Source organism: Lepus europaeus, chromosome 20 (assembly GCF_033115175.1).
Source record: "Lepus europaeus isolate LE1 chromosome 20, mLepTim1.pri, whole genome shotgun sequence".
In the NCBI taxonomy this organism is placed as follows: domain Eukaryota; kingdom Metazoa; phylum Chordata; class Mammalia; order Lagomorpha; family Leporidae; genus Lepus; species Lepus europaeus.
In genome coordinates this window covers 17,697,791-18,851,223 of record NC_084846.1, presented here as the reverse complement: position 1 = coordinate 18,851,223, position 1,153,433 = coordinate 17,697,791, and the positions used below count along the sequence as shown (strand labels likewise).

Here is a 1,153,433-nt window from a genome sequence, read left to right as displayed (position 1 = left end):
GGCATTAACCTGCTGCACCACAGCGATGGCCCCAGCATTGTAGATTTTGAAGTTCCATGTGAATGTAAGTAATCATTCATTTATTAATTCACAGATATTGTACTCTGCCAAGTACAATTCTAGATATTTGAGATATACAAAAATATAATTTCCCAGCCCTTTTGTGCCCCAAATCAAGAAAAGAGTAAGACTAATCACAACTAAATTTAATATTACATTAAAATGTCAATGTTTCTGTAGACAAAGGGGGGCACAATGAGATTAGAGATTCTGGGGATGAGGCATTAACTGCAAGCGACAATCCAATTTAAAAATGGGTGATAGAGCTAAACAGAAATTTCTCAAAGGAAGACATACAAATGGCCAACAGGTTCATGAAAAATGCTCTGCATCAGGGAAATCGAGTGCTCAACAAAGGCACAATCATTAGGGAAATGAAATTCAAACCACAATGAGCTATCACCTCATTCCAATAAGACTGGATTTTACTCAAAAGACAAAGGCTAATAAGTGTTGGTGAAGACATGGAGAAAAAAGATGCCTTGCATTCTGTCGGTGAACATGTAAATTGATACAGCCATTGTGGGAAAAAAGTATGGAATTTCCTCAAAAACCTGAAAATGGAGCTACCATATGATCCAGTAATTCCATGGTAGAGACATCTGCGCTACATTTGCTACTATTCGCAACAGACACAGAAGCAGGGGAAACACAATCGAAATGACAGTAGCTCACAGCATGGTAGTGGCTGTGAAGTCAGAATTTATATTTTAGAAAAAAAGATTTCTTAAAAACTGGATGTGGCTGTTAAAGGAACAGAAGTGAACTGCACTGGTAAGGCTGGCCCCATGGGCAATGTGGAGTTTGAAGAATTCTTGGAGGAGCAGCTTGGGAAGATGGCGAGCATATGAGGAGCTCATTTTGGAAATGGTGACTTTGCAATACGCAGCAGATTTCCAGGTGGAGAAGTTGATTTGCAATTCAAGGAGTTTGGGAGAGGAGTCTGAGCTGGAGTTAATGTAGCAGTTGTAGGCACGCTGATGATACCTAAAGCCATGAAAATTGTGAAGAACATGGAGACGCAGACAGAGCAGTAAAGAGGACCAATGACCAAAGCTATGGATGGCTTCACACTGAGGTGTTGGGAAGAAATCGAGACATGAGCTTAGTAGATTGAGGAACACAGTAGAGAATTAGGAAGAAAACTAATTAGAGTGATAACCAAGAATTGAGTAAGGAAAAAGAGAAAGTTGTTGTCTTAGTCAACTTAGGTTGCTATAACATCACCAAGAGGTCTGGGTGACTTAGCAACAGATAGCTCTTTCTCCAGGTTCTGAGTGAGTCCACATTTAAGCTGCCTGTGGACAGTGTCCCAGATGAGGGTCTCTTCCTGCCTCTTTATTTCTGTGTCTTCATGGACAGGTGACAGGACAGTCTCTGGTTCCGTTTCCTCTTTCAGGAAGGACATGAATCCTATCACACAGCCCACTCTTACAATCTGATCTAAAACCAGTTACTTTTCAAAGACTCCTCTTTTCCAAATATTCTCATTGGAAGTCTGAGATTCAACACATAGTTGGGACAGGGGCACAAACATCATGTCTACAACGTATTCACACACATTCAAGAGAAGGAAACAATTCCTTAGTTGAATGCTGCTGATTTGTCATGGGAGACGAGCTCTGAGAACTGACTCCTGGAACCCCAGAGTAAGGATGGGGATGCAACCTGCTGGGGTGACACACAGAAAGAATGGGAAAAGGAAAATGAGGACAGTGACTATACACACCTTTGCAAAGAGTTCTGAAGGGAAGTGAAGCCAAGAAGAGGTGGTCAGAAAAAAAAATCTGGAAAAAGTTGTTGTTTTTTCTTTCTTCCTGTTGGTGGAGAAATAAACAGCAACACACCTCTGTGCTTACAGGAAAGATCCAGAGAAGAGGAAATATTTTAGAACATGTGGATAAAAGGGCAATTGATGGAGTAATTTTCTTAAGTAAGGGATCCAGGAGAGGATCCAGCACAAAGATTGCTTCACTTTTCTCTGTAGGAAACCAATTAATTAGCTCCAACTGGGGGAAAAGCATCTCTATTTAAGCAAAAGTAGTTAAAGAATATTGTCTATGACAGTAGAATATAACTGCATGGAAACATGAAGGATCTGTTTGGGTTCTGTGGATTTGCAGTAATAGTAAAACCAGGCAGGGATTTGGTCTAGTGGTTACGATGTCCATTGAGATGCCTGCAACCTGTATCAAAGTACCTAGCTGTGCGCCTCATTCCAGCTTCCTGCTCATGAATACCATGCGAGACAACAGATGATGGTACAAGTAGTTGGATTCCTCCCACAATGTGCACACATAGAGTTACAAGGTTCCAGCTGCAGCGTGGTTCTTCCTGGTCTTTGTGGACATTTGAGAAATGAACCAATTTGAAAAGAACCAACGGATGGGTGCTCTGTCTGTATGTCTGTCTCTCTTTCTGCCTCTCAGATAATTGGAAAAAAAAAAGTAAGTGAAACAAGTCAACAGTGGGCAAATAAATATAATCAACCAACCATATTTCACAATATCAGAGAGGAGCAAGGAAGCTGAGGATATATACAAGGGAGTGTTTATAAACGGTGTTCCTTAGAATTTAAGCAGGATAAGGAGATGAGAGAGGCATCAACAGAGCCAAGGGCAGTTGAAAAGTTAACATGCAGAAATAGAAGTATTAAATTAGTGGAAATGCTCTTGCCTGTATTGGTCAGAGTGTGAATTCCTAGCATAGTCATTTGTATCAGCTCATGTGATTGAATTATGCAATCTACAGAAGGAGGCCTTGATCACTAGAGCTTCCATTTCCAGGTATAATTTACTACAGAAAATTATTATTGATTCACAAACTTATATTCTCAACTTGGTACAAAGCCCAGCTACTAACTTACCTCATTTTTAAGAGTGAGCCACAACAAACTGTTGAAATCGTTACCTAATATATACTAAACTGATCTTCTGTATATAAAGAGAATTGAAAATGAATCATGATGTGATTGGAAGGGAAGAGGGAGGGGGAAAGGGGAGGGTTGTGGGTGGGAGGGAAGTTTTGGGAGGGGGAAGCCGTTGTAACCCATAAGCTGTACTTTGGAAATTTATATTCATTAAATAAAAGTTCAATAAAAAAATAAGAGTGAGCCACAAAACAACTTGAAACATATTTTTCTATTTTAATCTCTTCCACTGATATTTTCCATTTTTAATTTTTTATCACCATTTCTAGGGTTTAATTGTGTCAGCATTTCCAATTTATTTGCATGTGCAGGTCATAAATTGACTTTTCCCAATTCTAAAATTATGTACATATGTGGCCATTATTGATATATGGTCAGACATTATCTGTGTAAGTCAGTGTTACAAACTGCTTCATACAAATAGGATCACCTTGCAAAACAGCTTATAAAAAGCTGCAAATATGCATATGTATCTTTTATTCTTCTCTGCATCTTGGATGCCCGCGGCTCTTTGACTATTTGTTCATTTTTCTGTGAGCAGGTGGGAGGAATCACACTGTTGATGATATTCACATCAATCAATTTTCTGCACATATCCTGTTCTTATGAAGGTCAAGTGAAGAAAAAAAAATCAATAGTTTAACTCAGAGTTTTCCATCATTGGGTATGTGACATAAACACTTGTTAGGCTTGATATTGGGACCCTCTCTCTGACCTCTCTGGAGTAAGGGGAGTGGAGATGTGCCAAGAGACTTCTTTGTTTTTAAAAGATGTTCAGGTGATGCTCATGACAGCCAAGGTCAGAAACCCATTATTTAAGAGATGTGTGTCTCTATCTAGCCCTAGCAAGTTGTGCTTCCTGTAGTAGAGATAATCAGAGGTTGACCAAAGCAAATCACTCTCATGACTTCTCTTATACCTAGAGAAACCACCATTAGTAACATACCTACTCAAAGAATATGGTACACAATGCAAATTATGTTTTCATTAAGGCAACACTAATCATCTGTGATCTCCTGTTATTGGTTAGAAAGGAAAACTGTGATGGATGTAGTGGTTTGTGTGGAGCATACATAATCAGTATTCTGCAATCAGTAGTAGAAATTCTCACTCAAAAATCGCTCCCTGGAGAACACAGCTGCCATGTTACAGTGTAGAATGGAATAGTAGATAACTGCGTGCAACTAAAATCACAATGCCCTGTAAAGAGTCCCTCATTTAAGTTAAAACATGGATAATATAGAATGGAATAGTAGATAACTGCGTGCAACTAAAATCACAACGCCCTGTAAAGAGTCCCTCATTTAAGTTAAAACATGGATAATATTTGATTTTTTGTATCAACGAGTTCAGAATATACAATTTTATTCTATTGAATGAGTTTCAGATTTTCCATCTGAAATATCAACTTACCATTATATGTGTCTGTCTTTCTGTTTGGTTTTTCAAATTTCAGTCAATTTATCATTGATTCTCTTAAATATACATTTTAAAGGCTTTATTTTTATTTACTTGAAAGGCAGAGTTACAGAGAGAGGGTGAGCCAGAGAGGTAGATCTTCCTCCACTGGTTCACTCCTCAAATGACTGCCCAAGGCTGGGCCTGGCTATAGCCAGGAACCTGGAGCTCCATCAGGCTCCATCACAGAGTAGCAGAGTTCCGAGTATTGGGGTCGTCTTCCACTGCCTTCTTGGGTGCATGCAGGGAATGAGATTCAAGCAGAGCATCCAGGACTCCAGCTGACACTGCTGTATGTAATGTGGGTGTCCCAAGCTGTGGCCTCACCTGGTGGACCTTCTCATATACTTTTGATTACTTTATAACCTTGATAATTATTTGGTTAATTTTCAGTCAACATTGTAGAGAGAAATTCTTCTTGCAATAAGAAAATATGCATTTTTAATATCCAATCAAATAGTTAGATCAGAAGAAAATGTAAGAAAAATGATCCCTTTCCATGCAAAAGTGAAACTTCTTTCCTCCCTATTTTGACTATAGATATTTAAAAACATTCCACTGCATGATGATTTTAATCAGTGCCTCTCTTTTTTATTTTTTGGTAAAATATTGTTACATCGAATTTGGCAGTTTGAATTAAAAACCATTATCTAAAACAAGCCTATTCAGAACTGAGAGCAAAAGATAAGATAAATACATCAATAAACAAGACCCTACTGGATTCTCTATCCTCTACAGATTTTTATGCATTTTATGTATTTCTCTGTTAATCCAGCACTCAACTGAATTTCTACATTGGTCATAGTGGTAAACATGAAATGTGGCTATACATAAATTCATATCTAGAATATTCTTTGATAATTTTCTTTATTTAAAAAATCAGATTTATTGGGACAATAATTTAGAAAGTGCAGAATTCATTCCTTTTAGAATTACAATTAGAGTTTTCACAAATATTTAAAGTCATGTAACTAACTTTCAAATAAATAAATAAATCTTAAAAAAAGAAGTCTACTACTTAATTCCCAGACCCCTAAATACTGGCAATGGGAGAGCAACACCATCGGTATTGGTCATTGATCTAGAATGCGCACCACAGCCTAGAAGACATTCTTCCATTTATGCCAGGTGTTGCCATCTAACTGACTCTACAGCTGACTCATTCGACTGCTATTCCATCATTATCACAGGGTGGCAGCTCCAAGTTCATGAGGGACATGCTAAGACAGTGAATTCATGAGCATGGACCACTTGTCAGCCTTTGTTTACTATGAAATGTGTCCTTCTCCAGAAACAGCTTGACCAGAATACTGTGAAAATTTCCACTGTGATGTAGAACAGACTCTCTACAAGTCTAAGGAGTTAGTTTTGGCAAAAGTGTTGTGGTTAAGAAAGAGAAATCTGCATGCATATACAGAAAAAATCTACAACCCAGTCAGAATAAATCAAGGTCCCTTCTATGAGGAATGTGATCCAACATAATGCACCTGCCATCAGGTAGTTGACTGATCCTTCCCCTAGTGAATTATTTCATACTGAATGTTGAGCATTCATCTCTGCTGCTGGTAAATTGGGCAGTTAGCAGTGGCTGTATCTTGGTGAGTGGAAACATATTGTGGGAACCATGTATGGCTTTTGTTCCTGCCACCACGGCCACTTTGTTCATGAGCCCTTTAAATAATGACAAGAGTTACAGAATAAACCATCCTATACATTATAACACTAAGTCCTCCCCTGTTCATACCTTTGTGAACATTCTTATGGGATATATACAAATCTATCTATCTTTCTATCTATCTCTTCATCTTGCTGTCTATTTAAAATATCTATCTAGATATCACCTCCCCAGACTTAGTGGTCACCAACTTTCCAGTTTTGTGTTTTCTAAGTCTGAGCATTCAGTGAAACCATTGGTCACTTCATCTATTTCTTCCTCCAGCCAATGGACAGCCTGGTGCACTGTTCAAAGTTCTGCTGACTGCATGGGCTTGTTTTCCTCGCTGCTCATTGGGACCACCCCACAGGATAATGATTTTTTTGAGCCACTCACATTTGGACAGTACCTGCTGATTGCATAGAACCTGTCTGCTTCAATCCAGCTTATTTCTTATCAGTCAACTAGTCACAGACATTCCTGATGAAGTTCTAGGTACAGACAGAAGAAGAGAATGGAAATGAGCAGGAGAAAGAACCATGGGCACTCAGACCACATACATGTGAACTAGTTCTGCCTTGAGGACCCAGTGAAGTCCAAGTTCAATCATATCACTTCCATTTATTGATGGCATGCTGCTGTGTATACACACATTTATTGTTTGTTAGGTTAGATCACATCCCAGTTTATGACAGGATCCATGACAAGTTTAGAATCATGGTCAAGTATTAAATCTCTTCTAAAGCACAGCATCAAGCCAGACTTTGTATATAAAAAAGACAGCAGTGAGCCACAAAAATATGACATGGCTATTCATTGCATTTGCGATATTATCTTCACTTCCTCTGATGAGCAGGAAGTGGCAACTACTCTATACATGTGGGTCAGAAACTTTTGAGCCAGACGTTTGGAAATAAATCACACAAAATTAAATATTCTTTTCCTTGGATTATTTCTGGAGATTTGGTGGTCTGTGACATGTTAAGATATTTCTTCAAAGATGAAGAATAAATTGCTACATCTGACTTCTCTTACCACTAAGAAAGAAGTACAATGTCACATGAGCATCTACTACAGTTAAATGTATTATTTTAGTACATTTACTAAGTTTATACACAGCTGCAATATTTCTTCAATGGGTCCAGGCTACTACACAAACATCTCACTGAACTCACTGAAAAATGGACTTCAGTCCAAATTCTATTAATCATCTCACCTTCATAAGCCCCTGGTTTGATCAGCAGACCATAGTGAAGTTTTGGTTCTCCAAAAAGTAATGTCAGTTCAGATTCACTAATCAGTGATCCTCTAGAATTCTGAGTACTTCCTATTCTCCAATACATAGTACCTTTGTAAATGGCTACAGCTACCCTTTGGGGAAGGACAAAAGAACAATTATCCATACAAATGTTTGATTACACAGAAGGATATTTATTCAAAGGAACCCATGTAAGGATTCATCTCCATGTAAGGGTTCTGATATCATGAGCTAATTCATGTTTAGAAATTTATTGAGAGGCCATAATTCCGTTTTGATCATTCAGGTAAAATTTGACCCAATGTCCACCCATTAAATCTAGTGTTGTGCATTGTACTAATAAAATGGAATGAAATGGCTGAACCTATATTGCAGTTCTAGGGAACCTGTGGTCAGCTAGCCAATAGCAAATGTCCCTGCCGATCACACTGTACTGAACAATGCTGTCTCTCTGTCTAACATAATAACTGTGATCACCTTTTCTTTGGCCATTAAATGCCACCACAACTTGGCCCTAACAACCAGGATCCTAACTATAATTAGGGATTCTCTTATTTAAAAAAAAGTCTCATTTTTTATATTTATTTATTTATTTGGAAACCAGAATGTAAGGAGCATGAGCAGGGGCTAAAGGTGGCAAACTCAGGCAAACGTAGCAACAGCTGTTTGTTTGGATTCTTCCCAGTGTCTCTTCACCTGGAGAGGACGCTCCCTGTCTTGGGTAGGGAGAACACTTCTCAGAGGAAGATCTTAAGATGTGCTTTAAGGAAAGTTCTCCCTGTATCTGCTGTTTCTCAAAATCCTTCACTTTAAGCTATTAAATATGCCAAGGTATGATTTATTGGAGTACTGTGTCCCAAATCCCATCAACACCATCCTTAAGATTCTATGCATTTGAAATTATATCTGACACATTCAGAGAAGTAGCAGGAATATACATATAGATATTATATATCTAAATTTATCCCTATATATAGCTATCAATTATCTACCGATCTATATATCACTTAAAAAGAAAAGATTTTGTTTTTAGCAAGAATTTGGCCTTGTGCAGGAGCAGGCAATTAGGAAGAAAAGATGGATATGAAGTCAGAAGAGTGTGCACAAGAAAACATGCAGAAACCAGAGCCCGTAAGAAACCAAAATCTATGCCATTTCTCACTGCTGCCAACATTAGCTTAAAGGTGTCTCGCAGAAGACATCAGTGCTATTTTCCACGAAGTGATGTGTACATATGGCCCAGGACCTGAAGAAGTTGCGGGAGGATCTGTGTCAGACTGTCTGCTGTCCCCCACACAGCTGTGTGTAGGCAGAGAGACAGCAGCGCAGGTGAGCACCAGCCCTCATTCCAAGAGAGTAAGAGGTGCAGTGGCTGCTTCACTTCCGCCCTCTGTGGCTCGTGAAAACCTGTCTCTGTGCCCCATCGCAATTAGCAAATGCACATACACATATACACACACAGCATAGGAATCTGAGAAACACGGTTCAGGCTACATAAGTTGACAAATTTGTTTCAGATATTTAAAATATTTCTTCCTTCTTCTCTTCTAATGGGTCATTGTGTCTAGAGGTCAAGGAGCTGCTGTTCATCTCCTAGCAGTTTAAGGTATTGGCTTCCTAGGAGTCAGGCAGTGAAGTCGGTAGGGCTTTAGGTCTTTTTCCAGTAGCGGCTGATTATTTCCTGTAAGACCTGACCTCTCCTCATTCCTTCTTGGGAGCAAATATGGCGATCTCTAGTTTCTGAAGCTTCCAGCTCTTCCATGCTGATACACTATTGAAGAAACATAGTTAAAGGTGAAATCTCCCAACAGAAAATCCCTGCCCATAAAGGTAGTAGATAAATAGAACACTTAGATGGGAGGTGTGTCACAGGCAATCCACTAAGAGACTGCAAGGACAAAAAAGTATCTCATTCTTGAGTATGGACAAGTGGGTACTGTCCCTGATAGATGTCCTCAAGATGACCACACAATTGACTTCTCCTGGTGATTGGGACAGTCATCTATGTCGGTGCATACCTTCTTTCAAAGGAGAATTCAACCTCTCCCATCTTGATGACATGGAGTTGCTTTGCACAGTTTACAACAGAGAGCAAGGCCTGTATGTAATTTAGGCTCCTACTGAAATTTTCCTTGATGTGTGAATTTCAAAAAGATGGCTTCCACGTCCTGAAGAATGACATCTGTAGGTCAACAAGCTGCTAAAGGCGTCTGTGCTTTCCAAATGGCTTAGGTATACAAGAGAGAGAAGAATGTGTTTATAATTATAATTTGCCAAAATAAATGCTCCAAGAGAAAAGAAGGAGAATAATTTTTCTCTTATTCTCAACAGGGAGAATTAAACCTCATTTAAAAATGTTATTTGTCCTTATGTAGCTCACAATTGCCTTTTAGTAACTCGATAAAATGTTACCTGATTTCTCTTTGCCTGTTTGTGTACTGAAACGACCTGTTGCCTCCTGTAGGTCATGTCACTCATATGGCCTTTCATTTGAGTTTAGGTTACACACTGCCATACAGCTTCTTCTCCCTAATAGACTCAAGGAAAGTTATGATTGTTGTAGTTTATCTGGTTGCTTTTCAACTTTTCTTCTTTTTTCATTCTGGGTGGGAATAAAAATTTTCAATTGCTTCTAATTGCTTACAATTCTATAAGAAAATACTCAACTACCTGATTATTCCCATAGTCTGATAACAAACATGTGGGAAATTAAATAAAAACAATAAAACAAAAACACATAGGAATCTATTTAATGAAGTGTGTGTAATATCTCTACAGAGAAAAATATGAACTAATGCTGAAATAAACAAAGGTAAACACAAATAGATTGGCAGTATTCATTGACTGGAAGACTGAAGAGTGTTGAATGATAAATTTCCCTCCATTTGATCTACAGAGACAACACAGCACCACTCAAAACTCTACTTTGTCCTTTAAAATATTATTACAAGATGATACTACAATTTATTTGGAAGTAAAAATTACCTAGAATTCATGAAAGTAATAAGAAAGTTAAACAAATTTGGGGAAAGTATATTTCCTAAACTTCAAGATTTACTAAAAGACTACAGTAACCAATTCAGCATGGTATTAACAAAGAATGCAATAAAAATCAACAAAACAGAACAGAAGTCTGAAACAAACTGATGTATCTCTGTTCATGGGATTCTCTCTCACCAAGGAAGAGGTGATTAAGTGGGACAAGGAAAAGGCTTTTTAACTCATAGTGTGAAAATAGCAAAATACTTACATTGAAATGCAAAACAAAACTTTGACCTTGACTGATACCACAGAGCAAAAATAAATCAATGCATAAAGTATATAAACTGAAGCTATAAAATTGTCAGCAAGCAATGTTATGTGAATCATGTTGAAATCAGTGTGCCCCCTTAAACACTCTGAACTCAAAAACTTCTTGTTTTCCCCACCTCCCCCCATGCTTTAACCATAGAGATCTGATCACGTATTTCATAGGATAATTTTTTTAAGACTTAGAAGTGCAACAACGGAGGATCCTGGGAACAGAGAAAGGAAAAATCTAACTTGTGCAACCAAAAAGACCTGAGCGCAACCAGAACCTGAATGCTCCATTGCCCTTTCAGAAACCAGTTCTGTTTTACCAGGACATCTGGTTTTGCAGCTGATGTTTCTGTAGGTGATCTTTGTGCCTGTTTCCAAACCCAAGCAATCAGAACTTGCCTCCCCAGCCAGCGTCTCCTACCTAACCCATAAAACTTTCCTTAGACCTGATCGTGACATAGGTTTGGATCCTAATGCTGTCTGAGCCAGACTAATAAAACCATTTCTTTCTCTCTCTCTCTCTGATTTAGTTGTTTAAAAGACTGAGTGACAGAAATTGAGAGGAAGAGACAAGAGAAAGTCATCATTACTCCTCAAGTGGCCACAACAGCTGCAGTACAACCGTTCAAAGCCAGGAGCCTGGAATTCCATCTGGTTCTCCCACATGGGTGCATGGGCCAAGGACTTGAACCATCCTCTGGTGCTGCCCCAAGAACATTAGCAGGAAGCTGAATTGGAAATGGAGTGGCCAAGACTCCAACTGGCATTCCTATATCGGATGCTGGATGCCAGCATTGCCGGTGGCAATTTAATCTGTTCCACAGCAACACTGCCCAGGTATTCTCTTTTTAAAAAAACAGACCAGTGTCACCCTTTAGCTTCTCACTCATTGGGAAGGTGACTTGCTTTGTGTGGTTATAACAAAGTTTTGTGCTCAGACTCCCATTCCCTGGTGATTCCACAAAACACTAAACTAGGTACTCAGTGAACGAATTTTATAAAGTCCTGTAAATTTCAAAGTTGTTTGAGAACCAGATAAATAATTTGCAAATGAAATTTTTAAAATTAATCTGTAGAAGATAATTTAAGTGTTAATTAAATAATAATAATAAATAACTAAAATGATTGAAAAGCATTATTTTAGTGTTCTGGATGACTGGCAGGAGTGGAGAGGTGGTGAATAGACACAATGAGAATTTTAAGAGATTGGATTTTCTTCATAATCTTATGAGAAAGAAAATTATCAGAATTCTAGAATATTTACCTGGAGCTAAGTACCCATGAGGATGAACTATAGAAAATTTCCAAGCAACTTAAAAATTATAGAATGCTTATCTAAAATATTGCAATGTCTCCCTGTCAGCTTTTCAAGACATTGTGAAATTGCTTGAATATATATCCTAAATATTTATAGCTAGAATTTTTTAAAAGGCTCAAAAATTATGTTTTAAAATATTGGCTTTCCCAGTAAAAATTGTATTACCAAAGCTATCATGTTGATACTACCTCAAAATAGCACTTTTGAGAGGATCCAGTATTCTCCAAATTAATTGCCATCTTCACACTTAGAGACTACACAGAGAGGAGACATAACAAATCTCAAAAGTGATAGAAAGTCTCCTGAAGAAACTCAAAGTAGGAGAAAAAGAAAAAGTAGGATGTCAAGTACATCCCAAACACAAAAGCAGATGGGATGAAAACACACAACTGATTTGCATAAAAAATGAAAAGGAAGAATCTAATTAAAACTTGACCCTTGAATCCTCACACATTGCATTTATCACAATACCAGTTGCATCACTGTTACTTCTCCCTTCAACAGAAGTTTATGTTTATCATAGCTTTGCAATGATTCAATATTTTAGTTAATTGCATTTACATTTAATTTGATGGCTGAATTTGAGGGTGAGTACACATTTGCACATCACTCTTGGACTTAAGGGGAGAAAGATCTGTGCCAAAGACCTGAGTGGAAAGCTAACTGGTTGAATTAAGCAAATGTATTTGTCAATAAGTTTCTGAAATATCTGTAGAAATAGGCTGCTAACCCAAGTATATATTTATAATTGGGAGTGTGGGCAATGCCTTCAGTATTATCCTGCTTTGGTGACAATACTTCAGTTAGGCAGAGACTGTGTGTTTTCCAAACACAAAAAATTTGCCCAGAGAAAGCTTCTGAAACATGTTTCCCCTACATGGTTATAGAATCATGTGTTAGAGGTTGGTGTTGTGGTACAGTGAGTTAAACCACTGCCCGCAATGCCAGAATACCATATGGGTGCCAGTTGGAGTCCCAGCTGCTCCGCTTCTGTTTGACCTCCCTGCTAACACCCCTGGAAAAGCAGCAGAAGATGGTCCAAGTGATTGGGCCTGCCACCCACTTGGGAGACCCAGAAGAAACTCCTGGCTCCTGAATGCAGCCTGCCCCTGCCCCAGCCATTGCAGCCTTTTGGGGAGTGAACCAGTGGATGGAAGATCTCTATATGTGTCTCCTCCTCTCTCTCTCACTCTGCCATAAATAAATAAATCTATCTTTTTTTTAAAAAAAGTATATGTTCAACTTGTCTAATAATATGTTCAACTTGTAAAGTGTAAAAATAGCCTTATCTTCTGGAAGACTTCTTAAATGTATTTTTTTAAAATATGACAGGTAGAGTTAGACAGTGAGAGAGAGACAGAGAGAAAGGTCTTCCTCCTGTTGGTTCACCCCCATACCCCCAAATGGCTGCTATGGCCAGAGCTACACCTATCCAAAGCCAGGAGCCAAGTGCCTCTTCCCGGTCTCCCATGCCGGTGCAGGCGCCCACGCACTTGGGCCATCCTCCACTGCCCTCCCAGGCCACAGCAGAGAGCTGGACTGGAAGAGGAGTAGCCGGGAATAGAACCAGCGCCCATATGGGATGCCGGTGCCGCAGGTGGAGGATTAGCCAAGTGAGCCATAACGCCAGCATATATATGTTTTTAAATACTACATGAGGGGCAGGCACTGTAGTGTGCCATATGGATGCTGGTTCAATTCCCGGCTGCTCCACTTCTAATTCAGTTCCCTGCTAATGCACCTGGGAAAGCAGCCGAATATGGCCCAAGTTCTTGCACCCTATGTTGGGAGGCCCAGAAGAATCTCCTGGTTCCTGGCTTTGATCTGGCCTTGCCTTGATGATTGTGACCATTTGGGGAGTGAACCCAGCAGATGGAAGATCTCTCTGTGTCTCTCCCTTTCTCTCTGTAGCTCTGCCTTTCAAACAAATAATATAAATCTTAAAAAAAAAATACAACATAAACCTCTATTACACAAAATGAAAGCTTATTATTGAGAATTTAGTCATTATCCAGCAGAGTTGGGTGGGTTTCTTTTAGTTTATAGTTTTGGTTTTGAGCAGAGTTGTACCAAGATCCCTGAAATTTTTCCATAAGAATAAAGGATAGTTCCACACATGGACACTACTGACTTTAGAAAAGGTGTTGTTTTCTGGCCTCAGAATCAGCCCTTAAGGCATTCGGATCTGGCTGAAGAGCCCATGAGAGTATTGTAGGCATGGAAAGCCAAGATACCATGGAAAAGAAAAAAAGAAGAAGACGTAAATGAAAGATCTCTGTGAGTGAGATTCCAGTGGAAAGAACAGGGCCATCAAAGAAGGAGGTACCTTTCTCTGAAGGGAGGAGAGAACTTCCACTTTGACTATGACCCTATCGGAATAAGATCAAAGTCAGCGAACTCTAAAGGCTTCCATAGCCCTGGCAACTCATGACTAGAGCCTAGGGAGATTACTGACGCCATGAACAGGAGTGTCAAATTGTTAAGTCAGCAACAGAAGTCACTGTGTACTTACATCCCATGTGAGATCTGTCCTTAATGTGTTGTCTAATGTGCAGTGATGCTATAACTAGTACTGAAACAGTATTTCTACACTTTGTGTTTCTGCGTGGGTACAAACTGATGAGATCTTTACTAATTATATACTGAATCGATCTTCTGTATATAAAGATGATTGGAAATGAAAAAAAAAAAACCTGGTGTTAAATTGGAAATGGCATAGAAAATTAATTAATTTTAAAAAAAAATATTATGTAGGATCTCTGTCTTTAATGTGCTGTACACTGTTATTTAATGCTATAACTAGTACTCCAACAGTATTTTTTTTCACTTTGTGTTGCTATATGGGGGCAAACTGTTGAAATCGTTACCTAATATATACTAAACTGATCTTCTGTATATAAAGAGAATTGAAAATGAATCATGATGTGATTGGAAGGGGAGAGGGAGCGGGAAAGGGGAGGGTCATGGGTGGGAGGGAAGTTTTGGGAGGGGGAAGCCATTGTAACCCATAAGCTGTACTTTGGAAATTTATATTCATTAAATAAAAGTTTAATTAAAAAAAAATAAAATTATAAACTCATCAAAAAAAAAGAAAAGAAAAGGTGTTGTTTCCTTAGATTCCATGGGAAAGATCCCCCAAATAGGGTTTCTTTTTTTTTTTTTTTTTTTTTTTTTTAATTTTACAGGCAGAGTTAGACAGTGAGAGAGAAAGACAGAAAGAAAGCTCTTCCTTCCGCTGGTTCACCCCCCCAATGGCCACTACAGCCAGCGCGCTGCACCGATCTGAAGCCAGGAGCCAGAGGCTTCCTCCTGGTCTCCACTGCCCTCCCAGGCCACAGCAGAGAACTGGACTGGAAGAGGAGCAACCGGGACTAGAACCCGGCGCCCATATGGGATGCTGGCACCACAGGCGGAGGATTAACCAAGTGAGCCAAGGCGCCGGCCAGAAATAGGGTTTCTTTAGATCAAAAGCAGAACATATGCTTTTAAAATATTCTTGCTTGTTAGTCTCACCTATTTATTGGTAAAGCATTTAATATGTGTCTGGCAGGCAGAAAGCATGCAATACACACTGATGTAATGAATGAATATTATCTACAGTGCTGTAGAAAATGAATTGCCTGTATGAAGGATAAAAGTGAGTGATATTTAAAACACATAGAATATATAAATATGTTTCCAGGTGTGGCTTCAACACAGTAACTTCAAAATGCTTTCATGAAAGAAGCTATTTTTAAAACTTCGTTGATTTCAAAGGTACACACACACACACACACCAACAAAGACCCATTTGCTGATTCACTCCCAAAATGGCTTCAACAACCAGAGCTGTGCCAGGCCAAAGCCAGAACCCTGGAACTCATTCTAAGTCTGTCATCTGTGTGGCAGGGACCCAAGTACCTGAACCATCATCCTCTGCCTCCCAGGGTGTGAATTGAAGGAAGCTGGAATGAGAAAAAGAGCCTGGATTCTAAACTACAGACTAAAATAGGATGTGGGAGTCTAAACTGCTTAACTTAATTTCTCTTGCCCCAGAAATAGTTTATTTTTTGATAATGCAGAATAATCATTTTTAGTTATATTATGTCTCTGAATATGCATTTTATGCCAAGATAATATTGATTCTCAGCCCTTGTTTTAAGAGAAAAAAAATATCCTCCCAAAAACATCCTCAGAGTAAAGTACTTAAATTCATTTCAATATTCAAGCAGTGTTCCTAGCATGTAGGATTTAAAAGAATCAAGGTTTTTTTAATTGTTTGTTTAACAGCTACTTTATACTCTCAAAAGATTTGAAATTCCAGGTAAAGTTCCTATCAACAGGCAATATTATGATTTTCTCCTTATAGGACCAACTTGTTGGAATTGGTGCAAGTGATGTGTGAGACTCCTCCTTGTAGCAACCTAGAATCCAGGAATTATCCATCTTTCTGAGCCCATCTTCACAGTCTCAGGGTCTGACTTCCTGGTCTAGAATTTGTCTAACATACTCATATGTAACACTATCGCTTTGGATGTTGGAGGCATACAAATCGAGTTGCATTCACTCAAATGAAGCATGAAATTTTGCCTTGATTTTGATATATACCTTTAAATAAATCAACAATCTAGTTGGAAGCCATACATTAAGTTTACTCATGATTTATGAGTAGTAAATGATATCTTGATGGTAACACAATTACATCCTGATATTGACAGACACTTGATGAAAAATCATCCCCTAACAATAGAAAAAGAAGATTTTGGCATTCTTAAAAAACAAGAGCCAAGCCTTCCTAAAATGTCAAGAGGCAAGAAAGAAAATATTCTACTAGACTAAGTAAAACAGTAATAATACTTGATGTATTTATTTCAATTTTTCAGGAATAAACCAAAATTCTTTAGCCATAGATTTTAATCAAATGCATAATCAAAAACCACACAGAACTTGATTTATATGGGTTACAGCAAAATAACCTTTTGTCCTTCTTTTAAAAATGGACATGGACTAGCTCACTTATGCTGAACAATTAATAATGAAGAGAAAATCTGGAATGGGTGTTTTGCCTCACATTTTTTAATTTTTGGGCAAAGTGTGTTTTTTTAACTTTTATTTAATAAATATAAATTTCCAAAGTACAACTTTTGGATTATAGCGACTTTTTCCTCCTCATAACCTCCCTCCCACCCGCAACTATCCCATCTACCACACCCTCTTACATCCCATTCTTCATCAAGATTCATTTTCAATTATCTTTATGTACAGAAGATCTACTTAGTATTTACTAAGTAGAGATTTCAACAGTTTGCACCCACACAGACACACAAAGTATAGAGTACTGTTTTAGTAGTAGTTTTACTGTTAATTTACATAGTATACATTAAGGACAGAGGTCTACATGGGGAGTAAGTGCCCAGTGACTCCTGTTGTTGATTTAACAATCGGCACTCTTATTTATGACATCAGTAATCACCTGAGGCTCTTGTTATGAGCTGCAAAGGCTATGGAAGCCCCTTGAGTTCATCAACTCCGATCTAAAATGCCTCAAGTTTTAGAAATTCCACATTGAAATCTTTACTTAGTATATACTGAATTGATCTTCAGTATATAAAGATAATTGAAAATGAAAAAAAAAAACTTGGTTTTAAATTCGACATTGCATAGAAAATGAATCATTTTTTTTAAAAAATATATCATGTAGGATCTCTGTCCTTAATGTGCTCTACATTGTGATTTAATGCTATAACTAGTACTCCAACAGTATTTTTCACTTCGTGTTACTATGTGGGTGCAAACTGTTGAAATCTTTACTTAATATATACTAAACTGATCTTCTGTATAGAAAGAGAATTGAAAATGAATCTTGATGTGAATGGAAGGGGAGAGAGAGCAGGAAAGGGGAGGGTTGCGGGTGGGAGGGAAGTTATAGGAGGGGGAAGCCATTGTAATCCATAAGCTGTACTTTGGAAATTTATATTCATTAAATAAAAGTTTAAAAAAAAGAAAAAAAAAAGAAATTCCACATTGAAAAGCCTGGGTGCAACTCAGGCTTTTCAATCCCATCTTCTTGCCAATTCAGACCCTGAGAGGCTCAAGGAATTGGGTGACTGACACCCATGTGGGAGACCTGGAATGTATTCCCCACTCCTGGATCTAGCCTAGGCCTGGCCCTAGCCGACTTTACCTCATCAGGCATTTGGGGAATGAATCAGCACTTGGGAACTCTGTCTCTCTATTTCTCAAATACATAAATCAAAGGAAGAATATTGAGATATATTTGTGGATTTCGAGGAATGACATCTTACACTGGGATCATGGAAATGGGAGTTAGAAGTGTATGTGAGGGGCCGGGGCTGTGGTGCAGCAGGTAAAGCCACCGCCTTGCGGTGTCAGCATCCCATATGGGCGCCAGTTTGAGTCCCGGCTGCTCCACTTCCAATCCGGCTCTCTGCTGTGGCCTGGGAAAGCAGTAGAAGATGGACCAAGTCCTTGGGTCCCTGTACCAATGTGGGAGACCTGGAAGAAGCTCCTGGCTCCTGGCTTTGGATCGGCACGACTCGGGCCATTGCAGCCAACTGGGGAGTGAACCATCGGATTAAGACGTCTCTCTCTCTCTCTCTCTATCTATCTATCTGCCTCTCCTTCTCTCTCTGTGTAACTCTGACTCTCAATAAATAAATCTTAAAAAAAAAAGAAGTGTGTGTATGAGTTTGTTTGAGGGGATATATAAGATGATTGGATTGTCATATTTTGACCATTCAGCCTGGTGGAATTCGACCATTGCAAGCTAATGAAACAGCAAAGAATGATGTAGATTTTAAAAAGAAAGCGAGTTATCCAAAAAGGAGAAGACATGGTCTAGAAGACAACTTTGTGTGTGTGTATGTATATACAATGTGTGCATCTGTGTGTGTGTGTGTGTTTGCATGAAGAGTTCACAAAGAAAGTTGAAATGGAAATATCTACTGAAGCCTGTGTTAGGAAAGCAATGGAGAAACAGTCATATGTGGGCTTGAATTTGAGAGAGTAATTGAGTTTGGAACCTAATGCATATTGTTTGTTACCAGTCAGAGATTTAGGATGGACTGTTTAGGTCCCTGGAAAAGTTACATCTACAGGTTTTTGTAATAATTCCAGGTAGTCAGAGATGATATGAGTAGTACAAGAGGCTTTAGGAAAGGAACACTGAAAAAATAACCAATAGCATTAGTTCATCTTCCAGCTGTGTATAAGACACTGCACAGGCACCGGGGCTGGTGGTGTGCAGTCTCTGATCTTAGGGAGGCAAATGTCTATTTAGGAAATGGATAAAGAACCAAGAGACAGTGAGGCCAGTGAAGGAGGGGTGAAAGGGATGTTTTGTAAGCACAGAGGCACACGTCTGTGCAGGCTGGGGAGGCTGCAGGGTTTCCCAGAGGAGGGAGCAGAAGGCATCCTCCAGTTTAAGATGGGATTTCCTGTCAAGCAACTTTGTGCATTTTCTATCCAGCTGTGTCAAATTGCCCTTCTGAAACACCTCTAAACAGACAGATTCTAGGAGGCAGCACTGTGGCACAGTGGGTTAAACCACCGCGTGGGATGCGCATATCCCATGCTGCAGTCCCCAGGATCCAGTCCCACCCCCAGTTCCGATCCTGCTTCCTGCAAGGAGAAGTGCCTCCTGGGAGGCAGGCAATGATGGCCCGAGTAGTTTTCACTCCTGCCACCCGCGTGGGAGACCTAGATGGAGCTCCTGGCTCTCGATCAGTTTTAGTTTAAAAAAGAATATTCTAGAAGAGTGATAAGCTTGGTAGTAGGAAGACTAATTAAGAATGTGTAATATCAGCCAAGGGTCATGAACTATGACCCTGTGGCAAAAGAAGTATGAACAGAAATAGAGGAATTGATTCATAACTATGTCTATGCTCCTGTTGTTGCTAATGATGATGAGGAGGAAGAGGATTACATCTAACACTTTTGAATCCCTATATTTGATATGCACTGTGAAAAATCTATTTATGATTTACATCAAGTGATCTTTGTGACAGCCCTATAAACTTAGAGCTATTTTTATCTTCGTTAGAAGGAAGAGGACATCAATACTTAAAAAGTTTAATTAACATCTTCAAAGACCATAATCATACTGAGAACTGGAGATGGATTTATCAAAGGCAACCCAGACTACCCAATTTAGGGCTGCTTTATTAATGCACATATCAGCAGAAGATATTTTGGACTTAAAATATACAGCTGGGTTTTGGGGGATGTGTTGAACAAGATTTTCTCCCACATGCTAATCTAGGTGTTTATGATGTGGTAGTCCTACTTACTGAGATAAAGAATCATATGTACCAGAATACTGAAACTTCTGATCTGTGTTAGTAAAATAGCACAGTCTTATTTATGGTACAATCTACACCCCGGACACCATCCTAGGCTCTAGCCCCCACCACCATTGCTTGAAGCCAGGTGGCCACATGGCCCAACCACCAGTGTCTGCTCCACCCCCATCCTAATGGGATTTGCTGCTACTACTTCCCTGCCCCCCATGCAAAGTTTTTAGAGGACCTGTTCCTGAACACACGTGGCTCTCTCTCTTTCTCCCCATCTCCTAATCTCTCTCCCTCTCTCTGTCTCTCTCTTTCAATCTCTCTCTTGATCTCTCTCTTATGCTCTCTTTCTCTTTTACCCTCTTCGCCCCTTCCACCGGTCTGTTAGGTTTCCCCCAATAAACCTTTTCCCTTACTCCGGTGTTTGGTGTGTTTTGTAGTGGCCTTCCAATCTAACCAAGAAATTTTCTGAAGAAAGACTATGACAAAACTACTCTAGATGTACACAGCTAGCCAGGAAGGGACCAGTATTGCACTGGTGTAAACATTTGGGGGGTGGGGTGGCATTGTGGTACAGCGGGTTAAGTTGTTGCCTGCAATGCTTGCATCCTATATGGGTGCTGGTTTGAATCCTGACTATTCTGCTTCCAATCCAGCTCCCAACTAATGCAGCTGGGAAAGCAGTGGAGGATGGCCCAAGTGCTTGGGCCCCTGCCACCTACTTGGAAGACCCAGACAGAATTTCAGGCTTCTGGTTTCAATCTTGCCCACTCCTGGCTGTTGTGGCCATTTTGAGGAGTACACCAGTGGATGAAACATCTCTCTCCAACCCTTCCTTCCTCTGTATTCTGCCTTTCAAAAAAAAATAAATAAAACAAATCCTTAAAAAAAAGTTTGGGAGGGTCTTCTTATTCCATGTTATCAAGGCCTCATGATCTTTTTCTTATTTTATTGCTTATTTCATGATTTAAAAATAATCTTAAGTAATTTAACTCAACATTTTAACTTATGGGTAACTACACAGTTAACAATAAAATGTTATCACAATCAAAAAATATATCCTTAAAAACATATTCTGAAAACAAGTTTTCACAGTATAATAACTGTAATATCAACCCATTCCACAATTCCACCCTAAAAATGATCCCTTTTTTCCATCTACTTTGAATACACACTCCTGCCCTTTTAATGACACACTGTAATGAGTGTTCCATCTCTGATTCTGACATTTATACTAGCTTTTCATGAGAAATCAGTAGACCTGGCAATTACAGTTCTATCACTTCTTTCATGGACATAACATTTTATACCTAAAAAAAGAAAGAAAACAAATGCTGAGAACAAACACCTCTTGAAAAAATATCTCATGCATATAAAACTTTTCTTGTAACGAATCTCCAAAGTTAGGTCATGTGTAGCTGCTAAATTCATGATCATTTTAAAACAAAAAAGTCAATAGTTACTCAATTAATCTTTCTAGCTCCTTTAAAATACAAGATACTGATAATGAACACTAAAGACTTCCACAGGAAAACACTTTTTTGCCAGTGTGAGTTAAAAAAAAAAAAAAAAAAAAAAAAAAGCAAGGCCAGCGCCGTGGCTCACTAGGTTAATCCTCCGCCTTGCGGCGCCGGCACACCGGGTTCTAGTCCCGGTCGGGGCACCGATCCTGTCCCGGTTGCCCCTCTTCCAGGCCAGCTCTCTGCTGTGGCCCGGGAGTGCAGTGGAGGATGGCCCAAGTGCTTGGGCCCTGCACGCCATGGGAGACCAGGAGAAGCACCTGGCTCCTGACATCAGATCAGCACAGTGCTCCGGCCGCAGCGCACCTACCGTGGCGGCCATTGGAGGGTGAACCAACGGCAAAAGGAAGACCTTTCTCTCTGTCTCTCTCTCACTGTCCACTCTGCCTGTCAAAAAAAAAAAAAAAAAAAAAAAAAAAAAAAAAAAAAAAAAAGCCTTCCTGCAAACTTGGTAATGACATTATTTTGCCAGAGACCGCACGGGGCTAATTACCTGTGGAGAAAAGGAGAATGTCTCATAGCTGGACAGCTACTGAGATACTTCAAAGCACAGCCAGGGAAAGGTGCAACTGAAGTGAGGTCTGAACACATTTGTTTGCAGTTCCCGAATCATCGATTTGTTTATGGAGCTCTTCCAGATCTGTCTGTCTTTCACTGCTCTAGGGGAGTACACCTTAAAGAACTATTGAACACATATTTGTTGAATTCCTAAAGGGATCTCAGAATTAGCAGCCCCCATGAATAATATTTGAATGTCTGCTTCTTAATGAAAAAGCAATTAATGAACTCATTAGTAATGTCTTCTCTAATAATGTTTATGCTGCATTCAACTCCAACAGTTAGTAATTCCCCGTGAACAAACAAAATCACATGTCCTTATTATTGTCATCACTGTCCATCCCATTAACAAGCAATTTAGCTAATTCTAAACACAGAAACAAACAAAAAAGTGATGGGGAATTAGATAATTAAGGAGGGTATTATTTTCGGATGAGATCACAACATTTTTCTCATCTTTTCTCAATGATACTCATAATGTTGATTCTTCTCCATCCCATTTCCTATCAGTATAAGTAAAAAGTAAACTGAAGTTAGAGAATGAACTTCCACAACAGATAATCTTGACTTTTTTTCCTTTTTTTAATTTAGTAAATATAAATTTCCAAAGTACAGTTTATGGATTACAATGGCTTCCCCCCCCCATACTTTCCCTCCCACTTGCACCCCTCCCATCTCCCTCTCCCTCTCCCATTCCATTCACATCAAGATTCATTTTCAATTACCTTTCTATACAGAAGATCGATTTAGTATATATTAAGTAAAGGTTTCATCAGTTTGCACCCATACAGAAACACAAAGTGTAAAATACTGTTTCAGTACTAGTTACAGCATTACTTCACATTGGACATTGAGCAGAGCGCTAAGAAGACAGAGACGGCAACCGTCTCAACCACTCTAGAGTGAAAACAACCCAGTTTAATAGGCACAGGCCTTCGCAGTGGGGGCCGGAGGCAAAAGCTAAACCACATCATGTCAATGTGACCCTGGCTCTCACTGAGTTCATAACCAACTAAGACTAGCGAACAATTAAGCAGATATCTTTAATGTTATTTTTCAATAAGTGCCAAAATCATGCCATACAAAAACAGAGAAGAAAGATGTGTAGCCCAACATCAGGGTTCAAAAAAATATATCTTTAACCCACACACTGTCACATACACTGTCACACAGGGTCATACACATACCACACAGTGGAGGGAGGGAGAGAGAGAGAGAGAGAGAGAGAGAGAAGTTTATTAAAATACAGAGTAAAACTGATATGCTAATGGGTGCATATTTTTTATTTATAAACTTTCTCTCTTTGTAGGTTATTTTATAAAATAGAGAAAAAAGCAACTCTAAAATGTAAAACAAATGACAATCAAAAAATCTATTACATTTTAGGACATACATAAATACAGAACACTGTTCATATTTGTACCTAGTTAGCAGACAAAAAAACACTCTTCACTCCATTAGAGGAGTGATATATATATATATATATATATATATATATATATATATATATACATATATATATATATTATATATGTATTGCAATATAGTAGGAGATTATTACTAGGCAACTGAAAATTTCAAGAATTTCAACTGTTCTTCAAACATATCATCTTATAGTGTAACTCCCCTGGGCTACTATACTTCAGAGTAGATGACTCCAAATTCAGGATTTTGCAGTTTATAGCTGACTATTATATAGAAGCATAGCATCAAATTTGAGGGATATTATAGATTATGATCTCTACTCTAGTTTGATAAGGAAAGTCAGGCCACTTACTGTTATCAGCAAAATGACAATGACCACATCTGTCATACTGACATTTGTTTTCTGCATTTCTTATCATTTTACCACTTAAACAAAGGATTTGAAGGAGATGACTTTTAAAATATCTTATTCTTTTTCTTAGCTATTTTCATCAGAAAGATGATTCACAATATGTCGTCTCTCATGCTGACAATAAAATATCCTTGTGTTGTGTACCATTTGTTCGAAAGCACAATGTTATTTAACATTTTCTCTATCATGAAAGATTTCATCCTTTCGTAGTATATGTAAAGCATTAATTCATAGCATTCAAGTTGCTAGGTCAAAAATACTTGCAAACTTAGCTAGAGTCTATCGATTTGCTTTACAAAAACTTTGCACAGCTGCTAGCCCTGTGGCATAGTGGGTAAAGCCGCTGCCTACAGTACCGGCATCCCATATGGGAGCTGGTTCGAGTCCTGGCTGCTCCACTTCCAGTCCAGCTCTCTGCTGTGGCCTGGGAAAGCAGTGGAAGATGGCCCAGGTCCTTGGGCCCCTGCACCCACATGGGAAACCCAGAAGAAGCACCCGGCTCCAGGCTTCGGATCGGCTCAGCTCTGGCCATTGCAGCTAATTGGAGAGTGAATCAGGTGATGGAAGACCTCTCTCTCTCTCTGCCTCTCCTCTCTCTGTGTAAAATACTAATGGAATTTAATGTGTTAGGATTATTTTATCTCAATATGGAATATTTCCTCATTTTATGGTTTTACATCTTTCATTTTCCTTCTTATACTACTACAGGTATAGCATAAATAAATAAATCTCAAAAAAATTGCACCAATCAACATATCACTTTATCAGGTAGAGTAAACTAAGTTATGTTGCTTTAACAGAAAGTGGTCAGCTTAGAACCAGGTATATTTGTCACTCGTGACAAGTGATTGAAGGTTTTACTCCAGCTAACCTCACTGTAGGATCCAAGCTACCTCCGATTTCACTGTTTTAGAAACCACGGCTCACAAGCCAAATCTGACCCTTTTGTAAAATTTTATTGAATTCCTGGCTTGCTGACCAGTTTGCATGTGGTTGATGTCAGCTTTGAACTAAAACAGCACAGTAAAGAAGCTACCGCGGTGCCCCTAACGCTTGCAACATCTAGAATGACTTGTTCTCTGGCTCCCTGTTGATGCCTGATCTGGGATTTTCCTTTTGATCTATGCAACATATGGAAGGAAACATGGAACATGAGCCATGGTCTGTCCCTTATGGTTTCAGGCCCATGTTGATGTGTCTGATTGTCTTTGCCCTTTCAAGCAAGCATGCGTTCTGTTTACCCTGACTTATTTCTGGTTTAACAATCTCCAGCTAAATCAAGGATGGAAATTTTGGATGACATGTTTCTCCTGAAATACTTCCGTCTTTGTTGTTGTTTTTTACTTAAGCCATTGCCTGCTGCCTCCCAGGACAAGTGGTAGTAAGAAACCAGAGTCAGAAGTGGAGATAGAACTCAAATCCAGGCTCTGGGTATTGGATGCAGGTTTCCCAAACGCTGTTTTAACCGCTAGACCAAACACTTTGCTCTATTGTTTTATTTATTTATTTATTTATTTTTTGATAGGCAGAGTGGACAGTGAGAGAGAAAAACAGAGAGAAAGGTCTTCCTTTACCGTTGGTTCACCATCCAATGGTCGCTGCGGCCAGCACGCTGCGCCCTGTGCCCTGCACTGATCAGAAGCCAGCAGCCAGGTGCTTCTCCTGGTCTCCCATGCGGGTGCAGGGCCCAGGGACTTGGGCCATCCTCCACTGCACTCCCTGGCCACAGCAGAGAGCTGGACTGGAAGAGGGGCAACCGGGACAGAATCCGATGCCCTGACCAGGACTAGAACCCTTTGTGCCAGCGCCGCAGGCGGAGAATTAGCCTATTGAGCCGCGGCGCTGGCCTCTATTGTTTTATAATAGCAGACACCCATATGTAGCAGCCTGAGGCCAGCCTGGCTTTCTCTCCTATTCTCTGACTTCCCCTTCTCTTACTTTTGTGTATGCTTTCCTGAAAAAATATTCCCTTATTTTGAAAACATAGTAGTTTAAGCAGAACATGTCTTGGGGTGAATTATTCTTGGAATACTTGAGTCATGTTTCTCAGTAATGCCATATTCCTTTCAATATACTTATTCAGTCCTCTACTGATTGGAAAAAAAATATTAGTCTATTTTGTTACTTACTATTATTTTTTTATTCCGTGCACTGAGAGGTCCATCTAAGAGTCGCAAACTACCCTGTTATTGGATCTGGTTTGTTCTTCTTGCCTACTATATTCTTGTTCGTTGTCTTGGTCAGTTCTTTGCCCAGCATTGGGTGTTCTCGGTAACTATCCCCGTCCTCTCTCTGTGTCACTGGTGTGTTCCTGCCATTTGTTTCTACGTGTCAGACTACTGTGAGAGCTGCTCTTGGCTCATGATTTTGCTGGAGTCTGCATTCTTTCTGTGCATTCTGTGTTGCATTTTACCTGTGACAATGTTCCCTCCCCCCAGGAAGTCATCCCACAGAAGTAGTTTTTTAGAAAACCTTTATTTAATAAACATAAATTTCCAAAGTACAACTTTTGGACTATAGCGGTTTTTCTCCCCATAACCTCCTTCCCACCCGCATACCATCCCATTTCCTACTCCCTCTCCCATCCCATTCTTCATTAAGATTCATTTCTGATTATCTTTACATACAGAAGATCTACTTAGTATATACTAAGTAAAGATTTCAACAGTTTGCACCCACACAGACACACAAAGTATAGAGTACTGTTTGAGTGGTAGTTTTACCGTTAATTCGCATAATACAACACATTAAGTCAGAGACGTCTTTCCTTTAGCAGTCTGTTCTCCTTAATCTCTCTTCTATGAAAAACAAAATACTAATGGAGCTTAATGTGTTAGGATTATTTCATCTCAATATGGAATATTTCCTCATTTTATGGTTTTCACAGCCTTTATTTTCCTTCTTATACTGCTACAGATATAGCATATTTTGCACCCTTTTCTTTTTTCTAACATGAATAATATTATTAACATTTTTCTAATATAATGAGGTTGAATTCTCCTTAATTCATTCATTGTATTATATAAAGGCTTTTTTTTTGTCCTGGCAACCTAAGCTTTCATTTGAGAGGAATGAATTATGTGTTCTTTCTGCTTCCTAGGAGCTTGAGTAGGGGCATGTGCGAGTGTGAGTGTGTGTGTGTGTGTTGCAAAGGGAAAGATAAGAGTGGATTAGGATCAAAGTTGCTAAATTAGAACCAAGTATTTGGTCTTGGAACTGGCAGCTTTGTCATTGGTCCTGGTGCAAGGTTTACACCTCCTCGTAGGAATATATTCCACTTCTTTTTCAATATTCTTGATCTTTAAAGTGCTTTCCTGAGTTGTATTTGGATCTTTTAGGGTCTGGAACACATAACAGCCCAGATGTCATTTTCCCCTGCTTCCCCCACATCTCTAGGGCTGGATGCCCTTCTTATAGCCATTTAACAAAAAGCAGAAAAAAGAAGAAAACAACTAATGCTCTGTGGCCATAACAGCATTTATTTGTCAGAACACAGAATAGCATTTTCCCTACACTGTCCTTTCTCTGCCTTCCCGGAACACTCAAATAGTCACGTCTTTGGCCTTCCAGTTTGCAAAATGTCATTACTATTTTTCTAAGAACAAATAGCTCTGGATAAAAAAAAAAACATACTGCCTTTCCCATATAATTTTCCTCTGCACAGAAAAACAACATTGCTAACCTTATCGCTGCTTTCTCTCACTGTGAAACATGAGATGTTTTTCTCTGTTGATTCATAAGGCAGCCCAGATCCTTACTACAAATTAAAAGGCACCAAAACATGATTTTGGAATTTTGTGTGGATTTTGGAATAAGGACCATGCTCATCTTATAGTGCACATTTTTGGAATATTTTAATTCTCCTTGAGTATATAAGAACACATGCACACACAGACACACACACAGAGAAAGAGAGAGAAATATTTACATTCTCACATGGAAAAAATACACACACATATATAAGCACACATATAACTATATATTAATATTATGCATAAGATTCCTATTCCTTTTAGGGGACTAGGTTTATTACAGGATTTATTTTTTGGCTTTCCATATCTTTGGTTTATTTTGTTAGTTTTTGAGGTAGGAAATTCCATGATCAGCTAGTTTTTATTCTGTCATTTTACTCAGAATGTTAAAAATCAGTACAAATGTTCTAGTTTTGCCAGCTTTAGACACTTCAAATCAATTTGGAAGAAAATACAACATAAATAACACATGACATTGATATTAGCACTGGGGAACGGAATTTGGCGCAGTAGTTAAAATGCAAGTTAAGATGTCCCTGGGGCTGGCGCTGTGGCCTAGCAGGCAAAGCCTCTGCCTGTGATGCCGGCATCACATATGGGCATGTGTTTGAGTCCCGGCTGCTGCAGTTCCTATCCAGCTCTTTCTGTAACTCTGCCTTTCAAATAAATAAATAAATCTTTTTTAAAAAGATGCCTCTATCCCGTATCTGGAAACCTAGGTTCAAGTCTTAGCTCTGCTCCCAATTCCAGTATCCTCCCAATGTGCAGCATGCCTGGATGGCAGCAGGTGATGGCTCAAGTAATTGTGTCCCTGCCATCTACGTGACAGACCTGGACTGAGTTCTTGTCTCCTGGATTTGGCTTGGTCCAGCCCCAACTGCGGCAGACATTTAAGGGAGTGAACCAGTGAATGAGATCTCCCTCTCTCTCTGTCTTGTGCAGTCTTGTGTGTGTTTCAAATAAAGTAAGTATATAATTTTTAAAGAGAAACATTACCTCTAAATAGCTGGCTCCTCCCTATACAATCTATACCAGTAATTGGAGAATTTGACTTCAGTAATGCTAAATGAAATATGTTGTGTGGAATTAAACAAAGCTTTTTCAAGGGTTTTGTAAATTTTCTTTTCTGATTTGTCTTAAGGCTTGGGATGAAGAGGAAAGCATGTCAGCTGACACGGTGCTATATCAGAACTACAGAGAACTGAAAAGTGACTGGGATCCTCCCTGAGATTGGTTTGCTCATGTGCTATCTTCATCTTCATACTGTGAATTCAGCTGTAGCTGAGGTGCCAGATGCTAATATTTAATTTTAGTGAAAATTAAAATGACAACTACACTGTAGCTTTGCAATAAATATAAAAAGACATGGATTTATATAAATGTTGTAGCTACATCTTACTTCAAAGATCTGAAGACAAAACAAGTAACTTTTTTTCCTGATGCTTTCTTTTTTTTTTTTTAATTTTTTTTTTTTTTTTTTTTTTTTTTTGACAGGCAGAGTGGACAGTGAGAGAGAGAGAGACAGAGAGAAAGGTCTTCCTTTTGCCGTTGGTTCACCCTCCAATGGCCGCCGCGGTAGCGCGCTGCGGCCGGCGCACCGCGCTGTTCCGATGGCAGGAGCCAGGTGCTTATCCTGGTCTCCCATGGGGTGCAGAGCCCAAACACTTGGGCCATCCTCCACTGCACTCCCTGGCCACAGCAGAGAGCTGGCCTGGAAGAGGGGCAACCGGGACAGGATCGGTGCCCCGACCGGGACTAGAACCCGGTGTGCCGGCGCCGCAAGGCGGAGGATTAGCCTGTTGAGCCACGGCGCCGGCCTCCTGATGCTTTCTTAATCTAATAGATCGGTGATCTTACAGTAATAGATTTGAGAGGTTGCAGATCTGCATATAATAGATCTTTTGAAGTCAAGCAAATCACATTTTATATTAGAGGGCAACAATTCTTTAATTTTTGCTTGTCTTTTGACATTCCCCCTTATTGATTTAAATTTTGTATTTCTATTCCATTTGAGATAGCAATCTCAACTAAAAATCTTGTAACAAATTTGTATCCACTTTGAGTAGAAAACTAAACCATTAGCAAGCTGTGTCTTCTGCAGTCTTGTGTGTTCCTGGGTTTCTTCTTTAGGAAGAGAAATCTTGCCCGCGCCGCGGCTCACTAGGCTAATCCTCCGCCTTGCGGCGCCGGCACACCGGGTTCTAGTCCTGGTCAGGGCACCGATCCTGTCCCGGTTGCCCCTCTTCCAGGCCAGCTCTCTGCTGTGGCCAGGGAGTGCAGTGGAGGATGGCCCAAGTGCTTGGGCCCTGCACCCGCATGGGAGACCAGGAGAAGCACCTGGCTCCTGCCACTGGATCAGCGCGGTGCTCCGGCCGCAGTGCGCCTACCGCGGCGGCCATTGGAGGGTGAACCAATGGCAAAAGGAAGTCCTTTCTCTCTGTCTCTCTCTCACTGTCCACTCTGCCTGCAAAAAAAAAAAAAAAGAAAGAAAGAAAAAAAAAAAGGAAGAGAAATCTCGATTGCCATTTAGTAGATGAAGAGGCAGAGATCACAAATTGGTTCATGTAAATGAAGTTAACAAAGCGTATTGGCTGTTGTGCTTTCAGAAACCCTTGAATATTCACCCTAGAAAATATTAAGAAGAAACATGTTTTGATAGATCTCTTTTGTGCCCAAACACAAATAGTACTGCTTTCTATATTTTCCTTAGTGCATTTTTAGTTTTTTTTCATACCAGTAGAGAGAAAAATCATGTTTTCACACACTATTTCTTCTTTATTTTTATTTATCTACATTTTAAAAGAGGAATTTGTCTTAAAATCAAAAGGGAAACTAGTTTAAAACTGGTTCTACAGGAAAACCATACTTAAAGTCATAAAATTAGAGGTGGGCAACTGGCAGAGTGATTAAACATGGCTCTTGGGATATCCACATCCCATATCAGAGTGCCTGGGTTGGAGTTCTGGCTCTGCTTTGGTTCCAGTTTCCTGTTTATGACCATCCTGGGAGGCAGAAGGTAATGGATCAAGTTCTTCGGTTCCTGCTCCCTAGATGTGAGATCTGTGTCGTGCTCTGAGCTCCTGACCGTGGATGTTGAAGGTACATGTGGAATGAACACTGCATGAGGATGTTCTCTGCCTCTGTCTCACTCTTTCTGTGGCTCTGTCTCTCAGTCTCTCAGTTAAAAATTAATTCATAGGGCCAGCGCCGCAGCTCACTAGGCTAATCCTCCACCTGTGGCGCCAGCACTCCAGGTTCTAGTTCCAGTTGGGGCGCCGGTTCTGTCCCGGTTGCTCCTCTCACAGTCTAGCTCTCTGCTGTGGCCCAGGAAGGCAGTGGAGGATGGCCCACGTGCTTGGGCCCTGCACCCGCATGGGAGACCAAGAGGAAGCACCTGGCTCCTGGCTTCGGATTGGCACAGCACGATCCACTTGGGGAGTGAACCAACAGAAAGGAAGACCTTTCTCTCTGTCTCTCTCTCTCATTGTCTAACTCTGCCTATCCAAATAAAAAATTAATTCATTAACATCACGACACTTGTTTTATAAACCTGAGAAATTTCTGTACAAAATAAAGGAACAAAATCATAAATTAATCCCACCTAATATTCTTTCAATGTTACTAGGAATTATGTTTGTCCATTTGTTTATTCATTGCTTCATTTTGAATTGCTACAGTTCATTATCAACAAATCTATTTTATATTCTTACAGTATCTGCCCAGTGATCTGTTAAATCAAACTTAGAAAAAAAAACCTGTGAAATTATGGAGAATTTTTAACTTGCATTTCTTTTCATCAAGTCATTTTATTCAGGGTTTTAGAAATTATTACATTTTAGCCTTTTCAATACCAAAAATGCTTAAGATCAGTTCAAATGGAAATAACGCAAGGGCAGAAATAGTAACTCTACATAGTTTATTCCTCCTTCTGATGATGGCTGTGGACCTATAGACCTATAGTCCTTTATTTTTCCCCCAGAAATGTTTTATCTAAGGTATACAAACTTCATGCATTTTATGATTACAACTTTAGGAACATATTAATTCTTCCCAACTTACTGGCAAACCCTGCTTCCACCTCCTCTCTCCCCTACTCCCATTCTGATTTTTTCTAAGATCTATTTTCAATTAACTTTATACACATAAACTAAGTAAAGAGTTCAACAAATAGTATGAAAAATAATAACTGTTCCTCAACAAAATATACAAGGGCTGTTCAAATCTTTACATCTCAAAGTATCAATTTCAATTATGTAAATTACCTTTAGGTGTTCAATTAATTACCACAGATCATGGAGGATATATGGTATTTGACATTTTGGGACTGGCTTGTTTCACAAAGTATGATGTTTTCCAGTTTCATCCATTTTGTAGCAAATGACAGGATTTCTTTTTTTTTTTTTACTGTTGTGCAGTATTCAATGGTATACATATTTAATGGTATACATATCCATAATATCTTTATCCAGTCTTCAGTTGATGGACATTTGGGTTGATTACATATCTTAGCTACTGTGAATTGAGCTTAAATAAACATTGGGGTACAGATAATTCCATCATATGCTGCTTTCATTTATCTTGGTTACATTCCTAGAAGTGAAATGGCTGATTCATATGGTAGGTCTCTATTCAGATTTCTGAGTTATCTCTATACTGTCTTCCACAGTGGCTGTACCAGTTTACATTCCCACCAACAGTGGATTAGTGTACCTTTTCCCCCACATCCTTGCCAGCATTTGTTGTTTGTTGATCTCTGCATGAAAGCCATTCTAATGAGGGTGTGGTGGAACCTCTTTGTGGTTTTGATTTGCATTCCCTGATGGTTAATGATCCTGAGCATTTTTCATGTCTGTTGGCCATTTTGATCTCCTCTTTTGAAAGTGCCTGTTGAAGTCCTCTGATTTTTTCTTACCTTGGTTGTTTCTTTTTTGTTGTTGTTGAGTTTCTTAAGCTCTTTATATATTCTGCTTATTAATCCTTTATCAGTTGCATAGTTTGCAAGTAATTTCTGCTATTCTGTCAGCTGCCTCTTCACTTTTCTGAGTGTTTCTATTGCAGTGAAGAAGCTTCTCAATTTGATGTGATTCCATTTGTCATTTTTGGCTTTGATTGCCTGTGTTTTTGTGGTCTTTTCCAATAATTCTTTTCCCATGCCAGTGTCTTGCAGTGTTTTCCCAATGTACTCTAGTAATTTGATGGTATTGGATCATAGATTTAGGTCTTTGGTCCTTTCTGAGTGGATTTTTGTGTAAGTTGTAAGGTAGAGGGTCTCGCTTCATACTTCTACTTGTGGGGATCTACTTTTCCCAGCATCATTTGTTCAAGAGACTGTCCTTGCTCCAGGGGGTGAATTTAACTTTTTTATCAAAGTAAATTGCTTGTAGATGCATGGATTTAGTTCAGGAGTTTCTATTCTGTTCCATTGGTCTATCCTTCTACTTTTTTGCCAGTACTAGGCTGGTTTGATTATAACAGCCCTGTATTAAGTCTTGAAATATGATATTATGATGCATCTAGCTTTGTTTTTTGTGTAATATTCCTTTAGCCATTTGGGGTCTCCTGTATTTACATATCAATTTCAGAATCCTTTTTTCTGTATCTAGAAGAATGCCCTCAGTATTTTGATTGGTATCACACTGAATCTGTAAATTGCTTTCAGTAGTATGGGCATTTTGATGATGTTGATTCTTCCAACCTATGAACAAGATTATTCCATTTTCTTTTTGTCTTCTTCTATTTCTTTCTTTAATGTTTTGTAATTCTTGTTATAGGTATCTTTGATATCCTTGTTTAAATTTATTCCAAGATATTTGATTTTTATTTTTGAGCTATTGTGAATGGGATTTATCTTAGATGTTCTTTCTCAGCCATGGCACTATCTCTGTTAAAAGGACTATTGATTTTTGTGAGTTGATTTTATATCCTGCCTCTTTACCAAACTATTTATGAGTTCCAATAGTCTCTTAGTGGAGACTTTTGTATCCTCTATATATACAATCATATCACTTGCAAATAGGGATGTTTTGACTTCCTCCTTCCCAATTTATAGCTCTTTGATTTCTTTTTCTTGCCTAAAGGCTCTGGCTAAAACTTCCAGGATTATATTGAATAGTAATGGTGAAAGTGGGCATCCTTGTCTGGTTCCGGGTCTTAGTGGGAATGCTTCCAACTCTTCCCCATTCAATAGCATGCTGGTTGTGAGTTTGTCATAAAGTACCTTAATTGTGTTGAGGAATGTTCTTCTACACCCAAATTGCGTAGTATTTTCATCATGAAAGGGTGTTGTATTTTATCAAATGCTTTCTCTGCACCTATTAAGACAATCATATGGTTTTTGTTCTTCAGTTTGTTAATGTGATGTATCACATTGATTGATGGTGAACACTGAACCATCCCTGCATACCATGGATAAATCTACTTGATCTGGGTGAATGATCTTTTTGCCAGGTTTTTAGATTTGATTGGCTAGTATTTTATTGAGGGTTTTTGTATCTTTGTCCATCAGAGAAATAGGTTTGTAGTACTGTTTCCCTGTGTATTTTTTCAGGTACAGGAATTAAGTTGATGCTGACTTCATAAAAGGCGTTTGGAGGATTCCCTCCCTTTCAAATTTTTTTTTGACAGGCATAACTAGACAGTGAGAGAAAGAGAGAGACAGAGAGAAAGGTTTTCCTTTTTCCATTGGTACACCCCCCAAGTGGCTGCTATGGCTGGCGCACTGTGCCGATCCAAAGCCAGGTGCTACCTCCTGGTCTCCTATGCAGGTGCAGGGCCCAAGCACTTGGGCCATCCTCCACTGCCCTCCCGGGCCACAGCAGAGAGCTGGACTGGAAGAGGAGCAGCTGGGCAGAATCCAGCATCCCAAATGTGACTAGAATACCTTGAGAAGAATTAGAGTTACTTCTTCTTTAAATGCCTCATAGAATTCAGCACTGAAGCCTTCCAGTCCTGGACTTTTCCTTGTTGAGATAGTCTTCATTATAGATTTAATTTCTGTCTTGGTTATTTGTCTGTTTAGGTTTTCTTTGTGTGTGCCTTCATGACTCAATTTAGATAGATTGTATATGTCCAGGAATCCATCCATTTCTTGTAGGCTTCCCAGTTTGTTGGTAAATAGCTCTTTGTAGTAATTTCTGATGATAATTCTTATTTCAGTGGAATCTGTCATTATATTTCCTTTTTCATTTCTAATTTTATTGATTTGAGTCTTCTCCCTCTCCTTTTTTTTGGTTAGTTAAGCCAATGATATGTCAATTTTGTTTATTTTTTTTAAAAAAATGTTCTACATTTCACTGATCTTTTGTATTTTATGTTTCAATTTTGTTTATTTCTTCTCTAATTTTAATTATTTTTTTCTCTTATTAATTTTGGATTTGGTTTGCTGTTGTTTTTCTAGGCCCTTGAAATGCATTAATAGCTCATTTATTTTGTGCCTTTCCAATTTCTTGATACAGGAACCAATTGCTATAAACTTTCTTCTTCACACTGCTTTTACTGTTTCCTGTAAGTTTTAATATGTTGTATTGTCACCTTCATTCATTTCCAAAAATGTTTTGATTTTTTTTAATTTATTCATTCAGTAGCATCTTATTCAGTCTCCATATGATTGTATATGTTCTAGAGATTCTTGAATAGTTGATTTTCAGCTTCATTCCACTGTGGTCAGAAAAGATGCATGGTGTGATTCAACTTTTTTTTTAATTTGCTAAGACTTGATTTAAGGCCTAGGTCTACCCTATACAAAGTTCCATGAACTGGGGAGGAGAATCTGTTTTCTGCAACTGTTGGAAGAAAAGTTCTGTAGATATCCTTTAGGTCCATTTGGTCTATAGTGTCAATTAACTCTGTTGTTTCCTTGCTGATGTTCTCTCTGGTTAATATGTCCATTGCTGAAAGTATTGAAGTCCTCCATTACTATTGTATTGGAGTCTGTGTCTCCCTTTAGATCCATTAACATTTCGGGTTTTTTTGTTTGTTTGTTTGTTTTGGACAGGCAGAGGAAGACAGTGAGAGAGACAGAGAGAAAGGTCTTCCTTCCATTGCTTCACCCCTCAAATGGCCGCTACAGCCGGCACACTGCGCCGATCCGAAGCCAGGTGCTACCTCCTGGTCTCCCATGCGGGTGCAGGGCCCAAGCACTTGGGCCATCCTCCACTGCCTTCCCAGGCCACAGCAGAGTGCTGGACTGAAAGAGGAGCAACCGGGACAGAATCTGGCACCCCAACCAGGACTAGAACCCATGGTGCCGGTGCTGCAGGCGGAGGATTAGCCTAGTGATCCGTGGCGCCAGCCCCATTAACATTTTTTTTAAATATCCAGGGGCACTCTAAGTGGGTGAATATACATTTATTATAGTCACTTCTTCCTGTTGAATTTATCCCTTAATCATTTTATTTTGCCCTTGTCTCTTTTAACAGTTTTTGTGTCAAAGTATTTTTTGTCTGATATTAAGATGACTACCTCAACTTTTTTTTGTTTTGGTTAATGTGATCATGAAATTTCTTTTTCCATCCTTTCACTTTCAGTCTATGAGTATCTTTTTTGGTGAATGTGTTTCCTGTAGGCAGCAAATAAATGGGTCATTTTTGTAATTCATTCAGCAAGTCTGTATCTTTTAACTGGAGAGTTAATGTCATTTACATTCAAGGTGACTATTGATAAGTAATGACTTGGTCCTGTCATTTTTCCACAAATATTCCTATCATTTACTTTGGATTTCCTTTGTATTTTCACTGAGAGATTTTCTGACTTCACCTTCTTTAGTAGTGATGACCATATTTCTGTATTTCTGTGTGTAACACAAACTTTATCTTCTTTTTTAAGACTGGATGAGTTGTGACCAATTCTTTCAATTTCTGTTTATTAAAGAGGGTCTTTATTTCATGAGAATGAGAGTGTTGCAGGTACAGTATTCTGGGTTGACAGTTTTTTTTGTTGTTGTTGTTCTTTTAAGAGTTAGACTATATCTTGCCGTTCTCTTCTAGCCTGTATGGTTTCTGATGAGAAGTCAGCTATGCGTCTAATCGGAGATCCTCTGAATGCATCTGGAATTTCTCTCATCCACATTTGTAGAATCTTTTCCTTATGTTTTATTGTGGAGAGTTTGATTGCAACGTGTCGTGGTGAAGACCTTTTCTGATCATGTCTATTAGGAGTTCTATGTGCTTCCTGTACTTGAATACCCCTTTCTTTCGTCAAATTAAGGAACTTTTCTGTAATTATTTCACTAAAAACACCTTCTAATCCATTCTTTCCATGCCTTCAGCAACTCCTAAGACCTTTATGTTGGGTCATTTCATAGTATCCCATAAATCTCCAACATTGTTTTTAGTTTTCTAAACCCTTTTTCTCCCTCCTTGTCCTCCTCTTCTTCTCCTCATCCTCCTTCTCCTGCTCCTCCTCCTCCTTCTCCTTCTTCCTCTTCTTCTTGTACTGCCCATAAAATTTCCAGAGATTTGTCTTCTAACTTGGATGATATTCTTTCTTCTGCCTCATTGAGTCTATTGTTAATGCTTTCCACCACATTTCTATTTATTCTATTGAATTCTCCATTTTTAATATTTTATTTATTTCTCTTCAAAAATTCAATTTCATGCATAAAATTTTCATTCATGTCATGTATAGATTTCTTTAATTTGTGGATTTGCTTCTGATTACTTCTAAGTAATCCTATGGTCAATTTTTTGAATTCTGTTTCTGTCATTTCTTCAATCTGTTCACATTCTACTATTGAACTGTTGAGTTCCCCTGGGGGCATCATGTTGTCTTCCTTGTTCTTGTTTCTTGAATTTCTTCATTTATTTTAGAAAATTGTGGAGATACTTTTTTTTTTCTCTTTTCCTTGTGATGGCTTTTATCTTTGGACTGTGCCTCTGTGACTTAGTAGAGTGTCTGCTCTTTCAGTTAATACTCAGAGGTGCATGGTGGGTGTGGCCAGGGAACTGTGTTCAGTGCTACAGGGAGAGAGAAATGTTCAAGATGATACCAATTGGGGTGTGGTAAATCTCTTTTTTGTTAATCAGAGGGGAGTTTTGATCAACTCTTTTGATGTAGTCTCATGCTTATCTCCTCTCCTCCAAGGAGACTGCTGCCTGGGTGTTAGCCCCTATGGGTACAATATTCTTCCACAATGCGCCAAGTACCACACAAAAGATCCATGCAGTCCTTGGTATGGGCGTGTATCTTGCAGCAATTATCTTCACCAGGGAGTTGGAGAGCCCCAAGAATGTGATGCTACCCACAGTGACTGCCTAAACACCCAGCCATACTCTACACCCTCCCATGCAGCCACAGTGTTTTCACAGTCCCAGCATGCAAGGCTCCCACAGTCTTGAACAAACAGCTCCCTGTCAGTTCTCCCAGTCAGACTCAGGCATCCTTTGTTGAAATAGCAGCATAGCTTTGTGGTCATATTTACATTTTTCGCTTAAATTTTACTGAAATAATTTACTTTCTTCATTGAAATGTGCTGCTTTATGCATCTGTATTCCCAGGCTTTTTACAAATCATTGTTTATGTGGACAGATATTTTACTGGGCAGCTCTTCAATAAGTATAAATTACACAAACCAAGGCAATTTATCTTTGACCCTCTGAGAAATTATTCCACTGATCGCATTTCAATGTTGTGATGTTTCTCCTCTGTATATCACATTTATCTACAAGTGGTAAAATCTGGTAAGAGTGTTGTTATCCATGGCTAATTTACCTACTGTGGAAGAGTTCAGCTTCTCAAGAATCCAATGAGTGGGGCTGGAGTTGTAGCCCAGTGGGTCAGACAGCCACCTGTGATGCCAGCATCTCATGTGGGAGATCCGGTTTGAGTCCAGGCTGCTCCACCTCCCATCTGGCTTCCTGCTAGTTCACCTGGGAAAGCAATGAAGATGGCCCAATTACTTGAGTCTTTGCCACCCATGTGGGAGTCTCAGATTGAGTTTTGCAATCCTGACTTTGGCCTGGCCTGGCCTCCTGGCCATTGCCATCACTTTGGGGGTTGAACCAGCATTCAATAGACCGCCATTCTCTGCCATTCAAGTAAATAAGTAAATCTTTGAAAAGCAGAGTTCAGTCATTACACATTGTGCATCATAAATGAAAAGTCTTGAGCGTACTGCCTTTTTTTGGTCTATGTCTGTCTTTCCTCCCCCTTCTGTGTTGTAACTGCTTGAATGTGTTCTGGGATGGGAAGGTTATGAGTATTCCCAAAGCAGTGACACAGACTTCAGCACCGAGGGTGAAACTCGCTCAGAGCCTGTGAGACTAAATATAACCTTTCATACCATTTATGTTCAAAGAAATAAACCCAAGATGTTATCATCTGAAAACTCACATTAGAGTAATCCACTTTCAGATCCAAGAACCATTGCTCTTTGATGGATAACAAATGACGACTTTCCCTAATCCTTGTCTCCCTTGTGGGACAATTACAACACTGCATGTGGAAAACCAGAGCCCTCTCTAAGCTGGCATGTGGCGTCTAAAAATATAAGTCTCCATTTTCAGGGCTTGCACAAATCTGATGATTTTCTTCTCTAGAGTAAAGAAAGGATAATGCCTTCCTGGTGTGTTTTTCAGAGCACAGGATCAACATCACACATGGAATATATTTGTGAAGAGACAGACAGAATTATGTCATGCCCAGAGGGGAAAATAATCAGGTAACAACCCTGCATTTCCTACATTAATCATATTTTTGTGACTGAGAGGAGTAGGAATAGAGTTGGTTACCAGTCTCATGAGAACCTCATTCTCAGGCCCCAGTTTCAATGTGGCAGATCTGCTGACCGATGTGCACATAGGGTCATTGAGAAAGGGAGGGTAATAATGCATAGTAACTCTTCATAGGCCAAAGGCATTGGAAAGGGATGCTATGCTTTTTGTGCTACTTGAAAATTCCTTAACACTCAGGTTCTAAAGACTCTCCCTTGCAAAGCAAATTAAGATGTGTTCTCTTATGACGACTTCATGTTTGTAATGACATTATTAATTCAAGGAAATTATATACAATTTTTATATTATGGAATTTATTCTATCAAAATGCATCTATTAAAGATATTAGGACTTGGGGGAAATGACAATGTGGAATTTTAACAAGAGAATTTGGTTTTAGGGAAGACAGTGTTACTTTATACCTCTTAAAAGATAAGTTAGTAAATATTTTTGGATATAACCTATCATATAACAGTAAATAATGAAGGATTTACCACAAGCCTTGGGATTAAGATTGATTAAGTTAAATAATGAATTTAAATGCATTGTTACATGCATAATCTATATGATATGCTGTTAGCATAATAAAGAGAATATATGTGATGGTTTAGAACCTCTGAAAACTTATATAAAAATGATGACAAGAGTGAAAGGAAAAATTTTATTTCCATAGATAAAATTCAACACTCAGTGATCCAGCACTGCATTATATATTTTCTATATATTTTCCTTGCATTTTCTATTAGTAATGCCATTCAGGCAACTAAACCTTAATGCATAAAATGGTGTGGGTGGGTATACATATTATTAACAACTTAACAGTTGACCTGAAGTTACAATCATTGTGCTAATAAGTTATTAATTCATAGTTGTTAATTTAGAATCATATAAGTGTGCTTGTAATCTACTTGCTAAAACTACAAAGAGTTAGAAAAGCCATGATTGAGTGCAAGAGGTATCTTCCTATAAGGAAATGGCAAATGGGATCCTAAGTGGGATCCCATTGCAAAGCAGTTGTATACCTCTGTCACATGCACAGAGTGAAGGAAGCAAAGCGGAGTAGAATCCACCTTTACTTCTAATTTTTCTGTTTCCTTAGAACTCCAGGTCTACACAAGTGTTGGATGGTTATATACAAAAGAAATTGTCTTGTATGGTTTAAAATTTATGTAACTATAGCATCTTTGTCATGTTAAACCTGTGGTAGTATTTTAATTTTCAAGTCAGGGACTGGTATAGGTATAGCATTATGATGGAATTTTGGCCCAAGAGATGTGAGGAAAAATCAGCAGGAGGATTCCAGAAAAGGTTATTTTTCTTACACATAACAAGTCAAAGCAGAGGAAGAGTAAAGTTCTCTTCTTTATTCTTACACCTGAAATTTTGACAGTTGTTTTTGGAATATGAGCAAAGCCAGAATAAGAGAATTAGTCAACATATGTGTAGGCAGAGAGAAATTATAAAAAGAACATGAGTCATTATGATGTGATTTATCCATTACATGACAAATCATTGTATCTCTGATCTGCTTTTCATATGCAATATTCATTATCTATGTTGCCACATTGTTGTGTTTGGCTCTTATTTGCATGGCAGTGGATGCTTGTCAAATAATATATTGAAGCACTTATATATGGGAGACATTCTTTCTAAGATGAATGTGAGAGCATTGAAAGTCTTCCAATGTCACAAGTATAGAAAATAGAATAGTGCTCATTTAAATTTGTAGGCAAAACTTAAGGATTCACTCAAATTTAGAATAAGAGAGAATCTTAGGTAATTTTTGTCACACATTTTCTTCACACCTAAAAATTTTAGAGTCCTTTGAATGCCAAAAATATTAATTGGTTTACCAAAGATAGTCTAGCTCTCTGTATTTAGAAGAGTTTTAGTTAGCACTATATTAAAAACACTTGTCAGGGCCGGTGCCGTGGCTCACTTGGAAAATCCTCCACCAGGGGCGCCGGCATCCCATATGGGCACGGGGTTCTAGTCCCAGTTGCTCCTCTTCCAGTCCAGCTCTCTGCTGTGGCCCGGGGGTGGAGGGCAGTGGAGGATGGCCCAAGTGCTTGAGCCCCTGCACCCGTATGGGAGACCGGGAGGAAGCACCTGGCTCCTGGCTTTGGATAGCTACAACGCTGGCTGTAGCAGCCATTTGGGGAGTGAACCAACAGAAGGAAGACATTTCTCTCTGTCTCTCTCACTGTCTGTAACTCTACCTGTCAAATAAAATAAATAAATAAATAAATAAAATAAAATAATACTTGTCATGTTTCCTAGTGCAATTTCCATTGCATTATTTTACCCTTTCCCTAGAAACCTAAGAACTAAGTTGAGTATCTGATTTTAATTATTGCCTCAAAAGGCTTGCTATATGGTTGACCCTTCTTTGTAAAACTTGCGACATTTATGAATTTTCCAGGTTAACTAACAGACCAGGCTGAACTCTTGGTGTTGGTGAGTCACTGTCCATGGTGCTACAGTAATGGAAAGAAGAAAATAATTTTCTATGATCAGCTGACCTTGGTTTCTGATAGCAGACAATCATATATGCATAGTATCATCTACATGTGAAATTCATATGGGGATTATGGCCTGTTTTCAAAATAAGAAATTTATTATGTTTTCCTTGAAATTTAGAATCTCAAATTTTCCTATTTTCTCAAGCAATAGATTAGATTGGCATCTTTTCAGTACATTGGATACTATGTGATTTGCAGGGGAAGAGTGAAAATGTAACAGGATAATATAGCAATTACATGATTACTGTTTGCTCGAAGGCCCTCACACTTATTTTAAGCTGGTGCATTCACAGCTTTTTTCTATTTTTTTTTTCTGATATGTATTGGCATCTCAGTGCCATAACTTTACACTGCTTAGAAGAAGTCATAATGAAGAAGCCCTTTTCATCAGAAAAGGGGAGACTCAGCACAGCATCCATCTGACGGTCTTCTCATCAAAGAGAACAGGAAATTCCACACAAGTGCTGAGAACTGTCTGCAAAAAGAAAAAGGAAGCTTTCCCCTATAAAAACGCTGAGTGGCTTCACATCCTTCCTCCTGCCCGATGTTTGTTGGATGGGACTCTTCACTCATCTCCTATGCTCTATTCTAGACAAGTAACTCAAAAGATGGCTTGGGTCTTCAGAATAAAATCATCTGCCTGCTGCCTTCTACCCCTCAATAAGCTGGAATCCCAAGAGCTCTGTGGTGTCAGGGAAGATCATTTCTCTTTGACATTCTCACCTCCAAAAGGGTGCAAGCAGTCCCCTTTGCTTGTTCTTGGCAATTTCTCCTCTCTCTTCCCTTCTTCCATCACATTCCTCTTACCAAACTTATCTGCTTTGGAACTATTGTTGCTAATCTCATCATACTGTTGATTCCTGGTTTTATTCATCAGTCTGGGAAAGTCAGTCCTTTAGTTCTGAGGGGCCTGTTCATTCCTTTTTCTCTCTTCCATCACTAAAACCTGAAAAACTCCCATAGCTTCCTTGGGTCAGTGATCAGTAAAATCTTTTGTATTCTGTCTTGGGTTTTGGGTTTAGTTTCTTATTTTATCTTCCCTTCCCAAGCTCCCCAGTAGCCATTCTCAGTGGTACATATTCTTTCTCCCTTGCCTACAACAGATTCTGGCACTAAGATGAAGTCGTTGTCCTCTTTAATCCTCACCATCACTTCCAGAACATTCTCTGTCTTCCTACTTAGAATCTCATACAGTCATGCTAAAACCCCACCACTGCTCCTGGTGTTGTCATTTACTTACTTCTGTATCAGTGTCCCTCATTCATTTAAGATTTTGGCTCTTGACTAACTGTTGTTCGCACACTATTCCTACAAGATTGTTCTGTGCCATCTCTGATCTCTTTTTCTGTATCTTGTCCTGTACGTCACTACAGCCTGATGGTCATTTCTAGACTCTGTCATTATTAGTAACCCCAGCTCATCCAAAATATCAGTGGCATGCATCCCAGCATAAAAGTATTGCTCCTATCTTTGTAACTTACTCTAAGATTTTTGTTGCTATCAATATTCTCATGAATTCACCGAAATCTCTAATTCATTGATTTAATCACTCTTAGTGGTTAAGTTGATAGTTAAGATGTCTGAATCCCACATCAGAGTACCTGCATTCAAGTCAAAGTTCCAGCCCCTGATTCCAGCTTCCCTCTAATGCAATCTCTTAGAAGCAGTGGTGATGACTCAAGTAGTTGGGTTCTTAACACCCAAGAGGGAAATATGGATTGAGTTTCCAGTTCCTGGCCTTGGTCCTGGCCAGTTATAGCCATTGTAGTTATTTGTGGACTGAAAAAAAGGATGAGAATATTCATTCTATCTAGCTATCTAGCTATCTATCATCTATCTACATGTATCTATCATCTATGTTTGTATATATGTATGTCAAATAAAAATGCAAAAAAATTGAATTTTTAAGCTGTCAAATGATCATACCATATTTTATTTATACATTTATCATCTTCTAAATCAGGAGTCAATAAACTAATATCTAATATTAATAAACTAATATCTAATATTAATTGCTTAATATCACTCTATTGGAAGATAGTCATGGTCATGGTCATTCATTTCCATTCTGTCTCTTGCTATTTTTAATCCCATAATGAAAGAATTCAGTCATTATGCAGAAACCATTTGGGTGACAAATATGACCTGTTTACTCTCTGGTTTTCTAATCACGTTTTTAAATGAGAGCTTCTCATACATGTTCTGATTTCTAATGTATTCTTCCCAATTCTCACTTTCAGAAGATAAGCTTACTTCCCATTTCAAGAAAAATGTAACAATATGAAGAGAAATGCTATGTGCTCATGTCACCATACTTACAGAGCTAAACTTAAGCTCTGAAATGTTACCTTCTGACTTGTTGCCATAGATAGGATCATGGAAATGCAATGGATTTTTACATTTGTTTAGGTCAGTCTTATTCCTTTTCATCCAGATGAATTCATCAACTCATTTCTTTTCCTTGAATCATCATTTCTTGACTTCCCTTTATATTTTACTATTCACATCAGTATATGGATATACTATTATTTTTCTGTCTTAAATAAATTATACTCTTGGTAATATGTGTCTCTCCAGTCCTTCCCTTTGAAAGAAAACTCAAAAAATGTGTTCTACACTTAACAATTTTTTATTTATTTCTTATCATTCTCTTTTTAATGCACTCAGTCCAGCATTTCCTCCCTAACCAGTCCAACAAAGACATCCACACTGCAAACTTCAACAGTAAATTCTCAATTGTTTTCTTATTTTACCAATTAATACTGTTTCACTAATCATGTTTTTACACACCATGTATGCTGGCACAATTCAAACATCGTTCCACCATTGGAGTGGGATTTGGTGTTATGCTTAAGATGCTATTTGGAATGCCCACATAATATATGGAAAGCCTGGGTTCAAGTCACAACTCTACTTCCCATTTTAGCTTTATGCCCATGATATATACTGGAAGGCAGCAAATGATGGCTTCAGTATTTGAGTCCTTTCCACTTACATGGGAGACCAAGACTGATTTCTGGGCTCTGCACTTTGGTCTGGTTCATCCCCAGTTATTGCAGGCTTTTGGAAAGTGAATCAGTGTATGGTCACTTATCTCTCTCTCTCTCTCTCTCTCTCTCTCTCTCTCTCTCTCTCTCTCTTTCTCTCTCTCTCACCTGTCTCTTTCTTTCAACTAAAAATAATAAATAATCTCAAAAAAAAAACAGCCAAAATGAAAAAAAGGACAAAAATGTCTTCCTCTGTAACATATATTCTAGTAACGTGTTACAGCAGGTTGTGAATTCTTTCTGCTTCCACTGGGTTTCCAGTTTAGCACTCTCCCCTTTTGATCTCATTCTCACACCACTTCACTTTGTTTCACAGCTCATTTCTCCATGGCCACTTCAAGTTGCAGCATGACAAAGATTAACAATTGGATTCTTTTTTTCTTTTTAAGACCTGGTCATTAATGTAGGGACCTCATTCATTCTTGTGGCTTTGGATTTGCACCTTTTTTTAACTTTTAAATCTTAACCTGAAGCCTATACCTATCTTAAGAACTTCATATTCCTATACATAGTTGCCATTCAATTTGGGTGACTCATCCCTGTCACATATTGAACACAAATTAAGTGTGTGATGATTGTTAGCTTGATCTTCTCCTGCTGATCTACTGATCTTCTCCTCCAAAACCTCTGTCCCTCAGTTGATGATTTCTCCCTAAACTGATGATTTCTCCATTCCCAGTGAACATTCTCCTCCAATAAGCTACCATCTCTTACCTAACTTACTGCTATGAACTTTCAACTGATCTTCCTGATATTTTAGTCCTGCTCCATCTATTTTCAACACAACAGCTAATATGATCCCCTGTGAAATGTAAATCAGACCACACTACGCCTGTCCTCCAAACCAACAACCCCATTCCTACCATCTCATCTCAGAGTAAGCTGTGAGGCCTTTACAAATACTGAGGAGAAATTGACCTGATGTGATGTGACCTGAAAGAGCACTTCACAACCAGCACTCTTGCAGTTTTGGCTTCTGTAACACTGTTTGCTTGCCTGCTTGCCTCACTTTTTGCAATGCGGTTTTAGCTTCTGTGCACTTGCTTGCCCCTGGTTTCAAAAGTCCCCCGGTCGCAGACGGTTACAAACCAAAAGTCCCCGGTTACAGACCAAATTCCTGGAACTGAACAGTGAACAATTCCCGGAGAGGTAAGATCAAGGACCACAAGTGCATATCACAGTGTGTGTTTTTTTTTTTTTTTTTTGTCTAAGATTACTTCTTCACTTCCTCTTTATTAGACAGCAGCTTTCACCTTTTTTTTAAACTTTTATTTAATGAATATAAATTTCCAATGTACAGCTTATGGATTACAATGGCTTCCCCCTCCCATAACTTCCCTCCCATCCGCAACCCTCCCCTCTCCCGTTCCCTCTCCCCTTCTATCATTCACATCAATTTAATTTTATTTTTTTAATTTTTTTTATTTTTATTTTATTTTATTTTTTTGACAGGCAGAGTGGACAGTGAGAGAGAGAGACAGAGAGAAAGGTCTTCCTTTTGCCGTTGGTTTACCCTCCAATGGCCGCCGTGGCTGGCGTGCTGCGACCGGTGCACCGCGCTGATCCGATGGCAGGAGCCAGGTGCTTATCCTGGTCTTCCATGGGGTGCAGGGCCCAAGGACCTGGGCCATCCTCCACTGCACTCCCTGGCCACAGCAGAGAGCTGGCCTGGAAGAGGGGCAACCGGGACAGGATCGGTGCCCCGACCGGGACAAGAACCCGGTGTGCCAGCGCCACAAGGCGGAGGATTAGCCTAGTGAGCTGCGGCGCCGGCCTCAAGATTCATTTTCAATTCTCTTTATATACAGAAGATCAATTTAGTATATATTAAGTAAAGATTTCAACAGTTTGCACCCACATAGAAACACAAAGTGAAACATACTGTTTGAGTACTAGTTATAGCATTAAATCACAATGTACGGCACATTAAGGACAGAGATCCCACACGAGGAGCAAGTGCACAGTGGCTCCTGTTGTTGACCCAACAAATTGACACTCTAGTTTATGGCGCCAGTAACCATCCTAGGCTGTTGTCATGAGTTGCCAAGGCTATGGAAGCCTTCCAAGTTTGCTGACTCTGATCATATTTAGACAAGGTCATAAAAGACAGGGTGAGGATAGTAACCAATGATCCTAAGAGTGGCATTAACCAGGTCTGAACAACTATACAGCATTAAGTGGGGAAGAGGACCATCAGTACACACAGGTTGGGAGTAGAGCCATTGGTGGTAGAGTAGAGGTTATGATTACGAAGGAATGAGGCCCAAGTGTGCTAGACAGGGTCTAGAACAAAGGACAGAGTCATTATTAGAGGAGCTAAGAAAGATGATGTCTAAGCTACAATTAAGTTTTCTGATTTAGAGGCAAATAGAACCTGATAGAAGGGGCTTGATAATAATCTGTTGGGCTTTAGGCCTTGTAAGTTAAGAGGCCCAGACCTATCTATCTCTTCACATGGGGTATATCCTAAGGGAGGTGTGAACCTCCTAGGGGAAGGCACTCTGTTGACTTTCATTACTTGGCTGGCCTGGGAGGAGAGCTGGCCAGGTAAAGGCAGGGGGCATCTCTAACAAGAAATTTACAGTTCTGCCTGCAATGTTGCTGACCCTACTTGACCATCCCCTCAGCTGCAGTGGTCCCTTTGGAAGTTGGGCTTAGTGAAGGGCTTTTCAGCTTAGAGCCAATAAGATCTGTGGCTCTGACCTGGGCATCCTTCGACTCCAGGGCAGGTCCATTTCCAGTGATCCAACTCTTGGCAGAGCTGCCAGAGCTCTTCACAAGCTGACTTCTGCTGAAGCCCAGGCTTCCCACATTGAAAGCCACTGCAGTGGACTGGCCTGTTGGGTCTCCTTGAGGGCAGATCACTGTACAGATCAGCCATTAATAGGCCTGCCACCCATTGCTTCTGATGCCTGGCTTTCTTTTCCTCCTGGTTTGTGTTAAAGCAGACCAGAGGATGCAAGTCAAGGGAGTGCCCGTTTCCCATCTCTAACCTTCGGTGGCCTGAACTACAAGTCTATAGTCACAGGCATGTTCTGTAGTAGTTTTTCTAAGGTAGACAATGCCCATGAGGAAAATTATATTCTCACTTTAAAACTTTCTTTCCCTTTCGTTTGAAAGGGAGGTTTTTTCTACTTACTGCTTACTTCGCTGATGGCAAAGTAAATCTAGCTATGAGATTATAATTTAAGCTCTTATTTTGGCTATGCTATTACAGGAAAATGTTAGCCATCTCTTTTATAAGGTCTAAAGATTAAATTGTGCGTCCTACAGATTCCTTCATAATAGAATTAGTTTCCTACCTTGAAGAGAATACAAAAATGAAAGAACAAGTTGGGCTTAGAATAGAGAAATGAGGGAGCAAGTCCTAGATCACTTGCTGACATTAGCAATATTACATGAATACTTGGCAAACAGTTTCAACCATTAGATAACAACTTAAGAAAACATTTACCAGAAGGTCCAATGCCTTCTATCAATTTTAAGAATCATGTATTTGGAAACACCTCTTAAATATCTCACATGGTGTAGTTTGTTTCACCAGTAAACTTAATTACAACCATATAAAATGTTTTTAGTTTCTTTCTACCAACAAGTATAAAACATATGATACACAGATTCAGGTCACACAAATTAAAATGTATCTTTGATTGATTTTAGCAGCTTAAATTTATGGACAATCTTATCTATAAGCCAATTAAAATTAAATTCTTAATAAAAATTTCCCATGTGGACATACAATACGTACACACATATAACATAACATAATAGACCAATATAGCAATTTTAATAATAGCTTTTAAAATCTTTAACTCTTTTTGTAGATTACCAATTGGTTTGAATTGCTTTTTGTTTTTAGTAACCTCAGTTAACCATACTTTCTCTCAGTTGGTACTGTTAATACATTATTGGCTTCATGTGTTTACAGAGCCATCCCAAAGTACTGAATACAATAGAAGTGGCTGGAAAAAGTCCATAGGAAGTTATAGGAGGACAGCTAAACACAGAACCAACAACGCTTTAGTTTTATGAGCAGCAAATCCTATATAAGTGTGGATGACAAAAGACTTTAATTTGCCATGTTTAAAATTATAAACTCATCAACCAACAAGAGGCACTTGCTTACTTCACAGTATTTTTGAAAGCACCTGTTTGATTTTACAAGTATTTAACCCTTTAGGCCTCTGAGGCTTTCTCATTAAGATAACTACCATGTCTAGTAACACAAGATCATTAGACTTTTTAATTCTCAAACATTTGTATTAATAGCATTTTCCATTACAGAAACTTAAAATTTAGTACCACGTCACATCTTGACAGTACTTCTAATGTAATCCTAATTGCCTGATTAGTTGGTGTCTCTATAAGATAAGAGACATAGGTGCTTCAATTTTTTCAGTTGGGCCCAAACTGGAAAAACCAAAGTCCAAGATTTACTGGAAAGTTTAGAGTCCAGATTGTTTAAAACTTTGATTTTTTGAATGCCTGTCAAGAATGCCAAGAAGGCTCAAAATCCAAAATATCTGGTTGAAATAAGATTCCTAAAAATCATGATATAACATAGACCAAATTTGATCATTGTTACAAGGTGATTATTTAAATCTTTGAAAATAAGCACATATTTAAATACCCATAGCTCTAAATAAAAATTCAGCTGTTTTTGAGCAATTAGAATTCAGCAGACATCAAGAGAACATAATAGATTACTTTAACACATTGCTTTAACAAAGCATCAGATTTTAATTCTATGTCAAAGAGAAATTGAGCTTCCTGTGATCTTTTGCTGTGAGGTTTCCTTCCTTTACCTTCTTTCATACTGGTGACTGTGTTTCTGTGTTTCTGTGTGTAGCACATCTTTAAGCATCTTTTGCAGGGCAGGACGAGTGGCAACAAATTCTTTCAATTTCTCTTTGCTATGAAAAGTCTTAATTTCACCTTCATTCACAAATAAGAGCTTTGCAGGATATAATATTCTGGGCTGGCAGTTTTTCTCTCTTAGTACCTGGGCTATGTCTTGCCATTCCCTTCTAGCTTATAGGGTTTCTGATGAGAAGTCTGCTGTGAGTCTAATTGGAGACCCTCTAAGAGTAATCTGACGTTTCTCTCTTGCACCTTTTAGAATCTTTTCTTTATGTTTCACTGTGGTGAGTGTGATTACAACATGTCGTGGTGAGGCTCTCTTTTGGTCATGTTTACTAGGGGTTCTATGAGCTTCCTGTACTAGGATGTCTCTGTCCTTCTCCAGACCTGGGAAGTTCTCTGCAAGTATCTCACTAAAAAGGCCTTCTAATCCTTTCTCTCTCTCCATGCCTTCAGGATCTCCTAGAACCCAAGTTTTGGGTTTTTTAATAGTATCCTGTAGATTCCCAACAATATTTTTTAGATTTCTAATTTCCTCTTCTTTTCTTTGGTTTGCCTGTTTCCCTTCCTGTTCTCTGTCTTCTAAGTCTGATATTCTCTCTTTTGCTTCGCCCATTCTGTTTTCAAGGCTCTCTAATGTGTTTGTCATTTGATCTATTGAATTCTTCATTTCATTATGATTTCTCATCATGATAACAGTTTCATGTTCTACTAGTTGTTTCATTTCATTTTGATTCCTCCTTAATATTTCATTTTCACGAGAGAGATTTTCTATCTTGTCCATTAAGGATTTCTGTAGTTCAAGAATTTGTTTTTGAGAACTTCTTAATGTTCTTATCAACTTTTTGAGATCTGCTTCTTGCATTTCTTCTATCTCATCAACTTCATAGTCTTGCATTGGGGTGTCTTTTTCATTTGGGGGCGTCATAGTGTCTTCCTTGTTCTTGTTACCTCGGTTTTTGCGTTTGTTGTTTGGCATGTTGGAGATATTTGGTTTCTTCACTGTGGTGTTTTTTCTTGTTATACTATGACTCTAGATTAAGCAGACTGTCAGCTTTTGATGGAGCCTTAGAGGCTTGGGATGGGTGTGGCCTGAGAGCTCTGTCTGGTTCCTCAGGGTTGAGGGTGTGCCAAAGGTGACACTCCCAGGTTAGGCGTGGTAAATCTCTCTTTCTTTCTTTCTTTCTTTCTCTTTCTTTCTTTCTTTCTTTCTTTCTTTCTTTCTTTCTTTCTTTCTTTCTTTCTTTTCAAAAGGGAAGTAATTCTGCACAGCTGAACAAAATTGGAGGTAGTTAGCTGGCGAATGATATACCCACAGAAGCCAGAGATCAGAAGCTCTTTCCCAAGGACCACACAGGGAATCTGTGCTACCCTCAGCGTGGGCTCAAATTCTCCTTCAGTCTCCCACTGGGTTGTCAAGTTAGATCCTAATCTCCTGTTTTTTCACCCTCCAGAGTCAGTTTTTTCTGCTAGGCTCAGGGCCGGTGCAGACCTGAGGTCACCCTGCTTATGACGTATGTCCAAAATGGCGCCTGCTCTTTGTCTTGCTCGCTTTTGAGAGGTGAGCAGAGAAAGAGAAACTCTTGTCCGTATCGGTCACTTTTTTTTTTCTCTCTCTCTCTCTTCTAGTTAGCCTGGTGAACTTTTCCCCACAGAGTTTCTAGCCTCGTTCCCTCTAGTCTCCTCTTTCTGCTTTCCCGCTGGTGTCTCAGGCTATTGAGGTTCGGCTCACCTCACATTCCAGCGCTGGTGTGTTGAGTCTGCCACTGGTGTCCCAAACTTGGGCTCCCACGCTCTCCACGCATGTCCACTGTGAATCACTAGTTCTGGAGGTGTTTCCTTTGCTGTTTCTTTCCCTACTCTTCCTTGAACCTGCAGTATATCCACTTTTATTAAACTGTCTCTTCCCAGACTACCAGTGTGCTCCCTTCCTATTCCACCATCTTGCCGCCTATCCCAGCAGCTTTCACTTTTAACAGCACCAATGAAATGCTTAGGTTCATAGAAAAGCCAAACGGGGAATAAGAAAGTGCTTACGTATACACCTGTTTGTACTGAATTATATAAGCTTTGTGTAAACTGAGCTGGGGGCTCTCCTTTGCCGTACCACTGTTACTGGGAAGGCGAGGATGGTCCAAGTTCAAACTCACAATAAATGACCCCTGCAATTTTGCTTCAACCTTGGACCGATCCGAAGCCAAGAGCCAGGATCTTCTCCCAGGTCTCCCACGCTGGTGCAGGGGCCCAAGGACTTGGGTCATCTTATACTGCTTTCCCAGGCCATAGCAGAGAGCTGGATGGGAAGTGGAGCAGCTGGGTCTCGAACCGGTGCCCATGTGGGATGCTGATGCTTCAGGCCAGGGTGTTAACCCACTTCACCATAGTGCCGGCATTCGGGTTTCATTTACACAACTTAATATAATAACTAATATTCTTCCCACATTAGAGGTGCAGAAAAGGAGCAGGTAACTTTCCTGAGGCCACTTGGCTTGCGAGTGGAAAAACACATGTTTTTAATGAATATATTATTTAAATATCTAAAATACACAATATTAACTATACTCCTAAAAATAATAATAGAGCTTCCTTTCTCTTCAATGAGTTTTGTTTTGTTATTGTAGCTCTTTAAAGACATATTGAATTATTTTATTTATAAAAATATTTCAAGCATAGGATTGTGGTACGGCAAGTTAAGCCACTGCCTGTGGACTCTGACATACCGTATGGGCATTGGTTCAGGTCCCGGCTGCTTCACTTCCATCCAGCTTTCTGCTAATGTGCCTAGGAAAGCAGTCAAAGATGGCCCAAATGCTTAGGGCCCTGCATCCACATGGGAGGCCCACATGGAGTTCCTGCTCCTGGATTTAGCCTGGCCCAGTGTCAGCTATTGCAACCATTTGAGGAATGACCCAGAGGATTGAAGATCTCTCTCTCCTTCTCTGTCTCTCTTTCCTTCTCTCTTTCTCTCTCTCTCTTTCTTCCCATTTCTCTGTAACTCTAATTTTCAAATAAATAGATAAATCTTAAAAACATTCCCCCCCATTAAGTGATTTTCAATATAGAAGAATCTTTATGCAGCCATATGCAAAATCAGGTAATTCATGCAATTCCACAGAAAAGTAGAATTTCACATTATGCAAATCTACAAAAATCTACAGGATCTAAGCCAGCATTCTTGAATCACACAAACTTTTCAATTTCTGTCTTATCCTGAAGTCCAAATCATTTTTAGCTGTGGCTATGTGTTCTTAGGATTTGAACAATCATGTAAAAGGAAGAAGAGTATAAGAATGGTTACTAATTTTGAAAAGGAAATCAAGTAAACATGAAAATCATAACTAGCTGTGGTCTCAGAGTGGATCCAAGAGAAAATTTATAGTAACATGGGAATTTTCAAGTATCTTTGCATATCATGAACAAAGTGACAACAGCCCAGGCAATTTAGAAATGTCAAATATCTTCACTTAATGGACTTCATTTGAAAATGACAGGTTTACACTGTGGTAATTCAACATGTCTGTTGAGTGAGTTACATTAGTCCATGACAGCATACTTGGCTTGCTGCTTATGTAAATATGATTACCTGCACTACTGCAATTTTGTAATCCTGAAGTGAACATTTTAAAGAAAAATAAATTAACATAAGGAAAAGTGAAAGGAAATTTAAAAACTTAGGAGATATTTTTCATGATAAAAGCAGGAAGACAAGAGGGGAGTTTATAGGAAAGAGATACAAATGGCATACACCTAAGTGAAAGCAGGTATTGTTTTCCTAAAATCCCACCCTCATGGGCTCTGGGAGACAGTTTGCCATGGTTCTCCCAATATTTGCATACTTGGACACATCCTCTTTAGAATAGCCAAATATGTGCCAAATAGATGTTCTGACTACCAGCATGATGACTGACATACAATTTTCCAACCACTATGTGGTTCTGCATCACTTCTTGTGTGGCTGCCTCAGCCTTCTTGCCTCAGTTCCCGGAAGCCACTTTTAAATGAAATAAAATGAAACACTAGGTGGCGCCACCCAGGCAACTTGACTCAACAGTGGAGTAGCCCTAGTACTATTCTATGTAATGAAGAGAGCAGTTTGTCTAAAATCACAAAAGCAAACAAAACACAAATCAAACCATCCTGGCTAAAAATGAAAAGTATGTCATTATTCTCTTGGGACACTGTAGTACTGCACAGAAAATATCTCCTGGGCCTTGTGTCTTTGTTCATTCTCCCTGATGGCAAAATGACCTCTAGATGCAAGACAACATGGGCCCCCACCTGATGCTTCAGTCATTTTCTGTGAGTGACAGCTGCCAATGTCACTGATGTTCCCAGAATCTCCCATAATAATGGCAATTGGCAGAGTCTTCTTCTTGCCTTTTTCTTTGACACTGCCCATGCATCCTGCGGTCCCCAGTCCGCCGAGATTTCTGCAGTCTCCTGTCACTGCAGCCACTGAGTTGCAGCCTGTCTGTAAAATGTCCACTTTACGTGGACCAAGGCAGTGGTGATAAATAGATGAGATCCTGGATTCAGAGGCAGGTATCTAGAGCTTTTTGCCTGTGTCACTGTGTTTGATGTTGCACTTTTCTGGTAATCTCATCACCTCACATGGCTGAGTGTGGTTGCCGTGGAAGTTAACATCAGCAGCATCGGATATACTGACCACTTGCTGTGTTTGGAGTGCTGCCATCTTTACTGTGTAAGACATTGCAATGTCCTGGTTTTCTTCTTACTTCTCTGATTTTTGTCTCAGCTTCCATTTTTCTGATACTATTCCTGATTATGCTTTCTAAGGTGAATATGGAATGTATTTCCTGCATATATAATAATATGTCTATATTCATATATCTTCTCTCACTTTCTGTATGATGTGTCTCCATATGGATAATTCATCTTCTCTATATATGAGGTAATGCATTAGTTATTGAAGTGCTATTGAGGGGACAGCACCGTGGCAGAGTGGGTTAATCCTCCTCCTGCAGCATCAGCATCCTGTATGGGAGCTGGTTCGAGTCCTGGCTGCTCCCTGCTAATGTGCCTGAGAAAGCAGTGGAAGATGGCCCAGGTTCTTGGGCCCCTGCATCCTCGTGAGAGATCCGGAGGAGGCTCCTGGCTCCTGGCTTGGGACTGGCCCAGCTTCAACCATCGCGGCCATTTGGGGAGTGAACCAACAGATGGAAAATCTCTCTCTCTATCTCCCTCTCTCTGCCTCAGCTCTCCCTCTCTGTAATTCTGTGTTTCAAGTAAAATAAATAAATATTTAAATAAGTAAATAAAGCACTATTGAAAAAAGCAATATCTCTAATTATATGCAAATAGACTCATGGCACATTAATAAACATCCTTGAAGATAATTTGTGTTCAGGTAACATATTAAAATGAAAATATATTCAGTAATGTTGAAGATATTTATACTGAAAAGCTAGGATAAGTGTTCTTTTTTTTTTTTTTTTTGACAGGCAGAGTGGACAGTGAGAGAGAGAGCGAGCGAGACAGAGAGAAAGGTCTTCCTTTGCCATTGGTTCACCCTCCAATAGCCGCTGCGGCAGGTGCAACGTGCTGATCCTATAGCAGGAGCCAGGTGCTTCTCCTGGCCTCCCATGAGGTGCAGGGCCCAGGCACTTGGGCCATCCTCCACTGCACTCCCTGGCCACAGCAGAGAGCTAGCCTAAAAGAGGGGCAACCGGGACAGAATCCGGCGCCCCGACCGGGACTAGAACCCAGAGTGCAGGCGCCGCAGGTGGAGGATTAGCCTATTGAGCCACGACGCTGGCCAGGATAAGTGTTTTTTATACTTACTCATATTGTTTATTTCATTTAGTATATGTATACATGTGATATACATAGCTTATGTATATCATAATTTATGTGACTATAGCAAAGAATATTTTTAAAAAGTATAGTGAGTCAATGGATAAAATAATCCATAAAATTTACACATATCACTCACTCTACTCATGTTTATTTAACTTGTTTTTCTATATAGATTTGATTATATTCAGTAGATATGGTTCTGACATTTATGCTGAACTGATAATGGTTTAAGATTTTTACTGTGTGTATCATATGCTAATCATATTTATTGTCTCAAGTGACCAAAATCACCAATTTGGTAATCGTGGTTATTTCGCACTAAATATGTTCATCCATCTGCATTTTTCACAGCTCTCCTATGATATTTTGTATTTTTCTTAAGAGTTATAATTGGAACCATAAATCTGAGTCAAGCCTACCTAATTTACTGCTCAAAATGCTGCATCAATTTTCTTTTGAGACTCTAATGCTGCATAACAAAACATCTGAAACTCAATGGCTTAAAACAATTAGCATGTATTTCTACTCAGCCTGGAACTTGTCGTTTTAAGTAGGGCTCCGTCTTTTTGGCTGGGCTTACTCATAGGGCAGGGCATGGCTCAGCAGTGGGCTGATGCAGACTGAATGGAGAACTCGGTCTGTCCACGGGTGCTGAGTTCAGTAAGCTCCATTTCCTTTGATTGGCTACCCTGAGCACTTGCTTATAGTGATGGTGGAGAAGCCACAGTGCAAGTGAAAGCTTGTGGGTGCTTTGTCAGACTGCTTCTGAAACACTTGCTCAATGTCCTGGAGCCTCTCCCCTTAGATGTCATTCAACGGGTTGGTGTATTCAACAACCCACACAGATGGTTGAAATGTATAATCTGATTGAGAATGATTAGCCCAAATAAGTAATAGCAGAAGATATGGTATAGCAGAAGATGCATCCTGAAACAATGGTGGTGACCACCTTCCTGTCCCCCATGATGTATGTGGGGCCAGCTGAGATCCAGTGGCATTGCAGAGCACGGATGGATGCAGGAGCAAATTTCTACATTGTTGGACGAGACCCTGCTGGCATGCTTCATCCAGAAATGGGGAAGGATCTTTATGAATCAGCTCATGGTGCCAAAGTACTGACCATGGACCCAGGCTTCATCACCTTGGAAGTAGCTCCTGTCTGAGTTGCCACTTATGAGAAAAAGAAGTGGATGGCGAACTATGACTCTGAACACCAGGAAGACTTTCAGTTCATTTCAGGAGCATGGATGTGCAAACTTGCTGGAGAAGGTTTCATGGCTCCCGAGGCTTGGGCTGCACTGATGGAGTACTACAAATTCATGGAAGAAAGCTCAGGTTGGGAACCCAGTCAGTCCACCTCTGACACTTCACTGACTAACTAGAGGGGACTGTTGGCATTTCGTTGTGGTTGTGTCTACCTGGACATGCTTCCTACAAACAGACCATTCTCCTTAACTTGCACCAGTCTTGTTCTGTCTGCTGAGTTCTATTTTGAACTAGCAAAATGCACTGCTGGTGTTAATGTATCTTTTCCACTTATACTTAGTACTTCTATGATACACTTTTAAAATCTTGTCTTTTATAATATATTTATGCTTCTATCTCATGATTTTTTCAAGCTGTTACATTAGTTGCAGCCAGTGATGCACATATTGAATCTTACTTTTCATCCTTTAAAAAGAAAAAAAAATCACTAAACAATAAATGGGGCAAGACCTTGTTTAGGGAATTTTACATCACATCTGTAGCTGTTAGATTTTTTTCCCCACATTGAAAATATAATCTGCTTCCTTCCTTCCAATCAGCTACTGATCTTTCAGCTGTTATAATCTAAAGTATTCTTATGAACTGTGTGAGCTCCAAATGAACTTCTCTATTCACTAAAATTCATTTTTGGTTTCTTAAAAAAAGATAAACAAATAATCTAAAAAATAAAAAAAAAACATTTAGCAGGACCAGGCTCACCACAAAAGCTTTGGGAGAGCAAGGCATGGTCTGACTGTCGGCTGTATGATTTAACCCTCTCATTTGCTTTTGGGACTATTAAAATCAAGCATTACAATTGGTCAAACATCAGTAAAATCCCCTTCCTACATTCCCTCTTTCATAGTGCCACTTGATACTTCCTACTTACTTCATATTTCAGTCCCCCCCCCCCCATTTATACAGATTTCCCAAAGGATATATCTTCATTACATGACTCATTCTGCTCTAATGGACTATTTTAATAGCTTGGTAATAAACTCTGATGAAAGCTGTATCACACAGTCATTTTTGTCTCCAGACTTCTAGTGTCCTTCCAAATAATATAAAAGCATTATTCTCCAGCTCCTTCACAGAACATGTTATCATACTACAAATATCTTGTTATACCACAAATCAGGTTAAAAATACAGAAATAAGGAAAGATATATGAAAACTGACTTGTGACTAGGGGAAAAAAAACATTCCAGGCTTCCACAGACTTTTAAGTTAGCTGACAAAAACACAGACAATTTTTTCTTTTGTTTTTATTTTTTAACACCTTTAATATATTCCTTACCAACTGACTTTTAAAATAATTCCTTATTAAGAAACTTTTAACTCTTATAAAAATAGTGATTAAAAGCACTCCTAGGTATAAAATTAGAACTAATTATCTTATTTTCAAGGTCTGAGGCCCATTTTCAGAAAGTTGGGCCAGAAAACTCTGACATCCTTCAGGCATGTTTCCTGGCTCGATCCAGCATCACCTTTTCTGATCCCAGAGCCAGCGCACAGGGCTTCGAGAGTTGGATGCTGATTGCCAATGTGTTACTAATAAAAGTCCTCGGATTTCTAAACCAGACATATTTGCAAAAGCCATTGCATTTTTTATTTTTCTTCCTGTATCAGTTATTCCTCTCACACTGCTGAGAAGCAAGGCATGACTTCATTCATTGTGATCTGTGCTTTGGTCTGAACAATTCAGGAATATTCATCAAGATTTGCCATTAATCAGTTAAAGATGTTCATAAACAAAGCCAATGAATAATTCATGTAAACTTGCGTGTTTGTGCTCTAATGATGAATAATCATGGTCATGACTTATGAATATGTATCTCTAGATGGCTCTCCTGTGCAATTCACCAGGCCACAGAAACACTTTTCTTTCGCATTCCATCCTGTTCTTTCACTGAAGATGCCCTTGGGACCATGAAGTATCCTTCCTAGAGGGCCGAATACAATAAAAATTTGTGGCTATGATGTCATCTGCAGGCCTTACAAAACACACTAAAAACTCCTACTTGTTTCTATAATCCCAATCTAGCAGATTTTTCTCGAGTAATACTGCCTTTTGCCATACGATCCTACCCAGGACAGAAAAGTTGCTACCTGAAGCCCACTTACCTAGCCGGATGTGAACAAATAAACCAGAGTGAGAAGCGGATCCAGAAGTCACATTTCCCAGAAGACCCCCTTCTCGTCCCATGCCAGGTGCAGAATGGACTACTTTCCTGTGTGCCCTGTGGCTGCTTTCACGTGGGAAGTTTTGCCACAACGTTAGGCTGAGTATTTGCTGGAGCTGCTCCAGCGCAGGGTGGTCATCAGCCGGTCCTTCTCAGGATGTCAAAAATGAACAAGAATTAACAAGCAACACGGAGAGAACTCCTCACGTCCTCCATGGCCAGATGAGGCAACAGAAGCGCAGGTTGGCACACGGCGGTCAAACCAATCGCCCAGTACACATCTGGCAAGGAACGGACTCCAAACTGGGTTTGTACAGTCCCGCCCTGGATACCTCTGGTGCCTGCAGTGTGCCTGGCAAATCGGGATCCCCTACCCCAATAACTACCTGTATTATATACTTCTGCCAAGTGTCCCCAGTAAAACTGGTCTCTGTACCCAGGTGCTCACTGTCTTTTGTCTAATAGGCAAACTACTAAGTCTCCCTACACTGGGGCTGAATGTGATCACTGAAATACTTGGGAAGAAAGAACCTGTGGAAATTAATTTTCAATACCAAGGACCACCTCTGCAGGAAAATGTGGTGAAATTTTATAACATTATTTTCTTCAGAATGTCTTAAATATTACTGGGTCTGTTAGAGATGTGGGAAGCTTAGGATGTTCAGCCAGGGGCTGGATCCTGACCCACTGCTGTGCACACAGTAGGGATTAGGGTGAAATTACAGCAACAAAGCAGACTGCTCCTTCATCCAGGCCTTTTATCCCCTGCACCAGGATGTTCCTAAGTGTAACTGGTTTTTCGGGTGTGTTCAGGCAAATTACTTTGAGACTGTAAATTCCATTGATGTCACACATTGGGTGGTTACATTCCTCAATTTATAAGGAAAGTTAAGGCGTTCTATGAGATCACATTCTATTCATAAGAATTATTCTACTTGAAGGGAGAAAATGAGACTGGAACTATTTTGCTTTTCTTAGAGTTCAGGACTATTTTCACACCCTTTCCAATGTTTATTTCTGGACCAAGCTTTTAGTGAATGGAGAATTTTTTTAAAAAAACATTTCTTGATGGATCCTCCCTGTTGTATGAAAGCATTGGAATTTGAATCACCAATAAATATTCACAGATATGAAGGCTACGCTAGGACTTATTTCTTTTTTTTTCTTTTTCTTTTTTTTTTTCTTTTTTTGACAGGTAGAGATAGACAATGTGAGAGAGAAACAGAGAGAAAGGTCTTCCTTCCATTGGTTCACCCCCCCCCCCCCCCCGAATGTCCACCACGGCCGGAGCTATGCCAATCCGAAGCCAGGAGCCAGAGGCTTCCTCCTGGTCTCCCATGTGCGTGCAGGCCATCCTCCACTGCACTCCCGGGCCACAGCAGAGAGCTGGACTGGAAGAGGAGCAACCAGGACTAGAACCCGGTGCCCATATGGGATGCCTGCACCACAGGCAGAGGATTAACCAAGTGAGCCACGCTGCCAGCCCCAGGACTTATTTCTGATAGCTTCACAAAGAAAAAACAGGCTGCAAATTGGCCATGATAAACATAGCAATATGGCAAGGAAAGGATTTTGAAGCCGTATTAACAGGCTGAATCAGAAATATTGGCCTTTAGAGAAATTTTCAAAACTGTTCAAAGTACTGATATGCACAGCTCCTTTTATTTGTGTGTGTATGTGTGTGTATGTGTGTATTTAACATTTTCAATCCAAAGAAAAGCCAGTTGGTCTTCTAAATGTCTATAATATTTTATGAAAATTGTCTCATTCCTATTCATTAATGCCTAGTATGTGTTTATCTTTAAATAAAATAGTTGTGGATTGAGTGTTTGGTGGAGCAGGTAAGCACTGCTGTTTGGGTTCAAGTACCAGTTCTACTACCCAGCTTCTTGCTAGCACCGTCCTCAGAGGCAATGGTGATGGCTCAAACACTGCACTCTCTGCCACCCACAAGGGCCGACCTGGATTGAGCACCTTGCTCCTGGCTTTGTCCTGATCTAGTCCTGGCTGTGGCAAACATTGAAAATGAACCAGCAGATGGGAAATCTCTCCCTGCCTAGCTTTCTGTCTGTTTGTCTGTCCCTCCCTGTCTCTTTCCCTTTCAGATAAATAAAATAAATATAAATAAAAAATCCAATTCAGCAGCATGAAAACATATCTTTTCTTTTTAGGAAGAATGGCACATTTCAAAATGGTTTGTTTATGTATTTAATTATTTGAAAGGCACCATGATACAGACACAGACACAGATGGAGAGGACTCCATCATCTGCCGGTTCACTCCTCCAATGCAGGCCACAGCCAGGACTGGGCCAGGCTGATGGCAGGAGCTGGAATTTCAATCCTGGTATCTCATATGGGGGCAGCAACTAAGCTACCTGAGCCATCACTTTTGTCTCCTAGGGTGCACATTAGCAAGAAGCTGGAACAGGAGCTGAGTTAGAGTCTCCATTATGGCACATTGGAGTCCCAACTGGTGTCCTAAGTCGCTATACCAAAAGCTCATCCCAGAATTGCTAGGAATTCTAAATAGATGAATTTTTCAAACTTACTTATCTCAGCTTGCTAACCCTTTCGCAAGGTCATATTCATTTTTCATGCGAATCATCCCATTATAAATGTATTATTTTGTAAAGACACTCTTTTATATTTCATCTTTATTCCTAAAAATGTAATTATCATTTTATGATACAATATTTATAATTAAATATGTGTCTTACATGTATTGCTATCTCACTTGTACTTTTATGCCTCTGTTAGACACTTTAAGAAAGAAAAAAATGTACCACAAAGAGGTTTATTTAGTTACTCAAAGACAGTTAATACACACCCAGTTGGGACTAACCACAGATGTAGAATCTGAATTCCTAAGCAATACATATTATTTGTACAAAACCCAAATTTAGACCCTACCTGACCATTGATACAATATGTTTAGGTTTGCTTTAACTTTGTTTTGTTTGCACCAGAACCTCCAAATTAATGACCAAATAATATTGACCAGCAATCTGCAAATTTTAATATAAATCATCCTAGTATTACAGTAGTTATTAAAGATAATTCTTCTTCAATTTCTGAAGTTATTATAACTGTGGGTAAGAATAGTTTAATTCCTTAGAGAAATCTGCTATGGAAATTGTGAGCTTTTTTCCTTAGTGGCCTGGGATGTAAAGTACTAACTTTATAATAATATAAATTAACTTTTGGGGCTGTCACTCTGGCATAGCGCATAAAAACACTGCCTGCAGTGCCAGCATCCCATATGGGCTCTGGTACAAGTCCCGGCTGCTTCACTTTTGATCCAGCTCTCTGCTATGGCCTGGGAAAGCAGTAGAAGATGGCTCAAGTCCTTGGGTCCCTGCACCCATGTGGGAGACCCAGAAGAAGCTCCTGGCTCCTGGCTTAGGCTCTGCGCTCTGACTGTGAACCAGCGGATGGAAGTTTCTCTCTCTCCCTCTCTCCCTCTCTCCCTCTCTGCCTATGCCTATGCCTCTCTGTAACTCTGCCTTTCAAATAAATAAATAAATCTTAAAAATATAATAATATAAATTAACTTTTAATTTGGTAAATCTAGATTCATTGTCATGCTTTATTTCAGATGCCTTTAAATTTATTTAGAATTTTTTTTTTTTAGATTTTTTTATGTATTTCTTTGAGAGGTAGAGAGTTACAAACAGTGAGAGGGAGAGACAGTGTTTAGAATTTTAACCTCTATAATTATTTTTGCATTCTTATTCAATCTTTTTACAGACATTTATATGCATACAGATATTTGTACATACATATACACACAATGAGGTTATTTTAAAAGTTATCAGAAATGAAATTAAAGATAAATTTACTTTGGGGGAAAATATTTTTAAATCCATACTTAGGTGCAGCTTTAAAAAGTTCATGGAAAATGTATTTATGAAAAAACTGCAGGCCGGCGCCGCGGCTCAATAGGCTAATCCTCCGCCTTGCGGCACCGGCACACCGGATTCTAGTCCCGGTCGGGGCACCGGATTCTGTCCCGGTTGCCCCTCTTCCAGGCCAGCTCTCTGCTGAGGCCAGGGAGTGCAGTGGAGGATGGCCCAAGTCCTTGGGCCCTGCACCCCATGGGAGACCAGGATAAACACCTGGCTCCTGCCATCGGATCAGCGCGGTGCGCTGGCCGCAGCACGCCAACGGCGGCGGCCATTGGAGGGTGAACCAACAGCAAAAAGGAAGACCTTTCTCTCTGTCTCTCTCTCTCACTGTCCACTCTGCCTGTCAAAAACTAAAAAAAAAAAAAAAAAAGAAAGAAAGAAAGAAAAAGAAAAAACTGCATGACTTTCGAAGCCTTTTGCACCAAAATAAACTTAACTTTGAATGCATTTTTTCCATGAATTTTTGAAGTATGGTCTAATATATTTATATTTATATTTATATTTACATGCACACACACATATAGGGCAAAATTCTTATTATTAATTGAATATTCTGTGTGAAGATGGATAGAGCCTTTTTTAAAAAGTAAGCTTTACTAAGTTTAGTGATCAATAATGCGGCCAGCGCCGTGGCTTAACAGGCTAATCCTCCGTCTTGTGGCGCCGGCACACTGGGTTCTAGTCCCGGCTGGGGCGCCGGATTCTGTCCCGGTTGCTCCTCTTCCAGGCCAGCTCTCTGCTATGGCCCGGGAAGGCAGTGGAGGATGGCCCAAGTGCTTGGGCCCTGCACCCGCATGGGAGACCAGGAGAAGCACCTGGCTCCTGGCTTCAGATCAGCAAGATGCGCCGGCCGCAGAGGCCATTGGAGGTTGAACCAATGGCAAAAAGGAAGACCTTTCTCTCTGTCTCTCTCTCTCACTATCCACTCTGCCTGTCAAAAATAAATAAATAAATAAAATAAATAATGCATATTGACTAACTCAATTATTTACTTATTTATTTATTTATTTTGGTATCTTCCTCCATAGGTCATTTGTTTTTATGGCTGCCAAAAAGCGAGGGAGCTAATGATTCAAAAGGAGTTTTAAAAAACATCCAGTGATCATGTCTCTGTAAATAAAAAGTCCCAGGTCAGTGGACACCATCACTGATGAGGTAAGAAAAATTGGTTGGTAGAACGGTTCTATTCCGATTGGTCTTCTGGTTCTTTCTTTCTCATGAGGTCTGATATTTTGTGGGCAACTCTTTGTGTTTTCAATATCCTCATCTATCCATTTACTAAATTCCCCAGTCCACTGAATTAAGATTCAGATATCATAGTAGCCCAAGGGAAGAGTTGAAAGATTATATAAATAGAATTATCCATTCTTCAAAAGCATAAAAGCTCTCATTTACACATTAAATAACCCCAGAGCTTTATTACGGGGATGCAATTCTTGAATTCATATCACATGTTCTGCAGTTACGTTTATGCATATTTTCTCTTTATTAAATCAATTTTGTCTTTAAATGAATATATGGTTAGAAAGTCACTAACTAATCATGATCTCAAGTTAAATAGCCTGTATCAGGGTGCACTTTTCCTTTAAAATAGCTTTAATTTCCTTCACACGTGTTGGATGTATTCAGCCAAACAAATTCTTCAAAGTTGAAGAAATGCTAGAGGAGGCAGGGATGAGAATGACAATTTGATTTTTCTCTGAAAAGATCAGTACTAAATCTAGAAGCGTTGCAAAATTCATCTGAAGTTTGCCTGTTCAGATTACTTCAAACTGTAGGTTAGTTTCACAATTGCTTCTTTGCAGAAACCACTTTGTCAAAACTTAGGTAGCTGTTATTTAATAAGCATCAGTATAAACTCAATAGCATAAATCCACCGTGAGAATTATTAAAGCATTCTAGTGTTCTTAAGGAGCAGTTTAGGCGTGTTTGTCAAACTTAACTCATAAAATGTGAATTGTCTTTCTCTCAACGTATATTTGTGAATTTTCATTACATGTGGCCATAAAAATAAAATCAAATTAGTTAAATAGAAATAATTACATGTGCATTGTTATTTCTCAAACTGCCATATTTTCAAATGTTTAAATTTCATTTTAGCATTATTCATTTGGAAACTCACTTTTGAGAATAACTAAAGTTTACTTTTGCTTTATTGTACAACTTGTATTTATTTTCCTTTTTTTCTGAAATGATTTGGATAAAAAGGAGGTATGTGAAAAATACACTTTTGTAAGTCTTTCTGAATGACTGGTGAATAACTGAATTTCGAAGGGATAAAATATATTTTATGAAAATTTTGTGACTTTGGGGGATTATGTGATATTTTTCGTTCCAGGGGAGAGTAGTGATTATCAAATTCTCAAAAGATATTGATCCAGCATTGTGGCACAGTAGGTTAATCCTCTACCTGTGGAGCTGGCATCTCATATGGCCACTGGTTCTAGCCCCTGCTGATCCTCTTCTGATCCAGCTCTCTGCTGTGGCCTGGGAATGGATTAGAAGATGGCCCAAGTCCTTGGGCACCTGCACCTCTGTGGCAGTCCCAGAGGAAAATCCTGGCTCCTAGCTTTGGGTCAGCTCAGCTCCGTCCCTTGAGGCCATTTGGGGTGTGAACCAGCTGATGGAAAACCTTTGTCTATCTCTTCTTCTCATTGCCTGTAACTCTATCTCTCAAATAAAAAAAATCTTAAAAAAAAAAAAAGTTATCGATCCGTGAAAAGTCTGAGAATCCATGATTAACTTTGTGAGACTTTAATGATTTGTACATTGCAAAAAACATTTTATCACCTACTTTGTTCTTTATATTAGCTAACACTTTTGGATAAATGAAAGTAACTAGTAGCAGGAATCACGTTATTTTTAAATTCATTAATCTTTAAATGTTTCACTAGTTAGCTATGATTTTGTCATCTGACTAAAAATCAAGTAGTATTATTTAACAGACATTTCATTAAGACTTTTGTTTATTGGCTAGCGCTGCAGCTCACTAGGCTAATCCTCCGCCTGCGGCGCCGGCACCCTGGGTTCTAGTCCTGGTTGGGGCGCCGGATTCTGTCCCGGTTGCTCCTCTTCCTGTCCAGCTCTCTGCTGTGGTCCGGGAGTGCAGTGGAGGATGGCCCAGGTCCTTGGGCCCTGCACCCACATGGGAGACCAGGAGAGGCACCTGGCTCCTGGCTTCCGATCAGTGTGGTGTGCCAGCCGCGGTGGCCATTGGGGGGTGAATCAACGGAAAAGGAAGACCTTTCTCTCTGCCTCTCTCTCACTGTCTAACTCTGCCTTCAAAAAAAAAAAAAAAAAGGCTTTTTTTTTTTTTTATAACCAGGGACAGGAGGTGATTTCTTTCTTAAGTTTGATTTTTATTAAAATTGTGACCTTTTTCTTCTTTGAACTGTGTGAATAATCATATTCATATGATAACAAAGGATCATAAGGCAAGCACAAAAAGAAATTCGTTAGTGACATATAGTATGTCAGCAAAGGATTAGCTTTCAAACCTTTTTATGCTTCTAATGGTACAAAACAAGATAGCATATAGCCATATTGATCAAGCAAAAATAGAAGAAGGCATAAATATTGAGAAAAGAAAGAATAGGAAGGAGTAAACATTGACACACCATGAAATTTAGCAAGATCCTGGTGCATATCTCTGTGCAAATATATTTGAAATGGATAATTTTCTAGGCTTAACCCAAAAAGAGTCAAGTGGCTTTAACAGCTAATTTTCTAATAAATAATATTAAAAGACCACCCCAGAAGCACCATATTCAAATGTTTTACACAGTAATTCCATCAAACCTTGGAAAACCAAGTACTCAGATTTCTAAAAATCATTCCAAAGTAGTGACAAGGAGGAAAAACTTTCAAATTCCTTTAAGAAACCCAGTAAGGCCGGCGCCACAGCTCACTATGCTAATCCTCCACCTGCGGTGCCAGCACTCCAGGTTCCAGTCCAGGTGGGGCGCCGGATTCTGTCCCCGTTGCTCCTCTTCCAGGTCAGCTCTCTGCTGTGGCCCGGGAGTGCAGTGGAGGATGGCCCAGGTCCTTGGGCCCTGCACCAGCATGGGAGACCCAGAGGAAGCACCTGGCTCCTGGCTTCGGGTTGGCGCAGTGCACCAGCCCTAGCAGCCACTTGGGGGTGAACCAACGGAAAAAGGAAGACCTTTCTCTCTCTCTCTCTCTCTCTCTCTCTCTCTCTCTCACAGTCTAACTCTGCCTGTCAAAAAAAAAAAAAAAAAAAAGTAAAAACTCAATGTTAGGACGTTTCTTCTGTTTCCCTCCAGTTTGTCATCCTCAAGCTTTGTCCCCCTCAAGTCTGTTGCTGGCGCAGTGTTGGGAGAGCGTACACACTGCTATTTGGTGAAGTGGCTTTTTTTTTTTTTTTTCATTCCAGTCATTTGTAAAGTCATTTACTGGCATCAAATTCTACTGAAAGCAGATTTGTGTAGAATGTAATTTCTCCTTCTTGTTTCATTGCTAGTTGATTAGTACTGGGTGGAGGGGTGTAGCTTGGTTTGGGACTTGTTTTCACTGCACATGCTGTGGCTTCATTGTTGACACGGGTTTTAGCACTTATGTGTATTTTTTCAATATACACATCTATTTATATTATAGCAGGATTTTTCTTTATTTATTACTTTTTTCTTTCAATGCTACATTTTTTGATATTCACAGTTCACCATCTTTCAGTGTTCAGGATCTTACATAGCTATTTCTCTGCTTTTATTTTAAAATATTATATGTCATAGTGCCTACTTCATAAACTTTTATGAATATTAAATGAAGTAGAATGAAGAAGCTTCAAAAATAGTATAAAATGTGCACTATCTTTTAATGACATATAGATAGCAAAGTGCATGAAGCATAATAAGCACATGTTTTTTTGTTGTTTCAGGTAAACAAAATACATGTAGATTTCTAAATTCTTGCATGAGATAGTGCATTTTGTTGTGGATGTGAGCTAGATATATCATTCGCAGCCTCAGACCCCATCAGCCTTTGATGATGGTGTTCAGCTACTCGCTCCACTTGCCACTACAGTGCAAATTGACTCCACGTGGCTATGTTGCTTTGCCCAGTCCTCAGATTCTCACACTACTTCCAGAGGAAGCACTGCACTGCACAGCATGGAATTGGTTTTCCCAAGGACTGCTGAAGGAACTCTTAATACAATCTGAAATTCTGGGCTGCCAATTCCCCATGGGGTAAAATGGTTAAATAAATTTGAAGAGTGGAAGACTGGAAATGCAGAAATAACAAACTTCCCACTCCTTGTCCCCCATTTCACTTTTTTGTGAGTATTTGTAGAACATTTCTGTTGAGTTAAGACCCTGTCTCTTGGTGAAACAGTGGTTATTTTTGTAATTCATTCATGCTTTTTGAACTTTCTTGAGTCCTGTTCTAGTGGTATAATTTCCATTGCATGAAGAATTCTGAAACACTCATGTGATCCTGAATTAGTTACTTCATATTAAATATGCAGCTTATGAATGGCAATTCAAACGCATGGTTCCCCAACCACATGGTCAAGTTATCTTCTAGACAAGCCAGTAGCATACTGCAAGATGCTTCCCAAAGGTATATATTGTCTCTCTCATTGTGGATGCATTTTTGCCCCAGTTTCTGTATTGGAGCTTACCTAGCAGGTCTTGCTAGAGACCCCAGTCAGCATCCTTACCCACCAAGGAGAATTCTAGCCTTGTCAGAAGTTGTGAATAATACATAGCTCAATTGGCAGAGAGACAGCCTTTGTGTGGACTTGCAGTAGAACCTGATTTTCCACTGGGAACTACTCACAGCTAGAAGGCTTCCCCAACCTGTGATAAATGAAAGAGAAAAGCATTGTCAAGTGTAATATATGCTAGCTTTAAAATCCAAAAGGCCCAACGGCTCTCTTAACTTCTCAGAGGTAAGAGGCACAAGCTACCAAAACTTGTCCATCCTCTTAGAAGGAATATTCTAGAACACCCCAGAGAATTGATCCAATCTGCCCCCAGATTTCACCATGCAGTGAGCCTTCATTAGAGATAGCTTCCAATATTGTGCTGTCCACTAGCCAGTAAAAAAATTAAAATAAAAGCTCTAATTTTTTTATCTTTGTCAGTTTTGTTTTCATACAAATACTTCCACCATCACTGATTTAAAGCTAATTGTAGAGCATCTTTTAATATGACCTTGGAAAGAGATTTGTGCCCTTGAATCTCAGAAGCTATTATGAGTCAGCTCCAGTAAATACCAACTATACTGTGGCATATAAAACTGTTTAAGGTACATAAGATACATGTATATTCAGATCGTCAGGGTAAACACGGGGTTATTGATGGTAGATCTTATGTGACCTTCTATAGGCCCTACATGAGGGTACTTCAAAATGTGGTAAAATGGAATTAAAAACAATTTTATTGTTGTGCAGACCATGTTTATATCCTTGCATGGGATTTTTCATAATACACAATGTTCTACAAACTTTCTGATGGCACTTAACGTACATTCATTTCAAAATCTGCATCAAAATAAACCTAGCCTTTTTAACAAAAAATGTTCTTTTTATTTATTTAAAAGGCAAAGACAAATAAATATATATATTTATATCTATCTATATCTATATCTATCTATATCTATCTATCTATCTATCTATATATATATATATATATATAGAGAGAGAGAGAGAGAGAGAGAGAGAGAGAGGGAGTCTGACAGAGATCTCTCATATGCCTTAAATAGGCATAATTGGGCCAGGCTGAAGCCAGGAGCCAGGAACTCAATCCGAGTCTCCCATTAGAGCAGTAGGGACACACATACTGGATTCTTCACCTACTGCCCAACAAGCTGTGCACTAGTGGGAAGCTGGAATAAGAACAGAGTCAGGCCTTGAATCCACACCCTCTAAAAAGGAAAGCAGGTGGCCCAAGTGGTTTCTTGGCTGCTGTACCAAATGCCCACTTTAAGCTTATCATTGAATTCCATTTCCTACAAGCATCTTGTAGTATGCATGCTTGTATATGTGTAGCTCATGTTTGATAATGTAGTGAATGCTTTGATATTGCATCAATATTCATTTTAAGTACAAACTTGATCTCTTATACTGAAATAATGGCGCTGTCACTCTCAACAGTGTGTCTAGCTCTGCACTAGACCTGAATGGCTCAAGCTATTGGCCAGAGACAAAAACTCAAAGTCTCCAATCCAGCATACTGGGTTCCTGCTTTCCTGCTGCTTCCTTTATGTGAACCCCTCAGCCACTTTCCCCCAAAACTCAAAGTGACCACTACCCTTTCACATAGATGCTCCCCACCATATTCCTATACTGCTAGCTAGTGAACTTGCTCCTTCTGACTCTGTCCTGTCCCTAGGCAGAGGACTCACCTCCTCAGTCATGAATGACGCCCTCATTGTCCAGGCTCTGTAAGTAAAAATGTGTTAACCTGTTTTCTATTGTGGTTGTGTTGATTTTATACCTTCCATCTGAAGAACTAGGGCCTACCCTGGGCAGGTGTTCCTAAGACACTGGGGGAACACAGCGCTGGGCTCCCAGGACCAGAGTGATCTTCCACCCAGCATGAACCATGCAGAGATCCGACAAGAGCTGCAGGGAGTCTTCCAGCATACACAGTTGCCTTGTCAAGGCCTCCCAGGTTGCAGTAAGCAACTGGACCTTAGGTCATCCACCCGGTGAAGGAAGCCTCTGGGAAGGCACAGTGTAAACATTCATGCCCAGCTCCCTTTGTGCCTGCTGGGGCAGGGATGCTAGCAGCTGTGGCCCTGGAATCCCAACTTCACCAAAGGCTCTCAAAACAGCTGTTCTGTGATAAATCTAGGAAAGTCAATCTCTAAGCAGATCCATTAGGAAAGAGAAGAAATAATCTGAGCTCCATGCTGAGATGATCATGCTGGCCTTGATACATACACAAACTTTCTGGCCTCCCATATGGTCACAAGGAGACAATTTTTGCCAAATGATGTGCAGCATGTGAAATACCAGAGCCTGCTTCTTGCTAGTGCACACCTTGGGGTGGGGTGGGGTGGGGTGGGGCAGGGGGAAGAGTTGATGGCTCAAGTAGCTTGATCCCTGACACCCACAAGAGAGATTCAGATTCATTTCCTTGCTCCTGGCTTCAGCCTACCCTATTTGTTGTTGCTGGCATCTGGGGAAATGAACATGCAGATGCAAACTGTCTTTCTGTCTGTCTGTCATATCTTACAAACAATAAACACTAAAAAAACATAGTGAATAACAGAGGCTATGTTGATCTAAACTAATTCATTCCATATCGGGCTAGTGGATTTCCATAGAGAATACCACTCTGGTAGAACACAATCATACCCTGTGCTCCAGGTGGTTTTACCAAGGGCCAGGTGAACCCAAGGGGATAACCACACTGAATTCATCAGATCTGCTGGTCGGAACACTGTTAATTACTGTGTATTGATACACAAATATGCACACACACCTTCATACACATGGGGCTTCTAAATTTCATAGAAGAATGGAATTAAAATAGCAAATGAATTATCTGAGAGCTTATTGATAACCCCATGTATGTGTTATAAGTAAAAACAAATGCAAGCACAATAAAACTCTGATGTTTATTGTAATTATGAAGGACAATTATTTAGAAAGAATGCTGTGGTTCAAACAAATTTGTGCTACAGATATCTTTGAAATATTATCATAAACAACAACTTTCACATAGTTTTAAATACAACTTTTTCCAAAATATATCAATCTCTTCATTGCTTTGGAAGTACTTAGAAGATAAGTTCTCGGTTTTTAAACCTTTGTCAAGTATGAACTATATAAAAAAAATCATATCTCAAGTGACAAACTCAATGGGATTCACAAAATTTAATCCAAACATGTAACTGGTACCCAAGTCAAGAGAGTGTTACGGGATATCAGCAAACTGCCAGTGTGTCCATTACTTGTGGCCCCCACAGAGGGATAATCACCATTCTTACTTCCAAGAGCATGGGTTAGTTCTGTCTTATCTGTCCTGAATGTAAATGTAAATGAAATCATACAGCAGGTGCACTTCTGTAGCTGCCACTTTTACCTTAACATTTTACTTGAGAGCTGCATCCATGCTGTTGCGTGCAGCTGCAAACCACCCCTTCCTATTATCTCACAGAACTACATTGTAAGAACATTGCATTTTATTCCTTCTGGAGAATCTACAAGTACCAGTAAGGAAGGTGAGTGTTTTTCCCAAATAGACGCTTTACAAACAGTGTCTTGTGTAGAGTGCCTGTTCGCAAATGCTTCTGGTGGGTTTTCTGTCTTCCTTTTCTAAATAAACTTATTTTGGGTGTCAGTTTTTGTCAGATAAACATACTACAAATATTTTCTTCACTCTGCACTGGTTTTTAATGTTATTTTTTGCTATATATTGAGATTGTAATAAAAGACCAATTAAAAGAGAAACACCAAAATAATTGTATATAAATAGGAGTCTTCCAGTTTATCCTATTCATTTTCTTAAAGAGGTTATTTTATCTCTTTTGTATTCAAGAATGAAGACATGATTGTTACTTGTATATAATGGAAAATCATTTTTAGTTGGCTTTTTAACGACTTTTATTTATTTTGAAAAGTGGAAAGATACAGAGGACTGGGGGAGAGAAAAAGGGGAAGGGTTGGGGTAGGGAGAGTTTGTGTGTGTGTGTGTGTGTGTGTCAGAGAGAGAGAGAAGTTCCCCTTCTCTGATTCACTCCCCAAATGATTCCCAGGAGCTTGGATCTGAATCCAGGCCTTTCACATGGGTGACAGGAACCCAACTACTTGAGCCCTCTCCACTGCTCCTCAGGGTGCACATTAGACAGAACCTGGAGCCAGGATCCAGAGTTGGGAGTCAAGTCCAAGCATGCCAATGCGTGGCACAGGCTGTCCTAGCCGGCAGCTTAGCCTCCAGGCCAGACACCCACCAGTGCCCTTTCTATTCCCTGAATTGTCAGACCACTTTTTCTAGGGAAGGCATTGCTGTACAAACCATTTTTTCAAACAGATGTTAAATAGTTCAGAGGCATCCATATTTATCAAACCACTAAATGGGTGACATGGTAGTCATTTATTGTACAACCTAATTTCTAAATGTCAGCATTTTAATCAAGCAATATCATATATAAATTCAGTTGTCCCAGGGACAAGCTAGTTATAAATTGGTTTTCTCCCACCTTTTTGTCAATAGATGAATTGAACATTCTCACTTTTTACAGGTGAATGCAGGCACACATATGTGTGTTTCATGCAAAGCATACGTGCATATGCAGAATTTAAAATAGTGATGTATTTAAGATAAATATGCAAATAATGTCTCAGACATGAAGACTATGGAGGTCCCAAGTATGAGCTGGGCAGCTTTTGTTACTGTGCTTTCCAACTGAAATCATAGGATGTTCGATTTCTTCTCAGGAAAATATATTGCACTTAAGACTTTCAGCTTCTTACATGCATGAACATCTAATTATTTTTCTTTTTTTTTAACTTTTATTTAATAAAGATAAATTTTAAAAGTACAACTTTTGGATCATAGCAACTTTTTCCCCAATAACCTCCCTCCCACCCACAACCATCCCATCTCCCACTCCTTCTCCCATCCCATTCTTCATAAAGATTCATTTTCAATTATCTTTATATACAAAAGATCAATTTAGTATATACTAAGTAAAGATTTCAACAGTTTGCATCCACACAGATACACAAAGTATAAAGTACTGTTTGAATACTAGTTTTACCATTAATTCGCATAGTACAAGAAATTAAGGACAGAGATACTACATAGGAAGTAAGTGCACAATGACTCCCATTGTTGATTTAACAACTGACTCTTATTTATGATGTCAGTAATCACCTGAGGCTCTTGTCATGAGCTGCCAAGGCTATGGAAGACTCTTGAGTTCACAAACTCTGACCTTATTTATTTATTTATTTATTTTATTATTATTATTTTTTGACAGGCAGAGTTAGACAGTGAGAGAGAGAGAGACAAAGGTCTTCCTTTTTCCAATGGTTCAACCCCCAAATGGCCTCTGCAGCAGATGAAGCCAGAAGCCAGGTACTTCTTCCTGGTCTCCCATGCGGGTGCAGGGCCCAAGCACTTGGGCCATCCTCCACTGCCTTCCCGGGCCACAGCAGAGAGCTGGACTGGAAGACGAGCAACGAGGACAGAATCCGATGCCCCAACCGGGACTAGAACCTTGGGTGCCAGCGCCGCAGGTGGAGGATTAGCCAAGTGAGCTGCGGTGCCTGCCACTCTGACCTTATTTAGCAAGGCCATAATCAAAGTTGAAGTTCTCTCCTCCCTTCAGAGAAAGGTACCTTCTTCTTTGATGGTCTGTTCTTTTCACTGGGATCTCACTCACAGAGATCTTTCATTTAGGTGTTTTTTGTTTGTTTGTTTGTTTGTTTGCTTATTTGTTTGTTTTTTCCCACAGTGTCTTGGCTTTCCATTCCTGAGAAACTCTCATGGGCTTTTTAGCATGATCCAAATGCCTTAAGGGCTGATTCCGAGGCTAGAGTGCTATTTAGGGCATCTGCCATTCTGTGAGTCTGCTGTGTATCCTGCTTCCCATGTTTGGTTGTTCTCTCCTTTTTAATTCTATCAGTTATTATTAGCAGATACTAGTCTTGTTTAAGTGATTCTTTTGACACTTAATCAACATCTACCTGTTTTCCTCTTGACAAAATAGTCTGCAAATTGAGGAAAGGGCTAGTTGGGATTGTTGTTATGAGATATGTTAAGGCAATGGTTTTGAAAATTATCCTTTGGGGATAATCACTATTAAACAAAATTATTTGCACATAATCAGCAGTGAAAACAGAACTTAATCAGAAAGTAGTAATATCAGTAATCTGTGGTATTATGACTTTGCAATTTTAAGATTCTTAGTGTCTTTCAAAATAGCCTAAGATTCCTACAGATCTCATTGAAGTAACTGAACAACCTATTTTATTCTTATTTTTAAATGACTAGCAATTAAAGAACAAAAACAAATATTCCTTTTAATTAAATTTCAGCTTCAATTTTCCTTAGCTCTTGACTTGTACATTTTTAATCTAATTAGAAATGTGTTCTCTGATGCATTAGAAACATTTCCCTTGCGTCCTTCAATTTGCCTCGTTGTCTAACATAGCAGTTATTATAAATATGAAACTACAGCTACTATTTGCATTGAAAAAGCTATCCTCTGTGTATGCACATGCTCATAAATATAGATCAGTTAAAGGAGCCACATCAGACACACATTTTTCTTTAAAATTTTAATTCAAAAATATAAAAATCCATCTGGAAACATAATTGCAGAAAATACAACAGCTTATTTTCCATCATTACTCAGGTCACTTGGCTAAATGGAGCCAGCATTAATCAAGAGAAGAGGGAAGGGAAGGAATGGCCTATTGCAAACAGAAACCACAATTAAGTTTTCCTTATTTGTTCCTTTGCTTCAATGAACCTAACTCTTTTTACTGAGTCATAGCTCAACTGTCTGTTTCTAATGATGTTTTCTGTCCCTGCATTAAAAAAAAAATTTACATGTCCAAACTCCATCTCTTAGTATAGTTGTCAGTTTTCTAAATGCTATCAGCTTTAAGTTCCAAAGTCGGTAACCTTCACTCTGTTCTTAAAGCATCAATAATTAAAACTCCCAGTATGCTGCATTCCATAAAACTGTGAGCATGATCTTCTTGGTGGAAGACAGAAATTTGCTGTATAATGAGAACACTTTCAGTCAAACCTCTGATGCAAGCAGAAAACCTGCAGATGCAACTGATTGGCTATGGTTAATTTGTCAAAGAAACCAATGGCACCAGCTTGAAGAGGACGTCACTGTTTATTGGGATACGATGAATAACCATTCCCAAGAATTTTGCAGCACCTCCTCTGAGAACATATTGAGGACAGGGAGGGCACTCACAAATCGTGAAGGCAGACAAATCCACTTTATACATTGCAGAATCTCTGAAATATTTAGATCCGTCAAAGTAACTTCTATAAAGTCATCTCTTGGTTTTAAATCACTTTCCATGATTGCAGACCTCTTACAATAATGTGGAGCAAATCAAGAAATATGAAGTGTGTCGAGCGAATCTAATTTTTTCTCTCATTTTCACTTTGATAAGATAAAGAAAAAACCCTGCAACTGGCCCCAGACACCCTCTCAGAAAACCAAACTTTAGTTTTAGGTGTACAAGACAAGCATTTTTCTCACATATAAAATTCAAGGTCTTGTTTGGTTTAATAGAAAAATTTTTTTTATTTAGAGAATACTTTATTAGTTCTGTAATCAAACCCACGTAGATAAGACCTTACATATTTAATACAGTGCGTTACCCCTGTACAAATGGAAAAAAAAATTAAGTTTAACGTTTCTAGACCAATATGGCTGTTAATTTCTGTACAATGCCAACTCAACACGGTAAACTGGGATACTTTTCTCAAAGTTGACAGCACAGCTAAAGTTTCCAAAAATTCAATTATATATATGTATATATATATATATTTATATAAAAAGACCAGTAATAGCAGTATGTTATGTATCAATAGCAGCAACAGCTTTTCCAGGTTCTGCAGTCATTTGAACAAAATTATAGAGACATCTAGCACACTCCATTAAAAAAAAAGGTAAAAAAACAAAACCCCGAAAACAGCAAAGTTTTGTTACTGTCGTGGTACCTGGAACCACTTTTTTAATTAGCTTCTCAATCATCTGGAAAGAAAACATTCTAGAATAACATCATTAAAAACAGCTCTGATAAAGCACAGTCACTACTACGTATCATGAAGCAGATACAAGATATTTTACATTCACAGAGGTATGATACAGTACTGTCCTACATCTAAATCCTAGAGGATACAATTAAAAGGCATTATTTGAGACTTGATTCTACTTTCCCAGCAGAGTGCCCAAAGGATGGTATGACACAGCTCTGTAAAGAAATGTACCTTCTTTGATGAGATTTCCTTTCATTAGTGGCACAGTTCTAGGTACTCACTGCTCTTCAAGAACATCAGCTAAAAAACCGTTAAACAAAAAAAGGGGGGGGGGGCACTCGTGAAAATTCGATTCATACAAAGATGACGGAGTGGAGGCAAGCAAGATTCAACCTAACTAGTATTTTACCAGATCTGTCACATGTGAATGGTGAGAGCTCCATAGAAGAAAGGAAATGCCAAACAGTGCTTTGAAGCTTTGGACCACAACCAAAACACAGCATCATTTCAAACAGAAGCAGTAACCAAACATTGCTCGCTTGGCAGGTCAAGGATGCTGACATCAATATTAAATCATCTGCTCACTCATTCAGGAAGGGGAGATCAGTTACCACTGTACTTTGATTGTGTTCAACTCAATCACCATGTTACAAAAATAGCAAAGCTGCCATAATAAAAAAATAAGGCTCCTCTATCCAGCACCAGTCATCTTCAGTTCTTCACCTGCAAGCCTATCAATGGCATAACCACATCCAAAGAATATAAGGGGACAAAGAAATCACATCTGACGTTTTAGCTGAGACCACCATTGTTTAGGCAGAGGACATTTGGACACTTGATTAAAATAGGATTATGGATGCCTAAGAACAATTAATTATTGTAGCAGTATAATATTTCTGATTAACACAGGAGAGAATAACACAATTGTTCGGACTCTCACTCCTCCAGACATAAGCAATATTTCTTCACAGTGTTTAAAACTCAAGGACATAGTAAAGTCATGACAAACCACAGGAAATAATCCAGTTATTCTGATGAGGCATAAAAACTCAGCTGTCTGGGCATACTACTTCAATATTCCCTTCCATTGTCACTTTAATGGATAATCCAATTAAATTTTGCATTAATACAGTATATGCCAATAAAACATCCATAAACTCATTCAAAAATATATTTTTGATAAAGCCATCAATACTAAAATTTTTGCCAAATCTTAAACATATTTTGTTGCTTCTTTTTTAGACTTTATTTGCAGAAAAATATTTTCCAAAGTAAATGAAAATAACTTCTCTCAAGCCTACAAAAGTTTGCTACACATACTCAAGTTTTATTTTTACTTGACTTGTACATGTTATGAAAGGACCTGAAAAGTTTTCTTTAAGATAAAACCACTTCCCCTTTCTCTCTGAAAAATCGATAACCTATACAAACTACATTGTGTTCAGGTGCCAGCTCAAAGTTTAGTAGACATAACTTCTGTTGCACAGAGAAAACTGGAAGGTAGGTGTTGATAACTGTTCTTCCCACGCCTGCAGCAAGCAGTAAAGTCCCATGATCCCAGAGATGACCACATGTTGACAGTCATAGCCTTTCCTTCATTCTGAAAGGGGCTCAGTGGCCATGCTGGTTAAGTGGACTCAAGTACAGCCACTCTGGAACACACCAACATAACCAGTGAGACAATGTATATATGCTTATGCACATACCCTAAGGTCTAGTGGTGTCCCCCAGAAATGCGTGTGTTAGAAACTAGGTCCCCAGTGCTGTACTGTTGGGAGCCTGTGAGAGGTTATTGGATTGTGAGGACTCTGTCTTCGTGAGTGGATTAATTGATTAGTGGGCTAGTGGATTCATGAGCGTTATGGGAGCTGCTTTGTTATCAATGCAAGATCTTTCTGGCAGGCTCACTGTCTGCTCACGTGAAGACTTGCACCAAGTTCTGATGCAGGGAGCAGCCCTTGTCAGGTGGTTTTGGATTTCCCAGACTCTACAACCAAGTGATAAGTAAACTTCTATTAGGTACAGATCATCCAGGCTGTGGTACTCCACGATAGCCACAGACACACACACATATTACCTGAATTCATTTGCTGTGGCTAAGGATCTAGAAAATTTAATTATCATTGTTAGAAAATATAAATAATGATATTCAAAGGACATGCTGTAAAGACACACTGGATTCTGGCATTTCCATTCTGCTCGCAGGTCTGTGTACTATTCCTTAATCCCCTATGATTTCAACTGTCAGAGATAACTCTGTTTCACAGATTTTTGTGCACACATGGACTTATTGGGGGACTTTCTATAGGCACTCATAGCACGCAGGTGGCTGGCTTCACACTTTCATGCTGGAGGATTAACTGTCTGTTTCATTTTAGAGCTTCCAATTCGTCATAATAGCCAAATTGTTTCCTCTTGTTTCCATTTATTCTAATGTATGCCTATGTTCATTATAATAAATCATTATGTCAAATATACACAGTAAAAATTTCAATTCTTGATACTTTAAAACTTATATTGGAGGGAAAAATATTAGAACACAAATATCTCTAAACTGGTTGGAAGGTAATTGATTTTGTGCTATGGCTAGTTTCAACATCTGCTTCCATGGCCAAGGAGTACATGATGTGTTAATCCACAAGGCCTTCAAGTATGTTCACTCTACTTATTGTAGGAAAATATCAAGTATCTGTGATCCTCTGGCTTCTCAGAAATCATAGTATTCACTTATTTTTTCTTCACTTTCTCTCCTTGGCTGTGTCCAGTAGTACTGTGTTACCCTCAGCGAAGAGCCTGTGAATTCTACCCAGTTTCTCATAGGGAAACCCCCAAGGCTGATGGCAAGGTGGTGATAAACAGAGTTTCTTGAAATAAACAAGGAAGTTTTAAATGTCAGAAAGGTATGAGATGTAAGAGCAGAAAACGGATGGCAAGAGAAAAATGGGGAAATAATTCAGGTTGTAAAACCTCACAAAGAAGCAAGACCTCATATTCATATAAGCCATCATACCCACCTCAAGAAATTTCATTATAGGTTTATTGCAGATTTCTCTTGCTTTGTGACTTCCACGAATAATTTCAATATTAAAAATTCATATTGAAAATTATACCTGTATTTTTTCTGCTCTTGTAATCTATGAAAGAAAACATTCATTACAGGTAAAATCATATTTATGTTTTCAGATATTGGCTAAAGTTTTAAGTTTCCACAGTTACTTTATTTTTCATGTTTAACATGTATTTTATTTATTTGAAAGATAAAGTGATAGAGAGATCTTGCATCCAGTAGTTCACTCCCCAAATGGCCACAGTAGCTAGATCTGGTACAGGCTGAAGCCAGGACCCCAAGCTCCATCAGGTCTCCCATATGGCACCTAAGTACTGGGCCATCTTCAAGCCCTGCTTTCCCAGGGACATCAGCAGGGAACTGTATCTGAAGCAGAACAGCTAGGACTCCAACTGAGGCACCTTTGAGACGCTGACATTGTAGGAAGCAGCTTAGTTCACTGTGCCACAACGCTGGCCCCAACACAATTATTTCAAATCCACTTTTATAATTGCTTATTTCCCAATGTTCAAAAATTATAGGGTTCCTAATTCACAGAGATTTGTATAGTCTCTGCCCTTAAAATAGTCACACATTTTTTATGGCACTGAGTTTGATAGAACATTTCTTTTCAATTCATTTACATGATCATACTCTTTCCCCAGACATTTTTATACTAAGTTACTGGGCTGGGAGGGTTCTAACTCTCCGGATCACCGACCTCATCTAACACCTTGAGTCCTGATGCTAAGCCAAAATCTCTGTAAGACACAGAGGTTGTCAATCACACATCTGACTGACTTCTTGCAAAGTTGGCTTCCATTGTGGCTTCTGCATCTGTCAAATATATTTGTAAATGTCCTAATGTCAATACGGATTCAGTTAAAAAGCTTCCCACAGGGGGCTTTCCAGTGAATTATCGTTCACAGTTTAATAGTTTTAAGTTCACCTGTTAGTAAGCACCTACAATGGGTACATTGTTCCCTGTAGATAGAACACCAAAGTGTTCTGGCACTTTTACCTGCAATATCACTGCCCATGATATATTGTGGAATATTATTAATTGCTGAATAACTTGTAAGTAAAAGTGCAAACATACAACATTCTCCATATTATTTTTGGAAAAGAATTGACAATATGTTGCACACAGGGTGTAATAAATTTACAACTTGACACATTTCACAAAAATAGATTTGGATCACAGATGTCTGAGAGCCTAGAACCAATTGTTAAATATTTGGTAAATATCAGTGTGATCATCAACTCCAGAACAAATTAAGTTAATAACTTCTCACTGACAAACATTAGCATAAAAGATTTGTTGTTTGAGCAATGTCTTTTTAATTAAACTCTGTTACTTTTCTAAATTGTATTAATGAGAGTTTCAAAGTTCTTTTTATAGTATCAATGTTTTTATTATTTTTTAAAATTTCTACTTATTTTATGCGTTTGCGAGAGATGGAGAGAGAGAGAGAGAGAACTTCTAGAGACAGAAATCGCGTGCTGATTCACTCCCTACATTACCCGAGGCCTCTAGAAGTTCACATCAGCAGGAAGTCGGATTCAGGAGTGCAGTCAAGATTCAAACACTGGCAACTCTGATATGGGATGCAGTATCTTAATTGCTGTTCCAAAAATATACCCCGTTAATGTCTTTATTATTATTAATATGTTTAAAATGTTTAGGCTTCAAAGGCATTTTGCTTTCAAAAGACAAAGAGGGGCCAGTGCTGTGGCAAAGCAGGTAAAGCCACCACCTGCAGTGCCGGCATCCCATGAGGACACTGGCTCAAGTTCTGGCTGCTTCACTTCCGGTCCAGCTCTATGCTGTGGCCTGGAAAAGCAGTAGAGGATGGACCCCAAGTCCTTGGGCCCCTGCACCCACGTGGGAGACCAGGAAGAAGCTCCTGGCTCCTGGCTTCAGATCAGTGCAGCTCCAGCCATTGCGGCCATTTGGGAAGTGAACCATCAGATGGAAGACCCCTCTCTCTCTCTTTCTCTCTCTCTCTGCCTTTCCTTCTCTCTGTGTGTAAATCTGACTTTCAGATAAAATAAATAAACCTTTTAAAAAAAGACAAAGAACACAATTGTTAAGTATAAACATGAAGGGATTTCAAAAAGTTTGTGGGAATATAGAATTAAATGATAAGTTTATTTTAGTGCAAAAAGTTTTGAAACCAAAGTGTAGTTTTTCCATAGTACATGTTTGACATGCATGTTTCAGGATCCCTCATACATTGTTTTTGAAGTGATATTTGCTATATACAGATAAATAAATACAAAGACAAACTTTTTTAATGAAGATATATTTATTTATTTGAAAGTCAGAGTTACAAGAGAGGGTGAGACATAGGGAGAGATACCTTCCATCTACTGGTTCACTCCACAAGTTACTGCATTGGCCAGGGCTGGGCCAAGCTGAAGCCAGAAGCCAGGAGCTTCAACCTGATCTCCCACATGGGTGGCAGAGGCCGAAGTACTTGAGAAATCTTCCACTGCTTTTCCCAGATCATCATCAGGGAGCTGGATTGGAAGTAGAACAGCCAGAACGTGAACTGATGCCCATATCAGCATTGTAGGGGGCGACTTCACCTGCCACACCACAATGTTGGCCCCAAGACCCAACTTTTAATATAACTTTTAATATAATACCTATTATCAACCCCTTTGGATATTTTCATTTATTTCCTGTGCTATATTCTTTGTGTAGTCTAAATATGATTATGTAAAAGAAATATAAACCAATGTTTAACTTATTTATATTTTATTATATGAATGTACTATCAGTATATGTTGTCCACTACAAAAAAAAAATTTGCAAGCTTTCTATTTGCAAATCACGGAGAGCGGTTTTAAAGAGTTTGAAAGAGAAAATATAGCTATTTTAAAAAAATATGTAAAATAGGGCCGGCGCCGCAGCTCACTAGGCTAATCCTCCGCCTTGCGGCGCCGGCACACCGGGTTCTAGTCCCGGTCGGGGCACCGATCCTGTCCCGGTTGCCCCTCTTCCAGTCCAGCTCTCTGCTGTGGCCAGGGAGTGCAGTGGAGGATGGCCCAAGTGCTTGGGCCCTGCACCCCATGGGAGACCAGGAGAAGCACCTGGCTCCTGCCACTGGATCAGCGCAGTGCGCCGGCCGCAGCGTGCCTACCGCGGCGGCCATTGGAGGGTGAACCAACGGCAAAAGGAAGACCTTTCTCTCTGTCTCTCTCTCACTGTCCACTCTGCCTGTCAAAAAAAATATGTAAAATATATTAAAATACCCATACAGTTTTAACATAGCCTTAATTTCCACATTGGTTAAACTGAGATAAGTCATTACACTTGCTTCCTGGGTTCCCATTTGCCAAATCAGCTATGTCCAGCTTTTGGACCACTGTGTAGCCTTGATAATGCCTTGCACTTTTCTGCAATCTATAGATGCCATGGAGCTTTCAGATACATAATCTTGTTTCATTCTTGCTACTTTTTAAAAGAAGACAGGTAGGACATGAAGAGATTTGGGCCTGTGAAGTGATTTAAGATCAATATGAAGTTCTACAGGAACTTGCATTCCAGACGTGGTTACAAGTTCAGGTCTTTTCTAGTGGTGACTTGAGCTCATTCTCAGGAATATGTGATTTGTGCTGAAAATGGCACTGCTGCCTGTAGGTCTGAAGCTAATTCTCTTCTTCATCATCAGAGTTATCTGTGTTTCCCAGGAGAAGGAGCACAGACTTTCTTGGTGCTGTCCAGCAGGTGGACAGACAAGTGGAATCCAAATTCCAGGCTGGACTGTTTTCTTAAACACCATAATAGTGACTGCACACTAAGATTAATGCAAGTGTCAATTTCTGTGGTCTCAGTCAGTGAAATGAAGAATCGTTGAATTAAATGTTTGCTCAAGTCCCTCCCAGCCAGATTATTCTATTTAACAAATTGATGCATCCTCTACTACGCAGCTGAGTGTGGTAGCAAAAAGAAAAAAAAAAAGAAAAGAGTCAACAAGGAATTTTAATTATGGCCCTTTACAGTCAGTTTGCTCTTTATGTTTCACCATGTAAATTCATGTTTAGTGTGTACTTAATAAAAAATAAACTTTCAGTTCAGACGAGAAGTCTCAGTAGGAGAGAAATCATCAGTATCATCCTAACAGCTAAATATGCTGGAGACTATCTTGAAATAGACATCACATTTGTCAAAATTTTAGTCTTGAACTTCCCTAAAATTACTATATACCAAACAATGAAAATGTTAGCAGTTTGTTCACTAAAAACTCAGATGAGTAAATAGTAAACAGCTCACCTGAGCTCTTAGTAAATAAATTGATGGTGTTGAGTTTATCATTTTGCTAAAATCTTGAGATTACAAATTCCTGAGACCCTGCAAAACTTGTCTTTTCAACCTCTTGAATTGCTGACCCTATAAACAATTGTTCCTTTTCAGCATACTCTCACCATGACTTGTCATGTTGAGTTATATCATGTGATAAAACTGACTTAGGAAGGTGCACCATTTTACAGATCTCTTCCAAAGCTTATAAAAAAGCATCTCATATTAAAGATACAGATGGGCATATCTTAAATATTCCTCCCTGCATTATTTCACCAAAGACAAGAAATCCATCAGCATAATTATGCCAGCATCTCATTTATCAGTTGAGGCATTGTGTTAGTATCTCTCTACTAGACATTTAAAAACATTACTGAAAAAACTGCCTAAACTATTTTTCCTGGAAAACACAAGATTTTACTAAGAAGCATATGGGAAACTAGGTGTTTAGAAGAAGGTGTCTTCAGCTTCATTCACAATAGATATATGCTGTCAACAGGGATTAGCTTCCATTCATCTTTGACAGCAACTTGAGACCATCTCCTCCAGGCAGAGTTCCACAGGCAGGTCGTGAGAACGTGTGCATCTTGCCCTCACTGAACGGTTAGACACTATTACAACTTCTATGCCTAAGTTTCCAATGTGTCTCGCTAAGCAACTTTATCTTTGGTTAGATTTCTTGCTTCAAGTGAAGCTAACGTCCAGAAAAGATTGTACACTCTGACAATTTCAAGTTCTTACTCTTTGGAGGTGTATTTCCAATAGATTCGTCACAGATGGGTTTCACATTTCTAGAGACTGTTATTAGCAAGAAACAGGTATAGGAGCTTTGATAACTTTTTCCAGAAATTTCAAAAGCTTAAACTGAAATAATTTTGAACTTTTAAAGATACACTGTAGAATAAAGCAATTAAGTAGTCTTGTAATGTTTTAAAAGGCAAAAATTATAGGATGGGACAGGTTAAAATAGTTAGATGCCTATGTCTCATATCAGAGTACCCGACTTCTACACACAAATCCAGCTCCCTGCCAACACAAACCCCAATCCCTGCCAAGGCAGCAGTGGTGGCCCAACCAATTGGGTTCCTACCACACACCTGGGAGACCTGGGTTTTGTTCTTGGCTTTGTCCTAGCACAGTCCTGGCAGTTATGGTCATTTGCAGGGCTTACCATCAGATGGAATCTTTCTCTTTGTATCTCTATCTTCTTCTCTCTGTGTGTATTAGTCTCTCTCTCTCTCTCTCTCTCTCTCTCTCTCACACACACACACACACACACACACACACACATACACACACAAATAAATAAGAAAAAATACAGGATAAAGGGAAGGAGTAGAGCATGCTTTTCACCACTTGACTGTTTCCCGGGTGTTGGCCTCTCTGGAACTCTAGTCATGGTAACTCTGATGTCTTCCAGTGTAATGGTTTTGTTTTTCTTTTTCTTTTTTTCAGCTTTGCTGATTGTTTTTGACAAGACAGTTGATCTGATGTTAGCCAGTTCCCCACAAAGAAAAGCACACTTTTTTTTGAAATTTAACAAGTTAATCACATGATGATTTCAATATTGCAAGGTGGTAGGAGTTTATGCCACTATCACTGTATAAGTAGTCATTCATTGACTGAAATGTCCTATGTGATGCTTGAGTGTACATCAACAAACCTGCACAATTGAGGAAACTGGTGCAATAATTGCTGAGACTGAGTAATTCATTTCACATGAGTCAAATATATTTCTTATGCAAACAGGGCAGGGGGCAGGCAAACATTATCACATTCTAATTACTTTAAGTTATAGCACTGCTTGCCCAATGACCAGAGCCATGGCAAAGAATGATATTTTATAAACTCACCCATTCTCCCTCCAAGCAGGCTGACTGATGATCAGTCTGGTTGTCAGGGTCTTATTTGGGTCTAGGGTAAAGCAGTCACTGGGACCCGGGCAGAAATCCATGGCCACTTGGCATCAGCCAGGTGCAGAGTTGCTGTGGCCAGTGGATCCATGGAGGCCCCAGTGATGTCCAACCAATCTTGTGGCAGCTGGTGTCATCTGAGCTGTGGACACAAAGCCTAAGTCTGACTTGGCCTTGCAGGTTTACCCGTGTGCTCCTTTGAATATTTCTGTTGTGAAAAACTAGTGCGACTATGAGCTACAAGGACTGGTAAAGGGAGTTGCTGTCGCAGGTGAAGAGGGCAGAATCAGTGAGAGGGTCCAACTCCTGACAAAAGCCTTGGGGACTCCTTGGTCACCCGCAGAGGGGCTGGGTCTCCAGGGTTACACCCTGAATATGAGAGCATCTGTTACAGATGCAGACGGGTCTGCAATAGACCTTCTCAATGAAAAGAGTCAGCCTCAGGAAACTTCATTTCATGCAGTGGGGATCACTGGTCTTAAGGGACAGACATGGTCTCTTAAAAAAGGCATCTAAATCCCTACCATGCCCAATGTTTGAGACCAAGATAACTGTAAGACATTTCAAAAGACTACAGAAAAAATGTCAGAGGAAAACTGAGCATGCATTCCATAGAATGTTAGCTTCAGAAGGCTGCTTGCCCAAGAAGCTGCTGCAAGGAAAAGAAGAGGGCTAAGGGAAAGGTAGAAGGTGCTGGAGAACAGTAAGGGGAGCAGAGTCCCTCCAGGAGCCACTCAGGCCCTCTGTCTGGATCCTCACTGAAGAAGGGACCCAGGAGGGACAACTACAAAGGGTGGCAAACTGACATGAAACCAAGGGGTTCCAGAAGATAGCAACCAAGATTATCAGTCAGCTGGCACTGTGGCACAGTGGGTTAAAGCCCTGGCCTGAAGCGCCGGCATCCCATCCATATGTTCTAGTCCTTGCTGCTCCTCTTCTGATCAAGCTCTCTGCTATGGCCTAAGAAACTCCTGATTCCTGGCTTTCAAATAAATAAAATACTAACAAGTTGTTCACCCCACTGGAGATACCATTTTACATTTCTTCCACCAGTACATGGAGGTTCCATTTCTGCATACTTGTCAACACTTGACATTGTTCTCTTCAAAAAGCTGCTCTTGTAGATTTAAACATAGTCCTAAGAAAGGTTCATGAAAAACACATATTATGAAAAAGCTATACATGAATTAGTCTTTTTACTCCAAAATAAAAGTATCTTTTAATCACATATTCCATGAACTGTTTGAAGTCCCCTCTGATAATAATTTGCATGTGTATTTCTAGTTTGTCAAATGAGTAAACTATGGCTCACCTTTTCACATCTTTATTTGCCATCCCTATGGTGAAATCTAAGTTTCGAAGCTCTGTCCTCTTTTTCATTGCTTCCTTATGAGTGTTGAGAGCTGCTTGCATATCCTACACAGAAGTCCTTTTTTAAGGACTTTCATCTGAAAGTATTTTCTCCATTCTGTGATTTGAGTTTTCAATATCTTCACAGTGCCTTTTACATCAGAGAAGTAAATTTGAAATTATCCTCTCACTGTCTGTATCTGTATTTTTATCAATAATATATACAAGATGGATTCAAACAGTGGAAAATGGAATTAAAGGATAAAAAGTATAAACTTTATTTATCAACACCAGCTACATCAAGTTCAAGAACTTTTGCAAGCAATGATCTCATGCATATAGTCCAACCCTCAGGAACTGAGAGTCCTAGGAATTTAACCATGTCAATGCCATCTCTTTTTCATCAACGGAAGGAAAATGGTCACCCTTTAAAGATGTTTTTAAGAGTGAGAAACAAAAAGAAGTGAGAAGGAGCTGGATCAGGACTGTAAGGCAGCTGCCTAATAACTTCCCATGAAAATTCTGCTGTGAATGTCCTTGTTTCCTGAGGAGAGAGCAGGCGCGTGGTTGTGGCTGAGAAGGACTCCTCTGAAGCTTTTCTGTATGTTCTTCTTCAAGGCTTTGGCTAACACTCTCGAAACACTTTCCCAGGGAGCAGATGACGCTGTTCTTGGAGCCCGTAGTAAGTCAGCAAGCACAGTGCCCTGAGCATCCCCAGTAACTGTTGCCATGCCCTTTGCTCTTGACTCGCTCCCTTTTGCATTGATTGGTTCACTCCCACCTGCTGGTAGCCACTGCTTTGATTTTGGGACCGTGATGAAGAAATGCCTCAGGATCCTCATCCCAGTTGTTTCAAATTTCCACTGAAGGCTCTGCATTGGCCGCAGATGACATGGGTGCCATTGTCTGGGCACCCACTAAGTAGAAAGCTCCTTCTACTTTAAATGTTCAGCTAGAACTGTGTGAGGTAAACCAACAGATGTCTGTGGTGCTGGCTATGATTTCTGTGGTTAATCATTAATCTTCTTCAGTTAAGGTGAAAGCAAGATTAACTTTCTCCTTGCACCTGTGGATGATCTGCTGCTGTGGGCTTCACTGTTACCATTGTCTGTGGCCTTCTTCATGTTTGTTCATTTTACATATTTTAAATTTTAGCTGACATATAAAATTGTACATATAATGGGATACTATATCATAGTTCTCTGTATAATGCGTATTGTCCAATCAATAAATCTATGTATCTCCTAAACATTAAACATTTATTTGTTGAAGGGATAGCCACAGTGGAGCAGCAGGTTGAGCTGCCACTTGGGATGACTGTGTCCCGTGTCAAAGTGCAGTTCAAATTCTGACTACTGCACCTCCTATCCAGTTTAAAGATAATGCACTGTGGGGCATAGCAGCTGATGGTGGAAGCTCTTGAGCTAATGCCACCCACATCAGAGATCTAGGTAGAGTTTTGGGTCACTGGTTTTAGCCTGGCCCAATCCTAGCTGATATAGGCATTTGGGGAGAGGAAATTCTCTCTCACTCACTCTCTCTCTCTCTCTCCCCCCTTCTTCCTTCTTCATTTCAAGTAGATGAAAATAAATAAATATGTGGTTTTTTTTTAAATCAAGACTGCAATTAAAACATTTCCTCAAGGCACAAACATTGAAATTCCTCTCCTCTATCTGTTTTTGTCAAAAATGGATATTTGTTGTCTATTGTCACCATACTGTGCAATACAACACCAAAATTCCTTACTCTTCCACAACTACAACTTAGTTCTTGTTAATCAGATTTTCCCTGTCCCTCCCCACTATTCTCCCAGTCCCCAGTTGTTACAGCCGACTTCTGAGACCAGCTTTTTTAGGTTCCACATGTGAGTGAGGTCACAGGGTGCTTGGCTTATTTTATTTAACACGTTGACCTCTAGTTCCATCCGTGTGCCTGAAGTTGATAACATTTCATCCTTTTTATAGTACTGTTCCTTTGTGTGTACATCCCATAAAATAGTTACCCATTCGTGAGTTGCTTTTTTCCTCCAGGTTGGGGGGGGACTGTCTCTAAACTTTTCATAAAGTATCAGTGCTTTCAGCCTTCTACCACACCAGTTGTGTTGTAAGTTTGGTGTTAGTTCGTGAGCCAGTTTAGCAGAATTCATGTTGCTCTAATGGGGCTCATTTCAAACTGATGTCTGACCCTTCCTAGTGCCTTGAATCATGTTCTGTTTAGGCATCTAATAAAAATATCTGTGAGTTTATTTTGCTTCAAAAATTTTTAAAATTCATGCATAGTGCTCCCATAATACATATTTTATAAATGCTTTGAGAACCCCATGTGCATATAATAGAAATAATACATGATTTATCAGATATAATTCTAACTGTATATTTATATATTATTTATTACATTTGGTCTCACATTTGTGAAATATCTACATTCTGAAAGATTTTTGTAAAGATTTATTTATTTATTTATTTGAGAGGCAGAGTTACAGACAGAAAGAGGGAGGACAGAGATGGCAAAGTCTCCCATCCGCTGATGCTAGCCTAAATGTCCATTCTCAAGTTTCTGTTTTTAAAATTCCCTTAGCTGCCATGGTTCCTTTGGCTTTCAATACAATTTTAGTACTAAATTGCTGCTCTCCTATTGGGAATCTGTTTGGAATGTTACTAAATCTACAGAATGGCTGACTAACCACTGATTATAGAAGCAGGTCTGTGAAATGGGAGTGAGGGAGATGGGGAGGGCAGGGTTTTAGGTTCTTAAAACTGTCTATATAAAATACATGAGATTTATTTCCTTTATATAAATTTAAATTAAAAAAGAGGATAAGGCAACCACGTGGGACAGGATGGGGTTATCTGGTTTGAATAATTGAATAGGGGCCAGAGAACTAAAACCACTACTCAGAGGCATATTTATACATCATAATGCTTAGATTTAGACAAAAATACTACCATTTGTGACAATATAGATGAGCTTGCAAAACACGCTAAGTGAAATAAACCAATCAGTGAAGTGTAACTGCTGTATAATTATTTTTTAAAAGAAAGGATTTATGTATTTATTTGAGAGGCAAAGTTACAGAGAAAAAGAGGGAGATAAATTGAGGATCCATCAACTGGTTCACTCCCTAAATGGCCACAACAGCCAGAGCTGGGCCAATCCAAAGCCAGGAGCCAGGAGCTTCCTGTGGGTCACCCAGGAGGGTGCAGGGACCAAGCATTTAGGCCATCTTCCACTGCTTTCCCAGGCTATCAGCAGGGAGCTGGATCAGAAGTAGAATGCCAGGACTCAAACTGGTATCTATATGGGATGCTGGGGCTGCAGGCAGAGGCTCAACTGACCATGCAACAGTGTGGGCCCCGTGTGTAATTTCTCTTATGTGAGTTCTCTAAAATAGTCAAACTCATAGGAGCGAAGACTGGAATGGTGACTGCCAAGACCTGAGGGGTAAGGAAGGGAGTTGTTCAGCAGCCACGTAATCTCAGCTTCTCAGGATGAGCATGTTCTGGGGATCTGCTGTACAATCAATCCTGTGCCTACATTTAAGAGGGCTGCATTGTGGACTTCAACACATGTTATGGGGGTAGCTCTCTTGTGACATATTCTTACAAAAATGTTTTATAAATATGAAAAGAAACTTGGAAGTGATGGTTAGGTTTATTACCTCGTGTGTGGTGATGGTTTCATGGGTACATGTATACCATGGGTGTACATGTGAAATTGAGCATATTAATATGTTTGGTTTCTGGAAGGAAAGGAGGAGAGAGGAAAGTCGGGACCCCTGAACCATGCCTATTATATATTCAGTATGTCTCCTAGAATTTTAAGGGCTGTCACGTTTCAATTTAGTGTGACCTCCTGTTTTAACTGTCATGTAAGTCCAAAAATTTATTCCCAGGACAACCTGGGCCACAGGTTGCTCTGTGTGCACCTGTGCATCAAAGTTTGCCAATTACTGCACTTCGGCAGATGATAAAGTGAGTTAGGGGCCTACATTGTGCAGGGGCAAAGGCTAATCCATTCCCTTTTATCTCTTTGTTGTATAAACCTTTAGTAAACTGTGAGTTTTCAACTGAGTCAATTTGTGGACTTTTTTCTCAGTTTGGGTTTTTGTTGATTTTCTTTCCCCTGTACCCAAATCTCTTCCTGCCTTTCTCTTACCTGCCCTTCCTCTTCTTGTTGTTTTTCTTTGCCCCTGTGTGATCCATGGTGAAATGGGGTTGGGATCGTCCAGATCTGCCTCATATTTATAGACTTATCCCTGTAAAGAGCCTCAAGCAGTATTGCTGGGACAAATGATCATCATGCAATGGCAGCTTTTTTGGGTTTAAGGGTCTTGGGCTTCAGTCAGGTTTGAATGGCCACTCACTGTGCCATGGTGGTATTTTGCAGGTTTTTCTGAAGGATCAGAGTGTTGGTGGGACAGAAGCAAAGCCAACAGAGTGACCTGGGACAGAGCCAAGGCTTTTGCATTTTCTGCAGTGGCTGCCTCCTTTTCTTCCCCTCCTTCTCTACACATTTCTCAGTGTAGTTTGGATTTCTTTTCTTTTAAAGATTTACTTACTTATTTGAAAGTCAGAGTTACACAGAGAGTAGGAGACACAGAGAGAAAAATCTTCCATCCCCTGATTCGCTCCCCAGATGGCCACAATGGCCAGGGCTTCGCTGAGGAATCGGAAGTTTCTCCTGGGTCTCCCACATGGATGACAGGGGCTCAGACACTTGGGCCACCTGCTGCTGCTTTCCCAGGCCATTAGCAGGGAACTGAATTGGAACACAAACTGGTATCCTTATGGGATGCAACCATTGCAGGTGGTGGCTTTACCCATTACCGGCCCCCGTGGTTTGGATTTCTAACCACACCAAGTCATGGCTCAGAGTTTCTGTCTGATCATTCAGAGTGTAGGGAGCATTTGGGGTGGTTATAGGGGAAAACCCAATTGTTACCGATTTGCTTATTAACAATTCCAAATATTAATAAACCATGTGATCTCTTGCTACATATTCAGAGAAGAATTCTGAATACTGGTATGAATAAACCAGGCAGCATGATAAGTTTTTAAGCTTTTATTTAGTGAGGGAAATGCACAGGAGGGTGAGGACTCTATCTAAAAAGGAAAGGGAAATCTAGATTCAAACCGAGCACACAGGAGCCAGCCACATGGAGGAGCATGCAGTCCAAAAAGCATGGGGCAGGTGCCCCGAAGGCCAGGCACGCCAGAGGCACAGGGCAACAAGAGCCTGCAACAGCAAAAGATGCGAAGGGCCTAAAAGGGGCTGGGCCCACCATATCCTAAGCCTTTAAACTACTTCCAAAGGGGAGTGGTTAATTAACCTGATTGGCAGGTGGGTGCACAGGTGTGGCCAGGTAGGGACATGAGGTCACACAGGAGGTGTGGTGAAGGCGTGGTCTTCCAGCTCACAAATCTGGTCAATTTTATCCTGTATGCGTGCCTATGACACTTCCAATGCCTTGTGAGCAGTGGCACTACCCTCAGCCCAGATACACTGGCCAGGATTTCTGCATTGAGAGAAAAGTAGTTGAGTTTCCTCATCTGGTGTTTTGAAAGAAGTTAGCATTTAATTCTCTTTCTCCTTTTGTTTTACTAGTAGTGCCTGCACAATGGGCTTCACCTGCATGTGCATGCTGGTTCCTTTGACAGTCAGGGCAGGACTCAACAGGAGCCAGAGAAGCAGCAGGGCAAAGGGTTTGCAAAGCCACTGCCTTTGACCAGAGAGAGACAGAGACAGAGATAGAGACAGAGAGAGAGAGAGACTGTTCAGCTGCATAGGTGCCATGCTTCAGTCTCCCTGGAGGGGTGGTCTTTATTTCCACAGACTCCACAAAGGTCCATTCTAGGCCTATCACCCAACCCCTGCCCCATCTCACTCTGCCAATCATTCTAATTGGCTCCTGTGTACCCCACTGGTGCATGATGACATAATAATCCACAGATTATCTGCACTGATAGTCATTGTGTTGTCATTGCCTCCACAAGTGGGAACCTGAATGTTGACCTACCAAACACAGGTTGAATCTGACAATAGGTCAGGCCAGAGTGGAGCCCATCAGCAATAATGGTGATCTTGTGCAGAATGGTTTATGGTGAGAAGACAACCCCCAGAGGCAACTAGATGTGCACAGGCAGAAGTTCAAACCCACCAGCAGTTGTCAATTCTATCCTAGGCAGCCTTCACTGTATCACAAAACAAATGAGCTAGGTGGTTATAGGTGACCAAGTGTTGAAGGCTATGGCTGGGCTGCCCTGTTCATTATGCTGTAGTCACCCACCTGGTGAGGAAGGGGATCCATCCTAGGAGCAACCATACAGAAGACACCTAGCACTGGATAGATGAGGTCAACAGCAGTTTACAAGACATACACGTGCCTGTAAGAGGTGGACACTGCACGCCATATGGGACCATCTAGGACTTGTGTTTGAGAACAGAGTGAGCAAGCAAGGGCTGCAGGGGGCAATTTTTGTCTTATCAAGAAGGTGGGATGGAGGTACTGGTGTAAGGCATCCCATATGAGCACTGGTTCAAGTCCAGTCTGATCCACTTCTGATTCAGCTCCCTGCTAAGGTCCCTGCTAATGTTCCTGCAGAAGATGGTCTGAGTACCTGAGCCTCTGCCACCCATAAGGGAGACCCAGAGGGAGTCCTAGGCTCCAGGCTGGTTGTGTCCATTTGGGGTGTTAACTAGAGGATGGAAGATCTCTCTCTCTCTCTCTCTCTCTCTCTCTCTCTCTCTCTCTCTAACTTTGTCTTCCAAGGAAATAAACAAATCTTTTTTTAAAAAGAAAAAAGAGGTGAGATGGGGGATAGGAGACCTGTATTGAGTTCTAGATTCCTGGCTTTGATCTGGTTCTGCTCCAGCAGTTGTAGGCATTTGGGGAATGATCCAATGAATGGGAGTGTTCTTGCTCTCTTTCTCTCCCTACCTCTCAAATAAGTAAAATAATTAACTAATTAATTAAATAATTAAATTAATATTTAAGAGCAAAAGAAGGTAGAACCGAACCGACCATCTGTTGTTCTCATGGAAGAATGTGGTTTCTTTGGATAGTTTCATGAGCTGTCATGGAAATGAAACTCACCTTTCAGAGATAAATATCAGCGGTGCTGTCTCCTTGCTTAGGGGACCTTATGTAAAGGACAAAATGGGAGAGGAATTTGTAGTTACAAGATCCAAGTTACCAAACATTACTGCAGCACATAACATTTGGCTTTATGGTTAGGCCTTTCATCTCATACCGGTTCTGTTCGGTTTTGCTTGAATAAATTTTGAGGCTCTGTTATTAGGTATATTAACAATCTGATCTAATTTTGCCTCTTTGTGGATCCTTTTATCATGACATTTAAAATTTGTCTGTTGGATAGGGAACTTATATCCAGAATGAACAAAGATGTTTGCAACTCAGCAAGAACACAACATAAAACCACACTGAAAAATGAATAAAGGATTTGAATAGACATTGCTCCAAGAAATCATCAATAAGCAGATGAAAAGATGCTCAACACATTATTCATCAAGCACATGGAAATCAAAACCACAATTAGTTATCAATTCAAACACTCTAGAATGACAATAACCAAGAAGAAAAAATGATGAGTGTTAGTGTGTGCAGAAGTTGAAACCCTGATTGTTTGCTGGGAATATGTACAAGGGCTTGGCAACTTTGGAAAACAATTTGGCAGTTATTTAAAAGGTTAATCATAGAGTTACCATATGGCCAAGCAAATCAATTTCTAGGACATACCCAAGAGAACAGAAAACACATATCTAAACAAGAACAATTATTAATATTATTAATACTGTTATCATTTTGTAATACTAATTATAATATCAGTAATTAGTTATTAATGATAATATACCTCCCAAAAATAAACAACTCCAATTTCTATCAACTGGCAATTGGTTACATAAAAAGTAGTATAGCCATACAATGACATATCATCTGGAAATACAGACATACAAGTACTGATGTATGCTACAATATGCATGGACTCTGAAAACTTTGTACTCAATGTTGAGAAGCCATTCAACACATTGCATACAGGATTCTTCTTCCATGTGATGTCTACAATAGGGGGATCTATTGAGCTAGAAGATATATTAGTGATTACCTTGATTTAGTAAGTTGAAACTACTAGGGGAATGTTAGCTCATGGGTAAGGGATTTCTTTGGAATGATGGATGTGTTCCAAAATCGCCTGCAGTCATGATTGCACCACCCTGTGAGCATATTCAAAATAGTTAAGCACATCTTTTGAAGGGGTAAACTGTATGGTGTATGAGTTATGCCTCAATAAAACTGTTACACTAACCAGGAAAACCATGTATGGAAAACCATACAAAGAAAACTGCAGACTACAGGACCTCACTGGCAATACAAGGAAAACCCTCTGGAATACAACTTTACACTAGACTTCCTGAAGGATAGGAAACAAGGCAGTACTCCTCAATGTATTTTTGTGAAGCCAGGGTAACAATTACACCAAGATCAGTAGATTTTAAAAGAAAGAACAAAGTCAGTCATGTGGGACAAGGGTTTAAGCTGCCACGTGAGATCCCACGTCCCATATCAGAGTGCCTGGTTTGAGTCCTGACTACTCTGTGCCTTTGGTCCAGTTCCCTGCTAGTGCACCTGGGAGGCAATGGACGATGGACCAAACTACTTGGGTTCCTACCATCCACATGGGAGACCTGGATAGAGCTCCTGGATCCTGGCTACTGCCTGGCCCAGCCCTGGCTGCTGCAGGTATTTGAGAAGTGAACCAATGGATGAAAGACTTTTCTATCTCTCTTTCTCTCTCACTGTTTGCCATTTTGCCTTTCAAATAAATAATATAGCTTTTTTTTAAAAAGGGGGTGAATGTTACAAACTGGTCTTTGTCAATAATGAAGGCATTAAAAATCCTTTGAAAAAAAAAAACAAAAAACAAAATAGGGGTCAGTGCTGTGGCCTAGCAGGTAAAGCCGGTATCTGCAGTGGCAGCACTCCATATGGGTTCTGGTTCGAGTCCCGGCTGCTCCACTTCTGATCCAGCTCTCTGCTATGGCCTGAAAAAGCAGTAAAAGATGGCCCAAGTGCTTGGGCCCCTGCACCCACTTGGGAGACCTGGAAGAAGCTCCTGGCTCCTGACTTTGGATTGGATTGGTACAACTTAGGCCATTGCTGCCATCTGGGGAGTGAAACAGCAGATAGAAAACCTCTCTCTCTCTCTCTCTCTCTCTCTCTCTCTCTCTCTCTCTCTGCCTCTCCTTCTCTCTGTGTGTAACTCTTTCTAATAAATAAATAAATGTTTAAAAAACCCAAAATATGTAAAATTCGTACTACATCAAAACCAAGTGGGATGTATTTCAGGATTGCAGGCAACTTTGACAGTCAAAAATTCAAATGCTTCAAATACTATCAAGATTAAAAAGAGAAAAAAAATTATAGCCATATTAATAGATATAAGGATTGGTATTTGGTAAAATTCAGCAACAAAACATGATTTTAAAAAAAACCCTTAAGCTAACTAGGAGAAAAATGACATTCTTAATCTGATGCAGCACATCTACAAATTCCTACAACCAACCTTAACTTACTGGTAACATTTTGAGAACTTTCTTTTCTGCATCAGGAAGCACACAAAAGACGCCTACTCCTGGACCCTTTGTCAATCATTTTTTCTAGAGGTCTTAATTGATTCAACAAATCCAGGAAATAAAATATGTTAGAATAGGAAGTAAGAGGGTAAAATAGGGCACTGTTTGTGGAAAATGTGTGTATATGGAAAATTCAAAAGAATTTACACTCAGTATAACTAATGTGTTAACTCGCCAAGATTTTTAGACAGATGGTCAAAAATTAAATCTTACTGCAGTTCCAAATAACAGCAACTAGTAGAAAATACTTTCAAATGACAGTACTTAAATATATAAAAATAGCAAATATTTGAGAATAAATATAAAAATGCATGGGCAAGAACTATTCCATGAAACCCACAAAAGGCCCTAGAGAGAATTGAAAGTCTAAATAGATGGCAGAATATGCTATGGAGGACTCTGAGAGACTTATAACAACTATAGGATTCCCCCCTACCACTCATAACAAACCTTGAAAGGTTATTTTTGTGGAAATTAACAAGGTTATTCTAAAGCTGACATGGAAATATAAGAACTGTTGCAATGATGGACGCATGAGGTCTTTGGCATGGTTTCTCTTCTTCTGAAGACCCCTTTCATTATGGCAGAACTCCAATTTCCCAGTCCCAGTGGTCTTTGTGAGAATTTCCCAGATCCACATGTCTGGGTTTCGCTTGGAGTCACAATTGTTCTTTTCTGTCTTCCATGAATCCCTCAGTCCTCTTGTTTGCTGAGTCCCTGCAATGTTTTGAGATCAATGGTGCAGATATGTCTATATCACTATTTATTTTTGGCTTTTCAGTAGGTTTTTCAAAAGGAACAGAGGACAATGTGGGCAATTAGTTAATCATCTTAACCTAAACTCTCATTGCTATGAAAGTGTTGTCTGGCGTTGTAACAACTGTTATTCAGTGTAGAATAACAACCAAATTTCTCATGCACAGTTGGTGACCACAAGTCAAAAGAAGAACCAAAGAAGGAGCCAAACACCCTATTTTCTTAAAAAGCTGGTAATATTTCCTGATTTTGGGGAACTTTTATAAGCTTTACACTGGAAGTTTAAGTCTAATGACATTAAGAATTTTGTATTTTATAAAAAGAAATAAGACAAAGTCTTTAGTGAAGTATCTTTCATTTGTGTATGTGTTGACTTAAGTCTGGAATTTATTATAATACAGCCAACTATAAGGGGGTATTTCCTGAACATTATGAAGTACATTTGTGCATTTTTATGAATTGGTTTCTTTCTTAGCTGGTTGCAGAACCTCCATAAAACTGAACGCCTGAAGGGTTTTAATAGCAAATAATTGACTTTCCATTCATTTGTTACTACTATTCCTCATTTCTATTTTATTGGCACTAAATAACCTAAACTTAGAAGCCTGCATTGAGTGTTGCATAAATGGAACATTGACATGTTTTTGCTAAAAGGGAGCACTAGCCAGTTATAATAAAAATACTGGACTGCCTTCCTTGTTAAATATAAACTCTTATATGTCCTCATTTGAACACTCTTTAATGTTCTTGGTTCTGTGGCTCCATTGTCCTCACCTTCATTTAACTGAGTAATCTTTTTGCTAGATCCTTACTTTAGTCTCTTCTCCCTGCATCCTCTGCTGCTGTCCGATCATTTTCCCACAGAGGAACTAGAGAGAGTACAAGGATGAATCTTATCATTTTCCTACTTAAAGGTCTCCCATGCCTACCCAGGATTTCTGCCTTCCTCCCTTTCCCAGTTCTGCCTTCCATGGTTTGCTTTTAAACACTTTCTTTATTAAGATGAGAGTCTAGCCTGTCCAGAGACTGCTTGTGCTGTTTCCTTATGAAACACTTGGTGTGCTTCTGTACAATCAGATTATATGTTTCTTTCTTTTACTCATTCACCAGATTTCTGTTTACTGCTAGCAAGTGCCAGAAACTATAACATTGGTGAACAACCTCAGACATAGTCATTGGCCCCCAAGTAGACAGCAATCCAAGGACAAAAACAAACATAGAGCATATACTCCATTGAGGTTAGATAAGGAAGTTTTCATTAAGCAAAGGAGATCAGCTGAGCTATAGATCAGCAAGATAACAAGGCGTGAACAGCAGCAAAATGAGAACAATCAAGAGTGAAGAGCTGAATTTCATTTCCTGACAAAGGTGCCCCAATAACCCATGTGACATTGAAGTGCCCTTGCAAAGGAGTCTCACTGTAATCTCTCTCTCTCTCTCTCTCTCTCTCAGGGTTGTGTGTGTGCATGTGTGTGGTGTACGTGCGAGAGAGAGGAGGATGGAGAGAGTAATTAAGAGAGAGAGGCAGAAGCAGAGACAGAGAAAGACACAGAGACAGATAAAGAGAGAGAGAGAGATCCCATCTGCTGGTTCACTCCCCAAGTCCCTCCAATGGCTAGAGCTGGCTCAGGCTGAATCAGGGAGCTGGGAACTCAGTCCAGCTCTCAAATGTGGGTGGCAGGATTCAAACCATTTAAACAACAGGTGCTGCCTCCCAGAGTCTGTGTTAACAGGAGGCTGGAATCAGCATCAGAGCCAGGAGCCTCCCCCAGGCACTCTGATGTGAGATGCGGTTGTCCCAACCTGCAGCTTAACCACTAGACCAGATGCCTGCCCAACAGCCCTAAACACCTTCCACTCCTCCCCCGCCTCTCTCTTGATCTCTGTTTCTCAGTTTTCCACATTGTGTTATTCCCATTGTTGACAGTCTTCAGTCTTCTAGGCTAGAATGATGGCTGCTCCAAATTTCAGGAATGCTTTATGCAAATTAACACCTGAAACAGGATCACACTCCTCTTTCCTCCCCCAATACCCAGCACTGATACCAAGTCAAGTCATATGCTTGCACATCCTTGTTGGGTATCGCTGGGTGCTGTGCTTGGTAGCATATCTTGGATCAGGGTTTGCCACCAGAAGGAGTTACATGGGGAAGAACCCTCTTTAAAAAAAATGTTCATTTTATTTGCAATGCAGAGCAATGGGTGGGTTGCAGTAGAGGTGAGGGTTTGGAGGCAGAGATCTTCCATCCACTGGGAGTATCACTCTTCAAATGCCCACAACCACCAGAGAATTCCAGCCTGGTCTCTTATGTCGGTAGCAGGAGCCCAAGTACTAATGCTGTCTTCTGCTGCTTTCCCAGGTACTTTAGCAGGGTGCTGGATGCTGGATCAGAGGCAGAACAGCCAGAGTGGAACTGGCATGCCAATATGGGATGCTCGTGCTGCAAATGCTGCCACACCCCTGCCCCACACACTTGAGTTTTAACAGTATTTGACTTTCGTTTCTTTTTTTTAACTTTTATTTAATAAATATAAATTTCCAAAGTACAGCTTTTGGATTACAGTGGCTTCCCCCCCCGCCATAACTTCCCTCCCACCCGCAACCCTCCCCTCTCCCGCTCCCTCTCCCATTCCGTTTCTTTGAGAGTACTTTACTTTGAAAGATGCTTCAATCTTTGAATATTTAGCAAAACAACATACACAAAGAAACTCTAAGAAACAATTTATAATGTGACTAGCATAAATGTTTCTTAATTTCATGTATGGCTTTCCATAGAGATTTATTATGGCAGAAACCTGAAATTACATCACACATTATAATTCAGAAGCATTTTATAACTACAAGAGAATGAACAACTTTAAGCAAGATTTTTGAGTTTGAAAAACTAAACCTTTTTCTGTACTCACTCATAAGAATTGGTTGCAAAAGGTGTCCATTTACATTGCAAATTGCAATTTTATCCATGAAATCCCTGAACAAATGATACATTCTTCCACATAGAAAGGAGTGTATAAAGTAAGGAAATATTTCATCATTTCAAATAAAATATAACATAGGCTAAAGTACAAATGAAGAAAATAACCAGTTTATAGTGAACTGGATAATTGTAGATAAGTTAGAATGTTATTTTAAGAGTTGCCAAACTACAGGGCTGGCGCCTTGGTTCACTTGGTTAATCCCATGCCTGTGGCGCCGGCATCCCATGTGGGCGCCAGGTTCTAGTCCCGGTTGTTCCTCTTGCAATCCAGCTCTCTGCTGTGGCCCAGGAGGGCAGTGGAGGATGGCCCAAGTGCTTGAGTCCCTGCACCCGCATGGGAGACCAGGAAGAAGCACCTGGCTCCTGGCTTCGGATTGGCGCAGCGACGGCCGTAGAGGCCATTTGGAGAGTAAACCAACGGAAGGAAGACATTTCTCTCTGTGTCTCTCTCTCTCACTGTCTATAACTCTGCCTGTCAAATTAAAAAAAAAAAAAAGAGTTGCCAAACTACAGACATTCCAGAGTAGAAAGTGGTATATTGCTTTAACCTCAAGAACCAAAAGGCTCATTCAAGAGTACAAAGAAAAATAAATCCACAATCCAAAATTAGCTATCAGTAATGTGTTTATCTGAATGTCCGCCGCAACTGCACATAGCCAGTGCATGAGAGTGAATTTTTACAACACAAACTAACTGTACAATTGTTGGATGCCTGGCACTCTTCCAGTAGGCTGTATCAGTGAATGAAGCCTAGTTCCCTGGACTCCTTATGTCCAAGAAGTTTCTAGCAATTACTTATGTTCATGGTTACAATAACATTTCAAAATCATCTCGCAGTGAGTAAGGAGTCTGAGATGGCATCCCTGACAAATTGGCCCTTAACTTGGAGAAGTCATCTCATCTCACAGACTGCCTGGAAACAAGTTACATAAAGAAACCTGACCTCAAATGGTGCTCTGTCTCTCATTATCTGAACTTCCAGACACCTTGGCTATCACAAAAACACTGATTTACTGGATTGCTTAGAGAACTAGAGACTGTCATACAGGGACTCAACAACCGAATGCCTTCCTTCTTTAGACACAATCTGAGAAAAGCTAAACTCCAACTAAAGTATTTTTCACAAATAAAAGATAGCAATATCAAGATGAAAAGAATCTGCGAATGTCAGCCTTCTATGATGTGCCTAGCTCCAAATTTCTGTGAAAATTCTGTTGCCTTCTCTGACACCACTCTAAAACCTAGACACAGAGAAATGAACACACACACACACACACACACTTCTTGGTGTCCGATTCTAAAAAGAGCACTGATTGTCTAATTAGGAGCCATGTATCCCAGTCCCCCATTGCTTTAGTCTCAGATCCACCAACCTAAGAAAAAGAAAGCTAAAGTTTCAGAAAATAGACTTATTGCCTCTTTGGTTAATTGCATGACCTTCATTCCTTCATTTTCTTCCCCAGTCAACTGTAACACAGAATTTCTTTGGAGAGCTCCCTCTTTGTCTCTAATTATCCAATTAATATTCCCTAGTGGATACTATTGCCTAAATGGTAAGCTCCTGTCTTTGACATATTCTCTATTTCTGGGCTTACTGTCTGAAAGTACTCTTTGTATAGCTTGATGATATTCCTTGTACTTCTACTCACTATCATTATTTTACAAAACTCCATTGTCTTCTCTTCCTTAGAACGGTTCTGCCTTATGTGTTCCTGGTGCATGGGATGCAGATGAGCTTATGGTCTTCTTTACCAGTTCCCCAATTTCTGTGTCCTATGCCTCCATAAGGAGTTAAAGTTGAGTCTGGCTTATACGCATGCCATAACAAGTGACCCCACAAAAGACAGAGACAATTGTACAAAATGTAGTGCTTTCAGTACATGGCAACTGTGGAAAACACCCTATGACATTAAACAATGTAAGAATATGTTATGCAGCCGGTACACCGCAATCTAGTCCTGGTCGGGGCACCGGATTCTGTCCCGCTTGCCCTTCTTCCAGGCCAGCTCTCTTCTGTGGCCCGGGAGTGCAGTGGAGGATGGCCCAAGTGCTTGGGCCCTGCACCCCATGGGAGACCAGGAGAAGCACCTGGCTCCTGGCTTCGGATCAGCGCGATGCACCAGCCACGACAGCCATTGGAGGGCGAACCAACGACAAAAAGGAAGACCTTTCTCTCTGTCTCTCTCTCTCACTACCCACTCTGTCAAAAAAAAGAAAAAAAAAAGGAAAAATAGAGTAGCTTATGCTTCCTCCCATTTCCTTTCACAGGTGAGTTTCCCTAATAACTTTTGTAGTCTTAGTTCCATATCAGAATCTACTTCTCAGGGGACCCAGTGATACCAGAATTGGGGTTTGGGATTAGGATCGCTTATTGCCTGGCCAGAAATGAGAATCACATATTAAGTGTGCTGTGGGGCTTGGATATACCCTAACACAAGCTGGCAGTCCCATTGTTTTTACAATTTCACCATGTCATTGTAGTACTGAGTCAGGTTGTTAAAAGATGCAGAGAAACTAATGCGTTCAAGGTCAGTGGAATCTCTTTGTTATTAACCTGCATTGCCCCGAACTGAAAGATACCGAAAAGCTAAAATCTTTGAACAAACAAGTGAAAATGAAGTATGAAAGCCAGACACCCCCATTTTCTGTAGGAAAAGAGAAGAAAACACAAAAGTCACACTGACAATTGAATGGAATTACCAACTTTCCTTTGCATTTGAGTATTCTGGTGAGGCTGATCTATTATACTAGGGTGGTGGTTTCAGTTGGGAGGAACTGAGAATTTGACCGAGGAATCATGGTAGAGAATCTCAAAGATTTCAACTCACAGGATTTCTCTGGACCATTAGAGATTGCAAAGTTTGCCTATCCTTCCCTGGTAAGACCTTGTGATTTCTTTGTGAGAGAAGACACTGCATAGCCCCTGTCAGATGAGGTGACAGGTGCTAACTGTAGTATCTACCCTCCATACTATGATGTCTTCAAGCCCATTCACCAAGGATCAGTAACAGTGAGTCTAAGCCAGGAACAGGCTACATTTCTTTTTTTATTTGTTTTAAGATTTTATTTATTTGTTTGTTTATTTGAGAGGCAGAGTTATAGACAGAGAGAGGGAGAGGCAGAGGGAGAGGTATCTTCCATCTGCTAGTTCACTCTCCAAATGGCCGCAATAGCTGGAGCTGGGCCAATCTGAAGCTGGGAGCCAGGAGCTCTTATGGGTCTCTCATGTGGGTGTGGGGGCCCAAGCACTTGGGCCATCTTCCACTGCTTTCCTAGGCCACAGCAGAGAGCTGGATGGGAAGAGGAGCAGCTGGGAACAGAACCGGCATCCATATGGGATGCCAGCGCCACAGGTAGAGGATTAACCTACTGCGCCACAGCGCCAACCCCAGGCTACGCTTCTTATGGGAGGAAGGAGGCTGGAGGACAAAGGGCTGAAGGAATGCCAGTGGGACAAGATGGGGAGGAACTTGATTGAGGAGATCAGATAAGGAGCACTTATTGACTTGGGACCTCCTTTTGGGATACAGAATTCAGCATCAAATTTGCTGTGAGGGTGGTATGAGAACCCTGTGGAAAGTGATGGCTTTGATGAGCCAAGTTTAAATTCCAGGAGCCTTGGAAGATTTGCATAAATTGATAAAAAGGTTCAGAGAAGTGAGTGTGAGAGAGTGAATATTTTATGTAAAACCAGGTGCTTTACCAAATGATTATATTCCTGGGGAATCCAGACACTCATTCACCAAAACTGTCACCAATATGGTAAGAAGCATGCTAGCATTTATTAAGAAATTCGGTGACACTTCTCCTCTGCTTATCCAGGGTCACAGAAGTGGCTATCACAGGACTTTGTTCATTGAACAGCAATGAGTGTAGTGAGTTCATGATATTACAAAGATCCTGCTGTGATGTTTGAAGGCTAAAGTTGATGTGAGGAACCCAGGTTTTGTAATTATTTAAGATTGGAGTACTGCCTATGGTATCTGATCTCCAGGAAGTTGTGGAGATGAATGTGTTAATGTGATGTCCCTAGAGGTAACACAGATGAGCATTTGGCACGATATTGCTTAATATATATATAAATATATATTTGTTATATATATATATATATATTTATTATATATAGTCAAAATAACCAAGAACAGATGGCCAAGGAAATGCCGTGCTATGACGTCATGACTCCTTGCCAACCTCCTGGATTCAAGCCCTTGTATATGGGCAAACAACCTGAGACTGAAGATCCCTATGAAGAAGGACCCTGCAATATCATGTTGTCATGGCAAACGTATGCTGGAATGCCTCCCTTAGTGTTGTTTTTGAGCACTATCACCACTCTCACCATATGCTGAGTGATTATGCAATACCTAGTCCCAGACCTAGGTACCAAGTATTCAGGGACAGCTTCTCCACTCCAGGGACTCTTCACCAGAAATTTAATCAAATTAGTGATTCTACAGGGAGTTCTTAATACTTAGCTCACTCCACTATTCCTGCTATATTTGAGCTGTTACCAAGAGCTCGAATTTACTGCTACCATGCCCCAGGAGCAACCTCCTGTGTGGTACCACCTGCAGCATTCTCTTATATGGAGCTACTTTTCATTTCCCTGAGTGTCACTGCATTGTGTCTCATAATCAAAATAATATAAAATATCTAGACCTCCCCCAGTGAGAGTTGCAGTGTTTGCTAGGAAAACTGCATGTTGAGGAAAGAAGAGTTGACATTGATGCTTAGAAATCTATAATGTCATTGCCATGGAGGCTTAGGGGGGGTCATATAATAAAGACAGCCTGGCCAAGACTGGGCTTATGGTGGATCTACCATGTGTACAGACTCGATGAGTGGCCTTTTCCACAATTCTGGAATGCATAATTGAATAGCCATATATGAGGCTTGCAGTAACCACTATATCAGTTCCTTAGCCTGTGAGCTGAGTTCTATCAGAATAGTAGAGTTATCTGAGTTATACCTCCATCGTTATACCTTCAGCCTCCATGGGGATATTAGTGCACATATAAAAATGAAGTGGTGATAGTGTCTATCATCTGTCTGCAGTTCATTATTATGTATAGCTCCTATAGAAACTAATAAGATCTTGGCCAGTGCCGTGGCTTAACAGGCTAATCCTCCACCTTGCGGTGCCGGCACACCGGGTTCTAGTCCCGGTCGGGGCACCGGATTTTGTCCCGGTTGCCCCTCTTCCAGGCCAGCTCTCTGCTGTGGCCAGGGAGTGCAGTGGAGGATGGCCCAAGTGCTTGGGCCCTGCACCCGCATGGGAGACCAGGAGAAGCACCTGGCTCCTGCCATCGGATCAGTGCAGTGCGCCGGCCACAACGCGCCAGCTGCGGCGGCCATTGGAGGGTGAACCAACGGCAAAGGAAGACCTTTCTCTCTGTCTCTCTCTCTCACTGTCCACTCTGCCTGTCAAAAAAAAAAAAAAAAAAAAAGAAAGAAAGAAAAGAAACTAGACAGATCTTGAAAATCATGATTAGACTATAAAAGAATCTCCAAAGTAATAGACCTGCATCCATCATGTCCCTATGGTATTTTATTGCTAGAGTTGATTAATGGAGTGTCAGGTGTCTGTTATGTAGGTACTGGTTGGGTGAATGCACTATTTTCTACTCCAGTCAGAAAGTAGGAATGGTTTATAATCACATGGAATACATAATTGCAGCTACTAAGACCCCTTGAGAATGAGGGCTTCTTCCACATTCACATAAGCAGCCAATACTAGCAGAGGTAACAGCTAAGAGTTAAAGGAATTTTGATTGGAAATTGGAAAATGAAGACAAGGACCTGCCAATTTCAGCCATAAATGGGGCGGAGACTACATTTTATCTCCACTGACATCCTCCCTCTAGCAATTGCCTCAATAAGGGATACCCAGTCGGAATCTATGGAAGGACCACCAGTGGTGTATGGGAGGAGACTCGGATGTCACAAGAGAAGGGCTGTGGCAAACATGGAGATGTGGCAATCTGGTCTTTAGGAGGGACTCCCAGCATAGGCACAAGGGAGGTGGTTAATCAACAGTCCTGGTTACTAGCACCTGCAGCACTGCCCCCTCTCTGGAGGCAGTGCACATCCTTCCTTGGATGGCCCCAGTTACTGGCTGAGAAATAGTGTGCTGGGAGGCCTGATCATTTCCATCCAAAATAGGACTTAGGAAAGAGCTAATCTTTCTCCCATGTTTGGGTTGGTCAAAATTACCCAACGTCCTATTCCCCTCATCAGTATTACTCTCCAAGAAACCTTTTGGGCTCCTAACTCTCTCTCAGCATCTGCCTCACCAAGGACATAATGATAATAGCTTTTCATAAAGAATTAAATTCCAGGTAATGTCTGAGAGAGAAAATCAAACTTTGGCGACTTGATGACTTTAACTTGGCTCGGCTGCCAGAACCTAATAACATGTGTGTGCTGAAATATCAAAACTAAGTACATTTGAAATTGTTACTAGTACATTTTTTAAAATGTCTATTTTAAAGACAGAGTGTCAAGGTGGGGGGGGGGAGAAAGAGAGAAGGAGGAGCAAGAGAGAGAGAAAGAGAAAGACTTCCATTTGCTGTTTCACTCCCATAAATGGCAGCAGCAGCCAGATCTAGGCCAGATGGAGGCCAGGAGCACAGATCTCCAATCTGGGTCCCCCACATGAGTGCCAGAGGCCCAAGCATTTGTGCCATCCTCCACGTTTTTTCCAGGTGCACTAGCAGTGATCTGGATTCAAAGTGGACCAGCTGGGATGCTGCATTACAAGTGGTGTCTAAACCCACTGGGCCACATTTTCCGGTTAGCTAACACTTTATAGATACAGAGGAATTCTTACTGCTGGATGATAGAGTGTCACAGTAGCCCTTCTTCTCTGAAAAACTGAAACCTGAAAAAAATACGTGATAGGAAAGACATGTTTTAAATATTTTACTACAGGTCGAGAAATAATGTTGCCTATAGAGGGAGAAAAATAGAGCATGTCTCATCATCACCTTGGTTGCTGCCTGGAGGTACTTCTGAGCCATGGAATATTGAGTACGCTGGATTGAATAGTGTTCCCTCAAGAGTCATGTCTTCCTGGAATCTCGGAATGTCACCTCATTTAGAAACAGGTTCTCTGCAGATGTAGTTAGGTCAAGATGAAATTGCACTGGATCAGAGAAGACATTGATCGAACAGATCGGGTGCCCTCTTGCGAGAAGGGAAGAGTCACACACACAAGGAAGAAGGCATTGTGAAAATGGAGTCCAAAATGAAAGTGACTCCTACTAGTCCAGGAATACCAAGGATTGTTGACAACTACTGGAAGACAGGAAGCAGGTGTTGGGAATACTTTGTTTTCACACTGCAGGCCTCTCAGACTGTGACAGAAAACGTTTCTGTTGCTTTAAGACACCTAGTTTGTCATAATTATTAATGGCAGTGCAAAAAAGCTAACCCAGAGGGAGAACCCCTGCAGAGCATGGCAAGTTTATAAGCAACAATACAGAAAACCCATTCTCTTTCATGATAATGGAGATTCACTATGATAAGCCATGTGCTTTGTCATACAATAAGTTGCAATAAATTAAACAATTAAGGTTCTATCAGAATTTAATCATAAACAACAGAAATATATAGAAAGCATTTCTTGAACATTCAAATATTAAGAAAGAAGTCTAAATCAATCTACAAGGTAATTTTTTAAAATATGCTTAATAATAATGTAAAGAGAATTCAATATTTGCTGGATGCAGAAAAGTGAAAGGAAACATTTACCTCTAAATTATTATATTATATAATATGAAAGATTTGACTCAATGATTACCTTTCTACTTCGAGAACTTAGGAAAATTAAGGCTCAAACCAAGCAAAAGGGAGATGATAAGAACAAAAACAGCAGAAATCACTTAACAAGTCAAAGGAAAAGAGTAAGAAATCAAAGCTGATCTTTCCAGAGGTTAACAAAGTTGACTAACTCTCAACTACAAAAGGCAAAGAAGAAATAGAAAATTGAACTTGCATATGTCAGAAATTGAAAGGGGCATTATCACTGCAAATCTAAAAATAATAGAGGGATAAAACGAAAAATTATAAATAATAGTATGTTAATTAATCAAACAACTTTACCAGAACAAAAATCCACATAAGGCTAGCAGAAGTTATGAGTAGCCCCTTATCTATTGAGGAAAATAAATTCATACATTCCCAGCCTCCCACAAACCAGTCCCAAAAGGACAAATCTCATGTATTGTCCCTGATTTGTAGTAACTAACATACAGAGTACAAAAAATGTAATCCATGTAAGCAAAATTTGATTGCTGCTTATAGCCCTTGTCTCTAGAGGTACAGTGATTTTTCTACTTACAACTTGTTGAGTTCTCTAGCAGAGGGTTAAACTTGTGATTATAAACAAAATTGAACATATGTCATTGCAAAAACTAAAAGAGAAATAAGAAAGGAAGGCGTAGGGAGGGTGGGAAGGTACAGTGGGAAGTATCATTTTGCTCTTAAAACTGTATATATGAAATTCATAAAAAGATATTGCAAAAATTAAAGGAATAAAAAGAAAGAAAAAAAGAAGGAGGAAAAGCAGGTTTGAAAGATGGAGAAAGGGAGGTAGATATGGTTGTCTTCTTAGAGCTGTGTCTGGGAAATACATAAAATCGGTTATCCTTATATTAATAAACATTTTTAAAAATTCTAGAGCCAAATGTGCTCAATCACAAATTCTACAACTCACATAAGGAAAATATGGTATGAATATTGTATAAGTTGATATAGAGAATTAGAGGATAGAGAACACTTTTTAACTCAATTAATGAGGCCAGAATAATCAATAACAGAAATAGCCAAAAATATTGCAAAAAAAGAGAAAAATCAATTTTCCAATATTCCTTACAAAAATATAGGCATGAGTATCTATGAAAAATATTAAGAAGTTTAATTTTATAATATAAATAACATATCATTTTTTTTTTGACAGGCAGAGTGGACAGTGAGAGAGAGAGAGAGAAAGAGAGAAAGGTCTTCCTTTGCCGTTGGTTCACCCTCCAATGGCCGCTGCGGCTGGCGCGCTGCGGCCGGCGCACTGAGCTGATCCGAAGGCAGCAGCCAGGTGCTTATCCTGGTCTCCCATTGGATGCAGGGCCCAAGCACTTGGGCCGTCCTCCACTGCATTCCCTGGCCACAGCAGAGAGCTGGCCTGGAAGAGGGGCAACCGGGACAGAATCCAGCACCTCAACCGGGACTAGAACCCAGAGTGCAGAGGCCGCAGGTAGAGGATTAGCCTATTGAGCCGCGGCGCTGGCCACAAATCATTTCATAATCAAGTGGTTTGTCTTAGGGAGAGCAAAATATGGTTAATATTAGAAACCCAGAAAATTACTCAAATTGATAAAATTTACTGCTTGAACAGAAAAAAAATGAGAAAATTTATGATTATATCAAGAGATGGGAGAAATGTTTTTAAAAATCTATAATTCCCTAGAAACTGTAGAGGAAAGTTCCCCAAGCCTAAAAATGATCATTACAGTTCTCTCTACTTATGCACCTGGTACTTGGGCCACTGCACTCATGTTGGAGACCTAAGAAGCTCCCGGCTTTGGCCTGGCCCAGTCCCAGCCATTGTGACAATTTGGGGGAGTGAACCAGCAGATGGAAGATCTCTTGCTCTCTCTTTCTCTGCCTTTCCCTCTCTCTCTCTGTAGCTCTGACTTTCAAGTAAATAAAATAAATTTTCTAAAAAGAAAAGAAAATTACAATGTTATAGTAGCATCAAACATGGAAAAGTGCTTATGAACAAAGGATATTTCAGACATTACATTGAAAGCAACAACACAAGAATAACGATAAGAATAAAAATTAAACAGTAGCTAAATAAATGGATAGACATATAATTTTCATGGATTGGAAAATCTAACATTAAAAAAACTGTTCTCCCCTAAAGTGATTAATAAATAAATGCAAAAGCAGTCAAAACCACAGCAGACTTTTTTGAAAATATGAATTAGCAAGTTGTATATACATTTCTTATCATAACACAAAGAACTTGGAACAACAAAAACAATCTTTAAAAAGCAGGAGAAAATTAAAGACCACCATGATTTCCAGACTTCCAGGGAGCTACACTAGTTAAGGCAGCATGATGTTGGCATTAAAGCCCAAAGATGAATCAACTGAACAGAGTTAGAGTCCAGAAATAGATCCTCAACTCTTAGTCAGTTGATTGATGCACGGCAATAACAGAATTCTTGGAAGAGACATAAACTCAAACACATGTTACTAGGAAAACGAACTGTTGAAAAAAATAACCCTCAACTCATTTCTCACAAAATCCAAAAGAATAGATCACAGAACCAAATATAAAACCTAAAAAGATATTGCTTGTAAAATAAAATAAAAGCAAACTGTCTTCCATAGCTTGTTTATGCCAACTTTCCTTATAAAAGTCCCAGAAAACAAATCTTGAATTTAAACAATGTATGAAATGCATTTCATTAAAAATTAAATATTCTGACCATTCAGTGAGGAAATGAGTAGGCATGCTTTGGATTGCTTCCCTCTCTCTACTTCCACTGTTTCACAACAAGATTCATTTACTGCTTCTTCTGGTAACTTGAGATATGCACTGCTCTCCGCCCCTCTCATGAACTGCTATTTGATTGGTTGGTTTTTCAAATCAATTTTAGATGACAGTGGCTGGCGCTGTGGCACGCAGCAGGTTAACACCCTGGCCTGAAGCGTCGGCATCACATATGGGCTCCGGTTCGAGACCCGGCTGCTCCACTTCCGATCCCACTCTCCGCTATGGCCTGGGAAAACAGTAGAAGATGGCCCAAGTCCTTGGGCCCCTGCACCTGCATGGGAGACCCGGAAGAAGCTCCTGGCTCCTGGCTTCGGATAGGCACAGCTCTGGCTGTTGCGGCCAACTGGGGAATGAACCATCAGATGGAGGACCTACATTTCTCTCTCTCTCTCTCTCTCTCTCTCTGCCTCTCCTCTCTCTGTGTAACTCTTTCAAATACAAATAAAATAAATCTTTAAAAAAAATTTTAGATGACACGTAGTTCTCTCTTTCCAAAACTACTTGCAGTGATACCAGTAGTCCATTGTAATCTTGGAACAATTACTGTCAGTAAAGGCTCATGTAGTTTAAATTTAAATTAATTTAAATTAATGACTTTTTTAAAGGCACAAGTAATAAATGTAGAATTATGGATGTTATTTAATGTCCTTTATTTTTCAATTTTTGATGTACTATCTTTTGTACAAATTTTGATTTACTTGTCCTCAGATTGTTGATTTATTTTAGTGTGCTTATGTACATTTTAGAATTTAAATATAATTTTGAAAGGAACCAAGAGAAACAAAGGAAGGAGGGGAGAGAGAGAAAAACAAGGAAAGGAGGGAGAGAGGAAGGTTGGAAGGATGGAAGTATCATTATATTATTACAATCATATCTGTGAACTACATGGGATCTATTCTCTTTGTATTAACATAACAATTGATGAGAATCATGTTATAGTAACTATCATGCATTTGTTGTTACCCTTAGCATCCAATGTATTAAGAAATTCCTTAAAAAACACAAAAAAGCTGAAATTAAAAAATTTAAAATCCAATTACATTGGAAGAAAATGCTTAAGCAATGTTTAGAATGGATGGCATGGAAAATAACATTTTATTGTTTATTTGTTTCCTATTTGTTTTTTTAAAAACATTTAATCTCTTTTATTTAGCTGAGAGGCAGATACAGACAGACAGAAAGAGTGGTTCCATCTAACTATCCATCCACTAGTTCACACTCTGAACACCTACAACAGCTGGGTCAGGCTAAGTCAGGAGCCAGAAACCCAATCTGGATCTCCCATGTGGGTTTCAGGAATGGAATTGTGTCAGCCATCACCTGCTGTCTCCGAGGGTCTCCATTAGCAGGAAGAAGGAGTCGGGATTCCAAGATGGGAATTAAACCCAAGTAATCTACTGTGGTTCCTGAACATCTTAACCCTGGCTTCCTGGTTTTAAAGAAGGAAAAACTGCAGTGCTTTATCTAGAAAAGTTTAGAAACCGATAAGAAAAATGTTGATGACGTAACAAATAAAACATAATTGAAAAGGATTGAGAAATGAGAAATAAGGAAAATGTAACTTTCTGGGAAAGGGATCATAGATAGTGACACCACAAGATTCTAAGGAAGGGTGATTAATAAAATTTAAATGATTTGGTCTTGATCACCAAATAATCCTTGAGCTTCAAAATTGTTTATAAAAGTTCTGAATCCTTTTCTTATGAAGAAGCATAAATGAAAATATAATTGCCTCCTGGTGAACATTGAAAATAAAAATATGGAAAATATGACGTAACATAATGATTCAGTTTCCAGGAAATTGTGATTACTCATAGATATTTATAATTTTTTTACTCTAAGTAGATGGTTATATTGCCACTTCATTGAAAAATTTACCTTTACATTCATGTGTTCATTAAAATTTTTTTTTGACAGGCAGAGTGGACAGTGAGCGAGAGAGAGACAGAGAGAAAGGTCTTCCTTTGCCGTTGGTTCACCCCCAAATGGCCGCTGCAGCCGGCGCACTGCGGCCAGTGCACCGCGCTGTTCCGAAAGCAGGAGCCAGGTGCTTCTCCTGGTCTCCCATGCGGGTGCAGGGCCCAAGCACTTGGGCCATCCTCCACTGCACTCCCGGGCCACAGCAGAGAGCTGGCCTGGAAGAGGGGCAACCATCGTTAAACTTTGAGTTGTTTCAGTTTTGATTCATTCTGAAATAGCTACATCTTAGGCATCTGTTCAAAATTGCTAAACCTTATGTTTGCTTTTCAATCAGTTGTGTTTGATCTCTTTCAAACATTTCATTACTTTGGCCATCACCTCTTGATAGATAGTTGTATTCTACAGTAACATGTAAAAGACTGCTCTCTTTTGGAATTTTTTCTTTCCTCCAACTATTTTTCTGGAAGGTCCTTGGGGGCAGATCCTTCTCTCCTACATGTCCCCCTAATTTTTAGTTTTCCCAGAGGTCATCACTCCAAGGCAGGCATTCTTAGTTTGAGGTTCTTTTGTTTCAAAATTGTTCTTGAAATTCAAAGGTGTGTGAGTTTTGAAAAGAAAAACTGACAGTTATAGTTTCATTAAGCTCTAACTTAAGTTTTGAATGTAAGGAAGAAGATACAACATTATTATAAGGCTGCACTTTTTACATTAGTAGAAATTAAGTAGGTTCATTCCACATGATAGTTATTGGAAATAATATCTCACATATAACCATGTCCAGTTGTAAATTCTAGTAGAAACTAGATTTTCCATTGCAGCTTGGTATTCATTAATTGACACAGAAGCAGATGTGAGACTATAACTCAAGCGTGTTTTATAAGTATTTGGATAACAATATTTTAATAAATGATTTTCTCTGTGACTCTATATATTTGATTTTACACATCTACATGATTTGTCAAAAAAGATTTTCATGGGCTCTTCCAGTCTATCAGAGAGATCAATAACACAGGAAATAATCAGAAAGTTAAGTTTTTCCTTTGGCTTGCTCATCACTTGTAAGATTTCATTAGTCATTAAAAGTCAAATTATCCTTAAAACTACTTTAATAAGGACATCTGTCCCGATGGAGACCATCCACAGTCTCAGACGCATGTGAAGTCCAACTCATTGCATTCGGGACCCTCTCTCAGTCCACCATTCCTCCCCTTCCCCATCCTTTCCTTCCAGCTGGAACCTGCATTCCTTGTACTTGGTTATAATGGTGGCATCAAACTAGTTTGGACAAGACACGGCCACTTTCCATCCCTCCAAGTTAATAACAATAAAAAAAACATTCCTCTTGCCAATGTTTATGCCAAGAGCTATTTGTGTTTTGCATCTTAATGTTGTATTTCACAAGCATCCTTCACAAAAAGGAAGTTATTGGGCACTTTGTAAGCTAAAGAATTAACATGGAGAGAAACTTGCTGTTATGAAGTAAAAAAATAAAAATAAAAATTCAAATCCAAACCTGTCTGATTTATTCTGACAAAAGCCTAGGCTCTCTCCATCACATAGGATGTCAATAGAGTGCATCATTGTTTTTCTCACCTTCCTGGGAGATTCAGGAAACAGAATATCTTCTTTTCTTCCTTCCTTCCTTCCTTCCTTCCTTCCTTCCTTCCTTCCTTCCTTCCTTCCTTCCTTCCTTCCTTCCTTCCTTTCTTCCCTCCTCCCTCCCTCCTTTCCTTCCTCCCTTCCTTCCTTCCTTCCTCCCTCCCTTCCTTCCTTCCCATCTCCCTCCCTTCCTTCCCTCCTCCCTCTCTTCCTTCCTTCCCTCCTCCCTCCCTCCCTCCCTCCGTCCCTTTCCTTCCTTCCTTCCTTCCTTCCTTCCTTCCTTCCTTCCTTCCTTCCTTCCTTCCTTTCCTCCTTCTCCCCTCCCTTCATCCCTTCCTTCCTTATTTCCTTATTTTATTCTTTCTTTCTCTATTTTTCAACATTTACTGATCTCATTTTATTCTCTAGAGGGTCTAAGCTCATTATTAGGAGGAAGCACAACGTTGAATGAGACATGACACTTACTCTGAAGAAACATACTTACAGTTCATTTTTTATGCAATTTAAACATCTTCAGGCAAAGTGATTTTCACAAATTGAGAGACATTAAACATTACCTTAACATCTGGATAGTGTAATGATAGCAATTCTAATTATTACCAAAATAAATATAGCCGAAAGCAGCAGTTATCAAGTTTTTTTGCTAGCTAAATTTGCTATGCCATCACATTTTTATTCACAAATGTTTTCTAATCTGAGTTTCTAGCGCTGTCACAGACAAGTGTGCGAAGACTATGATGACAGAGACCATGTATTATTGTCAGTGATAACACTGAGTTTCTCCTCTTTAAAATTTTCTTGGCCGGCGCCGTGGCTCAACAGGCTAATCCTCCGCCTTGCGGCGCGGGCACACCGGGTTCTAGTCCCGGTCGGGGCACCGATCCTGTCCCGGTTGCCCCTCTTCCAGGCCAGCTCTCTGCTGTGGCCAGGGAGTGCAGTGGAGGATGGCCCAAGTGTTTGGGCTCTGCACCCCATGGGAGACCAGGAGAAGCACCTGGCTCCTGCCATCGGAACAGCGCGGTGCGCCGGCCGCAGCGCGCTACCGCGGCGGCCATTAGAGGGTGAACCATCGGCAAAGGAAGACCTTTCTCTCTGTCTCTCTCTCTCTCACTGTCCACTCTGCCTGTCAAAAAAAAAAATTTTTTTCTTACTGTTAGTAAAACAAATAAAAGTAACACATGCATTTGTAGGCCCTTAAGATTTCTATCAAACAAGTTAGATACTTGTTTAGATACTTGAATAGCATTTTTGGAATAACTTTATGAAAATACACAAAATGATGAAGATGGAAATGGGAAGATCACCTAATATCTTATATAAAAATGAATACCACTAATAATCAGATTATAATCTCAGACATATACATCATTTGTATAAATGGAAAAATATATAGATATATACAGATATACAAATGTATATTTTTTCATAAAAATTGGACTACACATGTAATTTTCAAACAAAGAATAATTTTTTTTAAAGAAACACATGCCCTTATTGGCAAATACTATTTGAAAGGAAGAGTGACAGAGAGGGAGAAACAATGAGACAGAGTTCTGGTTCACTTTTCAAATGGGTACAGCAGCTGAGACTGCTCCAGGTCAAACCAGGAGCCAAGAACTCCATCCTGGTCTCCCACATACACAGCAATGGCATACATACTTGAACCATCATCTGCTGCTTTCCCAGATACATTAGTAGGGAGCCGGGTCAGAAACAGGGCACTGCGATATGGAATGCCAGTATTGCAGGCTGTGCCAGAACACCAGCCCCTGGCAAATATGATCCGTTAAGTCCACAGACAAAAGGAGAAAAGCCTGATTCAGAACCTAAGAGTGTTTAACTTCCCAGCTGAGGGAAGAAAACCTGTTGTGATGGTTTATTGGACAGAATTAGGTGTTGTTTGTGATTCACCAACTAACACTCATTACAAAGAAAACATAAGCACAGGGGTGGCCCTCAGCAGCTGGAAGGAAGGAAATCTCTCCTTGTAGAGAGCCTGGCTGTTCTACTTTAGCAGCCGGCTCCATGTCCATTCCAGAAGTCCTTTGTCTTTGAGCCATAACCGTGTTGTTGGGCCTCGCTTGTTACCTGCTTTGCATTTTGATGGACACTGAGTATCATTCTTGGATTTATTTTTTTTGTTTGTGCTAGAGACGCCAACACCTGACACAAACCCATCCTCTCCCTTAACTTCCTCCTCCATTCCCAGCTATAATACTTTATCTTTTGGTTGAGATTGTACAGATGCTCTTCCATTTTCAGTGGCAATGCAGCTCAATGGATTCCTTACAAATTGTACCCATTGTTAGTCAAAAATGCCTGTGATTCATCTGATATATTCCACACCCTATCTTAGCATCACAGCAACCAGCAGAGTGTAGGAGCTGCACTCACTGCCCAGCCTCACCAGTGTCACATCCCATATCCCTAGCCCAGGATATCAATGTTCCAAAACCTGCGGTTTCTATTGAATGTGTATCACTTTTGCACCATTGCAAAGTCAAAACGGTTAAAACAAATCATAGAAAGTCCTTATATCCAAGAAAGACCAATCATTCACACACAAAGAAATCATGCACCCTCTACAAGGTCCTTTCCTAAGTTGTACTTCTACACCAATTGTTGAATATATGCAGCTTTGTAAATTTTAAGGTGGTTTCTTGTTTATTTCACAAATGGGTTCATTAATTTACTAACCACACAAAAGGCTTCAGAAGGCATTAAATTGTTTTACTCCCTATTGAAATATGAAAGGGGTGGTTGAGATGCCACTTGGGATGCCCATGTTCTATGTTGGAGTACCTAGTTCAAGTCCCAGATCCTCCACTTTTCATACAACTTGTTGATGATAGTGCACATCCCAGGAGGCAACAGATGGTGGCCTAAGTGCTTGCTTGGGTCCCTGCCACCTGCATAGCAGACTCAGATGCAGTTCCAGACTCTTGGCTTTGGCGTGGCACAGCCCTGGCTATTGCAGGTCTTTGGAGAGTGAACCAGTGGATGAAATCCATCTCTCTCTCTCTCTCTCTCTCTGGAATGTTTTAAAGCCAGTTGAAATTTAGTAAATAAACAAAAACTTTAAGGAAATTAAAGAAAGGATCTACAGGGTGGCAATTTAACAATTTACTGGATGTTGCAGAAGGGATTAAGGCACAACGGAGCCAGAACCCAGGCGTCTGGTTTCTGAAGCAGGATGTTCCCCATTGCATCAAGACACACACCTTGATCCATAGTGAGAAATGCATAGGAAAATATATGGGGAATTATTGGCTATTGCATTTTAATACATATGAGCTATTAGTGCTATCAAAAATTAATTCAAGCTCCAACAGATCATGGTTAATTTGATTCAGGAAAGACATTTTATTTTATATTTAAAAATTTGTTACAGTCCTTTGCTTTGAGAAAACTCATTAACCAAACCAAAAATAGGAAAATAACTTCTTCAGTGCAATTTAGAACATCTGTAACTAGGTGCAATGTGTTTGTGTGTGTGTACATGTTTGACTTTTAATGGAACCAAGTATAATTATTCCTGCTAGAAAAAGAATAGTTGGTAGGCAATGCGGGTATCTTAAGTTTGATTGACTACTTTTTTATGTAAGGTTCAATTTTTCACCTTGAGCTAAGACAGTGCTTTAGAGACTTATAATTAGGTCAAAACGTGAACAGTTTAAGGATCCTTAATCCAGCAAAATCCCAGTGATTAAGTGTTCTTTGTCATTCTTGGCTATAAAAATAAGCTTAAAATTGTTAATGTTGGGAAAGTCATTCTGATAGGACCATAGCCTCCCTTTTTGGTTCCTTTGCCCAGCTCCTTATGTGTTCCAGGGATTCTGTATTCTTAATCTGGCTACCATTTAAGACCCATTAAGGCCAAGTTATTATCCTCAAATGTGATGGTGATTTATCTGAAATTAGGATCTACTGATTGACAGAATTCATTTTTCTCTTGAGTTCTATTCATCGTAATTGCTGGGTTGAATGGATAAACGTGGTTACAACTGTTCCACATGGCTGCTTAACCTTCAGTGCCTCTGTATCTGGCTTAAAACACATTCTGCCAGCTAAAATCTAGACTTAGGTTTCACGGTAATGGATTCAAAAGCATGGTTTTTGCACCGTGGTTTTGTTTCAAGTTTATAATCCTTACAGAACTGCAGACTACTCAGTCTAGCAGCTGAGGGACCAATCACCAGGTTATTTATTGAATCCAGAGGCCCAAGACATCAATGTGTGTGGCTTTGGAAGCAATTGGCCTTCCAATAATGGAATGAGAACGCTTCAGCAAATCTAGCCCTGAATCACATTGGGAACGTTTTCACTGTGCCAAAGCTCAGATTGCATCAGAGGAGATTCTGATTTAACTGGGCCAAGGTGGGCCTGGGTATTGGTAAACATTAAATTATCCTGAAGTGATTTGCATTTCCAGCCAAGGTTAATGCCCACTGGCACAGCCTTCCTGGTCACAGATGCTGATCAGCTGAGTATAAGGCAAGTTGTGGAGGGATTTCATGAAGGGAGACCCACTTATTTGATAGCAACGCACACAAATGATACAGTAAATCTGCCAATCATGATATCTACAGATGTTAGAAAATGATTGACATTCATTATTTGACTTTGATTACTTTTCTTTGGAAGTGTTTAACCTAAAGCTATGTGTCACTCCAGGTATTTAACCAGGATTTGGTTTGGTTTTCTACAGATAAATAGTAGGCTGGCTTTGGTGGTTTTGGTCTCTAATACTTCACAACACCAAGGAAATAATCAAGAATAGAAACATAATAATATCAACTATCCTATCTGTTCTAAGCATACCCTTGTTCCAAATGAGGTGAACTTGAACATTTGGGGGCACAGTGATAATAGTCTCCCAATATGCATGAGTTTTGTAGCTCAAAGGCAATTTGAGAGATATGATTTGGACACTGAAATGTTGGAATGATTGGCTGATGTCTATGGTTTTGGGAACACTTGCAATTTATACCCTTTCTGTAGAATAAGGAACATAAGTAAGGTGGAGCTTTATATATATTAGATATATGATATATATTTAATATTTTTAATAAATGTGTGTGCCCACACACATTCATATATATTCATATATATAGTGTGTGAACAAAAATAAGCCTTTCACCTAAGTATTTTAGAGAAAAAAAGAAATTCATGTTGGAGTTCTAAAATTTTACTTTACAAACTGAGAACAAAAAATACAGATATGAGGATTGAAGGAAATCAGAAAGTGAAAGAATGTAAAAGACAATAGAAAGTTCATAAGAAAGCATGTGGGAAGTCAATGTGGTAGAATTTCTGAGTTCTCATTAGCAGCGTGTGTGTGTATGTGTATGTGTGTGTGTGTGTGTTTGTGAGAGAGAGAGAAAGAAAGAGAGTTGGAAAGGAAACAGGATGAATTAAGCCAGTTTTCCTAGAGAAGAAAACATTTTATCTAAAATATAACGTTTTCAATGTATGAATGAAACACAATAAAATGATATAATAATATAAAGGGCAGCACACAAGATTTGTTCAGCCTATTTAACACATAGGCATTGTAAAATATACAATTTTGGTCAGGTACATACAATTTCCAAGCAACATAACTGTGTGCTCCTAGAAGAAAGTATTGGCCTATTCAACTTGAGATAATGTTTAGATGAAGCATAAATGCAAAAACCTCTCCTCCCTCCATCTTCCTTTGCTAGTTGCCAAGGAGAGCTGGGGTTTCCTTTGGGTAACATAAAGGAATACCTACATATTCAGTAATACAAAATGCCTTTTAAAGAAACAAAACACTATTGTGATGAGTTGTACCTCCTTGAAATAAAATTCTCCAAAGGTTTGGTGAGTAGTATACCATTTTCATGGAGGAATTTCCATGGAATAGATATGCATATGAACCCATGATTCTGCCTCAATTGTTTTGCTCCTTGAGAAGAAAGCCAGTTCACTGATGAAGGAGGCAGGATGCAAGCTCTATGAGATTTTAATGCCACTGTCCTCCAGAGTGTGGGAAATGGTGTGAAACTGGAGAGAGCCTGTGAAACGGCCACCATCATCCAGTGACGATAGCACTGCCTATTTCCTGACAATAGTAACTACTGGCAGCTGTCACAGATGAGTGTGCATTTGATCACCTTTAGCCAAAAGCTGTAACAGGGAAGTTTCTTTGTCAACATCCTCTATTGTTCAAATCTCAAATGACTATTAAACAAGCTTATCAAAGCAAAGTTTAGAAGTCATATGCGTGCTTCAGTTAAATAAAATGTATGAGAGAAAAACTGCAATTTGCTATTGCAAAACTTACAGAGGTACACACATAAATGAAAATATACACATGTACACATGTGTTCATAAATGTAAACAGCACTGGATCTGCTTCCAAACTTCACTAAGTCCTTGAAACCAAAAAAGAAGAAATGGTCCTTGATTTGCCTTCAGTTTGTTGTAGGGTTGGGGGTCACTTCAGGGGACTCACAGACTGGTCCTAGGGATTCTTAGAAATCCTTTTTCTACCACATACAGCCAGACAACCCGCAAAAGGAAAGGGATGTGATTGGCTGATTTACTTCTAGTGTGTACTGTCCTGCAGTCTAATTAGTGCTGAGATGAGAAAATTGTTTTTCCTGGAGAACAGCTGTGGACGGGGTCTGGCTTAGAATGAGGCCAGGTGCTGTTTCTGGCACAGCCATGTTGGAGCCCAGGCCCATCATTCATCTTTGCTCCTCAACACTCTCACTTGTAACAGACAAGTGCTAATTTTGCCTCTTGGAAGAATTTTGAAAGTCAATATTTTTTAAAAATCCTTTGAAAAATTCTAATGACTTATGCAAATAATTTCCAATCTTTACTACATTTTATCAAGACCACATGGGATATCAAGCATGCAATGCTTTGCATGCCTTGATTTTTTTCTTTTCCAAACAGCCCCACTGAATTGTTTTTTGTGGGTCAAATACTGCAGAACAAACTGTAATCAGCCCTCCATATCCATGATGTCACAATTGTGGATTCAACCAACCACAGATCAAAAATTGTCAGGAAGATAACTGTGTCTGCACCAAATACGTTCAGGAGTTTTCCTTGTCTGAATTCCCTAAACAACATAGTAGCACATCTTTACATAGCATGTATTGCCGGAGACCAGCTCCAGCCAGACCAGGGGCCCCAAGGTGTGAGAGGTGTCAGTGCTGGAAGAAATGAGACACACTCACAGTAAGGCTGATGGCATGGCTCTCTCTCTCTCAAGCACCAGACTTTATTTTTATATCATGTCACACCATGATTCTTTCTTCCTACAATGAAAAGTCTGTTGTCCATTTTTTTTTAAATTAGCATTTCTTTGATTTTCAAGGGCATATTTAGAGCACGGGTTACAATCACAGACCGGTGCGAGATAAAGGGCTGCCCACACAAGCCAAGGCCTGGAGTGCTGCTGAACCATGCAGAAATTGGCTACACAGCTAGAATAGTACCTTCCTAATCTAATCTTTACTAAAAGCCCCAAGTTCAAAGCAGACCCTTTTTAAAATGTATCCCCTCTTTGCAGTTCTTTCTATAATTCTTTAATTTCTTTATTGTACTTATTTAAAGGTTCACTTAGATCTATTCTACAGTTTTAACATCCTAACCATTGTAGTATTTGTAGCATATAGTGAATTAAAGCTTTATTAATATTTATCTTTATTCTAGTGGGAAGTATATACCAGAGAGCCTGTTGCCTTTTAATTCTTTTCCACAAACAGCTCAACCTTACATAAAGCATTAACCCTTACTCCTCCACTAACATTCTGCTTGATAAAAATTCTACAAAGCAATGGACATTTTGAAAGTTATGAGACTAAGTGCTCTTCCCTAAAATTAGGAATACAGCAATCATTAGCAGGACCACCAGGAAGCTCCAGCTTTCTTAAGCAGAATGTAGTTCCCATCAAACCTAAAACCACCAAGAGGACCGCAGCTGTCCTTCTCACTCCTTGCTGAGACACCTTCTGCTGTGACCTTGTCAGCCAGCCAAAGTTGCCTTGGCCTCGCCAATTTATGTTATATTAGGTATGGTAAGGAATGATTTGAAGAGTTTGCAAGGATTGTGTACAAGGTTGTGTGCAAATACTATACCATCTTGTATAAGTTACTTGAGCACCCATGCATTGTGGTGTCTGCAGGGGTCCTGGAATACGAATTCCATGGTACAGAATGGTTGCATTCCAAATTAGTGGCTTAAACCTTTTTTGTTCAATTTTGTGCATTAGGACTTGGAAGGACTTGGAGGGGAGGTGTGTCTCGATTCATGGTGATGTCAGCTGGGGCAGCTGGATCCAAGGATCCACATCCATCTGCTTCTGGAATTGCAAATCTGAGAGCTGGCGACCCTGTGATTCTCTCTCCCCTCATGGCAAAACATCCTGTAGGGTTTCCCCATGTGGTTTTGCCATCTCACAGCATGTTGATCTCAAGGTGGCCACTTGTATCACATGGCAGCTGCTTTCCAAGAGAATGGAGTTGCCAAGCTCTGCTCAGGGCATCTCCTCTGTACTCTGCTGGTCAAAGCAGTCACAGGGAATGGGGAGGTTCAAGAGCGAGAAAAACCAGCCTCCACTTCTTGTTGGGTGAGCTGGTTTTGAATCAGATCTGACCTGCTGTCTCCTAAGGCATACATTTGTTTATTTTGAGGTCCATTGCATGGAGAAAGACCAATGACATCTTAATTGATATACAAACCTGTTTATGCTAAATACAGCTCTTATCTGCTACTTTGTCATCTGGAAATATCCACTCAGTTGATGTTTGCACTCCTATATCATTGACAACTGATCATTGTATAATCACCCTCGGGTGCCAGAAGCGAATGAAATATCACGGTGAAATATTTATATTGTGGCTAGGCTATTCTAAGTTCAAAAATATATAAAGAGTTTTGATGCCTATGGCAACCTAGTGATGAAAATAATTTAAGACATGGGTACCGAAGAAGCAGCTCTCCTCTTTGCATAAAATCAGTGATGCTTGTCATAAGTTTGAAGTGAGGAAACGCATTGTGGTATATGTGGTATGTCCATGTGGCCGATGTAGGCACTTTATTTAGAATGGATTATTACTCAACCACCGCTTCTTTCATCATGTCAAAAAACAGAGCATTTATTTTTCTAAAACTGTCATGAGCTGTCTCTTAGTGCTTACAGTTACAGCAGCCTGGCTTTTACAATGAACTGGATAACCACGGCAGAAATCTTACCATGATCTTCCTCTGGTATTCTGAAGGGATAGTTGTGAAGGGAACATTTGGCGGTTTTTTGCTGAAGTGTCTCCATGGAGAGGCATTTCCTGACTGCCTGATCCAACGTAGCCCCCTCTACTGAGAATCTCTGCATATGTCCCCCTGTGTCCTCCCTCCATGAGCACCACAGCTACAGGGCAGATTTCTTTCTTTCTTTACTGGCACTCACTTCCCTCGGGATTGCAGACTCCATGGAGGCAGAGATCTCTTCTGTCTTGTCAACCACAGCAGCCGTGCAGTGCAGCCTGTCCCATGGCTCTTAAGGATAACTACCTGTGGATGTTCAGGGACTGAATACCCATGCGGACACATTCAGCTGAGGACGCCACAAAGGGTCTAAAATTCCTGCTTGTTGTCTGGATGGGCCTCTACTGGGCAAGTCCATCAGCACTGGTCTTTCCCACACACATGAGCCAGGCATGTGCTTCCCTAGAAGGAAAAAAAAGAGGGGGGGGGGGGAGAGAGGACAAGAGTGAGGGCTTCAATCTGCTTGTTCGGTCTCAATAGCCAGGGCTCAGGTGGCTCTGAAAACAGAACTGGAGATCTCAACCGAAGTCTTCCATGTGGGTGACAGGGACCCATTCCGCTTGCCACCTCCCAGAGTCTGCATTAGTATGAGGTTGGCATCAGGCACCCGAGCCAGGAATTGAATCCAGGTGTGCAGACTTGGGATGCAGGCATCCTCTAAGGGGCATCTTAACTGCTAGGACAATTCCCACCCCTCATGACTTTTACTCTGCGTTCTTGTTCCCAATTGTTATCAGCTGTTTTTCTGGTTATTATTTGCTTATTTTTCATAGAGACCAAGCCTGCCAAGTTTCCTCCAAGGATAACAGCTTCTCACAAACTTCCTGGAGGAGAGCTGACACTGAATAGGTATTTGTAGACAAATGTGTAAATCCAAAGCAAAGGAAAGCATAGACCTCAGTCCTCGGCCATCCCTTTTCCCCTAGAGAACAAATTAACAAGAACAGAAATCAATTTCTTTGGTAGCTGCTGTCACCTTCACTTACCAATGCAGGGCCTTCCTGCTGCAAAAAGCTCTCCTCCATTAATTTGCGGAAAGCTCCAGAGATTTGCCTGTATGCCTGAGAGCCACTCTGGCAGCTACCACATTACCTGCTGTTTTCTCTCCTCTTCTCTAACCCTCTGCCTTATCAATGCTTATCTCCAAGATAGTTGCTCAAAACCTCCTTGTCAAGGTCCCCTAAACTCACAGCCATATAGACTCTTGTTTGCTATCCACCAGTCTCTGCCCACACGCTTGCAACTGCTGCTCACCCTGGAAACATTCGGTGCTTTCAACCAGGATGTGTGGACCCAGTGCACTGAGTAATATCCAGAGAAAAGCACAGGCTTCGACCTGCATTACAGCTCATGGCAGGAAGGACTGCAGAATTTTAGGGAAGAGTTTGCTGATTTCTTGATGCTTTTTCTTAACCCAGAAATGTTTTGTTTAAGGTATACAAACTTCATGTGTCTCATATATACAAATTTAGGATTCTTCCCACCCTACCCTCCCTCTCACCCACACTCCCACCCTTCTTTTTCCTTCCTCTTCTATTCCCATTCTTATTTATTTTACTAAGATCTGTTTTCAATTAACTTTACACATATGAGATTAACTCTATACTAAATGAAGAGCTCAAAAATAGTATGAGAGAAAAAAAAAAAAAAAACAACTGTTCCTAAACAGTTGATACAAGGGCTATTCAAAGTCATTGCATCTCAAATTGTCGATTTCACTTCTTTAGATTACCTTCTAGGTACTCAGTTAGTTACCAGAGATCAGGAAGAACACATGGTATTTGTCCTTTTGGGACAGGCTTATTTCACTAATTATAATGCTTTCCAGTTGCATCCATCTTATTGCAAAAGAAAGGACTTCATTCCTCTTTAACACTGTGTACTATTCCATGGTGTATATATCCCCTAATTCTTTATCCAGTCTCAGATGATGGACATTTTGGTTGATTCCATATCTTAGCTATTGTGAACTTAGCTGCAATAAATATGGAGACCCAGATAAGTCTGTCATACTCTGGTTTTATTTCCTTTGGGTAAGTTCCCAGGAGTGGGATGGCTGGATCATATGGTAAGTCTATATTCAGATTTCTGAGATATCTCCATACTGTCTTCCACAGTGGTTTCACCAGTTTACATTTCCAACAACAATGGAATAGGGTACCTTTTCCCCCACACCCTCGCCAGCCTGTGCTATGTGTTGATTTCTGTATGAAAGCCATTCTAACTGGGGTGAGGTGAAACCTCATGGTGGTTTTGATTTGCATTTCCCTGATGAATAATGATCCTGACCATTTTTTTCAGATGTCTGTTGGCCATTGGATTCACTCTTTTGAAAAATGCCTGTTTAAGTCCTTTGCCCATTTCTTAACTGAGTTGTTCGTTTTGTTGTTGAGTTTCTTGAGCTCTTTACATGTTCTGGATATTAATCCTTTATTAGTTGCATAGTTTGCAAATAATTTCTCCCATTCTGTCCATTCACTTTCCTGAGTGTTTCTTTTACAGTACAGAAGCTTCTCAATTTGATATAATCTCATTTGTCAATTTTGGCTTTGACTGCCTGTGCCTCTGGGGTTTTTTCCAAGAAGTCTTTTCCTATGCCAATGTCTTGCAGGGTTTCCCTAATGTTCTTTAAGAGTTTGAGAGTATCAGGTCATAGATTTGGGTCTTTAATCCATTTTGAGTGGGTTTTTGTATAAGGTGTAAGGTAGGGGGTCTATTTTCATATTCTGCACATGGAGATCCAGATTTCCCAGCAACAATTGTTGAAGAGACTGTCCTTGCTCCAGTGAATGATTTTAGCTCTTTCATCAAACATAAGTTGGTTATAGATGTGTGGATTTATTTCTGAAGTTTCTATTCTGTTTCATTGGTCTATCTGTTTTTGTGCCAGTACTAGGTTGTTTTGATTATAACTACCCTGAAGTATGTCTCAAAGTCTGGTATTGTGGTACCTCTGTCTTTGTTTTTGTTGTATACGATTGCTTTAGCTATTTGAGATCCCCTGTGTTTCCAAATAAATTTTAGCATATTTTATTTTTTAAAAGATATATTTATTTATTTGAAAGTCAGAGTTACACACACACACACACAGAGAGAGAGAGAGAAGGAGAGACAAAGACAGAGAGAGGTTTTTCATCTGCTGGTTCACTCCCCAGATGGACGCAACAGCCGGAGCTGTGCCGATCCGAAGCCAGGAGCCAGGAGCTTCCTCCAGGCCTCCCATGTGGGTCCAGGGGCCCAAGGACCTGGGCCATCTTCTATTGCTTTCCCAGCCCATAGCAGAGAGCTAGTTCGGAAGTTGAGCAGCCAGGCATCTATATGGGATGCCAACACTGCAGGAGGTGGCCTTACCTGCTATGTCACAGTAAGGGCCCCAGCATAGTTTTTTCTGTATCTGAGAAGAATGTCTTTGGTATTTTGATTGGCATCACATTGAATCTGTAAATTGCTTTCAGTAATATGGACATTTTGATGGTGTTGATTCTTCCAATCCATGAACATGGAAGATTTTTTCCTTTGTGCCTTCTATTTCTTTAATGTTTTGTAATTCTCATTACATAGATCTTTGATATACTGTTTAAATTCATGGCCACCTTAGGGTTCAGGCATAAATCTAGGAGGCCCAGAATGAGATATAAAGTCAGCAACTATCTCCTGCCTTTTCTGAATCACTTAGTCCTCTTGAGAACTCTGGCTTTGATGTGATTCCATCTCCCTCCAAGGGGGTCCCCTTGCATTCCCTGCACACATTGAGACACACAAAGGGGAAGTCTCATCCATCTTCCGGGTGGAATGCAATTGAGGATTCTCACCACTCCTGTGAATTTTTGTCTCGATACAAAAACAAACAAGCCTGGCAGCAAGGCAGTCAAACATGTGCAGAGGTCTAATGAGAAGCACTTTGCCACCCAAGCATGGCAAGCCACCTGGCATTGCTTTGTGCAAAGGCATCATAATTGATATAGTTTCCACTGTGCAGAGCCAGTAATGAACCCAGTGCACCGAGATACTTAGAGCAAATCTATCTAATCGCCAGGGATCCCAGCCAGCATCCTCCTCTTTCTCCTTTTCCTCATGCCATCACTGATTGCTCCCAGGAATTCCAAATGCACATAAAATCAAAAACCACTACTGTGAGACTGATGAGGACCACGGTGAGGAGTCTGGTCTTTCCCAGGAAATGTCCTCTTTCAATGTTTGCAGTGGCTACATTGTTTCATGAAAAATAGTTCTGCTCAGATAAATCTTCTGTACTTTGCTGACCAAATGCAAAGCAGGTTGAGTAGCCTGAAGAAGGTCTGACCTGACACTCACTGCCTCCAAGGAGAAGAGGAAAGAGTCAGGGCTGCAGGGTACAGAAATACACAGAGACCCATCAGGAGAGGCCTGTAGTTAAATGCAAGAGCGGGGACAAAGCAGAAATCTTACTCTTAGGAAAATTAGCAGAGCTAGAACAACCCCTGAGAGCCAGTGCTTCAATCAAGAACGGAATCATTAAGGGAAGCACATTTCTCAGGCCCTGTTTGCAAAGAAGGACCAAAGGAGGAAGAATGGAGACGATAAGAAACAAACAAAAATAAATAAATAAATAAATTCAGAAAAAAATGTGTCTATACTGAAAAAAAGAAACAAACAGCATGACTGGGAACCATTTTCATTCGTAGAGAACTCAAAGTTATTATTTTTGAAATAATTAAGCATGTTAACTGTTTAAGACTATACCCACGTAGCAATTAAATTTGCATGCATTGCAACGTCTTTATTGATTTGCATCACGTGCGACAGTGTTGGAGGCTACCACTTTATGTCAATGATGAAGGATTATAGGGAAGTATTTTTCGCACTAGACAAACCAGTATGTTTGGATGTGCAGACACCGGGATCCTTGTAATTAAATCAAGCACCCACCAGGGGGAGCAAGGGAATAAATCTCCAAACCCCATGTCCAGGCCCCTTTCCAACGGAAGGTGCTAGAGATTCCAGAGGGAACTGCTCGGTGGTATTTTTTTTTTCTTTTTTCCCCTAGTGGATTATTTGCAGCCTGCATTTCGCTGTGGGAAGTTTCTTTCAGATTTGTTTGCTCTGGTTTTTCAGCAGTTCCCTTGGTTGTAAATTTATGCTGTGGTGGAGCAGCGAAGCCATATTCCAGCAGGCTCCAGCAAGGATCTATTTTCCTACAGGATTTTTTAAACCTTGCACATTCAGTTACAGCTGAGCCTCTCCCGGTGCTCCCGCCAAGCCTGGGGGACTGGGAGAGGGGGATGAAGTTAGAAGAGGAGGGGGCAACAGTGCATCGGGAAGCTTTTGGAGCCACTTGGTGACTCGGAAAGATGAACCCGGCAGCTAGCAGGTCAGCACAATACACTGTAATTAGCAAATGCAATTAGCATCAGCATGGAAATCCCTCCCCCTCCGCATTCTTCTTCCATTGCCAAGGCAACCTGGCTGCCTCCTTTTTTCCACGTCCTCCACTCCAACAACCCCAGCCTGCCTCCCCTCTTCACGCCCTGAGCTTGCCCTGGGAGTGATTTGGAACAGGTTGCACCTGGATTAACGCAGGTGGGCGGGGGGCGTAGGGAGGGGAGGCAGGGTAAAGAGAAGTGGGCCCAACTAGACTTTGGCCTTGTGGCTGTGCTTTTTTGCTGGTTCCCACTCTTTTCAGGATTTAACTCCTGCCTGCTTGGGAATATAGAATTCCCTCTGTCTGTCTCTTGCTGGCCTGAAAAATGCCTTTCTTTTCACCTCAATCTAGCAGTTTGCAGATGGAGGGATGCTGGCCCAGGCCTGTGCGGATCTCACTTTGGAATGTCCCTGGAGCTGGGTTTTCCTGAGATAAGCAGTGTTTCACCTTCCTTTCCAAGGTCACTAGAACTCAGACATCTTCACATCTGAGCAAGAAGTGGGGTATTGGAGGAAAAAAATGGGCATTTTTTAAAGATTTATTATTTTATTTGTTTGAAAGGCAGAGTTACAGAGAGGCAGAGGGAGAGAGAGAGAGAGAGAATATCTTCCATCCACTGGTTCACTCACCAAATGGCCACAATGGCCAGAGCTGCGCCAGAGCCAGGAGGCAGGAATTTATTCCAGGTCTCCCATGCCCCACCTCATAGGTGAGGGCTGGTTTCAGTCCTGGCTGATTTTTTCCCAATCCAGCTCTCTGATAAAACACCTGGGAAGCAGCAAATAATGGCCCAACTGCTTGGGTCACTGCCACACACATAGGAGAACTGGATAGGATTACTGGCTCCTGGCTTCAACTCCAGTTGTTGAGGTCATCTTGGGAGTGACCCAGCAGATGGAAGACCTCTCCCAATCTCTCTCTCTGTGTCACTTGGTATTTCGAATAAGTAAATAAATAGATATTTAAAAGCATAGGAAACTAACCCCCAAATGACAAGATACTTTTTAAAACAGAGGGATTTTGACCAGTTGGAAAAAATAAATTCCGGGATCTCAATCCAACAGCTCCAATAGTAGGAAAATCCTTGCTAAATAATTCTGCAAGCCAGCCCCCAGAATTCTATGCATTCATTTGTATTAGGATTTAGGATTTTAGGGCTGGAGGAAGGCGAGGAGGCAGCTAGTTAAAGTAGGAAACACTTTATTTTAGGGAGGCAGGATGGGTGGGGAGCTAAGAGACTAGGGATTGAGCCTGCCCAGGCAGAGAGCGGGAGTGGGGTGGAGGTGTAACCTGGCTTCAGGGGCTGGTGCTGTGGTGCAGCAGGTTAAAGCCCTGGCCTGCAGCATCAGTATCCTATACGGATACCTGTTTTAGTAGTCCTAGTCCCCACTGCTCTATTTCTGCTAATTTTCAGCCGTTTGGGCTATTTGGGGAGCGAGCCAGTGGATGAGACACCTCTCTCTCTCTGTCTCTACTTCTCTCTGTAATTCTTTCATAAAAGTAAATTAAAAAAAAAAAAACTGGCTTTTAATTGTTTTTGTTTGAGCAGCAGGTGGAGCCTCTTAAGCTGCTTGTTGGCGAGGTGCAGAGCGCCACCTGGACCCTGATAAGGTGGGTGGGGGATGTGCAGAAAGGTCCTTGGGTGAAGTTTGTAGGGCATCCTCTTAGCAGTTTGGAATGCAGGGCTTTCCCAAGCTAAACACTCACCAGCCCTTGCATTCTCTATCTGCCTCCAGTTCCACTGGGCATAGGGGTTCAGACCCAGTGACCTAATGGGTTTGATCAGGCCTCAGTGACCTAATAGGTTCTAACAATTGGATTTTTCAGAATAACCCTAGGAGGTGAAGATTTTTACCACATTTTGTTTTTCTGATAAGGGAACTGAAGAATAGCAGATAACTTGTTCACAATTACTTAGCAATCAGTATAAACTCACAAGTCCTACTGCTTGTCATGGTCGAACTTACATTGCAATGTGTTTATGACATCCTAGTTGTTGTTTATTCCTTTGAGAGGGGAAAGAGCAAAGGAAAGGTAAGCAGCCTGGTAGCATTAAATCCAATTAACCCCGTGTCGATTTGATGAGTCTTCAGAATAATCTGGTGGCTTTTGGAGGCAGCGAGAAGTGAGTGCATAGCCAAGCTTCACCATTTGGTGGCCTGGCAGGCTGTCACATGATCGATCCAACAATGGCCACCTCAATAGTAACTTGTGGATGCATCTTTGGGTCCTCATCACTCCCCCTACCATCCACCCCTCGCTTGGACCAAGGATATTGTCTTCTGCCACCTTCATGGCAAAGAACTGACCTGGAAACTCATCCAAATAGCATCCCAGTCTCACAGTGTCATTCCTAGAGTGTTGGTGGTTTTAGGAGCATCAGACAGAAGTGGACATGGTAACAACAGAGGCCTAGCTCATTTTTGAAGAACTGGGGAGAGGGGATCCACATGGCAGCCACCCTTTGACTTGTACTCTCTTACTGCATTTGCCACCTGAGCCTTCGCTGTAGTTTTCCACATCAATCACAGACACAGTATAGGCAGGCACTCAGAAAGGCTGAGAGAATATGCAGAACACGCCCCATAGCTGCTCCACCTCCTCACTTCCAAGGCCAACCCATGGCCAACAGCAGTGGTGCAATCACGATGAGCCTCTTACATTTCTCAGCTGTTTTTTTTTTTTTTCCCTCCAGAAGTTGTTTTGTAGAGAAAAAAAAACAATATCAAAGACGGCCCCTTCCATCACATATAGTGGCTTTGCCACTGATGCTTAATGGTTGACCTCTCAGAAACCATTGTCCTCCTTGCAGGGTTCAAATTTGAGAGATAGCAACTATTGGTTCAGGAGGGACCCAGACAACTTCTCTGGCTAGAACACCTGCCTTCAGATACCAAGAACAGGAGACTTCCCTTCAGCTGTGTTCAGGCTACAAGTTGCAAAATAAACACCAGAAAAGAAAACAAAACAAAACAGGCAGTAGTTCTTGTGAGACGGCAAATTTGGCTACCTGTCCTGGTTTCTCTGTGGGTGCCATGGGTTTCGGATGGTTGCCCAAGAACAGTCAGATTGTGGGAGAGGGAAAGTCAAAATATACACTTGACAATTTACCTCTTTGGCTTGAATTTTCAGGAAATATTAACAGGCCTGAAGAGAGAGATCTCAGCACCCAGGAAACAGGAGGCATACAGGAGTAGATAGGGTGGGGAGTGGAGTAAGACTGTTTTACTATCAGAGTGAATGTATTTGGCTTCCCTTAAAAGAAGACTGCAGCTCAAAATATCTCCAACAGTTAAGACAATGCATCATTTCACATTATGAGGAGCTAGGAGACAAGCAGCTCCAGGGATGGATGAGTCAATAGAACGATAGATCCATAGTCAATAGACCAATAATGTTAACTGCAGAAGCAGAAAGTGCTGACACACTTTGTCACCCCCAAAAACATCACAGCCCGTACATCTGTCACAAAGGCAAACGAATAAGAGGAAATCGCCATGAATTTATTTAATCAAGGTTCTGTGGGGCACAGGAGACTACAGAAGATGACACACAGGCCCAGGAACGCTGTCCATTTTTGTGCTGAGATTTGATGAGGTGTGGACAGCCAGATGGACATGTGTTTGGACACAGGAGGAATGACCCAATGTCATAGACCAAAGGGAAACTCAGGAAGGCCTGTCTGTTGGCTTCTTGGTGGGACCTTCCTTCCTTCCAGGGAGGGGCAGGACCCCTTCTGGAATGCTGATCCACTCTCAGACAAAGAAGGCCAGAGAAATTCTTTGTAGCCAAGTTTCATACACAGAGAGGCAGGGGAAGAATTTCTAGGTTTTATGTCTGGTTTTGAGGAAGGGGAGATCAGTTCCAGTTTTGATGACTCACTTTGGGGAAAAGGGAGCTGTAGAGTCTCTATGGCCTTGGTAGACAAAGGGCAGCAGGAGAGGAGGGCAAGAGAGAGACTTTGCTTCTGAGACCCTTCTAATGTCAGTCAGCTCAAAGCCCTCAGAACGCCAAAGCACCCTAGTTTGGGGTGTCAGTTTCTGAGTCCCAGCATAACAAAGGAGAGAGGTTCTCACTCTCATTCCCTTCTGCCATCCTCATAGTGTTGACTCAGCTTTCTTTGGTCTGTGTGCCTTTAGGAACACAACGTGATTCTACAATTCCACATCCTCAAATGATAACGCCCAGTGTTCCAGAAAGGAACAGAGGATGGTGAGTAGGAAGAGCATGCAACTTCCTAGAACACTTAAAACAAAATTCCTGGAGAACCTCCTGAAGTTTGTCTGAGCTGACATGCCTCTCACCTTCCGGCATCTTCTTCCTATACCTGAGAAAGTCACTGGCAAGAGAGCAGCAGTACCTATGTGGGGTTGAAATAATCAAGGTCCACCCTTGGATGAGCCTAGGACAACAGCCACACCTAGGGAACCAAGGAAGAAGTAGGTGAGTATTAGCCAATGCCACTGACACAGGGACCAGTGAGCTTATTCAAGAATCCACCTAGGAAGTTAATTCTATCTGATTTTTCTGCTGTAACTCCAATCTGTTGCCCTTGAACTTCGGATAATGTCTTGACAACCTTGTTGTATTTTTTGCTGTAGACCTTCCAGGACAGGTTGGTGGTCATACCTGTATCCACAAGACATAACTTGAAACCGTCAATGTTCTGACAGCTGTGTTAAGTGAGATTCACAAAGGAAAGAAGAAACTGGGCTTCCAAGTCCCTCTTCCCTTCCTCAAGTGGATTTTTCTGCTCCAGTATTCTCCATTGCTCTTCCAACACATTTTAAATGAAACATCTATAATAGAGTCAGGCATTATTCTGAGTTCTGAGGATTCATCAACAAACAAACAGACACAACCCATGCCCCTGTGCTTGTGTTTATTTAGGATTGGGCGAGGGGGATAAACACTGACAACCAAAATGAGTAAGGAAATCATTTAACACCTTGAAAGATGGTAAGTCCTGTGGGAAATTAGGGAAGGGTGGAGAGGGCAGGAGGAAGTATCATTATGCTCTTAAAACTGTATGTATGAAATACATGAAATCTAGGCTGGCGCCGTGGCTCAACAGGCTAATCCTCCGCCTTGAGGCACCGGCACACCGGGTTCTAGTTCTGGTCGGGGCACCGGATTCTGTCCCGGTTGCCCCTCTTCCAGGTCAGCTCTCGGCTATGGCCCGGGAGTGCAGTGGAGGATGGCCCAAGTGCTTGGGCCCTGCACCCGCATGGGAGACCAGGATAAGCACCTGGATCCTGGCTTCAGATCAGCGCAGTGCACCAGCCGCAGTGCACCGGCCGCAGCGGCCATTGGAGGGTGAACCAACAGCAAAAAAAGGAAGACCTTTCTCTCGTTCTCTCTCTCTCTCACTGTCCACTCTGCCTGTCAAAAAAAAAAAAAAAAAAAAAAAGAAATACATGAAATTTGTTCCCTTTTTATAAATTTAAAAAAAAAATTAGAAAAGACAAGAAGTGAGCACTTTCCTGATGGTAATCAGGAACAACTGAGAAATAACAATTGAGGGAAAAAAAATACCTTGAAAGAGGAGAGAAGAGAGCCATGCAGATATGTTTATGGGAAGAGCAATCTGGGGAGAAGGAGCAAATGCTTGGGCTGGCAATGTGTGGGTACTGAGGCTCTGTGGACAGACCTTGCCTGGACAGCCCACTGCAAATGAAGCCAGGGTGTCTAAGGTCAGTCTTGTAGCCTCATAGCCAGGGAGCCAGCTAGGGTCTCTGAGGTGGATGGGGGGAAGATTTTCTAACACTTGTCTCTGTAAGCAGGGAACTGGGTTTGCCTTCCAGGGCTCACCCTGCTTGCCTCTGATCTTCTGACCCGGGTCATATCACCCCACCTTCCTAGACGTCACTCTGCTTCAGCTGTGCAAGTACAGTGGCTGTGCCAGATCCTGGGAGGTGGATTTCAGAGTCCACCTTCTATACTTTTCTCTGTCTGTTATTTGAGGAGGCAAACAGCTCCCTCTTTCTATGCAGTTGGGAGCAAGCATTAAAAATGTCAAGCGAAAGATTGCCAGAATGACTTTCTTTGAAAATGAGGTCAGCAGCCACTTCAAGATCAGAAATGAAGGGAGAATTATTGTAAAGCCTTGCTGGTCCATGAATTGTAGGAATTTCTAAAGATCTGAATATTGAGCTAAAGAAATATGTATACAAATAAGATAATATCATTGATGTCTTGTTGTAAGTTTGAATGAATTACAATGGCTGTGTCTTCAAGGAAATGTTCTTCCATTGGTCTTTGTAGCCTAATTTTAAGTGAATAAACAAAAAAGTCGTTTAGGACCAAGGTCATTGGTTTTGTTTCAGTAAGTTTCACGAAGAATTAAAGAAAACATCACCCCCAAATAAGTAAATCATTGGCAGATCCCAAGTTTACATTATTCATCAATTTATTTCTAGAATATTCATTTTTAAGATCAGTAAAATCTCTAAATTTGCTGAGCATGAAGGATTTATCTATGGCCAAATCATTTCAAACAGCGGGCTTTTTAAAGCTTTGCTCAAAATATCTCATTATAAATTTATTGGAAACAGAGATTTTTCTATAAACCATTCTCATACATTGGCTTTTTAAAAGCTATTAATTCTTTTGCTCCCTCAGTACACACATAATGAGCCTACCATGTGCTAGGCACACAAAAATAGAAGAAACCAGAGACTTATGTTGTATAAAGACATTTAGCAGTAAAATTCTTACAGTTTTTATTTTCTTTAACTTTTTACTTTAAATTTTTTACAAAACAGAAGTTATGAAGTAGGACAAAGAGTTCCATATACCCCCCACACAGCTTCTCCTATTGTTGGCATCATTTATTGGTATTGTCTATTTGTCACAATCTGTAAACCACATCCAGCTCCCCCTATTATTAACATCTAATATTAGTGTAATACATTTGTCACAATTAATGATTCACACCCAGCTTCCCTAGTTTTTTTCATCCAGACTCCCTGAACCCATTGCAGCCCTCGTAGGAAACACTGTGTTCAGGTTGAGTCCCCTTTTTAATCTCCCACATAAGAGGGAGAACATAAAGTATTTATCTTTCTGTGCCTAACTTATTTCATTTAACATCATGTCCCCCAGCTCCATCTATGTTGCTGCAAATGACTCCTCCCACAGAAATCTCACCACCTCAGTTTCTGTAACCTAGAGGCATTAGCCTGTGGCTTAAATTTTTTTCCACTTTGATTTAATTGTGATAGACACAGACACAGAGAGACAAACAGATAGACAGTCAGAGAGCTCTCGTCTACCAGGTTCAGTTCCCAAATGCCTGCAATGCCCTGGGTTGAGCCAGCCCATAGCTGGGAGTTGGGAACTCAATCCAGTTCTCCCATATGGGTGGCAAAAACTTGCAGCTATCTTGACGGCTTCCCAGAGCTGAAATGGGTCATGGAGCTGGGACTTGCATCCAGATACTTCCAATGTGGCATGTGTGTTTCTCAAGTGTCAGCTTCACCACCAAGCCAAATGTCCCCCTCGTGCACATATGGGGGGACTGCCAAACATTTGTGGAAAGCATAATTAAAAAGCAATGACATTTGTCCATGAGCTCTTGGAAGCCTGCTCATATAAGCATGGTGGTTTGGAATACAGATGTTGGCTTTGGAAGCAACAGCTGTGTCTTTTCCCTTTTCAAGTGCAGACTCGCTGTTTGACTTGTCAAAGTCCAGGTTGCCTGTGTTTGACAGAGCCACTCCCAGTTAGCATAAGATGCTAGGAAAATGGTGTAGCCTACTTGAAACTCTAAAATATATCCAGTGGGGGTTGGTGCTGTGGCCTAGAGCGGAAAGTTGCTACCTGCAGTTCCGGCATCCCCTACGGGTTCCAGTTCAAGTCCCAGCTGCTCCACTTCTGATCCAGCTCTCTGCTATGGCCTGCGAAAGCAGAAAATGGCCCAAGTCCTTGGGCCCCTGCATCCACATGGGAGACAAGGAAGGAACTCCTGGCTCCTGGTTTCAGATTGGCGCAGCTCCAGCCATTCTGGCCAATTGGAGAGTGAGCCAGTGGATAGAAGATACTTCTCTCTCTCTCTCTCTTTCTCTCTCTCTCTCTCTGCATGTCTTTCTCTCTCTATGTGGCTCTGACTTTCAAATAAATAAATAAATCTTTAAAAATAAATACATCCATTGGATTGAAGAATAAAACATTGATATTTAGCTTTAAAAATAATTAAACTTGTTGTCAATCTCTAAAATAAAAACATATACATCAAAGAGAATAAATAAAAAGATAAATAATTAACTTGAAATTATAATCATCACTTAATTTATGAACTGTACCAAATAAAAGCTATCCTAAAAATTCATTAAGTCATTTATATTTTTTAACTTGATATTAGCAAATCAGAATAGCGCACTCAAAACACAGTGTGACAGGAAAGAAAATGTGTTTATTTCTGTTTATCTAAAAAAAGAGTGAGGCTAATTCATTTTAAAATGAGAGTTTCATGCATCCCAAACGGTATACATGGCGTGGGAGAACATTTTTCCAGTTTCTAGTATTATATTACCATTCAGAGACTTCCTGAAGGTGACAAAGATATCCCACAGGAACTATTGACTAACTCACCAGGATGTGTTAGGCTCAATGAGATAATAAAATAAGGTACCCACCAAGTAACTTTAGAATTGCAATAGAGAATGGAAAATGAACAGCCCTAACCCAGAGTATAAGCCTGCAGGTGAGTTAAAACGGTCTTTTGACCTTCCTCAATCAATTCAAGGACTCCAGTGGGCAGAATATAATTAATGGCAATGCCCCTGGTGGAATGAAGCATGGGTTGTGCACTGCATTCATATCGCTCATTGCAAGCAGAGCAAACCATCATTTTTAGCCAACTGTGAGCCTCATATTTCATTCTGAACATCTCTGAGAACTTTTCCAAATTACAGAAAGGTAATTTGTAGGAAATGTTTATTTTAAATATTTTCATGGTAGCATTATATCCCTAACTCACTTTGCATTCTCCATAAAAGGGATAAGAGGACAGCAAAAAAAAAAATACTTCCAATAACAGGAAATAAATCTACTTATGAAAAAGCACATGATTAACCAGTATTTCGTATTATAAAATAAGCTTTTTCATAGTCAGGTTCTGCATTTAAAAATCGTTTCTTACATCCCAATGTGTGCTTGAAACCCTGGTAGACAATCTTTATTGGTCTTGGAACTAAAGCCGGAAATATGCTAATAAGATGAATATGTGGGTGATACCCACATGCTGACTGAAGAAAGAACACACAAACACTGTAGAAGGCTGCTTACCATTTGATCACTATGTAAGTAAGTTAACTAAGTGGCAGGTTTCCTATGTAGACCCAACATATTTGCAGCTCATAAATGGGGCTGTGAAATATGTACCCATAAATAACTCTGAATCTGTTCCCTTCTTCTAGGCACTAGCAAGTGAAGAGTCAATTGAAATAACTTAATTGCAACACTGCATTTGGTGTGCCATTTGTCTCACACAGCTTCCCGCCAATTTTGAGTAAGAAAAGGAGCAAAATGAGAAAAAGTTGTTATGCCATTGACAAAATAATAAGTAGAAACCTAATAAAATATGGTGAAAGAACACAGGCCTCAACAACTCAAGACTGAAACTATTTATCTCCAACACACATAAATTAGTTTAATATTTCAAAAAATAAATAGCGATGATGAGGTGAAAATAGTTGTCAAACCACAGCATAACCACCTACATCAGAAAAGGAGGTAATTATTTTAAGGAAACTTTAATGGTAGAATTAATCATAAAAACTACTTCAAGGTTTTTTTTATCAATTTTTTTATCTTTTATTTAATGAATATAAATTTCCAAAGTATAGCTAATGGATTACAATGGCTTCCCCCCCCCATAACTTCCCTCCCACCCGCAACCCTCCCCTTTCCCACTCTCTCTCCCCTTCCACTCACATCAAGATTCATTTTCAATTCTCTTTATATATAGAAAATCAGTTTAGTATATATTAAGTAAAGATTTCAACAGTTTGCCCTCACATAGCAACACAGAGTGAAAAATACTGTTGGAGTACTAGTTATAGCATTAAATCACAGTGTACAGCACATTAATGACAGAGATCCTACATGATATTTTTTTAAAAAATTGATTAATTTTCTATGTAATTTCCAAATTAACACCAAGTGGTTTTTTTTTTTTCATTTTCAATTATCTTTATATACAGGAGATCGATTCAGTATATACTAAGTAAAGATTTCATCAGTTTGCACCCACACAGAAACACAAAGTGTAAAAATACTGTTTCAGTACTAGCTATAGCATTACTTCACATTGGACAACCCATTAAGGACAGATCCCACATGGGACGTAAGTACACAGTGACTCTTTGAAATATTTATTTTATTTATTTGAAAGGCAGAGCTACAGAGAGGCAGAGGCACTTACAGAGAGAGAGATCTTCCATTCACTGGTTCATTCCCTAAATAGTCACAACAGCCAGGGCTGGACCAGACTGAAACCAGGAGCCAGGAGCTTTCTCCTGGTCTCCTACATGGGCAGGGGGCCCAAGAACTGGGCTAGCAGAAGAGCAGGGAGCTGGATCAGAAGTGGAGCAGCCAGGAGTTGAACAGGTACCCATAAGAGATATTAGTGTCACAAGCTGTAGCTTTACCTACTATGCCACAATGCTGTCCCCTCCCCCCAAGCTTCTTTTCTAGATAAATCTGAAATGAACACTTGACTTTACCTTATTCTCCCAAAGGTCAAGTCAGTAACAAGGGAATAGACTTTTTGTGTCCCAAAATACAAAAGTAGATAAGTTCGTAAGTGCATTGCAGTAGTCATCAAAGGTCATCTTGTTGAACAACACACTAGTTCCCTGCAGTGTCCTTCCCCAATAATTGCTTTCAGCCGAAAGCAGTGATCATGCTGGGTGTTGAAGAGTGGAAGATACAAAGACTCAGCCTTCTTGCCTCAGTTTGGGAAAGCTCTTAAGGACCAGGCCATCTGCTGAGTTCCTCAGCAGCTGAACAGCTAAGTCTTCTTTCAACTGTACCCTTCACCTTCTCCCTTCGCCCAGTCCTCCATCCTCCCTCTCAGGGGTTGCTCTGAAGAGGTCTACAGTAAACCAGATGCACACAAATTTCAATCCCGGTCTCTCTCACAGCACATCCGACCTTAGCATTGACCTCCCCTCTAATTAATTGTAATTTGAAACCACATACACTATTAACAGGAAATTGGAAAAGCTATGCATGTTCTCATTACTTTGCTATCATTTTATTAAAATATTTTGCTTGCTTGTCTCAAAAACCCTAACGATGCTTCCCTCTTTTGCTTGTACCACATCCTTGATGAAATTCAGATCACATCAAGAATACAGGGTACCCATTTTTTTCCCCAGATGATAAAAATCATGATTTAATAAGGGCAGAGAAATTGGAAAGGTCATGGAATCCAGTTTTAGTTATAGTCTTCAAAAGCCAAAAGACTATGAAATTTCTATTCCATCCTCCAAATTAGCATTAGTCACCCTGGTTCAGAGACATCTTATCCTGACACTTCATTCAGATTTATATCCCAGACACTAGGCCACTGTGCAAATTAAATTTAAAAGAAGTAAACCAGGAGTTATATCAGGAACATTGTCAATTTTCTATTAGATGCTACATATATTTAAAAAATCATTAAATATACTAGTAAAAACACTTACTATTATTAATTGACACATGCTATCTACTGTATACCACACTACACATGTTTTGTACAGTTTGTTGAATTATCATGTACTACAAGATGCATATTAGCAGTATTATACAAGGAAAGAGAAGTGACTTTCATGATTATTAGGTAACCAGGCAAGACTCTATGTTTAGTAAGTGGTAGTTTTGAAGCCCACTGACCAATGTCTGCCAGGGACATTCATAAAGTCCGATAATGCCGAGATTACATAGGGAGGACATTTCGCAGGCAAAGTTAGTCAATCTGAGAATGCTATTGAGACTTGGTTTGAGTGATTTTAAGAAGGGCTATGCAAATCAGAGAACCAGTTAAGATGCATGGGTTGAAACAGGAGATATTTGCTGATTGTTATGGGCTCTTAGTAAAAAAATTTTACCTAAGAAAAATTGCTTATGATCATTTTCTTTTGTCTGTGTCCTATAATTGTGATTTATGAGTTAATATCTTTAAAGGACACTAAAGCAGTTTCTTACTTGAATTCAATTCCGTTCTCATGATCTTCCTGGGCCCATTTTACACATTTAAATCTACAGTGCAGGGCCTGGTGCTATGGCACAGTAGCTTAAGCTGCTGCACTGCATCCCATATGGCTGCCAGTTTGAGTCCTGGCTATTCCACTTCTCATCCAGCTCCCTGCTAATGCACGTGGAAAAGCAGCAGAAGATGGCCCAAGTCCTTGGGCCCCTGCACCCATGTGGGAGCCCTGGAAGAAGCCTCTGGTCCCTGGCTTTGACCTTCCCAACCCTGACCATTGCAGCCATTGAACAAGTGAACCAGTGGCTGCTCTCTCTCTCTCTCTCTCTCTCTCTCTCTCTCTCTCTCTCTCTGTCTGCCTCTCCTCTACTCTCTGTAATTCTGCCTTGCAAATAAATAGATAAATCTTTTGAGAAATAACATTATAGTGCTGCCTCTAATATGGACAGAAAATCCAGAAAGTAGATGGATTAAAATATTTTCTTGTACATTTAAACTTTATTTAGGGTAATCTATAATGCTCTTTGGTAAGAGCCTCAGCATCAAATTTCTCTTTAACCAGATAAAATGGTATTTGTGTTTACATATTCAGGATTAGATATTATTGAGCACAATTAGATCTACAGAGCAACAGTAAAAAAAAAAAAGAAGGTGAATTTGCAAGTAGACAACAGAAAGCACTAAGATTTTAAGGATGGATTTGAAAGCCAGAATTAGGAGGTGATTTTTAATATATATAATTTAGGAATCACTAAATTTTTTAAAAAAAAATTTCTTTATTTTCATTTTATTTGAAAGGCAGGCAGAGACAAAAATACAGAGAGAAAAATATTTCATTTTCTGTCAAATACCCACCCCAACCACTGAAAATGGCCCTGGGCTAAGCATAGAACTAGAATAGTCTGACTTATGCCCACTGTTCTTGGTTAACATTATCATGGACAGTGCAAAATGAAAGGGTAGGACCACGAGATGCCACATTTGTTGGGAAGAACCACAAAGCATTTGAGGTTATATTTAGTTTGCTACAGGAACGTGAGACGTTTAGTGAACCTTCCATTCACAGCATCACAGTACACACAAGCAGAATCCATACTGTGCAGAGCAGTAGTTTAAAAAAAAAACAACTAAGGATACTAGAAAGTCTGTACTTACTGAGTTTCACTTATCCTAAAGCACTCTGATACCTTTTGATGAAAATGTAATAACTGACCTCATCCTAGAAGAATGTTTTAAAAATGTTTTTAAAAATGTAGCTTATAGGGGCCGGTGCCGTGATTCACTTGGTTGGTCCTCTGCCTGCGGCGCTGACATCCCATATGGGTACCGAGTTCTAGTCCCGGTTGCTCCTTTTCTAGTCCAGCTCTCTGCTTTGGCCCAGGAAGGCAGTGGGGGATGGCCCATGTGCTTGGGCCCCTGCACCCCCATGGAAGACTTGGGGGGGGGTGCCTGGCTCCTGGCTTCGGATCAGAGTGGTTCCAGCCGTGGCAGCCATTTGGGGGGTGAACCAACGGAGGGAAGACCTTTCTCTCTGTCTCTCCCTTTCACTGTCTAACTCTATCTGTCAAATAAATTTTAAAAAATGTAGCTTATAAACAATCTGGAGTACTCAAATTCATCATTTCATTCTTTTTAAAAAGCTTTAATATTTTGAATGTCAGAGTTAGAGAGTTAGAGAGAGACAGAGAGACAGAGGGAGAGGTCTTCCATCTGCTGGCTCAGGTCCAAATGGCTATGACAGTCAAGGTTGGACCAGACTGAAGCCAGGAGCCCAGAACTCCATATGACTCTCCCATGTTGGTGCAGGGGCCCAAGCACTTGGGTTGTCTCCCACTGCTTTCTCAGAGACATTAACAGGAAGCTGGAGTGGAATCAGAGCAACTGGGATTTGAACAGGTGCACATATGGGATGCTGGTGTCATAAGCAATGGTTTAACCCATTGCACCACAACACTGGCCCCTTCATCAGTTCTTTCTTCTTCTTCTTCTCCTTCTTCTCCTTCTTCTCCTTCTTCTCCTTCTTCTCCTTCTCCTTCTCCTTCTCCTTCTCCTTCTCCTTCTCCTTCTTCTTCTTCTTCTTCTTCTTCTTCTTTAACAGGTAGAGTTCTAGACAGTGAGAGAGAAACAGAGAGAAAGGTCTTCTTTCCGTTGGTTCACCCCCCAAATGGCACTGCATCGATCCGAAGCCAGGAGCCAGGTGCTTCCTCCCAGTCTCCCATGTGGGTGCAGGGACCAAAGCACTTGGGTCATCCTCCGCTGCCCTCCCAGGCCACAGCAGAGAGCTGGACTGGAAGAGGAGCAACCAAGACTAGTACCCGGCACCCCAACTAGGGACTAGAACCCCGTGTGCCGGCGCCACAGGTGGAGGATCAGCCAGTTGATCCACAGCGCCAGCCCCTTCATCAGTTCTACAAATAACCAAATTGATAACAAGACAGTTGGAAAGAGCAGACTTCTGGGATATGTTTAGATAGGACATGAACTCTGATCTTAATTTTTGTAGATCAGATAATGTGTATATGCATACACATAAACACACACATACACACATACTAGGGAGCTAGGGAGCTTCAAAGAGTTCATGAAAAATGTAACTGAAAGACAACAAGAAAGGATGTAAACTTTTTTGTCCTCAACACTAGCTCCATCAGGTTCAAGACATGTTTGTAATTGAAATGGAGCCAGTCGTTTAGTCTAGCAAAAGAAATGAAGGTTCTGCAAATTTTACATCAGTGCAGTCTCTTTTACACTACTAATTGAAGAAAAATAGGTGCCCTTTAGAGTTTTTTTTTTTTTTTTAAGATTACAAAACAAAAATAAGCCAGAAGGAACCAAATCAGTAGTGTGAGGTGGATGCCTAATGATCTCCTATCAAATTCTCACGGAATTATCTTCTTTTGATGAGAAGAATGAGCAAGAGCATTGTCATGGGGAAGATTTCCCAGGGCATTTTTCTGCTGAAGCTTTGACTAATGTTCTCAAAGCACTCTCACGATAAACAGATATCCTTAGTGTTTTACCCTGTGAAAAGTCAACAGACAATAGGCCGGCACCGCAGCTCACTAGGCTAATCTTCCACCTGTGGCGCCAGCACCCTGGGTTCTAGTCCTGGTTGGGGTGCCGGGGTCTGTCTTGGTTGCTCTTCTTCCAGTCCAGCTCTCTCCTGTGGCCCGGGAAGGCAGTGGAGGATGGCCCAAGTGCTTTGGTCCCTGCACCCACATGGGAGACCAAGATAAGCACCTGGCTCCTGGCTTTGGATCGGCACAGCGCGCTGGCTGTAGCGACCATTTGAGGGGTGAACCAATGGAAGGAAGACCTTTATCTCTGTCTCTCTCTCTCTCTCTCACTGTCTAACTCTGCCTGTCAAAAAAAAAAAAAATCAACAGACAAAATACCTTGAGCATCCCAAAAGACTGTTGTCATGACTTTGCTCTTGTCTGGGCCACTCCCACCTCTTGGTAGCAACAACGTTGATTGTGTTTTGTCTTCAGAATTGTATCGATACTCATTTCTTCACACCTTTTCTGATTCCTGGAAGAAATGTTTCAGGATCTCCATCCTGCTTGTTTAATATCTCCATTGAGAGCTCTGCTCTTGTCTGCAGCTGACTTGGGTGCAACAGTTGTGGCTCCCATCAAGCAGAAAGTTTATCATTTCAGCCTAGATTGTGTAAGCTGATCCAGTTGAGATATCCACAGTGTTGGCTAATTTTTCTGCTCTTAATCATCAGTCATCTTCAATCAGAGCCCTAACAAGATTAATGCTTTTCTTGCAAATTGATGTGGCTCCTCTGCCACCGTGAGCTTCATCTTTAAAACTGTCTCATCCCTTCTTAAAATAGATTGTTCATTTATAAAACGATGATTTCTCTGCAGCATTGTCTTCATAAACTTTTCATAAAGTATCAATGATTTCATCATTCTTCCACCCAAGTTTGACCATAAATTTGATGTCTGTCCCTGATTCAATTGTAGCAGAATTTATGATGCTCTGATAGAGGCTGTTTTCAGACTGACATCTTATCCTTCGTAGAGCCCCAAACTAGATCTTATTTAGACATTTTATAAAAGTCAGTATGATTTTGTTTTGATTCCAAAATATTTTGAATTCATGTAGCATTTTCACATATATTTTCCATGAATGTTTTGAAGACCCTACCCCATGATTCCTTGTGTGTGTGTGTGTGTGTGAGTGTGTTTTCATGTGTTTATCACCTCTTATCTATCCCTTTTCCCATTTGAATTTCAATTGGATAATTTATGCAAATCTGAATTTTTGAAAGGAAGTTAAATTCTTTAATGAGTTGTTTTTATTTTATTTTTTAAAATATTTATTTCTTTATTTGAAATGCAGAGTGACAGAGAGAGAGCAGGAGAGATGATGGGGGAGGGGAGAGAGAGCGAGAGTAAGTGTTCAAGAGAGAGGAAGAGAGAGTATGAGATCTTCCGCCCAGATACTTGCAACAAGCAGGATTAAGCCAGACCAAAGCCAGAAACTTCTAACTCCGCCTAAATTTCTTACCTGGGGAGCAGGAACACAAATACTTGGGCCATCATTTGCTGCCCTTCCAGGCACATTAGCAGGAAACTGGAAGGAAAGCATGGGTGCTGGAATTTGAACCTGTACTCTTACGTGAAGTGTGGATGTCCCAAGCGATGGCTTAACCTGCTGCACCTCAATGCCTAGCCTCAGATTTTTTTTAACAGGATGTTTTTTTCCTGTTGAATATTTACTTAAAGATGGTCCCAAGTCCAGAATACCAATATTTATCAATGTGTACATTTAAACAAAATAATATATCTATGGTGACTGATTAAACTAAAAAGTAAATATCATGTGTCTGTTTTCAATCAACAATTCATTAAGCAAGTCTTCAGTTTCAATATCAACATTCTGAAAACCATAAATTAAGAATTGCTGGTTTGTAAACATGTCACCCAGTTAAATTGTCTGTTATAACCTATATAATTAGAATTAAATTATAAGCAGATTTTTTTTTTTAAATTTAAAGGTCACTGTGTATCCCACTTCCCATGTTGGATCTTTCTCTCCCTTTTTGATTCTATCAGTTAGTATTAGCAGATACTTGTCTTGTTTGTGTGATCTCTTTGACTCTTAGAGCTATCAGAGCTATCAATTGTGAGCTGAAATTGATCACTTGGACTAGTGTGATGGCATTGGTACATGCCATCTTGATGGGATTGTGTTGGAATCCCCTGGCACATTTCTAACTCCACCATTTGCGGCCAGTCCGATTGAGCATGTTCCAAATTGTTCATCTCCTCCCTCTCTTTTTCCACTCTTAGATTTAACACGGATCACTTTTCAGTTAAAATTTAAACACCTAAGAATAATTGTGTGTTAATTACTGATAGCTCTGATAGCTCTAAGAGTCAAAGAGATCACACAAACAAGACAAGTATCTGCTAATACTAACTGATAGAATCAAAAAGGGAGAGAAAGATCCAACATGGGAAGTGGGATACACAGCAGACTCATAGGATGGCAGATGTCCTAAACAACACTCTGGCCTCAGAATCAGCCCTCAAGGCATTCAGATCTGGCTGAAGAGCCCATGAGAGTATAGCAGGCATGGAAAGCCAAGATATCATGGAAAAAAAAAAAAAAGACCTAAATGAATGATCTCTGTGAGTGAGATCCCAGTGGAAAGAACGGGGCCATCAAAGAAGGAGGTACCCTTCTCCGAAGGGAGGAGAGAACTTCCACTTTGACTATGACCCTATCGGAATAAGATCAAAGTCAGCGAACTCTAAAGGCTTCCATAGCCCTGGCAACTCATGACTAGAGCCTGGGGAGATTACTGACGCCATGAACAGGAGTGTCAAATTGTTAAATCAGCAACAGGAGTCACTGTGTACTTACACCCCATGTGGGATCTGTCCCTAATGTGTCGTCTAAAGCGAAGTGATGCTATAACTAGTACTGAAACAGTATTTTTATACTTTGCGTTTCTGTGTGGGCACAAACTGATGAGGTCTTTACTAATTATATACTGAAGTGATCTTCTGTATATAAAGAGAATTGGAAATGAAAAAAAAAAAAAAAACAACCTGGTGTTAAAATGGAAATGGCATAGAAAATTAATTAATTTGAAAAAAAAATTATGTAGGATCTCTGTCTTTAATGTGCTGTACATTGCTATTTAATGCTATAATTAGTAATCCAATGGTAGTTTTTTCACTTTATGTTGCTATATGGGCAAAATGTTGAAATCTTTACCTAATATATACTAAACTGATCTTCTGTATACAAAGAGAATTGAAAATGAATCTTTACATGAATGGAAGGGGAAAGGGAGCGGGAAAGGGGAGGGTTGCGGGCGGGAGGGAAGTTATGTGAGGGGGTAGCCATTGTAACCCATAAGCTATACTTTTGAAATTTATATTCATTAAATAAAAGTTTAATAAAAAAAATTTAAAGGTCACTATTTGCTTTAACTTTTATAAATATATGCTCCTACTAATTAGCTTTATTAATTAGACATAAAAATATCACAGAACGAAATAGTCAATTTAAGTAGAATTGAAAACTTTTTCTATCTTCGTAATTATAAAAGGTCCACATACATGTCCATAATATGTATGTACCGCTTCCTACACTATGATCAAACCCCCTGTCTCCTGCATATATGTGTAGCTATTCAACTATCAGAAAAAGATCATGAGGGCCCACGCCGTGGCTCAATAGGCTAATCCTTCGCCTTGCGGCGCCGGCACACCGGGTTCTAGTCCTGGTCGGGGTGCCGGATTCTGTCCCGGTTGCACCTCTTCCAGGCCAGCGCTCTGCTGTGGCCCAGGAGTACAGTGGAGGATGGCCCAACTGCTTGGGCCTTGCACCCCATGGGAGACCAGGAGAAGCACCTGGCTCCTGGCTTCAGATTAGCGAGATGCACCGGCCACGGCGGCCATTGGAGGGTGAACCAACGGCAAAAAAAGGAAGACCTTTCTCTCTGTCTATCTCTCTCTCACTATTCACTCTGCCTGTCAAAAAAAAAAAAAAAGATCATGAGATAAACATTCTCAATAACTTTCCTCAAGTATAGAGAAGTTATGTCTTCGAGACCTTTAAAATAAATCATACATAGTGATTACTTTTTCACATTTTACTAATGGAGTCATTTATCCACAGTACAGATGCTGTTCAAAAGAAAATATAACTTTCTGATAAATAGTCATATCATTTCACCAGCAAATTTTACTGCAGTCTTTGGATACTTGTTAGATGTATTCAACCACTTATTTGCATATCTGTAAATATTTTATCTGTTAGATGTGAAAAAACTGCATGTGCATTGTTATTTCCCTAAAATACACATAATTTTAGTTTTTTAGAATTAATAAGATTTATACACCTCCTTAATTTAAGCAATAACCTTTAATTGACCTACTTTTGTCAGACTATTCTAGAAGAAAATGACAAACAAATCCAATTTCACTTCTGTGGTCCTGAAGCTTAGATTTTATTGGAAGGAGTGGGCAATAGTATTCAAAATAAATAAATATGATGTGATATGGTAATTAGTATCCTGTAAAAATGCATCTCAGAGAACGAGAGATGGAAGGATGGGTAGAGTGGGAGGTACAATCTTTCAGTTCACATGAGCAGTCAAGACCTTACTATGGTGTTTCTGTGGAGTGAACATTTGGCAGATCCTAAATAAATGGAGAAGTGGGCCATGTGGGGCCTGCTGCATCATTCTGTCTCTTCTTCTTGGAATAAATTCCTAAATTGCTTTGTGGCACTAATTAACACCTCATTAGGCACACACATACACACGCACAGCGTCCACAGAATTTTCACACAGTTCATGGAAAATATGTATTATTAAAACAAAGTTGGGATTTGCAAGACTTTTTGCACTAAAATAAACTTGCCTTTTAATTCCATTTGTCCATGAATATTTTGAAGTACACTCGTATTTTATTGTCTGCTCCTTAAATAGAATGTGAGCTTGGGGATGACAGCAGTTAAGCCAGTCTTATTCATCACTGTAAATGTAGAGAGAGTATTATAAATATATCTAGCTTACAGCTGAGGCAGCAAAGGCCCCTTAGCATTCAGATGTCTTAGCCAAAATATCACACAACCTAGTAAGTAGGGTGAGGAGGTGGGAGGAAGAAACTAAACATGTGTTGAGTGTTAATACAAGCCGTATGTCATGGGACACACTTTATGATCCACATGAAGGAGCCTCAAAAATCCATGAAACATACGCATTATCACTGAATTTCATTTTTTATGAACTTTTTGAAGTTACTTCGTGTTATCTGATTCAATCTTCAAAGCAACTGTACAAGTCTGAATAATGGCCCCAAAATATCTACATCCTTGCCCTGAGATCCGTGAATGTCACCGATGTTAGTAAAAGAGATTTTGCAGATGTGTTTTGGACAAGAATCTTGAAGTGTGGAGACCGTCCTGGATGGCCCCAGTGGGCCTGAGATAATCACAGGGGTCTCTGAATACCAGTGAGGAAGCAGAAGTGATGGGAAGAGAGGCATGACTCAGCAAATACAGGTGGCCTCTAGAAGCCAGGAAAGGCAAGGAGGTAGGTGATCGCCCAGTGTCTCCAGAACTACAAAAGAATAAGCTTGTTATATCAGCCATAGGAAATTAATACAACATACCAGCTGCAGAGTGCAGGTCGTTTATTAAATGCCTGTTCCCTGTGCTCTCAAGGCAAGGCTCCAGAGCTTACAACACCAGGCAGAAACTACTTCCATTTTCTGCAGTGTCCAGTGGTTATCTTACAGTGTTTAATGAAAGGTGGCAGGGCAAAACTTTTGAATTTAACACGTGCAACTCTGGATAAGATCAGCTCTAGAGAAGTGTATGGAAATAGAGAATTCATCGGGGTTGTTGAGTTGTTAGCCCAGGAGAGACCAATGGGACATGGAGACTCTTTCCTTTCAAAGGCAAGGTGATCTTAGAGAAGCTCACATAGGCACTGGAGGCACCTTTTTTAGAAAGAAAGAGAGAGAGAGAGAGAGAGAGAGAGAGAGAGAGAGAGGGAGGGAGGGAGGGAGGGAGGAAGAGAGTTCTATTTCACACACAACAATTGACTGTTTATGAGCCCCAGCGCTTCAAAATCTTATCTTGGGGCTTCCCTTCAAAGAGACCACAAGGCAGTGCTACACCAAGTCCTCTGAAGGGTGGAGACATTTGTGCAGGTACAGACATGGGCCTGTTCATTTCTTGAAGTCTTCCTTGGGTGAGTATGGCTTAACCAGACCACTGCTGTCACAAAGCCTGAGGAGAAAGGAAGGAAGAGCTTTGTTCCCTTACCATGGCCAGGGGGAAGGCTGCAGTGTCCAATAGAGGCAGAATAATGTCTCTTTCAAGACTTCCGGATGTGGATGTTTCTAGTGATGGCTTAACCTGCTGCACCACAATGCCTACCCTCAGGTTTTTTTTTTTTTTTTTAAACAAGACAGACTTTTTTCTTGTTGGATACTTACTTAGAGATAGCCCCAAATCCAGAATACTAATATTTATCAGTATCAATATTTAGTGTACCTTAGGAATGAGCAAAGCCCACAAAAGTGGGGGTGCCCAAGGTCTGACACCCAAGGAACAGTCCTGTATGCTGCGCAGCTTCCCACCAGAAGACTTCCCAAATTCAAATGTACGCCCTGAGAAAAGAACCATGCAAAGACAACAAAGGCCCAACTGCAAAAATTAAGGGGAAGAACGTTTTTTCCATCTCTTTCACAAACTACCGTTTCCTTCCTCTGCTTACAAGGAAGCAGGAAAAGAAGACCGAGAGAAAGGTCAAAAGGCTTTCCTCATTTCATGCTTTTGCAGTGTGGGTCAGTCTTGAGATGTGCAAAAGAAAGAACCGTTGAATGGAATTGCAGATTGGAGCTATGATGAGGATGGGAGGAAGCAACTGAATGAATTAGTGAAAGTGGGTCACAATAATGGCAAAGGAAGTGACATGGAAGTTATGAAATGACATGTGCCTTCAGGGAGGTTGAACCGTTGGTGAAAAATAAAGGCATTTCCTGAACACCTTTCATCAAGTTTAGATCCCTAGGTAAACCAATTAACCTCAAAAGACGCACAATGGGAAAGCTGTGTTTGAGACCAACCACCCACACTGTTGTCAAGTTTTCTACCTAATACATCATACTGGGTCTCCAATCTCCATAGAAATCAACTTAACATTAGAATTTAATCTTTCATGTCTTTGACTTTTAGTGAATGCCCTTTTAAAATACATCGTACAATGCCTTGACATTGATAGTCATACATGAATTCTCTTCCTTTCTTAAAAACACAGATTAATTTTAGACTTCTCAGTGGGGTTTTCTTAATTTTTGTTTTCATTTATTTTAATTTCTGGTTTGCCAAACTTGCTGTACTTTGTTCATGCTTGGAAATTTTTTCAATTTTTTTTTCTCTGTAACTCAAGTGGATGAGTGATGGAAAGGTTAAGAAATTAAAAAATGCTTCCAGGAAAGCATGTAGGTTACATTTGAGAACTAGGAACAGTAATTCTGAGGTCTTTAGAGTTTATAAACTAGAATCAGAGGAGAGAAGGAAGAAAATTAGGAAGCATTGTTTTGTTTCAATCTTTTCTTTCAAAATTGAAGGTGTCTTGGATGTGTGCCAATAAAGACTGCCAATTTGAATAACTCAATCTTGGTTATAGGAAATAGATGAAGAACAATAATGAGAAGGAAAACAAAAAGACCTGAGAGCATTTAGAAGATAATTAAATAACAGCATCTGCTAAGACTCAGACAAATTGAAACACAAAACATCAGTAAAGCTGTTACACGGAGCCCTCTCTGGAAACTCACTTCTTTGTTCTGTGCTAGGAATTTGCCATGAACCAGCATTTTGTAGTTTTCCATTTCATACCTTCCATCTTGTTTTCAAAAAAAATTATTTATTTGAAAGTCAGAGTTACAGAGAGAGAGGGAGAGACAGAGAGAGAGAGAGATCTTCCACGCACTGGTTCACTCCCCCAGATGGCCACAACAGCCAGCTCTGAGCCAGGTCAAAGTCAGGAGCCAGGAGCTTCTTCTGGGTGGCAGGGAACTTGACCAGAAGTGGAGCAGGCAGGATTCTAACCAACACCCATATGGGATGCAGGTGGTGACTTTATCCACTGTGCCACAATGTCAGCCCCCAAACCTCCAATCTTTTTTTTTTTTTAAGATTTTTATTTATTTATTTGAAAGTCAGTTACAGGTAGAGGTAGAGACAGAGAGAGAGATCTTCCATCCACTGGTTCACTCCCCAGATGGCCGCAGCAGCCGGAGCTGTGCCGATCTGAAGCCAGGAGCCAGGAGCTTCTTTCAGTTCTCCCATGTGGGTGCAGGGGCCCAAGCACTGGGGCTATTTTCTACTGCTTTTCCAGGCTATAGCAGAGAGCTGGATCAGAAGAAGAGCAGCTGGGTCTTGAACCTGCGCCCATATGGGATGCTGGCACTTCAGGCCAGGGCTTTAACCTGCTGTGCCACAGCGCTAGCCCCATCCAATCATTTGAAAGGCAGAGCTACATAGAGGCAGAGGCAGATAGAGAAAGAGAGAGATCTTCCATCTGCTGGTTCACAACCCAGATGACCGCAACGACTGGAGCTGCACCAATCCGAAGCCAGGAGCCAGGAGCTTCTTCCAGGTCTCCCATGCAGATGCAGGGGCCCAAGGACTTGTGCCATCTTCTACTGCATTCCCAGTCCATAGCAGAGAGCTGGATCAGAAGTGGAGCAGCCAGGACTTGAACTGGCACCCATATGGGCTGCTGACACTGCAGGTGGCAGCTTCACCCACTGTGCACAGCACCGACCTCTGTACTTTCAATCTTATACTATAAAAAATACAAAAGCATTTTAACTGACACACATCAAATTGAAGCCTGAGGACTCCTGTGTCTCTAGTCAGATGTCATAAATATCTGTGTCCACTAGAATCTTTTGAGCCTACCATGCATGTGTTACTGTAGATGCTCACGGTCTTGGCCCTTTCTCTGTTATAAAATGGGCAGGTCAGTTACAGTCACTGATGGTCAAAGTCAGATCTGGATGGCATCTTATTGGTTTTCTAGATCACTCCCCTAGTGACTAATGTCAGTTTTCGATGGTTTGTCATCCAATCACCATGGAACTCCACTTGCTCAGCCCCTCATCTGGCTACTGGCATTGAAGCTTCCAATGCACCCGGCTTCTCAGATAGCACTGGATCTTGGCTCAAAGCCATACACATTCATCGCCCCCACTCCCACTCAAACACAACAAATAAATTCCGTAGGAAAAAACTGCTGTATTTTCTACATCCTCTTCTCCAAACCTAAGCCTATGTTTTCTTCCGCTTTAATTCCCAGGGCTCTAATTATTCATGCATTTGGACATCTTTTGGAACAGAAATTTTGACCTGGGATCTGGGGATTTGTTTTAGGAGAAATACGACAATTGGTAGGAAAATGACACACCAGAGGATTGTATAGTTTGACCCATTTTCCAATCACTCAATGAGCTCATGAGGGTTTCTTCTATTTTGTATCAAATTAAGTGTTCGTACCAGCCTGATAATATAATTTGAACTGCGTTTTCATAATCATTTCTAAATTTGATATGGAAGGATAAAGGTCTTTAATACACTCAAAATGTAGCCGAAATTTTTTTAGACATTTATATATTCCTGTGTAATCTTCTAAGGCCATGCTTCCCAAAGTGTGGTTCTTGTAGTTGTAACTTGGGAGCTATTGACATTGAAATTACTGAGCCTAGGTCTAAGTTCTTGGAATCAGAAATGCTGGTACCAAGAGCCAGCAATCTGTGCTTAAACAAACTTTCCAGGTGGTTACGATGTGTGCCACAGTTTGAAGTCCATGTAGCCAGAGATGCGTGTGTATCGTAGCGAGGGGAGGTTGTCTGTGCTCCATTTGCTTGTTCAAATACCTAAGTCGACTTACCACTGCCATCCTGAGCATGTTCGCATGAAAAGGACAAGAACACACAGTGTATGGGGAATGTTTCATAGGACGGTTACAGTGCTTGGAAAGGAACTCAGCAAAGTCACAGCTCAGTGCAAGAGGGTCTGGAGATTATAACACCACTGGGCAGTGACATGCCCAGATACTACAAAAGAAGGTGGGAAGGATTTTGATGGGCAGCTGGGAGTCTCTGCAACAATTACAGAATTATCTTTGGATGATCCAGTCTGCCAGTGAGCTATTTTTTTTTTATTTGAGATGGGGTGGGGGAGAGAGAGAGAGAGAGGAGAGACTGCAAAGATTGAAGAATGTTCAGCAGTGAAAACTTTGTAGAATTATCAGTGCCCTCTGGAAATTTTATAATTTATAGAATATTTTGTACTGCCTCAACTACAATAATGGAGTCCAAGAAAGAATACAGAATCAAAGAACTATGAATTCGCATGAACCAAATCAAGTCTATAGCTTAACTTGCATAAGGAGCAGTAGGTAAATAAGCTTGTGCACAGCTTAACTTCTGCAAAGTGAGTTGATAGATAAATAACTTCTATAATTGAACAGTTCATTTTAAAATAATTTCAATGTCAACAAATTAAATCCTGCACCTCAACATCACTTCAAAAAGAAAAAAAAAAGAAAACCACTAAAACAAAATAAGAGAAATATTGTCAGACTGAAATTTAGCATAATTGCATTCCATGCTTATGGTATGATATTTTATATTAATGTTGTTTTAAGGTTTATTTATTTATTTGAAAGGTAGGGAGTGGGAGGGAGGGAGAGAGAGGCAGATAGAGAAGGAGAGAAGGGTAATCCCAAGTGTCACAGGACAGGTAGCGGCTGCAGGTGGAGACAGGGAAGGTAGGACTGTGGGTCACAGCGAGGACTTGGTCTCTTATCCTATGGCGATAGAAACTTCTGAAAGGGGTCAAGCGGAGGAAACACACACCCCCTCCTGGTTGTATAAGAAGTGTTCTGGTGGCTGGGTGAAGTGCAGTTTGTGGAGGATGAGTTTAAGCTGGGACAGCAGTTAGCCCAGTATTTTAATCATCCACCTGAAAGATACTGGTGGCTTAGAAAAGAAAGGTAGGTGAAAAGATTACAAGTACTGGCCGGCGCTGTGGCTTAACAGGCTAATCCTCTGCCTTGCGGCGTCGGCACACCAGGTCCTAGTCCCGATTGGGGCGCCGGATTCTATCCCGATTGTCCCTCTTCCAGGCCAGCTCTCTGCTATGGCCCGGGAAGGCAGTGGAGGATGGCCCAAGTCCTTGGGCCCTGGACCTGCATGGGAGACCAGGAGAAGCACCTGGCTCCTGGCTTCGGATCAGCGAGATGCGCTGGCCGCAGCGGCCATTGGAGGGTGAACCAATGGCAAAAAGGAAGACTTTCTCTCTGTCTCTCTCTCTTTCTCACTATCCACTCTGCCCGTAAAAAAAAAAAAAATTATAGATGTATTAGAGATAACTGAATGGAAGAATCTTGAGTTTCATTGGGGAGTTCCAGGCAGCAGTGTATGTTTCACAGTTGTCCTTGCATTGATGAGATTTTCTGAGATCGATTTTATGGGTTGAGATCATCAAGGGACTATGTAAAGTTTAAAAAGTATGTAATAGGCCCAGGGACTGAGCCCTTGGACATCCTGGGTATAATTGTTGATGGAATGAGGAAAATCCAGAGAAAGAGAGTGAAAAGGGGAGCCTGTGCTGTGGTATAGTAGGCTAAGCACCCGCCTGCATGGCTGGCATCCCATGTGGGCACCAGTTCTTGTCCCAGCTGCTCCATTTCAGATCCAGCTCTCTGCTAATGGCTTGGGAAAGCAGTAGAAGATGGCCCAAAGGCTTGGTCCCTGCTTCTGGCTCCTGGCTTCAGATTGGCTGGGCTGTTGTGGCCATTTGGGGAGTGAACCAGTGGATGGATGACCTCTCTCTCTCTCTCTCTCTGTGTGTGTGTGTGTCTGTAACTCTACTTCTCAAATAAATAAAGTCTTTTAAAAAAAGAGAGAGGATTGAAATTAAATAAAATTAAAAACAAAAGGAGAAGAAAGAGAGTGAAAAGAAAAGTCAGTGAGTTAGAGATCCAGAAGACAGCTGTGTCCTTGGAGGCCAAGGAGGATGCTAACAACAGGATCTGACACCAAGAGCTTACAAAAAGAGCATGAGTCTTCACAAGAGGGAAGGTGGAAGTCACTGCCTGTCTTAACACTCACAATTGCACATAAACCCACCCTGCTTCATTTTTATCAGTGCTGTGTGTGCAGTCTCAGTGTATTTCACTTTAGTTTTTCTCTTAAACTTTCATATTTATATTTGATGCTAAATTATTTTCTCATCAAAATATGAACAAACTATTCAATACCTCTTATCTTCCACTAGGATCTATAATATGGTATTGCATTTTGTTTTGGAATATAAAATCTACAGCAGCATGTTAAACATTTCATACTTATGACCCATCATAAAAGGAACAAAGTTATTAGTAAGTGAGATACCACTTACTGGGAGTGTTACTTTAAAATTCGTTTGTCATGTCATGGAATCATAATCACTGATCCATGTCAAAGTTATCTTCATAAATCTCTGGCTGAGTAATGCTTGGAATTAAATTTTATATTTGACTATCCTTACTCTAAGTGAACAATAAATTATACACTAGAATATGACATAATAACATCTAAATTATACCCCAGATAGATAGCCTTGCATTAAAAACCCCTAAACCTTATACCTTGAAATCTAGATACAAAACACTATAATTAACCCAATAGTATGTTTTGTCTTCATAAAATAATACTGATTTTTTATTTCTTCATAGAAATCATACTAGTATCTATTTGCTGAGTTTTTACTAATGAATAATTTGCTTCTGTAGTTCATATGTCAGAACAATGAAGCAGTAAGGTTTTGTGGAATTACACAAATTGTTAATATATTCACATTATTCAAAATATATTCTTACAATTTAAAGTTTGTCACCAACTTTGGATGCCATCCAATAGATCTTTATCATTGCCACACCTGACCTTCACTACCATCATGGTTCATTATTTATGAAGATGTTTTGTATATACACACACATGCACACTTTGCCTATCAGACAAATGTAATTGAAGAGTCTTATTTTCTCCTTCTTTTCTCACAAAAGTCAGCTGCAGATACACAATTCTACACCCTGCTTTTCTTACTTGACAGCGTACAGCACTTATCATTGTGTCTGAACTACTGTTGAACACCTGCTGTTTTTCAGGTGCTATTCCTCTGTCCTTGTAGCATTTACATTCTAACTTGATATAGGTCAGAGCTTCTGGTGCTGCTGATGTTTTTGTTAACTGTTTTTTCAGTACATGGCACTTCATTGGTGTGGTGGTCCATATTTCAGTGACACTTTTACCACTTTGAGCGATTTTCACATTTATAATTTTGACATGGCTTCAAAGATAGCCATGGAATAATATACCCTAAAGTGGAATGAATGGATGAGTGCTTGTATTTACAGCTTTTGTATATTTACCAATCATCCATGGGACACAAGATGTTTCCACATATTACTTATTTACTGCATATTTTTCATGAGAATTGCATACATTTCCTAGGGTGAGATTGTCACATGTCAAACTACACAGACAATCCTACAGAATTGAGTATAAAGTTGGTAATCAGTGTGGTTAGTAATGCTGCAAGATCATGTTATTTGTGAATAAAAGTTTATTTCTTCTTTATCATTCTGGATGTCTATAATTTATTCAGTGTTACACAGCACCAGCAAGAATTGTGAAACAGGGGCCAGCACTGTGGCATAGTGGGTTAAGCAGCCGCTTGCAGTGCCGGCATCCCATACAGCCGCTGTTTCAAGGTTCGGCTGCTCCACTTCCAATCCAGCTCTCTGCTATGGCCTGGAAAAGCAGTACAAGATGGCCCAAGTCCTTGGGCCCCTGCACCTGTGTGGGAGACTCAGAAGAAGCTCCTGGCTCCTGGCTTCGGATCGGCGCAGCTCCAGCCATTGTGGCCATCTGGGAAATGAAACAACAGAAGGAAGACCTTTCCTTCTCAGTGTCTGTAACTCTGCCTCTCAAATAAATAAATAAAATCTTAAAAAAAAAAGAATTGTGAAACAAACTAAATCCAGACCAAAAAGAAAGCAAGAAAGGAAAATTATATATCATATCTAAACAAATCAAATCCAATAACATAAAAATGATCATACATCACAATCAAATGAGTTTTATTCCAGGACTGCAACATTTGTATAGCACTTGAAACCAATGTATTTAATTTGCCATAGTCACTAAACTGGAAGTCATATGATCAACTTAATAGAATCATGCAAAATTTTAAGGAAAATCCAACGTGTGTTACCTACAAAAATCATTAAACCAGATATATGAGGGAAATTTCATAATCTGATCAATTACATTTTTGAAAAACCCACAAAAATTCAAAGTTATTGAATACACAGGAATGCAGTCAATTATAATATTCTCCTACCTTTTAACATCTCTAGAATGCTTAGTACTGTAGGAATTCTCCTTGCTGGTGTTGGGAATTTGTGTCTTCTGTGTTTTTTGCTGATCAGTCTTAGAACATGATTTCAGTTTTATTAATTTTTCCTGATTTGTCGTTAATGTATTTGTACTCTAATTTTTATTATTTTCTCCTTTTTGGGGGGTTTTACTTTGCTCTTTTTATTTTTCTGTTATTTAAAGTTGGAAGTTGAGGTCATTCATAAGCACCTGATGAAAGACATCTTAGGGACATCCCACTAAGAGTTGTATGTTGGATTTTTTCTTCATCTGGGTCAAGAGAAATCTAATTTATTTTTAAAATTCTTTGTTTACTAATGGACTGTATAAATGCATTATATTTTACAAATAGTTGTGTATTTCCCAGAAACGTTCGTGTAATTTGTCTTACTTCATGCAATTGTGCTCAGAGAATAGTCTTTGTATGGCATGGATTTTTTAAAAAGATTTATTTTATTTATTTGAAAGGCAGAGTGGCAGAGAGAGGAGGCAATGCTGTGTTTTTATGGGCAGGGTTGAGAGGTAGAGAGGGGAGGGGCAGACAGAGAAGGAGAGAGGGAAAAAGAGAGATGTTGCACCAGCTGGCTCACTTGTCCAAATGGCCACAACAGCGGAGGCTGGGCCAGGCTGAAGCCAGAAACCTGGAACTCCATTTGGGTCTGTCATGTGGTTGGCAGGGCCCCAAGTACTTGAGGTATCATCAGTTGCCTTCCAGGATGCATTCATAACAAGCTGAGTGTGAAGTGGTGTTGCTGTGACTCAAGTGAGTATTCTAATATGGGGTGCAGTCCCAAGCCATGTTTTAACCCACTGTGCCACGTTGCTCTTCCCTAGTTCAGTAATTTCTTAAAATACTAAGCCTATAAAAGCTATATAATATAGTCATTTTATTCCTAGATATTTGCCTAAGAAAAATAGAAGTGTATGTCCATAAAAATCACTTCTATACACTAAAGTTGGTATCAGTTTTGTTTATAGCACTGAATAATATACTTAACTCAAATATTCATAAATAGGTGAGTGGATACACTGTGGATCAGCCATAGCATGAGATATTATTCAGTAGTTAAAAGGCATGGGCCATCAATACAAGCCACAACCTGACTGAGTCACAGCAAAAATTATCAGTGTTAGAAGTGGAGCAAAAAATAACATATACTAATTGATTCCATTTATATGAAATTCTAAAATGTGTGTGAATGAATGTACAGTTTTAGAGTGCAGATTGCTTCAGGTCAGTAGGGGAAGAGAACCAGATAAAGGGCTAACAAGGGGGAGAAGAAGCTTTGGGGGATGACTCATTATCCTGATTGTGACACTGGTTTCTTGGAGATAGATTTTTGAGAGCACTTCAAAGAGTAAATGGAATTAAAAGAAACGTTTTTATTTTGGTACAAAAAATATTGGACTGTATGAATACAAGAGGCATTCAAAAAGTTCATATTATGAAAAATTGTGCATGGCTTTCAAAAATAATTATATATATCCTCTAAAAATTCATATGTTGACATCCCAACTACCAGCAAGGCAGAATGTGATGAGATTTGGACTTGGTCTCTGAAAGTGTGATTAAGTTCAAATGAGGTCACTGAGGTGGGTCCTGATCCCACATGAGCGATGTCCTTATAAGAGGAAGAGGAAGGGGGAGGACATGGACGTGCACAGAGAGAAACACACAGAAAGAAGGTGATCATCTGCAAGCCACCAAGGGTGACCTTGGCAGAAGCTATCAGTGCTATTACCTTGACCTCAGCCCATCAGTCTCCAGAATTATAAGAAAGTGCTGCTAAGTCATCTCTTCTGTGGTATGTTACTAGGGCAACCCCAACAAACTAATAAACCAACTATCTATCTATCAATCTATCTGCCATCCGTCAAACCTTCTATCCATCTATCATCTATTCATCCTTCTATCATCTATCTTTCTCATTTTTATATATAAAAAGGTAGAGGTATATACTTATGTACTTGCTCAAAAAATGTGGAATTGAGGTCTTTAAACATGTACAGCATATTGCATATCAATGGCATCTCAATCAAGGTATTTATTTCTGTATGATTTATCTATTTATTTGAAAGGAATGTTAGAGAGAGAAAGAGAGAAAGAAAGAGAGAGAGAGAGAGAGAAAATCTTCCATTCACTGTTTCACTCGCCAAATGGTTGTGACAGCCAGGGCTGGGTCAGGTGGAAGCCAGGAGCCAGGAGCTTCTAGCAGGTGTCCCATGTGGGTGGCAGAGGACCAAACAGTTGGTCATCCCCCACTGCTTTCCCAGGTGCATGAGCAGGGAGTTGAATTGCAAGTGGAGCAGCCTGGACAAGAACTGGTACCCATATGGGATTAGGCTTAGCCTGCTGGGCTACAAGGCAGGACCATAAAGGAATTTCTTTCTTCATGTGGTACAATATGTCCAGGAAAAGACCTAGAATTTAGAGAGACTGTCATTGCCATTGATTCAATAGAAGAGAGAGACATTTTAGAATAAGATGCCTGTATTAATTTATTGTCACATTATGTACATATACACATATATCTTAAACAGTCATCAACAGAAAAAAGAGAGTGTAAATACCTCATTTTTAACCTGAGATCTCATTTTAATCCAATATGCTGTTGTTTCTGCTAATTAAAATAGTATGTGCACATATTTCTAGTATATTGTTTTTTAGAAATATTACACTAGCTAATTCTTTTACAGTTGCTTAAGAAGGCATTAATTTGGAAATATGCCATAAATTTTCCTAATCAAATCATCTCAAACTTCAAAACAAATAGAAAAATATGCAGTAATTACATTATCCTTATAATGTAATACAAGAGAAATTGAAAAAATGCAGTAATTACATCATTATAATGTAATTATATGGTGATTACATTATTATTATTATATATAAATTGTATAATTATATATTGTGTATATTATTAAATATTTATTTATTATATATTATTATATAACTATTATGTATTTTATTATATATAATAAAATAATATATAATATATTACATATTATATGTTATATATTATATATTACACATTATATAATATATTATATAATAATATGATATATATTATAATATAGAATGTATTATATATAATTATATAATACATTATATATAATTGTATAATTATACATTATATTATAATATAATATATATTATATTATATAATATATAATGTGTTATATATAATAATATATAATAAAATAATATACAATAAAATATATATTATACATAATATATAATATGCAATATATAATATATTATACAGTATATATAATATACATAATATATGGTCGGCGCCGTGGCTTAACAGGCTAATCCTCCACCTTGTGGCGCCGGCACACCGGGTTCTAGTCCCGGTTGGGGCACCAGATTCTATCCCGATTGCCCCTCTTCCAGGCCAGCTCTCTGCTATGGCCCGGGAAGGCACTGGAGGATGGCCCAAGTGCTTGGGCCCTGCACCCACATGGGAGACCAGGAAAAGCACCTGGCTCCTGGCTTCGGATCAGCAAGATGCGCTGGCCCCAGCGGCCATTGGAGGGTGAACCAACGGCAAAAAGGAAGACCTTTCTCTCTGTCTCTCTCACTATCTACTCTGCCTGTCAAAATAAATAAATAAAAAACATATATATATAATATATAATATACATTATATAACTATATATCTATATAATATATATTTTATTTATTATATATAATATACTATATACTATATAATATAATATATAAAATTTATATTATATGTTTATATTATATATATTATATCTTATACATTATATTGCATCATATTATATTATATTAATATATTAGATAATATATAATATGTATTATATATTAATATGCTATATATACTATATATTATATAATGTAATATATTTTATATAATATAATATATACTATATTATATATAGTATATTTATATAATATATTGTTGTTTATGATATATCATATATAATATTGTATATTATATAATATATCATAATATATTATCTTATATTATATATTTTATATGCAATATATTATATAAAATATTTATATTATATAATATATATTATATATATTATATATTATATATTATATTACATATAATATATAATATATAATAAATATGTGTATATATTATATAATATAATATTATATATTATATATAGCATATATAATATATAATAGAAATATTCTATTATATATTATATATTAATACATTATATACATATATGCATATATATTTTATATACACATATAATATATATTACATATTATATATTATACGATATAATTATATATTTATATAATATATTTTAACATATATAATGTATTACATATTATATGTGATATGTTATATATTATATAATATAAATATTTTATATTATATATTATTTTTATATAATACATTATATATTATACAATATAATTATATGTAAATATACAATTATATTATATAATATACAATATATATTTTATATTGTATATTTTTACAATATTACATATTATTGCAATATCATGCATATCACATGTATTATATAATATATGATATTATGTAGTATTATAATTACTAATTATGATGATTATATTAATTAAATATATTAATTATAGTTATGATATTGATTCTATTAATTGATTATATTGATCACAAATAATTATATCAATTATAAAAATGATATTATTATTGTAATTATATTATAATAATTATATATAAAGGTATATATAATATATAATATTATAATAATTATATATAAAATATAATATATTATATTATATATTATATCTGTATATGTTGTATATGAATAATAGATATTATATTTATATATATTATGTATAATTATATGTGGTTAATTATAATGATTATGTTATATATAGTATATATTATATGTATTGTATATTACAATATATAATTAATTATAATAATTACATTAAGTATAATAATTACATTATTTTTATAATCCTGTTTTTCCTGTGGTATAAAAAATTATAGTGTTAAAATGTATTTATTTATTTATTTTCATTTATTTATATATTTACGGATAAGCACAGAAACAGAGAGAGAGGGAGAGATGGAGACAGAGAGATCTTTCACCATCCGGTTCACTCCCTAAATGGCTGCAATAGACAGGAACTCTATCCTGGGCTCCCACATGGGTGGCAGAAGCACAAACACTTCCAGCTGCCTTTCCAGATTCGTTAGCAGGAATCTGGACCAGAAGCAGAGGAGCTGGGACTCAAACTGGCACTCTGATCTAGGATACCAGCATCACATGGGGGAGCCTAACCTGCTGTGGCACAGTGCCAGCCCACTAACCACAATGCCAGCCCACTAACCACAACGCCGGCCCCTCTAACCACAATGCTGGCCCCTCTAAATTGTCTTTAATGATGCCCTGGCCCAGTTTTTAGTCCCTGGCCAGAAACTGATGAGTCTTCCTCTCTGAAAAGGTGGTTGTGTCCACCCTCCCATTACCCTCCTTTATACCCTGAACCACCATGCACCTGTGGATATCCCTAGGCCAAGTGCCAAAGAGGCACCACATCAAGCCAATCCACAGGCAGCTTGAAGAACTGAGCTAACCCCATCTAGCTATCCAGAGCTACCCTATGAAGCTGACCCCTCAGCTCTCTTTCTCTGCTACCCTGCAATTCTCTACGTGGCCCTGCCTGGCCTTTTCTAGTAGCTGTTAAGTGAAGGGGAAGTCCACCTTTCAACTCTCCCAGTGTCAATGTGCTATATCCTGCCATCAAAAGAGTCCTCACATTTTGACAAACAATGGACACTGTGAGCAGGATGGCCTGGCCATTACCGCTGACTCTCTCGATGACTTCCCAGGAGATTGCCTTTGGGTTACTAATTGGTTCCAGATCAATGTGAGAGCTCCTTGGACAGGCCTCAAGTTTGAGCTTGGGCTTTTTTGTCCACGGCCGTGTCTGCCTGCAGTGTGTGTTTTTTTGTTTTTTTGTTTTTTTTTTTTTGACAGGCAGAGTGGACAATGTGAGAGAGACAGAGAGAAAGGGCTTCCTTTTATTCCGTTGGTTCACCCACCCAATAGCCGCTGTGGCCAGCGCACTGCGTTGATCTGAAGCCAGGAGCCAGGTGCTTCCTCCTGGTCTAGAACCTGGAGTACCGGCGCCACAGGCAGAGGACTAACTTATTGAGCCTTGGCGCTAGCCGGTTGTTGGGTTTTTCCATGCCTCTCTAAGCAGCCTAAATGAGGGCCAATGTTCTCGACTTCGGAGATTACAAGCCCAGGTGGAACCCACCATATGCAACACGAGTGCTTGACTGACTGGGCCACAGTTCCCTGGGTTGGGCATTCTGTTGAGCTTCCCGTCACTGTTTGTGATTGGCAGAGACCAGCTCCAGCAGTTCTCCGGTCTTTGACATTGATGATCATCATAATTTGGGGCTGCTTCCTGTGTTCCAAGCAATCTCTGAGGAGGGAGATGTGAGTTGTGGTCTCCAAGGTAGAGAAATAGCACTCCCACCCCCTTGTCAAAGTTGCTGAGGTCTGGTAGCAGCCTGCCTCCCTTCTCCGCTGTGTGTTGTGTTGACATTATCAGGGAACTTTGCTTCCCCAGACCTTAAGGAATATTGTGGACTAAATTCATGGGGCATCAGAGCCTATGTTTAATCCAAAGAGAGCCTCTGGGGCCAAGAAACAAACATCCCATCTCGACGATGCTCTTTGGAATGTCTGCAAAAGTTCCCAATTCCTTAAGTAGCATGAGACCTCAGCTAGCATGCAGGGGCCTTGCTAAGGAAACGTGCGTGCCCACGTTGAGGGATCTGACACTGCAGACTGTAGGCAGAGGCTGCTGCCGTTCTCAGGAGAGACCCAGTCCTTCAGAGGTGGACTGGGAGCCCTGGCTTGAGCAATGGCTTCCTTGTAGGCAGATCACCAAGTCCCTTCCCCACTCCATCCCTACAGCTACTACCTGGAAGGTCTGACGACAAACTACCAGAGACAGACCCTGAAAACCATGGATTTTGGTAGCTAGAAGCTAATTATGAGATAATTATAAATAAATAAATATATATATATATATATATATATATAATTTACATGAACACAAAATCAGTTATCTATAAATGAACACAATTGGAATCTCAAAATTTCCTAAGACAATTTTTCAGAACATGAAGAGAGCCTTTTTTGCTTCTATTGTTAGGGACAATGACCAAAGAAACCAAATGGCATGAGGTGGCTTTAGGAAGAAAAGCACACAGTTTATTTGCACATGACTAGATTCCTGTCTCAACATCAATTTCGGGGAGCACACTGTTGTGCTCAGAGATTAACAAATCACAGCTGCAAGGTAAAAGAGTTTTACATGCAGGACCGAGAAAATTATAACTTCCAGCCAATTTCAGGAGGCACACAACTATCTTATCTTAGGGATGTTACTAAGCCTTTATGGCAGGTGGGGAACTGGTTTCTAAAGTTGGTGCTGGTTTGCTTAGACCCTGCTGGTCCTTTGATAATAAGCAGGAGAGAGGCTATAACACTACAACCTAGATTCTACATTAACTTTAAAGTGTTGTAAGATGAACCAGTTGACAATACTTCATAGACAGTCTCAAACTACTCAGGATCTTGATAAATGTGAACATGGTGTTTGCTATAACATTAGGAGAATAATTACACATAAAATAGGGAAGAATTTGCTATTACTCCTTTATTTGTAGCTTTTCCTAAACTTTCTATGGTCATAACGTCCACTGTCCTGAGATATTTGGCTTGAGACATACAAGTTCTGATACAATGAGCCATAAATTAAAATTAAATACACATTTTGACATTTACACATGGGCTTGAGGCAATAGGAACCTGTGGAAACAGTTAAGATGGTCCTATTTAAAAACATTCAAACTTATTACAAAAAATATAAATAATAGGGGCCAGCACTGTGGCACAGTAGATTTATCCTCTACCTGTGGAGCCAGCATCCCATATGGGTGCAGATTCTAGTCCTGGCTGCCTCACTTCCAGTCCAGCTCTCTGCTGTGGCCTGGGAAAGCAGTGGAGGATGGCCCAAGCCCTTGGGGCCCTGCACCCACGTGGGAGACCAGGAAGAAGCGCCTGGCTCCTGGCTTTGGTTCGGCACAGCTCCAGCCATTGTGGCCATTTGGAGAGTGAACCAACGGAAGGAAGACCTTTCTCTCTGTCTCTCCCTCTCACTGTCTGTAACTCTACCTCTCAAACAAAATAAATAAAATCTTTTAAACAATATAAATAATAAGGCCAGTGCCGTGGCTCACTTGGCTAATCCTCAGCCTGCGGCGCCTGTACTCCGGGTTCTAGTCCCGGTGGGGCGCCAGATTCTGCCCTGGTTGCTCCTCTACCAGTCCAGCTCTCTGCTGTGGCCCGGGAAGGCAGTGGAGGATGGCCCGAGTGCTTGGGCCCTGCACCTGCATGGAAGACCAGGAGGAAGCACCTGGCTCCTGGCTTTGGATAGGCGCAGCGCGCCAGCCGTAACAGCCATTTGGGGGGTGAACCAACGGAAAAAGGAAGACCTTTCTCTGTCTCTCTCTCACTGCTCTCTCACTGTCTCTCTCTCTCTCTCTCTCTCTATATATATATATATATATATATATATATGAGTGATTATGCCCACTTGTTTTACATTTAACACCCCAATTTCACCCTTTTTTATTTTTGAAAGGCAGAGGTAAAGAGAGAGAGCAACAGAGAGAGAAAAGGAGAGAGAGAGAGAGAGAGAGAGAGAGGGAAACTCTCCCACCTGCTGGTTCACTTCCCAAATGCTCACAATAGCTGTGTCTGGACTAGGTACAAGCTGGTAGCCTGAAACTCAACCCATGAGTGGGAGCAGGCCAGTTAGTTGAGTCAGCTCTGCTGTTTCCCAGGATCTGCAGTGGAGGGAAGCTGGAATCAGAAGGCAGAACAGGGAATCCAACCCAGGCGTTCTGAGGTGAGATGTGGGTGTTTTCACAGCTGGGTTTCATGCCCATTCCTTGTCTGTTCTTAAACCACTGAAAACATTTTAAGAATGTAAAGAATGGTGTTTCAGGCTGGTTTACTTCCAGTTGATGCTGTGGTTCCTTCTATTAAGTTCTCCTTATGCAACAGTCAACATCATTGAAATTACTAGCCTTATCGAAAACCAGCAAAACCTTTGCTGTTTCAGAGCTGATCCATACTTATCTTCGATGGCTTTTTCAATGGTTTCCCAACTGGAATTTGCCTTCAGTTCAAAACATAGGCATCCCTGTGTGGCACCTCCACAGCTCTGTGCACGGTCCCCACCTCGCTGGTCAGCGCAGGTATGTTGTCACCTCATGACCTCCTCCCAGGAGTCTGTGATACAGGCATCAGCAACTCCATCACCCAGCGTCAATTAGTTCTTTTTGCATTTTGGAAGCAACATAATTTTGATTTACAATCTTTCTGATATCTCTCCCTACAAACTAGCCCACTTTAAATGGGACCCCCATCCAACAAAATACCCTTAACGCAGTGCAGATTAAAATGAGCTGTCCCTGCAGGCCCCATTCCTGCGTTATACACGGGGCTATCCAGATCTGGCCTCGTTCGTTTGAGCAGCCTACCCTGGTCTCACCTCAAGTGGCTTCTCACATGACTGTTTCCAGCCAAGGTGCACAGGCGTAGGTACCCAGGGACACTGAGCCCTCTTGTTGGCCTTCACCATTGTAGATATTCTTCTCCTGAGTGAGCAAGAGCCCAGCCATGCCCAGCCCCACTGGGCTACCCCACACACACTTGTGGGAGGCACCACTGGCTTATGACAATGAAGAATGTGGCAAAGCCTTCATCAGGCACCACCACCTGAATTTCCAGGTCCTGATTCATACTGTAGAAAAGTCTTCCTTGTGTGCATCTAGTGGATGGGAACAAAAACTTAACACAGAATCCAACTGAAAGAAATCTATTACATGCACACATGAAAATCAGCAAAAGTGATATGTATGCAATTTTGAAGGAGATAGGAAGACTTTTAAGAAGCATTAGCAGCTGAGAACCCATCAGTGACAACGAACAGTTGAAGCACTGTTCAAGTGTAACCTTGAAGGGTGTTGGGAGACACCTTTGCTCCAGCAAGCTGGAGGGAGACGGGAAAGTCCACGAGACAATGTCTGTCCAAAAGGATGCTCCTTTGTGGTGAAACACATGGACAGAGCTTCCAAAACATGTGAGAGAAATCCATCAATAGGAAGTGGCATGAGAAGTACTCTGGAAATCATTCAAAGACAAAGACGATCGCAAGCAACATGTGAAAACCCATAGAAAACATGTACGTCAATGTCCAAGAGAAGAAGGTAGCTGAACCTACACAACTGTTTCATCTCCAGAATATAGTCTCTCTTTTCATTTATGAGTAAGCATGCTGCTTGTGTCAAAGGGTTTGCAACTAAACAATGTCACATGAGAAACACACCCACTGTGTGTGATCGTGACTGGAGGCAAATGAAGACCAACACAAAGCTACCTCCTGAAAAAAACAAGTTCGGTCTCCCATGTCAGTGCATCTAATTTCTACTAAAAGGAGATAAGAACAAGGCTGATCTTTGCCTAAAAATAGTTATTGAACTATATTGATCTCAAGAGTTGCAGTACTTACCCTCAGCTAAATATCAGATTGTTTTATTTAAAGGACTACAGCCCAATGAATTTAATTATTTCCACTCAGAAGCCCGTTTTCCTATATTAAAATAATTGTCTTAGAAAATACATGACAGGTACTTGCATTCATGCCCTTGGGGACTCACCATAGAGAATTCTATACTCTTTTGTGCCTCCTGGGTTACTGGGCCATCTGGAATGCCCACACATTGCCCATTGGCCTCTGTTACAAGAAATAGACCTTTGGGTCTATATGATAGAAGAAAAAGTGCTGGCCACATACTGGACTCTTCCAAAAATAGGTGCTCTGATGGACTCTGAGCCAGTTCCCTCCAGACCTGGTTGCCCATTGTGCAGGAGCATAACGGTAACACCTGACATCCTCACTCCTGCTCCTGAGACCTCTTTGATACAGGATGAAGCTGAATCTAAGCCATCTGTCATGGTTCATCTGGAGAAGGGATGGCCTCCACTGTCGGACACCACAGGGCTACAGCAGGTCACTCCCTCAGACCCCTTGGGAACACTTTGGGATTAACTGAATGAGCAGAAATGGTAGATCACAGACTGTATAGATAACACTGATAGCCACCATAGAGGATAGAACTTGGCAGAATGTTATTGTTCATCTCTCTATCATGTCCCTGATAAAGACCAGAATTCAAGTGTCAACAGAGTTGGCCAATTTCAGGTCAGGATTGAATAGCTAGTCAGTAAATTTCCCATTATGAATACCATTTTTTTTTTACAAATTTTGGGGTAAATTTTAGAGTATAGAACACCGTGTGCTTAAAATCAAATATATGAAATACATGAAATCTGTTCTTTATATGAATATTTTTTTTTTAAAAAAAGAACCCTGAATCTCTCTCCTCACAGGTAATCAAAATATAAATCAAAATCAAATCACACATGTCTCTGTACTAACGCCAGATATAAGCTTTCAGTAGAATGCTCCTTGTCTCTGAGTTCCACATTTCAGTGATAGTAAAAGCCCACATTTCACTTCTCAGAATGTACTATATCAAGCTCCTGAAAAAGACATTTTAAAAAATCGCTCATTTCCCAGACAACTGAATTAATTGAGAGGCCTAATGGGCTCTTCAAAGAACTCTTGTTACAGTTACAAAATAGCAAGTAAGCCCCCAAATGGGTCTCAATCTTGTCCCAGGCATTCAGATCTCTTAATTCATGGCACTTTAGCTAACTCTCACTACCTGCCAACCATTGCCATAGTTAAAAAACAGGAAAGTATCTCATCCCCATGTATATAAGGACTAATTAGCTGTGTGTGTCCCTTTAATAATATCTACTCCTAATCATTACTGATTTTCAATTCTGTCTTCATCCCATAATGGCAGTAGACCAGGTGTATGGCACTAACTCCTCTGGGACCCATTGACAATGGATTGTCCCCTACGCCAGGACTCTGCCCAACTGAGATGAGATGAGTAGCCTCAATCTGCACCCTGTACCACGCAAAGCACCTTCTTCAATGAAAGGGATGGATGATTAATTCTGATCCTCCCTCTGATCCTCTTCAAAAAATTAGAATTAGATTTCTGGGGCCTTTCTCTTAGGGTGGAACAAGTAAGGAGATAGAAAACTCCACTTAATAAATGAAATAAAAATAACACCCAGAGCGAAACATACAATCAGTATCACATCCCATCAAGATGAAAACAGACAAATCTTCTGTTACAATACAAGGTGGAGGCAGTCACTATCAGACAAATAAGTCCTGCCAATTGTAGCTACACAGCATTTTATTGGTCTGAAGGCTTCCTTTGGTTGCTAATCCAGAGGCTTGAACTCCGCAAGTCTGACTTTCAACATGGCAAAGGCTGAGGTTCCCACTCCGTGGAGTTTGGCTAAGCTAATGCAAGCTCTATGATCAAAAGATCTAGCTGGATTGTTCATTACCAACCAAACTAACAGCCAAGACCAAGGACCCATCAGCTAGGTTGGAAGGTCTACCTATACAGTCTAATGCAGTTGCTCCACGCTCAGCCCCAGATGTTTTAATGACCATTCTTCCAAATTAATATTCTCCCAGATATAACCCTATAATTTAAAACTTAATCTTCAGCAAAACACTTCCCTGTCACCTCCTATCCTACCATCTATCTAAACAAAACTTTGAACAGTTGAGGGCATTTAGGTTCATCAACCCTTATTTATTTATTTATTCATTTATTTATTTATTTATTTTTGACAGAGTGGACAGTAAGAGAGACAGAGAAAGGTTTTCCTTTTTCCGTTGGTTCACCCTCCAATGGCCGCCGCAGCCGGCGCACTGCGGCTGGCGCACCGTGCTGATCCGAAGGCAGGAGCCAGGTGCTTCTCCTGGTCTCCCATGGGGTGCAGGGCCCAAACACTTGGGCCATCCTCCACTGCACTCCCTGGCCACAGCAGAGAGCTGGACTGGAAGAGGGGCAACCAGGACAGAATCCGGTGCCCCGACCGGGACTAGAACCCTGTGTGCCGGCGCCACAAGGCTGAGGATTAGCCTAGTGAGCCACGGCGCCAGCCCCCCATCAACTCTTAATTGAAAGGTTGATTGTGTCAGTTGGGTTCTGGAGCTTGGGTCCAATTACAGCATGTCCTTGAAGATCAATTTCACCATTCTGCACCCCAAAGCTTGGTCCTAATATTTACAGGTCAAGCTCTCCAGGCCCGATGTTGCCTTCAGAGTTCACAAGAAGCTCAGTCTTAGCAGCTAACCCATAAACAAGACCCACAGGAACGCAAGTGGGCATCAGTAGATCAGCTCCTAAAGGATGCCCAGGACATGTGTCCCAAGCTGGGGCTCTCCTTTGGAGATCTCACCTCTGGCAATGTCTCTGCTAGACCAAGCCCTCACAACTGGAGCTGACTTCACTCCTTGTTCCAGAAGCACCTTCACCCCAGACACTGAGATGGCCTCACATGCTGAGAACTTGACCACATCACTTGTTAACCTTTTGCTTCTTTTGACATTAGGGACCAACTGTGTTTCCTGAGGTTACTATTTGATTAGTCCATGATCCTGGTGTGTTCCTTGCTATCTGTCTGCACTCTCATACCTAAAGGGAAATTGTATAGAGACTACGACTGTCTGCACCATTCCAAAGATGAATGAACATCATCTCTTTGCTTTGATGCATTCTTTGACTTTCTCACTTCCCAGAGCTTTGTCCTATGCCATCCTCTAGTTTGCCACCCTCCTGCCCTGCCTCTGATCAAGGCCACTGAACTAATCCTCTGCAAACAAATACCAGTGATTTCAGTTCATATCCCACAACAACAAAACTACCATGCTCACTACCTCGACTCAGAGAATATATTAAGTTGTTATTGTCACAAACGTGATATAACTCATACTATCAGCATATTTCACAACTCCACCAGGACATGGTTGGAGACTGAAATTTTGGAATGCTTTTGCCGTAGACATGGGAATCACAGTTACTGGCTGTTCCATGATGTTTCCTTACACTTCTAGTTGTTTCCCTTGCTATGACTGTCATGATAAAATGCTTTTCTACACTGTTTGGGGGGGGGGGGGTCTTATATCTTACTCTCTCAAAGTCTCCAATCCTAGATCAAAAATTTGCTAAAACGCTGGGTTGGATGCCCAGAACCCACATCAGAGAGCCTTGGTCTCCTGGCCCCAGCTGTTGACTCTAGGTACCTGCCACTTACAGAGTCTGGCAGGTGGCAGCAGTAACTTAAATGCTTGGGTTCCTGCCTGAAGTGAGGTTCCAGTTTCTGGCTTTGGCCTGGTCCAGCACAAGCTATTATGGATATCCAGTGAGTGAACCAGCAGCCAAGAGCACTCTCTCATTCTTTATCAGTCTATCTTTTCAATACAGAGAAAAAAAATAAATAAGTAAAAATAATTAGGAAAAAACTCTCCATTGTTAGTTGAGCTATTCCAATGCTCCAGATAATTGAGCTAACTGTATACTCAATTGAGTATATATAATATATATTTATTTTTTAATATTAGGATTTACTTTTTTTACATTTGCCATACTCATTACAATATATGCATATTACATACATCACATATATACTATTTTTTTCTTGGAAACAGAGATACAAAATATTACAAAATGTGAGATCATAAAGTAGAGAAAAAAGGGCATGTGTCATGTACATGGTGTAATTCAGTGACGCATTACTTATAGCTATATACCAAGTCATATGACAGCCCCACAATTTTTATGCTCTCTATATTAACTTCCACAAATGAGAGAAAAAGTGATGTTCTCAGTCCCTGAGAACAGGCTGGTCAGTTCTCCTCTCTGAGAAATTGATTACATCCACAAATCCCAGTTTATTGGCCTCTTAAACTCTAAGACTGCTATATGGCCGCCTGGTTCTCCCCAGTTGCAAGTATCATATAATTAGTGGTAGCTCCTATGCCCAACACCTGCGAACTAAGGCAAAACCTTAGGAAGCCTGGGAATCCAGTCTCACCCCAGACCACTCACCTAACAGCTACTACTGGCCGTGGCCCTGTCCCCAGGTACGCTGTCTTTTGTGGCCCTGCCTGGCAGCAGCCTCCTGTTTACAGCTATGAGTAACAGAAGCCACCACCTTCATCTATTCCAGTGATGGTACGCTGTGTCCTGCCATCAAAAAGCCTTTGAAGTCTCACAAAGCAAGTTGTTTATTCTGGTATACTGCAAAGGAATCGGCAGACTCTCTGCCCAGACCTGAAATTTTCTAAATTCTTAGAACATCCTAAATCAAGAGAAGTCATTTTTTTTTTTTTTGACAGGCAGAGTGGACAGTGAGAGAGACAGACAGACAGAAAGATCTTCCTTTTTGCCGTTGGTTCACCCTCCAATGGCCGCCGCGGTAGGCACGCTGCGGCCAGTGCACCGCGCTGATCCGATGGCAGGAGCCAGGTGCTTCTCCTGGTCTCCCATGGGGTGCAGGACCCAAGCACTTGGGCCATCCTCCACTGTACTCCCTGGCCACAGCAGAGAGCTGGCCTGGAAGAGGGGCAACCGGGACAGGATCGGTGCCCCCGACCGGGACTAGAACCCGGTGTGCCGGCGCCGCAAGGTGGAGGATTAGCCTGTTGAGCCGCAGCGCCGGCCTGTTTTTTTTTTTTTTTTTTTAAAGATAATATGATGTTTCCACCTCAATAATGCATGTAACCTAAATCTCAAAAGCAGACTGAACTCTAACAGGCATTGATCCATCACAAGCATTCTTATTTTTGTCTTAGTATGTCTTCTTTCCTTCTGTTCCAATCAATTTTATGTGTCCTCTAACTTCAGTTTCTTTATGAGAATTATTCCTAGTTACAGTTTAATATACACTAGTCAAAATTAAATGAAATTAAAGCAATTTTTGAAAATAATGAATTTTAGCTTTTTAATACAATTGAAAATGAATTTCCTATTGACCCATGTCAATAACACAGCATGTTATTGATGTGGTGTTAATAACACCACACTGGCCGTCCCAGGAGAACAGCCCAGAAGGAAGTCCTGGGAACACTTTTGTTCTACAGTACCAGGAAGAGTATTGTGCAGTGTATCAGTGATATTTTAAGTGAATGCGTGTTATGTGAGGAGTAAGATAGAGCAGTGTAAGAGAAAAAAAGATAGGAAATAAAAAGCAAAATATATGCTAAGTGGAAAAACTCATGTTTTAAGCTAATGAGGACTCTCTCTCTATCTCTTCTCTCTCTCTCTCTCTCTCTCTATATATATATATATTAATCATTGTGCAATCTTGATATCGCTAGTCTTTTTAATCTTTTATGTATGTCTTTTTATTTGTTTACTTGAAATGCAGAGTAACAGACAGGGAAAACAGAGAGAGATCTCCCAACTACTGGTTGACTTCTCTGCAAAGGGCTGAGTCGGGTTAAAGCCAGGAGCCTGGAAGTCCATCCAGGTCTCCCACATGGGTGGCAGGGATCCAAGTACTGGTACCACCCTCTGCTGTTTTTGGAGGCAGAGCAGCCTGGACATGAACCAGTGCTCTGGTGTGGGATGTCAGTAGCACAGGCATTGTTCTACCCTCTGCACAACACACCAGCTCCTACTCTTCTGTAATTAGCTGTTATTTCTTTTTTTTTTTCATTTATTTTCAATAATTTTTAATGGAAGTGTCGTGTTATCTTACACTTGATCTCTGCTCTCCTGGGTGATAAATGTTTTCCTGAACACACGTTGAGCAATAGAAAAATAAAATCAAAGCAGGCATACGGTCTTCCACAGCATTCAAAAGCTGTCCTTGAGTAGGTGTGCAAATATGCTGCAACCAAGAAGGCTAGCCCTCTGGGCAGGGCATGTCCATAGTATAAAGAATCTGCCATCTAGGATTCGATTTTTGCCAAGGTTACTCAATGGAAGGATGGATCTTTTCTCAAGAATTATCCTATGGGAACAGCTCCAACACCTGTTTTCCATTCAGTAAACCACTGAACACAGGAGAGCCCGCAGTCAGCATGGGTACTGGTTTGCAGAATGTGTCAGACTCGGGTGGTATGTTGCATACTGTGCTTGAGAGTAAGCCTTGTTGCATGGATATCTTTCTAAGAGAAAAGTGTTCTGATTGGCCATGATGATTGGTTAGGGGGTAGGTGCCATGAAACAGAAGGTTGAGTCACCACATGGGACACCCACATGCCATGTCAGAGCACTAGTTCAAGTTCTAGATGCTCTGCTTGCAATCAGCCTCCTGGGAAGGCAGCAGGTGAGGACACAAAGACTTGAATCTCCGACAGTGGGAGACCGGGATGGAGTTCTTGGCTCCTGGCTTTGATGCGGCCCAATCCAGGTTGTTCTGGACATTTGGGGAGTAAAATAGTGGATGGAAGAGCCCCCCTACCCTGCTTACTCTTTCTTCCTCTCCCTCTCTCTCTCCCCCTGTTTGTGTGTCTCTCTCTCCCTCTCGCTGGCCTTTCAAATAATTAGATATTATCTTTTAAAAATATATAGCAGTAGTTTTTGCATACTCTGTGTGGGTTGGTGTGTCTATATTTCTCAGTCTTTGTACTATTGACATTGGAGGTATGTGAGAGGTGTAAATCCTGTTGTGAAAGACGACCTTCTGCACTGTAGAATATTTAGCATCATCCATGTCCTCTACCCACCAGGTAGTGCTAGCCCCCTACACCTCACTCAGTCGTGACAATAAAAAGTATCTCTGAACATTTCCAAATGCCACTGAGTGGCCAAGTAGCTGTGTTGGTGAAGCATTGGTCTATGATAATCTCTTGAAATTGGGAATGCAAAAGGACTGCTAGTGACTAAAGGCACATGATACAACAAGAATATGTGCTTTTATTAAGCTGGATGAGTGTGTTCGCATTTTTGTTTCCATAGATACAATGTATAATAATGTTCTACACTAGCTGAAGTCTCCAGTCCCCCCTCATTAACAGGGTTGGTATAACTGCTGCTCAGATGGGCTAGCAGGGGTGATTTCTTTTCTGCCCTGCGCTTAAGCCTCCTCTCTTTCATGTTAATTTTTGTAGTTTGTTAAAAATATTATATCAATTATCACAAGGTCAGTCCCCTGGGTTGTATCCTTTAATACCAACTGATAACATTTTCAGTCTCACTCTAAGTGTAGAGCTTAAAGAATTACTGATGCGTCCACCTGTGTTCTTTGAACTTGGACTCGGGAGAAAACAGCAGATGCCAATCATAATGAGACATTGCCTTAGTACTGCTACTCTAACTCGGGACTTGAGTTTTTCCGAAGACTCACGCAAGGTGTGCTGTGTAGGTCTTTGTGTTTGGGAGGAAGGAGAGCAGACTCTCAGTTGACAATCCCTTCTGAAGGTCTCAATCATGGTGCAGAGATCATTACCTCATTGTTCCTTCCTAGATTGCAATAGCAAATGTCTCTCTTCAGTACAGCCTCACAAATACACACTGTTCAGACGTGACACGGCCACAGAATGATGACACAGTATAGGGCAGTGATATGTGGATTTTCCGTGTGGCTTCAGAGCTTCACTCAACTGCTATTTTTAAAGTTAGAACCATGCCTGAGACATCCTTTCGTCGGCCCCCTGTGTGACTTTGGGCAAATCAGAGTTTGTGCTTTGGTTTTCTATGTATAGAATGAAGAAACCAATGCTGGCCTGAGAGGTTAGAATTTGAAAAGCTAACAAATGCAAAGATACTGACTTGAGGGCATGCAGAAAATGAAAATTCTTTTCAAATAAAGGACAGATTCAAGTGCTCTCAGGGGCTGCTCTCACAGCGCCTTCTCAGGCAGGCTCTCCTCCTCCATGGCCACACCCTTGCCTGTCTGAAACTGATCTCAGCTGATTTCAAATCAGTTTCAGAGTAGCAAAGGGGACCAAAGAGCCTCGCCCTTGGCTGATGGAAACTTGGCTGCATTGCCACAGTTGCCATCTTCTGCAGCAGTGGCAGACTCAACAAATATTAAGGTAGGACAACAAGACACAGAAATGTGAGAAAGTGGTGGAGTAGTGGGGTTGGGAGAGGCGGTGTTGTGGTGCAGCGGGCTAAGCTGCTGCCTGTGAGGCTAGCATTCCATATAGGCTCTGGTTCGAGCCCTTGCTGCTCCATTCCAATCCAGCTCCCCGCTAATGTGGAAGATGGCTCAAATCCTTGGGCCCCTGTCACCTACATGGGAAACCCAGATGACACTCTTGGCACCTGGCTTCAACCTGACCCAGCCCTGGCCATTGCAGCCATTTGGGGGAGTAAACCAGCAGATGGAAGACCTCTCTGTTTCTGTGTGTGTGTGTATGTGTGTGTGTCTCCCACTCTCTTTGTTACTCTTCATTTCAAAAAAATGAATCTTTACAAAAAAAAAAAAAAGAGAAAGAAAGAAAGAAAAAGAAGAAGTGGCAAGGATTCAGGCAGTTTGAGAATAATTAAGTGATAATGCTTAGAAATACAAACAATCACAACATCTTCTGCCTCTGCTGTCCAAACAGCCTGAGAGGCTGTGGCATCAATATTCAAAACTTCAAACGTCGGGGCCGCTGCTGTGGCGCAGCGGGTTAACGCCCTGGCCTGAAGTGCCAACATCCCATATGGGCGCCGATTTGAGATCCAGCTGCTCCACTTCCGATCCAGCTCTCTGCTGTGGCCTGGAAAAGCAGTACAAGATGGCCCAAGTCGGTTGGTGCCATGGCTCACTAGGCTAATCCTCCGCCTGTGGTGCTGGCACCCCAGGTTCTAGTCCCGGTTGGGGCGCCGTATTCTGTCCCGGTTGCCCCTCTTCCAGTCCAGCTCTCTGCTGTGGCCCAGAGTGCAGTGGAGGATGGTCCAGGTCCTTGGGCCCTGCACCCGCATGGGAGACCAGGAGGAAGCACCTGGCTCCTGGCTTCGGATCCGTGCAGCATGCTGGCTGTAGTGGCCACTTGAGGGGTGAACCAACGGAAAAGGAAGACCTTTCTCTCTGTCTCTCTCTCTCTCTCTCTGCCTGTTAAAAAAAAAAAAAAAAAAAAGATGGCCCAAGTCCTTGGGCCTCTGCACCTATACAGGAGACCTGGAAGAAACTCCTGGCTCCTGGCTTCGGATCGACACAGCACTGGCCGTTGCAGCCAATTGGGGAATGAACCAGCGGATGGAAGACCTCTCTCTCTCTTCCTCTCCTCTCTCTGTGTAACTCTGCCTTTCAAATAAATAAATAAATCTTAAAAAAAAAAAAAACTTCAAATGTCGAATCTGTGACTTTTTTGAAAATTCCCAACATGAAAGCACCGTTTTTTATTAATAGCGCTAAGTCAAAACCCACTCTCTGGATGCCATCTTTATTAACGGAGCCCTTCGTCAGCACATCCATATTTCAATCAGCTGCGAGGTGTCCTCTCAAAGCAGACTCTTATGTATGATTATAGCTAAGTCATTGCTTGTGAACTAAAATTTCAAAGCCAGCAAAGAGTCCAACCAATGAGAACGATAAATGAAGCAAACAGTTCATTGAGAATGACGCAGCTACAGTGTTCACAGCTGGCCTGCTATAAAAGGATGGCTTCAACACAACTCAGAAAATGCTTAAGAAAAGAACTTTTACTTAGTTTGGAATTTAGGTCTAAGGCCTGCTTGGCACTACGAGCCTCTGAAATCCCTTTTGTTTAGTTAGCACTAATTACTGTTAGCAGATAAAGAATTGATGCCTGGCCAGACTCACACATGCAGGAAGGACTCCACAAGAAGGCTGCCCAATCAGTCCCCAGGGCTTGCCTCCAGGATTGCAGGAGGGGGCCCTTTCCTCTAAGTGCCAGCATGGGCTCCCACACAGCCATCAGCGCCCATGCTTCATAATGAATTAGTGTCTTTGAAATGAATCCTGTCATTTTGGGGTGAAAAGTTCAATTATGTGATGTCATCGTTTGGTGTTCAAAAACAAGTTTATAACAAGAAGACATTTTGAATATACAATGGAATGTTAGCACTGTGTGTGCCTGTGTATGTGTGTGTGTTGTCTGACACGCCTGTGACCTGAAGATCGGAGTGCTTTATCCATCTCTGGGAGATTGTGCCAATGTTGTTCTCATCGTTTATTGTGCTATAACCTTGGAGTCAGAGGCAACAGAGCATGAACGAGTTTAAGGTTGGGGCAGGCACTGTGGCGCAGCGGGTTAAGTGCTTCTTGGGATGCCTGCATTCCCCATCAGAATATCTGGCGTTAAGTTCCCACTTTGCTTTTGATCCAGTTTTCTTCTAATGCACATCCCAGGAGACAGCCGGGAATGCCTCAAGTACTTGGGTCCCTGCCACCCATATGAGAGACCCAGATGGAGTTAACAGGCTCCTGGCTTTGGTTGAGTCTAGCTCCAGCCCCTGCTGTTGTGGGCACCTGAAGAATGAACCAGTAGATGAAACAGTGCTCTCTCTCTCTCTCTTTGCTCTGCCTTTTGAATAAATAAAAGTACACTTTATAAAAAAATACAAACTCCTAGGAAATGTTAAAGATAAATAAAGTTTCAGAAACAGTCCTTTGGCATGAAGGTGATGCCAGGAAGTGTTCTGCCAACACTTGTGCAGGCTGGGTTCCAGAAGTCGGTATTGTCACCATGATATCACTCTTGGAGTCCAAAAAAAATTAAAAAGGATTTACCCAAATAATTAAACCGCGCTCACTAGTCGAGGAGATTTTTCACTTGGCATTAAGCACTTGACAGCAAGATCTTCCTTAGCAACCAGCTAATCACAATCTCTTGGCTTTGTTCACCCCTATCATCATCCATTTGGGCACTTGTGTTGTTATCGACATTGCACAGGTGCACACAGAATGTCCGTGAAGTAAGTCGAAGGTCTCAGTGTTTTGTTGGAATAAAGCTCTTTTCCTTGGAATACTTTAAATAGGGTGTAGGATAGCATTTCAGAGTGTGAACTACAGCAGGAATCAGGAATCAGTGCTGATATTTTTCTCAGATAAGTCACTGCACTGATGTCACCATCACTATGACAACATTGTGAAAAGGACTAGTCACTCAAGCTACCTAGCAAAAGGAAGTGCATCCACTTTCTGAATAAAATGTAATACGTAGGACCTCTGCTTTTGTAATCAGATGAGTACCTTCATGGTTAGGAAATGTTGACTCATAATTGGATGAAGAAACAATTCTTATTTGTGTTTCTCTAAAGGTAAGATCTGAATATTTGAAGAATCAATCTTTAACTTGCCAGTCAGTTAGAAGGGAAACAAATGTTTTATCTTTAGAATATAAGGAACTATTTGATGTAAGAATGCCCTTTTCATTCATTCATCCATTCTTCATATTTTGCATTTATGAAAGTGCAGTGCAGTGATACCAATAAATAGCACAATTAAATAGATGAGCTTTGGGATGCATTTGAAGGTCATTATGTGAAGCAGCGTTTGAATCTGCTTTTATACTTTTAGGATATTGCATAATTTTATTTTTCAGCCTTTTCAGGTGGAGGTGAGTCTCCCACTTGCATGATTCCATTTTTGATTTAGCAAGAGTTTAAAATCATTTTTGCTTTGTTATCTTCAAGGATATCTTGACTCTTAACGTGTTCTCTACCTTCCCTCTCAGGGGTGTCCTGCAGAAAATAAAGCCAGGGGTGCTCGTACTTTAGGGAGAAAATTTCAGTCATCACAAACACCACTTGTGACAATGGCACTGCTGCCAATATTTTTGGATCATTTACGCTCAATTTTGTACTGTTTTAGTTAGTATGGTGGAGTGTACGTATTCTGACATTTGCTGTTTAGGGAACTGCATTGCCACATGATGTGACACGGAACAGTTGACAAATGGCAATTTTCCCAGTAATGTTTGCCTTTTTTTTTTTTTTTTTAATCTGAGCCAAATCTGAAACTCTTTAGAGAAATTCCTTCCTTATAAGACCTGGTTGACTTATAAAAGTTCTTCCTATCTACTTATCTATCTATTTATATCATCAGTATCAAATTCAAAATTCTCCTCTTTTTGAACAATTAATGGAATGTGACTGTTACACATAAATAAAAATGGGCGGTAATTGTAGAAATGATCGTTTTTTAACTTCTTAATCATAGGGACAGATTTAAAGGTGATTTATCCCTCCCCCCATAATGCATCACTTGATGTTAGAGACACAGGGAAAAAAAAACAGAAATATTCTTGGTGAAAGATGTGTTACTTTAGGTATAAAATCGAATGCAAGAAGTCAGTTACGTTTTTAGTGCTACTCAAATACTATTTGAGAAAAAATAAACAATCCTCAATAATTGAACATGATGAACAAATAGCTCAAGATGTCTCTGAGAAATGGCATAGTTAAATCACTTAAGTCCATATTTTATTATATTAATAGCTGGGAACTCAGCTGTACATATACTGGTTGTATTATTTTTAACTAAACAATATTCTGTTTTCAAATTATACTGTGTTATACACCATGTGAACAAGGAAGAAAAAGAATTTATTTTAAATAAGGGATGTTTTCAATACATCTTCAATAACATTATGTATAAGTAAATATAGATAAGCACAGACATAAGCAGACAATAGATATGATCAAAAATCTATTGAATATAAAGAATATTGAAATGCAGAGAATTTTAGACATGGCTTTTTAGTGCAAAAAAACTTCAGAAGTGATTGCTTTAAGAGACTGATTTTCATGAGGCATCTTTCCTAACAAATTATAGTTTCTATTTTAAAATAAGCCTTTAGCATAGCATATTGTATATCACTTAAAGAATCTGCTCAACACTATCCATCTAACCTATTTTTATCGTATAATATAAGCTTCATGTGCTTTCAAATCATACTGATTATAGGTTTCCTATATCCTATATAAAGTTAACCCACTTCCTACAACCTGCCCATCCCCATATGCACACATACACAGCACCAGAAACTCACACATTTTTGTATTCAATGTAGAGAGAGAAAGAGCTTAGCATGCACTCTTTCTCTGAAATTCCAATAACATGTTTTGTCTTAAAAGTTCCTTGTCTCTCTTTAACCATTTGTAAAGAAGTAAACCAATTTTTAACTCAATTCATTAAAAGGAAATTCGTTTAAAAACTTAAGTGCATATTTTTCTTTGTTTTTTGGTTATTTTTGAGAGAATTAGAACATCAACCAACACTCGTTTTCTTTCAAGAATTAATCAAATCTTTTAAAAAATCATAGAGCATGGGTCAAATGGAATACTAGCATTATGTTAAATTCACCATTTTAATATGATGATGACTCCTTCCCCTAGTGTTTTAAATTTATCTCAGTTCAATGATTCTACAGAAAATAAAAAAAAGGTAACAAAATAATTATTTTCTTTTTCTCCCCTTTGGGTTTTCAAAGAAAAAGTTTCTGTTAGCTGCTCAGAAAATGAAGGAAAACTGTTGTTTATAAATTTAGGAACTCTCTTCCTTAAGAAGTAAAGTCTCTGTGTTATTCACAAAATCTGACTCATTCCCATTTACTGGCACAAGTTACATCCAATAGCACTCATAGTGCAGAAGAAATCCTCAAATTTAGAGGGACATTCAGTCTTAAAATGGAGACTTTTTACTAGTTCTATTTGTATAGGAAGAGCTTCTATTAAATGGTAATGCAATGTTGCAATGCAGGCAGGAAGAGGCACTTGTGAACAGAACCGGGACACATACAAGGAGTTTTGTCACATCTGCATGTTGTAGTAACATGGCCTGCCATTATCCTTGGAAGTACCCTCATCTTTATTTGCCTGAAGATACATTGAATGTATTTTATTGGACAGTCCAGGCATCGCTGTGACTTTTCAAAAAGAAAATAAAAAGCATTCATCCAGCCAGGAATTTTTCCATGGACAGTGTAGCACTTGATCAGTTTAACGTTGAGGCACTTATTAGCTATTCTTTCATTCTTTCTCCTAATAAGCCTAACGGATTTCACAAACATTTGTTCTAAATTCAGTTAACTCTGTCTTGCAATTAGGATAGGGATAACAGGCTAGATGTTTGCACCTGGCTACAAATCGTGCACTAAATATAAAGTGTCGAAACACTATATTTAATGTCTATAGAGTTAAATCTAGAGTTTTGTACTGAGAACACACCTCAGGCCTTTTGCTACTATTATTCAGAAGTAGGAAAAGAAGGAGGAAACTTTACTTTCCGCAAAATGAATGAATTCTTTCTCTTTATTGTCTCAGAGCTGGGTAAACACCGGGATTCTTCAAAACACATTTATTTATGATCTTGTCCCTTTCCTGAGCCCAGGCATGCTCCAGTCTCCGAAACACACAGGTCTTTACTTGCTATCACCATCTGCCAGAAAATATTCCGAGTTAAACAGAAGCAGCCAAAGAATAATCCCACCTGCAGATGCTGTTCAACTGAGAAATTAATCCCAACCATTGAAAACTGTCACGGGGTGAGCATTCGCTGAGGATTCTTTTCATGTTGACACAATAGTTTACCTTATTTGACTCCGTCTGGGAGATAAAAAGAAAATTGTTTTCCATTCAGATTTGCATTTGGAGCTTCCCTTTAGGGCTTTACATAAGCAGGGTTGAAGGATTCTGTGAGGCCTTCGCCCTCCCCTGCCCCCTCTCCTGCGATCTGCCCAGTCGCAGTGTGTGCTGTCCAGCCTGCCACTCACAAATGGTGCAGGAGGAGTTTGGCGTCAGCTTTGGAAGTTGCACGGTGTGTTCTCAGCTCCAAGATCTGTATCCCTGCTAAAGAAAGATGCAAGTGTAGCCTTTTATAGGTAGAATTTTTATTCAAAAAGTTTGTGCAAATCTAGGGAATGGGCACGAAAATGGAAGGAAACATTTCTCTGCTTTTTCCGAGGTTGATGAAAGGGTAACATTTCCGGTCCTACCTTTCAATTTTTTCTCCCTTAGGTCTTTCATTTATTCATTCATTTCCCTTTCACTCAGGCTGTTCATTTTTTTCTCCTATTCATTCAGCTAACATTTATCATGTATCCTAGCTTTATGATCCACTTTATATTTTATTTGCCAAATTTGTTCCTGTCTCAAGCCTTTACATTTTCCCATGACCCGGTTTTATGTCTTCACAGCATTTGCAAGTATCCCCATTTGCTCCATTGTCTAGCACTTAAAAAGTATAGGTTCTTGAGACGAGGCAATTCTTTGTGCTGTCCCACACTGAATTTTCTGGATTTAGGGGACTGGCTGGTCTTTTGAAATAGTGGTGCAGATAGTTCATCATGATCATCATCACCATCATCACCACCACCATCATCATCAATATCATCATGGCAATTAATAAATAGAGGAAGTCATACCATAGAATTCATACAGAGAAAATCAAGTGAATGTACTTATTGATTGATCACATAAATTTTCTTTCTCAAATAATTCTAAGTTACAATATGGAAAGTACCCGCAATCACTTCTCTTAGTAAAGTATTTGTGTGTAGGACGGGTATTAGAACCACATTTTTGGTGAGATTATAAAGTATTAAATGGAGGCTTACTTACACTGGCTTATGATAGAATAATCCTTAAGGAGAATTTATGGTAAAGTCAAACTCCTCTCTGACATCATCTGTGGCTGCTGCAGTTGCTGTTTTGTTGACTGATTTATAGATCACATAATGCTGGATAGCACAATAAATAATCAAAATAACTTTGGCTGGACAATAAGGCACAAGAAAGAACTAGAGTCACAGAAAAACTAATGGAATCTTTTCTATTTAGGTTTGAAGTTTGACAATACTTACTGAGAAAAAGCCCAGAATAGCAGTATTACCATGAAAACAATACCTATCACTTTATTTGCAAGATGTAAAATATGGTAAATACGCTAAAACATGAAACTATACATTTTTAAAATCAACATGTTTCAAGAGGGACTAAAAAGGTAATTCTGTTTTCACTGGGTCAGATCAGTCTGTTCCAGACAAAGGACCCTCACCTTGCGATGTGATGTGTTTAAGCAGACAGAATGGAAAACCTTCCATGAGGTTGTAGGAGACTCCACACCGTGGGGACCTGGGGTGGGGGCATATAATCAGATTCCTTCCATACCCCAGACTGGGCTATCGGGGTGACGGTTTGAACAGAATTTGACTTCCAATGTCACTCATTCAGACCCCAAAGTCTTATCCCAAAGTAGATCCTGGATGGATCAAGGGTGCAGACTCGATCTAATGATGACATCCAGGAGCAAAGCATGATGGGAGAGGTCTTTAGTGCTCTGGGGTCTTGCTCTCAGAAGGTGGCTCTCACGAGGGGGCTGGCCGTGTAATGCCTGGGCGCTTCCTGGGACTCTCTACCTCATGGATTAACTGTGCGATGGTCTTTCTCCCTTCTTCCGGGTTCACTGGATGCCTAAAACTATGCGGATATCTGGTGTTGGACTGCAAGCTGAAATAAACCTAGAAGTTCCCCTCAGGTGGTTTGAGAAACAAATAGCCTACTCACACATCAGGTAAATCACTCAGGACAGAAAAAGAAGCCTAGGAAAGTGACCGGGAAAAGAGAGCTGAGATCTGTGTGTTTCCAGTCAGCAGAGGTAGAGCATGTTGCACACTTTTATTCCCCCACAGACGTCTCTGGAGAGTCTAGGATTTTGATTTCACCTATCTTTAAAGAGTCACAGCTGAGTAACTGATTATCACAGTTATCTTACTTTTCTCTGTGAAAGCAGCAATGCTACATTTTGCTTGATGTGAGTAGTCATACACACAAAACAATAAATCACGGATCAGTCACAGACTCGAGTTAGGAATTCGTTTTTCGACCTGCTTACATTCTTATGGCTGCCTATGGAACAAGAACAGGCTTAGTAGTCAGACGAAGTCCACGGAAGTTTGCTTTTATTATCCCTTTACTTCAGTGTGTTGTTGAAACAGGAGCAGAAGATACAGCTCAGAGTTGTCTGAGATAAAACGAAAACACATAATGAGGATCCTATAAATATTTAATATTCTCTGCTGCCAAAGTGGTCAAAGGTATTTCATTTTTGAGTTTCCCTATTAAATGGAGTTTTGTTGAAGGGGCTGATAACATCTCCTCCTCACCCTGGCTCCCCCAGAAATAGGAATTTTCACTGATCCCAGTTTATTGCAGTGGGTTATTGGTTCTGGAATAACCTTAGATTTCTCTATCTATCTCTGCCTGTCTCTCTTTTTCCCTCTCACTTTGCCTTTCACTGTGTTCTAATTATGTGTCTGGCTAAAATTTTCCAATGAAATTAATTAGGCTTCTATACTTCAGTGACGTTTAGCAAGATTGTCTGCCTGCAAAGTGATTTCAATTATTTTAAAGCTGTACAGTTATGGGCTGCAGGAAAGTAAGTCTGGAGTTATACCACATAAAAAATTCATGTTTTTATTAAATTTGAAAGATTTTTCTTAAAACACTCAATTGCATTTTTCTGAAGTCAGAATTCATGATGTGATGAACAGTGTGTTTACATCCTTATGTAGGAGTTTTCAAATCCTCTTAGATTTTTCCCAAGCAGGTAGGGACTTGCTTTTTCTTTTAAAATGTTCCCATCTTTCAGGTACAAAAAAATTCTGTAGCTCACCAGCTGACATTTCAGTCTAAAAATAACAGTTAAATTATTTCAATAGTTTAACTGAACCAATGAGTACCATCAAGCATGTTGCTAAATTTGTTCATTTCAAATAATCGGATCATGTCAGAGATTTTCATTACATGTAGAATGAAAAAAAAAAATGTGTGAGACCCTATTGTAAAAATGTACAATTCAAACATAATCCTCTTCTTAAGGTGAAATGTGGAAGGATTTTATATAGTAAGAATCTTGAATCCTTTCATATTTAGCATTCTGTAATGTAACTTTAACACAGTATATTTTAATGAGATTTTGTTAGCAATTAAATGGAGATTTTTCCTTCCCTAACTCTCAATTAGTCATCCTTACTGTATCTTTGTACTTGAGTTGACAAGAAAAGAAAGAAAATACAAAATTAATTACACTGCCTGAACTTATAGTGGCTTAGGGTCAGCGTAAAAGTCCACATACACCTCTCATCCGGTCAGTCATGTGGTAATAGACACCCCATGTGTTCAGGCTGTGGAAAACCTTGACTGGATTTTCCCATAATGATGTCCGCCATTTCTACTGAATCTGAATTTTTCCTTGAATAGGGAAAACTATGGTGATACATTGTGATAATACCAGCTTGAATCACTGAAAGTTCTATACATGTTTTATATGTTGTGTCATTTAGATAGAAAAAAAGCCTTTTCAGATTTAATCCTTCAAGACATTATGTGTCTAATTAGGAAGACAAATTTAAGAGCTACATTACATATCACTCCATCACTGGTAGGAAACAGCAGAAGCAGATGGTTAGCTGTACTAACACTTCCAACACTTCCATGGACAAAAGAGACTCCAGTAATGCTGTCAAAACTGGAGAAGAAGAGGGAACAGCATTGTGGTTGATGGAAACAGATAACACACACCATGGCAGGGGAAATGCAATCAAAATAAGAAGACCGAATGGCCATTGTGTGTCACCTATGTGTCACTTGGAAATGGCCTCCAGCATGTGCAACTACTGACCATTGATGGAGAACATTAGGGAGTCAGACATGGATTTTAGGGCTGAGGAGACGTGTTCTTACTGTGTTCTACATTCTTTCATGTCAAGCCTATGTAGATTTTAAAAAGTGTTAATACCTGTGTATTATTACCTCCTTGTTTCATTTCTATGCTCTACATTTTGAAACAAATTATAATTTTTAAAGACATATTTATTTATTTGAAAGGCAGAGTTACAGAAAGAAAGGGAAAGCCAGAGAGACAGACAGAGAAAGATCTTCCATCTGCTGGTTCACTCCCCCAAATGACCACAATAGCCAAGGCTAGCCCAGGCTACAACTCCATCAGGGTCTCTCATGTGGGTGGCAGGGACCTACATACTTGGACCATCATATGCTGTCTTCCCAGGCACATTAGCAGGAAGCTGGATGGGAATCAGAGCAGCTAGGGCTTGAAGGCAGTCTGATATGGGATTCCCAGACACACTAGTAGGAAGATCGATTGGAAGTGGAGCAGCTGGGGCTTGAACTGGCACCTGTATGGGATGGCGGCGGGCAGGCCAGGGCTTTAACCCACTACGCCCTGCTTACAAACTTTTAATTATGTTAATATGAACAACCTGCAAGAGTTTTATTTTTCTGGCTTTGGCTAACCTTCTAAACTATTTGCTGGTAATACTTATTCATCTGCTTTGCTCTCCGTTTATCTGAAAGATTTATAATTCCTTAAAATACCATGTAGTTTTGTGACTGGATGCCTTATTCTTATTCATAACCCAACTGATTAGTATATTAATTCTTACAAATATTCATCAAGAATCACCTCCAGTGTAAAGTCCCTCCATATCCCACGAATTCCAAATAATTATCTACATATATTTTTATATAAAATTTATTCTTGTCTTTTTGTCTCTCTAGTTGTGCTATGTGCTACCGTAGGGTGAGGTCTAAATCATATGTATATATGTCGTGCCAGCATATGATAGAGCCTGCAAAAGGACAGATTTGTTAATACAATGTTAATTTTAATGTTAATATAATGGTTTAATTACATTTTAAACCTACTGCAAGCAATTCCGAAACAATTTTCAACACACGGAATGGGGTTATAGTACTATTCAAAACCTGGGCTCTGGACAAGGCTTAGCTGGCAAACAACTCTCTACATCACTCCCCAGGAGATCAATGTTCAATAAGTGAATTGATTCTCACCAGTCTTCCTTCTTCTGAAATGTGAGTTCTGTGTTAAAGGAATATCCTAATTAATTTTTCACGATGGGGTTAAGTATCTTTTTGTAAATTCTCAAGTATTCATGTATTTATCTTGCAGGTTACAGATGAACCAGGCTAAATTTTAAGTGTTCCAGGGAGGTTTTTTTTTGTTTTGTTTTGTTTTTTTTTTTTTTTTTTTTGTAGATTGATTGATTGCTCTCATCAATGCCTGGTAGGACCCCATCCACTGAATTAGACTGAAAGAACGAAAGTGGACATTAATTGATGTTCCCTGCCTGCTGTGCTTCCGGACTTTTTGTCTGGAAATGGAAGTCACATTGTGTGAGTGTGAGTGTGTGTGTGTGTGTGTGAATTTATTTCGTCCTCCAAAAGTCCCCTTCTCAGAGCAGCCCTACGGCTCCACATGGAATGCCCCTGTTAGCAACCTCCTCTGAAGCCGCAGGAGGGGGCATCAATCCAGCCCATCAAAGGCCTTTTCATGAGTTTTTAAAGTTGCAGATGTTGGAGAAAGATCCTTTATTTGGGAATGTAAATCTGAGGGCTGAGATACTGGAAATGGCTTGGGTCAATGATTCTGACTTAATCAAGATAGTTTATTATAGAGTATGAAGCAAGCAGGTAACAAGAAACAACTATGAAAAATGGACAGAGTGAGAAGGAGAGGCAGAAAAATGGAAGGAGAGAGGGAGAGAGAGGAAGTACCCAAGGAGCAAGTGGCTCACAAATTCCTGGTTTTGATAACCCTGCAACCTGTAGTTTAATTCACCAGCCCATTCGGTCCACATCTTGCGTAGGCTCACATTAGTTGAGTCTGTGCCACTTGCAACCAATATAATAGCTAATTAATTAGTAGTTACGAGATTTCATGTTTGATGAAGACAACACTACAGAAAAGGGAAAATTAATATCACTTGAAATAATTGTTGGGAACTTTATTTATCTCGCTGATACTAACATGTTTTCTACTTAGTTTCCTGTATGCACATACACACACACATACACACACAGCAGAGACACACACAACTACAAATACATCTGCTTATAAAGAATTCCATAAACACTTATGTGTTTATGAAAGCACAGGTAGATGTGTTATTATATGTTAATGAATTCAAAGAAAAACAAGATCTTGATTTATCACCATCACAACAGAAATCTAAACAAAAAAATATATGCTCAACCTCGAGTAATCCATTTATTCGAAACAGAAAAATATTAATGTGACTTTGATCTTGGAAACAGGGACACAATGCTTTTGTTGCTGCTGCTGCTGCTGTTTTAATCACTACACAAGGAAAGGGAAAAGCACAATGTCTTTCCAAATTTTTTCTGCTGAATGAAAGAATGTCAGTGAAAACAGCATTCTCAGTTGGAGAAGTGTCTTATTCATTTCTGAACAGGAGAAACAGCAGGACTCGGAATATAAACATAGAAGTTTTCTTCTGTTTTGATTATCTGGTGGTACTTAGGATGTTGCTTAGTAGACAATGAGAAATTAAACTGATGACAATTGAGGCTTAATGGCTTAGGTCATAGACTATTCATATGTACAGTTTTCTCAGTTCTTTAGAAATGGGTATGTAGTTGGTGAGGTTGTGATTTTGAAGAACCCATGACTATATCATACCAGCTATCAAAGCTAGGAGGATATGTTTACCCAAGGGATACACAACATAGTTGATCACTCTGTAATACTTTTTTGGGTCATTGTTAGTAAGAGATCGTTTCTGAGTTATATGGAAGTTGCATTTCTGAACAATGGAGGCTGAGTCTGAAGTTCAGAAAGACTGCAAGAGCTTATTAGGGTGTCACACCTGTTGCAAAAATTCAGAGGCTGGGAAGCAGCAGGATTATACAGGAAGAATCTTCAGACTATATATGATAATTGGTATAATCTGCCATCCCAACAGACCGGTATGAAAGAAAGATTGCCTGTCAGGAAAGGTTGTGTGCAGTGAAACTGGCCTGTTTTCTTTCTTTTTAAATAATTGTTTATTTGTTTATTCATTCATTCATTTGTTCATACTTGAAAAGCAGAGAGAGAGAGAATTTCCTTCTATCAGTTCACTCTCCAAATGTCCAAAGGAACGCGAACTGGGCCAATCTGAAGTCAGGAGCCTGAACCAATGTCAGGGTCTCCATGTGGGGGGCAGGGACCCAAGTACTTGAGCCACCATCTGCTGCCTCTCAGGGTATGGGTTAGCAGGAAGAGGAAGCTGGAAGTGGAGCCAGACTTGAACCCAGCCACTCTGATATGGGATGTATGTGGCCCAAGAGGCAAATTAAGCAATGTGTCAAATCAAACACCCACACAGGCCTCACTTTCTGTTGTACTTTGCTCAGTAATGTGCTGCGACCATACCAAAAAGACAGACTTTGTTTCAAACCTGAGTTAACCCAGAAGGAACGGCAGGTGGCTTCGTGACCTCCACACCTGCCACCTTTGATACATGTAAGTCTGATAAAAAGGAGTGTGCTCTGATCAGCTTTATAAATGCAATCTACTGAGACAGGACCATTGAATAAAATCACCAATTGTCTGATTTAAAAAAAAAATAGAAAGGTTTGCTTAGTGAAGAGCTGTTGGGTCAACAGCTGAGAGTACATGAGTAGCAGACAGAGGGATATAGAAATCAATCATTGTTCTATTCAATAAATCATTATTATTATTTTTAAAAAACAGCAAGCTGCATGCACACCAATCTTCAAAACAAACAAAATGCAAGTATTCTCAAAGGATGGCAGAAGTTCAGGGATAAGTGGAAAATAGAGAAGTAATACAACTGATCTACACCAAAGAATGATGGGATAAATGAAGAAACTAGAAAAAAACAATTTCTCAACTGAAATCCACTTAAAATAAGCAATACAACATCGGAGGCCTCCAGTCTGCATTGCTCTTGGAAACGGGCTGTTCCAGCCCAAGCCGTACAATCATAACCGTACTCTGTGAGATTCCGGAATGCGCAGGAGAGCGCATGGGTGATAACCTGTAAAAACCCTTTATTTGGGAAGTCCCATTCTCTGATGGTTGTCCTGAGCCCTTCTCCTGAGATGCTACATAAGAAAACATGTGCCAGTGGCTGAGGCTTGGCTTGATTTAAGAGCAAGAGAATTATTTATTAACGTAAGTGGTGAAGCCCGGGGGAAAGTAACGTAGTGAGTTCACAGCACTGAGTACGCAATAGCTGCATCAGCTTTAGACTGGATGCAAGTATGATCTGTTGCATGACACTGGTCATCACAGATGGACAACAGTGCCGGGGCCGGTGCTGTGGCGTAGCAGGTAAAGCCATCGCCTGCAGTGCCAGCATCCCATATGTTGTGCCTGTTCGAGTCTCGCCTGCACCACTTCCCATCCAGCTCTTTGCTATGTCCTGAGAAAGCAGTGGAGGATGGCCCAAGTCTTTGGGCCCCCGCACTCACATGGGACACCAGAGGAAGCTCCTGGCTCCTGGCTTCGGATCGGCGCAGATTTGGTTTTTGTAGTCAATTGAGGATTGAACCATCGGATGGAAGACGTTTTTCTCTCTCTCTCTCTGCCTTTCTTCTCTCTCTGTCTAACTCTGACTTTCAGATAAAATGAACAAATCTTAAAAAAAATAGTGCCAAGTGAAAGTTTTTGAAGGAAATCACCATTTCATGTCCATTCACTCCTTGGCTGGATTTGCTGACTTTGTTACATAAAATAATGTTTATAAAATCAATTGTCTTAAATGACTACACATATGAGTTTGTATTTACGCTATTTGTTTCTTTTATTTACTTTTCCCATAGTATTATTTTCTTATTGCTGCTATTTTAAAAGTATGTATTATTTAAAAATAATGCAGTTGTTAAATCAATTTTGAAGGATACAAGAAAAACTACTCAAGGGATGATGCATAGTTTAGTATAAATATAAATGTAAGGATTGGCCGGCGCTGTGGCTCAACAGGCTAATCCTCTGCCTTGTGGCGCCGGCACACCGGGTTCTAGTCCCGGTCGGGGCTCCGGATTCTGTCCCGGTTGCCCCTCTTCCAGGCCAGCTCTCTGCTGTGGCCAGGGAGTGCAGTGGAGGATGGCCCAAGTACTTGGGGCCTGCACCCCATGGGAGACCAAGATGAGCACCTGGCTCCTGCCATCAGATCAGCGCGGTGTGCTGGCCACAGCGCGCCAGCCGCGGTGGCCATTGGAGGGTGAACCAACGGCAAAGGAAGACCTTTCTCTCTGTCTCTCTCTCTCACTGTCCACTCTGCCTGTTTAAAAAAAAAAAAAGTAAGGATTATCAATATTTCTGGTTAATTTAAACTAATTGTTAAGATTAAAAATTTTTTAGTTAGGTAGCATACAAAAAATAAAATCATGCCTCTTAATGTTCAAAGCTATATATTCTTTAAGTCCTATTTTAAATGACAATATGATATTCTACCAAATGGATAAGATGCATTTGCTACATTCCACTACTTGAAACTTAAGTTTTTAAAAAATGATCTTCAGATTCTATAATAATCAAGAGGCCAATCTTAGCACATATTTCTACTTTAGAAGACCAATTAAGTTTCTAAACAGGCACATTAAAGTAGATGTCTTGTTTAACATTTGGTCCTGTGGTCACAAACCAAATGATGACACTTTGTCTAGAAGCTATGCAGGAAATGTGCTTCCATGCAGCATTACATTTTCAGAATCACTTTGCTTAAACAAAAACATGGATATGCCTTAGGCATATAATAAGCATGTTGTGCATATATTTGGCTAGTCCCATGCATATAGTGATTTTCGTATGAAATGAGGGGAATAAACTTGGAGGTAAATTGATTCAAAATGAGAGAGAAATAATAGTAAATACTGCTGAGATTTCTCTTGCTGTGAGTGATAAAAGCTACTGCTGCATTTCAGAGGGTGCCATTTCTCCCCAGAGCGACATTTGTGGAGGAATGACAGTCACCTCTCCAGACCTGAAATGTCCAAATGACTGAGGTCCCAGTGCCCTCCCTCTGGCTGACACACTGGAGCCGTGACTTTAGCTGGCTCTGGGATGTGCAATGTAAGCCAAACACCGTTACCAAGTGACAAATGAGTTGTGCTGTCCTTAGTGAACTTGAGGACCCTGAATACCCAAATTAGCTACTTCTCCCAATTCCAAATTTTAGAATATTAAACTCACAATGGTAGCTTGAATGAACAAAGACAAACAACTCTTCCCCCACTTGAAATGCCCTAAAAAGATTAAAAAATCTATTTTACTCATTTATTTTTTTGACAGGCAGAGTGGACAGTGAGAGAGAGAGAGAGACAGAGAGAAAGGTCTTCCTTTTTTGTTGGTTAACCCCGCAATGGTCCTGCGGCCGGCACACTGATCTGAAGCCAGGAGCCAGGTGCTTCCTCCTGGTCTCCCATGCGGGTGCAGGGCCCAAGCACTTGGGCCATCCTCCACTGCCTTCCCGGGCCACAGCAGAGAGCTGGACTGGAAGAGGGGCAACTGGAGCAGAATCTGGCGCCCTGACCGGGACTAAAACCTGGTGTGCCGGTGCCACAGGCGGAGGATTGGCCTATTGAGCAGTGGCGCCAGCTGAAAAAGTCTATTTTAAAAATATGTTTATTTCTTAATAATAAAAATAAATATTATCTTTATTTATTATAGTGTACAAACTTCAAGCATTTCACAAACACAACTTTAGGAACATAGTGATTCTTTCCACAAACCCTCCATCCCACCTGCACTCCCACCCTTCATCCTCTTCCCTCTCCTATTCCCATTTTTATTTTTTACTAAGATCTATTTTCAATTATCTTTATATATACATAAGATTAACTCTATATTAAGTAAAGAGTTCAACAAATAGTATATAAAAATGAAAATGGTTCCTCAGCAGTCAAGACAAGGGCTGATCAAAGTCATTGCATCTCAAAGTGATAATTTCATTTCTATAGATTACTTTTTAGGTCTCTATTAGTTATAGGTCAGGGAGACCATATGGTGTTTGTCTTTTTGGGATTGGCTTATTTCACTAAGTATAATGTTTTCCAGTTGTATCCATTTTGTTACAAATGACAGGATTTCATTTTTTTTTAACTACTGTTTTGTATTCCATTGTGTACATATCCCATAATTTCTTTATCCAGTCTTCAGTTGATGGATATTTTGGTTGATTCTTATCTTAGCTATTATGAATTGAGCAGCAATAAACACGGGGATACAGATCACTCTTTCATATGCTGGTTTCGTTTTTCTTGGGTAAATTCCAAGTGGTAGGATGGCTGGGTCTTATGGTAGGTCTATATTCAGATTTCTGAGATATCTCCATATTGTCTTCCACAGTAGCTTTATCAATTTCCATTCCCACCAACAGTGGATTAGGGTACCTTTTTCCCCACATCCTCAACAGCGTGTGTTGATTTTATTTTTTTTGTTTTTGTTTTTTGTTTGTTTGTTTGTTTTGACAGGTAGAGTTAAACAGTGAGAGAGAGATGGAGAGAGAGAAAGGTCTTCCTTTTTTGTTGGTTCACTCCCCAAATGGCTGCTACGGCCGGTGCGCTGCACCAACCCAAAGCCAGGAGCCAGGTGCTTCCTCCTGGTCTCCCATGTGGGTGCAGGGCCCAAGCACTTGGGCCATCCTCCACTGTACTCCCGGACCACAGCAGAAAGCTGGACTGGAAGAGGAGCAATTGGGACTAGAACCCAGCACCCACATGGGATGCTGGCACCTCAGGCAGAGGATTAACCAAGTAAGTCAGGGTGCTGGCCCCTGTTTTTTTAATTTCTGTATGAAAGCCATTCTAATGGGGGTGAGGTGAAATCTCATTGTGGTTTTGATTTGCATTTCCCTGATGGATAGTGATCCTGAGCATTTTTTCATGTGTCTGTTAGTCATTAGTATTTCCTCTTTTGAAAAATACCTGTTTAAGTCCTTTGTCTATTTCTTAACTGGGTTGTTTGTTTCATTGTTGTTGAGTTTCTTGAGCTCTTTATATATTTTATATATTAATCCTTTATCAGTTGCATAGTTTGCAAATAATTTCTCCCATTCTGTTGGTTGCTTTTTCAGTTTCCTGAGTGTTTCTTTTGCAGTGCAGAAGCTTCTCAATTTTATATAATCTCTTTTATCAATTTTGGCTTTGATTGCCTGTGCCTCTGGGGTCTTTTCCAAGAAGTCTTTTCCTATGCCAATGTCTTGCTGAGTTTCCCTAACATTTTCTAATAATTTGATGTTATTGCATCATAGATTTAGGTGTTTCATCCATCTTGAGTGGATTTTTGTGTAAAGTGTAAGGTAGGGGTCTTGCTTCATACTTCTGAGTGTGGAGATCCAGTTTTCCCAGCAACAATTGTTGAAGAGACTGTCCTTGTACCACGGATTGATTTTAGCTCCTTTGTCAAAGATAAGTAGGTTGTAGGTGCTTGGGTTGATTTCTGGTTTTTCTATTCTGTTCTACTGGTCTATCCATCTGTTTTTATGCCGGGACTAGGCTGTTTTGATCATAACTGCCCTATAGTATGTTCTGAAATTTGGTATTGTGATGCCTCTGACTTCCTTTTTGTTGTATAAGATTGCTTTAGCTATTTGGGGTTTCCTGTGTTTCCATGTGAATTTCAGAATAATTTTTTTTTCTAAATCTGAGAATTTTGGTATTTTATTCATATCACATTGAATCTCTAAATTGTTTTTGATAGTCTGGTATTTTGATGGTATTGATTCTTCCAATCCATGAACATGGAAGATTTTTCCATGTTTTTCTGTTTCCTTTTATTTCTTTCTTTAATGTTTTGTAATTCTCAGAGTAGAGAATTTTTATGTCCTTGGTTAAATTTATTCCAAGGTATTTAATTTTTTTCAGCTATTATGAATAGGATTGATCTCAGAAGTTCTTTCTCAGCCGTGGCATTGTCTGTGTATATGAAGGCTATTTATTTTTGTGTGTTCATTTCATATCCTGCCACTTTACAAAACTATTATATGAGTTCCAATAGCCTCTTAGTGAAGTTTAAAAGTGTATTTTAAAAATTTCTCTCCTGCACTCCTAAAGGCAGGTCTAAAGTAATCATTCAGGTATAAAATCAGTTTGTGAAAACCAATGACTTTCATATACACTAGTTATAAATAATAAGAAAATGTGACCAAAAAAAAAAAACCCAAAATCTTGAATTCTCTGGAGATATTTACATCATATTACTGATGAATCTAAAAATAGAAAAACACTGAATAAACTTCAATGAGAAGATTTATTTGTAAAAGTTCCAGGATTCATTCAATTTGTGTCCCTATGTATCTGTGTAACGCAATGAAATCCCAAGAAAATCACAAATAAAATCCAAAATCAATATCAGTGATTGTTTCAAACCAAGTTAACAGATGAATTTGAGGGACAGAGTGCAAACTTAAACTTTGCAGTTATGTGGTTGACTTAGTGTTTGGCTCCTGATGTAAGGATCTAGACTTTCCATGTAGATGAACTTGAGCATTTCCTAAAACTCAGAATTTGAACCAGCTAAAGGTTCCTTCTCCAGAAAGCGTCAGGTGGAGGAGGGAGAGAGCCCAGAACAAAACGTCGAGACAAAGTCTGACAACATCTAACTCTGTGCCCAGCAGGTGGCAGGAGTTTTAATTCACAGAAACAGTTACATTGGTGTACCTGAAAATCCTAAAACCATGCAAAGATGTGCACCATACTCCTGTGAGTATATTGGACAGAGAGACTGGAGTTCAAAAGTGAGACTAATGAAAACCTTGGCTGCTTTAAGAAAAGCAGCCATGGGACATTTGGTTGTAAAACCAATAATTACACGCAGTATACATTTTTAGTTTAAAATACTAAATGTGAAATTTCTTAAGGTTTGGACTTTCCATTTTTCTAGTTGATGAATATGTCCTGGATTTCATCAGATGTCCTGGAGTGTGTGTGTGTGTGTGTGTGTAGAGATGGTGGTAATGAGTTTGGGTTTAACAGTTCAGAAGATCTCCCAACTCAGTCTCACATGGTCACTGTCTGCCATCCATTGCCTTCATTTACCTGAGAGCAAACTTTTCCTCAAAGTCCATCTCCAGCGTCAGGAGAAACATTTGGAAAGGCTGCTGAGTAATATCCTAGAAAACAAGGGCACTCAAAGTGAAACCAAAGCCCAGCCGCAGATGTGTGACACTGATTTTTTTTTTTTTTTTTTTTTGACAGGCAGAGTGTACAGAGAGACAGAGAGAAAGGTCTTCCTTTTTGCCATTGGTTCACCCTCCAATGGCCGCCGCGGCCGGCACGCTGTGGCTGGCGCACCGCGCTGATCCGATGGCAGGAGCCAGGTGCTTATCCTGGTCTCCCATTGGGTGCAGGGCCCAAGCACTTGGGCCATCCTCCACTGCACTCCCTGGCCACAGCAGAGAGCTGGCCTGGAAGAGGGGCAACCGGGACAGGATCGGTGCCACGACTGGGACTAGAATCTGGTGTGCCGGAGCCGCAAGGTGGAGGATTAGCCTATTGAGCCGCGGCGCCGGCTAGTGTGACACTGATTTTTAGTGATGTAGATGCCACAAGTGACTTGCAGGTGTTTTAACCCTCGGGGAATGATGCTGCACACTTGTTTGAATAATATAAGACCAATCAAATTAATACATGTGGATTATGCATGTACAACATAACAGATTCTGCAGTACAACAATGCTATATGATCGTAAGTAGGAAGCTCGAAGCAGGGAGACTGGAAGGAGGCTATACAAATATTTCATTTCATGGAAATGGTTCATTTGCCTCCTTTTTAAAATGAAATGCCTTTTCTCTTTCTTTCCCACTTATGATAAATACCATGCTTCAGATACAAACAAAAATTCATCCTAATACCAATACATCCTGATTTTTCCATCTGTTTTGCAATCGTGGATATGTTTATCATTTTATCCTCAAGTGCTCATACGTTTTTATGCAACTACATGGGCCCGTGATGTTATACTATTTCTTGTATAGACAGTAGAATTCTCAAAACAGAGAGCTTCTAAATTTTGATATGTTTTCTTACTCACTCATGAAGCCTCTATTACCAATAGAATACATATTCATTGTTGCATAAATGGATTTATTATAAAGCTCATTTTCATATGCCCTAAAAATATGGACCCACTAGTACATTGCTACTCTGCAGCATTTTCCGAATTATAACTAAGGCTTCCTAAAATCACTATCAAATGCTGAGCAAATTTTATATACTACCAAACTTGCAACCTTTTCTGAGTAGGAGCACTCAGCATTTCAACAAATTTAGTGAGTCTTTTACCATGTGGATGTCGAAGTCATTGGAGGATGGGTAAGATTCCTTCTGGTTTGGGGAAAATCCCACTATCTAAAGCCTTCTATTTGGAATGTGTCATGAATCCTACACAGGAATAGAAAAGAATTAGTTTAACATCTTAATCACAGTTCAAGTTTGCAATTTGTAAAGGTATCCACTGTCTTAGAGTTCCCCAGGTGAGTCTTAATATACTTTGAATTGCCAGTTGTTCGTTTCATATATGGATACTTTTTGTTATCATTTGAGCTTTGTCACCCTTAGTTTTGTGACCTCTCTTAGAATGAACAATCTTTCTCCATTACTGCTGTTACTCCCTTCTTGCATCACACATCCAAAATATATCCATTCAATGTCATCCAATTTAGTACTGATGGCCTAATCAAATTACATTTATGCCTCCCTTTCAGATACGCTTTCTAATGTCACTTCCACCTATATTTGGTGCTGCTGTACAGGGTGGATTCTATTATCTGCAAATTCACCCCTAAGGAGAGTAGATAGACCTACCAACATCAGCACAGTGTCAAACATTTTGATTGGCTGTAGCATTGCTCTCTTATTTCATTTGTGTCTTGGAGTTTTCAAACATCTCTTTCTGTTCCTTCAGCTCATGCATTCCTTGTTTCCAGCACCCTCTTGGACAAACCACTTCAGGCTTCATGGGAGCTGATTGTTTACATCCACATGCTGTGAGATTCCTACATTCACCTGAAAGGCCTTTGAGGTGTCTTTATCCTCACTTACTTGCACAATCCAGGAGGAAGTTAGTTGATTTGCTTAAAAGGAAAGGCATAACTCAGACAACCTCAGAAAACTCTGTAGCATGAAAGCAAAAGTGAAGAATCCCAGCAATGAAGAAATCAAAAGGGAGTAAGAAAGTTAAACAAGAGATTAGGCAACACTTACATGTGGCAAAATTGTTCACACAGCCTCTCTACTTCCTCTCTCACTGACTCAGAAATTGGAAAAAAAAAATTGTTTCTGCACTAACTTTGCCATTAGACTTGATTTTGCAAGTGATCTTTTAACCAAAACATTTACTTCAACTTCGAATTTTATTTGACGTCTCAGCAACTTTATATTTTTTCCCTTAAATTTGAAAGACATGGACACAGAGACAGAGACAGACAGGACAAAGAGCTCCCATCCATTTGTTCTCTCCCTCCCCAGATGCCTGCAGCCAGGAACCTAAGTGGCAGGGACCCAACTTCTTGAGCTATCATCATTGCTTCCTCGGTCTGCATTAGATAGGAAGCTGGAGTCAAGAGTTGGAGTCAGGTATCAAGCTCAGGTACTCTGATGTAGGGTGTGGATGTTTTAACCTCTGGGCTAAACATCTGCCCCTCAGCAACCTGTTATAGTGTTGGTCTCATTCATTCTCTAGAAACTTCCTTAGCTTACCTTGCATAACCCCATGGACTTCTGGGATTCTTCCTGACATTTCAGCTACTTCTCTTAAGTCTTCTTTCTGGCCCAAACTTTCTCTTCCATATCTCTCTCTCTCTCGCTCTCTTTTTTTTTTTTTTTGGACAGGCAGAGTTACACAGTGAAAGAGAGAGACAGAGAGAAAGGTCTTCTTTCTGTTGGTTCAACCCCCAAATGGTCACTACGGCCGGCGCTGCGCTGATCCAAAGCCAGGAGCCAGATGCTTCCTCCTGATTTCCCATGTGGGTGCAGGGCCCAAGCACTTGGGCCATCCTTCACTGCACTCCTGGGCCACAGCAGAGAGCTGGACTGGAAGAGGGGCAACCGGAACAGAATCCGGTGCCCCAACCAGGACTAGAACCCCGGGGTGCCGGCGCCGCAGGAGGAGGATTAGCCAAGTGAGCCGTGGTGCTGGCCTCTCCCATATCTCTCTCTCTCTCTCTCTCTCTCTCTCTTTTTAACAGGCAGAGTGGATAGTGAGAGAGAGAGACAGGGAGAAAGGTCTTCCTTTTTGCCGTTGGTTCACCCTCCAATGGCCGCCACGGCCGGCGCGCTGTGGCCAGCGCATCGCACCGATCCGAAGCCAGGAGCCAGGTGCTTATCCTGGTCTCCCATGGGATACAGGGCCCAATCACTTGGGCCATAGCAGAGAGCTGGCCTGGAAGAGGGGCAACCAGGACAGAATCCGGCACGCCGACCGGGACTAGAACCTGGTGTGCCGGCGCTACAGGTGGAAGATTAGTCTATTGAGCCGCAGCGCTGGCCCCATATCTCTTAATATTGAAGTTTCTGTTGGCTCAGCCATGGACCAGCATATCTTTGCTCTACCCAAAGTTTATCATGGATTTGGAGAAAATATCTACAAGCTACTGTATGATAACGTAGACACCCAAATGGTATTAAATCTAAACTTCTCTTCAGAACTCCATTTAGACGTATACAAACAAGTATAGCCAACTATTTACTCTCCATTTTGTGTGTAGTAGGCATTTATAAATTGTATGTATTTCATTTTGCATGCATCTTATTATTCGTATCTCCTTTTGTTTTTACCTCATATCCAATGTATAAATTATTTGTTCTTCCTCCAGACCACGTCACAAATTGCCCTCATTTGTATCATCCCAACATATTTGCTATCAAAAAAACCATATTTATCTGGACAACTATAAAAGTCTTCTGTTAATCTTCTAAATTTCCATTTTGCCTTCCTTCTAGTTTATTCTCAATTCAGTGGCTTGAGTGATTCTTTAAAGTAAAAATCTATGACATTGCAACCCTATTTAAATGTTTGAATGATCAGGCTTGGCTTGGGTTGTGGCATGGTGGGTAAAGTTGCCACCTGCAATGCTGGCATCACATATGGGCGCCAGTTTGTGTCCTGGATGCTCCACTTCAGATCCAGCTAATGGCCTGGGATAAGCAGTGGAAGATGGCTCAAGTACTTGGACCCTTGCCAACCACATGGGAGACCTGGAAGAAGCTCCTGGCTTCAGTTTATCAGAGTCCTGGCTGCTGTGGCCATTTGGGGAGTGAGGGAGTAGATAGATGATCTTTCTGTGTTTCTCCTTTTCTCTCTAACTTTCAAACAAATAGATAAATCTAAAAAAAAATTATTAATGACTTTCATTAGCTTGAGATAAAATTCAAATCACTCATATCCCATGGAAGGCTTTGCACGTTTTCCTTCTCCTTCCCAGTCTTGTTTCACATTTCTCTATCCAGCAATGCCAAGTGTTTCCATTTTCAGTGTTTATCTGCCTTAGATGCTTTCCATCTCCCCCGCCAAGAGAATATGATCCATCAGCACCATGGACATAGTTGGCAGCTTCTTACAGATGCAAAACCTGAGCTCAAGGTACAGAGTTCACGCTGAAGGTGGATGAGTCAGGTAAAACCCCAAGGGTTTTGACTTGAGCCAGTATACCCACATCTCCTTCTTTCCCTATGCCTACTTAGCTTTGAGGCTTCTGCAAAAATAAAACTTTTCCAGAAAAGCCTTCTTTGACACTGTGATAAAGTGACTCCAATTCGGGTAGCATCAAAGTCACCTGCAGAGCTGGGGAGACATGGAGTGTTGGACCCTGTGTCCAAAAGAGCGTTCTCACAAGCTCCCAGCTGATGCAGATGCTACTGGGCTGGGGCCATGCTTTGAGATCCAGTGTTCTCAGAAGCAGTCCTTAGCCTGTGCTGTGTACCAGTCTCTCCAGAAGAAATCATTACAAACCATGGTGCTCCTAACATACCCTAAGCCAATGAAATCAGAACTTCAGGGAGTAAGAGTTCCACATGGGCAATTTCTAGATTTCATGAGGTGACATTTGTCTACAGCCAAGTCAGAGATGCAGTGCCCTGCTTAAATCCTTCATCACGCTGTGGCACAGTGGGTTAAAGCCCCATCCTGCAGCACTGGCATCCCACATGATCGCCAGTTTGAGTCCTGGCTGCTCCACTTCTGATCCAGCTCTGTGCTATGGCCTGGAAGGGCAGTAGGGGATGGCCCAAGTCCTTGGGCCCCTGCAGCTGCATAGGAGACTGGAAAAAGCTCCTGGCTCCTGGCTTCAGATCAGCTCAGCTCTGACTGTTGCAGTCATTTGGGGAGTGAACCAGCAGATGGAAGACCTCTCTCTCTCTCTCTCTCTCTCTCTCTCTCTCTCTCTCTGGCTCTACCTCTCTCTGTAACTCTGTCTTTCAAATAAATAAAATAAATCTTTAAAATAAAATTAAAAAATCCCTTATCACACCATACGGTACTGTGTCATAGCCTCATTATAAATGGTGACTGTGTGGTTGGTGGGTGGCCTGCTTGAGGCTTCTCTTGGCTGCAAGATTGTACCTCAGGTTCTCAGCAATCCACTTCAACAGATTTCTTAACCAAATGCAAGGTAGGAACATACAAAAAAAAAAAAAAACCTTTAAAAATGTTTTGAATGAATAATCGAAGAGAATGCAGAGGAGGAGGAATTTGAGAGTAGTCACAAAATCAAATGCTGCTGAAAGTTACCTTTCACGAATTGAGTCCTTGCTAACCCTAGAAAGTCATTTTGTTTGCATGCTGAATGCAGGAGGCATATTACAGGATCGATTGGGCTTGGGCAACCAGACACAGTAAGTCAAAACTAACTTAGAAGTGAGACGGCTAAACAAAGTAAGAAAATGAAGATTACTTCTGAGTAAGTTTTCTTTTTCAAAATTGGATGCAGTATTTTTAACCCTGCTAAACACTGATCAGAAATGTCTCCTAGTAGCAGACAGGTTGAAGATGCTAGAAGTCATAAGCGATGCAATGAAATCAAGAACAGAAGTGGAAGATAGACCTTGAAGGGATGAAAGTCATCCTCTTCCTCTGAATTCAAAGACTAGCAGTAGGAAAAATATCTGAAGGTAATGCTAAGGTGAGCGGATATATAATACGAAAATGGCAGGGCAGTGCTGCATTATCTTTATTTCCTTGTGATGCAATATAATGTAATAAGGATGTGACAAAGACTCGGGCCGCTGTGGTTGGTTAACACTCAAAATCCCGATTCAGATGTCTGTGTCCTATATCAGAGTGCCTGGGATGGATACGTGGCTGCATTCCTTACTCTAGCTTCCAGCTCATGCAGATCCTGAGAGACAGCTCTAATGGGTCAGGGGTTGGCTTCCTGTCACCCACATGAGAGACATGGACTGAGTTCCCAGCTTCTGGCTTCAGTCTGGCCCAGCCACTGATAGCGCAGGCTTCGGTGCAGTTCCAACAGATAGGAACTGTCCCAGCTGCTCCACTTCAATGCAGATTCCTGCTAAAGCATCAGGGAGGCACAAATGATGGCCAAGTACTTGGGTTCCTGCCACTCACGTAGGAGACCCAGGTGGAGTCTCTGACTGCTGATTTTGCCCTGGCTCTGCCCTGGCTTTTGTGGGCGTTTGGGGTATGAACAGATTGAATGTGTCTTTCTCTTTCACTGCCCACCTTTCACCTGTCACTCTGTCTTCCAAATAAATAAATAAATCTTAAAATTATTGAGTCTAGTACATAAAAATGTAATGTATATGTTATAATAAATGTAATAATTTCAGTATGCAATTAAAAATCAAGTATTTCAATAGCTAACTACACACTGGGATTTTTTTAAGGATTGACTTAATTTATTTGAAAGGCAGAGTTACAGAGAAAGAGGGAGAAACAGAAAGAGCGAGATCTCCATCTGTTGGTTTACTCCCTAAATGGCTATAATGGCCAGGGCTGGGCCAGACAGAAGCCAACAGCCAAGAGCTTCTTCTGGGACTACCATGTGCATTCTGGGGCCCAAAGACTTGGGCCATCTTCTACTGCTTTCTCAGGCACATTTGGAGGGAGCTGGACCAGAAGTGGAGCATCCAGGACAGGAACCAGTGCCCATATCCGTTGATGGCATTGCAGGCAGTGGCTTAACCCATGGCACCATACTGCCGGCCCTTACACTCTGGGTTATTATCCAAAGCTTATTATGCTTTCTGGTAGGAAGGAGGGGGGGCTCTTTGAAATTGACTCTTGTGTCCTTTTCCTTAGGCTGTGATAGGCATTCTCTTAATTTCATATCTAATATCCAGTCACTATATTCATCTAATTTCTATCACATAGTTATACAAACATATTGTTGAGTTTTGAAATTTATAAAATATTTTATAGCAACAGATGATGTTATTTTACCCAGTAGTGTGTTTCTTATTCATGTTGATTTTGGATTTAGTTGTTTAGTTATTTATTGACTGATTAATGATTATTTTATTGGAAAGGTGGAGAGAAAAGACGACAGGGATTTCCTGGATGCTGATTCACTCCCCAAATGCCCACAACTTACACTGGGCCTCACCAAGGCTGGAAGCCAGACACTCAATGTTGGCCTTCTATGGGGTTATAGGGACCCAAGTACTTGCGACAACACCTGTTGCCTCCAAAGGTGCACAGGAGCAAAAGGTGGAATCTGGGGCGGCGCCACAACTTGAACTCAGGCACTCTGATATGAGTTGCGTGTGTCCCAAGTGGTGCTTTAACCACTGGCTCAAATGCTCACCCCACGTTATTTACCTCTTGTGATGGCTATATTGAGATATAATTCCTTTGACACTCACTTCACCCATTAAAATTATATAGTTCAACAGTTATTAGTATATTCACAGAGTTGTTTATCATCATTAACATCAGTGTAAAACATATTTATCACCTCTAAAAGAGATCTTGTAACAGCATTCAACCCCTGCCCTAGCAAACACTAATCTCTCCTTACATAGATTTGCCTCTTCTACAAATATCATATAAATGTAACTATATAATAGTTGCTTTTCTGTGAATGGATTCTTTTCAATTGGAGTAACCTTTTCAAGGTTAGTCTACTAGCAGTATTTCAGCCCCTTTTCTGGCTGAACAATGTTCCTTTGTATGGGTAAGCCATATCTGAGTTGGGGTAGGTAGATATTTGGGTGATTTACAGTTTTTGTCTAAAATGGAACATGCTTCATGGATATTCACGCACAAGTTTTTACATGCAAATTCATTGGCATTTTACTTAGGTCTAGATCTAAGAGTGGACCTGTGGAGTCAAAGATTGCTCCAGGTTTAACTCTTTGAGGATCTGAGAAAGTGTTTTCCAGCACAGCTGGCACCATGACATATTCTCAATAGCAGCGTATCAGATTTCCAGTTTCACCACATTCACGACAACACATATTTTTGTCTCTATTATTACAGTCATCCCAGAATATAGGAAGTCGTGTCTCATTGTGGATTTGATTTGCGTTTTCCTGATGGCCAGGGATTTTCTGAATCTTTTTGTGCTCATTAGCCATTGTACAAATTCTTTGGAGAATGCATATTGTTCTCTTTTAATTGGGTTATTGGTCTTTTATTATTAAATTGTAAGAGTTCTTTATAAGCTCTTTATCAGATATGTGATATGCAAACACTTTCTCCCATTCAGTGTGGTTGCATTTTAAAATTTTAATGCTCCATTTTTTATTTCTACATAGTGTATTTTTAAGCATTTATAAAATTTGTTTATTTTTATTTATTTCAAAGGCAGACAGAGAGAGACAAACAGAAAAGAGAGAGATCTTCCATCTTCTGGTTCACACAGCAAATGCCCCAAAGGGGCAGTGCTGGACCAAGCTGAAGCCAGGAACTGAAAACTCAGCCCAGGTCTTCCACATGGGTGACAGGAACCCAACTCACCTGCTGCCTCCCAAGGTGTGCATTTGCAGGGTGCTGGAGTTATAAACACAGCTGGGATTCCAAATAAGGCGCTGAGTGTGGGATGCAGGTGTCCCAAAGGGCTCTTCACTGCTGCAGCCGCTGTTTGCCCTGATGGTCTGTTTTGAAGAACAAAACTCTTTAACATTGAAGTCAAGTTTATTTGCTTTGTTTCTTTTGCTTCCTGTGTTTTGGTAAAATGTCTAAGAACCTGTTGGTGAATCCAAGGTCAGAAACATACCCTGAGGTTTTCTTCTAATTGGCTTATAATTTTTAAACTTATATTTAGCCTGGTGGTCTGCGTTTAGAAAATTTTTGTATTCAGTGTGAAGTATCATTTCCATTTCATTTTTTCATGTAGATATTCAATTGTCCCAGCATCATTTGTAGAAGCATTTATCTTTCTCTATTGAATTGTTTTGTCACCATTGTTAAAGCGAATTGACTGTAAATGTGCTGGTTTATTTCTAGATTTCCAGTTTTATGCCATTGATCTATGTGTATATTCTGATGCTAGAACCACTCTGTCTTGATTGCTGTTGCTTTTCAGAAAGTTTTGAAAGCAGGAAGTGTACATCCTCCAACTGTGCTGTTTCTTTTCAGAATTATGTGGGCTATTTTGGCTCCCTTGTAATTTCCATATGAATTTTAAAATCAGCTCATCAATTTCTTCAAGAGAAATTCATACAAACTTCTCATAGTGACACCATTGAATCTGCAGATCAGGCCAGAGTAGGATCTTCTTAGCACTGTTAAGTCATCCAACCCATGCTTATGAGGAGCTGTACTAGCTGGGGTTGACCTAGTACAGTACCAGCAACTGGGTGGCTTGGGCAACAGAAATTTAGAGCATAACAAGTTTGGAGAATAGATATCCAAGGCTAAGGTGTAACCAGGGACAGGGTGCCCTTACAGGTCCTAGGGAAGGCACTCTTTCAGGTCTCTATTCTGGCTGTAGCTAGGTTTGCCGGAGTGTTACCCCAGTACTCACATGACTTTCTCCTGCATGCATGTACAAGTGTTCTATAAAAAGCTCAGGAAAATGAAATTAGAAAATCATTTTATTTTGTTGAATAAAACATTAAAATTCATGCACATTTTTCAAAGAATTATTTATTTGGAGGGAGTAGTGACAAAGAGAAAGAGAGGGACAGAGATTTTCCACCCACTGGTTCACTCCTTAAATGACTGCACAGCTGGCGCTGGAGCAGGATGAAGCCAGGAGCCAGGAACTCCATTTGGTTGCCCCACATGGGTGGCAAGAACTCAAGCACTTGAGTCATAAGCTGTTTCTGCTGCATTGGCAGGGAGCTGAACCAGAAATGGAGTAGCCAAGACTCAAACTGGCAACTCTGACGTGGGAGGCAGGCACGCCACATAATGGGTTAACTTGCTGCATCACCTGCCACCATGCAGCTTTTTCTTACTATTCATTTTGTACCAAAACAAAGCTGTCAATTTAATTCCATTTCCAATGAGTTTTTGGAAGTACCCTTGTCTCTGTCCAAATGTCCCCTTTTCATAAGGACACCATCATGTAGGCTTAAGAGCAAACATACTCCATTGTGATCTCATTTTAAGTAATTTCATCTATGATACTCATGTTTTCAAATAAGTTCACATTGTGAGGTACTGAGTCTTAGGACTTCAATACATCAGTTTGGGTTGGGAGTGAGGCGTGGGCACAGTACAACATATGACAGATAATTTTCTTCTTATTTAGATCACCTTTAATTTTTATATTTTTCAGAGTGTAATTTTATAATTATTTTGATTTCATTTCTGATAGACCTCATTTGTAGATAATTTTACTCATAAAAATTCAGGAGAAATTAGTCAATTTTTATAAGTTTGTAGGTTGATTTTTTTCAAGTTTGTATCAATATAAAGATAACAGATTTCAAATTCTAAGAAAATAAGGAAATTTACCTCTCTTCCTCCCTCCCTCAAACTACCATATTTTCTTCCTTTCTTTGTTTTTTCTTTTAACTTTACAATAATATATTTTTTATTTCATATATATGTATATATATATATATATATATATATATATATATATATATATTAAGGCTATAATGATACTTCATTTTTAACTTTTATTTAGTAAATATAAATTTCCAAAGCACAGCTTATGGATTACAATGACTTTCCCCCCCCATAACTTCCCTCCCACCTGCAACACTCCCATCTCCCGCTCCTTCTCCCATTCCATTTACATCAAGATTCATTTTCAATTATCTTTATATACAGATGATCAATTTAGTATATATTAAGTAAAGATTTCATCAGTTTGCACCCACACAGAACATAAAGTGTAAAATACTGTTGGAGTACTAGTTATAGTATTAATTTCACATTGAGCAACACATTAAGGGCAGAGATCCTACATGAGGAGTAAGTGCACAGTGACTCCTGTTGTTGACTTAACAAATTGACACTCTTGTTTATGGCGTCAGTAATCTCCCTAGGCTCTAGTCATGAGTTGTAAAGGCTATGGAAGCCTTTTGAGTTCACCAACTTTGATCTTATTTAGACAAGGTCATAGTCAAAGTGGAAGTTCTCTCCTCCCTTCAGAGAAAGGTACCTCCTTCTTTGATAGCCCGTTCTTTCCACTGGGATCTCACTCACAGAGATCTTTCATTTAGGTTGTTTTGTTTTGTTTTGCCAGAATGTCTTGGCTTTCCATGCCTGAAATACTCTCATGGGCTCTTCAGCCAGATCCGAATGCCTTAAGGGATGATTCTGAGGCCAGAGTGCTGTTTAGGACATCTGCCATTCTTTGAGTCTGCTGTGTATCCTGCTTCCCATGTTGGATCGTTCTCTCCCTTTTTAATTATATCAGTTAGTATTAGCAGTAACTAGTCTTTATGTGATCCCTTTGACTCTTAGACCTATCAGTATGATCAATTGTGAACTGAAATTGATCACTTGGACTAGTGAGATGGCATTGGTACATGCAACCTTGATGGGATTGTATTGGAATCCCCTGGCACATTTCTAACTCCACCTATAATGATACTTCTTACAATAGCCTTTCTCCCTCCCTCACTTTCACACTGGCTTCTTTTCTAATTTTTCTTTCATTCAGGAGCATGTTGTTCATTTGCCTTCTGTGTACCTATTTTCTAGAGTTTCCTAAGTTATTAATTACCACCTTCATTCCATTGTGGTCAGAAAAGACTCATGGTATGATTTCAATTTTTTTTAATTTGTTGAGTCTTTTTTATGGCCTAGAATATGGTCTATCCTAGAGAAAGTTCCAAGCACTGGTGAGAAGACTGTGTTCTGCAACTGTGGGATGAAATGTTCTTTAGATATCAATTACTCCATGTAGTTGATAACGTATATTAGCACTGTTTTTTGTTGTTGTTGTTGTTGTTGATTTTTTGTCTAGTTGATCTGTCCATTGATGACAGTGGGCTGTTGAAGTTCCCCATTACTATTGTATTAGAGTCTATGTCTCCCTTAAGTTCCATTAGCTTTTTTTAAAATATCCAGGTGCCCTAGCATTGGATGCATATGCATTTAATGTAGTCTCATCTTGCTGTTGAATTGATGTCCTAATAATTACATAATGTTTTGAATTGTCTCTTTTAACAGTTTTGTGTTAAAGCCCATTTTGTCTGATATTAGGGTAGCTACTCCTGCTCTCTTTTGCTTTCTGTTAGCATGGAATAGCATTTTCTATCCTTTCATTTTCAGTCTGTGTGTGTCTTTGTTGGTGAGGTGTGTTTCTTGTAGGCAGCAAGTAGATGTGTCTTGTTTTTTAATCCATTCAACCAGTCTGTATGCTTTAATTGGACAATTTAGGCCATTTACATCAAGGTTATCATTGATAAAAAATGACTTAGCCTGCCATTTTCCCATAAATGTTCCTATTGTTTGATTTGGATTTTCTTTGTTCTTTCACTAGGAGAGTTTTCAGCTTTCACATTATTTCATAATGATTAATATCTTTCTCTGTTTCTATGTGTAGCACATCCTTAAGCATTGCTTGTAAGGCTGAAAGAGTAGTGAATGATTCCTTAAATTTCTGTTGCTTTTGTAAGGTCTTTATTTCACCTTCATTTATAAATGAGAGCTTTTCAGGGTACAGTATTCTGCAGGATACAGTATAGTTTTTTTTTTTCCTTTTAGATCTTGAACTATGTCTCCATTCTCTTCTAGCCTGCTGGGTTTCTGATGGTAAATCAACTATCAGTCCAATTGGAGACCCTTTAAAAGTAATCTTGCATTTTTCTCTTGCATATTTTAGGATCTTTTCTTTATATTTTATTTTTGAAAGTTTAGCTGTAATGTGTTGTGGTGAAGATGTTTTTCTGTCTATTAGGAATACTATAGGCTTCCTGTACTTGAATGTCTGTATCTTTCTCCAAATTATGGAAGTTGTCTGCTATAACTTCACCAAATATGTTTTTAAATCCATTTTCTCTTTCCATACTTTCAGGAACTCCTAAGACATTTATGTTGCTTGTTTTATATTATCCCATAAATCTCAAACAGTATTTTTAGTTTTCTAAGTTCTTTTTTTCTGTCTGACATATGTCTAAGGATTTTTCTTCTACCTCAAATATTCTTCCTTCTGCATAGTTGAAATTATTGTTAAGGCTTTCCACTGTATTTTTTGACATGCTGAAATCTTCATATCTAATATTTCAGTTTGATTTCTTTTCAATATCCCCAGCTCCTGGCATAATTCCTCATGCATATCATGTATGGATTCCCTTAACTCATGCATTTGCTTCTCTGTGTTTTTGAGTAATCCTATAATCATTCTCTTGATTTCCTTCACAGGCATTTCATCAACACCTTTGTCTTCGCATTCTAATATTGAAGTGTTGTTGTGTTCTGGTAACTTCTATTGAAACAACTTATGACAACATTTATGTTTTCTACCATTACATATTCTATGTTTCATTATTTTCTGCTGCATTATCATTTCCTTTCTTCTTGTTTCCAGTGGTGTAAGCTGAAATCTGGACTGTTAATTTGAGATATTTCTTCTTTATCAATATAGGCATTTATGGCTATAAACACCACTTTAAGCATCATATAAATTTCATCTTAGTGGTGTTATCTTTAACAGAATTTCTCTTTGTTTTTCAACATTTTTACTGTGATGTGACCGTGTGGATCTCTGCATTTGTCCTACTAGGAGGTTGTAGTACTTCTACAAAAGACTTGCACTTAATTTTCTCAACAAACTTGGTAAGCGTTCAGCCACTATTTCTTTGAATACATTAATATATTAAATGTTTATTTATCTATTTTCATTTTTTTTAATTTTAAAGAGAGAGAAAGAAAGTGAGAAAAATATCTTCTATTGATCAGTTCATTTCCCAAATGCCCATAACAGTCAGGGAAGGACCAGGCTGGGCCAGGAGCACAGAACTCAATCTGGGTCTCCCTTATGGATGGTTGAGAGCCAGCCCCATGAGCCCTCACCTTCTATTTCCTAGGGTATGCATTAGCACAAGCTGAATTGGAAGTGAAGGAGCTGGGACTTGATCCAGGAACTGCGATATGGGATGGGAGTGTCCCAAGCATCATCTTAACCACTGAGCAAAATGTCTCTGTCTCTTAATCCCCCTAAATCTTTTTCTGTTGTGCAGATAAGGATTCATTTACTGATCTCACATTTCTTTGAGCCAGGTTACCTTTACTTCATTTTTGTTTCTCTGTGCTTTGAGACATATGTGAGTTCTCTGCATGATCTTTGCAATCATTCTGTAAACGTAAGATTTCTCTATAACAAAAATCTTGTGAAAAATACAAGGAAAATGTTTTCCAAAATTCTTGTGCCAATTTAACACAGCCACATGCTATTTCACATGTTGCTATAAATTGCCATCAGCATTTGGTATTGATATTTGCTAAGCTGCTGAGTAAACTAGCATCTTGCTGTTTTCTTAATTTGCATTTCCCTATTAGAAGTGAAACTGAATATCTTTTTAATATATTTGTTTTCTATTTGTTTCTTTTGTGAATTACTCATTTCTTTTTCTTGTTTCTTTACACTTATGTGATTCACAACATTCCATAAAGAATACTGATTTGAGTGTTATGGCACAGAAGGTTAAATCATTGCTTGGGATGCCTGCATCCCATATCAGAGGTCTTGGGGTTCAGTCCTGGCTAGCCCATACTTCCAATCCAGCTTCCATTAACTGACCAGGGAGGCAGCTATGATGGCCTAAGTACTCAGATTCCTGTAACCCATCTGGGAGACCTGGATGGAATTCTTGTTTCCTGGCTTCAGCCTGACCTACTCCTGGCTGTTATGGGCTTTTTGGAGATAAAACCAGTGGAGGAAATATATCTCTTTCTCTCTCACTGTGCCTTTCAAATAAATAAATAAATCTTTTTTTAAAAAAGGAATATGGATTATATACCTTACTTATAATGCTATATGAGTTGTAAATGTCCTTTCTAGGTTTGGCTTTGTTTTTTTTTTAGTATTTCTTTTTATATGCTAAACTCCCAAATGCATTCACTTTGGTGTATTTTGTAATACTTCATTTAGTTGTTTTTCCTTGTTTGTTTGTTTGTTTGTTTTAGTATAGATCAGTTATATTTTTTCCAGTTTGTTCTATATTTATAAAGTATCTTTTGGAATTTGATTTATTTTCTTTGCCTGAAATTCAGGGAGAAATGGAGAAAGAGAGAGAGAGGGAGAGAGAGAGAGAGAAAAGAGAGAGGTTCCGTCTGTTGGTTCAGTCTCCAAATTCCTACAATAGCCAGGACAGAGCCAAGCAAAAGCCAGGAGCAGAAAATGCAATCTGGGTCTCCCATGTGGGTGGCAGTAACAAAGCTACTTGAGCCATTGCCTGCTCCCTCAGTGGGTGTGCATTAGTAGGAAGCTGGAATCAAGAGTTGAGACAAGACTCAAACTCAGACATTCCAATATAAGATGCGGGTGGCCCAAGAGTCAGCTTAACCACTGTGCTAAAAGCTACCCCCCACAAAGTATCTTTCATTGTCTCTCAGTTTGTAAAAACAGCCTTCACTAATACATAGTTTTAGGGGTGATTTTGAGTTACATGCTAGTGACTGTAAAGAGATCCTCCTTGTTGGTGAGCAGGTGTAGTCTACATGTCTGCATAGCACCTGAGTTTTGCTTCTCTTTCTCTATATCTGCTTATTCTTTCTCCATATGGGTATTTCTCTTATTCCCCCATGGCTTCTGGGCAAGGTCCCCTTCAGATGAGGATAATACAGTTGCCCACATACAACCCCTAAAGATGTGAAACGACAGACACCCCTGAACTTTCCACATGAAGAGCGTTATTTCAAGGGTATTGGCATGGCACATGTCTGGAGACATCTTGTATTTTTTTTTTTGGATCTGATGCAGGAGTGGTTATTTTTATTTTTCACTTTTAATCATACAGTATTTCAGTTTTATGTGGAAACCAATGAACTGGAATGAGTGAGAATTAATATGGGGAAAGTTCTGACATGAAAGAGGTAGATAACCAGACTGGTGGGATTATTGCACCTCCGCTATGGGAAAAATAACAGATGTTTTGAATATACAGGTCGAGAGGACCGATGATATACCAGCATGTCTAATATAATTCTTTCAACATTTGCCTTTCCTCAACTTCTCTTCAGTGCAGTAGTCCCCCTTATCTGAAGTTTCTCTTTCTGTGGTTTCAGTGACCATGGTCAGCTATGACCTGAATACTAAACAGAGTGTTTAAGAACAGACAAGTCATAAGTTTTAAATTCAATGCCCTTCTGAGTAGCATGATGAAATCTTGCACCATTCCACTGTGTCCCACCTGGAGTAATGCAGTGTGTCTAGGCTGTATATGCTACCCTCTAAGAACCAGACTGGCTTTCATGGGTCACAGTCTTTGTGTTCAGGTAAACTTTATTGTACCTAATAATGGCCCTAACTTACAAGTGTAGGAATACTGGTAATTCAGATATGCCAAAGAGAAGCTGGAAAGTGCTTTCTCAATGTGGAAAAGGTCAAAGGCCTTCACTTAAGAAGGAAAGAAGAATTACATGCTAATATCGCTAAGATCTACAGTAAGTTATTGTTAATCTCTTAATTGCGACTTTATTATAGGTACACATTTACAAGAAAAATATATGATTTGGTACAATCCTCCATTCAGGCATCTGCTTGGGGTCATAGAATGCATCTCCTGTGGATGAGGAAGGGTTACTGTGTAATTTATCACACACACACACACACACACATACACATACACATACACTTATGTTCACCCACATAAGCACTTTCAGGTATTTTTAAAAAATAAACAGATTTACTTATTGGGGCCAGCACTGTGGCACAGTGGTTTGAGTCCCAGTTGCTCCACTTCCCATCATTACATTATCTATGTACCTGAGAAAGCAGTGCAAGATGGCCCAACTAATTGGGCCCCTGCTACTCACATGGGAGATCAGGATGGAGTTTCAGGCTCCTGGCTTTTGCCTGGCCCAGCCCCGGCCATTTCAGCCACTTGGGAAGGGAACCAACTGATGGAAAATCTGTGTGTGTGTGTGTGGGTGTGTGGGTGTGTGTGGATGTCACCCTTTCAAATAAGAGGGAGAGAGAAATAGAGGAGAGATAGCTTCCCTCCACCATTCACTCCCTAAATGGCTGAAGCCGGGAGCCATCCAGGTCTGCACATGGGTGGCAGGAACTTAAGTACTTTAGCCATCATTCACTGCTTCCTAGGTTCACTATTAGGGAGCCGGGACAGGAATCAGCATTCCAATATTGGATGTGGGCATGCCAAGCGGTGGCTCACCTGTTCCACAAAGCCCACCTCATCTCCAGGTTTGTTTTTCAAAGCTCTTCTTGTGCCTAAACCTGAAAGAATGCTTTTCTAGTGTGGATGTTATTCAGTATATATTGTTGCATGACAAAATAATTACATTAAATTGACTCCTAAATGCTCAATATATTCTCACTGCTTTGACATCAGAGTTCTAGTTAAATATATGCATATCTTCGAATATGTTTCAGAGGTAAGACTGCACAAATAAATTGCTTTTAAGTAAAAGTTTACATTTTAACAGTAAATCAACTGGAGACAAGTGGAATGCCAGAAACATAAATTAAAATATTCATAACAGAACAGTTTTGTTTTTCCATTTCTATATAAAGTAGCTTGTTTTACAAGCAAAGTAACAAATGGCTTAAAACAATCTTCTTGTTGCTAGGCTCTCTCATACCTAAACAGACCTTATACTTTTTTAGGTTTAAACATAACAAATAGAAACATAAAGATGTTTAGTAAAATAAGGTGACTCATCACAGAAGTTAGGATTTCTCTTTCCTAGTAAAAGTTCTTGATATTGTGTAAAACAGACATAAATTTCTTTTTCAGAGTTCCTCCTATTTTAAACATCTTACTCTTAAGTAATCACAACCAGGATATGCCAATTAATCTTTTAAAGATATAATGCCCTTTAAAATATGTTCATAACAATGTGTTAAAGTAATCTATTATGTTCTCTTGATGTCTGTTAAATTCTAATTATTCAAAAACAGCTGAATTTTTATTAAGAGCTATGGGTTATTTAACTATGTGCTTATTTTCAAAGACTTGAATAATCACCTTGTAACAATGATCAAATTTGGTCTATGTTATGTCATGATTTTAAGGAATCTTAGTTTAACCAGATATTTTGGATTTTGATATTGGTCTATTATGCTATGTTATATGTGCGTACATATTGTATGTCCACATGGGGAAATTTTATTAAGAGTTTTATTTTAAATGGCTTTTAGATAAGATTGTCCATAAATTTAAGCTGCTAAAATCAATCAAAGATACATTTTAATTTGTGTGACCTGAATCTGTGTATCATATGTTTTAAACGTGTTGGTAGAAAGAAACTAAAAACATTTTATATGGTTGTGCTTAAGTTTACTGGTTAAACAAACTACACCATCTTAGATATTTAAGAGGTGTTTTCAAATACATGATTCTTAAAATTTATAGAAGGCATTGGACCTTCTGGTAAATGTTTTATTAAGTTCTTATCTAAGGGTTGAAACGGTTTGCTAAGTATTCATGTAATATTGCTATTGTCAGCAAGTGATCTAGGACTTGCTCCCTCATTTCTCTATTCTAAGCCCAACTTGTTCTTTCATTTCTCTATTCTCTTCAAGGTAGGAAACTAATTCTATTATGAAGGAATCTGTAGGATGCACAATTTAATCTTTAGACCTTATAAGAGATGGCTAACATTTTTCTGTAATAGCATAGCCAAAATAAGAGCTTAAATAATAATCTCATAGCTAGATTCACTTCGCCATCAGCGAAGTATACAGTAAGTAGAAAAAAAAAAAAACCTCCCTTTCAGATCAAAGGGAAAGAAAGTTTTAAAGTGAGAATATAATTTTCCTCATGGGCATTGTCTACCTTAGAAAAACTACTACAGAACATGCCTGTGACTATAGACTTGTAGTTCAGGCCACCGAAGATTAGAGATGGGACATGGGCACTCCCTTGACTTGCATCCTGTGGTCTGCTTTAACACAAACCAGGAGGAAAAGAAAGCTAGGCATCAGAAGCAATGGGTGGCAGGCCTATTAATGGCTGATCTGTACAGTGATCTGCCCTCAAGGAGACCCAACAGGCCAGTCCACTGCAGTGGCTTTCAATGTGGTAAGTCTGGGCTTCAGCAGAAGTCAGCTTGTGAAGAGCCCTGGCAGCTCTGCCAAGAGTTGGATCACTGGAAATGGACCTGCCCTGGAGTCGCAGGATGCCCAGGTCAGACCACAGATCTTATTGGCTCCAAGCTGAAAAGCCCTTCACTCAGCCCAACTTCCAAAGTGACCACTGCAGCTGAGGGGACGGTCAAGTAGGGTCAGCAACATTGCAGGCAGAACTGTAAATTTCTTGTTAGAGATGCCCCCTGCCTTTACCTGGCCAGCTCTCCTCCCAGGCCAGCCAAGTAATGAAAGTCAACAGAGTGCCTTCCCCTAGGAGGTGCACACCTCCCTTAGGATATACCCCATGTGAAGAGATAGATAGGTCTGGGCCTCTTAACTTACAAGGCCTAAAGCCCACCAGATTATTATCAAGCCCCTTCTATCAGGTTCTATTTGCCTCTCAATCAGAAAACTTAATTGTAGCTTAGACAGCACCTTTCTTAGCTCCTCTAATAATGACTCTGTCCTTTGTTCTAGACCCTGTCTAGTGCACTTGGGCCTCATTCCTTTGTAATCATAACCTCTACTCTACCACCAATGGCTCTACTCCCAACCTGTGTGTACTGATGGTCCTCTTCCCCACTTAAAGCTGTATAATTGTTCAGACCTGGTAAATGCCACTCTTAGGATCATTGGTTACTATCCTCACCCTGTCTTTTATGACCTTGTCTAAATATGATCAGAGTCGGCAAACTTGGAAGGCTTCCATAGCCTTGGCAACTCATGACGACAGCCTAGGGTGGTTACTGGTGCCATAAACTAGAGTGTCAATTTGTTGGGTCAACAACAGGAGCCACTGTGCGCTTGCTCCTGATGTGGGATCTCTGTCCTTAATGTACTGTACATTTTGATTTAATGCTATAACTAGTACTCAAACAGTATGTTTCACTTTGTGTTTCTATGTGGGTGCAAACTGTTGAAATCTTTACTTAATGTATACTAAATTGATCTTCTGTATATAAGGAGAATTGAAAATGAATCTTAATGTGAATGGAAGGGGAGAGGGAGCGGGAGAGGGGAGGGTTGCGGGTGGGAGGGAAATTATGGGAAGGGGAAGCCATTGTAATCCATAAGCTGTATACTGGAAATTTATATTCATTAAATAAAAGTTAAAAAAAAATATGTTCATAACATATAACTTATTTCCTAGTTGTTATGACTCTTTTTAAATTGAGAGGCACAGAGACAGATACGAAGAGATGGACAGAAAGCTTTTATACCCCAAATATCTGTAATGTGCAGGAACTGGGAACTCAATGCAGATGTACCACATGGGTTGTAGGGACCCAACTATTTGAACCATCACCTGCTGTCTCCCAGGGTGCACATTAGCAGGAAGTTGGGATCTGGAGGGGAGCTGAGACTCCACCCCACACACTCTGACATGGGCTGTGGGCTTATTAACTGGCATCATATCCACTGCACCAAATGCGCGCCCACTATTTCATTTTGAAATGTATTTCCTTCATTTCTATCAGATCATATGTTTGAGGTTAATGATTTCATTTCATTGAATGAATAAAGTCAGTCAAGTATAGTAAACTAGGTGAACTTTAAGGAACTTCCTTAAAATTTGTATAGATACAGTGGTCACAAAAGTTGAGAAAAGACCTCAGAGCTGGACTTTCAGAAGAATGGAATGAGTGGCATCCCAGCATCTGTTATTCAATAGCTAGGGGACTTGGGGCAAGTCACATGGTCCCAAGATTTCCTTGTTTCTCCACTTAGTGTCAGAGGCTCCTCTGTAGTGCAAGACATTCAGAAACACATGAGCCTGATATTTCTGCATTTGTGTGTATGTGCGTAGGAGTGAAGATAGAATTAAAAGCCATGTGATAGAATGTAGATTTTATTTTACTTCCTCAGCAGTGTGTGTGTATGTGTGTGTCTTTGTTGGGTGTGGAGAATAGATGACCATGGCCATAATGCAGAAAAATAAGTAAAGAAGACAGTGGAAAAACAAGTAGGAGGGTGGGAGAGGGGTGGTGTTTTGACACAGCATGTTAAGTGTTCGCCTGCAACACTGGCATCCTGTAACTGAGTCCTGGTTTGTATCTGATCCAGCTCCCCACGATTGCATCTGGGAAAGCAGAGGATGATGACCCAACTACTTGAGTTTCCGTTAACCACATGAGAAACCCAGATGGAGTCCCTGGCTCCTGGTTTCAGTCTGGCCTAATCCATGCTATTGATGTCATTTGGGGAGTAACCCAGTGTATAGAATATTCTCTCTCTCTCTCTCTTCTCTCTCTCTCTCTCTCTCTCTCTCACACACACACACACACACACACATTCTGCCTTTCAAACAAAGAAATCTTTTTAAAAATATATTCTTCTATAATTTAATTTTTTAAGATTTATGCATTTATTTGAAAGTCACAGTTACAGAGAGAGAGAGAGAGAGAGAGAGAGAGAGAGAGTTTCTATCTACTGATTCACTCTCCAGATGCCCATAATGGCCAAGACAAGGTCAGGATGTAGCCAGGAGCCTGTAGCCTCATCTGGGTTTCCCACATGGATGGCAGAAGCCCAAACACTTGGTCCATCTTCCACAAGTTTTCCCAGGCCATTAGCAGGGAGTTGGATCAGAAATGGAGCAGCAGGGACACATACTTTGCAGGTGGCAGCTTTCTCTGCTTTGCCACAGTGCCAGCCCTAATAATTTAACTTTTAAGACAAATTTGAATATAACATCTCCTCTTCAAAAATAAAAAGTTCCAAAAAATGGCATTTAAAACTACTCTAAATTTCAGACTCCTTGATCAACTCTTCCTACCTTCTGTGTCTCATCAGAAATGTCAGATTGCCTCTTACATTAGCTAATTCTGATACCAAAAGTTCTGCTGTGGGCTATTGTAGCGAAGTGGAACCAAATAGATGTGGGTTCTGGCATCGACCATTTGCTCATCTTATGATCTTGAGTGAGCTAGTTCATCTCTGCACGACTCCATCTTATCTCCTGAAAAATATCATTGCCACAATATACAGAGTCATTGTGAGCACTCAGTTTGGTTCTGCACGTAAAGTATAAAACAAAAAGCAATATTGATGAAATTGTTGTGTAGTAGGATGAAAAATAATTACTGCAGTGCCATTGACAATGAGCTGTAATTTATTTGTCAGCTCCCGGGAAAACCTGGCTGCAACAGTAAAGAGTCTTTGATAGTGCACTTGTCCAGAGGGTGATGGACAGCATTTTAGGATGATGGGTTAAGAGTCATCCACTGGCAAAGGAAAAGCAGATGAAGCAGTGAAGGAACCTGAGTTGTGAGGTTTCAGAAAGCAGTGAGTTGACTGCTTGATAATTAAAGATAATAGAACATTCTGAAGAGGTAGACTTGGAGGATTTATTCCCTTTGCTTTTAACAGAACTCAAGTGTAACTTCACTCAGTTTTCTCGATAGCTGCATTGGCTGACTGTTTCATACAATTTTTAAATGATAGTCTCTTGTGAATTGGTACACACTGCCTCCAGTTAAGCCCTGGCTATGACAAAATTGTAGAAATACATGAGCAATACTCTTGTGCATCAGCATGCTTCATTATCTCAAAAGCAGGCATCACAAATCAAAAAAAAAATATTACTGATGTGTCTAGACATAAATGTCTCTGGATCTTCACTATTTCTCAAATCTAAAAATTGTTTCCATCACTCTTTAACAATAAAAGTATTGCCATAATTTCTTCTAGCTGATCTTTCCAGGGGTTCACAAGCACAGAACATGTCTATGCAATAACCATTTAGAAGTACCTTTGTATCTAATGTAAGTCCCGCTTGCCTTACTGTTTCAATCATTGATTATGGATATGAGATTTTCCTTCTTGTGACATACTTTCTTTTTCTTTTTTTTTTTTTTGACTGGCAGAGTGGATAGTGAGAGAGAGAGAGAGAGACAGAGAGGAAGGTCTTCCTTTTTGCCGTTGGTTCACCCTCCAATGGCCGCTGCGGCCGGCGCATCTCCCTGATCCGAAGGCAGGAGCCAGGTGCTTCTCCTGGTCTCCCATGCGGGTGCAGGGCCCAAGTACTTGGGCCATCCTCCACTGCCTTCCCGGGCCATAGCAGAGAGCTGGCCTGGAAGAGGGGCAACCAGGATAGAATCCGGCGCTCCGACCAGGACTAGAATCCAGTGTGCCGGCGCCGCAAGGCGGAGGATTAGCCCGTTGAGCCATGGCGCTGGCCTCGTGACATACTTTCTATAACATTAAAATTCAGGAAAATATTGATTCATATAAGTATGATTTTCTATCATAAACTAGGATTTCATTAAATTTAGTCATGTATAATGTTTTTAGCCATTCCAGATCAATGTTAAAACACCAGAGAAAAGAGAGTTTTCATTATATTTTAAATGAAGGAACTCAAGCATGGCATTTAAAGCAACCTTTTCTATATTAAATACAAAGATAAAACGAGTGCACTTATGAGTAAGGCAATTAGTCATTCAACCAACATTTAGTGAGCAATCACAATATGCTTGTTAAAATTGTCTAGGTGTGACTAAAATCGACCACTTCTCTGCACTCATGCTTATTTCATTCAAGGCATAAAGACAGCTAGTGAGCAAGTAAAGGAAGAACTCCTCTACAACGCTAGGCCAGGTTTGGAAGAAAATCAGGTAAGTACTGTGACAATGACATAGTTCATGAAAGGGGCATGTAAGGGAAATGATAAAAGTATTTTTGATAAAGTGACACAGGAAGGACTTTGGGAAAGGTGACTTTTGACTTGATGACAAAATACAATAAGAAAATCAAGAAATGAAAAGCATGAAGGACGTGGGGCAGAAGCCAGTTGGCACTGGTCAAGGAGCAGAGGGAAAGGGAGAGCTGGAGCAGACAGAGCTAGAGGAAGAGAGACAGAAGGGAGAGATGACCAGGAAGAAACTACTAGATATGCTGTCCTCTGTGTACCAGTGGTTAGAGTACCTCCCATCACTGACCACCATCCCAACCAACCCTCTGCAGAAAAGACAGACAGGAAGCAACTTTAAATATAGTGTAAATGAGCTGTGATGGAAGTAATGTTGCAGTTCTATTAACTTGTATCTCACCTTACAATGCATTTTTATTATAAGAAGCATTCTTCAACAAAATTTACTTCATTAATTCATTTATTCATCAAATAGTTTTATCCACCATTTTCATGCTAGGTTCCATTGTAAGAGTCAGAGATCTAAAAATAGAGTGTAATAAGAATATGTTCTGTTCACAACAGACTTTAAAACTGTATTCAAAGTAATATTTCAAAGTATTATAAAGAGTTGTTATATTCACTTAATGTTCTAGCCCCTTAGCATACTTCTTAATTCCATTTTTATGTACAATCATTCTTTCATACTATACTTGAATTTTTAAAACTTACAGACTGATAGGGTATACTTCTATATTTCTGACTGAGATAATGATTGTCATAGACTATTATTGAGATACTGCCTCTCTGCTGAAATACTATTCTTGTCCAGACTTGGAATGAGATTTACTCCCTGGAACTAGGCTAGAATGCTTTCAGTTTTCAATGGTGCAAATCTAACCTCAAAGTGTCTTAAACATCAGGGGTACTTACTCCTTTACTTTTTCTCAAGCCAAAGGCATCCAGTTTGGTAGTTCTAGGACGGGTCTTAAGGTCACTGTGTGGCAACTGCACTGAGACAGCTTCTACACCATTTTCATTTCTTCTCTTTGGCTCAAGGAATGCTTTTTTTTTTCTTTCTTTCTTTCTTTTCTTTCTTTTTTTTTTCTGAGTCTGTCAAGTCTTTGACCAGTCTAGAAGGCAAGTAACTCATGATGCATGCCTTGCTGTGTCCCCTGTCACTCTCTTTAGTACTGAGTTGAAGACTTCCATTCAGGTCCAGAAGTGCATTGGTCACTGGCAGCAACTCACAGGAGTGCCCAGGTAGCACATCCATGGCTCAGGACCCGGGCTGAAGAAAAAGTCCACGTTAACTAAACAGACTGTTTTGCTTCATCCAATTGTTTTAAGTCTAAGGTTTTGTTAATGCTTAGCTAGGGATAGGGTGAAAGAACTGCTGAGTGGACAACCGCGAATATGGACCACTTTATAGGACTGACTTGTTTGAATGGACAAGACTCTCAGCTGCAAAGATATGTCTGCAAATAAATAAGCACAGACAGGCACAAGTCCAAAGAATCCAGTGTTTACTGGATTTTAAAGCTCATTGCACTGAAGTTTAAGTTGGAAGTAATAGTTTAAGGAATTTCGAAATTGTCTTATCTATGTCACTTCTAAGCATACCTTTATTAATCTATATCTAAATGGTTTATCTTGATATTTTAAAATTTTTTTAAAAAAACAGAATGCAGAGCAAGTAAGAATAATTTTTAAAAAATTTTATTACATCCATTTTGCTGCAAAAGACAGGATTTTATTCTTTTTCATGGCTTAATAATATTTCATCATGTATATATAGTACTTTTTAAAAAATATTTGTTGATATGAAATGCAGACTTTCAGAGAAAGAGGGATATATATATATATATATATATAGAGAGAGAGAGAGAGAGAGAGAGAGAGAGAGAGAGAGAAAGAATTTTCTACACACTGACTCATTTCCTAAAGGGCAGCAATGACTAGAACTGAGTCAGGCCAGCGCCGTGGCTCACTAAGCTAATCTTCCGCCTGCAGGGCTGGCACCCCAGGTTCTAGTCCCGGTTGGGGCGCCGGATTCTGTCCTGGTTGCTCCTCTTCCAGTCCCGCTCTCTGTGTGGCCCAGGAGTGCAGTGGAGGATGGCCCAAGTCCTTGGGACCTGAACCCTCATGAGAGATCAGGAGGAAGCACCTGGCTCCCGGCTTCGGATCTGTGCAGTGCGCCGGCCGTAGCAGCCATTTTGGGGGGTGAACCAATGGAAGGAAGACCTATCTCTCTCAATGTCTAACTCTGACTGTCAAAAACAAACAAACAAACAAACAAACAAAACTACAAAAAAAAAAAAAAAGCCAGGAGCCAGTAGCTTCATCCAGGTCTCTCACATGGGTGGCAGAGGCCCAAGTACTTGCACCATAGTCCTCCAAGCACATTGGCAGTGAGCTGGATCTTGGAGCAACCAAGACTTGAACAGCATCTATGTGGGATGCCTGCATAGCAGGCAGCAGCTTAACCTGCTAAGCTACAACACTAGTCCCCACATTTTCTTTAACCAATCATCTTGGTTGATTCCATATGTTAGCTACTGTGAATTGCAACTCAGTCTTTTGGTGTTTTTCCACTGTATCTAAACCTAAAATGTAGTGTAATTTTTAAATTTTTAGATGACTTTTATGCTTGATTAGTGTTTGATCCCTTTGCTAATTACCCGCTTTTTCAGAATGAGTGACCGAGTGAGTAAATAACATCGGTTGTCATATGTGGTATTATTGAACAACACTACAACAGTCATTAGTAATTGTAATTAGTAATATTATATATATATAAAATTATATTAAAAATCTTATATAAACCATATCCACGGATGAGTGCATGTGATCACATATCAGCCATAAAATTTCTAGAGTGAACACTGACTTTCCATGAAATCCATTTAAGTACCTGTAATTCCATGAAACTCAGGATAGGAATTCTGATTTAAAGCTGTGTGGACAATTGGACAGTGAACCAACGGATGGGAGCTCTCTCTATGTCTAACTGTCCCTGTCTCTCTTTCAAATAAAGCAAAAGTTAATTAATTAATTAATCAAAAGATATTAATTAAGCTTTTAAAAAGCATCCTTTTCCTGTCCCATCCATTCAGCTAATGTTAGTGATTCAGTTCTGTCTAAAATCAAGGTCAAATGCTTGCATGTTTAAGAGAGTATCTTCATAAGACCTGAACCCAAGCTTCCTTTTATTAGAGAACACTGCTGTCTCAGTAAATTATGTTTTCTCAAATGCTTGAAAAGATGCATTTTCTTGTGACAAAATCAGTTCTACTTGTAATCGTCCCTGCTGTCCGTGACCTACTGAAATGAGGTGGCCTTTGCTTTGGGCAGGAATAACTAATTCATCTCATAAATTTTCATGAAAAATGTAACTGCCTTCCTCACATCCAGTATTTCACACAGGGTCCTTCCCAGAGTAAGAAGTGTGCTGTGTACACTTGGAGAGCTGACTAGCAGATTTGTATTCTCTTTTAGCAACGTCTCCTCTAAGGAATCGTTAGAAATCAGTTGCTATCAAACTACAGCATTGTAAGATAAAATATCTAATATCTCATCTTGTTGTCCAAAGATTTGCTCCTAAACTGAAGTAGTATTTATCAATGTTCTTAGTTTCTGTAGAAAAATAACAGAAATGTTATATTTTGAACAGAATTTTTTTTGTTGTTCTTGGCAATATATGGTCCCAAATGAATGCGCTTTTCAGAGAAATATATGCAGAGTTCCAGAAATGTATTTGCCTTTGTTTCTGAAGATTTGTTTATACATTTTATTTTATTAAATAAGAAAAAGCCCTGAAAATAAAAGCTTTGATTACACAGAAACCTCAGGGTCTGATTATGTTGTTGTCTTTTATAATCAGTCCATCTTTTAGATGCCCCATAATGTCTATTCCAGGACTATTCTTACTTGCTCCGCATTCTGTTTTATCTCTTTGATAGCATCTTCTCCGAGGCTTTGAAAAGATACAACATATTCACATTTTAAAGCAAGTTGCTATTTGGTGTATTCTGAAGACCTAGAGAGCATGTGAGCACGCTGGCAATTTTAAGGATCAGTCTTTCCATGTGTATATGCACAAATATGTATGCCTGCTTGAGAACTTCTGTAATTTCATGTGCAGGTTCATACATAGCTGAACAGAGAGGAAGGAGGGCTGCAAAAACAGTACAAAAAAGGAAAGACAAGGAACACATACTTATTGCTTAGAGTGTATCTGACACTGTCTAGGCAGCCATGTGTATTACTTATTGACTCTTTCCAACAATGCTTTGAACTGAGGTTAATCGTCTTTTTACAAATAATGTGCACACACAGACACGCTCATATAGGTGAGGATGCTTCAAAAATTCCTGAACAAATGGAATTGCAGATTAATTTATTTTGATGCAAAACAATATTGAAATCTATATGTTTGGGCCAGTGCTGTTGCATAGTGGGTAAAGCAGCCAGCTTCAGCGATAGCATCCCATATGGACACTGGTTCAAATCCCAATTGCTCCACTTTCAATCCAGCTCCTTGCTGATGCCCTGGGGAAACAATGTGAGGTGTTCCAAATGCTTGGGCCCCTGTACTCACATGGGAGACCCAGAAGAATCTCCTGGTTCCTGGTTTCTGATTGTCCCAGCTTTGGCCATTGTGCCCTTTTGGGGAGTGAACCAGTGGATGGAAGATTCTCTCTCTCTCTCTCTTTCTCTCTCTCTCTCATATCTCTGCCTTTCAAATAAATAATCTTTTCTTAAAAAGAAAATCATGTGTTTTTATTCATAATATGTATTTTCCATGAGCTTTTGGAAGATGTGTGTATCTGTGTGTGTGTGGGTGTTCTCAATGCTACAAAAGGAAGAACAAGGAATCTGAAGTTAGAAAACCAACATCAACCACACGAGGGCTGTATCTGATTCTGCCATACAAGATCCTCCATTTAAACTATTTAATCCGAATGTGGATTGACATATAAAAATAAAAATTAATTTATTGGAGACAGAGACACACACACACAGAAAGAGATCCTATCTGCTGATTCGCTCCCCAAAGCAGCAATGGTCTTGAACTGAAGCTGGGAACCAAGGATACAATCTGTGTTTCCCACATGGGTGGCAGAATCTCAGTCATTCAGGCTATCACCTCTTCCTCCCAGGGTTCACATTAGCGAGAATCCGGCCTCAGGAGCATGGCAGAAAATATAACCTGGACACTATGAAGTGAAATGTGGACACCTTACCTGACATCTTAACATGAGGCCAAACACTTGCCTCTAGACTTTATTTTCATCTACGTTCTTATAGTACTAAATAAATCAGTGCAAGACTGCATTAATGGTATCTACATCTTAAAAGTCATGTATACACACACACACACAAAATCAGGCTAATAAAAAAGTAAGAGATGGAGTGAATGAAAGGCAATCAGATCAATAATTGGTTTAATAACACTTAAGCAAGGAAGTCACTATAAGGGGATACCTAACTGGCATGAGGGTGAACTTTTAATGGATTTCCATAAAAGTGAAATTCTAATTTATCTCCTATTATCCTAAAACAACCTCAAAGACAAAAATAAAGGCATTGGGTACCACTGTTAAGTTGCCACCTGGGTTAACAGAGTCGCAGGGTTTGAGTCTGGGTTCTGCATCCAATCCAGCTTCCTACTGATGTGTGTCCTGGGAGGCTGCAGGTGATGACTTGAGTGGTTGAGCCCTTGCCTTTCGCAAGTAAGACCTGGACTGGGTTCCAGACTCCAAGCTTGGCTTGACCTGGTCTGACCCTGGCAGTTGTGAGTATTTGGGGGTGACCAGCCAAAAGAAGATATCGCTTTCTTTCCTCTTCTCTCCCCTGCTTCAAATAAACAAATTAAATAAATTTCTAAGAATGCAGTGATTATTCTAATATTGCTACTTCTTCATTAGAACATATAGCACAGAAGTCTGATCTCTTAACTGCATTTTTGCTATTTTTGAAAAAAATGCATCTTTATTATGAGCCTTGCTTGACTATTGGCACAGAATTAAGTGCATAGAATTCAAATAGAGTTAATACATGATCAGGCTTTGAAAAGCTTAAAATTTGATGAGGGAAGCAGGAATATAAACTGAAATTCATATGACATAAGGAGTTCATCCAGAATGCAAAAGAGCACTGAACTGTGTCTGGAAATTTGAATCTGCCTTCCCAGAAAGAATGAGTAACAGTGGATGTCTCTGTATTAAACATCTCTCTGTCTTACTTGTAAGAAATGACCAAGCACTAAGTCAGATGTCACCTCAAGGACTTAAATTTTGTACCAGTTAATATCCTCTCCTTGCAAAATCAACCTTATCCAATTTACGATGAAAATATAGGAGAAAATTGAAGTAAGAGAAAAAGAAAATTGGAATCAAATCACAGTTGAGCGTGGGCAAGGAACAAGACAAGGACAAGGACAGGACCTCAGGGCTGTGCATCGAAGGCCAGGCTTCTACAAGAGTGTCCCCAACCCCACCTCTTCCCCCCAAATAACTCTGATCTTTCTCTGTCCCATGTAACACCACTCAGGCCCAAGCCTACATTCCCAGAAAGGCGAGTACGGAGGGTACGGAAACACGGAGCCCTGAGTCCATTTCAGAAGGATCACACAGAATGGGAGAAGAACAGGTTACACAGAAGTCTAAGTCGGCTGCAGTGGAAGGTGGGAAACCACTCAGTGGGTACCAGGCCTGCCCAGCATCTCAACTCAGCCCTAAACCATGAACTCTTCCATTTCCTCCCCAACCCCTTGTGGGTAATTGGACAGATCTTTATAGGAGGTGAAAGCTAAGCAAGGCATTTAAGGGTTGCTATAGGGTTGCAAAGTGAACTCCAGACCGCAGCTGCTGCCCCAGTCCCTTACTGTGCCCTTGGAGAAGCTCCCACAGCCTGTCCTTTTGTCCTCCTCCCGTCTCTGTCCTGCTCCTGAAATTGGAGTTCCTCTTCATTCAAATTTAATATGCCCACTTGCGATTGTGATCGAATTTGGTCTGTTTTCACAGACATCATTCTGAATCAATTTTCTCCATTCTCGTTTGCACAGTCGGTGTCTTCCTGTCTGGTGACCTAACCTGCCTCCAACAGGGCAGTCAAGCTTGCCGGCTTCAGAGAAAACAGAAAAACAACGTTTGCATTGTCTCAATCAGATGCTCTCCTTCTCACTGCTTTTTATTAAAAATGTACTCTGTGTCTGCTCTTCTTATTTACTGCCCCCTATTTCTGACTTAAATTTTGATGTTCAATCTTGAGCACAGTGTAAGTTGCTTTAAAAAGACTTTTTAGCTAACAACCAAAATAATTTTATGTATTTCCCTGGTCTCAGGTTATCTGTATTTTCTGACAGCATCTTCCTTCAAAGTTCCTTCTCTTTCATTATTCAGGCACTTGCTATTGATGTATTCTCCCACTTCTGACATCTCCCACTCAATCTCATCGGAGCTATTTGGTTCATCGCCCACCTCCAAACTAGGATGCTCTCTAAGCTCTGTTCCTCCCCCGTTTCCACTGCATGTCACTCTTTAGCTGCCCACTAAATCTATAGGTTTAATTTGACTTCTCTGTCTAACCACAGAACTGGGTTTATAATGATTGCGATGCCCCCCCACTGCTGTGGCAGAGGAAAACTCATTTTCTCTGGCAGAGCTACTGGTAACACCAACATCTTCATTTCTGGTGATCACATCACCTTTCTTTCCATCAAAGTACTAGACACTGGGAGATGGTCCTCACATCTCAAACTCGTGGGCTCCAAACAATCTCTTACTCCAGCTATCCCCTTCTCTGTCTGTTAGCAAATGTCCTCCTTCTAACTGCCCATTATATTTTTCAAGGTTGACACTCCCCAAACTGAGGTGTACAGTCCGTAGACTCAAAGGCATGGTTGACAGACCAGCAGCATGGGCAACCCCAGAGATAATTGGGGAGGGGAAGAAAGACCAGACTCTGTTGAATAAGAAACTACAGTTCAACAAGACCATAGTGTGACTTCTAGAAATATTTAAATTTTATTTAGCTTATTTTTATTGGAAAGAGAAACCATGTCACATACACACACACACACAAACACACATACAGAGAGAGACAGAGACAAATCCTCCATCTGCTAGTTCACTACTCAAATGCCTATAATAGCTTGAGCTGGGCCAAGCGGAACTCAGTAGCCAGGAACTCAATCAGGGTCTCCCACATTGGTGTCTGGGACCCATGCACTTGAATCATCGCAGGAAACTGGAATTGGAAGTGGCACCCGAACTCCAACACAGGCACTTCTATATGCATGTGAACACCACAGGCTGCACCTTAACTGTTGTGCCGGACACCTGCCCCTGAGAAGCACATTTGAGAAGCACTTTTGTACAGATTATGAGTTTCTTGAGATGTTTTAGAAGGGATGGAGAGGAAGGAGAATAGGATAGAAGGGAGGGAAAAGGGAAGGAAGAAGGTGACATAGTCCTACTGTGGATATCAACAATGTAATAAGAATGTTCTAGTAAATAAATGCTTTAAAGAAATAATAATCTCTGCCAGTTATATACACAGTAACTGTTGTACATCACTAATTTAATCATTTCCTGCTTCTGTATGGAAAGCTGCTGTCACCCTTGGTCCCAATAGCCGGACTGCAAATATCCTATGAGCTTTTAATGCATCTAGTTCCAAATGCATGCAATATATTTCATAGGGTTATTGTTATTTGAACAGGTTTTATCAGAGATTGTCTGTTGGGATATTTTTAAGAAAACAGCATCCTGGATAGAAGTTATGATGACAGGTGCCTGTGTTTGAGACTTCCTGAGACTCCTGCTATCCATTCAAAGACTGCAGATTCCCTCTTGCTGCAGGAGGAATTTCATTTCTCCCTTGGATACAGACCTCAGTGTGACACACCTACCTCTTTCACACATTTTCACCGTAAATGCTGTCTCCTTTTATCACGATTCTCTTAAAAAAAAAATCCAGAATTCACGGATCGATGAGGCTGCCAAAGCTGCTTTAAACTGAGATGCCATTTGCAGGCTCATTAGAGACCCCACAGAGACAGGCACTGGCATCGCTGATTTGTCAGCTGATATGCTCAGAATGGAGCAGGCACTTGAGCGTTTTCCTGTCCAGTAACATTCCCGTTGGCTCTCAGGCTTGTCTCAGAGTGGTTAATGTGCTTTTACAACCACAGGCTCCAAATGCCACAGGAGGCTATAGGCGCAATGTTGACTGCAAAGAAATTCAGTTACATGGGTTCACTTTAGTTCGTTGCAGCCACTGATAAAAATGTATTGAATTTAGAGAGGTGGGCAGATGTCAAGTGCAGATCAATACACCACATGGAGTTTTAAATCAAGTTAGGGGATTGATTGAAACGGGTATGCCTGTGGTAATCACCTGCTTTGTCTGTTTTTCGCCTGCTTAAGTGAGTATTAATTCTGAAATATACCTCTTTTGCATTTTAATTTCACATAATACAACTTACTATATTAGGAGAACATTATTTTAGGGATCAAAATAGAGAGAAAGAGGCTGGCGCCGCGGCTCTCTAGGCTAATCCTCTGCCTGCGGCCCCAGCACCCCTGGGTTCTAGTCCCGGCTGGGGCGCCAGTTCTGACCCGATTGCCCCTCTTCCAGTCCAGCTCTCTGTTGTGGCCCGGGAGTGCAGTGGAGGATGGCCCAGGTCCTTGGGCCCTGCACCCGCATGGGAGACTAGGAGGAAGCACCTGGCTCCTGGCTTCGGATCTGCGCAGTGCGCTGGCTGTAGCGGCCATTTGGGGGGGTGAACCAATGGAAAAAGGAAGACCTTTCTCTCTGTCTCTCTCTCACTGTCCACTCTGCCTGTCAAAAAAAAAAAAAATAGAGAGAAAGAAATAAGTAAAGAGATCTTCTGAAATTACTCTTAAAATTAGCATTGGGTGGTTTATTATTGCTTACATCTTCTCTACTTTAGGAAAATTATTTTATTTGAATGCAGACACACAGAGAGATACAAAGAGATAGAAATAGAGGGAACAACACACACACACACACACACATACACATATCCCACTCTTTGGTTTACTTCCCAAGAAGCTGAAGCTGGTCAGACCCAAGACTTAGGAACTCCATCCAGTTTTCCTATGCAGTGGTTCCTCAACCACTTGAGTTATCACCAGTTGCTTTCCAGAGTGTCTGTTAGCAGGAAACTGGAACTAGCAACATAGCCGGATCTCAAACCCAGGATTACAACATAGGATGCAGGATCTTAACCTCTATGCTAAATGCTTGCCCCTACATAGGTGTCCTCAACCAGCACATTCAAAAATGTTAGCTTAACTCCAAAAGGATGATTTAAAAAATCAATACAGTAAAAACCAATACTTCCCTAATTTCAGTATATTGATGGCATGCCTGTACTCACAGGATTGATAATCTAGATGGTTGCTAGACAACTGCCTGCTGTGATCTAGTACATATTTCTAATTTATATTTCAAATGCTTGTTTAGAATGCCAGCATACGAATATATAAGGTCTTCCATTGAAATTCTTAACAAGTGACTTTTCATTTGTTAACAATTTATTAAGTCAGTAATTTTGAATATTACTACTGTCAAGATGGACACTGATTTAAATTATTTTATTGTTGATCAAATAGGAATCGAAATTTTTTCAGAGTTTGCAGTACCAAATTCTGTTTATCAAATCCAGAGTTGACATTGTAATTCAAATGCTGCCTTTCTTGAAGATACTGGAAACCAGCAGATATAGAAGAATAAAGTATATTCAGACTCATAGGTTTTTTTTCCTATGCTTTGGTTAAAAGTTCTGTTGACAGGGCCTTCTTTATCCACAGAGCAAGGGGGTGAACTCCACAGAGGTACATGTAGGGTGCTACATGGTTGGGGGCACAGCTTGGTTCATAATTGTTTCTTGGCTCATAAATGATAAGGAAAAAGAAATAATCAAATAATACCTTAAAGTTTTCAAATATCAACCAGAGAAACTCCTGACATTGTTGAAAATTACATATTTTGAACTCTTAAATATTAATAATTGAAGAGCAGCAAAGCATTGAGTCAAAAACCTAAGAAATTCAAGTTGTGAAGAAGCTAGTTAAACATGTTGCCTTGCTAAAATTAAAATTCATATATTCATGGAAGCTTGGTTGCTTTTCTATATCTGTACACTTCAACTTTGCAAATCCCATCAATTAATGAGCACTTAACATCTGGGGCCTGCAGACAGGAGTATGGCATCCGTTCTACCCTGAAGGAGCTTGTGGAGTGACACAATTAGCACCACACTCGTTACATGAAGGAAAGGGCAGAACACAGCAGCCTTGAGGGAAAAACAAATGCAGACAGAAAACGCACTGTATCCCCCTACCACATAAAGTTCCCATAGGCCATATGCGGCCACTATGCAAAGAATAAGAGTTTAACTGGGGGCATAAGGCAAATTTTGAAAGCAAATTAAATTTCAGAGAGGAACTGAAGGGTTGATAGATCCAATTTCCAGTGATGTAGAAGGAGTGGGACAGATACTGCAGAGACACAAGATTACCATGAGGTAATGAGCATGATGCGAAAGTTCAAATGGGTTCTGGTGATAGGGAATAATCTAATAGAAAATAAGGACCAATGCTTTCACTGCAGGTGAATCTGGAGCAGAGGTTTATCAGAAGTGAGATAAAACCCAAATGGTTAGTGCCACCCAGTGCCAGGCTCATCAGTTTTATAATAAGTTCCGTGATCCCGGGAATGGAGTCTATAAACTCCATCTTTCAGCTGCTCTACCATCTGGGAGGTAAGGGTAGGAAGTTGAAAGGTCAGAGAGAGGAGAAGGGACTCTTGCTGCCTCCAGATTCTGTGGGCATCTCTTCAGCATTGGCAGACAGCAGCAGCACCAGACCAACCTAGAAGCACTTTCCAAAGTAGCTCAAGGTTCATGCACAAGGTTCTCATCACCCGCTTCTGCCTCTTCCTCCTTCCAGCCCTCAGCTGGGTCTCAGTGCCAGCCCTGTGGTGGTCAGCACAGAAGCAATGATGAACTCCTATTTTCTGGTAACTGCACCTTCTGTCCTGTGGTTCTTAAGCCTTAGGTATCATAAACTGCTTCTTGTAGATCCATTTTTTTTTTGCATTATCATTCTGATACCCTAGTCATCAGTTATCTAAGTATTAAACAAACTGTTTCTGGAATTCCTGGCTTTGGTTCTGTCTCTTGAATGTGACCTAAATGACATAGAAAACATTGGAGAATTTTTGTTGTGGGGGTTGCATAAAGTGCTGTGCCATCACGGTGTCATTTTCTGTTTGCACGATTAATGGAACGTACAATGATCTGGAAGAATGACAGTTTGGAAGGACTATCAATAATGAGTGCAAAGAGAAACAATGATGCATTTTTAACAACAGAGAGCTCCCTGGTGATATTCTTAACAGCCATTTCAGTGACGCCAAGAACTCTGAGTGGAGATGGCAGCAGGATGGAGCACTGGGAAGTTAATCCAGCATGTGTACATCAGTATCCAGAGAACAAAAATCTGGCTGTGAATGAACAGAGAAATTTCATAGCACAAAATGAAATATGTGTGATCAAACACTTCTTTTTTATCTGAGAAATCAAAGAACATACTTGTTTGTTCATCATCTTGAGATGCTAATTGCTCAAGTAAAACTCTGGGATATTTTCGATTTTAGAGCACATTTTACACACAAGGGGTTAGGAAAGGAGAAGAGGAAAAACGTAAATCAGCTGCTCCTTACTAGAACTAGTTAAAATTCCTAAGTAAAATTCCAGGACTATTTTGATTTAATGAGAGAATGAGTAGCATAACAGGGGATTTAGATAGTTAAGTCTTTTTGAATATTTTGTAATAATTTTTGTCAATTATTCTGCTAAATAAATGTCCATGGACTTTCCTACTGGATGGGAGCTCCATGGGACCAGAGCTTTATGTTCACTTCTCAATCAACAGGGCATGCAGCCAATAGTTATTCACAAAATATTTGTTGAAAGAGTTTTAATCTATATCATAGGTTACTTTTACTGTTATATATAAATATATTTTCATTCCCATATTGAATGGAATTCTACAAGAAAAATTTAATTTAATTGGAGTCCTCAAAATTCATTGGTTATTCTTGTTTTATGATCAAGATGTAATACTATGAGGGCTACGTTTGTAGTAGGCATCTTGCCTTTTCATAGACTGGCTCAGATTTGCCTTAAAATTTTCCTCCTAACACACTCATCAACAATATAACTCATGTAAATTGAATCTGTACTGAGATTCCAAATCAGGATTTCAGAGCAGATTTTGCACATAAATATTTAGAAAAAGAGAAAATGCAAAATGTCAATGAATTGATGCTTAATTGAACTAGTTAAAATTTTTTAATTCTTTTGATTTTTCTGGTTTATTCTCTATTCTCTGACTTTCCCTGATGAGCACAGAAAATAGCTTGGGAAGAACATGGGGCCATTATAATTGGAAGATGTGTTATTTGTCTTTGGTGGAAGTATGGTGTAGAGCTTTTTAAAAGTAGTGCTCACTTTGGCAGCCTATATACTAAAATAAGACACAATCCTGTTACTTAAACTTTTATTTGAATATTTCATGACCATAAATCCTATATTAATGGTAGGATTTATTACATTTGCATTGCCTTTTTTATGGTTTTAAAATTCATCAGGGATCTGATATAAAAGAAAACAAAATCAAGCTTGCATTCTCATACATCAGGGTAGATATTTTGGGGATTGATAAAAAGATAAGGATATCATGGGGTACAATGTTCTGCTACATCTATTTTCAGAAAAACAAACAACATTGGAAACATTAGATGGATTTTTTTATAATTTAAATGAACTGAAATGAAATTCATACTTGGAAACCCAAACTGAGAAGGAGGGAAGCAGACAAGTGAGTACAGCTGGTCTCAGGATTGCTTTATCCTTAGAGCATTTGCTAAAAGCAAGGAAACATATTTGGTGCCCCAGGGATATAGGGGAAACTCCCAGTGGAGGCACCCTCTCCAACAGGAGACTGGTGACCTCCTCATCACTAAATAAAATCAGAACCCACAAAATCTAAGTCATCATAGATGGAGAAAAGTAGAAATATCCACTCCCAACCACTCCAAGAACTAGGAAACTAAGGGGAATTGCCTATCTTGAAACCTGAGGCTTGGTGTAGAAAGAAAAAAACTAGTGTATCTGTGGTGATAAACGTGCTCCCTCCCTTAGTGACTGACTGCGCTGGAAACCTCAACCTCAGAACTCCCTCCCAAATGATCCTGGGATGGAAACAAATGCACGTGAACGATGGAGAATCACATTCAGCAAGGTTGTCAAGCATTTCCCATAGGAAACCTTAAGGGAAACCCAGAGAGGGCTAAACTTAAAAACACAAAAAGAAAGCAAGCATTCCCAGGAACAGCCAGAGGAAGTAGTAGACACCAGATTCAGAAGCAGAGATGTTGGGGCTGGCATTGTGGTGCTGCAGGTTAAGATGCCATCTTTGATGCCAGCACCCATGTGAGCATGGTTCCAGCTCTAGCTCGTCCACTTCCTATCCAGTTCCCTGCTAATGTGCCTGGGAAACCAGTGGAAGGTGGCCCTAGTGGTTGGGCCCTTGACACCCAAATGGAAGACCCAGATGGAGCTCTTGGCTCTTGGCTTCAGCCTGGCCCAGCACTGGCTGTTGTGGTCATTTGGGGAATGAGTCAGCAAATGGAAGATCTCTCCCTATATAACTCTTTCAAATAAAAAAATAAATCTTCTTTAAAAAGATCCAGCGATGTTAAATATGGAGTGTACCAGAAACAAAATGTAAAATTCTTATAGTAAACATACTCAAATAAATTAAATGAAGGATAAAGATAGGAAAAACGTGACATAAAAATTGACCAATCAGATTTACAAAGCCATAAAATCTAGAAATGTGACATAGAACAGATGATTTTTCAGAAATTTTCTTTTAGGATTTATCTTTTTGTTGTTGTTGTTGTTGAGATTTGAAAGCAAAATTTATTAGAGTCAAAGAACTTCAGCCAGAGTTGCACGGAAGGGGGCTCCAAGAGAGGGAAAGAAACAGAAATTTTCACACTTAAAAAAGAAAAGGGGCCCACACTGTGGCATAGGAGGTTAAGACTCCGCCTGCAGTGCTGGCATCCCATATGGGCGCTGATTCATGTCCCGGCTGCTTATCTTCCAATCCAGTTCTCTGCTAATGGCCTGGGAAGGCAGTGGAGGATGATCAAAGTACATGGCCCCTGAACCCCAGAGCTCAGTGGGAGTTAGGTAAGAGCTAGGACAAACCTGCCTTGTATGTCATACTGAGAATCTCACCGTAAGAGTGGCGCAAAGCTTCCATTGAGGGCCTTTAAGATTTAATGGCTGTTCTGTGAACACAGGTCTGTGTACAGCAAGAAAGAACACCAGGCAGTCAGTTGGGGTGCAGTTTGCTTCAGGGAAGAAATAATAATAATTGAAATGCAATGTGGAAAGAACAAAGAGGTGTCTTTAAGAATACACTTTTTAAGAGATTTTAGAAAACACATCTTCCAATTGCTGCACCCTGCCAATAAGTATGCGGCTTTGTGTGTCAAAGTGAGTTGGTCAAAGACCACACACAATTGTGCAATCTCATTTGCATGTGGAGTTTTAAAAATTGTTCTAATAGAATCGCAGTACAATAGTGTTTACCAGACTCTCAGGGAAACCACTTGTATGGGAAGAGAGGAGGGGATGGGCAGAGGACAATTTTGATCAACAGTTCAAAGCTTCAGTTAAAAATGGGAAAATGAGTTGTATAGATCTATTATATGGCATAGTGATCACAATTAAAAATAATGTATTATATACTTCAAAGTCTAAAAAAATTAGGTTTTTAGTGTTCTCACTACATTAAAAACCAAGCTAGTCTTTAGCAAAGAACAAGTTACAGTTAGACAGGAGTAAGAAGTTCCAGCCTTGTACAAGGAACAGCTAGAATAAGATGGTGTCAGGCTGATATTTGCTTGAATCAAGCATTATACCATTTGCCTTCACCAGTCTGACATGGACAGCATACACATGTGTTGTGTTCACATTAGCCAGAGACAGTAGAAGTATACAGATATGTCCCCCAAACCCGGGACCTTGTAAATCCATCCTTTTATTTTCTCTTCTCGTTTACCACTGTCAGTCCTTTGATCTGGTCTCTTTTCACTTGTTGCTTCAATGAAAGAAACACAGCTGGCAATTACTCCTCCGTTCTAGATTTTCTTTCCAGATTCTATCTTATATCCTTGGTTATGAACCTGCTTCCGTCCACACTGGAAATCCTGTTGCATATCACTTGGGGGATATGCTCTTTGTCCAAGTCTTCACATTGGCACCACTTCTGTGAAGGCAGGCTTGATGAAAGTGAACGAGTGTTCCTACAACAGGATGACTTTGCATTCACTCACTGTGTGTTCCTTTCTGTCGGGCATGTGGAAATTCTGATTGAATTATTCAAAACAGTTCACGACATTCCTCTTCAACAACCAGAGCACAGTGGAGTGTCACGACAGTGAGGCTGAGGGTTATTACTTTAAGTGAAATAAGCCAGAAAGACAAGCACTGCATGACCTCACTCACGTGTGGAATCTGACATAGCTGAGCTTACGGAAGTAGAGAGTGGAATGGTGGCTGTCAGAGTCTGGAGCGGGGAATGGGAAAGGTTGATTAATGGGTACTAAACCACTTAGGAGAAAGCAATTCTGAGAAAGCACAGTAGTGTGGCTATAGATAATGACTATGTACTGTCTATTTTTATCACCAAAAAAAAGCTAGGAAAATACATTTTTTAATGTTTTAATCTGTAAAGAAGTGAAAAAATTAGAGGAGATAGTGATGCTTTTCTGACTTGGACATTACACGATGTATACACACATGGAAACCCCATAAGTACAATTTTTACGTGTCAGTTATGTATATATATTTTTTAATTTACAAAAACAGTTGTCTTACCTTGCTATTACAACAACTTTTAATATCTAAATTTAATTCTGTCTCACCTTGTTAAAATTCCTTAAGATATACTAATAGTAATTAGACTAAATTTCAAATTCTTTAGCATGGCTGCCAAAATTATCTGTGCCTGGTCCCTAACAACACATTGCTCTAGGCTACATTTTGTCAGCCACTCACTGTAGATGTTTTGGGCCAGGTCATTCTTTGTTGTGAGGAGCTGATATGTGCACCATGGGGGGCTTAGAAGCATCTCTGTCCCTTATGCACTTCATGCTGGAAGCACCACCTAGGCCTTAATCACGACAATCAGAGACATTTCAGATGTTCCCCAGTGTAAAATCCCCCGGAGTGGAGAACCAATGGGACATACAAACAACTTCAATCCCCCTCACAGGGCATTCTGCTTCTGAATTCTGCCCTCATTCACATGGAGACAGCATCTTTCTTTTAAATCAATACATTTATTTCTAAAACACAATTAGCTTTACAGAGGAATTGTACAAAGTACAAAGAGCTCCCATATCCCCTTCTCCCTCCTGGTTTTCACAGCATGCAACTTGCATTAGTGTCCTGCATTCTTGTAATTCATGGACCACACCAGTGTGTGAAAGCACACAGTATACACTAAGGTTTACCATTTGTGTTGCATAGTTCTATGGGCTTTGACAAATGCGCAATGTCACATATCTACCATTATGATATTATACAGGATGGTTTCAACTCTAAAGCTCAATTATTCAGGCCAGTGTTGTGATGCAGTGGATTAGGCCACCACTTGTGATGCTGGCTTCTGATTTGGATGCCAGTGTGAGTCCTGGTTACACCACTTCTGATCCAGCTCCCTGCTGACCACCTGAGAAAGACAGTGGAGGATGGCTCAAGTGTTTGGACCCCTGCCATCCATGTGGGAGTCCTGGAATAAGCTCCTGGCTCCTGATTCCTGGCTTTGGCCTCAAAGTTGTGGCCATTTGGGAAGTGAACTATCAGATGGGGAGGATCTCTCTCTCCCTCCTTCTCTTTGTGTAACTCTTGACTTTCAAATTAGATAAATACATCTTTTTAAAAAGATTTTTAAGTTTATTTATTTGGGAGGTAGAGTTACAGACAGAAAAAGGGAAAGATAGAAAGATCTTCCAACCACTAGTTCACTTCCAAAATGGCTGCATCTGCCGGAGCTGGTTGAATCTGAGCCAGGAGCTTCTTCTGGGTCTCCCATGTAGGTGCAGAGACCCAAGCACTTGGGCCATCTTCTACTATGTTCCAAGGCCATAGCAGAGAGCTGAATCAGAAGAGGAGCAGCCAGGACTAGAACTGGCACCCATATGGAATGACAGCACTGCAAGTGGAGGCTTAGCCCACCACACCACAACACTGACCCCTAAACAAAGAAATCTTTTTTTAAAAAAAATCTCAATTATTCATTTCTTCTCTCTCCACACCCCTAGAAACCACTGAATTTTTATATAGTTGTGCCTTTTAAAAAATATTTGTTTGTTTATTTGAAAGGCAGAGCCACAGAGAGTGAGGTCTGGCAGAGAGAAAGAGAGAGAAAGAAATTTTTTATTCCTTGGTTCACTCACCAAATGGCTGCAACAGCCCAGGCTACGCCAGGCAGAAATCAGGAGCCAGGATCTTCTTTTGTGTCTCCCATGTGAGCAGCAGGGGCACAAGTACTTGGACCATCCTCCACCACCTTCCCATGTGCATTAGCAGGAAGCTGGTTCTGAAATGGAGCAGGCAGGACTCAGACCAGCACTCACATGGAATGCTGGCATTGCAGGAGTGGCAGCTTGACCAGATCCATCACAACACCAGTCTCAGCTGTGTCTTCTTTTTGACAGTGTTATTTAGTACTGAAGCCTTTTCAGACTGCTTTCTTTCACTTAGCAAGTAAATATAAACTCATCCATGTGTTTCCTTGGCTAGATACCCGTTTCCTTTTGTCACCCAGTGATATTCCATTTTAGAGATGTACCCCAACTTCCTCATTCATTCATATGTTGAAGGACATCTTGATCACTTTTGGCTTTTACTAATTATGTATGAAGCTGTAAACATTTGTGTGCAAGATTTTGTATGGGAATAAGCTTTCATATCCGTTAGCTATGCACTTAGGACAATTGCTGGTGCATCATTTGATAACTCCATGTTTAACTTCGTAAGAAGCCACCAAACCATTTCCCACAGTTGCATTCATATTTTGCATTCCCGATAGCAAAGGACAAGAACTGCAGCTCTTCTGTATCCTCACCAGTATTTGCTACTGGAGGATTTTTAGGTTATAGCTACTTTGATCCATGTGTAGTGGTATTTCATTGTTGTTACAACTTGTAAATACCTAATTGTTTATTGTGTTGAACATCTTTTCAGATATTTATTTTCCTCTGTATGTCTTCTTTTGCAAGGTGTCTGTTCAGATCATTTGCCCTTTTTTTGTTTTTGTTTTTTAAGATTTATTTATTTGGAGGGGGTCTTGGGAGAGAGAAAGAGAGAAAATCTTCCAGCCACGTATACACTACCCAAATGCCTTCAATGGCTGGGACTAAGTCAGGTCAAAGCTGGGAGCCAGGAACTTCTTCTGGGTCTACTATGCGGGTGGAAGGGATCTAAGCATTTGAGCCATCATCTGCTGCCTTCCAGGAAGCATTATCAGGACACTGAAGTGGAAGTGGAGGCAGGACTGGACCCCAGGCGCTCTGCAGTAGCTTAGCCTATTGTACCACAACATCCCCTTCCATTTCCCTGTTTATAACAGTGAATTGTTTCCTTTTCAATGAATTTTAAGAGATGTGCATTTATTTTCAATACAAATTCTTTAACAGATGTGTGATTTACACGTCCTTTCCCTTGGCTACGAGGTGTCTTTTCACCTTCTTAATAGTGTCTTTCACAGAGGAATTTTCAAGTCAACATTGCTTTTTCTTCAGGAACAGTGCTGTCTGTGCTCTATTTAAGAACTCATCACCCAACACAATATTACCTAAATGTTCTCCTTTGCGGTCTTCCTCATAGTTTTGTATTTTATATTCACATCCATTATTTATTTTGGATTGACTTTTGTGAGAGGTGTCACCTCTCTGTCTAGATGGCTTTCATCTGCACATCTGTATGTATCCTCAGTGGTTCCAGATGCTCGTGTTGTAAAAACTGGCATTGTCTCCATTGACTTGCCCTTAGCCTTTTGTCAAACTCAGTCCACCATGCCCCTGTGAGTGTGTTTCCAGGCTCTCCATCCTGCTTCATTGATGGGATGGGCCATTATTTATCAATGATATGCTGTTTTATCACTGCAGTTGTATAGCAACCCTTGAGATCACGTGATGTCAGTCATCCAACTTTGGTCTTCTTCAGTACTGTATTGGCTGTGCCAGGTCACACACACTTCAGAATCATTTTGTCAATACCCACAAAATAACTTGATGGAACTTTCATTGGTATGCCTTTAACTCTGTAGATCAAATTGAGAAGAGCTGACATCAAAACTATATAGAAACTATCTTATGAATATGAAATATCTTTCCATTTACTTAGATCTTCCTTGATTTTTTCATTAGAGTTTTATAGATTTAACTGTAGAAACCCAGAGTGTATTTTGTCAGGTTCACTTACTTGTTATTAAGAAGTTCACTTACTTACTATTCATTTATTTAACTTATTATCTTAGACTAAATGGCATTGTGTTTTCAAATTCCAATGCCAATTGTTCTTTGCTGATATACAGAAAAGCAATTTTCTTTTGTATATTTCCTCATATCTTACAATGTTGTCACATTTCCTTATCAGTTCCAGTGGGATTTTTATTTGCTTATTGTCAATTCTTTGGAAATTCTGCATAAATAAGATGTCATCTACAAAGAGACTTTCATTTTTTCTTCCCAAAATGTAGCTTTAGTTGATTTTCTTCTCTTATTGCATTAGCTCAGACGTCCAGTACATTGGTAGGTAGACAAAGATGAGAAGAGATGTTTGTTTCTTTGCTTCATCTTAGGTAAGAAGCATTTATTTTATCACCATTACATGTGATGTCAGCTACAGACTATTTGACTATTTGTAGAGTTCTTTACCAAGATTAAGACATTCACTAGCTTGATCGATTATATGAACTGATTTTCAAACACTGGAGCACCTTGCATTCACTAGACAAATCTTACTTGGCTCTGGAGTGTAACTCTTTCTGTACATTGTTGGATTCAATATGTTAATATTTAGTGGAAGATTTTTGCATGAGAAGAGCTGTCTGTAACTTTCCTTTCTTGTAATGTGGCTGTCTGATTTTGACATTTGAGTAATGATGGCTTTAGAGAATGGGAAGGGTTTTTCTTTCCTGTAGCTTTTGCAATAGATTATAGAGAACTGGTATCCTACCTTCCTTTCATATTTTTTTAAATTATTTATTTATTTATTTATTTGACAGGCAGAGTGGATAGTGAGAGAGAGACAGAGAGAAAGGTCTTCCTTTTTGCCGTTGGTTCACCCTCCAATGGCCGCTGCGGCCGGTACATCGCGCTGATCCGAAGGCAGGAGCCAGGTGTTTCTCCTGGTCTCCCATGCGGGTGCAGGGCCCAAACACTTGGGCCATCCTCCACTGCCTTCCCGGGCCATAGCAGAGAGCTGGCCTGGAAGAGGGGCAACCGGGATAGAATCCGGCGCCCCGACCGGGACTAGAACCCGGTGTGCCGGCGCCGCAAGGCGGAGGATTAGCCTGTTAAGCCACGGCGCCGGCCCTTCCTTTCATATTTTGTTAGAATTCAACAGTGAAACTACCTGGGCATAGTCCTTATGTTTTAGAAGGTTATTAAGTGTGTATTTCATTTATGTAATAAATATAAGTTTGTTCAATATATTTGTTTCTGCCTATGTAAGTTTTTGTTGACTGTGTCTCTGAATAAATTGGCCCATTTGATTCAAGGTATTAAATTTGTGAGCATGGAGTTTGCAATATTTCTTTATTATCCTTTTACTGTAAATAGGATCAGTAGTAATGAGCTCTATTTGACTACAGATACTAATAATTTCCATCTTCTGATTGCATTAGATTTATATTGTTATACTTTCCCAAGTTTCCAAGGTATAAATTTAGATCATTGATTTTACATCTTTTAGTCTTTCATTACCTATGAATTCAATGCTATAACTTCCCCTCTTAGCATGCCACAAACTTTTATATAAATTTTATTTTCATTTTTATTTAACATGAAATATCCTTTATATTTCTCTTAAGAGTTTTACTTTGTGTTGTTTATAAATGTGCCATTTACTCTCCAAAAGTTTTATAATTTTCCAATTGTATTTATGCTATTGATTTCTAGTTCAATTCCACAGTGGATAGAGAATATGCTTTGTCTGGATTCTATCCTTTTTAACTTTTTACGGTGTATCTTGTGGTCCAGAATGTGGTTTATTTCAGTGAGCACACTTCATGTGAACTTCAGGAGGACATGTACTCAACTGTTGTTGGACAAAATCCTTGATAAAAGTTCATTAGATACAGTAGATTGATGATGGTGTTCAGTTCCCCTACACCTTTCCTGGGATTCTGCCTCCGATCTGTCAATCACTGTTGAAGAGATATTGGAATCTCCCACTATAGGAGTGGGTTTTTTGTTTCTCTTTCTATCAGTTGTTTCCTCCTGTTCTTTAATACTCTGTTCTTAGGTTCATAGACCAAAGCATTGTCATTTCTTTTTGAGAAATTTCCCCTTTAATCATCATATATAATATCCTCTGTGCTGTTCATAATTTTCATTCCTCTGAAGTCTGATTTTTTTTATATTAATCCAATTTTATTTTCATTAGCAATAACATGGAATATTTTCCCCATTCTTTGGACATATCTGAGTCATTATATTTATGAAAAGGGTTTCTTGTAGATAACAAGTATACTCTGAGAGTGTGTTTTTATTGTGCAACTATTGTTCATTCATTGCAATTATTCCTTGTTTCATTATCTTCTCCTCCCTTTACAGTCTTTTCTGTTTTAAATTGAGTGCTTCATAAGTCCATAGGTACAAACATTTAATATGTGTGTGTAGTTTTCTATACATATTTTTACTTATTTCTTGAGAAACACAGAGAGAAAACATGCCTATCCTACATTTCACTCCCCATAGCCTTCAGTGTCCACTTATACATGAAGTCCTGGTTGGCTTCATAAGGGCTGCATCAAATACCTGTGCCTTTTATTTCCGTGTTCCATGAGATTTCTGAAGTTCTCATGTACTCTCCTTAGATTATGCAATTGTCCTGCAGTGTTTGGATATTCTGCTCTATTTTTTTTAATTTGTATTCCTTTGCATTTCATTTCAGGAAAATATTTTGGCTATATCATCCAACTCACTGATTCTCTTTTGAAATCTACCTACTGATGGACTCATCTTAAACCTTCTGTATTTCTGTAGCAGTGCTAACATTTTTTAACTTAATGTCAGTTTAATTCCCTTTTGATTCTTTCTTACAAACGTCATCATTCTGCTTGTGACTGCTATCTACTGTTTCCATTCCAGCTCTTAAAATCTTAATCAGTTATTTTAAAATTCCAATGTAATGATCAAAAGGGTGTCATATCTGAATTTGGATATCACACTTTTTTTCTGCTTGGAAGTACGTGTTTCTTCTTACCTCTGGCATGCTGTGCAATTTTCTGTTGAAAGAGAAACTCCATGTGTCTGGTAATGACCTTGAAGTAATCAAGACTTTGATTCATGCAAACGTGGCAAGAGGCTGGGCTGTGGTTAACACTTGCTGCTTAGCGGGTCCCAGAGGGAGTGTTAAGTTTCCTGTAGTTTCTTTTTCTCACCTCTTGTTCCTGGTATTCCCTAAGTTCTGCTTCTTATTTGGAGCTCACACGTTGTGCTCTCCAGTTACCCTTCTTGATGATGTGGTAGATGTGAGGGATGGCAGTTTTCTCTTCTTAAATCCCAGTCTTTTCTTCCAGTGGATCTAAGTCCCTTAGCAGTCACCTTAAATGTATATATTTGCCTTCATTTCACCTTGCTCTATTGGAAATGAGAAGGGCAGATGGGGCTGAAGCCATCCAATTGCCCATTCCCCAGGTGGCAAAGTATCCTCCACTGAGAACAGTCCTTCGCCATAGAAAGCACTCTGGCTTTATCTTAAAGGGTTAATTTACTTAGCATATTTCACAACATGCACTTTCCTATTCCCAAGGGGTGTGAAGAATGGATTTTTCTCAAGTCCTCACTGTGAGCCCTGGTGGGGCTACCACTAAGTATTATTAGAACTTGCTGCCTTTAGTGGTTTCTTTTTTTTTTTTTTTTGACAGGCAGAGTGGATAGTGAGAGAGACAGAGAGAAAGGTCTTCCTTTTTGCCGTTGGTTCACCCTCCAATGGCTGCTGCGGCCAGCGCATCTCGCTGATCCGAAGCCAGGAGCCAGGTGCTTCTCCTGGTCTCCCATGCGGGTGCAGGGCCCAAGGACCTGGGCCATCCTCCACTGCCTTCCTGGACCATAGCAGAGAGCTGGCCTGGAAGAGGGGCAATCGGGATAGAATTCGGTGCCCCAACTGAGACTAGAACCCGGTGCACCGGCGCCGCATGGCGGAGGATTAGCCTGTTAAGCCACGGCGCTGGCCTTTAGTGGTTTCTTACGTTATCAGCTGACCTGACTGATTCTCTGTGCAAGGAAATATTAAAATATTTGTGCAAAAATAATATTGAAAGACAAACGTATTTCATTGCAAAATGTTTGAAACTGATGCATAGTTTTTCTTTTAGTGATAAACATTTTGCAGTGGCGATGCTGTGGCATAGCGGGTAAAGACGCTGCCTGCAGCACCAGCATCCCATACAGGCGCTGGATTGAGTCTCGGCTGTTCCACTTCCAATCCAGTTCCCTGCTAATGTGCCTGGGAAAGCAGTGAAGGACTTCCCAAGTCCTTAGGCTCTTGCACCCATGTGGGAGACCTGGACAAAGCTTCCGGCTCCTGGCTTTGGCCTGGTCTAGCCCTGGCTGTTGGAGCTATTTGGGAAGTGAACCAGCAGGTGGAAGATCCTTCTCTTTTTCTCCCTCTCTCTACCTCTCCCTCCCTCTCTCACTGTAACTCTGAGTTTCAAATAAATAAATCTTTTTTTCAAAAGAAACATTTTGCAATAAAATTTTGAAAAGCCCTCATATTTACTTATTTTTCTTTTTCCAGTTCTGGAGGTGGCACTTTGCCCCGTAGTCTCTATTCTTTGATGTAACTACGACAAATAGTTGACTTTGTTTGTTCAGCTTTTTCTCTACATGAGGATGTGAGAGCTGATTTCTAAGCTCACTGCAAGTTGGAGATGAAACTTTGTATCAAGCGATTTTACCATTGTTTCCTCTGACAAGTCATCCTTGGTTGGTTCTCATGCATCAATTATCCTAACAACTTCCATGCCGTCTCCTCCCCACTTGTATTGAGTTCAGTTTGCCCTCGTCTTTTCTCTTCTAGAACTTTCACCATTACTGCTGTCACTCTCTTCTATAATCTGAGGATTTCCTGTGGGCTCCACCTAGTTTAGGGTACTTGATGATAGGAAATTATGCATCATTCATATTTAACAGTGCTTGGCATTTTACCCATGATGCAGAAAGCAATTTTATTGTGCACAGATAATGCCTATGGGGATGCATATGATGCTTACCTTTAAGAAGTGTCATGTTTGTAATATGAACACAAAGAGGAATTTTGAGAAAAAATGCAGAAAGTTCCATAACTGGGAAAAATTAAATAATTGCTGATTACACAGGTGTTATGGCAGCCAATAGGCAGGGCAAATTGTATGTTTTGAGATCTGAACTGTGTGTGAAAGACAGAGTTGATGTGTGCCAAGCAAGGCAAGGAATGGTCACAAGGGCTCCAGTTTTGTAGAGCAGAGAAAATACTTGATAGGGGTGAGAAGATGGATAATTGACAGTAGTGTGAAGACTCACTGGCCCATAGTGCTAGAACGTTGTGTGTGGCTGGGGAGGCTGAGCAGAATACTTAACAACGTCACTTTGCTGGGTAGAGGGAAGGTGAAGTTTGTCTGCTATGAATAAGAAGCCTGAATGAAGGGGAGAATCTGGAAGGGAACCACAAAATCTAAAGGGAATGAGAGTGATTATCTCTACAGGGTTAAATAACGGGCAGTGGTGTAAAACAATGAGGGGCAACTTTAAAGATAGAGAAAGGAGTCTATTGCGAGAAGGTTCTTTGAAGGGATAAGGTTTATGTAGGATCATGGTTTTGGAGGTCCATGTGGCCACAACTGTTTGGCACTGATGGAGCCTGGCAGTGATGAGGAGGAAGGGTCACAAGACAAGCCAGGGATGAGACAGAGAAAGGAAAACCCTTCAACTTAAATAGCCAGCCCTTTCTCTCTCAGGATCAGCACCCAATAACTTAAGATCATACACCAGGTCCACCTTTCAGATGCCACCACCTTTACTCCCTCAAGCCAGTAAGCATTAATCCTTGAACCACTGAGTAGAAGACTTTGGAGACTAAGCCATTATACATGGACCTTGGGTAAAACCCGAACTACTATGTAAGCCATAAGAGAAGGCAAGAGGCAATTCCCATGTGTGATATGCTCCAAATTACAGAACATAGAGGGTTGTCTGGGCCATCATTGACACTATGGAAATGACAGGAAACTGGGTAGAGTTCCACTAAGACATTTAGCCTTGACCATTGGCATCCACTTAGCCCTATTTAGTTGCAGCTAAGGAAAGAAACCATGGTGAATTTTGTTGGCAAGTCTGCAGAAAACTAACTTTTAACTCCACTGAAACAGTTCACGCTTCTCATGTAAGGAGTAGGCTCCTTTATCGGCCCCCTGGCATTTGGCTTCTCTCATTCTAATGAGTTCTACCTCTTTCCAGCAGATGAATCACTGTAAGGACTCCTCCAGTGAACTCATTCCTCTGTGACAAACTCTAAATGTGTCAGCATTGCTTGATCTAACAGCTCATGTTCTCCCTGCAGGAAAATCAAACAGATTGTGGCTACTTGGTGCAAAATTATGCCATTCAACCAATATAAAGTAGTTCAGGGGCTAAATATTGACAGACTAAAAGAAACCACCATAGTGGACTGAGATTAGAAGTATTAGCAAACATTTATTTTATGAAGAACTAGTGGAGCAAGCTCAACGGTTTCAAAGAAAGAAATGTTAATGAAATAAAAACGTTAATTAAAGCCATTTGATGAGCACAAGCTGTATAAATGTCTTAAAATATTACATACTTACTGCATGTTACTCAAAAATTGTATACAACCTTCCTGAAATATAAAAAGAAATTAAATTGAAGTTATAAAAAATGCTAGGGATAGGCCTATTAGGAGATTTAGGTAAAAATATTCTCATGTGAGGGTGTTTGTGCTAGGATTTATTAACTCCAATAGCTCTGCATAGTTTGGGAGCTCAAACTCCTAGAATGTGATGCTGGCACCCCAATCTGGACTGCATGCTTCAGTTCTGGCTGTTCCATTTCCTATCCAGCTCCTTGCTAAGGTGCCTGGGAAAGCAATAGAAGATGTGGCCCAAGAGTTTAAGCCCTTGCCACCCACACGGAGACCTGCATGAGGTCCCTAGATCCCAGCTTCAGCCTGGCCCAAATCCAATTGTTGTAACCGTTTAGAGAGTGAACCAGGCAGATGGAAGATCTCTCTCTCGCTCGCTCGTTCTCGCTCTCGCTCTCTCCCCTCCTCACTCCCTACCTCTCAGCTGCTTTGCCTTTAAATAACTCAGTAAAACTTAAAAACAAATTGTGCAGTGTAATGGTGAAATACAGATCCATTAGACCTTAGAAGCAAGAGCTCCTTTATTCGAATAAAATTGTATAAAAGAAAATGTAGTTTTTTGTTTTTTTTTTTTTTTAAAGCAGGGAGATGGGACAATGAGTAAAAGCAAACAGAAGCTAAAACAAATATAAAGCAATTGATTCAGATGCATTTTGTACATAATTCAAACATTTTATCTGTTAGTCCACCTCTTTTCTTTTCTGGCATTCTTATACTGTGCTAGTGACATATCTCAATATGTTATTCTGTAAACATATCAGCTAAATGCATAACAGAGAATGCCTCATTAGTTGAGCTAATTGGCCTCCTTTTATTTTCATCCGTTTACTCTCCTATCTGAGGTTGAGGGAAACAAGATGTTGTTGCAGTCTGACTGCCTTCGTTCCTAGCATGACCATGGAGTCTTGTCCTCCTGTTAATGCAGTGTTGAGAATTCCGGGTAGATACACACACACACACACACACACACATCTTTCTTTCTCAGATGATGTGGACCTGGAAAAACAGATTTACCAACTGTTCCTGAACTTTAAAATTAAATTGAGATATGTATTAAATCGTTAAACTGCACTGACAGCAGGCCAGGCACTGGGCTAAATGTTGGAGCAACAAGAGTGGCAAAAAATCTCTCAGAATCCTGCCCCATGGTGTACTTATAAATTAGTGAGATGATCAGTGATTAACAATAAACAACTAGTATAAGCTGCAATTGATAAAGACCCAAAGTTCTATGAAGGAAAAATGAGAACATAGAAATATTTATACTCCAATACTCAACTATGACCTTTATAAAGCTTTGGATCAATTGCTTGATTTATTTTCAGCATTTGGACAGATCCTTATAAAAATGCATTTACTGTTACTGTGATAATTGTGGCAATTTGTCATACTTCTTCAAAGAATTAAAGATAGAAAAATATATGCTATGGCCTTTCCATCAGTGAGTTTATGATATAACTGAGAGAGTCACAGAATAACTTATAACTATGATCCTAAAAACCTGTTTCATTACAAATATGCATTATTACATAACATAGCTATAAAGAAGAAGGGTTCTGTCCAGTTATTTCTTACTTTGGCATTTAGTATATCTGAAATAAAACATGTTATCATAACTATGCATGTGTGTAAAACCCATGATAACAAGAAAAATGTGTAAGGAAGGGTATATTTGGAGTGATGATAAATAAATAAATGATGATAATAAATCATTATTAAGTAATCCAGACCTGATGTACACATTAAATGGAATGTACTGGGTGTACCAGACAGTATGAAATTGTCAGGTGGAATTCATCAAGAATTTTACCTCCATGTGACTTAAAGCTAATAAAAACTATTTGAGATTTCAAGTGTTACATCCTGTGCTGATTAAAGATAATCAACTACCTGTTGCATTGCCTTAAGCCTTTTAATTTAAAATCTTAAATGATGTTTAGTGGTCACCAGTGGAGAGGCAATACAGCAGTGCTGCTAAGACTGACCTGTTGAACCAATGTTTTGCATAGTGGAGACAATGTTTGAGGCAACTCTATTCCTTATCAGAGTGCCTGGGTTTGAGAGTCAGCTCAGCTTGTTCCAACTTCCTGCTAATGTACCCACTGGAAGGTAGCAATTGATGGCTTAAGTACATGGATCTCCACCATCCATGTAGGAGACCCAGACTGGAACCTAGGTCCCTAGTTGCAAGCTAGCACAGCCCTCATTGCTGCAGGCATTTGGGGAGTGAACCAACAGATGGAAAAATCTCTGTCTGTCTCTCTTTTTTGGTCTCTCTTTCAAGTAAATAAAAAGCAAATATATATTTAATAAGGGAATATGAACTTTTTAAAAAGATTTATTTCATTTATTTGAAAGAGAGAGTTACAGAGAGAGGTAGAGACAGAGAGAGAGGTCATCCATCTGCTGGTTCACTCCCCAAATGGCCGCAACGGGCAGAGCTGAACCAATCCGAAGCCAAGAGCTGGGAGGTTCTTCTGGGTCTCCCATGTGGGAGCAGGGGCCCAAGGACTTGGGTTATCCTCTGCTGCTTTCCCAGGTGCATTAGAAAGGAGATGAATCAGAAGTGGAGCAGCCAGGACTCAAGCCAGTGCCCATATGGGATGTCCAGAGAATATGACCATTTTTACAAAAGAATATGAACTCTGGGGCTGAATTACAGGTGCTAATTTTATGCATTTTAACAATGTGTACTTTGTTTTATACAAAGCATCTTGACATAATAGCTCCCCAAGAGTATCACAATGGGTGACAGTTTTCTCCTCATGGTTTTGACGTCAATTCCTATTCATGTAAAAGTGCTGTGTGCAGGTGTTTCATGAAAGTATTCAATCCCAAAAGCCATTTTTAGATAAATCATCCAGGGCAAATATGGTCTCTGTATTCAGGTCATGCCAATTGAGAAAAGAAGTGAATGATCTTTTAAAAAACATATTGACTCATTGGCTGTTTTACTCTTATTTTTACTCTTATTTTTGTATGCTGACATGTAACAGAGCCCATTTGCAGATTTCATTTTCCACATTGGTCTAGACACCTTAGTTCCAAATATTAAGCTGGGTATATTTATAACTACTCAAGTGAAAAGTAGTTTTATTTTTGACTCTACAAATTGTTAAAATACTTTCCCCATGCTCTCAGATGAGGATGATAATTCACAATAAGGTATATGTGATATTAGTATTGATAAGAGGAACAAAGAGGCTATGAAAAGCATCTAAGAAGGATTAGAGAAAGATATTGCACAAACACTCTTTCAGGAGATAGTTCTTTACACAGTTTTTTTGAATATCTGAAATTTAAAAATACAGCTACAATATGAAGACATGAAACTGTTCACTATGGGATTGGCTTTAACAATCGTGGCTCTTTGGTTTGTGTGGTTCAGATAGATGTTTAAGTTTTTCTGGTGTTTTTTTTTTTTTTTTTTTTTTTTTTTTGACAGGCAGAGTGGATAGTGAGAGAGAGAGACAGAGAGAAAGGTCTTCCTTTTTGCCGTTGGTTCACCCTCCAATGGCCGCTGCGGCCAGCTCATCTCGCTGATCCGAAGCCAAGAGCCAGGTGCTTCTCCTGTTCTCCCATGCGGGTGCAGGGCCCGAGGACTTGGGCCATCCTCCACTGCCTTCCCGGGCCATAGCAGAGAGCTGGCCTGGAAGAGGGTCAACCGGGACAGAATCTGGTGCCCCGACCGGGACTAGAACCCGGTGTGCCGGTGCCACAAGGCGGAGGATTAGCCTGTTAAGCCATGGCGCCGGCTAAGTTTTTCTGTTTTTAACTCTGCAAGTCAGAGAAACCGTGGAATTGAAAGCCATAAGAAATAAACACAAGTTCAGTTTTAAGACATTTAATTGAGGCTCATATGAGCTTTTCTATTTTACAAATGTGGTTTGCTATTTTAATATCCATATCTATCTTCTATCCAGCATGAACTGAGAAGGTTAATTAAAGAACTGTATCCTTGGTTTCTCAAACTAACTTCCAGGACCAATCTACAGAAAGCTGGCTGTACAGTAATGACAATAACAATAATGGATCTTGTTTTTAAATTTCCGTGATCCAATTTCATCTGTTTTTGCAACAACATGCTTTGTTAAATATACCCCAAAACCAATATATATGTGAATATCCATTTTAAATTCATACTGCAGGTGGCTACTGTCAATGTTACAAATTTTCACAAACTCTTCCTCTCAGGTTTTCTGCCTTTTAGAAGCACTAGAAACCTGTATTTTAATTTAATAAAAATTTTCTTTAAAATTAAATCATATATACATGACATAACACAAATCTGTTCAATTCTCAAAATAATAATAAAATTAGATTTTATCTTAAGGAATCCTTTTTCAAAACCTTAAACAATATTAACTAGATTCAATCATTCAAAGTTCTTCTATTGAAATTTATTGCCTGGTGTTTGAATGAGTGAGCTATGGAGGTTATCTGTTCTCTCCATAAAATGGCATTGAAGATGATCATTTAATATCAGTCCACATGGGTGCAATTGGAAGTCCTTTGAGTGACTTCTGTTTGCAAGGCTCTGTGATTTGGTTGTGACAGTCCAGAGAGGAGATGAAAAGCCCAAGTGTGCAGAATAGTGAGATGCCCTTCAAGGCCTCCAGAAGCATTGAGGAGAAGCTCGTTAAATCTACCCATTTGGGGGCCAACACTGGTGTAGTGGCTAAAGCTGCTGCCTGCAGCGCTGGCATTCCTTATGGGCATCGGTTCGATTCTTGGCTGCTCTACTTCCTTTTTTTTTTTTTTTCCTTTCCTAAAAGTCAGAGTTAGACAGTGAGAGAGAGAGAGACAGAGAGAAAGGTGTTCCTTTTTCTGTTGGTTCACCCCACAATGGCCGCAGCAGCCGGCGCATTGTGGCCATGTGTGATCCTAAGCCTGGAGCCAGGTGCTTCCTCCTGGTCTCCTATACAGGTGCAGGGCTCAAGGAGCTGGGCCATCCTCCACTGCCTTCCCGGGCCACAGGAGAGAGCTGGACTGAAAGAGGAGCAACCGGGACAGAACTGGCGTCCCAACCAGGTCTAGAACCCGGGATGCTGGCACTGCAGATGGAGGATTAGCCTAGTGAGCCATGGTGCCGGCTTGCTGTACTTCCAATCCAGCTCTCTGCTATAGTCTAGGAAAGCAGTAGAGGATGACGCAAGTCCCTGGGCCCCTGCACCCACATGGGAGACTGGGAAGAAGCTCCCAGCTCCTGGCTTCGGATCCGGCCAGCTCTGGCCCTTGAGGCCATTTGGGGAGTGAACCAGAGGATGAATGACCTCTCTATTTGTTGAACTCTTTACTTAACATAGAGTCATTCATATGTGCACAGGTTAATTGAAAATAGAACTTAGTAAAAAATAAGAATTGTAATAGAAGAAGGAGGTGGAAGAGGGGTGAGAGGGTGGGTACTGTGGCAAGAATTACCGTGTTCCTAAAGTTGTAACTATGAATTGTAATAAACAAATAAATAAATACAAGCATCTTAAATCAGAAAAAAATGAATGAATAAATAAATAAGTATAGCCGAGAAGAACAAAAATCCACACATTTGGTTTCTTTAGCAAATAAAAAAAAAAAGAAAAAGAAAGAAAGAAAGAGAGAGAGAGAGAGAGAGAGAGAGAAAGAAAGAAAGAAAGAAAGAAAGTAAGTTAGTTCCCGACAGCATGTGTAATCTTTGGTTTTTTTTTTTCCCCTTTTAAACAAATAATAAAGTGAGGTCATGCAATATAAAATACATTCATGTTCAGGAACGCCGTGTGGATGGCCACTGCTAAATCAGTTATCCTGCCCTCCACACCCATCACAGAGGCAGGCAAATACATGGCTGGGCTGTGTATCCATCAGCTGATTTCCCATATGCAACTTTCAATGCAAAGCTGTAGTTTCTCAGTCCTGAGTCTCCCGTTTTGTGCTTCCAATCTTGTTTTGCTATGCGGTTCCTTACTTATGTATCTAGCTTTGAATTTCAGGTATTGTGGATGCCCATGAGTGCTTCTGACTGACTTCCATAGTCATTTGTGTCAGTGATAATCGCTCCATCAGCCTACTTGACACCACCCATGAGCTTCTCTGGAGCACAGGAAGAGTTCTCATTCTGATTTAATGCGCTTGCTGCCCTTAAGTGAATCCATCAGATTCTGCCACCACCAGTAACACATTTATAAGGAAATAAATAATTCAAAAGCATTATTTACACATTAGCATCAGAAGCCATGGTTTCAATGAAAAGAGGAGGCAATCAGCATGATATCTACTTCCCTGGGTGTGGGTGGTATTTGTTCATGCATGCACAGACATGTACGTGCACACGGCAACCCTGCCAGGCACTGTGCTGTGTGCTCTACCTGTGCCACCTGTCAATCTCCCAGCCACTCTATGGAGTAGGGGTCCCGTTTTATGGGTGAGAACACGGAAATGTGGAGAAGACACCTCCTCCAAGGTCATACAACTGTTGACCTACCTGGCAATCGACGTGCAACTGTCTTGTGCCTAAGCTGCCATGTCCTCTGCAAAGAACAGTAATTGGCCCTCTCAGCAACACATAGCACTGATCTGCTTTGTTAGTTTCCTTTCCTGAAAAAAAAAAAAAAAGGGACAGACTTGCACAAGATGAAATCTTAGACCCTGATCCAAATCCAGTATCAATCTTTTCTAAGTGACTACAATAAAATCATGTGTTTTCTGGGCTGGTGTCATGGCTTACCCGGCTAAGCTATAGGCTAGGATGACAGCATCCCGTATTGGAGCCCTGGTTTGGATCCCTCCTGCCCCGTTTCCAATCCATTTCCCTGCTAATGAACTGGGAAAGCATCTGAAGACAGTCTGAGTGCTCAGACTCCGGCCACACATTTGGGAGACCCGGATGGAGTTCCTTGCTCTTGGTTTCACGCATGGCTACTGCAACTATTTAGGGAGTGAATCAGCAGATGGAAAATCTTGCTCTCTGTCTCTCCTTCTCTCTCTGTCACTCTGCCTTTCAAATAAATAAGAACTTTAAGAAAAACATTTTTTGTTTGTTTGTTTATCTCCAAACTCCCTGTGTAGATGCCCTGATTCATGGATTTGCCATCAGTGGAAAAACTTCTATAGGAATCTGCTCAGGTTAGGAAGTTGCTCATCTCTCTTCATTTAAGTCGAAGTAGGTGAAGTCTGAAGCCATGTGAAATCACAAATTTTGGCAATTTAATTTTTTTCTTAAACATGAAATACTTAGATAATTGTAATTATAAAGTAGGAATACACTTATTGATGGGACCATATGTCCTTTAAAAGCAGATACTATGACAGATTTCACTGTGTTTGTTTTACCAGTGTTTTCTATGTAATAAATGCTTGATAAATGCTTGTTGAGTAAAATTTAACATAAGCTGATTTCTTTTGTGTTAAGATTTTTTTTATTTGAAAGGCTGAGTTACAGAGAAATGCAGGGAGAGACAGAGAGAGAGAGACAAAGAGAGAGAGAGAAAGGTAGAGGGGGAGAGAGAGAAAGAGAGAGAGAGACAGTGAGAGAGTGAGGGAGAAAGAAATCTCCCATCAACTGGTTCACTCTACAGGTGGTTGTAACGGCCTGGGCTGGGCCAAGTCAAAGCCAGGAACCAGGAACTCCATCCAGGTCTCCCACGTGGGTGCTGGGGCCCAAGCACTTGGGCTATCCTCTACTGCTTTCTCTAGTGCATTAGCAGGAAGCTGGGTGGGAAATGGAGCAGCCAGACTCCAAATGGTAACCATATGGGATGCCAGAGATGCAAGCAGTGGCCTTACCCGCTGTGCCATGGTGCTAGTGACAAGGTGATTTTTAAGGCCCATCTTATATCTGTGATTAAAGAAGGTTTTATATCTATCATAAGTAACTTATGATAAGCTATGTTTTGCATTTTGTTGTTTAGGAATTACTTATTGAGGGGCTGGCATCATGGCACATTGGATTAGGTTGCCCCTGGATACTTGTATCCCATGTTAGTGCCATTACAAGTCCTGGCACCAGGACTGGGTACCGGGGCCCCTTTCACCCACGTGGGAGACCTGAATGAAATTCCAGTCTTGTGGCTTTGACTTGGCCCAACCCAGGCCTTTGTGGCCATCTGGGGAGTGAACCAGCAGTTGGAAGCACTCTCTCTCTGTAACTCTGCCTTTCAAATCAAAATTTTTTTTTTTTTTAAAAAGAGAGTGACTTATTGAGAGTGATAAAGGTCAATGGATGTCGTTTCACTTGCAATCCCTGGTCCAGGGCTGACATTTTAGGAACATACATGCACACACAAGTGGGGTACGCCCATCTTTGTCCCTGAGACCTAGTCCATTGCCCACCAGGTCAGGTACAGACTTGAAAGCCAAAAGGAAGGAAAGGTAGCCGTGAATTTCCCAGGGATCCAGTAGGTGCTTGATATGATCCATTTGCCAAAACGGTCAGGAAGTGAGGTTCTCAGGAATATTATTGATTTAATTTGCAGAGTGATACTGGGGACAGATGTTTATTTTGCAGTTTGCGGAGTCTGAGATAGACACAAATGGACACTTAGAGAAGTGAGTCACTTCTCTAAAGTGCCAGTAATTTAGCAGTAGAATAAAAACAGGAAGAATTTAAACACCCATTTTCCCAGCTCACTTATCTTCCCGACACCCTGCACTCATTGATAATTTTACTTGCTCCCTCATTTTTCTCAAACTATTTACAGTGCACATACATATTCTAAGCATGCTAATATATGCCAGAGACTTGTGGGTGAACTGCACCAACATGGAACCTGCCATTGTAGACCTTTCGGACTTTTCCCAAGCGCAGCTATATCACAGTTACAGAATTTAGACTGCGACTAGATGTTTGATTTTGAAAGAGATTTGGACGAAAATTATGATTTCTCATGAGATCAGCACTGTGGTACAACAGGTTAAGCCACTGCCTGAGATGCCAGCAACCCATGCGGCTGCTGGCTTCAATTTTGGGGGACTCCACTTCCAATCCAGCTCCCTGCTAATGCCCCTGTGAAAGCGGTGGAAGATGGCCCAATGGCTTCTGCCCCCTGCCATCATATGGGAGACCCAAATGGAGTTCCTGGCTCCTGGCTTTGGCCTGGCCCTTTCCTAGCCAGTGTAGCCATTTCTGGAGTCAATCAGTGGATGGAAGATGTTTTTATTTCATTGTCTCTCCTTCTCTTTCTGTCACTCTGTCTTTCAAATAAATAAACCACTCTTTTTTAAAATGTTATTTCTTGTATATTTCCAAAAATTGTTGGCTTTGTTGATTAACAGGTGTATAAAAAGCAAGTTAATTTTCCTACCATTATTTTTGTAGATTGGTTAATTATGTTAAGATCTCCAAGAATTATCTAAAATCCAGGGGGACAGAGGCATATTGGAAAAATACACATGGAGTTATATAAAGCAGCAGCTTTCAGGTTTGCCCACAAAATGCAAAGGCCTCAATCCCCAACTGAGGTTTCCCCCCCACCCTCAGCAAACCTTGCACTCAGTCGACAGAGTGGTTTCTGCAGATCTCAGTATCCCTACAGGCAGTTTGTGAAAAGCCAAGTGAATGGGTGTTGCCCCTTACCAGTGATCCCCAGGTCCTGTGATTCTTCCATGGCTACCCAGCCTGGATGCTTAACCCCTCCCTTGTTTACCGGGAGTAAATCTAATAAAATGTGCCTCTCAGGACTGTCTACAGGTCTAAGTGCTCTTCCTAAAGATGCTTGAATTTTGAAATAGGAGTGAAAGTCAAACCGAAGAGGCACTGATGTTGTGCTATGGAATGTCAGTCCTGGTAGTTTTAGACAGAAGAGTATCAGGGCAGAAACTAAACTGTATTTCTGGGAGGCAGAGTCTGCCCTTACCTTCTTCCTTCCATTGCCTTGCCTACAGGAAGAAAATAATAATTTATTCTTCTGATTTCCAAAAGCAGAAAACAAAGAAGCAAAATATGTGGCTTTTGACACTTACAAATAGTTCTAGGGATGATCTTTGCTTTTAGGATTCTATATGATTTTTAAAACAAAATACTACCCTATGATATGTTGTGTAGTTATGTTGGTTTTAGCTAATCGATATTTGTTGGATCATTGATGAATGTTTTGTTCATTAACTGGCCTTTTTTGCTAAAAGCAGTAATTGTCTTATAGAAACAAATCGAGAGAAGACGAATTATTTAATCCTCCGTGGTTCTTCCTTCTGGGTGTTTGGTTCCGTTTCCAGGGGGCTTTCTTTTTCTCTGTGTTCCCTGGTTACTCAAGCCTGATCAACTAAGAAAAATACATGGCTCTTAGGAAGCTACTCAGAGCCAGGCAGAAATAATTAAGTGTGCATTACAAATAACATCAAAAGGAATGAAGCTTATTTTTAGCTCAGGCAACTGAAGATTGACAGCGGATTACAAGTGCCACTCAATTAAATTTGTGTGTGTGTGTGTGTTCAGGGAGGGTTGTTCCTGACTCCCCAGTCTGCTACAGAGTAAGAACCTGAAGACAAACTACGGCCGAAGCAAACTCAACGGGACGACCTTGGGGACTTGAGGCGAGTCCTTGACCTTCTGAGTTTGCCTGCCTGTCCCCAGGTGAGGCTGTGCTGAAAACAAGCGAGGTGAGAGAAGGCGCGCCCAGCTGGGAGAGAGGAGAGAGGAGAGAGCGGGCTCGCCAAAGCCTGCAGCTGATGGAGAGGGGCAGTGGGCTTCAGGCGGGGGAAGCACACATGCCCCCAAGGGGCGGGGGCACCCAGATCAGCTGCACTGATGAGCGGGGTGCTGATGCTGCACCCATTTGAATCACTGATTACAGACCGCCCCAGCTTCTTCTCACCCACTGTCCTAGTCTTAACACACAGGACTCCAGGGCATCCTCCTCATCTCCCTCTTCCCCTACGGACGCTCCTTGGTCCCCACCGCACGCCCTCCCGCGGGTCACCTGCTCGCAGGTGACCAAGGTGGAGCGGAGCCGCCGAGTGCGCAGCTGCCACCGCCCGCAGAAAGTGGCTCCGGCAGGCGCCGGCTCATCCGGGGGCCGCCACTGCCTGGAGTTAGCGCGTGAGGGAGAGAGGCAGACAGCTCTGCGGGGGCACGTGGGGAGCAGCGGGCCGGGAATCACAGCCCAGCCCCGGGGCCGCGTCTGCACGTCTGGCCCGGCGGCGGGGAGGCCCTGGCTGGCTCCTCGCTCCGGCAGCGGGCGCAGAAGCAGCGGCCAGAGAGAGGCAGCGCCGCCGCCCGCCGCCCGCAGCCGCGCGGGTCCCCGCCTCCTCGCCACACGCGCGCCGTCTCCACCGCGTCTGGATGTGCGCCGCGGGCTCCGGGGGGCACGGCTGAGCAGCGCGCGGCCCCGACAACAGGTACTCCCCGCCGGCCGGCTCGGCTCGGCTCGGCTCGCCCGGGGTCCGAGCACGGGGGCCATAGGTCCATGGGCCGTGCCGGCAGCGGCAGCGCGGGGGACGGGAGGCTGCGGACCTGAGGCGCGGGAGCGCGGAGGGCAACGAGGGGGACGCCGGGCTCGGGCCGCCCGCCACGCCCTCGCGCCCGCCGCGGAGTTGCCAGATGTTGGGCGCGGGTCCGGGGCTGCGGGGGGCCCCCCGGTGCCGGGCTGTCGGCCGCGCGCTGAGGAGGCGGCTGCCCGCGGAGTTGCGGGAGCTCCAGGGCTCGGCGACCGCGGCCCCGGCCCGCGCCGCCTGCACCACACTGCGGTGAGTCGGACCCCGCGCGCCCGCGCGCGCGCGTGTGTGTGAGGGTCGCCCGCGAGGGGGTTCCGGCCGGGCTGCGGGGCCGGCGAGGCCGGCGCGGGGGAGAGCGAGGCAAGTTGGGAAGACGGGCCGTGCATTCTCGGCGCCCGGGGCCAAGGGCTGAGGCGTCCCGGCTGGCGGGCGCCTCTCCGTAGTTGGCAGCCGCGGAGAGCGCTCGCGCGCCGCGGGTCGGGGACCGCGCTCGGGGTTTCTTTCCCAGAAACTTGCTCCCCGCGTCGCCGCTGAGCTGTCCCTCAGGGTTTGGGTTTCCACACGCCCGGGTTCGTTGTCGCGAGTTTGAGTCCAGGGTTGTTTCCCCGTCTGTGTAGCAGTTTGGCGGCTTGGCTGAGAGGAAAGCCATGTGCAGCTGGCCACGGGCAGGTGCGTAGCCCCCCGACGGCACTGGGGCCGCCCCAGGGTCCGGGTTCTCCATCAGCAGCCTTTTCTTGGGATTCTTACATCCAGGGCCCTAAACGGAGTCTTAAGCACCACTTGCATTCACGGGCAGAGAACGAAGGTTTAGGAAACTTTCTGAAAACCGACTTTAACTGGTTCCTCAAATTGCAGGTAACCAACTCTTAAAAAAAAAAAAAAAAAAAAAAAAGAAAGAAAGAAAAGGAAAAAAAAAAAAAAGGAGAAAAAAAAAAAAAAAAAGGTCCGCGAGGGACAGCTCTTTGTAAAGCCAGTGGCCCCAGAAATGTGAATGCAGGCAGGAGACAAAAGGCCCCAGAAAAGAAAGCAGAAATGGCCCCACAATGCTGAGCTCTCCTCTGAGACCAGGTTTTTGTGATGGGGGGAGGCTGAGAACAAGAGGAAGAACATAAATAAAAGGAGCATGACACTCAGAAAGATGTAAGACTTAGTTGGACATAGTCATTGGAAAAAGTACTGTACTACTTCATCTTTCTCTAAGAGAGAGTATTAAAAAAAAAAAAAAAAGTTACCTAAAACAGAATCCAGGGTTTTAGCCTGGACACTTGCGTAAGTGCTAGCATAAATTCCCTAGGATGAGGGATCTTCACAACTGTTGGAACTACGGACGTTCAGAGAATCCTGAATTCCTCTGTCTTGAGAAAAGAGAAGACCTAGGGCCACTCTTAGCCTGTTATTTCAGCTTTAGCAATTTTATTACTTTCTCTAATCCACCCAGTCTTCATTATTTTGCTAAAAATAAAGCATGCCCAGGATGTGATTTGAATTGTTTTGACTAATTGGCTACTCATCTTGAGACTCTCCGGCAAGAAAGGCTTCCTTGATGTTTTCTGAATTATTGGAGTACCCAGTTTGTTACAGGCAAACTGTTCCACAGGCCTAATTTGTGCATCAGCTCCACACGTGACTTTCTGAATCACTGAGTAAAATATAGTCCAGGGAATATATTTGTTATTGTAGCGCGTGCATGAGGGATATTAAAAACTTTAGACTGCATTAAAAAAGGAAACCTCTATATAAAGACGAGAAGCAAGGAGTCCCCTGGTCCCCTGGAACAGACTGTAGCCTGAAACTAAAGGGAAGGGAAATCGGGCTGAGATCACTGATGGAAGTGAACTTCCTGTAATGATAGAAACTCAGTGGTGGAGATGAGTTGCGAACTGTGCCGCCGTTTCACGCTTTTCTTGTCTTACTGGTCCACAGATCTCACAGTGTGTCTGGGGAGAAGGTTTTCACCATCGGTTTTGAGAGAAAGCAACTATTTTAATGTTTCAACCACTGGTGAGGTTTGCAGGGATGATGTGTGAACTAGGCAGGGATCCTATGACTCATGCTTTTCCTTGCACACTATTGAAGGAAGGAAGAGTTGTACCCAGACAAGCCAAAGATAGCCGCTGGTCCCTAAATCTAATTCTGCCTGCTAATGGTGTCTACCAGACAATACTCGGGCTTGAAATGACATTTGCAGATTATCCTTTGTTGCATGCTTCTCCTGGCTGTCTCAGGAGCAGAGCTGTCTTTATGCATGCTACTATTGCCGTAAGCTCTTAGGAGTGACACCTCCAGTCTAAGAGAATCTGCCTGGCAGAAACACCAGGAAAAAGCAGGAAGATGCTTCTTCGCTTCTTCCCATCTCCTCTCTCCTATCTGTACCATTTCTGTCTTCTGTTGGACACTGACACAAAAACTGACCTCAACGGAGAGTCCAGATCAAGGACTCACCCTTAGTTATTGATTATGAAGTAGGTTCAACTCCTTCAACAGCTCTTTGGATTATTTCCATGTATGATGTTGCCTGTCACATAATGAATGAGGAGCTGGCAATTAGTGTGAGGGTGGTAGTCACAGTACTAGGTCAAGGGCTTTGAATATGTTGTCTCATTTATGAGACGTAAGAGAGTGATGACTGTTTCTGTTTAGAAGAAAACCTCAGAGGGAATAAACAAGTTGCTGGAGGCAGTGTATTTAGTAACTGGTGGTGTGGGGTTAGCTCCCAGGGGGACAAAGTCTTAATGGCTTTGCTGCTTGTTTATTATAGTGATACTCCATTGTGCATTAGGTGAGAACTTACCAAAGTGTGGATGCTGTGGGTGGTGAATGGTTCACTTTTAGATCAGTTATCAGAGATCTCCCTGCTCCGATGATATCCGAGATTGGATCTACCTTAAGTGGAACTGAAATTGACTCCAGATAACAACAAACTTGGTGCACTCAGCATTCCAATTTCAAGTTCTGCTTTGGCTCCACAGACTGTGCAAATGATACTGGACTGTTGCCAGGAAGGAAGATGGTGGAGTTAATATGGGAGGAGAGAAACTGGGGGATCTGAAGATGTAGAAGGATGGTTAGAAAATGAGGGGAGCACGGGGTGGGAGGCCAGTGTAAAATTATGTCCAAATTCTTTGGCTTACGGGTCACTCACTCCAAACAAACTCTTTAGGCTGTGTGTGGGGTGGGAATCTTTTAGGTCAAGGAAAGGGCACAGACTTGAAACATCCTTTGAAATAATTGTAAGGTCTGATGATGAAAATTAGATTATACTTGTCTTCAGATAATCTCCTGTACATGATTTTTTTTTTTTTTTTAAGAAGAGAAATAATGATTCAAAGAAAACTGTGGGAAAAAGGCCAGATGATGACTGAAGAGGTAAAACAGGGCATGGAAACCTCACTGGTTCTTGCAAAAATCACATTCTGAAAATTTGCCAGGAAGCTAAAGGCCATCTTTAACTGGTGGGAATTAAAACAAAATAGTTCCTTTAGGTAAAATGTAAAGTGTTACGGAGACTAGCACAATTACTGTCACTTGTCTTCTTATCACAGAAGACAAACACTAACAAGGGATAAAATGAAAATGTTGTGGGCGTATAGCCAAACAATATTTTAAGATTGGTCTTTCTCAGCATGCTAAATTTAAACAGCTGAAATTCTTTTTAAAGTATTATCTGAGTCAACAATTTGATACGAAGGATTTGCCTTTTAACAGGGAATTTGTATGACATTGTACATTTGAAACACAATGTCCTTGACCCGTTATTTTTGATTGGCAGCATGCCAGTCATGATGGTTGCAATGGTTGCAAGAGCTCATACTTTCAAAATCAGAATACAATGATTGTATTCCTTAGGCAAAGTGGATGCTCCTGGACCACAGGCAATTGTATAAGAGATGATTGAGCTTTGCAGATATATTCAGGATGTTGGCCTGGATTCAGTCTCTTGTGACAGTTCAGGTGGGGGTGATAACAAAATTGGATCTGATTTGATTATTAAAGGTGGTACTTCCCTTGTAGTTATAATGCAATAGCAATAACTTTACTGAGTTCTTACTACGTGCCAGATACTTTTATAAGCAGCTTATGCATTTAGTCTTGACAATGGACTAGTCCTATGATTATCGTAGTCCTGTTTTATAAAAGATCATTTTGAGGAATTGCAGGATTAAGTAACCTGTCTGAGGTTACAAATCGCTAGATACGGAGCTGTAATTTGAACCCCAAAATCCAGGCTTTTACCTAAATAGCCCCAAATCTGTTATTAATTGCCACTGGGTTCCCATAGCCCTCTAGAGTTTATGCTGTTTTATGCCTCCTGTGTTGGTTACACTTGCGTCTCAGTCTGTGATTCATATGTTGGCATACAAATGCCTCTGTGCTCACACTATGCTTTACCTGATGCCTGGTTGTCACTTGGGCTTTCACTGTATTGTAGGACACGTTAGCTGTACCTGGACTGTTTTGTGCCTGCCTTCACTCCTGAATACTCTACGGAGCACTCAAATCACCTGTTAGAAGAAGGGGACCAAGCCTTACTTATCTGGAATTTTCACAGTTAGTATAATATGTAATACAATATTGGAACTCCATAAACACTTCTCTTAATAAAATGAATTCAAGGTTTTAATTCCATTCCCTGAAGATTATAGTCTTACTTCCACAGTGTTGAGCCTTTATCCAAAGAGTCTAGAGACTTCTCTTGCACTGCAAGCAATGAGATCTGAGCCAGAGAGTGTATTGTAATAACTAGAACCCACGATTTTTATATAGTCACTCAAAATACATTTTCTACTCTATGGGACATTACATTTTTAGAATGAGAGGAATGATATTTTAGAATGTGATAGATGGTGTATTTATTCCAGATCATACAACTTAATTTTTTATTGATAACTCATTTCTGGTGTCAAGGGAAAAAGCAAATATTAGAATAAGTTGTTCATTAAAGATATTTTCTTGTTGTGGAATGGTAGTTTTTTAATTGTTTCTTGGACTCTTATGTCCCTTGAGGAAAATACCTTAGTAGATTTTAGTTTATAGTTATGGCTGGCTACTAGTGAAGTGTATTTCAATACGTCCCTACCATTAGAGACGAATGAAATAATGGTTCATGGGGAGAATGTCAATGCCCCGCTCCCTCCCAAAAAAGGCATTTTCAGTCTACATGAGAATTTGAATTCTCATTTTTAATTATTTTATAATGTCTTTTAGTAGTTATTTAAGCATTGTCAAATATACACTATATGAGCTTGAAATCACATAAGGTTTTCCAGATACTTTTAAAAGTATCATCTTAGGTCCAATCACTGTATTTTATTATCCTTTCAGTCTATACGAATCAGTCATCAAACAAGTTTTATAATCAGGCAAGGAACAGCTGGAGTGAGAAATGTGATAGTTTTTAAAATGTCTTCAGAGTCCTATCAACAGAGTAACTCAGCGTGGGGTGACCCAGGGCAGCTGCTGGGCCTTGCTCTGTACTTTCTGTTCCTTTCTAGGTTGTATGGTGTTGATTGTTCATGATGAGATGGAGTTGCGATGAGGATGAGAACAAATCAACCCCAGGTGTAATTTCTCAATATGCAAATAAGCTAATTTGAATTGCATCATTTGCCTCTTAGGAACCTTGTTGTAAGGATTGTAACTTACTCTGTTCATTCAAACTGCCTGGGCTTTAGTCCTTGGATGACTGTGAGCAAGTAACTTAAGTTCTTTGCTTTAGATTTCCTCTTGGAAAATATAGATAAGAAAAGATGGAATCCACTTCATGAAATTACGTAGTGTTTAGGATCTCTAGCAAGAGAAGAATGCCCATAACAAACACCACACTTGTAAGTCAGCACTGAAGAAAATTCATCAGATGGACCTTCATCCGTGTTACTTCCATAAGATTACTCCTGTTGAGGGGTGAATGTGAGGTAGCTAGGTAGACATGAGCCTATGTGTTTGCCAGGGGCCAAAAGCGTAACAGGGAATTGCTGTGTGATGGGACAGGGAAGCAAGCCTTGGAAGCAAACCAGCATTTTTATGTCACAATTCTTGCCTTCTGCCTTCATTCAGTAACCTGGTTGAGTCCCTCCCAGCCGTCTCCAGGGGGCACCTTAGGGGACTCTCCTCTGCCCTTTACCAAGGGGGCTACTGTAAAGTTCTAGGAGGGATTCCACTCCCAGAAATCCCTCCACACAGCAGTATTCCAGAAAGGGAATGGAGGAGGAGAAAGAAGGCCCACACCCAACATGCATGAAAGCTGAATGCAGATGGGGCTCTGAATTCTTTACTGAGATGCCCACCTGGTCTGTCAGGTGCACACTCCATTATTGTGCTGCCTTAAACTTTGGTAGTGTGTTTACTGCTGAGAAAAAAACAGAATTACATGATGTAGTCATACACGAACAACTGAATCCACGATAATAAACACTTAAAAAATACTCATAGATTGGCTGCTTGATTTATTTTTTTTTAATTTGGTTGGAATGTTGTTTCAGATAAAGAGTAAAGTGTTAATAGTAAATAAAATGTTGCAATTAAATCTAAAATCTTCATTTTGGTTATTGATAAAGATATTTTATGAAACTCATAAAATTACTTAGATATTATAATAATATGTCTCTGTGTAGGGTCCACATTGCTTCCTAGTTTGCCCAAATGGTTTTATTGAACTACAAAAAAGAGGAAACCGCTAACATACATAAATTAGATAACACATTTAAACTTCCCATACCCCAATAACCCTTAAAAACTTTGTCTTTCCCTTACTTTGCAGTCAGAGTGAGAGATTTTTTGTTTTTCCCTGTGATATTAATGTGTGATACACAGTTGTAGTTATCATCCATTTAATATACAAAAAGAGGTTCTGTGGTGCTCCCTGTGATTGCTCTGTTGTTTGTACCCAAGCATGCTGAGAAGATGTGACTCTTATTCCCTTCAAAGGACGTGAACTGGAAAGGTAGCAGAAATACAGGTGCTGTGGGAAAGCAAAATGGGGGTCCTTGACCTGAAAACAGAGCTGCAGACAGAGAAGATGAGTTTGTGGTTTACTCAGCAACTTGTTTTGCTGAGACAGAGAATATAGAACAGTGTTTTTTCTTGGCTTTTGACCAGGGAATTCCTTTGCTGGTTCCTTAATGAAATAGAGGAATAAGGCCTGGGAAATTCTCACTTGTTCTGTCTCACCCGGTGTGTGTGTGTGTTGGGGATTTTAAGTAATTTTAAGATGATGCTGTGGGATAAGTCCCCACCTGCAACGCTGGCATTTCATGTCAGAGTGTCTGTTGTAGTCACAGGTGCTCCACTTCTGATGCAGCTCCCTGCTGATGCACCTGGGAAAGCAGCAGAGGATGACCCAGGGACTTGGGTTCCTGTAGCTCATATGGGAGACCCAGAAGGAATTTGAGGCCTTTGTCTTGGTCCAGCCCCAGTTATTGTAATCATTTGGTGAGTGAACCAGCAAATGGAAGATTCTCTCTCTCTCTCTCTCTCTCTCTCTCTCTCTCTCACTTTCAAATAGAGATATTAAAACTGTCATCTTAAGAGACAGAAGTGCTAACACCGAATTCCAGAATCCTGTTGCGACTGGCATTGAAGGGCTGCTCCATGTGAGTCAGTGAAGGAAGAGGACTGACAGCACACAGGTCCTCCACAGAGTCCCCACCTCTGTGGAGCAGAAAAACAGCAGCAAACACAGCCACACAAGGAAGAAAGCATCTGATGTGCCACTACTGTTGTCTCAGTGGGGGGAGCCAGGCAAAGAGGATCCGTGAGGGAGGGCAGAGGGTCCTGTCCCTGCAGGAATATGCGGGTTTCAAGACTCCTAGGGGCCACTCCTGCCCTCCACAAAATCCTTTGTTTCTCTTCTAAATCTTGTCTGTGTGGTTGACAGTGAGTGTCAGAGGTGGCTGGGAGTAGGAGAGGTAATGTTATACACCTGAAGTAATCCTGAAATCCAAGACAAGTGGACGCATGGTGATTCAGAATTTTAGAATTATCAAGCAAGGCGTTTCCATTCACTCAAAAACATGCCTCCCACATTGCTTCTGCCTTCACCTTTCACAGCGTTATTCAGCTGTTAAGGGTTAGGAAAACGGGAGTGCGTAATGTTGCTTAGTAACTTCTGCTTGTCATTTTGAGCTGCACATTAACAACTTGTAACTTCCCCGCACTGGTCCCAAATTACTAGATTTGAGAAAGAGCACACACCAGCTGATGAGTCACTGCTTTCCTGTCTTCTTAAGCAGAGTCCTGATCACCAGAGGGGTTCTCAGTTGTTACATAATGTTGTTTGCCGTGGCATATCTTGGGGTTTTCTATTTGGCAAATTAGGGGTTTCTTCCCTGTCACCAGTTACAGGAAAGCCCAGCACAAAAGCCATTCTCAGGAGGACTGCTATGTTTGGAGCTGCTGGTCTTGAATGGACTAGCTAAACTATACTAGACAGCACATTGTGAAAGTGGAAAAATTGTTTTTGGGAGATATTAACGCTCCTATCATCCAAGCCACCTGCTGGCTGGTGGTGAATTGGATGTGTAGGTGATGATGCTATCTTTATGAGAGCACTTCTGAAAGAACAGAAACAAATGGAATGATGAGTGAGGCTGTACTAATACTGCTATTCTGTGTGGTTAGATATGCCCTTTGATTCTTAAAGTTAGCAACTTTGTGAGGAAATAAAACAACAAGGATCCATTAGATTTGATGCATGTTTAATAGTAGAAGCAAAGTATCTTCTCCACTAAAAAAGCATCAAAGGTACATCAGAGGAATTGAATTAGCATCTATGTCTTACCATCAGGGAGGATCCTGGACTAAGAATGTGCCATGCATTTTGGTTCCTTAACATCTGTGTTGCTGACTCGAATGAGTTATAAGATGCTAACTAGTGGGACAGGCATTTAGCCTAGAGTAAAGATGCCCATGTCCCTCACTGGTGTGCCTGAACTTAAATTCAGCCTTGACTCCTGACTCCAGCTTCCTGCTAATGCAGACTCTGGGTTCCTTAGCACCCAATTGGGGGATATGGATTGAGTCCCCAACTCTCAGTTTTGGTCTTACCAGCCATTCTGGGCATTTGGGGGGAATAAACCAGTGGATGGAAGTGAATGTGCTCTCTCTCAAATGAATTTTTGAAAACAGTTTAAGGTATATTTAAAAATCCAAACCATGGAAAAATATAAGGAAAACTTTTTGAGGGATGCTAATATGTGTCTTAAAAGAAAACCAAAGTCCTTTCTTAATTTAATCATTAAATGCAATTAAATCATCTTCTATTTTAGGACTTCCTATCATCCTTCAGATGTAATATGTGTTTGGAGTCTCCAGGAGTGGGATTTAGTTCAAACTTCCCTGACCTTATTTAATCACAGTCAGAATCTCTCCTTCTGGGAGCATCTGTTAATATATCTTTGAAAGCCCTAGAGTATAGTTTAGGATGTACTGGTCTCAGCATTCAATTCTTCATTTAAAAATCATGAGCACCTATTATGCATCAGAGTCATAGATTTGGGAAAGAAAATTATGAATAGAACTGAACCCTGACATTAAGAAGTTTCTAAATTGAGGATTGGGGAAGTCTCATTGATTATAAACTGTGATGCTATGGGCTATATGCAGCAAGGTAAACAAGCACATGTTGTTCTAGGAGATGGGGAGAGCAAGAGACCGAGGAATTAATTAGGTCATTTAGAATTCACGTTGGGTCTTGAGGGAAAACTAGGCATTTATTTCAGAAAGGGCAATAAAAGCACTTAAAATATTGTGTCCAGGACAATAAAAGCGTTTATAATATTGTATCCAGTTATCATTGTTCGCTGACACTTCTTTGAAAACCAATATTCCTCTCACATATCCAGGCGTGACTATTGAGTGACAAGTTGGCTATATGGGTAAAGAGATGAGAATAAACCAGGAAAGAGATACATAAATTCGGCAATAGAGTAGACACTGAAGCCTTTGACACAGATAAGAATCCCTGGGAAAATAACATAGTGACAAAGAAGATAATTTAGGAATAAATTTTGATGTATCCCAATATTTTTAGAGATTATTGGAGTGGACAAGTTTGCAAGGAATGAAAATGAATTGTCATAGAGGAGGAATAACATAGTGACTGAAATCGGTGGCCTTTTAAAAACCAGAGAAAATGTCCTGTAAGAAAGACACGAATATTGCTGAGAGGTTAATTTAGATGAAGACTGAAAAGTATCCCTTTTGTCTGAATACAGATACCATTGGTGATCTTGACTAACATGTACTGCTGGAGTTATGGGGGTGAAACTCAGATGAAAATGTGTTGAATGAGTAGGAGTTCAGGAAATGGAAAAAGAGTGACTCATTGACAGGGTTCATCTATGAAGGCTTAAAGAAAGAAAGCTGTTTTTGGAGAATAATTGAAGCTTGAAGAAGCCTTTTTCCTGTGATGGGAGTTTTTAAAGCACATTTCAACATCTCTGAGAAGTGGAGAGTAACTTTAAAATACAAAGAGAAAAGGGGTGTTTGAGGGATAGCTAAGAAAGTGCGATTGAACATCATGCAAGACTATGGGGTATGGATTGACTTGAACCAAAAGGGATCGCTCTATAAAAGAAAAGGGAGCGAGGAAAGAAAGGCAGTCTGAATAGGTGTGTAGATTTTCTAGTGCTGAGTGGAGGATATTTCTAGAATTTTAATTTTCTTTGAATAGTCTGAACAAAGTGGAGAAAATTTGATACTTTTAGATAAAGTTAAAAAGTTTATTGAGCAGAGCCGCTTGCACTAGACCTACGCAAAATTGGGAAGGCTATTTCAATAGACATTCATAAGTTTACATGGATATAAGTTTATGCCAACGCATGACTGTATTCCACTGCATGGAATGTGGCATAGCAGACACAGAGTTTATCCAAAATGGATTGTTTTATTTGCTTTGACTTTTATAATAACACCATCTACCCCTTGGTATCACCTAATACCTTCCTTGTTACTGCTTCCGATTCAGCAAACTGGAGGGGAATATTTCTGCATCTCTTTTTCCTGTCATTGTTAGGCTTGGTTAAGTTGTGTGGGTTGGCCAGTCAACCCTCATGACAGAAACCTTTTTGTCACCTTACCTCCATTGGTATTCCAGTATAGTCCATGTTAAACATTGTTGTGGTGCCATTCAGGATCTTTGTATCATGTGGAACTTCACCCTTGAAATCATGAAATGCGAAACAACAGTCCCATTGCTCTTTTATCTGCTACCAGCCTCCAGTAATTGGACACATCGTTTTGTTCAGTGACTTTTTTCATCCTTCCTCTCCTTATTGTCCAGACAAGAATCCCAAATCTTTATTTATTTGTACTATTCTTCCATTTTATAGCTGGCAAAATCAAAGGAGCAATTTGGCTTTGTTTCTCACTTGGGGTGTTGAATGCTATTAAAAAAAAACAAACACAAAAGCATGAAAACTGGTGTCATAATAAATTTGTGATCCTCCATCTCAGTCTGACTTTGGTAATTTCTCTAAGTGCCCGTGTTTGGTTTCTTTTTCATTCCCACAGCAACATTGCCATAAAGCTGTGCCACATACAGACGTCCTGAATATTATAACCTCTTTCTCATTGTGACTTTTAAAAATATTTTTGGCAATGGCATTTAAACATGGGATTAAATTTGGATTTTAATTAAAAAATGATTACTATTCAAAAAACTGTAGCCCCATTTCCAACCATCTTTTCTGCATCCACTGCTCTCAGACAGAGCATCCTAACATGGTCCCTCTTCATCTGTGCAATGGCAATACCTATTTCCACTCCATTCTCTGCACCCAAAGTACTCTTGATGCTTGTGCTTTTTCACCTCACTTGCACTCCCATGATGCCTCTGTTCTTTTTAATTTTGCTTCACAACAATACCTGGCATGAAACTGTTACCTCAAATAATACCTGAACAATAAATGATTGGGAATGAGCACCTCTCTGGGTCAGCCGTGTTTTCATCCTTTAGTCTACTGTGCTAAACAGGTGAGGATGCATCTCTGTCATCCTGTGAAATACAAGGTACCTGCTCTTAGAGTCCCCATAGAAGTAGAACCAATTCTGAACCAATCCACGCCCTTTAACATGATATCTTCCTGGTACTCAAGAGTAACACGTCTGTTGCCTATTCTTGAGATAATGTTCAGTCATGTTATTCTGTTTTTGAGAGAAGGAGATTATTCGTAATTTAACTAAGTATTGTGATGGGAGCTGCATTCATCCAGTTTTATCAGCTTACAGTAGATTTAGGGATTTTTTTTTTTTTTTTGCCTCGACATTCTGTGAATTGATTATTGGCAGTCAGATTGTGAACCTGGATGTAAAGAAGGGGAAGGATGAGGGTTATTTTCAGTGTTTGACAAGAGTAGTCATTGAGACTTTCAGAGCTCAAAGGAAGTAAACAGAAGGCTCAGAGGTCAAATATGTGGGGAAAAAAAACAGATGATAACCTGGTCTGCTCTTCCAGTGCTTTGTCACTTTCTCAGAGTTACATTTAAATGATGATGTGCCAACAGTAACAGAGATAAAATATTTTCTCAGCCACAGCAAACATTATAAGAAGTGTGAAAAATGCTTACCGAGGGTTTTTAATCATGATTCCAAGGTTGGTTCAGGAGTGGCAGTCCTCTTTTTCAGGTGCCTGATTGCCTTTTTTTTTTTTTGACAGGCAGAGTGGACAGTGAGAGAGAGAGAGAAAGGTCTTCCTTTTGCCGTTGGTTCACCCTCCAATGGCTGCTGCGGACGGCGCACCGCGCTGATCCGCTGATCCGATGGCAGGAGCCAGGTGCTTCTCCTGGTCTCCCATGGGGTGCAGGGCCCAAGCACTTGGGCCATCCTCCACTGCACTCCCTGGCCACAGCAGAGAGCTGGCCTGGAAGAGGGGCAACTGGGACAGGATCGGTGCCCCGACCGGGACTAGAACCCGGTGTGCCGGAGCTGCAAGGCGGAGGATTAGCCTAGTGAGCCGCGGCGCCGGCCGCCTGATTGCCTTTTACCCTATCTTGTCTCTGAGATTCTTGCCATGGAAACAGATGTCACCTAATGAGGTAAATGAAGGTATTTTTTTGGGGGGGTGTGATATTTATCAAACCTTAGCTTCTGATGAATACATTCCCTGCAACTCTATTTTGCAAGTGTACATTTTCATTTATGTGCAGCTTCCAAAATCATAGATTGAGAGTGTCCCTGGAATAGCCTTTGAATTTTTAAAATTTATTTTCTATGTCATTTTACTTAAGCAACATAAATAAGGTTAGCCATGACCTAAAAATATTATACTCAGCTGTTTTGTCTGGAATACAATATAGCATGTGCCCTCATTAATTCCATCTGTGGGACTTTGAAAGGATAACTTCACAAGGAAATGCAGTCTTTGTGAAGTGAGAAGACTCCCAGATTGGGGAATTACATTGGATTTTGTAATTAAGCAGATGCTGATAAGCTCATGTATTTTTAATGCATATATATTTGACTTTTCCTCTTTTTTGTTGGTTTTAGACATCACTGAAACAGGTTAATGTATTCATGGATGATATTTTTTTCCAGGCCAAACAGGAAAATGATTGAAAACTGATTTTAAGTCTGGAGAAAAGATGTCCTTGATAGTCCGTATTGAAGATAGTGTCCAGCTCAGCAGAGTCAAGCTTCCCTTTGTCTTAGGCTGTCCAGATTCCGCTGGCCCCATGTTCTTGTTTTGTCTGCAGTACGATCTTAGGTCCTTATTTTAGGACTCTTTCTTTCAGCCTCTAGCTTGAAGAGACTGAACTATTAATTTATCCTTGAGAAGACTTTTTTTCTTTTTCTTTTCAATACAGCAACTAAACCATTGGTGACTCATTACTACCTAGGAATACTGTTTTCCTCTAGCTGGCTATGCAATTCCAGTTTCCTAAACTGAGTGCTGATTTGCACGATAAGCTGCTTCTTCCATCTCTCATGTCCTTTCCAAGAGGAGTTGGTGACCAGCTGTAGCCAGACCCAGGAGCACAATAACATAAAACCCAGAAATTCTTGGCTATGGTGCACTATGAGGCTGCACCAAAAGGCAAGGAGTCAGCCCCTGGCTTTGCATCCACATGGCTGGCAGGGGTGGGGAACCTTTTATAGTGCCAAGGGCTATTTCCATCTTTATAACATGCAATATTATCCACTTGAGAATCAGCTGTGCTGTAAATTTTTTGAATTCTGGTTCCTGCCTGGGATTACCTGGACAGGGCCAGGCCAGATGATTCCATGGGCTGATGTGGCCTCTGGGTCGGACATTCCCCACCCCTGCAAAGCATCAGAGTCTCTGGTTCTGTACTTTGTAGACTTGGAGAAGGCCTCCCTCTGCATAGCAAGCTGAGATGGGCTTAGGAATTCCCATTGTGTGGAATAAAACAAAACCAACTGCATTCTCCATTGCAGGTTTGTTCATTGCCAGGGGCACTTGCTGGTGAATTAGTAAAACAAAGTAGGTGCTGAACCTGGCTAGGTCATGGTTCTCATTCTTACAATGCTAGATCCGGAATTAGCTGTTTTGTTCTCCACAGCTTAGAGTAAATCATGAGAAAGTCTTTATGAGCCGGGACCAAATAGTGTTTATTGCTGATTTTGCATCATATAATTCACATTTCCTGGTTGCTACAATTTTTATTCAGGCCATACCCACCAAGATGCAAGCTCTACAGTATTGCTGAATGTTTTCGCAATGCTTATGCTGAGAAAAATTCTGACATTGCACTTACTGAGTATTTACATTTATTTCCTGTTTCAATATAAGAGGACTCAAAGACTTACGACATCTTTAAAACTTAGCTTCAGCGCTATCTCTGCCCTCACTGTTCCCAAAACTTTAAAGCTTCTTTACACAAAGATGAAAACAGAAACCAGTCAACAGGGAATTTACAGAATAAGCAAGTGGCCCTAGATTATTCAGTCTTTGTTTGTATTCTAGTTTTACCTCGCCTTTAGGTCTACCAATGGCTTTTATTTTTTTTTTATTAAGATTTATTTTATTTATTTGAAAGAGAGAGGGTAAGACACACACACACAGAGAGAGCGAGAGAGAGGGAGAGAGAGAGAGAGAGGTCTTCCATCTGCTGGTTTGCTCCCCAAATGCAAATGCCCACATGCCCACAACAGTAGGGGTTGGGCCAAGCTGAATCCATGAACCAGGAACTTACTTAATTCACATCTCCTGCATGGGTGACGGAGATCCATGTACTTGAGCCGCCACTTGCCTCCCAGGGCCTGTGTTACCAGGAAGCTGGAATCAGGAGTGGAGCTGGGACTCAAACCCAGCCCCACAATGCAGGATGCTGATGTCCCAGGTGGCATCCTAACCATGACACCAAATGCCAGTTGCATAATGTAATGTAATGTATTCTAAGTAAAACTCCATCCTTACAGTGGTCAGACACATGGCCACCCATTCACACTGAAGATAGAAATGAAGAGGGCCAGTGTGTAAGGGTTGAGATACCCCGTGTGGAGGATGGCTTTTTAAGTGCAAAATATTGCAACCCTGGCAGAGGAAGGGAGAGGAACCCAGTGTTAGGGATGATGCCTGCTGTACTGGGTCTAACATTGGAGCTTCTGTTTCTGTGCGTCAGCACTAATTCCTTATCCAGTTTTGATCTGCTATCAATATGCACCACACTTCAATTGGCCTTAACATGTATTAATAATTTAATAATTTCCTACTTGTCAATTGCACTTACCTTGCATCAATTTGCTCAAGCTCACACTTGCCATTTTTAAAATATTTATTCTTTTTCATGTACTTAAAAGGCAGGATGGCAGGGGAGGTAGAAAAGAGAGAGAGAGAGAGAGAGAGAGAGAGAGGTATCTTCTATCCACTGATTCACTCATTCCCCAAATACTCACAGCAGCCAGGGTCTAGACCAGGCCAAAGCCAGGAAGTTGGAACTCCATCTGGGTGTCCCAAGTGGGTGGCAGGAACCCAATGCTTGAGATCCATTATCTGCTGCCTCCCAGGATGCATTAGGAAGGAACTGGATTGGAAGTAGAGGAGCTGGGACTTGAATTGGCACTCTAATATGGGTGCAGCGATCCTAAGTGGCAGCTTAACCTGCTGCATGGCAACACCCTCTCTACTCTTAGGATTTTTGATGGCTTTACTCCTTGTTGCAACTCCATCCTCTTTTTTCTTTGGGAAGGCTCACTAAACTGGCATTACTTCTATTTATTGAAATAGTCAAATGGCATTTAGCAAGGCACTGGAGAAACAATGCTAGTCAAACACATAAGCAGTTTCTGTCCCCAGTGAGTTTTCAGTTCAGTGACAGTGTTGATATTAATTACCTGTTATTTGACTTAACAAATGTATTTGAAACAACTTCTCAATTCTGGTTCTATTCTAGGCATTGGAAATGCAGGACAAAATAGTATATTCAAGAACTTATATTTTCTTGAAGGATATAGAATGTAGAAATTAAATATGAAATATAACTTTATATATGACAAGGAAAAATAAATAGCAAGAGGAAAAGGAGTAGAGAGTGGGTGCTACTTTACATAATGTGCTAATTTAGATTTTTAAAAAAAATATGTCTCATTCTTCTATGGGCACGTTCTATTTGGAGTGCCTATCAGATATCCCAGTGGTGGCTGGGAAGTGGTTTGGATACACAAGGCTGAGATGAAGGGGAGTGGATAGAGATGAGAATATGGGAGTGCTGTCTAGACCTGGGGCCTGGAAACATCACCCAGTGACTGAGTGTACACAGACAGGGTCCAAGGTTGGGCCTCAACTGCACCAACTTTTTGTGCTGGGTAAGAAGTGAGGGGTCTGCAGAGAACTGAGAAGGGGAAGCAAAAGAAAGTCAAGTGAATGCATTGTGCTATGTGCCATGTACACCCATGTTTCAAGAAGAAAGGCCCAGGGCAGGCATTTGGCTTAGTGGATAAGACACTGCCTGTTGGGCTGGCGTGGTGCAGCAGGTTAAGCTTCTACTTGTGACGCCAGCATCCCATATCTGAGAGACCATTTATGTCCTCGCTGCTCTGCTTCGGATCCAGCTCTCTGCTAATTCACTTAGGAGACGGTGGAAGATATTTCAAGATTTGAATCTCTCGTATCCACGTGGGAGAAGCTGATGAAGTTCCTGGCTCTAGACTTCCTCCTGGCCTGCCCTTGATCATTGCAGCCATTTGGGGAGTGATCGAATGGATGGAATATCTCTTTTTCTCTGTGTCTTTCTCTTCCATACCCGCCCTGCCCCATCACTCTGCCGATCAAATAAATAACAACAATCTTTTAAGAAACTGCAGTTTGGGACACTGGTATCAGAGTGTCTGCCTTTAGTTCCCAGCTCCACTTCTAATACCCACTTCCTGCTGATGATCACCAAGGGAGGAGGCAGATGATGGCTCAGGTTACCACTCATGTGGGAGAGTTGAATTGAATTCCAGGTTACTGGTTTTAGGCTGGCCCAACCTGGCTGTTGCTGTCATTTAGGGAATTCATCAGATGATGTGAGGTCTCTTTCTGTCTTTCTTTGTCTCTCTCTCTTTGCCATTAAATAAATAGAGTTATTAATTTTTTTTTAAAAAAAAGGAGAAACACCTATTGAAATGCATCAGTTGCTACTGAGGGGTACCACAAAAATCACAGTGGAATGACCACTGAATGGAAAAAGATAGGCTTTGTTGACCTGAAAGGCATGGATTTGGTGGGATGGCAGAACAGAATCCTGATCAAAGCAGATTACAGTGTGAATTGTCATTGACATGAAGAGAAAGCAAATGCAATAAGCACACCCACAAATTGGAAATCACATCCAAAATGTTCTAAATATAACAGTATTGTCTGATCCACTCAAGAGGGTATGAAAGGCTTTTTGAAGAAGAATTTGCAACCTGAGGTCTAAAAGATGAGTCAGGATTAACAAGCTAGTAAAGAAAAGATGAAATTGCATTAAAAACGTTCTCACAAGGCAAGTTTCAGGGCTGAAAGAAGTCCATTCTGGCTGGACTGGCTATGAGATGAAGCAGAAGTCAGGTGGCAAGACTGCTTTGTGTTTGACTTGGGAGTGTTGGAAGGAACCAAGGTTCTGAGGGAGGTGAGTCTTTGTGGTCAGACTCATCTGTGGCGATGATGATATTACTCTCCCTGAAACGTATAGGATGGATTTGAGGTCAGCTGCAAGGGAGTTGGTAGGCAGCCAGGCTTGGAGGTCACAGAAATGGGTGGCTATGTTAGGCTGGGAGGGGCTGATGTAAATGGTGAGAATGGTGACATTCTGTGATGTTTTTGACATGGAATTGACGATATCAGCGGGTCTGGAAGGAGTCTTTGAGATGAGGCAGAGAAGTCAAGAAGGACCTTTAGGCTTGGGCCCATGCAGCGGGGCAGCTGGTGCGTTGGGCCAAGGAAGTGTTCTGCTGTTTGCTCTTACTTTAGTGCTTCTAATGAATCCACTTTCATCATGGTGGGTTTAAGGCATTTTTCAGCTTTTCTAATCTGCCTATTAGATTTTTCTAGCATTTTCTATGTATTCTACTGATACCTCTGGAATAGTGTCAAAACTGAATCTCCCGGCCGGCGCCGCGGCTCACTAGGCTAATCCTCCGCCTTGCGGCACCGGCAAACCGGGTTCTAGTCCCGGTCAGGGCACCGGATTCTGTCCCGGTTGCCGCTGTTCCAAGCCAGCTCTCTGCTATGGCCCGGGAGTGCAGTGGAGGATGGCCCAAGTGCTTGGGCCCTGCACCCCATGGGAGACCAGGAGAAGCCCCTGGCACCTGCCATCGGATCAGCGCGGTGCGCCAGCCGCAGTGCACCAACCGCGGCGGCCATTGGAGGGTGAACCAACAGCAAAAGGAAGACCTTTCTCTCTGTCTCTCTCTCACTGTCCACTCTGCCTGTCCAAAAAAACCCAAAAAACAAAAAACAAAAAAAAACCTGAATCTCCCACAGTCCTCCACACTCTCCTGTCTGGGTTGACATTTCCACCATCTTGAAATGCCTCCTCTTCCCCATATCTGCTCTGCTTCTGTGTTTCAGCTAAATGCCATCTGTTGACTTTCTGTCTGTTTTCTCTCACATTTTTCTCTTTCTTCACATTTCTGCCCCTGCCAGGTTATTTCAAACTCCTAAATTTTACTTGACTGTACTCTTGCTATTAATCTGTTATATGGTCTTTTTCATTTTCAGTCTATTCCATGCTTGACACCTTTTTTCCATTTTTTAAATGATTTTTTTAACTTTTTTTAATAAATATAAATTTCTAAAGTACAGCTTTTGGATTACAGTAGCTTCCCACCCATAACTTCCCTCCCACCCACAACCCTCCCATCTCCCGCTCCCTCTCCCCTTCCATTCACATCAAGATTCATTTTCAATTATCTTTATATACAGAAGATCAATTTAGTATATATTAAGTAAATATTTCAACAGTTTGCACCCACACAGAAGCACAAAGTGTAAAAGTACTGTAGCAAATTTTGGTTTCCCCATGTTTGCTCAAAATAATTCAGAGACTCCCTTCTTCCTTCTCAATAAACTGTAGAGTATCCCTCACATTCAGGGAAAAAAAAATCTGTAGCTTCCCCTCACCCTGTCATAGTTGTTAGCCAATGATTTAGTGCTACCTGTTTTAAATCCTGACTTCAGTACTTAACAAGCATGTGTTTTTGCTTGAGTTATTAATCATACTTTTCTATTTTTCAAATGAGATTAATAATAGCACCTCACTTTAATGTCTAAATCCATTGAATTGTCTTAGCAAGATCCATGCCACGGACTTATTTATTATTATTATTAATTTTATTTTTGACAGGCAGAGTGGACAGTGAGAGAGAGAGAGACAGAAGGTCTTCCTTTGCTGTTGCTTCACCCTCCAATGGCCGCCGCGGTTGGCGCGCTGCGGCCGGCGCACCGCACTGATCCGAAGGCAGGAGCCAGGGGCTTCTCCTGGTCTCCCATGGGGTGCAGGGCCCAAGCACTTGGGCCATCCTCCACTGCACTCCCGGGCCATAGCAGAGAGCTGACTTGGAACAGGGGCAACCGGGACAGAATCCGGTGCCCCGACAGGGACTAGAACCCGGTGTGCCGGTGCCGCTAGACGGAGGATTAGCCAGTTGAGCCACGGCGCCGGCTCCCTTCTTCCTTCTCAATAAACTGTAGAGTATCTCTCACATTCAGGGAAAAAAAAAAAATCTGTAGCTTCCCCTCACCCTGTCATAGTTGTTAGCCAATGATTTAGTGCTACCTGTTTTAAATCCTGACTTCAGTACTTAACAAGCATGTGTTTTTGCTTGAGTTATTAATCATACTTTTCTATTTTTCAAATGAGATTAATAATAGCACCTCACTTACGTGGCTACCTTAATGTCTAAATCCATTGAATTGTCTTAGCAAGATCCATGCCACGAATTTAAAATGAAGCAATGCAGCTCCTGTTATAACTCTGCTCGGCTCCCACTATGTTGCAGGCATGTATGCTGGTACATATAGCTACTTAATGTATGTGCCCTGTGTTCTTCCTGTTTCTGCCGTTTGTACTCCTTGTACTCATCTATCTGGAATATTTTCTCTTTCCTTTCCTGGAAGATTGTCCTCACAGCACAGTTTCTTATGGTCTAAATTATTTCATCGTTTCCAGGAATGGCTCCATGCTCCCTCTCTCCAGGAAATATTCTTTTGTCTCCCAGCCCTTCCTCCATCCCCAACTCCAGACTCTTATCCACATGGTTCTGTATTTTGTCATGCATCTTCTTATCCTCACCTATATGCATACCTTTATTAGATGGCTTCTTACACCATGGTCTTTCTTGTGCAGGAAATTTATTCATGTAGCATTCATTGCAATAGTTGTGAATATATGATTGTGATGTCAGTGTGCAATTTCTTTAGCCACCTGTAGATTGTTCTCTTTCTGCTCCTGCACAGACTGGCTTTGGCACAACTCCCCAGCAAAGAACATGAAGTTACCTGGCCCACATAAGACAAGAGATGTCACATTAGCAATCTTCTAAACTAATCAGGGCTAATGTATTTTCCTGTGCTCCCAGGAACTCTAAGTGCATTTTAACTCACTCTTCTGGCAACAGTGGCTCTGCTTTTTTTGTTGTTGTTGTTCCAAGACATAAGCTTCTTGTTTTCCCTTTCGTTTCCCTCAGTTTTATATCAGTTGAAAGAAGCAGTCTCAGGAGTGCTGGTGGAGCACCAGCTTACTCCTTTTCCACCCAGAGATCTCCAACAATTGGCTTAAAAATTTGGCATCAAAGAGAATATGTGATCTCCATTCTGTCTCCTGCCTTATTTCCTCTGGTCTAAGTCTGGCTGAGCCATGCATGGCCCTTTGGAAAATCAGTTGCCATTTTTCAGGATGTTCCAAAAGCGTGAATCAGGATTGATTCTTGTTTTATTCATGGCTATACTTGGAGGTGATTTACAGAGCCTGAGATGAGGGTTGATTTTCCCCTTTAGAGGTTTCGGAGATGTTTTTGTGGAGATTGGGAAAATGTGTTCTAGGAGCAGAGTGATAAATTGAGTACCGCTTCAGAAAAAGTCAGGCTGACGGGGAACATATTTATCTCCACGTCTGGGAAGCAGAGCAGGATAAGCAGAGATCTTTTTAAAAGCTCCGTAAAGACTTTGTAAAGTAATGGAGAAGGTTCATCTGACCCGGCTTTCTATCCATTTCATTTCTATCTTATGGGCTGCTCGGGCTGAAGAGTAAACTGAAATCCACAGTCATTCAAAGATGAGCAGCTTTTGCACCAAATAGGGTAGCACTGAGTGAAACCTGATCACTAAATGGGAACTTAAGGTTCTAACGTGTCTTGTTTAGAGAGTGAAAACAGAATTGGAAACGGTGAGTCCTGAAGTGAATAGAAGCGCTGCATGCAGAATCTGTGCCTGCTAGAGCAGCTATTTATAAGAAAGGGAGAAGTTAGGCAAGGTCAAGGGGGTAGGAGGAAATAGGAGTAGATCCCAGAAAATTAACTTTATCCATTGATGATCACAACCAATTGAGTATTCTACTCAGCAATCTTATTATTTCTGCAAAGCATGTATTCATGCACTCAAACTTGACACTTAACTTTCTCATTTTTTAAAAAAATTTTATTGTACCTTTTTGTGACATACAAAATGATGCTTCAGTACATGTATACAATATGCAATGATACAATCAGGATAGTTAGCATTTTCATTTTCTTAAATTAAAAAAAAATTGGTCTACACATTAAAATTGTACAGTTTTCTGGGATATAATATTGTATTTCAGTGTATGTGTGCACAGGGCACTTAACATCTCCACCTCCATATCCTTACTTCATGTTTGGATACTTTCAGTTCCTATTCTGGTTGATTTTTGCATTTTTCTTAAACCGTAGTCATTTCTTTTCGTTGGACTGTCCAGTAGCTGTGGATGTATTTCACTTAGAAATACAGGAGAGGAGTGAGCATCTCACTTAGGCATTAAGACACCTGCCTCCCACATCAAAGTTTAAAAACTGAGTTTCATTCCCAGCTCTAGCTCCTGATTCCAGCTCCCTGCTAATGCAGACCCTGGAACGCAGTTGTGATGGTTGCAGTGATTGGATTCCTGCCACAAACCTGGGAGATCTAGATTGATTTCCTGGCTCCCAGCTTTGGCCCTGGTCTAGCCCTGGTCATCTGCAGGTGTTTGGGTAGTGAACCAGCAGATAAGAACTCAAGCACTCTCTCTCTCTCTCTCTTTCTTTCTCTCATCCTTTTAAATAAATATAAATAAAATTTTAAGAATAGAAATAAAAAAGAAACATTAAACCATTGAAGCAGGAAATAGAATACTGCCTATCGATCTCTGAATCTGACCTGTCCCCATCCTAGGCTGTGAGCTGTTATGAGAGAGGAATTCATGACTTCAGTGTGCCCTGGTTGTCCAGCAGTTCTCTTTTGTGGACTACCCCTACCCAGTATTCATTTTCATTTATTCTTTCTCTCTAATTCTTCTCCCATCTAGATTCTCCAATACATCCAGATTTAGTGTCTGACTTCCAGAGCTGAAGTTACTCTACTATTAATCATTCACTAAAATCTCTTGCCGGAGACTCATCCATTAAAGTAGTTTTTTAAATAGTATGACTTTCATGAATTGGAAAATGAAACCTTTTAAGAGATTTTTATTCAATTCATTAATGATTCAAAGGAAAATTGGATGATTTGGGATTTAAGAGTTGGTCAGCTAAAGAAATGCAGAAGTGAATTTGCCAAAGAAATACAAAAGTGATTATACACTACAAAACAGTCAGGACTAAAGTTTGAGTTTTGGTATAATATGTATCCTTTATGTTTTTTTAGGAGGAAAATAATTTAAAGTTGTCTCAGAGAAAAACCATGGCATGTTGTTCAGTTTTCTACAACCTACTACTCTTGGAGAGATGCAGTAAAGAGGAAGTCGAACAAAGGGACACAACCAGGGAAAACCACAGGCAGCATATGCCTGGCACACAACAGCCTACATTGTACTAAAATAACACCTGCTCATTTTCAAATGCTGATCAATTTTTCTGGATTGATTGTATATACTCCTAATTCTAAGTCTTCAAGAATGCTCTCTGGACAATTTTATTATGTAGAAATTTAAAAGATCTTTATAGATAAGGTAATTTATTAATAATCAATACTAAGTGATTTGTTGGAAGATAATACGTGTTTTCATATTATAAGCAAAGAGTACATTTCTCTAGTGTTCAAGGATGTTCTCAAAACAATTTAAAAAGATGAAAGAACTATAGAAAGAATTCAGCAGGGTAAAAAAAGTCAGTCTGTAGAAGTGAATCTGATGGCTGTGCTTGTGAAAAATGCCTGGTCTCAATTGTACTTACAGAAATGAAAGAGTGCTCCCAGAAACACCACCAACAATAACAGAATAACCCAAATGTCACCTTCAGATTTGCAAAATTTGAAAACATTTGATAACATCCAGGAGTGGCAAGGGTATGAGGAAATAGCTGTCTTATGAGATGTCAGCAGCCCCATAAAGTACAATAAGATATTTGGAAAGTATTTTGTCATAACTTACTAAAATTCAAATTTCCAATACTTTTCCAAACACCCCATTGCTGTTTATTTACTCAATAAAATAAAGATACTAGGACACATAGATGACAAAGGATTTCTTTTATAGCATTGTTTATTATAACATAATGCAGGAAACAAGACCAAAAAAAATCAATAAAAATACGATTGGGCCCGCGCCGCTGCTCACTAGGCTAATCCTCCACCTGCGGCGCTGGCACCCCAGGTTCTAGTCCTGGTTGGGGCACCGGATTCTGTCCCGGTTGCTCCTCTTCCAGTCCAGCTCTCTGCTGTGGCCCAGGAGTGCAGTGGAGGATGGTCCAAGTGCTTGGGCCCTGCACCCCATGGGAGACCAGGAGGAAGCACCTGGCTCCTGGCTTCGGATCGGCACAGTGTGCCGGCCATAGCGGCCACTAGGGGGTTGAACCAACAGAAAAAGGAAGACCTTTTTCTCTGTCTCTCTCTCTCTCTCTCATTTTCTAACTCTGCCTGTCAAAAAAAAAACAAACAAACAAACAAAAAAAAAACGATTGAACTAGTAGCAGTGCGTTCTTTCCTACAGATGGTGGGACTGTCTAAAGCAAAAATAATTTCACAGACAAAGCTTTAACAATGATGAATTAAGGTTTGAGCTTGGTATGAGGTTCCTGGAGACTGTGTTAATTTTGGTATTTAGACAATTTATTACAGAAGGCATTAAATTTATAATTATAATTATAAATTACTGTGCAAGATTATGTCTATCCCCAGGAGCAATCTTTGAGGGGCTTCTTGGGGCAATAGGATGCAATCCACATCTCCCACTTTGATCTGCAAGTCCTCTGGTTTGGCCAGGCTTCCTCCTCCAGCTTGACCTTGAGTAAGGATGGCACTCCCTAGCCATTTGGAGAAAGAATATCCCACTCTTAGCTGACCTTGAAAACTGCAGCTCTTCTGAGCTTAGAGTCTGCCCCTTACTCCCTCTGACTGAGAACACAATTGCTCTTTTCTGGCAGCTTCAGTTTCCATGTCACTTCCCTAGAATTGCCTTTCTGATCTTTGCAAAGAAACTATGTTTCTTATTTATGAGATCCGAAAACAATTCTGAGTGTGATTTCATTTAAAAACATAGAATCTAAATCAATATCTCACTCAGTAATATAAGATTTTGAGTATGTTGTTCGTGATTAGCTAAATATTCGTTAAATGTGCCCGTTTAAAGCTGAAGGTTTCCATGAGAGAAAAGAGGGGTCAGACATACAGACAACAGTCGTTACTAGCTTGGAAGAGCTTCTGAATGACTTCAGTTATGGAGAACTTTCTCATCCAAAAGGCTTACGTGATTGAATTGTAGCATAGCAGGGTTCATTTACCATAGAGAAAAAGGAATGTCCTGGCTAATTCTCCTCCACAGATACTTCAGAGCTGTTCCTCTGGACATTTCTATTAGAAAAAAGAAAAGAAATTTCTTTTACAAATTAGTTTTACCATCATAAATAGATTCTTTCACGTTTATAGCATTAGATTATATTTAGATATTTAGAGTTTTGCCCACTAGAGTTAAGATCTCCTAAAGAAACAAAGATTCATGTAGAAAGCATGCATTAATTTAAGAGACTCTTAGGCAACATCCGAATAACTTGAAAGAACTTAGTGTTTTATATTTAGAGAGCAATTCCTCACCTGAAGTGACAGAAAAAGACTGTCTCATTCAAGTGTTATATCTGACCACATTCATTTTTTAGATGCAAAATATGAACATTTACCAGATTAAATTGTTTGATTAGGTAGACCTGGCTAGTTATAAACAAACAAGGGATCTAAGGATATCCTATGCCTCAGGTCATGAATATTTTAAAATACATTAATATGAATCACTTACATTTGTCATAATCTGGGAAGAGCTATGTTGCCTTGAGCCATGAGCCAGTGTCTTGTTATGCATTTCTTCTTTATTAAAACAAACATCTATGGGATCTGTAACATTTTGTTCTGTTTGGTAAGATGAGACCATGAGTATTTAATTTATTATTATGAAATAAAAGCATGGATTTCAAGCTCTAAGATATAATGATTTATAGAACTGTACTGTTTATTTTGGTAATAATGTTTAAATAAAGGATGATGACTTTTGATACAGAGTTGAATAGCCTGGATATTCTTTTTTTAAGGTTTTATTTTATATATTTGAAAATCAGAGTTACAGAGAGGCAGAGGCAGAGAGAGAGAGAAAGGTCTTCCATCTGCTGGTTCACTTCCCAAATGACCACAATGACTGGAGTTGAGCTGACCCAAAGCCAGGAGCCTGGGGCTTCTGGGTTTCCCATATGGGTGCAGGGGCCCAAGGATTTGGGCCATCCTCTGCTGCTTTTCCAGGCACATTAGCAGGGAGCTGGATCAGAAGTGGAGCAGCAGGATCTCGAACTGGCATCCATATAGGATGCTGGTGCTGCAGGAGGCAGCTTTACCCACTATGCCAGAGCACCACCCCCTGGAAAATCTTATGACCTGTTTCCTGTTATCTAAAACATATCCAAGACCCATAATGAATTCAATAGGAGGGAAACAAAATTAGTAAGATGCTTTAATAGATCACATGATAAAAATAATAAATATCTAGCTCTTTGAATTTTTCATGACAGATGAAAGTGTAGCTTATATTACTTCTTCACCAGCATAGGAATTGTACAGTGAGATGTGAGATGTTTAGTTTGGTTGCTAACACAGTCTTCCAGTCTCAAAACAAGAACATTAGAGCAATTTCAGAAGACAAAAATAAAGCAGTTGTTAAAAGTTTTATTTTAAATCATCACTTATAATTGTAAATGAAATAAATAAATGAGGTAGAGGTGGAAAAATTGTGAATTATTATTGGCTTGTTTTTTTCTTGTCTACTTGGTTTACAGATGTATATGTGCAAGCATTGTACATGAAAAAAGCTCGTTTCTTTTTCCTGTTTTCTTGCTTTTTGAGTTTTTTCATTTTTAATTGTAGTTCCCACATATAAGGGAGAATATGTAGTATTTTGTCTTTCTGTGTCCAGTTGAGTTCATTCAACATGATGTCCTGCATTTGCATTCATTTCATTAGGATGCAAATGGTAGAATTTGGTTTTTTTATAGCTGAGTAATAGTCCTTTGTGTAGATAAACCACATTTTCTTTATCCATTCATTTGATGTTGGACACCTTGATTATTCCTATATAGTACCTGTTGTGAACAGTGCTGCTGCAAACATGGTGGTACAGGTATCTCTTTGATACAACGTGTTCATGTCTTTTGGGTATATTTCCAGTAGTGGGAATGCTGCTTCATATGGAAAGTCTATTTTTAAGGCATGATGACATCTACAAAATGATTGATTGACGTTTCCTTAGATTTTTGAGCTCTGATGCAGTAGAGGAAGCATAATTCCTCTTTCGAAATAGGGGAAGTGGCCTTTGACAGTCCCTCAAGATGTTACAAAAGAGTAGAACTGGGTGACAGATAACAAAAGGAATCAATGTGTTTCGTCTGGACCGTGTAGAGACTGCTTTGTTTCTTCATAGTCACTTCTCTCCATACAGTGCTGATCACACTATTATTGCATTATGTCATTTTTGTAAGCTGTCTACCATCAACCTTCAGGGAAATTCGTCTTAACTCCATCCATCCACTTAATGAGATGGTGAAATTCTCTCTAGAAAATGACCGTTGTTTTCTAAGAGAGAATAAAAATTCCATACCATGTGTAGATTCTTGTGGAATTACGTAAAATGTCTCGTTGTTGGGGGGCTGGCACTGCGGCTTAGCAGGTACAGCCGCCACCTGCAGTCTGCAGTGCCGGTATCCCTTATGGGTGCTGTTCCAAGTCCCAGCTGCTACACTTCTGATCCAGCTCTCTGTGATGGCCTGGGAAAGCAGTGGAAGATGGCCCAAGTGGTTGGGCCCCTGCACCTATGTGGGAGATACGGGAGAAGCTCCTGGCTCCTGGCATCTGTTCAGCACAGCTCCAGCTTTTGAGGCCATCTGGGGAGTGAACCAGTGGGTAGAAGACCTGTCTCTCTCTCTCTCTCTCTGCTTCTCCTACTCTCTGTGTAACTCTGACTTTCAAATAAATAAATAAATCTTTAAAAAATGTCTAGTTGTGACACTATTCCTGTTTTTCTCCTAAGCTAAAAAATGAAAGATTTTGGGAAGGTGATACAAAGCTGTTTTTTCATCTACTTATTTTGAAAATACAATTTAAAAATCGACATGCAGGCTGCCATGTCAAGGAAGACTTGACATTGCATCTAATAATAAATCTACAAAGGGGATTAATTTTGAACATTTTCTTCAAGCTCAGAATGCAATGAATTTTGTTGCATGTTATTTTTAATTGTGACTGAAAAGAGGTGAAGTTTCATATGACTTAAGTCTTTTGTAGTAATGATTCCCTACTTTTTTAAAAAAAAGATTTATTTATTTATTTGAAAGTCAGAGTTACACAGAGAGAGAAGGAAAGGCAGAGAGAGAGAGAGAGATTGGCCACAGTGGCTAGAGCTGTGCTGATCCAAAGCCAGGAGCCAGGAGCTTTTCTCCGGGTCTCCCACATGGGTGCAGGGGCCCAAGCACTTAAGCCATCTTTTACTGCTTTCCCAGGCTGTAGCAGAGAGTTGGATTGGAAGTGGAGCAGCTGGGGCTTAAACCAGTGCCCTTCTGGGATGCTGGAATTGCAGTCAGCGACTTTACCTGCTATGCCACAGAGATGGCCCAAATTCCCTACTTCTTATCATTGTTTTTACACATAAAAAAGCATAACTATATGTTAATATGGAAAAACATACTATCCCATACTCTATATAACTTACACATGCTTACATGTATGTTTGTACATATATATGTATATATATATATATATAGAGAGAGAGAGAGAGAGAGAGAGAGAGAGAGAGAGATTATGTACTGTTATACTAGAATGCTTTTCCCTCATAGTAAGCCCACAGTGAGTTTTATAGATAAGAAAATTGATTCTTGGGGCTGGTGTTTTGGTATAACAGTTTAAACTGCAGCCTGCAACACTGGCATCCTATATGGGCGCCAATTCATTTCCTGGGGCTGCTCCATTTCTGATCCAGCTCCCTGCTAATGGCCTGGGAAAGCCACAGAAGATGGCCCAAGTGCTTGGACCCCTGTACCCACATGGGAGATCTGGAAGAAGCTCTTGGTTCCTGGTTTTGACCTGGCCCAGCCCTGGCTGTTTGGCCATTTGGGGAGTGAACCAGCGGATGGAAGATCCTTCTCTCTCTCTGTCTCTGCCTTTCAGATAAGTTAGTGTATTTTTGAAAAAGAAGTACTTGTCGAATTTTCCTCAGAGAAAATTTTCTGTTACTAAAATATGTAAAAGTCACTGCTTTATTCTCTGTGTTTCACTTTTGGTAATACAGAAGTCTGGATTTTTCACTTTGCTATTAGTAAATTCATTTTTGTACCAATTACCTCTATAATACTTTGTAAAGAAGTTACTAATGTAATACCTAAATAGATATTTTACTGAATTGTAAAGATAATAATATTTTTTTTTATTTTTTAAAGATGTATTTATTTATTTGAAAAGAAGAGTTACAGAGAGGCAGAGGCTGAGGCAGAGAGGTCTTCCATCCACTGGTTCACTCCCCAAATGGCCGCAATGACCAGAGCTGAGCCAATCCAAAGCTAAGAGCCAGGAGCTTCTTCCAGATCTCCCATGTAGGTGCAGGGGCCTAAGGACTTGGGTCATCTTCCTCTGCTTTCCCAGGCGCATTAACAGAGAGCTGGATCGGAAGTGGAGTAGATGGGACTTGAACCGGTGCCCATATGGGATGCCAGCGCTGTGGTGCTGGCTTTCCTAACTACACCACAGAGCTGGCCCCAAGATTATACTTCTTTAAAAGAAGCTAATGACTTTTAAATAATCTTCACTGAAGTTAGAGATCCTCAATAATAGTGAACCTATACTTCTGGAATATTAGGGTGACTTTGGTTAGAAAAAGTGAAACTCACAATTAGCTATAAATAATGCACATATACATGTGTTTGAAAAATATGTGCATGTATAGGGGTTTATATATATATATATGTAAAGTATATTTACATCTATGATAAGATGCTCGTGAAGGCAACTGATATTAATTTCTTCACACTCATTTTTGTTCTTTCTGTTTGAAGCCTTTCCTACCATGGCCATAGATGTATTGTTTAAAATAAAAAATGACTGTATATTTTAAGTTCAATTATTTATTATATTTGAGTATCTTCCTAGATGTATAGCAGCCTTATTATTCTCCTGTCTTACCAATTTCCCTTATCCTTGTAATAGGGCTCAGAGAAATTCATTCACTGTGTATTTTAAGATGTTATCAGTTATGGTACTATTAAGCAGGATGCTGTCGTGATTAAAAACCAAATAAGACACACCAATTTGACCTTTGCCCTTGAACAAGTGAAGATCTAAAGGGGCTATTTGAGAGGAAGACTTCCAGACGTCTAACAGAAGGGGCACCGGCTGTCTGCCTGATGCACCCACCACAAGATCATGACTGAAAAATAACTTTGTAAAGATAAGAAATTACTCTGAATAAGTTTAACTGATGTGTTGGACAGTTCTTTTCTCAGCCAGGATCCTTTCTTTATCGTTTAGGATGCTTTCAGCATCTCATCACCTGGTCAGTTCTTGTAGCTGATTCTTCGCTTGGATTGGCCCTCAGAACTTAGAGGCATGGGACAGCGTTTTAATGTGTTATGCTTATTGCAAAATGTCTACATTCTCCTGCTGTTGATTATCACATAGAATGATGAATTCCTAACCCTTTCCACATTGGCTCCTATTTCTAAGTTGCAGATGCTTCTCAAGTAAATATATTATATAACAATGTAAATATTTGAGAAATCAGGCATCCGTTTGTGGGCGCCAGGAGCGATACAAGAAGTGTCCTAGATAAAGAAGCTTAAGAGACCACAATATTGCAAGTGAGGAATGTCAGAGAAGTGAGCAAGGTTCAGTTCCAGAATTTTACCTGTGACTTGGGTTTTTAAACAGCAATGATGATGATGATGATGATGCCACTGTGCTATACAAACCTTTGTCAATAGATTACATTATTTGTTCAATCAACGTTTATCCAGTTCTGTCCTAAAACAGGGTCTCTGCTTGTCTCTGAGAGTGCAACATGATGTGAGAAAAGCAGTTGGCTGTAAAGTTACTTCCCATAAAGTGCACGAATCCACAGCAGGTGTTGACAAATAGGTCTCATCACACAACCCAGCATCTCCCAACTGGTAGTGCTTGCCTGTGGCAGTGGGCCGAACAACAAATATTTTAATCATTATTCCTGACTGTGTTTGTCGGGGAGCAGATGCCTGGCAGTAGCAGGTGCATTAGACATTGTTGTGCTGCTTCTACCACTTTCTGGTTTAGAAGCAGCATTTCACTGGAAGGACCATTTAGTGTATAGGTAGTGTGTTTATGCAGTGAGCCATGAGAACAGATTGACATGCAACAAGTTCCTATCATATTAAACGTGAAATGATTTCCGATGCTTGATTCTTCATGCTTTGTAAGGCTGTACTTATTTTTAGGTCTAGTGAATCACTGGCTTGCCCTTTGCTTTACAGAGAATGTAGGAAGGTGAATGCTCTGAGAATCTCACTCCTGTCTTACTGATAGCTCGGTTTTAGGCAGACTGCCATCTCAATTGTGAAAGTGTTAACAAATGCACACATTTCAAACTGCAGAGAATGCTTGTGTTTTGAACTTCTAAAGGTTATTTAAGACAAAAGTATGAAAACGAAGTGGGTAGATATGAAAATTTATTTTGGTAATGGTTAGCTAATATCTGTGCCATGCCACCACCTTCATACCTCCTTCTGTATAGCAATAAGCACAATAAATACGTTAATGTTTTATAAAATCTGAATAGTACTGGGTATTTAACAGTGGGTCACTAAGTGGTTGCTAAGGATTTGGGTAATCTCTGTGTTTCTAAAACCTATTGTTAGCTGTGTGTTATCGATGTGTTAGGAGAAAGAAGAGCCTAGTCCTTTTCAGTCCAAATTCTAGGAACTATTGACATATTATACATTTGACCACAAAGGGAACAGTAAGTATTGCATAAATAAGTGGGCAAGTGCACAGGAGTGACAATGAGGACATGGAATCAAAGCAAGTGGATCACAATAGTGGAGGTGAATTTTTGCAAGAAAGTCAGGACGTGGGCGCTTTGACCAACATCTCCTGCTTCCTTGCCCATTCCCTACCACACCCCAGCTTTTGGTAATGGAGAAGTTCTGGGGCTCCATTGCCCAGCTAATAAACACTGCTGATAAAAATGCTGAAAGAGAGGATTTTCCCAAAAACGATTTATTCTTACGTGAAAGGCAAATAGAAACAGAGTGTCCACCTGCTGATTCACTCCCATAGGACTGCAATAGCCAGGACTAGGTCAGGCTGAAGCCAGGGGCTTGGAATTGCATCCATATCTCCTGTAGCATAGCAGGGGCCAAAGTATTTGAGCCATGATCTGCTGCCTCTCAGGGTGTGCGTTAGCTGAAGGCCAGAATCTGGAGTGGAACTGGGACTTGAGCTCAGATATTCTAATGTGGGCAGTGGGTATCCCAAGTATTGGTGTCGCCATGGCACCAAACACCCAGCCAAAAGAATGAATTTTAAGTATTCTCATTACAAGGAAATGATAAGTATGTGAGGTGATGGATGCATTAATTGGCTTTACCTGATCATTCCTTAATGAATATTTTTGTATCCAAACATCACATTCCACTCTGTAAAATACATATGGTTATTTAACCATATAATGGGTATGCATCCATCAGAAATCAAATAAAATTTACAGAAAAGAGAGAAGATCAGACTTGTTAAATTTTCATAATTAGAGAAAAGGAAAAATAATTTTTCAAAGATGGTGGGGAAGATATCCTGAGCAGAAGGTATAGATATTTCCTGAAGATTGCCAACTCATGTGCTCATTCATTTCACCAGCTTGTTAACTTGTTGTTAAGGCAACACAGAGAGCAGGAATCTACAAGGCAGGATGGACAGCAGGGTGGAAAGTACACTTCATTTGTGGAACTTGTAGGATCCTACATGAATGTCGCTGCTTATATGTACCTATGAGCTTGGGTGTCAGAAGGCTTTCCATGTAGGTGCAGTGGATTTCGTAGATGGGAGTGAGCCCTTCATAGCAAAGTAGATAAGAGTCCAAAGAACCCACGGAACACCTCCAAGTCTCAATAGTCAAGGTGTTGATAAAAGACCTAAATTGAGTAAAAGAGATTAGCAATAGAGACCTGGGAGAGCAGTTTGGAGGAGTGTAATGAAGTGTTGAATTGGGGCCGGCACTGTGGCATAGTGGGTAAAGCTGCCGCCTGCAGTGCCTGCATCTCATATGGGTGCCGGTTCAAGTCCTGGCTGCTCCACTTCCGATCCAGCTCTCTGCTATGGCCTGGGAAAGCAGTGGAAGATGGCCCAAGCCCTTGGGCCCCTGCACCTGTGTGGGAGACCCGGAAGAAGCTCCTGGATCCTGGCTTTGGATCAGCATAGCTTCAGCTGTTACAGCCAATTGGGGAATGAAATAGTGAATGGAAGACCTCTCTTTCTCTCTCTCTCTCTGCCTCTCCTCTCTCTTTGTGTAACTCTGACTTTCAAATAAATAAATAAAAATCTTTTTTTTTAAAAAATGAAGTGTTGCATGATAAAATGTTAGTATTGTTTTCTAAGACACAATAGACCTTCTGTACAGCGTGAACATTAGGGAGTAATGTTTTGATTATTTACTGCTGTGCCACAACCCATTAGTGCTGACTAGGCATGTGTGGATTTCTACAAATGCAAAGCCAACTTCATTTTAAAATATGAATGTACATTATTTAAATATGGTTTCAAAACATAGATACAGGACACAAGTGCTCATGCAGTGTACACTTTGTTAGTAATGATCTTTTAAAATATAATTCAGTAAGAATAAACTTTCAGAAAATTTTTTTGTTGAAGATTGATTATATTCCTTTTGAATTAAAATGCTTAATTGTTTGGTATAATTGACTTAATAATGCTCAGTAGGAGCAGGCATTTAGGCCAAGCCATTAAGATATCAATTAAGCTGCACATGTTATACATCAGAGTACTGGGATTTCATTCTTGGCAATGGCTGCCAATTCCACTTTCCTGCCAATGCAGACCCTGGGAGGCAGCAGTGGTGGCTGAAGTAGTTGGATCCCTGCCGCCTGGATTGAGTTCCTGACTTCTGGCTTCAGCCTGGCCTAGCCCCTGTGGTTGCTGGAGTTTGGGAAATGAATCAGCAGACACGAGGTAGATGAGTGTCTGTTTGTCTCTTTCTGTCTCCACATTTCTCAAATAATAAATAAATAAATAAATAAGGAATAAGCCCTGGAGCTGGTGTTGTGGCTTAGGGGGTAAAGCTGCCATCTCTGGCACCTGCATCCCATATGGGCGCAGGTTTCTGTCACAGCTGATCCACTTCTGATCCAGTTCCCTGTTGATGGCTTGGGATGATCCAGGTTCTTGGGCTCTTGCCACCCACATGGGAAACTTGGATGAAGCTCCTGGCTCCTGGCTTCAGCCTGGCTCACCTGTGGCCATTACAGCCACCTAGGGAGTGAACCAGAGGGTGGAAGAGACAGAGGTCTCTTTCTCTCTTTAACTCAGACTTTCAAATAAATAAAGAAATCTTAAAAAAAAAAAAAAAGAATGAGTGGCCGGCACTGAGGCTGAATAGGCTAATCCTCCGCCTGCGGCGCCGGAACCCTAGGTTCTAGTCCCGGTCGGGGTGCCAGATTCTGCCCCGGTTACTCCTCTTCCAGTCCAGCTCTCTGCTGTGGCCCGGGAGTGCAGTAGAGGATGGCCCAGGTCCTTGGGTCCTGCACCCACATGGGAGACCAGGAGAAGCACCTGAGTACTAATTAAAATACCCTGATACAGCACTATAGCTTAAGCATTTTACTAAAAATAGAAGGGTTCCTGTTTGGAAAAATGTGTAGTTAATCATGAAGTTGTAATGAAGTGTGTGTGTGTGTGTGTATGTTTTAAAGAAAGAAAATCCGTAGGCTTTAAAGTGCACAAGAAATTATGACAACATCAAATCTTGCGTTTAATCTTGTCACAAGTAATAGGATCTCAAAGTCTGCAGGGTAGACCCCAATGTGGTATAAAAACCAGTGGTTTTTATTTACATTTTCAAAAAGATTTTATTTATTTATTTGAGAGGCAGAGTTAGAGAGAGAGGGAGAGACAGAGAGAAACATCTTCCATCCACTGGCTCATCCCCCAAGTGGCCACAGTGGCTGGAGCTGGGCCGATCTGAAGCCAGGAGACAGGAGTTTCTTCAAGAACTCCCACATGGGTGCAGAGGCCCAAGCACATGGGCCATCTTATACTGCCTTCCCTGGGAATTAGCAGAGAACTGGATTGGAAGTGGAGCAGCCAGGACAAGAACTGGAACCCATGTGGGATGCTGGCCCCACAGGCGGAATCGTAGCCCACTATGCCCCAATGCCAACCCCTTTTTAAAATTTTTCTGGTTGAGGCCACTGATATAGTACAATAGGTCAAGCTCCTGACTGCAGTGCTGGCCTCCCATATGGGGTCTGGTTCCTGTCCCGGATGCTCCATTTCTGATCCATCTCTCTGCTAATACACCTGGGAAAGCAGCAAAAATGACTCAAGTGCTTGGGCCCCTGTCACCCATGCAGGAGACCAGGATGGAATTCCAGGCTCCTGACTACAACCTGGCACAGCCCTGGCCATTTCAGCCATTTAAGGAGTGAACCAGCAGATGGAAGATCTCTTTCTATCTTGTCTCTCTGCCTTTCAAATAAATAAGTGCTTAAATTTTTATTAACATGTAAAGCTTATGGTTTTATGGGTCTTGTGCATTATTTGAACACAGGCATACAGTAGAAACTGAAGAAATCAGGTGATTTCTATTTCCTTATCTTTTCTTTGTGTTGGAGCCTACCAGTTCTTTCCTTCCGGGTCCCGGTGTATTCTATTGTGCATTGTTGTGAACTCTGGTTGCCCACTGTGCTTGGGAACAGTATAACCTGTTTACTTCCATCTAGTTGTGTTTTTGTACTCATACAACCTCTCTCTATCCTCCTCTCTCCACCCTTCCCAATTTTAGGATCAGATTAGCTTTTTTAAACTTCCACATATGAGAGAGAGCATGCAGTATTTGCCTCCTTATGTCTGGCTTATTTCACTTAACATAATGACTTCAGTGCAATTCATTTTTAGCAACTATCAGGATTTCATACTTTTTTAATGGCTGAACAATAGGACATTGTATATATATATACACATATTCTTCATCCATTCATCTGTCAGCAAGAACCTAGGTAGGTTCCACGTCTTGGCTGTGTGGGTGGTGCTGCAATGGACTTGGAATGCAGGTATCTCTTTGGTAGACTGATTTCATTCCCTGCATATATATGCCCAGAAGTGGGACAGCTGGGTCATATGGTATATCTACTTTTAGTTTCTTGAGGATCCTCCATGTTCTCCACAATGGTTGTGCTAATTTGCATTCTCACCACCAGTGCAGAATGGTTTCCTTGTCTCTGCCTGCCTGCCAGCATTTGCTATTTCTGTCTTTTTTGTGATAGTCATTCTGCCTAGAGTAGAACGGTACCTCACTGGGGTTTAGATCTGCATTCCCTCATTGCTAGTGGTATTGAGCATATCTTCATATATTTTAGTTAGGCATTTATGTTTATTCTTTCATGAAGTGTCTGAGCATCTCCTCCACACATTCCCTGATTGGCTTGTTTGTTGTGGAGCATTGGATAGTAATACTTTCTCAGGCAAATATTTGCAGATAGTTATTCCCATTCTGTAGGCTGTTTACCCTGTTCATTGTTTGCTCTGTGGTGCTGAAGCTTCTTAGTTTGAGTTAATCCCATTGGTCTAATTTTGTTTTTGTTGCCTATGTGTTTAAGATTTTATCCAAAAATTATTACCTATTCCAATGTCTTGGATCCCTTATGTTTGCTCTTAGTAGTTTCGTAATTGTGGGTTTTACTTTTAGATCTTTTATCCATTTTGAGCTGATTTTTGTATAGGGTGTGGAGTAGGGACTACGTGTACTCTTCTGTGTGTGTCTATCCAGTTTTCACAATACCATTTATTTAAAGAGACTTTATGTAAGTGTGTGTTTGTGGTCTTTTTGTTGAGACTCTGTTGTTTGTGGATATATGGATTCGTATCTGGAATCTGTTTTCTTCATTTGGTTAATGTCTCTGTACAGCCAATACAATGCTATTTTAGGTATAATAGCTCAGTTACATGTCTTGAGAGCTGGTTCAGCTTTGTTCTTGTTTGAGGTTTTTTTTTTTTTTTTTTTTTTTTTTGGCTGTTCAGAGACTTTTGTGCCTCCATCTGAATGTTAGGATTGATTTTTCAAGTTCTGTGTATCTGTATTCTGATGGCGATTACATTGGACCTGTAAATTGCCTTGGGTAATGGGGACATTTTAATAATGTTACATCTTCCAAATCATAAACATGGGATCTGTTTTCCATTTTCTTATGTCTTGGACAACTTTTTATAAGCGTTTTAGGAGTTTCATTGTAGAGATCTTTCATAGCTGTGGTTAAATTTACTCCAAGGGAGGCAGCTTTGCGGTGCAACCAGTTAAGCTGCCACTTGGGAGGCCTGTGTCCTGGTCCTAGTCTCTGCTTTTGATCCATCTCCCTGCTAATGCATATTCTGGGAGGCAGAAGAGGGTGACTCCAGTGCTTGGGTCCCTGCCACTCATGAGGGAGGCCTGGATGAAGTTCTTGGCTTCTGACATCAACCTGATCCAACTGCAGTTGTTGTGGGCATTTCAAGGTTAAGTCATTGTATGGAACACCTCCCTCCCCACCCTACCCCTTCTTGGGAGTGTGTGTGTGTGTGTGTGTTGTTCTGCCTTTTAAATGGATAAAAAAAACTTACATAAAATGCTTTAGGATGATTTTTTTTTATCTTTGTAGCTGCTGTGAATGGGATTGCTGTTATAATTTCTTTCTCAGCAAGGTCATCATTGTTGTATAAAAACATGACTGACATTTATGTTTGATTTTGTATCCTCTCGTTTTACTGAATTCACTTAGCACTTCTTATGGTCTCTTGGTGAAGTCTCAACAGTTCGCTCTCTATAGAATCTTGCCATCTGCAAAACAGGAACAATTTGACTCCCTCCTTTTCTTCTTGTATGCTTTTTCTTTCTTTGTTCTCTCGGATTGCCCTTGGTAAAATTTCTAGAACTATATTGAATAAGAGTGGTAAGAGACAATATTTTCTGTTTTCCCCAGTCAATATGATGTTGGCTGTGTGTTTGTCATAAGTACCCTTTATTTGCTGAGGTGTTTTTTTCTATACCTAATTTGTTCAGGACTTTTATTGTTAATAGACATTAAATTTTATCATATACCTTATCTATTACAGAGTCATATGACTTTCCTCATTCTATTGCTGTGATGTATTATTTATATTGATCGGTGTCTATTGAACTGTCCCAGCAACCTGAGGATAAAAGTCACTTGATCATGGAGAATTACCTTTTTCATGTGTTGTTAGATTTGATTGGCTAATATTTGTTGAAAAAATTTGCATTTATGTTTAGAGATACTGATGCATAGTTCTGTTGTTGTTTTGTCCTTTTATAGTTTTGAGATCAAGGTAACACTGGTCTTGTAAACTGAGTTTGGAGGGGTTTACTCCCATTCCACACTTTGTAATATTATCAGAGCTGTCGTCAGTTCTTCTAAAAAATGGCAGAACTCAACAGTGAGGCCATTGGGTGTTGGGCTTTGAGTGACTTGGCCTCACTATTGGCTATCTTTTCAGGTTTTCCACACCATAATGGCTTGATTTTAGTAGGTTTTATATCTACAAAAATTTATCCATTTTTTCTATATTTTCCAATTTCTTTGGCATGGAGTTGTGTTGATCCTAACAGTCTCTAGTGATACTGTGTATTGGGGTAAGCATTAAGGTACAGTAGGCTAGGCTTATGTGAGATATCTGTGTCTCATGGTTCTGACCTAGCTTCCTGGTAGTGCATCCTGGAAGCAGCTGATGTTTACATGATGGCTCAGGTTCTTGGGTTCCCTGCCACCCTTGTAGGAGAACTGGTGGAGTTCCAGGCTCCTGAGTGACCCATCTGCAGTTAAGAAGATCTCTCTCTCCCTCTCTCTCAAATAAGTTAAATAATCACAAAGCAGTTCAGTATTATCAATTGTAATAGTTCCTTTTTCATCTCAGGTTTTTTTATTTATGTGAGTTTTCTTTTTTTTTTTTCTTGATTAGTGTAGCTAAAAGCTTCCTGATTTTATTGTTTCAAAAACACCAATGCTTTGTTTCATTCATCTTTAGTTTTTGTGGATATATTTTGTTTTTTAATTCTCTATTGCATTGATTTTTCTTCTGGTATTTGTTTTTTCTTTCTTCTACTGATTTTAGTTTGGATAGTTCTTACTTTTCTGGGTTCTTGAGATGCATTTTTAGGTTGTTTATTTGAGGTAATCCCTCTTTTTCTTTTTATTTATATAGGAGTTTATCGCTGTTAACTTCCCTCTTAGTATTATTTTGTGGTGTTCCATAGTTTTGGTAACTTGTGTTTCCGTGTTCATTTGTTTCGAGGGATTTTGAAATTTCCTTTTTGGTTTTTTCAATGACTCATTTTTTTTTTTTGGAAGCATGTTTATTCAGTCTTTGTGTGTTTGTATAATTCCTAAAGTTTCATTTCTTGTTGATTTTGTTAACAAAAATAATCAGAGTTTGGTTGGAGAATTAATGTTGGAGATTATTTAGATAATCAAAACTGAGCATTTAAACAGGAAACAATCATCAGTTTCCTGATCTGACTCTGCAAGCCTGGGTTTGGTTACAGAATTTATATTTTTATATGGGGGAAGAGTTACATGCATTGAGCCAGGTGGGTACTCCAACATCAGGTGCCCATACATACATTTATAATCATTATATCTTTTTGTTGAGTTGACCCTTGATAAGTATATAATGATCTTCTTTGTTCTTGTTCACAGTTTTTGAATTAAAGTGTATTTTGCCTGTGCCAGTATATGTACACCTGCCCATGTAAATTCTTAATCAGATTTAATTTTCTCAAAACCAAATAGGTTGTTCTTTGTTTTTGATTGCTCATTTTGATGAAGAACATTATTGTTTTTCCTTTGTGTTTAATACTCCCTTTGGTAAGAATTCATCACTCATCTGTCTGGGATAGTTATTTTAATGATGGCCACACCAAGGTAGAATTCATAACATTTACTTATGAAGAATTCTGACAATGTCTAGATTATGACTTCTAGAAGGACTACACTTATGGTTTGATAAAAACGTCCTATCTTTATCTTGCAGACAAACAGTGGTAAGGATTTCTTTTTCTAAACATCTCCATGGAGCTGTTTTGTCTCTCTTCTCTGAGGAATTTGAAATTTGCATCCATTCCAGAAGCAAGGAACTAACAATTTACCAACAGTGATGCAGTGCTTGCTTAAGCACAACAGGAACTGTGCTAGTTTCTTATGCCTTTAATGTCACAGCAGTCCATTGATGTAGGGAGTATTTTCTCCATTATATTTAAGAAGGGAAATCATTCCTCTCTTTCCATTTTAGGACATGAAAAAAATGGGGTATTTGAAAGAAACTTGCTCATTAGAGGGACAATGATGGGGAGAGGTAAAGGGAAAAAGATGAGAAGGCAGAGGGAAAGAAAAGGACAGAGCCAGGATTGCTTGTTAGAGGGGCGGCAGCTGAAGCAGTGATCCATGGCAGAGGAGACAGTTAAGGTGATGTTTTGATTGGAAAATGCATACAGAATATGCTTCTTCTCAAAAACATTCCATAAAATCCAGATTTTTGTCAGTGGAAGACTGACCCTAGTTGGGGTTCTCGGTTAGATCAGAGTGAGAAGGGCCAGCTTAGGGAGATTGTATGTTGATGATGCAATAGAGCTAACAGAGCTGTAATGAAGATTTAGATTTCGTTATCAATCACCCTCTCCCTGACTCTAATCCCCTTCTTCAGTTACTGCATCACTTTGCGTGCAGTTCAAAATCTGCTACAAATCCTATGAGGACAACCTCATCAACGCTGCTATATCCTTTGCTGATGACACTTGGAGTTCTGTTAGCGATGTCTGCATGGACACTTGGCTTGATTGTTTTGGTACATACATCAGTTAGAATTAGACATCAGCTAAACAGTCAGCCCCAGTTGTCCTTAGACACATATTCAAGGAGCTGTATGCCCTCCTTGGAACACTCTGCTGGTGTCGCTTACAAGGGCAGTTCTCAAAGCAGTAAACAGAAACCAGAGTTTCACATTTTATTAAAAGTGGGATAGAAAATATGACTCATTAGGGAGTTTATAGAGGTTAAATACATTCTGAAATATAAATATTTAGAGGGTTATTGCTTTTTCTACCCAAACTCTGCTCAGCAAATGAATTCGGAAAAATTGTGCTCCAATTTTAGTAAACACAGTTAGTTTTTAGATTTCAGGAATAATTTAACCAGTGTTGATTTGGTATAAACACAACATTTCAATAATTTATTATTATAAAATACATAAAATTGCTGGCATTAAAATATGCTGATGGAAATTTCTTAAAGCACTTGAAACACAAAATGTATAGCATTTAAGAAAAACAGTTTAATTAGAAAATGGATATTTTCTGAAACACTGCTTGATAAATAAATGGAAATGTATTAACAAACAGGACAACTCTGTTCACATAATTAGATGGTCTATGAAATAATTTCTAGTGTCATAAAATCATTCCACCTTTTAATATTATTTAACTTTTTAATATATAAAATGCACCAGTTTATATTGCAGTGCTCTATAACAATTTACAAACTTTGGCACTATCAACATATGGGAGCAGATGATTCTTTGTTGAGAACAATAATGGCTGTTATGGGGGTGTGTTGGAGCATCTGAGGCCTTTGGCCACTAGAAATCAATATAATCTCCCACACACAATATAATCTCTCCACAGTGCTGGCAAAACTCTCTGTCTTGCCAAATATCTCTTGGGAAGCAAAACTGTCTCAGGGTGAAAGCCATTGCTTTATAAAAATTGTTATTTAACTCCCCTCGAGAGATTTTACACAGAATTTAAAGCTTAATATTTACTTATATCACTCATAATTATTACAAAATAATTTGTGCTTCCTTTATTTGCTTCTCTTTTGGAATTTTTTATTTATTTATTTATTTTTGACAGGCAGAGTTAGACTGAGAGAGAGACAGAGAGAAAAGTCTTCCTTTTCCATTGGTTTACCCCCCAAATGGCCGCTATGGCTGGTGCACTGCGTTGATCCGAAGCCAGGAGCCAGGTGCTTCCTCCTGGTCTCGCATGTGGGTGCAGGGCCCAAGCACTTGGGCCATCCTTCACTCCCTTCCCGGGCCACAGCAGAGAGCTGGACTGGAAGAGGAGCAACTGGGACAGAATCAGGCACCCCAACCGGACTAGAACCCGGGGTGCTGGTGCCGCAGGTGGAAAGATTAGCCAAGTGAGCCATGGTTCCAGCCTCTTGTGGAAATTTTAATAGTGTAGTTCAGGTATTAGGTTGTGGCACTATGGGGTTAAGTCCCTGCTTGCCCGCACCCCATGTCAGAGCACCAGCAGCTACTCTGCTTTTAATCCACCTTCTGCTAATGAGTCTCAGAAGGCAGTGCATAATGGCCCATGTACTTGTGCACCTGTGTTCCCCATAGGAGACCTGGGTGGAGTTCTGACTCCTGGCTTTGGCCCGGCTCAGATCTGGCTGCTGCGGCTATATAGGGTGTGAACCAGAAGTTGGAAGATCTCTTTTCCTTCCTGTCTCTCCCTCTCTCTCTAATGTTCTGCCTTTCAAATAAATAAATAAATCTTTTTTAAAAACAGTGTAACACAAGAAATTAGGACTAGTACCTAATGCTCTCTCATCCAAACAATATTTAATATTAATGAATGGATGGAAAAAAGTTACTTTATTTGAGGAAATTCTTTAGAAGATACAAAATAATGAGAAGTTGAGACATCCAATTAGGCTGAAAACACACATAGTTGACACTAATTACCATTTCTTTGGCAGATCCCTTACAGAGAGTACAGTTTTAAAAGTAATGGAAGGAGGCCGGCGCCGCAGCTCAACAGGCTAATCTTCCGCCTTGCAGCACTGGCACACCAGATTCTAGTCCCGGTTGGGGTGCCGGATTCTGTCCCGGTTGCCCCTCTTCCAGGCCAGCTCTCTGCTATGGCCCAGGAGTGCAGTGGAGGATGGCCCAAATCTTTGGGCCCTGCACTCCATGGGAGACCAGGAGAAGCACCTGGCTCCTGGCTTCGGATCAGTGTGGTGCGTCAGCCACAGCGCGCCAGCCGTGGCGGCCATTGGAGGGTGAACCAACGGCAAAGGAAGACCTTTCTCTCTGTCTCTCTCTCTCACTGACCACTCTGCCTGTCAAAAAAAAAAAAAAAAAGTAATGGAAGGAGAGTAAATCCATTAATTGAAATCTGAGTATCTTCGGTCCTGGACTGAACATGGGTTCTGCTGGTTGTGTTTGTGGAGCAGCCTCTCGTGAATGGGTGTACTGTGCTGCTGGCTGTCACTTCCCTGGCAGCTTCTCTCATTTCACTTTTCAGAAAGAGAATTGTTTGGTATCAATGTTATTTCTTCACAGCATGACACTCTTGATTATGCATTTTGCTAAGGGAAAGCCAAATAAAGTAAAATATAATTGGAAAATTAGATGCTATCAATATTTCAGCTTAGTAAAACTGTTTGAAATGTGTAAACCTTAACCAGTTAGTATATGAATGAGAATTAATATACTGGTAATGGGAGTTGGGCATTTGGCCCAATGGTTAAGTCGTCATTTGTGATGTCTGCATCCCAAATCCAAGTGCCTCGATTCTAATCCTGGTTCAGCCTCCAATTCTTCCTTCCTTTGCACACCCTGGGAGGTAGCAGGTGATGACTAAAGCACTGAGTCCCTGTCATCCTCCTGTTAGTCCTAGATTGAGTTCCCAGCTCCTGGCTTCATCCTGGTCCAGTCCCTGCTGTTGGGGACTTCTTTGGGGAGAGAAGCAGCGAATGGAGGGACCATTCATTCACTGTCTCTTTCCCTTTCCCTTAATCTTCCTTTTAAATAAAGTGAAAATAAAAGTTATCTTTTAAAAACGATTTATTTATTTATTTGAAAGAGTTACAGAGAGAGAAGGAGAGGCAGAGAAAGAAAGAGAGAGAGAGAGAGAGAGAGAGAGAGAGGTCTTCCATCCGCTGGTTCACTGTCCAGATGGCTGCAGTGGCTGAAGCTGTGCCCATTCTAAGCCAGGAGCCAGGAGCTTCTTCCGGGTCTCCCACACAGGTGCAGGAGCCCAAGGACTTGAGCCATCTTCTACTGCTTTCCCAGGCCATAGCAGAGGGCTAGATCAGAAGTGGGGCAGCCGGGACTCAAACCAGTACACATATGGGATGCCAGCACAGTTATTTGATAACAGAATATCAAGACGTAACTGCTAAATATTGATCTAAATTCAACATTTTCTTAAATCTATGTGGCAGACTAAATTAGGCAGATGCAATCATGGGACTGCAGAGTATGCCTCCCCTGTGTGTTACCAACCCATTCATAAAGACCCACTTGTAGCAGGTACTTCTACCACGTGCCTTATGTCCAACTATCAAATAAGTTTCAAGGCATAGCAAAAGGAAAACCACAATTTAAAGAGACAGAGAAAGCATCAGAACAGACAAAGCAAATATGTTGCAATCATCAGATCAGAAATTTAAAATAACCATTCAGACTGTAATGGGTAAAATGTGAGAACAGACAAGTGAAGCAGAGAGATGGAAATCCCAAGCCGAATTCAAAGTAAACACAAATGGCAAAGGTCAAAGGCACTGAAATGGCCTTGGAGAATGCCCGTGATGGGGTTGCTGAGTGGACTGGATGTGGGTGAGAGGAGAGTGGCTAAACTTGAGGATATCTCGGTCTCAATCAAAACTATGAAAAGCAAAGTGAATGAAGACTGAAAAAACAAACAAATGTCCAAGAGCAGGATCAACAGTCGTGAAAAGGACACCTGCAGGAAGGTTAAAGACAACAAAGGACAAGAGAAGCAGGTAGGATGAACCTCACCCTACTGTGGAGGAGCAGAGCTGGCAGGATCAGAATCACCTCCGACGTCTCCTCCACAACCGCCCAGTCAGGGAGAGGAGTGCAGGGAAGCAGTTAAAGTCAATCTCGAATCCTCCACCCTGCAAAATCAGCCTTAGGAAGAAATAAGCATTCTCGCGATGAAACAAAAATGGAGATTTCTTGCTGGAATACATGTCCTGCCAGAAGCATTAAAAGAAGTTCTTCATGGAGATGGAAAGTACTGTAGATCAGAAACTCTGATCAGCATAAAGGAAGGAAGAATATTGACATAGTAAGAGAAGATTAAACAGTCTTTTTTATTTTTCATTTATTTCCATATGTATTTACTTTTTATTTATATAAAGGGAACAGATTTCATGTATTTCATATATCAGTTCTAAGAACATAGTGATACTACCCACCCTTCCTTCCTGTCTCACTCCCACACTGCCTTCTCTTCTTTTCTTATTTTTCTTTTAATTTTTGCAATGATATACTTTCAATTTACTTTATAATCACAAGCTTAACACCCTCATCCCGTTAAATAAAGAACTAAAGAAGTAAATAGAAAAATCACTGTTCCTCAGGAGTATAGACGAGGGCTATAAACAATAATCAAATCTCAAAATGTCATTTTCACTCAAAAATATATTACATTTTCTGTACTCTGTATATTAGTTACCACAAATCCATGAAAACATATTTCTCTTTTTGGGACCTGCTTATTTCACTAAGTATGATTGTCTGTAATTGCATCCATTTTGTTGTGAAAAAACAGGATTTTATTTAAGGTACACAAATTTCATGATTTAGGAACATAGTGATAATTCTGCCCTACCCTCCCTCCTGCTCATGCTACAATGCTTCTTCTTCTTCCCTCTCCTATATCTAATCTTAATTTTTACAAAGATCTACTTGCAGTTTACTTTCTGCTCATAAGATTAACCCTACACTAAGTAAAGAGTTCAACAAATAATATGAAGAAGAAAAACACTGTTCCTCACAGTAGAGACGAGTGCTGTAAATGATCATTGAATCTAAAAATGTCAATTTCACTCCTATAGGTTATATTTTAGGTACTCTATTAGTTACCACAGATCATGGAAAACATATGGTATCTTTCTTTTTGGGACTGGCTTATTTCACTAAGTATAATGGTTTTAAGTTGCATCTATTTTATTGCAAAAGACAGAATTTCATTTTTTACTGCTGTTTAATATTCCATAGTGTAAATGTACCATAATTTCTTTATCCAGTCATCAGTTGATGGATACCTGGTTAATTCCATATCTTAACTATTGTGAATTGAGCTGCAATAAACATGGGGGTACATATAACTCTTTAATCTGCTGATTTCATTGTGTTTGGGTAAATTCCCAGGAGTGGGATGGATGCGTCATATAGTAGGTCTATATTCAGATTTCTTAGGTATCTACATACTGTTTTTCACAGTGGCTATACTAGTTTATATTTTCACCAACTGTGGATTAGGGTACCTTTTCCCCTACATACTTACCAGCATTTATTGTTTGTTTATTTCTGTATGAGAGCCATTCTAACTGAAGTGAGGTGAAACTTCATTGTAGTTTTGATTTGTATTTCCCTGATGTATAGTGATCCTGAGCATTGTTTCATAAGTCTGTTGGCCTCTAGGATTTCCTCTTTTGAAAAATGCCTTAGAAGTAAGTCTGTAGGAATGTATGCAGAACTAAACAGCTTTACAGATATAAACTTCATAATTATAACTTTAGGAACATGGTGATTCTTCCCACTGTGATCACCCTCGCAGCCATACTCCCAACTGCTCTTCCTCCTCCCTCCTTATTCCCACTCTTATTTTTTACTGAGATCTATTTTCAATTGACTTTATATACATATATTTAACTATTTTAAGAGTTCAACAAATAGTATTAAAAAAACTATTCCTCAAGAGTCAAGACAAGGGCTGTTCAAGTCATTGCTTCTCAAAGTGTCAGTTTCACTTCTATATTGCCTTTTAGGTGCACTATTAGTTGTCACAGGTCAGGGAGAACACATGGTATTTGTACCTTTGGGACTGACTTATTTCACTAGGTATGATGTTTTCCAGATTCATCTGCTTTGTTGTAAATAACCGGATTTCATTTTTTTAACCACTGTGTAGTATTCCATGGTGTACATATCCCATAATTTCTTTATCCAGTCTTCAGTTGATGGCCATTTGGGTTGATTCCATGTCTTCGCTATTGTGAATTGAGCTGCAATAAGCATGAGGGTTGCAGATAACTCTTTTGTATGCTGATTTCCTTTCCCTTGGGTAAATTCCCAGGAGTGGGATGGCTGGGCTGTATGGTAGGTCCATATTCAGATTTCTGAGGTGTCTCTATGCTTTCTTCCACAGTGGTTGTACCAATTTACATTCCCACCAACAGTGGATTAGGGTACCTTTTTCCCCTGCATCCTCACCAACATTTATTGTTGATTTCTGTATGGAAGCCATTCTAACTGGGGTGAGGTGAGACCTCATTGTGATTTTGATTTGCATTCCCATGATGGCTAGTAATCCTGAACATTTTTTTCATATTTCTGTTGGCCATTGGGATTTCCTCTTGAAAAATGTCTAAATCCTTTGCTTATTTCTTCATTGGGTTGTTTGTTTTGGTTACAGTTAAAAAGTTGCCATGGGACCCTATATCCAATTAAGCTGTGTGGTAAAAATATCATCTTAAGTGTTAAAGTGATTATATGGATAGGATTAAGTGTCTGCTAATAATAATAGAATTAAAAAGGAGTGAATGCTCCAACATGGGAAGCAGTCCACACAGCAGACTCATAGAATGGCAATTGCTTTAAGTAGCACTCTGTTCTCAGAATCAGTCCTTAAGGCATTCTGGTGTGGGTGAAAAGCCCATGAGAGCATTTCAGGCATGGAAAGCCAAGACACTGTGGCAAAAAATGTCCTGCATGAAGGAACTTGGTGGGTAAGACCCCAGTGGAAATAAGTGGTCATCAAAGAAGGAGGTACTTTTTCTCTGAAGAGAAGAGAGAACTTCTACTTTGCTTATGGCCTTTTCTAAATAGTGATGGAGTGTGTGGATTCAAATGGCTTCTATAGCCTGAGCAGCTCATGTTGAGAGCCTTGGGTGATCACTGAGTTCATATGTAAGAGTATTAATTGTTAACAACAAAAGTCACTGTGAACTAACTTCCCAGGCAGGACCTCTGTCCTCAAAGAGTTGTATTATATAATTATGTCTAAGTGCTCACAAAAGGTGTATCATTCTTGGGTGCTGCTTTAAAGTTAATTAAGTTTCTAAAAAAAAAAAGAAGTGAAATTAACTTCAAGATGCAATGACTTTGAACAGCCCTTGTCTGCACTGTTTAGGAACAGTTTTTTTTTTCTTTCTTTTTTTTCATACAGATTGTTGAACTTTTTACTCAGTACAGAGTTGGTCTTCTGTGTATATAGTTAATAAAAAATGGATCTTAACGGAGAATGGGAATGGGAATGGGAGAGGGAGGAGTAGGAGGGGTAGGAGAGTGGGTGGGAGAGCGGGTATGGTGGGAATAATCACTATATTCCTAAAGCTGTATTTAGGAAATGCATGAAGTTTTATTGCTTAAATTAAAGGTATATTTGGGGTGAGGGAAGAAAAAAAGAAAAAGAAAAATTCCTGTTATGCCTGTTCAAGTCCTTTGCCAATTTCTAACTGGATTGTTTATTTGTCGTAGTTGAGTTTCTTGAGCTGTTTATAGATACTGTGTATCAATACTTTGTCAGTTTCATAGTTCACAAATACTTTCTCCCATTCTGTCGGTTGCCTCCTCACTTTGCCAAGTGTTTCTTTTGCAGTACAGAAGCTTCTCATCTTGATGTAAACTGATTTGTCAATTTTAACTGTGATTGCCTATGCATCTGGTGTCTTTTCTAAGATGTCATTGCCTATGCCAATGTCTTGCAGAGTTTCACTAATGTTCTTTAGTAATTTGATGGTACTGGGTTGGAGAATTAGGTCCATAATCATTTTGAGTGGTTTTTTTTTTTTTTTTGTAAGATGTAAGATAGGGTTGAGTTTCATACTTCTGCATGTGGAGATCCAGTTTTCCCAGAACCATTTATTGAAGAGACTGTCCTTGCTCCAGGGATTGATTTTAGTTCCTTTGTCAAAGGTAAATTGGTTGTAGGTATGTAGATTGATTTCTGGAGTTTTAATTCTGTTTTTTTTTTCTATTTATTTTTAGCCAGTACTAGGCTTTTTTGATTATAACTGCCCTGTAGTATGTCTTGAGATCTGGTATTGTGATGCCTCTGGCTTTGTTTTAATCCTTTAGGATTGCTTTATTTATTCATGATCTCCTGTGATTCCATATGAATTTTAGGGTCATTTTTTCTAGGTCTGAGAAGAAATTATTTGGTATTTTGATTGGGCCCATATTTATGCTGTACACTTCATTGCATAGTGTGGACATTTTGACATTTTGATAATATCAATTACTCCAACCCATGAACATGGAAGATTTTCCCATTTATTGTGGGTTGGTTTTATATCCTGCAACTTTGCCAAATTCTCTTATCTGTTTCAATAATCCCCTATTAGATTCTTTTGATTCCCTTCGATATAGGATCTTATCATCTGCAAACAGGGATAATTTGACTTCCTCCCTTCATTTTTTTATTCCCTTGATTTCCTTTTCTTGTCTAATGACCCAGAAGCTTATGGGAGTATATTGAGTAGTAATGGTGAGAATGTGTGTCCTTGTGTGGTTCCAGATCTTAGTTTTTTATTCTTAATCTAAAAGATAACCATTTGTTCAAAATAAAAATAGCAACAATATAGTTATATAAGTTTTGTGTGTATATATTCATATATACTTATATGCAGTTATGTGGGCTTACAGCTAAGTGAAATGAAAAATAGAAATACTACAAAGAGCAAGAGGGAGGAAAGTAGAATTATATTGTTAATATAAGGTACTTACAGTGCCAAAAAGGAATACAGTATTTTTCCAAAAACAGAGTTGGGTTAGTTTTGAATGCATATTTCAAACTCTAGCACAATATCTAATGCAAGGTATAACTGATTTGATAAGAAAGATAGAAAATAGAATAATATAAAACACTCGATTAAAACCACAAAAGGGTGCTGGCATTGTGCGGTTAAGGTGCTGCTTGTAGCACCAACATCCCTCAGCAGGGTATCTATTCATGTCACTGCTGATCTGCTTCCAATCCAGCTTCCTGCTAACATGTCTGGGAAAGGAGAAGCAAGTGGTCCAAGTACTTCTGTCCCTGCCACCCATTTGGGAGACCTAGATGGAACCTTGGGATCCTGGTATGGGCATGGATCATCCCTGCTATTGTAGCTGTTGGGGGAGTGAACCAGTGTATGGAAGATCTCTCTCTCTTTGTCTCTACCTATTTCTCTTTGTCAGTCTGCCTATTGAATAAATAAATCTAAAAAGACAAAAAGCAGAAAAATTTTGAAAAGTGAAAACAAAGAACAATTAAAAATGGTAGCAATTAAAAGTGGTAACAAATATAATAGACATTAATAACTACTGTACTAGAAATCACCTGAAACATTGAAGGGATAAATACATTAATTAGAAGACAAATTGTCAGACTGGATAAAAAAACAAGACAACAATGTTTTGTTTAGAAGAAACCCTCTTCATATAGCAAAAGTAGATGGATGGGGATAGCCTGCAGGTTAAAATGTCTACATCAAATATCAGAGATAGGGTATCCAACCATGGCTTCTGTCTCCAACTTCCTACTAATGCAGACTTTGGGAGGCAGTGGTGATGGCTTAGGTATTGCATTCCACTTAATCTAATACATTTATTGAGTTTCTGACTCCCAGCTTTCACCTCTGTGCTTTTGAGCATTCGTTGAGTGAACCAGCAGATGGAGAATCTCTGACTCTCTGTCTCTCTCTCAAATTAAAAAAAAAGTTTCTGCTGTAAATAGATGGAGAGAAACCTACCATGCTGTGAACAATCAAAAGAAACTATGCGGGGCTGGCACTGTGGCATAGCAGGTAAAGCCACCGCCTGCAGTGCCAGCATCCCATATGGCTGCTGGTTCAAATCCCAGCTGCTCCACTTCCTATCCAGCTCTCTGCTATGGCTTGAGAAAGCAGTGGAAGATGGCCCAAGTCCTTGGGCCTCTGTACCCATGTGGGAAACCTGAAAGAAGTTCTTAGCACCTGGCTTCGGATCAGCACAGCTCCGGCCATGGTGGCCAACTGGGGAGTGAACTAGCAGATGGAAGACCTCTCTCTCTCTCTCTCTCTCTCTCTCTCTATCTATCTCTATCTCTATCTCTATCTCTGCCTCTCCTCTTTCTCTGTAAACCTGACTTTCAAATAAATAAATAAATCTTAAAAAAAAAAAGAAATTATGAGTAAATGTAATTAAGATCAGGCACAACAGTAGTCAATCTTCAAATCAAGGGAAGATACCAGGGACAAAGAATGTCAGGTCAATTGTTTAAGAAGAGCTAACAGTGTTTACCATGTATGTGCCTAATAACTGAATGTCAACCATTATGAGAAAAGTAATATAAATACAAGGAGAAGCAGATGAATCTGCTGTCACAGCTGGAGACTTCAACAACCCTCTGTCAGAAATGGTGGATCCAGTAAGTAGACAGACAGTAGGGGGCAGAGCTGAACACATCATCATCATCATCAGTCAACTAGTTGTAGCTTATATCAACAGACTACTTCATCTAACACCAAGAGAAGACATATTCTTCTGAAGCTCACAAGGAACGTTCACCAAAATAAACTGCATCCTTATCCATAATACACACCTTGATCAATTTAAAAGAAGAAAAATCATGCAGTGTCTGATGTCCTATCACAGTGGGATTAAACCATAAATCAATAACAGAGAGATTATTGGAAACTTCTCAAAGTATGGAGATTTCACAGCACACTGCTAAGTAACATTTGAGGAAAGAAGTGCTCTCCAGAGAAATTGAAAAAAAAAAAAGTACCAAATGATGATGAAATTACAACTTAGCAGAATATGTGGGATGCAGAAAAGCTATTTCTTTTTTTTTTTAAAGATTTATTTACTTATTTGAAAGGCAGAGTTACAGAGAAGCAAAGGCAGAGAAAGAGAGAGGAAAAGATCTTCCATCTGCTGGTTTACTGCCCGGATGGCTGCAGTGGCCAGAGCTGCACCAATCCAAAGTTAGGAACCAGGAGCTTCTTCTGGGTCTCCCATGTGGGTGCAGGGGCCCAAGGATTTGGGCCATCTTCTGCTTTCCCAGGCCACAGCAGAGAGCTGGATCAGAAGTGGAGTAGTCAGGACTCGAACTGGCGCCCAAAGGGGATGCCAGCACTTTAGTGGCTCACTGCATCACAGTGCTGGCCCAGTGAAAAGCCATTGCATTTAGGAAAATGTGCATAAATCCATAACCCAAGTTCCATTTTAGGAAACTAGACCATAAAGGCATATTAAATCCAGAGTCAGCTGATAAATAAATAAATCATAAGAACTAGAGCAAAAATTAGTGAAAAAATAAAAATAGAAATAAATCAGCAAAACAATATTATCAATAAAATTTGTAAACCTCCAGCTATGCTAACAGAAATTACTAATATAGAAATGAAAGAGCCAAAACTATTACAGATCCTATGGACCTTAACATGACAAAGAATTTCCATGAAAAACTCAATGCCCCAAATTAGATAATCTAGATGAATGGATGTGTTCCTTGAAATACATAATCTACCCAAACATACAGAAGCAAATGGATTGATAGATCTGTATCTGTTAACAAAATTAGGTCACGTGGGAGACCTGAATATTTGGCTTAGGGATTAACATGCCAGTTACTGGGTCTACGTATTATACTGGAGTACCTGGGTTCAGTTCTCGGCCCTAGATCCTGACTCCAGCTTCTTGCTAATGTAGACCCTGGGAGGCAGGATTCATGAGTCAGTTGAGTCTCTGCGCCCAGACTGAGTTTGTGGCTTCCAGCTTGCAGGCATTTGTGGAATAACCCAGTGGATGGGAGCTCTGTGCATTCTCTCCCAGCCCCTTCTCTCCTTGAATCAGTCAGTCATAAATGAAAAGAAATAAAGGATAAAAGAACTTGAATCAATAGCTACTAACCTGGTAAAACAGAAAACACAAGGCCTGTATGGGTCCACTGGTGAGTTCTGTCAAACGTTTAAAAACAAAATTTTACTAGTTCTCTGTACTCTGTATTTGCTGTCTGCCAGAAAATAGAAGCTGAGGGGGGAGTACTTCCTAATGTATTCTATAAGGCCCATATCATGTAGCTTGAGACCAAACTGGACAAAGCCACTACAAGTAAATAAAAACTATGTACTGGTGACCAGTGCTGCGGCTCAATAGGCTAATCCTCCACCTTGGCGCCGGCACACCGGGTTCTAGTCCCAGTCGGGGTGCCGGATTCTGTCCCGGTTGCCCCTCTTCCAGGCCAGCTCTCTGCTGTGGCCCGGGAGTGCAGTGGAGGATGGCCCAAGTGTGTGGGCCCTGCACCCCATGGGAGACCAGGAGAAGCACCTGGCTCCTGCCTTCGGATCAGTGTGGTGCGCTGGCCGCAGCGCGCCAGCTGCAGCAGCCAATGGAGGGTGAACCAACGGCAAAGGAAGACCTTTCTCTCTGTCTCTGTCTCTCTCTCTGTCCACTCTGACTATCAAAACAAAACAAAACAAAACAAACAAAAAAACAAAAACTATGTACTGGTGTTTCTTATGAGCAAAGATACAAAAATCCTCATCAAAATTTGAGAAAATCACATCCAACAATGTATAAATTGTTGGAACAATTGTACATTCACATGCAAAAAATAAATAAAAAATAGACACAAAGCTTACACATTTCACAAATATTTACTGAGGATGGATTATAGAACTAAATATAAAATTCAGAATATCCAAATCCTTGAAGATAACATAGGAGAAGTCCTAAATAACCTTCAGGATGACATTGCTATTTAAATATAACACCAGTGTTACAATTTATGGAAGAAATAACTGGTAACTGGATTTCTTCAAAATTAATAAGTTGTTATTTTTGTAAAACAACATTAAGAGAATTGCCAGACAAGTAACAGACCTAGAGAAATTATTGGCAGTACAACAGAAAAGGAAATAAAAGGTGTACAAATTGAGATGGCAGAAAGAACATTAACTTTTGATTACAGATGCCATGAACATCTATGTAGAAAATCTGAAACAGTGAAAACCACACAACTCCTAGAAGTAATGAGCAATTGTAGTAATGTTTCAGGTCACATCTGATAAGACTATGAAAATAACTCTTAAAAGCCGACAATAAGGAAACAAACATCACAGTTAAAATGTGAGCCAAGGGCTAGAGTTGTAAAAGCTGTTGTTTGCTGCACAAGTACCCCATATCAGTGTATTGGCTTGAGTCCCAGTTGTCCTGCTTCCAATCCTGCTAGTGTGCCCTGGAAGGCCATAGAAGATGGTGCAAGTCCTTGGGTTCTTGCCACCCACGTGGGAAACCTGGAAGAAGCTCCTGGCTCCTGGCTTCTGCTGGGCCCAGACCTGCCCATTGCATCCCTTTGAGGAGTAGATGGAAAGTCTCTCTCTCACTCTATTACTCTACCTTTCAAATAAATAAATAGTTCCTGAAAAATGTAATCAAAAGATAAATTTATTTTCAAAAATGAGCCAAAATCCTAAAGAAAACCTCATGCAAGAAGAAACACAAAGAAACACAGAAGGCAAATAAATAAACATATGGAAAGATGCTTCACCACATGTGTCATAGGAAAGTGAAGTTAAATCAGCCGTGAGAGACAAGAGAATGCACTGTTAGAACGGCCAAGATGGGTGGTATTGACAAAGCCAAACGCTCGAGCGTGTGGAGCGGCAGGAGCCCTCATTCACTGCTGATGGATGAAAGGCTGGTCCACTTGGGAAGACAGTAGATGTTTTCTTGTAAAATCAAGCATATTCTCACCATGTGATCCATCAGTCGTGTGATTGATATTTACCCAAGGAGTTGAAAAGTTATGTCCACACAGAAACCTGTGTGTGGATGTTTATAGAAGCTTTATTTTACAGTTACACATCTGCAAGTCACCAAGATGCCCTTCAGAAGGTTATATGATAAACTATGGTACCTAGAAACAATGGAAAATGACTCATTTAGTGCTATTGGCCATGGAAATACATGACAAATACATGACATGACTTTAAATGCCCAATACTAAGTGACAGAGGACAATCTGAAAAGGCTAATATACTTGCACTATATGATTCTGACCATATGACATTCTGCAAAAGACAAAACTGTGGAGACAGCCAAAGGATTAGCATTGAGCAGAGTTGTGAGGAGGGAGAGATGAGTAGTTGAAGCCCAGAGGGACGTCAGGGTGGAGAATTGACTGTACATGATGCCATTGTGATGAATATATCACAGGATACCTTTGTCCAAACTCATTGAGTGCTCATCACCAGCAGTGAACCCTAATGGGAACTGGATTTGGGAGATTATGATGTGTCCATGTAGAATCATTGTATTCAATGTGCAATCTATTGGGGGGTGGGACATTGGAATTGTTGAATGTCTGAAGGCAGGGGCTATATGGGAAACTTCTCTGCCTTCCTCTTGATTTTACTGTGCAATTCAAATTTCTCTGCCAAATCAATAGTATCATGAAAAAGGACTCAGCTAGGATTGTTCAGTCTGGGAAGCAGCCTTTGTCCATCGCCAGTTCTCATCTCCCTTCCGTCACCAGCTTTATTTTCATATTCACTCCTGTGCTTTTGCTTATGCAATGTATACTTTCTGGAATGCCTTATTTTCCATTTAAATTCATGAAAATTATATTTACTTTTAGGGGTCTCTTTAAATTTCATTTTTCAGTGAGTTCATTTCAAATTATTGTGGGCCATACAAGAACCTCTATCCCTCAATGTTACAATATGACTTTATAATGTATTTAAATGTGACTATATTTAAGTTTTTAAGTCATGTTATTTGTTTATCCAACTGTAAATATGTAGCATATATCCATTCCTCTGTGTTTGAAGTGATTTCACAATTTCTTACATATTAAAGCTAAATAGTTTAGGATTAATATAAAATTAAAATTTCTGAAATACTGTAGTAGGAAATTTTAGTTTTCTATTAATTCTGAAATAGATAACTCTACTATAAATATTTGTTTTTTATCCTAATTCAAAACTGTGACCTTTGCTTTTGAAATCGAAGAGACAATATTTGCAGTGCATAAGAAAACCAAATAACAGCTAATATAAATACCACATTAAGACCATCAGTAGCCAGCGTCGTGGCTCAACAGGCTAATCCTCTGCCTTGCGGCGCCTGCACACCAGGTTCTAGTCCCGGTCGGGGCGCCGGATTCTGTCCTGGTTGCCCCTCTTCCAGGCCAGCTCTCTGCTGTGGCCAGGGAGTGCAGTGGAGGATGGCCCAAGTCCTTGGGCCCTGCATCCCATGGGAGACCAGGAGAAGCACCTGGCTCCTGCCATCGGATCAGCACGGTGCGCTGGCTGCAGCATGCCAGCCGCAGCAGCCATTGGAGGGTGAACCAACGGCAAAAGGAAGACCTTTCTCTCTGTCTCTCTCTCTCACTGTCCACTCTGCCTGTCAAAAAAATAAAAATATTTAAAAAAAAGACCATCAGTAATAAACAACACCCAGTGGGAGAATGAGTGGAGTGATTTGAAGAGATAATAGTTATAATCACCAAATACATATAAAATGTTTCACTACTTCACTGGAACTCAGAGAAAACTAACCTTAAAATAGTGCAGCCTTTCTGGACCATGAAACAAAAATAATTAAAGTATTATTATTAAAAATAGCATCCAACAGTTACTGAGGGCTCTCTGCCCTCACCAGCTGAACTTTTCGTGACCCTGTATTAGCCGTGCTCTTGCTGTGACCCCTTGGGATACTGGAGGTAAAATAAACCCTGTTGAAAACCATTTGCACTAAATTTCCAAGGGAAAGCTGAGAAAAAAGTCAAAACTAAGTTGAATGATTTTTGCCATCTGTATAATATGTTTCCTGTAATAGAACAGAAGTTTTTGAGATAAAACACATGTATGTGAAAAACTCATAAAGTTTAATGATGAAATAAAATTGCATCACACAAGTATGTAAAAAAATTGTACATAAATAATAAGGGACCTTTAGACTTTTCCTTATTTTCCAATTGAATTCCCGATTTTTTAAAACAAGTTTTAAGATTTGTTTCATTTTATTTGGAAGGCAGAGAGCTAGAGCTACAGCAAGAGCGAGAATGAGCATGAGAACAAGAGAGGGAAGGAGAGAGAGAGAGGAGGGAGAGAGAGAGAGAGAGGAGAGAGGAGGGAGAGAGGAGAGAAAGAAAGAGAGGAGAGAGAGAAAGAGAGGAGAGAGAGAAAGAGAGGAGAGGAGGGAGACAGAAGAGAGAGAAAGAGGAGAGAAGAGAGAGAGAGGGAGGAGAAGAGAGAGAGAGAGACAGAGAGAGAGAGAGAGAGAGACAGAGAGAGGACTGAAGAGAGTGAGTCCATGCTGGGGCCTGCATTGTGATACAGTGGGTTAAGTCACTGCCTATGACACCAGCATCCCTTGTGGGATGAATCCCAGCTGCTCTGCTGCAGATCCAAGTGCTTGGGCCCCTAACAGCCAAAGTTGTGGGTAACCGGGGAGTGAACCAGCAGATGGAAGATTGGAAGATTCTCTTTCCCTCTCTCTCTCTCTCTCTCTCTCTCTCTCTCAATCTGCCCTTCAAAAAGAAATCTTATAAAAAAACTGAGCCCTGCACTTCTGTTCTCTTGGTTCACCCTTTGAGGTCAAACTTTCCTATTTTCTTTCTCACTGAAACATTTCTTTGGTTTCTGGTTGAACACACACACACATACATATATATGTTATATAAATTTATATATTTACTTCCTTATTCAACTGTACAATTTTTAGATTATATATAATATATACAGTGAAGTAATAACATCATATTTGTCTGTTTTCATACATGACCAAGAAGTCAGATTCATTTCTGAGCCTAACAAGGAGCTGTAAGCTTTGATTCTGCCTCCCTTTTCACTTCCCTCTTGGTGTTCCTCAAGTTCAGACTTCAGTCTCTGTTCCTCACATGCCCCCCAAAACCCATGCTGTCCAGGTGCCCCTTTCCTGACTACTGAACGTGGCATCTCTGTGGCCTGAAATGCCCTTTCTCCTGTTCCCTCTGTCCTGGCGAATGCTTAATTCAAGGTCAAACTTTCACTACGCGTCCTCCTTTTAGTCCTCTTTGATCACCCTGGCCGCAGTCCCGGGGTCGCTTCTCCATTTCTGAAGCACTCTGGTTTTCACCAGGCTGCCTCATAGAAGGATAAACGTGCTTAAGTCTGTCTCCCTGAATGGGGGTGAGATCACTGAGATCTGGGACCACTGCTTAATTAAGTTTATTTTCCCCAGAACCTGCTCCAGTGACATGCACTTGTCACTTGATGAATGTTTGATGTGTGTATCTGTACCATGTCTTCCCGAGCTGGTTTTTATTGACTGTCATGATGATTTACTTGATTTAATTTATCTCTATCTCTTGGTCAATTACCTAATGTCCCTGCTCATATCTCTCAGCCTTCTTCTCATCTGCTGGTTCTTTCTCTTTCTCTGTACTCTGTGATCTGCTGTCATTTGACATGGGGACAATTTAATATTCCACACTGTGCTCTGCCACCTGATGATAATACCCATCTGTATTGTCAGTTTATGCTTCATAGGCAGGGGCTTAATCTTACTGAGAGCTTACCGCCCTTTTACACATCTTTCATTGCATTCACTTGTCTTCATGTCTCTGAATGCATTTTTTTCTATTTTTATTTTTACTTAGAAGAAATACATTTGCATCCTAAAACGAGTATGAGAAAAGTATTTGTGTGCTTGTTCTTTGATGTGTGTTACTATTAATCTTCAAAAGCCCTTTTAACTTGCAGTCACTCTGAGCATAGAAATCTGCTGTTGACAGTATGCTTGTGGCAATTAGACCCACAAACACAACAAATATGTTGAGATACTGGTTGTTTCCAAGGAAGCAACATGTTATTGAGGAAATTGAAACAAAAGATCAGTGCAAAAGTGTACTTTGGGTGTACTTTGAAGGAGAGAGAGAGAGAGAAAGAGACAGAATCTGTTGGCTCACTCTACAAATAGTCCTAACAATAAGTCTTGGCCAAGCCAAATCCAGGAGCCAGGAACTCCATCCTGTTCTCCCACATGGTTGGCAGGAGTCCAGTACTTGGGTAATCATGTGCTGCCTTCCCAGGCACGTTAGCAGGAAACTGACTATGAAGCGGAGCAGCCAGTACTGAAATCAGTGCAACAATATGGGATGCTGGCTTCACAAATGGCAACTAAGCCTGCTGAGCCACAATGAAACATTTATTTAATTAATTTATTTGAAAGGCATATATGTACGTGTGTGCATGTGTGTGTAGAGAGAGAGAGAAAGAGAGAGAGAGAGAGAGAGAGAGAGAGAGAGATGAAGAGATAGAGATCTCTCATCTGCTGGCTCATTCCTCAAATGCCTGTAACACTGGGGCTGGACTTAGCCAAAGACAGGGGTCAGAACTCAGTCAGGATTAATCGTGTGGGTGGCGGGTACTGCCTCCAAGAGAGTGCATAAATAGCAAGTTGGGATCAGGAACAAAGCTGGGACTAGAACCCAGGCACTCTGACATGGGATGCAGACATCCCACCCAGCATCTCAACTGTAATGCGAGATGCTCATCCCTGGAAAACAGTTTTACCTTCAAATACCCATTCCTCATCCCATTCCTGAATATTCCCTTGCTTTGCAGTGCAAAAAATGCTGCTACGTGTGGCTGGACTGTGACCCTAATTACAGCTGAGTATTAATTCTCAAAAATTACAGGTCGTGTGAGTAATTATCCTTATGGCCAGAGAGACCTTCACACTGGGACATTTATATTTTCTAGACTGCTTGTCTCTTTAGCTGAGATGCTCAGAAATGCATGTGGTATTTACAAGGTGAATAATTGATCATAAAGCAAAAATCTGGTACATTTATGTAAAGTGATATTTCAGATCCTGACAACAAAGTTGCTACCACCAACTGAAAATACTGAAAGCAAATAGAGAATAAAGAGCTCCTAGCTATGAGAAAGAAAGGAAAATATACCAATAGAAATATGGGAAAAGGATATAAGCAGGCAGTGTATGGAACACGGTAGCTGACGGTCTAAGAGGCGCATGATCAGTGTCCTAGAGTCTGAGATATGCAAACCAAAGTAAAATGAGAAGCCATCGCATGGCCATTGCATTAGTTTTCTATGTCCTTACAGCCAGTTATGACAGACAGAGATTTGAACTCCTGTGTGTTATTCTTAGCTCCTGCAGATCAGGAATCTGGGCAGGGCTTTGGTGAATTCTCTGCTCACCTGGATGAAATCAAAGTGGCTGTAGGGCTGTGATGTCTTCTGGAGGTTTGACTGGGAAAGACTTCACTCCCAGTTCTCCTCCGATTGTTGGCAGAATGCATTTCTGTGCAGCTGCAGAGTTTGCAGAAGCTTGTTTCCTCAAAGTCAGAGAGGGAGGGAGGGATGGGGGAGAGGTGAGAGAGACATTTACAGGTCTTTAGAACTTTTAAAAAACGAGGCCGGCGCCACGGCTCAATAGGCTAATCCTCCGCCTTGCGGCGCCGGGCACACCGGGTTCTAGTCCCGGTCAGGGCACCGATCCTGTCCCGGTTGCCCCTCTTCCAGGCCAGCTCTCTGCTGTGGCCCGGGAGTGCAGTGGAGGATGGCCCAAGTGCTTGGGCCCTGCACCCCATGGGAGACCAGGAGAGCACCTGGCTCCTGCCATCAGATGGGCGCGGTGCGCCGGCAGCAGCTCGCCTACCGCGGCGGCCATTGGAGTGGAGGGTGAACTAACGGCAAAAAGGAAGACCTTTCTCTCTGTCTCTCTCTCACTGTCCACTCTGCCTGTAAAAAAAAAAAAAAAAAAAAAAAAAAAAAAAAACACGACTAGATGGCATCCACCTGGGTAATTTTACTTTTGATGAGCTTAATGTCAGCTGATTAGGGACTTTGGTGACGTCTCAGAATCCTTTACTTTTGTCATACAGTGCAGTCTAATGTAGGAAGTGAAGGTCTGTCCCAGTTGCCTTACTCCATTGGTTAGAAACAAGTTGCAGGTCCTATCTGCACTCAGATAGTGAATCACGGAGCTCACCTTCAGGTGTGTTCCCCACACTCATCTTAAGGGCGTAAACCTAAGAAGCTGACCAACATAAGTCCATTTGGAAGAGGAATTTGTAGCATAGTGGAACATGCTTAAAATCCAGCAATACCATCCATAGATACTGGCCTAAGAGATTAAGGTGGGGATATTTATTGTGTTAGTGTAATAATGAAAAAGTACAGGTAAAAGCCTAAATTCCCATGAATAGAAGATGGTTAAAGCTGACATAAAATATTTCTACTCCACAGCCGTGGTGGTCCAGGTAGCAGAGCCCATATGCTAAAACAGATACATCTGGACAATGTGAGTGAAGAATGCAAGTTGCAGAAAAAAGGCAAAATATATGGGATACAAATTATGTGATATTCTATGATAATACAAGTTATATGATATTATGTGATACAAGAAATGTGATACACATTATATAAAGTTTCCAAACATGTAAATAGTACAATACAGTGCTCAGACTATACATAATATACATACAAGAAAACAATCAAGAATGCATAGACATAATAGATTGCAGAGCTAGTGTCTGAGATTTAAGGGTTCTGAGCTGGTAAGGGTGTGGGAAAATGTTGTGCTTACCTGTTGGAGAAAGATCAGGAGTGACTGTGTACTTTCAAATTTGTATTTCAGTGAAGATTTTATTTCAAAGGGTAGTGTAGTGTCTTTGTTCCACTGAGATAGTCTTCAAATTTTAATCCAGTTTCTCATCTCTGAGAGGTAAGCTTCCAAAGGCTAATGAGGAGAGGCAGCTAAGTTAAGAGTCATTCAGTTATGAATTCCCTTATAAGCAGCATTTGGAATGCCACCAGATGTATATCTGAAGTTAAACCTGTCATTAAATTGGTAAAATATGTGCTTCACAGATTCAAGTACACTTACAAATTTCGGAAAATGTTGTTTGTATTTATATAAATCAGTTAGTATATTGACACTAAATAGAATTAGCATTACTATACTGTAATGATAATTTTATAGATCATCTTTGACATATTTTATGTTAAGATCTTATGTTTTTAAGGTTTATGTTTAAACATTCAGGATCAATGAAAATTGCAGAAGGTGCCTGTAAGCTACTCTTCACAGGAACAGAAACAAAGTCATATCAACTGTCATATCCACCCAATGCCAAATAGGATATTAATATTTAGGAACAAAAATCATAACAAGAAATGAAACAAGGAAAGAATCCAATTTCCAGCATTTGGGGCAGTAGTTAAGATACTGCTTGGGATGCCTGCATCCAAAATCCTAGTGCTTGGTTTGGGCATTTTCAGGATGAACCAGTGGCTAGAATAACTTGCTTTGTCTCTCTGTCAGTCGGACTCACTAACTAGATCTCTCTGCTTTTCAAATGACAATGAAAATAAATAAAAGAATTTGAGCTTTCCAAATGTTTTTATATTTAAAAGATTATTTTTGTAAATAAAGCAGTCTCAGAAGTAGCTTACTTGAAGAGCTTAATCACTTATATGTAACCTAGGAAGGCAAAGTGCTGTGATCTGAGTGCGTTTGAATGTATGTGGTATGTGTGTGTGGATATGAGTGTGTGTATATACGCATGTGCTGAGTGTGGATCTGAGTGTGTGTGTTTGTACGTGATATGTGTGTGTGGATTTTGGGTTTTGTGTGCATGTGCTGTGTGTGGGTGGATCTGAGATTGTGTGTGTGTGCGTGTGCATGGTGTGTGTGCCTAGGTGGATGTGAGTGTGTGAGTATGTATGTGCTGTGTGTGTCTGTATGGATCTGAGTTTGTGCATGTGCTGTGTGTGAGGGTGGATCTGAGATTGTGTGTGTGCATTTGTGTGTGTGGTCTGTGTGCCTAGGTGGATGTGAGTGTGTGAGTATGCATGTGCTGTGTGTGTCTGTATGGATCTGAGTTTGTGCATGTGCTGTGTGTGTGGATGGATCTGTTTGTGTATGCATGTGCATGTGATGTGTGTGTGCATCCGAGTTTGTGTGTGCATACGCTGAGTGTATGTGTATCTCTGTGTGTTTAATGTGTGTGTGTATGCATGTGCTGGGTGTGTGTGGATCTGAGTGTGTGCACATGCATGTGGTATGTGTGTATGCATGGATCTGAGTGTGTGTGTGTGCATGTGCTGTGTGTGTGGGTGGATCTGAGTTTGTGTGTACATGTGTGCGTGTGGTGTATGTGCCTAGGTGGATCTGAGTGTGTTAATATGCATGTGGTGTCTGTGTGTGTCTGGATCTGAGTTTGTGTGTGCATAGCTGAGTGTGTGTGGATCTGAGTGTGGTGTGTGTGTGTGTGTGTGTATGCTTACCTACACCTCTATGCCTTCCAGCATTCTTGTTGGTGTTGGGAGACAGCTATGTCTGTTGGTCGATGGAATTACAGATTCACATAATAAAATTCTCATTTTTTAAAAATCTTTTTCTGCTGTATCTTGTGTGTGCGACAGTTTTCTCAGGGTTGAAGCGGGATGCCTAGGGGTTGGGGGTGTATCTTTTCTCTCAGAAGGAATCCTGGAGAAGGAAAGCTCAAAGTGAAGCATCCGTAACGACTGAGGCTTTCTCAGGACAAACAGGTGCTGTGAAATTGAGGCCACGGGAGCCGGAGTGGCGAGGCAGACGACTTCATGGATCTCCACGCAGCTGCAGCTGCTGCCCAACCCTTTCTGAGTTAGACCTGATTTAAAAATCTTACAACCTCATTTCACACCTTGGGTTCTTCTGAAAAGGAGTAATTTAGTTCCAGGATCTTTTTTTAGAAACCTGCATTTGCACCTTTCTAAAATGGCTCGGTTTTTCAGAGCTTCTGTCCCTTTGAGGACCTTACTTGGATTCTCCTGAATGTGTGTCACCGTATCAAGGAGTTCACGACTCGATTCACTCATTTTTTTTTTTTTGGTTATAAATCTTTTAAATGTAGTTTTCCTGGAGGCTAAGTAACATGCACAGTATTTTTTTTTCCTACAGATAAACTCTTCACATGAAGAGTAAACGCATGCATTGTGACATAAACCCTTCTCTCTGCTCAGTCACCCGCGCTAGTACAAATGGAAAATATACTCCATCATGCACTGAGTCCTCCTAAAATCACTCGTGTTACTGTTTTGCCCAATGCGAGAATCAGACGTGAATAATCTGAACATGAAAAAGACAGCTGTAGAACAGATTTAACTCCAAAGCTACCTCCACCAGTTTATAGTTTATAATTCCGTATGATTTTTTTCATGTGATGTCATTTGTTCATTTATTAATAAGTTGTTTTATTCAGTTTTCTATATATGCTTTAGTCCATTTTGTACTGTTAGTTACATGTATTTAGAAATATTTATTATTGTGAAGAAATTAAATATTTTGGAAAAAGGATCACTTGATTATTGTATGATTAATCTGGCCAGTTAGTTATTTTCTTACAGGTAATAAGGAACCACACAAGGTGGTCAGACATGGGAGTCATGTATACAGTGGGCTTTTGGAAAGAGTCCTTTGTAATATTGAGAATGGAATAAAGGGGTTTTGGTGCTAATGGATGAGGGAATGAACTAAAGCAATGGGCATAGACTAGTTTGTTTGACTTCAAGCATGCCATGTGCAATTTATGATAATCACCCTGTTTAAGACTAAATTAATGATGCCAGACATTTCTCAGATTCATTTCTAAGCGTTTTTTGCACTTCATGGTTAAACACCTCTCTACTAGGAGGCAGTGCTGTTGTGCAACAGGTTAAGCCACTGTTTGCAACAACCGCATCCCATATCTGAGTGCTGGGTCGAGTCTAGGCTGTGGTGCTTCCCTCCCAGCTTCCTACTAATGCACCTGGGGAGGCAGCAGAGGATGGACCAAGTATTTGAGACCGTGCCACCCTTGTGGGAGACCAAGGTGGAGATTCTGGTTCTTGGCTTTGACCTGGTGCAGCCTGGCTGTTATAGTTCTTTGGGAAGTAAACCAGCAGATGGAAGATACCCCTCACACCCCCACCTTGTGTGTGTGTGTTGCTCTGCTTTTCAAATACATTTTTTAAAGAACTTTTTAGGTTTCATACTCTTAAGTCAATTAAAAAATATTGGCTTAGTAAGCAGAGAGAGAAGCAGCATTTTATATTTCAGTCATGGCTAAAATAGAGACAAGTAAATGAGAAAATGACGTTTTCAGTATTTTATCATCATTATTTTTGTTGAACCAGGATGTGTATCAAAAGTTTAAGGTAGGTGCTGGCGCTGTGGCATAGCAGGTAAAGCCCATATGGGCATTGGTTCGAGTCTCAGCTGCTCCACTTCCTATCCAGCTCTCTGCTGTGGCCTGGGAAAGCAGTAGAAGATGACCCAAGTCCTTGGGCCCCAGCACGTGTATGGGAGACCTGGAGGAGGCTCCTGACTCCTGGCTTTGGATAGGCGCAGCTCTGGCCTTGCGGCCAACTGGGGAGTGAACCAGCAGATGGAAGACCTCTCTCTTTCCCTGTCTCCCTCTCTGCCTCTTTTCTCTCTGTGTACCTCTGAATTTCAAATAAATAAATACATCTTTAAAAAAAAAGTTTAAGGCAATGGATTTTTGGGAAAAAAAGAAAAAAAAAACTTGCATATGACCAAAATCTGTGTTTCTCTATTGCAGGATTCTGTGTGTGTGTGTATGCGTGCGTGTGTGTGTGTGAATTGAACACAGTGCTCTGTTTTGAGAGTGCAGGTTTACTGCACACATGACGTATTTCTCAGAGCAGACCTCAAGCATTTTTGGAGCACAGTGGTGGCATTCCTCAGGCGCTTGTGTGCTCTGTCTTGTAGTTGAGTAACAGCAATCGAATGGATTGTTACACAGGGATTCAAGGTTTGAGAGGCAATTGTTTCCCGCCAGTGCTCACCAATGGCAAGCAGGTGCCCCAAGGATAAAATTATTGTTTCCTAAGTCATAGAAAAGTTGCATAATTGGAAAGCATATGCATTATTAATTCAGTACAAGGTATAACTATATATTATATGTTCTTCAAAAAAGAAGTTAATGGTCACAGTTTTTGCTTTCTTCTTTCTTTTTAAGATTTTCATTATTTATCTGAGAGGTAGAGTTACAGACAGTAAAAGGGAGAGACAGAGAGCAAGGTCTTCCTTCTGCTGGTTTACTCACCAAATGGCCTCAATGGCCAGAGCTATGCTAATCCAAAGCCAGGAGCTTCTTCCAGGTCTCCCATGTGGGTACAGGGGCCCAACAACTTGGGCCATCTTACTGCGTTTCCAGGTTATAACAAAGAGCTGGATTGGAAGAGGAACAGCCAGGACTAGAACTGGTACCCATATGGGATGCTGGCATTGCAGGTGGAGGATTAACTTACAGTGGCACAGCACCGGCCTGAGTTTTTGCTTTCTTAATATTGGCAAAATTAAATCTGTCCACTTGAAATAATCAGTATTCTAGGATTGTTTTCTCCGAAAGTCCCAGGTCAGACAGATTGAGAGAAGCACTCAGTTGTGCTCTTCCTTAATCAGTATTTCATCCTGGAAGCCTGAGAAAGAGTTAGTCTTGATAGCTCCTCATTTGCATTTCCTATTTGTATCTGGAAAATCTTTAAAAGATAATAATGTGCATTTTTTTCCTAGCAGAGAAGGCAATGCCCTGCAAAATGAGACTTTTTGCTGGTTTCTGCTGTATTTTGCTAGATCCTTCTGCCATATTTTGCTACTTTCCTATTTATTCTTTGGCCCTCACCTTTCAGTCACCTAGACTTGTAAAGAACCAACTTGGAAGAAGATCGAGGTTAAGTGTTTACACTCAATACCCAAAGAGCTCATTCCTTTCTTCAAATGGAGATGAAATTGATAAGCAATATGAACTTCATCATGCAAGGTCAGAATGGTCCTTTGGGAGTTAGACACACACACACACACACACACACTCTCTCTCTCTCTCTCTCTCTCACACACACACACACACACCATGCTTCATTCAGCATATGTTAAAATAGAATAACAATGACAGTAATAAAAATATTTTAATTAATTTTAATGTATGTCCAATGTTTCCCTAAATAACTTGTCCTGGTTACAATTGCTTAATAAACCACCAATATTCCTTGATCTAAAACAACCGTTTTCCTGCACATTTGAATGTGGTGGTGGATCAGGAATTCAGCCTGGGTAGAGTAGGACTGGCTGTCCTCTGTTCCACAGTGTCTGGTACCTAAGCTGGGAAGACTTCCAGCCTGGAGAAGGGGGCTACTTGACAGCTTAGGCTAGAACCTTCCAAGTGGTCCCTTCACAGTAGCTGGTCTGGGCTTTCTCAGAGGATGGTGGGGGAGCTTCTAAGAGCAAGTATTCCAAGATAAGGCTGCCATGTGTGATGTTGTTATGATCTAGACACAGATGTAAAGCATCGCATCTGCTGTGAGCTGTCAGATGAGGAAGTCAGCATTGTACTGGCAGGTGCAAGCAGGTGCCTGCTGAGCTCCACTGTGGAGAGAGGATGGCTGGGCACTAGGAAGTGTGAGAGGGCCAGAAACGTGCAGAAGCCAATCCTGGAAAGTATGATCCAACAGAGCACTTATTTATTTATTTCAAAATTTGTTTATTTATTTGAAAGGCAGAGTTACAGAGAGGAAGAGGCAGAGGCAGAGAGAGATCTTCCATCCACTGGTTCACTCCCCAGATGGAGGCAGTGGCTGGAGCTAGCCTGATGCTAGGTGCCAGGAGCTTCTTCCAGGTTTTCCACGTGAGTGCAGGGTCCAAATACTTGGGCCATCTGCTTCCCCAGGCGCATTAGCAGGGAGCTGGATCTGAAATGGATCAGCTGTGACTTGAATCGGTGTCTGTATGGGATGCTGGCAGTGCAGATGGAAGATTTACCCACCATGCCACTGTGCTGGCCCCTGACAGAACACTTTACATTCAATATTTTATGTTGAGAAAGAGTCCATCACTGTAATGAAGCCCACTTTTACCTAAGCTACCAGTTTTGATTCTAAAAGGCATTCTTGAATCAAGTCTAAAATGGAGGAAAACTGAAAATTCACTGAAATAAACTTTGACTAAATAAAACAATAATCTAAGTTCAAAACCTGGACTTCAGAAACATGTGCAACACAATGCTCGTTGTATTTTTGTCTTTATCACCACAATTCCCTTGAATTTTTTCTCTTAGATCTTTTTAATGTGTCAGCAGAGTCCCAAAATAACATGATTATGAATCTTTATTAAGCCACCCACACAGTCTTCTGAAAGGTTTGTAAATTTCCATTTTCCTCAGTAAAATATCATGCATATGACCAAATCCAGTGGGACAAATGTATCTAAAATCCTCATTTGTTAAATAAAAAGGATAAAATAATCTTTACTGAGGATCTTGTATTGGTTAGATATTACACATATGTTATTTCTTTTTTTTAACTTTTATTTAATGAATATAAATTTCCAGTGTACAGTTTATGGATTACAATGGCTTCCCCCTCCCATTACTTCCCTCCCACCCGAAACCCTCCCCTCTCCCGCTCCCTCTCCCCTTCCATTTGCATCAAGATTCATTTTCAATTCTCTTTATATACAGAAGATCAATTTAGTATAAAGATTTCAACAGTTTGCACCCACATAGGAACACAAAGTGAAACATACTGTTTGAGTACTAGTTATAGCATTAAATCAAAATGTACAGCACATTAAGGACAGAGATCCCACATGAGGAGCAAGTGCACAGTGGCTCCTGTTGTTGACCCAACAAATTGACACTCTAGTTTATGGCGCCAGTAACCACCCTAGGCTGTCGTCATGAGTTGCCAAGGCTATGGAAGCCTTCCAAGTTTGCCGACTCTGATCATATTTAGACAAGGTCTTAAAAGACAGAGTGAAGATAGTAACCAATGATCCTAAGAGTGGTATTTACCAGGTTTGAACAATTATACAGCATTAAGTGGGGAAGAGGACCATCAGTACACACAGGTTGGGAGTAGAGCCATTGGTGGTAGAGTAGAGGTTATGATTACAAAGGAATGAGGCCCAAGTACGCTAGACAAGGTCTAGAACAAAGGACAGAGTCATTATTAGAGAAGCTAAGAAAGGTGCTGTCTAAGCTACAATTAAGTTTTCAGATTTAGAAGCAAATAGAACCTGATAGAAGGGGCTTGATAATAATCTGGTGGGCTTTAGGCCTTGTAAGTTAAGAGGTCCAGAACTATTTCTTCACATGGGGTATATCCTAAGGGAGGTGTGAACCTCCTAGGGGAAGGCACTCTGTTGACTTTCATTACTTGGCTGGCCTGGGAGGAGAGCTGGCCAGGTAAAGGCAGGGGGCATCTCTAATAAGAAATTTACAGTTCTGCCTGGAATGTTGCTGACCCTACTTGACCATCCCCTCAGCTGCAGTGGTCACTTTGGAAGTTGGGCTGAGTGAAGGGCTTTTCAGCTTAGAGCCAATAAGATCTGTGGCTCTGACCTGGGCATCCTTCGACTCCAGGGCAGGTCCATTTCCAGTGATCCAACTCTTGGCAGAGCTGCCAGGGCTCTTCACAAGCTGACTTCTGCTGAAGCCCAGGCTTACCACACTGAAAGCCACTGCAGTGGACTGGCCTGTTGGGTCTCCTTGAGGGCAGATCACTGTACAGATCAGCCAGTAATAGGCCTGCCACCCATTGCTTCTGATGCCTAGCTTTCTTTTCCTCCTGGTTTGTGTTGAAGCAGACCAGAGGATGCAAGTCAAGGGAGTGCCTGTATCCCATCTCTAATCTTCGGTGGCCTGAACTACAAGTCTATAGTCACAGGCATGTTCTGTAGTAGTTTTTCTAAGGTAGACAATGCCCATGAGGAAAATTATATTCTCACTTTAAAACTTTCTTTCCCTTTTGTCTGAAAGGGAGGTTTTTTCTACTTACTGTATACTTCGCTGATGGCGAAGTGAATCTAGCTATGAGATTATTATTTAAGTTCTTATTTTGGCTATGCTATTGCAGAAAAATGTTAGCCATCTCTTTTATAAGGTCTAAAGATTAAATTGTGCGTCCTACAGATTCCTTCATAATAGAATTAGTTTCCTACCTTGAGGAGAATAGAGAAATGAAAGAACAAGTTGGGCTTAGAATAGAGAAATGAGGGAGCAAGCCCTAGATCGCTTGCTGACAATAGCAATATTACATGAATACTTAGCAAACCATTTCGACCATTAGATAACAACTTAAGAAAACATTTACCAGAAGGTCCAATGCCTTCTATAAATTTTAAGAATCATGTATTTGAAAACACCTCTTAAATATCTAACATGGTGTAGTTTGTTTAGCCAGTAAACTGAAGCACAACCATATAAAATGTTTTTAGTTTCTTTCTACCAACAAGTTTAAACCATATGATACACAGATTCAGGTCCCACGAATTAAAATGTATCTTTGATTGATTTTAGCAGCTTAAATTTATGGACAATCTTATCTATAAGCCATTTAAAATAAAACTCTTAATAAAATTTCCCCATGTGGACATACAATATGTACACACATATAACATAGCATAATAGACCAATATAGCAATTTTAATAATAGCTTTTAAAATCTTTAACTCTTTTTGTAGATTGCCAATTGATTTGAATTGCTTTTTTGTTTTTAGTAACCTCAGTTAACCATACTTTCTCTCAGTTGGTACTGTTAATACATTATTGGCTTCATCTGTTTACAGAGCCATCCCAAAGTACTGAATACAATAGAAGTGGCTGGAAAAAGTCCATAAGAACCTATAGGAGGACAGCTAAACACAGAACCAACAACGCTTTAGTTTTATGAGCAGCAGATCATATATAACTGTGGATGACAAAAGACTTTAAGTCGCCATGTTTAAAATTATAAACTCATCAACCAACAAGAGGCACTTGCTTACTTCACAGTATTTTTGAAAGCAACTGTTGGATTTTACAAGTATTTAACCCTTTAAGCCTCTGGGGCTTTCTCATTAAGATAACTATCATGTCTAGTAACACAAGATCATTAGACTTTTTAATTCTCAAACATTTGTATTAATAGCATTTTCCATTATAGAAACTTAAAGTTTGGTACCACATCACATCTTGACAGTACTTTTAATATAATCCAAATAGCCTGATTAGTTGGTGTCTCTATAAAATGAGAGACATAGGTCCTTCGATTTTTTCAGTTGGGCCCAAACGGGAAAAACCAAAGTCCAGGATTTACTGGAAATTTTAGAGACCAGATTGTTTGAAACTTTGATTTTTTGAATGCCTGTCAAGAATGCCAAGAAGGCTCAAAATCCAAAATATCTGGTTGAAATAAGATTCCTTAAAATCATGACATAACATAGACCCAATTTGATCATTGTTACAAGGTGATTATTCAAATCTTTGAAAATAAGCACATATTTACATAACCCATAGCTCTTAATAAAAATTCAGCTGTTTTTGAAGAATTAGAATTTAACAGACATCAACAGAACATAATAGATTACTTTAACACATTGCTTTAACAGAGCATCAGAGTTTAATTCTATGTCAAAGAGAAATTGAGCTTCCTGTGATCTTTTGCTGTGAGGTTTCCTTACTTTACCTTCTTTCATATAGGTGACCATGTTTCTGTGTTTCTGTGTGTAACACATCTTTAAGCATCTTTTGCAGGGCAGGATGAGTGGCAACAAATTCTTTCAGTTTCTGTTTGCTATGAAAAGTCTTAATTTCACCTTCATTCACAAATGAGAGCTTTGCAGGATATAATGTTCTGGGCTGGCAGTTTTTCTCTCTTAGTACCTGGGCTATGTCTTGCCATTCCCTCCTGGCTTGTAGGGTTTCTGATGAGAAGTCTGCTGTGAGTCTAATTGGAGATCCTCTAAGAGTAATCTGACGTTTCTCTCTTGCACATTTTAGGATCTTTTCTTTATGTTTCACTGTGGTGAGTTTGATTACAACATGTCGTGGTGAGGATCTCTTTTGGTCATATTTATTAGGGGTTCTATAAGCTTCCTGTACTAAGATGCCTCTGTCCTTCTCCAAACCTGGGAAATTTTCTGCTAGTATCTCACTGAAAATGCCTTCTAATCCTTTCTCCCTCTCCATGCCTTCAGGAACTCCTAGAACCCGAATGTTGGGTTTTTTAATAGTATCCTGTAGATTCCTGACAATATTTTTTAGATTTCTAATTTCTTCTTCTTTTCTTTGGTATGCTGTTTCCTTTCCTGTTCTCTGTCTTCTAAGTCCGATATTCTCTCTTCTGCTTTGCCCATTCTGTTTTTAAGGCTCTCTATTGTGTTTGTCATTTGATCTATTGAATTCTTCATTTCATTATGATTTCTCATCACTATCACAGTTTCTTGTTCCACTAGTTGTTTCATTTCATTTTGATTCCTCCTTAATATTTCATTTTCATGAGAGAGATTTTCTATCTTGTCCATTAAGGATTTCTGTAGTTCAAGAATATGTTTCTGAGAACTTCTTAATGTTCTTACCAATTTTTTGAGATCCGCTTCTTGCATTTCTTTGATCTCATCATCTTCATAATCTTGAATTGGGGTGTCTTTTTCATTTGGGGGCGTCATAGTGTCTTCCTTGTTCTTGTTACCTCGGTTTTTGCGTTTGTTGTATGGCATGTTGGAGATATTTGGTTTCTTCACTGTGGTGTTTTTTCTTGTTACACTATGGCTCTATATTAAGTGGACTGTCTGCTTTTGGTGGAGCCTTAGAGGCTTGAGATGAGTGTGGACTGAGAGCTCTGTTTGGTTCCTCAGGGTTGAGGGTGTGTCAAAGATGACACTCCCAGGTTAGGTGTGGTAAATCTCTCTTTCTTTTTTTGATTCAAAAGGGAAGTAATTCCGCACAGCTGAACGTAATTGGAGGTAGTTAGCAGGCAAATGATATACCCACAGGAGCCAGAGATCGGAAGCTCTTTCCCACGGACCACACAGGGAATCTCTGCTGCCCTCAGTGTGGGCTCCAATTCTCCTGCAGTCTCCCACTGGGTTGCCAAGTTAGATGCTAATCTCCTGTTATTTCACCCCTCCCCCCAGAGTCAGGTTTTTCTGCTAGGCTCAGGGCCGGTGCAGACCTGAGGTCGCCCTGCTTATGACGTATGTCCAAAATGGCGCCTGCTCTTTGTCTTGCTTGCCTTTGAGAGGTGAGCGGAGAGAGAGAAACTTGTGTCTGTATCGGTCACTTTTTTTTTTTCCTCTCTCTCTCTTCTAGTTAGCCTGGTGAACTTTTCCCCACGGAGTTTCAAGCCTCGTTCCCTCTAGCCTCCTCTTTCCGCTTGCCTGCTGGTGTCTTAGGCTATTGAGGTTCGGCTAACCTTGCGTTCCAGCGCTGGTGTGTTGAGTCTGCCGCTGGTGTCCCGAACTTGGGCTCCCACGCTCTCCACGCAGGTCCACTGTGAATCACTAGTTCCGGAAGAGTTTCCTCTGCTGTTTCATCCCCTACTCTTCCTTGACCCTGCAGTACCTCCACTTTTATTAAACTGCCTCTGCCCCCGGACTAATAGTGTGCTCCCTTCCTATTCCGCCATCTGGCCGCTAAATCAGATGTTATTTCTTTAAATGCTGGTACCCATTTTCTTGAGAACGTAAATGGAGGCTCACATAGGTTGAGTGATTTGAGTGGGCATGCAGTTCCACCTGATTCAGAACTGGCAAGAACATGCTTATTTGTTTAGATGTCTTCATCTATGCATTTATAATGTAAAAGCTGGTTAATTGCCTTGGCTCTAAATTAATGAATAGTGATATCCGTTTGGCTTTTAACTCTGTTATTCTTATTACAAACTTTCGGTTGGATCACTTTTCTACATTTTTGTCTTTTTTTTCATCTTTCAACTATTACTTCCTGTTTGACCCATTGTCTCCTACCTTAACTCTCTGCTGATAACTGGAATTTATACATCCTTGAGAAAACAGAAGGAATCAACTGGAAGTCTACCGTGTTTTAAACACTGAATCCACAGAACTACTTGTATCCATCCACCTCCTTAAGATTAATTTTGGCCCTTGCATGTTTACTGGAATTTTTCTCCTGTTGCCTTTTTCAAGGGCTTTGAAACACTAGTCAGCTCCTGTCACTGCTGACGTTTAAACCATTCTCACTAATAAACCCTTCTCATCAATCTAAATTCGTTCCAGTAATTTCTACAAAAATCAGCCTGAACGCATCTTCCTGGATTTCCCGTTCTCTTCTGGATCACTCCTTTGCGATGCTCCATAATCATCCTTCCTTCGTAATCACACTTCTGAAAGGCTGATGACACTCACTGTCGTCTCCTAAGCTCAGCTCCACTGAGCCTCTCTGTATAATTTGACCTGACCACTTCAAACAAATTGCTGAGCTGAGGTTACCAATGATTAGTGATAATGGATGCTTCCAGCACCAGTTTATGTAGTTGCCCAGCAACTTTTGAAAGTGCCTTCTATACTCTCCTTGCTGTATTCTTTTGTTTCTCTTTTGTTCTCTACTCTTTGTGATGGAAAGTGTATCTGTTTATTTGAGAGAGAGAAGGGAAAGAAATTGTATCTATTTTTTTTTTTTTTTAGAGAGAGAAGCGGGAGAGACAGAGAGATCATTCACAACCACTGCTTCATTTCCCTCCACTGCCTGCAACGGCCAGAGTTGTGCCCAGTCTGAAGCTGGTAGCCAGGAACTCAATCTAGGTCTCCTGTGTGGGTAGCAAGAACTCAGGGCTGTCACCTGCTGCCTCCTGGTGTCTGCGTTAGTAGCAAGTTGGAATCAGGAGTCAGAGCTAGGAGTCAAAGCCAGGCACTCTGATATGGTAGATGTCAACTGCTACCTTAGCTGATCAGCCAAACACCTGCCCTCTTTTGTCTCCTTGGCTATGTATTCCTAGTATATTCTGTGTGGTGGTAGGGACTGAGATGGAGGAGACGGTCTGTCTTTAATCTCTCACGACAAGTACTTGGTGACGCTTTGTCTTGACTATTTTTTCCCCACTGCAGGCTTGTGCAATGTGCTGGACAGCTCCTGGGTGCGCCTGCAGTTCCTCTCACCCTGTGCTTTTTCTTGCTTTCTGCCCTGTGAGGCTGTGGTGTGCTGGTGATCCTTGCCCTCTCACTTAAGCTCCAGTTGGGTCATTAACAAAAACTGGGAACTGAGGTTTTGCAGAAAGGTGACATCAGGGACTTTGGTGTCCTATCTCCTGCCTACTAGGTCTCTCCATGAGGGACCTGTCCTGTCTCTTAAGGCTGTGACTTCTGTCTCTGTCAGTTTTATGCTGCTATTATGGAATGCCTGAGATTGGGCAGTTTGTAGTGGACAGCTATGTGTAGTTTTGGAGGCTCAAGGGCACAAGATCCAGGTGCCAGTGTCAAGCGAGCTCCTGCTTGTTCTGTCATCCCATGGCCAAAGGCAGAAAGGCAAAGGAGCACTAGAAAGTCAATCAGGTCCTTTACGATGGCCTTAATCCTGCTTGTGATATGGGGTCATGGCCTCTTAACCACCCAAGGGTCCACCTCTTAATACTTTTATGATGGCAAATGGCTTTCAAATTGAGTGTCACAGAGGACAAGCATTCAAATCATGACAGCTCCCATCAGCTGGCCTGCTATGTAGACCTGCCCTGGGTGTGTTAACTACAGTATCCTTAGTTATACTTTTGGGTGTAAGGTCAGTAAGTTCCAAACAATTGCAGGTGGAGGGTCCTATGCCAGCCTCTGCAAGCTTCCTTTATACTTGCCCACACTTCCCAAATAATCCTCTCACTAAGTTCTCATTCCTGTTGCATCTGTTGCCTGCTGCAGATGGAGCTGGGAATGGTCTACTACTAACCACACTACTAACCACAATGTTCAATAAGTAAAAAGTAGAAAAATCACTGTTCCATAGGAATATAGACAAGGGCTATAAACAGTAATCAAATTGTAGCACGTCATTTCATTCTTATGCATTTTCATGTTCTGTATGAACTACCACCTATCAGATAAAATGGATGATATTTGTCTTTTTCCTCTCTGTGAAAATTGAGAATTCAGGTACAGTATCTGTTCAGCTTGGTTATGTCCTCTGCATCAGGCATGGTGCCCTCTCATGGTTAAATGAACATCTAATTACGAAGCAGTGGCTGGAATTAATATTCCATTTAATTTATTCTGCTTCAACTTCATCTGTGTCTTTTCTCTCCCCTAGGATCTTTTTCCATTGGTTACTGCTTGGGAGGCTTGAGTCCCAGTCAATATCTTCAGTGATTGTGCACTTTAAATTTGCATACATGTCTTCTTCAGCATGCCTTAATGTTGATCAGGTCTGAGCACTGAGTGACGTGCTGACTTGTGACGGTTACTGAACAGTCTACACGTAACTATCAGAATCATTTCTCTGGACATGGCCCAATGGCTTCCTCAGGAGGAGATTGACTGATTTCTTCCCTAATTGTGGAAAAAGTGTTCTAGCTCAGGCACGAAGGGCCAAGGAGCCTCCTTCTACTCCCCCAACGTAATTATTTCCTGACACCAACCAGGCAAAGTGGCACATCCGCCAACTCCATGGGAAAGCCAGAATTAGCCAGTTCTCTAAAAGCCAGCAATGTGGATCTCTCCTGGCACTCTCTTTTCTAAAGAAAGCCTTGTGCAGAGGAACAGGAGATACATGGAGGCGCAGTGGGGAATCCCAATTGAATGTCACATTCTTTCTGCCCATTCATGAAGAGACAGGGACTGTGAGAAAGCTCCGCCGCCATTCTCATCACCTGTGTGACAGCTGCACCTTGGGAGTTCATATGATGCATGCGGCATTTCTGTTTATAAAGACTTGGGCTATGCCACTCAGCTAGTTAAAGTTTGGCTAGAAGAAGATTCTCTGCATGTGCCCTGGCTGCTTAGGTCTGAAAAATTCAAATTCGAAATGACTGGTGACCTGCCATCATTTAGGCCTCACCTGACCGTTCGGTTTATAATTTCATACTCATAGGCACCATCCCTCCATTACTTTCTAATTTGCTTCGAATGTAACATTTTATTACCTAACTTATTTATTTTACTGTTTGTCTGCTCACGGCAGAATTAGGAGAAATATGAGACGTTCTGAGCCCTGATGGGATTGTCAGTGTTATAATTTATGAATTGATAATGTGTCGCATAGGCCTCGGGAATCATCTCAGGTTGTGACAACTCAAGGACACCAAGGGGATTTGGAATTGTCTGAGCGGAGGGGAGGAGAGGGCCAGTTAAGAAGCTACTGCAACAGCGCAAGTGAGAGAGAAAAGAACCAAATGAAAATACTGACATTTTCTGAAGGTGCTGGGGAGAGGACAGCTCTGGTCTGTTTCACATCCCTGTGCTGCCTTCAGGATAATCGCTGAGCCTGTTTATTTAGCGTTGAAATCCCTTCAGAAGTGGACCTCTTGCTTGTTTCTCTAGTGGGTATCTCTGTGCCCCCAGTAAAACCACACTTACCAAAGCAGGTGTTGGAATGAGTTTGTTCCACAGTCGGCTGTTTGGCTACCCTGGTCTGTTTGGTGGGGCTCCAGCATCCTTTGCATGAGGCGCCTGTTTTAAAAGTTGTCTCTACAAAAAAAAAAAAAAAAAAAAAAAAGTTGTCTCTACAGTGTAGACAACTCTGGCTTCACAGCCAGTGGGTCAACATTGCAAGGAGGAAGCTGGAGGAAGGGGAGAGAAAATGGCCAAAAGGGCACTGCTGTCCCCTCTAACAGGACTTCTAACATGCCTGACCTGACATCTGCTCACTTCTCATCGGCCACTTCTTCATGCAAGGAATCTGGGGAATGCAGTCATTGAGAAGGTTATATTTTCACTTGATAAAGATAGGGATCTGTTCCCAAGGAAACCAGGGGAATGGACATTGAATGGACTACTAGCAGTCTCTGCACACCTACCAGCTTCCAGTTTAAGGGCGGGCCATCTGTGCCCACTCCAGTGTTGTTTTGGGAAGACTGAATGACCTGACATACCACTGCTCCTGGGATGGTTTTATGCATGTAGCAGGCTCTCAATGAAGCTGGAGTTAGTGTTGTTTTCATCTGTGTGTGTTCTGCTCTTTGCTCTATCTGCAGTGCCTAATTTTCTCTATCTGTGTGCTACATAGCAGGACTCAACAACCATTTTTGAATGCATAAATGAACTGTCATTATCATCAGCTCAGGTTTTTGGGGTTTAGATAACATAAACAGATCAGGGCCTATGTGATTTTTTTTTTTTTTTTAGTTTTTAAATGTATAATTAGGGGAACAAATTTCATATATACAGTTTTTTTTTAAGATTCATTTTTTTTAATTTGAAAGGCAGAGTTACAGAGAGACAGAGGGAGAGACAGACAGAGATCTTCCATCCTCTGGTTCACTCTCCAAATAACCACAATGGCCAGGACATGGCCTGGCTGAAGCCAGGGGTCAGGAACTTCGTCTGGGTTTCCAACATGGGTGCAGGGGCCCAAGCACTTGGCCCATCTTCTGCTGCTTTCCCAGGTGCATTAGAGGGAGCTGGATTGGAAGTGGAGCAGCTGGGGCTTGAAGTGGTGCTCATATGGGATGCTAGTGTCACAGTGGTGGCTTTACCTACTACACCACAATGCTCATATATACAGTTGTAAAAGCATATTGATACTACTCACCCTATCCTTTCTCCTCCCCTCACTCCCACCCTGTTATCTCCTTCTTTTCTTATGTTTCTCTTAATGTTTACAATGACTTACTTTCAATTTACTTTATAATCATAGGTTTAACCTTCTACTAGATAAATAATTCAACAAGTAGCAAGTAGAAAAACCACTGTTGCTCAAGAGTATACATGATGGCTATAAACAATAATCACATCCCAAAATGTCAATTTCACTTATATGCATTATTTTTGTACTCTGTATATTAGTTACCACAAGTCAGGGAAAAAATATGATATTTGGCTTTTTGGGATTGGCTTATTTCACTCAGCATAATGGTATCCAATTCATTGATTTTGTAGCAAAAGTCAGGATTTCCTTTTTTATAGCTGAATAGTGTTCTGTCATATATATATATATACATATATATATATGTGTGTGTATATATATATAAGATCTCAAATGTAATTTCTTTATTCAGTCTTTAATTGATGGGCATCTGGGTTGATTCCAATCTTAGCTATTGTGAGTTGAGCTGCTATAAACATGGGGTTACAGAGAATTCTTCCATATGCTGATTTCATTTCCTTTGAGTAAATTCCCAGCAGTGGAAGGGTTAAGTCATATGGTGGATCTATTTTCAGATTTCTAAAATTTTATGTTCTTTTAACATTTTGTTAGCAAATAATAATCGTATACGTGTGTGGAGTTCAACGTACTGTCTTGATATGTGCAACTGTGCAGTCCTTTATTGGAAGAATATCACTGGTTCCTGAAAGTGACATGATAGCTGGACAGTCAGGCCTGATCAGACAAGGACAGGTCTCCAATTATTCTGTAATGAATCAGGTACAGCTGCTTTCTCCCTGTCCTTGAATCACTGTACTCAGCGTGTAAAGCTCTAGGAGACAGAGCGTAATGGGCCAACTGTGGCTGAATCATCTGTCTTTCTTTGGATAAGGGAGGTCAGAACATGTTGTTTTATACAAAAGACTTCATGGAACTGGAGGGAGGCAGAATTAGCACCAAATCAAAGTGCAGGATGAAATCAGCAGGAAGAAAATGGGTGGGTGACGTGCAGACATGTATGCGGAACGTTGCCACTCCTCCTGATTTGCATTGCTGCCACAAACTCACGAGAGGGACCCCCGGGAAAAGAAAAGAGACCTAGCAGTTAGGTCGTTTAATACATCAGTATCTTCAGGTTCTTGTTTGCTTGTTTTTTTTATCATTAAATAGTAAGCCACCCTGCTGGAAAGCTGAGTGCAGGAACTTTGAAGAAATGAAACTAAAAAGCTCTTTTCCCACATTTTTCTAAAAAGACATAAGATGGTTGGTGATGCCTTGGGGTTGGTACCAGGGAACAAGCGGGAGGCTGGAGATGGAACATGCAGCAAGGTCAAGTGAGCCTCACCTGTGTCAGTCCTGTCGCATCAGTAATGACACCTGCATAAACAAGCCCTCCGTGATACACTTTCAGACACCAAGTAATTCTTCCTAAATACTGCATTTTCTCTCAAGATGACAGTGCCTGTCTGGGTGATTACTGAGACACAAAGTTGAAACCCGGTGATGTTCACTGCCATTGCAGGAGTAGCTGGGTAATACAGGTCCATGGCAGCCTAGGGATTGACTTGAAAGAATGATTCAAACTAAGCATCATCTGCAGTCATTGAGCAAGCCTTGTACTAAGCATTGAGAGCTGCTTTCCCTGGCACATTTATTGGAATTTTAAGAAAGTATAGGAGTTGAAGCTGGGGCATAGCAGGTAAAGCTGCCACCTGCAATGCCAGCATCCCATATAGGCATTGGTTTGAGTTCCGGCTGCTCCACTTCTGATCCAGCTCTCTGCTATGGCCTGGGAAAGCAGTGGAAGATGGCCCAAGTCCTTGGGCCCCTGCACCTTAGTGAAGAAAACTCCTGGGTCCTGGCTCTGGATCGGCACAGCTCCGGGAACTGCGGCTATTTGGGAGGTGAACCAGCAAGTGGAAGACCTTTCTCTCTCTCTCTCTCTCTTACTCTCTCTGCCTCTGCCTCTCTGTAACTCTGCCTTTCAAATAAATAAAAATAAATAAATCTTTTAAAAAAAGTATAAAGCTAAAATTTCTTCTCTTTATTTGATTGTGAGAAAGAATGTTGCCAGCCCCCTAATTGATGAGCATGACTGCAGCTAGGCACACTGTGACTCAGCATCATTCCAACCAGTGACTGGGAGTCTGGTTACCCAGCATGCAGTGGGATAAAGGACCTCATTAGTCTAATAATGTGGCTCCAGATGTTATACATAGTCTTTAGTTATTAAACAATTTGTTAGTTTGGTTTGCTAACAAAGATAATCTTGTCTGCTCTTAGAATGTGTAGTTTAGAAAACTGAATACTAATATATTTACTTTTATAAAACTAGACTTTGAAAGCAGTTCTTCAAGTTTTATACTCTTTATTTCTATAATTTAGCACTAGGAAATGTATACAAAATGGTCATTAAAGAATGAATGAGCAATTATAGTTGGCTTATTATATTAAAAATAGCATTGAAATACAGTATTTGGGAGTGAAAAATTCTTAACATTTTAAAACTCGCTTATTGTTTATTTGTGTTGTGGTGCTGTGCTCTCCATCTTTGTGTTTTCTTATTTTCAGGACTAGAACACGTTACTAAAACTACAGTCACCCACGGCAGCTCCCAGTGGACAGATTGCGAGCTTTGAAAGCTTGCAAGTGTTTTCTCCTGAATCCTGCCATGTGGAGACTTTGAGGCATCCAGTCTGCCCAGTCCCTGAGTGAATCTCCCTCACTTGGTATGTAAGGGAGCACCTCACCTGCACCATGACAAACCCGGAAAAATGGGCCCATCTCAGCCCCTCCGAATTTTCTCAGCTCCAGAAATATGCCGAGTGTAAGTATTCATGCTGAAATGCCATAGCGTTGTGCAGCTGCGCTCAGGTATGGTTGATTTGCAAGAATGGATCTCAGATCCTGTTCGCTATACAGAGGCTGTGTCTCTTGTGCTCACAAACAGAGCTACTGGAGACTCCTTTTCTGGCACGGGACAAAACAAAGGTAGGTTAAGTCAAGCGTCAGACCTACAAGAAAACACCAGGATACTGGGCACGGAACAAAGCTTGGGAAACACTGCAGGTGCAACACGGTGAAGAGAAGGGCTGGCAGAGAGGAGAGCAGTACCCCTGTAACACAGAAAGGGGAGGGAAGCCAGGAGCCTGAAGTCAGAAATGAGGAAATACAACCAGGAGTCACAGTAGGCTGAAGTCAGAATCTCAGAGATGTCGGGAGGAATGGAAAAAAAAATGTTGTGTGTGTGTGTGTGTGTGTGTGTTTTCTTTCCTGGTCATTAACCTGTCATTTCAAAGGGCAGGTCATAGATCCATCATGGAGGTGGAGTTAGAATTGTAAAAAGAAAGAGGAATTTGCTTTAAAGCCACTCATGTGCATGGATACAAATGGTAGACCATGATAATTCACTTCTTTAAATTCTTTACACACATGGAGTAAGATTCTATTTACAATAGCTCTGTTATTTTCTGTAGATTTTTAGGAATATCACTGTTTCACAAAGCGAGTTTCAATTGTGCATTTGACCCGCAGCTGGGTGGAAGTACTGAGAGAAAGGGAATCAGTTGGTGGACAGGAGGAAGAGGAGGACTTGGAGATGATGAGTGGAGAAAAAGTGAGGGGCAGAGAATGTGTAGGAGTGTGAGTGTGGAGGGGAGTATGTGATGATGGACAAATTCAGGTGCAAGCCCTGGGGAAGAGAAGAAGGAACCACTTCATTTGTCAGTGAGAGGGAAGCAGCTGAGGCAGCCAGGGTACCTGCACCAAGACATGGTGTAGCATGGAGGCGATGGGGCTCAGGAGGGGTTTGATTTTGATGAAGGGCCAATAGTGAAGTGTTAAGCATAGTTGGGGCATTTGGCATGTGAAAAAGCAGATGTGATAATGGTACTGAGTGCTAACACTTATGTTTGCAGGGTGAAAAACATGAGTTGGGAACACCAATAAACTCCTCTGTGTCTGTCATTTGAAAAGTCAAGTTTCAAAGCTGTTCTAGAGATCCCTTCCTCCCTCCCTCCCTTCCTCCCTCTATTCCTCCCTCTATTCCTCCCTCTGTTCCTTCCTTTCTTCTTTTCTTCTATTTTGAGAAACAGAGATGGACACACACAGAGAGAAAGAAACATAGAGGCAGTAATAGAGACCTCCCATCCATTGGTTTACTCTCCAAATACCAAGGATCCCATAACTCAAGCCATGTCTCCCATGTAGTAACAGAGACCCAACTACTTGAGCTACCACCACTGTCTTCCAGGCTGTGTATGCATAGGCTGCAGGACTTGGGAACAGAGCCAGGACTCCAACTGAGCACACAGTAGGAGATGGGCCATCCTGAGCAGTGTCTGAACCACTGCTCCAAATGCCCACCCGCCCAACACCAGAGACCTGTCTTAACCGGAGGGCTGTAGCCGTCGGAGGGAGCAGGTGAGAAATCTGCTTGATATTCAGAAGAAAAATTACAAATCCACAATTATGCATGCAGTTTCTTAGCCAATAATAATAAAAACACAAGTATGCTCAGGTTGAGGGAGGTGATCAGGTATTTTTGACATCAAATTATGGTCTTAATACTTTAGACCAGAAAGGGTGATGCAGTGTTTCATGCCCATGCCCTTCCAAAACTTCCCTACCTTTCCTATGTTCCTGGCTAATGTTGTCTGTGTAGTCACCAGCTAGAGATTTCTGAGCACAGTTTCCATTCTGCTTGTTTCTGCAGGAGCTGCAAAAGGGAACAAAGATGAAGGAATACAAACCAGTAGATAAAAGCTGATTCCCTCTCTGTGCAGAATTTTGTCAGTACCACAAAGTTTACAGTCCTGTAGAGTTTTAGTCTTGAGCTAAGGAAGGGAAGAAGGATTTGAAAGGACTCTGAACAAAGAGGTTTACAACGAATAGCAAAATAATAAGGCTAAAACAGAAATTTTAGCATACACCCAAGGAAGGAAAATAAACCATATATTGCCACCTCACACATCAAGGGGTTAAGTGCAGTTAAGTCTGTAAAAATGTGTTGGAGTCGACCTTTGTAGTGTGACACTGGAGTCAGGTCAGGGAGGGCCACTTTAGGGCTTTGGATGGTAGAGGGACACGAACTGTGCTGTGCTTCAAGGAGGGTAATTTGACAACCGAGAAAATGGTCTACAGTAATGGAAGTGACTCAAGTTAGGGCAGTGAACAGGCTGCCGCAGTCAACTGTGCAGTGTAGACTATGGAAGATGAGTGGGAAAATGAGGGTTCCTGTGCTGTAACACTAAAACTAGCAGGTGGGCATTTGTAAACTAGCAAAATAAGAGAACTGAGACATAAGACACACACACACACACACACATACTCAAGAGGGAGAGAATTTAGCTTCAGAATTGACTTAAAAAAGAGATATTGTGGTGATATAATCCCTCAGGTAAAGAAAACACTGAGTTTTGGTTTGCTCTGCTTTATGGTCAACCTGGCTAAATCACTGAACTATTTCTCTAGGGTGCGCATTTGGCCTAGACGTTAAAGACACCAGTTATTAGGCCCGTGTCCCATCTTGGAGTACCTGGGTTTGAGTCCCAGCCCCACTCCTGATTCCAGATACCTGCTAACACTCACCCTGGGAAGTAGCTGATGATGGCTTGAGTCGTTGGTTACCTGCCATGCACATAGGAGACTTGGACTGAGTTTCAGGATTCTGGTTTCAGTCTTGCCCAAGCTCAGCCATTGTGTGCATTTGGGGAGTGAAGCAGTGCGTTAAGATCTCTTTCTCTCCCCCTACCCCTTGCCTCTCAAACAGTTAAAATAATATTTTTTTTTTAGTGTTCAGCATTCACAGGAAAAATGCCTATGGAAGCATTAATATAAAATAAGTAACATATCACTAGAAAAGCTAAAATATCATTAATAATTACTAGTACTAAGATATAAAAATTCCATATGAATTAATAAACAGAAAACCATTTCTACTGAACTATTAGCTATATTAATGTTTGCAACTTGTATAATTGACTTAGCATTATGGGACACTTTTAATTATAGATGCTACTCCTCAACTTTTGCTAGGATTACTTCCCAAGAAACCCATCAGAAGTGAAAAATATAACTTCGTATACCATCTGTATACTATAAAGAATGCTTGTTTAGTAACCAATTTGTGGAGATGATCCTAAATGTGAACATTGAGGCAAATTGAGACAAGGACTATTAAGTGTTCAGTAAATTGATCTTGCAGTAACGCAGTGAATAAAGAACATTATTTTAATGGATTTAAGAGAAGAAAAATGAGCATATTGACTGTGAACAAAAACCAGAGCTGATTCCAGGGTCGTTACACTCACTACTCATTTCAGATGGTCAAGACGGATGACATGAAAAGTGCTAGGTCTCCTCCTGGAACGGGTTTCCTGTTAATTAGGAAAGCTAAGAATATCATTAGAAGCTACCCTTGGCTAATAAATTGCCACTGTCAAAATATAACTAGAAACACACTTATCATCACAAAGAGTGTAAAAATAGTACATTTTCTGTGCTATTCATGTGATCAGTTAATCAGGGGCATTTAAGGATCAGCCTCTTCTTGAAATGCAATAAAGATAAAGTGACATCCTCCAAGCCCCATTAGAACAGTGGGAGAGTGTATTTAGTTTCTTAATTTTAATCTTGCAATAAGAGGAGCCAGATGTTTGGTATAGCAGTTAGATGCTGCTTAGGAAGCCTGCATCCCATAAGAAAGTGGTTTTGAGTCCCAGTTCTGCTTCTAATCCAGCTTCTTGCTAATGTACCCTGGGAGGCAGCAAGTGATGACTGAAGTACTTAGGTCTCTGCCACCCACTTGGGAGACCTGGATTGAGTTCCTGGCACCTTGCTTTGCCCTGAGCTAGTCCCTGTGGTTGTGGCCATTTGGCTAATGAAACTGTAAATGGAAGATCTATCTTTCAGTATGTTTTTCTATGTGTGCCTCAAATAAAAAATTAATTAATAAACTTTTTAAACAATAAGGAGTTGCAGGGGCAGGTGTTTGGCATAGCAGTTAAAATGTATCTTAGAATGCCTGCATTAAAATCCCAGCTCCTCTTCCTGCTAATGTACATCCTGGGACATAGCAGGTGGTAGCTCAGATAGTCAAATCCCTGCTACCCATGTGGGAGACCTGGATTGAGTCTTTGGATCCCAGCTTCTGCCTGGCCCCACCTGGCTGTTGGGAGTATTGGGGGAAGAAGGTAGCAGATGAAAGGTCTCTGTTTCTCTCTCGACTCTCTCTTACTTAAATAAAGGAAAATGTTGAAAAAATAAATTGCTACACGCATTAAATAAACAAATTAGAAAAACCCAGCCACTGGTTTAATGTAAATTTTGCAACATGCTAAGATTATACATGTATACCAGGTAACTGTTTTATAGGTTTTGAAGGGGTAAGGGATGGCACTGTGGATCCTTTGTGCAAAATGAATGAACTCACAGAACCCCAGCCTCAAGGAAAGCAAATCCTTGCATGTTAGGCCAATAGAATGCAGGGATTGTCATATCTTCAAGACACTTACCTGATTTTTGGAATCTCACCACAATTGCCACAATGTACCTTATAGCTCTATTTTCTTGGCTTGTGGGAAGTTCTTAAAGTCAATGAGGGTTAAAGGGAGTGATATTGGCACAGCATTCCCAGTGAAGCAGCTAGCACATCAGACAGTGCATATTCTTATTATACTTGAGATATCTGACTATGCTAGCAATGTTAAATAATATCTGTCTCGTTTCTTTACTTATAAAAATGGAGAAAAAAAAGTATGTCCAGTGTTATGAGTACTACATTGAATAAATTACTGTATGTGAGGTAATAAAGACAGTGCCTAGAAATTAGCAATGTGACTGTTGTCTATTATTGTTATCTCAATGGAAGGAGGACTTTCGTTGTTATCGTCTGAACTATTCTTGATGATCACGTAGAGAAGCAGCACGATGTGGCTCGTGCAGATTTAATGCCTGGTTTCTGCTCCCTGGCTGGATTCTTCTCTCAAAGCAGAAGCTCCTAAAGCTTTTGGCAGCCTCCGTTCCGTGTTGTGCCCACAGATATGGAAGGCGGTTAATGTGGAGCCTGCCGTGGCTGCCACTGTGAGCTGTGCCCATGTTCCTGTTGAGGATTTGGGGCTGAGTCACTCCAGGGGAAGCGTTTGCATGGACGTGTGGGAGAGGGGTGTCTTTGTCTTCTCCATTCTTTATGCAAATTCGTCCACGCTGTGTTAGAAGATGGAGAGCTCTTCCTGCTGCTGTGTGGAGAGTCGAGCTCAGCCCATCCTTTGTCTGTCAGGCTGATGTGTCAGGGCTTCCTTCCAGAGTTCTGCAACACAGCAAAAAGTTAAGATGTTCCACTTCTTTCCATGGGCAATGATATTTTCTGTGTCAAATCTATATAATATTTCTGGTGATTCAGGATCTTTCCACATATAGTCACTTAGGATTAGCTTTTTATTTAGCACATGTAAAATGTGTTATAAAGCATGTAAATTGTTTTCGAAATGTACTGTGTTATGGTGGGAACGTTTCCAAGCTATCATAAATTCCATGCTGCTCAAAGCAGCTGGCATTGTAAGTCCCCAAATTATGGTGAATCTGTTCTTTCTCAATAAGAACCCTACAGTGTCTTCCATTGGAGTGAGGCATTCAGCTTTGCAGGGAGCCTATGATCAATGAGGTTGAATTCTGCCATGTCTTCTAATTATTGTTGGCATAACGCTGAGAATAATACATAAAATACATGAACTTTAGCTTTCTCACTGGAAACAGTAGAATGCCACTCCAAGATGTTATTGTAGGATTTAATGAAACAGTCCTCCTCCTCATTGTCATAAATGATATATTTGTAGTGATCTGCTCTGTACAGTATGCAGGTCAACCTCATTGGCTCTTTACAATGAGCCTGGGAAGGAGGTAAGTTATTCCCCCTGAAGATCAAGTGTTTCAGGTAGATTAGCCGGCAGATAGCCATGGCACAAGTAGCAATGAGAAAGGTCAAATCTAATGATTACCTTATAATTCTTATGGTCAAAGCTAATAATTACCTTACACTTCTTATGAAGAATGGCAAATGAATAAATATGAGTTGTTCATACTGTTTCTAAAATTGGAAAAACTAGAATCCTAGATTAAGACCCTAGTATCTCCATCAGCCACAGTCATCTACTAAAGGGTTTTTGCTTATAAGACAATGCACAGAAGCACAGCTGTCTCTCTGATGTCTCAGCCTGGCGTACTGGACTTGGCCATGTGTGAATTTCAGTGCCTCTCCACCCAAAATTGAGGCCGGGTTCTGCATCCTACCCACATTTGTCTTCCCAGTCTGGAGCCTGTCTCATTCTTCCTTTCCTAACCACATGGAAGGGGAAGAAGAGCCCCAAAGAAAATGCTGAAGCACTTGTGATGAAATGTGGTGAAGGCCTTTTGCATCCTGAAGCTTTACCAAGAAACAGTGTCCTGTGGTGTGATGCTCTCAGTTCGTCTTTGAGATTTGTGTGTGTGTGCGTGTGTGTATGTGAGACACTTGACCACCTCTCATATGTGCATTTCAGCAGTTATCTCCCTTTCTACCCCTTTCACAATTGGTGATGTTGACATTAGCTTTCTCTTCTGCCCTGTGTTAGATGGTCTTTTATGTGGGTTGCTGAGCCAGGCATTGATAACTGCTCTCTGTGTAAAAGACAAAGGATGAATTCCGTGGAGCCATTTAGCATAATGTCTGAGAACATGTGACTTGGTGTCAGGTAACACCGGGTTTGAGTTCCAGTGATGGGAAGTACACCTCAGTTTCTGCACAGGATTGTGTGTTGATGATTCAATGTGAAAAGGCATGCAGAATGTACTGTAGTATTGGAATGATTAGGACCTTGGATAGTGGTACCATAAGGATGTTTTTCTTTGATTTAGGCTTTCTCAACTCTGCTACTCATCTGAAATGTTTTGGCCTGACTGAAAGGTCTTGACTTTGCCCTGACGCTCTGGCTGAAATTTGGATGTGCAACCCTGTTTTAGATAATGCAAGTCTCTTGTTTCTGACCCTGTTCCTACTGATTTGCATCGATGAATACATCAGTTCCTAGCTCTGACCCAGATTGTATTTCTGGAACGTATGTTGGCTGCACAATGTCTTTTGCCTCATCTGGCTCTGGTTCCTGTTTGCTGTACTGCTTCAAACTGAATTTCCTGTTGGTAGCCTTTCTGTATTCAGATGTCTGGGATTTTTTAATACAGGAATTATGCAGCAAAGAATGCAATCACCATGAATGTTGAAATTCCCATTATTTCAGCACCCCAAAGACACAGAACTTTCTTTGAACTTTAAATATCTATTTCTTGGCTGGCGCCTCGGCTCAATAGGCTAATCCTCTGCGTGCGGTGCCAGCACACTGGGTTCTAGTCCTGGTTGGGGCGCCGGAATCTGTCCCGGTTGCTCCTCTTCCAGTCCAGCTCTCTGCTGTGCCCTGGAAGTGCAGTGGAGGATGGCCCGAGTGCTGGGGCCCTGCACCCACATGGGAGACCAACAGAAGAACCTGGTTCCTGGCTTTGGATTAGCGCGGTGTGCCGGCCACAGCGCACCGACCGCAAGCAGCCATTGAGGGGTGAACCAACAGAAAAGGAAGACCTTTCTCTCTGTCTCTCTCTCCCACTGTCCACTCTGCCTGTCCAAAAAAAATATCAATTTCTTTAAATTCCTCAGACTTGCAAAAATTTCAGTTTTATTTAGATTTATGGTCAAACAAGCTTTACTATTGTAGTTACGACTTTTGCAGAGTATTGGCCAAGGTGAACTGAACTGTGCTATGATTGGAAAATTCATGAGATCTCAGTGACTTAACAAAATCGAGCTTTATTTTTTGCTCATAATACATTTTCAATCCGGGTCAGCAAGTGGTTTAATCTCACATTGTCCTCAATTAAGTCACAGTCTGGTGGAGCAGCCATCAACTTTGAACCTTGTCATCTGCTGTGGCAGAGAGGGAATGAGAGAAAACTTGTGATTGGATGTTGGCTTTCTCACTCTCTGGTGGTGATTACCTACAGTTCTTTGCACTAGCAATTCCCATGACTGCGTTTAACTTCAAGGGAGCAGAGCAACACATTCCTACTATCTTCCCAGTGTCTGGAGAACTGAAATATTTTGTGAATACTAGTGGTATAGTCAGTATCATAGGAATACAACATAAACCACCACTTACTTTGGGATGTGAGTCAAAACGATCTCATCAAGCTCCTATTTCTTGATAGGTAAAATGAGGATAATGGCCTCAACCTTTAAAAATATTCCTACTAGTGATATTACAACAAATTGTAACAAAAATTATGACTAAGGTCCTGCGGTTTGAGCATTATTTGCTCCTGAATTTATGCAGAAATTTAGTCCCTGAAATCATGTTAGTGTTACTAAACATAAGCTAATGGTACTAAGAAAATAGAAACTCAATCCAATTGTGGTGTTTAATAGGTGGGCCCAGTGGGAGGTCACTGGGGGGGTATGTCCTCAGAACCTGAACTTGAACTTGAATCTCTAGAATTGTGGACTAAATAAACTTCTCCTCTTTTTCAGCTCGTTTCCTCTGGAATTTCACTGTAGTACTGAAAATGTGACTATGACATAGGGCTTGGGTGTCTTAGCTACCTACTTCTTCCTTGACTTGGAGTTTCATGGTTGTTATTCGCTGTATGTTTCTATATGTTGCCAGAGGAGGCGCCACACACAGGAGAATGCTGGCTAGAGGGACTGAAGTGCAATCCTTCCTCATTTACTCAAACAGTGTTTAGTGTTCTGTTCTCTTGGTCACCGTGTTTGACTGCGACACACACAAATGAGTTGTGTGCTGTTTTCAGTTGAAGACGTTACAGTCTGTGCAGAGAAACGTAGAGTGGCAATGGCAGATATGATAAACAAAGAAGTGCATTTTCTGAATGGGGTACCTGCAAGACTCTTGGAGAGCTTCGAACTCTGCTTCATGTGGACAGAAGTTTAGAGGGAAGTGAGATTTTAGTTTTGTTTGAAAACATTGAATAGAGGTGAGAGTAATGACGCAGAGTGTGTGGGAGAAACAAATCCCTTTCTTCTGCTCTCACGTGAAAATAACAAACACAGACGTCTTTTGTGATCCCGAAGTGTGTGAGGGAATTCTCCCCAGCAGCAGACACCAATTTGGGTGTCCTTAAATCTGATTCAGTTCTGAACACTGCCTACCTGGAGGTCATATCAGATCCCACAGTTTGAGTACTTAGTGTACAAGAATGTTCCTTACCACTTCAGATAACAATTGCAATCCCAGGTGGCTTTGCTTGTGCATCTGACCCAGCAGCTATATATGGGGGTTCCAACAATCCACTCCCTAGTTTTTGGGAGGGACTCACAAAATTCAGGGAGCACATATGTTTACCCATTTGTTATGTCACTAAAGTGCAGATGAAGAGATTCAGAAGGCAAGGATGATAGAAGAGGCTTTGTGCCCTCTCCAGATTGGTCACCCTTCCAGAACCTCCATGTATTCAGTCTCCTGGAAACTCTCTGCCCTTTGGGACTTTTATAAAGGCATCACTACGTTGGCATGGTTGATTAAACTCTTGACCATTGGTGATCAATTTAAGTTTCATCCCCTTCCCTGTCTCTGGATGCTGTGGGGTACAAGGCTCAAAGTCCCAACACTTTCATTGCACCTTGGTCTTTCTCCTATGATCAGGCCCCAACCTGGAGCTACTTAGGGGATCATCAGGTAATCAGCCAATTCCATAGCATACAGACAAGACATTTAGCATTGTAGAGATTCTAAGGAGTTTAGGAGTTGTATGCCTGGGAAGCAGGATAAGGACTGAATATGTATTTTATACTGTCATGCAGGGAAACTCCACACAGCTATTACAGTGTGCACAGATGCATGAAGGAACGTTCCATACAAGGAAAGAACTTATATCCATATGTGTTTATGAGCATGCTTGTCTGTCTATACACTAAAGGCTGAACTAGTCAACAAAACACAAAAGTTGTGTCAGTGGATACCACTAATAAAAGCTTGTCTAACAACATTAGGAGACACTGAAAATTTTGATATAAGGACTATATAAAATTTGAGTTTGAGGAAGAAATATATATATGTTTATGTGTATATATATATATGTATATATATGTTTGATGAAGGAAAGGCTAAAAACCAATTCCCCCAAATGGCCACAATGGCCAGAGTTGGCTGATCCGAAGCCAAGAGCCATAAGCCTCTTTCAGGTCCCCCACGTGGGTACAGGGACCCAAGCACTTGGGTCATCCTCCACCGCTTTCCCAGGACATTAGCAGAGAGTCCTTTCCAGCATATTTAATGTCAGGTTCCTACAGGGTCTCTGGTTGAGAGGTAGAACTGATACTTTGATATAGAAGCTGGACCTCAAGGGAGAAACCAGAGCTGGAGATACAGAATGGCATCCTGTGCATTGTAAGTCATTGTCAAATCACGAGCATAGATGAGACAGCCCAGTGAGAGCAGATAAAGCAGGAGGGAACACTGGGGAACTTTATAATAATGAGACAGTTGGAAGATGAGATATCTATGAAAACAATTGGCAAATAGTAACCAGAAGGGAAGGCAATAATAAGAAGTGAATGAATGGTATTCCACAGTCTGAATATGAGAAGTGTTTTCAGAAGGTGAGGTTACCTGAGATAGCAACCAGAGATTTCATCATCTAGAATGTCACTGGTGATGCAGTATGGATATTTTGAAGAACAGTCTGTGCATTGGGATGAAAGGAGAAGAAGGCAAGAAGGATGTGTACAAGCTTCCTTTAATAACATCTTAGTGGCCGGCGCTGTGGCTCAATAGGCTGATCCTCCGCCCTGCGGTGCTGGCACACTGGGTTCTAGTCCCAGTCGGGGCTCTGGATTCTGTCCCGGTTGCCCCTCTTCCAGGCCAGCTCTCTGCTGTGGCCCGGGAGTGCAGTGGAGGATGGCCCAAGTGCTTGGGCTCTGGGAGACCAGGAGAAGTACCAGGCTCCTGCCTTCGGATCAGTGCAGTGCGCCGGCCGCAATGCGCCAGCCGCGGCGGCCATTGGAGGGTGAAGCAGCAGCAAAAAGGAAGACTTTTCTCTCTGTCTCTCTTTCACTCACTGACCACTCTGCCTGTCAAAAAAAAAAAAAATAGCATCTTAGCCATGCAAACAAAGAGGAACAACCACAGCTAGTGACACGAGTGACAGAGAGACTCTGTTCTGCACAGGACAGAAAGATGTGTTCCTCAGAGTCAAAAAGGGACCCAATAGAAAGGGAAGATTGAAAATGCCAAAGGAGCGATTTGTAACATAATACTGTGATCCTATGGCCAAACTTCTCTTTTTAAATTTCATTCAATTTACATAAATTCATCTCTATTTTTTCTTAAATATTCTTAATATTCTTAAAATATTACTTTTTAGAACGGGGCCATCAAAGAAGGAGGTACCTTTCTCTGAAGGGAGGAGAGAACTTCCACTTTGACTATGACCCTGTCGGAATAAGATCGAAGTCGGCGAACCCTAAAGGCTTCCATAGCCTTGGCAGCTTGTGACTAGAGCCTAGGGAGATTACTGACGCCATGAACAGGAGTGTCAAATTGTTAAATCAACAGCAGGAGTCACTGTGTACTTTCATCTCATGTGGGATCTGTCCTTAATGTGTTGTCTAATGTGCAGTGATGCTATAACTAGTACTGAAACAGTATTTTTACACTTTGTGTTTCTGTGTGGGTGCAAACTGATGAAATCCTTACTTAGTATATACTGAATCGATCTTCCGTATATAAAGATAATTGAAAATGAAAAAAAAAACTTGGCTTTAAATTGGAAATTGCATAGAAAATTAATCAATTTTTAAAAAATGTCATGTAGGATCTCTGTCCCTAATGTGCTGTGCATTGTGATTTAATGCTACAACTAGTACTGCAACAGTATTTTTCACTTGGTGTTACTATGTGGAGGCAAACTGTTGAAATCTTTACTTAATATATACTAAACTGATCTTTTGTATATAAAGAGAATTGAAAATGAATCTTGATGTGAATGGAAGGGGAGAGAGAGTGGGAAAGGGGAGGGTTTCGGGTGGGAGGGAAGTTTGGGGTGGGGGGAAGCCATTGTAATCCATAAGCTGTAGTTTGGAAATTTATATTCATTAAATAAAAGTTAAAAAATATTACTTTTTAAACTTTTATTTAGTAAATATAAATTTCCAAAGTACAGTTTATGGATTACAATGGCATTTCCCCCTCTATAACATCCCTCCCACCCGCAACCATCCCATCTCCCACTCCCTCTCCCATTCCATTCACATCAAGATTCATTTTCAATTATCTTTATATACAGAATATCAATTTAGTATATATTAAGTAAAGATTTCAACAGTTTGCACCCATACAGAACATAAAGTGTAAAATACTGTTTGAGTACTAGTTATAGCATTAATTCACATTGAACAACAGGTTAAGGACAGAGATCCTACATGAGGAGTAAGTACACAGCGACTGCTGTTGTTGACTTAACAGTTATTACTTTTGATCTTTAGCAAGTTGCATAAAATTTGAAAACTTTGATTTTCTCAAGTGTGTAATTAAGAAAATAATAAAGACCAGTGCACAAAATTACTGAGCAACTCAAATAAAATAGTATGTGTGGAAATGCTTTTAGTAAGCCACAAACCATCATATGCGAGTTAATTATTACTTTTATTGTAGCCGTTAGAACATTCTGAGTTATCCTTCTAAGTTCTTTTTCTTTTCTGTAACTCAAAATCTCTGCTTCTTCCAAATAACATGTTTCTAGTTTCATTATTTATTGAGTTTTGCAATTTTGCTTTTATAAGACAAGGAGACAGTTGTCCTCCTGTTCTTGGTGCTTGAATTCTCCTCTTCTACCTCTTAGAACACAGTCTATGTTCAAATACTGCAGCCTCTAAAGGCTTCCCTGGACACCTTCAGGAGCAAAGACTATTTCCTCATAACCAAAAATGCACTTTATAAGGAAAAGCATTGCCAAGGCTGTGCAGAGGCTGAGATTTAACCCTATTGAAAAACAGTGAGTTGGTCTGCTCCAGATTCATGGAGCCCAAAGAACATAGGAGACTCTTGGATTGTGACATTAAACACATAACAGCAAGCAGCATGCCCCCACTCCCGTGTTTAACTTGATTCCACCACTCTAGTTCCCCCAAGGAAACATGAAAAGCCAGGTCATGTTTACACAAGTGGTGAGCTATATCACAGGAGGAAAAACTCTAGTTTATGGAACCTGAGCTTTGGTAATGGACAGAAAACAAGAAACAAAACAAAGACACCTCTTTGCTTGGGAGCATCATAATCTGTATCTCTTCAGGCTGTGCACTACCCAAGCATCCTTGAAATGGTAGTCTTCAATAAAGGCAATCAATGTCTCTTCTGGAAATACAGAAACATGAAAGCAGCAGTGAGAGTTAACTTCCAGGACACAGGAACTAGGAGTAGCCACCAGACAACAGACTGTCTTTCGGTTCCTGCAATGTTACCATAGGCTCTGTGCTCAACAGTTTCTTTGTCTTGATCTTTGATCTCTTCTTTTCTTTTGCCTTTGCTCCACTGCTAGGTTCATTTATTTATTTGTTTATGTATTTATTTTTTGGATTTATTTTATTTATTTGAAAGACAGAGTTAAAGAGAGAGGTAGAATCAGAGAGAGAGAGGTCTTCCATCTGCTGGTTCACTCCTCAGATGGCTGCAACGCCCAGAGCTGCGCTAATCCAAAGCCAGGAGCTTAGAGCTTCTTCCAAGTCTCCCACATGAGTGCAGGGGCCCAAGCACTTGGGCTATCTTCTACTGCTTTGCCAGGCCATAGCAGAGAGCTATATCGGAAGCCGAGCAGTCGGGACTAAATCCAGCGCCCATGTGGGATGCCGGTGCTTCAGGCCAGGGCTTTAACCTGCTGTGCCAGTGCTGGCCCCCCACTGCTAGGTTCAGAGACACTTCCTATTTGTGCCCTAAATGCTTGGGGAGACTTACCCATTTTTCTATTTTCATCTGCGGAGAATAAAACTGCTCCCGCGTAGCTACTAAAAGTTTTCTAGAGGCTATCCAGGAAAAACAGGCATAGTTCTTACATTTTATTGAAAAAGTATCTGTTAAAATATAGATATTCAGGCCGGGGCCGCGGCTTAACAGGCTAATCCTCCGCCTTGCGGCGCCGGCACACCGGGTTCTAGTCCCGGTCGGGGTGCCGGATTCTGTCCCGGTTGCCCCTCTTCCAGGCCAGCTCTCTGCTATGGCCCGGAAGTGCAGTGGAGGATGGCCCAAGTGTTTGGGCCCTGCACCCCATGGGAGACCAGGAGAAGCACCTGGCTCCTGCCTTCGGATCAGCACGGTGCGCCGGCTGTAGCGTGCTGGCTGCAGCGGCCATTGGAGGGTGAACCAACGGCAAAGGAAGACCTTTCTCTCTGTCTCTCTCTCTCACTGTCCACTCTGCCTGTCAAAAATACAAAAAAAAAATAAAAAATATATAGATATTCATACACACACACACACACAGAAACACACATAACACACATTTTTTTGCAGTGATCACCATTAAGTTATTTGTAAGTGTTTTCACTATAGAATGAACATAGGAAAGATGAATTTGGGAGAAGTGGACAAATAACCCCAATCTCAATACAGTTTTTTCCACCTACCTTGTCCCCATACAAAATGTTTGGGGAATTCCTTGCAAGTGAGTAAATGCCCAGGCAGTGTCCTGCCCAGTGTCCTAGGGGTCTTTGCAGCAAGCGTGGGTTACTCTGTGAGCTGCAAGCAAGGGATGAATGACTTCCAGAAAGTGTCTCACTTAGTTTCTTACAAAGTTGAGATCATTTAGTGTTCCTTGAAATCTGTCTCAAAACTGTGGTCAATGGGGCACCCAAGGTCTTTCACAGAACATGAATTGAATCCTGGTAAGCACACCTTTGACTAGGACAGTTCACAGTGCTGGGTAAGTCTTTCTGGGGATGTTTCCCTGTGGCTATTACAGAGGAGTCTTTGTGCTTGTATTATTCTTTCTGCCTCCTGGAATTCTTTCTCTAGAAATGGACTCATGACAGCTCTGCCTTGATGAGAAGAGATTTGGGGAGGAAATCTGTAATGAGAGGACTCCTACAGCTTTCATGGAACCAAGGAAATAGTTTCATTATTGGCGGGGAGAGGGAGGTTTGTGTGACTCCTGAGAGTCCATTGCCATATCAGATTGGATGGTTCGGATGTAAAAAAAATACATGCAGGTTTTTTTTTTGAAATATTTATTTATTTATTTGAAAGAGATGGAGAGGGAGAGGGAGAGGGAGGTGGGAGAGAGAGAGAGAGAGAGAGAGAGAGAGAGAGATCTGATCTCATCTGCTGCTTCACTCAACAAGTGGCTTCAATGGCTTAGGCCAACCCAGCATCAGCCTGGAGCCTCTGACTCCATCTGGATCTCCCAAATGGGTGGCAGGGGTCCAAGCACATGTGCCATCTTCTGTTGCTTCCCCAAGTGCAGTAGCAGGGAAGCCAGATTGGACATGGGGCAACTGTGACCTGAACCAGCACCCATATGGGATGCCAGTGTTGCAAGGTGGTCGTTTAACCTGTTGTGCCACAAGGCCAGCCCTACAGTCTTTTGTTTCATTTTGTTTGTTAACTTACTGCCCAGAGTCATTCTCAGTAAGCCATCTTGGGGGCGTACCTTGTCCCTCCCCTTCCCTTTATACTCAACTCACAGGTGCCATAGTTTTAATAAAATCTTAAATATCTTGGGCCAGAAAACTGACCCCATAATCTCCACTGCCTTCCCTCTTGCCTGGTGTCAGTCATTCTGCAGGGTCTTCTCAGAGACATCAGGCGCTGCTCTTGGCATCTCTGCAAGGATTTTTGAAGCAGCAGGTATGAGGCACAGCTCTGAGGCATCTCTGAAGAATCATCATTTCTTCCACTTGCATCCCTGCCCTGCACCTGCAGGATCATGTTCTGCAGTGATTGGCTGCTGTAGACATTCTGTTGAGTGCTGAGCTAATTTCCTTATATTACCTGATCTACCAGGATGATCAAAAAACATAGAAGTTCCTGTGTTGTGATGCAGTGGACTAAGCCACTGTCTGCTTGAGTGCCGGTTTGAGTCCCTGCTATACAACTCTCTGATGATGTGCCTGGGAAAGCAGTGGAAGATGGTCCAAGTGTTTGGGCCCCTGCACCTACATAGGAGACCTGGACAGAGTTTCAGGCTCCTGGTTTCGGACTGGCCCACCCCCAACCATTGCAACCATTTGGTGAGTGAACCAGTTGCTGGCCAACTTTGTCTCTCTCTGGTTACAAGTTCAAGGTCTACATTTAGGGCGTCTCTGATGTCTTTGTTCTCTGGCAACTCAGGAGCTCCTCAGTGCACTGTGGCCAAGTGACTTTCTGGTCATTGGGTGGAAACAGCAGCAGTGGACTGAATAATAATGGTCCCTGGGACTCCTTGCAGAATTCTTCTTTGTCTGTTGATTCCAACACTTTGGGCCGCTTGCACTCTCCTTGGTGTGTTGCAGCATGGGTGTTTCTGTAGGTCACTGTTGTGTCCTGCAGTCCATCATAACCCAGTACCCTGACATTTTGTGTTCAAGTATAGAAAGAATCCCTTGGAAACATAACTTACCAGCTGATGCTAGTCACTCCCCCAGACTGCACTGGTGGCAGAAATTGGGGTGTCCTTTAGAGAGGACTCTTGTGAGATTCCCCATGAAGCCATCTCTGTGCATAATGGTGAGGATTGGAAGGTCTCATTCCAATCATTCAAGGTGTTCACCAGCATTCCTTGAGATATAACTTCTGAGCTGACATATGATCCTTGCCTTGTGAACTATTTCTATTTTTTGTTGTTGTTTCTTTTCTTGGTTGTCTGTAACCTCTGATTTCTCTCCTTGTTTCTGTTTGAATTAATCAAAACTACAAGGATGCTCAGGCATCCTGGTAAGATAGATGTTGGCTGGCAGAATTTGGCAGTGGGTCTGACAAGCCTCTCATCAGTTCATTGTTTATGTACTTAACTAATTCAATTTATTTGAAAGAAAGAGAAATGCAGAGAGAGAGAGAGAAAAAGAGAGAGACACAGAGAGAGATCTCCTCCATTGGTTCAGTTCCCAATTGCATGGGGTCTGGGCAAACTGGAAGCCAGGAGCTGGAAATTCAGTCTGGGTCTCTTGGGTAAGTGGCAGGAACTCAAGTGCTTGGATCATCAGCTGCTGCCTCTTAAGTGCACATTAGCAGGAAGCTGGAATAAGGTTAAGAGCCAGAACCTAACCCAGGGACTCTGATATGGGGTGCAGGCTTCTCAAGTGGAACTTCTACCATTGTCCCAAACCCTGATTCTTCAGACCCCTCCTACATTGTGGATCTCAACAGGCTGTTTTTTCTAATTTTCACTGATCGTACACATGCACTTTGACATTTTCTAACCCTCAGCCCTCTGAATATTTTCTTTCTAATTGACTGATAGCACAGACCATGAAAAAGAGGCACTGCTACTTTTTCCAGGGTTCTCAGGTTCTCCCCAAGCCACCCCAAACCTTGCCTTGTAAACTTCCCAAATCTCGCTTGTGTTTCAGTCCTTACTTCTGTTGTATAACTATGGTGTGTTCACATTTTCTTTCCCTGTGACTTTTTCATAGTCTCACAGATATGCTAAGGTTTCGGTGCCTCACGCTAGATAGCAGAAGCCGCGTCACTTTTCTTTCCTTGCCTCCAAGGATTGCTGTGTGCATGGTCCAGGGCTGATGTAGGCTTCCCCAGCTCTATCATATCCGTCATGGGTCTTTCTTCTCCATTAAGACTCCCCGGATTTATTTACAAATATTATATAAGGGATAGGTTATTCTTGTGGCTTGCTCATCAACCCGATGTATCTTGTAGGAAACTTCTTTGAGAGGTCATGTAGCTTGTCTAGACATTGGAATAGAAATATTTTCAAAGATTATGTCCCTTTAGCAAGTCCTCTGGGAGAGTCCAAGTTGTGTCCATGGTGTTAGTGTCTTTCTTTCACAATCTGTCCCTCTCTACTATCAGTTTGAAGCCTACAGTAGAGGTGTCCAGATCTTTCAAGGTTGGGTTCCAGGGTGGCCACTGCACAGGACAAAACTCCTGGGCAATTGTCTCCATGCTACTTGTTATTCCGTATGCTGTCTGAGAAGGAGACCAGACACAGTCCGTGTTCCACAGGGAGTGGAATGCTCTGAGTAGCAGGTCCACAGCACTCCCAATGGGGAGAACCACTTGCTCATGGATTTTGTGCCTTTGCTTCTCCCCTTTCCCTTTTTCATATTCTTGCAGCTGAGTCTTCCAAGGTCATAGCCGGCAGTATCATGATTTACCGAGCTGTGTAGTCAGGGTCAGCTGTGAGAGTCCAGGCTGTCTCCTGGGGCCTGTGCTAGAATATTCATAGCAGGAGCATGTTTTTGGCAAGCCAGATGTTTACATGCTGATGGGTTTTTTTTGTTTTGTTTTGTTTGTCTCCCAGAGTCTATCTTGGGCAGCAAATATAATATCTAAGAGTTGCAAAGAGCTTATTATGAATAGATTCTAGTTCACATTATCCTAAGTGCCTACATTTTAACTGTATTAACATATTTAATCTCCACATTAACCCTACAAGGCCAGTAGTTACTATTATTATTGCCATTTTACAGAAGAGGAAATTGAATCTCAGATAAGCTCAAGGACTTGCCTAAGGTCATAGAAGTCTTAAATTGTAGAGCTGAGGTTCAAGTCAGGTAGACTGTTGGCAACACCAGTGCTTAATCATTCTGCTGTCCTGGTCTTGATTTGATATCCCTTTAATGATCATTTTCTTAAGAATAGCACAAACCAGCAAAACTGCTTCCCAATGGGAATGAGCATAGGGACCACACGAATGCATTTTACCCTAAGTTCAGATTTATTCATAAAGCATAGCAAACCTTTGCAATGACTAAGAAGGCAAAGTAAAATGTATGGCATTTCCGGTAATCCACTGGGCTGAGAAATGGATCATTCTGAAGGTGTTTTTGGTACACCCTTTAAGGCAGGGAGGTGGCTGTCCCTGAGAGAGTTCTGATGCATAGACTTTGGAGTCAGTCACTTTGAAAGCAGCAGAGAGACTCATGAAATAAACAAAGGTTATGAGACGAAACTTCCATGAACAGATGTTTCTCCCAGGCAAAAGCTATCCCAGGGTTCAGTTGAAAGAAGGTGGAGGAGGTCAGCCAAGCTGTTTGAGTAAGCACTTAAGGGTTTGTCTCAGTTTCACTGTGAGTTTGACTTTGCTGCTGTTTGCCAGCCCCTGGGCAAGGCAGGCAGAATCAGATAGGCTGCCTGGGGCGACAGCAGTAGGAGAGTCACTGAATCCAGTGGGTGGGCGGAGGGAAGTGTGCACAGTTAATGTCATTGACAAAACTGACATGAATTAGTCTCACAGCCCATGATGTCTCCCATTTGTGTTCCGTCAGTCCTCCAGCTCGCAGTAAAGACTTTATTGATAAATTATTACAGAGGAAACAGATCAGTTATGGTTTTGTATTGAGTTCCCCATTCACTTTAAGGAAAGGGGAAATCGCCTAGGTCATTGATTGAAACGCATTTTTGGATAGTAGTGACTTCCTTTTGTTAGGCAGTAGCCAGCTGAATAGCTTAGTGAGTCAGGAATACAACTCTGCTCTTTAGAGGAGCTCCTTAGCATGAGTGTGTTGCGTGTCATGCATTTCACATCACTCAGGAACACCTAGGGGACAGCAGTGTCAGTAAATGCATAGTCTATGTCTCTTGTCTTAATTGAGAGACACACGCACACAGATGCATGCAGACACATGGCGCTTCAAAAAGTTCATGGAAAATGGACTAGATGTTTTAAAATGCCCCCAGTCTCACTTCCTTTAAGATATTTTAAAAATTCTAGCTTGGTTCTCTTGAAATGCCCTTATTTTGAAGAGAGCCATTTATCTAGGAATACTGAATTTCAGATCTTTTTTTTTTTTTTTTCTCAGTGAAGGGAACAATCATTTCTGTAGCATAGAGATAAATTTTTAACTCTGACCTTGTAAAACATGGTTTTGGTTTCTGAGCCCTCTCTCAGTTCTCTGGGTTAAAACTTTCTAAAAACCTGAAATCCTTTTTTTACCATTACCAAAATATTATAATAACTTTCCCCAAGGCTAATTTATGGTACAATAAAAATGTTGTATGCCATAAGATCAATTTTTAAAATTGAGAAAACATTTGCAATCTTCTGGCTTTAGGAATAGAGTGTTTATTGAGGTGAGATAGGATTTAAGATAATAAATTAAGTATTATATGTTGTAGCTCAGCTACGTATTTCAAAATTCTATCAATTAATCTAGTAATTTTGTCTCCTACCTAATAAAATTTAATCTCACTGCTTCCTTAATTATAGTTTTTGGAGTTTTTTCATTTAGCTTTTTAAATGAACTTATCTTTTAGCTCCCTCTATCCACAAACTTTCTTTTTTTTTTTTTAAATTTATTTATTTATTTGAAAGGCAGAGCTACAAAGAGGCAGAGTTAGAGGCAGAAAGAGAATCTTCCATTTGCTGGTTCACTCCCCAAATGGCTGCAATGGCTAGCGCTGGGCTGATCCAAAGCCAGGAGCCAGCAGCTTCTTCCAGGTCTCTCACACGGGTGCAGGGGCCCAAGGACTTGGGCCACCTGGTACTGCTTTCCCAAGCCATAGCAGAGAACTGGATTGGAGGTGGAACAATCGGGTCTCGAACCGGCACCCATATGGGATATCAACACTGCAAGTGGCAGCTTTACCTGATACATGACAGCGCTGGCCCCTTTTCCTTTAGTTTCAATGTGAAAAGATATCTTTAGAGTCTTATAATAGTATGAATTGAGATAATTTGACATAAATATAACTTGAGTTATAAAATGTATTGGTGCAAGAACAATGTAGAAATTGGTTGAAATCCAATTCTTCTTAAGATGTTGAGTATAAAAATATTATATTTGAAGACATTCGTTATTTCTGGAAAAAAAAAAGTGTTCCTAAAAAATGTCCACTACCACAATTTCAGTTCTTTAATTTGTAGATTTCTGCTGGAAGGAAGTTGGAGAAGAGACCAGCACTTGTGTCTGTTGCTTGGTTGTTTGCACTTGTCTCTCAGCAAGCACTCTGGCTCCCAGGTTCACACATTGCAAGCACTCCCCCATTCATAGTCGCCCATCTGCTCAGTCATTCTCAATCATTCTGGCCGCCCACCTACAGCCTTACTCTGCCTTTTATCCTGCAAGAGCTTGACCAAACATCTCTCTAGGGACTGTTTCATATATGTGTGGCTTCTTCTCTCAATAATTCCTGAAACCATTAAGGCTAGGTTTTTAATGGTCAATAGTCTTCTTGCTTTACCTGATATTTTCAGATTATTTGACTCACATAACCAATTATGCCTTTTTGAAATTTTGTCTCTAGCCTCCAAATCCCAAAGTTTCTCTCTTTGAGTCCATCTCTGTAACATCCTTTCCAATCTTAGGGATTCTTCCTCTAAACCTGACCTCTTAGTGCTGGGTGGCTTTTCTAGAATATACTCCCTTTTGAAACTTAACTTTCATTTCCTAAGAGATCATCTGTTCTAAGACTTTAAATACCACATACGTGATGATAAATCCCAAATGCCTACTTCTTTTTCTTTCTTTTTTTTTAAATTTATATATAGGGAACATATTTCATATACACAGGTTTAAGAACATAATGATATTTCCCACCCTACCCCCCTCCCTCCCTATCACCCCCACTCTCCCTCCATCTTTTTATTTTTCTTTTAATTTTTGCAACGACATACTTTCAATTTACTTTATAATCATGGCCTTAACCTTCCACTAAATAAAGAATTCAACAAGTAATAAGCAGAAAAATCAGTGTTCCTCAAGAGTATAGACACGGGCTATAAATTATAATACAATCTCAAAATGTCGGTTTTGCTCATATACATTGCTTTTTTGTATCCTGTATATTATTTAACAAAAATAAGGGAAAACACATGATATGTGTCTTTTTGAGACTGTCCTATTTCACTAAGTGTAATTGTCTCCAGTCGCATCCAAATGCCTGTTTCTAACCCAGTCTACTCTCAGTTTCAACTCTGAATCTGCAGCTGTCTAATTGGCATTTTTAATTGAATGGTTCATTGGAATTTCACATTTGACTGTTCAAAAAGTGGGCGTGCTACTAGCCTGGTGTGATTGGCTTACGTTGTGGTGCTTGAGCAAGTGCTGACAGAGGAGTGCCACACACCGGTAGACTTTGGAGTTCTTGATTACCTGCGGTGGAGAGGGGGTTCATGCCCTAAAGAACCCAACCCTGGAGCTCATAACAACAGGGTTTCCAAGGGGAAAAATACAAGGAGGGGAGGTGGAATACATGGTTACTAGGGTCAAGCTGACCTAAGGCATATGAGTAACTAATATCAATTACAAGCTTAAAGAAAGCAGTTACAACCTTGACATTAGTCCAGGTCCTGACCTAAATCCTATGTGGGACATAGACTAATTACAATCTTAGCATTAATCCAGGGTTCAGCCTATCTGTTTTAAGCTTGAGCAGTCATGGTAGGGGATTTTTGTGTTTTGCCAAGCAGGATGCAGTGTATTGTTATTGTCTTAGTTTTAGACCATAGTTTTAGACCAGAGTCTCACGGTGGAGGATGCTTTCTCAAGATGGAGTCTTGGATGCTCTTAAAATGGAGTCCTACTTTCAGGTTGTCACTTCAATGTTGTATATATCTGCTGAGATATTATACTATATCCCATACTAATCCAAAATCATAAAAATTAATTGATTAATTTTTTCTCCTTCCTAATTTAATTTAGTGGCTACTGAAATCTCACTGCTTCATTGTAATTTTTGGAGCTTCCTCATACAGTTTTAATGTAAAAAGATATCTGAAACTCTTATAGTAGTATGAATTGAGATAATTTGACATAAATATAATTCTTAAATTGTAACACATATTGAATTATAATATGTTAATTATTTTTTACAAAGGTAAGAACTTTCATTGTGCAAGCCTGAAAGCAGCCAAATCATGTGACTCAGAGTTTACCAGCGATGTTAGACATCTCCAAACTTGCCTGAGCTCATGGGGGACAATCTGTAATATTCATGGGGGAAAAATGCAGAAAAGGCCTGTTTTCAAGCTTTCAAACCCAAAATTGGCTACCATTTTATTTTTAAATAAATGTTGAAGGGAAATATTTTACTGATTCAAAAACTGAATTCTTGGTTCTCTTCCTGCCTCATTAAAATACAGCAAGTGATCAAATACAACTCTGTTCCTCCCTTAGGCTATTGCATTTTGAATCATTCCACAACTTTAGGGAAAAAGCTGTGACTCATTCTCCATGCTGCTGCTTTCTTCTCTCTCAATGTCTTCGCTGTCCACAGGTCAGCATCTTACATAATTGTCCCATTTCTCCTGGTCTGTGTGGCTCCTTCTGCATACTCAGCAGCATTGTCTCTCCTGAGTTACTACTGCACTCTGCCCGTTGTCTCTCCATGACCCTCTCTGACATAGTCTCTATGGAAAAGCCAGAGAAATCCTCGGGAAATATCAACCCAATCAAGGCATTCCTTTGAACAGAACCTTGACGTCCACTGTGCATTAAGTAAGTCCTCCTCGTGGTTCCCCATGAGATTCACATGGGCAGTCTTGGGCTGATCCTTCAAAACCATCTCACACCATTCTCTTGTGTCCACTGTGGTCAGCCACATTACCTTGCCACAGTCTTCCCCCTTTTCTAATCATATTTATGTAATTGCATTATTATATATTATATATCTATAGCTATGTCTACATATCTCTATCTCTATCCTCTCTACCTCTACCCCTATCCCTACCTCTCCTTTGATTTCATCCCCAGTCTGCTGCTTTCCATCTTCTCATCTTCTGCCTAAACGCCATCTCCTCCATGAGATCCCTTTTGGCCACCTGCAGTTCTCCCATTGCAAAGGACTCTTTTCCTGTGCCCTCTCCATTCCCTTCATCACACATAACGACCTATGCATTCACCCTTTTAATTATTTTGAAGTTAGCTTACTACTTCACTGCCATCTCTCCAGCACAGAAACACCTAAGGGGCGCTCAGTGAATGTGGGATGGGACATCAACAGGGACAGGGGCTGTGACCCTCCTTCACAGACAGGGGCATGCAAGTGGTTAGAAGATGCTTTGATGCGAAAGTAAACTTGCTGATATCGACATTTCCCTTTATCTTGTCAGGGGTATACTACCAACTTAGGTGTGAATGGAACTCTGCTTTAATCATCAAATAGATAAGCAACTATGGGATAGGAGCACAGACCTTTTTGGAATCTGGTGAGATGTGTTCATAGAGAGGGCAGACAGCTCTGCCTACTTATGCCTACTTACTTGAACTCCACAGATTGTTTCTAGGTCCTGGAAGGAGCTCCAAGCTCCTGCCTTCAGCCTGGTCCAGCCTCCAGCTGTTGCAGGCTTTTGGGAAATGAAACAGCAGATGGAAGATCTCTTTCTGTCTGTCTCTGTCACTCTGCTTTTCTCTCTCTGTTTTTCTGCCTTAATAAAAAAAAAAAAACTAATGTGAGATAATAAGTATGAAATTAGAGCCAAAAAGTGTTCTGTGGCTCTACAACAATTCTCTAGTCAAACTCCATGTAACTACAGAGCCACATAGTCCCCCACACATTTCGAAGTTTCAACTGTAAGGTGAATCTATGGTAATTTTACATTAATTTACTGAGTGTTGCCTGCTGTAGACTTATAAGAAATGTTATATAGAAGGAAGTGATGTTATATTCCATAGCATTTCAAATGCAACACTCTCGCACTAACGAGTTTTCAAATATCCGTCCACCAGTCAACTCTTTTTTTTTTTTTTTTTTTGACAGGCAGAGTGGACAAGTGAGAGAGAGAGAGAGAGAGACAGAGAGAAAGGTCTTCCTTTACCGTTGGTTCACCCTCCAATGGCCGCTGCGGCCGGCACACCATGCTGATACGAAGCCAGGAGCCAGGTGCTACTCCTGGTCTCCCATGGGGTGCAGGGCCCAAGGACTCTGCACTCCCGGGCCACAGCAGAGAGCTGGCCTGGAAGAGGGGCAACCGGGACAGAATCCGGCGCCCCGACCGGGACTAGAACCCGGTGTGCTGGCGTCACAAGGTGGAGGATTAGCCTATTGAGCCGTGGCGCCGGCCCACCAGTCAACTCTTAAGTTTTCCACAATATCGGAATGTTTACTGCTTCCTTTCATATGTACTGATGAAATTTGCAGTAATTTGAATTTGTCAATATAAGGACATGTGGATAATCTAGAGCTTTTATGAACTGGAAATCATTTCCTGATTAATTTCAAATGTCTTAAAAATGGCCAGGCTTAGACCATTTTTAAATGTGCTGTAAAGGGCTGACGCAGTGGTGTAGTAGGCTAAGCCTCCACCTGCGGCTCTGGCATGCCATATGGGTGCTGGCTCACGTCCCAGCTACTCCTCTTCCGATCCAGTTCTCTGCTAATGGCCTGGGGAATCATGGAAGATGGCTCAAGTATTTGGGCCCCTGCACCAGTGTCCGAGACCCTGAAGAATCTCCTGCCTCTTGGCTTCGGATTGGTCCAGCTCTGGCCATTGTAGCCATCTGGGGAGTGAACCAGTGGATGGAAGATCTTTCTCTGTTTCTCTCTTTATATATAACTCTGCCTCTCAAATAAAGAAATTAAAATCTTTGAACATAAAAAAGTGCTATCAATAATAGCTCCCTAAAACACCATTGCACATTTCTTTACCATTTTTGCATTGGTGGACTATCACTAGTCAACTCTGATTGAAAAGCAGGAAAGCACAAGCAATTCGGGGAACAATATTAGAAGCATTACTGTATCTGTTATACAGTCAAAGATTGCCTGTCTATTCCTATCTAAAAGTGTAGGTGTTTCTTCCGGAGTCTTTGATCTAGAATTTGAATTGTTTATAATAAAGGTAGCCAAGCATGCCTTAAAGCCACAGAGGTTTGTTAGACGATTGAGGACTGAAAATACTGGGTAACCCCTACAATGAGCTGGCATCAAAGTGTTTTAAGAAAACAAATGGTAATTTCTAACTCTCTTCTCTTTATTTGCTGCTTCCTTATTTCTCTTCCCTTCAGGATCCCCAGATGTTTTATGGTGTTTTTTTTTTTTATTAATTCTAATCTGATCTCTTTGGGATTGATAACACTTATTGATTAAGCTATTCATTTCACCCATTATTTACAGCTTTATAACTTAACCTATTATGTTTGTTTCATGTACAGTTTTTCAGCTCTCTTTTGTTTGAAAGGCAGAGTGACAGAGGCAGAGAGACCTAAAGAGTGATCCATCTTCCATCTATTGGTTCATTTCCCAAATGCCACAACAGGCAGGGCTGGGCCAGGCCCAAACCAGGAGCCAGGAACTCCAACCTGATCTTACATATTGGTTGCAGGGACTAAAACAGTTGGCTGTCACCTGTAGTTTTCCAGGCAAATTAGCAGGAAACTGAATCAGAAGAGTTTCATGTACTTTTTAAAAATCTAAACTTTTTTCAGTGTGGTTTGCTTTTTAACAATTTATTTTTTAAGGAATACAAATTTCATATGTATAATTTTAGAAATATAGCTATTCTTACCACCATACCCACCCTCCCACTCATACTCCCACCCTTCTTCCTCCCTCTCCCCTTCTCAGTACCATTCTCTATTAATATTCATTTTCAGCTAACTTTGTACACAGAAGACCAACTCTATACTAAGTAAATATTTCAACAATTTGCACTCACATACACACACACAAACTCTTTGAGAACATGTTTTACAGTTAACTCTCATAATACAACTCATTGAGGACAGAGATCCTGCATAAAGAGTTAGTGTAGTGACTCCTGTTGTTAATTTAACAATTAATACTCTTACGTTTGATGTCAGTGACCACCCGAGGATTTAGGCTAGGCTATGGAAGCCTTTTGAATCCACAAACTCCGTCAGTATTTGGACAAAGCTATAAGTAAAGCAGAAGTTCTCGCCTCCCTTTAGAGAAAGTATATGATTTTTTGATGGCCACTTATTTCCGTTGGGATCTCACTCACAGAGATCCTTCATGTAGAATATCTTTTGCCACAGTGTCTTTGCTTTCCATGCCTGAAGTGCTCTCACGGGCTTTTCAGCCAGACCAGGAAATCTTAAATGCTGATTTTGAGGTCAGATAATACTTAAAGCAATTGCCATTCTATGAGTCTGTTGTGTGGACTGCTCCCATGTTGGAACATTCTCTCCTTCTTAATTCTATTATAATTACCCTACACTTGATCGTATTTATATGGTCACTTTAACACTTAATCTTATCTATATGACACTTAATTATGATCACTTTAACACTTAAGATGACTTTTTTTTTTTGACAGGCAGAGTGGACAGTGAGAGAGAGAGACAGAGAGAAAGGTCTTCCTTTTGCCGTTGGTTCACCCTCCAATGGCTGCCGTGGTAGGTGCGCTGCGGCCGGCGTACCGCGCTGATCCGATGGCAGCAGCCAGGTGCTTATCCTGGTCTCCCATGGGGTGTAGGGCCCAAGGACCTGGGCCATCCTCCACTGCACTCCCTGGCCACAGCAGAGAGCTGGCCTGGAAGAGGGGCAACCGGGACAGAATCCGGCGCCCCGACCGGGACTAGAACCCGGTGTACTGGCACCGCAAGGCGGAGGATTAGCCTAGTGAGCCGCGGCACCGGCCTTAAGATGACATTTTTATCACCCAGTTAATGCTATTTGGGGTCCCATGACAAGTTTTTAACCCTTAGATGTACCCTTAGATGTTAGTCCTTAGGAATATATGCAGAAGTATACAGCTTTAGTTACATACTTCCTCCTCTGTCTCATTCCCACTCTTAAAAGCCTGTGGTGTAGACATGGAGAACTCAGGTTTGGAATTAGACTGCCTAGGTTTGTATTTTAACTCTATGATGCATGCAACTTTGGGTAAGTTATATCCTCTTTATACCTCAGTTCCCTTGTCAGCAGCATGTGAGTAATTGTAGAAAATACTTCATGGGAACACAGTACTAGCAATTATTATTACCAGTCACTACTGGTACTGGTCTTGAAGACAATTTACTGATACAAAAAGGATAAATACCTTGAAGGCAGAGCACCAGGGTCTCACTTATCCCCTGGATTGTACCCAGGGTCTCACTCATCCCCCGGGTTGTACACACTGGGAAATCTGACGATCTAAGCTATTTGATGAATAGGAAACAAATGGAAGGGTATGCAGTACAAAAACAGAACGAATCTTTGGTCTCTGGAAATGATGGAGAAACTAAAAAGATGAAGGTGGACACAGGGGTAGCATAACTGTACCTGCTGTTGTAGGTATCACTTTAGTCTGACTCTGAATGTCCGTACTTTTATACAATATCATCTTCCCTACGTTTTTTCTTCCTGCCTCAATGTCACTGTCTCTGTCTCATACCCAGTTTGAGCATCCAGTAGTATAAATAGAGTCTCAATCACAATAAACTTGCCAGATCTCTTCATCAATCCTTCCCCTCCACTTGCAAAGTTGAAACTTCATTTCACAACCAAAAGTTGGATTTAAGATCATGTTTGATTAAATCACCTGACTGCGGGTGATTTTTTTTTAAGGACTTACTTATTTTATTCGAAGGGCAGAGTTACAGAGAGGAAGAGGTTGAAAGAGGTCGAGAGAGAGAGATGTCGAGAGAGAAGGAGAGAGAGAGAGAGGTCTTCCATCAGCTGGGTCACTCCTCAGATGGCCACAATGACCAGAGCTGGTTCGATCCAAAGCCAGGAGCCAGGATTGTCTTCTGGGTCTCCCACTTGGGTGCAGGGGCCCAAGGACTTGGGTCGTCTTCTACTGCTTTCCCAGGCCACAGCAGACAAGTGTATGGGAAGTGGAGCAGCTGGGACCCGAACTGATGCCCATATGGGATGCCAGCCCTGCAGGTGATTTCATTCTCTAGTTCTTCCTTCTTTCCCAAATAGCCATTGCCATTCTTTTTCCCTTTGGTTACAGCAGGTTCCGTCCTTCCTGTTCTCTATTCGGAGTTTACCCGTAAGTTTCCAGACAGTGTGATGAGATCCCAGGATATGGAAGAGAAAGTGTTATCTGCAGGCATCTACTGGGCTATTTCTCTTTGCTACTGGGGAACCCAGCAGGGCCCTTAGCCTGGCCATTTCTTGCTGCAGTTCCCATCATAGCCTGCTGGTGCAGAATGCCAGAACTGCATGCATTAGAGGGGGCAGAGTTAAGCCTTTGAATCGATAATGATTAGAAATTAGACCTCCCGTGCTTTACCCATTTTATTTTTATCTCTGGAAAATACCTTGAAACCACCCTCAACAGTTACTTGTAGGAGGACTACACAATGGTACAATTTCCCTTGGTATTTTTGAAATAAATGTGGTTGACTGTTGAGGGCCCCCTTCAGTGAATATATAGAGATTTAAAGCTTTTAAGAATTCATGTTCTAATCTTCTGGAACATTGGTGTTATCACAGTTTCCCAGCTGAAGTCACGATTTGTGTACCCCAGGGAAAATCTGGAATTTTTCCCAGTTGGTATCTGGGTTGTTTGCTCTCATATTAGCACATAGTAGAGAAAATCAGAATTAGGCTTGGCAGATCCATGAGACGCCTACTGACTTTTTGGTCACCAGAATTGATTCTTGCTATCAGCATCATGTCATAATTCGTGTGCTTCTGCATACACATGTGCGTTTTTGTCACCAGGGTTCAGTTGGAAATGATTAAAAATAGACTTCACTTTAAAAAATTTTTTAAACTTATTTATTTATTTATTTCAGAGATAGAGTTACAGAGATAGAGAGACAGATGGGGAGAGAGAGAGAGAGAGAGAGAGAGAGAGAGAGAGAGAAAGTCTTCTATCCACTGGTTCACACCCCCCCCCCCCCCAATTGGCCACAACAGCTGGAACTGGGGCGATCTGAAGCCAGGAGCCAGGAACTTCTTCCAGGTCTCCCACGTGGGTGCAGGGGTCCAAGGACTTGGGCCATCTATTGCTTTCCCAGGCTATAGCAGAGAGCTGGATCAGAAGAGGAGCAGCCAGGACTGGAACCGGTGCCCATATGGGATGCCACCCAACTGTGCCACAGTGCCAGCCCCTAGATTTCCCTTTATAAGACATCATTATTGCCAATATCTATGACAGGGATATAGGAGTTGATACCAAACAATTGCTTTTACAGTTCAATTGCAACATTGTGTCATTTGTACTCCTTTTAGATGGAAACATGTATTTTCCAAGGAAGAAAGAAAAATGTATGTTAATTAAAATTCCTAATTCTGATTCATATTCTAAAATTGGTGAATCATTGCAGAAGACAAGATACTAAACACCTCAAAAAAGAAAGATTTTTTGAGAATTTTACCTAGTGTTTACTCAATTTTCTCATTTTTTCTAACCTCTGCTTGATTATTTTTGTCACAGTTAATCCCTTAAGAGTTTTTCTGTTTCTATTAGTTTGTTTCGTTTTTTAAGATTTATTTATTTATATGAGAGGCAGAGTTACAGACAGACAGAGGGAGAGACAGAGAGAAAGGTCTTCTATCTGCTGGTTCACTCCACAAATGGCTGCAATAGCCAGAGCTGATCTGAAGCCAGGAGCCAGGAGCTTCTTCCAGGTCTTCCACACCAGTGCAGAGACCCAAGCATTTGGGCCATCTTCGACTGTTTCCCAGGCCATAGCAGAAAGCTGGGTCAGAAGAGGAGCAGCCAGGACAGGAACCGGCACCCATAGGAGATGTCAGAGCTGCAGGCGGAGGCTTAGCCAACTATGCTACAGCACCAATCCATCTTTATTACTTTTAATGTGCTAATAGCTGGATATATTTCATCCTTTTCTTTTCAAACTAATGCCAAACTTCAAGCGTGGACTTCTTGTGAACTAAGTCTTGCTATGGTGTGATTAGATACAAATTATGATTAATAGTTACAACTTGCAAAATTTGTTGGATTATGGTATTGGACCTTATAGCGTTGGACCTAATGGTTAAGACTCCAGCTAGGATGCAGGTGTCCCACTTGGAAGAGCCTGGGCAGCATCTCTGACTCAAGCTTCTGAACGTACGTTCCTGTGGACACAGACCCGGTAGGCAGCAGCAGTGACTAAAGTGCTTGGGTCCCTGCCACCCGTATCTAGACTTGGAATGAGTTCCTACTTCTTGGTTTATGGCCTGGCCCAGCTGTTGCAGACATTTGGAGGGTGAACCAGCCTGTGGGAGCCTTGTCTGTCTGTCTTCCTCTTTTTGTGCTTCTCAGCTTCTTAAATAAATAATGTGCAGATTAGGAGACTCACTTTTAGTGAGATGAAAAGAATCTCAGTGACATGCAGTCTAATACGAGCATAGTAGATGTGCCCATAAAGCAATGCCACCAGAAGTGTGGCTCAGCATCCCTGAAAACTATAGTCAAATTATAGTAACCTGGATATGGACTTCAGGAAGCACCTGACCCTTGCTTTCTTCCTGAAGGCTCAAAAACTGGACTCAGGGGTGAACTTTAGCAGTGACTTGAGAAGAGAAAAATAAAAACACAAGATCTTGATGCCTACTGTGAAAAGGAACACCTTCCCTTAGAAAGCTAGGTGAATCCTGTGAGAGTTTTCATGTGTTAAGGTGTGTCCCATTATAGCTAAGATACAACATCAAACTTACCGTTAGGAGTTAATTTCTGGATGTGGTATTTGCACAAATGCTAGAGGAAGTCATTGTTATCATCAGCATATATGGGTCCAAAGGATTTTTTGTTGAAAAAACCTTTTTGATTTGTTAAAATCAAAATTAAATCAGAAAACTTAAGATATCACCTTAAATAATAATCAGTGTTTGTCCACATGTAAGACATTGCACTAAGTCCTTTGCTTACAGTATCCCATTTAAGCATTGCATGAGACTTGTAGTATTTTACTATTCTTATGACCAAGAAAATTAAAGTTCAGTAGTGGCATAGTTGTAACATGCAGTCAGCAAAAAAACCGTGGATCTGTCTATCTCCAAACTCCATTTTTTAAAGGTTTTATTTATTTGAAAGGCAGAGTTACAGAGAGAGAGGGAGAGACAAAGAGAAAGGGATCTTTGATTTGCTGGTTCACTCCCTAAATGGCTGCATGCTGTGGCTGGGCCAGTCTGAAGCCAGGAGCCAAGAGCTTTTTTGAGTCTCCCACATGGGTGCAGGGGCCCAAGGACTTGGACAATCTGCTGCTGCTTTCCCAGGTGCATTACCAAGGAGGCAGATTGGAAGTGGAGCAGATGGGACTCAAAATGGCGCCCATATGGGATGCTGGCATTGCAGGTAGCAGCTTTACCTGCTATGGCACAACACCAGCCCCAAAGTTCATGTCCCTTTTCACCTGCTATTCTGCTAAGTAGCCACAGATCCTTCTGTCCAACTATGGGGAGAGACTGAAACCAATAAGCAGAGGTGTGTGTTAGGTATAATGGGTAATTTGCTGCTTGGGGCGCCTGCATTCCATATTGGAGTGCTTGATTTGGGGTATTTGGCTCCACTGCTGATTCCAATTTCCTGTTAGTGTGCACCCCAGGAGGAGGTAGCAGGTGATGGCTCAAGTCGTTGGGTCCCTGCCATCTATAGGGTAGATCTTGATGGACCTTCTGTTCCTACTTCAATCTAACCAAGCTCAGCTCTTGCAGACTGTTGAGGAATCAACCACATGATGGGAAATGTCACTATTATCTGTGTTTTTCTCTGCCTTATGAATAAATAAAATTAAAACATTAAATATAGTAATCAATGATTATTTCAGCAACACCCAAGCATCAGCATAGATGACAACTGGGAAAAACAGGCAATCTTGTTGGAACTAGAAAAGACTGTAATAGAATGTCTAATAAGCTTACGGTGGCACCGAGTGGTTACTGTTTACAGTTTTACAATACAACCACCCCTAGTCTTTCAACAACCTGCAAGGAGACTTTTCACCTGAGGCCACGTTTCATCTGTCACCAGTGCTCGGCAGGTTTGGTCCAGGGAAGGTTCTGTCACCATGTGTTCCAGCAACCTCCTTTCCTTGCATGACTGCACACGGTCCTATGGTCTCCTCGAGGCCTCTTGTTGTGCTGTTGTTGATATGTGGAATAACTAGGGGGCCGAGGAGGTGGAGCTGCTCGTGTGGCCTTGTGGATAGTGTTTGGTGTTCTCCCTGACCACTTCTAAAGGCAAGGGGTTGAGTCTCCACCAGAACCAAAGCACATTTTCATTCACCGGTGAATACAGTAGAGAGTGATAGCCAGGTGTTAGGATAGGATCTTGTGCTCTCAAAACTCTGGTGTTCATTTCTTAAATAAACGTATTCATTGAGGAAATGTTTTTGGCCACAATAGCAGAAACTCTGATTTAAAGTGACTGCAATATATATGTCAATTTTTTTTTTCTTTTTTTTATTTTTTAAATACAACAGATAATGTAGGATTCAGTGTTGTTAAAAATAGCTCAATGTTGTCATCAAGGATTCTGGTTTTTTTCCATCACTTTACTTTTCTATTCTTGGTACTGTTCCGACCTCCATCTGGTAATAAGGTAGCTGCAAAACTTACAGGAAAGGTTCAGAGTGTTGAAAAAGATGATTTGTCTTGTGGCTGTGCTTAGGAGAGGACATACTTTCTATAGAAGCTCCTAGAAGATACACTAGGAACAGAATGTGATCGGTGCCAGTGCTGTGCCTGCTACTCCACTTCGATCCAGCTCCCTGCTGAGAAAGTGGTGGAAGATGGCCCAAGTGCTTGGGCCCCTGTACCCATGTGGTAGACCCAGGGGAAGCTCCTAGCTCCTGGCTTTGACCTCGTCCAATCCCAGCTAATGTGGTCATTTGGGGAGTGATTCTCTCTCTCTCTCTCTCTCTCTCTCTCTCTCTCTCTCTCTCTCTCTCTTTCTCTCTCCCTGTATCTCAAAGAATGATATCACTCAGTCATCCATGAACCATTCTCTGGCTGGCTCACATTATATTAGGACAGAATAGGTATTCAATGGTCAATTGCAATGTATAATATGGCCCTCCATATGAAATGTAAACCAAATAACGTAATTGAAGCCAAGGATTAGAGGCAATCACTAAAATCAATTATAAACAGAGTGATTGCTAAATAATTACATAAAATTTGTCTAAGGAGAACTTCTCTTAAAAGGTTTTCCATATTCAATGTAAAAGGGACAGTTTCTTAACACTTTCTAATTATTTTTAGACATATGCATATTTTGTTTTGCATATGAAATATTAGCATGTGAAAATATAATCTTTTCCTGCTATTCTGTGTGTTATTGTGAGTAATTGATAAAACTCTTCATGAAAAATATTACTTTATTGGTAGTAAGTTTACACACACACACACATACATATATAAGATTTATTTATTTATTTGTAAGTCAGTGTTGCAGAGAGAGAGGAAGAGGCAGAAAGAGAGATCTTCCATCTGCTGGTTCATTCACCAAACGACCACAATAGCCAGGGTTGGGCCAGGCCAAAGCCAGGAGCTGCTTCTGGGTCTCCCACGTGGGTGCAGGGGCCAAAGCACTTGGGCCATCTTCCACTGCTTTCCTAGGCCATCGCAGAGAGGTAGATGAAAAATGGAGCAGTGAAGACATGAACTGGTGCCCGTATGGGATGCCTGCATTGCTGGTGGCAGCTTTACCCACTATGCCACAACACCAACCATATATTATATATATATATATATATACATATACATATATATATATATGTATATATATAATATAATATAATGACTAAATATATATATATAAAATATAATATAATGACTAAATAAAATTAGAAATTTTTAAAATGATCTGTTTGATACATAATATGAAAATGCAGCCACATAATTTCAATTTTTAGGTATCAGATCATGCCTAGAAAACTATGTAACTAATATGACAAATGGACTGTAAGATAACTACTTAGATAATTTAATTCAGGAGTTTTAAACTTCAGTAAGGTAAAAGATGCAATGAAAGAAAAAAAATTATTACAAAAGACATAAAACAAGAAAGTTTTTTTAAGACATATTTGTTTGAGGGGCTGGTGCTGTAGCACAGTGGGTTAATGCCCTGGCCTGAAGTGCTGGCATCCCATTTGGGTGCCGGTTTGGGACTTAGATGCTCCACTTCTGATCCAGCTCTTTGCTATGGCCTGGGAAAGCATTAGAGGCTGGCCCAAATCCTTGGGCCCCTGCATCCGCGTGGGAGACCTGGAAGAAAGTCCTGGCACTTGGCTTTGGATCAGCACAGCTCCGGCTGTTGTGGCCAATTGGGGAGTGAACCTCTCTTTCTCTCTCTTTCTCTCTCTCCCTCTCCCTCTCCTCTCTCTGTGTAATTCTGCCTTTCAAATAAATAAATACATCTAAGATGTATTTATTTATTTGAAAGGAAAGATGTATTTATTTATTTGAAAGGCAGAGTTACACAGAGGGGCAGAGCCCAAGAGAGAGAGGTCTTCCATTCGTTGTTTCACTTTTCAAATGTCCTCAATGGCTGGAGCTGTGCCAATCCGGAGCCAGGAGCCAGGGGCTTCTTTTGGGTCTCCCACATGAGTGCAGGGGCCCAAAGACTTGGGCAATCTTCCATTGTTTTCCAAGCCATAGCAGGGAGCTGGATCAGAGGTGGAGCAGCCAGGATTCAAACCCCTGCCCATATGGGATGCCTGCATTGCAGGTGGCGGCTTTACCTGCTACACCACAGTGTCGGCCCCAACTGGAATGTTTAAAAACATAAAACCAGATGACAGGTGTAAGTTAAGGGAGTAAATATAAACATTTTAATTTCTCAAATCCAGGTAAATACAGTCTGTGAGAGATGAAGTAATGCAAGGTGAAGCAGAAGGCTGAATGAGAAAGGGAAGAGACAGGTGTTCTACTAGAAGGACCTGGTGGGTTCTAACCTGCTCCAGTGGCTCCCGTTCTGGCTGCACCCTGGACATCCATGCCTGAGGGCGTGAAGCTGTCATCTCCATCTCACTGCTATTCCTTTAAGCGCTTGGTTGACATTCCCAAGAGGAGCTGTGGTTGAGGAAATTCGCCTGATGGGTATACTAAATAGGACAGTGCTTTTGTTTTTTGCAACTGAAGTAAAAAATTAAATGTTGCACTACTTGTGACTGTTTATCTATATAAGTCTTCCTTTCCTCCTAATACTTGTTCATGGAAATTGCTGGAAATCAGGAATGCTGAATGTGATAGGAATTCAGGCAGTGAAGGTCCTTGGCATAGTTTCCGTTATTAATAAAGTTATCATATGATTTTCACAAGTCTTTGCAGACTCCACGTATGGCACTGAGAAGCTAAAGAACAGTCTACTTCTGCTACGAGTACTAGTTCCCAAGACTTCACGAGCTTTGTTTGCCTATTTTTAGGTCATATGTGGTACAGCGCTGTGTTTATTTTTCTGCCAGGTTCCAATCATGTGTCCCCAAAGCCGTATTTTCTAGAGGGAAGTAAATCACAGTGGAATGCCACTTGTGAGTTGGGGATGAAACACTGGAGATAGGGGAAGTACTTACTGATGCTGCAAAATTCTAAGGTGCAATTTCCCAGGGCTAAATTTAACCCAACCAAGCACACATGGTATTTTAGTTGTTGAAATTGTATTGCCTTAAAAATGAGTTTTTAAGACCAAGAATAGTTCATGTGTGGGAGTTGAGAGAAGTAATAGAGTGAAGAGAGGTGAGAGATTGAAGCCCGGGGTACTTGACAAGATAAATTCCAACAGACAATTTGAAACTGGGATAATTTCTCTGGGAACCTGGAAGCTTTAGCTTACAGTATTCTGCAGAACTAGTAAATTTTCAGAATTCAGGGTGCCGACTTTTCAAAATGTGAAATGATTTTATCTTGAGGAAGAAAGACTTCAAAAGAATATGGTGGAATGAGAATTATAGAAAATAAAAGGCAGAAAAACACAAAAATGCCCAAGAGTATATTTATCTATTAGGTTGAAGGACTATTTTCTGCTGCCTCAAACAGGAAAGATTTTATTTCATTTAATTCTAAAGTAAAAAAGGCAAATAACATTATCACCATTTTAATGAAAGAAGAAAAGGAAAGCAGAGATAATCACTGCTGTCCAAACTAAAGACAGGTGCTGAACATGACTGGGACTCCAGCAGGTGTCTGCATACCTCCATTCAGAGCAGCCTCACACAGGAAACCAGAGGGCCAAACTCTGTGTGAGTGTCCACTGGAGGACAAATATGTTTACATGTACAAGAGAATACCAGATCCCAGAAGGAAGGAAATTCTGACCTTGAATTCATTGTGCTGAGGGAAATAAGCCAGGAGCCAGTGCTGTGACATAGCAGATAAAGCCACCGCCTGCTGTGGAGTCCAGTCTGCTCCTCTTCTGATCCAGCTCCCTGCTGATGTGCCTGGGAAAGCATTTGAAGATGACCCAAGGGCTTTGGCCCCTGCACCCACGTGGGAGACCCAGAAGAAGCTCCTGGCTCCTGGCTTCGGATTGGTCCAGCTCAGGCTGTTGTGGCCATTTGGGGAGTAAACCAGTGGATGAAAGACCTCTCTCTCTCTCTCTCTTTCTCTCTCTCTCTCTTTATTTCAAATAAATAAATCTTAAAAAAAGAAAAGAGATAAATAAGCCAGTCTCAAAAAGGAATAATAGTTGAGCTCACTTACATAAAGTACCTACAGAAGTCAAATTAATGGCTGGCGCTGCGGCTCACTTGGCTAATCCTCAGCCTGCGGTGCCGGCACCCCTGGTTCTAGTCCCGGTTGGGGTGCCGGATTCTGTGCCAGTTGCTCCTCTTCCAGTCCAGCTCTCTGCTGTGGCCCCCGGAATACAGTCAAGGATGGCTCAAGTGCTTGGGCCCTGCACCCCATGGGAGACCAGAAGGAAGCACCTGGCTCCTGGCTTTGGATTGGCGCAGTGCGCCCGCCGCAGCAGCCATTTGGGGGGTGAACCAACGGAAAAGGACAGCCTTTCTCTCTGTCTCTCTTTCTTTCACTGTCTAACTCTGCCTGTCAAAAAAAAAAAAAGTCAAATTAATAGAGACACAATGTGGAATGGTGAGAAGGACAGACAGAGAACAGTGAATGACTAATGGGTGCTAAGTTTCAGCTGGGGATGAATGAATGAGTTTTGGAGACAGGTGGCAGTAATGGTAACATAACAATGTGAATGCATTTACTGCATAAAATTAACTGTAATCTTAAAATGTGTAAAATAAAATTAATTTTACATATAAGTATATATTGTGTTTTATGCATATGTATTCATTTACTGCACATGCAAAAGTGATTGCCCAATTTTAGAAACTAATAGCGGAGCGAGTCCTTTCCTTTCGCCGCCTTGGCCGCAGCCATTAGCATGCTCAGGCTTCAGAAGAGGCTTGCCTCCAGCGTCCTCCGCTGTGGCAAGAAGAAGGTCTGGTTTGACCCCAATGAGACCAACGAAATCGCCAATGCCAACTCCCGTCAGCAGATCCGGAAGCTGATCAAAGATGGGCTGATCATCCACAAACCTGTGATAGTCCATTCCCGGGCTCGGTGCCGGAAAAACACCTTGGCACGCCGGAAGGGCAGGCACATGGGCATAGGTAAGAGAAAGGGTACAGCCAATGCCCGGATGCCGGAGAAGGTGACCTGGATGAGGAGGATGCAGATTTTGCGCCGGCTGCTCCGGAGATACCGTGAATCTAAGAAGATTGACCGCCACATGTACCACAGCCTGTACCTGAAGGTGAAGGGGAATGTGTTCAAGAACAAGCGCATCCTCATGGAGCACATCCACAAGCTGAAGGCCGACAAGGCCCGCAAGAAGCTGCTGGCTGACCAGGCTGAGGCCCGCAGGTCGAAGACCAAGGAGGCCCGCAAGCGCAGAGAGGAGCGCCTTCAGGCCAAGAAGGAGGAGATCATCAAGACTCTGTCCAAGGAGGAGGAGACCAAGAAGTGAAGAGAAACAACGCTCCCTCCTGTCTGTACATAGCAGCCTTGGGGATTGCCATGGGTCAGTCATCAAAATCAAACACGTCTTTATCCGCAAAAAAAGAAACTAATAGCAAGATAAAAAGAATCAACTCAGGGAATTCTGAATTTATGGTATCTTAATTCCATAAATATTTTGAATATTGCACTTCACTGGAGTTGCTATTATTTATTCCTTCTCCATTGCCAGTATTATAAAAATTTTAAAAAAAATACATGAACTTCATATCTTGAGTGAGGATATCACGAGAAACATGGATTCTGAGCTGAAAAAGGCAGCATCTGTGAGTTTTTACTTTTCCTTATTTTATAATTCTTACTGAATGGTTGAAAATTGAGAACAACATGAGTCTTATTAAAATTTCCTAAGCTACTTGGGTTTCAGCCACACAACCTTAGGAAGATTGTACATGGCAGACCCTGAGAAGCCTGGCGTATTCAGGGTCCGTTTTGGGTCCCTGATGGCTGCCTTTAGAGCATTTTCTTCACCTCCAAGCTCATGCTGCTTTGCTCAGCGCTGTTTAAAGCATTTGAATCCTTAGCATTCTAGAGCTGTGTCATCTCCTGTGGTAACCTCTCACCTCATGTGGCTACTGAGCTTGTGAAATGTGGCTACTCTGTGCTGACATGTGCCACAGGTGTCAAATGAATGACAAATTTCAAAGACTTAGTAAATAAAGAAATATTTTAAAGATGCCAATTACATATTGAATTGTGAACATTTCAGGCCTGTTATAGTAACTAAAGTAAGTTATTAAAGTTTAATATTACATGTGTCTGCTTTTTTAATCTGTCTTTTACAAAATGTTAGCTTGCACAGCATGCAACTGTGGCTCGTGTTACATTTAAATGACCAAGCTAGTCTGTGATGTTGAGCCGAGTGTATTAATGAGAGCCCACCCTAGGCTGACATCCTTGGCTCTGGGTGCAGTTAGTTGCTGTGAGTGGAGGGGTTCTACTCCGTTTCTGGAAATCACACTGTATGTCACTGCCCCACCTTGAGAGTAGCAGCTTGTGTCTCTGTGCCATTGATCTCTGAGTCTATTATTTGGGGGTCGTATTTCATAGTTTCAGGCCAGGTTCTCACATAACACATCGTTTGTGTTTGCAGTATGCATTCATTCTTTAAAATCTCTGAGAAACACTTAGATAAATTCAAGACTAGACAACGTGGAACCCCAGGGACGTGAAGGAAGTAACACAGGCACCAGACACTGAACACTGATTTGCTTATGCACTAGATTTCCTGGAAAATGGGGGAGTCAGTGAAATCCTGGATGTTTCAGGTTGAAATGTTACAGAGGCACTTCTTTTCATTCTCCTGAAATACCTGATCTCCATAAAGTGTGCTAGCGGATGTGAAATAAAGATCTGTTGCCCACATCTAAAGCCACAAGATTCTTGTTTCTTTGAGAACAGAGCTAGGTTTGCTCTGTTCCTCTATTACCTAAATCACTTCTACATCCTTTGCTCTTAAATATTATGCAGATTTGATTTGAGATATGTTTGTCAGGCGGGGATTCAAGTTGGTTTTACAAAACATACGCACTTAAAACTTAAGAAAAGTGCTTCTCGCCAAAGGAAAAATAAATAACATTATGTGTTCTTTACTCACGAAAACTTGTTAAGAGGACATAAAATATTTTGGAAACCCATTGCAAAAACCCTGCACTTCTTCCACTGATGGAAGTTAAAATATAATCTAACAACTCCCCATGTAACTCACACAGGCCTTGGTCCTGGCTTCACTTGAGCTTGAACTCTGATGCCTGAGGTCTCTCTCCGTCCTTTGGAAATGCAGCCTGTATTAGTGCTGAACCTGAAATATCAGAGCTTGAGAACCCCTGAGGCTGTAGTGTTCAGATGAGTAGTTCCAACTGTTGTAAATTAAATCACAATTAAAACCACTCATGTGAAAAAAATAGTGTTTAAATGGCTAAAGTAAATGATGTGGTCATAAATGTCAGACTTACGGGATATTCTGATTGCGTGTTTGTCTTTTTAAGTAGGTTTAGTGCACTTCTGCACAGTAACTATAGTGAGGATGTTAGAAGAAAATCAGTCTGCATTGAAACTTGCAGTTTCTCAAAGTCTTGTTCCTCATGCTATCTTTAGCCTCTGTTAAAAATCAGCTCTTTAATCTCTACCTTATTAGCAAACAACACAATTTCAAGTGTAAGTGGAGGAGAGCAGAGAAATTCTGGAGTTAATAGGAATTTGGAGCTGAACTTCAGTGTTCATTTATTTCACTCCTTCAGTTATTTTTTTATTTTTATTTTTTTGACAGGCAGAGTGGACAGTGAGAGAGACAGAGAGAAAGGTCTTCCTTTGCCGTTGGTTCACCCTCCAATGGCTGCCGCGGCCGGCGCGCTGCACTGATCCGAAGGCAGGAGCCAGGTGCTTCTCCTGGTCTCCCATGGGGTGCAGGGCCCAAGCACTTGGGCCATCCTCCACTGCACTCCCTGGCCACAGCAGAGAGCTGGCCTGGAAGAGGGGCAACCGGGACAGAATCCGGCGCCCTGACCGGGACTAGAACCCGGTGTGCTGGTGCCGCTAGGCGGAGGATTAGCCTGTTGAGCCATGGCGCCGGCCTCACTCCTTCAGTTTTTAACTGAGACCTCTGAGGGCTACATAAGTTACCCAACAAGACTTCAAAAAGTTCATGGAAAATGGCGGTGAACGATTTATTTTGTTCATGCAAAAAAATTTGAAATTCATGCATGTGAGAATAACAGAAATATGTACTATGGAAAAATTTCACAAATTTCAAACATTTTATACCAAATTTATTTGGTACAATTGGTACAATACTTACTTATTTTGTACCAAAATAAACATATTGTCATTAAATTTTCCATAAACTCCTTTGACAAAAAGCAAGATTTATTTATTTAAAAGCAGAGTTAAAGAGAGAGGAAGAGATGGGGAGAGAGAGAGAGAGAGAGAGAGATCTTCCCTCCACTTGTTCACTTCCAGAATGGTGGCAAACACCCCGGGATTGGGTCAGGCAGAAGCCAGGAGCCAAGAGCTTCATTTGGGTCTGCTGTACAGGTGCTAGGTGCCCTAGCACTTGGGCTATCTTAACTTGAGCCAGTGGCCATGGGGTTCTGGTGTCACAGGTGGTGGTTTAACTCACTGCGCCACAACGCCAGCCCCTCTACGAGCTTCTTGACGTTCCCATATGCAGGATCGGACAGCTAATTTATAAAGAGTTGTAGTGCCTGTGTCCTGGTACAGTCAGCTCTACAGATTCATGAAGAGCCTCTTAGTATTTGCTGATGAAAAGAAAACATTGCACGCATGTGATTTTTCACCTGGGTTACTCTAACGGCCTATTTCCATGTTGGACTTCTTTCCTGTAATTTCCTCTGGGAATTTCATTTTTTCCCCAATTGTTATTTTCCTGAAATCCTGATGCCCTTGGGGATTTGTCCTCCTTTCTCAGCTCTGATTTTCTGTCCAAGAGGTTCAGTGCCTTTCCTGCTGGTAGCAGTCTCCAGCAGTGATGGGTGAGTGCCCTAGTAGTTGGCAAACCGGGGAGACAGAGGTACAGTTTTATTTGTCCTAGAGCTGAGGATACTCACTGGTATCTTAGGATGCTTGCTCAACTGCAGCAAACACTGTGGACCTGGGGATCTTGCTGACCGACCCTAGGTTCTAGCTCCATCCCTGTGGCTGTTGGATGGGGAGGGCCTCTGGAGCAACCCTGTCTAAGAGGGGAGCCGGCAGAGTACATTAAGGAAATCAGAAGAGGGAGCAGAGGGTGTGAATCCCAAGCCGGCCAAGAACAGATGCTCAATGCCTAGAATAAGATGTGACTGTCAGAGGCACTGGATGAGAATGTGAGAGGGACACTGTGTATCTTCAGAGCAGAGGCCATGTGGGTTAGTAACGTGATATGATGCCACGTTTGAAACTTTCACCTTACAGGCTATAGCCACGTAGGCACTATTCAAGTACTTTGTATAAAACAGAGAGAAATATTTAATTGCCTGTTTATGTTTGCTGTTCTTTTTACTGGAATCATATGGTAAAATAACTAGAATTGAAAAAAAAAAGTTATGAGAACTAAATTTTAATTTGTACATGCCCTAGACAAAGATTTTTTTTCACATACGTTTTTAGGTGAATTATATAACCATATAAACAGTGCGTGTAGAACAGGGCTAGACAATAACCCCTTAGATGTATGAAAGAATAGTACTTAAAATTAACCAAATTTCACTGGATAAAGAAATGTTTTTATCTTCATGGATTTCACAAAAAAAAGCACTTTGAGTTAAAGGCAGACCTTCGTGAAGATAGCACATGAAGCGAGACTCACTGTCATGCAAAATCATGATGAAACAAAGAAAACCACAGTGCTGTGTCATAAAAAATTCTGAAAAGTAACCATTTTCACTATTTTTGGAATGAACTATGAGGAACTATTCATATCTAGAATCTATAAAAGTGATAGTGAAATTATTACTTGGAAAAATTCTTAATGTTAGAATAGCTTGATATGATTTTAATTCATAGAAGGATATTTTCTAAAGTATAATTACAATTATGGGATTCTTTTAAATTAAAGAAGGTGAATATAGTTTAGATTCAAGGTCTATGAAATTTTAGTAGGATTTCTTTGAAGAGAGATTTAAAGGCTTAGAAAACTTGAAAATTTAACAGAAGTCTAATGATCATTTCTTTGGAATTCTTGTCCAGATGGAATTGTTAAGTTCACATCCTTTTATTACAAACACTTAGTAGTGTTGCTAAATTTGATATTTTAAAAATTGAAAAGAATAGTTTCTCTTAAAAATAAGGCAGAAGTCTCCCTGCAGTGATAACTGGAGAGCAACACTAAGTAATATAAGTAATAAAAAATGAAGGCATGCTTGATTTTGCTTTTGGCTCAAAGAAGCAGAAAGGTGGGAGTTTGGTGCAACTGTTAAGACACTTCTTGGGGTGCCAGCATCCCATACAGGGTCCAGAGTTCAAATCCTGGGCTCTTCTCCCAATTCCAGCTTGTTGCTAATGCACACGCTGGGAGGTAGCAGGTGATGGTTCAAGTACGTGGATCCCTGCCAACCACGGAAGACACTCAGTTTGAGTTCTGGGTTCCTGGCTTCAACCCAGCCTAGTCCGGAATATAGTGGGAATTTAGGGAGTAAACCAGCTGATAGAAGATCTCTCTCTCTCTGTCTTTTTCTCTCTCTCTGACTGTGAAATAAATAGAAGTTTTTTAAAGAGAGAGTTAAGTTACTCTGAATCAAAGAGAATGAAAGAACAGTACACATGTGAGCTACCAGAAGCAGATTCAGAAGCAGAAACCATGTACTATGGTGGATTTAACTTGTTAGTGAAAAGAAGTTTAGGCCAGCGTTGTGGCTCATTAGGCTAATCCTCCATCTGCGGTGCCAGCACTCTGGGTTCTAGTCCCGGTTGGGGCACTGGATTGTGTCCCTGTTGCTCCTCTTCCAGTCCAGCTCTCTGCTGTGGCCCGGGAAGGCAGTAGAGGGTGGCCCAAGTGCTTGGGCCTTGCACCTGCATGGGAGACCAGGAGAAGCACCTGGCTCCTGGCTTTGGATCGGTGCAGTGTGCCTGCTGCAGCAGTCATTTGGGGGGTGAACCAACGGAAGGAAGACCTTTCTCTCTCTCTCTCTCTCTCTCTCTCTCTCTCTCTCTCACTGTCTAACTCTGCCTGTAAAAAAAAAAAAGTAGTTTAAAAATTATATGCTTGCAGCTTGGGGCGGTATATGCAGAGAAAAATGAAGGAGCAAGAATCTCACAATGATTCCACACTGTGGTCTGTGACTTCTTTTGTGATAACCCACTTTGTACCTTTGGGTGGTTTTCCCTAAGACAGCAGCCTACAGCATGTAAATGTTGTGGTACCCTGTCCTCAGTCTACAGAATGTAAACAATGTGCTGCACAATCCATTAACTGTCTAGAATTGAAGGAATTCACAAGTCTTCTAATTAAAATGAGTATTCAGTGTGGTCAAGAAAGACAGAAACCATCATGGATGGATGGGTTGAAGGATATATGGATGGACCAATGGATAAATGGATGGATAGACAAATGGATGGATGGACAGTTGGATGGATAAATGGAAGAATGCATGGATGGGCAGACCGATGGATTAATGGATGGATGGGTGGATGGATGACAGATGGATGGATACATAAACAGAAGTTGATAAATTCATGTAGACATATGTATGTATCTCTATCTTCATAGATAAATATAGAACTAAACTAGAAATGTAAGAAACACATACTTAGAACATACTGCTGAAGCTGCATATAGGATGAGAACAAAGATCTTAAAAACAACAAGAGAGAAAAGGCATACTACCTAAGTTTGTTTTAAAGACAGACTGATGGCAGATACCCTCTGCAATATGAGACATGGAAGACAATAGGAAAATAATCTAGAATGCTCAAGAAAATTAACTACAAAAGTAGAATACTTGAAAGTTTTTAAGTCAAGGCTTGTGTTATGATGCAGTAGGTTAAAGCTCTGTCTTTCAAATAAATAAATCTTTTTTTTAAAAAAAGTTTATAAGTCATATAAGGATGGAGGGAAATAAAATGTATGTCTCAAAGTGTAGCAAAAACAAGCACTGAATGAAAGAATGACTAAAAAATCCACACCCTCTCCGAAACACAGGTGAAATCAGAGTAAAGAAACAGTATTTCAAAAGAAAGTACTAAAATACTACATCATGGTTAAATGAAGAAATTGAGGGAGGTGTTCACTTCTGACTAAAATATTTGAGGGCCATATTAGGGATATTGAGCTCAATCATTGTAAAAAGTGGTATCCATAATTTTCAAAGATGATAGTAAATACTGAAAAAGTAAAGAAATGTTATTTATTCTCAGAAGCCAGAAAGGAAAAATAAATGTGCAAAGAAGAGCCATAGTTGACAGAATACACACACACAGAGCAGGTGGTAGAGCTACATTAATTAAAAGGTAGTCATAATGAATGCAGACATATTAGCTCACTCAAGAAGGTGCAGTGTCTAACAGCTCTGAAGAAAAATGAAGGCGTTTGAAACTCGGAAATCAAGTGTCTGCGAATACTAACTGATAGAATCAAAAAGGGAGAGAATGATCCAACATGGGAAGTGGGGTACACAGCAGATTCCTAGAATGGCAGATGTCCTAAACAGCACTCTGGCCTCAGAATCAGCTCGGATCTGGCTGAAGAGCCCATGAGAGTATTTTAGGCATGGAAAGCAAAGACAAACAAACAAAAAAAACCACCTAAATGAAAGGTCTCTACGAGTGAGATCCCAGTGGAAAGAACGGGCCATCAAAGAAGGAGGTACCTTTCTCTGAAGGGAGGAGAGAACTTCCACTTTGACTATGACCTTATCTAAATAAGATCGAAGTCAGCGAACTCAAGAGGCTTCCATAGCCTTGGAAACTCATGACTAAAGCCTAGGGAGATTTCTGACGCCATGAACAAGAGTGTCAAATTGTTAAGTCAACAACAGGAGTCACTGTGTACTTTACTCCTTAAGTGGGATCTCTGTCCTTAATGTGTTGTCCAATGTGAATTAATGCTATAACTAGTACTCCAACAGTATTTTACACTTTATGTTCTGTGTGGGTGCAAACTGATGAAATCTTTACTTAATATATACTAAATTGATCTTCTGTATATAAAGATAATTGAAAATGAATCTTGATGTGAATGGAATGGGAGAGGGAGAGGGAGCGGGAGATAGGAGGGTTGCGGGTTGGAGGGAAGTTATTGGGGGGGGGGAAGCCATTGTAATCCATAAACTGTACTTTGGAAATTTATATTTACTAAATAAAAGTTTAAAAAAGATGAATCTTATTGAAGAATGGGATGTGAGAGGGAGGAGGTGGTGGGAGGGCAGATATGGGGGGAAGAACCACTATATACCTAGAGTTGTAGTTATGCAATTTGTACTAATTAAATAAAAATTTTCTTTGAAAAAAAAAAAGAAAGAAACTTGGAAATCATTCTAAATGAACAAAGGAGAAACATACAACGAGAAACAGATATATGAAAATAAAAAAGAAGATAGTTAAGCATATTTAATAAGATAAAATGAATAAAAACTTAAATAAAATCTAGATTTTATTAAATTTATTTATTAAATTTAAAATTTAATAAAAATAAAATTTAAGAGACATTTAATAAAATAAAATAAGGAGATACTTAAGTAAATTATAATCACTTCTTGCATTCACCCACATTCACACAGACATAATTAACTACTATAACAATATTAATAGCAAATAAAAAGATTAAAAGCAAAAGTGTTCATAAATAACAAGGGGGCTTTATTCTTGTACTTGGAGACACAAACCCAAGCAACAATAGCTAAGGAAGATAAATGATTCTGTTTCTTCCTCTTAAAATGTTTGCTCAAATGAGACCCTCTTCCTGTATTTTTTAATTTAGCTTTATTTTATTTATTGATTTGAGATCCAGAGAGACAGAGAAGCACAGGCAATTAGATATCTTCCATCTGCTGGTTCACTCTATAGGCCTTCCCAGAATTCAGTTCAGTCTCCCACAAAAGTGGCAGAGACCTCATTTCAGCCCTTGCTGCTGCCTCCCTGGGTGCATGATAGCAGGAAGCTTCAGTCAGCAGCTGGAACTGGATACTGATCGCAAGCACACCTACATGGGACACAGGCATCTTAACCTGTGTCTTAGCCACCAGCTCAGTCACCTGCCCTGACTTCTGTATTCAAATTGCAACCTGTTCCCAGCTTACATACTCTTCCTCATCTGTTTTGTTTTCCATAGCTGTATCATTTTCTAACAGCTTTTTAGATCATGTACAATTTATTTTTCTGTCTGGATTTATGAGTGAGGAATTCTTGAATACTTTCATGAAAATGTGTATCTGTGTGGGTGCAAACTTTTGAAATCTTTACTTAGTATATACTAAGTTGATCTTCTGTATATAAAGATAATTGAAAATGAATCTTGATGAAGAACGGGATGGGAGAGGGAGTAGGAGATGGGATGGTTGTAGGTGGGAGGGAGGTTATGGGGGGAAAAGCTGCTATAACCCAAAAGATGTACTTTCAAAATTTATATTTATTAAATAAAAGTTTAAAAAAAAGAAAAAAAAAGAAAGTGAAAACATGTATGCAAATGTTAGAAAAATAAGCAGTTACTAAATGTATATATAAATAAATATTTATCAAATGTATGATTAGTTAGAAGAGTGAAAATCCACTCTAGTTTTAGGATTGTGGTTATTTCCAGGAGGATGAGAGGAAAGAACATGTATACAGGACTTAGTGATTTATAACTTTTTAAAAAATTATTTATTTATTGAGAGGCAGAGTTACAGGCACAGAGAGAGGTCTTCCTTTCACTGTTCACTCCCTAAATCAACACAAAGACCAGAGCTGGATGAATCAGAAGCCAGGAGCCAGGAGCTTCTTCAGGGTTTCCCATGTGGGAGCAGGGTCCTAAGCACTTCGGCCATCTTCCACTGCCTTCCCAGGCCATTAGCAGAGCGCTGGATTGGAAGAGGAGCAGCTGGGACATCAACCGGTGCTCATATGGGATGTTGGCACTGTAGGCGAAGGCTTAACTGACTGTGCCACAGTACTGACCCTGTGATCTATAACTTTTATGTTTTTTTAATTAATGAAATGAAGATAAATGCTAAATTTTGACACTTGTTAAAACTGTGTGGCAGGTTCAGAGTACTCATGATTCAATTCTCTAAACTTTTCTGTATAGGTGAAATATTTCTAAGAGAATAGTAATTTTATCCATCATAATTTGGTAAAAATTCAGTTAAGCATTTTTATAAATTGATTATATTATGAATGCTAACTAGTAAAGATTCTTAAAGTGCTCAGTGAAAGTTACAGAAATTTAAAATAATACTTTTCAGGCCAGCGCCGCGGCTCACTAGGCTAATCCTCCGCCTTGCGGTGCCGGCACACAGGGTTCTAGTCCCGGTCGGGGCACCGGATTCTGTCCCGGTTGCCCCTCTTCCAGGCCAGCTCTCTGCTGTGGCCAGGGAGTGCAGTGGAGGATGGCCCAAGTGCTTGGGCCCTGCGCCCCATGGGAGACCAGGAGAAGCACCTGGCTCCTGCCATCGGATCAGCGCGGTGTGCCGGCCGCAGCGGCCATTGGAGGGTGAACCAACGGCAAAGGAAGGCCTTTCTCTCTGTCTCTCTCTCTCACTATCCACTCTGCCTGTCAAAAAAAAAAAAAAAAAAAAAAAAAGAAAATAATACTTCTTAAAATCTTCAGAAATAGGCTGAGAGAAGGCAAAAACATAATACTGACATTATTAAGCTGTTTAAATTTTAGTGGGTCGACCAATTCAAATGCTATAGTAAGCACTATAGCCTACTGATTGCAGTGGACATTTGTAGAGAAATGATTGCATTTGTCAAATTAATAACAGAAGACAAAATGAGGAAGGCAAAGAGACATGATTGCTCCTTTAAAATTAGATTGCAGAATTAATGGTGGCAGTGATTTTGAAAATGGGAACATAAATCAAGTTTGGAAATGATTACATTTGTCTTAGTATTCTTTATAATAAAATAGCAGACTTTTGATTTCAAAAGACTTTAACTGGCAAAATTCCCAGATTTTAATAGCCATGGTCATGTTATATGTTGTGTTAGGGTTCTCCAGCAAGAGAGAATCATTAGGATATAGGTGTGTGTGTGTGTGTGCGTGCAGGCATGTGTGTGTGGAGAGAGAGAGACAGATGACAGACAGACAGATAAAGGGCAAAACTGATTTATTAAGAGAATTGTTTCAGTGGATTTTGGAGACTGAAAAATCCCATGATCTGCCGTTTGCAGCTGGTGACCCAGGGAAGCCGGCGGGGTAACTCAGCCTGAGTTCAGACGCCTGAGAAGCAGCTGGAGAAACAGAGATGAAGACGTTTCAGCTCCATCAGGCAGGAGGGAAGAAAGAGTAGCTTCCTCTTTCTTCTACCCTTGTCTGTTCATGCTCTCAGTGGATGGGGTGATACTCATCCTCACTGAGGAGAGAAACCTACCTTACTGAGTTGAGTTATCCAAGTACTGAGTTAATCAGGAAATGTACCCAGAGATGGTTGTGAATCTGGGAATCCTGTGGCCAAAGTGGCAAAACACTCACCATCACACCTGCATTCCAAAACTCACCATCATGTATCCACTCCCTAACTTGGCACCTGTATGCTACTGAATATGTAAATAAAGACAGTGATGAGGTCATAATTCTACCTTACATGATACAACTATTCTGCATACAACTGGACAGTCACTAACCCTGCCCTGGAAAAGGAAGAGGTGAATCCTCTGAGTGAAGTTTGCATTTCTTGGTATCCCATAACTTCATCCAGGCTATGCAAATTTAAGAATAGTTTACCATGATGTAGAACCAGTCCCTCTTACTCTACATGATAAGGGGATAGGCAAGAAAAGAACACACACAAACATATTCATAGCAAAATAATGAAACATGTTCATGGAAGCTACAGTCCTAGTTTCTGTAACTGACCACATGCTCCTAGCTGATGTTTGTAACTACCTTCTTCCACGCAGCTTTTCAGCAAGCACCTCAGCTACTATGGGTCCTTACCTGGGGGTGGGAGGGGTGGGGGTGGGGGTGGGGACACTGTGATTCTGTGACTCAAACCTCCCTTCCTCAAAGGTTTGGATCTTTAGTAGTCTGTCTGGATTGTGAGTCATAGTCTTCCACTGATCTTAATCATAGGGTCTGGTAGCGCCATGGGCTGTCTCAAAGGATGTCCTGTATTCCAGAATTACTCTTCCTTACCTCCGTTGTGGATCAGTGGTCGAGTTTCCCCATGGTGGTCAACACCAGTCATTCCAGCCAGCATCTTGATACCCTTTGTTGCCTGTTGATTCAGATGTAAGGGGAGCCCAAGTGGCTGGCTGGTATGGTACCTTCCACTTTGGTGAGATCATTACTGTGCCTCTTGGTGCAAGCACCCCTGATTCTAGAACCAAGGCCCCTGAGCATGCAGGGAATAAAGTCAACAGCAACAGAAGCAGAAATCTGGCCAGTGGATCCCCAGGGTTAAGCCATGCGTGGTGACGCCTCCATTCCCATTTCTTGATTCCTAGACCCATGAACCCTGGCTATGGGAGAAGTAGCATCATATACAAGTATAGAATGCTTAAAGCAAATACAGCCTTCTTGGGAACAGTCTCCCAGCACAGCAAGTTGTTGCCATCTGGCAGGTGCTGTGCCTAAATCCTTAAAATGTCATTATGCTGCTCCCCCATGCCAGTTGCTGCAGGATGGTGGCGATGATGACGCGTGAATTCCAAGTTCATGGGCTCGTTTCCTGTGCTTCCTCTGCTGTGAGGTGAACCCTGGGTCGGAAGCTGTGCAGTGTGCCGTACTGTGGTGTGGATGAGTTGTTCTGTAGGCCCACAGGTATGGATGGTAGTTTTGAACTACCCCCACTGAACCCCTTGAAATTTCACCTACATAGGGTGCCCTTGAATTTTAGTAGGATGTATTTCCTGTCTGGTCAGGCAAATGATTATCAATAAATCTTGAGTAGTTACTATTTTTTGCTCCCTCAGTGAAATCATCATAACATTGTTAACGTACTGGACCAGTATGGTAGCTGGGTATCCATGTTCTCCAAAAACTAACTTATGCCATAGAGCTGGAGAGTTGAAAAACCCCTGAGGTGGTGTAGAGGAGTACTGCTGGCCTTACAGGCTGAATGCAAGCTTCCTTTGGTTGGCCTTATGCACAAAGATGAAGAGAAATGAATTTGCTAGGTTGATCATTATGTTTGAAGCACTAATGGACGGTTCATTTGCTAAAGCAGTTAAAGCACCTCTGGTGCAGAAGCTACACTTTGAGTCACCATCTGGTTAAGCTTGTGGGAATGCAATGTTCCTAGATCGTAGTCTTCCCTGACTTCCGCATATGGTAAGGAGGCTCAGGAACTCAGACAGAGAAGGCGAAACACAGCTGGTGCACCCAGGAAACAGAAACGGGACATACGTGAGGTACGGAAGGAGAAAAGGCAGGAATGTTTCCTTGAGACAGCAGTGATGGGAATGCCATGTTCCAGTTGGGCAAGATCATTGTCTTTTCTGAATGGAGATAAATTGATGTGACATTTCAGTCTTGTGAAGCGTTCTTCCAAGAGCCTTGTTCAGAGTGGTTGTCATTATTTTTCTAGATTTCTTCACAGTATTTATGGAAAAGAATCAATGCTGCTTTTCCCTAGACATTCTGAGAGGCTTCTCTGGCGCCGGTAACCTTGTTTTCCCTTTCACTACATATAAGTAGAGTTGGAAGGTGAAGTCTTTTCTCAAACATCTCAAGTGGTGATTTTGCCTCATTTGACTTTTCTGAGTATGGTTTTGCATACCTGTGTTTCCCTTTTCTTTTTAAGTAAAATATTAGTGTTTCTTCCAAGAAAAAGAAACATTTTTTTTCTTGATAGATTTAATTATATATAATTACTTGACAAATTCAGGAAAGTCACTTTATGGCATTATAGTAGGTAGTGCTGCCACCTCTGATGCCAGCATCCCATATAGGTGCTGGTTCCTCTCCTGGATGCTAATGAACTGGGAAAAGCAATGGAAGATGTCCCAAGTGTTTGGGTCCCTGAATGAAACTCCTGGCTCCTGGCTTTGGTTTGGCCCAGCCCTGGCAATTGTGGCCATCTGGAAAGAGAACCAGTGGGTGGAGTATCTCTCACTTTCTGTCTCTCCCTCTCTCTCTGTAATTCTGACTTTCAAAATAAATAAAGAAATCTTTTTTTAAAAAAAGAAATTCTCTTTAAAGTGGAAGTAATTTCATACAGATTTTCTTTTTATAAGATTGCTCTTGTGTTCCCATGGGGAAAATTACTTTAATGGATTGAATTGAAAGTATTGAATAGAAAAATTATCAGGAAATAATAGTAATAGAGGTTGAGCCTTCATGTTCTGTAAATCTGAAATCTGAAACATTTTGAATGCTAACATGAGAACACATGTGGGAAATACCACAGCTGGCCTCCTTCTGATGGGTAGCAGTTAAAATACAAGTTCACTAAAAATACTGTATAGAATTACCTTCAGGGGCTAGCATTGCAGTATAGTGGCTAAAGCTGCCAACTGTGATGCTGGCATCTCATATGGGAACCAGCTCAAGTCCTGGCTGCTCCACTTCTGATCTAGCTCCCTGCTAATACACCTGGGAAAGCAGCAGAAGATGGTCCAGGTGATTAAGCGCCCATATCCCTGTGGGAGACTTATTAGAATCTCCTAGCTCTTGGCTTCTATCTGATCCAACTCTAGCTATTGCAGCCATTTAGGTAGTGAACCAGTGGATAGATGATTCTCTCTCTCTCTCTCTCTCTCTTCCTCCCTCCCTCCCTCCCTCCCTCCCTCCTTCCCTCACTCCCTCCCTCTCTCCCTCGCTCCCTCCCTCTCTCTCTTTATAACTCTGCCTTTCAAATAGATGAAATAAATCTTTACAAAAAGAATTATCTTCAGGCTATGTGTAGAAGGTACATATGAAACAAATGTATTTTGGGGGCAGGCGCTGTGGCGCAGTGGGTTAACACCCTGGCCTGAATCGCCAGCATCCCATATGAGCTCCGGTTCCAGACCCGGATGCTCCACTTCCGATTCAGCTCTTTGCTATGGCCTGGGAAAGCAGTAGAAAATGGCCAAAGTCCTTGGTCCCCTGCACCCACGTGGGAGACCTGGAGGAAGCTCTTGGCTCCTGGCTTTGGGTTGGTGCAGCTCTGGCCATTGTGGCCGATTGGTGAGTGAACCATCAGATGGAAGACCTCTGTTTCTCTCTGCCTCTCCTCTCTCCATGTAACTCTGACTTTCAAATAAATAAATAAATCTTTAAAAAATGTGTTTTTGTTTAGATTTATGTTTCATCAACCAAGATATCTCATTTTGCATATGTAACTTCTAAAATCCCCCCACCCCGAAAATCTAAAGTTCAAAACTTTTGACCTCAAAGCATTTCATATAAAGGGTATTCAAGTTATCCTGTAGATATGATGCCTTTTCCTTAAAGCCTTTATACAAAAAGATGAGGTATAACTCTATTAATTGAAACAAAATTTTTTGATGTTACATGTGGAAAATAACTCATAAAAAAGTTTGCTCAGCAAATGATTTCTGGTTTGATTAAATGTTCATCTCTCCTACCAGCATATTCTTACTGTAATCTGTAATTCAGATTTTTACTCTAATTCAGGGTTTTTGTCTTTGCAGAAATATTAGATAATAACGGCATATTTTGTGTAAAGCATATAAAGACCTTCTCTTGGATCTGTTGTCATTGCCTGCCCTACCTGAGCTGAGACTGTTCTAATCTACACGTCCCCTGAGCAACTTCCAGTGGACAGTGTGTATTTCCTTCCTATTTTTATTCCTTAACCCTCAACATAAATGATGAGAATGATGGTGACAGTGATGAATTTTAACTCTCCTAAAGCAATTAATACACACCAGGCAGCTTACATCCATTTATTGAATTTCCATTACATCCTTCTGGAATCAGTGCCATAATTATATCAAGTCATACAACTGACGCTCCTGATGGTCAGTAACATGTGAATGTCACTTCACTAGGAAACAAAAAGAGCCAGATTTTAACTTCCACGTGGTTTGAGCAACCAAGCTGCCTCTCTTTATTGGAACAGGAAAATCCCCATGCAAGAAATTCTTCCCTTCCCCATCCTCTGGTTTTTCCATCAGTAACTCTCTCTTTTTTTTTTTTTTAATTAGTTTCTCCAGCGTTTCTTTAGGAAAATATATTTTTAAAAGATCCCGCATAGCTTATTATACTTCTCCCTTCTTAAACAGAATTTTTCTAAAATGTGCATCGTCTCATGCTCTACATTTCTACTCAAATCCTGAAACTATTTCCATAGCAGTATAGAGATCTTTCTTTATAGCCGCATTGTTCTGTGTATTACTAATGACAGTTTAGCTCTCATAGCCCTCTGTTCAACAGCCTCAGAGCCACACATGTTTGCTTTATTAATTGGACATTATCCTTCTTTCAATCTTGGCTGCTGTCAAATTCAACTCCTAATTAAACACAAATATAGATAAAGATAGATATCCTGCAAACAGGCACTGTGGCACAGCAGGTTAAGCCATGCCTTGGGACATCTGTACCCCACAATGGAGTGATGGTTGAATGTTGGCTGCTTGATCCAGCTTCCTGCTAATATGTCCTGGGAGAAGAGGATGATAGCTAAAATACTTGTATTCCTGTCACTCACGTGGGAGAGCCAGATGGAGTTCTCATCTACTTGAAAGGAAGTATATATGAAATATATATGAAGTGCATATTGAGAAAAGGTGTACGTTTTTATTTTTTAAAATTTTCTTTATTTTATTTGATAGGTAAAGTGAGAGAGATCCAGCAATAGCCTCAAGTAGGGCCAGGCAGAAACCAGGAATCTGGAACTCCATCCAGGTCTCTCACATGAGTGACAAGGGCCCAAGCACGTGGGACATCTTCTGCTGCTTTCCCAAAGAGTTGGCTCATAGGTAGGGTGTGGGGGCTTGGACGAGCACCCATACAGGATGCTGACGGAAATGGCAGGTGGTAGTTCAACCCACTACGCCATAACACCTACCCAAAAAGTGTAGTTTTAGTAAGTTAACAAGTTAGTGGGGCTGCTATGGCCTGGGAAAGCACTAGAAGATGACCCAAGTCCTTGGGTCCCTGCACCTACGTGGGAGACCTGGAAGAAGCTCCTGGCTCCTGGCTTCAGATCTTGCAGCTCCAGCCATTACAGCTGATTAGGGAGTGAGCCATTGGATGGAAGACCTCTCTCTCGCTCGCTCGCTCGCTCACTCTCCTCTTTCTGTGTAACTCTGACTTGCAAATAAATAAATAATTTTTTTTTAATTTGACAGAGAGAGAGACAGAGAGAAAGGTCTCCCTTCCGTTGGTTCACCCCCCAAATGGCCACTACAGCCAGAGCTACGCTGATCTGAAGCCAGGAGCCTGGTGCTTCTTCCTGGTCTCCCACGTGGGTGCAGGGCCCAAGCACTTGGACCATCCTGCACTGCCTTCCCGGGCCACAGCAGAGAGCTGGACTGGAAGAGGAGCAGCTGGGACTAGAACCGGCGTCTTTATGGGATGTTGGCACCACAGGTGGAGGATTAACCAAGTGAGCCACGGCACCAGCCCCAATAAATAAATCTTTAAAAAAAATAAGTTAACAAAATAGTAAGTTAGAAGATAGGATTAGACACTGGGAGATACAGGAAGCAGCAACAGCAAAAGTTCCCTCAAAGCATGTCTTTCTCTTCAGGAGTAAAGAGACTTCTCTACCATCTTGGGATCCACCGATGTGGGAACAGTGCTCCACCTCCTTGATCTTGCTTTTCCTTCACTATAAAATAGGGAAAATAAAATGTGCCACAGAAAGATGTTTAGGAGATGAGAGAGATGGCTGATAAAATGCTGAAGAGTTTATGGCATAAGCAGGCACTATGATTTCCAGGTTTTTTCCTTCTTTCCAGATCATATTGAACAAATTAACATTGCAAAAAATGAGTCTGACCCGGTTTTCCATCTTCCTTATCTAGCTTTGTCAATGGATTAAGATGAAACTGTCTTTCTTGGGATGTATCAGTGTGCTTTTCTTTCCAGTTATTGTCTCTCTTCTTCTGGTGGGTCTTAGTCTGTTTCTCTGCTAGGCTGGCTCCCAGTGATTTTATAGGAAGCACCTTAGGTGATCAAGGGCACCCATCATAGTTTTAAATAGTAGCCCCAGAATGGCACGTGTCTGAAGGGGTGCCACCTGACCAGGCTGAGTGCTGGCTGGACTTAGGGATTAGTATGGCTTGAATGAACTACTGAGCTTCCTCGTTCTCCTACTTGGTGACTGTGGAAACTTGCTCTGGGAAGGCTAAGCAAATGGTAGGTCTGATACAAGCTAAATGACTGTAAAACTGTCCATCAGAATTCTGTCAAGGCTCCCTAACATTTGTAACCTAATCTATTTCTTTTTTTAAGGTTTATTTTATTTATTTGAAAAAGTTACAGAGAGAGGTAGAGTCAGCGAGAGAAAGGTCTTCCATCTATTGGTTCACTCCCCAAATGACTGCAGTGGCCAGAGCTGAGGCGATCTGAAGCCAGGAGCCAGGAGCTTTTTCTGGGTCTCCCACATCTGCAGGGGCTCAAGGACTTGGGCCATCTTCCACTGCTTTCCCAGGCCGTAGTAGAGAGCTGAATCGGAAGTGGAGCAGCCAGGATGGGGACCGGTGCCCATATAGGATGCCAGGGCTTCAGCTGGGGCTTTAACCCACTACGTCACAGCACTGGCCCCAACCTAATCTATTTCTAGAACAGAAATAACAATTTCACCCACGTAACTGGATATTTTAAGGAATGCCCTCATGAAAACTTTGTCAGAATATTCCTTAGATAGTTCTAGCTAGTAAGACGCTCTCTGATCTGTATTTGATCGATTTTTCCCATAGGAATTGATATCTCTGGAATATTTGATAAAAGACTAGACAGAAGAATGATGTGCTTGTATTTAGTCTCTAATAGACTGCTGATGTGCAATTTAATACTTTATCCCTTTTAGTTTTTTTTTTTTTGTTCTAGTTAATACTATCGGTTGGACTCTGTAATCAACACACATTTATTCTTAGGTGTTGAAATTTAACTGAAAAGTGATCCCTGTTAAATATAAGAGTGGAAAAAGAGAGGGAGGAGATGTACAATTTGGGACATGCTCAATCGGACTTGCCCCAAATGGTGGAGTTAGAAATGTGCCAGAGGATTCCAATACAGTCCCATCAAGGTGGCATGTACCAATGCCATCTCACCAGCCCAGGTGATCAATTTCAGTTCACAATTGATCACACTGATAGGTCTAAGAGTCAAAGGGATCACACAAACAAGACTAGTGTCTGCGAATGCTAACTGATAGAATCAAAAAGGGAGAGAAGGATCCAACATGGGAAGTGGGATACACAGCAGACTCATAGATTGACAGATGTCCTAAACAGCACTCTGGCCTCAGAATCAGCCCTTAAGACACTCAGATCTGGCTGAAGAGCCCATGAGAGTATTTTAGGCATGAAAAGCCAAGACACTCTGGCAAAAAAAAAAAAAAAAAAAAAAAAAAAAGCCCTAAATGAAAGGTCTCTGCGAGTGAGATCCCAGTAGAAAGAACGGGCCATCAAAGAAGGAGGTACCTTTCTCTGAAGGGAGGAGAGAACTTCCATTTTGACTATGACCTTATCTAAATAAGATCGAAGTCATCGAATTCAAGAGGCTTCCATAGCCTTGGAAACTCACGACTAGGGCCTAGGGAGATTTCTGACGCCATAAACAAGAGTGTCAAATTGTTAAGTCAACAACAGGAGTCACTGTGGACTTACTCTTTATGTGGGATCTCTGTCCTTAATGTGTTGTTCAATGTAAATTAATGCTATAACAACTACTCAAACAGTATGTTTCACTTTGTGTTTCAGTGTGGGTGCAAACTGTTGAAATCTTTACTTAATATATACTAAATTGATCTCCTGTATATAAAGATAATTGAAAATGAATCTTGATGTGAATGGAATGGGAGAGGGAGCAGGAGATGGGAGGGTTGCGGGTGGGAGGCAAGTTATGGGGGGGGGGAGCCATTGTAATCCATAAGCTGTATTTTGGAAATTAATATTTACTAAATAAAAGTTTAAAAAAACATTACAATTAAAAAAGAAGAAACCATTGGACACTTTACATGAATGCTGAAAACAACCTCTGTGAAACATTCAGAGAAGCAGGTTAAAGACTTAATTTATAAAATGCACGGTTTTTCTATTTATACACAAATATGGGTGCATATCAGAATAAAGCTGATCTCTCCACCTTTGCTCATTATTTTCTTTCTCTTCAAGGAAAATTTTTCAGTTTCCAAGGCCTCCCAGTGTTAGTTTCTCACCTTCTTGCTCCTATAATCATCCTCATGAAAGTCTTCCTTTAAAAGGTGCTATTGGATTCGTTGCATACACGCATGCAAATGTGAAGCTTCATAAACCTATGATAGGCTGGCGCCGCGGCTCAATAGGCTAATCCTCCGCCTATCTGCACACCGGGTTCTAGTCCCAGTCGGGGTGCCGGATTCTGCCCCAGTTGCCCCTCTTCCAGGCCAGCTCTCTGCTGTGGCCAGGGAGTGCAGTGGAGGATGGCTCAAGTCCTTGGGCCCTGCACCCCATGGGAGACCAGGAGAAGCACCTGGCTCCTGCCTTCGGATCAGCGCCGTGCGCCGGCTGCAGCACGCCGGCTGCGGCGGCCATTGGAGGGTGAACCAACGGCAAAGGAAGACCTTTCTCTCTGTCTCTCTCTCTCACTGTCCACTCTGCCTGTCAAAAAAAAAAAAATAATAACAAAATAAACCTATGATAAAGCATGTAAGTGAGTGATCCACAGAAAACTAACAGAACAACAATCTGTCAGTTACTTTGCTACCTCTTCTAACTGTCCCACAATTATGAATGATGCTGCCCTAAATATCTTCATTTCTCTTGGTAAATACCTAAATTTACAGAGCTGAAACATTTAAAACAGTTGTATTAATTGAAGAAAGTAAAGTATTGTAAAAGTTTTTGTTTTCTGTATTTCCCTAAAATTGATAAGATGGTGATCCCAGCACATAGTAATCACTTGTGTATACTTAATGTAATATTTAGAACAATCAATAAAATAAATCTGTATAAAGAGACACATTCCTCTGGTTTACTCCGCAAATGACAGCCAGAGCTGAGCTGATCTGAAGCCAGAAGCCAGTAGGTTCTTCTGGGTCTCCCATGCAGGTGCAGGGGCCCAAGGGCTTGGGCCATCATCCACTGTTTTCCCAGGCCATAGCAGAGAGCTGGACTGGAATAGGAGCAGCCAGGACTCCAACTATTGCCCATACGGGATGCCAGTACTGCGGGTGGCAGCTTTACCCACTATGCCACAGTGCCAGCCCCAAATAAGAGTTTCTTAAAGATGTATTTATTTATTTGAAAGGCAGAGTTACAGAGAGGCAGAGGCGGGGGGAGGAGGGAGAAAAGAGAGAGAGAGGAAGAGAGAGAGAGGTATTCTGTCCACTGGCTCACTCCCCAAATGGCCACAACAGCCCTAGCTGGGCCAGTCCAGAGCCAGGAGCCAGGAGCTTCTTCCAGGTCTCCAACGTGGGTTCAGGGGCCCAAGGACTTGGGCCATCTTCCACAGCTTTCTCAGGCCATAGCAGAGAGCTGGATTGGAAGAGGATCAGCCAGGACTCCAGCCAGTGCCCAGACGGGATGCTGCCGCTGCAGGCTGGGGCTTTAACCCACTGGGCCACAGCGCTGCCCCAGATGAGGATTTCCTTAACCTGACAGCCCACAGCTAGGGTGCAGCTATTGTGGCATACCCAGTTAAAGCTCTGCCTACAACACGAGCATCCCATATGGATGTGGGTTCATGTCCTGGCTGCTCCACTTTCAATCCAGCTCCCTGCCAATGGCTATGGCAAAAGCAGCAGCAAAAGCAAGGCCTTGGGCACCTGCCACCCATGTGCGAGACCCAGAGTTCACTCCTGGGTCCTGGCTTTAAACCTCTCTCTGTCTCTCTCACTCTCTAACTCTGACTTTCAGTAAATAAATCTAAAAATAAAAACAAAAACCACAAGTAATATCCACTTAATACTAATGATAGGATGCTTTTCTCTAAGATTAGGAACAAAAGAAAGATGTCCTTTCCCCCGTTCTAATTAATGCCTTGCTTGAGTTTAAAGCCAGAACAACAAAGGAAAACAAATAAAAAGCACATCAATTAGAAAGGAAGGACTAAATCTGTTACTATTTGCAGATTCCATGATCCTTCCTATTAACATTTCCCAAGAATCTATAACTCCTAGAATTACTGAGTTTGAAAGGTTGCAGGATAGGGGCCAGCACAACCTGGCCTGAAGCGCCGGCATCTCATATGGGCACCGGTTCGAGACCTGGCTGCTCCACTTCCAGTCCAGCTCTCTTCTATGACCTGGGAAAGCAGAAGATGGCCCAAGTCCTTGGGTCTCTGCACCCACATGGGAGACCTGGAAGAAACTCCTGGCTCCTGGCTTCAGATTGGTGCAGCTCTGGCCATTGTGGCCATCTAGGGAGTGAACCATCACATGGAGGACCTCTATCTCTATCTCTGCCTCTCCTCTCTCTGTGTGACTCTGACTTTCAAATAAATAAATAAATCTTAAAAAAAGAAAGGTTGCAGGATATAAAATGAATCCAAATGTCAATTGTATTTCGTTATATCCAATGAACATTTGGAAAGTGGAATTTAAAATACCAATACTAATTATAATTACTCGAAAAAACCTTAGATATGATTAACAAAGCATGGTACTGAAAACTAGGAAAAAAACTGTGATAAAATAAATTAATAAAAATCTAAATTAGTGGAAAGATATATAATTCTTAATTTGCTGAATTTGGAATCTTAAAAATAGCAAAAATGGCAATTTCCCTAAAATGATACACAAATGAATGTGAACTATGAAAATCACACAAGATTTCTTTGGAGTTTCTAGACAGATTAATCTAAAATATATGAAAAATGACAAAGGCACAAAAATGGTTGAAACAATTTAAATAAAAACATAGTAACAGGAATTAGCCTACTCAGTTTTCAGACTTATTGCATATCTACACTAATTAAGTCTGTGTGATATTTGCATGGTAGCGATGAAGAGCAATGAAGACATACAGAACGGTGAAATTAGAGCCCTCAAAATACGCTGCTAACTTTTGGTGAAAAGGGCAAAAGCTCAATAGAGCAAAGATAGCTTTTGCAACTACAGTACATGAGCAGTTTGGGCACACATTACATAAATAAATCACCAGCCAACAAGTGAGCCTAAATCTTATGCCTTAGGAAAAACTGAACCCAAAATGAATCAAAGTTTTACATTTAACACATAAACTATATTTCTTTATTTTCTAGGAGGGAAAAAAACAAGATAAAAGAAAATCTTTGGAATCCAGCACTAGGCAAAAACTTCTTAGATTTGATACCAAAAGCACAATCCATAAAACAAGAAATAGATAAATTGAACTTCATCAAAATAAAAAATCATTTGGTCTGCAAATGAACCTGTTAAAAGGAATAAAGGACAAGGCACACATTGGAAACAAAAACTGAGACACACACATCTAACAAAGGACTAGTATGTGAAATGCATAATGAATGAACTCTCAACATTCAGTAATAAAAAACAAAACAAACTATCCAACTAGAAAAAAATAGCAAAAGACATGAGCAGATACTTCCCTGAAGAGGGGATACAGATGGCAAATAAACACATGGAAAATTGTTAATCATCATTAGTCATTAGGAAAATGCAAATCAAGCCACAGTGAGCCATCCTTAATCACCTATTAGAGTGCCCAAGATGGAAAGTGGAGACCATAGCAAACTTGAGGATCCTGGGGGAGTGTGTGCACTCATTCATTGCTGGTGGGAATTCTACAGGGTTTCCCAATCCCCTGAGAAATATTTTAGCTGTTTCTTAAACTAAGTGTAGCACCAGAGTTCGACCCAAACAAATGCATTCCTGGGCATTTATATGAAGGGAATGAAAAAGGGTTCATCACAGAAATCTACCTGAAATTTTATAAGAGCTTTAGTCATTGTAGCCCTAAAACTAGAAACTCCACATATGTATTTTCAACAGGTGAATGCTTAAACAAATTAGAGTAGCTTCACACTCTAGAAAAATACTCAGTCATCAAACAAATGGATGATGGGGCCTGTGCTGTGGTGCAGTGGGTTAAGCCACCGCCTGTGACACCAGCATCCTGTATCTGCCGGCCAGTTCTCATCCTGGCTACTCCACTTCCAATCCAGCTTCCTGCTATTTTACCTGGGAAAGCAGAAATGATGGTAGAAGTATTTGGGCCTCTGCCTCCAAAGGGGAGACTGGGATGGAGTTCCTTGCTACCGGCTTCAGCCTGACTCAGCCCTGGTTATTGTGGCTGTTTGGGGAATGACCCAGCAATGGGAAGGTTTCCCTCTCCCTCTCCCCTCCCCCTCCACCTCCCTCTCCCTCTCCCCTTCCCTCTCCCTCTCCTTTTCTCCTTCCCTCCCTCCCTCTCCCTCCCTCTCCCCTCCGTCACTGTGCCTTTGACACTAATAAATATATAAATCATTAAAGAATAAAATATTGCTAAAGTGTAAGAACATGGATAATATCCAGGTAATTATACTGGTTGGTTGGGAAGAAAGTCTATTCAATTATGTTACTTTCAGTATGTTTCCATGAGTAGGGCATATTTGAAATGACAAAATTCTTTTTTTTAACTTTTATTTAGTAGATGTAAATTTCCAAAGTACAGTTTGTGGATTTCAGTGGCTTTCTCCCCACCCCATAACTTCCCTCCCACCTGCAACCCTCCCATCTCCTGCTCCTTCTCCCATTCCATTCACATCAAGATTCATTTTCAATTATCTTTATATACGGAAGATCTATTTAGTATATATTAAGTAAGGATTTCATCAGTTTGCCCCCACACAGACACAAAGTGCCAAATACTGTTTGAGCACTAGTCGTATCATTAATTCACATTGAACTACACATTAAGGACAGAGATCCTACATGGGGAGTAAGAACACAGTGACTCCTGTTGTTGACTTAACAAATTGCCACTCTTGTTTAAGACGTCAGCAATCTTCCCAAGCTTTAGTCATGAGTTGCCAAGGCCATGGAAACCCCCTGAGCTTGCCGTCTTTGATCTTCTTTCGTCAAGGCCATAGTCAAAGTGGAAGTTCTTTCCTCCTTTCAGAGAAAGGTACCTCCTTCTTTGATGGCCCCGTTCTTTCCATTGGGATCTCACTCGCAGAGATCTTTAATTTAGGTTTTTTTTTTTTTTTTGCCAGAGTGTCTTGGCTTTCCATGCCTAAAATACTCTCATGGGCTCTTCAGCCAGATCCAAATGCCTTAAGGGCTGATTCTGAGGCCAGAGTGCTGTTTAGGACATCTGCCATTCTACGAGTCTGCTGTGTATCCCGCTTCCCCTGTTGGATTGTTCTCTCCCTTTTTTATTCTATCAGTTAGTATTCGCAGACACTAGTCTTGTTTGTGTGATTCCTTTGACTCTTAGACCTATCAGTATGGTCTATTGTGACCTGAAATTGATCACTTGGACTAGTGAGGTGGCATTGGTACATGCAACCTTGATGGGATTGTATTGGAATCCCCTGGCACATTTCTAACTCCACCATTTGGGGCAAGTCCAATTGAGCATGTCCCAAATTGTACATCTCCTCCTTCTCTTATTCCCACTCTTATATTTAACAGAGATCACTTTTCAGTTAACTTTAAACTCCTAAGAATAATTGTGTGTTAATTATATAGCTCAACCAATGGTATTAAGTAGAACAAAAAAAAATACTTAAAGGGATAAAGTATTAAATTGTACATCAACAGTCAGGACAAGGGCTGATCAAGTCACTGTTTCTCATAGTGTCCATTTCACTTCACCAGGTTTCCTATTTGATGCTCGGTTAGTTGTCACCAATCAGGGAGAACATATGATATTTGTCCCTCTGGGACTGGCTTATTTCACTCAGCATGATGTTTTCCAGATTGCCCCATTTTTTTGCAAATGGCTGGATTTCATTGTTTTTGACTGCTGTATAGTATTCTATAGAGAACATGTCCCATAATTTCTTTATGCAGTCTACTGTTGATGGGCATTTGGGTTGGTTCCAGGTCTTAGCTATTGTGAATTGAGCTGCAATAAACATTAATGTGCAGACCACTTTTTTGTTTGCCAATTTAATTTCCTTTGGGTAAATTCCAAGGTGTGGGATGGCTGGGTTGAATGGTAGGGTTATATTCAGGTTTCTGAGGAATCTCCAGACTGACTTCCATAGTGGCTTTACCAGTTTGTAATCTCACCAATAGTGGATTAATGTTCCTTTTTCCCCACATCCTCCCCTGTATCTGTTGTTGGTAGATTTCTGAATGTGAGCCATTCTCACCAGAGTGAGGTGAAACCTCATTGTGGTTTTGATTTGCATTTCCCTGATTGCTAGTGATCCTGAACATTTTTTCATGTGCCTGTTACCCATCTGGATTTCCTCTTTTGAAAAATGTCTATTGAGGTCCTTGGCCCATCTCTTAAGTGGGTTGTTTGTTTTGATGTTCTGGAGTTTCTTGATTTTTTTTTTGTAGATTCTGGTTATTAACCCTTTTTCTGTTGCATAGTTTGCAAATATTTTTTTCCCATTCTGTTTGTAGCCTCTTCACTTTCCTGACTGTTTCTTTTGCGTACAGAAACTTCTCAATTTGATGTAATCCCAAATGTTAATTTTGGCTTTTACTGCCTGTGCTTCCAGGGTATTTTCCAAGAAGTCTTTGCAGGTGCGTATATCTTGCAGGGTTTCTCCAATGTTCTCTAATAATTTGATGGTGTTGGGTCATAGATTTAGGTCTTTAATCCGTGTTGAGTGGATTTTTGTGTAAGGTGAAGGTAGGGGTCTTGCTTCATGCTTCTGCATGTAGAAATCCAATTTTCCCAGCACCATTTATTGAATAGACTGTTCTTACTCTAGGAGTTGGTTTTGGATCCTTGATCAAATATAGGTTGGCTGTAGATGTTTGGATTGATTTATGGTGCTTCTATTCTGTTCCATTGGTCTATCCATCTGTTTCTGTACCAGTACCATGCTGTTTTGATTACAACTGCTGTGTAGTATGCCCTGAAATCTGGTATTGTGATGCCTCCGGCTTTGTTTTTGTTGTACAAGATTGCTTTAGCTATTCAAGGTCTACTGTTTCTCCATATGAATTTCAGCATCATTTTTTCCAGATCTGAGAAGAATGTCTTTGGTATTTTGATTGGTATCGTATTGTATCTATAAATTGCTTTTGGGAGAATGGACATTTTGATGATGTTGATTCTTCCAATCCATGAGCATGGAAGATTTTTCCATTTTTTGGTATCCTCTTCTATTTCTTTCTTTAAGATTTTGTAATTCTTATCGTAGAGGTCTTTAACGTCTTTGGTTAAGTTTATTCCAAGGTATTTGATTATTTTTGTGGCTATTGTGAATGGGATTGAACTTAGAAGTGACAAAATTCTAACATTGAAGAACAGATGAATGTCTGTGAGAGGGTGAGTAAGGAGATGGAAGCCAGAGAAGACAGAGGGTGACTTTGAGGGATCCTGATGGGGATGGCCCTGAATTTATAAACACACCAACACTTGGGTTATGTTATCCCAGGGCACTTTTGCAAGACGTTACCCCTGAGGGAATCTGGGGAAAGAGCACCCGAGATCTCCTTGTCCTATTTTTTACAACCTAACCATGCATTTGCAGTCATCTTGTATTTATGCATTTTGTTTTTGAAAATGTGTGCCATGAAAAACTGCAACTTTGTTGAAAGTCAGGTCTGGACTATAGAGAAGGACCCACCCTGGTTCTCTGGGCTGTCTAGGATCTCCACACCCAGGAGCAGCTTCTGCCTTACGTCCTCCAGTGGTACAGGGCTCTGGTGTGCCACCTGGGGTATGCTGGTCTGAAACCTGGTGTGCCAACATCATCTCCAATTGGTGCAAGGCCCAAGAGCAGGATGGTGCAGCACAGCATCGGGGGCTGGAGGGGAGCCCACAGGGAAGCACCAGTGTCAACCAGAAAGCAGAAGAAGCCAGGAGAGGGACTGTGGTGCATAGCTTTTACTGTGGTGTCCTTGGGACAGCAGGAGTGGGGTTGGCCAGTTAGAATCATCTCAGCAGGCTCGGCTCATGTGGGCCATCCTTCAGCGTCTGGTATCTGCTGGAGGTGATGAGGGAGGTGAATAGTGAGAGACCCAACATGTGGAGCCTACTAAAGTGAGCTGTTGAGAGGATAGGCTCTGGGTTCATTTTGCTGGTATGTGTATGTGGCTGTGCAAGGTACACTTCCTGGCTAATGTTTTTGCTGTCTCTAGGAATCACCTAACCCTCTTGGAACACAGAGAATAAAAGGCAAGGTTCACATTAAAGGCTTTTGAAGGGGGCTCATTGGCAGTGGGAGGTTTCAGATCTTCTGCTACATCCTCAGAGTTAGAAAGGTTCTCTGTTGCCCACACACCAGGAGAGGGAGGCTCGCCATGCTCCTTCCTTCCTCCAGGCTAACACCCCTGAGCCTTGAATCAGTACCATGCCCCTGGCATGAGAGCTGTTTCTGACCTTCCTCCAGGAGCAGCAAGCTCACCCTGTGATCAAAGTGCTAGGGGGTTTCTGTCTCTCCCAGCCATGCTTTGCTGTGGCTGGGTTCCTCTGCACAGTGCTCTTGCGTGTCATCATTGTGGGCTGCAGCCGCAGTTGGAGGGACGCCCTGTGTGCCCAGCCCCATGGGCAGCCCGATTCTGACCTCTGTTGCTGGTGGTATTGATTGACATCGACTTCCTCCCCTCTCCTGGCAGCAGGAGACATCTGCTTTTTTTCATGGCAAGTCTCTCAGCATGATGGGTTTTCCTGTCCTTTCTCAGCAACAGCGGTTTGCTGTGTGTAGGGGAAGATGCAAGATTTGTTCTTGACTTGGAGCAAAAAAACAAGGGCCAGGAGCAAACTGCACCTCCTGCAGGTGGGAGGCCTGCTGCAGGTCCTGCCTGCTCTTGCTGTTTCTGGGGATCCTCTGTAGAGGCTTGTAGCAAGTAACTCGTGACTTCTGGTCCTCCTGACCCACCTGCTGAGCTGGACCACATTGGCCCTTTAAGAGTTTTATTTTCCCGGGGTTGGCGCCAAGGCTCACTTGGTTAATCCTCCGCCTGAGGCACCGGCATCCCATATGAGTGCCAGGTTCTAGTCCCGGCTGCTCCTCTTCCAGTCCAGCTCTCTGCTGTGGTCCAGGAGAGCAGTGGAGGATGGCCCAAGTGCTTGGGCCCCTGCACACACATGGGAGACCAGGAAGAAGCACCTGGCTCCTGGCTTCGGATCAGTGCAGTGCCGGCTATGGCGGCCATTTTGGGGGGTGAACCAACAGAAAGACCTCTCTCTCTCTCTCTCTCACTGTCTAACTATTAAAAAAAAAAAAAGATTTTTATTTTCCCTTCTGTGTTCTATTTATCTACCTGTATGCCCATCACTTTCTGCTCTTGGACTCTGTGGGTGGGAAACTATATTTCTTCATTGGTTTTATGCTACAGTAACAGACTTGCCTGCGAAGGGATAATTCATAAAGAACAAAGATGTCTTTGTTACATTTCAGGAGACAGCCAGACCCTGTGCAATTCACCTGTCCTCTGTTTCAAGGATGTGGCCATCCCTTAGGATTTAGTTCACCAACTTGTTTTTAAATCTGAGCTCACTTATGAGATTAAAAAATATATAGAATGTTTTAGACCACACAACTTTTTAATGTGGTTCGGGTGGCATGGCACCCTTGTATACATCTCTGTGTGATAAATAGAACTGGAATTCAGAACTGAAGTTTTATTTTTCACATAATTGCATTGCTGCTGAAATGATGATTAAGTGAATATTTTGTAAATTGCTCATCTATCAAAAATTGAAATGTATACATCTTCTGCCAAATATTTCACTCCAACATTTTCCTGCTGTTTCCACCCTTGGCAAAATTGTGTTTGTTGCAGAGGCTGGCGTTCTGTAAAATCAGGCAGTACTGTCAACACTGCTGATCTACACTTGCCTTGCTGCACACTGCACTGATCTGCTGAACATGCAGAACTGTGCCAGGAATACTCGAGATGCTTTCATCTGAGCATCATCTTGTCTTTAAGACGTACTGTGCAGAACTGAAGAGAAGTTATTTTTTCTGAAAATTCTTCTTGACAAGTATATCTTTTAAAAATGATATACCACCCTTAACAGTTTTCTGAGTCGAATATGGTGTGTTTTTGTGAGGTGAAAGTTCTGGTGTTTTTAAATTTTTGTATATTGATGCTGATAAAAGACCCACATACATTTTGTAGTATGTATCCAATAGCATCAGAAGCTTAGAATTAGTTTTTCATAATACAGTGATAACAGCTACGTCTTCATAGGAGATCTTGGCATGTCTTGGGGACTAATCGGTGTGATCTTTATTACAAATTTAATCATGAGAGAATGGCAGAAATAATCTCAACACATTCCAGAATGGTGAGTAAAATACAAATGCATGCACACAGATCACACACACACATATTACACACACACAAACAAGCCACAGCCAGTGGGAATGTCAGGTGGGCTAGTCAGAAATCAGTTCATAGATAACAAAGTTTGTGGGAAACTAACCGTTCCCAACTTCTTTCAGAATATAATACTGTAAGGGTGTAGGTTTGTGTGAGTGAGTTGTGTGTGTTCCTGGAAAATTGTCTAACATTTGCTTCCAAGTTTGTAACACAGGAACTCTCTTAACAATTGCTTCTAAATGTCATAAAAAGCAAAAATGGAAATTTTAATGGCTCTCAAAATTCACTTGCTTTCAAAGAATTATAACTTTTATAAATAATTCTTTGATTTTTTTTTCAAAACACATTTCTGTTTTTAATTTAAAAAATAAATAACAGCAAATTTGACAAAATTCTACTTCAATGCACACATCCTAACTACTCATATGTGCAACTGAATTAGTTACAGAATTGTGGCAAAGGAATTTGTGACAAAATCTGTCTGAGCACCTCACAAGATTCAACTCGTGGATGAGTGTGGGTATGTGTACTGAAGAGAAGCTTTGGTTGGATCTGAAATCAGTCAGCCTGGAACCATTAATTGGAGGAAAAAATATCTTTTGTAGATTAGAATGGATGGTTCAACTCAGCCTATCCCAACAGAAACTTACCTTTTCCAATTTAATTTCAAAAACAGACTTACAGCTGAATTAAAGTTTCCAAAAAAGTGATATCTGCCAATTTCCCAAATGATATGAGGGGGAGAAAGTGTGATTATTAAAATAAAGTATACAGTGGAGTGGACCGGGTGTGAAGGCTGAAGACTACTGTGAAAATGACACTGTCTATACATTAGTATGGAGAATTATGGGAATTTACGTCAAGTTTTCAATGTCTGCTGCATTATCACAGGCAGGCTCATGAGTTTTAATGTACACACCTCTTTGGATCTTAATAGCCTGGTATGGCAGGGTCAAAGCACCAAGTTGGGATGAAAAATGCAGAGTCTAATATTTGGATCTAAAAGCCTTTACAAAGAAATTTAATTTTCTTCAGTCACTACTTTTTTATTCACTTAGAATGAAGGAAGTTGGGGCCCAAAGAATTCTAAAGATCATGTGGCCTCGTATATATATTTTTAGCAGATGAGGAAATTGAGGCTGGGGAGGGACTGCAAACACAATCTTTATAGTCTTATGTTGATAGTGAGGTTTTTCTCCCTTTCATTACACCTGACAAGTGTGAGAAAGTAGGCACAATTGTGAACAGCCTTGCGAACACCTTTCTGGGTTTCTGGAAATAGTTCTCATGTTGATATCTGAGTGATGGTGACTCAGGTGTCGAACCATATGAAAATTCTTCCATCCGCACACCTAAGATTTGTGCATTTAGCTGTAGGTCAGTTCCATCTCATTTTTAAAGTAAGACATCACTCCCATGATCTGGGAGTGCTTGAGGGAACAAACTCATCCAGCTTGGTAAGAGTTAACAAAGGTAGATTATTATCACAAATCCTGATTTTTATACGTTGTTTTATCTTATGGATTTCAATGTGGCTACAGCTTTTCATGGGTTTCCTTGGCAGGAGACCATGGCTACAATGCTGGAGAAAAGGGATTAAGGCCCAGCGGCCTTATTTAGGGTTTTGTTATCTAATATCTATTATCACTTATTTTCCAATCCTACCACACACAGAGTCAACAGTCTTTGTATAATACTGGGGCTGTTTCCACTGAACAGGTTGAATTGATCTTACAATATGAAAAGTTATGGTATAGACTTATTTTATCCGTAGATCTCTCATTTATTGTGAATCTCAAAAATACATGATGTTTAAATATAATTAAACTCTTACATTTAAAATAATATTTTGGATAAATTTAAATACATTATTCCAGAGTTTGCAATGTGAAACAAATGTTTAACTTAATGTGATGTTTAGGAATAATATAACTCATGACTTTGGAGTATATATTTTGAGGTTATGCTTCAATATTTGATTTTTCTATTTCAGAGTTTCAGCTTGGTTGAGCAGGCGGACATTTCTTTGTGACGTACTCTTCCAGTTATGTGCTCTCTTCACAATGCTTTTATTTATCTACTGTATTATTATTATTATTATTATTATTATTTGAGCTACAGTAAGCAGGAGACAGAGAAACAGAGAGAAAGAAAGAGTTCCTACCACTGGTTAACTCCCTAAATATACATCATGGTCCAGCACAGGGGGCAAAAACCAGGAACTAAGAATCAATCTGGGTCTCCCACAAGGGTGGCAGGAACCCAACTGTTAGAGCCATCACTGTTGCCTTCTAGGGTCTGCGTTGGCAGGAAGCTAGAGACAGGAGATAAGCTGGGTATTGAACCCAGGTACTTAGATGTAGAACATGGCTTTTAACCACTAAGCCAAACACCCATCTTTCCCATAGTAAGATGGAAGTGGTCTTGGCTTTTTACAGCAGGTCTGATGAGAACCTCAGCCTTTTATGTTCTGTAGACAGAAGCATAGAAGTTAATGCATTTAATTTAATTGTGAACTGCAGTAAGGTTTATACTATATATATATATATAATCATACATATATATGCGTGCATATATACACACATATGATTTTGATGGCTAGATGGAAATAATTAATATTTATATATAGAATAAATGAAATGATTAGGGAAGAAGATTGCAACATTAAGGACTGAAACCATGTCTTACAATTAGTGAGTTTGACAGCCATTTTCTACACCACTTTTCTTAGGATCATTGTAATAAAATGATTCAACATGCTAGTGTTCTTTTTTAGACATTTTAAGTGCCATGTTTTTACATTGTATTGGATTTAATCATATTTTTTCTAAACTTTGAAAGTCATGTGATAACAACAAGCATAAAATGTTAAGAAGAGATAGAAAATACGGATAGAAGTCACTCATGGTTTGTAGCTGACTCCTTCCGCCTCTTTCCCGTGAAAGAACATGGCTGCCTGCACCCTGTGGGGCGAGCTTGGTAGTGGGAGGCAGACAGAGCCTCAGTGCAGATGCCTGTGCAGTGGGAAAGGGGTGAGGTGCTTGCTCTGCTCAGAGTGCAGCAGACAAGCTGGGTGGAGAAGTTTTTCCATCATAGACACACAGGGAAATACATTGCCAGGCTCAAAAGTAGCAAAAATTCTCAAAGATCGAAAAGTAGAGATTTGGTTGTTGTTCACTGCCCTTGCCTACGCTCTTGAGGAAGAGTGGTTTTGCTGCTTACTGCTTGTTGAATGCTTTATTCAGTGGAGGGTTAATTTTGTGATCATAAAGAAAATTGAAAGTATTTCACTGTAAAAACTAAAAGAAAAATAATAAAATGAGGGGAGATGGGAGTGAGTGAACAAGGGAGAGTAGGCTGGGAATTGTCATTATGTTCTTAAAACTACGTATAAAATAGATGAAATTTGTACTTTCTTCTCTCTAGTGTAACCAACTAAAGTCTACACTAGATGATGCAGTACACAACAGCCAAGTTAAACAAAACAAAACAAAACAAATGATAACGTGGGCTGAAGAGATACATAGATTGCAATACCCAGAAAACTGGAAAATATCACAGTCTAATCACATATAATTCAGGAACGTAATGGTGTTTTAACACACATGACTAAATCTTTCATATTACAAGATGTGTGTTAAAAAGAAAGGATTAAAATGTACTCAGTGGAACTCAAAATATATGCACGGTTCAAAAATTATTTGTAAAGCAAGAGACACAAGATGTCCTCAACTAGATTAAAATGTTTATAGAGAAGTACAACAAACACAATTTTCAATGGCACAGCAGTGCATGGATACCCCCTAACATCAAGAAGTTGGCGAGGACATCTGCTGTCACTTATTCTGTTAAGCATTGTAGTGGACATCCTTGCCAATAAAATTTAAAAAGAATTAAAATATGTAAGATTTGTAGTCTTAAGGCCAAATTATCATCATTTCTGGATGACATGATTGTTTGATTTTAGATTGAAAAAATGTTGCATATATTTTGAGAATTAGCAGTTGAAGTTACCAGGTTAATGACAGTAACAATAATGTAAGAAAAAAATTACTTCAGTTTTACGTTAAAAACTAACCATTAGAAAATAGAATTAAAAACAAAAATAGGGGGTTGGCGTTCGGCTTAGCAGTTAAGACACTGCTTGGGACACCCACGCTACGTATCAGAGAGTGTGGGTTCAAGTTCTCTGCTCCCAATGTGCTCTGACTTCCAGCTTCCTGCTAATGTGCACCCTGGGAGGTAGCAAATGCTGCTTCAGCTAGTTGGGTCCCCGGCACCCATGTGGAAGAGTTTGAGTTCTAGGTTCCTGGCTTTGGCCTGGTCAAGCCTTGGTGTTGCAGGCATTTGGGGAGTGAACCAGCAGATGTTAGATCTCTATTTGTCTCTCTGCCTTTCTTTCAAATAGGTAAACAAATACAAATTTAAAAATAAATTGATATAATTCAAAGTTACAACAAAACTAAATTGTCCTTAATACCCATCTAAGTAAAATGCAAAAGGCTAATGGAGAAAATTATACAGCTTTACAGAAAAAATTAAAACTGACATAAATAGAACATTTTTTCAAGTTCTAAGAAGAACTAGTATTGAAAAACTTTACCAATTCTCCACAGATTAAGCAATGCCTTTAATGATTTCATAATAAATATCACATTTTCAAAGAAATGGTAATATTTCAAGGAGGTGACTTTTAATAACTAAACAGAAGAGCCTAGTTTTCAGAATGACAGCTTCTCCTCTTAAGGAGAAGCAAGTTGGGAAGACAACGCCATGAAACAGCCTGTACCACCTGAGATAATGTGTAGCTTTCATGTAATTGCCAATTCAAGTAATGGTACTAAGAGGCAGGACACAGACTTGGTGTACAGGTGAAGTAAAGCATGTGATAGGCCACAGGCAAAAATGGAAAAACCAGTAAGTGTTCTGGCTGATTGTATCTCTACAGAAAGATACAACAATGGAAAAGCAACCCACTGCATTATAGGCTGTGTTCTATGATAAAGGCAGAACTCTAATTTCGTTTTCTTAGATAATATAGGCCGTTGTCTTTCTGACCTTGTGCTGGGAAAGGATTTTTTAGACCAGACACAAACTAATGGATGTCATAAAGAGAAAATAAGGATACATTTGACTATTTTATATTTATAACTATATTATACAAAGACAACACAAAGAATATCAAAATAATGAAAGCAGATATTGAACACTTTTAATTGGCAATGGATCAGTGCCCTGAGTATGAACAAAAGCCCTGTGGATCAATGAGAAAACAACACATAATTCAACAGAAACAGAAAGGATAACGCACTAGCAGATAGTTGAGAGGACAGGTGTGTAAGTGTGCACAAAGATGCTCACTATCGTTGGTGCTCTGTGAAATGGCTGAGAACATCTTTGCTGGGTGTCAACAAAAATAAAGAGAGCTATTTGAATTTTTAAATCGATGCATTTTTTTCATAATACATGTTTTTGCTTAAAATTTGAAAACTTATTTACTTATTTGGAGGTTGAAGGTAGAGTTATAGAGAGAGAGGGAGAGAGAGAGAGACAGAGACAGAGAGACAGAGAGACAGAGAGAGACAGAGAGAGACAGAGAGAGACAGAGAGAGAGAGAAACAGAATCTTCCATCTTTTAGTTCACTCCCCAAGTGGCTGCAGCTGTTGGGGCTGGGCCAAGCTGAAGCCAAGAGTTCAGAACTACATTTGGGTCTCCTACGTGGGGAGCAGGGTGCCCAAGTACTTCCATCTTCAGCTTCTTTCCCAGTCACATTAGCAGGGACCTGGATCAATAGCAAAACTGGCAGGACTGGAATCAGCACTCTGATTTGGGATGCCAACATTGCAGGTGGAAGCTTTACCCCAAACACCAGACGTTTTCCATGAAACCTGTGAAGTCCCCTTGTATGCATGGGTTTAAACATTTTTCTGCATCAAAATAACTTGGTTTTTTGTTTTTGTTTTTGTTTTTAACAGGCAGAGTGGACAGTGAGAGAGAGAGAGACAGAGAAAGGTCTTCCTTTTCCATTGGTTCACCCTACAATGGCCGCCGCGGCCACCGTGCTGCGCTGATCCAAAGCCAGGAGCCAGGTGCTTCTCCTGGTCTCCCATGCGGGTGCAGGGCCCAAGCACTTGGGCCATCCTCCACTGCCTTCCAGGGCCACAGCAGAGAGCTGGACTGGAAGAGGGGCAACCGGGACAGAATCCGGCGCCCCAACCGGGACTAGAACCCGGTGTGCCAGCGCCGCAGGCAGAGGATTAGTCTATTGAGCTGCGGCGCCAGCCAATAACTTGTTTTTAATTAATCATTTCCACAAATTTTTGGAAGTACCCTTCTATCAGTTTTAAATATATGCAAATTAAAACATAGCATGCTTTGAGCTATTGATTGGATATAAGAAAACAGAGTCCAATTGGTACTTGAAATACTGTCCTTAAAGTATCACAGAATGATGCAATCATTGCAGCTCCTCCCCCAGGGACTGGTCACACTATGTGGCTAAGAAACCAATGATATATCCCTACTGTGGTATATGCTACCATGTGATTTTGAAAATACGGATTTTAAAAAACAGACACAATAATGCAGGGGATATTAAAACAGAGACCCAAATTCTGAAACTTTAAGACGTTTATACCTTTCATGTTCAGAAGTCAGCTGGGGACATTCCACAGTGGTGGGTGGCTCTACCCCACAGGGTCATTTATAGACTCAGATCGCTTTTCCCTTGTGGCTCTGCCCTTGGCTCCTTGTTCTGCTCTGGGTCTCGTCGTCCTACTCGTTTTCTATCAGGTAAAAGCTGAGAACAGCAAACCTGCAGAGGTAACAGCAGCATTTAACTGTCCTGGCTTCCAGCACAGGTCATTGATCTGCTGCCCAGGTACTGTTTTTACATCTAACTTGGTTGTGTGCCCAGTGGCACCATTGATTATAGAGGTAGAACAAAAATGTGAAAGTATAGTTAAGAAAAGTTGGAAAAATGGGTGTTGAACTAAAGAAAAATGTAGGTCAGACATTCTTCTCCAAATCCATACAGAACAGATAATCGACTCTAACCCTGAAAGACCAAGAAATTGAGGTTCCAGTTAGTATTAAGTTATAAACAACCAATAAGAAGAACTAACATTAGGAATATAATCAGTAAAATTTTGAATAGCCCTGTTTCTGTTGTGGATATCTTTATCACTTTTTATACCAGGGCATCAGTAAATATTGTGATAGCAGAGATGGCTAAACAGATTATCTAAAAATGGATAAATTTTGTGCAATTCTGGGGTCTGTGGTAGTTTTTATTTTCAATTTCATGCCCTTTATTATTGTTTGAGTATTTTGATCATGTTGCTTTAATCATGATACTCTTAAAGATTTATTTATTTATTTGCAGGGAGACAGAGAGAGAAAGAGAAAGAGAGAGAGAAAACTTTCCATTTGTTGGTTCACCCCCCAGATGGCCGCATTGTCCATCTCTGGTTCAGGCTAAAGCTAGGAGCCAGGAGCTTCATCCAGGTCTCCCACAAGAGCGGTGGGGAGCAATTACTTGGGCCATCTTCTCCTGAATTTCCCAGCCCATTAACAGGGAGCTGGATCAGAAGTGGAGCAGCTAGAACTCAAATGGGTAGCCTGAGTAGCAGGTGGCAGCTTCAACTGCTGTGCCAGAATGCTGACCCCAACCATGGTACTCTTAAATGGTGGTCATTTAAAACAATAGAGAAGCCAGCACTGTGGCTAGTGGGTAAAGCTACCACCTGCAGTGCCTGCATCCCATACGGGCACCAGTTCGAGTCCCAGCTGCTCCACTTCCGATCCAGCTCTCTGCTATGGCCTGGGAAACAGTGGAAGATGGCCCAAGTCCTTGGGCCCCTGCACCCGTAGGGGAGACCTGGAAGAAGCTTGTGGCTCCTGGCTTTGGATCGGCACAACTCCGGCCGTTGTGGCCAACTGGGGAGTGAACCAGCAGATGGAAGACCTCTCTCTCTCTCTCTCTGCCTCTCTTTTCTCTCTGTATAACTCTGACTTTCAAATAAATAAATAAATCTTAAAAAAGTAAAAAAAAATAGAATGATGGTTATAGAAACAGAATATAAATGATGGTTATAAAAGACAAATAGAATATATTAAGATAAGGGAACTATGTCTTAATTGAAGATGACAAAACTTTTCAAGAAGTTTTTGTTGATTTATCCAATTGCTGAAAAAATTACACATTTTTTTGTCTTCTACTTAGTGATTCCAACTACACTTACAGATCACAAGAATGAATTGAAAAGCATATATAAAATACACAGGTATCAATTTAAAAATTGGAAATCAACTACCTCTAACTCTACTTAGCTGAAAATAAGAAATATAAAACCAATCATGCCATAGTTGACTAAACATTTTCCTGTTAATAAATTTGCATGAGGCCTCAACTAACTATTTTCCTCTTTATGTTCTAAAACCATCAAATAATTGGAAGAATTGTTCCATTTGCCAAGGGGTATAGCGTAAATAATACTAGAAAATCAATTCTTACCTATTTTTGCAAGCCCATGAAGTGAATCTTGATTAATATGTAGCCTAATACACTCATTTAAAAATAGAATTTCATATGATCCATGTGGCATAGGAAAGTGACTATTTTATGCAAAGTACTTTGTGTGCTAGGTGCTATGAAAAAAAAAAAACTAAGATAAGTCGAGGCCATTAGCTAAGGACATTGCAATATGAAATTTACAGAGTGTCTTAGAACTGCAAAGGCTTAGAGATTGCCCAATCTGTCATCTTTATGTATAGATGAAAATGTTCAATGAAAGCCCAAGGAATGAAAGTGTTCTAATAGCACAGGAAAAGCTAACTCTGAATTCTGTCCTCTTCAACTCTAGATCACTTTTCTTCCTAAGTCTCTTCATTTTTAAGAACATCATGCACAATAATCACAGTTTTCTGATCCCAGTTTTATAAAGATGTGTTTCTGCACACATAAGAATCAGGAAAATTGCAGTGCAATAAAATACAGACTTGGCTAGCAATAACCAGGTCAACATAATTAATTCATGGTGCTATGCAATTTGACTTCATGTGGCATTTTTACATGAGCACAGAATTATTGAGCTACACTGCAAGTAGATTTGCATCATATTTATGTTGTTTCCACGTTCTATTAACAATAGTCGAAGCCGGCATTGTGGCACAGTGGGTTAAAGTCCTGGCCTGAAGTGCCGGTATCCCATATGGGTGCTGGTTCTAGTCCCGGTTGCTCCTCTTCTGATTTAGCTCTCTGCTATAGCCTGGGAAAGCAGTACAATATGGCCCAAGTGTTTGGGCCTCTGCACCCACGTGGGAGACCTGAAAGAAGCTCCTGGCTCCTGGCTTCGGATTGGTGCAGCTCTGGCCATTGCAGCCATCTGGGGAGTGAACCAGCGGATAGAAGGCCTCTCTCTCTGTCTCTCTGTAACTCTGTCTTTCAAATAAATTAAAAAAAAATCTTTAAAAAAAAAAAGAGTCAGCATTCCTTACTTATATACTGGTCTGACAAATTAAATTACCTTAAACTTCCTGAAGGGAACATTAGCAATATGTACAAAACAAGCCTTAACCACTGGTGAAACCTGGGACCAATTCATGTTGCATTAGGAAGTTTATGATAAGGACAGAATTAAATACATTCCAGAGGCGTGTGCATATACTTTATTATACTTATAATATTAGAATTACAGTCATCCAAATGCTCAAAAATAAAAGGCCAATTAGCCAATGAAGTTATGGCACAGTTATACAAAGAAATGGTATTCATTCTATAATGTTAATAGTATAAATATATATTTCTTAAGATAAAAACATATTTAAATATCTGTAGCAAAAAAACAGCTTGAAAATGCTACATAATTCCTAACCTCAATTTTTTTTGTAATTTCTAATTCCAGTTTTTAAAATATGTGTTAAAGAATAAGTAAATGTCAAAAATATTTTAGAATATTATAAAACACTACTAGTATCCAATAGAGAAACTGTAGATGGTTATGTCTTTTTATATGTCAGTTCTTGCTGCTTTTAAATGGACATTAGTAATTATATCATTATAAAAATGCAATGATTTTCCTTTGACCCTAAAAATCACTTCTATCTTAACAGCAGAGGAACAAGCCAAGTCATGTAAAGCAATCTATTATGGAAAGGAGACCTAGGGAAGAGGGAAATAAATTGGGGAATTCTCAGACAATAACAAATCGTTTTTTTTTTTTTTCTAAATCACAAAGTTAGATAAATTTGCTGCCAATTTCACTTAGTTGCCCATCTGTCTTGATTAACTCAGACTTCCGAAGAGAAATCTAATAATTTGGGGAAGAATGTTTCATATGACTTTGTAGACTGTAAGGTTGAAAAAAGGATGATTGATGTCCAATTATAATCTGATTAAGATTTAAATAACATTTTCAAAAGGCCAGTTGTTTAAGTCATTAATCAGATCACCTCATTAATAGTAATCAACATTCAAGCAAAATCAGGAAGCTATAGTAAAATAATAATGGTAATCATATATGAATTCAAAGGCATATTCCATTTCATGACGCTTCTTTGCTTTTCTGTAATTTCAGATTTTAAAGTGAATGGTAGTCAAACAATTTTTTTTTTTTGACAGGCAGAGTGGACAGTGAGAGAGAGACAGAGAGAAAGGTCTTCCTTTGGCCATTGGTTCATCTTCCAATGGCCACCGCGGCAGGTGCGCTGCGGCCAGCACACCACGCTGATCCGGCAGGAGCCAGGTGCTTCTCCTGGTCTCCCATGGGGTGCAGGGCCCAAGCACTTGGACCATCCTCCACTGCACTCCCTGGCCACAGCAGAGAGCTGGCCTGGAAGAGGGGTAACCGGGACAGAATCCGGCGCCCCAACCCGGACTAGAACCCGGTGTGCCGGCACCTCAGGCAGAGAACTAGCCTATTGAGCCGTGGCGCCGGCCGGTAGTCAAACAATTTAAAATCCTTTTTAAGTTCACAAGTGATTGGACAAAACTCTTGCACGGTAATAATTGGAGTATTGAAAATGCTTACTTATTTGAAAGGCAGGGAGAGAGAGGGATAGAGAGAGAGAGAGAGAGAGAGAGAGAGAGAGAGAGAGAGAGATCTTCCAGCTGCTGGTTCACTCTCCAAATGTCCACAACAGCAGGGTTGGACTCGGAAACAGAACTTGTGTGTCTCACATGTGGGAGAGAGACTCAAGTACTTGATCCATCATCTGCTGCCTCTTAGGTTGTGCATTAATAGGAAGCTCTGTTATAAGCAGCATATACCGTAATTGAGGCAGGCACCCTGATGTGGGTTGTGAGAGACCCAAGCAGTAGCTTACCTGCTGCATCTGAATGTCAGCCCTAATAATTGAGGTTTCCTTTCTTAAAATTCTCCTTATTTAAATTACTTTGCTGCAGTCTGACTCTAACTTTAGGGTGGAAATGCTTCCCTAGGCTTTCTCTGGCCCTTCCTGTTATGGAAGCAACATCAAGATCTCTCCACTTCTTGCCAGCTTTTCTGCCCTTTTCAACACTCCTTCCAATTATGAAATTATAGCAAATTATACTAATGCAAGCAGGGAACAAAAGGCAAATAAAACAAGTGGCTGTCATAAATTCCAGTCACTCAAGGCACCTTATAAAAGGTACATCCTCAGGAAAATTAGCTTATTGCTTAGAGTTCTGTTTATTCCCCTTTGCAGTCTGACTACAAAAAGCTTAAATCCTGTCATTTGAAGCAAAATGGATGCACCTGGAAACCATTATACTTAGGGAAATAAGCCAGTCACAAAAAGACAAATACCATATGTTCTCTCTGATCTGTGGTAACTAATAGACTATCTAAAAGGTAATCTGCAGGGGTGAAACTGACACTTCCGTGCTGCAATGATGTTGAGCAGCCCTTATCTTGACTGTTGAGGAACAATGGTTTTCTGTTTGTTTGTTTTTGTTTTTTTTCTTCATACTATTTGGTGACCTCGCTACTTAGTGTAGGATTAATCTTACAAGTATAAAATTAACTGAAAATAGAACTTTGTAAAAAAATAAGAAGGGAAATCGGAGAGGGAGGAGGAAAAACTGTGGGAATATGAGCGGGAGGGAGGTACAGTGGGAAGAATTACTATGTTCCTAAATTTGTATGTCTGAAACGCATGAAGTTTGTATTCCTTAAAGAAAATAAAAATAACTAACTAAATACATAAAATGTAAACAACTAAAGAAAATAAGACAATGTGAATTCATGAAAATATTGCTACTATTAAAATGCTTTTATTATGATGTACACTAGGCTTCAATTCAAAGAAATTCCCCACAGTTGGAGGCCGCTATCATCATTTTTATATATGGTCCATTTACATCTCCTGGTAAGGTCATCTTTTTCCACTACAGCCCTTCCTTACTCCTCTCAAACCCTCTGAGGCAGAGGTGGTTTGATCACATGTTTCTCTGCCCTCATCCTTAATGACTTCATATTTCTCATTATAAGCATGGTGGATCTTCTCGGTGCAGTCCCATGTTCTCCGCTCTTGAGCGGTCTGCTTTCGCCTTGACTGCCCACTCCCATCTGTTGGTGGCCATTGCTTTGGGTGTGCTTCGTCTTCAAGAGCATCCTGAGAAAGCTGTTTCATGTGCTGTGACAGTTCTTGCAAGAAATGCTTTAAGATCTTGAGCTCACTTGCTTAAAACTTCCATTGAAAGTTCTGCGCTTGTCTACAGCTGACCTGGATGCAACACTTTTGTCACCCACTGAGAAGAAAGCTTGCTCTGTTATAATTTATCATGCAGAACGGTGGAAGCTGAATCAAGTGAGATGTCTGTGGTGCTGACTTTTCTTTCTGCTGTCAGTGTTGGTCCACTTCAGTTAGGGCACAACAGGATGATTTGTTCCCCTTGCAAGCAGATGTAGATGGTCTCCCAGTACAAACTTCATCCCCCACATCATCCCATTTCTTCATAAAATGAGTTAACTGATGTGGCATTGTTCTCATAAACCTTTTACGAAACACCAAGGATGCCACTATTCTTCCAACCCAGATTCAGCATAAATGTGGTGTTTGTTCTTGCTTTAATTTTAGCAAAATTCATGTTGGTCTGATTCAGGCCACCTTCAAAGTGATAGGTCATCTTATTGCCTCAAACTAGATTTTTCTCAGGCATGTTATAGCAGGTTAGTATGAGTATATTTGGCTGCAAACAAATTTGAAATTCATGAATTTTTTTATAATATGCATTTTCTTTGAACTTTTTGACTTTCTCTTGTACTTTCATTGACTTCATACATTTTTTCTACATAATATGTTTAATGCATAACGCCTTCATTATCTGAAACTAATGCATTATTGAAAGTGTATTTAATACTGATTTTTTAATAGTAGGGCCTGTAGGCTATTATTTCTAACAAAGAAAATAAGAATGCATTTCAAACCTATGAAAGCACCACCCCAGATTTTTCGAAGCAATAATACATCCTGAAACACCTATATAAAACTCAACACATACATTTACATAATAGAAATCACTAGAGCACCAATTACTTAATCCGTTAACACTTAATTATTTAGCACTTTAAGTGCTTATTAGTGCATATGTGTGCAGAATACTATGATGTTGTGGGGTTAAGCACTAGATACAAATTACAGTTTCCTTCGAAGCAGAAAGTTGAAGAATAAATGATATGTTAACGATGCAATGAATAAAAATAACCTTTACCCAAATGACTTGGAGAGGCAGGTGTTTCCTTGTAATTACAGCCTTGAAGACCTCTGGATTGAGGTTTAGTGGTAGGAAGAGAGAGGTGCGAGGTGCAGCGGAGGCCATTGCTGGCTGGATGCAGGGAGCTGGTTCTGGGCGAATAGAGCAGAGGTCGCTGCCTGAGACCTGGCTGTGTCCAGGTACAGGAAGCAGCGGACGTCTTGTCTGCCTCCTACTGGCTCATGTGGTGGCTGTGAGTTATCAGCATATGATGTGGCTAACAACAAAGGAAGGGCTAAAGCAGTTGCCAAATTGTGTTATCTTCATGAGTGAAAATTCATTTTAAAGATCTGCATGAAGCATTTGTGCCTTCTCTCCTTCACTTCACAATGGGAATGGAGATAACAAACTCTCTTCTGTCATTTATTTTTCTCAAAACCGTTACTCAGCATCTACACTGTCCAAAAGAACAAATCAAGCAAATTAAGCCTCTGCAGTAGATGAAGGTATCTAATTATTTTTTAAGACTTATTTTATTTATTTGAAAGAGTTACAGAGAGAGTTAGAGACAGAGAGAAAGGTCTTCCATCCGCTGATTCACTCCCCAGATGGCCTCAATGGCCGAAGCTGTGCTGATCTGAAGCCAGGAGCCAGCAGCTTCTTCCAGGTCCCCACCTGAGTGCAGGGGCCTAGGGGCCTGGGCCATTGAAGGTATCTATTTTGTGCAGCTATTTTCATAAAAAAAATTGAGAAGTTTAAGAACAAATGATGAAATCATTTTCCTCCCCCCCCCCCCCCCCCCCCCGCCAGACTTCACTTATTGTTAGACATGAGATCTTTTTGAAGCTCAGGTCAATTTGGAAACCTTACTAATGTGACTATTTAATTAATTCTTTAAGAATTTTTTATTTGAGAGGTGGAGATTTTGTGTGTGTGTGTGTGTGTGTGTATGTGTGGAGACAGAGAGAGAGTAAGAGAGAGAGAGGCCCTGGAACTCAGTTCAAGTCTGCCACATTAGTGATAAGAACCCAATCACTTAGGCAGTCACCATTGCCTCCCACATTCTGAATATGCAGGAAGCTGGAACCACCTGCCAAGCCCAGGTACTCCAGTGTGGATCATGAGCATCCTAACTGCTATGCTAAATGGTCGCCCCTTAATTAATCCTCTCCCAATACCAAGTCGTATCCATTGGCTTTCAGTCCAGATATGGCCTTGCCAGCATCAGGTGCTGTGTTCTCAAGGTTGCCAATACTTAGCTGGATTGCATCCTGCCCCCTTCCCTTGATGGTGGTAAATCTGGCGGCTGGTCAATTCCAATAGAGACCTCTTGCAAGGTATGTGGCCTCCAGGAGCCTCTTCCACAGCCTGGCAAAGGCTTTCTCAGGGCTGTACTAATCTGAGCCTCACCACTCACCCTCTGTCTCCTTGTCTCCATGGCAGGTGTTCCATCTGCTTCACAGGCTAAAGGTTCTCCTTGCTCACTCTTGCTCCTTCTCTCCGTTACCCTGCACAGGCGTTTCTACAAATTTGGTGTGCACATCCTTCTCAGATGATCCAAACAAATACCAGTTAGCAGAAAAATAAACCTTACAGAATTGTTGTACGGCCCTGCATTTTCAAAGGAATGTACTAATAAAGACTTTTTGGTTGAGTATTGCCTTTAAAATTTCTTTCTAAACTCAGTATCTGGTGGGTTGAGTTGTGGCTCCCACAAAAATATCTGTAAGGCCTAACTGCAAACTGTGAAGGTGACTTTTCTTGGGGGGGACGGGTGGATATTGAAAGTGTGATTCGATTTAGGATCTCAGAATGGGATTATTGTGCACTTAAGGTGGGCTCTAAATCCAACAACCATTGTCATTATAAAAGATATAAGGGGCTGGCGGGGGTGGTGTTGTGGTTCAGTGGGTTAAGTGGCCACCTGTGTGTCAGCATCCCATGTGGGTGCAGTTTGAGTCCCTGGTGCTACAGTTTCAATCCAGCTTTTTGCAACTGTGCTTGGGAAAGCAGCAAAAGATGGCCCAAATACTTGGGGTCCTGCCACTGTGTAGGAGACCTGGATGGAGTTCTAGGCTTCTGTCTTCAGCTGGGACCCTCCCTGGCTGTTGCAGCCATCTGGAGAGTGAACCAGCATATGGAAGATCTCTCTCCCTCTCTCTGCAACTCTGCCTTAAAAAAAATCAATAAATCTTAAACACACACCCACACACTCACACACAAGCTGGGAAAGCCATGTGAACAATGAAGCAGAAATCTGATTAATGCATCCACAAGACAAGGATCCCCAAGGATTTTCCACAGCCCCCAGAAGCCAAGGGAGAGAGTACAGCATACCTCCAGCCTTAAGAAGGATCCAGCTACCAATGAACACCTTGATTTTATCTCTCACCTCCAGAGTATGTGAAACTGAATTTCTGTTGTTTTAAGTCAGTAGGGCTTTGGTAACTTTTGATAGCAGCCCTGAGAATCACAATGCCAACATGACTGGGAATGTTCTGTGTAAGAGTGGCACACAGATCAGAGGAATCTTTCAGGGGCCAGTATCATTGCACGGTGGGTTAAGCCACCCCGTGTGTTGCCCGCATATCAGAGTGCTCCTTTGAGTCCTGGCTGCTACACTTCTGATCCAAATTCCTGCTGATGCATCCTGGGAGGCAGCAGACCCTAAGATGACTTAAGTGCTTTGGCTCCTGCCACTCATGTGAGGGATCCAGCTGGAGTTCTGGGCTCCAAGCTTCAACCTGGACCAGCCCCAGCTCTTGCAGCTGTTGAGTGAGTGAACCAGCAGATGAGAGATCTCTCTCTCTTTCTCTCTCTCTCTCTCTCCTTCCCTCTCCTTTTCTCTCCTCTCTGTCACTTTACTTTTCAAACACATACATCCTTACATGTATCTCTAAAAAGAAAAAAAGAATCTTGCTATTTCCTGGCATCACTGGGCAACTGCTGTAGCCTCACACGCTGTAGCTGCCCATCCTTGGTTTTCAATGCACAGTGCTGCTCCGAACATCAACCTCTCAGACTCCCACTCTAATCAAACTCCTTTATAAAACCATCACTGTATCCATTTCCTTCCTCTTCGTGTCTTCAAAAGTACTTAAACAATATGGAACTAACTGATCTCTCAAGCAAAGGTCTGAAACACAGCTCGTTGCTCCCAGAATAACTTAGACACGAAGCTCACATTCGGGCAGGCTTTTTGTTATTGTTGGATAACAAACTATGGGAAAGGGGCTGGGGGCTGTTGTGGCGAATGTGCCCGTGTGGGACTGTGCACCATGAGAGATTCTTTTTCCTAGAAAACACCAAGGACTTCTCTTCTGAACCTGCACAGCAGGAACTCAGCAGAGCTCAGGGACAAACATTTCCCACCACTGGGAAACTTGACTTGCCAGAAAAATGCATTCCTTTCTGGGAGTTCTGCTCCTCCTCAGTCTCCTTTGTTGTCAGTCCCCTGGCAGTTGGATTACAAATGTCCACTTTCTCAATGTAGACTTTTGGTTAAAAAGTGGGATGGGGATGGGGAAGGAAAAATAGAGGACAGGACAATTAGGAGGGGAATATTTAAAGGGTTTGGGGCTGCAGGTCCTCCTGTGTCTTATCTGGTGATCTTATTGCTGTGGAATCATGGGGCAGAGCAGCTTAGGTGTTGCTTCCTCTAAAAAGCTTTCTTCTAATGTCCTAGTATCGGAGGGAGATAATGTCGGTCCATGTTGTGAGAGGAGTTCCCTCTAGATCATTCAAGAGTCCGGGTCTCCCAGAAATCTCTCAAGTGTGGACGCAGATGATAACCTTCTTCTCACACCTGGTACGCACAGAGTCACAATAGAAAGTTGGCTCTTTTCAGTTACTTCTGCTGTGAGTTTAAAGTTGGAGGATAATATTTTGGGGTTTTAATGTTCTTTACAATAGGTTGATGAGCAATTTATATTCCTTAATGTGTGCTTTCTTGCAGAATCAATAAACTTTGTCTTTTCCATATTGCCTAATACTTTGTTTTTGGCAAATGTACAGAGAACTACAAAGTCTTATGTTCAGAAATTAATTGGAAAATTTGGTAATTTTGCATTGTCTTAAAACAGGATGTTATTCGCGTTGTGACTAGAGAATCCAGCATTGTTGCCAGAATGTCTGGTTTCTCAGTAAGTGTTTTGCAACCCACATAAGAACTTTTGAAAAAATAATGCTGTCATCTTCCAAACTAGTGTGGGCTTAACAGTTTTCCATAATGCACAGATTTAAAATTGTAACTCTTAATCACATTTCACTAAATGTTTTGATTTAAACACCTGTAATGACTGCATTCAATTTCATTTCCCACAAAAGTGAGTTAACCATAACATATATTTTTAAATTGATACTTTAACTGTAATGATAAAGTATTTTACATGATATTTCCATTGTTGGTTTGAAATAAGAAGTTTAAAACATCTCACAGAAATGTAAAAGAAAATGAAGAGAGTTGAGAATAATCTGAAATTAACATTATGCCTCCTCCAAAAAGAATCCCAGAGCTCAGTGTAAGTCTAAGCATGATGGTGACAAGTGTTTACAGTCGATGAATATTTATTGTGCAGCACATACCAATTTCATCAAATCACCAAGAGAAAGTTACTGTTACTATCCACATGTACCAAAGCAATAGTATTAGCAGAGCCAAAGAATAGTAACTCTATAGCAGCTCTCGTCTGTCTGCCTTCCCCTCAGGTGAACAGACCATGCCACCCAGAACTAAGGCTGAACCTTTTTTTTTCATTGTATTGTTTTAAATTAAGTACAAAGACTTTTCGAACATGTCACCTACGGATCATTTCACCCACTGCTCTGTTTGACAGCCAGTTTCTTGTGTGTCTGTATAGGTATGGTGAGGTGGATTCCCTTTCCTGGAAGAGGAGAAATCCATGGTTCATTGCCTTTGCCAGTAACGAAAATGTTGGAAGTCCAAATGGCCAAGCCATTGCCATTGGCATGTTTTACATGAACCACATCAAAACAGCCAGGTTCACACCAATTCTACCCAGATGGGCACCTCCAGTCACCATATACAGGTTACCCATGTCAAATTTGATGAAGTCAGTAATCTTGCCAGTCTCCAAATCAATCTGAATGGTGTCATTTACCTTGATGAGGGGATCAGGATAGTGAATGGGATGAGCATTGTGGTCACCAGATGAGGGATTCCTTTCATGCCTGCAAAGTGACCCTTAGTATCATGGATTAGAAGGAAATTTTCTTGAGTCTTATCCATGCTGATGACATCCATAAAACCAGCAAGGTAGCTTATATCAGTCCAGATTTTGCCATCAATCTTAATGAACCACTGCATGCAGATTTTCTTTACTTCATCCCCTGTTGGTGCATATTTGAGCCTGTTCCTTGGGAAAATGAGAGGGAGATACCTTCTGCTTGGGGAGACTGGTGGATGGACAAGGAGCAAACACACTGGTCACATTATCAGCATCCAATGCATGGAGGTGCTCCTCACTTCAGATGCTTCTTGGGACCATGAACCCTGAGTGTGGAAAGGGGACTGCTTTCTTTGAAGCCTGAACTTATGCTGTGAAGGAGACTGCATGGTTTCCTGCTCAGAACAGCACTGTTATACTGGTTCTTGCTCCACTTGCCTTCATTTTCAATTCTTCCATCTCCACTGGATCCATTCTTTTCTCTCTCAAAAAATGTCTTCACTCCTGTTCCTATAGACCACCTGATGATCCAGTTAATTGACTGCATAACCGCAAATCCTTTTGAGTGAGTTTCCTCCACTTGCTGCTGCTTATTTCTCTCACTCTGTTTCCTCTTCAGCTCACTCACTGGGTTTGGTTCCAAGCACTGAACTAAAACAGCTCTTGACAGGGACATGAATGACTTCCTTAGTGTTAAATCCATTGGTATATTTCCTCAGTTAGCTTGGCATTGTATGGTCTCTGTCTTTTCCATGCTGCTCTAGCAAAATACTGGAGTCTTTGTAAAGAAAAGAGGTTTATTGGGCTCACAGTTTTTGAGGCTGAAAGTACAAGATCAGGTAAGGACCACATCATAACTTGGCAGATTGCATCACATGGCAGGGACACATCAAAGAGTCATCTCCTGGGAAACGAGCAAGCCAGAGAGCAGGGGAAGCCAACCTCACTTTTTTATAACAATCTGTTGTGGAACTAACCCACACCTGCAATAATGGCATTCATCTCTGTAAGAGGGCAGCCATGACCCAATCACCTCCCATCAGGGTTCATCACCTTTCAGATCCATGGCACTGGGGACCAAGCCTCAACGTGAGTTTTGGCAATGACAGACTACATCCACAGCAGAGCAATGTGGATCTATGCTTTTATGACACATTGTTTCTGCTGGTCTCCTTGATGTTTAACTAGATGCCGTTCTTGGTGTCCTTACAGATTCCTTCTTCTTCCCTGACATCTTAACTTGAGAATATTCCAAGATTCAGTCCATTCTGATTCTCTATGGTTGTTGTCTTTGTAATATCACCTAATCCCATGGCCAATTGTTGTTGTCAGTCATATAATTTATATACAGAAACACTCAAAATTAGTTCTTTAGCCCAGATCTTTCTCCTGAATTGCATATTCATGTATAATTTCTTTCCAAATGGCTATACTTGACTGTCTAGGAGATTTCTCAAACATAAAGTGCCTGAAGCTAACATGTATAACTCTCCGCCCCAATTCTGCTGTGTCTGCAGTGTTCCTCATTTTACTTTCTGGTGCCCTCACTCCTCTACTTGCTCAAATGTAAAATCTTGTCATCTCAGATACTTTCTTTTTTACAGTCCACATCCAACCCATCAGGAAATTGTTTTGGTGCTATTTTCAAAATTAGTTATCTTTTTGCCCTACCACTAACACTTTCATGAAAGTCATCATGTCTCTATACTACATTAGAAGAATAATGTCATGATTATTTCTTTGCTTCTATTCTTGTAATTTGCGGTCTGTATTCAGTAGCATAATAGAGTGCTCCTATAACAGCTTTTGAAAAATAATGATTGATAGCAATTTAGAAAAAAAAAATATGTGCAAGGAGGCTCTGTGTACTAAATTCCCCAAAAGTCACAGTTTTCCAAATTCTACCAAAGCCAGAAAAGCAGCTGTTGGAGCTTATTCAGATTTCATCAGCTTCAGATACACAGTGTGCTTCTTTTAGAACATAAATGAGATTCAAACTTTGGCCCAAAGGACAGCTTTTTTCCCCTCAAGAAAGTCTACCATAAGCATGATATTTAAAATGGGAAACCAATGTCCTCTCTGATCCTGAAAACTTAAATTGCTCTTACCTTACGTTGCTGTTTTTTTTTTTTACTGTTGAAATGCCCATCTTATAAAATCCTGTGTTTGTGTTTTTATCCTTTTTATGCCTTCTTGCATGAGAATAAAAACCGCATAAGCATAAATATGTTCTGTTTTGCCCACTGATATATTCCAAATAGAATACTACTAGTTCTAATTTTAGTGGATGTCTTGAGGATGGTTGAAAGAACAATTGAGCAGTCATAACTGAAACTTATTCTGCCCTTTATCTCTGGGTTTATCTTGAAAGACATTTTCATTCTAAAGTATACAAAGTCCTAAGTATAATGGTTCTTTATTATTGCTCGGCATGGTCAAACATGAGCATCCTTTACCACATCCACATTCATGAACTGGCCATGGTGGGGGATATTTACAACACAGAAATGGGTAAATGCTCCGTTCTCTGCACCATTAGCAGTTGTTAAAAATTTACCTACACACAACTAGTCCAAATCCATCAATTCTGTCACTACTAAAATTCTTAATAAAAAAGTATGTTTTCAATATGAATTTCCAGTTGTAGCATAGAGAGATGGCTCAAAAGCAAGTATGTCTTTCTGTATTTTCAATACAATGAAATCCACATTAAAAGTTGCAAGTTAAATCATGGGTTTCTAGGTCTAGATTGGTTTGTTCACTAAATTAGCAGATATTGTGCATATAATTATCACTCATTAATATTTTTGTTCAAGACATTGGATGATAATCATATCTTAAAAAGTTACCTATACATAGATGTAGGCAGAAATGAAATGGTGACTAGAGAAAAAAAATTTTTTTTTGACAGGCAGAGTGGACAGTGAGAGAGAGACAGAGAGAAAGGTCTTCCTTTTGCCGTTGGTTCACCCTCCAATGGCCGCCGCGGTAGGCGCGCTGCAGCCGGCGCACCGCGCTGATCCGATGGCAGGAGCCAGGTGCTTCTCCTGGTCTCCCATGGGGTGCAGGGCCCAAGCACTTGGGCCATTCTCCACTGCACTCCCTGGCCACAGCAGAGAGCTGGCCTGGAAGAGGGGCAACCGGGACAGGATCAGTGCCCCGACCGGGACTAGAACCTGGTGTGCCGGCGCCGCAAGGCGGAGGATTAGCCTAGTGAGCCGCGGCGCCGGCTAGAGGAAAATGTTTTAAGGACTAGATGTATGTCGGACCCTCGCCAGCAAGGGTCCAACGCAGTCACGACACGGTCACTGTTCATCGGTTCTCAAGGAACTTTCACTCTTTCTCGGTTCTCAAGGAACTTTACTCTTGGAGACAGGAGGAAAGGGCAAGGGGAGAGGAGAAAAGAAGAGGAGGGGTGGTGGCCGTGGCGGCGGCAGCGGCCCGCCCAGATCCCAATGTCCCTTTATATCCCAAGTCCCGTGGAGCATGCGCTCCACAGCCAATAGCGGTTCTCTTCACGTGCAGTTTATGCTGATATCGTCCAGTCAGATGAAGGGGCATGTATAGCCTCAGATCGAAAGTTCATCTGTTTCACCTGGTTCCTTCTAGTTGTTTATGCAGAGTCCATCCTGTTTCATCTGTTTCACCTGGTTGCTTTCGTAGGCCTTGTGGTCGACCGATTGCTGCAAGCTATGTAGATAAAGAAATGAGGAGGTTCCCACAGGTGGCCAGCCTGCGGTTCCCCACAATGTATAAGAGGATTAGCAATGAATAACAAATATGAAGAGATGAAATGAAACTTCATAGTCTCAAATCAGTTATTGTTTTGAAATTGAACAGTTATCTTTTCAGATAAAAAAAAAAACAAACATTTACTTCTATATGTATGACAACTTACTCCCCAAATGACTGGCAATGGCCTGGGCTTGTCAGGAGCCCAATACCCCATCCAAGTCTCCCACATGGATGGCAGAGGCCCAAGTGCTTGGGCCATCCTTTTTTGCCTTTCCAGGAAAGCTGAATTGAAAGCAAATCAGCCTGGACTGGAACCAGCATCCCACTATGAGATGCTTCGGTTGTAATGGTGACTTTGTCAGCTGCACCACAATGCCAGCCCCATGAGTATCATCTTTTTAAACCATAATCCAAGAGTTTAGCAGGTATATCAACAGAGGAATTTGTACCATGGGTAGTTCCCAAAGGCATGTGGTCATCAGGGAGCAAAGATCTGAATATGGGAATTTTATAGCTAACCTTGGTGTAGTTTTATCATTCAAATATTTTCCACACTGGTTCAAGTTCTGGCTTCTCCACTTCCTTGCTAATGCACCTGGAAAAGCAGCAGAAGATGGTCCAAGTACTTGGGCCTCTGCATCCGCATGGGAGACCAGGATAAAGTCTCAGGCTCTCTCTGTCTTTCTTTCTGTCTTTTTCTCTTGCTTTGTAACTTTATCTTTCAAATAAATAACTAAATAACTCAATAAATATTTTAAAAATCCAGGTGTATGCATTTCACTATTTTACAATGTGAGTTTTTTTAAAAGATGTGTTTATTTATTTGAAAGTCAGAGTTACACACAGGAAGAGGAGAGGCAGAGAGAGAGAGAGAGAGAGGTCTTCTATCTGCTGGTTCCCTCCCCAGTTGGCCGCAATGGCTGGAGCTGTGCTGATCTGAAGCCAGGAACCAGGTGCTTCCTCTGGGTCTCCCAGGCGGGTGCAGGGGCCCAAGAGCTTGGGCCATCTGCTACTGCTTTCCCAGGCTATAGCAGAGAGCTGGATCAGAAGTGGAGCAGTTGGGACTCGAACCAGCAAACGTATGGGATGCCAGCACTGTAGGTGGTGGCTTTACCTGCTATACCATAGCACTGGTCCCAAATGTGATGATTTAAAAAAAAAAAATGTTATTTAAAAGAGAGAGAGAGAGAGGGAGAGAGAGTTGTTTTATCCCACTGTTTCACTCTCCAAATGCCTACAACAGCCAGGACTGGACCAGGCTGAAGCCAGGAACCATGAACTCAATTCTAGTCTCCCACGTGGTTGACAGGGATCCAAGGGCTTAAGCCATCACCTGCTGCTTCCCAGGGTGCCCATTATCAAGAAGCTGGAATTGGGACTAGAGCTTGCATTTGACCCAAGGCACTCTGCTATGGGACTTGGGCATCCCAAGTGTTAACAGCTGTGCCAAGGCCCACCCTGGCTCCTATTATTTTTAACTGTAGTTCCAGATTTATTTTTCAATTTTGTTGTACAAGTAGATGTAAACTTGTTTCTTGGTGACTAGCTCTCTACATCTCATGTGATGTAGTGCTGTAGACATCTCCTCTGTGCTAGACACCATAACTGGGGTGGAATCTCTTTCATATCAACTGCTGCAAATTTCTGGTTGCTGTATTTCTACAATGCTGTTTTTGCCTTGTAACCTGAGGGGAAGGGCAAATAAATCTTCAAATAATAGATTCTTTTAAATTTTTTCCCCAAGAGAAGCTTCCAGAGCAGCAACCAAAGTATCTACTAATCTTTAGGAAAATGTAGCAGAAAAATGTTGGTTGATTAAATCTCATTTTCTTGGTGCATCTTTTAAAGGACCAGGACTGTAATTGATTAAACCTTAGCCACACATCAGAATACTATAATGCTGTTTTCAGAAATTTCCATGCCTGGCCTGCATTGCAGGCTGATTCAGGGTACATTACCATGCTCTGAGCTCAGACATCAGTGTATTTTTAAAAGTATCCACATGATCCTAATAACACTAGATTAGATGCCAAATCAGATTAAACAGATGTTAACATTTAATATTAAGTAGCTAAGGAAGACAAATTATCAAATCTAATCTTGTGGTTCATATCAGTATGTTGTGTGCCCCTTAATGCGAGGTAAGTATTTAGATAAGAAAATTCTTCTCCTGAAGCAGCTAAAAAACGCTATCTTCCACTCGGCTAAATCAGCCACTGAGAGAGAACTCTGAACAAAGCACAGAAACAAGACTTCGAGGTCACTAATGTCCTTCACGATAAGTGGAAAGTCTATGTGAGGACTGCTAGATTGCGAAGGAAACTTTGAAAGCACTGAGGTGAGAGAACCAATATGACTTTTCCATAGTCTCATTCCATATTTCCATGAGTTTCCTGGCAGCTCTTGTCGTCTTGTGGCAGCTGCCACTCTTCCCTGGGAAGCCGATGACTTCCCTGAAACAGGAAAAATGGCACTGTCTACTTTGGCAAATCAGGACTAGATCATAAACCTACAGTCAGTTCTTTAAAAAGCATTATTTTTAAACGTGAGAAACGTATTTCGTATGCTGGATCATCTTGGTGCTAGTGATGGAATACCTCATAGTCCTCTCATACTGACTATAACTTTTATTTAGGTGGCAAAACTATTGGTGTAGATTTTAAAATATATTTTGAACAAGTAAAAGTAGGTTTTATCATAACGCATAATAAGAATGTATTATTTGCAGAAATTTATTTTTTACTTCTTGTTCCATAATCCTTTGTCTTTTCAATGTACTTCTACCTCAAAATGTAGAATAACCAATCATATTTATGAGTAGTCTTTGAAGTGCATATATCATGCAAAATTTGTGTGTAGTTTGGTGTTTTCAAAAATAATGACATATATATGTAATTCCATTATCATATACAAACATAATCCTGAACAAAAAATGAAATAAAATACCAAAATATGCATTAATTTTAAAGATCCCTATGTCTTTAAGTTTTGCTTTTGTTATATTTCTAGTATATACAAAATATACTGTTTAAATATTTATTCAGTGTGATAAAAGGAAGTCAAAAATATCTGTGTAGTAGAAAATAAGAAGCAAAATTCACTTATCTATGTTTACAGAAGTCGCAGACTCCTGGCTAGATTCCTCATCTGAATTGGAAACTTTTTATTGGTTTTCCCAAAATAAAAGAGAATCAGTTTAAGTCATACACAGAAGTTTCAATCATGACTTTGAGTGTGTGATTCTGAGTAGATCATGATTTCTTTAACCATAATGTCTTGGGAAATGCATGATTGGATACAGAATTGTAAATGCAGAAGGTATAGGAAATAGTTATTGGTAGATGCTCCTGGGTGGTATTTGGACACAAGGATGCCAAAAGGGGAGTTAACTGCACTTGGGTCTCATTGCTATTGGCAGATAAATCCTTGGGGCATATTTGGGCACCTCTAGGATGCCAAGAGACAAGTTTCTTGGACTTCCATCTGAAGGGAACAGGAATCTGCTGACATATCTGAAGTCATGGTTAGGAAGGAACAAAGGAGGGAATTGTCAGACCCCAGAGAATGTGCTGACAGAGTAATGCAGGGTCCATATCATTATTCTAATGTTAAGAATTAGAAAATTGATGATCCATGTAGAGTTTAAATATATGCCAAAGGATGTCCAGCCAAGAATTTGGAGCCAAAATTCAAATCCAAATGTACCTGGCTTTGAATATCTTTATCACTCCATGCAGCTCTTGAAAGTAATCTCACAGGTATTTGTTGAGTTTCCTGGGCATAATAGCAAAGAGGCAGTGGAAACACAGAGGACACTCTCTCAGGACATAGAAGATTCGTAAAGAAAGAAGTGAGATAAACTAGAAGTGTCTAATTTTCATGCAGCACCTCTTAGGACTGACCGGTTCACTACTTCTAGATGCTCCCAGATGTACGTAGTGTCTTGTTTTATTTCTGAAAAATGTAGAGGGGATTTAAATTTCCTTGAAAATAATTTAAAATCTAGGACATTTCAGAAGTAAATAATAATTGATGGTTTATTCCTAAAGCATAGGTGATTTAACTCTAGTCATTGCTTATGACATGGCTAATCATGGATGAGAGAGGAGATGCTGAGGACACAAGCTGTAGGCAAAGTCTGCTCTGGCAGCTTCCACATACATTTCTTTGGTTGTTCCCAGCACATAACAAGTGTTTGCTGAACAAGATAATTCACACTTTTAAACTCAAGAGCACCTCAAGATTTTCTTTTTTTTAATCTAAAAAGCATTTAACAGACACCTAAAATTGTACATACTAATGGGATGCTATATGATGTTTCTGTATATATATATATATATATATATATATATATATATATATAGTGTAATGTCTTCATATGAAAACATCCACAATCCTACTATCCACCTTGTTTGTTTGTGCTTTTAAAATAAAGAAGTATAGAGTCCATTAACACTATAGTCATCGTAGTCTGCAGTAGAATCCAGAACTTCTAACTCCCATCAATAACTTGGTGTTCATTAATCAACCTTGCCCTATTCCTCTGTCTCCTCCGTTCTCCACAGCCTCTGGTGGTCATCATTATACATGACCATCTATGAGATCATTCTATATTTAATACTCTATGTATGACCTATGTCACGCGATGCTTCTCCTTCTGTCCTTGTCTTGTTTAACTTGACATATGGCCGCCAGTTTTTGCAGAAGACAAGGTGTGATCCTTTTCTGGCTGGGTAGTATTCCATCGTGTTTATGCACCACATTTTCCTTAGCCATTCTTCAGTGGCTTGACACTTTGATTGTCTCCATTTCCTAGCTAGGGTACATGATGCTGCAGTGAACACAAGGTGCAGATGTCTCTTTGACAGATTGACTTCTCTCCTTTGGATATGTGTCCAAGACAAAAACTTGGTCTGATTTCCACAATGCTTGTACTAATGCATGCTCCCACCACCACTGTGCAAGACTTCCCTTTTCTCTACCACCTCTGTTCTTATCTGGTTCTCATAGGGATGGAAAGGACAACCCCAAATACCCAATACTCTGTTATTTTTTGGTTATTATGTTAAATTACTTCCTGGGAAGTTAAAAATCCTAGTCCTTTGCTATCTGCTGTTTTTCACCATGTTCACTGCCCCTTTCTCTAAGTGCAGGTACCTCTGGAATTAGCCCCATCTTTCAAAATTGCCCCAAGTTGTTGCTGCCTTGCCCTTCCTAGGAAATCCAGTCTTTGGTGCTGAGCATCTGTACTAGTCCCTTATCCAAAGATTAAACCAGCTATTTGAACCTGATTACCCAGCCCCTGGCTGTCTAGAGCTTCATCTGCCAAACTTCCTGGCCACTGGACCTCCATCCTATTACAGATATGTATTATCTAAATTTGATCTCCCGGCTCACAGCTGCCTGCTTCTTTGGCTGCCTGCCTGAATCTGTCAGCATTACTCAGTCCGGAATCTGTCACTGTGCTTTCAGGCTTGAAGGTCCACTATTAGCTGAAATATAGTGGAGGCCATTTCTTGCCGGCAATCTGCTCATCCAGGTGCCATTTTCTTGGTGTCCCTGGAGGGCAAATCAGACCCAGGCCCTGGACCCCACTTTTCTTTGTAAGTCCAGTGTTGTGTGTATATAACATGATTCTGAGTTCACGTAACCAAAAAGATGGAAATGCTTCTGGTATTAGGTCATAGAATGAAACTCAGAAAAGCAGCCAAATTACAAAATAAGATAAATGTGCTCTCCAATGAAAGTAGATAGAATACAGCAGTAGAAGAATTCCATAGCCAAGGGGGAGTACCTAGGGTAGTGATCAAGGAACTCTCCACTTCCCATGTTAGAGTACCTGGACTTGAACCCCAGCTCCACTTTTTCTACCTTCCTGCACATTGCACCCTTTGGAGGTAGCAGGTGAGGGATCAATTACTTGGAAGTCACAAAACAGTTCTTTGTTCCCAGTTTCATTCTGGCCTAGCCCAATCCAGCTGTTGCAGGCATTTTGGAAGTATATCAGCAGATGAAAGATCTCTCTCTCTCTTTCTCTCTCTCTCTGTTTCTCTTACCCCTTTCAAAAAATAAAATAAAATAAATACAAAGAAGAAATTTCACAGCCTAGTCAAGAAGATATGTACACAGTTCACATAAGAGCATTCTGTTGGAAAGCTAAGGCTACCTGGAACTCTCTGGCATTCCAAGCCTAAATCCTCCTGCAGAAGAATGACTATGCAAGTCAGGCCCTCAGGTTGAGAAAGACTGCACTTCAGGAAGAATTTGCAGGGCCCGGCACTGTGGATTAAGCTGCAGTTTGCATCTGAGCATCCCATATTGGAGTGCTGGTTTGATTCCTGGTTGCTATTATGAACCTGGGGTGTTCTGCTTCTCATCTAATTTTCTGTTAATGTGCCTGAGAAGGCAGCAGGTGATGGCCCAAGTACTTGGGCTGCTGATGTCACCCCTGTGGGACACCAGGATGGATTTCCTGGCTCTTAGATTTGGCCTGGCCCAGCCTTGATGGTTGCAGCTATTTGGAGGAATGAATCAGCACAATAAGGTTTCCTCTCTCTCTCTCTCTCTCTCTCTCGCTGTCGCTCTTGCTCTCGCTCTCTCGCTCTTTCGCTCTTTCACTCTCGCTCTCGCTCTCCCTCTTCTCTGTCACTCTGCCATTTAAATAAATAAATATTCTTTTTTTAAAAAAAGGATTTTGAGACAAAGATAGAAAAATAACAGAATGGTCCAATGTCCAAGCTAGACTGCAAAGTAGGGATTGGATCATAAACTTGAGCTATCAAGATTTTAGAACTGGAAATTGAGAATTGGAAAAGGAGCAAGTTGAGTTGGTGATGAGTCATTTGAATATAAATTAGGTTTTCTTAAGTTGTCCCAGATCAAAATCATGGCTCTTGATTTAGCTCATAGTTTCCTTTCTACGTCTATTCCAATATAACCATGACCAATAAAATAGTGAAATGGGACATGAATCATTTTAAGAGCTTTTGTCTCCCCTGGGTGTTTATAAAAGATAGCTGAATGTGTTTTACTTTTATAACCATCCAAAATGAAAAGGCCATTTTCAGATCCTGTCTCTGAAGCTCCATGGGAGAATTATAAACAAGAAACTACATTCTAGAGCAGGTGTTCAGCCCTGTAGTTAAGATTTCTGCATCCTCCATCAGAGCTCTGGGGATTGCTATCCGATTCCAGCTCGACTCCAACTTCCTGCTGATGTACACTTTGGGAGGCAGAAATTATGGCTCAAGTAATTGGGTTCCTGCCACCACATGGACTGAGTTCTCAATCTGATGTTAGCCTTTGCAGGAATTTGGGTAGTGAACCAGGGAATGGGAGCTCTCTCTCTCTCTCTGCCTGTCTGTGTGTCTGTCTGTCTGTCTCTGCCTCTTAAATTAAAAAAAAAAAGTGAAGTTCCATTCTTTTCTCCACTTTTCTTCTTTTTATGATACTAAAATAGGATTAAAATAAATAGACTATTGGGATTGATAATCAGGAATGTATGTGTGTGTATGTGCATGTGTACACGTGTGTGTGTTCCTGTGGATGTAGAGGCTCTGCCTCTAGATTCATAAACAAAAAGAAGCAAAAGTTTTCTGATAACCTGTAATAATGGCTCAACATCCACGAAGAAGAACTTGGAAATAAGGGATCAGCGTCATATTCTCTTTAATTCATAATCTGGTTTCCTGCAGTAGCATGATTTCTGAAAAGGTCCATGTTGAAGCAATTACTGTAATTGGTTGTAATTTAGGATAAAGTCTTACCAGTTTAATCCCAACACTTATTGCAATTGTATTTTTCAACTTTATAATAAAGTTAAATGGTGTACAAAAATGAAATTATATCTTTTCTGCCCTAGGGCAACCTGCAGTCTAGCAAGGTTCACAACACAACACATTGACTTTGATCATAGATGGAAAATGCCAGCAAAGCATAAACTGGGAAAAAAACACACAGGATGCTGTACAAACTTCAAGCAGGTGCACACACACACACACACCGAAGAATCTCAACAGCTGAATAGCAATCCAACTAAAAAAAAAGATCAAAGGAATAGGCATTTCTCTGAAGAATATACAAATGGCAGATAAGCTCATGAAAATATGCTCAATATCATTGTCATTAGCAAAAGACATATAAGATGAAAACCAGAACCAGTCACATAAACTAGGATGGTTATCATAAAAATCTTAGAAAATAAGTGTTGGCAGAGCTGATGAGAAATTGAACTTTTATACATTGTAATTGGTACAGTAGCTGTGAAAACCCATTTGGCACTTGCTCAAAACGTTAAACAACATTAGTGTGTGACCCAACAATTATACCCTTAGGCATACATCCAAGAACATAGTGATATATGTTTACAAATATGTGTACATGTGGATGTTCTAGCAGCATTTTTTAAAGATTTATTTATGTATTTGAAAAGCAGAGTTACAGAGAGAGAGAAAAAGAGAGAGGGGGGGCGGAGAGAGAGAGAGAGAGAGAGGTAAAGAAAGAAAGAATCTTCCATTCACTGATTCACTTTGGGGGCAAAGTATTTGCAATGGCCACGGCCGGACCAGGCCAAAGCCAGGATGCAGGAGCTCCATCCTAGTCTCCCATGTGGTTGGCAGGGGCTCAAGCACTTGAACTATTCTCTACTTCTTTCTCAGGCACACTAGCAAGGAGCTGGTTTGGAAGTGGAGCAGCCGGGACTCCTAGCAGTGCCCATATGAGATGCTGCCATGGCAAGCAGTGGCCCAACCCACTATGCCACACTGCTGGCCCTCCAGAGAAACATTATTCTAATAGTTAAAATCTGGAAACAATCTACATAAATAACTGGTGAGAGATTAATATAAACAGTAGCCTGTTCTACGATGGAATACTACTCAGCTGAGAAAGGGAAGAGGTACTGGTCCATGTCCAGCATGGAAGAACCTTGAAAGCTATGTGTAATTTCTAAGAATCTAGTCAAAGTGAAAACATTCTGGATGATTCCATTTACATGAACTAACCAGAATTGATCAACCCATAGATGAAGAAAATAGATGAATGTAAGACAAGAGTTGAAGGGGAAAGGGGAGTGAAATGAGTATGGGATTCCTTTCCAAGTTGCTGAAAATGTTCTGCAAGGTAATGGTGATGGCCACCCTGTGAATATACTAACGAATTATATGGTTTAAAATAGTTAAAGTAGTGTATTTTGTTTCATCAATTTCATCTCACAAATGTTTTTATTTAAAAAAAAATACTATCTCAGTACACATAGACAAACCCACAGATTTTATGGTACAAAGGAAGGAAATTGTGCATGTGAATGTTCAGTTCACAAAACACAGGCATGATGCACTTGACAGACATTTAGAGTGAGTTATTGAATGTTTGAAAGCTCACTTTACAGTTAGTTTGTAAACAGGATTATGTCATGGTAGTACGGATGTCATCAGGAGAGATAGTGTTCAAATCCTTGAAAACAGTTCCCTATGCCCTGATCCACAAATTAAAATAAACAGCCCATGTATTTCTCTCCTCCTGATTTCAGTATTGCTTGTTCATTGTTGCTCCGATTTGATTGATATTGCATGATTTACTCATGTTTGGCAGCTATTGCTTGCATCTTCCTTGTGCTTTTGAAGCTGCTTACTAAAAATTTATATTAATGTAGAATCTTAATACTAAAAACTTATATGGATTCTTTATGACATTATTTTTTTCATTTTGACAGGATTTTTGTCATTGTCTAATCTGATTAAAGGCCTAAAATTATAGTACTTTTGAAAAAAATAATTTTAAATACTTGAAGCATCCAAACTTTTTTTCCTACTTCAAGCAAAGTTTGGTGTTATCTCTTGTTAGAATATTCTTCCAAAAATACCCTCAAAAATTTTGTAATCTAGAGCTTGCCTCTGAATGAATTCACCTTTGATGCTTGGCTCTATGCTTTATCTCTAAGTTACGCAGTGGTGCAGTTAACATTAATGCAGCTTTATATGAAAAACACACTTTAAATTGTAACGTTCAACAAAGAATGCCTATTTTCTCTTTTTGCTCTCTAAGTGAGGTTGACTTCATTCATTTAGATGTTATAAAAATAAATGAAGAAAACATAAAAGCTATTTTTGTGCTCATTAAGGGATATATAAGGCAATGGCCCATTTTGATCAAAACATTTGGGCAAAATATACCTTTTTTCTGTTCCTTTCATATCTTTTTTACTTTTTTAAGATTAAACTGCCATTGCCTTTCAGAAAGCATAGAAGACAACCTTGCATGTTTATTTTTCCATTTAGTTTCTGTTGGTGATTATCTACATTTTAGGAGCCATTTGTTTCTCTCTTGGGCTACATAGTCATAGTAGATGTTTGTAAAATATTTGTATGTTTTCTATTTCTTGTAGATTCTACAAAGAAGTTAAAGGATGTTCTTGAAGAATTCCACGGTAACGGTGTACTTGCAAAGTATAATCCTGAAGGGGTAAAACTTCTTTTTTCTTTAAATCAGTTTCAGATATATGCTTTGTGGGGATTATCTTTTAATGGAAAGTTTATGGAAATATGTATGTATTTACATATAGGCATACATATATGTATACACTTATATGTATGTGCATATATACAAATTATACATATATATACTATATATATAGTCCATTTATGCTATATATATACTATATATATATTCACATACCATAGCACAACCAAAATGGAGTCCATCACAAAATGCTATTTTACAAGATATACTAAGTGTTGTACTACATTTTTCATTCAAATCGTTTTGCTAATGAAAATAACACTTCTATAGTGTGTGCACGAAGGAGTATAGGCCACTTACATGTAGTGTAAGATTCTTGTATGGGAAGTTAAGGAACAGGACCAGATATGGAAAGGAGGCAGAGGATGCCTGACTCCCACATTTTAACCCAAAACAGACTTTGGTTTGGTGCACGGAGGTTAATTCTTTCAAGGAACCATTTCCCAGATCAAAGAAAGATTTTGTGATGGACATAACTGGTCTGTCATCTTAAGGACCCATCTTGGATGAAAAATGGGTTTTTTCCCCCTCCTACCTTGTGTTTAACCAATTACCTGCAAGCATATAGGTTCCTCAAATTATTTTCTTACAAATCCTGTGCATGCCCTGTCTACTTGTGAGCGCTATGCTTGGATGAATGTCTTTCTATTCCTAATGATTCACACTACTTTTCCCACCAGATACTAGCAGAGAGATGCCACCTGTAAATGTTTGACCTTAGTTCCTCTCAGTTCATTTGAAGCTTCTCCAGTGATACTTGGCTGCAGTCTTTTCTTTGCAAGACCTTGTCTGGATGAATCCTCCACATAGATTTGTTTGCTGATGACAATGTGTCTTTGTTATCATTGTTGTTTGGTTTTTGCATGTTTTCAAGAGCACAGTTCTTGGTTACCTTTGAATATTGTACTCTCTAGAATTTATGGAACTTTATTTTAGTTATCACAGCTCAATCTCTGAATTTCACCCTCAAAGTACCTATGTAGTTAGTAACTTCCAATCAGTATTCATCATCATTAGCTATTATTCATATCACATTTTTATTATCTCTACGTTCTATTGTACCTCCTAAAACTTCTGAGACTACTACTTATTTTCTTTTTTCAAAAATAATATTTAGTGCCTATAATTGATGGGGAAAACAAGGACAATTTAAAGCCATTCACATTTTTATATATCAGACAACCAGCCCATATTTGTCTCACACTTTATTTCCCTAGGTGCTATAGAGTGAAAGACAAAAATGTTAGCAGAGAAACATGTATAATGGAAACCCTCAAACTCCAAGAAGACAGAGCAGAAGTAAAGATGACAGTTTGCACTGAGTTGCACTAAGACCCCAAAAAGGAACTATTGATAGCTTTCCCAACAGTGTTTGAAAATACATATTATCTAACCTATATACAAAGATCAACCTGTTTTTTAATTCCCAAAGATAGTTACTATCTGTGAATTCAGTAGAAATGTGATAGTATCTTCAGAGCAGTCTTTTTCTTTAATACTTTGTTAAAGGACTCTCAGATTTAGTCTTGCAAATGTCATCTATTTTGTGACGATCACAAGCTTGCGTGCTCTGATTATTGAGATAACTGCTAGAAATGTTAATAAACCCAGGTATGACGTCAGCCTCTTCAGTGATGTCTTCTCACAAATGCGAATACCTGCTGATGAAACTGCATTATTAAAGTGATGGAAAGTTGGAAAATAAAAACTTAAATCTCATGATTCCCAAAAAACAGTTCTCAACTGATAGTGAAACTACTGTCTGTTCTTATTATTGATAAGAATTTTTCCTTCCAAGAAAAATATAAAGCTTATAAGATTTTTTTAAAAAATTTGGTATGTATATGTTGAAAGTCAATAGCAAATAATTAGACATCTCCAACATTGCAAATAAAATATGTAAGGCTTTGAGGTTCTTCTCTAAATGACCTCACCTCTTTTCTAAAAAGATTACTCCAACAATAAGAAAGAATTCCTACTGTCAATTTACAAATGAAGGTATCAGTCTCTAGTGACTGCTCAAGTTGAACCCAAAGTTGATTGGCCTAGAAGGCTACCAATGGATGCTCAATTACAAGAAAAGTTAGTATTCCAGCCTGACTGTGGAATGGACAAACATTCCTTTGTTTTCTAAAGTGAACATAATTTTTATCATTCTGTAAAATACATTTTCAATGATGGAATAGCCTCTGTTTCCCCTACTTTGCTTCTTCCTTAACAGAATAAAGCTGGCTCTGTGGTAGAAGCATTATTTTTCTTAAAATTCACTTGAATTACTAGGTTTTAAAATGGCCATGTTAAAAAAAAATACAAAGAAGATGTGACCCATTTGAGTCTATTTTAATGGAGAAGAAGTAAAAAAGGGCAAAATGTGGATCCATCATTTAATTTTAACTCCTGTCTTGGAAAGATCGCTTGATATCTGTTCCTTCAAGAATTGAGTAAGAGAATCTAGACGATAGTCTTTAAGATTCTCTAACAAAAAATGCAAAAGGTCTTGAGATTGCAAAGACTTTGAATAATGAACCTCATTTTAAGAAAAATTAAGTGACTTTTCAAAGATTACCCAGCTAGACTCATGAGAATAACCACACTCAAACCTAGCTGTCTATGGTCCAATTAAGAGCTGATGCCCTTTTCTCTTTACTTCAAATGACTATGCTATAGTTTAAGAAGGAAGGTCATAGTAGGTAGAATGAACAAGGAGAAAGTAAAAGCTGTTGGATGGCATGGCTTATGAAATAAAAGTGAATATCTCTCTACACATAATTACCACCAACACATGTGAGGTAAGGGACTCCTATGAGTTCCTCTCTAATCTTTTGAGTAGGATCATGATACTTTTGCTGCAGCAATCCAGTTTTCTTGAGAGCTCCACAGTAAAATAGTGTCAGAACATTGACATGGTCTTATAGCAGTAGTGGAATTTGACCTATGAGAAAGAACCAATTTGGCGTTGCATGCAGTTTGAGGGAGGGAGGATCCTAGATTTCAAACTCAATTTCAAATTGTTTCACTGACACCTAAAAAAAATGGGAAGAAAGTGGCAGATATATGGGAATATAGGTAATATTTAAAGGCATAATACTTTGCTTTTCAAAAAAAATATTTAAAGGCATGAAGAGTGGTTAGGTGTGTTACACTAATAGAAGGAAACATTAAGCTCAAGAAGTAAGTATTCATCATCTGATGTACCTTTAAACACAGTGAGTTCCCATTAATTCTGAAAAATTTTAATCATACTGTATATACTATTCATTATATTTTTCTCATATCAGTCAGAGCTGTTTCATGATTATGTTCAAAGACTGATCCAGTGGTTCTACAGTTTTAGCATAAATCAGGACCACTGGGGGGTGAAATGTGGTTTGCTGCCCACCTTACCCCCAACCCCAATTGCTGATTTAGTGTTCCTGGGGTGGGACCAGCAATTTTCATTTCTATCCATTTACCAGTTTATGTTGATGCTGCTGTTTCAGACCTACATCGTGAGATCCATGGATCTAGGGTATGTTTTAAAATCAATCTGTAAACTTGAACTTCTAGTTAAATTCTCAGAGCTATGAGATGAGTATAAATTATCTTACATTAACACATGTATTCTTTCTTTCCTTGCATGCACAGAAACAAGACATTCTTAACCAAGTAAGACATTTTCTTTTCTATTAAAATCTGTCTTTTCTCTCTATTCTGATATGAGCCATGTTTTCTCACCCATATCACTGAGGTATCAACCACTGATTCCTATAGTGTGCAAGATTGCCTGTCATACTCATATAGTTAAAATTGGAGTCAAATGTGACAAACTTTTATCAGATTAGTCAAAGAGTCAATGGAGAAGCTGGTGTTATTTTAATATTATCAAATAGGATTCATAGTGTGGGCTTCTATTCTGTAGACTCTGGGATATAATTTTCTAATTTCACTGGGATCTGCTAACACAGTTTGCTTAATGAAAGTCTTAATTTATTAATTTATAATGGACTATTTAAAGTTGCACTTAAGATACAGGAAGACCTCTTTGGTTTCGTTTGTTTTGTCTACAAAACAGTGCTGTGTTAGAATCTGGGAGGGAGCTGGCAAGAAGAATAATCTACCTGTTGCTTCAATCATCTGCTCTTCATAGGGTCCACTCTATAAAACAAGTTTCAGTTTAAAACACGTTTCTATAGTTCAGCTGATTGTAAATAATTACAACTCTTTTGGGTATTCTACATGTATATATCTATGCCATTTTAGTACTTATTTTGATTGTCTTCATTGCTGTAGGAATACTTCTTACTAAAAGTACATAAGTTGTCTAAAACCTTGAAACTCTTTTCCACTGGGAAATACATTGGGTTCCCATATATATGGAATACATAGCTTTACAATACATGGAAGGCAGTTGCTCAGGTTAAATGGTTATATGAATATCTACGTTTTCATGCATTTGTTACTAAACGGCATTTTCCAAGCACCCTTGTTCAACAAACACACCTTTCTTTACAACCTACATCCCCACTCGAAGCTTTCTGAAAAACAGTGCCAACATGAACTAGCTTTTCTGAGGAACAGCAGAATCCGTGTTTGCTTTCCATTCTCTTGTTCAGATTTCGTTCCATGAGCAAGTGTTTAGTAGCCAGCCATCATGGCCAAGTAGAAAGTACAGGCAAAACTGGAGGAAGACAAAGGGGAAGCGTGAGCTCATACACATGTTATTGCTCTATCTTCTGTCTTTAGCCATCAGTGTTCTCTGAGGATACAATTGTCCACGTGCATTTTCCTATCAGCAGATCACTGGCCTAAAGGTGTTTTTCTTTTTTTTTTAATTTTTATTTATTTATTTATTTATTTTGACTGGCAGAGTGGATAGTGAGAGAGAGAGACAGAGAGAAAGGTCTTCCTTTTTGCCGTTGGTTCACCCTCCAATGGCCGCTGCGGCCGGCGCATCTTGCTGATCCGAAGCCAGGAGCCAGGTGCCTCTCCTGGTCTCCCATGCGGGTGCAGGGCCCAAGGACTTGGGCCATCCTCCACTGCCTTCCCGGGCCATAGCAGAGAGCTGGCCTTGAAGAGGGGCAACTGGGATAGAATCCGGCGCCCCAACCGGGACTAGAACCCGGTGTGCCGGCGCCGCAAGGCGGAGGATTAGCCGCGGCGCCGGCCATAAAGGTGTTTTTCTATCAAAGCTTCCTAAGCTTCTCTCTTCTTTGCACTTGGTACTCTGCAGTGCTGTTTCTGCTAATACCTATGCCCTTTACACTCACACAAGTGGGCTGCTTTGATCCCTTAATAAGAAACGTATGTCAGAGTCTATATTTTGTAGTGTTTCCACATAATGACATATTTTAAAGGTTTTTTAACAAGGATATTGACACATATAATTGCTAATAATGATATAAACCCCTTCTGGTATAAGCTATAATTATCTTTCAGAGCCAAATTCAACATTTCTCATTCAATAAATCATAAGGGAAATATAACTGAAAAAATGTGGTCTTAGGTTCTCAGCTGGAGTTTAAATCCTACATCTGCCATATTCTCAGACTTTTCACGAATTTCCCAGACTCAATTTGTTCACCTATAAAATGTGGAGCACATCAACTCTATTGGGTTTGGAAAGGCTCAAGTTCTGGGCATTTAAAATAATTAGTTGTGCTCCTGACATAGAGTAGGTGTTCCACTAGTGTTTCGAGAGGGTGATCCTAGTAGCATTTTAGCAACCAAGGTAATTTCACACAGATGTTCTGCAGCAGGTAGCAAAGGTGAGTGTGCAGATACCTGAGATGCATCCCCAACCATCCTGTATCCTTCATTTTCTCAGAGATGTACTTTCTCATTTAATGTGAGGAAATGTAACTCAGTTGTCTTTCCCAACGGAAAAATAATTAAAATAAATAAATTAAATATAAAAATAAATTTAAAAATTTAATTTAAAAAACATGATGATATTTACTGCCCTGCAGGCCCAGTTGCAATCCTGAGTGCTGTCCTGGTGGTAGAGTTATTATGTCTGTTGTAGTTGCTCCGCTTTCTCCAAGTGCACAGTGCCAGGACAGGTGGTTGGGAGATACAGAAGGAACAGGTTAATGAGTCTTTTGTCCTTCTCTTCTCTATTAGCCCTAATAAAATTTCCATGATCATCCTCTTTTTTCAAGTGTACAACCCAAAGTTTTCAAAATGTATCATCAGATTTAATAAGTAAATGCCCAACCCGATTCTATGTTAATAACCTGATGTAGGCAGTGTGTCAATAATTCTTGGAATATATGGTACTTTTCCTTTCAGTATCTTGACTCAGTGCTTATGATCTGGCCGTAGAGACACACACAATGGAACCATGTCCCACAATGTGAGAAGTGTCATATTTGTATAGATGATTTTGAGATTAGTTACATCATAACATAATTAAGGAAAGCAAACTTGAAAAGATTATTTCAGTATTCTCCTAACTGCACTAATGGGAAAACATCAACATTAGCAAAAACCCGGTATTTGTGAAAACATTCACTATTTGAGAATGGACATCTACCACATCTTCTTCTGCCTTGAGAGTTACATTAGTGATTTGATTGTTTCAAGTTGCTAGGTTACATCTGTCATAATTGATCTGTCAACACCGATCTGTTTCTCCCCTTGTCTAATGTAACAGTCATACAGAAATAAAAAGCAGGTAAGTGTTTGAGACATAAAAATAAACTATACCATTGTGTCCAATTTCTTTCCTTAAAAATGAGGTTACAAAGAAGAGCTTGAGTGTACTTGGAAAATAAATTAGTAACATTAACTAAATTGATTGTCCTTTCATTTCTTTAACAATAACAAGTACTGAAGAATTTAAAAAGGAGTTGAAAGCAAGGTTACAGGAAAAAGTGATGCTAAGATCCTCAGGTTTTCTGCATTTTTCCAAGGGCAAGTCCAACAGAAGTACCCTCCCACACCTAGATTGTATTTTCAGGTTAGGAATAGCTTTTTTGGAACGGAAGAGTGCTGAAAGGTACTGGAGGAAAATCAATCAAAATGTTTTGGTAAAGAGGCTTAGAGTATTTTCAGTTATTTTATAATTAAATGTAATCACAATATGTTAAGGTAAGCAAACTAATTATTCCACTTTGAAAAATACCTCCAAAGGCACTGTGCACAACAGATTTGGATAGAAGAGTATGAGTCATTAAGCCAGCGTAAGCAAGAAAAGACGGCTAGATGGTATAACAGATAATAGTGGGGGCTGATGGCAGATATGAAACAGTTTTTAGATTTACAGCCCCAAGTAAGAATTGTACTTTGATGTCAAAGGATATGAAAACAATTCCAAAAGTTTTCAAAACTTGGCAACTGACTAGTAATATCATTGCTGCTTATTTTTATACTTTTGTCTATATCCTTCTTTTTCCTGAAAAGTGAGGCTTATTAATACAATAGTCAATGCACTGAGTATCTAGGAACGAGGGGAAAAGTAACTTATATTGTCTATAAATGTTGGAGAATCTGTATATAAAATTATACCTTGATTAACTATAACATAATATACAATGAAGTTGGAAATATTGAGGTCTCTTGGACTAATTAGGAGCTTTTGATGTTGGGAAATTTATTGAAGTTTTTTTGAGTATCAGTTTCCTTGTCTATAAATAGGAGTAGTAGCATCTACGTATTGGGTTATTGTGAGGCTTAAATGATTGAATATATATAAAATTCATAATGCAGTTCCTAAGATACAGCAACACCTACATGGTGACTCCATTGTATGCAACTAACATTTTAATCAAACTTCTAGCATCTTCTTTCTATTCAGGTACAGTAGAGCAGATCATTAATGGTAAAGATTAAAAGGAAAGAGTAGAGGCTTTCTGAAGGAAGTTGAAATAAAAACACTCACCAGTGAAGCATAAAGGTACACAAAAAGAAAAACATTTGATATGGAAAAAAGTTATTGATTTTCATCACAGATGCATTTGTGGTTGTATGGGTAATGTTGCTGGACTTCTGTTGGAGAAGATCTCTATCAAAGGGTGACAAACTTGAAAATCCAGTTTGCAAACTGCTGACACAATGCTTCAACTCTTGGATTTCTTTATTTTTACACATTGAGACATTTTTACAACTTTTGATTAACATGTATTACTTGCATATCTTTACAGGATAGAATGTAGTATTTCAACATATGTACACAGTATCAAATGATCAAATCAGGTGATTAGCATTTCCATTTTCTTATTTTGATGTCAATTCAGGAAACCCCACCCTTCCTTTGTAATTTCAGTTACAGAGAAAGAGAGACAGATGCCGAGAACTCTTCATCTCTTAGTGCCTACAATGACTCAGGCTGGGCTGGGACCAAAACTGGGAGTTAGAACTCTATCCAGGTCTCTCATGTGGGTGGCAGATATCCAATTATTTGAGCCATTACTACTGCTTCCCAGGATCTGAATTGTCAGGAAGCTAGAGCAAGGGCCAGAGTTGGGTATCAAGCCTAAGACTCTAACCTTGATGCAATAATCCTAAGTGGTAGACAAAATGCCCACCCGCCTCAGAGAGTTCCTAAGCCTTAAAAGAAATGTAAATACCCTGACCCAGTTGTAAAATCTTGGTCCTACACTTTTACAGGTCAGCTGTGTGTTTCCTAGTGTGTTATTTCTTCTCATCTTGATGTTTCTCCCAGTACTAATGCTGTCTGATTTGGGTCTTGATGACTTCAAAAGGACAGAACTTAAGGAAAGGAAACATTTGAAACCCTTGGCCATTTTGGTTTTGGTTTATCGGCCAAAAAACACTCATTTGTTTATTGGTTTTGCTGATTTTGCTTTGTTTCGTTCTACTAGAATATTAAATATACAACCATAACCTACCTATTTTGACATGATATCATTTGAAATTCATTTACTGAAAGACTATATTCCTATGGATTTCTTTTGTATTTATTCTATTTACAAATTCTTATCATTCCCCTGAATCAATTTTCTTGCATGCTGGAAAGCGCAGGGAAGTGCTCTTAACTCACATTTGTAATGAGGACTTACCAAGTAAAGAAATGGTGTTAACCATTGCATGGTAACAAATCATGTTGGATCTTACTGCCTAGCAGAGAAGAGAAAATATTTATGTAAATGTGTCTGCATTTATGGAGCCCCCTTTGGAAGCTTTTCTTAGGAGTGAACATAGAAGTAAGGAATGGTTTTAGACTTACATTTATTGAAACTACTTATGCAAACTATATTTATATGCTTGTATGTATAGATTTAAGTGTATGCATATATGTGTTAAAACATGTTTGAGAGCTATTTTTCAAGAAGAAAGCATTCGAGTATCCAGAGGTTTCAGTAACACTCAAAGCTGTGCATGGAAACATAACACTAATGACATTGAACACAGACAAGACATTGTCTCATCAGTTTAGTAGATTCTAACTGAAGTGCAAAACTTAGTTGATATATAGAACTTTGCTTACAAGATAGATCAAAACCACGTTAAATATAGTCCATTTAAAATCTTCAAGTCCATTGTTTCCATTTTGTAAGTACTATAACAACTGAGAGTACCATTACTTATAATTCTGTATAGGATCCTTTTCTAAAGAAAACACCTCTCTAATTTCCTCTTGTGAATATTAATAAATGCTAATGTGAGGTAAAGTTAGAGGTAATAAATTTTATACCTCTATGATGACAAAACATTCTTCATTTGCTCAAATCAGTTTAAAGATCAAAATGCAAAGTTTTTACGCTTTTTACTTTTTAAAGTTGCTAACTACGGGATGCTTTTAGGAAATTATCAAGAAGTGCTCTGAAATCTGAAGCAATGAATAATCAATTTCAGTACAAGATAAGGACACAAAATGTTTAATAATACAAAGCTTTGAGGAAATATTTTACTGTTAAAAACTTATGCTTGAAATCTTAGTAAGTTAGCTGTGTTACATACAGAATATGCAGGGAGTCTTTCAGAAGTCCATGAAAAATGCATTTTACGAAAAAACTCAGCATGAGTATAAAAATTTTCTTGCACCAAAACAAAGTTATCTTTTAATTACATTTTCATAAGCTTTCGAAATACTCTTATGTACTTTGGCACAATGTCATTTATATGAATTTTCAGTTTAGCATTAACTAGTAGATTCTATACATTAGAATGCAAAATTAACGTGGGAATAGTGAAAGCAAACTGATGGTTCATTTAAGTGATAGCTAACCTACTACCTCATATAGGTACTTGATCAACATTTCCCTGGAGTTGAATAAAGTCATTCTTCAGTGGTTTCAGATATTTGCTTAATGTATAACAGTGCTATGATGTGTCTGTGTGTTAGAAGTCAAGGTTTAATTAGTTATCTAAACAGGCTTATAAGAAAAATGAGAAAACTAAACATGGACTACCTTTTGTCTGAAATAAACGATGTTATGATTATATGATCCTGTTACTATGTGAAAAAGATCCTGTGATTGTCTGCTGAAACCCTGCAGTGACTGCTCCTCCCCAGCTCTGAAGCTAGCATTGCCCTGGAGTGGTTTAAGAGACACAGGCATCCATAGCAGAGTGCTGGTTAGAGTCCCACAGCTGCTCCAATTCTGACCCAGCTCCCTACTAAAGTGCCTGGAAGCAGCAGATGATGGCTCAAGTATTGGACCACTGCCATCCGCGTGGGAGCCCAGGATGGAGTTCCTGGCTCTTGGCTTCAGCCTGGTCCAGCCCTGGCTGTTGCAGCCATGTGTGGAGTGAACCAGTGCATAGAAGATCTCTCTGTGTGTGTCCCTTCCTGTTTCTCTGACACTCTATCTTTCTACTAAACAATCAATCTTTAAAAAGTAAGCCCTACCTTTTTTATTCACAGCAAATTTTTCTATTTGTCATTTCTAACCTTCCCACTGCCCACCCCCCGAAAAAAAAAAAAAAACTGTGCATGAGTTTAAAAACATATTAACATATAAATAATGAAGACAACCCAGGGAGCCTCTCCGTGTCTGAGCTAGAGATAAACACTGGGTGGGGGGGCGTCCCCACCGACTGTGTGATGTGGTGGCCTTCTGGGCTGGCCACTGGCTTCCTGGGCACATCCAGGTCCGATCGCCAGTCTCTCCACTGCACCCTAGGAAGAGCCTGGAAGTTGCAAGCACGCCAGGGCAGCACCTCTGCCACCCATCATCACTCTGGCTGAAGCTCACACTGGAAGGGACGCTTCCTCTCTGGACAGTGCTTCTTGTGGGTGGGCCAGTCCTTTTTCTGACACTGGGAGCCACAGTACTGGGTCACCTGGCAGCACCTGCAGGTGTTGAATGCTTGGAGCTGTTTCTCCGTCATCATGCAGAAGTGGGGGTAGTGGCACTTGTAGCAGGTGCAGGAATTCTCCTCCACCCCATCCCCATTGGCATTATAGTAAGGGGTCACATTCAGGACAGGGAACTGCTCTTTTATGGGGTCCGTCGGAAGCTGCTGAATTGTGAGCTAGTGTAAGCTTCACCCTCTTTGTGTGCTGGAAGTCCTGTCGGGGCTCTGGGCCGCCACTCCCATGGCACCAGCTGTAGGTGGTCCACGGGCATGGCGGTGTAGAGATGTACTGCCCAGAACCCGGGACTGCGCCACCCCAGTGTTGCTCCCACAGCAGCTCCTGAAGGAGCCTGCCTGATCCCCTTCCTAGGTTGTTGTCAAAGGCATAGGCAAATATCTTAGCACCATTTCCATCTGCATCTACTTCCATGTAGGCCTCAAAGGAGTAGCTCTCCACCAGTGGGATGTCTTGCTAATCTACCAGTGTGTATTTGCTCTTCCTGCACAATGCCCAATAGGATGTCTCCCTAGGGAGATGCTGGGCAGAGGCGAGGCTGTGGCTGGCGCCTGGGCAGAATGAGGCTGGGCCCGAGTCGGGCTGCCAAGCCCTCACTCTGATAACCTACATAAGATTCCCCCGGTCTGAACATCACCAAAGACCAATGTCTCTGCCCTATCTCCCTTGCTCCAGCTCTCACCCCCATGAAATCCTCCAGATCTGGGCCACCATTATACCTCAGGGTCTTTGCACTTGCTGTTATTCTCTGGAATGTTCTTTCAACACACAGGTGCAAAGCCTTCTCCCTTGTGGCCTTGAAATCTTTATGCAAGAACAGCTTCCTGATTATCTGATGTAAAACAGCAAAGCACATTTCTTCCGAGTACATCCCTACAGCAATCTTGCACCTGTAAAGATTTTTCTTCAGCATTCGATACATCAGTCTATGCTTAACACATTTGTTGTGTGACTTTGTCATTTCTTTCTTTGGAAGGTGAGCTTCCCTGATGGGAGGATCCTTGGGCATTCCAGTAATGTCTTTGTCTTTACCCTGACATCTAGAACACAGCCTGGTGCACAGTGGGTGCTCACTGAACACTCACAGAATAGGAGAAAATCCTGATCGAAAGCTGCCAAAAGAAACGAAAGTAATAATAGAATGAAGACATTTACTTTCATTCAGTTTGCATCCCTTTGGATGAATACTTGTGTTATTTCTTTGGCGTTAAAGGGGATTTGACAACAAAGCGTCCAGATGGTCAGAGAGCATCATGAAAGGCAGAGAAATACGTCTTGGATGTGTGCCAATTTGGCAACCACATCTGAGCAGCTCCTTCAGACTGCATTCTTCACAGATTCTGTTATCTCCCTAAGTAGTCTGTGAATGCTCCTTAAGGAACAAAAAGATGGAAAAAGAGTTTTAAAAATTTTAAACATTTGTGTGTGCGTGTGTGTGCTTGAAGCTTACAGGCAATTTGATTTTTGAACACTCATTCAATTAAGTCTGACCCAGTTTTTCTCACTGAATGATCTACTGAGATGCATACAAATGATCTCATTCTATTTAAAATCACAATATTCAAAAACCAATTGTAATGACAGCAGTAGAAACTGATAATAAAGGTAGAAAATGGCTGCTAGGTCATAAGAGAACATCATTCTTTTTTTTTTTTAGAAATGTCTACTAATTTGGACAACATAAAACTTTAGGAAATAGAAATCTTCATTAACAAGAGGAGAAAGGGTTATCCAGAAAAGGCATTGCAGAACAGCTCCTCGATGAATTGGAAACACGGATGCAGCTTATTTTTGGCTATAGTGATTTTTGGGTTTTACAGCCTTGTAAACTAGGTGTAATGAAAGAAGATGTAAAAGAAACACGATTTATTCTTATGAAGAGGAAGAAAGAAATGGACCTTGTCGGTAAAACTCCAGCAGTGAATAATCGGACATCATTTTGTAGGAATCATTTAAATGAGGAAAGTTTTTTAATTGCATTTTAACATCTGTAATAGGTCTTTATTTTTTAAAGGAAGAAGTCTGTATTTAAATTCTTGCTTTCTGAAAGCCACAATTTGTCAGTGTTTCCAGATAGAGTGCAATTACCGCAAAACATTTGAGACACACAAAATCTGAAGCTTTTATTTGGGAAGATGTAGCAAATCCTACAGTGTTCTGGACCAATAAAAAAGCAAATTACAGTAATAAAACATCCATTTAATCTGGAGTCAGAGCCTCCCCTTACTCAAACCTTTTGTTTGATTATTTCATTCATTTTACGTGCATGGTACCCAGTGCCAAGGATATGTTGGGTGCTTTATGTCTTTTCTTTAAAATTACTTTTAGACAACAACCCTGAAAGGTTGATCTCATACATCACTTTATATGGAAGGCATTAAGACTTAGAGTTGTCAGCATATAAAACTCTTCTGCGCTTGCTGAGCAAGATGGAGGGATGACACTTGCAAAAGTTGGGAAATTCTTCATGAAAGTGGGAACAGGAAGGTCAAGGAGAAAGTTATGCCTAGGAGGAGGGTTCTAGACAGCCAGACACATTTGTTCATGGTGGTTGACCACTTTGCTGCCTTGCATCGTTTGATCCTAAGCACCAATTGCTATGGGCTTCTAGGTGGGTTATAGAATGCTTGGTGAAATGCACACACTTGTGACTTGGCAGGTGTTTTCATTAAAAGAGCAGATAAATGGCTTTTGCTATTAGGTGGCAAACAGAGGTGCTGGAATTTGAAGCAAAAGTATCTTATTTTGAGTCCTTGTTTTTGTTTCTGTCTGTTGATTGGTGGTTCCTGTATTCCCATGGTGGTACCAAGTTAAATTCTTGGTTACATATCCTAAAAGGAGATCCAATGAGGGAGAAGCTGTCAGTGGTTTGTAGCCTTTTGCTCCTAGAAATTCCCACACAACAATGGCAATGAACACACAATGGCTTATTAAATGCATGTGAATGTCTACAAGGTAATGTAGCTTTCAGACTTACTTTTTAAATAATGTTTGAAATTCTGAACAATATATGTTGTTTATTTTGGGGTGAGCATTTGGCACAGTGGTTTAGCCACCTCTAAGGGATGCCCACATCCCATATCTGAGTGTCTGGATTCCAGTCCTCAATTTCCTTCTGAATCCACTCCCTGCTAATGCACACTCTAGGAGGCAGCAAATGATGGATCTAGTAATGGAGTTCTTGTAACTCACAGGGGAGTCTTTCCAGCCCTCAGTCTTGGTGGCATTTGGGGGGTAGGTGAGGGGTAAATCACCGGATGAGCTCCCTCTCTCTCTCTCTTTTTCTGTCTCCCTTTCAAATAAATAAATAAAATACATAATACTTTTTAGTTACTTAAAGTGCTTGCTATGTACCAGATACATTGTGATGCCTTGACAATAGTAAGTAATCCAATCCTTCTAATAAACCAAGAGATAGGAACTAGTAGTCTCAATTTATAGATGAAAAAAATGATGGGGCTCAAATGTAACTGAAATGACCACAGTCGTACAATAGTTGGGGATCCTAGTGGTTCCAGGTCATCTGCCTCCACAGACCCTACTCCTTACCTCTGCCCTGTGAAGGGTGCTGACTTCAGAAGACAGTCACAAGAGGAAGTTCTTCTGTAACTCGCCCCGCATCTTACCATCTACCTGTGGATATTTTCATCCCACAAGCTCCCTCAGGACAACTTCTGGGGCGGAGCTTGTACATATTGAAGAGTGTCCATTATGGTTGGTGACTCAGCTAGCTGAGTGTAGAGTACTTCTCCTTACTGGGTGCCGGATAAGGACCCGGATAAGTAACCATAGATTCCCCTTCTAAGGAAAAATTCATTTGGCTATGATTGTCTGTCTTTTGGATTCTTCTTCATATTTTGAGAAGTTGGCTGCCATCATCGAAGCATTTTGCGTTTTGGAAGCATTTCTCCCATCTAAGGCTATTCTTCATGCATTTGTCTTTGCCGTAGTTCTAATTATGTAGTTATCTGGACTAGTAGACTTTTCAGTATTCTGTGGTGGTGGTGGTTTATTAAATATGTAAGAAAATGAAGTCTTTTTATAGTCACCAACATGAAAGTCCGACTTGCCCTTGTGGGAGAGAACAAGTGAAAGGAAACTAAATTTAAGTGAAAATGTAAGGTTAAGTTACAGGCAGCCAGCACTGTAGCCTAACAGATAAAGCCGCCGCCTGCAGTGCTGGCATCCCATATGGGTGCCAGTTCGAGCCCCGGCTGCTCCACTTCCAATCCAGCTCTCTGCTATGGCCTGGGAAAGCAGTGGAAGATGGCCCAAGTCCTTGGACCCCTATACCCACGTGGGAGACCAGGAAGAAGCTCCTGGCTCCTGGCTTTGGATTGGCACAGCTCTGGCAGTTGCAGCCAATTGGGGAGTGAACCAGCAGATGGAAGACCTCTCTCTCTCTCTCTCTCTCTCTCTCTCTCTCTCTCTCTGCCTCTCCTTCTCTCTCTGTGTTAACTCTGACTTTCAAATAACATAAATAAATTTTTTAAAAAAATGTACAGAGTCTTGGAACTATATTGATACACTTAGTGAAGTTTTTGGTTTCATTCTTCATTGCTTGAGATTATATTAAGTAAAGAAAGTAATCCTGCTTGAGGTAAAGAAACAATCCTACTTGATTAACATATGACATAATCTACAAAAATCTTACTGTCCCTAATGATATCCCTGAATGTCCTGTTCCATTTTAGGTTTTTTTCCCCAAAATGATATAACAAAATTTGTCATTCTCCATCCCTGTCCCCAAATATTATTACATTAGAAATGCAGATTTTATCTATTCCCCAATAACAGTTTTAGGAATTAATTTTAGTTTCACCTGCCAGGAAGTTGAACAAAATTAAGAACATCGGCCTGACAAATTTCATTTTCATTCTACTTTTAGTTTCAACTCAGTGCATTAAAAGGAATAAAACAAAGGCACCCTCCAGGTCTCCCGTGAGGCCCATCTTCCTTTGCACTCCCTTGGTCGGCACACTTGGGACTCTACTCCAGCTTGCTCTGTGAGTCCAGACCTTGCAAAAGCTATCCTGGAGAGTACCCAATACAGCTCCATATGCCTGTCTCTCACCGTCTCTTTTCCAGGAAGCATTTCTGCATTGTTGCTTTTGCAATCATGGGGGGTTTTAGCCAAATGCAGTACAGTCATACATACTTGGCCTTTGTCCCCAAAGCTCCTATACATTTGTCCTTAAGTTCCCAGGCAAGAGGCAGATTCTGGCCCACTGACTTCATGTGCTGGGAGTATGAGCTCTGCAGGTGACGCCTGAGAAACCCTCTCATCCTGATTGTGGATGGCAGGCAGCTTCCATCTCCGTTCCCCCAAGCAGACATGGGGATTCTCAAAACCACAAAAGTTCTCTCTGGATGAGTGCTTATCATTTACAGTTCTGTATGGAGTCCCAGGGCATATGTAAGTAAGGATCTTGAAACAGGTTTCTTGGAATTTTGGAAAATTATATCAGTTGATGTTGGTGCTTAATTGAAATTTTGTTAAGATTTATTTATTTATTTGAAAGAGTTACAGAGAGAGGGAGAGAGAGAGAGAGAGAGAGAGAGAGAGGTCTTCCATCTGCTGTTTCACTCCCCAAATGGCTGCAATGGCCAGAGCTGAGATGATCCAAAGGCAGGAGCCAGAAGCTTCTTCCAGGTATCCCATGTGGGTGTAGGGGCCCTAGGTGTTGGACCATCCTCTACTGCTTTTCCAGGTGCATTAACAGGAAGTTGGATTAGAAGTGGAGCAGCCAGGACTCAAATGGCTGCCCATATGGGATGCTGGTGCTGCAGGCCAGGGCTTTAATCTGCTGTACCATAGCACTGGCCCCTGAAGTGTTCATGTTAACTACTTCATGCACTTGTCAAAAGAAATAAGGACATGATGAATGAGGAGGAAAGGAGCTAGGAATATTTTCACTCTCTGGGTGTCTACTGTGTGAGTGGGTGCAACTCTGCACTGGCTTGTGTCTGCATTAATCACCCAATTTAATAAGCAAAACAACTCTGTGGAATTGAGAGTATTATTCCCCATATACAGAGGGAAAGTAAGTTTCAAAGAGGAAAAAAACTAAGGTCTTATAGATCCTGTTCTTTCTGCTACACAACTGCAAGAAAGACATATATCCCATCACCAGTGTCAATCAGGTATTGCCCGATTGTTTCTCAAATACGTACCCTGTTTCTGTAGACTTGGCTATAAAAATTGTTTGAGGTCATTTCCACTACTAATGCATTTGAACACAGCTTTTAACATTTGGCTGAGTCTTCAGATACATGTTTAACTTTTTTTTTCAGACGATAGATTTCGAAGGTTTCAAGCTATTCATGAAGACTTTCCTGGAAGCCGAGCTTCCTGAGGATTTCACTGCACACCTTTTCATGTCATTTAGCAACAGATTCCCTCATTCCAGTCCAATGATAAAAACCAAGCCTGCGCTCCTCTCGGGTGGTAAGTATATTTACTTTAAAACTTTATATGAAGTAAACAGCACAGAAGCTAAAGCAGTATCAAGTTGTGATCAAAGACATAGGAAAATTTGCTTAAAATGTTTCTTGGGGGTGAGGTGTATAGTGCCACACGTAAGATTGTGTTAATCAGTTAAGATATCTCCAATAGACTAATCAGCATCAATTAAATGTAATGTTATCATTATCACTTGTCTTGGAAGCCTATGTTTAGGTAACAATTTTAAGAGATATCTCCATTACATTTGGGGAAATTGCTATCCTGAATGTCTGAATCAATATATTTGAAAATGTAGTCAAACACAAATTATGTCCAGAAAATATTCGTTATCCAGTGTGCACATAACTAGCATATTTTTACCTTGTTTTGGCTTATAGGCTCAGAACAGAGTTTGATTGTTCTCTTAAATACTTTAAATTTTTGTCACCATAGAGATGGTTGGTTCTGTCCTTGTGGGTGGCGTTTTATAGCTGTACAAATACATTCATAGCTTTTGCTAATTCCATCAGTCTCCATCTACTCAGGAAAAAAAATTCCATCATAGTCTGCAAAAGGATATAAGATAGAACATGGCCAGTTGGCATTGGAGGATCGAGTTAGCAGGGAACACAGAAGCAGCCCAGAGAAAGGACATTGTGGAGGGGGGACACAGTTCTCGGAGCAGCGGTCTGTGGAGGGGCACGTCCAGGCTAGCTGTGGCCTCTGGTGTTCAAGGAGGGGCCTGGAGTCCTGGAATCCAGATCTCTTAGAAGAGTGCATCACCACGTTCCTGTAACTGGGAGCTCAGCATGCCTGAGTAGATGCGGAAATGGAACTGAAGTGGATATCCCCATGGGCTTGCCAGATCACGTAGCTGGAGCTTAGTGGGCCTGTGTGGTGTGGAAATGCAATGGAGCTGCAAAACCAGACCTGCTGCTACTGACATGCAGGAGATTCTTCCTGCACTGGCAGTGCTGGCAGGAACCACCCCTTCCCTTCCTCCTCGTCTTTCACCTGCTCCCTTGCAGAACCAAACAGGACGCCAGGCAGCAATGTAGAAATGTGCCCTGCTGGAGGGTTTCTCTCTATGAACTCAGGACGCTTTTTTGAACTCAAAATTACTGAGGACCTGACATTTTTTGTTAGTTTGGATGCTATCAAAAGAGAAGATGAGTCACCCTAACAGAAACAGCAGTCAACCGACGACATTAGCAAAAGGAGCCTATTTCATGAAAAATAACTGCTTTCAGAAACAAAAGAAGGTTGGTCCAAGGGGGACGTAGCTGAACGCCCTTGCAGATCTGTTTTATAGAAAGCACCTTGAGCACCAGATTCGCGTTGGTTTTTCTGCTCCCGTATCTCATGCAGGTCTGTGAAGACATCACTGCATATGTACTCTCGAGAAAATGAGAATGAGAAAGGCAAGGAACACCTTAGATCATTATCAAAATTGCTTTCCCATGAAAAGAGCCCCAGCCTCCCAGCAGAGCTCTGGGATGGAAGGTGCCAGTCCTCAGATCACAGAGAAGAAGAGGAAATTTTTGGTAAAGATGAGAAGTTTAAACACTGATAACATGATACATAAAAATGTAAAAGTGATAATTAATACATAAACACAATGTTTATGAAAAGGCTGCGTTATGGAGTCTTGTGCTGCTTTTCCCCTGTGTTAATAACATTGTATGTTTTTCCTCAAGTAATCATATACATGTTGGTCCACGCTTTTTAAAAACAAACATCAGGAGCTGGTGCTGTGGCACAGTAGGTTAATCCTGTATCTGTGGTGCTGGCATCCCATATGGGCGCCAATTGTAGACCCAGCTGCTTTTTTTTTGTTTTGTTTTGTTTTTTGTGTTTTGTTTTTTTTTGTTTTTGTTTTTTTTTTTTGCAGGCAGTTAGACAGTGTGAGAGAGAGAGAGACAGAGAGAAAAGTTTTCCTTCCATTGGTTCACCCCTCAAATGGCTGCTAAGGCCGGCGTGCTGCGCCGATCCGAAGCCAGAAGTCAGGTGCTTCCTCCTGGTCTCCCATGTGGGTGCAAGGCCCAAGCACTTGGGCCATCCTCCACTGCCTTCCTGGGCCACAGCAGAAAGCTGGACTGGAAGAAGAGCAATCAGGACAGAAACCTGCGCCCTGAGCAGGACTAGAACCTGGGGTGCCAGCGCTGCAGGTGGAGGATTAGCCTATTGAGCTGCGATGCAGGCCCCAGCTGCTTTTTTTCTGAGACAGCTCCCTGCTAATGCATCTGGGAAAGCAGTAGAAGATGGCCCTAGTGGTTGGGCCCCTGCACCTGCGTGGGAGATCCAGAAGAAGCTCCTGGCTCCTGGCTTCAGATTGGCACAGATCTGGCTATTGAGGCCATCTGGGGAGTGAACCAGCAGATGGAAGACCTTTCTTTCTGTATCTCCCTCTCACTGTCTGTAACTCTGCATTGCAAATAAATAAATATTCAACAAACAAACATCTGCTTTTCACTTTATAATGCTTCATAGATGACAGCTAATATGCTTATTACAATTTTTCTCTTCTCATATTTGTCATTCTTTAAATAATTCTCAATATACCATGGATTAAAAGAACTGTTTTTTTTTTCTGTGTTTTGATTGTTGGTCATTAGCATGTATTATTAGAACTGAACACTTCCAAATTTCACAGTTCCTTACTTTGATTTAGAAATTAGTGTCCCTGTTTTCTTTTACATGCTACAAATGATTGGCACACCCCCTGGAATGAATAAAAGCATCAAGTTATCTTTTATTTTATTTTACAAGCAGCAAGTCTGTCTTTAGATTCTGAGAAGTTGTTTTTTTTTTTTTTTTGTTATGATGTCCATCTAAATAAATGTATCAGATGTGGAAGATGGAACAGTGCTAATTACTTACATGGTTTTGTATGGAATCCAAGTTTCAAGCTTTCTTTTTTCCTAATTTATATTTGAAGTACTAAACAGAAGATGTAAGATTTATTAGGAGTAAAATGTAAATCCTAATCATGAAAATTCCAAAATACAAGCGCTGGGAGAACAGTGTCCTTGAAATTGTACCTCATTTGGGACAACCTCATATTCTGCACAGACCTACTTGCAGGGAATAAGTTCTCTGACTCCTTTTCAAAGCCTGGCCTCCACATTTTGCAACCGAGGGCACTGCATCCTTACCAGGGCTATTTCTAACCCTAGGCTCTTTTTAGATTTAGTTTTCATAGCTTTGGGGAGCAAAGATCACAGCGCAACAATAAAATTTTCCAGGACTGATGTAGCTGTGATTGGAAGTCTGGAAAAAGAAATGTCTTTCCATTCCTTAAAACCTTGCTTTGCAATGATCTGTTGCCTATACAACAGATTTGTGGTTTAAAAATCACAAAATTACCTTTGAACACAGAAGTGCTATCATCAACTTTGATTATTTTGTTAGCGTGCACTCTATCTCATTACCACAGTAACAGTGAGAATAATATAGCAATTCTTCATTCTGTGTACCAACTGGAAAATAAGAGCTCAAAGAAAGCAAAACTAAAAAGGGAAAATATAACTTGTGTTAATGAGTTATAGTCAACATAGCAATATAATAATGGTAACATTTAGTATCTACATAATAAAAACACTAAATATAAATAAGTGTAAATTTTGTGTGTATGTGAGTGTGTGCATGGGTACAGCTGTGTTTTATGTGACTTGTAATATCATTAGGTCCCTCTGGCATTTCATGAAGGGGATGACTTATTTTGGGGGATGTTCTACTACAATAGAAGTAGTTCCCATCACCTAATGTAAGATGATCACTTCCACTAGTCCTATACTGGACTTCGTATTTGTGAAATAAAACAAATACAGTACTTTTCTCCTATCTCTGTCTGCCTCTGCATGCATATCAGGTCTCTATGAATGTCTCCTGTCTCTGTCAATCCAGTGACCAACTTCCAATCCTAATTTCTTATTTAGATTCTGCTACTTGGCTAACTGCCTTTGTAGGATGTCAACTCGCTATGACTCCTCTGCAAGTGATTCAACCCTGAGTCAGTATCATGATCCCATATTTCAGTCCTTACAACTTAAACACTGAGAAGACATTTCATAAATGTGCAGATAGTTAGCACTAATAATTCCTGTTACCCAGTATTTATGTAGCCTTAACATTTCTTCAGCTTAAAAAACTGTAAAAATTATTTGTTGATGATCAATGATTTTTATGTAATTTCAATATCCATTATTAACTGACCTGTCCCCTGTATCAGTCATGTTAGATTTTTCAAACCTCCTTATGTTTATTCAAGTTTTTTCTCTCAGTCTCAACTCACGAATTTTTCTTTCACATCATTTAGGAAGTAAGACATACATTAGCCATCTTTTTGTTACTGTAACAAAATATCTAAGACAGGCTGTTTACAAAGAAAGGAGATGTGCTATGGCTTCCGGTTGTGGATAGTTCCCATTGGTTCAGCCATTGTTGGGTCTGGAGGAGGATCCCATCAGGGGTCAGGCAGCAGGAAGTGGCAGGGCCCGGCTCAGCTTTATAACCAATCCTCTCCTAAGAACTACATTCTGAGGGTATGCCCCAATGACCCAACAACATCATACTAGGTTCAGCCTTACACACCATGATTGAACTAAGTGTGCAACTTTAGTACTCTTTCCTTTCTTTTTAAAAATTTATTTTTTCATTTGAAAGTCAGAGTTGCAATGAGAGGGAGAGGGAGAGGGAGAAGGGAGAAGGGAGAGGGAGGAGGGAGGAAGGAGAAGGGAGGAGGGAGGAAGGAGAAGGGAGGAGGGAGAGGGATCTTCCATCCACTGGTGCACTCCCTAAATGGCCAAAGCCAGGAACCAGGAGTTTCTTCTGGGTATTCCTCATGGGTCCAGGGGCCCAAGCCCCTGGGCCGTCCTCTGCTGCTTTTTCAGGCACATTAGCAGGGAGCTGGACAGGAAGAGGAGCAGCCAGGACCCTAACCGACACCCATATGGGATGTCGGTGCTGCAGATGGCAGCTTTACCTGCTTGCCCCATACCTTTTGACCCTGGGGATTGAACACATGCCCAGCTCAGGAGCCATATCCTACTTAAACCATAGCAGGCAGTGCCAGACATATAAGGCCTCAATTACTCCCCCACACAACTCAGAACCATTTCCTCTGTTCACAAAGAACGTGTGTTTAATATATTCCAGAAGGAGCGCTTTGTTCTGATGTCCCAAAAGACACCAAAGTCTCTCTGAAGGTTCTCTATTCACACTCTCCTAAAATGCCTGTTTAAGCATCCATCCTTTCTTGATGAAAGGCTGGTATCTACTTGGCTGGTATCTACCTGATACTAGCCCTAAAATCGTGAACTCCTCCTACCATCCAGTGCCCCACTCCTCATACTTAGTTAACCCCTAAATGATCTCCATTTCTCCCTGCATCTCATTCCACATCAGTCTGCCTGTGTCATAATTTAATTCATCATTTATTGTGTCGGAGACCACCAACTGGCTCCCAGCCAGGCCCGGATTTCCCTTCTCTAAAATATTCTTACTAACTGAAACTTGATTATGTCCACTCCTGTTCTGGCTTTTACCAAAATAATTGCATGTTTTTTTTTTTCTTGCAGTTTAGTATTTCAGGCAAACTTAAATCCTTGCTATTTAAAGCTCACGAAAGCAGAGTTGCTTTGGTGAAGGGAGTGGGGGTACAGAGATAAGGCTACTGAGAGTCCTGATCTCCCCCACCTTTATGACATTAATAAGGCATCAGGGGCCAGGCAGCAGAGATAAGAAAAAAAAAATCCAGCAGCAAAACTGGATTTCCACAGTGTGAAGCACGGTGCCCTGCGGGTTAGAGTGTGATGACAGCCCTGTCTCCTGCCCCACGCACTGCGGTCTCTTCCATACCTAACTGTGTGCTGTAATTTATGCACACTCTGCTAGATCAGGACTCCCTGCCTCTTTTCACTTTTCCTTATCTTTTCTCCATAGGAAAACCCAACTCTTCTTCAATCTTCAGCCAATGCTTCGCTGTAGCTAAATAGCACGCACTGGGGCCCACGTCGTGGCACAGTAGGTTAAGCCACTGTGTGTGCAGCAACACCAGCATCACCTATCAGAGAGATGGTTCAAGTTCAGGCTACTCTGATTTCTGTCCGGCTTCCTGCTAATGCACTTGGGAAGGCAGCAGAAAATGGCCCATGTACTTGGGCTCTGTCATCCATGTGGGAGACTTGAATGTAGTTCCTGGTTCCTGGCTTCAGCCTGGTCCAGCCCAGGTTGTTCTGGCCTTTTGGGGCAGGAACCAGCTGTTGGAAGATTCTCTCTCTCTCTCTCTCTCTCTCTCTCTCTCTCTCTCTCTTTCTGATGCTCTGCTTTACAAATAGATAAATAAATTTTTAAACAAATGAAAAATAAATAGCATGTATTATCCTCTCTATTAGGAATCCAATGATCAATAAGGTAGCAAATCTTGAGTGCACACTGGGAACTTGCACAAGATATACTGTCTCTATCTTGTAGCATCCCTGTCCCTACTAGATTCCCACAGAGACTTTGTGAATTAACTGCCTTTAGCTAAATGAGCTTTCTTTCCACACAGTGCAGCAATTAACAGCAGTAAGCAGTTTCCTGAGGAATATAATAATTAAAAGAGGATGTCATACGTTGTTTACCTCATTCAGACACTCATATTCTTCCTTCCTGCTGGGCTCTGTGTGTCCTAAGTGTTGACTCAGACATACTAAGTGTCTGGCATTAGCCACAGGCCAGTGTAGAGTTTTTCTGTTTCTTATTAATTGTTTCATAGGACAGAAGGAAAAGATTTTCTTAGCACTCTCTGTATCAGATCATAGTTAGTTGAGCAGAAGTATCGTTTAGTTACTCCTTTTTTTTAACTGAAAGGCAGATAGAGTTAGATAGACAGACAAAAAGAAATCTCCCATTCTGTGGCTCACTGTCCACATGCCTCCAGCAGCCTGAGCTAGACCAGGGTGAAAAAAAGAAGCCCAGAACTTGATCTGTGTCTCCCACATGGGTGGCAGGAACCCAAGTAACTAACCGACCATTGCTACCTACCAGGGTGTGCATTAGCAGGAAACTGGAATTGAAAACAGAGGTGAGAGTGAAACCCGGGCATTCTGATATGGGATATAGGCATTCCAAGTGGCATTTTAACTGCTTTGCCAAATGCCAGAACCTAATTCATCATTCATGCATCCAGCCATCCATTTATTTATTTAAATGTATCATATGCCTTGAATTACTAAATAATGATGAGTCCTTTAATGAGGACATGTTATGAGATCCATTATGCCATAGAACAATAAATGCTGCTATCATCTTACGAACCGAGTGTGCAAACAGCACAGTAATGGAGGCACCCAAGTAAGGCTGGAGGAACAGGGAAGCTGGGCCATTGCAGTAGTCATTAGACTGAGATTCTGACAGTCAGTTCGAGTTACCAGGTATGTACTGGTGGTAAAGGATGGGAAGAGAGTTGCAAGAAGAAAACGTAACAGAAATTTCTCCTAAATATGAATAGGCGTGCCATCAAATGGTGCCGCATGAACCAGAGGGCATTCAGAATTCATTGATTTAAAATTGAATCTGAGGCCGGCGCCGTGGCTCAACAGGCTAATCCTCCACCTAGTGGCGCCGGCACACCAGGTTCTAGTCCTGGTCGGGGCGCCGGATTCTGTCCCGGTTGCCCCTCTTCCAGGCCAGCTCTCTGCTGTGGCCCGGGAGTGCAGTGGAGGATGGCCCAAGTGGTTGGGTCCTGCACCCCATGGGAGACCAGGATAAGCAACTGGCTCCTGCCTTTGGAACAGCACGGTGCGCCAGCCACAGCGTGCCAGCCGCGGCGGCCATTGGAGGGTGAACCAATGGCAAAAGGAAGACCTTTCTCTCTGTTTCTCTCTCTCACTGTCCACTCTGCCTGTCAAAAAAAAAAAAAAAATTGAATCTGGCCAGCGCCGCGGCTTACTAGGCTAATCCTCTGCCTGCGGCGCCAGTACCCCGGGTTCTAGTCTCGGTTGGGGTGCCAGGTTCTGTCCCGGTTGCTCCTCTTCCAGTCCAGCTCTCTGCTGTGGCCCGGGAATACAGTAGAGGATGGCCCAAAAGACGCCGCTCAGCGCCCCGGGGAGCAGTGCCTCCTTTTTCTAAAGTAATAGAGGGAGAAGACTGGCGGGACTGGAAATGTCGTTTTCTTATTTACGGCGAGAGACTGGAAAGATTCAGAGTCACCAAAATCCCATTTGGAGAAAAAATATTGAAGGGAAAGCTGAGTAAAAAAAAAAAAAAAAAAGAATCATTTACATGGTGCAGTGCCATTGATTGTTCAAGTTCATAAGTGAGCAAAATGGAACTCTTCTCTCATTTAGTTTCTAGTGGGGAGAGACAAACAAATAAGTAAATACCTACCTAGTGTCAGATGGCAACGAGTACTATTGGAAGAGAACACGCAAAGAAGACAGATGATGGCAGGGAGTCTGCTCTTCTAATGAGTCATTTGAACCAGCCTCAGAGTCCTAAGGAGCCCATTTGCATTGGTCTCAGCAGAGACAATGGTCATGGTCATGGCCTGCAGGTGGGATGAGGTGGGAAAGGGTCCAGCAGGATCAGAGTCCCAAAGCCCTTGGGAGGCTGGATGGAGCCAGGCGGACTCCTCAGGAGTACTGAGTGGTCTGGCCCTATGCCTTGGCTCAGCTGGGCTGGTGCAGATGAAGTGACCAGAGCAGAGCAGCAGAGAAGAGAGAGGTCATTGAGCTCACAAAGGAGAGAGTTTTCTATGCCGTGCAAAGGGTACGAATTTCATCCAGAAGAAATCGGGAAGTCATGGCAGGATTTTAGGCTGAGCAGTAATCACACAGTGCTGTGGGAGTGATCATGGAAGGGACTCAGCAGAAGGCATAGAAGGTCCAGCAGATATGGACCACCAAGATGGCAGCCATCTCTCTACAACTTAAAGTACCTTTAAGGGTCCTCAACCCTCCCACTCCCCACCTAATAGAGCAATGGTTAAGTGATTTATGTTGGTAAAATACACAGATCTGTAAGCTACAATATCAATGTAGAATTTAATTCATTTCGTGATTATTGTGCAATGAAAGAATCACAATATAGATTTTATTTTAGACAGAAATTGAGGAAAAATTCCCTTTTGTCTATAAGGAAGTTAATCAATTAAAAGCATAAAATTGTCCAGTGAAAGCAAATACTTGAACCTTTGGGAAAACATTCTTTTTATCTGCTTATTTAATGTTCTTGCCAAAGGATGTACTTCATTAATTGTGCTGAGAAGAAACTATTATTGCTATCAGAACTGTCCTGAGGATATTAAAATGTAAAATATGTGTATATATATATATATATATACTGTGCAGTATTGCCACAGGTCTTTTGTTTACTTTCCACAATGCAAACAAAAGTAGACAGGATCTCAAAATAAATAAACAGATAAAAACTGAAGATAGCAAGGCTTGTGTGAATATGAAATGAGAAGATTTCAGGATTGTAGCAGACATTTAAAATATATTGGTACATTTATTTTACTTAGACTCCAATATTAAACTTTTCTATTTATGTATTTATTATTTAAGAGACAAAGAGAAATCCCATCTGCTGGTTCACTCCCCAAATGCTTGTAATTGCTGAGTCAACACTGAAATTGGAGGCCCTTACTCAGTCTGGATCTCCCACATGCGTACTAGGGTCCCACTTACCCAAGCCAACATCTGCTGCCTCCAAGGGTGTGCATAAGAAAGAAGCTGGAATCAAGTGTGGAACCAGGACGCCCATATGGGATGTGAGCTTCCCAACCAGCATGTTAACTACTAGGCCAAACCCCTCTCCCTATTTGATCATTTATTAATGTTGATATACTTATTGATGATGTATCAGCTTACATACTCACAAATAAATGTCTAGAAATAAATGTCGGAGGATTTGTATCAATTGGCCAGTTAACATTTATCAACCATTACATTCCATACCTCTGTGGTACCAGATTCACATTATAATGATTATTATTAGTGGTAGTGATCTACAAATTTCCTTACTCCAATAAAATTTTATCCTTCAATCACTTCCCTGCAGCCATAAAAGGTCACAACTTTTCATTGATGTTCATAGTAAAATTACTGTCAGTAAAACAAGATTTCCTCTTTGATTATTAAATGGATTTGAATGCAATGGACTTCATTAAACAGGTTTATTTATTCTGCCACCTGAATATACTAAATAAGATTTTGTCTTCAAATTTTCCACCTTTTATCGTTAGGTTAATTCACCCACGATAAAGAGACATTTGTATTTTTCAGTCACCTTGTAGTAATTGCATATCAAATGAGTAGGTTGTCTTAAGATTTTCACATTGTAATGTTCAACAATGCTTATTTATATTTTTGGGGTTGTGTTAGAGAAAAATAAATATTTCGTATTCTGCAGAGGATCAAATCAATCATAACATTATTTAATTTCTGATATGTTGTAAAACTACTAGTAGCAGATGGAAATTATGCAGTGATCTCAATTATTTGCTTGGACTCATTACAATGGAAGTGCCATGCAAATAGGATTTCTCATCTACTTTCTTTAGTGCTTTATTTTCAGTACCTAAAATCTGGCTTTACATGAATAATGTTAAAAATTTTCAAATTTATTTATTTTGGTTAATGTTTATAAAGAGCATAGTAGTTGTATGTCTATTTTAAAACTAGAAAGATAGGCTGGCGCTGTGGCTCAACAGGCTAATCCTCCACCTTGCTGACACAGCTGGCACACCGGGTTCTAGTCCTGGTCGGGGTGCCGGATTCTATCCCGGTTGCCCCTCTTCCAGGCCAGCTCTCTGCTATGGCCCGGGAAGGCAGTGGAGGATGGCCCAAGTCCTTGGGCCCTGTACCCGCATGGGAGACCAGGAGAAGCACCTGGCTCCTGGCTTTGGATCAGTGCGATGAGCCGGCCACAGCAGCCATTGGAGGGTGAACCAACAGCAAAAAGGAAGACCTTTCTCTCTGTCTCTCTCTCTCTCACTATCCACTCTGCCTGAAAAAAAAAAAAAAAAAAAAAAAACTAGAAAGATAAAAAAAAAATCATTCTTAGTCCATATTCCTATAAGCTGCTGCTGGGATTTGGTGTGTGTGTGTGTGTGTGTGTCTACAGTGCAATGAATGGCCAACAGCAGGGGCCAACTTGGATAAGAAAACTTAGAGCTCTAAATATGGCTAGGATTCCTGGTTTCCTCCCAGTGGTTTATGAGCTGATCAACAGATCTCTTAAAGCAAAGGTTTTTACAGAGAGAGACAGATCTGTGATTTGTTTCCTGTCTACCTCAGAAATCATGTTTAAGTATGAGAACCCAACTGTGATGGCCTTGTGGATGGTACCAGAGCACCATATCTTTGTTTCTGTTTTCTTCTGTGTGAAATGGTGGAAATAATAATACTGGGGACTGAGAATGAAAAGAAAGCACATAATTCATTTACATCATTTCAATTAGTATTCAAAGTGTTATAAATGCTCAGGGAAATCTAATCATTACCATATTCATAAACCAGATTATATTTCAGTGTTTTTGTTTTGATACACAGTGCAAAGATCAAATTTAACCACCCTTGTTTACAAATATGTCATAATTCCAAAAGAATAGAGTTTAAGAGGCATTCTTGAAATTACTTTTTAATAGGATGAATATGGAAAATTTGATATTGTGGCCTCCTTTAATATGTAGTAGCTTAACTTTTTTTGTCCGATGCTTAAATGTGGTCAAGTGACTACAGTAATTCCACCAACTTTCAGTTATCTACCTGTGCACAAGCATGTAGGCTGCATTGCCTAATATGGTATCCATCAGCCACCTGTAGCTAATGCCATGTGTTAGTCAGAATGTGATTACTTTCACTAAAATACCGGAGAGGAGCTTTTAAGGAAGGAAAAGGCTGATTTCGACTTACATTGTAGAGGTCACAGTTCAGGAACTGACAGCCCCATTATTCTGATGTCTTAATGGAGGCTGGCCATACAGAGCAAAGTGGAGAAACACTCAGATGGCCAGCCAGGAAGCAGAGGGAGGTGAGGTGGATCTCAGCTTAGATAACCAAGCTTCTTCTGAGAACTACTCTATGAGGGCAAGACCCCAGTGACGTGAAGACCTGTCGCCAGATCCAACTCTCAGATGCCATAATTAGATCAGAGCTCCACCTTCAGTCCATCCGTCCTTAACATAAGACTTGAGGGTTTAAACTAAACATGTGCATGCATTGGAGGAGCCTCACCCTGTTCTATCCATAACACCCACGTTTTATGCAGTTCATACTATTCAATTGAACAACACACATATAGAATACTTCTCTCAGTGTGGGAAGTTGTATTGGGCAGCTCTGTTGTGGATTTTGTTTTTACTGCTTTTGAAAAGAGTCCAAAGTTTAGGGTTACATGACTTGTATTCAAGGGTTCACTGCCCTGACTGACAGCTATAGGACAATGAATGGTTTTTAGTATTTACTTGACTTTGGATCTTCTCATCTCTGAGACAAGAGAGAGTCAAACAGGGTCACCATGCACAAAGGTTTGCATACACACAGGTGCACATAGTTGTTCTGCTCTAGAATATTAGTCTGCAAGACCAGCACTTCTTTAAGTCCATGCCTCGTAATTGGCTGTTTAGTTTCCAGGCAGTTCCCAAATACATGAGACCCGACTTTGTTTTCAGAGGGATTTGTCCAAACCTAGTCTCCAATCTGGAACTGTAGTCCACTATCTTAGTTCACCATCTACTTGACCTTCCTGTTGATTTGCAGCCCAATCTACTGCTTGCAGACAGTTCGTGTAAGCATAAAGAACAAAAAATAATTACACTTGGATCCCAAGACAAGCATAATTTGAAGGTTAATGTGGAAACTATGTAACATGTCATAATACCAACATCAAGTGTTTTTAGTCTTGATTGTGCTACTCATCAAGGTCAGTAGTATGTCTGTTGGAAGTATGATGATACAATGTGGTAAATTACTTCATAAGTCTCATAAATTTCTGAAAATCAAACCAGTGTAATACACAGAAAATCCAGATTGCCATGGTATTACATTTCTCTATAAGTTTACAAGTGTAATTTGTTATTAGTTTATAACATTTTATTTTAAAACATGCATGAAAACTAGAGACAGTATCACTGTGTTCATTAACTAACCTGCATTTGTTTGATCATAGAACTGACTGGAGCAGAGGTGTTAACATACACTCAAAACTTACTTGCTAAGAATTGAATATTAAGACTGGAATTAAAATTATCTGAGAATAATTTATTAGGTTATTATTACCAAAAGTGGAGTACTAGATTGGAGTAGGAGAATATCATGTACTTAGAGAATATAATTGTGAGCAGTGTTTCCTTTTACTAATGCTAACTTTTTGTAATTAAAATTTTGAAGACAAGAATGATCATAAACATATACATATGTATGTACCAACTTAGTATGACTTTATAATACATGGAGACCAGGAGAAGCACCTGGCTCCTGCCATTGGATCAGTGCGGTGCGCCGGTCGCAGCACGCCAACCGCGGTGGCCATTGGAGGGTGAACCAACGGCAAAGGAAGACCTTTCTGTCTCTCTCTCTCTCACTGTCCACTCTGCCTGTCCAAAAAAAAAAAAAAATGTGTGTTAAGGTTAGACGAAGCTTTGGAAGAAAAATCACTGGGGAAGCTTCACCACAGAGTCTTGCTCCACCATGACAAGGCTCCTGCGCGTTCCTCTAATCAAACAAAGGCACTTTGTTGTGTGTTTTCCATGGGAAATGAGTAGACAGCCACCTTGCATTCCTGATTTGGTTCCTTCTGACTTCTTTTTGTGTCCTAATTAAAAGAGGGAAAAAAAAAAACCTTAATGGACACATTTTTCTTCAATTAATAATGTGAAAAACTATTGCATTAATGATTAATACTAAATTCCAGAACCCACCATTCTTTTTTCTTTTAAGATTTATTTATTTATTTGAGAGGCAGAGTTATAGATAAAGAGGGAGAGAAAGAGAGAGAAGCCTTTGACCTGCTAGTTCATCCCCAACATGGCCACAATGGCCAGAGCTGGGTTGATCCAAAGCCAGGATCCAGGAGCTTCTTCCGGGTCTCCCACATTGCGGCAGGGGCCTCAGAACTTGGGCCATCTTCCACTACTTTTTAAGGCCGTTAGCAGAAAGCTTGCTCGAAAGGAGCAGCCAGGACTTGAACCAGCACCCATATGGGATGTCAATACTGCAGGCAGAGGTTTAATCTACTATGCCACAGCTCTGGCCTCAACCCTCAATTCTTTAGGGATGGAATAGATGGCTAGGATCATTACTTAAGAAAATGACTTGAATCTGATGGAGCTTATGTTAAGAGCTGTACATTGGAAATTTATATTCATTAAATGAAAGTTAAAAAAAAGAAATAATGTTTATAGTCTTTATTTTTATATTTTAATCCCATTTTTCCATAAGCATCTTAAAATCAGCTTTTACATATAGTGTATATACATGGGTGTGTGAATAAGTAGAGTATGTGTGTGCCCACATTTATTTCACTTTTTGAAGTAGTGCAGTGTTGGACAAGTCAGACGACTTACAGGTGTCAATCACCTCTAGGACCTGCAGGGCTAAGGGCCACAGAGACACCTTTTGTTCTGCCTAACTCCAGGTTGGGTTCAGTGACCGAGGGAATTTCACCCCTGGTTGGGTATAAATGACTTCTGTAAACTAGAAATAGAACTATGAGCCCCTTTATATTGAGATGTATCCTCTGCTTTGGATAAAAATTAGCACACACTGCCTAGGAGGAAAGGGATTTTTCTTCAGATCCATGGTAAAGGAAAATAAACAGGGGGGAAAGACCCTCAGACATTTTTAGAAGGTAAAAAAAAAAATCTCTGCAAGACAGAGGTGAGTGTGAAAGCCTCCTCTGTGAAATCTGATGACAGGAAACTAACTAAAAATGTGAAGAAACATTTGCACCACGTAAAGACAGGGAGCTGATCTTGGGAAGGACCTGGGAGCAGGACCAATTTTGTGGACATTTTCATCAAACACAACATTTATGAAATTCGGAGAATGGATAGATAAACTCTGTTGCATCTGGAGGAAGGGGTAAAAAGAAATCTCAAGCCACCAGGAGACCTGGAGGAAATTTACATGCAAGTAACTGAGAGAAAGAAGCCAATCTGAAAAGGCTGCATACTGTATTATCCCTGCCATAACACTTCCTGGAAAAGACAGGACTAGGGAGACAATAGAAAAGTGTGGCTGTCAGTGGTTGGAGGGGAAGAGTAGGCAGAGCTGGGTCCTGTAAGGCAATGTGTATGCTCTGTAATGCAGTCAGATTGAACACATGTCATTTCATATCATTACATGTTTGTCCAATCCCATAGGATGTACAGCACAAAGAGTGAATACTGGTGTAGATTGCATTGTGAATGCATTGTCATTATGAGTGACAGAGGTGTTTACATGCAGGTTGCTCAGTTATAAACAACGTGCCCCTCTGTGGGGATGTTGATGATGGGGAAGGGAGTGAGTGTGTGCAGAGACTATATGGGAAATCTCTGTACTTTCCTCTCACTTTTGCTATGATCCCAAAAGTTCCTTAAAAATAAGAAGTTTGCAAAAAATAAAAAGTCTAAGTCTGGTTGTAAGTCATTGTGAAAATATATATATTCTGTCTTTCAAATTTGGCTTGCAGAAGAGTCAATTTATTCTTCAGCATATAGATTGCATTATGAGTTGCTCATTATATGAATTGGATTATAAACCCATAGCTTTGGTGAACTTTTAAATGTAAATTCATGAACTTTTAGTTAACAGTGTGTCATGAACAGAAAATGTGAATGAGTTCCTCTTTTTTTTTTCCAAATAAAAAGAATTTTTGTTCAGTCATATGCTCATTCAAAACGGAGCTAAACGTGAATTACATGTGTATTGTCATGTTCAATGTATGCACTACGCAGAGGAAAGGCAAACAGTTACACGGTCTTCACATCTCCTGTTGTTTATATTCAGTGGTGTATAGGGAACCAGATCATTAAATGCCTTACATCTTAGTTTTATAGTACAAACAAATTATCGTAGTATGCTCAAAATGCATGAAAATGCATGGTTGGCTTCTCTTCAAATAAGTGTCACAACATGCTCTTTTCTTCCTTTGTTGTTTTGTTCTGAGCTTTTGTGTAAAAGAGTTAAATCAGGCTGCTTAAATCATTCCAGTACCATAGGGGGGAAACCTGCAGGAGAGGATTAGCTCATCAGGCAGGAGGAGTTAGGTCATAGTTTATCGGACCATAATTCAAGGGCTGTGTTCTCCAAGTCTGGAAGTTATGGGCATGTCAAGGGTCAGTGTCATCTGTTGGAACTGCTCAGTCCTGCAGCTGGCTAAGCTCTAGTTGGCTAGTTGCAATCATTTGTGTGTTTTTTAATAAGATCAAGATTTTTTTTTTAGTTCTGCACCTTCTCTGATTTATGAAAGTAACTATTTGAATTAGATATGTAGTGCTACTTCTGTTAATATGAAAATAGGGTTTTGTTTGAATTAAGTAAGCTTTTGGTAAAGAAAATGAAGGAAAGATGTAAAGAAATGTTTTTCAAACTGAAACCCATTAGAGGATGGTGAGTTCAATTTAGAAGGTCTTTTAATTTTAAGGAAGAATTAGGGGCTAGCATTGTGGTGCAGTGGGTTAAGCCCCTGTCTGCTGTGCTGGCATACCATGTGGGCACCGGTTCAAGTCCCAGCTGCTCCACTTTGGATCCAGCTCTCTGCTAATGTACCTGGGAAAGCAGTGCAATATGGCCCAAGTGGTTGGGCCCCTTCCACCCGTGTGGGAGACCCAAATAGAGTTTCAGGCTCCTGGATTTGGTCTGACCCAGCCCCAGTCATTGTGGCCATCTGGAAAGTGAACAAATGGATGAAAGATCTCTTCCTCTCTCTCTCTTTCTAACTCTGCCTTTCGAATAAATAAATACTTTTTTTTAAAAGGAAGAATAGAAAATGGAATAGGATATGAAATAATAGGAAAGAAAAGATGGAGGTTAACATAGGAAAGAAATGATTTGGACTGTTTTTGTACCTCACTAATGGGGTGTGTGTGTGTGTGTGTATGTTCGTGTGTGTTGGGTTAAGATGTGGATTTTTTTTTTTTACTTTTGTTATCTTTGCCTGTGAAAAAAACCAGTCTATGAGCCACTAGTGTAGAACACAGAGGATGGATTGAACTTACAGGTTATGAAACTCTAGGAAAGTAATCTCGACATGCCTGTGTCTCATCTGTGAAATGAGAATAATACAACCACAGTGTTAGTATGAAAATTAAGTGAGCTGTGTTAAAACTCCGACCAGGTTTCCTGCCACATAATAGTCAATTAATGTTAATTTTAAAAAATATATTAAATAAATTTAACAGACATTAAAAATTGTACATATTTATGTTGTATGATGTGATTTCATTACATGTATAGGTTGCATACTGTCAATTAAAGGTAAAAATAATTCAAGGTAAAACTGATCATCCTTTCAAGCATTTCACATTTTTAAAAGATTTATTTATTTGAAAGATAGAGTGACAGAGAGAGAGAGACAAAGAGTGAGAGAGAGACATTTTCTACTTGTGGTTCATTTCACAAATGGCCACAACAGTCAGGGCTGGACTAAGTTGAAGACAGGAACTCCATCCTGGTCTCCCAAATAGGTGGAAGGGGCCAAAGTACTTAAGCCATTATCTACTGCCATCCCAGGTCCATTAGCAGAGAGTTGGATTTGAAGGACTAAAACCAGTGTTCTGATATGGGATACTGGTATTGCCAGCAATGGCTTAACCTGCTGGGCCACAACGCAAGCCTTTCTTTGTAGTGAAAACCACCAAAAACCTTATGTTGTACTTAGTATGCAGAGAAACTCACAGTGAATGAACATTGTCTGCCTTCAGCCTACTGTGTAGTAGAACCCCAGAACTTCTTACAGTGCCAGATAATTTAACGTCCATCACTCAGTTTTTCCCCACCCCTTACTCCCCAGTTTCTGGTAGCTATTATATTTTTAACATCTATGAGATTGCATATTTCTTAGACTCCCAGAAGAGTGAGGTCTTGTGAATTTTTTTTCTTTCTGTACTTGGCTTAATGACTATTCCATATGTGTTGTGTCAAATGACAAGATTTTATCATTTTTTATAGCTGAGTAATGTTTTGTTGTGTGTATGTACCACATTTTCTTTATCTGTTCCTCAGATGTTGGATAATCAGGTTGTTTCCGTCCCTTGGATATTTTGAATGGTGCTGCAATAAACATGGGAGTGCAGCTGTCCCTTGAATGGATGGGTTTCATTTCCCTTGGATATGTACTCAGAAGTGGGATTGCTTGTTCATACAGTAGTTATATTCATAGTTGTATTTTAAGGAACCTCCATATATTGTTTTTATTCACAATGCCATGCTAATTTGCATTCTCACCAACAGTGTGAAAGGGTTCTTTTTCCGACACATTCTCATTGACATTTGTCACATTTTCTCTTTTTTTTATTTAATGAACATAAATTTCCAAAGTACAGCTTATGAATTACAAAGGCTTCCCCCCACACAACTTCCCCCCACCCACAACCCTCCCCTTTCCCACTCGCTCTCCCCTTCCATTCCCATCAAGATTCATTTTCAATTCTCTTTATATACAGAAAATCAGTTTAGTATATATAAAGATTTCAACAGTTTGCCCTCACATAGCAACACAAAGTGAAAAAATACTGTTGGATTACTAGTTATAGCATTAAATAACAGTGTACATCACATTGATGACAGAGATCCTGCATGATATTTTTTAAAAAAGATTGATTACTTTTCTATGTAATTTCCAATTTAACACCAAGGTTTTTTTTTTTTTTCCATTTTCAATTATCTTTATATACAGAAGATCGCTTCAGTATATACTAAGTAAAGATTTCATCAGTTTGTACCCACACATAAGTGTAAAAATACTAGCCAGTCTTATTGCAGTGAGGTGCTATCTCATTGTGATTTTGATTTGCTTTTCCCTGCTTAGTGAGCATTCTGTCAGGTACCTATTGGCCATTTATATGTCTTCCTTTAGGAAATGGTTGTTTATATCAGTTGTTGATTTTTATTTGAAATATTTGTTTTTTTGCCATTGAGTTTGTTGATCTCTCTATATTCTGTATATTAATCCCAAGTCCAATGTATTGCTTGAAAATATTTTATGCCATTCTGTAGGTTGCAAAAGCTCTTTAGTTTGATTAAATCCTACTTACCTATTTTTGCTTGTGCTTAATTTGAGATATTGCCCATTCCACTGTCCCGAAGTGTTTTCTGTCCTTGGAATTTTGATGGGGATTACATTAAACCTGTTAATCACTTTCAGTTAATATGCACTTTTAATGACATTAATTATTGCCATTCATGAACAGGAGGTATCTTTACGTTCTTTGTGTCATCTTCAATTTATTTCATCCATAATTTCTATTTTTCCTTAGAGATCTTTTACTTTTTCAGTTAAATTTATTTCTAGGTTTTTTTTGTAATTATTGGAAAAGGGGTTTCTTTTAAATTTCTTTTTATGATAATTCACTATTGGTGTATGACAATACTGTTGATTTTTTACATTGACTTTATTCAAATTATAGTATTTTGTTTTATGAAGTCTAAGGTTGTCTGTATATAAGATCATGTCTTCCATAAACAGTAACAACTTGAATGTCCTTTAGTTCTTACTGTTGTCTAATTGCTTGAGAGAGTACTTGCAATACCATGTCAAATAGAAGTGGTAAACATGGCCATTCCTGTCTTGTTCCAGATCTAATGGGTAAAAATGGAAATACAGCATACCAAGACTATGGGATATAGCAAAAGCAGTGCTAAGAGTGAAAGTTTATAGCAATCAATTACATTAAAAAAAAAGAAATATCTCAAATAAAGAACTCTTCATTGCACCTCAAGGAACTAGAAAAATCATAAAAATTCAAATCTAAATCAATAGAGGAAAACTCAGAACACAAATAAACGACATGGAAACTAAAAATAAATGAATAAACAAAATTCAATGAAAACAAGAGCTGATTCTTTGAAAAAATGAACAAATTTGATAAACTGATAGGTAGACTAACCAAAAAAGGTGGTGGTGGGGTGCTCAAATACATAAGTTAGAGGTGAAAATGGGGTCTTTATCATTGACACTAAACAAATATAATAGGTTGTTAGATATTACTAGGAACGACTACATGGCAACAAATTCAGCAACCTAGAAGTAATGCACACATTCTTTCCCAGACTGAATTAGGAGGAAACAGATGGACCCATAACAAGTAGTGAGATTGAATCAGTAACCAGCAATGTCCCATCAGTAAAAGCTCAGGACAAGATGGTTTCACTGCTGAATTCTACCAAACATTAAAAGAAGAAAAAACACTTATTCTTCTTGAATTATCTTAAAAAAAAAAACAAAAAAAAACAGCAGAGTGGAAATACTTTCAAATCCACTGTATCAGGCCAGCATTGTTTGATACCAAAATCTGACAAGGACATAACAAAAGAGGGAAAGAAGGAAAAAGGAAGAAATGGAGAAAGAAACAAAGCCACGGGGCAATATCCTGATGAACACAGATACAAAAACACAATAAAACACTGGTAAATTGAATCCAACAGCTTAAGATCATCCAGATGGGAGCTGGGGGTAGGTGTTGTGCTGCAGTGGGTTAAGCTGCTGATTGGGACACCTGGTTCAAGTTCTGGTTACTCTCCCTGCTATCTATCCAGGTTCCTGCTAATAAATGAAAGATTCTCTCTCCCCCTCTCTCTCTCTATCTCTCTCTGTCTCGCTTTCTCTCTGTGTGTGTCTCTCTCTCTGTCTCTCTCACTCTCCATTCTCTTTTGCCATTATGCCTTTCAAATAAACAAGCATAATTCGAAAAGAAATTCCAGTGTCATCACCGAGGATTCATTTCAGGAATGCAAGGATAGTTCAACATACTCAAATCAATAAATGTGAAATACCACATCAACAGAATGAAAAACAACAATCATATGAATAGAACCTGAATAGATGCAGGAAATGCATTTGATAAAATTCAACATCAGTTTATGATAAAACTCTGACCAAATCAGGTATTGTAGGAGCATACCTCAACATAATGAAGCTCATATGTAACAAGTCAGCAGCTAACCTATTAAATCGGAAAAAACTGAAGGTTTTTTTTTCTATAAAATTTGTAACAAGACAAGGAGGACACCAAACATTATGAGCATTAACATGTGTAATGATAAAACTAACTTATGGCATTTCATGATGCATTAAATTATATTGCCAGGAATCTTTTCAAAAGGTTTATTTGAAAGAGTTACAAAAAGAGAGAGAGAGAGATCTTCCAAACAATTGGTTCACTCCCCAGATGGCCACCGCAGCTAGGGCTGGGTCGGACTGATGTCAGGAGCTAGGAACTTCTTCCAGATCTCTTGCATGGGTACAGGGGCATGGACACTTGGACCATGCTACATTGCTTTCCCAGGCACATTAGCAGGGAGCTGGATTGCAATTGGAGCAGCTGGAACACGAACCAACACCCATGTGTGATGCCAGAATGGCAAGCAGAAGATTATGTCCTGTGCCACAGTGTTGGCCTCAGTGGCCAGGAATCTTGAGTTGACTGGATGCGATGGCAGGTATTCAGTCAAAGTTCTAAATGGAAAGAAATGGAGTAGACAGAGGTATGTGATCAGGTGCATCAGACAGATCTGTGCTCAGGATAGACAGTCATGCAGAAGTGTGTGGCTGGGATAATTCCCTCCTTTTCAGTAGTTCCTGGTTGATTTGCAACCAAATAGCCATTGAGCTCATTAGCCATTGCTCCTTAATGCCTCTGTTGTGGCCAAATGTACCACAAAGAGTAATTGTCGTTTCCTGCAAGCCTTCTCAGGTGTCCACAATCTGATTTCAGAGTCTTCTCTGAGATGTAACAAAGAACAGTTGTGCAGTTTTCTGTTAGGTGACCATCAGACAGGCCATCCGTGATCAGTAGCAGCTGTGAGAGGTTTCCATGCTCTCTGCCTTCATTCCAGAACAGGGTCATTTGTTGGCTTCAGAAACAAAGACAAGACTACATTAAAAACCAACTGCAGTCACCTGTTCTCCAGTGTTCATCATGTGCATCTAGGTCTCTGTTCCTGGTCTCTTCACTGCTACTCATGGGCAGATACCTGGATGGCAGAAAGGGTGTCTCATTCACAAAGCTACAAATATCTGTTAGGAACACTTGCTTTTATGAATGAATGGTCACTTACTATCAACCTATAACTCATAATGTGGAAGACTCACAGGGAAAGTGGTCCCTCACATATTCCAGTCTGCATGCATGCTTACCATGGGCCATGATGGCATCCTGAACCGACACCTTCCACTGGCTGGCAGAGCAGCACCCCCATGTCCCTGAATTGCAAAATCCTCTCTCTTAGGTGAGTACTTCCAAAAGTTCATGAACAATGGAATTAAAAGATAAGTTTTTGTTGTGCTACAAAAGTCCAAAATCCATGCATAGATTTTACATACTACACATTTTCCTGGAACTCTTAAAGACCTTTTGTGTTTGCAACAGCTGGAGCACCTAATGCTGCTGTGCTGTGTTTTGTCTGTGCTGAAGAAGTATAAAAGTCTGTCCCTAGGGTGTGTGCCATCTCTGTAGCCTCCCTGCCTCTGTTGTGTTTGAGAGCACTTTGAATGCTGTGTAAAACATGAAGACAAATGGGCTGTTTTTCAGGTCTGAGGATGAGTAAAGGCGCCGTTACCCCTCCTCGCACGTCTCCTGCAAACACCTGCTCCCCAGAAGTCATCCACCTGAAGGACATTGTCTGCTACCTGTCTCTCCTTGAAAGAGGACGGCCTGAAGATAAACTGGAGTGTAGGTTTCTACATTTAGCTTTCTTACCATGGTTAAGGCAAGAGAAGGGAACTTAAAATTGCAGGTACTATCATAGTCAAGTTTTTGTTGTTGTTCAATAAAATGATCCAGGTGACAATAAAAAAAAAGTCTTCTTATTGAGAATCAGACAATTACATAATATTAAGATCTATCAATTTTATTTACCAAGCTCCATTTTATTTTACTGGTGATTTCTTGTTTGTCAGATGAATTTTTTTAAAAAGGCCCTCAATTCTTTGCATCAACAGGATGGGGCTGGAAACATGCTCTGAGCTGCCTTGAGAGCAGATTTATTTATTTCTAGCCTGTGAAGAGGCCTCCCCAGTAGTGAGCAAGAGCCCCTTCCTCCCCTGGAAGTCTTCTGCAGCCGTCTGCACCTCTCACACTTTCTGTGGCAGGGATAAATGACTTCTCAAATGGCAAACCTGGGAGAGTCCTTTGTAGGACTTGACTCTGCATATTATATATAATTAAACAACAGCTTTGTTTCTTCTACCAAATGGCAGATAGAGACTTTTTTAATCTAATCCAAAGTGCTCTCCTTAATAAAATACAGTGACTGAGCTCTCTCTGGTGGCAATCCATGCTCATTGCAATGCAAAAGAACTTCCTGTAAACCTGGTCATTTGAATCTATTGTATCTCCAGAGTTTATTCAAAATAAAATGCTTATAGTTTATTCAGTAATGCAATTAACTTCCTTATAATGGATAATGTTAAAAGGAATGCTACTAAAATGATAGTGAAGAAAATGAATTCAAACTTTAAGGTACCTCATGCAAATGTAAACTATCATGATGTCTCAGAATTACATTTACAAAGCATTTTCCTTGCACTTGGCAGTAACTTTTTCATGATATTTCTTCTATCAATAAAGAATTTGTTATGACTCTTTGGGTAGGTCACACCTGCTAGGTTATGAATAAATCCTATGACCAACTTTCTTTAAATATGTATTTGTTATTCATAACTTGCATATTTGCATTTCAAGATTTATTTTGTATTTCTAAGAACAACCTACATAAATCTCTCTCCTTCCAGAATAAATATTAATGTTCAACGAGTTTCTATTGAAGTGACAGCCAACAAGAAAGTTTGCTCAGGTGTTATCAAGATCATGTTTGGGATGATTAGGAAAAAAAAAAAAAACATAAAGACAAACATTTTTTCCAGATCTGAGACTGAATGAGGCCATGAGCAAGCCTCCCCTAAACGCTCTCTGATGTTGCACTAGAGTTTCTTATGGGTCAAATAGAAGTCTACTGTGTTTAAGATGAAATTCCTACGAAGCATGCTTTAGAGTTTTCAATTTGAGTGCTAGATGCACATAAGCCTTTGACAAACTGCAGGCTGCAGATTAATTCGCATTCCATCCTCAGACACAGGAGGAATCAAGTCAGACTCCCCTGCCCTTCCCTTTTCTTCACTGTTACCATTCTTCTGTGCTTCTGTCCCATTCCCTAGCTCATTCTCAGGCTTATCTAAGTTTCCCATTTTCCCTTGTTCTTAACCACTTCTCCAGGCTCTGCTTATAGGCAGATTGCTGTGGTCTGCCATTATTGTGGTTTCCACCAGACTCCTTAAAGTTAAGGATACTCTACTTTCTTTCGTTTTTTTTTTTTTTTTTTTTAAGATTTATTTGAAAGAGTTACAGAGAGAGGGAGAGAGAGAGAGCGAGAGAGAAATCTTCTATCTGCTGGTTCACTCCCCAGATAGCCACAGCGGCTGGAGCTGCGCCAATCCGAAACCAGGAGCCAGGAGCTTCCTCTGGGTCTCCCACGCAGATGCAGGGGCCCAAGGACTTGGGCCATCCTCCACTGCTTTCACAGGCCACAGCAGAGAGCTGGATCGGAAGAAGAACAGCCGGAACTAGAACCAGTGCCCATATGGGATGCCAGTGCTTCAGGCCAGGGTGTTAACCTGCTGTGCGCTGGCGCCGGCCCCAAAGACACTCTACTTTCCTTCACTTTTCTTTTCTGCCATCCTCTAAGTTGGTTGTTTTCACCCTGAAAACATCAAAAGTTTGGTTTTTATCTTCTTTTTTCTTTCATGCCAATATCCGACCTTTTACCACATCTACTAAATAAGAATTCTTTTCCTTTTACCTTCTTAGCAATCTATCATATATGTTCACTCTCCTACAGTTTTACATTTACAAATTCCTTACATTCATGGATTCTTGTACAGATACAGTGTTCTTTTTTTATTTCTCAGTAAGACTTTTATAAGTATGTCATGGTGGTTGATTTAATATAAACTGACCTCCAAAAAGGTTACAACTTACTAAACAGTAAAAACAAGGTGAATGAAAAGAAAAAAAAATCAATTATAATTAACATGGAAATAGATGTAAGCAAGCACCTACAGTAATGAACTTTTGCAGGTAATTGTTGAGTTTAGCTGTGACTTGCAGGTGGCTAGGCAGAAATGAAGACATACACATTGGCTGAAATGAGAGGTTCTCACTCTTCAGCACACATCAGAATCACCTGCAGGGCTTGTGAACCCACAGCGTGCTGGGTCCACCTCTCGGCTGTCTGACCCAGCGGGTATGAGATGGAATCTGAGAATTTGCATTTCCCACAAATTTCCAGATGATGTTGATGATGTTATTGGTCCGTGGACTGCGCTGGTTTCCATGGTTCCTTCTGTCTGGAGCAGACCTACCCACATAGACCCAGTTCATCTGAAATGTCAGTTGCCTTGCTTGGACTTGATGAATGGTGGCAGTATGTGTGAGACCTGCTGCATGGTTGGCCCATGTTTACAGAAAGAATACTTTTTTCAAAATAATTTTCTGCCAGTCTCTTTAGGGCTTCCCACTAATTTCCATCTCCCCCTCTGTCTTTCCTGCCAGGCATTTGCACAATGTTTAATATAAAGTTTATCCACTGAAAAGAAACTTGAGGGGTAGTGGTACAGAGGATTAAGCTGCCACTTGTGATGCCAGAAACTCATTGGAGTGCTGTTCAAGTTCCACTGCTCTGCTTCTGATACAGCTCCCTGCTAATGTGCCTGGGAGAGCAGCAAAAGATGACTCAAGTGCTTGGGTCCCTGCCGCCCATGTGGGAGAGCCAATGGAGTTGCAGGCTCCTGGCTTCATCTTGGCCCAGCCCTGGATGTAGTGGCCATATGAGAAGTCAACCACTGGATGGAAGATCTCTTTCTGTGTCTTTCTCTCTCTCTCTCTCTCTCTCTCTCTCTCTGTCACTCTGCCTTTCAAATAAACAAAAAAAATTAAATAAACTTAAGAAACACAAATTCCTAGATTTCTATAAATTCTGAGCCATGTCTTCAACTTGCTCTGTTTAACACAATTCCAATTCCTATTGGAGAACCTTGCCTAACCTGAGATTCTCAAATAGAAATAGAAGGTATCTCTGAACCTTCCCTGTGTGCTCATGGAAATTGTATATGCATTTATATGTATGTGTGTGTATGTGTGTGTGTACACACTAAGGTGGTGGGAGGATTCCACTGTGCCTCTCCTTGTTGTTACACTAACTCCAAAGTGAATACATGAGGGCATGATTCCTGGAATTATTCATTGTCACCCTCTTTAGTCCCCAGCCTTAAGCCCTCTACAGTATCTTATGTTGATTCAGTCAATCTCTTTTTCAGTCCTCTTGCATGCCTCAAAATCTGTGACTTCATGTTGATTTATTTCAGCCAGGCCTTCTATTGCAATTCCCCAAGACTTGTAACTTGGAAGGACTGTCCTTAATCTAAAACCTGAAGCTCTGTAACTTAGCTTTGACCACAGTCTATGTTTACTTAACTTCTTCTCTTCTAATTTAAACATGGCAGGGCATAGTACTTAAGAAGTTGGCCCGTTGACTTACATTGATTCACTGTAAACTCCCAATTGTCACACACTATCTCAGTGACCTGGGTACATTTATAAAAACCTCTTTCAGAACTCAGTGTCCTGAAGTGTAAGATTGTGATGACAGATCATGTATCTCAGGGGATAGCTAGGAATATGAGATGAAGTAATATTTACTCACATAAATCGCTTCACTTTTATCAATTAACGTAGACATTTGTTAAGCACAATGAATAAAAGTAAGTTAAAAATTCTCAGCCTTTCACCAATTCACTTCCTCTTAAATGTGCCTGCTGCCTTTGAACTCCCATGTCTTAAACTTGAAGCTGAGTATGATTTCATAATTTAATTCCTTGTATGCTGTAGTTACAGAGATTTAGTGGAATGTATAATTCCCAAGATTATGTCTCTATACAAAATCTCAGATAAATACCCATTGATTTCCTTAACTTTTGCTTTCCAGTTAAAAATGAATCCAAGTGACCTTTTTCTATAACCTATTTAGTCATCATTTCACCCACCAGGCGTGAGTTCTTACACTTCCACTCACGTGGCAGCTACTAAAGCCTTGTCAACTCCTGTGAACAATGTCCCTCTGATGGTTCTTGACCGACTCATACTTGGACTTGAACTTTAAACCCTAGACTTAGCCTCCATAAATTCAAAATTTGATCCCAGCCTGCCATGCTGGTCTTGAATTTGGCTTTGAGCTGCACACATGTGCACAAATGATGTCATGTGAGTCAGCTTTGCAATCATCAGGTCAAACCGTGACCTTCTGTACCTTCATGTCTTTGGTTATACTGTAGTGTGTCTGCTGGGGACATTCTTTACCTTTCTGGGTATATGTCTGATCAAGTCCATTCTGCACGTGAGCCTCCCTCATATCAGGTGCCTCTTGTCATCTCCTATTCAGGTTATGTCACTCTCTTTGTACCACTCTCTTTGTACACTTTGTGCATCTGCCTATCTTGTCCCCTACACCTGGGAGCATGTGTGCCAGCAGACAGATTGGCACAGCCGTGAAGAGAAAATAAAAGTAGGGTGAATTATTTAATACATCAAACTACGAAATTCATTTAGACTTTTAATTTAAAATGCATAGTAGTCACACTCGGATTACTGTTTTTGTTGTTAATGATTCAGCAAGAGCAATGTTTGAATTATCCTGCATTCGCTAAGATATATTGCTGAAAAGAAATCAGTAGGAAAATATGAAGAAAGGAGTCATTGGCACACAGATAACAAGGAATAGCCTATCTGTCAACGTGACTGTCATGTAGGGTATTAACCTCAGAACCACTGAAATTTAACCTTGAAGACCCCTGAAGATCATCTGCCCAACCTTCTTATAATTATCAATGAAAAAACTAAATCACAGAAAGACTATTAACTTACTACCATTTTATCCGGCTGTGTCTAAATCCATGACTTCTGACTCACAGTATATCATGCTTTTTATTTTAGAAAGGCTATCCTGTGTTGTTTATACTCTTTCTTTTGTGGGCAAAAGAAAAGAAGGTGGACATTTGGCAGAGCTTTGCTATCCAAAGTTAGAGTGCCTGGGTTTTCAGTCCTGGCTCTGCCTTTGATTCCAGCTTTCTGCTTCTGCAGGCCTAGGGAGACAACAGGTAATGGCTCAAGTAGCTGGGTCCTGGCCACTGATTTGGGAACCCTGAATTGAGTTCCAAGCTCTTGGCTTCAACCTTGCCCAGTCCCAGCTGTTGCAGGACTGGAGAGTCTACTGGAGAACGAACCAGTAGATTGAAGATCTCTCTTGTGCTCTCTCTTTCTCCCTGTCTGTCTCTCTCTCTCTCTGTGTGTCTACCCTTCGAATAAATGAAAATAAATAAAAATTATTAAAAATAAGTTAGCCATTTATTACAGGGGATGTCAAGAACTCTAAGGAGTTTGTTTTTAATCTCTACCCTTAAAGCATTTTAAGTAAGCACTAAAATACAAAACCAAAATTAATTGTGAATTAAAAGGAATTTCAGCTTAAATGCCTTTTAAAATATATACATTCTAACCTTTAATAATAAGCCCTATCATAATGTTTTTACATAAGTAACACTATGAAAAATACAAAGCAATGATATTCAAAGAGAAAATAGATAGGTGCAAATTTGCAAGTATTTGGGGGAGAAAAGAATTCTAGAAAGAAAATGTTACTCTTGTCTTGCATAATATGCCTTTGCTCTGATCTTTTAACTAAATACCTGTGTGGGAACATAATTGTGTCTATATAAAGTGGAATTACATGAGCATTAAAATAGAATGAAGTGGGTTAAACTAGCTTGTAACTTTGAAGCAGGTACCCACTTTTGGATGCTCTTTGGACAGAATAATTTTAAAATTGGGCACATTTTATTGTGCACCAAAACGGCTCTATGGTTGTGTTGATTTAAAAAATAAGATCTGCTTGTTCATTGCTTCACTTGTCATTGGGACTTGACTTGACTTTTACATGTTAAGGACAAGCAGTCTAATAGTTGCCTTTTTGCTGCTTGATTTTTTTTTTCCCCTACAGCTACAATTAATCAGTTCCCAAATTCTCTTCCTTAAATTCTGGCTCGGAAACTTGTGTTCTACGTATGTTCCTTTATCTTCTCAGTGATTATTACTCCTCTCCAATTTATTCTACTTGCTCTGTCTTTATAGAATTGCTATCATTTGAGAATTCAGTCTCTATGACAGAATCCCAAATTATTTTTGCCTTTTTCACATTCTATCATTTTTCTTCTTCAGTCTTTCATTTTACATCTGGGGCATCATATACATTTTTTGAAGACGTCCATCCCCTTCTTTTCTATCATACTTGTAACTTGGCAGAAAAACCATTTATTCTCTGCAGGATTGCAATCTGTTCTATCTCATGGATTCAAGCTTTCCTGTAACTTATTACGTCTTCCATCTTCTGAGGTCTCCTTATATTGTTAGTTTCTTTCAAATTACTTTTTGGAAAGGATCTGAGGTTGGTGACAGTGTGGGTGAGTGGGTGAAGTTTAAGTCTGACTCCCTGGAGATCAAGGAGTAGTCTTTAAGGAGTCAGGACATGGACCGTCACACAATACCTCTACCTCTGCTATTGTACTCCTCTCAGTACATTTCCCAAGGACCAGGACTTTGAGCCAAGAACTCACATGGTTTGACTTTTGCTGGACTCAAAGATTTGCTCTTTGGTTGATGGTTGAGGGACAACATGTGAGGAGTAGTACTTGAAGGGTTATTTTTTTTCCAGGTGGATTGATTACTCTTCTTCCAGTTCACAACCTTTTGTGTGAAAATCAGTACCGTTTTTTTTTTTGTTTGTTTGTTTGTTTTTTTTTTTTTTTGACAGACAGAGTGGACAGTGAGAGAGAGACAGAGAGAAAGGTCTTCCTTTTGCCATTGGTTCACCCTCCAATGGCCGCCACGGTAGTGTGCTGCAGCCGGCGCACCGCGCTGATCCGATGGCAGGAGCCAGGTGCTTCTCCTGGTCTCCCATAGGGTGCAGGGCCCAAGCACTTGGGCCATCCTCCACTGCACTCCCTGGCCACAGCAGAGAGCTGGCCTGGAAGAGGGGCAACCGGGACAGGATCGGTACCCCGACTGGGACTAGAACCCGGTGTGCCAGCACTGCAAGGCGGAGGATTAGCCTATTGAGCCGCGGCGCTAGCCGAAAATCAGTACCTTTTGTCTTCTAATAGCTTGTTCATATTCCTGAGATCTGTGAGTTAGTGTCTCAACAGCTTTTAGGTGTTTTTTCTTCTCTCATTGTCTTTGTGCTTCTAGAATCATGCTCATTTCTTATTGTTACTATCACGGTACTTTAGTAGAAAGTCACCATAAATATATGTACTCAATATTTAATGTTTTCCTTCACTCCACTACAACTTTAAATTATTAAGATGGAATTATCTCAAAAATTAAAATTGCTGGCTCGTTCTCTTTTCTCCAGGGCTAAAGAAAAGTTTTAACCTTGACCAGGACTTGATTGAAATAGAAGGCATACAATAATGAGCCTTCCACTATATCTGGTATTTTTTGTTATTGCTATTATTTTTAACTAGAGTTTAAAATTCTGGCCGGCGCCGTGGCTTAACAGGCTAATCCTCCACCTTGCGGCGCCGGCACACCGGGTTCTAGTCCCGGTTGGGGTGCCGGATTCTATCCCGGTTGCTCCTCTTCCAGGCCAGCTCTCTGCTATGGCCTGGGAAAGCAGTGGAGGATGGCCCAAGTGCTTGGGCCCTGCACCCGCATGGGAGACCAGGAGAAGCACTGGCTCCTGGCTTCGGATCAGCGAGATGCGCCGGCCGCAGCGGCCATTGGAGGGTGAACCAACGGCAAAAAGGAAGACCTTTCTCTCTGTCTCTCTCTCTCTCTCACTATCCACTCTGCCTGTCCAAAAAAAAAATAAATAAATAAATAAAAATAAAATTCTCCAACTCTGTTCATAAGCAACAATGAACTCTTAATGTGTTTTAAAATAAATTATGTAAACATTAGGCTTCTGTTTCAGGCAATAATGAGCCAGGTGTTTTCACACCAATGTTGCTACTAGAAACAACTAGGGAATTTAGAATGAATATATATTTTAAGTATCTTAGAAGGTTTCTGAGAATTATCAGAGCCAGTTGGATTTGCAAGTCAAATTCTTTTACTCCAGTCACCCCTGCAGCCTCCCAGGGTGTGCATTCACAGGAAGTTGTGATTGAAGTGGAGCTAGAACTCCAACCTTGGGGGATGGGAGCCCAGGTTTTCTGTTGTCTTTAAGTTATCAATTATCAAATAACTAAGAGGCTGCTAGCTGGGCAGTTTTCAGTAGTTATTTTTCAGCATGGGAAATAAAGCTGAATGCCCAAGAATTTCTAGTAGGTATAAGGGGATTTCTAAGTGTGCTTTACAGTTGCATTTTCTTGATGACTGATGATGTGCAGTTTGATATATATATTCATGGGCTACTCATATTTCATCCCATTTTGAAGCCTCTGCTCAAATTTTTGTCTCATTCTTAATTGAGTTTTATAGCTGAGCTATAGAATTTGTTGAATTTGTTCATATAGTATGAATCCTGAAAATGTTTTAAAATCTCTGGCTGGCATATTTATTTTTAAGAGTATTTTTATTTTTAAAGGGCATATGTTCTGATTATGATGCAGTTTAATTCAATCTTTTTTTTTCATTAATACTTCATGCTTTTTGAGCCCACCATAAGAAGTCTTGGTTATCTAAAGGGAGTAGAGATATTTTACTGTATTTTCTTCTAGAAGATAATTTAGCTTAAGATTAAAGTTAAAAAATGCTTTAAACTAATGTTTGTGTTTGGTGTGAGATAAGATTCAAGATGTTTTACTTCATTCATGGATAACCACTTGTTCTTTTGTTAAAAAGACTTTTTATAAAGAGATTCAGGATGAGCATTTCTAACATATAATTCAGATTTCACAAATGCCCCCAAATCCACAACATTCTGAGCTCCAAAGTGATACCACAATTGAGGAATTCCACACAGACCTCTGCGGATGGATCACAGCCAAAGCGTAGGTGTAAAACACTTGGTTTATTTAGTGACCCAAAGGCAAAAGACCCTCCCAGCCCCTTCAGCTAGGAAATACACAAGCATTGTTTCATGAAAAAAAAAATTTAAAATATTATACTAATTTGCCTTCTAGCTATTTATACAGACAATCTATGGAAATGAATTTTGTTTAGATTTGGGTCTTATTTCTAAGATATTTCATTTTTTATATATATATATTCAAATATTCCAAAAAACTTTTAAAAAGATTTACTTATTTGAAAGGTGGAGTGTTGGGAGGGTGGTTGAGAAAGAGAGAGAGAGAGATCTTTCATTCACTAGTTCACTCCCCAAATGCCTGCAATAGCTAAGGCCAGGCCAGGCTGAAGCCACTAGCCAAAAGCTGTGTCATGATTTACCGTGTGGGTGGCAGGGACCCAAGTACTTGGTCTGTTGTCTAGTGCCTCTCAGGTGGTCACAGGAAGTTGGGTCTAAAGCAGAGGTGGGACTAAATCCCAGGCACTCTGATTTGTACCATTGATGTTCCAAGATTGGCTTAACCCACTTGTGTGCCACAGCATCTTCCACCTCCAAAATTTGAAAAAAAAAAAAAAAAAAAAAGCTTAAATTATGAAACACTTCTGGTCCAAACATTTCAGATATGGGAATGTGGCAGCTGTACAGATAGCTAAGAAAGCAATAGAAAATTTGGATGTTGCAAACACTGCAGACATATAAAGGGTAATACAGATATTTTATGAATAAATTTATGCCAGTAAACTCAAAATTTAGATTTAAAAGATGCTTTCATGGAAAACCACAATTTATTAAAATTGACCAAATAAAAAATTGAAAGTCCTAAAATTCTCATACTCGTTAAGTAGACTGAATTCATAATATAAAAGTCACTTTCCAAATATCCAGGGCAAGATGTATTCTCCAGTGCATCACGATAAACATTAATTACATTAATTCAAGCAGTAGTCACACAAGTCATCTAGGTAATCATCCAGAGAATAGGAAAAGAGAAGGCTAGATATTCACAGTGAAGTCATCCATGTAAAGTGATCTACATAAAATATCAAGGTCCAAGTTATGATTATGTCAAGTATGTGAGTTTGAGTTACCATTAGGAAACCAAGCATCTATTTTCCCACACCTAAGAGAATAAAGGAGAAACCATTTCTGATTATTTCAATAAAACTGAAGTGTTTGATCATATTCCACATTTGCTCTACCTATAATTAAAAACAAAACACCTAGGGCCGGGATGTGGTGTGGGTGGGTTGAGCCACTGCCTACAGTGCCTGCATCCCATATGGGCACTGTTTGGAGTTCAGGCTGCTCCACTTCCGATCCAGCTCCCTGCTGATGCACCTAGAAAAGCATCAGAGGATGGCCCTAGTGCTTGGGTCCCTACACCCATGTGGCAGGCCCAGAAGAACTCTTGGCTCCCAGCTTCAGATTGGCCCAGCTCTGGCCTTTGCGGAGTGAACCAGTGGATGGAAGACCTTGCTCTCTCTGTCCCTCCCTCTCTCTGCAACTCTGCCTCTCAAATAAATAAATAAAATATTTTTAAAAACCATAACAATAAAACTCTTAGCTTACTAGAAACAATAAAGAGCTCCCTTAGTCTACATATGTGTATTTATTACAAACTTCCACCAATCTCTCTATTTCAGAATGAGATGTTGATGATTGTTCCATTGGGAATTGCTGTGAGTTTAAAACAAATTTGTCTTGGATATCATTGCTCATGGCAATGACAGGAAAAATGCATTGATTTTCTGAGGGTGGGAAAAGGGAGATATTAAAAATAATTGTTTATAGACTACATGATTATTTACCTTAAATTCCAAGATTATTTGCAGATAAATATTTGAAGCTATAAATGGACTTAGAATGATTTCTGACTATAAAGTAAAAATAGTTACCTGTATTTCTAGATAACAAAAGCAAATAATAAGAAAATGAAAATTTTAAAACTTTATCATTTATGTGCACTGAACATTTGAAAGGATTTTCACCAGAATGCCATGAAACAGAAGATTTTGAGACTCTGTACGATAAGTATTCTCCATAAATCTATAAATTCAGGGCAGTCTCAACAGAAATTCAACAGGGATTTTGTTTGTTCGCTGATTTTATTTTTGTTTTGGGGGGCAGAGTGGGGAGGTGATACACAAGCTTTTTATGAGTATTTTGTATAAATGAAGAGGACAAGGATAACACACACCCTGGTAAACTAAATCACAGTATGTATTAGATTGCATGTGAAGGTATGTTTTTAAAGTTGTCACAGTGAAGACAGTGTGCACTGTTGCAGTAATAGACCAATAATCATTGGTACTGTACAGGGAATCTGGCAACTGATCCAAACAAACATGAGCGGATACCTGCTCATGACAAAGCCGGTTCTAAAGAACTAATAAGGATCATTATTCCAGTAATGAGCTCACACCTGGTTAACTGGATACCTACTATTGCTCTGTTGTCTGTTCTAACAAACTGCCCCCACATTTTATGGCCTTACACAATGGCACTACTTGTATTATCTCTCTAATTCTTGTATGTGGGTAAAACATTTTGATAAAAAAAAAAAAAAAACTACCCAGGTAGCCTGGCTGCAGGTGTCAGGTACGACTACAGTCAAATAGGCTGGAGCTGGAGCAGAGGAGATCTGGAATATCCTGGGAATGTTTCAAAACTCTCCTGCACCCCTGATCTCTCTCATCTCAAGATTGTCTTTGTCTTCCATGTTGGACAGTTTGAGATTGCAAACAGCTTTGGGACATTTGGATTCCTGACAAGGTGACTGTGTTCTCCAAATGCAAGTATTCCACTAAGTAAGGAAGAAACTGTCTCATCTGTTAGGATATTAGTTTCAGAAACAAGTGGAATGACTTTGCCGCATTTTATTTAGTACAAATGAAGACTTATCCTGATTGAAGAGATGTGGCTACAGACGCCCACCTGATGGGGGAAGTGGCAAGATAACGTGGGAGAAAAACATATGAGACTGCCGTTATTTTTAATCACTCTTTGAAAAATAAAATCTGTTATATATACAGAAAAAATTAAAATCATCTGCATCTCAAACCATAAGGAAAATTTAACTCCAACATTATCTAGGTGACAAATAAAGAAGGTCTTATGAAGGCTAATTTTTTTATACAACATAAATATTATACAGCAAAGGTAAGGATTGATTAATTAATCCTTCTATTAAAATTATGATCTTCAATTCACAGAATGGTTTTATTCACAAAACAAAATGTTAAAACAGAGAGTTGGGAAAGAATATGATGTAGCATATGACCAAAAAGGGAACTTTGGTGAATCAGTAAATAATAATAACTAACTCTAAAGAAAATTGGGCAAGAACGTTGAATAATCACTTCAAATAAGTGAATATTTAGTTAGCCAGTAAGCATATGAAAATCGCCTTCATCTTACTTGATATCAGGAGAATGTATATTAAACTCCCAGTGGTACACTCCTGAGCTTCTACCAGGTCACATGTGAGGCCGCTGGCAATGGTCCATGCTGCAGAGTAAGTGGAGCAGCTCAAATGGCCGTGGATTGTTGTTGAAGTCCAGTGTGCTGAAACCACTTTTGCTAACTGTTTGGCAGTCTCTACCAAAGGTAAACATTTGCACATCCATGCCTATGTTGGTTTATAACCAACTGGTGAACATTCACCTAGCATAAAAGCCATTCACAAGAAGGTTTGTGCCAGTAGTCTTTGAAATAGCCAAAGCATTGCTGCAAAGATCACACGGGAGACAACCTAAGAATTCCTTCAGCAGAATGAATCCCTTGTGATTTTATACACATAGAAATACTGTGCAGAGGAGAATATGAAGGAACTAACACCACCCACAAAAATAACAGGCAGTCACAAATGGAGTTCAGTTAAGTGGTGCTAAAATGGAAAACAAGATATGAAGCAGTCATGGTCGTGGGTGGCACTGGGGAGGGGAGAAAAGTGATTAGGGAGCTTTAAGGGGTCTGGAGCTGGCATTGTGGTATAGCAGGTGAGCCACCACATGCAATGCCAGCATCCCATAAGGGCACCACGTTTGGTGCTGGCTGCTCCACTTCTAATCCAACTCTCTGCTAATGCTCTGGGAAGGCAGCGGAAGATGGCACAAGTCCTTGGGTCTCTGCTCCCACATAGGAGACTTAGATGAAGCTCCTGGATCTTGGCTTCTGCCTGGCCTAGCTCTGGCTATTCCAGACATGTGAGGAGTGAACCAGCAGATGGAAGATCTCTGTATCTCTGTCTTTCTGTCTTTCCTTCTCTCTCTGTGGATCTGCCTTTCAAATAAAAAAAAAAAAAGGCAGGGAGTTAGAGGGGTTAGTCATGTGCTCACCTTGGGTTTCCATAATAATAATGTTGACAGGTTCACTTGGGTAATTTGTTGAATATTTCTGTCCAGTGTTAGGACGCAAGAAGGAATTCATTTTAAAGTCAGTTTTAAGTTCACAGTAATGATTAGGAAAGACAGAGAAACAGGTGTTTTTTTTTTTTTTAAGATTTATTTATTTATTTGAAAGGCAGTGTTACAGAGAGGCAGAAGCAGTGAAAGAGAGAAAGAGAGGTCTTCCATCGCTGGTTCACTCCCCAGATGGCCAGAACAACTGGAGCTGGGCTGGTTTGAAGCCAGGAGCCAATAACTTCTTCTGAGTCTCCCATGTGGATACAGGAGCCGTCTTCTACCACTTTCCCAGGCCATAGCAGAGAGCTGGATCAGAAGTGTAGCAGCCAGGACTTGAACCAGTGCTCGTATGGGATGCTGGCACTGCAGGCGGTGGCTTTATCTACTATGCCATAGTGCTGGCCCCACAGGCATGTTTTTAATTGTTTTTTTTTTTTTCTTAAGGCAGGTCATCATTACTTTCTCAATATAAATAATCACACGGAGTCTTTGGGTGAGGCAGAGAACTAGGTATGAAAGCTAATTCTCCAGGAGCAATTAGCAAGTTAAGGACGAAATTAGTCTGGGAGAAAACCTATTGCTGCCTCTCTGTGGACAGACAGCGCCCTTTGGTGCCAATCCCTGGTCCAACTGGAGGCCCTGGATGATTTCACTGACACCACAGCCTCTTCTGCAGCCCTTCCAATCCCCAGAATGGATTCTGTGCAACCTCTTTTTCTTGGACCACTGGCCTCTGATTGATAACCTAAGCAATGCTTTTCTTTGGTGGGGTCTGGGCCATGTGCACCCCACACCTGCTTCTGTATTTCTTGGAGCTCATGTGCCCAGCAGGATCTACCAGTAGGCACAGGGGTACCGTATATCCAAGCTGCATAAGTTGTTTTAGTCATTTACCCCAGCAAGGATTAATGAAACCACAGATGGCCGTCCCTTTGAGCTGTTGGCCGGATCCTCAGAGGCCTCTGCTCATCTTTGGTCATGAACTTCTTCCCTTCCCAGAGTGGTGTGTGAATTCTTGCCACCAACAAAGTTTTATATTGGTGTCTTTGTTTTACTCTTTGCTGCTGCATTGGAAAATCTTGAAATACCTAGACACATACTGTATAGTTTTTTTTTTCCCTTCATTATGTTATTCTTTTGTTGAGCAAATGAACAACATGGTTTGTAAATGGAGATATTTAAGTCTTCTCACCTCTTTAACATTGTTTCCTTTAATTAAAAAAGTTTAATTATAGGGAGTATAAACTAGTACAACCTTTATGGAAGATAATATGGAGATAACTCAGAAATCTGAAAATAGATCTAACATATGTCCCTTTAATTTAGTAAGTACACATTTCCCCTTACATTTTTACATTTTAGCCTTTGTTTGTGTCTTACTGTGGATAGAATATCATAGTTAAATTGACAACATTTTTAGCCATATAGAAACTAATTTTGGATCTTATCATTAATTTTATGTTGAAGTTGGCAAAATAGTCATTAAGTAAACAAATAATGGTTAATCTCAGATACATAATCAAAGTCTTGCTGTCATTGTACTTCCTAGTTTTTACTGTCTTTATTAATGTGAGACTTCAGTCTTTCAGATTCTTCAGGCAATTATACAAACACAACGCAAATCCCCGCTTCCGCTCTCCTGTTTTCACAGCTGTATCGTTCTTCCCCGTTTATTTCCAGTGGCACCTGCAGCCCCTTCCTTGGAGTCCTAGTGGAAGGAGTCACACAGGGGACCTCAGGTTGCCCAGGGACTTCAGTCCTGTGCTTTCCTGCATTCCCTGGCACAGAACCAGCACTGTCTGTTTCCATATTTGATGGGTTCAAAGATTAGTCACCCCAGGCAGCTCCACCTAGATTCAAACAAATAAACCATTATAGCCCTGGTAATAATGCATCGAATGGGTCGACATCCTCCAGCAGAGAGAAAGCAGCCCTTGTTCTACACCCAGTCCCTCCTGCACTACCGGGGAACCAATCATAACCATGGCTTATATTTGCTGAGTGATCTATGGTTTTTGTTCCTTTGTGCCTGCCTACCTTTCTTCCTTAGTTCCTTCTTTCCTTCCTTCCTTTTCCCTTTTTATTATTTCCTTCCTTCTTTATTTTTATTTACGAGAGAGAGAGAGAGAGAGAGAGAGAGAGAGAAACAGAGACAGACAGCTCCCATCTGCTCTCTACTTTCCAAATGCCTGAAATGGCTTTGGCTGTCCCCGCCAGTGCCAGGAGCTGGGAATTCAATCCAGGTCTTGCACATGGGTAGCAGGGATCCAACCACTTGAGCCTCCACTGTTGTCTCCCAGGGTGTACATAAGCAGGAAGCTGGAATTAGGAGTCACAACCAGGACTCAAACCCAGGCACCCCAATGTGAGATGCAGGTTTCCTGCATGGTGTCTTAACTCTATGCCAAATCTCCACTCTTGTGCAGTTTTCAACATGTACATGTGGTGTGCACCACCCCACTTTCATAGCAGATGTGTGTCTTGTGGCATGATGAGTATTCCTGTGGCACAGATAAAAATAAGTGTTTGACAAAGCTCGTGTGTTAGTGAATGATGTGTTCCAAATCATCCTTGGTTTGCAAAAGTCCTAATATTTGCTTTTCCTTATCTTCTCTTCCCTTTAACATCTAGGCTCTGACTGCTTCAATTTCTCTTTTGCTGTTTACGAGCTGATATTCAGTGATCTTACAATAAAGAACTTGAGTGAACCAGAGCATTTGTTAATGTTTCCTAGATGTAAACACAATCTCGTAGACTTTTATATCTGATATCCAGTGTGTTTTTTAACTGATAAAGTTCATTTCCAGTTAGTTTAAAAAATTATCTCACATATTAATTGCTTTGGGGGGTGGGATTTAGTATTTGTTTCCAAGACAAGCTAAATTTTAAAGACTGTTTTAAACCAGTCTTGATCTTGCTCACCTGTCGTCTTTTCACTCTTTTTTTATTCAGTTATGTTTCGCCTTTATGACACCGATGGGAACGGCTTCCTCGACAGTTCGGTAATTTTTTTTCTTCAGATTGTCTGTGAAAATTTGAAAGCAGCTTCTTCTGGAAAAATGCAATGAATAAATTTATAGCTATTACCACTGCAGGCACCCTTTATATAATTTGCATGCACTTGCACAGGATTTCTATCATTTGGTTTTTTGAAAGAGTGATCTTTGCAAACTGTTAGGATTAGCGTTGTTTTATTCAATCATTTTGCTACAAAACACGACTTTTTCTTTTCCTGCTCTGAACTTAAGTAACAAAGGCAGACTCCAACCTTGTCTGAATAAAACATAAGAGGAACTTGAGACCATTGATCTAGAAAGACAGAAAAACTATCAGTGACATTTGACACTAAGGAAAATACAGAGAATATCAATAGAATTCAAAGGAATTTTAAAGTCAGTTTAATTATTATTTTCTCACTTTGAAATATTCTTATTTATCTCCACTGTTAAATGAGGTCAACATATTTATAGATTGCTTTCAAAGACTTCCTTTGCTATCTATCCCAATTTTATATGTAGTCTATACTGCACAGATTTAGCTATAAATAGAATGGAGGAAAAATGCCATCCCTTATGGTTAACTGAAGGAGAAAATGAAGTCCCTTGTACTTGGAAGAGCTGGAATCCCTGATAGCTCTCCTAGTTGTGGAAGTCGGATTTAGTTCCAGTGTGGAAATCAGAATCTGCTGTGAACGACCATTTCAGGTCCCATCCAATAATCGAGTGTATTTTTGATGATAACATGGTTCATGTATTCTGTTCTTTCCTATTCGATGAAGGAAAAATAAGAATGTTAATCAATGGACAAGTGTCAGATTCTGGACATTTTTGAAGAACACAGGTATATTTTTTTAAAAAAATGTTTTAATGCAATGAACACTAAATGAGATAAAGATTATCTCTGATAATGAGTGAGTTTCTCTCTTTAGCTGTCGGAACTCTGTATGGCAGAGTTAAAACAGGGTTTTCCAAGCAAGGCAGTTAGGTTGGAGTTATTTAAGTAGCAGTAAATAGGAGAAAATGATGTGAGCTTCGCTAGAGTGAAGTAAAAACGTGTAGTTCCTGTTCTAGGAGATGGCCACCACTCTGAACTCATGCTCCGATTCTCGCATTCCTTATGTTTAAGTTTTAGTGAGTTTTCAAATGCTGTTATTTTTAAGTGCTTGGTAGACTAGTTTTCTATCAAGGAATATGAAGTCACATGATAAATTTGCTCAGTTTCTGGTACCATTACACCATGAGGGACTTTTATTTCTTCTAGATATTTCAATATGCTGATTATAGCACTTATGACTCCACTAATGCAAATTATATGTTAATGCTGGTTTGTTTTCTTTAATGTTTCATTTTAATTAAGTTAAAATGACGTTTCTTTACTAGGCTTTTAGCCATGGGTTGGCAGCTGATTTGAAAATTCAGTCAAGTGCTTTTTTTGGTCTCTTGCCACTCTTTGTTAACATATATAGGAGATTGCTTGCAATATTTATATCCCTATTCCCAATATTGAACAATGAATTGGGAACGTATAGATTTGTTTGTGGTTAAACTAGTCTTTGTGTGTAATTGGAGGTCTTCATCACCCAATCTACTGCCCTGTATATTTCCTTCAATATCAGGCTCAAATTGTACCTTCTGAAGCCATTTGCGGTGGTACTTTTACATTGTGACAGTTCACCTATGCAAGGCAAAGCAGAAAATAGGTCATTTGAAACATGACCATAAGAATAAGAGTTAATGTTTGTTGATCACTTCGAACATTCCTTACAGCAAGATAAATTCATAAAATAGCATGTTTAATCTTTGCAGGAGCTCTGTGAGCCAGAGGAGATTAGATTCTCCCTAATAGTGATAGAGAAACTGAGTCCGGGAGAGCTTAAATAACTTCTCTCATGGCACAAGCCCAGACACCAGCCAACCAAAAAAAGGTTGTGTTCTTAATATTATATCCAGGGGCCTTGACCCTCACAGTCCATCAAGGCACAGACACAGTAGGTGAGTGATTGGTACCACATGCATGCACACACAAAGTACACACATCTACACAGACATACATGCCCAGTTCTACCAAGTTTCAGAATTTGCCCATCTCTGATAACTGCATTTGTGTTTGTTTATTTCCAGGGCAACCTATTTAACCTAAGTAGAAAATTCAAGGTTGTCCTTTTTGGAGAGAAGGAGTGAGCTTTCATCAGTTCTCAAAGACATCAATGCCGCCTCCCCAGACAACGTCTGTTATGACACGTCCTTGTCCATTCCAAGAGCACTGACTACATGTATATTACATCAGCCTTTTCAGTGGAAGCATGTTTGATTAGCATAATTTCAGTATTTCTTACATTTTAAGTTACACTGTAAAACAGCCCTTTTAAAATTATGTAACATCTAAATTTAAAATGACAAGCATTTTACAAAACTGCATTTAATCTTTTCTGGAGATACTTTTAGGAAAAATAAAACATTCAATATCTATGTATAAAATATTTTATTTTTTTTTTCGCCAAGACATATGTATTTAACTAACTGTTCTTCGGAGAGTTGACAAGTGAGCAGAGTAGTTTGAAAATTCAAACTGAAATCCTATCTTCTCACAAAAGAAACTCTACATATACTTAACCTCTGAACCTTGAACCTGAACATTTTCTATCACAGCAAACTGTCCCAAGAAAGGACTAGAACAGTCAATATACACTCTCAGTGTATCTGAGTAAAAATAAACCTCACACACTTCCTTCCACCCCTCCACATCTGTTCCCAGGGTAATCAGAGTCTAGCAAATCACCAGACATGACAATGCACTCTTTCTTTCGCCAAGACTTCCTTCTCCTGGAAGGAAAGGGTTCCTGGTGTGGCTGTGCCCTCTCGTGGTGATGCGCTCTAGGACAAGTACAGAAACAGGGCAGAGTCAGCTCTCTCCATTCTGTATAGTTAACCAGACCTTGAAGATTTGAGTTATGTGTACACAAAAGACACCTTCAGCAAGTTCATGGAAAATGTGTTCTTTTTTTTTTTCCAAAACTATATAAGGATTTCAGATCTTTTCGCACCAAACTTATCTTTAAGGCCATTTTCCTTGTACTTTTTGACATCTTTTCATATCATTTTATATGTGTGATTATATAGAATATATTATTTATATGTGAGATATAAATATATAATATTTACACGTGGGATGATAAGGAATTGATGTGACTCACCCAAGATATTGAGGTCCATATTGGACATAACAGTGCCTGTAATCCTGAAGTGTTAAGAACTTGCTAATGGCTTGTGTTCGTCTCTCTCTCTCTCTCTTTATTCCCCTTGTGCCCCCCAGGAACTAGAAAACATCATCAGTCAAATGATGCATGTTGCCGAGTACCTCGAGTGGGACGTCACGGAACTGAACCCAGTAGGTATAGGAATGACTTGATGTTGGCTAGATTTTGGAAGTTCCCTCACTTTTTTTTTTTTTTTTTTTTTGGCATTTTCTGGGACCCATGTACATTATTCTTATTTGGCTCTTTCTTTTGATGACTCTCTGATCTAATCACAAGTAAAAGTGTATTCTCAACTACATAACTAGGTGCAGGAGGTATTCTGAAGCTATTGGCAGTAACTCTGGCCTTCTTCATGAGACTTATTTGGAGTGATGGTCTTAGATACTTATCAGGAGAGAAAGCTGATGATGGGCACGCCAGGATCAAGCCACGCCTTCAAGAAGATGAAAGTAGTTTTCTATGCCTGGTGCATTGTGTTACCTTGTGAGAATGCATTAGTTAACACTAGAAAATCTTTGGGGTAGATCCACTAGTTTCATCATGTTCCAGGTGAATAAATTAAGACCAAATATGTTAAAATCACTTGCCCCAAACTCATTAGTTACAGGGTTTTTAAATCAAGTTATTTAAAGAAGTGATATCTACAATGCTTGTAAGAACACGGAGCTTCTTATTTTAGGAACATTTGTATCAAAATTCCCAAATTATTCAAGTGTCTATTAAACATATTTGATTACAAAGTTTGACTTTGGTCACAAGTAATATTTAGGGGGAAAAGTTGATCAGAGCAACTGATCTCACTGTGTTATGGAAACTATATTTTGCAAAATGGACATGAATAAAGCAAATGCAAACCAATTTTACCTTAAAAAGCTTATATTTCATATGCATTCAAGGAACCCATTTTTAGCCATGGTTGGTGTTTATGCCGTCAACAGGCATAATGTTGTGGGGACTGTGTGTTGCAGGAGCTCTGAGAACATTTCCCTTCCTTTGTAAGCTAAAGCCAGGGAAGTTCAAGCCACTTACAAAGGAGGGCCCTGCTTTTACAGTGGTGAGGATTTTCCCAACATCAGCTCAGCTGCTCTCGAGGCAATTGCACCTGCTGGATGCATAGAGTGATTGGCAGATGTGAGTCACTGGTTGCAGTTGGTATCTGCAATGCCAAAGTAGATGGCAGCATGCATTTAACTTTCTATGTCATTCACCTTGTTCCTATTCTCCCTGAAATCAAGGGGATGTCTATGGGTTCTGTTGCATAGTTTGGGTGTGTTCATCTCAGTTTCCCCCCAAGGCTACTGACAGTGATCTCCCTTTGACAATGATCCATGTGTCCGTTAAGCCCACCTGTGCTCATTGGAGTTTGAGGAAAGGAGAACGATTTTTTTTCCCTATCAACTTTCAAAGCAGATATGGAAACAATTGACCTTCCAGAAAAAAGGTTTCTGGGAAGGAAGGCTGCAGATTGAGGAGGAGGGGGATCTGGGTGCTCCGAGAAAGTTGGTGGCTGGGCAGCCTGGCCAGGACAAATACCTGCTGGAGCACATGAGGAGTGGACGATGGTGTCACGTGTCACCTGTGTTCCTGAGAAGTCGGCCACGCTGCTGATGGATTGAACAGCCATGGTTGAGACCAGAGTAGTACCATGAGTGCTGTGTTTGCTGCCACGCCAACCACTGCACCTTGATGCTCGAGCAGCTCTGAACACGCCAAACGTGCACGTTGCCAGAGTCCTCTGTGTATGTAATAAAGAGAAGCAAACACGTGGGGCAGACACAGTGCCTAGGGAAGACCGGGATGTCCTTGGAAGGAGATTGTCAAACTCACCTAAGCCCAGATGTTAGATTTATTAGGTGCAAAAGGGAAGCATCAGAAACCAATGCTGTCATGCACAGTTTTGTTTTTCTAATTCACCAGCATGGTCTCAAGGGACAGGGCATGTACCATTTTTTTAATCACATTTTGCTAAATTCTAAATGATTTCTCCTATCCAAAGGTCTCCTTCTACCCACAGGCCGGTTTATTGCTATGAAAGGATGTAATCTGCTTTTCCACCAAGCACAGGAGTCCTTCTCCCCAAACTTCAAGCACAGCATTGATTCTGTCTCTTCTGATCTTTCTTCTGATGCTCTTTGCATTTCTTTCTTCTGCCAAGTTGATTAGAATTTGCAAGTGATACAAGAGCAGTAGGCTCTTTGCTCTTTAGGGTAATTTGCCTTCCTCGTGGCCAAAGGCAATATGGTCCAAAAACATATAAGTTGCCATTACTTGCAGCAAACAGTACAAAACAATGCTGTGTATGCCAGGGGTTATTCTGTTGAGCATAGATTAGCTGATGTCATGCTCACAGAAGCCCTCAGAAGGGGGTGCCAGTATTGTCTTTATGCCACAAGGAGGTAAACATATCAGAAACAAGCACCATGAAGAACATTTCTGGACATTACATGTGAGTCTTCTTTACAACAAAGTCTGGGGGTGGACATTTGCTCTAGGGACTAACACACCAGCATCCCGTATCAGAGTGCTGAGATGTCACACTGCTTCCAGCTGCTGGCCCTAGCTTCAGCCTCATGCACACCCTAAGAACCAATCCTGATGGCTCAAGTGACTGAATTCCTGCCATCCACCCAGGAGACCTGAATAGCTTCTCTGGGTCCCAGCTTCTGACCCAGCCCAGTCCTGGCTGTTTCAGGCATTTGGGGGAGTGAATGAACTGCTGGGAACTCTTTTTGTCTCTGCTTCTGTTTCTGTCTTTGTCTTTGTGCCTTTCAAATAAATAACTAGTTTGGTTTTTCAAATAAAATATATCTAATCAGATAACAATTGTATCATTTAACTTCTCCAGTATGTGGAGTTCTCACAAGCACTTAATCTTTGCTTAAGTTAATGAATTCAGTTAATTTGCTCCAACATTTTCTAGGATATATAGGAATTGAACAGAATAGCCCTGAGAAAGTAGTTAAAGATCACTTTCACACTTAAAGTTACTTTTTTGAGTCAACTACGGTGCTCACTGTAACAATATTAAAACGTTACATGCTTGCTTCTTGGAGTTGATCAAGGTGAGTGGGATTAGTGATGAGCCAACTTACCAAGACGTTTTCCCCAAATGTCCACGTAGGTGTCAGAGACGATCTGTTACGAACAATTCAGAGCTGCTGCATTGTATGGCATTTATTTACTGATCCGTGGCAAGTGTGTCTTCATCTTCACCCTTCCAGATACTTCATGAAATGATGGAAGAGATTGACTATGACCACGATGGCACCGTGTCCCTGGAGGAGTGGATCCAAGGAGGGATGACCACCATCCCACTGCTCGTGCTCCTGGGCTTGGAAAATGTGAGCTGGGCTCGTGGGAAGGGTGGGCGACAAGACAGTGGGGTTCTGAGTTGCACCTGCTGATTAGGAATGGATCTGGCCATTTCCTCCATGAAAAGTGGAGTGAGTGCCTGGAGTTTTAGTAGCAGTAAGTAGTTAGTATGCCATGGAGCAATTTAACAGTCACTCCTGGTGAAGCAGTTCTTGCCACAGACATACTGACTTAGGATTTACCTCTTTTGAATTCCTTTACTTAAATGGTGCAATTAAAACAAAATCACTGGTCTTCTCACATCATGTAATGCAAGAAGCACCCTACATAATTGCATTCTTTGTTCATTGTGGTGCTTTTTTCCCTTCATAGCCTCCTCCCTGTGAAAATACTGTATTTATTAACAAACAATTCTTGGAAGAGGCAAGTGTATATGCAAGGTGGTTGGTAGACTCTCTGAAAAATTGCACATTTTTCTTATGTATCAGCAACTAGTCAGACTCTCAATTCTAAGCCTGTTGAAACTTTTCTTGTATCAGCACCTCTAATGGCAATTAAATACTGTTTGGGGTATGAACCAGATCAGCCTAAGGTCACTCTGTGCTGTAAGAGTGACCTGGAAACAAAATTTTGCTGACCCAGCCTTGAAGGGAATTTCAGTCATTTTTCATTTAAAAATCGATCGGGTCAATAATCAGGACAGCATTTTGTACTTAGCATTAATGGTTAAACACAAAGCCACTGTGATATGTGTCGAGAACCATGGAGCCTGTAAGTGGGGTGCTTCTGTGCTCAAAGCACCATGACGTATATCATATTTAGAGTTTTGAGATGCAAGAACATGTGTCTGTCACTTTGCTGTTGAACCTAAAATTTTTCATACTTTTTGCTGCCAGCAAAGACGATTTGGGAGATTCAGGACTACACCACCATTACTCGGCATACCCAGTATTTAAAAATCGGCTCTCAGGGATTTGCACGGCCTGTGTTTGTAAACACGAGTGCATCTGAAAGTGTGATTTGCATGAATGCATCTGAGGGCTTTAAGAGAAGCACAAATCAGCTTTAGGAATATACAGTTGGGCTTACAAGGTAGAAAAATCTGCAGCTTAGGAATAAATAAGTGGGTTTCAAGAGCTCAGCATTTCTTTCTTTCTTTTTTCTCTTTTTAACCTAGATCTTCAAATTCTTTTACAGTTAGTTTACCCTTACCCTTCATAAGGTCCATGCCATCTTAGAAATGATCAGAGGAAGGATAATAAGACACTGATAGGCTAGGTATAAGAAATTGCACTTAAATAATTTCTTAAAACTAAAGGTAATAGGGGCAGGGTTTGGAGCAGGGGTTAACCCACAACATGCAATATCCACATCCCATATCAAGGCGCCTGTGTACCATATCAAAGCGCCTATGTTTGGGGCCTAGCTCTGCTTCTGATTTCAGCTTCTGCTACTGTGCACCTTGTGAGGTGGTGCTGGTGGCTCAAGTACTTGGGTCTCTGTCACCCACGCAGGAGACCTGGATTGAGTTCCTAGCTCCTGGCTTCAGCCTGGCCCATCAAAGCTGTTGGGGCCTTCGGATGGAAGATTGATCTCTCTTTCTCTTCCTATCTCCCTCTACTTCTCTATCTATACCTTTCAAATAAATAAAAATTACTTGAAAGTAAATAAAAATTATAAGAAAAACAAAAGATAATTAATATAAGTTGCATTGTTCACAAATACATATTTCTGAACTTTGGGAAATTAATGAAACAATGTTTCTTTGTAGCCAGTGCTTTGATGGGACAAGTCATCTAGTAGGTTTTTTATTTAATTGTTCAGCATACCTTGTGAAAAAAGCATAATGTAAAGAAAAGTGTTGAGAGAAAACATTTGGAAAAAGAAAATGGGTGAAATGTTAACGCATTAAGGGTTAGTGAATATTGTGGCCCCCAAATGGTTGTCAGATTATTCTAGTATAGAAGTTCCAATAATAACGGTGTCCTAGAAGGGAGCTGTGTATTTTGAAGCTTCAGTTTGTATATTTTTAGTATTTATGGAAATCGAGGATGAGAGATAGAGACAACATACAGAAAACTACGGTGAGCAGGTTTAATCACCTCCATTTTAAATATAACAGAAACATTTTGGAATGTTTTTCCTTTAGGATACTGTTTTTATAAATAATTTACATTGGCCATCGCCGCGGCTCAATAGGCTCTTCCTTCGCTTGCGGCGCCGGCACACCGGGTTCTAGTCCCGGTCGGGGCGCCGGATTCTGTCCTGGTTGCCCCTCTTCCAGTCCAGCTCTTTGCTATGGCCCGGGAGTGCAGTGGAGGATGGCCCAGGTCCTTGGGCCCTGCAGCCGCATGGGAGACCAGGAGAAGCACCTGGCTCCTGGCTTCAGATTAGCGCAGTGTGCCGGCCTCAGAGGCCATTGGTGGGTGAACCAACGGCAAAGGAAGACCTTTCTCTCTGTCTCTCTCTCTCATTGTCCACTCTGCCTGTCAAAAATAAATAAATAAATAAATAAACAATTAATTAATTAATTTACATTTAGCTTATGGAGTTTTTAAAGACTATGGATAATTTCGTCCACAAACTTACATGGCTATAACCCTAAGTTAAACAAATGACAGCTTCTAGCATGGAAATAAGCCTTTTCAGTTGATGGAAATCTTGGCCTTTAATGTGCACTCTGTTCGTTATACATAATTTTCTTCAGAATTACATTTATCCTTTATGTTCTTTGTAAAAAGAGATTGTTTGATGCTCAATAGGGAAAATCGATTCAGGATTTCAACAGTAATCAGGACTGTGTTCCCACTCCCTGCCACTAGATGGCAGAGCTACATTGTTTAACGTTTGAGGGCACCTTGACTCAGGAGATTGGCGTTTTACCTGGTAGAGCAAATCTGAAAGGACTTTCCTTTTTCCTTAGGTATTTAAGAAAAAAAAAAGCCAACCATATTTTGAGTTTGTCTTTTGATAAAATATAAAAGCCCTGTAATTATTAATAATGATCAAAAACCAGAGCTTCATTTAACATTTAAAACATTTAAACATTAAAAAAAAAAATTTATCTATTATTTGAAAAGCAGAGTTACAGAAAGAGAGAAGAGAGAGAGAGATGAAGAGATGGGGGGGGGGTCTTCCATTCACTAATGCACTGCTCAAATGGCTGCAATGACTGAGCCAGACTGAAGCCAGGAGCCAGGAGCTTCTTCTAGGTCTCCCACGTGTGTGCAGGGCCCAAGCACCTGGCCATCTTCCGCTGCTTTCCCAGGCGCATTTGAAGGGACATGGATCAGAAGTGGAGCAGCTGAGACTCGAACTGTATGGGATGCTGTTGCGGCAGGCTGAGGTTTAACTCGCTAAGCCACAGCACGGGCCCCTGGGTTGGGCAGTTTTTAATGCTAAGACATTGAGAGTGTTTTTGGAGAGCAGGATGGCACCAGGATAACTGAGTGATGAGGGATGTTTCTGGTAATTGAGATTTCTTTCCTTTCTTTGGACATTCCATGTGCTGTGCTAGTACCTACAGAGAATGTGCTCTATGCTGCCTCTTCCTTGCCTTTGGCTTGTTAATTTGGAAACCAAGAACTTGCAGCTTGGGGCTGGCCCTGTATTGTGGAGCTTGCCTTGTTAGGCTGCCCTATCTATTCTTGTCTGTTGTCAGTTATGAGCTTGGGGAGCAGAGATTCTAATTGATAGTGCATGTTAGATAGCACAGTGGAGTGAGGAGCCTGAGGTAGATTACACAATCCACAAGGCCGTCCTGGGAGACTACCCTTCACGTCTCATGACAGCCACAACAGCTACAGTTTCATGGCTGGATATTTGTCCCTGTCAACATCGCACGCAAAGTTACTCCATTCTAAATGGGGTCTGTTTCAGTGCCCAAAACAGCAGTGGAGATTATGAGGACTTGGTTATTATTGTTCACCAAAAATTAGAGAGTAAGTCTAGTCTTTTCTCTCATAAAATAAACTGGTCAGATATAGCAAGTCATTGAATGTTGATATTTTATTTTATTTTATTTTATTTTATTTTATTTTATTTTATTGACAGGCAGAGTTAGACAGTGAGAGAGAGAGAGAGACAGAGAGAAAGGTCTTCCTTTTTCCGTTGGTTCACCCACCAAATGGCTGCCACGGCTGGCACGTTGTGGCCGGCGTGCTGCACAAATCTGAAGCCAGGAGCCAGGTGCTTCCTCCTGTTCTCCCATGTGGGTGCAGGGCCCAAGGACCTGGGCCATCTTCCACTGCACTCCCAGGCCACAGCAGAGAGCTGGCCTGGAAGAGGGGCAACTGGGACAGAATCTGATGCCCAGGCGGACTAGAACCCAGGGTGCCGGCGCCGCAGGCGGAGGATTAGCCTAGTGAGCAGCAGCACTGGTGAATGTTGATCTTTTCATCATTAAATGACTACCTCATCATCAGCCATATTCCAGAAATTGGCAATTAAAAAGGGCCCAATATTGAATGCTTAGATTTATGTCAACATTGCTCAACTCTGTGGTTATAGCACAAAAACAATCCCAGAAATTACGCAAATGGACCAGCCAAACCAGTTCCAATAAAACTTTATTCAGAGAAAAAAAACAAGTTGCTGCCCAAATTTAGCCCAATACCAGTGGCCAGACTGTTTTATATACTGATTTGTCATTCTAAAAACACTCAGCTTTCATTGAGTTTTAATAATCATTCAGCAGAAGAGAAGCAAATTCCCTTTTACTAAGTGCAAACAGAGCACCAGGCAAGTCAAGAGCACAGGATGAGACAGGATGGAGAGAGTGGGGAGCAGAGAACTCATCCAACCTGCTCCGCCTCGGCTCAGCTCTGTCATTTAGTGCCAAGCTCTTGTTCTCTTTGGGAAAATGTCAGTTCTAATACTCTTTCCTATCAAGCATTTCTTGTCTTAGATGAACAACAACAACAACAACAACAACAAACCCCACTTTGAGTCCTGAGATCTATGATCTTGGATCATGAATAGAAAATTTATAGGAAATTTCCTTGATTCATATTTTCATGAAACCCATTGAACATATAAGCATATAAGTTGCAAGTGAGGGTACATTAACTTCTTCGTTGTGGCTTGGAGTGGTCACGTCTAACCTGTATGGTTTTTGAATGAATTTGTATTTCACTCTTATAGAAGTGCTCCAAGAATCCTGCTCTTTTCCCTGTCTATAATTTAAGTGTCGCCTTTGATTGAGATGATTTGGAATGCATTTGTACCTGAATCAACAAAGCAGAATGAGAGATGTTCTCTGGTGAAATCTCTGAGCCATGGCGAGTAGAAGGTGTTTTATTTTTCCTGGACTAAATTATATGTAGAAAGCTCATGTTTCATCCTCCAATTTTTAAAATTTCAGTTTGGTTAAGAGTTTTGTTCTACTGTCTACACACTGCTCACACTAGAAAAGGGCTGTCAGACTGCATAAATACAAGGGTTCTTGAGAATTGGATTAGATGGTTCCAGAAAAATGACTACGGCATTAGAGCTGCTGATCTGCATTTGAGCATCAGGGACAAGAGGAATCCAGGATGGCCTAAGAAAATGTGTTTGTGATATGGGCAGTCAATGGCAACTCCATTTAGAATTTTAAGTCTTCTCTGTATTGTCTTTGCTTGGATCTAGCAACCCATTGCTTTATGCTTTATCCAAAAGCAGAGTTTCTTTCTTATTGTTATACCTTTTTTTTTTTTTTTGGAAACCTGAACAAAAAAGTGAATTTGAGGCCCTTTATTATTTAATGAGTTACAAGAAATTTACACCATTAGCTCTTCTGTGTGATAAGCTAAGGAACAAAGCCAGATGTGGAGACAGGAGTTGGAATGTCAGTGGAATTTTACCTTCAGATGAGGTCTTCTGAAAAAAGGTATTATTGATACTCACCCCAACTCATTTGGCCATTATATGGAACTTTGGAAGTACTTAAGGAAACCCTTCAACTTTGGAATTCACCAATATAGTGAAAAGCGCTTGTTGACGTCATAAAGTACCTTCCCATTGAGGCATGCCTCTGGTTTCTGGGAAACTGAGAGACATGGAAGAATGTAGGACTTTTTCCCAGCACAGACTAGCCTAGGGAGCATTGAGCTTTTCTCTGTCATCAGCACACAACTCATCTGCTTCATTATAATATGCAGTGTTATATGCAGCAGCAAAAAGAAGTGAGCAAACATTTTATGAAATGCAGTGCAGTGAATCTGCAAATAGGCATCTCAGTTCCCATGGCAGAGACACAGGGATGGCCCATAACTAAACCCAGTGGTGGTGACAATATTTGCTGTTTTTGGAACACCAGTCTCCCAAGGAGCTAAATTAATTTCACAGGTATTGTATGATGATGGATCATTTTATTAGACAGGAAGATAAGAAGAAAGGTGAAATACTCGTTCACATTTTCATAGTGGACTAGGTATCAAGCTTTCTGGATTCCTTGTTCATTTTCCTTTTTATAAAAATGGATTCCTTTCTTGGCAATAAATATTTTTTTATTTGCAATGGAAGTACTATGTTCCTTGGCTGACAGAGAAGGCTTCCCCAGCCCCCTCTTAAGTTTAGAAATCTAAATAAGACAAACAAGACAAGACATGAAAACACAGAACTGGGGTCTAATTTGCAATGCTGAGAAGTCGTTGGCTCCTGGTTTCAATTTCTTCCCTTGAAGAAGTCACATCCATATTTCATCCCGTGCATATTTTGGCAGTATATCCAACTAAGAGCTATAAAGCTATTTAATTTGTTTTTTGGTAAAGCATTTCATGCCTGGGTAATGGATTTGTACATCCATTGTGGCCTGTAACATGGCTAAGTGTTCTGATTGACAGAACACCCACGTTCAGACTTGTTTATTTTTTGATAAGGAAAATGCCAGCTAACTTAGTCCATATGTGCTCTTCAACGAGATGAAGCTTATTCACACATAATGGACAGTCATTTAAAAATAAAAAGACAGCACTGTAGGCACAGTAATACATAGGAAAATTATATTTTCCCCTTTACCCTTTTACTTAAACATATCTTTAAGCATGTAACTGCTTCTTTTTAAGTCTATTAATTTATTTCTTTAAAAAACAACTGCACATTTCAGCCTTTCAGCTTAAGTTTTTGTTGTATTTGAAGAAACAGAAATTTTACAATATAGGTTGCTTGGCAGATATAGCAAAGTTGAACATATAAAATATCCTATCCATAGTGTGAAGCTACCAGACACCCATACAAGATTCACCCATACAAGAACTGGATTCGGAAATTATTTTGCAGAACCAATTTATTACATTTTGGAAGAACATGGAAGCATGTATTGTGTGAGGTTCTCTGCAGGGTACCTTTTCCAGAGCTGCTTTTGTTGGCAAAGGACCTGGGCCAAGATCACTGCCACGAGGGTCTGAGATGTAACCCTGCTTGCAAGTTCAGGTGCTAGCTTCCCACCCTCCCAAAGATGCTGGAGAGACATGAGGCTCCTGGGTCAGACACAATGGACTTCCATTACTCACAGCAAAGGAAACAGCAGAAGCTTCATGACTGAGCCAGTTGCCTCCGAGTCTCATGGGGACAATGAGATGTAACCCAAGCACAGCATCAGAACTCAGAATCTCTGGCTAGGGAAATTAAATCTGTTACAGCATGCAGAAAACATGCCTGCTTAGCCTTTGCTGGGAGGGGACAGATTATCACTATTAAACTGGGGAGTTAGTGAGTCCACCCTCTTTGCTGGAGAGAGACCCATCACAGTAGTGCAAGGCTCTTTCTTGCTCAGATATCTTTGAAAAACAGAGCCAGGCCAAAAAGACAGTGCCCCTGTTAACAAAACCTGCAGAAATTCATGAGACCTACAGAAAATTATCTCCTGGGAAGCATTTTCATTCTGCAAGTTTACATTTCTTGTTCTAATGTAAGAATTGGTTATTCTAGATTTTCTCTAGTATTTCAAATCCCATGGCTCATCTTTTGACTGGGAATAGAATAATAACTGTTAATATTTTAGTATCAAGAGAAAAAAAGATAATCTTGTCCCATGGCTATGTAATTAGGATTAGTTCCCAGCACATAGTAAGTGCTCAAAAATTTATAGTTTTAATAGAATACCCATAAATGATGTCATAAGTGTGTTTGAGTTTTGTGTGGTTTAGTAAGTAAAATACAGAGAATAAATATTAGTGGGCAAACTGATATTAATAAAGGTAATGAAATATACTTACTTCGTTTAATATTTTCACTTCCTTGTAAAAAATTTAAATAGTTTTGTAAGTGTTACTTCATTATGTCTCAATCTTCGACACCACAGATATGGTTAAATAACCATCAGAGCAGGAGCTCTTACAGTTTTATACAAAGTCTTACTTAGAATAATAAATGATAATTGTAGTATTTTGGCTACAGCATGAATTTAATCAGAACTCAAGTATCTGATATGGCAAATAGCTGTGGTGATTGTGAGAACTGAGTATAGTAATACAATTTTAATATTTTATCTCCTTTCTCCAATATTAATATCATTCCTGTTTTACAAAGGAGTGATAAAATGGCAAATATTCAGTTCCTTAAAACTATTTAGCTTTTGGGACAGGTGTTTGGCCCTCTGTGAAGGAGCTGGTTAGGATGCTCCTATCAGCGTTCCTGGGGTCAGTGCCGGCACTTCTCCTGACTCCAGTTTCTTGCTCATGAGGACTTTGTAAGGCAACAATGATGGCTCAAGTAATGATGGAGTTCCTGCTCTCCAGTTCCCAGCTCCCAGCTTCAGCCTCTTGGTTGCCATGGGTTGTATCTTTCTCTCTCTCTCTCTCTCCCAAATTAAACACACACACACACACAAAGTGTAGATCTTACATTGGACTACTCCAGCCATACAACAATATATTAATATTAATGATAACTCAAAAGGAATACCCAGATGAAACCCTTGGACCAGTTTCCCAACAGAAAACGAAGTATCCCATGCAGCGTGCTTGTTCTGCAGGTCCTGGTGCTGGCTGGGATATGCTGTTGAACTGTTGACATTATGCAAGAATCGCTGGGTTGCTATAGCACCGAGGTTTGTCAGCAGCATCGCCTTGCACCAGCGCACGTGTGTTTTTCTAAAGACTCTGTGGCGATCTTGGAGAAAGACAGAGCTGGAATAACAGATTGTCTTCAGCTGCCGTCAGTCCAGCCCCGCGTCTTATTGGCACGTAGATATTGCACTGTTTATTTCGTGACGTGAAATCTGTTTCTCTTACGCCCCGTGCAGAACGTGAAGGACGATGGACAGCATGTGTGGCGACTGAAGCACTTCAACAAGCCCGCCTACTGCAACCTCTGCCTGAACATGCTGATTGGCGTGGGGAAGCAGGGCCTCTCCTGCTCCTGTGAGTACCTTCGCTCTCCCAGCTGTCCACGCTCTGGGCCAGGCGAGGCTCATTGCCCACTCAGCTCTTGCTGGAATGTGGAGACCTCAGAGACACGTGTGACGTGTGTTTCCCTGGCGTTCCTGATGGTTTAGATCAGGAGGTTGCGCTACAGTAATCCTTTCCTGGGGAAGGAATGAAGGATCCTTTCCAATTCTTGGCCATTATTTTCCCCTTGTGGTTTGTTCCTGATTTACCTTTTTTTCTGGGATGGTTTCGAAAATTACCCCTGACTTCACATATTTATATCTTTATATTTGTTCATTTTTTTCCTACTTCAGCCACTTTATTCACATGGAGTTCTTATAATGAGTCAGTTCCTCCGAGTTTATTTTAATTGCACTAATCGGTTAAAAATAGATTTGCCTTCAAATTAAGAAGTCACAGGGAATACAAACCAATTGTATGTCTCCAGCACGTTGTTTTTAGTGCTGCTACACGGAAAATCTTCAGGTGCTGTTAACGGATTTTAGAATCCAATGCATTGTCAGTTCTTGAGACATGGTCATTTTGAATATTTTAGTTCATTTATCTTTGCAACTTTTGTTTTTTCTATGAGATCAGCATTGCCGATTAGAATTTTCTACTAGTGTAACTGATGGTGCCTTCATAAATCATCTGAGTATTTTAAATCTGCAGTTTACCATTGTGAGAAAAATTTATATTCCTTGATGTTCACCTGTAGGAGGGTAGATATTGTATCCCCTTTTGCTTAAGTTTGAGGTTCCCAGTAGTACAACCATGAATTTATCTGCACTCACTGCTGCCTGTGGAGTTACTGAAACTGTTGAGGTTACTAAACCCACCCCATTTTTATGTATTTAATTAAATCTAATTTGTTTACCTGACTTCTGCACAATACATAGTTTTCATTTATTTTAACCTTTCATAGTACATTTGGAAGCTTACTTACCTTTAGATGTAATAGTTGACTTTGAAGCCTGTGTTTTAGCTGCACATAGGCACGTGGTTTCTCAAGTGTTGAAGGCTTTTAATGAACTGTGCTATGTCATATCAGAGGACAGTCCCCTGACCATAGAGGAAAAGTTAGTTATTCTAGAACATTCTGCATATACAAAGAAAATGTGGGGATTTTTTTTAATGTTCTATTACTTTTAAGGGAAGAAATATTTCACAGCAGAGTGTATTAATAGTAGCTCATGAAACAATGTAAGTCTAAAATAAGTAAGTGATGTCATATAAAAAGTGGGAATTTTGCTAACAAGTTTTTACTAATTAGAGTGGTGAAGGTAATATTCAGCATTATAGCTAATTATGGAAGAGACAAAATAATATGTTTTCTTCCTCAGTGTTGCTGGAGGACATCACAGATCTGAATAAAATTTGGAAGACTTTTAGTCTAAAAATGTTAGGTAGATTTAATCCTTTCAGTATAATCTCAAGCAGTAGTTACATTTTGTTTTCATTGAAAGGTCTACATGGCTGGATTTATTTACATTTTACTCATAATTTATACATTCTGAACCAGTATTTTATTTTTTAAAGAAACAGCTTTAAGATTATATTCTGACTTGAAACATGAAAATCTGAAGATGCCAAATAAATCAGTCTTGATTTTATGACACACATGATAGACGTGTGTTTTTAGACAGCAAATTGAAATCTGTGTATACAAAGGGGTCATTAAAATGTCACCATGTTCCTAAATCTGTATATATGAAATGTGTATACCTTAAATAACATTTTTAAAAAAGGAAAAGACATGTGTATGAATATTAAAATTTTTGTGCCAAAATAAACTCATGTTAATTCCATTTTCCATGAACTTTTGGATTCCATATGCATACATATATGTTTATATGTATGTCTATATACATATTTGCATGTAAACTTAATGTTGCTTGTGGTAAACTATGTGCTGCTTGGCTAAGCCTGCTGGACAATATCGTGACAGAAACAGAAGGGTGAGCTTCTGTTGACAACCTGACATGTATGACGAAATCTAGTCCCCTACAAGCAGACTCAATCAGCCATTTAGGGTTCAGATAAATCAATAGACAAAATAACATAAACTCGCGAGCATCTATTCCCATACCCACCAGCTGCTCTCATGCCTATACTTTATGAAATATAGATCTCCTCTCTCTAGCAAATGACACCAAGCCATTTGGCAGTCATCAATTTGTCTTTAATATTTTTGTCATCTGGGAATTATTGTGAAAAATCTGAGTGAGGACTGATTTAATTAAGCATTTCCTGCTATGCCATGATGGAGGAGTCTTGGTTTTTCACATGCTTAATATTTCCTGTACTAATTGGCCTTTTGTATTCCATGCTAGAAACAGTCGGCTTGGACTTTCCCTTGATGTGGCTGATTGGATTGATTAGGGAGCAGTGGATATGAAATGAGGTTCTGTTAATGTCATTCTTTTCTCATAAAATTGCAATCAGGACCCGGATTAGCTCTGAGTTTGTGTACCTGTTTCCTTTCAGTCTGCAAGTACACGGTCCACGAGCGCTGTGTGGCTCGAGCCCCGCCCTCCTGCATCAAGACTTACGTGAAATCCAAAAAGAACACGGATGTGAGTGTGGGGGCGTGCCTGTTTCCCCAGGGTGGCTATGGTGGGAGCCTCCTGCTGACCCCGTGCTGTGTTTCTTTTCCAGGTCATGCACCATTACTGGGTGGAAGGCAACTGCCCAACCAAATGTGATAAATGCCACAAAACGGTCAAATGCTACCAGGGTCTGACGGGGCTGCATTGTGTGTGGTGTCAGATCACCGTGAGTAGCAACAGAAATAAATCCCACAGTGCATCACTTTGAATGCTGTGTCTCCCACATCACTGCAGGCCCTGCTCGAAAGAGCTTCCTGAACCTTAGGATAAGTTAGCACAAACCTATGGAAGCTTCTTGGTCCATCTGGCTTCCAAGAATCAGAGTCACATTGGTCCTCATAGAATCCACACTCTCAGGGCTGATGACAATCTGAGATGCCATCGTCACACAGTTTTCAGACTGGGTTCCTTGGGACTCTGGAGGTACCAGGCAGCTACTAGAGGCCACAGCAGGGGGATGGCACTGAGTATAGGATACTGATTGGGTGGACCTCAGCTTTCCTTCTACCCTTCATCCCTATCTTGAGATTCTTTTGTCTTCAATAGTGTGAATATTCTTCTGTGAATATGTGAAATTTGCAAATAGTCTTCTGTGAGAGTCTTCTGTCTTAAATATTATAAATTGATTTATTCGCAAGATCCATGGGCTTAGAGGACGTATGAAAAATGTGGTCCAAATATTTAGTTGCACCGTGAAGCCACTAGGGTCAAAAACAGTTAAGCAAATTATCCTTGACCACATGGTTAGGTAGAAATGCAAATGAGTTTATGTTATAGGCTATTGGAGCGTCTGAGAAGCCATCGTTTCCCTGCTTCCCGATGTATTGTTGCTTTGTTCCTTCGGGTACATCACAGATGGGAGAACAAGAGACACGTGTAGATAGAAATGCTAGTTGCCAGTAGTATTGGCAGTTAAGAAAGAAGAGGTAAATTTGTCTTGGGAGACTTTGGGACCCATTGGTTTGGACGATTGTCAAAAGTGGCTTGAAGTAACTTTCAGACTCAGCTGTTATTTGCTTTGCTAGTGTTTTATGTTGGATGTCTGAAGATTCATTAGAACACACGTCATTGAAACCAGTTGTTTGGTAAATGTAGCACAAAAGCCTTTGTGGGACTGGACTTTTTTTTTTTTTTTTTCTAGCACAGTGTTTGAGTACTTCTGTTTCTGGGATAATGTGCTTGCTTTGGTCTGAATAAACAGTAATGGGCAGTTAAGCAAATGCATTCCCAATAGCACCCTCCACCATCCTACACCCAACACACCAGTAAAACAATTTTCTCAAGCACACATTCACATAGAATAATGGAAAATCAAATCTTGACTTATGTTTAAAAATACAATAAGTACTTTTTCTTAAATGAGCACAGGTTTTTCAGTTGTTTTCGACCACTGCTCAATTACACTTGAAATTTTCTCAATTATGAAGGACTATTTTTGAAGTGTTTGTTATAGTATAATATATATAAAATAATAAAATTTCTAACTGATTTAAATTGCACACATGAATTACTCAAAAAGAATTCTCAGCGTTCAACAAGAATAAAGCTATTTCATTTTGTTTTTCAGTTTTGAAGCACTTATGCATCTTTAAAATGTAGAGTTTTTTTTTTATTTAACTTCAAAAATGCATAGCTTTTGTTTCACATCTTTAGGAACTTGTTTCTTATATTTTATCCACACAATGCATCTGTTGCTAGGTATGCTTTAGCCTTAACGTAAACTGAAATTAGAGAATATCAGCATTTATGCATTATTTGTGTTTCTAATTATTGGTCCATTCTTTATAAACTTCACATATAATGTCTTAGGTTTACTGTTACCAATTTATTTCTCTTTTATTGTTTAAACAAAATCAGTGATTTTAAAGGGGTAATCACCTTGAACACTCAAAAAACCTGTCTTGCTGCCTCTCCCAATGAGATAACATGTAGAGCTTCTAGAATTTTCCTATTGTTTCTTTTGCTCCTTCCCCCATTGATTCTCCATGAAGCCTGCCTCCTGCCCTCCATTCTGTGGGGGCCACTGTCTTTGCAACTTCCTGTGGTTACTAGTCTCTTCCTGATCATCAAGGCATCTTGAAAGTTCTTTCTTTCCCTGCTATATATTCCATTTAGTTTTCCTAACTCTGTTTCTTTTTTTTTTTCTTTTTGACAGGCAGAGTGGACAGTGAGAGAGAGACAGAGACAGAGAGAAAGATCTTCCTTTGCCGTTGGTTCACCCTCCAATGGCCACTGCGGCCGGTGTGCTGCAGCCACCGCACTGCGCTGATCCAAAGCCAGGAGCCAGGTGCTTCTCCTGGTCTCCCACGCGGGTGCAGGGGCCAAGCTCTTGGGCCATCCTCCACTGCACCCCCCAGGCCACAGCAGAGAGCTGGATGGGTCCTTTTATCAGTGACTCCAAAAACTACAACTAGCCCTGCCTCTTAACAGTTGCACATGTTTCTTTGGTTTGATCTTGACTTTTGCCTTCCAAGGAATAGGCTGCCTTCTTTGACAAGAAAGAGGGGTCACCCTTCATAAAACACACATCAAAATCTAGAGAGTTTATTTTCCCATCCGTTAAAGCAATGAGTCCATAACAGTTTATTCCCATACTCAAGATCAGTGAACACCTGAGGATGACTTCACTTGACACCATGACAAACATGGCATAAACTGGAAATATCTTAAAACCCTGGAATGAAAAATAAACTAGGAAAAAAAATCCCAAGTTCCATTTAAGAAACCCAGCTAACTGGGGGGCTCTGAGGGGGTTAATGCAGAGTCGGAGAAAAAGCAAAACAAAAGAGGAATCAGGTCTGCCTCTTCCTCAGCCCCCTGATCCCTAAGGCGTTTGGCCAAGCTCAGCATTGTTCACAGATGTCCCATGAGCCTTTAGTTGTTGCAACAAGACTTGCACAATTAACAAAAATATGTCATCCCCAGAAAAAAAAATGTACTGCCTTCTCTTAAATGCCTTCAGCCTCTGTATAAATTTAGATTTTTAATTTTAAGCAACTGTAGGGACATGTGTATTAATTTATTGATTGTATTTAGCCTAGGCTAAACAGAACACATGAACCCAGTATCTTTATATAGGATTAGTGCATGTTTTTCTCTTAGGCCATTGTATGATCATGTTAATATCAACGGATGTGCTCTTGGTTAAAGACTATGCAGTGATTGCCTCTAAACAGCAGAACCTGTTTCGATCTGTCTTTCTAGTCTCCAGAGAGTGCCACTCATCTGACAAAGAGCTAGCAGAAGTCATGAGAGGTTTGAGCAGGCTGTGAGATGTCAGCAGGAGGGACGCCTTTGGGAGTGGATTCTGCAGGCCTTCAGTTGCACAGAAACTGTATGAAGCATGGCTTCACTTCAGGGTTTTTCTGAATGTCATTACTCCCATTTATATAGACCTTTTCAGTGGCTTGATTATTCTAAGTCAGATCAATCAGAATGTTAACATGGTCTCTGTCACATAATGGTTGTGTCATCTTGGGCCATGGATCTAATTACTTTTGGCCAGTCTGTTGATTTATAGAGTTAATGGTGCTCATGCTATAGGATTGTTGCAAGGATTAAATGGGAGAAAAGCATAGGACTTCACACGTAGTTAAGTTCTCAGTAAGAAACAGGGACACAACTGCTTGAGCCATGACTGCTGCCTCCCAAGGGTGTGCATTAGCAAAAAGCTAGAATCAGAAGCCTGATCTGTGGATTGCAATATGGGATACAGGTGTGTTAACCAACAGCTTGACCACTGGCCAAACCCCCAGTCAGTGTTTTACTGAAAATTTCAGAAACAGGCAAGAAGTCCTCAGTGGGGCTGGCATTGTGGCACAGTAGATTAAGCTGCTGTTTGGGATGCGAGCATCCCATATCAGAGCACCTGCTAGCACCTGCTTCTGCCCAACTCCCTGCTCATACACCTGGGAGAGCAGCAGATGATGACCCAAGCACTTGAAACCCCTGTCATTCACATGCGAGACACAGATGGGGTTCCTGGTTCCTGGTTTCAACCTGACTCAGAGCTGGCTGTTGTGGCCATTTGGGAAATGAACAAGCAGACAGAAGATCTCTCTCTCTCTCTCTCTCTCTCTTTCTTCCTCTCTCTCTCTCTCTCCTTCTTCTCCATCACTCTGCCTTTCAAATAAATAAAGAAAAGCCCATTAAAAAATTGTATAGTGACAATCAGGTGAAGTACCATGTAGGTTCACAAAACCAGCTCCCAATGCCCACAAGGTGCTCTGTGCATAGTCTTGAAAATTCTGTCTTACCTCTGGAAGGATCTAGGGTCATGGAACATGTGGACTAATACCTACACATCCTGGAAATATCTAGAATCATGTGCCCAGAATCCCACAAGATCCTAAGTCAGGCTGATTGATTCAGACTCACAGATATGATTTATAGTAGTAAACAGCAACAACGTCAACTGTCTCATCAGACACAGGGTCGTCATTCTCCCAGCCACTGGAAATAGAGTGAATTTCCCTTCCCTTGCCTTGCACCTTCATCTCATGTGGCACCTACTACTAAGCCTTGACATTCCCTCCCTGAAATACCTCTCTCCCATCTGAGTTTTTCCTCCACATTCACAGCCTCGTGCAAGCTCTTAGCACCCCTTGGCTAGAGTGGAGTCGGAATCTCTTGGCTTACCTCCCTAACAGAAGGTACTTTTCCTATGATACAGGCTGCGTTCCACCTCCAGAACCCTCTTCTGAAAATACTAGTTTGTTATCATATGCCTTCTTCAGCAACCCATAATAGCTCTGTGATAATAAATGCAGCCCTCAAAGTCTCCCCAACTTCAGCTTGGTTTTTAACTTCTCACAAATCAGACCAAGACCTAAGCACAGGATGCTAATTTAATAGTACTGTGGCTTTGTGCACCTGTTAGCCCCATGAGAAAGCTATCCACTGCCTCTTATTTTGCTAACCCCTTGCCCTTGAATGCATATGTCTTAACTCTCATCTATATCTAAGGGATAAGGTTAAGTCCCTTATCTTCCTTGATACAAGTACTTTGGTTTGTTTTGTTTTGGGATTTTTTTTTCCTTTCCTTCCACACTGAGAGGAAAGACTGAAATGAAATGCCCTCCATTGGTTTGGCATCTTCACACTTTCCTTGTGGACTTGGTCAGACTGCATTCTGCTCCAGCTGCAGCTCCACAACCCACATTTTATTTCCTGATCACCCAAAGAGCTCTGGCTGCAGTGCAGGCTCACAGGAATTCTTCAGTGGGTTCACTTGGATGTCACAGGCATCATTCTCCTGAAAGTGACATAGGGAATTTCAAACCTAGGTCCTATTTTAATTTTGTTTAAAAATATCCTGCAGTTAATGCTCAGATCTGCATCAGATAGGCAAGCAAGTTTAAACAAATGCTTAAGATAAAAATCTTCATACCTATTTTTCAGTTAGTACCTTGCACTTCTTGGTATTCTACCAGTTTTTGCCTTCATGTAGGTTATAAAGACAGAGTTTTTGAATGGAGTTTTACCTCCTTTTGTCAATCTAAGCAATCTAAAAAAATAGAAACAGAAAAAGTCTCTGCAGAACAGTAGAAAACTGTCTCCTAACCTTTAGGCCACCAGTTTTCTGTGCTTTGTATTTCAGTCCACAGAGCCAGGGAGTTTGTCTCCTTGTTCCTCTCTGGCATCTCTCGCTTGCCGGCTGCCATCCTTGGGATCCTGCTGCTTACACCTGTTCATTTCTGCCGGGAGCATTTCCTCGGCATCCTGTGCAGAGCTGTGCATCACTCCTGGTCAGATGAACCATCCACGGTCGGGCAGGGCTTCCCAGAATATGAGGATGATACATTTTGTGGGGACTAAGTTAAAGAATGCCTATTTTATAATATAAATTATTAACTAACTTTAGCATATAGGAAACCCCTTTGTACCAACATTGTAAACTCCTAATCGTAATGTTTAAGTGTCCAAAGCCACAGAAGAGTTTGTGCTTTGGCAAATGCTGGCATTTAGAAAGCAGCCTGAAATTGCAAAGTATGATTGTTAGGGCCAATAAAACGTGGCAACCACCAAATTTCTTCCTTCTATTCACGCCACTGAGTTTTTTTTGGAACACAGTGATTTAATGTTTCTTTTTTTTTTTTCACCCTCTAAGTTTGTATGAGAATTTATTTTCTGCTTTTCCTCTTTTTGGTTTGTAGATTCTACTATGTTCTTCTCTGACCAGTACCTCTACTTTTTTTTTTCAGCTCCATCCATGAATATGTAGACACACACATATGCACTTACACACTTCCTTTTTCTTCCTAACTTGAGACACCAGCTTCAAGCAAACATAGACCTGAGTCTCAATTAGGTGCCAGTGAGTGTTTCATACGCTCTGAAATTATTTCAAGTGTTTCATTCACCTCCAGGAAAAGCTTGGTTGGGATCACATGACATTCCTGGCTAAGAGGTTGAATCCCTCACAGCACAGGCGAATGTCTAAGCACATTTAAAGAATGATAATTTGAGGTTGTCTATAGGTTACTTTTAAAAAATACAAGGAAAACTGAGATCAAACTTTATTTTTATTTATTTGAGAGGGCAAGTGAGTGAGAGAGAAAGCAAGAGAGAAGAAGGGAGGATAGACAGACAGACAAAAGGACTGTTTCACTTCTCAAATGCCTGCAATGGCTGAGTTGAACTGGAAGTCAGGAACTCATCAGAGTCTCCCACGTGGGTGTCAGGGGCCAGGCTACTTGAGCCATCACAGAAAGTGACATTCAGAAACCAGAACTGGGGATTAAACCCAGTCACTCCAATATGAGATGTGGGTGTTTTAACCAACAGCGTAGCCACTGGCCAAACACATGCTCAATATCTTATTTAAAATTTCAAAAACAGGCAATAATTGCTTTTCCCTTGTGCACTGACTGGTTTTGTTTTTGTTTTCTCTTCAGAGGCAGGTTCATCAGTGCTTATGTTATTTGCATTCTCGGTGAGGATTCTCAGGTTTAGGTTTTCTCAAATTTGAGGTCTGGGTTGTCGTTGGGACAGCTGTCCACCTTCGGCATCTGACAGTGAGCAGGGCCCATCTGGATCTTTTGCTATATTCCTGCCAGGAAATGTCACCTTGACAAGCTACAATACCTTGTTAATGTGTACCATGTTCACACATGGCGATCAGTATCCCTATCTGACCCGTAGCAAAGCTCAACGAACTTTGAACCAGTGAACACTATACATAAGCATCAGGAAACAGCATATCACCAGAGGGCTAGCACAAATTTATCTGGCTTTTGAATTCTATAAAAATATGTATTGGGCTGATATTTATTTTTTATTAAAAGAATGGAAACTTTATTTTTACAGAAATTTTAGGTCACATCAAAGATGATGTTCACATTCACGCTCAATAGAGACCTGAGTGTTCGACGTATTTTGTTCTCTGAGCACTAGGATCACCTGTTAGACCTGTGATGTGTGCTTGACCCTCAGCTGTTAATCGATGGATGCTGCTAACATGATATCCTCAGCTTTGACACCCCTGGCCACAAATCATGTTAGGCACACAAATGTGTTGACCAGCTGACTCAGTCCACTCTGAATGAAACATAAGGCGTCCCTGCATCCCTGCATCCCTAGCAAATGCAGCCTTCCCAGTTAGGAGAATTTTCTTGCACAATGTGTCCATGTTTCACTGAGTCTAACATGGTAACCAACCCTCTTACAAACCTAGCTACATGATACATTTTGGCAGGGATGTCTCACAGATGCCCAGCAACACTCCGGGAGGTGGTGGGAGTGGTGAATGACCCGGAGAACCCACTTGGCTTTCATTTCGTTCTGTAGAAGCCAATGCTTTGTGTGAACCAACAGCCAGGAGCTGTACTTTGGAATTCTCAGCCTGACTATGAAGAGTTTGCATGATTGAGTCCTATTTTCTTCCTGCTGACTGGTGAAATAGCTCACATGCCAAAAAAAAAAAAAAAAAGTTTGCCTCTCAACTTGTTTTATTGTTGCCATTTCTCTTCTGCCTTGTAGCTCTCAAATCACAGGGGTGGAGATGTTGCTCACCTGTATCCTATCACTAGCAAATTCTTTGGAGCTCTTGGGATGGAGGTGGGCTGGAAACTGAGATCCTAGACTGAGCATCTGTGACCAGAACAAGCAGGACACTCGGTGCACTTCTGCACTGACCTTCACTCACACATGTGGCTTTGTCTTGTAGCCAAGACTAAAAATTCCTCGCTTTCTCCATCAGTATGCACACAGATTTCTTAGGCATTGCTATTTATGGATGGTCCATTGAATCTGCATTCTCAGTTTCACAATTGTGTGAGATCAAAGGCAAAAGCTTTTTCTCTGTGGCAACCATCCTGAGCTCTTGGATACCTAGTCTGCTATGGGCTTTCGTCCAGTTTTCACAGTATCTAGCACACTCAGTTCCCACGGCTGATACACAAGGTACCCTAGACAGCAGATTTCTTCTCTCGCTGTCATGGAGGTTAAAGGCAAGGTGACAGCAGTTCCACCTTCTCCGAGGCTTTGGGGAAGTACCCATTGTCTCTGCCTTGTTTCTAGAGGTTTCCAGAAACCCTTGGCATCGTAAGCTGTTAACTACATCCTTTCCTTCTCCACCTGTGTCATTGTGTGTCCTTCTGCCTCCTGTGTCTCTGTCTCTTTCCAAATTCTCCTCTTCTTATTAGGATGTTAAACTTTGAAATAGGACCCAGCCTAATCCCACATGACTGTGCCTCCATGTGAATACATCTACCAAACCCTATTTCCAGATATACACAAGTACCAGGAGTGAGGACGTTCCCATACCTTTTTGGGGGAAACCCAGTTCATTCTACAATGCTTAATCATCTATTATGTCAAAATCCAAATATCCAGGACCATGGTTGAGTCTAAGAAAATCGTTGATTAAGTCCAATAAACGAATAATGTATTTTACAATGAGTCACTGGTCTTATTTGGAGGAAACTATTAATTTTTATTTGCCCAGTGTTACTTTATTGAGTTCTGTCATACATGAGTATTCAGCCAGTCTTAACTCTCGACCAAGATCAGCAGTGCCTCATGAGAAGATTAAACCACCTTCTAGAAACAAGTTTATAAGCCACTGAGAGGCAGAGCTGTTCCTTACGGATTATTATACATAGAAATTTTGTGTCATGTAATGCAGACTAATAGGCTATAATTATAGTACCAGTGGCCTAACTCTTGGAGAGTTAGTGTAACAAATATATCAGATTCTAGGATTATGGAAATCACCCTCCCACGCTGTTATGTGGTCAATAGCAGATCAACACTCGCCAGATTCTTGTGCTTAGTTCTGCTATTTAACCCCTTGACAAGGTAAGTTTATTGTGGAAATTAATGTAGCCCAGGCTTTCACATGGGGTGGGTTTCAGTTCCAAACTGAAAACTGATGGACTCTGTTTTGTTTACAATATGACATTATTTTTTTTATTTTTAAATGCATGATTTTCTACAGTAAGAGTGGTTCATGTTAAATTGACAAGCAGAAAAGGAGACTGCAAAGCTTACATGCCTCTGAGCAAGAGTTATTTTATCAAATCTGTGAGATTCCAACAGAAACTGCCACCTCAATTTAGAAACACCACTCTTTAATACACTATGCTATAATGCTTTAATTTAAACTAATGACCAAGGTTGATAAAAAAAAAAACAAGTTTGGTTTCATATGTATTGAAAAACACATAGTATATTATATGATGATACAGGAACTTAATGTAGAGCTGATAAATACAATATAAAGTTAAAATTTTATCATCATAATCATCTTATTTTATTTATATCCTGCTCCTACTGAGAGGAATCTCGGGTTGCATTTACATATTGAATTACAAAGTTAAAGCTAATGATGGGATCAATTATGCCACATACTGAGCTGTGCACTTTGGAGTGACTTTGAGAAAACAGGAGGGTCAAAAAAAAAAAAAAAAAAAAAGCATCCACGGTGCAGTGTTTCAGGCAAACAGAATGCTGAAGTGGATAAGGATGTGAGTTTATTAAAGAAATCAGGGTTTTTCAACCCAAAATGTAAGTGCATTCTTAATACCAACGTTTCTGAGATATGAAGGATATGTAGGCTAGGTCGCAGAAGTTGCTACACAGTTTATTTAAGGTAGTGCTAGCAGGGCTCATGCAATGTGAATCCGTTTAGGATCCCATGTGTTTGTTCTCATAGCTCTCTTCATGGACTTTGAGTGTGTTTGCTGTATCTCCCTTTAAACATGGTCTGCCCCCTCTTTTCCAGCTGCATAACAAGTGCGCCTCTCACCTCAAACCCGAGTGTGACTGTGGACCGCTGAAGGACCATATTTTACCTCCCACAACAATCTGCCCGGTGGTGCTGGTGAGTGTCCCCTTCTCCTTCTGCCGTGACCCAGGGCCACTTAGGACCAAACTGCAGGCTATGCCACACAGCGCTGCCAGCACTAGCTTCTCAGTGATCCCAGCAGAACGGGGCAGAGCTGAACCACGTCACCACTGCCCGCCGTACTGCCTTGCTCCTCCTGGTCACAGCACACCTTCCTGCAAGGTGGGCCAGGGCTGGAGCTGACTCAGGCCGTATCACTGAGCCAAGCTGTATTTATGAGAAAGTGCGCAGGCAGGACACTTGTATATTTTACTTATTTTATAGATCCAGCTTCCCAGAATCATCGAGTTTTTCTTTGTGGCAATTTTGCTGGGGATGCAGATTATATATCTGCTGTGGTGAGGTCTCTCATCTAGACCAGAGGCAACCTAAAATGATGATACGGCCTTTGTGAAAAATATGCATTGCCATTAGCTGTTTTTAATTTTTTATTGAACAATCAATTTACCTGCAAAATAGGTACTCAACTCAATAACTACAGAAGTGAAAAATATATGAGTAATGTAACTCTGAAAAGCACAAACCTTGGTAAGGACAGAAACAAGTATTCAAAGACTATCTTCTTATTCCTGTTTCCGTTTAAAGCCTAAATTATCAATAAAGTGAAAGTTTTTATACAAAACTGTTTTTATGTCCATAATGTACTTTTCATTTGCCAAATCAACATGGAAAGAAATGCTTGGAACTTGATATGATAAAAATATTACATGTAAGACATGTTAGACAAATGCTTTTCTAAAGGTCAACCTAGAAATTAATCCAATCACTCAATTTTCACCCACTTGTGATTCATTTTGTAATTATCTGCAAAATACTAGTTGTATTTTAAATGCCTTTATTGAGCAAAATTGTTAAGAACTCTTCAAATCCTAAACCACAAAGATAGAGGGAAAGAAAATATATCTTGTATTGCTGAGGATAGCAATAGCTGATTCTAAATTTCCTTTCCTGAAATTTAAGATGCATTAAACATCCCACAATAAATACAATTAATTAAAAGTAAAGAGCACCATATTAAAATACATTTTAGGTTAATTTTGTGCCATTTTTATTCTTTCACAGTGTGGTCTTAAAGGGAAAGGACGTATAGAATTTCTACATTATTTATTCTTCTTTAAGGGTGTAGTGATTGTATGGTTTGCATGCATGGTTGATCTCAGATTTCACACTGAAAGGGAATCTACTTCATCATCTACTACCGCCCCACCTGTAGAAGGCTTTCCACTGTCAGCCAGCTGGGAGACTGCTTTCCTTGAGCCACATATGTCAATCATGATTCAGTTGTCACTTCTTTGAGAAAATCAGAGGTGGAGAACATGTGTTGCTTGAAAAATCTTTCTTTTAACAAGCTTGCCAACTCTTTGTTGCATTTAGGCACTTGATTCTGAAGATGTCAATTGTTTAAAATTCCTACAGTTTTAATTATTATTTGTACCTCAACATTTGCTATCTTGCCATTTCTGTGGTAATATCCACTCTCAAGTATTTGACAGGTTTCGACCGTTTCATCCTTCACACGTGCTTACCTCTCAGGGTCCTGTCTGTTTTTCTGGGTGGTTCCTCCAGCGTCTTTTCTGGTTTTACAATGTCAGCCTGCTCTCTGTCGGTGCATCGCTGGGTTCTAGTCCCAAGTATCAGAGCTGCCACACTCATTGTTCATCACATTAGGATCTTGTTTCTTTAGTTCATCCATTGTGTTAATTTATATTCAAGTCATCTTTCCATTCTGAATCCAAGCCCTGAAGAGATGCAACCTAGAGGCCCTATTGTATTATTAGTAATATAATTATAATTATGATAACTTGTATTTATTAAGAACCACAGTGTACCAGGAACTATATAAGGGTATTAATGAATGTATTCATTAGATAATATCAATTATTATGCTTGTGGCAAGTCTGCTGGCTGAAGGAAAGACAATAAAAAGCAAAAACAAGTCTTTACTTTTGTAGCGTTTATGTCCCAGTGAAGCAGATGATAAGCAGTACAATAAGCAATCTGTGTAGTACTTGGTTGTTTTGAAATGTGTGGATGGTCTAGGGGATGCAAGAAGCTGGAAGATATGGAACCTGTTACGCATCAGCCACCTAGGAGGCAGGGAGCTCCCTTGATTAAAGGAATGCAGGATGACTTCTTGGAAGTAAGGAAGATCCACCCATAGTTAAGAATTATTTCTATAGAACAAGACAGCCAGGTGGGATAACTACGGGAACCAGCAGAGGGAAGCTCTGTCTCTCTTCCTCTCGAGTAGACTGACATGATTTTAAAATATTTATATCATTTCTTATTTGAATTTCAAAACTTCTAACTTGGTACACAAGGCTCTTTACTGGATCAAGCCACCCAAGCTACACACAAGTCAAGGATGATTGAACTACTTATAATTCTCTAAATACACCTGTGTTCTCAAATATTCTGGGTCTTGGGAATGTTTATAAATCAGGCTGAATAACTTGACTTTAGATATTTACCTGCCTTACTAATAAATAAAGGATATATTTTTAAAGATTTATTTATTTGTTTGTTTGACAGTCAGAGTTACACAGAGAGAGAAGGAGAGGCAGAGAGAGAGACAGAGAGGTCTTCCATCCGCTGGTTCACTCCCCAGTTGGCCTCAACGGCTAGAGCTGCGTCTATCCGAATCCAGGAGCCAGGAGCTTCTTCTGGTCTTCCATGCAGGTGCAGGGACCCAAAGACTTGGGCCATCTTGTACTGCTTTCCCAGGCCATAGCAGAGAGCTGGATCGGAAGTGGAGCAGCCAGGACTGGAACTGGTACCCATATGGGATGCTAGCACTGCAGGCAGTGGCTTTACCTGCTATGCCACAGTACTGGCCTCATATAAAGGACTTTATAATCATTGAGTAAATGCAGTGACTATTATATCCATTACCTATTTAACACTCATACTTTGAACAAACTAATAAAGTTGTACTGCCCACAGAAGGACCTAGTGTCCTCCAATTGGTAGGCTGTGAACCTTTTCAATATGTGATCTCTCATTAATGTCCCAGGAATAATTCCACACTGTATTATTTGATGTAGAGTTTTAGCCTTTTGCTTAAAGAAAACCAGTATTACTCACAAAATATTTGATTTTTTTCATTTTTTAATACCATTTCCTTCTTGAAAAAAAATTTGCCCCACTATTTTTGTGCTAAGGTTCTCTACGAAAAGCAAGATTAGTGTAAGTTCAGTCATTGGGAACGCCATTTATATTATCTCCATCACATTCTAGAAAATATAAAAGACAGAACTTAGGATATTGAGTTTTTTTGAGATTTTCCTTTAGTCTTTGACTGTGTGGTCAAAGATTGGTTATTTCATGACCGTGGATCCCTAATTCTGGGTTGATGCTAATCTCTCCTTGCATCATGACAAACCTCAGGTCAAAATCCACAACTAAAGCCTTCTGATGTTTGGAACATCTTTTCAGGTGTCATTCAAAAAAAGGCCCCTGGGGCGGGTATTGTGGCACAGTCGGTTAAGCTGCTGCTTGGATGTCTGCCTACCATATTAGAGTGTTGGTTCTAGTCCTGGCTATTACTTTTACAGATCCAGGTTCCTCGTAATGCACTTAGGGAGGCAGCAGATATGGCCCAAATGCTTGGGCCCCCGCCAAGCCATGTGGGAGACATGGGTGGATTGCCTGGCGCCTGGCTTTGATACAGCCAAGACCTGGCTGTTGTGGACATTAGGAGAGTGAATCAGCAACTGCAAAAAAATTCTCTCTCTCTCTTACTCTTTCCCACCCCCCATTTATTGTCCTTCAAATAGATGAAAATAAAATTTTAAAAAATTATACCACCCTCTCAGCTTTCTCATTTCTAACACTTGTTCTTTACTTTAAGGAAATAATTCCGTAGCAATAGCTCACTTGTAATGGAAATTGCCAGGATAAACATTTTTACTGACTGGATGGCAGCCATTTTCTAAATGTGCACTGTGAGTGACTACCACAGATAATTGATCTCAGTGGTGGTTATTGCCATAATAAATGGGTGAAAACTCATTACTCAGTAATTAAACTACCTTAATTGTAAGATAAATGCTATATGATAAATTAAAAAAAAAACAGATTGCATTTTAAGTATTTTTCTCTTTTCTTTTGGAGTGGGAGTTGTCATTGGCATCTATCATACTAAAGGAGTAGTATCAAAAGCCGCCATTGGGGGTTGAGATGTGAGTTAAGACTCAAGATTCCCACATCCCACACAGAATTACTTGAATTCAATACTCAGCTCTGATTCCTGCTCCAGCCTCTTGCTAATGCAAACCTTAGAAGGCAGCAATAATGGCTCAATATCTGGGTTCCCACCACTACCTGAGAGGTCTGGATTGAGTTCTTGCTTCCAGATTCATTTCAGCCTAGCCTCAGCCATTACTGGCATTTGAGGAGTGAACCAGCAGATAGAAATGCTCTGTGTCTCTGTCTCTCTTGCTCTCAGATAAATAAAATCTTTAAAATTTCTATTGCTTAAAATTCATTCAAGATGGGATTTGCATCAGGATTCCTCTGTAGAGTGAGCATTTAGCCTAGTGCTCCAGATACTCACAGCCTACTTTAGAGTGACTGGCTTTGATTCCTCACCCCAAACCCACGTGAACGTGACTGGCTTTGATCCCTAGGCCAGCTCCTGACTCCAGCTCCCTGCTGATGAATACTCTGAAAGGTATAGGTGATGTCTCAAGTAATTGGGTTCCTACCACCCATAGGGGAGACCAAAATCTATTCCATTTGTGGTCATTGTGGGCATTTGGTGTGTGAACCAGCAGATGAGTGTTTCTTTCCTCTCTTTCTCCCTCTCTCTCTCTCTGTCAAACCTTTATATGTAGATGTATACATATATATGTATGTATGTGTATATATCTACATATATATATATATATACATGTATGTGCATAGATATGACTGAGTTTAGGCACTTATAATATTTTCCTTGCAAATTTTTCCATTGAAGTGTATTGCAACCATAAGCCATTTGCCATCATCTGGAGGAGGATTCATAACTGTTTAGAAATGTCGATACCTTCCAAGACTTCATCTATCTCCAGACAAATGGAGAATAAATACTATTTTTGTGCAACTCTTTTGTGAGCACTCTAGATAAATAATGTCTTTTTTTAAAAAAAATATTTATTTATTTTACTTGAAAGTCAGAGTTACACACAGAGAGAAGGAGAGACAAAGAGAGAAAGGTCTTCCATCCACTGGTTCACTCACCAATTGGCTGCATCAGCTGGAGCTGCGCCAATCCAAAGCCAGGAGTTTCTTCCAGATTTCTCATGCGAGTGCAGGGGCCCAAGGGCTTGGGCCATCTTCTACTGCTTTCCCAGGCAATAGCAGAGAGCTGGATAGGAAGTGAAGCAGCCGGAACTCAAACCGGCACCCGTATGGGATGCTGGCACTGCAGGCGGCAGCTTTACCCACGATGCCACAGCGCTGGCCCCAAGATAAATAATTTCTAAAGACACCACCAATTCTTCTCAAATGATACTCAAAACAGATGACTGATTTTACTAGAATTCATTAAGAAATGCATTCTTGGTTCTTGCCTCAATCACACCCATGAAATCTTTGCTGTCCAATCTCAAAGGAAATGACATCACAAAAATCTTTAATATCTCATATGGAATGTGGCCTGATGAACATATAAGCCACCCATTCATCTGCGTTTCAAATTTTCTATCTAACCCAAGACAGACTGTCTGTGTTATTTTAGGCCCCTAGAGTTTCATTTAATTGAATTAAGCATAATTTCTGTGTCATTGGCTTGCTTTGAAAGGTATTTTTAAACAATAATCTGATGAAACCTCTATTGTAACCAAAAAGAATCTATATTATAAATGTTTTCCATTACTTTTTAGAAATTCATCCCAACTCTGATTATCAAGGTTTATTACTTTTTATGACTTATGGGTCATTGCTGTCATGTTTTATTTTCTGAATGTAGGAAGCTTAGAACAAATTTATGCACACCTCTGATTATGATGTTGGGTTATAATGGTGTCTATTTGTGTGTGCAAATCTTAACTAAGTCACTATCTTATCCATCAATTTCTCTTTGCTATAATAACCCTAGTTAGTAATTTTTAAGTTATTTTTGACAGTACATAAATTTATGAGGTCACAGAAAAAAACAGAATAGTCTGCATAGGATCCCTTCAATCCTTAGAGTGATTGCAGAGGAAAGTATGCATTTATCAACTTCTTTAGAATTGTTATCCTCAGCATTGGGTAATTTTTTTGATGATAAAGTAAGTTGGCTCTGTAGTAGTACACATGCTTTTATAATGACTCTTCAGTGAAGAGACTTTTATCCAGTTAATTCTGACATCATCAACTAAAGAAGACTTAAGATGTCTCATGAGAAAATCACGTTTTTATTTCTTCATTATTTTGTAAACTGTATTTATGCGTCTTTGAACTGAAACATAGCAGTTATGCCCACTTGTGAGGTACAGTGTGTCATTTTGATGCATATATATAGTGTGCGATGATCAAAGGGTAATTAGCATGTCCATCACTTAAACACATCACTTCTTTGTCCTGGGACATTTCAAAATCCTCTCTTCCAGCTATTCTGAAGTATATAGGAGGGTTTTTTTGTTTGTTTGTTTGTTTGTTTTGTTTTGTTTTTTAGTGGGAGGTAAAATACCAAGGTTTATTAGGGAAGGGACATCCGTAAGGCAGATGGGCACCTCTCCAAACAGAGCCTGAGAGACTGGGGGGGCGGGGGCGGCGGGAAGGAGCGAGGTTACATGTTTGAGTGGAGAGATTACACCTGACCAGGCCAGGCGGGCGACTCAGCAGAGAGGCAGAGGGCTGAGCGCACAGTCCAGTTGAGGCTGGGGGTTTTTAAGGAGATGGGTCTTGCTTCCCCACCTCTGCTTACAGGAGGTTCTTGCTAATCAACCCACTGTGCTATGGAATGCTAGTATCTGTTCGTTATATCTGATTAAATTTTGCACCATTCACCAATCTCTCTGTATCCCTCCTTTTCCCTACCTACCGAGTCTCTGATAACCACAGTTCTAATCTTTGACTGTATGAGAGCAACTATTTTAGCTTCCTCATTTGAGTGAGAACATACAGTAAATCACATTTTAAATTTAATTTTTGGTGGGTCAAAGGAACCAGAAAATCATGAAGTCACTCCTATTATATTCAATGTAATGATTTAATTTAATTTTCTCTGTATAAAATAATTCATTTACAATTTGTCTTAAAACAATATTTTCGTTCTCTAACAAAGAGGACATCTAGTATTTTTTTCTGTTTTAACATCAGTATTTTAAAGTTAGTAAATTAAAAGTGGAGCTATTTAGTGTTATTTTGCAGTTATTAAAATTGAAGTTATACTATAGATAAGTAACACTGTTCCTATAGCAATTGTTGTTACTATGCCTTTAAGGTATCTTTATGATCATTACTGATAGTTACTGTAAATTATTTTTATATTCCATGACTGCAGTGCTAGATTCTTTGCTTTAACTTCCATCTCTTTTTCATGTCTTTCTCCCTCCTCCCCTCTGACATTTTTCTTTCCTTCCCTATCCCTTCCCTTCCTTTCTTCCAAGTGACTTGTGTCTAAAATATAAAAGTTTAATTTATACAAAACAGTGATAAACAATCCAAAGCTCTAAACAAATATAAGACCTACAATCATAGGATAGATGATCAGCATCATCACTCATCATGAAGATGTATATTAAAATATCAGCAGCAAACAGCACCTACCCACCAGAATAATGAAGGTAATTACAAAGGCCAAGCTTTGTTAAGAAGCAATCGGATTCTCTGTTTCTGTATACATTGTAGATGGGAGACTGAATCGATTCATCCACTTTCGATCACAGTTCAGCAGTCTTCTATGTGTGTCCTGGCGTTTCCACTGCATTTTTATATGACACAAGTTATTAACATTTTATCCCTCTGAACTTCATTTGTAAAATGGAACATAAGGAATTAATTTATGAAAATGCGCTAGAACTGCGCATTCTATGTAGTACATGCTCAATCAATACCACTAATATTACTGTAATTATAGGTATTATGCAAGAATTTAAAAGTGAGTCTTAAATAACTATTCACCATTAAATAAAAACACGTTAAGTAATACAAAAAGAAAAATGTTAAAAATCTGTAACAGTTTCATACACAGAATCACTGTTAATATACAAATAGGATCATGATTAAAATTACTCTCTTGATTTTTATATTTTTGTCACTTTTGTAATTAAACTGACTATGTCACTTGGAATTCTGTTTTAACAATTAGGCTATGCATTTAAGTCTTCTATATTTCCATAGACTATAGGACAGAACGTAGTGGCAGCATCTCATTGAAGGGCCTTTTCATAGTTTAGTTGAAAGAACATTTGTATCCATCATCTTCCCGATTCAGTATATTGTTATTGTAAGTAACACCTTAGGGAACATCTTTATAGAAAATGCTTATTCTTTTACCAATGGTGCAAAGTGCCATGTTTTCTGTATTGTGTTATTTTATTCCACAAATGCATCATATTGCAGGCTTTTTTTCCTCTTAATTCTGTACCACATATCCACTTCCAAATCAGAAGCAGTGATTTGCTAAACAGAAAATCTGTTTGAGAGTAAATGAGTAATTCTTTAAGCATGTAAAATTAATTTTGTGATTATTTTGTGTCATTTTTAAACAAATGTACTGCCGATTTAGAAGTAATATGCGTTAGCAGGAGGTGATACCTTGTGAAACAAGAATGAGTCTATCACCACTACCCTTGGGACCAAATGCGGTGTGTTCTTCCTGGAATTCTTCCTCTTGTGACTATATCCTATTAAGCTTTAAGAATAGAGTTAATACAAATACCAACACGATAAATAATCAAGCTTGTTAGCTCACAAAGAGGAAGCAGAACAATTTGGAAAATATAAATTCTAAAAATTGTCTTTCCATCTGATTCCAATTGCCCCAATTCTACCTCTCTCTCCTCTCTCTTCACTCTAACTCTGAGAACTTGGCCAAGGCGTGGTGTTGCTGAAGCAGCCATCTACGTAGCCCCACTTGTAACACCCTCAGAGAGCCATATGTCCCATTAGCTGCTCCTCTTCTTCTCATCCTGCCTGCTCTCCCACAATTTAAAAAATCCTACTAAATTATGCATTGTAAATATGGTGATTGCGTCTTAAATAGCATGGAGTGTGCGACTTCTTTCCTCGGAGCATGTGTTTCTGTACGCCTTGGCGATGTCAGAGGTCTGTTAAGGAGTGGAGCCTGGTGTCTCTCTCCCATGGTCCCCGCACCAGGACACCTTCCTGGTTCTTCTGTCGCTTATCCCTAACCAGGGAGTCTTCACGATGCGAGACATCAGCCAGTGCACGCAGGGAGCGAGGCGCTTGGGAAATCTGGATGTTGAATTCTCTGCCAGGTTACTTCCCAGCCTGGTTTTGGAACAAGCGTGGAGGGCGGGGAAGAGGTGTGAACGCTTGACTGAGGTTGTGTCTCTCTGTACTGAGCTCTGCGTTTCAGGTTACGTGCTTTTGGCTGCTCTGCCTTCTTTTCCATTTACCTCTTTAACTTTAACCACAGTTACTGAAGTTATCTGTAAAGTATGTCAAAGTTTGCAGAAAAGTGGAGCGAAGTTTATTTTAGGACCTAATTTTCAAAATCCATGCATTTTTTTTTTTCATAATACACATGTTCTACCAACTTTTTCAAGGCCTCACTATTTTGTTAAAATCCTTTATGTAACCTACCAAAGGTTGGTACCTAGGTAATTTTTTTTTTTTCATGGATAGAGTAGGGATAAAGCACATTGTCAGTGCTCAATAAATGTTTCATCAGTGTCATTACTTAATATTCATCTAATTAATATTCATTATAGGTCAATTCATAATTGTCATCATAGTAATGATAGGCAAAAGGGATCTCATTTTTTTCACATATTTTGAAAATCCAACTCAGACTCAATTTCAAGGTGTTCTTCATAAAGGGTCACTGCTTTTTTATTTAGCTTTTGAGTGGATAGAATGAAACTCTGATTCAAATTCTTGTGGGGAACATATTAAGCATTAGTGTGGTATAATGTTTATGAAATGCAATATGCCTAATTTGGTAGGGGTATTCTTCATATCCATATGGTTTGAAACGATATAGCAAAAGAAAAAGACTCTACATCTCTAAGAGGTGATCACATCATCCACACTGGTGGAATCATTTATTTGTTACCCTGTCTCAGCTTGGCTGATTGGTTTCAGCAAAACCCTTTGTTAAGCTGACTTAGAGTACTTTATATGAAAAATGTATATTTTTAAACAAGGGTTAGTCTAGAAGAAAAGTAATGTTGTATGGCCAATTAGGTTTTATACAGCCTAAATTAATAGGTTAGGGTTCTATTTTTAGGAATTTATTATTTCTTTTCATTTTTAAAATTTTTTTGGAAAGGCAGAGTTGGGAGGGAGAGAGAGAGAGAGAGAACTTCCATCTGCTAGTTCACTCCCCAAATGACTGCAGGAGCTGGGATTGGGCCAGACTCAGGCTAGGAGCCTAAAACTCCATCCAGGTCTCCCATGTAGATGGCAGGGACCCAAGTACTTGGGCCATATTCTGCTGTTTTCCAGGCACATTAGCAGGGAGCTGGATCAGAAACATCTGGGACCTGATACAGTGCTTATATGGGATGTCTGAATCACAGATACATGTTTAGCACTCTATGCCAGGATGCCGAGCCCAGGGAGTTTATTTTTTTTTTCTAAATATAGTTGTAAATATATTCCTATAAGTTGCTTTGATATTTCCACTTAAAATAGCTGTACTCAGGACAATTATGATTGTTTTATGAGGAAACAATACTCATGCCACGTTTAGCTATGTGGCAGTTTATAGACAAGCCAAAACAAAAAGCTGATCCTAAGGCATTAATTGGAAGTTTGTCTATCTAAAACATGAAACCATATATGGAAATTTTCTAAAGAGGGATTAAAATATCAAAAGCTAACAATTTTGAATTGGACTCAAGCAAAACATTGTCATATAGGGCTCTGATTTGAACGTGAGTCTGTGAGATTCTATACTAGTGAATTATTTAGGTTATTTTGCAAGTTATTGCCAACAATTTTTCAGGGAGCGTGTATAAATGTACACTAATCAGCAAAATAAAAATGTAGTAAGTATGAGCCCAAATGAAATTAGAGCTTAAAAATCCATGTCTCAATACCCTAAAATGTTAACAGAGGTAATTTACAAAGTTTTCTGAAGTTTCTTAGTTAACCTTAGCAATAAGAAAAAAAAATATGATTTTGATATTTTTAACTTAAAGGAAATATTTTATTGTTATTCAAACCTGAGATTAATGTCTTCTATATAATATTGGGAACTACTTCTTAACAAGATTGCTATAGTCAGAATGGTAGGGCTTGTTTCCCTTGGTTTTGCTTTTTTATATCAAAGGTCAAGGTTGACTGATAGCTCATGGTTAGAGTGTGTTTTTGTGTGAAAAGTAGAGCTGTTGTATAGAGAAAATAGCAATTCTACAACTAAAACACATGGGAGAAGCAGGGCTGCTAAATGTTAGGCAGCCACCACACGTGAAGATTCATTGCATGAGACTAAAGAAAACGTCAAGTAGCAATCGTCTTCCATTGTGAAGAATAACAAAGGAAGCATCTAATTTAGAATATACTCATTTGAAAGAAATGCTCTTACACTAAGAAGGGATCTGGAAAAAAATAAGCTGCATAGTAGAAACTAAAAACTATCAGCATCAGACTAGGCCAAAATCAACATCGAGAGCTAGGAATCTGTCAGCTGAGGAGGAGGAGTGAGAAAATATCCTGGGCCCTCGCTGTGGGGCCACCTGGAGTGCCAGCATCCCATTGTCCAGACTGCACCCTGCTAATGTGCCTGGAAAAGCAGCAGAAGATGGCCCAAGCCCTTGGGCCCCTGGGCCCCATGTGGGAGACCCAGAAGAAGCTCCTGGCTCCTGGCTTCAGCCTGTTCCAGTCCCGGTCTTTGCAGCCATTTGGGGAGTGAACCATCAGACAGAAGCTCTCACTCTCTCTGTCTTCTCTCTTTGTTAACTCCAACTTTCAAATAAAAAAAAAAAATAAATCTTAAAAAAAAAACCTCCTACAGTGCATAGAAAGTGTACCAAATGGAATGAGATTATATTATCTCCAACCAAAAACAAGTAAGTAAAATTGAAGTACTCTACTAAGTCTTAAATATGCTGAGGAAAATCAAGTTGAATTAAAAAAAAAAAAAGCCCTACATCTCTGCAGATTAATTCATTTGCTTGGTGCAGTACCCATGCAATGTTTTTCACTTGACTGAATGATTCCAGGGTTTCCCAAGAAGAATAAATGTGCATGAACATGGTATAATTATAAAATTCTGAGGAGGAGGAGAAATAAGGGAATATCTATTCTAAAAAACTATAAAAATCGTTTTAAGTTATTAAAGTTACAGTGATCAAAATAATGCAGTTAGTGGCTCTAGAAGATATTGAGAAATGATAGAAATTCTAAAGAGATATTGTACTGCATGTATTAATGTAGTATATGAAAACAGTACAAATCACAGGTGGTGGAGCATCGGTGGTGTTGAGATCATCGTATAATCACATGAAAAATGAAAATAAGATCAGTTCTACACTGTGCATATTCAAAAATAAACCAAACTTGAATTAAAAGTTTAATTTTTGCTTAGACAAGATTTTTTTGTCTTTTTCTTAAAAGAGGAGAGATATAAGAAAAATGTTGACAGATCTAAACTACCAAATATTTTGTTTTAATGGTTTTAAATTAAAGTCATGAATCAAGGTAAAGATAAATGTGTTAGCTAAAAAAGTCCCTGTTTTGTATAACCAATGCAAATAGCTAAGAAATAATAGAAACAAAAACCTTATAAGAAATCAAGAAATAATAAACAATGAAACTGAGTTTCTCTATCCTTTTTGACTAATATTTAGAAAACTATTATACCCAGTATTGGCAATGCTGTGTCCAATTGGTGAGACTAAATTGCCACAAGTTGTGGCTGAATAGCTGTCAGACAGCTAATCTAGACAAATATCTAGATCTAAGAGCATTAGAGTAGAGGAAATGCTTTAGCTCATTCCCACGTCCTAATTTATAAATGTTGAATACAACCAAAGCGAAACTTTCTCAACTGCCCCTGGACATTCAAGGATAAATTCCCCTTGCCAAGGTAGCCTGTGGTTTTAATGATTACTGCTGAAAGGGTGGTGATCATAAAGTATTTATGTACATGCTTTCCTCTGTTTGACTATAAAATATAGCTTGTCTCTTCTCAACTTTTACTTGCAACCTGCAGAAGAATTAATTCATATATGATATCAATTTTGTGTGTAGTGATTGCTGAATCATTCCTGGTTTTTTTTTTTTTTTTTCCTAGTTGAACTTGCATTTACCTTATGTAGAGCAAGGACAGTTCCATTGCCATCTGATGTACGCATGACATTGGCACTTGAAATCTGTTGCTAAGATTTCTCAAGAGCATTGCCTATTGGGACTAATACATCAAGGAAATCCGAATCCTGGAGGAATACACCTGCATACCTAGCATCATATTCTTGATGACATTACTCTTGTTTCACCCACAAGGATTGCCACGTGATTTCCTTTTGTTACCATTCCCTGATCCTGGAGTCCTCAGCATCTTCATTCTTACAGTACCTTTCATTCTAGTATTTCCTGCCTTCTGTCTATTGGAAGTCCCCATTTTTCTCCTTTTTTGGGACTTGTCACAATATTTAATGATGTATGGATTCCCAAATTTACAATAAGAAAAACTCAGACAAGGTGTCAGCCAACTTGCTAGTGTAAGTTGGCATCATGGTTTGGGTGCAGCAGCCCAGTTTCCCTTCCACTCTTCTCGGTGTGTAGTAGAACACAGTCCAGCAGAAGTCTTTCTGTTTCTGTGCAAGGTCATGTCCCATATTTGCACACGGAGCAGAGTCCTGACTGCCTCTTTACATCACCATAAATGTATACGGGTGTGTAGAGACGCTACAGATTCCTCTCTGACTTCCTCCTCAACCCATTTTAGTCTAACTTTTGACCATAAAATGTATCTGTAATTACTCTTGCCGCCTTTACTAAATCCAGTTAGCCTAGGTTCCCAAGAGGCAAAGCAGAAAATGGAAATTTAGCTTCATCTGATTTATGGACGAAGGAAAGCTTTGTTGGAAAAAAAATCTTTGGAGGAGGGGAAGAAACAGAAGGATAGGACAAGCTCCAAAAAATGCACTGTTCGTATGGAAATTAGTCATGGCTTGGACCCGGAGGGCTTCAAGGCAAAAATCATGGTCATAGGGTTTCCCTGAAGGTGAAGGGGCTGGCCATTCCTAACCTGTGTCTGCCCATCGGTAGCGGTGTCATCTTCCAATTCTGAATCCCCTGCAGTGTTGGACACTGTCCAAAATGTTCTCTCTATTCTCTAGCACTCATCCAGTGATTTCTACTTGTTTTTTTTTTTCAACCACTGTAGCCATATTTGGTCAATATTACTACATTCCTAGTTTTGCATCCATTCTTAAATATATATATGACTGCCAGCGCCGTGGCTCACTAGGCTAATTCTCCCCCTGTGGCGCCGGCACCCCGGGTTCTTGTCCTGGTCAGGGCACCGGATTCTGTCCCAGTCTCTCCTCTTCCAGTCCAGCTCTCTGCTGTGGCCCGGGAGTGCAGTGGAGGATGGCCCAAGTCCTTGAGCCCTGCACCCCATGGGAGACCAGGATAAACACCTGGCTCCTGGCTTCAGATCAGCGCAGTGCGCTGGCCGTAGCGGCCATTGGGGGGTGAATCAACAGAAAAGGAAGACCTTTCTCTCTGTTTCTCTCTCTCACTGTCCATTCTGCCTGACTTCCATTTTAGACGCCATTCTCTCCTGTTATGCTCTTTATAAATTATCTTGTCTAAGCCCTTGGCCACAACCTCCATTTTTGAACATTTCTAGGAGAGCTAGATGCAGTACTCAGTCCTCCAGTGGCCTCAAGTGCTACATAGCAGGAACTGGCCTTAGAGGGTTGCTTGTGGGACTGTTCTTCCTACTCCTTCTACTGCATCACCATTGCTTCTATCACCCCAGTCTTTATCTCTCGTGCCTACTTATATTTTGAGGTACAGACTTGCTCAACAAACCCTTGCTGTGTGAATGGATAAGGTCTCATTTGGTCTGTTTACTCCCATCGGTCATCATTATTTTTTTCCTGAGTCAAGAAGAACATATATCAGGGAGTGATACAAATATCAAATAAAAGTTAAACTCAATGTGGGACATGCAGTCATAATTTTTAAGTCGTTTGTTTAATTGTTTCCAGCTAATAAAATTGAATTTCAGTTGTGTGATACTAAGGCGATATTAGAGTGTCTAGTTAGCATTGTGCTCCATTTCTAGATGACTCTGGAAGCATTTCATACTTATTATTAAATATTGAATAGCTTGTGATGTTCTTGTAGTTATATAAACTATCCAATAGATGGTACTGTGAAATGCCTTAAGTGTAAAGAATGGTATTGCTGGTAAAAATCTTAAAGGAAAAATTCTCAGAGTTCTGGGGAGAATCAGATAATTTGCTCCAGCTATTAAACTGTATATAAAAACCTGGTTTTAAAGTATGGCTTAAACAATAAAATCTTTCATGTAGAATACCATTATTATTAACCCAGAAAATAAAATTATGTCTATTGCAACAAGGAACTTTAAGAATATTCATATTATGTTGTGTAGAATTTTTTGTGATGTTTTAGTGGTAACTATCGTTATATAATGTGATATTTTAATGACTCAAATACAGTATTTTGAAGAAGAAACTATAGCTGTCTCTCTTAATTACTGAAATAAAAAAACACACTTTGATATTTAAAAAGAAACAATCTCCATGTTTGTTTAGTAAGGGTGTTCTCATTGCTTCCCTATGTATTCATTTAAACCAAGAGCAGTCTAATATCTGAATGGAACATTGTACCAGAATATACCAGAATGGGAGTGGGACACACATTGAGAACATTCAACAATACGTTAACATAATGTTGTTAAAAGTTATTGACAAAGAAGAGAAATAATTTAAAAATAGGCAGAATTTGCTCTTGAAGAGCATATAAAAATAATCATTTGTCACTAAGACTTAATTTATGTTAGTGCTCATCCAAAATTTTCCATGATGGAGTGGTCCATTGTGAGACCAAAGACCCAGTTGCAACTAAAGAGTTTTACAAACCTTATTTCTAAAGCTAAGCATTTCTTTAAAAAAAGATTTTATTTCTTTATTTGATAGGTAGAGTTACAGATAGTGAGAGAGAGAGAGAGAGATAAAGATCTTACATCTGCTGGTTCACGCCCAAGTGGACGCAGTGGCCAGAGCTGAACCAACCAGAAGCCAGGCGCCTCCTGCAGGTCTCCTATGCAGGTGCAGGGGCCTAAGCACTTGGGCCTTCTTCCACTACCTTCCCACAACAGAGAGCTGGATCAGAATAGGAGCAGCCGAGACTAGAACTGGCGCCCATGTGGGATGCAGATGTCACAGGTGGAGGATTAACTAATAGCGCCACATCACCAGCCCTGTAAAGCTAAACATTCCTGAGCAAGATGTGATAACATTGAAAGCTTGAGAATATGCGTACGTATATTACTTAATTATGTAGAGTTCTGAAGTTTTTTTTTTTTTTAATGTTACTGTTTTGGTATTGTTCTTAACTAAAACTGATCAATCTTTTGTAAAAGGATTATTGATGTATTTTCAATAAATCTTTATAGACTATGACTATATGCCAGGTACTAGGGAAGTACAGGTGGAAAGCTCATGGGTAGGCTGTTTTTTCTGGGCCATGCATCTTTACCCACTATTTTCACCATGTTTTATATAATCTGAATATGTGGGGTAATCTATTATGCATCACTTTAGAAAGAAGATATTGTTAGGTGCATACAAATGTTCTCTTAAAGAAAATATGCTATTGAGACAACTTGAGCTAGCTTGAGTCATTCAGGCTATCTGATGAAAAGACAAGAATAACTAGTGCTTTTGTAACTCTGGGGAATCGCCTCGCATTGTCTCCCAAACCGTGGTAGAGCAAATGTGTCTGATTTGTAATAGAAAAGACATGAGATGCACAAATAATTGCTTAGATACTTCAGGTTAAAAATGTCTTTTGTCCGTGATGTATGTTATGTCTGATGATAACAGCTTCATGGAATTATCAGAGAATTATGTGGCCTCTAAAATCATACTCAGCTCTTGAAGATCTTCTCACCATTGTGTACTATCCTCTTTTCGAAGGGAGTGACATGTTCTGGTTCATTTACTCAGATCTTGTACACTGGATGCACCCAATATTATACGGCAAAGTTGCTCTTTGAGCTAAATGGACTTAAACCTAAACTGTGCACGCAGATCTCAAGTGATAGTCTCTTAATAGAGTCAGAAACTCTTTATTGCTACCCTCTTTGATTTCAGTAACATTTTAATTAATTCACACTGATTGAATAAATGCACATGGAGACTTGTTTCCTAATGAGGGCGCATTTAGAGGAAAGGTCCTGCATCATTCTGATATCCTGTGGGTAATTATATTCTAATTATATGGTCGGGGGAAAAGAGTCTATAACTCAGTCCTGATATTGTTCGTTGGACGCAATTAATTACATGCACATAATGAAAGTTCATGATAAGGTTGACTGGCAGTCAGTGTAAATTTTAACTCAATTGAATCTTAGCCTGACATGAGTGTAGAATTGGACTTTAACCTGGTTAGAAAATAGTTGGGCATGAGATCAATGGATATTTAGCGGGGCAAAGGATGAGAACAAATTCCATTATAACCTCTTTGATTTTTAATTCAAGGTATTTTCCAGGGATGATGAAAAGGAAAATTTAGCCTTAGTCTGAAACACTCTGAGTGATATCCTTTCATTACTTTTCTATCCAGAGAGCAGGAGTTCACTCAACACACAAGAACAAACATGCAGAACAGGCTTTTTTTAACAGAGAGAAAGACTAGTTGTAATAGGAAATATTATGTATTAATTTTATGACCATAAACTTCATGTATGCTAATCAATTATATTGTATGGGTTTCGTTTTCCAAGCTGCCAGATACATTGAGACCCTGATCACAAACGTGCACACACATCACTCCATAAATGCACATATACTCATAAATTGGTAGCTGTTGGTTACGTGTATATGAATTAAGGGTTCTGAGGGAGAATCTGAAAATGTTGCTGTTAATTATATTTTGGAGATGTTTGCTCTAACTGTCAGATCCCAATTTTACTCTCCTCATTTTCTCTCTCTCTTTTTTTTTTAAAGATTTATTTATGTATTTGAAAGTCAGAGTTACACACACACACACACACACAGAGAGAGAGAGAGAGAGAGAGAGAGGTCTTCCATACGGTGGTTCATTCCCCAGATGGACGCAATGACCAGAGCTGTACTGATCCGAAGCCAGGAGCCAGGAGCTTCTTCCGGGTCTCCCACGCGAGTGCAGGGCCCAAGGATTTGGGCCATCCTCTACTGCTTTCCCAGGCCATAGCAGAGAGCTGGATTGGAAGTGGGGCAGCTGGGACTTGAACCGGCATCTATATGGGATACCGGCACTGCAGGTGGCGGCTTTACCCCCTAGGCCGCAGTGTCAGCCCCTCCTCAATTTCTTTATTTTCCTTGTTCACTTTGGAAAGGACTAAGTCTGATGAAAGAACCATGACTGTATCAAGAGTGGGAGTGGCAGGGGGAGAGGCTTCTGTTTTTACTGTGAGTCACACTTTTAAAACAAGTTGCAGAATATTTCTGTAGCCATGTTGACTTCCAGTGATTATGACTGTCAGGTTTGCTTCTCATTTCTAAGGCTATTGTTAATTCGTCACCGGGAAGAGTTTTAGGCATTCTCACTGAATGCTTTCATGTTCGACGTATATGTTTGAAAACATTTAGATATCTCTATAAAGATATGTTCTTTAACATTTCCATTGAAACTTGTGGTGTCCCTTAGGTTTTTCCAACATCCATTGCCTGTAGATGCACGTTTTCTGGAGGTTGAACTGAATTTCCTGTCTAGCTGTGCAGGGCACAGATTTTGAGAGAATGGGGAAGGAGGGAGCTACCTACTTCCTGCCCTTCATAGCCTCTGAACAAAACTTGGCCAATATAGATTAAATATTACAATTACTACTGTTAGGATAGAATGATTTTGTGAGCAATTATAGTTTAATAGTTGTTACGTAACCAGTACCAAAAGTTAAAGTACTTTTCTGTTGGTGCATGCGGAGAAATAACTTGTGTGAGAAGTAGTTAGGCAGGGGACACTGGATACTAATGTGATATCTGTTCTTTCTACAATATTTTACTTTTGATAGTTGCATTTGAATTGGGATGTCAAAGTCTTGGTGGAAAATAAACATATATTTTTTAAAACAAATTATTTATTTTTATTTTATTTGAAATGCAAGGGAGACAGAGATATAGACAACAATCTTCTACCTGCTGCTTCAGACCCAAATAACCTCAACAGCCAGGAGTTGGCCAGGCCAAATCCAAGAGCATGGAACTCAATCTGGGTCTCCCACATGAGTAACAGGAACCCACACACTTGAGCCGCATACTACCTCCCAGGGTGTGCATTAACAGCAAGCTAAATCGTAGACACAGGAGCCAGAACCCAAGACGAGCACGCCCATGTGGAATGAAATTATCCCAAGTGGCGTATTTAACCACTGCTCCAAATGGCAGCCCTGAAAATCAGTGTATGATTCTTGTGATTGAATTATTTTGATACGCAAATGTAATCTTCCTTTAAGATATTAAGAAAGACAACTGTAGTCTAAAATTCTTCCTATCTCACTCTCACTGTAAAACTTGCATGGTGTAATTATGTATGGGTGTGTACAAGTAAGGACCCACAAAAAAGCCTCCGCCTGCAGTGCCAGCATCCCACATGGGTGCTGGTTCGAGTTCCGGCTGCTCCATTTTTCATCCGGCTCTCTGCTATGGCCTGGGAAAGCAGTAGAAGATGGCCCAAGTCCTTGGGCCTCTGCACCCATGTGGGAGACCTGGAAGAAGCTCCTGGCTTCTGGCTTCGAATTGGCTCAGCTCGGCCACTGTGGCCATCTGGGGTGTAAACCAGTGGATGAAAGACCTCTCTCTCTGTCTCTCCTTCTCTCTGTAACTTTGGCTTTCAAATAAATAAATAATTTTAAAAACCCACAAAATCACAAAGTATAAACAAAGGATGAAGCTGAAATATGAAAATGAAATCTGTGGAACTAAAAATGTTTTTAGTTTCAATGTACTAGAAATGCCCCCAACGTTGTATTATCCTGTGTGAAGGGAAAAATGACTGCCCCCTCTACTGAGGTGGTGCGTCTCTTCGAGGAAACACAGCTTCTTGTCTCTATCTTGGGTTTTTCTGTTCCTGCCTTCTTTTTGCATACCAGAGACACCCGGTTGGATTGAAGAAAAATAAATGCCATTTTATAATAAAATTGTATTTTATCTTACCTGTAAGAACTTAGCGTATTTGTCAATGTCCATCAACAGAAGGTTGCTATGCATATAGCAGTTGCTGCTGGGCATATCCCAGTGCCTGAGTTCGAGTCCTGGCTCTGCCCTCAGTTCCAGCTTCCCGCTCATGTGCATCCTGGGAGGCAGCAGGTGACGGCTCAAGGAGTTGGGTCCCTGCCGCCTACACGGGAGACCTGACTGAGTTCCTGTCTCCAGAGTTTGGCCTGGCCGGGTCCCTAGTGTGGTGCGTATTTGAGAAGCAAACTGGAGGAGGAGCTGTCTGTGTCCACCTGTCTGTCGATCTTTAAAACAAATAAAAATGGACAAATAAAAAGTTTTAAAGAAGAAGCTTTTAAAAAATGGAGACATGTCTAAGAAAGTAATCAAAAAATGATTTCTTGTGGCTGCTCTTTGAATAAGCAGTGTGGGGTCAAGGCAGCAGTATCCTGTCTCAGAGCTCATTTTCTGGGGCTGCTCATCTCACCTACGTGATTTTCAGTTTCCCAATCAGAAAACTGGAGCATCTTGGTTTAGTGGAAATATTAAATGGGTCAATAAATATGAAAGCCATTTTTCAAAAATGTGACCATTCCTATATAGGGGCAAGGTACGATTTTGTTAATCTCACTTTAGTCTTGCAATAACTAATGACCCTTTTAATGTGAATACGGTATTCTTCTTATACTTTAACTAAATCAAACTTCCAATCATCCCCACCAAAGATTTTTCTTTGTCCTGTGACAATTTGGATTAAATTGTCAATTTAAAATGATTACATATTAGAAAATATGAAGACAAGAAATATCCTAATACTTAAGAATAATAGGATTTTTAGAAATTCTTTGATATTAGTTTGAACTTAATAAGTGCCCTGAAGGCAAATGCATCTTTTAACCTAATTATCTGTACAGTGTATTCTACTTAATATTAAAAGGATACTGATTAAATAAAACCCATCACATCCCTCTGTAGTCACACCTCATATTTGATTAAATAAAAATATAGAGTTCCTCTATTAATTCTGATTAAAATATATTACATTTGGAATTATATACTCATAATAATTTGCAAAAAATCTAAAACATTTGCTCTGTTCATCTTGATATTTAAAACAGAAGCACTTTAATATTTGATTTTGTTTTCTAACTAGATGCTGGGTGCTAGCTAGGTTTCTTCTCTTTTTAACCTCGGTACTGTGGTTTTCTTGTTGTAATTCAGAAATAAGCTACTGATGTGCATGGCCATCTGATATGCAGATGGTCTACACGTTGTGTCTGTGTGTGGCTCACGTCTATATTGATTTCATCAACCGTAGTCTTGGTGTGAATTCACCGAGGGGCTCTCAGAAGGCTGATGGTGGATGGAGACAGCTGTAGTCTGGGCTGGTGGCTCTCTCTCCCCTGTTACTCATTCTGTGTCAACTGCCTGCCCTTCTCAAAGCTGTAGGGACAGATCTTTACCAGGTCTCCTTGGCATCCCACTTTCTTTTTGCCAGACCCATTTCCAGTGCCCACACTCTCAGAAAAAAATGCGCCTGCCTTTCAGCAGTAATGCCCACGGGTTGCTAAGGCTCCACCCAGGGGCAGAGATCAGGACCAACGGCAGCTCTCAAGGTTATGTTTTGTTTGCTTCCTCTGGGTGTCTTCCAGGGGAGTGCTCATTACCTATGGTGGTGTCGGGTTCACCCACTTGTGTTACCTTCTCAGACCCTGTAGGTTTTCATACTGGAGACAACTGTGAGTACAAAACCCACATCTCTATGTTTTTCCATAATAGTTAATGCCTCTCTGTGTAGGCTTCAGCCCCAGCTAAAAAGTTGCTCCTTAAAGAACCCCTTGCCTGTCATTTACCAATTCCCTCTCTTTCTCTGCTCCTTTTACTCAGCAGCCAAGATGCTTACTTCTGTTTCCTCTTTGTTAAAAAGAGACCCCTATGTCTCCACAAAAGTAGTGTTCATTACTCTTCTCCCGCTACTCCTTGCCTTCTCTCTAAAACTGGAGACCACACTGTTTTCCCTGGGATAATATACATATGTTTTATTTAATAGCAGAAAAATTTTATATGTTTTAAGTCATTAAAGATACCCTATGAAGGTAAAGAGAAAGTAACTTTCTCTCCAACATTTTTATGCAAATCCGCAAACACAATACAGTGAACTAGCATGTATTTGTACGTGTGTATGCAGGAACGTATAAACATATATAGCAGAGATATATTCTGTGTGTACTATATGCAAGGGAGCTTCAAAGAGTTCATGTAAATTTTGCAATATCTTGTAATTCCATTTTCCATTAACTTTTTAAAGTCCCCTTATATAACACACATATGCATGCTGTATATATACATTATATAACAAATATTAAATATACATTTTATGTAGTATAATTCAATGTATATTATACCTATGTACATACTATATACCACATATAATATATGCCTATTATACATGCATGTATAATTATGTATGTATGAGCATATATCACTATGTATAATGCATGTCTATTTTGTATTACACATATGTGTACAATATATTATATACACACATATATGTGTATATAACACATAATATATCTGTATATAATATTGTATATATAACACATATATATGTTTGTATTTATACTATATGTTATATGCATAATTATATTGAACCTTTTTTCAATATATTAAATACTATACATATAATTAAATTGAACCTTTTTTTTCAATTTGAGATGCAGAGAGAGACAGACAGGTGTGTTCTTATTTACTTGTTCACTCTGCAAATGCCCACAACAACAAGAGCTGTGCGAGACCCAAACTGGGAGCAGAGATCTCAATCCTATTCTCCTATATGAGTAACAGGGATCCAACTAGTAGAGTTATCACCTGCTGCTCCCATGGTGCTCCGTAGCAGGAGCTCGTGTCAGGAGCCAAACCCAGGACTGAACTCTGGCTCCCTGAAGTAGGACATAGGCTTCTTAACTTCCACCATAAGTACCAGTCCAAACATCCACCACCTAAGTTGAAATACTGAAAGTAAATTGCATGTGGTATGATGCTGCATTCTTAAATACTTCAGCATCTGTCTACTAAGATTATGAACAATTTTTTATCAAGAGACATCACTATTCTCACACCTAAGAAAATTCACAATAATTCTGTAATGTGCTCATTCAAGTAGTCACAGTTATTCCAAATGTACCTTTGATAGGTTACATTTATTTATCTGTCTTTAGTGGGGTAGACGTGAAGGTGGGACAGGATCGACTTGAACCGCTTGCATTATATGGGGTGGTTATGCTGAGCCCTTTGGATAAACAGCCTTTTCACTTGGCTTCCCAGTGCTTGCTTGCTGCAGATGCAGGCAGAGTGAGCACAACTCTTCCAAGGTAGAAGCTATGTGTGACCCAGGCTCTGCAGGCTTCTTGAGGAGGGTCTGGTCTTGGTTGCTGAGAATCTGAGTCTCCTGACATAGGACAAGGTCAGGATCCCTGAGAATAGGGCACCTAATCTGGATTACAGAGAGAAGAAACATTTGTAAATTGGTAAGAAGGTAAGATTCCATGGCTGTCTTACAATGTTTGTTTAGGCTTCAAGCTTCCACCTGGGACTGGGAAAGAAAGACCCTAAGCCTGACAAACAGCTTTGGCCTTGCCCATTTAGACACCAGTACAAATATTTTGTCCAGCACTCCTTGTCCCAGGTGCTATGAGGCTGAGGTGGACTCCAAAGTCAAGAATATTACAGAAGCGGGAAACTTTCAAGGAAAGCCCTACCAAATCTGTTGAGACTGCACCTTCAAAACAACAATCACTCCCATAGGATTCTTCTTCCTATGGAACGTTTGAGCAGAGGTCATGCTCCAGACTTCATGAATTTTTTGCCTAGAAATCTGCAGGTGCAGCATTTTCTCATTGCATTATGCAAATGTCTTCTTAGTTGGGTGGCATTCCTGAACATATAAATTTTATCCAGGGTTACCCTACATTCTTTCTCCTTCTTAACACTTTGGGCAGTGTTGGATTCTTCTAGTCCTTTGTTTGCCATGCTGCACAGTTTTGAGGACATACGTCACATAGGTTCAGTTGTTCTTTTGGTCCTACTGCCTTTCTATGCTTCTGCTGAGTAAGGAAGTAAAGTGGTATCTTCTGAGTTTTCAGACCTATCTTGGTGATCCAACATCCACCTAGAACCTACCTGGCATATCTTGGATGAGGGGAAGACAATGAAATATGCAGCTTGTGGCTTCCTTTCCAGGGACACACAAATACCAGGGAACCCCTACCTTCCCATTCAACTTGCTTCTCATCCCATCATCATGGGAAACCTTTAGCTAGGATTGTGTGTGTGGTTTGTCAAACACTCTCCCAAGCTCATGTCTTGTGTTCTAGGTCCCACAGCTGGCAGGATTTTAGAATTCAAGAACCTTGTCTCTGTTTCTTGGCACAAAACACAAAGAGGAATGCAAACCTTTCCAATGTGACTGAGAAAGGGGAGAGGGCATGGTGTTGTTAGATTATTAATGATGCACTGTTGTGAAGACAACAGCTTTAATGCCTCTTACCTCACTTGTTTTCAATGATTTCCACATAAAAGTCTTGATACTTGTTTCATTATCCATTTGATGCTTGCTGATATTGGAAAGTATTTTTCTTAGTTCTAGAGTATCATAAAATAAAATCAGCACCATAAACTATCTATATCCAAAAAACATTGAGTATTCATAGGAAGAAATGAAAACTGGATGGAAATGCAACTGTAGGATGGACAAAGATGCAGACTTAAAAAGTTTGTGAAATTGTTTATAAAGGGTAAATGGACTTGGAAAAGAGTTCTTCCAGAAGGAATTTGTTCATGTTGGAGAGAAGTCCCTGAAACCAGCCAAGGATGTTGACTAGTGTTCATTGATTAGATGAATTTGTATTTTGGATAAATAATTTGCCAAAGCAATCCACCCTGCATGAAAACACACTTTGTTTAATGACAAGATATTCACTTATTTAATTCAAGGAAGCAGAAAAAATTACACCAAGTAAGCGTGTTTTTAATTTGCTCACTTATTTCACAGGTGTATAGTGATATAAGAACCTCCTTTGTTGTTTTTAATTTTCAGTTTGATTTTTTTCAGCTTTAATATGAACTTCTCTTTTTCAGCAGACTCTGCCCACTTCAGGAGTTTTGGTTCCTGAGGTGCGTAAGAAAAAAAAAGCAGTTTTTCACACTGGTGATTACAGTTCATTATACAGCTCAGCTCTTATTGTTAGGAACAACATTTGAGACTGTCTCAATGCCCTCCTGATATTAATTTGTATAACTTATCTTTCATTTGTCTTGATATTTGGAAATGGTGATCTTTATATTTTAAATGATGGGATAAACTTAAAGAATTTCCAATTTATCTTTGTGCCAAGCATTAGGAAAACAGAGAATCATGACACAAAGTATATCAAGAAAAATAAGGGTTATTTTGCAAAGAGCTGTGGCCACTATATATGAAAGTAGTGTCATTTCTATTTGTCATGTTACAGTGCATACACATGATAGAAGGTGCAAACCATTCAAGCTCTATGAGATATCAAAGTGATATCAAATGCAAGTCTTAGTGATATAGTATTTTGAGAGGCTCTTGCTCACTTTGAAGTCTCCATTGCATTAAAACGAATCCATTTGCATGAATCATGTAGCACGTGGCATTTTACAGAAAGTCACTGGAATACTGTATAGTCACAGAATAAATGATTTTTCTTTTGAAACTAAATGTAGAGATTGGTACAGTGTTATTTATTTATTTTTAAATTTTTTTTGGCCCAGTGTTACCTTTCCATTAAAGAGGAAAACCTCCACGTTTTTCTGTGACAATATCCTATTCAATTGTTATTATCTCTACAGGAAATGCCCAAAGGCTATTGTTTCTCTTACAATTTTAATTCAAATCAGCTTGCTTGGGGAATTATCACTTGTAATATATGAACACCACCAGAGAATGTGGATTCAGTTATACAAAAGTATCACAATGACTCCTCTTCCCACCAAAAAGTTGTTTTCTAATCAGTGTAGACTATCTCATTGAATTGTTTAGAATTGTTTAAAATTATATTTTTTTTTCAAAAAGATTTATTTTATTTATTTGAAAGGCAGAGTTACGGGAGAGAGAGAGAGAGAGAGAGTGAGAGAAATCGTCCATCTGCTGATTCACTTCCCAAATGACAGCAGTGTCAGGGACCGGGCCAGGCCAAAGTCAGGAGACAGGAGCTTCCTCCTGGTCTCCCACAAGGGCGCAGGGCGCAAGGGCCAAGCACTTGGGCCATCTTCCAGTGGATTCGAGGCCCACTAGCAGGGAGCTGGATTAGAAGTGGAGCAGCTGGGATTGGATCCAGCACTCATATGGAATGCTGGCATTGCAGGCAGAGGCTTAATCTTCCATGCCACAGCACCAGCCCTTAAAATTGTTATCTCTTAACCAAAATGTTAACTTGGAAATATGTCTAAAATAAAATGTTTTTTATCTGAGAGAAAAATTAAACATTTCCTATTTTCAAATGAGTTAATATGATCATAATAATACTTATAGAGTTGTTAAATGACACATGCAAGTGACAAAAGCATTAGGAAGTTGGTCATTTCATCTAATTGTTTAACGTGAATATTTGCACTTCTTCAAAAAATTTTAGTTTATTCTTTGGATCTGCTCATCTTCAGAGTCTCCAATAACCAAAGATACAATATGCTACCATATATGCCGAATAAGTAGGTCAAACGTTTGCTTTTACAATAACTGCTTCTCTTTTTAAATATTTTTAAAGCAAATTTTCCCAACTCTTCTTTTGTTACTTTTTTTTTTTTTTCTGGTAAGATGCATTGACCTGAATTAACTTAAAGTTTCCATTATTTCTTAAAATCTTTATATACATTTTTTTAAAAAACTATGCAGCTGTAAAAATATTTGAAGTCTAGGTATACACACATGTGAGTGTGTGAATGCATAGGTATTCACACACACACACACAGAGAGAGAGAGAGAGAGAGAGATAAGAGACTGTGTGCCATCAGGAAGACTTGCTCCCTGCTTAATTGATAATGTTTTAAAATAGATGTGGGAGAGCATATAGAAAGATATACACAACATTAAACATTTACCTTAGAATGTATAAATGTATACTCACTGGCTGCACTTTTGATGTAGGATCCAGAGTTTTTTCTTTGAGGAGACAGCTTCTATTTAGGAATAGTATTTACCCTTTTTTGAGTATCACAGCCTTATCACTTGTGATATTCAATTTCAGTTGCTTTAAAGTATACCAAAACTCAAGGACATCTGTGAAGGTGTTTGAACTGTATTGTTCATTGGTGATTTCCAAAATTTTCCCATTGTTTTGAAGTTCAGCTTGACCACTTCTCTTACACATATTACTCACAAATGTATGTAGAATTTGTATGACTGAGTTTTTCCAGTGAGTTTAAGTGGTGGGAACAACTGTTTCATTTTGTACTCACATTCTGTGTGGCTTGCAAAGCAAATTACATAGCTACAATGACAAGATAAGTTTTACTTGGAAGTGGCATAAACAGATTGGAGAACACAGCGGAACAGATTGAGAACACACTGAGCTTAGCTGGTAGAATGAGGAACCAAGAAGAGAGTTGCCATTGGCTGTAACCTTCAGCCAGGGCCATTGCCATTAGTGTGCTTCCCAAAGGCATTGGTGACTGAGTGGCATTGACACTGGTTGCAAGATCTGATTTGTGCATAATGAAATACATGTGTATGGAAACATATGTCCATGTGTGAATGTTATCCGTTTGGACATAACAGAGTACAACACAGTATTTTTTGTACCAGTGCTGTCCTATAACACTGCACAACTAAAATTAAATTATTTGGCTTCGACCCTCTCATTTTTTTAAAGGATTTTTTTTAAATTTATTTGACAGGTAGAGTTATAGACAGTGAGAGAGAGAGAGAGACAGAGAGAAAGGTCTTCCTTCCAGTGGTTCACTCCCCAAATGGCCGCTACAGCCGGCGCTGAGCCGATCCGAAGCCAGGAGCCAGGTGTTTCTTCCTGGTCTCCCATGTGGGTGCAGGAGCCCACACACTTGGGTCATCCTCCACTGCCCTCCCGGGCCACAACAGAAAGCTGGACTGGAAGAGGAGCCACCGGGACTAGAACCCGGCGCCCATAAGGGATGCCAGTGCCACAGGCGGAGGATTAACCAAGTGAGCCACAGCACAAAACCCCCCCTCATTTCTAAATTTCATTCCTTCCCATCAGAATTTCTTTGTAGAAATTTTTTTAAAGATTTACTTATTTATTTGAAAGGCAGATTCAGAGAGAGAGAGAGAGATTTTCTATCCACCTGTTCACTCCTCAAATGATCACAATATCCAGGGCTGGGCCAGGCAAAAGCCAGGAGCCCAGAACTCTGAGTTTTCCACCCAAGCACATTAGCAGGGAGCTAGATTTGGAGTAGAGTAACCAGATCTTGAACTAGCACTCATGTGGGATTCCAGTGTTGCAGGTGGCAGTTTAAACCACTGTCCCACAATGCCAACACCAAACAGAAATCTTAAAAGTGGTATACATCCACATATCAAAAGAGAAAATGTGCACATCATAGATAATGCATGGAATCCAAGACTTATGGGAACTACCGAATGTGCCCTCAAGTTCAAGAAGTGATGAGCACCTGCAGGTATCTTTATCCATGTTTTCTCAGTGTTTCCTTACCTGACTCTTTGCATTTGAGGGGTGAAAGAAATGTTGCCCAAACTTACACAATAATAATAACAAACAGAGCTGGGATTCAGTTGACAAACCTAGATGTTGGCATTTAACCAGAGATAGTTTTGTTTTGTTTTTGTTTTGTAATAAGTGCTATTGGAATGTCAAGGAAATGAAAGCTTCAGATTTTATAATATGTCATTTATTATGTCTAGATTTAAAATTTTATATATTTTTTAAAAAAATCAATACTACTTTTCAAGTCAGCAAGTAATTTTGCTGTTATTGTCAAAAATTTCTTGTAGTTTAGAGCCCTTGCCACTTTTGAAATGATTTTATTTCCTTTGTCCAGTAACATGTTCAAATCCCTCAAGAAGTCCATGCTAACTAAGGGTGCAGTTTAGCAACCATTAGTAAGTGAAGTTCACGCAGCTCTTCACCTTTGTAGCACCAGGTGGATGTGGTGACACTTCTGCTCCAGGGAGGAGGCAACTGGTGCGAATATGGACTGGACACCTTGGGTAAAAATTCTGGAGTTGCTGGGAGGAAATTCGAGTGGCAGAGAAGGCAGGTTGCAGGCTGTGAGCGACTTATGCTGTGGGCAGCAAAGCACTCCTCTTTGGAGCTCTGTGCCAATCCAGGTGCTTTGCTGCTCTTGTCTCCTGCTGAGATTGGACAAAAAGAAAATCCTGTGCTTGAGTAATCATTGTTTGCAGGGATCAATAGCAGCAGGAGTAAGCATTGTGGTAAACAAGGCTTTGAGAAAGCAGTTTTCACCAAGGCATGCTACCCTACCTCTGAGAATCAGCATGAGATATAGAAAGTGGCTTTTAATGTACATATTTATGGTGAACTCTTTCTTTTAGTTTTCTGTAAATGGGTGTTTTTTTCTTTGCTTTTCTTCTCTGTTTATTATGAAGATAATTATTTTTGGAATTCTAATACAATATATTCCCAGTTAAGATCTGTTGTGTTACTCATGAAGTCCTCAGACCACAAAACACTAAATTCTATATTTAAAATCCCTGTATAGCAAACTCAAATGGCTGATATTTGAAAAGACTCAAATATCAATAACTGTATTTTACATTTTATAGTTGTATGTTCTATATTCTTTCATGAGTTTTTAGAGCTGCACTTTTCAATGTTTGAATAATTTCTATTGATTTAAGCAATAATTTTGCAACTTCTTTTATATCTAGGATAATTTATCTGGTAGAAAGAAATTTGCCTTATTTATAAATTATGTAATTTCTTTTGTGGTTTAGAGCCCCGAAACTTAAAAAAGAAACCCAAGATTAAATGGTGAGCACTACACCCATTAGCAGTGAGTGATTTTATTCTGAGTTCATGTGCCAAGTAAGACTGTCCAGTTCTTAACTGAAACTTCAGTGACTGTAACACTGGAAATTAAGTCTGTTAAATATCATGGGAGACTTCTGCCAGTCAGGGTGCTTAACCCAAAAACAGGCCATGGCAATCCCCGTGGACAGCAGATCTTTGAAAAATGCAGTTATTTTTCCCCCTTTCCCCTTACAGTCTCTCTCATAAAACAGAAAGATTTGAAAGTGGGCGAATGTAGCCAGCTGCCCTCCTGGTCAGAGGACTTCCATATAAGGGGGAAAGGAACATTAAACAAATGAGTCTGGTAGCAGGAAAATCCTGGGAAAAAGCAAATGGTTGTGAGTTTCTGCTGCTTTTAAATTTTCAGCCTTGGTTCAGTCCACAAATTCCATGCACAAAGATTTTCCTCCCAAGAAATCACTGTGTGTATGTGTGTTTGAGTGTGTGTGTGTATTCAAATAGGTGTTCAGAGGCAGGCATTTGCTCTAATGGTCAAGATGCACATTACAACATTCACATCCTCATTGGAGCGCCTCGGTTTGATACCCAACTCCAGCTCCTAACTCAGCTTCCTGCTAATGCAAATTCTGGAGGCAGCAGGTAATGATGGCTCAAGTACTGGGGTCCCTGCCTCCCATGTGGGGGACTCAGATTGAGTTCCCTCCTTGTGGTTTTGGCCTTGGCAAGCCCTCAGTTGTTGGCAGCCATGTTTAGGAGTAAATCAAAAAATGGGAGTTAATAAATAAGTGAATAGTTGGCTTCCCAATTTTGTTTAGCTGTATTATATAATAAAATACACTTACAGATGGATATACTGAAATTATTTTACAAAATTAACTGGCGATATATATCTCTTTCAAATAATTCTAGATGTCCAAAGTCAAATCTTAAAGTGCAATACAATATAGGGTTTTAAAATTTGTTCTTCCTTTTCACAAGCATTTACTGCAAAGCATGTATTTAGTCTGCATTCTAGCTTACTCAAAAGCTTGACCCCCTGGAGGAACATGATGCTCTGAGTCAGCTGCTCCTTCTGCTCTTTGAAACTTCCTGACACACTGGAGCTTCCCTAGCTTTATGCTGGGCCAAGATAAAGATCATGTTAACCGACATTAAGACATAGACTATTAGATATTAAGACCCATACTAGTAGATAATAAAATATATACTAATTAATAAGATGTATACTAATAGATACTAAGACATACACTCCTAATGGATACTGAGATCTACACTCATAGGTATTCAGATACTAATGGATACTAAGACATATGCTGATAGACTAAGATCTATACTAATAGATTCAAAGATCTATGCTAATAGATACTAAGACATATACTAATGGACACTAAGACATGTACTGATAGATACTAAATCTATATTAATAGATACAAAGATCTATGCTAATAGATACTAAGACATATACTAATGGATACTAAGATATGTACAAATAAATACTAAGATCTATACTAATAGGTACAAAGATTTAGACCAGTAGATCTAAGATATACATCAACAGATACTAAGACATACAGGTGATACTAAGATATATACATATACACATTTATACATAAGTATTTATACATATATATGTAGTAACATATGAGCATATATGTGAATATATATTTATATGTATTTATGAAAACTTACATATTTTAAATTTCTACTATTCATAAAACAGAATCTGTTACAAATATGCAGTTCCAGTAAGACTAACCAATTTTAATTTTATTTAATTCTCTTAACTTGAGCATTTTAGTAATTAAAGTTTAAATAGTGATTATTTGATTATGTGGCAACATAATTGTATTTAGGGATATATTTCACAGTGTAGACTTCTACAAAATATTAATTACTTGTTTTATATACCTGCATGCAAAAACCCTGTATAATTAATTTCCATACTTCCCAGCAGCGTTACATTTTTAGACTCTTAGCACAAACTAAATTTTCAAATATAAGCATTGAGCTTTACCTAAACATGTGCCTAATGTAACTAGTAGATTTTTTTAAAAAATACATGTTTTTGGAAATATAAAACACTTTGCATAATGGCAAACTAATGAGCACCCAAGTGGGGAGCCATGTGTATTTTACATAATTCATAATAAGTTGGATTTATTGAGCATATACTCTAATATAAGCACAATGCTACTAACTTCATACATTTTATATTAAACTTTAAGCAACTGTGAGAAATAGTAACACTTCTCTATTTTACATAAGAGTGATCTTTCTAGATTAAATAATACTTACATAGCAGAGATAGGATTCAATTCAGGTTTTCTGACTCCAAATTTTATCCTATAATTCATTCTTCCCATGCATTATACTTTGGGCAAAACTGTAATTTACAAGCTTACAAAGAAGGAGCTTTCTTTTAAAATATCGATATCTTTGCCAGAAATTATGCTATGTGAAAGCACATAATTTACCAAAGAGCTTGAATCTTAGGAATGCTATTACGTCTTCCATTTCAGCTACACAAAATATATTCTGTGTGTCTGCACCATGAAGTTGCAACATAAATGGACTATACTGATCAGCATTTATTTTGGTCAGAGACTTCTCTTCCATCTAGCTCCAATATACCTAAAAGCTACTCAAAATATCTTCTGAAGTTAGAGAAATCGAAATTATTCCTCTACCAACAAATGGAGAGTTGAGGACATGTATCTGTCAGGAAATTTGAGGCTCTGAAGGACATGAGCATCCACAGCAGACATTCCTAATCAATCAATCAGAGCCCCCATAGCAGGCATTGCTAATCAATCAGGATAAGTTTTCTCATCAAGCTTAGGCATGACTCAATAATCCTTCTCAACACTGTACTTTGGACACTTTCTAAATAATTGGGTTTTTAGTGGTAAATTTCCTTTATATACTTATTCATCTCTCCTGGCTTTTGTCAGGCACTGATCTAGGATCTGAACTAGACCAGTGACACAAAGACAGTCTTTTCTTTTAGGGAACTTTAATAAAAGTGGTAGACACTGGTATTAAATAAATAGCACTTTGGATCATGATGAACAACATTAGAAAAGGAGGATGGAGGGAGTAGAGAAATTCTCTTTACTCTTTGGTCTAAGATCTAAGGTCAGGACCACCCCCAGCACGGATATAGAGGCATGTTTTCCAGAAGATTCCAGAAAGTTTGAGTGCAAAGTATGATGATATGATTAAGGGACAGTGAGGGCACTGGTGTGGTTGATTCAAGGTAAAAAGGGATGAGTGTGGTTGATTTGTAAAGAACTGAGTGTAGGGAGACAAACATAGAAGCAGATTGATCCATTAGGTGATGGTTACAATAATCCAACCCCCTCCCCTCCAAAAAAAAAAAAAAAAAAAGAAAAAAATAATACAATGGTTGGGTCAGCTATCTAGAGATGGAAGTGGTGAGGCATTGTCCAAGGATCGGTGTGTTTTAGACACTCATGTGGAGACAGAAAGCTGTTTCTAAATGGGAGTTCAGCTTCAAGTGAGTGGTCTGAACAGGTGTGCTCCATTTAGAGGTGTTCACAGTGTTGATGTTGAAAGGCTTGGATTTGAATGAAGTTACTGACTGAGTGAAGATGAGAAGGTCAAGGAGAGGCCAAGTCTTCCAGATGGCAAAGCCAATGGAGGAATGAGCAAAAAGAGACAGTGAGGGAGTGGTGAGTGCAGCAAGACCAGAGTGCAGAGGGAAAAAAAAAAGTGTAATGTAAGCCAACTGGGGCAAATTTCCGAGAAATAAGAAGCTATCGGCTCTGTTAGATGCTGCTGAGAGGTTCAGACAGTGGGGATGGGGATTTCCACATAAGGTTCAAATGGCTCTTGGAAAATGAAAAGAAATGGATAACTTTATGTTGTTGTCCAAATTGTTTGAAATCTATGCATACTTTTTCATATTATTCATTTTTCATGAACTTTTTGAATTTCCCTTGAAAACACTGATTTAGTAGATTAGTAGTGATAAAATTGATTACATTGTGAAGAGCAAAAGAATTAGCTTAAGTGGAATGTGAGTTTTATGCCCCACACCATTCATGATTTAAAGCAATAGCTTAAAAGTCCATCATGCAATCACAATGCATCTTCAATATTGCATGCATTTATTTGCTTTTTAATAGTATCATATCCTTTAAATTATAATTCTAGACTATTTATCTGTTCCACTGATTATGAAAATACTCAAGTGGTGTGGTCCTTAATAACTTCTGGTGAAGAGCCATGATTGGGCACACAGGGATAATTACAATTTGGCTTTCTCTCACATCATTTCCTTAACAGCTACGTGAATCATGAACCCATTATATATGTTGAGCCAATTGGGAGAACAGCTTTCATATTATACATTGGGAACTCCAGACTAGAAAGCTGGGTCCAAGTTTGGAGCCATGAAACTCTTTTTATCATTTGTCCATTGTAGTAAAACAACTCAACATGTTTTACGCTGTTGTCTTGAATTTTTATAAAAGTATTGTTTTTCTTACAGGAAAGACAATCAACAGTGAAAAAGGAAAAGAGTGGCTCCCAGCAGCCAAACAAAGTGACCGACAGGAACAAAATGCAGAGAGCCAACTCTGTGACTGTGGATGGCCAAGGCCTACAGGTGTGTCCTTTGAAATACATATTTTAGTGCTTTTCATATCCACTTCTTCCATGATCTCAAAGGAGCCTATATTCAACTATCAGCATGTTTATTTTATGTGCCTGTTAGCTAGTGGACTGCTTCAGAAAGATCTTTATCTGCTTATCAAGATGTCAGCCTCATGGTCGATTAACATAGTGACATTCTGTTTAGAATAATCATTTGTGATGTTAAACTCCAATTGTCAAGAAATCTTTTGCTAATCTAAAAGCTTTTGCAAGTTAATATGAAATGTACACATTTACTATATATGAGAGGTCTTTTTAAATTTCCTGAATTTTTTTGGTTCAAAAGTAAACTTATATTTATATTCTGGTTTCCCCACAAACTTTTTGGAGTACTTTTATACCTGTGTTATTTATTTGTAGGTGCACTCTCTCTCTAACTCCCTCTCTCCCGTCTTTCACTCCACATATATACACAAACATAATACTTCAAATAGCTATTATTTTAAAGAGTTATTTTCATGGTAAATTTACATCTTGAGGAGAAAAGGAAAACATTTCCTTTGTATGAGTACTTTTATTTCTGAATAAATAATTAAAATAAATAGCTTATCAAAATTTGTCCGCATCTTCCAAAGTCAGAATTCTTTTATTTTTAGTACTTTTAATCCTATGAGTATCCCTCTAAGGCCTCTGATATCAAAAACATTTTTTCCCATCTGCATCCATCTGCATTTTAAGACTTTTTATAGGACAAATAGCCATAAAGTTGGCATAACCAATGAAATTGATTGTATGTTTTTTACCTATATGTTTCTGCTTCCCAATCAGCTATTCATTTTCTTAAAAATCCACTTATACTTTCTGTTTTTGGGCAAACCATTCACCACTTAGCAAACACATGTCACACATTTACATTCAATATTTGTAATTTCATATAATCTTTTTCACATGTGTTGTTTTATCTGTGATACTATAGATTAATTCATTCTTTATTGTTGAAAGCATGACTCAGGGCACACAGTACCTGTTGAACTACTTGCTTCTTTATTGTCTTGAATATCTCATTAAAATTTAATAATAATTGTTTTAATATCAATAGCTGGGTAACTGTTTGGATTTGATATAGAATGTTTAAAATCCATTGTAAGTAGAAAATCTGTCACAAATTGTTAGGCTCAAAAATATGAATTCTTTATGAAAACATTGTCCCCTTTGTTAGAAATATGTAATTTAATCAACGAAATAGTAAATCAGAATCTAGTTTTTGGGAATAGTCCATAGGTGTTTTACAATCCCATTGAAGATCTCAGATTGTGTGCACACTTTTGATAACAAAAATTTTCACTAAGTGACCCTGTAGAATATTTAGATCCACTGTAAGATAATGAATCAACAAAATGTCCATCAGCTGATGACTGGAAAAAGAAACTATATATATATATATATATATATATATATATATATATATATATCACAGTTTGAAATACCACTTAGCCATAAAAAAGAATGAGATCCTATATTTTGTGATAAAATTGATGCAATTGGAGATTATTATCTTGAATAAAATCAGCCAGTCCCAACAAGATAAATATCATATGCTTTCCCTAATTTGTGGTAACTAATATATAGAGTCCAAAAAAGTAATGTATGTGGGTGAAACTGACATTTAGAGGTTTGATTATCATTTATAGCCTCTGTCTATACTCCTGAATAAGAGTGGTTTTTCTTACTACTTGTTGAATTCTTTAATTAGTGGTGTGTTAGTCTTGTGATTACAAAGCAAATTGAAAGTTTTTCATTCCAAAAATTAAAAGAAAAATAATAAAGGAAGGAGGGTGTTTAAGGGAGTGAGGAAGGCAGGATAGGTTGGGAAGTATCATTTTGTCCTTAAATCTGCATATATGAAATACATGGAATATGTTCCCTTTATATAAAAAATTAGAAAAAAATTTTGATTGGTTGAGTTTTTTTTAGTCATAGTGAGTTCTTACAATGAGATTAATGAAAGGGAAGTCTAATTTTTAAATCCAAGTAACATCTATCATTGGTTAATGCTTAGTATAAATTAACTACTAGAATAACATCTTTCTATATAGCCTGTTTAATTCTCTGAGGATGTGAGATCAATACCATTATTATGTTCACCATTTTTAAAATTATAGGTGCTTAGAAGGCCAAAGCCCCAATCTGTGTTAGAGCCAAGATTTGAATGAGGGTAGCCAGACTTCTAGATTTAAGGTCATCCTTTGCTTAAATGCACCTTCATATTGCTGCACCATTGGAACTCAACCACATATGTACCAGAATCACAACTTCCACAGATTGCATAATCATATCTGAATGTTCTCAGATATCAACCCAGATTTAAATGCTACATGCTGTGTCAAAAGCTTTAACCTGTCATAGAAATATAAGTTCTATAAGTACTTTTCATTCAAAAGAAATTTGAGATATTTGACATTATTACAACTAAATTAGTCACACTAGAACTCATAGATGGTTGATATTCTCTGTTGGTATGTTTCATCTCTGTAATAACACAGTAACTTTTTATAACTTTTATGGCCTTTAAAACTTTCAGCTAAGATTGTCGATAGGCAAAGAGTAGAGATGAGTACTAACAAACATTAGTAAACAATACTATAATTTTGTGAATTAAAATAATAGTATAATATCATATGTGAAAAGTCTCTTTCATATTAACAGGATGGATCAAAATATGGTACACATCAGTATTCATAATTCTGGGTGCAATTTGTAAAGTAAAAGAATAAATTCCTGAAAAAAATATTTAATAATAGAAAAATACATAATGTACATTGTGGTTATCAATTTTAGAATAATTAATGGTTATAATTTTTCAAGAAATATAAAAACATCAACCAGAAAATATTTTTTCAATAAACTTTAAAAATGTATATTATGGAGAAGTCTGAATTGCAGGCAAGTTTGCCTATAACTCAGTGACAGGAGAGATGTACACTGCTTAAAGAAGACTATTCATCATAGTTAGGCACATTCATCTTACATCTTGCCAGATAACCAGCATAATGATCAGGATTATTATTTCTAATTAGAGGAAGTAATAGATCATGTATAAGCTTAGGATGAGTCTCATTAATTAACCCAAGTCCTAGGGGACTTCCCATCGAGGTGTTAGGCACTCTGTCTTTGTCACGGCTCACACCCTGGGTTTACACTTCATACATATGATCGAAAGGGATGGAAAGTATAGTTTCTGACCATGCAAGTGTCCAAGAAGACAAATGATTGCCCCACCTGGGACCAAATAAGGAGAAAAACAGAACAAGTGTTTAAACTGTTCTAGGTTGAACTGACCTTTTTGCTAAATATTCTTTGAGAAAAATTTCCAAATGACATTTGAAAACTGAAGGATCTAGTTTCCAATACTTTGCATGCAAGAAAAGACCTTCATACGCACCTAGCCAAAATGGAGCCTGTGTTTCCCTCCTACAACTGTTTCTCTCCATTATCTTATTTGCAAAAATCCCATTCTAGTAATGACCAAGGTCATCAATGAAACAACACACATAACTGCACAGGGTGCATAAAATTCCCTTCTGTGATTTGTGTGTCCCTTGCTTATATCAAGATCCTCCATGTTGACTTTTTCCTAACCAGCTCTTCATTTTCATTCTAACTCCCTGTCTAAACCCAGAATTATCACTCTATACTTTTACCTATTAGAACTCATTCAACTGAACTGGGTCCCTGTTTCTATATATATATATTATGTGCTAGATGCTAAATCACATAAAATAATATAACTGAGGAAGATCGAACTATTAAGGTCCAGGGTTGAAGTTTTTTGTAATTTTAAGTAATGTGACTCTGAAGGTGACGTCTGGATCCTATAGGGATGAGCAGCCCTAATGTAAGTGTCTGGCCAGCCAGCTCCAGGATCAGCATGGCTAGAGCAGAGTGAGCGTGGAAGGTGATAGAGAGTACTTTACAGGAGCAATGAGCTGGATTCTCTAAAGCCCTTTGGGGCAGCATAAAGACTTTGACATTTGAATTGGATGGGATGAGGAGATATTGGGGTTGGGGGAGTTTGTACAGAGGAGTAATATGATTTCAGTTACAAAGATACTTCCAAAAATGGTGGAAAATTAGATTCAAATATAGTATTATTTTGCTGCAAATCATTTTGAAATCCACGCACAGTTTTGTCCTGAAACACTTTTTCATGGACTTTTTGAAAACCCTAATAGACAAGAAATTCCAATATTTAATAGGCTTCTGTTGTTAAGACTAGATTGTTGGGGAGCAGAGCTTCCTGGCAACACCACACTTACCCCAAAGCTTGTCAGAGGCAATGGAGAGATGTAATAGAACCCTGGACATGCTTTGGGAACAGTGTCAGAGGGGCGTGCTGATGAGAAAGAGACAGTGTTTGTGGGAAAGTGGGGTTAGGGACATCTCCAAACTGCCCATGCCACTGCAGCATAGAGTTGCCATCAGCTGAGATGGAGCAGGGTCTGAGGGAATGAAGTTGGGGGAGGAATTTCCAGTCCTTTTGCGTTTTCATGCACATTTCAAGTAGGCAGGCCAATGCAGAAATCTAGAATTCAGGAGAAGGAACAGATATGAATTTGTGAGTAAAAGGCATATTGGGCCGGCGCCGCAGCTCAATAGGCTAATCCTCCACCTGTGGCGCCAGCACACCAGGTTCTAATCCCGGTTGGGGTGCCGGATTCTGTCCCGGTTGCCCCCTCTTCCAGTCCAGCTCTCTGCTGTGGCCCAGGAGTGCAGTGGAGGTTGGTCCAAGTCCTTGGGCCCTGCACCCACATGGGAGACCAGAGGAAGCACCTGGCTCCTGGCTTCGGATCAGCGCGGTGCGCCGGCCACAGCGAACTAGCTCAGCGGCCATTGGAGGGTGAACCAACGGTAAAGGAGACCTTTCTCTCTGTCTCTCTCTCTCTCACTGTCCACTCTGCCTGTCAAAAGAAAAAGAAAAGAAAAAAGAAAGGCATATTGAAGGCAATTAAGGGCACTGGACAAAGTGAGACAAGTAAGGGAGAGAATATCTATAGCAAAGAATGGTTGAACTTGGATCCAAAACAATTGTGACTCCAAAGTCATGTTCTTTACATTTGTTATACAAAATGTCTACTTTCTCTGAATAAATAAGGCTTCACAGGTTCTATTCAGACTGAGCAGTTTCTTTCTGGAATGCCTTTCACACCTAATTTATAACCCTTCTTCAAGATTTCATGTACCACAGGTGCAATAAAATATTTCTGGAACACTCTCTCCTCTTGTCAGTATCCCTTTTGTTGTACTCTTGTTTTTCAGACAGGGCTCTGGTGGGGTGACGGGAAATTGGGAACAGGCTCAGGGTGTCTTCATGCTGTACATCAAGCAGCTAGCATATCATCTCTTATGTACGATGTTCTACTTAAGATGATCACAAATGCTTTTTGTATGTGTACTTCCAAGAAACAATAGTTTCATGGTGGCAGAATTTTGGATATTTCTGTGTTTTATTCTTTTGCCTCCCACCCCCAAAATGTATAACATTTATGGATGGCAATAAAATAGTTATTAAAGTATCTTCTGACTTCTACATCTTGTTTCAAACTTTGTATATGAAAATAAAACTCAGAATTGATCATGTTGAAGAATAGATTGGAGCCCACGAGAGAATTAGTAAAATTGACAAAACATTGATACACGACTTCTCTCTGATATTCAGATCCCATTCGAGTTTCAGCTGTTGTCCCAATCTTTTAAAGAAAAGAAATTAACCCAGAATCATTTCCCAGGTTTAGATGGTGGTGGTGTATTTTGTAAGAGAATGCTTTTGGTGGGTAGGCAATACTAAACTAAATGAGATTGTAGGAGCACAAATTTGGCTGTTTACTTTCAAGTAGTACACAGGAAAAGATCTTTGGGCAGGCCTTGTAACATTTCTGAAATTTTGAGATTGCCTACATATATAGAAATATCAATGTAAAACTGCAAAAATGTTATTGTGAAACATTTCCAGAAAGCTTTATTTACTGAAGTCAGAGATGCTAAGTTTCAAAAATATGTAATTGTTTTCTGTTCATTTATCCAGTAAATATGATCTGGCTTACAATACAAATTCTCTCCCAACCAAATTCTGTAAAGCAGAGGGAAATTAGTTCTTACCTGAGTGACCTCTCTGAAATCAAATTGTCAGATTGAATTAACTAACTTAAAAAATTGTTATCTGTTAGTACCTACATGTTTTCTTTATCTGAGACTAATTAATTTACAAAGGGATTGATTGTAAATGAGTATGCCCATATTCAATAATGAGGGGAGTATAATGTAAAATAATATACAGAGTCTATTCTGGGGCTTGTGATCAGGTTGCTTATGGATTGTGGACATCAATAACTTAGGAGAAAGATAAAATGTCTCCTTGTGCCTGATTCTATCAGTATCCGATTCTGAGCCCCCTGGGCATTTGTCTGTCCATTAAATACAATCAGATTTTATAGAATGTACCAAGGAAATATCAAAAGTAAGTACCCAACAAACCATAATAGTGCCTTAGATAAGACAGTCACAGATTTGTCTCCAGTTAATGAGGTTTAGAAGTAGGAAATCTAGAAAGACAACTCCCTGTCTTCATCAGCAGTGGCAGTCCCATCCTTCTGTTTCCTGTCCTCACTGTGGCATCTTAAGGTCACTTTCTAGTTAAGCATGGTTGCTTCTGCTTGTGATCTTCAGATTCCATGCAGGTGTCAGGAGGAAGGCTGGATGTCCTCATTCTTCCTTTTGGAGCATCTACCTTGAGTTCCTACAGAATAGTTCTCTCTTGGTGTACTGGAGGCTGATGAAACACATTACTGTACGCTGGGTGGGACCAGCAAGGTCTTCTCCTGGCCTGTGAGTGACAGCATCTCATCAAATGCTTGCAAGACCTTAACTTTATATGCCAGGAGAAAAAGAGAAGAGACACAGTTGCTCTTCTTTTTATAGGGCACTAATCCCAACCTGCATGTCCCATCCTCATGAATTTGTCTAACCCCAGTTATCCTCTGAGGCTCCATCCCCAAATGCTAACAGTTACACTGGGGCTTGGGGCTTTAACATCAGAATTACAGGGGACACAATTCTGTCCACAGTGACTTCCAATGGCATTTCATCAGATAGAATCAAAACACATTTTTCTACTTCTTTAGGAGATACCGAGTTACACACACACACACACACACATACACGTTCTGCAAGCAGTAACTGCAACTTCTAAAGTATAAATATAATGGGAACATTAAATCTTTGCCCAGGGTTCTTTAACTCAGGAAGAAAAGGAATATGGGAATTGAGTGCCAATAGCAGCATCAGTCACTAAAATGCCACTGCTTTTTATCAAGACTATTACTGAACAAAACAGTTATTTTTAACTTACTAGACTTGAAAATGACTATGCAGTACTGAAGGTCTCTGGCTTTCAAACCTAAGAATTATGTTGTGGGGTTGGCGTTGTTAGAGGGAAGAAGACACAGAGAGAGCTCTTCCATACACTGGTTCATTCCCCAAATGGCTGATATGGCCAGGGCTGCGCCAGGCCAAAGCCAGGAACCAGGAGATTCATTCAAGTCTCCCACATGGTTGACAGGACCCAAGTGCCTGGACCATCTTTTGCTGCTTTCCCAAGTGCATTAGCAGGGAGCTGGATCAGAAGTAGAGCAGCCAGAACTTGAACTAAAGCTCATGTGGGACGCTAACATCATATGCAGTGGCTTAACCTGCTGCACCACAACCCCGACCCACACCTCATTTTAGCCACCATGGGTAGACACGGTGTGAGTTCCAATCCAGTAGCGGTAGAATGGACTTACACTATTAGGAACTTTAGATGCATTAGTTGTGCACATCTGGTTCAAGGGAGAACTGGGAAGTTCCTGCAGAAGTTGTCCCAGCTGAGTTAGATACAAAATTGGGGATAAAGAACCATTGCCTTCTTTACAAAGGCTAGTACTATACAGGCTGTGAGATGATAGATGTAATGAGAACTAGAAGATGTAGGGTCAAAAACTCAAGACTATCTTCACCTTCTTATTTAACTAATGTGAAGGTTTTAACATTTTCCCACTGCCTAGACTCATTAGAAGAATGACATTTTGCTTCAGAGGTAGAGTAAAATACGTTGGTAAAACATTTTAACTTACATTGTTTAAACAGACAGGAAGGAGGAGCGTGATATGGTGGAATGGTTGTTGTTAATTGTAACCCTTAATATTTAAGGGTTACTTTCTACACAGGAAATATCACCACCATCAGGATTCTTGAAGCCCATTTTCCAAAAGAAGATTGATCTAAAATTTTTCAACTTAATATTTGGAGGGCTCCTTTATGCTGCATATTTTTTTATTTTTGTTCTTCTTACCCAGCTGTATTTAGATGGCAGTATAATGAATAGGAATATTTTGATTTTAAAAGTCTACCTCCTAGCATTGAGGTCCAGTAAAATACAAGCCTGCACTGTTGGACCTAAAGACAACTCTATCCAGTGACAGCATAAGTTTATTGCTCTACTGCTTTATTTTCCTTGTTGGCAAGTTTTAGCGCTAAAGGTATAGCTGCTAATTTCTTAATCCGTGGCACATTTTCTCCACACAGGTCTAAGTGCTACTAGATAGGCACTATGTCTTGCTTGTTCTGAAGAAAAGTCAGTAGGGATGAAAGCAACACGTGGCCATAGCGCCTACACAGTCAACTCCTGGGAAGTGAAAGTGAGGCCATATTTAATGGAAGTGTCGATGTGATTAGGGGGTATGCACTCAGCACGCCAGGAAAGGAAGTGTCCAAGGAAGGTGGTGTGGACAGGGACTCTCGGATGAAAGGAGCCTCATGCCATCTCAGAGGGTTTGTGCTTCGCCGCTGTTTAGTGAGATGGATTTCATTCAGACCATGCAGCTCTGAGTTAGGGGTCTTATGTGAAAGGAGGGCTGTCTATGATTTGGTCCCTTTCTTTGCATTTGGTCGTTTCTCTTCAAATTCTTCACATCTTTCTTGTGGCTGGTTTATGCGTTGTCCCACCGATCCTGATCCTTGTTTTCGTGCCACAGGTGTTATAAACCTTACTCCACTTCCTAACTCTCTTCCTGTCTGCTTTACTCCTTGATAACTCTACCCGTATTTGCAGAGGGGGTGTTCCTGTTGGTAGTCCTTACAGAAGGAAACGTCACATTCTTGAAATCGCAAATTGCTGTTTTGTGACTTGGAGATGGCATGGAAAATGCAACTAATAGTCTGTATATATATCCAATTTTTTTTTTCCAGATCACTCCTGTTCCTGGTACTCACCCACTTTTAGTTTTTGTGAACCCCAAAAGTGGTGGGAAGCAAGGAGAACGGTATGTTCTTTAAAATTATCATTGTTTTCTATCTCATATATGCAAAGAGGTCAACCAAAATTAATAAAAATGTTTAAAGTGTTACTCCTTTAAATGTTTAAAATGTTACCTATGTTGATGTCGACTATAGGATGCTAGCATCTGTACGAAATATATTGATATGATTGCTCTTCGTTTTATAGCTGAAATTTTCTTCTAATGAACTTCTGTAAACATTCTTAGTTTCCTAGCATGAGCGCGACCCCAGCTGTCACCCCAGCCCTTAGCAAAGAACTTCCCATTCAACCTGGCTTTATAAACACTGTTGAATAAAAATGGGTTCTCTAAGTATTTCTAGGTGATTTGAGGTAAATCACAAGGATTTACCTCATAATCATAAGCACTAAGGAACAGAATTTATACACAGCTTCTAGGCAAAATATATTGGGATAATTTTCTGCATGTAGATTTTGGAGAACATGATGCTGTCATGTATCTCAGTATTCTAGCTGTAACACAAAAGATCACTTTGTAACAAATTAGGGATTAAATAATAATATTTAATGCACACATGAGCATCACCACGTTGAAGAGTCAATCTCACGTCTTATTTAAAAGAACAGTCAGAAACAAAAGTGCAGCTGAACTGGCCGGGTGCTTCCTAGATGTCTTTCCTAATCCCAACCAGAAATCAGCCAATGGATTAAGACACCCACGCAAACACTATGACAGGAAAACAAGTTTCCTCTGTGGCTTACCAAAGTTAAAATGTTACCAAAAATAATGCAATTTTGAAAAGTAGCTTCCATCCGAACCATTTAACTTCTAAACTTATTTCAAGAAAAGGAAGGCTATTCTTCATTTTTCTATCAACAAGAAATCATTTGTTTTTAAAAATGTTTTCCCTTTCCTTAATGTACAAGTATGTGTCTTCTATACTCAACGTGATAGAAATTATTTTTATAATAGCTTAGTAACTGCACTTTTCACTACATGGTATCACAAAAAATACCAGCCTTGCTTATAGAGATACAAGATAGTAATTTAAACATGCTAAAATGACTTCTTCTTGATGACTTTAACTCTGTCAGCTGTGTGTATTTGAGGTAACTTGAGGAAAAAAAAAAAAAAACTCAAGAAGTGCTTCCCAAATAATTAGATAAGACAAATATATGGTGGAAGTTAGAGACAAATGAAGTAATAAGAGAAAAAGAATTAAAATATGTTTTCAGAGGAACAGAAATCCCCCTCAAATTAGATAACATTAATCATGTAGAATGGCCCTGAGCTGGAATCTGCCTTCTTTTTTGTTACAGGACACATTTTGTCTAAGTTAACAAAACAACATACAGAAGGAAATTAAATTTGGTGGGTAGAGAGGGCACCTCTGAGTACTCAGATCTGCCCACCCCCTTGGGTTTTGCCTGTTCTACACTGACTGGGACCATTCAAAGTCGAATGAAACATAAATACACTTGAAGGGAGATCTATTATGACGAAAACATAAATTTCCCAGCATGCACCATTCACTGTGGGTTACAACTCAGCATTTTCCTTTCCAATCGTTTTTGGCCATCTTCTTGACTTTGATCGGTTAGAGATGTTGGAAAAGGTCACTGAATTCTATACTCAGAACAAAGTTTCCCATTCAGGTCCACAGGTGTGAAGAAGTATTCACATATCACTCATCCAGACAGCAACTCCTGGGCCAATACAAACTCTGCTAGGCACAGGGATAAAAGATAACAAGACACAGGCATGCCGGGAGGCAGGCTTCTAAACAGATACATTGCAGTGCCATATGGTCAGTGTTAAACTAGAAATGTTTAAAGTAAAGATGCTAAGGAAGTACAGAGGAGGAAATAGCCATCCATGAAAACGGCGGCTTTTGTATTGGTTCTGATACAAATAGATGTTTGCCAGAGGAAGGAAGGACAAAGAAGGATTTGAAACGGGGCAAGGTGTCAACCTGGAGGAATTTTCCCTGGTGAAAGTTGAGGGGAAGGAGGGAAAAGATAAGAGGTGCCCTGTGGCCATATTGAGAAGATGTTTGAATTTCCTCGTGTAAATAACTTGACAGCAGCAGGAACTTTTTGTGCAACTGCACTTAAATAGCAGTATAGGGCAGGGCTGGATCGTCAAGATTTGATAGAGCTGGCTGGTGAAGAGTGTTCAGGCCTGCTGTAAGGCAGTGAGATAAAATAGCCAGGTTTGATAGACATTAATCGGTACAAAGCACAAGTTGTCCAGTAATGGGGTGCAGGTGCCAGAGAAAAGAGAGTACTGAGGACGACTCTAAGATAATATAAATCAAGTGCGGGGTTCATTGCAGACTAAGAGGTGAGTTTATTTAAGAAGATACTACAGTGTGAATTTGGAGAATTTCCATCAGCAAATATATGAATGTGTTCATAAAATATACAGTAATGTTTGCGTGTACATGCAAACTAATTAAAAAAAAAACTAAATATATCCCTTCACTTTTAATGTTTTGTCTGAGAATGTCCACCATATGGGATATGTGTGTACTGAGACACATTTTTGTTGCATTTGTGATACAAAGATTGATTTCCTTCAGGAAGAGAATGAATCCCTTGCTATGTGCCTGTTGGGCCACTTTGAGAATTTTGTGGACTGATTGCTGGAGATAGTTGCTTATGTGAAATGATTAGACTAGGTGAGGCTCCATTAACTCATCTAATGTGTACAATTCCAACATAAATGTGGGCGAGATATTTTCACTATCTGTTCGATTGGCTCAGTAACCCAATATTGAGTTCTACAGAAAGTAGGATCTATTTGCGAGGATCTATTGAGAGATGTTATCTAATTTTACACTGAAATATTTACAAATATTTATTTGAAATATAATTGGCTAAATCGTGTTCAAAAACAGATTAGAGAATACACTCAATGAATATGTATACTTAGAATGCAAGCATTACATTATTTCTAACATATAAATATTGCTACTAATATCTTTTTTTTCCCAAAAAAACCATTGGTTGCTGTTGAGCTATTAAATATCTAAGAACATGCACAGATTTCAGTAATTGTTGGCACTAATATAAACTTATCTTTTCATTCCATTTATCCAGGAAATTTTGAAGTACTCTCATAAGTATAAAACTAAGGAAATTTTATTTTACTTAAAAATACTAGCTATCACTAAATTTCCTGGTTTTCCATATTTTTACCTTTATAGAATTTACAGAAAATTCCAGTACCTACTAAATCCTCGTCAGGTTTACAGTCTTGCTGGAAATGGACCGATGCCAGGGTAAGTCCAAGGATAATATCATTACCATTAACTCACTTAATAGCAGCTAATTAAATCAGCAGCCTGATGTATTTAGAAATAATCTTATTTTAATGCAGCAGCCAGATCAGTATATAAAATAAATTGAATGTCAACAACATACGAAAAAACAATGCAGACTCTGTCTTTCCAATTAGCTAACAGCTCATTTCAAGCACATTTCCCTCCTTTGGAAACCATGGGGAACAATGCAAGTACCACTCAGTAATACAACACACATACAGACACAAAGTGCTTAAAGTACTAAATCAGAGGTTTGAAGAACTTCCCTCCTTTATTTTACTTGTTAATCTAAAATATAGATTTGCTGAAGAGTAAAGGGAAATCTAGTTAGCAAAGGATAGAAACCGTAATATGATTTTTTCATTTACTACTTACAAAGTCGAATGAATGTTACTCTCATACTTTATCACTGATAGATAAGATGTAGCGAGATAAAAATTTTTAAAAGCATAAACCATATGCTTTTGATGTCATAAACATGCACAGAAACAAACTGTCACTCATTTGGCCTGGTTAATTCCGGAGTGTCTGCTTTTTCCACTGACCGCCTTTCGCTCCATGGACATGAGGGTAGGCCAGAGAGCACTGCAGGGACAGGAAGTCCTAAAAAACTTCCTGCGTGCTTCTTCAAATAAAAAGTATGACTTCAAGTGAGCATGACAGGTCCCTCTCAGCAATTAGAGACAGTCTGGAATTTGTACTCTTGTAAAAGCTCAGAATAAAATTGAGACCTCTGTGCCCTATATGAAATAAATATTCATAAAGTACAATTATTTAGCATAGGTTTCCACATTTCATTCATCCCTTTCTTCTACTCCCTTGCTGCCTACTGTCAGGGCTGAGTTTCCAAAGCCCATGCAGTGGCCAGTGGATGTCCCCAGCTGCAGAAGGAGGGCTTGCCATCGGGGTTTCATTCAGAGCCCTGCCTGGGTCGGCTTCCAACGGCAGAATCCACAGGAGCATGTGCAGGCCATTGCCTGAGTGAGCCACAGGCAGAAAGCCCCTGTGCAGATGAAGCCAAGTTCACATGCAGTCTAGACAGGTGCCCAGAGCTCAGCTATAGGAGGGCTCTTTTCCTTGCCCTTTGTTATTCTGTGGACTTCAAAGGGGCAGCTCTTATTCTGTAGGATTAAGAAATGTTGCATTCAAAAGCTTAGCCATTTCAAAACACCTGTAGATCCACCTCACCATGTAAATCCACAATGCCTCTTACTTCATGAGCAAACAGAAGGTCTCTTGGTCTACTAAACACCAGCTTGATAACTTAACCTCTATGTGTCTTGTGTTTCCATATGGTAACACATAGTTCTTGCCTCATAGGACAGGCTGACGTTCCATTGACAAATGCCTGTGATGCAAAGAGCAAAGGGCTTTCCACATGGTATATCCTCAGTCAGGGTTACTATCTATCAATCGTATTTCTAATATTAATTAATAATTAATTAATAATTAATAATTAATTAATTAATAATAGCATAAGTAATTTTGGGTTTAATGTGAATAGACAGTGATAACACTGATTTTAGCTTTGATGTCGCTTTTCATTTTTTTTGTGCCATTCTTTAGAAATATCTGCATGTTTACTTCTGTTCTTCCAATTTTAGGCATCCTTTTACCTCTATTCTATTTTGTTTTTTACTAAAAATATTTTATTCAAAATAATTATAAATATTTATGCTGTACAGCGTGATATTCCCTTTTTTTCTTTGTGTTCCTGGAGGCATTTTTAAAATTCTGTTTGTGATTTAACAATTCATATTAGATATATATATAGATAGATAGATAGATATAGATATATACACATATATACTATTTCTTTTCTTGAAAATGGAGATTTTTTTAAATTACATAATGTGGGATTCATGATAAGCATCAAGTGAAGGAAGAATGATATATATTTTCATGTAGACCATAAAATTTAATGTAGACAATATTTTTAACTATCTATATACCAAGTAATAGGATATGGACATGGTTTTTATACTCTATATTAACTTCCATATATAAGAGAAAACATGCAATAGTTGTCTTTCTGTGTCTGGCTTGTTTCACAAAATAGATGGAACTGGAGATCACTATCTATACCTATCTATATGTATTGTCTATCATTATCTATCTATATCTTGTTGCAGAAAGTGTACACTAAATATTATTTAGAATTTAGATAAAGACTTCTTTCAGTCAATGTTCCACCTAGGGATTACCTCTGTTTAGGCATATCTTCCCAAATGATCTAATATATACACATAAAGTAATTGTCTATCACATTGATATCTAGATAGATAAGTAAATGGATAGATAAGTAAATGATTTTTACATAATTTAGAATGTAGACTTGCATCTTTAACCCAAAAACATGATGACATTGTTCCATTTTAGTAGTACTGATCAGTTCATGATCTATAAAAGCTGCATGGCATTCTAAAAATTTTCATAACTATTCCATTATTGATGGAAATTATATTGTGTTTTTTAATTATCCAATATGCTAAAAACTCTTGTCAATTCATCTGGGTTTTTTCAAAAATTTTCCAAATATTTTCATAGACTAAGTTGCTATATTTTTAAATTATAATTGTGTCAGGTTCCACCAAATAGCTATCCAAAAAATTCATATAAAACTATAACCACAGCAACAGTGCACAATGCTGCTCTCCAACAACTTCCCTCAAATTGTCTGTCTTCAGTTCTACTTTTGTCCATTGTGACTGATGGAAATATATCCTTGCCATTTTTATTTGCGTGTATCCAATCAATTGTAAATGTAAACATGATATGAATTTATTTTCCTATAAGTGACAGAAATGAAATCTAGCTTATCTTCCCAAATGTACTTTGTTGGAAACTTATGAGATTGTTCATTGAATTAGTAAAAAATTAAGAATGATTTTTCAGAAAACACAGAAATCAGGACAATTTGAGAAATCAGAGTAACAGAAATAAGAGGGTGAAGTCCTTTGCGACTACAGTTGAGTGCAGTAACAGTGGATGTTCTTGTTTCACTCCTCGAATTTCAGATCTCAGAACAAGCATATCTCCTGGTCCACTTTATTTCCCTCATGTTACAGTCCCAGCTGGCTGGGACATGTTGACTGACTGTCCAGTGGTTTGTTTCCTCAAAGCCAATGTCACTTCTATACCCTGAAGACAAAAGGTTAATTCTTCGTAGGATTTAACTACAGGTGTCCATACTGTACAGTCCCACAGATGGGATGACCAATATCCCTTCCGTAAAGAACATGTAAAATGAGAAAAGTTACGGTGGTCAACATACTGCTACTGTTAAACATAGCTGAAACACACTCCTGACTTCCTACAGTGTAGACAACCCACAATTTGATGCAGTTTGTTCATCTTCATGCCCTGGGTTTCTAAAATCTTTGGTATGGCCTTCTATTTCCTCTTCATCCATAGAGTCTCAATATACAAAAATGTAAGGAGAAAACTTCACATTTAATTACAATATGAATTAATTAAACAATGTTTCTAGTAATACAAAGGATGACACACATGGAAAGTCTGTAATCCTGGTTACACCTGGAACTTAGAATATGTCTGCTGCCTGTGTGTCAGCCAGCTGGAAATGTTTGTTTGGTGAAGTGACAGAAGTGTTCTTAGGCGGTAGATCTGAGACTTTGGTAGCATTGTTAGGGCAGAATTTGTCTCTCACTTACCTTCACTGATAGGTACATTAGTGCATCTACTAAGGATTTCCAAGTCTCCCAGGCACTTGATTTTATTGTACTTCCTCTCACCCTAGGTATAGCACTGGGCTCTGGGCAGAAGTATATTTTCAACATTTTCTTTTCCTTAACCATAATGACTAGCAGTGCTAGTCTGTCTCAAAATCTTGCATCATAAATTGACGGCAGGAAGAGAAGCCCTGAGTTACCTATGATGGAATGAATGATCTATAAAACTCTATTAGGATATAGTATCAAGATTGTGGGTTGCTAATTACCCTAGTCAACCTATAAAATACTAACTAAATCAATGATAGGAGTTCAGATTCTCCTACTGGTGTTTGTTTCCATTTTATATCATCAAACCAATTACTTTTTTGGTAATCAGATGTAAACATAATTTTTGCCTGTTTGTTCAAGTGGCATGAAGAACCTCAAAATGCCCAGATAGCAGTTTCAGCTTCTTATTCATTGAGAACTTTTTTTTTTAATTTACCATTTTAAACTTTTAAAAATATTTTTATTTATTTATTTGAGAAGCAGAGTTACAGACAGAGGAGATAGAGAAAGGTCTTCCATCTTCTTGTTCACTCCTCAAATGGCCACAATGGCCAAAACTGAGCTGATCCAAAGCCAGGAGATAGGATCTTCTTCAGAGTCTCCTATGCAGGTGCAGGGGCCTAAGCACTTGAGCTATCCTCCACTTCTTTCCCAGGCTGTAAGCCAGGAGCTGGATTAGAAGAAGAGCAACCAGGACACAAACCAGCACTCACAGGCACAAGATTAGCCTATTACACCACAGCACCACACCAGCCCTGATTTTAAATTTTGTACTACTTCTTAAAATTTTTTAATATACAGATAACAGATTTCATGAAGATATGATTCCAATACTGTCTTCCATAATAGTAGGTCTCTCTTTTTGGCTTTAAACCTCTAAACTGTATGGGCTCAAAACCAAAGGGATGGGAAGCAATGTTTGCAAATGGATATATTAATCAATGCTAAACAGCTGAACAGAACCAATTAGTAAATATCATTTATACACACACATGCATGTAATATGTACTTATAGAGATAATATATATATACTACACTGATTATATATATGTATATATATGCACATTTAAAAGAGAGAGAAAGGAAAGCAAGATAGAGAAAGAGAGCTATTATAGTTTGGCAAGTCCAAAGTTTGCACACTTCAAGTACAAATTTCCTGGCTCGAGGGTGAAGGCCCACAGGTCTCTATATGACCAAGAAGAGTTGATGTTCTAATATGCTGGCCCTTACGATAGGAGAATTCTCTCTTATTCAGGGAAAGGTCCAAGTCAGCCTTTTGTTCCAATCAGACCTTTAACTGACTGGATAAGACCCACTCATATTATTGGAGGCAATCGGCCTGACTCGATCTTCTCCTCTAAATATACTCTATATTCCCATCTAAGAATACTCTCCTAGAAGCAACCAAAATATGTTTCGTCACATGTCTGGTCACCCTGAAGCCCAGCCAAGTTGTCACATACAAGGGGCTATCATTGTGGTTTTTAAATATAACTGTAAGCTTCATCACTCAAGCTTTACCTTTTGGCCATGAATTCTGTCATAGGAAAAACAGCACCATGTCGTTTGGTGCCTATATTCGGCTGTTGGATATAATGTAGCATTTATGAGCTCCCACTGACTCCATGATTCTCTAGTACAGTACTTTAGTGTCATACTTGACCAGTTGCTTTTCCATGAAGAAATATGTGAGCTGGCATCTAATTTCAGGGACATCAACTTGCCATCTTACTTTTGTCTCTGTTAAATGTGCCCTTAAGGACAGAGCAATCTGTTGAGATTTCATTATAGTGCATTTAGTCAGTCAGTTGATGTGGCTACTTACAAAGGCATCACGGGAAGAAAAGGAAAATCCCAATGCTACAACACATGTTTAGTGTAGTCATGACAAATGGCTTTATTCCATTGTAGACAGGATCCTATAAATTTAGCTGCTCCTAAGTAGCTGGGGCCCTTGAGGTGCAGCTCCATATTTGAATCCACTAATTGATTCCTTTGATGATAAATGTACCCTAAAGTTACTACCTTTATGTTGAAGATATTCAACTCTTTCATAATTCACCTCTGCCAACATGAACATAAGCCTTTGAACACTCACTGGAAATGAATAAGAATGGTGCCTGTTAAACCTTCGGGGCACGTATAGTTCCAGCGATTGGTCCATACTGAGAAACTCATGCAATTCTCCTTTCGTCTGGAATCCAAAGACAAGAATTGTGTGGATGTAGGGAGTGGAAGAGTAGTTACCAGAGGAGAGACAGAATATTGGTGGGTGGAATGGATAGGGAAAGGTTGTTCAGTGGGTACTGGTTAGACAGGAGAAATAGTTCTGGGGTTTTATCAGAAAACAGAGTGACAATTGATAATGACAATAAATTATATAATTCAGAAAGTTAGAAGAAAGGATTTTTGAATATGTTCAGCACAGCATTTTATGGGACAGATGCACTTTTTTACCCTCATCTGATCATCACACAACAGTCACCAAAACTTCCCAAGGTAACCCATAAATGCACACAATTCTTTTGTGTTAATGAGTAAGGAGAATAAAGCAAAAGTTTTATTTCCCAGTTCACTGCTAAATGATTTCTCAGTTTTTATAAGTTTTAGGAAGGCCTTTCCTGAAGTCAAGACTATTGAAATAATCTTGTGTATTTTCTTTCAGTACTTTTGTGTTTTACTTTATATCTCCAACTTTCATCTTGAAAAATTTCACTTTGGCCACACCAATTGTCTTACTATTTTCATATGCATGTCTTTGCTGTCATCCTGTCTTTATTTTCTTTTCCTTTTCTAATACTTTGTTCATAAAAGCAGTGACTTTTTCTTTTTGATATATTGAAGCTACCCCTAGTTTGAATTATCTAGTAAATGTTAAAATTTTCCTGTCACTTAATTTTTAGTCTTTAATTGTTTTCAAAGGCAGAGCTCAGTATTTGTAGTTGGTTTCGATTACATGGGTGCTTCACAAAGCTTGTGTAAAACTGAAACAAAATAAGTTTATTTTGGTGCAAAAACATGTTAAGGCCATGCATTTAAGGGGTCTTCCAAAAGTTTCAAGAAAAATATGTCTAATGAAAAAGCTATGCTTGGACTTGAAAAGCTTTTTGCCCCAAACTAAACTTATCTTTTAATTTCATTTTCCATGAATTTCCAAAACACTCTCATCAATCTATCCATATGAATTCTTTCTCAGATCCTGATTCTTTTGATTCAAGGTATCTGAAATGAGTGATGGTTTCTTTCTTGGTGGTGCATACTTTAATGCAATAGAATGAAGTGAATATGAATGAATTTTAAATGAATTGAAGTAAATGTGCACATCTCCAGCTGTATATCAAATCTGCATGGTAATGGGATTTAAGAAAGTTAATGTCAAAATTTTTATTTACCCGTGTCTTGCTTGTTCCCTTTGGTCTCAATGCTTCATGAAAGTACAGATGGTTTATTCTCATATCATAATCAAAAATTTTAAGTAAGGTATCTATGGTATTTGTTGAATTGAAATAAAATACAAGATAGTTTTTTAAAATATGTAAATTATTTTCAAAAATTTTCAGCATAATTAGGTATAAGAAATATCTGGTGATAAAGGTGCTTTTTAGAAAATTTTGGTTTCATCTACCTGAATTAAATGCAAAACATAAATAATTTAAAAATTGAAATGTAACCATCAACCCACAGAGTCACATATTCCAAATACCACACATATTTCTGTAATGAAATCTTGGAATATCTTTTCTTATTAAAATAAATTTACAACCTAGAAAATGCATGATAAATTGTACAGATTTTGTTAATTTTGTAATTTAAAATATCATTGTGTATGAGAAATTTTCTGCCATATTTTATTTAAATTAAGCCCCTTTTGAATCAGGATTGATGGCTTTTTCCATGGGACTCTTGGAGTCACATGAGAGAGATGAACAGAATCCTCAAGAGCCTGAGAAAATGTTCACTAATATTCATCCTACCTCTACTGGAAATTTCCAAAACACAGTGGGTTTCTGCACTGATGTATTAATGAAGCATTTAACTCACCACTTCTTGTGATTAGCCATCAAATCTGAAGCAAATGATGCTGTAAGGCTCCCTCTCAATTAAATGTGCAAGTATCATTCTGCCTCTGCTTTGCTCACTTAATGGTTGAGTGTGTAAATTGATTTATGCTCTTAAATTAAAGGTCTGCAGATTAATAAAAGTAACAGAAAGTGAACTTGCTGCCATAAGCCAGCAAAGTCACCTAGTTGCTTGCCTTACAATGAATGCCTCCATCTTTGGTCATGTTTCATCACTGGGTGCATAACAACAAATGCATTACAGCTTCAAAGAAGTTTTAAAATCTGAAATTTTATTATTCATCATCTCACAGAAGAAGAGAAGAAATGTTTGGCCAAATAGAAATTAGGCCAGAAATCTCTGTGTCGCTGTTTAGAAGCCATTGCTTATTCTTGAACCCTCCTAAAAAAGGAATGGATTCTCCTGAATGGACTAACGAAGTAACCAACTAATTTGAATATTTCCTTTCATCTGGGTTTTACTCTGCTCTGTTTGCATTAACAAAATACCTGAACCTAGACAATTCATAATCAATACAAGTTTATTTGTCATAATTTTGGAAGCTGTGAAGGCCAAGAGCAAGATGCCAAGAGATTTGTTGTCTGGGAAGGGGTCACTCTCTGCTTCCAGAATGGAATCTGCTTGCTACATTCTCACTGGGCAGGAAGGGTTCAGGACGTGTCCCCACGTGGCACAGAGCGTACAGGAGCTGGGTAGTTCCCCGAAGTCCTTCCTGAGAGCACTGCTCACAGTCAGGAGGGTGGGTCCACGTGGTCTAATGACCTCCTCCATGCCCTGCCTCGTCATTCCGATGCATTGGGGATTAACTTTCACCATGAACTTTAGAGGACACGACATTCAAACCACAGCATTCTGACCCTGTCTTCCCAAAATCCGTGTGCTTCTCAAGTTCAAATGCATTCATTTCATCCCTGTCATCCCCAAAGTCACAGTTGTTCTAGCATCAACCCTGAAGTCCAGAGTTTAGTCTTTCAACTGTAAAGATCAAATACGTAAGGGAGACTCATGGGACAATTCCTTCTGAGGACGACTGCTCTCTGGCTGTGATGCTGTGAAATGAAACAATTTCTGTTGGTTATAAATCACCTAGTCTAAAGTAATTTGTTACAGCAGCCAGAATGGGCCAAGTCAGAAATTGGCATTGTGAAGTAGGACAGTGCTGCTAACAAATACACAAAACTGTGAAAGTGGCTTTTGGCCTGGGTAGTGGGTAGAAACCATAACATAAGGAGTTGGAAGATGAGAGCCATCGAGGGAAACTTAGTCTTCTTAGAACTTCCTATATGGCTGTGAACAGAAAGATGATGGGAATATGGTGAGAAAGACCATTCTGCTGATAAAATGAAGAACAAAGTATTGAAAATTGGAAATAAAGACCATCTTTGGCTATAACGTAGCAAACAATATGGCCGAATGGTCCATGAGCTAGCTAGTGTTTTGTGGGTTATAGAACTTGGGAAAAATGATACAGGATGTTTGACAGATGAAATTGCCAAGCATTGTGTTGGAGGTGAAGCATAACCTCTCCTGACTGTTTATACTGAGAAGCAAGAAGTCATAAATAAAGTCCAGACAGAAGGCACACAAAGTGGAAATTCTCAGTCTGGCCATGTTACAAAGCATTTACAAAGCATGTCTAGGATAGAATGTCAAGCACGTTTCACATGAACACTGGATGAGGATATTACTGTGGATGGAAGTTCCTGGCCGTTTGTCAAGACAATGGAAGGCTGGTGTTGACGATATTTCGGAGGTCTTTGAGGCTGGGTGTTTAGGATAGAACAGGTACAAAGGAAGAACCCAGGACACTTGGATGTTACTTCCATGGCTGCCTTGAGATTCTGCTGCCTTCATAACTGCACATTGCAACCTTGCATTTACGAGGTGTTGATGGTGAATATATAACATGTGCAAACCATTTCCTACTATTTACCACCCACAAGGGTCATATGGAATCCAGTGAGCAAACATAAGCTGAAGAAGCATCCACACTTGATTTAAAATTTAGTAGTTAATTATCTGTCCATACATCATCATTTAAGCTATAGAAAATCTTGTTGCATGTCACTCTTTACAGCCTGACTTTTTATTTCTATCAAATGGCTCTTTCAGATTAGTGTCCTTGTTCAATTACAACTTCTGTGTGTGCTAAAATTAAAGTGATAGATGTTAATATTTTGATACCATTAGCAGAACTTTAAAAAGATTAAATGCTTCCATTATTAAATCCAAGTGATCGCAATGCTCTAACCAAAAATCAGTTTGTGGCAATAATTGTTTTAATTTAGTCAATTCATAGACCCAAAGATTTAATAATTCATTTAGTCAGTGATAACGCTGTAATAGTGTCTATGTAAAAGTTTAGCACTAATGACTTGGTTATTTGTTTCTCTAATGCTAATTTAAAGGCAGATTTTAACTGAGCACATCATTCTGGCAAAAGCATAATTTTTACTTAATAAGAAACATACAAAACATCACTATATCACAGTTTATTGTGAAAACAAGTTACCTATCCCACCTTTCCGATGGATGGTTTTTTGTTTTATCATGAGCAATCCAGGTCGTTTGATGAGTTATGTCCCTGCCTGGTAACTGAATGCCAACCTGATTAGCAAGTTATTTATTTATTTTTTTCCTTCGAGATTGTATTTAAAAAACACCAGTTCCATGGGGCTCTTTGGGTTTTTTCCTTTCTTGGAAGCCTGAGGCCTTTGACTCTAATAAATCCTTTGAAATCTCAAAATAAAAAATAAATAAAGTATGGAAAACTCAGTTCAGGGGCAGCCCTGAAGCCACTGTTTAGGACCAATATTTTAGTGCCTGAGATTGAGTCCCACCTGTGCACCTAGGAGGCAGCAGATCATGACCCAAGTGTTGGGCCCCTGAATACTCACGTGGGACACCTAAATGAGCCTGGCCCTGCTCTTATTGTGGCCATCTTGGAAGTGAACAACAGATCTCTCTCTCTCTCTCCCTCCAAATTGTTTCTTTTTTTTTTTTTTTTGGACAGGCAGAGTTAGACAGAGAGAGAGACAGAGAGAAAGGTCTTCCTTCTGTTGGTTCACCCCTCCCCCAAATGGCCTCTAGCACGCTGCGCTGATCCAAAGCCAGGAGCCAGGTGCTTCTTCCTGGTCTCCCATGCGGGTGCAGGGCCCAAGCACTTGGGCCATCCTCCACTGCAATCCCAGGCCACAGCAGAGAGCTGGACTGGAAGAGGAGCAACCGGGACAGAACCGGCGCCCCAACCAGGACTAGAACCCGGAGTGCCGGCGCTGCAGGCAGAGGATTAGCCTAGTGAGCCGCGACACCGGCCCAAAATGTTTTCAAAAATCATCCTTATAAAAACTATTGGATTCAGTTAATTCCTTCTCCTTCTACTTCAGAAAACTAATAATTTTTAAGAGAGAGAAATTGGCCAAAACAACAACAAAAATTGCATAATGGCCTTTGGTGTCAAAAGGCAAAATCACAACAAATTTAGTTTGAAGATCTAGTTGAGTTTTATCTGTAATTCTCGAATCGAGCAACATTGTTCTGTAAAATAAGATGAGCATTTCAATGCATTGAGCAGAGGAGTTTGGTGATATAGACAGAAATAAGGCCAGAAAGCGGCTTGGTCAGTTCACAGTTACTTTCCTGATAGGGTTAAACAGAGAGGAATTCCTCATCAAAGTGGTTTAGGAACATTGGGACCCTCTGATTGACTGGACCCTTTCACGAATTCAGCTTGCACAAGGCAGCTGGCATTCCTATTTGATCAAGCCTCTTTGAATTAGTTCAGGATTTCATTCAAGACAATGGCATCCCATGAGTTTGGTTTAATTTCATCATAACTTCTTAAACATTAAGTTACATTAATATCTATTTAAAAGATACTAAAAGGGTGACTCTTTTCCATACACTAGAAAAAAATAACATTTTAACATTTAAATATTTACTAAAGAAATTGTGGATAATATTTTCTAAATTATTTTAAATAAATATATTTTTAAAAACCCGAATGCAACTTGATATTCCTTTCAGCAAAAAAAAGGAAGATATTTTTATCACAATGCTGAGCCTGTTGTTTACTGAATTCTTATTCCTAACTCATTTTATCTAGGGAGATTGTTAAAGTTATTTAATGAGGTAACACCACAGATTCCAGGTGCAAATCCTTCTTCATTTTCAGTCTTTCATTTTCTCTACTGTGTCTTGTCTTTTTCTCTTTCCCTTTCTCCAGCTTTCCTTCCTTCACTTCTAAAATACACATAGGGAAAAATGATGTTTTGAGGATTGCCAGGGATAATGAAATGAATGTTTCACTGGAATGTGTATTTTCTAAATATTCTGAATGTTCTTACTGGTGATGATAGTAACAGCTTTAGGTTATGCTGAGCTCATAAAGATGAGTCCAGATTTCTTTTTTATTCACTTTTCTCCTTACCCTGATACAGTGTCACCTTCCTGTATGTATATATGTCTAAAGAGCAATGAAATGTGCTCAGACAGGTGCACTTTCTCATTGACCTAAACTTTGGAAGTTATTGTTAAAACAAGCACTTAAAATGTGAGACTAGAGGATCCAGGAGTAGTGTTACTTTAAGCTGAAATGATGGAGGAGTCACATTAGATTTATGAATCTTGACCAAGAAGTTGATGTTATCAATAACCAGATAAATGCACAGTAATACATTTATATATAATGAAATTAAATTTGGGGTGCATACATTCTTTATGGGTGGCCTTTTTAAAATATACTACAGCATATGTGCTCTGGTTTATCTTCAGATTTTAGAAATTTTCTGCCTTTTAAAGACACTGCAGCAGCAACACTAATAGTAATAAGAGCACAGTATATGTATGTCTATTCTTGGTTTTCTAAGCATTTTAAAAACAATAGGAGCACCACAGACCAGAAAATCCAGCCTGATTTTAGTGAGGCAGTGGTAAAGCCATCTAATCTTGTAACTTCAAGAATAATATGTGTATATGCATGGATGAATATGAATGGAGCACAATGATAGAGATAAGTATGCTTGTTTCTGGTTCCAAATGCTTAAATCAGAATGCAGACCTTTCTCAAAGCAAGTTCTTGTCATAAACTATATTTTTCTAAGCACAGAGGAAGAAAAAGAAGAGGAGAGTTGATGACATACGATGAAGTCATTTTTAATCCTTCAGCCTTATGTTTCTTCAAAACAAAGGGACATGAATGTGGATAATTAAACTGAGGATGCATTCACCAGGCATTGATATGCTAAAATATTTATGAATCTTACATAGATTTCCTCTAAGAAGCAAAGAATATAATTTTTAATATACAACAGTATGTGTACTGCTTAATTGCCACACTTTTATGTTATGTGTTCATTCTGGCTCCTAACTAATATATCCACATTACATATAAATGGTTATATCTTGTTTTCTTTAAATAATAGCATGGCAGGTTGGAAGATTGGAATCAAAAGAAATACTTACATATTGTGATTTTAAAAACTTGATTTTTAGACACTTTCCAAGATTCAGGAAAAGATACTGTACTTTTTTTTTTTATAAGATAACTTCTTGGTGTGTTAAAAATACACAAATGAAAGTTCATTGATTTTCATCTTAACACTTCCTATAATGGGTAGTAAGTTTCTGAATTATCAGTGGTGTTACACATCACAAACCACCACCCACTTGTGTGTGTGTGTGTCTGATAGGAAATTTAACATGAGACCTCAGTTGTGTGCTGCAGCAACGTAGGGATGGTGCTGTACTCATCTTGTGTAACCGGAACTTTAAAGATTGTCATGGTGATGGGTGTGGAGCGAATACACAAAGAAAGCCTCAGACACAGAGCGACTAACCCTATATCAAGAAGAATCTTTTTGAACTCAGATGTGCCAGAAAAATGATAAACTCCCTAGAGGAGCCAATATTATAATTACCAACATTGAAAACTCAGTCATCATCAAGATCCTTAACAAATGGCTTGAAGTTTTAATATCAAAAATGTCCATAAAAATAGCATAACTAAATATAGGAGCCAAGGCATGTTTTTTTACAGGATCAATTTATTTTATTTTTTAGATATTATGTTTTTAATTTACATTATAGTCAAAGGCTTACTGTTCAACTAAATAAAGAGTTCAACAAATAAAAAATAAAAAGATCATAGTTCAGCAGGGAAAATAGACAATGGCTTTAAACAATAGTAAATGATGTTCAACTTCACTTCTAATTTTAAAATAGTCACAAAATCATTAAAACTATAGTAGTATATATTCTTAACAGTGTGCATTTGTCAAGCAAGCAAAATATTTATACTTGTTCTTCAAGTGAATCTTTAAAAATTGATATGTCAAAACAAGTCCCATAGAAGGGACATCGTTCTAGAATCTCCTGGTTCTCTTTGCTTCTGCCCTTGGCAGGGCCACAGTGAAGCGGCAGGCTCACAGCTACAGGTTGTTAGAACTTGACTGGGTAAGAAGTCAGTGCCACTAAGAGCCCCAATTCCGTGCTGCAAGTCTCTTGGGTTTTCCTTTTCTCAAACCTAGCTGTGTTCCCACGTGCCTTCTGTCTCCAGTGCAAGCAGGTCTCCTGATGGGCCAGTGGCCACAGTGTCAGATTAGAGATAGGAGAATGCTACTCACTGCTCAATGCAAATATGCTTTTTACAAAATTCTCATTGTGTCTTTTCTGCCAGAACATGGGAGATGAGAGAGATGGGGGTAATAGAGTGACACAGGGACCTGAGACATACATGCACTCCTTGTCATGAAGCGAGAAGATAATCACTTCTGCAAGCAATAACCCATGGGGAGTGCCATGGATTTACAAACACATTTTGTTTATGTGTAGGCAAATAGCCCAATTAGGCAGGTGGTGGCAGTTTCTTTTTCTTTTTCTTTTTTTTCTTTTTCTTTTCTTTTCTTTTTTTTTTTTTTTTTTTGACAGGCAGAGTGGACAGTGAGAGAGAGAGAGAGAAAAAGGTCTTCCTTTGCCGTTGGTTCACCCTCCAATGGCCGCCTCAGCCAGCGCACTGTGGCCGGCGCATCGCGCTGATCCGAAGGCAGGAGCCAGGTGCTTCTCCTGGTCTCCCATGTGGGTGCAGGGCCCAAGCACTTGGGCCATCCTCCACTGCACTCTCGGGCCACAGCAGGGAGCTGGCCTGGAAGAGAGGCAACCGGGACAGAATCCGGCACCCCGACCGGGACTAGAACCCGGTGTGTCGGCGCCTCTAGGTGGAGGATTAGCCTAGTGAGCCGCGGCACCGGCGTCAGTTTCATTTTAAAGTCTGGCCGGCACCATGGCTCACTAGGCTAATCCTCCGCCTGCGGCGGGGGAACACCGGCTTCTAGTCCCGGTCCAGGGGCTGGTTTCTGTCCCAGTTGCCCCTCTTCCAGGCCAGCTCTCTGCTGTGGCCCGGGAGTGCAGTGGAGGATGGCCCAAGTGCTTGGGCCCTGCACCCGCATGGGAGACCAGGAGAAGCACCTGGCTCCTGGCTTCGGATCAGCGCGGTGCGCCGGCCACAGCACTCTGGCCACAGCGGCCATTAAGGGGTGAACTAACAGAAAAGGAAGACCTTTCTCCCTGTTGTCTCTCTCTCACTGTCCACTCTGCCTGTCCAAAAAAAAAAAAAAAAAGTTCAAGGACTGAGACTCAGAATGATCCCATTATTTTCCAAGGTGACTCTTCGATGAAGGAATGAGTCAGATAAGGAATGGATGAATCTCTAGGGAAAACTGCATGGGTGGATTCGGCTAAGAGGCTGAGATCAGCAGAGGTCACTGTTCCCATCCAGTTAGCAGTCTGTTTACACCAAGTAAGCTGCTTGACTGTCACGTGGGGCTTATGTTGGGGGGTAGGGCTCTGCTGAAGAAGAAAGACGATAATTTTTAAAGAAAACACGAATGAATAACGGATGAGACTTCATCATGGAGTGGCAGAACGATGGTGAGTCACAAGGATGATCCGGCTTTCTCTAGAAACCATAAACTCTGTGGAGGCCGGTGCCCCAGCTGCTGCCATGTGCTGAGGGGCTTCCTGAAGCTTCAGGGCACTTGTGTTCAGAAACCTGGATGTGACAGACGAACAGATAGGCAGAACCATAACTGGTAGGAGCTGGCTTAGGAAAGATTCCAAAACATGATTTTTTTCTATAATTATTAAGGAAATTCAAGCCATTATTTAAAATAGTTCTATGGAAAAAGAAAACAGCAGAAATTGAGTAGTTTTATATGCAAGTACTCTCAGTTTTTAAGGAACTTACAAAAATAAATTCTTCCCCCTAAATAAGAAATGAAAGTTGGAGACTATACTTTTTTTTTTTTACTTAAAAATTATTTTGTTTATTTGAAAGACCAAGATACAGAGAGGTAGAGACACACAGAGAGAGAGGTCTTCCATTTGCTGGTTCACTCCCCAAATAGCCACAATGGCCAGAGGTGGGCTGATGCAAAGCCAGGAGCCCGGAGCTTCTTTAGGGTCTCCCATGTGGATGCAAGGACCCAAGGACTTGGGCCAACCTCCACTGCATTCCAAAGTGTATTAGCAGTGACCTGTTTGGAAAGTGGATTAGCCAGAACTGGAACTGGCGCCCATATGGGATGCCGGTGCTGCATGCCAGGGCTTTAACCTGCTAAGCCATAGTGCAGGCGCCCTATTTGCTTTGGGGGTGGGGAGACAGAGGGAGAGAGAGAAAGGGGGAGAGAGGAGAGGATCAGACTGACATAGAGAAAGCTCTCATCCTCTGTTCAATGCCCTGTTACCTGCAATGTCCAGGTCTGGGTAAGGCTGTAAGCAGAAACTGGAGACTCACTGCAGCTTTCCCACATGGGGGGCAGAGAACCAACTACCTGAACAATGTACAGCCCATTGTCTTGCAGGCTGTACATTCATCAGGAAGCCAGAACCAGGAATAGAGCATGGACTGAAACCTAGGTATATGGTTATAGGATGCAGATGTCTCAACTGGCATCCTCACTAGTGCTCCTGGCAGTATCATTTTGACTGAGAGAGAGAGAGAGAGAGAGAGAGAGAGAGAGAGGTGATATGCAGAAGAAAAGTAGTAGTTTTCTTAAATACAGGTGCAAAACTTCCAAACTGTTAGCAAACCAATGCAATTATCTACTTAACATTCTTTTTTATTTTTTAATTCAGGCCCCAAGCTTTCAGCCTCTTAGCCTGCTGGAGCACCGGCCAGTCTCTATCCTTGTCTCTGTCTCAGTCTCTGCAGGCGAAGCCACGGACAGGGTTTCCGGTCCCGGGGTATGGGGCCGGTCTGCTAGGGCGGGGCGGCCTAGCATCCTGCAGTTTGCCTTCACACAACAAGCAGGCCTGGGGCTGTCCCCGCTGAAACCCCTACTTAACATTCTTAACTCTTTCAGGTGTCTACAAAGATTATACCAATGACTCAATAATCCAAAATTTTAACTGTGTATTCTCACACCAATCTATTAAATGAGACCAACCAATCATCTCAAAAGATTCAGCAAAATACTTAATTTTTGTTCACAATACAAATTCTTACCCTTCGGGAAGTAGAATGGACATTTTATTAGCCTCATAAAAGATGTCAGTAAAAAAATTGAAAATTCAAAGAAGAATAAGAATATTCCTAAAACAATATTATCCTATTATATCCAATATTATGTGCAGTTTCTGTAAGTATTGCACTTAAATTCAGGTGTAAGATACAGATGTTGTCTACAAATACCACTATATAAAATATATTGGGATGTTGACCAAGATAATGAAACAGGGACATAAGTAACAATTATAATTATTTGAGAATCACTAGTAATACCATTGTAGAAATCTACATAAACATACAAAGAAAATAAAGGCAATTGATAAAATAGGAGTGATATGAATGTTTATAAAATGAGTTTCTAAAAGTCAGATATAGTTATATGCATCACCAACAAAAGCAGCAATATTAATATTAGCAAACATAATTTTAATATGTTCAAAATATTAAGACTATAAAACAAAAATAATATGTCTAACAAAACATGGAAGGCCTATAAGCAGAAAATTAAAAACTTTAATGATGGACATAAATTGAACAATCCTATATCCATGGGTAAGGAAACAATTGATATTATATAGATGATATTCTCCCAAGACTGATATATAGATTTAATGCAATTCCAATCAAAGTAATTATTGGTTTGTCTTTTTTCTTATTTATGTTTTTGTGAAATATGACCATTTAGCTTTAAAATTAATTTGGGATGGCAAAGAAGAAATTATAAGCTGCTTTATGTAAGGAGGTGCAGATACCAGCAAGCTACAGTATTTGTAAGTGTGTGTTACTGATGTAGAGATGGACAAATTCATGAAAGGAACAGGAAGAGAATACAGAAAAGAAATGCATCATGTTAGATTTAGAATGGACTTTGCACGGAAGAAAGTCGAATTATTCAATAAAAGGAAAAGATGGATAAAATTGATAGGAAAATTGATGCACTAAAGGCAAAAGAAATGCATGGAGGGAGAGAAAAAAGGATGGGGGCAGGGTAGGGAGGGAGGGAAAAAGGGAAACTTGCCTCACCTTACAGCAAGTGAAGAATTTCTGTCTTGAAAATAAACTGACATTTTAGATGAATGTATAGGAATCCTCTCCTAAACTCTGCGTAAGCAAGATTTTCTTATGCAAGTCTGGTCGAGGTACTGGAGACCATAGAAAAGTTGGTAAATTTAAATACATTAGTACTACAATCTGGTTTGCTAATGAAAGTAATTAAAAAAAAAAACTTTCAACTTGCAAAAGGCAGTTTGAAAAATATAGAAACTAAAAGGAAATGGAATAAAGGACAAGTATAAGAGTTTTATTAACTAACAAGGTGTGTGTGTGTGTTTGTGTGTGAGAGAGAGAGAGAGAGAAGAAAACAGACAGACAACATGAGCAGACATTTCTCAGAAAGCAAATTCATGAAATTAAGATGTGTGACAAGTTTAGAGAAGATGCACTCAGTGGAGTTCACCTGTTGTGTAGCAGTGCAATTCTCTGGGAAAGAAATTTACATCGCCTTGTACAGTTGTGTGTTAGTAGATCTTCCTATGGAAGAATCCACTACATGCAAGCGCCAAGAATGTATTTTGTTAATAATAGAAAACTAATCAGTCCAAGCCTAGTGACAGGGATGTCCAAGGTAAAGTCATATAAGTGGCATTTCACACGAAGGTAGAGACAGAAAGAAATTAAGCTGTGGCATCAAAGAATCTCAGTAGCAATGCTAGTGGGGACACCAGAAAGCAGAGTGTTGATGATGACACGACATAATAGCCAGCCCATTGCTCAGAAGAGTGCTTGGCTTTGTGAATGATTAAGACAGGTGCTAGAGGGAAAGGGTTCAGATATGTGTGTAAGCTATTGGTAGTATTCTACCTCCTGTGTGGACAGTTGTCACACACTTGTTTATTACGTTACACATAACCAATAGAAAAAAAAAAACATTTGAAATGTGTCTGGCTGTACATCTATAATATATAAAGAAATGAATGAAAGTTCCATGTTTTGCATTTTTGGGAAAATTTTTGCTTATTTTGAAAGGCAGAGAAATGGGGAGAGGAAAAGAGAGGGAGAGAGCGAGAGCGAGCGAGCTAGCTCTCACTGCTGGTTTACTGCCCAAATGCCCACATCCACTGGGCCTGATCAAACCAGGGGACTGGAGTTAGATATAGGTGTTCCTTGTGGGTGTCAGGAACCTGTTGGTTGAGCCATGTTGCCTTCTAGTTTCTCCATTAGCAGAAAGCTAGAACTGGAGACGGGATCTGGACTTGAACTCAGACGCTAAGATGTGGGATGCAGGTATTCCCAGCAGCATCTTAGCCACTTTTGCCAGATGCCCACCCCATGTCTTAATTATCCATGGCTATTATCCGCACATAATGAGCTTTGGTTAATTTTTATACAATTTCTATTATATTGATGCACTGTTGATGCTACGTTGACAATTTATTTCTTTAAAGGGCGCAAATGCAGAGTTGCTAAAAATAATCTTAAAAGATAACTGGATAGAAACGAGTGGGAAGGCTTCACAGAAGTCCTACCCCCCTGTGAGCCTACAAGAGTATGCTCCACTCACAAGGAAATAGGAAGGTGTGTTTGGGCAGGGCATTGCTTTTCACTCGTTAATGAAGAAATACTACAGAGTTGTTTGTACTGTTGGGGTTGCAGAGAAATCGACACACATTCAGCAGTGGAAAGGCTTCAGAGTGATTTACTGGTGCAGAACATTTGCCCCAGCAGCCTTCAGAATCACATGCACCTGTTCACACACGTGTGTCTCAGACTGTTAACCACAGCACCTTTTTTGGTGATAGCAAAATGCAAGGAATAGGCCAGCGCTGTGGCTTAACAGGCTAATCCTCTGCCTTGCAGCACCGGCACACCGGGTTCTAGTCCCGGTTGGGGCACTGGATCCTATCCCGGTTGCCCCTCTTCCAGGCCAGCTCCCTGGTGTGGCCCGAGAGTGCAGTGGAGGATGGCCCAAGTCCTTGGGCCCTGCACCCGCGTGGGAGACCAGGAGAAGCACCTGGCTCCTGGCTTCGGATCAGCGCGATGAGCCGGCCACAGTGGCCATTGGAGGGTGAACCAACGGCAAAGGAAGACCTTTCTCTCTGTCTCTCTCTCTCACTGTCCATTCTGCCTGTCAAAAAAAAAAAAAAAAAAAAAGCAAGGAATAGTTTAAAAGTCCATGGAGACAAATGATCTATCTATTCTTGTACAACACTCATTCATACATCAGGATGTGACACTGGAATGCCATGCTGTGACATGATGGGGCACATAGCATTTGTGACATGCTAATACAGAAAGAGCTCTCAGACACACGTTAGGCAAAGAAAGAACACCAGTAAATGAAATGTACAGCACAATCCCATTCATGCTGAAAGTGGATGAGTAATAAGGATTTACATATCCACATCCGTATATATAAATATACAGGAAACTGATTCCGATAGTGTCATGTTAACTTTGTGAACAGTTGCTGTCTCTGGGGGATGCAAGAGAAAGAACTTTCTAAAGTTTCTGTCTTGTTCCAGTACTTCTGTTGCAATCCGATAGCATATATGACTGTCAAACTGGCTGCATTACCTGCTGCTGTGGCTATTCCCAGGGTAGCTGAGTTAATGAGTTTGCTGCATGCAGTAGCAACAGGAAGCAGCAGGTGTTTGCTATAGCTGCCCCAGCAATTAAGCTTGAACATTCAGGGGTGGAAAGCACGGTTTATCAGGTCAGAGTGCAAGGTGACGTTAGGCTCGTATTTGCAGATTTTAAATCCGAAGGAAATACTGAAGCATTTGGCTATCCTCCGTGAGGGGCAGGCGTCTAACAATTTGAGCCATCACCTGCTGCCTCCTAGGGTACGTCTTATTAGAAAGCTGGAATCAGAAGCAGCACGCAGGCACTCTGATAAGGGGTGCAAACATTGTAAGTAGCATCTTAGCTACTGCAGCAAATACCTGCCCCTCAGAACAATTTTTGATTGACAAGAATTATTACATGAAATAGTGGATAAGGGTACAAAAATTTTGAAATTCAAAAGTAGTTTTTTGAGATAGGCATTTTACATGAACTTTTTGAAGGATATGAACTGCACATTATATCTGGGAGCATATCTTAGCAAAAAGTATAATAATTTATCAGTTTTTAAATTTCAGAGTTTATGAAAATATATTCGACAGAAAAGTTAGGATATATATTTACTAAATATTTTAAATTGTAGGCTCTGGAATATGTTACTACAAATTATGGTTAAGTGATATGTAAAATATCAGTGGAGTACTTTCGTTCCTAAAATAAAAACGTATTTTCTTGGAGAAAATGCTAATAGCACAAAACTGAAACAGTTTAAAATATCAACAAGGTACCATAATGTGCTTATTTTTCAGGTTAAACTTTTTCCGTGATGTTCCTGACTTCCGAGTGTTAGCCTGTGGTGGAGATGGAACTGTGGGCTGGATTTTGGATTGCATAGGTAATGAGGATGCATATTTAATGTGACTGGCATGAGAATGGTAACATTCCGTTTTGTTTTGTGTAGCCCTGTATCCAATAGCTATCTCTCCATTTCATTAATTAGCATATCTTTGTATGCAAGGACATTATTGGATAGCTAATGAGTTGCGCATTATTTACTAGTTCAGTTTATTTTTCTTTAGTTCAAATTTTAACTGATATACTAATTTTGCAAGTGTCTAAAATCTTTCCTTTCTAATCCATTTCTCATTGAAGTTGGTAATTCTTTAGAGATGTTTTTGGATCAGACTCTAGACAATCTGCTTGTTTCTTTGTACCTGATGGGGACAAAGCTATCTTAGCACTTCTGATAAAGTCTGTGCCAGATATTTGTACTTTATTTTTATTTTTTTAAAACTTTTATTTAATAAATATAAATTTCCAAAGTACAGCTTTTGGATTACAGTGGCTTTTTCCCCCCATAACTTCCCTCCCACCCACAACCCTCCCATCTCCCGCTCCCTCTCCCATCCTATTCACATCAAGATTCATTTTTAATTCTCTTTATATACAGGAGATCAATTTAGTATATATTAAGTAAAGATTTCAACAGTTTGCACTCACACAGAAACACAAAGTGTAAAGTACTGTTTGAGTACTAGTTATAACATTACTTCACATTGTACAACACATTAAGGACAGAGATCCTACATGGGGAGAAAGTGCACAGTGACTCCTGTTGTTGATTTAACAATTGACACTCTTTCTTTGATGGTCCGTTCTTTCCACTGGGATCTCACAGAGATCTTTCATTTAGGTTTTTTTTTTGTTTGTTTGTTTTTTCTTTTTTTTTTTTTACCACAGTGTCTTGGCTTTCCATGCCTGAAATACTTAAAATGAAACTTAAAATCCTTATTCTCTGTGTACATTCATATCATTATCATCAGCAGTAATCATCATCATAGCAATTTTATTTATTATTTAGTATCTGATAGTCCTAAATCATCTTGTGTCTTCCTCAGAACTCTGTTCCATAAATTCTAACAGTAATCCCTTTAGCAATTTGGAATTGAAGACCTAGAGAAGCTAAGTGGCTAGACCATCACAGCTGTGAGCTGACAGAGCTGAAATTAGAACCCACCCCTAAATCTTATCCTGCATTGTCTCTCTAGTGAAATGTAAATAGACTTATTTTTATAAGTAAACAAAACAGTTAGATCATTAAGAATAAAATATAATCATGCATCGCAAGAAAAATCTTGGCAAGGCTCAAAATTTGTCTGCTCTTTCAGACCTGGTTAGTTATCATAACCAATTACTAGTTAGAAAAACAGATCATGAGTTGTCTTTATGAAGAGACAAATCCAAACCAAGAATTTATTTTCTAAGTCTCATTTCAATTACTGTGTCCACCAAATCTTTGCTAAAAATAGTCCCTTTCACAAAAAGATTTGATTCAAATTTTTACTCTCTCTCTATAAATTTTAATGCACTCCTATTTAGTCATTGCCAGTGAGGATATTCTGCTTTTTCACACACTAGAAAACACTCAAGTGAAAAATGAATATGGGGGCCAGCACTGTGGCGAAGCAGGTTAAAGCCCTGGCCTGAAGCGTTGGCATCCCATATGGGCACCAATTCTAGTACCGGCTGCTGCACTTCCAGTCCAGCACTCTGCTATGGGATGGGAAAGCAGTAGAAGATGACTCAAGTCCTTGGGAGCCTGCATCCAGGGAGGAGACCAGGAAGAAGCTCATGGCTCCTGGCTTCAGATCGGTACAGCTCTGGACTTTGCGGCCATTTGGGGAGTGAACCAGCGGATGGAAAACCTCTCTGTCTATCTCTACTTCTCTGTAACTCTGTCTTTCAAATAAATAAAATAAATAAATCTTTTTAAAAATGAATATAGGTTATAAAAGCTTTTGGTAAACATATAACAACCTTGACTTACTGATTTATAATAAAATAGTCACAGTGAAAAGTGATCTTTCCAAATAAAGCATTACAGTATTTATATGATCTACCCTAGAAGAAAAAAATTCAGGAATTGAAAAAGTTAGTTAGAATTAATTTAAAAGTGTCTGAGAACTTGTAATGATTTTAGAGTGGAAATAATTTGAATTTTGCATTGCTTTGATTCCAAAAACTGAATTTTGGATTTTTTTCATTGTGGCCTGCCCCTCTGTCCTTACACATTTACAGACATTGATTTTTGAAGGGGTGAGGAGGGAGGAAAAAAAGGCGGGAGAGTAACATACATTGTGAAATATGCATTTCACACCTATGATAATAAAGACATGCAACGTCAGTGTCAGAAATCTTTCTTGCTCTAAAGTGGAAGCACAGTGTGATGTAGATTTCAGTCTCACAGGAAGCCTACGATCTCCCACAGATCCAGCTGTTCATGTGGTATGCTCTGTGCTCTGACACAAAGCTGCACCAAAGTGCAAGACAGAACCCGGCAGTGCCAACAACTTATGCACTTTTAGATTTCAGTGATTTTCAGCTCTGTCAATCCTTAAGGTAAAATATGCACCATGCTGACGTTGTTTTAAATAAAGTACTTTATTTGGGAGTTAAATGGGAACTGGGTCACTCTGGTCATGCCCCTGAATGGACAATGCATCTTCAGAAAAGTTCATGGAAAATGTATACTATGAAAAACTACCCATCAATTTCAATATTTTTTCACCAAAATAATTTAATTGCATTTTACATGATCTTTTTGAAGTATCCTTATTTCTTTTTTTTAAGATTAATTAATTTATTTGAAAGAGTTAGAGAGAGAAGGAGAGAGAGAGAGAGAGAGAGAGAGAGAGAGAGAGTTCTTCCATCTGCTGGTTCGCTCCCAAGATGGCTACAACAGCCGGAACTGTGCCCATCCGAAGCCAGGAGCCAGGAACGTCTTCCAGGTCTCCCATTCGGATGTAGGAGCCCAAGGACTTGGGCCATCTTCTACTGCTTTCCCAGGCCATAGCAGAGAGCTGGATTGGAGGTGGAGCAGCTCAGACTCGAACCGGCGCCCATATCGGATGCTGGCACTGCAGGCAGCAGCTTCACCGGCTATACCACAGTGTCAGCCCCCCTCATGTATTTCCATGCTGCTTAAATCTGCCTCCCTGAGGATTCTGATTCAGATTATAAGCAAGCATAAAGTACATACCTCAATTGTTAGCTGACTAAAAATACTTAAAAGGCTTTCCTAGCAAAAAATCCCTGACACCTTGTAAATAGTCTTTATTTATGTTTTATCAATTGTTACAGATGCATGCAAAATAGGATTGTTTATGTCTCTGAAATGCAATATTTTTCAGGTTATAAGTACCTATTGGAATTTCCTCATTTAATGTCAAATTGCCTTTTCTTTTTCTTTGCTGTTCTTCTGAATTCAAGATTTCACTTCAATTTTTTTTGTTTGTTTTGCTTCCACAGAAAAGGCCAACGTAGTCAAGCATCCTCCAGTTGCTATCCTGCCTCTTGGCACTGGCAATGATCTGGCAAGATGCCTGCGATGGGGAGGAGGTAAAACAGCCCCCAAGACCCAGAAACACAGCACTGGACGTCCCACCCCCACAAAGAGCACACCCAGTGCTGCCTCACTGCATGATGTCTGCTGTGCAAATAACAGTATAATGGGTGCCACATGTTTGTGTTTGAATAGCAGTTTTGGGTAGGAAAGCAAATAGTGGACAGAAAGAGTGTAGATGCTAGCTTTAATCTGATGCTAATTACAGACTTGGCCTGTGGAGGAGAAGTTTCCAAATCTATTGAGTTGTTGTTGTTGTTGTTGTTGTTTTTTTTTTTTTTTTTTTAGATTGATTTATTTATTTGAGAGGCAGAGTTACAGAGAGAGAGAGAGGTGGGGGGGGGGAGGTCTTCCATCCGCTGATTCACTCCCCAAATGGCTGCAACAGCCAGAGCTACACCCATCTAAAGCCAGGAGCCAGGAGCTTCTTCCAGGTCTCCCACATGGATGTAGGGGCGGAAAGCATTTGGGCTGTCTTCCACCGCTTTCCCAGGCCATAGCAGAGGGCTGGATTGGAAGTGGAGCAGCTGGGACTCAAATCGGCACGCTTGTGGTTGCTGAAGGTGGAGGCCTAACCTGCTGTGCCATGGCGCTGGCCCCAGAATTTTGTTTTGTTTTCTTGTTTCGAAAATGAAGTCATCTTGAATAAACACCAAGGTAATGTTCAGAATTTCAAATCACAAAAAGAGAGAGAGGCGAATGAATGACTATTTCAGGAATGAACATTAGTAATACTTGATCCTAGAGACTCACTTTATGCTAACTAGTGTGTTCTATACTTAGAATACAGAGATGAGAATGGGGGAGAAACAGACCTTTGATACTAGTGGGACATAAAATGAATGTAAACTATAGGATTTTCTAGTAACAAATAAACAGATAGTTTGCAGTGCAAGGCACACATCATTGAGGAAATGACACAGTGGAGAAACCTAATGGCTGAATAATGATACACCCATATAAACGGAGACTGGATGTCCCAGGCAGAAGGAACATCAGGTTCAGAGGCCCAGGGATGGCAAGGTATACGACTACTCAGGGAACTGAAAATGTGATAGGGCAGACGGAGCAGGGTCGGTGAAGAAAGGCTGTTTCAAGATGAAATCTTTAAATATTTTGCCGACTCATTTATAGGTTATGCTTATCGGAAGATCAGTGACCAACACCAGCCTTTGTTAGAGAAGGGAGGAATTGTGTGGGAAATATTTTTAGCATCTAAACTTGCTTAGAGGAGTTTGAAAAGTGTCTGATAAGGCAGTGTGCATCAGAAACCCTTGGGGAGCTTGTTAACAACATAGTGGTTTACCCCCACCCCAAATATGCTGAATGGAAATCTCTGGGGGTTGGCACTTTAGCCAGCAGCTGTCTTTTTAAACAAACTCCCTAAGTAACTCTCATTGTACCAGGGCATTAGAGAGCAATTGTCCCTCGAGTCTGTCTCAAGCTGAGTCTGTAGACAGAATTGGAGACTACAACCAAGATAGAACCTATTTGGTATATTCAGTAAGGATGTGAAAGAGTATTCTAAGACATTGTGTGACATCTCACCATATCTAAAGAGATGAAGACATAACCATTGTTCATGAGATTCTTGGGATTAGCAGTGTTCATACACGTGTACTGATAAAAGGGAGAAGATTAGATTCCTCTGGAATGCACACTTGATATCTGTAGATTAACAACGTGAAAATGTCTTTGCTTCCAAATTAGAAAATGGCTGAAATCTCAAGTTCGATGGATCAATCTGTTTTTGGCATAGCCTATTGATTCTTTTGAATCCATGTACATGCTATTATTGATGGACAAAGACAAGGACTGCAGCATATGTCTATATATATATATATATACGATATAAATTCCATATTTTTGTAAAACAGAATTAAAAAATAAATTTATTTTGATGTAAACTATTTTGAAATACATGTATTTCCATATTTTTTAAAAGATTAATTAATTAATTCAAAATGCAGAGTTATTAGACAGAGGGGGAAACAGAATCAGAGACTCCCCAAATGACTGCAATGACTAGGACAGGGTCAGGAAGAAGCCTGGAGCTTCATTCCAGGTCTCCCATGTGGGTGCAGGGGCCCAAAAGCTTTCTTGGGCCATCCTCCACTGCATTCCCAGACACATTAGCAGGAAGCTGGATTGGAAGTTGACAGCTGGGACTCGAACCACTGCCTATATGAGACGCTGGCATCACAGGCAGCAGTGTCACCTGCTACATGCTACAATGTGGGCCTCTGTCTGTAAGCATATTACTGACAAATTCTCTGTGAATGTTTCCTTAGTGTTGGCACTGTTTTAGGTGCTAGATATAATGTGAGGAATTAAGTGGCTTGCTCCAGCCCTTTGCAGATTGTATTTTCACTGAGTTCTGGCTTAGAGTGACCACCCTGGCTGGTGGGCTGCCTGGGGCTGTGGGGAAAACCAGGCGCCCAAGTTGAGCAGTTAGGTCAACTTTATATATATATATATATATATATATATATATACACACACACATATATATATAAAGAAATATATGTTTTATATATAAATATATATTATATTAAAACATAATATATTATAAAATAAATTTATATATAAATATATATATATAAAGAAACATACTTTGGAATGGGATTATTTCTTGCTGGGTATATTGCTAAACAACTATTTTTTAGATTCTTAATCAGAATTTGAAAAAATTACAGTGCATGTCTTGTATTAGTCCTTGTACTGAACTATTGAATTGTTTGTGCAGCATATATGTTGTGTACCTCAAGTAGTCTTATTAATTATTTTTATGCTTAAATTTTAAGGGCCGGCGCCGTGGCTTAACAGGCTAATCCTCCACCTTGCGGCGCCGGCACACCAGGTTCCAGTCCCGGTTGGGGCACCGGATTCTATCCCGGTTGTCCCTCTTCCAGGACAGCTCTCTGCTATGGCCCGGGAAGGCAGTGGAGGATGGTCTAAGTGCTTGGGCCCTGCACCCGCATGGGAGACCAGGAGGAGGCACCTGGCTCCTGGCTTCGGATCAGCGCGATGCGCCGGCTGCAGCGGCCATTGGAGGGTGAACCAATGGCAAAAAGGAAGACCTTTCTCTCTGTCTCTCTCTCTCACTATCCACTCTGCCTGTCAAAAAAAATTTTTTTTTTAGAAAGAAAAAAATTTTTTTTTAGAAAGAGTCAGGTTGCACTGACTCTTTTCTACAAGATTGCATTTCCGTGTTTTGGGAAAGGTAACAATAAGAATGTAGGTTCCTACGGAATTAAAAAAATATTTAATTAGCATTCCCTTTGCAATTTTCTGAAAAAAATTAATCTTCCCAACAAAAAATCTGAAGATGGTTGCAAGGCAAAAATTGTTTCTGTAGAGGTGATAAGTTACAAAGTTTTATATAGAGCACGCTCCTACAAATATTTGGTTTTGATTTTCTTCCCATGATTTTCATTTGTAAACATTTCTATGACTTTTTAGGCACATTCGTGCATTGTGATAGCATCACACTATTAAAGAGAAAATAAATATTACTTATGCTTTCACTTGCTTGTCAACCTAGAATAATGAATTGTTATTCAATAATTTAAATAATATAGTATTTAAGTATTTTTAAGTCAATATAATAAAAGTAAAATAGCATAATCCTTTTCTGTTAATAAGCTTGCATACTTAGTGGACTTGACTTTTTTTTTTTTTTTTTTTGACAGGCAGAGTTAGAGAGAGACAGAGAGAAAGGTCTTCCTTTCCGTTTGTTCACCCCCCAAACTGGCTGCTACGGCCCAGACAGAACCGGCGCCCCAACCAGGACTAGAACCTGGGGTGCCGGTGCCGCAGGCGGAGGATAAGCCTAGTGAGCCACAGCGCCAGCCTTGACTTTTCTTTTTTAAGAATATAATCTTCTGTCTGGTGCCATGGCTCACTTGGTTAATCCTCAGGCTGCAGCGCCTGCATCTCATGTGGGTGCTGGGTTCTACTCCCAGTTGCTCCTCTTCCAGTTCAGCTCTCTGCTTTGCCCCAAGTGCTTGGGCCCTGCACCCGCATGAGAGACCAGGAGGAAGCACCTGGCTCCTGGCTTCTGATCGGTGCAGCACTGACCATAGTGGCCATTTGGGGAGTGAACTAATGGAAGGAAGAACTTTCTCTCTGTCTCTCTCTCTCTCTCTCACTATCTATAACTCTTCCTGTCAAAAAAAAAAAAAAAAAAAACCAATAGGGAGCCAGCACCGCGGCTCACTAGGCTAATCCTCTGCCTGCAGCATTGGCACACTGGGTTCTAGTCCCGGTTGGGGTGCCAGATTCTGACCCGGTTGCTCCTCTTCCAGGCCAGCTCTCTGCTATGGCCCGGGAGTGCAGTGGAGGATGGCCCAAGTGCTTGGGCCCTGCACCCCATGGGAGACCAGGAGAAGCACCTGGCTCCTGGCTTCGGATCAGCGCGGTGCGCTGGCCGCAGTGCGCTGGCTGCGACGGCCATTGGAGGGTGAACCAACGGCAAAGGAAGACCTTTCTCTCTGTCTCTCTCTCTCACTGTCCACTCTGCCTGTCAAAAAAAAAAAAAAAAAAAAGAATATGATCTTCTCAATCCTGTCAAGAATTGGGCATCATTATTATCACCAAGAATGGACAGTGATAAATACAAAGAAGTAGGGCACAGAAAATTCTTAGATGGGAGGACTACAGTTTGCAATTCATCCTAGTGAATTAATTCTGCACAGCAGATTTTGTAATTCTGCAAATACATTTATTTATTGCCTCCTTCCATTTTTCCATGACTGGAAGAGTGATTGATCTTAGACTTTTTCATATTTAATCATAAAAACCTCTAATAATATATCCAGTGGTAAAGCTTTCAGGCCAAGTGAACCTGCAGTGATTAGTGTCCATGAATTCATTCCTATCTGGTTCTCTCCTGCTTGGTTACTGTTCCTACGTTGTTGAAGTGCTATGTGGAACACTGCTGCTATTACCTGAGAGATGGCTGAGGGAAGTCCAATATTTGACTTAAGGCATTATTATTTATTTATGTTACTGTATATAGCAACATGCCATATTAATTTACACAGAATCATTTATGATTGAAAACACATAATACTAGGATTTTTCTGAAACAAGAGTAGAATTTGGACAATAGGTGACTATGTTTAACTTTTATTTCATTCAATGGTGAAAATATATAACTATATACAAAATTTATATGAAGAGAATATTACCTATACTTTGTCTTGTATTATTTTTTAAAAGATTTATTTATTTGAAAGTGAGAGAGAGAGATCGATCACCTGTTTCACTCCCCAAAAGTCCACAACACTCAGGTCTTTGGCCAGTTCAAAACCAGAAGTCAACAATTCTATCTGGAATTCCCATATGGGTGACAGGAACGCCAGAACCTGGGCCATCATCTGCAGCCTTCCAGGAGCATTAGCAAGAAATTGGACTCGAAAGTGCAGATTACCAGGTTGGCTCTCTTAGATGAGATGCACGTGTCCCAGGAGGTGGCTTAGCCTGCTGCACCAGAGTGCTCCTCTATTTGTACTTCTTAAAAAAATAAAATATGAAGAAGAATCAGGTGTTGATAATGAAGGTAGAAGAAGGAAGGAAGGGAGGGAGGGAGGAAGAATGGAAGGAAGGAAGGAAGGAAGGAAGGAGTAGGGAGGAAAGAGAAGGGAGGGAGTATCATAGTTTTAGAATTATATCTATGAACCACATTCATCTTATTATTAATATCACATTAACATGAGAATTGATGAGAATCGTGTTACAGTAATTATCATGCATTTATTATGACTTGAGAATCTAATATATTATTAAATTCCTTCAAAAAGAGAAAATTTTAAAAAGAAACATTGGAAATATGTTTATATGATTATTTTAGCCTTAAAGTTTAAACCAATCAATATCTTACCATGTACTATTATATGCCAATTACTGATATGAGTATTTTGAATTATTCTGTAATACATTTCTCTTTGAAATAATACTTGATTCTATGTTTATATTGATACAATCATCATTCATTTTACCCATTGCCATATGTATTCACCAGTGCATAATTTTTTAACCTGTACAAGCTCCAAAGCAGGAGTTTCTGGTTTCTGGCTGCCTCCCATCCTAGAGTTAGTGGAACAAAGCTCCTACCCTTTATTAGTGAATATAGGCGTGAGAGTCTCTGTTCTTTTTTTTATTGACTCTTAGTTTTTCCAAGGATATATGTGCTAACAGCTCTAAAGAGGACACAGGGTGTATTCCATTTCCTCATTCAAGTAAAATTTTAAGTTAGAGGCCAAAAGTTGGACACAGTAAAATAAAGCTGTGAAAAGAAATTCCCACTCAAAATAATTATGGGGGGGGGAGGAAGAAATTAAATTAGCATAATATTTTTAGAAGATTTATTTATTTAGAAGGCAGAGATAGAGAATGAAAGAACAAGATTCACTTTTTGTTCACTCCCCAAATACCTGCAAAAAGCTAGGTGGAAGCCAGAAACCAAGAGGTTTATAGAGGTCTCCCATGCAGGTGGCAGGAACCCAAGTTCTTGGGCCATCATTCACCACCTTCCCAAGCACATTATCAGGAAGCTGGACTAGAAGTGTAAGAGCTGGGAATTGAACCAGGCACTCTGATATCCAGCTTAACATGATGCATCACAATGTTTGGCTCCAGCACAGTATTTTAACTTGATGTTCTCATCATGAGTAGTATTATGTTGAGAATGTTCTGTTATATGCTTGTGGCCTTTCTATAAAAACCTTATATGCATTGTCTCATTTAGACATCACAACGAACCTAAGGGAGGGACTGATGTTGAGGGAGGTGGAAAGCAAAACCAGTATGTCGCATAGCCAGGCTTCGGCTGCAATCTGAGTGACGTCATACAGCCACAGCTAAGTCTAAGACAAAGTGTAGCATTACGCAATATTTTTTCAGGCCATAGTAGATTCATTAAAATGTTGGAATTGTTGAGCCTTTATTCTAGAGTAGATGTGGCAAGAGGAAGCTGTAGTGGGAAATCGCGAGTCCTATAACCACAGGGCAAATCACTGGTTGTATGGGGATCCTAATTTTGAGAGTCCTGTGCTGGGAGATTGTACGAGATGGGGATCTGATCTATTGTTTGGGGAAGGTGGCCTCCGAAATGAAAGGTTATCAAATTTAAAACCATCCCATGGATGTAGAGGCAAACCAGTTAAAGAGAAAGGAGGTACACTGGCAGGTAGAGTGAAGAATACAAAAACACAGCTCAAACGAATAAGACATATTGTTGGAATTGAAAGTTTTCTGTGTCTCCAGAGAGGACAGTATGAAGAGAGTATACTCCTGGAAATGGACAAGTCTGCAATGGCATCTTGGTTTTTTGGGGGTGGTGACTTTCTGAGATAGGATATGTAGGAGGGAGACATGGAAGCAGATAACTCATTGCACTTTTCATATATACATTTGAAGTCTCGTGTGGGCATGGCGGTGGAAATGTGCATGGGGCTGTTGAATAGACTGATCACTGGCACCATAAAACTGAAGTAGAAGTTAAACTAAGAATAAAATCTTGGCATGAGTATGATGTATGATAAGAACCTGCTTTCAATGCATTATCTAACTTCAGAGTAATATACACACATATGCTCAAGCATGCATAAATATAGCTTTTGCTATTTGGTTATATATATATATATATATATTTCAAGATAAAATTTTTTGTTAGGTTATGAAGGTGAGAATCTGATGAAAATCCTGAAAGATATCGAAAGCAGCACAGAAGTGATGTTGGACAGGTGGAAGTTTGAAGTCATACCTAACGACAAAGATGAGAAGGGAGACCCAGTGCCTTACAGTATCATCAATAACTACTTTTCCATCGGCGTGGTAAGATTTACCTCTGATTTTATTTGCCTGTCCTCAAAGATCAAACTGTGAGAATATTTATTCAATGAAGATTTACTGATTATGAATAATTCATTTTTATCGCTGCATCAGAAAAACATCTCTTGTAATGAGAATGGCCTATGATAAGATACCAATAAGATACTCCCAAGGATAAGAAAATAAGCTACAGTTCTGTAGCAGTGAAAATCTGAAAACATTGCACTCCATCTTATCTTACTTTGACAGAGTTATGACAGTGTCAGTAGGACTAAAAAATAAGCAAAAAGTCTGTGAAAATTCTTACTACTATTATGAGTTGATCTAAAACCGCTAATATTTGAAAATCTTAAGATATTCCTGGATAATTCTTGGATCGAAGATGACATCTATGGAAAAAAGAAAGCTACATGGGAATTCTTACATGTGATTCTTACATGGCACTCTGAAAGCCACACTCAGAAAAAAAATTACAATTGTATTTTTAAGAAAGAAAAATCAATAAAATAACTTAATACTCATACTAGGAAATTTGATATAATGATAATATGTGGAATCTTCAAAAAGTTCATGGAAAATGCATTTCCATGATTTTGATACTAGTTTGGGTGTTTTGCAAAGGCCCATGTGTTGTAGGCTTTTTTCCCCAAAAGCCTCAGTTCTTGTTTTTAAGATGTATGTGTTATTTGGAAGTCAGAGAGAAATATATATAAATATATATCTTCCATGCATTGGTACACTCCCAAAATGTCTGCAACAGCCATGGATAGGCCAAGCCAAAGCCATGAGCCCAGAACTTCATTTGGGTCCCCCACCTGGAGGACAGCACCCTAAAAACTTGGGCCATCTCTTACTATTTTCCCAGGAGCATTAGTAGGGAGCTGGACCAGAAGTGGATGCTCTGGGCCTCAAACTGGCGCTCCCTAATGGGGTACAGGCATCACAGGCATTGCCTTAACACACTACCCCCTAAAAGCTTTATGTGTTATTGAGAATAAGAAAGTGGAAACATTCCCATGACGGTGTTTGGAAGTAAGGCACGGCCTTCAGAAAGTGAGCATGTTGGATCACTTTGTTAGATGGAGCCCCCAGGGGTAGAATCATGGTTGCTTTATAAGAAGAGGCGTAGACAGACAGCCCTATGCCCTTCTTGCCGTGTGGTTCTGTCACACTTTGAGCTTCTGCCAGCAAGAATGCTGTCATCAGGGACCAAACCAATGAACCTCAAGCTGTGAGCCAAAATAATCTTCTTCCTTTCATTGCAGTAACATAAATCTAACTACTGCAGGTATATGAAAAGCTTGTGTACACGTGAATTTCAGAAACTGTTGCGCCCTGTAAACTTACCTTTCAAACCCATTATTCCATGGATAACTTGGGGTTCCCTCATGGAAGCCAAGATAGAAGATTTATTAAGTAAATACTGTACTACTATATCTATTTAGTGGAAATTACAAATGTATATCATAGGTAAATATAAATACATAAATTGTTCATATATTATAAACGTGTCAAGGGCATATATGATATATACAGATATGTATACAGATCTAGATATATATTGAAATATAGATAATGTAAACAATGAATATACCCCGAAGCAATTTTTTAATAAAGATTTGTTTATTTGAAAGGCAGAGTAAGAGAGAGAGAGAGAGAGAGAGAGAAAGACAAAGAAAGAGATCTTCCTTCTGCTGTTTCACTCTCCAGATGGCCTCCTTGGCCAAGACTAGGCCATTCCAGAGATAGGGGCCCAGAACTCCATCCAGGTCACGAGTGACAGAGGTACAAGTATTTGGGCTTGTCTTCTACTACTTTCCCAACCACAGTAGGAGGGAACTGGCTCTGAAGCGGAGTGCCTCGGAGTAGAATTGCCATTCCCATTATGCCCCTAGCGGCAGTTTCCTGAGAAATGCCTATTAATGCAAGCACCTAAGAAATCTGATCAAAGCAAATGGTGGAAGAATGAATTGTGACATAGCAGGTAAAGCCGCCGCCTGCAGTACTGGCATCCCATGTGGGCACTGGTTTAAGTCCTGGCTGCCCCACTTCCCATCCAGCTCTCTGTTATGGCCTGGGAAAGCAGTAGAAGATGGCCAAAGTGCTTGGGTCCCCACACCTTTGTGGGAGCTCCTGGCTCCTGGCTTCGAATTGGCCCAGCTCTGGCCATTGCAACTATTTGGGGAGTGAACCAGTGGATGGAAGATCTCTCTCTCGCACTCTCTCTCTGTTTACCTCTCTCTCTCTGTAACTCTAGATTTCAAACAAATAAATAAATCTTTAAGAAAATAAAGAGTGGTAAACAATGATCAAAATGATAAGTCAGTATTTTAGGTAAAATGTGTAAGAATTTATACATAACCTAATCAATTATTTATGCAAAGCGATAAATTTTGATAAATATGTAGAAGATTCTAAATGATAATTTCTTTGTCACAGTGTAATAAAACTGGAAATAACAACAAACCAAGAAGACATCAAAACATTGAGAAATTTGTGGGTTTCTTAAACAAAAGGATCTATTTATTTATTTCAAAGTTAGAGAGACAGAGTGGGAAAGACAGAAATATATTCCATCCACTGGTTCACTTCCCAGGCTGAAGCCAGGAGCCAGAAACTCCATCTGGGTCACCCATATGAGTGACAGGGACACAAATACTTGGGCCTTCTACTGCTGCTTTCCTAGGTGCGTTAGCAGGAACCTGGACTAGAAGCAGAGCAGCTGAGACTGCTCTAATCAGATATCATAAGCTGCAGATTAACCCAATGAGACACAATGCTAGCCCCCAAACTTGAGGGTTTCAAGTAAGCATTAATCTAAATAATTTTTGGTGAAATGGAAATAAAAACTGAAATGGGGGCTGGCACAGTGGCACAGTAGGTTAATCTTCCACCTGCAGCACCAGCATCCCGTATGGGCGTCAGTTCTAGCCCTGGCTGCTCCTCTTACAATCAAGCTCTCTGCTATGGCCTGGGAAAGCAGAAGATGGCTCAAGTCCTTGGGCCCCTGAACCCATATGGGAGACCAGGAAGAGACTCCTGGCTCCTGGCTTTGGATTGGTACAGCTCTGGCCATTGCGGCCATTTGGGGACTGAATCAACGGACGGAAGACCTTTCTCTCTGTCTCTCCCTCTAACTGTCTGTAACTCTACCTCTCAAATAAATCAATAAAATATTTTTAAAAAAAAAACAATGTAAATGACATTAGTTAGCAGTTTACAAATATATCCAGAGTTTGTATAAAAAACCAATAGGGGGCCGGCACCGTAGCTCAACAGGCTAATCCTCCGCCTTGTGGCGCCGGCACACCGGGTTCTAGTTCCAGTCGGGGCGCCGGATTCTGTCCTGGTTGCCCCTCTTCCAGGCCAGCTCTCTGCTGTGGCCCGGGAGTGCAGTGGAGGGTGGCCCAAGTGCTTGGGCCCTGCACCTGCATGGGAGACCAGGAGAAGCACCTGGCTCCTGCCTTCGGATCAGCGCGGTGTGCTGGCCGCAGCGGCCATTGGAGGGTGAACCAACAGCAAAGGAAGACCTTTCTCTCTGTCTCTCTCTCTCACTGTTCACTCTGCCTGTCAAAAAAACAAAAACAAAAACAAACAAAAAACCAATAGGGGGCCAGCACCGCGGCTCACTAGGCTAATCCTCCACCTGCGGCGCCAGCACTCTGGGTTCTAGTCCCATTTGGGGTGCCGGATTCTGTCCTGGTTGCTCCTCTTCCAGTGCAGCTCTCTGCTGTGGCCCGGGAAGGCAGTGGAGGATGGCTCAAGTGCTTGGGCCCTGCACCCACATGGGAGACCAGGAGGAAGCACCTGGCTCCAGGCTTCGGATCGGCGTAGCAGCCATTTAGGGGGTGAACCAACGGAAGGAAGACCTTTCTCTCTCTGTCTCTCTCTCTCTAACTCTGCCTGTCCAAAAAAAAAAAAAAAAAAAAAAAAAAAAAAAAAAAAAAACCTAATAGGGTATGACAAAAATGGTATACATAAAAAAGTTATAGCCATAATGGTTTTATCATGTTTAAAAATATAAAAATAAAAAAGTGTTCAAATTAAGAGAGTTGGGGGAAATACACAAGAAAAACAAAGAATGTGTAACTAATTAACAAGTATTAGAGAAGTTGGCAAAAACAACAAAATTATAGCAACTACAACACCAAAGCTTTTTTCTCCAAAAGAAATGAATTGAATAGAATACACAAACACTTGGCAAGTATATTTTCTAACAGAAAGAAATATACACACGGGATACTAAATACAAAACCACAGCTATGGGAAATATTTGAATAATTATGAGTATAGCATGTGTTTTTCTGGCAATAAGCTTTGGCATATAGAAGAAATGGGACATTTTCCATCCATACGTAAGTAGGTGAAATTTGCTGAAGAGGAATCGGTAGCAAATCTAACCCAAGGGTTCTAATTGTGAGCTGGTGTCAGAGTCACCGGAAGGGTTTGTCAGAACACAGATTGCTGAGGCTGGCATAGTGGCACGCAACATGGTAAGCCACTGCTTCAGATCCAGCTCTCTGCTAATGGGCAGGGGAAAGCAGCAGAGTGCTTGGGCCCCTGCACCCACGTGGGAGACCTGGATCCAGGCTCCTGGCTTCAGCTCCCTGCTATGCACACAGGAAAATAACAGAGGATGGCCCAAGTGCTTAGGCCCCTGTGCCCAGGTTCCTGGCTTTGGTGTGGCCCTACCATCACTGTGGTAACCATTTGGAAAGTGAACCAGCTAAGGAAAGATCTCTTTTTCTCTGTCTCTCCCTCTCTATATAACTCTACCTTTCAAATAAACAAAATAAATCTTTTTTATAAAAAGTGCAGATTGCCGGTCCCCACACCCAGATCTTCTGTCTCAACAGGTATTAGGTAGGTTCTAAGAATTGAATTTCTTATAAGTTCATACCTGGTCCCAATGTTGTATGTCCAATATCATACTGTGATACCCACTGCTGTCAGCATCTAGCCAAAGGTGCAGCAGTGAAAACACAGTAAAAGCACCACAAAAGGTAATGTCAATTCCATTTACCATAATAATTCTTATAGGCCAGTATTGTGTGTGGCAGAGCAGGTAAGATCATCCACCACTGCATCCCCCATTGAACTGCCGGGTCAAGTCCTTACCAAAGCACCTGGCAAAGCAGGATGGCCCAGCACTGGGCCCTTCCCACCCGTGTGGGAATCCAGGAAAGATGGCCCAGCACTGGGCTCTTCCTACCCTACCTAGACCAAGATAGATGGCCCAGCACTGGGCCCTTCCTACAAGTGTGGGGGACCAGGAGAGATGGCCCAGCACTGGGCCCTTCCTACAAGTGTGGGGGACCAGGGTAGATGGCCCAGCACTGGGCCCTTCCCACAAGTGTGGGAGACCAGGGTAGATGGCCCAGCACTGGGCCCTTCCCACAAGTGTGGGAGACCAGGGTAGATGGCCCAGCACTGGGCCCTTCCCACAAGTGTGGGAGACCAGGGTAGATGGCCCAGCACTGGGCCCTTCCCACAAGTATGGGAGACCAGGGTAGATGGCCCAGCACTGGGCCCTCCTACCTGTGTGGGAGACCAATATAGAATTCCTAGCAGATGGAAGACCTTACCTTCTGTCCCTGTCTTTTTCTTTCTTCCTTGCTCTGCCTTTCACATAAATAAATATTTAAGAAAAATAATTCTTATATTTTCTAAAACTTAAGAATATAAATTAAAATAAAAAGCTTCCCAAAGTCCATTTGCATAGCTAGAAAACCTCCATATCAATATCTCATGAAGAAAATTCCATAGAAAATCCAGATGTTGGTTATAAGCACAGCAACTGCAAACAGAAATTAGCAAAACCTCTCAAGTGGTATATTTAAGGCCAAATACTGTTAACCAGGTGGGGTTTATTTGAAGGAAATTAAAATGGGCCAATTGAATTTACGTAGAAACCAAGATTGCTATTTTTTTAATATTATTTAACACTTTAGAGAAAAAGCCACGTAGCACATTTTCTATAAATCAATGGTTAATATATTGGGGCTGGTGTTGTGGCACAGCAAGTTAGTCCACCACCTGTGACACTGGCATCCCATGTGAGTGCATTATTTTGAGTCCCAGCTGCTCTGCTTCTGATCCAGCTCTCTGCTAATGCATCTGGGAAGGCAGCGAAAGGTGGCCCAAGTATTTGGGTCCCTGCCACCCACATGAGTGGCCCACATGGGGTTCCTGGCTCCTGATTTTGGCCTGGCCCAGCCTGGACTGTCATAGCCATTTGGGGAATGAGCTAGCCAATGAAAGATCTCTCTCTTACACTACCTTTCAAATAAATAAAAAATAAATCTTTCAAAAAATAAAAAAGTAGTTAATATCATATTAATTGTGTCATACTGGAGGCGTTCCAAGTAAAATCATGAATAAGACAAGGATTCTTCTATCATTATTTCAGCCTTAACTTTAGTGTCATACAAATATGGAAAAGTAAGAGCCAAGATCATTATTATTTGAAGGTGATGTGCCTGTGTTGTTAATATGCACTAACTAAAAATGCAGCTAATAAAGCAGTAAATGTGATGAGCACTATACAGGTATATAAAAAGGCAAACTTTCCTTTATAAAGCACCAATTATTGTGTAATTATGAGTAAAATTAAGTTGACAATATCAGTAAACCTATAGTATACCAAGGTTTATGTTTAATAAGAAAGACATTCAGCTTACATGAGGAAAAGTAATCAATTTTATGTCAAATTACAAAATAAGACCTGAAAAATAATTCTTCTGTTAAACTTATGAGATTTAATATTACCAGGAGATCAGCACTCCCCAAATTATTCTGTACATTTAAGACCATTGCTATTAAAGATTCTAATGAGATTTCTGATGGTTGTTTTTGATTGTTATATAAAGCTAGACAAAAACACCTTCATAATTTTCTGAAATAATTTAGTCCTACAATGTCAGTTTTTTTGCCATGGACTATAAAAACAGACTCAACTCATTGTAACTAAATATGATAGCACAAAAATAAATAAAACAGAATATAAAATTAAACCAAAACAAACTGCAGATGTTCCTGGAATGTATTTTTTCCTAGATGTTGAAATTTCTTTTTATTGAATAAGGGTAAAATACACAATAAATTATTTGACAAATTGGTTATTAATTTGAATGAAAGCAAATTTATGCTTCTACTTCATATCCACATGAAATGCACATGAAGAAGATTAAAAATGCCAATAAAAGCAATGCACACATAATATGCAAGAAGAAAACATATACCTATATTGCTCTTACCTTGGCATAAGAAAAACCTATCTGAAGCAAACAGAAAATCTAGAACTCATTTAGAAAAGGAAATTGCAGTTAGATTTTCTTCACCTTTAATTTAAAAATTGGATGTTAAAGCTCATTAATATTAAATGCCAAAGAAACCATTTTCAACACAAATAATAAACATTGGTTTGACAATCTAAAGTAAGATATTTTTAATTAAACATCAAATAGAAAACTAAGCTGAGATTATGAGAAATAATTAAAATGAATATACTGATTAAGAAGCGCCAATAGTTCAACAAACCAGGAAATGTAAAATTGTACACTGAATTGCCATAGTCTATATTTCAGATGGCTAAAAATCACAAAGACTAAACATGCTACATTCTGTAAGTAAGTAGAAAAAAAAGGGGGTTACATTCATATTGTGTGGCAGACTTGTAAAGTAGAATGATATTTTGGATAATAATTTGATGGTATCTGTTAAAATTTTAAAATGTGAATATTCTTTGGGCAATACCATTAATTCCATTTGAGAAATCTATTTCACAGGAAAAACAACACAGAAACCCTCACCTACACCAATCATATTTAATGACATACAATTTGGAAGAAGCTGAAAGTTTATCAATTTAATAGAGATATATTATCAGAAAAGAAGTTCCCAAAATATAATATTGGAGACAAGGGTGGTAAAAACATGAATGTCATTACATAGCTCTGTCTCTAAAAACATATAAAAGAGTTTGCAATTGTATGTAAACGTATATATGTATATATACATACACACACATACATATACATAATGTCAAAATGTTAACAATGCTCACCTCTGGCATGTGGTGACACTAGGTGAGAACTGAATGCTTCCTTCTGCTATTTGTAATTCAGAAATGCAGTGGGACTGTGAGTAATTTTTAAAACGTCACAAGATGTTTCACATGTGTTGAAATGTTTGCACACCCATCCTATGACATATATTCTCATTCAGCTCTTCACTTTTCACTTGGTCTACATCTCTGCCTATTGTTGAATTGTTTTAATAATGCATTGAGATCTGATGGGGCTGCATGTACTTTAATACCATTTTTACTACAAGAATATATGACTCCAACAAAAAATATGATTTTGTTACATTAAAGAGTACTGTATTGATTTGCCAAAGTTTTCTAACTTAGTAAAGGTACTCCCTTCCTTGAAAAACAAAATACCACTTTAGGTGGATGGACTTATTTTTTGTTTTGTGCACAGTTTCATTCATGTATATAACTTGTTTTTAATCCACATATGTGAGTTGTTATTTATGCAGGAGGCATTCTTCAAAACATTGGAAGGTACATCAGTAATTAATATTGGAGAATGCAGGAGATAAACCTTCATCTTATATAGGCATGAAACAATTAACAGGTGAATTTCAGATAGTGATGAAAGATGTCTGGAAAGGATGGTAGAAAACTAGGCTAATCCTCCGCCTGCATGCCGGCACCCCAGGTTCTAGTCCCGGTCGGGGCGCCGGATTCTGTCCCGGTTGCTCCTCTTCCAGGCTAGCTCTCTGCTGTGGCCCGGGAAGGCAGTGGAGGATGGCCCAAGTGCTTGGGCCCTGCACCCGCATGGGAGACCAAGAGGAAGCACCTGGCTCCTGGCTTCGGATCGGCGCAGTGCACTGGCTGTGGCGGCCATTTTGGGGGTGAACCAACGGAAGGAAGACCTTTCTCTCTGTCTCTTTCTCTCAGTAACTCTGCCTGTAAAAAAAAAAGGGGGGGGGGACTAAGAAGCTTTGCATTTCATGGGGTCTTTATTTCACTGCTGGATGGGGGGGTTTTATTTATTATTTCATACTACAACAGTTGGTGCATTTTGCACAAGGAAGTCATTTGTGGTGGTGAATTTGTTAACCACTACTAATTCTGCCATCTCACCTTTCAATTCACTTCTTTAGGTTCCACTTTCTCTTTGCCTATCTCCCCTTTGAGGATAAGGCCTTAAGGCATCAAAAGATCTGAAGGTCATGCCTTAAGCCCACTGGCTTATTTATTTATTTTATTTGTCACCTTCCTGGTTTTGTTGATGGCGGTGACTTTCCCAGTCCATAACAACCCTGACGCAGCTGTGTCGGCTCTGAGCTGGAGGATCAATTCCTGGTTAAAATACTGGTAGAAAGCCCACTCATTGACAACTGTCCAATGCTTCCTCTGTGGTATCCCTATTCAAACACATTCACATTTTCCCACTGCAGAGAGGAAAGGATGCCATATTTAATATGCAAAGGGTGCCATCAAATTATTGGTAGCTACCCCACAAAATGATCATTTAAGTCTCTTGATAAATTAGTTTCTGCACTCTAGCACACATATACCACATTGCAACAGTAGTAGCATGTACAGTATCATGGGGAGTGGAATGTTTGCCCACACAGTTTTTCTTCGTGGAAGTCCTAGTTGCACAGAGTAACAAAATATGCCTTAAAAATAAAAGGGGCATTTATTGGGATTTATAAATGGCATTGTTGCACAAACATGTCTTAACTTCTGATGATATGTTTATGTTAGTATTAAAAATGGAAATACTGGATTATCTTAGACAATTAGTATCCCAGTGTTCGTTAGTATTTCAGCTGCAAAGGAGTTCATTCATTAGCACATCCCACAAATACTGATTGAGTACCTGCTCTGATTCCTGAGATAAGCACTACTGTGGATATAAGACAAACAGTGGCAAAAGGAAATGTGAATTCCAGCATAACAGAAGTATACATGCATATCCCCTACCCTGAGACTAAAAGATGGACCAATAAACAATGGTTCAGGAATTAATTTGTTTCCCTTGAAACAGCATATTCATCTTGTTTGTTTTACCATATTTATTATAAAGTATACTTAATTCTTCAAAAATAAATATAAAACACGTTAGGGCACTTGTTAGCAACTACCCTACTATCCTGTGCTTAAGAGTGGTAGCATATAATAAACCAAATCTACAAACATCTATATTTTCTTTCAACTTCATTTGTAGAAAAAAATTTAAGAGTCTCTGTGAGACAAATTGCAATAGCAATAATACTAAGACTTAGTATTTCAACCATAATAAGTGTTAAAATAATGAAAGATTTAAGCAAGCCCATTCTTCCTAAATATAACAGTGATGATCTTTGCAGCTGAGAATATGCATAATTATGCATAATTAAGACCTATGAATTATCTCCTCCACGTCCTAGGTGCCTGAGACTGAGTCTGGAAGGCCCATGGATTACATCCATGGAAATACTTCCACAAAGATAAATCATATTTGGCTTGCTGACATCAATAGATCTTCAGCCACCAAATAGTGCTCATGTAAGACCATCTTAGCCCAATTCTGTTTTCCCTGCATGGAGTATTGATTTTGTAGCAGCTGTTAATCATCCCAGTAAGTTCCAATTTGGACACTCTTCAACACAGAAGTCAGCACTGTGAGCAGAAACAAGCAAGGCAGTACGAATTTCAAAGGCTTCTGGAAAGGTCCTCCAGTTTTTGTAGAACATATCCAGAAACAAATTAGTATCACACGCTGGGTAAAGAGTGAAAGCCAGCATGAAAATGAAAACCTTATCCACATTAGCTCTTCTGAAAGCAGAGTCGGATCTCAGCTCACTGTGGGACTCTTCTCCAAGTCCTGGAAGAAATCTGACAAAGACAAGTGGACTTTTACTGCACCGTATATATTATCACCCAAATGTGCTATCAAATAAGTATTTGCATGGCTATGATTTAATATCCTTCAGCCTTAGCCAGTCACTAAGAGCCTCTTATTCTGCCAGTGTAGGAAAAATATGACTACTTAATTCGTAAATCGTAAATTTCAGGTTAGTGGAGTAGTTACCAGTCTGAATTTCTTGTTACCAGCCGTTTCTTACATATTGTCCTGTGCCTTTACTGAAAGTAAAATGAAATACCTTAACTATAAAAATTATGTTTACAGACTAATTGAAATAGAAGTTATTTTTTTTTCAATCACAATGTCAATAAAACTGATGGCGATGACCACAATCTACTACATCTTATTTTCTTTGATATGTTCATTGCATCTATCTCTTTACTATAAATAGGATAGAGTTTTTAAAAGTGATTGTCTTTGTATGACTTAGATTTAGATTTCTTTTGGTCACATTCTATTTTTCTATTTATAATTCTGTATTCCTGTCAGTAACAGTAGCTTTTACCTGGTTCTTACGTGAGCAGATTGGATTCTGCATTTGAGGAATTGAAAAGATAGGATATTAGCTTCCAAAACAGTTTCTTCTCAGGAAAGATTCACATTATTTGAAGAAATTTTCCATCACTACAAGATCATTAATCTCAGATACTTGATTTTTATTTCAATATAATTTTTTTTACAAAATGTCATTACAAATCTAATTTCAGCTATTTTCTTATAATTACATACTGTTTCTTATTGACTAGACCACATTAAGCAATTTATAGTTTTAGAAAACTGAAGTGAATAATCTGTTTTCTACTCGATGATAAATAATTTATACATTAAGCATCAAATTGAAAATAATGAAATTTCTTTTAAGACAAATTCATCATATAGCATCCAATAATGGGTACTGTAATTTGGTTTTATTTCCCAAATTGAAAACTGCCAACAAGAATATTGAATCAGAGAATGAAATAAAATTGTTTTTGCTTTATTAATGAATTTGCAAAAATAACTTTAATTAAGCAACTAATTGCTAATATTTTTCAATTGTCTTTTTTCAACAGAATAGGTATCTATTTTTTATTGAATGTTCAGACTTCAATATCATTTTTAAGAATCACTTTTCCTTGCATTTTCTTTTTCTTTCAAGAAAATATGCAATGGATTTACATTCTATTTAATTCATTTATCTGTTTGAGAAAGAGGGATAGACAGAATCTCTACTTGCTGGTTCAGTCCCCCAGTGCTGTAGAGGGTGAGGCTGGCCAGGACCAGAGCTGGGAGCCAAGAAAGCAATCCAAGCCTCCCACATGGGCGTCAAGAATTTAATTATTGAGCTATCACTCCTGCCTCCCAGGTTCTCCTTAGCAGGAAGCTGGAGTCGGGAACTGGAACCAGGAATAGAGCCCAGGAACTCTGTGTGAGGTGTAAGCTTCTTAACCACTAAGCTACTCTCACACCCACATTTTCATTATTGACAAGAATTTCTGATCTCCGAAGGTAAATTATTTAAACAAAATACAAATAAGTAGAATATTTTAAAATAATTGAATATATTATTTGAATAGAGACAACATGAAACATATATATCAATTTTTGAAGGAAATGGTTGTTCCTCAGTCATTTGAGTGTGAAATATCTCTTTTTAGCTGTCACCTCGTTGGTGAGCCAATGCAAACTGGCTCTGCTGTCCCTCTACTATGCCCCGCCCCGCCCATATCACATTGCTCAGACTTCTTTGACTGTTGTCAGTCTTGACCTCAAATTAACCAGTACAGTTGGTACTGTCTTTCTGAATGCTCTGCACCACCCAGCCTGGACTTGCTTTCCATTTCTTGATTTGTTTTTCCTTGCTTCCATGGACCTCCACGAATGCAAACCTTTCTTGGTCTTGCCTTTCACTGGCCACCTAGCTGGGTCTAAATCACCACCAACTTTCTACCTTCACTGCCCTTTGTTGTGGATCTCCAGGACTCTTTTCCACTCTCCCCTTTCCTCCCTGTGAACCCCTTCGGTTCTTTCCTTTGCAATTGCAATCACCATGTATGCAGTTAACAACATTCTCTGTGTTGCTCAAACAGAACTTCTCTTGGTGTTTCCCAAGTCCCCTCAACAAACCAAGGAATCCTACTTAGTCTTTGTTTGACTTCCCCATGAATCTTGTTTTCATTTGCATAACCCCCAAGTATCTCAGACTGCCCTCACCGCTCACTTTCATGACTGCCACGGCTTCTCATTGCTCGCTCTGCTTCCAGTCTGGGCTCCTCAGTGCCATGCCCCTGTCATCCAGTATGCCTCCAGGGCCCAGCAGTTCCTTCTAGAGGAGTTCGAAGTGCCCATCGTGGTGTCCTGACCTGGCCTCATCTTCAGCCTCACTACTAAATACCGCCTGTAGGTGTTGAGATGCTTTGTCTTGATTGTCCGTTTGCTGAAGTCATCAATTTTTCTCCCTCTTCTTCCAAACATGTCATTCTCTCCTCACTCCCCAGTTGGAAGGTTAACTGCCAACCATTTCTGCAGAATCAACTCTCATCCCTTCAACAGCTTTTCCTAACCTTCCAGACTAGGTTTGCATTGCCTTTTGGGCACTTCATATTACTCTTTACATATTTTTATATAATGTAAATCATATTTGACATGCTGTTTTTAAGTCACCTTTATGTGTCTTCCCCTGGCATCTGAACTCCTGAAGTCTGAGAATTCTAAGTCATTGCAGTATGCCTACACTTTGCACATTGACATACTACAGCTTTAAACGGGTGCTAATGGTCATAGACTTTCAAACAAAGAAATATTCGGCTATATTTGAACTTACAAACATTTCACTAGCTCTAATTGTTGCTCACATTTAACTAAGACAATCCCATTGTCAGATAAAAGCAAATAGTGCAAATTTCTTACTATAAATTAAAAAAACATATATATGCATGAGTGTACTTCTAAATGTTCATGGAAAAATAAAATTAAAAGATAAGCTCATGAAAAAAGGTCATGATCCATGCATAGGTTTTTCATAATATCTGCCAATGGATTTTAAAATTCTTTACACCAGAATAAACTTATGTTTCAATTTAATTTTTCCATGAATTTTTAAATGCACAAATATGTGTATATGTGTGTTCTATGCTTTTGAATATTTCTAATAATTTTAGGAAATGGGAATATATAAAATCTGCTTAATCTGTGTTAAGAAATTAAAATGTGCCATATAATTTTCATATATTTCAAAGCATGAGGTCTTCCCCAAAATGCTATAAAATATAGGCAAGGCCTCTGTCTGACTTGAATGATTTTTACACAATTTTTTATTTTCTTTCAGTCATTTAATTTCTGGGACATGAACTTTCCTAATGTTCCATAGCTAATTTAATCTTACCTGGTTTTATCTGTCATATGTTTTTAATGACTAAACTTGCAAAATGTATCACATTTTAGCATTAAAAAAGCGCTGCACTTTTGCTAAGAGCTATAATGCTGCAAGTGACAATGATAAATGAGAATGGATTCCTGAAGATGTAATTAATCTGCAACAGGGTCAGAACAGCTCCTTAGGTAAATGAAACTAAATCAGCTATGTAGTGTATAATTAACTTACAACCATATTAGCCCAAGTGTAATATTATTCATTATATAAGTAAGGTATTATTTTCTCCATGCGAAAGTTGTAATTTGCTAAGTAATGATTAACAATTCATCTTAATACTTTAGTCATATTATTATAATATAATTGTCATACATTTTCATTTTATCCCACTTACTGTTTTTATTTGAAAAGCAGAGGTAAATGTGGATTCTGCTCTGTGTATGTACAGAAATGAAAGATTTGAAAATCAAACCTTGTGATTAGATTAGTTGCCACTGGCACATGGTGCAGCAGGCTTTATTCTGAATCTTTGAAGGTGTAGAGAGAATGTATTAATACTGAGCCAAAACCAGAGGTAAAGGATTCCGTCTGCATTGATACCTGTTCACATAGAGAAAAACATCTTAAAAGGAATAGAGGAAAGAATGTGGCATTTCAAATTCCTCTCTCCATTTTGATTCATACTCATCATTCCACGTTGAGCATTGGATTTATAGCAAGTTCAGGACCTCAGTGACTGCAATAAATATTAAACTAGAAGGAGCTATTCTGTACAAAGTATGACACCCTAAATATAATCAAAAATAATATGAGAAAATTGGAAAAAATGATGCTGTTCCCTGTAGAACTAAAACATGGATTGGAAAGTGCTGCTTGATATGTACATGACTGAAACCTCATTCATGTTTGTTCAAGGTGATGTGAGATTACATTGACTCATATATGATGCCCAGGAGTGCTTCTGTCTTCTGGCTGGATTCACAGGTGCAACAACACCATTAATGTCATATTTCTTGTACTCTCTCTTGGTTCCGTTGATGTTTTACTCAAGTACTTTCTAGCTGGGTTTAAACGTTATTGCCTGGACTGAACTTTTCTCTCTATTTCTGGATCTCCCTATCTTAAGATTTATTTTGCTATTTTTTTTTTTTTTTTTGACAGGCAGAGTGGACAGTGAGAGAGAGAGACAGAGAGAAAGGTCTTCCTTTTTGCCGTTGGTTCACCCTCCAATGGCCGTCGCGGTAGGCGCGCTGCGGCCGGCGCACCGCGCTGTTCCGATGGCAGGAGCCAGGTGCTTCTCCTGGTCTCCCATGGGGTGCAGGGCCCAAGGACTTGGGCCATCCTCCACTGCACTCCCTGGCCACAGCAGAGAGCTGGCCTGGAAGAGGGGCAACCGGGACAGGATCGGTGCCCCGACCAGGACTAGAACCCGGTGTGCCGGCGCCGCAAGGCGGAGGATTAGCCTGTTGAGCCACGGCGCCGGCCTATTTTGCTATTTTTTTAAGGATTTATTTTATTTTTATTTGAAAGGCAGAGGCAGAGAGAGAGAGAGAGAGAGAGGTCTTCCATCTGCTGGTTCACTCCACAAATGGCTGCCAACAGCCAGAGCTAAGCTGATCCGAAGCCAGGAGCCAGGAGCTTCGTCCGGATCTCCCACATGGGTGCAGGGGTGCAAGGACTTGGGCCATCTTGCACTGCTTTCCCAGGCCATAGCAGAGAACTGGAACGGAAGTGGGGCAACCGGGACTCAAATCTGTGCCCATATGGGATGCTGGCACTGCAGGCAGCGGCTTTACCCACTACATCACAGAACTGGCCAGTTAATATTTATTTTATGTATTTGAAAGGCAGAGTTAGAGACAGAGACACTGCCAACATTTCTGAGAGAGAGAGACATCTTCCATCTCCTGGTTCACTCCCTAAATGGCTGTGACTGCCCGGGTGGGACCATGTTGAAGCCAGGAGCCAGGTGGTTCAATTGGATCTCCCACATGGGTGCAGGGGCCAGAGAACTTGGGCCATTCTCTGCTGCTTTCCCTGGTGCATTAGCAGGAAGTTGGATTGGAAATGGAGCATCTGGGACTCAAACCAGTGCCTGTATGGGATGTCGGTGTCACAGGCAGCGGTTTTACCCACTATGCCACAACACTGGTACCATGGGTCCACCTATTTTAGACTCTTCCCACCTACTGCAAAAGTTCGCGACCTGAATTTCTAAATCTGCAGTGGAAAAACAGAATCTCCCCCCCCACACACACACACCTTGTTCCCATAGAAAATGCTAAGGTGATAATTGATTTAAAATTTTGGACATGCACCAACGACAAGTAACATAATTTCTGGGATTCGGGACAAAGTGGAAATGAATACTATCTTACTCAAAATTGTTGAAAATCTCAAGAAACATTAGCACAGCATTAACCCAACTGTGAAGAGACCTTCTGAGAGTGAGGTCCTGCCTACTTGACCACCCAAGTCCCTTCCCATGAAGTCAACACTACAGGTGTCATTCTTGAGCAGGCAGAACTGTAGCCACATCAGAGAAGAACAGGGGAATGATGAAGTTGATTCACTTGAGCCCATAGGAAATACTTACCCATGGTAAATGGGGCTTTTGTTTCAAGATGCTCACTAGAAATCACTTAGAAATGTGGGCAGTCATATCAGGAAGAAATTGAAAAATTAATTGAAACAAAGTTGTATTCACATTGGTTGGGTTGCATATATACCCAAGTCAACCTCTGTGTTGGTATGAATAGTACCTACTAAGGACCATACTAAATCATATTTCCTCTGGTAACATTTGCAATCTAGCTAAGAGGATTTTACAAACTATTGTTCAATGAAGTAATTTGTATTTTTGACTTATAAACATTTTACCAGAATAACAAGTTCAACCATAGAAGATGTGTAGTTGTCAAAATAGCATAGGTTATGCAGAACTTTCATACTTAAAAGCAAAAGTTTATTACTTGCTACAGTCATTAGCCACTGCAGATGAGAAGGAACTCTATTCAGATTGTGCACATGCAGGAACCCTGGGCTCATAGCACCTCCCCCATATGTTGTATTTCCCTTCACTATTACAGGGAGTGTCGGAATGTTGAACGCAATATCATCTTTTAAAGGTCATCATCTGAAGTTGACACGAATCTCTTCTACTTGCATCTGATTGCTGGAGAATCTTCAGCCGCATGTTAACTTCTAAGTTTATTTTACTATATATTCTTTCAGAGGAAAACGGGAATATTGGGGAATGTGCCTTATGTTTATCAGAGTCAGTTCTTTGGGATAAAAAGTATTCAGCTCAAATCTCTTCCCCATTCCAGTATGCTCAGGCCCCAGTCAAGGGAATTAACCCTAATGTTCCATTGAATTCCATACAGATTGGTCAGTGTTTGGAGTGTCTGGTTTAATCTTATTGTTTCTTCTCCAGGAAGTAGAAAAGTAACTGACATTAGTTCTTCACATGCCTATGTGGATCTAGAGACCTAGAACCCAGAACGACTTTCTTGCACTGTTCCCATCCTATACGTTGATGAACCAGGAACAGAATACCAGAATGTTCCCATAGAGGAGAGAATGGGACCAGCAGACCCTGGTTTGCAGGAATTCCCACCTCCTGCTAGAGGGAGTCCAGCTCTGAGAGGTGTGGGAGCGGCAGTGGAATCCCCTCCGTTGTTCTCTGCTGCTCCATTTCCCATTGTTTTTCATAGTCCCTTTGCAGTAGTCTGTGTCCGTGGTCTCTTCTGCTTCCTCTGATGGAGACATTTGCTAATCTGCCCCCTCTGAGGGTGTTATGTTTTCTCAGTATACTTTCCGTGCAAAGATGAACAACAGCTTCAACGAGGCTCTTGCATTGTCTCACATCCTACAGGTTCACCGCTCTTGGTTTGCACTTTTGGCAATGGACTTCAACCATGTGGTTTCTTAACCATCTGATTGCAGTCAAAAACCTTGTCCAGCAAACACTACAGCCACATTTCATCTTGTTTGTTGACACTTCTGTGTCAGTGGAAGACCGTCACCCTTACTTCTCCATCTCCCTCTGGTCGTCTTTTGTGATGGAAAAAGATGACTGTCTGTTACATCGATGTCTTCATGTTTCTCCAGGTTGCCTACATCTTTCCTGGGATCTAAACAATGTAAATGAGTTATATTCTTGTCTTGAGGCAACATAATCAATTGAGAGTATTTAATAATAGCTATGAACCCATACCTTATTTTTCTTGTTTTTTCATATCCTACTTTTTCTTTGCAAAAGCTGTTTTAATCAGCTTCTGTTTTCCTAAAGCTGTCTCAACTTTATCACTCCCTACAGGGGGCTGAGGGGAAGTTTCCTCTTTCAGATCTCGTCAGCTTCCTTCTTGCTGGCAAGGTCTCCAGGTCTCTCTTGTGCTCACTTCTTTCTGGGAGCGTCTTGCCAAATACCACTGCTGTCAACCTAGGGGTGCTGTTCCCACGTATGTTGAACGTCTTCTCCAAGAGCTCGGGATATTTAAGTCAGTGATCTTCTCTTGTTCTGCCAACACTTCTGAGAGCTGTGTCCTCACTCTTCCACACCCTGCCCTGACCTGTTTATTTGTTCATCATGGCGGAATCCCCTTGCAAGGAATCAATTTCTGTTAAGATGTGGTGACAAAAGCAGCCATAAATCCAAGTGGACCATAAGCAAAAAGGTTTATTTTTCACTCAGTCAGTGTCCGGTATGTGTTGCTAGGAGTCCCTAATCCACATCATTCTCATTTGTGGATCCACAGTTGGCTGTGCTCTCTGTGCCTTTATGGGGAAACATATATTCTCTCTTGAGAAGCATCAGACTGACAGGCCATGTGTTATTTGGTTTCATTCTATTTTTTTCCTTAAAGCAAGTTCCATAGCCACTCCTGATTTCTGAAGATGGAACCCGAGAGAGAGGTGCTCCAGCCTTGATAGATCTGTGCAAAGGAAGACAAAGCAAAATTTTAGGAAAAATAAAATGACAAAGAAATAAAACATTCAGCGATAGAGGTGGATTGAATAAGATGGTTAAAAAATGGAGAAAGGAGTAGCAGGTATAAGGAAAATGGGAGTCTGTAAAAATCCGATGTTTCAAAAAAAAAATATATCTTGGCATTGGTGTGAAGAAGCATCTGACAGTAAAAATACAAGTGGGAGTGAACGAGAAGGAAAATTGGCATTTGGGAGAAAGCCTGGAAAGCAAAGAGAAGAACTGACTTACAGGGGGAAACAGAGTGCGATGGGCCCGGGAAGCAAAGATGGATTTTTATAAAAGAGAAAACAAGACTACTGAGGAATTTAACACCCTGTCCTAGAAGAATTTTCCTGTCAAAAAAACAACATGTTCAATTTCATTACCATTACTATTATTCAGATTCTCCCAATTTTTAACTCTCCCTATCATTACAAATGTGTCTGATTTAATTGGAATATTATTTTCTTGAAAATTGATAATCTGAGTTGTTTTCCACTAAGCACTGAATGTTGGGTTGCATATCTGTAACGTTAAGAGACCTGTGAGAATATAATATATTATTAATGTTTATGCATAAAAATGAGTGAAATTCATAATGTGTGTTGATGATATTTAAATCCCCATCATGCAGACTCTACTATTTGAACAGAGCTGTATCTTAGATGCATTCATTTTGTCCATAGCAAAGTATCACCTGATAAAAATACCTGTAAGACTGATGGAAATCCCTGCTGTGCTGCTGCTGGTTGCTGACATAAAATCACAGAAATTCATATTGCGCAGCTCTAGTGTTATCAGTTAAGTCAGTTCACGCTTTGAGTGACTGCACCTAGTTCAATCTCAAAGGCTTAAAACAGTTAGAATGTTTTTCTTCCATCATCTTCTAACCAGAGATATCTCAAAAGCTTCCTTTTGATATTCTGCTGTGATTTCCTGAAATATGTATCAAAGGGCAGCCTTTTAACTGTAAATGAAGGAATATTTTTAGTTATTTCATAATCATTTGAATTTCTAGAAATAATGGCTTAATTCTAGTGGTGTGAAAAGATACACTAATAGCAATGTAATATGTCTAATAACACCCAAGAAAAGGACATTTGAATCTGTCCACTTGATATCCCAGTGTAATTTTTTTGCATGCACATGATTATACTCCTTTTAAAAATCTTCCTATCTGTTATTAAAAAAAAAAGATTTATTTATTTGAAAGGCAGAGTAACAGAGAGAAAGGGCTGGGGTGGAAGAGACAGAAAGGGAGATGTTCATCTGCTGCTTCACCCCTTAAATAATCCCACTGACCAGGGCCAGGCCAGATTGAAACCAGGACCCAGGAAGCCATCTGGGTCTCCCACACGGGTGGTAGCAGCCCAAGTTCTTGGGACATCTTCTGCAGTTTTCTCAGGTGCATTAGTAGGGAGCTGGATTGGAAGCAGAGCAGCCAGGACTCTAACCAGCACTCTGATGTGGCAAGCAGCAACTTAACCCACTGCTCCACAAGGCTGATCCCTGTCCTTTTTTTAAAAGATTACCTTTCTGCTACTTTGGAATTTTCTACAGTGTATGCAGATGTCTGGGAAAATGCCCTGATTGAATTATAGGCACATGATTGTGAGTAAGTTATGCCCTTGAAGCTAAAACAGAGGTTCAGGGAGGTTAAAATTCCCAGGTTCAAGTATCTGGTCTTGAGAGGGCAGCATCAATTTGAATAATCTCATTCATCATTTTCTCAGTTAAGTCTTGTAAGGCCTATTCTAATGAGGTCTTTTTATTTTATTTTATTTTATTTATTTATTTATTTTTGACAGCACACCGTGCTGATCCGAAGACAGGAGCCAGGTGTTTCTCCTGGTCTCCCATGTGGGTGTAGGGCCCAAGCACTTGGGCCATCCTCCTCCACACTCCCGGGCCATAGCACAAAGCTGGCCTGGGAGAGGGGCAACCGGGACAGAATCTGGTGCCCCGACTGGGACTAGGACCCGGTGTGCCGGCGCCGCAAGGCGGAGGATTAGCCTATTGAACCATGGCGCCAGCCATGAGGTCTTTTTAAATAAACATTATTTTTACATACTGCAGCATGGGTTAAATTGGGTGTTTGTTCACCATTACCTACCTAGAAATTATTTCAATTTCTAACAGTTTAAGAGAGAATAGAAAATGTTGGGAACATATAAGATGTTATATAGGCTTGGGTGTGAGACCAGCTCACACATGCATATATATCTATCTTTTTCTTAAAATACTATTGTAGCCAGTCTTCCTTCCACAGCAATCACTGCAAAGTTAGCTAAAACACAACTCCTAGGATCTCTATAAACACAGATTTGGGAACTGTGTGTTTTTAAAGACAGGGCATTTAGAAAAAAAGATAGCCTAAATGCCCAGAAGTCATCAGGTTACAGATAATAACTAAGGTAGCAGTCTTCTGGGAGATGAGGAGGCAGGTTGAAGCCTTCTACCTAAAAAGAGAATCTATGAATTACCTGCTCAGATCACTGGAGACAAAAGCTTTATTTCCATATTGGAATGTTTGAATCTTTTGCTCTGCAGGGAAGAGGCGGCTACAGATTGATTCAGGTGACCAGGCAAAGCAGTGAAATGCAAAGCTAGTAAAATTATACAGAAAGCGTCCTTCTCTGGGGTCACTAAGGGAGCGTAGATATTAAATAGGGAAATAAAGTGTGTGAGGGATTTCTGCACAAGAGGAACGTTTTGAGTCACGCTCTGAAAGATACAGACAGGACAAGACATTTTTTGGGAGACAGCCGGTGACAACTAGGGCTTGATGGAAATTCTTGCAGCCAAGAAGATGATGATCTTAAGAGAAGTTGCAAAGACCAGGTGGATCACATTGAAAACATTCATAATGGATTTAATGCTTCAGAGTTGTTCCACGTGGACATGTTGGGAGATTTTGGAAAAGCAATGAATCATTTGAAATAACAGTGTGTTGGGAAAAATCTGACAGTCTATGACAGTTAAATTTTAGTTAACCTCATTTAACATAATGAATTTGCTGATATGAGTGAAGTTTCATTTTTTCTTAATGAAATTCCTGTTTGCCCCTTGTTTTACTGGATTACTCTTCAGCCCCTTTAGGAATGCCTATGGTATACGCAGATGTCTGGAAAGGATTGGGGATCTTCTTCTCTAGCAAGTAGAACCAATCAATATATTTGGAGATCACTCAGTATTTTTCAGGTTAAAGTCAGAAGCATATTTAGGGACCACCATTGTGGTTTAGCAGGTACAGCCAGCCACCACTTGTGACACCAGCATCTCTTATGGGCGCTGGTTCGTGTCCCGGTTGCTCCACCTCTCTTCCAACTCCCTGCTAATGCTCCTAGGAAGGCACTGGAGGATGGCCCAAGTGCTTGGGCCCTTGCATCCACGTGGGAAACCCGTATGAAACTCCTGGCTTCTGGCTTCAGCCTGGCTCAACCCTGGCTGTTGTGGCCATCTGAGGAGTGAACCCACAGATGGAAGAGCTCTCTCTCTCTCTCTCTCTCTCTCTCTCTCTCTCCATCTTACTCTGTAACTCTGATTTCAAATAAACATTTTTTTCAATAAGAAATGTATTTAAATTGGCTTTAATGTATTTAAATGTAGACAGAACAATGGCAAGTTTGGAGACTAGCACACCTCATGACATGAAATGATTAATGTAATGAAAGAATAGGCTTTTTAATATTAAATATTAAATGTATTCATATAAAATATAGAAATCTGAGTGTTCTGGGACAAAAGGGAACTTTGGCAGTGTTTGGTCATGGATGTGGCCCTGAGATTAATGGTTGATGTCTCTATTATCATGTCATCATTTCAAAATATTCTCTGACATATGCGTGTCAAGTTTGGAGCATGAAAGGTGCTGGTGATGAAAACTGGGGGTAGACTGAGATGGATTTTGGAAGCCTACAACATTGTTAAAGAAAGCTTTTTTAGGCTGAGTTGTAAGCTCAGTCTTTCATATGCTTTAAGAAATTTTTGATTTATTAACTCTCAGTCTATTATTCCTAAATAGAACCTCTACAACACAATGTTTGCTTTTAAAAACACTGCTCCATACATGTATTTGTGGTGGTGTGTCTGTGATATTTAATGTGTTTATTACTTTGTATCCTCAGTGGGCTGAGCTCATTGCTGGTCCATTTGCCGTGTTTCACAAGTGGCAGGATGTATTGCCTATGGTACTCTTTCTCCATTTTGACTCCAGAGCCATTGCCAGATCATTGCGTCCAGTTAGAAGCACTTCATTGTGCCTCAGAAGTGATAAATGACCTCTGTTTGTGAATAATTTACATTTTCATTTTTATTAGCATAGAATCATAGTTATCACCGTGGACTGCTCACTTTAGTTACTCTCTACTCCTACATAGAAGGAACCTCACAGATCCTGGGACATGTGATCACTTTTAGTAAGTGTTTGCAGAAAAAGTAAGTGATGACATTCTTAATGCGTTATTTCCCAAAGTAGAAACCATGGACTACTAGTCAATCTTTGTGGTCTATTAAATATCAACAAGACGTCTGGTGGCTCCAGATGAAACCACAATTAAATAGTTTAGTTAAAATACATCGCATGCATTTTACAGGTAAGATTAATTGCTCATACATATTCCATATACTATTAATAATCAATTCATTCTTTGGAAAGCAAATACCAATGTTCAAAAGACTGCATTGATCATTTTGTCTCAGGACATGCTAAATTCCCTCTCAGCTAATATTTTCATGTTATGTGTATGTAATAACATACGTATATGTTTCAAGTATGTAGTTGGCATTCTTACTATCCTGAGAGTTTTACCCACAATTCATGCAAAAATGAAGTGAAAGTTCAAAAGAAACCCTTATAAAAGTAATGATGCAATCACCAATAAAATTATAATTCAAATAATGAACCAAACTGTGTAACAAATGTAGAAGGTAAATCTGTATATTCTCAGATAAATGAATTAGCAAGTGTGCTGACTTTGTACAAGCAGCCAAAACAGAAACATATGATAGAAATTATGAAGATGAAAATCTCTCTAAATGAGATTTCACTGGATTAATGATTTTTTAACTTGCCCAAGAGCTTTTGAGGTTACACATCTCTGCCAATTTGGGGCATGAACTTCTGCTTAATTTTCAAACATAGCACAATAACCTCTTTGGCAAACCAATTGAGTTATTTCAGAACAATCATAATACAATGTTTGGAAAATAAATTACTATTGCTTTTGCCAAAGGCAAGGAAGAGAGCAGCAATTCTCAGACATCACTTAAATTATATCCTTATAGTAAATATGTCACATGTATGCTGGGAATACTATTAACAACAATTGCAAGGTTAATAGCAAACATTATGCTCCTAAAGTAATGTATGGGAGGATTCCTCATCAGATAATTCTGTTGACTCTGGCATAAACCATTGGCCTACACCTTGCCAGAGCAAGCACTGAGGCTGTGCATCGTAGACAAATATTTCACTTCAGTGAGTCAGCCCATGAACGGCTCCTACAGAAACGAGAGGGATGTGCTCAATGACATTTTTCTGCTTTTTGCATGAAAATTCACACCTCAAGCAATTAATAAACTATTAAAATTAAAATTTATATTCTAATCAATAATAAAAAAAGACTGAATGTTTCATACTCTTTAGTAGGTTTCCCCTAGAAACTAATCCAAACTCTGTGAGCATTCAGTTGGTGATGCAATATACAAGGAAACATTGAAAAGTTCATGGCAGGGGGCCGGCACAGTGGTGGTGTTCTTCTTGATACTATTGTGAATTATACTGCTTTTCCTAATTCATTTTTAGATAGCTCATTGTTGGTGTGCAGTAATGTAACCGATTTTTTGCGTTGATTATGTATCCTGCAACATTGCTGAATTTTGTTTTTGAAATTTTTATGTTTTGTGTTGGAGGCTTTCATGTTTTCCACACATAAGATCATGTCATCAGCACATCAGATAATTTCATGTCTCATCCACATTGAATAGCTTTTGCTTCCTTACAAAACTTCCAGTATTGTGTTGAATGTATACCATGAGAGGACACATCCTTGCTCTGTTTCAGATGCTAGATCAAAGCTTTTAGTTATTTTACTGTTGTGGATGTGTTGTGTGGTTTTCATACATGAACATTATTGCATTGAGGCAAATTTCTCCTCTAATGAATTTATATTTAATAGTTGAGGGTCATGAAAGGGTGTTGAATTTTGTCAAATATTTTTCTGGGAGGCTATCTTTTGAGATAATATGTGATTATTTTCCTTCATTTTGCTATTTTGGTATTATCACATTGATTTACTTATGTTGAACAATCCTAGCATCCTAGCAGTGAATCCTACTTTATCATGGAATATGATAATTTTGATATGCTATTGCATTTGTTCTGCTAATAGCTTTAAGATGATTTCTGCATCCCTGTTTATGAGGGATGGAGTTTTTTAATTGTGATGTATATGCCTTACTTTGTTTTCAAGGTAAAGCTGACCTCATGAAAGAGTTTGGAAGTATTATGTTCCCTACTTTGAGGAGTTTAAATATACTGACACTCATTTTTTATTACTATATTGTTAGAATTCACCTACCTAGCCATCTGGTCCTGGGTGTTTCTGTTTCAGCAAAGTTGTTTATTTGTTGCTATTGTTTACTTTTTAAAGACATTTTTGTAACAGTTTTAATAAGTTTCTTTTTCTTTTTTTCTTTTTTTTTTTTTTTGACAGGCGGAGTAGACAGTGAGAGACAGTTTTAATAAGTTTTTTTTAACATATTCAACCACCTTTGTACATGCAATTCTAAGAATCTAATGATATTCTCTTCCTCCCTCTCACTCTCCTTTTTTTTCTCTTTTTTTCTTTTTAGCATTTGAGATACCATATTTTAGATTTACATTACAGTAAAAAGGCTTAATACTTAACCAAATAAGAAGTTTAACAAATAAAAGCAAAAATACCCTAGCTTAGTGGGAATGTAGACAATGGCTATAAACAATAATTTAATGGGAAAATGACCCTTTCATCAATAAACAGTAAATTTTAAAGTAACCACAGATCATTAAACCTAGGGTAGTATAAACATTCTTTTTTTTTTTTTTTTTTTTTTTTGACAGGCAGAGTTAGACAGTAAGAGGAGAGACAGAGAGAAAGGTCTTCCTTCTGTTGGTTCACCCCCAAATGGCCGCTACGGCCAGCACGCTGTGCCTATCCGAAGCCAGGAGCCAGGTGCTTCTCCTGGTCTCCCATGCGGGTGCAGGGGCCCAGGCACTTGGGCCATCCTCCACTGCACTCCTGGGCCACGGTGCCGGCGCCGCAGGCAGAGGATTAGCCACGTGAGCCACGGTGCTGGTCAGTATAAACATTCTTAATCATTTACTTCACAAAGGTATAAAATGAATATTTACAACACTTTATTTACAGCAATACTGATACACATAGACATTTCTTTTTGTTTCTTTGTGGGTTTTTTGTTTGTTTTTGTTTTTAAATTTTAGCTCCTACATATAAGGGAGAGCATACGATACTTATCTTTCTGGATCCAGCTTATTTCACTCAACATGATGTCTTCCATTTGCTTCTGTTTTGCTGCAAATGGTAGAATTTCATTTTTTAACAGCTGAAGAATATTCCATTGTGTATATAAACCACATTTTCTTTATCCACTCATCTGATGATAGACACCTTGGCTGATTCCAGATTGTGGCTATTGTGAACCATGCTGCTATTAAGGTGGTGGGGATATCGCTTGGATACATTGTGTTGAATTCTTTTGGGTATATACCCAGTAGTGGGATTGCTGGGTCATATTGCAAGTTGTATCAGCAAGTTGTTGACAAGAGATTCAATCTTATTCTTTATTGGCCATTTCAACTTTCTTTTGCCTTTCTAATTCTGTTCTAACAGGTTGTCTATTTCTTGGAATTTTTCCATTTCTTCATTCTTTATCTCTCATGACATTTTTGAATTGAAGTCTATTTTATCTGATGTAGGTATAGCAATTTTTGCTATAATTTCTATGGAATATATTTTTCCACACATTGCACTTGCATACCTCCTATAGAATTTTTATGGTTACTGTGAATCTCTTTCTTTCAATTGATAGAATTTTTTCTTTATTTTTTTTAACTTTTATTTAATAAATATAAATTTCCAAAGTACAGTTTATGGATTACAATGGCTTCCCCCCCCCATAACTGCCCTCCCACTTGCAACCCTCCCATCTCCTGCTCCCTCTCCCATTCCATTCACATCAAGATTCATTTTCAATTATCTTTATATACAGAAGATCAATTTAGTATATATTAAGTAAAGATTTCAACAGTTTGCACCCACACAGAACATAAAGTGTAAAATACTGTTTGAGTACTAGTTATAGCATTACTTCACATTGAACAACACATTAAGGACAGAGATCCTACATGAGGAGTAAGTGCATGGTGACTCCTGTTGGTGACTTAACAAATTGACACTCTTGTTTATGGCGTCAGTAATCTCCTTAGGCTCAAGTCATGAGTTGCCAAGGCTATGGAAGCCTTTTGAGTTCGATCTTATTTAGATTTTTTTTTTTTTTTGACAGGCAGAGTGGACAGTGAGAGAGACAGAGAGAAAGGTCTTCCTTTTGCCATTGGTTCACCCTCCAATGGCCGCCGCGGTAGGCGCGCTGCAGCTGGCGCACTGCGCTGATCCGATGGCAGGAGCCAGGTGCCTCTCCTGGTCTCCCATGGGGTGCAGGGCCCAAGCACTTGGGCCATCCTCCACTGCACTCCCTGGCCACAGCAGAGAGCTGGCCTGGAAGAGGGGCAACCGAGACAGGATCGGTGCCCCAACTGGGACTAGAACCCGGTGTGCCGGCGCCGCAAGGCAGAGGATTAGCCTAGTGAGCCGCGGCGCCAGTCTTATTTAGATCTTATTTAGACAACTTTGATCTTATTTAGACAAGGTCACAGTCAAAGTGGAAGCGCTCTCCTCCCTTCAGAGAAAGGTACCTCCTTCTTTGATGGCCTGTTCTTTCCACTGGGATCTCACTCACAGAGATCTTTCATTTAGGATTTTTTTTTTTTTCCTGCCAGAGTGTCTTGGCTTTCCATGCCTACAATACTCTCATGGGCTCTTCAGCCAGATCCGAATGCCTTAAGGGCTGATTCTGAGGCCAGAGTGCTGTTTAGGACATCTGCCATTCTATGAGTCTGCTGTGTATCCCACTTCCCATGTTGGATCATTCTCTCCCTTTTTTATTCTATCAGTTAGTATTAGCAGACACTAATCACGCCTAAATTTTTCTTTAATTATCTATGAAAACCATGTACTTTTCCTCCCTCCACCCATGATCTGTATTATCACTGGGACACATTGTTTCTATATTGTGAACCTATTAACAATTTTTGATGTTATTAATAGATTTTCTTTTAACTTTTATACTAAAATTAAAATTGGTTTATGTACCACCCTTCAGTACTACAATATTTTCTATTTCTCTGTCAATTTACATTACAAGAGAGAAATCTCTACAATCATATATTTTAGGGTGTTAAATAGGATAAATAGTGTCTAATCATTTAAGCATATAGAATTTCCTATAATACTTCTTGTAGGATAGGTCCAATAATAGCAGATTCCAAAAATTTTAGTTTATCAAAGAGCATTCTTCTCTCTTTTATTTTTGATGAACAATTTTGCTAAGTATACTATTCTTCATTGCCTGTGCTGGTTTTAGCTTTTATTACTTTTAATGTATTACTACACTCTCTCTTGCCTGCAAAGTTTATTTTCTGATAGTTTACAGGTATTGCCTTGCTTGTGCTGAGTTGTTGTTTTTAAGATTCTTTCATTATCTCTGGCTTTTCACGGTTTCATTACATTGTGTCACAGTATAGATGGTGTACGAGTTAACCAGTTTGGATTTTCTGGGGCTTCATGAACCCAATTATCTCTTTCCTTTCTCAATTTTGTGAAGTTTTCATCCATTATTTCTTTAGAAAGCTTTTGGCCCCTTCCGTCTGTCTTCTCTTTTTAAAACACCTATGATGCATTTTTTTTTTTAATTTCACATAATGGTACTGTATAAGTCTGTAGATTTTCTTCTGCTTTTTTTTCATTATCATTCATTTTGCTACTCAAATTGAATAATTACCAATTACCAGTTTTTTATTTCGTCTATTCTTTGACTTGATTTTACCTTGCATTGAGTCTTCCTATTGTATTTTTCCTCAGCTGTATAATTTTTTTTATTATATCTGCTTCTTTATTGAACTTGTTTTGTTCAAATTTAGTTACTTAAGTTTCTGTTTACACTGTCTTGTCTTTCACTGACGTGATTTTAGAGGATCATTTTAAATTCTTTTTTTGTCTTTTTTTATTTTTTTATTTCATAAATGTGAATTTACAAAGTGCAACTTTTGTATTGTTGTGGCTTCCCCCACCAACCTCCCTCCCTCCCGTGGCCCTCCCCTCTCTCTCTCCCATCCCACCCTTTATCGAGTTTCATTTTCAATTACCTTCATATACTGAAGATCAACTTAGTATATACTAAGCAAGGATTTCAACAGGCTGCATTCACACAACCGCACAAGGTATAGGGTATTGTTCGATTAGTAGTGTTTTTAAGTTTCATAGTAAAACACATTAAGGACAGAGATCCTACGTGAGGAGCATGTACCCAGTGACTCCCGTTGTTGATTTAACAATTGGCACTCTTATTTGTGACGTCAGCAATCACCCGAGACTCTTGCTATGAGCTGTCTAGGCTATGGAAGTCCCTTGAGTTCACCGACTCTGAACTTATTTAGTCAAGGCCGTGTCACAGTGGAGGTTCCTTCCTCCCTTCAGAGAAAGGCACCTCTCTCCTTGATGGCCTGTTCCTTCTGCTGGGGTCTTGTTCACCAGGGTCTTTCATTTAGATTGTTTTTTGCCACCGTGTCATGGCTTTCCATGCCTGTGAGACTCTCATGGACCTTTTAGCCAGATCCAAATGTCCCAAGGGTTGATTCTGAGGCAGGAGTGCTGTTTTGGGCATTTGCCATTCTATGAGTCTGCTGTGTGTCCTGCTTCCCCTGCAGGATCATTCTCTCCCTTTTAATTCTATCCTTCATTATTTGTTTACACTGGTCTTATTTGTGAAATCTCTTCGACACATACCCTATCTTTTTGATCAGTTGTGTATTTATACTTATCACTTTACCAAGTGCGCTGGCATTGGTACCTGCCTTCTTGGTAAAATTGATTTGAAATCCCCTGGCACATTTCTAGTTCCACCATTGGAGGTAAGTCCAAGTGAACATGTGCCAACCTATATATCTCCTCCCTCTCTTACTCCCACTCCTATGTTTAACAGAGATCACTTTTCTGTTAATTTTAAACGCCTAAGAATGATTGTGCATTGATTACAGAGTTCAACCAGTGGTCTTATGTAGAACAAACAGAGCAACAACAACAACAACCACAACAACAAAAATACTAAAAGGAATAAAATAGTAAGTTGTTCCTCAACAGTCAAGACAAGGGCTGATCCTGTCATTGTCTCTCAGACATTTATCAATCCTCTCTTTAAGGCGAGTCGCTGAAACTTTGTTAGTTTCCTTTGCTGGTGTCATGTTCCTGGGATTATTTGTAATCGTTCTATCCATGAGATGGCCTGCACATTTGAAGAATATCCAGTTGTTAAGGACTTTTTTTTTTCATGGAAAGAGCTTCACCACTCAGGACAGCCTGGTTTCCAAGGCAACTGGCTGGTGGCACCTGAACCTGGGAAGGAAGGGATGGATGGGGTCCACAGCTGGGCAGGACTGGGGAGTGACAGGGCTTGGTAACTGGGAAGGGACAATGCCTGTACTTCTAGCTGGTGTGGGTCACTTCCCATGCCATTTCCGTCAGTGTTCCCCAAAAAGCTGCTTGGGAAGGTCCCTGTGACGAGGGTGAACCTCAGTCCCTCCCTCACTGCAGAAATTGTGGGCGGAGCAACCTTTGTCAGTGCTACCCTGGGTTGACCTGGGAGAGGAACAAAGCAGAACTATTGTTATCATTTTGAATGCTGTTTTTCTCCATTGTTATGGTCTACTAGAGTGCTGGAGCCTGTCCCTTGGCTTCTAGAATTCTCATGATGGAATTGTTGTCCATGGAAAGTTGTTAAGTCAATGTTTCTACGGAGAGACTTGATCTGGGTTTCTGGTATTCTGCCATCTTGATGACATTGTGTTCCACAAAACATTTGTAGAACATTTCCCGCAAATTTCTGTCACACTCCTGGAGTCACAGTCACCAGCCTGTTTTCTGTCTTTGTGGACACATCTTTCTGGAAGTCTACTACAAATGAAGCTATGCAATAGAAGATCATGCATGGCTTCTGTCACTTTGATGAATCAGTGGTTGTCACATTTTACTGCAAATATTTTTTTCATTTATATAGATATCACATATCTCTTATTTTTCATCAGTTGATGAACATATGGATTATTTCTGTGTTTTTAGAACAGTACTAATATGAAAATTCACATGCAAAGCTTTGGGGAAGATATGCTTCCTTGGAGTAGATTCCTAGGAAAGAAATGGCTGGATTATAACAGATAACTTTTAAACACCTGTCCGTATATTTTTTCCGAATTGGCTATTACTTTTATGTTCCTATCAGAGACCTACAAGCTTTCCATTTTAGTTAATACTGTTACCTTGTGTCATCCATCATTTATTATTATTATTATTAATTTTTTTTTGACAGGCAGAGTGGACAGTGAGAGAGAGAGACAGAGAGAAAGGTTTTCCTTTGCCGTTGGTTCACCATCCAATGGCCGCCGCGGCCAGTGCGCTGCAGCCTGCGTACCGCGCTGATCCAAAGGCAGGAGCCAGGTGCTTCTCCTGGTCGCCCATGTGGGTGCAGGGCCCAAGCACTTGGGCCATCCTCCACTGCCCTCCCAGGCCACAGCAGAGAGCTGGCCTGGAAGAGGGGCAACCGGGACAGAATCCAGCGCCCCAACCGGGACTAGAACCTGGGGTGCTGGCGCCGCAGGCGGAGGATTAGCCTATTGAGCTGCGGCACTGGCCCATTTTTTATTATTATTATAACCTTAATTTGGGAATACTGGTATCTCATTGTGATTTGGTGAGATGTCTGTACCAAATCTTTTTTCCATATTCTAGCCCAATACTTACTTAGCCCAATATCTTACTTAGCCCAATATCTTACTTAGCCCAATATCTTACTTAGCCCAATATCTTACTTAGTTGTAACATCTTTTCAATTGGTAGAGAGAATGAATACAAGTCCTTTATAAGTTATGTTTTGAAATTATTTTCTCCTTGTTTATGCCCTGTGTATTTTCTCTTTTTAAATATTATTTTTCATTATGTATTTGAGAGGCAGAGAAAGGCAGAGAGAAAGACAGACGAAGATCATCCTTTCCCTGGCCCATGCACCAAATGTCCACAAGTTGTTAAGACTGGAGCAGGCAAAAGCCAGGAGCTGGGATCTGAATCCAGTTTCGCCACTAAAGGGACAGAGACCTAAGTACTGGAGTTATCACCTGCTCCCTCCCTGGGGATGTACATTAACAGGAAGCTTGAATCAGAAGCAGATCTGAGATTCGAACCCAGACTCTCAATATTTGGTGTGGGGATCCTAACTAGGATCTTATCCACCAGGCCAAATGCTCTCCTCTATCTTTTTTTTTTGACAGGCAGAGTGGATAGTGAGAGAGAGAGACAGAGAGAGAAAGGTCTTCCTTTGCCATTGGTTCACCCTCCAATGGCCGCCGCGGCCGGCGCACCACACTGATCCGAAGGCAGGAGCCAGGTGCTTCTCCTGGTCTCTCATGGGGTGCAGGGCCCAAGCACTTGGGCCACCCTCCACTGCACTCCCTGGCCACAGCAGAGAGCTGGCCTGGAAGAGGGGCAACCGGGACTAGAACCCGGTGTGCCGGCGCCGCAAGGCGGAGGATTAGCCTAGTGAGCCGCAGCGCTGGCCTCTCTATCATTTCCTTAATGATGTCTATTGCAGGCTAAAATTTTTAATTTCCATGTAATACAATTTCTTTTTCTGTTTTATAAATCATCCCTTTATTGTCACATCTAAGAAATCTTTGTCTAATTATAGGTCATAAGATTTTCTCCAATAACATTTTTTAAATCTTCTTAACATTTTAGCTCTTACATTCCATTCTGTGCTTCATTTAAGGCTAACATTATGAATTAGGTGAAATAATGTTTTTAAAATTCTGTTGCATATTTAAAACCAGTCATTCTAGCACTGTTAGTTGAAGACTATCTTATCTATAGTGGATTTTCCTGGCATCTTTACTAAAAAACTATTAGTTTTAAAGACTTTCTTTCTGGACTTTCTGTTTAGGATAATTTGTATTTTTCTATTTATACCAAAATGCACTGCCGAGTACTATAGCTTTAATTGTAATTTTAATTTAAATTTAATTTTAGGTAATACAAGTCCTTCAAGTTTCTTTTTCATTTCAAAATTGTTTCACTATTATAACTCCATTGAATTTCCATATAAATTATTGAATTAGATTGTCATTTTCTACAGTAAGGAAGCTCTCGACAATATTTAAAAGGATTGCTTTGTGGCCGGCACTGCAGCTCACTAGGCTAATCCTCTGCCTGTGGCACCAGCACACCAGGTTCTAGTCCCGGTTGGGGTACTGGTTCTGTCCCAGTTGCTCCTCTTCCACTCCAGCTCTCTGCTGTGGCCTGGGAGTGTAGTGGAGGATGGCCCAGGTCCTTGGGTCCGGCACCCGCATGGGAGACCAGGAAGAAGCACCTGGCTCCTGGCTTCGGATCAGTGCAGTGCGCTGGCCGTGGTGGCCATTTGGGGGGGGGGGGGTGAATCAACGGAAACAAGACCTTTCTCTCTGTCTCTCTCTCTTACTGTCTAACTCTGCCTGTTTAAAAAAAAAAAAAAAAAAAGGATTGCATTGTAGTTAGTTTTTTTCCCCTTGTGGATCACTGTGGCTAGATTTAACATATTGATACTTCTAATATTTGGTATGGTCTATCATTCCACTTATCCAAATTCCCATTCTTTTTTTTTTTTTTTGCAATTTATAGCATTTTAAATGTACATGTTTTGTAGATTTTATTATTTTATTATTATTATTATCATTATTTTATTATTTTATTTTGAACATATTAATTTTACTTTTGACACTAGTTTGAAATGAATATTTTTCTCATTTACAGAAATAGTTGATGTATTGATCTTTGAACCTGAAACTTTACAAAGTTCATTTAATATTTCCAGTGTCTTAGTGTTTCCAGACTTCTCAGCATTTTCAACATACCAGATACTGCCATCTGAGAATAAAGACAGTTTTTCTTTTCCTTTCCTGCTTATATACATTTCATTTGTTTTAAGTTAATTGCAGTGGCCAATGAGCTGGTACTGTTTCCTTGCTCAAAATCTTAGGGAACAAGCACTGTCTTTAACTCTTGGATTTAAGGGTAGTTTTTCACATGTGCCATCTACAAATCTGAGATTTCCTTTTTTTAAAAAAAATTTATTTATTTGAAAGCCAAAGTTACAGAGAAAGAGAGAGAGAGAGAGAGAGAGAGATCTTCCATCCACTGGTTCACTCCTCAGATGACTGCATTGACCAGGGATGAGCCCGGCCAAAGCCAGGAAACCAGGAGCTTCTTCCAGGTCTCCCATGTGGGTGCCAGGGCCCAAGGACTTAGGCCATTTTCCACTGCCTTTCCCAGGCCACAGCAGAGAGCTGCATCAGAAATGGAGCAGCCAGAACATGAACCAGCACCCATATGGGATGCCGGCATTGAAGGCAGCAGCTTTGCTTGCTAGGCCACAATGCTAGCCCCAGAAGATTTCCTTTCATTGCTATATTATTTATATATTTTTTGTGGCGAGATGTTGGATTTTGTCAAATGATTTTTATGTATACTGAAATTATAGCATTTTAAAGGCTGTGAATTTCCTCCTGAATAACTCTTCTTTATCTACAATCCATAAATATGTTTTCATTTACATTCAGTTAAGAAACTTTCCTTTATCCATCATGATTTCCTTCTTTTTTATTTTTTTATTTTTATTTTTTGACAGGCAGAGTGGACAGTGAGAGAGAGAGACAGAGAGAAAGGTCTTCCTTTGCCGTTGGTTCACCCTCCAATGGCCGCCGCGGCCAGAGCGCTGCGGCCGGCGCACCGCACTGATCCAAAGGCAGGAGCCAGGTGCTTCTCCTGGTCTCCCATGTGGGTGCAGGGCCCAAGCACTTGGGCCATCCTCCACTGCACTCCCGGGACATAGCAGAGAGCTGGCCTGGAAGAGGGGCAACCGGGACAGAATCCGGCGCCCCAACCGGTACTAGAACCCGGTGTGCTGGCGCTGCAAGCAGAGGATTAGCCTGTTGAGCCACGGCGCCAGCCCCAGTGATTTCCTTCTTGACCAATTCATATTTGGAAGTGTGACGTTTAATTAAAATCTGGGGATTTCTCAATTTTTCATTCCTCAGGTTTTTAATGTCCAATTGTGTTTTGTTTTGGTTAAATGCATCCTTTGATCACAGTCATTTAAATTACTTATTTTTAATTTTTTAAAAGATTTACTTATTTATTTGATAGGCAGTGTTACTGAGAAAGAGAGGGAGGAGGAGAAGGATATTCTATTCATGGGTTCACTCCTCAAATGCCCTCAATGGCCAGGGCTATTCAAGGCTAAAGCCGGGAGCCTCGAAATCCATCTAGATCTTGTCAAGGGCCCAGGTAATGAGCCACCAGCTGCTGCTTTCCCAGGGGCATCAGCAGGGTCTTGGATGGGCAGCTCGGACTTGAACCTCCAGGCAGGAGGATGCCAGTGCTGCAGGCTGTGGCTTAATCCGCTGCACCACAATGCTGGCTCCAGTTAGGCTTTTTTAATTGAGTGATGAGTGTTGTCTGACTTGAATGAATGTGTAGCTGCTATTTGTTAGGGGGAAGAGTTCTAAATGTCAGTGAGTCCAGCAGATTGGTCGTGGTTTTAAATCTACGTGTTTACTCATTTTCCAACAGTTTTATAAAATACTAAAGAGAAGTATATTGTCAAATGCTCTATTTTTCATTTCAGTTTTGTCACTGTTTATTTCATGTATTTTGGGATCTATTGTTATGTGTGCATACATTTATTATTATTATATCCTCTTTATTTAGTGGAAACTTTATTAATATGAAATTTAATTCTTCATATCTAACTCTATTTTTTGCCGAGAGTTAATTTTCAAATATATAAGTAACTCTACTCTTTCTTTTTTTAAAGACTTATTTTATTTATTTGAAAGGCAGAGTGACAGAGAGAGATAGAGACAGAGAGAGGTTTTCCATCCACTGGTTCACTCTCCAAATGGCCAGCCTAAAGCCAGGAGCCAAGAATTTTTTCAGGTCTCCCATGTCTCCAAGGATTTGGGCTATGCTCTGCTGCTTCCCTAGGCACATTAACAGGGAGCTGGATTGGAAGAGGAGCAGCTGGAACCCTGAGCCAGGTATCCCGCATGGATGCAGGGCCCAAAGCACTTGGTCCATCCTCTGCTGCTTTCTCAGGCCATGGCAGAGAGCTAGATTGGAAGTGGAGCAGCCAAGACTTGAACCAGTGCCCAGTGCCTGCAGGCCAGGGCTTTAACCTGCTGTGCCACAGCACCAGCCCCTCCACTCTTTTATGATTAGTATTTACATGGGTTAGCTGTTTTCTATCCTTCTGCTTTGAAGCTATTGATGTCGTTAACACTGAAGCGTGCTTATTGTGTGCAAAAGGTGTATTTGGGTATAATTTTGTATCCAGGCTTACAAACCATGTCATTTAATTCAAGTGTTAATCCATTCATATTTATAAGCAGATTGCTCTGAGCGACTTTCTATCTACCTTTTTATCTTGTTTTCTGTAGGTCTCATGGCATTTTCTTGCTTTAAATCTCACTTATTGACTTCTTTGATACTTGACAAATATTTCTGGTGTATCTTTTTTTAAACTTTGGTTTTCATAGAAATTGAGATATAATTTACATAGTGTAAAATTCACTCACTGTAAAAGTACAATTCTGTAGTTTTAGTGTTCCTTAGTAGTTAATACCAATTTCAACCTTCAGCTGCAGACAATAACTAATATATAGGGGCTGGCGCTGTGGCTCAGTGGGTTAAAGCCCTAGCCTGCAGAGCTGGCATCCCATATGGACGCCGGTTTGAGTCCTGTGCTCTACTTTCAATCCAGCTCTCTGCTAGGAAAGCAGTAGAAGATGGCCCAACTCTTTGGGCCCTTGAACCCATGTGGGAGACCTGGAAGAAACTCCTGGCTTCGGATCAGCTCAGCTCTGGCCGTTGCGGTCATTTGGAGAGTGAACCAACGGGATGGAAGACTTCTCTCTCTCTGGCTCTAGGCTCTACCTCTCTCTGTAACTCTGTCTTTCAAATAAATAAAATAATTCTTAAAAAATAACTAATATATTAGTGCTTCCTTAAATATATCTTTCCAGTAATTTTTCTGTTTGTAGAATCATTCAATATGCAGTCTTTCTCATCTAGTTTCTTTGAGCCAGGATACTGTCTTAAGATTCAGAAGAATCACAGCATATATCAGATACTTCACATTTCTGTTAACTTAGTGAGTGATCCCCTGTATGGATACATCACATATTATGTATCATTTCATCAATCAGTATGTCTTTGGATTACTTTCAGTTTGGACTGTCATTACTATTGTGTTCCCAAGCATTTCTTTCTGTACACTCATGCCTTCATTTCTCTTGAAGGGATGCCTAAGGATAGAATGTCTTAGAAGCAAAGCAAAAACCTCTTTCAGTCAATCCGTATACCTTTGCTTACACCAATTCCACAGTGCTAATTGCTATAGCTTTAGAGTAAGTTTTTCAAAGTCCAGGCAGTTCTCTGTGTTTTTTCTTTTCTTTCTTTCTTTCTTTTTTTTTTTTTTAATTTGTCAGGTAGAGTTACAGACAGTGAGAGAGAGAGAGACAGAAAGAAAGGTCTTCCTTCCGTTGGTTCACCCCCCAAATGGCCGCCGCGACAGGCACTGCACTGATCCAAAGCCAGGAGCCAGGCGCTTCCTCCTGGTCTCCCATGCAGGTGCAGGGGCCCAAGCACTTGGGCCATCCTCCACTGCACTCCTGGGCCACAGCAGAGAGCTGGACTGGAAGAGGAGCCACCGGGACTAGAACCCGGCCCCCATAAGGGATGCCGGCAATGCAGATGGAGGATTAACCAACTGCGCCACCGCGCCGGCCCCTGTGTATTTTCTTCTCAAAATCATTTTGATTTTTGGACTCCTTTCTTTTTCAACATATATTATAGAATCAACTTGTTAATTTCACACAAAAAATGCTGGCATTTTGATGATTTGTTACATTTGCAGGTCATTTTTCAGAATTTCTATTTCAACAATATTCACTTTTCCAATTTATGACCATAAAATAGCTCTCACTTAATTTAGACCTTTTTCAATGCTCTCAGCAAAGTATTTTATCATCATATAAGTGTTCCACATTTTTTGTTAAATGCATCCCTACATACCTTAGCCTTAGGAACTAAGAACTAAGTAACTAGAATTAGTTTCTTTCCTCTTTTTTTAAAGATGTATTTGTGTAACTGAAAGGCAGAGTCACAAAGAGATGGAGGAAGGGTGGGAGAGAGGGAGAGAGAGAGATTTTCCATCTGCTGGTTCACTCCCCAGATGGCTGCAACAGCTGGAACTGGCCCATTCTGAAGCCAGGAGCCAGGAATTTCTTCCAGGTCCGGTACATGGGTGCAGGGGCCCAAGCACTGGGACCATCTTCCACTGCCATTCCAAGTGCATTAGCAGGGAGTTTGAACAATAGTGGAGCAGTTAGGACTCAAACAGGCACCCATATGGAATGCCAGTATTGCAGGTAGTGGTGTTACCCCCATGTCACAGCACCTACCCCCTAGGGTTATTTTCTTGATGATTTCACTTTAACATTAGATTACTAGTGTATAGAAATACAGATCATTTTTCTGTATTAATTTTGTATTTTATGATCTTGTTAAAATCACATATTAGTTCTAGTATATGTTTTGTTATGTTAATTGAATTGAAATTTTACAGACAGTCATGCTGTCTACAAATCAAACATAGGAAGTTTTTCTTCTGTTCTTCTTTGGGTGCTTTTAATTCTTTTATTTTTGTTATTTTAGTTATAGTCCCAGTGAAATGTGAAAATATGTGGTAAAGTGGATATTCCTTTAGTTTAGCAATTTTTCACAGAATGGACAAATATATTTAGGGACACAAGCTTTCTTTTATTGTAGAAATTTAGGCATAATTATAACATATTTGTGACAATATTTGGTAATGCCATTAAGCAGACCAAAGTTACTACTTTTATATTCTATATTATCTTTTTGTCTTATATTTAACTTATTTGGCTATATTATACATTATCTTAAGTTACATTATTAAGGAAACAGCCTAGATAAAATGATGTGGGAAACTTAGTTTGTATCCATTCATGACATTTTTCTGCTAGAATCTCTATTTTATAAAAAATGGCATCCTATCCAAGAGCAATGAGTTAGTAAGAGAAAACTAAGACAAAGGAAGATTTACTCTAATAGACAATTACATGTGTAATTGATAGCAAGTTTGTTAAGAAATCACTTTCAACCACCTTGCCTATCTTATATATGACACATTTCTCCCCAGGAACTTGATGTGCTGGGTATTTTGATCTCGCCTTTTTTTTCATAGGAAACTCAGTTTGTATGATAAACTCACATATTTTAAACCATTTTCCAGGTTTGATATCTGCCATTGAATTTTCAACTCTCATCTTTCTATGCAGGGGTAGAGATTTTCAATTGTAAGATACATCATTCAAGAAATGATCAAGGGAAGTACAGCTGTTCATGTGTCATTCATACCTCAATGAACTGGTTTAAAAATGATCCAGGAAGCAGAAGAGGAAATCTGAGATGAGTTGTTACATATACAGGATTACAAACCATATTGATTATTTATTATTCCCTTTCCTCAGAGGGACTAAAAGTATTGCTCAAAACAGGACCCTTGTTTGTTATTCTCTGTTGTTTTTGCTTCCCCAAAAAAAGTATTTTCATTTATTTTAAAAATAAGGAATATAATGATTAAATTTTGGAAACGCAAATGTAAATAAATCTTAAATTACTATATTACAAAATATAGTCTTAATCAAATGACATTCCTTTCTTAGAAGGACTGTTGATGCTTTGATACAAAGCAGAGATCTTTAATGAGGTCCCAATCACAGGAAATACTTTAGTATGACACATGAATTAATCGATACTGATCAAATAATTCTACTGCAGTCCGTTTTAGATTTCACTTTATGAGTGGATGCAGAGGTCAAAAGATTAACAAGTTCATAAGTGACTACTAATAGCTTTTCGCTTGACTATGCATTTGTATCCAGCTAATTGTACAAGATGATATTTAATAGTTCTTCCGACTGCAATTTATCATAGTGTAGAATTCCAGGGAGTAGGAACATCCCAGACAAGACAATAGAAATCAAAGATGAATCTGAAATACAGCATGCAAAAATACTTGAAAGTGTATTGTGTTCTGTGGAACCTCTAGGGAAAGTAGACAAAAACAATAATGAAAATATGATGCTATGTCAAAAATGTCACAAAGAATTTGAAAGTAACCAAGTTCTATTTTGATAACATTATCATGTCTTCTTTTTAATAATTTTATTTTATTTATTTAATGTTTGTTTCCTCAGAAACCTTTTATTTAAGGTATACAGACTTCATGCATTTCATAAATACAACTTTAAGAACATAGTGATTCTTCCCACCATACCCACTCCCACCCCAACTCCCACCCTCTTCCTCCTCCCTCTCCTATTCTCATTCTTACTTTTTTACTAAGATCTATTTTCAATTAACTTTATACACAGAAGATTAACTCTATACTAACTAAAGAGTTCAACAAATAGTATGGGGGGAAAAAACTTCCTCAACAGTTTTTTGGTTTTTCTTTTGATTTCTTCTATGAGCCACTGCTCATTTAGGGCCATGCTTTTCAGTCTCTAGTTTTTGCATACATTCTGGAGACTCTTCAGTTGTTTATCTCCAGCTTCACTCCATTATGTTCAGAGAAGATGTATGGCATGATATCAGTTCCTTCAAATTTGCTGAGCCTTGCTTTATGGACTAGCATATGGTCTATCCTAGAGAAAGTTCCATGCACTGATGAGAAGAATGTGTATTCTGCAACTCTAGGATGAAACATTCTGTAGACATTCGTTAGGTCCATTTGGTCTATAGTGTTGATTAATTGTTGTTTCCTTGCTAATTTTCTGTCTGGTTGATCTGTCCATTGCTGATCTGAAGTCACCCATTATTGTTGTATGGGAGTCAATATCTGCCTTTAGATCCATCAAGATTTATTTTAAATAGTCAGGTGCCCTGTAATTAGGTTTATATATGTTTATTATAGTCACATCACCTTGTTGAACTGATCCCTCAATCATTGCATGGTGCCCTTCTGTCTCTTTTAACAGTTTTTGTATTAAAGTCTGTTTTTGTCTGTTATTAAGAATGGCTACACTAGCTCTTTTTTGGTTTCTGTTGGCATGGAATATCTTTTTCTATCCTTTCACTTTCCGTCTCTGTGTATCTTTGTTGGTGAGATGTGTTTCTCGTAGGCATCAAATAGATAGATTTTGTTTTTTAATCCATTCAGGCAGTCTGTGTTTTTTAACTGAATAGTTGAGGCTGTTTACATTCAAGGTGATGATTGATAATTAACAACAGCCATTTTTCCATAAATATTCCTATTGTTTACTTTGGATTTCCTTTGTACTTTTACTGGGGGATTTTCTGCCTCCACCTTCTTTCATAGTGATGACCATGCTTTGTGTTCCTGTGTGTAGCACATCCTTAAGAATCTTCTGTAAGGCTGGAAGAATGGTTACAAATTCATTCAATTTCTGTTCGTTATGGAAGGTCTTTATTCCACCTTCATCCATAAATGAGAGCTTTGCATGGTACAGTATTTTGAGTTAACAGTTTTTTTCTCTTAAGACTTGGAATACATCTTGCCATTCTCTCCTAGCCTGTAGGGTTTCTGATGAGAAGTCAGCTGTGAGTCTAATTGGAGATCCTCCCAAAGTAATCTAGTGTTTCTCTAGTGTGCATTTTAGAATCTTTTATTTATGTTTTACTTGGAGAGTTTGATTATAATGTGTCATGGTTAAAATCTTTTCTGGTCATATCTTTTAGGAGTTCTATGTGATTCCTGTACTTGGATGTTCTTTCTCCAAATTAGGGTAGTTTTCTGTAATTATTTCACTAAAAAGACCTTCTAATCCATTCTATTTCCATACCTCCAGGTACTCCTAAGACCCTTATGTTGGGTTGTTTGATAATATACCATAGATCTACAACAGTGTTTTATAGTTTTCTAATTTATTCTTCTTTTTGGTCTGACTGTAAAATTTTCAGAGATTTGTCTTCTAACTTGGTTATTCTTTCTTTTGCTTCACTAAGTTTTGTTAAGGCTTTCCACTGGATTTTTTATTTGTTCTATTGAATTCTTCATTTCCAATATTTCATTTTGATTTCTCTTTAAAGTCTCAATTTCATGAGAAACATTTTCTTTTGTGTCATGTACAGATTTCTTTAGTTGGTGGATTTGCTTCTGATTACTTCTAAGTTGATCAAATTTTTGAATTCTGTTTCTGGCATTTCTTTAATCTCTTCATTTTCACATTCCAGTATTGAAGTGTTGTTGTGTTCATTTGGTGGCATCATGTTGTCTCCCTTATTCTTGTTTCTTGAATTGTTGCATTTACTTTTAGGCATTTGTGTAGATACTTTGCTGGTCCTCTGCGGATTAGTGGAGTGTCTGCTCTTTCAGTGAATACCCAGAGGCCTTTGCTGGGTGTGGCCAGGGAGCTCCATTCAGTGCTTCAGGTGAGGGGAGAGTCCAAGGTAACTTCCAAATTGGATGTGGTAAATTTCTCTCTCTTTTTTTTAATCAGAGGGGAGGTTTGATCAACTCTGTTGGTGTAGTCTCACACTCACCTTCTCTCCTCCAAGGAGACCAATGCCTAGGCGCTAGCCTCAGTGGATAAAATATTCATCTATGCTGCCCACAAGAACCACACTAAGGATCTGTGCAGTCCTCAGATTGAGCGCAAATCTCCCAGCCTTGACCTTCACCAGGGGATCAGGGAGCCCCAAGTATATAGCCACCCACAGTGACTCCCCAAAGACACAGCCACACCCTGTGTCCTCACACGCAGCCACAGTGTTTTCCCAGTCCTTCCCAGCACACAAGGCTCCCACAGTCATGAACACCCAGCCCCCAACAGTTCTCTCAGCAGACTCAGGCATCTCCTCTCGGCTGGTTGCTGGGTGCATGGACACAAGATAGTGCAGCTGTTACATATGTGCAAAATGGCACCCACCTGCTCTGAGCTAGTTACAGGACATCAGCACTGGTTGGTCGAGGATAGAGAAGGATGCTCCCTTTTTATTCCTCTAGATTGGCAGGTATACTGTCCCCCAAAGGGCTCTAAGCCAGACTCATACCAGGCTCTTCCCGCAGCTTTATTGACAGTGGCTTGAACTGCTGCAGTCTGGGCTCACCTCATTCTCCAAATCTGCTACTGAGTTACTGAGTCTCTCAACTGCTGGGGTCCTGAATTCTGCACCTCCACACCCTCCATGTAGGTCCACAGTGTCCTTCTAATTTGCATGGAGTTTCCTCTGTTGTTTTCTCCCTAGCTCTTCCCTGAGATTGCACTCTCTCCATGTTTTTTTTTGTTTTTGTTTTTTGTTTTTGTTTTTTTTAAATTATCTTCCCTCAGACTAGAGCCTTAAGCTCCTTCCCTATTCTGCCTTGGTGCCTCTCCCTGTCATTTCTTTGAACACCAGCAAAACACCCTAAGCCTCAGATAGGGGGTTTCTGCCTTTTCCCCAAAGACTGGTTTCATGGAGAATAATAATACCAACACATTTCAGAAACCCATAGAAAATGACATGACATTATGATGAAATTGACATGGTCTGTATTACAAGCCTTGTACTGCTGGTATTTTCAACCATTGTGCCAAAGATAAAGTAGTTACTCACTTACCTAAATGTTACAGCTTATTCATTTTCAACAACATGGTTCAACCATTTATAACAAACACTTGTGCAAACCAGTTTTCCTACATTGTTCTCTTGTGGCTCATCTTTGCCACCTCACAATTTCTAAATTTCATTAGATTTCCACTGGCAGCCCATGTCACCTATATGTCCATGAGATAATTGTTTGTTACTTTTCCTTTCAAACCTAAATAAGTCGTTTTACAAATAAATTTGGGTAAAGATCTTCAGTGAGTTTCACCATATCTGCATAAAGTCACACAGTTCTCTTGTCACTTAGTAATTTAAGGCAACAACAGTGAGGGTATGGGAATGACCCAAGCTTGAGTTCCATCAGTCAATAATTGAGTTAAAACCTACAGTCGTGATCTAGGTTCCATCACTATAACCCAGTCCATTGGACCAATTTCTCAACTCTGTCTCTTTGGAACTCAAATTGTTCATCCTACTTCTCATCCCTGCCCAAGATATTTGCCCTATCACATTAATTTTTTTAAAGAATATCCATAAAATTACATAAGAACTATGAAAATAAATTATGATGGCATTACTGGGTTTTACAGGCAAATCATAGCAGAGCTTATTTCAAATACAGATTGCCTGTCTTAGAAAAGATATAACCTTACCCACATGCTTTTTTAATGAATCATATAATAATTTTTGATTAACTGATCTGTGAGCTATTAACATAATGTATTAATGACTTTTTCTGTTATCATTTCATAGATTGTGTGTTACAGTGTAGCTACTTTGCAATTACTGTTCTGGAGGATCACAATACAAATACGTCTTCTACGATTACTTCATAATTATACTTCAAGTCACCATGCAGTACAATGACTAATCACCATGTTACTTGCAATTTTTATATCTTGTAAGGCTGCAGTTTAAAAGACAGAAATAATCAGATAATTAGTCTTTGATTACATAGTACTCACCCTGTTCTTAAATGTATTTAAATGGTCAACAATTACCATGTAATTACAGAGCAATTATTGTAGTACATTCACACCACCGTATGTAACGCACTGTCAGTGATTTCACCCCCTGTGTTTAGAGATGTGTGACTCAGTGATAGAAAGGTCACTGCAGGCTGCATCAGGGCAGAAGCTGCCGGAGTGCATGTGCTCTTCTGTGGAGGTAGAAGCAGGCGCAGTGCAGTGGAAAAGCCTCGTCAAAGAGAGCTGTGCTGATGAGCTTGTAAGATTTTTGACATGAAGACAAATGCGAGCTATGTTTAGGAAGAGAAAATACAGAGCTTATACTGGCTGCTCAGCTTTTTTTTTTTTAAATCCATCAAATTGTTCTTTTCACCAAGTTCTTGCCTTTAAGTTTTTTTTTTGTTTGTTTTGTTTTGCTTTTTACTTTACCCAAAGATGCATTTTTGAATACTAACAGACCATTTAAAATTACACAGTACAAGGTTCACACACTAAAAATTTCCCTCTCACTTCCCTGTAGCAAGAAGTTTTAAGTGCCAGCACCTGGCACATCAGCCAAAGATCATAGTTAGCACATTTCCTTTTTATTGAGTTGTTGCATGGCAAGAATTGATGGTTTTCCACTCTAGGAGCTAAATAAAAGTGGATGCCTTTGAAAGAGATTCACACAGTTGCATTTTCCTTCAGAAGTATGCAATTCATTTAATTTTCTAATGTTTGGTTTTATACATGTTTATCTTCATTACAATCATATTTCATTGAAGGAAATTGAAATTATATGTGTTAACAAGGGAAACATACTCTTAAAGCCAATGACGATTACAGTGGTTTATGATAATATCATCCCACACTTTCCTTTAATCTTCCAAAAATGATTCATGTAGGGTCATGTATAACAATCCTGGGAGAAAGTTGAGTTGAAGTCCATTTTAGCTGTAATACTTTGAGTGCAGTAATGGTATTTACAGAATAATTCACTGGCAATTTGGAGGTTTACTTTCACTTCACTGTCATTTTCTTATTTGCTTCTCTTTTTGATAGAGTGTTAACATCTAAAATGCCCACAAAATAGAGGATTCAATGTAAGTTTTCAAATATTAGTTTCCTGCTTTCCCAATTCTGCTGGTCGAGGATTTCTTTCCCATTAACTAATGGTTGGATACATGTGCTTGATAGGTCACTTAATTGATTTGCTTTGATGACCTTAGAGATATAACACTGCTATTCATGGAGAACCTGTGATGAACCAATCAGTTTAACTGCTCCTATAGTTGCATAGATGAAAGAAAGCAACATGAGATCAATGTGAAAACATTCAAGCAATCCAAAGCAGTGTTAAACCATCTTAAAAGTAAATACTGCAGACAATTAGAATAACTAGTCTTAAAAAGCTAAATAAAGGAATTGAACATTTTATTACTTGTAGCATTTGAAAGCATGAAGTATAAGCCCAATTAGCCATCCAAACAGCCAGATTAAATATTAAATATTACAAAAAAATATTAAATACTATCATAAGGGACAAAAGGAGGATGGAAGAAATAAGTAAAATGTTAGGTAAGTAAAAAGCATTTACTTGCATCAATGTGTGTGTATGATCATTTTTGGTTTGCATAAATGGTTATTTAAAAGTCATTCTTTCTCTCTGGTGAAGTGCTGTAGATGATGAGAAAAAGGAATTTGATAAAAATTCACTGTTGTCATCCTGCCAGTTCTACAGACTTTACAAACAACTTAAGTCTTGAAACACTAATTCAATCTGGCATTCTTTTATAGATCTTCATAGTCAGCACACGTTATTTGAAATTATTAACATGTTTTAATTTAAAAAGCTACATTTATCTCCATGCTATCCTCAAAACCAGATTTTTTTCTTCTCTTCTTTGACCCTTTCCATTGTTTTGGTTGCAATCCTTTTGGGAAGTCATTGACCTTGGCTCTCAGTGGAGCTGATTTTGCCTCCGGGTGGCTGTATCTTAAGACCTTTTTTCAGGCACAGCTTGAGTGAGTAGGGAATGCCACTGGTATCTAATGAGTAGACACCAGGGATGTTTACAAGAGTCTTGCAATGCACAATAAAAACACAGCCCCCACAAAACAGAAGTATCCCACTCAGAGTGTTCAGAATGCTGGAGCTGAAAATCAATACTTCGCAGGAATGAGCATATATTAAACTTGGTAAAGTGTAATGAATCACATGGAATTTTAGCAGAAGGCACTTTTCAAGATTTCTTTTTTTGAAAGGCGGAGTTACAGAGAGAGAGGAAAAGGCAGAGACAGAGACAGAGAGAGTTATTTCATCCATTGGTTTGCTCCTCAAATGGCCTCAACAGCAGGAGCTGGGCCAAACCAAAGCCAGGAGCCAGGAACTTCTTCCAGGTCTCCCACGTGGGTGCAGGGGCCAGAGCACTTGAGCCATCCTCGCTGCCTTCTCAGGCCATTAGCAGTGATCTGGATTGGAAGTGGAGCAGCCGGGACTCATACCAGCACCCATGTGGGATGCCAACATGGCAGGCAGTAGGTTTACCTGCTACACCACAGCATTGGGCCCCACATAATACACATTTTTTTCCTCAAAAATATTTAAAACACAAGTATAAATTCAAAAAATATTTTAGGAAAATATAGGCAATTGAATATGAAAAAGTTATATAAAATAAAAATAGATCTACCAACTTTGGGGGATCATATGTAAAAATCATATATGTTTTAAAAAATCACATGAAATCATTTGTCCTAATGGCTTCAAAATTCTAAAATTTTCCCCTTTTCATTATATTATTTTCTTCAAATACCATTCTTCTAGTTCACAATTTAACTTTGTGTTCTCTCAACTGTGATGATATGGACACATTAATAAGTCCTGAAAAATATGTTGAGATTGCAGTTGGCTAAATAAATAATTTAAAAGACCAACACATGTGCAATACATTACAGAAATAAAACTATTTTGTCTCCTGACATTTTAAAATAGTCAGTGGCTCTACATCCATTATAGTAATTGAATCATCATGTCTTACTACTATCAATAGTGCTGTGTCTCTAATTTAAAGGTCATTGGACCAAGTCACTTCAGTGACCTGCCAAGGACATGTACCCAATCATTAGTCTAACAAGAGAGAATCCCTTGTAGGGCAGAATGATTTTTCTCTGCTGCTTAATGGAGACAACTTGATAACACTCTTTTCAAGACAGGGTAGAAATGTACCAAAGAGTATAATTTCCAGAACAGTCATTCTTGTTTCCAGAAGAGTCTAACTCGCAATACTTAGAATGTCCTCTTTTGTATCTGGTACTGAGGCCACACACACACCTCACAGCAGGCCTGGAACAAATGAAGAGAAAGGTTGGGATCATGCACACTGGAGTCTCTAAATCAGATGGCAGAGAGTGTTACTAGGATCAGGGTTACAGCATGGAGAAGAGGGGAAAGAGTGAGCTACTTCTCTTAAAAAATAGCTGTTTTATTTGTATTCATGGTAGGGACGCCAAATGAGAGATAATAATTAAAGATAACTCTACAAGGAGTTGAAAATAGCTGGTGTAAAACAAAAAAGATTGAAAATTTTTAATATGGAAGCCTTTAACTGTGCCATACAATGGAGGATTGCACACACTTAATGCCGTATACTCATGATGCAGCTTCACTTACTGTGAACATCACCCCATGTCATTCCCTTCTCCCCTCATTTTTGTATATAATGTTTAAAGCAAATCTCAGAAATGGTGTTACTTACCCACAAATAATTTATATCTCACTACTAAGGGCATTTTATTTATTACACAGACACCATACTTTTATCATGTCTGACAAAATGAGCAGTTATTTCCTAAAAATTTCATATTCTCAAGGAAACCGATGCTAGATGCCAACTGGAATCATTCAAATAAGAGTCTAAGGAATAAAGTGTTTCTGGTGATGGAAGCAGGGCTTAGGGATAGCACCAGATATGGGATAGTTAAGTAATCCAGGTTGTTCTGGGAAGAGAATGTGGCTTTCCCTGAGCATGGGAGAATGGAGCTGAAATCTGCTTACTGGCAATGCTGCTTTCCAGGATCCATGTTTTTTTTTTTTACATTTTATTTAAAGTACACAAGTTTCATGTATTTAATACATACAGATTTAGGAACATAGTGTTCCTTCCTACCCTACCATCCCTCCCACCCACTCTCCCACCCTTCTTCCTTCTCCCTCTGCTATTCCCATTCTTATTTTTTTCCAAAGATGTATTTTCAGTATATTCTATATCCATAAGATTAACCCTACACTAAGTAGAGAGGTCAACAAATACCATGAAGAAAACAAGACACTGTTCCTCAACAGTAGAGACAAGGGCTGTAAACAATCATTGAATCTCAAAATGTCCATTTCACTCCAATATGTTACATTTTAGGTACTCTATTAGTTAAACTATTGATGCATCTTCTAAGGAAATGTTTCAGACTATAAACTATATCTACATCGTGAAAATAACACAGTAAATATAAAATATAACATTTTGTAGACAGTTTCTCAGTTATCATAAAATAAGTGTTAGGCAAAGATTCCTAAGGTGACAGTTTAAAGAGTTACAGAATTACTGATTTATATGATGCACCCATACTCTTCCGTCCAGGACTGGCCTGTATGTCAGGTGCTGATATTCTCTATATAGTATATTTAGTTCTCATAGCAACATGATATGTAAATATGATTTCCCATTAATAAGATGAGGAATCTTACAACAGGGAGATAAAATTACTCTAAGTCATCCAGCTATTAAGTGTCAGAGTTGGGATTCACACACTAATATGTCTGACTCCCAAACTCAAGCATTTTCTACTGCAAGGTGCAGTATTCCAACAAAACATCCTCAGTGGTAGTGTGATACTCCTATGGTTTCATAATTGTTTTTAAAGAACATGGTTTTGCAATATTTTTTCCTAATAAGCTAGCATATGACCATTCTATTGGTATTATTCATATTACTAAATACTATAATATAAAAAGCTTTCATAGTTCATTTGTGGTAGAGCTGAAGCATAATTTCAGGACTAAAGTCCTCAGTCTGCTTGAGATTACAGTAGGAAAGTTTATATTCTGTGCTGCTCCCAGTCACGTGAAGGAAACAGCTCTTCAGTGTAGACTGCTAACCTGTGTTGCAGACACTCAGGAAAGGATGGGTCTGGACGGCATGCATTGGTTAAGGCTTGTACCAGCTCTTGGGAACAGTGTAATGATCTCATCTGGAAACAACTTTCATCAACAAAGGGAATGGTCGTGTCTCTCCTTAGATGGACTCCGTGATGCCTTCCACCAAAAAATATGATGCCAAAGTCAGTCGACTAATAAGAAAGCTTTTCAGGTTCAAATATGTTTTTGTTTTATTTTTAATTAGTTTTTAATAGAGTCAATGTGATTTGGAGATACAGTTCTAAGAACACAATGATATCCCTTTCTTCTCTTCCTCCCTCCCTCCCCCTCTCTCTTTCTACCCTTCTATCCTCTTCCCTAACTCTTTCTTTCTTTCTTTCTTTCTTTCTTTCTTTCTTTCTTTCTTTCTTTCTTTCTTCCTTCCTTCCTTCCTTCCTTCCTTCCTTCCTTCCTTCCTTCCTTTCTTTCTCCTTCTTTCTTTCTTCCTTTCTTCTTTTCTTTCTTTCTTTCTTTCTATTTTTTTTTTTTAGTTTTTGATATAGTATATTTCCAATTTACATTACAGTAAAAAGGCTTAATACTTTACAAAATAAGTAGTTTATCAGGAAACAATATTTGAATGGAAAAATGACCATTTCATCCACATATAGTAAAATTTAAAGTAATCACAGGCCATTAAAACTATAGTAGTGTAACTTTCCTAACCATTGGTTTGACAAAGCTATAAAACAAAATTTTACAAAACTCTGTTTGCAGCAATGATGATACACACAGACATTTCTTTCTTCTTTCTGTTTTCTCTCTTTCTGTTTTGTTTTGATTTTATTTAATTTTAGCTCCCACATATAAGGAAAAACATCAGGTATTTGTCTTTCTGAGTCCAGTTCATTTCACTCAACATGATGTCCTCTAGCTATGTCCATTTTGCTGCAAGTGATGGAATTTCAATTTTTATAGCTGAATAACATTCCATTGTGTATATATACCACATTTTCTTTATCCATTCATCTGATGATAGACACCTTGGTTGGTCCCAGATTTTGGCCATTATGAACAGTGTTGCTATAATCAGGGTGGTACAGGTGTCTCTTGGATAAATTATGTTCAAATTTTTTGGATGTATACCCAGTACTTTGATTGCTGGATCACATGTCAAGTCCATTCCTAGTTTGCTTTTTTAATTCTTTATTTATTTTCATTTTGTTTGAAACTCAATGATGGATGGATGGATGGATAGAAAGATAGATAAAGAGAGAGAAAGAAAGAAAGAAATACCTTCTGTGTGCTGAATCACACCTCAAATGTCCACAATAGTCTAGGTTGCACCATCGTAAAGCCAGGAGCCAGGAAGTCCATCTGGGTTTTCTGTGCGGATGTCAGGGACCCAAGGACTTGAGCCATCATCTGCTGCCTCCCAGGGTACACATTAGCAGAAAGCTGGATCAGAAGTGGAAATGCCAGGACTGGACTCAGGCACTTCAATATGGGATGCAGATGTCCCAAGAGACATCTTTATTACTGTGCCAAATATTCTCCCCTCAAATCTGTTTATTAAAGATAATTTGTTATGTCAGAATGAAAGACATTTCCATTTGAAGCTATGGCTTCCTGTTATTGAAGTTTACCTTTTATTTTGTTGTTGCTAGTTATTGGTTATTAAACATAATTCTGAATCTTCTGGCTTCAGGAAGCACAAGGTTGTATAAGGAATGTGTCTATTAACCAGAAAGTTGAGTTTAGATTCACTTGTCCCGTTCAATTTCAGATCAAAACTCAGGCAGTTCTGTTCTCAGTGTCTCGTGTGCACAAGAAGAGGTCAGGTTTCTTGAACTAATCTTCTTGCATTTTTAAATATTAACTATAAAATTGAACAAACTTCTAAAAAGTAATCAGTTCTCTTTTTTTAAAAAAAAAGATTTATTTATTTGAGAAGCAGAGTTATAGAGAGAGCGAGAGAGGGAGAGACAGAGAGAGGTCTTCCATCCACTGGTTCATTCCCCAAATCCTGCAATGGCCAGAGTTGAGCCCATCTGAAGCTGGAAACCAGCAGCTTCTTCTGGGTCTCCCATTCAGATACAGAGACTGAAGCCCTTGGCCCATCTCCCACTGCTTGCCCAGGCCACTAGCAGGGAGCTGGATAGGAAATGGAGCAGCTGAGACTCGAACCAGTGCCCAAATGAGATGCTGACACTGCAGACAGAAGCTTAACCTACTACGCCACAGTGCCAAGATCCAGAAGTAAGTGATACTTTGCTATAGAATTCAACCAAAGGCACAAAACCAATTGAGAAGCATTTATTTGTGAAAATTTTTAACTTTAGTTAGGAATAGGGTGAATCTGTAGCTTTTATTTTATTTTTTAACTGGTGGATGATCTCATCAGCCCATGCGTCAGCTGGGTCAGTGATATAGTTTTAACAGAGCTGGGCAGGCTTTGCTGCCACTGATGGGGGCAAGAACCTCATGTCACCGATTGTCAGTTGAATTGGTCCTCTCAATGGCAAGGGAAGAGAGGAGCAGGGTGATCTCAAAGAGCTGAGTTGGCAGGACTCTGAGGTCCATGAAGTGGATCAGAGACTGTGACAGAACTGGGGGAGCTCTTGCAGATGGAGGGAGCTTGAGGAGACTCTCCACATGTTCCACGTTAGCCTGAGCTTGTGTGCACACACAGCAGCCCAGAGAAGTGAGCACACCCATGGCACACAGAGCAAGTACATGTGTTGCAGAGATGTTCGAGGGTCTCATAGAAAAGCAAGGCCTGAGTGAGCCTGACAATACCATCTAAAATTCAAGTGCACTCTCTGGGCCACAGATAGATCCATCAGTTTAAAAACCTATGAAAAGATGAGCACTAACTAACCTTTGGGTGAACACTAAGCTACGCAGTCATAATGGCAATTCTCAGGATGCCAGGCTTAGAAATAAAAGAGAAACAAAGCAGATATGGCTGCAATAGCTGGAGCTGCACCAATCCAGAGTCAGGAGCCAAGAGCTTCCTCCAGGTCTCCCACGTGGGTGCAGGGGCCTAAGGACTTGGGCCATCTTCTACTGCTCTCCTGGGCCACAGTAGGGAGCTGGATCAGAAGAGGAGCAGCCAGGGCCCACATGGGATGCCAGCATTTCAGTCCAGGGCATTAATCCACTGCACCACAATGCCGGTCCCAGAGATACATATTGCAAGACAACAGACACTGCTGGAAAGACATGTCACAGGAAGGTCACCAAACAATAAGTCAGGCTAAATGGCCTGCTTAAAGAGAGCCAAAATTCAGTCACCATAATATATTCTCTAAATGTCCAAAACTCAACAAATAATTATAAGATATGAAAAAATAAGAAAGTATGACTCGTACTCAGGAAAAAAAAAAACATAATTAGGCAATATCTCTGAATTTTTTTCAGAAAAAGAAAGCATAGTTATTAAACTTGTTATCATAAATATATCCAATTTTATTTTAATTTTTAAAAAAAATTACAGACATATGTTCATGGGATACTGTGTAATGTTTCAGTACACGTTTCAATAAAAGTCAGTATGTTTATCTCTTCAAACATTAAACCTTTCTTTAAAATGGAAGTACCCCAAATCAAATCTCATGGTTTGTGTTCTTTTTCCTGGAGATATGCAGAGTGCATCATCATTATCTATAGTGTGCAATTTTGTTTAAATCCTTGTTCAGTGAAATGAAGGAATGCAAGAAAACAATGACACAGTAACTAGATAAATTTTAAAAAAGAGATAAAAATTAGTTTTAAAGAGCCAAATGGGGCCGGCACCGCAGCTCAATAGGCTAATCCTCTGCCTGCAGCGCTGGCACACCGGGTTCTAGTCCTGGTCCGGGTGCCGGATTCTGTCCCAGTTGCTCCTCTTCCAGTCCAGCTCTCTGCTGTGGCCCGGGAGTGCAGTGGAGAATGGCCCAGGTCCTTGGGCCCTGCACCCGCATGGGATACCAGGAGGAAGCACCTGGCTCCTGGCTTCAGATCAGCGCAGTGTGCCGGCCGCAGCGACCATTGGAGGGTGAACCAATGGAAAAGGAAGACCTTTCTCTCCGTCTCTCTCTCTCTCATTGTCCACTCTGCCTGTAAAAAATTTTTAAAAAAATAACCAAATGGGACTTTTTTTTTAAACTTTTATTTAATGAATATAAATTTCCAAAGTACAGCTTATGGATTACAATGGCTTCCCTCCCCCCCATAACTTCCCTCCTACCCGCCACCCTCCCCTTTCCCGCTCGCTCTCCCCTTCCATTCACATCAAGATTCATTTTCAATTCTCTTTATATACAGAAGATCAGTTTAGTATATATTAAGTAAAGATATCAACAGTTTGCCCTCACATAGCAACACAAAGTGAAAAAATACTGTTGGAGTACTAGTTATAGCATTAAATAACAGTGTACAGCACATTAAAGACAGAGATCCTACATGATATTTTTTAAAAATTGATTAATTTTCTATGCAATTTTCAATTTAACACCAGGTTTTTTTTTTTTCATTTTCAATTATCTTTATATACAGAAGATCAATTCAGTATATACTAAGTAAAGATTTCATCAGTTTGCACCCACACAGAAACACAAAGTGTAAAAATACTGTTTCAGTACTAGTTATAGCATTACTTCACATTGGACAACATATTAAGGACAGATCCCACATGAGATGTAAGTACACAGTGACTCCTGTTGCTGACTTAACAATTTGACACTCTTGTTTATGGCGTCAGTAATCTTCCTAGGCTCTAGTCATGAGTTGCCAAGGCTATGGAAGCCTTTAGGGTTCGCCGACTTTGATCTTATTCCGATAGGGTCATAGTCAAAGTGGAAGTTCTCTCCTCCCTTCAGAGAAAGGTACCTCCTTCTTTGAGGGCCCCGTCCTTTCCACTGGGATATCACTCTCAGAGATATTTCATTTAGTTGTTTTGTTTTGTTTTGTTTTGTTTTGTTTTGCCAGAGTGTCTTGGCTTTCCATACCTAAGATACTCTCATGGGCTCTTCAGCCAGATCCGAATGCCTTAAGGGCTGATTCTGAGGCCAGAGTGCTATTTAGGACATCTGCCATTCTATGAGTCTGCTGTGTATCCCACTTGCAAATGAGACATTTTGAATTTGAAAGGTATAAGTGATTTGTTTTTTAATTCACTAGAATGGCCCCATAGCAGGCCTGTGATGACAGTAACAAACTACCAGTTAACATGACCTAGAACAATGTAAATTCTCTAATCTGAAGAAATGAAAGAAAAAAATAAAAACCTGAAGATACATAGATAGGGTTTGAGACTCCTGGGAATATATGCAGTACACATGTGATGAGTCCCACAGAAAGAGGAGAGAATGAGAGGAGAAAATTCAAGATATAATGGTGGAAAATCCCTCAAACTTTCTGAAAAAGGGTAATCTACAGAATCCAGAAATCAGCAAGTCTCAAGTAAAATAAATGCTAAGTGACCCACATGGATACATGCTTAGTAGAACTATGGAAAGACTGAGTTAAAATCTTAAAAGCCACAAGAGCAAACAATTCTTCACATCCGGAGATGACAATACAGGAATCTAATCAAGAACAGTGAAGGTCAAAGGCAGAATACATACTTGAAGTGCCAAAAGGGAGAAGAAAAAAAAAAAAAAAACACTCTCAAACAAGAGTAGCATGCTCAACAGTACTATCATTTAATAATGTAGGTGGAAAAAGATCTTCCCAGGAAAAGTAAGACTAAAAGGTCCCATGGCTCAGATGTGCAGTCTGTTCATGCACTTGTGGAATATTTTCCAGTAAAAGAAACCATTTGCTATTCCACAAAATAAGTTGCAATGAATGTCAAAAGGTGAAAGTACTGCAAAATGTTGCTCTGACCATAAAAAATTAATATTAAAAATCTAGAGCCAAAAGAAATACAGGAAGGTCAGCATTCTGTCTCAGTGGGTTATGACGCCATGGTGACACTGGCATGCAGACTGGAGTCCAAGTTCAAGTCTCAGCTGCTCTGCTTCTGATCCTTTTCCCTGCTAATGCACCTGGGAAGGCAATGGAAGCTGCTCCAATCACTTGGGCTAAAGCACAATGGAGCGCCTGGCTCTTGGCTTCACCTGGCCCAGCCCTGGCTATTGTAGCCATTTGAAGGGTGAACCAGCAGATAGAAGATCTCTGTCCGTCTCTGTCTCTGGATCCCTGTCTTTCTCTCTCCCCCCTCTCCTGTCACTCTATCTTTAAAATAAATTTTTTAAAATCTCAAATAGTAGAAATTAAATGAGACTCTTCTAATCACTCTTGGATCAAAGAAAAAATCAAAAAATTAAAAACATTCCAGCTAAATGAAAATGAAACACTAATATGTAAAAATGTATGAGATGTGGGGCCGGTGCTGCGGTATAGCTGGTAAAGCCGCCACCTGCAGTGCCGGCATCCCATATGGGTGCTGGTTTGAGTCTCGGCTGCTCCACTTCCAATCCAGCTCTCTGCTATGGCCTAGGAAAGCAGTAGAAGATGGCCCAAGTCCTTGGGCCCCTGCACCCAGGTGGGAGACCTGAAAGAAGCTCCTGGTTCCTGGCTTCAGATAGGTGCAGCTCTGGCCGTTGAGGCCAGTTGGCGAGTGAACCAGTGGATGGAAGACCTCTTTCTCTCTCTCTCTCTGCCTCTCCTCTCTCTCTGTATAACTCTGACTTTCAAATAAATAAATAAATCTTTAAAAAAATTATGGGATATAGCAGAAGCAATGTGTAGAGAATAATTTAGACCTGTAAATAACTATATGGGAAGATAAAAAACAACAAAATATGCAAGAGCAAACAACTCTTCACATATGGAGATGCCAATACAGAAAAATAAAGCCTAGATTTACACTGTAAGAATCAAAAAATAGACAAGCAAATCAATTCTAAAACAAATGAGTGGAATGCAGTAAGACGTATGAGAACAGGAATCAATAAAATCAAAGAGCAATAGAGAAAAATCAATAAAATAATCAGACTTATGTTGTGATAAGGCAAAGAAAACTGACAAAACTTAGCTAACCTGTTCAAAAATATGGTAAAATATACAATTTAACCAAAATCCACAAATATGTACCAAAGGATGACATATCTCAAAGAAAGCATATGATAATCTTTGTAATTTTAAATTACACAAAGTATCTCTAAATTCACTATTGAAAGTAAAACCTATACACTAAAAACAAAAATAAATTGGAATCTGAAGAAACAAAAACTGTCCATTAAAATTACACTAAAAATAAAGAAAAATCCAAACCAGAGGGGAGAAAGTACTTGTGGACGATGCATCTAAGAAAATAGTTATCTCTAGATTATATAAATAATAATTATCCCCTAACAATAATGACAAACAGCCACAGTTAAGGTGCCAGCATTGTTGTGTAGCAGATAACGCCACAGCCTGGGATGCCAGCATCCCCTATGGGTGTTGGTTCATGTCCCAGCTGCTCCATTTCCTATCCAGCTTCCTAATAATGGCTTGGGAAAAGCAGTGGAAGATGGCTCAAGTTTTTGGGCCCCTGCTACCCATATGGGATACCCAAATGAAGCTCCTGGCTCCTGGGTCCTGACTTGGGCCTGGCAGACCAAAAGCCATTGTGGCCATCTGGGGAGTGAACCTGCAGATAGCAGATTTCTCTCTCTCTGCCTCTCCCTCTCTCTCTCTCTCTCTCTCTGTAACTCTGACTTTCAAGATAAATAAACAGATCTTTAACAAAAAAATATATAGATGTTACCAAAGAGTTATTTTTTAAATGTCGGTAAGCACATAAAGAGATGCCCAACATTACAAATCATTAGATAAATGCAAATTAACATAATAAGGAGATACCACTACAAGGGAGCTTGTAATCAAAAAGCAAGATATTCCATGTGTCAGCAAAGGTGTCCAAAACCTGGAGCCTCCACTGATTGCTAGTGTGTAGAATTAAACTGTTTATTTTTATAATTCAAAAGTATATTATAATTCAAAAATTTAATTATTTTATAATTCATTTATTTCAGAGGCAGAAAGATACACAGAGAGAGCACCCATCTGCTGGCTCAATCCCCAAATGCCTGCAATGGCTGGGGCTGGGCCAGGGGTGAAGCCAGAAGCCAGGAACTCAAGCAAATCTCCCACATGCATAGGAGAGAAGCAGTTAACTCGAGCCGTCACCATGCCTCTCAGCGTCTGCATTAATCTGGAGTCAGGAGCAGAACTGAGTACCATACCCAGGCAGTTTAATTTGGGATTGTGGGCATTTTAGCCTCTAGGATAAATGCCCTCCTCTAAATAGTTACTTTAGATAACATTTTGCCAGTTCCCTAAAACATTAATTCCACACATCAAAATGAACCCAACAGGAGCAGGTAATCGGTACAGCAGTTACGATGCCTCTTAAGATGCCTACATCTCATATCTGAGCAATTAGGTTCAAGTCCTGGTTCCACTGTTACTTCCAGCGTCTGCTAATGTTCACCCTGGGAGGCAGCAGTGAAGGTCCAAATACCTTAGGTCCCTGTCAATCATATGGGAGACACAGTGAGTTCCTGGCCCATTCCCAGCTGTTGCAAGCATTTGGAAAGCAAACTAGAAAATGGAACAGATCCCATTCTTGGTGTCTCTCACTCAAATAAATATCAATATTAAAAACTTTGCAAAAGAAAAAAAAAAGCTCAAGGTAAATTAAAATGTATGTTCATACAGATGCTTGGAGGTGAGTATTCAAATTAACACTATTGGTATTAGCATGCGAGTGAAAAGAGTTCAAATACCCTTGAGCTGGGGAATGGATAAACAAAATGTGTAGTATCCATACACTTTTCTTAGCAATGTAAAAAAAATGAAAACAAAAAACAAAACATACTGATGCATGCCTGAAAACGGATGGTGGAACTCTGAACATACTGGTTAAATGAGAGAGCGATATGGAAAATGACAAATTATGTGACCCACTCATACAAACATATGGAAAAGACCCATTTATACAGATGAAAAGTATGTCAGACGTTGCCTAGGGCTAGTGGCCTTAGAAGGGCTTGATTACAGTTTTAAAAGAATTTTTCAGGGTAGGGTTAGCTCACTCAGAGTCATGGAAATGTTCTAAAATTGAGGGGTTTTTTGGTTTTTGGTTTTGGTTTTTTGTTTGTTTTTTTGTGTTTGTTTGATTTTTTTTTTTGTTGTTGTTTTTGTTTTTTGACAGGCAGAGTGGATAGTGAGAGAGACAGAGAGAAAGGTCTTCCTTTTTGCCGTTGGTTCACCCTCCAACGGCCGCCGCGGCCGGCGCATCGCGCTGATCCGAAGCCAGAAGCCAGGTGCTTCTCCTGGTCTCCCATGCAGGTGCAGTGCCCAAGCACTTGGGCCATCCTCCACTGCACCCCCCAGGCCACAGCAGAGAGCTGGCCTGGAAGAGGGGCAACCGGGACAGAATCCGGCACCCTGACCAGGACTAGAACCCGGTGTGCCGGCGCCTCAGGTGGAGGATTAGCCTATTGAGCTGTGGCGCCGGCCTATAATTGAGTTTTAGAGGTGGTTACAGATCTCCATAAATTGTCAAAAAAATCATTGACATATACCCTTACCTTGGATAACATCAATCATAAACACTGAAAGTGCTGAAAAAGTTAACAGTGTCTTATAATTTGTTCCTGTCAATGAAAAGAAACAGCATAAACAGGTCAGTGTTCTCAAATTGTGTCCTGGGGAGTTGCTGGAAATGCCGATTCTCAGGCTGTCTCCCAGAGCTACTGAATCAGGATTTCTGGACAAGGGGCACACAATCTGTATTTAATCAGCTCTCAGGGTGACAGTGGTGCATGCTAAAATTTGGGAGCCATATGTCTACAAATTCCTGCAGTCGAAGGGTTCTCCCCTCATCATGGAAAAAACCTTTAATTCCCCACATGTCAGCTGCTTTAAAAAAAAAAAAAAGTTTTCAAAATGTGGAATTGGGAAATATTTTTAAACGGACATCTTAAATGTAAAATTTTAAATGTCAGGGGTCTCTGGAAAAATCCCAAGATGTGGCAATCCTCTCGACTTCCTTATGTAGCAGTGTTGAGCGGTGGCAGCTGACTGGATGCCCTGGGAGGGAGTGTGGGCTTCTGAGTGTGTCCGAGCACCATACAGCTGTTTTCCTTCTTCAGTGTCTCCATGCGCTCTTCCAGACTGGTGCTGCTTATGCTTCATCTGCAATGCAGCCCCATGCAATGGGTGCACATTGCAGATTTTGGAAAGTTCCCTGAATCTCCCAAGTAGGCAAGAAAGTCCAAAAATAGGGTTGCTATATATGGCATGGAAGAGGGTGGGTAGAGTTGGATTTTTATAGCCATGTGTTTAATTAGTTCAATGACTGAATTATCTACTTCTTTTCTCATGTGCTGGGAATGCCACCTATAGATTCCTCATTCCTAGAATAGTAGGTTGTTTATTTACTTGTGTTGTTAAATAATTGGTTTTTCTATAAAAAAAATTAAAATTGCCTCTTCTGAACTAGTAACTTAAGATGAGAAGTTGTCTTGTATTTCTGTAATAACTGTCATTAATTTATAATTCAAGCTAGCTCTGAGAATAATAATCAAGGTGATTTTTGAAGTGCTTAGAGACATCCTCATTTCTAGATGGCAAAAGCAGGAGGTTGGGTTTGTTTGCCAGAATGCAGCACTGAGTGTTGTGCAGACTTTGGTAGTGGACCTTTGAAATGTGGAATTCATTGACTTTGCCTTCTCTCCATTCCTACATTTTTGGATGAGATTCCTGTATACTTTCTGCAATCAGTTGTTGTGCAAGTTAATAGACAAATGAAAGCACAGTTTCATAATTTTTAATTATAAAGCATGTTAGATTGCTGGACTCAGTTTCTGATCCATTCTGAGTAGTAGCAAAAGAATGTTTGGTATGCCTGTCAGGAGCATCTAAGACACAATCCCTCTGAAAGACAAAAGCAAGTGCGTTCCTTACTGTGGGACCCCAAAAGGAAGTGTGAGTATCTTGTTAGAATTGTGTCTATGCCAGCCCCACGGCTCAATAGGCTAATCCTCCCCCTGCGACGCCAGCATCCCAGGTTCTAGTCCTGGTCGGGGTGCTGGATTCTGTCCTGGTTGGTCCTCTTCCAGTCCAGCTCTCTGCTGTGGCCCGGGCGTGCAGTGGAGGATGGCCCAAGTCCTTGGACCCTGCACCCACATGGCAGACCAGGAGAGGCACCTGGCTCCTGGCTTCGGATCAGCGCAGTGCGCCAGCCGCATTGGCCAATGGGGGGGGTGAACCAACAGAAAAGGAAGACCTTTCTCTCTATCTCTCTCTCTCTCACTATCCACTCTGCCTGTAAAAAAAAATAAATAAATAAAAAGAATTGTGTCTATGACATGCATGAATCTGTTCCCTTTATATTAATAAAAATTAAAAACAAAACAAAAACCCCACTGATTTCATTGTTGTCCCGACAGAGAATCACTGACTGACCATAGTCAACTTCCTAAGAGATGTTGAGTCATTTCCTAAATTGCTAATTGAATAAAACTAATGAAAATGAAACTATATATTTACGCAAAGATGTCTTTCTATATTTTAATTTTTTTTACTTTGATTTTATTAACTGAATTTTTCTAACCCTGAAAACCATTAGTTAAGAAATTTGTATTGTGAAAGAATGTCCCAGCTCTGAATGAGGGTGATTTTATATTAATAACCTAGACTTTTGCCTAGAGGTGTTGTAACAATTCATTGTACAGTTTCATTTTATTACTGTATTTGATACTAGGTAGCATTAAAATATTTTATTTGATGAAAAATCAAATCTCTTTAATTCTGGTAAGCATATGTTTTGATAATAACAATTACTTAATTCCTTGTTGTTCTGTACTTAGGTTATCAATATGAAATTTTTTTATTCAAACCCATCACTAAAATGTTATTTATGGGGTGGCATTTGGCACAGCAGTTAAGATATCCTTTGGGACTCCCAAATAGTTTATCAGAGTTCATGGGTTCAAATCCTGGCTACAATTCCTGTCTGGCTTTCTGTTACAGGCACCCCAGAAGGCAGTGGGTGGTATCTCAAGTATTTGGTCCCACATGGGAGACCTAGTTTGAGTTTCCTGCTCTTGATTTTGGCCTGTTCCAGCCCCAGCTGTTGTGAACATTTATAGAGTGAACCAGCAGTTGAAAGATTCTCTCTCTCTCTCTCTCTCTCTCTCTCTTACTGTCTCTCCACCACTCCCTCCCTCTCTCCATCCCTCCCCCATTTTCTGTCTCTTTCTTTGAGAATTTCAAAAAAAATTTTGTAGTTCCACCAAGTATTTGTAGAGCAAATAAGAGTTGGAGAGGCCCTTATAATGCCACTGCCAGGTCAGGGCTCTACTTGGAAATAGCTTTGCAGAAGTCAAATCAGTTTCTTGTTTTTAGAAACTAGTATTTTGAGGTTAGAAAATTATCCTTATATGTATGTTTTAATTTGTCAATCCTGAACTAAAATTTTAAATTTTGGAATACAACTTTATATTTACTTTTTATATTTGGCCAAAAAAAGTATGATTCAATAAGCAGATAAAAATTTGGCTTTTTATCTATACCACAATTTAGAAAGATTGTGGAAAGAATTTCATTGGCTAGAACCATGAAGTCTTGTGACTTAAATAGTACCCAGAATATAATCAGTTTCTCAAGTTAATTAGTTGGGTTTTCATTGGCATTTTATAGATGTTTAACATTTATCATTTATCTCATATATTTTAAGATTTTAATTTAACTGATAAAAAAGGAACATTTTAAAAGAAAATCAGATTACTGTTGTAGTAATTAGCTGCCTAGAAATGTCAGTGGACCAGAAGAAATACCAGCAATTTTTTTGCACAAAATCGGAGGTAAAACATTTTAATTAGTAACGAGTAGAACACAATAACTAGTTAGAATGTTTTAATAGTTAAAAGATCACCAGTATGCTCATCATTGTAATTTAATTCTTATAACTTTGTCATTAGACAAAATCTTGTTATAGGATCCAAGAAATACACATAACATATATTTGCTACATATTAAAGCATTCATGTTCTAGTAAAATCTTGTATTACACTAATACTTTAATAAGTATTTTGACAGTTGTCTGACAATAAAAAAAAATCGGCATTCCAATATGGTGCCTAAAATGCTGCAGATATATTGAAAAATCTTTTAATGAAAGTGGTTGTGTTGACATAACTTGAAAATGTAAATAATAATTATGAATGTTAGTTATTCCCAGAACTACATTATTTGACTATGTCTTACAATTGAGTGAAAGAATTCTCCAAGCTCTTCCTCAAATGTGTTCACATATCTAATTGATTTTAATTTGGTGAGAAAGTGGGAAATAAACAACAAATTTGTGCTCAGCAGAAGCAAATTAAGGTGCTGATATAAATATGATTGCTTAAAATGGACACAGCCATCTACTGTGTCCCATATGGATTTAAAATTTTTTTTGGCTTTACTCATAATTATATGTAATATCCCCCAATGTGGTCAAACCTACTTAATACATGTAGAAGATAGAATAATAAAGTATGGGTTCTGTCTTAATCACTCTGCTCTATTAAATATTAAAAGGCTGTTATTAATAGCACTTTTATAATGGATGTCATTTTCTACCTTGAATGAAAACCTCATCTCCTTTCATGTGTTCCTTGCAGAAGTTATATAATCTTTTCAATTCTGAATCTTATATCCAAGAAGAATTCTCTTCTGGATATATGCCGTATCTTTTTTGTGTCTGCCCCAGTCCTTGACATACAGTAAATACTCAACACTTTCTTGGTGTGTGAATAAAGGACCACATCACTGAAGGAAGGAACAGATATAAAAAGAGAATAAGTGGATGATCATCAAGCAAACACTTCTTTGTTCATATAAACTGTATTCTGTTTTGGTGCTTACATTTTGGCTGCATGGGAGATTTTATGATTTATAGTGTTTCAAAATCTGTTTGATGATAAATTATGTTGTGATTGAGTTCTCCAATATATTTAAGAGAAAGCCTTTTAACTACCTTTAGTAAGAAACAAGTGGTAAAACAGTAATTTTCACAAGTTTGTTTATAATTTGGGAAAACCTTTTAGTATTGTACTAGAAGCCATTTTACACAACCTGAGGTATCCATAGGAACACTAAGAAACAAAAGAAAAAGCAGAAGAAAAATTGAGTTGTCAGGGAGAGATTTTTAAAAAAGAATTCAACAAAGCTAATGAAAGTCTAACCTAGCCAGTGTCCTGGATACTGTTCACTAGCAAGCCTATTTCTCGACCTGATAGAATATTCCAGGAGAAACAGGTTTCCGATAGGAATAGCATTGCTTCTGTGGATTTATTTAATGTACATCACTTAGCAAAACCCTCCTTGGTAATCTACTTCAACTGAATAAAGATTTTGTAAAGGAAGTGAGGAGGCCCAGGCCTCTGCAGCACCAGTTTCTGTTACTATGTTTCATATGTTGTCAGTGTGGCTTTAGAGTCAGCATTCAGTATTTGGCAAACAGATACACCTGTAGGCAGAGCCCAGCAATGATGACATTAATGGCAGCGTACCCTCCAATCACAGAAAAGGTTAAATGTCTGTGCGTGCTAAATGCTACAAAATTTAAGTAAGGTCTAAACATGTGGCAGGATTTAACCACTCACTCAGAAAGGGCAAGCTGTATTGCCCATGTTGGATTAAAATCCTCAATTCTTATGCCAGGTGTCATATAGTAAGTGTTCCCTTGAAAATTGAATTGAATATTCCCACTCACATCTTCAACTGCAAATGTTGTAAAGGTGCATGAATTCAGCCCTGTGAAATGGCAGCCTAAGAGAACAGTGCCAAAAACACTGAATTACTCAGCGACCTGAGTACAATATATGACTCAGGAAATAGATTAAGTAGATTTTCTAGGCCTCAAGTTAGTTTTCAAAGCATTTTCAATCTTCCCTTTAGGATTCCAGCGTCAGCTTATCTAACAGGCACTTTTCCCCAAAATCCATGTAAGTAGGAATTGTCTTAGTAAAGCTCATGAGTGGGATAAAATGATCCTGGGATTATTTCATAACACCTCCCAGGATTCTGTGCTGCGACAATTTCACCTCATTCCTCCCAAACATCCAGTATCTCCTTGTTCTTTCCTGATTGAAAGCACTTCCTCCTAGGGGCTGGTATTACATCGCAGCTGGTTAAGCAGCCACCTGCAATGCTGCCATCCATGTGGGCACTAGTTTGAGTCCTGGCCACACTGGGTCCAATCCAGAGCCCCGCTGGTATGCCTATGGGAGCAGAAGAACCTGGCCCAAGTGCCTGGGCCCCTGCTTCCCATGGGGGAGACCTGGATGGAGTTCCAGGCTCCTGGCTTGGGCTTGTCCTGGTCTCAGCCACTGTGTCCATTTCAAAAAAGCTTAACTAAATCTTGAAAAAATTTCCTTATAAAATATACATCCTTAGGAAATAGAGTAGTTTAACCTAAGTAGAAATTTCCAAAATTCCAGGCATAGTACCAAAACTGCAAAAAGGAGATTCTTTAAACCAAATGAACAGGTACCATCCATTCTCTGTGTTCAAAGGTCCTGTCCCAAGAAAAACAGTTGACTAGTTTATAAGCCAAAATAAAATTCATGTTCACTGAGGTGAAATGGATTAAAAATGAATGCTTACCAGAGCCATGATTAGAATCATACTCTACTCACAGAATTTGGCTTTTGTATGTAATTCATTGAGATATTCCTCTTGCCTTAATCAATAGTTTCTATAAAGAAAAAAAAAATAATGCACTTTCCCTGATGTAGATGTCATTGTTGCTAATATGCAACCTGATAATCTTTGGAGGAATCACCTAGGTAAAGGTCAAGATTGAACGTTAACCTTTGCAGAATCATTACCTTGTAGCCACACGGTAGCCCAAGGTAGTTTGAAGAAATATTTTTAAATGAAGTGGGCTCAATGCTAGAATGCTGTTGACAAATCTTTCATCTGTAAAGTATGTACTATCAACTTCGGATGGACAAGTGTTTGGACCTCCACGTCCGGGAATCCGGGAATCTTGCCATCAATTCCCACAGTTGATTCACATGTTTTTTTGGCACTTTCCCCTCATGCCATCTGCGTGTTTGGCATTGTGCCTGCTTGCAAGTTGGTCAGACCTGTGCCAGCATGATGGAACTGCAATGGAAGGGGCATAGAATGCTGGAGGATGGAGCATTTTAAAGAAGAAAACCTGCCTCTGGGGGCACCACATTGGTTCAACATATGGCCTTCTATACATACCTGAGGCGAGGGGGTAAAAGAAAACATGGAATCTGTGAGACACCCAAATGGAAACATCTGCACGTGGAAGACAGCAGGGATGTACCTTCCCCTCCATTGCAGTTTTTCCTGTGTAAATACTAAGTGGAGTGGGACTTCCCCATCACCGGGCTGTTTAGCAGAAGACCATAAAGATTTTGACATGGTATCATCCCCAAGAGTATGCTCTGGGAACTGAAGTATTTCATTAAAATTAACAGTATGCCTGTGGAGAAAATACCAGAACCTAACTTTGACTGTAATTTGTGAGGGCCAGTGAAGTGTTCACCAAATGTTCGAATTGTCATGAAAAGTGCTGAAAAATGCATGGTTTTTAAATTTTCGAGGACAATGTGTGAGACATGATAATACAGAGGTCTTTGAATCAAGCACACCAGGCTAGGTTCTGCTGCAGCAACAAAATTTTCTGAATCTCTGCAGCATAGCACAAGAGAAATGTGATCTAGTCCATCACCCAGGTGTCAGACACTTTCATCAAGTGCCCCTGCCATACTGTGAGTACCTGGTCACCCTGGCATCTCCCAGCATGTCCATGCCATAGGAAAGAAGGCAAAAAGGAGCTCCGGATGCTGAACCCCTCTGGGCCAGAATTGATGCACATTTGGCATTACCTCCTCTGACAACCCACAAGCCAGTCAGAGTGCAGAATATCAGGGAGCAGCTGTCCCCACCGCGCAGGATCTCGGCAGTCATCATCTTTCCTGCATGGAAAAACCCAAGGGAGTAATGGCGTCTTGGCTTGCAACTATAGATGCCTGAGCTGGCAACGACACAGGGTCCAACACATGAACATTCAGAGCTCCAAGCATCGCTCTCCTGCTGGGCTCCCAGGACCTTTACACAGTTGGCATGACTGTGTTTTGTGAATGAATGAACGAATGAATGGCAAATTCCTGTTTCATTTATATGATGAAAGGAGATTTAGTGACTTAGGTGGTTTCTTCAGTTGGCTTGATTTGCTAACTGTGCCAATCCAGGGAGACTTCATATGCATATCTTCTATCTTTTTTGTGTAAATGTTTTGAAGCTTGACAACCCAATTATTTCCTTTAGGAAGCTCAAAAAAATGATTAAGAAGTAGTTTTTGACCGTAGGAGTTTGCCATTTCGCCTCCCCAATTTTTTTTTTGCTTTACATAAAGGTCTGGGCTTGCTCTGAGCTTGCTCTGTTGAGTCAGGATAACATCCTTCATGTGGGGGAGTGTACATCTATTGGCTTGTTGGAGGCCTGGAAGTTTGTTCTTTAATCAGAAGGCTCTGCCAAAATCTTTATTCTGATACCAGGAAGTGTGGTTAGTCAGGATGTGTTGAATTTGCGTGGTGCACATTCTGAGCTAGAGAATACAGATTTAACCATTCTCTAAGGCCTGTTTCATAGTACTCACACGTGAAAATGTGAGGACGACCTACAGAAGTATCAAGGCATTGACAAAAGTGGTATCATTTTCAGTCACTCTACAATGGTGGGAGAATGTTGCACCGTTTTTAGAATCAGCAGTAGAGAGACCTGGGAAGTAAACAAGGTCATGTAGATCCAGCAGGGGACAGAGAATTTACATAAAGTCATGGTACAGACACAAACATACTGGCTATTTTGAGCATCGCTCCCGTTTCCGACTGCTTCAGCATTTTCTTCTTCCTTATCGTCCTGGGGAAAGCATGCTAAAAATTGTTCTCTATATGGTAAAGAGTCTAAAAGGTATTAAATGCTAGTCTGTAATAAATAGATAGATATGCATTTAGGAGGCAAATTTAAAACTGATCTTTGTGGGTTTTTTTTTTTTTTTTCATTTTTTTCTTTTGGAGCATTTATTTGAAAGAGAAAGAGCAGGGCAGAGATTCATCCATCTGATGGTTTGCTCCCCAGATGGCTACAAAAACCAGTCCTATTCCATCCACTATTACAATGTAGGTGGCAGGGGCCCAAGAACTTGGGTCATCTTCCTTTGCTTTTCCAGATGCATTAGCAGGGAGCTGGATTTAAACTGGAAGAGCTGGGACTTGAACTCACACTTATTAAGGATGCTGGCGTCACCTGTGGTGACTTAACCCCTTGCACTATAATGCCAGCCCCTAAAACTGATCTTTGAAAACAAAAGATCCACAGCTTGGACTGGGCATTTTCAAAATCTTCCCATAGCAGCAAACGTGTGACTTGCAGAAGAGAATGTGGAGCTAAGATAAAATGAGAGTGATTGGGGGCTGGATATGGTTGGGCAATCTTAAAACAAAACAGGAATGTAAGAACAGGAACTGAGAAGTGTATGAAGGCAAGGAATAGGACGTTATGTGTGAGCTTTGTGCCTTCCATGTCCATGGACTAAACAAAGAGCACTGAGGAGCTGTATTATAATGCAGTCTTGTTCTTCGCTTCCAACCTAACTGGTGTTGAATTCTAGCTATGGTTACTCTAAGGATTTGGAAAAGTTTTCGCATGTTCAGAGGATGACTCTAGGGTTAAATGTTACTGCTGACCACACTTATTCATCTAATTTGTTTGGTTGAGAGAAATTGTTTAATGTTTAGTTAATACACTGACCAGTTGGAGATGAAGTCAAACCTTAGAATTTATCCAATAAAATATCTGTTTCTAAATTAAGAAGGCATTTCAAGTCAATTATAAACTTGCTGTGAAGTCATGCCTTTTTTTGATTTTAAACAAAACAGTGGTTTTTTTTTTACTATTCTTTGTTTTCATATGCTGACAACTTCCTATTGATGCACGTGACTACTAACTGTAGAGCATTCATTCATTTAAAAAAAAAAAAACGTTGAGCAGAAGAGTGCTTAAAATTTTACAGCAAATTAGAAACACACATTTCAAGCAGATGAGTGATATTCTGTGAATGACACGAGAAAACTATACGGGCAAAGAAGTCAACGAGATCATTTCTAGATGTCTCTTAGCTGCAAACCTCTAGGCACCCTTCATTTGTCAATAGTGAACTTTAATGAGTCCGGATAAGAAGCTAGTCAATGGATACCCATTTAGCCAGTGATAATCTGAACTCCAGCTGATTGTCCTAGCAGCTGTGTGACTTCATTACCATTAGAAAAGCGTGCAGCCAAGCCAGCTGGTATCCAAGCCAGCTACTCAATACACAGAGCATATCTATTTGTTGGTTTACACATCTGAATTGCACAAGGCTCCATGAAAAGTTTGGAGTATAAAATAGAATCTGCATAAAGATTTAATTTAAAGGGTTTATCATTACTATGCCAAGTACAGCTAGCTTGTTTTGTTTCGACTATGATATAGTATATTGTGGTTGTTTTCAGTTCTTCCATAAATGCAGCTTGCATGTAAAATTTGCATTTAGACACCAAACATAACTGCACATCATAATTTCCCAGTTAAGAAAACATCTTTTTGGTTGTGTTTGTTTTAGTGCTTACAACAGTGCATTTTCATTTTCTAAGGCAGCTTTAATAGAAAACAGTTTCGGGAACTTGCTAATGGCTGTTTAGCTTCCATCTGTCCCCTCCTTTCTAGCCTAAATGCCACTGTCTACACAGGGATGCTCTTAGCTCTCCTTTGGACTTGCAAAGGTTTTCTTCTTACTGCCCTTTATCACAATTCCAGAACTGTTTGAAATCACATCCCTTTGATCCAAAGCAGCATTTTGTAGGATAGTCCCTGGCTATTCACATCACAGACAAGTGGAGCCAAAAGCAAGTGGAATGCAGATTCTTAGCACTATCCCAGAGTTATGGAGTAAGTCAGGATGTTAATTGTATGGAACTCTGAAAACCATTTCTGTTCTGAGAATACCACATACAATTATCCATTTCTTGCCTGGAGGTTGCTCCCAATTTAATCAAATGATCAGCACCTTGTCTTCAATAAAAATGAGTCAGATATAGATCATGATATAAACTCAACATATGTGAAAAAAAATCAGGTTATGTAAAAATCCCTGTGGCATGGTAGGAGAGAGAAAGCAGTTTGCTAAGTCCACTATCTCCCCTCTGCTAGCGATGATAGGCACAAATACTAGGCTCACAGGTTGGGGAAGAACCATTTTCAGAAGCACATCATACGAAAATGTCTTCTTATAAAAACAATTTCATGTAGGCTCAGCGATACAGGTACACAGATGTTGAAGTACCGAAAAAGTGCATTTTGGAGCCATTGAGCCGCAAAAAAGAAAAGAAAAAAAATTGGCAAGAGTATAAAAATGAAGATGTTTCTCAGAAAAATCAGCTTCTGCAGAGGCACACAGCTCAGGGGAGGAAAGCAGCTTCATGACCAGAGTCAGTGAAGTACAGAGCAAAGGCTTTCTCCAGTGAGGCTGTCTGGGGTTGCCTTTGTGGGTGCCTCTTTTGTATCAGGAAACTGACTCTGGGGGAGGGGGAGGCTGGAGAATGTTCATGCTGAGAATAACAGGAACCTCAGTAGGTGATGGAGAAAGGACGGCTGAGAGTTGGGATCCTGGCTGCCTCTTTACAAAGGTGGTAAGAATTGGGCTGCACGTCCAATGATCAGTGCGGGCACCAAAGATACAAAGTAGGACAAGACAGTACTGTGCAATGGGATGTAGTTTCAAAGACATTTTAGCTAGAATTTTAATAAAACTCGAGATAATGTACATCAGACCTCAAATTAAGTTGTCAATCTACTGTCAAAATGTGTGAACATTACATTTCTGTCAACTATCTTAAGGCTCCGACTTTCATAAATAACATTTTAGTACTAGAAAAATAACATCAAAAGTATTGCAGAATTGTAAATGAATACTGAAATGATTGTTGTGTTTAGCTAATTTACCCACCACTTATTGCTGTGCAACATACAACTTCAGAAAGTAGTAGCTTGAGACAACCATTTTATTTTGCTCTAATTTTGTATGGTAGGAATTTGGAAAGTGCCCCAGTGAGGGCATTTTCTTTGATTCTTGGGCATATTTCTGACCATGGGGGTTGGAAGAGCCAATTTCTTTAACAAAATTATTTTATTTATGTGAAAGGCAGAGCTACAGAGAGAGAGAGAGAGAGAGGTCTTCCATCCACTGGTTCACTCCCCAAATGGCCACAACAGCTGGGGCTCAGTCAAGCGGAAGTCATGAGCTAGGAGCTTCTTTCAGACCTCCCACATGGGTGCAGGGGCCCAAGCACTTGGGCTATTCTTTGCTGCTTTTCCCAAGCCATTGGCATGCATCTGGATCAGAAGTGGAGCAGTCTGGACTTGAACAGGCACCCATATAGGATGCAGAGTCCTAGGCCATGGCTTTACCCCCTAAGCCCCAGCACTGGCCTGGGAGAATCCAATTTCAAAGCAGCTTCTTCACCCACGTTTGGCACTTTGGTTTGCTTGACCTTTCTTTGACTCCAGAATTAGAAGGCCTGTCTCTCCTCACAGCAGGAAGGCCTTGAGTTAGTTGGGCTTCTTCCATGGAAGATGAATTCCCTAAAGCAAGTTCTCCCAAGAATGCAGGTGGAAGAGTATCACTTCTACTGCACTCTAGTCAAGCCCAGACTCCAGAGGGAGAGAGAAATAGGCCCCACTTTTCACTGAGGTCTGACTCGAGTAGGGAAACAGTTCATGACCGCCACTGTTGAGATAAGCTAAAACGTCTATCCCCTTGCCCTTAAAATTCATTGCCATCCCATGTGCAAAATATACTCACCACCTCCCAAGACCCACTGAAGTCTTATCCCATTGTATCTATTTAAAACCCAGAATGCCATTATTTAAATTAGGTCCAGGGATTGGTGGGTGTATCTCCTCAGATAGATAGATAGATAGATAGATAGATAGATAGATGGTTTAACTTGAAATAAGCACCTGTTGACCAAAGACATAAATCATGAGAATGCCATAAACACACCCAATGCAAAATGGCATGGGATAAGCAGCAATCAACATACCATTAATAGACAGTCCACCAAATCTCAACCCACCCACGCTCGAATCAACAGGTGGGTCCTGCTCTCGCAGGTGCCTTGCATGGTTCCCCCAGCCTCAGCCACTATGAAAAAAGGGGTTCAGCAGCTCCAACTGGAGACCATGTTCAACCACACAAAGATCTCGTACATGGGCAGCAACAGACTGAAAGCAGTTTTCTCTGCAGAGTGTTCAACACTTCTCCCAGCTGACTGGAGTATCTTCAAGGGCAAGTCTCTTCAGAGCCCACAAAATCTGTTCTTATTTGCAGTCAAATGAATTTTCAAAGAGTTCCCATGTGGGAGTGCCTGGTTTCCATGCCTGGTTCCAGCCCCTGGTACTGGCTCCCTGCTAACTTAAGCCATGGGAGTCATCAGGTGACCATTGAAATAGTTAAATTCCTGCCTTTCATATGGGAGATGTGGAGTGAATTGCAGGCTCCCAGCTGTAGTCTCAGCCTGGCCCCATCCATTGTACTCACTTGGAGAGTGAATGAGTAGATGGGTGTGCTCTCACTCACTCACTCTCTTTTGCACTCTGTCAAATATATAATTTTTTTAATTTAAATGCAGAAGTGACAAGTACATAGCAGCCCCCAGTTCATAGCAATTTTGAAATCCAGTAGAACACTTATTGTCAGTTTTTTATTAAGAGCTCAGTTTGGTTTCCTAGAGATAATTCTCTGTGTTCTTCTTGATTCTTTCTTTTTTTAAAAGATTAATTTATTTATTTTAAAGTCAGAATTACACACAGAGAGAAGGAGAGGCAGAGAGAGAGAGAGAGATCCACTGATTCACTCCCCAGTTGGCTCAATGGACAGACCTGTGCCGATCTGAAGCCAGGAGCCAGGAGCTTTGTCCAGATCTCCCATCTGAGTGCAGGGGCCCAAGCACTTGGGCCATCTGCTACTCCTTTCCCAGGCCATAGCAAAGAGCTGGAGCAGAAGTGGAGCAGCCAGGACTCGAACTGGTGCCCATATGGGATGCTGGCACTGTAGGTGGTGGCTTTACCCACTATGCCACAGCGCCGGCCCCAGGGTCATTATTTCTTTTCCAGAATAAAATAGCCATGTTTTTCATGAAGGAGTCATCTCAGCCTTGCTACCTTCCAATAGTAGTTTGGAGGTTCAACAATCTCTTTCCATTGTTTATACACCTCTTCAGGCACGTTGGAAAAATTCCTTTAAAAACTTTCTGTGTTTTCTTTGAGTGGAACTCTAAATCCCCTCCGAAAGGCAAAAACTCAACCCTCTTCGCTCTTCCCCACAGACTTGACAGGGGTTGCCTGTGAGGCTGCTGGAGGAAAATGCCCTTAAGAGTCTTTGAACACTTATTAACAGCAGGAGTCTACAATGGACACTCTTAGGAGCTTTACAAACCCAGAGAGGAAGGGCCTTAAATAATTTTGAAGTCTTTTTTATTTTAGTTTTTTGACAGTTAGACTGAGAGCAAGTCAGAAGAGCTCCCGTGTGCTGGCTCACGCCCAAATGTCCACAATGGCTGGAACTAGGCCAGGCCAAAGCCAGGAGCCGGGAACTTAATCTAGGTTGCCCTTGTGGGTAGCAAGGACCCATCATCTGTTGTCTCCCTTGGAATGCATTAGCAAGAAGCTCAAAGCAAGCATGGAGCTAGGAATAAAACCCAGACCCATCCACATGGGAACTGACATCACCAGCATCACAAACAGCAGCATTTTACCAGTGCACCCAATGCCCACTTCAATTCTGAGCTCTTAAGAAAGAATTTTACAATCACACGTTTGTGGTTTCTGTACCCCTACATTCATGTGGTTGTGACAGTGCACTGTTTGATTTTTTTCTAGGACACCAGTTACTGGCTTGAGAATCCTTTTCTGAGAGTGATGGGGGAAGAGAAACAATTTTATCTGCAACCTATCAAGCTTTCACTCATTAATATTTTACAAAATTTTACTTGAACATTTCCAAGTGCCTGGCCGGTGCTTAAGCTCACTGGGGTGAACCTCCGCCTGTGGCGCCGGCACCCCGGGTTCTAGTCCCTGTCGGGGCACCGGATTCTGTCCCGGTTGCTCCTCTTCCAGTCCAGCTCTCTGCTGTGGCCCAGGAGTGCAGTGGCGGATGGCCCAAGTGCTTGGGCCCTGCACCTGCATGGGAGACCAGGGGAGGCGCCTGGCTCCTGGCTTCAGATCGGCACAGCGCTCCAGCCACAATGTGCTGGCCCAGGCGGCCACTTAGGGGGGTGAACCAACGGAAAAAGGAAGACCTTTTTCTCTGTCTCTCTCTCTCACTGTCTAACTCTGCCATTAAAAAAAAAAAAAAAAAAAAAATTGCAAGTGCCTATGTTCCTGTCTCCTTTGTATTTTATTTTAAGCAGCAAGAAGATATGAATGGACACGTCTCTGCATTTTTGCTAGAAAGCTTTGCAGCCATGTTCATGAGTTCGGTAGCTACTTTTGCTATTTTCCAGGTAACAGGAAGGAAGAATGTTGCTTCTTATTTCACCCCCATGCTGCAGGGAACACCTTTTCTGTCTAGTCACTGTTCTTCATATCTTAATCTACAGACTGCCTTTCATCTTGTGAGCTTCTGCCCATCAGCAAATCCCCAAACAGTGCCACACCCCATCGCCAGGCACCGTCTCTACCATACCACTAGACTGCTTATCGTTAGGGGTGGCGAGGCAGTATTTAGCTTTTATTGTTATTTTCAACAAATATAGCAATACTAAGAGGATGAAAATGAAGACATCTTACAAAATACTGGAAAAAGCTACCAGGAAAATAATTAATATTCCCAATTATCCCACTTTAGGAAAGAAGAAAGCAAGTTTTCAGACTTGGTCCTTTTCTTATCTTCAGACTCACTGCAGTACCAAACATCTACTAAGGGTTCAATGAGTCCACAAATTAACAATTTAAAAATGAAAAATTTAAATGTTGAGAAAAATGAAATTATCTTACTTGAAAAGCTTCTCAATAAAAATAATATGAAAACATTTTGAAATTTACTGTAGAAAAGATAAAGCATAAGATAATTCATACTCAGGGCTGGCACTATGGCACAGCAGGTTAAAGTCCTGGCCTGACGTGCCGGCATCCCATATGGGCACCGGTTCTAGTCCCGGCTGTTCCTGTTCCTATCTGGCTCTCTGCTATGGCCTGGGAAAGTAGTGGAAGATGGCCCAAGTCCTTGGACCCCTGCACCCACGTGGGAGACCTGGAATAAGCTCCTGGCTCCTGGCTTCAGATAGTCTCAGCTTTTCTCCGTTGTGGTCATCTGGGGAATGAACCAGTGGATGGAAGACCTCTCTTTCTCTCTCGTGCTCTGCCTTTCTCTGTAACTCTGTCTTTCAAATAAATAAAATAAATCTTTAAAATAAATATATATAATTTTTAAAATTATGGCAAACAAGATTAGGGAGCAATAATATATACAATATAGAAAAAAATCCAGAAAAAAATTGTGATTAATAACTCCCCAAGACAAAAAAGGCTGCTGAGGTTGCGGTAGTCTTGATGTCTAACATTTGGAGATAACCCTGTGAGACAGCAAATGTGTTATCTTCTGGTTGCCAGTGCCAAAGGGGAAACACGGGAGGAGCCAGTGTCCAATCCATTGTGGTAGTTCTGAATTTCTCTGCTATCAGCACATAGAAACTTTAGTGGTGTCGGACAGAGATCAAAAGACAGGACAGATCTGCTACCAGCCCATCAGGTACTTGTTGATAGTTTGATGCATAGTGGCTGCCTCAGTTTCCTTGCTTGTAAAAGGAATTGTCAGGCACAATGATCTGTAAGAAGCCAGTTCTGACTTTGTGGCTGCGTCTCCCTGATCTGAGGAGCCTTCCTGTGCACCTGTGGTGTTCAAGAAGTCATTGGCCAGGAGTGGCATTGATAGCCAAAATGAATGTCTTTGTGGATTACAGTAGCGAAAAACACATCCACCTTTCTTTTGAAGAATTTTCCAACTCTGTTTCCAGCAGAACGTATTGAAAACTGGAGCTATATTTTTCATAAAAATCAGATAAAGTCTTGCTTACTGCCAAATCTGGTCAACTCCGCTTCTTAACAACGGCAGTAAATGGTGGCAACACCTACATGCCAACCCAGTACAAGCCGAATCATGTTTCTAGAAGGGGGAAAAAAAAAACAGTAAATACAACAGAAAATGACTTAAAGTATAGATAAGTTTGGGGCATTATTTGCTGCATTTTTACCATTCAAGAAAACTTGTGCAAACCCTTCCATTTATGTAGCAAAATAAAGCTCTCTAATATAGAATCATAGTCATCTTTTTTAGAATGAAGCCCAGTTCTGACAACACTTTTGCCCTTTCGCTAGTCAGTAAGTAAGGACTTCACTTTCTACCAAATGAAATTAAAATTCTTTACCTCCATATTCTCAAAGGTCTTTGTGTTCACGCACAACCCTTGTCTTCACCCTCAATTCTGGATTTCTTTTCCAATTCCATCTCCAAGTGATTCCTCCCTCTTGACCTTCTCTGCCACCAATTATAATCTGTTCCTTACATCTGAGCAATCAGTAAACTTGAGGCAAGTGGAGAAACTATATTCCTATGGAAAACAATTGGTAATTTTGACATATTTCATCTGTTAGAATTAATATTTTCTCATTGCAAAATACAAATTATTTTGGATCTCTTTTCCTTGCTAGGAAAAAAAAAAAAGCTTACTAATGCTTACAGCTAAATCATAGCACTTGTTGACAGAATAGTACACATTTTGAGGCAGGAATAAAAAAACGAATTGGCAATTCCCAAAAATTACTTTTACTAGATCTTAATTGAGATGATTTATCGTAAACTAAAAAGGATGCCTGCATTTTAATTCAGAACACTTTGTTCTACTCCTGGTTCAGCACTAACAGGTAGGTAGGCCGTTTTCTGCCCCAAGTCTCTGGGCTGGAAACTTTTCTTTTTAATTCCATGGCTTATTATCTATCCTGTTATTTCTTTTATATTGGTATCACTATAATTATATAATACCATGTGTTAATTAAGTTGGCCTTATTAATGCATCCTTACATAGCAATTTTTCAAGTGGAGTATTTGTGTTTGGAATATACTTTGCAGATTTAAAGACAGGTAAGCAAGCTAAGCATCGCTAACATGCTACTAAAGAGAATGTGTAAAGTGGCTAATTTGCTTCACTAAAGCAATGTTTGTTTGCTTTAAAAGATATTTTCTTCACAAATTAAAGAGGAATAGATACAAACCACAAACCTTTCTAAATGGAAAATAGTTCTGTACTGGGTCTAAAAGCCATCAGAGAACAAAGGATGAGGATTTCCCATGTATTTTACAATTTTAAGAACGAAACTCAGTAAAGAGTGAAAGGCCAGTACTTCCCCACAGCAGGTTCAGCCTCTGCCTGCAATGCCAGCATCCTGAATGCAAATCTTGGCTGCTCCACCTCTGATGAGCTTGGCTGCTCCAGCTTCCTCCTGATGCTCCAGGGAAAGCAGTGGATGATAACCCAAGTGCTCAGGCCCCTATCACTCAGGTGGGAGACCTGGATGAATTCCAGGCTCCTGTCTTTGGCCTGCCCTAGCTCTGCCTGTTACAGGCATCTGCAAATGAGTCAATGGAAAATTCTCTCTCTCTCTCTCTCTCTCTCTCTCTCTCTCAAATAAATTAAATAAATGTTTAAAGAAAAAAAAATCCACACTTAGCAATGGGCCTGCGGCACATAGATTAAGATGTCATTTAGGAAACAAGCATCCCAAATCAGAGTGCCTGGGTGACGTCTCAGCTCCACTCCCATTCCTGCTCCTGCTAATGTGCACCCTGAGAGAAAGCAGGTGATGGCTCAAGTACTTCTGTCCCTGCCACTCACATGGGCTTCAGCTTTGGCTTCAATGAGGAACCACTGTCGACATTCTGGGAATGAAGCAACAGAGGAGAGCTCTTTCTCTGTTTCTCTCTCTCTCTTTCGAAGTCTCTATAATTTTTTTTTTAAAGAATTCATAAAGAAGGAAGGACATATTATGTGTATGTCTGTATCCACAAAGTTAAATGTACAACAAAATTTCTACTCGTGTTTTACTAAAGCTGGATTATAAGCTGAACTTCCCTAAGTGAAAGTGATTTCTCAGCATTCAGTGGTATTGTGTAAATAAGATAACCAGTCATCCCTGAGAAGAGAGGTGGTTGAGCTGGGTCCAGACACTGTTTGGAATTGTTTATTGGTTTTACAGTGCTACACAATTTGCTTAACGTTGTTGGATCTTCATGTGTTCAGTAATGTAGATAGTAACACCAACTTTGAGTAATTCCATGAGATGCTGTTCGTTGGGGTGGTACAGCCCAGTTCCACCAGCTCCTTGCCATTTGGTGTTCTGTAGCTTTGGCAGTGCAAGCTGATTATACACAGGAGACAAGTCTGTGGTGTGGGGAGTAGACTTGAGAATTTTTGGAAAGTTACCCCAGAAGTGCACCCACCCTTAAAGGTGATCTTGCCTCTATAGTCTGTGTCTTGTATACTCTAGTATACTGTGAGGTCTATTGATTTTTGAAACCCTACCTGAAAAATGAGATGCATTGCTACTGACAGATTATCATTATAATCAAATTATTATAAATATCTGAAGCAACCTAAGTCATATTTCCCATTTTTAGCTTCACTACAACAACATTACTTGATTTGAGAACTTCAGAACAATCTCCTTACCTCTGCCACTAAGGGAAGAAGCGATTTACAAATGTTAGGATTTTCCTAAGTGCAGGGTTGTATTGGGTTCTGTCATCTTGAAAATTGGACAGTCTGGCATATGCAGCAGGTGTTCAAAAGATGTTCGTTCAGAAAACAGCTCTGAAAGTTTAGTGAATGTGGCCATTTTGAACACAATGCCTGCTATGTTGCACTATTATATCACTCTGCCTTTATTTATTTGCTGGAGTCACTCTGATCTGAATAAAAGAGCTCGAGTAGGGCTGTTTTTTTAAAGAAATAACAACTATTGGAAACTAGGAAATAAAACCCCACCCATCTTACTATCTTATCACCTTTTATATTTTAAATATGTCCCTGAGGTCTATCTTCAAAATTCCAAGAACAAATTGCTTCAGGCAGTTACTGTAAGTTTGACCATATGGGCATTGCTTATGCAGCCTACATTTGAAATTAAAAAACAGATCTTATGCACAAAGTTGATAAAATATGGAGTACTTATTTGTTAAAGGTAAAGCAGACATGCTACTTCAGTAAATCTTAAAAATCATGAAAGTCAGTGGCTTAAAGATTAATTTGAATGTCTACAATAATGGGTACCTCTGGCATTCAAGGAAGGCATCAATCCATGTGTAGCCAATAAGCAAACTGATTAGAAATAATTCACTACAGAAAGTGTCTGATAATTTTTAAATTTTTATTCTTTAACAGTAGCCTGAACCTTCTTTCCTCCCTGCCCCCACCTTGCTCTGTCAGTTTAGCAACAAATTTGCGATTAATCATGTGCTGATTGCAATGAATGTCCTGTCAATAATATGCAAGTCACACAGCTAAAAGGGTTACATTGGGCTTCATTGTTTTCTTTTTGTCTTGGGAATGCTTTGTCCACCCACATTTGCTAGAATGGATTTTGAAGAGTTGTTTTGAAGTAAAGCTTGCCAGTTTTAAAGAGACACTGCAGGCTGCTCTGAGGCTATTAATCAAGATATGCCCTAACTTTCTTTTGGCATTACAATATTTGGACATCTGTTCTGAGTCCTTATATGTGAAATAAAACTCATACCAGATAGGAGAATAAATGAAGGGTTTCATTATCTTAAATGTCATAACATTTGTTTGAATTATCATGTGTAGATTTTAAATGCTGAAATTGTCATCTTAGTTTTGTTTCATCTATTTTGCTGTCCTTTCAAAAGACTATATGCCTGAAAAATTCTTTTTCCAATTGCATTAAAAATTTAAAAAGAAATAATTTACAATTTTTTGTAATAATAGTGAAAGTGTAGCGGATGAGCCATATAGTCTGATAATTTCAAAAAACATAAATATTTTACTGAGACACATACCCTTTTAAAGCACAAAAGGGTTTTCCGTATAATGGCAGTGTATTTAGTGACAAACAATGCATTTTAAAACAGCCATTTGTTGACCATTATGGTGGTTCTCATTGTGTCATGAGTTATAGATTTTATTTGTTCACTTACTGAGATAGTTTCCATTGTGTGCATCAGAAAGGGTTTGTCTCTGAATTGCCTGGTGTTACTGATCAGCAGGGAGAGCCTCTAGAGGTCATAGGTCAACTTGCACTACAACAGGAATACATCTGAGCTTTTCATTTAAATTGCAATAAATAATTTGATTTGATAGATATCAGCATACTACGAAATTTGATTTAAACCACCTCTCTAAAATCATACTTTTCTAAAACTGGGTGCCACTAATTATATGGCGATAATGATTCATCATGAAGTCATATATAACTCTTAAAAACCAAGCTTTTAAAAAATAGTGCTGCTAACTAGAGATATCTCTATCATGAAGTCATTTAATGAACCTCTCCAGGAGGCTTGAAAACACTGGTAGCACTAAAGCCTGGTTAAGCATCTGTTTTTTCTTCCCCACTTCATGTTAGAGCAAAGGAATAGCATATAATTTGACATACATAAGATGATTTAACTAAATCATGGAAGCAAAGCAGTGTTTTACAAATGGGTAATTTTGAATGCGTTAAAAATGGCCTAGGAGCTTTCAACCTTGTATGAACTTTGCATATTTGATGTCAGAGATGATGATGTTTTGCCTGGCAAAGCATTTCAGTTCAAAGTACCCCACAGTATTTTGCTCAAAAAACTAATTTAAAGTGGCTATAATTTTTGGTAAGTATAAATTATTTTTATAAATGTTGCTTATTTGAAAAAATGAAAAAATTTCAGAATAAATTATATTCTTATATTTTCAAAAACTGATTAAATTTTACTTCTTTTGGGTGGTGGGTTATTGAATTAAGATCAGCACAAAACAGAAAAATAAAACTCATTTGAAGGATTAAATATAGATTTCTCAAGCTGTTCATATATTTTGAGTTAGGCATCTAAAATCTGGTCATTTTATAGAATTCTGAATACTAAATTAATTCAAACACTCCTTGAACATGCAAGATGAATGACAGATAATAAATGAATTAAAATCTGGGGCCGAAACTGTGGCCCAGCGGGTTAAAGCCCCAGATTGTAGTGCTGGCATCCCATATGGGCACTGGTTCAAGACCAGGTAGCTCCACTTCTGATCCAGTTCTCTGCTATGGCCTGTAAGAGCAGTGGAGGATGGCCCAGGTCCTCGGGCCTCTACACCACTGTAGGAGACCTGGAGGAAGCTCCTGGCTCCTGGCTTTGGATCAGCTCAGCTCTGGCCATTGTGGTCATTTGGGGAGTGAGCCAAAGGAGGGAAGACCTCTCTCTCTTTCTCTGGCTCTGCCTCTCTCTGTAACTCTGTCTTTCAAATAATATTTTTAAAAAATGAATTAAAATCTTCAACTGTAAAATAGAAAATAGATTTAAGGAAAATGTCTATTAGATTATAGAAATGAATTATGTATATGCTCTAAACAAGGGAGCTCTTTCTTTATAACTTTATGTGAAGATCATTTTTATAAACTTTAATAACTCTTCCAATTCCTTTAAAAAGTTCAAGCTAATCTGTTGTTCCTAAATAATGTGGAGATTTGGGGTTAGACATGTGATTGTAGATCTTATATTGGATTATGGCTAATGAAGACTGTACTTGAGTTCAGTTTTTCTGATGTATATGTAATGCTGTATTCATTTATTTTTTCTTCTAGGGGTTTACAGTGATAGATTTGTACATGAAAAGTTTTTATGACAGATAAACCTAAAATTGTAGAAAGCTTTGTACTATGAGTACCCATTTGTTTGTCAAGCATCACTGTCTGTTCTTTTTCATCTTCAGATTGCAATATGGAATAAGAAATGCCATTTTCATTTCATAATTTATTCAAATGAACATAATTGAACACATATTTTGTGCCTAATCACAGAACCATTTTGCTAAAAACTAATATAAAATAATTTTAGCATAAATAGCAACACCAGGCAAATATGCCTCTCAAAGTTTGCATAGATTAAGCATTCAAAGTATTCATTGAAACATGGTTATGTCTACATAAGTACACATGGATAGCTTTATCTTCTGCAAAATTTGACTATGGTTATTGCTATTCATGACAGTCTGCAAACAATACCATTAAATGTATTTTCAATAGTACTCAAGTTTGACTCTTTGCCTTCCATGCACTTTAAATACTCAATTCTATTGTGTAGTTTTACATCACTAACGGGGTTAAAACCTCCAAATGATTTAAATGACTTGGCACTGATTATTTTTAGAAGTGAGCTGTGTGTGTCTTATTTTTACAAATGTTTGTGAGATTACTTTATAGATTAAATTTTTTAAGTTGAAAATAGACGACGTATGGAAATAGAAGTATACAGATCATAATTAATATTTATAAATATTTGGTGGATCCTAGAGGCCTGCGCATGTGCAAGCCAGGGCCTTTGATGAGTGATTCTCAGATTTCGTTCTTGCTAATACAGAGTGGTGACCCTATTCCAACAAGTAAAAGGACTAGCATGGGTTTACCTACTATGGCAGATCTCCAGCAGGAAGAACCTCTTGGAGCACTTTGGTTTAGATGGAATAGGATCAAACCTGGATTAAGGCAAAGGTAATGGAAAAGAAAATCTAAAAATGGGTTGTCAGGGACTGTTCAATACTGGAGAGAGGAAGAATCAGGAGGCAGTGCTAAAGAATAAAAGAACAATCTTGGAAAAGTCTTTGGGGCTCATGGACTTGGGATCAATACAGCATTTTGCAAGCATTCTAATAACTTTCTTCTCTAATCAAAACTATCAGAAGCAGTTGGATTCTTGCCACCCAAGTGGGAAATCCAGTTTAGATCCCCTACTCTGGACTTCATGGCATTTGGGGAGTGAACCAGTGGATGGGATATCTCTCTCTCTGAACAGTAAATACATAAAATAATCAATACAGTATGCCCCAGTATCACTGAACAAGGACTTGAAAAATAACACTGCATTTTCAAATATTTACATTTTTAAGAGTGCTAAAAGAATTATTTAAAGAAAAACCAGAGCAAAACTAATCATTATATCAAATATTCATGCATGAAGCTACTTTACTAAAGAAAATATTCATTATTTTATTTGATTTATTTTTATTTGATTTTATTTGACAGAGTTGGACAGTGAGAGAGAGACAGAGAGAAAGGATTTGCAACTACATTTTAAATTTATAGGCAGACTTTTTTTGTTTGTATGTTTGTTTTTTTATTTGACAGGTAGAACTACAGACAGTGAGAGGGAGAGACAGAGAGAAAGGTCTTCCTTCCGTTGGTTCACTCCCCTAATGGCCGCAGCGGCTGGAGCTGAGCCATTCCGAAGCCAGGAGCCAGGTGCTTCTTCCCGGTCCCCCAGGAGTATACAGGGGCCCAAGGACTTGAGCCATCCTCCACTGCTTCCCCAGGCCATAGCAGAGAGCTGGATTGGAAGAGGAGCAACCGGGACTAGAACCTGGAGCTCATATGGGATGCCAGTGCCACAGGTGGAGGATAACCAAGTGAGCCACAGTGCCGGCCCCAATGTTCGTTATTTTAAATGAGATCAATATATTACTTACAACTTACAAACCGTTTTTATTGATATATTTAAAAGAAAACAGATATTTTAAAATCTCTTAGTTAGTGAACTGCAAAATGTGGCACTTTTCTTAATGATAAATTTCCAGTAACAAGTTTTACATTAGCAAATTTAAATGTAATGAAAAGTGGAGATAGCTAACATTATTGAATGTTTTCTGTATTGCAGGTGTTACTCTTTCACCACATGTTTTCTCAATTATTCTTTAATTTACCTCAATGGGAGGAAACAGTATTCCCAGGATCCCACTGCCAGAAATATTAGAGAACAGAAAGATTTTTTTAAAGATTTTATTTATTTATTTGAAATGTGGAGTTACAGAGAGGAAGGGAGAGAGAAACACACACACACACACACGCAGACCTTCCATCCATTGGTTCACTCCCCAAATGGCCACCACAGCCAGGCAGGGCGAAGCCAGGAGCCAGAAGCTCCATCTGGGTCTCCCACATTGGTGTAGGGGTCCAAGCACTGGGGCCATCCTTCACTTCTTTCCCATGCACATTAGTAGGGAAGTGGAACAACTGGTCAAACCGACACCCAAAACTTGCTACACCACAGCACTGGCCCCAGAAAGACTTTTTCAATCCAAAGGACTACTGTGCTTTATTTTCCTTTTCAATGCAAAATCAGATAGTTGCTTACTTAACTTTTACCAATAAAATAAGAATCAACCTTTTTGGAATAATGAAGTAGAAAATTCTGAATTATACAGTGTCAACATATAGATATTCTATAAATCTTCCTCATATATTTCATCTTAAATTTGTATCTAAATATTAATTAGTATTGTCAACTTTTAAAATGAAGATAAATGGTGGAAAGAAATTACTTTGCTAGCATTATAGCAACATTTCCCATATATTTTGGGGATTCTAACAGCCCTCCTAGTATTGTCTCATTAATACATGCTCTCTGAATATCCTCATAAACCATCAACCTATTATCATCCTGTTTAATTATTTGAAAGTTATGAACCCATGCCATCATGTAATTATAGATACAAGTAAGTACATATGTACCAGAAATAATTTTTTATTTCTTTGAAATTTTATTTCTTTGAAAGAGTTACAGAGAAAGGAGGAGACAGAGAGACAAAGAGATCTTCCATCTGCTGGTTTACTCCCCAGTAGTCCTTAATGGCCAGGACTCTGCCAGGCTGAATCTAAGAGCTCAGAACTTCATGCAGGTCTGCCATAGGGAGCACCGGGCCCCAGGTACTTGGATCGTCTTCCAGTGCCTTGCCTTGTGCATTAGTAGGAAGCTGGGTCAGAAGTAGAACAACCAGGACTCAAATTGATGTTCCAGTATGGGATGCCGGCATCATAGGCTACAGCTTAACCTGCTGTGCCACAACACTTGCCCCAGAAATAACTATAAATATGATTTTATCTATACAACCTTTCAAAGACTTAGTTGCCATAGTCAAATGGTATATCTTTCATAACGTTTTGTTAAATGCTATTATTTTCTCTACATGTGCATTATTTTTACTTATGATCAATATTTGAATCAAAGACATGCTTACCAGGAATTGTAAAAGATTAAAGCTTACCTTTAAAAAAAAGAACATTCACTTATTTATTTAAAAGTGAGAGTTACAGAGAAAGAGATAGAGACAGAGAAAAGGAGAGAGATCTTCCAGCCACTAATTCACTCCCCAGATGGTCGCAATGCCCAAGTCTGGGCCAGGCTAAAGCCAAGAGATGGGAGCTTCATCCAGGTCTCCCTTGTGGTTGGCAGGGGCCCAGTCACTTGGGACATCCTCCACTGCTTTTCCCAGGCCATGAGCAGAGAGCTGGATTTAAAGTGATGCAGGTGGGGCAGAAACCAGAGCCCATAAGGGATGCAGGCTTCGCAGGTGCCACAATGCAGACCCTAAAATTTAACTTCCTGTGATAGGAGCCAGACTTTTGGAAAATGCACTTTTCTTTCCTCATGCAGGTGTCACAGTTGTGTCCACTAGTCATTTTGTCCAAGATTTCAGAAAACTTTATGCCACTTTTCAATAAGAAATTAAACAAATAAAAATTTCAATGTGTCCAAATAGGACTTTGTCATCTTGACTGAACTTGCCATTTTCTCTTTATCGGAGGTGCCAAATCAATCCAATCATCCAGCCAAAAACCTGGAGTTCATATCTGATTACCACTCAACTCCTCAACATCCACTCCGCATATCCAGTATTTACCTCTCAAATATTTTGTAAGCAAGTACATTTATTTTCATCCATACTGCTACTGCTGTAATTCAGATATTATTGTATTATCTTCCCCATAGGGAACCACCAAATGACTCACCCATATATTGTCTAAATGCTCACTCTAACAATGCAAATATGATGCCCTGTTGAAAACACATCTGTGGCTTCTTGTGTGTAGAATCAAATCGTATCTCCCTTGCTTGACTATAGGGCTTTCCTGGTTAGACCCACAAGTGTAGAGTTAGAAAAAAGGATATGAGGAAGAACTCCAAGGAAGGTAGTCATGGAAAAGCCTGGTAGGAGAGGAAGAGTCTGCTAAGTAAACTCAGATAGAGTGGCCAGGGACATAGGAAGGAAACCACGATTGGGTCCAATCCAACTCAAGGAAATGGAGTATTAGAGAAAAGGAAGAAGAATAAAATAAAGTAAGGGTGATAGGAAAGAAAGGAGGGGGGGGAGGAAGGAAGGAAGTTAGGAAGGAAGGAAGGAAAGAAGGAAGGAAGGAAGGAAGGAAGGAAGGAAGGAAGGAAGGAAGGAAGGAAGGAAGGGGATGCAAAACAGAGACACAACTCCCAAGAGGTCCAAGACTTAATTTATAATGAAGTAAAACAAAGTGTCAACCTGCAGTAGGATAGCAAGTGGAGTTAGTACAAGAAGCAATGAAGGAGAACCCAATGAGCACTTGAAGTAGAGAAGGGGAAAGTCCCACTACTTGGGCTAAAGAGTCAGAGGAGGTGAAGCAAGGAAAATAGAAATTTTAGCCACTAGCTTTAAAGTTTCATTGAAAAGCTAAGAGGAAGGGGATGATATTTTGCTGACACAGGAAGTTAGAAAATTTTTGTTTAAATTATTGGTACCTGAGAAATTTTAGGTAAGGAAGAGGAGCACTTGGAGAGAGAAAGTGTCAAAATGCAGATACATTTGTCCATGAGATAGTGTAGATCCTTAGAAATTGCGAAGGTGTGGGATCTAAGTGCAGATGGGGGTCTTCGAATGGATAGAGGAGCCCCTCCTGTAACAAAGGGAAAGAGAACAGGGTACCAGCTTGAAGAGCAGAGAACTAATGTAAACAAAAGTAAATTTTGTGGTTGAAATCTAGCAGATCAACTGTCATGAAGAATACTGTAGTCAACTCTAATCCCAAATCATAACTCAGTGAGATCAGACCTGGAAAGACATCGCATCCAGAACAGGTCTGGAAATCTGTGCTCAGGTATTTGGCAAAAAAGTCCACATATTTTAGTTAACCTTTGGTTGGCAACTCCATCAAGTTATTAATGCTCAACTCTACTGTAAGGAGATACTTCTATATTCTTCTTCTTGGATATGTCATCATAAAAAATAAGTGTTCACAGGAGAAAATTTCACAGAACAATAATTTTAAATATTTCAACTATTAAAAAAATTGCCTGAACTGCTTATAAAGAAATAACCTCTGAAGTCTTATTTTGGAATGAAGTGGAATTGAAGGGATGACCCAACAGGACCTCTCCTCTATATCCATATTTCTCTTGAACACAGCAACTCTTATGAAAGTTGTCTGCTGCTCCAGATCTCTAGCACAACTGAACTGCCCAAATTTAGCCAAACCCACTGGTTTCCCTTCCATCATGGGATGCTCTTGATCTTGCTCTCTTGTCTTGGCGCTGCCTTACAAGATGTGCCCCAGATAAACTGTATTCTTCCTCGGTAAGCAACCTTCTGGAAACCTGTAATTCTTTCTCATGTACAGCTCTTCTCTTTTCCAAGAAATATTCCAAGAAGTTTCTGGACTTCCTCTTTCCAGTATTCAAAGGAAGATAAAAAAGTTACTTGCTGGGAAGTAGCAGGGGAAGTTAACAGTTTTATTTTATCAAAAATAGAGCTGTGTACTTTAGGAAGCTTGAGGTTTGTATGCCTTAACAATTTGCCACTAGAGTTGTATACATTATCGTATTCTTATTATAAATAGGGTAAATCTACCTTAGCACGTTTAAGGGTTGTATGTCTTAATTTGTCACTCTGACAACTTTTGTAGAAGATATTATACTGAATTACATGTTAATAACTGTCCAGAATAGTACATGGGTGATAGTTAAAGTTGAAGATTTTATGACCACTCCTGTTATGAACTTTTCACGTAATACTTAGTGAGGAGCAGATGTCTTGATTTATGTGAAACAGATTAATCTTTTAATATATACTATATCCATGCATTCCTATAAGCTGTACCACACTAGGAAATGTGACAAGTGTATTTACTGTGACAACAACATTTACTTGGCTTCGTACAAGCCAGAATATAAAATATTTTTCCTTATATAAGGGCTAGACCTTTATTTTTAGGATAGAAAACATGAGCAAATATTCTAAAACCTACCAAAGCAATGTTTGATAATGTTCTTTCATTCTTATTTTTGTATTTTTTCCTCCATGCTTTCAACTCCAGTCATCACTTCTGACCTAGAATACATATTGTCTCTTCCCACCAGAATAGCTTCTTCATTCAGTGCATAAACTCTTCTGAAATTATTGCTTGTTTTTCTGCTGCTTTAGGAAAGTCCTTCGTAGACTCATGAGACAGCCTTGCTTGGAGTGGCAAAAGCAAAGACTAAGAGCAGTAATTTTCACATGGAAACTGTTTTTAGAACTTTCTAAATATAAAATAGATTTATTCTTTATATCACATTGGAAGCAAAACAGTTCTTTCTGGCTCTGAAGTCTTTGTGGATTCAAACATCAATCATTTCTGAGGATGATGTCATCAGCCTTTACTCTCTTTCAAATATGTGTGCTGATGTGGGAACTCTGTGTCACCCTTTGTGATGTTCTCCATAACATCAAGGCCCAAAGTATTTTTTTGGAAGGATGTTGGGTCCAAGTCTTCTCTAACAAAAATTAGGTAAATTAAGATTCTTTGATTACAGTCTTAAACTGTTGCCTTACAATTTGATTCTCTTTAAGGAACAGTATTACATGAAAGGCCATTTATTTTTTAGAGCAAGGAATAATTGCAAATGCTATTCATTATCTAATGAGAAAAGCAGTCAAAATCATTTATTTTCTAATATTCCCTAGGAACTACATATTTAATTGAATTAAATCTACCATTAGATTAAGAATAGAATTGTTAGTGCAGCAGCTTCTCCTGGCTTTTTGATAATATTTGTTTTCCTGGGAAATACAGGATGCTAACGGTTGATAGAAATAAATGTTGGAATGCCTTAAAGAAAAACAAAGGATGATTCCTCATCAAAACCAAGAAGCGAATGACCCATATTGTTGCACTGGATGCAGAAGTGGCTCCATGAAACCGGAAGTCAAAAAGCTGAGCTCAGCTGTGCTTCCAGCAAGCTGCAGAATCTCCGGAAAGTCCCTTAAACCCACAGAAATATTTTCCTCCTAAAATGAAGAAAACTTCTTCCCACTTTCTTTAAAAAAAAAAAAAGTGTGATATCTACTTTACCAAAGTTAATGAGGTTGAAAGACATAATTAACCATAAAACCCTCTGTATAAATATACGTGTATTTTTTTAACCACAGTGAACAGTCATTGATTGAACTATTTCATAGAAGTTACCATTGTGTAATCTGCACACCCCCTATCTTTATGTTCTGGGTGGAATGCGACACTGAGAAGTATTGCAGTTAGGACTGTGTTTAGCTTCATGGAGCAATAGCAAAGGCACAGTCTTTTCACAAGCAGAAGACAACAGAAGGAAGTCAGCTGACGGCTGCAGCTTTAAGATGTTCCAGAGGACCAAGCTCCTTGACCCCTTGCCTTGCAGCTTTGAGAAATGGTTTTGATTTGGGTGTTTTCAGGTGATCTGCTAAGTCTTTCAGGAGTTACCTCCACATTGCTGTGAGTAAGGTGCTATCGGCTGAGAAGGAAGGTAGCTGTCACCAGATAAAAGGTACAAAGGGACCCAGAGAGTTCAGGATTTGTGTGTGTATTAGCTGGGTCCGTGGCTGCCCAGATGAAGTAAGACAAACACACACAGCACATACTGTCACTCTAGGATTTCTTATTGAAATCAAACAAGCAATAGAACAGTTTAAATAGTATATGATGATATGTTGGAGATTATTCTTATAAAAAAGCTAGAATATTTTTGGAAGTAGTTCTTAAGGTGTAGCCTTTAAACTTGGAGCCAAATATATACAAACTATTTACATGTAAGCAAATCTGAGGGCACGTGAAAACATTCACAGAATATGACACTAAAAGATAAACTGATTTTGGTGCAAATAACTTTGAAATCCATGCAGGATTTTTTTTTTTTTAGTAATATGTGTTTTCCATGAACTTCTGAAGACCTCTCATATATTATGATTAATGTTTTGTCCACTGCAACTCAATGACTTATGCTGATTTATGACACGACTGTAGATGTACACAGGAGATTAAATGGGGTAAAAAGTATATACTTGCCTTTTACGCTTTGTTCCTGTAGGCATTCACTGAGTTTATGAATGTTACAGTACAACTTACTTTCATATTTTTGTTGTAATAATTATCCTACGTTATTACTTCTCAGCCTTTTGGTTAAGATCAAGTGTAAAAATTATATTAGATCTGGTTTTGGTGGGTTTTTTTGTTTTGTTTTGTTTTGTTTTTTGGACAAGTAGAGTTATAGACAGTGAGAGAGAGACAGAGAGAAAGGTCTTCCTTTGCTGTTGGTTCACTCCGCCAGGCCGGAGCTACACCAATCCAAAGCCAGGAGCCAGGTGCTTCTTCCTGGTCTCCCATGCGGGTGCAGGGCCCAACGACCTGGGCCATTCTCCACTGCACTCCTGGGCCACAGCAGAGAGCTGGACTGGAAGAGGAGCAACCGGGACTAGTACCCGGTACCCCAACGGGGACTAGAACCTGGGGTGCTGGCACCACAGGCGGAGGATTAGCCAAGTGAGCCACAGCGCCAGCCTGGGTTTGGTTTTAACAAACTATTCCCCTCCCTTTCCCCACATTATCCCTCAGCTTAAGACAGGTCTCTTTCCACCCTCACCTGCAAGATCTGTTCTATTCTACTCACAGAGAGGAAAAGGGGCTTTCTTCCAATCATTCTCCCTCACCCTCTGGGTCCCCCTGTGTCTCCATTGCTGCCTGTGTCACTCCCTCTTCCCTTTTCCAGCTCTGTCTTCCACTAATACCACATTGTTCACTCCCAAGACCAGTTTAACGACTGAGCACCACACAGGAGAGTTTGATTTGGATTTATTTTGAAAACACAAGCCTGATGGTCCAGGAAAAGCTGTTGTATTTTAGCCCACATACCCCAAATATGCAAAGAGAACAAGCATGTCATTGCAATATGCTGACATTATATCAATGCCCTGAACAAATATGTAATTCTTAACGAATTTGCTGAATACTATGACAACATTAACTACACACATAAATGCAATTGATAAATATAAACTTTCTGTATCAACCAAGTAAGTTATCTTGATTAGTGAAGATAATAAAATATCAGAGAGCACTCACAGTTTCCAGAAACCAACACAGTTAAGTATCTAATTTACTCTGAAAGAACAGTTTAAAATAATCCTGGCCTGATTTTCCCAAATTCAAATCTCATGCAAGTGCAGTGATTATAATAAATGTCTCAGCTATTTAAGTTATAAAGTCGTCATGTTTTCTCCAATTGGCAAAGATTGCAAATGATGAGACTTGAATTCTGGTACAAGGAGGTCAGAAGTTTGAAAACTGCATTGTCATGCTAGGTTATTCAGTGGTCACCAGCAGAACTTGTGAAAATCAAAGCCTTGGGTGACACTTCTGAAAGTGGATGCACAGTTGCTTCTTCTGTGATGTGTTCCTCTTTGACTAGGGTTTGTCATCTAGCACAAGCACTGTAATAGCGGCTTTCCTGGTTTTTTACTGCCCAGAGTTACAGGAAAAGATAAGATCTTCCTAAAAATAATTCTCGTGGACTATTGGAACCAAACGATAATGTCTAGCCGAGTTATTTCTTGTTCGGAGCAGGAAACAGCACAGGTGTGGCCAGGGTGCAGCAGGCCTGGAACTGTTGGATTGCCAAGGAGGGTTCTTAATTACTGCGTGCCCAGCTATGGGCAGGCCTCGGCCTTTCTTAATGCCAGCCGCACACCTCTCTGTACACCCAAGCTTTATAACCGGGTAGTGCACTCAGCTCTGCAGAGCCTGAGGCGGGGGCGGGGCTAGTGTCTCAGTACAGTCATGCGCAGTGGACTCCCGTCAGTCACTCCGAGGGAAATTCTTCCGGGACAGCCCCGCCGCGAGGCATTCTGGGAGGAGCCGGACGCCACCTACAGGAAGGAGCAGGTTAGGATTTCCCTGCCTGGGCTTCCTCCTTAGGACCGCGTGGCTGTCGCTCTTGAGAAGTTCAGGTTTGCGTCAGTGTCTGGGCGCCTGGCCTGGATCTCCATCACCAGGCTAATTTAGGCATTGCTGCCGTAAGACGGTGAGATTCTAGGTCTCTTTGCCAAGTACTCATCTCCAGTTCCGTGCTCTAGAAGATTTGCTTCATTGGAGGCCTCCAAAGTGAGCAAAGGAATTATCGGAGAATAATTTTGTCTTGTTCATTGAAAAAAATGTCAGGAATTTGCTAACTAGAAGACCGTTTGTATTGAAAGGAGCATTTTTTGATTCTCACATCGTTGAGTTGTGCTCCTAAGAAGTATAGAGTGAGTTTATTATTCTGTCCACACATATGCTCACCAAGCTTAAGGTTAATTATGTGGAGAGACTGTTCCAGAAGTTTTCTGGCAGCGCTAATAGGGTGCGTCTTAAGAGAGAGAGCAAGAGTGGGACAAGAGATTTATTTTCTCTTCTTGGCAGGTGTCTCTAAAGCCCTTGAGGTCAGTAATTTTCCTCCATATCCTGAACTAGTCGGCTTGGCTTTATGAGCTGTTCTCTATGAAATACATGTTTAAAAAAAAGGAATTTTCAGTAAGATTATTAAAACAAGTAGAAATCTTCCTATCTTACTCCATAGCTATAGGTAGAGGATTTCTGTTTCGAATTTGTAACTTAAGCTGGTCATTTTTATATTTGCTTTACCTCCTGCCATGTTCTCCTTAAGTTTTGGCAGGTTTTTATTTGCAAGAGATGAAAAATAAAATACTTTATTCACAGTAAGTGTTTATTTTTTAAATATAATTTTCTCCATAACATTTTTGGGGGAAATGGCAATCTAGGATAATTCAATCTCTTTCGGGTGTTTTGTCTTAGAACTTATTTTCAGATACCTTGCAATAATTATTAATTAATTAAAATTTACACCCAAAGGCATATATTTATATGAAATAATCAATACATATTTGTATTGATATTCTAATGACTACCTTAATTAATAATTGCCAAGTCTTTCCATAGATTTGGCACTGTTGCTTCTAAGACCTGAGTACATGTAACTTTCCATTCTGCCATAAGCGTTGTGATCCTTCTGTTCTGAATTTTCTCTGATTGCCTCTCCGGACTTCTCTGCAGCATGCTTCATCCTCCTGTCTTCCTGGACAGTGCTTTGTGTAGACAATGTCAACATACATTTGCTCTCTACCTCTGTTTGAATGGCTATTTGAGATCCTGAGCAGGAAATGGGAAGGAGGAAAGTAGGATTAGAGTCCTTGTATCTGTGGATGCCTATGACAATGAGAAGATGCTGAAGTGGGGTAGGCCTTGTCTCACACTTAGCCCAAGACTCATGCCTTCTAAAAGATGATCACACAAAGTGACATGCTGGGTCCAACTTTCCTGAATAGAGAAAACCTAAAATAATTGAGAGTAATAATTTAAATTGACTTCAAATTCTAACTGTCATCCAATAGAAAATAATCAAAAGATATCAAATAATCCAAATGGAGCTTGCTGATATTTCCTTTTTATCAAAGGATCCCTATGCAAAACTCTGATTTTGAATTTTATCTATCACTCTGCAAATACTGTATCCTATCCAGGGATTGACTTTATTCTAAGATCTATCGTCTTTTTTTTTTTTTTTTCATTCATCTGTTTCCACCCAGCCTCTAGGTACTTAATTCTAGAAAAACACCTATGTTGTTTTATCAGTGAATTCCAAAGCTAATTAACTGAAGTCAACAGTGGATTCTGTTTGAAGTATTCACAGTAGATGTTTAACTGGATATCTCTTCTGAGTTCTCCTGGATTCTCACATCCATACATGTATATGCAACCACACACACAAACACCCTACCACACACATGCCCACACATATGTACACACCCACACATGTGCACACACAATCATGCACACATCCATACACATATATGCATGCACACACACAAACACTGCCCACACGTATGCACTTACACGTGTGTGCACACTTCACAAACATACATTCCAAAGACAAGAGATGCATCTCTCCCCCAGATAGTCTGATCTTAACACCCTAGATCTTTAAACAGGATACTGTGCATATCCAGTGATCTGTATGTGTCTCTCTAATCACCATTTAGTGCTGTATGACTCATGTTGGCAGGCTCTTTGCTTAGATATTTGTAAGAGCTGTTCACATAGTAAATGACAGCTTTGTGTGTTCCTTAGAATGTGGTCAGTTCTGCTTTGTGCTACTACATCTTTTCTACTCTTTAAACTCTTAATTGATGTGGATTTCAGTTGATTCTTGTGGATTTTTATACAAAATATTATATTGTCATATATGAATAATGGTAGTTTTTTTCTATAGTACACGCAGTTTTGTTTTAATTTTGACCTATTGAATTTTTACATGTTCAGTAAATACTCAGGCATGGTATCTGTGATTAAAGTAGTCTTATTTTCAGAACAAAAATTTCTGTCTAGGTTTTTTTTTTTTAAGATTTATTTACTTTATTTGAAAGGGAGAGTACGGTGAAAGAGAGAGAGAGAGAGAGGGAGGGAGGGAGGAAGATACAGAGGGACAGATCTTCCATCCACTACTTCACTCTCCGAATGGCTGCAATGGCCAGGGCTGGGCCAGACCGAAGCCAGGAGTCAGGGGCGTCATCCAGGTTTCCCACATGGGTAGCCAGGCCCAGGGACATGGGCCATCTTCTGCTACTTTCCCAGGCCATTAGAAGGCAGCTGGATTAGAAGACATACAAACTTTAGGATGCCTATGTTAATGTGCCTGTATGCCTTTTTTCTAAAGTAAAAATTGTAAACATCAAAAATTAAAAACAAAATATAATGCAAATTTGAACTGATGAAATAAAAGTAGAAATAATCATAGATTTAGAGAAAATTAAAATACCATAAGATAATTCATTTCTCTAAGAAAGCTACATGGGTGATGTGTAAGTTCATTTATACTTCCTTGAATCAATATTAATAAGTACCAGCACAGAAATATTTATGTGAGATTTAATAATAGTATATTATCTCTGACTCTATTGAGTCTGTCATATAATTTATTATATACACACAGTATAAATTTCCAAAGTTCACAAAATTTTGAATATCAAAGTACAACTTCATTTTGAGGATTATGAAACTTAATTTATCATTGTAAAACAATATAAAATATAAAATAATATGAATCTCAAAACCTCAAATAGATTTGTACAAATTTAATAGTTAATGTTTATTTTGTCACTTCCAGACACAATTCTACCCTCCAGGTATTAAAATATTAGATCTTCATAGAAGGTACTATTTTTTTTTTTTAATTATATGACAGGTAGAGTTACAGACAGTGAGAGAGAGACAGAGAGAAAGGTCTTCCTTCCATTGGTCCACTCCCCAAATGGCCACCACAGCCAGCGCTGCACCAATCCTAAGCCAGGAGCCTGGTGCTCCCTCCTGGTCTCCCATGCGGGTGCAGCGGCCCAAGCACTTGGGCCATCCTCCACTGCCTTCCGGAGACAGAACAGAGAGCTGGACTGGAAGAGGAGCAAATGGGACTAGAACCCGGCACCTATATGGGATGCTGGCGCCGCAGGAGGAGGATTAACCAAGTGAGCCACGGCACCAGCCCCATAGAAGGTACTATTAGTATCATCCGTATTAGGATAGGAAATTGGCAGTATGGAAATACAAGAGAACTTTTTAAGGCCGAATATCAGCAAGTTTTAGACTGGATCTTGTATCCAGGCAATTCATTAAATAAAGATAGAATGGAAAAAGGTCTCTAAATAGATGTTCCACACAAGAAGCAATATGAATGAATAAAAGCATGTAGAAAAGTGGTGGCTATTGTATACCTTTTCAAAATTTATTGAATTGCATACATAACATTATTGATATTTTTGTATGTAAAAATGACTCAAAATAGAAGCAAAAATCTCTGGAAATCTTTCATAAACTATTTCACAATAGAGCTCCAAAAGCTTCAACTTGCAAAAGATTTTTAGCAAATTGTAATTATTACGGAAAGGAAAAAAAATACTTGCTCAAGGTAGACATTGGAATTTATACCTCCATATCACAGAAGAATAAATTATTCAAGTATGAAAACACATAATGCACAGAGCTTAATTTCAAATTCTTCAGCTTAGCTTTTGGGTAGCTTTCAGTTTTACCTAGGTGTAATTGTCTAAATTTAGATTCCATGCTGAAACAGAATGAAACTGGATAGGCATTTAATTTGGTGCAAGAGCCCAACAATCAAACATAGCTTATTTGACAAGTTTTGTAAAAAAAAAATATGAGAGAAAGCTCCATTTAATATAGTAAAATACATAGACTCTATGCCCATATTTGGAGAGCTCTGTTTTAAAATTCAGTAAAAACATTAACCTTGATAATATCCTTGTCTTAAAATCTGTGGCCTCAGAAAATTATAGAATTTTCTCTCAATTGTAAAAGGAAATAATATCTTTAAAATTAAAATTCTAATACACACTTTGGGTAATTTATTTTTTAAAAAAAGCCAATATAGGAAAAGAAGAAAATAATCTTCAGAAAAGAACGTAATAGAATATTTGAGGCAAATATGACTAATGTTCTTTGATATATATGTTTGTATTGTCATGTATTTGATTTCTATCATGTAAAATTCTCATGTTTGCTTTCTCACTATTTAACATATTAAGATTTAAGTTTGTTCTGCTTTAATCAAATGGATTTACTTCTTAGATATAATTTTTAATATTAACTTAAAAAAGCTATTCATAGTTTGAGGAAGTCATAAAACCAATATGAGGGTCAATAATAACATGTTCCAAAATTATGTAATTTAACCACATTTTAGCATCTTTTGCTTCCTTCTAGTAAACTCTTGCATGCATCAACATTCCGGATCTACAGAACACTGTTCCACTTGCTGTGCGAGGCAGTCTCACTAAATCTTCCCTAAGGTCCTTCAAGGGAGTGTCTAACATCCTCTTAAAAAATAAGGAAGCTGTGACAATCATTGAATAAATAATTTGTTTAAAACCACAAGTCTTGGAGTGGGAAAGTCTGTTGAATCCAGAGTTTCACCATTCAAGGAAGTGGAACTAATGCTGATTCCATTTCTGTTCCCTAAAAACTGTGAACCACATAGAGATGAAAAGGGCGAAGTTTATTATTTTTATGCTATTTTAGCTTTGTCTTCTTTGGCCAATTTTTAGAGAATCCTAAGTATCTCTGAAATCTGTCTGCTGGAGAAGTATGGAGCATTTGACAGTACTCTTTCAAGCCCCTTGGGGTTATGCCAAAGGCTCAGGGTCCCATCTGAATTCGGTCCTAATTCTCATCCAAATGAGCACCTGCTGTCATTCTTCTTATCAGTCCTGTAGTCAACTCGCCCTTTGTGATGAAACCCATTCAGCCACAAGGAAAAGGGCTGCCAGTGTTCGTTCTGCTGTCCCTTCCCTCTGTACTCAATGAGCCACTGCCAGAATGTCTTGGAGAGAGACTTAGCATGAAGTTTTATATGTGGCTATTTGTGTTCTATATTTCTAGAAGTTTACTCAGTTATAGTCCAGTCTACTTTCGTGTTCTTTTCACATCCCTCTCCTCTACTCTCCCTCCCTTCTTCTCTTGCTGCCCTACTCTGTTTTGCCCTGGAAAGGACAAATCTGCAAAATTATACACTTCCAAAGAAAATTATACTACACATTTCATTTCTTCTTTTCTCTCAGGTTAGCAGAAGCAGATATTTCAAATAGAAGTGAATTCAATGATATTCTCCCTTTGGGGAAGCAATATTGATCATTCATTTCTAATACTTGATTCATGTCCCTTTGCTTTTGTTTAACTGGTTTGCTGGATGAATACATTTAATTAGAAGGAATTCCAAATTGATTTTGCACCAGATTAGGGACAAAGTAAAAAAATAAAAGTTTTTGTAAAAATTAATTAGTTGTCAATTAATTCATATTTTTTTCTTAAATTTCATAGTACAATAAGACCATAATACAATAAATTTCATAGTACAATAAGACATTCCAACAAAAATGAATCAATATGACTTATTGGTAAGAATCTTAGAAAAAGAAGTAAACTCTATGTGTTTGAGTGCTTGTAGACCAATAAAAGTGAGCCATTCTGTTCTTCTTTCAAAAACTACAAAGTTGACTATGTATATGGATTAAAATTTTACCTTAGAATATCAAACTATAGAGAATATTTTGTAACCTTTAATGTAACTGCCGAATCTATATACATATATCTACATTTGTGCCTTTTTCTTTTTTGACTAATGCAATGACTTGACAGTTTTTAGGGTTTAAATGTCTGCCCAGAATAAAATCATAGGAAGCTTTCTGTTGCAGGGAAAAAACAACTCTCAGCCATCTGCAGTGGGCATTGGTTCCTCTCTTGTTGTGCCTCATGCTTTGTTATGCATGAGTAAGCACATTAGCCTTTTCATTTCATTCATTAGACTTTTAATCCTTGATTAGTGTTTTCAAGATTCTCTCAAACACACAAGTTCTTTATTTTCTTTGTGTATGGGTTTTCTTTTGCTTTCATCCCCACTATGAAACAAAATTAACAGTTGATCAAAACAATAGCCCTTTTCTATTGAGATAACTAGTAAATATATTAGTTTCTCATTTGAGTGATTAATCATGTGTGATTGAAGAACACGGAAATATCGCCTTGCATGGAATTGGGTTAACTGTTCAGTGTCAGAGCAGTCTTTTCTTGAAAAGCTGCAATCACAATTTTCACCAATCATGAACACTGAATATAATTTCTGTCTTGTAGAAATAATCTGAATGTATTCCTCAAAAGTAGGAAACTTCCCATAAGGTTCAGAATTGGTATATTTGGATATCTCTGAGCCAAATTATGTTTGTCATCAATTTGCCAAAAATAAATTTTTCTCTGTTGTTTTTCTCTATTAAGCAAGCTATGTCAGAAAACTGCTTCTGATATGAACACTTATTAATTACAAATCTAAGGCACATCAAGCAAATTTGAAGTCACGAATTGCACTTACCTTCACTGTGTAAGCACCAACACTATCTTTTTACCCATAATCAATCTCAAGGGAGTAGGAACTGCTCTATTTGATCATTTCTCCACTTAGGTCAACCTTATAACTCATCTTTAACAATATTTTCAATTAGCATGTGTTATTTGTGTTCATATGTGCTACCTTGAACATGTTGAGCATGGAACCACAACTGGTTATTAAAGGAGAGGTAAAAACTATACAGAAATCAATTCCCATGTGTAAATATAACAACCAACTGTGAAGTTATTACATAAATCTTGCTTGCACAGAATGTATTGGAGTACATATTTTGCCTAATTTCATAACGTCTCCTTGACAATGATATTGTGAAGGGGTCAGTGTTGTGGTACAGATGGTTAGGCAACCACTTGTAGTGCTGACATTCCGCATTGGAATGTTAGTTATAATCCTAGCTGCTTGGCATCCAGTACAGCTGCTTACTGTTGTGCCTGTGATGGCAGTGAAAGAAGGTTCGAGTGCTTTGTGGTAGAACAGGATGGAATTCCTGGCTTTTGGTTGGCCCCCCAACTTTGGCTTTGTGGCCATTTGGTGTGTGAACCAGTGGGTGGAAGATGCCTTGATGTCTCTCTCTCTCTCCCTCTTCCCCTATCTCTCTAATACTTTGCCTTTCAAATAAATAAATATGTAGAAAAGGTTAATTTTCAAACATTTCCTTTTTTTTTCTTGGAGTCTGTGTTTCTACAAGATACCAGAATCACAAACTCTCCCATTTTGTTTTCTGTTTTCTTGCCTCAGGATGCCTCCATTGCACATAGATTTCACATCATGAGAGAAAAACACCCAGAGAAGTTCAACAGTAGGTAAGGCAACCGATGATTAAATTTTAATTATGGTGGCTGTTGATGAATGCTGTCATGAGAAAGTCACTGCATGGGACATTATAATAGCTGAACGACGCTTGGTATGTGTGTAAATATTCAGAGAAAAGGTGTAAAGGACCTTTCTTTCCTTAGGATTCATGGGGACTCTAATGGGGAACATAATGTGGTCATCTCTATTCCATTCTCATGTGCTGTAAACAAAAGGATTTGATGTATTAGGTGAAAACAATGCCTTATTAATGCATATCAGATGTCTTCACATGGCGTAGTTTGTAGACAGCAATCATCTGTAACAGTGTGATAAGGCTGAGTGATCGTGTGTTACAGAGGTATCATACACGTCCTCTACTCTGTGGACTCTCAGTCCCTCACTGGCCTCAATTAAATGCAGACTATAACGCAGAAATGGCAATGCCAAGATAAACTACTTTTAAACACTGTTTCCTCAAGGAGAACAGCCTTGACAGACAAAATTACTTTTCCTATAATAGCAATAGGCAAACATTTTTCTCTCCAAAATGTGGGCATTGATCTTTGAAGTTGCTGAAAGAAATCAGGAAAACTCTGGTTCTGTGGTTTTCCTGTTTCTAGGATAGGTGACTCACCTCATCTCTCTCCTGGAAAAATGTGAAAGAAGCCGCTTGTCTTTTGCATCAGTATACTCCGTTCCACTTTACTCATTTTATGAAGCTATACAATCATGATCCGCATTTCTATATAGGTAGTTAAGTGATTTTACATATTAATATCCAAAGCCACATACTCTGTGCATTCTGTATTTGCTAACTTTACAACTTGCCATGAATGCTATAGACCATTTATTAGATAACTGTTCATGTTCACGTCAGCTTTGTCATATGCTAGTATATTGGCTTGATTTTTCTTTTTGTGGGCTAATAATAAATAAATGCTGTTAGAAGCTATTTTTCAGAATTGTTTAAGATTTTATAAACTTGATTTTATAAATTTGAGTATACTACATTATACAAGAATAAATAATAATTTATTTTAATTTTTACTTTTATTATTATATCACTATATGTAGCACAATAAATAGTTTCATGGTTACTGAAGTCTTATCTAGTTTTGCATTATGTCTACCTATTTAAATGTTTCATGAAACTAATAAATGGCTTATTTCTATTATGTATCTTAGATGTTGCTACAGACTATGAGTTGTGACCTTATGGTTGACTTTATTCCCTCATAGTTCAGAAAGGCATAATTTATTGAAAGTAAACAGAAAAGTACATTTTGGATATTTATGTGTGCACCAAATATCTTTAGAAGAATCCACAAAATTGTGTAACTCTATTTGCTTCTGGATAAAGGAACCACGTGGTTGTGCTGAGAACTGGAACTCTGTCTCTGTGTGTGTATGTGTGTGTGTGTACTTCTCCATACTATTTGAATTTTGCTCCAGGTGCGTTTCAAGCTTAAATCAAATAAAATCTAATGAAATGGTGGTACATAAGTTTTCACCGTATGTGGAACAAGGAGGCATTTTTATTTTATAAGATAGTTTCTGTGAAATATACAAAAATAAATTGATGTAACAATGCAACTATATTCACTTCATAGTTTTCAGCATCTGAAACTCTTGAATATTCTACAGACAAATATGTAACTATTAGTGTATATGAATCCATAAGGATTGAACCTGTCTGAGATAAAACAGCCTATGCATTCCCAAATGTCATTCTATGCAGCACTCATGAGTTTATACTCATAGATTAAAACAGGTTTCAAGCAAAAATAAAGTTGTCTGGAAAATGCAGCATGCAGTGTTCCCCTTTGTAGTTGCACAGTGTAAAATCCCATTAAAAGGCTTCAGAAATACACAGGGAGTGAAAGCTGATCAGTCTCTAAAGTATCACTGCCCCAGGCTCAGTAGGGACAGGGAGAGGGCTAGTGACAGAAAGTGAGAGCAAGAGATGAGGGGGTGGGGTAGGGAGGAAGAGAGAAGCACTCACATATTAATATGTGAGTAGTAATCAAATTTGACAACCTGTCTCTAAGATTGCCAACATTTATGATTTTTCCTTGAGTGTCAGAAGCTAATGGGCTCCTTTATACAGAATACTTTTAACTCTTCTTAATTGCAAAAACATTGTCCTCAAATATCTACTTTTTTTTTTATTATCAATAGCGCTACTGATTGATGATATTCCTCACCATCCATTGTATGATTAGATGCTATTTAAAATAATGTGTTTGTATCTCCCAGTATTTTTATAAGATGTATAACTACATGTCACTGAAACATCTTAGTGTTATGTGAGGCATGAAAGCATCTTGCTTCTACACAGCTTACAGGGAATACTTCACCTGAAACAAAAATAGCATAAAAATGTCATCTAGAACGTCCCAAGGTCACGTTTCCATTGTGACTTCAAAGCATGATGAGTGTCTAGTAGATGCTCAATGTATTGTTGGCCAACTATTTGCTTAGGATTACAGCCCTGGAATCCCATAGCTACCAAGTGAATTACTCGTGTACATTTCAATCTATATTTTTGTAGAGTGTCTTTGTTCAGAGTTCCAAGAATTTAGGTAATTTCCTAAAATATAATGCATCATATTCAGGACTTGAAATTTTTCTGATAAATTTATTTGAGGAAGACATATTGTACGCAAACAATATCAGACATACAAAGGCAGATTTTCTAATTTCAACACTGAGATGGTCTTGCCATAGCACACATTCATATTTCCAGGAATTTGCAAATGGATTATTTTAAGTGTGTCTAATAATGGCATTTCAGATCAGATCTCTTGTCGCAGTAAATCATGTGCCATTAATATTATCCCCTAGCATGCTCACCTTGAAATTCATTTATATTTTAGAGAACCTGATGTTTCTAACATTATCTTAAGGAAATTAATTACCAAAATATATAGTGCTGCTGCTCTGTACTTCTTTTGACAGAAATTGAAAGAACTGGGAAAGGTAATGATTTTTCCGGTGCTTAAGAGAGTGCTAGTAGAGAGCTTGATACCATATTCTTTCCAAATTTCTCTGTAGATCTAAGTTAACTATTAAAAGGAAGCCTGCTGTTCAACTTTCTAAGCTTTAAGATCTTCTTCCATGAAACTGAATTTAAATAGAGACTTTTAGTCTAATAGACTCAAGATGGAAAACTTTAAGGTACTTAAGCTACTATGATATCAAATCGTTGATTATCTAACAATCTTACAATAGGTATTTATAATCAAATTTATGCTCTTACAATTTACCTGCATTATACAACTCCTGATTCTGTTTAAAAACAGGATTCTTGAACCGGCGCCGCGGCTCACTAGGCTAATCCTGCGCCTTGCGGCGCCGGCACACCAGGTTCTAGTCCCGGTCGAGGCACCGGATTCTGTCCCGGTTGCCCCTCTTCCAGGCCAGCTCTCTGCTGTGGCCAGGGAGTGCAGTGGAGGATGGCCCAAGTGCTTGGGCCCTGTACCCCATGGGAGACCAGGAGAAGCACCTGGCTCCTGCCATCGGATCAGCGCGGTGCGCCGGCCGCAGTGCACCAGCCGCGGCGGCCATTGGAGGGTGAACCAACGGCAAAGGAAGACCTTTCTCTCTCTCTCTGTCTCTCACTGTCCACTCTGCCTGTCAAAAAATAAAAATAAAAAAAAAAAACCAGGACTCTTAAGTTACAGCATTTTTACCACGTTGCTATGAATAATTGTTTATCTACACACTAACATAGGTGTCCAGTAAAATTGCAAGTTAGTAAAGTGCAAAATAGTTAAATTTCATGAATTTATACAATATTGAGAAGGACTTACAATTAACATGTAAATGCCTGCAGAAAAAGTATTGATGGTTTTACAAAGCTTTCTTAAATTTATAATCACACAGTGTTTTCAAAGATTCAAATCAGAGTCTCAGTGGACAACATTTAAAACCATCTTTTTTGAATAGACTAAATGAAATCAGGTAGCAAGCACTGAGGGTCAAGGATACAGTGATGGTATTTCATTATGTCCCTAGAGCTTATCTTTCAGTATCTGGTCTCAGATTCCAAGATGGTTGACTAGGGAGTGACATAGTACTCTAGGCTAGGGATGAACAGTTAAAAAAAAAAAAAAAAAGTGTAGGAAGTGCACTCTTCAGGAGAATTGGAAAGAAAACTGCACCGGAAATCCTACAATAGCAAGAATGCCGTGGACGTGTGTGGAAGGTGTGGATGCACGTACAGCACAGCACAAATACAATCATAAACACAACTACAGCAGCAGAGAGCCAGAGTGGGAGGCAGCTTGGAGATGGAGGTGAGATCAGACCGCAGCAGCCCATGGAGATACAGCGAGTGGGAGAGCATGGCATGAGTACGGACTGGAGCTCTGGGGGCTGGTGGTTGCGAGCAGTTGCCCGCATATCCAGTGGAAGCAGAACGGGTACATTTACCTTGCCCCGACTTCCCAACAGAAGTGCCCACAGCCTGGCTGAGAATGGACAGGTGCCAGTTTGGATTTGGGCGGGAGCTGCGGAAGACCATGCACACAAGCAACAACTGGATGAGACAGGACGCCATCTTCTCAGCAATACTGGCGATAGTGGTGGAGAGACAGCAACATACGACCAGTGGCTCTTGTATACACGTGTGATCCAGTGATTCTAACGGAGGGAACAATCCGTAGTCCCCACTGACTTTGAACCTGGCTGGAAGGTAGCTGGGCAACCATGTGGGAAGGTGAGGCGCCTGCATTCTCCCAGGAGCAAGACACCTAGGCAGAGATGTCTTGGGTAACATCTGCCTCTCTATCTATTGGACAGGACAGAGAGAAACCTGTGCACCTAGCGACTGAGAGACATGTGTGCTGAGACCATGAGGACTCGGTGGTTACATTAGAAGGTGTAGGGTGTAGCAGGGTCTCTGGGCAATCATCAGGTGCAACTCCACATGCTTAGAGCTCCTTTGTTGCCTACAGCAGATCGTTGCAGCAGTGTCTGTATTCACAGTGAAGACTGTAGATAATTAGGGGAGTTTACAAGGTGGTATGGAACACACTGGGGGCTGACACCTGGGCATTGAGATCAATCATGCCCAACTTGGGTGTTACCCTGGATAATCACCCCACCCCAGAGCACTGACCAGAGCTACATGGCCACACCTACAACACACCTGTTGGTATTCTCGAAAAGTGCAGACATTCATTAAGCAACAGAGGCATAGCTCAAAGACAAATCCCATCACAGGAAAAAAAAATCAACTCTACAAATGCCTAAAAACAGATACATAAATTCAAGAAACAAGAATAAGAAAGACACCATGACCTCTCCACCCCTAAAGGAACACAGCAACATTTAAGTATTAGAATGTGAAGGTGAAGAGATTGAGGAAATGCCAGAAATGGAATTCAAAAAATTAGTCATAGGATTACTCACAAGCAATCAGAAGCAAATCTACAAACTAAAGAAAGCCATACATGATATGAATAAAAAATTTTTCCATTGAATTGAGATTTAAAGAGAAATAAAAGCAAAATACTAGAAATGGAGAATTTGATAGATCAGTTAAAAATGTGGTGGAAAGCCTTAACAGCACAGTTGGTGAGGCAGAAGAAAGAGTATGTGAACTGTAAGAAAAATCTTTGGAAATCTTACAGTCTGACTAAAATAAATAAACAAAAAGAAAATAGAAACTTAAAAATAGTGTTGGAGATTTATGGGACACTATCAAACGACCCAACATACAGGTCTTAGGAGTTCCTGAAGGCGTGGAAAGAGAGAATTGACTAGAAGGCCTATTTAGTGAAATAATTACAGAAAACTTCTCCAATTTGGAGAAAGAAAGAGATGTCCAGGTAGAGGAAGCACATAGAACTACTAACAGATATGACCAAAAGAGGTGTTTACCACGAATATTGTAGTCAAGCTTTCCACAGTAAAACATAAAGAAAAGATTCTAAAATATGCATGTGAGAAATGCCAGATTACTTTCAGAGGATCTCCAATTAGACTCAAAGCTGACTTCTCATTAGAAACCCTACAGGCTAAGAGAGAAAGGCAAGATATATGACCAAACTTAAGAGAAAAAAACTGTCAACCAAGAATACTGTATCCTGTAAAGCTCTCATTTATGAATGAAGGTGAAATAAAGAGCTTCCATAACAAACAGAAATTGAAAGAATTTGTCTTCACTCATCTAGCCTTGCAAAAGATGCTCAAGGATGTGCTACACACAGAAACACGAAAAGATAAACATCATTGTACAAGAATGTGAAGGCAGAAAATCAAATCCTCCAGTAAATATGCAAAACAAATCCAAATTAAAATAGGAATATTTATGGAAAAATGACAGGGCCAAGTTGTTAATTATCAATAATCACCTTGAATGTAAATGGCTTCAACTTTTCAGTTAAAAGATAGACACTGGCTGAATTGATTAAAAAACAAGACCCATCTGTTTTCTGCTTACAAAAATCACATCACATCTCACAAACAAAGACACATACAGACTGAAAGTGGAAGGATAGAAAAAGATATTCCATGCTAAGGAAAGCAAAAAAAGGCAGGTGTTGCCATCCTAGCATCTGATAAAATAGACTTTAACAAAAAATCTGTTAAAATAGACAAAGAAGGGGTACTCTGTAATGACTAAGGGATAAATTCAACAGGAATATGTGACTATAATAAATATATACACACCCAGTTATAGAGCACATAGCTACTTAAAAGAAATGTTAATGGATCTATAGTGAGATATAGATGCCAACACAATAGTAACAGGGGACTTCAACACCCCACTTTCATCAATGGACAGATCAACTAGATAGAAAATCAACAAAAAAACTACAGAGCTAGTCAACACTATAGACCAAATGGACCTAACAGATATCTACAGAACTTTTCACCCCCACATTACAGAATACACATTCTTCTCACTGGTGCATGGAATTTTCTTTGGGATAGACCATATTTTAAGCCATAAAGCAAGTATCAATAAAATAAAAAAATCAAAATCATACCATGTATCTTCTCTGACCACGATGGAATGAAGCTGGAAACCAACAACTCAAGAATCTCTAGATCATATGCAACTCAAGAATCTCCAGATCATATGAAAACAAATGGAGACTGAACAACATGTTCTCAATGAACAGTGGGTCATAGAAGAAACTAAAAGGAAAATCAAAAATTTTCTGGAAACAAACAAAAGTGACAATACATCATATAAAAACTTATGGGATACAGCAAAAGCAGCACTAAGAGGGAAGATTATAGCTATTGGTGCCTACATGAAAAAATTGGAAAGGCATCAAATAAATGAGCTATCAATGCATTTTAAGGACCTAGAAAAACAACAGACTAAACCCCAAATTAGTAGGAGGAGAGAAATAGTTAAAATTAGAGAAGAAATCAACAAAATTGGAACAAAAAATACAAAAGATCAGTGAAATGAAGAGCTGGCTTATTGAAAAAATAAAAATTGATACACCATTGGTCCAATTAGCAAAAAAAAAAAAAAGAGAGAGAGAGAGAGAGAGAGAAAGAGGGAGAAGAATCAATAAAATTAGAAATGAGAAAGGAAATTAACAACAGATGCCACAGAAATAAAAAGAATCATTAGGAATTACCACAAAAAGTTTCATGACAACAAATTGGGAAATCTAGAAGAAATGGATAGATTTCTAGACACATATAGTCTACCAAAATTGAGTCATGATGACATAGAAAACCTAAACAGACCAATTACAAGATGGAAGTTGAGTCAGTAATAAAGATACTCCCAACAAAGGAAAGCCCAGGACAAGACAGCTTCACTGCTTAATTCTACCTGCTATTTAAAGAGCTAATTTCAGTTCTCTTCAAGCTATTCAAAACAATTGAAAAGGAGAATATCCTCCCGAATTCCCTGTATGAAGCCTGTATCACCTTAATTCATAAGCCAGAAAAAGATACAACACAGAAAGAGAATTGTAGACCAATATCCCTGATGAATATAGATGCAAATCATCAACAAAATATTAGCAGAATCCAACAGCACATCAGAAATATTCACCAGGACCAAGAAGGATTTATTCCTGGTATGCAGGGATGGTTCAATATTCACAAAGCAATAAATGTGATACATCACATTAACAAATTGAATAAAAAAACCATATGGTTATCTCAACAGATGCAGAGAAAGCATTTGAAAAAATACAACATCCTTTCATGCTGAAAACCTTAAGCAAATTTGGTATAGAAGGAACATTACTCAACATAATCAAGGCAATTTACAACAAACCCATGGCCAACATCTTATTGAATGGGGAAAAACTGGAAGCATTCCCACTGAGATCTGGAACCAGACAAGGATGCACACGGTGACCATTGCTATTCAATACAGTCCTGGAAGTCTTAGCCAGAGTCTTTAGGCAAGAAACAGAAATCAAAGAGATACAAATTGGAAAGGAAGAAATCGAACTATCCCTATTTGCAGAGGACATGATACTATATATAGGGGATCCAAAAAGACTCCACTAAGAGGCTAATGGAACTAATAAAAGAGTTTAATAAAGTGGCAGGATATAAAATCAGCACAGAAAAATCAATAGCCTTTGTATACACAGACAATGTCATGGCTGAGAAAGAGCATTCAAGATCAGTTTCATTCACAATAGCTCCAAAAAGAATTGAATATCTTGGAATAAATTCAACCAAGGATGTCAAAGATCTCTACCATGAAAATTACAAAACACTAGGCCGGTGCCGCGGCTCACTAGACTAATCCTCCGCCTTACGGCGCCGGCACACGGGGTTCTAGTCCCGGTCAGGGCACCGATCCTGTCCTGGTTGCCCCTCTTCCAGGCCAGCTCTCTGCTGTGGCCAGGGAGTGCAGTGGAGGATGGCTCAAGTGCTTGGACCCTGTACCCCATGGGAGACCAGGAGAAGCACCTGGCTCCTGCCATCGGATCAGCGTGGTGCGCTGGCCGCAGCGTGCCTACCGCGGCGGCCATTGGAGGGTGAACCAACGGCAAAAGGAAGACCTTTGTCTCTCTGTCTCTCTCTCACTGTCCACTCTGCCTGTCCAAAAAAAAAAAAAAAAAAAAAAAAAAGAAAGAAAATGACAAAACACTGAAAACAAAATAGAAGAAGACATTAAAAAATGGAAAAGTCTTCCTTGTTCATGGATTGGAAGAATCAACATCATCAAAATGTACACACTACCAAAAGCAATTTACACATTCAGTGCAATACCAATGACATTCTTTGCAGAACTAGAAAAAATGATCCTGAAATTCATATGGAAACACAGGAGACCCAAAATAGTAAAACAATCTAATACAACAAAAACAAAGCCAGAGGCATCATGATACCTGATTTCAAAACATTACAGGGCAGTTGTAATCAAAACAGTCTCGTACTCATAAAAACAGACTTGTAGACCAATGTAACATAACAGAAACTCCAGAAATCTGTGCATCTACAACCAACTTATCTTTGACAAAGTAGCTAAAATCAGTCCCTGGAGAAATGACAGTCTCATTAACAATTGGTGCTGGGGAAACTGGATCTCCAAATGCAGAAGTATGAAACTAGACCTGAACCAGATACCTTACACCTTACATAAAAATTCACTCAGAATGGATCAAAGACCTAAATATATGACCTGACACCTTGAAATTACTGGAAAACATTCAGGAAACTCTGCAAGACATTGGCTTAGTCAAAGACTTCTTGGGAAAAAAAAAAAAAAAACAGAAGCACAGGCAATCAAAGCTGAAATTGACAAATGGTATTACATCAAGCTAAAAAGCTTCTTCAAACTAAAAGAAACTTTCAGTAAAGTGAAGAGGCAACTGACAGAATGGGAGAAAATATTTCCAAACTACACAACTGATAAAGGCTTAACATACAAAATGTATAAAAAGCTCTAGAAATTCAACAACAACAAAACAAACAACCCAGTTAAGAAATGGGACAAAGGACTGGGGCCGGCACTGTGGCGCAGCGGATTAAAGCCCTGGCCTTAAGCGCCAGCATCCCATATTGCTGGTTTCTAGTTCTAGCTGCTCCACTTCCGATCCAGCTCTCTGCTATGGCCTGGGATAGCAGTAAAAGAAGGCCCAAGTGTCCCATGTGGGAGACCCGAAAGAAGTTCCTGACTCCTAGCTTCGGATTGGCACAGCTCTGGCTGTTGAAGCCATCTGGGGAGTGAACCAGCGGATGGAAGACCCCTCTCTCTGTCTCTACCTCTCTCTCTCTTTCAAATAAATAAAATAAATCTAAAAAAAAAAAAAAAGAAATGGTAAAAGGACTTAAGTAGGCATTTTTCCAAGAGAGGAAATTCAAATGGCCAAAAAACACTTGAGAAAATGCTCTGGATCACTAGCCATCAGGGAAATGAAAATCAAAACCATGGTGAGGTTTCACTTCACTCCAGTCAGAATGGTGCACCTACAGAAATCAACAACTGACAAATGTGCTGGCGAGGATGTGGGGTAAAAAACACCCTGGTCCACTGTTGATGGGAATGTAAACTGGTGCAGCCACTGTGGAAGACAGTATGGAGATACCTCAGAAATCTGAAGATAGACCAATTATATGATCCAGCCATCCCACACCTAGGAATTTACCCAAACTAAAAGAAATCAACATAAGAAAGAATTATCTGCACCCCTATGTTCATTGCAGCACAGTTCACACTAGCTAAGATAATAAAGTTAACCCTGATGTCCATCAACTATTGACTGGATAAAGAAATTATGGTATATATACACTATGGAATACTATTCAATTGTAAATAAAATGAATTCCTGCCTTTTGCAACAAGATCAACACAACTGGAAACCATTATACTTAGAGAAATAAATCAGTCCCAAAAGGTAGATATTATGTTTTCCTTGAACGAAGGTAAATAATAGACTACCTGAAATGTAATGTATTGGAGTGAAGTAGACATTTCAAAATTCAATGGTTGTTTACATCCCTTGTCTCTTCCGTTGAGAAAGTTTTTTTTTTCTTCATAGTATTTGTTAAACTCTTTTACTAAATGTAAGGTTAACTATATAATTGTTAAATAAACTGAAAATAGATCTTCATAAAAATTAAGAGTGGGAATGTGAAAAGGAAGAGGAGGAAGGTTTGAGTGTGGGATATAGGGAAGGTAGTGGGGGAAGTGTCACTGTGTTCCTAAATCTGTATATATGAAATACATTAAACTTGTATAACTTAAATAAAATGCAAAAAAAAAAAAAAAGAGAAACCAAAAATAGTATCTGGTCTCTGACTTCCTGAGTGAAACAGAGAATTTTATCAGCCCTCTGTTCATGGGTGTGTGGTTCCTCTCTCCCCTCTTTCTCTCTCTCTCTCTCTCTCTCTGTCTGTCTCTCTTTCTCTTAAGGAATCCAAACTAGAAAATTGAAATTACTGGGCAAACTAAAGTTAAGCAATTATGCTATCCAAATTACTGAATAAATTATTATCACATATGAATTTAGAAAATTGTATCATGCAGATTTCAAAAGAATACTCATTGTTCTGTCTGCAATCCTAGGTGTTTTTTATTGTTTGTTTGTTTGTTTTGGGTGGGTGAAGGGACAATAAGTTCTGTGAGATGATGGAATAGATTCTTTTCTCTCTCTGGGGCTTTAGCAACTACACAATGTATAGAATATAATGGGTATTCAGTAGATACTTATTCACTAAAATATTTATTATTTCATGGTAGATTGGTCTTCAAGTATCTTACTTACTTTTCTGGTATATACTTTTCATAGTGCAAAAAAAAAAGTAGCAGAAAAAAAATAGTGTTGCAATGTGTCTAAAATTAGTCTTGAGTCTACATAACTATTCTTTGAGACACTAAAATACATTTGTTATTTTCTCATCTAACTTCCAAGAACCTGTGAAACAATCAAATTCTACAACATAAATCTCTGAGCACTAATAATAAATGATATGTACTTACAGATTAGTTTTGTGTTTCTTATTAACTTTATAGGTTAATAATATGTAATTATCAATGAAGTACTAATATTTATCTAAAGATGATATTGAAATGCAGATTGAATATAAAACATTACTGTTCATATATACATATTGTTGCATTGCAAGTTGTATAACCTTTGATAATAACTATATGCAAAAATAAAAAATGGTTTTGTAAATGACATCAGTCTGGAAATATTTTTCTGAAATATTTCATTAGTCAAAGTAGCTCATAAATTATTTGTATTTATTTTGAAATGCCAATTATATACCTATATATCCTTTAATATAAGCTGTGTATTTGCTTATCTATTTCTTTTTTTAAGATTTACTTATTTATTTGAAAGGCAGAGTTACAGAGAGCAGAGGCAGAAGGAGAGAGGTCTTCCATCTGCTGGTTCACTCCCCACATGGCCTCAAAGGCCAGAGCTGAGGCGATCCAAAGCCAGGAGCCATGAGCTTCTTCCAGGTCTCCGAAGCAGGTGCAGGGACCCAAGGAATTGAGCCATCCTCTACTGCTTTCCTAGGCTATAGCAGAGAGCTGGATTGGAAATTGAGCAGCCGGGACTCGAACCAGTCCCCATGTGGGATGCTGGCACTGCAGGCAGAGGCTTTACCCACTGCACCACAGCACCAGCCCCTGCATATCTATTTCATAAAGTAGTATATATGTGGAGAACTACATATAAGTTAAGAATACAGGAAACAAGCGTAGTATTTCTTAACTTTATCCCTTGGTGTTGTAGAAACAAAGAAAAGACTATAGACAAGAAGACTGAAATAGGAAAATGTCCTTGTTAATTAGAAAAGATCCAACTGCTATAGAATGAAATACATGTGAGGTTAAAATAAAATGTTTCAGTAAGAACAGGAAAATGCTGTATCACACCCAAACATGTGTGTTTATTGTGCAGTACCACTGGGAAATTGTTTGTCTAAGTCCAATCAGAGGAATTTTTAGAGCATCAAAGCAATATTCACATTAGTATAATATATATTAGTTTAGTGTTTATATTAGTATATGAATATAAATATCTTTATATATATGTATATGTATATATATGTATATATACTTCTCCTTGTGTAAGAAAGTTAAATACACATTTAATATAAGCTAATTGAAAATGGTACTTCAATGAGTCATGATAAATTCTGCTACATTTGTAAGAAGGCTTCCGGAGGTTCATGGAAAATTCATGTCATCTTTTCAGTGTTTATTTATTTATTTTATTTTTATTTGACAGGTAGAGTTATAGACAGTGAGAGAGAGAGACAGAGAGAAAGGTCTTCCTTCCGTTGGTTCCCTCCCCAGATGGCCACTACGGCCAGCGCTGCGCTGATCCGAAGCCAGGAGCCAGGTGCTTCTTTCTGTTCTCCCATGCGGGTGCAGTGGCCCAAGCACTTCGGCCATCCTCCACTGCCCTCTCAGGCCACAGCATAGAGCTGGACTGGAAGAGGAGCAGCTGGGACTAGAACCTGGTGCTCGTAGGGGAGCAGGGGGAGGATTAACCAAGTGAGCCGTGGCACCGGACCCTCAATGTTTGTTTATGTATTTTCATCCACTTTAAAGGCAGCGTGATGGACTGAGATAGGCACGTTTCTGACTTTCCGCCTCGTTTTCCACTTGCTTTTTGCCATGTAAATGGAATAACACCAACATCCATGGAGGTCCTGAGGCTTGGATAAGGGTTTATCTGCTATGGTTTTGGGTGACTTTTTTATTCTGCCGACCCTTACTATAGAGCCCCATTTCGCTCATGGCCATCCCACTAGATGTTGAATCTGAGTAGCTCAAAGGGAGATGAGGAAACAGAACTTGGGGTTACAGAGTGATATCAGATTGTGATAGGCTCTGCAGAGGGTATAAACTGGAAGAAGTTTCTACATTGTAATTGTACAGAGGGAAGAGTATTTCTTGGGGCTGCCAGTTTAGGGTGACCATTGAGCTCCTAGGAATGTATGCTTTGTATTGTCTTTAGTTACCCTCTATTTTAGATATGGAAAACAAAGATTTCTAGTTTCTGTTTGCAAGATGCTTACATTTTATTAGTATCATTTCCATGCAAATATTTTATATATTTTCCTTCTGATTTTGCCTTTTGGGTCTCAGGGTTTTCATTATTACTTTACATGAATTTGCATGTGGTCTATGCAAAAATTTTAAACACATCCATCCAAACACATACACACACTCATTTCCTAGGATAACAAATCAACCAGATTTGTGAAGTAACCATAGTTAATTCAGATAGGTCCACAGAAACCACAAAAGTAATCTAAATTGAATATTTTCTTATGGGAAAGAAACTAAAACATAAGAACCTTTGAAAAGAAATTCTGCTAATTATTATGTTTTCTATGCCTACATGGAAACTTCTGGAAAGTATTTGTGAAATTAAAACACAAAGCAGATTATTTTCTTATTCCTTACATGCTGATAGGGAATACATGTATATATGTAACATAAATATTACATACATATTGTAGATAAATTATATAATCAAATGAGTCCATAATAAATTATCAATTTAAAAACAAGAAAGCAGAGATCAACTTAGACAGCAGTTAAAATTATTATTTCCAAGAAAGCTGTCCCCAATTTATCACATGTTTTGTGTTAAAAACACTGATGCTCTTTTCTTGTTTGTGTGAAACCTACTCCCTTGGTTAGCATTAGTCTTTCTAATAATAAGTATATCCAGTTGTGTTCTGGAGATGGAAGGAATTCTCTAAATTAATGAATCAATGGACAGTCTCCTGGGGGGAATGAGGCTTTGACCTTGGCTGAATTTAATGACACAAACTTTTTTCCACTGATGTTCATGGATCATCTTATAGACTGCCATTTGGCTTTGATCAGTTTGATTGTTTTCTTCATATAGATGAAAATCAGTGCCATATAAGTTAGCTATTTTAATGTGAAATTTAAAAGTTTATTTCCTGCTGTCTAAATGCATTACAATTCACTCTACCCATAACATAATAAAAATGTTTTTGGTTTTCCTGGACTAAAATCAACTGACTTTTGGTAGAAATGATCCCAGGGAACAATTTTGAGGACCTTGTTGCAACATTTCTTTGTAGGACACATTAAGTACCTCTGTCTTGAACTCTTTCCAAAGAGGTTAATCACCTCATTACAAGGTAATCTTACCAAGAAAGAAATCCCCTGGCATGGCTAATTGGAACTAATTAGATGCTCTCTATTGCTTCTGGCTCCACCTGAGCTCTGGTTGCTAATGCCTTTCTCTTGGAGTACATGTAGTTGTTACATGGGTATATTTAGCACGGTTTTCTTAATGAAAAAGTCAATTCTAAAATATGAAACTTGAATGGCTGGTTTACTGGGGAAAAAAGGAAATTATTTCCTCACGTTGCTATTTGAAGAGAAAAATGATATTCTGCTATATACAGCATGTTGGAGTTTTTGAAATTTGTATTTTTTCTGCTTCTACATAAACAATGCTTTCACAAAGTAGGGAATCTGACCTTAGGAACCATTATATCCCTTCTGTCAATGTGTACTAACTCTAAATTATGGAGAAATATTTTAATAGGTAGATTTGTGAAGAGAATTAAAAGTAGAAGTACAAAATCTTAATTTATGTGAATTTTTTTTTCATTTTAATTGCTCAGAAGTCTCCCCCTTCCCACTTTGGCATTGATAAGGTGGTACTGGAAATGCTATAGCTTTTGCTTTCTAGATTTTGTTTGGCAAACATTTATAACGGGTCAAAATATGCAAAGAATAGCCCAAGAATTCCAGTTACAATTGCTTCCTAACAAACTCTTCACCACAGTATCACAAATGTCCCATTTCCTCCCATATCCCTGTTTCCTCCAAGCCTCACTGACCGCTTCCTAAGGCCTCTTAAGGTCTTCACAGCTCTTCCAGCTTCTGCCACACACCCCTCATTTCTACAACAAATGTCACGTTTGCTGTTTTGTTGTGGCAGCACCTCACTCCCTGGTATCATCATCCTTTGTTTGCTGTTGCTATATAGCAAATCGCTTCAAAGCTTAGCCATGCAAAATAGCGAGTTTATGATGTACACAGTTTCTGTGGGGCAAAGACCCTTCTCTGCCCCCTGATATCACTTGGGAACACTCTATGGCTGGGGATGATTTGCCAGGTGTAGGTGAAGTACCCTGGGGCGTATGATTCCTCTTGGTTCTGAGCTCAGCGCTGGTTGTTGGCTGAGACAGCCAGCAACACCTGCCTACTCATAGCTTTCCTTGGAGGCCAAGGCTTTCTCACAAGACCATGAACTAGAGTAGTCAGACTTCAGACTGACTAGCTTGGTCTCCAAAAATGAGTGACTCCAGAGAACAGGTGCCTTTTCTGCCTTCACGCTGAAGGTTGCATAGAGTCACTTTGATTGAAGCTGTTGCAGGATTTCCCAGACACAAAGGGAGGGGGCACAGACATCACTGCACAATTCAAGCGGTAGTAAAATATGTCCTAAAACCAGCTTGCAGGGATTTGGAAGAGGGATAATACCAGCCTCTTGTGTCGAAGGAGGCTGAGATTAATAGGAATAAGATCACCACACACCAGTACTCTGAAGAACTCTTCCAAGTCATGAAGTTGTTTTCATCATAGAGTTTTATGCCTTCATCTTTGACCCTTGCCTCTACCCTTCTTTGCCCTGCAATTGGCTGTTAGGCTCCAAGGGCTGACACCTGTTGAGTAGCCACTTCCTAAGGACAGTTGTCATGTGTGTCAGCAGACTGGGCCAGTCCCCAAGACCACCTGGTGGTTTTCAAAGAATTTGTGAGTGATTAATAATTTGAAATATTACTGGATGTGATTTTAACTTCTTCATATTTTTTGATTTAACTGCCTGTCCCTTCTGTTGTCCAAACTTCTTCTTGAATGCATCTGCTATCTCATAGTAGGGTTAGGAAAGAAGGGACCACATTTCTGAGTTATTAAATTTCCAAGTGGACCTGAAATACATGAAACACACAGCAGTTTGCAAAGTGATTTGAAAAGCTCGCCATTCTTGCTTCTGGATATCCAAAGCAGAATCCTGAGGGATTCAGGGCATGAAATTTATGTCATAGTGTGGCTGAGATTATAGTCTCCACATTGATCCAAAACTGTAGGAAAGCTTTGTTTAAGAACATATGTATATTTGCAAACAATTTGTTTTCAAAATGCATTTACTTTATTTTATTTGAAACACATGCACAGAGGGAGAGAGAAAGGAGGGGTGATGGGGAGAGAGAGATTGCCCATCTACTGGTTCACTCTCCCAATACTTGTTATAATGAGGACTGGGACAGGCCAAAGCTGGGATAACAGAACTGAATCCAGGTCTCCCACATGGGTGACAGGGTCCCAATACTAGAGCCATCATCTGCTGCCTCCCAGGGTGCACATGAGCAGGACGCTGAAATTAGGAGGGGAATCAGGACTGAACCCATGCACTTCAATATGGAATATGCACATCCCAAGTGGCATCTTAACTGCTGTACCAAGCACAGGCCCCCCATTCTACCTTCTACTTCTATGAACTTGTTCACTCCAGACACCCACATGTGGAACCACAGAGTAATTTGGTAACTTGTGTATCAATAATAAATAAGTAGCTCTGGTAAAATAGTCTGATTTATTTAAATTATTTTATTTACTTTTTAATGTAGACTGTTTAAATAAATACTAAATAAACCTCAGATAAAACTAATAATTAATATATTAAGTTGTGTATGGTAATCCTCTTCATCATATATGAAATACAGTTTCCAAGATTTTCAGTCAATCTCTTCAAAAATCAAATCTATATTTATTATAGCAAGTATGGTTCAAAGTAGCCAAACCCAGGTCGCAACGCAGCCATCACTGCTTTGGATTTTACCTGTGTGCCAGTGGGCAAATTATGGAGCCACAAGGTTGCCATGGCTGTGCTAACTGATCTTCCAGTCCCAGGAGAATCCACTGTCTGAGGGATGGGCTTGGTTACCACAATCCCTCACATTCAACAGACACTGGATCAACAGTCTTTATCCTGTTCTCCTCTGCTTCCACTGCTTGGTTGATGTCATCAATCTGCTGCTTTCATTTGCATATCTTCACCCACTATTCCTTTGCCTTCTATGCTCACACCCCCCTCCATCACTGAACCAGGTGAGGTGATCACTTTTCTCTTCCACCAGGCCTTCTCCTCAGTATTGCTCATGGCCTTGCCTAAAACCCATTGCTTCATCTAGCCTCAAAGGGAAAGTCCCATGTCTAACACGACTCCCCAAGTCCTTGTGATGTGTCATCCACAAATCTGCTTCAGTCTTCTGTATGTCACACTTCTTTATTCATTTTCTTGTTTCTGTGTTTATTTCATGAACTCTTTATAGTCCCTACCACACTTTACAAGTCCTACTGCCATTAACTTTAACACATACTATTCCTACTATTAACTCCACAGTTCCCTGTGAACTATTCATCCCTTAAAACCATGCTCTGGCACCACGCTTTCTCAAGCCTTCCCAATCACCACCACCCCGTCACCACGTGGGACTTACTTTTTAGGTAATAACTGGAGTATCCCATCACTCTAAAAATCATAGGTATATATTTGAATATATCTTTTTCTTTCTAGGCCAGAAACTAAGTGGTTGGGTTAGTGTCAAATTAATCTTTCACTCTGAGCAAATTTAAAAAAAAGTATGTGTATAGAATACATTTTTGCGTGTGTATAAATATGTGTCTGTATATTTGTGCATGAGTGTGTGTGTATAAAACCTCGCACACAATAGTCAGGCATTGAGCAACTATCTGGACATAATGGTTAGTAACTATACAATGGTTATATAAATGGTTAATAACTATACAATGGTTATAGATGGTTAGTAACTGTATAAACAAGGGCAACTTACTTATACATCTAACTCTGTTTTCTAATGTGTAAAGTGAGAATAACAATTGTACCCACCTCCTAAGGGTTGCAAGCTTAAATAAAACTGAACAAAGCCATTTAGCAGAGTATCTGTAAAGTAATCCATCTTTTAAGAAGCATTATGGTAGTACAATGACACAACAGAAAACTCTCAGATTTACAGCTTTGTTTGCTAGTCTACAAGAACTGCTAATAAAATAAGATTTGTGTTAATTCTGTTGTGGCATTATTTTCAGTTTTCTAGTTAACCCAAACATTTTTCTTTTTGTTTTAATAAAACAAAAAGTTTTATTAAATTTCACATTCTTGATGTCATAATAAAATAAAATAATTTTTAAAAATATTCTGTGAGAGACACTTATTTGTTACTTAGGCGTAATCAGTTGTTCTGATATCTGAAGTGGTTGAGGAGTATGGTTTCGCTGTGATGGGCACATAAACAGCCGTGCCATCAGCAGGCCTAGCACTCAGGTTTCCACAGATCCCATGGTGTTGGCTCGGCCGGCCTGCGCGAGGTTGAAGGCCGCCAGCAGAGGGCGCGGGCGGACGCGCGCTCAGCCGGTCCTTCCTGGGCGCGCATGCGCGCGTCTCTGCCGCCGAGTGCGCTGGAGTTGAACTGGAAGGAGGATCGCAGCGCCCGGTGGTGGGAGGCCGAGGTCGGCCTTGGGCTCTAGCCAGGCCGGGTCACTGAGGGGCCTTTGCTCGGAGGTGGCTGACCCGCCCCGGAGTTCACCAGGTGCGCCAGCCACCGCGCCGCAGTCAGACTGAGTCAGGTGCTGGTGGGGCTCCTGAGCGGCCCCTGGCTGGCGAAGTCCACGGTTTGCACCTGAAGACGAAGGCATAGCCTCGCTTTGACTCGGTACCTGCATCCCTCGCTGCTTCAGATTCTGCCCACGTCTGTGATCTAATGATCTTGCAAGAAACACTGTATGATAAAGTTTCCAAGCGTGTGAGCATTGCTCATTTCCCTGGGAAGCGTTGTAGACATCTTATGTGCTTTATATACATTTATTATTATAATTTAGATGCACTTATTTAGATATTTATACTTATAATACCTCCTCTTTCTCGTTGAGATAAGCAAATATGGGAAGTTTTTTTTTAAAACGTAAACCCCTTCTTCACAGATATTATGGCAGCTGATCCTTTTAGCTAATAACTTAATAGCATCTCTGATTTTTTTAAACAAAGCAGACCCTTCTGCATACTGTCTTCATAGTGCCCTGTGATTTATTATTATAACAGCAGCACGCTTTACAACTTGTGTACAGTAACCACATGAAGTATCTGTTCCGTCTCAAATCTGTTTATTTTTAAAAGCTGATATGAAGCGTATTTGCTACTTGTGTTGTAAAAAGCAGTTAAGGCTGTCACGTCTACTTTATGGTCCAGCACAGTTCAAGTGGAGTAAACAGCTTAGAAACCGGTGGGAAGTTAATTTTGATGTGCGATCGTGCGAGGGGCTCCGTCTCTTTCCTTCATTCAGTGACGACTGTGACAATTTTATTTGCAAAGATGATGATTATTTAAGAGAGTGACAAACTGCCATGCTGTTGGGATACATTAATTTGCCTTTAAATCTGTTCCATGTCCTTTGTAAGAAGGTGATAATTAAGTTTTCAGATTAGAATAAAATAATCACTTCTCTAGATCCTTGTTAAAAATATATTTAATCCTTTATGTAAACCTGAAACAATTAAAATCTGCAAAATGTTGTTCAGTGTGACTTGTTTAAAAGTGAGAACAGCCAATAAACCAAATTAATATTAAGTCTGTGTGAGTCTTTGGAAGACTAACAATTGGAAAAATAATGTGAGTGATTAACTTTCCAGGGCTAACATTAGACCTCATAAAACAGCTCTCATTCATATCCTGATTTAATTTCTTCTTGTGTCCATCCTGAGTGTATGATTTAATCCCTGAAATGTCACATAGGATTGTTCTGTGTGTGTATATTAACATCATCAACTTCTAATATTGAAAGCTGGAATCAGTATTAGACACTCCAAGTGGTTATTTTTTAGTTTGTATCACACAAACTTAATGAGATCCTACATCTCAGTGACATAAAGAATACTATGTATGAAATGAAAAAAAAATTAAAATAAATTTAAAAACTGTGTATGGGCAGCCATTGTGACTCAGCAGGTTGAGCTAAGGCCTAGGATGTCCACATCTCAAATGAGAGTGAGAGTGCCTGGCGCACACTCCCGCCTCTGGATCCAGCTTTCTAATGCATACTCTGGAGAGGCTCAAGTGCTTGTGCCCCGGCCACCTACATGACAGACCCAGATGGAGTTCCTGGGCCCTGACTTTGGCTTGGCCCACCCTCGGCCCTTGAAGACTTTTGGGAAGTGAGCCAGCAGTTGGAAATCTCTCTCTCTCTGTCTCTGTCTCATTCTTTCAAATAAATAAAAATGAATACATACTTCAAAAAAACAGTAAAGACGCATTTGTAAATAAAGCTTTCAGTGCCTTTTCGAGGAAGGATCCTGCAATCGCCTGGGATCGGTGTTCACACATTGTCTGCTGGTCCCAAAGCCCAATCTCTGCTTTAAATAACCAAAGGTAATTTCCTCTTCTTACAGTTCGCAAGGTATTAAAAACTTCCCTACATCTATTTCCTGAGCCAAGTTGGAGAATGTTCAGTGCACATTCATTTAAAATACCTTTAAACGTTCAGACTCAATTACTTTTAATAGAGTTGGAGGGTGTTGGGTGGAGATTGGAGTTCCCAGCATGAATGGTTGGGTTTTTGTTAGGAAACACACAAAATTAGTTCCTGTGCCAAGGTAGTCTCAGGAGAAATGTAAGTAACCGGAAAACCCTACTGAAGGCCATTTTATGAGCTGCAAATATCGTGTGCTCTCACTGCACTAGTTAGGTCCAGAATTGCGACATAAATGAAGTTAGGTTAAGACATACGCAAGATAACATGAAAAGTGATTTTGTTGATAATATGCAAAAAATGCCACATCTGTTTTTATTCATTCTGTGCTTATTTCTTTGAGGGGGAATTTAGACAGCTGTGAAAACTAGGGAGTTTTGTACAAAACAATTTTGACAAATGTTCATGATTTCACACCAATGAAATGCATTTTAATTTCATTCAGAATGTTCCAAACCTTCTAGCATATCAACAGCAATAAAAACTCATATTTGAAGTTATTTCTGTGATTTTTAACTTCTCTGTTCAAATTGTACAAGCACATTTTCTTGATTCTCGCTAAGAAATACAGAGAATTCTAAACACAGTGTACAGAAAAAAAATAGCATATTGATGGTTTAGAAATTTGAACCTGATATTGGGCTCCATGGATGGATCAGCCACAGGACCCTTTGGAATGTCATAACAAGAAGATAAATTTTGAATTCTGACTCTACTTCTGACCTGCTCTGAAACCTTATGTAAATTATTTAGAATTTAGAAGCCTCCAATTCATCAGGTGTAACCGTGGAGTAGTAATTCCTAGAGTTGTTAGAAGATTAAATTAAATTGAATGATACATGCAGTGTGGCTAATGCAATGCCATTTCTAGTCCTTTTGTTCAAAACTTACTATCAAAACTATTATCTGACTCACATGCATGAGAAATACTGATGCTGTGATGTTGGGGTCCAATAATTCTCTGGAATATAGAAAAATATGTCAGAAACATTAGGTGGTTTTAAAAAGTGAAAAATGGAATAGACATGTCTGAAAACCTTGCTGCTTCAGAGTTAGCAGGCATCTGATAATAATCACACATGATATTTCTAGGCATTGACAAGACTGCGTTATATAATAAAGGGTGCAAAGTTTGCATTAGGAAGTCATAGGTTGCAGAAATTACCTCCAGTATAGATTGGAATGGTTGTGGTAAGACAACTCATGGAGCTAGGGTGACTATTGACCATGAATACTGATAAAAAAACAAACAAACAAACAAAAACTCAGGCTATACAAGAACCAGCTGATGGTTATTTCCTGTGCAAGTCAAGTCCAGGAGAGAATACAAGTTTGATTGAGGCACTTAGGGAATACATAGAATGGAGAGACTTTTCTAGAAACATTTTCAAATCATCCTCCCTCAAAAAAGGCAGAGCAAGATATAAACACTTCTCACTGTTGCGTAAGAAGTCAGGTCAGAGATCAGCAAACTGTGGCCCACACAGCAATTCCAGCCTTTTTCCTGCTTTGTGTGAGAGTTTTGTTGGAACACAGCCAAACACACTGGTGTTTCTGTTTTCTACAGCTGCATTCAAATCACAAGGGCAGAGCTGACTTTTGACAGAGACCACATGACCCACACAGCCCCAAATACTTACTTTATGATCCTTTACCCAGAGCCACCCATATGGTAGATGGAGAACCTTAGCTGTGAGGGAAAGTGTCCAAAGGATTACAGGTAGATGAAGGCAACAGAAAACCCAGGTACTGTAAGGTGAGTGTAGGGAGTACTAGAGTGTACTAGAGTACAGTGGATCAGGAATTTAACTAAACTCGTAATCTAGGTAGTGAGTGAACTTGGAAAATTGTGGAGAAACCAAGATTCTTTGCAAAACGCAGTACCTCAGTTCAGATCCATATATGCTGTTGCAAAATAGTAAACACAACAAAAATGTACAACAGAGGCTCCAGAGCAGTTTTGGTTCCTGTTTGTTGGGAGTGGCAGTACATTCCAGAACCATGTTATCCGACGTTCGAAAGGTTGTAGGAGCACCAAGTACACATGCTGGTCCTTAATAACCCAAGTCCAAGTGCAGGCCTCTACTTACCAACTGGACAATCCTTGGCAGGCTGCTTAGCTTTGCTCATCCAGAAAATGACACAGAGACACTCCTTCCTCCAGTGAGAGGGAAAAAACAAATAAGTTTATGCCTGGCAAGTGCTCAGAACAGGGCCTGGTATGTAGCATTGACCACATGTGTAATCTATAGCCTTTTCCATTTCCAGGTACAGATATCAGCACTTTCATTTTCACATGCTAGCCATGGGTGTTCACTAAGTAACATGAGCTCAGTCAACGTCATTTGAACCGTGTTTTATCTTTATCGGGTTCTGAGTTAAACTCCGGTCAAGAAGTACCCTTTTCAACGTATACCATAAAATGATTTACGAACAATTGTAATCCTAATGTTGGATGCTGTGTTAGGCCTTAATAGCTTAAACTTTGTGGCTAGGCCTTAATAGCTTAAATATAATATAAATACTTCATACAAATATAAAAATTTGCAATGCTAAAGGTATAGACATTTTCTTAATTCCAAAATCAATACTGTTTTCAAATGTATTGTTGAATCATTCGGAATTCATCTGAGTACGAACTTGTTAACAGATCCTGGGTAATACTGCGTGGCAGTCTGAGAGGACTTGTGACCTTTATGATGATTGTTTAAATACTGAAATAACATATGCACACTGATGCACAGCTTTTCATTTGCTTTTCCATGAATGATCTGTGTGATCTTGAGATGTTTAGCCCCAGAGATGTATGCCGCACCTGCTCTTTTCAGTTTGGCAGAAAATATTGCAAGCATATTGATGGGGATAATTAATATTTTCTAAACAGTCAAAAAACAGGTGTACCTTTCCAAAGAATTCCAAGTAAATTTTAAAACGAACTTGTTGAGTGACTTAATGAAAGGATCAAAAAGTAAAGTTAAAATTCTCTTGAAGACTTTAGATTAGAAAATACTGCTGGAGATAATGAATTGAAAATATTAAAGGTACTGACCATGGTTAATCATCTTTGTATCCATTGTTTACTATGTGTCTGTCATGTAGTAAGCCTTAATAGGCACTAAATGGCACAAATCCTAAAACTCCTTTTGTTATACTGTCATGGAAGTTGTTATGCATTTATCTGTGTTCATTTTATTTGAAAGGCATAGGGACAGAGAGAAAGAGAAAGACAGAGACAGACAACGTCCATCAACCAGTTTACTCCATAATGCCTGTACCAGCTAGGGCTGCACCAGGCCCAATCCAAGAGCCTGCTACTGCATCTGGGTCTCTCACGTGGGTGGCAGAGATCCAAGTCCTTGAGCCGTCATCTGCTGCCTTGTAGGGTGCATAGCAGCAGGAAGGTAGATTGGGAGCAGAGGATTTGGGAGACTTAAACAAGACACTCCGACATGGGATGTGGACACCACAAGTGGTTAAAATGGCATCTTAACCACTGAGCCAAGCACCCATCCCCCTTTAATGGCAATTTTAATGGTCTTTTTCTGTTATCTAAATGTGCGGGTATAGTTCATGGTAGGAGTAGCTAAATTAGCTACATTATTATAGAATAATAATACTATACAAATAATAATAGAATACAAATAATATAGAATAATAGTACTATACAAATACTAGCTTTGACTATAGCCACATTAATTCAGCAGTAAAATAGAAAGCAATGGTGAGTGTAATTATGCAAAGGAATAACTCATTTAGTTCTGCACTAGGTCTCATCTTGTACTTGAGTTATCCCTCTCACTTTCACTGATAGATTAAATAATTGACATTATCCATTCAAAATATTTCAGTTTTTTCTAATTGAAAACTTTTTCGTGTAGCTATCTGGTTTTCCTACATAGTGTTCTCTACTCACCATCTTTATTCTTTCTCTCCACTTTCCCAGAACGATATGTGGGTACAAAGGGTATGTCATAGTTCCTTCTGGCATAGGTGTCTTGAGTTATCCAGGGAAATGGAACTTTTTGGAGACATACACAGTCATGGCTTGGCATTCACGGAAGATGGACTCCAGGACTCCAGGCAAATCCCAAATCTTCAGATGTTCCAGTCCTTTTTGGACACTTTTTTGGACACTTCTTCCCATGCATTTAAGTCTTGTCTAGAACACTTATAATACTCAGTACAATGGAGAAGTTATGTGAATAGTTGTTGTGTTTTATCATTTGAAGAATAATAATGATAATATTATTATATATAAATCCCCATTATGTCTCCCTTATTAAATGGTGTTTGTACATGATCAGTCCAGATGAGATATTTTGGTGAATATTTTGATCTGCAGTTTATTAAATTTATAGATGCAAACCTCACAGATATGAAGGCTGACTTTGTATATAAAAAGAGGAGACAGAGAGAAGGAGCATTATTAAAAGGGATTTTCTTGTGGGATTATGGGGACTGAGGAGTGCCTTGATTCCTGATCTACAGGCAACAAGCGGAATACCCAAGAGAGCTAACACTGCACTTCAAATCCAGGTCCAGTAGCCTGAGAGCCAGAGATGTAGTTTGAGTCCACCTCTGGCAGCAGGAGAAGATTGGCATCTCAGTTTGCAAACAGTCAGAAGGAGGGAACAGTTCCTCCCTTCTTCAGCCTTTTTGCTCTGCAGACTTTTAACAGACTGAATGAGGCACACTCCCATGAGTTGCCAGTTCCAATGTTACTCTTATTTCAGAAACACCTTGACAGACAATCCCAGAATAATACCTAACCAATACCTGGGCACCCTGTGGCTCAGTCAAGTTGACATCTGAAACTAACCCATCACAACAGGAGAAGACTTCATCTTCCAGGTGGTCTCTGGCTCTGGTGATACATAGCAGAAGCCATACCTACTGACTGGGCATCTTGCTGTCATGTCATCTGCAGAGACCCATCCGGTGTTTTGACATTCCATTGTTACCTGCTTCTGATGGCTGGGGACCAGAAATTGCCTTCAATTTCACCAGCCCACAGTTGTCAACTACTTAGCATAAACTGTGTCTCCTCCTACTTCATCCTCCATCCTACTTAAGAGCTTTCTTGTGGGAAGGCCTTGCAATTCTAAGGTGCTTTTTTTTACCTCAAACATAATAAGGTTCCTGTGATCCAGGACCACCTAACCGGTCATTATGCAATGTAAGCAGTAGAATTATGGAAGCAGACGTGTTCTCCTTCACATAAAGGATCTCCTAAGGCCACTCCTAAGACCTTTTCATTGCCTTGTCCTATTTGGACATTTTTCCTTTTCCACTCTAGGACCTGAGGAATGAGAAGACCAACCCTTACGACCAATCTCTTGTCTTTCTCGTAGTCCCATGTTTTTGGCTTCCACCTTGCCAGGCAACACCACCATTCAGCAACCACAGGACTTGCTACTCCAATTTGCCAGAAATCCCCATTATTTCTCTCTTCTTAAATGATGTTGGTGCAATGCTTCTTGTGTCTTCATTCTCTGGTACCAGTCTCTTGGTAGGAAATCCCTGCTGTGGGATTTTCAAAGAAAAACCCTTTATTTTTCAGCAAGGACTGACTTTGGCAAGAATAAAAGAGAAATGCTTGCCTTTAGATTATTATTTTGAAAATACCCACCCTATAAAGCTACGCCTGTTGTTGCAAATAATTGGAAAGAGATTCAGTAATTTTGTATTAAGCAGTGTGGAATACATAGAGTGTAAAGTCTCAAAACCATGGAGCAGGCATTCTGGTGCAGTAGGTTCAGCCACTGCTTGCAGCTCCCACACACCTCATATCAGAGAGCAGGTCTGAGTTCCTCTGCTTCTGATTCAGCTTTCTACAAATGTGTCTGAGAAGACATTGGATGGTTGCCCAAGTATTTAGGTCCCTGCCAACCATGTAGGAGACCCAGATGGAGTTCCTGGCTCCTGGCTCTGGCTTGGCCCAACCCTGGCAGTTTCAGCCATTTGGGGAGTGAACCAATGGATACCAGATCCTGTGTGTTTGTGTGTCTGTATGTCTGTCTCCTCCATTACTTTACCTTTCAAATAAACAAATCTTTTTTTAATTTATTTGTCTGAGAGACTGAGTTACAGACAAAGAGAGGGAGAGACAGAGAGAAAGGTCTTCCATGTGGTTCACTTCCCATATGGCCACAAGAGCTGGAACTGGGCCAATTAAAAGCCAGGAGACAGGAGCTTCTTCCAGGTCTCCCACATTGCTGTAGGGCCCCAAGCACTTGGACCATCTTCCACTTTCTGCTGCTTTCCCAAGCCATAAACAGAGAGCTGAATCGGAAGAGGAGCAGCCGGGACACAAATGGGGACCTGTATGCGATGCCGGCACTGCAGACAGAGGCTTAGCCTACCACGCCAAAGTGCCAGCCCCTAAATAAGTCTTCAAAAATATTAAGTAATCGTTCATGGATTTTGGAAATCAAAGTATATTCATCTTAAAAACAATTCACCGCATTGTTTATTTTCTACCCTATAGCAGGTTCACAAAGAACCCAATTATATGTTCACTGAACAGTCTCCATACAAGTTTGGCATCAAACTCTAATCAGATCACTTAAGTTGGTGGGAAAAATGTCTTGATCTAAGAATCAACCCTAATTCTCTTATCCTTTTAACACTCACATTCTTCTACTCTTTTGGGGAAGAAACACTTGCAAGAATAGACTCTTCCTCTAGGGGAATGTAGCTGTTGAAGTGCAAGTTAAATGTCACTATAAGGTATGTAGAATATACCTCGTCTTACAGATTTTGTAATGGGAAGATATGTAATCAGTACATCAAGAAAGTGCATGCAGACATTACAGGCAATTGAAAGTAGTAGGTGGTTATTGTAGCTGGAATGCCTCCCAGAGCAGATGGTTTTTTAGGAGTTTTGAAGGAGAAGAGCAAGGTGGCCTGCCTGGCGTATATTAATTGGGTGCCTGTTCCAAGTGTAGGGGGTGGTTGAAAGAATGTGTGATGTCTTGAGTGGGCGAATGATACAAACAGGCTTAACTTCAAAATAACCTGAAATTTCTGTCTCAGAAATCTCACAGACAGTTCTCAAAGACACAGTTTTGTCTGTAAGGAATCAGGGAAATGTGAAGGTATACAAACAGAAAGTTAGCACCACACAAAATAGAGCACAGAAAAGTATGGTCAATATTTTCACATTTCACACTTGACTAATGCTCACGAACAATTAAAACATTGCAAATAGAAAAAAAAAAACTGTACAAAAGCCGAGTTTGTGTTTAGAAAGAACAGATTTTATTATGTATTTCAAGGTATAGCTATTAAGTTTTTATATTTATTTCTGTGTGTATTTGGTAGGCATAAACTCTTTGAGAAGTGGCATGCTTTCACTTAGTTTGTATTCATTATATTTAGCTGTGAATTCCTAAGGACTTTTGTATTTACCACTTCCATCCATTTCTGACAATCACCATTCTGACTTCGATAACATTAGCTCAGACATGTACTGCTGAAAAAATCCCAATTACCTTCCATTTCCTGCCTCTCAGGTGAATCTTCTTAAACACTTACTTTTCTCATTCATTTCGATAGGGAAGTGGGAAAGAAAACAGATCTGACAAAAGACTTGCCTAGCCTTGAAACTTAGCTCTGCTGTACTCTAGTTGGGATCTTGATCAACTTGCTTAACTTCTCCATTTCTTAATTCTTCAAGTATAAAATATTTGGATAAAAGTACCTACCATAGGGGCAAGCATTTGGCTTAGTAGTTAAGCTGCCATTTGGGATGCTCATAGCCCATATTCAAGTCCCAGGTCCACTCCTGATTCTAGCTTCCAACTTCCTGCTAATGCATAGCCTGGGATGCAGCAGGTAATGTCTTGAGTACTTGAATCCCTGCCACTCCATGGAGGCTTCAGCTGAGTTCCAGATTCCAGCTTTAGGCTGGCCCTTCCCTCGCTGTTATAGGCATTTGAAAGAAAAAAATCATAGATGAACTCTCTCTCTCTCTCTCTGTGCGTGTGTGTGTGTGTATCTCTAACTCTCGCTCTCTAACTCTGTGTCTGAAATAAATAACACATTTTTTTTTTAAAATGACCTTAGAAGGATGTTATGGATAGTAATAGGATTTTTTTTTAAATGTATTTTAAAGAATTTTGGAAACATCCCCTGTGCATGTAAGTGACAAAGAAAGGCCATTCTCAGAAGCATGTTATGTGACAGGAAGTTTAGAAATCCTAGCCAGACATTCAATTTCTTCTCCACTCTCTGCCTCTAACTTTATAGTCTTCATCAACCTTGTCTGCAAAGACCAAGGTTCTACTCAGTGTTCACTTTATTTTGTGCTTTCTTGCATTTATATTTTGCAGGTAGCTCTCTTCAAACTAGGGTGCTGGTCATCATTGCAAAACCACAGCCTTCTCTGTCCCCACGGTGTATATTAGAGCAACCACAGCTTTCCTTTGACCCCAAATCCTGCATAATGGTTTTGCCTTCACTCCCTTCCTAATTCTCCCAACACTAACAAGCTAAGCCATGTATATTACAGCAGCATGTGGTTATAAAGTTATTTTTGTAATTCATGATTTCTATCCCACTCATTTGCTAAGTTCTTAGCATCATGCCAGTACTCCACATGTGGCCTTGCATACAAAAGGTGCTCAGCGTATGCTGAGTAAGCAAATGAACACACAGACAAGTGTCTGTATGCACAGACTGGAGTGCCCAACAAGAACTTTTTTGTGTTGTAAAGAGATTGAAAAGTGTAAAGCTCTTGGAATTTCAGTATTGCTCTGTGAGGTTTAAGGTAATTCTGTTTTAGCCAGTCACCCTCTAAAATCAGATTAAACAGTCAAAAATGACCTCCCAACGAAAGCACAGAAATTAATGTTTCCCAAGATAACCAAAGCTGGGGAAATGTTCTAATATGAAACTTAGAAAAGGCTGTTGGGATATAACTGCCAGACGGCTGGATAGTTAGAGCTATTGAAAGCTGATGAGTGGGCTATGATAACGGTAGCTGTGGTAGCTACAGTATGATTACTACTCTTAGGTGTATTGCTATCTACAAGTATCCTCAGTGGTTTCCAGGTAGAGATCCAGACATGTTGGTGGTTGTACTTCAGAGGGTCCAGTGATTGAGGCAATAAAGAGTGAAAATACCTGGCTCCTGGCTTTGGATCGGCGTAGCTCCCGCCGTTGTGGCCATTTGAGGAGTGGACCAATGAAAGGAAGATCTTTCTCTCTGTCTCTCTGTCTCTGTCTCTCTCTCTCTCTCTCTCACTGTCTGTAACTCTACCTGTCAAATTAATAAATTTAAAAAAATCTTTTTTTTAAAAAAAGAGTGAATATACCAATGCTTTAAAGTAAGTATGTTTCATAATCTACTTTTAAAAGTAAAGGCCTTATAAATAAACAAGAATATGTCTACAATTAAGTCTTTCAGCGTATGTGAGTTTTCACAATGCATAGTGATAAATTGATATGCTTCCTCCATGGGTCACCCCTGGAAGCTATTAGATTAGAACATGGACTTGATGAAACTACGTTTCTGGGCTTAATGTATATTAGCCTCTCTGCTTCTCTGGATAAAAGTTGTAGCCAGAATCTGACACTAGGTACTTTAAAAATGTTTTAGATTCAAAATTAGCAATATCGAGCTGGGTAGGAAAGAAGCTCTGAGAACTCAAAAAAAAAGTGACATTGAAATTTGTGTTTTACCCTATTTTGTTGAATGTATTATTCAAAGATTTCATAATTATTAATCAATGATTAATTAAGTAGATTTTTTAAAAAGTTTTCTTTTTATTTGAAAGGCAGAGCAATAGAGAGAGAGGGTGAACGAGATTTTCCATTTTTTAAATGTGCATAACAGCTAGGGCTGGGCCAGGATAAAGTTTGGAGTCAGGAACTCCTTTTGTGTCTTCTGCATGGGTGACAGGGACCAAAGTGCTTGGACCAGAATCTACTGTCTCCTAGGTTACAGCAGCCATAAGCTGGATTGCAGATAGAAGTGGGACTCCATCCCAGGCACTCTGGTGTGGTACGCGGGTATCTCAAGCAGTAGCTTCTGGGGAGCTTTATAAATTTCTTTTCATGTTAATATTCTTTTTCTATACTACAAGCTAGCAAGGTGAGATTTTAGTTTAAAAACAAAAACAGGGGCTGGTATGGTGTTGTGGCTAGAAGCTAGCTACTTTCTGCAATGCTGGCCTCCCATATGGGCATCAGTTCATGTCCTGGCTGCTCTACTTCTGATCCAGCTCTCTGCTCATGGCCTGGAAAAAGCAGTGGAAGATAGCTCAAGTGTGGGGGGCCCTGCCATCCACATCGCAGATCCAAATGTGGTGCCTGGCTCCTAAATTTAGCCTGGCGCTGACCTGGCCATTGCTGCTATCTGAGGAGTGAACCAGTAGACAGAAATTATCTCTCTCTTTCTCTCTCTCTCTCTCTCTCTCTCTCTGACTCTGACTTTCAAATAAATATTTAAATCTCTTTTGAAAAGCTATACTTCTTTACCCTATTATATCACTCTTAAAGAGTTAACAGAGGAATTGGTGAAGACAAGTAAACTAATTTGTCTAAATTCTCACGAATTCAAAGAGGTTTTAAGGATATGCAAATAACTATCCTAGAAAAGAACGTATTCTCATTGGATGGAGCATTAGTTAAGCTGCTGCTTTTAAAAACACAGGAAGTTTGTTCAGCTCTTGTGTCTATTATTGTCAGAATTTTCTCCACATCTTTTGGACTACAAATTGATTTCCATGGGCATTCTGTTCATGAAGTGAGAAGACCCTATGCATTGAATAAATAAGAGATTGTAAGAAGTATTTGGAGAAAATTTAGTTGAAATCTGTACAAGAGGAAATAAAAGGCCATGGAAGTCAATGAAGCAGTTTTTTCCTCATGTTACAAATTACCACTGCCTCTCAACTTACAATGAGGTTGTGTTCCAATATACCCATTGTAAGTAGAAAGAGTGTAATTTGAAAATGTGTTTAATAACCTCCCCTGTCGGAAAGGGAGCGGGAAAGGGGAGGGTAGCGGGCGGGAGGGAAGTTATGGGAGGGGGGAAGCCATTGTAACCCATAAGCTATACTTTGGAAATTTATATTCATTAAATAAAAGTTTAATTAAAAAAAAAAATTATCTTGGACTTTCCAACAACAGAACAAAGACCACTGAACTAAACCAAAATGTATTCTCTTCTCTGCCCCCTCCCTCAAACCAACCACCTACTAAAACCCATAGCTTTTGGAATAAGAAATGAATAAACTGATCCTTTGTTATTGTGCTTTGTTACTCATATTATGTCTGAATATTTTAACAATAAATAAACTGAATGAATTGTGAACAAAAAAAAAAAAAAAAAAAAATAACCTCCCCTGTCCCAGCTTAACAACACAATCCATTGTCGAATTTCAGTGGTCCACCACTGAGTAGTCACGTGACTGAGTGGCAGCTGCAGCTCACTGAGGCTGCCCAGCCTCACAAGAGAGCATCTCACTGCATATGGCCATCCTGGAATAGAATCAAAATGCAAAGTTTGACATACGAACTCCACTGAATGTGTAGCACTTGCACAGCATTGTGTTGTTGAAAAAGTGAAAGTCAAACTGTCATAAGTCTATGATCATCTGTACAGTTATGGAAATGTACTTTACAAGTAAGTAATAGCTCTAACCCTCCACTGTATATATTCCCTTATGGTAAAACATAGAATTCTGGCAAATTCCTCTAGCAAAAAGAAGTTGGGTTTCATGGAAGGCAGTTTCATAACACTAGCTTTTGGAAAATTATAATTCTGGAAAAAATAGGAATAGCATCTTTTAATTAAAGAGTAAAGTATCTCATCTTGATTTATTCTGTTACATTCCACATAATAAAGACAAGAAATGTAAACTGAAATTAAATCATTTTCAATGTTTTGTTTTAAATTAAAATAAAATGCAAAAGCATACTTGTGCCGTCAGGAAGCACTGTTTTAAAATTGTACATTTTTGTGTAATGATCAAATCAGGATAGTTAGCATTTCCATTTCCTTAATTTAAAAAAAAATTGGATTACCATATAACAATTGTACCTATTTCTGGGGTGGAATAAGGTGTTTGGGTATAGGTAAACAGTGTGTACTGATCAAATCAAGGTCATTAGCATTTCCATCTCCTTATCATTGCTTTATGTTTACAGCCTTGAAGCGCCTCTCTTCTAGTTGTTCCTGCATCAATGCATGCACACAAGTAGGTGACCACAGGAGGTAGGAATAGTGGGGAAGCAGAGTACCACCCTATGTACAAGTGGTGGTGTGGGCCCATGAGAAACTGGCTACAGGCAAAAACACAGCTCCTGCTCTCAATACCGGGTGGTGCTGGCAGATGAGCAACTGGCTGTAGGGGAAGAATGAGGAAGATAGCATCACACGTGCTGTGAGTTTCACTAGCATCTGAGCTCATGACTGACCAGCTGCAGATCACTGGGCAGCTAGGGATGTGGCACCCACTCCCAGTCCCAGCAGTGGCCCTGTCCTACAGGCAGCATCTGCAAGAAGCAGAGGCCTTTGTAAGGAGGGCAGTACCAGGGAACAAGTAGCTAGTATCTCAGATGCTCAGGGTGGCAGCTCTGCTCTAAATCAAATCACTTGACACAAAGGGTTTGTGGCACTCCACTTGCTCAGATGCTGGCATTAGAGTCACTCTGATGGGCCACATTTAGATCATTAAAACCCCAGCCCTCTCTGTTAGCATGATGGAGTCGGGGAGCAAGGCCAAGGGATGACTCTGCTTCAAGGAAACCTGAACACAGGCAGCACCTCCCTTATCAAGATGGCGCTGAGCCTTAGCACTCTGGGCTCTGAGGGTTAGGGGTGGAGTGAGACAGTGAAGTTCCTTCTCCAAAGCCATTTATTGAATGGATTCCCAGTCGCTGTCCCAACTCAGCTGCAGGCCCAGCATGACTAGAGAACTCTCACAGATCTTAGGCTGGCCAGCATCTACTACCACGTGGTCTGCTGGGACTTCTCTGATCTGCCTTGCTGGAGCAATGAGGCACCCTGCCTGGTTGCAGGAGCCAAGGTCACACTGGCAAGGGCGCCTTGTTCCTCTTTCCACCCTGGTCCCAGGTCTCCATGTCTTACAAGATTCCTGTCTCTCTGTGTTGAAATCCAGCACTCTCCTGTGCCCACTAAACACAAAACACAGCTCTTTCTTTCTTGCTTTATGTCTTCTTTGTGAAGGCAAAAATGAGTGCAGAGTATCTCTATTCAGCCATCAGGGCATGAAGGAAACAGGATTTTACATAATGCTGCCAGCTGATAAGAAAAATGAAGCTTATAACTGTGTTTACATACACTTTTTGTGTAATGTTCATTTGTTTTCATCTATTTGAAAGGCAGAGACACAGACAGAGAGACAAATAGAGAGGGCAAGTGAAAGAGAGATTTTTCCATTCATGGGTTCATTCTTCAAATGGGAGGGCTAGGCCATCCAAAGTCAGGATCCTGGAACTTCATCTGGATCTCCAGATGGGTAGCAGGGACCCAAGCACTTGTGCTGCCTCCCCGATGTCCAAACAAGAAGCTGGGTCTGAAGTGCAGTAGCCAGATTCAACCAAACCTTCCGAAATGGAAGCAGCCATCCAAAACAGTAGAAAAACCTGCAATGCCACAAAGCCTGCCCCTTTTCATTTTTTTAAAACTGATGAGATATCAGTTTTTACATTTTTTGTTCATCTATTTTCATTTTTTGACAGACAGATGTACACACCCACAGACACACACTGAGACACACACACAAACACACACACGGGGGAAGAGAGAGAGAGAAAGCTTGCATCTGCTGACTCACTCCCTTGAAGCCAGAAACCCAGAACTTCATCTAGCACTCCCAGGTGGGTGACAAGGACTCAAGGACTTGAGCCATCATCATCTGCTATCTCCCAGGGCATATTAGCTGGAAGCTAGATCAGAAGTGTCTTGTAGCCAGAACTCTCTGAAATTGTACGGTGTTGTCCTGTGCCAAACATCTATCCCAAGAACACTTTTTAAAATTTTTTTTAAAAGATTTATTATCTATTTGAAAGGCAGAGCTACAGAGAGGCAGAGGCAGAGAGAGAGACAGAAAGAGAGAGAGAGAGGTTTTCCATCCACTGGTTCACTCCCCAATTGGCTGCAATGGCTGGAGCTGCACCGATCCAAATCCAGGACCTAGGAGCTTCCTCTAGGTCTCCCACATGGGTGCAGGGGCCCAGGGACTTGGGCCATCTTCTACTGCTTTCCCAGTCCATAGCAGAGAGCTGGATCGGAAGTGGAGCAGCCAGGACTCTAACTGGTGCCCATACAGGATGCTGGCACTGCAGGCGGCGGCTTTACCTGCTACAGCACGGCGCCAACTCCAACACTTTATTTTTAACATACAGGTTTCTTGTTTTGGTGCTTGAGAATAATTTCTACCTGTAAAAGTAAGAAATGGTGATAATCACCAAGCAATTTATTCAATTTGTCTTATAGTCAGTATTAGTTAAACCCAAGTGGTGGTCACCATATATAGGACTTCAGGTTTTGTATTTTGGTTTTCTCTCTGTCACCTGCTCTCTATTGACTCTCATTATTTAAATACATTTCTTAATTTTACATTCTAATAAAATATGTTTGTGTCATTTAGAATAGTAAAATAAATAGTAAACAGATTTAAGAAAATGTCCTATTGTGATTTTCACCTGTTTTTCTCAGTCTTGATCAATACTTGCTTGATAATGATTGCTGGTTTGAACTTGCACACTATTATGCAGGGAACATGGCAGTCCTTATGAAGACATTTAAAATATGTAGTGGAGGGGAAGGCATTGTGGTTCAGCAGGTTAAGACACTGCCTGTGACACCAGTTTCCCATATGAACACCCATTCCTGTCCCAGCTCCACTTTCTTTTTTTTTTTCATTTATTAAACTTTTATTTAATGAATACAAATTTCCAAAGTACAGCTTATGGGTTACAATGGCTTCCCCCCTCCCATAACTTCCCTCCCACCCGCAACCCTCCCCTTTCCCACTCCCTCTCCCCTTCCATTCACATCAAGATTCATTTTCAATTCTCTTTATATACAGAAGATCAGTTTAGTATATATTAGGTAAAGATTTCAACAGTTTGCCCCCCATATCCAGCTCCACTTTCAATCATGTGCCTGGGAAAGCCCCAGAAGATGGCCCAGCTGCTTGGATCCCCGCCACCCATTTGGGAGACCTGGGTGAAGCTCCTGGCTTCCGGCTTCAGCCTGATCTAGCACTGGCTGTTGAGACCATTGGGGGAATAAATCAACAGATGGAAGGTCTCTCCCTGTAACTCTTTCAAACAAATAAATAAAGTCTTAAATAAACAAATAAATAAAATATATAGTGAAAATACTGGAATTCAAGAGATCAGATGATTTAGGTCCTAATTTCCTTCAGTGTCTGTCACCCTAGAAAATTGGCAAGGTTTTATTCTCTACATAATGATGAAAAACTACTTAGGAAAAATTTTAAAAAAAAAGATTAAAGGAACAAATAAGGCAATCAGTAGATCAAAATTTTTGCAACTTTTTGTTTTTAATATTTATTTATTTGTTTATTTAGAAAGAGAAATCTTCCATCCGCTGGCTCACTCCCCAGATGGCCACTACGGCCAGGGCTGGGCCAGGTCTAAACCAGAAGCCAAGAGCTTCATCTGGGTCTCCTACGTGGGTGCAATGGCACAAATACTTGGGTCATCTTCTGCTGCTTTAGCAGGCCAATATCAGGGAGCAGGATCAGAAGTGAAGCAGCTTGGATAGGAACCAGCGCCCATATGGGATGCCAGCGCTGCAGGTGGTTTTACCTATTTTTCCAGAGCTTTGACCCTCATTTTTGCAACTATTTGCTCTGAAATGCTTGAAAGTATTTCATCAGTTCATTAGACCTTAGCATAGCTTCACATACTGCTGGAACATTTGTATATATCCAACGTTTTTGTTCATTGGAGGTTTCTAAAAGCTCACAATATTTTCATGTAGTTAATGAGTTTTTGTTAATATCTTGGGCATAATGTTGTCTACCAATTTTTTGCAACGAAACTCCTTGATGAAGACCCAGTGTAGTTTGTATGATTGTATGAGCATTCAAGAACTGATGCCATGAATGACTAGTAGAAGTTGCTATCATTTTTATATTAAGTTTTTTTGTGTTTAAATTGATCAGATTCATCAAAAATATTTGTCAGTCTTTTAAGTTGAAATTTTATTTTGTCTCCATGTTTTGTTATTTCTTTATGTCCATTGATAGTAAGTATAGGTTTTGATCTATTTTTTTAAATTCTTTTAACTCGGCCATTTAGTCGAGACAAAACAGATAAAATACAATCTTCTTCTATTTTTTGATGATTTTTTTAAAAAGATTACTTACTTATTTGAAAGGCAGAGTTACAGAGAGAGAAAGATGGACAGAGAAATCTTCCATTTGCTGGGTCCCTCCTCAAATTACTGCAAAGGCTGGGGTTGGGCAGTTGGAATCAGGAGCCAAGAGCTTCATCTGGGTCTCCCATGTAAGTGCAGGGGCCCAAGCACTTGGGCCATCTTCCACTGCTTTCCCAGACGCATTAGCAGGGAGCTGGATCAGAAGCGGAGCTGCTAGGACTGGAACTGGCACCCATAGGGGATAAGGCAGCAGCTTTATCTGCTATGCCACAGCGCCAGCCTGGAAATTTTTAATCTTTTTCTATTTATATCTTGGAAATTGTGGGAAAAGATATTTCTTAAAAATCATCATAGTTTATTAACTCATAGTTTACAAACAAAATTGACTTCTTATTTTGATTTTTATTATTTTGACATTAGAAAAGTAATCCTCTGTGTATTTGTTAAAAGATAAAGAAGCTGGACTTGGTATTAGGTAACCATTATGGAAAGAAAATACTCAGTTTTTGATCTTATAAGCAAATAATGAAACTACTGTGGTGGCTAATATAAGAAAATTGGAGTATATAAATAATAGTGATGAAACAATAGTGACATTGATGGATAATCTGAAGTATATTAAGAACTAGTGACAAAGTTAGACAGTGAGAGAAAGAGAGACAGAGAGAAAGGTCTTCCTTCTGTTGGCTCACTCCCCAAATGGCTGCTATGGCCGGCACTGCCCTGATCTGAAGCCAGGAGCCAGGTGCTTCTTACTGGTCTCCCATGCGGGTACAGGGGACCAAGCACTTGGGCCATCCTCCACTGCCCTCCCGGGCCACAGCAGAGAGCTGGACTGGAAGAGGAGCAACGAGAACTAGAACCTGACGCCCATATGGGATGCTGGAGCCGCAGGTGGAGGATTAACCAAGTGAGCCACAGCACTGGCCCCAAGTGGTTGTTCTTAACTTGTATAAAGTATAATCATTTTCAGACAACTTTCAACTGTCTAGTTAGTTTGTTAGTTATTTAGTTGAGTATGTATTTTATTGGAGAGGCTGAGAAGACAAGACAGAAAGAGAGACAGACCTCCCATATGCTAGTTCACTCCCCAAATGCTTGCAATGACAAGGAAAGATCTAGAAGAAGCCAGGAGTCAGAAACTCATTCCAGGTTTCTCATATGGGTGGCAGGGAACCAGATAGTTGACCCATCACCTACTGCCTTACAAGGAGCAAATTAGCAAGAGACAGGAATCAGAAGTGTCACTCCAGCCTGGGACTTGGGTATCCCAGTCGGTGTGTCAACTGCTGTGCTAAATGCCTATTGCATAATATCCAGTATTTGAAAATAAATGTCATTCTCCAAATTAAAAACAAAAAGAATTAAATGTGGAATTTCATCTCTTGCCAGAATGGAATATAGATAATCTGAGAAAAACTGAACCAAGTACAAATGCTGCATGAAATGAAAGAAGCACCTTTTTAAATGAATATGAAATAAAAGAAAGGGAAATTTTCCAATGTCCAAAAATGAAGACAGGGAGGAAAATCAAAGATCTAAGTTTATCCAGAGCAAAGCTGCCACAGGCATGTCTTCTGAATTAATGTACGGAAAAGTTTTGTTTCATCTGATCCACCAGGGACACAAGACAGCCTCTTCAGATTGGAGTTAGAAGGAGACTTTCCACAAGGACCGGTTTCCAAATGCTTCCAACTGAATGAATGGAAAGGCAGAGTTAGGAAAACAGAAACTCTCCTCAGGAAGAAGAAATGACCAAGACGATTTCAGCTTGGTCACTGAATTAGTACAATAAAAATTCATGATAAATTAGAAGGCTGCAGGCTTTCAGGCAAGTTTGAGATGAGAATTTTCCTTATTGTGGACATCTGAAAAGAAAAGCCCAGGTTGAGGATTAACTTCTGTGTGATTCAGAATTGAACGATCCCTGACTACCTGACAGAATTAAAAGCAGATTCTTGCAGGAAACATTCACTATTTATCCAGGGCTGATAAAATTCTCACCCACCAAATCAGAAAACATTCCCAGTGAAAAAGAAGTTACAGTAGAACATTCAAAACTGGATGAAAATATAAATTACTATGACCCAGAGTTGACAGAAACAAAGCAAAACTTAGTAATACCAAAATAAAATAAAATAAAATAAAATCAGTTGTTTATAATATAAACCTTTTCAACACTTTAACAGTGTAGAAATTGGAAACTTGGAGGAGAAAAATGAATGCTTTGAAAATTAGCAGTCCTTTTAGAAAACAAATCAAGTCCAGTGACAATATGTAAAATATTATTATTGGCGGGCTCCGAGGCTCACTTGACTAATCCTTTGTCTGCAGTGCCAGCACCCTGGGTTCTAGTCCTGGTTGGGGTGCCGGATTCTGTCCCGGTTGCTCCTCTTCCAGTCCAGCTCTCTGCTGTGGCCCTGGAAGGCAGTGGAGGATGGCCCAAGTGATTGGGCCCTGCACCCGCATGGGAGACCAGGAGGAAGCACCTGGCTCCTGGCTTCAGATCAGTGCAGCACACCGGCCATAGCAGCCATTTGGGGAGTGAGCCAACAGAAGGAAGACCTTTCTCTCTGTCTCTCTTTCTCTCACTGTCTAGCTTGGTCTGTCAAAAAAAAAAAAAAAAAAGAATATTATTATTAAAATGTTAAAATCTTTCAGTGGTAGACAAGCATATTAAACACAGCTAAAGAGAGTATCAGTGAAATAGAATATAGAGCAAGGTAAGGAAAGAGCTTTAAAAATAAGATGAAAAGAAATATATTTAAAATTTTTATTTATTGATTTGAGTGAGAGAGACAAAAGGAGAGAAACCAAGAATCTTCCATTTTCTTGTTTACTTCCCCAATGCCTTCCATGGCCAGGTCTGGGCCAGGCCAAAGCTAGGAACCAGGAATTCATCTGAGTCTCTTACATGGGCAATAAAAACCTCTTTCCTTGAGCCATCCCTGCTGTCTCCAGAGTGTGCGTTAGCTGGAAGCCGGCATCAGGAGACAGAGTCAGGAGTGAGATCCGGGCAATCTGATATGGAATGCAGTCTTGCTAAATGCCAACCCAGGAAAAGAAGTATAAAATGGAAAAGCATATGATTTGATTCCAGAAGTAGAAACTGAAGAAAGAAGAGAGAGCTATTATTTTTGGTGATCATGCATAAAATTGGGGAATTAACACTTGTTTATAATAAACTCTGAATCCAGGAGTCATAATAAATCCTAAGAAGGATAACAAAAGCACCCAAAGAACAGCATGAGACTGATCTAACAAACAAAACTTCCAGATTTATCTTAAAATGCAAAATACAAGAATGCAGGAGAGGTAGAGAGGGAGAGAGAACGCTTAGACCTTAATACTGTCGGGGAGAAAGAACAGATTACCTTCAGAAGAATGAGCACAACAAAAGTGACAGCTGGTTATTTGTTATCAATAATGGAAGCCAGGGTGCAGCAGAATAGCTTCTCCAAATTTCCGAGACAAGATAATTGGTGAGCCTTCATTTGAGGCTCAGCGAACCTATCATCTGGGCGCTGAAAGGGAAGTGAGAACATGTTCCCTCAAAGAGTACCGGAGCTCCTCTCTCCATGAACTTCTGCCTGAGAAAGTTCCAAACAGTGTTTCTTTCCAGAACAGAGAGCTTAACATGTGAAAGGAAAGGAATTTGCATAGCAGTTTGGATTTATAAAATTCACCATAATGTAAGTGACACTTTGTTTAAAGTGATTATTATCACGTAACCTACATTTTCACACAAAAAGGCAATTGTGGATATCAACTGGTATCAACTACAGCAAGAAAATGTGTAATAATATCTTACTGAGAAGTTGAAAGCCACCCACAATTTGATTTAAAAAGCTATACTGGATGGTAAAATAAAGTTAGAGATAAAGTGTAATACAATACTACATATTGAAGTTTTCCTGACTTATTTATTATAGAAATGTAAAGGAAATCTGTGGTATAAATAATTGTTTTAGGAGGGAGAAAAGCTGAAAATTAATTGGCAGATCATTCAATTTAAAAAAAAATTATGATAACTAAATGACCTAAATTTGAAGGCAGTTTATAATATTTGCAAGAAATTATATTAAATGCTTAGAATAAAAATTTACAGAGTGTAAGCAAATAAAATATTTATTTAAGCACAAAAATAACTCTAAGATGGATCAGAAAAACAGAAGTGATAATTAGAGAATATTAAGAATCAGGCTGGCGCGCAGTTCAGTAGGCTAATCCTCTGTCTGCGGTGCCGGCACACCAGGTTCTAGTCCTGGTCGGGGCGCCGGATTCTGTCCTGGTTGCTCCTCTTCCAGTCCAGCTCTCTGCTGTGGCCTGGGAAAGCAGTGGAGGATGGCCCAAGTGCTTGGGCCCCTGCACCCGCATGGGAGACCAGGAGAAGCACCTGGCTCCTGGCTTCGGATCAGCGTGGTGCATCGGCCGCAGCGCGCCAGCCACAGCAGCCACTGGGGAGTGAACCAACGGAAAAAAGGAAGACCTTTCGCTCTGTCTCTCTCTCTCACTGTCCACTCTGCCTGTCAAAAAAAAAAAAAAGAATCAACAAAGGGTGCGTGGTGGGCTAAGCAGGTTCGTGTCCCAGCTGTTCCTTTTCCAATCCAGCTTTCTGCTAATGTGCCTGAGAAAGTAGTGGAAGATGGCCCAAGTGTTTGGGCCCCTGTACCCACATGGGAGACCAGGAGGAAGCTCCGGCTGCTGGCTTCTGATAGGCCAAACTCTGGCCACTGTGGCCACTTGGGGAGTAAACCAATGAATGGAAAACATTTCTCTCTGTCTTTCCCTCTGTCTATCTCTAACTCTGCGTCTCAAATAAATAAATAAATAAATAATTTTTTTAAAAAATCAATAAAGGAATTAAAATGTAGAAACAAAATTTTTTTAAAAATATCTTATAATGAATTTTATTCTAGTATATTTGAACATCAGAAAAAAATTTCAAGAAACCACTATAACAAAAGAAAATAACAAAAGGAAAATCAGACCTTATTAGATACATCCCATTAAGTTAAGTCAGTAGTTAAATGTAAATGAACTGTTACATTCACTGACATTTTTAAAAGCAACTCTGGGGCCAGAGTTGTGGCACAGTAGGTTAATCTGCCTCCTTAATACCGGGATCCCATATCAGAGCACTGTTTCATGTCCGAGCTGCTCCACTTTCCATCCAGCTCCCTGCTAATGCTCCTGAGAAAGATGCAGAACATACCCAAGTGCTTGGGCCCATGCCACCCACGTAGAGTACCTAGATGGAACTACAGTTTGCTGCTTTCAGCCTGTCTGGCCCAGCCCTGGCCATTGTAGTTATTTGGAGACTGAACTAGTGATGGAAGATCTCTTTCTCTCTCTCTGTCACTCCGTTTTTCAAATGAATAATCCTTTTTTTTTTTTAAAAGAACTTGTAACAAATATTCAAATAGCATGCTACCAGTACAGAGAATACAAAAGTTAGAATCTTCCCCTGCTCATTTTTTGAAATGTAAACTTACTGATTTTTAAAAATCCAAGGCAGAAGGAGAAAGGAAAATTGAATACTATGCTCATGTATTAAGATAGATACAAAATTCTAAGCAAAACCTGATATACATACATATATATTTTAAACATGTCTATTATACATTATTATGCATACATATCTAAATATTTAATCATGACAGGTTTTTTTTTTAAGATTTATTCATTTGAAAGAATTACAGACAGAGAGGGAGAGACAGAGAAAGAGAGAATCTTCCATACACTGGTTCATTCCCAGATGGCCACAGTGGCCAGGGCTGGACCAGGCTGAAGCCAGGAGCCAGGAATTTCTTCCTGGTCTCCTACATGGGTGGTCGGGGCCCAAATATCTGGGGCATCTTCGACTGCTTTTCTCAGGCCATTAGCAGGGAGTGAATCAGAAGTGGAGCAGCCAGGACACAAACCCTTGCCCATATGAGATGCCAGCATAGCAGGAGGTGGATTTACCTGCTACACCACAATGCCAGCCCCCAAAGTTGGGTTTTATCACAATAATACAAATATGACTCAATATCAGGATTTTTATTATACAAGAGATAAATATCAAAGGAGAATATATTTTAAAATAATTTGCAGAGTTCCTGATCCAGCTTCCTGCTCACGTGCACTCTGGGAAGCAGCAGATGATGACATAAGTTCTTGAGTCCCTGCCATCTGCGTGGAAGACATGTATGGAGTTTCTGGCTCCTGGCTTTGGTTTGGACCAGTCCTGGCTGTTGCAGGCATTTGGGGACTGAACCAGCAGATGGAAGAGAGCCGTCTCTGTCTCTGCTTCCTTCTCTCTATGTCATTGTGCCTTCCAAGTAAATAAAAATAAGCTTAAAATACTTCATTAAATATCATTAAATATATGTGTATAATATATTTAAATGCATAAATACCTAATTCACCATTGAAAAAGTGATTTTATAACAAAAATGCAAATATGTCTCAATATCTGGATTTTTATTATAGAAGAAATATACTAAAGAAGGTCATATTTTAAAAGTTTACTAAATGTCTGATTAAAAGCAAAAAATAAAGGCCATAGGTAAAATCCAATATCTAATTCTGATTAAAATTCTAAGCAATTTAGGAATAAAAGTTGAGTCAACGTGAGAAAGCTTTACTAGGCCTGATACGTAAAGATAAAAACTGGACGCGTTCCTTTCGATTTGGTACTGAAACATAACATGCTCACTATGATTATTTCTAGAGAACACACATATACACAAATCATTCTAAGAGAACTGAAGATCGAAATGCAACAAACAAAAGTTTAACACTTTTAGAGGATAGATAACAGAGAAAATTAGGAGTTCAAAGTGGGAAAAGAGTTTCTTCAAACACAGATCATCAAATGTTTTGAAAGTTACAAAATTGACCTCATCAAAATTGAAAACTTCCTCGTATGGAACGAGAGAAAGTAAGCTACCCCAGAGGGAGTAGAAATTTAAAGTCTAAAGCTGACAGAGCATTAGTGTTTGGAATAGGAAGAAGACTTCTGTACATTTAAAGAGGAAGACAAGACATTATGTAGCTATGAGGAACAGTACTGAGAGTGAACATCCTATAAATGTAAGAAAATCTGTTCCATAGATTTCATTTGTAACAAAGCACAAGAAAATACAAATTGTCATTTCATTTCTGTCTGAATAATAAGAATTAACATCTCAGAGGACAGTTAGGTACCCATGTCTCAGGAGTACCTGAGTCCAATCCCAGGTCCAGCTCCTCACCCTTAACTTCCTGCTAATATTAACCCTTGGAGACAGCGGTGGTGGCTCTACTGTTTGCTTTCCTGTCACTCACAGGAGACATGGATTGATTCCTCAGTTCCTGGCTTTGGTCCTGGCCTGGCCCTGGCTGTTGAAGTCATCTGGGAAGTGAACTAGTGTGTTTTCTCTCTGCCTTTCAAATATATTTTTTTATATAACAGCAGAAAAAGTACTTAAACTCTTTTGTAGTTGTTTTAAAACTTGCACAAAATATTGTTTTTTTAAAAGATTTATTTTAGTTATTTGAAAGAGAGAGAGGTAGAGCCAAAGACATAGAGGTCTTCCATCCATTGGTTCACTCACCAAATGGCTGCAATAGATGGAGATGAGCCAATATGAAGCCAGGAGCAAGGAGCTTCTTCCAGGTCTCCCATGCGGATGCAGGGGCCCAAGCACTTGGACCATCTTCTACTGCTTTCCCAGGCCATAGCAGAGAGATGGATTGGAAGTGGAGCAGCCAGGACTAGAACTATAAAATGCTAAGTTTTTAAGATCTATCCATAACAAACAGGAAACATAAGTTGATGGAAATGATGAATGCTGTAATGAAGAAAAGTGGTTATCTTGTAGAGAGCGGAGGGAGTGAGTCAGGACAAGGACACAGCAGGCTACATTTGTCCCTGGTCACTTCAGTTTGTCAGTGTGGGAAAGGAGCACAGGTCGCTTGTCCTGTTTATCTATTATAAATTTATCTATTATGAACCTACGTATTATAAACCTATTATCATATCTATTATTTTTATTTCATATTTACTTAAATATGAATAAAGTATTTTGTTTTATTCATCTCATTCAATATAAATATACATTTCAATAGAAATAAACATATTTTGTTGTCTTTATGAAAATATTTTATGACTTTTATGTTTTTATATTTTTAGCTTAATACACTTTCTAGTCTACTGAAATAGAAGCAGCAGTGACATCTATAAGTTTGTATCAGGAATTAATCAAGGTTAAAAAAGAAGAATGTAAAGAAGGTGGTTTGGAGATTAATACACAGTAAAAGCAAATCCTCCTTAAGAAAGCTATTGCCCTGTTTTGTGTTTTTGTTTAATATTTTCCTTTAAAGACATCTTGTTTGGGGAAGTCTCACTAAGCTGTATTTCCAGTTAAAATATGAGGCACTCTTGCCTTGAAAAAAAAAAGCTTCAATTAAAAAAAAAAGTAGAATAAAAGTAAGGCTTCTCCCATTATTATATTATTTTCCCATTAATACAGGATTTGAAATGGTAAAAAAAATCTTAGCAACTTAAAGGTTAGCGTATGGATTGAGATCACAACATTTTTTTTTTTATTACTTAGATTTTAAAACATGAAAGTGTTAACCTTTCAAAAGGTATGGAAAAGATAATTAGGTGGTACTTAATTATCTCTTCCTTTAAGGAATACATTGTGAGATGGAAACCTATTCTTGCTGCCAACACTTACTAAGACTGTGAGAAGGATATCTTGCTCCACAATGCCTGGTCCTAATTTGAGATAAAGCCCTGCCTCTATGCTGCTGTCATCTGAGAGTCACGGCTCCTCCCAGTGTAGTTCATTGAAATCTCGCCTTGACTCCAACCCCTGTCACTCCAGGAAGTAAGATCCACTGCCCTCTCCTTTCTCTTTTTATCGAAATGTCTGTGATAACTGTAGAGAGGATTTGGTCAGTACATCGTTCTCTGTAAACTCGTAATAAACATCTGCCTTAACGATATCCGTTTAATGAGGGGTATGCATTTATTTTTTTTTCCATTTTTGAATGTGAGTACAAAAATAACAAAATGTTTCTGGTGCTTCAACTAAGTTCTTCTGCAAATATCACAATCAGCCTGGCTGAGGAGCAGTGACAAGGTACAACCTGATAATGAGCAGAGAACTGGAGCCCCATTTTCTTGATCCTGGCTCTTCTAGTATTATACTAAAAAAAAAACAAAAAAACAAAAACAACAACAACAAAAAACAGTGGGAACAGAAATCTGTTCAGTTTGCATCAAACTTCCCTTGTATCCCTCTCAATTCTTACTTGATTAAATAGATAACTTTTGGGGGAAAAATCTTGTTTCAGAACTTTACAAACTACAGTACTGGCAATGCGTGGTCATCTAGGTGTTGTGACACGGTCATGGTTTTTGTCATTCAGTAACCTGGTAGTAAAATATTTTTTATCCTTCCTGTTATGAGTAGAAAATATTACATTCCCAGCTTTTATTTCCTTGTCTTACTTTTCTGTTACTTAAACAGCAGGAGGTTCTCCCTTTGAAGTGCTTTCCCTAGAATTCTCAAAGGCACCATTTTTATGGTCCTTTCCTAAGAATGGGTTAGAGAACAATCTATGGGCAGAATGTGAGGGCTCTGGAGTAAGTGGAGAACGAACATGTTTGAATCTCATAATAAATTATTGAAAATATTTTTGAAGTCACCAGAAATCACCTGGAAGACAATTCTCTTTCTTCAAAGGTTCCCTTTCGAGATGCAAATTAGCACAATTATGTTAGTTGAAAACATATTTAGGAGGTGTGCAATCAAAATAATAAATCTCTTAAATAAAGCTGGCATGTGCAATCACATTTGGCAAGTAAGTAATTTCTGGCGAGAAACTTTAGAGGAATGTGTTTAGCATACTTTTAAGAGTGAGATGTCTTGACTGTTGAGCCCAGTCTACTCTGCATTTAGGATTTAATTTTATTTTTCTAATCCATAGACTAATAAGCTGCTAAGTAAGTAGGAAAATCAAAATAAAGAAAAAACATGAATCATTTTAGAATGCTCAAAATCATTTTATGCTAATTTACCTTACTGAATAAAGAAAAATTTAATCTCTATTCTCATGGACTCAGTTTCTCAATTAATGACTACAGCTTAATTTTAAATTATAACCACTTTTGCCGGGTCTGTTTTATTCTGTTGTTGTTGTTCCAGCTGCTTTATGTACTTCTAAATGAAGTGTATCTCCATAAATCATTAATTACTGGCTCTCAGAAAAAATATTTTGTGTATAAAAAGTGAAATTTATGGCATGCTGAGGTTGCAGTTCTTTCCAGGTAAAATACACAAATAAGCAAAAAGAGACCCAAGAAAGAGAAAGAAAGTCCCAAATGCCAACCAAATTAAGTTCATTAAGGAAGGTGAAATTAATTGTACTAATTAATAGGTGCTATGAATGCATTTTTGATTATAATATTTTCTTTTTTAATAGTTCAGCTAAGTAATTTCACTCTGAAATTCATTAAAATGTTTTCAAAGGTGATGCCTGCTTTTAGGGGCTCCAGGACTTTTAAACAGAAAATATCACAACTTCACTAATTACAGCAAAGGTCAGGCTCCTAGAATTGGAGCTAGGGCTAGTTGAACTTTAATGCATCTTGTGGTTGGAAATGTGTATATATCTTGTAAAATAAAATCTGGAAAATCACTAACAGTGTAATGAAAAACAGAAATAACATCTAATAGCACTTAAATATCTAATTATTGAATGTAGGTTAAAAAGTCCTGATTTTTGGGAAGAGGGTGATCATCTACGCTTTAGACTACATGCCCGGACAAGTGGCCTGGAGCCAGAAACGCTTGCAAAGAGACAGGGCACAAATTCCCACTGCTTAGCCAAGGCCCACAGGAAGAACAAACCACACCATGTTGGAAAGTGGACCCAACACTTATGATCTTAGCTTGTGGAATATAATATTTAGCATATATTTGCATAATCTCACCCTCAAAGAGCAAAACATTCAGTGCTGCTAAAAATGATAGGAAATGACCATTGGTTGGTTTTAGGAATTAATTTTTTTAAATTCTACAATTACTTTTTTTTTATTGTGGTAAGAGCATTTAACACAAGATCTACTCTGCTGACAAACTGTTCAGGGCATCAGACAGCAGTGTTAATTCTAAGAACAGTGTCCACAGCAGGTCTTTAGATCTTAATTCTTTCTGCATAACTGAGACTTTACATGTGGTGTAGACATTTACACATTACATGTGGTATAGACACTAGTTAATATGAGAGGTCTTCAGAAAGTTCATGTGGATTCCAGTTTGTGTCCCAGCTGCTCCACTCCTGATCCAGCTCCCTGCTCATGGCCTGGGGAAGCAGCCGAGGATGGACCCCTGCCACTGATGTGGGAGACTCAGAAGCTCCTGACTCCTGGTTTCGGCCTGGCCCAGCGCTGGCTTTTGCAGCTGTCTGGAGTGAAGCAGTGGATGGAAAATGTCTGTTTCTCTCTGTCTCTCCCTTGTCTCTCTGTAACTCACTCAAAAAAAAAAAAAAAAAAGTTCATGGAGAAAGCATACTACGAAAAAATATGCATGAATTCAAATCATGTTGCACCAACATAAATATATCTTTTAAATCAATTCTCCCCTAAATATTTTGAAATCCCCTCACCTGCCAATACATGTAATGAGAAAAATAGGTCACTAAGTTCCACTTGAACTATTTTCTGGTGGAGAACATTGATGATTTCTGTTGAACTTTCCTTTGATATTTTTCTAAACCATCTGTTAGACAATTCAGTAAGCCCATACTTCCAGAAAAGAAATGTTACTATATCTACCAAAATTCAATAAGTATACATGATTGTTGAAAGCTTAGAACATAACTTTCAGAGACAGCTTTTATCAATAATACATAACTCAAAACTTATTCTTTACATGATTTACAATAAAAATAAATACAATTTTCAAAGAAAATTAAATTTCCAAATTTATAAAATTAACCACTTAATTTCACTCTCTCTTAAATGTTGTTGCCCAAGGAAAAGAATTTGTATTAGCATATGGACCTTCACCTTGAAGATAATGTAACACTGAATGTGATGTTGAAAGTTTTTTGGAGGCTTTTTTTTTTTTTTTGCCAGGCAGAGTTAGACAGTGAGAGAGACAGAGAGAGAGTTATAGACAGTGAGAGAGTGACAGAGAGAAAGGTCTTCCTTCTGTTGGTTCACTCCCCAAATGGCCGCTACGGCCGGTGCTGCGCCAATCCGAAGCCAGGAGCCGGGTACTTCCTCCAGGTCTCCCATGCGGGTGCAGGGACCCAAGGACTTGGGCCATCCTCCACTGCCCTCCCGGGCCACAGCAGAGAGCTGGACTGGAAGAGGAGCAACCAGGACTAGTACTTGGTGGGGGGCATTATTTTTTAATGCCTGTTGTTCTTAAAAATAATAATAGGGACTGGTGTTGCAGCATAGTGGGAAAAGCAACCACCTCTGATGCCAGCATCCCAAATCGGTACTAGTTTGAGTCTCAGCTGCTCCCGTTCTGATCCAGTTCCCTGTTAATTGCCTAAGAAAAGTGATGGAAGCCCAATTGTTTGGGATCCTGTCCATGTGGGAGACCTGGATGAAGCTCCTGGCCAGTACTGGCCGTTGCAGCTATTTGGGTAGTGAACCAGGGAATGGAAGATCTCTCTCTTTCTCTCTCTCTCTTTGCATGTATCCCTCTCTCTTTCTCTGTAGCTCTTTCAAAACAAATAAATGAATCTTTTAAAATAATAATAACAGCAGCAATAAACAGCAGTTATTGAAAGTTGATTTCTCTGTGCTTGTCGGAGTGCTTTAGGTTCATTTATGATACTCACACCACTGTGTTGGGTCAGCAGCACCCATGTTTTTTCAGAGGAAATAACTGTGACTTAGACTTGGTGCAGTGCGGGAGCATGGGCGGAACTCTGTCTGTTGCCCTATGGTTCTCTGCACACTGCCTCCTAGTGTTGAACTTTGTCCTATTAGAGATTGCTTTTCTTTCATTCTGATGAGTCAGTAGATTATTAGTAGTGATTATAGACTTTCACTGAGATAAAACCCAATAACCTCCAACAGTAGAAAGCAAGCATGAGCAATTCTTATTCCTGGAGAAAGATGAGGAAAGTTAGTTTAGGTAATGACTGAAAAGGGAGTTAAAATCCAGATCAAGTGCAGATTGCATTAAAAAGTGTTAACGTGAGCAATAATAAAGCAAAGGTAGGCAACAAATTTTTTTGATATTTCCCTCTGTGATGGTGTTACATATGGGGTAGCATTAACTTTTCTAGCACACAAATGAATTTGAAGGGGTGTGGGGAAGAGAAGACACATCAGAAGGCAGGGCAGTGGACTTGGCAAAACCATCTTGGATGGAAACCGTGTGGCACAGAAACCCTGCGAACAGCCATTGGTATAGATCAAGTAGACTATTTCATGGCTGAACATCCTGGCCTCACTGGTTTCTGAACCTGTTCCTTTCATCTCCTCTAGGGTAAGGAGGCCATTTGGTCTCTACAGATAAACCTGACTTGATTCACCTGTTGGGAACCTTCCCATGAGTCATGAAGATAATTTAAACTCTTGTGGAAAATGGAAATAAGAGATAAGCTTATTTTAGTGTAAAAGAATTAGAAATCTATACATAGTTTTTTTCATAACAAGTTCATGTAAACGCATACTATGAAAAAACATGCGTGGATTTCAAATTTTTTTGCCCCAAAATACACTTGTGTTTCAATTCCATTTTTGTGAACATTTTGACACAGGCCTCACTAGAATAAAATCAGTGCTAAATTCAATGCTGCAATCCTGTCTGGAGCTCCAAGACAGAATTCCCTTCTGTGCCCTTTCCAAGGCACCTCCTTCCTCCAACTTCAAGGTCAAGTTCTCACATTATGTCGCTCTAACCTTTTTGGCAGCCTCAACCCCCAATTCTCTTCTGCTTCCACTTCTACTTTATTTTGTTTTATTATTTTTAAAATTTTTTTATTTTTTTACAGGCAGAGAGGACAGTGAGAGAGAGAGAGACAGAGAGAAAGGTCTTCCTTTTGCCATTGGTTCACCCTCCAATGGCCGCCGCGGTTGGCGCACTGTGGCCGGCGCACCACGCTGATCCGATGGCAGGAGCCAGGTGCTTCTCCTGGTCTCCCATGGGGTGCAGGGCCCAAGCACTAGGGCCATCCTCCACTGCACTCCCTGGCCACAGCAGAGAGCTGGCCTGGAAGAGGGGCAACCGGGACAGAATCCGGTGCCCCGACCGGCACTAGGACCCGGTGTGCCAGTGCCGCTAGGCGGAGGATTAGCCTAGTGAGCCGTGGCGCCGGCCTATTTTGTCTTTTAAATAGTATTTATTTATTTGAGAGGCAGACATAGAGAGCGGGAGCAAGAGAACAAGAGAGTGGGAGAGAGAGCTCCCATTTGCTGATTCATTCCCTAAATGTCCACAAGAGCTATCTATGGCAGGCCAGGGCCAATGCCATGAGCTGGGACTTCATTCCAGGTCTCCCATGTTGGTGGCAAGAACCCAATTCATTGAGCCTTCCCCACTACTTCCCAGGGTCTACCTTAGCAGGAAGGTGGAGTCAGAAACTAGAGCCAGGAATAAAACCCAGGCACTCTGACACAGGACACCAGCATCTTTACTGCTAGTCCAAACATCTGCTCCCTGTCTCTCACATTTAAAGACTCACGTGAGGGGCCCAGCCCTGTGGCATAGTGGGTAAGGCTGCCACCTGAGATGCTGGTATCCCATGTGGACACCAGTTCGAGTTCCAGCTGTTCCACTTCTGATCTGGCTCTCTGCTGTGGCCTGGGAAAGTGGTGGAAGATGGCCCAGGTCCTTGGGTCCCTGCACCCACGTGGCAGACCTGGGGGAAGTTCTAGTCTCCTGGTTTGAGATTGGCCCATCTCCAGCCCTTGCAGCCATTTGGGGATTGGACCAGTAGATGAAAGTCTCTCCCTCCCTCTGCCTCTGCTTCTATGTAACTCTGCCGGAATTCCTAATAGATAGATAAATATTTTTTTAAAAAATGAAGACTTTAAAAAATTAAGATTAAACTGGATCTATCAAAATAATCCAAAATAATCTCTCCATCCCAACGTCCTAAATTTCATCACATCAGCCAAGCCCTTTTATTATATGGGGTAACATACTTATATGTTCCAGAGATTGGAATATGGACATCTTTGGTGGAGGAAATTATTTGCCTACCATAAAGAAAAAAATACAGATGATTCTGTGGAGTCAAATTATTTGCTAAACTTTTGAAATCTTTACTTAGTATAGAGTTGATCTTCTGTATATAAAGATAATTAAAAATGAATCTTGAATAATGGGATGGGAGAGGGAGTGGGAGGTGGGATGGTTTTGGGGTGGGAGGGCGGGTATTGGGGGAAGAACTGCTATAATCCAAAAGTTGTACTTATGAAATTAATATTTATTAAGTAAAAGCTTTCTATTAAAAAAACAAATTGTTTACTTTTCTAGCAGTAATTTTGTTTGGATCCAATGAAGGGAACTGAAGCACTCCTTGATTCTGAGATGATTATCTTATATTGTACTCCTAACATAGTAACTTGATTTTTTTCATTAATTTGGGGATCTATTACCTTCTCATTTTCCTCAATCTCTGCAAATTTAAAATCTCTGCAAAATGATAATTGCTTTACATCTGTTATCTTAATTAATCTCTCATGTTAGTAGCTTTATTCTTTTTCAGGGGATCATGTTGCACAACTCCAAGGTTGTTATTCTCTTAGATAACAATACTGCCACCTTCACATTACTTTTCTTTTTTTCCCCTACAGATGCCCAAGTCAAGTTTCCTAACAGAAAAAAAAAATGTTCTGATAGGGAAATTTTCATAATGTATTCGTATTGGCATCAAAACCAGTGAGGGAATGCAGGCAATTGGATTGAGAAGGGCTGAATTGCAGGGGAGTCTCAGAAAGGACTCAACTGATGCATGGCTTGTTCTAGAACTGGAATGGCCCAGGTTTTTTTTTTTTTTATTTCCAAGTAGCCAGTGATTGGACTTGAACTGCTCCCTGGAAAGGTTGGGACCCTAAGCAAGGAGACTCTCCCTGCCCACCTCTTATCAGTTGTCAGTGTTTCCATCAGGGACTTCAAGAGGGACCTGGGAACATGACCAAAGCACCAGGCTCTTTCCATGATTGTTAGAGTTCTTTCCATATGTTGCATGTGCCTTCTTTTCTAGGATCTTGGTGTCTAAACCTTGATGTTTCCCTCTGTCTCCCAGGTGATCCATCTGGAGGCAGAGAAGGAGATTCTGGAAAAGCTTTGAGAACAGAAAGGAGGAGGCAGGATAGAAAAGGAAGGATGAAGTAAGAGACATGGAAGAAATTAAGTAAGGACTGAAATAAAGCTGAAGACAACAGAGCTAAGGCAGACAGTGGGGAAACTGTGCCTCTTGTGGCCTCTTTCTTGGGAATAGGGCTAATGGGTTGATTCTTGCAGATAAATGTCTGTTTATAAATTTAAAATGTAGTTGCAAATCCGGAATGTAGTGGGTGGAATTCAAGCCAGAATTCTCTCTTGAAGGAGAATTGAAAGCACTCTTCAGAGAGATAGGAGCTTCAGACAGAGCCTGAGGCAGTGAAGGGATTGTCATGCTTGAGAAGCAGAGAGAAGTGTTGGAAATCACTTGGGCCTGAGTAAATGCTGGGGTAGATCCTGAAAGAGCAAAGCCATTGGGAAAAGAAGGCTAACAACACTGGTCGAGTTTGCAGTGTGTCCCTATGCTGGGAGCAAGAGATGGTGGGGTTCTGCCTCTTCTCATTAGTGCTTGTTCCGAAAGTCAACTGGGTCCTTTTACACCATGAGAATCACAACCCTTTGTAGCAGGGTGGGGAACCTTTTTTCTGATAAGGGCCATTTGAATATTTATAACATCATTTTTGGGCCATACAAAAAATTAGCCAACTTAAAAATTAACCCTGCTGTAGATTCATTGAATTTTGAGTTCCACCTGTGGTTTCCTTGGTAGGGCCAGACCAAAGGATTTTGCGGGCATTATGTGGCTTGTGAGCTGGATGTTCCCCACTCCTGGTTGGATGTCCCCATTCTTACTCTATAGGGATGATGGGGCAATTGCAAGACAGTCTCATCGGATAACAGCAAATTTATATTTTATAGGAAAAAAAAAACACAATAATTTGGTGGGGTTTTTTGGTAAGTCAGGAATTTTCTCTGTACAGATGACACCAAATTGAGGTCTGTTTTTAATCAATGGGAATAAAAATATTTAAATATTAGGAGAAGAGACATCATTGTTTTTATATTTCTGGGTAACCACTTCCATTTTCCACTGATTCATATCTGGCATAGCCTTTTACAGCTGACAAATGTCAAGATGTTACCAACTGTACCTTTGTAAATAACAGATAGAAATGCAGGTGTGAAGACCTCAGTAAGAACCTAATCCCTCATTCCATGGCCACACAGTATTTTCATGCTCATTTCCTGTTATTATAAGCAAGGGCTTGTTTTACCCTGTGTAGTTTTGCTAAGAAATCTCATATGAATCAGTATGTACTTTTTTCATTCTCAAGAACATATCCACCCTGTGATAATATTTTCCCAATTTAATAAAATGGAATATTGAATTAAGCACAAAACTGTTTAAAATATTGTCAGGAAGTTTTTTATTTAGTACCTAATGACTTTCCACAATAAAATTAAATTGGAAAAACACTCAATCACAGATAATAATTAACCACTTATGGCACCTAAACATTACCTTAAAGAAAGTAAATAATATTATTTGATAAAAATTATAAGATGTAATAAGTAAGAGCTACCAAATTTTTTGGTTCATTAAATTTTGTCATTGCTTTGAAACAGTGCCTCTTGAATTTCTGAATATTTCCAGCTACACAGTTTATGCCTATATTTAATAATAGGTTGATCCAATAACATTGCTAATATTCAAAAATTTTTCAACTATAAAGCCAGAGAAGTTATGTTTCAAGTGGATAGTATAGGATATAATATTGACATTTAGAGTGATACCACACTAGAAGCAGATAAAAAATGTGACATTTAAGGAATCACAAGTGGTGGTAAATGTTAAGCTCCAGAATATGTCATAGTCCGGAGATGAGGTAACTGGTCATAACTAATCCAGTTTCCGACACAGATACAGAGACAGAAGAAAGTCAGTGTCTTCTATGGAAGTCTAAGACCAATCACAATACAATAGAAAACCAGGAGCACTATAAGAGAGGGCCCTCCTACCTCGTGAGATAAAAGTTTCAGGAATGCAACCCCAAGCCAGGAAAGTCATGTCAACTGAGAAATCTGGGAAACAAACAAACAAACAAAAAAAATGGCTGGAGGGCCAGCTACAGGAAAATGATGTTGTAGAAAATCGCTCTCCCATCTAGATGCCTCTAGGTGGAAGTGAGAAATACAGTGGTGAATGGTGTACACGAGGGCTATAATCAGGAAATAAATGCAGATTTTCACATAGCTAAGCTATTGGGTAACTAAAATAAAAATAATTTTTAGCAAATAAAGAGCTTCCTCTGATGTATGAATAGGTGACAAGTCAGTCAGATGTGTGAAAGTATTAACAGGTGAAATATGGATAGCCAAATAGAGTCGCTCGGACAGTTTATATAGATAACAAATATTCAACCAATAAATCAACCATATTATATCCATCAAGCTTTAGAAGCATCTTAGCACTAGACATAATTTAACAAACTTACTGAATCAGTGTCTTAGAGTCTTGGCTTGGAGTGGTTTTGTAAATTATTAATCATAGAAATTTTAGATTTCAGATCAGAAAACTATATATTCAGCTTCAAATATTTGTTTTTCCTGAGTAAGATTAATGAACCAACTGCACATGAGAAAAAAAACTACTCTTTTGGGTCCAGATGTAATTGAAAAGAATGATAAATGGATAGATTAAATTTTATTCCATGTCTCCATAGTGAGATATTTTAGTGATTCAAAAATGCAGAAGTAAGTCACAAGGATCTCTAGATTAACAGAAAACTTAACAAAAATGATTAGCATTCAGGGCAAAGAATTGTGATTTGAAATAATATTGTAAAGGACCATTCGATATGAATGATATGAAGATGTGTATCTTGGTCCAACTTCATTGTGTTCAGTAAGGCACCCTTGGTACGTTGAATTGCAAGCCAGCCAGTAAACCACTTTCCAGGGACCAGAACTGGCCACAGAAAAATACTTGGTGTTATTGAATAATTACAAACCCAATAAAGTTTCTGTGAAAGAGCAGAACAAAGTACTTAGAACAGAAAAAGAGGCCGGTGCCGCGGCTCAATAGGCTAACCCTCTGCTTTGCGGCGCCGGCATACCGGGTTCTAGTCCCCGTCGGGGCGCCGGATTCTGTCCAGGTGGCTCCTCTTCCAGGCCAGCTCTCTGCTATGGCCCGGGAGTGCAGTGGAGGATGGCCCAAGTGCTTGGGCCCTGCACCCCATGGGAGACCAGGAGAAGCACCTGGCTCCCGCCTTCGGATCAGCGCGGTGCGCTGGCCGCAGTGCGCCAGCCGTGGTGGCCATTGGAGGGTGAACCAATGCCAAAGGAAGACCTTTCTCTCTGTCTCTCTCTCTCTCTCACTGTCTGCTCTGCCTGTCAGAAAACAAAACAAGACAAAAAAAAGAACAGAAAAAGAATCAGTGAAAAAAAAAAAAAAGATGGATATAGTGAAGCCATACCAGTACCTGTTAAAACCAGCAGATTTGCAGGTTTTCACCACAAATATATTTTGAATGCATTCTAGAGCCTATCAAAAAGTACTAAGGGCCAGTTTGAACAGAAGACTCTTCAGATTTCTGTTACACTTGAGTGCAAGGACTGAAGACTTGATGGCTTAAACAACTGACATTTATTTCTCATAGTTCTGAAGGCTCCCAAGTCCACAAACAAGGTGCTTGCAGATTCAGTTCTGGTGAGGATCTGCTTCCTGATTTACAGGTGTATGTCTTCTCCTTGTACCCTCATGGGACACATAGCAGACAGTCATAGACCCCACCACGAGGGCTGCATTTTCAAGACTTTATTGTCTCCCAAAGGTGTCAACTCTTTTTTTTTTTTTTTTTTTTTTTGGCCAGGCAGAGTTAAACAGAGAAAGAGAGTTATAGACTGTGAGAGACAGAGAGAAAGGTCTTCCTTCCATTGGTTCACTCCCCAAATGGCCGCTACGGCCAACACTGCACTGATCCGAAACCAGGAGCCAGGTACTTCCTCCCAGTCTCCCATGTGGGGTGCAGGGACCTAAGCACTTGGGCCATCCTCTGCTGTCCTCTCTGGCCACAGCAGAGAGCTGGACTGGAAGAGGAGCAACTAGGACTAGTACCCGGTGCCCCAACCAGGACTAGAACCCTGGGTGCTGGCGCTGCAGGTGGAGGATTAGCCAAGTGAGCAGCAGCGCCGGCCAAGACTTTCTTGTCTCCCAAAGGTGTCAACTCTTAATACCATCACTGGGTTATGGCTCAAGTAACTGACTTCTGCCACTTACATGGGATGAGTGGATGGAGTGCCTGGCTCCTGGTTATGAGTGTGGCTTAGCTCCAGGCTGTGATGGGCCTGTGGGCCTCTCTCTCTCGCTCTCACTCCCTTTCAGGAAAAAAAAAAAAGTGTTTATTTCATTTAAGAGTAACCATGAAGAAAATGAATGAGCACAGCTCTTATGTAATGACAAAGGGAATCAAAAGTATGAAAGAAAGTTGAGGAGGAATGTCAGCCTGAGAAATCCCTTAAGAAAAATATTGTTATGAGTAGAAAGTAATCAAAAATGTGTTATTTTATGTGCTATCCAAACTTCCAACCCTTAAAAACAAACAAAAAAATTCCCAGTATAACACATCAAAGCAAAACATCCCATACCTCAAATTTTATAATGAGACAAAGATGAAACCTGATACAGGAAAGACTAAGGAGGATACTAAAGGTAAATAAGAAATAATGACAGAAAGGAAAACCAAAATAAGAATAGCACATGGAAATGAGAGACAGTGGGATAAGGTGTAGAGAACATGATATATATGGAAGAACGTGTCATAAAACAGAAAGCCTAGAACACTGTCCAGCCTACAATAGGCATTAAACAATGGTATATTGTTTCTCCTTGCCAGTTGTGAAAAAAAATGAATGAGACTGTACAAAGTTGATGCTTGGGTAGAAAAGAAATATAAAAATGGAAAATTGTGAGATATATGCAAAGATACAACTTAAGAAAACTTTATAGGAATGAGCACAGGCTTACGTGTACAATTTTATGGAGCCAAATATATACTGACATTAAAATGGAATAACCAACATCAAATATATCTTGTTACATTAAATGGATTTCAAATGTAGAAAAAGTAGGAGTATCTTGGCAAAAATTACAATTTGATTGTAGAAACAAGGTTTTTGGAATGACTTTGGATTGTTCATGACTGACATTTAATTCTAGAAGATAACAGGATTTTTATTTATGTAATTCTTCAGTATGAGAAAGATGAACCCCAAAATTTATTATTTTTATTTGCTTATTTATTTTATTTGACAGGCAGAGAGACAGAGAGAGTCTTACAGACGGGCAAACAGGCAGAGATTTTCCATCTGTTGATTCACTCTCCAAATGCCCACAACAACCAAGGATGAGCCAGTCTGAGTCCAGGAGCTAAGAACTCAATCCGGGTCTCCCTTGTGAATGTCAGGCACCCCACCAATTGAGTCATTACTTGCTGCTCCCAGGGTGTGCCTTAATGGAAAACTGGAATCAGGAGTAGAGCCAGGACTTGAATCTAGACTCTCTGAAATACAGGATGCAGGAGTCCCGAGCATTGTCAACTGCTATACCAAATACCCAACGTGTAACCAGCCCAAAACCTCTAGATGTATAACCAGCCAAAAAAACAGCAGTGCAAAAAAAAAAAAAATATATTGGAAATACTACAGTGACAGGATTGGAAGTTGCCTACAAGTAATTAAATTGTAAGCTAAAAGTCAAAAAATTCTTAGGAAATTCTGTAAACAATCCAAAACAAAATGAGAACAAAAACACAAACACATAGACACTGAAACATTAATAGATTTTCATTTAAAACAATGAAGAAATAGGTATATAAATGCATTTAATCTACAAATGATATGCAAGCTATACTGTGTGTTTAATTATTTCACTTTGTCTTAAATAATTAATTGAAACATAAGAAAGTAAAAACAAGAAAATCTTCATACAGACTTCAAGGAGGTTGCTCACAAAAAGACTCTTGAGAAGCCTGGGCACTTAGTTCCTTTTCTCTCTTATTCAGGTGCATGTGGGGAAGCCTGTTTGACAATTCTTACCATTTATTAGCCTCAAGGACGAAAGCTAAAGAGAAAATGATAAGAATCTAGCAAAGACAATTAACAGTCAGATCTACAATATAATATAATGTAAATGCTTTATCATAAGAAGCAGCAAGTCAACTATCTGTTATGCTGCCATAATTTTAACATCTATATGTAATTGTTAGTTTTTACATTTGGAAGATTTTGGTGAATTGAATTAAGTAATCAAATAGAAATAAACTAACAAAACATAAGAAGGAAACAAATTAAAGTTAATTGAAACTTGAAAATGATAACATTTTAGAGAAATTAAGTACAATAAGGAAAAGACTTAAATGGCTTAATTTGGGAATATGTAAATTATATGTTTTAGAGGTAGAAGAAATGTTTATCCCAAGTGTGAAATTCATACCTCTCTTAGTACTGACAGAGATTTTTCACATTTTTAAAAATAAGTTAAATTTTTGCTGGTTACATAATATATCAAGATGAAAAAAAAAATGGATCTGGGTATGTGAGTTCCCTGGATCAAAAGAGTAATATTAGCTTGGTGGTACTGCTTAACACAGAGTTAGTGAGCTAAGTGCTCAAGATGTACCAAACTTGGAACCCAAGGCTTGAGGACAGTTTTTGTCAGTATCCTTAACCTCTTCAATCGTTTGTCATTCCTATGTTTATAATTTTATTCTGCATGACTGTGACAGTTCACTGTCAACAGACCACTCAGAACTGGGCAGGGCAGAAGGAAGTGGGGTAAGGTAAAGGGTCTTTGAGTGCAACCATCTTTCACAGCTTGTAACTTCTGTGGAGTGGTGCAGGGCTTCCTTGTGCAAGGAAGCTACTCCATCCTTTTGTACATTCATTCAATAGCCTTTTATTGATCACCGTATTCTTGGCACCCATGATTGTTAGCACCTCACAAATATCAATGTGACCATAAAGCATCAGGTCTCAGATCCATAGGTGTCACATGCAGACTGTGTGTCTTCCTATCACTTAGCTTCCTTTTCAGATTTCTAAATCTGATCTTAGCCTATATGCACAAATAGTTTGCTATTTTCCATTGACGCGAACAGCTTCTTGCAGGCATAAGATAATTTGAGTAATGAAATTCATGAAGCTTTAGTTCAACTATCAAACTAGCCAGGGGTTTATTCCTCTTAGAAGCAAATATTCCATTTCCTATTAATCCACTAAACTGTGAGCTATAGCCACAATAGTGGCTTAAATCTAAAATTAAAACAAAAAAAAAAAAAACAGGAATTACATGAAAGTTGACTCTCAGCAATGTAAATACTTGTGACATTTCTTTTCAAACAAACAACAAAAGGTTTGGGTGGAATTTTTTTTTGTTATTTTGAAACATAAATATTGTTCCTAACACCAACCTGAAGAGGGCTAAAATATGCCTTTCCATATATGCTGATCCTAGACTGCACTGCTTAGGCACCAGAGGTCCTATTAATCATCTCTAATGCAAGTCTAATTACCAGAGAATGTCGATGACATACTGCAGGATGCTGTATCCAGATTACCTGTCCTGTTCTCCTGCTGTTACATAAATGCTGAGAAAAAACTGAAATGTTTATTCTCAAAGCAGGACACATTGCTCTTGTAATCAAGTTCTATTTCAGTGACTTTATAACTAATACTATTGGATTATTGATTATAGTTGAATGGTCCTATGTGATGGCTATAGGTTTACCCATTTTTTATGAAAATTTAAAAATGTATGCCCTTTATGTCAGGATTTTATTTGATTCCAATATATAAATGGGAATTTTCCCCATGGCAATTATTAAATACAATTAAATATTTATACAAGGTATATTCTTTATCAAGTAAACATATGGTACATTTGATTTGTGTTGTTATCCTAATAAATGGTACAGACAGTAATTAAGAATTTTTACTGCAGCTATGGCATAATGGTATGTTATGAAGATTCTAAGTAAATATTCTTCATATTGCAGGTAAAATATATTCAGGATATGTCCTAATTATTTTAGAGGGATTTTTAACTCAGTGATCAATTGTGGACATTGAACAAAAGGAAGTTTATGTTGTTGTATGTTGTTCATAGTATAGAAAATTAGCAAAAAAAAAAAAAAGGAGGGAAAAAATCAGTGGAAATCATATGTCTCAACTCTTCAGCAATTCTAAGATAAAGTCAGTATTGGGAATGTTCTATATCCTATGTGTACTTTTCCTGTATTTTTACATCAGCTAAGTACAGATTTGAATAAATATGACTGCATGTGTGACTTGAGAAAGTGAGCAACATTAAAGTCCAGAAGACATGGTTTGGCTGGAGACCCTTAAAAGGCAGTGTGAGCATCAGATTTGACCCACTTGTGTTTGAACATCTGGTCAACCACTTACTTGGGTGATTCCCAGCATGCCCAGGTAGTGAAACTGGGAAAGCTGAGAAGGGTAAACAGGACTGGATGATTGATAAAGAACAAGGGCTAAAGAATCTGTGGACCCAGCGAGAATCCTGGCCACACTGTCAGTGTGTGGCATACATTCCATTCAGTTACTGAATTTCCCAGGCTTCAGCATTGAAGAAAAATAATAAAACTTACCTCCAGGAATGGAATTTTGAAATAGCCTCGGGAATATAGTTATCAGTGTGCCTAGAATACAAGTGATGGATATTAATATGACAAAGCTTGTAGAAACGATACAGCAAACTCTTTATAAACAGAGTGGTGGAAGATTGCTTTTGGCTAAGTGACATTTGAGCAGAGACTTCTAAAAACTGGGGGCAATGTGACAGCCAGAAATGTGGAAGAGGAATTTTGAACTGGAGGAGAACTGAAATGAAGTCTCAGCAGCAGGCCCGGGCTTAGCATGTTCAAGGTGAGGAGGCCAACATGGCAGGAGTAGAGCCACATAAAGGAACAATGAGGGCAGGGAGAATGAGAACAGGAGAGCAGAGTCCAGGCCACATGTGGCCTGACAGATAGTAACCAGGGCTAGACTTGACCCAGTCGTGGGATTGGTCAAGTTGTGCAAGAGCCACTCTGGTTGCACCTTGGGTGAATGAGATTAAGGATTTCAGCAGTCAGGTGCTGGTACCCAGGTGCAGGCAGGAAGTGACCCTGGCTGGACTCAGGAGATGCGGGTGGAGGTGGCGAGATGTGGCTGGGTTCTGGGTACATTTTGAAGATAATGATAATAGGATTTACTGAAGGATTTTGCATGGGAAACAAAAGAGAATCCAATGATGAAGTTCAGGATTTTGACCTGAGCTACTAGAAAAGTGGGCACCACTTACGAAGAAGGAAATATGAGATGGACAGATTTTTGAGATGACAGTCAAGAGTTCTGGTTTAATATATTATCATTTAACAAACACAAAGGGTAGAGTAGTTTTGAGTGTTCAGCCTGTGTGGATGGTTTTAATGTCTTTTCACTGTATGAAATACCAGTGATTTCAGTTAAATCGTTTTAGAAATGCTTGTTTGGAATTTCAGTCCAGCTTTGAATTGAATCATAGCTTCATGACTTAAGAGCTGCAAAGTTTTTGCTAAGCCTTCAACATATATATAAACCAATCTTACAAACTACTGAACAGTAATTACACTGTTAAAAAAAAAAAAACTGTTGGATTTAATTACTGTTTGTGGACCAGATGGTATTTGAACACCTATTTTATCAAGGCTAAAAGTGTAAGAGACTATTGAAAACTTCTAAAGATCAGATAATTTTATTAGTTTTCATGTAATTAATATTTCATTACCAATTTTAGAGGACAAATACCATTATGCTTTTTGACAGTTGTTTCATAGATTGGTCATTTGTTTTTTCATCACATTTCCCAATTGAATAGGAAAGTTTACAGTAACTTTAAAGACTGCTTTCTAGGATGGTAAAAATATACTATGACTTTCTAAACAGCATAGAGGTATTCTATTATTCTGCCTACTGCATAGCAATTTGTCTAACTTCCTGTCCAGTTTTCCATCTGTTGCTTAAATCAGCTCTTCTGTTCCTTGTTAGAACACCTAATTTAACCAAATTTTGATGGTTCTCTTGTGAGATCGGGATAGAGCTAGATGATTGAACGATGGTCTCATCTGCTGAATAGAGTGGGTCCCATTAGCCAGTGGGAAGTTATAAGATATCGCATCTGTCCCTTGGTCCTTTCCCCATCAAAGCATTTCTAGATATCACAGAGTTAATTAGAGAATTTCATGATAGCCCACATAAAGAGCCCAACACCCAACCAACCATACAGAAAGGACTCAGAAAGAGTTGCTGCTACTAGTATTCCTTGTATTGTTGTTATGACTTCATCAACACTGTTATTATGGTTATTGCAATGTGAAAAATTCATACCACCCACAGAATTTTCATTTATTTTATATTTTTCATATTTGTGGTTTTTCTGTTTCTCTTTTTTTTTTGTTTTCTTTCATTAAAACCCATATAATTTTTAATGATTTAATCTTGTGCATTAAAACCATGGGACAAAGTATTAACATTTTCTTAATGAGGAGAGTATTTCAGGTGATAAAAAAAAATTCTGTGAGAGAGATAAGTCTTCAGACTATGCCATCCAGTACTACAAAGTCATTTTTTAGAAAAGAAAGTTCTGTGATATTTAAAATTGGTAGGACCTGAGAGGCCATGTGTTTCTTTCATATAATATTAAGTTATCTGGGAAGATTGGGCGATTTTTTACTAAATATAATGTGCATGGATTTCAGACTTCCCTAATTCTAAGGAAATCACCAAAGATATCATATTTATTTCTTTGTTTTTCTTAAGCATATATATGTTTTCAATTAGTTATTTACTTGGGAAGCAGAAAGACAGACAAAGAGAGCTCCTAACTGCTGGTTCATTCCCTAAATGTATGCAAAAGCCAGGAACTGGGAAAGTAATCCAAGTCTCCCACGTGGGTGGCAGAGACCCAACTTCTTGAGCTATTAATGCTATCTCTCAGGGTCTGCACCAGCAGGAAGCTGGAGTCAGGAGCTGAAATGAGGTGTTGAACTCAGGCATTCAGATGTGAGATATGGTGAACAAATCAAGAAGTAGACCTATTGGCCTCCCAACCATATGTATTTCTTCATTCCTTAATTTAATAGCAGAGATTTAGGTCATACACTTTTTTTTTTTTTTGCAACAATTGGTATAAACCATAGCCATACAAAAATGAATGTCAGAAAATTAGAGGTGGATTTATTCCTATTGAAGGGGATTCACCCTTCCTTGACATTTCAGAGCCCAGCTAGCAAACCCTGAAGTGGGGATCCATAATATCTTGTTGATACTAGATTTTTCTTACTCAAAAACAGTCGAAAGGAGACTGAATTTAATTGTATTTTCCTTTTAGGGTAATGGAATTGAAGGAGGTAATATGATTTAGTGAACTGATAAAGGAAATTAGTTGTCACAGTGCATTTTTAAAAAATAGGTGGACACGATATGCCATTATTTTTATATATACATTCTATAAATATGCTTATTACTTTCTAGGACGTTGTAATGGCTTTTTTGAATACTAAGAAGTGTCTGAAGTGAATTTTTATGGTCCAGTTCTAAACTCCTAAAAGAAAGTTTTATAATGGAAACATGATGAGACTTAATACCAGCACAGAAATAGAGAGGTTCTTTTGAGTCCCATGTTTGTTTGAAAATAGTAACAGCAACCAGTTTCTCCCCAAGGTATATTTTCTTGAGCTCCATGTCTGTTTAATTACAACAGTGTTCTTTGTGCCTACTCAACGTTGACACTAAACATCATTTTCCATTACCACCATATTCTTAATTTAGGGCTTTTAAAAAGGACTCTACCCAATAAAGTATCTGTGGAAATTATATTTTTCAGATTGAGTGAAATGTTTTCCAGGGATGAAGGCTGAGAAAAAAAAAATAGTTCTTTCTTTCTAAATAAAAAAGTCTAGGGGTAATGGATTCAAGATATTTGAATCACTGATTTTAGGGAAAAAAATCCACTTTATCTGACCAGAAAAAAATTAATAATAATAGTAGTCATGGGCCGGTGCCGTGGCTCAACAGGCTAATCCTCCGCCTTGCGGCGCCGGCACACCGGGTTCTAGTCCCGGTCGGGGCACCGGATTCTGTCCCGGTTGCCCCTCTTCCAGGCCAGCTCTCTGCTGTGTCCAGAGAGTGCAGTGGAGGATGGCCCAAGTGCTTGGGCCCTGCACCCCATGGGAGACCAGGAGAAGCACCTGGCTCCTGCCATCGGATCAGTGCGGTGCGCCGGCCGCAGCGCACCAGCCGCGGTGGCCATTGGAGGGTGAACCAACGGCAAAGGAAGACCTTTCTCTCTCTCTCTGTCTCTCACTGTCCACTCTGCCTGTCAAAAATAAAAATAAATAAATAAATAAATAAAAATAATAGTCATATATTACATAATAGTTGGCAGTTTACCAAGCACTTTTAAAAAGCAAATTTTATTCGAGCCTTAGAAAAATTCTGCAGGAGAAGTGCTACTTACCACTGTGTAGCTATTTGTTTGTTTATTTATTTGTAGAAGATGCCACATCGTCTGTTGAAGGTCAGCTACCAAGAGGCAAATGCAGTTTAGAAACTCTTCAAACATCAAAGCTTCTCTAGTTTCGGATTAAGTTTTCCAAGATACTGTGGGGGCTCTTCAGTGACAGTGCATGTGAACTGAAACACTTATTTCAAACATGAATATGGGCATATATATTTCAGTAAGGATTTACTTAATATTTGAATGAAAGTAAATTGGCATCTCCGCTACATCACAATGGAAGTATTGCCACTTGATTTCATCTTTTACACAGCTATGTAATAGCTTATTCTTTTTTATCCTTTATTCTCATTTGTTGGTCTAGAATACAGCTCTTCTAATTTTTTTCCATTATAGTTTATGAAACAAAAATTATGAAATAGTACAAAGAGTTTCCGTAAACCCCATACCCAACTTCCCTTTCTAACACCAGTTTTCTATGCCTATGGCTACATTTTACTTTGCATTTTTTTTACATGTTAAGATCATTTCAGATTAGGCATATTCAAAGCCACAAGCCTATGTGTTACTGAGGAAGTTAGATGCCCTCCTTCCACATCTGAAATACTGGTCAGACACCATTCCCAACTTGCTCTTTGATGGGGCCCAGCAATCCCTGTTCAGGATTCATGCACTGCAGAGTGGAACCCAAGGCTTCTGTGACTGTTCTCATCTTCACCAAACAAGGCCAGTGCTTTGACATTCGATGCTTACTTTTTACATGATTAATATTTGATGGTGAGGATTGGTTAGAACTACTGGAAATGTTTACATATTTCAAGAAGCACTCTAATTTCCTGATTTTAGGTTCAACTAATTCATACTGTTTTCAGTGTGACAGTTTTGTGATTTCACATATCACGTATTCTACCACATTAAACAAATTTACTGCTCACTATTCTGTATGTTAACTGTTTTTGTTCCTATGTAAACCTAAAATGTCAAGCTCAGAGGAGTAGCAAACTCATGAAATTAACACATCTATTAAGTAACATGTCCAACATCAAACCCAGGCAGGGCTTTTGACTCCAAATCTAACCCATTTTTCAATGTAGCCTGTGATTTTCTGTAATTCATTTTTGGAACAGAACAATATCAAATTTAGAAGAAGTAGATGAATATACACTGTCAGGATTTCTGTAGATATTTAGCATTACTAGTGATAGCCAGCATTTACAGAGTAGCTGTTTATTGCCAGACACGGCCTTGCATTTTCATTATGTGTTTTATTACTTTAAATGGAGGTGATTGATATCATATACCATCTTAGCATTTCATTACTATAATGAAATACCTGACACAGGAGACTTATGAAGAAAGAGGTTGATTCAAGCTCACATTTTTGGAGGTTCAAGGTCAGGGTGCTGGCATTGACTCAGTTCCGGTGAGGGTCCTTTTTCTTGGCCAAGTCCCACTGTGGTGGACTGCAGAGGTAGGGATGATGTTGGAGAAGCCATCACATCTCTGACCAGGAGCAGAGAGAAGAGTAGAGCTGCAAGCAAACTTTTCTAACAACTTGCTCTCACAAGAACGCACTTCAGAAAACCCAGTGCCTCCAATAACTTAAGGCCTCATCCCCACGACCTCCTCTCCCAGTATTGTCACTCTGAAAACCAAGTTCCTAACACACGATTCTTTGAGGGGATATATAGTGTTCAAAACATAAGATTTACCATGCTCTAAAGGAAGAATAGGTAGCTATGAATATATGGAGACATACATATTTCAGAGAACTCTCTGACTGTAGGTGCATTATAATCCCAGCTACAGATATCTCATGAGTCCTACAGTGTCATATTGACTGTTACAGAAAGCTACATTTGTCACTATGCAAATGATGTCCATGACCCTGCACACATAGACCCAAGTTTACTCAGGTTTGCAACCCCCTCTCTCACTTTTTATTTAAAGCCAATTATTAATATTAGCATTAATTAATTATTAGTTAATAATTAAAATTTCACATTCAAGAAAGTTTCTACTCAAACTAGGTGAACGTTTGTTTTTCTTCTTTCTCCTTTGTTACTGAAAGCTGAATGCCCTCAAATTAACCAAAGACACATCTACTCTGACAAGCTTATGAATCAAAAATTCCAGAAAACACAGCTTCCCTGAATTTTGTTTATAATAACTGACCAATATTCACAGCATGATAAGTGTATTGCAAATAAAAAAGTAAGAATTTCCAGAAATAATTTATTATACATCCAAGTTTTCATATATCAATGCAAAAATGTAAGTAAAATTGAATTTCAGATTATTGTTTTTAGAGTTAGTTCCTTAAGTTGAATGAATGATTTTTTTAAAGATTTATTTATGCCGGCACCGTGGCTCACTTGGTTAATCCACCTGCGGCACTGGCATCCCATATGTGCAACAGGTTCTAGTCTCGGTTGCTCCTCTTCCAGTCCAGCTCTCTGCTGTGGCCCAGGAGGGCAGTGGAGGATGGCTCAAGTGCTTGGGCTCCTGCACCCACATGGGAGACCAGGAGGAAACACTGGCTCCTGGCTTCGGATTGGCATAGCGCCGGCCATGGCGGCCGGCAGCCATTTGGGGAGTGAACCAACGGAAAAAAGACCTTTCTCTCTGTCTCTCTCTCTCTCTCTCTCTCTCACTGTCTATAACTCTATCTGTCAAATAAAAAAAAAGATTTATTTATTTATTTGAAAGTCAGAGTTACATAGAGAGAGGAGAGGCAGAGAGAGAGAGAGAGAGAGAGAGAGAGAGAGGTCTTCCATCCAATGGTTCACTCCCCAACTGGCTGTAACAGCCGGAGCTGTGCCGATCCTAAGCCAGAAGCTTCTTCCTGGTCTCCCACGCGGGTGCAGGGACCATCCTCTACTGCTTTCCCAGAGAGCTGGTTCGGAAGTGGAGCAGCCAGGTATTGAATCAGCACCCATATGGGATGCCAGCACTTCAGGCCAAGGCATTAACCCACTGCGCCACAGCCCTGGCCCCTGAATGAATGATTTTTAATGATTGATCAAAAATCTCTGTTGAGCTTCAATAATAACTTTTCAAAGCTGAGAAAAAAAGGTCAAATTATTCAGAATGCATCTCAAATATTATATTCTGGATTACTGGATTAGTGTGTGCCTCGTAATTACAGTAACTCTGACTGTTCAAAATTGTTTCAGCTGAATTCACTGAGCCAGGACAGCGACACCTTTTGTTATGAAGTGTTTTGTTTGAACACTAAAAGTTGTTGGTTATTCACAGCTTTTGTTTTGTTCTCATACAGTATTTGCATGAAACAATGTCAAAACAAGTTTTCCCTGAAATCTTTGAAACAGATCAGAATGGTGACATATTCAGAAACATAGCTCTTTAGTGGGAAAGGGATTTCAGAAACATCTCATGGTGACCAGACTAATAAAGAGAACCTCAGTGTCTTCCTCAAGGGCAACAAGTCATTCATTAATTGGGAAATATAAAATGGAACATCTATTTCTGTGATCCGAGCTCTTTTCCCAAGATAGGTGTATCACAGTCAACCCAATGCACAGTTGCTGCTCCATCCAGGATGACGTTTTCTGGACTACACAGCAAAGGAAGAGGCGTCGAGTGAGTGAGGCCTGGTGAGCAGGGTGCATTCTGGCCATTGAAGGCATTCACTGCGACTTGGAAAAGTAGTGAGTGGGTCAGCAGACAGAGGAGGGAAGGGCTGAGTAAATGTGTCTGGACATACAGGAATGAACTACTCCATACCTTGTGGTAAAGGATTTGATGCCAAAAGTAAGGTTTCGTTCAGAGTTCAAAGGAAATGTTAAACATCTCTGTTTCTAAACAGCTATTTATTTTATGAAGTTAAGAAGCAGTGAGTAAGAGTGACAGTGGGTACCTCCTACTTCCTCTTCAAAAGTTAGTCTGAGTCCTTAAGACTTTGCCGAGAAGAAGCCCTACAGAATCATATTCCTTTAGATCGAATGAAATCGAGGTAAAGTCCTCCTTAAAAATATGTGGATGTGTATTGACATGAAGTTAATGACTGTGTTGATGCATAAACCAAACTGATTTTAATATTCACCAGAAAATAATCAAATTTGAAAAAGGAACAAATATCTGTTTATATGAAATGATTTTGTGTAATGCATATCGTGCAGCCATTACAGTACAATGCTTATTGTAACTTATTTACTTCAGAAATATATCTTTAAATGTTAGGTTTGTTCCTCTACTGAGATTCTGTTGTAGATTTTTTTTGTTTAAACACAGATCACATCAAAAAATGACTAGTTACTTTCTTCAGGGTACTTAAATTTTATGTCGTTGTTAAAAATTATGTGCACAAGAGATAGGATTTTAATGGATAAGTTACACAGGGAATAATGTCAAATGACTCAGCTTGTCAGAAATGTTAAGTGCCCTTCACACATTCCTAAGGCTGGAGAATGTCATTTCACACCCCTGCCAACCTATTTAGAATGAACGTAAGGAATGTGTGGAGCTTCTACCTCATTTACAAAGGGATGAACAGGGTTCTGATAATATCAGTGTTCTGATAATATCATCCTATGGGGATACCTAAGGTTGCATCAATGATTGTTTTTTAATTGCCTACAGCATATCTGCCTCTTCATTTGATTATAGAAGCAAAGAATTTTAATGTTGCAAGACACTTGCAGGTGATATAGAAAACTTTAAATGCAGATGTTAAGGAAAACATGGATTACTTGTTTGTATCAATTCTTAATGACAGAGACAAGGCCAAACCACAGTTCCTAGCTTTTAGAGAAGAATGTTTTCCTGGATCTACCACACTGCTCTGTCCCTAGAACAATTTGTGTGTTGTGTTAAGATTGCAATGCCCTCCTTACTATCACAGAATTCTCGTCACCTCTCTGTTTAATTGTTCAAATAAGTTTTTTATCGTCCCTAAGCTCTGCCTTGTGACTTGGAAGGGTCAGCTTCACCTGCCACTTTCATAACCCTTATGTGCACATGTCTCTGTTCCACCCCGGTTGTTTGGAAAGCATGTTCACTTTTTAAGTTCTAGACTTCTGGAATGGACACACTTTTCTCCTAACTCATCTCCTTCATCTTTATATTGATGTAAACTGAAACTTCCCATCTTCCCCTGGAATCTATTTTCTCTGTCTTTTCTGAAATTGTCTGTGAAAGATCATACACCTATAAACAGAAAGAACATAAAATTGGTTTCAAAGAGTAGTATGACTATCATTTGTTCAAAATAAATAGTATTTTTGTAATGTCAAGTTGGAAGACCTGGTGTAGATTTATGCTTTAATTCATTCCCAAGAACAAATATCTATCCTTATTGCATTCAAATATCTACTTTGTGCGTTTGGCGGGGGGTGGATTTCTCCCTTAATTTGCTTGATTGGTGTCTTTCTACTGAATATCCTTTATTGTTCATCCCGTTTGTGGCCTAAGTACCACAAATGTCTTCTACAGTTGCTGTCTTCACAGCTGTGTCTGGTCCAGTCTCATCTGCCTGTAACCCCTTCAAGACGTCACTAGACCATCTCATCCTTAGCTGTGTTGACTTCATCCATAACAACGTAGATGTTAGATACAATCGAGAACCCTTCTCTGAGATCCAGGCTGATTTTTTTCAGCTACTTCATCCTAACTGTATTGAGGCTCATGTGACTGTTTAATTCTCATAACCACACCAAGAAGACATTACTGCTGTCTCCACCTCACACACTCCATATCCAGTGGATTGATGGATCATTTTGGTTTTGCACCATAGGCAACTCCTAGATTGATCCATTCACCCCATGACCCCCAGCTCTACCCTGGTTCAGGATGCTCGCAGCTCTCATTGCGTTAACTCAGATAGCTTCAAGGTTTACTTCGTTAACCAGGACTTTCCCCCAGTCGTCAGCCAGTATGAGGTTTTTCTCTGATCATTTCACCTATACAGCCACCTCCTCAAATGTCCTGTAGGATCTGTCACTCTCCTGCCTCTCCAGCCTCACCGAGCAGCAGGTTCACCTATTAAAACCATTCCAAATGTCTTGGTGCCTTTCCATGTCTGGGCATTCCTCGAGTGATCCTTCCTCTCACTTTCACTGTATAGTTCCTTCCTTTTTCATATTCCAGCTCAATTGTGTCTTTAGCTAGGAAGCCTGATCTGACTTACTATTTATTTATTTATTTATTTAGACAGGCAGAGTTAGACAGTGAGAGAGAGAGAAACAGAGAGAAAGGTCTTCCTTCCGTTGGTTCACCCCTCAAATGGCCGCTATGGCCAGCGCGCTGAGCTGATCTGAAGCCAGGAGCCGGGTGCTTCTCCTGGTCTTCCATGGGGTGCAGGGCCCAAGGACTTGGGCCATCCTCCACTGCCCTCCCGGGCCACAGCAGAGAGCTGGACTGGAAGAGGAGCAACTGGGACAGAATCCGGCACCCCGACCGGGACTAGAACCCGTTATGCCGGAGCCGCAGGTGGAGAATTAGCCTAGTGAGCCACCACGCCGGCCGATCTGACTTTTTAAAGCCAGTGTCCCTATTAAACGCTGTTTTATAGCATCTTACCCTTGTAGCATTATCCCATTTGCAAAATGAGACCAACTGAGATTATTCTACAAATTCCTGTACCCCCCCATACATTGTTTCCTGCACAACAAATGTTTGAGTTTGCCTTTTCTCACTTTTTGTCAACAGAAATTAATATGACACATGAAATGCATCAAATATTTTTGAGTAAATCAGTTTGCAGACTTCTGGTGTTTCTCTCTGCTTATGCATAAATATATCCCATCACTCATGCGTATATTTCCTAACATGCTCATAAATACCTCCTCCAACCCAATACTCCCTATACACACACACACACACATACACATAGACAAATGTGTGCGCATAAACAAAATTGTGGTTATGGAGCACTTATTATTAATACAGTCTGACTTTTTAAATATTATGACCTCAGCTGTTTACAAGATTATCTCATTAAGTTTTTCCAAGATATTGCTTTGATGGCCATAGATTATTAGATTGCATGAAGGTACGTTCACAGAAAAAAAAAAATGATGCCCTCTTCTTTTACTGTCAGAGATGATAACTTGGTTAACATCTTTAGCTTTGCTTCCACCTGCAATTATCTTCAGAAGGAGAGGGAGCTCAGGGAGATGATGAGATGCTAGCAGTTTTCCTCGGAAGAGTGGAGATCATTGGCCTGAATGCACAGTGAGGTGCCTGTGTGTGCCACACTGTTGCTTCACAACCAGGGGAGGACTGATTGGTCCAATCCCTGTCACACAGAAAGGGCAGCTGAAACTCACAGAGCAAAGGAGGCTCCTGAGGTCCTAGGGAAGCAACTGGCAGCGCAGCCATTTGAACCCAGGAGTCTCTGATTACGATGCAAATTGTCAAGTCACAGACTTTAAATATCTTGGTGTTTATTGTCAAAGGTTCCCAGAGATTTTGTACAAATCTGCAGTTCTGGACTTTCATATCTGAGCCATCACTGACTATGTTATTACTGGTGTATAAAAATATTTGACTATTTGAAGATGTAGGAATATGGTTTAAATATCTAAATAAAGTAAAAATTCATACACTTATAATTTTATTATTTCTGTTTTCTTTATTATTTTAATAGCATACTTTTAATATAATTGATTCTTCAGAGCTATTTCTGTATTAGAGACATTAACTATGTGATTCACACATTGCAAATATTTAGCTATTTTGTAAAATTCCTTTTAATTTTGTGAGATCTGTGTGTGTGCTTTTAGCATTCCTGTCATTTTAACTTTTATATTACCAAATTTATTCAGTCATAGCTTTTTTGAAATCCCCATATTCAAGATTTGAATTTTGAAAACATTTTAACAATGAATAAATCTTAAATAATTCTTGAAAGAAATGTGCTTAGAAATATAAATTATAAATATGGTTGGTTATATAAGTGAATGTAGATGAAATCTATTTTAGAAGTGTCTTGCTGAATAAAAATGTCTTAGAGATAGGAATAGCAAAAGGTTTTGGAAATAGAATGGATGTACACATGTGATGAATTTGGTGCAAAATGAATAGAAAGTTACATGGAATCACACTTTATAAAATTATACAGCTATATTATAAATTTTAAAATATGTTAAACTCTTCTGAAAGGAAATTTTAAAAAGTGAAGAATAAAGATGTAATTGGTGTAAACAAGATTGATGTAATTAAAAGCTCAGAAAGAATGATGGACGAAAACATGAGACAATTGAGTATGGGTAGAGATTTCTTACTGTTATTCTTTTTAAAATAATCTACTTAATCTTCTGACTCTGTAATAACTCATGACAAGCTACTTAATCTCTATGAATTTCCCTCTATGAATTTTCCCTCAACTATTAAATTTGGATAATAATAGTAATTATGACATCAGCTTGTAGTAACAATTAAATGAGATAAGATTTCCAAAGACTATAATCAGGTTTTACTCATTCATATTTTTTTACTCATTCAAGAAATATGTGTCATAATTCTAATAAGTCCCATTTTAGGTGTTGAGGATAAAGAAACAGACATGAAAGCAAGGATTCAATCACTATGGAGCTGTAATCAAGTTGGAGAAGCAAGTGGAACAATACCTTGTGAGCTGTGTAGATGTGACACATGGGGTGAAAAGATTGCAGATGTAATGGTGGAGGAAACCATTTGTGACTTGTAGGAGATGATAGATGAAATCAGATCTAAAGACAAGGTAGCTTTCCATGCATGAATATGAAAAAAGGCCATTCTAAGCCAGGGATTCCTGGGAAGACAAAGGATGCAAGGCAGGAATGACTTTGGTGTCTTTTAGGTATGAATGAGACTCCAAACTGGGCAACTGGCAAACTGTTGTGGTGAGGCAACACAAGTTTACTAACAACTGAAAACTAACACTAGGTTGCAAAGAAGATGGGAGGAGGTTATCATCAGGGCCCCAGGGCAAAGGTAACCAGCATGAGATGGAATCTTAGTTGATACATCCAGGACTGTTGGATCCAGTGAGAAGACACAGGCACTTGGAGTTGCTGCTTCAGAGACAGGCAAGCAGAGATACTTTTCAGTTGTTCCTTCACCTCCCATGCATCATCCCACAAGCAACTTTCTGCCTCTGGTATGCCTGGTAGAAAGAGCATGTTGCCTCAGAACCAGCAGATGGCACTTAAGGTCATGAAGAGGTGATTCTTTTAACAGTTTTGGCAAATAATTCCACTGTATATAAGGCTGGTTTTCATAATTCCCTAGTTCACACTCTATATTGGAATTTATTTTTTTTAAATATCAGTGGAAATAAAGACATTAATAAGGTCAGGTAGAAAAAATTTTCCCTTTATTGGTTTGGGTAGATAATGTTTTAGCTATCAGATATGCAGGAATGAATAAAATGGCTAGCTTTGAAAAATTTGAGGTGGAATAGGTTTGGGATGCAGAAGTCAAGAATTTGGACACACACTGTGACATCTAAATGGTGACATCTGGTGGTTACCTGTTAGAGTTTGGGGTCTTCCTTCTGCACCTGGGAAGGACCAAGCTCCCTGCAAAGCTTCCAGTGGCGACAGTGGGGAGTTTGACAAAGATTATCCAGGGAGAGGATGTGAACCAAGAGCACTGGACTGAAGCTTGGGTCACATCGATGCATGAAGTGAGAAGGGAGAGGGAGCCAAGGAGACAGAAGGAGCAACCAGCGACAGCTCGTGCAAAGAAAAGCAGGAAGTGCACTTCACAGTCATGGGCAGGAGAGAGTGGCTAGGAGGAGGCAGAGGGGAGGGGAGCAGAAGAGCCCTTTGGGTGCAGGGGCAGAGACGGAAGGGAAAGATTGAGTGTGATACAACAGACTATGGTGACAGTGAGGAAGGACCATGTGCTGGGAATTCTCATCACAAAACGAGGCCACAGCTCCTTTTCCATCACTGAGCTGGGTCCCTGGCCCAGGCTGACAGCTCTGGGAGCATCGATTTCACATCACTGGATCAAACCAAATACTGAGTTAGTGTTTATTCTGAAGAATAAGGTGGTGTAGGGAGCAGGTGTGTATGCACGCTAATTTGCTGTTAGAATAAACAATGAGAATAAATCCAAGTTGTGGATATGTGTTTTTAAGTGGAAAGGTATATACAACAGCTTGATATTTAGTAAAGAGAGGTATTGATGTTTCTTGTTTCAGGAGACTGAGAAAGAAGGGGGAGTTCCACAGTAGGATCAATAGAGACATCTGAGATACATGTGCATTGTGTTTCAGAATTCAGCACCCAAGTTCAAACTTACTTCACCGTGATTCTTCTTTGTCCTGCTCTTTTCTGAAGCAGAGGCACTGCTTTAAAATATTTACTTTAGAGGCGCCGCAGCTCACTAGGCTAATCCTCCGCCTTTGGTACCGGCACCCCAGGTTCTAGTCCCCATTGGGGCGCTGGATTCTGTCCCGGTTGCTCCTCTTCCAGTCCAGCTCTATGCTGTGGCCTGGGAAGGCAGTGGAGGATGGTCCAAGTGCTTGGGCACCTGCACCCGCATGGGAGACCAGGAAGAAGCACCTGGCTCCTGGCTTTGGATCGGCGCAGCATGCCAGCCGTCACAGCCATTTGGGGGGTGAACCAATGTAAGAAAGACCTTTCTCTCTGTCTCTCTCTCTCTCTCACTAAGTCTGCCTTTCAAAAAAAATATATTTACTTTAATGAGAGAAAGGAAGAGAGAGAGAGAGGAGAGAGAGAGAAGAGGGGGTGGTTGGGAGAGAGGAAGAGTGAGAAAGAGGAGCTAGTTCCCATAAGCCGATTCATTTCTCAAATGCTGACACATAGCCCAGAATTCTATTTGTACCTCTCACCTGGATGGCAATGGCATAAGTACCTAAGTCATCACCTACTACACCCCTTGGTACATATTAGTGGGAATCTGGAACCAGGGGGTGGTGCCAGGACTTTAACCCAGGAATTCTGATATGGGATGCTGTTGTTGTCCCAAGTGGCATAATAACTGTGGCACAAAACACCAGCCCTTATACTCATTTACTTTGTGTCTGAAGTGTGCCTTTGTCCCGAAAACTAGCCCCTGTTCCCTGTCATGATAAGCTGTATGAAAACTGCTTTCCTCAAGGAAATTTTACTCCTGATGTGTTAGGAAGTTTTATTCTAATGGCTAAAGAACCATAATAATTTGATACAGGGGCACTATTCTGATGTTTTTTCACTTTTACGTGAAAGTCAGAAGCTAATCAGCAGGTGTGTTAACTTCGGTGAGTATCACGGATCCTGATTTCTGGTGTTTTTGTCCAGCCAGGGTGCAGACCCATATGGAACTTAGCAGTCTCAGTAACCGTTCTCATGTGAGGATGTTTGAAAAAAGCAAGTCAGTGTCAGCGTTAGATAAATGGCAAAGCAGTCGTATGCAAATAGTTTCCGAGGTCTTTACATAGAAGTTTACTTCCTTATTGAGAACTAATGGATACAATGGGACACTAATTAGGGTTCCTTAAGAGTTCTCCAACAGGAGTCACATTGGAGTTGATGTGAATTGGCAGAAAGAAGCATAAATTGATTTGATCACTAAAAGGCCTTGCATTTGGGGCTTTTGTTTTTAAATGGAAAATGGTTCCCCACAGAAAACATATATCATAGGAGAATGAGAGGAAGAGAAGATAAAGAAAATTGAATGTTCATTGCTGATCAATTATTCAGAATCAATTATGGTTTGCTAGGGAAAGCATGCTGTGCCGAAGCCAAACCAAACCCGAGTAAGCTTGAGGATTAATTACTCTCCTGCTTGCAGAAGGCTGTAGGAAGTGGGAGGTGGTGTCTCCTGGCAGAACAGTGCTGCTCTCTAGGATCAGAAAATGACCATGGCACAGTGAGAGAGAGGCCCACACTCCCAAATGTCAGGCCTTTTGTTATTACGGGAGACGGTCTGCATTCAGTTTATGGGAGGGACAAGAATGTACACAGCTTCTCACAATGAGCACGTCTGCATTCGCCAGGCTTCTCCAGGCAGCAGGGCCAGCGGATCGTGCAGTTGCCCTCATTTGTAGACTCTGCATCCGTGGGTTCCATTTCCTAAAATATTTGCAAAATATTTGCATGTATATTACACATGCACAGACTTCTTTTTTTCTTAATCTTGTTCCATAAATAACATGGTATAACAACTGTTTACATGGCATGTGCATTGTTTAAATAGTGTAACAAATCTAGAGATCATTTAAAGAGTGTAGAAAGACTGTTAATGTTATATGCAAATAGGGTGCTATTGTTTGGTTATCTCTTTGTTTCCTTGCATATTTTAAAAATTTATTTAAGGCATACAGATTTCATGTGTTTCATATATACAGATTTAGGAACTTAGAGATACTTCCCACTGTACCTTCCCTCACACGCACGTTTCCTCCCTTCCTCCTCCTTCCTCTTTTATTCCTTATTTAATTTTTATGATGATCTATTTTCAGTTTACTTAATGATTGTAAGTTTAACCCTACACTAAGGAAAGAGTTCAAAAAATAATAAGAAACAACACACTGTTCCCCAACAGTTGAGACAAGGGCTATAATCAATCATCGAATCTCAAAATGCCAATTCCACTCCTATATATTATCTTTTAGATACTCTCTTAGTTAACACAGATCAGGGAAAACATATGGTATCTGTCATTTGGGGTCTGGCTTATTTCACTAAGTATAATGGTTTTCAGTTGTGTTAGGAAATTGGCGCAGTTTCAGCCAGGTGGCCACATGGCCCAGCTACCTGAGCCAGGGTCCACCCTCATCCTAATGGGATTCGCTGCTCCTGCTTCCCTGCCCACCCTCAGGCAAAGTTTTAAAAGGGCCTGTTCCTGAACACGTGCTCTCTTGGCCCTTCTCTCCTGCTCTCTCTTGGCTCTCTCCCTAGCCTCCTCCTCTGCTCTCTTGGCCCTTCTCTCCTGCGGTCTGTTGGTTCTTCTCTCTTGGCTTCTCTCTGCTCTCTTGGCTCTCTCTCTCGTCTCCTCTCATTTCTCTCTTCTCTCCTTGCTAGCTCCTCTCCTCTCTGTTTCTCTCTTATACTCTCTCTCTCTCTCTCTCTCTCTCTCTCTCTCTTTCCCTTCGCTGCCCCTTCACTCCTGCTTGTTGGGTGTTCCCCAATAAACCCTTTCCCTTACTCTGGTGTTCGGTGTGTTTTGCGACAGCTAACATTAATATATAACAACTTGCAGTCATTTTGTTGCAAAAGATAGGATTTCATTTTTTATTGACTGAGTAGTATTCCATAGTGTGTTTGTGTGTGTGTGTATATATATATATGTATATATATATATATATATGATAATTTCTTTATCCAGTTATCAGTTGATAGACATCTGGGTTGATTCCACATGTTAGCTATTGTGAATCGAGCTGCAATAAACATGGAGGCACAGATAACTCTTTCATATGCTAATTGCATTTCCCTTGGGTAAATTCCCAGGAGTGGGCTGGCTGGGTCATGTTGTATACCTATTTTCAGCTTTTTGAGGAATCTCCATACTGTCTTCCACAATGGTTGTACTAGTTTACATTCCTACCAACAGCAAATTATGATACTTTTTTCTCCACTCTAACTGGGGTGAGGTGAAACCTCATTGTGGTTTTGATTTGCATTTCCCTGATGGTTAGTGATCCTGATCATTTTTTCATTTGTCTGTTGTCCATGTGAACTTCCTCTTTTGAAAAATGCCTGTTTAAGTCCTTTGCCCATGTCTAAACTGGATTGTTTGTTTTGTTGTTGTAGAGTTTCTTGAGCTCTTTATAGATTCCAGATATTAATTCTTTATCAGTTTAGTTTGCAAATATTTTCTCCCATTCTGTCAGTTTCCTCTTCATTTTGCTGAGATTTTTTTCTTTACGGTGCAGAAGCTTCTAAGCTGGGCTTTAATTACCTGTGCTTCTGGGGTCTTTTCCAAGAAGTTTACATTGGGGAAACTCTGTGAGACGTTGGCATATTTCTTTATTTTTAAATTTTTCATTTATTTTCATTTTATTTGAAAGGCAGAAAGAGAGGGGAAGAGAGAAAGAGAGAGAGAATCTTTCAACCACTGGTTTATTTTCCAAATACCTGCAAAAGCTTGGGCTGGGCAAGAACTCAAGCTGAGTCTCTGACTTGGGTGGCAGAGATGCAGGTACTTTAACTGTCACTTCATGCCTCCCTTGTTACGCATTAGCAGGAAGGTAGAATTGGAAATGGAGCCAGGATTCAAATCCAGACACTGCAGTATGAGATGTGGATATCCAAAGTAGTGTCCTAATCAGAAAGAGGGAAAGATGGATGGAGGGAGGGAAGGTGAGAGAAAGGGGAAGAGAGAGAGACAGAGAGAAAGAGAGGGAGGGAGAGAAAGAGTCAGAGAGAGAGAGAGAGAGAGAGATTTGAAAGAATTGGCATGGCAATTATGTGATGGGCAAGTCAAAATATAAAGAGACAGTTGGCTAGCTGGAAATTCCAGCAAGGGTTAATATTGCAATCTTTAGTCTAAAACACTGGACACTCCAGCAAAATTCCCATGCTCTAACTTGGAGGGTAGAGGCACACCCACATTTATTCAGAGTCTAGTGACTTCAGTGTTAACCAACACGATTAATAGCACTTCACAGCAACATTGAGCCTGTGTTTAGGCAAACAATTGACTAAGACTGGCACTGTTTTCTTTGGAAAATTAACAGTGAATATCAGAAGAAATATAATAGAGCTATCCTCTCCCATACAATCTCTATCTATAGCTGTATCCAGAGGTAGAGAAGTAGAGAATGATAATTTTTAGTCCTTGCCAAACAATCTATTGTATTCTATACCCTCCCCACTGAAGCGGATTTACAGGAAAAGTCAAGTAATTCCTATTTGTTGAATACTGGGTTTGTGGTGGTGTATTTGTTGAATACAGGGTTTGTGGTGGTAGGTGGATGTGCATAGAGATTATTGTGGACTTTGTGACACCAATGCCCCCTTCCGTATTGGAGATGCATGCTGTATACACAGGTGTCCTTCATAAGGGAGTCACATATCTTATCACCATTATAAACTCTTCCCTAAGGAGTCAGCTTTTCCTTTCCTATCTGACTGCCATTCTGTGAAATTTGAGCTGAAACAGATTGAAGGATCTGTCTCATTTTTAAACTGTGGGTGGGTTAAACTATTGTTCCAGTTGTTTGAAACATTAAAAAAAAAAAAAAAAACTGGCCCACTACAAGGGATTACACTCAGAGTTAATGAAGCACTGATCCCTCTAACATAGCTGAGTAAAGGAAAGAAAGGATTTTTGCCAATAAAAATCTCATCAGGTGATGGCCGTGACAGAACATCCCACTACTCCTGCCAGCCAGAACTGTCATAAACAAACCACTGATGAGACAATGACAATAATTAACACAGTGTTAATGGGGCGCGGAGCCTCTCAGTTGTTTTTCAGCTACAGTGCACTGAGTGAGTGCCAAGCAGTGCACGTGGCTTTGCATCGTAACACGTTTCCCTCGTAGTTACTGCAGTTGGGCTGGCTCTGTCGTACAACAAGTCACAGATATGCTTTCTCAGGCCCGTGCATGTCCGACAAAAAGCAAGTGCATGCTGGGAATCCAGGCTCCTGAGTTCCTCTTATAGGTTGACCATGAAGGAAATGCTTTAGTTGGGCCTTGGTGTAGATCAGGCTATGGCAGCGTGGCCTTGCACACCGGAAGACTTTTTGAATTATGATGACGACTCCTGAATATTCTTTGAAACATGGGAGGCTTGAACCCAGTGTTAAAATAATCACAGATAGTGAGCTTCATTAGAGAGGCTGTCACTGGCAAAATCAGGTGATTGTGGTCACGAGACATGTGGGCTGCTATGGGTCTCAGCCGGCATGTCTGGTGGTAAGTTATGCAGGTAAGAAGGCAGTGCACCTTGCACAGGGCAGCAGATGCAGCTGGGGGCGGTCAAGGACACCTTGGCACACACCGCTGTGGGAGCTCTCTGCCGGCTAACCTGCCTCCTCTGACTGTATTTACAAGTTGTATCTAAGAAACCCCTCCCTCTTAGCATTTCCACTTTCCAACAAGATTTTTATGGAATACATAAATACTTCCTTAAACCACATTTCGGGCTTAATAAATTTCATCTTACCCAAGGAACAAACATGGTACGTCTAGACAGAATTTTCTTTTTCATTTTAGCTTTCCTGCTTGAACTCAAATCAAAGGAAATAGCTGTATTACATAAAATTCATTCACTTGTGGAAAGGAAAATGTTTTGATCTCTATCAAATACTAGAAATAAAAAAAAAGTTTGAATGTACTCTGAAAAGTGGGATTATTTTTACCATCCTGCATGACAAATCTTTCAGTTCAGGCTTTCCAGCAATTACTCTTGCTCTAATGCTATTTCTACACTGGCAAGACACAGTCTGCTACTTGCCAGATCTCGGGAGAATATGGTGCTTTCTGCACAGGCACCAGTCTTTGTCCAAATGCCAGTGCAGGAACAGCAGAAGAGGCCTCAAATGCTTGAATTCTCATTGTATCTGTTGGGTGATTTCTCTGAAGAATCGCTGCTTACCTCCTCTAAGTCACAGGTTCTTCGCCATCACGTAAGGAAGTGTGTGGGTGATTCGATTTACTGCATGTGTGTTATGTTTGGGTTCACTGAGAGACACAAGGAGCTCAAGTCAGCGTCCTGACTATGGAGATGATACAGGGAGTTTCCTTTTTAGAGCTGCAATGCAATTGAAGGCGTTTTTGTGCTACTTCAAAATGGAGTTCTAGAAACTATTTTTACACACACTTCAGTGTACAAATACTTATTTGTAGTAGGCTCTTAAAGGCTTATATAGAACTTCCCCTAAATACTCCAAAAAGCAATTTTGTTGTTCCTGCCAAAATCTGTGGAGATTTTGTCATAATCTAAACTTTTTTGTTAATATTGCCCTTCATGTTTCTCTCCTATCAAAGGGAAAAATAAGTGTGACAGTCTGTGAAGATTGTTTTCAAAAAATTCATTTTATTAGCTTCAAAGGCTTCAGAATAATCTGTCCTCCTAGTCTGTCTCTTTTTGAGAACTTCAAGAGAAATGAGTTTTTCAAAGAACACCCTGCTGGAGTAGATTTTCTCTGCCATTCTAGAAACACATTATTTGGATGTTTTCCCATAGCCTGTCTCAATTCAAGCACTATCAGCTTTTAAGTTTTCTTTTATCTTGGGCCAAAAATCAAAGATCATTTTTTTTTCTTAGAAATAAATATGTGTACATAGGGCTGTCATTGTACATAGTAATTAATTCACCTTTTCCTTCTTTAATCTTAGTGTTTGGCTAAGGAGCCAGTTAAAAGTTATTTGTTTATATTGTAGACATCTTTTTTTTTTCAGGAATGGAGCTATCATAAGTAATATTAAGTATTGATAATAAAATATAATTTTCCAGAATTTAATATCAATAAAAATTAACTATATCTGTCTAATTAATAGGTTTTAGGACAATAAATAGAGCTGTGGATTACTGAAGAACTGAAAACCCAGGTAGATATGGTCAATTCTTTTTTTCCCCATTAGTAGACCAATATCCACAATGATGTTTGTCATCATTTATTTGTAATAATAGATAGTAATATCTTGTATTATGTACTACAGTGCTTTCTGCTGTGTGCTCACTGTTACTGGATCACTTTTCTTCTAGGAGTAGTAGTGGTGGTGATAATGACAGCTGGCCCCCCCATTATGTCAATGAGAAAAAAAGCCTCAGAGAAATTTTTAAAAACTAACTCAGATTTCTGTGTTGTAAGTTGCAGAACAAACTCTTGGATTCTGCTCTTGATCATAAATCTCTTGTTAGTTTCACCATATCTTCCCTTCAGCATAAATGGGAGTAGGATATCGATGCCAGAGGACAAGCAGGTGTATCACACCTCAAGACAGCCTGCTGGGGTTACAGCCAAGCAGCCTCCAGACCCTAGTTAGTGTCAGACTGGCCCTCTACGGACAGCCAACCTGAGCACCTCACTGATATTGCAACAGGGAGTTCCATGGTCCAACATCTTACCTCATTCTTGTTCCTGCACTTTTTTTTTCAGTCATAGACCATGGGTTAGCGCCCTAGGCTCACATCTGGGGCTCACTGCTGTCTCTGGATAACAAATGCCAGCCACAGTCCTCTCCGACTGCATTCCTGTGATGTGTCTCTAACCCTTATGCTGGTGACACTTCGTCATTTGGCTCATCAGAACAATACTGCTACTAAATTTTTTACTTTATAGATTATCTGCTCACTTGAGGAGAGCTAAATGAAAATAGAAAGCTAGTCCAAGATTTTGCCTTCACATATGACAGCTAGTTTTATTTTATTTTTTATAAAAGAGGAATTCTGTAGCTTTGCCTCACTGTTCCTTTTCAAAATTGTAGTGCGAATTTGTCAAAATCATAATGTGGATTTGTGCTTCAAGCCTTGTCAGTTGCTCAGCCTTTGGAATGAATTACAACTGCAGTGTCATCTACAGATCTCCCTGATGTCCATTAAAGGTGTTTATTTTCCTAATTTTCACTTTGTATTCACAAGGACACTTTCAAGATCGCAGCTCAAGGAAACACAGGAGACTATTTATTTATGGGCAAATGTGGTTTAGCATAATGTTTCACAATGGATACTATAAAACTTGGCATTTATTCATTTTTACCATCTTTAATCTTTTCAACAAATCATTACCATTGATCAGAATCATTCAGGAGGATGAGATCAAAGTGATATTTAGGCAGTTGCAGTAGGTGAGCATTTTTGGTGCCTGCGTCACATTTTCTCCACTGTGTACAGCAGTCTTTGAAGTGAGGCCAGTGTTTATGCGGATGCTAAGTGCTCAGAGACTGCAGCAAATTTTGTCCATCTGAAATCAGACTTCTTGTACCCTTATTCATGTTGAAAGAACATAAACATAAAAGAAGGCCCCTTCACTCCTGGAAAGCCAAACTGAGCCGATGAGTGAGTATTTGGAACAAATAATCTATCTCAAGGGAACAGAAGACTTGACGATTGCACTGGATATAAGAAAGTATCTGTATAATCAGTGCTCTAATTAACTGACAATAACCAGCGACCTTTTTCAAATAAAAGCGAGGAAGGACAAGGAAAGCAACATGAAAACATGACAAAACAAAAGTGAAACACGTGTGATGACAAGAGGGAGCGCAAGGCATGGGAAGATCGCTTGGGCCATGGTAGTGATGGTGCAGGTCATAGAGATTGTGGAAGGAGATAAGAGATTGAGCAATCAGGAAAAACACCAGGAACAGCCGCTGTGCTGGCTGGGAAAGGACACAGGCATTCTACACTTATCTTAGCCAAAAGGCCGAGAAGCGATTGGACACAGGCATTCTACACTCCCATTCAGGTGACTGCATTAGTCCACTTTTACTTCAACTGAAATACCTGAGAGGAGCTTCTTTGGGAAAGAAAGGATTTATTGCTGCTCCCAGGTGGGGGGCTGCAGCTTGGAATTAGGCAGCTCCATATTCTGCGGTGTGAGGAGTCGGGTCGTGCTGTGTTCAGAGGCACGATCCCATGGGGAGCCACAGAGAGAGCCATGGCTGAAACTGAACTCAAAAGAATCAACTGCTTGAGAAAATCCTCCCAGCACACCCCTCCAAAGACCTGCACACCTCCCGCTGGGCCCACCTCTTATACAGCGAGGTCAAGTCTCCACTCATCTCCATGAGCATTAGCATTAACCCATCACTATTAACATATCTGCATGAGATTTGGGGAGACAAATGCACCTGTAGCACTTGATCTTTACTACCTTCAAAGGAGTAAATAACCAAAGAACCAGTCAGTCACAAAAGAACTTAAGGATAAGAAGGACATCACAAAACTTTTAATTCCAAGGCCGGCACTGCGACTCACTTGGCTAATCCTCCACCTGTGGCGCTGGCACCCCAGGTTCTAGTCCCAGTTAGGGTGCTGGATTCTGTCTCGGTTGCTCCTCTTCCAGTCCAGCTCTCTGTTGTGGCCCGGGAGGGCAGTGGAGGATGGCCCAAGTGCTTGGGCCCCTGCACCTGCATGGGAGACCAGGAGAAAGCACCTGGCTCTTGGCTTTGGACTGGCACAGCGTGCTGGCCGTGCCGGCCATTTGGGGGGTGAACCAACGGAAGGAAGACCTTTCTCTCTGTCTCTCTCTCTCTCTCACTGTCTAGCTCTGCCTGTCAAAAAAAAAAAAAAAACCAAACCAAAACAAAACAAAAACTTTTAATTCCATAGAAAATAGAAAGTTTTTGTTGGTACAAAAAAATTGAAATGCATGTGCAATTTTTTTTCCATAAAGCACAATTTCAATGAACTTTTTGTAAAACGTTGATAATGATTTGTGTAATGAGAAGAGGGAAAGATGCAGATATACACTGACAACTCTAAATTCATAAAATGGTCTGTGTGTTAAGGGCAGGTCAGCCAGTGAGATTACACAGTCTGAAAGAATGGCATACTTCCACAGCACTGTGTACTCACAGGTCTTGCCCCTGTCCAGTTCTACACTGAAAAAAGGTGCAAATATGTATCTTTAGCTCTTTAGATAATACAATAGAGCTATTTATGCTCATAATCTAATCTGTCATCCTCAGGAAAGCTTAAATCATGTCTCAAATACCTGGGTACAATTGCAAGAAATATATAACTCTGAAAGTTATTTCCATGCCTTGCCCCCAATATCTTGTGTGAGTAAATCAGTATCTCTTTCTCCGCCCTCTCATTTTTTTTCCAGAAATCTTGAAAACTTTTGATCCAGAGTATTTGACTTCTGAAATATTTTCCTATGCCATAATATTTGCATGGAAAAGGTGAAAAGGAAATCAGTAGACAACCTCTTAACTTTAGTCCAGAGTTGGGAATTCTCGTGCCTCTGAATCAACCAGATTGTGAGAAAAGGGCAACATTACAGCCTATTTTATTCAGTGAAAAATCTGTACATATTCATTCTGTCATGCTTTTATACTTTATTACTCTATAAACTCAGTAGGTAGGTAGTTGCATAGCATAGCAACTTTAGCTATGAGATAACTACGTGTGGATTGAGACATATTTTCACCTTACTGTGTGAAATGCAGCCATTAACACTTTAAACACAATATTTGTAGCATTTTTAAAAAAAATTACTGATTCTGTAAATACACTGCCTTCATTGACCACATCTCAGCAATGTTTTTAAAAACCATGCTTATTGAAGAAGGCCCATCAACAAATACAAGCTCATAACAGCCCACTGAGGTGGGAGTTCCTGCTTTGAGGTGGACATGAGTAGCACTTTTGCATGAAAATTGAGTATGTAAGGTTGAGCAAATAATGATTGTGCTTCCAAAAGTAATGGTATTTCTGAAGGTAATCCAACACAACCTTCTGTTTCTAGAAAGTAGAATATTTTATAATTAAATAAATGGGCCCCAAATATTTGTAAGGCTTGGATAGCTTCTTTCTCACACAAAACTAGGCTTCTTTTCCCTTTGCTTCCTGTGATACAAAGTTTCATTTCCATCTTGCCACTAATTCTTTCCTTCAAATAAATAAATCTTCAGTAAATTTAGAAAAATATTTGGAATTTATCAGATCACAAATTGAAAACAAACCAGACTTTGGCGCTTTGCATTTATTTACACTTAGCTAATATATTCTTTCTAAGCCAATAAAAAGAAGAAAACCACACCTTAACAGACACTCAAAAATGAACTGCTCTTCCATTCTCTACGGACATAGTCAGATAATTACAGTCCAGTATGTTTCAATTCACATACTGACTCACTCTGTGAAAACTTATATTGAAGGCAGTTCTTCAAATGCATATTTTATAACAAAGGTGTCCTAACTTATTGAAGTGAGATATAGAATAACTCACATTGCTTATGTTGAAATCATTTTTAGGGGAAAAAGTATTTACCTTTTATCTTGGAGAGACCAGTAACTGTTCTATGGGCTACACAGAGATGTTCAAGAATTGAATTTATCTTAAATTCACTCAGTTCGTTTTATTATCAGATGAATCATTTATGTCTTAGCTTCTTTACAATAAGATCATGTGATTAACAGGCACTAAAAATTACTTCACTATCCAGAATGGAAAATATTACAATTATGGCATTTACATATAGCTGTACATATAGTAGGGAACAAATTTGTAAATACAACTAGATATTAATTAGAAATGATAGTTCTCTAAAATTCACTTATCTGGATTTAAGAATGTTAAAAATTGCTGTTTAAATCTCATCTTTCTGTTCAAATTGAACATTGATGTATAATAAGCTATTTTAAAAATTCTACCTAAATCTTTAGCTATAACAATGGAACTTTTTCTCCCTTTTTCTTACATTTCTCTTGGAAAAAACGTTAAGATATTTGTACCAGACCAATCTATTTAAAATAAAAAGCACAGTAGTAAAAATCACAAAGAAAAGTTTAGCCAGAATTTGCTTTGAATTGCAGTGATTACTTTGAAGATTTCCAAACTTGTGAACAACAAAAACAGCAAAAGAAGGGAATGGAAGAGGAGATACTGGTAGAAATATTTCAGCATTGTATTCATTATCATAAATCATAGGCACTATAAGATTTGCCTTTATGTTGGGAAGAACAAGCATTTTATTGACTGTCTTTCATAATTAATAGCATTTACTCTTTAAATCAAATTAGTCCACTTTTCCTATTAAACCCTTACTGTGGGATCATTTTTTAAATCACCAAATGACCTTGACAAAAATGAGGGATCGATAATATGTTGATTAGGAGTCTATTTGCTCTAATAGCAAATGTTTCCTTGTCGTTAGTTCCTGTTGCAACACTTTCAAGGGTCGTAGTTCATCACTACCTCCTGCCAGTGGTATTTCCTCCATACAGAGAAGGTTGACCCTACCAAGTAAAGCACTGATGGATTGACTTAGTCATCTATATGGATTTTCTTAATACTTTTCTAATCAGCTCATTTTTGGACTCAAAATTGTGTTACAGGATATCCATCAGTTGGGCAGGAAGAAGAGAACCCAGTATCCTCAGATTTTTCTCTAGTTAGACTGAATCAATGACAGTATGGAAGCCATGCTTTATTGCAGCAAAAGAAAAGCTTAATGTAATTGAGGTTTCAGAAAAATCAAATGATGAGCACTGATGGGGCAATGGATAGCAGGAAGAAGAGCAGAAATAATACCAGGTTATGTGGACATTCGTAGTTACATATGATGAAAAAAAGAAGCTAGAAGAGTTTACACACAATCCACTGGAATTCCTACAGAATTTAAGAAAAGTTCCTATGGCTTTGGTGATATTTATTAAAAACAGATATTTATTAAAAGGGACAAAATATGCAACAAACATTTGATAAACAGAAACCATTAATGATATATTTTTTATTAGTAATACGTGTGGGCAGGTTGATCTCAAATAAATTGAATCAAAAATATGCTTTGGGTAGCCAAGGGGAATAAAGGACAAATGAGATGTGATTAAGCAGAGAACAATTTAGCATAACTCTGATAGCAAAGTCTTCAGAGATGCTTTGGTACAGATGAATTTGACTTAGAAATATCTCCCAAGTTAAGTGGTGGAAACCCAATTTTTTCAGTCATGTAAATTTGGACAGGCCAAAGTTAATGTGCTGAATTGGCAAATCGGAACCTTGGAAGGGAACTAATTGATCTTTCCCATCACTGATTTCTAGATACCACTATGAATTACATAAAATGGGGTAGTTTTTCCGATATTTCAGAAAAAAAAAGACATGAACTGAACTTTAAGAGTTTATAATTTTTATTTGCCACCTGGCTGTGTTTACTATGTCCTGTGCCATTCATGGCTTATGTCAGCAAATTAATTGCTCTTACTGACTTGGCTCTGATGAAGTATCCATCAACTTCTGGTTCTCTAAGTCAGTTCAGAGAAGGGTTTGGTTATAGTTTTTCTGGAAACAAAGAATAAAGTGCCTGGTCCTGTTTTAGAAATGGAAGTCATTAGAGGCTGCAAAATCCACACACACAGGGTGAACCAGTAAGATGTTTAATAAATGGTGAGAGGAAGGGAGAGAAGATCAAGGCTTCAAGATGATGTTCCTCAGCTGAATTAACAATATAAATATTTTGTGATTCTTAAAGAGCAGTGGAATATAAGTGGGCCGACTTTTTCAATGAAGAACACACTGCAATGCTTGTAGGCCAAGGTGCAAAATTAAGAATTTTATGTAGATTACAATTAAAAACCACACAAGTTCCCCCTGTGTGTATTAAAAACATTACAAGCATAATATTTACTGAGTACATTTTTTGTAACATGGTTTACTAATGAGAAGAATGGAGTTCTGTTTGGGTATATAATGCAAATGTGTGGCTAAGAGTTACCTTTCAGTGTTGTCAGCTCAATTGCATAACTACAGGCTGAACAGAAACAGCTTAGCTTGTGCCCTCGTGCCTTACTTGGCCAAGCTCTTCCCAAGCTTCTTCCATACTTGGTGGAGCTGTTTTGCTAGAATTTTCATCTCCTTCACAGGAGAATATATTGGGAAAATTCTTATCCCAAAGCTAGAATCCAAGGATATTTAATAAGTCACACTAGATTAACTAGAAGATCTTAAATTATGTCATTACTTGTAATTGTGTGTTAGAGCCACTTTTTGCCAATGGGATTTGGATTTTCCAATAGGATTTAACAAAAATTGCTTGTTGTCAACCATTCTTAACTACTTGAGTGAAGAAACAGCACCCAGTTACTTCATCCAGTGACTTCATTCTGTCGGTGCTTCTGGATACCCTGGTGAGACTCCAGAACCCACTGATAAATAATGACCTAAGCCTCTACTGCAGAAACAAAACACAGCCATGCACCACAAAACAACAGTCCAGCTAACAAGGGGTCGCATATATGACAGCAACCCCATCAGATGGTATTGCCTAGTGACCTCATAACTGTCCTAGTTTGTGCAAGCACACTTCACAACATTCACTAATGATGAGCTTCTCAGGACCTGCTCCTGATGTTACGTGACACAGGACTGGAATAGCATTCATTTATAGTCTGAACAAGTGTATTTACTTGTATATTTATACAAATTTTATTCAGAAAGTTTGTGGAAAGTGTATTTTGCACTGAAATCAACATCTTTTTTTATTTCATTTCCATGAACTTTTGAAGTACCTGATATATTCTTTTTTAATTTTTTTTATTTTTTGACAGGCAGAGTGGACAGTGAGAGAGAGAAAGAGAGAGAGAGAGACAGAGAAAAAGGTCTTCCTTTTGCCGTTGGTTCACCCTCCAATGGCCGCCGCGGCCGGCACATCGCGCTGATCCGAAGCCAGGAGCCAGGTGCTTCTCCTGGTCTCCCATGCGGGTGCAGGGCTCAAGCACTTGAGCCATTTTCCACTGCACTCCCAGGCCACAACAGAGAGCTGGCCTGGAAGAGCAGCGACCGGGACAGAATCCGGTGCGCCAACTGGGACTAGAACCCAGTGTGCCGGCACCACAGGCGGAGGATTAGCCTATTGAGCCGCGGTGCCGGCCTGATATATTCTTTTAGCAATTACGTGTTAGATATATAACATGTTCCATTAGGTGATGATTTTTATGATGGAGAACTATTTTATGAATATAAAATTATAATGGTATTTTTAAATAAAAATCATAATAGTAGTTCAAGGAAAAGTGAACCACTAGAGTCTTCAACTTTTTTGTGTTCATGCATTGTCTAGTAATGACAACTCCCAGATGAAGGTAATAATATTATACTCATAAAAGGGGAAATTCAACCTATTGGTATAACAGTGCTTCACTACATATATTACTGTTTTTGAAATAAACAGAATAAAAATAAGGTAAAATGCAGAGAAAATTTGCATGCATTTAAATTTCTTAGTCAGAAATAAATGTTTCTTGACAATAAAGAAAGGGCCATGTCCTCCTTGGAACTCTCCACTCTCTGGATTAAATTCCTTTGGGATACAGAGGAATTTATATCACAAATGGACTAGAAATTGTCATTCTTATGTAAGTTCTCAATCAACCTAAGTAAGACATTATTTTAATAGGTATGTTAAAGTGTCATCACGATGGAAAATCAACTTAATTTTGCAAATAAATTTTGCAAATAAGTTCCATTAGTTCAGTTTAATTATCATTCTCTGAGATTAGCAGAATCTCTCGACGTTAGATATTTCAAACCTGTACTGGAAAGAGAATAGGGTTAGCATTTTGCTTCTTTAAGTATATGGATGTTATTGCAGAATTAAAAGTGTCAGTTAAAAGGACACGTGTAAGTCCTTCATATGTGACATACATGGAAGATCCTGCTGGGTCTTAGTCCACCCGTACAAGGATGGACTGGGTCCAAGGAAAGGTGAGTGCGCCGCTCGCCCGTTCCCCAGCCTCCCGATCCCGGAGACAATCAGACGCAGCGGGGAGCCAAGTCTAGCAAGAACTCATTTACTTCCTGAGAAACAGAACCTTTTATAGCACAAAACTGCAGAGTCATTGGGGCAGGGCTAAGGACCAACCAATCACCTAAACGGTCATTTTACGGGGGGATTTCTATAGGACTAGCCCTATGTCTATACACTTGTTACTAGTTTTGTTACCTCCCCTGATGTTGCACAGCCAATCAGTTTTAGTGGTAAACAACTTTGGATTCCGCCCACCTTACTTCCTTTGGGCACCATCATGTAACTAATTTCCCCACAAGATCCCTTTTCTATTATCTTCCAATTTGCTTTGTCCCATCCTTAGAGTCTCAGCCATTAAGGAGGATGAAGACTATGAAATGTGATTGGGGAAGAATAATGACTTGGAATTATTTAGGAAAATGCCCCATATCACCTCTACCAGGGAAATGCAGACAGGAACCATAATGAGATACCACCTTACATCTGTCAGAAAGTCTGTTATCAAAAAGACAGAGAGTAACAAACACACCAAGAGAAAGAAGCAAAAGAAAAAAAGAAAAAGAAAAAAGATGGAGTGAGCATTTGAACCAGTGATTAAGATACCACTTGAGATGTCTGTATGCCATACTAGAGTGCTTGGATTTGAGTCCTGACTCCACTTTGGGTTCCAGCTTCCTGCTAGTGTATACCCTGGTAGGCAGCAGGAGATGGTGCAAATAGTTGTGCCCCTGCAACCTATGGAGGAGATCCAGGGTGAGGTGTATGCCCCTGGTTTTTGCTTGGCCTAGCACCAATTGTTGTGGGTATTTGAGGAGTTGAACCAGTGGCTGAAAAATCTCTCTCTCTCTCTCTCTCTCTCTCTCTGCCTTTCAAATAAAAGAAAATACATTTAAAATATATTCTAAAGCAGACTTCACAGGAAAATTAAAGAGGTTAGTCTTGGAAAAAGAAGGAGCAAAAATCTCCCCCAAAACAAATCAGGAGCGTAGGTGTTTAGCCTATACAATGTCCTTTTCCCACATCACAGTATCTGCGTTGATTCCAGCTCCAGTTACTGAGTGAAAACCATGGGAGGCAGTGCTGATGGTCAAAGTCTTCGGATTTCTGTGATACAGGGAGGTCTGCGTTGAGTTCTTTTCCCTTGACTTTGACCTAACCCAGTCCTGGCCATTGCAGGCACTTAGGGGGTGAACCAGCAACTGGAAGCCCTCTGTCTTGCTCTGTCTGCCTGTCTTTCTCTATGTCACTCTCATTCTCTGCCACTCAGTTTCTCTGCCTCTCAAATCAATCAGCTTTTAAAAGCCAGTTTCCCTACAGGAACTCAATCTTAGTCACTGATTTTATTTCATAAATGAGTATATTTGTCCATATTTCACCTAAATTCTGTTGTGCCTTTTTATTAAAATATTTATATTTCTGCTTATCAATTCTGCTGTAATGATTTTACTTAAAATTATTAAAGAGGTCTCTAAAGTAGAACAGGCAGAATAAGATCCTTATAAGTCTTGGGGTACTAAGTTTTGTTTAAAAAGTATCTTGTGCACTCTACCTGTATACACTTGAATGCTTCAAATGGTCATAATTCATCTTTTTCTCTGTGGTTCTTATCAAGAAATCAACAAAAATGACCTAATGAATAGGTGTATGAAATAGTCAAAAATAAGATTTTGCTACCTTATCACTTTCCCATATGGATCCAGGAAATACAGCTGAAACTTAAAGGCAATTGAAATTAATCCCCATAAGGAATTCTCTTTCCTCCAAGCTTCTCTTCTAAAATTTGCAAAAAAGTCTTACTACCAAGCTATTGTTACAGATTGTTCTAGTGAAATTAATGAGACTCAGAGACACTTTGTTGGCTGACATGAAGAAGGGAGGCACATTGGTCCACAATAACCAAGTTCTTCTGACTTTCACTGCTAGGCATCACAGGAGAAAAACCTGGGAAAGTCGGTGGGAAAATGACGGATTCTTTACCATAGAGCACAGCGCATGTGTCATAGTTCACTCAAGAATGGGGAACCGGCACTTCCTGTGTTGAAACAGCATATTCTGTGCCTCCTGCCACGCCAGTCGCCACCTCCCTCCTTATTGGAGGATTCTTAAGGTGGCCTGCCACCCAGCAGGATGGAGGTGTAGTTTCCCTCACTGTGGCACCCTGAAGAGGGGTGACTGGGATGCCCTTATCCTTTAGCTCCAGCAAGGGTCACTGATATGGCTGCGATCCATTTGAATGCACAACAGAGAGCTGTACCAGATAACGAACTTCTTACTCCTCTCCCAGGACTCCAGGTTAGTCCCAGGGGAGTGCAGCGAGCCAGAGCAAATCCATATCTACTGGCTAAACAGTAGCCAGAGGATGACTAGAAATATTGATTTACTTTCTAGGCCATTTAGGCCTTAATGGCGGAGAAAAGCTGAAGTGCTGTTTACTTTTCTGCCAGAATCGACCAAACAACCAGTCCATTTTTTACAGGTTTGTGATTGATTTCGCTTAGAGGAATTAGAGGTGATTTATTTTGAAGCTGAAAGCAACTCGTAAATATCTTCAACGGCCCAGGTTCCCTGAGAGGAAATGTTAAGTGGAAATACTTACTGAGAAAAGACTTTGTTGCAAATCAATGGGAGCAGGTACCATACCTCACCGAGAGCTGTCAGGTGTCAGACACTTTTGCTGAGGTCTGTCAAGACCATCATCTCATCCCTTCAGCTCCTCTTCTTTTGAAATCTCTCATGCTCAGCAAGCTTGAATAAATGTAATCGCCTGACTGAATTTCAGCCAGAGGCACCCTGCTGACTTTCAAAGGGTCCTGGATGGGACAACATAATGGTGTGCAAGGCTCACATAGAGCATTTTGCATGTCTGATGGGCAAAAACAGTAATTTAAGCACACAAGTGGCAATTTTCCATGATTCCTCAATCCCACAGGCAGAAAAACATGGAAACTCCAACAAAGGAATGGTACTGACACACAAAGAGAGCTCTGCCATGTTAGTAAGACTTAAAGAATACATCACCTCTGAAATCGTTGATGGTGTTGAAAGATGGGCTGTGACAGTAACAACCGAAAATGGCCCCGGGTGGCGAGATGGGCGGAGGCTATATTGAAATGGCAGTGAGAGCTGCAGATGGCTTCCCAAGGCGCATGCCTTTGAGCTCAGGATGAGTTAACGAAACGACACCCCTTTCCAATCTCTGTTCCGCGTGGGCAGGAGATGGACAGGGCCAGCCCGCGAGCCTTGAATTCCATCTCCGCTCTCGCCTCCGCGGCCATCACCACATCCAGCCCTGCCACGCGTCGGGAAGTGAGGCTCCTTGGCAAAGCCATCAGTGTCCTTTTCTCTCGACTTTTCTGAAAGGGTTTTTGCGAACCTCTGTCTTTTATGAAAGTCTAGTTTGAACGCTGGCATTCAGCGGTTTACCTGTTCTTAGAATTTTAAGAGATATACTGGGGCAGATCCAGTTGGCACAGCAGTGACGATGCCACTGGGCAGTCCCACAACGGGCTTGAGAGTGCCTGGTTCCAGTTCCTGCTACATTTCCAACCCAGCTTCTTGCTACTGTGCACCCTCTGAGGTAGCAGGTGCTTGCTCTAATTGGGTCCCTGCCACCCCTGTAAAAGATGCAGATGGAGTACCATGCTCCTGCCTTTGGCCTGGCCCAGCTCTGTGAGCATCTGGGGAGTGAACCAGCAAATGGAAGATCTCTCTGTCTCTGTATGTGTCTCTCTGCCGACCAAATAAATACAAAGTTTTGAAGAAAGATATACACTCACCTTTGTTTCATAACTATTTATTTTCCTGGCCATAAAAGCATGGTTGCATATTACAGAAAATTCAGACAAAATATAAAATTTTAAATATTAGAGGCCCATAATCCTTTAGCCTGAAATAAGCACTGCTTTCTTTTTAATTGTTTGTCCTGAGGTATTTATGTGTATTTGCCTAGTACTTATATGTTTATTTTAATTTACTTATTTGAGAGACAGTCAGAGAAAGCTCCCATTCAGCAATTCACTCCCCAGAATGCCCACAACAGCCACGTCTGGGCCAGAAGTCAGGAGCTCAGACCTCAATCCAGGTCTCCCACATATGTGGCAGGAAGCCAATCACCTCGGGCCATCACTGCTGCTGGGCTCTTCAGCAGGAAGCTGAAGTCAGGAACGCGAGCCAGGTATCGAACTCAGACACTCGGATATGGGATGTGGGCACCTTACCTGCCGTCTTCACCACGAGGCTTCCTATCTATAAAGCACAATATATTGCTATATTCTTAGTATTACTGCAAGACTGGCCCGTCAGAACACGGCATCACTATTTCCCAACGACAGGAAATTGGAAAGGACAAAACTCACCTGTCAGGTTGGGATAATAGCAGCTTATTGAGATGAAGAAAATGGAAAAAAAATACCAATAATAAAGATGGAGAAAATACTGCAGGAATGGTGACCTGCTTTTGAGTTGCTTGCTCAAAAACCATTTGACACGAGTCTGTCATGTATCTTCTTCTGACACTGTAGTAATTAGTTCCCTGCCTGCCTTCTACATCTATTAGTTGTCATTAAAATGGCAAGGACTACTTAAAGAAATCATAAAATAGATAGAAGGCTTCTCATGGACAGATCTTTTCAAGATGCAAATGTGAGCATGAATTCATTTTATGCCAGCAATTTGCTGGGATCTGTTCTTTTTTGTCCCTTTCTTTTATTCTTTTCCTCTCTCAAAACATTTGATCATTTTGAAGACACCATGCCTTTTGGGAGAGGCTACCCGTGGGTGTGCCCCTCACCTCCCAAGGTGCAGTGGGCTGGAGCTGAGCACCGGAGCAATCAGCTACAGTGGGGCTTTCCTTGCTGTAGACTCAAGGCAGCAGCGACTCATGGGCTGACAATTGTCACTTTCTCACTTATCTTTTATTTTCCACTAAAATCTGTGTTCATATTTGAGCCACAGGCACGTGGTTGTGCTGTGATACCTGTGGTAACATGACTTTATCACCACACGTCTTTCTTGATAAATGAGATACTTAGTTAGAAGAGAAGTGTGCTTAAAAAAAAAAAAAAAGATTGTTTGTTTGAAAGTCAGAGAAACAGAGAGAGATTTTCCATCTACTGGAGTTCACTACCCCGATGGCCACAAAGGCCAGTGTTGGGCCAGGTTGAAGCCAGGAACCAGGAGCTTCACCCAGGTCTCCCACATGGGTGGTAAGGACTCTGACACTTGGGCCCTCCTCTGTCCAGACCATTAGCAGGGAGCTGGACTGGAAGTGAAGCAGCCTTGACGCCGACCAGTGCCCATATGGGATGCTGGCGCTACAGGTGCCAGCTTGACCTGCTGTGCCACAGTGCCAACCCCAAGAAGGGAATTATTTTTGAGAGAAGCCACATGCTAGGGCAGCAGGCCCTATCAGCCATGATTGCCTAAGTGCAGAGGTGTGAGATAGCTCATTTTCCCCTCCATCTTGGGAATTTAAGGGAGATAACTGGCTGAGGAAAAGTAGGAAGTTCAAAGAAAATTTTTTAAAAATTATATCTGAAAGTGAAATACATCAGCAAAGAAAACAACAGCTGTTAGAGGAACTGAGCTTCATGTAAAACACTAGTTTAAAACAATGATTCCCAGTGCAATATTACATCATTACAAATTAGAAGCTTCCAGGCCCAACGCCCTGGTTAGGAACAGAATTTCTCAGATGCCATGTGGAATTGCATGTTTGAAATATATTAATTTCCTATATTCAAATAAATTTAAGTAAGTCCCATAATCCTCACTTGTGGAAATTCACAATCATAGAACATTTTGAAGACTCTGTGATATTCTACATCTTAGTTTTTCCTTCATCGAAATTTCTTTAGCTTTTATTTAATAAATATAAATTTTCAAAGTACAACTTTTAGATTATAGCAGCTTTTCCCCCCATAACCACCCTCCCACCTGCAACCATCCCATCTCCCACTCCCTCTCCCATCCCATTCTTCATCAAGATTCATTTTCAGGCTGGCGCCGTGGCTCAACAGGCTAATCCTCCGCCTTGCGGCGGAGGCACACTGGGTTCTAGTCCCAGTCGGGGTGCCGGATTCTGTCCCGGTTGCCCCTCTTCCAGGCCAGCTCTCTGCTGTGGCCCGGGAGTGCAGTGGAGGATGGCTCAAGTGTTTGGGCCCTGCACCCCATGGGAGACCAGGAAAAGCACCTGGCTCCTGGCTTCGGATCAGCGCGGTGCGCTGGCTGTGGTGGCCATTGGAGGGTGAACCAACGGCAAAGGAAGACCTTTCTCTGTCTCTCTCTCTCTCTCACTGTCCACTCTGTAAAAAAAAAAAAAAAAAAAAAAAAGACAAAATCGATAGAGATGTCATACGCTTTTGTGGTGTAGTGCTCTGTAGCCAGTAGGCTCTCAGAAAATCTGTTGAATCAATATCTGAAGAAAGCCATGAGCATTCCTTTAGCAATAATTACAAAATAAAATACTTCAGATTAGCAAGATTATTGCTAATGATAATTAACCATGTACTTACTTAGGTTTTGTGTAGGGTTAATGAATGTCCTTTTACACTTAAGCCAATACAGACGCAACCAACAGGAATCATCTTTATTCTGTTGCCCAAGCAATCAGAGATTATACTGTGATTTGATCTCTGCTCTGGCCTTGCTTATGGGCTTTATGTTAAGAAGAATTTCACATTCTGTAGATTAACCACTGAGGACCTAACTTTTCACCCACTTTTCTTCACCTAACTTTCAATGGATTCTATTCCATTTTCAAGGAAGAAGTATAATTAAATATATGCTGCTTTTTTTTTTTTTATGAACAACAGGATGATAATAAATGTTGAAAGTACTGAAAAGTCTTTGAGGGCTGGGCAGTGACAACTGTTTGTATCTGGAAGAGAGCTTCCTTTAGACTGGGAAGTAGCTACGTGTATCACATGCACAGGCTCACTTCCTCGGGGACAAGACCATCATAGCGAGGGTTCTGGGTATCCAGCTCCGCCACCATTTGAGGCAGACTTCCCAATTACCAAAGCAAACACCTGCCTGAGCCTCAGTGTGAATTTGGATGATGGGTTATTGCGTTAAGGGCAATGGTGTAAAGCCAGCTAGAATCACTGGACAGTGGTTACTGGACACCACTTAGAACGCTCCCCGCTCTTCCTCCTTCCCTGAGTTCTCAAGACCTGGCAGAGAGGGGAGTGGGGGATTCCCTTTGAGTTGCCCTGTGATGAATTTTACCACTGCAGTGCCAGTGGTGTGTGAACAGGGAAGGCAGTGCAACAGAGAGGATTTTATATGTGGTTCAGGATGATGAAAACAAATGAGAGTTCTTGTTTGAAGAGGGTTTCAAACACTCGCTGAAGTCCACATAAAGAGACAACAAAATGAAGCCTGAGAAATGAATTCAATGTACAAACAGCAAATTTAGAAAATGAAAAAAGTCTAGGGTACGGCAGAGAGACTTAAAAGTGTGTACATGGCGTAATTGTCTAAGTATTCAAGCAAAAAGGCTGTTGTTGTAAACTGCCAAAAATATGACAAAACTTTTTCTAAGATGACATTTTTTTCCAATCTCATTATCCCTTTATTTTTAATGAAAATTTCCTATCCTTCCAAATCATGTTCACTAACAAACCATTTTTCCATTTCACCCAAAGGTGTCAATATTGTTTTTCTCCTTTATAATTTGCACACATAACCATTTAATAAAAAGGAAACCTGAAGAAAATAAGTAGATAAATAATTTTCAAGTGCAGTGTTTATTGAAAAAAGGAATTTTCTTACCAGTTGACTTTTTAAGTTTCAGTAAATATCCAATTTCATTCTGTTCCCTAAATCTATTCATATCTTACACAAAAGCACACATTGGTTGAGACATTTTATGTCAATTTCTGATGAAAATTGTCAAAATATCTAGGATAGTCACTAGATAACTTCTGAAAAAATCTGAATCTATGTATCACTGGGCATCCCCACCCCCTATGCTTTCACTCATGTTCTAAGTAAAATTTTTATTGTAGAATAACTTTAGATTTATAAACACTTTGCAAAGATGATGCAGAGAAGTCTTGCATCCATATTCCCCTGAAGATAACACCTTACATGATCGTGATACATTTGCCAAACCAAAACCTGGATATTCAGCAGCAAGAAATTCTCATTATTATTATCTTTGACTCTGCTGATGTGGGCAAAGGGATGAGAGTGCCATCTTCCTGTCCCCTGGAAGTGATCGCATCTCCAAAGAGCAATTCACATACACAGAGAAGTCAGCTTCAGAGTTAGGAGGGAGAGGCTGAAGCCCTGTGAATCCAGAATCAAATCCCTGTGTCTTCCATGGTTCCCTGCCATCAGGGGCAGACTTCACCTGGGAAGCCCACGATGCGGCGGCTGGGCTGGATGCCCTGCGAGGTCTGTCCTGTCCTCAGAATGTCTGACCAAAACGCTCAGGTGTTTCAGCCGTTCTCCAGAGTCACAGACGGTTCAGTCACCTCAGGAATCCAGGAAACTCCTGTTCCAGGAAAATGCTCTGTGGGTTGGAGGGACAGAGTTAGCTTTCAAAGTTTGCTTATGTATTTATGTCTGTATATTTACTTTTATTTGAATGATAGAGCAACAGGGAAAGAGAGAGAGAACGAAGAGAAGAGAGAGGCTAGTTCACTGTCCAAGTGGCCGCCAAGGCAGAAGCAGAGCTGATCAAAAGCCAGGAGTCAGAAGCTTCTTCCGGGTCTCCTATGTGGGCAGAGGGGCCAAAGCACTTGGGCCATCCTCCACTGCCTTCCCGGGTCACAGCAGAGAGCTGGATTGGAAGAGGAGTAGCCAGGACTAGAACCGGCGCCCATAGGGGATGCCAGCTCTTCAGGCAGAGTCTTAAGCCACTATGCCACAGCACCAGCTGGCCCCTCCATGCAGCATCTTAATGCACTGCACCACAATGCCTGCATTTGTGTTGTTTTACTTTTATGTTTTTATTTATCTGTTTGAGAAAGAGAGACGGAGACTATCTGCTGGTTAACTACCCAAATGCTTACAATGCCAGGACTGGGTTGGGTCAAAACTGGGGCCTGGGAGCTCAGTCTCTCACGTGTGTGGCAGGACTTCAATTGCTTGAGGCAGTCACTGCTGCTTCACAGAGTCTGCATTAGCAGGAAACTCGAGCCAGGAGCTGGAGTCAGGTATTGAACCCAGGTACTCCCATTCAGGATGAGGGCATCTTAACCACTAGGCTAAGCACCTAACCCAAAAGACAGAAAGTTTAGGACGTTACCAAAGGAAGGCTCCGAGGAACAGGCAGTGTCAACGCTATCTGCAAAGACCCTTCTGAGAGACAGTCCCAAGCCATGGCAGGGAAGGACTCACTACAAGGGCATGGGAAGTGCAATCCAAAATAGACCTGGAGAGCAGGTTGTCAGGAAGATGGCAGGGATGGAGGAATGAACCCCCGCCAGTGTGCATGGTTAGCAGTGGTGGACAGAGTGCTTCATTGTCCCCATGGACAAGTTGGGGTCCTTGCTGGGGGAAACTTTGGTATTCAAGATCTTAATATCCAAACCTTTTTGGCTGCATTTGTTACCAAGTTGGAAGTATATATTGTACATTTTTTAAAAAGTCATTTAAAGTCAAGTGTTTCCATACCTGTCCTAGAAAACTAAGAATGTTCACTGAGGAGTTTTAAAATAGAAGACAAAGGCAAAGCTCTCAAGGAAAAAAAAAAAAAGTCCATACTTTAAATCCTAAAGCAACTCAGAAAACTTTAACAAGCCCATCAACGCAATTTTTCATTTTTCATTTAAATTAAATCATAGGAATAAAACAATTTGCCTTTTCCTTTCTCTCTTAAGAGCTTAGTACATTATAATAGCTGTGACATTGAGTGATTGCTAAATTAATGAAACCATTGTTAGAGCTCTACATGAGTTTAGAGATAGATTTGTAAGAGCTATGTTTGACTGGAAGGCTGTTCAGTCCTATTTTTGCCCCCTTTAGCTCTGAAACAACCTAATTAGGGAACAACTCTGCACAGTGGGTCAGAGGATGGCATCTCTTGAGACAGAGCTCTAAATATCATGAAATGATGTCTCAAATTCAGGGGTTCTCATGGTTTGGTCTCCCCAGTCAATCTTCACGCTGTAGCATCTTATTCGAACCCGTAAAATGCAAACAGTTGTAACACTGCCTAGAAATTGGCTGCAAGTACAAAGTCCATGATATGACTTTATGTCACAGGTCTCATTGCAAACTTCACCCTGACATCCAAGACTGGTACAGAGACCCAGACTCTCACATCATCAGTGAATCTCTCTTCCAAGTCCAGCTGCTTATACAAAGCTCACTTCTGTTTGGAGAAACTAGATTATAACCTCAGGGTTATCACTGATCTGCCTCCATGGAAATATCTAGGTACCTTTGATCTATACAATGGCTTTAAACATGTTTAGTTTTCAAAAAAACAGCAACAATGCTGCTGAAGGGGCTTGGAAGGTGTCATACTTTTATAAGACTTTTATAATTCCATTCCCTAAAATTTAAAGTATCATGACAATGGTTTCATTAATTTGTGAATCATTCACTGTCATCTCTGCTGTATAGTACCGGACTTTTAATGGGTTTAGGTAGAGGCAAATTATTCCTGTGATTTAATTTAAAATGAAAAATTGCATAGTTAGTAACTTTGTTAATTTTCAGAGGATAGGGTGCTAAAATTTCCATCAGATGTAAGGTTATTTTTTTGTGTGTGTGTGTGTGTGGTGAGAGCATACACTTTTCCATAATTTTTGAGGCAAGAAGAATATCAATTGTATTTTAAATATGTTGTGGTGAATTTAGGCTCCTTGTGCAAACTGAAGAGTCTGGAGAGATGTACAGTGTTACAGGCGCATCACCACAGCTGGTGATGTGGAGCATCTTGAATAATTCTCGGAGCCTCATCTGATTTCCGTCAGACTCACTTCAAGCTAGCAGCGTCACAGCCCCAGAGCAACCTGGGTGTCCACCTGCTCTCTACCTCCCAGCTTTCCCCTGGTGGTGGGTGAGGGGGGGGAGTTGCTAGAGAGCCGCACTGCTCTGTACCTGGGTCATCTGAAGGAATGTTCATTGCAGTGTCCTTAGGGGTAGAAAAACGAAATGAAAGCATTCTCAGAACAAGTTACAGCCAAACTGAGACCCTCAGAGCCTGAATGTTCCAGACTGATTCAAGCAATAAGACCCTTGTATGGAGGCCGAATGCTTACTCATTCATTTACTCAACAAATATTTATGAAGAATTTAGCAAGAGTGAGCCACGTTCCTGGTGCAGAAGATACAGTATTCAAACAAAAAAACACATCCTTGAGGGACTCCTAGTGTTTTGGGGGAGAAGGACAATCAACAAGTCCAAATGGGAACTGTCAGACCTCCATGCCCACAGGCATCAGATGGGAAATACTCTCAACAAAAACAGATTTATTCTGCATTGAACAACTGCAGAAAACATTTGCTTATTCTCCAAACAGTAAAGTCTGACAACCGTTTCCATAGCATTTACATTTTGCTAGGTATTGTAAGACATGTAGAGATGATTTCAAGTATATGGGAGTACCTGTATAGGATATTTGCAAATGCTAGGCCATTGAGGGAGTTGGATTCTGATATCCTGTGGATTCTAGGGGATGACTGGCAGTAAGTACAGTGGAAGAGATGGGATGGGGTAGGGATAGGGATAGGGATAGAGCTGGACATGGAGATGGAGATGGAGATGAGGATGGAGAGGGAGAGGGAGAGGGAGATAGAGGTAGAGATAGAGAGGCTTAAAGATAGTGATGGGGTAGAGATAGAGATAGGAATAGAGATAAAGAAACATTGCGATAGAGATAAAGAGATAGGAATAGGAATAGAGATGGAGATAGAGAGGTAGGGATAGAGAGATAGAGATTGAAAGAGATAAGGATAGAGATAGAGATAATTACAGATAGAGACAGAGGTACATAGTTATAGAGAAATTGATATATAGATATATGGAGATACAGGTATAGAAAGAGATAGTTATATGGATCTAGATACAGATGTAGGTATAGAAATGGAGATAGAGAGCTAGAGCTGGGTAGATAGACAGATGTAGATGCACAGATAAAGATGTATTATTATAGATACAGAGTAGTCCAAAAGTCCTTCTCGAGAAAGGCATTTAAAGAGAAACCTGGAAAGTGAGTACAGAGTAATGCGTTCACTTGGGAGAGGAAAGTTGTAGGCAGAGAGAGTGTAGCATGAGGAAGACAGGTGTGTCTGCCTGGCCTGTGCCACACTCAGCAATGAAGCCAACGCCTGACCCTGAGCTAGTAATTGATTCCCTGAGAGTCACTGTGATGTCTTTTGTGAAATGAGGGTAGCACAGGCAGCTAACCCACCACAAGGACTGAATGTATGATCTCGTGCAGGGCACATGATGCCTACCCAGTACATATCAACTCTGTGAGCTCTCAGTTTCATCGGCTCCACTCAGAAAGGAAACATCACACAAAGCTAGATTGAGAAAACAGCATATCTCAATGAGAAAATCAAACTGTTATCCCTGTCTGGAGGGTCCTCCCACACTCCTGGGGTTTCCTCTGCCTAGTGTGCACTTCATAAGGCCTCTTCCTGCTGTTCTGGCTTCAGGGTGCCACTGTCCAAGGCTCACAAAGCATCTGGGAACAAGCGGAGGAGTATAGAAACCCGAGTAATCACAAAGGCAGGTGAAGCAGGGGATGCTTCAGCATGGCCCTGACGTAGTTGGACAGGACATTCAGAACAGAAACAGGGATATTTAATGGGAAGAACAGGAAAGAGAAACTTCTCGGCAGAGAGTTATCAGCTGTGAGGTTTCTAAGGCAACAGATGGACAATCCGTCCCTCCTCAGGGGACATTTGGCAATATCTGGAGACATTTTTGGTTGTCACAACAAGGTGGGGGCTGCTATAGGCATCTGGTGGGGGAGCAGGAAATGATGCCCAGGACAGCCCCTCACCACGTGGAGTCGTCTGCTCTTTGAATGTGCCCAGAGTGGAGGTGGAGCAAGTTGCTCTGGTCAAGAAGCTGCTTTCGTACTAGACGCATACAAGCAGACCTGTGTGGCCAGCTCTCCTTATCCCGGGCTGTGAAGACACACAGGCACTAGAATGTGCAAGTTTAATTAGATTGTGTCCAATATTCAGAGGCAGTCACTGAAGGATCCTAATCAAGATAGGAGCACAGAGAGGATGCAGGGGCAAGTAGTGTTGGCAAGACTTGATTTCTTTTGGAAACATGATTATAATGGAACTTCCCACTTAGTTGCATCCCAAAGAGTTGTGTTACCAGAATGAGAGCTGTTGAGGCACTCTGCTACCTGCAAGGTACAAAGGACCCACTGGGTAGAGATTGGGAAGGTTTGCAAGAGGTGTCTCTGGGGATAGGCATGCTATGAAGTCCACTTATTCTTTGCAATGGGGTTCACTCGCCACCAAAGTCTCCTCTCCCAACGTGAAAGGGGAAGGCATAAAGAGCTCACTTGCACATCTTAATGTGATCACCTGCCTTGCAGCACCTTGTGAGTGAGTCCTATCCAAGCAAGATACAGGGTGGGAAGCTGTTCATAGCAGGTTAGGGGACTGCAGTTTGTACAAGTATTGCGTTCCCTGAGTTTGCCAGGGCACAAGAGGCACCTGTGGGCTAGATGTGTGAGCTCTGCAAGAGGAGCAGGAGGTGAGAGGAAAGGGGTGGGGAATGGAGAGGAGAGATGGGGACGGGAAAGTGTGAGTTCTTTGGAACTGTCTCAGATCCTTAAGAAGGCAAAGGGACCTCAGCAGAGGAAATGGGAGTTTGACTGGCAGATGCCAGGGGCAGTTTTCTGCATAATACGTTAAGCTTTCACTTACACTGATGGCATTGTATATTGGAGTACTGATTTGAGACTAGGCTGTTCTGCTTCCTATCCAGCTCCCATCTAATGCAGCTGGGAAAGCTGTAGCTGATGCCAAGTACTTGGACCCCTGCTACCCCATGCGAGATCCAGATGGAGTTCATGAATCCTGGCATTGGCCTGGCCTGGCTCCACCGGTGGAAGCCATGTGGAGAGTGAATCAGCAGATATGAGATGCAGATATGAGATTCTCTCTCTCTCTCTCTCTCTCTCTCTCTCTCTCTCTCTCTCATCCTCCCTCCCTCCCCTCACACACACTCTCTCTCCCTTCCTCCCTCCCTCTTGCTCTCTCTCTCCCCCTTTCAAATACATGAATATTAAAAAAACTGGCAGATGCCAATGGGATAATTAGGAGGTGAAATGGACCAGCTGGAATGTAAAGCACTTGAGCAAGTCGAGGTACTGTGGTTGAGAAACCCCCAAGTGTGGGGAGTGACGAGTGGAAGGTGGTGTAGGGACGACTGTCTAAAGAATGGCAACAAGGGCCCAATAAAAAGTGATTTCGTCATGTTACAATTATGATAAAACTAGAAAATACCAGTAGAAACTTTCTACCATGGTACAAATCACTAAGAGCAATCCTATATTCCTTACCTTTTCAAGAGCATGGCTAAGAAGATGGAACAGAAGAAAAACAGTCCTGACTGAGAAATGAGTCAGGAGGTTGTCCCCCTCCCGTGTCCTTTCCCTGAGCAGCCCTCTGCCCCTGACTAAGACAGGGAGGAATCCTCCCCCATTATATTAGAGCAGGAGTTTGGGTGAAGCTAACATTTTAGTTGGCGATCTGAAATTTTATTTGGGGCAAGGACTAACTTGATACAATAAACTGGAAGACAGATTTCAAAATGTATTTTAATATAGTACATTTTCAGACATTTTATTTAATAGGTACTGTTTCACAAATTGAAACCAATAAAAACATGGCTCATTTAGAGAACAGTTGGGGGCATAGCAGTAGTATGTGAAAATACATGATACAGTATGATTTTTTAGTTTAACATATTTGCTTTCTTTCACTTATGTCAGAGACAGAGAGTTACAAAGAGTGTTCCCATCGATGGTTTCACTTTCCAATTGTCACAGTGTTTAAGACTGGACCAGACAAAGCCAAGAACAAGAGACCCAGTCCAGCTCTCCCAAGTTAGCTCGAAGTCACAGTCAGGAGCCAGAACTGTGACCCCAATTCAGGCACGCCAAGATGGTAGGTGGGCATCTTAGCCACAAGGACAAATGCCTGCCCTTAGAGCATGCTTTGAAAGTGATGAGTAGTGCTATGTTAAGGTAATAAACAGCCCCCACGAATCAGTACCTTAAAACCACAAAGGATTGTTCATCATATGTCAAGTTCTTTGCAGTGATAGGAGGTCCTTGTTTGCTGTATTCAGTCAAGGGTCTAAGTTGGCAGAGCGGCCACTAGCTTGAACCTTGACACTCAGTGTGTAGGAAGCAAAGAAAATCCAGACGATCTCCCCTTAGCAATCAAATGCTCCAGTCTCGTATAACCCCATTGTGCTCCATAACCACCTCATATTCCATGACAACCTATCGAACAGAATAGTCACGTGGCCCCATCCCCTACCATCGAAGTACCAGGAGATGAAACCCTGCCTAGTTGTCAGAACTGGGAAACTTGAAATATTTGTCTATTTGCACTGATGAGGTACTCAATCAACTGAGACTAATGATTGGACTATGGTAATAGAGGTAGAAATCAACAAGACAAAGAAGATTCAATGGTTTACTTGAATAAAATCTTCTAGATCTAAACTTGTTGGAAAATGTAACCCTTCATAATACTTACATGTTGCGTAAGAAAGCAAATGAGACGCTGAAACAATGTATTTACAAGTTTAGTAAATATAAATATAATTTTTACTTAATACCTACCTGCTAATTGCTGCAAGAAGTAGTCATTAAATGCAACTATCCCTATTATGCAAATCTGCCATAATGCTAAAGATGCCACAAAACATGCAGCCGGTAAGTCACAAAGGTGCCAGGAGCCTGATGATGGCCATGCTCTGGCATGAGTTTCATGGCCTCAGCTACTCCTCATGGCCACAGGTTACGATGCACTGAATTGCAGTGTACCACTAACAGTGTGTTCTTCAAATTTACTTTTTAAAGACGGTTTTAGAGTCTTTAACACAATGAGGAATATAATTATGGAAGTATATGCCTTACTAGAGGAACTCTTTGAAGAAAACTTGAAGTTCAAATGTAATACTTAGACTTACAGCCTCTATTTTAAATAATAAGCTGTTATTTTTGCAAATATACCCAATTATAGTATTAAATCCCTCTTAGTTCATGTTATCCATTGCATTGCGAGTAGACTGGGTTTGATTTTGGGTGCAATCATTTGTATTGATAAATAAAGGTTGTTCAGTTCTTTGCCACTCATTAACATCATGAAAGAGAAGAAAGTAGTGGATGTGAAAATAATAACATATCCTCTCCCAAATGTTCCATTCTATAACAGCAAGCTATGTGCTTATAGGTCAAATGTCAACCTACTTGGGGTAGAGCAATGCAAATTTGTCCTAAGAGAGAATATGGACCTTCTAATGGTTAAAACCTTCTAATGGTTAAAACCGAGTGTTCATGTATAAACACCTTTATTTTGTGAATTCTTGTTAGTACTGCTTAACATTATTTGAGTACAACTCTATATTCTAGCCATAAGCATACATTAAATGGTAACAGTTGTCTATCTTCTCAGTTTTAAATGAGAAGAATCATCATTTCGTTTCATATGGATTTTATGCAGATACATGAAATCAGTTTGAAAATTGCATCTTCTTTTTTAAAGCTTTGTTTATTTACTTGAAAGTCAGAGTTACAAGAGAGAGAAGGAGAGGCAGAGGGAGAGGTCTTCCATCCGCTGGTTCACTCCCCAGATGGCCGCAATGGCTGGAGCTTTGCTGATCCGAAACAGGAGCCAGGAACTTCTTCCGGGTCTCCCACATGGGTGCAGGGGCCCATGGACTTGGACCATCTTCCACTGCTTTCCCAGGCCATAGCAGAGAGCTGGATCAGAAGTAGAGCAGCTGGGATTCAAACCAGCGCCCATATAGGATGCTGGCACTGCAAGCCGCGCTTTACCCGCTACGCCACAGTGCCATTCCCTGTATCTCTGATCTAACATAACAAATTCTGGTCTCAAATAACTTGGAAGAAGTGAAGAATAACCCATATTCGAGGTCTGTCAGTCAGTTATGAATCTTTGCTAATCCCCAAGTTTGCAAGTACAAGGTTAGACCTGGATTTAGATGGTCTTGGGAACTATGAATAGCTTTCAAGAATAAAAATTCTGAAATCTGGGGCAGGTGTTTGGGTGCAGTGAGTTAAGCCCCTCTTGGGATGCTTGCACCCCATGTTGGAGTGCCAGTTCGTGCCCCTGCTACTCTGCCCCCCGCTCAGCTTCCTGCTGATGTGTCTGGGAAGGCAGCAGATGATGGCCTTAGCACCTGGTTTCCCGCTACCCATGTGGGAGACCCATACGGAGTTCCTGACTCCTGGCTTTGTCCGCGCCCACCCTCTGCAGTTGCTGTCATTCTGCCTTTCAAATAAGCCAACGAATATTTTTAAAATGTTGAAATTTTTAAAAAATTAGGAATTTTGGAGATACTCCCTCATGTAGATGCCATGTGTATATTTCAGGGAAGAACTCTAATGACTTGTAAAACTCTCCACATATTTATGATCCACAGAAAATTAAGAACCACTGCTCTAAGAATCCACCTTGTGTGATACACAATTGACTCTAGCAAGTAGATTTCTTCTTAGCGGGTTCTATTTTTTTCTACAAAAGTGAGAGAAAAGACTTTAACACTTTATTGGCATTTCTGCAAACCTGGGAAGAAATGAAGAGTAATGAGGCTAAGTTAAGCGGGGGATGGTTCCACACTTAGGGTGGTTCAAGTGCTAAGAGAATTTCTGCACCCCAGGTTGCTCTGTGATTTCAGGCCTTTGCTTTAGTGTTATTTGAAATGGCTAAAAATATAATACTTATCATATGGATAAACATGGTCCACATTCTACACCAGCACCCAGAAAACAACTATTTGTCAGTCTTCAATCTTGATTTTTTTTTTTCATGACTTGGGATTTGACTCTACAAGGTAGGTTCTGGGCTGTTTTTCCTCTGTCTGCTTCTGTTGGAATTCCTCTTGTGCACACCTCCCCAACAAGGACAGAGCAGGCCTGAGGTTGAAGACTATGGTGACTGAGGGACAAACACTTAGAAGACTCAGTCGTGTTGATGGAATCCCAGAAGGCTACACTTGAATCCAAGTCTGTATCAGGTGCAAGTTCTTCGCAGTTTATATGTGGCATTCCCATTGCCTGGGTGGGAGGAAATCTGTGCTTTGGTGCTCAAAAAGCAGAAATCCACAGTCAGCAATTTTGTACCCATCATTCTCTTGCCAAATATTGAGCACTTCCAAGTGCAGAGTTCTATGGAGATAAAATTAAGCCACCATGACAACCCCCCCACCCCCTTTCAGGATACTGACTGACTGGGATGTGATCACAAACCAGTGATGATCATAGGGTCTGAAAGTAAAACATCCCCCAAGCAGGAGGAATTGGATGTTTACCATCAGTGACACAAAGTGGCATTAGGACTCCCAAATATATTCATTTGTGTGACACACTTGCAGATGGTGACCTTCTCCGCGATCAGCTCGGTGCATTTCCTTAGAAAATGCTGTTTTTCGGAGATCTGTTGCTCCATAGCTTTTGGTCTGGAGATTTATGCTCCTGTGCAGTCTGGGCCTGAGCTTCATTAGCACCTGATTTACCGTGAGTGCAGATGGTTATTGGAAATAAAAAGTCAGCCATTTCCTATGATTAAATCTCTCATGGGCGGCATCTCCCTCTCAGCTATTTCCTTACTTTTGCATATGATTCATTCGCAAGCAGAACAGTGATTATTATACGATTGTTAAATCTAAAGTGGAAAGGAAAGTAGAATATTAGAAAAAGTCTAGTAGCTTATTAATATATATTATGTGCTACAATGAAGATGATTTTACCTAAGTATTAGCAAGATGATAGATTTGTGGATGATGAGAGAAAATTACTCTATTGTGATGACTGAATTAACAGGGAGGATTTGGAGTTTTTCTTTCTTCCTCTCTTTTCTTCCTTCTTTCCTTTTTCTGCTTTCTTACTCTTTTTTTCTTGCTTTGTTTTAAGAGATTATTGTTTAATCCAGTAATCCCCCCAAATGCCCCCTCATTCTGGTCTCTTGAAGGTACCTCTGGGGAGCAATTTTATGGTGAGACTAATAGGCAATGGAAGGGAAATTAAGAGTGTTAATTGCCATGTCTGTATACATAGAGCTTAGAAGAAAGCAAGACATTGTTTTCAACTTAAATATTTTACTAATTTTTATCTGATTGGAAATAATTGCTATTTTTTCACTTGCGATTTTTATGTGAACAATAGTTTGGTATATTTCATCACCCTTTCACAATTCTTCAGACACTCTGTTTGTCACTGAATTAATAAATTTGATGACCACCTAGCGCAGAGTCAACCCATACAATGGAGAATCATTGCTTTGCCTGGCTATCATGCCATATTTAACTGCCCTATCACATTCTATCTAAGAATCCAATTGTTCCACTGAAAGACAAATACAACCGCAATTACCAGAGCTCATTTTTCTCTAATTCCTTTTTAACAGATTTATTTAAGTTACTTACTTTCAACTTGGAGGGCCTGGATATGGAAGAAGGTTTAATAATGAAATTCAAGCACTCCCTCTGCTAATTTTTTTAGGAGCACGTTTTGCTGCCATTTCCTGAATGTTTATGCAGTAGATAATTGCTGCAATAAGGGAAAACGCATATCCACAAAGAAACATAATCTTTCTACATATTTTCCATACAAGTGCTGCTACACGGGCATCCTGCATAAATCAAATATGCTATGCAGCTTACCACTTGACCCCAACCTAGCAGCACATGCTTGTCTCCTAGTGGGCTCACTCTCTGCAACAGGCTCATTGGGCTGCTTTCAGCTGGTTTCTGCTCCTTTACTAGAAGGCCTTTGTACTTAACGATCATCTATGTCAGCAATGGGCATCCCTCCCAGCAACTGTAGCCTCTCGTGAGTTACTGTTGGTTCTTTTCTTCTTTATATATGACTGTAGCACTGCCAAACTATCTGTGTATTGGCCTCATGTCCCACTATACTATAAGCAAAAGACTCAACCCTGAGCTTATGCAAACTTTTGCTGACTTCTGTGTATGTTGTGCTGAGCCAATGTCTGAGATATAACAGGTTTTTACATGTTTTTCTATTTCTGCATATCACACCACATCAAACCTTAGTGTCTTTGAGCATCAATAACTTCTAGCTTATAGTTCTGTGGATTAACTGGGTAGTTCTTCAGCTACACTAAGCTGGTAGCTGAGCTGGAGGTCAGACAGCCAGGACACTGGGTCTCTTTCTCCAAGTCATTCTTTTTTTTTTTTTGACAGGCAGAGTGGATAGTGAGAGAGAGAGACAGAGAGAAAGGTCTTCCTTTTGCCGTTGGTTCACCCTCCAATGGCCACCATGGCCGGCGTGCTGCTACAGCTGGCGCATTGCGGCAGGCACACTGTGCCAACCCGAAGCCAGGAGCCAGGTGCTTCCTCCTGGTCTCCCATGTAGATGCAGGGCCCAAGGACCTGGGCCATCCTCCACTGCACTCCCGGGCCACAGCAGAGAGCTGGAGTGGAAGAGGAGCAACTGGGATAGAATCCAGTGCCCCAACCGGGGCTAAAACCCGGGATGCTGGCGCCGCAGGTGGAGGATTAGTCAAGTGAGCTGCAGCGCCGGCTGAAAAACAAATTTTTTTTTTTTTTTTTGACAGGCAGAGTGTACAGTGAGAGAGACAGAGAGAAAGGTCTTCCTTTACCGTTGGTTCACCCCCCCAATGGCCACCATGACCAGCACACTGCTGCTGGCGCACCGCGCTGATCCGAAGGCAGGAGCCAGGTGCTTCTCCTGGTCTCCCGTGGAGTGCAGGGCCCAAGCACTTGGGCCATCCTCCACTGCACTCCCGGTCCGTAGAAGAGAGTTGGCCTGGAAGAGGGGCAACCGGGACAGAATCCGGTGCCCCGACCGGGACTAGAACCCCGTGTGCTGGCACCGCAAGGCAGAGGATTAGCCTGTTAAGCCACGGCGCCGGCCTCCAAGTCATTCTCTTTGCTGAGTTGTTTAACAGGGAGGTCTCAGGACAGTGATCCAAGAAGGGGAAGGAGGCATTTATAAGCCCCATGAGGCTTAGGATCTGAGGCTCACACAAAATTCCTTCTGCAACATTCTACTGATCAACGTAAGACCCAAGGCTAGTCCAGGGTCAAGGGGCGGGGAAAGATTCACTGCACAGTTCCGTTGTGGAGAAGCAGGCATTCTGGAATGAGGAGAATGTGTGCCCACTCAACATTCTACGACTCCATTCAATAATAATTAATGGAATTGATCATAAATAGAATTATCGTTGATTGTCAAGGCCGGTCCATGACTTTGCTGAGTTAAGTGCTTTATGTTTTGTTACATGGCTGGGGGAGGGAGGGAAGGATGAGGGAGGCTGTTGTACATACACTCCACTTCACGAGTGAGAAGAGATGAGAGGGTGACTGATTAATCTTCAGTGATAATATGCAAAGTATTCTCAGATTTGGGTGCATAACAGCTAGAAGCAAGGTGAAGGCAGAGATTTTATTGTAAACATTGATGAATTCACAGTAACTAGAGCAATGCATGGTATATAAATACTTGTTGAGTGAATGAATGAGCGAAAACCATAGGCATCCTTTTCCTTGATTTTCCCATTGGTGTTCTTCAGGAAGTTGCCCTTTGTTCTCTTCAATACTAAATGATGAGCTTCCAAATTTTTGATTAAGTGGCTTGAATAGGAAATGGAGTTCCTGCTCAACTCTGTGGTTCCATGAATCCGTAATAGTGAAGAGCAAGATTGAGAGCCACTAAAATTATTAGCAAAGAATAATTTGCAAAGAATAACAGTGAAGAAGATTATTTATTTTACAAATATTGCATCACCCACTGAAACAAGCCTGTAAGAGGTTTTGTTTTACTATGGATAAATATTCTCTCTAATCTCTTTAATCTGTTCAGAATAGGAAGCATATATGAATGAGTCATTAAATTAAATGAATGATCATAAATATCCAATAATATTCAGAGTGTGGTGATGTCAATATGGTATCTAGTTTCAGACTGCAGTACTATTTTTGTGGGCAGGGATCTCGCTTTGCTCTGACTCAATGGAAAAAGACATATGACCTTTATTTAAATTCTGAAAATCAATGCAACACGGTGCTCATGTTTCAACACAGAAAAAAAGTGGTTTGTTGATTTGTTGATGGCAATGCAAAAATATTCCCAATTGGAATTCATCTCCATTCGTTACCTGCTCAGATGGGCATAATTGAAAACAGGATAAAATAGTATATAGGCTAGGCATATTTTAAAAATACAACAGTAGAGAATGCGGGAAAGAAAAGGAGAGGAAATGTTTCCTTCACATTCATCTTAGAATTATCCAACATGTACTTGGATGTACTTGCACGATGATTAATCTCCAAATGATAATGCCTACATCTGTCAATTAGTTTATGTACAAGTCAGCCTGAATATTTTATATAAATTATAGCATCATGACTGGAAACAAAAACAGATCATGATATTTCAGAGAGTCATTGAGGTCCCTCAAGATGTAAATCAGTGACAAAAATGCAATCTAAATAATCATGGATATACTGATTCATGTACTAGACTATATAATTCTTCAATTTGATTAAAATATCAATATTTCCAGTATAATTCAACTAGTCTGATCCCTGCCCCTTATTATTTTTATGCAAGATAATTAATGTGCTTGTAAAACCATTGGAAAAAGGAGAATGGTTCCTTTTGTGTTTTAGTTCTAGTGTAGAAGTTTTAATGTGAACATCATTTTCAAAATGCAAAGTTGGGCTCCTTGGTACAGAATTGGAAAAAGACTGCCGATGTGTGAAGAAAAACAAAAGGTAAAACACTTAACTAATTTTCAGAGAATAGAAACAAGTTTTATTAGAAGCATTTTTTTAAAGCTGCAAAACTGTGGTAGTCCTCACAGAATGCAGGTAAGGAAAATAAGGTGTGAAGGAGTTAGAGGTGTCATTTTCTTCCTGATTTTTACAAGTTTTACAAAATATAGCCTCTGAGAATTGGTTAAGAGAATCAGATTAAAATGTAGCAGCCCATAGTGTGTTCTCATGCTATGTATTACTGAATTAAATTATTTATTCTACAACACTAAGGATAATACAGACGTATTAATTGCTCTTTTAGTTATGAACACAAGTGTGGTTTTCAAAAATATATTTCTGATCTATTCTCTCACATATTGAATTCTCCTTGTTGCTACTGAAGCTGCTTTTCCTAGTAATTCCAGGGAGGATTCATATTTTAATAGGTAAAGCGCATGTTATGAAACAAGGATATTATTTAATAAGTGGCACCCCTTTGAATATTTGTTAGGTACAAAAAGTTATTAAGCAGCCAGTTTATATTCCAGTTGCAAAGAGGTACCCAGGAGTCAGGACAGAACATTCAAGCTGTTTTTTTTTCACTTGGTTAATCCTCTGCCTGCAGCGCCGGCATCCCATTTGGGCGCCAGGTTCTAGTCCCTGTTGCTCCTCTTCCAATCCAGCTCTCTGCTGTGTCCCAGGAGGGCAGTGAAGGATGGCCCAAGTGCTTGTGCCCCTGCACCCGCATGGGAGGAGGCACCTGGCTCCTGGCTTCGGACCTGCGTAGTTCCGGCTGTAGCGGCCATTTGGGGGGTGAACCAATGGAAGGAAGACCTTTCTTTCTGTCTCTCTCTCTCACTAACTCTATCTGTCAAATAAACAAAACAAAAAAAAAAAAAAAAAAAGAAAATGTACTGATACATGGACATTTAATTAACTTCTGTAAAACTCAGTAGGTGCTCCTTAAAGATCTGTTAAACTGGGTTAAAAACCAACAAATTTATAGTAGAATATTCTTATACCCAGAGCTTAGATAATTCATTGACCTTGTGCATTTAGTAAAAATCAGTTAATGGAACAGGAAGTGTGGGAGGAGAGAGTGAGGGCGAGAGTGAACAAGAGGAAAAGGAGAGAAAGAGAGAGATTTCAAGAAAGGTCAGAAGGTTAAGGATAAAAAGAGGGGATGCAGCAAACAATCCTTACTCTCTCTAGCTCAACATACTCTACTAGTGTCATCTAGGCACTTGTTACTACTCCCTGATAGGGCTGTTTGGGCCTTCCCAAAGGCCTCCCCATGGACCATATCTTGGTGATGAGACTGTACATACTCCAGGGTCACATGCTTATCTCGGTAAATGTACGAATATAATTGACTCATGGCATCCAAAAGTGATTAGAATCATATTCACTTGTTTAGCTTTACCAAGTATAAAATGTGCATATCACTTAATATAGAGAGGTGGTGGTAATTCTTCTCCAGGGACTCAGATCCCCAATTCCATAGTTCTAGGGCATCACCTTCATGGTAGAAAATCCACAGAAAGCCAGATTCATTCTTAGATTTCTTTGTGGCCATGGAAATATAGTAAAAGAAGGAGAATAGCTGAAGGACTGTATTAGTCAAGTCTTTGAAAAACCAGGCCAATTTTCTTCCTGAAGGGTGTGTGTCTATTCCCATTATACTTCCCCAGCACTTATCATAATGCATGCTAAATACTTTAATTGCTGTATATCTTTGCTAATACAGATTAACATATGCAAAGGCCTCCTCTGTCCTGTGCATAAACATAATTCCAACGCCTTTGGCTAAGTAGGGGCTCAGCAGGTTGAATAAATGCATTCCTGTCCCAACACAGAGAGTTCTGGCTTGCCCTGAGATCTAGAGCCAAGTCTGGAAACATGCCAATCATCAGATTTGTAGCATCCTCTTTTTTTTTTTTTAATTTTAAACTTCCTGAAGACAATTTTTGCATGGTGGTTACTGTCTGTTTATGAATATTAGAGTACATGTAAGCTATAACCTTTTATATGGGAGCACACATACTTAGGTACCTTTATTAATCAATTTTGGTTAAACTCTTATGTTCCTATTTATATTATAAAGAAATACTACATTGGAGGTAGCACAGTGGCATAGTAGGTTAAGCCTCTGCCTGTGACGCCAGCATCCTGTAAGGGCACCGGCTCGAGTCCCATCTGCTGCATTTCTAGTGCAGTTCCCTGCTGATGGCCTGGGAAAGCAGCAGATGATGGCCCAAGAGCTTGGACCCCTAAACCCATGTGGGAGACCCCAAAGGAGCTCCTGGCTCCTAGCTTCAGCCTGGCCCAGATCTACCTGGCTGTTGCAGTCATTTGGGGATTGAACCAGCAGATAGAGGGTCTCAATCTCTGTCTCTTCTTCTGTCAACGTAATTCTGCCTTTTGAATAAAATAAATAAACATTTAAAAAATGATGTTTTAAATGTCCCAGTAGATAATCACCATATGATCAAAAATCCCAAGATGACTTCATTTCGTTTTAAAATTTTTATTTGTTTTTGAGAAGCAAACAGATGACAGGTGTTGCTCTAATGAAGGAAGAGGAGAAGACCCTCAACAATTTAGAGACATTTTCCAACAAGCGGGTGGGCAGTTTGGAACATTGAAAGCCCCTCATGCCTTTCCTACTTTTGTGAGAGCAGCAAGTAATAGACCCAAGACTACAGGCCTCTAACTCTGTGAAGGGCAGTCAGCCTCTCTGGGTTCCATGGCCAAAAGCAAGAGCATCAGTCCCTTGGTAGTCAGGTAAAAGACAATATTTGTTCAGCACTTGATTTATGCATGACCTAGGCATTCTGCACACTTGCTTGTGGTCCCAAAGTTGGATTTAATGAGAGAATGAAGAGTTGAAATAATAACCATAAATGGGCAAATTTCTCAAAACAGGCCTCTTTCCTTAATAACGAAAGAAGAAACTATTCTAGATATTTCCGTAGAAGATCATCTATTCTCTTTTCCTATGCATCCTGATCCTGGACACTAAGCATTTTCATAAAAGATCAACTTTTTCATCTTTGGAAACTGTAAAGCAATTCTTGGTTTTCCTGCTTACCAGATGAGGAACACTAAGGATCAGCATCACAAAATGAGCAAGTGAGCTGAGATCACATACATGGGAAGTTCAGAGTTAGCGTCTGAACCCAGATCCTGAGCTCCTTCCCCTTCCTTCTCGAAGCCTGGGAGGAAAGAGGCCACAGTTAATGCCCCAACAGAAACAAGTGCAAGGTAAAGACTGCTTCTGCAGCCATCTTTCTTCCTGAGTTCTCTGCTGAGGGAATATCAGCCCCGTGAAGTCTGGGTTACCAACTCTTATCAGCAGTAACACGTACGATGTTTTTAATGTATTCATTATATTTTTGGAATATATAAATGTTTTATGAAGATATAAATTATTAAAATGTACAATGTTTTTAAAAGAAAAGCAGACAGAGAGATGCAGACCGAGAAAGATCTTCTAGGGGGTGGTTCACGCCCCAGAATACCTGCAATAGCTGAGACTGGGCTAGTCCAGAATTAGGAGCCAGAGGTTCAGTCTGAGTCTCCCATAGGGTTACAGGGAATCAAGTACTTGAGCCAACACCTGCTGTCTCCAGGGATGCACACTAGCAGGAAGCTGGAACCAGCCCTTGAAACAAGACACTTTATGGGTTGTGAATGTCCCAGGTACATTTAAGTTGCTAGATATGGTTGGGGCATGGCTAAATGTGCAAATTTCCTAGTCTGTACAGATTTGAGTTTTTCCCAAGATTATTTCAAGCATGCACATGGTGGAAATTACTCTTCAGTGATCTGAAGGGACAGGAACGCAGATGACAAAAACATCTTCAGGGATTTCTGTACAGCTAGTCACGAGATAAGCACTAGGAACTAGGCGAAATTGGACCTCTCCACTTTAACTCGTTTGTGTTAGCCACCACTGAATTTCACAACTAGAAATATAAACTGTATCCAAAATGCATCACCTCATTTAGGTCTTCAAATATATCATGGATAATAATATATGGGGAAATTAATTGTGGTCTAGACTCTGGGGGGCTATGGTTGGTTGTGAGTTGTTTTTTTTTTTTTGTTTGTTTGTTTTTTTTTTTTTTTTTGGCTGCAAGAAACAGAATCCGCAAAATAAATCAGAGTCGGTTTGTAAATCTCACCTGAGAGGAAAGCCAGGTGCAGACAGTGTGAGGCTGGCAGGTGGGCAGGTCGCTCCCCTCTGCAGCTGTAATATCCTTCTTTGACAGCATGGGAAACCGAGGAAGAAAGGGCAGAGCTTTCTCTCCGTGTCAGGGAAGACAGTCTTTCCTGGGAGCCTGCAGTACACGCCCCTCAGGTCCCATCAGGCAGTGTGGGTCACAGTCTGGCCACTGGATTCTTTCGGGAGGGGGAAATACATGGCACTGAACTGAAATACAAATAAATGGGTCAGCTAGTGCTGACCTTTGTGGTCTGTGGCATTGTCTTCATGGCGCAGGAGAAAGTTCCAGTGGATGCTGCTTTCATTCTTGTGCTTAACAAGAGACAACTGTGGCTGAGAGCTAGGGTTTCTGGAGTGAGTTTGTCCCCGGGGTGTTGGGAGGTCACGTGGGATCCTCCATGGGTTTGTCCAAGGCACTCTGATGCTCAGTAATGACAGAAGTTACTACTATCTCAAATTTCATCCCATCTGCTTAATAAGGTATTGGGGGAAACACATGTCATTGTGAAACAATTATTTTTAAGTAGTCAGAGCCTAATTATGATTGAAAGTTAAGTTCAAAACATGCTTGTTTAAATATCCAGTAGATTTAATTTAGCATTTAATAGTACTAGGAAAGTGTCATCTTGGGGACAGTGCTGTGGCATAGCGGGTAAGCTGCTGCCTGCTGGACCGACACCACATATGGGTACCGGTTTGAGTCCTGGCTGCTCCACTTCTGATCTAACTTCCTGCTATTGCACCTGGAAAGGCAATGGGAAAAGGCCCAGGTCCTTGGGCTCCTGCACACATGTGACAGACCCGGATGAAGCTCCCAGCTCCTGGCTTCGGCCTGTTTCAACCACTTGGAAAGTGAACCAGCAAATGGAAGGCCTCTCTCTCTCTCCTTCTCTCTCCCTCTCTCTGTGCCTCTCCCTCTCTGTAACTCTTTCAAATAAAATAAATAAATCTTTTTATAAAACGTTAAATACGCCTGCCAAAAACCTGATGTATTTTAAAAAATAAAAAGAATCTCCTCTTTCCTTTCTCTTTTAAAAAAAAAGTGTCACCGCTCCTAGGAACTTGTTCTCTGTATCTCTGGCACAGACTGCAATACTGCTTTTCTGCTTTTCCATTTTCACTCTTTTTATTCTAATGCAATAAAAAGCAGAGAAAACAAGAGCATTTAGGGAGCAAATAATCCATATTATGACAAAAAATTCTTATACATAAAAACAAGCTGACATCAAACCAATAAAGTTTCAAAGTAATTGAAAAAATACTAAAGTATTTGGTCAATTGGACTTTTATGGCTCATGTACTTGCATATTCTTCTAGTGAAAGTAATTCGGATTAAAAACTGTGTTTTTAGCATCTCTCTCTCTCTCTCTCTCTCTCTCTTTCTCTCTCCCTTTATAAACTGAGATACAGTGTGATGCATTTCTATCTGAAGTTTCTGTAGCTGGTGTCATTGTCTCCCCGGGACCTAACAAGCACATGTGATGAATGAGCATTAGATACAAGCATTTTTACATGTCATGTAAAAAATTTATATCTCAACCTGTTGTCTGGAAACATGAAAGATGCTTGCTGTCTATGGTGTAATGCAAAACTTGTCCCCCACTCCCGTCAGGATTGCAGCATTCCTTCCTCATGAAGTAACATCATCTACACTGTTCTCTTACCGTGGGAGAAGGACAGATTGCTGCAGAGATGGCAAGGCAAGAGTTTGAGGGTATGAACCAAAGAGAGTTCTTTTTAAAACACAAAATGATGTAGATGATACGGTCACTCCCAGCGTTAGTGTGCTCATGCAGATAGTAATTGCAAACAAATTATACTCTCAAGCTTATACCGTCAAATATACAATTCTTTATACCCTTAGCTATTCGATACTATAATCCTTACTAATAAAAACCCCCGTTCCCTTTTCTATGGTTTCTTAGGCCCATTTACATGGGAATCTCGAGTTGCCAATCAAAAGAAAAAATAAATTGTGGATTTCCTTCCGCTTAGGTGGTATTTAGTTTCCCAGAAGATTTCAAGAAGTCATAAAAACACACAGCGCAGTCGCAGCCCGCCCTGACCCGGTGCTGACTCTGGGTTGCTGTGTGGAGGCCCCGAGCTGCGCTGCAGGCCAGCCTTTTGTTGACTCAGCTCTCCCTGAATGCCTCTTCCTCCCTGAGCACAGACTCCGCTCTGGAACCTCTGCCATCAGGTCCCACTGGGGCGCTTCCATGGACTTGTGGGATATTTTTAAAAGTAATTCCTCACTACATTTAGGGAAAAAATGAGTAATGCCATAACCCATGCTCCATGTGCCGTTTCTTAGCAATGAAAGACAAATAAAGCTAAAGTCGTTCTGTGACATAAACATATGCCTTTAAACACTCACACCGGGACTGTAAGTCAACATGTCCCATCACCAACGCCGTGGGCCAAGTCCAGCACTCCTGCCACACTACAAATGTCTGCCACAAGTGGTTAGGTTGAATTAGCAGCAAAATAAAGTCATGGAATTCACAGAAAATTATTGTAAAACCGGACATGGTGTGGCATTGAAACATTTTACAATCAGGACAAAAGTGAAAGAAAATTAATGAAAAGATGTTAATTTGTGACCATCCTTAATAATAATAAATAATAAAAACATTATTGCTTTTAATTCCATTTTAACTAAGCTACTCAAACACATTATGATTGTGCTTTCATTTGCAAAGCAAAGATCAACAGGGATTTATTTTCTCATCACCCAAGCCTGTTATCCATTCAGTGTGGGTGGAACCACTTGGGCAAAGATGCTTCTAGAGAGATTCGCATGTCTGATAGAAGTTGTTGAGTTTCACATGTAACAGCTGAACTTCTATCTTCCGCAACCAAGCTAAAAGCATAAAAACTGATAGAAGATTCGTACTTGAAAGATAGCAGGATGACCCCTAATACAAGAGTGATTTCACAGAATTAGAGCATTTTGTATTTTTGTGACTTTTGAGGTTTCCACAGTCCAATAAATCAAGTGCTTTCCTTCTCATTATGCTGAATCTCTGTTAAAAATGAACTTCGTGTCTAATTAGGTTCCCTTCTCTACTTTTTGAGAAATACACTGGCCCTTCACATCCCACATATTTGTTTTGTTTTATGTTTTCTGCATTAACATTATTTGGCAGTTGAAAGCCAAAATCTTTAATTTTATTTTATTTTATTTTTTATTTTTTTAAACTTTTATTTAATGAATATAAATTTCCAGTGTACAGCTTATGGATTACAATGGCTTCCCCCTCCCATAACTTCCCTCCCACCTGCAACCCTCCCCTCTCCTGCTCCCTCTCGCCTTCCATTCACATCAAGATTCATTTTCAATTCTCTTTATATACAGAAGATCAATTTAGTATAAAGATTTCAACAGTTTGCACCCACATAGAAACACAAAGTGAAACATACTGTTTGAGTACTAGTTATAGCATTAAATCAAAATGTATAGCACATTAAGGACAGAGATCCCACATGAGGAGCAAGTGCACAGTGACTCCTGTTGTTGACCCAACAAATTAACACTCTAGTTTATGGCGCCAGTAACCACCCTAGGCTATCGTCATGAGTTGCCAAGGCTATGGAAGCCTTCCAAGTTTGCCGACTCTGATCATATTTAGACAAGGTCATAAAAGACAGAGTGAGGATAGTAACCAATGATCCTAAGAGTGGCATTTACCAGGTTTGAACAATTATACAGCATTAAGTGGGGAAGAGGACCATCAGTACACACAGGTTGGGAGTAGAGCCATTGGTTGTAGAGTAGAGGTTATGATTACAAAGGAATGAGGCCCAAGTGTGCTAGACAGGGTCTAGAACAAAGGACAGAGTCATTATTAGAGGAGCTAAGAAAGGTGCTGTCTAAGCTACAATTACGTTTTCTGATTGAGAGGCAAATAGAACCTGACAGAAGGGGCTTGAAAATAATCTGGTGGGCTTTAGGCCTTGTAAGTTAAGAGGCCCAGACCTATCTATCTCTTCACATGGGATATATCCTAAGGGAGGTGTGAACCTCCTAGGGGAAGGCATTCTGTTGACTTTCATTACTTGGCTGGCCTGGGAGGAGAGCTGGCCAGGTAAAGGCAGGGGGCATCTCTAACAAGAAATTTACAGTTCTTTCTTTTTTTTTTCTTTTCTTTTTTATTTTTATTTTTGACAGGCAGAGTGGACAGTGAGAGAGAGAGAGAGAGACAGAGAGAAAGGTCTTCCTTTGCCGTTGGTTCACCCTCTAATGGCCGCCGCGGTAGCGCGCTGCGGCCGGCGCACCGCGCTGTTCCGATGGCAGGAGCCAGGTGCTTCTCCTGGTCTCCCATGGGGTGCAGAGCCCAAACACTTGGGCCATCCTCCACTGCACTCCCTGGTCACAGCAGAGAGCTGGCCTGGAAGAGGGGCAACCGGGACAGGATCGATGCCCCGACCGGAACTAGAACCCGGTGTGCCGGTGCCGCAAGGCGGAGGATTAGCCTGTTGAGCCACGGCGCCGGCCAAGAAATTTACAGTTCTGCCTGCAATGTTGCTGACCCTACTTGGCCGTCCCCTCAGCTGCAGTGGTCACTTTGGAAGTTGGGCTGAGTGAAGGGCTTTTCAGCTTAGAGCCAATAAGATCTGTGGCTCTGACCTGGGCATCCCTCGACTCCAGGGCAGGTCCATTTCCAGTGATCCAAGTCTTGGCAGAGCTGCCAGGGCTCTTCACAAGCTGACTTCTGCTGAAGCCCAGGCTTACCACTTTGAAAGCCACTGCAGTGGACTGTGAAATCCAAAATCTTAAGCATATAAGTTAGGGAGAAAAACAATTCACAGAAAATATATTGTTAAAAATTAAATTAATCGTTTGAAAGTTAAAGGGTGACCCAAATATTAACTATATTTCATACCTACAAGAATGATTGGCTTGATCAAAATCTCTGAGGATTTTTAAGGAAGAAAAATTACTGCTACTCATGAACTGTTTGGTAAATGGGAGGTAATTTCTTCATATTCACCTGCACATCTGGGAACTAAGCATTTTGGATATTAAACTCTTACAATTAAATTCATGGAATTAGGTTTTAATAAATTAATTAAACTTATAAATGTATGAATAACTTTTTCTTTGAGTTTGTGAGACATTTGCCATCAAATTGGAGTCACAAAACCTGTCCAAGAATACGATAAATTTGACTTTGGTTTGACAGTTTTACAATGGGTTAACGTCCAATTCATGTATCCTTAAAGTCCAAAGCTGTGTGTTTTCTCTGACAAATTTGAATTTGAATTATTTGAATCATTTTCTAATGTGAGCCATAAAAACGGATAGCATACATGCTTACATGTGCTTTTTTTGCATTTCTACAACTCAAAGAACAGTTTGGTTGAAAAAATAAAATTTAACAGCCTTTAATTTGTCATGTGGAATCTGATTCTATGTGCTTTTTATTACCTCCATATATTTATCTAAGTGAAACATAAAATGGTTGCAATAATGGAGAATTTAAAGTAGCTTTTGCACATGAGCAGTAATGCTAACTAATATGGTGAATAAAAGCTGAATGTAAATTCTGATTTCTGTTTCTTGTGATGTGTTGGCTAACGTGAGTAGATCTCCGTTAGCTGAGGCAAGATCCACATTGTAATTCAGCAATGAAGAACTTTGATGGTCAGAATGCAAAAGAAAAAAAAAAAAAAACAGGGAAGGGGCCAGCACTGTGGCTCAGTTGGTTAATCCTCCACCTGCGGTGCCGGCATCCCATATGAGCACCAGGTTCTAGTCCCGGTTGTTCCTCTTCCAGTCCAGCTCTCTGCTGTGGCCCAGGAAGGCAGTGGAAGATGGCTCAAGTGCTTGGGCCCCTGCACCTGCATGGGAGACCAGGAGAAGCACCTGGCTTCTGGCTTTGGATCGGCGCAGCACTGGCCATTTGAGGGGTGAACCAAAGGAAGGAAGATCTTTCTCTCTCTCTCTCTCACTGTCTAACTCTATCTGTCAAATAAAAAACAAAGCAAAACAAAAACAGGGAAATTATCATTTGGGTACAACCCAATGCCTAGTGTACTTATTTAATTTTCAGATTGCCATACAACAATGTACATTAGATCACAGAACTTGTCCAGCTATAAAGCCAGAGCTCTGCCTGTGCTGTAGGAATTCTCTGATATTCCCTTGTATGAATTCAGAGACAGCACAGATATGACGACCGTCAGCGTAATCCTGCATCACAAGTTCCCATGGATTCTCCCTCATTTAAGTCTCTTGGGTTAGGCCCTCGGTCGTGTTTCATTTGGACTAACCCAGTAGCCACATTTCTCCACACCACCAGTATTTCCACACTCCCAGGGTCCCCTGCCCTTTTTATTTCTGTCCAACTCCTTTGCCCATAAAACAAATGTAACCTTGTCACTGCACTGCTAACGGACTTCTGTCAGCTTCTCATTAATCTGCAGGGTCAAGTCCAAATCCCTTAACTTGACATAGGTGTTCTAACACAGATCTCACCACACGCACTGGTCCACCCTCAGTATCCTCTTACATTGACATGCGTGTTCTAACACAGACCTCACCACACACACTGGTCTACACTCAGTATCCTGTTACATCATGCCACACTCCTAGAAGTGCTCAGAACTTTGTCCCTTCCTTCCCCATTGGCCTTCTGCTATTTACCTATAAGATATCATCACCTTCTCTTCTAAGGTGTGTTGGATATCCCCCAAGTAAAATTACCTGAACCATTGAAGTGTGTTTCCAAATACATTGCTCATATTATATTCAGAAAAAAAATGAGCTTTCTAATTAGCATCTATGCCTGTGATCAGACAACATTCTGAACTCTAGTGACAAATGTAATTCCATTTGTATTTGTATTTTTAGAGCTTACCCCAGTAGCACGTGGAAGCAAATGTTCTCATTATTTGTTGAATGAGCAAATAAATGAATGAATGAGTCTGGAAAGGTCTGGAGAAAAGGTCAACACAAAAATGCTATTAGAAAAACCATTAAAGGGAGAAAAACAACTCCAAACAGTTATAAAACATCCACTAAGGATACCTTGAAACCCGTTCCATACAACACAGTATTTCCTGGAATCCACGGAATGATATACGTTTTTTATGAGCACGAGGGATCAGTGGGAAAATCTTTTAAATTTTATATAGCTATAGCCAGAGTGGAAATTCATAAAAGCATATCTCTCCTATAGAGTCAATGCATTATTTTAATATAGACTTTTTATAGACACAAGCCCTGAGATGTTGCCATCAGATGTTTGCCTCTGCTTTAAATGAGTTGTTGTTTAGGTGACCATTATCTATATATCTCTACTAAGATTTATGAAATCCAGATATAACCTACAGGAAATGTTCTCTAGGAAAGAGTAAGAATGCATGTTTCTGGACTCCTATGAAGCTTTATTTATCTTCAGATTGCTGGTCTGATATGGCTGATGCAAGAAGGGTCTATGAAGAGTTCCTAAGGAAATAAAGCCTTATATGAGTGAATAGCATAAGATGATTTTTATTGCTTGTAATTTCAGACCAGAGAGTTCTGCTCACCATACTCATAAGTATGGTATTGGTTCCAGGTCATTTTCCAAGCCAATAATGGGGTTAAATGGAGCAGTAACACCCTTGCCAGATATATATTTTTTTTTGGTCAGATATATTTTTAATTGTTGAAATGCTTTACATTATAATGTAAGTGTCATATATCAATATTTACAAGCCAAGCAGAATAGTTTGTTGTAAGAGATATATTTGAATGCTATTACAGAATTTTATTTGTTTCAATTACGTTGTGAAAGTCTGTATGTCATTTTATCTCTATTTTCTTCCTACTGAGGGCATAATAACTTCTTAGAAATATGTGTAATTAATAGCTGCATTTTTCCTACGAATGAATTTTGAAATCCAGTGTTGGATAATATAAAAATCTGTCAAACTTTGTCAAATTATATGAAGTAATCAGAAACTTAATTATCTGCTACAAAAATCCTAAGATATCATCATTAGGTTATGGGGGAGAGTAATTCTGAATATCTTATTCTAAGAGTAAATTTACTGATATTTCAAACTGCATTTTCTTTGTAACTTTCATCATTTTGATATGACATTATTATGTTCTTCGTTCTTTCATGTTGTGGTGTAATTTCTTCCTATTGTTCATGTGAAAGAAGCCAGGATCTTTCTAAAAAGTAACAGTTTTCTCATAAATTCTAGAATGTTTTGTGAATAACCACAGTTTTTTCTTTATAAGATTCTATCTGGTCGTAATTTCTAGAAATTGCTGGAAATATTTAGCATGTTTAAGCTTTGTCTCCTTTTCCCTGTGAAAAGCCCAAGTTTTGTTTCTCTTTATGATAATAAAAAAGGTCCTCAAATCAGTTTGCACAGAAATATGAATCATAAGCACTACAATAATTTTTAAAAATTTGATCCAATTGATAGGTAGAAAAGTCAAAGATATACTTTCATTTGTCAGATCAACAGACCCCTTCCATTCACTTGGGAACATCATACCATCTGTCGACATTAAAGCTTTGAAGGTTTTGTGGTCATCTTTTACCTGCTGAAAGTCACATGTCCTCAACAAACCTTTCCTGGTCCCTACAAGATGGGACGAGGGTATTTGAATAATAGCCTTCCTGTTACTGATAATTGCCTAAGCTGCTGCTTCTTTTCTTTTTTCAGAATGAAGAACAAATTTTGGTATTTTGAGTTTGGCACCTCTGAAACATTCTCAGCCACCTGCAAGAAGCTTCATGAATCTGTAGAAATAGAAGTAAGAAAAAAGGGTTCTATTTTGTAATACTATGAAATGGTTCGAGTTTGGTTGTTAACATTTTTGGGGTAGCCCATGGAATGAATTATACTCTGAGCAGTCCACATAGATTTCCTCAAGATTATAAAATGTCATTGCTGTCACTTATGCAGCACCATCGGAAACACTAGTAGAAAGTTAAATGTGTGTATGAGTTGTTTCAATATCGTGTAAAAGAATAAGAAGTGGAAACACAACTTTGGAAACTAGTGAAGGAATCATTGGGCATTGAGGGAATGGAAGGATTTGAGAGAGAAAAAAAGTAGTTGGAGGAAAAAAGAAGGAAAAAAATGTAAGATACATTAAAGAACTTACTATTTCCAGGTCTCAATAACTTATAACCTTTAAAACACAGTTCACTAAAATTGTACTTACTTTCATGAATAAACGTTAAAAAATACACTTTTCATTCCTTTCCCATTCATTAGCTAGCTTTTCGCAGTTCCCAAGGTTGCCATTTCCCCGTAAAATATAATATAGGAAGCGAAAATGCCAAGAAAAAGAGCAAGGCTAACAAGAAAAGACACACTTTAAAAAAGACTTGGAGCAAGTAGGTGTACCAAAAATATATAGATACAGTAGTACTCAAAATTTTGAAGATATATTATAAAAATCACTTAGATATATATGTTGAAGGTTAAAGGAAAATGAAAAGTTATATTTTGATAAATGATGAGAGCAAAGCCAAAGGAGCAGAATTATAAGCCTCAATATCTAATGATTAGCAGTTATAGACTGAGAAGTATTGGCTTTGGCACTCTTCATTTTATAATTGGTGAACATATTTAGTGACTTATATTCAAGTAGTGAGTTTGGAAACAGAAGTGATTAATACATAGGATCGTAATGGCTTGGCTAGGTTCTTCATTACCCTAACGTTCTAATTTGCTGTTATGCGAATCATGCCGAAAATGATCACACTTTTCGTATAACCTGTGGGCACTTTATTCTCATCATGTTCCATGAAGTTGATTACATGTCAGAAGATGATCTGGGCTCAGTATGAATGTTTTGTGCTGCTCATTCATTATGATATCTGAGTGTGCATAGATTTCAAAATTCTTTTGTCACAAAATAAACATTTTTTAATTCCATTTCCTATGAACTTTTTCAAGTGCCCCTGTGTGTGTATACATCTATTATATGTGTATATATAGATATATAAATAATAATCCAAGATATGCCTATATTATATGTAAAACTGCATATGGTGCATTTTGGCTTTGCATTTTATAGAGTTATACATATACCTGGGTATTTATAAAAATTACAATCTCCCTTTACCATCAACATCATGATTTTTGTAGCAGTTGCTTTATCTAATGGATTTTGAGCATTTCATAACATCAGAAACCTATGCTCAAAGAAAATCTGTAGCAGACGACAAAAATTTTGTACATGCACACACTCACACACACACCTTTGGTCAATTGTTGGTGGAGACTGAATCTTGTCTGACCTCAACTTATCCTTGAACACAGATTGATAAACCATGGATCCTGTAGCACAATATTGTATGTCACAAAGCAAAAAAAAAAAATGCTCAAGAAAAATGTTGGATAGCAAATGATATTTTAAGGAAAATAAATGCTGAAATATTTATTTTAAAGCTCTAAATCCTGACAGAGTCGAGTAGCTTTGTTCCACAGAATCTTACAGCTTGTAGAAAATTACTATTTCAAATGTCTCTCAAAAACACTGAACGACAGGAACTAAGCTGTTTCTCTGACTCATGGTCCAAGCGTAGCCTTCTAGCCCTGCACCATGGGCTTCTTCACCCTGTGCTGTGTGCACTGCTCATTGTGTTGGGGGTGGAGGGGTGGGGAGGGTTGGCAGTGCCTCTCAGCTCACATTCTAATGAATCCAGTCTATCATATTAGCAAAATACGCCTTTCTACCCTCAAGGTTGCTTCATAATTAAATATAAAATAACAGCAATTCGGAAATTTGATTCGGTTTGCTGTTGCTTCCTATGTGGCCTGAAATTATACCCTCTATGATTTGAAAAATATATAACAGAGAATAAACCACTTCAGTAACAATAGAACCTCAAGTAGTGGATGCATGTTTTATTGGTAGCTTCTTTAAAAACGAGCCATTTTCTGTGTCTTTTTATCCCATTTTCCTCTTCTTCTGAAAGTGATATGAATATTTGAAATGATATGAATATTATGAGATAAGTGTTGATATAAGATTGACAGATGATAATGAGGAGATTTATATATAATTGACTGTGCTGTGTGCTTGGTGTTAACCAATGAACACATCCACTAGCTGTCTGCATCCGAATCCTGCGATCAGAGAAACAAAGTTAAATCTCTACCGGAGAGATGAGTAGACATTGTCTTTAATACTGTTAGAGAAAGAAGAATTATATTACTGCCAAAATGTTAAAGCTAAGGAAATAATTGGGTTGAACTTATATGAGGGTATTTCAAAAAGTTCGAGGAAGGGTAGAATCAAAATTTATTTTTGTGCAAAAGAATCGAAATTCATGAATAATTTTTTCATAAATATTTTTTACACATTTTCCAGTGACTTTTAAACACCTCTCAAATGATTGGATTTCAAAATATTTTGTACCAAAATATATTGTTTAATTCCATTCTTCCACGCACTTTTTGAAATACCCTGATTGGCATGTGTGTATTTGTGTGTGCGTGTATGTGTGTGTGTGTGTGTGTGCAGAGGAACAGAGTCATTCAGAGAATATAAATTTCTAATTTCCTTTCAATGTATTTATTTGAGAAGTAGACAGACAGAAAGATACAATGCTCCCATCCAGCGGTTCACTCACTGAATGCCCACAACTGCATATAGCCGGAGCCAGTCCAAAACCAGAGCCAGGAACTCAATCTAGGATGGCAGGGACCCAATCAGTTGAGCAGAATCTGGAATCTGGAGTCAGAACCAGGACTCCAACCCAGGCAATCAGATATGTAACATCAGGATTCCAACTAATGTCTTAAATTGCAAAGCCAAATGCTCCCCTAATTTTTTAATGTTAAAAAACTTTGGTTATCTTCTAACTCAATTACAAAAGACAAGGAAATAAGAACCAAAATGAGGAAGACTAGCGTGCCGTAAGTTAACCTGTACCACACATGGGAGTACTTGGGTTTCAGTTTTTGACTCTGCTCCTGACTGCAGACCCCTGCTGGTGCAGACCTGAGGAGACAGCATTGATGGCTAAGCAGTTGGGTTCCTATTATCCAAATGGGAGATCTGGATTAAATTCCCGGCTATGAACTGCAGTCCCAACCCAGCCCCAGCTATCGTGGGCATTTGGGTAGTGAATTCACTGATAGGAGCACTTGTTCCTTTCTCTCTCTCTGTTTCTCTCTCTTTTTCTTTGTCTCTCTTTCTTTCTCCTTCTCTAATAAATAGTTTCTTTAAAAAGAAGATAAAATCTTTAAATTTGCAAGAAAAAGCGAAGTTTAAGACATTTGTTGGAGTTTGTGAATGGATGGGTGTCTAAGACTCTCAAGGCTACTATCTAAGCCTGAAGTTGTAATAGTCGTAGATTTTTGTTACACTCCATGTACCATGCAAATAACAGGAGAATAACAAAGCCTGTTCTCCAGCTCTTTCAGTGTTTAGTTGTCAGTGAGACTGGGAAGGATGGCAAACTTAGAATTAAGAATTTTCTGGGCTGGCACTGTGGCACCGGTATCCCATATGGGCGCTTCTTCGAGTTTCAGCTGTTCCACTTCCAACTCAGCTTCCTACTAATGGGCCTGGGAAATCAGCAGAAGATGATCCAAGTCCATGGGCCCCTGCACCCACGTGGGAGACCCTGAGGAAGCTCCAAGCTCCTGATTTTGGATCGGACCAGCACTGGCCATTGAGGCAATTTGGGGAGTGAACAGTGGATAGAAGATCTCTCCCTCTCTCTGTCTCTACCATAGTGGCCATTTAGGGGGGGTGAACCAATGGAAGGAAAACCTTTCTCTGTCTCTCTCTCTCACTGTCTAACTCTGTCTGTCAAATAAATAAATTATTTATTTATTTGAAAGTCAGAGTCACAGAGAAAGGACAAGAAGGGGAGAGGAAGAGAGAGAGAGAGAGAGAAAGATTGATTTTCCCTCCACTGTTTCACTCCCAAAATGGCCACAACAGCCAAGAGCTGAGCCTGGCCAAAGCCAGGAGCCACAAGCTTTATTTGGGTCTCCTACTTGGGTGGCAGAGGTCCAAGTACGAAGACCATCTTTCACTTGTTCCCCAAGCACATTAACATGTAACTGAATCAGAAGTGGAGCAGCCAGGACTTGAACTGCCGGCCACATGGGATGGCCATGTCACAGGTGGTGGCTTAACCCACTATACCACAGTGCTGGCACCCAACATAGTACTCTTTTTTTTTTTTTTTTTTTTTGACAGGCAGAGTGGACAGTGAGAGAGAGACAGACAGAGAGAAAGGTCTTCCTTTCACCCTCCAATGGCTGCCGCGGCCAGCGCATCTCGCTGATCCGAAGCCAGGAGCCAGGTGCTTCTCCTGGTCTCCCATGCAGGTGCAGGGCCCAAGCACTTGGGCCATCCTCCACTGTACTCCTGGGCCACAGCAGAGAGCTGGCCTGGAAGAGGGGCAACCAGGACAGAATCCGGCGCCCTGCCAACATAGTACTCTTAAATGCACTGGGCCAGAGTTTCCCAGTCTTTAGTGCACCTACCCTGATCCTAAAATTACCTGTAAAGCAAAGTATTATGTTTCATTCATGGAGAAAACTATGAGTCATTTTAATCTGATGTAGGCAGAGAATAAAATTCACTATGAGGCAAGATTTTCTGGTTTATCATTAGCTATATTTCATCAAATTCATCACCCACACTTACAGATCTCCAAAGTTTGTCATCAAGGATTAAAATACATCGGCAGAAAATTTCAAATCATTTTCTTTTCTTGTAAGTAGATTTGAGTCTGGAGTAACTAGGATCTTCTAGTTTAGGTCTAAGTACACAGAGGCATCACAGCAGTGCATTCTAACATCCGTTGCTGTAGACCTATATGTTAACCACCTTTTAGCACATGATAAAAATGTTCAGAATTTGTTGACTAAGCCTATTGGCTTTTAAGCTTTGATATCCTTTTCCTCTTTAGTTGCCTTTTGAAATCTTCAAAGGGTGTGGACGTAGTTTCTGACCCAGTGCACAACTATAAGTTGTTCATATTTCCTCATCTTCACCTCTGCTGTCACTTCCGGGAACTCACTGGTGAACCGCCATTCCCAGTCCCCATCAGAACTGGCTCTGAGGTTTTCCAGATTACTGCACATCACGTCCAAGCCAACAGAGGAAGGCAGCCTGGGGTCAAACACTAGGGGAGACACATCGTTAGTACAGGGCCATTTATTTCAGTACAGCGCCTGCTCTTGAAGGCTTTGTTCTTGGCCACTCCTTGAGACTCGTTTTCATCCTCAGAATCTGGTTTCTGTAAATTTACACATGGACGGCCCCAAAGAGGGAAAATATGAACAATAGTACACATGGAAGCTTTTCTGGCTTCAGTAACTCCAGTGGTTCAATTACCAACAAATAAATAAATAAATAACAGAAAAACCACACACAGGAGCAAAGCTTATTTGCAACATGCACTCCATTTCTGTAGATGAACAAAGGAATCCTCCTTCACTAATTCTGCAAGTAACTTGTCACAGCGGGGGGCCGAGGCCTAGTCAAATAATTGTCTTCGTGTACTACCCGCTGTGTCCAATATTGAGTGAAAATGGAAGCCAACCTTAGCTCCAGCTTCTTGCGTGATCCTTCTGTTATTTAAATGATTTTAGTCAGTTTGGGGGAAGCCAGACCTTTATAAATTAACAGCAGGAAAATACCAAAGGTGTCACATTGCATATTTATCATCTTTTTCGTGTAATCCTTAAATATGTATTAAGAAGTGACTGACATAAATTAGGCAGATTTCAGAAGCCACAGGCCGCGGCTTGTGGAGGACCCCCTTCTGCTTGACATTTCATCCTTGTCAAAGATCAAATTATTTTAATTTAGGCTGCAAATTATAAGGAATGAAGACTTCTTTGTGGGAATTCCCTGTGGTAATCTGACTTTTGTTGTTACTGCTGCTTGTCAGTGTGCAAAAGATATAATATGCATGCAAATAAGGTTAAAAAATATGTACTATCTAATTATCCAGCCAGTGCGGCCCACTTGAAAACGGTGGGAGGCCTGACACACAGTATGTGTTTGATTCTTTGAGGCCTGCAGGGTATTTACACAAGATTACTTTTAATTATGAAATTAATATCTGTTTATCTAGAATATATAGTGGTAAGTGAGTATACACAGGAGAAGAAATCTTTAGTAAAAAGAAATCATCTTAATTTCATACATGAAAAGGAGCAAAAATCACTTGTTTCTGGGAAAAAAGAAAAAGGCATCATCTAGACATCGATTTCATCCTCCTTGAAACAAATTGAATGAGAACTTGGCACTTTCGCTAGAATTTGTTCCTACCCTTGCCAAGTGGGCTCAAGATGTGTTGCTTTATTTCCCAGCTTGTATTTTTTAGTGAACAGGATACAATGCTAGACTGGGTATGAGGGCAATGAATGTGGAAATGGAGGTGTGAGTATTTTTTGGTATTGTTTTTATCATTTTGGTGTAGTTTTACCTCTCCTAAATCCAGAAATTACAATTGTCATGGAGAATGATGAGTTAGTAGCAGTGACTTGTGTGTGTGTGATAAGACGTGGCAAAGGAAGCAACCGTACTGCAGATAAACTTTAATTTATGAAAGGCGGATCCCTAACAAAGTTCTTTAAAAAGCAGGGAGTTGTATGTTTACGTCTCCCGTCCTATTGACTTACGATCGAAATGGAAGAACATTTTCTGGGATCTATTTATAACAACTGCCATTTTAGAAGACCCAAAGCCAATGAATAAATAAATACTAATTCCAAAAAAAGACAGAATAGCCTTGCCATTCTCCACACGTGTCTCTTAGCAGAAATAAACAGAAAACTCAAAAATGTGCAAGTGACCACTGTTGACTATAGCAAAGCCCTGTCTGTTAGCAAGTTCCTTAGCTTTCAATGCCCCCCGTGCCTTTCCTTGCCTTGCCATCCTGCTTGGAGTTCAGTCCAGTCCAAGGAGCTACCATTGGTCACTCCTCTGTGACCGAGATCTCCTTGAACTGCTGTTTGTTTTAACCTCTTTTTGCTAAAGTCATGTAAGTCATTTATTTCCCTGCTCAAAGCAAAATGAAGTGATATCAGGAATCATCAATTCTGTGTCTACTTTGCCCTGTCATTGCCTGGCACTGTACTCTAAAAAGGCTGTGAGCATTCCATTTTCCACCCAAAATTTGCCCATCTTTTCCAAAGTCAGTCTCTTGATAACACTCCGTTAATTTCCAACTGATCACTTTGCAGACACGAATGTGTGTTTCTCCCAAAGATAACCCTGGTGATTTAATTTGATCATTTAAAAGACTATTAAGGGTAACTGGTTAATGTTAGTAGTTGCTTTATCTTTCATATTGACATTTAGGGTAAGCATTTAAGTGCCCTTGAACAGCTTATTCAGAAATGACAGGATTATGGATTTAAAAGCCCTCCATAAAAAATAAGAAAAAAAAAAGAAGAGATCAAGTACAGGAAGAGAAAACATCTTACAATGTCTTTCTTTTCCAGTGCGATGGGGTACAGATAGATCTGATCAACATCTCCCTGGAAGGAATCGCTATTTTGAACATACCAAGCATGCATGGAGGATCCAATCTTTGGGGAGAGTCTAAGAAAAGACGGAGTCATCGCCGAATAGAGAAAAAAGGGTCTGACAAAAGGACCACACTCACAGATGCCAAAGAGTTGAAGTTTGCAAGTCAAGGTAAGCTTTGCAACAATTGGTTGTTAAACTGATGGTTAGTCGGCCTTCCAAGATTACCATCAAATGAAAGAGTTTTCCATTGCATTAGAACAACTTGTATTTTTATGTAGTTGCATTTTTCATGTTAGCTCTCCCTGTTTCATTAACTTATAATAGATTCAGAGATTACATCATGGTTTTTGTTTTTGTCTTATATTCTCCTTTGTATTACCTCCTCTCATGGAAAATAAAATGCATATTGGGAACTGAGTAGATCATGAAATGGGGTATATGGTACACAAAGCTCTTCTGGAATGTGATCCTCTTGTTCAGAATGTTTCAGTTGTTCTAACAAGGGCCTACCCAAGGTTTTACTAAGCTTGTGTTCTAAGGGACTTTATGCTGGTCTTTTTTCAGTCAAACTGTGCCATCAATGCTATCTCATATTAAGCTATAATTCTAAGTACCATATATAACAATATATAAATATCCCACAGTAAATTTTGACTATCTGCTGTAATTTTTCCAGAAATTTAATAACAGCAAGGAAACTGAGAATAAAGGACTAACAACATAGGAAGGCATAGCCATGGTCAGGATCAACCCTACTGTAATAGGGTCTGCAGTGGGATGTGATGCCTTACTCTTGTGGTTGTACTTCCCAAAGAGATCAACGTGATCATATCTAAGAACTGAACATGGCAGAGTAATGTATGTATTTAGTGCTAGGATACTTCTTTCCCCTTACCTAATACCACTGATGACACTGAGAATGCAAGAAAACATTTTATCTCAGCTCAGTCCAGTGAGAAAAAATTACAAAGACACTGTGGACTTAAGGGTCCTGTATAAATTAATTAGTTCATTAATGGAATAAGATGGGATGATGAGTGTGGACTTGACAGTAGTAGGTGTCTGTTGACTTAGCACCTGGCTCAAGTTTCAGCACTGGGCAATGACTTCTATCCAGGGTAGTTTGGTGTCATTTGAGGGTGTGAGAGATTGATGGGGAAAGTACTAGCACTCCTCTTTGAAAAAATGCTTGCAAGAACCTGATGGTAACATGAAGCTTTGATGCCTCTGAAATGTACGTTATGCTGAAGAGCTGCATAACTCAATATAAGCAAGGTGTTAAAGTGATGAAAATACTTTACAGACTGGAATACAATTGTGTGAAACATGGAGGAAAATAGAGATAAATGTATATAAAAATGAGAGGTTTAATAAAGCATAAGTATAATAAAAATAAGTATAAATATTGTTAGTTTCTATAAGTTATTGATATTAATGTGTATTTAAATTTGAATTTAACTATAAGATTTGTACATTTACGGGGCTGGGGCTGTGACACAGAAGGTTAAGCTGCTGCTTGTAGTACAGGCATCCCATAAGGGTATCGGTTTGAGTCTTGGCTGCTCCACTTCTGATCCAGCTCCCTGCTAATGCTCCTGAGAAGGCATTGGAGGCTGGCCAATGTCTTGGACCTTTGCCTCTCATGTGGGAGACCTGGATGAAGCTCTTGGCTCCTGGGTTAGGCAAGACCCAGCCCCAGATGTTGTTGTCATATGGGGAGTGATCAAGGGGAGGGAAGACTTCTCTTTCTCTTTCTCTCTTTCCTTCTGTCTCTCTATCTCTCAGCCTTTCAAATGAATGAATAAAATCTTAAACAAAGATTTGTACATTTCTAAGAACAGTCAAAGATTTCTAAGTATTGGCATTAGCTTAAAGACCATTCTAAGACTTTTTAAAATTATACTAATTTTATTATTACATATATATTCATTGTGTCCCTCTCTTCAAATACTTTAAAATAAACATATATATGTCTATATATATGTATATGTATGTATATATATATATGTGTGTGTGTATATATATATATATATATATATAACTGTGTATATGAGGGACTTGAAAAAGTATGTGAACACTGGAGTGAGCTTGTATCTGCATCCCACTTTGGAATACCTGAGTCCAATTCCAGGCTCCAGCTCCAACTCCAGCTTCATGCTGAAGTGGACTTCTGTAGGCAGTGGTGATGGCTCAAGAAATTGGGTTCCTGCCATTCCCACATGGGATACTTGGATGGAGTCCACAGCTCCCAGCTTCTATCTTGACCCAAGGACATAGGAGCTCTCTCTTTTCTCTGTTTTTTTTTTCTCTCTCTCCCTCTCTCTTTCTGTGTGTGTGTGTATGTGTCTCAAATAAATAATTTGGTTCAGCTATTTTTTTTGAAAAAAAGAAATGTTAATTTGGTGCAAAAATGTTTTGAAGGCTATGCATAGTTTTTTTCACAGTCCATATTTTCCAAGAACTTTTCAAAGACCCCTCATTTATATTCACTCAAAATCATATATATAGAATAATTTCCAGATTTTCTTTTTCTGTTTGGTCAGTACATCACTTGGCATATTCTTTGCTTGTGTACATTCCAGATATTCATGCAAATTGATGCTCAATGGCTCAGCTACTAACTACACTCACCCACTGAGCTGTTGAAAGTTTCCAAGACATGTGGCTGTGCTTTCACCAAACACCTATGCAGCCTCTGTAGAGAGGCTGCAGACCTGATTTTCCCCTATCATACTATACTTGTTGCAGAAAAACACCCCAAACTAGTTGGATGTGTGGCTAAGGAGCCCCCAAATCTGGCCCATCTGCCCAGCACCCAGAAAGCCAGTCTCTGACACCAGGATAGTGGAAGGAAGTAGATACCTACTGCAAAGCACTGAGCAAGGAGCCAGGTAGCTACTGCTTAATTCCTAGGCTCCCTGAGGAGTCGGCTGTGAAGGTTCTTAGAGACTGGAATTGGGGCTGAGAGGCACATGCTCAGCTCATGTCCACATTCCTTGTAGTTTAGTGATGCTTGAAACCTTCCTCTGATTGGTTGCTGATGTTATGCTCTGTAGGGAATTTTTACAATGGCAAGGGGTGGCAGGAGTTATATGAAAGTAGTAGTTACCTTCTTCCTGAAACCTGCAGTTTCCCTGCCTAAATTTGGAGTTCCCCTTAAACAAATCCCTCAGACAACACTGGCCAAAAGGATTTTATCTGGTGGAGAAGCCAATGACTTCTTGAGCTCATGGATTGGTACCTTGTTGGGCTGGCTGTACACCTCCCTCAACTCAATGAATTCCATTTGATAAGGGACAGGCCAGGACACCTTGGGCTTAAGGAGACAGACAGGTGGGTGGTTCCTATCTTTATATTCTACAGGCATGAACTCCCCCTCCCTTGATAGGCTTGTCTCAGGTGTGCACATTGGGAGGAAAGCACAACAATCAAGCCTCCAGCATTGTTATAGAACACAAGTGCCCACAACTGTAGGAGAAGCTCTCTCTTCTTTCCCTTTAATTGTGGTAGCACTCTGCTTTGTCAGGAATCAGATTCTTAAAATGTTAACTCACAACTTTTCTAACATGACTTGGTAAAACATTATCAGAAGTTTCAGCTGCATTGGTACAGACACTGGTTTTCATGAACTTTAGACAATTTTTTTTGGGGGGGAGGGTGGGTGGTGAATAGGGAAGTCACAGAATTAAATTTGTGTAAGTGTTCATAATCCTTTACAGATATGTCATTACCCAAAGGAGCAAGGTCAAGTTTGTAGCATCATGTGTATTAAGTCGTACATGAACCTGGACTCCACACAATTCATTTGGATGCAATCTTTGAGAACCCTTCTCATTCATAAGTTCAGAATATTTTCAATTAATAAACTCATGGGTTGGAAATTTTACTGTTGACTCAATTTACTTAAACAAATGTGAAGAAACTCATTTAATTGCATTATTGTTCCAGCAAAACATTCTAAAACAGTTGGATGCTATTCTGAAATATATTCACACTCACACTCATCTAATCCAGTGGACGTTTTATTTGTGTGTAGGTGTTTATGTTTAAAAATACAAATGACTATATACAGACAGCATAGTCTTTAAGCGAAGCTGTAAAGTAGGCCCATTGGTCTTCAGTGTTAATATTTTATCTTCCCTGTGTCTTTAGTAGCTGAGTTCATCTTTGACTCCTCCTCTGCTGAATTAGCCTCAGAAAGATGTCAAATAAATTCATCCACATTAATGTATAAATGACTGATTGCAGATGAAAGCAGAGGTATTTGCATTTAAAAGATACAAAGGCCTTCAGCTGAAACATTATTTTTCAGACTGTTCTGTTGAGTTATAACACAAATTCTTCAACAATCCTGTAAAAACTTGGTTCAAATTCATTGCCATGTTTCAGAGCAATTTTTAAAAGTCTGTAATAAAAATATATGTAACAGTTCTACACATACATTTTATCATATTAACAGTTCTGAAATCATTAACCTGAAAATCAAAAACAGCTTCCCCTTTGCCTCTCTTCCTCTTTTTTCTTCCTCAATAGATGGACGGATAGATAGATATTCATGCCTACACATCCACATTTATAAACGTATGTACATGTAATTGAACAAATAATGATGACATTGATTGGAAAGTCTGTAGCTCTACAAGGGTCATTTTTAAAAATAAATCTTTGAGGGTGCCGGTTCAAGGCCTGCCTACTCCACTTCATATCCAGTTCCCTGCTAATGAGCATGGGAAATCAGTGGCAGTTCTAGGGCCCCTGCACCTAAGTAGGAGACCTGGAAGTAACTCTGGGCTCCTGGCTTCAGCCTTGCCCAGATCTGACTGTTGCAGCCATTTGGGGAGTGAACAAGTGGATGGAGTACCTTTCTCTCTGTGTATGTCCCATCCTCTTTTCTGTAACTCCACCTTTCAGTGAAATATATATATATATATATATATTTAGTCTCATATATATATTACTGTATGTATTAGAATATTTAAATGAGGAGAAATGAAAAAATGGGGACGTTACCACCACAGTGCATGGGAGCCAGATGCAAAGACAAGCAAACTAAGGTAATTTTCTTTGACATGAACACCACGCAGCACCTAGCAATCGGGGGAAGTAAAAACAAGATCTGTGTTTGGCACAGCAGACATCATCTGTGTCCCATTCAAAAGTGCCTGCGTTCAAGTCCTAGCTCTGATTCCATTTCCACCTTTCTGCCAATGCACACTCTGGGAATAAGCAAGTGATGGCTCAAGTACTTGAGTCCCTGGCACATGGCAGACCTGCACTGAGTTCAGGGCTCCTGGCCCTGATGGGACGCAGCCTTAGCTGTTGGGAGCATTTTTTTTTCTTTTTTTTTTTTTAACTTTTATTTAATGAATATAAATTTCCAGTGTACAGCTTATGGATTACAGTGGCTTCCCCCTCCCATAATTTCCCTCCCACCCGCAACCCTCCCCTCTCCCGCTCCCTCTCCCCTTCCATTCACATCAAGATTCATTTTCAATTCTCTTTATATACAGAAGATCAATTTAGTATAAAGATTTCAACAGTTTGCACCCACATAGAAACACAAAGTGCAACATACTGTTTGAGTACCAGTGATAGCATTAAATCAAAATGTATAGCACATTAAGGACAGAGATCCCACATGAGGAAGCAAGTGCACAGTGACTCCTGTTGTTGACCCAACAAATTGACACTCTAGTTTATGGTGCCAGTAACCACCCTAGGCTGTCGACATGAGTTGTCAAGGCTATGGAAGCCTTCCAAGTTTGCCGACTCTGATCATATTTAGACAAGGTCATAAAAGACAGGGTGAGGATAGTAACCAGTGATCCTAAGAGTGGCATTAACCAGGTCTGAACAATTATACAGCATTAAGTGGGGAAGAGGACCATCAGTACACACAGGTTGGGAGTAGAGCCATTGGAGGTAGAGTAGAGGTTATGATTACAAAGGAATGAGGCCCAAGTGTGCTAGACAGGGTCTAGAACAAAGGACAGAGTCATTATTAGAGGAGCTAAGAAAGGTGCTGTCTAAGCTACAATTAGTTTTCTGATTAAGAGGCAAATAGAACCTGACAGAAGGGGCTTGAAAATAATCTGGTGGGCTTTAGGCCTTGTAAGTTAAGAGGCCCAGACCTATCTATCTCTTCACATGGGGTACATCCTAAGGGAGGTGTGAACCTCCTAGGGGAAGGCACTCTGTTGACTTTCATTATTTGGCTGGCTTGGGAGGAGAGCTGGCCAGGTAAAGGCAGGTGGCATCTCTAACAAGAAATTTACAGTTCTGCCTGCAATGTTGCTGACCCTACTTGGCCGTCCCCTCAGCTGCAGTGGTCACTTTGGAAGTTGGGCTGAGTGAAGGGCTTTTCAGCTTATAGCCAATAAGATCTGTGGCTCTGACCTGGGCATCCTTCGACTCCAGGGCAGGTCCATTTCCAGTGATCCAACTCTTGGCAGAGCTGCCAGGGCTCTTCACAAGCTGACTTCTGCTGAAGCCCAGGCTTACCACATTGAAAGCCACTGCAGTGGACTGGCCTGATGGGTCTCCTTGAGGGCAGATCACTGTACAGATCAGCCATCAATAGGCCTGCCACCCATTGCTTCTGATGCCTAGCTTTCTTTTCCTCCTGGTTTGTGTTCAAGCAGACCAGAGGATGCAAGTCAAGGACCCAAGTCCCATCTCTAATCTTCGGTGGCCTGAACTATAAGTCTATAGTTGCAGGCATGTTCTGTAGTAGTTTTTCTAAGGTAGTGTTGGGAGCATTTTGAGAGTGAACCTGCAGATGCAAGATCTCTCTCTCTCCCTCTCTCTCTCTTCAAATTAAATAAATAAATAAAGCAAGGTGACAATATGAATATTTTGATTGAAAATGACTAAAATGCCCATAAATTTTTAGGAGTATTTTTGCTCCAAAATAAATTGCAATAGTTAACTAGTTTCCACAAATAATAGGCGGGTGTTAGCTTATGAATCAGACACACTTTTGTCAGAGAAGATTTCATTGCTAGCTGCAAAGGAGCCAGCCATGAAATTGAAACATTCCAGAAGTGTTTTACAGAATAAATAAATTCGACTAGTTGAAATTTTGGGTGAATATGTAAACCACAGATAGCAAGTGACATCAGTAACAGCATGTCATAAATTTGTATTGACCAAGGTAGAAAATTACATTAAACTTATCTTTGAAAACGTACTTTTTAACCAAAAAGTGAGAAGCTGTCAAGAAATGTGAGCCATCTTAGTTATTCTAATTGGTTGAGAATAAAAGTCTATATTAGACTTCCCAGTAATGCAGTCAGAATGGTTGATGATGGCCAAGTGAGATGTATAAGGTTCATACCATTTAAATGCATATCTGTCCATAACAGGACAGTGTTTGTGTCATACAACTAAAACACGATGTAGCCATCAGCAAAAAGAAAAAAAAATACCATGGCTGTGACACTGTAATTGTCTTCATCAAAATGCTCTATTAATTTCATACCGGAAGTCTTAGCAATTTGAACTTCTAATATTTATTGGTACAAATTAAATTGTTATACCCTTTTATTTACTGTATTTTGAAATACTGCTTCGTTTGCAAAAAAAAAAAAAGTTGTTGACTACTTTAAAAAGTTTGAAAACCACTGAGCAAAAGCAATTACATGCAAACCATAGAGTCTCAAGCCTTTGCCAGAAGCTGAGAGAGGTACTGCCAGCAGCAGCTGGACTTCCTGCTTGAAATCTCATTAAGAGAGTAACTGCCTACCCTGCGTGTGGCTACAGCTAGCCAGGTACCCGTCACACAAAAGTTTGCTTAAAAAATGAATTCACGTATTTTGCCATCCAAGACATTTTCAATGATTTCATTCACATTTACCAACACTTGCTTTTTTTTTTTTTTTTTTTTTTTTTTTTAATTTGGGCAGAATTTCCTAAAACCCAATGAGCGCACACTGATGAAAAATGAGATGGATCACCATGTGCACAGGGGAATGTGAAGTTTGATAGCTTTAGAATTACTACTACACTTGTCTTCTCTTTGCAGTAAGAAATGCTAGTATTATTTACTTATTTATTTATAGTGGTACTATAAATTTTCTTTTTTAAAATAAATCCATTTGAGTAAGAATAGAGTACAATAACTAAACTAAAGTTATACCAGAGGTACTCAGATACGGTAAAGAATGACTGAAGTTTAGAAAAGCCACATTCAGCCACTGCTGCCATTTATACCCTTTCATATCTTTCATAAAGTCCCATTTGTGAAGACTTAATGTAAGCATTATTTTTATTTTTCAGTATGTTCTTGCATAAAATTCACTATCACTTCCTGCAGAATAAACGTTTCCCCGTATTTTACACAAAACCTCCCCTCACCCCACACCGTGTGACTCCCAGGCTCTTTCTATGCACTCTGCTGCAAAAGAGAGAACCCTGTTTCTTTGTAAGAACCAGGGGGAAGAGACCACCTGATTGTCCGACAATTATTATTATTATTAGCTTTTTTATTTAATTCCCAGAAATTAAGAAAGAAACCCAAAACAAGCCAATTCAAACCAAACTGCTCAGAAATAATAAATGAGGATGAGAACACACAGCAACACAAATTTCTTTTGTCTCTAGAGATAAATAAGGTTGTTAACTCCAATGCCTTCATCTTTAAAATCAGAGATCCAGTGGAGTCCCTGGCTCCTGGCTTCAGCCTGGTTGTGTGCTGGCTGCTGGAGGCATTTGCGGAGTGACCCTGCAAATGGAAGATCTCTCTCCCTGTCTCTTCCTCTCTTTCATCTATAAATCTTCCACCCTTCCCTGTCTCTGTCTCTGTCATTCTGTGTTTCAAAGAAATAAATAATCAAATAAATAAAATAAATATTAAAAAAATAAAACAGGAGTGTTGAGCTTTGGAAGAAATGAGAATCGTCTATGCTTTCTATATATTGTAATACTCAAGTGCACAAAGAATGTTTGATGAAGAAGACTGAAATTTCTACTCCTTGTAAAAGCCATTCTTTTCTGGAAGTAGATGACAGTGGACATTTGGCATCCATTAGTACCAATTTCTTTTAGATATCTCTGTGGGTTATTTAGGGTAATTTAGAAGGCAGTGTTTTAAGTTGTCTAAATATAAATGTGACATTCATTTTAGAACTGTAGATGATGTATTTGGCATTCAAACATTGGCAAGCAGAACAATTTCCAAGCATTTAAATTCAGTGATTAAATCATTTAAATTTAGAAACAAGAAAAAGATTTCAGGCAGCATTATTATACCTGGATGTTACAATTATTGAGGAAAAAAATGACAGCATTTGAGATGTTGCATTTCACAAACATACGTACATAAACCGCTGGCATGATGATTTCATTGATTAAATATTGATACATCCAAACATTTGCTACCTAATAACCTATAAGGAGGTATCTCAAAATGATTCTTAATTATATGTTTATAAATAAATCTGATAATTTTCAACAATGACTAGGCAAATAATAACATAATAAATATATCTAAATATCAAAATTACTGTTTGCAATTTAAGATTACAAAACAGACCTGGGTATCTTACTGTGATGACTCTGCTATTTTTATTTATTTTTTTAAGGTAGGTTTGTTTATTTATTTATTTGAAAGAGTGATGGAGAAAGAGAGTCACAGAAAGAGATCTTCGATTTGCTGGTTCACTCTGCTGCTGGCCAGAAATGCCAGGCCTGACCATGCCTGAAGGAGGCATCAAGAACTGCTTCTTAGTCTCCCACATGGGCAGCAGGGGCTCAAGTACCTGGGCCATGTTGCTTAGCCTTCCTAGGTGCATAAGGAAGGAGCTGGATCAGAAGCATGAGAGCCGGGACTTGAACCTGCGCACCTATGGGGGATGCCAGTGTCACAGGCAATGACTTAACCTGCTGTGCTACAATGCCGGTCCCTCTCTCTGCTATTTTTCATAAATGTCATGCTTGGAAAGTCTGCCAAGTGACAATAAAAAGAGATTAGAGGATATAATGTACATTTCTTATATGTGCAAATAATAATGTTTTCCAAAATAGGATCAGATCAGGTACTGCTGTGTTTGGTCTGCCTGATCTATAAAAGCATGTATATTATCAAAAATCCTTTATGAAACTCTTATTTGCCATGGGATAAAAAGCCTCATTGAAATTGCTTGCCTGCTAGAAATTTGGAGAGCAGAAACCAGAAAAAATAATAAATAATTAATAGTTCAGGATTCACAGAAACACCAGATGACAGTCGTTAGAACACCCTCCCATCCTTTCTAGGGCTTCATAAACTCCATAAATACCTTCTTTTCTGGTTATGGTTATTGCCCCATTTCCCTTGTAAATACTCAACATTTCAACATCTCACAGGCGTTATAATTCTAGAACTAAAATCTAACATGCAGTCTAATTCTAGGAGTTCCTATGGAAGGATTAGTAAGGCCTCAAAGTTGTCCATATAAATATGAATCATAATTTAAATGGAAAAGTGCCGTTTTCTAAGATGAAAATGAAATTGTTGCCATTGTGGTTTCCTTCTTGAAAAGCAGTAGACATTAGGGAAACAGATAAAAACTAAAACTGTAGACAGGAATGACTGAACAAGGAGCAACTTGCTTTCACCTAATGAATCTAAGAACACTGGAGGAAAGTGAATTTTTAGTGGTAGCTGCATTTTGAAAACGATATGGTGCAGGGGAAGAAGGAAGGGGATTTCATTACTCGGGCTTCTGGATTTTTTTGTTGTTTGTTTGTTTTGTTTTGTTTTGTTTTTGACAGGTAGAATTAGAGAGAGAGGGGGAGAGAGAGAGAGAGAGAGAAAGAGAGAGAGAGAGAGAAAGAGAAAGGTCTTCCTTCCATTGGTTCACTCCCCAAATGGCCGCTACGGCTGGCGCACTGATCCAAAGCCAGGAGCCAGGTGCTTCCTCCTGGTCTCCCATGCGATTACTCGGGTTTCTAATTAAGGCTCAGGTTTGTGAATCCTATATGACTTCTGAGACAGAATGCCTTCCTCGTTTCTAAAATTCTAAGTGCTATCCTGAGACCCTTCTACATTTCAAGCTGTGGATTGTAACTCCAGAGAAGGATGGACAGTGCAAGTGTGGGCCCAGGTCACTTCCATAACTGCAGAAGACAGTGATCTGTAAGTGTCTTGTTTGCCTCTGGGTTGTGTGGGTTCAATCCTGTGTCAACTGAAAACTCATGTCTGTTTAAGTAAAATTAACTCAGGTAGTAGTAGAAATATAAAACAGATTTCTAAGTTAAATAAGGGAATGTCAAAGAGTTGGTGGAAAATAAAATTTAAAGAACAGTTCACTTCACTCTAAGAACTTTGGAAGTAGGTGCATATGCATATGAGTAGTATAAACCTCAACAAATTCAATAACACTAATAATGTGCTCTCGAATAGTAGTCACATAAAGATTCCAAATATGAGACCATCCTCACACATTTCCTAAATATAAAGCCCTAATACCAATCTAACCCTTTGAGGGAGGTGATTGAAAGCTAAGACAATAAATATCTCCCAGAGAATGTAAGGTGTTTTTTTAATCTATTATCAGACATATGATAATAAATTGGGGAGAATTTTTAAAAATTGTAAACACTTAGTGGTCAAAAAGACATGAAGTCAGCTACATAAAGTGTTAAATTTAAGCCATGACTGTATTTTCTTCCACTGGTATCAACCATATTTTCTCTTCTATCATGACAGAAAATAGTGACCAAGAAAGCTAATAACATGACACTAGGAACTCAATTTTAACTGCATTGTCTTGTTGGAGGACATCTCATTTAAAGATTTCAGATTACAACAGGAGACACATCTTTGCTTTATCTGGCTCTATTTATGACTTTATTTTTCCTGATAAACCTAGTGGATGTGATGAAATAACCACACTCCAGCACCTAACTCATGCACACGTTGGCCTTGGAAGGGTGTAGTGGAGTCTGGAAGAAAGCAAAGAAACCTGTTGTTGAGCAACCGAATCCCACCGTCTACTTGGTTATCTCTGAGCTATGTGAATTTGAAATAACTGAAATAACTAGCCACTGGAGTTACATTGCCATGGGTTTACTTTCCATGAATACAGTCCTTTATTATGTAGAGCTAATTAACAGATGATGTATATTGTCAAATTTATCCAGTTACGTGTCTGTGGAAATTAGGATCCATATAGACCCCAGCCCCTCCATGCTGAGTCATCATTCTTCCAGCTTAATGAAAATGGTTCCGTTGTTCTTCCTTTGGTAAACCATGGACACATAAAGTGTTCTTTTTTTTTTTTTATCTCTATCTCAGCCATAGTCTTTTGGTTGCTGTACACTCCCAGTTATTATTCAGATTAAACTAAATATTGAGTCCTTACTATTATAAGGTGACAGTCATTTGAAAAAAGACTAAAAATCTCCATGGATAAACATGACTAATTTAAATAATCCCTGAGGAGTTTTTTTGAGAAAGTTAAATGCCTGGTAAATGCCTCACTGTTATTCTAATTATCTCATAATATGGCACAAACTAACAATCTCATTTCATCTTTTTATTTACAAAACTGCTCCCATTATCATTATATTTTACCTGCTCAAGCTTTGAAAGATTGCTCCTGGTTGAGAGATTCATTAGGAGAATAATTATATTATATTTCACAGATTGGCAGAAAGAAAATGTATCTTTGAACAATTCCATTTCCCTGAACAGTTGTTCATTTCAGGGTTGAAGACAGGTCTATTAAATACTTTCTACCCTTTTTAAACATGTCAAAGCTAACCATTAATACTGAAATTAGTAATTTGGATCTGATATAATGAGAGAATCAGCTGCTATTTGTAAAACTCAATTTCTGTGAATGAAACACAGCATAACAATATTTAAAACATACTGAATAAAAAAAGCATTAAGAAATGTACTTATGCAGAGGGGATACATAACAACTGGGAACCTTCCTGGTTTCATCGGGATCCTTGACTTCAAAATTGAAAACAAGAGAGTTTTATTAAAGAACAGCAGGCCACCCCACAGGCAGAGCAGCACTGTGTGCGGTTGGGGCTCCAAATGTAGGGGGCCCAGGAAATGTATACTAATATCCAAGTGGAATATTCATCTTATTTCTGGAACTGGGGCTGCCATTTCCAGGAATTAGGGGTCCACCTCTTTTTTTTCCTTATATGGTCACGCCCATAGGTTGCATGGCAACTGTCATGGTGTGAGGGGAAGTGGGATTTTTTATTATGCTAATGAATTACAGTGAGGGTACAAGAAAGCTAAAGGTTGGGTAACCATTAATCTGGATGTCACCTTGGACCCAATGGATTTGAATCAGTTTTTTTTTTTTTTTTTTGCCTGAATCTTTATTATTTTAGCCTGCTTCCTAGTGGGTGGATGTGGGTCTTGGCCACTTACTACCTTAGAATGATTTAAATTCATGTCTCTTCTGATAGTTAAAGCCCTTAGCATATTTGCTTTTTCCCTATAAATCCTTCTGGATCCAAAAGTATATATAAATCATATTTTCTTAGTAAGTCTATGGCAAATTTTCAGAATCTCTTTGATAGAAAAATAAAGTGATAGAAAACCAACTGATATCAACCAATTCCTCTTTTAAATTTAAGAAAAGTTTCATAGCTGGCATTGTGGCATAACAGGTTAAGCCACCACCTGCAATGCTGTTATGTCATGTGGGCACTGGTTTGAGTACCGACTGCTCCACTTCCCACTGGCTCCCTGCTAATGTGCTTAGGAGGCAGCAGATAATGGCCCAATTGCCTGGAGCCCTGCCACCCACACGGGACTCCTGGATGAAGGTCCAGTCTCCTGACTTCAGCCTGGCCCATTGTGGCCATTTGGGGTGTTAACCAGTGAATGGAACCTCTCTCATGCTCTCTCTCCCTCTCTCACTTCTTTGTAAATGTGCCTTTCACATAAATAAATTGTTAAAAATATTAGGAAAGGTTCTTAGGATTCGTGATTAAAGTTCTTTTCAAAATTAAAAGGACTCACATGCATGAAACTGTGACTTCAGTTAAAAAAATAGGTCTGAGACACAACATTGCTTCTCCAAATATAGATGCTGTGAAAGAAGCTCTCTTTGGCCACACGCAAGAGAATATTTAAATGTCTCTGGTACTACAGCAGTAATGCTATGCTAATGAGTGATGGTCTTAGGACACTTTCTGTACTTCCCAAAGAGTTCTCAAGGTGCGGTCTTTTCCGTACAGCATGGCACTGACCAGTTCACCATGGCTGAAGTATCAGGGTTCCAGAGAGCATGGGGAAAGCAAGCATCCAGGGCAGCGTTCCCCAATTGGAAAGTACTACAGATGCTCTCTCGACAGGAAAAAGACAACAGTTGTATCAAGTTTAGATGGCAATGTAAAAATGTGTGTAGGAACAGAGGAGCTCTCACAAATGCGCAATAAATTAATCTGCGTGTCTCATTCTTGAAAGTATGGAACTAAAATGTGCTGGCATATTAACAGTGCTATTTTGAATTGGAGGTTGAATCTTGGGGTTTGTGTCTTTTTGTCGTTAGATATTATTCTAAAAATTCATTAATTTGCTTTTTGTTGATGAAACTATTTCTTCAAAAGTGTTTCAATAAGTTCTTTGTCTCCCATTGTTTCTTGAAGATAGACTATTTTAGATTTCTGTTGCTGTTTTGGTTTGGGGGCTCTTTTTTTTTGGTTTCTCGTTTCTGCTGTTTGAATATTTTATATATAAGTTATCTTGTAAACATTACTTTTCATCCAAATGTTCATATGAAAGTCAGCAATCAACAAAGAACTATAACAGGTGTTCTCATTCTTGAGCAACAGAATGAATGTACTGTTTATGGTACAGACTGAGCTTTAACTTCCTTTGCAAGTCAAGAAACCGTTCTGTTATCCAAAACACTGCAAACAAACAAAGATGAAATAAATGAATTAGTCTAGGCATAACAGTTGAATTAACCTAAAAAGAAAAAAACAAAAGCCTGACATTTTAAATCCCAGTGGTAAACTTCAGTAAATCAGAGCTATTACTGATGAGCAAAGTCCTGCATTTCCTGTTTTAAGTGTGTGTGTGTGTGTGTGCTTATGACCTTGGATTTTGAAGAACGGCTAATGGACAAGCATGTATTGAAATTAGCAAAATAAAAACATCACTTGGATACCAAGTGTTTTGGAAGAGTCTCAATCTGGTAACCAAAGCATTGCTTTAAGGGGGAGGTGGCCGGGGCAAGGGTGCAATTTTTATTTTCATTGAAGGAGCTTTGAGTATGGTAGAACAAACAGATTCGTATCAAGAATACAAATCACGATGCCATTATCCGAAGAGAAAGCAGGAGAGAAACAGGGAAAGGAGTGAGGAGAAGGGGACTTCTTTTCGTCTATTCCACATCACCCTTTGGGAGTACCTTATTCTGCAGATGTCATCACCTCCCCTTCTCCAGACAGGCAGGCCTATCCCACCACGGTGCTTTTGTTTCTTTACCTACTTTTTGAAAGGACAGAAAGAGGAGAGACAGACAGAGATCTCCCACTCTCACAAATGCCCGCCAACAGGTGCAGCTAAGCTAGGCCAAGGCCGTGAGCTGGGAACTCAATCTGAGTCTCACACCTGGGTGTCAGGGACTTAAGGACTCAAACCATCACCTGCTGCCCACGGGGGTGCTTTGTCACAAGTGACTGGACAGTTCAGCACAGTTACTCCTGCTCAGGGGCCAGAAGACAGTGGCATCCATGGATGTGGAGAAAAATCTTTGTCTCACTATGTCTTGATTTTTCTTTCCATTTTTGGTTGAGTCTTTCTGTGACATTTAAAGAAGAAATGCCATATTCCATTGGCCAGAAAAGAAAAAAATTCGTCATACTGATTGGTTTATCTTGCAAGGAATTCTCATCTCACTTCTGGCTGTTTCTCCTACTTTGGTTTCAAGTCTTTAGGCTTTTTGGACTTTGAAAGGTACTGAATTTCTTACAGACAGGATTTGGGTTTTAGCTTTCTGGTCCGTATGCACATGGCTATAATAGGTCCAGAGGTAAAGACAGAAGAACACCTGTGAACTCAGACCTACTGATAACTTGGACAAGTCTGTTTCATAACCTACGTAAGTGGACGTAGTCATTTCTGACTTTTCTACCTCATAGTGTAATCTGGGCATCTCAATGCACTTAAAAACAATCGTTTACTAACAGGAAGGTGAGGTAGTGTGTCGGTCTACCTACTGTTACTCGGAACAGAGCACCACTTACTGGGTAAGTTGTAAAGAAGAAGTGGTTTATTGTGGCTCGTAGTTCTGGAGGTACAAAGCTGGGGATGGCCTTCTTGATGACCCAGCTCCAAGGCGGCAATGGGTGTCACTTGGCAAGAGACAGGGAGTGTGTGTGTGTGTGTGTGCCTTCTAATGGGCCTTTCTCTCATCAAACCACCAGGAGGCAATCCTAGGGGCTCCATCCTAATGACTTTACCTAATCCTCATCATGTCCCCCAAAGCCGCTTGTCCAAACAGCACAGATGGGTGAAGTTCAGCCCGCTTAACTCCACAATGGCAGGTAAACTCCTGTGTGAGTGTTGACCGACAAACCACACTGGAGCCATAACAGTGGGTCCTATTGTTATTCTCCCATGAAATTCAAAATGTGCATGGTGGGCAGGGCGGGGGGGGGGGGGGGGGAGATCACCACTCTGGAATGTCTGAAGTGCTTTCAACACTTGGCCTGAATTTTTGAAAGAGAAAGGGGAGGTTAAGGGAATGAGTGATGGCACTACAGAAATTAGGAAAATAAATAGGACCACGTTTCAGTTTGTGAGAAATTTTTCCTTTTCCAAAACACCTCCAGGGTAGTGACAATGGTGGCGATCTCAAGACTTGACATCTTGAAGGGAGATCCAAGGGAAAATCAGGCCCTCACTGCTCTCTGACCCACCTTAAATGCTGTTTCTATAACACTTTCTGAAGAAGGGGAGTGACTCCTTTTAGAATATTTGTCCCAGTAAAAGCCAATTAGAACACAGCTGAACCTTTTCAGGAACTAGGATGATGGAAACAGGTAGTCAGTGTAGGCGATGTCTTGGTGTCTCTTCTGTTTATTTGCTGCCTTCTTACTCACGCTGAACCGTGGAATATGACATCTGCTGGAGGTCCTTTGGCTGCACATCTGCCATCTCCCACTTTCTTAAGGTTGTGGTGGCCACGACATGACCCATAAGCAAATCACCATCACGACTCCCTCTGCTAAGAAGCAAGTGAGACCCAGTCACCACAGCCAATGGGGAAAGTTGCACCTGCTGCTTTTAGGTTCCTGATTCCCTCCTGGAAATGCGCAGGGCTGTTTAAAGGAGCCCCTTAAAAGGGGTCTATACAAGGGGCTTGTGTTGTGGTGCAGTGGATAAAGCTGCTGCCAGCAATGCTGGCATTCTATATAGATGCCAGTGCAAGTCCTGGCTGCTCCACTACTGATCCAGTTCCCTGCTAATGGTCTGAGAAAGCAGCAGAAGATGGTCCAAATCCTTGGAACTCTGCCACCCATGTGGGTGACCCAGAAGAAGCTCTTGGCTCCCAGCTTTGGCCTGGTCCAGCCTTGACTGTTGCTGTCAGTTGGGGGAGTGAAGCAGCAGATGGAAGGAATCTCTCTCCTCTCTCCTCTCTCCTTCTTTCTCTTTAACTCTGCCTTTCAAATAAATAAATAAATAAATAAAATATTTAAAAAAGGATTATACAAGAGAGTGCAAGCTGCCTAACCACTTAGTGACATTGTGAGGTGCTGCCTTCTCTGGTGGTGATAAATTGTAAGCAAGAGTAAGGAACAAGTAATGAACCCTGGCTATCCTGCAGAAAAAAAAAAAAAAAAAAAAAAAAAACCTTTTCACATTGGTACTGACCATATGCCAGTAGTTGTAGCAGTAATTCTCAACAAGATTTATAGCACCTAAGCATAGGTTTAGTAAGAGCAGGAGGGTGGAAGGAGTTCTGAGGTTTTTGTGCCAACTTTGGTGACCCGTGCTTCTAAAGCATCTCTTTTTAGGAGCAGGGTCCCTGTCTCATGGGAGCCCATTTACAACACTCAGGTTTTAAGAATTTGAGTAGAGATTCTGTTGGTCTCACATGCATTGTTATTGGTTTACTGTTGGTGATGACGCTGATACCATTATTATTTTTTTCATGTATACAGGGGAGAAAGTCACAGGGCTTGAGCACCCCGTGTCTCGGTTCTCATGAAATGTACAAAGTGTGATCACTGCTCACATTCATAATCGGCTCCATCTGTCTCAGATGCCACGGCCTGTTCTCCGTGGACAACCCTGGGGTAATTACGTCGTGAAGAGTAATATGTTCCTTTGAAGGATGATTTTCTAATGCACTGTGCTCAATAAAGTGCACAAGGATCACATTCTAATCAGAAATTTTAAAAATTTTAAAAACTAAAATAAAGAAAGATGAGTAACACAGAATAGTGTTCTTTTGATCAGTTCCCACTGTTGCAGGTATCAATATCTTAAATTTAATATTCTACACAAAACCTTCACATGTATATAAAAATGTGCATGTACAATTTGTCCATTAATGATCAGTGAATAAACAAATTAGGCATTCATGAACACTTTTTTTTTTCAGCTTAACAACTTTCTTGATTAACTGATGCTATCTGTCTTCATTAAGAATTGTGTGGGTTGGACGATATTTAAAGATTGAATTGAAGATCGAATGCACTCAGCATCTAAGTTGAGCCAGTTGATTACCTTTGTGTTAAATCTATTTTTTCCCTAAGATTTATAGACAACTTTTGAAAATCATTTTTTTACGATTTTTATTTGTTTATTTAATTGAGAGTCAGAGTTACACAGAGAGAGGAGAGGCAGAGAGAGAGAGAGAGAGGTCTTCCATCCAATGGTTCACTCCCCAACTGGCCACAACAGCCAGAGCTGCGCCGATCCGGAACCAGGAGCCAGGAGCTTCTTCCAGGTCTCCCATGCGGGTGCAGGAACCCAAGGACTTGGGCCATCTTGTACTGCTTTCCCAGGCCATAGCAAAGAGCTGGATCTGAAGTGGAGCAGCCAGGTCTTGAACTGGCACCCATATGGGATGCCGGCACTTCAGGCCAGGGCGTTAACCTACTATGTAAGGCAGAGAGACAGTGACACACAGAGATATTCCATTTTCTGATTCACTCCCCAAATCCACAACAGCCAGGGCTGGGCCAGACTAGTGCCATGAGCCAGGAATTCAGTCCAGGTCTTCTGTGTGGAAGTAAGAAATCTGAGTACTTGAGCCATCACTGCTTCCCAGGGTGCACATTGGCAGGAAGCTAGAAATTGAGCTGGGACTCCAAGCCCTGCACTCTGATATGAGATGAAGTGACACAAGTGGCATTTTGGCTGCTACACCAAATGACCAGCCCCTGCCTAGAATATTCCTATGTCACATCTCCCTCCTCACCTCTTTCAGGACATTAAAAGTAGGTCACTACTAAGTAGACTCTTTTAGGAAAGGTTTTCCTTAAGCCCTGTCTAAAATAGCATGCCATTTCTCTCCCATCTGTATTCCCTCTCCCACTGTGTATTATCCATTTTTAAAAGCTTGTGCACTGTAATGAGCTATAACATAGGTGCAAAAAAGTGCACCCCTCATGGATGGACAGCTGATTAGCTTAGCAAAGTGAACACAGCTACGCAGCCACCCAGGCATGATGTGGGAGAAGCCATCCCACATCATGCAGGCAGCAGACGCCCCCAGTCTCATGCCCTAGCCAATGTCCTCACTTCCATCACTGTGGATAAATTTTGCCCTTATTCTTTTAAAAATTATCTACATAGAATCATGTAGCATGTATTCATCCTGGCTGACTTCCTTCACTCTGTATTTTCATTACTGCTCGCATCTGTTGTGTGGTGGGACATTATTCTGGCCTCACAGTGCAAGTTAGGTTGTGTTCTGTTTTACTGTGGTCTCCAAGGGCATGTGTTCTTATGTTTTCTCCTGGGCAGGTATACAACTTTAATTATCCTAAAAAATAGATATAATACTATATACATTTTCCATATTTCCTCCTGTGCATGGGTTTTGGAAACTTTGTTTTTGTAGGAATTTGTCCATAATCCCATCTGTGTTTTGAAATTTACTGTTGTAAAGGTGTTCCAGATATCCTTTCATTTTCTGTTTAATAATGCAATAATCTTTAGGGATCTAGCTTTCCGTTACATATATTTGTAATTTTTTGCCTCCTTTCTTTGGTATTTGCTCTACTTTTCCTACCTTTTTAACCAAATATTTAGCTCGTTGATTTTATTTTTTCTTCCCTTCAAACATACAAGGATACTTTGAAAAGTTCATGGAAAATGCTGTACATAGAAAAAACTATGCATAGATCTCAAAATTTTTGCATGGAAATAAATACAATCTATTCTAATTCAATTTCTTCTTCGGTTAATGCCTTACTAAGTGCAGATTGTTGCCTATAGTTTCAAGAATTTTTGCTGGCATTGATTTCTAACTTAATACCACTGTGATCCTTATACAGTGAATGATTTCAGCATCTTATTTATGAGAAGTTTTGCTTAATGGCTTAGCATGTGTTTACTTTTGGCAAATAAGTGATGACTACCTGAAATAAATGTATATCCTACAGTAAACTCACATATGTTAGTCACATAAACTTTGTTACCATATCCATCAAATCTGACTGATTTTTTGTATCAGCTATTATTATCAGGTATGGGCTGAGGTATTTTCTATTTTCTCACTGAGATCGTGACTTGAAATATATTTTATTATAGTTCTGCCCATTTTTGGTTTACCATGGCAATCCTGTGTTTGGGGTTCATTTATGCTTTTGAGATAATTTGACAGGGGCCATTTTTTGTAGGCTTACTCCTTTTATGACTGTGATGTATCCATTTTTATCTCTAGTCATGTTTCTAACTTTAAGACTATTTTGTCTTATAATGACCAGCTTTCTTGGGTAATCCTCCCATAAAAATCCTTTTCTATCCTTCATGTTCAACCTATTTGTATGATTTTAAGGCACATCTCTTCTAAGAGCAGATACTGTAGTTTTTTTCATCAAGATTGACACTTCTGACTAACTTTGTGATTCATTCATATTTATTATGAATAGTTCTATATTTACCATCTATTTACTTTAGGTTTTTCAGATACTGTTTTTGTGTTCCTTTGCTCTTACTCTGTCTTCATTTTGACCTGGAAAGTATTTTTGATCATTCCTTTTCCACTTATCTGATTAACTGTACATTCTTTTATAATGTGTGTGCTTGACTTATAACATGTATTATTATTTTCACCATCACATCTTACATCATGTTTGTTATAGATTTTTATTGCATATGTTTTCCACCCCACAAGATATAATTATTGCATTACTATTATTTTTACTACAGTTGATAGCCACATACTTTTAGCTACATAGTCCCTTTAGTCCAGTGTACCAATGTCTTGAATTGGATTTCCTGGAAATAGACTGTAAGGCAGAGTTTCATGTAGAAAGTTTGGAAGGATCCCAAGAAGTGTCCCAGTAAGGAAGAGAGGAAGTTGTGTTTGAGCAAGTGTAGAAGCAGACCCATAGCTGCACTACAACCGAGGCCTCAGAGTCATCCTTTCCAGACCAGCGGTGGCCTTGGACAGTGTTCATGAACTGGCTCAAGGTGGCTGGATTTTGGATATCCCCATTGACCTGTCATCTGAAGGAGGAGATAGATTTGGTTGAGGCAGTTCCCCAGGTCGTAGTAGATCACAGAGAGGGCACCACTGTGAAGTGACAGCAGGAGCCAGCAGATAAGTAGGTGCTTTGGCCAGGACATGCAGATCTGGCAGGACAAACAATGCTCCTGTCCTCCCATCGAGCCACTCATCCCACTTGTTCCCAACAGTTCGTTCTATTTTAGGACACTTTCTGAAGGATTCAGGCTGGGTTTCGTTTCCTGGAGGAGCTCTAAGATATGTGTTAATGAGATGAAAGAAGACCCTGCTGCAACATACGATCTTGAGGCCACAGTTAACAGCCCCCTTCACTAGCACCCATTTGTGCTCCACCTCCATAGCTAGCTTCTCTGCTGGACAAGGCAGCTTGCGTGAGAGATTCAACACTGTCCGTGTTTCATTAAAAGTGGTTATGGAAGCACTGAGATACAATCTTGCAGATCATGGAAACACTGAACACATAGAACACATGCTTTCCTGTTTCCTACGTGCAGCATCACCCATTGGTCTCCTAGAGGCCGTCGCCAATTACTCTGCCAGCACACCAACACCTTTCTTTAGCCTCTAGGCTCTTGGCACAGGGACCTTGAAGTGCTTAAATTTCCACTACCAGATTCCGAATCAATTTCATGGTGGACGTGTTTTCCTCTGGGGAACAACGGTCTCTAGATCTGCACAGCATGGAGCTACAGGGATTGGGAAGCGCAGATTCTGCATGCGTATCACAAATAGGGACATTTGTCCTTCTTTGCTTTGGTCCCTGGATCCATGCAGTCTCTCACTGGGAAGGAATTACTATGAAGTTGCTGTTAAAATTTAGGACGTGTCATGTTTAGAAAGGTGCAATCTCATCTCTGCAGCTTATTAGCTCCTGATCAGTACTTCAACTAATCTTCAAAAAGAATTCCTCTCTTCTGTATAGGACGTTTTTATGACATTTTTGTGGCATGACTAGCAACCGGACTTGCACATTGCATGATAATATGCTACTACTAATATGTAGTTTCACCTCTGGTTATGCCTCTTTCCATACACGGGTGACTCTTCATGCTGCCCAGAGCTGTCTTTTACCCCTAGCTGAGAAGCAGTGTACTGGCACAGGAGCCCACCTGTGATTCACACTCAAATGACAAAACATATCATCCATGAGCCACATGTAGACTTTTCCCTTCTCTGGCAACTGGTCCTAAGGGGGCATAAATGGGATCTGCGGGAGAAGTGCCAGTCCAGCAGAGCTAGGGCCCAGAGACATCTTCTCCTGCAGTAAACCTTGTTCTCTGACCCTATTCATGTCTGACCCAGCTGCACCAAGCCATCTTACAATGAATAACTGAAGTAGTGATGTGGCAGGTCTAATAAACCTCAGCTTATGGTGGGGTGGGTCCCTGCATTGGCATTATGGCTTGGAATCACATGGTCCGATGTTCCATCTTCACAAAGTCCAAGTGGTATGTCTAGAGCTGCTTTTCAGTTGACTTATGGTTTCTCTGTGTTGCAGATATCAAAGCTGCACTGTAGAAGCTAGGGCCTAGGGCTGGTGCAATGGCGCACTTGGTCAATCTTCCACCTGCGGTGCAGGCATTCCATATGGGCGCCGGGTTCTAGTTCTGGTTGCTCCTCTTCCAGTCCAGCTCTCTGCTGTGGCCCAGGAGGGCAGTGGAGGATGGCCCAAGTGCTTGGGCCCTGCACCTGCATGGGAGACCAGGAGGAAGCACCTGGCTCCTGGCTTTGGATCGGCACAGTGCCGACCGTGGCAGCCATTTGGCGGGTGAACCAATGGAAGGAAGACCTTTCTCTCTGTCTGTCTCTCTCACTATCTATATCTCTACCTGTCAAGAAAAAAAAAAGAAGCTAGGGTCCACATTTGGATCTTTTCCTGAGACTTAGTACATAGTGGCTTTCCTACCATCGGGTCCACCTTATGGCCCAATCACTGAGATGCTTGCATTTCTACTGAATCTGATGCAGACCTCTGTCATGTTCTGCATAAGACACAAAGCTGTAAACCTCATTAGCTACTGCACAAAGGGATCTGAGCAGTACTCACAAAGGCAGAGCATGCTGCCTCCACAATCCAAGAAGCTGGCCATGTTGTACATCTTTCTCATTGCTGGGAACATGAAATACTTTTTCTACCATGCAATAGTGTATTTGAAGAACATGACCTGATGTACTGAAGACTTTTAATAACCATAACATAAAGATGAGCCCCTGAAATATCATAGAATTCATCTCTCATAATCTGGAAAATGATTATCTCACCAGGTCTCCAACCTATACACTTACACAGTATTGATTCTCATCTAGCCCAATGAGCAAAATCAGTTCAGTGGTTCTCAAACGTTTTGTCTCAGGTTTCTCTTACACTCTTAAAAATCACTGAAGAAACTTTTTCTTGCATGGGTCATGTCTATTCTAATTTAGCCATTTGAGAAATTAAGACTTTGAAAAATTTTAAGTTTGTATCTCTTTAACACTAATAATAGATCTGCTACATTTTAATATAAATAATACCATTTTTTAAAAAAAAGCTATATGTTAAAAAACCAAAAATTAGTAAGTAGAGTGGTACTGGGTTGAATTTTTATAAATATTCTACTGCATGGGCTAATAGAAGACAGTTGGATTTGCATATCTGTTTCTACAATCTAAGGTAATATGTTGTTGTAGCCAAAGTATGTGAAGAAAACCAAGCCTAGCAGAGATATGTAGTTGGAAAAAGGTGATATTATGTCAATAGGCTTTTTAATAATTTGAATTTATTGCTGGCAAAAAATAAAAATTAGTATTATAATAATAAGTTTCTTATTAAAATAAAGTAATAATGAATTTCTTAAAATTTAGTAGATTTGTGGAATATGGAAACATACTAATGATTTGTTTTTTTGGTTGGTTACACCAAAAACTATGGGTGAGGGTGGACATCTGGCCCAGCAGTGAAAGTGCAGGTCCCATGTTCCATATCAGAGTGCCTGGGTTTCAGTTCCAGTTCTAGTCCCTAATTTCAGCTTTCTGCTAAAGGAAACCCTGGGAGGCGATACTGAAGTTTCCAGTGGTTTGGGTTCCGCCCACCCACACGGGGCACCTGGATCCCAGCTTCATCCCCTACCTAGCTCTAGCTCCAGCCCAACCCCAGCTGTCGCAGACTTCTGAGAAGTGAACCAGCAGATGGAAGCTCTCTGTCCATCTCGGTATTTGTGTGTATCTCTCTATTAAGCAGAAAATAAAGACTCTACAGGTGTGTCTTGAACTTTGAACAGATTGCTAACCTATATATGATTTTATAGTACCATGATTTTAACCATCTAGAAAATACCCACTCTCTGTGTTACTCATATTTTCAAATACTAACGCTGTTTATTATACAATATTAAAAATCACACTTGTTGATTTCAACTTCACGATGGAAATGTAGAATTTCCAAATTCCCAATTTTTTTTGAAACACTGGATACTGTCAGTTATCTTCCATTGAACTGACAGATTCATTGCTTTATTTATTTATTTATTTATTTATTTATTTTTTTGGCAGGCAGAGTGGACAGTGAGAGAGTCAGAGAGAAAGGTCTTCCTTTTTCCGTTGGTTCACCCACCAATGGCTGCTGCGGCCAGCACGCTGCGGCTGGCGCACCGCGCTGATCCGAAGCCAGGAGCCAGGTGCTTCTCCTGGTCTCCCATGCTGGTGCAGGGCCCTAGGATCTGGGCCATCCTCCACTGCCTTCCCGGGCCACAGCAGAGAGCTGGACTGGAAGAGGAGCAACCGGGACAGAATCTGGCTCCCCAACCGGAACTAGAACCCCATGTGCCGGTGCAACAGGCAGAGGATTAGCCTATTGAGCCGCGGGGCTGGCCCGTTGCTTTCATTTTTAAGAAAACATCTGCCAGCTACTCAACTATGAATAACCACAATTCCACTATCAGTAGCCCTTTGAGGTTAAAAAACAAAGTGTTTCCTGAAATAAAAATGGCTAGTTTAGCTCACAACTCAATCTAACAAAAGTTTTTCTTTAAATAGTATCACAGTTTAGTATCAGCAGAAGTGCTTTATGTGTATTTCCCATTTTATCACAAAGAATATTAAAAAGATGTACTCGAGGGTAAATTTTAATAATTTTTAATGGTTCACCAAGGGCATTTTAAGTCTTTATTTTTAACTAACTCATGATAATGGGCAATGCATTCACCACTAGTGCAGTTCAGTGCTACTTTTTACCTGCTAAAGAACTGGAGGTTTTATCCAACATTGTTTTTACCACATCAGTGCAAACATCAACTCGATCTATGAAAATAATTTGGACCTCGTCCATCTCTTCATAGTGTTTCAGAGAACCCCAAGGTCCTCAGATCACCTTTGGAGAAATCACAATGTAACGGATCCCTGGGACATTCTACACACTGCATAAAAGCATTGGGGACCTCCACATTCATTATGATGGAATTCCAAAGGCTTAGCAGAACTGCAAATGAAGAGCTAAACTGACTCTGACTCTTTTTTCTGAAATAGATGGAAGTCAGTACTCCATTGCCATGGCTTTATGCTTCATACTGATGGCATTGTTGATCTGTTCTGAGAAAGGTCGCACATACAGCACAGCAGTTGGAACCAATGTCAGTGTTTCATTGTGTACCATTGCCCACTGCCATATACCAGTCTAGACATGTGTCAAAAATGTGGGTATGCCAGAAACCACCAGCCCTGTCATTGAATATTTCTGGATGGAGTAGTGATTGATAGCTCTTCCATACAGAACAAGAATCTGATGTGAGGGATCTGCCAATTACCAGGGATGGATTATAATTCTTGAAGGGTCTGAGAAAGAAACCTTTGGACTGGGTCTGTGGACCCAGTGGTTACTCTGTGAGCCAAATATTTATGTATTACCGTGCTATCATGTGCCTTAATTCTATTGGGTGGACTATGGTTTCAATTTTAACTTTGATTCTGAATCCAGCAGTCCTGAAAAGTTCTCAACATTTCTCTTTACCAAGTGCACAGTCATTTGAGTTAAGTGGCCATGCATCCCTTTGGAAAAGGACTTGGGAGATTACTACTTCATCATCTCATACTTCCCCCTCTGAGAGATTATCTTATCTCTCAATGAAAAACCTGCAATCAAAGGACTGAGAATCAGTTGAGGTCCAGAATCTTGGCCAGACAAGGAAATTTGGTGGTGGTGGGTTGTCAGCAGAGAGCAAGAAACCTGCCTTTAGCCACCTGATCATCCATACTTGATTCCTTTCCATTGTATAAATCAAGGCACAGGTTTGAGAGTTGTCCATTCATTCACTCTTATCCACAGGAATTCCATATTTTATTCACTACTCCATTGTTTTCCAATTTCGACCTCCATATGCTTGCTCATCCTATCTTCCTGCTCATTGCTGTAGATACCACACTGTGGTATCTAGAGATTAGATATTCTATCATTGGCATGTTTATCAGGATCTCAGTTCTGTAGTGTAACCGGCTCTGAAATATTCTACCAGCTGCCCTGCAGAGGACAGCTACTAGTGAGCTTTTCAGCAATAGTGAGGTCCCTTCCCACAGCACAGTTGTCCTTTTCTGGTAAAAGGAGGATCAGAGCCTCCAATGCATGGCTTATTTCCCTCTGGTGGGTTTTCCAGCCTCACAGAGATACTTTCTCAAGCATGCCCAGTACATTCACACGTTAAATTCCTTCCTCCCTCATCTCCATGGCAATTTTGGAATTTCTGCCTCGCTTCGTGTGTGCCACATACCTTTCCAAGCTTCTAAAAACCTTCCTGCCAGCTGTTAACACCACTTTCTAGGATATATACCAGGACTGGAAATCTTGTATCACAGTGGAATATTTCCTTATCAGTCACTGCAACATGCAAATGCACATTCCGTCAACCTGTGTCAAGGACTTTGAGGACTCAAGTGTGTGTGCCCCCACTCACTGCCAGTCCCCTGGGAGACCTGGAAGAAGCTCCAGGCTCCTGGTTTCAGACTGGCCTAGCCCTAGCTGTTGCAAGTATTAGTTGAGTAAACCAACAGATAGAAAATCTCTCTTTTCTTTCTCTGATACTCTGCATTTCAAATAAATAAATATTTGCAAAGTAAAAGAAAACTCCAGGTGAAGGAAATATGCACATAATTTAAGGAAGTTGGCTTGGAAACATATAAATGGTAGAAAATTAAATAGCTCATATAAAATTTTGAATAAGATATTATGATTTTAATATATACAAGCTAAGTTGATAATGTAATACTATACTCAGGGGAAATCACAATAGACAAAAGTTAGTAATGTGTAGGTGAAACGAATTGTTTGCTTTAAATCTGATAACATGTAAGTAAATATTCGTTTTGAGTTTTTTTCCAGAGATTATTTCCTGTTGATTGACACTCCATATTATACACTATAAGTATATTTTATTTTACACATAGTAGGATCTTTCATCATCCTAAGGAAAGTTCCAGTGGTTCTTTTCCTATATGTATATATAGCAGTCAGCTGCTCATCTGTCATTTAGAACATCCTGTAGTCTTTAACCTTTACTGCTATTTCACTCTGTTCAATTAATATGCCCAGTCATACATTAGAAATATGTTAAAACTTGAATTAAATGTCTTGGATGAAAGCTTATAATACCACATCATTTTCTATGGAAGACTTTAATTAATTGAGGTCTGAAAATACTAAATGACTATAAGCATTTCTATGCTATTAAAATCCTCCTGTTTTAAAAATTAGAAAGAGGTATAGTTTGAGACAGTGATAATAGTTATTAGATACTGGATTCTTAACTATATTCCAGACATATAATTAAGCATATCTCATAATTATTTGTCCATTTTTCTACTGATATTATTGTACTAATATTATGAGCCAAAAAATGTCATAGATTCAAGTAGGAAGAAGAGTGGATGAGAAAATTAGACCAGTAGTTATAATGAGGAATGGTCAGTGCTATAACAAGGCAGTGTCAGGATAAAGAATAACATACCAGGGACATCAAGTCTTGTTGAAAAAATTGTGGAAGTTAGGGAATACACAGTATGAAGCTGAAACATGAAGGTTGAGAAGGAATCGAATAACGAAAGAGGAAGAAGGGTGTTCATGTTATTCCAGGTTCCTGGCACTGCATGGGGACATATTTGCAAAGGCACAACAATATAGAATCCCAGTGGAAGTAGCTAATTGTCACCCTGGGTGCATGGCTTTTGTGGCTTCCTTTTCTGCTAAGCGGTAAACACCATGATGACAGGCAGCATACGAAGTGCTTCAAGATGTTCATGGAAAGTGGAATTGAAAGATGCTTATTATGGTGCCAATAGTCCTGGTTTATATTATTGTGTTTGTTTATCCTGGTGCCAAAACTGAAACTCATAGATAGCTTTCACAAAATATGCATTTTCTATGAACCTCACATGCATGGATTTAATAATTTTTGTGACAAATAAACTTTGTTTTAATTCTATTTTCCATGAACTTTTTGGCATTCCTTCATGCCTTGTTTTGGTTCCTCTTGCCTTGGCACATTGTAGTCAAGGACACATTCATGCTAATCTTCATGAAAAGCAACCTTTTGTAGGTGAGAAAACTAAGACTCAGCATTTAAAATCTTACACAGGATCATAGAGACTGCATATAATGAAATGAACTGAAGAACTCAAATGTCCAGAGAGTATTTCACTCCATTTCTCTACTCTACTAGCTGGGCTATCAAAAAAAAATCTGAGACAGAGACGTGCATGACTTGTGGAAGATCAAATATGAACATTGGCTACTATCTCATTAGAGATTTATTTTTTTACTTATTAAATCCGGGCAGTAAAAGATAGCCAATGTTTAAATCTCCAGCCAAACTCATAAAATTAATTGGCATCTCCTTCCTGTCAATCTAGTGTACAACATCTACCCCCTTCTCCATCCTGACTCCTTCTTCCCTGATGTCTTTTATGTTATTCTCTCTTGCTGTTACTTTAGTTTTTGTATTACTAAGCGTCCTGCTTCTTTGAGTCTATTTAACATTTTAAAAACTCACTTGACTGGCAGCATATGCTCATATACCTTCAATATCACTGGGCTAAGAATGAATGATTCCTAAGAAAGAAACAGCTGCTCAAGATTATTAACTGCTCTAGAATGAACTGAGAAACCTTCCTTGGGAACACCATCTCTAAGGAAGAAAGAACATCATCACCTGGACATCAAGCTAATGAGATGAATAAACCACATATTCATAATAAAGTTCTAGTGTTAATCCAAGTCTCACCCAGTGTCTTCATCCCTTGGAAGTTCAACTGATTTCATGCTCCACTATTCTCATGCAAGCCAACATTACTCATTGGAGGGAAAGTTTAAATATAGACCTCTGCAAAAACAAAGTCCAACAGACTGGCAATTTTTGTCATCCTGTTAACAACTGGTCAGACGAGGAGGACCTTATGCTCTCTAATGTTTGGTCTTGTTAAATGGGAAATCGGCAGAAGCTGTGATCACTTCTCTAATATCTTCAGCAAATCAGGGCCCTGGAAAGTATGCTGACAGGCGTGTAGGACCTCTACCAAGGAGCCGTCTAGTCCTCACGTTAGCAGCTACTGTGCCAGCAAGTGGGTCCCAGACTAGTGGGCCCATAGATAAACTTTGTTTTTTCTTACCATGTTTTTACATGGTTCCAGAAAACTTTGAATGCTGACTTTGTACAATAATCTTGAACATCTATCTTCAACCACAACAGAGCTTGCTGTCGTCAAATCAGGTCAGTACCATCATGGTTGTCTATTCCCCTTCATGTCAACATCAAGTAAAAGTACCAGGAATTACACTTTTTCTTAGGTACCACCAAAAATGAAGTGACATTCTCTAAGGTTTTTTTCATGAAATAAGTGTTTACTTTTTAGTGAGTGAAAAGTTACAGACGATAGGGTAATAGTCTCCGAAGCTAGCAACTGCCTCTTTTGAGATAGTTCTGTACAATTGCCAAAGCTAGTCATAGTCAGTAACATTAATCCTTTAATATTTTTCATTAGGCTTAAAATAGGCCTATTCTGTCATGAGTGCACAAATTTTTTTTCTATTGGGCAGTTGAGAAATTCCATAAAATTTGCACTAAAATTTGCAGAACATTGAAAAGAACGTTTTAGTTTTCAGTTGAAAAACTAAAGAGCAAATGACATTTATGAGCTGTGGGATCACGACTGGTTGCTCACTTGGCAATGCTCACCTTCTAGAGGAAATGTGTGTGAACTGGGCACTGGCTCGCAATTGAAGAGAAAAACAATCTGCTTGGACTGTAATGGGAAAAAAAACTAAACCGGCAATTTCTTTCTGCAAAGCTCATCTCATTACCTGGCCTTCTGAGGCAGAAAACTAGATGGAAGTGAATGCTACGAGGCTTAGCACAAAGTGGGGCTGTGGAATGTTGTGTATTATGACAAGAAAATCTGGGAATATTGCAGAAATCAAAATGCTCTTAATGGTGCAATAAAAAAAATCTATAAAACACCGCAGTGTAAAAATAAGCTGTCTCACATTAACTGGATGCAATGATGCCAAATGTGGAACCCTGACAGCCTAGGTGAGTCTAAGAAAATTTTTTAAAAAATAGAAATAAAGAGATAATTCATCTGAGAGTCATAGTTTGAACTTGAAGCAAATACATAAACGTTAACTTGAGTGTGAAGAATTATAGATTGATTTGTTATTTTTGGAACAAAAATATTTGAAACCTTCTTTGCTTGAAGTGTGTGTGTATATCTGTGAGTTATGTTATTTCCACAACAGTAAGCTGTGTGGAATAGCAGGCAGGTAACATAAAAAATAAAACAGAAGAAATGCATTTTTATCCAGGGTTTCATTTAAATATTAACTTATTTGCAGTGTTGGCTTTCTCTCTCTGACACCTAATGGGCTGTTTAATCTTCAGATGATTTTCATGGTGGTGAAATAAGTGTTCGCAGGCAAAGTGCTTGACAACCAAACTCTGCTGCGAGCAAGTGCTGAGCACCAGCTACTCATAAAGGCCCTGAGTTCACCTGGGGCCCTGTGGAGAGAGTGCAGGCTGACCCTAGATTCCCATCATGTGATCTGACTTACACTGGTCCTTATAAGGTGATAGCTAGAGCCGCTATGAGTCACTAAACATATTCACTTACTGTGCAGCTTAATCAAGAGCAGGTTTGGTCTGAACAAAGAAACATCAAACAGTAAAGAAGAAAACGAAGTGAGAAAAAAAAATCAAAAATTCAACTAGTAAATATGACAGGTGCAGAATTTTATGTAATGAAGTGGGAAGAGGCCCAAGGTGGAAGAAATCAATGATCAGTTACAAAATTATGGCTTACCACTGGAAAGTAGAACTGTCCATTTATTATTATGGCAATGTGAATAGGGCTTTGCATGAAACATTCTTCCAGAAAATAAAACATCAGGGATAAACAGTCATAACCATCAAGCAAAGCTCATTCCAAGGCATAAGTAATGCCTCAAACAAAAATAACTCAATAATTTGTTGTCACATCACATATAAACTTTGTAATGATAAAAATTGGTTATTACTACTTGAAGTGAGGCTTTTCCTTTCCTTGTTTCATGATATCTCCGAAATACTGAAGTGTGCCAGAAAAAAATTATTTTGACAATTGGCACAGGACACATATAAATGTTAGTCTGAGATAATTCTAGATAGCTGGGCTAAATAAAACCTATATTGCCTAGGAGCATAGCTGTGAGAACAAAATTATGTAATGAGATCCTATGCGTTCCCTGCCACCTTTGATAGAGTCAAGCAATTCTTAGAAATTTCATGAATCCCTTTTCAAAAGAATTTTTCTTGGCCGATGATTCATTTAGCTTTAAGACCAAACACCAAAAGTGTGTTTGTCTTCAAAGGTCTCACAGTAGAAAGTTTAGATTAAGTCACGGATAAAATATCCATTTGTTATATCTCTAAGCACTGTAAATTGAATTTCATCACATAGCACTTTCTAATATAGAGGAAATAAACAAGCTGTTATGGAGTAATTGGGGAGAAGTTTTTGGTTTCAAGTGATTGGTCAGGAATGCATGGCTGACAAAACTGGAATTAACTCTGAATTTGGAGAATGAGAGAACAATTATGCGGCAAGACAAATAAAAGCATCTCTTAGGAGGAGAAACTTCAAGTGAAAAGACCCTGGAGTGGGCAGGAATCTTGTCCTTTTGAAGTGAGAGTGAGGGATTCCTGTCCCCAGACTGGAAGGAGCCCGTTGGAAAGTGGGCAGTGCTTGGGTGAGCTGGGGAGGCAGACAGCGGCAGGCGTGGGTTATCAGTAGGGAGCAGCGTGATCTCATTTACGCCTCACGAGCACACACACGCACAAATGCCAGGACAAGTATACTTAATGACTTTTCACAGAGTGACCACGGGGGAAAGCATCGCCTAAAATAGACCTCCAGCAACACCCCAGAGAATGTCTTCTTTCTCCTGTCCAGATGCAAGCTTTGTGCATCCATTACACTGCCATTTACTGTACACCCTTCTTGATTCTCCCTACAATATTAACACAGAGAAATGGACAAAGGTGCCTCAAACTGTTCATGGGAGAGGAGAATTAAAGGTAATGTGCATCTTCCATGAACTCTTTTAAAATATAATTTACTTTTTATTAATGTAAAGATAACAGATTTCATGTAGTTCATGATATGATTCTAGGAGTAGGATACCTCCCTCCCACCCCTTTCCTTTACTTTATATTTTTGCTGTAACATATTTATAATTTACTTTATAGTCACAGGGTTATTATTGCTCTGTTAAAAATGAAGAAAGAGTTCAACAAGTAAAAAGTAGAAAGACAGCAGGAATATAGACAAGGGCTATAAATAATAATCAAATACCAAGATGTCCATTGCACTCATACCCATTAAATTTTTTTTTGGGTAACTATAAGCTACCACAAATCACAGAAAACATGTGATGTTTGTCTTTTGGGGGTCTAGTTTATTTCACTAAGCATAATGGTCACCAGTTGCATCTGTTTTGTTGCAACAGACAGGATTTTGTCTTTTTTATGGCTGAGTGGTATTCCATCGTGTGTATGTAACACATTTTCTTTACCCATTTATCAGCTGATGGACATTTAGGTTGATTCCATATCTTAGCTATCATGAATTGAGCTGCTGTATACAGAGGGGCATTTAAATCAGTAAAATCACTTAGGATCTCTTCCTTCATCTCTTGCTTCCTTTCTTCAATACTGTATTTGTGAAATTTGCTCATTTTGCTGTCTTGGATTTGGTGTACATTCACTGCTGGAGAGAAACAAGGCAGAGCTGCAGCTCTTGGAAGGGTCTGGTAGGTCTTATTGTAGGGTACTCCCAGGAAAGACCCTAACCCAGCTAGGGACATTCACCAAGCACCCTACTTCGACTCATTACCATGTGTCTGAGGAAAGCACTGCATAATCTGTGGACCACTTCCAAGTACAAAGAAGGAAAATCGCAGGGCAAGATTAGCCCCCCTGTCCAGACTTTAGTCTGTGACCAGATGATGGCCCGGTTTCTTTATTCTCTTTTTAACTTTCTAAGCTTTCAGACAGGTATGGATACAAGGGCACTTCAGAGCATTCACAGGAAAATGGAATTAAACTATTAGTTTATTTGGGTGCAAATACATTTTTAAATCCATGCAATGTGGCATAGCGGGTAAAGCCAAGCTCTGCAGTGCTGGCATCCCATGTGGGCTCCAGTTTGAGTCCCAGCTGCTCCACTTCCAATCCGGTGCCCTGCTAATGTGCCTGGGAAAACAACAAAAGATGGCCTAAGTTCTTGGGCCCCTGCACCCACGTAGGAAACCCAAAAGAAACTCCCGCATCCTGGCTTCAGTCTGGCTCAGCCTTGGCCATTATGCCCTTTCGGGGAGTGAGCCAGTAGATGGAAGATCTCTCTCTCTCTCTCTTTCCCTCTGTCTCTCCCTCTTCCCCCAACCCTGTAACTCTGCCTTTCAAATAAATAAAATAAATCTTTAAAAAAATCCTTGCAATGTGAAGGATCTTAAAACAGTGTGCGCATGATGTATTACAAAATATGTAATATGAAAACACTGTGTATTTTAAATTTTTTGCACCAAATAAGGTTATCTTTTGATTCCATTTCCGTATGCTTTTTTGCAGTGCCCATGTATATGTGCCTTGTATGCATATGTATATATGCATATGTGTATGCAGGGATGCATATACAACAGGCCTAGTTGTCTTTATTGGTAGGATTGGCCTAAATACTGAGTTCCTATTACCCTAAGTAAAGACTTCTAATTTATCTTTTTAAAAGATTCCCAACTACTTGTATGAGAACAGATTTAAGCAGTAAGATTGGGAGACAGGGTACAAATGCATCAATATTGCTATTGTCTGTGAAGCAGATGAAAATGTGTTGGCTGTGTATGGTATCTTTGGAAATAAGATTATTTTTTTCTTTTAAGTAGAAATCTCCAGATTTGTCACTTGTCAGGATGTGTGGGATGTGGGAAATGCAGACAGAGAGACTGATAACCAAGGAAAAATTGTTTCCAGGGTCAGCTGTTCCTATCCCATTGTTACTGGGTATCCTAGTCAAATGAGATTTTCTTCTGTGTTGTTGACTGACATTAGATTTAAAAATATAGGCCTTTGGAAATATGTTTATGAATATGATAAAAAAGCAAAATGTCAAATATCACAAATAGATAGTCAAAGAAACTGTGTAATCTTTTCTTTTTTAAAATCCTGGCTATTAAATTCATGTTAGATATATACAAATATAGTGCAGGCAATGCATGCCACATGAAATCTGATGCCTAATAGAGTAGGAAAGCTAAAATCCAATCAAATCTGCATCCAGTTAAAGGATTTCCTCAAGAAATCCCATCTGGCTCAAACAAATGTCATCTTTGACTGATAAACTAATGTCTAATGAATTTCTGTGCTGAGTGAGTCATTGAATTCAACAGCCATTTGCTCCAGTGGAAATGAGTACCTTAAAGTTCATTGTTGGTGATAGAAATAAGACTATTCAAAACCAGGAAACTGCAGCAGAGTGCAGCCAAACAGGAGGCATTTTTATGAATGATGCATTTGTTAAAACTGAACTCTGAGTGTCTTTGAGAAAGTCGATATGTTTAAGATTAAAATCAAAAGTAGCATGTCTTAAAAGCAACAAGGAAAGGACCCAATGCAGGGAGGAAATACAAAGTTAAGTGAATATTTAGATTTGACTGATAGTTATTTGCAGATTTTTAGAATAGTTAACTTTATCAAATAGATTTGTAATGATGAATTCCTGGTACAAATAAGTGATACTTTTGATACACAGCTCTTGCATGTAGAGTGCATGATACACTGATTGATTTCAATATGTGTCAACACACGAATCAAATTATTAGCCATTTAAGAAAAGCCAGCCTGATTATAAGAGGGTAAGAAATGAAACAGGATGTATGAAGTGTACTTTGCTGTTTCACATCAATATTTAAAATGACAGTAACATCTAAAATAGGAAACATTTGTAAAGTTAATTTTGTACAAAAATATACCTTGAGGCTGGCGCTGTGGCATAAAAGGTAAAGCCACTGCCTGCAGTTCTGACATCCCATATGGGTGCTGGTTCACGTCCTGGCTGCTCCACTTCCAATCCAGCTCTCTGCTATGGCCTGGGAAAGCAGTGGAAGAGGGCCCAAGTCCTTGGGCCTCTGCACCCTCATGGAAGACCCAAAAGAAGCTCCAGGCTCCTGGCTTTGGATAGGTGCAGCTCTGACCATTGTGGCCAATTGTGGAATGAACCAGCAGATGGAAGACTTTCTCTCTCTCTCTCTCTCTCTCTCTCTCTCTCTCTCTCTCTCTCTGCCTCTCCATCTCTTTCTTTGTAACTCTGACTTTCAAATAAATACATGAATCTTTTTTTAAAAAAGTATACTTTACCCATAGGATTTGAAAATATGGGTGGACCTTGGAAGAAACACTATGGCTAATTTACAATTTTGGGATATATGTCTTTCAGAAACCATAAAAGTGCCATTGCACATTTTTCTATGTGTGCATGGAAGTAGTTGGCATGCAAATTTAATGACCATATATTCTCATAGTATAGGTGACCATGCCATTTTCAAATATTATTGCATGGTTCTAAATACAGAATTTAGTTTGAGATTTCATTTACATTAATTAAATAACTTGTTGCTTCAATAATCTTCATAGATATAATCCAATGATTAAGCCTAGCTCCTTACGTGGTCCTTCTAGGCAGCAAGCGGTAGAGGGCATGATTCATGGGGATGTATTAACAAAATGTGAAGAAGGTGGCAAACCAAGCATCCCCAGCAGCCAATGTGGTGTGGCCTCTTTCAGTTGTTTCCAAACCCCTTCTGCCTTCCACCTTCCCATCCATTCAGACGTCATGTCTCAGTTGTTGGTTCAGAAGATGTTATCACCGTGGATATTCAGTGTGTGCGTGGGCATGTGCAGAGGGAGACAGGGAGCAAAGAAGAGAAGAGAGAGAGACAGGGAAGGGAAGAAAGGCCAGAATGCAAAACCCACCTGCTACATACTATATTTGTTGGACTGAAGTGCCTTAATCGTGTTAAGTTTATTTAGCCTAATGTATGGCAGTTAATCTGGCTCCCCACCCTCAACAACTCTCATTCATATCATCTATAATTTACTCATCCATTTAATGTTGAGCTCTTAAAAGTATCTGAAGCTATATTCTAGAGGACTTTGATGCATTGGTCAAGTGATTCGTGTAACAGAAATGTAATCTTAAAATCGCACAGGCTTTTCTCCAAAAGTATTTTTTCCTTTTCTTCCCCAGAAAACCATATATTGTAGTCAACTGGAAGCCATTATACCATGCCTCCTTTTCTGTCTGATATCACCTTCCTCTTCTTCAGTGTTCCACTTCCTGTGTCACTCCCCCCTACTACAGTCTGATAGCTAGGAGATGCAGGTAACAAGGATTGGTCAGAGTTACAGGAAATAGCACAAAGGTCAGAGACAAGACAGCTGGAAGACTGAAGGTGGGGATGGTTATTCACTGGGAAGCCAGAGCAGGCTTTGAGCACTGAGAGAATGTGTTGGAAATGTCCTGTCTCAGGAAGAACACAGGTAGATGCAGTTGTGCATTTCATTGTCTTGAGCTCAGGTAGGACACAGAGATAAGAAAAGATCTAAAGCACAAAATGCTTAAAATAGACTTAAGCCAGACAAATGCAGAATGCCAACTTTAGAACGTCATAATCCAAGCAGACTTTTGGTGCCTGATGCTTCTTTAAGAAGTAAAACAGTGATCAGTTCTTGTGGGACAGCAGGTTAAGCCAGCCACTTGGGATGCCCACATCCCATGCCAGGGGATACCTGCTTCTGATCCAGCTTCCTGCTAATGTGCTTGGGAGGTAGCAGGTGATTGCTCAAGTATTTGGGTTCCTGCCACCAACAAGGGAGATCCAGATGGAGGTTCTCGTTCCTGGCTTTGGCCTGGTCCAGTCCCAGCTGTTGCAGCCATTTGGGAAGTAAACCACTAGGTGGAAGATCTCTGTTTCTCTCTGTGTTTCTCTGTGTTTCTCTCTCTCTCTCTTTCTCTCTCTCTCTCTCTCTCTCTCTCTCTCTCTCCTTCTCCCTCTCCCTTTCAAATAAATTAATTTTAAAGAGAAATAAAAGGAAGTAGCACAGTCAGTTCCACAATCACAAGTGAAGAAGCACAATATAAAAAGGCTCATCAAGGAACTATTTGGAATCAGATTTTTGTCAAATGGGATGAGGCGATGATGGTGACATAGTGCTAACAGAAAGCAAGCAGGTTTCCAAGTAGGTTACTCAGTGCGAGGCTTTTCTGGAAAGAAAAGCTGCATGTTTTGCATTCATGTACTCGTTCTCCACTTCAGTAGATATCTTTAGAGAGCCTACCATGTGCTGAGAACGTGTCTGCATACTGGGGAAACAGTGATGATCACAGGAGAAATAAGACCCTTTCCTTCATGAAGCTCCTTCTAGTGGGAGGTGAACCCGAGAGGAATGTGTCTATGCTAAGTTCTTCTCACACTGTATCTGGCCCTCTTTGTGACCCCCTCATTAAGCTGGTGAGTGACATGAAAGTCTGTGCTAGTCCCACGCTCACTCCATCTCCAGGGCCATCCCATAGAAGATTTTCAGTAATGTTTGCAGAACTGAATAACACACAGCCACTAAAACATTTCATAGGCTAAAATAAAATGCATTACCTGTTTCTCTTAAAAAAAGAAAAAAATTTAACCACATTTGGTAAGTTACAGTAAGTGATGCCAAGACAATGACACAAATATCTTCATTCTTGCTCATAAACTTCAGTTGAATAAACTCACACTCTATCGTTACGTCCTTCTCAACGTTTCCTCTTTCCTCTTTGCAATATTCCAACAGTTCCAACATTTCAGTTTATTCGTTAGGGCAAGAGTGGCGGTTTTCACACCACAGTGGCAGTCACTTGGGAAGCACAGGATCTCCGTGCTTGGTGTGATCACGAGTGATGGAAAGCTGTCTTTGTAAGAAATGCTTTGGGCCGGCACAGTGACTCAATAGGCTAATCCTCCGCCTGTAGCGCCCGCGCACCGGGTTCTAGTCCCGGTCGGGGCGTCGGATTCTGTCCCTGTTGCTCCTCTTCCAGTCCAGCTCTCTGCTGTGCGGGAGTGCTGTGGAGGATGGCCCAAGTCCTTGGGCCCTGCACCCGCATGGGAGACCAGGAAAAGCACCTGGCTTCTGGCTTTGGATCAGTGCAGTGCACCAGCCGCAGTGGCCATTAGGGGGGGAACCAAAGGTAAAGGAAGACCTTTCTCTCTGTCTCTCTCTCTCTCTGTCCACTCTGCCTGTCAAAAAAAAAAAAAAAAAAAAAAAGAAAAAGAAAGAAAAAAAAAAAAAAAGAAATACTTTGGCATATGGGGAGTAGACCGTGTCCCCTCTTCCAAGTTGTCTCTAGCCCCGTCTACAGAACCTGTGACTGTACTCTGTTACCTAACCAGGAAGAGTTAAAGTTGTCGGTAGAATTAAAATGGCTGATCAGCTGACTTTCAAATAAAGAGAGGACCTGGATTTCTCCCTGTGGGCCCAATATAATCCCAAGGTCTAGTAGAAGTGGAAGTGAGAGTAGAAAGTGGAGGAAGACAGGGTGAGAACAGGTGTGATATTATTGGCATCTGCAAAGCCAAGCAATGCAGATCTCTAGATCCTAGAAAAGGCAAGGGGGTGGGTTCCCTCCAGAGCCTCCAGAAAGGGAGGCAGCTTGCCAGCACCTTAATTTCAGACCAGGGAGATGATCTCTAGGTGAATGGAGAAGACTCAGTGCGTGGATCGTGGGGAGATGGAATTTTGATCTGTAGGTGAAAAAAAAAAAAAAAGAAAGGTGTATTCCTTTAAGCCACCAAATATGTGGCAAATGGTTTCAGCTCTAGAAAACATGGGTGAAGAGGGCATGAAAACCGGACTGTTCAGAGTTAGAGAGGAAGGCTTTCAAAGAATCTGTAACATGAGGATCATTACTTTGAATCTTTTTCCAAGTGCAGTCTGCAGCCATTGTAGGGTTTTAACCTGCAGTGTTTTATAAAGTAAACTCCGGGCAGGCGCTGTGGCGCAGTGGGTTAACGCCCTGGCCTGAAGCGCCGGCATCCCATATGGGCGCCGGTTCTAGACTGGCTGCTCCACTTCCTATCCAACTCTCTGCTGTGGCCTGGGAAAGCAGTGGAGGGTGGCCCTGGTCCTTGGGCCCTGCACCCGCATGGGAGACCAGGAGGAAGCTCCTGGCTCCTGGCTTCGGATCAGTGCAGTCCCGGCCATTGTGGCCATCTGGGGAGTGAGCCATTGCATGGAAGACTTCTCTCTCTCTGCCTCTCCTCTCTCTGTGTAACTCTGTCTTTCAAATAAATAAATAAATCTTTAAAAAAAATAAAGTAAACTCTATTCTGTAGAGGGCAGATACCAGGCCTCCCTGGAGGACAACATCTAACAAAAGCATGCATATAAGAGAGTGGTGGCCGAGAAAGTGAGGAGGAATAGGCATAGGAGAATATACAGGGAGGACAAGCCATATGTTACCATTAGCTATTTTGAGTGATGGCATGACAGATGATGTATGGGTTTTTTAATTTTTTTAAAAATTTCTTCTGTCTTACAAGTTTCTTTATTGAACATATTTTACGTGGTAATTTTTAAAAAAATGAAAATAAATGGCATAACATATGGGAAATAAATCAGTTACAGGTAGAAGATGTTACTTCTTATCCTGTAAAGAGAGAAGACAATGTATGAACCAAAAATGGAATAGAAAACAGAAACCATGGGAATATTTAGGTTTTATCTATTTACCTTCATCATGGCAGGTACAAACAGAAGGTAGGCACACAGATATTTTTATCACGCACCTGCAAATTCAGGCAAAGTTTTTCTTGACATGATTTCTGAAGTCGTTTTATTTTTACATGATTTATAAGAGAAGCTTTGTTTCATAACTATTTAAGAATTGCTCTTTTGTATAGTATGTTTTAAAGAATCGTATGTATTGAACTCAAAATGTTTGCATTCAACAAACAGGAAAATACAAAGAGACTCTGTTTTTAAAGTATATTCAAAGAACATTTCAAAGTATGCCACTGATGTTTTGCCTTGTTTCTCCTCTTTCTCTCATCCTAAGATGATTTTACATGCAAACACTTGAATTTTCTCAGACTCTTGAGTTGGCCATCAGGAAATCCAAAACGTTGGATGATTCATTTTTGACCTGGCATTTTGCATCATGTAGAGACAGCCCAGCATAAAACCAGGGGTGGCCAAATCATTGCTTTTCTGTCATGTTCTTTCTCTAATAAAGTAGTAGCACTGTCCAAACCGGCACCTTTCAGAAACCTGATTTCACAACAGAAGCCTCCTATTTCATGGTATGAAATCAAACAGCAGGTACAAGAGGCACTCTCTCAGTGCACACAGGTTAAATAGTTTTCTTAGGATAATAGTGCATTTTGTTCATAAGACAGACCACCCCGGGGTTCAGAATTAGAATGAGCCATTTAATAAAATATAGTCTCACCTGCTGGCTTAAGGATTGATACTACCGAAGATGGAATGGTATAGATCGGTCTACAAATTGGTTTCCTCTCTGGGCCCTCAAAAACACCGCTAAAATATGCCTTTTATTTTGTGACAATTGATAAACAAATAGCCAGGTTTGAATTGTAGTCAATCCGCGATATGAATACGAGCACATAGAGTTGGGCTGACTCAGAATTGGAGTGTTGCGGAGATACTTTTCACAGCTTGAACACACATAGAGCTCTGTGGCGAGAGCAGGCTCCCCGCAATCCACGCACTGAGTCAGTGGCGAGGGTGCAGCGCCATTTTGCAAGGAAAGACTCAGCAGGAGTGGTACAATCAAGCCAGCCTCAGTGAACCATCTCCTCTCCACCACGAGTGAAAACATAGTTGAATGGGGAACCTCTCACGGAGAGGAATTCTTAAATTTAAGCACTATAATTAATATCTTCTCAGAAGACGGTCATAATGATTTCTTTAAACTCAAGCAGAGTAGCCCAAAAGAACTCTTCACAAGTACAAATGAATTGTCAGGTTTTCCCACCACGGTGATAAGTACAACGCACAGGCTTCAGACGTGAGCATCTGTCCCTTGGAGATGGCAACTCTTTTATGAAGAAATCGAGAAGGAGGTAAACAGTGGATGCTACTAGAATTTTCCAGAAGTTACCCTGTCTGAAAGTCATGAGATTAGCCTCTGCCTAATCTCACAGTGAGTGCTGTGCTTACAGTAAGGGCATTAAGGTCTTTGTTGCCTACTGGTAGGCAGTTTTAGCCAGTAATGGCAAAATTTTCTGCTTATATTGAGTAACTCACCTGGATGGATTCCCAATATTTACCATAAAAACCTATAAAAAGAGCAGAGGATAATAAAATTTTAAAATTAGCACTTTCATCTGGGTTCTAAAAATAAAAATAAAAAAGTGATGACCCTGAAAAATCTTCCCATCAGAAGAGACACGGCATAGACAAAGTATGTTAAGTCACCTGTAGGATTGAAGCCCAGGTCTCCAGGCACCTCAGAGCTATAGATTCTTTGTAAGAGCACTGGGAGAATTCACTCTGAACAGGACTCAATATTCCCAAACCAAACAATTTGGGGATTACCAAAGAAAGACCCCAAATCTGAGAAGACATTTTAAGCTCTTTTCACTTCAAGCAGTGTAGACTCTTGGCTACTTGAAGCATAATTGAAATTCTTTCCCATTTCTGGACCAGACACGAAGAGATTCCTTGAATTTCCAAGAGAGGAAATTGCTTAATATTTCCTTTCCTTACATTTAACTGAAGAACAACTGTCTACTTTCGAACAGGGTAAGACTTCGACAGTTTTTCCCGATGTTTCAGTGGTAGCACCAGGGATCTGCTGTGTATATGGGCACATAGCTTGTACATAAATCGCAGTCCATCTAAGTATCTGTTAATCTAACATCCTATACCTAAGTCCACAACTGCCAGCATTCTTCCTCCTCACTCCAGATGCTACCTGTGGGAAATGGAATGATTATCCTCAAAGTCTCTCCTGATGGGAGTAAGGGTTACACTTGCTCCTATGACTTGCTGACACCCGCTGTGGCAGGGCACTCTCTTTGCCCCATGTCACAGTCAGAGTCTTAAACAGCACAACAACCAGAAGTTCAAGGTGACCAGCACTCTGTCAGCCCAGTCCTGAGGGAACAATTGGGGTTGTCCGTTGACACCTCATCTGTGATGGACGTGCTGTGAGCCTTTTGGGGTTCTTTGTGTGACAGAATCATCTAGCTTTTTGTGGTTGGTAGAACATCCTACCATTGGGAAGAACTGTCAAAGTCTTACCCTATTAGAAAGTGGGCAGTTATGGGGCTTGAGCTGTGGCATAACAGGTAAAGAAGAGGAAAGAGACCCCCAAAAACATTTTAAGAAAATATTGTCTAAGGCCGGCGCCGTGGCGTAGCGGGTAAAGCCACCACCTGCAGTGCTGGCACCCCATATGAGCACCGATTCTAGTCTCGGCTGCTTCTCTTCTGATCCAGCTCTGCTATGGCCTGAGAAAGCAGTGGAAGATGGTCTAAGTCCTTGGGCCCCTGCACTTGCGTGGGAGACCCGGAAGAAGCTCTTGGCTCCTGGCTTCAGATTGGTGCAGCTCAGGCCATTGCGGCCAATTGGGGAATGAACCAGCGAATGGAAGACCTTTCTCTCTCTCTCTCTCTCTCTCTCTCTCTCTCTCTCTGCCTCTCCTCTTGTGTAACTCTCCTCCTCTCTGAGTAACTCTGACTTTCAAATAAATAAATATTTTTTTAAAAGAAAGTAGGCAGTTCTTCTTCAGTTAAATGTAGGGAAAAGAAATATTAAGCAATTTCCTCTCTTGGAAATTCAAGGAATCTCTTCGTGTCTGGTCCAGATATGGGAAAGAATTTCAATTACGCTTCAAGTAACCAAGAGACTACACAGCTTGAAGTGAAAAGAGCTTAAAGTGTCCTCTCGGATTTTTTTTAAAAAGATTAATTTATTTACTTGAAAGGCAAAGTTACAGAGAGAGGGAGAGACAGAGTGAGATCTTCCATCCACCAGTTCACTCCCCAAATGGCCACAGCAGATGGAGATGGATCAGGCTGAAACCAGGAGCCAGGAACACCACCCAAGTGTGCCAGGTGAATGTCAGGGACCCAGATACTTGGGTCATCTTCTGCTGCTTTTGCCAGATGTTAGCAGGAAGCTGGACTGGAAGTAGAACAGCCAGGATGCAAACCAATGCTCTTATGAGATGTGGCATTGCAGGCAGTATCTTAAACACACTGCACCACAATGCTAGCCAGCTCTCTCAGACCTTACAGGCTTTGGGGCCATAAGTAAAGCTTTGGAAGTAACCTTTACTTGATATATTCAAATTGGAGAAAACCAGATAATTCCATTTCAGTTGATCAGTCTCTGCCATTCAATTCCATGTCTTTCACAAAGAGACATGTAGGATTATATTTTCATTTTTCTGTTTCCCAGCTCTCTTTCTGGGAATGTAATGAATGGAAAATCTCTGGATGCTGGGAGTGAGGCACACAGCTTTGGCCTTTGGGGGTCAGGCCAGAGACCCACGCTTTCCTATAGTTGGTCTGAAAATAGGGGAAAGAAAAAGTTTTTAGACCCCTTTCCCCAAACTGGTGATTGTGCCCTGCTTGTCATGCCTGCCAGAGCTGTGCTTTGGGGATAGCATTTGATTTTGCACGCATCTTGAGTGTCCATGAAGGAGTCTGTAATTCAGGTGGACCACCCAAGAGGAAGAGTGTGGAAGACAGAGTAATAGCACTTATGTTTTCCTTAGTAAGCATAACAGATTTGCAAAGTCTCATTTGCCTTCCTGAAGGTGTTTGCTTACAAGAAACTAAAGAAAAATCTCTCCAAACCCTGTAGGATTGTTTTCATTAGTGGTTTTTTTGGATCATTTTCATAGTTATTTTTGCCTTACTTTATTTTTAAACCTCAGTGATGGAGAAAAGAAGGAATACTTTGAAAAACTGAGAGACTAAGACGGTGATTTGTAGATGACACTATCCCTCTTTAGTCCAGTAAGGTGGTATGTCTGGTTAGAAACTTGTTATGGATTCTTTCAAATCATTCATGATGCAAACATCTATTGATGACATGTGTGTTGTAAAACCCTGTTGGTCATCTTCAAAGTAGACCGTGTTAATGGCATAAAGTGTTTGTTTTTCATAACGAGATTTTAATATGATATGGAATTTGGATGCACACTGGTCCAGATATATCCTTATCCAGAAACCTCCTGTGGGGTGAAATGCATTCCAATACGCTCGCTTTAGTTTTTAAGCATTTGACTTCTGTTGTACACTTTTCATTGTGTTTCTCTCAGTAAACAGGGATGAGAGTATTTGTCCCACCAGTGAGGCTGCCCTTTCCATCATCTGAAAAAACAGTAGAAATTAGGTGGATCTTCCCAGCATGAATCACGCAACCTTTCAAAATAAGCTTCTAAAATATCTACGATATATATTGAGTTTCATATTACATCGATCCATTGCCTTCAAATCTATAGTCATTTTAAGAGCCTGCTTCTGTAATAAACAATGTGCTTTGGGAAATTGGGAGAAATCTGTGCTTGGGTTCTGAACAAGTATTGCCAAAGAACAGCATGCTACAAACAGTATTCCAAAAACTTGGGCACCATCACGACTTTCTGTGTCACTATGTGCAAAGGTCTACGTCTTGGCTGTGGCCCAGTTCATGTGGATGCTGTCAGAAGCCTTGTGTTCAAGAGCAGCAATGCAGTAGGGGTGTGGGCTGTTCTTTCCTGGATCAGAAGTGGACTGACCCAGAACAACTCATTGAGGCCCCTCACCCAATCACCCCCACCCTGGGCCCTAGAGTGTCTCTCTGTGGGGAGGTTTCCAGAGGGGCTGTTTGCTATACATTGAGAGGTTTTCATGCCAAAAATGACAATACCGAGGGACTTGCCCATGGAGTCTGACTGGCAACCAAAGGCTAATATTGGCTACTCTACAAAGATAAAATGATACAGAGAGAGTTGGAAAAAAAAAAAAAGAGGAGTGAGAAAGGTGGATCACTAACAAGGAAATAAGGAAAATATGGAAAAACTCATTGGAGGGAAGGACCCAGGAGAATATAACGATTGAAAGTCCTAGGAACACTTTTTTTCCTGGAGCTATAAAATTGGATGTAAGTAAATACCAGTGATTGTAAACTCAGCCTAAGTACTAAAAACCTATCCTTGCCATCAGTACCTGAGGGAGTTATTTTCAAATTAGTGATGTGAATTTAGACTATTAATTACTCTATAGACACAAGGCTAGAAATGATTGTAAAATAGGCATCATAATCCTAGGGATATGGCAGTAAAAAATTTAGAAAAAGACTTCACTTAAAGATTATGAAGAATTTTAATAGCTCTCAAATCCACCAATCAATCAATTTGGGGAGTTAAGTATGATTTCTTACATGCAAACACACATGGCCCTCCCCATTCCAACATGATGTTGTCATTGCCTCTAGTTCTACAGCCTGAGGATCACAAAAATCCTAAGGAAGCTGCTAGTAGGGAGACCTTCACCCATTTCCTGCTCCTCTGTATTCCAAAAGGACAAATGTAGAAATGAGGCAATGGCATGGGGCAGATCAACATTTAAAATTCCACATTCAGATACTGTTCAGCACTTGGCTTCTATGTAGCCAAGATGTCTTTCTGTGAATTATAACTGTTAAGGGAAGGGGTGTTGTGGTGCAGTGGTTTAAGCCACCACTTATGACTCCCATATTCCATATCAGAGTGTTAGCTTGAGTCCTGGCTACTCAACTTTAGATCTAGCTTCCTACTAGTGCATCCAGAGAGGCAACAGTTGATGGCTTAAGTGCTTGGGCTCCTGCCACCCACATGGGAGGCCTGGGTGGAGTTCTGAGCTCTTGGTTTTGGATTGGCTCAGCCCCAGCTGGGCTGTGAACTAGTGAATGGGGAGTGAACCAGTGAATGGAAGATTCTCTCTCTCCCTGTCTCCCTGTCTCCCTCTCTCTCCCTCTCTCCCTCTCTCCCTCTCTCTGTCTCTCCTTACCTCTCTCCCTCCCCTCCCCCCTGTGCACATACACACACTCACAAAATTTTCAAGTATATGAAAATTGATAAGTATTTGAATAAAAGCATTAATATGTTCTAGACATGAGCACGTTAATGAAATGTTCAGTGTTGATGGGCCCCCACTAAGTTCTAAAAAGATCCTATTTCAGGTCCCATGTGCTTACAGATATCTATGATCTGTAAGCGACACCCATCTCCATTCACTGTATATTTGAAAGACTGACTCAGACTGGTTTGTTGCAGGACAAGCATTTCTGGAACATCCTTGGAAAAACAAGCTCTGAGGAGCAAACTGTCTGTGATTCTCTCTGTCCCTGTTCCTGGGCCCCCCTCTTACCTAAACTCATCTCCTCTCCTACTTTAAAAAGATGGTTAATTTCAATACCTTGGTCAAAGTCTAGAGGTTGTCAAATATTCCGGTTGAAGCTACACCACCACATCAGTGGTGGATATTACACTACATTGATGGTGACAGTTTTGTTTTCATTCGTGCAGACCATGCGATGGAGGAAGGCAAATGGCAGCTATACAGAGCAGGTGTTCTTTTGGCCTCACAGTTAAGATGCTGTTTAAGACATCTAAGTTTCTGGGTTCAATTCCTGGTTCTAGATCCTGTTTCCAGTTTCCTTCTAATGCAGAACCTGGGAGACAGTGCTGATAACCCATGTGGGTGACCTGGACTTAGTTCTCAGGCCATGGCTTTGGTCCAGCTCAGACCAAGTCACTAAAGGCATTTGGGGAGTGAACCAGCAGATTAGAGGTCAGCTCTCTCTTTCTTTCTCTGACTCTCTCAAATAAATAAAACAAAATAAATTGCCTGGTGCCATGGCTCACTAGGCTAATCCTCTGCCTGTGGCAACGGTACCCCGGGTTCTAGTCCCGGTTGGGGGGCTGGAGTCTGTCCCGGTTGTTCCTCTTCCAGTCCAGCTCTCTGCTGTGGCCCGGGAGTGCAGTGGAGGATGGCCCAGGTCCTTGGGCCCTGCACCCACATGGGAGACCAGGAGGAAGCACCTGGCTCCTAGCTTTGGATCGGCGCAGCACCGGCCGTATTGACCGCTTGTGGGGTGAACCAATGGAAAAAGGAAGACCTTTCTCTCTGTCTCTCTCTCACTGTCTATCTCTGCCCGTAAAAAAATAAAATAAAAAAAAATAAAAATTTTAAAGTCAAGGACAGCTATAAAAAAACAAATGAGTACTAATTCAACAACACTTTATGGAGCTTCTACCAGGTTCCCTCTAATGCAGAACCTGGGAGGCAGTGCTGATAACCCATGTGGGTGACCTGGACTTAGTTCTCAGGCCATGGCTTTGGCCCAGCTCAGACCAAGTCACTAAAGGCTCCTCTTTAGTGACTTGGGAAAAGAATGGCCATTAGAACAACTAGGATGTTCCTAGAAATCTTCCATTGAAAATTCTGGATTTCACTGGGGCACAGCTGACTTTAACAGAGGAGAAACACTGGATGTTCCACTCAGAAACCCATTAAAATATTGGAAGTGGACAGGTAATAGCAAAAACTAATAAAATCTTAAAGCATGTAGTTTTCTTTATTTCTCATAAGATATATTCAATATACTCAACTTTTATTCTATGTCATATTTGAATTTTAGGATGTGGAGGCTCTGATTAATAAATTCCACCATGATAAGAAATGTTTAAATCTGTTATTCTAAAGGAAAATGGATTTTAAAGCATCGTCACAGACTTTTAATTTTGAACATGATGGTAGAGATCAAATGGCGCTGCTATTCCCCTACTCTGACATACACCCAAAATAAATGTTTTTAAAAGCCCATAGTGTGTGTGTGTGTATCACTTTACATGGGAAGGTATGACCATTATGGAAAAACTTATCTAAGTGACTAACGTGTTGGTTGCAGGTGAGGAAAAATATATGTATCATTGGCACTGTTTGTCCATTGAAACATTTTTCTAAAATTTCTTGGGTTTTTGGCACATATTTTATAATTCTAATAATAACCAAAATATGTTAAGTTATAATATGCTTATATATTTATAACTACAGTTATTGAAACACAGTCTGGGATTTCAGAAATTATCCAGACATTTAGTGTTCAGTGAACTTAAGAAAGTTTCTTATCCATAAAGATCTGAAAATAAAATGTCTTTACAGCACATTTAAAGGACTGCAAAAATGAAAACACAGGCTAACGAAAAGTATACAGTATAAGTAGAAAAGTCAGTTGTAAGTTGGTAAGCAAACTTTCCTTTTATGTGAACATTTACCAAAAGGGTTTCTGGAATCCAAATTCAAATTTTGTGGGTTTTTTTTTTTTTCGTATTTGTTAATGCTGGACTTCTTTTTTTTTTTTTTTTAATTTTTTTTTAATGCTGGACTTCTTTGCCTGGTGGCATTTTCTGTATATTCTCACAGGACTCAAAATCTAGATTCCACAAAATTCATGTTGTTGTCCAGCTAACTGTGAAGCCATGTGGTTTCTGAAGTTTTCCATGTAGCTTCTGCCCTTCCAAAGTGTAGTGCCATTGAGGCTCAGGTAACGTACACTTGTTTGATGGAGAGGGAGTGATGCCACAGAGCCCTGGGTAACGCTGGCTCACGGGTTTTGAGTGAAATCTATAAGATAGATATCATGAAGGAATTCCAACCATGGCTGTAGAGACGCTCAGCTGTATACTAATTATAAATAATGATTTCTTTCTTTGTATTTTTTTGGACAGGCAAAGTTAGACAATGAGAGAGAGAGAGAGAGAGAGGAGCCAGGTGCTTCCTCCTGGTCTCCCATGTGGGTGCAGGGCCCAAGGACCTGGGCCATCCTCCACTGCACTCCCGGGCCACAGCAGAGAGCTGGACTGGAAGAGGAGCAACTGGGACAGACTCCGGCGCCCCAACCGGGACTAGAACATGGGGTGCTGGCGCCACAGGTGGAGGATTAGCCAAGTGAGCTGCAGCGCCAGCCCATAAATAATGATTTCTGACATTGCAAACTTTGTGGGTCAATAGGCAAGGAGATTTCCAAGTTCTTTTTTTTATTTTTTTTAACTTTTATTTAATGAATATAAATTTCCAGTGTACAGCTTATGGATTACAATGGCTTCCCCCTCCCATAACTTCCCTCCCACCCACAACCCTCCCCTCTCCCGCTCCCTCTCCCCTTCCATTCACATCAAGATTCATTTTCAATTCTCTTTATATACAGAAGATCAATTTAGTATAAAGATTTCAACAGTTTGCACCCACATAGAAACACAAAGTGAAACATACTGTTTGAGTACTAGTTATAGCATTAAATCAAAATGTACAGTACATTAAGGACAGAGATCCCACATGAGGAACAAGTGCACAGTGGCTCTTGTTGTTGACCCAACAAATTGACATTCTAGTTTATGGCGCCAGTAACCACCCTAGGCTGTCGTCCTGAGTTGCCAAGGCTATGGAAGCCTTCCAAGTTTGCCGACTCGGATCATATTTAGACAAGGTCATAAAAGACAGAGTGAGGATAGTAACCAATGATCCTAAGAGTGGCATTTACCAGGTTTGAACAATTATACAGCATTAAGTGGGGAAGAGGACCATCAGTACACACAGGTTGGGAGTAGAGCCATTGGTGGTAGAGTAGAGGTTATGATTACAAAGGAATGAGGCCCAAGTGTGCTAGACAGAGTCATTATTAGATGTGCTAAGAAAGGTGCTGTCTAAGCTACAATTAAGTTTTCTGATTGAGAGGCAAATAGAACCTGATAGAAGGGGCTTGATAATAATCTGGTGGGCTTTAGGCCTTGTAAATTCAGAGGCCCAGACCTATCTATCTCTTCACATGGGGTATATCCTAAGGGAGGTGTGAACCTCCTAGGGGAAGGCACTCTGTTGACTTTCATTACTTGGCTGGCCTGGGAGGAGAGCTGGCCAGGTAAAGGCAGGGGGCATCTCTAACAAGAAATTTACAGTTCTGCCTGCAATGTTGCTGACCCTACTTGACCATCCCCTCAGCTGCAGTGGTCACTTTGGAAGTTGGGCTGGGTGAAGGGCTTTTCAGCTTAGAGCCAATAAGATCTGTGGCTCTGACCTGGGCATCCTTCGACTCCAGGGCAGGTCCATTTCCAGTGATCCAACTCTTGGTAGAGCTGCCAGAGCTCTTCACAAGCTGACTTCTGCTGAAGCCCAGGCTTACCACATTGAAAGCCACTGCAGTGGACTGGCCTGTTGGGTCTCCTTGAGGGCAGATCACTGTACAGATCAGCCATTAATAGGCCTGCCACCCATTGCTTCTGATGCCGAGCTTTCTTTTCCTCCTGGTTTGTGTTAAAGCAGACCAGAGGATGCAAGACAAGGGAGGGCCCGTATCCCATCTCTAATCTTCGGTGGCCTGAACTACAAGTCTATAGTCACAGGCATGTTCTGTAGTAGTTTTTCTAAGGTAGACAATGCCCATGAGGAAAATTATATTCTCACTTTAAAACTTTTTTTCCCTTTGGTCTGAAAGGGAGGTTTTTTCTACTTACTGTATACTTCGCTGATGGCGAAGTGAATCTAGCTATGAGATTATTATTTAAGTTCTTATTTTGGCTATGCTATTGCAGAAAAATGTTAGCCATCTCTTTTATAAGGTCTAAAGATTAAATTGTGCATCCTACAGATTCCTTCATAATAGAATTAGTTTCCTACCTTGAAGAGAATAAATGAAAGAATAAGTTGGGCTTAGAATAGAGAAATGAGGGAGCAAGTCCTAGATCGCTTGCTGACAATAGCAATATTACATGAATACTTAGCTAACCGTTTCAACCATTAGATAACAACTTAAGAAAACATTTACCAGAAGGTCCAATGCCTTCTATAAATTTTAAGAATCATGTATTTGAAAACACCTCTTAAATATCTAACATGGTGTAGTTTGTTTAACCAGTAAACTTAAGCACAACCATATAAAATGTTTTTAGTTTCTTTCTACCAACAAGTTTAAAACATATGATACACAGATTCAGGTCACACAAATTAAAATGTATCTTTGATTGATTTTAGCAGCTTAAATTTATGGACAATCTTATCTATAAGCCATTTAAAATAAAACTCTTAATAAAATTTCCTATGTGGACATACAATATGTACACACATATAACATAGCATAATAGACCAATATAGCAATTTTAATAATAGCTTTTAAAATCTTTAACTCTTTTTGTAGATTGCCAATTGATTTGAATTGCTTTTTTTTTTTAGATTACTTTAACACATTGCTTTAACAGAGCATCAGAGTTTAATTCTATGTCAAAGAGAAATTGAGCTTCCTGTGATCTTTTGCTGTGAGGTTTCCTTCCTTTACCTTCTTTCATATTGGTGACCATGTTTCTGTGTTTCTGTGTGTAACACATCTTTAAGCATCTTTTGCAGGGCAGGGTGAGTGGCAACAAATTCTTTCAGTTTCTGTTTGCTATGAAAAGTCTTAATTTCACCTTCATTCACAAATGAGAGCTTTGCAGTATATAATATTCTGGGCTGGCAGTTTTTCCCTCTTAGTACCTGGGCTATGTCTCGCCATTCCCTTCTAGCTTGTAGGGTTTCTGATGAGAAGTCTGCTGTGAGTCTAATTGGAGATCCTCTGAGAGTAATCTGACGTTTCTCTCTTGCACCTTTTAGAATCTTTTCTTTATGTTTCACTGTGGTGAGTTTGATTACAATGTGTCGTGGTGAGGATCTCTTTTGGTCATGTTTATTAGGGGTTCTATAAGCTTCCTGTACTAAGATGCCTCTGTCCTTCTCCAAACCTGGGAAATTTTCTGCTAGTATGTCACTGAAAATGCCTTCTAATCCTTTCTCCCTCTCCATGCCTTCAGGAACTCCTAGAACCCGAATGTTAGGTTTTTTAATAGTATCCTGTAGATTCCCGACAATATTTTTTAGATTTCTAATTTCTTCTTCTTTTCTTTGGTTTGCCTATTTCCTTTCCTGTTCTCTGTCTTCTAAGTCTGATATTCTCTCTTCTGCTTTGCCCATTCTGTTTTTAAGGCTCTCTAATGTGTTTGTCATTTGATCTACTGAGTTCTTCATTTCATTGTGGTTTTTTGTCACTATCACAGTTTCATGTTCTACTAGTTGTTTCATTTCATTTTGATTCCTCCTTAATATTTCATTTTCACGAGAGAGATTTTCTATCTTGTCCACTAAGGATTTCTGTAGTTCAAGAATTTGTTTTTGAGAACTTCTTAATGTTCTTATCAATTTTTTGAGATCCGCTTCTTGCATTTCTTCTATCTCATCATCTTCATAATCTTGAATTGGGGTGTCTTTTTCATTTGGGGGCGTCATAGTGTCTTCCTTGTTCTTGTTACCTCGGTTTTTGCGTTTGTTGTATGGCATGTTGGAGATATTTGGTTTCTTCACTGTGGTGTTTTTTCTTGTTACACTATGGCTCTATATTAAGTGGACTGTCTGCTTTCGGTGGAGCCTTAGAGGCTTGAGATAAGTGTGGACTGAGAGCTGGGTTTGGTTCCTCAGGGTTGAGGGTGTGTCAAAGATGACACTCCCAGGTTAGGCGTGGTAAATCTCAAAAATCTCTTTTTTTTTTTTTTTTGCTTCAAAAGGGAAGTAATTCCGCACAGCTGAACGTAATTGGAGGTAGTTAGCAGGCAAATGATATACCCACAGGAGCCAGAGATCGGAAGCTCTTTCCCAAGGACCACACAGGGAATCTCTGCTGCCCTCAGTGTGGGCTCCAATTCTCCTGTAGTCTCCCACTGGGTTGCCAAGTTAGATGCTAATCTCCTGTTATTTCACCCCTCCCCCCAGAGTCAGGTTTTTCTGCTAGGCTCAGGGCCGGTGCAGACCTGAGGTCGCCCTGCTTATGACGTATGTCCAAAATGGTGCCTGCTCTTTGTCTTGCTCGCCTTTTAGGGGTGAGTGGAGGGAGAGAAACTCGTGTCCGTATCGGTCACTTTTTTTCTTTTTTTTCCTCTCTCTCTTCTAGTTAGCCTGGTGAACTTTTCCCCACAGAGTTTCAAGCCTCGTTCCCTCTAGTCTCCTCTTTCTGCTTGCCCGCTGGTGTCTCGGGCTATGTAGGTTCGGCTCACCTCGCATTCCAGCACTGGTGCGTTGAGTCTGCCGCTGGTGTCCCGAACTTGGGTTCCCACGCTCTCCACACAGGTCCACTGTGAATCACTAGTTCCGGAAGAGTTTCCGCTGCTGTTTCTTCCCCTACTCTTCCTTGACCCTGCAGTATCTCCACTTTTATTAACCTGTGTGTCTTGCTGAACTATCAATGTGCTCCCTTCCTATTCCGCCATCTTGCCGCTCCTCTTGATTTCCAAGTTCTAATTGCTGTCACCATCTAAAGGGAATTAGAAAACGCTAACAACACTAACAACCTATACTGATCCATTGATGCATACAACTTCCAGTGAGAGAAAACACAGCTCCAAACATAGGTCTCTCTCTCTCTCTTTTTTTTTTTCTAATTTTTTTAAACACACAAAAATTGTAATACTGAAATGTTTGAACCTGCTCCAAGAATACTGACTGCCATTAGGAATGTTAAGGTCAAGGATATCTTAAATATGCCTAATGTGGATTTGTTTCATTAAGTGTGTTATTTCCCTAAATTATTTTTATAGCCTCTTTCCACGTTCACAGAAGTACCTCCCAAAATAGACATCAAAATTCTTTAAAACAATAAGAAGCATTTACTATCCATCCTATGACACATGTTGGTGTCCAATTAAGATACAACATGAATTAGCAGATGCAGTGTGGTACAATCCTTCAGTGTGCCCAGTCCAGGCGATACCTCATCCAGAAAGTGGGCCGTGAGACTTTCATCTGAAAAATCATGTTTCCCTGGCCTCTTCGAATGACGAAATACCTAATTCTTGTTCTTTGTCCTTACTCAGTCCCCTGTGCCTGCAATACCTAGAGGATGAGCACCTGACACACCCGGTAGAAAGGCCATCTTTGCTAGGAGACATTTCCTGCTACAACCTTCCCACTACTTCAATCCAAAAGCAATGTGCAACCACTCTATTGTAGCAGTTACTGGGGTGCAGCCCCTAGTGACTTCCTCCAAATAAGTTCTACGCCTTGTTCCACCTTGTAGCACCCATAGCAGTATATTTTCGGACCTCAGTTAGGTCAAGATGTCCCTATCTACTCAAATCAATAAGAAACATATAATTAGAAGATGGTATAAATCAAGTTGTTTTGATTCAGTATAAAGCTTTAACAGTCTCTAAGGACACAGAGTGAGAAAGTGTGGTTAAGTAATATTGGGAGTAGAACTTTTACAACTCTTTTGTTTTTTAAAAAAGGTTAAAATTTTCATGAGGTTTTTTTTCTTATTACTGGGTTGAATCCCTGATATATTTTATGCATTTACAAATATGATTTGCAAATACTTCCTTCCATTTGTAGGCTGTCCTTTAACTCTGATGACAGTTTCTTTTATTGTGCAAAAACAGTTTGATGCAATTCTGTGATGATTTTTGTTTCCTGTGCTTTTGTGGTCATATCCAAAAACCTTTGCTCATGCCAATAGTATGAAGTATTCTCCCTGTTTTCTTTGAGAATTCCGAAGTTTCTTTCTTGTGTTTAAGTTCATTTTGACTTGATTATTGTACATCCTGTGAAATAAGAACAGATCTCATTCTTCTACATATAGATATCCAGTTTTCCCAGCACGATTTATTGTACACTTTCCATTGTGTGTTCTTGGCAACTTTGCTGGAAATCAAATGACTATAAATGCATGAGTTTATTTCTGGACTTTCTATCCCATTCCATTGGTCAATGTGTGATTACAGTTGCTCAATGATATATTTTGAATCAGAGAAGTTGATGGCTTCAGTTTTGTAGTTTTTGCTCAAGATTATTTTGCATGGTCAGGGTCTGTTGTGGTTTCATATGAGTGCAAAGCTTGTTTTCTCTATCTCTGTGGAAAACACCACTGCAATTTTGAAAGGGATCACATGGAATATGTAGACACTGCTCACAAAAGGATATGCTACTAACCAACAGGTTCATGAAAAAAAATATTCAGCATCACCAAGCACTAGGGAGTCGAAAATAAAACCATAATGAAATGTCACCTCATACCTGTTAGAGTGGCTGTTATCAAAAAGATGAAGGGGCTGGCTCTGTGGCATAGTGGGTAAAGCCACCATTTGCAGTTCGTGTCCCAGCTGCTCCACTTCCAATCCAGCTTTCTGCTATGGCCTGGGAAAGTAGTAGAAGATGGCCCAAGTCCTTGGGCTCTTGCACCTATGTGGGAGACCCGGAAGAAGCTCCTGGCTCCTGGCTTTATATCAGCACAGCTCTGGCTGTTGTGGCCATCTGGGGGAGTGAACCAGCAGAGTAGAAGACCTCTCTCTCTTTCTCTCTACCTCTCCTTCTCTCACTGTGTAACTCTGATTTTCAAGTAAAATAAATAAATCTTAAAAAAAGGATGAAAAATTACAAAAGCTGGCATGGATACAGAGAGAAGATAAGTCTTGTTCACTATTAGTGGTTGTATAAATCAATACAGCCATTAGGGGAAAATGGTATGAAGACCCTTCAGAAAACTAGAAACAGAGTTAACATCTGACCCAGAATCGCCAGGTCTGGATATATATCCAAATAAATTGAAATCTATATATATTTGAGGAGATAGTTGCATGCCTACATTCATTGCAGTGCTATTCACAGTAGCCAAGATAAGGAATCAGATTCAGTGTTCACTAGTGAGTGGATGGATAAAGAAAATGTGGTTTATGTGTGCAATGGAATACTGTTCAACCTTAAGAAGGAAGGAAACCCTGTCATTCACAGTGGGGATGATCCTGCAGAACATCAAACTAAGTGATAGAAGCCAGGCCCACAAAAAGACAAATGCCACACGCTATTACTTACATGTGGGCTCCAGAAAAGTCAAACTCATAGAAGTAGAGAGTAGAACCATTAGGTGCCAGAAGTGGTTGGTGAGGAAGAGGAGAATGAGAGGGTGGTCACAGGGCACAAAGGTTCAGTTAGACAGGAGGAATAGGTTTTGAGATCTATTGCACAGCATGGTGACTGTAATCAACAACAATGCATTACATATTTCAAAATAGCTGAAGACATAAATTTCCAAAGGTCGCATCACAAAAATAGTAATGAGGTGATGGGCATGTTAACCAGGGCTTGATTTAATCATCTCACATTGTATACTTCTATCTTGTCATCACATTATATCTCATAAATGTTTATAATCATGATTTGCAAATATAAAATACTATGAATTAAAATAGGGAAATATTAAAAATAATAAAAATTTTTTAAACAAATAAAAATTTTGGTCCATTTTCTGTAAAATGCAGATTACATTAATATCTACATCATTTGGTTGTAATATTAACAGTAATCCATACAAATATAGCTGCAATATCATATTCTGCAAACTTTAATGATTATTATCTTTATAATACTGAAAAGAACCAAAAAAATTAGAAATAATTAATAAAAATACAACCCAACCATGATCCCCATAATAATGTAGTATGCATTTTCCAGAAATTTTTCTAACACATGGATTATATATATGTAACACACAATAGAATATATAAAAGTGTGTATAGTATTGCATAACTAAAATTTTCAATGAAAAACATTCCCTAGATATTTCCTTCTTTTCATAGATATATTTGAAAATATAAGATTCAATGCATTCTAATATTCTATCATGTAGATAAAGCATAATTGATTTAACTCATTTTACATGTCTTTATTACCTGAAGGAATACTTCTTGAAAAATTAGAAAGCAAGAAACAGCAAACTTTTGAAAGATGTTAGCTTGAAGGGATTATGTACCACATATAAGATGTAAGAAAATACGTAGTTCTATAATTCATCAAGACTTGCCTTTATTCTAGGTTATGGAGAGCTTTTCATATTCTATGAAATTATATTGTCATATTGGAAATATTTCTGTCACTTAATAATGAGGCTGCAGATCTCACCGGGGCAGATTGCACACAATATGCTAAGTAAAAAAATAATGAAGCTTCAACCAGTCATGCCACAGGAGTATGAACTTGATACCATCTACTTTTTAAATATTCAAACAGACCAAAATATTCTCCATAGACTATTAGCACTATCCTTATAGGATGTGAGATTAGCAAATAGAGGCATGAAAAAGATTTCAGACCTTTTTTATTTAAGTTCATAGGGAGGAAAGGAATGACTCTTTGCGATTTAACAATTAGATAAACACCTACCATACAAAGACAAGACTAAATGGCAGCTTATGCTGTCACTTACAATTTGCTTTGTCCTAAAGGTTGATTGGCCTCAGCATCTCACCCTGATAATACTGACTGAGTTTTAGAAATGTGTTGCCAAACTTCTGGAATTCTGGTCTTCTACTGGCTAGATGTCATTGACATTGTGCAATTCCTAAACTCAGGGCTATTAAGAATTGCTGGTTGATTTTGTTAAGAGACATTGTTTTGTTTTAGCTGTTGCATGTCTCCTGTCAAATGTCTGAGGTGGAGCAAGCACAGACGTTGCAGCAGGCAGAGACACTGTGCGCATGGGAACATTCAAAGAACACCACTTGACTCTCTACACTTGCTGCAATTAAGTGCTTGCTGAATATTGCTTTCTTCTCTGAATGAAAGCCCAGCAGAGGGAAAAATCTGGAAAGATTTAATAGACTCATGTTGAGTTGTGACCAAGGATACTTTGTCTCATTGTCTTCAGCAAGAATGAAAAGAATAAAGATCCACATTAAAATATGATTTCAAGAAGTTTTCATACAAAGAATTTTTAAATGCTTTAGTTTAGAAAGAGCAACAAAGAGAGAGAGAGAGAGAGAGAGATATCTTCCGTTCCCAAATGCCCCAAATCCCAAATGGCTGTGTCTGGGTCAGCCTGAAGCCAGGAGCCCAGAACTCAATCTGGGTCTCCCACATAGGTGGCAGGGATTCAAGTACTTGAGACATTCCCTGCACCTTCTAGGGTATGCATTATCAAGAAGCTGAAATTGAACTCAGGACTGAGACTCAAACACCAGCATTCTGATATGAGATGTGATCATCCCAAGCAGCAACTTAACCACTGTCCCAAATGCCCACTGCTCATACAAAGAATTTTTGTTGCATGAGAACCCTTCACCAGAGGTAACACTTAACCTAAATTTTAAATAAGGATAAGAACTTTATCTAGGATAACAGACAGGGCCATGTGAAGCAGAGGAAACCTCATTTGTAACACATACACGCACACACCCACAATGCTGTAGACTGTAGGTTTCTATCCTCTCACATTTGTTGAAATCTAACCTCAAATGTGACAGCATTTGGAGATGGCGATTTGGTGGATAAGTAGATGTTGATGAAGTCATGAAGGTGCAGACTCCATGATTGGGAATGAGGCCTTCATCAGAACAGGAGAGACCAGAGCCCTCTCTCTCTCTGCTGTCTGAGGAAACTGCAGGAAGATGGTGCCTGGGAACCAGGAGGAGGACCCTCACCAGATACCAGAATATTGTCCCCTTTATTTTGGATTTCCCAGACTTCTATTCTGAGACAGACAAGTGTTTGTTGTTTAAACCAAGCGGTCTTTGATTTGGGTTATAGCAGCCCAAAGTAAGAAATCCGCTAAAGCAGAAACAGTACAGAAATGCAATGTCTGATGTCAGTTAGAAAGGTACCAGGGGACAAAGGTAATCTAAAGGCAAGTCGTGTGTAGTCATTCATTATGTAGTCTTCACATTATGCCAGAAACTTTGAATGTGGAATGGTTGAGAATTATTGACGGTGCTTAAGAGAAAGTACCTCGAGGAGGTCTGTGCTTTTGTAGGGGAACTCTGGCCAGGTGCACTAAGGTAGGATCAGATGTTGTTAAGAGGCGAAGTAGCCTATAATTTGTACAGAATTGTATTTGTAGCCAAATACAGAACTAATGACTGTGTGTCACCTTCAGCAACCTCCCTCAGTTTGTCAAAGGCACTGGAAGAATGTGACATGTGGAACTGTCATATTCTTTTGAGGAATGACTTGGTAGCAAGCAGGCAGTCAGTGGCCACATAAGCAATCACTTCCTACCCCAAATCGTGGAATGGTCTTGAAATTGAGCAAGGCAAATCATGATAGTCTCCCATGATGTCCTTAAATCCAACTGACAGGAACAGCACTGGCTGAGGTCTATGGAAATCCTCCACAAAACAGTGAAGTATACATAGGTATCTAACAATTCAAAATCCTCTGCTTGTTCTAGATACACTCTTATTCGCCTTCAATGTGTTCAATGAGAGGTTACTAATATTCACATTTTTTGTACACACACATACACAGATACCTACTCATCTCAACAGAAACATTAAAAATAGACACAACAAAGGATGAGGTCAGAGTCACTGCTAACAGCTGAAAAGTATCATATATGAACAGTTTGACATTATGCATTTTCAAAAGAAGAGGAAGGAGCCAAGCCAGTGGGGGAAATATCCATAGCATTTGTGTGTACAGTTGTCATTCAATTAAAATCTATTCTTTGAACTTACTCACCCAAAGACATGGAGCTCTGATATTCCAGATCATTGTCAAAACCAGTCCTTCAGCCCTGCTGTGTCTACAACAGCGTGAAAAGTGCTTGGTATAAATATGCTAGCTATGGCAATAAAGCAAATACTTGAATCCACAAATGTCAAGTCCTCATCAGGTTCATGTTGTTACTCTAGGTCACATCTTAAAGGAGATTGCCACACAGACTATCTGTGTCCTGTGGAGGACAACTGTGATCCTTCTGATGAATTTAGAACTGATAGTGAGACGAACTTAACAGATTGTGTCACCTTTATTTCCTGGTTCTGATCTATGAGATAGTCTGACTGTTATCAGAAACATCCTTCCATTCTACTACCGTATTGACTCTTCAAAGTAGGTTCCCTGTACTTACGACTAAAATCTACAAATGAAGCCCTTCTTCCCCTTCCAAAGCTTTGATTATTTGGGAAGGATTTGTAATCAGAATTCTCCTTTCATTGATGGATGCGGAGTTTACAACCATTTCTGCAAGGTAAGTGAAATTCCTAATAATGAAAAATCAACAGTGTGCACTATCAATATCTCCTGATTCTTATGGGATTTATCTTCTTCTATGGAGACTCAATGAGTCTGAGAGAATGTGTTTTCAGTCATGGCTGATCTCTGGTTTAAACAATAAAAATAGAGTGACAATGGATAGAGTTAAGGAGGTGCCAATACGATGATAGATAAAAATAACTACTGTGCAATGCAATCGTCAAGTAATTGTGTATGCACTGTAATACAAGCCACAATTCTCCTGGGTGGAAAATATGTTTAAATGGCTGTTTGTAGCCACATCTATGGATTTATGAATGTATCCTTTCTTTTCATATGAGATTTTCCTTCTAACTTATAATAATTTTACATACATGTATTTGGTAATAATAGACCTGGCTCAGAATAAAGAATCCGTTCATAATATGTCACAAAGAGCTTTCGTACTAAAAATCTGTGAACGATAACGGGGCCCTCCTGACTGGGCTACTGTAAGTTAACTTTCATGTCCATCTTCTGTATGGCTTTCTATGAACAGACCACTGATTCATCCAGTTCTCCAAAGAAAGTCACCATCGTATCTTGTTTATGTTCAGTCTGTCAGAGACTGAATTAGCAAGACTTAACCGTGCTTTCATCTCACTTGCCTTTCAAATCAGAAGGGCAAATGTGAAGCCACATATGTACATGTAGTATTGTGTGTTCTTCTAGTTGTTTGGAACCAAGTCCCAAGGACAACGGAAGGAAGGCAAAGGCCATGCAACCCCAGCACTAATGTGGAACGACTGTGGTTGCATACACAGTATTCCAGCTATCCAAATAAGCAGGAGCTCAAGAATATTTCCTATGCTTTCTTTAGCCTCATAGGCAAAATACGGGGGTTTTGCTGTAAATAAGAAACACAGTACAGTTAGATTTGGACAAATCATGGTTTGCCATTACCCCTACCCCCTGGGCACCAACACACATGCACACACATACACAAGATGATGCTATTGAAACCAATTTATTGGCACTATTTTTTATTTCCCTTCTAAGTCCCAACTAAAAGCTTTTGTGTTCGGGTCATTTAGGCCAAGAATGCCTTTTTTGTAGTGCTCTCTTTCAGAGCACTCAGGCCATATGCTGGGCCATTATTTTAGAATGGTAATGCTTTCCTTTCAAATGACTTTTCCCTGGCCCCTCAAAGGCCCCATTGTCTGCACAGGATCCTCAGTTCGGTTGCTTTTAGCCCCTGATAAATTAGTAATGGAACAGAATCAGGAGGCTCTGTGGCCTCGGTGCCCTGTTATTAAATTGTGGTTTGGTGCAAAAACGTGTGTATACACCGCAGCCTGTGCAGTGACAGGTAAGTGTTTGACTAATTGGATGAGACTCACCAGGATGGCAGAGCTGTACAAGCCCTCAGGATTCTTTGTCTGGTCCTCAGGGGGCAGCTGAGGCCTTGGGAGTTCAGGGACCTGTCCAAGGTGACAAAGAGTTAGCAGCACCCCATGGAGCACACTACCTACTCTCCTTCTCATGCCATCTGAGTAGAAGTTCAGATTTCCATTCACTATTAGGGAAAGAAAATTTAAATTTGGCTGCATCCTTTTTTGAGAACATATAAAAGTTACATAAAAATGTTTTCAGTAATTCAAGTCCATTTAAAAAATATTTTGCTCAGTTATTGATTTTGAAATAATCATGCACTCAAAGCTTGCCCCTTCGAAGCTCATACCTGTATCTATGAACACATTACCAGTTCTGTATGGTAGGAAGGAAAATATGATGATTATCTTTGATTTACTTAGTTCTTGTCTGAACTCCAATAACTATTTATTTAAGTTCTCTCTCTCTCTCTCTCTTTCTTTCTTAAAATCACTTCCTGCATCATACTCTACTTATTTGCTTAGATATCTAACCCCCCTCACAATTAATCATGGAAAGCTTTTGAAGGTAGGGGACTTTTCCTGTGCATTGTTTGAGACCTCACAAATTCGAGCAACAGGCCTTCAGTAGGACAAGTTCACAAAAAACCAAATGAATATCTTTTTGACAGAGAAGAAAACATATGCATAAAAATAGTTTTTCAAGGTCATATAAGAAAATAGTGGAAGAGGTAGGGCTAAAATACATAGTTTTCACTTATCCATTATTTTTGTATTGTTGTGCCACCAAAGCGCAGCATGCTCGCACTACCAACAACAACCTCTGTAAGGAACAAATTCGCCCACACTTCTTCAACAAGGGTCAGTGTTTTGTGAGCACTGTGCCCCTGTCTGTTCCAGAGCTGATCCGTTGACAGGATGGGAGGGCCTTGGCCCAGTTCATGGGCAATAGACCAGAGACTGACTGGAGAGGATTTAAAGCAGAATACAGAGAAGGACAGGGGCAGCCACGGTGACCCACACGCCAGCTGACATCATGAGGGAGCAGAAACGATGAGTAAATAGAGGAGCCCAGTTGCGAGGGAGAAAGGAGACACAGCACACGTGCGGAGTGCAGAGACCACAAGGGCAGAGCACGGACTACCAGACGGAGACAAGGGGAGGAGCCTGAGGCCAGAGCAGCCACACTTCTGACAACTTCTCTTTCTACAATCACCCATACGGACATTGAAAATGAGATCCTGGCCGGTGCCCCGGCTCACTAGGCTAATCCTCCGCCTGCGGCGCCAGCACCCCAGGGTTCTAGTCCTGGTTGGGGCGCCGGTTCTGTCCCGATTACTCCTCTTCCAGTCCAGCTGTCTGCTGTGGCCCGGGAAGGCAGTGGAGGATGGCCCAAGTGCTTGGGCCCTGCACCTGCATGGGAGACTAGGAGGAAGCACCTGGCTCCTGGCCTCCGATCGGCACAGCACCAGCTATTTGGGGAGTGAACCAATGAAAAAAAGGAATACCTTTCTCTCTGTCTCTCTCTCTCACTGTCTAACTCTGCCTGTCAAAAAAAATTTAAAAAATAAAAAAGAAGATGAGATCCTTTTAGAGTGAAATAACTTCTGAAATATTTTTCCCTTGCACAAGCAGCACTAAACGCCTTATAATACATTTAGTGAAAAGTGGAGGAACCCATGACCCTTGATTCAGAAAGATCAGGGTATTTTCACCTTGCTACAGTGCCCACCTATCAATTCTGTCTCAGTCTCACGGGGTATGACAGATTTTAGTACAGATAATTAGATTCTTGCCATTTATTTAATGAAAACGTGTTATAAAATCTTCTCTATGATCTTAAAGCTTATTTTGGACACAAATCTGGTTGCAATATCTTTCAGGAGCGGAAATAAGATTTCCCAACAAGTAAAATAAAGACATTAAATGAATTGCATGAAAATAGAAAATTTCTGAGTCCATGAACTATGATTCAGAGCTGGTTGGTCAGACTTGCACTAGTTTTTCTTTTTTTTTTTAAGATCCATTTATTTATTTGAAAGGCAAAGTTACAGAGAAGTAGATGGGGAGAGAGTGAGAGAGAGAGAGAGGTCTTCCATCCAATGGTTCACTCCCCAGATGACAGCAACAGCTGGAGCTGTGCCGATATAAAGTCAGGAGTCAGGAGCTTCTCTTGGGTCTCCCACATGGGTGCAGGGGCCCAAGGACTTGAGCCATCTTCTACTGCTTTCCCAGGCCATAGCAGAGAGTTGGATTGGAAGTGGAGCAGCCGGGTCTCAAACCAGTGCCCATATGGGATGCCTGCACTGGCAGCTTTACCTGCTAGGCCACAGCAGCCAGTCTCCACACTCCTTTTTCTCATCAGCTCTCACCCTGACCTGGAACGCTCCCACCTAGTCAGAATGGGAAGTTGCATGCGGAGGGTAGCCTAGTGAGATGCAGAGCTGGGGTCAGGGGGACATAGGAAAGAATAGAGCCTTCAGACACACACATTGACAGACACAGAGCAATAAATGCTCACTGGTTATACTCCCACCTCTCACTCACACCCAAAGAGGCCAAGGAGTTGATTCTTGGCAAGTCTTGGAAGCTGCCTGTGGTAGCTTTAAAATATGTCCAAGACATTTCTACAGGCTGCTCTCATTACAAAATGGGGTTTAATCCCCCTTCAGTTGAGGTTGGATGAACTCATGAGCCCCTGCTAATGAGTGATGAGTGTACCAGCAACGGGGAGTGACTGCAGAGGGCCAGGTCACAGAAGACATAGCAACATCCCTTTTCCTTCCAAATCCCTCACTGTGGGAGAAGCCAGCCGTCACATCATGAGGAGACTCAAACAGCCCCCTGGAGAGATCCAAATTTATTTATTATCATTTTTATGAGAAAGGCAGAGAGAGAGAGAGAGATCCTGCATCTGTTAGTTCACTCCTCGAATGCCCACAACAGCCAGGCCAAACCAGGCTGAAGCAAGGAGCCAAAAGGCCTGCAACAGCCAGGGTGAGCCAGGCTGACCCAGGAGTACAATCCTGGTATCCAGCAGGAACTACAGGATGCAAGTAATTGCACCATCACCTGCTGCCCCCCAGGGTGTGCACAGCAGAGAGATGGAATCTGGACCAGAGCTGAGATTTGGGCTCTTGTGTCCCACTATGCTGTGTGGTCATCCCAAGTTGCATCTTTGTTGCTTTGCCAAACACCTGCCCCACATTTTTAAATCTTAAAAGAAACCAAGTGGGAGAATGATGTCTTTCGTGTGTTTACATTGTTGTTCTGTTAATCCTTTGAGCATCTCTTCCTGCCGGGTCCTAAATCAACAACCTTGCCATTGAAGGATCTCTGTGTATCTACATGTGTGTTGCACAAATATGAAAATGCATATTCATAAATGCAAAAATGTATGTACTGTATTTGCATACACAGGTAAGGAAGATTCATATCTCTGCATGTATACATGTGTACAGGCATATGAGAATGCATATCTCTGTATAGATGTACATGTGTCCATGAAGACTAAAATGTATAGGTTGCTTTACATTCTGTGTTAGTTATTTATTTATGCATTTATTTTGTGGATAGTTCCTCCTCAGAAGCAGCTGCCTGTGGGTGGTGGGTGCGTTTTGCACTATTTTTTTAGGCTACTTAAAAGTACCTTTTAACTGGGTGGTGTGCGAGTGTGAGAGAAGCATTTGGAGTGTGTGTGTGTGTGCACACGTGCACATGTGAGTGTTTCTTTTAATCTGTAAAATAGAGGTTTTGAAATCTAAAACATCAATAATTCTGTAGAATGTTTGATCAGATCTGACGTATCTCTGAAATAATGGAAATTGGATAAAACTTGGCTGACAAAATTCTGATTGTTTTGGTTAGCCCTGGAATCCCAGACTTGACATTTCAATATTTCTGTATACCCTTGTGAGCCATTTTCAGAGGTTTGGATGTCTACCTTGTAATCTAATTAGTGGAGGTTTTCTAAAATAGCTGAGTGAGAAAGTTTCACAACATGAGTGCAGAACCAGAGAACCACATCATTTTATCCTGTGGCTGGTTATCTGCTATTACTAACACTCACTCAAATTGTAGGGACTTAGTAACAGCAAGAAGCGTTTATTACAGCTCATGGTTTTGTGGGCCATGATTTGAGGGAGCCAGGCAGTGGTGCTCGGTGTGGCACAGCAGGGGCTGGAAGGCTGTACTCACCTGGGTTCACCTCCTTCTTCACCTAGATTTACCTCCTTCTGTGTAGGTTCAGACCCTCTCCACAGTTTCTTAAGACAACTGGTTGACTCCTCAACTGGTATCTCAGGGTTCCAGAAGCAAGTATTGAAATAGGAGGGAGAAGCTGCATTTTCCCCCAAAGATCTGGTCCACAAATTGGCACAGTTCACCTCTGCTATTTTCTTTTGTTTTAAAGAAGTCAAAGAACTTTCTAAAACCGGGTCAAAAATGTGTCAGATAATTGGTGTCATTTTTCATCTTAGGTGCCATAGAAAATACTCAGACACACACTCGTACACAAACACATCTTGTATATCACTGATACCACTATAGAAAAGTTAACTTGTTCATCGCCTGTGTTATACATAAAATTAGCTTTAAAATATAAGGTAATGTTCATATGACAAAGAGATTAGAACAAACACCACCCAGTTACACTGAAACACATCAGTTAGCTTAACCATGGGTGAATTTTAATGTTGGTGGTGATCATGATATCAAAGAATTGATTAGAAAATGACAATTTTAAATCAATAGGCTGTGTCAAGTGAATAGTGTTATCCATTTAATTAAGCCAAGGTATACTCCTTTGTGTCTTAAAATGCAACTGAATGATTATAACCAAAGGGGAAAAATGTACAAAGGTATAAATTGATAGAGTGGGATGCTGTCACTTTATTCTGAACGCTGTTGGATAAATAATGGGAGATGTACTTTGGTCCACTGATGTTTCAAATCTCAACAGAAATACTTAAAAAATCAAACACACAGAAGCCTCTTTACCTGCAGAAGCAAAAATGACATCATCTCCAGCCTTTATAGCTACAAACATTTTTCAAAGACAGCAGTTTATGGATGGTCTTCTAAGAACTAATCAATATATTAGCTTTCTTTAAAATATACAGCTGCAGTAACAAGCCACATGTATTGTATTTGGCCTTGCTAAATTTCTGTGAGTTCTAGGAGCTATGAGTTTTTAACATACTTGGCTGAAACTCAAAATGAAAAATCATTTAAAAAAATAGAAAAGCATTTCATTCTTTAAAAATGCTAAAAATATATGATGCAAAATGTCATAGTTTGGCTGTAATAGCAAAATTCTTAGAATCAATCAGTCAAAAATAACTGTGTTATTTAGGCGCAATTTGAAGGCATACAAACTAAAAACAGTATGTTAAAACCATCTATAAGAGCTTGATGGCTTCTCTATACACTGAGAGCTATTTGCCTTGTAAAAATAACAATTGAATGAGCAGGGAGAATAAGCCACCACTGAAAAGGCTGCCTTTTATGTAGCACTGCCATGCACTCGATAGCTTGTACCTACTTACTTACTGGTGGTGGGGTCGAGGGGAAGGAGGATGCTTCAACAACAAAACAAACTGCCCTAGGCCACCACCATCTCATGAAATCACCCCTCCCACTAAAAACAAGAAGCAGAGAGAAATTCACATCTCAGTCTGGAAGACATTTGATGGAGATTTACTTTGCCTGAATGAACACAAGTGGGAGAAAGGACACTTGGCCCAATCATTTGTTGATTTTTTTATTCATTCACTGATTCAAAACATATTCCATGAGAATCTCTTGCATGCCAGATTCCATTCTCAGCCTTGGGGGATAGAGAGAAACAGACACAGATCTAGCCTTCAACATACTGAGAACATAAGAGACAGGTACAAATGAGCAGGCAGTTATACCAGTTTGCAAAGTGAAATTACTGGACAAGGATGGGACACTATGGGCTAGACGGATGGGTCATCTATCTTGATCTTGGAAAAGTGAGGACAGCTTTCCCAAAAGAACTAATGGAAAGATCCATGGAAATCAGCCTGGACAAGGAAGGGATATGGGAGGCACAGGATAAAGAAGAGAGTGTGAAAATGTCAGAGGATTAGAGAAACAACACGTTAGTTGAAGCAGTTAGCACAGTTGCTGGAGAGGAGTGGAGAAGTGACTGCCACCTGTACTAAGGCTACTGTGCAGGTGTGTGTGTGTGTGTGTGTGCATGCATAGTTTTTAAAAGCTAATACAAGAGAAAAGGGAACATTCCAAAGACTGAGAAAGTTTCTGAGACTAAAATGGATAGGCTGACCCATAGGAATGGAGATACAAGCACAAGCCATATCACCACAGGCAGCTGGAAAACGCTATCCAGTGCTGAGTGAGAGCCTGAAGACATAGGTTTGTTTTTTTCAAATGATCTCTGGCTTTGAAAACCTGGACTGGAGGCAGGAAGATGAAGAGGCTGTTGAAAAATGTCGCTGGGGATGGAAGCCTGATGACAGGGGCCTCTCCAGCATTCCCTGCTCACTGACAGTCTCCTCACAGCCCTTCCCCATTCTGCCTGTCTGCATCAGGGAGCCAGGTCATGTATTTTTAATACATGTTGCAGAAACACCCCTGTTTTTGGTAAAATTTGTGTTCTAGTTCTATATCAATGTATAATAAACCATCTTAAATTATAGTGGCTTGAAACAACAGCAGCCATTTCTTTCTCAAGATTCTGTAGGTTCAGTGGGCTCAGCTTGGTGGCTTCTCTGCTCCCGATAACGCTGGCTGGGATTGTGTTCATCTGGGTGCACAGATCAGCTGAAATACCCAACATAGCTCACTCCCGTAGCTGCCACCTACACTGGAGATTTGGGTAGCTTGTTCTTAGGGCCTTCCACTCCCCATGTGTCTTCCAGAAGAATAGCCAGACTTCTTCCAGAGGGGCTTAGAGTTCCAGAAGGTGCCACAGCAGAAGCGGTCTGACTTTCTTAGGATTTAGGCTCTGTTCATTGATGACCTTGTTCACTCACAAGAGGCGGTCGTGTACTCTGGGTGAGATTCTTAATCATGATCAGGATTTATCAATATCCTTTTAGCATCCCTGCCTGAGAAATAAATCAAAAGAAGCGAACCTGGACATGTCGCAGTCAGGCTACTGAGCTCCCCTAGAAGCAAAACCCAAGCCAACCTGAGAGACTGTGGCTTGGCCCTTCCAGAGAGATCTGCTGATGAAACGTGTTAATCCTCAGGAGGTGGTCTTCTCATGGTTCCCTCCTTCTCCTAGATGTAGAGTCTTTCCACACACAATAAGGACAAGACACGGATCAACTAGTCCAGAACCGTCTGTACACGTTTATCTCTAAGCACTCATTCCTCCACCTTTTCTCTAGCAGTTGCAAGTGAATCTGGCCTGGTCACATCAAGCTTTGTGTCCATAGCCATTGGCAGTGTTGGAGAAGTCGCAAAAACAGGACTAAAAGAAACTAAACTCTCCTATAGCTGGACTGTGGACCAGGGAGGCATCCTCCGTGACAACAATCTTGGTATCTCCACAAAAGCTGTATGCCCTAAGTGCCAGGACTCTGCCCACACACTCTCCCTTCCTACACAGGTCTCACCATATCTTAGGAATAAGTCACCTTCATTACCTGCATACTACTAGCCCACGCTGCACTGTAGACTGCTGAATTCAGTTGCACAGAAAATAAGGGATTCTTTTGGCTTGAGATAAAGAGGAAGCTAAAGAAGCTGGGCCCAAGGGAAAGAAGCACTCAAATTAGGTAGCTTGTTGCCTTTATGAACTCACAGTATTCTCAGAATTGATGAATTCTTAACCTTGATTGAGAAGGAATTGTTCAAGAGCAGGGGACAGCACTGTGCCAACAGAGACTAGAAGATTTTCTTGGGGAGGTGATGACTGAGCTGACTTCAACTGCATGGGAAGAAGCTAACCAGGGGTGGAACACAGGAGGTGAGGGAAGCATGTGCAGAGGCCTGGGAGCAAGAGAGAAAACAGGAGCAGCGATCCCCAGGGACAGCTGGAAAATGAATGTGGGTTAGGACACAATGGCAGTTGGTGAATTTAGGGAGAGAAGTACGTGTTAACAAGTAAGGTTCATCTGCCTGTCATGTCTCCCCTAAAGCAGTTTAAAGAGGGATGTAGCTACAGTGTGCTAGAAACATTAGTCTGGAGGAAAAGTTTAAGGTAATAAAATGAGGTGGTGAGTGATGACAACCGTAATAATGCTGCAGGATTGCCAACTCACAGTTTAGTTAGGTGTGCAGGAAACATTTAGTTTACATCATCAGTAATTTGTCTAATTCGTCTCCCTGTGCTGAGTGGCAGGGAGGAAAACACAAAACATTGCCCCATGTGTTCGAACATGTGCTCATTGTGACACCTGATGAATCTTTAAATGGTGCCCCATTATTCCAAGATCTAATAGGTAGCCCTTCAGAGTCTTCAGCCACCTGTCTGCCTCCTCAGACTCCCTCCCAGATACCAATCTGGGGCTGGGATGGGAGCAGATAGGAGTGTTGGATGAGATGCCTTGTGAGAAGTGGCATTTGTGTTCTTGGCTATGGTCTGATTCCAGGCCAAGGTGACCTGATGAGTTGGGACTTGTGGCATCTGCCACCTACTTCACTCCCTGTCGGGTACTCACCTTCATTGTCTGAGACTGGCCTCGGCCATAGCCCTTCAGCAGGTGCCTGCTTCCAAGCCCAGGAGTCTTCCAAACCAGTTCCCTAGGAGCTGTGACTACATCTGGGGTCAAGCTGTCTCAGTCTCCTCAGGCTGCAACAGCTGATTATCCCCAATCTCATGACCTATAGACAACATAAATATGGAGGCTGCAAGGTCCAAGGTCAAATCCGGTGTCTGGTGGCAGCAGCTGTCTGGCTCCAAGGATGGCTCCTTTTTGTTAACATTCTCACAAGATAGAAGGGGCAAGCAAACTTCCATGGACCCCTATTACAAGGACACCGGCTCCGTCCATAGATGCTCGCCCCTCATGACCTAATAATCCTGTGGTTTGGATGCAGCTCAGTGTCCCCAAAGGTCCTGTGAGACTCCAGGCATGGCCCCCCAGATTAGTGGTATTGGAGGCAGGGTGAGGGGAGGACCTTGGCCATGGGGAGCATGCATGCAGAGGGTGGTTTCCGTACTACTGTTGAGTTCTCTCCAAAGGGCTGTTATCAAAAGAGCAAGCTTGGGACCCTTCCTGTCCTTTCCTCTTCCTAGCTGGAGATGTGATAGCTTGTCCAGCATGGGCTTCCGCCATCACTGTCTATACCATGAGGTGGTCCAGCTCAGGGATAGCCCTCACCTCATAGCCTGCATAGACGTTCAGCCTCCAACACTGTGAGCTAAATAAACCTTTCATTTCCTCCTGAGTAGCCTGTCTCTGGCCTGCCCATTTCACTGTAATAATGCAAAGCCAACCAGCCCACTTTAGTCACCAGTCCAAGGCCCGGTGTCTTCACACTACTGCACTGAGGACTGGGTTTCAACATGAATTTGCAAGGAACACAAGAACTCAGACTGCAGCCCCCTCCCTTCCACAGGTAGGAAAGATGACTCGAAAGTGTCAACTTGGGTCCACCCACCAGCGTTTTACTACTGCTAGGTCATCACGTGGGAGGCTCTTCCTGGGCACACATCTTGTCTAAGACCAGAGAGGGTGGATCCTTGTTACTGATGATTGAACACACACCCAGAATTTAATCGAATGGTTTATAAAACACAAAGTTACTCCTAGGGTTTGTTTTTAAGTTATTTAGTTGAGGGATTTACATTATTTCAGTTTTGTGTTTCTGTTTTATTTCTGAGATATTTTATTTATGTATTTAGTTATGAAAGATAGAGACACAGAGGCAGATAGTGGAATTTTCTGTTGGTTCACTCCCTAAATGCCCACAGTGGCCAGGGCTAGGCCAGACTGAAGCCAAGAATCTGGAACTCAGTTGAAGTCTCCCACGTGGGGAGCAGGGACCTAATCACTGGAGCCATCACCAGGTGCCTCCCAGAGTACACATTAGTAGGAAGCAGAGCTTGGATTTGAACCCACACACTCTAATATGAGATGCAGGCATACCACTCTGCATCTTAACTGCTATGCCAAACATACACTCCTGGTTTTGTGTATCTAATGTATTGCTTTTCAAGAATGAACATGGAATTTAAAGTTTTGGAACATGACAAGAGTAGTTGGGAAGGAATCAGACTGACAGATAGGAACCTATCTTTCCATCCTGAACGTGAGTTGTTTTAATTCTGTGATACAAAACAGTTATATTTTGAATGTTTTTAAATGCAACAGATTTCTGTCACTGTAATATATTGTCTAAATTCTTTTTTCATTGGGCAACCCAACATGTCGAAGAAGAGAATGAAAACAATAGCTTGCCTGATTTAAACCAGTTAAACGTGGTTTCATTTTGTTAATGTTCTTGTATTCTGCATGAGTAAATACTGCTATTCTGAAGAGACATTGCTTTTTATTTAGTTAACTTGATCAAGTAATCCACTTGCCACACATACTGAATGAACGTCCCCAGCCTGTTTTGTTTTTAATGATTTTCTTGGCTTTGTGTCTCCATTAAGTGTATAATTGACAGTAGTTCACTTGATCTCTACTGTGTAGACAAAAATCTTTCTGAGTAATAAATCATTTCTTTTTGAGGACATAAAAGCAAATTTTAATCCTAACCTTACCTGAGTTAAATGTTAACATTTTGGTTAGTAGCAAGGTTCCCTATAAATGAAATGTTACTATAATTCCATGGCATTAAGTGGCCGCACTTGAGCCAAAGAGTTGCTAAAATTAACTAAAAGTGCCTGGTTGGGTGACCTTTAATAAGCTGAAGTCTCACTCTTAATTATAGTAGTAGAAAGTTCCTAACCTAACTGATGTAATAGGAAATGAAAGCTAGAGAGTTTGCCCTATTTCATTAAGCTGTACCAATGGCGACTGTTTCAATGATGAGGGATGCCTTAGAGGTCTTATACAAAGATGAACATCATGGGAACGTGTACCTGTACTGTGAGCTGCCCACCTGGAGCTGCTGCGTGCTCACCAGCAGGGCTTCATTTCAAACATGCCAACACAAAATAGAAACTGGAAAGCAACGTGTGTCAGTATTTTTTTCTCAGTAGAATTATGATGGAAAACTATTCACCTGGGAAAATCCACATTCGAATCATAAACATAATGCTGCTTATAAGGAGTACTAATGATATACTTTATGAATTTTAATTTCTGTTTGGAAGTCAGCAAGTGTGCATTCTATAAATGTAAACCATCTGCTGGCACCTCCTAAAAGACTAGATTTCAGTCCATCCCAACATGAATTATTTATTTTGATGGATTTCTTTCCTAAGCAAATTCAAGGGTGTGTGTGTATGTGTGTGTGCATGTAGGGGTGTGAGTATGTTTTAATCTGTTTTTAATCTACAATAAAGTTTTAAAGTCAGGACACACTTAATTACAAACCTGTAAAATGAAAGTGCTCAACATTTTGAAATGTGTTTAGTTCACAGAGTTAGATGCTTGCAAAATTAATAATTAACATTTAACGTTCGAAATAAGGTAAAAAGAAAAATGAAACAATGAAACATTTTGGTAACTTTCATGATTCAAGAATTCCTAGTATTTTCCAGAAAAGAGAATCCCATGGCTGTGTGTTTGAAATCTCACCGGCTCCATAGTTACAAGGCACCTGTCAGGACAGTGAACAATCTAGATATATTAACTTCACTAGATAAGAACTTATTTTATATTGAATAAGTGCAAAAGATTTCATTGTAGTTAACAGACTTTGTAACATTGCCAGCATTGGCACTTGTTAAATACTTATTCTTGATAAACACATAAAATGGTCCCTTGGATGTCAAAATTTACTGTTTATAAATGCCCCTTCCTCTTTGAGTTGGTATTTAACCTTTGCCTTCTTACAAATAAAAAAATTTTCTTAGGCCAGAGACATCTGTGAATCTGTGCTATATGTACTTTAGGGATGGAAAGTGATGCTGTTCAGGGAATTTTTTTAAACCATGTTCACCTAGAGAATGGTATAAAGTTAAAAATAATTATGTCATAAGATAGTCACTTTGAAACTGCTAAACAAATTCCATAGACAAATTATCCAAATTCCACATTACAAGTTGGGGCAGGACTTAAATCAAGCTCTAAGAGTAAATATTTTCTCGATTTTGAAATATGTGCCCCCTACTAACTAAAAACTTCAGGTTTTGCTCGGGAATATCACACTTCTATTAGAGGGTGGGCCTAGTTGAAATAGCACCTTCACCCTAGGGCTGTGGATCCCTTTTTCTTCCCTCAAACGGTCACTATTCCAGTTTATAACACAGGCAAATTAAATCCACTGTGAAAAGTCCATTACCCTCTTGCACCAAAGACAGAGTTCCTGCTGCACATAGCTCCTGTGAATTTCCATAACACTTGTTGCCCCTGGAGAGCCACAGCTGCCTTGGCCATCTCTGGGCTCTTTCCCTCCCATCCCTTTCACTCTCAAGCAATTTTTGTTCTCTTCCATTCAAGCAAATTCAAACTGATTAAATGTTCTTAGATTCTGCAGGAAAGCTATACAACCAAGTGGCAGACAATGTCCTTTTCTGTTTCACCCTAATTCCAGCTGTCTGTAAATCGTATCTGTAGTGTTTTGAAAATATATCTTAAGTTATTCCTCTAGGCAGCAGATCTAAAATGTATTTAACTCAAACTATATACTGATTCTTAACTAAAAAAAAAATCATAGTGCACCAACAGCAATAATTGTATTCTGCTGCTTATTCAAAGTCTCTTTCCAAGCATGATACCCTTATCCTCAACAAAGTCTTCTTATTCTGGGTGCTTGTGGAGAACTCAGTGCAACCATCTGAGTGGAAAAAACAAGGCCATAGAATGCTACTGGTAGACCATGGAGTGAATGTTGAACAAGGTTATGTTAAAGTCCTTCCACAGCCAGAATCAAGTTCTCCAGCTAGTAAGTATATTAGCTTGCATTCACTGGAGTCTTTTGGTCTATTTAGTTACCCTACTCAGAGACTACTCAAGATGAAGAATGTCATTCTTGTATATTAATACCATTTTTATGTCTCTTTTCTAAAATATTAGAGGTGGAAGCCATGAATATAGTCAGGGCTCTGATAACTGAAATCCTAGACCCACTAGGAGTTATTCCCATTATTTAATGGGAACAGATTCACAGGGAGAAATCTGCTCCATCCTGGCCCTGGCTCACCCTCCTCTCATGCTTTCTTAATATTTCTCATGATGCTACTCTTTACTGTACTTTCCATGTATCTGAAGGTACTTCAGAGGGTTCATGGACAAATGGAATTCAAAGATAAGTGTGTGGGCCCGTTGTTGTGGCATGACGGGTAAGCCACCTCCTGCCACATCAGCATTCAATCTCACAGCATGGACTGGAGTCCCAGTTTCTCCCCTTATGATTCGGATCCCAGCTAATGTGTCTGGGAAAGCAGCAGAAGATGGACCCAGCCCTTGGGCCTCTGCACCCACATGGGAGACATGGGTGGAGATCCCAGCTCCTCAGCTCCTGCCTTTGGCTGCTCTTAGCCTTGGCTATTGTAGACATTTGGCAGGTGAAAGATTCTCTCTCTCTCTCTCTCTCTCTCTCTCTCTCTCTCTCTGTCATCCTCTTCTCAAATAAATAAATCTTAAAAATAATTGGTACAAAAATATCTGAAATCAATTTATAGTGTTTTCATGATGTGCATTTTCCATGAGCTTTTTGAAGAACTCTTGTTTTTGAACCTGTTGATTTACTTTGTCTTCACTATTCCCATCCTAATCACACGATCATCTTCTCAAGCTGAGAAATACTCTCCAATTTCCACTGCCTGCTTTGACTATATTCCAGCCACTGTCATAACAGTGCAATTTTTAAAACACATAAAATAGATCATTTCATTCACCCACATTAAGATATTTTTATAAAATCGAAAAATAACACTTGGAATATCCATAGTTTTAGATATTTTGGATATTTTAAAAGACTCAAGTGAAATCAAGTAAACATTAGAATGGAATTAAGTGTCAACTACAACTTTAAAAATGTAGTTCACATGGTATTTTAGGCAAAATTATATAAATACTAAGAAAGAGAAATACTAAAAAATAATGAGTTGGAAAATTTCATTTAATAAAAGTACTAAGGAAATGTAACAGACCAAAGTGAAGTCAATTTCATATTAAATTTTTCATATTTTAAATAAATTTTAAAATACATATAATACTAGTGCTAAGGAAAAAGTAATACATAAGTACTAGAAAATAAAAGTACTAAAAAAGATGGTAAAAGGATGGAAATTAATGAATATAATGAAATCTATGAGAAAGGGAATGCAAAACATGAAGAGGAAACAATGTGAAACAAAGATTCAATAGATAAGCTAATAAGACAAACTAGGTATTTGAAATCTAATGAACTGAATCAAATTCTACCAAGATTTAAAAAGGATAATGAATAAAGAATAAGGAGAAGCATAAAAGGACATTTTCACCAGCAGATAGAAACAAGGGTTTCTGGGCACACACACTTGTTCCAGAAGCACCAAAAGATCAAGAAAAAGGACTGAAACATGTGCACTGTATCTCACACTCAGAAGGACCACATCGTCATGGCTGTGACATGTTCACCAGGGCCTGAACCCGTGTGTACAGATTCTGGAAGAATGAAATGGCAGGTGAGAGAGGGAAGGGGAGAGTTGTGCAGACAACTGTGCTAAAAACTTAGCTGCAGAAAGGAGAGAAGAAAAATGAATAGCTGGGGGAATGGTAGAATAGTTTGTGCAAGCTACAGCAAATGAGTTAATAGAGAGAGTGACATTTGGGAGCTAGGAGCAGGTGTGTAGTATTACTGTGTAAGCTTCCAAGTCTTTGGAAGTCTTCTCAGGGGTTATTTTACCCTTGTTGATCAGACTTACTTTTAGAACACATAAGGGTCACCAAGTCATCTCTATCTAGATTATGCTTCTTGTTTTACCGTTCTCTGAAAAGATTTAAAAAATGCATTATTATTCTTTTTTTTTTCTTTCTTCCAACTTAATTAGTGGCCGAGGGAGATGCTTTTAGTGGAGCGAAATGTCTTTAATTGAATTCTATGTCTTGGTCTTTATCATCATAAGAGTATAGCAGAGTATTGACTGCTGATTGCGTTATGTGTAGTAGCAATAGGAGGGTGATTAACATTCAAATATTTTAATCATTAAAACCCCTCTAATTAAGATTTTTTATTATTTTTTGCAAGGCTTAAAATGGGGATGTTTTCACTTTTATCTCAACTTTTCATATGTCTTTCAATAGGACGTATCCATTTGTTAATTACAAATAATTCTTAGGTCAGCAATGGAGAGCTGTTTTAAGAAAAAGCGAATTTAATTGGCTTCACACCAACCTCAGACCTCATCATATTGTCCTCCATATTTGTCCTTTCTTCAGTAATCCTCTTTCCTTCCATAACCCCTTTTTTACCTGAAAAAAAAAAAATAGCGTGTTTTTTATTTTTTAACTTTTATTTAATGAATATAAATTTCCAATGTACAGCTTATGGATTACAATGGCTTCCCCCTCCCATAACTTCCCTCCCACCTGCAACCTTCCCCTCTCCTGCTCCCTCTCCCCTTCCATTCACATCAAGATCCATTTTCAATTCTCTTTATGTACAGAAGATCAATTTAGTATATATTAAGTAAAGATTTCAACAGTTTGCACCCACATAGAAACACAAAGTGAAACATACTTTTTGAGTACTAGTTATAGCATTAAATCAAAATGTACAGCACATTAAGGACAGAGATCCCACATGAGGAGCAACTGCACAGTGGCTCCTGTTGTTGACCCAACAAATTGACACTCTTGTTTATGGCATCAGTAATCACCCTAGGCTCTTGTCATGAGTTGCCAAGGCTATAGAGGCCTTTTGAGTTCGCCGACTCTGAAAATGTTTAGACAAGGTCATAAAAGACAGATGAGGATAGTAACCAATGATCCCAAGAGTGGCATTAACCAGGTCTGAACAATTATACAGCATTAAGTGGGGAAGAGGACCATCAGTACACACAGGTTGGGAGTAGAGCCATTGGAGGTAGAGTAGAGGTTATGATTACAAAGGAATGAGGCCCAAGTACGCTAGACAGGGTCTAGAACAAAGGACAGAGTCATTATTAGAGGAACTAAGAAAGGTGCTGTCTAAGCTACAATTACATTTTCTGATTGAGAGGCAAATAGAACCTGACAGAAGGGGCTTGAAAATAATCTGGTGGGCTTTAGGCCTTATAAGTTAAGAGGCCCAGACCTATCTATCTCTTCACGTGGGGTACATCCTAAGGGAGGTGTGAACCTCCTAGGGGAAGGCACTCTGTTGACTTTCATTACTTGGCTGGGCTGGGAGGAGAGCTGGCCAGGTAAAGGCAGGTGGCATCTCTAACAAGAAATTTACAGTTCTGCCTGCAATGTTGCTGACCCTACTTGACCATACCCTCAGCTGCAGTGGTCACTTTGGAAGTTGGGCTGAGTGAAGGGCTTTTCAGCTTAGAGCCAATAAGATCTGTGGCTCTGACCTGGGCATCCTTCGACTCCAGGGCAGGTCCATTTCCAGTGATCCAACTCTTGGCAGAGCTGCCAGGGCTCTTCACAAGCTGACTTCTGCTGAAGCCCAGGCTTACCATATTGAAAGCCACTGCAGTGGACTGGCCTGTTGGGTCTCCTTGAGGGCAGATCACTGTACAGATCAGCCATCAATAGGCCTGCCACCCATTGCTTCTAATGCCGAGCTTTCTTTTCCTCCTGGTTTGTGTTAAAGCAGACCAGAGGATGCAAGTCAAGGGAGTGCCCGTATCCCATCTCTAATCTTCGGTGGCCTGAACTACAAGTCTATAGTCACAGGCATGTTCTGTAGTAGTTTTTCTAAGGTAGACAATGCCCATGAGGAAAATTATATTCTCACTTTAAAACTTTCTTTCCCTTTGGTCTGAAAGGGAGGTTTTTTCTACTTACTGTTTACTTGGCTGATGGCGAAGTAAATCTAGCTATGAGATTATTATTTAAGCTCTTATTTTGGCTATGCTATTACAGAAAAATGTTAGCCATCTCTTTTATAAGGTCTAAAGATTAAATTGTGCATCCTACAGATTCCTTCATAATAGAATTAGTTTCCTACCTTGAGGAGAATAGAGAAATGAAAGAAGAAGTTGGGCTTAGAATAGAGAAATGAGGGAGCAAGTCCTAGATCGCTTGCTGACAATAGCAATATTACATGAATACTTGGCAAAAAGTTTCAACCATTAGATAACAACTTAAGAAAACATTTACCAGAAGGTCCAATGCCTTCTATAAATTTTAAGAATCATGTATTTGAAAACACCTCTTAAATATCTAACATGGTGTAGTTTGTTTAACCAGTAAACTTAAGCACAAACATATAAAATGTTTTTAGTTTCTTTATACCAACAAGTATAAAACATATGACGCAGGGATTCAGGTCACACAAATTAAAATGTATCTTTGATTAATTTTAGCAGCTTAAATTTATGGACAAGCTTATCTATAAGACAATTAAAATAAAATTCTTAATAAAATTTTCCCATGTGGACATACAATAAGTACACACATATAACATAATATAATAGACCAATATAGCAATTTTAATAATAGCTTTTAAAATCTTTAACTCTTTTTGTAGATTGCCAGTTGATTTGAATTGCTTTTTGCTTTTAGTAACCTCAGTTAACCATACTTTCTCTCAGTTGGTACTGTTAATACATTATTGGCTTCATCTGTTTACAGAGCCATCCCAAAGTACTGAATACAATAGAAGTGGCTGGAAAAAGTCCATAGGAACCTATAGGAGGACAGCTAAACACAGAACCAACAACGCTTTAGTTTTATGAGCAGCAAATCATATATAACTGTGGATGACAAAAGACTTTAAGTTGCCATGTTTAAAATTATAAACTCATCAACCAACAAGAGGCACTTGCTTACTTCACAGTATTTTTGAAAGCACCTGTAGGGTTTTACAAGTATTTAACCCTTTAGGCCTCTGGGGCTTTCTCATTAAGATAACTATCATGTCTAGTAACACAAGATCATTAGACTTTTTAATTCTCAAACATTTGTATTAATAGCATTTTCCATTATAGAAACTTAAAATTTAGTACCACGTCACATCTTGACAGTACTTCTAATATAATCCAAATAGCCTGATTAGTTGGTGTCTCTATAAGATGAGAGACATAGGTCCTTCAATTTTTTCAGTTGGGCCCAAACTGGAAAAACCAAAGTCCAAGATTTACTGGAAATTTTAGAGTCCAGATTGTTTGAAACTTTGATTTTTTGAATGCCTGTCAAGAATGCCAAGAAGGCTCAAAATCCAAAATATCTGGTTGAAATAAGATTCCTTAAAATCATGACATAACATAGACCAAATTTGATCATTGTTACAAGGTGATTATTCAAATCTTTGAAAATAAGCACATATTTAAATAACCCATAGCTCTTAATAAAAATTCAGCTGTTTTTGAACAATTAGAATTTAACAGACATCAAGAGAACATAATAGATTACTTTAACACATTGCTTTAACAGAGCATCAGAGTTTAATTCTATGTCAAAGAGAAATTGAGCTTCCTGTGATCTTTTGCTGTGAGGTTTCCTTCCTTTACCTTCTTTCATATTGATGACCATGTTTCTGTGTTTCTGTGTGTAACACATCTTTAAGCATATTTTGCAGGGCAGGACAAGTGGCAACAAATTCTTTCAATTTCTGTTTGCTATGAAAAGTCTTTATTTCACCGTCATTCACAAATGAGAGCTTTGCAGGATATAATATTCTGGGCTGGCAGTTTTTCTCTCTTAGTACCTGGGCTATGTCTCGCCATTCCCTTCTAGCTTGTAGGGTTTCTGATGAGAAGTCTGCTGTGAGTCTAATTGGAGATCCTCTGAGAGTAATCTGACGTTTCTCTCTTGCACCTTTTAGGATCTTTTCTTTATGTTTCACTGTGGTGAGTTTGATTACAACATGTCGTGGTGAGGATCTCTTTTGGTCATGTTTGTTAGGGGTTCTATAAGCTTCCTGTACTAAGATGCCTCTGTCCTTCTCCAAACCTGGGAAATTTTCTGCTAGTATCTCACTAAAAAGGCCTTCTAATCCTTTCTCCCTCTCCATGCCTTCAGGAACTCCTAGAACCTGAATGTTAGGTTTTTTAATAGTATCCTGTAGATTCCCGACAATATTTTTTAGATTCCTAATTTCCTCTTCTTTTCTTTGGTTTGCCTGTTTCCTTTCCTGTTCTCTGTCTTCTAAGTCTGATATTCTCTCTTCTGCTTTGCCCATTCTATTTTTAAGGCTCTCTAATGTGTTTGTCATTTGATCTATTGAATTCTTCATTTCATTATGATTTCTCGTCACTATCAGCGTTTCTTGTTCTACTAGTTGTTTCATTTCATTTTGATTCCTCCTTAATATTTCATGTTCATGAGAGATTTTCTATCTTGTCCATTAAGGATGTCTGTAGTTCAAGAATTTGTTTTTGAGAATTTCTTAATGTTCTTATCAATTTTTTGAGATCTGCTTCTTGCATTTCTTCAATCTCATCATCTTCATAATCTTGAATTGAGGTGTCTTTTTCATTTGGGGGCGTCATAGTGTCTTCCTTGTTCTTGTTACCTCAGTTTTTGCGTTTGTTGTTTGGCATGTTAGAGATATTTGGTTTCTTCACTGTGGTGTTTTTTCTTGTTATACTATGGTTCTAGGTTAAGTGGACTGTCTGCTTTCGATGGAGCCTTAGAGGCTTGAGATGAGTGTGGCCTGAGAGCTCTGTTTGGTTCCTCCGGGTTGAGGGTGTGCCACAGGTGACACTCCCAGGTTAGGCGTGGTAAATCTCTCTTTCTTCCATTCTTTTTTTTTTTTATTCAAAAGGGAAGTAATTCCACACAGCTGAATGTAATTGGAGGTAGTTAGCAGGCGAATGATATACCCACAGGAGCCAGAGATTGGAAGCTCTTTCCCAAGGACCACACAGGGAATCTCTGCTGCCCTCAGTGTGGGCTCTAGTTCTCCTGCAGTCTCCCACTGTGTTGCCAAGTTAAATCCTAATCTCCTGTTATTTCAACCCCCCCAGAGTCAGGTTTTTCTGCTAGGCTCAGGGCCGGTGCAGACCTGAGGTCACCCTGCTTATGACTTATGTCCAAAATGGCGCCTGCTCTTTGTCTTGCTTGCCTTTGAGAGGTGAGCGGAGAGAGAGAAACTCGTGTCCGTATCGGTCACTTTTTTTTTTCCTCTCTCTCTTCTAGTTAGCCTGGTGAATTTTTCCCCACGGAGTTTCAAGCCTCGTTCCCTCTAGTCTCCTCTTTCCACTTGCCTGCCGGTGTCTCAGGCTATTAAGGTTCGGCTCACCTTGCGTTCCAGCGCTGGTGTGTTGAGTCTGCCTCTGGTGTCCCGAACTTGGGCTCCCATGCTCTCCACGCAGGTCCACTGTGAATCACTAGTTCCGGAAGAGTTTCCTCTGCTGTTTCTTCCCCTACTCTTCCTTGAACCTGAAGTATCTCCACTTTTATTAAACTGTCTCTTCCCTGACCATCAGTGTACTCCCTAACTATTCTGCCATCTTGCCGCTCTCTAATAGCGTATTTTTTATATCAAGCTGGTGTCCTCTAATGGGAGGCTTCTTTCAACCTCTACTGACTGCCTTGCCAAGCAGAAAAGCAAAGCCCATTTGTCTACTCTACCCAGTGTTAAGGGCCAGTGTCCACTGCAAGGAAATCATCAGTGTTTCTGGACATTCACACTAAAAAGAATTCTTTATTAGGGTTGAGCTTAAGATACAGTAAGAAAAGGAAATGTCTCCACAGGGTTTTATTTTTCATTTATCTTATTTTAGGACATATTTGATCACGAGCTAATATGTGTGTTTGGAGGGAAACAGGAAGCAGACAAACATTGGACATTTAGAGAGTAATTTAAGCATCTAGAAGTAGCTCAAATAATAGTAATTAAAAAATTGAAAGTGTTGTATATATACTGTACGTATGTTATAGTTATCTGGAATCAGTCAAGTATTCCTACTTGATACTCATTAACAAGTATGACTCCTAATTGTTGTGTGATGTAGCTAACATGTTACCCAGTTGAAATTTGAGTGCAGATCTCCTGATTCTACATCCTGTGATTTCTTCTGAATAGCAGGCTTGATCCTTAGTAAGAATTACCTGTGTTGTAATAAGATTCAGAGTAACACAGCCATCTTGTCCAATAATTTACAAGATGCTTTTATCTTCCCACACTCTCTGCAAATGACTGCAAATCTCCAATGAGATTGGGTTGAGGGTGTAAAGGCAACCTTTTAAGAAGCATCTGAAATCTTTTCTGGGATGCAGCATGAGAACATGGTGCAGTTTATATAAGTGAAGGTGAAACCCACATAGTATTGAATCTAAACAATGTGATGCTAAGTAAATGCTTCACAGTTATATCAGATAGTCCATAAATAACTCACGAGATTTTTCATTCATATCCCTCATGAACTAGGCAAACATAAAATTCCGTTTATTTTAACGTGATCCTACTAACCTGGTCATAACTGGTACAAGAAAGCCTGAGTACTTATACCAAAGTCACATGTGGGTACACTGTGTACTGAAGAGACCTTTGAGCCAAGGGTGCTGCCGAAAGCATGGATACTCCACTTCAGAAGGCAATGAGCTGACCCAAGTGGATCTTTCCTCCATTGCATGCTGAAAGGGAAGGGAATCAGAGGATGAAAAACAGACAAAGGAGAGTGACAGAGCTCAGCTGTGAGTATGAAGATAGCAAAACGGAAGGAAGTCCTTTTAACTTTCCACACCAACAGGAAAGCATTTCAACCAGAGGCATCCCAAAATTCTACCCTCATCACAGTATTTCAGAACTTACTACCACAGGGGTTTGAAAACTTGGATTCCATTAAGATTGCAGACATAAGAGCTTTACAGACAGAAAGACAGAAAGCTGTAGCTATTTCAGGAGTTAATGATGTATTATTGAGATGAAGCAAAAAGGCTTTTAAAGAAATATTAGACGATTTAGTGCTCAGTCCCTGGGGCCAGGGAGCTTGAGGTGCAGAGGAAGACACAGGCACAGAAAAATCAGAGGACTCTCGAGTAACTTTACCAAAATGGCAGAAGAGGCATGGCTACCACTCATTCCCTCAGAAAGAAACCAAGCTGATCAATTATGCTTATACGAAAATATCTTCATAAGAGCTAAGGAATCCCAATGACAGAATACCGCACCTGGGTAAAACACGGAAATGAGAAAGGGCACATGGAAGGAAGTAGGAGGAACGTTTGTATATTATCCATAATATCCCTGCACCAGGTACATGCAGCAGAGCCTACAGGAGAAACTCTGCACACACATGGAGAGGAAGAGTGAGTGAGCACCCAGCTTCCCACAGGCTCCAGAACCCATCAACCAGGCTGGCTGTAGTAAACTCACATTCCTGGTGTGTTCCCACAGCCTCAGGTTCTAGCCCTACTTCGATGCCTGATCCCTACTGCATCTGGGCTCCAGGCCTGTCTCCATGGGCCCACGCATGTGGTCTGTGGACCCAAGCACCAGGGTGCCCACCCATTGACCCAGGCACTAGGTCAGCCAGCCTAGAGCCAGCCACCCCATGCCTGCCTATAGACAGCCCTCCACCCCCAGAACACACAAGCTGCGAGGGGCTTTCCCTGCTGGAGAGAGTCCATAAACACTGGAAGAGCTGCAGCTTCTTCAAATGAGAGAGTATCAAAGCAAGGCCACAAAGATCATGAATAATCAGGTAAACCTGACAACCAACCTAACGAAACAAAGCACCTGTAACTAGTCCTAAAGACGCTGAAGTACCTCACTGACAGATAATTCACAAGCTCCTTCATAAGGGAGGGAAACAGGAAACAAAGAAACAAAACGTTGGACATTTAGAAAATAATTTAAACATCTAGAAGTAGCTTAAAATAATAATAATTAAAAAATGGAAAGTTTTGTGTGTGTACTGTAGGCATGTTATAGTTATCTGGAATCAATCAAGTATTACTACTTGATACTCAGAGAACTACAAGAGTTCAACAGCAGACTTCATCTAGCAGAAGTATCGGTGAGGTCAGAGGTAGGGCATTTGAAATTACCCAGTCAGGAATAGAAGGAAGAAAGAACAAACTCTAGGACTTCTGGGATATCATCAGTCAAACCAATATACACATTGTGGGAGTTCCAGAAAGACTAGACCATGAGAAGGAATGTTTGCTTCAGAAAAATGACAGAATAGGTTCCCAATGTGGAAGATCACAAAACCCAAAGGACCTAAATATATTAAACACAAAGGGCATTGCTGATGTACATCATAATCAAATTCTCAGAAGTCAAAGGCAAAGAATTATGAAGCAACAAGATTAGATGAATCATCAAACATAAGACCACTCTCATAAGACCTTCAGTAGGCCGGCGCCACGGCTCAATAGGCTAATCCTCCACCTGTGGTGCTGGCACACAGGGTTCTAGTCCCGGTTGGGGCACCGGATTCTGTCCCGGTTGCCCCTCTTCCAGGCCAGCTCTCTGCTGTGGCCCAGGAGTGCAGTGGAGGATGGCCCAAGTGCTTGGGCCCTGCACCTGCATGGGAGACCAGGAAAAGCACCTGGCTCCTGCCTTCGGATCAGCGCAGTGCGCTGGCCGTGGCGGCCATTGGAGGGTGAACCAATGGCAAAGGAAGACCCTTCTCTCTGTCTCTCTCTCACTGTCCACTCTGCCTGTCAAAAAAAAAAAAAAAAAAAGACAAGACCTTCAGTGGATTTCACAACAGAAAACTTGATGGCCAGGTGAGAGTGAAATGATATATTAAATGTGCTGGGAAAACAAACAGACAAACTCCCTACCCAAAGTGTGATCCCCAGCACAGCTGTTCTTCAGAAATGAAAGAGAAACCCAGATTCTCCTGGCAAACAGAAAATAATGGCGCCCATCACTACTATATGTGCCTTTTTAGAAACACTAAAGAGAATTCTTCACTTTGAAATAAAAGGGTGCTGGTCGGCGCCGTGGCTCACTTGGCTAATCCTCTGCCTGCAGCGCTGGCACCCCCGGTTCTAATCCCGGTTGGGGCACCGGGTACTAGTCCCAGTTGCTCCTCTTCCAGTCCAGCTTTCTGCTGTGGCCCAGGAAGGCAGTGGAGGATGACCCAAGTGCTTGGGCCCTGCACAGGCATGGGAAACCGGGAGGAAGCACCCGGCTCCTAGCTTCGGATTGGCGCAGTGCCTGCCCTAGCGGCCATTAGGGGAGTGAACCAACGGAAGGAAGATCTTTCTCTCTGTCTCTCTCTCACTATCTATAACTCTCTCTCTGTGTGTGTGTCTCTCTCTCACTGTCGAACTCTGCCTGTCAAAAAATTTTAAAAAAAAGAAATGAAAGGGTGCTAACAGGAAAATATATGAAAGAAAAAAATTCACTGTAAATGTAAGAATACAAGGGAACTTCAAGCAATTCTTAGGGAAATGGAATTGAAAGATAAGCTTGTTTTGGTAGCAAAGAATTTTGAAACTCAGGTGTACTTTATCCATAATATGCATCTCCATGAACTTTTTCTTCTACAGTTCAGAATGTAGTACAATTATGGTGCCAAAATCATTTTAATCAAATATAAAAATTAAAAACAAATATTTAACATAACTTTTTAAGAGATTTATTTATTTATTTGAAAGGCAGAGTTACAGAGATACAGATGCAGAGAGACAGAGTCTTCCATCCTCTGGTTCACTCCCCAAGTGGTCCCAAACAACCACAATGGCTGAGCTGATCTGATGCCAGAAGCCAGGAGCTTCTTCAAGGGTGCAGGGTCCAAACCACTTGGCCATCTTCTACTGCTTTTCCAGGCCACAGCAGAGAGCTGGATCAGAAGTGGAACAGCTGGGACTCAAACTGGTGCCCATTTGGGGTACCAGCACCACAGGTGGAGTCTTAGCCCACTACACCACAGCACTGGCCCCCTTAGTATAACTTTAATTAGAGTTATCTGATAATGGATATATAATATAAAATATACAAATTAAGACATCAATAACAAAATTTAGAGGAGAAGTATATAACTTTTGCATATGGTTGAAGATAAATTACCAGATTTAAAAAGACTTCTACAATAACATGTTTAATTTAATCCCTATGATAACCACAAGCAAAAATCTGTAGGGGATACATAAAAGATAAAGAGAAAAAAAATCAAAGCATATCACAACAAAAAATCATCAAATCATAGCAATGCACCAAGGGAAAAGAAGAAAAACAACTACCACATATTCTGAAAGCAAGTAAGAGAATGGAAATAGTAACTTCATTCCTTGCAATAATCTTTAAAAGTAAATAGACTAAAGTGTTCAATCAAGGGCATAGAGTGACTGAATGGATTTTTTTTTAGAAAGATCCAGCAATATACTGCATTTCAGAAACTCAGTTTCAAGAACACACATAACTTGAAAGTAAAGGGATTTAAAAAGATATTCCCTGCAAATGATATCCAAAGAAGAGTGGTGGTATTCTACTTACATCAAACAGAATAGATTTTAATAAAAATTGTCACAATAAACAAATACGTTCATTATATAATAACAAAGGGCAATTTATAAAAAGGATATAAAGGTCAATTTGTCAAGAAGTTATAAAACATGTGTTTGTGTGTGTAACAAACACTGAAGTACTAAAATATGCAGAGCAGATATTAACTGAACTGAAGGGAAACAGAAAGCACAGTATAATAATAGTAGGAAACTTCAATGCCCCAGAATTTTTTATAATTTTTTTGAAGATTTATTTGAAAGAGTTACAGAGAGGGAGAGACAGAGAGATCTTGCATCCATTGGTTCATTCCCCAAATGGCTGCAATGTCCAGAAGTGGGCCAGGCTGCAGCCAAGAGCTAGAAGCTTCTTCCAGGTCTCCATGTGGATGGCAGGGGCCCAAACTCTTGGGTCATCCTCTGCTGCAATTCTCAGGACATTAGCATAGAGCTGGATCAGAAGTGGACCAGCCTGGACACAAGCCTGTACCCGTGTGGGATGCCAGCATTGCAGTCAGCAGCTTAACTGGCAAGGCCACAATGAGAGCCTGCTTTTAACAAAGTATAGGTCATTCAGACAGCAAAGCAATAAGAAAGCAGCAGACTTGGACAACAGTATAGTCCAAATGGATATAACAGACAAAAACAGAACATGCAACACAACAGTCATGGTATGCACATTCAAGCGTGCATAGAACATTCTTCAGAAATTATGCAGCAAGATCATCAGTGCTCAGAGCAAATTCTAATAAAAGTAAGAAGACGGACATCATACTAACTATCTTTTCTGACCAAAATTATATGAAACTAGAAATCACTATCAGGAATAAAATTGGAAAATGAAAAATACGTGGAAAATAACACACTTCTAAACAGCACCTGGATTAAAGAAGAAATTAAAATGAAAATAAAACAGTCTCTACAGAGAATAAAAAACTGAAACACAGAACACCAAAACTAATGGGAGGCAGCAAAAGAACTTCTAAGTGTGAACTTCATAGTAATAGATATCAACATTAAGAAAAAAGAAAATATCTCAAGCGATCTAACATTACACCTCAAGAAACTAGAAAGACAAAGGCCAAAGTTATCAGAAGAAAAATATTAATAAAGGTCAAAGCATAAATAAATGAAAACTAGAAAAACAGTAGAAGAAATCAATGAAACTAAGAGTTGGCATTTTGAAAGTAGAAACAAAACTGACAAAATTTTACTTAGACTAAGGCAAAAGAGATAAGACAAATACATGAAATCATAAATGAAAGTGAAGACATTACAGCTGTTAACACTGAAATACAGAGGATCACAGGCACTACTGTAAAAAAAGTTTATGCCAGCAAATTTTATAACCTGGAAGAACTAGATAAATTCTTAGAAAGAAAAAAAGCCTAAAGAGATCGAATTATAAAGGAATATTGGGTCGGTGTTTTCCCATTGGTTAAGATTTCTGTTAATATGTCCTTATTCCATATCTAGAGTATCTGAGTTTGCCTCCCAGCTCTGGGGCCCAATTCCAGCCCTCTGCAAAGTAGACCCTGGGAGGCAGTGGTAATGATCCAAGCAACTTGATTCCTGCCACCCGTGTAGAGTCCTGGGTTACATTCCTAATCCTAGCCATTGCGGGCCTTTGGGGAGGGAACCTGTGATGGATCGATCTCTCTCTCAAATAATAAATAAAAATAGAATGAAATGGAAAACTTGAACAGATCAATAATGAATAGGAAGACTGAATAATCAAATATATCCCAACAAAGAAAAGCCCAGAAACATATGGCCTCACTGGTGAATTCTATGACACACTTAAAATAATTGATGTCAATCCTTCACAAAGTCTTCCCAACTGAAAAAGAGAGAATACTTCCAAACTCATTTTACAAGGCTGAGACAGAGCCAGATAAAGGCACCACAAGAAAAGAAAATGATGCTGGCGCTGCGGCTCAATGGGCTAATCTTCCGCCTAGCGGCGCCAGTACACCGGATTCTGTCCTGGTTGCCCCTCTTCCAGGCCAGCTCTCTGCTGTGGCCAGGGAGTGCAGTGGAGGATGGCCCAAGTGCTTGGGCTCTGCACCCTCATGGGAGACCAGGAGAAGCACCTGGCTCCTGCCTTCGGATCAGTGTGGTGTGCTGGCCGCAGCGCACCAGCTGCGGCGGCCATTGGAGGGTGAACCAATGGCAAAAGGAAGACCTTTCTCTCTGTCTCTCTCTCTCACTGTCCACTCTGCCTGTCAAAAAAAAAAAAAAAAAAGAAAGAAAATGATAGGCCAATACGCTGCATGTACTTAGGTATTTACAAGCAAACATCCTCAACAAAATATCAGCAAACTGAACTGAATAGCACATTAAAAGAAGTAGACATGTGGTCTAGTGGGACTTACCCCTGAGGCTTAAGGATGGTTCATCATAAACAAATCAACAAATGTGACAGACATTTATAGAGGGGTGCAAAATCCACAGTCATATAAATACATGCAGAAACAGCATTTGGAAAAATACAACATCATTTTGTGATTAAAAATTCAACAAATTAGATGTAGAATAAAAGCCATGTAGGGGCAGCCCACAGCTAACATCATACTCAGTGCAAAAACCTGAAAGTTTTTCCTCTAAGATCAGCAACAACTCAGAGATGACCTCTTTCACCACTTCTAGTTAACAATATACTACTGGAAGTCCTAGTTAAAACAGTTAGGAGAGAAAAAAATATAAGTACTCCAGATTGGAAAGAAAAAAGTAAAATCATCTCTTTGTGGATGTCATGATCTTACATGTAGAAATAACGACTGTCCTAAAGAAATGCTAGAACTAATGAATAAATTGAGTAATATTGCAAGACAGAAAATCGCCATTAAAAATTAGTTGCATTTCTGAATTCTAATAAAGAGCTACCCAAAAAGAAAGTATGAAATCAATCCAATTTAAATTTGAGGGGCCAGCAATGTGGTCTAGCAGGTAAAGCCACCCATGGCAGTGCTGGCATCCCCTATGGGTGCCAGTTTGAGTCCCGGCTGTTCTACTTCCTATCCAGCTCTCTGCTATGGCCTAGGAAAGCAGTAGAAGATGGCCCAAGTCCTTAGACCTCTGCACCCACATGGGAGACCTGAAAGAAGCTCCTGGCTCCTGGCTTCAGATCAGCACAGCTCCAGCCGTTGCAGCCATCTGGGGAGGAAACCAGTGGATGGAAGACCTCTCTCTCTCTCTCTCTCTCTCTCTCTCTCTCTCTCTCTCTCCCTCTCTGTAACTCTGCCTTTCAAATAAATAAATAAATCTTTAAAAATAAATTTGAAATATAAAATAATTGGGAAAAATTGTAACTGAAAAGGTGTAAAACTTAAAAGCACTGAAGAAAGGAATTGAAGAAGACATGCAATAGAAAGATATCTGTGTTTATGAATCTGAAAAACTAACATTGTTAAAATGTTTGTGCCACCCATAGTAATCTACAGAGTAAATGAAATTCCTCCAAAACTTTCAATGCTTTTTTTTTTTTTTTCACAGAAATGGGAAAAAATCCAGAATTTCATCTGGAACCATGAAAGATTTTACTCAACAAAGAAATGTTGAGTAAGGATAAAGCCAGAAGCATGACAATACTTGATTTCAAAATAATACTAAAATGCCATACTAATCAAATCAGTATTACACTGGCATAAAATAGCCATATTGACCAGTGATACAGAATTGAGATCCTCAAAAAAATTCCATGCGTTTATTGTCAATTAGAAATCTTCAACAAAGGTGCCAAGAACACACAATAGATAAAGACAGTCTTTTCAATAAATGTTGTTGGGAAAACTAGATGTCCACATGCAGGAAAATGAAGCAGGATCCTTATGTCACAAGATAAACAATAACTTAAACTGGCTTAAAAACATAATCAAAAGATCTGTGACTGTAAAATTCCTTGAGGAATACATTTTCTGGGACCCCCAAAACACAGGCAAAAAAGACAAGACTAGTTGAATCGGACAGCATAGAGCTAAAATGCTTGTGCACAGCTAAGAAAATCATCAGATGAGTGAAAGGGCAGCTTGCAGAATGGAACAAAATCTTTGTAATTATCTAGTAAGGGTCAACACCTAAACTACACGAGGTGTCCAGCCATTCAATAACAAGGCAAACAAAAATGAGCAAAGTGAAAGATAGATAACAGACCTGACATTCATATGAAAAAATTCTCAACGTCTTTGATCATCAGGGAAATGAAAATCCAAAATACAATGAGATGTCATCCCACACCTGTTAGAATGACCATTATTGAGAGGACAAAAGATTTTAAAATGTTTGGGGAACTGTATGGGGACAAGGGAACTGTGGTATGCTGTTGGTGGAAATGTAAATTGGTACAGCCCTTATGGAATACAGTCCGAAGGGCCCTCCGAAACTTAAACAGGACAACCCTATGCACCAGTAATTCCAGTTCAAGGTGTACAGCCAGAGGAAGTGAAACCAGCATGTCCCTGCTGCATGATCCACAACAACCAAGATATGAGGACAGCCCAGGGTTCCCGGATGCATGAATGGATAAAGAACTGTGGCCTCAGTACACACTAGAATACTATTCAGACTGTGAAAAGAAAGAAAGCTTGTCATTCCGACTGCCTAGATGCACTTGGAGAAAATGAAGCTACGTGAACAAGCAGGCCCAGAAAGTCAAAGGCAGCCTGATCTCATTTATTCATGGAATCTAAGGAAGTCAGAGAATTAGAAAACAGAAAGGCAGGCGAGGAAATGGGGAGCTGTTGGTGAAAGGGCATGCACTTCCAGCTACAGGGGTTGACTAGGGGTGAAGATCTCACTCACAGTGTGCATTTAGTGTACCTAATACTATTCAACAGGGGCATGAATTGTGTTACAAAGGGTTATTTGTGTCCCGGCTGCTCCACTTCTGATCCATCTCCCTGCTAATGTGCCCTGGGAAAGCAATGGAAGATGGCCCAAATGTTGACCAATATGAAATAGTAAAAGCAGGTTGTTTGGCCGGCGCTGCGGCTCACTAGGCTAATCCTCCACCTGCAGCGCCAGCACCCCGGGTTCTAGTCCCAGTCGGGGCGCTGCATTCTGTCCCGGTTGCTCCTTTTCCAGTCCAGCTCTCTGCTGTGGCCCGGGGGTGCAGTGGAGGATGGCCCAAGTCCTTGGGCCCTGCACTCGCATGGGAGACCAGGAGAAGCACCTGGCTCCTGGCTTCGGATCAGCGCGGTGCGCCGGCTGTGGCGGCCATTGGAGGGTGAACCATCGGAAAAAGAAGACCTTTCTCTCTCTCTCTCACTGTCCACTCTGCCTGTCAAAAAAAAAAAAAAAAAAAGCAAGTTATTTGAAAGAGCGCCAATATTGTGCATTATGTGGAAGGAGAGGATACAGCCAAAATGACTGAGCTCTTAGCCTCATTGGGAGAATTGTGGTAGTTAAGAGAGATGTTTAGTTATCAGATGCACTGCCCTAAGGAAATGCACCAGCTGGCGTATTTTATCTGAATGAAGTATCTATAAAATAATGTTTTTTGCTATACCAATAATGCCTCAAAAGACATTCTCAAATGGATTTGTCTTAGAATGTGTGATGTCAGGCCAGGGTCGAAGCCTGTGGATCTGTGATTTGAAATAGCGTCTCAGGTGACCACAGCATGTGCTCTTGACTTTTCAAGGTCATCAGGGTATTTGAAGTAGTTGTTCGTTGTTAGATGCTGATAGGACATCATCCGTGTGGGTTTGGGACTGTCAAAAGGTTTCTGGCCGGCTTGCTGCTCACCACCCATTCCAAGCCCTCATCCACGTTCGTGGATTTGCCTCCACTGGGAAGGAAGGCTGTGGGGATTCCGATCCTGTCACACTAACGGAAGTGTGACAAGAGGCTTCCAGACTTTGGAATCTCAGCTGCACGGCTCTTTATTGAGTGCCTATGCCATTTCCCACCCTTTAGTGGGCACTGGGCAGAGCTTTGGCAATGTTTGTACAACCCTGAAACAATAAGTAAGTTTCCACTTACGTCCCACCCACTGGATTTGCACTCTTAATACTGCCTCTCTTTTTGCCTAAGAAAAGGCAGATTACCTAAAAATGGGCTTATTTCATTTGTTTGCATTAATTTTTTTACCTCTATCATATCTTCTCCAGTCTCTGGTCTCTATGCTGTCCACCTCTGTTAACAAACAACTTATGCTTGCTATTTACATAGAGTCTAAATTCTGAACAATTGCAATATTTCCAGTATTTCAGGAATACCCAGAAAGCTCCAAATACTTAAAGAAAAAAAAAAAAACCCTCCTGTATTTGGATGTGGTTCTTGTATATTAACTGCTGCTGACAATTCTATCGAATTTAGAAGCACGAATATCATCTCCAGTTATTATTATTGACTTGGAGGTTATGAAGGGGTACAGATGAAATTTAAGAACTATGACCTTTCTCTGAGGTCACCAATTAAATTTTATGACTTACCTTATGAAATGCTGGAGTCAAAAAAAGAGGACAGAATAACTTTTTCTCCCTTCAGGTTGTAATATAATTTATGAACAACCGTCAGGATTTGCTCAAAGTATTTCCACAATGTTAAGATATTGCTTTGAAGGGCCGGGGTGGCATCACTGGATGAGTCCTGACCTAGATTCCTGGGAGAAGCAGGTCTCGCGGCTCTCGCTCCTTCTCAGACAAATGGAAACCCAATTCTTAAGCAGAGAGAGCTGTGGCAACGCATGACCTTTGCTGTGAGTGATAGAAGCTGAGCCAAGGCAGAGGCAGCATTACTCCTGCGCTCCCAGAATGTCACAGCCGAGGTCACCTTCAGGACAATGTAAGGACAGGTGCCCCGCTGCTTCTTTGCCCTGCCAGGCCTTTCGGGTTGGCTGATTTATCCAGCTTGGCACACGCCCGGCTCCCGTAATTCAAAGAACTCATCCTGCACTGGAGGAGATCAAGACGGGTAACCACCAGAGACTGGTTTCTGAGAAGGAAAATCATGTCAGCCTGCAGGCAGGTCAGGGGCTGAGAGAGACACGAACTCATTCATCAGGCATCATCTACCTGATAAATACGGACTGCAGAATATCGATTCCCTCCATGTTGGCCCTTACATGTGCTGAAACAGATAAATTATTGCAGATAGTTGCATTTTGTCGAACCTCAGTTATGTTTCATCCATTGCTTCTAAAATAACTTATTAAAATAACATTTTTTTTATTATTTGATCATTAATTTGAAATCAATCCATAATGCTTTTAATATCTCTCCTGCATGCTGAATATTATGTTTATGTTTCTATTCTATTCTTTTCTGCTGTTGTGTCTAAATAAATGTTCTCATAATATATTTACAAGTTCCCTGGACTTCAGGCTAATCAATTTTACCTGTTCATTTTCCTTTGCTTTCCTACTCTCAGGTAAAAGCCAAACAGTTACAACAAAACATTTTCAAAGTCAATTACATAAAAATAAATGTCTTTTAATTTGCAGCACTTATTAAATATTTATGAGCTGTTTAAACAGCTTATTTCTGAAGGACAATTTTATGATACACATAAGTGTGGTAAGTTATTAATTATATGCCATTTTTTCACATTAAGCTTATGATTTGTGTCTAAGAAAATAATATTCATATGTTTAATCATAATATGCTAGGATTTATGTAGAACCCTTCTTCAGATGGTCAGTGTAGCTCAGAAGTTGGTTTTATTTATTTATTTATTTATTTGAGCAAGAGAGAGAGAGAGAGAGAGAACTTTCATCCACTGTTCTCTCCCCAAATGCCGAAATGACTGAGGCTGGGAATTAAATCCAGTCCACCCAAGTGGATGTCAGAAACCCAAATACTCAAGACATCACCACTCTTTCCCAGGGTCTGTGTTAGTGGGAAGTTGGAACCAGGAGCCAGAGCCATGTATCTAACCCAGAAACTCCCATGTGGGACATGTATATCCCAACTGACTTCTTTTTTTAAAGGATTTATTTATTTGAAATGTAGGGAGAGAAAGAGAGAGAGAGAGAGAGAGAAACAAGCAGAGACACACAGAGAAAGAGAGATCTTCCATCCACAAGTTCACTCCCTCAATGTCCTCAGTGGTCAAAGCTGAGCTGATCTGAAGCCAGGATCCCAGAGCATCTTCCAGGCCTCCCATATGAAAGCAGGGGCCCAGTTACTTGAATCATCTTCTGCTGCTTTCTGAAGCCATTAGCAGGGAGCTGGATCAGAAGTGGAGCAGCTGGGACTCAAAACTGCCGTCCATATAGGATGCCAGCACCTCAAGTGGTTGTTTTATCCACTACACCACAGCACAAGCCCCCAAACAACTTCTTGGCCACTAGATCAAATGACCATCCTGATAGTTCAGAATTTTAATAACTTTTACAGAATCATAGATGGCCATAGAAGGAAATGCCATGGTAAAATCTTAGGAAGAAAAAATTATATGTTTGAACAAGGAAGTGAAAGTTGGGCTGCTGATTGTTTTTCTTTTATGGATTTTTGTCTTATATATTCATAACAGGAACAAAGATGAGGACCAACTTTTATTAAATCCCCATGGGGCTTCATGGAAAGAAAATGCCGTCCATTTAGTTAAAGCTCTGAAAGGTAAAGTTTAGGTCAGGACACAATTTAAGTCACATCTAGAGCATTCCTTGCTGAGGTTTGAGTTTCCAAGCACTAGCAGACATTTATGACAAATAAGTCATATTTAGTCAAATAAGGAGGCAGAACCGAGTAGGCAGTAAGGCCACCTCTATGACCACAGCTATTTGAAAGAGACTTGGGGAGACTCTCAAACATTTGTGAAGTGGCTAACTCATGGGTTCTGTGAATGCAGTAAGGGACACATAAAACAAGTCCCAGAGGCCAGTGTGGCTTATTAACTAAGTTAGATACACACACACACACACACACATAAAAACTATGAATACTTGTCTTAATATTAAGCTATAACTGCTTTTGCCTATTTGATTATCAAGTGCTAATTACGTGGTGACTGAATGATGAATTGGGGAGTGAGTGAGTCAATGAATGAATGAATGAAGATATCAGAGCAGAGAGGTAGTTTCTTGCCAATTGCTTTTTCTTTCTTCATTGCTATTAATAAATATGAGACCCAATGGTGGAAGCTAAGCCTTTTCACCAAAAAAAAATCTTTCTTTTTGGAAGGAAATAAAAGGTAAAGTATTTTCTGATATTGTTCATTGAGAAGATTGGAGGAGGGAGCTGGTTTATTTTCCTCCAGTGTCATCTTGCACCATGGTGACAGTGACAGCTCTGACAGGAAGAGGAGGTATCAGCAGGTGTCTTAGAAGAATCCTGGACAGCACAGTTCAAAATAAGATCACTTTGCTACTTGTTACTTGATGATAGTTTAAGCAGTCCAGACATAACAATGTTAAAATAATCAAGCAATTGCTTACATAAAATAAGCAGGCATTGACACTTTTAGTTGTGCTGGGTGCAAATCAAATGCATTGTTAAAATGGTATGGTTTTTCATAAGTACAACAGAAAGTTTATCATAGAAAGTTTATATTACGTGGAATATAGGCTCTGGGGGAAGGCTTGATTCTTCTGCTATCTCAGTGAGATGCAGAATGGGGAAATGATTTCACAGGAGAAATGATGATTTAATCTCTGGCAGAGAAGTGTTTGCTGGCTAACAGGTTTGCATACATTGGCAATAAGTGATTCACGAGAGAAGGTAAAGAACATATGTGTTCCCCCACTGTGTTCTCTCTTCCCTTTCTCACTTTTTACTTTTCATTAATGTTGCTTTTCGAAGTTTACTTTCTTTTATTTAACAGGCAACGAGGCCCAGTGAGAAGGAGAGATAAAGAGATAAGGGACAGACAGAGCTCTCTCAGCTGCTGGTTGACTCCCTCAGAAGCTTGCAACAGCCAGGGCCAGGCCAGGCAGAAGCCAGGAGCCTGAAACTCAATCCAGGTCTTCCATATGGGTGGCAGGGACTCAAGTCCTTGAGCCATTATGTGCTGCATCCCAGGGTGCAATTAAAGGAAGCTGGATCAGAAGAGGAGCCAGGACTTGAATCCAGAAACTCCAATATAGGATGTGGGCATCCCAAAGTGACAGTTTCACCATTATGCCAAACACTTGCCCTTCTGTTGTTTCAAACAAAATGGATACAGAATGGCCAGTAAGGAAACAGGATCAGATCAAGTTATTTTTCAATTATATATGTATGTCAATACAAAGATCCAAAATATCTTTGTACAAGGGTCTATGAATCAAAATATTGTCAAACAGATACATCCGTATAGATTCATCCGTAAAGTGCAATCTCTTTACCAACTAAACTCCAATGTATAAAGTCAGGCGAATGAGAAGGATGGTATCTTTCCCCCAGGATCCTGACTCCGCATTATTTTGGAAATCATTGCCATTTTTCAATGGTCCAGTGAAAGTCTGTGGCATCTAATGAAAGATCTGAGAGGTCCTTTAGGGTTTGCCAAACCTCAGAATATTTTTTGCAATATTCTTTTGGAAATGCCTGTTCTCATCAGAACCAATCCTGAATATCATTTTCAACATTTTAAGCTCAAGTGAACCTAAATAGTATGCAAAGACTTTTTTCATGTTTTTCATAAGTCTTTTACTGTGCTTATCAACATTTAGGAAATTTCATATTGCATAATTATGACATTACAGTTGGCTTCGAATGATTCTTTATGTCTTCATAGTTATGAAGGTTTATTGCTCAAATGAACAAGTGTTTGAGTAAATTCTGATTCTTGATCTCATGTAAATACTTGCAAAACACACAAATACTTGCAAAGCAAAAACACATATAGGGGTACAAATATCTTTCTTTTGATTGTTTGAATTGCTTTTTGTATACCCTCAATCTGAAAATAAGCTAATATCCTTTTGGTCTGAACCTAGCATGTTGAGTCAGATACTTAAGAAATTGTTTCAGGCTGGGCATTGTGGCACAGCAGGGTAGTCACCTCTTTGAACATACCCATTCCATATCAGAGTGCTGGTTCAAGTCCTGGCTACTCCTCTTCCAACCCAACTTCCCTGCTAGTGTGCAGGGAGGCAGCAGATGACGGCTGGCTCTAGGACTTGAATTCCTGCTACCCATGTCTGAGATCCCATGGAATCCCTGGATCCTAGCTTGAGCCTGGCTCAGCTTCTGCTGTTGCAGCCATTTAGGAAGTTAACCAGATAATAGAAGATCTCACTCTCTCCCCCTCCCCTATCCCTGTGTGTTTCTTCCTTACAACTTAATAAATTCTTTTTTAAAGATTCGTTTTATTTATTTGAAAGGCAGAGTTACAGGGGTGGGGGAGAGGAAGGGAGGAGAGAGAGAGAGAGAAAGAGAGAGAGAGAAAATCTTCCATCTACTAGTTCACTCTTCACATGGCTGCAATGGCTGGGGCTGGGCCAGGAGCTAAATCTAGGTCTTCAATGTGAGTGCAGGGGCCCAAACACTTGGTCCATTTTCCACTGCTTTCCCTGGTACATTAACAGGGAGCTGGATGGGAAAGTGAACCAGCCAGCTATGGGATGCTTGCATTGTAGAAAATGTCTTAACCCACTATACTGTAATTCCGGCCCCATAAATCTCTTTTTAGAAAAGAAATGATATTGTTTGATGAGGCCAAAGTAATCATATACTTATTCTGGGGCAAATTCCTGAACCCTTCAAAAAAGTCATGGACCCCCTTAACAAGGAATGTAAGCATTTCTGTGTCTTGGGATAATGGATCTGAATGATCAACCAAGTCTTTTGGGACTTGAAGACACAATGAATTAAACTCACACACAAAGCTGTGCTTACAAAATCTAAGATCACAAAATCACATTTTACCTCTTAAATCTAAAGACAGCCTGTGGCAACTTTATATTGTAAGTATTCTTCCAGCCCACACAAGGCTGTTGAGGTATCAAGTAAATGTAGGTTGTAGTCCCAGGCTCAGAGATTCTATTCACTGATCTTCAGGCCTTAGCACACCAATTAACCTTGTCAGTCTTTCTGTAATATTTTTATTTATTTGAGAGGCAGAGTTACAGACAGAGAGAGGGAGAAACTGGCCAGAGCTGGGACAATCTGAAGCCAGAAGCTAGGAGCTGCTTCTGGGTCTCTCATGTGGATGCAGGGGTCCAAGCACTTGGGCCATCTTCTACTGCTTTCCCAGGCCATTAGCAGGGAGCTGGATCCAGAAAAGGAGCAGCCGAGACTCGAACCTGTGCCCTTGCGAGATGCCAGTGCTGCAGGCAGAGGTTTAACCTACTGTGCCATAGCACCGGCCTCAACATTGCCACTCTTTTTTTTTTTTTCTTTTGTAATCCTTAAAATGAAGGTGCTAATTTTCTACCTAGAATGATACAGAGGACATAATGAATGGGTAAATGCACAATAAACTGAGGACTTGCTATAGACTTGTAAGGAAAGACTATGACTGCATTGATTGAAATTTTGGTATTAAAATGTGCAGCCCTGTGCTCCCTTCGGCAGCACATATACTAAAGTGTGCAGTCTACAGAAAATTGCCCTAGGCAGCCTGCCACGGAAAGATCAAACACAAGTGAGCTGCTTCAGAAAACACTTTTCAAATTCCATTCTCTCAAATTTTCAAATTCATCATACCTATGAGCTTGAAACTTTGCCGAAACCATTTAACCATTTTTTTTTTTCAAAACTTCTTGAAATCAGCACTAATGTTTGTAGAGCTGTAAAAACATGATGTTCCAACTGCACTTTTTTTTTTTTTTTAATATAAGCTTTGTACCCTTTCTTTGGTTTTATTGCCAAAACAACCCATGGAAACAGTCGATGAAGGGAAGATATGGAAGGAAGTAACGACCACTAAGCAGTTCTCCTGTAGATGAATAATAGACAAGTACATAAACAGATGCAAGCCTATCGCAGATGCAAAATGCATGAGAGGAAGCAAGACACAGACACAGTCGCAGAGTTGGGTACTGGGAGTAGGCATTCATCTGTCTCCCCTGGGAGATGCCGTGTTGCTGACAAAACAAAATCCTTCACCGTAAAACCATCATTTCTTAGATGTCCCTTTTCTTTTCTTTTCTTTTCTTTTCTTTTTTTTAACTTTTATTTAATGAATATAAATTTCCAAAGTACAGCTTATGGATTACAATGGCTTCCCCCCTCCCATAACTTCCCTCCCACCCGCAACCCTCCCCTTTCCCGCTCCCTCTCCCCTTCCATTCACATCAAGATTCATTTTCAATTCTCTTTATATACAGAAGATCAGTTTAGTATATATTAAGCAAAGATTTCAACAGTTTGCCCCCACATAGCAACACAAAGTGAAAAATACTGTTGGAGTACTAGTTATAGCATTAAATAACAGTGTACAGCACATTAAAGACAGAGATCCTACATGATATTTTTTAAAAATTAATTAATTTTCTATGTAATTTCTAATTTAACACCAGGGTTTTTTTTGGTTTTTTTTTTTTTTTTTTTCATTTTAAAACTCCAGACAAAGCACGCTAATTTGCTTTGGCTGTATTCCTATGAGACTTCAATAAGCATCCAAAAATTACCAAGCACACGCAGGTAGAACTGGTGGTATTTCAGCTAATACTTTTTAAAATAGTACCCAACTACTGCTTTTGCTATAAATACTTGGTAGAAATTACCGATACTGATTAATTGAATTCATTCAAACTATGTTTAACTTGCCATAAATGCAATGTGATTTTGACCTTAGTCAGAGTGGAGCAGCTAATGTAACTGTAATTTGCCAAATGCATACGTTCATTCTTCTTCTCTTTTTCATTTCTTGCAAGGTCTTAGGTTAGTAGAATAGTTCAACAGTTGTTAAACTTATCTTGCCTAAATTTAAACTGTACCCATTTCCATAATATTTCAGGCCTTACAGTAAGAAAAAAATTTAGATGGGGCCAGCGCTGTGGCACAGCAGGTTAACGCCCTGGCCTGTAAGCGCCAACATCCCATATGGGAGCTGGTTCTAGTTCTGGCTGCTCCTCTTCCTGTCCAGCTCTCTTCTGTGGCCTGGGAAAGCAGTAGAAGATGGCTCAAGTCCTTGGGCCCCTGCACCCCTTGGGAGACCTAGAGGAAGCTTCTGGCTCTTGGCTTCAGATCAGCGCAGCTCCAGCCATTGCAGCCAATTGGGGAGTGAACCATCGGATGGAAGACTCTCTCTCTCCCTCTCACTCTCTCTCTCTCTCTCTCCTCTCTCTCTGTGTGTAACTCTGACTTTCAAGTAAAAATAAATAAATCTTTAAAAAAAACTTATAGGCCGGCGCCGCGGCTCACTAGGCTAATCCTCTGCCTTGCGGCGCCGGCACACCAGGTTCTAGTCCCGGTCGGGGCACCGATCCTGACCTGGTTGCCCCTCTTCCAGGCCAGCTCTCTGCTGTGGCCAGGAAGTGCAGTGGAGGATGGCCCAAGTCCTTGGGCCCTGCACCCCATGGGAAACCAGGAGAAGCACCTGGCTCCTGCTATTGGAACAGCGCGGTGCACCGGCCGCAGCGCGCCTACCGCGGCGGCCATTGGAGGGTGAACCAACGGCAAAAGGAAGACCTTTCTCTCTGTCTCTCTCTCACTGTCCACTCTGCCTGTCAAAAAAAAATTATATGTAATACAAACCCAAATCCTTAAAGTAGGACTAAAGAAATCAAAGGGCTTTCAAATGAAGAGAATTGAGAAGTGGGAAAATTCTGTAAATTCCCACTATGATGTGATGAATACAGTTCCATGGTGAAATTAACAAAGTAACTCTGGGTGTTCCTGGGCTGCTACCCATCTGGGCAGACTGTGGGTGTGGGTCCACCATCCTCCTCTTCCCATACCTCACCCAGGACCTAGCTCTCTCCCACAGCTTAACAGTTGGTGGGCTTGGTACAGAGTGTGCTCCACTGGAACTTCCAGGTCAGGAGCAATGAAGCCAAAAATTTTCCCACCTGACAGCCTAACTCAAGGTGACTGGGGCAAGGTCTCTGGGAACCACACACCGATCAACCCTGCACCTCCCTTACATCCAGCATAAATAGTACTGCCTGTGAACTCCCAGCCAGGGTCAGTTTCACCTGCTCCTCTCCCCACCCAGAACACAAGAACCTTTGGACTTTATTCTGTGTATTTTGAGTATGGTGACCTCCTGTAGTCATTGTGGAGTTTCATTCTGATTAAATCAGAAAATGTACCCCCAAGAAAGGATGTTGTAGTTAAACCCAAAATTTAGCCCTGGGATTCCTGGAAATTAAGGCACAAGTGAAATAGTTTTTTGTTGAATCTTATTCCTGATAAACAAGAGGAATTTTGTCTCCCTAACTCTGAGAGATTTTTTTTAATTGTTTATTTATTTGAGAGGCAGAGTTGAGAGAGAGAGAGAGAGAGAGAGAGAGAGAGGTGTCTCCTACCCACTGGTTCACTCTTCAAATGACCTCAACAGCCAGGGCTAGGGCTGGGCCAGACAAAAGCTAGGAGCCAGGAGCTTCATCTGGATCAAAAAGGTGTTATTGTTTTTATTGTTGTTGTTAAATTTATCTATTTACTTGGAAGCTAGAGTTACAGAGAGAGAGGGAGAGACAGAGAAAGAAATCTTCCATCCATTGGTTCACCCACCAAATGGTCACAATGGCCAAAGATGGGTCAGACTGAAGCCAGGAGCCAAGAGCTTCTCCTGGGTCTCCCACTTGGATGCAGGGTCCCAAGCACTTGGGACATCCTCCACTGATCGCCCAGCCCATAAGAGGGAGCTGGGTCGGAAGTGGAGCAGTTGAGAAATGAATTGGCATCATCTGAGATGCTAACATCACAGATTGAGGCTTAACCCACTGTACCACAGTGCTGGCCCCTTCTGAGAGAGATATTTGTCACATGGCGAGATGTATAAATGTAGGTGATACAGATCAATTTAACATATGTACTTAACATGTCTTAATAGAGGAACTATTCTGTGGGGTTTGGGTGATATATACAGTAAGACAAATCACCTTTAATAATTATTACCTGTACTGGCAACAAGCTCCTTAATAACTTCTTGTCTAAGTTAATAGTAAGAGAATGATTGGTATTTCCTCAGAAGCGTGAGGATTATCAGTAAAAATACATAAGTAAAGGGTAAAAAAAAAAAAGTCTTGTCCATTGTGTTGTCAAGAGGTGAATGTTATGCTGATCATTCCTAGTCTTCTCCAGGTTAGTGTACATTTTCTTTTATTTTTAAAAAATTTATTTATTTCCTTGAAAGTCAGAGTTACACAGAGAAGGCGAGACAGAGAGAGAGAAAGATCTTCCATCAGCTGGTTCACTCCCCAGTTGCCCACAATGACCAGAGCTGTGCCAATCTGAAGCCAGGAGCTTCCTCCGAGTCTCCCATGTGGGTGCAGGGGGCCAAGGACTTGGGCTATCTTCTACTGCTTTCCCAGGCCATAGCAGAGAGCTGGATCAGAAGTGGAGCATCCAGGACTCCACTGAAGGCCCCAAATTGTATATTTTAATGTTTTCTTTTGTATATCAGGCCATCAAATTGTTGTTTCCTCCATATAAACTAAAATCTGGCTGTCAAGCGTGTTTCTGATTCATATTGCAAATAACTTGAGTAAACCAAATGAAACTTAAGTGAAATAAAATTCAAATGCCATTTTAAGATACTACATTGAATAATTTTAAAATATTAGGGATGAAATATACTACATTATTTACATGTACTCAAAGCAGTATTTCTTCATGCTGATGGCTCTTCCGTTACTATGTAGGCACATAAGCAAATTGAACATTCTATCTTAATGGGGAAATGCCTCATTAAATAGCACGTTCACAGCCCACAGCTCCAAGAGAAAAAAGATAGTGCAGAAACCAGAAGATAGCCAAAAGTAGTGCAAGAAGGAAGAGAGGGAGGAATGGAGGGGAGTGGAGGCAGAGAGAGAGAGAGAGGGAGAGAGAGAGAGAAAAGGAAACATGAACAAATTGAGCGTCCCATTCATACCTCATGCTGCTTCAAGAAGCCAATTTCATTTTTTATATTCATATATAAATAATATATACACGCACATATAAATACTTATACATACTTATATATGTGTGTGTGTATTAAAGAGTAACAGGATATCATGAATGATTAATGTAGAGATGTGTTAAGCAATTGTTACCCTGGACTGTGGGATTTTTACCTGTGGTTTTAAAGATGAACCTCGTTACGAGAAGAGAATACATGTAAGTGATCTCAAGAGGAAGATTCTCTGTGCTCCAGGCTGATCACTGGATTTAGTATGTCAAGTTGACTTATTGGTCTTCTATCATGTTGCCAAGGAATTAGGGACATGCAGAGTAAATATCACAGGACATTTGAGCAAAGGAAAAATGAAATGTGACCAAGCAAGGGGTGGGAGGATCACTGATAGAAACTTCTGAAAATGTTTAGAGGACTACAGGCTAGTTTTCCCTAAATATTTTCTCAATTTAATTTTAAATTTTTTTTAGAAATTATTGGGCACTAATATTAGTGATGTAAGAATCAAGTTAGCTTGGGTGTATAAAGATACTGGTTTATAAAGATATTCTAAATTTCATATTTGTTTATTGGAGAGGCAGAGAGACAGAAAAAGAGAGAAATAGAGACAGGGAGAGAGAGTTCCCAGCCACTGATTCACTCCCCCCAAATGCCCACAACAGCCATTGTTGGCCCAGACTGACGTCAGGAGCTGGGCACTCAGTCCAGGTCTCCCATGTGGGTGGCAAGGATCCCGTCACTTGAGACATCACTGTTGCCTCTCTTACCTGCATTAGCAGGAAGCTGGGGTCAGAAGATCCAGGCACCGAACCCAGGTACTCCAATTGGAGACATGGGCATCTCGGACCACTAGGCCAAATGCTCACCTCTGATTTAAATGTATTTCTATTTAAATGTAACTATCTCAGGAAAGACAAATTAGAAATTACATTTTTTCCAATATTCAGTTGGGAAAAATTCAATTGTTTTGAATTTTTAAGAAAATTTTATGAACTTCATTTTGTTTCTCTCAGATGAAGATTTCTCATCATTTCTAAAATTACTTGACTAAAATTGAAGGACTTTGTTATCGCTACCAGCTGTATTTAACTTGATTCTCAGTTTGATGGTCATTGAACACACAAAATGCCTGCTACCAAAATAGTTTTTAAATCTTCAGTTGTCATGATAAATTTTATGTCCTGGAACATGTTAATTGTGGAAAGGTCTCTCTGATTCCATGAACTTTGCTGTGATTCTCTCATTTTTATGGGTAAACGTAAGAATACATTTTTTTTCTCCTTACTTGAATTGAGTGCTCTCATTTTCCTAGGAAAATTGTTCTGCCTTCCATCATGATTTTGGAAGTGATACATGTTCTGATGCTTGTTTAAAGTCTATCAGTCATAATTCATTTCAATGATGATTTTGAAATATTATTGGCTCTCTCAAATAATATCTGTTACCTGGGAAATCTATGATTGAACAATAGGCAAATCATTATTTAAATGATTTTTTAAAATCATGATTAAAAGTGCATGTTTTTGTAGTGGTTTTTCACCAAAAATATCAAATAATTGAATCAGTTCATTTTTAAGTTCATTTTAGATCTCTGAATTATTAGTAGCATAAGTTGTTTGTATGTTCCGATGTGTGTGTTGTGTGCACTGTGTGTGTCCACATATGGGTACACACGCAGGAGGTTAGCATGCCAAAAACACGGTTTGCTCTTTATGCAGGGCTCTTAACGTTGCCACAAAATTTTATAGCTTCATGTAACAGCCAAATTATCCCCCAGGAAACTAAACGTTAATGCACTGGCTTTTAAATATGCAAGGATGGATTAGCTTTTCAGAGAAGTTGCAGCCGCATTAGATAGGAAAACGAGCTGCCATTTTCAAATACCCTGAACTGTTTAGTGGTGTTTTTCTTCACTTATTTCCTGATTACACTTTTAGCAAATATCACGCCCAATGCTCTGCACTGATTTTTAGTTATAAAATTTATCAACTTCCAGAAGCCGCTGGTTTTCAGCGCAGTGCTGATTGGAGAGGGTAGCGTTCTCCTGCACGGATGAGACCTCTCGTTCAACCTGGTACCCATTCCTTTACCCTGAAATAAAGTCCCATTTCCGAAGCTCCTCTCTTGTCTTACAGAATGACAGTTTGGTTTCTTAATATCAAATTCTTCTGCCTGTTCCAAGCAAAACAGATGGTTAAGATAATTATGATGGAAATGCATGCTGAGCAAACTGCCGAGAGACCATCCCATTCTTGTGTTTTCCCCCCTTTTCCTCTTTCTAAATGCAGTGGATAACGGTGTGCAACAGTGAGCGAAACAGGCAAGGCAGAGTGAGTCCCAGACTTGACTCTGCCTAGGGCATGGGTGAGACTCGGCCCAAGTCGGTTCACCCTTCTGGTCTCAGCTTCGTCTTTCCGGGAAATTGGGAGGAAGGGCTTGTCTACCTGGTAGGTCTGTCTTGTCCTTGGGCTGAACACCTGGGAAGGACTTCCAGGAAGAGGGGGATGTAGGAGCAGGAGCAGAGAGGGCGCCTGCAAAAGCAAACCCAACTTACTTTTTTGTTGACCAAAAGGATTTTTATGCAAAAGGCATTTCCAATGAGTTTAAAACAGAGAGCAGAAATGAATCTGAAATGCCTACCGTATGCTTTTTCAGCACTTTCTAGCAATTATGACAATTTAGGTGGTTATGTAAATTACACAATTCTTGTAAAATGATATAATTATGAAATGTTGAGGCAGAAACAGAAAAGGAATACATTGCTTTAAAGTGAATACGGCAGTGATACAAGACTTGAGATACACACACCCCCTCCTGTCGTCACCTTCACTTTCTCCCTTCAGGCTTCCTTGCTGCCAACAGGGAAGCATCTCTCAGAGGGCACAGGTGTTGGCAGATTTGAATGGGGCCGTGAAGTATAATGAGAATATCTCGGGCTGATTTTTATTATGTGGAATCGGATGATTAGATCTATGTTTGCATAAAGCTGTTTTCAAAAATATTATCTTCATTCTTAGCATTTGGCATGTTGAAGTCACTGGGAAAAAAAAATATCGGTACCAAATATTTCACTTATGGTTCATGTTTGCAAGAAAGAAGGGGTATTTCAGTGGGGAAGTTTTAACGCTAAACTAGGTTGCAGTGCTTAAAGAACCTATACAAATACACAAACTTGTTTTCAGAAATCTTACCAAACTTTCGGAGGACAGTTTGTGGAATGTCTTTGCCTTTTATAGAATTCTCTTTTTCTTTTTGAAGATTTTATTTATTTATTTGAGAGGCAGAGTTACAGACAGAGTGGGAGACAGAGAGAAAGGTCTTCCATTTGCTGGAGATGGCCGCAATGGCCAGAGCTGTGCCAATTCGAAACCAGGAGCCAGGATCCTCTTCCAGGTATCTCACGTGGGTGGGCCATCTTCCACTATTTTCTCAGGCCACAGCAGAGAGCTGGATCAGAAGAGGAGCAGCCAGGACATGAGCTGGCGCCCATATGGGATGCCAGCACTGCAGGCAGAGGCTTAGCACACTGTGCCACAGCGTCAGCCCCTACTTTACCTTTTTTTTTAGACAGTGAGAGAGAGACAGCGAGACAGAGAAAGGTCTTCCTTCCATTGGTTCACCCCCCAAATGGATGCCACGGCTGGCGCGCTGCGGCTGGTACACAACGCCGATCGGAAGCCAGGGGCCAGGTGCTTCCTCCTGTTCTTCCATGCGGGTGCAGGGCCCAAGCACTTGAGCCATCCTCCACTGCCTTCCTGGGCCACAGCGGAGAGCTGGACTGGAAGAGGAGCAACTCCGGCGCCCCAACCGGGACTAGAACCCAGGGTGCCAGTGCGGCAAGTGAAAGATTAGCCTAGTGAGCCACGGTGCCAGCTACCCCTTCTTTGCCTTTTAAATCTGTAGTCACTACCTCACCTTCATTCCCTGGTCAACCAGAAATGCCAAGGGTGCATGGAACTGTTGGGAGTTGGAGTGGAGGACTTGGTTCCTTGCGTTTTCACCACCATGGACAGTTTCACACCAAGGGAGAACACATGGCCAGAGGCTTGTGGCTCACAGGAGCTGTCACCTGCCTGGCAAAGGGGACTATGCAGATCCTACACCTTTTAAGGTCTCTGGTTGAACTCAAAATAGGTGTACTTCTCACCCTGAGGTTCAGGTTTAAAACTGCCCTTGGGAGATATTTGCTCAGCTAAGTGTGAGTGATTGAGGGGAGAAGGCAGATGAGGGAGGACCAAACCGAAGTTTCATTTCCAGGTTCTTTTCTCTGTCTCTGTATGGCGTTAGTAGAAAGGTGGACAGGTGGGGGAGGGGTGGGGCGGTGAGGAGGTTCTTTTCTACATGTACCTGAGGTATGCGCACGTACTTGGAGAGAGAGAGAGAGAGAGAGAAAGAGAGAGAGAGAGAGAGAGATCTTTCATCCAGTGGTTCACTACCCAGATGCCCCCAACAGCCAGGGCTGGGCTGGGTGGAAGCCAGGAGCCAGAAACTCCATCCCAGTCCCCCATGTGGGTGCCAGGTGCCCAAATACACAGTCTGTGGTGAGTGATGCAGCTCATTTTCCCCTGAGACTTCCTGCTCTCCACTGCACCCACACCCAGCTTTGTGCATCACATTCTTCGATGACACCATCTTTAGGTGGCTGATAGCGGTGCGTGGAATCCTCACCTCTGAAGACACGCGTGCATCGCTGCTTTCAGATTCAGCTGAAGCACCTCCGTTACTACTGTGCCTGCGGATCTTGCAGGGCGGAAGAGTTCCCCCGGACAGACACCCCTCCACTTGCTGAGACATCCACAGGGACACGCTGGGACTCTATCCATTGAAGGGCAAACTCATTATACAAATACGAGCACCCTCTCCCTTGGCAAGACTGTGAAGTAGTCAGAAAAGGACAGAGCGACTCTGACGCTGCTCTTCACTCAGAGTTGGTTCAGAGTCCCCTTGTCACTAAGCAGACTAGGGGCAGGGAGTTGTCTGGAAGCTGTTTGCCCATGGCTTCCTTTGTGCGTCTCTTTCCTGCTTTCTTCCCCTGCACATAGCTTCAGGCAAGCCCTTCTTGTACATAACTGTGCCTTGTCTCAGGGTCTTTGACTCCCCCTCTGTCTTCCAAGTCTAGCCAAGACACCTCCAGAAATCACTCTTCCTTTTTGCATGCGTGAAGGCAAAACTACAAGCATGGATAATCAGCTTGAACCGTCTTTGTTTTGCAGAGACAAAACACTATTTCAAAGTGGCCAGCAGATTCTTCCTGCTGCTGTAGATGTCTCCTAGATCTTCAGTCTGCTGCAGCTTGGAAACTGACATGTTAGAACTTGTAAAGAATTTTTTTTTTTTGCCCCTAGGGTGGAGCTTGGAATTTGTCCTTAAAGCAGGCACACCCGTTATTCTGGGAGCTGCCACTTTGGTGAGCACTGAACTTTTAGTCTTATAAATACCTTTTCTTTGCTTTCAGAGCAGGAAAACCCTAAGCCAGTAAAATAATCAGACATTTGTGGTAAATACTGACATTTCTGTTTATTAGTGCATTTTGGGTGCTTAAAAAGTTAATTTTTCACTTTCCCAAATAAAAAATTTGAATTGACCCTGACCTAGTGCATGCTAGAGAAATTGAAATGGAATCATACCAATTTGGGAAGCATTTGGTCTACTCTGATGGTTCTCTTGCTCTTATCTCCTGTGTTCTCTGATCATCTTGGGTGAGATGGGATTTTTCTCCTTATGCAAAAGTTCATGGTCACACAGCCTGATTTCAGGAGGAAATAAGCAGCCAGCTCTGGAGTCCTGAGGGATTAAACTCTGCCCTAGCCTTTGCAGGGAGGGGCCCTCGAACAGTCATTTGCCCACCAAAGACACACGACTCCTGGGACACCCAAGCATCTCTCGAGTTGAGGGTAGGGCTTAGGCTGAGGTCAGTATTACCAAGCAGACTTGATGACAGTGGACTGTGTAATAATATCACTGACACACATCAGACACAAGGTGCCTTTTCTTTCAGAATCACAAAATAACATGTCAACTGGACTTAGTTTTTTCTCTCCCTTTGGCAGCTGATAAACAGGATCATCTTTAATTAGAATAATTTACATTATGGTCAATCTTCAGCTATTATCAGGGAGTTGAACATAGTAATTCATTTTAAGTAATTTTTCTTCTGGGTAGCAGGAAATTACCATGCATTCTGTATCCAGAGGGTACACATGCACACAAATATATACATTGCAATTACACACATACATATGCATAATAATATACACACATATACATACACAATAAAGTTTACATTTTTAAAAAGATTTATTTATTTATTTGAAAGAGTTGCAGAGAGAGAGAGAGAATCTTCCATCCACTGATTCTCTACTAAAATGGCCACAACAGCCCAGGCTGGCCCAGGCAGAAGCCAGGAATTAGGAGCTTCTTCCAGATCTCCCACGTGGGTGCAGGAGCCCAAGCACTTGGGCCATCTTCCCTGCTTTCCCAGGTACATTAGCAAGGAGCTGGATGGGAAGTGGAGCAGCCGGGTCTCAAACTGGCACCCATATGGGATGCCAGCGTTGCAGGTGGTGGCTTTACCCTTTATGCCACAACACCACCGGCCCCAGTAAAATTTATTTATCTCACAATATAGTAAGGATCCTTTAGCGGCAGTCATTTCCTAATTTTCTGATATTTTCAGTTCTTCAAAATACGAATAAGTTATTTTTTTAAATTTTTATTTATTTAAGAGGCCGCAAGAAAGAACTCCCATCCGCTGATTTACTCCCAGCGTGTAGCCAGGACTGGGCTGGGCCAAAGCCAGAAGCCAGGAACTCAATACAGGTCCCCAGTGTGGGTGGAAGAATCCAGCTGAGCCATCTGCACCACCCCCCAGAATGTGTATTAGCAAGAAGCTGGGGTCAGGAGCCGGAGCTGAGCACTGCACCCAGGCAGTCTGATGCGAGACCATCCAGCAAATGCCACTTAAACTATTTTTCCTGGGTAGCTTGGCTCTTAGAAAAGGTGACCAGAAGACCTAACATCTTCTCACCTTTCTAATGCAGTTTGTCAACCACAGTGAACAAGAGAGATTTGGCCCCTGTCCTACTGGAGAGTCACAGATTAGTTGTCAAGACACAAATGGTAGCCTGGTAGTGACTGAATTGGTAAGGGAATGTTTATCACAGTCCTATGCGTGAGGCGAGGAAGGTATTTGGATAGAATGGGAAATATGGAGAGGGTAGCTTTGCAGAAAAAGGTCATGACCTATGTGAAGGTTGTTCTGCCTAGGACAGCGTAGTTCTTTTAGGAACTAAAATTAGGAGAGCAAACAGCAAAGGCAGTGGGGTAAGAGAGAAGTCTGGGGAGAAGGTGTTCTAGGATCTCAAAAATCCATTCTGAACTTTAGGCTAACATTTTCCAGTACTTCTGAATCTGTACAGCTATAATAAAAAGGGGCAGTGTTGTTATTGTTACAATAATTTTCTGGTCACATCAGTTTTTGAACAGAAGCAGTTTAATTATTGCTCCATCTTATCTTGATATCATTAATTTCTACTCCTATTTCTTAATTTGTGGAGGATTTTGGACTTTACTGATTACCTCACATAATAACTTTTCAATTAATGACATATCACCATTATATACAGCATTTTTTCAGGCAAGACTTCCTTTTCATCCCAGTGTAATGACTTTTCCTCCCCAAAAATACTAAGGAACTAGACCATAATTAGCATTTCATTGACATCATGGATTTAGGTAAAGATGCATCCAACAATTTATGTGAAGTCACAGACCTTAGTAGAAAATCATGTGAGATGGATCTGAATTGTGGTTTTGCCAAGTGAGAGAAAGAGGAAGCATCTTACACGACAGGTCAGTCTATCACAGGTGAAGTTTATTGCCCCATGCTTCAAGGCACTTTTGCATTAAATAACTGTTTTGCCCTAACAATGGCAAGTTCAAGTTTGGTACAAGATAAGTAGGATCCCATCTGAGTGGAAGACAGTGACGAAAAGTGTTACAAAAAGACTGCACTTTGCAAAGACCAACTCTCTTTCACACCTCCTCACCAACCGTTTCTCAATAACAAGTAGCTTTATCTTTCTGGCAAAGAAAATAAAGAAATTTCTACACATTCCATGTATGTTCAAGTCACATTTACTTACTTTTGACTTATTGTGTATTGCATACAATTTTTCTAATGCCCAAATCCCCTATGTCTAATGCCAATGAAAATCATTTCATTATATTTGTACAGGAGGTAATATCTCATAATTGATCAGACTACAGCTAATAAAAAGAATTTTATTTCACAACTTTTCACTGAGAAGCTATCCAGGAATGAATGATAGTCATTGAATAGAAGTAGATATATTTTGAAATTATTTAAAAAGCAGTATCTGTAAAGATTAACCCAAGGAACATTCTTCCATGGATGGCTTAATTTTCTTGTGGTATAAATTTCATAAAAATAAATAACAAGAAGCCTAAATTTGAATATACATATGTCTACCTATTAGTAATAGTGATAACATTTATAAACAAAAATAAAATCATGTGGAATGCTTAAAATTAGGGAACATTTCTAATAAAAATAAATCTGTTGATTTTCATAAACAAGTACATTTATTTTAGATAATATAAAATGTTTCTGCCCTTGTTCTGTGGAATATACTTTTATACACATATATATTTTGGTTTTGTCCCTTATAAAATGTAGAGATAACACAAGATGATTGCTAAAGTTTCTCTCATACCTTATTCACCCTGCAGCTACAACATAGGTATCAGGTAGTGTACCAGTGTGTGTGATGATATCATTACCTGATCATTTACTCAATGAAATTTACATGGCCAAATGTATTGGGAATAATCCTAAATGCTATTCGTCTTCATTTTTTTGCATCATTCATAGGAAAAGATTTTATACACACTTGCACAGTCACACATGCTTGAGAGAAAAAGTAAAGTTAAATAGTTCTAGCTTTTAGCTTTGAAGGAAATAAGCTTTTTTTTTTTTTTTTAAAAAAAGTTTACTATGGTCAGAACCATATGGAATATTTATTTGACTGTGAATACTGAACTACTCACTTTTTCTCTTGTGGTTTTTCTGATCGCTGTGTGCACATTTGCCACATGTACTGGTTATGGGTTAGGCCAGGGCACTTAGTGGGCAGCCCCACCTGAATGGTCCCTGTTGAAAGGCCCCCCAGGCAGTGCTGAACCTCAGATGTGAACGCACAGAACACACAACCCAAAAGCGACTTTCCAACTACTCGTGTTAAAGTCAGGGCCCTTTTCAAGTTAGAAGCTTTGGCTCTGCAGAAACAGAAATGAGGTGAGACACTTGTGAATCCGTTTTGTGTACTCAGAGCTGGTGGGGAGGGCAGTGGGCCAGGTGCCAGCGCCATGTCCAGCAACATCCAGCTCTTTCCTCTTGAGGGCCTTCAGCCCCCTCGTTTCCTTCAAGTAGAGAAGTAACAACAGGAACTGCAGCTGTCTCTAGGCCCTGGCCTGCAATAAGCACCTGCTGCAGAAAAATAAAATGGAAGGAATGGTGCTGTGGTGCCCTGGCTGCGCCTCGCCTGCAACACCTGCAGCCCATGTCATCCAATACCAGCACAGGTTGAAGCCCTGGCTGCTTCACTTCCAATCCAGCTTCCTGCTGGTACACCTAGGACAGCAGCAGAAGATGGTCCAAATACTTGGGTCCCTGAACTCATGTGGGAGACCCAGATGGAGTTCCAGGCTCCTGGCTTCAGGCTGGCCCAGCCCTGGCCATTGGGGCCATTTGGGGAGTGAACCAACAGATAGAAGACAAATGTAAACTCTCTCTCTCTCTCTCTCCTTCTCCTCCTCCTCCTCTGTCTCTCCCTCTGTCTGTAAACTCTTCCTTTCAAATAAATAAAGTCATAAAACCTTTAAAAATAAATAAATAAAATAAACTAGAAAGATTCCTGTCTTCAGTAGAATTGGTGAACCATAGAAGTTGATGATATAATACCTCTTGTTTTCAAAGCCAGAAATTCTCCATGACCCTAAAACTGAGTTTTCTGAATAGGGTTGGTTAAACCACTCTGTAAGGTAGCTCTTTCAGCATGCACAGTGATTTTATTTCAAGTGTTATCCTGACACACAGTATTCAACATTCTGAAGACAAATGTGACCTTGGATGCAAGAGATAGAAGTCAGTAGATTAAATTACAATAGAATTTCAAATTTTAAGTAGCCCTTTATTTTTCCTGCTACTTTTTGTTTTACTGAAACAAAGGACAAATGTTGTTATAGAAGTCTGTGTGAAATGTGTATGTAATTATATACCATTGTCTCAGGTACTCAGTATTTGCTTATTTTTCCTTTTCATGTCATCTTTTACTAAACATTATACTGATAAGTTGCTACCTTTATCTCTTCTGCCTACATCCTTGTCTCTCTTCTTTCCTATGTAATTTTATCAAGATAGAATCATATACAGGTAGTCTATATTTGAAAAAGAAATTTTGATTGCTTTTTATTTCTGTTGAATAAGTCTTAGCAAATTATTTTCTGGCTACTTCTATTATATTTTTATTATTATTATTTATTTCTTGACTTTAAAGACAGAGTAACAGGGAGAGGGACACACACGCCCACACACATAATGAGAAACAGAGACATAGATTTTCCTTTTATTTATTTATTTATTAAAGATTTATTTATTTATTTGAAAGGTAGAGTTAAAGAGACACAGAAGCAGAGAGAGAGAGAAAGAGAGAGAGAGAGAGAGACCTTCCATCTGCTGGTTCACTCCCCAAATGGCCACAATGGCCGGACATGCGCTGATCCAAAGCCAGGAGATTCTTCCGGGTCACCCACGCAGGTGCAAGGGCCCAAGAATTTGGGCCGTCTTCCGCTGCTTTCCCAGGCCATAGCAGGGAGCTGGATCAGAAGTGGAGCAGCTGGGACTCGAACCGGAGCCCATATGGGATGCCGGGACCACAGGCAGCGGCTTTACTCACTACGCCACAGTGCCGGCCCCAGAGATTTGCCATCCTCTGGTTTACTTTCCAAGTGGCCACAGCAGCCAGGGCCCAGTCAGGTGAGGCAGGAGCCAAGAACTCCATCCTGATCTCATACAGGGACCAAAATTCTTGGGCCATCATCCGCTGCCATCCCTGGTTCATTAGAAGGAGCTGTATGAAGAGCAGAGCATCCAGGATGCAAACTGGCATTCCGATGTGGGATCCAGCCTTTGCACTTGGAAACCTAATTGACGTCACTGCCCTACCAGCCCCAGTCATGGTGCACTCCTTACACACTAGCTGCTTTCACTGGGCTGGTTGCTTAGGGGCTTCTCTAGTACACTGGGCATTTTGGACCTGTTTTTAAACTCACGTAGCCATTATAATTATTTGAGTAAAAATTTAGGAAAAGACAAGTTTCCACAGTGTGAATCTAGTTCAATATCCAGTGTGGTATGCATGAGGATGATGTAATTGTAAACACCATCAGGCCCTCTGCCAGGAAGCTGTCTGGACAGAAATCCATCAAGAAGGATGTGCAAAGGGCAATGGACCAAGACTTGGGAACCTGGAACCTAACCATGGATTTCCCACCATATGTCCCTGGACCCTCTCATGAGTAATAGAGACCTTCTGGACATCTGGTTTTTTTTTTTGTTTTTTGTTTTGTTTGTTTGTTTGTTTGTTTTGGTTTTTTTCAAGCGACATACACTTTTAAAGCTATGTGACTTCTTAACTGTTAGCTGTAAAAGTCAGTGTTCTGGCTGGCGCTGTGGCTCACTAGGCTAATCCTCTGCCTGCAGCGCCGGCACCCCAGGGTTCTAGTCCCGGTTGGGGCGCCGGATTCTGTCCCGGTTGCTCCTCTTCCAGGCCAGCTCTCTGCTGTGGCCCAGGAGTGCAGTGGAGGATGGCCCAAGTGCTTGGGCTCTGCACCCACATGGGAGAACAGGAGGAAGCACTTGGCTCCTGGCTTCGGATCAGCACAGCGTGCTGGCTGTAGCAGCCGTTTGGAGGGTGAAGCAACAGAAGGAAGACCTTTCTCTGTCTCTCTCTCTCTCTCACTGTCTACCTCTGCTTGTCAAAAAAAAAAAAAAAAAAGTTCTAAGTAAATGTTAAAAACAGCTTAAATTCCTCATCTTCAAAAGTAATTACAAACATGGATTCCAATATCGTATCATATTTTTCACATAATTGATTCATTTCATGTAGCAGAAATAAAATGGAACTGGACATTGATAAATATTTTGTAGATATCTGGAAAATTTTGTGAACCTGGGTTTAAGATTCAGTTTGACATGTATACATAATTATAAAATGTACACCTACATCGGGTGGAATCTCAATGTATAGCCTTTCTACAAAAAAGGGAAAAATTTAAAAGAATTTTAATTTCAAAATTTTTAAAAGTTAATTGTTAAGGTAACAGATAATTGCTTTGGTTTAGGGGAAAAAAGATACAAAAAGAACCATTTTTTTCTTCACCAGTTTGTTTTTCACATTTCAAAACTAAATAATCTGCATGCCTTTAAAAAGTCTTCAAGTCAGAAAGAAAGAAAATATCTATTTTTCTTACATATAATCCTCTTAACATGCGCATGCCAGATGGTGTTTCATATCAGGTCAGAAATAATGAAGGAATTTGGCTTTAAATGTAAGAATCACAGGAGAAAATGAATAGCTAGGAACTACATATTTATAATAGAAAATTTCCTTGAAATTTAATCATTTATAAAAATTTCTGATATGCTTCTAGGCATGAATTTGTTTCTACTTGTTTAATTTCTTTTTTATCTTGTTGGAATTCTAAAAATGTATTTATAGTGTGATTGGACATGTTCTCAATGTGTAGATCTCCATAACCAAGAAATAATTCAACCATCTTATATTTTAAGCTGAAACTCACTATCTAGTTTATAAACTAGAAAATCAGCGACTCTTGAGGAAGGAAAAATGCTAGAAATTTTATCAAATATTGTAGGAAAGAAAGATTATCTAAATTTTAAAGAGACTATGGCATTAAATGATCTAAATTCTCTTGCTAAAAACAAATAATTCTCTCTACATAATAATAGCATCTTTCATAATCATAAACCCAGATGATTGCATTTGGAGATGAAATTTAGGTCTTTGCCCTGTAGAGAAATGAGAGAATTATACTCTTAATTAAACCACTAATATTTTTTATCATTGTCTTGATTCCAAACTGTCATGTCTTAGTAGCTCATTAGTTAACCTAATCAAAAGTCAGCCATCACAATATTCTACTGATCATTGTCTTCTTAATGTCTATAAATAATGATTCTTGTTTTTTGTGATCTTGACTACATCCAAGTTATACAAAGGGGAACAAACATTTCTATAATACCTATAATTAGGTTGTGTAAATTCAGACACCCCCACACCAGCCCCAAAAGATAAGTAAATAAATAAAACTGGTTTCCCCCAAAGCAAGAACAATATTAGGAGCTCCAGTGAAACTACTAAAAATAGTTTTGAAAGTCTCTGGAAACTTTTAAGGTCAAAGAATCTTTAGACATCACCCTTTAAAGGATGTGCTTTGTATATATAATGAGTAGATAAGAAAATACTTGCTCAAGAAAATCTACCAGGGTGGGTGGTTGGCCTTCTGATGAAAACTAGATAGGACACCTGCATCACATATCAAGCTACCTACATTCAAATTCTGCCTCTGATCCTGACCCCAGCCTCCTGCTAATGCACACCTGGTAGGCAGCAGCAATGACTCAGCTAGTTGGGTCCCTACTACCCATGCAGGAGACCTGGACTGAGTTCCCATCTCCTGGCTTGAGCCCACCCCCAGCTCTTGTGGGCAATTGGGGAGTGAACCATTGGATGGGAGCTTTCTCGGTCTGTGGATCTATCTGTCTCTCTCCCTGCCTTTCCATCAATCTAACATCCAACTCCTGACAATAGGGTGTCACTCAGGCAGAAGTTTGCTTTTGTCCCTGTTCCAGCTCCAGAACTATAGTTTAGAAAATTTACCATGGTAACAACTAGACTGGATTGAGAGCCTTATATCTCTTCCCATAACAACTGACTTCATGTGCAACAGATTGTGGAGATTTTCAAGTGTGGAGTATATTTAAAAACAGTTGCAGGGGCTAACATTTATGGCACAGCACATTAAGTCATGTCTGTGATTCAGGCATCCCAAATGGGCACCAGTTTGAGTCCCATCTGCTCCACTTAAAATCCAGCTCCCTGCAGATGTCCCTGGGAAAGTAGCAGAAGATAGTCCAAGTACGTGGCCCCTGCCACTCACATGAGAGATCCAGATTTGCTCCTGGCTTCAGCTCTTCCCAGCCCCAGCAGTTGTGATCATTTGGGGAGTGAACCAGAGGATGGGTGAAAAGTCTCTGTGTGTGTCTCTCTATCTGTAACTCTGCCTTTCAAATAAATAAATAAATCTTTAGGGAAAAAGACAATAGGGTTAGGAGACTAATGGAAGACTGGAGACAGCTAAGAAGTGCCCTGTTGGGCATTAGAGAAAAACCTCAAACACTTCAGGAACCATTTCTTTCTCTTTTCAAAAATTTTATTTAGTTATTTATTCATTTATTTATTTATTACTTATGTATTTATAAGGCAGAGAGACAGATAGGGAAATATCTTCCCTCTCCTAGTTCACACTCCCCAAAACTCACAACAGCTGGAGCTGGGACAGGCTGAACCCCAGAAACTGCAACTTGATCTACACCTCCCATTGGCTGTCAGGAACACAAGTACGTGGCACCACCTGATACCTCCCAGAGTGCTGAAATCAGGAGCAGAGCCAGACCTGGAATCCAGGGATTCTGATATGGGATGCAGTGTCTTTACCACGGCATCCAACGTGTACCGCAGGAATTATCTCTTAAAATGATGGGGAATCTGATTATATTTTTTGGTTAAGAGAATTTTGCACCAGAGATGTTGAAACAAGAGCACAATATACTGGCAAGTAGTGTGGTTGAGAAAGAGACAATCAAAGAGAGTTCTGCAAATTTGCACTGTCATTGCAGGGTGACAATGGGGAACATGCAAGGCCACCTTCCCTGAGAAGAAATATCAGAACCTTTATACCACAGGGGAGGAAGACTGGAAATTTGGTGGTGATAGTGCAGCAGAATCAACTGCAACTAAGATAATCTAAGTTGTCACTTAAGAATTAAACAAAATAATAACAAACCTTGGGAGTGAAGAAAAGTATCCAAATTAGCAAAAATATATTACCCAAATTCTGAGTTTTCAATAAAAAAGTGTGAGGCTTGAAGAAAAATGGAAAAGTATTATCCATGCCTAGGAGGGAGAAAGCAATCAAAGAAGCTTCCTGTGTTTGCAACCAGATGGATTCAACAAAATCCTCAAAGTATCCATTTCAAAAACATTCAAAGAAGTAACAAGACCTTGATTAAAGAGGCCAAGGAAGGCATGATGACAATAACACATCAAATAGGTAATGTCAATGCAACATCAATAAACACCATAAAAAAGAACCAAATTTAAATCCAGGAGGTTGAAAAGTAACTAAAGAGAATGTTTCACTAGGTTGAACTGGCAGAAGAAAGAACTAATAACTTGAAAGTTGTTCAGTAAAGATTAAAGATGATAAATCTTTAACAAATAAAGATTTATTCAAATGAAGAAGAAAAATGAAGAAGAATACAAGTCAGAGAAATTTGAACACTGTTAAGCATACCAATGTATGTGTAATGGAATACCAAAAAGAAAACAGAGAGAGAAATAAATAGAAAAAAAATTAAAAAGATGGTGAAACATCCCCAATTTTATTGAAAGATATTAATCTACACTTCAGTAAGTTCAACCAACTTAAGTACAATAAACAAAGATATACACCAACACACACATCCAGTGAATATGTTGAAAGCCCATTAGAAGGAGAAAATCTTGCAAGCGTCATGAGATAAAACCACTCATGATTTGAATTGAAGTGAATTCCAATAAGATTAACAGTTGACTTCTCATCATAAACAATGGGGGCCAGAAAGCAGTGGGATAATGTCTAAAAAGGGCTCAAAGGGGAAAAAAATCAACCAAGAATATTGGGCAAAAACAATCTATCTTTTGTAAAGGAAAGTCTTCAAGTTGAAAACAGTTGAACCCAGATAATAATTTGAGTCCACATTTTTTGAAAAGGGCCATGGTGAAGGTAAGCATATAATTATAACTTACTCATATAACATTTCTTCCACTTTCTTTTAGCTTATTTAAAAAGTAATTACATAAAATATTAGAATATAATATGTTCTGAGGCCCATAGCAGCAATATAATATATTTCGCAATAGGAGCAAAATGAAGACAAGGTAAAATCTGTATTGGCTAAGAAATTATAACTCAATCAATAAGAACATGTAAGCGGATACAAAAATGATACATATAAAGACTAGTTAGCAAAAACTACTATACTTGCTGGATGAGTTGATCAATAAAATGTGATATATTCATACAGTGGAATCCATGAAATGGAATGAAATACTGTGATACACTACAACATGAAATGACTGTAAATACATTATTAAGTAAAAGAAGAACCTAACAAAAGATGACTTATGATTATATGTGTCAATACATATGGAACATTCAGAAAACGTTGGTCTACAATGAGGGAAAATACATTATTAGCCACAGGTGGGATAGTGGGTTCAGGGTAGTAAATTGGAAAATTAAGGAGCAATATCTATGATACCCAGTTTCTTTTCAAAGGTACATTTATTTTTCATTTATTTCAAAGGCAAAAATACAGAGATGGAGAGACAGAGACAGAGAGACAACTTCCATCCACTGATTCATTACACAAATTTTGGCCACAGATACACCACAGCTGGGCAGAGGCAAAGTCAGAAAAAGGGCTTCCTTCATGAATGACAAAGACCCAACTACTTGAGCTATCTTCTGCTGCCTCCTAGAGTATGCATTGACAGAAATCTACTGTCAAGAGCAGAATCAGGACCCAAACCAGGCACTCCCATATGGAATGCATGTATCGCCAGCAGTATCTTAAACCACTGCACCCAACGCCTACCCTTACAGCTTCTTTTCTGAGGTGACAATGAAAATGTTCTAAAATGGTGATTTTTGCACATGTCTCTGAATATACTAAAAAAATGTGTTTCACACTTTAAGTGGGTGAATTTTTTTTGATATATGAATTATATTTCAATAAGCTGTTTAAAATCTCTGTGCCAGGAATGATAGTTCAGCTTCTTTCTCAAAGGATACAATGCAGAAGTTTAGTTTAGAATGTCCATAAATGGACAACAGCAGGATCAGCTGCTCCTGTTCCTCCTTCAAACCACCTCTCACTGGACATGGGGAAGAGCCACTTCTGAAACAGATCAGGTCTCCATTCCCATTAGCCATTTGGCCCCTGGTCAGCTCACAACACAAAGGAGCTATTGTTGGCAGACATCTGAGACCACCAACAAATTCACCTAAGAGGTTGAGCAAACATCATTGTGGTTTTCACCAGTTTTATTTTTTTATTAGAGTGGGATTTTTATTTAACTATTAAGTGCTTTTGCAAGAGGCTTCAGTGTTGAGATAAATACAATAATCTTGATCCACATTTAGAACTCTTTGTAAAACTGTGACCTTATAAATATGACTTCAAGGGCCATGGCTAAGTTAAGCTAGGGATTAGATTTATTATGTATTTGGAAAAGATCCTGAATTCCTTCTGCATTTCCTCTGAACAAACTAGTACATTTCCTTTTCTGTCCTCTATTTTGAATCCATTAATATTGGAAGATCCTCATATCGAAAGTTATTATTAATTTTACTCAAATTCTGTGTGATGTGGACTCTGAAGACATGTAAACATAAAGCTCTCTATATTAAGTGGGTCTGTATATTTATATGAATCAACTCTACCAAATAAAACAGTTTATTGTAAAGCCAAATGAAATCTAACATTTGCTTTTAAAAGAATATCCTAAGAGGAGACAGATTCAACACTCAAAGTTAGGATGACCTGGAATTTATTCTCAATGTTAATTAATCTACAGGCTTGAGTAGGACCATGGATTCAGATGCCATGGAGTTGTCATCTCCTAGAAATCAACGAACAAACAAAGGGAAAAGAGAAAATGAGAGCGACAAAAAAAAATATAAAGGCAGAGGGTCAACTGGCTTGGGTAGAGCATTATTTTGTCAAGGACCAACCCACATGTCAAACCCAAAGTGACTTCCCAGTGAGGGGAAAAGGGAATAGACAGTTTGAGCTCTTTTGGAACATATGGTTCCAGGTCTTCATTTGTACTTTTATTGTTTCAAATGCATCTCTCTTGCTTTTCATTTTTTTAAATGTTTATTTACTTAATTTTGTGAAAGATGGAAAGAGGTCTTCTGTCTGATAGTTCACTCCCCAAATGGCTGCAATGGCCTTTGCTGGACCAGATCCAATCCAGGAGCCAGGAGCTTCTTCCATGTCTCCCACACAGGCAGCAGGGCCCACACACACTTGAACCATCTTCCATTGCTTTTCCCAGGCCATTATCAGGGAACTGGATCAGCAGTGTAGTAGCCGGGACAAGAACTGGGCCCCACATGGAATTCATGTTTTGTAGGCAACAGCTTAATCTGGTGCACCATGATGCTGGACCCTGCTTTTCATTTTTGTTTATGTTTTTTAAAAATATATTTATTTACTTGCAACAGTTACAGAGAAAGAGACAGAGAGACAGAGAGAGATATTGATTCTCCATCTACTGGTCCACTCCCCAAATACAGCCAAGATCAGGAGCCAGGAGCTTCTTCCAGATGTCCCTCGTGGGTGCAAGGGTGCAAGGGCCCAAAGACTTGGAACAGCCTCTGCTGTTTTTCCAGGCCATTAGCAGGGAGCTGGATCAGAAGTGGAGGAACCAGGACTCAAACCAGGTGCCCAAGTGGGATGCTAATGCTGCAGATGGCAGCTTAATCCACTGAGCCACAATACCAGCCCCTTTTCATTGTTCTTGAAGTTTGCTCTTGTCTTCTAGATTTCTGTTCTAAATAGGTCTTTTGGCATTTTCAACTTGATCACCACAGACTTTTATACAAACTTGGTATAATTAATCACTTCAGAAGCTGACAGTGGACTCAGAGCTTTGCAATAGTTTAGAATGGTGAAGCAGATTAACAACCAAGAACACTTGTGATGTTTTTCTCCCTTTATGGTAATCAAAGTGGGAAAAGCGAAAGCAAAGAGATTGCAAGTGGAGTTCTTGATTCAGAGATTTTCCAGCTAGAGACAAGTCCATGTAACAAGGAAGTAAGCAAAAAATTCAGACATCCAATACAATTAAAGGTAGAGAAAAATTAGTGGACAACTTTTCATAATTGTGGGAATGGTTACTGGTATTATTATTAATTAATAAAACTTAACTATTGTCATTTTTAAAAACTGAACATCCAAACTGTGTTTTTAGGCCTTCTGGCCCTTTCTTGGCATTTGATGTGGGTGCAGGGCTGTAAGAGGGAAGTGATTTTCTCATTGCATCATTCAGTATGTGAGATGCAATAGGAAACTCAAGTAAAGGTTTAGAAGAACTTTTTAAATAAACACATTTTATGATTTTCTTACTAAACTTTATCATAAATACTGACAAAACAAAGATCATAGTCAATTGTGCAAGAACCAAAAAATCACTCTTTCTAAGATGAATATCACCAATGCATAGCTATAAATCTTTTAAGCGGCTTTTTAAATACACATATCTTCCTTCCCACTCACAAATACACACACTCATTCACAAAAGTGCTAACTCACCATTTGTACTTGGATAACCAGATTTTCTACTCTATAATTTGTGCTTATAGGAATGTTTAAACCAGAGTGAGTGTTGTGGCATAATGGGTTAAGCAGCTGATTAAAATGTTAGTAATTATTGGAGCCGGCGCTGTGGCATAGCAGGTAAAGCTGCTGCCTGCAGTGCAGGCATCCCATATGGGCGTGGGTTTGAGTCCTGGCTGCTCCATTTCCGATCCAGCTCTCTGCTATGGCCTGGGAAAGCAGTCCTTGGGCCACTGCACCTGCGTTGGAGACCCAGAAGAAGCTCCTGGCTGCTAGCTTCAGATCGGCCCAGCTCTAGCCGTTGTGGCTATTTGGGGAATGAACCAGCAGATGGAAGACCTCTCTCTCTCTCTCTCTCTCTCTCTCTCTCTCTGCCTCTCTCTGTAGCTCTGCCTTTCAAATAAATAAACAACACACTTTTTAAAAAAAGATAGTAATTATTATTGTTGCTATTATCGCTATCCTTATTGTTATTCAGAGCTCATTTGGATGCCTTAGACTTGAACGTAATTTGGAAGGGATATGCATGAAAGAGGTAGAAGACACTCATGCTTCCCGTGGGCCCTGCACTTGGTGAGGCGCCTTAAATACGTGATCTGTGCCTTACCCTTGAGAAAATGTGCCTTGAGGCGTGAGCTTTCTCCCAGGTCTGTCATCAACCCCCTTGACACCAAGCTTAGTTGTCCTACTGATTTCAGGTCTGGCCCAACTGCTGCTATGTCCTTTGCTTGCCATATTCTTCCTGCGTTTCCCGTCTGGGTACTGTTAGGGCTTCCTCCAGCCACGAAGGGGCCGTGTTCGCTCCAGACCCCACCCTCTGATGGACAGCGTCGCCTTCCGGTTTCTTCCTGTAGGTGGGAGCTGCCTGGACTCGCGCTGAGTAGTGGCGGCTGCACATTACGGTGGCAGAGGCAGGGGCACCACTGTGTGACTCCAGACTCCCTGAAGCAGTCGTGAGAATTTCCTCTCCGTTCAGTACCTTGGATCCCACTGATGTGATGTTAATGGGGACAAAGAAGCTGCTCGGGAATTTCATCTTCGTCTTGACAGTTTTGAAACCGTGCTCTGTTCTCGTGGGTAGAATCTGTTGCTGCGTTTGAAATTCCACGGCTTGTTTTACAGTAATCATGGAATAGAGAAGAAGAGGAAAGAGATCCCCCAAAAAACAACATTTTAAGAAAATATTGTCTAGGGCCTGCGCTGTGGCATAGTGGGTAAAGCCGCTGCCTGCAGCGCAGACATCCCATATGGTCGCAAATTCGAGACCCGGCTGCTCCACTTCGGATCCAGCTCTTTGCTATGGCCTGGGAAAGCAGTGGAGGATGGCCCACGTCCTTAAGCCCCTGCACCCGTGTGGGAGACCCGGAAAAAGCTCCTGGCTTCAGATAGGCACAACTCCGGACATTGCAGCCAATTGGGGAGTGAAGCAGCAGATGGAAGACCTCTCTCTCTCTGTCTCTTTCTCTCTCTCTCTCTCTCTGCTCTCCTCTCTTTGTAACTCTTTCAAATAAATAAATAAATCTTATTTTAAAAAAATAGAACACAATATGTTTGTTGCAGAGAAAGGAAGAGATGGAAGATCAGGAGAACTCAAACGGCAAAGACTCATCCCTTCGCAAAAGGAGCCGCCATGGGATGTTTCTCTGCATTTTCTTCCTGCGCTTTTTTTAATTGAAATTTTCCACTGAAATACATATTTAGCTTCTTAATTGCAAACAATATGAAATAATAATAAATTTCTTTGTTATACAAATAGGAATTTAAGATAGCACATGGAATTTGATTTCGTAAGTGATAAATTGTCCCCAAACAGGAATGGGTATGACATCATCAAAAAAGTGAAAGCTGTATTTGCTGTAGAAAACTGAAGGCGGCCGGCGCCACAGCTAACTAGGCTAATCCTCTGCCTGTGGCACCGGCACCCTGGTTTCTAGTCCCGGTTGGGGCGCCAGATTCTGTCCCAGTTGCTCCTCTGCCAGTCAAGCTCCCTGCTGTGGCCCGAGAGTGCAGTGGAAGATGGCCCAGGTCATTGGGCCCTGTACCCGCTTGGGAGATAAGGGGGAGGCACCTGGCTCCGGATTGGCCACTTGAGCTGTAGCGGCCACTTGAGGGGTGAACCAATGGAAAAAGGAAGACCTTTCTCTCTGTCTCTCTGTCTCATTGTCTAACTCTGCCTGTCCAAAAAAAAAAACACTGAAGGTAAGAGTGGCAATAAATAGACCTGAAATGCTGAGCAGAGACAAGATGATCCAGGTCCAGGGAGGTTTGGGCTTCTGTCCTAAAGACAGAAAATCTATGAAGGGTCTTCCCAAAAAGTTCATGAGAACGCATACTGTGAAGAAACTACGCATTGGCTTCAATTTTCTCGCACCAAAATGAGCTTACCCTCCGACTCCATTTTCCATGAACTTTTTGCAGGTCCCTTGTAAGTGTGGTTACTCAGGGAAGCATTGTGATCAGATCTCTGTCTGGGGGAGGCCACAGAGACGTGGAGCCCCACAGCTCAGAAGTTACTGTCACAGTTACTTTGCACTAGAATGGTGGCATCAAGGACGAACAAGGGTGAGAAAGTGTGCGGAAGGCTTGAGAAGGTACAAATAGTAAGAGAGAAAAAGGGACAGAGGGCAAGGGAGAGAAGAGCATAAAATGGGTACAACCTCACTAAATGAAAATGAAAACTAAAATGATGACATACCGTCTTTTCTCCTCTTTTATTGGAAACCAAAAAGAAAAAAGTGCTACTCTCCATCACTGGGTGTAATGTAGGGAAGCCAATGTCATCAACACGCTCATGAGCAGAGGAAAAGCTGTGTTGTCACTGCCACAGTTTCACAAAAGCTGGTGGAATGCATGGATCCTTTGATCAGAGATAAGACCAGCTTATTACACACAGCCATAGCAAAAGCCAGAATATCAGCATTTTTGCACCAGTACCCTTAGCCTCAATTCACCCAGGATGACAGAAAGAGGGCCAGCTAATACTTGGCTTTTCTTAGAGGAGAAAAACAAAAAAGTTCAATACTGTGGTATTTGGGCATTGATTAAAATGACTCAAATATAGCTCTCCAGGACATGTTTTTATATGAATAAATAAAACCACAAAGCATGGTAACTTTCTTTTGGATAAAAATTGACATGGAAAATTAATGTGTATTTCAAATTGAATTGCTGCACATATAAGTACCTATAAAACTACCCAAAAACTTTGAATGGGTTCACTTCCTAAGTTAGTATTATGCCTGACTAAAGAAAGATGACCAAATATTAGGCATACTGTTGTCCTGCCCTATAAAATACAGAGTCTTGAATTATTTTAATTTTCTAGTTAACTGGCAAGACTTAATAATTGATACATTTGGAAAGCGAAGAAGGAAGGTGTCAAAAATGATTTAATTCATCCAGCTTACTTAGTTGGGTGGATGGTACTGAAATATAGAAGAACTAGAAACTTTGGCAAAGAAACAGGTATTTGGGGGTGAGGATGGGAGTGAAAAGTTAGTTTCAGAAAGATCAGCTGGGAAATGTTCACGAGTCGCTCAACTTCAGATTTCTTTTTTTTTTTTTTTAGTTTTCTATTTTTTTTATTAAACTTTTATTTAATGAATATAAATTTCCAAAGTATAGCTTATGGGTTACAATGGCTTCCCCCCTCCCATAACTTCCCTCCCGCCCGCAACCCTCCCCTTTCCCGCTCCCTTTCCCCTTCCATTCATGTAAAGATTCATTTTCAATTCTCTTTGTATACAGAAGATCAGTTTAGTATATATTAGGTAAAGATTTCAACATTTTGCCCATATAGCAACATAAAGTGAAAAAACTACCATTGGATTACTAATTATAGCATTAAATAGCAATGTACAGCACATTAAAGACAGAGATCCTACATTAATTATTAATTAAATTAATTAATTTTCTATGCCATTTTCATTTTAACACCAGGTTGTTTTTTTTTTTCATTTCCAATTCTCTTTATATACAGAAGATCAATTCAGTATATAATTAGTAAAGACCTCATCAGTTTGTGCCCACACAGAAACGCAAAGTATAAAAATACTGTTTCAGTACTAGTTATAGCATCACTTGGCTTTAGACGACACATTAGGGACAGATCCCACATGGGGTGTAAGTACACAGTGACTCCTGTTGCTGATTTAACAATTTGACACTCCTGTTCATGGCGTCAGTAATCTCCCTAGGCTCTAGTCATGAGTTGCCAGGGCTATGGAAGCCTTTAGAGTTCGCTGACTTTGATCTTATTCCGATAGGGTCATAGTCAAAGTGGAAGTTCTCTCCTCCCTTCGGAGAAGGGTACCTCCTTCTTTGATGGCCCTGTTCTTTCCACTGGGATCTCACTCACCGAGATCATTCATTTAGGTCTTTTTTTTTTTTTTTCCATGATATCTTGGCTTTCCATGCCTGGAAGCCTGATGTGCATTTTGCTGTCTAGGAAAAAGTCCAGCCTAGCCTGAAGATTAAGAAGTGTAGTTCATCTGCAAAATGGTGATCCTTAAAGCCATGTGGGTGACTGAGAATTTCTAAGGAAGAGGAGAGTGAACAAGAGAGACCAAGCCAAAGTCCTGCCAACTCCATGCTCTTGTTGTTAAATAGACAGCAAGGAGGAAGGCAACTGGACTCAGAACCAGTGCCCAGAGATACCGGGAAAATCAAACAGAAAGCACAGGAATGAAGGGCAGGCATGCGGGTCAGCAGCTACAGGAATACATGTTCCATTGATGAAGTCCTTTGATTTTAGCAGCACAGAGGCGCATGCCTCATGAAATCACTATGAAAACACTCAGCAAAATGTTGGGGGAACTAGCCAAGTGGTTTGGGAGGTGAGTGGAAGGCAAATGAGGCAAGAAACCTGTAAAGATGTTTGATGGTGGAAAAGGAGTGTGACAGTAAAAGGTGACCCTATCTGGGGATACAGCATCCATCATGGTTTTCTTACAAGGAGAGAATCCTGAATGGATTAGAATTCAGATAGCCAAGGTAAAACAGAGAGGGAGAAAAGTCTGGGCTAATGTGCATATTACGCCGGAGGAAGTGGGTGTCTCTATAAAGACAGATGAGTCCATTTAAAAAAATATTTTAAAGGTAATGAAAGAGGTGTGACAAATCTGTTGCAAGAGGTAGAAAGGGGGAGAGAAGGAGAGAAGGGTGCGTCTGGTCTGTGGGGACCCTGAGATGGGGGATCGCCAGGGCAATGTATATATGGAGACTTGAGTTTTTCTGCAGTAAGTGGAGTGAGCATCTCTCAGGGTGGTGAGGTTTGAAGATATGGGGAGGGGCGTAACCTCTGTGTAGGACCAGCTGTTGTCCATGGCAAGCTTGGTGTTTTGGGGATTAAGAGGCGGGTAATCTCTACCAGTCTCATTCTTTCACACAGATTCATTCTGAAAATCAGATGTATGTTGAGGCTTTGGATGGAGCCAAGGCACATGAACGTTCTGTGATGATTCTGGCAACACACAAAAACCCTGTTATGTTCCTGGCAAGGTTATTTAGAAACGGGATTTTAAACTGCAGAGTTAAATGCCTCCAGATTATGCACATAGATGTGCAACGAAAGTGAAAGGACCATGCAGCCAGCGTGCTGGTGCTATCTGCTAATGAGTCTTGTAGAGTTGGCTGGCTGCCCGTGGACTAGAAAAGAATTCCTGCTCGCCTTTGTGTTGAGTTAAAGAGTCAGACATTTGCCCCCTGTCTCAGAGGCATTGCTGCTTCTTGCTTGGCCTTTGCATCACCAGATGTAGCATGTAAATGCTCTAATGGTTGGTGGTGGACCAGACGCATAGGAGCTTAATCTGATGAAGGCAGATGCTAACCGTCAAGACTACTCAAGCTGTATTGAAATGTCCTTTGCACCTGGCACTGGAGGTGTTTGCCATGCCAGTTCAGTCCCACCCCCCAACACAGATGTTCTTGTTGCACCACTTCGTGTGGATAACATTTAGGTTTCTGTTCAGCTTTGCCACAGCATGCATAAATACTGTAATCCAGAGCCCACCCATTTATTAGTGCACCTGCATCTCCAACCAGATTTCATTCATTCTTTTCAATGAATGTTCAACATCTAAAAAAAGAAGAAGAAAGACAGCCATAGGGCAAATAACCTTTTCAGTCCTCCGAGTAGTTGAACAAAATGATGATGATAATGCCAAAAATCACAATACCAGAGCTCCCCACAAATCCCCTAAAACAATGTTACCAGAATATGGAAGAAAAGTAAACGTCTGTGTAAGTGTGATAGTTTATCAATTTCTGTTTCAAAGCTTTCTTTATTTCTTAATAGTGAAGAGATTATATCAATAGGTCATTTTGTTTCTTCAAATGGGAGATCAGCTGTGCTTACCTCTCAAGAGGTGGATTTTGCTGAATGTGAACTCTGAAGTCCCCTTTTTAAATTAGTAGAAGTGAAGCTCTGTGCAGCCGAAGACTGCCTATGACCTCCTGAATATAAGATAAGAAAACCTTTGGAGAGGCAAGATCATTACTGCAGAGAACAGCCATGTGCAGTTGCTGTCCTACTGAAGTGAGCAAAGGGCATCGAGATGTTTTGATCTTGTTTTTCAAGTAGCAGGCAATGTCTGTATCTTCCCAAATACCTAATTTTGTCATGTGTGTCTATGTAAAGAAATTTCAATGCTGGCTAATTTTGGTTGAGGGAAAATGAACCTGCCTTTCATTATTGATTTGAAGCAAATAAATGTTTAAACACGAGATGCATTTTAAAAATTAATGAATAGTGATTTAAGTTTGGAATTTTTGTTTATAGGTAGTAATAGTTACTCAGATTTTCACTCATGCTTTCAGTATACATTGGTTTCTTATTTCCCATCCAGCATATAGCTATAATTGTGTTGTTTGGGACCTTTGTCTCACATAGGAAAGTGGAACACTATATACTTTATATAAATATCAGCATTATTCCAGTAATTTGGTAAATTATTGCATTCAATATATAGGCTGTCAAGAGGCCATCCACTTATGAAGAGGATAATCCAAAAGGAAGAAGAAAGAAGTGAAAAAAAAAAATAAAAGGTAGTTGAAAAAATAAACTAGCCCTACCCGGGTGGCTGTTCATGTCTTTTTGTTTATTTCTAACAACTCTTAGAGAAGTAGGGCAAGAATAAGCAAACGCTAGTAGCGCTTCCAGTGAATAGTCCGAGAATCAAGCCAGCTGCAGAAGCTACCTTCGACTCCAGTACCCCAAAAATGAAGAGATAGGGTAGAATGCACAAACACGAAAGAAAGAACCCATGAAAGCTAGCTTCTTCAGATATTGTAAAATGGGTGCCAGAGTTGTCATTGTGAACACGTACTCTGTACAGAACTACCAGCATCGAAGTACACGTAGGCACAAAGAAGCAGCAGTCTATAACTTAGAAGGAGGGAAAGAGAAGGCATACAAGGAATGGGAGATTGGGGCTGTCTGACCATTTCCTGCATATTCAAATAAAAGAAGATGACCTCTTGGAGGCGAAAGGTGAACTTCCATTAAGCCTTCTTGCTTCCTTCTTCAAACGTGAGTACGAGATAGAAAATACTTAACTACCTTAGATTCAGCTTTGTTCTCTTGAAATTTTTAGGGTCTCCGGATGCAGTACCTCCTCCAGCAGTTCAGGAATTGTGAGTGACAGTGCCCCTCTTCCTGTTCCATCCCTGGCTTGTTGTTCAAGTTCAACTGAAGGTTCTTATTGTTAATGGTAGTAATAGCAGCTAGTTAGGCTGTTGCCTATGCCAACCAGGGCTGAATGTACTATTTCCCTAAGTATTTATTTCATTTTACAGATGAAGGGACAGCTAATAGCAATGATGCAGCACTTTTTTCAATGTCACACAGTTAATAATTTACAAGGCAACAATCTTAGCCCAGAACTTGCTTATAAAGCGTGCACGTTCAGCCACTCTCAAGCTTTCCTGCTAAGATCATATACTAGAGCTTTACAAACAAAATTTCATAGAAGAGTCAAGGGTCACATGAGAAATTATGTTGATGAGTTATATTTAAGCTTTGAAGTTATCCATTTAAAAGTATTTAGTGCATTTGGAAAACATGATATCAGAACCCATTTCTTTCTCGTTTTTCACCCCACATTGATAACTGGCATCTCTGCTGTTCTCTACCCTTGTTCCTAAGTACAGTAAAGAGGCGGAGCTAAAAGTTTGCCACCTCAGGGTGACAATGACAGCTTTACTCTGACACATGAATCAGTCTGGAATTTGCACGTCAGTGACAAGATCCAATCACACGTCAACTGTGTTGGTGATGAGTAGCCTCAGCATCTCTCTCAAGGTCAGAGAATGAGGTTGAACGCCACACAACTCAGAGTGTCTCACAGAGCACGTCCTGACTTCACAGGGACCCTTGCTGTGGTTGCTTCTGCACATGAGTGAGATGCTGTTGCACCCAGGGTGTTGCCCCTAGGACCCTCGACATTCCCCCTCGGAGAACAAGATGTCTCCCTTCGTTCCTGCTCCTAATGGTTTCTTCAAGCCAGTACACCCCAGGCTCTAGCATCTTTCACAGGTGCACCTGACTTGCAGAGCCTATAGCATGAGGTAGCAGATTCCACCATGCTGGGAGCCACGCTGGTGAATCACACGGGATGGGCCAGGTGCTCCTGGGTCACACACTGGTGGGCCCCAGGCTGATAAATCACACACTAATCACAGGGGCTCCCAAGGAGCCAGGGAGCAAGAACTGCTCTCCTTTGAAGGCAGAATTCTATTCCTGGTTTATTTAACATGCATCAGATAGCAAGAAAACACAATGCACATCTTCAACTAACAATATCATTAAGAAAGAAGGTTAATTAAAAGTTTTTCTCAGAAACTGCAAACTCCATCTCACATTTTTACCCTCATGCATTTGTTTCCTATACAGTATCTGTTTTTCTGTTCACTGAATATTTGCTGGTTACTGAGAGGAGTTGTGCTTACTACCATTCTATCTACAATTTGTTTACCTGTCCACTATCCAGCTCACTCATCTTCTACCAAAGTAATTGCAACATTAAATGAATTTACCCACTTTACAGTTGGCTTGTGTCTTAGAATTTACCAATTTCTAGCATATTTTATTTGATTTGATATTTGCGATCATCAGATGGGGAAATCAAGATATATGGCATTATTTCTACTTTGCCTACAAGTAAACTGAATTTCTTTTTTTAAAAGATTTTTATTTATTTATTTGACAGGTAGAATTACAGACAGTGAGAGAGAGAAACAGAGAGAAAGGTCTTCCTTCTGTTGGTTCACTCCCCAAATGGCTGCAACAGCTGGCGCTGCGCTGATCCGAAGCCAGGAGCCAGGCACTTCCTCCTTGTCTCCCATGTGGGTGCAGGTGGGCCATCCTCCACTGCCCTCCCGGGTCACAGCAGAGAGCTGGACCGGAAGAGGAGCAACCAGGACCAGAACCGGCGCCCATATGGGATGCTGGCACCGCAGGTGGAGGATCAACCAGTTACAGCAGGACATGGTATATCTCTACTTCCTGTATGTGTCAGACAATTTCCCACATTGTGGCCTGGGAATCTCAGTTCGGAAGACAGATCACAAACATCTAGTGGGACCAGGAGTGGAACCCCTAGGGTAGGGACTTGGGTGAATTTGAAAGGATGTGCTGCGTATAAAAGCGAGGAGTCTGTAAGAGCACAAGTTGGGCCAAAGTTCCAGATCCTCTAATCTTAGAAGTAGTCTCAAGATCACACATGTTGATAGCTTTAAATTGCAGGCATCCACTGCAACATAGCATGATGTGAGCCAAGTGCCCTGTGGCCAACAACTTACGAATCCCACTCCCAAACATATGATGTGAGATGTCCCAAGGAAATGGAGGGTTTAGGAGGCAAGGTGACAGATTCTGATGGATCAGAGAGAGGAGGCAGTTACTGTGAGTGGGTGCCAAGAACTGTGCAGAACTACAGCTCGCTCTCTGGAAGAGTCCTGAGGAGGAGGGGGAGGAGGGGGAGGAGGAGGAAGGATGTCCTCATTGGGAAGAAATGTGAATGCATCCTGAGGGTCAGAACCCAGGATGAATCTAATCAAATTTCCACATCCCTATGTATTTATGGCTTCAGAACACATTATTTTTCTTTGAGAGTTATGGGGATAAATAGACTGGGGGTAGCGAGGGAGAGAGAGAGAGAGAGATAGAAAGAGAGAGAGAGAGAGCAAGCTCTCATCCTTTGATTCACTCCCAAATGCACTCAACCTCCTGATTGGGCAGAGGTCAAAACTAGGAGCCAGAAAGTCAATCCAGTTATCCCACCTGGGAGGCAAGAGCCAGTGACTTGAGCCACCACTGTTGTTTCTGAAGGTCTCCTTATCAGGAAGCTGGAGTCAGGAACTGAAGCCAGAACTCAAATCTGAGCACTCCAATGTGGACTCGTATGTCTTGAGCACTGGACTCGTTGCCCACTCAGAATGCAAGCTTTTTTTTTTTTTTTTAACATAACAGTGGCAAGATGACAGAGAATGAGAGAGTCTGTTTTCCAGTTTTCCTGGCTGTGATATAATCTTTAGAGAAGAAATTGGCCTTTAAAATATCAGAGATGGAATTTCATGATAGGATGGAATAATAGAAACACGGAGGAAGAGTGAAGTTATTAAAAAGATTTTTAGAATATGTTTCTTGAACACCTAATGTTGTGGATTTACATAAACATGTCCACACACAATGAAAGCTTATTCATGTATTTACAGCATTTTCCAATAAAAATGCATCCCGCAGTCCCTCATATCCAAAAATTGCTAGAAAATCAACTCTGTAAATGTAGTAATGTATTTCTGACTCTTCTTGAATTGATCTACATGAGCATGAATGCCCTCCCATGCCCATGACACTAATGTTCACATTCTGTGTCTGTGTGTGTGTATGTAAAATAATTATGGCCCTATCAAGATAGTGATGGGAGTTAGCTATTTTGTAAAGCTCCAGGAACACCCTACACTTCTTCCTGCCTGGTTGAATAGGAGCTTGAACCTCCAATTTCTCTTGGGCAGATAGGCAATGAAGACCCTTAGAAGTCAAAGGCATATTAACTCCTTGGCAAACCATAAAAACCATAAACCATGGGTGACCTCAGCAGTTGGAGAGGTGGTCTCATCTACTGGATCCACGTCAGGGCAGTGACCCACCTGGAGACCTCAGTCTGAATCGTTTTGTCACTAAAATGTATCTGTATAGACACAGAGGGTGGCTCACCCAGGCTACGTGAAGAACTGTGTGGGGAAGATGAGTAACAACTCAGAAGAGCTGGGGCTCTTCTGTGATACCAAAGTTGAACATGTGAACATGTGTGAATCAGACTTGAACATGGATCCCTCATGTACAAACATCCATACATCAAAGTTTCATCTACTGCAGCAAAGCATGGTGAAATGTGTGGACAAGGCGAATGTGGTACTGGGGTAGGTTAAGCTTGCGACACTGGCTTTCCATATAGGAGTGCCAGTTTTAGTCCTGGCTGTTCTGCTTCTGATCCAGCTCCCTGCTAATGTGCCTGGGAAGGCAGAGGAAGATGGCCTTAGTGCTTGGGCCCCTGTCACCCATGAAGGAGACCCAGATGACATTCCTGACTTCTGATTTCAGCACAGCCCTGATTGTTGCACCACTTGATAGGTGAACCAGCGCATGGAATATAGCTTTCTCTCCATCTCTCTTTGTGTCATTATATAATTATGTAATTCAATAGTAATGTTATAGACCAATAATTTCCACAAGGTTAGTTATGTTGAAAAACAACATTAACTGACAATATTTTCAACAACGTTTACATCAACTCATTCTCCCCTTGTGTAGGAATGAGCTTGTTGGTGAGTGCCATTTCCAGTTGCATACTTCCTCAAATACATGACACAGGGCAGCTCGGTTAAGACAGCTAGGTTAAGACAAATGTCCTACCACTCACTGGAGGAGAGAACACTTAAGTGCCTACGGAAGCAGCTTCAGATTGTCCAAATGTTAGAGGCTGTCAATCACCTCAAGCTTTCTTTTACGCCACACCTACTGAAGGAGATGAAGACTGGACATCCCTCCAGCGGCCACCAAAGTACACTTGATGGAAGCCAAGAGGAGCTGGACGAAGCACTTGATCTCAGGTGTTCCTGTGAGCGAGCTTCCTCATGGCACCTGCAGCCTGGTGTTGTCTCCAGGGCCCTGGGGTGCGGCTGTACAGGAAGTTTTCTGGGTAATTCAGGAGACTGCACTCTCTGAGACGAGGTTGTGAACAGTGACCCCTGACATCACTCACCACACACCTTGCACAGATGTAGGCACACAGTTCATTAACCTCTTCCTTTTGCTACTGTGTCCTGACTACCAATTTTCATTTCAGTTCCTTGATACCATGTATTCTGGTTTATACATATGTACTTCTTAAGAATGGTAAATCATCGCTGTCTTAGAATTTATTCCTTAGCAGAGGAGTATAAGATTCAACTCAAAATACGTATCCATCCTTCAGTTCCACTGTTAATTTTGTACTTTATTATTTGTTCCTTAGCCCGATTTATTGTTGGTTAATCAAATTATCATCATAAAGGAGAGCCCTGTGTCGGTGTGTGTGTGTGTATGGGTCCTCTAACTTAGGTGTAGAAAAACCCTAGGAGGATAGAACAAATAAACAAATGAGGTGCTTTTTTGACTACTGTTCTTTTCGATACTGGCCCCAAGCAGAGATTATTCGCACATCTGTTGATTTTTTTTCACATTGCACACATTTGCACCTTTTTTTAATGTTGACTGAATCGCTTAATTGTAGACAAGCACTTATTTTAATGTAAATCTTACAGTATTACATGAGTGAATGTATGAAAATAGCTTGGAACAGTTTAAATTGGGCAGAATTCTGCTTTGATCATAATGTGCCTCTTCAGCATTAAAATAAACTTGCAACATATGCTGAAAAACATGTGTAATAAGTAAGTGCTGCCTGCATGGTGACTTATCTGGAAAAAATAAATCATCACTTAATAGAATTCAACATTCACAAAATATTTCTAACATTGAGCTATATGATGACATGATCAGCATCTCACAATGACAGATAAGTTCCTGGCTACCTATGAGTCAAAGAGTTTTTGAATTTCAAAAATGCTATCAAATTTTCATCATTTGGGAAAGTATTTGGAAATCCAAAACATTTCACAGGCAGTTAAATAACTCTTCACTATATTGTTCCAGACTTTTTCCTAACTTATTAATTCTAAGATATTATTTAATGCTACTTAAAAGATAAGGCCTGTAACCCATTAATTTCAATCTTCAGAGCACTTAGTAAAAATAATGAATTATAGGTATTCTTGAATCATGATTAGGAGAGAAAAATTAGTTATAAATGCATTTTCCCAAAAACAAGCACCAAATAGCAATAGCTTTTGCTTTTGGAAGCTTCCCTTATAAGATGTCATTAATTAATCACAAATAGATGTTCATCAGTATCCTTGAGCCACAGGGAGGAATTATGATATCCTGAGAAGTACTCTAAACATGCACTGTGTAACTGTGGAGAGATAGTTTATCTTCTCTGACTGCTCTCTCCTTCCTGTAAAATTGTATCTCTTAGGTATGATTCTGGGTACAAGTTAGAAAATATTCTAGCAGACAATGGCTTAGTACTTACTCAAAGTAAGTACTATGAATCTACATTAAATTACAAGAAAATGTGTGGAACTAATGACAGCTAGATAAGGGTAAGAAATGATCACTACATAAACAATGACCATCAATTTTTACCTTGAATCAAAAGACATATATCTGTCACTTTAAGAAATTGTCTCTAAAACCATGAGCCTTTTTTTCCCGCCTACTACTCATTGTAAACCAGATCTAAAGGTGAATCCATCTTTGTTCGGAGACACTTCTGGAAGGCTGTCAGGAGAGTTGCAAGTGTACTTAATTCAGTGCATTATTACTAATTCAGCATATGTTTATTGATTGTCCACTGTGTGCCAGGTAATGCATTTAGGGATCTAAAAACAAAACAGCAAACACCAAAGCAACACAATATATGATTATTAACTTTAAAGATGTTTTTACATTTTTTAATCACTTATTTATTTGAGAAGCAGTGAGACAGACAGATATACAGAGAGAGAAAGAGACAGAGAGACAGACACATAAGGCTCCTATCTACTGGTTCACTCCCCATAAACCCACCACAGCCAGGGCAGAGTCAGATGAAGCCAGGGTACAGGAACTCAATCTGTGTCTCCTCTGTGGGTGGTAGGCCTCCAAGTACTTCAGCCATCATCTGCAACCTCTCCGGTGCACCATTAGCAGGAAGCTAGAATTCAGAGCTAGGTTGAGACTTGAACCCAGACACTGTGATATGGGATAACTGACATCTTAACTGCTAAATTAAACGTCCACCCCTCATCCTACTTTGGACAAGTGTTGCCATCTGCACTTAACAGCTTCCACTGGCAGTCCTCTCTGCAGAGAGCTCTGTGTGACTGTCCCACAGAACCCTTGGGGCCAGCACCTTCCCAGTGCCATGGTTTCCACTTCCCATTCTTAGTCTCTCAGCTTTCCCCACTCTGACTGGTGGTATCCTCTCCATCAGCTCGCCTTGCACCTGAACCTTGACATCCCTGCCCCTTATACAGTGCTCACTCTGGGGGACATGGTCCCAGCTGCTTGACTTTCCTCCCCAGGAGAACGTCAGTGCTTCTCCATGGATCACTCTGCTTCTCACCTCATTTCTGACTGTCTGCAATTGACTGAATGTTTATGTGGCCCGCAAATACATTTGTTGGAACCTTATCCTTAGTGGGATGGTGTGAGCAGTTAGGGCCATTGCAAGATAAGTATGTGCCAAGAGAAGTGTGATTAGTGCTCCTACAAGAGGGATTCCAGGGATTCCACCATGTGAGGGTGCAGGGAAAGATGCATGGAGGAAGCAGGGACTCTCCAGTCACAGAGGTGCCTTACTGTTGGTTAACCCAGACTCCAGAGCTGTGAGTGGTAAATTCGTTTTCACTATGACATCCAGTGTATGGTGCTTTTGTTTGAGCAGCCTGAATGAACTGAGACACCATCTTCCCCATCTCTGTAAGCACTGTTTTTAACAGACAATCAAACCAATTCTGTTTAGCTTAGAAGTCTTCACTGTATCCAGCCAACCAAAGGGAAGACCCAGCATCTCAGGCAAGGTGTATGAGGCCCTTAATGATTGAGTCCGCCTTGCCTCCCTACTCAAGACTCTTCAGTTTTTCCCCAAATTCCTCCAGTCCCAATTCACCCTGCCCCCTCTCCCAACATGTGTAAACATGTTCTGTTTTTATGACACATCATTCTCCATTACATTTCCCTTTTACCATGTCAATTCTCACAAAGAGACTAATCTCTTTTGGTTAGGAACTTGATCAGCCAAGCATATATTGGTGCTCAAAGTAACTTCATTGGAATGAAATGATAAATAAACAGTGAAATACCATGTAGTATTATGAACCAAAATGTGTAAAATAACAAAATAAATATAGGACTACAACTAAAGCCAGGAAAATAAAATGTCTTGCTAAAATTTCTCATCAAGAAGGAGCGAAAGGAGATTATCAAAAATTCACAGTCACTTTTTAAGTATAGGGGCTGCTGCTATGGATAGTGCAGAGCAAAAATGAGAGTTTACTAAAATCTTTCTAATAATCATGATCAAAAACAAAGCAATGACATGAGCAAAGTGTGAGGTGACACCTGGAGGTTTGAGCTTGCACCCCATGGGCCCATAATCTAGGAATCTTTGATTCTCTGATTCTGCCTCACAATGTCCTAAAATGATGTGTTTTTTAAAAGTTATCATACAGTTGGCAACAAACAAGAAAGCATTGCAGGAGAGCTGATATTAAACTGAGCCTTTAAGAACTATCCAGCAAAGATGGACAACTTTCTCCATTGATGGGGAATGGCTCCCAGGCTCCTTTGGGAAATAGAAAAGAGTAGTTTAGATAAGGTCTGAGAAATTGCGTAGTGGAGTATTGGGTATAACATCAAGATCATAGATAGCTGCACGGCCAAGGTTGTTGCTCTTCAAGGAGTACAAGTCAAGGTATCCCAGAAGGAGAATGAGAGCACCAGAGCACCCCACGACAAGAAATCTGGCACTAGTGAGAATTGGAAATCATGTCTCTCAGGAGTCACTTGGTTGCAAATGAGAGAAACCCAACACAGTCAAACAGAACTAGACCATTTTTATTTTGAATGTTAAAATTTAAAGTGATTTTGAAAGACAGAAAGTGGAAATGTTTGTTATGTTGCTAAAATCTCCCTGACTAGTTCAGGAGTGGCTGAATCCAAGGGCTCCTCTCTTGCAGTGGTCTCCAGGAGTTGCTTGCTGAACCCACCGTGAAATGGAAGCATCTCTATTTCTTTTCAAATTGGAGCAGGAGGAGTCTCTGTTATACCTTGCCCACCCTCCTGACTCAGTACCTAGTCCAGCAACTGGTCCATAGGATTTTAATCTTTCCCTTTAATTATTTTATTTTGACACTCCTGTGTCTGATTTCTGAGATTATAATAGGCAAATGGTAAATAACGAATGTCTATTAACAATGTAACATTGTTATCCTGAGAGCTAAGAAATTGTATGCTTTGTCATCCCAGCACATTTACTTCAGAAATCATAAAGCAATCACGTAGTAAAGCAATTGCATTAATTTAACAGTCTAATGAAATTTTTATTACAGTGGGCTTCCAGCAGCCCAAGCTCAGTGCAGCTTTGTTCTACTCATTCAGTCCCACTAAACTCATCTGGTCTAGCAAATATCACACCTGCAAGTCCTGGGTATCATATCTTTGTAGCTCGTTGTGTAAATAAGACTGGCCTGCGTCTTTTTTCAGCTTCTAGGCCCACAGGGAGCCCAGCTGTGTCCCATGCAGCCTGTGGAGTGCTGATTCAGTCGCTGTCTCTGCTTTTAAATTCATCTGCTCCCATCATCTAGAACCTAGTAGAAAAATGCTTTCTTGGGCCATACCATCTCATTTGGTTCTGTTCATTCTGCATCTCCACCAGCAGGTGTTCATGGAAAACGTGCCTTCGGTTTTAATGCCATTTTTCCACACCTCCTCATGATCTTACAGACTTGTCTGGATCCAGCAGTTGAACTATCAATGTTTGACTCACTTGAGGCCGCCAGAACCCCAATTCCTGCAATGCCTTAACCCATTCTAGTGTGTCAGTGCACTTGCTGCCTGCACAGTACTTCAATGGCTTCCCTACTTTAACACCTTCTTGGTGGCCATTCACATGTGACTAGGAAATTGTCAACAGTAGCTTCAACCTTTTAGTCAGTTTGGCAGCTGACAAAAGATTGGGCATGTTTATCACCTGTTATCACAAAAGCTCAAGGCTCCCTAAGCCAGGTGTTCCTCTTCTATAATGCACCCCACATTGGGCAGTTACCAACCTTTTATTTCAGCCCATGGAGACTGGGGTTCAGAGAATCAGTCTGATGTTGAGACCCTGACTACTGTTCTTGCTATAGCATTAAAGCCCAGAGGCTCTGACCCAGGAGACTCATGTCTACTGCCAGACTCCACAAAACTGTGCAGGCTGGCAAGAAAGGTAAAACCAGCCGGCGCCGCGCCTCACTAGGCTAATCCTCCGCCTTGCGGCTCCGGCACACCGGGTTCTAGTCCCGGTTGCCCCTCTTCCAGGCCAGCTCTCTGCTGTGGCCAGGGAGTGCAGTGGAGGATGGCCCAAGTGCTTGGGCCCTGCACCCTATGGGAGACCAGGAGAAGCACCTGGCTCCTGCCATCGGATCAGCGCGGTGCGCCGGCCGCAGCGCACTGGCCGTGGTGGCCATTGGAGGGTGAACCAACAGCAAAAGGAAGACCTTTCTCTCTGTCTCTCTCTCTCACTGTCCACTCTGCCTGTCAAAAAAAAAAAAAAAAAAAAAAGAAAGGTAAAACCTCAGATGCTTCCCACACTGAAAATGGCTGAAGATTTCCATAAGGAAGGCTACTCTTCTTTCCTTAGAACACTGCGTTCTATTTTAAACTTATTTATTTACTTATTCATTCATTCCATAGAGAGCAGGGGAGAGAGAGAAAGTACTCCCATCCAATGGTTGACTCCCCACGTACCTGCAACGGAACTCAATCCAAGTCTGTCATGTGGGGGGTGGCTGTCAGGAAACCAGTTATTTGAGCCATGCCAGCTGCCTTCTCTGAGTCTGCTTTAGCAGGAAGCTAGAATCAGAAGTGAGAGCACAGAGTTGAACCCAGGAACTCCAGTGTGGGTTGTGGACATGCTAACCTGCATTTTAACCACTACCCTAAATGCTCACCCCAGTGTTTGCCTTCTGATTCTTTCTTACTACTCTGAATTCCCTGGATTCAAAAATTCCTTCTTTTTTTTTTTTAATAACAATCCATGCATAACAGACTCCTTTGATTTGCAACTCCAATTAACACTTCTACATGAATCCACTTAGTCCCAATCCTTTGTTGAGGAAAAAGGAGAGAAGTGAATAGACCTGGAGGTCAGCTCTGAAACCCTGCTGAATAATTCACTTCTCTGACCCAATCCTCATTCATTTGGCAGCCAATGGTATGAATATTCCAGTCCAAAATGAATCCCTAGACTCGTGTTCATTGGGCAATTGGGTCGCTTTCACACTTGGTGATCTTTGGGTGGCCTGCGAGAAGTTCAGATCTCATTCGTAGTGTGAGTCTGTCCAACAGCACCCACAAGCAGGTATTCTTTGAAATCTTGTATCTCAGCTCTGCCATTGCTATTTGAGAAACAGACCTTTCTAATAATACTCTTCCAAGGAATGTGATACTCGTTCTGCATTTTTACCTAAGAGAAAAAAAAATAAGGTGCTTTACAGGAGCTTTCAACGACCTGGTGAAAGAAACGATCAGTGCCAACACATTAAAATTCTATTTTCTCTTACAAGTGTTTGCTGCCGATGACCCCCACTGATCTCAAATATATTTCTGTATCTGTAACTGAAGAGAGGTTTTCGTACAGCATGTTCTAATGGCACTCTGGCCTTTAGCCAACAAGGCCCTGAATAAGGCTATTTTTAAAATAGAGAGCTGGGAACAGCTGCAGCAATCAAACTTGATAAAAACAGAGAGGAACTTTGCTTTTTTTTCTTTTTTTTTTTTTACGGTTTGTCCAAGTTTAGTCTTCTTTCATAGAACTGCTTTTGTTCATTTGTATGAAGGCTACAAGAGCAAGACAGTGAAGCCTTTTTAAGCAAATCACTTTTAAAAGATTACGACCGACCGAATAGAATCATTTTTTTTTCTTGCTACAGAAAGTGTCAATGCAATAGTATTTTAAAAGATCTAAAGAAGGGGTAAATCTCACATAAGAAGAGGTAGGAAGAGAAAGAGATCTATGGGCATGTTTGTATATAAAGGAGACTTCTGGCTTCCCCCACGCCACAGAGCAACTTTGAGAGGACAGAAAAAGTCCTTAGTGGGAAATCTGAGTTTGCACTTGAGCTTCTCCCATGTCCTCAGGTGTTACTAGGTGAAGGAACGTGCAGGGCTGCATTTCTACTTCTCACGCTACTGTTAGTCATGAATGCTGCCGTGCCTTCTCAAAGCTGGGTTAATATTAGTGAAGTTCTTTCGTACAGGCAAAAATTCCATGCTTTTTCAAACATAAAGGAAACCTTTGTCTCAGACACTGTTTGCCCTATCTAAATCCCTGACCGTGTCTTATATACAGTGAACCATCGTGAGCGTGTCTAGACTCTTCATAATCGTGGTCATGACATGATTCTCGTGGATGGTGACATGACTGGCTACAGAAAAACCTCCCATACACTAGCAAGCTGAGAGTTCTGTCCTCTGAATGATTTCACGTGCAAAATGAGTTTATTTGCTCACTTAGCCATTGACGTGACTAAGGGTATTTTATTTCTCATAGTATTTACAAGTGGAAGTGCTGTCCAAATCCCATTCAAAGAAAGCCACATATGTCAACATGAAGTCAGTGCTTTGGTAATCCAAGTCAGTCAGACAATTCTTTTTTGTGGATATAAGGTCACGAAATAACATTAATTCACTGCAGAGGGAAGAGGGAAAAGAGAATATATACAAAATAGAAGTGTTCAGGTGCCTGCTAAGCTGGCCCAGCTGATGTCCTCCATGCCCGCAATCTTTTATAAGCTTAGAAAAGGAATCAAAAGCCCAATCGAGTCATCTTCTCTACTCAAATAATACTCTCCTGGAGGTATTGATGAGCCAAGAACGACTCCCCTTTAGAAGGTGAGGCAGCAATGTTTAGTGTTGGAGACAGAAGCTGTTGCTGTATCAGTTCATGAGCAGCGGGGGCCTCATTCCTGGGTTAACTCACAGCTCCTTACACACACACACACACACACACACACGGCTGCAAGCAGAAACTGTGCCATTCCTGTGTGCAGAACTTTTAACTCATGAGGTTTGCAAGGGTTCCTTAGCAGGCTTCGGCATTAGCCGGTGTTTTAACAGTACCAAAACGTTGTGCACGAAGTTTGCTGCGGTTTAATTCTGTCTGGCTATGTGGCTTCTTCTGCCAGGAGGGTAAGATTTACCTCTGAGCAGCAATGCTGCTGTGCACACTAATCCTGAATATAACAGTCCTTCAGCGTCTTGCTGGGAGCATATTGCAATGTACCCAGGAGATGGTGAATAGCAAAACCCAGCTATGTCATCCGGGAAAATGTTAACCGTGATCACTCTTCTTCATTATAGGTCTTGTCCTGGCTTTAATGTTGAGAGTTAACCTCATGAGTGAATTCAAAATCTCTACATTTAAAACTTGCGCTATTCCTCACAAGCGTTTTTCGTATTTCATTGAAAGGAAACTAAAGGGACAGACAAGAGATGTGCTGCATTGCCAGACAATAACTGATTTTCATAGTGCTTGGGGAAGTAGAATCAAAAGGCTGTAAAGTAATATTGAAACGGTTCCCTCGCAAACTGGGTCTTAATTTAGACTTTCTGGGGGTTTGTTCTCTTCTGTAATTACTGGAACTGCTTGATCCTTACGATAATATGGCCTGGGCTCCCTCGATGATGTTACCCTCTGCGCCAGCAGGAGCATTAGGGTTCAGGATGCCCTCCAGGAGCTAGCCCGAAAGTGCTGACACCAGCTTCTGTTCAGGAGCCCCTGCCCTGCATCGTCCTGGCACTAACGTGAGAGGACAGCACGGTGCTGTGCAAACGTTCCCACAGGCACACCAACGGCTCATTCACACAGCAAACAACCCGGAGCCTTCAGCCCCCCCACCCCGAAGCTGGCCAAGAGCAAACTGACTGCGGAACGCTCAAGCTCACGGCCAGCTCACGCTGGGAAACTCCCTGCCCGTGTGCACTGCTCACACGCTCGCCAGTTGCAGCGGTGGTGCGGTATTGTGTGGAGGGTCTCTGAACTCTTTCCCTGTGGGTCTTGTGAATACAATGCTCGGGATGTCTTGGGGGATGTGTCCCGTGGCGACCGTCACTTTTCAAGTACTCCGTAACAAAATGATCCGCCGGCTCTGAACTACTTTGGGTCCTCGACAGGGAGGGGCTTGACAAGACGCCACACTGCGATTTCCGGTCTTGTCTCTTTTTTGGATCCATTTAGGGAAGTTCAAAATTTTAGAATGAAAACACATAAAGTTATAGTCAGCTCGGGCTGGTTGTTTTCAAAAACCAGATGGCTTTTTGAGAGATGATCAAATCCATTCTCTAAAAAGTCATTTTTAAAGTCAGGCATGTGATTCCACGATGCATATAAATATATATGTATATTTTATGTGCGTGTGTTTCTGTATATATACCTTAACCCCTTATTTCTTAGATTGCAACAGAAAACGGGGTCTTCTACTCAGCTAGATTTTCTACCTAATTCTTGTTAATCCATGTGTGTACCAGGCTTTATTCTTTTCAGTATTTGCATTTTAACCATTTAGGATGGAAATATTCCCAGTGTTTTGTATCTCTTAGCCTTCTCAGCGAGACTCTGTAGAGAGAGTATCACTCACATGTGACCTGGAGCAATAATAATAGATAGGAATTTGTGTAATATTGTGTGTTCCATTAGCGATGACATCTGAAACAACTCAGTCATAGAGTTGTTAGCAGCTCCATCCTGTAGTTTACCCCCTGATGCCTGTAACAGCCAGGGCTGTGCCAGGCCGCAGGCAGGGACCAGAATCCCATCTGGGTCTCTCACACAGGTGGCAGGGAACCGAGTATTTTAGCCATCACTGCTGCCTCCTGGGTATACTTTAGGAGGAAGCTGGTGTCTGGCTTAGAGCTGGACTCAAGTGCAGGCACTCGGATATGGGGTACAGTACCCCAAGTGGCATCTCAATCAATGTGTCAGATGCTGCCTCTGCTGAGCGTCTCAAATAGGAAAATACCTGTGACTCCCTTAACAGAGAACCTGTGCATGGCCAGCATGCAGGATCCATATATATTCACCTTTCCTATTCCCTCTCCTTTGTTACTAGACCTACAAGTGTGTAGCAAGGCACCTTAAGGTGCTGAAGGCCCAATTTTTTTTAGAAGTATTTTCATTTATTTGAAAGACAGAATTACAGAGAGAGGTAGAGACAGAGAGGGAGAGTCTTCTATCTGCTGGTTCACTCCCCAGATAGCCACAACAACCAGAGCTTCACCGATCCAAAGCCAGGAGCCGGGAGCTTCTTCCTGATCTCCTGTGTGGGTGCAGGGGCCCAAGGACTCGGGCCAACTTCCTGCTTTCCCAAGCCACAGCAGAGAGCTGGATCGGAAGTGGAGCAGCCTGGACTGGAACCAGCACCCATATGGGATGCCAGTGTTTCAGGCCAGGGCTTTAACCTGCTGCGCCACAGTGCTGGCCCCAGGCCCAATTTTATAATTATGTACTTGTACTGTGAAATACACAGCCTGCATTCATAAATTTTTGCTAAACTCATGGCATCAACCTCCTTTGGATTAATTTGCATCTTCTAATTTGTAAAGGTAAGAGAAAATATCTATATATGCTTGTGAGGCATCCATCCAAACTAATGGGCAGTGTGTAGATATGTTCAGGAAGAGGCTTTGCAGTGCTCACCGTGGTGGATAGATTTCATCTCCAGACCTTGACTTTCTAGAAGCTTGTTTTGGATCCTCACACTTGTTTCAAGCTATCTCTAGATAAAGGAAGCATGTACATTACTGGATAGTATGTAATCCACATATACTCAGAAGGTATGACGCTATAGTTAGCCTGGTCTTACTGTGACCAAAGTAAGGACTCCATAAGTAGCAAGTAAATTAGCAATTCAAAGTGACTGCAGAATGCGCCTGCTGAGTCCGGGAGGACCCCTCTCAGGCCCCTCCCACATCAGAGCACATTGGGGCTGGTCCTGCTCTGCTCCACACACACCCCCACCCAACCAGCACACACTTTATTCTGTGCAGTGCTACACCCACGCTCAGTCTGTGTGTGCAATGCATCCTCCTCTATTCCCTCACATATGGTAGTCTGAAATCATAATAACAAGACATATTATCAGGGCATAACTGTCAACAATGAAGAGACTAAATGACAAATAAATACTACCCTGTATTAGCTGTGCAGCTCCCGTTTTCTCTGATCTAGCTGTGCCCCTGGCCTTTTGATTTCACATCTGGTTACCTGAGAGTCAAAATAACAAAACAGCAACAGTGTTGAAGCAAAGACTTGAATAGCCAAAGGCAAATTCTACTGTAGAGTTCCTTACCATTTGTGTGCCACAGTTCTCTCTGTCACTCTAATGCAATCTACAGACTGTTCTCAGAATCGTATTTTCAAATCCATGAAATAAAATATTTTGGCTGAAAAGGAAACCAGATATATTGAAATACCATTTTGTAATGCATGTGCTTCCTTATTTGCAAATTAATTTTAAAAATTCAGCAGAGACCCAATAATTTTTTTAAATTTATTTGACAGGTAGAGTTATAGACAGTGAGAGAGAGAGACAGAGAGAAAGGTTTTCCTTCTGTTGGTTCACTCCCCAAATGGCCGCTACAGCTGGTACTGCACTGATCCAAAGCCAGGAGCCAGGCACTTCTTCCTGGTCTCCCATGCGGGTGCAGGGCCCAAGCACTTGGGCTATCCTCCACTGCACTCCAAGGCCACAGCAGAGAGCTGGCCTGGAAGAGGAGCAACCAGGACTAGAACCTGGTGCCCATATTGGATGCCAGCGCCACAAGTCGGAGGATTAACCAAGTGAGCCATGGCACGAGCCCCCCAATAATTTTTAATATTTGAAAATGACAGTGAATGTAAATAGCATTTTGGAATATTAGACAAAAATATAAAATTTAAAATAAGAGGACTTAAAGTACTATTTGCAGAGCCTGCTGAAAATATTTATAAGAGTGTGGATAATTAAAACTGGTTATTATCTTTTAAGAGAAGAATCTTTGCAATGACTATCATGTGATATGAAAATGTCTGTAACATATATTAATTCCAATGTCACAGGTATGGACTATGAAGTTATGGTTACCTTCCTAAATTTTTACTTGAAATAGATACTAGCTTTTAATTAGCTACTAGTGAAAATAAAACTGTATTTTCTCCACTCATAGTCTCAGAACCCATGTTAAGATCCCTGCTCCAGCATGAACCAGCTTTGATTATTTCATAAACTTTCTTCAATCAGAAGATCATGTTACAGACTTTCTATTTCAAATATGAAAATGCCAAATTTGAAAGATTCTCTTGTCTCTGTTACTCCTGTGGAGAGCCATGTTAACCTACCACTTTCCCCTTTCTAAAGTATAACTTAGGACATTAAATTGAATCAAAGCAATATCTCTTTGAAGACTCACACCACACACACACACACACACCAATATCAGGTGTCAGGCTCTCCCAAGGATCACAGACAACTCTGGAAAGTCCTGCTGGCTCCCGCTGGAGCTCCAAGTTTAGTTACAACTTTTGCTTTCCTATCTAAGACTCTACTTCTTTTTCTCACACTCAAGAAAACCAATCAGAATGCACTGGCTGAAGATAAAATTGCATGTTACACTTTTCTAACCTCTGTTGTAATAACATTATTTGGAGACATTGGTGTTTCATGATAGACAACAAATGAAGTACAGCAGACCTCAAGGTCTGGCCTATATCCACAAGTGGGGTGAGAGTCCATGGTTGAGATCTGTGTTTTTAACCCACAGATGCACACATCCGTGCACGGACATTGCAGGCCACAGTGATGCTTCTATAGCAATCACACCAAAGGGAAAACCCAGGCTGAAAGCATTCATCTTTGTTGTAAGCAGAGTTTGACAAACTTTTAAAGGTGCAGAAAGTCAGTACTTAAGGCTTTGTGGGACATACAGTCCCCATCACAACGACTCTACACTGCCCTTGTAGTGTAAAAAGCCAAAGCACAATTGAGTGAGTGTGGCTAGTTCTCCACAGAACTCCATCAGTGGGCAATGGAAGCTGAATTCCATGTAATTTCTGAGTACCATACCATATTACTAATGCTTAAAGTTTTTCCACCTTCTAAACATATGAAACCGTTCTTTCAAAAACTGCTTTGTGTGTACATAATATTTGTGCATATTTAGGAGGTATGTTGTGATATTTCAGTATATATAGACAATGCGTGATAATCATATTAACATAATTAGCATAATCATTACTTTAAGCACTTAGCATTTCTTTGTGTTTGGAACATGCAACATCCTCTCTCCTAGCTCTTTGTGAAGATATACAGTAAGTTTCCATGAACTATAGTCACTTATATGCTATAGAACTCTAGAGCTTACTCCACCACCCTGTAGTTCTTTACCTATAACCCACCTTTCCCTATGTCCTTGTCTTCTGCTATCTTCTCCAGCCTCAGGGAAAGGCACTCTGATGCAGATGGTGCCCATCAACAGGTGAATGGATAAAGAAAATGTGCTAGATACACAATGCAATCCTAGCCACAAGAAATAAGATGATCCTGGTACTTGTGCATTGTGGACAGGCCCAGAAAAGCAAATACTGCATTTGCCCACTTGTGGGTGAACACTAAAAATATTTATCTCAAAGAAGTAGAGTTAAAATCATTGTTAACCGGCAAACCAAACAAAAAAAGAGGCAGTGGGCCAGATTCAGTCTCTGGGATGTAGTTTGGTACTCCTACTCTTTAAATATGAAGTCAAAAGCCAGGTTATGGATCAAAGAAGTGGATTAATCTGGTTGGTTAGAAAATTCTAAGAAGAGCTGCATCTAAAGTAAAGTTTACCTGGATTAGGAGAGGAGGAAGGCTGGGATGTTTCCAGAGAATACCACATCTAGAAACAGTCTTTGAAATCAAATGGATGCAAAGTCTTCTTGCCTGAAATCAATCTGGATGTTGATCGCAAAGATCATATGTAGGAGGCATCAGTTGCATACAAGAGTGATTGGTGTACTGCGTCTAAATGGGTGCTATGATGGAAACAGATTTATGTACCACGGAGTTTTTGTTTTTGCTTTTTCCTGAATACCTAATCAGAAGGAATATGGTATTTATTTACCTTTTCCAAAGTTAACATACATTTCACTATTCCCATTTGATTCTTAGTGTTAGCAAGAACGTGAACCCTGGCAAACCCGAGTCTTCTAAATCCATGAGAAGTACCTGAACTGCTGATTATTAACAGCAGGATTGGTTTCTCAGGGCATTTTTGCACGGAGAAAAACAAAGACAAATTAAAAGAAAGAAAAAAGTCAGGAGCAGGGTGGTAGACAGTAGCAATCTGGTGTGGGTGTAGACAAATCCCTATGATTCATGGAAAAGTTAGGGCTCACAGATTAACTCTGCTATGAGAAAGTGTTTCATTCCGTACGAAATAGTTCCCATCCACCAGCTTCAAGTCATTACCAAAATTAGCCTGAGAGTCACCTCATTAGGAATCAGGCAATGCAAAAGCTGCAACACAATGTAAAGTGCAATCAGGTGACGGTAGTGGTTTCTTAAATATCACCAGGCCCACATCTGGGGTTTTAGTGCCTGCCACAGTGTCGTTTTCTGGTTGACATATCTCTAAGAAATGCGTCTGTTAACACCCAGGCTACAGAGCCAAGCACACTTTAGTGCCGGCTACAGCTGAAAGAATATGTTTCCATTCCTTGTCCATCTGTTCTTGGCAGCCTAAGTTTAAATGAGAAAAACAGAATAAGTTTCATGAGAAATAAGTCTAAATAGGGGTTCAAACAGCAAGGTGGGTGCTCTAAGTTATTATGACTTGTTAACATTTCCTTTTGTAGAGAAAGAATTATTTTTTTCTTGGAAAATCTCACTGCCCGGCCACAATTTAAAGTTAAGATTTTTGTTTTTTCTTCCTTTGCTGGAAAACATGCCAGCCTGGTCACACATTCTGTGTTAAGTTCCTCTGTTAAGTTTGCCAATGATCATGGGCCCTGCTGAACTTTGAGATTTCAAAGCCCTGTCGTAACACAGTTGGACTACACCGAAAATGAGTCATTGGCATCTGAGAACTTCACACTAAATAGTGAGGACGGAGGGTTTTCTGCAAAAACCCATTGGCTTGCTTTCCTGTGAGTCCAACTCCAGCCATGACCGGCTAATTTCAGAGTTATTTTTGTCACCATTAGAACCTCCCACGGTATGTCACCTCCTCCAGCTTTTTTTCTGCAAGTAAAACTATATGAAATTATTTACTTGCATTAGAAAATACCACAGAAATGTGTAGGGATATCAAGTAGAAAAGAACTCTGTGTGTACCTCAAAATCCAGAGCCCAGGGGTGCACAGTCTCTGTGGATGAGGGCGTAGGGCTCTCTGTGACTCCACTGATGGGAGTCCAACCTTTGCCACTGACTGGGAAACCAGAAAATCTTCAGGTTGGAAGGGGACCTTGAAATCTACACAGGCCAGCCTTCCTCCCTGTTTGACAGAAGTCCTGCAATGTTTTACATGAATGCCCTCCTCTTCGTATGATCCACTTATCAAATAAGGAACAATGGCCACGCATCAAAGTGCTGGGGTTCAAATGTTGACATTGCATAGATTATGAATATGAGTGCAGTCATTAACTCCTCTGATTTGCAGCTTCTTTATCTGTAAACAGGATAATCTCATTTGTTTTAATTTGATTTTGAGAGACAGAAAATGAGATAAATGGAAAGTGACTAGCCTGGTGACAGGCACTTAGTAAACTTCAACAAGCGATACTTCTATTAGCCCATGTCCACTGTCCTCGATTAAAAAATAATGGCGGTGGTGACGATTGCACCAGGCTGAATATGGAGCAGACTGCCAACTAGTATTTTGGTACACTGTTCCTTAACATTAGAAAAATATTCCCAGAGAACACATTATTGTATCTTTAAAAAGGTAAGCCACTCGATGATGTAGAGATGGCCTCTGATGGCTACAGCCAAAGACTTCACCTCCATGGTCTCTGAGGTCTCTTACTTGAGCAAGTTCAGAAAACCCTGTTTGACAGCATTTCCTCATACTTTATTTATAGTGCTGAAAAGCACATTTGCTGCCAGTGTCTGATGTGGGATGTATAAATGTTCCATGTATCCATGTGGAATGACATCGAGTTTGTTGATGAGAAGAACTACTGGTGTGGTTTTTGGCATTATTTGGCTCAGAGTTTGTTTTTCCCGTTTGTTTGAGAATAAGCTGACAGCAAATCGTTTTCCGTAGAACCTCAAAGGTTTAGTTAAACTGAGAGTCACAGCAGTAGGCCGTCTTTTCCTTCCTTTCTGTTTCCAAGACAGAGCAGCTTTGCGTGTCAAGTGGCTCTTGTTTTTTTTTTTTTTTTTTTTTTTTTATCTCCCTAATGTGGAGTGGCGCTGAATTACAGACATGCATGTCCTGCCTGAAGTTGATGAAGCGTCTGTTTTCTTTCAGATCTGAGTGATCAGCTGCTGGAGGTGGTTGGCTTGGAAGGAGCCATGGAGATGGGGCAGATCTACACGGGACTGAAAAGTGCAGGCCGGCGGCTGGCCCAGTGCTCCTCCGTGCTCATCAGGTGGTTCTTGCACTGTAGTTGGCATCACACAGACCAATGAAAACTACACAGGGCTCTGACTCTGACTTCCATCTGGTTTGGCCTCCAATTTGCTCAATGAATGATTAATACTTATAGATTTCCAAATAAGGGAAAGTGACAGAGTTTACCCAGAATTGATTATTTTTAACTGATCAATTCCACTGGAATCTGAACGTCTCTTGTTGGCCACCACGCATACGGTGATATACCAACTCTAAACACACAAAACTTACCCTGGTTCACACATTTTAGTTTCCTGAACCAGCAAAGGGTTGCCTGGGCAAATTGCCCAAAGAAAACGCTGTTGGACTTTGGTAACTGAAGCCCTCTCATGGATTCACGTGCAGTATTGTTTCTCTAAAACTGAACAATGCGTGATCATACAGAAGGATTATATATGTAAATCAATCACAGGAATTAAATTTCTTTCCAAGGAGTTTGTTATCCTTCTGCAGGAAAACAAAGATCTAGGGTGAAACCACAGATTTGGCTCAGGTGTATTTGGTGTTGCCTAAATGAAGGTGTCGATCCTAGAAAATCCGAGACATCAAACACCTGTTCTCATGGTTGGCAATGCAGTGAGTAGGGATTCTGATGTGTCACCAAATGTCATAAGTCCTGGCAATTTTTCCAAAATTGTTGTTGGCGTCACCACATTTACCAGGATGCTCTGGCCAATCTTGTCACCAATACCTTTCAGGGTATTCCTTCAGAAGAGATAACTTTATAGCCCAGTTGTTTCTAGAGTGGCCTTCCATGTTGTCTTGGAACTTTAAGTTTCACCTGTTTGTTGGAGTATCTCAGAGTTTTACTTAGAGTGATATATTCCCCCTCAGGACCAGCAAGTCTTTGCCAATGCAGATCGACGGGGAGCCCTGGATGCAGACCCCATGCACAGTGAGTACAGAGCACTTGAAATTCTGTGCCCATTACAGTTTTGCTTCCCACATGTCATAGACTCCTTTAACTCAGTAATCACAGGATCTAATCTTTTTTCTTGGCTTCCTTAGGCTCTGTCAGCTAACAACTTTCTTTCTCCCTTTGCATTTTGGATTGCAGCATTGCTTGCTTTAGCATTGATTTAGCCATCAAATGTTTGAGCTCAAGTATGTATAGCTTGGAAATACCATAGGTCACTTAAAAACTCTAGAACTAAATAAATGTTGATACAGTTTCTCATAAACAGGTCTATGCTTCAGAATACTTTATGATGAAATTATTTATGGAACCTTAAATCAGGTCTCCATTAATTTATTACTCATCTGTTTTTTCACCTCCTTTGGGGGATATGAATGGATTTCCTTTTCCATAGAAAAGTCTCTTCACTATTTCCTGTTTTGAAATAAAATATTTTTTAAATTATTAAATTTATTCTATTTTTATTTATTTGAAAGGCAGAGACAGACAGACAGACTGACAAAGAGATCTCCTGTTACTGATTCACTCCTCAAATGCCTATGACAGTCAGGGCTGGGCCAAGCCAAAGGCAAGAGCATGGGGCTCAGTCTAGATCTTCCACATGGGTGTCAGGGATCCAAATACTTGAGCCATCAAATCCAGGCCATCTGATACAGGATAGGGGCATCCAAAGTGTGTCTTAACTGCACCAAATCCCCACTCTCTGTCTTATTTTCTACCATAATTGTTTTTTCTATAACAAAATACTGTTTAAGTCAGACATTTTGGCCACCCTGTGATTTTGATTATTTTCATTCATGTAGTGAATATTTCACTGCATTTCAGAAACATGTGAGGGCTGCTCTTGGCACAGGGAATAGAAACAAGAGCTGGAGCAACAATTTAATTGTCTTTAAGGAAGTTAACATCCTCACAAAAGGGGACATAGGAGACTGAACTAATAAATAAGGTGGTAGATAGATATAAATAAATATAACTTCAAATTACAAGAAAAATAGAGTGAAGTAAGGAAGAGGAAGTGAGTGATGCTCCTTTAATAAAAGCTGATGAGATTTCTTTGAAGGGGTTGGACCCAGTGAACAGAGGGTGTGACCAAAGCTCCTAAAGTTAGTGGGAGTGGGAAGAGATCAAGAAGAAAAGACAGATCATACAGAGAAGACGATGGTGCTGAAATTAAAAAATAAAATCTGAATACAGAATGTAGATTACTAAGGGCTGGGAGGGTTATAGGGATAAAAGAAGTTTGAATTAAAAAAATATTGTGACACACATACTAATATGAAATGTTATTAGGGGAAATGAGGTGAGGGTATTTAGGAACTTCTTGTATACCAACTCATAATTTCTATTTGGCAGATTTAAATGTAATAATTGAAAGGGGGAGAAAAATTAAAAGATGATGGTAAAGAGGTAGCATTGGATCCTCAGTACAACAGGAAGCTCTTGAAGACTTTGGCTATCATCTGATTTACATTTTAAAAATGTGTGCTTGTTTGTTTGTTTGCTTCACTTGAAAGGTAGATAGACAGGGAAAGAAAGGCAGAGAAACAGAATAGACACACAGAGATCTTCCACCTGGGTTCACTCCCCAGATGACTGCAACAGCGAGTCCCTCATGGGAGTGGCAGGGACTCAAGGACTGGAGCCATCACCTGCTGCCTCTCGGAGCAGGCACTATCAGGTAGCTGGAACTGGAAGCATGGCTGAGACGTGAACACGAGCCCTTCAACTTGCCATACAGGTGTCCCAAGGGGTGTCTTCTTAACTCTTGCATCAAATGCTCGCCCAGATATTAACTTTCCAATGGTTTTACCTGAAACTATTGGCTCAAATTCTGTGTACAGCACATAAACACAATTTCTTGTTTGTTCCTATATATCCTGTTTTTTTTTTTTATCTTACTGAAACCAAGGTTTATGAAATTCATCATTTCTGTAATCACAGTATGAAACAAACCTCCCTAAGAGTCTCTCAACTAGCTATTTCCTGTGTGTCTTCTGCTATCCCTTCTTCTTGGTTGCAAATACCTTTCTTTTAAAGCCTATTTAAATATGACTTCATATTAGCCTGTCTGTTGTTCTTTACTCTCTAAATGTCACTTACACTCACAAGTTCACATTTCTGTTCATGTGCATGTTGAAGGTGTAGTTGGTGGTGGTGGTGGAAGCATTTGTGGTGGTTTTGTTGATAGGGAGGGTGGCAATGTTGGTAATTGTGATGGCATATTGTGGGGGTGCTGATGGTTATGAGAGCGGCAGGGGTACTAATGGTCGTATGGTGGAGGACGTACTGGAGGAATTCCTAGTGATGCTGGTGACAGCAGTCAAGAGGGTGCTGGTGGTGGCAGTGATGGCCGCTGCAACAGTGGTGGTGATGGTGGTTGGCGTGCAGGATGGTAGTGGTCACAGTACTGGCAGTATTCTTGTCTTTAATGAAGGGTTACTTTTATTACTCTTGGTTACTAGAGAATATGTGCAAGGAAAAGAAGGAAACCAACTAACTTCTTTTGAGCACTCTGCCCTGTTCTCCACTGTGGAGATTAACCTGGGAAAAATCCCAGTGCCTGCTAGCAATCCTTTCCTTAGGGCGACCTCTAATCACTCACTCACTGCCCATGTCCGTTGAAATTTAGAATAATTTTAGCATGGTTCACACAGGCACAATATTTCTAACTTTTCTTTTAATTAGCAATAATTCATTCATTTCATCTATTAATTCTCATGGTCTATAGTTGCTAAATTGATAATATTTGATTTTTCTTTCCTTATACATTCACTTATTTATTTAAAGCATTTACTGCATCCTGTAGTGGACTAAGAACTGTACTAGACTGTAGCTCATCATTGTGATTTCACATTTTGGAATGTTCTACTTTTCATGGGGCCACATGGAGTCCTGAACATTATTTAAATTCACGTGAACTGAAGAGAAGATGTAGCATTTGTAGCATTGGTATAGTTTAATTATAGAGTGCTGTTGCTTCAATTGAATAATACAATTTTTTTTTCCTACAGAGCCTAAGAACAGATAGAATGTTAAAATTCTTTGCTGAATTTAAATATCTATAGACCAATATTCAGTTTATGAAGAATTGCTTTAGATATAATTTTAGAGGAGAACAGAGGCGTTCTGTTCTGGCAGGCGATAAATTACCTGATTCTTACATCAACTGTAACGCTTTTTTGGAAATACAATAATATAAGTCCTTGGCCTGTGCCGTGGCTCAATAGGCTAATCCTCCATCTGCAGTGCTGTTCGGGGCACCAGATTCTGTCCCGGTTGCCCCTCTTCCAGGCCAGCTCTCTGCTATGGCCTGGGAGGGCAGTGGAGGATGGCCCAAGTCCTTGGGCCCTGCACCCACATGGGAGACCAAGAGGAAGCACCTGGCTCCTGGCTTGGGATTGGCACAGCGCGCCGGCCACAGAGCACTGGTTGTAGCGGCCACTTGGGGGGTGAACCAACGGAAAAAGGAAGACCTTTCTCTCTGTCTTTCTCTCTCTCTCACTGTCTAACTCTACCTGTGCAAAAAAAAAAATAAAACCAATAATATAAGTCCTGGAGATTTAACAATGTGAGTGGTCTTACTGCCATTTTACTGTGCACTTAAAAATCATAAATTTTATATATATTTTAGTATAATAAATAAGTAATTGAGAAAAAAAAATCTATTTGAAACATATTTGTAATTTTCACCAGTCCTGAGTTAAAATTTTCTTACCTGGAAAAGCAGAAGCCAGAGAACCTAAAACAATCTCTTTAAATATGTACTTTGTAATTATTTTTATCACCTTTAAATTCTCTCACAATCAACAGAAATTTGCCAGATCTGTTCATAGTTCTGTAATAGTCATGGAGTTGACACAGGATGGATTTCAGGCACGGAAGTGTTGTTCATGTCAACAAGCATATTACACTAAAGAGAATATTCATTCTCTTTGTTGTCATGTCAATAAGCATATTATGCTAAAGAGAATATTCATTCTAGGCGAATGTATATTGAAATGGTTCTGGGACACTCAGTCTTTAGGCTCAGTTCTAGAACCCAACTATTCTCCCCTTTCTAACATCTTCCCCGATCCTCCCCAGGAGCTGTAGAAGATCTGGACACTGTTGTCAGGATGTGATGGGAGGAAGGCCATAGGCTGGGGGTGCAAGCACTAGCGGGGTAGGATAGAGGCAGTTGTATTTTACTTTGTACCCATTCACCTGGAACCTACTGGCTACCCATGTTTCAGAAGGATGGGTGCCCAATAAAGTCTTGTTACGTGACAAGTGGCTATAGAAAGACTGCGGGAGGGCAGATTCCATATAACCAAAATGAACGCAACATCTGACTCTAAGTAGTGACCTCGTCATGCCTCCAAGACCCGCTGTTCTTTCCTGCACCACGATGAGTTGGGGGAACCCTCAGGCACACAGGGCTTCCCAAACTAGAAATCTGAGAGTCATCCTGTGCCTCGCTCTGTGCCCCCAAACCCAATTAACAAGTCCACTTAGTGATGTGACCTATTTCTGGAATCTTCTCCATTCTCTCTATCCCTGTACCTCTGTCCTAGATCCGATCCATTTCATTTCCCTCTTACCCTGGCAAAGACTACATCAGTATTTTCCCAGTTCCATTTTTGTCCTATTTGTGTCCATCCTTCATCCTGCCATGCATTAGAATGGTCACTATTAAACGTGATTCTGCCATGATATTTCCCTACTCAAAACCCCTTAATCACTTCACATTTGATAAAATATAATTTGAGTCAGGCTTCCTGTTTTACCTACCTCACCCTCACTTGGTTTTGTTTATATTTTTGTTTTAATCTGTTGATCTATTTTCTTGCTGCCCCAGGCAGCTTTGCCCCTTTTGTCAGGTAGCACAACTCATCCATCCTCTGAGACTCTTCCTTACAGCTCCTGCATTGAGATTCCACTGGACTTTGCCCCTTCCTCCGCTGCCCCATCTTCTCCAGCACCGCAGTCAACCCCAAAGCCCAGCCTCAGTGCTTGCTAGCTGCATGGAAGCCGTACCTCACTGCACTGAAAATATCAGCTTACACGCTTATGTCTAGCTCCTTGTAGACGTAAGTTTATTGAGGTCATGAGCCATGATTTTTGTCAACTTTGTATCCCAGGAGTGTAGCACCATGCCTCACACATAGTCAGATTGTCAATACCACGTGCATTTTGAATTTGTGAATTTCTTAAATTCTTCTTAGGGTAATATAACATTTGAAAAACTACTTTCTACCAAATCTTCTCTCACTGAACATAATGTAGGTTGGCTAGCAATTCATTCACATATTTTTCATATATAAATACATGTAAAAGTTATTTTGAGTTATCTTTATTCATTATATTCGCAAAGCAAAGGATATGAATGTATCAGAGAAGAAATACTTTCTCAACCTCAGAGGTTTAATCCTTCTGTGTCCTCGCATCAAACGATGAACTTCTTTGGGTTATCTCACTCTGAACTAACAGCTGTGTGTTTATTTTACACACTCCAAAGGCCAAGATCTGTTAATCCTTTGAAATGTTAGTAGTTCCCGTATTAGTTATTACTTGTGATACTTTTCATGAGAAGCAATGCCAATGAGGTTTTAGTACAGCATCACACCCGTGTTTCACCTGTGATGAAAACAGAGATGATGATTCGTGAAGCTTTGTGCCAAGGGGCAGAGATGGGAAGGAAGACATGAGCAGACCCTACGCAATATGCTGAAGTGGCCACTCCAGTGGTATCTGAAGGCAATTTCTGGAAAGCATCTGCCTGTGTTTGCATCCCTCTTTGCCTTTTTATGTACCTTCCCGGATGTATGATGTCTCAGGACTCTCAATCCATTTGTCCTGTCTCAGCTTTATTTATGAGAGAGAGAGAGAGAGAGGGAGAGAGAAACCTCCATCTGCTGGTTGGCTCCTCAAATGACCATCATGACCAGCGCTGGGCTAGGGCGCAGCAAGGAGCCAGGAACCAGTCCAGGTCTCCCATGTGTGTCACAGAAGCCCAATTACTTGAGCCATCACGGCCACTTCCCAGGGTCTGCAGCAGCTGTGAGCTGGAGTCAGGAGTCAGACAGTAATTAAAGCAAGCACTCTGATGTGGGATGCAGACAGCTTAACCTCCAAGCTAAGCGCCTGCTCCCTCCAAAGTGTATATGCCTTCGACGTGCCACTGAGCCCTGATTCAGCGATCATCCAATCCTTGCCAAAACTAGTGGTCATATTGAGGTTGATCCTGATATCCCTGGGGCAGATGGAATTATCTAAAAACTCATGCCTTCTGTTGCCGCGATTTCCTCCATGCAAATCTTTCTATGATTTTAGGATTTGCACCAGGACTTGTCCCTGTATCACTAGTGTCAACTTGACTGAGATTCTGGCCAACTGCTCAGCCTTTGCTCAGCCCTCTGCCAGGCAGCTGGGACCTTTTCCCATTAGCCCTACCCTGTGGTTGTCTGGAATCTCTCTTCACATTTGTTTTCACAACTTCCAACATGACTTTCAAATGTAGAGTCTTTATAAAGCGGATCAATTTTCTGGAACCTATCAAATTTTTCATTTGTGACTTTGTCATAATAATTATTAAAAATAATCATTATTGTTTTTAAATATTTAGTGAGTTGTTTCAGAGAGAGAGAGAGAGTGCGCTCCCATCTGCTGGTTCACCTCCCAAATGCCCACAATGAGCAGGGCTGGGTGTGGCCAAAGCCAAGAACCAGATACACAACCCAGGTCTCCCACGAGGATGATAGGAACTGAACTACTGGAGCTGTGACCTACTCAATGCCAGGATCTGCACTTAGCAGAAATCTGGAGTCAGGAGACAGACCTGGGAATCCGCCCAAGGTGCTTCAGTTTGGGATGTAAGCATCTAATGAGCATCTTAACCACTAGGCTAATTGCCCATTATTATCATGGTTTTAACGTATTATTTAATCCTTGTTAATACCAATTCATCTCAGGCCAATAAGACAGAAAATGCAATTTAGTAAGAGCTAGATGAAGGGGCATGGATTTTTTAATACATTTGAACAGCCTGGACTGTTGAAGGAAACCTTGATAACAATGTCTAATATTTACCAACTGTTGACCTTGTTCTAGTTGTCTCTGTGTGCTCCTGTTTCTTACTTAAGCCTCACAGAAATGGTAAGAAATCAGGACAATTATTATAATCCCTCTATCATAGTTTGTAGAAAGTACATATAGTAGAACCAGAGAAGGCAAGTAACTTGCCCAAGGCCACACAGTAGGAGACTGAAGCAGGCCTTCCTCCAGAGCTCTGTGGTCTTCTCTCTCAGTCACAAAGCTTTGCTACCTCACAGGATCAAAGTTTTCAGAGCCCTGAGGCACCTCTGATATTAGGAATCAGTTACAACTCTGTCGTTTATCACAATAATTTATATTCTTCCTCTTTTGAAAATGTGTTGGGACTGGTGCTGTGGCACAGCAGGTTAAACCACTTGCCACACCGGAATCTCAAATAAGTGCTAGTTTGAGCCCGGGCTGCTCCCCTTCTTATCCAACTCCCTACTAATGTGCCTGGGAAAGCAGCGGATGATGGCCCAAATCCATGAGCCCCTGTACCCGTGTGGGAAACCTGGATGGAGTTCTAGACTCCAGGCTTTGGCCTGGCCCAACCCCAGCTGTTCTGGCCATTTGAGGAGTGAATCAGCAGACTGAAGATTTCTGTCTGTCTGTCTCTCATTCTCTCTCTGAATCTGACTCTCAAATAAATAAAACAGGCCTTTAAAAAAAATAAGGTACATTATGTTGTGCCTTCCATTATAGTTGAATCTGTCCATTGCACTGCTGCCAGGAAGACTTCCCAACAACAAAACTACGAGGATCCTGAATTTCAATCCCAAAATTTAATTCTGCTTGATTTTTGCAAAGAATCGTTGTCATGACATTAAATTATTCTCCCAGGGCTGGCACCAGCCTGTACTGCTCCATAGGGACCACTTCCCAGAGGAGTTCTGCTCATTCCACTTCCTTTGTGCATAAAATCCCCATTTCCTCTGTTGTGGTTTAGAAATAGACTCACTCCTCTGGCCTCCAGACAGGCTGCCAGCAAATCTGCACCTTGTTCCAGCAGCTCCCTAGGACCCATGGTTTGCATTTCTTCCTACTAATCTCACCCATGGTTTATTATTTTATGTACTTAATTTTTTTGCCTTCACTCGGATTGCTTGAATTAATTATTCCCTTCTGTTGGATATATGTATTTTTATAAGTTACTTTAAAACCCTTCTGGGTGATGATCAGATATAAATACATACATACTAAAAATAAAATAAATCTCTTCCTTCAATGCCAAGCTTAGAAGCCATTTCCTCAGGAAGCCTTTTTAGCTCCCTTCTGTCTGAAATATTTGCCTGATCCATTGTGCTCCAGTGAGTCTCTGTTGATGTCTTCCTAATGGCATCTCAATTCACAGTCCTGTTTCTCAGCTATGTGTTCGTGTGTCCAGCTCTTCAGACTTAATTGTAAACATTTTATGATGCAGCTTTAGTTGTTTCCCCCTATGCCTTGTGTAGTGTCTCTTACATAATATGGCTTATGAGAAAGCCACAGTCCTTTGAACCATCTCTCTGCAAAATGTAATGTGGCATTTTTCTAAGGCTGATATCAGGATTTTTTTCTTAGTCTTTTGTTTTTACAGCGTAATTGCAATGAGTCTGGTCATGGATTTCTTTGAGCTTATCTTGTTTAAGTTTCTCTGAGTTGCATGAATCAGTGGGTTTTTGTTTTTCCAAATTGGGAAGTTCTCAATCATTATTTCTTCAAATTTTGTTCTCTACACCACATTCTTTATCTATTCCTAAAAATTCAGATGATGCATTTTAGACACCTGATGTATGATCTCATAGGTCTCCTAGTCTGTGCATTTTTTTCTTCCCTCTTTTTTTTCTATTGTTCATATTGGATAGTAACAGCTAATCTAGTTCAAGTTCATTGAAATTTTTTTCTCTTCCATTCTGTTATTGATGCTATCCAGTTAATTTGTTAGTTCGATTATTGTATTTTTCAGTTGTAGAGTCTCCAATTGATTCTTTTTTAAAATATTCTTCTGTTTCTCACATGAGATGCTCTATCCTTTATGTCAAGAGTGTCTGCTATTCCTTCTTGAAGCATGATTATAATTGCTGCTAAGTAATTCTTGTTCATTCCAACAGTGGCATTAGCTAAGTTTGCATGACTGGCTATCTTTCCCCATGTGCACCTGTGAGATGTTTCTGGCTGTTCAAATGTTGAGAATTATTTTTTAATTTTTAAAAAATTTTATTTATTTGAGAAACAGAGTTACAGAGAGAGAGAGAGAGAAAGAGAGAGAGAGAGAGAGACAGAGAGAAAGGACTTTCATCCTGGTTCACTTTCCAAAAGGCCACAACGGCCAGAGCTGGACCTATCCAAAGCCATGAGCCAGGAGTTTCTTCTGGGTATCCCATCTGGGTGCAGAGGCCCAAGTACTTAGGCCATCTTCTACCACTTTCCCAGGGCCTAACAGGGAATTGTATTGAAAGAGGAGCAGCTGGGACTTGAACAGGCGCCCACAGGGGATGCTGGTGCTACAGCCCAGGGCTTTAACATGCTGCCCCTAAAACTTTAAATATCATGGTATAAGATTTAATGGGGTGGTAATTTGGCCTAATGATTCAGAAATCATTCAAAATTCTTGCATTCCAAGTCAGATTGCCAGGGTTCAATCTCTGTCTCTGATCCTGATTCCAACTTCCTGTTAATGCACACCGTAGTAGGAACAGGTAGTGGCTCAAGTAATTGGGCCTCTATCATCCATGTTGGAGACCTGGATTGAGTTCTAGGATCCCACCTCCCTGCTTTAACCCCTAACACAGAGCTATTACTGGGTTTTTGAGAGTGAGCCCAGTGGATAGGAACTTTCTCTCGCCCACACTCACCCTCTCTTTCAGATAAATAGATAAATCAATCAATAAAATTTTGTCAAAGACTCAGTGTTGTTTAACTACTGTGGGGGAATATTGATATGTTGCTGTTATTATTGTTTTTATTTAAGCAGGTATCTGATGGTTAGATTCTGATCAGAAATACTAATCTCTCTTCTATGAGTTGTGGTTCCAGTATCAGTTCAATTTTCAAAGTTGCTGCAGTGTTACTCAGATCTCTTATTTAAAAGACCCGGAAGCCTGTTTGGAAACTTGGTCATGGTGGTTTCTCCTCTAGTCTGGTTCTCAGAGTCCTGAGTATGCTTTGTAAGGTTGAATCCTCCGTGGGCAAACTCAGGAAAACACAAACAGGCTTATCCAATAGCTTTCTTGAGGTCTCTCCTCCCCAGAGTCGCTCTGCTATTTATGCAATGTTTGGCCAGAATAAAGACTGCAATTTCCCTGCTTTGCCATGTAGTTCCTGAAATAGCTTCCACTTCCATGGCCCTGTTTCATAAGGGGTCCTACAGAGAACACGTCAGTCGGCCTCCATTCCCATTCAGAGACCATGGTATCTCTAATCAGAGAAAACATCTCTCCCCTCCTTCTTGGAGTTTTAGGCTCCAGCTGCTACCATGGAATTGCCAGAGAACTGAGATGAGAGGGACAAGGTGAGAAGAAAACAAATAAAATTGGTTATTTCTCCTATTCTCTCTGACCTAAAGGTCTCCCCCTCCTCTTGGAGGATTTTTTCTTGGAGGTTTCTCTCTATACCTGGTATAAATTTTCAAATTCTGGGTAAGGAAGTATGAGAAAGAAGGAAAAACTACTAAACTCCTCTCTGGCTTGGAGCACTTCATGGTCTCGTGTTCCCACATCTACTGCTAGTGTTCACTTTTCAACATCGGCACTGAGCTAGCACACGTGTTCTCTGCAGGGTTTGTAGCTGTGTTCAGTGGGCAGATGCAGGGCCCTCTTCACAGCAAGCAGGACCACCCCCTTACACGCCTTTTATGGCTTATGGCTATTTTGAGATCTGCCTAAATTCTTTCCACTGGGGTAGCATATCAGCTAGAGGTACTATATCCGTGGAATGGAAGATTTCAGTCTAACTGTACTTCCTCTCTTACAAAAGCAGTAAATCATTCTACTACATAGGCATTATATCAATAATTCGGAGAAAATTTCATTTTATCCCCACTCTGTGTCCTACCTTTAAGCAGTCTGAGAAAGCATCTGCTTCATTGTTTGAAAGAAAAATAATTCCTCAAACAAGCATAAGGATAAAATTATGTTTTTAGGTATCTCTCTGGACCAATAAGGAGATACATGACCACAGGAATATTTTTTTAGATTATTTTATAGACAAGGGCATTATGAGACTATTGTAAGTTCGTTATCTGTTAGTAAGGAAGACTTTAAAGTGTGGAGTGGGGTTAGATGATTGTCCACAGTGAGGAAGCAGAGTTACATGAGTAGGCCTGTCCCTCGCTTGTTTTTATACTCCTAAGCTTGTCATCAGACCATTAAGCTTGTTTGCATAAGGATAAATCATTCAGAGGAGGAAATGGGTGTTTTTGACGCTTTCTGAAATGCATGGTGATGAGTAAAGGAATATAGGTATAAAACTAGCAGCTGGTCCAAAGGACTGCTTTATACTTTATGTGTCCTCGACGGTTCTAACCTCAGCAGACCAAATACAAAGCACTGACACGTGGCAGGCTAAGTCAGCCGCTTCCAAAAGACATGTTGTAAAGGACTTTTCAATAGCCCCGTTGAATATCATGAGAATCTCTCTCTTTATTTGGGAACACCAATTCAGTGAGCACGCTACATAATATTCTATTAGAAAATACAACAGGCATGGGTTGCTTTTTCCATAGTTTATATGCCTAGAATGCTTTATATTATTAGTCAAAGTTGCAATAAGTATATTTAAAGTCACCCTGGAGGTAGAACTGGGTTTTCTGATAAAGAAGCTACTGAAGCCTACATTTTAATACAGAGAAGGATTTATAGAGAGAATGAGGGAAAATTTGAGAAGTTGGAAAATAACTATAATTTACCTTTTTCCACTTTGGTAAACTATTTTATTTCTTTGACAGGAAAAGAGACTCAGAGAGGCAGAGAGCCCCCTTCCACTAGTTCAGTCTCCAAATATCCATGAAGGTCATGGCTGAGCCAAGTCACAGTTGGGACCTGAAAATGTTCATATCTCCCATGTGGGTGCAGGAACCCAATTATTTAAGCTCAGGGTCTATATTTGCAGGAATCTGAAGTCAGGAGCCAGAGTGAGGACTCAAACCAAGGCCCTCTGATGTGGGATGCAAGGGTCTTAACCACGAGGTGAAGTGCTAACTCCCTGTCTTTCTTTAAGGCACATGGAGCTGCTTATCCTTACTACTTACTTTAACTAATGACAGACTTGGGGTGAAAAACCAATTTGGAAGTGCCATAGCCTTCAAAGTTGTGCAGCCTTCCTATTCTCTTATTACAGGATCTGTGCCATTTTATTAAAATTTCTACTTATCAGCATTTCACTTAAAATCTACTCTATGTCTTACTAATTTTAAAACTACTTAGAGCAAGCCGACATCTGCAACTGAAATAGTAAAATAGTAAAATTTTTGAGCTCTTTAGGAGAAATCCAATAAAGTCTGAGGTTAAAAATATTTTTCACTCCTTAAAAGCAGAGTCTTATGGGGTTTCTGTAAGGAGAAAGGGTTAAAAAAACAGTGAAGCACAATTACAGTTATTTCTCAGGGCCAGATCACAGTTAGGGCTAGTCACTCCAAATGTACAGAAAACATCAATGAGCCAAAAGTTCAGGCTGTGGTCGCATCACATTAGAGACTTAAGGGCTTGAGAGAGTTATTTAATCCTCCCCACGCTGTTTTCTTATTCCTAAAACTAGTTACCTACAAATCACAAAACAATATGGAAGTGTTACTGAAAATTGCTACAGAGAACATTCAGCAGCCGTAAGAAAATGTGAATTATACCAAGGCTCATGTTACTCATTACTGTATTTAATAATGCACTTGAATGTTCATCTTTTTCATAATTTAGACTAACTTCCCTGTAACACTGATTCTTAAAGAAACAAAAAGGTTAAATCCATGTTATATTATGGTAGGAAAAAATTTTTAAGATTTATCTGTCAATCTGAAAGAGAGAGAGGGGGAGAGAGAGAGATCATCTGTCTGCTGGTTCACTTGTCAAATGGTTGCAACAGCCTGGTTGGGCCAGGCTGAGGCCAGGAGCCCAGAACTCCTCCTGGGTCTCCCATTTGGATAACAGGGGCCAACCACTTCGGCCATCGTCTGATGTTTTCCGTGGGGCATTAGAACGGAGCTGGATCAGAAGCAGGACAGCAGGGACTGATTTGGGATGTTGGCATCACATCAGCCTCTTTACCCACTGTGCCACAACACCCGCTGTGGTAGAACAAAATTCGACATCTTTCTGAGATTTGGCCAATGTGTTGCAGAAAATATAATGATTGCTATTGTTTTTCTATTATCATTTCAAGGTAAATTAACACTGAAAAAGAACATCATTTCATCATATTTGACACCTTTAAGTTTTTTCTTTATCTTAAAGGCAGAGGGAGAAACACTGACACAAACACACACACGCACGCACACGCACACACACACACACGAGAGAAAGAGAGAGAGAGACAGAGAGACAGAGAGAGAGAGAGAGAGAGAGGCAGGCCGGCGCCGCAGCTCACTTGGCTAATCCTCCGCCTGCGGCGCCGGCACCCCGGGTTCTAGTCCCGGTTGGGGCACCGGATTCAGTCCCGGTTGCTCCTCTTCCAGTCCAGCTCTCTGCTGTGGCCCGGGAGGGCAGTGGAGGATGTCCCAAGTGCTTGGGCCCCTGCACCCGCATGGGAGACCAGGAGGAAGCAGCTGGCTCCTGGCTTTGGATTGGCGCAGCGCACCAGCCATAGCGGCCATTTGGGGGGTGAACCAACAGAAGGAGGACCTTTCTCTCTGTCTCTCTCTCTCTCAATGTCTAACTCTGCCTGTCAAAAAAAAAAAAAAAAAGAGAGAGAGAGAGAGAGAGAGATTTTCCATCCACTGGTTCACTCACCAAATGCCCACAACAGCCTGGGTTGGGCAAAGCCAAGAGCCAAAATCTCTATCCAGATCTCCTGTGGGTATGGCAGGGACCCAAGCAGTGGAGACATCACCTGCTGCCTCCCCAGGTGTGCATTAGCAGGGAGTTGGAACCCAGAGGGGAGCTGGGACCCATACCCAGGCTCTCCAGTAAGGGCTACGGTGTCTCAAGCTGCATTTTGACTGCTACACCAAACACCCACCCTGACATCTTCATTAACTGTCTAAAAATAAAGAAATGTGAAAATTCATCCACAATAGACTAGTGCTAGGAAAGTGATCTCCAGATTTACCTAACTCATGAATCTCCCAGGACCTTCGCATTAAATCAATGAACTAAATATTATTAAAAATGTACCACATTCATTTCCTGGAAATTAGTCTTGTTTTAAAAATTTGATAATATTATTTTCTCATTAAAATGTACACAGCTATTGCAACTTAACACTGCTGATTTGGTAGACACAACATTTTTCAAGATTCTTAAGCTGTTCTAATGGCTTATTTTAGAAGGAAAGAAACTAAAAGGGATTGAATGTGTGTGTATGTGTGTGTGTATTTAGCTGTGAAAGAAGAGTAACCCATAAATTATCAGCGAGAAAATGCTTAACAGGTAGATGTAGAGAATGGATATTTTTGGGATGTTCTGGGAAATTGCATTTTACCTAATGTTTAACACAGAAAAAGGAGAATTCTTTAAGAAGGAAATGATGCAGTTTATTATTTAGTGTGCCTTAATTTTGATATTTTGGGGAACAGAAATGTAATAGTCTTCTGTGTCTTAAAACATATTTAAATAGGCAGACTGCTGTGCTTGTGGGTGTCTGATCCAAGACTTGAGTGGTGGTGAAACCCCCCAAACAGTTAAATGAAACATAAAGTAGTAGCACCCTTTACCTAAGTCATAATTGGTAAATGCTTTTTGCATAAATTTCCATTTCCAAGTCTTAATTTTTTCCAGACTGACACGTTGGTGTTTAGTTGGGCACTATTTTGTGTGTTCCCTGTTACTTATGCATTAATTAGTTTTGTTTACCTGTGCATAATTTTTCCTAATTTCACAACAGTTGTTGTTTTTGTAATTGACAGTGCAATTTACTGCATGTGTGCTCTCCGCCCCAAACAAGAATGTTCAAGTGTAAAGCACCATTCTTTTCATTTCATGTTGCTAAAAAAAATAAAAAGCACTGGTTGTGACTAATTTCCAATTAATTTGCAGTGGTTACAGAGGAACAAAACAATTGCACCTACTAATTAAAATTTAAAATATTCCAAAGTGTCATCTGTAGGTGTCTCTAGAATAGATAATTTCCATTTTGGTTCATTGCTGGATCTGTAACGCACAGGAGCTTGACAGCTCTATTAATTTAAAGGCTCAGTAATGCCTATTAGTACAAAACATGGAAAAAATACCATTAATCATTTATTTTAATCTTGCAGCTCTGTCATTTTTTTCTGTATGTTTTAAAGTTATGATAACACCATAATGTGCACAGATCAACCTGGATGACATCACACTACTTAGGGACAATACAGAAGTACATTATTAGCTCTAAATTAATGCCAAACTTGATTAGATTTTCTTACGTTTTGCTCCAAACATTGTAAGGATATTTCTCTTGCTAGATTAAGTTTTAAAAGTTATCATCCTAATGTTTTGTTTACAGTGACACTTGCCTTTTTGTAATTTACAACATTCAATTTAAATATTGTATGTAAACCTAAATTGGGATTTTATTCTATATTTTCAAATCTGAATTAATTCAGTCGTTAGTTTTATTTTAAAAAATTAATTTCATATCAGCTTAAAGATAGTAGTGTCTCTCATATTCTTTGATAGGAATTTGCAACCCAAATTTGACAGCGGGGTCCAAAAATACCTAAGGGCAACAATTAAACGTGAAATGTGCCAAATCTATAATATAAATGTGTTTATATTGATGTGATCTGAGACTGAATATTCTAAAAGTTAGAGAATCATATGCACCTCATAGAATTCTGTCATTGCATTTCAAGTAGACCAATGTTCACACCTAATTGAGTGTCTTGTTCTACAATGGGTAGGGTTGGCAGTAGACTCCCATTGGGTGAATATCATCAGATTAACAGAGATTTAATGTCTTTCAAAACTGGATATTGCCCTTATGATGGACCCATGAGGCTGAGCCAACCATTTCTTTCACATTTGCCTTCTGATCATGTCTACCTCCTTCTTTATTTCTTCTGATTCTGTGTATTAAATTAGAAAATAAAGCTAACATGTTCTAAGCTGTTTCTTAAAAGGCATCGATAGGAATTATTTAAAATTTTGAAGAGTGAATTTCTTATCCACTAATGAAGAACTGATCTGGTATTGAAAGGAATCTTCCTGGGAAGCATGGCAAATTTCAAATAAAAATCTGAACTTAAAAGTTGTTGAAAAAAGTAAACTGAATAAAATTAAATTTACTGTTTTTATTTCCTTGACTATTCAAACACAGTTGCAAGAGGTTTCATTTTTAGGAGACTTTAAAAACTCAAAGAATTTTAGCATATTGTCTTACATCACCCTCATGACAGTTCTAGCAGATGAACAAAATAGATGTTATTAAACAGAATTTTCAAAGCAATAAATAAAAATTAAGACAGGAATGCAACTTTTTATCCAAGCCAAGTGAAGAATACCTGTGATTCATCTGTGCAAATGCTTATTGATAAAGCATTATAAATAAGGCAGAGCGTTGATAAAGTGCCAGCATGTTGTCCTAGAGTATTACAAGGGCAAAAAGACAAAGCACAACAAAACAGGGCATGATTTCTGAGCCCAGTGCAAGTATACATGAGTCAGTCACACAAATATAAAATCTCAGTAGTGATGTAAGGTCTGTGAATGAAAGATTCTCGGTACTGTGAACCAGGATGCAATGGCACCATGGTACAATGGTTCCAAGAGAAGGATAATAGAAGGGTTTGATCTCATCAAAGAAGGTACAGGAATGCTTTCAAAGGAACTCAAAATGGACCAGAGAACTGCAAGATAAGAAGGACATGACTGGGCACAAAGGGAGGGAAGAGTGCCCTGTTCAGAGACAACAGCACAGTGTGCAAAAGAGGGCAGCATGTGCAAAGATCTGAAAGAAGGCATGGCAGCCGTGGAACAGAGAGGAGAGATGTGTGGGCTGAAGCAGGTGAGCCAGTGGGAAGCAGAGCCGTGGGATCTTGAAGCCCACAGGAGGGTTTCAGCTTTGGTTTAAGAGACCTGTGGGATGGAGGGGCTGAAGCAGGAGAGTGCTGTGCCGCGTTCTGCATGGTGACAAATCATTCCAGGTGGGAAATGGAATGCCTGTTGAGGGGACTTTGGTAATTGTTCTAAGGTCTAGAGAGAGTAGTAGACAGATAAAAGAGGAGACAGATAAGAGATGTTTGGGTTAAATTGATCAGACTGAGTCATAGAGTGGTTATTGGACGTAAGGAAAAGATGGCAAGGGTGATCCCGATTTGGGAGGCATCCTGAGCAACTGTATCAGTGATGGAACAATTCCTTGAGACAGAAGAATCTGGAAAGCCATCAGGTATTTTCCTTTCTGCTTGATATGGGCTCCACTAAATTGTGCTCCTTGATCCATATCCTGCACACTACTGGCAGTGTCCATTAGCGTTACACTACACAAGGGGAGGGTTTCATGGGTAGGAAGTCACAACGTGGCATTCATGTCCAACTGGATTGCCATGAAACAGTTTAACACTGAGTGAGGGTCTTTAAGACCAGCACTGTGATGCTTCACAAAGAGTCTAGGAATGGGACCATTAAAGAAGCGTGTGATAATAAAACAGAGTGAACTTCTAGAAAGTGCTCTGGGGGATGGCGGTGAGCAGATGCCACACACTGATCTTAGAAGTGGAGTCTTGGCACACAGTAGGAATGCTGCCAGGTGCTTCAGAAAGAAGGCAAATGGTCCTAATATGCCACCTCCCAATGCCACCCAAGCAATCCAGAAAGCCTCGTTTCATAGAATTGCTCTGTAGAGCATGGATGGCATCTACGAAGCACATATATGGCGTACATGGTGTCTTGTGGTGTTTGCAACAGTCATACAAAATGTGTACTGGTAGAACGCTCCAGGAAATGGAAACTGAGGCTCAAAAGCTCGAGATGGCTTAGCCAAGGTCTTACAGCTGAGCAGTGGCCAAGGGGGGAATCAAAGCCTCAACTCACTTCCATATCCTTGACCTCTATGCTGCATGAACACCAAACAGGAAGTGTCCTATGAAATAGTATTCGTTAAGGAAGGGAGAACCCCAAGCTGTGAATATTTTTTGGTTACAGTCTGGGGGGAGAATTTTTTTTTAAGATTTATTTATCTGAAAGGTAGAGTGACACAGATGGAGAGGGAGAGAGGGAGAGAGAGAGAGAGAGAGAGAGAGAGAGAATCTTTCGTCCTCTGGTTCACTCCCTAATTGGCCACAACAGCCAGGGATGAATCAGGCTGAAGCCAGGAACCAATGGTGTCAGGGACCCAAGTACCTGGGCCATTCTCTGCTGCTCTTCCAGACCTGTAAGCAGGGATCTGGATGACACAGAGCAGCTGGGACGTGAACCAGCACTCTGATATGGGATGCAGGTGTTGGAAGCACCACAAAGCTGACTCCAAGGAGCAGAGGATTTTTCCGTGTTGCTTTGTTTCATTTTATTTTTTTTTTCCATATGGGCGAAGATTTAAAGATGTCCCAGAAAAAGATAAACAGTTACTGTATTAAAGGTATGGGTATAATTTCACCATGGAGACATGGAAATAACTAAAATGCTTTAAAAATGTCTTTGACCTTCCTTGGCAGTTACCATAGAAGAATAAAAAAATATTTGGGAAAGCAACACAAAATTTATATCTTTAAGACATTTCAAGTCCAGGTATGCATATTTTCCCTAGGTGTGACCAATTAGCCTCCATTCCAGGAAAAAGTTTTGGATTTTCCATACCTATTTAAAATCCCAGGGAATTTCATCAAGTAGGGAAACCTCTCAACCTCATTTTTCACAGATTTTATTTTAAATCTTCACAATGAATTCTCTGGATTTGATGTTAGATCAAAACCTTGATCATAAAATCTGGAAATTATCACTGTTCCAGAAAAATAATGGCTGGAATCATAAAGAAACTAGGAAGGAACCTGAGAAAATGGTTAGGTGTCATCACTTCGCTTTTTTTGGCAGTTATGAACCTGAAAAATGTAGCATGCTCTTTATTCCTGCTGTCATATGGCTCAGCTACATGCTTGAATTCAAAAATGGCTTCCATTATTGGAAGGAGACAATCTTATTCCAGCCTATGCTAGGTAGCTCTTAATGTTCCAGATAATTGCTAAATTAAACTGTCCCCATAGACATCTTATGGCATTTATAGTGCTCTGAAAACTCCATTCATTTTAGGGTAACTGAATGCCTCCAATGATAATTAAGTCTTAAAGAGATGAAACAGAAAACACAAATTTTGGCTAGAAATAAGGAGAAGATTTAAGAAGAAAATTCTACCTGCTGAGATACTTTCTAAGGACCACAGTACTGTGAAGCCCACCCTGGTGAAAAGCAAGGAGAATCAATGACAGTGATTATTCATTGAAGCCAAATTTGATTAGTTGGTGTACTACCAAGACTGAGGAATGCTGATGTATATTGTAATTCAAAGTTTTCATGAACTGAATTATGAATGATGATACATAGCAAAGAATACCCTAGAAAATTATTTCCACTTTTACCTATGGACACAATGCATTGTGATTTTAAACTAAAATACATTTGTTCTACATTATGCCTCATAGTTCAATATTGATTTTCAATGTTTAATTATCTAGAATTGGAAAGTTGAGATCTGTGGGCCAAGTCTGACCAGCTGTCTATTTTTTTTTTTAAGATTTGTTTGTTTATTTGAAAAGTAGCATTACAGAGAAAGAGAGAGAGAGAAAGATCTTCCATTTGCTAATTTACACTCCAAATGGCCACAACAGTCATGGCTGGACAAGAAGTTTTTTCCAGGTCTCCCACATGAATGCAGGGGCCCAAGCATTTGAGCCATCTTCCACTGCTTTCCCAGGCACATTAGCAGGGAGCTAGATTGGAAGTACAGCAGCAGGGACTCGAACCAGCATCCGTATGGGATGTTGGGGTTACAGGCAGAGGCTTTACACACAGTGCCACAGTGCTGGCCCCAGTTGCCTATTTTTGCTGTAGCTAAAGAGTTAAGAGTTGCAGGGCCAGCACTGTAGCGTGGCAGGTAAAGCCACCACCTACAGTGCCAGCATCCCATATGGGTGCCAGATCAAGTCCTGGCTGCTCCATTTCCAATCCAGCCCCCCGCTAATGTGCCTGGGAAAGCAGCAGCAGATGGCCCAAGTCCTTGAGCCCTTGCACACATGTGGGATACCTGAAAGAAGCTCTGGGCTCCTAGCTTTGGATCAGCCAATCTCTGGCCATTGCAGCCATTTGGGGGGTGAACCAACAGATGGAAGACCTCTCTCTCTCTTTCTCTCTCTCTCTCTCTCTCTCTGCCTCTGCCTCTGCCTTTGCCTATCTGTAACTTTGCCTTTCAAATAAATGAATAGATCTGTTTTTAAAAAAAGAGTTAATAATGATTTTCACATTTTTAAATGGTAAAGAAAATTCCACAAAACAAGTAATATTTTATAATGTAGAAATTATATGACATTAAAATATTAGCTTCCATTCGTAAAGTTGTATTGGAATATGGCCACTGCTGGTTTATTTTAAGGCAGCCTTTTCTTTATAATATTAGGCAGAGTTTGGTGGTGGAAGACCCCATAGCCTAAACACTCACTATCTAGCTCTTCCTAGAAATGGTTCCCACGGCTTAAATCACATGACTCTCCTGAGAAACATCACTCTCCAATGTCGGATTTCCATATTTAGTCTCAGATTCTACAATTTAATATCTTCTAGCACTTACACATGGGCTCTTGCAACAAACTGAGGCATGCCTAGCCCAGACCAGACCATCTGAAGGTTTACCCCCAGTTAATAAAGGAGAAATAGGCCACGCTGAAGAGTGATTGAAAACGCTCATTGGATGGCACTTCTTTCTCATTTTTCTCCTCTTTCTCCTGCTGTTTGTGCTCACGTTCTTTGTGGGTTGCTGTTTCCCTGCCTTATAACATCCAAGTAACAACATCCAAGATACGTTTGCATTATTATTAGCTCTTAAGGCACGTATTATTAGCTCTTAAGCAAGTGGTGAGTACCAAAGGCAGTGGTAGCTCATTCAGCATGCGTGTGAATCACTTGTGGCTCTGGAGACTAAGCTGACAAGAGTCAGCAAAGGGTCTCAGATGGCATTGAGGAGCCTGCACTTCAGTGACATCAGTGCTCCTGGTCCGAGGACCACATTTGGAGAAGGGTGACACTGGTGTGCAAGAAGACCACCGGCACAGAGCTTTTTAGAAATTATTTAGGGGATGCGTTGTGGCAGAGCTGGTTATGCCCACCTGCTCCCGCTTGCTACGACGACTGCATCCCACATCTGCGGGCAAGTTCAAGTTGCAGCTGTCCTGCTTCCACTTTTATCTCCTGGCTAATGTGCCTAGGAAGGCTGTGGATGACAGCCCAAGGTCCTGGTCCCTTGCAATCCATGTGTGAGCCCCCGGGGGAGTTCCTGGCTCCTGGCTTCTGTATGACCCGGCCCTGGCTATTCTGGGCCATTTGAGGAGTGACCCAGGGAATGGAACATCTCTCTCTCTCCCTCTCTCTGTGGCTCTCCTTCTATCTCTGCCACTCTGCTTTCAAATAAATTAAACATCTATAAAAATACCAAAGTTACGGAACATTGGTACCAAAATAAATAGATGCACTTTAAATAATATATAGCTTGTATATATGTACACATTGTAATATATAAAATATATACATATATATATATACATATATATATCTTGTAAGAAAATTCGCCTTCCTCTTTTCCCATCATTTCTGTGTCATGAAGGCCAGTCCTCAGATGCAAGCACTTTGATCTCAGGCTATTGTTCCTCTAAGTCACTCCATGTCTGTAAACAATAAGCTCTGATGGCCATTTTGGTTATTAGTTTCAGGTGTATTCTATTTACTTGAAGCTGTGGAAAGGTCGTCTTTCAACAATTGCACTTTACTCCCACTCTGTTTACTAACACTTAGTGGGTGTTTTTTATGTGCCTGGTAGCACCCTAAGCATTTGGGGTGCAGTGATTCATTGAGTCCTTACGAGAAGCTGCTGAGCCGGTGCATTAAAATCACTACCGTATGAATGAGTGAAATGAATCACAGTAACTCACAAAAGATCCCCAGACAGGACATGGTGAATGGAGGCAGCCCTTGTGTTGTTCTGGTTTCCAAAAGAAATATATAATACTTTTGTTTAAATCAATAAAAACATATAACCATTGAGACCATAAAAGTGATGTCAATTGTAGAACCAATACTGACTCAGAATCACATTTTCTGTCCTATAAAGCTTTTAGAGTCTCTTTTCTTCTCTTTGCAAAAGTCATCCTCATAATAGTTCTCATTTTCCTTTTTCAAAAAAGGCCTCAGGCGAGTCAATTTCTCTGTTATCCACATTTTTTATATGGCTGAAACCCTTCTCGTAGGTCTCTGGCAGACCTGTCTTCTTGGGCGTCAGTTGAATCCTATCTCTTTCTATCTTGCTCTCTCTAGCTCCTATTTATTTCTACCCATCGATATCTATCTATGATTCATCTCTCCATTTATTTCTATATTTCTATCTATATTTAAACTTCTTTCATAGGTCACTCAATGGTTTGGCTGGAATACACCCACAGCCATGATTAAAGGGTAAATAAGGAGGTAAAGTCTCTAGATGCTCTTGCGATTGAATATGCCTTCACTCTACCCTTGCATTTAATCAATACCTTGTCTAAGTATAGACTTCTTGGACAAAATTAACCCTCGCTTCGAGTGGAAGGTGTTTCTCTGTTGTCATCCAGCTCTAATATTTCTGAGAAGCCTACTGCCCTGCTGATTTTTATTTCTCTGTAAGTGGCCCGCTTTTTGTTTCTGAGAGCATTTATAATCTCTTTATTCCCATGCTTTAAAATTGGATAGTAATGTGTGATTTCAATTAGGTAAACCAGGGATAGATATTTACTTGGCAAAGAGAGAGTGGGCAGGGGAGGGGCTGATCTCCAGAGAAGTATCTAGCATGGGATGGGGGGGTTAGCAAGGAGAGCTGGGAGATTGAGTGGAACTCTCACACCTGGCTCTCGTGCTGGCCTGATTGTGTTTCACAAGCTCCAGTAACTGTGTTAGCCTCTTTGTCCCCTAGTGTACAATAAGGGTGTTGACACCTGCCAGGTTAGGAGGATAAAATTAGGTAACATAAAAATGAAATTATGAAACAGTCATTATTCTAATGGTAGATACCAGAATGCCTCAGAGAGACTAGCTCTACCTCCATTCCAATCGTACTAAAATACTTTAATAAGCTTTTTAATTTGTAGATGTAGCCCCCTGGAGAAGGTCATAGGGCAGGGTCTTCAGGTCCATGAGGAAGAGAAACGCTACTTTTCATAAACATGGGTGGTGGGAATATTTGATAATAAGGGGCAGGACACCAAGAAATAATTGTCTAATGACATCATACAACATCACTGTTCACTCTTCTAAACAGCTCTTCAATTCTACACTCCTCAATAAGAACATTTTTTGAGTGGACTTTGGTTGAGAGCAACTCAAAGAGGGTACATGAAGCAAACAATGAGAGTCAAGAGCATAAAGCACTTAGCATTAAGCTCAGCACAGAGTAAGAGCCAAGTAATCTTGCTATTTTTACCTTTACTGTTTTTTTTTTAAGATTTCTTTTATGTATTTGAGGGGCAGAAATACAGATAGAGAAAGAGAGACAGCGTTAGAGAAAGATCTTCCATCTGCTGGTTCACTTCTCAAATGGCTGGTGCTAGGCCAGGCTAAAGCCAGGAGCCTGGAACTCCAACTGGGTCTCCCACATTGTGGCAGGGGCCCAAGCACTCAAACCGTCTTCTGCTGCTTTCCCAGGCACATTAGCAGGGGGATGGACAAGATGAACAGCTAGGACTCAAACAGGCGTTCTATGGGATGCCAGCATCACAGGCGGCTCCTTAATCTGCTGTGCCATGGTGCCAGCCCCTTTTATTATTTTTAAATCGACAAATAATACTTATGTATATTTATACAGTTCTTTTTAACAACATGATAATGTGGTGGGACCATCACACTATGCAACTTTAAGAAGATAATGGAAACAGGAAAACCGTATCATAATCTTTTATCTGATCACCAATTGCAATGTGTACATTTATTTTCATATTGAATAATTATCAAAGCAAAAGTGAAACCAGTTTTTTTCATCATTACATTTTTAGATGTGGGAAATCATAATTGAAATAGAAGGGCAGAAAGAGAAAGAGTCGAGGGAGGGCAGTAAGAGTGGTTTCTTGATTCATGTTACTTTCCAAAGGAGTACATGAAAATGGAAATCAAGGCCTTTATGGAACAGCATTCTACTGCTAGCAATATTTATCTTGCATTTCTTTAAGTTTATTTAGTTAGTTTTATTTACCTGAAAAGGAGCAAGAGAGAGATCTTCCATATGGCGGATCATTCCCCAAGTGGCTACAATGACCAGGGCTGAGCCAAGCTCACATCAGTAGTTTGGAACTCACCCACGTGAGTGACAGAGACCCAAGCACTTGAGCCGTCACCTGCTGCCTCCCAGGGTGTGCACCAGCAGGAAACCAGATAGGAAGCAAATGCAGGACTCCATCCATCCTCATAACTCGATATGGGATGCAGGTGTCTGAAGCAGAGGCCACGACTGCAGCACCAGGACACCTGCTCCTATCTTGCATTTTAAAATGATGCTGTTCTTCCTTCATGCAAGCATTCCAACTTCCATAATCCTTCCTCATTTTTTTATGACTGGCCACAATTCTCTCTCAGTTGTAACCAAGATTCTCTTGGAAACTAAACAATCAAACCCAAGTTGCAAAGTGCATTACCCATAGCCAATGCACCTTAAAGAGTATCCTGGAGCAACAGAGAAGGTAGAGGCACTCAAAGAGAGCCAAACACTGGATCTGTGTCCTCAGAGTGCTGAAACTTGGCACCCTCCAAGGTCTCTGAGGTTGGGCTGTATAGCCACTGTTATTTTTCTAGGGGATACAAATTAAATAATGATGATGATGAGAATGCAAGTACTGAATGCGCAGGACACGGGCTGCCTCGTGAGCAGCCGGAGCCTGAGCTTACCCCAGAGTCCCCACAGCTTCTGAAGCTCACACCTGGGCTTCCCTTGAGGACACCACCAACAATCACAACGGGCTGGATTTGTTCTCATCTTTCCTGAATTACTTTCCATTTCTGACCAGATGCACAGACAGGGGATGATCCATGCAGCTTAATCTATGCTCTCTCCCCTGACGGAGGGGAAACATGAGTCATCTCTCACTCCCACAAACAACAGATAAAAAAAAAAAAGGTCAGTTAAATTTCTTAGAGAGAGAGAGTCAGATTAAATAAAGAGCCGTGTACTCTGACGATAGGACTGATGAAACAGCCAAAAGACAGGTTATGGATGATTTAAAAAAATAAAGCCAGCTGGTAACCTGCTTACAAGGTGACAAGAAGGACTGTGTACCAGTCGGTAACACAGGTTCAGAGTCTCATTGTGTCAAGAGCACAGAAGGGCCAACTGTGCTATTACTGAAAGAAGAATGAACAGGCAATTTTAAAGGGATTTCCAGGGCTCGCTGTTGAGATGCAGCAGTTAAGATACTTGTAACACTGGCATCCCATATGAGCGCTGGAGTTCAAGTCCCAGCTGCTCCACTTCTGACACAGCTCCCTGCTAATGTTCCTGGAAAAGCAGCAAAAGATGGCCTGAATACTTGGGCCCCTGCCACCCATGTAGGAGGCCGGCTGGAGCTCCTGGATCCTGACATCTGGTTTCAGCCTGCCCCAGCCTTTGCTGTTGCAGCCATTTAGGGAGTGAATCAGTGGATGGAAGTGTTCTCTCTCACTCCCTGTCTCTCTCAAACTCTCTTCTATCTATCCCCCCATCTCTGCATCTCTGTTTTTCAAGTAAATAAATGTTAAGAAAACTTTTTTAAAAATGGACTTCCTGGAGGGCCAGCACTGTGGCATAGTGGCTAAAACCCCCGCCTGCAGTGCTGGCATCCCATATGGGTGCCGGTTCAAGTCCCAGCTGCTCCACTTCCAATCCAGTTCTCTGCTATGGCCTGGGAAAGCAGTAGAAGATGGCTCAAGTCCTTGGGCCCCTCATCCACATGGGAAGACCCAGAGGAAGCTTCTGGCTCCTGGTCCAGGAGATCGGCCCAGCTCCGACCTTTGAAGCCAACTGGGGAGTGAACCAGCAGATGGAAGACCTCTCTCTCTCTCTCTCTTTCTCTTTCTCTCTCTGCCTCTCCTCTCTGTTTAACTCTGACTTTCAAATAAATAAATAAATCTTTTTTAAAAAAATGGATTTCCAGTATAAGTATAGTCATGATCAAACAAAATTCAAATATCTAAAAACACAAAGAAGAAAATATCATGGAAAATAATTAGGTGGCAATTTGACTCAGATTTGTCATATACTGAAAATTTAAGGATAGAAATATTGATTTCTTTCAAAGTCTTAAAAATAATTTGACACTACTTTCCTTATTTACTTAATTGTTCTAATATTATACTCTCTAACAGATTTAGTCCAGCAACTATGAATCACAAATATCTACTTTCTTTGTTTAATTGCTAATGTTCTGTGTGACTCTAGGTTATCATGCAAGTAGTATGTGATAACTGCTTCCCCAGGTACCCATTTCAAAATGACATTTGTATATAGAAGGCTTCATTTTCATGGTTGGCATTCCAAAACACTGCCTTTCTGCTTAACCTCCTGCGTCAGCGTTGAACGCACCTCTTCCATTCCCCTGTTCCCCTGGATTGTGATCTCTTAGGCACAGAGATTGTGCATTGTATATTTATTGGAAGTTCCTGAGACAGTGTCTGAAGCATAGTGGGAGCTCAATACATTGCATGAATGGAATAAATAATGAATGGTGCTGCGTTGGCTCCCATCTAAAGCCAGGATTCAGAGGAGTTTAATAACCAGTGCAGCCGTGCAGTCGAAAGCTGAATTTCTAAGAGAAGAAGCTGACAGAGACCATTTTCAGTCTCCATATGGGGGAACTTTCTGGCATCTTAACAGCCTGACTGGCAATTTCCCAGTTCACAAGATAACAATCGAGTCAGATATCCAGAGAGTTTGGGGGTCAGTGTAGCCTCGTGTGGCCTTTTACAGGTGCAATTGATTTTTATTAAAAAAAAGAAAAAAGAACACTGAATCTTTCCAGAATAACCTGATTTCCACAGACATAAATAAAGGCACTTCATTCTTTCAGAGTTTCCAGTTACTCCTCTCTCTCCAGGCTGTGAAGTCAGTCCCCATCTCCTGAATGCCCCACTGCCAGCCGTAATGATCCTGTCCGTGTGACACCCTTTATTTTTATTTTTTTTTTTGGTCTCACTGCTGTGAGTGAGTGACAAGCGAAGGATATTCATTTTAGCTTGAAAATGTCAGACATGCACTTTAAGAGATAAATTTTTTGCAGCTTTTAATGAGCTGGTGTTTCTGAAAGAAATACTCATCTCTGATGCAGATGCTGTACAGGTGACAACTGATATTTAATAAGCGATGGCTCTTGTATTAGTCGCAGTTCGCTAAAGAAAATGTCTCAGATTGCTTTTGAAAAACTCTCAGCATCAGTAGCCCAAAGGCAAGATATGACCTTTTTATTACATAATGAGAATCATTTATTATCTTACAATGTATCTTAAAGTCACAGACAAAATGCCACTTTGATAATTGCTTTCAATTAGCTCTGAGCATAGCATATATTCATAAAATGTCTTCCCTAATTTAGAGTTGAATTAGAGAAAATTGCAGGCATAATCTACTTTAAGGTTGTCTCATTTAAGGTGATTCGTGGTTTTATATCAAAGAAATCAAAACGAGTAGTTTTAGAACAGTCTCTCCAAGTGTTTTAAGCAGGCTTTTCAATATTTGATTCTATTCTATTACCAATTAATTAACAAATTAAAAGACGAGTTCATCATCTCTGACCTTTTATGCCTGTTAGCTTCTGACTTTCATCGGTAATGATTGTTTTTTCTTTCTTTCTTTTTTTTTTTTTTAAATGAAGCCTTGTACTTCGTGTGGAAAGGGGAAAACAATATGATTAGCAAATGAATAGGATTTGCATCGGTACCAATCACATCCTCTTGTTGGGGTGTCCCTGAGACAGGGACTTGGCTGGTGGACAGGGGCCACAAGTAACAGGACTCATCCTTTAGAATCATGCAATCTGATTTGGCAGCTCTCTGATTTGACTGTAAGTGAAGCTAGGGTAAATATGGTGCTTAAAATTCCTTCGGCTAAGTTTTATTTTTCATCAGCATTCTGAGATTTGGAATATGATGTGAGTGCATATCCACAGCTCCCCTTTTAATATTTTTGACATAAGAGGCATTGTGAAAGCCCGTCTTACACTTGTGGTGTTTCAAAAACTCATGAACCATTATTAGCCTGGTAAGAGATTGTCAGAAACTGGCATTGTGTCTGGAGATTACTCTACCCTCTTTCTCTCTCTCTTTCTCTCTCTCCTTCTCCTTTTTTTCCCCCAGATAAAAATTACACACAAGAACCAAGCCCCAATGCTGATGGGCCCCCTTCCAAAAACTGGGTTATTCTGCTCCCTCGTCAAGAGAACAAGAAACCGAAGCAAAGAATAATCCTGCATCATCTCCTCCTTAGAAATGCAATTAGCATAATTGGGCCATGGAACACGTGTGCTGGAATCTTTGAACCCTTTCAAGTCTCCTGTTCATGCAAAAACCATGGAGTTGGTTTAACAGGTTTTTTTTTTTTTAAATGTGAAACTCAGCTATTAGAACATTTATTGTCTCAGTTGTCACAGGCATCTTTGCATGAAGAAATACATGAAGTAATACTGCCTATTTTTGTTGCATGCATCCCCATAAATTTTTATGTTTCCTGGTCATGTCTTCTCCAATTTCCATTTACTAACCCATGAGAAAAATCTAATTCCAATGATTAATAAGCACTCTCAGTAATGCTACAATGGTCATAATTGTAGGTTGCTTTGCTTTTCCCTGTTAGAATCAGTGTATTAATGATCTTTGACCCTTGACAGAAGGGAAACTTTTAACTCAACAATTTTATGAAATAGTTGTCTACAATACTTTGCTGTATCTAAATACCTTTTCCTCAACATCTTAACTCCTCTGAGTGGAAATTAAAATGTCAGGTATAAAGTGTTCTTGTGATGAAAAATAGAAAGCACTTTTTGTTTAGCTTGTTTTTAACTCCAGAAATAAGTGAAAACTTGTTACTTGGCAGTGAAGTGTGGTAATATGGTAAGCCTTCTCCCTTTCTGCATGAGACTCTACAAGAATTCATAACCACAACAGTAACCAAATAGATGTTTTAAACTATGTGCCTAATTAATGTATTTCCCACCAAAGATTCAGAAAAAGATGCTTGAGAGAAATGGGTGGATGCATAATGAATTAAGCATCGTGGAGATGTGTGGTACTATGATTAATTACGCGATGACCAACATGCTGGAAGAGATTTGCCCATGAATTAGGTTTAAATTCTCAGTTTCCGCATACAATAGGCTACACAACACAATCAAAGCTCATAGCTGATTTCTTGCTTTTTTTGGTCACTTATAAATATCCATGTCTGTAATTTTTCATGGCTCCGTTAAGTATACTTGAAGAAAGTGAATAATTGCATCCATTCCTCTCTAGTACCTTTAAGAAGAACACTGAGTTCACCGAAGCAGCTCATGCATGTGATACGTGCCACCCCCTCACCTACTGCCTTCCTCAATCTGTGACACTACAAATGTTCATTTGCATATAATGGCTTGGCTGGGTGTCAAAGGCGTCCATGGCATGGGTGGAAGCTGGAAGCACTGATTGTTCAAACAAGTCATGGAATGGTACTTTGCTCAGTGTTTCATCGAGACTATGCCATAAAATGAAAAGTCCCTGTGCAGCGTGGTATTGTTCACTCGTACTGACCTGCATCTCATCACTGCATGTTTTATGTTTTCAAACATATCACAAGGAAAACGAGTGCTTGAAATGCATGATTTATTGGTTTTTCTCTCCACTCTGCATTAAAGTGCCAATGATTTATCAGTTCTATTTTTCTATGGATTCATTCATCTTTGAATAACAAATAGCATTTCGTGATTCTGTTGAACACAGCCTTGCGCATGGATTTATGGATTTCAAGTGAAATTGCTATAATTTTAGTTCTTTGGTTTGAAAACTCAACTGAATGCTGTTATATTAAATAGCTATTCTCAAGCAATGTGCTATAATAGATTATGTATAAAGCGTATTCTCTTAGTGTTCCCAGAACATTGGACAGTAAATATCAATCAACAATAAGTTTAATTGCTTTAAAAATAAAAACATTTGAATAAAATTGGGACATAATTTAGCATTCCCAGAAAAATCATGAATACAATTGCAAATTTAGTATAGCAACAACTTGCCCTGGTATAATAATAAAAGTACACCCAAAGAAACCTCAAAACAGCAACAAATGCATTGCTAACATAATGTCACATAACACACACACGCACACACACATACACTGATTTTGTGTATCTATGGTTACAGGTAACAAATATTTTCACATGAATTGACAAAACTTTCCACCGTAGGCAGGCAGACTTTGTGTCGAAAACCTATTTTGCAGCCACAAGTTATTTTATATTAGGTACAGCATGCAATGACTTCTTTTGGCTACCTTTTATGGTACATAGCTGGAAGACAGCAACAGCCCGCGCCTCATTCTGAACGATCTGTGGAGTGCAAAGCCGTTGGACAGACAGTGAGATGAGGCCAGTGACACAACCTGCCCCCAAGACTCCAGCTCTGAAATCATACAAGGCAGCTGCCCTGCAGTGTGAACAGATACCCATACTTAGCACTGAGGTAGTTACTCACACTCGCCATCACTTGGATTCATCGGTACCGATAACAAATGTCCACAGATGAGTCAACCTTGACTTTGCCCAACTCATTTTCTACAGATACTGATGTGCAGTGCCCTTCAGGCCCACTACTGCTGGGGTCTGGAAAGTTATCTTTATAACTTTACTTTGATGCTTTTGAAGTCACTGAAGAAGTTTTCTCCATTTTTTATGACGGCTTCGTGTGAAGAATATATATTTTCAGGAAAATTCTAAACGGAGAGATCTATGGCATATTAAACTATGGAAGAATGAATGTTAGCTTTATGAGATGGAAACTTCTCTTCTATGTGTGTGGATGTTTGTGTTGCCGAGTCAAACTCTTTTTAAATGCAGTAGACACAACGGAATAAATTTTCAGTGGATAAAGTTCCTTGATAAAACTGACACTGGACTTGATGGAGGTCAGAGGAAGGTGGAAAGAGACAGCGGCGCTCTGCTAAACACTGCCAAAAACTGAACTTGTGAACAGAGAGATTCCAGAGCATACCTGCATATCCACGCGTCTAAGAAATAGGAATGACGGTATCTATGTAGACCCTGAAATTTTCAAGTACAGAAATGTATTTTTGTAATCCATGTGTATACCATGTGCATTCAATGTGAAAGGTACTGACTATGATGGAAGGCAATAATACCTTGCAGGAAGTGAAAAAAAATAACACTGTAAAGCACTTTTCAGACTGCTTGTGTGCTCATAGCCAGAGGCTGAGAGATTTCACGTGGACAGGGACAGCCCACTGCAGGCAGGGATTTAAATCCGTGAACGCGAAGGGACCACATACCTGTTTCTGTGCTCTGTCTTTTTCTTTCTGTAGAGGCCTGGGAAGCAACTGTGATGATGACGAAGGCGTCTTCTTTGAATTTCTGACTGTGTCCCCTATTCCTTTAGATGGTTCCATTCCTTTTTGTGTCAACATGAATTTGTCCTCTACTCGTTGTGAAAAAAGAGAACGGACTTTTCATGGTACATGTAATCCCCAAAGAACTACAGATAACAGAATCTATTCTAGATGAAAAGACCAAACCCTTGTAACACACATGGAGGCTATAAAACTTACGAGAATAAATACCTGCGAAGGAGCTTTCATTTTGTGAAAGGTAGAAATCGCCCCCTTAAGGTCCCGATTAAATTTCACTGTATTTAAATAAAGTTTGAATGAACTCACATTTGAAAGATTCTAAACATGCTTATTGTGTTGAAAATCATGGAATTCATTGAATTATGGTCTCTTCACTATTTTCTCAGAAAGTATTATATACAATATCCTGCCTTTTGAAATAAAAATGTTAACCACTCACTTCAGCGTTAGTCCTTACTGCCATTTTGGCCAGAATTGACTGGAAATGAGCCCTTCACAAGGCCAGCCAGCCAGCGCACCTGTGTGGGGAGGTTCTGGGCCAGCCAGCTGCCTTTATACAGGGAGGAAGAGTCTTTGTGTTAGAGGACCACATACTGTGTTTTCCAGAACTGAGCCATTGTACTTTGGGCTTCTTTGTGTCCCAAGTTGCTGCTGTGAATATATTCTGCCAATGTTATAGATTCCAGGAAAGCCACCAAACCTCCTGATAGCTTGAGGGGTGCTGGAATTGGATTTTCTGGTTGTATATGGTGTTAACAATTTCAACAAGTATCTCCTGGGCATTTGATTTATAAAAGATACTTGGCAAAGGTCTACAATGATTTTTTTTTAAAGTTTCTTTTAAAGAATAAAATCTCTTCTCTAAACAACTTTGCACCCAGTGGAAGAACTGAGATGAGATCTAAACAGGACTCAATCAGTGAAGGCCATCCCAACCTGCTATGTGTCCATCTCTTGGCCTATGTCTCCAGCTCCAGCTCCAAAAACCAAGTATGAGCAAGGAGCATCAGACACTAGCCAAAAAGTCCCTCTCCTGCCCCATTAAGGGGTTCTCCAACCTGCACACATGTCCAGAATAGCCCAGGACAGCCAATATGTGGCCTTCCTGGGGTGGTGGCACTGAGCAGCAGTCATTTTGAGGATGCACCTGCACGGAAGGAGGAGCCAGCTGCAAATCTAAGTGTATTGTGCCCAGGATGGGTGCAGATCAAAATGTTGTGCACCCAAGTGTCACAGCCACACACCCCCACCCAGTAAAAATGCCTGCACAACTTCATTCATTGATCGAGCCTCAGAACCTCTTCCCAACGTGATGGAGCAGAAGCCCCCTGTAAACCTCTCGGGTTGCACATTAGCTTCTTGTCAATTTCTATTTGCAAGTGAGCCAGAGAACCTGGGGTCAGTCACAGAATTCAGTAAAAGGTCACAAGACACGACTGGGTAACAAGGTAAGCAAAAGGTGATCCAAGTCCAACTCAGGAAAAGCCAGTTTGGTGAAGGGATACCAAAAGGCTTCCACCGGCAGGAAAGGGGCAAGTGGCTTCTTCCATCAGTTTTCACATTCCACCTGTGCATACTCAAAGAGTGCAATGTGATAACTCAGTACCTGGGTATGTGTGATGACCAAATTAGAACAACTCAGATCTCCGTCTCCTCAATGGCTTTGGGAAAGGTAGAACTTTACAGGTAGACAGAAGTAGAGCTAAGGGAATTCAGAGTAGGAGAGCATGGGAAACAGAAATCTCATCCTGTAGCTTAATCACCTCGTTTCATTAACAACATTCAGGATCTTGAGGCTGGTATTGTGCAACAGCTGTATAAGCTGCACCTCGCAGTGCCAGCATCCCATATGGGAATGCTGGTTCGACTCCCAGCTGCACCACTTCCAATCCAGTTCCCTGCTAATGCACCTGGGAAGGCAGCAGAAGATGGTCCAAGTACTTGTGCTCCTGACACCCAAGTGGGAGACGTGGATGGAGTTCCTGGCTCCTAGTTTTGACCCAGAAACACCCCAGCTGTTGTGATCATTTGAGGGGTGAACCAGCAGGTGAAAGATCTCCTTTTCTCTGTCTCTCACTCTGTGTCACTCTGCCTTTAAAACAAATTTTAAAACTGTTGTTTAAAAAATGATTTTGGAATTTAGAAATGCAGCTTTGGGATAATGCTTCCATTTCAAAATATTAGGGGAAAAAAGGAGCAAGAGAAGGGAGGAAAAGAAAGAGAAAGGCAGAAAAATAAGGAAGTGAGGGAGGGAAGGTGAGAGAACAAAGACAATCCCAGGAGAATCAGACAGCTGCAAGGGTTAACGTCTTATTCTCAAAGATACAGCATGAGCAGATAAACCATCCCCAGGTATTCTGAAAGAGACATCTGGCCCCTCGGCATTTCTGGGGCGTTCTAACTACCTTGCAAGGTATAAATATAACTTTATGAACTTTATAAAGCTTATGAGAACTAAAGGAACAAGGAACAATCACTGTAACTGTGTTCGTGCTAAATGTATAGCACATTAAGAATCACAAAGAAAAACACAAGATTCTACAAGTCAAAAATGAATTACAGACTGTTAAATCGTTCTGACAACCAACTGTTTGTTGACAGAGTCAAAAACAAGTCCGAAACACTTCTACTCCATTTCTGTATCCAAACATTTATTCCCTGAAAGCAGTCATTCTCAGAAAAAGCATTTCTAATTAAAATTGTATTATTAATCATAATAGCTCTGGGGCCAGCGCCGTGGCTCACTTGGCTAATCCTCCACCTGTGGCACCGGCACCCCATATGGGCACTGGGTTCTAGTCCTGGCTGTTCCTCTTCCAGTCCAGCTCTCTGCTGTGGCCCGGAAGGGCAGTGGAGCATGGCCCAAGTGCATGGGCCCTGCACCCGCATGGGAGACCAGGAGGAAGCACCTGGCTCCTGGCTTCAGATCAGCATAGCTCTGGCCGTAGCGGCCATTTTGGGGGTGAACCAACGGAAGGAAGCCCTTTCTCTCTGTCCCTCTCTCTCTCACTAACTCTATCTGTCAAATAAAAAATAAATAAATAAAAATTTAAAAATCATAATATCTCTTAAATTAGTAGGAATTTCTTTGTAGCTTGTTGCTAAAAAAAAAATTGAGAAAGTGCATTTGAATTGAAAGAAGGCTGCCCAGTGTGTGTATCTTTCCAATGTCTTTCCTGCTATCATCACACTCTTAAGATTCTGCACCATCAAGTGGTACTCAGATGCTTCCTTAACCTTTCTCACCACTCCAAAACGTAAGAGATAAAAACGCTTTACAACCCAACAAAATATCCTATTAACATTCTGTTAAAGGCTGAAGAACATTCCACGGAAGGGCCACTCCCAGCCACTCCCAGCCTGCAGTTGAAGAGCTGAATCATAAGGGCTCCAGGGCCACAGCTGCACACATCTCTTGAAAATGCTACTTGTTGCTGTGTGACCTTAGGCAAGTTTTTAAGGTCAGTTTTCTCCCTCAGACATTTTTCCAGCGAACTTCATCGATTAAATAATTTACAGCAGTGCCTGGCACAAAGCTGTTGATAAGCCATGCGACAGAAGACTTGATTGTGTTCTGCAGAAACAGGTGACAGATGGCTGGTCATTTTGTCCGTTAGAAAAATCATTGTCAAGCTCAGGTTCAAAATAACTTGTCATTGTATGTTGCACTTACATAGCATGACGATTCTGCTAACCTAATTCCCTCCGTGGAGTTACCCAAACATTGGCAGGTGTGCCAGAATGGCATCCTACAAACAACACTGTAGGCAATGCCATTAAGCCACCAAGAAGGCTCTACCACTGGACAACTTGACAGCATTTTGAAGCCTAAGGTAATATAATGTCCTCATGAGATACATCACCAAATCCACTGCCACCCAAAATCCATTCTGAATACAGATCTTACCTCTTGCATTCATTAGGCCTGCCTCTCTTCAGTGAACCCCAGGACATACAATAATTGCTTAGTGCTCTTGTTTCTCAGACCCTAAAGACCCAGACTATAGGCATGCGTTTGCCAGTCCTTTCTCTCCACAGAGTTCCCGTTATTCTTGGTGGCCTCTGGGGGTGGGAGTGGGGGAGGGCCATGGGGAGTAGAGCCACCATCCACAGCCCATTGCACCTCCATGTCTCCCCACTGTGGTACCTGTCCTGCTTGTGTCAAGTCAGATGCCAACCTTGGGATCAGAGCACTTAGCCTGCCAGCCAGCACTTCTCCAGAGTTATCCTCTCCAGGGTTACCATGGATACTGCAAAACCCACGGACTTCATAAACTCCAGCCCGTGGGAAAGACAAGAGAGGCTGGGAAAGTAGCTGTATGGGCAGTAAAGAGAAGCCACTGTGGCCTATGGAGGGCCACTGGAAGAGTGCTGCAATGGGTGCAGGGGGCCAGCAGGGCATCATGGGATTGGGGTGGCCCCCCCTGAATGTCCCCCCATTCATTGTTGTTGAGTCACCTCACCAGTGAAGCGAGTGAGTTTGTTAAAACTCACCAGAAGCTTACTTGTCAGAGCCATTAGCAATGCTAATTGTGCTAGTCAAAGAAGCAGCTGATGCTTGCTCCCTCTTTGCCCAGGCATGATTCTGTACCTAAATTAACTCATTTGGGTTCTGTCATTATCACAGCACCCGCATTGGAAAATTTACACATTTAAAGCTTCCATGCCAAGAGTCAGAATTGGAATCCAGGGACACAACACCACCCTTCTCACCTGGTCTGAAGAATTAGATTTTATCTGGTTAAGTATGACATGTTAATAAACTATGGAATGAGTAGAAAAAAAAAATTCAAATGTCACTATTACTGCAGAAGCCACAAGAAGTTTTGAGACTATGAACAGTATCACTGATGTGAGGAGAACATTAGTGAAACTCAAAGTCACCTAATGATTATCAATTTAGTAGGAAGGTGGTTAGTAGAGTTTGATATTGTTCCTTATGTCAAAACACAACTGAACGGTAAATGACACTCATCTAGTGACAGCCACATAAATGAAAATCACATCAGCAACTTCAAAAACTCAACAGTTTGAAAATCATTCAAGTAATTTGATGGATCACCTGCACTAAAATGTGTATCATTTGAGAGATGATACACTGTTAGATGATAGAGATGGATGATAGAGATGATGGATGATTGATAGGCAGATGATAGAAATGATATTATTGGTAGATATATAAATAAATTATGGATACATAGATCAATACATAGAGGTCTCATTTAGAGAATGAAGGGCATTTTTAAACACTTGACTCATAGATGCATGTACATTTTTATAGAGACTAACGAATATTTCTAATTTTAGCCCTGGTTCATTGGCTTCTCTTCTTCTATCTTTGAGCTAAATAATGCTGTTTTTGTCACACCATGGCTAACCCTCTTTTATTCTTTCTTTTTTTACTTTTATTTAATTAATATAAATTTTCAAAGTACATCTTATGGATTATAATGGCTTCCCTTCCCATAACTTCCCTCCCACCCACAACCCTCCCCTCTCCCGCTCCCTCTCCCCTTCCATTCACATCAAGATTCATTTTCAGTTCTCTTTATATACAGAAGATCAATTTAGTATGTATTAAGTAAAGATTTCAACAGTTTGCACCCACATAGAAACACAAAGTGAAACATACTGTTTGAGTACTAGTTATAGCATTAAATCACAATGTACAGCACATTAAGGACAGAGATCCCACATGAGGAGCAAGTCCCTCTTTTATTCTTAATATATGTTTCCTTCATTGACTGGATAAATTCAGCCACATCCATGGATTTAATGTACTTGCAAATGTAGGACCTCCCAATCTATAACTTTGTTTGACCTTCTAGGAAATCACCTTATATTCTTATTGCCTATTTCCACATTTTTACTCCAGGATCCCACAGACATATTAAACCAAAAGTCTCCAAAATAAAACTCACCTCACCTCCTAAGGATAGCAAGTTCCACCTCCTGTGTAACTTTCCCAGAGAGTTTCACCAGTGTGCACTTACTGCCTTAAATCAGAATTCCAGGAAAGATCCTCAGCTACTCCTGCTTCCAGGTGGCCACTCCCATCCATGAGAACTAAGTATTCCGGTATTTATCCAGACTGTTCCTTCCTGAACAGCCACCATCTTTGTCCACATCTGCTTTCCTTCTTGCCTGCTTTATTGGGATAGTCAGGGGTGGATCCTGGTTTCTGAATCCTGAAATTCAACCAATTTAGTGACATCTCACTAAGAAAAAGAACAGAAAACTACAAAACAAAACATTAATTCAGAATAGACCTAATCGCTTTATCTGTTTCCATATTTTTTTTATTTTTGACTACACACTCTTTGAACTTCTCTTCATAGACAACAGTTTTACAATATTTTTCTACAAAGCAAATGAAAGATAATGCAGCCTTTCCACTAGAATGGTTGAACAAGTTTTGTTTTTTTATTCATAGTTTAAAAATGTACTTCTCGGGGCAGGTGCTGTGGCATAGTGGGTAAAGCTGCTGCCTGCAGTGCTGGCATCCCATATTGGCGTCGGTTCAAGCCCTGGCTGCTCCACTTCTGATCCAGCTCTCTGTTATGACCTGGGAAAGCAGTAGAAGATGGCCCAAGTTCATGGACCCCTGCACCCATGTGGGAGACCTTGAAGAAGCTCCTGGCACAGCTCCAGCCATTATGGCCATCTGGAGAGTGAACCAGCAGATGGAAGAAGACCTCTCTCTCTCTCTCTCTCTCTCTCTCTCTCTGCCTATCCTTCTCTCTGTGTGTAACTCTGACTTTCAAGTAAAATAAATCTTTTTTAAAAATGTGTTTCTCTTCCCTTACTTCTGTTGGCAATTTCATGATGGTCTTCCCTCTATGGTCTCTACTCCCAGTGATATCTCAGAATTCCAGCCCTCTGAGACAGAGCCATCATCCACCACAACAGGTCTTCACAAAGTGAGGACCAAGGTCAGAATGGTCACCAGCCTTGGAATACAGCAGCATCCCTTTGAGGTTTTCATACTTGAAGCATGATTGATACAGATGCTCACCAACGCCACTCAGTGCCAGCTACACTACTCAGTGCCAACTACACTACCCAGGATCCCCTATGCTACTCAGGGTCCCCTACAATACCCAGGGTATCCTAATTACCCTGAGTACCCTACACTACTCGGTCTCCTACACTACCCAGAGTCCCCTATAATACTCAGCGTTCCTAACTACTCAGGGTACCCTATACTACTCAAGGTCCACTGCACTACTCAGTGCCAGCTACACTACTCAGGGTCTCCTATACTACCCAGGGTCCCCTACACTACTCAGTCTCCTAACTACTTGGAGTCCCCTACACTACTCAGTGTCACCTACACTATCGAGGGTCTCCTACACTACCCAGGGTCCCCTACACTACTCAGTGTCACCTACACTATCGAGGGTCTCCTACATAACCCAGGTCCCCTACACTACTCAGTGTCACCTACACTATCCAGGGTCTCCTACACTACCCAGGGTCCCCCATACTATCCAGGGTCTCCTACACTACTCAGTGTCACCTACACTACCCAGGGTCTCCTACACTATTCAGGGGCATCTCCTGACTAGACAAAAGACCTTGCCCCAAGAAAATGAAGAGATTTATAGGGATCACAGTGTGTCCCATACCCATAGGTAACCTCATGAGATACTAGACTCTGGCATCAATACCCAAATCACTCTACAAAGTTACGTGTCTCAAGCACTGAGCCACTGATCAGGTAGGCATATCCTGCCTTACTTGATCATGTCAACAATATTTCTCAACTTTCACATCTCCCAAGTGGTTAACGTGGTAATGTTTGTTAACTGGTTGGGAACCATGACTGCTATACAAGAGACATAGAATAAAACAAAGCTGACCCCTAGGGTACAGAAACTATATAGAAGAATTGATCAATGGATATGCTCTCCCTACATGAGTCCCCAACACCCAGAGCTTGATGGCCCCTCCCTTGGGGACCCCACCTGGCAAGCAGGAGTCTCAGTTTCTCAATAAAATGCACTTACACTTTCTTTGCTCACCCATCTTTATTGTCTAATTTTGTACAAAGAATTGACTCCAGATTCATGTAACAGTTACTTGTCTGATTCTCTCATTAAACTGAGGAATCACTTGAGAGTCAGTCCTGGTTCCCATTCATTGCTATTTCTTTCAGGCCATCCCATGTTAGATATACAATAATCTGCCAATAAATGAACAACAGCCAGCCACCAGAAACATCTCCCAAGTTACAGTGAAATGTGCTGTTTGTTGGAGAAGAAAGTAAATCAAGAGAAAAATAAACAGTCTAGATAGATACAGTTAACCATCTTACACGTATGTGAGGACCAAACAGAAGCATTTTATTCTCCCTTATGTACTTTGACCAAAGAAATTTACTCTTGATCCTCATGTCCTGCTTACCTGTTGTCACTTTTGTGTGTACAACTGTCTGACATTTCCAACTTTTCAGTTAATTCAGTATCCAATCCTGGCACAGTTCAGATCACGGTGGCTCCTGCTGGGCCAGTTAGGGGTCTGCGCACCAGGTGGGAATGATCATTGTGGACAGCCCTCTTTGATTCTCCAAGATTTATTGGGGAGGCAGTGGACAGAAGAGGGGACCCCTGCAAAAAAGGTCCACATCCTAATCTTAGGAACCTGTGGATATGTTATGTTACATGGCACATGGGATTAAGAATGCTAATCATATGACTATGATAAAGAGATGACCCTGGATTGCACAGGTCATAATCTCAAAGTAATCCCAAGTGTCCCTCAAAATGAAGGAGCTCAGGATGGGAGAAATTTTAAGATACCGCATGGCTGGCTTTGAAGAGGGCAGAGGCAAGACCACAACCAAGGAAGGTATGTGGCCTCCAGATACAGCTGAAGGCAAGGCACTCCCTCCCTAGAGCATCCAGGAAGAGAGAGCTCTCAACACCTTAACCATGACTCAATGAGACCCTTGCTGGACTTTGTAAAAATAATAAATGTAAAAATAATAAATGTAAAAATAATAAATGTGTATTATGTTAGCCACGAAATTAGTGGCAGTCATCAGTAGGAAGCTAAGACCTGCAGATTCAGAATTCTTGCTCTAGGCCAGCAGATGACACATTGATGCTTTTGGAAACACAGTAAGCATTACTTCACCTAATCCTTAAAACATTGGATGGTTTAATCCTCACTTAAGGCATTTGGATTGCTAGAACCCAGTATGTATAGCCTCACCTTAGACCTTAATATAGATAAATTTTCTAGAGAGAAATTTGTCTAGTTCTTAGCTGTTTATTGATAGCATTCTAATAGGGAAAAACAAAAAAAAATTAAATGTGTCTGTTGTCATAAGACCCAATTCACTGAAGATAATTATCTTTATTTTTTAGGGTATCCATTTAATTCCAGTTTTAGTTACTGGGAAGTTCACCATCTGATAATGTTTTTTTCTCCAATCTTGGGACATTCAATATTCTTGTTCTTTCTGTCTCTAGTTATAAGAAAAGAATCAAAGGTATCTGTAGATGATAGTAAGTTAGATTGTTGATGTCTGCCTCCCATCGTCCTGTATATTTATATCTCAAGGCTGGCCTGGGCAGAAGCAGTACCTGAGCAGAGTCACTAATGACGTCCCCTCGCCTGCTGAGCAGAGCCCCCAAGAGCCTTTGCTTGTTCCTCCGTTCTGAAGGTCTAGAAGAGCATGCTGATCCATGCTAAAGAGCTGAAGCAGCTGAGGTGTAAATTGTCAGGTGCTTAAGGGGTGGACTTTGAAGTACTTTGCAAATATACTACAGTACTGAGCACTTTCTAGACTGTCTGTTTTGTTCACAGATCAGAATTTTGTGAGTAAAAGAAGCTTGCCAGCCAGGTAAAAACTTACCATAGCCTTGAGTTCTTTTTCCTGCTGTAGGACCTTCACACTGCAACCTAGTTTTAAAGTAATAGGAGATTCTATTGCCATCTAGAAGCAGGGGAAACATTAACTAATCAATTTAGGGTCTTTTCAGTACAGTTTACTATTTGGTATAAGAGAAAAATTCATATAATTGTGCCATATTATTAGAGTCTAATAATACGAGTCAGAATTCTAGTCATATAAAATTATTTTCTGTCAAGGATATTATTCACCTTATATTCCAACTGACTGGAAGCTAAAACAATCAAAATCTGTCCTTAAAAATTGGAAGGTAGGAATAAGCATTTTTGTCCGTGAAAAGCTTTTAAAGATTGATGACATGCAATTCTGTGACACAGGAGGCCCTGCCTCAGTTTACCTGCAGTTGTGGAAAGTTCTGTGCATGTTAACCACTTCTCTGCCTGAGATCTCTCTCCTGCTAGGAAGCAAGCATTCCAGGGCCTGCCTGGGCTCAGCCGTGAACTGCAGTAGATTAATAAATGCTAACTAATAAATGCTAACCCGTTAACCAACTGGACATGGGATCCCACTGGTGTCTGAGCCTCCATATATCTTTTAGGTCTGACAATTCGATGTGTGCTCCATCGAGTTTCTTAGAAGATCCCCCAGTGAGATGGAGTTACAGATACCCAACAGCAAGACCCATTCATTAATGTACGTTTTATTGGCTGGTCACCATCCCCTCTGCCTCACTTTTCCCTCTTTTTCATGTTAGCGTTCTGGTTTTGTCTTCTAAATAAATAGGCAACACCCTTGTCCTTGTCTCTTGTCTCAGGCTTTGCCAATGAAGGAGTCCAGACAGTGGAACGTGGCCTAAACCTTTTACTGTTTTAAATAGACTCATGTAAGAAAGCTCGAAGGAAGATTTGCAAATCAAATGCTTCAAGAAGCCAAGAGAGTGACATAAGAACCCCAGCTGGGTGACACTGCCCAAGTATAGTGATAGTGAGGACCGTATTGCAGCTGGAACATGTTCATCACGCTCCTAGGGACTGTACCTACTCAGAGCCAAATGAATACACCTTAGACTAGCACCGCTTTGTCTTACAGGTTTCAGAAGTGACAAATTAAGCTTTTGCTTCAAATATGAAATATCTCAATTGTAAAGTGCAATCCAGCCCATGGACTCTAAGAGCTCACCACCTCTCCCCGAAGAACTCTGTAAAATGTCAGTTCTGAAGTCAGGAGTTGCGCCATGTGTCCCCCTGACAGTGATACTCTGCCTTGCCTTATCATCTTCAGTCCCTCTGCTGTGAAGTCGGGCTCACCCTTGCCATGAACCATCTCAACTGAGATGACATGTGCTGAGACAGCAATGAGCCAGAAATGTTCGGCATCTCATTACTGCCTTTAACAGATTTAACGCATGTTTACCCAGAGCCTCTGAGCTCAGGAAGCATCCAGGAGTAAAGCAGAAAAAATCCGTAGTCCCCTACACAGATTAAATCCCAACTAATAGGACTACTGGGTAATCTCTGTAAACCATTTAGAATGGCCTAATTTAGTGGTTATAATTTAAAATTTTCATGAGCAGTATTTTCCTTGAAAAGCTAACAGATGAGTGTTGTTCTAGTGAAAGCAACACTTTTTTTTGAGATTTATTTTATTTATTTGAAAAACAGAGTTACAGAGAAAGGTAGAGACAGAGAGAGGTCTTCCATCTGCTGGTTCACTCCCCAGATAGCCGCAAAGGCCGGAGCTGCGCTGATCCGAAGCCAGGAGCCAGAAGATTCTTCTGGGTCTCCCACATGGGTGCAGGGGCCCAAGGACCTGGGCCATCTTCTACTGCTATCCAGGCCACAGCAGAGAGCTGGATCAGAAGAGGAGCAGTCGGGACTAGAACTGGTGCCCATATGGGATGCCGGTGCTTCAGGCCAGGGCTTTAAGCTACATGCCACAGCGCTGGCCCCAGCGACACCTTTCATATTCCACCGTTGGTTTACTAGGCTGCAATGCTTGTCCCTGCTTTGCTCCTTCTTTATTCCACCTCCTTGTCTCACCCACTCAGTGTTGCTAATCAGTGGTCTCATTTTACTCAGCACTTGTACTATGACCACCTACTAGAGGAAAGATCAGCATGGCAGGTGGTTAATCACACATTCTATTATTGGAGCTGAGGGTAGACTCATGTTCCCAGAGCTAATAACTATGAGTTCAATACAGGTCTGTCTCTCTCAACATTCCACTTCTGAATGTATGCGTGTCTCTCAAGGTGGCGTAGGGAACAACTGGCCAGCAGGTAAGGCGAATACCATATTGGATCTAAGATTTGTGGGAAAAGTTAATTTGCTGTAGAAAACATCTAGATTTTATGCAAAAACTAAAACAAATCCATATACATGCTGAAGATGAAGCAAAGTAGAGAAACTTACAGTGGAACTGAGTTTGTAATAAGTCACTGAAATTATTCTCCTAAGTTCCTGGATTTGCACAATCAGAACTTTGGAAAAGTGCTTTGGGTAAAACACCTGCCCACACTTGAATCTTCACCAGTAGCCAAGATCTCATTTCTAAATTGCAAACTAGTATCCAACGGCCTATTTGTGTCTCCTCTTGAATGTTGCACAGGCAACACGGACCCAACCTGCCTGATTCCTGGCTCATCCAGATCTTCACGTGGCAACTTGCTCTCCCAACGCATTCGCTTCCTCACTTGATGAAAACCTGACTCAATCTCGCATATGTAATTAGCACCAAGTCTTTTCTACTCAAATTTATTTCTCACCACTTCATTCCTCTTCTCCTCTGATCTCCACTGCTATTGTCTAATTTAGGATCATTATCTGTCATTTGTATTTTTTCAAGAATTCCTGAGGTACCTGCTTTCAATATTTTTAGCCATCAATGGATCTTACCACATGATCCAAGAAGCTTTTCTAAACATAATTATTATCATGGCATTTACATGTTTGAAATACTTTATGGCTTTCCAAAACTTACTATTAAATCTTAACTAGCTAACTTGGTAACCGAGGATCTTAATAATTTATGTCTGCCTGTGCAACTTAATCTCCATTTCATCTCTCCAATCTCCAGTATACTCAGGTCATGCTGTGATACATTTCCCAAGAGACTCCATTTTACAATACACCTTTATCTTTGCTACTTACCATCCCTATCAGCTTACAAATTGCTATTTGTATTCCATTGGTTAGTTAAATGATCTTACCAAGGCCCTTTCACATCCTTTTCCCAAGTTCATGCTACTATGAGAACTCTTTCTTGTACTACTCATACACTGACAGAATTGAAACTATCTAATTCCTCAGGACTTTAAGAGCTTCTTAAGAGTAACAACTGAGGCTGGCGCCATGGCTTAACAGGCTAATCCTCCGCCTTGCGGCGCCGGCACACCGGGTTCTAGTCCCGGTTGGGGCGCTGGATTCTATCCCGGTTGCTCCTCTTCCAGGCCAGCTCTCTGCTGTGGCCAGGGAGTGTCTCTCTTTCACACTATCCACTCTGCCTGTCAAAAAAAAGAGTAACAATTGAACCTTTTACATCTTAAAATTCCCTGCATCAGGGCTAGAGCTGTGAAGTCATAGGCTAAGCTTGTGCCTGCAGCACCGGCATCCCATGGGGGCTCCAGATTGTGTCCCCACTGTTCCTCTTCAGATCCAGCTCTCTGCTTATGGTCTGGGAAAAGCAGTGGAGGATGACGTAAGTGTTTGGGCCCTTGCACGCATGTGGGAGACCTAGAAGAGGCTCCTGGTTCCTGGCTTCAGCTCAGTTCAGGTCCAGCTGTGGGGCCCATTGGGGATGAACCCGTGAATGGAAGACCTCTGTCTGTCTCCCTCTCTTTGTCTGTAACTCTACTTCTCAAATAAATAAAAAATAAATCAATCTTTGAAAAAAAAGGTTCCCATTATCTACTATATTAGGTACAAACACAAGTGCACCACAAACAAATACCAAGATACCTTGGGCTCCTCTCAAAAGAAATCCCCTTTATTTTCAATGGAATTCTTTATTTACTCACTAGAGCCACCCTGTTAGCAATCCAACTCCTTGGGAGTTACTGAAGAATACTAAAGTTCAGCTTATTCTTTTATAAAATTGAAAAAAATATTACTTCACCAAATTTTCTGTTAAAATAAATGAGTACATGTTAAAAGCTTATACAGCATGGTGATAATTGTGTTACAATCATTATTACAACTGTGTAGACACACAAGCACAAGTTCCAGTCCTTCTTCCCAAAGATGAACTCCATTCGAGAAACCTAGAGGAAAACTCCCCTTAGATTGTATGGCAATCTTTTGATGGCAAAATTCAAATCACAAAGTTCAAATTCTGAAATGGAAAAACTGAAAATATGCATGTCTCAAATCTCATGTAGGATCTCTGTCCTTAATGTGTTGTCCAATGTGAAGTAATGCTATAACTAGCACTGAAACAGTACTTTACACTTTGTGTTTCGGTGTGGGTGCAAACTGTTGAAATCTTTACTTAATATATCCTAAATCGATCTTCTATATATAAAGATAATTGAAAATGAATCTTGATAGGAATGGAATGGGAGAGGGAGCAGGAGATGGGAGGGGTGCGCGTGGGAGGGAAGGTATGGGGGGAAAAAGCCATTGTAATCCATAAACTGTACTTTGGAAATTCAAAAAATGACTTTAAAACACACACACACACAAATCCTTTCGTGTCTTCTCTACACAATCAGAAGTTACTTAGAATTCTCTGCAAATTTTGTCACCTACCTTTCCCTCCAACCTTGTCTTACTATGCCCTCCCCTTGCTTTCTGTTCTTCAGTCATCCGGGCCTTCTTTCAGGCCCTAAAATGTACCTCCAGTTAGCTGCTGTCAGTGTCACAGTGCTACCCCCGATCATAAACTTAGGAGCCCAGATCTGCCCTTGTGTTACTCAAGTCCCCACTGAAGCCGCTAGATGCGGTCATCTTCTGCTATCAGCCACAAATCAGAAGCAGGAAAAAAAAAAAAAAAAAAAAAAGCTCTGTGCCTTCTTTTGAACTTCCATCAGTAAGGAAGCCAGATGACAAAGATGCCTATGGAATTTAGTTAGGAGTCACCTAAGAGAGCACATATGGAGTGATAATGAATAGATAATCCGCAAAAACTCTACTGCCTATTGTCATAGCTCTTTCACTCTTGCAACCTGGTAGTCACTTGCATATTTTTAAAATCCCTAACTCTGTCAAAGTAATGTAATCTTCATAAAGAGAGCAGAAATTATCTCATATTTTCTTTTTTATTTTATTCAGCAATTAGCATAAAACCTGGCTCAGTGTATATGCAATAAATATTAAATAGGGGAAGGAAAGAATGATATAATTAACTACAAGGTATCACGAGTCATTTAACAAAAATAATCGCTTATATACTGCTTGTGTGTACTAAAACATGACTAAATACCGAATAAGTTGCTCTGGTTTGCATGTAGTTTGTTCTCCAAGGGCTCACATGTTGGAGACTTGGTCCCCAGTGTGGTAGAGCTGAGATGCTGGGACTTCTAACAGGTGCGCTTGTGGGAGACCTTTAGGCCTCTGGGGGTGCTGCCCTCAGAAGGAGTTAAAGTAGTTATGGAACCCTGAATTAGCTTTCCTGAGAAATTCAGGAAGTGTGTACATGCCTCATGTGCTTCCTTTCTGGGGCTGTCTCACTCTAGCATGTACCCCTGCCACCATGCGGTCCTCACCAGAGCTCAGCAGACACCAGTGCCATGCCCTTAAAACTCTAAAACTATGGAATAACTCAACTTCTGTGTTTATATGGCAACCCATCTGACTACACATCCAGCCTTGGGTATTTTATTATGATAACAGAAAACAGATTGATCAAAAAATGAATTCTTAATTCTTCATATAAATGTGAATAGCTTCAATGTTTTTCCAGGATAATGTGTCTCTCCTCCACCGCATTAGCATTATTTAGTTTGAGAGAGTGAGGAAAGGATAAGAATGATAGAAATACCTATCAAGAATAACAAAATTACAGTCTAAAGTTGTGTTCACAGTGTGTCAGTAAGAAAGAATCAGGTGACAGATTCCAAGATGGCCAAATTAGGAAATACGTGCTGATTTTGACCAGGAGAAGACAATAGAAGAAAAGTGCAAGACATACATTCCCAGGGGAGATTTAGAGAGAAGGTTTCAGTGGAAATCTTGCAGCAAAAAGAGAGATGCCATGGAACAGAGTGGACATTCAAACACACAGCAGTGAGCAGGGACACTACTGCTGAATCCCACAGCTAATAGGCAGGAGAAGACAACACCTGCTGAGAGCGAGGTGGGAGCTGGCTGCAGCAGCCTATCAGCCTGTGTATCACTGGTGCTATTGCCTGAGGGAGACCCTTGCAGACCACAGTGAGTCTGAGTCCAGCTCTGAACCCTAGTGGCTACGTGAAAAAAAGTGCATTTCTTTCTCCTGATCCTCCCACAAGGATGCTTGGTGACCAGCAGGGAGAAAGCGCCATCTTAACACCGGAAGAGACTGTGGCGACTCTCACAACTAGGGGGTTTTATCAGAGGGGTAAATCTGAGTTCCCCACTAAGAGTCCTGCCTAGAGGGTTGGCAAGGGGATGGGTACCCACTTAGGACTGTGGAGTGCTCCCATTCCCCCACCTTGTCAAAGGCTCTGGGCTCAAACTGCCAAGGTGGACCGATGTGGGAATGGCTCCACTCATTCTGTGAGTGGGGCAAGCACACTGGGCTGAGGGTGGATCCCCTGCACCCTGTGACTGAGGGGCTCCTGTGCACTATGACTGTGGGGGATTCTTTGACTGCATGATAGGGTGTGGGATGTAGCTAGGTCTCTGGGCAATTACAGTGTCTGTCTACAGAGACTCAAACCTCCCTGATTTCCTGGGGTGAGTCATTACAGAGGGTTCCATGCTCACACTGAAGACCACACAGATCCTTTGTGTGGTTCACGCACCTTCAAGGGTGGGGATTGTCCTACTGTGGGATAATTCTGAGCATTGATCACCTTGGAAGAGAGGTGATGCTGTGATTATGCCAGAAGTGATCAGACCCTCCCCACTGCTGACAACAGAGGAAACCTATCACACCCAGCTTGGGTGTCACCCTGGATTCTCACCACACCCTTGAGCACTGACCGGAACTCCCTGGCCCCACACAGTACATGCCTCTGGATATCCAGCAAAGGAGCATCCATTCTACTAAGCCACAGAAGCATAGTTCAAAGATAAAAACCACCAGAGGAGAAAACCAACAAGTAGCTCCATGAGTGCCTAAAACTAAATGCAGAAATACAAGAAACAAGAATAAGGAAGACAATATGACTCCCCAAAAGGAACACACCAACACTTCAATATTGGAATGTGAAGATGAAATGCCTGAAAATGAATTCAAATGAATGATCATAGCATTACTCAGAAACACAGCAAAACAAATTCATGAGATAAAGAAATCCATACACAATATGGGTGAAATATTTTATCATGAGACAGAGATATTGAAGAAAAATCAAACTGAAGTATTAATAATTAAGAACTCAGTATGTCAAATAGAAAATACAGTGGAAAGCATCAACAATGGAATTTGTGAGGCATAATAAAGAATATCAGAGCTAGAAGACAAGTCTGTGCAATAAACAGTGGAGAAAATAGGAGTTCCAAGCACATAGCATCTATAAAGAACTGCAGATGGCTCAAGTAATATTTTCAAAATGTTGATACACATTTGCAACTTTTTCTATGCTCTCCAGCAACTTCCTGCTGAGAGCTCTATTTGCACATCCGTGAAGAATTAGCTGGATTTTGGCTTGTAATATTTTAGATTACCTTAACATATGTAGTTCTAAATATCTGGCATTTCTTTTAAAGTTGTTATATCATAGATATGTTTTTTTTCTTGTTCTCAATATGTGTATTATACCTTTTAAAGACTGCTTTCAGAGAAAGATGCAAGTTTTGTCTAAAGCTCATTTAATTACACACATACACATGTCACCTTGTACACAATTTGGCAAAGCAAGTTTAATTGGAAACCAAAACAACTTTCAGTCATGTATAACCTATATTAATTATAAAGCATTGAAACTTAATGAAAAATTTAAAATATTATTGGAAATGTTCATTTGGTTGTTACTTCCTATCTGTTTGTCTTTTTATATGAAAAAAAACATAAGGGCAAAATGAGAGGCTCCTCTTTTGTTGACATGACTGAAAAAGCAAAGGTGGGCCTTCGGTGAAAATTTTTTGTTGCTTAATAAATGCAAGAATGAAGTTTTATAAGTGATCTTCTGGGCTCAATAACTTTTATTTTTGCCAGTAAACACCAAGCATATTTTTAAAAGATTTCATTAATTTTCTTGAGAGGTACACTTATAGACAGAGAGAGGGAGAGACAGAGAGAAAGGTCTTCTATCTGTTGGTTCACTCCCCAAATGGCCACAATGGCCAGAGCTGGGCCAATCCTGAGCTAGGAGGTAGGATATTATTCTGGGTCTCCCATATGGGTGTGGGGGCCCAAAAAATGAGGCCATTTTCCACTGCTCTCTCAGGTCATAAGCAGAGAGCTGGATCAGAAGCAGAGCAGCCGGGATTTGAACTGGTGCTCGTATGTGATGCTGGTGCCACAGGCAGAAGTTCAGCCCACTATGCCACAGTGCTGGCCCAAAACAAAACAGCATTAACCTATCAAGACAATTAAAATTTTAGTCAAGGGGCCTGCGCCATGGGGCAGTAGGTTAATCCTCCACCTGTGGCGCCGGCATCCCATATGGGCGCCGGTTCGCATCCCAGCTGCTCCTCTTCCAATCCAGCTCTCTGTTTTGACCTGGGAAAGCAGTAGAAGATGGCCCAAGTCCTTGGGCCCTTGCACATGTGTGGGAGACCAGGAAGAAGCACCTGGCTCCTGGCTTCGGAATGGCATAGCTGCAGCCGATACAGCCTTTTAGGGAGTGAACCAATGGAAGGAAGACCTTTCACTGTCTCTCCCTCTGTCTGTAACTCTACCTTCAAACAAATAAATAAAATCTTTAAAAAAATTTTAGTCAAGAAAGAACAGTTAGTCTTTATTAGCTTATTTCAGATTTTAGTTACTCTCCTAGTTTACAAAATACTCCTAAACTAAAACCCCTATCAAACAAAGAGAAAATAGACTTTTGAAAATAGAAAACACAGCAACAAATAAATAATCTCTCCTGGACCTAAATGTACCATTGGTTCTTCATTAAAACATTTTATGAACAAGATAATAGCACCTGATTTTACAAATATTATTAAACTTACCATGAATTTCAGTTTTATTTTAAAGCTATTTTGGAACTTGACTCTGAAACAAATGTTTTAAAATGTTTTATCTCATGTTCTCTCAAATTATTTATTTTATAAGATTTAGTGATGTATATTTCAAACATCTGAATATTATTTTCACTCACTGGACTCTTCATCTGATTAAAAGAACTATTTATTTTCTATCACATGATTCATTTCCATCAAAAGATGTTAGAATCAAAAAATGTTTATACCTGGAAGAATCCTTCAATACATTTTTTATATTATGCCTGAGTAAGCTTAAAGTCTCTGTCCACACTCTTACAGTGAATGGACCAGTGAGGAAAAGAGCATCCACATAAATCCAAAAGTCCTACACCTTGGAAATAGTCCACACTGGCAAACACACACAGACTCTGAGCTCTTCAAGCAAAAGAATTGCAGTCAAATCTGAATTCCCCCCCCACAAAGAAAGTATATGTATAACAGGACAGTTATTTCCAAAATATTTTGCTTTAGAGAACAGTTGAATTAATTTTAGAGGCAATTAACATAATTATGTGTTACTAGGCAAATATTAAAATTACTTCACATCCCTTGAATAAACAATGTCTGATGATAATGAAAATAATTGAAGAGTAGCATTGACAGTAGCTGACACTTTTTTTTTTTTTTTCAATTTTAAGATGACTTCAGGGGCCGGCGCTGTGGCACAGTGGGTAAAGCTGCCGCTTATAGTGCTAGCATCCCATATGGGCTCTGGTTCAAGTTCCAGCTGCTCCACTTCCGATCCAGCTCTCTGCTATGGCCTGGGAAGGTAGTAGAAGATGACCCACGTGTGTGGGCCCCTGCACCTATGTGGGAGAGTTGGAAGAAGCTCCTGGCTCCTCGCTTCAGATGAGCCCAGCTACAGCCCTTGTGGCCAACTGGGGAGTGAAACAGCAGATAGAAGACCTCTCTCTTTCTCTCTGCCTCTCCTTCTCTCTCTCTGTAACACTGGCTTTCAAATAAATAAATAAATCTTTTTTAGAAAGATGACTTCAATAAAATATAAAATCCTAGGTTATTAATGCAAATTGAAAATTATAATTGAAATAACTAAAAGGTACCAATGAAACCAGAAAAAATGTAATCATGTATATTATTAAAATGTTTTATGTTAAAAACTTAGATCAAAAGTTTAGACTCAGCCAGTGCCGCGGCTCAATAGGCTAATCCTCCGCCTGCGGCGCCGGCACACCAGGTTCTAGTCCCAGTCTGAGTGCTGGATTCTGTCCCGGTTGCCCCTCTTCCAGGCCAGCTCTCTGCTGTGGCCAGGGAGTGCAGTGGAGGATGGCCCAAGTGCTTGGGCCCTGCACCCCATGGGAGACCAGGATAAGCACCTGGCTCCTGCCTTCGGATCAGCACGGTGCGCCGGCCGCAGCACAACGGCCGCAAGCGGCCATTGGAGGGTGAACCAACGGCAAAGGAAGACCTTTCTCTCTGTCTCTCTCACTGTCCACTCTGCCTGTCAAAAAAAAATTTTGTTTTAGACTCCCAGACTTCTTCACCTTTTTCTTTCAATTTAAAAAATATTGCAGCAGGGACTAGCAATGTTGTTGCCACAATGATCTGAAAAAGTAAGACTAATGGCATAATATCAGTTTATATTTAGATAAAGATGAACATATTTTTATTCTTTTTTAAAGATGTATTTATCTACCTGAAAGGCAGAGTTACAGAGAGAGGGAGAGACAGAGAGAAAGAGAGATCTTCCAAACGCACATTCCCTCCCCAAATGGCCACAACAGCCAGCTCTGGGGCCAGGCCAAAGCCAGCAGCCAGGAGCATTTTCAGGGTCTCCCATGAGGGTAGTAAGGGCCCAAGCAATTAGGCCATCTTTCACTGCTTTCCTAGGTGCAGTAGCAGAGAGCTAGACAGATAACAGAGCAGCCGGGACACAAGCTGGCACCCATGTGGGATGCCGGCATCACAGGCGGAGGCTTAACCTTAGTATTTTTTGTAAGAAAAATCAAATTTATTTCTTAAAAGCTTATTTGAATCTATTTTATCAACAAAACCTCATTCCTTAGTTTAACTCTTAAAACAGAAAATATCATAGGTATATTTTGTGACATACTCACTTTTAGTTTTTCCATTTCAATTTAATAACAATTTTAAATTAGGGCCAAAAATCATCCCAAGGCTGATCTTTACCTTCTAGTTTTCCATGCAAGTGGCCAAGAGGGTTGTCCTATCTGTTACACCATGGCCTGAGCTTGTATAGTCCCGCCCCACCTTATTCCATTGGGCTCATGGGGTCTGGACCACTCACTAGTGTGTTCCCACCGGGTTAACAAGGTCCTGTCAGCTCACTTGTGATTTTTCTAAGTGAGATGCAGAGAGAGAGGAAAATGAATGTGTCTTTAGTCTTTGACCAGCTTCACCAACCCAGAAACACCAGTATAGTCACACGTTTATTTTTACGATCAATTGTTCACCCATTCACATTTCTTCTTGGCACAGAAACCGATCAATCTCGCCCCTTGGTGAAAGAATCACCAGGACTCAGTAGTTTTGGGGAGAGGGGAGAAGGATGGCACAGAGGCCAACATGGGTCTGCACCTGCATAGCTGTGTCTTCGCTGGTCACACTCAGTCAATTACACTGCCAAAGAGCATCTGGGGACTCAACAGGATGCCTGATGGTGCTCTAGGAGTGATGCCCCAAGCACAGGTCCCCAGGCTGCACTTCTCTACCTTACGACATGACGTTTGCCCACTGTTACCAAGATGACAGCACTACTCAAAACTGGCTCTGTTGGGACAGGCTTCCAGCCTCAGGTGAAATCTGGGCTTATGCCAGCTCTTCTTCATCCCTGCCTCCACCGTTGCCTTGAGCCCAAACACTAGGCTCTCTTCTTCCCCACAGATGTGTTTTTGGGAGCCTGGGGCCACCTTCCCTGTGCCAGTAGGCCTCTGTGAAAACATTTCTACTTGGGGCCAGCACAGTGGCATAGCTGGTCAAGCTGCCGCCTGCAGCTCAGATGCAGTCCCAGCTGCTCCACTTCTGATCCAGCTCCCTGCTGATGCACCTGGGAAAGCAGCGGAAGATGGCCCATGTGCTTGGGCCCCTGCACCCACATGGGAGACCCAGATGAAGCTCCTGATTCCTACCTTCGGGTAGGTGCGGCTCTGGCCATTGCTGCCAATTGGGGAGTGAACCAGCAGATGGAAGATATCTCTCTCTCTCTCTCTCTCTCTGTTTCTGTATGTGTGTGTGTATATATATAACACTGCCTTTCAAATAAATAAATATTTTATTTACCTCCCAACCATGCTTCTCACCTTCTTGTAGGACCCTTTGCAGTGCCAGCTATAGATTAGAGGATTCAACCAAAAAAATGATTACTGCATCCCATGGAATGAGATCCTACTCTTCCAGGCATCAAGCCAATTGACAATGTTAGCCACATTAGGGGGGAATTTTTTTTAAAAAAAATTTGTTTATTTGAAAGACAGAATTACAGAGAGAGGAGAAACAGAGAGAGAGATCTTCCATCTGCTGGTTCACTCCCCGGATGGCCACAACAACCAGTGCTGGGCCAGGTGGAAGCCAGGAACCAGGAGCTTCTTCTGGGATTCCACATGGGTGCAGGGGCCCAAGCACATGAGTCATCTTCTGTTGCTTTCCCAGCTGCATTAGCAGGGAGCTGGACCATAAGTGGAGCAGCCAGGATTCAAATCAATGCCCATATGGGATGCCGATGCTGCAAGCATTGGTATTACCAGCTATGCTACAATTGCAGCCCCAGGGGGAATATTTTAACCACAACTTCTCCATTTAGGGTCTTTGTTTATATAAAGTCTGTCCTTTAAGAAACTACCTAGGATAGCAAAAAGCTCAGTAGGTTTGTAATCGGCCAGTTCAAATTCCAAAATCCTGAGAAAATGAAAATACAAAGGAGAAAGAAAAAGTGACATACGTGTGTGATGATGAACAAGAAAAAGAAACCAAAGCTTGTGCTCACAGTTATGGCTGCATTTGGACAATCCCACTTGGAAACTGAGATGAATGAGGCTGTGTTTATATTTAAAGGGAGTTTGTCATGAACTTGAGCTGTAGAAATAATGGTAACTGAATTATTAAAGCAGCATGTATAGTGAGATTTGAAGGAAATTTTCCAGAGGAAAAAAGTGTTCTGATTTCAGCCTTTTAAAAAAGTGTATGTGTGGGGATGACACTGTGGTGCAGTGGGTTAAAGCCCTGGCCTGAAGCGCCAGCATCCCATATGGGCACCGGTTTGAGACCAGGCTGCTCCACTTCCTATCTGGCTCTCTGCTATGGCCTGGGAAAGCAGTAGAAGATGGCCCAAGTCCTTGGACCCCTGCACCCATGTGGGAGACCAGAAGAAGCTCCTGGCTCCTGGCTTCGGATCCCAGCTGTTGTGGCCATCTGGGGATTTGAAACAGCGAATGGAAGACCTCTCTCTCTATCTCTACCTCTCTCTGCAACTCTGTCTTTCAAACAAATAAAATCTTTATAAAAAAAAGTGTATGTGTTACATAACAAGTCAGATGTAGTCAACAGCAAAGCCTTTCCATAGAAGACTCACCCGTGCCCATTTCCTTCTGTGACAAAGGAGCCAGCCAGGCCCAGGATATTTGAAGTGAATAAGAGAAGAGAACAATTTGAATGAAAAGCAGAAAAAAACAGTTAAGAAGTCCTAAAAGAAAATGCTTTCAAAGTATAGCATAGGCCGGCGCCACGGCTCAATAGGCTAATCCTCCGCCTTGTGGCGCCGGCACACCGGGTTCTAGTCCCGGTCGGGGCACCAGATTCTGTCCCGGTTGCCCCTCTTCCAGGCCAGCTCTCTGCTGTGGCCTGGGAGTGCAGTGGAGGATGGCCCAAGTGCTTGGGCCCTGCACCCGCATGGGAGACCAGGAGAAGCACCTGGCTTCTGCCATTGGATCAGCGCGGTGCGCCGGCCGCAGCACGCTGGCTGCAGTGGCCATTGGAAGGTAAAACAACGGCAAAAGGAAGACTTTTCTCTCTGTCTCTCTCACTGTCCACTCTGCCCGTCAAAAAAAAAAAAAAAAGTATAGCATAGTCATTTGCAAACCTCTGAAGAGATCAAATGCATTAAAGAGCGAACCAAAGGTTAATTTTGTAACTAAGCTTTGGAGAAGGTAGACTCTAGTTCACGTAGTGTGCACAAACACTGCTTGCTTTTTGTTGTCATTGCTTTGGTCAGTGACTTTCTCAAAGGTTTGATATCTACACACATATACAGACACACATATTCCTATATTTATGTACTGGAGTAAATGAAACAAGTTAGCCCACTCTTAGATCTCTGGCTCCAGTGTCTGTTTACTGTCCTGGTGCTGACATACTACATTTCAAGGTAGATGTCTTCATTAATTTATACTGCAGTGGCCGGCGCCACGGCTCAATAGGCTAATCCTCCGCCTGCGGCGCCGGCACACCAGGTTCTAGACCTGGTCAGGTTGCTGGATTCTGCCCCAGTTGCCCCTCTTCCAGGCCAGCTCTCTGCTGTGGCCCGGGAGTGCAGTGGAGGATGGCCAGGTCCTTGGGCCCTGCACCTGCATGGGAAACCAGGAAAAGCACCTGGCTCCTGGCTTTGGATCAGCGCTGTGTGCCAGCCGCAGCACACCGGCCGCAGCAGCCATAGCGGGGTGAACCAACAGCAAAAGGAAGGCCTTTCTCTCTGTCTCTCTCTCTCTCACTGTCCACTCTGCCTGTCAAGAAAAAGTTTATACTGCAGTAATGACTATCAAGCACTCATCAGTTCTAAGAAGAAAGATCTTCATACTCCTGGCAGCATTCTGTAATTTGCTTTAATGTTGAGTCAAAATGATTCTTTTCTTTTTATTGTGATGTCGTCTTAGTCATTTGATAATGGTCAAATTTAGGTTCTCCTTCAAAAGCTTACCTATTGTTTGGGAAGTCATTCAGCGTAAAGAAATTCTCACCAGATTTGGATTTTGGTCACCCAAGTCTTACAGTAACTGAATGGCCAAGTCTGCCAACGATTTCTCTGCTCTTTTTGTTAATGACCAAGTGCCCCTTTGGTAAATAACCTGGTTTTCCAACAGAGCCATGCCTCTCAGTGCCAGAAAACCCCAAATCAGGTTGATTTCATTTGTTAATGTTTTCCTCACATGACTGGAGTCTGTTGAGTCACTCCCCACACGCCTACAACAGTCAGGGCCGAGCCAGTTGAAGCCAGGAGTCCGGAACTCAATCTGGGTCTCCTGTGTTGGTAGTTGGAGATCCAGTTCCTTGAGCACTTACCTGCTGACCGCCAGGGTATGCTTTAACAGGAGCTGTAGTCAGCAGAGCCAGGACTCTAACCCAAGTACTCAAGATGGGCTGCGGGCATTCCAACAGGTATTTTATCCACCATCCCTGTCCTAATTTTATGGAAAGGTTTTCTTATAATATTCTTTTGGAAAGGGGTAGAAGAGTAAATTAAATATACAGTATGATCTGTCCATAGGAGGCTTTGATATTATATTACTAATGATACTATGATTTTTATGCAATTGATACAGGGGAAAAACAAGTCATTTAATGTGATAAAAACAGGTCAAAAATGAAAAAGCCAGTATGAACTGAATTAAAAAGGGTTTTACTAATATGCATTATTCTGTGGCATCTAAAAAGAATTTACATTTAAATTTAGTGTGATTTAGTCAGCAAATAAAAAAGCAATCTGCATCCCGTGAAAGAATAAAATTGAAAATTTAGATACATGTTTCTTATAATGATCTCTTATAGATAATATAAATTCTTTCTTGAGCACCTTATGAAAATGACACTGTGACACTGCAGGTTCTGTACAGTGGTGGGAACAGGTTATTACTTCCTTGCAGTGATGACCTGACACCAAAAGTAGCCATTTTAAATGTTAGCTTAACGTTTGTGAACTTTAAGGCATGTTTGAAATAATTTCTAACAGAAAATCCAGCATACAGACAGAGCTCTCTTGTACTGCTGGTTCACGCCCCTACATGCCCACAATAGCCAGGGCTGGCTGGACCGAAGCCTGGAGCTGGGAACTCAATCAGATGTCTCATGAGAGTAGTTGGAATCCAAGCATTTGAGGCATTATCTGCTTTGCCTCTTATGCTGCAAGTTAGCAGGAAGCTAAAATCGGGAGTGGAGATGGGACTCAAACCGAGACACTCCAGTGTGGGATGTGGCACCTCAACTGCTATGCCAAACTCCTGTCCCTGAAAGATTTTTGAACCTTTCTTTTCCCAGTCATGGAAATGAGTATTGGCTTAATAATAGTAAGCCTTTAAAAATTATAACAATGTGATGTAATATGAATGATGTGATGTGACCACATATTTAAGATCACTAGGTCACAGGGCCAGCACTGTGGTACAGTAGGTTAATCCTCCACCTGCGGTGCTGGCATCCCATATGAGCACCAGTACTAGTCCCACCTTCTCCCCTTCTAATCCAGCTCTCTGCTTTGACCTGGGAAAGCAGTAGAAGATGGCCCAAGTCCTTGGGCCCCTGCACCTTCATAGGAAACCTGGAGGAGGCTCCTGGCTTCGAATCGGCTCAGCTCTAGCCATTGTGGCCATTTGGGGAGTGAACCAGTGGGTGGGAGACCTTTCTCTCTGTCTCTCCCTCTCTCTATCTGTAAATCTATGACTAGGTCACAGTGCTCTTTCTCTCCAACACCTTTCCAAGTAGTGACAGATTCTCAGCTTTGTGAAAGAACCTGCTGCCATTTTCCTTCTCATTTATTAAGCAGGCTGTCTTCGGAAAGCACAGTGTTTATGTAAAACAAAAGGAATAAAAATCTGCACACATTTTACACTCTCAAATTTACCGTGCCTACTGTCAGAAACTTTCTGACTGATGATATAGAAATCTTTTTAAAGTTTAGTTATGATGCATGTTGTTTGAGAAATCGTGGACTTTTCTCTCAGTGCTCAGATGGCTATAATGAAGACAGCTGCTGGGGAGACTTGGCAGGTGTACAAACAGAGTTAGAGACATACAGGTTTATCACTTTGAAGCTGCATACCCCTACTGTTCTTTTCCACCAAAAGACAACAATTCCACGTTTTATAGGCAATTGTCTTTCCTTTTTTGTCTCAGAGGCTCACCAAAATTCAATAAGTTTATTTTAGTGAAAACCACCTTGCTGCACTCAGCAACTTGCCTAAGCAAAGTTCCTTAAAATAAAACGAGCAGGAGCCATTACTGTAGAGCGAACCAATCCAGAATAATCAGGAGCCCATTTCTTTCCCAATGTGCTCATTACTATTAATTTCCCCTGTCCTTAGTGTTTGAAAGGGCAAGTTCATCAGGAGAGTAAAAGACATGGGGAAGAAAGCTGGTATAAAAGCATTTCTCCCCTTCAAAACTGCGTCCTTAGGAAAGCAGTCCCAGAGGACGTGACTCTCAGTGGGACAGACTCTGAATAGATACAGGAGATGATGAGCTAGGCATGATTCTGGGAGCACCCGCGGATGTTCTGACACTGGTATGAAACAGAAGCCAAGCATTTGTAGACCCACCTTGGTAACCACGTACAATCCAAGGAGCCTCTGGGTTCCCTCCTTGGAACTCTACAAAGGAAATCTGTAAGTGGAAAGAATATGATAAAGGCCAAAGCTAAAAACAAATGGTATCATTTAAAGATCCAATTCTCCCAGTGTCCCCTCAACACCCCAAGCAGAATTCCCACACGGCCGGAAGGCTACAACCACGTGGCTTCAGTGGGGAGGAGCAAGGTGAAATCATTTATTTAATACCTTCTCAAACTTCTCTTTCGAACTCCAGCTCCTCCGTTTAGCCGCAGTTTGGCATCGGACTTCTGCTGAACTTTAAGTGCGTCCAGTTTGTATTGATGCACTGGGGATACAAGACGCTCTTAGGTTATAAAGGGTAAACTACTGACGCCATGAACAGGAGTGTCAAATTGTTAAGTCAGCAACAGGAGTCACTGTGTACTTACATCCCCTGTGGGATCTGTCCTTAATGTATTGTCTAATGTGCAGTGATGCTATAACTAGTACTGAAACAGTATTTTTACACTTTGTGTTTCTGGGTACAAACTGATGAGATCTTTACTAATTATATACTGAATCGATCTTCTGTATATAAAGATAATTGGAAATGAAAAAAAAACAAAAACAAACCTGGTGTTAAATTGGAAATGGCATAGAAAATTAATTAATTTAAAAAAATATATATTATGTAGGATCTCTGTCTTTAATGTGCTGTACACCCTTATTTAATGCTATAACTAGTACTCCAACAGTATTTTTTTTTCTTTTCTTTTCACTTTGTGTTACTATATGGGGGGCAAACTGTTGAAACCGTTACCTAATATATACTAAACTGATCTTTTGTATACAAAGAGAATTGAAAATGAATCATGATGTGATAGGAAGGGGAGAGGGAGCGGGAGGGGGGAGGGTTGTGGGTGGGAGGAAAGTTTTGGGAGGGGGAAGCCATTGTAACCCATAAGCTATACTTTGGAAATTTATACTCATTAAATAAAAGTTTAATTAAAAAAAAAAAAAGGGTAAACTATTGCGCGCGTGCTTAGAATAAAGTCTAGGGCCGTGCTTAGAATAAAGTCTAGGGGCGTTGCTGTGGCTCATTTGGTTAATTCTCCGCTTGCGGCGCCTGGGTCTAGTTCTGGTTGCTCCTCTTGCAGTCCAGCTCTCTGCTGTGGCCCGGGAGGGCAGTGGAGGATGGCCCAAGTGCTTGGGCCCTGCACCCCATGGGAGACCAGGAGAAGCACCTGGCTCCTGGCTTGGGATCGGCTCAGCGCCGGCGGTAGGAGCCATTAGGGAAGTGAACCAACGGAAGGAAGACCTTTCTCTCTGTCTCTCTCTCTAACTTTGCCTGTGAAATAAAAAGAAAAGAAGGAGGAGGAGGAGGAGGAGGGGGCGAGGGGGAGGAGGAGGTCCGCAGGTCCCGCCTTCCCTTCCCTAGGCCCATTCCCTGAAGGAGAGTGTAGTGAGGCAAGCACCGACCTGCTCCTCTGCCTTTGAAGAGTAGCAGTGAGGTGAGGTGTGCAGCTGGGAGAGCACACAGGTGCTTGCTTGAAGGAGGTAGATCTTGCTTTCTTGGAGGCTAAATTTTCCAGGCTCCCACCATAGATGAAGGTAGTAAATGTTCGGGTTTAAGGTTAGGATGAAGATCCAGGTAAACTATTTTGCCTGATTTAGTCTGAACCTTAAGGTAGAGAAGCAGAAGGAATCTTAGCTCAACCACAGTCCAGCCTGTTGTGAGAAAACGAAAGACCACCAGGGATTTGGGGCTGTTTGCACTAGTCTTTACTGTGTAGCTTTTTTTGTAAGCCTGCAGTAGCAGAAAAACACCAAAAATTGGGGATTTGGGTTTTCCTTATTGTCTGTGTAGGACACCTATAAATACTTAAACTGAGACAAAAAAAAAAAAAAGAAAAGAAAAAGAAAAAAGAAAAAAAAAAGAAAGGAATACCAACTATGGTAACTGAAATAAATGTTATGTTGTTAAAATATTTGCTAAACTAAAAATTTAGAACCCCCTAATTCTATCCTCTGTCTCTCTCTCCCTCATCTATGTATCCATCTACCTAAATTCAAGTGATTTTGTTAGCCCAGCAGAGAAAATTGTCATCATGATCAAAATCTCTGCTACCCTTTTTCTCCTGGTGAGTTCACTCAATGTGATGCCTGTGCGAAAGCCGGACATCCAGTGCTGGAATGCTGCAGGTGAGCCTGCCTCTGAGTAGTGCTGTCAGCTATCTCATTTAAAAGCATAGGCCAGTGCCATGGCTCACTTGGCTAATCCTCCACCTGTGGTGCTGGCACTCCGGGTTCTAGTCCCATTCTGTCCCGGTTGCTCCTCTTCTAGTCCAGCTCTCTGCTGTGGCCCATGAAGGCAGTGGAGGATGGCCCAAGTGCTTGGGCCCTGCACCCGCATGGGAGACCAGGAAGAAGCACCTGGCTCCTGGCTTCTGATTGGCACAGTGCGCCAGCAATAGCAGGCATTTGGGGGTGAACCAACGGAAAAAGGAAGACCTTTCTCTCTGTCTCTCTCTCTCTCACTCAGTTAACTCTGCCTGTCCAAAAAAAAAGAGCAGAAACCTGCCTTTCAAAGAAGCATGGCCGTTACTCTTTATTAGCATTCAAGCTGTTAAAGGTAACAGGAATTGGAAAGTGAGAAAGCACCATCTCATTTAAAAGCTAGGGATGTCTGAATATTAAGTTAACCATGGCCGGCGCCGTGGCTCAACAGGCTAATCCTCCGCCTAGCGGCGCCAGCACACCAGGTTCTAGTCTCGGTCGGGGTGCCGGATTCTGTCCCAGTTGCCCCTCTTCCAGGCCAGCTCTCTGCTATGGCCCGGGAGTGCAGTGGAGGATGGCCCAAGTGATTGGGTCCTGCACCCCATGGGAGACCAGGAGAAGCACCTGGGTCCTGCCTTTGGATCAGAGCGGTGCGCCGGCCGCAGCGCGCCAGCCGCGGTGGCCATTGGAGGGTGAACCAACGGAAAAGGAAGACCTTTCTCTCTGTCTCTCTCTCTCTCACTGTCCACTCTGCCTGTCAAAATTTTTTTTAAAAAAATATTAAGTTAACCATGTCACCCTAATGACACATCAATATCCAAGTCCAAAGAAGACAAATCAGTTTAATATTTGAATTCTAGTGCTTGCCATTGTGGATCAAATGCCAATATACCTTTATATCCCTAATATAATAAGATTTTCAAAGCCTTGTAAGTACGCTTATCAGAACAAAGATGGTTTGACCCCTGAAATGTATATATGTTTACTTTCATTATGCAAAGTCGAAACTTTCAAAATCACGGATCGTCTTTCCCTAGTCTACCTGGCAGTGATCGTGTTAGCAATAATATCAGATATGTTCAGCAGGAACTAAGAGGTTCCCATGCTGTAATACTTGCTTCCCTCATCTCTGCAGCCTTCCTCTGGAGGCAACCATGAGGAAAACCTTGCAGAGAAATGTTTTACTTCTGATCAACCAAAATACAGAGAGGTTTTGAATAACTGATCTGAAGCTCCTGGACCGGATGCCCGAATGTGCTCTTTCGTTGTGAACACCAGACAGAGCCAAGGAGCCAGCCCAGTGCTCTCCCTTCAGGCTCTTGGATTCTATCATTGTTTGGAAAATATCCCAACGGTAGCTAAAAACCCCTGCGTGAAGGAAAAAGTCAGATTGCCTATCTCGTAATCCAAACTCAAATTTTTTTAAAGAAGACCGTACCTTATTTTCAGGACTCTAAACATTACTTGGATTTTTCTCCTTGAGCATCAAGCAAGGGCCTCAACGGGACTCATTTCATTAAAAAAAAAAAAGGTATTCAGACACCACCGGATGAATTCTTTGTTAGTTCATTGCATTATGCACATTTTGTTTCTTTTATTTTCTTGAAAGTGAATTCCAAGAGGCAGCCCTTGTTCTTCAGCTTTGAACAAAGTCCACCATGTAAGCAGGGTTTTTGCCTGACTCTCTAGGAAAATCACACTGCAGTCCAAATATTCTTTGTACCTGATGCCAACAGCAAATTCCCAGAAGTAAATGGAGGGAGAAAGATGAACAATACTGGGGAGCTGCACCATTTGACTATAATGGTTCAATATTAAATTATCACAGAAAAAGTAAGGAAAAAAACAGTCTGGGTTGCACAGCCAATAAGTGAAGGAGAAGAAATGTATGGCACACATGACTTACAAACCTATAAACGCAGATGAGGGTGAGAAATGCATCTTAATTCAATGTCCAGCAACAGTCTCACACAGAGAAGACAAAGAACTGAAATATAACTTCGGGAAACGACAATTACCATTCTTACACGACTCCTGTTCTTGCATGTTTGAACATATTACAGCCCATGCTATCTCATCCTGTCCTATTCTACACTGTTCTGTTGGTGTTAAGGCAACTTCTATGCTTGCAATCTTCACAGCACCTGTTGCTGTGTATCCAGGCAGCAGGATTGGCCTCTGCTATGTGTTTCTTTCTGTTTGGGGCTTCTCAGTCACCTCTACTTGAGACTAGATGAGAATACCCTCAATAGGTGCATAAAGTATGAGATAAATAACATGGTTTAGTGTAATCTTGGACTACTGGCAAGTTGGAGCGACTGGAAAAATACACTTCCATGCACATTACTCATGAGTGCTCAGTCATCCAGTGGATCCAACCTCGGAGGCCCACAGGAGTGGGCAGAACAACACACCTGTTCATTGCTTGTACCTTCTTCCATCTCATGACTCCTAACCCCCAACTGCTATTTCATGGATTCAAATCCCAAACAAACCACTTGTACCTATAGTCTAATCTCTATCTCTACTTTTTAGGAGAAACCAAGCTAAAAGCTCCCTGGATCAAAAATAAAACACATTGTGAATAGATTTCATGATGCATCAATATTAACATGCACAGGTGAGTCCCAAGATGGCGGTATAGGAATAGGACCATCAGAGTCACCTGAGGCAAAATAGATAATTAACAAGGAGAAAAGAAGGGCCATCCCGTGGCTCACTAGGTTAATCCTCCACCTGTGGTACCAGCAACCCATATGGGCACCAGGTTTTACTCCCAGTTGCTCCTCTTCCAGTCCAGCTCTTTGCTCTGCACCCAGGAAAGCAGTGGAGGATGGCCCAGGTGTTTGGGCCCCTGCACCCATATGGGAGACCACGAAGAGGTGCCTGGCTCCTGGCTTCAGATTGGTGTAGATTCAGCCATTGCGGCCATTTGGGGGGGGGGGGGAGGAGGTGAACCATTATATGGAAGACCTTTCTCTCTGGCTCTTTCTCTGACTGTCTGTAACTCTATCTGTCAAATAAATAAATAAATAATCTTTTTTAAAAAGTAGGAGAAAAGATACATGCTGGAGATAGAGCAATGGGAAATTCGTGAAGAAAACCCCAAGAGACCAACAGAGACCAGGCAGGTCCACACTGAAAGAGCAAATTAAGAAAGGGAAGTGGAGGGCTGGTGCCGCGGCTCACTTGGGTAATCATCCGCCTGCAGCACCGGCACCCTGGGTTCTAGTCCCAGTTGGGGAGCTGGATTCTGTCCCAGTTGCTCGTCTTCCAGTCCAGCTCTCTGCTGTGGCCCGGGAGGGCAGTGGAGGATGGCCCAGGTCCTTGGGCCTGCACCCACATGGGAGACCAGGAGAAGCACCTGGCTCCTGGCTTTGGATCGGCACAGTGCGCAGGCTGCAGCGCACCAGCCGTAGCAGCCACTTGGGGGTTGAACCAATGGAAAAAGGAAGACCTTTCTCTCTGTCTCTCTCTCTGTCTCTCTCTCTCTCTCTCTCTCTCACTGTCTAACTCTGCCTGTTAAAAAAGAAAAAAAAAAAAAGGAAGTGGTGGAGGCATGGCGGAGGTGTGAACTGGAGAGGCTGACGCCAGCCCCCACAGACCACATGAGATGGGAAATCTCAGGTCCACAGAACTGCGAATAACAATGGGAGGGAGAGCTTGTTGAATTACTTTTCCAGTTCCATGCAGGAAAAATGGTACAGAGGAACGAGCAGAGAAGTCAGGCACCCTCCTGCCCATCTCTCTCCCCATCTCCCTGCAGCCAGCTGGGAGAAGCCACCTTGTTTGATTACATTTCCAAACTTAAGCATTGGACTGCCACCTTTGCCTCCCATGCACACATCCATCACTTGTGGGGGCCACCTCACCACAACCCCCAGCCAGGAGTGAGGACCACAACATTTCAGAAGAATTTCTTCCCCACCACGCAAGCTGTACAACAAGGAAAAGTCCTAAATATGAAAACTTGAGCCTGTTCCATCCACCATCGAGAAGCTCCAGTAGGCAGGGTTCTGTGTATCCACTTGCAATGCACACATTGTAGCTCATAACAGAAGGAAACCTCACCACAAAAAAATCTCCACATATTAGAGGTGCAGTTTGTTAAGCAGGGTGATATAACCCTGAACACACCAGAGACCAACACTAGGGCATCCCCAACTGTGAGGAAAAGGGCAGGTTACATCAACAGAACTGAACAACCTCCTCTAACCACAAATTCAGGGGGAAGATAAAAAGACCCATGGGGGGCCAGTGCCATGGCTCAATAGGCTAATCCTCCACCTGTGGTGCCAGCACACTGGGTTCTAGTCCTGGTCGGGGTGCCGGATTCTGTCCCAGTTGCCCCTCTTCCAGGCCAGCTCTCTGCTGTGGCCTGGGAGTGCAGTGGAGGATGGCCCAGGTGCTTGGGCCCTGCACCCCATGGGAGACCAGGAGAAGCACCTGGCTCCTGGCTTCGGATCAGCGTGGTGCGCCGCCATGGCGGCCATTGGAGGGTGAACCAACGGCAAAAAGGAAGACCTTTCTCTCTGTCTCTCTCTCTCACTGTCCACTCTGCCTGTCAAAAAAAAAAAAAAGACCCATAGGGGTCTTACAGTGGATATTTCCTCCACCCTGGAATACTAAACAGAACACCCAGGCCACATCCAGCACACACTTTTTAGAACTCACCCAAAGTATAGATGTCTCACTAAATCACAAAGACACAACTTAAGAGAAAAGCAACCAGACAAAAAAAGAAAAAACTAGAACCAGCATTGTGGCACAGTAGGTTAATTCTCCACCTGCGATGCCAGCAACTGATATGAGCACCAGTTCTAGTCCCAGTTGTTCCCCTTCCAATCAAGCTCTCTGCAATGGCGTGGGAAAGCAGTACTGCTTGGACCCCTGCATCTGCTTGGGAGACCTGGAAGAAGATCCTGGCTCCAGGCTTTGGATCGAACCAGCTCTGGCTGTTGCAGTTATCTGGGGAGTGAACCAGCAGATGGAAGACCTTTCTCTTAAGAATTAAGAAGGACACTATGTGCCCCCGCAAAGGAACATTAAAACTTCAATAATAAAAGGTGAAGATGAAGATATCAGGGATATACCAGAAACAGAATTCAGAAAATTGTCAGACTACTTAGAAGCAATCAGAAGCAAACTCATGATCTAAATGAAAAGTTCTCCTAAGAAATTGAGATATTAAAGAGAAGTCAGAAAGAAATATTAGAAATGAAAAACTCAATAGATCAAATCAAAAATACAGTGGAAAGCCTTAACAACAGAATTTACAAGACAAATTCCTGGAAGTAGTAGAGTCAGACAAAAAAAAAGAAGAAGAAATTAGAAAGCTAAGAAACACAGTTGGAGATTTACAAGATATAATCAAATGACCCAACATATGGATCCTAGGAATTCCAGAAGGAGTGGAAAGAGAGAAAAGATTAGAAGGCCTTCTTAAGGAAATAATAACAGAAAACTTCCAAAATCTGGAGAAAGAAAAAGACATCCAAGTACACGAAGTACACAGAACTCCCAATAGACATGACCAGAAAAGATCTTCATCACGACACATTGTAGTGAAACTCTTGAAAGTAACATAAAGAAAAGATCATAAAATATGCATAAGACACATGCCAAGTCACATTCAGAGGAAACCCAGACTCACTGCAGACGTCTCATCAAAACCCCTACAGGCAAGGAGAGAATGACAAGTCTTAAGAGGAAAAAACTGTCAACCCAGAATGCTGTATCCTGCAAAGCTCTCATTAATGAATGAAGGAGAAATAAAGATCTTCCACAACAAACAGAAATTGAAAGAATTTGTAACTACTTGACCAGCCCTACAAAAGATGCTCAAGGATGTGCTACACACAGAAACAGAGAAACACGAACATCACTAGGAAAGATGAACACAGAAAATAAACCAGTAAAAGTACAAAGAAAACCCAAAGTAAAAAATTCAGACTATTTTTGGAAACATGACAGGGCAAAGTTGGTACTTAAAAATAGTCACTCTGAATGTAAATGGTCTCAACTCCCCAGTTAAAAGACATAGACTGGCTGAATGGATTAAAAAAGAAAACCTATATATGTGTTGTCTCCACAAAATACATCTTACCAACAAAGATGCATGCTGTCTGAAAGGAAAGGATGGAAAAAGATAAACCATGCTAGCAAAAACTGAAAAAGAGCTGCTGTGGCCATATAATATCAAACAAAATAGACTTTAACACAAAAACTATTAAAAGAAACAAAGAAAGACACTATGATTAAAGGATCAATTCAATAGGAAGATGATAACTATTATAAATGTACATGCAACTAATTACAGGGCACCTGGATATCTAAAAGAAATGCTAATGAATTGAAAGGGAGATATAGACTCAAATATAATAGTAACAGTGAACTTCAATACCCCACTTTCAGCAATGGACAAATCAACCAGACAGAAAATCAACAAGGAAACAACAGAGGTAATCAACTCTATAGACCAAATAGACCTAACAGATATCTGCCTGCAGTGCCTTCCACCCTGCAGCAACAGAATAAACATTTTTCTCACTAGTGCATTGAAATTTCTCTAGGATAGACCACAGGCCAGGCCATAAAGCAAGTCTCAGCAAAGTCAAAAAAATCTAAATCAGGCCAGCGCTGCACCTCACTAAGCTGATCCTCTGCCTGTGGTGCTGGTACCCCGGGTTCCAGTTGGGGAGCCGGATTCTGTCCTGGTTGCTCCTCTTCCAGTCCAGCTCTCTGCTGTGGCCCGAGAAGGCAGTGGAGGATGGCCCAAGTGCTTGGAAAGATGTAAGGGATACAAAAGGTATAACAATTATGAAATCAGATTGATTGAGACACTTGTCTTAAAAACGAAACTTTCTGTTCAATAAACTCCCTTTACTTCACACAAGTTTCAAAGACTGGGAGTAGACACGAAAACCTTGGAAAGATGATAAGAAGATGGGAATTTGTGTATGGACACAGGAATTCCAGGGTACTAAACTGCCCAACAAGTGGGTAGATACACAAACACAACTACATACATACTGAAGGATACTCATGGCAGTGAAAAGACAACAATATAGAAAAAAAAAAAAAGGAAGAGGCCGGAGCCATGGCTCACTTGGCTAATCTTCTGCCTGCGGCACTGGCATCCCAGGTTCTAGTCCCGGTTGGGGCGCCGGATCCTGTCCCGGTTGCTTCTCTTCCAGTCCAGCTCTCTGCTGTGGCCCGGGAGGGCAGTGGAGGATGGCCCAATGCTTGGGCCTTGCACCCTCATGGGAGACCAGGAAGAATCACCTGGCTCCTGGCTTCAGATCAGCGCAGTGCGCTGGCTGCAACACACCAGCTGTAGTGGCCACATGGGGGGTGAACCAACGGAAAAAGGAAGACCTTTCTCTCTGTCTCTCTCTCTCTCACTGTCTAACTCTGCCTGTCCAAAAAAAAAAAAAAAAAAAAAAAAGAAAGAAAAAAAAAAAAGGAAGAAGGCAAGAAACTAACTTGCTGTTAATATGCAAAAATTATTCTGTAAAAGAAAATTTTTTCCTGAACATGTAACAATTTCATCCTTCAATATTTTATAAATTTTCTATGCTGTACTTCCAATCCCATCCTCTGTGTAATAGAACATTTTAAAGATGGTAATCAAAGGAGGGGGGTAAAGTGGGAAGTATCACTATGTTCCTAAATTGGTATACATGAAATACATGTAATTTGTATAACTTAAATAAAATTTTTTAGAAAATAATAAATAAAATGTCTTCCTTTTGGTCTGGTGGAAGATGGCGGAATAGGGAGGGAGGTTGCTGCTCTAGTTTAGGGGAGGAAAGTTTTTAAAAAAAGTGGAGAGAGTGCAATTTTAGGGAAGGGCTAAGTAGAAAATGGCAGAGGAAACTCCATACAAATTAGGGGGGGACATTGTGGATCTATGTGGAAAGAGTGGAAGTGTACAGCTCAGGACCCCAGGAACCAACAGCCTCAGCACCAGCTTTGGAGTGAGGTGAGACCAGACTGCAGCAGCCCAAGCCACTCGCAATAAAGTTGCAGAAGAGCCTGGCTTAGAGCCCTGTTGGGGACAGTGTACCTGCCAACCTAGAGGGGAAAAGGGGGCACATTTCCCTCTCCTCAACCACCCAGCACTGGCATCCTGTAACCAGCTGAGAGTGGGCAAGCACCATTTTGGACATATGTAACAGTTGTGCCAGCTCGTGTTCGTGTGTCTTGCAACCAGCTGAGAGGAGACACCTGAGTCTGGCTAGGAGAATTGACAGAGATGGGAGCTCCTGACTGTGGGAGCCTTGTGTGCTGGCCCTGTGAAAACACTGTGGCTGTGTGGGAGGGCACAGCGTGGCTGGTTCTTTGTGCAGTTACCATGGGTGGCTCCACATGCTCCACCTGATTCCCTGATGAGAGTCATTTATGCAGGATTTATTTTCACAACAAGGACCACACAGTTCCTTTGTGTTCTTGTGGCAGTGCGGTTGAAAATTATACCCACTGGGGATACTGTCCAGGCATTGGTTTCCTTTGAGGTGAGGGGGTGAACATGAGAATATGCCAACAGAGCAGAACAAACATCACCTATGATTTAAAAAAAAAAAAAAGAGGAGATTTACTACACCCAATTTGGAAGTCACCTTGGACACTCCCCTCACCCTGGATCACTGACCAGAGCTCCCTGACCACACCTAGCACACGTCTCTGGTTATTCGCTGAAGGAGTAGGCACTCCACTAAGCCACAGGGGCATAGTCCAAAGATAAAAGCCATCACAGGGGAAAAAATAGACCAACAAATATCACCACAAATGCCTAATAATAAATGCAGAAATTCAAGAAATAAGAATAAGAAAGCATGATGTCCCCAAAAGAACATAACACTTCAATATTAGAATGTGAAGAAGAGATTGAAAAAAGCCAGAAATGTAATTCAAAAACTTGATCATAGGATTCCTAATAAGTAATCAGAAGCAAATTCATGAACTAAAGAAATCTATACAGAACAAGAATGAAAATTTTTCCCACAAAATTGAGATTTTAAAGACAAATCAAAACAAAATATTGGAAATGAACAATTCTCTAGAACAAATAAAAACATGGTAGAAAGCCTTAAGAACAGACTTGGTGATGCAGAAGAAAGAATATCCAAGTTAGAAGACAAATCTCTGGAAGTTTAACAGTCAGACAAAAAGAAGAAGAAGGAGAGGGAGTCCTCTGCCTTGCAGCGCTGGCACACCGGGTTCTAGTCCCAGTCGGGGCACCGATCCTGTCCCGGTTGCCCCCTCTTCCAGGCCAGCTCTCTGCTGTGGCCAGGGAGTGCAGTGGAGGATGGCCCAAGTGCTTGGACCCTGCACCCCATGGGAGACCAGGAGAAGCACCTGGCTCCTGCCATCGGAACAGCACGGTGCGCCCGCCGCAGTGCACCTACCGCGGCGGCCATTGGAGGGTGAACCAACGGCAAAAAGGAAGACCTTTCTCTCTGTCTCCCTCTACTGTCCACTCTGCCTGTCAAAAATTTAAAAAAAAAAAAAAGAAGGAGAGGGAGAAGGAGAAGGAGAAGAAAAGAGGAGGAGGAGAAGAAGAAGAAGAAATTAGAAAACTAAGAAACAGTGTCAGAGATTTAGAGATTTATGGAATACTATCAAATGACCCAACATACAGGTCATAGGAGTTCCTGAGGCCATGGAAAGAGAGAATGGATTAGAGGGCCTTTTTAATTAAATAATTGCAGAAAATGTTCCTAATTTGGAGAAAGAAAGGGACATCCAAATACAGGAAACAACATAAAACTCCTAATAGACATGACCAGAAAAGATCTTCACCATGACATATTGTTGTTTTTTGTTTGTTTGTTTGTTTGCTTGTTTTTTATAGGCAGAGTGGATAGTGAGAGAGAGACAGAGAGAAAGGTCTTCCTTTTTGCCATTGGTTCACCCTCCAATGGCCGCTGCGGCCGGTGCATCGTGCTGATCCGAAGCCAGGAGCCAGGTGCTTCCTCCTGGTCTCCCATGTGGGTGCAGGGCCCAAGCACTTGGGCCATCCTCCACTGCCTTCCCGGGCCATAGCAGAGAGCTGGCCTGGAAGAGGGGCAACTGGGATAGAATCCGGTGACCCAACCGGGACTAGAACCTGGTGTGCTGGCACCGCAAGGTGGAGGATTAGCCTGTTAAGCCACAGCACCAGCCCACCATGACATATTGTAGTTACTCTCCACAGTAAAGCACAAAGAAAAGATTCTAAAATCTGCACAAGACAAATGCCAGATTGCTTTCAGAGGGTCTCCAATTGGACACAGAGCTAACTTCTCATCAAAAACTCTAGGCTATGAGAGAATGGTGAGATACATCCCAAGTCTTAACAGAAAAAACTGTCAACCCAGAACACTGTACCTGCAAAGCTGGTACATAAGTGAATCATAAGTGGAGCAGTTATGACACAATGCAGCACCCATATGGGATGCCAGCAAACAATGGCTTTACCTACTATGCCAGTACGTTGGCCCATTTTTTGTATTTCATAAAGAGAAGTATTACTGGCTTATCTCAGAGATACTATAATATAAATCATGTTTATTCTACACTGTTTAGTACATATAAAAATCTTTAAGTCAGCTTTAATAATTTGATTTCTATATTGGAAAATTCAGGTTAAAAATGAACTTGGAATGAAAACATATTTCCATACATTGTAAAACCAAGATCAGTGCTAAAAGATACTAAAGTTATGCAGATTCTTTTTTATTATCATTCAAGTTTTATTCCACATTTTACTGGCTCTTCCACAACTTTATCTTACTAAAGAAAAAGGAAATACCTGGAAATACATGTGACCAAAGAAGTAAAATATCTCTACAATTAAAACTATGAATCTTCTTTTGTTTTTTTTTAGATATGCTATTAGCCTGTAATACGTGTAACATTCAATATTTCAACACACAGACTCGGCACAAATTGATCCTACCAGACAATTAACCTTCCCAGAGTTCTTATTTCTTTCCGGCTTTGCCGTCCTGTCCAGGGTCCTGTTGTTCAGGCTCAAATATGCCTTTCATGCAGAGCAGGCCTAGTGGTGATAACTGTCCATGTCCCTCCAAACTCCATGTTCAGACTTCAAGGTCGATGCTAGAGTATAAAAAGGTGGGGAACCCAGGACTAGGGCTCCACTCTCTTTCATAGGATGAGTGAATTTCTTTTTTCCAAAACAAGAAAATTATTTATTTATTTGAAAGTCAGAGTTAGAGAGGGTGGGGGAAATGAAGAAAGAGATATCGTCCAACTGCTGGTTCATTCCCCAAAGAGCCACAATTACCAGGGCTGGGTCAGGCCAGTCCTGAACTCCATCCAGGTCCCCCAAAATACATGGTACATAACCTGCTGCTTTACCAGACATAATACTAGGGAGCTAGATTGGATGTTGAACACCCAGACCTCAATCAGCACCCACATGGGTTGTTGGTGGAGCTGGGTTTAACCTGCTGGACCACAGTGCTGGCCACAGCCTACGTAACTGTCTAAAAGGGCTTTAAAGGGTGATGTTTTTGATATCACCATCTGAGTAAACCCCAGGAAGCCATGATCTTTCCTTAAAAATTATTGGATTAAAATGTGGATTAAGATGCTGGATTAAGATGAGGTACTTTTTTAAGAGCTAAAACACCACTTTCCACACATGTACTTGGCTTCAACCAACCACAGCAAACCACCAGCCTTTCCAACTTACCATCTCTCTCTGAAGAAGGCCCAGCAGCAGCAGAGGGGGAGCTCTTTCTCAACATCAAGTCTGCTGGAGCCCTGACCTTCATCGTCCAGCCTGCAGAACAAACACTGAGGAATGGATTTCTGTTCTTTTCCCATGACTCCGTTCAAGACACTTTGTGGGAGCAGCCCGGGAACCCTGAGACATCTAACATGCATCAATTTCTCCCTGCTTTTCTAAGCACAATTTGGAGAATGCTGACACTTGGTTGGCCTTCCCTACCTGGACTATACCCACCCAGAGCTCCCTTCTGGTCCTCCAGGGTTCTAACGAGAACTCTGGTGAGGATCTTAGGGGGAGAGGATGATGAGAGATGCCTTCCTCTCGGTTCTGTCGATGTGAAGAATGTGCCTGGTGGTGTCTGGGGCAATGGAACACTTGATCAAGGTTATCCTGACACCAGAGAAGTTCTAACATCATTCTGAGACCTATCACTCAGGGTTAAAGGCAATGGGATGTGTCTCTGGAGTGTAGACAATCAGAGGTCTTAAAGACCCAACAATTGTTATCACTCCTTAAGGAGAAATGAAAAGGCCATAGGTGCATCCCACGTGTTTAAAGTTCAAATTATAAACATCAGTCTGTATCGCCAATCTAAGCCAGAAGCCCTTGGGGTCTTTGATATTAAGAGAAAGCTGGTTGAGGAAACCCCTGAGGATTAGCTGTGGCTGTGATTGGTCCTCGCCTGGCTCTGACTTCATAAGGACCAACTGTCATGAAATGGAAATTCGTGCAACTCCCCCCTGGACTGCCATTGGCCCATTTCTCGCTCTGACTTCATAAGGAGCCCTGTGATGACAGGAATCCACACGCCTATATAAGCACGGCTGCACGGCCCAGGTTTTTGTCCGCTTTGCCAGGGAGCTATTTTGGTGACCTGTGTGACTTGGACCCATCTTTGCGTGCGCTTGAGCTGGTTGTTGGTGGTGTGCTGTTTTGTTTGTTTGTTTGTTTCTTGTTCTATTTGGTTTTTTCTTTCCCCCATTTGGATTTAGTTTGTTTTTTTCCTCCTATTTCTTTTTTTGCCCACTTTGTCCTTTTTTTGCAGTTTTTTTCGTTTTTGGCTCCCCGCTTCTTTAGCTAGGCAGCGCGGCTAGATCTCTGAGTGTTAGTGTAGCTATTTAGTGTTTGTTGTTTTGGAGTTTTTCTGGTTTTTGTTTTCTGTTTTGGTTAGATAGGGCTTAGTCTTGCCACTGTGTTTGATTAGTGTAGTTAGTATAGGTAGTGTGGCACCGTAGTCAGATCAGCAGGTAGTCCCCTTGTTGTCCCTTTCTTTTGTTAGTTATTGTAGTTAGGGTAGCTCCTTAGGTAGTGTACATGGACAGGAACAGTAGCCAGAGCAGAGCAGAGAGTGTAGTTAGGGACACCAGCCTGGAAGGCCATGAGGAACCTGATGCCATGGCCAGCTCTCAGCTTGAGCTCCAGTTGCTGTCGGCCCTGGGCCGGGGCAGCTTCGGCATGGTGGTGCTGGCCCGCCAGGCTTCCAGCCAGCAGCAGGTGGCTGTGAAGGTCTTCCATTTACACGCCGGCGACCCCTTCGGCACCCGGCGAGTGACGCAAGAGGCCAGCATCATGCAGCTCCTGAGGCACCCAAATATCGTGGAGCTGCTGGAGGTGGGTCGCGTCGGCCATTACCACTGCCTGGTGATGGAGCTGGTGGACGGGGGCGACCTCTACCAGCACGTGATGAGCCGGGGTGGCCTGCCAGAACCCGAGGTCGTGGTCATGTTTGACCAAATCCTGGCGGCCGTGGGCCACTGCCACGCGCAGCGGGTGGCGCACAGGGACCTCAAGCTGGGGAACCTACTGCTGGACTCTCAGCACAACATCAAGCTGGCGGACTTTGGGCTCAGCAGCCATCTGCCCGAGGGCGAGCTGGTGCAGGGCTTCCGCGGGACCCCGGAGTACAGCGCCCCGGAGCTGTTCCAGCCGGAGCCCTACAATGCCTTTGCCTCGGATATGTGGAGCCTGGGGGTCATCCTCTTCGCCATGCTGGCGGGGGCCATGCCCTTCAGCGGGAAGGACTTGGCAGAGCTGCGGGACAGCATCCAGAGGGGGAGCTACGAGCTCCCTTGTGCGGCCAGCCCAGCCCTGGAGGAGCACCTGAGCTCACTCCTCAGCCCGGACCCCTGGGACAGGCCTACAACGGAAATCCTTCACCAGAAATGGTGGTTGAGGGGAGCCGAGGGCGAGGAGGTGACCGTGGTGCAGCCCCTGGGGGTTCCCGAGGACCCAGAGGCCCAGGAATACCTGGCGGGCCTGGGTCTGCTTCCGGACGCTGGAGCCTCGGAGCCATCTGGTCCTGGAGGATCCAGCCGGAGGTCCCTGCAGTTGGACTCGCAGCGCCTGGAGCAGGTAGAGCCCCGGTGTCAGAGCGCGGGTCTGTTCATGGTCTCCCCGGGTCTGGGGGCAAGAGGGAGGTCCAGCGTGCACCTGTCCTTCTCACCTGCCTTCCCCTGTCACCTCAGGGACACAGGGAGCCCACGCCAGAGCCTGAGTGCAAGTCCGAGGCAGAGTCGGATTCCGAGGCAGAGCTGGAGTCCCGGTCCCAGCCGGAGTCTGCGTCGCAGCTGGAGTCCGAGTCGCCACCCCAGCCTGAGCCGGATCCTGCAGTGTCCGCCCCCGTGCTGGCCTCTCCCCTCCCTGGACAGCTGCAGGAGGGGAGCCCTGGTGCCAGCCTAGCCCCCGAGCCTGTTGCTGTGGTCGCCCCCTCCACCCCCAGCCCCAGGAGCAGTGGAGACCCATCGGTGCCAGAGGTCCCAGCAGCTGAGCCTCAGGAGCCTGGGACCTCAGCATCGGCCTCTGTCCCGAGCAAGGGCCGGCAGGGGCTGGGCAGGAGGATTGGCAGGAGCATCCTCAGATTCCTCCTGCGTGCCTGCTGCCTGCCGGCCCCAGCCCGCGGCCCTGGCCCCCGCAGCCGCAAGGTGGCCCCCAGGTAGCCTGCCTCGGTGTGCAAGCTGAGCTGCCTGAGGGCTCGCATTTGCTTGAGACTTTTCTGTGCTTCTCACCAATAAAAATCTTAACTTTATCCATGGAACTGTCGTGTGTGGTGTTTGGGTCCCTGTGTGCACCTTGGCATGGTTGGACGGAGTTGCCTACCAGATGGATCTCCCCCGGACAAGTACGCTCCCCTCTCCTTGCTCTGGGGCTGACCCAAAGGCTGACCTCTTGGACCTGAGATGAGAGGGATGGCTCCCAGAAGCTGGCTGGAGGGGAGATGGATGGCGGTTATTGGTGGGTGGGGGATTGGGTGTGGGTGGTGGGAGTAGCAGGGAGGGTCTGGGGTGTGGGAGTTTTTGGGAGGTGGAGGTGAGGGAGGTGAGCGTGGTGAGGCTTGTGGAGGGGGACGGGGTAGAGGGAGGGAGGGGGAGGCTCAAACGTGCACAGTTGCTTCTCCGCAGCAAGGGTTCCTGGATCTGTGACACAGCAGGGAGGTCCTGTCATTAGTGATGTGCATGGAGGCAGAGCTGAGTGTCCATAGGCAATGTCCACCTGCATTGCCATTGGAGAACAAGACCCCACTCCTGAGGGCCATGTTCCTGACATCACAGTGTGCGGGATTGGCCAGGTGTGGACTCGGGCAGCTGCAGGTGGGAGCTGGGCAGGAATTCCTACTGTGGCCTGAGTTCATCAGAAAACAGAGGCTGCCATGTAGTAGTTTTCTGAAAGTGTTCAGGACATTGAAGGGAATCTGAAATATAAGATCTCTGTAAGTGATACCTGAAATACATCTACTCATGTTTTCAGGCAGTGCGTATGTAAAGGTTCAAAAACAGAAAAGCACAGTCTCTATAGCAGCATTCAGATAGAGTTCATTCGTTGAAATAAGACCCATGCTTTGTACAGTACGAGGGGCCAGTGCAGATCACCACTGTGATAATTCCTACCCTAGACAATGTGGCAGTGACCCAGATGTGGCCAGCACTGTGGGACGACATGGAAAGCCACCCCCTGAGACACTGGCACCCATCTGTGTCTGGGCTGACTCACTGCTGATCCACTCTTTGCTCGTTGCCTGGGAAAAGAGCAAAAGTTAGCCAGGTGTTCACCTGCTCTGACTTCATAATGCCCAATTGTCATGAAATACAAATTCACACCAGTCCCTGCTGGACTGCCATTGGTCCCTTTTCTATGAGTCTTCTGTCTGTGTGGCCTGCTTCCCATGTTGGATAATTCCCTCCTTTTAAATTCTATCAATTATAACTTGATTTCTATAATGGGAAATTCAGGTTAAAAATGAACAATATGCATTGAAATGATGTTTCTAGACATTGGCCATCCCAGATCAATGCTAAAAGGCACTAAAATGTACACAAATTCCTTTTTTTTTTTTTTTACAGAAATTTTATTCAGCATGATACTGGAAGGCCTACCCAGAGAAATCAGGCAAGAAAAACAAGGACCTCCAAACTGGAAAGGAGGAAGTCAAATTGTCACTGTTGCCAATTGAAATGATCTTAGAGAACCCCTAAGGTGCAACCAAGAACCCGATAGAACTAAGCCATGCAGCAAAGTTGTAGGCTACAAAGTCGATGTACAAAACCAGTAGCACTGTTACACACCGATACTGAATCATCCGGAAAAGAAACCTAGAGAGCAATGCCATACCCAAGGGCTACAATAAAGAAAAAGAATACCCAAGAATAAGTGTAATCAAGGAGACAAAAAAATTCGATAACAAAACCTAAAAACATAGATGAAAGAAATTGGAGAGTATCTTTAAATTGGGGAGTAGCATGCAATACTTGTAGATTTATGGCCTACAGTCCACTATTCCAATGCACATACCCAGCACAATGTGATCCTACCAGACAATTAGCCTTCCCAGAGATCTTCTTTCTTTATGGCTTTGGGTCCTGTTCAGGGTCCTGTCGTTCAGGCTCAAAGATCCCTTTCTTGCAGGGCAGGTCTAGTGGTGAAAACTGTCCACGTCCCTCCAAACGTCATGATCGAATTTCAAGGTTGATGCTACAGTGTAAAGAGGAGGGGAACCCAGGGCTAGGGCTCCACTCTCTTTTACAGGATGAATGAGTTTCTCTTTTCTAAAACACAGACACACACACACACACATTTATTTATTTGAAAGTCAGAGTTACAGAGAGCAAAGGTGGGAGACAGAGAGAGAGGGCGGCGAGAGTGAGGGAGAAGGAGGGAGAGATAACTTCCAACTGCTGGTTCACTCCCCCAAAGGCTACAATTGCCACCTCTGGGTTAGGCCAAAGCCAGGAGCCCAGAACTCCATCCAGGTCTCCCCATGGGTGGCAGAGGCCCAACTGCTTGAGCCGCCTCCTGCTGCTTTCCAGGCACAATAGTAGGGAGCTGGTTTGGAAGTGGAGCCAGGCCTCCAACCAGCGCCCACATGGGATGCTGGGGGAGCAGGGTTTAACCTGCTGGACTGCAGTGTCAGCCGCAGGCTACCTGTCTGTCTAAAGGGCTTGATGGGGTGAGGCCTGTGCTTTCACCATCTGAGGACACCCCAGGGAGCCATGATCTTTCCTTACAATTTACTGGGGAGTTTTGGACTAAGCTGTGGTACTTTTTTAAGGACTACAACGCCACTCTCCACACATGTACTTGGCTTCAACCAACCACAGCAAACCACCAGCCTTTCCATCTTACCATCTCTCTCTGAAGAAGGCTCAGCAGCAGCAGAGAGGGAGCTCTTTCTCAACATCAAGTCTGCTGGAGCCCTGACCTTCATCTTCCAGCCTGCAGAACAAACACTGAGGAACGGATTTCTGTTCTTTTTCAAAAACTCAGATCAAGACACTTTGTGAGAGTAGCCCAGGTACCCTGAGACATCTGGAAATGCCTCCATTTGTCCCTGCGATTCTAAGGACAATTTGGAGAATGCAGCTCTCTCAGCTGACACTTGGTTGGCCTTCCCTACCTGGACTATACCTACCCAGAGCTACCTTCTGGTCCTCCAGGGTTCTAACAAGAAATCTGTTGAGGATCTTAGGGAGAGAGGATGATGAGAGATCCCTTCCTCTCAGCTCTTTCAATGTGAAGAATGTGCCTGGTGGTGTCAGGGGCAACAGAACACTTGGTCAAGGATACCAGGATGCCAGAGAAGCTGTAATTTCATTCTGACATCTATCATTCCGAGGTTCTAGGAAATGGGACGTGTATCTAGATTGTAGACAATCCAAGGTCTTAAAGACCCATCAGTTGTTAACACTCTTTAAACCAGAAATGAAAAGGCCATAGGTGATACTATGTGTTTTAATGTTCAAAAAATAAACCTCAATCCGTATCACTAACCTAAGAGAAAAGCTCTTAGGGTCTTTGATATTGTTTAAGAGGAAACTTGTTGAGAAAACCCCAAGGATTAGCTGTGGCTGTGATTGGTCCCCACCTGTCTCTGACCTCATAAGGACCAATTGTCATGAAATACAAATTCATGCCAGTACCTGCTGGACTGCCATTGGTCCCTTTTCTATCAGTCTTCTGTGTGGCCTGCTTCTCATGTTGGATAATTCCCTCCTTTTAAATTCTATCAACTTTAACTTGATATCTATAATGGGAAATTCAGGTTAAAAATGAATAATATGCATTGAAATGTATATTTCTAGACATTGGCAATCCCAGATCAATGGTAAAAAGCACTAAAATACACACAAAGTTTTTTTTTTTTTAAGACTTAATTCAACATGATAGTGGAAGGCCCACTTAGAGAAACTGGGCAAGAGAAATAAAGGACCTCCAAATTGGAAAGGAGGAAGTCAGACTGCCTCTTTGGCAAATGACATGATCTTAGAAAACCCCAAAGGTGCAACCAAAAAGATGATAGAACTAAGACATTCAGCAAAGTGGCAGGATACAACGTTGAGGTTCAAAACTGGTAGCACTGTTATACACCGATAGTGAATTATCTGGAAAAGAAACCTAGAGAGCAATCCCAAACCCAACAGCTACAAGAAAGAAAAAGAAAAAAACCCAAGATAAATGTCATCAAGGAGACAAACTATTTTTACAACAAACCTAAAAATCATAGATGAGAGAAATTAAAGAGTATTTTTAAATTGGGGAGTAGCATGCAATACTTGTAGCTTTTTGGGCTACAATACACCATTCCAACACACGTACATAGCACAATCTGATCCTACCAGACAATTAGCCTTCCCAGAGATCTTATTTCTTTATGGTTTTGGGGTCCTGTGCAGGGTCCTGTGGTTCAGCCTCAAAGATCCCTTTCATGCAGAGCAGGCCTAGTGGAAACTGTCCGTGTCCCTTCAAACTTCATGATCGAACTTCAAAGTCGATGCTACAGTAAAAAAAGGTGGGGAACACAGGACTAGGGTTCCACTCTCTTTTACAGGATGAGTGAGTTTCTTCTCTAAAAAAAAAGACAATTATTTATTTACAGAGAGTGAAGGTGGGAAGCAGACAGAGTGTGGGGAGAAAGAGAGAGAGATAGCTTCTATCTGCTGGTTTCTAAGCACAATTTGGAGAATGCTGACACTTGGTTGGCCTTCCCTACCTGGACTATACCCACCCAGAGCTCCCTTCTGGTCCTCCAGGGTTCTAACGAGAACTCTGGTGAGGATCTTAGGGGGAGAGGATGATGAGAGATGCCTTCCTCTCGGTTCTGTCGATGTGAAGAATGTGCCTGGTGGTGTCTGGGGCAATGGAACACTTGGTCAAGGTTATCCTGACACCAGAGAAGTTGTAACATCGTTCTGGGACCTATCACTCAGAGGATCAAGGAAATGGGATGTGTATCTTGTGTGTAGACAATCAGAGGTCTTAAAGACCCAACAGTTTTTATCACACTTTAAAGGAGAAGTGAAATGGCCATTGGGGCATCTCACATGTATTAATGTCTCAAAAAATAAACATCAATCTATCACCAACGTAAGCCAAAAGATTTTGGAGTTCTTGGTTTTTTTAAGTGGAAACTGGCTGAGGAAATCCCCGAGGATTAGCTGTGGCTGTGATTGGTCCCCGCCCGTCTCTGACTTCATAAAGACCAACTGTCATGAAATAGAAATTCGTGCAACTCCCCCCTGGACTGCCATTGGCCCATTTCTCGCTCTGACTTCATAAGGAGCCCTGTGATGACAGAATTCCACACGCCTATATAAGTGGCTGCGCGGCCCAGGTTTTTGTCCGCTTTGCCAGGGAGCTATTTTGGTGACCTGTGTGACTTGGACCCATCTTTGCGTGCGCTTGAGCTGGTTGTTGGTGGTGTGCTGTTTTGTTTGTTTGTTTGTTTCTTGTTCTATTTGGTTTTTTCTTTCCCCCATTTGGATTTAGTTTGTTTTTTTCCTCCTATTTCTTTTTTTGCCCACTTTGTCCTTTTTTTGCAGTTTTTTTCGTTTTTGGCTCCCCCCTTCTTTAGCTAGGCAGCGCGGCTAGATCTCTGAGTGTTAGTGTAGCTATTTAGTGTTTGTTGTTTTGGAGTTTTTCTGGTTTTTGTTTTCTGTTTTGGTTAGATAGGGTTTAGTCTTGCCACTGTGTTTGATTAGTGTAGTTAGTATAGGTAGTGTGGCACCGTAGTCAGATCAGCAGGTAGTCCCCTTGTTGTCCCTTTCTTTTGTTAGTTATTGTAGTTAGGGTAGCTCCTTAGGTAGTGTACATGGACAGGAACAGTAGCCAGAGCAGAGCAGAGAGTGTAGTTAGGGACACCAGCCTGGAAGGCCATGAGGAACCTGATGCCATGGCCAGCCATCAGCTTGGTCTCCAATTGTTGTCGGTCCTGGGCCAGGGCAGCTACAGCACGGTGCTGCTGGCCCGTCAGCCATCCAGCCAGCGGCAGGTGGCCGTGAAGCTGTTCAGGGAAGATGCGAGGCAACCCTTCAGCAACAGGCGGGTGCAGCAAGAGGCCAGCATCATGCAGCTCCTGAGGCACCCAAATATCGTGGAGCTGCTGGAGGTGGGTTGTGTCGGCCATTACCACTGCCTGGTGATGGAGCTGGTGGACGGGGGCGACCTCTACCAGCACATGTTGAGCCGCGGCAGCCTGCCAGAGCCCCAAGTCATGGTCATGTTTGATCAAATCCTGGCAGCCGTGAGCTACTGCCATGCACAGCGGGTGGCACACAGGGACCTCAAGCTGGAGAACCTACTTCTGGACTCTCAGCACAACATCAAGCTGGCGGACTTTGGGCTCAGCAGCCATCTGCCCGAGGGCGAGCTGGTGCAGGGCTTCTGCGGGACCCTGGAGTACAGCGCTCCGGAGGTGTCCCAGCCGGAGCCCTACAATGCCTTTGCCTCGGATATGTGGAGCCTGGGGGTCATCCTCTTCGCCATGCTGGCGGGGACCCTGCCCTTCAGTGGGGAAGACCGGGCAGAGGTGCGGGACAGCATCCAGAGGGGGAGCTACGAGCTCCCATGTGTGGCCAGCCCCGCCCTGGAGGAGCACCTGAGCTGGCTGCTCAGCATGGACCCGATCAACAGGCCTACAGCGGAAATCGCCCGCCAGCTATGGTGGTTTGAGAGAGCCCTGGCCGAGGACGTGACCCTGGTGCAGCCCCTGGGGGTTCCCAAGGACCCAGAGGCCCAGGATTACCTGGCGGGCCTGGGTCTGCTTCCAGACGCTGGAGCCTCGGAGCCATCTGGCCCTGGAGGATCCAGCCGGAGGTCCCTGCAGCTGGACTCGCAGCGCCTGGAGCAGGTAGAGCCCCGGTGTCAGAGCGCGGGTCTGTTCATGGTCTCCCCGGGTCTGGGGGCAAGAGGGAGGTCCAGCGTGCACCTGTCCTTCTCACCTGCCTTCCCCTGTCACCTCAGGGACACAGGGAGCCCACGCCAGAGCCTGAGTGCAAGGCCAAGGCAGAGTCGGATTCCGAGGCAGAGCTGGAGTCCCGGTCGAAGCAGGAGTCTGCGTCGCAGCCGGAGTCGGAGTTGCCACCTCAGCCTGAGCCGGATCCTGCAGTGTCTGCCCCCGTGCTGGCCTCTCCCCTCCCTGGACAGCTGCAGGAGAGGAGCCCTGGTACCAGCCCAGCCCCCGAGCCCGTTGCTGTGGTCGCCCCCTCCACCCCCAGCCCCAGGAGCAGTGGGGACCCATCGGTGCCAGAGGTCCCAGCAGCTGAGCCTCAGGAGCCTGGGACCTCAGCATCGGCCTCTGTCCCGAGCAAGGGCCGGCAGGGGCTGGGCAGGAGGATTGGCAGGAGCATCCTCAGATTCCTCCTGCGTGCCTGCTGCCTGCCGGCCCCAGCCCGCAGCCCTGGCCCCCGCAGCCGGAAGGTGACCCCCAGGTAGCCTGCCTCGGCGTGCAAGCTGAGCTGCCTGAGGACTCACGTTTGCTTGAGACTTTTCTGTTTCTCATCAATAAAAATCACAGTGTACTTTATCATGGAACTGGTCCTGTGTGTTGTCTTGGGTCCCTGTGTGCACCTTGGCATGGTTGGATGGAGTTGACTACCAGATGGATCTCCCCTGGACAAGTACGGTCCCATCTCGTTGCTCTGGGGCTAACACAAAGGCTGACCTCCTGGACCTGAGAAGAGAGCGATGGTTCCCAGAGGCTGACTGGGGGTGGGGATGGGGGAGTAGGGAAGGGCGGTGGAGGGGGTGGATGGTGGAGTGTGGGGGGTGGAGGTGAGGGGTGGTAGGGTGTTTGTGGTGAGTGGGTGGGGAGAGGCTGTGGAGGGGAAGGGAGTAGAGGGAGGGGAAGGATAGGCTCAAACCTGCTTGGTTGCTCCTGCACAGGAAGGAGGGTCTATGGATCTGTGACACAGCAGGGATGTTCTAGTCATTAGTGATGTGCATGGAGGCAGAGCTGAGAGTGTCCATACCAGTGTGCACCTGAATTGGCAGTGGAGAACAAGACCCCACCCTGAAGGCCAAGGACTCTGACATCACAGTGTACAGGATTGGCCAGGTGTGGACTCAGGCAGCAACAGGTGGGAGCTGGGCAGGAATTCCAACTGTGGCCTGGGTTCAGCAGAGAACAGAGGGGGCCATGTAGCAGCGGTTTTTCTGCAAGTGTTCCAGACACTGGGTCATCTGGCCCCAGCCTGGCCTTCCAAAGCTGCCTGTGCAAACAGGAGGGGCGTGCACGTGGAACTGGGTGCTGCCTGCAGAGGAGAGGGCCCCTCGGGCTCCACCTGGGGAAGCTGTGGACACGGCGCCCTCCACACCCAGGTTACATGTCTTAACTCCAATTTTCCTGTGGTTGGGAGACAGTTCCTAGGGAATGATCATTTCTTTCAAATCTGAAGGTAACATGGATGCTCCGCCATGATGGATCACAGCCCTTTTGCTGTTCTGCCTCCTCCTGGGACAGAATCGGGCCTTTGAGTGCTCCAACTTGAGTGGGTGGTCAGGCCATTCTTGGAGGCCTCAGAGAAGTTACAGGGAAAAGTGACTCCAGAGAAATCTCAAGGTCACCCCCAAGAGTGACAAATGGTTCATGTTGATCCTGACAGGATAAGGCTGTGAGCCCTGTGCAGGGCAGACACTCTGTGTGAGCTCCCTGCACATATGTGACCTGGCTACTGTTTTCAGAGGTGCAATGGGAACACAGATCCTGCTGGCATGTGTGCACCTGCCCCAAGTCCACAACACAGTGGCAAGTCACTAGAAGCAGGCCCTGTGGGGAGTCACAGAGGTGGGCTGGGCAGAGCCCCAAGTAGCCTTGCTTCTTCTGACCTTGCTGCTGTGATCCCTGACTGGCCTGTGCCCAGTGTCTTGGGCCTTTCCCCATGATGTGTCCCCTTCCTGGGTGCTGTGGCCTGGAGCAGTCCTGGGAGGCTTCAGCGCCTGAAGAGAGACTGACGGAAAGAGACAGCAGCCCGGAGGGCCTGGGGGCTGGCAGGCAGACACCTTTGTAAATCAGGTTCCAGGGCCCCAGTCACCTGCATTTGCATGAGAGGCAGTGAAAGTGAACTCTGGGAAGTGCCTCAGGGGCTTTCTCTAGGGAAGTCTTTCCTTTGCAGTGCCCTACAGTGGTCATCATCAGGTAGAGACCTGGGTCCCCCAATCCAGGTGAGATTGTCCTTCACCCTGAGGGCAGGGCTGGGGGACAAGAAGCAGGCAGGGACGGGGTGGCAGGTGTGTTGCCCCCATCTGCTCAACAGTGTGGGTTTTCTTTATTAGCAGAAACACAATTGTGAAATCCCACTGTTACTGTCCTTCAAACCCATGCAAGGTTCTGTTTCCTTCAAGGCAGGACATAGCTCCCCCTCTCACATTGGGGTCCTTTGCTCACCTGCTCCCTGCCCGCCTTTCCCTCTGCACACATTGGACGGCCTTGTTAGACACAGATCTTGGGCCACCTCTGGGCCTTTGCACGTGCTCTTTCCTCCCCGAGAAGCCAGCAGGCCAGGGTCACCAGCCCATAATCTGGAGCTGCATCTGGGTCTCCCATGTTGGGTGTCAGGGACCCAAGGACATGGGTGTTCACCTGCTGACTCTCAGAGTGTGTTGTGAGTAGGAATGGGGAATCAAAAGTAGTGCCAGAACTGGAACCTAGCCACCCAGGTAGGGCATATGTGCCTCCCAAGTGGGGTCTGGACACCTTCCCCAGATACCTACAGTTCTCTGAGTTTATTTAAGCTCTAATGAACTATATCTCAATGCTGTTATAGAGAACAGTGCTTTTCCATTTTTGAATCTTTAAACATGCACTGCATGCAAACATCTATTTCAATGTCAGGTATTACCTACAGAAGTCTTACACTTGAGCTTTTCTTCAAAAGTCTGTCCAAGAGCCACTGACAATCCTTTCATCCACTATTCAATGCTTAAGGGATCAATTCAACAGTAAGATGTGACTGCAGCAAATATGCACAAACCTAATTACAGGGCACTTGGCTATTTAAAAGATATTTTAGTGGATATAATGGGAAACATAGACTCCCATACAATAGTAATGGGGGACTACAATACTTCACTTTCAGCAATGGACAGATCAATCAGACAGAAAATCAGCAAGAAAACAAGAGTTAATTGACACTGTGGACCAAATGGATATAACAGGTATCTATAGAACTTTTCAGTGTATTCAGTTGCAGAATACACATTCTCAGCAGTACATGGAAACTTCTCTAGGATAGACCGCATGCTAGGCCATAAAGCAAGTTTCAGCAAAAAATTTCTGGAAATGAATGAAGACAATACAACTTATCAAAACTCACAAGATACAGCAAAAGCAGGGTTAAGAGGAAAGTTTATAGCAGTTGGTGCCTACATCAAGAAATTGGAAAAGCACCAAATAAATGAGCTATCAATGCATCTCAAGGATCAAGAAAAACAATAGCAAACCAAACCCAAAATAGTAGGAGAAAAAAAGTAATTTAAATTAGAGAAGAAATCAACAAAATTGAAACAAAAAATACAAAAGATCAGTAAAATAAAATTGTTTCTTGAAAAAATTAACAAAATTGACACACCATTGGCTCAGCTAATCAAAAAGAGAAAAGACACAAATCAATAAAATTAGAGATGAAAACAGAAATGTAACAACAGATACCACAGAAATAAAAACAATCAGCAGAAATTACTACAAATGCCAAAAAATCAGGAAACCTAGAGGAAATGATAAATTTCTAGACACATATAACCTACCTAAATTGAACCATGAAGACGTAGAAAACCTAAACAGACCAAAAATCAAGATAGAAATTGAATCAGTAATAAAGACACTCTCAACAGAGAAAAGCCCAGGACCAGGCAGTTTCACCACTGAATTCTACTAGACATTTAAAGAAGAACTAACTCCAATTCTTCTCAAGCTATTCAAAATAATTGAAAGGGAAGGAATCCTCCCAAACTCCTTCTGTGAAGCCAGTATCACCTTAATTCCTAAACATGAAAAAGATACAACAGATAAAGAGGACTGCAGACTAATTTCCCGGATGAACATAGATGTAAAAATCCTCAACAAAATATTAGCCAGTCGAATCCAACAACACATTGGAAAGATCATTCACCCAGACCAAGTAGGATTTATACCACGTATGCAGGACTAGCTCAACATTCTCAAATCAATCAATGTGATATATCACATTAACAAATTGGAGGAAAAAACCATATGGTTATCTCAATAGATGCAGAGAAAATATTTGATAAAATACAACCTTTTCATGATGAAATCCTCAAACAAATTGGGTTTAGAAGGAACATTCCTCAACACAATCAAGGCAATATATGACAAACCCATGGCCAGCATCCTATTGAATGGGGAAATTTTGGAAGCATTCCCACTGAGATCTGGGACCAGACAAGGGTGCTCACTCTCACCAATGCTATTCAATATAGTCCTAGAAGTTTTGGCAAGAGCCATTAGGCAAGAAAAAGAAATCAAAGGAATACAAATTGGGAAGGAGGAAGTGAAACTATTCCTATTTGCAGATAACATGATTCTGTATATAGAAGATCCAAAAGATTCCATTAAGAAATTATTGTTACTCACAGAAGAGTTTGGTAACATGGCAGGATATGAAAATCAACACATAAAAATCATCAGCCTTTGTATACACAGACAATGCCATGGCTGAAAAAGAACTTCTAAGATAAATCCCATTCATAATAGCTACAAAATAAAATCAAATACCTTGGAATAAATTTAACCAAGGATGTCAAAGATATCTAAGATGAGAATTACAAAACATTAAAGAAAGAAATAGAAGAAGATACAAAAAAAAATGGAAAAATGCCTCCATGTTCAGGGATTGGAAGAATCACTATCATCAAAATGTCCAGTCTCCCAAAAGCAATTTACCGATTCAATAGAATACCAATCATAATACTAAAAACATTCTTCTCAGATCTAGAAAAAAATGATGCTGAAATTCATAAGGAAACATAGAAGACCTCGAATAGCTACAACAAAAACAAAGCTGGAGGAATCACAATACCAGATTTCAAGACATCCTACAAGGCAGTTATAATCAAAACAGCCTGGTACTGGTTAAGAAACAGATGTATAAACCAATGGAACAGAATAGAAATGCCAAACATCAATCTAAGCATCTATAACAAACTTAAATTCGACCAAGGAGCTAAAATCAATCCCTGGAGCAAGGACAGTCTCCTTAACAAATAGTGCTGGGAAAACTGGATTTCCAAATGCAGAAGTATGAAGTAAGACCCCTACTTTACACCTTACACAAAAACCCATTCAAACTGGATCAAAGGCCTAAATCTATGTTCTGATACTATCAAATTATTAGAGAGCATTGGGGAAATCCTGCAAGACATTGGTACATACAAAGAGTTCCTGGGAAAAACCCCAAAAGCACAGGCAATAAAAACCAAAATTTACAAATGGGATTACATCAAATTGAGAAGCTTCTGCACTGCAAAATAAACAGTCAGGAAAATGAAGAGGCGACCAACAGAATGGGAGAAATTATTTGCAAACTATGCAATTGATAAAGGATTAATAACCAGGATATATAAAGAGATCAAGAAACTCTATAACAACAAAACAAACAACCCAGTTAAGAAATAGGTAAAGGACTTGAACAGACAGTTTTCAAAAGAGAAAATCTAAATGGCCAACAGACATATGAAAAAATGCTCAAGATCACTGGCCATCAGGGAAATGCAAATCAAAACCACAATGAGGTTTAACCTCACCCCAGTTAAAATGGCTTTCATACAGAAATCAACAAACAACAAATGCTGGTGAGCCTGTGGGGAAAAAGGTACCCTAATCCATTGTTGATGGGAATGTAAACTGATAAAACCACTAATGGAAGACAGTTTAGAGAAACATCAGAAATCTGAATATAGTCCTACCATACAACCCAGCCATTCTACTCCTGGGAATTTACTGAAGGGAAATGACATCAGTAAATAAAAGCGTTATCTGCACCCCATGTTTATTGCAGCTCAATTCACAATAGCTAAGATGTTGAATCAATCTGAATGCCCATCAGCTGAAAACTGGATAAAGAAATTATGGGATAGGTACTCTGTGGAATACTACACAGCGATAAAAAAAATGAAATCCAGTCATTTGTAACAAAATGGATGAATTTGAAAAGCTAGTCCCAAAGGGACAAATACCATAAGTTCTCTGATCTGTGATAACTAACAGAGCACCTAAAAGGAAACCTGTAGAAATGAAATTGACACTTCAAGAAGCAATGACTTGAACAGCCCTTGTCTTGACTGTCAAGGAACAGGATTTTTTGTTTGTTTGTTTTTTGTTTGTTTGTTTGTTTTTCTTCTTAATACCATTGGTTGAACTCTTTACTTAACATAGAATTAACCATATGCATATAAAGTCAATTGAAAACAGATCCCAGTAAAAAATAAAAATGGGAATAAGAGAGGGAGGAGGAGTTTTTAACTGTAAAACTGTATAGTTCTGCATGCATTCCTACAGACTTACTTCTAAGGCTACAGCTAAAAACTTGCCATGGGATTCCAAATCCCATTAAGCTGGGCAGTAATAATGCCATCTTAAGTGTTAAAGTGATCATCTTAAGTGTTAAATTGATCATATAAATAGGATTAAGTGTTAAAGAGATCATATAAATAAGATACAAAGTGTCTGGTAATAACAATAAATAGAGTTAAAAAGGAGAGAACGTTCCAACATAAGAAGCAGTTCGCGCTGGCGCCGTGGCTCAACAGGCTAATCCTCCGCCTTGCGGCACCGGCACACTGGGTTCTAGTCCCGGTCAGGGGGCCGGATTCTGTCGCGGTTGCCCCTCTTCCAGGCCAGCTCTCTGCTGTGGCCCGGGAAGGCAGTGGAGGATGGCCCAAGTCCTTGGGCCCTGCACCCGCATGGGAGACCAGGAGAAGCACCTGGCTCCTGCCTTCAGATCAGTGTGGTACGCTGGCCACAGCCATCCAGCAGTGGCGGCCATTGGAGGGTGAACCAATGGCAAAAAGAAAGACCTTTCTCTCTGTCTCTCTCTCACTGTCCATTCTGCATGTCAAAAAATAAAAAAAAAATAAATAAATAAAAAAGAAGCAGTTCACCTAGCAGACTCGTAGAATGACAATCGCTCTAAAGAGTACTCAGATCTCAGAATCAGCTTTTAAGGCATTCTGGTCCAGCTGAAAAGCCCACAAGAGCATTTCAGGCATGGAAAGCCAAGTCACTGTGGAAAAAAAATGTCCTACATGAAGGATCTCTGTGACTGAGACCCTGGTGGAAAGAGGGGCCATCAAAGAAGGATGTACTTTTCTCTGAAGGGAGGAGAGAACTTCCATTTTGCATATTGCCCTGTCTAAATACTGACAAAGTTTGTGTACTCAAAAGGCTTCCAAAGCCTTGGCAGCTCATGTCAAAAGCCTAAGGTGATCACTGATGCCATACATAAGAGTGTTAATTATTAAATTAACAATAATAAATTATTAAATTGACAACAGGAGTCACTGTGCGTGTACTCCCTATGCAGGGCCTCTGTCCTCAATGAGTTGTATTATAAGAATTAACAATAAAACTTGTTCTCAAACAGTCTTTTATATTTTGTTTGTGTGTGTGCAAACTGTTGAAATCTTTACTTAGTATAGAGTTGGTCTTCTGTGTATAAAGTTAATTAAAAATAAATCTTAATGGAGAATGGGACTGGGAATGAGAGGGAGAGGACAAGGTAGGGTGAGAATGAGGGTGAAAGGCAGGGTATGGTAGGAAGAATCACTATATTCCTAAAGTTATACTTATGAAATTTGTACTCATTAAATAAAATGTTTCTTTGGAAAAAAGAAATAGCACAGACTATAAAAGGATTATTAACCAGGCATTTTGTTCTCAAAACCTCAGAACAGTCATCTTCGACCAACCCTAACTCATCTGGATTGCTCGCCACTATCTGAGAAGCAAATTCCCACAACATACTTAGAAGCCAATTCTTGTAAAATGCAAGAAGACTGAGGAATGATGAAGTACTGTTTACAGTCATGACGGCATCCCTTATGGACACCAGTTTGTGTCCCATGTGCCCCACTTTCAATGCAGCTACCTACTGGTGTGCCTGGGAAAACAGCAGAGAATGGCCCAAGTACTTGTGCCCCTGCACCCTTGTGGATGTACATAAAGTGAATCTTTAAAAAAAAAGAAATTGGGCCGGCGCCGCGGCTCAATAGGCTAATCCTCCGCCTGCGGCGCTGGCACCCAGGGTTCTAGTCCTGGTTGGGGCACCAGATTCTGTCCTGGTTGCTCCTCTTCCAGGCCAGCTCTCTGCTCTGGCCCAGGAGTGCAGTGGAGGATGGCCCAAGTGCTTGGGTCCTGCACCTGCATGGGAGACCAGGAGAAGCACCTGGCTCCTGCCTTCAGATCGGCCGTGGTGTGCCAGCTGCAGTGCACTGGCCGTGGTGGCCATTGGAGGGTGAACCAATGGCAAAGAAAGACCTTTCTCTCTGTCTCTCTCTCTCTCTCACTGTCCACTCTGCCTGTCAAAATAAATAAATAAATAAATAAATAAATAAATAAATAAATAAATAAAATTAAAAAAAAGAAATTGGAAGTCATTTAGGCACTGTGTTTGCTTTCAATTTTTTTTTTTTTCATTTGACAGATGAGTTAGACAATGAGAGAGACAGACAGAAAGGTCTTCCTTCCGTTGGTTCACCCCCCAAATGACCGCTACGGTCGGAGTTATGCTGATCCGAAGCCTGTAGCCAGGTGCTTCTTCCTGGTCTCCCATGAAGGTGGCAGGGGCCCAAGCACTTGGGCCATCCTCCACTGCCCTCCTGGGCCACAGCAGAGAGCTGGCCTGGAAGAGGAGCAACTGGGAGTAGAACCTGGGGTGCCAGCGCCGCAAGTGGAGGATTAACCAAGTGAGCCATGGCGCCGGCCCCTGCTTTCAAAATTTTTAAAAAGTTAATTTATTCATTTGAGAGGCAGAGTTACAGAGAATGATGGAGAGAGACTGAGAGAGAGGTCTTCCAGACACTGGTTTACTCTCCAAATGGCTGTAACACCTGGGGGTGGGCCAAAGCAAAGTCAGGAGCTGAGAGCTCCATCTTTGCCTCCACTTGGGTGAACCCAAGCACTTGAGCCATCTTTTTCTGCTTTCTCAGGCCATTAGCAGAGAGCTGGATTCGAAGAGGGGTAGGTGGACTCAAACCAGCTCCCATATAGGATGCAGGTGTCACAGGCAGTGATTTAACCCACTGTGCCATGACACCAGCCCCACTTTCTAACTTTTCATTGGAAATTGGGGCTTAGAAGGGGAAGAAAGAAGTTGGAAGTGACAAATCATCTATATACTTAGATATCCAGAGATACAGATAGATCAAATGGGATTAAAAATGAGATTCAAATAAAAGTTGATGGCTAGAGCTAAAACTTGGAGAGAAATACACAGAACGCATTTTTTAAAAATAGTATAACCAGTACAGAAACAACAGAAATGAGTTTCCATAATGCAATTTTGTCATGAGATGCCTATGCATGAATACTAAGAGAATGATAAGTAAGATAAACATGAATTTTCATGCTGGGTAACTGTTTGTGTCCACATAGGAATTTCAAGGTTTCTCCAATCACCAAGGAGGCTTTCTGGTCATGCACATTTCCCTCTCTGTGCCTTTTACTGTCTTATCTTTGGCCATCCTTCTGCTGGTTAGCGCTTTCCTGTAGTTCTCTAGACATGATTTACATACCCTGGGTAGTGATCTGTCAGTTACACGTGTTACAGATTATGGAGCTTTACTTCATTAGTATTCTGAGAGGGTCTCGGTATTATCTGACAAACTGTGCACTTGCCAATCTGCATGTAACTTGCAAACAGAAAGAGACCCTGAAAGAGGACATTGAATGTTTTCAGAAGTCATATCAGTGGTTCAGAAATAATAGTATCCCAGCTTTCTAAGAAGTAAGTATCATTATGGCTGAGGCACTGTGTAGATCAATGAAGATACCAAAAGGTGAGATTTTGCAGGAACAGTATGGTAGACCAAGAGGCTTAACATCCAACCCAACCTAAATTTCATACTTTAAAAGCTCTGTAAACACTTAGAAAATGCAGAGGCAAAAAGAGGTGAAAAGAATCACCTGTCTTTGTCCCTGGTTAAACACAAGGCTTACTATATTGTACAGTAACCCTTCACTTGGCACCTTCTGCAGGCCACCTCACTGGACAGGAATCTAATAAGCCCTGTGCATTGTATGTTAAGAAGGGCGCCAACCACCTGGTGCCCGCCCACTGGTAGATGGCGAAGGTGAGCGTGCCATTTGGGAACCATTGAAAAAATGGAATTTACTGAGCTTGAGAGAAAAGGGGAGGTTAGGGGCATGATATTTAGCTTTAAAAATCCGCATAACTTTGACATGAAAGTGATGTTAGAATGAGACACCCAGTGGCAGCAGAGACACATGGAAAGAAATTTAAAGGGGGAGGGTCCCGTGCTGTGGTGTAGCAGGTAAAGCCACAGTCTGCAGTGCAAGCATCCCATATGGGCACCGGTTCAAGTCTGGGCTGCTCTACTTCTGATCCAGCTCTCTGCTATGGCCTGGGAAAGCAGCAGAAGATGGCCCGAGTCCTTGGGCCCCTGCACCATGTGGAAGACCCAGAAGAAGCTTCTGGCTCCTGGCTTCAGATCGGCACAGCTCCAGCCATTGTGGCCAATTGGAGAGTGAACCAACAGATGGAAAACCTCTCTCTCTCAAATAAATAAATCAATTAAATCTTTTAAAAAAAAAGAAGTTTAAAGGGGAAGGAAGGGGACTTTCCAGTTTAGTTCAGCAAGAACAATTGCAAACATTTCTTTTTTATTTATTTATTGGAGAGGTAGAGTTATAGACAGTGAGAGGGAGAGACAGAGAGAAAGGTCTTCCTTCTATTGGTTCACTCCCCAACAGAAGCTGTGCCGATCTGAAGCCAAGAGCCAGATGCCTCTTCCTTGTCTCCCATGCGGGTGCAGGGGCCCAAGCGCTTGGGCCACCTTCTACTGCTTTCCCAGGCCATAGCAGAGAGCTGGATTGGAAGAGGAGCAACTGGGACTAGAACCGGAGCCCATAAGGGATGCCGGCACTGCAGGCAGAGGATTAATCTACTGTGCCATGGTGCCAGCCCCTCTGCAAACATTTCTTAAGCAGATATTCTCCACACAGCGTACTAGAAGCTGGACTACAAAACTGCATGAGACATATTTACTAGTTCTTACTAATTTTTCAACACAAAGTAACAGACACCGATAACTACATAATTAAGATTAATAAAATGTGATATGGTGATACTGGCTGTGTGTTACGGGGCCACGGAGGATGTGGTGGCTAATTCACGTACGCGTGCTTAATGAGTTCGGGTTTTACCTTGAGACTTGCAGGGAGCCTAGACACAGAAGCACTGAACTGAGTCGGAATGGGTCTCAAAGGCACTTGGGAGAGCACAGTAAGTACAACTGTGTAAAAGCAGGCTCAGTTTCAGCCAACAGGATCCAACATCAGTGCATTTCTAAGAACGTGTTTGCTTAATGCTTTCATTGGAAGACAGTATGGGATCAACGATAGTCAACCAAAATGAATGTCTCGCCCTGAATTGTCACAGAGAATCCATGATCTGGAAGAGGGGTTGGCATACCCCGTGGGTCATACCCAGCCTGCTGTCTGTTTTCATAAAGTGGCATTGGAACGCAGCCACAATCATTCATTTATGTGTCACCTGTGATTGCTTTCACACCACAAGGGCAAACTCGAGTAATTGTGGAAGAACTTTTTCCCAAAGACGTACAAGATTGCTCGTTGCTAAGACAGTCATCTATCTGCTGCTCATGTTGAGAAGGGATTACAGGGTTAAATGCTGAACTAGATTGTTTAAAGCTCATATGATGAGTTAACATTATTGTTACTGTATATTTTTATGGTCTGATCTTGAGAAAATGGTTTTAGTGACGTTGATGGTTAAATTCTTACCTATTAAAAATAAGTAACAATACTAACTCCCTGACACTAACAAAATTCTCAGAGTAATCCATCTCATTCACTGGACTGGTTTCCTGGTCACCTCCGACCTAAGCGCTACGTTATAAATCTACAGATTACTTGAGTTTCACCACTATTTCCGCTCAAAATACATTTAAATTGATTAGAAAACAATTAAACTGATAGTGATGTAACAGGACCTATACAATGAGGTAATGCTTGCTGGATATTTAATGTTAAATTAATGAGGATTATGCAACCATTACTACTCTTGGAGTGCCAGTAATAGATGTTTTATTATTATGGGTGCTGAGAGAGTCCGTCTTCTCACTATTGTGCACTGATTGATCTGGCAGAGCTTCCTAGAGAATCAAATGCTGAACTCTAGGAGAATTTTGAATGCAGTCAGGTAAGTAAGAATTGGAAACTGTTTTTCTAACATCAGCCACTCAATTAAAGTAACTATTTTTGTAGCATTAGAAAATTCGATGTATCTAGGCCTCAGCATTCATGCCCATCATCTCAGAAATAAAATGTTCTTGCTAGAAATGTGAGAACTGGTTCTTTTTTTTTTAAGATTTATTTATTATTTTTTTGAAAGAGTTACACAGAGAGAGGTGAGGCAAAGAGAGAAAGAGAGAGAGAGAGGGGTCTTCCATCCGATGGTTCACTCCCCAATTGGCCACAACGGCCAGAGCTGCGCCGATCCAAAGCCAGGAACCAGCAGCTTCTTCCAGGTCTCCCATTCACGTGCAGGGGCCCAAGTCCTTCTACTGCTTTCCCAGGCCATAGCAGAGAGCTTGATTGGAAGTGGAGCAGCCGGGTCTCAAATAGGCGCCCATATGGGATGCCGGCGCTTCAGGCCAGGGAGTTAACCCGCTGTGCCACAGTGCTGGCCCCAAGAACTGGTTCTTGCATGGGCAGCTGGGGACTTGGCTTTGAAATGGCTTCCCTATGACCCTCATCTCCTCTGTTGCCTCTCCTATGTGGATAGGTCTCACTTGCTTTAAGCCACGAAGTTTAGGGAGAAAAAGCTGTAAACATTAAGGGACTGATGTCAAAGTGCTGCACCCTGAACGTTTGTGGAGCTCAGCTTCTTGGAAGGGAACCACCGCTCTGAACAGACCGTGGCCTCCTGGATCAGAAGACCAATCTCACGTGGAGTACACAAGGCCCTTTATGGGCAGATCCCGCCCCCATTCAAGCCGTAAATATTGTTCAAGGAAATGTTTTGGACTAAAGGACAGGAGAACATAAGAGCTCTGCTCATTTGAAACCGTGTTCAAGGGAACGCAGTCTGTAACTTCTAAACATTTCTATAAAGCTCACAACGAGATTTTGCCTTGTTCAAGTGTTAGACAGAAACAGCTGTGAGTATGTGTTTGACAATAGTAGAGGGCTAGGCCCACTTTGGAGCCTGGTGGTCCCTGGCACCTCATTTAAAAATGAGATCTGGGGCCAGCTTTGTGGCATACCTACCTGAGATGCCAACATCCCATATGGGCACCAGTGCAAGTCCTGGCTGTTCCATGTCCAAACTAGCTCCCTGCTAATGCACCTGGGGAAGCAGTGAAAGATGACCCAAGGGCTTGGGCCCCTGCCACCTATGTGTGAGAACCAGAGATGAAGCTCCTGGCTCTTTGCTTCACCCTGGCCCAGCCTTGGTCATTGCAGCCATTGGGGAGTGAACCAGTGGATGAACGAACAGATGGAAGATCTTGCTATGTAACTCCACCTTTCAGATAAAATTAATAAATCTTAAAAAAAAAAGATGAGAGCTCTATCCTATTTGTTTATTTATATCTGCAGATTCTTTATTCCTTGTGGATTGTTCTTGGTCTGAATTAGTGGATTTATGTGTTACTCATAAAGTCATCGTCCATGCCCTGACACTTTTCACTGTGTGGGCGTATGCATCTGCAGTGATTCAACATCAGCCTTTAACTCCCAGACCACAGAAAGGACACATTTCCCTTTCTAATCACTTTCATGTTGGCCTGTCCCATCTCATATTTTGGATCTCCCATTCTGTTCATCTCTATGTTATGAACAATCCCATTTAAACACCCTTAATGGAACAAAAGGAACAGACTTGTCAGTGTATTTTGCTCAAATCGCCACACATATAAAGGCAATACAATATTTTACAGTATTAACTCAAATAGTGTTTATTACTAATAGCTTCTGCTTTGATAAAAATCACTAATAATATAAATATCACTAGTATGACTTGGTATCAGGTACCATTCTAGGTGCTAGAAACACAGCAGTTTTATATATATATATATATATATATATATATATATATGTATATATAGAGAGAGATAGATATCTATCTATAGATCTATCTATAGATATAGATCTATCTATCTATATATAGATATCTATATATGTAGATTATATCTATCTATGGGATATCTATACATGAGAGAGGCAACAGAGGAAATGAGAGTCATAGGGAAGCCATTTCTAAGTCAAGTCCCCAGCTGCCCATGCAAGAACCAGTTCTTGGGGCCAGCACTGTGGCACAGCGGGTTAACTCCCTGGCCTGAAGCGCCGGCATCCCATATGGGCACCTGTGATAGGAAGGAGTTTATATATAGATATAGATAGATAGATAGACAGAGATAGAGATAGATAGATAGATAGATAGATAGATAGAGATAGGTATATATCTATCTATCTGTCTATAGGTCTAGATATATATATATATTTACATATAGCTATATATAGATATATAGCTATAGATATAGATAGACCTATAGATAGATAGATACACCTATCTATTTATCTATAGATATATAGATATATATACCTATCTATATCTATCTATCTCTATCTCTATCTATCTATCTATCTATATATAAACTCCATCCTATCACAGGACTTCCAATTAGAGTAGGCAGCTTTGGTATGAGAGGCCCATCAAGAGGTAGTGGCTTAAGAGAGAAAGTAATATAGATCATCCATTCATCAGGAGTGATTCTAGTGCAGTTCTAACTATGTAGACTGGAATGTGGTGAGCTGTTGTAAAATGCTGTATGGGTCAGGAAGAAGAAGGAGGAGGGAGGGAGAGGAAGGGGAAAGGAAAGAGGAAGGAGAAGGGAAATTAGAGAGAGCCACTGAGGACAACGGATTTCATCTGATGGAAACAGCGGATGTTCTCTAACTGAAGAGAGGAGATAGATCCAAGAAAATTGTCTTAAAATGTGAGATCTTAGAGGAAATTTTATGCTTATGAGAAAACCTCAATAGCTAGGGAAGAAATAATGACACAGCAGGCAGAGGGAGAAGAGTTTCTGAAGCAATGTGCTAAATGAGCGAGTAGAAATGGGCTCAGAGGTGGGATGATCCGTCATGGTTAAGAACAGAGAGTGTATGGCAACACAGTTCACAGGCACAGGTGAGGAAGGCAGGTGGAGCAGATGTGTCTGCTGAGGCTTCTCGAAATTCTCTGCTAAGTGCTTCAATATTATCCAAAAATATTATCAAAAGATACCACACTCAGGTCATGCATGGAAGAGGAACTTAGAGGAGCAGATGTTAGTCGCCGAGAGAGGGAAAGACCACTTGAAATAGCCCAAAACATAAGTGAGAGAGTGACTAGCTCAGGAGATGCTAGTGTGAATTCCAGACAGCATCAAAAGCTCACTTGGCATCTGTAGTCCCATTTCCAATGACACATTGTGGTTTTCTCCTCATCGGTTCTCTTGCCTGGCCAGGAATGCAGGAGACATGCTGGACATACTCAGGATACCCAGCGGCTTTGCCAAGAGAGTGGAGCAAAGGGAGCAGAAGGCAAAAGGAGCAGGAGTGGAAGCCGGAGGTTGGTTATAGGGCCAAAGCAGGCCAGGGAGGGGAGTAAACTCTGAGGTCAGGTAAGGAATCAGAATCAGTAATGGGCCAATCAACCATGTGGGCGTTGGAGTTGGGGGTCTTAGACCAAATGAACCGAAAAGATAGGAAGTGGACTTAGGCTGCTTGAGAATGCAATTTGCAGGGGCTAACCGTATTGGTAATGACACATTCGAGGTTGTGCCACTGGGGGCAAGTAGGTAGAAACACCAGCATTGAAGGAAAGGAAATGAAACTACATAAGGACACGTTTTTGAAATGACCATTAAGTGGATGTTGAAATTCCAACAATGATGGCTGTGGTGGAGAAAGATTGGGAATTAGGTGCTAATATCCTGAAGGCATGAAAGTGACAAGAGTCAGATACCAACCGCAGCAAAGAGAGCCATGGAAAGAAGAGTGGTGGAATCAGTGGAATCCTAGGATCGCAAACAGGAAGTTCTTAACGAGGAGGGAAGGAGAACTGTCTGCAAACTCTGAGGGCCAAAAAGGAGGCACCTCCAAGAGAGGGCTGTGCAATGTGTGAGGGAGCAAGCCTCTGCAGCTTGAGTCGAGCACAGGGAAGCCTTGTACCTAGGGAAGGAGCAGCACTCAACTCAGAGAACAGAAGCGAATAAATGGGTCACAGAGCGTGAGACTGTGGGTGATTTTACTGATGATCAAATGTCCATAGAACAATCAATCCTATAGGTGTATGTCCCATCTTTTAGTCACTTGGTTATGAATCCAAGAGAATCAGCGTGGAGAAGAAACACCTGTGTGCAAGCAGGTGCTCCTGAAGTAGAGCGCAGATTAGAGGTGTTCAGGATTGACCTGCAGGCACTGGGTGGTGGACCCAAGGAACACACTCAGAGCAGCTCTGGGCTCTCGGCTTCTACTTCATAGCACTTTTATGATGGAGAAGGCTTGTCAGATGCAAAGTAAAGCAAAGGTCTAAGACTCTGAGATAAGATAATGACTTTATGATCAAATGTAAATGTGGCAAACTGATAAAAATACGTTTAAAACATGGAGTGCTGCGGTAGAATGGAAAGAACGCTCTACCGGACTTGCGTTCTAGTGTTCTCTCTCCGATTATTGTGCAATCTAATATATAAACTAAAAAGGTCAGACCAGATAAATGCTAAGGTTCTGGCTCCAAAATGCTAATATTCGAGCCTAACAAGGTAAATAATCAAATCAATTTTTCACACAAAAATTTCCACTCTATATACTCCACTCATTATTTGAAAATTATATTTGTTTACATACTGAAAATGGAACTCTGCATGAATACTATTCAATAAGCATTGTTTTGGTTTTAAAACACAAATTAAAGAGTGGAATGGAATAAATACCAACACCAAACAAAAACAATCATATAATTTCCCAAGTTCAAACAAAAGATAGCATTTTCCTAGATTTTACTCTCCTCGACCACTCTCAAGATTTTATTCAGTATAACTGATTTCCTTTTGACTTTAGCCAATATAAATTCCAAAGAAGAATGATAAAATTACTAATGGACAACATAAATAAAACTGATATTACATTAAATAAAATAAAAATTTAGCTAAAATCATCCCTAGAAAAATTGTAGTTTTAGAATTTTTTTCTGTCATCCACAAAGCTGGCAGGTATGAAATAAACACTCAAGACTGCTGACTCCATCGTATCCAAGAGCTGACTAATACACTGTGTTTGTTTGCATGAAGCATTTTTTCATTTTTCAATATAAATGGAGAAATATTAGAAACAGTATAGAGGATATATAAAATAAGGGACACTAGGGTGGCTGTGTAGTCCAGTAGTTAAGACATTGGCCAGGACACCATGTTCCCTATCAGAGTGCCTAGGTTCCACGCCCAGCTCTGGTTCCTGACTCCAGCTTCCTGCTAACAGGAGGCTGCTGGGATGCAGCAGGTGATGGCCGAAGGGCTAGGGTTCTTGCCACCCACATGGGATGTCTGCACTGATTTCCTGACCTCCAGTTCTGATATCGACCCTACTTTGCAGGCATGTGAGGAATGAACTAGCAGAAGGGAGTGCTCTCTGTCTGCATCTCTCAGAGAAAAAAATTATAATTAAGAAGTACAATATTATAAAATAATAGTAATAGGCATTTATCTTCAAATTTAACTCAACAAGTAGGTAGTGAGGAATAACAGTATTAATATGTGATGAAACACTGATAACCTATTGCTGTGTAATATTGCTTTTACTCCAAAACTTTAATATCTCAAAAAGCAGTACACATTTTTTTAATCATTCATAGTTTCCCTGGGTATGAATTCAGGAGCAGCTTGGATGGGCAATTCTGACTTGGGTTTTCCCTGGATGTTGCAGTCAGAGGTGGGTCCAGCCTACATCAGTCATCTTAATAGCTGGATGGAGCAGGACTTCTCTAATTCTGGTGTGGTTCACGTAACATTAGTGAAGGCTGGCTTTTGTTGAGCGGTCTCCATTCTCCTCCATAACTCTTCCTCAGGGTCTACTGAGCCCTGAGGTTGGCACCTGGCTTCTCCCAATGCTTATAGAACAGAGCTGGAGCCAAGGAAAAGCTGTCCTTGCTAAAACTCGGTCGCACAGCAGCACACTCACCACACTGGATTCTCAAAAGTGGCCCCCACGTCTCAGCCAGACTCATGGGCACACACCTTAGTCCCTTCTTTTTAAGGAAGGACTGATAGCAAATTTGCTGAAATATCTTCAAGTCACCAAAAACTACCTAGGACATTACACATTGCAATTTTATTTTGTTTCTGTGTCTGTTCTATTTTGCTTAAAAGATTGGCTATTGTAGGCCAATATTAGTAAAATCAACAAAACATACAAATAGTTCATGGAAAACGGAATTAAAGATGAATTTATCATGACCCAAAAGAATTTTTGAAATCCAGGCATATAGAGTCTTCAAAAAGGTAATGGAAATTGCCTTTTATGAAAAAAATTCTGTAGAAAAAAACTGTGCATGAATATCAATATCTTTTCCTGCTGAAATGAACTTATTTTTTAATCCCATTTTCCCCACAAAGTTTTGTAGCATCTTTGTTAGACTTTTCCAGTCAATTGACTTTTCTTCCTTCTTCGTTCTCCTCCTCCTCCTGCTCTTCACCCTCCTAAAATACGCTGTTTTTCTCAACTGACCTCCTCAGTTGGCTGTAGTGGAATCTACTAGATAAAGCCTGAGTGCTTCTCCCAAGGTCACTCCCTAAACTGTGGAACTCAGTCTATGTTTTCCAGGTGACAGATCTGCTCATATTATTTTTAGTTACTTTGAAATCACCCACCAATGACAGCATCTTGGCTTTTATTCCAGGGTTCTGTGACTGTGAATGCAAGAATCAGAGGAGAGAGCTTCCCCTGAAGGTAAGACAGAGTGTACGGGATGGGGCAATATATGAAAACCTGCAGTGACAAGGTCATGGAGAAAATTTTGTCACGAAGATTGTGTAAGTTTGGTGCATGATGTGGTAAAAGAAATGGAACTGATGACTAGATAATGCATTGCAGACCTTTCAAATAGCAGGAGTAAAAGTCATTTTTCTTTTATTTCTTATTTATTTTAATTAATAATGTATGATGGTGATCTCAGCAGTTTAGTACAGCAAGTTCCAATTCTCTCATTTTCTCTCTGCAGTAGAGGGATGTGACTCTGCTGTCAATACAGGTTGTGGCATTTGTTACATAATGAAAACCAAACCCATATTTAGGGTGGCTCAGTTTTTGAACCTCAGCACAACAAAAGGACACATTGTTGTGTGTGCTGAGAGATGATGTCACGGCATGGCTTGTTAGAGATAAAGGGGGCCAGTTATGTAGCTGGCAGGGCTGGGAGAGGCATTTTGTCTACAGAAGGAAACAGACAAAGAAAAAAAAGTCACTTTAGAGGAAGTGTAAGGTAGAGTCAGCCATGTGTAACTACTCTATGTCACTTAGATTTTATATCTTTCCCGTTTAATTTCTAATAAAATGGTCCTGGAAAGCTACAATGGCTAGCCAAGACCAGAGAACGTTTTCAGATATATCAATACCTTCGCTACTCCCAATGCAGTTTGATGTTGAACTGAATACAGTGCACACTGATGATACAATGGAATCAAGACAACTGTTGGTCAGAAACTTCAAAAATAGTGCCAGCAAAATTGGAAACAAACAGGAAAATGCTGCCTACAAATGATTGTGTTTAGTGTTCATCCAGACAGTTGAGTCGTTTTCCTACAGTTTAGTTATGAAGTAAGATATTGACATTTCAACTTGCATGTGCTGAATTTTTAAGTGGTTTCTTATGAAAAGATAATTTCAATCCCGGTTGCTGAAAAGTCACATCATTCCTAGGGTTGATTCGATGCAATTTACAAAAATAGGAATTGCCCTTGTGAGTATGAAAGCAGTACTAACTCTGTATGTAGGGCAGTGCATTTTAGTAGGATTTAATGTCATAGACGGTTTTCTGATGGATGGAAAAGAAATTACCAACTGATAATTGATTTCTAGATCACCCGGAGAACTATGAGGAAATGCAGAGAAGTTACAAAGTTTCACTTACGTATTTCAAATGGATTAAGCAATAGCAGCCTTTTTGAGCAGAGGGCTAAAAACAGATTATTGCTAGGACTAGATCGGTGAGTTTAACCTTACAGTTAAACGTGTGTAGGAGGCCAGTTTTAGGTAGTGCAGTATCACACGGAAGAAGATCAGACCTGAATTAAGTGATCAGTTCATCACCCAGGAAATGATTCAAGTGTTGGATAATTCCTAAAACTCCAGGAGCTAAGTCCTATTGCATTTTTCACCTCAACCTTTTACTAAGGTGGAAGAATAAAGATCTGTGGGGTGGTTTGAAAGACAATAGCTTTGTCAGACACTGCCATCACTGCTTCCATAAATAGAACAGAGCCAGCTGATAAGAACTGGGCTCCTTTTTGAGTGTGTTTCTAATTAAAACCTTGGCAAGATTTGGCTGAGCACAGAGGCATGCTAGAATCCATCATCAGTGTGGCCCACAGGGAAGTGGGCAGGAAGCGAAGATTCCAGCCATTTCAGGTGGACTGGGGCAAGAAGAGCCCTTTGCTATTGCAATGCAAGAAGTAGCAAAGAAGGCGGAGGGTCAGAGCCAACCTGAAAGCTTTCTCTTTCATCTGAGAGCCAGGTCAGAAGGGAAAAAGAAGAACACAGGAAGGAAGCAAAGGAAACATTTACTGAGAAGGCACAGACTTGCCAACAGAGAGAGAACCTTCCCAGCCCCCAGGGTAAGAGTGAGCAGTGGTTTGAGAAGACTTTGCAATGAAGAGCAGATGGTGTCACCAATCGCAACAGTGAGCAGAGCAGCGAGAGCCACAAAAATGCAGGTGGCGAAGTCTGAGCCATAGCAGCAATACCCTGCCCTGGAACTCTGGCCACAGAAGGGGCTCCACATGCAATGAAAACCTGGAGCGAGCACTCAGACACCACTGGTGTCCATTCAGAAATTTGCCTCCAGACCCACACTGCAGCCCGGAAGAGATTTGGAAGAAGTAAAGATAGTTTTGCTTTGTTTTGATTTTCCCTGCTGTCCTTAGGGACTCGATGGTTTTTGTGTTTCAGGGTTCCAGAGAGATCTTTAGCCTCTGAGACAGCAAGTCCCCATTTTCTGGATTTAAGACCCAGAAAAACAAGGGGATGGGATTCTTTTGGAGGAAGTGGGTAGAAGTGTGCAGATGCCCTGGCGCTCGCTTAGGTGGTAGACTTGGAAGCCGGTGCTTCTTCCTCTTCCGTGAGAGGAGGCAGGGAAGACGTTCTGGGGGGATTAGCAATTAGCATCTTTGCTCTGGGAGTGCCATATGCAGCCAGCGTTGTCCTCAGCAGCCCAGAGAGGAAGTGGAGGCTCCTACACACAGCCCCTATAACAGCACCGGCTCTCCACGGCCCAGTCTGCCAAGCGAGATTCAGCCCTGATTCTCCAGGAAGGCATCGTTGTTGGGCAGGAATGGGACGAGAGTCTCACTGGTTCTGGCGTGAAAGGAGAACAACCAGGAGAGACTTAAACCATGCCTCAAAGACCCCCCTCCCCTGTGTTCCAAGAAGCCTGCAAGCCTTAAAGATCCTCATAACCAGGAATCGGAGGAGTTTGATTTGCTGTTCAATAATGACAATATGGTACTTCTTGCTCCCAAGCGTTGGGGAGCAAATTTCCCCCAGGAATGCATCAATCATGCTTATTGTGCTTGTAAAATGGGTTCTGGGTTAAGACACAGGTTTTATTGGTGCCTGAACACCACCTGGCAACCCTGGAGAACTGAAGTGAACAAACAAACCGAGCTTTCTTCTTACAAGAAACTAAGAGAGAAAAGCAAGAGTAAAAGAGTAGCATACAAATGGGAATATACCAGAATGAAGAAAGATGCCTGTTTACTACTAGTGTGGACTACAATAAAATCAAACAGGAATGAAAATGGCCAGCCATGGTTCTGGACCCTTCAGGTCTCTGAGTAGGTGGGGGCAGTGGAGGGAGGCAGCAGGCCCCAGGTGGGTGGACAGTGCTGGGGAATCTTCTGCGGGGCACACTGCCCCTCTCATTCTAATTCTCTTTACTTCCTTCTCTCTGTTAACTCTTAGCTCCACGAATAAAATGTAAAGCTCTGGTCTTCTGGATATTGGATTTATGTTAACCTGACTACTTTGTCAAAATATCCCTTTCACTATATATTCTTTTTTGTTTTTAATTTTTATTTTTGACAGGCAGAGTGGACAGTGAGAGAGAGAGAGAGAGACAGAGAGAAAGGTCTTCCTTTGCCGTTGGTTCACCCTCCAATGGCCGCCATGGCCGGCGCGCTGTGGCCGGCACAACGCGCTGATCTGATGGCAGGAGCCAGGTGCCTATCCTGGTCTCCCATGTGGGTGCAGGGACCAAGCACTTGGGCCATCCTCCACTGCACTCCCAGGCCATAGCAGAGACCTGGCTTGGAAGAGGGGCAACTGGGACAGGTGCTGGCGCCGCAGGCGGAGGATTAGCCTGTTGAGCCACGGCGCCGGCCCACTATTTATTCTTATCCCAGGTAACATATTAAAGTCTTGGCTGTTCACTTCTGCAAATTCAAGCTCCTCATTTATACTCTTCTGTGTTCTCTTTCTTTAAATCAATTCTATACGGTTACCATTTTGCTTCCAGTTTGCTTTAAAGCTTTCCCTTCTTTTTATCATCATGCTGTCCTCTCAAGGAACCTGTTCTGGTCTCCAACTGAACAGTGAAGGGAGTAGTCGCCATGCCTCTGAGGACCGCATCTCTCTTTGACCTTCCTAGCCTGCCGTGTTTCCCAAACCTCATTGTTTCTCTGCTTGCTTGTTTGTATTTAAGTGAGGAGAGTGGTGTGTGAGTGGTGTGATACAGGAATCCAACTCAGCCTTGTTCCATACATGAAACTACTGGCCTCAGTGCCTTTTGTGCAATGGTTTTGCCCAGTGACAGCCAGCACCAGCTGTGTAACACATCACGTTCTCATCGGCTATCAGTGTCGGGTTCAGGATGCACTATTATATGTTGACTGATTTGTTTCTGTATCTGTATCCATCCATAGATGAAAGTGCTTCAAAAAGTTCATGGACAATGAATATTTTGAACAAATCATGCCTGGACTCTTTTTGTAAAAATTGTACCAAAATAAACTTGCTTTTCAATAACATTTTCAGAACTTTTTGTGGTACCCTCACACAAACACACACACACACGCACACACACACAGAATGCTATGTATTATATTCAGATACCGACACACACAGAGCTAGGTAGGTATCTATATAAATATGGGACAGCTGCAGAGAAATAAAGAGAAGTCAGGATTGTGGTTCTCTTGGGTAGCTGGGAAAAGGATCCAGCTCAAAGGAGCACACAGAATTCCAAAACTACCAGTATTGACCCCTTTTAACCTCAGTGAGCAGGTCCACACTTGTTTATAACGAGCAAGCAGATTCAGAAATGTCCATAGATTCTCAACACTTGGGGCACACACAGTTCTGACTTCTGTAGTTATCCAGAATTGTCTAGAATGAGACTCTACTGGGTTTTCAGGTTTTACTGGAACATTGAAAATCATTCTATTGCAGTCAAGATTATCTTAATTCCACCACTGTGTTTGTAACATATCATTTTAAATATTTTTATTGCAGGAATAGCAATTTAAGGAACATCATTGTTTAATAATACACTTATACATTGTAGTTCTTTGAAAACTAAAAATCAGCTCTGTAGATGCCATTTCGGTTTTTTTGGAGTATACTCTAAATACTCACCAAGAGTGGAGAAATAATTTGCAAAGTTGAAATAATCCATCAAAGATAATCCTTGCTGCACATTTTCTATAAGAAATGCAACATCTGTGGGAACTCAGTAACTAGCTTTCTGAGCAAGTAACCTAAACTTCAATTTCCTGGCAAAAATTGTATGTATAGTAAAGTTACCTCACCTGACTGTAGTTTGTTCCAAAGCTAAGACAAAACATACCACTCAAAGTAATGAAAAGGTGACTCATTCCCTTAAAGGAATTTAATTTAAAACTGTTGACTTTGTCAGGTGGTGAGGTGCTGGTTTACAATCCTCAGGGTTCATCAAAAAGAAGCTGGAGTTGAAGAGATAGGAAATCCCTTAACAATTCAGAATGTGCCTCTCAAGTTTGACAGCTTGGAGAAGTTCCCTCATCCTTTTTTATTTTCCCTAGGAAAAAAAATGCAGCAAAAAATTCACGTTTACTATTTTCTCTAAACTGTGGGACTTCTGGACTTGGCAAATTTAAAAGGGTTGGATTCTGAACTTGTGTTTACTTTTAGCTTTTTGTCCTTTTTCTCTTTTAGTTCTTTTAAAAAAATGTTTATTTTATTTGAAAGAGAGATAGACACAGAGATGGAGAGACAGAAAGAAAGATCTTCCATCTGTTGGTTCACTCCCCAAAAAGCTGCAAAGGCTGGGGTTGGGCCAATGCGAAGCCAGGAGCCAGGAGTTTCATGTGGGTCTCCTAATTGGGTGCAGGACTCAAGCACTTGGGCCATCTTTTGCTGCTTTCCAGGTGCATTAGCAGGGAGCTGGATCAGAAGCAGAGCAGCCAGGACTTGAACTGGCACCCATACGGGATGCGGGCATTGCAGACAGCAGCTTTACCCGCTAAGCCATAGTGCCTGTCCCTCTGTTTCATTTCTTAAGCAACCTTGAATGAATCATGTTTTCTCCACTGCTGAAATGGGGTACAGGAACAGGGAGCCCCAGGCTCTAGCTTTTTAAGATGGAACAGATTGTTTTCAACTTCCAGAACACAGACATCTACCTGCACATATTTTCACTGTTTTGTTCTCAGGCAGCCAACACAGTACTGGAAGATCATGGAGACAATTCGGAAGACATGTCACAAAGTGGCTGTCAGAGCCACCGGGAGCCACTGCCTGGCTCTGCAAAGTGAGCTACAGCAGACCACGCAGGAGAGCTGAGTGGTGCCCTTTCTCAGATTTGCCATGGCAAAACATTCTTGAGAAACCAGTCCTAAGTGGAGCAATGTTTTGCCTTTATCCAACAGAGCTAATTAGAGACCGACATCTTGTGATACATTTGTTGTTTTTAGCCCTGTGTATCCTCTTGTGGAACTGTGATCTTCCTGTATTTTACTTGTTGAATGTTATGGCTAGTGGTGAATTAAACCTGTGATTATAGAGGGACTGAAAGTTTGTCTTTCCAAAAATTTAAAGAAAAGCACAAAGGAGAGGGGGGGACCGAGGGAGGGAGAAGGGAGAGGGAAGTATGATTGTCTTCTTAGGACTGTACCTTTGAAATACATTAAATCTGTTCCCTTTATATTGATCAAAATAAAAGATTTAAGAACAACAATAAAGGCAACTCCAAGTGCGATATTTTTAACTGGTGTAGCTGGTGAAGGCTTCCTTTGAATTCTTAGTATCCTAATACTAAATAATTGAATCAGCTTTATTCATTCTAAACATGTGTTTCCCCTTGGCTAACAACAGCATACTCTCAAGGAGCTGTAGCACAACCAACGGTGAAGAACATGAACAGAACATACCTGCTTTGGATCCTGGTTCTACCACTGTGTGTGTGACTCTGATGAAATCGCCTGGTCTCCGTTGTCTCAGTTTGCTCATCTGTAGAATGGCGACCTAACAATATTTTTCACCTGAGGGTTAGTCTGGACTAAGTTAGTTGGCATCCGTAAGGAACTTGTGCAGCTCGTCCTGCAAAGCCGCACTGTCCAGGAGGGCAGGGCGATGGTGTTCTTCCCACAAGAAGCAATGGAGAAAAGTTTCAGCAGACATGTCTGTCTTCAGTCACTTTTAAAGGGCAGGCAGAAGGGGCGAGCTAACTCAGGGGACACTAACTATTGGACAGAACCAACACTGGCGCCAATACGCCTCTCGGATCAGCTTGAAGGTAGCTTTCCAGGTGGGCCTGGGCCACACCCAGGAACAATTTACCTGATTGGCAGAAGGCAGTCAGGCTAACTGCATGGGCTAGGCAGGCAGCCTCATCGAATCGCCCACAAACTTGGAACAGGAAATAGCTGTTTCTGAATGTTAGCTAAAATGAACATTAGTGGAATGAAGTCTTTCCTCTTGTTTTCAAAAAGACAATCTCAATTAATTTGTGGGGCAATTAAACTTTGGCGAAAAGTTAGACTGTCCTGATTGTATTTTGTGAATGGAGAAACAATCATATCTTTCTAAGCGGTGGAGGAATACTAGAGCTTTGTGCATTTTGATATATTTGAGTTCACCTTTACACAATGTCATAGTTCTGACACAACTGGGACTCCCATGAGTATCCTAGTCCCTGTATATCCCAATGCTAAATAATACTATGTTAAAGTTTTGTGTGGCAACAACGAATGGAATAAACTTGTGCTGCATGATAAATGCATAAATAAAAGGAAATGGGTCTAAAGCCTGGCAAGACCAAATGGACAGGATACACATCTATCGGATAACAAGACCGGGCTACGATCCAGGTTTCCTGGATTTCAACATGGTTTATTTCTACTACATCACAAACTGTTCCTGGTCACTGTAAGTAAAGTATATTAATTCACATGCCAGTAAAGGCTTTCTGAGACTTTCTCAAACTCAAAAAGCATGTGTTTTGTTTCATCAAATGCAATCGAGTATGACTGAGCTATGTCAATACCTTCAGACTTTCAGTGTAGCCATAATAGGAGGCCACAGGTTGTTTACACAGCTATTAAAATAAATGTCTCCAAAAGCACATTTCCTCCTAATGTTACATGCTTCATATTACAAGTTAATTGCTGTTTCAGATTTTACTGAAGTTTTATTTTTCACAATAAGAGCAAATTTTGGACTATTTAGAACGTTTGCTGAATCAGGTTCACAAATCACTTTTTCTTGTTTCCATTTAGAGCTTGTGGTGGGCTTGGCAGCTTCAAGTTTCCATGCTGCCATAATTTGACAATCCATTATTCTCTTAAGATCGAGTTATTTATTTATAAGTCCGAATTACAGACAGAGGGAGAGACAGAGAGAGAGAGAGAGAGAGAGAGAGAGAGAACTTCCATTTACTGGTTCATCCCCAGTGGGCACAACAGCCAGGGCTGGGCCAACCCAAAGCCAGGAGCCAGGAGCTTCTGCCAGGTCTCCCATGTGGGTAGCAGGGGCCCAAGCACTTGGGCCATCCTCCACTGCTCTCCCAGGCACATTAGCTGGGAGCTGGATCTGAAGTGGAGCATCCAGGACTCAGCGCCTATATGGGATGCTGCCATTGCAGACTGCAGCTTAATCCACTGTGCCACAGCACCAGCCCCTGGCAATCCATTTTTAATTGATCAGAAACATAAGTTTCTGGATAAAACCATTAATGTTTTGTGTGGATCTTCACCACTGACTCCTGGCTTTTTTCGTAGAGTTATTTTCCACGGAGAAGCATGGTTTTGTAGCATTTCACGGCAGTTTTGTAAACTGTCAATGTAAGAAGAGAACACGAAGCCAGAGTGAAATGTGAATTCTCGGTGGCCTCCTCACTCAGTAACTGAAACCCTTTTCTATGCCCTAGCCTCACATTCTGAACCACAAAAGCTCAGAAAAAGCAAAATTGCAATTGCTGTAGGTTACTCAAAATTAAGCTAAAGCAGTGTACTAAATCCACCCTGTCAAGAGCTTCCCATACCCTATTGTATCCATCCTCAAGGATGCACCTCAGAACCCAGTGTTTTGCTCACTGCAATTAGCAACAAGTTTGCTCACACAGGATCCGACCCTGTGAACCTTTTTAGCCTGTAATGTGCACAACAGACGTTTCAATACCTACAAAGTTTCCCAAAGCAAGCATGGCCGATTACATAACAAAGCCCTTTCTTCTTCCTCTTTCAACTGAAGGACTTTGCAGCTGTCAGTGAATCTCCTGTGAAGACCTTCAGAGATGTATTTAAAGCATTTTTGAATGATGCAACAAAATTTCAGCCAGTTCATTCCAAGAGGGGAGAGCTGACTTCTCTGATCTCCTCCAGCAATTTGCTCTGTACAGCTTTCCTCTCTGTCATCAGGGCTTTGATCCTCTTCTGAAACAGATCTTTCATCTCTTGGTTAGAGCTCTTCTCTTCAGTTCCTTATGCAATTGTCCCAGGCGCATGCTGATCTTCCTGGTTCTTTCTTCCCCAACTCACCAGTTAGCATCAGTCTCTTTGTCCTGAGAATATCCCCTTTTGCAACAGACATGTCCTATGCTCTATCAGTACAATTAATCGAGCATTCAATGGTTGTTCCGAACTTTGGATAATTTATAGATTTGGTAACACATGGATTATATTACACAGACTCTCTTTACTTTGAGCTTATGAATTATAAACAAGTTTTACATCTACAAGATTCATAATTAAAGGCACTAATAAATGTGACTTGATTAACACATTTTGACTGCTTCTGATGAAAGGCAGCCCATATTTTGCTCCTCTACTAGGAATCATCTAGATTTAGGAATGATCTCTCAGGCATGGTAGCATGTTATATTTTCATATGTCTTCCACTTGTCTTCAGGGGCGAGCTGCTTAATTTCTTGGAATTCATTCTCATAGACAAGAAGCTTCCTTACACTATCACAATATTTCAAAAGGCAGAATTTTAACCTCTTGAGTTACTAGAAAAAAAATGATAACAATTTGAAGAAGAAACATTTAGTCTGTGGCCTTACCTCCCTGAACACGCCTGATCTCGTCTGATCTCAGAAAGAGAAACATTTATTTTTCAACTTTCTTTGGGAAAAAAAAAAAACACGATTGACTTCATATAACATGAGACTTTGAAAAAAAACTATCCTATAATTTGAAATGAGAGTGAGAAGATTATTTTTAAAAAGAATATTATGCTTGATTTAAGATTGAAATGTGTTATGATTAACATGTACTTCTTTGGCAATTCTTTTAAAATGGACTTATGGCATGTGATCTAAATTAGTCTCAACTATTTTCTGAAACATTTGCTGAAAATTTCAAAAGCAAAGCTGCTGTTCTGGGAATACTAGGTGGTACTCTATTAGCCAGGATTTCTCAGAGGCCATCTCCTCTATTAGGAAATTATAGTCTGTAAACGAAAAGAATCTATAAGAAAGCAGAAGTCACAAATGGAAGAGAAATCATGTTTCAGCATGCTTGGCCATCCCTAGGCATTCCATTTAAGAGAGTCAGAAATTCCATTTATTACTTAAGCAAAAGTAAACAGATGGCTAAGGTTTATTTGTCATTATGGAAAGTCAACAGCAATAAAAAGAAGGGCCAAGGAAATTAAACCCAACGGCTAGACACATAGAAAATTGCACAAAGCAAGAAATAAAAAGGAATTTTTAAATGGTGGTTTTTCAGAGTGATTTGTAAAGTTACAATAAAAATCAAAAGAGAATAAGAGACTATTGGAAAGAATCCATTTAAGAACAAGAAATAGTTAAAATACCATGGCCAAAGTAATAGTTTACTAGAAAAACTAAATAATAGAATAAGTAGATGAAGAATAAATTAGTAAACTTACAGGAACCTCTAGAATATACAGCAAAAACATGAAAAGATAAAAATCCTAAGTGTCAAGTTAAAAGACAGAAGGTTGTATTCATAAACTCCAGCTTCAATTTCCCAGAGATTTAGAAAGAAAGAATAAAAAGAAGTAAATTAGAAACAAAATAAAGAATAAAAGAAACATGAGAAACCATTTTCCCAAGCCAAAGAAAGACAATTCTTCAGAGAAAAATAGAATATCAAAACCAAAATTGGAAAAGGACTTTTAAATAGAAATTTATTATTAACTTTCAAGATAACAGGGAAAAATAAGGACAAGGGAAAGAAATTTTTAAATCTTCCACAATGTATAATGGACAATACCTTGCTTTAAAAGAAGATAAAATTGACATCAGACTTTTCATCACAATTAGGAGAACTCATTTCTCAAACTCTTGAAAATAGCCACAGAGAATAATTTAGGACAATGAGCCTTGCTTAAATAATGTATTTCTAGATTAAAACATTAAAAAATCACAGACAATTCAAAGTTTTGGTACTAAAGCCATTAGTAAATGTTGTAGATGGTATTTCTGTATTTTCCCAATATTATTCATACTGTTTATCTGCTCTGGAAACAACAATAACTAGCAATAATTTCAGAAAACTAAGTCCCACAATATAAGATGGCTTTTGGAATAGTGTTTACAAATTTATCATAGAATATTTGAAAAGTATACACTGGCCATATACTTTTGAGATTTTTAGTACATGTTTTTAGGCTTTTTTTTTTTTTTTGCAAGTAAATGTGATTTACTTTCTGAATAATTGTTACCAAACCAACAACAAAACAATTCTTCTAAAGGTCATACAAAGAGGATCAAACAAATGAATTCAAATGTTCCGTTTTCAGTACTGAAATTGGTCTCCAAAGGGAAGCATATGAACCAAAACAGGTGCACAAGATGATACAGGAGATTGTCAGCTATAATAGTAAAGCTTTTATAAATGTTTACTAGATCTCCCTTTCAGTTATCAATTTTTTCTAACCTTAAAGTTCACATTTTTATGCCATGGTATTTAGTAGTTACCTTGCAGTTCTCTATAATCATCTTTTATTTATTACTATCTATTTTAAAGAATTTACTGGAGCCAGCATTGTGGCACAGTAGGTTAAACTGCTGCCTGTGACATCAGCATCCCATATGGGTACTGATTCATGTCTCATTTGCTCCACTTCCAATCTAGCTTCTTGCTAATGCACATGGGAAAGCAGTGGAAAATGGCCCAAGTTCTTGAGTCCCTGCACTCATGTGGGAGACCCAGATGAAGCTCCTGGCTCCTGCTTTGGACTGGCCCAGCCCTGGCTGTTGCAGCCATCTGGGGAGTGAACCAGTGGACAGAAGATCTCTCTCTCTCTCTCTCTCTCTCTCTCTCTCTCCCCCTTTCTCTCTGTTTTTCCCTCTCTCTGTAACTCTGCCTTTCAAAGAAATAATTCTTAAAAAAAAAAAAAAGAATTTATCACATCCTATAAAGCATCTTACATGAAAACAAACACACTTATAATTGTGAAGTATTAAAATCATGATATTATTTCGATTTCGTCACATCTGAAATCATTATAACACTATTCTTTTTCTACAGTTCCACGATTTTACCTGGGATTATTTTCCTTTATCCATTTTTTTTTTTTTTTTGACAGGCAGAGTGGACAGTGAGAGAGAGAGACAGAGAGAAAGGTCTTCCTTTGCCGTTGGTTCACCCTCTAATGGCCGCCGCGGTAGCGCACTGCGCTGTTCCGATGGCAGGAGCCAGGTGCTTATCCTGGTCTCCCATGGGGTGCAGAGCCCAAATACTTGGGCCATCCTCCACTGCACTCCCTGGCCACAGCAGAGAGCTGGCCTGGAAGAGGGGCAACCGGGACAGGATCGGTGCCCCGACCGGGACTAGAACCCGGTGTGCCGGCGCCGCAAGGCGGAGGATTAGCCTGTTGAGCCACGGCGCCGGCCTCCTTTATCCATTTTGCATTTTGCAAGGCTCTGGTAACAAAATCTCATTCTTTGACATTTTAACTGTATCTACTGGATATAAAAAAAAATTTTTTTTTTGACAGGCAGAGTGGACAGTGAGAGAGAGAGACAGAGAGAAAGGTCTTCCTTTACCGTTGGTTCACCCTCCAATGGCCACCGCGGTAGCGCGCTGCGGCCAGCGCACCACGCTGATCCGATGGCAGGAGCCAGGTGCTTCTCCTGGTCTCCCATGGGGTGAAGGGCCCAAGGACTTGGGCCATCCTCCACTGCACTCCCTGGCCACAGCAGAGAGCTGGCCTGGAAGTGGGGCAACCGGGACAGGATCGGTGCCCCGACCGGGACTTGAACCCAGTGTGCCGGCGCCGCAAGGCGGAGGATTAGCCTAGTGAGCCGCGGCGCCGGCCTGGATATAAAATTTTAAGTTGTCAGCTTTTCTTTCAGTGTTTTAAATGTTATTCCACTCTTCTTGGACCCATAGCTTCTGATGAAAATCAACCATCCATCTTCCAATCACAGCTCGGTAGCCATCACTCCTTTGCTTATAACAAGAAAAAAGCTGGAATAAACTGAAAATCAATGATGCTTCCTAGAACCATCAGAAAGTCAAATTGAGGAACTGGCATTGTGGCATAGTGAGTTAAGCTGCTGCCTGCAACACTTGCATCCCATATGGGCAGGTGTTCAAGTTCTGGGTGTTCCACTTTGGATCCAACTCCCTGCTAACACCTGGGTGGCATCAGAAGATAGTGCAAGTGCCTGGACCCTCATGGGAGAACTGGAAGACTCCTGGCTTCTGCCTGGCCCAGCCCTGGCAAGTAAAGCCATTTGGGGAATGAAGCTACAGATGAAAGCTCTGTCTCTCTATTTCTCTCTCTCTCTCTCTCTCTCTCTCTCTCTCTCTATCTATCTCTCTGTAAATCTGCCCTTCAAATAAATAAGTAAATATTAAAAAAAAAAAGAAAAGAAAATCAAGAGTGTAAGGCAAGAGCTAGTGTTGTAGTGCAGCAGGTTAAGCCACTGCTTGCAATAGCATTATGCCACATTGAGCTCTGTTTCTTCTCCACGTCCCTACTCATAAACCTGTGAAGGCAGCAGAAGATGGCACAAGTACTTGGGTCCAACTGTGGGGTTCTGACTTCAGCCTGGCCCAGCCCTGGCTATTGTGGCCATTTGGGGAGTGAACCAAAGATGGAAGATCTTTCTCCCTCTGTCTCTCCCTCTTCCTCTCTCTCCCTCTCTCCCTTTTTGTCACTCTGCCTGTCAAAAATAAATAAATTTTACAATAGAACAAAAAGATCGTAAGGCAACAAAAAATGCTGGTAACTGGAGAGACAGAGGAACAGAGACAATTGTAGCAAAGTTACACTTGCTGGGAGCACAAAATGTCAGAGCTAGTAACTTACAGCATGACTTAGGAAGTAATTAACAAATTGCTGCAGGCTGGAGGTGGACTCCTTTGGAGTTGCAAACACCTGGCAGTGCAGTCCTAGGAGTGTTGCCCACCTTTCCATGCATTTTAGCTCCAGGAAGTTCTCCTGTTTTCTATGAGATCAGCAAAAAAGGCCCCCTGTGTTTCAGAAAGGGGGAGAGAAACTAATAAATTTTAATTAATTGAATTATTAATAATTTTGAATGATTTCGGAGGAAAATGACTATTTTGAATATGTCCTAAACATTTAATTCTCTATATCAAAGGCTTGCCTTCAAGCAAGCTGCTTTACCAGACTGTTTTTTTTTTTTAAGATTTATTTATTTATTTGAAAGGTAGAGTTAGAATGAGAGAGAGATCTTACAATCTGCTGGTTCACTCTCCAGATAGCCACAACAGCCAGGGCTAGGCCAGGCTGAAGCTAGGAGGCTGGAGCTTATTCCAGGTCTCCCATGTGGGTACAGGGGCCGAAGGACCCGAGTCATCTTCCACTGCTTTCCCAGGCGCATTAGCAGGGAGCTTGATTGGAAATGGAGCAGCCAGGACTCAAACTGCTACCCATACGGGAGCCAGCACTGCAGGTCACAGCTTAAACCTGCTGAGCCACCGTGCCAGCCCCAGAGATTTTTTTTAGATGATTTTTTATTTGTTTATTATTTGAAAGGCAGAGTTGCAGACAGAAGGGAGAGACGAGGAGAAAGAGGAAAGAGAGCTCTTCCACTTGCTGGTCTACTTCCCAAATGTCTGCAACACACAGGGCCAGGGCCAAGCCAAAGCCAGGACCTAGGAACTCAGCCACATTTCGACAAGGCCACAGAGCCCAAGTACCTGAACTCAAGCTGGCTCTCCCATCTGGGCTGTAGGCATTCCACGCAGCAGTTGGGCCCACTGTGCCACAACGTCCACCCAGAGCCTTATCTCCCATAGGAGAAGGGCAATTAGACAGTTCCAGCTCATGCTACTCTCATCTGCAGCCAAGAGGCAGAAAAAGAAGAAAGGCCAAGTGAGTCTACCAAAAGACATCTCTCAAGAACCCAAAGTAGGGGCTGGCACTGTGGTGTAGCTGGTAAAGCTGCCGCCTGCAGTGCCAGCATCCCATATGGGCACCAGTTGGAGTCCCGGCTGCTTCACTTCTGATCCAGCTCCTCTGCTATGGCCTGGGAAAGCAAGGGAAGATGGCCCAAGTCTTTGGGCCCCTGCATCCACATGGGAGACCCGGAAGACACTCCTGGCTCCTGGCTTTGGATCAGCACAGCACCAGCCATTGCAGCCAATGAGTGAATCAGTGAACCAATGGATGGAGGACCTCTCTCTCTCTCTCTCTCTGCCTCTCCTTCTCTCTCTGTGTAACTCTTTCAGAAAAATAAATAAATATAAAAAAAAAAACCCAAGCCCATTGAAAACCCAAGATTTAATGCAACACAAGTGATAGAATGCTTTGCCCCTACCAGTGCCAACCTGCACATCCCAGAGTCCATCACACTAAGTGGATCACAGCTGAGACAAGTGAAAGACACTCACCCTTTGTAAGAGGTTGTCTCTATGGAAACCCAAACACGGCAAGAGAGACAAAGATGAGAAGATAGGAAGAAGATTCTGACATCTGCAGCAAACGCTAGACTCACCCTAACTCTGTGCCAATCATAAAGCTTCACACTGAAGATCTGTTTGTCTCAATTCCTCTTACCTGATACATCCTGACTGACTTTCAAGAAAAATTTCCAGGCACAATAACAGCCTAGAAAACACACAGACTGGAGAGGCAAAGTGAGTTTCACAAACAGAAATGGCTATGGAAGGCAGAGGTTTGGGAATTACCAGACTGCATTCTTAAAAACATATGGTCCATGGGCTGGTGCTGTAGCATAGTAGGCTAAGCTCTACCTGAGGTCCCCAGCACCCCATATGGGCACCAGTTCCAGTCCCAGCTGCTCCTCTTCTGATCCAGCTCTCTGCTTATGACCTGAGAAAGTAGTGGAAGATGACCCAAGTGCTTTGGCCCCTACACCCGCATGGGAGACCCAGAAGAAGCTCCTGGCTCCTGGCTCCAGATCAGCATAGCTCCAGCCATTGTGGCCATCTGGGGAGTGAACCAGTAGAAAACAGACAGGAATAGAAAGGTAGAGTAAGAGAAAAGAAATTATATAAATGAGAATTTCAATGAAATGCTAAAAGTGACAACATTGTTAACAGAAATCATGTCTTTAATGCTCTGAAAAATCAACTGAACACAAAACAACAAAAAGAAGTAATATATCCAAGAGCTACGGGATGATTACAAAAGATGTGACGTACACATACCAGAAGGAATAGCATACACAGAAGAGAGACAGAAGAAATAATTAAAGGAATAAGGACTAGAGATTTTCCAACCCTATATCACACACATGCTCCAAATCACAGATTTCCAAAACTGAGAGAAACCAAGTAGGATAAACATCGAAAACATCCACCCATAAGCCTGGTGTATTCGATCTATTATCAGCTAGCATATTTTAAAATTAATATTTCGGGCTCTCGTCTCAAGCTTAGAGGAAGCACTCTAAGCTCAGAGCCAAACGACACAGGCAACATGGTAAGGCTCAGAGTTTATTTGGGGAAGTGAGCAAAATACACAGTAACAAATACACAGGAACATAGGGGTTTGATTAAGGAAGTGGGGGTGGGGTCAGAAATTTAAACCAGGAGTTCCATAGCAGGCTCTCAGAGGGCAGATCAGGGTCACCTGCAGGAGTCTACAGGCCTACAAGCAGTAGCAGCGGGGGGGCAGGAGCAGCCACAAAAACGGGCAGCACAGAACTAGGGTGGCCCCAGAGTGCTCCATGCCTCTTATTCACTTCCAAAAGGGGCGTGGTTACATACTCTGATTGACAGGTGGGTGGATATAAACGAGATCATATAGGGGGGAGGGGGTGTGGTTTCCAGTTCATGAATCTAATCAGTCTAATCCTATCTTTCTGATTGGGCCCCACACCAAAGACAAACAGAACATATGGAAAGAAACCAGAGCAGAAACTGTTTACCTATTCAGCTAGGGGACTAAAAAACAATTTTCTTTCAGAAATCATGGAGTGAATCACTCCCAGGGTTGAAGGAAAAGGCAGGAGTGAGTCTGGATGAATTGAGCTTGTGTTAGACTAAAATGCAAGCATTCACAGAGCCCCTGGCAGGCTGGTGCTTCCTTGGCTGTGAAACGCCCTGGAGTTTCGCCTTCCTGAGTGGGTCTGGGCTCAGCTTTGTGACATGTCATGCCATGGAGATTCCAGTGATGAGGGACCAGTGTGTCTGAGGCTGCATGTCAAGAGGGACCTTGCCTGCTTGGCACCACAGAGCTACAGGATATTTTACTCTGCCACCTCCCTGTTCCAGCCCAGTGTCCCCACCCCTCCACCACCACCTGAGAAGTGATCAAATATTCCAGGGTGAAAGCTGGCTGCATGTTTGAGATTCCCCAAATTCCATCCATGATATAAGACTGTCTGACTTATGGAAGCTCTACTGGCTTCTCCTCACCTGAACCAAACTGTTCTCACCTCATGCCTATGTTTGCTAAATGCTCCAGAAGCCAAATCCTGCTTGTTAAATGATACTTGACTGTATTTTTTATAGTATAGTTTCAACACTAAAGTATAAGTACATGGGCCAGAAGTAATACACATACACTGGGGATACTTGGGTTAAAAATGCTTCATTGGGGCCGGCACTGTGGCTTAACAGGCTAATCCTCTGCCTTGCGGCGCCGGCACACTGGGTTCTAGTCCCGGTTGGGGCGCCGGATTCTTTTTTTTTTTTTTTTTTTTTTGACAGGCAGAGTGGACAGTAGAGGGAGACAGAGAGAAAGGTCTTCCTTTTTGCCGTTGGTTCACCCTCCAATGGCCGCCATGGTAGGTGCACTGCAGCCGGCGCACGTCACTGTTCCGATGGCAGGAGCCAGGTGCTTATCCTGGTCTCCCATGGGGTGCAGGGCCCAAGAACTTGGGCCATCCTCCTCTGCACTCCCGGGCCACAGCAGAGAGCTGGCCTGGAAGAGGGGCAACCGGGACAGGATCGGTGCCCCGACCGGGACTAGAACCTGGTGTGCCGGCGCCGCAAGGCGGAGGATTAGCCTACTGAGCCGCGGCGCCGGCTGGGGCACCAGATTCTATCCTGGTTGCCCCTCTTCCAGGCCAGCTCTCTGCTGTGGCCCGGGAAGGCAGTGGAGGATGGACCAAGTGCTTGGGCCCTGCACCCACATGGGAGACCAGGAGAAGCACCTGGCTCCTGGCTTCAGATCGGCACGATGAGCCGGCCGCAGTGGCCATTGGAGGGTGAACCAACAGCAAAAAGGAAGACCTTTCTCTCTGTCTCTCTCTCTCACTATCCACTCTGCCTGTCAAGAAAAAAGAAAAAGAAAAAAAAAATGCTTCATTGGGACCAGCGCTTTGGCTTAACCAGTAAGCAGCCATCTGCCATATGGGCGCCAGTTCAAGTCCCAGCTGCTCCACTTCTGATCCAGCTCTCTGTTGTGGCCTGGGAAAGCAGTAGAAGATGGCTCATGTCCTTGGGCCTCTGCACCTGTGTGGGAGACCTGGAAGAAGTTTCTGCATCCCAGCTTCAGATCGGCTCAACTCCAGCCATTGCAGCCATCTGGGGAATGAACCAACAGATGGAAGATCTCCCCTCTCTCCTTCTTCTCTGTAACTCTGTCTTCAAATAAATAAATAAATCTTTAAAAAAATTTACTTCCCTCCCCCTTTATAAAAAAAATACTTCATATGGGGTGGGCATTTTGCACAATAGTTAAGTTGCGACCTGGAACTCCTGCATCTCATATCTGAGTCCCTGGGTTCAAGTCCCAGCTCTGCTTCTGATCCAACTTCCTGTGAACACACACCTTAGGAAGTATTAGGTGATGGTTCCAGTGGATGGGTTTCTGCCACCCACATGGGAGAACTGGATGGAATCCTGGGAGTTCCTGATCTCAGCCTGGCCTAGCTAGCTCTGGCTGTTTGGGTATTTGGGAAGTGAACCAGCTGATGGAAGATCTGTCTCTGTCTAGTTGTCTCTTTCTTTCTCTGCCAAAGAAATAAATAAGCAAACAAGTAAATAAAAAAGCAAAATGTTTTATCAATATCAATACATGATCACAGTTCATAAAAATTTTCCTCTTAATACCTCTCTGAACCCCACTTAATATCTGATTGCTTGTAGTGTTCACAATTCTCTGCTAGAGAAAGTCGAGCTTTTTGAGGATCCTTGCTAAGAAGCTGTCATTCATACCTGGACTTTGACACACATAACACAGAGCTTTCCAACTTTTCCTTAACGAACTATAGCAATATTCTGCACTGGTGAGATATTTCTGAAAGAAGAGTGAACTATAAAGGCACTTTGAGAAAAGATAAAAGCCGTGTACATTTTTGCAAAGAATAATCACTTTACTTATTTACACAAGTACCAATGTCTTCAGACTCTTCTTGGATTATCGAGTCCACACTAAACATATAGTGAGAGAAGTATGTGTACTGTAATGTGTTTAAATTAAATAATCCTGAGTTTTATGTCCCACAGAATGAACCTAAATCGATCATTCTAGCTCTTCACTGCATCTTCTATGTATCTTCCACCCAATTCCCATCACCAAGCTTCTTTGACTATCTATTCTTTTAGAGTAACTTCATATCTTCCAAATTTCAGTAGTTTTGGGTCTCTGGCTGTATTCTTGGAACTTTTCTGCCAGACTTTCTGTTTAAAGCATCAACTGTGTGAACAACTGGAAAAAGCCCTCGCAATTAAAAGTCACAGTTTCATCACTGGAAGTCATGAGGTTGTTGTGGACATCTTGCTCTTGGCTTTCACCTGGGGATGTTGAAAACCTGCGCTATCTCTGGCTAATGAAACAGAAATAAAGCCAAGCATCAGAAGAGTCATGGTGAGGTTCTCAAAGCATTGGTGTATCTCATTTCAACAAGGCACTTGTTTTCTTTTCTGGGGGCTAGATGCTACATCAACTCCATGTTACTGATGTGCTATTGACAAAAAACCAGTGTCCATATCCTTTCAACAATGCCTTAAAATTAAATGCTTTGGGGTGCGCGTTGTAGCTTAGCAGGCACAGTCACTGCCTGCAACAGCGACATCACGTATGGGTGCCAGTTCATGTCACGACTGCTCCACTTCTGATCCAGCTCCCTGCTAATGGCCTCAGAAAAGCGGCAGAAGATGCCCCAAGTACTTAGACCCCTGAACCCACATGGGAGACCTGGATGAAGCTCCTGGCTCCTGACGTCAGGCTGGCCCAGTCCTGGTGCAGCCATCTGGGAGTGAACCAATGGATGGAAGAGCTCTTTCTTTCTGGCTCACCTTCTCTGTCTGTAATTCTGCTTTTCGAATAAATAAAAAATAAACAAATAAAAATTGAATGCTTTGATGGAGCTACAGTTCTTCATATGTGCTTTCAATTGTAGTTAACGATTGGTTAATACTTTAATTAATAACATTTTACTCTATCTAGTCTTATTTTGACTAGAAATAAATAAAATTATGTAGGAATCTCGCACTGATTGGCTGTCAAGCAGATAAAGGATCTACCTTAACTTATAAGGCTGTAGGCTACTCTACTTAAAATGCTAATTCCCTAACTGCAGAAATAGAACAACACATTGCTGGGTGTTTATGTTTCTTTGTCCCAAATCTTTTGCAGGGAAAAAATATGAAGGACATTTTCTATGAGATTTCTTTAATAGTTAACTTGAAATTTGCAAACATACAGGATTAATTTTCAATTTAAGGCTGGTACTGTGGGATTGTGCATAAAAGCATTGTCTACTGCACCAACTGCTCCATTTTTGATTTGGCTCCCTGCTAATGTGCCTGGGATAACAGCAGAGGATGGCCCAAGTCATATGTGGGAAACCCAGAAGAAGCTCCTAGCTCCAGGCTTCAGATCTGCCTGCCTCTGGCCATTGTGACCGTTTGGGGGAGTTAACCACCAAATGGAAGACCTCTCCCATTCGCTCTCTCTCTGCCTCTCCTCTCTTCCTCTCCCTCTCCTCTCTCTCTCTCTCTCTGAAACTCTTACTTTCAAATCAATAAATAAAAATTTTAAAATATTTTCAATTTAATCTTTGAAATGTCAACTGAATTTTGTATGTAGGATTTTAATTCAGTAGAGGAAAGTGTGAATAGTTAAATCCACAGGTGTTGAACAGCCCTGGAGGGGAGGATGTTTGATAGATAAAGGGGTATGAGAGAGGTGAATAATGTTTGTAGGTGGAGCTTTATGTGACATCACTCCCTCATCTTTTGAAGAACTGCATTGAATAATTTTTCCGTGATTTACAAAAAAATTAAACACCATTGATGCTATTATCAATGCTTCACTCAAGAAATTTTAAAAAAGATAGAACTCCAGATCTGATGTATCCTTCCAAAGGCCAAGGCATATCTAATTCCTGAGAGGATTATGACAGTTTCTACAAACTTTAAGTTTTATGTTCTCTTAAATAGACCAATTAAAGAACTGGAGAAAGAGCACGAAAAACTACAGAAATGCAAGAAGGCATGAAATGCATACCATCTCTTAATAAAGAATAAAGAATTTAAATAAAGCAAAAGCTTTTGTAAACTGTGTGATTCTTGAAAAGAAGATTGGATGATGACTATAGATAATTATAGCTTCAAATATCTTAAACATGCACACACATGAGGAGTCTTTATAAAGTTCAAAGAAAATGCATATTATGAAAAACTCTCCTTGGATTTCAAAATTTTTTGAGCCAAAATAAGCTTATCTTTTAATTCTATTCTCTGTGAACCTTTTGAAGTACCCTCCTGTAATATATTTCTTACAACTGGCTAGATGAATACCTATGCATTAAGATAACTTCTAGAAATCTTTACAGAATTTCTTACTTGATTTCTTTTCTCCTCAAGACCTCTTTGAAAATTCTATCCTCAATGTTTGCAGTAAGAATCTCATCAGAATTTTTTCTCAAATGTGCTATAGTCAATATTCATTATGCAATACGGAATCAGCTGTTCTAATTTGGGATAAAAATCTCAAAACCATGAATGAGACCGAACAGACAAGTTCTCCAAGTAGAACTGTGGAAATGGCAATGATAATTGATTACTGTAGTTCCATCTTTGACTTCACAAACATTGCATAAGTAGAAAGAAGTCTCAGATATCACTACTACAGCAATTTTAATTATTGATATAAAGAAAAGGATGGACTTTTCACCTACATTTCTCAAAATGTAAGTGATTTTTAGGAAATCCATCAGCTTTCATTGCTCTTAAAAGGAACAATGGAACTTGCAAGTAGAAATCCCTTTACAGGAAGATGGGCCAGCAAATCAAAGTTATTCCTGAATATTTATCATTTCAAAAAGTGTAATATTTGCAAAGAACTGAATATGTGCATTTCTCAAGAATTCATATATTTAAACCCTGGTCCTAGAGGGTTGATATTTGGAGTGGGACCTTCAGAGGTGATCAGAACGTGTAGTTGGAGCTCCTGTGAATTGGAGTGAGTGCCCTTACAGGAAGAGGCCTGGAGCCAGCTGGCTCATTGTCTACCGCTTAATGATACAATGAGAAATCGGTGCTATAGAACCCCAATAGGGCCCTCGTCACACCTGACCAAGCTGCCATCCTCATCCCTCAATTCCAGCCCCCAGAGCTGTGAGGAAGACATTTCTGTTGCTCAGGTCACCCAAAGTTGTTACAGCATCCCAAATAGGTTAAGATGCCAGAGTTAGCAAACAAAGAATGCAGTTTAGGCTCAACTGTGTCTTCATTATATGAAATAAAACAGTCAAGTGTGACAGTGAGCTTATTAGTCATTAACTATTCACTTATGCGACAGCATTGCTTAACCAAACAGAGGACCACAGATTACATATTCCATTTTTGTAGTAGCTCATTGCTATAAATTAAAACAAGCAGGCGGGCTAGCCAACAATATCCATGTAATCATTTCTGGACTTGAGTAAATTTACAAGTCTTCTGCTTCTCTGGTCTTTAGCTCTCTGTGCATTATGGTCTACATCTTCTGAGTGATTCAGAATGATAATCAAGGATCAGGCAGTCAACCGAGGGCTGATCATACCTGTCCCACATTGGAGCATATGAGTTCAATTTCAACTCTAGCTGCTACCTCCAGCTTCCTACTGATGGAGACTCTGGGAAGCAATGATGGTGGCTCAAGTACTTGGGACCCTGCCACCTACTTAGGAGACCTGGGTGGAGTTTCTGGCAACCAGATCCAGCCTGGGCCCGGCCCCAGTCACCATAGGCAATTAGGAAGTGGGATATTCTCTCTCTCTCTCTCTCTCTTTCTCTCTTTCTATTTCCATCTCTATCTCCCTCCCCCCTCTTTCCTTCCCTCAAATAAATAAATGAAAAAATTTAAAAATCTATCTACCACTGATAAAGTTTGAGTCTTCTTCAGTTCAATTGTCCTTAGGCATAATGGCCAGAGGAGACTTTAATTCAATATGCCAATGTGTTTCACATCACATAAATAATCACAGGGCTTTTTGAAAGATTTTTAACAGTGGTAAAAAAGAAATACCTAATAAAAAAGTTACTCTGTTATGTTTTAGTGTGCAGTTTTGTAGTGTGTGAGTCACATTCACGTTGTTGTGTGATGGAGCTTTAGAACTTTTTCATCTTTAAAAACTAAAAAGCTAAAGCTCTATGCACATTGGACAATGTCCATTTCTCCTACCCCGTGCCCTGAAAGACACCATTTTGATTTCTGCTTCTGTGATTTGAGTTTTTTAGGTAGGTCATATAAGTGGAGCCATATTGTGTTTCTCCTTTGTGATGGAATGACTTCATTTTGCATAATGTCCTCAAGGTTCAAGCATTTAGTAGCAATGGGACAGGGTTTTCTTCCCTTTAAGGATGACTACAATTTCATTGTATGGGTGGGGTGGGTGTTGGGGTACATCCTGCTTGGATGTCCATGGTTCATGTCAAGTGTGGTACCACTTCTGACCCAGCTCCTTGCTCCTGAGCCTAGGAAACAATGGATGAAGGCTCAAGTACTTGAGTTCCTGCTACCCACATGGGAGACCCAGAAGGAGGCTCCTGGTATCATCTTGGGCCAACCCAAGCAATTGCAGCCATCTGGGGAATGAGCCAGCATGTAGAAAATCTCTTTTAAAAAAAAAGATTTATTTATTAAACAGAGAGAGGAGAGGCAGAGAGAGAGAGAGAGAGAGAGAGAGAAAGAGAGGTGACTACCATCTGCTGGTTCACTCCTCAATTGGCCACAACAGCCAGAGCTGCACTGATCCAAAGCCAGGAGCCAGGAGCTTCTTCTGGGTCTCCCACACGGGTGCAGGGTCCCAAGGCCTTGGGCCATCTTCTATTGCCTTCCCAGGCCATAGCAGAGAGCTGAATTGGAAGTGGAGCAGCCAGGTCTCGAACCATCGCCCATATGGGATGCCGGCATTGCAGGCAGTGTCTTTACCCGCTACACCACAGTGCTGGCCCCAGAAGATCACATTATCTGTCTCTCTGCTTTTCAAATAAATACTTTTTATTAAAATTTCATTATGGTTATATAACTTATTTTTTTCATCCATTCATCTGTTGATAGACATTTAAGCTGCTTGCATCTCTTGTCTATCATAAATAATACTGCAATGAATATGGGTGTATAAATATTTCTTCAAGATCCTGATTTTGGGTCTGGCATTGTGGGATAATGGAATAGGTCACCACCTGTGATGCTGACATCCCATACAGATGCTGGTTCAAGTCCCAGCTGCCTCACTTCTGATCCAGTTCCCTGCTAATGTGCCTGGAAGGGCAGCAGAAGATGGCCCAAATACTTGGGCCCCTGTACCCATGGAGGAGATCTAGATGAAGTTCCAGGCTCCTGGCTTCATCCTGACCCAGCTGTTGCAGTCATTCGGGGAATGAATCAGTGGATGGAGGATCTCTCGCTCTCTCTCTGTCTCTGTCTCTCCCTCTCCCTCTCCTCTCCTTTCTCTCTATAACACTGCCTTTTTAAATAAATAAATAAATAATCTTTTTTAAAAAACTATGGAAGTGTAATTTTATTTTAAAATTTTATTTATTCACTTGAGAGGTAGAGTTACTGACAGAGAGAGGGAGGGACAGAGAGAAGGTCTTCCATCCACTGGTTCACTCCCCAAATGGCCACAATGCCCAAGCTGGGCTGATCCAAAGCCAGGAACCAGGAGCTTCTTCCAGGAATCCCATTGGGTGCAAGGGCCTAAGCACTTAGGCCATCTTCTACTGCTTTCTTAGGCCATAGCAGAGAGCTGGATCAGAAGAGGAGCAGCCAAGACATGAACTGGTACCTGTATGATATGCCAGCATTGCAGGTGGAGGCTTAGCCCTCTACACCACATTGCTGGCCCCAAATAAAAAAAACAAAAACTTAAAAAAAATCTCAATTTCAACTCTTTTAGATATGTACCTAGAAGTGGGATTTCTGGATCATGCAACCCTGTTTTATAGCTTTAGGGGTTTTGTTTGTTTGTTCTTTTGGGGTTTTTTGTTTGTTTTTTAGTTTAGACTATTTTAAAGGATGTAAGCTGATATCTTTCTTATTTTGATTTGCAATTCTCTTATTATGCATAATCTTGAGCATCTTTTTGTGATTTTGGGCCATTTGTACATCTTGTTTGCAGTAGTATTTATTTAAATTCTTTGCCCATTTTATATTGTGTTGCTTGTTTCTTATAGTTGTGTTGTTGTATCAATATCAGTTTAATTGCTTCTACAATATTAATTTTCTATCCATATAATAAGATAAATGATAGTTTTTTTTGTTTGTTTGTTTTTTGACAGGCAGAGTGGATAGTGAGAGAGAGAGACAGAGAGAAAGGTCTTCCTTTTTGCCGTTGGTTCACCCTCCAATGGCCACTGCGGCCGGCGCATTGTGCTGATCCGAAGCCAGGAGCCAGGTGCTTCTCCTGGTCTCCCACGTGGGTGCAGGGCCCAAGGACTTGGTCCATCCTCCACTGCCTTCCCGGGCCATAGCAGAGAGCTGGCCTGGAAGAGGGGCAACTGGGACAGAATCCGGCACCCCGCCCAAGACTAGAACCTGGTGTGCCGGCACCGCTAGGCGGAGGATTAGCCTGTTAAGCCACGGCGCCGGCCATGATAGTTTTATATATTATGATATTTGGGATGAACAGCACTTACATGTTTTTAAACAGGCATTTTAATCATCCATGCCAGTTTTTATTGACCCACTGCTTTGAGGGTGGTAAGGAAAATGAAAAGTGCATTGGGAGTGATATTTCCATGTTTCTTCACCCACTGTTACCCTCAGACTGCAAGCCTCGATCTGATGAAACGTACCTGGCAGGCTAAAGTGATTTAGTGTTTATTTTATTCCAGCCCTTCGGCAGCATTTGTAGTATTGGCTTCAGAGACTGATGGTGGAAATGCAAGCACAGGACGGGTGTCAAGTCCTGTCAATATGTATGGAAGTTCCTCCCCCAGGCAGCAGGCAAACAGCCAATGTGCTCTGCTTGCCAACCGCAGGCTCATAGGGGTGACCTGCAGACATTAACTTTCTCTTGCTCTACAGTGCGCCCTAGTTAGAGGCCATCAGTGTGTGATGTCACCAGCACATCACTGCAAGACTTGAATCCCTTCTGTACACTCATATCAGGGACCCAAGTCATCACTTCAAGAGATTCAACCTGAGCATCAACTTCTTCAGTCCATTGCCTCAGACCACAGCACAGCTCACTCTGATGAGCATCAGCATGTCTTGGATTTGGTTTCTCAAAATTTCTGGAGATTTTCAAAGAGCAGTACCACATATGGGGATCCCGTTATGATCTGATTGCTTCCTTTTCCAGAATAAATCACAAGTCTGAGAGTTAATAGAGACCCAATTAGTGGGGCTCTTGTTTCTACTTTTTTTTTTTATCATTGCAAGGAACACAGCCCATAATTTAGCTCCTCAATGGGTATTTCATTATGTATTGGATGGAGAGTATCTGATTTTCATACTAAACCTTGGCTTTTCCTTCTGGAAGTACACTCTTATGAATCTGGCCAACTCCTGGGCACTGTTGAGCAGTTAACTCCAACAGATGCTCATTTACCACTAATAGCACATAAATCCTTGGGGAGCTCTGTAGTAGGCTATGGGAGAAAAGAGGCCACTGGATCATAAATACAATGAGTTTTCCTTGTAAATCCTATAGAAGGATACTTTTACATTAAAAAAATCTTCAGCAGGCCAGCGCCATAGCGCACTAGGTTAATCCTCTGCCTGCGGAGCCGGCGTCCCAAATGGGCGCTGGTTCTAGTCCCGGTTGTTCCTCTTCCAGTCCAGCTCTCTGCTGTGGCCTGGGAAGGCAGTGGAGGATGGCCCAGGTGCTTGGGCCCCTGCACCCACATGGGAGACCAGGAGGAGGCTCCTGGTTCCTGGCTCCTGGCTCCTGGCTTCGGATCCGCGCAGCTCTGACTGTTGCGGCCATCTAGGGAGTGAACCAATGGAAGGAAGACCTTTCTCTCTGTCTCTCTCTCTCTCACTGTCTATAACTCTACCTGTCACATAAATAAATAAAATCTTTTAAAAAATTCTCTAGCATACCAGGGAACCTCTTTGAGCACTTTCCTCTTTGTTGGAACATTTTTATGACATCATCCATAATGATGGATATTTCAAGTGTTAGTGTTGTCTTAGGCCATTTACTTTTGGGAGTTGTCTGCATAGGTGTCCCATGGTAAACGACAATAAGAGAAAGAAGCATCTGGTAATTTTGTAGTTCAGAGGATCAGAGATTACCCATTCAGTGGTTAGGAGGTTTTAGAAATACTGCCTTGGCATAAGTATAAGTGATCAACATTTCTAACATAATTTCAACATTAGGACCACAGAGTCCAAACAAAATAGCACAGGTTGCAGCTTTCTGTGTTTCTAAAAAGAATTCTAATTGTTCAAACCCAAAATTAAATGTGGCATTTCCTCATTGACTTTTGAAACTGAGACCAATGATATCCAAAGGTGAAGGATGTGATTTTTCAAAAAACCAGGAGTCCAATGGCAAGTGTTTAGTTTAAGAGACGAGCTGTAAGAGCGTTTTATCTGGCCTTATTTTGAAAGGAAGTAAGACAGAGAAAGAGCTCTTCCATCTGTTGGTTCACTCCTCAAATGTCCATGGCAACCAGGAATGAGCCAGGCTGAAGCCAGGAGCCAGGAACTCCAATTGGGACTCCCATGTGAGTGGCCGGGGCTCAAACACCTGAACCATCTTCTATTGCTTTCCCAGGCACATTAGCAGGAAACTTGATCAGAAGCAGAGCAGAAGACCAAACCAGCATTCCAATATGCAATGCCTGCTTGGCAAGTGGTAGCTTAACCTGTTGTGCCACAATGCTGGCCCCAATAATTTAATCTTAGTGGCCTGTGATGTCATAAGTTGCCAAATGGCCTGTGATGTCATAAGTTGCCAAAATCCATGCAACTCTCAAAAGATTCACAGTGTATGTGGGGTTCTGGATTTTTGTGGAGTTAATCAAATATTCTAAATATCACATGATATACGCCTGTAAGTACATTTACTTTAAGATCGATCCTCAGTTTCAGAAACAATTATGATGTCATCAATATAGCATTGCCAGTTCTATTAGATCTAAGTCTTGCCTCATCAGATTGCAACAATTGATGGGAGAATTCAAATGTCCTTGAGGTAATATAGTAAATTATATTTATATATATACATATGGTAGGCAGATTCAGATAATTGTTGAATCTCCCTGAAAGTGATATGGAGAAAAATACATTAACAAGATTAATTTCAGAATATCAGTCGTCGGCACATTCTGTTGCATCAGTAGAGTAGCACATCAAGAACTGCTAAGCTGCTTGGAAATTGTGTCTCTTATCATCTTCTGTCAACCTCTAAATTCCTGCATCCTTCCTCATCGCCCACAGCAGGTTATTGTACCCTAAGTTTGTGATCACTAATACACTTGAGTCTAACACTTCCTTATTCATAGCAATAATGTCCTGTGGTCCTCCAGGTATCCGATATTGTTTCAAATGCATTATATCTATGAGGGCTCCCATATCTTTGAAAACTTCAGTTTTTGCTTCTGCCATTAGCAAATTAGACCTAGAAGATATTTCTCATTTCATTTTATCTGGTAAAAGGAGAAATTTCCATGTACCTATTACATCCATACCTATTACACTTTCAGGTAATGTAGATGTCACCAGGGCAGCCATAGTTTTATCATATACTCCAAATTTTCACCAGACTTTAAATTTTCAGCCAAAATACTTCCACACCTGTGTAAATTAGGTCTATAACCTCTGAAAAGCTCAAAGAACAAAGCAGTAATTATCCTGTGTGCTCTTTAGCCATAGACCTCAAAGTCTCCTTTCCATACACAATGAGGATACCTTGCTGGAGGTTGGGTCCAGAGATCTTGACCTTCACATCTACTTTCTTCTTATACACAAATTTAATACTAAAGAGAGTATTTCAGCATCCATTATTAAAGGCTCATCAGCAGTACTCTTGCTTGTAATTTATCTAAGCATGGATAAATTGAGCATACCCGTCTTGATAGTTTTGTCTATATAGTTTTGAGGACACACAGTGATGAATATTATAAAATTCCTCTAAGCTTTTGATGAGTACACTGTCCATTTGCTCCTTTGGAATGTTAACTTTAGTTGCACGTCTGGAGACTTCCATGTAATAGACTTTACATGGTTGTCCCCCTTTATTGGGTTGATGTCCCATTTTGTTCCATTTTCCCAAGTTGGAAAATGAGATGTGTCTAGCTCCCTGATGTCTTCCTAAGTCATTTACAGTTCCTCTTATCAAGCCTGGGTCATAAGATGGAGGTGGGGTGGGGCAGGCATCCCACTGTGGAGTTCACAGTAGCATGGTCATGACCATGGAGTGTTCCACTAGAACCTGTGCCAGATAAAGAAGTCTCTTTGTCTCCTGAGCTTGAGATCCTTTTCTACCATTGCCCAACACCAGGCAACCTCTCCCCTTCCATGCAGGTTCTGCCTCACAAGGCAAAGGGAGAGACCCAGAAGCCCCCAGTAAACCAAAAGGACCCAAATGAAAACCCCAAAACTTCAAAAAGCCCACAAAAATAAATGATCATTGGAACAAAAATAGACTAGGACTTGCATGCTGACTGCCAAAATAAAAGATTTAATGAGAACCAGAAGACAAAGTTTCCAAGACACAACAAAATGTTGGTATGGTTCTTCAAAATAAAATAATTGACAATCCTTCACAAGACTGACAAATTGAAGCACACAGACAGAAATCACTAGTGATAAGGAGTGAAATAAGAGGAACCACACAGTCTACACCCATTAAACACTAATGAGGGAATATAATAGGCAACTTTATGGACCTCAATTTGACAACTTCAATGAAATGAACCAATTCCTTGAAGACTGCAAACTAACTTAACTGATCCAAAGTAAAATGGGTAACACAAATAGTCCTGTAACTATTAAGGATATTGAATCTGTATTTTAAAAGGATACAGAAAGAAAACATCCAACTCCAAATGGTTTCATTGGAGAACTATACCAAATATTTAAATATCAACACCACTTTTATACTTTAAACTTTATGTTATTAAACTTTAACTTATTATTAAACTCTAAGCTTTATACTATTTCAGAAATTAAAAAAGATGGTACAATTTTTTTTATAAACCAGCATCTCTCAAGGATTTACACACAAAAATCCTCAATAAAGAGATCAGCAAACCCAATCTAGTGAAATATGTAACAAGAACAATCTACTCACTGAAAGAATGTTTGCAAGCTAGTTAAATTTTTAAATTTCAATCAACATAATCCATCGTGGAAGAAAATAAATTACATAATCCTTATCAATTGGCTTGAAAAAGTAACTTAACAAAACCCAACACTAATTCATGACCAGAATTTTCAGGGGCAGGCATTTAGAGCAACAGTGAAAAATTCAAATATGCCTGTACCCCAGCTTCAACTCCAATTCCACTTTCCTGCTCATGGCCACTCTGACAGTCACCATATGATGACTGAAAGATGGGTTTCTGCCACCCATGTGGGAGACCCAGATGGAGTTCCAGATTACTAGCTTCAGCCTGGCCCAGTCCAAGCTGTTGTGGGCATTTAGGGAGTGCAATAATGACTAGAAGACCTCTCTCTCTCTCTCTCTCTCTCTCTCTCTCCAACCCAATATTTCAAATAAAAAAGAATCTTAAAAATGTCAGCAAACTAGGAATAGAGGAGAGTTACCTCAATTTGGTAAAGAAATCTGTTACAAATCTGTACCTATGTGATACGCAATGGTGAAATACTAGACTCTTTCTCCCAAGATCAGGAAGAAAGCGAGGAGCCTCACTAGCATCACTCTTACTGAACATATTAGAGAAAGTTTTAGTGGCTGCAAATAGTGCCAGATAAAGAACTAAAAGGCATTTCAATTGGAAATAGAAATAAAATTGATCCTATAAGTTTAACAAGGTCATAAGAGGAAAAGAAATTCAACTTTCAAAAGTGAATCATCTATCTACATACTAAGAAAGAACACTCTGGACCTGAAATTAAAAACATTATACCATTTTACAGTCACTCCAAAGTAATTGAAATAATACGCCAACACTTAACAAAATACATACAGCACCTACATGTTGAAAATTCTGAAGTGTTTATGAAAGAAATAAATGGAGAAACAGCGTGCATGAATTGGCTTGAAAGACTCATACTGAACATGTAAATTTTCCTCAAATTCATCCATGGATTTAATACTATGCCACAAATGCGATTATAAGCTGAGACAGTTTTGATAAAATGGAAAAAATGCAAAACAGAGGAAAAGAGGAATCATTCTATTTAATATTAGGAATTAATATGTAACTTTAAAATGCAAACATATATAAACATGAAATTCTTTAGGATTTAGGAGTAGACAATGGGTTATAAAACTTGACACCAAAAGCACTATGCATAAAGGGAAAAATGGATAAATTCAATGTCATCAAAATTAGAAGCATTTGTTCTACAAAAGACTGTTAAGAGAAATGAAAAAAATAAAAAAAACTGAAGCCTGGGAGAAAGTATTTGCAGATCACATATCTGTCAAAGGACTTGTATCTGGATTAAACAACTCTCACACTTTAACCGCTAAAAAAAAAATTATGAAGTGGGTGTTTGGCCTAGCAGTTCAGATGCTACGTGTGATTGGGCGTTCCATATCTGGGTTCCAGTCATGATTCTGCTCTAAATTCCACCTTCCTGCTAATATGCACCATGGAAGACAATAGGTGATGGTTCAAGAAGCTAGGTTCCTACCACACACATGGAAAATCCTAATTGAGTTCTGGGTTCCAGGTTTCAGCCTAGCCCAGTCCCCATAGTTCCAGGCACAGACATCTGGAGAGTGAACCACCAGGTGGAAGACTATCTCTCTCTCTCCGCACTCCTGCCTTTTAAATAAATAAATAAATACAAAAAAAAAAAGAAAGAAAAAGAAAAAGAAACACAATAACTGAATCTGGTTGTAAAGATATATAGAGACATTGCACAGATGAAAACATAAATACATACACTAATAGGGACCGACACTGTGGCGCAGTGGGTTAAAGCCCTGACCTGAAGCGCCGGCATCCCATATTGGCGCTGGTTCTGGTCCTGGCTGCTCCACTTCCGGTCCAGCTCTCTGCTGTGGCCTGGGAAAGCAGTGGAAGATGGCCTAAGTCCTTGGGCCCCTGCACCTGCATGAGAGACCCAGAGGAGGCTCCTGGCACCTGGCTTCGGATTGGCGCAGCTCCAGCCATTATGGCCATCTGGGGAGTGAACCAGAGGAAGACCTCTACCTCTCTCTGTAACTCTGTCTTTCAAATAAATAAAATAAATCTTTTAAAAAATTCACTAATAGACACATGAAAATATGTTGAACATCATTAGCAGTGAAGGAAATATAAATTAAAACCACAATGAGATATCACAATACATATTTCAGAACAACTTTGCAAAAATAGAGATGACGCCAGTATGCTGGCAAGGATGCAGAAAGACTGGATCATTCACACATTGCTAGTGAAAATGTAGAGTGGTAGCGTGACCCTGGGAAAGAATTTTGGCATTACTTACAAAACTACCTTGCCACCCGGCACCTGTTCTCTGGGACTTGTATTCCAGACAAAGAACGTGTTTACATGAAAAATCTGTAGGTGACTGTTCATAGCACTTTTATTGGTCCAAACCAGAAACCAGTGTTGATGTATTTAAGTGTGTGAATGGTTAAATAAACTGTGGTACATCTGTCCTATGGAAAATTCTTCAGTGAACACAACCAAAGCAGCTACTGATGCACGCAACACACAGAGACATCTCTAGGGCATTGTTCTGAATTAAAAAACAAACAAACAAACAAAACCCAAAAAAACCTAAGGGCTGCAAACTGTCTGTTTCCACTTATGTAGCATCTTTAAATGACACTCTACAGAAATAGAAGTGACATTAATTGTCATCCTGGGTTGCAGGTGAATTTGTCAGGGAGGGAGTGGATAAGGTTATAAAAGGCAGAAGAAAGGGGTTGGCATTGTGGCCTAGTGGACAAAGCCACTGCCTCTGACATTGGCATTCTGTACGGGGCACCAGTTCAAAAACTACAAACTTTACATTGTTGTAAAGACATAATTGCTATTTCATAGCTTATTTAATATGACTTAATTATATTAGAACTGAGTTTCTTCCCATTCAGATTAAGTATCAATTAGTTGTTTTAAAGTATTTATTTGTATTTGGTTACCTATGCTACCAATTAAATTCTTATAAGAGAAACATAAAAAAAAAAAACAGGCTGCTCTACTTATGGTCCAGCTTCCTGCCAATATGCCTGGGAAAGCAGTGGGAGGTAGCCCAAGTGCTTGGGCCCCTGCACCCATTTGGGAGACCTGGAAAAAGCATCTGACTCCTGGCTTCAGACTGACCCAGCCCTAGCTACTGTGGTCATTTGGCGAGTGAACCAGAAGATGGAAGATCTGCCTCTCTCTGTCTGTTCCTCTCTCTCTATAACTCTGCCTCTCACATAAGTAAATCTTCAAAAATAAATAAAGTAACTAAAAAAGTTCAATATAAGCTGCTCATGTGGCAAAATTCTATAGACTGAAAACAAGTAGAAACATGGTAGATTTGTAAAAAAAATAGCTATCTAGATCCTTGTCCTGAATTTGATATTGTACAGCTATTTTTTTTTTTGACAGAGTTAGACAGAGAGAGAGAGAGAGAAAGGTCTTCCTTCCATTGGTTCACCCCCTAAATGGCTGCTACGGCCGGCGCGCTGCACGATCCGAAGCCAGGAGCCAGGTGCTTCCTCCTGGTCTCCCATGCGGGTGCAGGGCCCAAGGACTTGGGCCATCCTCCACTGCCTTCCCGGGCCACAGCAGAGAGCTGGCCTGGAAGAGGAGCAACCTGGACAGAATCTGGCACCCCAACTGGGACTAGAACCGGTGCTGCAGGCAGAGGATTAGCCAAGTGAGCCGCAGAGCCGGCCTTGTACAGCTATTTTATGAGATGTTATCATCTCTCTATAGTGTTTCTTTTCTTTTTTTAAAGATTTATTTATTTATTTGAAAGACAGAATTACAGAGAGGCAGAGGCAGAGAGAGAGAGAGAGAGGTATTCCATCCACTGGTTCACTCCTCAAATGGCCATAATTGCTGCAGCTGTGCTAATCCAAAGCCAGGAACCAGGAGTTTCTTCTGGGTCTCCCACGTGGGTGCAGGGGCCCAAGCGCTTGGGCCATCTTCTCCTGCTTTCCCAGGCCATAGCAGAGAGCCGGATCAGAAGTGGAGCAGCTGGGTCTCAAACCAGTGCCCATATGGGATGTCGGAGCTGCAGGTGGCATCTTTACCCACTATGCCACAGTGCCAGCCCCCGTAGTGCTTCTTAAAACTGCATATGAATCTGTAATTCCCTCCATAATTTTTTTTATTTAAAACATGCACTAAAATGTGAGGGGTTTACTGTTTCCCATGCCTGGAACTTCCCAAGGACTATGGGCATCTGAACTGGTTTCATCACACTGAGAGTTCTGCTCCTGGCAATTTCTTGCCTCCATTTCTGATATTTCAGCTTCCGCCTGAAGCTACATTCTCTAGAGGCAGCAAGTTGGCCACAGAAATTCCAGATCTCATACGTATATACCATGTGTCCCAGGCAAAGGAGCTCTTTCCTGTATGTAAATATTTGACATACACAGTTGTGACTTAGGGGGGTGCCTGGCACACCTGAATTAGGCCTGGATTACTGCCCTTTCTTGAGCCACTTCCTTCAGCAGGGGTGGAGAAAGTATTCTGATGAGTTCTCACCACAATGGAGCTGCCATGTAACCACATCACTGTCCAGCTCATGGCTAGTGCAGGGGAGGGGAAAGGAGGACAGTGAGACTCTCTTCTTTACCAGTAAATCCATCTGTTGAAAAGACACTTCCAGATAAGGTCAAATGCTATAAAGAATATTCAATGGTAATATAATAGGTGCTTGACTGTGGGAATGGTATCTACAGAAGGTGAGGTGATGTTGGAACTAAAACCTGAGTGATGAGAAGGCACTGGTCCTGTGAAGAGCTTGGGAAAGAACAATTGATGCAGACTAATTAGGGCCTGCTTACATATATCACTGTCCATCTCCCAGTCAAAAGAGCAAGATGAGGGGCTACACTAGCTGACTTTTCCCTCTACTTGGCTGGGCCTTGCAAAGATTTGGTACTCCACACCTCTTGCCACCACCACACTCCTCCTCTCAGGAACGAATCTACCGCAACAGTACTCCATTAACATTTCTGGAAAAAAAAGTGAACAGTAGGGGCAGGCACTGTGGCCCAGTAGCTTAAGCCTCCACTTGCAATGCCAGCATCCCATTTGGGTGCTGATTCATTTCCCGGCTACTCCACTTCCAATCCAGCTCCCTGCAATGTGCCTGGGTAAAGCAGTGCACTGTGGCCCAAGTTCTCGGGCCATTGCACCCACATGGGAGACCCAGAGGAAGCTCCTGGCTCCTGGCTTCAGACTGGCTCAGCTCCAGCCATTGCAGCCATCTGGGAAGTAAACTAGCAGATGGAAGACCTCTCTCTCTGTCTGTAACTCTGCCTCTCAAATAAATAAGATGGTCATTAATTTATAAAAAAAAAAAAGAGTGAAGATGAAGGGCCTTCCTAGCATGACGATAGATGAAGTTTTGTGTAACTGGCTCAGAAAGACTGGAAATGAGAAAAGCCATTGTAGGTCAGTAGGGAGAGATGAGCCAAGGCATGGCACCTGTGGGAAAGAGTGGGCAAATCTCAGGTGAAGCAGAAGGGATAGGATCCTGGGTGGATAGGAAAGGAGCTCATAAGTGGTCAGAAACTGAACAGTTTGCCATGTACTTTATATATCCCTAGCCAATCTTCATCTAAACTACATACTGTTCCCCCTCCCAAACAGTAATGGAGGCACAGAGAGTAAGAAACTTGCCCAAGCTCACCCAGACAGCAAGATATGGAACTGTGATCATTTTTCTTTTAATTTAACTTTTTTTTAAGACAGAAGTAGAGAGATCCACACTCTGGCTCCCTCCCCAAATGTTAGCTAGAGACTAGGTCAGCCTGAAGCTGGAAATCAGGAACTCAGTGCAGGTCTCCCACACGAGAGGCAGGGACCCAATTACTTGAGCCATCATTGCTGCCTCTCAGGGTCTGTGTTTGCAGGAAACTGGAATCAGGAGCTGGGGCCAGGAATTGGAATCAGGAACTCCAATGTGGGATGCAGACATCTGAACTGGAATCCAACTGCTAAGCTAAACGTGTTCCCAGGAGCCGTATCCTTAACCAATACCCAGTGGTCCTCTTCCACGGTCTTTTGCGGATGCCATTCTTGGAGTTTTCAGGAAAGAGTAGGATTAGTGGCCTGCATTGTGGCATTACAGATTAAGCCACCTCCTGGAACTCTTGCATCCCACATGGGCAACAGTTCAAGTCCTGGTGGCTCCACTTCCAATCAAGTTCCCTACTAATACATTTGGCAAAGCAGCAGAGGATGGCCCAAATCCTTGGGTATATGCACCCATGAGGGAGACCCAGAAGAAGATCCTGTCTCCTGGGTTTGGCCTGACCCAGCCCTAGCTGTTGCAGCCATTTGGGAAGCGAACCAGTAGATAGAAGATCTGTCTCTCTTTCTCTTTCTCTCTCTTTTTCAAATAAATAGAATAAATCTTATAATTTAAAAAAGGGTTTGAAGCTGGCGCCGCGGCTCCATAGGCTAACCCTCCACCTGCGGCGCCAGCACACCAGGTTCTAGCCCCGGGCGGGGTGCCAGATTCTGTCCCAGTTGCTCCTCTTCCAGGCCAGCCCTCTGCTGTGGTCTGGGAAGGCAGTGGAGGATGGCCCAAGTGCTTGGGCTCCTGCACCCGCATGGGAGACCAGGAGGAAGCTCCTGGCTTCTGGCTTCAGATCAGCGCGGTGTGCCGGCTGCAGCACACCAGCCGCAGCGGCCATTGAGGGGAGAACCAACGGCAAAGGAAGACCTTTCTCTCTCTCTCTCTCTCTCTCACTGTCCACTCTGCCTGTCAAAAAAAAAAAAAAAAAGGTTTGAAATTATACATTGGTACTCATATATAGAATATTTCAACTTTTGACTCAGCCTCAGGTGTAAGGAGCTGCTTTTTTCAAATTGTTGTCTAGTCACTCTGGATTATTTTCAACAGGGATTCAATTAGGTAATAAAACAAAGTATAAGAATGTCATATTTCTGAATTTATTCTCATTGTGTTCTGTTCCCAAGTTTTTTTTTTTTTTTTAACTAGGACCTGATAGATATTAAACCTATTTTAGATTAACATTAATCTACTGTTTTCATTTCATCTTTAAGTATTTATCACTACTAATCTATCAAGTTTACTCTTTGGAGAATTTTCTCACAGTCATTTCTTTCCATTTAAACTTTGGTGAGCACATTTACAATTTCTGAACATCTCAGATTTATACTTCAAATATATAATTCTACTTGTAAATAATGTTTAAGGAAAATGCCCACAAAATACTGCTTAAGCACATTTCTTTTTGATAAGGGAATTTGCTTTTGGAATTTTTCACTGCATGCAATATGCGTGTGATGCACTACTTACTTACTAAGTCCAGGAGAAAGCATTTCTGTGATATAATCTGAATTAGTTCTCCACACATCCTCACCAAATCCACTCCTGGCTGCATTATTTTCACCTCCAGACCACACAAGCATAGATTTCAGTGGAAGGCTATTTCGGGAATATATTTTAAAGCTTTTAAAAAGCTTTTTCCTTATATTTGATTTGTTATTCATAATCTGATCTTGTAATTTTCAGCTCTAAAAACTAAATTATTCAGAGAAACATCTTTTAGTGGGTCCTTTCAATGTCACTCCCTAATGTGGCATAATCTAGCCATAATTTCCTTTGAGAAGGTTAATATTTAGGTACTAATTTTTGATCTGCTACAAATACTCTATTGATTGCACACTGTACTGTTTAATCAGCTTTTCTAGCTATGGATGCTCTCTGTGTGTTCATAGTCTGCAAGATGTTTTGTCTCCAAAGCGTCAGCTGTACTGAAAAATCACTGTACTTTGCTTTTTCTACTGTCATTGCATAATTATTGATTTTCAGACTATATTTAATTCTGTCTTATGAATAGTATTACTGCATTTAAAAATATTTATTATATCAAAGATCCCCCAAACTATCGCATTATTCAATATTTTTTCCTAATTCTATGCTATATTTTTTTAAAGATTTATTTATTTTTTTGAAGGACAGAGTTACAGAGAGGCAGAGGCAGAGAGAGAGAAAGAGAGAGGTCTTCAATTGCTGGTTCATCCGCAGATGGCCGCTACGACCAGAGCTGTGCTGATCTGAAGCCAGGAGCTTCTTCCGGGTCTCCTACAGGGGTGCAGGTGCTCAAGGACTTGGGCCATCTCCTACTGCTATCCCAGGTCATAGCAGAGAGCTGGATAGGAAGAGGAGCAGCTGGACTCAAACCAGCGCCCACATGGGATGCCGACACTGTAGGCAGTGGCTCTACCCACTATGCCACATCACCAGTCCCTATGCTATACTTTTATACTTAAGCTTATATATATAAAAAAAACACCTGTAGAGCAGATGTGCAGCCCGTTAAATGATGCAATTAATAAATAAGCACATGAAAATGTGGAATAGGGGAGATGTTATAAGATCTTCACTCCTGGAATTGCTCGTCAAGATGGCGGAATAGGCAGGAGCACACTTAGTCCGGGGGGAGAGAAAGTTTAATATAAGTGGAGATACTGCAGGGTCAAGGAAGAGTAGGGGATGAAACAGCAGAGGAAACTCTTCTGGAACTAGTGATTCACAGTGGACCTGCGTGGAGAGCGTGGGAGCCCAAGTTCGGGACACCAGCGGCAGACTCAACGCACCGGCGCTGGAACGCGAGGTGAGCCGAACCTCCATAGCCCAAGATACCAGCGGGCAAGCAGAAAGAGGAGACTAGAGGGAACGAGGCTTGAAACTCCGTGGGGAAAAGTTCACCAGGCTAACTAGAAGAGAGAGAGAAAAAAATAAAAAAAGTGACTGATACGGACACAAGTTTCTCTCTCTCCGCTCACCTCTCAAAGGCGAGCAAGACAGAGCAGGCGCCATTTTGGACATACGTCATAAGCAGGGCGACCTCAGGTCTGCACCGGCCCTGAGCCTAGCAGAAAAACCTGACTCTGGGAGGAGGGGTGAAATAACAGGAGATTAGCATCTAACTTGGCAACCCAGTGGGAGACTGCAGGAGAATTGGAGCCCACACTGAGGGCAGCAGAGATTCCCTGTGTGGTCCGTGGGAAAGAGCTTCCGATCTCTGGCTCCTGTGGGTATATCATTTGCCTGCTAACTACCTCCAATTACATTCAGCTGTGCGGAATTACTTCCCTTTTGAATCAAAAAAGAGAGAGATTTACCACACCTAACCTGGGAGTGTCATCTTTGACACACCCTCAGCCCTGAGGAACCAAACACAGCTCTCAGTCCACACTCATCTCAAGCCTCTAAGGCACCACCGAAAGCAGACAGTCCACTTAATATAGAGCCATAGTGTAACAAGAAAAAACACCACAGTGAAGAAACCAAATATCTCCAACATGCCAAACAACAAACGCAAAAACCAAGCTAACAAGAATAAGGAAGACACTATGACACCCCCAAATGAAAAAGACACCCCAATTCAAGATTATGAAGATGAGGAGATTGAAGAAATGCAAGAAGCAGATCTCAAAAAATTGCTAAGAACATTAAGAAGTTCTCAAAAACAAATTCTTGAACTACAGAAATCCTTCATGGACAAGATAGAAAATCTCTCTCGTGAAAATGAAATATTAAGGAGGAATCAAAATGAATTGAAACAACTAGTGGAACAAGAAATGGTGATAGTGATGAGAAATCATAATGAAATGAAGAATTCAATAGATCAAATGACAAACACATTAGAGAGTCTTAAAAACAGAATGGACGAAGCAGAAGAGAGAATATCAGACTTAGAAGACAGAGAACAGGAAAGGAAACAGGCAAACCAAAGAAAAGAAGAAGAAATTAGAAATCTAAAAAATATTGTCAGGAATCTACAGGATACTATTAAAAAACCCAACATTCGGGTTCTAGGAGTTCCTGAAGGCATGGAGAGGGAGAAAGGATTAGAAGGCATTTTCAGTGAGATACTAGCAGAAAATTTCCCAGGTTTGGAGAAGGACAGAGGCATCTTAGTACAGGAAGCTTATAGAACCCCTAATAAACATGACCAAAAGAGATCCTCACCACGACATGTTGTAATCAAACTCACCACAGTGAAACAAAAAGAAAAGATCCTAAAAGGTGCAAGAGAGAAACGTCAGATCACTCTTAGAGGATCTCCAATTAGACTCACAGCAGACTTCTCATCAGAAACCCTACAAGCTAGAAGGGAATGGCGAGCCATAGCCCAGGTACTAAGAGAGAAAAACTGCCAGCCCAGAATATTATATCCTGCAAAGCTCTCATTTGTGAATGAAGGTGAAATTAAGACTTTTCATAGCAAACAGAAACTGAAAGAATTTGTTGCCACTCATCCTGCCCTGCAAAAGATGCTTAAAGATGTCTTACACACAGAAACACAGAAACATGGTCACCAATATGAAAGAAGGTAAAGGAAGGAAACCTCACAGCAAAAGATCACAGGAAGCTCAATTTCTCTTTGACATAGAATTAAACTCTGATGCTCTGTTAAAGCAATGTGTTAAAGTAATCTATTATGTTCTCTTGATGTCTGTTAAATTCTAATTGTTCAAAAACAGCTGAATTTTTATTAAGAGCTATGGGTTATTTAAATATGTGCTTTTTTCAAAAATTTGAATAATCACCTTGTAACAATGATCAAATTTGGTCTATGTTATGTCATGAGTTTAAGAAATCTTATTTCAACCAGATATTTTGGATTTTGAGCCTTCTTGGCATTCTTGACAGGCATTCAAAAAATCAAAGTTTCAAACAATCTGGTCTCTAAAATTTCCAGTAAATCCTGGACTTTGGTTTTTCCAGTTTGGGCCCAACTGAAAAAATCGAAGGACCTATGTCTCTCATCTTATAGAGACACCAACTAATCAGTCTATTTGGAGTATATTAGAAGTACTGTCAAGATGTGATGTGGTACCAGACTTTAAGTTTCTATAATGGAAAATGCTATTAATACAAATGTTTGAGAATTAAAAAGTCTAATGATCTTGTGTTACTAGACATGATAGTTATCTTAATGAGAAAGCCCCAGAGGCTTAAAGGGTTAAATACTTGTAAAACCCTACAGGTGCTTTCAAAAATACTGTGAAGTAAGCAAGTGCCTCTTGTTGGTTGATGAGTTTATAATTTTAAACATGGCGACTTAAAGTCTTTTGTCATCCACAGTTATATATGATCTGCTGCTCATAAAACTAAAGCGTTGTTGGTTCTGTGTTTAGCTGTCCTCCTATAGGTTCCTATGGACTTTTTCCAGGCACTTCTATTGTATTCAGTACTTTGGGATGGCTCTGTAAACAGATGAAGCCAATAATGTATTAACAGTACCAACTGAGAGAAAGTATGGTTAACTGAGGTTACTAAAAAGAAAAAGCAATTCAAATCAATTGGCAATCTACAAAAAGAGTTAAAGATTTTAAAAGCTATTATTAAAATTGCTATATTGGTCCATTATGCTATGTTGTATGTGTGTACATATTGTATGTCCACATGGGGAAATTTTATTAAGAGTTTTATTTTAAATGGCTTATAGATAAGATTGTCCATAAATTTAAGCTGCTAAAATCAATCAAAGATACATTTTAATTTGTGGGACCTGAATCTGTGTATCATATATTTTAGACTAGTTGGTAGAAAGAAACTAAAAACATTTTAGATGGTTGTGCTTAAGTTTACTGGCTAAACAAACTACACCATGTTAGATATTTCAGAGGTGTTTTCAAATACATGATTTTTAAAATTTATAGAAGGCATTGGACCTTCTGGTAAATGTTTTCTTAAGTTGTTATCTAATGGTTGAAACGGTTTGCTAAGTATTCATGTGATATTGCTATTGTCAGCAAGCGATCTAGGACTTGCTCCCTCATTTCTCTATTCTAAGCCCAACTTGTTCTTTCATTTCTCTATTCTCTTCAAGGTAGGAAACTAATTCTATTATGAAGGAATCTGTAGGATGCATAATTTAATCTTTAGACCTTATAAAAGAGATGGCTAGCATTTTTCTGCAATAGCATAGCCAAAATAAGAACTTAAATAATAATCTCATAGCTAGATTCACTTCGCCATCAGCGAAGTATACAGTAAGTAGAAAAAACCTCCCTTTCAGACCAAAGGGAAAGAAAGTTTTAAAGTGAGAATATAATTTTCCTCATGGGCATTGTCTACCTTAGAAAAACTACTACAGAACATGCCTGTGACTATAGACTTGTAGTTTAGGCCACCGAAGATTAGAGATGGGAAACGGGCACTCCCTTGACTTGCATCCTCTGGTCTGCTTTAACACAAACCAGGAGGAAAAGAAAGCTAGGCATCAGAAGCAATGGGTGGCAGGCCTATTAATGGCTGATCTGTACAGTGATCTGCCCTCAAGGAGACCCAACAGGCCAGTCCACTGCAGTGGCTTTCAATGTGGTAAGCCTGGGCTTCAGCAGAAGTCAGCTTGTGAAGAGCCCTGGCAGCTGTGCCAAGAGTTGGATCACTGGAAATGGACCTGCCCTGGAGTCGAAGGTTGCCCAGGTCAGAGCCACAGATCTTCTTGGCTCTAAGCTGAAAAGCCCTTCACTCAGCCCAACTTCCAAAGGGACCACTGCAGCTGAGGGGATGGTCAAGTAGGGTCAGCAACATTGCAGGCAGAACTGTAAATTTCTTGTTAGAGATGCCCCCTGCCTTTACCTGGCCAGCTCTCCTCCCAGGCCAGCCAAGTAATGAAAGTCAACAGAGTGCCTTCCCCTAGGAGGTTCACACCTCCCTTAGGATATACCCCATATGAAGAGATTGATAGGTCTGGGCCTCTGAATTTACAAGGCCTAAAGCCCACCAGATTATTATCAAGCCCCTTCTATCAGGTTCTATTTGCCTCTCAATCAGAAAACTTAATTGTAGCTTAGACAGCACCTTTCTTAGCTCCTCTAACAATGACTCTGTCCTTTGTTCTAGGCCCTGTCTAGTGCACTTGGGCCTCATTCCTTTGTAATCATAACCTCTACTCTACCACCAATGGCTCTACTCCCAACCTGTGTGTACTGATGGTCCTCTTCCCCACTTAATGCTGTATAATTGTTCAAACCTGGTAAATGCCACTCTTAGGATCATTGGTTACTATCCTCACCCTGTCTTTTATGACCTTGTCTAAATATGATCAGAGTCGGCAAACTTGGAAGGCTTCCATAGCCTTGGCAACTCATGACGACAGCCTAGGATGGTTACTGGCGCCATAAACTAGAGTGTCAATTTGTTGGGTCAACAACAGGAGCCACTGTGCACTTGCTCCTCATGTGGGATCTCTGTCCTTAATGTGCTGTACATTGTGATTTAATGCTATAACTAGTACTCAAACAGTATGTTTCACTTTGTGTTTCTATGTGGGTGCAAACTGTTGAAATCTTTATACTAAATTGATCTTCTGTATATAAAGAGAATTGAAAATGAATCTTGATGCAAATGGAAGGGGAGAGGGAGCGGGAGAGGGGAGGGTTGCGGGTGGGAGGGAAGTTATGGGGGGGGAAGCCATTGTAATCCATAAGCTGTACACTGGAAATTTATATTCATTAAATAAAAGTTAAAAAAAAAGATGAATTGCAATTTATTGACAGTTGTTTGATTCCTGGGAATTTGTGGGTTTTTTTTGTTCTTGTTGTTTGTTCTTGTTTTTCATTATTCTCAGAACATTTTCCTGTTGGATCTTTTCAAAAATGTATTGATTTGAAAAATAATTAAAATTATTACATAATTTTATGGCTCTTAAAAAAAAAAAAGATCTTCACTCCTGCTTTCCATTTTCTCAAGTTTTCCATGCAAATAGCACTAGTATTTATGAACATAATTGCAAAAATTTGTTGGGCACACATCCTGATGAAACCAGTCATTGAACAATCATAATTGCTTTCCTAAATGAAAAAAAAAATGTGCTTATAGCGCCAGAGAACATGTTGTGTAACAGGAAAATTGCATGCTTTCTCAGAGGATAAATAAACCTGTGTGACTAGTAATATGTTGGGGACACTCAAGCAAAACCTGCCCGGATGGTTATTCTTACCTATCTAAACTTACCCTAGATCATGGATCCATAAACTTGAACGGAGTTAAGATAGAAGACCCATCAAGTATCTCTTAGTTATTCCACATACCCTTAACCTTAATTATATTGTTTTTCCTTGCACTTTGGATGTTTGATATTGTAGCATGCAAAACCATTCTTGGTACTATTGACAAAGACGTCAAACTTTGTGTTCATTAAAACTGAGCTAAGTCTGCTGTAGGCCTTGAGATCAAGTCCACAAATATTGAGGAGTCCACGGACAAGGGTAGAAGTGCCAGAATCCCATATAGATAGGAAAACCAACTGATGCATCCTGGGCATCTGAAGTCAGCTCTTGTGGTCAGAAGTAGGAATTCTTTCACATTCAGATGAATTGGATTTGTTAACCTGAGACTCTCCATCTTAATCCAATGAGAGAAAGAAGCCAGAGTAATTTGAACAGGAAAATTGTATTATAAAGAGTGTTTAAACTATGGAAGGGGAGTAACCAGAACAACGTAAAATAATAAAGTTGTGCAGATTGGCCTAGGGCTGAGGGAAAGCATACAAGGGAGTGCAGGATTGGAAGGGGAGATTCCAAGGTATTGCAGA

The 1,153,433-nt window shown here is 40.4% G+C and overlaps 3 protein-coding genes, 1 long non-coding RNA gene and 2 pseudogenes across 9 annotated transcripts; 3 read left to right on the top strand and 3 right to left on the bottom strand.

The window, feature by feature from the left end:
- Positions 1-343,680: 343,680 nt before the first annotated feature.
- DGKB (diacylglycerol kinase beta) lies at positions 343,681-1,034,207 on the top strand. 6 transcript variants are annotated; one of them, XM_062178198.1, is made up of 25 exons: positions 343,681-343,750; positions 446,011-446,087; positions 449,769-449,789; positions 463,696-463,849; positions 486,570-486,710; positions 503,451-503,500; positions 506,811-506,885; positions 509,976-510,095; positions 519,293-519,410; positions 521,904-521,992; positions 522,075-522,191; positions 532,251-532,349; positions 558,017-558,049; positions 567,398-567,514; positions 576,784-576,857; positions 580,042-580,116; positions 601,857-601,942; positions 605,356-605,445; positions 613,128-613,288; positions 713,823-713,887; positions 842,731-842,821; positions 850,507-850,702; positions 1,004,322-1,004,442; positions 1,005,300-1,005,360; positions 1,034,100-1,034,207. In XM_062178198.1, exons 1-25 carry the CDS (start codon positions 343,681-343,683, stop codon positions 1,034,205-1,034,207), a joined length of 2,409 nt encoding a protein of 802 aa, XP_062034182.1. The 6 variants fall into 6 exon arrangements, with proteins under 6 accessions (XP_062034182.1, XP_062034180.1, XP_062034183.1 ...); XM_062178196.1 differs by having other exon boundaries at positions 558,014-558,049; XM_062178199.1 differs by lacking the exon at positions 449,769-449,789.
- Positions 382,242-382,910, top strand: LOC133749153 (large ribosomal subunit protein eL19-like). Its single transcript, XM_062178337.1, has one exon. The coding sequence runs from the start codon at positions 382,276-382,278 to the stop codon at positions 382,858-382,860; it is 585 nt and encodes a 194-aa protein (XP_062034321.1). The 5' UTR covers positions 382,242-382,275; the 3' UTR covers positions 382,861-382,910.
- LOC133749936 (small ribosomal subunit protein eS4-like) lies at positions 431,518-432,567 on the bottom strand (annotated as a pseudogene).
- Positions 457,263-457,878, bottom strand: LOC133750095 (zinc finger MYND domain-containing protein 19-like; annotated as a pseudogene).
- A 53,384-nt stretch (positions 1,034,208-1,087,591) lies between the features above and the next one.
- Positions 1,087,592-1,088,771, top strand: LOC133749363 (MAP/microtubule affinity-regulating kinase 3-like). The gene is made up of 2 exons (XM_062178535.1): positions 1,087,592-1,088,654; positions 1,088,743-1,088,771. Exons 1-2 carry the CDS (start codon positions 1,087,592-1,087,594, stop codon positions 1,088,769-1,088,771), a joined length of 1,092 nt encoding a protein of 363 aa, XP_062034519.1.
- Positions 1,088,772-1,088,817: 46 nt separating this feature from the next.
- On the bottom strand, positions 1,088,818-1,089,905 carry LOC133749007 (uncharacterized). Its single transcript, XR_009864564.1, has 3 exons — positions 1,089,642-1,089,905; positions 1,089,349-1,089,451; positions 1,088,818-1,088,925 (listed from the first exon to the last, which is right to left on the bottom strand). It is a non-coding gene; the product is annotated as an uncharacterized LOC133749007 (long non-coding RNA).
- Between the last annotated feature and the right edge of the window lie 63,528 nt (positions 1,089,906-1,153,433).

Coding starts and splice junctions, on each gene's coding strand:
- DGKB (XM_062178196.1), top strand. CDS start 343,681: ATGACAAACCCGGAAAAATGGGCCCATCTCAGCCCCTCCGAATTTTCT. Junction 486,711..503,450: donor GCCTGAAGATAAACTGGAGT/GTAGGTTTCTAC, acceptor TTTTTTATTCAG/TTATGTTTCGCCTTTATGAC. Junction 842,822..850,506: donor ATGAATCTGTAGAAATAGAA/GTAAGAAAAAAG, acceptor TTTCTTTTCCAG/TGCGATGGGGTACAGATAGA.
- LOC133749153 (XM_062178337.1), top strand. CDS start 382,276: ATGCTCAGGCTTCAGAAGAGGCTTGCCTCCAGCGTCCTCCGCTGTGGC.
- LOC133749363 (XM_062178535.1), top strand. CDS start 1,087,592: ATGGACAGGAACAGTAGCCAGAGCAGAGCAGAGAGTGTAGTTAGGGAC. Junction 1,088,655..1,088,742: donor GCCCCGGTGTCAGAGCGCGG/GTCTGTTCATGG, acceptor CTGTCACCTCAG/GGACACAGGGAGCCCACGCC.